Source organism: Nematostella vectensis, chromosome 8, assembly GCF_932526225.1.
Source record: "Nematostella vectensis chromosome 8, jaNemVect1.1, whole genome shotgun sequence".
NCBI classification, from domain to species: domain Eukaryota; kingdom Metazoa; phylum Cnidaria; class Anthozoa; order Actiniaria; family Edwardsiidae; genus Nematostella; species Nematostella vectensis.
This window is the reverse complement of record NC_064041.1, coordinates 10412153-11394491: the sequence shown is the minus strand read 5'-3', so window position 1 is coordinate 11394491 and position 982339 is coordinate 10412153. Positions and strand designations below refer to the sequence as shown.

Below are 982339 nucleotides of genomic sequence, written 5' to 3'. Positions count from 1 at the left end.
AAAAACTGCAGGGCGACTTCGACTCGAACGAAGTGCTTTAAACCACAGCTCAGATCCATGTGGGATCTAGAGCTGCGACCGGGCTAGCGTGATGCCAATTGTGCGGATCACGCATGCGACCTTTGCTAGTCTAAGACTCCGTCGGATAGCCAAACTATCCTTGCGAGTATGTATACATAAATGTGAACTTTAGAAGCACACTAGCATACACACATTGGCACCAGTCGGGCCAAGCACTTCGTTCGAGTCGAAGTCGCCCTGCAGTTTTTTTGCCGATGAAGTTTAACTGAGGCAAACCGGCTATGCCATGCTGACGAGTCCTAATAAGGACGAAACAGCTGTCCATGGTTGCCGAACTGCACGGGTAATAGACTGTGCTAGCGTCCCGTCTTGGCCCGACTGGTGCCAATGTGTGTATGCTAGTATGCTTTTAAAGTCCACAATCCTGGGTACACGCCTGTTAGCTAAGGGTTTTGTCTACACGCCATGTATTCACAGGTACATTACCCGCCTAGTCCCAGGAGATGGCTACACAGGTTTCAGATCGGGTTAACTGTGGTCCCATTGGCCCAAAATAAACTCGTCCCAGTCCAGTCCCCGCAGTCTTACGGTCAATCTCCTAGCACAGGAAACCCGATGAGAACGAGCGGGACTAGGCTCTATCTCGCCTTTCATACATTCTAGCAATCTGTATTGTAAAAATTTGAAACACCTCTACCTCCCTTGTGTTAAACGAATCGAAAAAATTGTTGATGAGTCTGCAGGTAGGTTTGTTAGCGAAGTTCGGTTCGGAAGTAAAGTTCAAGAACCTGAACACTCCTTTCCTGGGCAAGCTAAAAGAAGACACCGACAACATTAAAAAAGAACCTAAACTACTGATCCCCGCAGATAAAACCACAAACTTCTACAAACTAGAGCCAGCTACCTACAAGAATCTCCTAGAAAAAGAAATAAACAAGTCCTACAAAAAAGCACCCTCCGAAACAACGCAATCTGTCCACAAGAAAAACAAAGAGATCGCTACAAAACTGGATTTAGACGATAGAATGGACACCACAGCCAACAAGCAAGCCTTCATAACTCTCAAAGACCATAAGCCGAACTTCGCTAACAAACCTACCTGCAGACTCATCAACCCCACAAAACCCGAAATCGGAAAAATCAGCAAAAAGATCCTCGACCGTATCAATAGCGTAATTGCAAAGAAACGAAACTTCAACCAATGGAAAAGCACTAAAGCCGTCATTGACTGGTTCAAGGCTGCCGAAAACAAACACCAACTCAACTTCATCTGTTTTGACATTGTAGAATTCTACCCATCTATCAGCCAAGACCTACTATCAAGAGCACTCGACTTCGCCTCCAACTATGACGAAATCACCCCTGATGAAAAAGAGATCATAACCCACTCCAAGAGCTCCTTTCTGGTCCACAACCAAACACCCTGGCAGAAGAAAGGCAACACGATATTTGATGTTACGATGGGGAGCTTCGATGGCGCAGAAACCTGTGAACTTGTAGGCAACTTCCTTCTCTCCCAACTTCAGGACCTCAATATGAACGTAGGACTCTACCGCGACGACGGACTAGCCATCACCAACGCCACACCCAGAGCCACCGAAAACCTAAAAAAGGAACTATGCCGCATCTTCAACAACAACGGACTCCGAATCACCATTGAGGCAAACAAACAAGTTGTCAATTTCCTAGACGTCACCCTCGACCTAAAACGTAATGCACACCAGCCTTATACAAAGCCGAACTCCTCGCTACAATATGTCCACCGTGAGAGCAACCACCCGCCCTCCATCATCAAGAACATCCCTGCTGGTATCAACAGACGCCTATCTGCCCTATCTTCAGACCAAGCCTCCTTTGACCAGACCGCGCCACCTTACCAGAAAGCACTCGACGATAGCGGATACAACTACACGCTACGCTACGAACCCAACACCGTAACCAACCGTAAAACCCGCAAACGCAACAACATCCTATGGTACAACCCGCCCTTCAGCAAGAACACCAGCACCAACATCGGCCACAGATTCCTCACCCTGATAGACAAGCACTTCCCGAAAGACAACCACCTCCGTAAAATCTTCAACAGAAACACCATCAAAATCAGTTACAGCTGCATGAACAACACCAAACAGATCATCGACAACCACAACAAGCGCATCATCACCGCATCGTCGGCTACCGAGATCGCCAGCTCCGCCCCTACCACTACCAACAACAAGACATGCAACTGCCGACAGAAAGACACCTGCCCTTTAGACGGAAACTGCCTACAGACATCTGTTATCTACCAAGCTACCGTAACTCGAAAAGACAACAACACCTCGGAAACATACGTCGGGCTCACTGAAAACAGCTTCAAGACCAGGTACAGAAACCACACCGCATCATTCCGACACGCCAAACACAGAAACTCCACCGAACTCAGCAAACACGTCTGGACTCTCAAGGACAGCATGATTGAGTACTTTATTTCATGGCGCATTCTTTCTTCCCACTCCGCCTACAACAGTACCACTAAGCGTTGCAACCTCTGCCTCAAGGAAAAGCTGACGATCATCTGCCAACCCAAACTATCAACTCTAAATAAACGCAATGAACTCGTGTCCTCGTGCCGCCACAGAAACAAAGCCCTGCTACGAAACAATTAGAACTGTTAATCCCGTCACCGTTATATTTTCGCGCTATCAATTTTTCACACGTTCCGCACTGTTAGTTTTCGCCCCGCATATTTAATGTAACTCACTATTGTTCCTCTTACCGCCTTAGCTAAAACTATCAGTCTATTATTATGTAAATTTCAATGTTAATAGTATATATACGATGGTAGGAATATTCTCATTAAATCCCCTGATGAGTGGGCAACCACGAAACAGGCCTGTAGGGAAACCTATGTAGTTTGTATTTTTCTCAAACCAACACTATATATATATATATATATATATCCATCGCATATTTATTAACGATTTTGTTACGCACTTTCGTTATACATAGATATCTCCCATTCTGTATTTACAACACTGTCACTTAAACTGTTGAATCATTGTAAAATAAAACTTTCCTTTGATGCCTTTTCATCTGGTCATCATGGTCTGTTATAGTTCTTTGTATGCGATTTTTACATGTCCCCCCATCCCATCCCAAATATAAAATAAATTATGTTTTTTTTTTCTTATTATCAAGGTAAACCATCCTAAAAATAAGAATGAATATTAACAAACTCTACATGAGATTGCAAGACATTCAGACCCTTGGAAGCTATTGTGCACAAAACCCTCCCCCTCCCCTTCCAAAATATGACTCTAATGTCCGTCCTTCAACAATAAGTGTGTAGAAACTGAATCTTTACATTGAAGAATCAACTATAATTATACATCTGATTGTTGTAAATCTGTACTAAAATAATGGATTCTCATGGAGAAAATACTTCCTCACCCCCTTCCCCCAGAGCAAAATCTAACTAAGAATCAGCCTAGTCACTGGGTCAACAGAGAAGCACTTAGTTTCCCAGTCCTCATGGCAGAACTTCAAGCACAGTTAGCCCAGTATGAAGCCAGGGAATTAGCTGATTTAGAAAAACATCTTTAAAGAAATATAAAGAGGATAATAACAATAGCCATAAGAACTATCAGCCCAACTAGAACATAGCACTGGCGCTTATCTGAAAAAACAAAAACAGAAATAATTGATATAATTGAATGATGGTTAATCTGTTTAAAAGTATAAAGAGTGTACATGAAATTTGCAAAGGAGGTGAGAAACCACTCAATCCAATGTATGTAATCTTAAAGGGCCAAGAGAATGAGTGGAAGGTGGAAGTGCAGTCTACACACTTAAAAAGTACAAAGTGAAAGCATCAAGGATGTACTCAAGGCAAGAACTACCTGATACAATGAGGGGGTTGAAGAAATTAGGTCACAGCAATATCAGGTAAGGATGCTCTCAAGACAAGTACAGTACCATCTGATATAATGAGAATGAGGCCAAGGGAACATCTGATATAATGAGGGGGTATTGAGGAATGAGTTATAACAAAATATCAGTAAAGGATGCTCTCAAGGAAAGTACAGAACCATCTGATATAATGAGGGGGGTTGGAGGAATGAGGCCAAAAGGAACATCTCATATTATGAGGGGGGATCCACGAATGAGGTCAAAAGAAATATCAGTAAAGGATGCTCTCAAGACAAGTACAGTACCTTCTGATATAATGAGTGGGATGGAGAAATGAGTTCAAAGGAACTATTATGTCATGGTCACTTACCATCAGATAATCTCAACACTTTTTCTACTTTAAGCACAACTTGGTTGAGTTTAGAATCTGTCATCTCTAACTCGTGACCAAAATCATCCAACATTCTGAAATGGAATAATGGAATAATAATGCAGGTTACATTAAATATATGTCATAAAACCTTGCGGAGTTTATCAAACAAGAGTATGGCCTTAACAAAATACACTTTGCCTTGTGTTGCATTGATCAGCAAGAAATAAAACATGGACAACTTCAAGAAATAGACCAGAGTAGTACTCTTATTCATTGCTCAATAACAACTCTTGTGATTGGTCGTCCTTACACCTAGGGGGTAGGGGAAGGGTGCTTATTTGAGCAAGGTGCATATTTCATATTTTACACCTTAGTGATGGTAATTCAAAGCAGGGCTTATTGGAAGCTGGCCGCTAAAACAGCATTAATGGTAGGCTGCATGGCAAGCAGAGTACAAACAGCAAACACTTACACATTTTGCTCATCAACTTCATCTCCAATTTTTCTACCCATGGTTTTCAGAACCCCAACACTGTGTCCAACCATCTCTAGTTGTTCATCTTGTTGTTGCATCAATAACTGAAAAAGCGAGAAAACAAGATCATTTTTCCATCCTCCTCCTATCCCCAGGGCTACTTAGAGTTAAAGGGAAAAGTACTACGAGGTAGCTCACTTAAAAGAACAGCGCTTACCGACTGTTGTTGCTGCTGGTCGTCAATAAAAGTCTGATTTGATCTTTCAATTTCACGGTCCAGTCTCGAGTATTTATCCTGGGGTCTGTTATTTTTTCCTCCCATCAATGCATCCCTTGATGAATTTTCCACCTTGGTTTTTGCCACTGGGCTATTCATGTGATCCTTGATGGAGTTAATGCTGTCCCTAGTTTGTTTAACAAATGATTTTCTTGTGTTTAACTCTGCGGGATCCATATTAAATTTTCTTGGATTGGCTTCAACAATCCCAATTGTTTCATCTAAGTCCTCAAGGTCCCACTCGATACTGCGGATGTTATTTCTGAGTTCATTTGTTGTCCAGTTGTATTCATCTTTTCCCACTGTCCTGGGATCATTTAGTAGATCTTGCCACCGTGTGTAGAGGCCTTGTACATTGGTCACAGCCTTTTGCACTTCACTGTGGAGTAAAGCAAACATATTGTATGTTTTCTGTGATAATGTTGGGATATCTTTTTAAAGGGTGAAAAATAACAAAACCTGATCACTCATTATCTTTTCAGTAACTGCTTGGAGCCAAAAAAATATTTTAATTATTTTCTGAACCTAATACTTTTTTAAGGATCACATAATGCAATAATTTTTTTTTTATATGAAAAAAAGTACATTTTTTACAGTATGTTCTTATTGGTCAAGGCATTGTGGTATGATAGTGTAATTCGAAGCAATCTAAGGGTTGGTGGAAGATGTTATAAACTTTGTCAATTGGAATTCCAATGTGGGGGTCACAAATCAAATTCAAACTAATTGAAGTTAAGTTGAAAAGCATTCAATAGCATTTAATTGTTTACATTTTATTACTGCCCTCTAAAGGGTGACACAGTTGAACTGTTATCTCTAATGGAATTTGTAAACAAAACAAAAAAACACAAAAAACAACAATCATTGTATCATTTTTTCAAGTGAAGGTCAATACAAAATATACCTTGTCTCTCTAAGGTCAGGGGATATTTTGCATGAAGACAGGAAATATAAGAATTTTGAGTTGCCAGGTTAAAGTCCATGTAGGTCTAGCTTGTGAAAGAATGTTGTTTTATTTTTGTTTTGATTATTCGTAACTTGCATCATTTTTCAAAATACAACTTTCCCAGTAATATTTGATACTTTTAAAATTTTATTAAGCTGTTTTAGTTATAGGATGAATTGAAATGAATTGTGATTCAAGCTGATTTAATTCACAAACTGAGATGAATATCTCATTTGCACAAGGATTCATAGCATATGAAACCATGGGCTTTAAACATAAACCACAGGGTCACATCATCATTATACACTGCAGAGAGCACTATTGGAATCAATACAGAATTATAAATCAGTTACTTTCTCTGTTTTCAGAGATATGCTGGTGACATTATCTCATTTCAGCTTAATAATGACTCTATTTTCTAGTATCGGCAAAGCTTTAGACAGCCTTTCAAGTAAATCGGTATTTAGTTTCAAGCTATTCTAAAGGCTCCCAATGGCTTTCATCGCAAATGTCTCCAACTATTTTTACATATTCACAATAATGTGGTCACTCTGAATTTCTTTTTTATATAGTAGAATGGAAATAAGGATCAAGTTTCATAGATTTTTTTGTCTGCTTTTTTTAAGGCTGCTTTTGGTGTTCTCTCATGGTCAGGGACTGGCTTCCATTTCATGCAATGCCTATACTCAAATCCTAAATCAACATTGTAAAGCCCTTGAAACCATTCCAACTTTATTTAAACCATAGGAGTTGCGCTCCTACAGATAGCAGACAGAGACCACCAAGTTGCTTTCGAGTGATGTCTGAGAATTCCCTAATTTCCATTTAACTGTTTGAAAAAGTGATTTGGGGTGGTTTTATAGTTATGAATAGGGCGGTAACAGTAGAAGGAGAGGTCTTATTGATAATAAGATGTTATACAGAATGCATGTATAGGATGGAGGGCTCTAACTGTTCCGGTGGGAGGGCTTTCCACACAAAAAGCATAAAAACTCACACGCTTCTCCAGAAAAGTGTTAACCCTAAAGAGGTGTGGTGAACACCTATTTCATCCCCAGATATTGCAAAAGAAAAGTATATTCACAGAAAATTATAACCCTAAATCAGATATAACTAATGCACAAATAATGTTCTGTTAATAAATCAATCTTTTTCTAGTCCACAACCAAAGCAATATTAAATTTATGTCCAGTTATCATAAGGATGTGATGTTCCATTAGCATGAACATGAATAAGGCATAGCAAAAGTGGAATTTTTTTTAAAAACCCATAAGGGGTTAGTAGAATTTTTCTACCCTATTATGGACAGACCCCCCCCCCCCCCCCCTTCCCTTAGGGCAAATTTTACATCTGAAGAGACAAGCATTATGTAACTTTTCCCCATGATAAATGGCTCGAAAACTTCAAGGAACCGTTCTTTACCCAAAGGTCCATTTTGGCGCGGGTGGTCAAACCTAGGAAACTATGCTGAATGGTTTTATTCAGAATAAATGGTTCGACAAATAAAAAGGGCATTTTCTGGAGCATTTCCTCAATTCTTATAATACCAGCAGTCTGAATTTACACATGTTCGACTGGTTATGAGGGGAAGGATTTTAAATACCACAACCTGTTGGTCGGAATGGGCTTTATTTCTTTTGGTGGCAAGACATTTGTAAAGGTGTGAATTTGTTTTAAAAACGTCTATGCTGAACTCGTAGATGTTGTCAACACCACGATCGACACAAAAATTCTTTATTCTCGGCGCACGGCTCGGCCAGCTGAGCTATTGACTGAATAGTTGGGTCAACCAACAGCCAGGATTAAGCCCAAAATATTTGGTTTGTTGTCTAGGTTAGCACAATGACAGCTTTCTAGTTTCTTTACAAATTTCGTAAAGAGAGAAGTATTCTTAAACCTAGCATACCGATAATCATGGGCAAATTAAAAGAGACAAAATATAAAGTTCACTACATCTAACTGACAATCTTAAGGTCCTGGAATGTTACACCATATGATAAATTAAAAAAAAACGAAAAAATAGACGTGTTTGGTATAACTTAAACATCGCAAATTTAAAAGGAAAATTTCACTTACTCTCTCACGACGAAGAAAGGATCCTCTAGCGACATTTTTGCGTACGTTTGTCAACCTTCAGCTCAGGATAGATAAAACACAAGGTCAGACAAGGTTTAGAACTAAACAAGAAGATTTCACCGAGATATTTAGCGAGTGTTTGGACGCTCTCGAGTAAAATGTGTGTGACGTTCGACCAGCGAAAAAAAAAATATGTGACGTCATTGAATCTCGCGTCTTTCCGGTGATAGTTCCATATTTGGCTAAGATCTATCCATATTTGGGTATCATTGCCTTTTATGGGATCTTTTTTTTTTTTGGCCCGTCCATTTTGTGAGGTGATCATGTGTTCGATTCTTGTTACATAGTTGTTTATTGGGAAAGAACAAGTACGTCTAGTCATGGCGAGCGCCTGATACCTTTGCGCAAGACACTAATCAAGGAAATACGCAATCGTAAGGTAAGTTATTCAATAGTGCATTTTTGTTTATCTCACACTTTAAACAAATGGGCAATTTTTTGGCTTCTGTTTTTTTTCCTGTAAGTGCTGCTAAATGATTTCGAAATGATGATGGAACACTTGTGTGTTGCCATCTCTGTGGATGAGTGACCTTGGCTTATATTCTTCGTTGCAAAGCACCTCCCGGTCGAGTGTTAAGGCCTGATAAAAAATAATACTATATTAATTGCTTCAACTTTTGCTCAGTGCATGAATTAAGTCAGATGAACTTCTTGCAATTGTATCTCAGGTCCAGGCTCACAGCGACTCTGGTGCCGCGAGTTTACAGCCCCAGCCTCCAAATTCAAACGTGATCCACAAATTGACCGATCATTTCTAAATCAAGCCTCCAATGGCAAAATAAACCTCGCAAAATTATAGCACACATACCGGTCTATCCAGCTATGCCTTTTAAGCGGCTACTCAACCCCGTTTTGCCGTTTGGTTGGCGAGGATCTTTCTTTTGAATAAAAAAAAAAAAAGTTCTAGCGTCTTGTAAGCAACTAACAAGGTCTATAACAAGCTCATTTCGCTGTAATAAACCTTCTATACTCGCCATGAGCCTGGGCTTCCTGTGTTTTTTTAAGCTTATAACTGGATAAGTTATAAGCCGATAAGCTTTTGTGATACGGAAAGTTCCTATGGCGTTCACTTTTATTCTTTTGCACTCGACCTGGGGCAGTCACAAATGTCTGGGTTGAAAATAGAACGATCCAGATTTAATTTGTCTCATTAGAAAACTAGGGTCTGCTTTTTAAAATTTTTACAATTCTTATAATTGTGTGTATACCAGTAATAACACCCTTCAATAATACAATGAAACATTACAATGTACAAATTATTTTCCTACATTGTTATTCATCACTTATAAAGTGTCCTTTTCCCCAGATAACTGAATGCCATTAGACTTTTCTCAATCGATCAGTTGACTGCAATACAAAGTTTCCTTACAAATACGATGACACATTACTGTTATTCAAATTAAATTCCTAATTCACTATTCATAACTTATGGATAGGCTTTTTCCCAGAGAACTGAGTGGCTTAAGACATTCTCAGCGGCCAGTTGACAGCAATACAAACTTTACTCACAAATAAAATGACGTATTACTGTGTACAAATAAGATTCCTTATTTGCTGGGAAGCCTTTTTCTCTGAGAACTGAATGCTAATTAGACTTTTTTACAGTAGACTTCAATGCAAACTTTCCTGATAAAAAATTCACAAATTGGAAATGATAACCATAACTCAAGATAGAAGTAAGATTTTTTAATATAGGGTATTAATAACACAAAATTATCTTGCCGACCTAGGTTATTTTAAGATTATGTTCTGTAAATATTTTGATGATTTCTTTAACATCTGTCAGAAATCCATTTTTGATGTGAAAAAATGGAACTGAGGTTCAAAGTTCATTTCTAATGCCTGCTAAGTATATATTGGTTTTTAAACAAGATACTTTTGTGTTTTGCTCATCACCGTTTTGTTAAATTAAAAAAAACTTTAAGAGTCGAATGCCCAGGAATACCATACCAAATCCAACTAACAGCAAAATATCTACTATAATAATATTTACTATTAATACTTAGGATATAATGTTCATATAGGCTGCATGATGAATAAATATATCGTGACCTGTATTGCTCATAGGTATCAAATGAGAGAATGAATGTCTGTTTTTAATTATTTTCATTTTTATTTTTTGCCTTTCTGCTTCTTAGCATGTGTCAAATATTTCTAAATGGACACACACTATTACCAGCACCTAGTTATTCAAAACCTAAATACAATCCCTGACAAAACTGAAATACCAAAGAGCATACTTATTATACTTATTTACGGTCTGATTGTGTAATAGAGAATCGACTACAGACTGTTTACTGAAACAGTGATTCTGTTAGGTATCCATAATTAGCAACAGAAGCAGAACAGGTAACTACACCACACCACTCCCCCCCTGCCCTGCCTTAAAAATCATGTACATTATATAGTACTGCTATTCTGCATGCTTTTCTTCTCCCATGTTGGTTTTTCTTATTAGCGACTTTTAATTACCCAGCTATCAGAGCTCTTCTTCCTCTTTGTTTTTACCACAGCTGATGTGTGTTTTTGTGTTGTCCAAAAGGAACCAGAACTGCTTGAATAGCCAAAACCATGAATACAAATACAACACAGATAAACAAAGGAAAAAGCCTCTGTTAGCAAGACAAGTTTTGGTGCAGCTGTAATATCTGTCTGATATATCGCATGATAACCCCTCTCAAGTAGCAGATCCAGGAGTAGTTCCATTTAAGAAAAATGATATACTTGTTTTTAGGAGTTGACAATTCAGGACTGGATGACTTTGTGTAATTTCCAAGTAATTATAAAGTTGAGCCACCCTATTTAAATTCCTGGATCTGCTATTGCCCTCCCCCCCCCCCCCCTCCCACCTAACCGTGCCCTTGTTTACCAAAGAATACTTTACTAATCTGTAGGTCATAATCGCATTATCATGTGCCGCGAGTTCCACTGTGAGTGCTGCCCGGAGGATCTGCCTCAAATCAGCTGTGAATGCCTGGAATGTGAGCATGGGGAAGATACAGAAATTACCCGTAACTCTCAAAGTAATAAAATAATCTTACTAAAATAATAAATGTAAACACAATCAGGGGCTCAAGTAGGGCGATCAACTTTCCCACTGGTATTTAATAGGTATCAATGCATTTTCCTGAATCAGGACATTTTTAGATACACTGATTAGCTAATAAAATCACAGAGCAGACAAATCTCTAGATCTCACGAGGGTGAAAAATTTCACTTTTCAAGGGAACTATTATTTTAATAGAAAATAGGCAAATTGTTTTCCCCTTTGTCAGCCACAATTTTGGATAACTCAAGATTTGTCCGCTCCATACCTGTTTCCACTCCTGCATTCAGGTGGGAGTCATAAGATTTTTTACTTTTTTACCTTTTCCTGTTCTTCTGCATTGTTCACCAAATCTCCTGCATTTTAAGCGGCTATTGCTTCTGAAAAAATTATTCAGTAGAATATCAACATTTTGCCTATTTTCTATTAAAAAAATTATTCCCTTGCACAGTGCAATTTTTCACCCTCGTGAGATCTAGAGATTTGTCCATAAACTTTTACAATGATTTGTGGAGCAAAAAAAAATATTATCTATCAAACACTTGGAAATAATTGTTGCAAATAACACAGTTTGAACTAGTACTAATCAATGAACAACTTCTCTGCATATATTTTAGTTTCTTATTGAACAAGATAATGTGTTTTGTGGAAAAAATGGGAACAAACCTTGAAATGAAGCTGCTACACAAGGCAAAGAAGATGTTGACAAGCTGCTTACCTTAACCTTAACCCTACTACTATAAGGGAGCAGCGGGGGGCTGCTATGTCTTGGGGGTGGGTTGCGATTTTTTGAGCGTCAATTTGGGGGAGGGCCTCAAATTTTGATACAGGGTTTAGGGGAGAGCCTTATTTTTTTAACAGGTATTCTGATCAATTTCTTAGCCTCCTAAAAGTCTGTAATTTCAAAATTGGTGGTGTTTTAGGCCTGCTCCGTCGCCCCTTTATTGGCATGTCTAAGACAGTACCACACACACAATAATTTTAGCTTTTCTTTCTGAGGGCCTTAATTTTTGCTATCCTTTTTGGGAAAACGTCACCATTTTTGTGCTTTAGATTTGGGGAGAGTTGAAATTTTTGAACCAGAAAAAAATCAAACTTAGCAACCCCCCCCCCCCCCCCCTCTCGATAAATAATGACCCTTACCTAACCATCAGCCTAACCCTGACAACCGCTAATTTAACCTCAACGTACCCTAACCATAAGTGCATCTAGGGGAGAGGTTTTTCAACCACCCACTCCCCTTTTGAGAGAAAAAAATACTTTAGTTGTAATTCTGACACTAATCCAAGAAAATTAATCTCCCAAATCATTGCCTTATTGGAACACACAATAGTTGTCATGGGGGGTGAGGGTGGTGGTGGTGACAATACCCCCCCCCCCCCCCCCACCCTAAGTTTACTCTGTACAATTTATTATGTTCCTTTTATTTTGTGTGTTTGTTTTCATAAGTAACTGAACCTTTGTGATTCTAGAAGAAATAAAGATGAGCGCCAATGTGGGTGACAGACAAGATGCTGTGGCACATTGCGGTGACTCTAAAGATGTTGTGCCAAATGGCGGTTGCTGTAACTCTAAAGCCAAAAGTTTAAACAAGGAGGAGATAATTTGCAGAAGAGACAGCCTAGAATGGCCTGTACAGGAGAACGGCAAGCTTTGTTGCACTTCCAAGAAAGAAGAGAAAGATGATTGTGGTGACGCAAAAAAGCAGGCGACGACCTCTTGTAGGGAGAACAAGTCATCGGAAGGTAACGTTAAGATCCCTTGTTCGATGAATGATCAAAGAAAAGCGAAGTGTTGCAATTCTGGAGAACACCAGAGTTTGATTTCAGAAGATGAAAAACTCCCCTGCTTATCTGTTAAGAAGTCGTGTTTTAAGGAAGGTATTGCGTCTGTTCCCGCCAAAGAAACCGATCAAGTTACCACAACAGCGAAGGATGTCAGCGATTGTTGCTCGAATAAAAATTTAAAGAGTGTGTTAGCTGAAGGGAAATCATGCTCTTTACCCCCTAAAGAAACCGATCAAGTTACCACAACAGCGAAGGATGTCAGCGATTGTTGCTTGAATAAAAAGTTAAATAGTTTGTTAGCTGAAGGAAAATCATGCTCTATCCCCCCTAAAGAAACCGATCAAGTTACCACAACAGCAAAGGATGTCAGCGATTGTTGCTCGAATAAAACTTTAAAAAGCGTATTAGCTGAAGGAAAATCATGCGAGGAAGGAGGCGACAGAGACCCGTCTAAGTCTTGTTCTTCTTCCAAGAAAAGAGTAAAAGCGTGTTGCTCTGAAAAGGAAAATCTAGAAGTATCAGCTGGGAACGAGGCTTGTTGCTCCATTAAGAGAAAGGGCAAGGGGTATTGCTGCACAGAGAAGGGTGATAAAGAGGCTCTCTTAAATTCTTGTTGTGACTCAAAAGAAACAATCCAGGATTGCTGCTCATCAGAGGGGAAAAATGCGGAGCCATCGTGCTGCTCATCTGAGGAAGAATGTTGTGATGAGGTAATTGCTGACGAAACTCGTAAGCTGCTAATTAGTTCAAGCGTCCCGTCGCTAGGGATACCTAGCAACGCATCAGTTCTTGACGAAGACTCCCCCCAACAGACCGGGATAGCCACCACCAAATTACGAGTCCAAAACATCTGCTGCGCTATGGAGGCACAACTAGTGAAGGACGTCTTGGCCCCTATTGACGGAGTCATCAACGTGGCCGTGAATATGATTGGACGAGTGGCGCATGTCCGACATGACCTGGAAATAGTGTCCGTCCGGACACTCTTAGACAGTCTGAATAAGGTCCACCTTGGTGCAACTGTCATGGAAACAGGAAATCACCACGGGGTAGAAAAACACGTTATACCCCTTCGTATCAAGCTCCTCCTTGTTTATATCGCCATACAGACCGTGCTCTTCATCGTTGCAGTCGTGGGACTATTTTTGAAGACCAAGTGGTTCATGTGGGTGGCTATAGCGGAAATTCTGTTTGGCTCGATACCAATACTCAAGCGCGCATTCATCTCTATGAAAAACCTACGCGTTGATATAAATGTCCTGATGTTGATAGCTATAATTGGGACGGCCGCGTTGTCTGATTGGGTCGAGGGTGCAACCGTGGTCTATGTATTCGCATTGGCTGACGCCATCGAGGAGTATTCCTTGCATAAGGTCCAACGGACCATTTCCCGTCTGATGCTGAAGAGACCCCAAGTTGCGGTTCTGGTGGAAACGGGCGAGGTAGTCAATATCGACACCGTGGTGATAGGCACCCTCATCGCAGTCAGACCAGGTGACCTGATCCCACTTGATGGCATCGTGGTGAAAGGCCGGGCTTCGGTAGACGAGAGCTCTATCACCGGTGAATGCCTACCCGTTGAAAAGAAGGTGGACTCAAAGGTCTTCAGTGGAACGGTCGATCAGAACGGCTACCTCGAGATCAAGACAACGACGGACTCATCAAACTCGACGGTTTCCCGAGTGGCCGAAATGGTACAGGAGGCGCAGTCAAGTTCGACAAGAACTGAACAAATTATCAACCATTTCGCCAAGTATTACACACCCTTAGTAGTGGTAACGTCAGCCTTGGTCATAGCTATTCCTGCAATTTTAGGCGTGGCTGGAGTCGGCACTTACCAGCAGGACTTACACGAATGGGGTCACAAGGCCCTAGTCCTTCTCGTCGTTGCCTGCCCCTGCGCGCTTGTGATGACCTCCCCTATTGCTGTCGTTTGTAGCATCACTGCGGCTGCTCGGAGAGGCTCATTGATCAAGAAAGGCGAGCATCTCGAGACGCTGGCCAAGCTTGAGGTACTTGCCTTTGACAAAACGGGAACTCTGACCGAAGGAAAATTTCAGGTGACGGATATGGAAAGTGTCTATGGAGTGAATGAGCGCGAGGTGCTGCGTCTAGCTGCGGGGATCGAGAGCAAATCGAGCCACCCCATTGCCGCAGCCATCGTGAATGAATTCTCCGGCTGCGTCGGCTCTATGGTCAAGTCGAACGTGTTCAGTATCCCTGAAGTAAAGAAGTTCAAGCTGCACGAAGGCAAAGGTATCTCTGGGATCGTCGAAGGGAAGAAAGTGCTAGTAGGTAATCACTCGCTGGTGACGGACCAGTGTGGGGAGAAGCTGGGAAGTTCGATGACGGATAAGTACATCCAGTGGTCCAACGAGAGCAAGACCGTGGTATTCGTGAGCGTTAACTCAAAGGTGCAGCTCATGGTTGCACTGGCCGACTCCATCCGACCAAACACCATCGACGCCTTAGATTGGTTACGTCATCATGGGATCCAAACCTCTATGATAACCGGCGATAATGCGCGGACAGCCGCGGCCGTGAAGGAGAGCCTGGGCCTGGACGAATGCACAGCAGAAATGAAACCCAGCGACAAACTTGAGTGGATAAAGAACAGACAAGGGCTTAACAACGACGCCGAACTAACCCAGATCCGCTCCGAGAGTCCACATTTCTGTTGCGTACGTCGTCGGAACGTCGGCCGCGTCAGCGTTGGAATGGTCGGAGACGGTGTGAATGATGGGCCTGCCCTGGCCGCGGCGGATCTTGGGATAGCTATGGGCGCGGGTGGGACGGCACTTGCAGTCGAGGCTGCTGACGTCACTCTCATGAGTAATAATCTAGCCAAGATACCGGAGCTTGTGAGTCTCGGGAAATTCTGCCGTACAATCATCACTCAGAATATCGCTCTCTCAGTCGTCCTGAAGTTAGCGCTGATGGTTGTGGCATTATTGGGTCACGTGGATCTATGGATGGCTGTTCTAGGGGATGCCCTGGGCCTTATATTCGTGATTCTCAATGGGCTACGCCCTTTGATATGGAAGGCTCCAAAGGTTTTTACGGAGATGACTGGAGATGTTATCGGGCTCACGAAGACAACCAAGAAAGTGTATCTTTACGAGAGTATTGTGTAGATACACTGTACGTATACATTCCATCAACAATACACGGTACATACCTTCCATCCATACTCACTATACCTTCCATTTCTCCACAAGATGAATTAAACAAATTGCTAGCTGAGTAGCTAGGAGTACTCTTAACTTCCAAATAGTCGAATCCTAAACCTTTTACAAGTAATATCACCGCCTGTGTACTCCCTCAGCTACTCCTACCCTCTCCGGAGTAGTTTCCTTCATCACATACTTTCTTAATAACCTGTGTATACATACACCTATTTCACAAAAGGTTGTCAGTGCAAATTATTCGTAAAATAAAAGGTGTTAAATAAAGTCCAGTAATGTCAGTGCCAAGCACTGGTAACCTTTAATGGATAATTGTTTTGATTTATCCATATTCTTCAAAATGCATGGTTACTTTCGGTCGTAGAACTGCCATTTGCCAATCGCCATTTGCACTGACAACCTTTATTGAAGTTACATGTTAAACTGTCGGTTAGATGGTCTCCGGGCGGGGGACACCGCTCATGTCTGCGGATTCAGAGCATTCAAAAGTTTGACAAAAAAGACATGTATACAAGAACCAAGAAGAATTGAATAACTGATGATTAGGTGAATGAATTTTATTGATGGCAATTAGGGTAAGAATTAGGATACAATATATTTTTAACTTGTCAACTGTCAATATTTTTCTACTTTAAGCTAGTGGACTCGTCACCTTGTGACGATATAATCTCTTATTGTGTGTGGGTAAACGTATATTGGCAAGAGTTATTGATTGTAATTACGGCCGCATCTTGTTTTTAAATCAAACTTTACTTTAAATAAAATATACACTAGCTTTTATTTGTGTAACACAATCTTTCAAATAACTACTGCAGTGAGCTCAGGGTGGGATGGCACTTGCAGTCGAGGCTACCGACGTCACGCTCACTTGTTATAATCTAGTCAAGATCTTGCGTAAATGCTTCCACTGTCGCAACATAAAAATGTGACTGCAAGTAAAGCAAATGACTGGTCAAACTAATATGATTTTGAATTATCGTAGGTCACAAATCAAGAAAAAATATAATATAAAAAAATATATACCGTAATGATTCGAATAAGCGCCCTCTCGCCAATAAGCGCTCCCCTTCGACCTCGAAAATTTGAAATAAGCGCCCTCCCTAATAAGCGAAGGTGCGCTTATTCCCCCCTCCAATCAATTTGCTGATTATCTACCGACCAGAAAACCTGTTATAATAATATGGCACGAGATCACGATGACTTCTGTTGAAATCATCATCTTTCGTTCACGGTTCCGCCCGGCCGCCACCCTCGGCCTTAAGGATGTTAGATAATTCTGAGGGGTCTCCTGTTTCGGATCAGGGACTGAGTAAGAACCATTTCAATTGTGTTGCGTCAATTCCAAAGTCGCCACCAACTTGGCCCCCATGAGAAAGTTAACCATTCGACGCGCGCTCTACCGTGGCCACCAAGACAAAGTTTTAAAGTAAGCCAAAAAGCATACTACAATCGCAGATTGGCCTGCAAGGCTTATTTCCTCACCCTCGCCCCAGTACACCTCAGCCTTTGCGCGCCACAGGTCTCCCAATATTTGAAGATAGAACATTTCAGAATAACCCCGAATGAGAGCCGGCTACGTTCAGATTTTTACTGTGGTATTTCTTTCTTCCATGCTGGCTGCCTAGTGAAGTTGATGTCAATCACACTACGTTTCTCGCATCCTTTTATTGTCTTATTTCGCACAACCTTCACGGTAGCGCACGTCGCATTGTGAATTACAAACAATGGACAGTTTCTCACAGCCATCGTATAGGAACGGGGTTAAAAATATTTGCGAGGAAAAGATGATAAAGGAAAAGATGAAAAGGGAATATTTTACTAAGAGAAGTAAAATATTATTAGCACCTGAAGTGTTAATAATTGTTTAAATCGTTCGTTAAAAATGACAAAGTTTGGTTATTTAGAATAATATAAACAAATTCAAATACAGTCTGAATTAATTTTACCTACCAGGGACGGATCTAGCCTTTCGCTAAAGGGGGGGGGGGGGGGGGGGGGTTGGCTTAGTGACATAGGCGGAAGGGCTTATTTTTTTACATATGGCTTTCTGGCAGCCCAAGGGGGAGGGGGGGGGCTTAAACCCCCTAAACCCTCCCCCTAGATCCGCTCCTGTCCTCCGGCTTACTGCAGACAACTTTGATTTTGATTTTGGTTTGAGGGACTCCAATGGGAGGAGACCAATTTCGGTCTATTTTACTTTCATAATTAAAATTCTCTCTTATATTTGCTAAAATTTGAGAATAAATTGTGGATGTTTTTTTTTTTCGTTTTTACAGATAAAAAGAATAATATGGACGCTTGGAGAAGTAAAGGCAATCTTAATATCGTTTGCTGCGCTCACTAATATGGGATATGGAAACTCTAGAGTTCCATAATTCCTCGCTCTCTAGTACTATTCTCTTATTATCCTCCTACGAACACGCAAATGCTTTAGCCTACATAACAGCAAGACGAACTTATTTTCATAAGCGACTTGAAGGTATGCTGACAATTATCATTTCATATCACAGGGTTGCCACCCCGCCGAGCCATTATGCCCATGACAATTACAACAATGTATTACGGTACTCGATAGAGTGAAAAACACTCATTCTTAGTTAACGGGTACCAATGATGTCACACGTATATATAGCTCTACATTTTGTATTTAGGCGCAATTTCTTGAGAGATGTGTGATTTTGCGAAGAGTTTGGGTCTATGGGAGATTTTGTTTTAAGTTTTCTGTGTAAAAAGTTCGACATATTACAAAATATTGACCTCTGAACATGTAACGCTATACGAAAACCATATGTCACAAGAATAAAAAACAAAGTTTAAACCGAAAACTTGAGATGTTCTGCCTGTAGTTGCTGCCTAAATTGTGTCACAATTTGGAGATACATGTTTCAGGACTCACCTAAATTAAAGTTACGGTTGTCGTTGTTGGTTTGCTCAACACACTGGACCGTGATCCAAGTGTCACGTGGATTTGGGTCATTTACGTTACCAGGCACAAAAAATCGAAATATAATTTCTTGTATATCCGTACAGAAGCCCTGAAACATGTTTATAACAACTTTAAGGCTCAAAGACCCAACCCAATATTAAGAACTGTTCATAAAAATCAAAGTGTTCAAGAAATCATCACTTCATGCCAGCTAATTGGCAATAATTTTACTGCACTGTCACTTACGTTACTCAATCTAGGTCATAACTGCCAAGCTTTAAGACCTTAGGAGGTCTTGTTAGCAGTGTCACATTGCAGAGCGACCTTAGTAATATCTTAAAGAAAAATAATAATCTAATTTGGTTGAAACGTGAAGAGACAGTAGCTTGACAAATGCTAGTGTCACATTACGTTACCGTAACGTAAATGACAATAGAATTTACGTACTATCGTCTAATGGGGCGCACGTGCACACACACTAGCGAGATAAGGATAATTTGTATAGGATTAAATTGCCAAGATATCTAACGTTTTAGTTAAAGCCCAACAAGCTGTAATACAAGTCTTTCCTTCGATGACCTTCGCGGTAGAAGTATCAACTCTATCTTCACTTTTAAACTCAATTTGGTTTTCACTTCTCGAAAAGCAGAATTAAGGTAAAATACCACGCCTATGGTATTGTGTGAAGCTAAATGACTGATAAAGGCACTAATGCATACGCATTAGCTAATATCTAGAATAGTGAGGCTCAGCACATGCTTTTGCCAGTGGTAACGTAAATGACATTGAAAGTAACGTAATTGACAAAGTATTATGGATGAGGCACGCTAGTTAACAATTGGTGTGCTACTTAAAAAAGGATCAAATGACCACTATTTAGAATTAAAAAAGCTTTCAGAATGAGTTTTCTGTAATTTTGTGAAAATTGCTGTATCTTATGATCATTGTTTTATTCGAAGCATTCAAAATGGGAAAATCAAGAGCAGAGTTTCAACGCGCCTACAAAGAACGAAAAAAGGGAAAGATTCAAATTGGCAACAAAATGAGTCAATCCGAGTGCAAAAATACTACACACCAGCATCCAAACACCGGCGTTTGAAAAGCAACCTCCAAGCTGGGCATGTTGTAATTCAAATGGACTTTGCCGAGAATTACAACTGCCAGTCTTGCGAGGAAGTGCAAAGTGCTCACTGGAATGGCCCCACTATGGTCTCCCTACATCCAGTAGTGGTATATTACAAGGCAGAAGGCAAAGACGACCTCGAGCACAAGAGCTTTGCCTTTGTTTCGGAAGAGCTCTCGCATAATGCAGCTGCCGTGTATGCCATCTTGGGGAGACTGAATCAAGACCTGAAGGATCTTGTCCCTGACCTGGCCATTGTACACTATTGGACGGATAGTCCCACATCACAATACAGAAACAAGACAATCTTCGCCATAGTCGCCCGAACCACAAGGAAGAGTTCGGAGTCCCAGCAAGATGGAACTATTTTGAAGCGGGGCACGGAAAAGGTCCCTGTGATGGTGTCGGGGGAGCTGCCAAGCGGATGGCTGACGAGGCGGTGCGGTCAGGCAAAGTCGTTATTGACGATGCACACAGCTTCTTTGTTTGGGCCACCGAATATCAAAGTAGTGTGACCTACATTTACTACTCAACAGATGACTTCAAAATGGCATCAGCAAGGCTGGACAAGTACAATGGCACACAGACTGTCCCTGGCACAATGTCAATGCATGCCATATGCGCAGTGGACAGACACACCGTTCTCACTCGTGTCACCTTGTGTTACTGTCCCGACTGCCTTTCCAGCCCAAAGGATAGCCATTGTGCATGGAAAGCCGCCATGCTCACTCCACCCAGTGCGTTGAGTCTACGCAATGAACTCGCTCTAAAGGTTGACGACTTTGTCGCTGCCGCTTACGAAGGGGACTGGTATGTTGGCAAAGTACAGCAGATCGACCAGGAGGACGGCGAAGCTCTCGTGACTTTTATGTCACGTAGTGGCACTACCCTTCAATCTTTCAGCTTCACATGGCCTGCCCGCGAAGATGTTATTTGGATCAAGAGGGACATGATCTTATGTGTCATCGAGCCGCCCACCCGAAGTAGTAAAACGGAAACTGGAGCTCGTTGAGGCACGCTTCCGCCTACCTTAGTGTCATTTACGTTACCGTTTTTTATAGAGGTTTTAGAAAAACGATGGATCAAATCGAAGCACCAAATATCAAATTAAAATCACCTGTAAGTAGAACCAAGTATTTTCATATATATATATATTTACAGTTAAGCGCTTGAAAGCATTTAAACGATTCTTTTTGTTTGGATGTGAAAACTGTCATTTACGTTACTAGTAGCAAAAGTTTAAGAAATTATGAATATGACCAAGTTATTGTTCAGAACCTTTAATGATAACTAAAAGGCGAAAATTTGACCAAAATTTTACAAGTTAAGAGTTGCATCGTGTATCCTACTGAGAAGGTCATATACGTTACTTTACATGTCATTTACGTTATCAAATCAGAATCAACTTTATTGCGTTTAATATTTTGATATTGATGGTAGTAATTGAATGTAGTTGTATATTTCAAGACGTTCTAATTTTGTATTGAGAAAAACTTAAAGGAAGAACAATTTAATAATTTTGAAAACATAGATTCAACTCTTAAATCAAACAAAATTTGTGACAATATAAAGACGAGTCTACGGTGTTCTATGATGTTTATATTCAACAAAATTCATCTACTGCCACAAAAATAATAAAAAAGGCTTATTTTACTGGTTAAACGGTCTTGTATTTGTGTGTTTTTGAGAAATGGACATGGAAAAGTCTCCTTTTCAGCTTGATTACCGAGGCATATATAAATTTGTGTAGCTTTTTTGCCTTTAAAGATATTGATGGGTCGTTTTGGGAGCTTGAATGACAAATAATTCTCCAAAATGTTGATTGCTTATCAAACTAGTGTAACAAGTTTTATTTTCCAACTTTTTTTTGGGCCATTGGTACCCGTTTACTAAGAATGAGTGAAAAATGTGCGGTCTCTGCTACCTAAAACTTCAAATAAGGTCTTCGCGAACTCGAAATCTCGAAGTGAACTAATATATATTTAAGTGACATTGACTTGTGGCTGAAATATGAGTTGTTTTCATTTTCCTTGCCGTTATTATTTTCTCGTGAAGTTATTCCACCTCATTTCCATTCGAATTAAAACTATTGTACTCACAAAAACAATTGTTTTATTCATTCCATAGCTATATCACGTATTGAGGAGCCTTTATGTTTTCAATGCTCTCTGGCGTTTTGAAGAAACATTGAGGTTTTTTATGCTTGATTTAGAAACTCTGTGGAAATGGTCTTTGCTAAAAGTTACACTCGTCGCCAATCTTCTCAAAGAACCCGGCGAGTAGAGCCAATTTCGCTAAACTCTCGTCTGGGTTTTGAGCCAAAGTATGCCGCAGTCGGTCTCGCGTTTGTGCTCACTGGATTCATTTTAACACTGTTCCTTGGCTTCCATGCAGTCTACAAGCTTGTTGATGCTATAGGCTTTCTAAAAACTAACTGTACTATTCTTTCGTGGGACATTGATTCTACAAAGCCGTGTTTTTGTGCAGGCGGAAAAAAAACTTGTGAATCGAGCTACCCCTGTGTTCATTATTTCGTGGAGTTTACACTGGAAGGAAATTCTTCAAAGATACCTTCGAAATTATCCAATACTGTGTTTGATTTGGATTCAGAGGTAAGCTTCATTTCAGCACAAAGAATTTGTATTATAAGTCCCGGTAACTGGAACTAGGATAACTCGAATAAATCGAACAAGATTTAAGGTCCCCTAAATACTAATTTAATACTGCGAATCGGGGAGACGATTAGCCTGGCTTCAAAAACAATTTTTTTTATTTTACATTCTAGTGTACCTACGGCCCAATATGTAAGCGAAACTCTTCACTCAACGCCGAAGCTGTGACGTCATTTATATCAAAGACCGGTAACTATGGAGACAACATTACGTGCTTCTACAATCCCAGAAAGCATTCGGAGGTATTGATTAACAATTATAGTCATTCAATGGGTATATTTCACGCTACGTTCTGGCCGATGCTCATACTTCTTTTGGGTTTTTTTCTGTTATGTATATCGACCCGACGTTTATGCTGCACGTGTCGACGCCAAGTCGAACCAAGGCCGCTCTTCCTTTGAACGGAGCGGGAGGCTTGAATTGAGTGACGTCACATCACAGCAGCCGTTATCTTTTTTTAGTATTCTCGTAGGTAATTCATTTCTTTTGTTGTCATAATTATCTTACAAGTTGCAATTAAGATAATGTACCGTCTGTCTAGCTGATGTGCAATGACTCTTTTGAGCTATCACTGTCCAGTAAATGCAATGCCTTTGGGCTTTACTATTCAATAATGTGCAATGCTCTTCGGTGTCTATCAACTATTTGCTTGTTGACGTGCAATGACTCTTTGAGCTATTACTATCCAGTAATTGCAGTGCCTTGGGATTTTACTGTTTTTTTAGTGATGTCAATGCTCTTCAGTGTCTATCAGCTATTTGTTCGTGTTGAGGCTGTTTATGTAGTGTCTCTGTCAAGCACTATTTTGTATAGTGTGTACTGCTATACGAGAGAACTGCACCCTGTCTGTCAGTCTGAGTAATGTGCACTTGTTTGTGTACTGGTTTATGTTTCCAACACATATAGTTCCTGTATTATTATTTAAGTTCCTCTGACCAATCCGTGATTTTAACATAGTAGTCCTCTTTTTTATCATATTCTCATTCACTTCTTCTCCATATTCATAATAAGGTTAACTTATAACTTAAGACAAAGCTAATCTCATAATATATACTCAGAATTTCATAACGTATATGTGTTTATTTGTCTTTTCTTAAAATAATAATTTACTTTATTTGTTTCCAATTATTTCCATTAACTTATTGTCTATTGACAATCTCTTCTTTTCTAATAACTCCCTTTTTTTTTAGCTCTTCTTTGATTTGGGGTTCTTGTTTGTTTATATGTTGTTTTTTTTATATCAAAGCTTTTAATAAGTTGGCTTTTTCTTTTTCCTTCATTTCTCTTTTCCTCTATCTTTCTTCTTCTTCATTATCGGCATCTTCTAAGATTCTTCTTAGAACGCTTTCCTATGAAGTGAATATGGGTGATTTTATTATTTGAGTTATTTTTTTTTATTATTAATAATTTATGATTAGGGAGACCGTTTTTTTAATATATAGTTAATTTAATTCTTAATTATAGAAGCGTAAGCGAGCTCGGTTTCTGCATTGATGCTTGTTATAAAAAAATATTCACAGAGATGAACACATAAAAAAATGATGCGTCCTTGGCGAAGGCGGATAGACTGTGAAATGGTACAGAGTGCGCTCTAACCCGGAGGCGGAAGTTTCTATGGCGAGTGCGCGCGCAAACTTATATGGAATATGCCTACTGGAATGGCCTATTGCCAACCAAAATATTGTAGAAGAGACTTCTTTAAAATTCGTCGCTAGAAGCGACTATGCGTGATCCTCTGTACCATTTCACAGTCTATCCGCCTTCGCCAAGTACGCACCATTTTTTATGTGTTCACCTCCGTGAAATATTTTTTATAACAAACAGTAATGCAGAAACCGAGCTTGCTTACGCTTCCATAATCGATTTTTCTAGAGAATTTAGCGGTTTCTTTAAAGTTGACAAACATAGTATGATATAATTAACTTGATAAGTAAGAAATAAGGGTATTTTTAGACTATACTGTTGACTTTATCTTGCGACTTTAGCCGTAAAGTCGCAGTCCATTAAAAACGCTATTCATGAGTAAAAAGGGACAGATTTTGTCTTTAAAACTCTCGTTTTAAACTAAGTGCTTGCTAAAAGTACTTCCCACCCATTCGTGTGTCGGGTTATTATTTTATTATATCTTTAGTGAAAAACTTCAAAGATTAAAAAAATGAAGAAAAAGTTTAATCTATCTTTTCGTTCTGAACGAGTAACTTCTATTTTCTTTTTTTTTTCAGCTTTTTTTCGTAATTTTTCTTCTTCTATAGGCATAATGTCTTTTTATAATTAATTTAAAACGAACCTCTATGCCAGCCCACGCACACAAAAAAAAAACATGAAATCAATGGGGCGCGCGTATATTGTGAAATCCCAATGTCATTTTTTTTTTTTGCGAGCAGGAAAACTGGATATTTACCTTGTTAAAAGCCTCCCAGTTATTGCAATTGCGAAATACGAAAATGAAAACAAAATAGCTTGCAAAATCTTGAATTATAGTCAAAATTTGCGAGTCACATAAAAAGGAAAGACAAAGATAAAGATTCAAGAAAAAAACAATCCTTGTTCCTTGCTCGGGATAAAACGGAAGCGATATAAATATTACTATGATAACATAACAGAAGCTAAATCTTACTTTCATGGTAATAAAACAAAACACTTTTAGATGTACTGTCAAAAAAACTTGAACAAAATGTCGACATGACCATCTGCGGGGCTAGCTGATGTCAAACTTGATATACAGGATTGTGTAAACCGGAGGAAGGACAAGTGACAAATCAAGACAAATTTAGAAAACCCACCACATATCACCCACACAAGACAGCGCGGACAGCTGTTAAATCAATAAAATTTGAGAACCGTCTCATTCTAGCGTGGTTCAAATTTGCTTTTCAAGGATACAAAAGTCATGTTAATTATTTTCTATATTCATTCATTAGAACTTGTTCGAGTGAAAGCTAGAAAAAATAAACACAAACTTGCTGTTAAGGATAGAAAACAAAAGGATATAATTGTACTTGTGAAAGTTCGTAGATTTCCAAGTGTGACTTTTCATGCATTTTCAATTTACAGGAAATGGATGATTGCTTTTGTAAAGGACTGCTTATTAAATTGCTAATCTAAAACTGGACTTATATCGTTGGGAGTTGTACTTAGAGAAATCCTTTCCTGGCACCATTTTTCTTTCCTTGTATCCGACCTCTTTTTATTTTCTCGAGATTTTCTATCCATGTAAAAAATATTGGTGATATTTTTTCACGTTATCTATATTGAGGCTCGTGAGAAGATTTTCTCGAGTGATAAACCAAGGATAACAATCGATTCTAGAAAGAATACCTTTATTGAAAATAGCTATCAGTTTATTGTCTTGCCAAAAGCTCTAAATTTTAAATGAACAGAATCTCAGTATAAATCAGAATTAGAATTTACAGCTTCTGGTTTTGACATTAGTTTTACAATCCGATAAAAATACATACAATCTGTAAATATTTTTGTCAAATAAATGTTTAATTAAACTTTGTTGTTTGATGGTGTTTTATAGTTTGTTCCCGTCTTTTCATAGGTTCTTTTGCCTAAACTAAAAATATATTATCGTCCATCTTTTCGTATTCTTGATTTCCCTTGCTGCCTATCAGATACGCCGACTTCGCCGTCAAGACAGCAGTTATCCATTCATTTCTTTCGTCCTCATTTGGGCATTTCAGCAAGAACGAGTCCCTATTGCCCGCAAGAAGTCGAATACCAAATGCCTTCTGCCGAAAACCCGCAAAATCTTCAATCATCAGAGAAACAACATCGAAAATCTTGACAATTTTCTTCGTGCACAAACTTTCGCCTTTCTTCTTTAGAAACCAAAGGTTGTCTTCACTTAGGACCAAGTATCTCTTTTTCCAGCGACCACAATAATGTAAAGTGGGTATTTTCGCATCCCTCATTTTCCACATGTAACCCTCTTTAATAGAGCCATGTCGCTCAAAGTACGCTTCTACTCTTGCCTGACGAATCATAGTTCGCTTAAAGCTAAATGGAATTGCCATGCGCCCTCCGAGTTTCGACAATATCCCAGCGAACTTCATCCTTTACTTCCCTTGAAGTGAAACAAAAAAAATTTCTCTCAGATTTTTCGCGCGTTTAACACTGTCCGCGAGGACGCGAGACCAGTCTCTTAGCACATCCTTTCCTGTCACGAACTGAACACTGACTCGAATTCTAGTCAAAATGACTAAATTTTTAAGTAGACGCTAGCTGTATTTCGCAAACTGTGAATAGAAAATATGTCACTGACGTTTCCCCTTTTGTATAATCGCCCACGCACAGTGATCGCATGATGTTATTACGCATGACAAACAAGTCATCACCGCTGACCATGTGGTCAAAGAACAATCAGAACATAGATGTAATCAGTATTTTTTAGACTAGTGACTTTTTATTAAAAAAAATGGCTTTCCATAAAGGCACCCCCTGCTAAAATATAAATGAAATCACGGAGAGTGTGCCTAAATTTCTTCTTTTCTGAGGCTTTCTAACCGGTTGTGTCAGTTTCCTCCCGAACGTAAGTGCCATCTCTGACGTCAGCTAATAACGTTTTGGACCGACCGATAAGTAAAGTGCTTTAAGTGAAAAAGCTTAAATTCTCTCTTCCCTATCTCATATTTCAAATCTATGATAACAGGATATTTAACACCGCTGCGTTTCTAGGGGATTACTAGCTGTTTTAAAGAAAAGTGCCTTTAGTAAAAAAGCAAATTGCCCTCTTTCTATATTTTAATAAACCACTGAATGTATTTTTTTTCAACATCAGGAAACCGCTATTTAAGTTGTTCTCCAAAATAGTTCTCGTCAATGATAACTAAATCGGAATAAAAGGTAAAATTCCGAGAAGGAACAGAATGAAATTTGTCGGTAAGGTACAACGCATAGAGTACATAAAAGACTCGAATCTCGTCAAAATTGAATTTCATTGCTCCCTTTGGCATCTATGCAAATACTTCGAATCTTAGGGTTTTTTCACATATCTCCGCTCAATAAGGAGAATTACCTCTTTAAATTAAACTATTGCAATTAAACTATCTGAAAACGTGGCTTTAATTTATATTTCAATACATATGATGATGCCTGGCCTATAAACTCACCTCTAAGCTAAGGACAAGACATTTGGCAAAGATATGTGGTGATGGCTCCTCTTACAGCACTAAATTGCCGTACCTACACAAGCAATGGTGATTCGGACAAATAAAACTCACAATGAACACCCGTTATGGACATTTTTCTCATTCCTGTTTTGAGCAAAAAAAATCTAATAAAAACTAATAAAATTACTAAACATAGCGCCCCCCTGCATCGCCAAATAGACTACGGTGATTATGGTGAATTCCCTTGAAGCGTTGGTTTGAGGATCTCGAACACAGTAAAAAAAATAAATAAATAAACTAGAAAAAGTAACTCGAACAATTGGCTTTCAGATTTGCTCAATGATATGCGATCTGTTATAAATAAATTCTGTGTTAATCTTACAATAAAAGACGGAACTGGATTTGGTGGTTTTCACAATGTTGAAAGCACATACAAAATGTGTATCGAAGCTGTTTTAACAGTGGTGGATAATTGTACTGAAGTTTCGAAAGCGATCAATTTAATAGCCTCTGCTCAATCGATCCTTCCCCGACCCCTCCCTCGTTTTTTATTTTTGCTCAAAATCAAAGATGGCGGCTCCGAATCGCTCGAGGCTGGTTACGTTGCAATTATTCTTTTTCACAAAATCCACCAAAAAGTAGCTCTCTAGCGCTAAAATGGGAAATGTTTGCGTCATTACAGTTTGTGAACGAACATTCACCCCCTCTTTTTATTTCATAATTTCACTTCTATATCCTAAACAGTAAATAGACAAATTATGAAAGAAATTCAACAACAAGCTTTATTTCAGGGAAATGACCTTAAGTTTTCAGAACACTAAGCTCGTGCGACGTATTTGGCATCCTCGGGAACCCGGGTCGACGTGGAGATCGGAAGCGGGAGTCCTCGTGAAGACAAAAGAATAGACGTCTACCCCCCCCCCCCCCCTCTTTCTTCCGGTCTCCGCGTCGCCATGGGTCCCCTAGGATGCGTATTTGGCGTTTTATGTTTTTTTTATTAATTGTTTTTTTTAAGCATTGTCTATATCACAGATCATCTACTTGAAAGAATACACATCTTGCGTTTTTCCTGAAATATCTTTATAATACCTTATTATAGGAAATTAACGCTCAACTTAATTAACGCGTATTTGAAAAATCCGCGTCAATTAAATGTACCTTAATTAAGTGTATTGTTAATTTGAAATACATTAATTAAGCTAAACTTAATTTAGTAAACATTAATTATTACTGAATGTTATCAAAAATCGAAAACAAAATTCAACGACTTCTTGAACAATACTGTTTTTAATAAGGAGCTTCACAAAATGTTTAATTGTCTTCTTGGTCTGGCTTGTCATCACTTTCGGCATAATACAAGTATTTCCGAGCAGCAAATTGAGAAATAAATTCTACTATCTTTTGGGATCCGCGTTAATTTAGTTTATCTGAATACGTTATGCTCAAATTCGCGTTAATTTCACTTGTTTTGAGAAGAGTTGTCCGAAAATATTCGCGTTAATTTGATACGCGTACATTTGATACACGTTAATATCTACAACGTTAATTTCCTATAATAAGGTAATTAACTATATGATAATTTGTCTGACTCCAATAAATTATAAGAATGACAGATAAGGCTGGTTTTATTCTATTTCTACTATCGTGGCTGATAAACAGGAGCGAAGGAACCAATAGCCTGCTTGCAGGCGGTACTTGGTGTTATTATCGCGGAAAACCCTCTCCGTTCGGTGATCGGGCGCCATCTTGTATTATAAGCCGCGTGGTTCCTGGCGGCGAGCGCAAACACGGACGCAGGGCAGGGGGGAAAGAAGAGAAGAGGGAAAGAACCCTCGCCCCCAAGAACCACGCGGCTTAAAATACAATATGGCGCCCGTTTGCACCGAGTACCGTCTGCAAGCAGGCTAAGGAATCAAGTGTTCTGAGTCTGATCTTAATGAGTATACTTAATTTTTATTGCGCAAATTTTGGTTAAGATTTGATCAAAGGTGAATGCGTTATGAGTTATTCCCGTCCAATGGCGGTACCAATCTAGCCCAACCTTGTCACTGGCATTCTGACCGGGTTTCCTGTGGTAGATAAGACACCACAGGGAACCTTCTCTGTGCGCGAGCTCGGCCCAGACCCCGGGCCTCCTCACGGCTTACTACGAGCACAGGAAACCCGTTGATAAGGCCAGGGACTAAGCTGTTTAAATCCACCGTCTAATTTAGTTCTGATCTCCCAAGAACAATGCCGCACCAGCAGCAACTAAAGCAGACACGGCACCTACCAGCAAGCCTATCACAGTAAAACTTGACTTACTACTACTCGATTCTTCTGATTGGTTCTTTCCTGATGACGTCAATCTATCCCTTTCAGCACTAAATTTCCTGCTAATCTCCTCGACTTGAGCAACACCTAGTAAAATAAGTTAGAAATATTTAAGAGTCCCGAGTTATGCTATTATCGCTGCTACGGGGAAGCCAGAGCTAAAAGTTTGAAATTCATAACGTAACCTGAACAGGTTTTCTAAGAACACATAGAAAGCCCTTTTCTTGAGTTTGTGGGATATTAGATCCCCCGCCCGCCCACTCCCTCGCTCCACGAACCATTCTAAATACCTGGAATTATCTCGGAGATCTCTATGTCTTCTATGTCAGGGGTGACATCCATAAGCTCAGATAAACGGTCGAAAGAGTCCTGAAGAGAATAACATCATCAAGACATATATATTTAGAAAGTGATGTTATATTTGGTTACCCTGAGATGTACGTACGCCCAATTCCTGGGCATTAAGGTCTCGGTAAAGGTAAACGACGTGTCCGCGAAAAAAAAATTCACTACTTGTACAAACTATATATCAAATAAAAGATAAAAGATTGAATTATCGCCTGTAAGTTTTATATTTGCAATAGATAATTCCGTGTTTAAGTTTTGAGGCCTCAAACTCAAAAGTACGGAGTTTACTCTAGAGCGTAATACACCTTCGAGTTATTGCGCATGCACTTGCACGTAATTGCATCTCAATGACAGATAGATGATCTAGCAAAGTGTGTGAGACCTTTTTGTTATTTGACAATGTCAACAAAATATCACGATCTCTCATTTCTGGCAAAATTTGGACACGAAAAGTGCTATAAAAGCAGTCAGTCGAAAATTCCTCACACACTTTATGACATGGCATAATTATCTATCAGATCCAAAGATTTGAAGGCGATATCTTAAAACCCGTCGCGAGGTTACGCCCGACAAGCTCGAGTTCTCGCCTCAAAATAATACGCTAGAAAGTCAAAGATTTGGCGTGAATTCACGGTCAACAGGTCACGGGAAGCAAAGGCCCATTTTAGCGGTCTTTGAAGGCGATTTATGGATTTTTTTTTTTTTTTGCAAAATAAAGTTTAAGAACTATTGATACAGGTTTAGCAAAAGCCACAAAAACAGTGGTGTCAAATTTACCTTTACCAAGACCTTAAGGTTGATCTCGGGGGGGGGGGGGGGGGGGGAGAAAGGTTTTGAAGGTTTTCTAGTCTTAATTATACTTTGTGGCACTTATTTCATTATATTCTTGATGCAGAAATGGTATTGTGTTATTGAATCAATTCATTTTTCGTTTACATCCAGCTTAAACACACAAGGTATAGCACAAGTCGGCAATGCACAACTAAAAGAAGGGATAGCAATTTGGCGTATCTTACTAGCAAATGTGACATTTTAGGAGGATTCTCTTGATTTGAAAAACTGTTTCGAACTTGATTGAAACTTGTCAAAAGTTTCAATCAAGTTCGAAACAGTTTTTAAAATCAATCTAAAAGCTTGTCTTTACTATATATTGCACAATTACTTTAGATAAAAGGTTATAGAGAATTTCATGTTCTTACCTGCGTTGTCTCATCTTGAAACATGTAATCACAGACACAAACAGGACCTTTGAGGGGTGTAAACACTCGCTTGGGGCACGCCCATGTTCCATCAAGAGATGCTACAAAAAATAAAAAATATGTCTAAAAAAATCCCAGATGATTGGATTCTAAAAGCAAATAACAAAGGATAATATTGTGGATTTGAAAAAAAATTGATAACAAATAGCTTGTACTCAATTTTAAATATATGGTTAATGCTTTAGAATCTTCAAAGTCAGAGCATGGGTAACTAAAACTAAAATCAAAGTTTTAGTGTCTGTTGAAATTGTAATTCGCTCTAAATTATCAGTCACATCCTCGAAGAAACTTCCAACTTCCAATTGCTTTTACAATTTTGAAATATTTTTCACGTTTTCCATTAAAAATAATCGGAGATTGTTACGTCATCGACCGGAAGTAAACTGGTGACAATGCGGCTTTAACTGACCCACTTGCAAGGGTTGTAGATTGCAAATTTATTTGACTGTTTGATCTTGCATTTTATAATCAATATTACAATAATCAGAGGTGACTAGCACTAAAAAATCATATGATTTCCCATGTCAAAATAAACACAAAAGTACACCAGCTGCGGCAGTGACAAAAAAAATAATTTTTTTTAATAAGGGAAAGTTCATTTATTATCCCGAGGGGGGGGGGATATTGGGGGGGGAGGGGGGCCCCGAGAAATTTCTGAGGTCTAAAGGGGGGACATCGGAAGCGTTTGGATTTTAAAAGGGGAGGGGTCAATGATTCCTCTGGGTGTTGTCTCTACAATATAAGTTGAAAAAGTTTCCAATCAGACTTCTTGCTTTAACTTGTCTCGGTTTGGGTGCAGTTATTTGGTATGCACAATCCACACACTAAATACATTTTTTCATGGTTTCCGCTATAAAATATTATAATAAAGTGCTTATGTTCCATATCTAAAATATAAACAAAACGTTTCAATGCTATAAACGCTCAATCTCCATCATCAATCTCTCATATCTGATTCGCTGTCTTCCTCGCTCTCTTTCTTTTCTCTTTTTTCATGCTGCGCTTTTCTTGCAAGGAAAAGATTGAAAAGCCTTTTTGCTTCTTTTACGTCATCTATAGCATCAACCATCATCAGGTTGCAACCTGGAGTTAGACGCATCTTTGATAAATTGAGTGCCTTCTCTTTTTCTGAATTAATGTTTTCATCCAATTCCTTCCTCTCCACTTTCTGTCCAGCTTGCAGCTAATCTCTTGATTGCGTTCCTTTGACATTGTCATTGCCATTCCTGCTTTGCTCCTTCTTTCTTCGATTTTTGGGAGGGGGGCACCAAAAATATGGGGGAAGCGTAAGGGGGGGGGGGGGGCAATGAAAATATTGTTCCTACTGAAAGGGGGGTCAACTAATTTTATACCTTACTTTTATCAAAATCCCCCCCCCCGGGATAATAAATGAACTTTTGCAAAAGAAACATTTCTGGCTGATTGCCAAAAGCTTGAGCATGTCCAAGTTTGCCACCCAAAAAATCAAGTATTTTTTTTTTGTAAGGCAAGAGGCACACCTTTATTCTCCTGCTGTTGGGCATCCAAGATGTCCTCACAGAGCACCTCACATCTTGACAGCATACTTCGCACTGCATCACGCTTCAATGCCTGTGAAAATAGAAAATTTTACAGTACTCCACAAGCTGAGCTTGCTTTCTCTTTGTTTTTAGCAATTAATTTGCTGATTTGTGTCTCCAGGTTTTCACATTGTTCCTTTTAAAGATGTCGCAATAAGCCAAAACCATGAATACAATTGCAACAGTGAGAAACACTAGGGAAAAGCACAAATTAGAGATATTTTAAGAACATGGGAATCTGAAATTCAGGATGGTGGATCCCAATTGACTCAAGAAGTACCTATAAATTAATATAGCACTTTACACTTTATGGTGTGTAAAATGACAGTGAAATGACACCAAACTGGTTCCAGAACTGGGGGTTTGGGAGAACCACCCTTGACTAGAAGGTCCGCTCTGATGAAGGAAAATTGAGTACCACTGTGAGCTAGGACGAGCTACCTAAGAGAAAATGGTCCGCTTAATGGTTAAACGAACCCTCCATTCCCCCACCCCCACCCCGCTGAAAATCCTGGCTAGCGCCTGAGTTACTTGATTCAACTACTTGATAGTATTTTTGTTACCTGTAGGGCTTCACCACAAGAGCTCTTTTGATTCACATAAGCTCTGCATTGAATGTTGCCACGCATGTACATACATCCTACAGTCTCTGAAGCAACCGGCTTTGGACATGAACCCCAAGAAGACTGGTCAAGAATTTTAAAAAAACAACCGTAAGAATTGAGTTCAAGACAAATACATAGCAATTCAAAGAATATTCTAGGATATTGATTATTGAGTAATTACTTTGAATACAAATATTTACCATTTCAACAAATATTTCCACAGCTAATGGTTCATCAGACTTATTAGTGGCATGATGACTTGCCTTCCCCTTGTAAAAAAAACAAGTAAATACCATTCATTATTGCTGGAATTAGCACCTCCCACAAGGTGCCACCCCTGAATATTTTTGAAGATATTTTCCCTCAGAAAAAAAGACGCCATACGATTGCTGTAGCCGCTGAAGATATTCTCAGTGACGAAAAGCTTAAGTCGTCAATGCAAATGAGCATAATGAGCTACTTTGTGTACAATTAATTGCTATTATATTAAACAACTGACTCTCATGATAAGTTAAATACCTCGTTTCGCAAACATTTTGCCAACATGGTTCCATGTATTTATGAGTTAGTTATTTTAATATTCGGAAATAGAAAAACGAATCTGTAGAAATATGTAGATGTTTTCATCCAAATTTTCTCATTAAAATCAAGCAATAAACCAAAATATTACAGTGTTGTTATTACCATGATAACTTTCTATCATGCCAAATTTGTTGCTGTGTGCCCCCCCCCCCCCTCCCCCCTGGCACCTAGCCTTTGACATGAGAATTTAAATTGTGTTTATGGTATGTTATATATGAGGCTAAAATATGGAGGGGGTGAGCAGGAGTTCATGAATCCCAAACAAGGTATGCTCCTGCATGGTTCAGAAATAGTTGATTTCTATTTATTTTACAAAATCTTTTACAAATTTTTCAATCTCCAAAAATGGAATTCAAACCAAGGCTAATGCCTCATATACCCTGCAAACCAGACGAACATTTTAGGCTAATAGGGTGGGGCTAGGCGGGAGGAGATAAAAGTGGGCAGGATTACATGGCAATTTTTAACCCGCTAGCCCGGGTTTAAAATCCAAGCCCGATTTGCCAGCCCGGGCTGGATAAACCAATGTAATAATGCTATTTTTTTAATCAAACCTGTTTTTCTGATATAACCAGCTGTTGTTCCATGGGGAGGATTTTACCATCAATTGTACATATTCCATTGGAAATACCATGAAGCGTTGTAGATAGACTTTCCTAAAGTGAAAACAGGTTTTATTTCATTTTTCAATTGAGAAAAAAACACAGAGATCCCCACAAAGATCCCCACTGTCTGATCAATGGAACATTTTATAATAAATTGACATTGTGGGAATGCTAATCACTGTTAAAAAACAAAAGTCTCACCACTAATTGAGTGTGCAGAGTAGCTTTTCCTAACTTTGCAGGGATTAAAAATTTTGTATCTATAAAAATTTGGGTTCGCAATGTTGTCCATTTGCTGGTAAATGCCTGGTATTTGAGCTCTGCCGGTTGAACAGTTGCCTGAAAAGATCAAACAGCACAAATGTGTAAACAGTACATAGGTATTATTGTGATAAGAGTTGTTTAATGTGGTAAAATGTGATGACATAAATTTATGTGTGCAACCTTAATATTTAAAATAGGTGTATAACCTGTAAGGCTCTGGTAAATATTAAGAGGGGACATTTTTTATAATAGAAGTCGTTTTCTCTTAGATGTTAAGTAGTACATTTTGTAAAAAAAAACTAATGGCATTAATTAAACATATATACCTCAGATAAAAAGTATAGCTACTGGGGTGGATACAGGGGGGGTGGGTGGATTGGGTGGACATCCACTCCCCTTCTTGAGTAGAAAAAATTGAAAAGACACTTTGTTTGAAGAAAATAAATGTCTGAGGGATGGGAGGTACTGTCCATTCTCCTTCGCCAGCTTGACTTTGCTGGCACGACAAATCCAATTCAGTGTAAAGAATTGTAAGATCTATGTAGCGACCTATTAAGAACCACTGGATCAGTTATAGGCCGTCTATCCGGCCATTATCCAACCCCAATTTTGAAATCCTGGATCCTACCCTGAGCTAGCCATCTTCACTGGCTCCATCTCCAATTAAAATTAATTTCCAAATTGATTTTAATGCCGATTTGGTCTATAGGGCTGGAGTCATCCAATATTTCCATTGAGCTCTGGTTTCAGGATTTAATAATATGGTTACCAAACAGTTAAGCCATACCTGCCCAGTTTTCATGGGAGACTCTTGGTTTTTAGCCTTCATCTCCCGGCAAAATAACAGAAACTTCCTATACATTTACTGTAATCTCCAAGGAAAATTTATTGAGAATTTCTTAAACAGATCTTGTATTTGAAGCACAACCTCCCAGTCTTTGAGCTTTCAAAGTTGGCAAGTATGTAAAACACCCACAGAGATTAAACATCTAGTAAAGAAGGCTTATTTTCCTTCTATTCACACCTACCTTCGGATCAGATGCATCTAGTGTTTTGCATGTCATTCTATGGAATGAACAAAAAACTCTATCACACAAGCGAATACTACTCTTATAAGAGCAGGGTGATGTTTTTTTGGCCTGTATGACAGTATCTCAGTTTTAAGTGGTAAGATGAAGCATTGTAACTCTAACCATTTTTTGAAATTTCTAGACTTACTTCTTAGTCTGAGAACAAATTTGAAGAATAACTCTTGAGCTAATTGCCTCTTGAGCGTGAAAGAAAGCATCAACCTTGATACTCGTTTTCTTGTATATCATATATACAAGCTGCCTCAGCTTGCCTTGGGCTTTGGTCAACATATCAGGGGGACCAAACACAAACACGCCCAACACCTCCAACCCGCCTGTTAACATTCTTGACACCTGGTGCGCATGTTCGATGGCCCAGTTGTCATCAACATCATCTATAGACTTCAGTCTTTTTTCTTCATTCTGTTCTTCATTTGTCTGCTCTGGTGTTCTTACCAGGTGCACAATATAATCTCTTTGAGCTGTTAACTGAATCACAACAAAAAATTGTGTTTTCATTGTATTTTCCATTACAGCCACGCCCCTACCAGTCACTTCCTTATATATATTTTTAAATATTTGGGGGGGGGGGGGGGGGCACATGCCCCCAGTGCCCCACCCCCTGCTACCACCCTGTCCATGAGCTGTAAACTGAACAGTTACCAAAAGGGGGTGTTTTCCTTAGTCAGTTTAGTTTCATTTGGTTCAATTCATGGGAGAGCCACAGTCATCCCATAGAAAATTTTGTTAGGGGTGAGGTGGAGTTTGGGAGGCGGGGAGTGGTGCGTGCTTAACTCATTCCTTGTATTTAAAGGGCATCATTGTCTTACATACGTTTTCGTACTCAGAAAAGAAACGTTCAAATATGTTTAATATTAAAAACACAGCAGTCAAATTGTTTATCATCGTGTGTTCTGTGAGGCCACTACAGCAAATCAGGAATAAAAACCACTCATACCTGACCGATAATCAGCCCGATTTGCCATTTACGAGCTCCATAAAGTGACGCAACGTAGTCCGAAACAGACTCCTCTGCGATGACTGATTTTCCCATTTTCTTTCCTTTTCTATTCCTTTCTCCCTTTCGTTGACCGATGAATCATCTTTTCGTCTCGTCGGCCATATTGAAAGCCGCGGAGGCCTGGCACGAGCTCCCCTGCATCGCTTGCGCACGCGCATAAGTATCCCTCTTTTCTCGTGGTCGAACAAGGTAAAAGTTCAGTTTGTAAATTCATGGTACATTTTTTCATATTATATCTTTTAGAGTCGGTTTTACGATACAGAACCCTTGTCATTACATTTCTAAGCCGTTTAGGCTTCTCTTGGTGTTTTTTGATGTGAGGATTTAACTCGTAAGCTGAAGAAATTAGCATTTGAAACACAGCATCTTTAGAACACAAACCCACATGCATTTCGATCGATGGCCTCTATCACATTACTTAAAGTTTCGCCTAAGAGGTGGAGAAGCTTGAAAATTGTCTTCCTAACTTAAATTGTGAATGCTGCTGATGTTAGTTCTTGTGATTTTAAAATTATCGCACTTATAGCCGACTATGAATTATTTGATGTACCAATCTTATGGCTTCATTGATCTAGTGTTGTTGCTAAAAAGATAACGAAACAAACCTGAAAGCAAAAGCTTTGCAGCAGAAGAGATGTTTACACTTGTTTATGAGTGTGTTTCTCTGCAATCTCATTTTTAAAAATGTAAATCAGGGTTTTTTTTCATGGCCTAACATTCATTGATAAAAAAACTCAAGTTGGAATGAAGGCAGAGCAATGTATTGATTCAAACAACAGCATAAAACTGAATCATGGTTGTTGTGCGGCCAGGATTTTGTGCTTTAGGATTAACTTTGGAATACCTCACAATAATATGGTAGTAATTGTACAAAACGGAAATTCTATATGGCGTACATTATTTGCTCACATGTGCACAAACAATTCCCTGTTGCTTGTTTAGCGTGAGAGTAAGACAGAATATATCCTGTTAAAGGAGGCGTACAAACATGTCTAATGTTTGTACGCCTAATATTAATGAAAGCCCTGTTAACACTTCATGAAAAAACAGAGTCACACCCAAAGCATCCAGTTCATCAGCTTTCCCAAGCAGATGGAAAATCAGATGTTAACAACAAACTATCAAAATTCATTTATTAGTGGTTATTTTGGAGTTAATTTTACAAATAGACTCATTACAAAATAGTGGTTGAATAGCATTCTTAAATGTTGTTTTATTTATTGTAGTGACAAGCCATCATGTCGTCTGATCTGCAGTGGTCAATCATCAGAAACAATAGCTGTTTCTTGGTCAGGAGCCAGGGAAAGACCCTCACCAAGGTGAGAATAAATTATTATTAACATTTCTGGCTATACATTTTCTGGACTGAAAACTTTGTGATGAGTGGTGTGGGCCCAAGGCTCCCCAGACAAAATTTTGTAGCAATGTGATCAAACAAGAATACATTTGCTGGTTTACCAAAAATACATATGAAGAGTCTATATGAATCAATCTGAAAAATGGTTTGACTAGAAAAAACTGCTGAAGATTAGTGGTCTTCTAAGGCATGGTGGAATCAGTCTAAGTTCAAACGTCATATTATCCATGAGCTGTATTCAGTGCAAATAAAGATTAAATCATTGCCTCGATTATTTTGCAATTCTTTTGCATGCATTTGCCTTAAATATGGTTCATGGTTAATACAACATTTAAACATGCATCAGGAAAATAAATCAACACAAGCTTGAAATAGCACATTTCACCAACATTTTGAGTCATCAGGGCTTTTTTAGACTTGATATTTCAACCCTGTGTTGATTTCTCTTCCTTATTGACCAATAACCTTGTAGTCAAATATTTATGTGGTCTTTTCATCTCAAATGTAAATTATCATAAATGATTGCTTACTTCTAGTGTAGTATTTTACTTACCTTTTTGATTGTCTAGGAGCCCAACAATGTCACTGGCCTAAATGCCTTCAAGTACAATGGCCTTGTCAATAAAAAGGTAATTTGACCACTCCACTCACCATTATCCAGGGGTCAGATCCTAGAAAGTAGGTTTGGGCTAACCCAGGGATTAATACGGCTATCTTGCCATTTTCCCTCTTTAGCTCTCTCCTCACTTAGAGGCCGTGGTTGTATCACAATAAGAGAAATACAACTGCATTTTCAAAGAAACTTGATTATTCCATGGAGCTTAAAGTGATGGAGTGGCAACTGTATAAATCCAACCTCAATAATGGTGCCCATTTCACTTTTTTTTCTGGTACACATACCTGACAAGATTAAATTTATATATCTAATATATTTCAATGGCTTCTAGATAACTTCTGATATATTTTACTATTGTTAGAACAGAAAAAAATGTTATATAAGATTATCATTATGTTGAGTATCAGCACAGAAATGAGGAAGTTTTGTTCATTGTCTAATTACAGGTTGTTGGTGTTGATGCCGCCCCCAGTGGAAAGGGTGTGGTTATCACTACTCGCAAGAACAAGGGTAAGGGTAAACACAGCCACACCTCATGTCTTTGCAAGTATTAAATTGAAGGGGAAAAATTAAAGCTAAATCATTGAACAGTAGGAATTAAACAAGAACAGTTTAAATAAATGTTCAATATGCACCTTTCATTGTTAAATAACAAAAAAAAATGTAACTAAGGGGTGCTAAAAGCCTTGTATTTGGTCATTCTCATATTTTATTTTGGGGCAGAGGGTGTATTTTTGAAGGAATCACTTATTAATTATAGCGCTTATCAGAGGCTTGGTGCCAAGCTAAGCATTTACAGTTATTTCAAGACATGCAGTACATTTGCATGATTCTAGCTAGTGTAAAGTAAACTGAGCAACTATATTCCAGCATGGTTAGAAACAAATAATGCTAGTCACATTTCTATGCCGGGCTTTGTGGAACACTGATAAAGGGGAAAAGCACTAGAAAAAAATAAGAGAAATGCATATAGAGTTTTTGCAAACTCTAAACTTGCTCAAACCCATAGTGTGTTTGCTGACCATCCCTCTTATTTGGTGCACAACACAACTAGTTATGTTTTATTTGTTGGCCCTGGTTTCCCCTGTGATGTATAAAGAAAAGTCAGGGGCCAAAGCCAACGCAAATAATGCAACCATACTCGACACTTTGTAGAATTGAATCACCAAATTACTGTTCATATCTAAGTGTAATGTTTCTGCTCTTGACCTCAGCTGCCAACAAGCCAGGCAAAATCATGAACAAGATCACCATCAGTCGTGACTCTCGTCGCACTCTCAAGACCATTGAGGGTGTGTGTGACAAGAACTACTACCGCATGGACCTCAAAGACCCTGCCATGCGTCGTGCCTGTGCTATCTTGCGTAGCCAGAAGCCCACTGCAGGGGTCCAGAAGAAGCGATCCCGCAGAAAGCGTAACTAGAATGTTACTGAATTCTCTAAAGCAATAAACAGCTAATTGTTGTTACTGTGGTTGTTATTCATAAATTTATTATTATTTTTGTTGTTGGAGGGGGGGAGTGTTAACCTACCCTCTTTGGGTCAGGGTTCAGACCTTATTCTAGTTCCAATACAGTGAAAACTTGTTGGTACATCTAAGAGGTTGGGGGAGGGAACTTGTTTTTGTCTCTAGGGGATAGGTGTGATCGCAGAACACACTGGGGGATTGGTGTAACTCTGAAGTAAACTTTGGAAGGGTGGGGTGCCACACAAAATTTGTTTCCAAGTTTCCAAATAGGCAAAATTTTTTATTTTGTTTCGATGTTTCAAATTATGCCTTGGATGTAATCAAAAGACTATTATATCCATGTAAATTTATCTGACATTGTTTAGCCAGGCTTAGAAAACAATCTAATCGCATAACTTGACCCGTTAAGGCCAATTTAAACAGCACAATTTAGTCGTATTCGACCTGTCCTAGCCTTGAATTACAGGCTACAACTTTCATAGTCAAGCATCGTAGCAGAGTTGTAGGCTGATTTAAATTCTATAACTCAAGTTGTAGAAGTTTTGCATGTAACTGAATCATACTGTCTAAACCAGCGTTCACAAGTGTGACTCGTACAATACAGCCTGTTGATCTAATGGCTCCTCTTTCTGTTCTAAAGTCTCTAAGACAATATCGTTCTGCTCTTTCTTCCTCCTTTCATCTCTATTGTGCCACCATGTGACTACAAAAGCATCTAACACTAATACCCCCAAGTGGATTATAATCGCTGGCAGTGCCATCAGCCCTTGTGCTGCACTTGAAAATGGCAGCAGAGATAGAACAGTTACCATGACAACTAGAGATTTCTGACTCGCAAGTATGACAATACATTTACATGTGGGAGGGTCAAACTTGAGTACAAGCGACACCACAAGGTTAAACCCCATGAAGACGACATGCAGGCCGACACCCCATGTCAGGATGGCAAATACTGAGGGAATGTACAGCGAGTTAAATGCTCCCTGGTCACTTGAGTTGCTCACTTTCATCCAAGGAATCATGATCAGTAATGCTACACTGAGGAGTTTCAAGCAGTTGGTAAATCTCTTCACAAAAGACTTGACCTTGGGGATATACCTCAAGCCTTTGCCAACCTGTACAAATTGATAATGCATTGTTAGACCCTGTGTAAAGAGAGTTGGATTGGGCCTTTAGAGTGGCATTGTAAACATTAAAGAAAAAAAGCCTAAGATTTTTTTGGGGGGGGGGGTCAGAGAATCTCTTTCAGCCTCAAATTTATCATCCTAGCAATAGAGACTTCAATCGCTGATAGAGGTGAACAGCCATAAATATGCGCAAAAAGTCTGAGATATGGCGATTCTTTATTAAGTAAAGACCAAATTTGGCAGTTGATGAGTATGTGTGCCTATAGCAACCAGCTTTTTTGGCATCCATCTGGGTCATAAACATATATTTGTCATAAACAAAGGAAACAAGGAGATACCAAAGGTTCTGTGGAGGAAGGTACCACTCAAGGAGATACCTAAGGTTCTGTGGAGGAAGGTACCACTCAAGGAGACAAGGAGATACCTAAGGGTCTGTGGAGGAAGGTACCACTCAAGGAGATACCTAAGGTTCTGTGGAGGAAGGTACCACTCAAGGAGATACCTAAGGCTCTGTGGAGGAAGGTACCACTCAAGGAAACAAGGAGATACCTAAGGTTCTGTGGAGGAAGGTACCACTCAAGGAGATACCTAAGGTTCTGTGGAGGAAGGTACCACTCAAGGAAACAAGGAGATACCTAAGGTTCTGTGGAGGAAGGTACCACTCAAGGAGATACCTAAGGTTCTGTGGAGGAAGGTACCACTCAAGGAGATACCTAAGGGTCTGTGGAGGAAGGTACCACTCAAGGAGATACCTAAGGTTCTGTGGAGGAAGGTACCACTCAAGGAGATACCTAAGGTTCTGTGGAGGAAGGTACCACTCAAGGGGATACCTAAGGTTCTGTGGAGGAAGGTACCACTCAAGGAGATACCTAAGGCTCTGTGGAGGAAGGTACCACTCAAGGAGATACCTAAGGTTCTGTGGAGGAAGGTACCACTCAAGGAAACAAGGAGATACCTAAGGTTCTGTGGAGGAAGGTACCACTCAAGGAGATACCTAAGGGTCTGTGGAGGAAGGTACCACTCCGAAAAAAGTGTAAGACTGAGGGGTTTACAGGGGCCTGGGCCCCCCCTTCTAGCAGCAAAAAATTTAATTTTTTTTGCCCATCCTGGCTACTCCGCTGGTTTAGATGGTTATTATGATATTAGATAAGAACCTAACATTACAACATTTATCTGCTACTCAAGCAGTTGGGAAAACAAGTGTAAGACTAAGGGGTCTAGATGGTTATTTTAATAATAGTTAAGAACCTAACATTACCACATTCATCTATTACTCACCACAAGAGGTAGGAGTACTGTGAGAAGGAGTTTGACCAGAAGATTAATGGCATCAAGCTTCACACCTTCGAAAGACATTAGCCACTTCATCGTCACGGGTAACGTGAACACTGCCATAAGATTGCAGACGATTGTTGTAACAAGAGCCAAGGTGGCGTTTCCCCCAGCTTGTGAAACCTTATGTGGAAAAATGTGTTTGTTATGAAGTGTCCACTTAATGGCAGTCTGTTATGTGTAGGTTTCACTGTCTTCAAGGGCGGATCTAGCTTTTTGCTAAAGGGGGGGGGGGGGGGCTCAATGACAAAAGTGCAGGGGGAGATTTATTTTTTGTTACATTTGGTTTTCTGACTCACAAAAAAATAAATAAGAAGGCAGTTTTATTAATAAAATGTGCACAAATCAGGGTGTTTCTGGTGCTCTATCTTGTCTATTTTCAGGGCACTTAAAAAAAGCTTTTCTCAGTTTGCCCAGCCTCCAGATCAAATATTGTGGCACTGTCAAAACCTGTTTAATCTCACTTGGTATACTAACATTCTGTGAACCTTACAAATCATGAAGTACCTCTGACCCAGATGACCAATGCAAAGAGCTGTGTTTCACTGGTTACATTTGGGAGAATGGAGGGGGATTAATAAAGATGGGCTTATTTTAAAATTGTGGTTTATAAGACAGGGGGGAGGGGCCTAATAAACCTTACAGTGTACACTCACCAGGACAACCCCTGCCGAGATGGTGCAAGGGACAATTAGATACAGTTCTATTCCCGTTTTAAACTCAGCCGGCCCAAGAACAGCATTCTTCTGGCTTGTTCTTCCACTTTCATTCATGCCCATCTTACTTGTTCTGTTGATGCCATCATTTGTTGATGATGATCTTGATGACAATAGGGCCTCACGTCCAAACGGCAAAAGCTCAGTTAGTTTGACTCCAATTATGGGTGTTAATAGCATTATTACAAGGATCTGATATATTAAAGCCTTATAAGCTCTTATAGTGTCCCTGATCTCGCCTGTACGAAGCTTGAGTCCGCTATGTAAAAATATTCCCACGATGCAAATATAGTGTGTTGGGAATTCGCTCAAGAACACACCGGGCGCCGGAACTAAAATACCAAATCCTACAAGAAATACGAGTCCTAATGGCAAAAAGTTCTTCAACGCAAGTTGCCGGATTCTTTGGAAACGTGTTGGTCTATTTGGGACGTCAGGCTGTGAATTATTTGTTCGAAGAAGCTGATCATTGTTTTCTATAGAGTCCGCCATCTTGAAGTTTGAACTCTTTTTCAATGCGGTGTTGTGGAGCTTGGAGTCATACGATTTACTGTACCACAAATAAGTTGAGAAGTAATATCAGTACTTCAGTGATTGAACAAATTCTGTATATAGATAAGAGTTCTAAATTAAAATAAATGCACAGATTACTCTCGAGTAACTTTTGGTTGCCGGTCGGTCGCTGTGACTTTAGTCACTGATCACGCAATCTTAGTTTGCTCGAGCCCCACGTGACGAAATATTTAAAATGTTTGGTCCTGGGTAAGATAGTTTTATCATCAGCGTGTGAACAGATTTATATAAGTAGGTTATGTGACTATGTAGTCCGTGGGCCAGAAAGTGAAACCCTTTTGATTTGGGAGACATATATCATCCGAAAGCCCTTTCCATAGTGATTCCAAAAATATATGTTTTCTTCAAAAAGCTCTGGGTGTGGCCGTAAGGCGTTGTTGTTTAGTACAGTTAAAAACCACAGGGTACCCACGTCGAAAATAATTGTTTAACTGAACTAAGATTTAGAAAAAGTAAGCCAAACATCATTACATTCTTGTATCAAGGTCCATCTAATTAAAATTTAGTGAAATATCTGCTAACATAAAAATAGAGCTTGGGAATGGTTTTTTTTGGTACCATAGGGTACCCAATTTGAAAGAAACAAATGAAATGTTGTATTTTATAATTTTCAATCCATTCGGTTTTAAAGAGTTAAAATCTGCAAACTATTGACGTGGGAAATATCACCATTGAGCTGCATTGCATATTCCAAGAAAGGCACAACAGAGCATGACTTTTATTACCGCATCCCATGTAAACACTGGCGCTGTGGGTTGTAGCTACTACAAAGTGCTGTCAAGTATGGTTCCTTTGTGTCCTCTGGTTTTGGATTTTTAGAATGTAGTGAATTATTGGATCTCTGTTTAGTGTCTCTAATCCGAAAAGACCAAAAGAACACAGACAAAAAGAACTACATAACTGCGTTGGATACCAGGATCCTAAATACATGGGAGGCCAGCGCACTAGGACGAGATCGCCGGTCCCGTAATGTGGTCAAACATTTTGTGATACAGCCCAAGGCAATAGGGTCGCTCTTCTGACCAATGTCCAGAGGCATTTCTAGGAGGTTCTCAGCTTTAGGCCTTATCCCCAAAGTGTTTTCTAGTTTATGTTTTATCTTGGTTCGTTATAGTTATTTTTTTTCAAATATTTTTTTTTATATAATTTAAGACCTTATTTGGGAGCTAGCTCTGCATCAAAGGAATATACTGCATGGTTATTGGTTTTAGCCAGAAAATAAAACGCCTGCACAAACCAGCATCTGAGTCTGTAATTTGTTACATGGCTTTCCATAATTTTCTAAAAAACAGTTTCACTCTGAGTTCCAACGCCAGTGGGAATGATACGTCTTGGGAGGGTGGCGCAGCCATCGCTAACGGTATGTCAGGTGATGGTGCTGGCGGTAGCTTCTTCGTAATGGGTGTCTTCTTCGTCTGCGGACGAGTCACAGTCATACGCTGTTGTCGATGGTCTGTGAGCAACTTCGGATGGGACTTTGTAGCACTCTGTCCTCTTCACTCTGTAGGACGTAAAACGCAGTTGGGAACCAATGAATTTTCTGACATTGCAGAAGCTTCCGTTTACATGTGGACTGTTCGATACGCGCCTTGGGACTTTGATGAAGTGAAGCACAATGGTGGCAGCTTTTTGTCACGCGATCGATGGCCTTCTCGAGATCTAGTGCAAACAGATACCGCTTCGTAGCCATTTTGAGTTGATTGCTTGAAGGGTGTTAGAGCTGGACATGGAGGGCCGTAAGAAGTCCGTCCAGAACACGGCGTGGGACGATAATACACTCCCGGCTTGGTGACAAAGGAACGTCGCGCTTTACGACGACTAAGCCATCCTTGGCGATAGTAGCGACGTTAAGATATCTTTTGACGTCCCTGATATTGGTGAGCTTCTTGGAGGGTCGAGTGCATTGCTTGAAATGAGCGTAAGTTCTTCGTGGATCTGGACACTCTCCCTGTATCGCGCCGTGCCAAGCTGGTCGACTTGTAAAAGGGATTCGTGTGTCGCCGTCGATGATGTCTTGGACTGATGATTGCTTGACAACCGAGTCTCCTAGGTTTTTGGCAAACGAGCAGATTTGACAGGTTTTATGTTCACATGGTGGAGCATTTCGACTGGCGAAGTCAGAGGGTAGGATGGATGACCCTGACACGTGTCTGACCGAGGCCTAGTATTGACTGACTGCGGACAGGAAAGTAGGCACTCGTGGGCTTATAGAGAATTTGCCGCGGCATAATTTCTCGTATGCCTGGACACATGGCTTGCTGTCAGTCAGGATGGATGCGTGGTGGTGAGACTGTATCAAATAAGGACTGAAGTGCCTAGGAGCGGAAGCGATTGGATAGTGTTTCGATTTCACATGGTAACCAGGAAGATTGACATCCTTTCAGCTTTGCACTAAAGAACCCGGCGAGGTGTAGATTACCATTGCGTGTAATGTAAAGCGTGGCGCTGATTCCTGGGTCGCGGAGAGCTCCATCTGTAACGATCCATAGGTAGTCGTCAGGTCTCGGTTGGGTGATGACACGGGTAGAAGATAGAGCCTTTTGGGCGTTTTCGAAGGCTGTATGGAGGTCGTCGGACCACTGGATGTTGTCGTTTGACTCACGGCCAGCAACGACTTCGTCCAAGGGAGACAGGAACGTTAAACACTGAGGTACGACGCGTGAAAGGACCTTGTATGCACCAATAAAGGAGCGCATTCGTCCCACAGTGTGGCGACACGGTGTGGACTAGCCTTCAGGGTACCTGCACTCCAGATCCAACCGAGAATCGTGGTGGTCTTGAGATTGACGACGGTCTTTGACGCGGATAGGCGAAGATTACACTTGAAAAGAGCCTGGAGGGTTTTTTCCAGTTATTGTAAAGTTCGTGGGGGGTATTTCCACCACAGTACAGATCATCGGCGAGCTTGATGACAACGCCTTCAGCGAGGAGGTCTCCGAGTACGCGGCACATAAGCTCTTCCAATGCGGTTTCGGAGCCAGGCATTCCCATGGCGCAAGCGAGTGTAAACCCGGACACCGCGAAACGGTGTGGCAACAACGCAGTACTTCATAGAGTCCCTCGACAGTGGGATCTGATAGAATGCGCTGGTAAGGTCAGTCGCGATGAGGTGTTTCCACTGGGCGATGTTGCGTAAGGTAGAATCGACATTAGGCATCAACGATGGTTGGGGCTTGCTATATCTTTCAACATCAGCAAATCCTGTTACGAGGCGTGAGCCCCCATTTGGCTTGCGGACGAGGAATTAAGGTATTCTACCGATATACCTATGTCTTCTGGGCGTTTAACGACACCTTGGCTTTCTAACTCGTCGAAATTGTTTTGTAACTCGAGTATCTTGTCACGCGCATACTGGGGAAGGCGTCCCTTTCGTTGGGGAGGCTCGACTGTTCCCATGTTTACCCTGGCTTCGAAGGGACCCACTTCGCCGTTGTACCCTTCCATATTAGGGTTAAACACTTGGTAGTATTCTTGGTGGAGGGCACTAAACTTAGCTCTCTTACCTGGGGGTAACAAAGTGTCCGGATCCAGAGAAACGTTTGTTGAATACAACCTGTCTGTAGGGATAGTGCGAGTTGGACTATTAGTTGTGTCGTTCGGTGGCTCAAACACTCGGCGCACTTGACAGAAATGCTCGTTGCGCTTGAGTGAGCGCGGTCCCGATGCGTATCTTTCCGGCTATGCTTGTGACGATGCCAGGCGGTGGCCACATCGTAGATAGCTTTACTTGACGGGTGCTGGGCGCGTCCATTCTGGGCTCAAGGGCGTACTCGGCATCCGCAGGTGCGTCGTCGGGAAGTGTAACCTCCAGATATTCTCCTCGCCAAACTGTTGCGTCACGAGCAGGTGCACGCAGGACCACTGCCCGCCGTGCTGTAGTCGAGGTGCTGGTCGCGTGAGGGGCTCCATAGCTGTACACAGTATTGTCTCCAACGATAACCTGTCGTTTTGCAGGGCGCACCGCTACGTCATTCTTCTCCATAAATGGCGTGCCTGCTAGTACCTCTACATCTAGGTCTTCTATGACGAGGTCTTCAAACGAGAAAGTCTTGTCTGCGCGGGTGAAACAGAGGCGAGTTTCACCAACCAGGTGTAGTTGGGATGAGCCGTCGGCCTGACTAACGGACTGAGAGCTGGTCGTGATTGTCGAACAAAGGCGCTTGGCGGTGGAGTGTCTGATCATGTTACCCCTCGCGCCGCTGTCAACGGTTACTCGTACGGTGAGGTGGTCAGAAAATACATCGAAATATGGTGACTGGCGAGTTTGTATACTAAATGCGACTACATCGTGCGAAGTGACCTCATGGGCATCGGCTGAGTCGGGTGATGGTGGTTGGGCGTCTGTCTCTAGGTCATCATCGAGGATGTCAACAATTTGTCTTGCTTTGACCATGTAGCGCCGATCGCTCTCTTGGAGAAATTTACATTCACTTAGGAAATGTAGCGTATTTGACCGTTTAGCTTTGGAGCAAAGCGGGCACACATTAAGGGACGGGGCTTTCTGGGCGTGGTCTTGAAGCTTGGTGTAGGTTTCCATTGATGTTTTTTTTGTTGACGGCTGAACGTAATATCTTGGCATCATCAGACGGGCGGATTTCCTCTAGCAGAGAACTCAACGCCTGGAAGATTTCTGTCTTGATTGATGCAAGAGCCCGAGATCGTAGCTCAGTGCCATACCTTTGTTTTACAAGACGAGGCAGGGACGGATGGATGAGCTTCAACCACGTCAGCACTATGAAATTTTCAAGGGTCGGAGAAAGCTCTTCGTCCTCGGTGACTTTCTCTCCATGATGGCTGAGGTTGTTGGCTGTGAGTAGGGAATCCTCAGCGAAGGCCAATAACCTTTGGAATAAATCTTCTGGGCGCTCGTCTGGTTCGAGGTAAATGTCAACAAAGTCTATAAAATGGGCCCCCGTTACTTAAAAACCAAAATGCTGGCGAATAGCTTGCCAGATAAACTCGAGGGAAGTTGAACTCTTGACCAAAGTGCTCCTTGAGATGATAGGACAGTAATTGGCGATTTGCCCTAACATGAGCCCTAAGAAGTTTACCTTCTGTTGTGCTTGGCTTCTGGGACACTTTCACCGTCATTGGTGAAGCCACGGAGGGGTTGACTCTTTGTTTTCTTTTTCCAAGTACAGGCATCGGCTTAATAAGGTGAAAAGTTCGCCTCGAGTGACAAGGTGTAGAGCAAGTTCTGCTTACAGTTCTCGAAACTAGTAATGGTTTCGTTCTTAGACAGGCTCCACTGCTTCGGTGCTGCTCTGTGAGTCGCAGCCATGATTGAGGGTGAGTAGTGCTGTCACAGCGGCGTTTGCTGTTTTGTCTTAACTATTGAAGGCGAAAGGACGTAGCACTCAAATACCGTCGAAATTCGAGAGGAAAAAACAAGAAACAACATATTTTTATCTCGCAGACCTATGCTAGGGTACACTTACATTCGATATGTGTCAAAACAACCGAGCTAAACTATTTTCCCTTGCCGCTAGCCGTATTTTAAAACGAAAAAGTAGCCACAAGCATCCTTGACCGACGCCGTTGAACGGTTAGTTACGCTTGAACGCGCTGGGAAGGAGCACAGGTAGCCCAGGCGATGGTTGCTTGTTCGTAGCTCGGAATTCGGCTGATCTGAGAGGGGACGAGTAAAGCGTTTTTTTTTTGTGAAATGTTGTCAATAAAATTGCCTTAAAACTTAGAACATGCCTTAATATTAAATATGTGAGTTCATTCTTCAAGACGTCCATCTCGAGATGTTTAGATTTTTATAGTCGATTTAGAGCAACATCGGCCCAACCGAATATCGTTATATTTCACAGGGGTGATCCTTGAAGCTCGATTTAGTAATTACATCATATTTTAGGGGAGTCTCGATTTCGATTTTGTACATCAGTCGTTTTTTTCCAAACTTTGACCTTCGATTAAACTCTTTTATTCCGCAATCGGTTTGGATTTAACCTAGCACTGCAAAAATCTCCGAGTCTAGGATGTTCCTTTCATAAGAATTTGAAAGAATTAGAGAAATCACGTAAATAATGATTATATGGGAGCGGTTTGAAAATGTGTGATTTTTTTTGGGAAAGCAGTCCTTTTGACTTGACGCGGGCCACCTTAAGCGACCAGAAAGGTATAATGCGCCATTAAAATTGTTGTGTTGTTGTGAACAATATGCTATACATTTTAGTGAAGGAAAGAACCAAATACGTCCGATCTTCAAAATTTCTAAGAAATGATCATGTTAATGTGAATTATTTACACAGTTTGCCGATCAGCTTGGAAACTTCGAGTAAAACAGCCCGAAATGCATTGTTAAAGTCGCATTTCCCCTCGAAGCTCTCTTCCACCATATCAATATTCTTAGTGCGCTTTTTGCAGAAAATGTGAAAGAATTCGGCTAGAAAAGTAGTAGCTCACGCTTAAATTTGAAATGTTTCAAAGTTGTGCTCAAGTACAGGCTTGGGTTTATTATCATTGAGCTAGGTAGAAAGCTTGATAAGTTATCTCATCCCTGTGAAACGATGACTTAAAATGGCGTCGCATGGAATCTAGGACACCGGACAGTGGCTCATGCAAATGAGCATCTGTTCCAGACTGTATCAAAGCATACAGGTAGGCTAAAACAGCCTCGCTTTCACGCTCAAATTAGGCACCAGCCGCCATCCGACAGAGCAAGCTCAAAAATGGTAACCACATACACATTTACATGCATTTTATTTTTCAAAACATTTCCGTACAACAGAGCTTTGTTATGAGAGAAAATTTCAGATTCGTGTTTCCTTGCTTTTCAAAATAAAGCCTTGATAGAAGTTTTACATTTTTACTATCAAAAATCATCTTAGTTCCAGTACAAAATGATTTTTGAAAATCAATCCTTCATTGCAGAGAAAGCAGAAACTATTTCCTATGATTTAACTATTTTTATTGATTAAATTGTTTTTTTTTTTTTTCGAGATCGGAAACAACAGTCATGTAACATGTGTATCACCCGGATTTGTAACAATCAACGGGATATTTAACAACAACCGGATTTGTAACAACAATTAACCAGATATGTAATAACAACCGGATTTGCAACAAAAATAAACCGGATATGTAACAAGCTGTCTACCAGATTTGTAACAAAAATCAACCGGATTTGTAACAACGTCGCTGGTTGTAAGGTAACTCGAGGGTTGGCATGGTTGGAAACTTTTTAGCAACTTTTAGAGTTTCGAGAAACTTTTTTAAGTGCCAGCAACTTAGGGCAACTTTTGCTTTCCTTGGCAACTTTTAAGCACCAAATGGAAACCAAACACCAAAAAGATCTTTATTGAAAGAATTTTTATTATAAGTGGTCGAAACTAAGGATATTTAACTGATAAATACAAATATAATTGAAACTGGATTTATATCGGTACGCGCCAACGCAAACTGGACAGCAGCTATCTATCTAACGGGCGCTAAATTCCAACGGTTACTTATTTGCTACAACAATCAGCTTTCTGAAGAATGCAGAAATGATCAACAATACAATGCCTTAAGGAATACCTCGAGGTACAACAATGAAAAAAGTAAACTTAATTGCTGTTTAAAGTATCATAAAACGGGGTGGATTAGGATATTTTTATATATGTTGTGTTTCTAAAAAAATATACATTGATTACAACAAACTATCTGAACTTTAAACATTTTAAAAAGTTTTCTTTATCTGCTTTGATTATTTTAAGAATATATAAGGAAGATATTTAATGGAAATTAAAAAAATCTATTTTGAGTATTAATCTAGAACAAAACGTCAAAACGACTCGTCAAAATTTTCAACTTTTGAAAATTTTGGTGGCAATTTTTTAATATTTCAGCAACTTTTGAAAATTTTGGTGGCAACTTTTTAATATTTCAGCAACTTTTGTGCTTTTTGGACAGCAACTTTTCCTACTCTGGGGGGAGAGGGGCTCTAGCGATGACATCATCAAAATACCGTTCGGCGCATATCTTTTAGTAGCCTGCTTGCAGGCGGTACTCGGTGTTATTGCGAAAAACCCCTCCGTTCGGTGATCTCGTGCCATCTTGTATTATAAACCGCGTGGTTCCTGGGGCGAGCGCAAAAACGGACTGCCACCATGGACACGTCAACCAAGTTTGGTCCCTAGGACTGTTTTAGTGAGATGATATAGGTTTTTTTTGTTTTGATAACGTCATCGATGACTTCACGTCACGTGAGATCGCCAGTACACATCCCTTGCCACCATGGACACGTCAACCAAGTTTGGTATCCTAAGGGCTGTCTCAGTGATATAATATTTATTTATTTTTGTTTTGATGACGTCATCTATGCTGTCCGTCACGTGAGATCGCCAGTGCACCCCCCTCGCCCACATGGACAGGACAACCAAGTTTGATCTTCTAACAATGTATCTGTTAAAAGATATGCATCGAACGGTATTTTGATGACATATCGTTCGAGTCCCCCCGACATACTTTAGAACCAACGATGTTTGACCTGTGTTGAAAATGGAGTTTGTATTCAAACAATTTGACGGAATCCGTAGGTTGTTACAAATCCGGTTGTTAAACTTGTTACAAATCCGGGTGATTTTTGTTACAAATCCGGTTGACTAGTTTGTTACATATCCGGTTGATTTTTGTTACAAATCCGGTTGTTGTTACATATCTGGTTCATTGTTGTTACAAATCCGGGTGATACTGCATGTGTGAGTTGGAATGTAATCAGAATGCCAATATTTGACAAAAAAAAAGTGTGATTCGTATCTAAATCCCCTCTACTGCATCTGCAAATGTGTTGTAGTTCATTTCGTCCATGTCTGAACATTGGAAGAATTTTTTAAAACCGACTAACTTCTTTTTTAAGGTTCCCACCGTAGAGGAAAGCAACATTTTCTTTTCGACCTTTGCTTCATCAGGACCCCTGTGAAAGAGATAGAAGATCACTACCGGCTTGCAATAGAGTTGTTTGCTCTCAACAATAACAATTAACAACTAGAAGTTCTCACAGAGAAGTGAAGTATTCAATTCCATTCCCAAACAGCCCTAATAACCAAAGAGTTAATTTCAACAGGGGCAGTTAACACATTCCCATTAGCAATTATACAAGATTCCCTTTTATTTGCAGCCACTGTCTTGGCTGAGCACTAACCGGCCTTTGTTTCATGGTTTCTCTGTTTTATCTGTTAATAAGTTTGTAAAACAAAAATAAATTGCTACTAGTATCATTCTATTAAAATATTGAGCATCCCCCTTAAACCGGAAAGCGAATACTCCAGTATCATTATATTTACAGTAACTATGAATGAAACACGTAAAATACAACATTAGCTTGGTGGAGCATGAAGCACTCGATTTTATCTGATTTTTAATTATATGATTTGCAAACATAATAGTCCTAGACTGGACATTGCTGTGGAAAAATAAACTCAAATGCAAACCATAAGTACGAATTTATGCCTGACTGATGTGAGGCGGGCCAGAGAAATAAGATTATTCAAAGTGATTTTGCATTTCCCTATATACACTCATCTCATCAAATAACACAGGGATCTATGAAAAACTCATTATTTACCTGCAATTTTAAGAATTTCCTTAGTTTGTCTGCCCTTGGTTATTTTGCTCTATTGTATTTGTAAACAATGCCATTACCTGTTTACAGTTATTAAGCAAAGGCATGCTGGCTGTTTGTCCTAGGCAGGCGACCGACTACCGTAGTTTAATTATCCGCTTCATCAAGTTATACGCTTTGTTTAGTTGTTTTATCATCAATTGAAAGCTTCGAAAGCTATTAAAAGCAAATTAATTACGAAGTCCAACCGTATGCCTTGAGGACACTTAAACGCTGTAATGTAAACTCTCTAGTCATCGTCCTGTCTATTGTGCCCCAATAAGGCCTATACTAGAATACTGCTCCTTTGTTATTGCCGGCCTTCCATCCTACCTTTCTCAGGCTACCGAGCAAGAACAAAGGCGTGCTCTGTCCATTATATTTCCAGGCCTACCATATGATGGTGCCCTAGCTGTTCCCAGGCCTACCATATGATAGTGCCCTAGCTGTTTCCAGGCCTACCATATGATAGTGCCCTAACCTGTTAGCTGCGGCTAACGTAGGCTCAATGGCACAAAGAAGGTCAGACGCTTGTAGCAAAGTCATCAGCTCCACACACCAAGACAATCACCTACATTGCTTGGTCAAGGACCAAAGTCATCAGCTCCACACACCAAGACAATCACCTACATTGCTTGGTCAAGGACCAAAGTCATCAGCTCCACACACCAAGACAATCCCCTACATTGCTTGGTCAAGGACCAAAGTCATCAGCTTCACACATCAAGACAATCCCCTACATTGCTTGGTCAAGGACCAAAGTCATCAGCTCCACACACCAAGACAATCCCCTACATTGCTTGGTCAAGGACCAAAGTCATCAGCTCCACACACCAAGACAATCACCTACATTGCTTGGTCAAGGACCGAAGTCATCACCTCCACACACCAAGACAATCCCCTACATTGCTTGGTCAAGGACCAAAGTCATCAGCTCCACACACCAAGACAATCCCCTACATTGCTTGGTCAAGGACCAAAGTCATCAGCTCCACACACCAAGACAATCACCTACATTGCTTGGTCAAGGACCAAAGTCATCAGCTCCACACACCAAGACAATCCCCTACATTGCTTGGTCAAGGAGCGAATTACGCAGCGTAATACCAAATACACCCTTAGATCCCACAGGGTATATAACATTAAGCCAAATAACACGACCTGATTTTCATCTTTTGTCACAGACCAGTATGCTATAGACATTTTGTAACGTGGAAGTTCTGTACTTTATACTTTATTTATTATCGTGATTATTGTATTGTTGTCTGCTGACTGCAACTATAATTTAGAAGTCAGTTCTACAAAAGTTGCAATAAAACTGATCTGTCTGTCTGTCCGTCCGTCTATCTAATATCTATCTTGGGAGAGGAGAAATACGGGAGTTTTGCGCTTTGCGTTTGCGGCTTGTTATACAGGAAGCCTAAATCGCTAGCGAAGCGAAATTATAATAATAATAATACACTGACACTACTGATTATAGTAATACTAATACTAATACTCATGCCCATGCCCATGCCCATGCCCATGCCACTGCCAATGCTAATGCTAATAATGCTAATGCTAATAATGCTAATGCTAATAATGCTAATGCTAATGCTAATAATGCTAATGCTAATAATGCTAATGTTAATAATGCTAATGCTAATAATGCTAATGCTAATGCTAATAATGATAATGCTAATAATGATAATGCTAATGCTAATAATGCTAATGCTAATAATTATAATGCTAATGCTAATAATTATAATGCTAATGCTAATAATTATAATGCTAATGCTAACGCTTATAATTATAATGCTATTACTATTACTAATGCTAATGCTAATAATTATAATGCTAATGCTATTACTATTACTAATGCTAATGCTAATAATTATAATGCTAATGCTAATAATTATAATGCTAATGCCAATGCCAATGCTAATAATTATAATGCCAATGCTAATAATATGCTAATAATTATAATGCTAATAATTTTAATGCTAATGCTAATAATTATAATGCTAATGCTAATGCTAATAATTATAATGCTAATACTAATGCTAATGCTAATACTATTACTAATGGTAATGCTAATAATTATAATGCTAATAATTATAATGCTTATGCTAATAATTATAATGCTTATGCTAATAATTATAATGCTAATGCTAACGCTTATAATTATAATGCTAATGCTATTACTATTACTATTACTAATGCTAATGCTAATAATTATAATGCTAATGCTATTACTATTACTAATGCTAATGCTAATAATTATAATGCTAATGCTAATAATTATAATGCTAATGCCAATGCCAATGCTAAAAATTATAATGCCAATGCTAATAATTATAATGCCAATGCTAATAATATGCTAATAATTATAATGCTAATAATTTTAATGCTAATGCTAATAATTATAATGCTAATGCTAATGCTAATAATTATAATGCGAATGCTAATGCTAATAATTATAATGCTAATGCTAAAAATTATAATGCTAATGCTAATAATTATAATGCTAATAATGCTAATGCTAATGCTAATAATGCTAATGCTAATGCTAATAATGCTAATGCTAATAATTATAATGCTAATGCTAATAATTATAATGCTAATAATTTTAATGCTAATGCTAATAATTATAATGCTAATGCTAATAATTATAATGCTAATAATTATAATGCTAATGCTAATACTAATGCTAATGCTAATAATTATAATGCAAATGCTAATAATTATAATGCTAATGCTAATAATTATAATGCTTATGCTAATGCTAATAATTATAATGCTTATGCTAATGCTAATAATTATAATGCTAATGCTAATAATTATAATGCTAATGCTAACGCTAATAATTATAATGCTAATGCTAACGCTAATAATTATAATGCTAATGCTAACGCTAATAATTATAATGCTAACGCTAATAATTATAATGCTAATGCTAATAATTATAATGCTTATGCTTATGCTAATAATTATAATGCTAATGCTAATGATAATGCTAATAATTATAATGCTAACGCTAATAATGCTAACGCTAACGCTAATAATGCTAACGCTAATGCTCATAATTATAATGCTAATGCTAATAATTATATTGCTAATGCTAATGCTAATGCTTATAATTATAATGCTAATGCCTATGCTAATGCCAATGCTAATAATTATAATGCTAATGCTAATAATTATAATGCTAATGCTAATAATTATAATGCTAATGCTTATGCTAATAATTATAATGCTAATGCTATTGCTAATGCTAATACTATTACTAATACTAATGCTAATACTAATATACTAATACCAATATACTAATACTAATAATGCTAATGCTAATGCTATTGCTGATGCTGATGCTATTGCTAATACAGGTAAGCCCCAGAAAAATACTTTGGGCTGTGAAAACTGTTTTTTTACCGGTAAAACAGGTTTTTCAGCATGACAGAACACGTGAACCGGGTAATTACTTTGGGCTTTGAAAGCTGGTTGGCTACATCGCTGGTCGGAAAAGCATGTTGGATATGAATTATGGCTGGTACTTGGTGTGACCTCTCAAAATGCGAGTAACCAAACAAGCAGTCACCTAGTCCAGTCCAGCGTTTTTTAAAGGAAATTACATCACTGTACATAAATTTCAACTCACCACGAAATGATGATCAAAGAATGTATGAGAGATCTGCTGCCATGAAATCTCATGTCATACACAATATATCTGGGCTCTTTCTTGGAAAGTCTTCCCTTTAACTCTTCAAATACTTCCGCATCTTCTTCGCGAGTGTTTGTTTCGCATTTTGATTCAACTTTTTCCTCCACCACCACTTCAGTTTTATCATCTGAAGGCTTGAATATGGCATATTTGTAATTGGGTCCATCAACTTTAGTTGATTTAAGCTTCATATAATTGAAGAGCTCTATACACTCCTGTGCCACCTTTACCCCTGACATCGACATGACTATAAGATAAAAAAGAATTTGAAAGTTTAATGTTTAAAAAAAATGGAAGGACAAGGCAATGTTTATATAATACTTGATAAAATGCCACAATAATCACCAACAATTGAGTGTCAAAGAGAGGTCCCTTCCTTGGGGGGGAGCGTTGAAATTAGTCTGCACTCATCTCGAAAAGATTTTTGCTGTGGTCGAACACGTAGACTAGGGCAAAAAACGTGCCCTTAGCATCAAAATCAAAGCAAAAAACATGAACACACATATCTCCGGGCAGAGAAAAACTAGAAGGGACATTTTTTACCCTTACCAAAACTACGCAGCCACGCGTAAACGGGATGTTTTGCGCTCGCGGGGACGAGACAATTTTTTTTTGACGGTTGCTAAATGCATTGTTGGCAACAATATTACGACAACAAAAAACATCCCAGTTTGTTTTTTATTGTATATGCCATATCACAACACTGATTGGGGCAAGAAAGGTAACAAGCATCATCTCTAGAGGTGGGGCTGGACTTGAGGTGTGCTCCATTTAAGTAGATGGGGTTGATTGTCCTATCTTTTGCATGGTAAAAATCTTACAAATACTATCCCCGCAGTAGAGATAGCACAGAAATAAAATTCAGGAAAAATGAGAATGTGTTTGAAAATTGTTACATATTTCTTAAACATTTTTGGTTCACTGCCCTCAATGTCCTATCACTTAGGGGTAAATTTATTTTAACACCCAAAGTTAGCCATATTTTATTAACAATATAAACTTAAAGTGAACAGGCATTACCGAATTGTTCAAATTGGTAATAAAAGCATGAAGCTTTCACAGAATACTAATGGACCAAAAGGTAATAAAATGTGATATAGTGCCAAGCAACAGATTAATCAGTTAAGTGATTCTGAGTAATTCAATATGTAGGCTCACATAATTCAATATGTTTAAATGCGCATGTACGTCTCCGTGCTTATTGGGATTTAACACCCGAACAGCTATCTATCACAAATAACTCAGCCCATCTTTCCCTATGATACATCTTCACTTATAACCCCCCTATGCTAGAATCCGCCACGTGGCCAGTGATAGCCCTTTACTGTTGACAGCTTCCACTACTGCAGTGGCACGTGTATGGTACATGCTCCCGAAGTTCATGTACCATTATCAGCGCCATCGATCTTGATGTGCCATCTAGCATCAGAACGACTGGGTGGGAAACACTAAAGAGCTTGTTGCTAAAAAAAAGCTTGACCCGAAAGCATTGTGTCCTGGGCAGCGTATAGAACCTTCACAAGCTGCACTCACCAGCCACATACCTTCGATCATAGCCCTTCTACCGATGGTTGTTGATAATGCATTATGCGATGATATCCCATACTATGCGCGATACGAGCAGCAGTAAAGAAAGTCAATGGAGAGCAGACCCCTAGTGCTGCCTTTTATCAGCCACTCTTCGCCCTGACCCAGAAGATTCAATGGAATTCCCCAGAGGGCGATATTATAGTCATGTTTGGGGGCTTGGATATAGAGATGCCCTTCTTCATAATGCACGGCAAGTGGCTGGTAAGTGATGGCTGGACCGACATCACGTCTAACGCTGGTGTAGCGACTAAAGGAGTCTGAATCTCGAGATGATCTGTCTGAGTCTTGTGAGATTGCTCCGAGAAGCCGCCTTCGGGCTGTCTACCGTCACGCTTCACGCTCTCCTCTCCATGGATGTTCGCCATGGATCACACCAATTATGCATGCCGGCTATATGTCCATTTTCGTGACATACTTGCTCTCCCTGAAACAGCACCAGATGTGCTCATGCACTTCAACAACGGTACGTTTGCAGGTTTGTGGTCCACAAAAACCACCAGGATCTTCTCCTCTATTGAATTGGATCATGCCCATGAGCAGGTCAATGCTATGATCAAGGGAGAGGGTGGAGCAGTTGGACTTACCGAAAAACCATTCAAAAGATGGATTGTAGCTGGTCCTGAGACGTCCTGATTGATAAATGAGTTTGAAGTGCTGACGAAGCAGCAAGAAGACGATCACAGTCATGAGCAGAAGCCAGCCGTGCAATCAACGTTCTTCAAAGATGTTACCAACACAGTATCATGTTTTTCAGGCTTTGGAGAGAGGTAACCCCTTCCAAGACAAGTGGATACCTTATGGCAATACACACTAAAAAGTCTTGCAAAAATTCCGCAAAGTGCTGGAATCTCAGCATTTTTCAATGGGTTCTCGTTTTTTTTTTCTACCCCGGCCTCAGAGTCTCGTTTTTTTCTAAAGCGATCTCGGAGTTTTTGATTATGTTAAATGCGATCTGTTTATGTTGTTACCATGCCACGGGTTTCCCCTCATTTTTCGAGTCTTGAGCCTTTTCGCTCTAAATAGGCTCGGATTCCGAAATTTGACAAAAGTCTCGGCCTCGGATCCTGAAACCCGGGTCCCGGCGCCTCGGCTAATCTCAGATTAAACCATCGCTACCCCTAGAACTTACACCAGCTCTTCATTGTATGATGTCGTCACAAGAAGATATTTCTGAGGAAACCATAGCTGAGAGAGATTTGTGGCCCTCCTCTATGACCAAACAAGCAGCGCATAACGCAAGACAATGAGGAAAGACAGGAGCTCTTCTTGAAAAGATAAATAGACCTCGAGAATATTTCTCCTACAAGAGCAGCCCTTGTCCAGAAGAACCTTGCTTCAAGGAGGCTTTGTGTGGGGGCAAATGCTTGTTCGTATCCAAGTCGACTGGAGAGTGGCGCGATAGCTCAGTGGTACGGGCTTCGCTTCTCAAGCAAGAGGGCCGGGGTTCGAACTCTGGTCAGATCATATTGGGATTTTTTTTCAGAGGTGTAATAGACCTGGCTCTCCACAATGGGGACTGTGAACCCCTCGTCTTCTCGGATAAGGACGTTAAGCCTAGGCCCTGCCTCTCACCGCACATCATTAACCTGTATTGGGGGACGTAAAAGAACCGCTGGGGACGCTGGCCCGTGGTACCATCTTCAGTGACAATGCTTACATACTAACCGACACTCATGATTGTAAACTGCGTGGAGCAGTCTGTATCTACACACTGACAAGTAAAGTTAGTCGCATGTGAAGCGCATTTGATCATTTCGTATGTTAAAGAGCACTATACAAATGCAAAACATTACATTATTAGTTCGGCGCTCACACAAGCAAAGATAACTATTGAGTGCGGGTGCAAGAGGCATGCAGACAAAAGTGATGAAGAGTGCGCTGGGCTGTGGTACTGTGATGTGAGCTGCGGATTCTAATATGGGGGAGGGGGGTTATAAGTGAAAATGTATCATAGCGAAAGATGGGCTGAGTTATGTATTGATCGATAGCTGTTCGGGTGTTAAATCCCAATAAACACGGAGATGTACATACGCATTTTAGCATATTGGATTATGTGACTCCTATGTGATAGTCCTCGTTGCTCGCGAGCTGAATAACAATAATAATAATAACAATAATAACTCCCAAACTTTGGAAAGACTTTATTCTTACTTAAGAAATTATGGTGTTTTAAAGTGCACCCTCGCAAAAGAGGACTTTAAACTTGAACCACAGGGTTCCAATAAAATCAACAAAACCGATAACACCCCCTTGATGTCTGTGGTAAGTTTAAATTACGCAGAATCACTATAATGATATTTGTTATGTTCAACCTCAGTCTATTAAGAAATAAACCACAGGGTTCCCATGAAATCAGGAAAAAAACTTTAGCATGCCCCCCCTGTATCTCTGTAGTAAGTTCAAATTGATCAAAATCACTCGTTTCATCATTCTGATGTATCATTTACACAAAACATGTAAATAAATACAATATAACGGGATTTCTATGCATGGCCTCCTTTCCATGTTGATCGATTTTAGGCATGCGCAATTCTCTGTTTTAAAGTCAATGGCTCACATTGGCTTAGCACTATATCACATTTTATTACCCTTTGGTCCATTAGTAATCTGTGAAAGTTTCATGCTTTTATCACCAATTTGAACGATTTAATTTTTAACAGCTAGACAGTTGTTGGAACAAAGAAACTTGACGCTAAAATTAGTTGATACAATACCGCCACCTATATCTACTATGGAGCGTTAATAGTGCCAAAATTGGCTTATGATGTTCTGATTTTGGTATTATGATGTACAATGTTTGGACGCGTTAGTTTGGCATTATTTTGGAATTATGAAGTTGTTTCAAAACTCCTCGGGAGTTACGAGGCGGTTTTTCCGGTGTTGCTAATAAACTTGTGACCCTCCAGTGCTCGGTTGTGTCTGCCCGGAAAGGGGAATAAATGCTAAAATATCCTTCTAGCTTGAAAACTGTGTTGCTATAAAGACTAAATTCAATGCAAAAGATTCAAAGGTTCAATTGGCCCTGAATTCTATAGTTGCTCAGTTTCAAAACTCCCTTATACGCATGCCCAGACCAGCGACACATTAAGTTGTCACTTAGTCTCCGAGCTAGCCTGCGTAGCGGCTCAAGGGAGGGGGAGGGAGACTGGGGGACACACGCTTAGGGGCGGCGCGGCTAGAACAATGGTCTCCCGGCAGGCTCTCCTTTCTTCCCTCCCCCCTTCACCCACATACTCAACAGAGTATAGATTTACGCAAAGTAAAACATTTCTACCAAGTAATCTTTCGGGTCGAATAGAGACTGGCAATCTCGAAGAAATATCATGCACAATTGCAAAATTAACCCTGTTTCACCCATCATACGATCCGTGATCAACAGCCAATCAGTCCGACATTATATGCGGAGAGAACGACGATTCGAGAATGGCTCGCAGAAGTCGGCGCGTAATTCAAATCCGAGGTCAATCTTGACCAAATTTTCACCCAAAACTGATTCTCCAATGTCTATTGCTTTCAATTTATCGGCAGGGGGTGCGAACGCAACCCCCCCCCCCCCCCCCCACAACGACCGAAGTTCCACTTTCGGTTCTCAATAGACGTGCTATTTGCAGACAAAACTATAAAGCAAAACTAGATCACTCGGGTATGTATCCAAATCCGACAATAAACGTCCTGTGGGGATACTGAAAAGGCATAAAACATCCCTTTTTGTATTATGATTTTATTTTTGAACAGAGCAACTATAATAACACAGGGACTTCGGACCTTGATTTCTATAGAACGGCGCAATAAATACAATGGAAATGCAAATAAGTTTGCATGTGGCACCACAGGGGGCCCACTCAGCGCATTGTTTATTTAGCATGTGCTTTGTGGATATCAATTAGGTCACAAAGTGTCTAAAATAAAACTGCTTCAAAATACATATATCTTACTATTTTTTGGGTCCATTCATGTTGGAATACTTATTTTATACCCCTCCGATTTTTCCCCAGAAATATTCAAGCTTAAAGGCTTAAATTCAGACAAGCGTGGAAAACGAGAACGAGTAGTCTAATTGTTTTTAGTATAAATCCACTCACATACTTCCCCTAAATAAATGACGATTTCAATGATTCCCAAGAAAGTCCCGGATGTGAAAAATAGGTAGATATTTGCCTAATTTGGTAATGTTTTGGTGCGCCTATTGTTGATTTGCACCTGACATCACGCTCATTAGCATAACCACCCGGCGGCCATGTTGGAGGTCCAAACACATTTCGCGGCGCTGGTGCAAACTCGCGAAAGTTTGATAACAAACTATTTGACTCATAAAAAACGAGAAAAAGTAGTCTAATTGTTTAAGTATAAATCCACTCACATACTTCCCTCAAATAAATGACGATTTCAATAATTCTTAGTTATAAATAACCGCTTTTTCGCTACACACCATCTATTTCTCAATAGATAGTGAGTACGGGAGCCAATCAAATTGAGAGATTCGTGATAGTATGTGAATGGATTTATACTAAAAACGAATAGATACCTAAAATATTAGATTATGGGTACTGTATTAATAAAACTTACTTGCTGAAGGAACTGTAAGATTGAGAAAGACGAAAGCCTCGACTGTCGCAGCACGATGCGAACTCCGATCAAATGCCCGGTTGCACTCTTTTAAAACAATGAGCAGTCTTATTGGATGAGAAAGCACGTGATGTGAATTAATAAGAGGTGAAGGTCGTAAAACGAAAATAAAGATGAACGAGAAAGTCCCGGATATTAAATAGATATTTGCCTTATTTGGTAATGTTTTGGTGCGCTTATTCTTGGTTTGCACCTGATGTCACGCTCATTAGCATAACCACCCGATGGCCACGTTAAAAGTTCAAAAACATTTCTCGGCGCTAATGCAAACGTGCCAAAGTTTGATAACAAACTTATCAAAAACAAAAAAATGTGGCGTTTTTTGCACTGTGGTTACAGCTGCACTACCCGTATTACCCAAGTGTATGCCCACATGATGACAAAGGATTTTAGAATCCTTGAGAAAAATGTAAGGAATGGGTGGTTAGTCGGGGGGATCCAACCTAACAACCAGACATCAAAACAGATGTTTCCTGCGATTATTTCATCACCGGTAAGTTAGTTCATCCCTGTTTTAAAGTTTTTTTTTTGTGCCTTTTCCGTATTTTTCTTTGTTCAGCAAACATGTTTTTGATCAGTTCACCGTCCTGGGCCATCGTGAACGATTCCAAAAATCCTTCACGATTTCGAAATCGTTCACGATTTTAAAAATCCTTCACGATTTCGAAATCGTTCACGATTTTAAAAATCCTTCACGATTTTGGAAATCCTTCACGATTTTGAAAATCCTTCACGATTTTTGAAATCGTTCACGTTGAAAGTCCTCCACGATTTTGAAAATCCTTCACGATTTTGAAAATCCTTCACGATTGAAAAAGGAAAAAAAAAGAAGAAACGCAAAACCGGCTTCATTGTTGAATTTATGATCGCGTGAACCGAAGCTGCCATTCGTGCGCGTACACAGAGGGGTGCGTGCCCCCCCCCCCCCCCCACTCCCTGGCGGCCAAAAAGTGGGTCATTTCTTATGAAGGAAACTTCAAATAATACGCTGTTCTATACAATGCCTATGACTACGCAACCCCTCTTGGCCAATCCTGGGAACGTGCCTGCTATTAATCCCGTTTAGACATCGGCGATGCTGCATCGGCGATCTCTTCTCGCCCTCCCACACACGAAATAAAAAATAAATAGGAGTTTGAGTAAAAAGAGGGACCATAAATATGTGTAAGAACAGAACGCTATAAGTTCTTGAACAGATGCCTCAGTCTTAAATTTTGTAAAAACGTAATCAGTACAATAGATTATTAATAATGTTGTGCGCGGGTTTGTTTATCAATACTTCTACACAAAAGTACTTCACAATTTATTGAAAAAAGGAGAGATGTTGCTTTTCGTAGTATTTTACTAAGACTGTGAACATAAGGTGGGACTCCGAAACAATTATGTGCGAGCTCCATTTTTATTTCCATAACATCGCGAGAAGAAGAACTAATCTAAAAACACCGTAAATCACATTAGCGTACAGTATCCAATAAGCTACACGCACCCCATAAAATAGAAGAAGGCCCAAAGAAAAAGGCTGTCACACTAACACTGTTTTATTATCATTAAGTATACATAATAAATTAATCTTTAAAAATCAGATCCTTATTATGGCGTATTGTCTCGTGATTGAGGTCTGCCGTCCGAGGCAATCGAGTGAGTCGACGAGGTCCTCTCTTCGGCTCTGGGATCTGAAAAAGACAAATTTTGAAAAAGCCGGTCACTATCCACTATTAATGGACTGAACAGTGCCAATATTTGCATTTAGAGTTTCAGTGAATATATTTCCATAAAGCATTAACACGTTTTCTCAAATATCATCTATGACCTTGAACACTGATAACATTGAGTCACAGGGGCGGGGCTTTACTAACATGACAAACAAAAAAACACACTTGTTCAACTGGAATGACACCGCCTAAATCGATCAGTCCTAAAAACAACACTGAATGATAGGTGCTTCTTAGTTGCTTAGCGGACATCTACACCCCTATGTTACGTGCCCGAACTGACCACAGGCCTTGGCCATTGGCTGCACAGCGGTATATGCAGCAGGCTCGAATAAGCTTCAAATAAGGCTTCAAATAAGCCCATTTCACATCGAAGAAGGCGGAGAATTTCTCTGAGTACTTATAGCAAACAAAATATCAGGTGCGACATTTTTTAAATTGATGCGACTTTTTGTAGTGTCATTGAAATTTGAGCATTAGTCTCTGAACTGATGCACAGGGCAATGATGATCAAGGAAAAATTATCTTAAAAAGCCAAAATCTGGTTATGTGCACTTTGGCCTCACGTTATTTGTGTTTTGAAAATCAGTTTGTAGAACAAGGAACTTATAGCCGCCAGTGCTGAAAAACGCAAGACTAGTTCCAGTACCTCGCGGTTAAACCATCCTTTTTGTTTTGAAATGGCGGCTTTTTACCGGCGAACTGTCACATTTTGGCGAATGCTAAGAAAACTAGACCAAACCTAAGGCTATAATTTTCTTTATGACTCCCTCATTATCAAACAAATCTGTCATCTTTTGAACAGTATGGTTTAATGCTGTACAGTTAGTCAAATCAGCGACAACCTTTCGTACCTTTTCTCGAATGTTTTAACACTACGATTGGGCTTGTTTTCGCCAGAGGACGCGCATGCGCATACGTTATTCAGCACTGTCCCTATAGCCATTGTAAGTAATTGTGTCTTCTCTCTTTATCTGGAATTGCCCGTTTTCCAGGTTTTTCCGTCATGCCAGCAGGCTCAAACTAATACAATTTTTCACAAGAGTTTGCATCTGATCGCAACTAAGCAGCTGAGTCCGAAGTTCATTCATGCATTTGGATGATTTTTCATCCCAGGAAAGCAAACTGAAATCATAATTCAATTCCTTTTTTGCAGACAAACAAACAAACGTTGTTTCGCAGCTGGACTATCAAGCAGTCTCCCTAGAGCTCGATATCCTTTGCCTTGAATCTTTTAGTAGAGTTCCCAGATAAGCTTATTACATATCTTGAACACATGTTTTCACTTTTTTTGTCTTTGTGATAATGGCGCCCAAGATTTCTTGTTCAAAGTCATTGCAAGCAAAGTCAGTGGGAAAACTTAACATGTGTGGACCACATGTGTCAATGGCAACTGAGTCTCACGTAAGAATGCTAGGTAAGCAAATAATGAATGAATAAATAGTGCAATGCAGCGTCAACTGGAAATTTGAACTAAAACCAAAGCCCTGTCCAGATATAGGCTAATCCTATAAAGGAGTCCAGCGTCTGAGACAGCCAGCAGGACTATGGCAAAAATTAACCGGCATCAATAGGAAATTTAAACTAAAACCAAAGCCCTGTCCAGATATAGGCTAATTCTATATAAGGAGTTCAGCGTCTGAGACAGCCAGCAGGACTATGGCTAAAAATTAACCGGCGACAACTGGAAATTTGGACTAAAACCAAAGCCCTGTCCAGATAGCTTTGAAATAATTTGATGTTCATGTATTTTCATTTTTGTCCTATATTTTCTATTGTGAAGAAAACTTGATAGCTTTGTTACAAGTGCAACTAAAATGATGATGAGGTCTTGAGTATCTAACTAAACTACTCATTTATAATTACTGATCTACTGTTTATAATCATATATTAACAGTGTGCCAATTTTGGTGTCACCTACTAAATATATTTCCCCTTGTTGAACTTCTTTGCTTTTCTGCTTGATTGCCCCTAGCTTTTCTTTTTATGAGTTGCTTGTTGTTTTCTTCTAAAAGAGAAAATGTTTCTTTAGCTTATGTTTATCCAATCATATTGTTTTTCCCATACAATTAATATTGTCCAAAAACTGGTAATCGACCAAGTTTGTGTGTTTGCAAATCTGCTGTACTGTATAGAAAATTGAATATCATGTACAGATACAATTGATGTAACTGTTTTCAACTTATAAAGATAGCCTGGGCTCAGACCAATATTGTAGTACGGATAACTGTTTTCCACTATGAATAGTGCAGGCACTTGTAAACTGCAAGAATAATCCTTAAGGCTAAAAAAATTCTTGAAAATGAGTGCACTGAATAAACTGCTTCCATGTTTCATATGTGGTCTGTCTATCGAATTACCTATTTTGGTGTCATTGCCCCCTATGAAAGTCTGCAACAATTCACTTTTGAAGTGAACCTATTCAATACAAACAAACTGTTAGTACTTAGAAAAGTATAAACTGTTATTCCCCCAGATGTATCCTATTCATCATTTGTTAAAAAAAACCTGAGGTTGGTAGACAATTATTTAAAGCCTCATAATTGATTAAATAGGCAAAACAATAATAATACCCAACATCTAGAAACAAAGCACAAGCATATATAGAGACAAAAAAATTATTTGTTAAATGTAGATCATGAGACAATAAATACGTCCTTATTCTTAAAAATCTTTTTCATTCAATTTTTTGGTCATATATGCATTTTACCTCATGCTCTTCGCCTGTATCTGATGTAGAATCCATGTCAGGATCATAGCCAGTCTAGAGAGGCAAAAAATAAGCCCCAAAACAATTATTAATAAAATAAGCTAAGTTAGTAATGATGATTCAGTTGGAACCTTGAACCTCTATAAAAAAGAGTCCGAAGAAACAAGTTATTTCCGTTCTTTAGCTGGACCAATATTACAGTAAAGTGTAACAAAAATGGAAATGGGACAATTAACAAACCCTTGATATACAGCAAACAGATTTCAGTCCAAATATTATAGTTATCCGAAAATTACCATCCAAACATTTTCGATTCGTATTTGATAATAAAAATGCTCTAAACATACAAAAATAAGACATAACAAATAATAAGTATAATATTTATTTAAACAGGTAAATAAAACTCACTTGGTTGCAAAACCTACAATTATACTATCATACAAAGTTCTGAAATGTCAATGGAGGAGTAGGATGTCATACTCTACTTGATATCCATTCTGTGATTTGGACATTCAATATGATCAAGGCAGTAAAAAGTTCATCTACTTTTTGCAAGCCAATTTGTTGCAATCCCGTAACATATCTCTCACATACTACTTTCAAAAGTATCCACTTTATCAGCATTTTTATTGTTTAATTAAGTCATTCTACACATTTGCTTTATAAATTACCTGTAAAATATCGTTGTACACACATAGTTGTGGAAAATATCTGTATCTAAGTAAAGCAGTTAAGTTATTTTAATCCTTATGTTGTCTTAAAATTCAGTGTCTTAGATTCCCAGAAAAAAAAAACATCCGAAATTAGCCTAAAAAGCGTGGGAAATAAAACTGTGTGAAGTTTTTCGCCTGAAATTTTTTACGACCTTAATTTTTCGTTGTTATTTATTGGCTAATGGCACATCATCTGCAAAAGATTATATCATCAGCATAGTGTGTGAGGTTGAGCTTCAGCATAGGCTTACAAACACATTGAAAATAAAATTCCATCTCCTACCCACCTTGTGATCAACAGTTTTCTTGTTGTCTTCATTCCTTCTCTTTTTCTTTTTTTCCTTTTTTTCCTTTATGCTTAGGGCTTTGAGGATGACCCTTCCATCAAAAGTGCTGAGATTGACATCTATTAAAGAATAAATTGTGATGTTAATGGGCCATCAATAAAATAGAAGAAAATTATATGTGCAACCAACATACTGCAGCAAAGCTGGCCTAGTGTGTCAGTGCATTGGCTTCTCACTGCTGTGGCGATCAAATTTGGGTTTTACAAGTAACTCCATACATGCTTCCAAAGTCCTCTCGAATAAGGACTGTTAACCACAGGGTCTTCAAACTGCACTACACTAACCTGAATCGAAGGGATGTAAAAGAACCACTGGCAGTGACCACCCTTTAAGTGATAGTGCTTATACAGTCGTTTGACAAAAGGTTGTCATCAACAGGCTTTGCGACTACGTGACAAGCCCGCATGTAAGCATGGGTAAAAACCACTGAAGCGCCTAGCTGCATATTAGCCACCGCTACACTGTCTAAGTCTGAAGTTATGCAGTGGCTAATATATGCAGCTAAGCACTTCAGTGGTTTTTACCCATGCTTACATGCGGGCTTGTCGCATAGTCGCAAAGCCCGTTGATGAAAACCTTTTGTCAAACGACTGTATAAACTAACAATACACACATGGGGGACTTGATTTGGAGCCTTGCTCTGCTGTGCCTTTATAACCAATATAACTGGTGGGAGTTTAGTAAACATAACATAATTTAACCATCTTTGAATTATTGATGTGATGTGCACCTTGTTTTCAAAAGCCATCCAGTTATACAGTACATTTAACAGTGCAAATTTGTCTTTAAAATTTTTGAGTAACATCAAATTGACGTCAAAACAACTTGGGACAGTAAACAGAGTAAACAATCATCCCTACATTTCCCCTTACTAAGGGGGCCATTATTTGAGGCTTGGGTGGGAGCAAATTTGCTGCCAATAGTGCACAGCAATAATGCAACTCTGAATGATAATTTTTTAAGTACCAACCTTCTGCACGGGCAACAACTCCTAGGTTGGAGCCAATAGCATGCAACACCAACAGTATTGGTTCCCTCCCATGGCCATGATTTCTGGATACTAAAAAAAAGTTACAAGAGGGAATGACTAAACCGTTAGTGTGTTTTGGAACATAGTGGCTCTTGGGTAAATGTGAATGTTTAAAAGAGGAGGCAAAAGCAAAAGGTGCTAGAGCTTTCCAGAGCTGCATTTTATTTACACTAATTCTTGATAATACAGTATAAGACATTTTCCAGTTAAGTAGGACTTTTACTGTTACATGCGATGCAGATTTACTGCATCCTTCTTTAGGCACAGGCAGTAAGGGCTGCTATCTGTCAGTGGTTAATAAAGAAATGTTACAGTATGGGGAAATTTATATGTTAAAACTAAATCAAGTTTGGAAAGGCATGGAGACTCGATTGCCAAACTTTGAGTACATAAAACTCAGAATAATCCATACGCAATCCAGCACCAAAACATGTTGAAAACATAGCTTAGATTTCAATAGGAAGGAAGCCTCGTGGCACGGATTGACAAACTGAAGAGTGTGTGACGCTGGCCGCTAGGGCCTAGGTCTTATGTAAGACCGCTGACCGGCTCAGAAGAGAGCAGCCGGCCATCTTGTTTTGAACATTATTCATGTAAGTCCTACGCGTTCATTTGTTATATCCTAGTTACCGTTATTTGTAATCCTCAGTTTAATTATAATCCTTGATTTATTGTATTGCCATAGGACTTCCTCATCTTTGTCAATAAAACCAATTGAACATCGAGGAGTATTTTCTTCACAAACCTCACTAATAACTTTATGCTTTGTCCTTTGACCTTGCAACAGCCCCCCCCCCCCCCCCAAATAATATTCATTAAGATACAGTTGCATCACCACCATGCTTCAAACTGAGGTGTTTAACTATTAAAAATACTATACCTGCCCTCTCATCATCTGTGCCTTTGAAACACACACATAGCAGAGGTTTGACCTCCAAGTCTTCGACATCCCTAATAAAACATAGCCAACAGTATTAGATTTGAATAAAAACATTTTGAACAACATGGGTCAAGAGGCTGAGAAGCAAACCGAGTAAACATTTGTAGTAATGCTAAACAACATTGTTGGGGTTTAACTCAATTTTATTGATCGCTGACATTTTATCCATGACTATAGTGTTTACCTGAAGAAACTTGCCAGCATGTCGTTGGCTGGCTCATCTGGTTCAACCCCTGAGCAGATAAGCAGTGATCTGCCAGAGTACTTGGCTTGTATACATGCCTAAACAAAGCATCATTCCATTGTTACACAATTTTGGGAAAACTATAATACTGTAGATGTTTTATATACAAGAATATGTGCAAGAAAATGATGATGAAACTAACATAAACAGTAATATGGCAAGTTATTACCCTAAATGTGACAACTCAGGCGAAAACCGACCGTACAGCCATTTCGTTCCGTGAGCTTACCCGCGAATTTTGTTTTAGCAAGTCAAGAGGTTTTTTTATTGGATCTCGTGTGGTCAGGATACCAGACCAATCAAAACTTGAAGAATGAGTCCATTTGTAAAATTAGCTTCAAATTATTAATGATAACACAACTAAAAAATATCCACACAGTGTGTTGTCATCTTGAAGTCTGAATTTCATTCAGCCGAAAAGGGGCGGAGCTAAGCTCTTTCAAAGTGCGGGTCTTTGTTTAAGAACATATGAGCAGAAATACTAGACTTTAATTAAAAATTCTAAAGGTTCTTTATATGATGGTCGCTCCTACCCTGGTTCCAGAGCCTTGAACGTCTCTATTTAGCGGCCAGCAGAGTGGTGCTGTGTCCGAGGAGCCTATAGCACCCGCTAAATAGAGAAGTTTGAAGCTCCGGAATCAGGGTAGGTCACTCCATGAGAAAAGGAAAGAAATTATGAGGCTTTAAAATATAAATATGTTAAACATTTTGCTCTTCCATAACGATGAGATTGCAGATATATACAGTAGGATATCTCTATAATAGCAAGGTGGCTTTGTATCTATACATACTTCTGTAGTTTATGGATCCTAGTGTTGCAACTCGGTATGCCTTAATTTAAAGTACCCCAAAATATAACAACCTTTTGCCCAACTGGAGAAAATCTAGGTTCTCACACACAGATTTATTTTACTGTACCTGATGGTAATTTTCGAGTACCACACACAGGTCCCCAAGTGCCTGTGCGTGATACCACATCTGGCCCTTTGTGATACTTTGGTTCAGAAAACCAAACTCATACTCCTCCTCCCTACTGTTCCAACTAAATGAAAAGAACCATTGCCTATTACAATTCCAACAATATGTATAATGAGAAATTTGTATTGAAGCGATAACATAAATGGTATACTATTTCAAACACACAAGTGGCCTTCATAAAGCAATTAAACTATTGCAATTAAATTTAAAATTAATACAGTATAATGGATCTCTATAGTAAATGATTGTATAATAATATGGCAGCTCTTTTTTCTTACTTTCCTCTGTTCCTCTGTTTCTCTCATATTAGCTGATTAATTAAACTATGCAAAAACTACTCTCTTTTCAGAGAGTTGCACAAAATAAAACTTAAAGCAAACCATGTCTTGATTTTCCCCTGGTTTTATTAGCATGCGTTTGATTGGAATTCTTACCAACAACTCCAAAACTTGCGTGCAAATATTTCCTTTAAGAATTCTCCTGAAAAAAAAAATACAACTAATCTTCAATGGGGGCATTCTCCATATCCACTTGCTAAGAAGAACATAGGAAACAGTTATTTTATAATAATTAGGGTCTCCACAGTATAACGCTTATTTTATAAAAATTAGAGGATCACCACCCCACCTGTATCTGCACTGAATATCTGCACTTAAATAATTTCTTATGATACAGAGATATTATAGGAAAAGTGAGATGACAAAAGAGAAAGTGTGCAATAAAAATACTATTTCATGATTTGTAATACATTTATGATGCAAATTAATAATGGTGATTCCATGGACCTCTGTCATGGGAACCCTGTCATATGGACTACAAATCAAACAAAAATAATAATTAAAAAGAAAACTTGCATATGGCTAAATCTCTATATTGTATAATTTAGAATTTTGTTGGGTTTTGTAGATAATAAGATATATTCATATTTTTATTCATTGTATCTGCACTTGTATTCCTATAATACAGAAAAATTCTACTTTCTTGTATTCAAGAACTATGCAAAATAAAAACCGTGATGTTTTATCTTCAAAATTTTTGAATGGAAACCAGCATAGGAGAAAAATATAGGCTATAACAGGTCTTACCAGGTACAAGGTCGTCCACACTAGAAGGGGGTGGAGATGGACTTCCTCTAAGGTGGACTATAAAAACAAGAATAACAATTATTCTTAAAAAAGCATTTTATAGCTAAATCTTTATATATAATTAAGAGTAGTATTTTGTTGGATTTTGTAGATAACAAGATGTTTATTTTATATTCACCTTTAGATTGCTTGTCATGTTTCTTGCCTTCTCCAAGAGTGTTTATACTAAGGACTATAGAATTTTTTTTTATTTCATTATAAGAGGAACTACTAGTACTCAATAGATGATTAAGACTCAAATTGTGTTGTCATCATAAATTGTTGTAAATCATATTCACCTTTAGAGGACTCTGTTACCTTTATTGGAGTGCTGTGGGCTAGAACATAGAAAAAACATTTTTATTTATCATAACTCGTGCCGTCGATTGAAATGTAGAAAGTGAAGAAAAAAGCCAATAGAAATCAATACTATGGCCAAAAGTTGTTAGATATATAAGAAAGTGTCAAAGATAGAAAAAATAGAGAAAAAAAAACATTTTTTTATTTTCATGTTTAAAATGTGGTTGTCCGATTAAATAATGCAAACTCACGTTGATTATATTTATCACTGGAGGAGGGTGATGGATCTCTGTCATGGACTACAATCAAACAATAATTAAAAAGAAAACTTGCATATGGTTTAATCTCTATGTATAATTTAGAATTTTGTTGGGTTTTGTAGATAATAAGATATATTCATATTTACCTTTAGAGGGATCTGTTGATTTTCCCTTTCCAGGGTTGCTAAGGGCTAGAAGATAAAAAAAATTGTTTTATCGTCATTAAAATCTCCATTGTATCTGCACTGTAGTGGATTTCTATAATACAGAGAAATTCTAGGAGAAAAGGAATTAACTAAAGAAAGGAGTCAATAAATGTGCACTTGCTTACCATTCAACTCGCTCTTCTCTTTGACTTCCTTGTATTCAAGAACTATGCAAATTAGAAATGGTGATGATTTTGTTTTCTTATTCAACATTTTTGAATGGAAACCAGCATTAGGAGAAAAATATAGGATATAACAGGTCCTACCAGGTACAAGGTCGTCCCAACTAGAAGGGGATGAAGATGGACTACCTCTGAGGTGGACTATAAAAACAAGAATAACAATTATACTTAAAAAAAAGTATTGAATAGCTAAATCTTTATATAAGTATAATAAGGGGAATAATATGGTGGGTTTTGTAGATAACAAGATGTTTATTATATTCACCTTTAGAGGGCTCGTCAGGTTTCTTGCCTTTTCCAAGAGGGTTTATACTAAGGACTATAGAAAAAACTTTTTTTATTTCATTATAAAAGGAACTACTTGAAAAGAAAAATGTAATAGTCTAGTACTCTATAGATGATTAAGACTCAAATTGTGTTGTCATCATAAATTGTTGTGAATCATATTCACCTTTAGATGACTCTGTTTTCTTTATTGGAGTGCTGAGTGCTAGAACATAAAAAAAAAACTTTTTTATTTATCAAACTAGTTTTTTTTTATAGAAGAAGTAGGTGTGCTTTAAGCTAAATGATGGTATATATATATATATATATATATATATATATATATATATATATATATATATATATATATATATTCTCCAGTTGAAGTCTTTCACCGGGAGCCGAAATAGTGCTCAACTTGACAGGAGCTGTTATATATATATATGTGAAAGTGTCAAAGATTGAAATAATAGAGAATAAGAAATTCATTTTTTTTATTTTCATGTTCAAAATGTGGTTGCCCGATTAAATAATGCAAACTCACGTTGATGATATTCATTGCTGTCGTCACTGTCATCACTGGTGGCTACATAAAACACTTTGAAAAGTGAATAATAATAGAATTATAGACTCCAGCAGCACCCCCTTCTATTCTTTGTTTCTTAGGGAAGGGTCAATATTTATTTGGGGGTGGGGAGGGCTGCTAAGTTGAATTTTTTGGGGTTCAAAAATCTCTACCCTCCCCCAAAATGGGGTCTAAAAATTATGGCCCTTTCCCAGAACAAAAAAAGCTCAGCCCATCAAATTCGTTTATGAAAATTTACGGTCGTTGTCACACTATTTCATGAAAGAGAGTGAAAAAAATATTCAGGTACAGTACTGTATGTTTCGGTGCGGCGCCATATGTGTGTGAGGGGGGAGGGGGGACTAAGCAGAAAGCCCATGCAAGGGGCATTAGAGTTGGGTAGAAAATAAGAGAGAAAGTCTGCCTCTCCGATTTCTTAGCAAGATCAAATCCCCAGGATCTGTTATTTTTTTTCAAAAAAGTATCTTGGATACAAGTTTAATAAATTCATCTCAAATAATCTTACCCGGAAATGCAGCTTTGCCATTTGCAATATCTTTGAATATCATCTTCCCTTTTTTTGCTGTTCATTAAAAAAAAAATACAGTTTAAGATGTTGTATTTTACAAGTTTAGGGTAGGGTTTTTGGGCTCTACGATAGGGTATCTTTTTTTCGCTTGTCGGTCTATGGTAGGGTATCTTTTTTTTTCTTGTTAGGTATCTGGTAGAGTGGGCAAAGTTTTCAGAACGGCTGCCCAATACACACATTGCCACATTAAGCAAAAAAGACAATTTATTTAAACACCATTTGATTGACAGTGAATTTTTATTAGACTTATTGGACCACCTTTGTAAACAATAGCACTGGAGAGTCAATTATCATATGGTGTAAACATAACCTACAGTGGTTTAACAAGTGTTTATACCAGTCACACTTTGTTATCAGTATCAGGCTTGTCGGTGTCGTTTAAATGTCAATCCTAGCATCTATACAGTAGGTCTGTGGTAGGGTATGTAATTTTAGATGACTTACCTGTTTTTTTAGCCGAACACACTGGCATTAGTCGCTCCAACGTTTTCTTGCATTTTAAATGCACGTGCTGAATAGAGAATATTACAGATAGATATCGTATGCAATACTATACTATATTCTATCCAAAGGTTTTTTTGAGATCTTTTTTTACCCAATGCTGTAAGAACGCTGACTAGGGAAGTAGACTCTATACAAACTATATATGAGGGATCACCGACTTCCGTTCCATTTTCAGATCAAGACAAACCTAGCGGAAATTTAGGAGTGTGCTGGCGTGGTCACCTCTCTAGTCTCCTGCGCAGCCGTCTATCACCACTCACGAGCAGCAACATGCCTAGCCTAGCACACGTGATCTTGAGTTCCTCACGGGAAGCCTGGATTCTTTTATTATTACTAAGCAAGAACTACTAGCGAGGATCGCAGCAGATGGAGGTCTGAATGTGCTGCCGCACTCAACTCAGGGGAGTTAGAGCTGAAAAGAGAGGCCGAAGAGAGAAGGCAGAGGAGAAAGGCATCCGAAATTCGAACTGGATCAAACCCATCTCCGGCGTCTGTCCTCGTTTGTCGTTCATGTGGTCGCACATGTGCTTCGCGCATTGGGCTTTTTAGTCATGGAAAGAAATGCCAACGTTCATCGCGCTGATGTCATGGACACTGACTGTCCGAAGACTGCCTACTACTACTACTACTAGCGAGTTTTTTGAACAAATGGACTCGACTAGGCCAAGTTAACAAATACAAATATTCGTCCTCGCCGGCGTCATTTTTCTAGGGCCGATTCAAAATTTCAACATTTGCTAATTTTCAAACTCCTATAATTAACCTTTTTTCGCGATTTTAGACGTTCCCTTAGCCTTCGTCAGTGAAAAACTCCCTTCGTATTTGGTTTTGTTTGCGTTATGATATGGAGCCAGTCAAAAAATCCTTTTGGAGGTCCATTGAGGATAGATCAATAATAATGGTACAGGAAATACAAATAAAAGCTACCCGCATTACTTTCTCCTCGCCGTTCCGCCGCGCCGCCTCGCTCTTTCGCGTCTCATTACGCTGCCCGCGTCGCCTTGCTTCTCGAGGATTGCCCGCTCGTTTTTTTTTCTAGAAATGCGGTTAGGAAACGTTTGTTTCATTTTACTTGGCAAATTAAATACAATGGGTATATCGATTTGCTATAATGTTTGGCGTTGTTAGATGGTACTCCATCTCTATTTCCATTTGTATTTTATAACGTCTGAGTTAACGTCCTAGGGGAATATATGTATTGATTCGCCGCTCATGTGATTTTATTATTTTACTGCAATGGTGTAATGGTAAAATGACCGTTTATTTTATTCAAAATAAAATTAGAACTCTAATGTAATACAATGGAATATGATTTCTTCTTGGAAGTAATGCACAACAAAGCCGGTTGAGGGGTTGTATTTACAATAGAGGAGTAGTGAACAATGGCCGGCGAATCGCGCGCGAGCCGAATAAGGAACAAACGGCAATTAAGAAGCGGGCGCGCTAAAGAAATCGTTATTATCTATGCAAAGGATAGTTTCTCGATTATACCCAGGTAAGCTCTGCAGCTAGAGAGAAAATGATTCTGTTCTACTTCTGGATGCGCGAGTCTTTAGAGCCGTTATGTAAAGAAATCCACAAATAGATAAGTGGTCGACGTAGTGGGGAGGTGAAAATGCCTGAGACACTTAAATGTATGTTGGTTGATGTATTCACTTTCATGATGATTCATTTTCTTCTGATACAGATTTAGAATCTAGTTTTTTATTTACTCCAATGGGAAAATATACCTGACTTTTATAAGGGTGGATATCTTCGCCGCTTATATTCACCGGAACTGTTGGTTTCTCATAAACTTACGCTTCGTTACCGGTGTGCCAAGCATTGTTGCATGTGATTTTAAACTGAAACCCATCGCTTGGCTGTTCTAAATAACTGTGGAAGATCTTTTTTAATTCAGAAAATTTAAGTTTAGGCTAAAAATATCGAATAAGGAAAATGACAATACTAGGTCAGTACGAAGCGAAAAAGAAAAAAAAAACGATAGGTGTCGACCCATAAAGGGTTCCCCTTTTACAATAGAGCAATTACAAAGGCATGTGAAATCAACACTTCCGGTGAATTTTAGACCAAATAACTTAGTAATTTACAAACAAAATGAAAAATCCGTGATCAGAATACTATATAATACTGACCAAGGGCCATTGATTTAAAAGAGATCGTAGTTATCTGAAACCTATGCCTTACCTAATGTGTTATTATAGGCGAAGTATTTCAATATTCGGATCGGCTTTAAATTGTGGTATTCCGGTAGTACCGACTAATCAAAAGTACCATGTTGTCGAAGGGGCATTTTTCTCCTCGCCATTGTCTCCACATCACTTCGTCTAGGTGGCTTTGCAGATCAGCTGTAGGGATCCCTTTTTTGCTTTTTACCATTCTTTTCACTCTTGCCCACGTAGACTCTATCTCTTGAGTGTTGACTCCAGTCACCAGGTCGACGAAATAGTCTTTATGGACCACCACCCGGTGACTGGAAACGTTGGGAGCATGAGCAGTAATGTTCCTGTATGCCCCCCAGTCATCCGAATGGAGGACGCTTCCTGGCTGAAGGACTTGCTGAATAATCGGCGCCAAGACTTCTCTCGTTCGCTTGTTTACAACAGTGTAATACCCTCGGCAAGGCTGGAAGGCCGTAGTCACCAGACCAAACACCCATCTTTGTCGGGATATCCTTCCTCTGCCATACTATAAACATAATAAAGCAAATTGTTCTATAGTTAGTTTTTCTATCACATGTGAATCACCTGACATGACGGAAAAACCTGGAAAACGCGCAATTCCAGATAGAGAGAGAAGACACATTTTCTTACAATGGCTATAGGTTCCTTATATTACGGACTGATTTTTAAAACAAAAATAACGTGTGGCCGAGGTGCACATAACCAGATTTTGGCTTTTTAAGATAATTTTTCCTTGATCATCATTGCCCTGTGTGTCAGTTCAGGGACGAAAAGCTCAAATTCCAATGACACTTTACAAAAAGTCGCATCAATTTAAAAAAAGTCGCACTTGATGTTTTGTTTGCTATAAGTTACTAAGTACTCAGAGAAATTCTCCGCCTTATTCGATGTGAAATGGGCTTATTTGACGCCTCACGTCATGTTTTTCCGTCATGTCGAATCACCTTAGAATGAAATCCATTGAATGTCATTTATATGCACCTTGTGTAGCCAAGTAAAAATCACGAGACATATAATTCCAACCATACCGTTTTGTAGCAGTTACAGGATAGTCTTTTTCACCCACCTTCCGCTTGAACGAAATAACGGTTTCGTCGCACTTGCAAACATGGTTCGGGCCGCCGAACGGATAGCCTGGGCGATCGACGATATCCCGCGAGCACAATAGTCTTAAGGCCCTGCAGACTTTCATAACCATTTGAGGTGTCATACCTAACATTGTGCTTGCCTGCACTGGTAAAACTTCCACCGACCAGAAATATATGAGAACAACGAGCTTCGAAAGGGGCGTCTTTGGAAACAATTCGAAAAAGCTGTTGGTTCTTAGGCTCCTACGAATAAGGCAACGCGGACATTTCCTAAGAGAACAAAAAGAAGTTATGAGATTTCGCCTACTACGTCCTTAAAGAAGATGTATCATGAAAAATTATCATTACTTACCACTGATAACCATCGATATGTGTTGCTCTTTCTTTAAGCTCCATGTTAATTCCACACATCCCGCAGTAGAGGGTGTGGAGAAAATTTAAAGTTAGTAGCCAATCGTAGAATTCTCTACGCGGTCCACATACTACTTGAGCAAGCTGTAATATATTTTGCATGTTGATTTTTTTTATATCGTAATATTTGTTGCTGTTGTTATGAAACGTTAGCCCAGACTTCAAGTTTCTTAATATATGCCCAGAGTCTAAGGTCGGATGTGCGGACAAATGGACTTCACACCTCAATTTCTAAAGAAACATGTAACGCCTTATTGGCAACCAAACTGATTTGTCTTGTTTTGAAAGAGCAAAGTTGTCTTTGCGAGCAATTTGATCGGGGTATTTGGTGGTAGGACTCGATGCGCGCGTTTCATCTACCATTTCGCCGGTGAATAAACCTGTTTAACTGCTGTAACGACCTTTAAGAAGGCCAATCACGCCGTCATTTTACACCCCCGCTCAATACCGAGTCACACAAAGCAGCCATTTCCATCGGCTAATTCAAGCAAGTATAAACTGAAGTCCTTTCAATAAAAAATTGTCGTCAGAGTATTATTTAATTGTTAATGGTTATTTATCTTGCAAATAGACCATGCATTTTTAACGCAAAACAATACAAAGGAGTGTGGACATCCTTTAAGCAAAAAGTACAGATTGCAGTCATCGGAATAGATGTGGCTTTGTTTCACACGAACACTACTCAAACCATCGTGAAGCACAGGTGGGCTGGTGGTTATCACACTGGCCAGTCGACACTGCGGCCCGAGCTCGAACCCCGGTTCTGCACTCGTGCAAGACGCCAAAAGAAAGTCCTCAGAGTGCTACCCTGGCAACACCTCGCCAGAAAACTAAATAAGACTTGTTTGAAAACATAGAAATTCTGAATGGTGCTTTTGGCTGTGATTATATATATATATATATATATATATATATATATATATATATATATATATATATATATATATATATATAAATGATGGTTGAAGGCTTTCATAGAAAGTGCTCAATACTCGAAAGTAGAGCGGTGTATAGTGTTGGTTTGAGAAAAATACAAACTACATAGGTTTCCCTACAGGTCTGTTTCGTGGTTGCCCACTCATCAGGGGATTTAATGAGAATATTCCTACCATCGTATATATACTATTAACATTGAAATTTACATAATAATAGACTGATAGTTTTAGCTAAGGCGGTAAGAGGAACAATAGCGAGTTACATTAAATATGCGGGGCGAAAACTAACAGTGCGGAACGTGTGAAAAATTGATAGCGCGAAAATTTAACGGTGACGGGATTAACAGTTCTAATTGTTTCGTAGCAGGGCTTTGTTTCTGTGGCGGCACGAGGACACGAGTTCATTGCGTTAATTTAGAGTTGATAGTTTGGGTTGGCAGATGATCGTCAGCTTTTCCTTGAGGCAGAGGTTGCAACGCTTAGTGGTACTGTTGTAGGCGGAGTGGGAAGAAAGAATGCGCCATGAAATAAAGTACTCAATCATGTTGTCCTTGAGAGTCCAGACGTGTTTGCTGAGTTCGGTGGAGTTTCTGTGTTTGGCGTGTCGGAATGATGCGGTGTGGTTTCTGTACCTGGTCTTGAAGCTGTTTTCAGTGAGCCCGACGTATGTTTCCGAGGTGTTGTTGTCTTTTCGAGTTACGGTAGCTTGGTAGATATATATATATATATATATATATATATATATATATATATATATATATATATATGCGTATATCACTATTATCAAGTACCAGCACGCTTCACGCTATATATATATAATGCGTGAGTGCAGGCATTCATATAACAGTGCTCAATACATAGGTGTACAGCGGGATATATCTTGGTTTGTAGGAAAAAAACACGCGAACTACCGTTTCATCTCTACAAGCCTGTTTCGTGGTTGCCCACTCATCAGATTTTCTGATGAGTGGGCAATATATATAATAATATATATATATATTAATTACCATTACCATTGAAGCCAGAAGAAAAAAACTAATTTCAATCAGTAAACTTATATAAGCATAAATAAAATTTGGGAACAAAAAGGGTTTATTATACTACAATGAAAAAGAATACTTTTACTAACAACTAAGAAGAACTTGTGGAGGGGTATCAATACGAAACGTTACAAGAAATTGCGTATATTAACAAAAAACGGCATACTGTAAAGAATGGAAGAACTTTTTCGAGAATCGATACGTGTTCATCTCCTGCTTACCTTTCTTCCTTTCACAACCGCAATGTGTGCTTTGCTTTCTTAAAAATGTAATTTTGTTAAATTTTGAGAGTTTTTTCCCATTGTCGTTGATTTAAAACCTTTTTCATAAAAATGGTTTTGTCTGCAACGACGGTCCACGAAAACCTTTCAGAGTCCGCTTCACTTTTTGGTTTATTGTTTTAATTACTCTGGTACAACAAGTGGCTTGATCCAAGAGAGGCAAAGCGATCAAAAATAATCTTCGACGTTCAAGGTAAAAGTATACTGATTTAGAATAATATAATATAAATATAAGTATGGAAAACTATATTTAGATAACTAGATTACCTATACATATCAATGTTTTTTGCAACAAATAACATACTAGCTTGTACTACAAGCTAGTATGTAGAAGTCCCTCCTGTAGTACACAAGTGATTGACGTAAGGTCCAGTGTTCCATATCAGCTTCTCCAACTGAACTACCGGACCTCCTTAGGCAGTACTTGTGCGGATTCGGGTATCACTAGCTCGTGTACGCAGTTGGGCCAGGGAGAGAGGCGCTCATTGGACATAGAAGATGAAGGGATAAAAAGAACAGTAGTGTGGTGTGTGGATGTCAATGTGAGATAGATAAAAAGGAGGGGGGGGGGGGTGCTCATAGGGAAGGGTGCACTTATTTCAATATGAGAGATCGAAGAGGGGCGCTTATCTCAAGTTGGGCGTCTTTACCGGTCATTACGGTACTTGAATAGCTAGAAAAACCCGGTGATTATTGAGTCGCCACATCACATGACTATGGAACAAAGACAACTTATACAAATTACAAGCCCTTTATTTCATTATTATTATTTTATTTATTTTTTATTTATTTTATTTATTATTCACACAAATTCGAAAGTCGTGAAGCCGGACTAATACAAAAACGTGAAGGATTTCATAATCGTGAAGGATTTCCAAATCGTGAAGGACTTTCAAAAATCGTGAACGATTTCGAAATCGTGAAGGATTTAAAAAATCGTGAACGATTTCGAAATCGTGAAGGATTTAAAAAATTCGTGAAGGATTTTAAAAATGGTGAAGGATTTTAAAAATCGTGAAGGATTTTTGAAATCGTTCACGATGGCCCAGGACGGTGAACTGATCCCATGTTTTTCGGATTGTTCTGATGACTTTGACTGCTTTTAGCCCAACTTTATGAAAAAAAAAAAAAAAACACGCACACGTTTCACGTTTTTATCAATGCTCCCAACATCCCTTGCGTGTCTGTAAAAACCTAGACAGACACGGGAGTTATGGTCTGCACCGTGCACGATGGCGGCCATCTTTATTACGCATAAGTTATCATAACGCGGGAAACTATAACATACATTATGTACGACATCCCCCTTTTGTACAGGAAAAGCATCACAGACTATCTAAATCAATATCCAATCAAAATAAAGGATCAAACTCCTAAATTGTTCATCAAACAAATTAAACGTGATGAATAGACAATAAACAATAACAAATGTCAAAGCAGTTTGTGTTCATTGTTACGACTCACAGTTCGCGGAGCATAAAGTAACATAGTCTGCCATCCAAAATGGCTGTCTTCTCAAACGAATAGATACCTTCATCGGACTCTCTTGTAGCTTCTCTGAGTCTGGTGAAGACTGCTGATCAGGGGCCTCAACCTGTTGGGATGGTCCTTCTGCAGTAGACGCCTGCTCACAAAAGGCGCTTGAAGCAGCAGGTGTGTCCTCTGGGGCAACCATGACCACTGGCGGCGGTACGGTTCATGACCCCCCGGTTCCTGCGGAGCACACGACCATTTTCCGTTGTGACCATGTATGAACGTGGAGCTGAATGTAGGTCTGTCACGATTGCAGGTGTCCAGTCACGGCGTGAGAGTTGTACCCTCACGCAATCCCCAACGCCCAATCTAGGGAGGGGATTTGTTCCACGGTCATAATATGGCTTTTGTTTCTGCTGCCGTGCATTCAGCTCCACATAAGCATTCTCAGCAACTTTAGGCACAAGTAGCCTACAAGTGACAGGTAATTTATCCTTTAGCATCCGACTCATGAGTAGTTGTGCAGGTGAATACTTGAGACCTGCTACAGGTGTATTGCGATATTCAAGTAGTGCCAGATTAATGTCTTTACCTTACTCATGTGCTTTCCTCATGAGCTGCTTTACTGTTCCGATCATCCGCTCGCTTTGTCCATTTGATTGTGGGTACTTTGGGCTGGACGTTGTGATCTGGAAGTCCCATTCTCTTGCAAATGTCCTCATCTCAGCACTTGCAAACGGCATGTTAACAGCAATCATATAATCTGGAATGCCGTGCCTGGCAAAGATGTTTTTTTTTTTCATCTCTAAATATCAGGTGCTCAGCGACATGCAGCTCATCACGGATTTCCCAATATTGTCTGATTGCTTGGGTGGGTACTCTTCCGGTGGGCTGGCCAACCTTGCTCGATAGTAGCTTTCAGCCTACAGAATGTTTGATCTTCCTCAGATGCTTTCTGTAGTTGTGTCAGCCTCTTTTCACTCATCGGGAGGCTCTTTACAAGTCAATGGATCCGCGATTCCATCTCGGGTATTTGTGCGTCATCGGGTCCTTTGACTTGCTTAGTGTAAGCCCTTGAGATTGTGTCAGCTATATAGAGCCTTGTTCCTGGGACATACCTCACATTTTAATTGTATCTTAGCAAGCGGAGCAGCACGAGTTGTATCCGAGGAGAGGCGTTCTCGATTGGCTTAACCAGGATGGTTTCTAGTGGCTTTTGGTCACTCTCAACTTCTACTTCCTTGCCACATATGTACTGTTGTAAGCGTTCTGCTGCAAACACGATTGCCAGAAGTTCGTTCTCTATCTGGAACCACTTCTGTGCTGTCTCAGTGAGGGATCTAGAGGCATACGCTACCGGCTTGCCTGCTTGCATGAGACCTGCTGCAAGACCCCTAAACGAGGCATCACACTGAATGGTTACATTTTTACTCTAGTCATACAACTTCAGTAAGGGCTCTTCACTTAAGATTTGCTTAACTGTGTTAAAAGCCCTCTCATGCTCAGGCAACCAACTGAATTGTGTCTCCTTCTTAAGAAGCTCTCTGATTGGAGCGGTGACAGCAGACTTGTTTAGTATGTAAGGTGATAAGTAATTCAACATACCTGTTAGACGTCTTACATCCTTGCTTGCCGGTACTGCCATATTCACAATCGCTGTGACCTTGGCCTTGTCTGGTCTTACACCATGTTCCGTCAGAACATTGCCCATGTAGAAGATCTCCCCCTTCTTGAACTGGATCTTACAGGGGTTGAACTTGATGTTTTGTTCTCTTGCTCTTTCTAGAACCCTGAGCATGATCTGGTCTTTCTCTTCCTCAGAGGCTGCTGCAATGATCATATCATCACCAATAACACGCACACCTTCAATTTCGCTGAATGCTTTGTAGGTTTTCTTTTGTAGAACCTCACTGGCAAAGCTGAAACGATACCTGGAGAAGGGCTTGTTGAAGGTACACAGACTGGAGCTATCTTCATCCAGCTCCACCTGTCAGAAGGAATCTTTCTGATCTTATATTGTGAAGTAACTCTTTCCTCCGAGGCGGCTAATAACATTCTTGTAGGTAGTTATCTGGAAGTGTTCACACCTAATTGCTGATTCAGGTCCTTCGGATCAAGACATATCCGAAAATCTCTATTTTCCTTTTCAACACTTACAATGTTGTGCACCCAGTCCGTTGGGCCATCCACTTTGGCAATAATGTCATCTCTTTCCAGTTAGTCTAGCTTGCCTTTTAGCCAAGCATGCAGACTCGTAAGCACTCTGTGGGCGGCGCTCCACCTATGGTCATGTTGAAATCTTGTAAGGTTCTGGAAACTTGCCCAATCCCCTCAAACACATTCTGAAATTCAGACTTGACAGATTGCAAGGTTAAGGGATCATTCACTGTATCAACAGGCACTGAATCATTACAAACACTCCTCTGTATCAGGCCCAGGGCAGAGCAAGCTTGCAGGCCTAGTATTGGAGGGGCTTTTGTTTTCGTGATGTAAAACTCCAGTGTCTGTTCATTGTCACGCCCACATGTGCAACGCCCACAGCGTTGCACATTGCAGTAAAACCTTGCCTTCATAAGCTATGTCATGACCCCCATTGGCTGTAAGCTTTGCTTTTGACTTTTGTAGCTGGAGTTTGTTTTTCAACTTGATAAACATTTTGCGTGGGAGGAGATTTATAGCTGCTCCTGTATCCAATGTCACCTTAATAGGAGACCCCTCTACATTTATGACAGAAAACCAAGCTGAATCTTTAGGGCTAGGGGCATCAATGTTACCAACATAAATACTATCAAAGTAAAAGTCATCTTCCTCCTCATTTTCCTTCTCTGTTACTTCATGTACCCTTTGTTTGGCATGCTCTAGCAAAGTGATTTGGGCCATTACATTTGCTGCAGATCTTACCACAGGCTGGACATCTTCGAGGTGCATGTTGATTGAGGCAGCGCCTGCACTTTTTTGTTGTTTGTGTAAGCTATCATTCACTTTGGGAGTCTGTGGATCGGACTTAATACAATTGACTCGATGCTAGGACTTGCATCACATCTAGCTGCATGCATTGATTGAATTTCTCTCTTTGTGATTTCGGCAGAACGACACAGATCAATAACTGTCTGTAAATTTGTGCCAGTTTCTCTCAAAAGTCTTTCTTTCAGTGTTTTTTTTTTTTTAGTAGAGAAAACAATATTGTCTCTTATCATGTTATCTGCCTCACAGGACCGTGACAATAGTCTCAAATTGGTTGTACTTGTCAAATGGCAATTGATCGGTATCTCGAAAGCACCACACGTTTCAAACCTGCGAGCTCGCGCTGGAATTTATCCATGACGTCTTTCTACTTAGTCTTGTCTTCCTCGGTTGTCCAAGTCCAATCGCTGAGAGGAGTCGAGCATTCTTTATGCCATCCGCCTACATGTCCGACTCCGTGGCCGCCAAATACAGCCTAAAACGCTGTCGCCACATCCTCCAGTTTTCGGCAGGTTGCACTGAAGGCTTAGCTCTGGGGATGGCTTGAAATCTTTCTCCATAGTTGGGTTCTTTCGTTGTTTTAACCAACTTCTTGACACCATGTTATGGTCTGCACCGTGCAAGATGGCGGCCATCTTTATTACGCATAAATTATTATAACGCGGGAAACTATCACATACATCATGTGTTGCATGTGTGAAGCGGGTTAAAAAACACGCAACATGTTTGTCGAGTGAAATGATGCGCGGAAGGTTGTGTTCGCGATGTTACACGGTCAAAAACTTTTTACGATACAATGTATCGCGAAATGTTTTTGTCGCACGTTATCCCGTGTATCGACCAATCAGCACGCGAGATACACTGGTGTTATTATATAATCATGTTTACTTAGTGATAAGTTTTTTTTTTTATTCACTATAGAAATGGCAAAACTTAACATTCAGGGTCTAAGAAACGAGCCACCACTCGATAGCATTTCATTTAATGCTGGAATAAATACGAAAAGCCCAAATAGTCGTGTTCGTGAACCAGAAGAATGAATACAAGACACCAAAAACTGGAATTCGAGATTCTGCCCTAAAAAAGTCTTAAAGGACGAAAATTTGGCAGAGTCGAATTCCTGTTTTTGGTGTATCATTTATTACTGGAAATGCTTAAATAAAATAATTGTTATGAATCTTCCTGCTGCTGATTCCAAAAGAAAATCAACCTTTTCTTTTATAGCACATCATTTAGAGTTTCAGAATAAAAAAATTTCTAAAAGGACGGTTTAGGCTGCCTAAATCTATATCTATTAGCCAGTTCCCGTATTGCGCTAGATTTCTCTATCCAGCTTCTACTCTACTTCTTCGTATCCAAACGCGCGCGGTTCATACAATTTGGTCGGCTTATTTTTCAACTCTGTTTCTCTATCTACTCAACTTGGCTTCCAATATGTGATTTGATAAAGATGTGTTGTTTTATTTAAAAAAGAACAAAAAAGCTGTTTAAAGGCTGCAAACAACCTCCAACCTGCCTCGCTTTCAAGCTCAAATTAGGCACCAGCCTTCCGACAGAGCAAGCCCAAAAAATGGTAACAGCATACAAAATTACATGCGTTTTATTTTTCAAAACATTTACGTACAACAGAGCTACAAGAGTAAATTACAAGAGAAAATTTCAGATTCATGTTTCCTTGCTTATCAAAACATTTCTTAATAGAAATATTACATTATTACTTTCAAAAAATCATCTTAGATCCAGTACAAAATGATTTGTGGAAATTAATTCTTTATTGCAGAGAAATCAGGAACCATTTCCTATGACTTAACTTTCAACTGATTTTATTTTTTTTTCGAGATCGCAAACAACAGTCATGTATCATGTGATAGCTAGAGTTGGAATGTAATCAGAATGTTTATATTTGACAACAAAGGAGTGAGATTCGTATCCATCACCTCTCTACTACATCTGCGAATTCGTTGTAACACATCTCGCATATTTCAGAAGCTTCGAAGTACTTTTTCAAACCGTCAAACTTCTTTTTCAAGTACTCCCATGTAGAGCCGGCCAACATTTTCTTCTTGATAGGTGCTTCGTCACTACACCTGTCAAAGAGAAAGAATACAAGGTCACTAAGAGCACTGCGGTGATCCTAGAACATAAAATTTCTTAGAACCTAAACAGAACCGAATCAGAACCTATTCACGCTGAATACATTAGAGCAGAGTATATAAGATTAGTGAATATGAATAAATTATCGAATTGCTCAACTGCAGCGAGGTGAACGGTAAATGCTTGGTCTGCTCTAAATTTATATCGTTGTTGTACCGTTTCGATTAATTTTGTTTAAACTCGTCTACCATTATCATTTTCTTGTTTCTATGAATACTGTTTCATTTAGATGGCTGTCTAATATCTAGTAGCGGTATATCTAGTCTAATATCTAGTAGCGGTAGCTGATGTTGTTCCGGGCGAGGAGCCGATAGCCCATGTGCTTGGACAGGAGAAGAAACAAGACCACCCGCAAGGCGGCCAAAGGCCTAGGTCGTAAGAATAACCGAAGGATTTGGAGGTGATATAAGTTGGTTTCTCTTTTCTTCGTTCTGCGTTTGTGTTTTTACAAATTTTCAAACACGGTTGTCTTATTATGGACTCGCCGTGTGTACTTAATCGTGCCTCCTTCGATATTAATTTTCTCCTGTAAACGTCTGAGGCTAGTTTAGTTGTCGTTGTGATATTAACTCAAACGTTGTTTGTATGCGTTCCCTGCAGGCAATTCTGGAAAACGTCTTCCCGAGTAACAACGACCCGATCGGGTAATTTAGGTTTGGGGAGAAGAAAAGATTAGAATATTAAAGAGGTTGGATGAGTATGATAAAGCGTTGTCATGAATGCGCGCAATGCACTTACTGTCGTCGATGGATTCCCTGTTAAAGATATTAAGGTTTGGGAAGTAGGGAACCCATCGACATGTGTGAAGTCAGTGGGAGTGCACATAGTGCACGGTTGCCGGGAGCCAAATTTATCCCCAATCTTAATACGATGCGACAATGGATGCAGTGTAGAATAGGTTACTATTCACGCTGAATAAATTATAGCAGAGTATATAAGATTAGTGAATATGAATAAATTATCGAATTGCTCAACTGCAGGGAGGAAATAGGTTAAATGGTGGTTGATACTGGATATGCTGGGCGAGACGTGACTAAGGCCAGCACGCTGTTTACCCACTGCGTTCAGTGTCGGATCGCCAAATTTATCCCCTATCTTAATACGATGCGACAATGGATGCAGTGTAGAATAGGTTACTAAACAGAACCGAATCAAAACCTAAACAGAAACGAAACAGAATCTAATAGCAAGGGTGGGGATTGTTAATAACAAAACCAAAAAAATCAAAATTACCTATTTTCTGCATAGAATTACAGAGTAGGGCTGGAAATACGTAAAAAACTTGACTTGATATGAAGGCAGGAGGGTTCTGGACACCAGGAGTAACAGCATTCTTTGATGTACGTGTAACGCATGTTAACTCCCAGTCAGAGAGCAAGAAAACGAAAAGAAGAGGAAGTACAACAAGAGAGTGATGAATGTTGAAATGGGAACTTTTACACCATTAGTGTTTGGTACTAACGGAGGAATGGGCGCAGATGGTCAGAACTTTTTAAAAACATTAGCAAACAAACTCTCAAGTAAGAACAAAGAGTCATACGCCGATACCATTTCCTGGCAGAACAGTCCATGTGTGTGAGAGAGGGTCAAGGTTTCCATTTAGGTCACGTGAGGTGCTGGAAGATTTCACTCTTGCGGTAGCTGGACTATTTTAATTGTTTCTACACTAGACCAACTTTTAAATATATATATATTTTTTTAATAACACATTTGTTAAAAGTTTTTCTAATATTAATTGTACATATATTTTTCGGAATTTTGAATAAAGTTTATATTATTATTATCATTATCATTATCATTATTATTATTATTATTATTGTCATTATCATTATTATTATTAATTTATTTTTTTAGGAACAGATCAAACTGGTCCCAAAAAAATATGCAGATCTCATAAGCAAAGAGATCCCCTTTTTTTCGGATGACTTGATTTTATCCCGGTCAATTAGAGTCCAGTTTATATTTAACTCTCCGTAATTGAAGCGCAGGAGTTACTGTAGTTGATGTAGCTAGCGTGACGTCCAAGCGCATGGTCCAAGCGTGACTTCCACTTGGGTGGTCTTCACTCTTCACAGCATTCATTATGTCGGCGCAAAAAAGTACAAAAGTAGACAATTGCTGTTTTAAAACTTAGCAATAACTAAGCGCTTTTGAGCTTTTAAAATCGGTATAGAAACATTTTAGAAATGCATATTATTGCTATTTCCTTGCGTGTTGCATAGAAATGTGCAAGCGTCTAAAACCAGAAACCAGACAAGGGATTCTAATCAGACATTAGTCTAAGATCCACACAAATTACAGAAGTTGCTATAAATAATTCAGGAAACCATATTTATATAATACCTTTTCATCGATTCTAGCTGATTTTAAATGTATTATTTTATTTTATTTTGTTAAATACCCCACCTGACCATTTTTAGGTTTTGATTCGATTCTGGTGGATTAGGTTCTAGGATCACCATGGTACAAAGAGCTTACAATAAAGTTGTTTGTAACAACAACAACAACAACAACAACAACAACAACAACAACAACAACAACAACAACAACAACAACAACAACAACAACAACAACAACAACAACAACAACAACAGTAGTAGTAGTAGTGATCTTATGTGGTTGTTGTGACCTCTGTTCATTGAAAGTATGCAAATTCATAAGAACTTTCCATACGTTTTTTAAAGGAAATTACATCGATATTGAGCCACACACTATACAGAAATTTCAACTCACCATTTGATGAAAGTCAATATTTCCTTGAGGGAGCCAGACTTGCTGCAGAATCTCATGTCATACAGAATAAATCTAGGCTCTTTCTTGGACAGTTTTCCCTTTAACTCTTCAAATATTTCCTCATCTTCTTCACGATTGTTTGCAAGGCATTTTGCTTCAACTTTTTCCTCCAGCTCCACTTTAGTGTTATCATCTGACAGCTTGAATATCGCGTATTTGAACCTGGGTCTATCAGCGCCTTTAGTTGTAATCTTCATGTCCTTGAAGAGCTCTATGCACTCCTCTGTCATCTCTATACCTGACATTGACTTCGACATAACTATAAGAAAAAGAGAATTTGAAAGTGTGAAAAAAAAGGAAGAACAAGGCAATGTTTTTATAATACTTTATAAAATGCCACAATAACCACCAAATATTTGAGTGTCATTTTATCAAAAAAGGGTAATATTGCATTTTGACTCAAAGAAAACCATATTGTAATATAATTGTTTTAAAAAAATCCAACATCCAAACATAAATCAACTGGCAATCACTTCTTTGCCCACAGCAAAATTTGCTGTGACATACCTGTGTCACTGATATTATGCAACTATAGCTGCTATAAAACACCCATGAACACTTGAAAAGGCAAAAGAACACACAAAACCTAAATAAAACTTTGTTCAAATTCAGTGTTTTATAACCCGATCACACTAACTCAAATGTATAAAGCAAGAAAAAAAAGTACCAACAGATGTCAGCAATAAATTGCTGGTGCGTCAGAATGTATAATGACCTAGTTTGCCACTAAACCACAATCCCAGTCTCTGAGATGCTGTTTCTCAAATTCATAATATATGCTGTACTTAGGAAACTGGGTACACTTGCATAATGTATATGTTTAGTCACATCACTACCTTCCAGAAAATAGTAATGCAAAACCAGTTTGCCAATGTGACAGGGTGGATGGCCTAGAAATGCATATTTGCCTGTTTTTTTTTTTTTCTGTGTGCCTTGGTTTTATCCAATCTAGACTTGGGCAGAAACAATTAAAGATATGGTCCCTGGTTATGATTTCAGATTTATAAGTGCCAGGTACAGTAAGCATAAACCCTCAGATCTTTCCCAGCTCCCATTTTAAAGGCATGGATAGATTTAAGGAGGGGGGACACATCTTTCCATCGTGCCTTTTCTGTCTGTAATTCACATGTCATGCCTTGCACTTGTCAGGGCTGGACGAGTGCTGTGTTTGAAAAAAATTATTTCAAAGGGAAATATTGGATTAAAATGATGTATTTTTACTTGATCCGGCATTTAATAGCCAAGGAATATTGGTTATAGATATTACTACACGTTTTGATTATTTTTTTGCGTTCAAAATTGGCAATTTTTGACTCCCATCGAGGTTGGATGACCTGTGATAAACTGAAAGATTGGTTTGTGTCAGTGGCCTAAATTATACTTTAGTTTTCTTAACCTTATTTTATTTTAAACTTACAGTATAGGGTTATACTGACAGTTCTTTGGAAAGGGAACAAGCAACACTTCATAAGATGCCTCAGAAAAGGAAACCTTAGTAGAATTACATTTTATTGTGCCCTCGCTTATGAAGTGCTGTAGCACGCTGATTTTTTGTTGGTTAATCTTTATATTTTTGGGGAGCTTATGACTCACATAAGCCATGGTTTTCCTGTGAGCCTCTCACCTTGCGATTTTTCACTGTAGTTATTGTTTGTAGTCCACTTGTAATTATGGCAAACAAATAAACTGAATCCAGTGCAATGAACAATTTGTCGCTGTTCTCTAGCTTGTTAGAAAAACTAAAATTATTAGTACGAAATTTCTGCTGTTGTAATAGGCATTTTTACGCTGGAGTCTACGCAGTAAACATAAATAGTTGAATAGTATTCAACCTTTCAAAGTCCTCAACTGCATAGATAGTTTCTCTGCGGTGTCCTTGATCAACTGATGCGTTCACGGGGGTCAAAGCTGTTCATAATATAGGTCATTAGCAATGCATGCCCTGAAGAGGGGCTGAATGACCTTGGGCGAACTTTGGAAAAACACAGTACAGCTTTTTTGTGTCCCGTGAAAAAGTGACCTAAACTTATGATCAAAACAAGATTAAATTAAATTAGAGTTAAAACCTATAATATAAATTTACTGCCGCTGCATATTCAACCTGAAGTAAACTTGCAATCGCCAAATGTAAACTTTTAGACAGAACAGGCAAAGGCACTCAATATTTGTATTCTATACCAGAATTTATGTTCAATATCTGCAAAATAGTTTGCTTGATACTAGGGGTTTACAGGACCTTTAACTGATACATTTATGTAACCAGGTCTATAATGGGGGGGGGGGGGGCACTGGGGGCACGTGCCCCCCAATATTTTTAAAAATTATGAGAAAATGACCAGCGTGGCTTATATACAACTTTATACAACTTTCAATAAAATACACTAAAATCAAACCATGTAACTTGGAAGGCTTTAATGGGAAGGGTGAGCCCTTGGATCAAGGATTCTAGTGACTGCTTCAAGCTAAAAATAGCAAGTGGAGATTTTAAAAGAAAACTCACCAAAATTGTCCATAAATATACTTTGAGAGATAAAAGAATTGCAGTTATTTGTTGTCCAGCCATAATGGAATGTTTGATTAAGAATTTAGCATTTTTATAAATTGTTGAGTGAGGAATTATGCTCAATGTTACTTGTACATTTACAAAGAAACCTTTGAAATCAACTGTAAATACAATTTAGTAGGATAGTAAATAAACCAATTTGAAATGCATACAGTTCTTATCCTTCTATATCCTTTTAAAGAAATCTTCCAGATAATACTTTCTGGGGATCTGTCTTATAAGGCCTTATTTTGTCCTTAGAGAAACACTCTCCTCTAATCCCACAAAGATATTTAAGAGTTCTTCCAGCTAGTCATTAAAGTTCAGACTCTTGACTAGCATGAAATTTTTTACTTTTTTAGTTGTCTTGCCTTTCCAAATCCAAAAAAACACTTCTTCGAACAGCCTTTGCCGCCATTATGAATCATAAAGGTTTTTTGGCGGATACCCGCTGAGTTTTTCGGACGCGAAAGTGCATGACCCCATCTCAGCGTGAAATTATAGTTATTGGAACAAAGAAACTCGACGATAAAATGACTTGATACAATACCGAAACCTATAGCTACTCGCCTTCAGCCTTGAAAATCAATGGGTTATTTAGACATAACTATCCTATCATAATCAAGGAACAAGAGAGAGGCCTTTTTACATCGTTTAGATATGGTGCAATTCGTGCCGTCGTATGCACAAGTAATTATGCCTAAGAATAGACTCTGTCCTATATTCTATCCACATGCCAGTTATAGTTATCGTCTATGGACGAATAGATACCTAAAGGGTTAGATTATGGGTGCCGTATTAATAAAACTTACTGGCTGAAGGAACTGGAAGATCGAGAAAGACGAAAGCTTCGACTGTCGCAGCACGATGCGAACTCGGATCAAATGCCCGGTTGCACTATGTTGAAGCAACGAGCAATCTCATTGGATGAGAAAGCCACGTGATGTGAATTGATTAGAGGTGCGGCTCGTAGGGCTGAAATAAACTGGAAATAAAGATGAAGGAGAAAGTCCCGGATGCGAAAAATATATTTGCCTTATTTGGTCATGTATTGGTGCGCTTATTATCGATGGCTTCAAAGCCGCATTGTCACCAGTTTACTTCCGGTCGATTACGTAGCAATCTCCGATGATTTTTAACGGAAAATGCGAAAAATATTTCAAAATATTGAAAGCAGTATGTTTATTAGAAGTTTCTTTGAGGATGTGATTGATAATTTAGAGCGGATGGCCTGCTTAATATCTCGGATTGGACCTCCGGAAGTAAACTGGTGACAATGCGGCTTTAAATGGTAGATAGCTTTTCACCCCCACTTTATGAAAATTACCCAGCATAGGTCGGCGCAAATATCATCATTTGTTTTCTTCTTACCAAGCTTCCACATTCCAGTTATGGTAGATCTAGCCTGTTAGCCGGCTCTCCGGAATTTCGGGATTACTGTGGAAGGGGGAAAGGTTGTGAATTAGCTCTATTTATAATGTGCGAGTTTCTCTAAATTCACGGAAAACGATCATTTTGATCGGACGCCTGTTGCACGTAGGCCATTTTGTTTACTTTTTGAACGGCTGTGAATAGTATGATTTGACAGCTCCTGACACTTGTATTTGACAAGTGACGTCAAGCGTGAAAGGGGTGGAATGCAAAAAGAGGCTTTTCCTGCCGGATCTCCTTTCCCCCTTCCACAGGAATCCCGAAACGCCGGATATACCCCATCACCGAATATATCTGTAATAAAGCCAATTTCTTGAAACTGTTGTCATAGTCTGATCTGGTTCCGTTTTAGCCGTGATTCATAACAGTTTAGGCGATTTTCCTCCCTCATCTCGGTTCACCTCCTCCCCACTCGTAATAAAATACAACAGGGTAGGAAAACACACCTTCGACATTTCGAGGCCACTTTTTCGGCAGAAAATGGACAGCTTTTCCTTCAAAACCCTATATGCCATAGAAGAATAATTTCTAAACACATCTTTCAAAGAATATAATCCAAAAGGCCAAAATTTCCCGGCAATTTTTCGCTGCAAAGTCGAAATTTATCGTTCTTCTAGGGTGCTGACAAACTGTCGTTCCCCTGAGCGCGCTCGGGCGACCGATCGTTTTCAGCACACTTACAACGAGCACCATCCAGCTATATAAGAAATCCTACCAGGCTAAAGATAGCTTAAAAGTCTTAGAAGTCAAGGCCAAGAAATCAAATTTAGTAAACAGCTAGCAAGCTAAGAAGGTAGAGAAAATCCGCAGTGTCTACGGCCAACAAAGGAAGGTTTGATTTGAACACACCACACCATCCACTTCCCTATAGTAGCCTTACGTTCACGTGTAGGGGTAAGGTGAATTGGCTAGCCACTCATTCACTTTGAAACACGTCTCAAATGCGAACTTTTTCCTTACTAGGTATCTCCATCTTTTCTCCTCCCCCTAGCATCCCTCGGCTCCCAGTTTCCATTCTCCCCTTCGCATTTGACTAGTACTTGGTCTTACCTCCTGATGATAAACCCGTGAGGGTGTACTGACATTAGTGTTGCTCAGTAACGACGTTGCTACGCTGGTGGCGTTGAGCGCGTATACAAAACACGGGATTCGTCATTCACAAGCTTTCCTGAAGTAAAAGAAACAAAAAATATGCGTTTCAAGTTACCCAAGGTTGACTTTAAGTTAATCTCAGCCTTTTCGGCTTATGATATTTCCCATATTTTGTAAAAACGAAGATTCAGTGAATTCAAGCCAACCCTGACGCCTGAAAATCTTATTTCAAAGTAGCGCGCGCTGTATCAGAATTTAAAATACTTTTACAATTTCCATCATGACATGGCGGATACCGCTCCTTTGAAGTGGAAATACCACGAAACACTATTGGAATTTGTTTTTAAACTTCATTTCGATTTCATCATGTGAGATATCAGTGTGTGTGAGCAGGCCAAATGTGCACACACGGGCTTTGTTTCACTTCCGGTTCTGCGTTTTCTAAAAAAAGCTTTTTTTTGTCGAAAAATTATTTCAAAACGCACTTTTGTTGGTCAACTTTGCAAATATCAGACCCTTATGACTTTCTACAAGGCTTTTATGCTATATTCAATTTTCCTTAGCAACAGATGTCAGTACACCTTTCAAAGAGCTCTATGAGCGTTCATGCGCATAGGATGGGGAGCCTGTATCCGGCAAATCCGGCAGAAAATCGCGCTGAAGCTGAGGTAGTCAGAATTACGTTGCCAGCCTTGTCTCATTAACAAATTTAGTATCAACTCAAAATCCGAGACAAACCGTTTGTCTCGCTTTAAACTCGTAAAATTTAGCTTCTTGGGAAGAAAAAAAAAACACCGCAGACGGTTTATCTTCATGCTCTAATTCATGAAATAAACTTAGTTGGGATGTAAATGTACCCGCATTTGATAGCTACTGGCAGCTACTAGTGTTGCTTTCGTTGCGCTCGCTCAAACAATAAACCGCACAAAAAAAATCTAAAAAGAAAAAAAAAAACAGGACCGGTAAGGGAAGAACAGATCTGCTTACAAACTCGCATCTATGCAGCTAGCCCAACTACCCCAGTACCTCCCTGCTAGCATGACCCGGCATTTGCTTCAAAGCAGGCCCGTACCCGGGGGGGGGGGGGGGGGGGGGGGGTGCAAGAGGTGCATTCGCACGCCCCACAACGGCCGAAAGTCAACTTTCGGTTAGCCAAAAAAATTGCAAATTTATAAAGCATAAGCAAACTAGATAAAAAAAGCCATTCTAGATCACTCTGGTGTCATAAATCTATAAGTCAAACTTTTTTGTATCCGAATGAGATAATAAACGTCCTGTGGAGATACTGCCATCTGTAATCAAATATCCCTTTTGTTTTTTCAGGGGTGGTCAGATTTTGTACAAAAAATCTAGATAAAAATCTGACCAACCCCGAAAAACAAAAAGGGATTTTTTTATGCGTTTGCAATCTCCACTGGACGTTTATTGTCGGATTTGGCTACACACCAGAGTGATCTAGCTTATTCTTTGTAGTTTTGTCTACAAATAGCATGCAGTCTATTGAGGACCAAAAGTGGACCTTCGGCCGTTGTGTGTGGGGGGTGCGTTCACATCTGGCCTGGCAGGCCCGTACCCAGAATTTTTTTTGGCGGGGGGGGGGGCCGCGAAAACCGAAAAAGCGGGTCTAACTTTTTCGTGGGTAGGAGGAAGAGGGGGGAAGGGGGGGATAGCCGGTTTGCCTCAGTTAAACTTCATCGGCAAAAAAACCGGCTATGCCATGCTGACGAGTCCTAATAAGGACGAAACAGCTGTCCATGGTTGCCGAACTGCACGGGTAATAGACTGTGCTAGCGTCCCGTCTTGGCCCGACTGGTGCCAATGTGTGTATGCTAGTGTGCTTTTAAAGTCCTTACTTTTCACCATATCCACCATTTGCCACATAGCTCTATGCATTGGCCATGGTACTTGCAGTGTTGACTGTCTGCTTATGTATGGTGGACCACCTCTACCCCTTACTTTTCACCATATCCACCATTTCCACCATTTGCCACATAGCCCTATGCATTGGCCATGGTACTTGCAGTGTTGACTGTCTGCTTATGTATGGTGGACCACCCCTCCCCCTTACTTCTCACCATATCCACCATTTGCCACATAGCCCTATGTGTTGGCCATGTTACTTGCAGTGTTGACTGTCTGCTTATGTATGGTGGACCACCCCTCCCCCTTACTTTTCACCATATCCACCATTTGCCACATAGCTCTATTCATTGGCCATGGTACTTGCAGTGTTGACTGTCTGCTTATGTATGGTGGACCACCCCTCCCCCTTACTTTTCACCATATCCACCATTTGCCACATAGCTCTATTCGTCGGCCATGGTACTTGCATTGTTCAGTATCTGCTAAGTATAGGGTGACCACCCCTCCCCTTTGTTGAGTTTTTCTGGTGCTACAGCGCCAAATCTAATTTGAAACACTAGAAAAACTTTCATTAAGTGTCTACAAAAGCATGCACAAAATGCATCCTATGGCAAGTGCCACAACATTATGCAAAACAGACCCACCATCATAAATCACCCACTTTTTGTGTAGGCTACCTGTGGTAGTCCCAAATATTGCTATCGTGTGTGTGAGTGTGATGTGAGTAACAATATAAGTAAACAAATATGGTCAGAGAAGCCTCGATTTCAGGTTTATGGCGCGATGTCACATTCTGTTGATGATTCCAGATGGCGGCTTTCCTTACTTATCAATCTGGTTTTCTCGCTTAAACAGGTAAATATTTCGCTATGAACCTGATTAATTATGCTCGAATGACTTACCACAGCTTTCAAAGTGTGCATTGGGCTATTAAGCCTAGAGGTTTTGTGAGTCAAAAACTGTAGCACACACATGTACCTTATGGGTACCTATTTTTAAACAAGAGCAGATTTTGCTTACCTTCCCCACCCCTAGCCAAAATGTGCTGTTAGGCTATTCTTAAAGGTCAGAGATTGGTTGTTCTTATATATGTGCTAGTGTCCTGCTGCTAACGCCATGGATATCAATCACTGTATCACCAAATACAGTACAAATTGTCATAATAGGTTGATTTAGGAACAAACCATTTCATATTCGGTTAAGAAACCACAAAAAAAAGTTAGAGCAGGCAAAAGTCTCAAGAATAAAAAAAAAATAAACATGCAAACCTTGGCCAGAAGAGTTGTAGAACTTACATGAACAAATATTGGATAACCAGTCTGACAGCAAAAAAAATTTAAGCTGAAAAAGGAACTGAGACCTCTCCTTTAGATACACAATAGTTGATCCTGCAGGTCCTGGACTCCAGGACTGACTCTGCATGTCTGATAATTTTTGCTGTTGTTTATCCTGAAGAAAATATGAGAAAATATGCATTTATGGTTATTCAGAAATGTTTTGTTTTTTAACATTGGGAAACCTGTGGCATGCCAATGGATGAGAAGCACCAGATCCACATTTTTTAAATGCGAAAATACTTGTGAATAACCTCAAATGAGAGTCAGTTAGCAGGCTACATAAAATGCTGTCCTGAGCATGGCAAGATGCCAGCAAGGCCATCATATGCATGAAATTAAGTGAAACTATGTATGGTTGTCCACTTTAAACCATCTCTTTTTGTGATAAAAAAAAGTATTATCCACAGTGGGAATAAACTTTTTCATCCTCTCTACTGATCAAAGCAACAGTATCAGCAATACGGGATAAGAGTGCAGCGACAGCATCTCTGTCATATGGCTCCTTGTTCCACACCAAGTCAGACAGAAACTTTTCCACCATGCCCTCAGCCTCCACAGGCCTAAGCGAGGAATGGGGTTCCATCTGCAAGTGCACTGTGAATAATATGGCAGCATGTTTGAAGCGTGCATTATCGTTGTCGCAATATGCGTAGAACAAATTCTCTGAAGGGGGCGGCAATAGTTCAAGGTGTTTAACAACTGCAGCACGTCTTCCCTTGTGAAATGTGCCATGTAATGATTCATCTAGTTTTTTCTTTGCAATGTCCCCGTCTATGTTCTGGAGGTCTTTACCATTTACTGTCTCAACATTCTCAATATGCTCTGTCTCAGGGTCTAGAATGTTTGCAAGGCGCAATGCTAGACAATTAGCTACAGGGTGCGCTGAGGGTGGAGCACCCAGCAAGATCACCAATGGTTGCCGTGGGTGTTTTTCTTTGAGATGGGCCAAGCACCGAGTTCGAAGAATCCTCCAAAATCTTTTAGTCTGATTGGGAAATTGTCTTTTTAGTATCTCTAATCCATCTTTAAAGACTTGAATGTACTTAAAGTCTTCCTCTTGGATATCACTGGTAGGGAATGGGTTTATTTCCTCTGGTATTACATTTAAAAGAAAAACTGCACACAAAACTAAAACCAGCGAGACCAAAGCATAACATATGATACTTCCCAGTTTAAAAGATACTTTAGGTTTGCTTAGTTGAGCTGAGTTTTCAGTATCGATCTGCTTGTTTTTTCTTGTTACCCCCGTTTTCTTCTGAGTCGAACTTTGATTCTTCATTTTATCATCTACACATTCTTCTTCTTCTGTGCTTGAGTTATCTTCATCATCACAACTCCTTTCGTCCTTGCTCTCTACATCAACTTTAGCGGCCGTGTCTTTTGACTTATGAACCTTCACACGACGATTCTTTAATGTAGTCTCTCGTGCCATAATGTAGGACGCTCGCATTAGAAGCAATTCTTCAATTTTAAGTATAAATTCTGATAACTTCAGTTGATCAGATAAATCTAAAGAATCGAACCGTACTTTCTTTCAGGCAATCTGATTGGTGTAAAAAATCAAAAGCCAATTGGAAGCTTTGTTTTATCTCGCTCAATTCTGGGAAATAGACCTTGCATGGCCATAACCTAAAAGTAATTACTCCTATGCAATATCTTTAAGATCCTCAAAAGAAAACATTGAAATTTGATTATCTGCAAAACTCTGTAAACAATTTTAGCTAAACTTGAAATAAAAAGATAGGAAAAATCGTGTTTATCTGTTTATGCCATTTCTTACGGAAAATCTGATTGGATATCTTTCTAGCCTCATAATGATGAAGCCAATCCTAATCTCCATTGTAAAGGTTAGTATCGATAAGACGTTCTTAGTTTCACTTCTTTCGTTCGAATAGTCAAAATGAATCTTGAAAAGTTACTCATTGTTTTGACCCTTTCGAATTTTCTCGCGGACTTCGTTGTTTCTTTTGTGATAACAGGCCCTGTTATAGCGGCAGGAATAGCGACGCTTTTCGGTAGCGGTGGATTATTTTACTACAAGACTGAACACTGTACCGATGGTTGGATCTCACCAAACATGACCGGACTAAAGAAGTCTCTTGATAACCGGTTATTCGGCCAGCATTTGGTCAAAGACATCGTCTATAAAGCTGTCAAGGGACATGTCACAAATAAATCGCCACAGAAAGCTCTGGCGCTGTCTTTTAATGGCTGGACAGGATGTGGTAAAAACTATGTCAGTAAGATAATAGCAGAGCATCTGTATAGAAAGGGAATTGATAGTTCCTATGTACATGTTATGATTGCCACTCATGACTTTCCTCATAAATCCATGGTCGAAACTTATAAAGAGCAATTGAAGCGCTGGATTGTTGGTAATGTAACCAAATGTGGGCGGTCAATGTTTATTTTTGACGAGATGGACAAAATGCCAGAGGGACTTGTTGGCGTGCTTAAACCCTTCCTGGACCACTATCCAGATGTTGCAGGAATTGATTTTAGAAAATGCATATTCCTATTTCTGAGTAACACTGGTGCCCATAGCATAAATGAAGAAACTCTAATGAACTGGCAACGAGGTCGTAAACGTGAAGATATGACTATCAAACATATGGACCATTTAATAAATCTCGGGGCATTTAACAGTAATGGGGGTTTTTGGCACACTACACTGATTGAGAAGCATCTTATTGATTATTTTGTACCATTTCTCCCTCTTGAGCGGGCACACATCAAGCAGTGTGCTCTTGTTGACTTACAGGACAAAGGACGTAAGAGAGAAGATATTACTGATGACTTGCTCAATATGATTGCAGATGAGCTGTTGTATTTTCCTGAAGGAACTAGGGTGTTCTCTAAGTCAGGGTGCAAGAAAGTGTCAAGTAAAGTGGATATTATTATAGGGTGACAAGTGAATATCTACCACATTTGGGTGACTAAAACAGCAAATGATATACACCTTAAGTGTTACCAGTTAAATTGTGAATTTTATTTTGAAAATATTAAAACAAACTTTGCCATCTTGTTTACAGTTTTGATATGCAATCAAAATGATCTCATGATCTGATTTCATGATGCATCAAAAAGAATTGTGGGAAGTAGTGAGGAAGGTGAATTGTTCAAAATTTAACAAAAGTCCTTCATTTCCAAGTATGATCTTTTGATTAAATTTAGAAAATATGCTTGACTAGCAATATGCAAATAGCTATAATAATGAATATGAGAGTTACATAGATCATGAATTCACAAGTACAAATTTGCTCCTATTGACAACTCTTGATATGTATTGGGTAGGGTCAGTGGGTGTACTGGGTAGGGTCAGGGGGTGTACTGGGTAGGGTCAGTGGGTGTACTGGGTAGGGTCAGTGGGTGTACTGGGTGGGGTCATTGGGTGTACTGGGTAGGGTCATTGGGTGTACTGGGTAGGGTCAGTGGGTGTACTGGGTAGGGTCAGTGGGTGTACTGGGTAGGGTCAGTGGGTGTACTGGGTAGGGTCAGTGTGTGTACTGGGTAGGGTCATTGGGTGTACTGGGTAGGGTCATTGGGTGTACTGGGTAGGGTCAGTGGGTGTACTGGGTAGGGTCAGTGGGTGTACTGGGTAGGGTCAGTGGGTGTACTGGGTAGGGTGAGTGTGTGTACTGGGTAGGGTCAGTGGGTGTACTGGGTAGGGTCAGTGGGTGTACTGGGTAGGGTCAGTGTGTGTACTGGGTAGGGTCAGTGGGTGTACTGGGTAGGGTCAGGGGGTGTACTGGGTAGGGTCAGGGGGTGTACCGGGTAGGGTCAGTGGGTGTACCGGGTAGGGTCAGTGGGTGTACTGGGTAGGGTCAGGGGGTGTACTGGGTAGGGTCAGTGTGTGTACTTGGTAGGGTCAGTGGGTGTACTGGGTAGGGTCAGTGGGTGTACTGGGTAGGGTCAGTGGGTGTAGTGGGTAGGGTCAGTGGGTGTAGTGGGTAGGGTCAGTGGGTGTACTGGGTAGGGTCAGTGGGTGTACTGGGTAGGGTCATTGGGTGTAGTGGGTAGGGTCAGTGGGTGTAGTGGGTAGGGTCAGTGGGTGTAGTGGGTAGGGTCAGTGGGTGTACTGGGTAGGGTCAGTGGGTGTACTGGGTAGGGTCAGTGGGTGTACTGGGTAGGGTCAGTGGGTGTACTGGGTAGGGTCAGTGGGTGTACTGGGTAGGGTCAGTGCGTGTACTGGGTAGGGTCAGTGGGTGTACTGGGTAGGGTCAGTGGGTGTACTGGGTAGGGTCAGGGGGTGTACTGGGTAGGGTCATTGGGTGTACTGGGTAGGGTCGGTGGGTGTACTGGGTAGGGTCGGTGGGTGTACTGGGTAGGGTCGGTGGGTGTACTGCGTAGGGTCAGTGGGTGTACTGGGTAGGGTCAGTGGGTGTACTGGGTAGGGTCGGTGGGTGTACTGGGTAGGGTCGGTGGGTGTACTGGGTAGGGTCGGTGGGTGTACTGGGTAGGGTCAGTGGGTGTACTGGGTAGGATCAGTGGGTGTACTGGGTAGGGTCATTGGGTGTACTGGGTAGGGTGAGTGGGTGTACTGGGTAGGGTGAGTGGGTGTACTGGGTAGGGTGAGTGGGTGTACTGGGTAGGGTCAGTGGGTGTACTGGGTAGGGTCAGTGGGTGTACTGGGTAGGGTGAGTGGGTGTACTGGGTAGGGTGAGTGGGTGTACTGGGTAGGGTGAGTGGGTGTAGTGGGTAGGGTCAGTGGGTGTGTACTGGGTAGGGTCAGTGGGTGTACTGGGTAGGGTCGGTGGGTGTACTGGGTAGGGTCAGTGGGTGTACTGGGTAGGGTCAGTGGGTGTACTGGGTAGGGTCAGTGGGTGTACTGGGTAGGGTCATTGGGTGTACTGGGTAGGGTCAGTGGGTGTACTGGGTAGGGTCATTGGGTGTACTGGGTAGGGTCAGTGGGTGTAGTGGGTAGGGTCAGTGGGTGTACTGGGTAGGGTCAAAGCCAAAATTGATGGAAACCTTTGAGATATTTTTTCACTGGTTTATTGCTATTTCTTTTTTTATTTTTCCCATTTTTATAATTGTATAAACAAACATTTTGCCAAGGAACACAACATTTTATAGCAAGAGATTTTAAAATAAAATAACACTTGAAATGCTTGCTGCTATCCCACAGAGTTCTGCTTTCAATATCTAGTGTTAGTTGTTCAAAAGTTGTTTTGATAGCTTTCCCAGCAAATGATATCTCTGATGATAATATTAAGAATTGAACATTTGATTCCTGAATGGGCATATATTTGAAATAAAAAGGAATATTTGTGGACCTCAATTTAAGGGTGGCTATTACGGTAGTGGTGTGGAACTTTGCAGATGCCAGTGCCTCTACTGGAACGAAGAAAAATAACATGCTCACTCCTATTTCTGTCATTCTATTTCAATCGAGCGTCTCTTATTGGTACCAAACTTCCTCTTTTTGTTGAGGTAGGCCCTGTTTGATGTAAACCTATTTGCAGGTGTATTGGCTTGTTATGGGGAAACGTTCAGAGCTGAAGTCTGTATCAGTGTCTGTCCTTTTTTTCACAGTCTCCTTGACCTCCTCACGGTAAGCCTGGTGAAGCTCGGAGTTGGTTCTCGCTGACTCGGTAACAGCTACAATTACAATCAAAGTATATGTCAGAAAGAAAGTGACAGAACATTTGAAAGGAATGGGGTGGTTCTTATTGGTGACTGCTATTTTTTCTGCTTTGCATGACCCCCATACTTAGAGCATGCAACATTCTTGTGGAATCTGATTAAGTTCGTATCAGTTAAAATTGCGATCATTGCAATTAAACCCTGTCTTGGTGGCAACAGTATCTTTCATAGAACTATACAGGTAAAGTCTCCAACCTTGTCCAACTCCTTTTAAGTAAAAACATGTGTATTTGTAAACAAATGTTCAATGAGACCGATTTAGTGCAAGTAAAACAATTAGATTTACTGTATCAGCTACCTACCGTCTATACTATTGCGAGGAGCTCCTGTGGCTAGCATGGCCTGCCGAATAATACCAGGGAGTACCTCATCCGTTGGGCATACTGCACGTTCATCTGCAGTCTGTAAGAAATGGGTCAAGCCATTAGAAAACCATAGAGGGAGGAAGGGATGTGATGAGGTTTGTAAGAAACCGGTCCATAAGAAAACCACAGAGGGAAGAAGGGTTGTGATGGGGTATCTAAGAGACAGGTCCAGCCATTAGAAAACCATAGAGGGAGGAAGGGATGTGATGGGGTATGTAAGAGACCGGTTAAGCCATAAGAAAACGACAGAAGGAGAAAGGGGTGCGATGGGGTATGTAAGAGACCGGTCAAGCCATTAGAAAACCACAGAGGGAGAAAGGGGTGCGATGGGGTATGTAAGAGACCGGTCAAGGCATAAGAAAACTACAGGGGGAGGAAGGGGTGTGATGGGGTATGTACGAGACCGGTCAAGGCATAAGAAAACCACAGAGGGAGGAAGGGGTGCGATGAGGTATGTAAGAGACCGGTCAAGGCATAAGAAAACCACATAGGGAAAAAGGGGTGTGATGGGGTATGTAAGAGACCAGTCAGGCCATAAGAAAACCACAGAGGGAGGAAGGGGTGTGATGGGGTATGTAAGAGACCGGTCAAGGCATGAGAAAACCACAGAGAGAAAAAGGGGTACGATGGGGTATTTAAGAGACTGGTCAAGGCATAAGAAAACCACAGAGGGAGAAAGGGGTGTGATGGGGTATGTAGGAGACTGGTCAAGGCATAAGAAAACCACAGAGGGAGAAAGGGGTGTGATGGGGTATGTAAGAGACCGGTCAAGCCATTAGAAAACCACAGAGGGAGAAAAAGGTGCGATGGGGTATGTAGGAGACCGGTCAAGGCATAAGAAAACCACAGAGGGAGAAAGGGGTGTGATTGGGTATGTAAGAGACCGGTCAAGCCATTAGAAAACCACAGAGGGAGAAAAAGGTGCGATGGGGTATGTAGGAGACCGGTCAAGGCATAAGAAAACCACAGAGGGAGAAAGGGGTGTGATGGGGTATGTAAGAGACCGGTCAAGCCATTAGAAAACCACAGAGGGAAAAAGGGGTGTGATGGGGTATGTAAGAGACCGGTCAAGCCATTAGAAAACCACAGAGGGAGAAACGGATGTGATGAGGTATGTAAGAGACCTGTCAAGCCATTAGAAAGCCACAGAGGGAGAAAGGGGTGTGATGGGGTATGTAAGAGACCTGTCAAGCCATTAGAAAACCACAGAGGGAGAAAGGGGTGTGATAGGGTATGTAAGAGACCAGTCAAGGCATTAGAACCACAGACGGTGGAAGGGGTGTGATGGGGTACGGGGAAAACTTTATATTGGTCATAGCCTGTTTCGTTTACCTTCCGTCGCTTAGGCGGTAGCCCACTCAAATAAGCATCGCTAAATGGCTGCTGTGGAGGAATGCGTCGTTGCCTCATGACATCCTGTGCGAGAATTGGCACCCATTCCTATAGTAGTAACAATGTAGTATAACAGTAAGACGCACCACCACATTACTGTTAAAGCACTATTAAGGCTGACTCTCTTTTTATCCCCACACCTCCACCTAAAGAGATATTGTAAAAGCTCTAATGAACCCCAGGGGCTTCTTTCTTTGTTAAAGGGGGGGGGGGGGGTTAAAATATCTTTGGCTGTTCAGGGGCTAGCATTGCAAAACATAAATTATGTTGAATAAATGATTGAGGTGTTATACACACCCTCAGAATAAAATATCATATATACCTCTGGTACAACAGCTTTCCAGTCATCTTCAAGGTCATCAACATCCATGTGAACCTCCCCCTGGTCGATAGCTAGCTGGCTAGCTTCAGGACCTCCTGTGACCACTGAGCCGGGTGGTGTGTGAAACGAGTCGTCTGAGTTCTGGCTCATGTCCTCGGTTGTGTCAGGCTGGCAAACAGGCTGGGGGTATGAGGATGTGTTAGTAAAGACCTTCCTTAGCTTGCATCAGCATAAGTTAAGGGGATGCTTTCAGCTACACCTTTATCACTGTTTTCAATTAATGTTGGAAGACGAATCACAGGAGAATAACACAAAATAACCAACTAAAAAGAAAACTCAATGCTTTATTTACAAAATTCAATGGAGACAACAGCTTCCCCAAATCGGCCGATGGAAATGGATGCCCTCCCATCGTTTTTACTTAAATGGATGCCCTCCCATCGTTTTTACTTTGCTGGGAAGGCAGATGACAATAGCTTTCCCAAATTGGCCGATGGAAATGGATGCCCTCCCATCGTTTTTACTTTGCTGGGAAGGCAGGGGACAGAGACTCTTAAGGGAGCAATTTCACACTTGATTATGAAAGAAAATGCAACATAGAACAATGCTACACAACATAGAATTTCCTGTTTACTTCATCCAAGAGTACTTAAACAGAAAGGACCAATTTGGAATGGAATGGATTCACACATTGACAATTTGGAATGGAATGGATCCGAACACTGCCAATTTGGAATGGAATGGATTCACAAATTGCCAATTTGGAATGGAATGGATTCACACACTGCCAATTTGGAATGGAATGGATTCACACACTGCTAATTTGGAATGGAATGGATTCACACACTGCCAATTTGGAATGGAATGGATTCACACACTGCTTCTCACCACAGTATCCGAGGGCATGGGCTTGACCGACTGAGAGCTGCCTTTCTGTTCCTGGGATGCCTTGATAATGTAGTCCTGCAGGTTGGTCTGAGTGGGAACTTGAGAAGCATCCCTCACGTACCGCAGCAGAGTCTCTCTGAACGTACGTAGCATAACTGGACCCATGTCCCTGGCTACGATAGTACCAGGCTGGCAAGAGCATCGATTGTGAAACATTAATTAGGTTAATAATAATAATGATAATGATAATAATTACAAAAACATCAAAGACAACAATAATAATAACAATACTATAGTTTGCATAGTTTGCATGCTGTTTACAATCATGAGTGTCAATTATTGTGTAAGCACTCAGTCGCCACTAAAGCGTCCCACAATATTTTTTTTAAAAAAGACAAGGGGTTCACCACTCCTAATGCAGAGAGCCAGGTAATCCAAAGCTGACCTCAAACAGATTTGAACCTTGGACCACTAGCTTTGAAAGCAAAGCCTGTACCTGGGTATGCGACATTTTACCTGGGTACCATGCTTGCATATATAATAATTGGTTGGTAGAGTTTAAGGGATGGATCATCAGAATAGTGAAGGGGGCGTAGAATGGGGAGTTCTTTGTTGTTCATGCTCTTTTGGTGTTTCCTTTGTTTTCTTCTCCGTCCCTTACCAGTCTGTTAGTGATGATGTTCTCCACATCTCGCAGCCCATTCTGATAGCACAGTGCCAAGAGCTGCACAAAGTCACTGCTTATGCCGCGCACCATGAACGGGAAGGCGTTACAGAATGTCTGCTCATCTAGAATTCAATAAAGTCAGGATGAAATCTCTACATTCTCTTGTTGCCACATAATCTGTTAAACTTTGGTCATATTTTCTAAAAAAGTCACAGGTATATTATCTGTTTATTTATCTACATATAGTGTATTTATCTATTAGTTCCCTATGTCTGGCAAAAAAAAACCATCTGGAATGATTTCTTTATCCGCATATTTTGTTATTCACATAAAAAAATCATAATAATACATGGATTATGGTTAGGGTGACTTTATTGTATTATTTTTTGTGCAAAAATGCTTGATTCCTTCTGGCATTACACAATCATTCCCAAGCTCAACCACATACCAGCATCTCGTATCAAAGTGAATGCTCTTTTAGAAAAATACTCCAGGAATTTGCGTACAGTTGCTACCACATCTATACCATCACAGGTAGACTCTGAAGTCTGTTGACAAAAACACACACTATTAAATGGGAAACAATGGCCAATAAGAAGGGCTGTTATTAAAGAGCTTATGTCAGCTACACCTTTGTTTTTGTTGTCAATTTTGGAAGACAAGTTATCAGATAAAATCTTGGAATCCAAAAACGTTTTATGCTTTAAAGTTTTATTTGCAATATCTTCCCAAATGGAAATTGGATGATTTCTCACAATTTTTATTTCTGATGACAATATGGCTCTTTAAGCTTGATATTTCAGCAACAAGTAAGCAAGATTGATGTGTTAAGGGGTTATTTATATAATGTATCTCATAAGTAGCTGTTTGTGCTGACCTTTTTTGGGGTTAATACACAATAAAGTTGTTAAAAAAATATTGTATGAATATGTGGCCTTAAAGAGAGAGTGCACACAATAAAATGCACAGTCAAGTGTAAAAACGGAATATCTCAACACAAAAAATCAAAAGTAAGCAGGAGGGTTGTGTCTAAAAAATTAAAAAGGTCGAGGGAACTTCAGAAGTTCCACCATTTCCCCTTTCATTAAAAAAATGGATGGCCCCCTTAATCACCCTACACTGCATATATATGACTCAAGAAATATAAATTTACCAGAATTGGCGCTATTTCATCTAATACTTGTGATACAAACTGCACTGACAATTCCTAAAGACAATTGACATAAATATAGTGTTAGCAAATGATCTAATTCAAATATCATTCATCATTGTAATTCATCATAATCATTCATTCATTCATAATTTATCATCATCATCATCATCATTCATTCATCATCATCATCATCATTCATTCATCATCATCATCATTCATTCATTCGTTCATTCATCATCATAATTCATTTATTCATCATTCATTCAATTATCATCATTCATTCATCATCATCATTTATTCATCATCATCATTCCTTTATCATCATCATTCATCGTCATCATTGTATTATTCTTGTATGTTGAAAAGGGCTGGCTGAAAGCGCGAGATTCAACAAACACGAAAAGAGGTAGTCACTGAATTAGGAAAATAAACAAAAAGTTTTCTATGCAAGAATATACTTCCATAGTAGTGCCAATTTATCAATTTGAGTTTCCCTCTACAAAAAGATGATACCACTTCTACCACATTCCCTTTCATCCATTGCATTTCAAATTGCATTTGTCATAACTTTCTCACTCAGGGACAGCAAAAAGTCTCAATGGTAAGAAAAAAACAGGATTCTGCTAGTTGTAGGAACTGAGAATAAACAATGAGAATTTCTGCACTTGCTGCCCTGCAATTCAATTATCAAAATTCCCTTTTTCAATGGTATAACTTACCAGAGAATTGCCTATGTGCCCCATATCATAACTGAGAAGCAGTCTACTTTAATTCCTACCTGGAGTCTGCTTTCTGTTGCTTCTTCTCCCAGCAGGAGATCAGTAAAGAGGTATGACCGCAACACGACCCGTAACCTCAAGCAAGGGGGAGTAAGACCTGAGCAACAGACAGAAGCTTCGAATAACATTTCTGTTCGCCCATCGTTCTTTACAATTGAGATGCCATCTATCCACTAAACTGAGATGTTAGTCTGTGTGTTCGTTTGTCCATCAAACCATCCATACAACAATAATGTTTGTCTATCTGTTTGTTTGATCGATCTGTACATGTATCCATTTGCTCATCTATCTGTTCATCTATCTGTCTATCTGCTTGGTGGCTTGACTGTTCTCCTGTTTTTCTATCTGTCTGTCTGCATTGTCTGTTTATCTATTCGTCTGTCTTAAAGTTCCCTTGCCAGCCACACCTTTGTTATTGTTTTTATTTGATATTGGAAGGCACATAATATTTAAATTCTGAACTATACATCTAAAAACAAAGTTTAATACTTTATTTGCCAAATTCGATAGAAAATCACATTAGCTTTCTCAAATCAGCCGATGGAAATGGATTCTTTTCACACTTGGTTCTTTTCTAGGATGACAAAATGGTGGCTGGCTGGGGCTGTTTAAGGTCAAATACACATACCCAGCATGATGCCCAGCATATCCTGCATGGATAAAGATGTTCCAATCCTGGTAATCAGTTGACTGAGCAGGGCTGTAACAAAACAGAATAGGAAATCAGCTGATAATATGCTCCACCTTTATAAGAATTGTTAGATATCAATTCAAGGGTTTTAAGTTATCAAAGCGTGGTTTTACAGTGCTGCTTGAAATTTTTGCAACATTCGGCCACCGTAATCGAGGTAAAAACATGGTTACCGCGGTCACACCACTGTGGTCGGATGCTCTAACCTCGGAAAAAAGTGTGGTAATTAGCCGTGGTTGTCAACCACGGTTTTAAAACTGCGGTTAAGGATGTACATACACAAACGCAACTACGAAAAGTACACACGGGCGCTGTGACATTGCTCTATAATTGATATTCTTAGTCTTCTTCATGGGAAGCATAGTTTTAATTAGAACGAGGTTCTTATTGACATGCAAGCAATTGTTAACCTCAAAGGTTCTCTGTGAGCGTTTCTACAAGTTCTTTCTGGAAGGATAAATCGTTTGTCGATCTGAATGAAGAGGAATAATCGGACAACTAACTCATGTGTTTAGTTCTGTTATTGTTATTGTTTAGTTTTCTGAAGCCTTTCTAGCTTGGGTCACAATTCAGAAACGTCTGCTTACACATTTCAGCTGTTCTGTGGTTGTGATTTAAGTTCTAATCATTCAGTTAGTAAAGTTTGCTGTCTCGCGCGTGCAGTCCAATTGAACATCAAACAGACTTTTCTTAAGATACTGTATTTTATATACTATCAAATCACTCCTTATGTACGTTCTCCTCTTATGCGGTACTTAACTGCGGATTTCGGCTGCGGTTTTATGAGAATATTGTTCCCCTCATCAACGCGGACGACTACAGCAGAACCGCGGTTTGCGGAAAAATATTGCCAAGGTCGCCGCGGTTTTGCAACGGAAAATGTTGCAATAATTTGGATCAGCACTGTAGCTGGGGCCTGTTCAGTTTTGGGAATTCTAATATCTGTGAACGCTACTGACCTCCTTGGATGCTTATTGGTTCAGATGATGTATCGAGTCCTCTATTTTGTAGCTCTAAGATGACGTCATTTAATGTCTGGTAGGCTGTGGACACATACAAGCTGTCAACAACAACAACAATGGTTCTTTATAAAAACATAAACAAAAAAGGAGCCAGATGACTTTCATAAAATTCATACTTTAAAATTAATACATAAATTTTAACTTTTTGGGGATTGTTTGAAGTCTTAGCCTTTTTTGAGTTTGAGACTGTCTGGGGCTTGAGACTGTCTGGGGCTTGAGACTGTCTGGGGCTTGAGACTGTCTGGGGCTTGAGACTGTCTGGGGCTTGAGACTGTCTGGGGCTTGAGACTGTCTGGGGCTTGAGACTGTCTGGGGCTTGAGACTGTCTGGGGCTTGAGACTGTCTGGGGTTTGAGACTGTCTGGGGTTTGAGACTGTCTGGAGTTTGAGACTGTCTGGAGTTTGAGACTGTCTGGGGTTTGAGACTGTCTGGGGTTTGAGACTGTCTAGGGTTTGAGACTGTCTGGGGTTTGAGACTGTCTGGGGTTTGAGACTGTCTGGGATTTGAGACTGTCTGGGGTTTGAGACTGTCTAGGGTTTGAGACTATCTGAAGTTTGAGACTGTCTAGGGTTTGAGACTATCTGAAGTTTGAGACTGTCTGGAGTTTGAGACTGTCTGGGGTTTGAGACTGTCTGGGGTTTGAGACTGTCTGGGGTTTGAGACTGTCTGGGGTTTGAGACTGTCTGGGGTTTGAGACTGTCTGGGGTTTGAGACTGTCTGGGGTTTGAGACTGTCTGGAGTTTGAGACTGTCTGGGGTTCGAACAACCAACTACATACTCATCAACATATCCTCACCAGTTTGTGGTTGTCCCCTGATGGCCTGGTTGTAGGCATTCAAGACTAGATCCCTCATGACGGCATCGCGCAGAGCATGTGTGTCCCCTTCACCCTCCTAACACACCAACAACAACAACTCTTCAATAAAAAATCACAAACAAATCATAGAGTTTCTGGTGGACCATATTGATTAATCTGATTAGAGAGAACAACTGTTTGAATATTTTGATTGATTCAATTAATACTGAATCACTGATTGGCCAAAATGCTATCACCATAGTTACCTGTTGGCTAGCAGTGGATGGGGGCGGCTGTGGCGACTGGCCCTGTATCCCACTCAGAAGATCCATCAGCGATTGTACCACAGAGTCACCGCCTGGTCTGGTAGTCTGGGTGCCTGCTGTGGTGCTTGTGCTGGTATTGGTACCAGCATTGGCTGTGTTCCCTTGTAAGGCATGAATGATTATGATATTTAAGGAGAAGTATGGTTATTGAGGAGAATGAATGGTTATGATATAGAAGGAGAAGGCAGAAGATGCAGCCTTCACAAAACAAGCCGACTGAAGACTCAACAAACTGCCTCCACTGGGGATTTGACAGTCCAGACGAAAATATATTATTTTTGAAGAAACCTTAAACAAACAAACAGCCCCAAACTCATAATGACCAGCTCCTTCAATTTTTTTAGAAGGCTGAGATGGTTGGCAAGAGTCAATTAGCAGATCTACAGGGGGTGGGGTTTGGGGGTTAACCATTTTCGACTTGGCTGCCAAATGAAATGTGTCTATAGGAATAAACAATTGTTGAGTAAGAGAGAAGGGTTAGACTTCAACAAAGAACCTAGATGCAAAAAAACAAAACGCAATTTCTAAATGTTTTAAAACTCCCAGGGGAGCATGCTACCAGACCCCCTCAAAAGCACAGATATATAAAAAAATATAGGGTGAACCCCCCTAAAAAGTTAGAGCTGCCACTGGAATTTACTTAAACAATACTTAATAAACTGTTCACTGTCTCTGCACATATCATGATTTTTACTGTTGCTCAAAACTTACTTTGAGCTTGCTGAGCTAATGCTGCACCACCACTCACAGCATTCTGGACAACTGAAGCAACCAACTGCTCAAAAACACGACCTGGTCCCTCCACACTTGAAGACCCTGACTGCTGGGTACCCTGTGCTGGTGTTGACTCAGACTGCTGGGTACCCTGTGTTGGTGCTGACCCAGGCTGCTGGGAAGGTTGGGCCCTGTGTGCTCGTAGCCCAAAGTGGAAGGACTCACACGGCAGAGATGGGTCAGGGTGGGCCATGCCCTGTCTGTGGGCCTGCATTGGATTAACACGGATGGGACCCATTGGGGGCACATAGGGGTGGGGCTGTGGGGTAGGACCCATCTCTGGCTGTGGTCCCCTTTGTGCATGGAAACCTGAAGGAGGTGGACCCATGTGCAGGCGTGGTCCTGTATGTAGGTTGAAACCTGGGGGCGGGGGAGGGCCCATTGGTGGGCGTGGTCCAATGTGCACATGTAGGCCTGTCTGCCCCGCACCCTGTGAGGCAGACGCTGCTGGATGTCCATGCGTCATTTGTCCAAGATTAGAAATAAGATTAACAAAATCATCCATCATCACTCTTGCCTCTTCTCCCGTTGTAGCTGTTGATGATTGTGGTGTCTCACCAGCCGAAGGGGCTTGGCTTGCTGTTGGTGCTGTCGTTTGGGGTGTTGTCGAAGGGGGTGTTGCTTGGGGTGTGGTTGAAGGGGTTGTTGGCATGTGACCCCTAGGTATTGCACTGGATATGATGCTGGTGATGGAGATGGTTGTCTGTGGTTCACCATGATGCCGTGGGGTGCTGCTGTGAGAAGTGCTGGATTGTGTCATGTTTGTAGGACCTGCTTGTCCAGATACATTCTGTTGATCAATTAAAAACAATTCCATGACCAGACATTGCCTGAACACACAGCTACATACATTTTAATGTTGTCAACACAGTTATAAGAACAGGATTATTTAGGATAGGTGATAAGGTGATAACAATTTAATAAACAGAAACTATTTTGATTACCATAGACTGTACAATAATAGTAAAAGCTAGTACTGTATTTTCCAGTAGATAAAACATACAACCCTAGGTACTTTTATAGTTCATTTTTGGAAAAAGAAATTGCAAGGAAATCAGGAAGAGTACAAAATTGTCATTCCTGTCTTAAGAGCTTATAATAACAAAATAACACCTAGTAGTATAAAGAATCAGGAAAAAGCGTTGAAAATATTCAATAACAGACATAAAGTACATGGTAACTTGATTGAGAATAGCAAAGTTACCTGCCGACTGGTGGTAGGCCCAGGTGGTGGTCGGCCTCCAAATATGGAAGACAGCAGGTTAGGTGCCCCTACATGTGGCGACAGAGGCGTCAAAACGCTGAGGCGACGTGGTTCTGGGGCACGGATGTTGATAGACAGGTCAGATAGGGCGTGGTAGGCATGGCTTAAGTTGTGCAGTGTCTCAGCGATGCGATCAGGCAAACTATCATCAGATGGTAGAAGGTTCTAAAAACCAGAAGTAAACATTGTATTCAGGATTGGCGTGTAAATTTAGCATAGGTAGCTGCTAAAAAGCCCATGAATGTTTTACCTCAGTGGCTGGGGAATTCAGAAGGGAAGTGTATCGGTTCAGAGATGGCTGTAGCTGGCTAGAGAACTCTTGCAGTTCACCAAGTACATCAGCAAGATCGCTAGGTCTGTTGATGAAACAAGTTTTTAGTGTTTCCCGCCCTAAAGTAGCACATCCACAAGGATCCAGGGGTCTTTAAAAGTTTGAAGCCTCATTCATATGTCCCTGCATGGCTCAAGCAAACAATTCAAAGATCCGACGAGCGCACGAATATCCAATCAAAAAGCAGCAAATAGAAGCCAGCGAAGTGCAACCCAAATGTGCAACAAAAGTCCCACAAATTGTACAACATGTGGGATGAGGTCAGTGAGTCCTACTCAGATTTATCTAAAATTCAGACGTTTATAGTGGTCTTTCTGCAACTTGGGAAATAAAACACAGAAACCTAACATGACAGAAACTTGTCTTGTTGTCCAAGCTTGGTGAAAATATTGTAAAGAAGCATAGAAAAAAGATGACTACGAGTTTGGTCGTTGAATGGAAACCGCACGAATCTAGATCAAAATACCAAAACTGATGATTAGAAATGATTAGATAAATCGGTGCTCTCTTCCGTAGGTACATGCGTTTTCAAGCTATTTTTGTCAACTTGCAGTGATTTAAGTGCGATGAAAATAAAAGAGAAAGCCGAATTCGTGAAGTTTTATCGGCAAACGTCAAAATTTACAGCAAAAATACAAACGACAGTCTCATTCTTATATATAATTAAAGTAGCCTAGGTAATATCAAACACAAGTTTAATGGTAGGACTAACATTGCTCTCTTAGTGTGGTTTGTTTGCTTTTTGTTTTTTGTTTCTCTGTAGTAAATTTTAAGCGTCTACAAAGTGGCCGGTCAAAGAAAACATGGCTATTACTTTCTACGCTGACTGGAAAATGCTTATTTGCTTGTCCAGATTCGCAAAAAAATATCTTAAACCAATCTTTTTCGGGGTCGATTGCTGACTTTTTGTGGGACATTTATGGGACCACATGGCTGTTATTGCACCATCTCTTTCCTGATTGGCTATTTGTGCATGCGTGATTGACATGTCGGATCTATGAATAACAATCAAAAACATGTTACATTACATCTTTTTGTTTCTTAGGGAAAGGGAGGGGGGACTCATTTGAAAATTTTGGCTTTAGAGAAGGCTGATTGGAAAGGGGAGGGTCCAGTTGAGCTTTCACGGCAATATAGTACCTGGGCTGTTCAGTGTTTCCCTGGGGACCCTGGTTTGGTGCAGGCCGATCATCTGTTGGAACATTGGCGTCCATTGATGGTGGAGCTTCACCCTAAAGAAAAATCCTTTTGTGTGAGTATTTACTATTATTGTTTTTTTTTTCAATTTATATTATGTTACAGTAGTAACTACATAGCACCTTTATTTTCTATTATTTAATAACATGATAAGGGAGCTCATAGCGCATAAGCCCCTGGTTTCTTTGATACAACACCACACACTCCTGGGGAAAATCCTTTTGAAGGAATTAATTTTTTTAACCAATGTTTTTTTCTTCTATAGACCATGTGTCTTGAGCCCAGGTGGGTACAGCAAGTAATGATAACAAGAGAATTCAGCGCAAAGATTACACACCTCAGTTCTGTTAAAAGATTCACGAGCTGCTCTTATGAAGTGCCGCGCCCTAGACAGCCTCCTAGCAGCATCATTTCCTTCCTGGAAGAGCCAAAACAAGACAGGTTGAGTATAATTTTCAACCATTTTTGATGCAATGAATCATGATGCAATGCATCACTTGCATGATGATTGGTGCATTTTAATACAGTACACTGTTGTGCTTATACTCACCGGGGGTGCTGACAGTAGATTGATGTGTACATTTAACGTGGAGCCATCACTCTGAATTAACAAAAATATCATCACTTTAAATAAAACACAACTGGAATATCACCCCCCCCCCCCCCCCCTCCACACACACACACTTTTTCTTGAAGGACTATCATAGAGAGTAATTGGGGTGATTTAGATCCATGTGCGCACAATTGAACATGCACAAGGCGGCAGCGTGATTCTAAATCACCCTATACACTGCAAGCCCTCTGTATCCAGTAGCGTCAATAATAATCTGATCATATAATCTGACACTAAGATGCTCGGTAGGTTTAAGTGACAACGCATTAGCTAATTAACATGATCATGACCCTTTTTAATGGTTATGGCACTTACGGAGTGTGAAGAGCTCACGTTGGCGTGGGAAGCATCGACACCAAGGTGACTGACAAGTCCCTGGACAATATTCTACACAAACGAAATAAGACTGTTAATATGCTGATGGGTAATGTTCAACACAAAAGAAATCAGAATGTTTATATGTTGATGGGTAATGTTCTATAAAAAAATATCAGACTGCTAATATCATGACTAGAACCTACACAATGTTCTACGCCAACAAAATAAGACAGTTAATATCATGACTAGACCCTGGACAATGTTCTACGCCAACAAAATAAGACAGTTAATATCATGACCAGACCCTGGACAATGTTCTACGCCAACAAAATAAGACAGTTAATATCATGACCAGACCCTGGACAATGTTCTACGCCAACAAAATAAGACAGTTAATATCATGACCAGACCCTGGACAATGTTCTACGCCAACAAAATAAGATAGTTAATATCATGACCAGACCCTGGACAATGGTCTACGCCAACAAAATAAGACAGTTAATATCATGACCAGACCCTGGACAATGTTCTACGCCAACAAAATAAGACAGTTAATATCATGACCAGACCCTAGACAATGTTCTACGCCAACAAAATAAGACAGTTAATATCATGACCAGACCCTGGACAATGTTCTACGCCAACAAAATAAGACAGTTAATATCATGACCAGACCCTGGACAATGTTCTATGCCAACAAAATAAGACAGTTAATATCATGACCAGACCCTGGACAATGTTCTACCCCAACAAAATAAGACAGTTAATATCATGACCAGACCCTGGACAATGTTCTACGCCAACAAAATAAGACAGTTAATATCATGACCAGACCCTGGACAATGTTCTACGCCAACAAAATAAGACAGTTAATATCATGACCAGACCCTAGACAATGTTCTACGCCAACAAAATAAGACAGTTCATATCATGACCAGACCCTAGACAATGTTCTATGCCAACAAAATAAGACAGTTAATATCATGACTAGACCCTGCACAATGTTCTACGCCAACAAAATAAGACAGTTAATATCATGACCAGACCCTGGACAATGTTCTACCCCAACAAAATAAGACAGTTAATATCATGACCAGACCCTGGACAATGTTCTACGCCAACAAAATAAGACAGTTAATACCATGACTAGACCCTGGACAATGTTCTATGCCAACAAAATAAGACAGTTAATATCATGACCAGACCCTGGACAATGTTCTACGCCAACAAAATAAGACAGTTAATATCATGACAAGACCCTGGACAATGTTCTATGCCAACAAAATAAGACAGTTAATATCATGACCAGACCCTGGACAATGTTCTACCCCAACAAAATAAGACAGTTAATATCATGACCAGACCCTGGACAATGTTCTACGCCAACAAAATAAGACAGTTAATATCATGACCAGACCCTGGACAATGTTCTACGCCAAAAAAATAGGACAGTTAATATCATGACCAGACCCTGGACAATGTTCATATCATTAGGAGACACAAGCAATGCTCTACACCCACAAAAGAGCTATCAGGGCTATATCCCCCTGGCTTCCTCTCACACACCTAGAAGAGACTTTTAGATAGATAGGTAGAAATAGTTGATCAAAATTGAATCCCAGCCTTTGGGCAGCATTTACAAAAAAGCTTCAGCTCCCCCCACCCCCCCCCCCCCCCCCCAAAGTAACTTTAGGATGCAACTCCCTCAATACCTGAGAGATCCCCATGACATCTACAGGCATATTGAACGCCCCCATGACGATGTTAGCTGCTGATGAGGCAGCTTGGCTACCAGGATGAACAGACGGACCATCAGGAGAATTGCTGGCTCCATCTAATTAGACAAAAATAATACGGACCATCAGGAGAACTGCTGGCTCCATCTTATTAGACAATAATAATACGGGCCATCAGGAGAACTTCTGGCTCCATCTTATTAGACAATAACAATACGGGCCATCAGGAGAACTTCTGGCTCCATCTTATTAGACAATAATAATACGGGCCATCAGGAGAACTGCTGGCTCCATTTTATTAGACAACAACAACAACAATGATAATGATAATGATAATGATAATGATAATGATAATGATAATGATAATGATAATAATAATAATAATGGGAAAGATAGGGCAACTCTTGGACATTAATTGTATAGCAGTTGCTCAGAGATTGTAATTGGAAATATCAAATGTTGTTGTTTGTATAATACAACTTAATATTACAAAGTCTCTTCGAGTTTTAGCACCAGCCATATCATTTGGCAAGACAAGGGTCAATGTTTATAGAGGCATCTAACATAAAACTTAAAATCTGTTTGGATTTATTTCCATTTTTATATCTCCTATGTAGACAACTGAGATTTTTCACAGACTTGATACTCTGTAAGATATATACATTTGCTGAAACTTTTTTGTTGATAAAAACGGACACTAAAAAAGAGCCTTGACCTGATGCCAGGCTTGCTTGCCAGTGGGGCTTTATTTACAGTGAGTAGCAAAAAAGATTGGCTCATTGCAGGGTAGGGTAAAGTACATTATACAAACGAGTTGTCTAGATATCCTGAGCTGTAACAAACTTTTAAAAACTTGGGGGGGAAGGTTGATACAAGGAACATTAAGAAAACGTGTGGGCACAACCATGCCGTTACTGGTCATTTCCTTATAATTTAAAAAAATCAAAAGTTAAAATCAAAGATTAGAAAATCACTGGGCATTACTGATACCAACGCTTTACCTGGTTGGGTCCTGGGAGGTTTTCTCTCAACAAGATGAACCACACAGCCATCTACCTCTAAGATAGAATTCAACAATTAGTAAGACTGCAACAGGTTATAATATGGTCTAGAGCAAATCCACCATACCAAACTCCTTCAACTTTTTCTCATCCTGAAGGACTTTTCCCTTGAAAATTAGTCGCTGTCTCTCAGCTGGAATCCCCTAGAGAGAGAAAAAGTTTAAAGCAAAACTGGCATTTTAAAAAAATGGCATCTTGTACAGAATAGTATTAATAAACAAAATGATTATACAAATCAAATGACTATCAATAATCTTCTAGTTTATGGTTTTCTATCTTTCCCACTAGCTGAGGTATCTTTGCTCTGTTTCTCAATGGGCTAGTATTTTTGTGGAAAAAAAAACTCTTTTGGGAGTAGCAAAATTATTTATTGCACATTATCAGCCTTCTGAAAACCCACCGGCTGCCGGCTCAACTCGCCGCCTTTTCTGGAGATTTAAACGTCTCCATCCAGACAGAAAATACACTGTATATCATATTTGTCTCGTTATTGACAAGGAAAATGAGACTTTCAGCAACCTGAACCACCTCCAAACCCATAATGACTTGTTCCTAAAATTATTTTTGCGAAGGCTGCATTATGTAAAATGTCAGCTGTCGTTTCACTCATAAAAAACATGCTAGCCCCCCCCCCCCCCCCTCCTGACATCAGTTACATAAGATGTTGAGTGCAGACCATAGCAAATGGCTAAAACTTGTACTCGCCAAACTTGCCCCGCTATCAGAAAGGCCTTCCTTTGGGCTGTGATTAGTAAAAGAGCATATTGAGTGCACTACAGCAAAAGTCAAATAAGACCTTGGATTTTATTGTTAACCATCAATAATGCAGGACTGCGAAAGGCAGTCAATTTTTAGTTACAAGCATATTGATAGGAATGCACATCTTTACGCTGTTTATCTTTTTTGTACAGTTAGCTCTCTCTGTTTTGATTCAGTTTTTAAAGTTGCATGTAACACACATAACCACAATGTTTGTGTGATGGAAACAGTGCTGTATAACTTTTTTGTACAGTTTCTGTAGCTCTCTCTGTTTTGATTCAGTTCCTAAACTTGCATGTAACACACATAACCACAATGTTTGTGTGATGGAAACAGTGCTGTATAACTTTTTTGTACAGTTTCTGTAGCTCTCTCTGTTTTGATTCAGTTCCTAAACTTGCATGTAACACACATACAGTAACCACAATGTTTGTGTGATGGAAACAGTGAATCTCAAACTGGGTACCGTGCGCAAGCAGTGTCTACATGAGGAATGAGGCCCAGCCCTCACCCTGACTGCCAAAATGTGTGAAAACGTGGACCATTTTCCATATGAAACTGGTACAGTGCCCTCAGTGTATATCCGGCCTACGAAGTGGTATCAGACAGTGGTTATAAGCTAAGTGGCAAATGCTGTTAGGTCTGTTTAGTGTACAAATGTCAGCCCAGCAAAATTTAAAAATTTACTTGGACAGAGATGTTGTGAAATTGGGTGAAATACAGTATGATAAATATGTGAAAAAAACCCAAGAGAGCCAATGCAGGTGAATTATAGAGAATGTATGAACATTTTTTTTTTGTAGGAACATTTTGAACATTTTAGGGTGTATTATTTTAGGAGAAGGAGGGAATAGTTCTACAGAGAAATGAAAGTGTATTTGATTTTGCAGGGGTGATAAGGGTTATTTTTGTGATCCGTGAACAGCCTTCTTTGTTTATCGTGAAAGGACAAAGTGAAAACCGTGATCCGTGATAGCTACCTTTGCTGTGATTCGTGAATGGCGAAACTTGATCATTGTGAATCGTAATTTATGCTTTTTTAAAAATTGTGAATTGAAATTTCCGAGTAAAGATTGATCCTTGTCGTTAGTTTATCAGTTTATCCTGAAATGTGATTTCCGAATTTTGAAACTCGTGAAACGTACAGGCCTCCCTTACCGCCCCTGATTATGTATAGGAATCAATAATAAGAGTTAAAAGTATAACTTGGAACAGTAATTATCACAAAAGCCATTTTCCATAGAGGAGATTCACATACCACAGTATCAGCAATCTCCTTCTTGAACTCTTCAACAGTAAGCTAAAAAAACAGATATTTAAAACCCGACCCAACAAAACCATCACAACGTAAGATTAGTGAAAGCAGAATTTTGAATCCAAAAGCAATCTATGTCTTTACCTCTTCAGAAACGGTGAATGTTCTTGTTTCTGAGTCTAAGGTCTTCACGGTTACTTGCATGGTTTAAGTTGGCAAAAGTATCCGTTAATAAGACACGGAAACAACACAACTTTCACCCACAAACAAAAGACAGCGAGTTTTTTCGAGTCCTTCCTTTCTTCTTCTGAGGCGAGGGTTTCGTCTCCAGGCTAGCGCCTACACAGGAAGCCCGACCAAAAACATTTGTGTAGCTTTGCTCCAGGCCTCGCTCTCTAGACTGCTAGAGCATGCAAGGGCAAGACGAACAAAGTTTGTTTGTTGGTTACGCTAAATATTAAATTTTGATAATAATCCATGAAATTCCCTGAAGCGTGCCTTGTTTTCGCTTTCCGCTTCCGCTGAAAAAATCCGATCAAGTTACGCGTTCCGTAATCTATGAGTCTCTTGTGTCTACCAAATAAAGGGTTCAGATACATCGATATTTTTTGTTGTGTAGACCCAGGATCTAAACAAATTGAACGCTTTCGTAGATAATCTTAACAATTTACACCTCATCATTAAATTTACAAGCTCCGCCCCCTATGAAAATGTACTCGGTATCGGACGGTATCGGCGTAAGATGTCAAGATGGCGGGCTGATATGCCTCGACCATTATACCAACTTACTGGCAGATGCCCCAAGGAAGATGATAGGACCAAAAAAATATGTTTTATTGGTTCAAAAGAAAAAATACATTTGTTGTTTATCAAAACAGTAAATATATTAATATAACGACTGCTCATCTCACAATTGTTATTTTGTTAGGGTGATAAAACGGTGGCTGACTCTCATGGACAATTTTTGCAATAATATAAAAGTTCACCGCGAAACGCGTCTAGTCTCCCCGTTCTCAGCGAGACTAAAAATGCGTTCTTGAGTGGAAACGTATCACTATTCTTTTGAAACCTGCTCCCTGTTTTAAGCTTCTCTAGTACTTCTACCCTATCTATTTCGCCAACCAGCCATCACTTCGTGACGTCATTAAAGATGGACGACGTAATCAACAAGTTACCAGAACCCTCCGGTGGTTTTACCTGTTCACACACTGTCGAAAAGCGCAGGCAGCTTTGTTTTACTATTACGTCACAAGCCAAAACAATTTTCATTATTCTATGTTTTGAACTCCAACATGGTCGAGACGCATTTATGCACTCACCCGCTTTATAGACGGGTGTCACAAGATTTTGGACCTCATCACAAGCCTAATTTTTGTGAAAATATTCATACATTCTTTGTACTCACCCGCATCGGCTCTCTTGGGTATTTACACATATTTACTGTATTTCACTCGATTTCACAAGATTTCTGTCCTTGTTGGGTTGACAGTTCTGTTTATGTGAACTTTAATTTTCAAATGGGGGATTGAAAACCAAGAAAGCCAAAAGACTCGTGAAGCTGCAACAAATTAATGTGAATGATCGGACGGGATATTATTTTAATTGATCTTCAACTTGAATAAAAGCCTAAAGTACAGCAACTTGAAGCTTTAAATATAGCCTTTGACCAGAGAGACTCCAAGCTTCCCTTGCTTGCCAAACCGGTCAATAAATAGATTGAACAGCTTTTGTAGTCGACTACAGTCGCATTTGCCTCGAGCGTTGAACACAGTGGCGACTGTTTGGTACTTTTTTGTCCCCACATTCGGGCTCTATATGGCTTGAAGTGAATGGGTTAATCTTCAAGTCTCTTTTACCCAGGACAATCTTAATAACGACCTTTACTGGAATAGATAACCGGAAAAACATGGGAGAGAGGGCTTTTTGGGGGGTAACGAAATACTTTGACATTTTATGAAAAATTGGTTCTTCAGGTTTACACTAAACTGCCTTGATGGCCTTGTAAAACTCTCTCGGGCAGAAAATGCCCTTGGCATCGGTACATGTAATCATAAAATGTTTATAAAAAGGAACACCCAATAATAAAAGGTAGAGAGCAAAAACAACAACAACAAATCAATCATCAGGAAAAAAAATAATGCTTACAAGCTACAATAGAAAGAATTTTGAATTTTACAAAGTTTGGGATAAAGTTTTAAAAGTTTTTTTTGAATGTTTGAGGTCACATTTTTCATTATTCTCGTTACGGATCACGATTCTTTAAGGTGTTTTTATTATGGAATTCAAATAGTAGCATTTCAAATCCATGCAAAGGTACTTATAATCCCATCACGTTTCATTCCATCGTTCCCCTTAGTTGCTATTGTTTATTTGCTCTTCGCATGACAAGTTCGCGTGGACACACTAAATGGCTATTCATGCAACCTTTTCGTCTGTGTCCCATGCGTGCCCCGTTGAGCTAGAGAGACACCGAATCTTCTCGCATTTATGCCAATGATGGGTCTTTCTTTGAAGCTCACATTCACGTAGAGATTGTGACGTCACGAATTAGGGGCACTAGATCGAGTGGCTCAAATTTTAGGTTTACAATCTTCGTAACTGTATGAGTTAAGACACGGTAACAATTGGAAAATCGAACTATCAAGTATTCTCAGTCAACAACGAGGGAAACCGGGTACTATATTCTGTAAGTACACTAAAGTGATATTGGTCGATGATTCTTAGAGTTTCAATTTCATGACTTCCAAATTTAAGTAACATTTTTTATATAGTCTGCGCGAAATACAAATTATCTTAATATTTTGTGAATTATATTGGGTTTGTTTAATACATTTTTACTCTATAAGTCAAAGTTTGGGCAAAGATAACGATGTCATGATTTAGATAGGAATCTTGCAGGTTCAATATAGTTTATAAGGCTGTTTCAGTTCATTAACTTCTTATCCGCTATGGAAACAGGCATGGGAAAGAAGCTAAAACACAATAAATACGTCCGAAAGCGCCTCAGAATTTCCATTTAACATTTCTAACGTTAGTTTTTGTAAAATAAATTAGCCTACAAGTTCCCAAAATAATGCATATCTCTAAATTGATTGAAAGATTTTGCAAAGTAGCACAAAGCAACGATGCATATAATTTGTAAGCTGTATTTACTCATATAAAAATTTACAGATTATATCTGCAATGCTAAAATATAATTTTCCAGTTTGAAATCAATAATGTATTTGGCGTTTCTGAAATAACCAAGATCAAACCCTTTTTTCGGTCCTTTATCAGAATTCCAATGAGTAATTTATCAAATACTTATGCATATTAATTCAAATAAACCGGTATCTATTAGAGACAACATTTCACCCGTTTGCCAAATGAAGGGCATGCATCTTTTATGAGAACTTTGTTTCATTATGGTTTCTTTTTGACTTAAAATTATAATATCGAATTGAGTTTTTCATTTTTCCAATCTTCGCTAGAGCGCATGGGCGCAGGAAAAAAGACCGAATCTATTTACCTCTCGAAATAAGAAAGGGTTTGGACACTATTGCAGGCATCTGGATGTCGATGGAATGATATTTTGGTGGGTTTTGAGCTGCGCATAACAAACCTCACACTGCGCTATTCCTCAGGTTGAAAAACAAAAATGAAAACTATCTAAACAAGAAAAGGAATATGTTATGACAGAACATCATTAGAAGCAATTTTCGTGTGCTCTGAAGCTGAAAAATATTTTGACAGACATTTAGGAAAACCGTGTTTCATTGCAGTGAACTATTTTATTTTAAAACTTGAAGCGTTTTTTTTAGTTGATACATTTCCTTCTCTTACCCTTGCCAAGATGTTGAAGTCGGGCAATTCGTTTAATCGAAATGCATCTATAAACGGGTGCATCTATTTATAGCTCAATGCGCTGCCTTGAAGGATAATAACAAAGTCCTAATCTAGATCAGAGGAGACTAGTATTTCTCCGTTTAGAGAGGTCTCGTCAGAAACCTATAGCCGCAGGTCAAGCAAGTACCTTTAAAGATACGCGCGAGAAAATATGTTTCTTTTTTCAAAGGAAGCCTAAGACGCAAGGTTGAATGAACGAGCAGAGAGTAGACGTTTTACTTACGATCAGAAATGTGCCTTTCAACGCGACATGACACTTTCAAATAGATACTGAACTTGTGCACAATATTACGGCTTACCTCCTCAGCACTAAATTATGTTTTCACTTTTGGTTATATTTCCTGAGTGCTAAAAAAAATTGAAAACATGGAGTGCCCCAACCCCCAAAACGTGAAATACTGTATATATCCTAACAGTCTTATTCTAATATTTGTGCATTCTTAGCGCGTTCTGACTTTCTCTATAAATCAATATTGTCATGGGGTGTTTTGTAAACCACCCTATTAACATCGATATATTTAATATGTTGCATTAAAATGATTAGAACTACATGAAGAATTGTGGGGCTTTTTATTGTATATTAAAAAAGAAAATGATAAAATGTTTGCAAACTCTCAAGTTTCCACGACGTTACGTCCGTAGGTTTGTCTGTCTGTCTGCTTTCTATCCATCCGTCTCTGTGTCGTTTATTTTTCCATCCGTCTGACCCTCTATGACGTTCTGTTCGCAGGAGAGATGAGTGATTTGTACTGGATTATAGGCTGTAGTGCTGGCGGCGGTTTGCTTCTTATCATTTTTATCGTTATCGTCACATGTATGATCTGCAAGAAAAAGAGAAGGTTAGTTTTATATACTTCGTGATTTTGCCCTCCTTCATTGGCCTGCCAGCCCCTTTTCCTAAGTACGGAGCATCAATTCTTTTTGATATACCTGTTTCAGTTTTCCACTTCTCACTCCTCAGTACAATAGCTACGAACTGATCTACTCAGTTTATAATTATGTGTCTGAGAAAGTGTGTAAAGAATCTCCTCCTCCTCATCCGAGAAGACGAGGGATTCACAGGCCCCTATGTAAAGAGCCAGATTTTTCTGTTTTTGATTGTTTTTATGGGTTTAGTCTTTCTTCTGGTTGTACCCTGCCCTGCACAATCTAGATTTCAAAGAGTGTCAATCAGTTATTTCTTTGTTATTGTTTTCATTACATACCCAATCACAAATGAAGTCAAATACTGAAGCAACAATTTTTTGATTAAAAGTACCCCAGTCACTCGCTTGGATAAGATGAGGGTAACTGGAGAGTTTTGTCACTCGGTTAAGTGCGCGATTGGCTTTCTTTAATAGAGGCAGCTTTACTTACTTTCAAAAAATGCCCTCATTAATATGGCGACCTTCTTAACCCGGTTACAATTTACCAAAACTATACAATGAACTTTGTTTCTTTAAAGACGCAAGAGGGACAATGAAGCAAATTGGCAAGCCCATACACAAGAGATCGATCTCGAGGGAGAGGACGGTCCACTCGCCAAGAGACACTCAGACGGCCTGTGTAAGGATACTCTGACAAGAGCAAAGGTTTCCACAAGAGCAAGCATACAGTCAGATGAAATTAAGTGGCCGGAAGGCCAGAGACTCCCACAGCACCGGCCCCTCACGGAAGAAGAGCTACACCAAGACGGTAATGATAGGGTCTTCGACACGAAGTCAAATGAGACGCATAAAGGGATACTAGTGAATGGTGTCGAGCATGCTCGAAGTGAGAATGATGTTCGGACTGTTCGCACAATCGATGTTACGATAAAGAAAAAGAGCAAGAGATCAAATACAAAGTCGCTGTCTTTTGACGATGAGGTGGGAGTAATGGGAGAGTCCCCTAAGCGTCCCGTGGCAAGAAAAAGGTCGTCATCTGTACCCCCAGCTTTGGACAAGCAAGCAGGTGAACATGACCTCGATCATGATGTATGGAAGGAACCTTTAACGCTACCCGAACCAGACTACCCGGCTGACACGGAAAAACCAGAAGAAAAGCCTCTTTCTTTGTACGAGGTGGATGAGAAACGTAAAGAGTCGATGAACAAAACAGCGAATAACGTTGACCTTCAAGACACGAAGAAAGACAATATGTCTTATTCCACAACAGTGCTTGTACACCAGGTGCCTAATGAAGCCTTCCCGCCCCCTGATTACCCGGATATTCAAAACACACAAGGCGCAAACTCTCCCAATCACAATGCGGAGAGAATCGAGAACCCATCGACTTCTGAGTCTCCAAGTGCTGAAGAAGAGAGTTTGAGTGGATCGAGCGGGACGCGGAAGAATAGCTTTGCCGACCCGTCAGATTCGGGTGTGGACAGTGAAGGCTGCGACGCTCTGTCTAGACATGGGGATGAGGCAGATGATGAGGACGATGCACTGCTCACGAAGGTGGAGGTGAACTTTTGCGATCTAAAGAAGGAGAGGCCGGACGTTGTTAATACTCCTGCTATGTCGATAAACAATAATAAGCCAATCACTGTACAGATTCCATTCGGTGCGGCTAACCTATCCAGCCAGTATGATCATCGGTTGCAGTCTAACGAACCTACCAGCGGGTACAAAGAAGTGGAAGAGCTGAGCAACAAGAAGAACCTCCAGGCCAAGTCCTTTACAAATCAGAGCTACATCCCCAAGGAGATCGAGAAGAGTCCCAATGAGTTCTCCGTAGCCCTACGCTCTGTATCTCACAACACTACAAAAGAAGACAGTATCCTCAAGGAAAAAAATGAGGTCAATAAGCTTCGGGACAACCTTAAAAGCCTTCCCACGTTTACTTTTAAAGATACAAAGGCAGAGACGGTGACATTTGAAAAGCCGTTTCTGAAGAAGGCGCCGGAGCATAAGCCTCTAGTTGAAGTGGAAGCACCTCAATTCCCGAAGTTGCATCACGTTGAACTTCCCCAGACGGAGAAAAAGGTCGATGAGACGCCAAGATTCGTACAACCACTCTTGAAGAAAACGACAGTAAACGTGAAAGGACCCGACCAAAAAGACAAGGCGGAGCCAGAACCTCTGCATCTACCAAAACTGCATCACGTAGAGACCCCTAATAAGGACACAACCCAAACGGAACCTGATCCAAGTCCTCCGATCAACGTCAGTGCAGGCATTAAGAGGTTTCAACCGGGTCAGGATCCAGTGTCCAAGCCTGGGCATGCAGTACAAGACACTGAAACTACGATCACAAAGAAACCGAGTTTCAATCAGAAAGGGAACAAGGCAACAAAAAGCCCTCTTGAGACTCTAATGAAGCCTGATACTCCGAAGGTAAATGAGCTTAAGATGGAAAACGCAAATCTAACCGAGTCAAGCGGGACACATACCAAGAAAAGTTCTTCTGGGACAACTTCGGCAAGCATCGTCGCCAATGTCATCAAAGAACGCAATACGCACCCGGCAAATAGAGTAATGTTGTCTGATAAGTCTCCGGAGTTTGGTAGAATCAAGCTGAAAAGCGTCCCAAAGGTTGATGACTTCAGAATAGAAGAACCGAGGAAACAACAGAATATTCAAGCCACACCCAAGCAGCAAAGTCATCTTCAAAACACGGCAGGAAATAGAGGTTACATTTCCGGGATGCCACATATTCCACCGCCGTACCAAAAGGAAAACAACTATCTATCAATGGATAAAAGGACCGAAGGCGTTAAGTATACGGGACCAAAAAACAACATGAAGACTGAACCTATTGTCTCACCATCGATCCCTAAAAACACTGTTTCGACGAGCTGCCCAGGGAACCCACCCTCAATTCTGAAGAATAGTTCAGCCGTCCCTCCAAATGGACTTCCAGAATCTAAGCCAGCGCCCATTCCTGTAATACCCGAGGCCCCTGTATTCGACCCCAAACCACGCACACCAACAGTGTCAAGAAAAACCTCAATGAAACTAACGGCGGAGGAGCACTTACAGTTGGAAGAAGAGAGGAAGAAGATGTGGAAGAAAGAGCAAGTTGAGCAAAAACTTCGTGCACGTTTAGATAGCAACAGCAAAGTCATTATACAGGCGTCTGGACTAGCGTATAAGGACTGTATGCCGGAGCTGTTCACGAAGATCAAGCAAAGAGGGTCGACATCCAGTGACTTGGAGTCGGGGGACGAATCCCAGGTACTGGTCAAGTAGAGTAGCTGAAGATTTCGTACTGCAATGTATGCTTATGTTGTAAGACTTCTAGATGTAATGTAGCAGGGTCATGAGGGTACGAGGGGGATTTACGGGGGCTGATTCCCGAGTACGGGTCAAGTGGAGAAGCCGAAGTATTCCTACTAGGAAGTAAGACATATAGCCTTTGTTTATTACATAAACTTTGCATTACATTATTGGGCGTCTAGATGTAGTATATCCGGGTTTATAGGGGAGTGGTTTGTACGGGGAAGGTATCGATATACAGTAATTCGGTGTGTGGGGATGGTTCCAAGAGAGTGACGGAATAAGACTACTAAATATGAGGCTTGAAGTGTCTTCATCAGAGTGGATGGGTGTGTGGTTTATAGGGGAAGGTATCGATGTCCATAATTGTAGGTAGTAAGGTAGCTAAAGTGTTCGTATTAAGAAGTAAGACTGGGGAAACCTTGTCGTCAGGGTAGGTGGGTATGTAGGTAGCTGAGTGAACGGTAAGGTATCGATGTTTAGTGCTCTGGAATTTCAGGACAAGGACATTCTTATGGATTGTGTAAATAACGATACTTACGAAAACAATGCAGCAGTTTGAATCTTCTATACAAAAGATATTTATATAACACTTTCTACTCACATATGTCACATACGGTATGTCAAAATGCAAGAAATTATTCTTAAAAAAAGCCATATTTTGCACCTTGATAACCACCATACTACGTTGTGAATTATTTTTGTAAATTTTAGAAACCAGAATTTTATCAAATTATATAAGATCGATGGACAGGATGGATTTCAGCCTTAGAAGTAGCGAATTAGATAAATATATCTAGAATAAGGATGTGATGAAAATACGATGTTTTGAAAACAGAAAAAGAAATACAACTTTTATATCCCTCGAGAATACTACTTTGCTTGTTATGTCTATATTCACGTATTATGGCTACAGTGGAACGATTTCTATTAACGGACACTTTCCAAGATTTAATCAAACCTCCATTTAGCGAACACCTCCATGGATAGACAGATTTTCCGTCCCGAGGGTGTCCGTTATATAAAAGTTCAACTGTATTCCTTAATGATATAAATAGAAATACCAAAGCATGTAACAATAGACAAGTTCAACCATACACAGTTCAGAAACTAGATAGTTACACTTTTATACGATATGACTTCAGACGAAGATAATTAAAATTAACTCACATGCATGTTGTATTCCCTCTTTGTGTCTTTTCCCTTATGGTGACGTTGGAAGGTTACGCAGCTTATCAAGGTAGGCTTGGGGCGTGGTTATTTGATCGGACCCTGAAAATTAGCAATAGGATAATGTCCCGAGGGCTCTCGATGAATACGTAGATATTACTTTCTCCCACTGGAAAGCCCAGGTGGCGCAGTTGGCAGAGCGTCACTCTGTAGTTTCTGTGCCTCATATACCCCTATGTTTCCGGGTTCGATTCCCGGTTCCTACGTGAGTTGAGTTAGTAGGTCTCGCCTTTGCTCCGTGGGTTTTTTCCTGGTTCTCCTGTTTTCCCCCTTCACAAAACGTACAATTTCGATCTTAGCTGTGATCCGTAAGTCAGATAAGAGTTGTATGGCCGGCTGCCTGAGGCGCCTTCTCATGCCTATACTCGACCACGTTTGGATTTGCCCTCTCATAATTCAGCATCTAGCTGCGAGCTTAGAGTTTTTTTTATTTATTTATTGAAGGTGTGTCATTTGAGCATAAATCGTAAATCTAAAAATCATAGTTAAAAGTGTTTGAAATGCGTAAAAAATGACTTGTCAAAGCCTCGCTTTCGCGCTCAAAATACACAGGACCCCTATTATCTGAAAACAACCTCGGTAATATTGCGCCGACAATGTTCGATGATGCTGAGCTGTTTGCACATGAGAATAATAACTCACCAATCAAGACTTCCCACTCTTGCCTTCCGGCACTTGCTCTGCTCACCTTAAACATAAAGGTCAGTGATTTTGAGTATTCTGAGAACATTCGCTTAAAGGGGCAGTGTCATGGTAATAGCTTTGCAATAGCTCTCCGGCCCGGACACAACGAATTTCAGTCAAATTCTAATATTGACTTATGAGCCTTTGGTACATGTGGGAGACTTAAATTCAAGGAAATGACCACAAACTGTCAATAAACACAGCTTTCAGTAAAATATTGCAAATTATTTTAACAATGCATTGACAGCTTAAAGTTCAAATTTTTGCAGACAATTAAAAGCCTACAATAAACACTGACTCCAGATATGCAATGAGGCTGCCCCTTTAAAAAAATTAAGTGCTTAAACTCCCTCTCACTCCCGTTAATAAAGTTGCGAATTTGTAACCAAAACACTTTGTACCCTCTGATTGGTAAGTTTGTGAAACAGTTTTAGGCTTTTGACACACGGAAACAGTGCCTTTGTCGTTTGGAATAGCGGTATAGATATGTGGATACAGCATCTAGCTATCTGCTAGCTCACTCTTGCGTCATGTCGAATTGGGTGGGTTTTCCACATTAGGACTTTGATATGCTTTATTGTTTAATACGTCAAAGAACTGCTTCGAGCAGCTCACAAATATATCTCAATGGCAAACCAAAGACTTTAAAGGACGGCGGCGCAAACGTTAGCCTTGTCAAAAGTGGTTGCACGTGCTGAAGTCTTGCATTTGCACAGCCGCGTAGATTTTCCGCAGTCGTATATCTTATGTTTCATGTAGGTTAGTACTAAGGGCCGGCGCCCCCAGCGGTTATTTTAGGTTCGCTCCTACAGTCTTCTGCAGCAGTGTAGCATTGAAAAGGAGACCTCCGCCTTTACGTCCTTCTCAGAGAAGACTAAGGATCCACATTCTTAAAGTCAGATAATTACACCTCCGAACTCCCAATAACCTGGGTCTGTTTTAACAGAAAAACCCGCATCTTCAGCAGGACGCGAAATATTGCTGGCGGTGGTGGCGTGTGTTGTTTGTTAAAAGAGATTAAGAAAACTGGGAGGAGGACAGCTACGCCTTCCTGATCATTACCTTATGTTTTTTTTTTAAATATCAGCCCCTCCCTCTGCTACGGCGGGCCCTCCTTCGTCTCGGACTGTGAAGCAAAGACGCAACACGTGACCTATAGCGTACCTCGTATGCTGACCTTGTCTCTGAATAGGTGACCCCGCCAACTATGAACACAATGAGTCGTGGGACAAGGCTAACAGGCGCTGCTGTCTGATAAATAAAGCGTAGGATTAAAAATCAGCTCTTTTCGGGATCAAAGGGGGGGGGAGTCAAGAAGGGATTTAAAACCACCTAGCTCCCCCTTTCCCTCCACACTGCTTTTTTGTTGTATAAATTTATGTCACAATGTCATTTTTTCTTGCAATGTACATGCTGTTAACAGGCTGTTAAGGGATAAGCAAGGATTAAGAACAATAGCAGATAGCAATGAGTAAAAAATCCTAGTTTTTAAATAAACAAGGGCGAGCAAGTTTTGGGATGATAACAATTTATTTACACAAGTACTGCTCGAAATTATCATAGGGGCACACTTAAACGCCTCTAAGCACTTGCTAACAACCGTTTAATTTGTCAGAGCATCGAGCCCCAGGAACGTATTATAGTAACAGCTGGTCTTTGAAAATAATGTCATCACCGCTCCTATTGTTTATGTCATTGCCCTAAGAAGACCCTATTTGGGAGAGATTACTGCTTTTTATGTCTCATCAGAAGTCCAGAAAAGAGACTTCCACACAAAGTTCTTGCAAGAGCCGTTTCAATGATCTGGGACGTTCCTCAATTGACTCGTTAGCGCATTATATGGTGTTCATGTCGGCTGAGCTAGGTTGTCATTAGCATCGTCGGGAACTGTCTTGCCTTAGCGATCTACTGTCGACAGTCATTCCTCGTCATCGATTTAGAAAAGAGAAGAGACAGCAGTTTCAGAGATGCTACATGAACATATTGGAATTTCGCGTTGTTGCATGGCAAACTAGTGGCAGCTAGCGAGCAAAGAGAAACCAGAAAAGAGAAATCAGTTTTAGAGATGCAACATAAACATATTGGAGCTTCGCTTTGTTGCATTGCAAACTTAAGTGGCAGCTAGCGAGCAAAGAGAAACCAGAAAAGAGAAATCAGTTTTAGAGATGCAACATAAACATATTGGAGCTTCGCGTTGTTGCATTGCAAACTTAAGTGGCAGCTAGCAATCAAAGAAAAAAACAGAAAAGAGACAGCAGAGACGGCATGTTGGAGCTTCGCGTTTTGCATAGCAGATTATAGTGGCAGCTAGCGAGCAAAGAGGGACCTATACTACTTGAATTTTATCTTGTGTCTCCTCACTATATTTCAATTAAAATAAAGCTACTTGAAAGGGGACCACTGTAATTGGCCCAGTCTGTAGCGGATCCCTGACCAGTGTTTCGTTTTTGTTAGGTTTATTATTTTTCTTTTGTGTTGTTGTTATTTTTCTTTTGGTTATGGCGAAGTCGAATGAATAAATAAATAAATACTGAGGTAAAGTAATTTAAACAAATAAATTTGAATAAAAAAACATATTTTTGTTTTCAAAACGCGAATGACGCATAAGCTCATATCAGATTAATTTCGAAAATGAACTAATAAATAAATGAAGTTAGAACATTCCTAAAGTAGACTTTCACTCTCTGTTTTCGATCATTGATTTGAGCGTTTGACAGATTATTACGTCCTCGGGCATAAGGTCAGCGATGGAATGTTGATTAAAACTGCTCAGGGGTTGGACATTGTTATGGTTTGACATGGCTTTTAATTAGGATCGAATTTGAACTTGTATTTGAATTTTTCCTTGTGATGTAAAAAAAAGACAGCAGTTTCATTTACGTGACTTTCCTTATCACGAAAACAATCATTTGAACAGCAGAAACAAATAAAAGAGGAGGCTGTGGAAACCTTATTCAAATTGGGGCCATCACTAATTCTCTATTTAATTTTTTTTTATGAATCACTCTGATCATTATTAATTTTCATATAACGCAACTTACTCTCTAGTTTTTTTTCTATAAATCCCTCTGATTATCATAAATCTCCATAGAAGGTAACTTATTGTCTAGTTTCCTTTGGCAAATTACGGTCAAAGGAAACTAGACAATAGTCGAGGTCAACAAACAAATGACACTTAACCAACTTTGACATCAACAAACTCTGTCTGCCTCTACAATTTTCTTACTGCAGTAAACTCCTCTCCCTCCAACCATTCTCTCCTCGTAGCTGGTAAACCATTTGGGCGAAGCTGGTCAGCTTTCATGGTCGCTGGAACCATAGAATAGTATACCTTTACCCATAACACTGCCAAATATATACGGGGTGCCTTTAACAAGAGACTTCATAAACTGTCCTTGATAGCGGGGTGTCCTTCAAGCTGGTGTTCTCAGTTCCTCTGTACTTTGTAGTCTTTATAGGTTAGGTGATAAGGGCGAAATAGAGGCGGCGACTCTCCTCCGCCTGTTGGCATCAGATAGGCAGGCACGAAGGGAACTATTCTCCTCCGCCAGTTGGCATCAGATAGGCAGGCACGAAGGGAACTACTCTCCTCCGCCTATTGGTATCAGATAGGCAGGCACGAAGGGAACTACTCTCCTCCGCCAGTTGGCATCAGATAGGCAGGCACGAAGGGAACTACTCTCTTCCGCCTGTTGGTATCAGATAGGAACGCACAAAGGAAACTACATTCCTTCGCCAGTTGGTATCAGATAGGCAGGCACGAAGAGATCTAATCTCTTCCGCCTATTGGTATCAGATAGGCAGGCACGAAGGGAACTACTCTCCTCCGCCAGTTGGTATCAGATAGGCAGGCACAAAGGAAACTACTTTCCTCCGCCAGTTGGCATCAGCTAGGCAGGCACGAAGGGAACTACTCTCTTCCGCCAGTTGGTATCAGATAGGCAGGCACGAAGGGAACTACTCTCTTCCGCCAGTTGGCATCAGATAGACAGGTACGAAGGCAACTACTCTCTTCCGCCTGTTAGTATCAGATAGGCAGGCACGAAGGGAACTACTCTCCTCCGCCAGTTGGCATCAGATAGACAGGCACGAAGGGAACTACTCTCCTCCGCCTATTGGTATCAGATAGGCAGGCACCAAGGGAACTACTCTCCTCCGCCAGTTGGCATCAGATAGGCAGGCACGAAGGGAACTACTCTCCTCCGCCAGTTGGCATCAGATAGGCAGGCACGAAGGGAACTACTCTCCTCCGCCAGTTGGCATCAGATAGACAGGCACGAAGGGAACTACTCTCCTCCGCCTATTGGTATCAGATAGGCAGGCACCAAGGGAACTACTCTCCTCCGCCAGTTGGCATCAGATAGGCAGGCACGAAGGGAACTACTCTCCTCCGCCAGTTGGCATCAGATAGGCAGGCACGAAGGGAACTACTCTCCTCCGCCTATTGGTATCAGATAGGCAGGCACGAAGGGAACTACTCTCCTCCGCCAGTTGGCATCAGATAGGCAGGCACGATAGGAACTACTCTCCTCCGCCAGTTGGCATCAGATAGGCAGGCACGAAGGGAACTACTCTCCTCCGCCAGTTGGCATCAGATAGACAGGCACGAAGGGAACTACTCTCCTCCGCCTATTGGTATCAGATAGGCAGGCACCAAGGGAACTACTCTCCTCCGCCAGTTGGCATCAGATAGGCAGGCACGAAGGGAACTACTCTCCTCCGCCAGTTGGCATCAGATAGACAGGTACGAAGGGAACTACTCTCCTCCGCCAGTTGGCATCAGATAGGCAGGCACGAAGGGAACTACTCTCCTCCGCCAGTTGGCATCAGATAGACAGGTACGAAGGGAACTACTCTCCTCCGCCAGTTGGCATCAGATAGGCAGGCACGAAGGGAACTACTCTCCTCCGCCTGTTGGTATCAGATAGACAGGCACGAAGGGAACTACTCTCTTCCGCCTGTTGGTATCAGATAGACAGGCACGAAGGGAACTACTCTCCTCCGCCTGTTGGCATCAGATAGACAGGCACGAAGGGAACTACTCTCCTCCGCCTGTTGGCATCAGATAGACAGGCACGAAGGGAACTACTCTCCTCCGCCAGTTGGCATCAGATAGACAGGTACGAAGGGAACTACTCTCCTCCGCCTGTTGGTATCAGATAGACAGGCACGAAGGGAACTACTTTCCTCCGCCAGTTGGCATCAGATAGACAGGCACGAAGGGAACTACTCTCCTCCGCCAGTTGGCATCAGATAGACAGGTACGAAGGGAACTACTCTCCTCCGCCTGTTGGTATCAGATAGACAGGCACGAAGGGAACTACTTTCCTCCGCCAGTTGGCATCAGATAGACAGGCACGAAGGGAACTACTCTCCTCCGCCAGTTGGCATCAGATAGACAGGTACGAAGGGAACTACTCTCCTCCGCCTGTTGGTATCAGATAGGCAGGCACGAAGGGAACTACTCTCCTCCGCCAGTTGGCATCAGATAGACAGGTACGAAGGGAACTACTCTCCTCCGCCAGTTGGCATCAGATAGGCAGGCACGAAGGGAACTACTCTCCTCCGCCTGTTGGTATCAGATAGACAGGCACGAAGGGAACTACTCTCTTCCGCCTGTTGGTATCAGATAGACAGGCACGAAGGGAACTACTCTCCTCCGCCTGTTGGCATCAGGTAGGCAGGCACGAAGGGAACTACTCTCCTCCGCCTGTTGGCATCAGATAGGCAGGCACGAAGGGAACTACTCTCCTCCGCCAGTTGGCATCAGATAGGCAGGCACGAAGGGAACTACTCTCCTCCGCCAGTTGGCATCAGATAGCCAGGTACGAAGGGAACTACTCTCTTCCGCCAGTTGGCATCAGATAGACAGGCACGAAGGGAACTACTCTCTTCCGCCTGTTAGCATCAGATAGACAGGCACGAAGGGAACTACTCTCCTCCGCCAGTTGGCATCAGATAGGCAGGCACGAAGGGAACTATTCTCCTCCGCCAGTTGGCATCAGATAGGCAGGCACGAAGGGAACTACTCTCCTCCGCCTATTGGTATCAGATAGGCAGGCACGAAGGGAACTACTCTCCTCCGCCAGTTGGTATCAGATAGGCAGGCACAAAGGAAACTACTTTCTTCCGCCAGTTGGCATCAGCTAGGCAGGCACGAAGGGAACTACTCTCTTCCGCCAGTTGGTATCAGATAGGCAGGCACGAAGGGAACTACTCTCTTCCGCCAGTTGGCATCAGATAGACAGGTACGAAGGCAACTACTCTCTTCCGCCTGTTAGTATCAGATAGGCAGGCACGAAGGGAACTACTCTCCTCCGCCAGTTGGCATCAGATAGACAGGCACGAAGGGAACTACTCTCCTCCGCCTATTGGTATCAGATAGGCAGGCACCAAGGGAACTACTCTCCTCCGCCAGTTGGCATCAGATAGGCAGGCACGAAGGGAACTACTCTCCTCCGCCAGTTGGCATCAGATAGGCAGGCACGAAGGGAACTACTCTCCTCCGCCAGTTGGCATCAGATAGACAGGCACGAAGGGAACTACTCTCCTCCGCCTATTGGTATCAGATAGGCAGGCACCAAGGGAACTACTCTCCTCCGCCAGTTGGCATCAGATAGGCAGGCACGAAGGGAACTACTCTCCTCCGCCAGTTGGCATCAGATAGGCAGGCACGAAGGGAACTACTCTCCTCCGCCTATTGGTATCAGATAGGCAGGCACGAAGGGAACTACTCTCCTCCGCCAGTTGGCATCAGATAGGCAGGCACGATAGGAACTACTCTCCTCCGCCAGTTGGCATCAGATAGGCAGGCACGAAGGGAACTACTCTCCTCCGCCAGTTGGCATCAGATAGACAGGCACGAAGGGAACTACTCTCCTCCGCCTATTGGTATCAGATAGGCAGGCACCAAGGGAACTACTCTCCTCCGCCAGTTGGCATCAGATAGGCAGGCACGAAGGGAACTACTCTCCTCCGTAAGTTGGCATCAGATAGACAGGTACGAAGGGAACTACTCTCCTCCGCCAGTTGGCATCAGATAGGCAGGCACGAAGGGAACTACTCTCCTCCGCCAGTTGGCATCAGATAGACAGGTACGAAGGGAACTACTCTCCTCCGCCAGTTGGCATCAGATAGGCAGGCACGAAGGGAACTACTCTCCTCCGCCTGTTGGTATCAGATAGACAGGCACGAAGGGAACTACTCTCTTCCGCCTGTTGGTATCAGATAGACAGGCACGAAGGGAACTACTCTCCTCCGCCTGTTGGCATCAGGTAGGCAGGCACGAAGGGAACTACTCTCCTCCGCCTGTTGGCATCAGATAGGCAGGCACGAAGGGAACTACTCTCCTCCGCCAGTTGGCATCAGATAGCCAGGTACGAAGGGAACTACTCTCTTCCGCCAGTTGGCATCAGATAGACAGGCACGAAGGGAACTACTCTCTTCCGCCTGTTAGCATCAGATAGACAGGCACGAAGGGAACTACTCTCCTCCGCCAGTTGGCATCAGATAGGCAGGCACGAAGGGAACTATTCTCCTCCGCCAGTTGGCATCAGATAGGCAGGCACGAAGGGAACTACTCTCCTCCGCCTATTGGTATCAGATAGGCAGGCACGAAGGGAACTACTCTCCTCCGCCAGTTGGTATCAGATAGGCAGGCACAAAGGAAACTACTTTCCTCCGCCAGTTGGCATCAGCTAGGCAGGCACGAAGGGAACTACTCTCTTCCGCCAGTTGGTATCAGATAGGCAGGCACGAAGGGAACTACTCTCTTCCGCCAGTTGGCATCAGATAGACAGGTACGAAGGCAACTACTCTCTTCCGCCTGTTAGTATCAGATAGGCAGGCACGAAGGGAACTACTCTCCTCCGCCAGTTGGCATCAGATAGACAGGCACGAAGGGAACTACTCTCCTCCGCCTATTGGTATCAGATAGGCAGGCACCAAGGGAACTACTCTCCTCCGCCAGTTGGCATCAGATAGGCAGGCACGAAGGGAACTACTCTCCTCCGCCAGTTGGCATCAGATAGGCAGGCACGAAGGGAACTACTCTCCTCCGCCAGTTGGCATCAGATAGACAGGCACGAAGGGAACTACTCTCCTCCGCCTATTGGTATCAGATAGGCAGGCACCAAGGGAACTACTCTCCTCCGCCAGTTGGCATCAGATAGGCAGGCACGAAGGGAACTACTCTCCTCCGCCAGTTGGCATCAGATAGGCAGGCACGAAGGGAACTACTCTCCTCCGCCTATTGGTATCAGATAGGCAGGCACGAAGGGAACTACTCTCCTCCGCCAGTTGGCATCAGATAGGCAGGCACGATAGGAACTACTCTCCTCCGCCAGTTGGCATCAGATAGGCAGGCACGAAGGGAACTACTCTCCTCCGCCAGTTGGCATCAGATAGACAGGCACGAAGGGAACTACTCTCCTCCGCCTATTGGTATCAGATAGGCAGGCACCAAGGGAACTACTCTCCTCCGCCAGTTGGCATCAGATAGGCAGGCACGAAGGGAACTACTCTCCTCCGCCAGTTGGCATCAGATAGACAGGTACGAAGGGAACTACTCTCCTCCGCCAGTTGGCATCAGATAGGCAGGCACGAAGGGAACTACTCTCCTCCGCCACTTGGCATCAGATAGACAGGTACGAAGGGAACTACTCTCCTCCGCCAGTTGGCATCAGATAGGCAGGCACGAAGGGAACTACTCTCCTCCGCCTGTTGGTATCAGATAGACAGGCACGAAGGGAACTACTCTCTTCCGCCTGTTGGTATCAGATAGACAGGCACGAAGGGAACTACTCTCCTCCGCCTGTTGGCATCAGGTAGGCAGGCACGAAGGGAACTACTCTCCTCCGCCTGTTGGCATCAGATAGGCAGGCACGAAGGGAACTACTCTCCTCCGCCAGTTGGCATTAGATAGACAGGCACGAAGGGAACTACTCTCTTCCGCCTGTTAGCATCAGATAGACAGGCACGAAGGGAACTACTCTCCTCCGCTAGTTGGCATCAGATAGACAGGCACGAAGGGAACTACTCTCCTCCGCCAGTTGGCATCAGATAGACAGGCACGAAGGGAACTACTCTCCTCCGCCAGTTGGCATCAGATAGACAGGTACGAAGGGAACTACTCTCCTCCGCCTGTTGGTATCAGATAGACAGGCACGAAGGGAACTACTTTCCTCCGCCAGTTGGCATCAGATAGACAGGCACGAAGGGAACTACTCTCCTCCGCCAGTTGGCATCAGATAGACAGGTACGAAGGGAACTACTCTCCTCCGCCTTTTGGTATCAGATAGACAGGCACGAAGGGAACTACTTTCCTCCGCCAGTTGGCATCAGATAGACAGGCACGAAGGGAACTACTCTCCTCCGCCAGTTGGCATCAGATAGACAGGTACGAAGGGAACTACTCTCCTCCGCCTGTTGGTATCAGATAGGCAGGCACGAAGGGAACTACTCTCCTCCGCCAGTTGGCATCAGATAGACAGGTACGAAGGGAACTACTCTCCTCCGCCAGTTGGTATCAGATAGGCAGGCACGAAGGGAACTACTCTCCTCCGCCAGTTGGCATCAGATAGACAGGCACGAAGGGAACTACTCTCCTCCGCCAGTTGGCATCAGATAGACAGGCACGAAGGGAACTACTCTCCTCCGCCAGTTGGCATCAGATAGACAGGCACGAAGGGAACTACTCTCCTCCGCCAGTTGGCATCAGATAGACAGGCACGAAGGGAACTACTCTCCTCCGCCAGTTGGTATCAGATAGGCAGGCACCAAGGGAACTACTCTCCTCCGCCTGTTAGTATCAGATAGACAGGCACGAAGGGAACTACTCTCCTCCGCCTGTTAGTATCAGATAGACAGGCACCAAGGGAACTACTCTCTTCCGCCAGTTGGCATCAGGTAGGCAGGCACGAAGGGAACTACTCTCCTCCGCCTGTTGGCATCAGATAGGCAGGCACGAAGGGAACTACTCTCCTCCGCCAGTTGGCATCAGATAGACAGGCACGAAGGGAACTACTCTCTTCCGCCTGTTAGCATCAGATAGACAGGCACGAAGGGAACTACTCTCCTCCGCTAGTTGGCATCAGATAGACAGGCACGAAGGGAACTACTCTCCTCCGCCAGTTGGCATCAGATAGACAGGCACGAAGGGAACTACTCTCCTCCGCCAGTTGGCATCAGATAGACAGGTACGAAGGGAACTACTCTCCTCCGCCTGTTGGTATCAGATAGACAGGCACGAAGGGAACTACTTTCCTCCGCCAGTTGGCATCAGATAGACAGGCACGAAGGGAACTACTCTCCTCCGCCAGTTGGCATCAGATAGACAGGTACGAAGGGAACTACTCTCCTCCGCCTGTTGGTATCAGATAGACAGGCACGAAGGGAACTACTTTCCTCCGCCAGTTGGCATCAGATAGACAGGCACGAAGGGAACTACTCTCCTCCGCCAGTTGGCATCAGATAGACAGGTACGAAGGGAACTACTCTCCTCCGCCTGTTGGTATCAGATAGGCAGGCACGAAGGGAACTACTCTCCTCCGCCAGTTGGCATCAGATAGACAGGTACGAAGGGAACTACTCTCCTCCGCCAGTTGGCATCAGATAGGCAGGCACGAAGGGAACTACTCTCCTCCGCCTGTTGGTATCAGATAGACAGGCACGAAGAAAACTACTCTCTTCCGCCTGTTGGTATCAGATAGACAGGCACGAAGGGAACTACTCTCCTCCGCCTGTTGGCATCAGGTAGGCAGGCACGAAGGGAACTACTCTCCTCCGCCTGTTGGCATCAGATAGGCAGGCACGAAGGGAACTACTCTCCTCCGCCAGTTGGCATCAGATAGGCAGGCACGAAGGGAACTACTCTCCTCCGCCAGTTGGCATCAGATAGCCAGGTACGAAGGGAACTACTCTCTTCCGCCAGTTGGCATCAGATAGACAGGCACGAAGGGAACTACTCTCTTCCGCCTGTTAGCATCAGATAGACAGGCACGAAGGGAACTTACTCTCCTCCGCCAGTTGGCATCAGATAGACAGGCACGAAGGGAACTACTCTCCTCCGCCTGTTGGTATCAGATAGACAGGCACGAAGGGAACTACTCTCCTCCGCCAGTTGGTATCAGATAGGCAGGCACGAAGGAAACTACTCTCCTCCGCCAGTTGGCATCAGATAGACAGGCACGAAGGGAACTACTCTCCTCCGCCTGTTGGTATCAGATAGACAGGCACGAAGGGAACTACTCTCCTCCGCCAGTTGGCATCAGATAGACAGGTACGAAGGGAACTACTCTCCTCCGCCTGTTGGTATCAGATAGACAGGCACGAAGGGAACTACTTTCCTCCGCCAGTTGGCATCAGATAGACAGGCACGAAGGGAACTACTCTCCTCCGCCAGTTGGCATCAGATAGACAGGTACGAAGGGAACTACTCTCCTCCGCCTGTTGGTATCAGATAGGCAGGCACGAAGGGAACTACTCTCCTCCGCCAGTTGGCATCAGATAGACAGGTACGAAGGGAACTACTCTCCTCCGCCAGTTGGCATCAGATAGGCAGGCACGAAGGGAACTACTCTCCTCCGCCTGTTGGTATCAGATAGACAGGCACGAAGGGAACTACTCTCTTCCGCCTGTTGGTATCAGATAGACAGGCACGAAGGGAACTACTCTCCTCCGCCTGTTGGCATCAGGTAGGCAGGCACGAAGGGAACTACTCTCCTCCGCCTGTTGGCATCAGATAGGCAGGCACGAAGGGAACTACTCTCCTCCGCCAGTTGGCATCAGATAGGCAGGCACGAAGGGAACTACTCTCCTCCGCCAGTTGGCATCAGATAGCCAGGTACGAAGGGAACTACTCTCTTCCGCCAGTTGGCATCAGATAGACAGGCACGAAGGGAACTACTCTCTTCCGCCTGTTAGCATCAGATAGACAGGCACGAAGGGAACTACTCTCCTCCGCCAGTTGGCATCAGATAGGCAGGCACGAAGGGAACTACTCTCCTCCGCCAGTTGGCATCAGATAGACAGGTACGAAGGGAACTACTCTCCTCCGCCAGTTGGCATCAGATAGGCAGGCACGAAGGGAACTACTCTCCTCCGCCTGTTGGTATCAGATAGACAGGCACGAAGGGAACTACTCTCTTCCGCCTGTTGGTATCAGATAGACAGGCACGAAGGGAACTACTCTCCTCCGCCTGTTGGCATCAGGTAGGCAGGCACGAAGGGAACTACTCTCCTCCGCCTGTTGGCATCAGATAGGCAGGCACGAAGGGAACTACTCTCCTCCGCCAGTTGGCATCAGATAGACAGGCACGAAGGGAACTACTCTCTTCCGCCTGTTAGCATCAGATAGGCAGGCACGAAGGGAACTACTCTCCTCCGCTAGTTGGCATCAGATAGACAGGCACGAAGGGAACTACTCTCCTCCGCCAGTTGGCATCAGATAGACAGGCACGAAGGGAACTACTCTCCTCCGCCAGTTGGCATCAGATAGACAGGTACGAAGGGAACTACTCTCCTCCGCCTGTTGGTATCAGATAGACAGGCACGAAGGGAACTACTTTCCTCCGCCAGTTGGCATCAGATAGACAGGCACGAAGGGAACTACTCTCCTCCGCCAGTTGGCATCAGATAGACAGGTACGAAGGGAACTACTCTCCTCCGCCTGTTGGTATCAGATAGACAGGCACGAAGGGAACTACTTTCCTCCGCCAGTTGGCATCAGATAGACAGGCACGAAGGGAACTACTCTCCTCCGCCAGTTGGCATCAGATAGACAGGTACGAAGGGAACTACTCTCCTCCGCCTGTTGGTATCAGATAGGCAGGCACGAAGGGAACTACTCTCCTCCGCCAGTTGGCATCAGATAGACAGGTACGAAGGGAACTACTCTCCTCCGCCAGTTGGCATCAGATAGGCAGGCACGAAGGGAACTACTCTCCTCCGCCTGTTGGTATCAGATAGACAGGCACGAAGGGAACTACTCTCTTCCGCCTGTTGGTATCAGATAGACAGGCACGAAGGGAACTACTCTCCTCCGCCTGTTGGCATCAGGTAGGCAGGCACGAAGGGAACTACTCTCCTCCGCCTGTTGGCATCAGATAGGCAGGCACGAAGGGAACTACTCTCCTCCGCCAGTTGGCATCAGATAGGCAGGCACGAAGGGAACTACTCTCCTCCGCCAGTTGGCATCAGATAGCCAGGTACGAAGGGAACTACTCTCTTCCGCCAGTTGGCATCAGATAGACAGGCACGAAGGGAACTACTCTCTTCCGCCTGTTAGCATCAGATAGACAGGCACGAAGGGAACTTACTCTCCTCCGCCAGTTGGCATCAGATAGACAGGCACGAAGGGAACTACTCTCCTCCGCCTGTTGGTATCAGATAGACAGGCACGAAGGGAACTACTCTCCTCCGCCAGTTGGTATCAGATAGGCAGGCACGAAGGGAACTACTCTCCTCCGCCAGTTGGCATCAGATAGACAGGCACGAAGGGAACTACTCTCCTCCGCCTGTTGGTATCAGATAGACAGGCACGAAGGGAACTACTCTCCTCCGCCAGTTGGTATCAGATAGGCAGGCACGAAGGGAACTACTCTCCTCCGCCAGTTGGCATCAGATAGACAGGCACGAAGGGAACTACTCTCCTCCGCCAGTTGGCATCAGATAGACAGGCACGAAGGGAACTACTCTCCTCCGCCAGTTGGCATCAGATAGACAGGCACGAAGGGAACTACTCTCCTCCGCCAGTTGGCATCAGATAGACAGGCACGAAGGGAACTACTCTCCTCCGCCAGTTGGTATCAGATAGGCAGGCACCAAGGGAACTACTCTCCTCCGCCTGTTAGTATCAGATAGACAGGCACGAAGGGAACTACTCTCCTCCGCCTGTTAGTATCAGATAGACAGGCACCAAGGGAACTACTCTCTTCCGCCAGTTGGCATCAGGTAGGCAGGCACGAAGGGAACTACTCTCCTCCGCCTGTTGGCATCAGATAGGCAGGCACGAAGGGAACTACTCTCCTCCGCCAGTTGGCATCAGATAGACAGGCACGAAGGGAACTACTCTCTTCCGCCTGTTAGCATCAGATAGACAGGCACGAAGGGAACTACTCTCCTCCGCTAGTTGGCATCAGATAGACAGGCACGAAGGGAACTACTCTCCTCCGCCAGTTGGCATCAGATAGACAGGCACGAAGGGAACTACTCTCCTCCGCCAGTTGGCATCAGATAGACAGGTACGAAGGGAACTACTCTCCTCCGCCTGTTGGTATCAGATAGACAGGCACGAAGGGAACTACTTTCCTCCGCCAGTTGGCATCAGATAGACAGGCACGAAGGGAACTACTCTCCTCCGCCAGTTGGCATCAGATAGACAGGTACGAAGGGAACTACTCTCCTCCGCCTGTTGGTATCAGATAGACAGGCACGAAGGGAACTACTTTCCTCCGCCAGTTGGCATCAGATAGACAGGCACGAAGGGAACTACTCTCCTCCGCCAGTTGGCATCAGATAGACAGGTACGAAGGGAACTACTCTCCTCCGCCTGTTGGTATCAGATAGGCAGGCACGAAGGGAACTACTCTCCTCCGCCAGTTGGCATCAGATAGACAGGTACGAAGGGAACTACTCTCCTCCGCCAGTTGGCATCAGATAGGCAGGCACGAAGGGAACTACTCTCCTCCGCCTGTTGGTATCAGATAGACAGGCACGAAGGGAACTACTCTCTTCCGCCTGTTGGTATCAGATAGACAGGCACGAAGGGAACTACTCTCCTCCGCCTGTTGGCATCAGGTAGGCAGGCACGAAGGGAACTACTCTCCTCCGCCTGTTGGCATCAGATAGGCAGGCACGAAGGGAACTACTCTCCTCCGCCAGTTGGCATCAGATAGGCAGGCACGAAGGGAACTACTCTCCTCCGCCAGTTGGCATCAGATAGCCAGGTACGAAGGGAACTACTCTCTTCCGCCAGTTGGCATCAGATAGACAGGCACGAAGGGAACTACTCTCTTCCGCCTGTTAGCATCAGATAGACAGGCACGAAGGGAACTTACTCTCCTCCGCCAGTTGGCATCAGATAGACAGGCACGAAGGGAACTACTCTCCTCCGCCTGTTGGTATCAGATAGACAGGCACGAAGGGAACTACTCTCCTCCGCCAGTTGGTATCAGATAGGCAGGCACGAAGGGAACTACTCTCCTCCGCCAGTTGGCATCAGATAGACAGGCACGAAGGGAACTACTCTCCTCCGCCTGTTGGTATCAGATAGACAGGCACGAAGGGAACTACTCTCCTCCGCCAGTTGGTATCAGATAGGCAGGCACGAAGGGAACTACTCTCCTCCGCCAGTTGGCATCAGATAGACAGGCACGAAGGGAACTACTCTCCTCCGCCAGTTGGCATCAGATAGACAGGCACGAAGGGAACTACTCTCCTCCGCCAGTTGGCATCAGATAGACAGGCACGAAGGGAACTACTCTCCTCCGCCAGTTGGCATCAGATAGACAGGCACGAAGGGAACTACTCTCCTCCGCCAGTTGGTATCAGATAGGCAGGCACCAAGGGAACTACTCTCCTCCGCCTGTTAGTATCAGATAGACAGGCACGAAGGGAACTACTCTCCTCCGCCTGTTAGTATCAGATAGACAGGCACCAAGGGAACTACTCTCTTCCGCCAGTTGGCATCAGATAGACAGGCACGAAGGGAACTACTCTCCTCCGCCTGTTAGTATCAGATAGACAGGCACAAAGGGAACTACACTGTTAGTTTCAGAGAGTAGTTTTAACTCCAAAAGGGGAGTAAAAAAACGAGGTACAAAATGACTCCCTTTTTGGAGTAATTTTTTACTCCCTTTTTTCTACTCTCTCAAGGGAGTAGATTTTACCCCTGTAGGGGAGTAACTAAAGGGAGTGATTTACTAGGTTGCTTGCTATTACTCCATTAAAGGAGTACAATTTACCCTCAAAATGGAGTTATTTTTTACTCCTTTTTTTCCTACTCTCTCAGTGGAGTAGATTTTACCCACTTTAGGGGGTAGCTAAGTGGAGTAATTTACTAGGTTGCTTGTAGTTACTCCATTAAAAGAGTACAATTCACCCTCAAAATGGGAGTCAATTTTTACTCCCTATTTTGTTATTTCCCCCTACTAATTGGGTAACTAAAGGGATGATTTCAACCCCCTCCCCCCTGTTTTTACAAAATGGCCGTTTAAACTCCACCTACTTCAGGGGTTAATACTGGAGAAAGTAGAGTAATTTAGAAACACCAAGGAAAAGACGTTATTATGAATTTGACAAATCATTTAATTAAACAATTCAGTTTAAAAAATAACAAAAATATAAGTTGAAAAAATGTTTGAAAAATAATAGTCATTTGACATAAGGTATCCAGGACAAAATTACTACAAGTGTCCCAACATAACAAAGCTGAAACAAGCATAACACAATATTATTTTTCTATAACAACTTTAACAGCTTTTGAACATTACCCTTTTTGGCATCATTACGGTTTTCCAAAAGAACTGCCTCCTCCTCCATCTTTGTATATTCAGATAAGAAGCTAGAAGCCTAATGCCTCTATATGCACCATTTAAATTTGAACCTGGTAGGCTAGCTTGAAAAGATAACTAGGTTCTTCATATGCAGGGTTTACTGTGATCAGAATATACGGACAAAAAACAACTACAGTAACATTAGATATTCAAAATAAATATCTGGACAAATTTTAGGTGCAAGACTGATTACTAGGTTTTTACTAAGCTAAGTTATTCAATTTTGTGCTTCAAGTAACAGTTTATAAAGCATAGGCGCTTTAGATGTAAGTACAGTGATTAGTGAATAACTTAAGTTTACAAAGTTTTTATTAGTTTCTTGCGATTTACGCATTGATACATTCCTTATACCTCAAACTTCTTTCTTTTCTGGCTTTCAACTCGAGCACATTTTACTATCTCAATCATAATGTCCTGCGAAGATAATAAGAGAAACACATAAGAAGGTAGTATTGCTTTGGAAGATAACAGAATCACAAAACATATCAGTCTAGTTCGAGAAATCCGCTCACGAACGATGATTTGATGCTGAAGTTGGTCGCAAAAATCACATTTACTATTGAACCTATCACATTATAAAGCCCATTACACACTAACCTTTAACTTCAATCCATGTTCTGTCATCAAATCCTCAAAAAAGGTGGATTACGCGTAGAAAAGACGGGAATAAACGGCTATCTGTTTGGAGGTTATGATAATGGCTCTCGTTCGACCGTTATGATTTTGCGCCTTGGGCCCAAGCCCCTCTCGGCCACTAAAGCGAGGGACGCCCGGTACATTTTGGTTTTACGGGCCCTGGTGAGCCGACTTCTATCTGCAAAGCGGGACTTCTTTTTTTTATAATCTCAAGTAGCATTTCTATTAGAAAAAATATATATTATTTTATAATGTTCAAATCGGATCTAAGAATTTTATACAATTATCACCCTACCTATCTTTCTTTTAAATGCAGTACTAATTATTCTGAGCGAATTTTGAAAGTACACCACATAAAACTCATGTTCGAGTCCAAGCCTGTCTTTGATTACATTTCTTATTGTTGTAGTATAGCTGACAATATATGCAATTATGGCGAGGCCTGTTCTTGTATTGAAAATGTTCTTTTAGGATTTCCTAAGAATTTCCTAAGAGTTCCTAAATTGTAGAACTTCAAATCTTCTTCCTAAGATTTTCTTATCCAAATTATTTCAATTTTCTGGTCTACTGCTTATACTAGGAAATCCTAGGAATTTTTAGGAAGTTTAATCATATTTTGTTGTTTTTATCGAACTTAGGAAATCTTAGGAAACTCCTAGGCACAGGGTAGAGTTTTTTGTCTCAATACCAATAAATACGATAAATTATTATTTTTATCTTTTGTCTTATATAATAAAGACTATCGTTTTCCTTCTTAAATTCAGCTAATTCAGAGTAAAAAAACAAATCCCTTTATTTTATATATTTGGAGTGGTTTGTTACTGCTCTAAAAAGATACAGCTGGAGTAAAAACTACTCTTTCAACACGAGATGGCTGGAGTAGTTTTTACTCTTCAAAACCTACCCCCTAAAAGGAGTACTTTTTTACTCCATTTCTTGACCACCTGGAGTAAAAATAACTCTTTTCACTTCAGATAGTTGGAGTAGCTTTTACGCTGCTAAAATTACTCCCAGAAAAGAGTACTTTTTACTCCATTATTTGACCAACAAGAGTGGAAATTACTCTTTTTCTAATAAACATTCGATACTAATTCTCAGCAGAGTAAAACTTACTCCGTTAAGGGAGTAAACAAAAAAAAATACTCCTCAGTGGAGTAGTTTTTACTCCAATAAAGGAGTTCAAATTACTCCTTTAAAAGTACTCCATCGCAAAGAGTAGTTTTTACTCTCTGAGTGGAGTAAAAATAACTCCCTGAAACTAACAGTGTACTCTCTTCCGCCTGTTAGTATCAGATAGACAGGCACCAAGGGAACTACTCTCTTCCGCCAGTTGGCATCAGATAGACAGGCACGAAGGGAACTACTCTCTTCCGCCAGTTGGCATCAGATAGACAGGTATTGAGGCGGCTAATCTTCTCTGCCACTTGGCATTTGACATCAGTTGACATAAGATAGGCAGGCAGACTGAATACAGTAATCTCACCAAGTACAACAAAAATGTATACCCGCCTACCCTTGTATAAGCCCTTGATAGTACAAGATCTAACATAGAAGATCAGTAAAGACCTCACGAAGAGGCCCTAAATAAGTACAAGGAACAGACTTACCTTATCTGACTTGGCAGCTTTTGCACGACGAGCGCTGAAAGAGAGACAGGTGCAATGGGGGAAGATTTAGTTCTTAGTACTGTAAGAATACTCCCACAATATAATATAATGCAATATACACCTATTCGGAAAAGAGTCCGTGTAAATGGCGAATGGGGCTAATGGAAGTTCCAAGACCGGCCTAAATATTGTTTCGATGTGCAAGAATAAAGATGATAAATAAACTAGACGCATGGTTTATCCATATTTTCTAGTAAGGAGTTCCATATTATTTTTCGATATTGCCATTTGGCAATTGCAATTTTTGCGCTAATACGTATTTTGAAATAGTTGTGTACGCAATTAAACAAAAATACAATGGGATACAGAGTGTCGGTTTATCACTAAAACTAAGAACGCTCTGCCCAATCTCTAAAAGAATAAATTAATAAAATTAATAAATTGGGGTAGCTAATCAAGGCATTTACTTAGGCTTACCTGGTGGCGGGGAACCCTGTGAAGAACATCACAAAATAAATGTTACTTTATGATATCAATTTACAGGCGCTACCGTGGCCACCTTGACAGGAAGTTAGCCAATAAGGTCCTTACAGAAGCGTGCTATATGATTGACACTTCACTTACCAATCAGCATGGCGAAGAAATTCTTCAAGGCGCATCAAAACGCGACGCACACAAAAATCAATCAATTAATCAACTGCCATTCGCATGCTGATTGGATAATCTTATCTTATAATAACTTTGTCTTGGGTGGCTGCTTTCACTGACTTTTAGCTACCATCAGTCACAATAAAACACTTAATGGAATATTTCTCTCTGATAGGTCAAAGCGGTTGGCAAATGAAAGAAGTTCTAGTCTTCTGATAAGCAGAAAACCTCGCTATAAATTTCACTAAAAATTGTTAAGAATAAAGGCTTATTTGCATAGCGTTATTTAAGGAGACGTAAAATGCTAACCAGCCGTAAGTCAATCGACGCGACTAAGCGTGCGAAGAGAGCTATTTCATGCTGACCATCAACGAAAAGGATTTTCAATGATGGAAGTCAAAAGGCGATTTAGCAGTTAGTTTTTACCTGTCGCGTAGCCTCCAGCAACAGGTAAAGCCCGCTTGACAAGGAACGGGAATAACTGCTCACTAAGCGTCCCCTCGATAGCATCCTACAGGAGTGCAAAAACGTCAATCAAAGGTGCTCATAACTCCCAGGCGTTCTTACCCGGGATTCCTGTTTGGGTTACCTGTGGCTGGTAAGAGTAGGGCCTGGGCCTAGCTCTATCATTGCTTTCTACCGCTGTTGACCCTTCCCTTGTTACCAAGCTACCATTCCTGCCTATACAGTAAAGGCAAAGTAGCTCGATATTGAACACTGCCAAAAAAAAAAATCACCTTCTAATGACCATGTTATGCACCTTTTTCATCCTTTCCTTGATTTCCGGCAATCATTACCTTATCCCGCCTTTTCCTAACAAACCATTATTATTCTTAGTTGCAGGCTTTACTCTTCTGTTTTCTATAGGCTTTTCCCCTTATAATGTCCTTAACGCGATCTTTAACCCCCCTGCCTCTTACTATAAATGTTCTTTACGCCCTCTCGGCCTCACTCCCGCCTTTTCCCTCTCCCATAAGCCTTTGTAATAACCTTTTTACTTTCTACCTTTCTTTTTTCCCATACTATCCTCTTCACGTCCTATCTTTCTCTTTTTTCACTTCCCGCCTCGACCTTCTTTTTACTTCCCATCTGTCTCTTCCCTTCACCCCAGCATTCCCCCTTTGAGATATACTTTCACACCCTCTTCATTTCCCATCTTTCTCATTTCTTCATCTCCCGTCTTTCCTTTCCCATATACCTCCACACCCTCTTCTTTCACCTTCCTTTCGCCCTCCCTTCATACCTCTATGATATCCTTGATATAAGGCACCCATCGTGACAGCAGATAGAACGTCTCCATTCTCGTCTTGCGGACAGGACTGTACTTCTTTTGGATTGACTGAGAGGAATTTAACACTCCTAGTCAGTCACACATTTGTTTCCATTCAATACTGAAAAATCTTGAAATACACACCTAAGATACAAAGTTTTATGCTTCTTTTACCCATTGTGTATTTTCAGAAAATATACATTCCCAAGGGGGGGGGGGGGGGGGGTCAGAGGAATTTCCAGCCCCCTGGAAAACATAAATACAGAAACTGTTAAGGAAAAAGGCCATTATACCCCCCCCCTCCCTCCTAAGGAAATTTCTGGTCGTTTGACCCACCCTACCCCAGGTATTTCCAATCCCCTCAATGGGGTGGGGGGTATGGATATTTTCTGGAACAACACATTTAATCGAAAATATCACAAGGGCACATATCACAAATCAGCCGATGGAAAAAGTTGCTTTCTCACAACAAAATGGCGGATTGGAGAAAAAAAACTGCTATAGTTAGGGCTAAGGTTGCCGTCTATATAGCATTCAGCCATGAAATACATACTTAATTGCATGCCGTCGTTTAATTGTTATATGCTGTCTTCATTGCCGTTGTAAACGACATAAAATGACTCGCTGCTGATGGAAACCATTGAAAGTATGCGAATACATTAAAACTGTCCCGACTTGTAGTAATCGCGCTGGAATAGCGATCAACTTACGCCCTTGATGACAGGGATCCCAAGATACTCCATGTTCATGATCTCCGCCCTGCACATAAAAGAGGGTTTTATAAGGTACCTTATTTACGGTAAAAATATAGGCGTTTTGACTTTAAACGTCGGATCAACAGGCTGGTCCTGGCGATGCATCCCCCCCCCTGTATGCTATATTACGATAAAATGTAAAATTAAATATAAAAAAAGTCAATCATTATAAACTGGACAACCACTCTTATTCTGTCGGTCATGGCTGGTAACCGCGCCTCTTACCTATCTTCAACAGGAATTTGGGCGTGGCCACACAGCTTGTCAAGGTTCTCCTCACTGATCCCTTCTGTAGAAATAGATAACAACTTTGCATTCCTGGAAATAAGTATTCCTTCATTGGCGGAAATTGTGAAATTCAAAAGGCAGAATATGTTTTTTTTGCGTGGTTACTTGCATTTTTTTTATTGATCTTCTTTTTTTATATTTAACGAAAATAGTCTACTTTTAACCGAACTCAGTAAACTAGTCTACTTTCAACCGAACTCAGTAACCTTGTCTACTTTCCACTGAACTCAGTAATCCAGTCTACTTTCCGCTGAATTCCGTAATCTAGGCTTTTTCATTCTAGGCTGCCTTTATAAATTAAAAAAAAAAATAGACTACTTGCACCTGAACTCAGTAATCCAGTCTACTTTCAACTGAACTCAGTAATCAATTCAACCTAAACTAAACTCGGTAATCCAGTCTACTTTTAACTGAACCATACTGAACTTCCGTAATCTAGGCTACTTTCAAACTAAACTCAGTATTTAATTACTGTTATATGCTGTTTTATGTAACTCATTAGGGTCGTGAAAATGGACATGTTGCTGTTGTTGAGGATACAGGCTTAGTGCCACCACCCGTTAACAAAAATGTCCTTTGGAGTACACAACTGTGGCTAATATTGTTAATAGAAAAGGTCGCCGTCACTTCACTCTATTTGAGCTCACCGTGCTTGAATAAGATGTAGAGAAGAATGACTTTTAGCTTATCATGCAACCTGAAATAAATAATAAACTTTGTTTTCGAAGATACTTCAACTTTAAACATCAAATCGATAATTGTAATGTGCAAATGCAGTGGAAAAATTTCGAAAATTTCCGAGGCTTTATACTGGTACTTTGCTAGGATGGCAAAATGCGTCTGACATGTTAAAAATGCTGTTAAAGTGACCGAGGTTGTGCTCGTCGTACTGTTAAAGTCAAAAGTATCCCAACAAAGATGGCATGTCTCACGGCGATTGCATGAATTGAATTCATAAGAGTAGAATTGAAAAAAGCAAAAAGTATCCCAACAAAGATGGCCTGTATCACGGCGATTGCATGAATTGAATTCATAAGAGTAGAATTGAAAAAAGCAAAAAGTATCCCAACAAAGATGGCCTGTATCACGGCGATTGCATGAATTGAATTCATAAGAGTAGAATTGAAAAAAGCAAAAAGTATCCCAACAAAGATGGCCTGTATCACGGCGATTGCATGAATTAAATTCATAAAAGTACAAATTGAAAAAAGCTTCCCTGCTAGGAGAGGTCTCTTTTTTCTGTATTTTGCTGGGTTAGATAGACAGACAGACAGGCAGGCAGGCAGGCAGGCAGGCAGGCAGGCAGGCAGGCAGGCAGGCAGGCAGGCAGGCAGGCAGGCAGGCAGGCAGGCAGGCAGGCAGGCAGGCAGGCAGGCAGGCAGGCAGGCAGGCAGGCAGGCAGGCAGGCAGGCAGGCAGGCAGGCAGGCAGGCAGGCAGGCAGGCAGGCAGGCAGGCAGGCAGGCAGGCAGGCAGGCAGGCAGGCAGGCAGGCAGGCAGGCAGGCAGGCAGGCAGGCAGGCAGGCAGGCAGGCAGGCAGGCAGGCAGGCAGGCAGGCAGGCAGGCAGGCAGGCAGGCAGGCAGGCAGGCAGGCAGGCAGGCAGGCAGGCAGGCAGGCAGGCAGGCAGGCAGGCAGGCAGGCAGGCAGGCAGGCAGGCAGGCAGGCAGGCAGGCAGGCAGGCAGGCAGGCAGGCAGGCAGGCAGGCAGGCAGGCAGGCAGGCAGGCAGGCAGGCAGGCAGGCAGGCAGGCAGGCAGGCAGGCAGGCAGGCAGGCAGGCAGGCAGGCAGGCAGGCAGGCAGGCAGGCAGGCAGGCAGGCAGGCAGGCAGGCAGGCAGGCAGGCAGGCAGGCAGGCAGGCAGGCAGGCAGGCAGGCAGGCAGGCAGGCAGGCAGGCAGGCAGGCAGGCAGGCAGGCAGGCAGGCAGGCAGGCAGGCAGGCAGGCAGGCAGGCAGGCAGGCAGGCAGGCAGGCAGGCAGGCAGGCAGGCAGGCAGGCAGGCAGGCAGGCAGGCAGGCAGGCAGGCAGGCAGGCAGGCAGGCAGGCAGGCAGGCAGGCAGGCAGGCAGGCAGGCAGGCAGGCAGGCAGGCAGGCAGGCAGGCAGGCAGGCAGGCAGGCAGGCAGGCAGGCAGGCAGGCAGGCAGGCAGGCAGGCAGGCAGGCAGGCAGGCAGGCAGGCAGGCAGGCAGGCAGGCAGGCAGGCAGGCAGGCAGGCAGGCAGGCAGGCAGGCAGGCAGGCAGGCAGGCAGGCAGGCAGGCAGGCAGGCAGGCAGGCAGGCAGGCAGGCAGGCAGGCAGGCAGGCAGGCAGGCAGGCAGGCAGGCAGGCAGGCAGGCAGGCAGGCAGGCAGGCAGGCAGGCAGGCAGGCAGGCAGGCAGGCAGGCAGGCAGGCAGGCAGGCAGGCAGGCAGGCAGGCAGGCAGGCAGGCAGGCAGGCAGGCAGGCAGGCAGGCAGGCAGGCAGATAGACAGACAGACAGACAGACAGACAGACAGACAGACAGACAGATAGATAGATAGATAGATAGATAGATAGATAGATAGATAGACACATAGATAGACAGATAGATAGACAGATAGATAGATAGACAGATAGACAGATAGATAGATAGACAGATAGATAGATAGACAGATAGATAGACAGATAGACAGACAGACAGACAGACAGACAGACAGACAGACAGACAGACAGACAGACAGACAGACAGACAGACAGACAGACAGACAGACAGACAGACAGACAGACAGACAGACAGACAGACAGACAGACAGACAGACAGACAGACAGACAGACAGACAGACAGATAGATAGATAGATAGATAGATAGATAGATAGATAGATAGATAGATAGATAGATAGAAAGCTTCACATTTCTTGCCTTCATACATTCAAAAATATGTTTCGCTAAGCGCCGATTCACGTTTTCATTCCGGCTCAATCCCATAATTCTGACGAAGCTATTTTCTTTTTTGGCATGGTGTCTAACATTGATACCTGCATGCGTTTTAAGGAAATCCAGTAAATTATCCCGATCATCTTTATAGGCCGGACATTCTAACAGAAAATGCTCTTCATCCTCCACTTTACCTGTCTGGCATACTAAGCATTTTCTTTCGTTAGGTTTTTTATATGGCTTTCCATACCTTCCAGTTTCAATTGCTAGCTTATGATTGCTTAGCCTGAATTTAGTAAGGGCAATCCTATGATCAATATTTTTTACGTCCGTTAGATAATCTTCTAAATTGTGGGACAGTTTAAACTTTCTAAGCGTACGCAATTTGTTATTTTGGGCTTGGTCTTTTCTGTTGTCATTTTAAATAGAGCTAAGCCATGTCTGTTGTTCAATGTCATAAAGCCTTTGTTGAAGAAAACTGTAAGTTGCTGGGTTTGCTGGGCCTGTTTAAGCAGGGGGGGTTGTAAGCACACCTGATATCATGGTCCAAGAGAACTGGCACTATCCCTTTAACTGGCTCCTTCAGCTTCACGTCATCCTTGTCAAAGCCTGTTGCCAATTCCTTAGAATGAATGCGTTTTCGAAAAATGTAAAAAAATAACCACGTAGCCAGCACTTTGAAGGAAGGGGGGGGGGGGGGGGGTAGGTGTTTGTTCACCCACTTAGTTTACCATTTTCTAAGTAGCTCGCCCGACAGAAAAACATGACGTGGCGCTTCAGATAAGCCCATTTCAAAACGAATAAGGCGGAGAATTTATCTGAGTACTTAGTAACTTATAGCAAACAAAATATCAAGTGCGACTTTTTTAAATTGATGCGACTTTTTGTAAAGTGTCATTGAAATTTGAGCTTTTCGTCCCTGAGCTGATACACAGGGCAATGATGATCAAGGAAAAATTATCTTAAAAAGCCAAAATCTGGTTATGTGCACTTCGGCCTCACGTTATTTGTGTCTTGAAAATCAGTCCGTAATACAAGGAACCTATAGCCATTGTAAGAAATAGTTTCTTTTTTCTCTATCTGGAATTGCGGGTTTTCCAGGTTTTTCCGTCATGTCAGCTCGTCCTAGTTCGCAGTGGTACCCAATTTTTCTTCATTAGAGCGGACCTCCCATTCGAGGGGTGGGGGGGGGGGGGGGGGGAGAGGGGTTCTCTTCGGAAACAACTGAACCCCCATGACAAGGGGCCTGGTTAAGCACTATTAATTGTTCCCTTACTTTCAAAATCTACTAAAAGGTCCTTCACGTTACCTGCTCTACAGGACATAACTTATTCGCAACTTCGTTGTAGTGTCGCATGCATTCTTCCGCCAGGCTAAAATGAACCATGAACTACGGAAGGAAAAAGACTCTTCTAGCACCGGCCAAAGGTCTCTGTTTTGCCTAGTGCACACTAGCAACATAACAACATAACGACATGGGCGCGCGCACTATGTTTAACCCGACATAACGACATGGACATAATGAAATAAAAGAAAAAACATGTTTTTTCTCTTATGTCGTTATGTCCATGTCGTTATGTCTAAGATAAGAGTGCGCGCGCCCATGTCGTTATGTCGATATGTCGCTAGTGTGCACTAGGCATAAACACCCATAACAGCAACAAAAGGGAACTTATTCAGCCCTTTCTGTACAGGACCCGAAATGATCCCCGGACCCGAAACGATCCCAGGACCCGAAATGATCCCTAAAAGTACCCCAACTGTTCCCGGGACCCAAAACGATACGAGGAGTCCCCGAAAACAACCCCACGGAATTGCGGTAATGGACAAAGGGAAAGCAGAAGAAAGCACTTCCAATTCTTAAAGCATAATTAAGGGTTGACAGCGAATCTATTTCTAAATAACATGACTTAAAAAAACTTAAATTCCAATACAATACTTCTATTTATTACATTGCCCCGGCGGTAAACCCATAAACAGAGTCCAAAACAAATACACAATTTTTTTATTGCTACTGAAAGGAGTACGACATAAACATAGCACAGCCAAAGCACAGCCTTGCTCAGAACATCCAAACTTTTGACCTTCGAAACATTTGCAGTTCCAACACATGACTCTGACACTATAAATCTCGTTTCCGGTAAACATCACCCCTAAAAATCTATATTCATTTGACAACCAAACGTGTATTTCACCACGAAATCCATGTTCACATGAGCGAATTTTTACCGACAGCCGGTTTGGCCGGGAAGATGGAATGACAAAAGCACATTGAGTAATGCACTCGAACAACCCTTTTACTGTTAGAGTGTGATCTCATGGGATGGGATCCCTGTGTATGATTATACAAATAAAAGATAAAAGGGAGTCTGCGTAACTTTCCAGCCAGACCATGCTGAGCTGAAGTACAAGGATGGAACTATATTCAATATTGAGAAGGACGGTAGATTGTATTACCTTAATGTGTATGATAAGAATGTTAAGTGTGATTCTGTTAACTACACACGAGACATTAAGGAATGGCATGCAATTCTAGGCCACTGTAATTATGATGACATCCTTAAGCTAGAAGCCGTCGTAGACGGAATGAAGGTTAGTGGCAAAGGTAGTGTCAAGTCAGGAGATTGTAGTACCTGCATTTTAGGTAAGCTGGCAGATAGTCGTAACAGAAAGCCAGATGCCAGAGCAAAGGCCCCATTAGAATGAGTACACACAGATCTCGCAGGGCCAGTTGATCCGATTGCTCGCGATGGTTTTAGATATTGCATTGTTTTTACTGATGATTTTTCAGGTGCAGAAACAGTGTATTTCTTGAAGAATAAGAGCGACGCAACTAGGGCGACAGAGAGGTTTTTGGCGGATATGGCCCCGTATGGTAAAGTGATAGACCATAAGATCTGATGGAGGTGGTGAGTTCATTTCAAATGAGTCTCTTCTTTTAAGGAATGGGATCAACCATAGCAAATCGTGTCCAAATTCCCCTCACCAGAATGGCACTGCTGAACGCCACTTGCGAACTCTTTTTGAGATGGGAAGGTGCCTACTGACTCAGGGTAATGTTAGTAGAGAGTTCTGGTCTTATGCAGTAAGTGCGGCTGCGTACATACGCAATCGATGCTTTAATAAGCGTCTACAGCAAACGCCGTACCAAGCCATGACAGGGCGCAAGCCTAATCTCTCTATGAGAGTTTTTGGGTCTGCGTGTTTTGCGTACAAACAGATGAAAAAGAAACTTGATGACAGATGTACTAAGGGAGTATTCCTGGGATATGATAAGGGGAGCCCGTCTTATCTTGTATTTATTCCAGAGGCCAACAAAGTCAGGAAGTATAGGGTGGTGAAAGTTCCCACAAAGAGTGTCGTTGAGCAACAGACTCAAACAGATGGCTTGTTGCCAGACAACCAGGAAGCCATGTTGTTTCAACATTCCACTACTGGTAACCATGATCCAGTTAATGCCAGTATTCCATGTGTAGATGGCCCACAAGAGGCCCCAAACGAGGAAGTAGAGGGGCCCACAGGGGAGGCTGAGGGAGAGCCATGTGAGTCTCAGACTCCACCTGAGACTAGGTATCCTAGGAGGGCAAGAAGACCTCCTATACACCTTGAGGAATATGTTACTGAAGGGGAGATTGAGAGCAATCAAGTCATGAGCTCAGTTGACTATTGTTACAAAATCTCATTTTTTCCTCAGACATACCAAGAAGCTATGGGATTACAAGAATTGGAGAACTGGAGAGGAGCTATGAAAGAGGAAATGGATTCTCTTCTTGTTAATGATACTTTCAGCCTAACTAACCTGCCAGAAGGTAGAACGGCAGTGGGGGGTCGCTGGGTTTACACCATCAAAGAGGGTGCTGATGGTGATACCTTCAAAGCTAGATATGTAGCAAAGGGCTACAATCAGGTGAGAGGAATTGATTTCCAAGAAACCTTTGCCCCTACTGCTAACCTTACATCTGTGCGAGTGCTATGCCAGCTAGCGGCAAAACACAATCTGATCTTACATCAAATGGATGTGAAGACAGCATATTTAAATGCCCCTATTGATTGTGATATCTATATGGATCAAGCAAAAGGTTTTGAAGTTCCTAGTTCTTCTGGTAATGAAAGATTAGTGTATAAGTTGAATAAGTCACTCTATGGCTTAAAGCAGTCTGGTAGAAATTGGAACACAGTTTTGCATAATTGTTTAGTAGAGAACCAGTTTGTTCAGAACTCAGTTGATCATTGTGTATACAAGAAAGAGATTGGTGACAAAGTTGTGTACATGTTGATATGGGTGGATGACATTATTATTGCTACAAGTGACATGGGCATTATGTTAGAGACGAAGCAGATTCTCCAGGAGAGATTTCGCATGAAAGACATGGGGAGGCTTTCATACTTTCTGGGCATAGAGTTTGAACAAGGAGAGGGGTTTGTGAAGATGTCTCAAAGGAAGTATGTGTCTAAGAGCCTAGAGAGGTTTCAGATGTCTAACTGTAAACCTAGAGCCACACCCTCAGAGCAGAAACTTGAATTATGTGACCAGTCAAGTGTTGATCCCAGGCTATACAGGGAAGCGGTTGGTAGCTTGATCTATGCTATGACATGCACTAGACCCGATATTTGCTGGGTTGTTACGAAGTTGTCGCAACATCTGTCTAATCCACAGCAGAGTCACTGGACGGCAGTGTGTTGAGGTACTTGAAGGGTACTATGGAGTATGAACTCTGTTATAGGAAGTGTAGTGAGGATTTGTCTCTACTGGGCTACAGTGATGCAGACTGGGCATCCTCGACGGACCGGAGGAGCACCAGTGGGTACTGTTTTAGTGTGAATGATACAGGCCCACCTTTTTACTGGAAATCAAAGAAGCAGACATCAGTCGCCTTATCATCTTATGAGGCAGAGTATGTTGCACTGGCATATGCAGTACAGGAGAGTTTGTACCTTACTCAGTTGCTGAGTGATTTGAAAGAGTCTTGTCAGCCAGTCACAATCTTTGAGGATAATCAAGGTGCCATTGCCCTATCTAAGAATCCGGTGAACCACCAGCGAGCTAAACAGATAGATATTCGTTATCATTTTATTCGCTCAGTGCAGGAGACAGGCAAAGTAACCATTAAGTATTGCCCTACAACCGAGATGGTTGCTGATTTAATGACTAAGGCAGCTACAAGCAAAAGCTACAGAAGTTCAAGCAGTATATTTTTGGATAGATCTCAGAGTTATTTTTGTAACCATTTTTGGTTTATTATTTCATTTATAAGCTTTTTCATATTATAGCTTTAGTTTAATCATGTATAGGAAAGCATGTTACTGTTAATGATTGTAAACTGATTCATTAGTACAGAACTAGCACTATGAGATCAAGTGGGGGTGTTAGAGTGTAATCTCATGGGATGGGATCCCTGTGTATGATTATACAAATAAAAGATCCCGGATCTTCTTCGCGATTCGGGAGCTAACCAAGATGGCGTGTCTTTATGTGTCTTTGTGTAATCTACGATAGTTTTCCTCCATCATGAGCGCTGCAAACAATCCAACATTTACTACCGTTGCAAAATATTAAGATATGTGGCTTTTGTTGAAAGCAATATGTGAGTTTTGAATTTCCTTATGTAGTAGTGCGTACACCACTGCATGATTTCTCTCTATCTCTCTTTATGATAGGTCTTTCATTCACCGGACACAAACAAACATTTTCCTGCGGGAAAGCAGAGGCATGTCTAATCTGTGGAGGCTTCCTTTTATGGCTTGTTAGGTATAAATGATTTATTCACGCCTGGTTCTTCAAATTACCATCACGGGAATTTTATTTGGCCCCAATTGCTGACTCAACCAAGCTGTCGAAAGCTGTATTTCCCGCGCAGTCGTATATAAAAATCTTAATACTATGGTTTTAGTTAATTCAAATTTCTGGATAGTAACAAAAATTAAATGTTTCATGTTTTTAAAACATCAAAGCCAATCCTTCCACATTCCTTTTGTTTGTCCATTACTGCAATTCCTTGGGGGTTCATTTCGGGGACTCCTGGGGATCGTTTCGGGTCCCGGGATCAGTTGGGGAACTTTTGGGGATCGTTTCGGGTCCTGGGATCGTTTCGGGTCCTGTACATTACCAAAAAAAAAAAAAAACAGATCTCTTTTTTCTCAGAAAAGGTTTAGTTTCATTTAAATATTTTATTTCTTCGTCGTTCTCTGGTTGACGGGCGCAGTTATTTCTGATTTTTTTTGTTTGATCATTTTGTTTTGAATTTGCCACCCAAAAAGGTCACGTGATCTTTTGGCGTAGGCCCCTATGGAGGTAGGATTTGACATTGCTCCCAAAACAGGGGAAAATTGATGTAAACAATAATCGTCTCGTATTTTGGAACAACAAAACTCACTCCGTTGCACTCCTTCAAATCAGAAGAAATTCAAGATACACCTTAAACCGCTACCGGCTCTCAATTGGGAGTATTCTAGGAAGTTCTCAACGCATGAAGGCCGCGGCTCCTGAGGCGAGCAATTCGACCCAGTGCTCCTGATCCCCTTGGCGCCACAGGATTCCCGATGGTCGGAATCGAAATAAGCCGTGAGCAGGTTAGACCCGCCCTCGCCTTAAGCAGAATATACCTTCTTCACTTGATCTTTGTACTGGGGTGCCTTTTTCAACATCGCTTGGAGGTCTTTCATCTGAGAACCAAAATACAGTTTTAAACATCACGGGCAATGACTTATTTCGGATGAGAACACCCCGTCTCACAACACACATCATTAAAACCTCTTTTATTGGACGTAAAAAAATGCTGGGGACCCGGGCCCGTGTTTCATCTTCAATGACAGTGCTACGTGGACCAGTCCGTATCTACACACTGACGAAAAAATTCAGTCGCATGTGAAGGGTATTTGATCATATTGATTTGCGCTAAAGAAATACTAGACATTTAAATTGTACCTCAAGTGTTTTCGTTCAGAGAAAAACAATTGAGAAATTTTAAGCATTGGTTGTAGGAAACATTAACTCGATGTCTTGATCCGTGATGCGACCGTACCTTGTTCTGGGATGAGGGCAACTTCTCTTTCTCGGAAAACTCTTTTATTTCTTCGGGTATTTTCCTGAAAAAACAAGCAAGTTGAAGACACCGGTAATGAAATTAATGCGGAAAAATATTTAGTTCTGGGTACCGTATTAAACTAAATAGGCGTCGAGACCTTACTTAGTATGGAATAACACGGCCTTAGAGAAAGGAATATATTCCGCTGTATTCTTTTAACGCAAAATATCAAAGTATTTGATGACCGACTTTTTGTTGGCCAAGGGCGGAGGGGTGCGCACACACCCTGCGTACCTTCTGGGAACACTTGTTATGCTTAACAATTTTTTATTCATAACGTCGCAAATTGACGAGCCCTTCTTTAACTCAACTAAATAGTGAGATCAGCGTTATGAAATGTCTAATTTTCTATGTCGTTTGATTGTTCATATGAATAGGAACAAATGTACTCATCTTGAATAACGGTGGTGTTTGTACAGCGACTTACCGTGACACGTCGGCAATGTGAAGATGACGTAATTTCACCCACATCTCGTCATTTTCTAGCAAGAAAAATAAGCTGAAACTTTTCCAAAGATTGGGGTATTGGGGTTGAGGTTAGGATTACGATTACGTTTAGGCTTATCTTAAGGTTAGCTTATAACCTTAGGGTTACTTTATAGCCTTAGGCTTAGGTCGTACCATCAAGGAGTGCTTCTTTATCCTCGTCTTCAACCCTGCATAAGGACACAAAAACAAGATTTAACTTGCTTAGAAGCTAAGAAGAGAAAAGATACATCATCATCATCGTCGTCGTCGTCGTCATCATCAACATTATAATCGTCTTCACCTACAGTGCCGACACTGGCGTGTATTGCTGCCAAAAGCCATCAAAACTCACTTGTATTTGAAGACATCGTTTTTTATATTGATCAGATCGTACGCCATGGCCTGAAACCCAAACGAATAACATTTTAATAACATTCAGTAAATCCAAATTCCACTAAAGGTTGGTGGGAATAGCAAGGTGTCCCTCATTGATAAACCAAAATCATTATTATCACCACCGCCGCCACCACCGCCACCGTCACCGCCGCCACCACCGCCACCGTCACCGCCACCGTCACCGCCGCCACCGTCACCGCCGCCACCGCCGCTACCGTCACCGCCGCCACCTATTCACGACGTGAGGATTTTATTAGAACGCATATCACTCGATAGTGATATCGTGGTGGTTGTGGTGGCGGTCACCGCCGCCACCACCACCACGATATCACTATCGAGTGATCTGCGCTTCTAATAAAATCCTCACGTCGTGAATATTTTATTTAAAGAACCATTGTCAGCCACACTTTTTTTAGTGTTTACAGTCGATGATTGAAATATCGTAATAACTATATTAAAGTAAAACTCCATGCTTCATTTATTGAATAAAATCGAAAATCCCTAAATAAACAGATATGAAAATGGATGCTTTCTCACACTTGGTATTTGACTAGTATGACAAATGGCAGTTGATAGACTCTTTGATGAATGCCACCCCATGGCAGATGCCATTAAGTGACACGCCCTTCTCTCCTTATCCAATGAGCTTGAGATGCTATACTTTTCCCTACCTGGTATGTCAACTCGTGCAGTAGAGGTGAGATTGGGTCAAATCCCCTGGGGAGCATGGCACATAAGATTAAAATCTTAAAGAATTGAAGTTTGGCTGATTTCTACGCACCACAATAATACCGAGTCACGCAAAGTTTGGAGTGGGACAATTTCAGATTAATATTTTTATATAATCATCAGACTTGTAGAAAGTTGAAATTTCTTGCAAAGTGACCATAAGAAACAATTAAATGTTTTTCAAAAAGTTTCAAAATTTGAGCTTTTTGAAAAAACCCACGAGTGTAAATTAATTCCAAATTGAACGAGAAAAGTCGTGTGATTTCCTTTTAATAATATACATGAAAAAATTGCAAGGCAGAACAAACCGGAAATGACGCGCGCGAGCCATGTGATGAATAATTTATTATGACAACCCATAATACGTACAGCGAAATTCAAAACTAAACTCAAGTTAACAAGTGAGAGAAAAGTTCAAGCTTACAAACTGCTTGAAATCGACAAATTGTTCTTGCTAGTGTTCACAAATCAAGTTTTAATCGGAATCGCTGTCGGGGAACGCATGTTCTGCATGTTGAACGTGACCGTGCAGTTGTGGAAGCTGTTGACAAGATTTCGAGCTTGAGACCTCATTCGGGGATCTGGCAGGAATTGCCTTTTGGTACCATTTTAGCCAGACAGTTATCCAAAATGTTGTGTTTAGTGCTGTGTTTTTATTTTTCGAGGAGTTTTTCAATTCCTCTATAGTGTTTGCTGCTCTGTACGCCGGCCATTTTTCTCACACAACTTCAAGACCTCGCCACCTTTAAACAATCCATCTCATTGGTCAATTTTGATTTTATTGTTTTTAACCAATCACGTCGCTTCATTTCAAAGAAAATGTGCACTTTGTTAACTATTTCTGCACTTTGTTTGCTTGTTTTTGCACTTTGTTAACTGAAAACTGCACTGCTCTAAGCCAATCAGAATCCAGTTATTTTTTCATGTATATTATTAGAGATCCTTACAAGAACGATACTGTAAGTAATACGTATGTGATATGCATGCCACCTGATAGCAAACTGACTACAGATAACAACCAACCTGTCTAACAATATCAACTGAGCCGGATATCTACCCTAAAACAAAGACAAATCAATTGTATAAGGCGACTTGCAGTAAGAATCACATGACTTTTTGGGTGACAAACTCCAGTCGCTCAGGCTTTGTAAAATAACAGCAACAAAAAGCAGCTTATTTAGAACCTTAAAAGTGTATAAGGAAGGGCTATATTTATTGAGTCTAGTTTTTCGTCGCTCTAAGGCGTAACAGAAGCAGCCATTCAAATTGTGTTTATGTTTGTCTTTTTTGTTAGCTGAGGCCTCTTTTCTCTGGATTTCGCTAGGCTGGCGTTCTCTTTTCCTCGCGAGCGCCAGCCCAGCGAAATACAGATATAAGAGGCCTCTGCTAGCAGGGAAGTTTATGTCACCCAAAAAATCACATCATTTCTTAGTGCAAGACGTGCCTACTGATTCGTAAAAAAGGGAATGAGCAAAAGAAAATAGGAAGAAAAAATGGAAAGTGTCGGAGGAGAGAAGCAGAAGAGTAGAGGAGGAGGAAGAAGATGAGAAGAGTTGAAGGTGGAGAAGGAGAACATTGTGCTAGGGGGGGGGGGTGGAGACAGTGGGAGGGAAGTGGAAATGACGTGGAGGAGGAGAACATTGTGCTAGGGGGGGGGAGATGGAGACAGTGGAAGGGAAGTGGAAATGACGTGGAGGAGGAGGTGAAGATGGAAAAGGATGAGGAAGTAGAGAAGGAGGACGAGGGGGACAAGGAGAACATTGTGCTGGGGGGGGGGGGGGGGGGAGATGGAGACAGTGGAAGGGAAGTGGAAATGACGTGGAGGAGGAGAACATTGTGCTAGGGGGGGGGGGGGAGATGGAGACAGTGGAAGGGAAGTGGAAATGACGTGGAGGAGGAGGTGAAGATGGAAAAGGATGAGGAAGTAGAGAAGGAGGACGAGGGGGACAAGGAGAACATTGTGCTGGGGGGGGGGGGGGAGATGGAGACAGTGGAAGGGAAGTGGAAATGACGTGGAGGAGGAGGTGAAGATGGAAAAGGAGGAGGAAGTAGAGAAGAAGGATGGGGGGGAGAAGGAGGAGAAGGAAGAGATAGAGAGTTAAGAGTAAAACGTTGACGAGGTGGAGGAAGAGGAATAGGAAAAGAAAGAGGAGGTGGAGAAGGACGAGTGAAAGGAGTAGGAAGAGAAGGAAGAGTACAAGGAGGAGGACGGGAGAAAGAGGAGAAAAAGGAAGAAAAGTGGGACAAACGTGGTGGAGGATGAGGAGAGGGGGTGGGCGAGTAGTAGTACCTCTCCTATTGAAGGGTCGTCACGTTTGTACACATCCAGTCTGGCTTTCACTTGGTTAGCAAATCCGACCATCTTCGGGTTGTCTCTAAAGGGTAAAATAGTGTTACACATCTAGCCTGGCTTTCACCTAATTAGCAAATCCGACCATCTTCGGGTTGTCTCTAAAAGGTAAAATAGGGTTACACATCTAGCATCGCTTTCACCTAATTAGCAAATCCGACCATCTTCGGGTTGTCTCTAAAGGGTAAAATAGGGTTACACATCTAGCCTGGCTTTCAAATGGTTAGCGAATCCGACCAACTTTGGGTTGTCTAGGGTTACAGGGCACTCGTACTATCTTCGTTATTTTGCTGGCTAGCATACAACCTTCAATTCCTTATCAGCTGCCTTTTCTCCTCGTTGATAAGATGCAAGGTCAATAACTCAATCAAAAAGGGTTTTACACATTATTTGAAATTATGATAAGATGAAGGATCGCTATTTATAGTGTGTTTTTATTAAAGTATTCGGATTTATCGAAACTATACCAAGACTTGTTTCTCGTTTTAAAAACGTGCTCAAATTTCACGATGAACTTTATTTCATCTTTATTTAACGTCATCTTAATTATAAATTTTATTAAAAAAAAACTACAAAATAGCAAACGCTGAGCCCTGTTAGCTACCACTATCTAGATTAATGGCAACATGATATATATTATTAAATGCGTTCTCTACAATTAGTGTCTTGCTTTACTTTAGTCTGCCGTTAGACATGACCTGTAAAACCGTGACCACCAAAAATATGTGTAGAGTGCTTTTTGTCTTCCGACGAATCACAAGCGAGAATTCAGGCGCTTGACAGCAAATCTACCATGTGATTGGTCAAAACCTCCATAAATATTTCAAGCATTCACTGTTTTATTGGTCGCGCCTGAAATTGCTGTCAGAAACTCTCTTATGGGCTTCGGTTACTATGTCACTTACGGTTTATATCGTATGGATGGGAACTCTCCCAAGCTAGCACAGAGCGTGGCGAGCTGCTCGGCTATTTTCTGTGGAAGCAAAGAGGTGGGCTACACAGATGGCCTTTAAAAAGGGATGGTGAATTACCGAAAAGTTACATTCTGTGGAAGCAAGGAGGTGCGCTACACAGATGGTCTTTGAAAAGGGACAGTTAAAACCGAAAAGTCACATTCTGTGGAAGCAAGGAGGTGAGCTACACAGATTGCCTTTGAAAAGGGATGGTGAATTAACCGAAAAGTCACATTCTGTGGAAGCAAGGAGGTGAGCTACACAGATGGCCTTTGAAAAGGGACGGTGAATTAACCGAAAGGTCACATTCTGTGGAAGCAAGGAGGTGAGCTACACAGATGGCCTTTGAAAAGGGATGGTGAATTAACCGAAAGGTCACATTCTGTGGAAGCAAGGAGGTGAGCTACACAGATGGCCTTTGAAAAGGGATGGTGAATTAACCGAAATGTCACATTCTGTGGAAGCAAGGAGGTGAGCGACACAGATGGCCTTTGAAAAGGGATGGTGAATTAACCGAAGAGTCACATTCTGTGGAAGCAAGGAGGTGAGCTACACAGATGATCTTTGAAAAGGGACGGTGAATTAACCGAAAAGTCACATTCTGTGGAAGCAAGGAGGTAAGCTACACAGATGGCCTTTGAAAAGGGACGGTGAATTAACCAAAAAGTCACATTCTGTGGAAGCAAGGAGGTGAGCTACACAGATACCCTTTGAAAAGGGATGGTGAATTAACCGAAAGGTCACATTCTGTGAAAGCAAGGAGGTGAGCTACACAGATGGCCTTTGAAAAGGGATGGTGAATTAACCGAAATGTCACATTCTGTGGAAGCAAGGAGGTGAGCGACACAGATGGCCTTTGAAAAGGGATGGTGAATTAACCGAAGAGTCACATTCTGTGGAAGCAAGGAGGTGAGCTACACAGATGATCTGTGAAAAGGGACGGTGAATTAACCGAAAAGTCACATTCTGTGGAAGCAAGGAGGTAAGCTACACAGATGGCCTTTGAAAAGGGACGGTGAATTAACCAAAAAGTCACATTCTGTGGAAGCAAGGAGGTGAGCTACACAGATACCCTTTGAAAAGGGATGGTGAATTAACCGAAAAGTCACATTCTGTGGAAGCAAGGAGGTGAGCTACACAGATGGCCTTTGAAAAGGGATGGTGAATTAACCGAAATGTCACATTCTGTGGAAGCAAGGAGGTGAGCGACACAGATGGCCTTTGAAAAGGGATGGTGAATTAACCGAAGAATCACATTCTGTGGAAGCAAGGAGGTGAGCTACACAGATGATCTTTGAAAAGGGACGGTGAATTAACCGAAAAGTCACATTCTGTGGAAGCAAGGAGGTAAGCTACACAGATGGCCTTTGAAAAGGGACGGTGAATTAACCAAAAAGTCACATTCTGTGGAAGCAAGGAGGTGAGCTACACAGATACCCTTTGAAAAGGGATGGTGAATTAACCGAAAAGTCACATTCTGTGGAAGCAAGGAGGTGAGCTACACAGATGGCCTTTGAAAAGGGACTGTGAATTAACCGAAAGGTCACATTCGGTGGAAGCAAGGAGTAGAGCTACACAGATGGTCTTTGAAAAGGGACGGTGAATTAACCGAAAAGTCACATTCTGTGGAAGCAAGGAGGTGAGCTACACAGATGGCCTTTGAAAAGGGATGGTGAATTAACCGAAAAGTCACATTCTGTGGAAGCAAGGAGGTGAGCTACACAGATGGCCTTTGAAAAGGGATGGTGAATTAACCGAAAAGTCACATTCTGTGGAAGCAAGGAGGTGAGCTACACGGATGCCCTTTGAAAAGGGATGGTGAATTAACCGAAAAGTCACATTCTGTGGAAGCAAGGAGGTGAGCTACACAGATTGCCTTTGAAAAGGGATGGTGAATTAACCGAAAAGTCACATTCTGTGGAAGCAAGGAGGTGAGCTACACAGATGGCCTTTGAAAAGGGATGGTGAATTAACCGAAAAGTCACATTCTGTGGAAGCAAGGAGGTGAGCTACACAGATGGCCTTTGAAAAGGGATGGTGAATTAACCGAAATGTCACATTCTGTGGAAGCAAGGAGGTGAGCGACACAGATGGCCTTTGAAAAGGGATGGTGAATTAACCGAAGAGTCACATTCTGTGGAAGCAAGGAGGTGAGCTACACAGATGATCTTTGAAAAGGGACGGTGAATTAACCGAAAAGTCACATTCTGTGGAAGCAAGGAGGTAAGCTACACAGATGGCCTTTGAAAAGGGACGGTGAATTAACCAAAAAGTCACATTCTGTGGAAGCAAGGAGGTGAGCTACACAGATACCCTTTGAAAAGGGATGGTGAATTAACCGAAAAGTCACATTCTGTGGAAGCAAGGAGGTGAGCTACACAGATGGCCTTTGAAAAGGGACTGTGAATTAACCGAAAGGTCACATTCGGTGGAAGCAAGGAGTAGAGCTACACAGATGGTCTTTGAAAAGGGACGGTGAATTAACCGAAAAGTCACATTCTGTGGAAGCAAGGAGGTGAGCTACACAGATGGCCTTTGAAAAGGGATGGTGAATTAACCGAAAAGTCACATTCTGTGGAAGCAAGGAGGTGAGCTACACAGATGGCCTTTGAAAAGGGATGGTGAATTAACCGAAAAGTCACATTCTGTGGAAGCAAGGAGGTGAGCTACACGGATGCCCTTTGAAAAGGGATGGTGAATTAACCGAAAAGTCACATTCTGTGGAAGCAAGGAGGTGAGCTACACAGATTGCCTTTGAAAAGGGATGGTGAATTAACCGAAAAGTCACATTCTGTGGAAGCAAGGAGGTGAGCTACACAGATGGCCTTTGAAAAGGGATGGTGAATTAACCGAAAAGTCACATTCTGTGGAAGCAAGGAGGTGAGCTACACAGATGGCCTTTGAAAAGGGATGGTGAATTAACCGAAAAGTCACATTCTGTGGAAGCAAGGAGGTGAGCTACACAGATACCCTTTGAAAAGGGATGGTGAATTAACCGAAAAGTCACATTCTGTGGAGGCAAGGAGGTGAGCTACACAGATTGCCTTTGAAAAGGGATGGTGAATTAACCGAAAAGTCACATTCTGTGGAAGCAAGGAGGTGAGCTACACAGATGGCCTTTGAAAAGGGACGGTGAATTAGCCGAAAGGTCACATTCTGTGGAAGCAAGGAGGTGAGCTACACAGATGGCCTTTGAAAAGGGATGGTGAATTAACCGAAAGGTCACATTCTGTGAAAGCAAGGAGGTGAGCTACACAGATGGCCTTTGAAAAGGGATGGTGAATTAACCGAAATGTCACATTCTGTGGAAGCAAGAAGGTGAGCGACACAGATGGCCTTTGAAAAGGGATGGTGAATTAACCGAAGAGTCACATTTTGTGGAAGCAAGGAGGTGAGCTACACAGATGATCTGTGAAAAGGGACGGTGAATTAACCGAAAAGTCACATTCTGTGGAAGCAAGGAGGTAAGCTACACAGATGGCCTTTGAAAAGGGACGGTGAATTAACCAAAAAGTCACATTCTGTGGAAGCAAGGAGGTGAGCTACACAGATACCCTTTGAAAAGGGATGGTGAATTAACCGAAAAGTCACATTCTGTGGAAGCAAGGAGGTGAGCTACACAGATGGCCTTTGAAAAGGGATGGTGAATTAAGGTAATTCCTTTGAATTGCACTGCGCACCTCTTATGCGCGTAGTGGCGCGCGCTGTTTGTTCGAATTTTCCGGTATTAAGTGCGCGCGCGCCACAAGTTGTACAAGAAAACACAGCAAAAGGCGCGGGTTTTTTTTACTTCAAATCGCTTTGATAGAAAAACGAAGTCGGTTACCCCCATTTTTTATTTGCTCAAATAGTTAAATATATGAGGAAAAATGATATACTGAAAGAAGAAAAAAAGTTGGGTTGTAGAAGTTTTGTTTTTTCTCTTAAAAGCCGTAAAATACTTCAAAATGACGCTTTTTACCGTATGAATAGTGGCGAAAACAATGTCTTTTAGTGCGATCTCTTAAAATGTGATTTGTTTTGAACATTAGCTACTACGGGTTATTGTTTAGGAGATCGGATTTTGGCAGCTCGACAAACAGAACTTAATTTTCTAAAGACTATAGGCACTCTTTTTGAAAACTAAGAGTTGGTATTTTTCCTTGCGCGATCAGTAAAAACGCGTCATATCTACGCCCCTCTGTTGTGATAACGAGGTCGTTACCCCCATTTTTTATTACATTTTTTGAAAGCCCTTAACTTCAATATTGTTTATGCCAATTTTAAAAAAAATTCTGGGTTGTAATACTATTTCAAGGGAATTACCTTAATCGATAAGTCACATTCTCTTCCCCACTTACCTCCATATGCTCAACGTGCTCCTGGTTTTGAACAGCAGGGGAGAAAAATCTGTCAAATGTGCTTGGGTTATCCAGTGAAAACACCTGTAAGAGCAAGCAAGGACACATAATGCTCGGACCAAATTATCTGGCTCGTTAGATATTCATTCCATGGTATATTTCCTTCTTAGAGGATTGACTTATTAGATTACCTGTTCCTCACATGGCAGAAAAGCAATGTCTATCTCTTTCAGCGTCTTCACAACTAGGAGATCACATTAAAATTAGTGTACGGATGGACCATTTGGTGTCTTACGAGGGAGCATTTACAGACCCAGCAGTTTTTAAAGGCGGTTCCCAAAGAAAGGAGTAGAGGGCATTATTTTTGTAACTGCTTTCGTTTAAACAAATTGCTGATTTTTTGTTTTCCATATTAACTGTGTTACAGGGATAATTAAATACTTCCTAAGTACCAAGGGATTAGGAAGATCATCATAGGGATATCAGGATTTTTTTTTACTTGTGATTAATAGAGTGGGTTGTGTTAGTTACGGGCCGCGTACGCAGGATTTGCTGAAGGGGGGGGGGGGGGGTGTTACGCCGCAAAATGTAATAACTAATGCAAAATGTAATTTTAACGCGAAATGTAATAACTTTCAACGCAAAATGTAATAAAATATTTAACGCGAAATGTAATACCGCAAAATGTAATAACACCAAATAATGACTATAAACCTGCAAACTATAACTAAAAGCTGTAACTAAAAAAATAGACAAAACGCTAGCATGTAGTGACCAACTGTTGTACTAGTCCATCTCGAATCGACGGTTGGTCTCGGTCTCTACAAACACTTGGCAGTGGTTCTGTCAGCAACCTGACATGGCGAATCTTCCCGAAATCATGGTCTTAAAAGCTGCGATAATGTGCGGTTGTGATTGTGTACTAGTAGTAATAAATGCAAAGAAAGAACAAATGCCAACTGCAGACGAAACCGCTATTATCAATATAGGCAATTTCTAGACACATCACACAATATGACTGCAAAACCATTATAACTAAGTGGTAAAATTTTATATCATGTTTTTTATTGCTTTCCCATATTTTTCAAAATTCCCTTCGTATTAAGACTACAATAGGCCTGTTTATATGCACCCTTGTAACATCATACCAACAAAACCCCTAGAAGCCAAGGCAAAAACAATGCACTTTCAAGTCTCACTGCCTTTCTTTCACTAAGCTATTTCTTCCGTTTTTCTCTACGTCTTAACATTTACTCTTTTTCCTAATATGGAAGACATTTAACTTTTAGTCAATAGATAAAGTTATTACATTTTGTTTTATTACATTTCGCGTTAAATATTTAATTACATTTAGCGTTGAAAAGTTATTACATTTCGCAGTAAATATTTATTACATTTTGCATTGAAATTTATTACATTTCACTTTAAGATTACATTTTGCGTTAGTTATTACATTTTGCGGCGTAACATGGGGTGCTCAGTAATAGGAGTCTTATGGAAAAGAATAGTATTATAAGATCCTTCAATAAGAAATGATCCACTTTTTGCGCGCACCCTGCGCATACCCTAGGTACGCGCATTAGCAATGTTGGCTGATCTTGGCAATGTTAGCATCGGCTAAGAATGAGACTTTGTCAACTTATCACCTTACATTTTCGTATCTGATGCAATTTGGTCATCAAGTGATCTGGACAGACTGTTGATAAAAGAGGAAAAAAAACTGAAGCGACAAATCAACAGATCTTTCAACTATTTTTGGCAAAAGATACAGTATGCAATATGCATTGCACAACCAGCTGTCGGCTGTCCCCATAACGGTATTTTCTTATCAACCATTCACTTCACTTTTTAAAGAAAGTTTTCCATAATATAACCTTCCCACCACCACCCTTGCCCTCTCGGCAAACACAAGCCCTCTCTCTACATTGAAAATTGAAGCTGCTTTTTTATGCAAGGTAGAGGGCAGAGGGTTGGGTAGAAAAGGGTTTCTAAATAAATCAGGGGGTGAGCTTGTGAAATATATGAAGGGAGGGGGGGTTTGAATTTAATTGTCGGTTTGAATAGTTTTTTTTTTTATACAGCTGCATTAGTGTTGTTGAACCATCTGGAACTCACCTTCAGTGAAGAAAATATGGGCGGATTTGTAGGTAAGAAAAAATGAATCAAAGTCTTCAATGACCTCCTCAAGAACCTAAAAGATGTTGCATGCAACTTACTATTATTATATATGATATCAATGTCATTATATGATTTATTGCTGTAACTAAAGCAAAATCAAGGTGATAATCAGAAACAATAGCACTTTATTGGAGAGCCTAATCCAACAACAGAATTAAGTCAGAACGATTGTTCATTATTCCTACCAAAAGGTAAGAGAGAGTTCGGGTAAAAGCTACTCGCTTTCTAGAGTGCAAAGCTCTTTACCGAGATTACGCCAACCATAATGAAATACATTTTCTTTGCTGCATCATCATGTAATCTTAACATCATTATCAGTATGATATCGTTGTATCATTGTAATTATCACCATCATCAACCATTATTATCATCAACACCATCATAATCATTATTATAATCCAACTCATCACAATCATCATCATCATCATCATCACAAACATCATCATCACAAACATCATCATCATCATCATCATCACCACCGTCATCATCATCATCATCATCATCATCATCATCATCATCATCATCATCATCCACTTTATCGTAATCATCTTCTCATAATCATCATAGGGTTGTAGCTAGCATGGAATGGAGGGGGGGGGGCTTGTCCACACTCAAAGACAAATAGCTAAAGCCATGCACCATGCCCATTATAATCATGTCAATTCAGCATTACTTCATGGTATCCCTGTGGACATTTATATAACCAGTGTCAGGGGTAGCCTTCCATATATGGCAGTCCATAGGGATACCATGACAATGTATAGCTATTATAAGATCACCTTTTCATCAGGAGTAATGAGGTAAATTGCCTCCAGGCGATTCAGTGGTTCCCTTTGAATGTGCACATTTTCCACAACTATTAAAGCAGACAATCTGTTTGTTACCATCTGTTATTATAGCATACAACTGTACACACATATTTCAAATAAGGTTGCAATTAAGATTCCAAGGTTGTAATTGGTTCATAAGGTAACATATCAATAACTAAATCCTGTTTTTTAACATACATGAAATGTTTTTGGAAACATAAAGAAGAATGATACAACGTTCAAGACCGTGATAAGTTGTAATTTAACTTTCTATTTCATACTCTAGGCGTTCTAAAACTTAAAAACGTGTCGTAACTACTTTCTGTCTATCTCCCTTCCCTACCCTTTTTGTAGGGAGAAAGATAAGGATCCTCAAAGAAAACTCTACCAGAAAGTAAATCACTAAAAATCTTACTTGTTATTCCAACTTCAAGTAGATCATGCATCTTTAAACAAGAGGAAACCATACGCATGCTTAGATGATCAACCACCAGAACCTGACGTTAGCAATAGGAAAAGGTCAGGCTAAAATAGCAAGTAAGTATATATTGTCTAATTATATAAGTATGGTTTTATTGAAAATCATATTATATGGTATTATGGTTGCTTTTTAACATAAAGCAGTTGTATTGCAAGCTGGTCAGCAAGTGGATTGTAATAAATTAAATATAATTGAAACTAGCCATTTTTCACCTCCCTAACATTGACCAACAATAGGCTTTTTAAAAGTAGGGGATATTAAAACGCCTTCCAAAACTTTGTGTCGCTGGATAAGCTTTCACTAAAGTAATAAGGTACTGAGTAGGAACAGATGTCACTTTGCAGTGACATTGATCAGTATAGACAGATTTCTCAAGACAAATAACAGATCACCCACCTTCCATTCACCGACTTTGTGAAGAGGTTTGAACACATTATCGATGATTCCTGTGTAAAACATATAAAACAACATATAAAAACAAGTGCAGCCGAACATAGGACGCCCTCCTGTAATACTTACGTTTTTCAACTACATCTTTTAGCGTCATTTTGGCTAAACTGTATTTTTTCGAAATCGTCTCTCTTGTAACACTGTAAGTTAGAAAAACAACATGGCGGACGTCTGCGCCTAGGTAGCCACGCCTCCCTATCAGAACACAGGGATCCCATTTTGAAAAGAAAAAAAAGACTGAAATATTACTACTTACTAACCGAGAGTGAGGTCATGCCGGGAAATATCAAACTGAGGCTTTGGCGTACCGACCGAGGCTTTGCGAGGTCAATACGCCAAAGCCTCAGTTTGATATTTCACGGCATGGCCGAACGGACATTAAAAATGACAAGAAAACAAATCAACTTTCGCTTTCGCGCGAATATCGATTAGTTTTTCGATCGATTTCAAAAAGGCGGGAAAACAAGAAACACTCGCGCGCTGCCAAATCAAAAATGTGAGTGAAAAGATTCAACAACAAGTAATTGGACGACTTTTCGAGCTACTTTCTTTCTATTTGCACCTTTTGGAAGCTACAGGTTTTATCATAGGTGAAGTTGATCCAGATGTCAGATGTCAGTCTTCACTACATGTATGGACCACTGTTTAGTTCGAAAACTCCACGGCATGTAGAGAACAAACTTCTGAAGTAAAATGAAAAGGCCAACCGCTTTGTGCTGCTTTATGATTTGATGGAAATATTGCATTTACAAATAACAGGTAGTACTTTTATCTTAAAGAGACTTTTATTCTGGGTCTTTACACCCCTTGTTATTTATTCATTTGCCTTTGTTTATCCGATATAAATAACTAAGCTTTGTATTTCTTGGCTATCGGTGGCGCTCGCCCGCTCGTCATCTTGTTTTTCTTTTTTGTAAACATTTTCCTCTTTAATCTCTTAATGATAATAAAACTCCGACTCAGAGTGCTCGTCCATTCCAAATTATTTTGGTGGCTTTCTGTATTTTTTTTTCTGGGGGGGGGGGGGGCGATTTTGTTTTAGCAAAATTCGTGCAACCGAACAAAACAACACAAAAAAGCTCACGAAAGGTCCCGCTCCGGATACGGAAAAAGACGGCCCGCCAACCAACCATTTCTGCTTCTTCTGGGTGTAAGAATTCGCTACTTGAATGTTCGCTGTCGCTCATTTTGCAGTTTGGTGGTGGAAAAAATTCAAACAACAGAAGATTGTGAAAAATTTTTCGTAGGGCAATACGGAATTCCGTAATGCCCTCAGAGACGGGCAATACGGGAATGTCACGACTACCAATTAGCCAATCACAGCGCGCGTACTATCGTAGCCATATAATAACATAGTTTTATTACAAAATTCATTACTTATAATTTTCAGTTCTTGGAAGTTAATAATGCTCGAGTAGCTATTTACACATCTGGTAGTTCTGTACCGAAAAATTACTGAGTTCATTTTTGGTGATTGACTACAAACTGTGAAAAGTTGCAAAAGACAATTAGGCCATCAAACATTATTTTGATCATTTAGATATTAATACTTGTACTAGGACCTACGGCATTGTTATTTTCAATATTGTACTTTTTCGCATTATGATGTAATCAATTTTTCATCTTACCAGCTAAATTTCCATTTAAATATTACAGGTTTCAGCACTACACCATTAATGTGATAGAGTAGTTTTCAAAATCACGTGCAACAAAATTTAATTGTTAAAGTGTGAAATTCAAGCCAGAACAAAAGAGAATAAAAACATTACAGTGTATTAGGACTTAATAAACTAGAAAGTATTTTACGGAAAACCACTCTACTAAAGATCTAACTTTTATTTCTGTTGTCTAAACTATTGTGCTTAATTGTACAGGATGGCAGGCTGAGGATGATTTTGATGATGATGTCGTTATTGTTCTGCAAAAGAAAAAACGATAGCCTTTTTATTTAAGGAAAATTAGAACTTCATATCCTGAGAATTAGAGTATTGGAGCTAATTTCAGGGGGTAAACACGGTCAAAAGTGATGACTGAACAATGGAAAACCCTATTTCTCTCCAGCATTTATATAAGGATAGGGGGCATTGTACAGTGGAAAACCAAATTTTTCGCCAGCATTTATACAAGGATAGCGGAATTGTACAGTGAAAAACCCTATTTTCTCCAGCATTTATATAAGGATAGGGGCATTGTACAGTGGAAAACCAAATTTTTCGCCAGCATTTATACAAGGATAGCGGAATTGTAGTGAAAAACCCTATTTTCGCCAGCATTTATATAAGGATAGGTGAATTCTACAGTGAGAAACCCTATTTTCGCCAGCATTTATATAAGGATAGGGGAATTCTACAGTGAAAAACCCTATTTCGCAAACATATAGACATAGAGATTCCTCCCATACGTCACAAAGAGCACAGGGTACCCACCTTATTCATATAACTTTCTTGAGTTTAGGTACCCAATTTACCAAGTTTTTCGAGAAATTTTTTAGGTGTGATAACTTCATCAGAACCTGGGAAGCGGGGAAAAAGAACATAAAAACAAGAGTTGATTAGAGCAAGAGTAAGAACCCTTTTTAAATGAACAAATTAGACGTCAGATTTATAAAGTGAATAAATTTAATAAATTTGGGTAGCTAATCACTCTCATCGCAGCTAGATGCTTAATTACAAGAGCGCAGATTCAGAATTTCCCAAATGGTGTATCGAATTACAAATGAAGTCGATGGTGCTTTGAGAACATTAACATTTCGAAGTCTGGTTCAGCTAAATTCGGCACGGCGCTAAGCACGGCCGCTCCAGTCGTACACATCAACAGTCGCACAAGTAGTAAGAGTAGTATGTAAGGGGTGGACCCCAGGCCCCCGACCGTGAGGTTCGGGCGCGTTCTGATTGGCTGCTGAAAATGGCGTGCATCAACAGTAGCACAGCAAAAGCACGGGACCGATTCAAACGTCGAGCTTTTGTTGTGCCGAATAAAATGCCATTTTTGTTATTTATTTGCGCAACAGAAACTCAACATCGAGTCAACTTGCGACGTCTGAATCAACGTCGAGTCTAAAAATATTTGGTTCAACACGAGACAATTAGATTCGGCTCGGCAGGAGCGCGACGTATGAACCGGGCATAAGTGGTGAAGACGGGGACGACTTGGTAAGCATGACCGAGAAAAGCCCCTGGCCGACAAATTCCAAACGAGTTTGAACAAAATACCCTAGTATCAGCCTAGTTCCAGGCGTTTCTTATCTGGTTTGCTGCGGCTGGGTTTCCTGTGGATGGCAAGAGTTGTGACGTCACAGTGAGCTCGTCCCAGCCCCCCGCTATGCCTCACGGTTCATCTCCGAGCACAGGAAAACCGGTAAGAACGCCTGATACTAGGCCGCCCTAGTATTTGTATTAACACAACGTCGTTGCTCGAACGGAAAATGCATCGGATGGAGGTAAAGTTACTTACCAATCAAAACCTCCCAGTTGGCGTTCGCAGCGGTTACCTGAAGGTTGAATAATAAGACTTATAATCCATGCAATTCTTCCAATACAGTAAATTTGTTTTAAGGATCTTTTTTAAGAACCTGATCACCTAAGAAGCCTGGTGGGGTAGAATTGGTTCTTATTTTAAAGATCACTCAAATGTTTCGGCAAAATTCTGATTTCACGGTTGATATCAAGAAAGAAAAGATACAGTTACAGTAACACCACGTGTCTCATAGAGCTATACCACGTGTCTCTCATTGCTTTACCACGTGCACCCTATTGCTATAACACGTGTCTATTTTTCATTTTTTTTTTTCACCAAGGGAATTATCTAGGTTTTTGGGTGGGGATGTGTCCTTTTTTTTTTTGCTGTTTTCTATGCACATAACATTTCAATTGGCAGTCCGAATCAGTCTACACCAACTCCCCCGTCGGGTAGTGGGCGGGACAGCACATACCTGGTACGCGGCCCTTGTCTCGGAGTAGCTCACACCGCCCATGATGAAGACAATAAGTCGAGGCAGTGAACGGGAGTCAGTACACGCCTGGTGAGTAATAAAAAAGGGTTACGCTTTGGGATGTACCTGATTTTCTGTTTGGGATCCATGTTGCGTGACGGTGGTGAGAGAACAGGGACTCGGGAGAGCCTATCCTTTCCAGTGCTTCGCAGCCATTACCATCCACAGGAAAACCAATAAAAGGCCCAGGTAAGAATGTCTGGGGCTGGCTGCAAAAGTCTATTTTCAATTTTTTTTATTTCTCATCTGTTTTTGGTTAACATATGAAACTTTGAACGCTCACAAGATACCCTATTTTTTTTTTTAGTTATGACATGCCAATGAAAACCCTCAAACCCAACACACCAACAACTGTTAAAGAAAAAGTGAACACACTGCTCCTATACTACCCTGTGTAACAGAGGATTGGGCTTCACCCCAAGAACTGCGTAACAGTACACGAGTGAAGCTCGAGTCTCTGGTACCAGGGTACTTCTATACATACTAGGAAGATCTTTTGTTACCATGCAAGAGATGCGCGCGCACACAGAACTCACCTTATCATGCTTGTACCAATTGCCGTACCGGGCGCTAGGGAAGAGAAAACAGACTTCGGTCAGTGTGGGGTGAGTTATTGAAATAGAAAAAAATACACCCAGGATGCCAAAGGTACTCGCATCAAGTAGCACCTGAAAACTCACAAATCCCGAATGACGGAGATTCACCGAACACCCCAAAGTTAGACGCACGAATTCCGAGTGGTGGATGTATTTGTATCACCGAACACCCGAAGGCGCGACGCACGAATGCCGAATGACGGATATTCACCGAACACCCAAAAGGACCAAAAGAACATCCGAAGGTGCGACGCACAAACCCGCCGAGGGTAGCAGATGTTTTTCTCCTTCTATTTAACACGATTTCGAAAGCTGGGAACTTCTGGGAACTTCTGTACTACGCCAACTAATATACTAAAGCCATTTTGTGCCCGCCGATTGGCGATGAACAATCTAGTATATCATTACCTACAGTAATCAGGTTGGTTTTTTTTTTTCGTGGCTTAGGGGTTAGAAAAACAGGCATTAACCAAACCGGACATAAAAGAAAGACTCTTTGACTAATCAAGGTATATATCAACACAAGGTTGAAAAGGTATATTAAACGCCTCTGTGAAACAGAGTAGTTGTGCCGAAGTTTCGAGTGTTAGCCCTTCGTCGGAGAAAAAGACTAGCCTCTTTTGCTGCGATGACTTCTTTTGCTCCGACGAAGGGCTACCGACCTGGCTTGACGAATCTGTCTTTGACTGCTCGAACTTAATGTTAAATAAACTTGTTTTCTTATAACTGTATATTTCAAACCACCTCCGAGCTCAAACCAACTGCTATAAAAATTGATTTATACGTAAGCACAACGCAGACCATTCGTCCTTCGTTGACTTAATTGTACCAAAAATACGTGACAAAGGGCGGCGAGCCGCTACAACAGCGGTCTCAGCGTGCTCCTACTTTTGTGCTTGCGTCCTTGTGATAATACCTAACTTCAAAACAAGCGCATTCTAAAAGCACGAGCCATCGTAAGATTTCTAAGGATTGACTTTGAAATTGCATTTAGTTTTTTCTAATGTTAACTAACAATTCGACATAAAGTTATTAGACAAACGCACTCGATTGACTGTCAAACGAACCATTAAACAGCATTAAATAAATTAGTTTTGTTATGAAATTCGTAAAAAAGTCCTTTCACTAATAGAAAAATTGATGTCTTGAGTCCCTACTCTATCCATTGAAAAGGAAATTAAAAATAAAAGTAAAAGTTTACGTCAAAGCCAAGTACTGCAGCAATTTTGTATCGGCCTATGCTAGCAGATGGCTTAGTAGCTAAGTTTCCCATATTACACTCTATTTTTATAAGAACCTGAACAACGTCACCAAAATCTAAAAACATGTTCTAAAAACATATCGAGGCTCAGATAGCAGCAGAATAATGTTTTGTTAATCTGATGCGTTCAAAAATGTAGAGTCAAATTTTATTCGTAATAACAATCTCAAATATTATTCTTATTGATCATTTGTGTAATTCCCTTTTAAAACTAATTGGGCATTATATAAAATAAAATTTAAAAACATCCTTAGGTTCAGCCATAAATGCTAAAAAATTAGGCCCGGCCTCAGTTTGAAACTAGCACGATCATAGCTATAGGTGATCTTTAAATAATACAAAATTACTGAAGAACTGTAGATAGGGAGAATGAACGGGGGATGGCATTACCAACGGACACCTGTGCTGATTATGCCTACACCATACTTGCGAGTGGTGCGATCAAACCGATCGAAAAGTTTTAATAAATCTAAGGTAAACAAAAAACAGTGTGCTAATGTTTGTTAAGTATCGCGCAATCAAGAGTGAATCCTGTCCTGTCAACAAGACGAGTAAAGCCAATATAAACAAAAACAGCTAAAAATTGAAATAAAGCGAACATGCGAAAGACCTACAGACGGCCTACTTTGTATAACAAACTTGCTGCAGGGCAAACAAAAACAATAAGAGCTTGAAAACAAGGGAAATCGAAACTCGAGATTCATCACGGGGTATATCTCACTGGCAGCACAAATAGCAACCTCAATGTAAAGAGGATAAGATGGAAAACTAAAAGACGCCACAAAATAAAATAATTGTCAGCTGGTCTGAGTCAAGGTAGGGGACACTTATATGTATATATACATGACATAGTGAACTGATCAGTTGGGAATTACGGCTACGTTGTAACGTGCGTTTTGTTCTGGGGAAGAAAGTTATAGACATTTAAGCGAGAACAGACACTAACCTAGATGGAAATCCAACAGTTAAACAAGAACAACAGTGAAACAAGTTATACTCCAGAGATCAAGAAGAATTTAAATCCATGTCGAAAAGCACCCAACTTCCCAGACAAATCTGTCACATCGACAGCAAAGTGTGGGGAAAAACAAAACAATGAAAAGTTAAACTATTGGTCATTTTATTTGCGTTACAGAAGAGACTGCCAAAATATACGGTGAAATTATACAACAACCGGATACAACTAATACACTCGAAAAAAGCAAGTGAGAGTGAAAGCACTATTTGATTAAAAGTGTACAACAGCATAGAAAAAACGAATACACCAAACAACGACGAGTGTGAAAAATCCAGTAAAACTTTTGGTAATTTGATTGTGCTCCAGAAGGGATCTAGATATAAAATTATACAACAGCCCAGACAAAACTAATAGACAGAACAAAAGATAGTGTAGATGAACTAATCCAGAAGGACCTGACTTTTGACTGTCAGGCCAAATCAAGAGCAGCAAGTTTGAAAGTTCTAGTAAAACCTTTACCTTTCATTCATGTTCCACACATGCACAGGGCTGCCACGTTCACCTCAACCCAGATAAAATAGACCCGAGAGCAGCAAGTTTGAAATTTCTAGTGAAACCTTAACCTTTCATTTATATTGCAGAAGGACCTGACTATTTGCTGTTACGTATATCTCAACCCAGATAAAAGTAATAGACCCGAGAGCAGCAAGTTTGAAAGTTTTCTAGTGAAACCTTAACCTTTCATTTATATTGCAGAAGGACCTGACTATTTGCTGTCACGTATACCTCAACCAAGATAAAATAGACCCGAGAGCAGCAAGTTTGGAAGTTCTTGTAAAATGTTTTAACATTTCATTTCATTCATGTTCCACACAAGTACAGGGCTGTCACGTAAACCCAGATAAAATATACATCAGAATGTAGCAAGTGTGAGAAGTCTAGTGAAACGTTAACCTTTTATTCACGTTTCAGAAGAATCTGTTGGCAGCCACGTACACCTCAACCCAGATAAAACCGATACATTCAGCAGCAGCAAATGAAGAAGGTCTTTGTTTCCCAGATTGTACTGTCCAAGAAGAAAGAAAAACAGCTTCGTCATCAAATCAAACAAATCACAAATCTACAGAATGAACTTCTCATTTGAATCAACAATAGAGCTGACCACCCCTTGGTACATTCCCTTTATCATAGAGGGATGTGGGATAGCCTTTCTGAACATCCTGATAATCGCTACATTTGCGGTCAATGCCCATTTACGCAAGCGCAGTGTCTATCTTCTGCTGAGTGTCAGCGTCGCAGACATGATTGTCGGCGTTACCTTAGTAACCTACGGCCTGTCAATCTTCTATGAGGGGATAAGAAACGACGTTCCTTTAACTTGGGGCTTCCCTGTTGTTGCATGTTTCGACATGACAAGCGCTATAGCCTCGCTTGCTGGCCTCGTACTGGTTTCGCTTGAGCGGATGGTGGCGGTTGTTTTTCCTTTACGTCACCGTAGATTTGGCAACCGGCCTTACGTCGTATCAATCGGCCTTGAGTGGATCTCAAGCATGATTTTTACACCTCTACTCATACTCAACACAGAGGCATTCTTCCTCTTCGCAGCGATCGGTGCACCTAGTGGCTTACTAATAATGTGTGCAGCGTACTTAGCGATTTACATTAAAGTAATGAAGGCAAAAAGACAGGCCTTGAACATATCTGCGGGCCAGCTATGTGAGCAAAGACTGGCAAAGACATTATTTATAGCGAGTGCCCTATCCGTTCTGACATGGGTACCTGACAATTTGGAAGATCTAGTCATTAGCCATAATTCTGAGTACAACATGTGTAGTACTTTACTTAGATGCGCAAACTCGCTAGTAAACCCTTTGGTGTACATATTCCGCATACGGGAATTTAGAAGGGCATTGCACACGATGGTATGCAGATGTGCACGTGACCAGCATCAGCCAATAAGACGCCTTTGGGCGGAAACGGCAGGAAGCAGTCAATGTCAGTCGAGAGTTTGAATCACGATGGTATGCAGATGTGTACGTGACCAGTATCAGCGCATAAGACGTCGTGGGGCGGAAACGGCAGGGAACAGTCAATGTCAGTCAATAGTTTAAATCACGTGATGGTATGTAGATGTGCACGTGCCCAGCATCAGCCAGTAAGACACCGTTGGGAGTTAACGGCAGGGAGCAGTCAATGCCAGTCAAGAGTTTAAATCAAGGGATGTAATTCTTGATCAAAATCCAAATTCCAGTGAAAATACGCGAAATATTCAAAAGCAGCTGATTGCAGTATAACGTTTTTAGCTTTAGAATATGTTTTTTATTTTAGGAGAAAATTAAATGTCGAGCCCTTAAAAGTAGATTGGAACATCCAAAACGTAGCGATTACCATTTGTTAAGCCATCTTTGGTTTCATTATGGCTATTAATAAGCTCTCATCCCACTCTCTTCCCACGTGACCCCAGTACCCCATCCACTGCTGCGGCCCTGATAATATAAATTTGCGATCCAATAAAACAATGCTGACAACTTATTCTAACTACAATTGCTTAAATGTTATTTTCTATCCAGTGAGAATAACCTAACGCCTGCATGAAAAACAGGGAGAAATGTACGGGGAGAAATGTAACGGTACTCGATAATTGCTCGAAGGAACAAGAACACTTGTTCTGTTCTTCTTACTGTAAGACTGACTTTTGAGGCGATTCATGTGCCGCTAAGGGACAGCGTGTTGGTTTTGTTGCTTCGACGCAGGAGCAGCATACTAATCTTGACATCGCTTTTTAAAACTCTCTTTCCTTTCCATTCATTCACGAGCATCCGCGGCAGAATATATGCGGGTGTTTGGTTCGATTTTGGTTTGGGGTCTTGTTCCGCAGCCTCACTTTGAAAAATGAGGCCGCGAGAGACTAGAACTAAATTTCAGTTTGACAGATTTTGACAGACGAACAATCGAACATTGTGCCATGTTTTGACATGGGACTCGTGATCTCTCGTACGGTGTTCATGGTCAATAAATCAACAAGAGGAGTGCAAGCAAGGTTTTTAGAGCACATTTCGGTAATGTTGGAAAAAAGTTCACTCGTCAGTTACTTGGGACGAGTTACCACAGCTATCAAAGAGTGTTGAAGGAGAATTTAATAACAGTTTCAGACCGATTTTGCCGACTTCTGAGCCGGGTCGGAAGCGTACCATTCGTACCAGCACACGTGCCATGGTCGCGTCTCCCGCAGTCGATGGAAATCTCGACAAAATTGGGCACCAAACAAGCAAAACGAGCATCCTAACTCAATGCCTAAATACTCTAGCTCACTTGGCTATGGACTGTACGGCGTTTGGGAAAACTTATCAGTTCAAAACAATGACCCAATGCCTTCTAGTAATTGCTGAAGAGCATGCAACAAGTTTTAGCAAACCCAAGTGATGCCAAAAGGTGAAAAACAGCTTGACAGAAAAGCCAATACTGTAAAACAATCAAAACAGATTATTATATCGTTTTGTTCCTAAATCCAGGCTGTTGTGTTGTTTTTAAAACTGACCAAATAAGGACGGGGAGGAAATGGATAAGCAAAAAAAAACAAAATCCCTCTCAATCATGACTCTCGATAAAAAAAATATAGACTAATATATTGCCAAACCCTCTAACAATTAGCCTACCTTACGTGTATTGGTATTTTTGGCGAAGAAAAACTCAGCGCAATGCGATAATCTGCCGCAATCTTTGTGTTTGTTTCAAAATGACAGAAACAAGAGGGAGTAGCAGGGGTAAGACCACGGGCGCAAGGAATTCAACAATCCCAAATAAAATTTAAGATTGTGCCAGCTATTCAAATCTCGAAAAAAAGCTGCAATCAGCGACAAAACTGTTGAAAATTTTAGCGCCTCAAATGCAGTTTCAGATGGAAATCTAAATTACGTAGCATAGTGACTTTGATATCTTCCCCTCCCCATCCCAACCCCCTCTCCCCCAAATAGACAGCAACTTTTAATGGGGGAAGGGGGATGTGAGTAATAAAAAGTTCCCATATTGTAAATTATTTTAGTAAGACTACTTTTTAGATGTCATTTTCAAAAGGTTTTGTCGCTGATTGTGGCTGCATGTATACCATGTAGCGTTTTAACAACACTGAAGCAACTGTATATCACTGTCGCAGCATTTCCTTTCTATTAGAAACTTCTAGTTTTAATTATATTGGACTTGTTTCATTAGTCAGTTAACGTCATTTTATCGAAAAAGCAGAAAAAAAAGAATATGTTAACTATAATAATGTCTTCATATCAGTCATTCTACATCTTCAGCCTGGGATCGGACACAACACCTTAATCTTAAAACGTTCTTGTATTCCTGCCTGAACATAGGATTCATTGCACCGTATATAACAGGATTGACAACGGACGACGTAACACCAAGAAAGCCGTACAAGACATAGACTTCTCTAGGAAGGGTAAATGCACCTTTGACATAGTCGGTAATTTCTATCACAGCTATCGGGACCCAGCAGCAGACAAATCCGATAACAGTCAGGAAGAGAGTATGCGTTATTTTGATGTCCTGGATGTTAGGTCTACAGATTGACGTGTTCGAGTTTTGCTTCATGGAGGTAACTCTGGCTTGGTGGCTTCGAACACTTTTAAAAATCCTGTAATAACTGAATGTTATAACGCATATCGGGATGGAAACATTCGCATACAAATACAACATGCTTGGTTTTAATTCAACGGTTTGGAAACAAGAGCACTTTCCGGGATGGAAAGAATATCGCTCACCGCTGACCAGGTACTGGATCGGTACAGTGGACGCAAACACCCAACAACCACAAATAAGGAGCTTTGTACGCTTTGCCGTGAACAGCAATCGATAATAGCTCGTGCGTACCACTCGGAAATACCGATTGACTGCTGTGGCGGCCATGAGATGTAGAGACGCACACCCTAGCAAGACAACATAAGCACCTTGAAACTGGCAGGCGCTATGAGAAAACGGCCACTTTCCGTGAACCAAAACTACAGGCCCCAAATACGTGAAAAAACTCAGCAAAAGGATATCCGAAACAGCTAATGATCCTATAAACAGGAATATCATTTTTCCTTCGTTCCTCTTTTTTACAACGACCCAGAGGACGATAGTGTTTCCCACGAGTCCTGTAACGCATAGTGCGACACACAACAGAAGCTCGATTGCGATGCGAGCTATTCCTCTAGTAGCAAACCCTACCTGTAGACTCTTCAACCTCCCGTCAGTCTCAGACGACAAATTCATTTTGTTAAGAGTATTTTCGTTTGGATTGCAAGATCTTCCTTCAGAGTGACGTTGTTATAGGTTACGCCTGTGGCAAAAGAACCACTTTTAATTGTGATTAAATTTTGCCTGTACTCTTGCCGGTATCAGACTTTTTAGCGAAGAAATTGATTACTTCGGACCGCAAGGTCTTCATTCAAAGTGTCTTGCTATAGGTTACAACTTTGGCAAAAGAACTAATATTAAGTAATTGCCATAAAGTCTTTGCCTGGTATCAGTCTTTTTGTACGTCTCCAACAGGCGCAGTAAGTGAATCCTTTGGATGCCAAGATCTTCACTCAAATTGTCGTCGTTTTACTACTGAAGTTCTTATTAAAATTGTCGTGAAATCTTCGCTTTTACTCTTGTCAGTATCAGGAAACAAATTTGTCTGATTTTCTATCGGTTTCACCAAGCACAGAATTGCAAGCCCTTCGGATGGCAAGGTGTTGAGCATCTGTGCGAATAGAATTACTACAATACCTCATCAAAATTGTTATACAATTTTTTTTATACGCAGCATGACTATTGGATGCAAAGACAATAAGCGGATGCAATGTTGCACCTTCGTCATTACTTTGTCCAATAAAAAGCAAGCACCCGCAGTACGGCCTTACGTTCTTTTATTACAACTTGCACCCTGCAGCTACTATTTGTGCTATTTTCCCCGCTACTCCCGGTAGGCGGGGCATTAAACTAATCCGAGAAAGAAGCATTAGCATTCGCAAAGAAAAGCCTGCTCGCGTATTTCAGAATGACTGCCATTGAGAAACAAATCGAAACGCTGATTTGACATCACGGTAACTGTTATCGCAGCTGGCGACGCCCACCCCGCCGTCCGTCCGGATATCAGTGATATCTATTATATCTATGTGATATTGTATCCTGCATAGCAAGTGTCAAAAGTGTAGAAAAGGTTTATAAAGTGCCCTAGTAAGCCACACGTTTGTTTTTATGTCTTTATTCAATATTTGAAGACAAATAATTTGATAAAACTTGAAATATGTTGAAGCCTTTCTCTCCAGTTTCACGGCCAATTGCCCTGGCTACAACCCTTTCCACGGCCCATTACTCTCGCTACAACCCTTTCCACGGCCCATTACCCTTGCTACACCCCTTTCCACGGCCCATTACTCTCGCTACATCCCTTTCCACGGCCCATTACCCTTGCTACACCCCTTTCCACGGCCCATTACTCTTGTTTCACCCCTTTCCACGGCCCATTACTCTCGCTACACCCCTTTCCAAGGCCCATTACCCTTGCTACACCCCTTTCCAAGGCCCATTACTCTTGCTTCACCCCTTTCCAAGGCCCATTACTCTTGCTTCACCCCTTTCCAAGGCCCATTACCCTTGCTACACCCCTTTCCACGGCCCATTACTCTTGTTTCACCCCTTTCCAAGGCCCATTACTCTTGCTTCGCCCCTTTTCAAGGCCCATTACTCTTGCTTCACCCCTTTCCACGGCCCATTACTCTTGCTTCACCCCTTTCCAAGGCCCATTATCCTTGCTACACCCCTTTCCAAGGCCCATTACTCTTGCTTCACCCCTTTCCAAGGCCCATTACTCTTGCTTCACCCCTTTCCACGGCCCATTACTCTTGCTTCACCCCTTTCCACGGCCCATTACTCTTGCTTCACCCCTTTCCACGGCCCATTACTCTTGCTTCACCCCTTTCCATGGACCATTACTCTTGCTACACCCCTTTCCAAGGCCCATTACTCTTGCTTCACCCCTTTCCAAGGCCCATTACTCTTGCTTCACCCCTTTCCAAGGCCCATTACCCTTGCTACACCCCTTTCCACGGCCCATTACTCTTGTTTCACCCCTTTCCAAGGCCCATTACTCTTGCTTCGCCCCTTTTCAAGGCCCATTACTCTTGCTTCACCCCTTTCCACGGCCCATTACTCTTGCTTCACCCCTTTCCAAGGCCCATTACCCTTGCTACACCCCTTTCCAAGGCCCATTACTCTTGCTTCACCCCTTTCCAAGGCCCATTACTCTTGCTTCACCCCTTTCCACGGCCCATTACTCTTGCTTCACCCCTTTCCACGGCCCATTACTCTTGCTTCACCCCTTTCCACGGCCCATTACTCTTGCTTCACCCCTTTCCATGGCCCATTACTCTTGCTACACTCCTTTTCACGGCCCATTACCCTTGCTTCACCCCTTTCCACGGCCTATTACTCTTGCTTTACCCCTTTCAACGGCCCATTACCCTTGCTTCACCCCTTTCAACGGCCCATTACCCTTGCTTCACCCCTTTCAACGGCCCATTACTCTTGCTTCACCCCTTTCCACGGCCCATTACCCTTGCTACACCCCTTTTCACGGCCTATTACTCTTGCTTCACCCCTTTCAACGGCCCATTACCCTTGTTTCACCCATTTCAACGGCCCATTACTCTTGCTTCACCCCTATCCATGGCCCATTAAGCTTGCTATACGGACAAGCATTTTCCAAAATAGGGGCCCCCAATTTAATTCTTGAAGCTCTATCCGTGCTGACATGGGTACCTGACAATTTGGAAGATCTAGCCATTAGCCATAATTCTAAGTACAAAATGTGTAGTACTTTACACAGATGAGCAAACTTGCTCGTAAACCCTTTGGTGTACATATTCCGCATACGGGAATTTAGAAGGGCATTGCACACGATGGTATGCAGATGTGCACGTGACCAGCATCAGCCAATAAGACGCCTTTGGGTGAAAACGGCAGGAAGCAGTCAGTGTCAGTCGAGTTTGAATCACATGATGGTATGCAGATGTGCACGTGACCAGCATCAGCCAATAAGACGTCGTGGGGCGGTAACGGCAGGGAGCAGTCAATGTCAGTCAAGAGTTTGGATCACGTGGTATGCAGATGTGCACGTGACCAGCATCAAGAGTTTGGATCGGCCAATAAGACGCCGTAGGGAGTTAGCGGCAGGGAGCAGTCAATGTCAGTCAAGAGTTTGAATCAAGTGATATAATTCTTGATCAAAATCCAAACTCCAGTGAAAATTCGCGAAATATTTAAACGCAGTTGATTGCAATATAAGGTTTTTTGCTTTCGAATAAAATTTTTATTTTAAGAAAAAAATAATGTCTAGCCCTGAAACATATCTACAGTAGATTGGGACATCAAAAATGTAGCCATTTGATTACCATTTGTTAAGCCATCTTTGGTTTCATTATGGCTATTAATAAGCTCTCATCCCACTCTCTTCCCACGTGACCCCAGTACCCCATCCACTGCTACGGCCCTGGTAATATAAATTTGCGATCCAATAAAACAATGCTGACAACTTATTCTAACTACAATTGCTTAAATGTTATTTTCTATCCAGTGAGAATAACCTAACGCCTGCATGGAAAACAGGGAGAAGTGTACGGGGAGAAATGTAACGGTACTCTATAATTGCTCGAAGGAACAAGAACACTTTTAAATTACTGTAAGACTGACTTTTGAGGCGATTCATATTAACCTGCCGCTAAGGGACAGCGTGTTGGTTTTGTTTTAATTATATTGGTCTTGTTTCATTAGTCAGTTAACGTCATTTTATCGAAAAAGCAGAAAAAAAAAGAATATGTTAACTATAATAATGTCTTCATATCAGTCATTCTACATCTTCAGCCTGGGATCGGACACAACACCTTAATCTTAAAACGTTCTTGTATTCCTGCCTGAACATAGGATTCATTGCACCGTATATAACAGGATTGACAACGGACGACGTAACACCAAGAAAGCCGTACAAGAAATATACTTCTCTAGGAAGGGTAAATGCACCTTTGACATAGTCAGTAATATCTATCACAGCTATCGGTACCCAGCAGCAGACAAATCCGATAACAGTCAGGAAGAGAGTATGCGTTATTTTGATATCCTGGATGTTAGGTCTACAGATTGACGTGTTCGAGTTTTGCTTCATGGAGGTAACTCTGGCTTGGTGGCTTCGAACACTTTTAAAAATCCTGTAATAACTGAATGTTATAACGCATATCGGGATGGAAATATTCGCATACAAATACAACATGCTTGGTTTTAATTCAACGGTTTGGAAACAAGAGCACTTTCCGGGATGGAAAGAATATCGCTCACCGCTGACCAGGTACTGGATCGGTACAGTGGACGCAAACACCCAACAACCACAAATAAGGAGCTTTGTACGCTTTGCCGTGAACAGCAATCGATAATAGCTCGTGCGTACCACTCGGAAATACCGATTGACTGCTGTGGCGGCCATGAGATGTAGAGACGCACACCCTAGCAAGACAACATAAGCACCTTGAAACTGGCAGGCGCTATGAGAAAACGGCCACTTTCCGTGAACCAAAACTACAGGCCCCAAATACGTGAAAAAACTCAGCAAAAGGATATCCGAAACAGCTAATGATCCTATAAACAGGAATATCATTTTTCCTTCGTTCCTCTTTTTTACAACGACCCAGAGGACGATAGTGTTTCCCACGAGTCCTGTAACGCATAGTGCGACACACAACAGAAGCTCGATTGCGATGCGAGCTATTCCTCTAGTAGCAAACCCTACCTGTAGACTCTTCAACCTCCCGTCAGTCTCAGACGACAAATTCATTTTGTTAAGAGTATTTTCGTTTGGATTGCAAGATCTTCCTTCAGAGTGACGTTGTTATAGGTTACGCCTGTGGCAAAAGAACCACTTTTAATTGTGATAAAATTTTGCCTGTACTCTTGCCGGTATCAGCCTTTTTAGCGAAGAAATTGATTACTTCGGACCGCAAGGTCTTCATTCAAAGTGTCTTGCTATAGGTTACAACTTTGGCAAAAGAACTACTATTAAGTAATTGCCATAAAGTCTTTGCCTGGTATCAGTCTTTTTGTACGTCTCAAACAGGCGCAGTAAGCGAATCCTTCGGATGCCAAGATCTTCACTCAAATTGTCGTCGTTTTACTACTGAAGTTCTTATTAAAATTGTCGTGAAATCTTCGCTTGTACTCTTGTCAGTATCAGGAAACAAATTTGTCTGATTTTCTATCGGTTTCACCAAGCACAGAATTGCAAGCCCTTCGGATGGCAAGGTGTTGAGCATCTGCGCGAATAGAATTACTAAAATACCTCATCAAAATTGTTATACAATTTTTTTATACGCAGCATGACTATTGGATGCAAAGAAAATAAGCGGATATAATGTTGCACCTTCGTCATTACTTTGTCCAATAAGAAGCAAGCACCCGCAGTACGGCCTTACGTTCTTTTATTACAACTTGCACCCTGCAGCTACTATTTGCGCTATTTTCACCGCTATTCCCCGTAGGGACATTAAACTAATCCGAGATATAAGCATTAGCATTCGCAAAAAAAAGCCTGCTCGCGTATTCCAGAATGACTGCCATTGAGAAACAAATCGAAACGCTGATTTGACATCACGGTAACTGTTATCGCAGCTGGCGACGCCCACCCCGCCGTCCGTCCGGATATCAGTGATATCTATTATATCTATGTGATATTGTATCCTGCATAGCAAGTGTCAAAAGTGTAGAAAAGGTTTATAAAGTGCCCTAGTCAGCCACACGTTTGTTATTATGTCTTTATTCAATATTTGAAGACAAATCATTTGATAAAACTTGAAATATGTTGAAGCCTTAAAGTCTCTCCAGTTTCACGGCCAATTGCCCTGGCTACAACCCTTTCCACGGCCCATTACTCTTGCTTCACCCCTTTCCACGGCCCATTACTCTTGCTTCACCCCTTTCCACGGCCCATTACTCTTGCTTCACCCCTTTCCACGACCCATTACTCTTGCTTCACCCCTTTCCACGGCCCATTACTCTTGCTTCTCCCCTTTCCACGGCCCATTACTCTTGCTTCACCCCTTTCCACGGCCCATTACTCTTGCTTCACCCCTTTCCACGGCCCATTACTCTTGCTTCACCCTTTTCCATGGCCCATTACGGACAAGCCTTTTCCAAAATAGGGGCCTTCCAATTTAATTATTGAAGACCAAAATATAAACAAACCTAGAACATGCGGTACGGTAGTATATATTGAGCTTACCTCACAGCCTGTCCAACAGCTGAAAGCACAAATATAGAAAGTAAGTGAAGAAGTCTAAGTTAAGAAGAGCTAGTAACGGCTATACTAGAGTACCTCCCCCCCCAGTGCTTTAGGTATGCTCCCCTTCCAGTGCCGTTGGTGGTATACCCCCCCTCCCCACTTATACAGAATGTCGACTGTGCTATTGGTGGTTTACCCTTACTTCCAATATTGTTGGTGGTATACCCCCTCCAAATTGCTATTGCTTGTACACCCACTAAATTGAATGTTGATTGTGCTGTTGATGGTAAACCCCCTCCAATTGCGGTTGTTGGTATGACCCCTCACTAATACTGTATGCCGACTGTGCTGTTGGCGGTATACCTGAAGCTGAGCCCCCCGCGGCACGCTGGGACAGGAATGGAAACGCCTTGCTACTCAGCTTGTCCTCGATCGCGTCCTGAAACCGACATTGGGTCAATATTAGTGCAATTTTTGTTATGGCTTTTACCTATGGATAATGCTAAACCCACAGTAGGATTTTGTCAAAATAAGCATCATAACACAAGTACAAGCCACTGATTTGGGCCATTACAATATCGGGCCAAAATGGGGCAGATTTAACCAATCTGCTTTAACCCGCAACAAGGGTCAGTCATAGGTATCATACGGAAAAATGAGAGTAGTTGACGATCCTTCAATAAGAAATGATCTACCCCGCGCAACCAGCCCCCTATCTCTGTGTACGCGCTTCCAAAGGTGTGGCTGATGAGGTATCTTTTTTCCGAACAAGGGAATAACTTTAGATTTGAGTAAACACGCTTTTACCTCCATGATGTCCTTGACATAAGGAACCCATCGCGACAGCTGGTAGAACGTCTCGTCTCGCTCTTTGCGTTCAGGCTTGGGTTTCTTCTTTCCGCTCTGTGCCAAAACAAATCATTGTTATCCCCATTTGGCTGATCTAAGGGGCCCTTTCTTTAATGTATGGAAACTAAAATCCACAACCCGTCATAGGCTTCATACATTATTTAATTGACATTGTGCCTCCTTCCCACTATGCAAAGGTTTGAACCGAAGAAGAACTTCTTCTTAGCATTATCATTTAGTAATTGTATCAGAAAGAAAGCGCCGAGCCTCCATCTATGAATTTCGAGACTTATGCTGGCAACGTATAGCAAAGTGCAACACTTCACAAAATCTGAGTCTCGAAATGGAATCCCAAATGGAATGAAAATCACAAACTTGGATTAGTTTTTTCAAAGGTTACTTACATCTTGGACGATAGGTATTCCGAGGTTCGCCATATTTGTGATAATAGTTCTGGAAGAAATAAAGTCAGAACGTCAGAAAGTCAGGACGATAAGATAGAGGGAAAAGTGCTCAGATGATAAATTAACTCAAGTATATTTGCTATTAAACGGGAAAAAAAAACAAGCAAGTACCTGTCGCTCTGAGGAATTTGTGCGTGCTGACAAAGTTTGGTCAGATTCTCTTCTGTGATCCCTTAAAAAATACATAAAAACATACATTCAAAACCATATTCTGATAGGACAACATAATCTGCCAATAAAACATTAGAGACATCAATCAAATTCATTCGACATTTGCCTTCAAACTATCAACCAAAAATGCTTGATTTTTGTTGAAGAGCTCTTGTTAGTCACACCCTAGTTGCTGTTCTCATTTAATATTGGAAGGAACATAATGTGTTAAAACCTCGAAATAACCATCTAAAAACAAAGTTTACTACTTATAAAAAAGTATATAAGATATCAGTTTGGCTTTCCCAAATCAGCCAATAAAAATGGATGCTTTTTTTTACACAATAAGTGCTCCCAGTATGCTAAGACAAGCATTAAAACGCTATAGTACAAAGTGAGACAACCCTATCAGAATCATCTGATGAGATAGATAACGACAGAAATTTATCAGTGACCACTTACCATTCTTGAATAGTATGTAGAGGATAATAATACGAATCTTGTCGTAAATACTGCAAGAGAACAAAAAAAAATGTTAATAGGGGAAACAACTAAGGAGAGAAAATGTCCGAGAATTTTGGCATACTATATACTTCTACGGTATCTACTGTAACTAGAAATAACTTGGTTGATTTAGCCGATGGAAATTGATGCTTTGTGTGGCTTGGTATTGAGCGGGAAGGTAGAAAGACAGCGCGAGTTTGAACTTTTCTAGACTATACACTCATGTAAAAAAACGTAAACGTAAGCAAAAACAAAGGGCTGAATGACATTCTTTAAATGGGGTCTTACTTGACATTTTTGTCGAGCAGAAGAGGGACGATGTTCTTCATGGGATCTCGTATTGATTCTCCTGTCTTGTCCACGCCTGTTGCCAGGTCCTAATAGATTAAAACAGACAGTGCCCATCATGAGCAACAGATTTTATAGAATTCTAAACAGACAGTGCCCATCATGAGCAACAGATTTTATAGAATCCTAAACAGACAGTGCCCATCATGAGCAACAGATTTTATAGAATCCTAAACAGACAGTGCCCATCATGAGCAACAGATTTTATAGAATCCTAAACAGATTTTATAGAATCCTAAACAGATTTTATAGAACCCTAAACAGATTTTATAGAACCCTAAACAGATTTTAAAGAACCCTAAACAGATTTTATAGAATCCTAAACAGATTTTATAGAACCCTAAACAGATTTTATAGAATCCTAAACAGATTTTATAGAATCCTAAACAGATTTTATAGAACCCTAAACAGATTTTAAAGAACCCTAAACAGATTTTATAGAATCCTAAACAGATTTTATAGAACCCTAAACAGATTTTGTAGAACCCTAAACAGATTTTATAGAATCCTAAACAGATTTTATAGAATCCTAAACAGATTTTAAAGAACCCTAAACAGATTTTATAGAACCCTAAACAGATTTTATAGAACCCTAAACAGATTTTATAGAATCCTAAAATATCTTACGCGCGCTCTTATTGGCTAAAACATAATGCGACTTTCGGTGGAATTCAAAGGTCAAAACTGAATTCAATAAAAAAAAACCATGCACACACAACATGACTCTTCAAGACGTATCATAATCAATAGAAATAATTTATAGGAAACAAGGACTCATTAATTTAGAATTTATTTTTGACATTTTAAGTGCAAATTTCCAGTGGGTAAAATCCCCAGTTATCTCACATAAACATCACAAATTAGGCCTACTTCCCAAAAACACACTACTTTTACAATCCAAAACTCCAGAAACAATTTGAACTTTAGCTATGTGCTGGCTTTTTGTTTATTGGTATTTTCTCGGTGACAGTAGCTAGGAAGGCGATCCTCTATGATGTTTTGTTTGTGATCGTTTCACAGCTAGGAAAGATGTAGGAAAGTCATGATTGATGTCCACCAAAAAACAGTTGCGACTCGTAAATGAAAGGAACAGACTACTGTACATGTCAACTGAAAATGGGCGTAACATGAAAAATCTGCTCTTATATACCTGCTCAACACCACATAGCTTGTCTGCTGTCTCCTGATAGTGGTTCATGCAGTCCTCAGCCAAATGGAAGTGAAGGATGTACTGCAACACAAATACAGCCCATGACTAAATAACTAGGTCTAGCCTATCTCGTACAATAGGGGCCCTGGTGCGTCTGCCATTAAGAAGTGACACAAACTGTCCATTACTCTAGTATAGTTAGATAGTAGAGTATAATTATAGTTAGATATCATAAATAGATGTCCGCTAAAATAGAAATTGTATTGAAGGATATTCTGTGTTATTTTATAAGATTTTTCAATAGGGGCTTTTGACTTTTGTTGTATACAATAGAAAGTGTTATGTCAAAGTTATCGACATAATGATGTCGTGAACAATGACGATCTAGATAAGTAACAGAAAACCCACCCCACTAATCAAATAGACCACTTCATCACTGATGCAATGACACAACCCTGGTGCAACTAACAAACACTTAGATGACTGAACAGTATAAACTTTCGAATATCTCTTTACATTAATGTGTTGAATAGAAGATAAAAGGAAAATAACAGATACATTACCTGTCCAAGCTCTTTTTGATATTGTGGCATTTTCTTCAGCATGACTTGTAAATCCTTTAATGTGCTCTGAGATAATGTGAAATAGAAATCAAAACCAACACTTCAAGTAAAAATTCATCCAAAATACTGCACCTTCTCTGTTGTTGACATTCTTTTTTTGCCAGCAAATTCCTTGATTTCATCTGATATTTTCCTGCAAAAGATCAAACAAAATCTCAAGAACATTTATTAATTCTTACAATTTTTCTTTTTCACATGAATAGTTACTAATACCGTTGCTCACAAGGAAGAGGGTTCACATACTCCAGGGGGAGAGGGTGACATTACCAGAGGAGAGGGTCACATACCCCGAGGGGGAGCTGTCACATAATGTACCCAAGGGGGAGAGGGTCAAATACCCCAGGGGGAGAGGGTCACATACCCCAGGAGGAGAGGGTGACATTACCACAGGAGGAGAGGGTCACATACCCAAGAGGAAGAGGGTCACATACCCCAGGGGGAGAGGGTCACATACCCCAGGAGGAGAGGGTGACATTACCACAGGAGGAGAGGGTCACATACCCAAGGGGGAGAGGGTCACATACCCCAGGGGAAGAGGGTCACATACCCCAGGAGGAGAGGGTGACATTACCACAGGAGGAGAGGGTCACATACCCAAGGGGAAGAGGGTCACATACCCCAGGGGGAGAGGGTCACATACCCCAGGAGGAGAGGGTGACATTACCACAGGAGGAGAGGGTCACATACCCAAGGGGGAGAGGGTCACATACCCCAGGGGGAGAGGGTCACATACCCCAGGAGCAGAGGGTGACATTACCACAGGAGGAGAGGGTCACATACCCAAGGGGGAGAGGGTCACATACCCCAGGGGAAGAGGGTCACATACCCCAGGAGGAGAGGGTGACATTACCACAGGAGGAGAGGGTCACATACCCAAGGGGAAGAGGGTCACATACCCCAGGGGGAGAGGGTCACATACCCCAGGAGGAGAGGGTGACATTACCACAGGAGGAGAGGGTCACATACCCAAGGGGGAGAGGGTCACATACCCCAGGGGGAGAGGGTCACATACCCCAGGAGCAGAGGGTGACATTACCACAGGAGGAGAGGGTCACATACCCAAGTGGGAGAGGGTTACATACCCCAGGGGGAGAGGGTCACATACCCCAGGGGGAGAGGGTCAAATATCCCAGGGGGAGAGGGTCACATACCCTAAGGGGGAGCTGTCACATACCCAAGGGGAAGAGGGTCACATACCCCAGGGGGAGAGGGTCACATACCCCAGGGGGAGAGGTTCACATACCCCAGGGGGAGAGGGTGACATCACCACAGGAGGAGAGGGTCACATACTCTAAGGGGGAGCTGTCACATACCCAAGATAAAGAGGGTCACATACCCAAGGGGGAGAGGGTCACAATCCCAGGGGGAGAGTGTCTTATACCTACAGGGGGAGAGGGTCACATACCCACAGGGGAGAGGGTCACATACCCCAGGGGGAGAGTGTCCTATACCCACAGGGGGAGACGGTCACATACCCATAGGTGAAGACGGTCACATACCCACAGGGGAGAGGGTCACATACCCCAGGGGAAGAGTGTCCTATACCCACAGGGGGAGAGGGTCACATACCCACAGGTGAAGAGGTTCACACACCCATAGTTGAAGAGGGTCACATCACTACAGGGAAGAGGGTTACATAACTAGGGGTCAGAGAGTCACATACCTTTAAAAGGGGAGGTCACCTATAGGGGAAAAGGGTGACATACCCAAAAGGGGGAGGGTTACATAACCACATATAACTCCAGGGGAGAGGGTCATATACAGTATCCAAAGAGTCCTCTCTTTATTCACACAGCACATCATTACTGCATACCTTGAAACATCAGCAATGTGTAAATGTCTGAGCTTCACCCACATTGGGTCATTATCTGCATCAGACACAACAGAAAATATGAAAATCAATATATGGTACTGTAACCCTAGCACTACAGCCATATCATATCATATATATCATATAAATTCAATTGTTTTGTGAATTGAAAAAAAACATGCTTCCCATGCAAACATAAGTACACTGGAGATGGTACTGCTGGTATAATATAGCTAGTTCTATTTGTACATCCCAGTTATAGGTCAAGGCAGCATACATGCAAAAATATAAAAATATATATAGTGTTGGTTTGAGAAAAAATACAAACTACATAGGTTTCCCTACAGGTCTGTTAGGGAAACCTATGTAGTTTGTATTTTTTCTCAAACCAACACTATACACCGCTCTACTTTCGAGTATTGAGCACTTTCTATGAAAGCCTTCAACCATCATTTTAAAAATATATATATATATATTCTTGGATGGGGTGATTTTGTTATCTTGACAAATAAGTTGAACCTCTAAACTTGTTTCAGTATGCCCCACATGGCCAATGGCTTGGGTGAGCCAGTTGAACAGTGCTACAGTTTTATCTGAGAGTCTTGGGGACCCAATCACATAGTTATGAGTTTTGTGGAACACAGTGCACACGGTAGAGTACTTCAGTTAACATTGGTATTTGAACACAGTACACACATGGTTGAGTACTTCAGTTAACATTGGTATTTGAACACAGTACACATGGTAGAGTACTTCAGTTAACATTGGTATTTGAACACAGTACACACGGTAGAGTACTTCAGTGAACATTGGTATTCGAACACAGTACACATGGTAGAGTACTTCAGTGAACATTGGTATTCGAACACAGTACACATGGTAGAGTACTTCAGTTAACATTGGTATTGGAGCACAGTACACATGGTAGAGTACTTCCAGTGAACATTGGTATTCGAACACAGTACACATGGTAGAGTACTTCCAGTGAACATTGGTATTCGAACACAGTACACAAGGTAGAGTACTTCAGTTAACATTGGTATTGGAACACAGTACACATGGTAGAGTACTTCAGTTAATATTGGTATTGGAACAAAGTACACCTGGTAGAGTACTCCAGTTAACATTGGTATTGGAACACAGTACACATGGTAGAGTACTTCAGTTAATATTGGTATTGGAACAAAGTACACCTGGTAGAGTACTTCAGTTAACATTGGTATTGGAACACAGTACACATGGTAGAGTACTTCAGTTAATATTCTTGGTATTGGAACAAAGTACCCCTGGTAGAGTACTTCAGTGAACATTGGTATTGGAACACAGTGCACACACGGTTGAGTACTTCAGTTAACATTGGTAGTGGAACACAGTGCACACACGGTTGAGTACTTCAGTAAACATTGGTATTAGAACACAGTACACATGGTAGAGTACTTCAGTTAATATTGGTATTGGAACAAAGTACACACGATTGAGTACTTCAGTGAACATTGGTATTGGAACACAGTGCACACATGGTTGAGTGCTTCAGTTAACATTGGTAGTGGAACACAGTGCACACACGGTTGAGTACTTCAGTGAACATTGGTATTGGAGCACAGTGCACACGTAGAGAGCTTCAGTTAACATTGGTAGTGGAACACAGTGCACATGGTTGAGTACTTTAGTAAACATTGGTATTGGAACACAGTACACACACGGTTGGGTACTTCAGTGAACAATGGTTTTGAAAAGCAGTACACACCGTTGTGTACTTCAGTGAACATTAGTATTGGAACACAGTACATACATGGTAGTGTACTTCAGTGAACATTGGTATTGGAACACAGTGCACACACCGTTGAGTACTTCAGTGAACATTGGTATTGGAACACAGTACATACATGGTAGTGTACTTCAGTGAACATTGGTATTGGAACACAGTGCACACGGTTGAGTTCTTCAGTGAACATTGGTATTGGAACACAGTGCACACGGGTGAGTTCTTCAGTGAACATTGGTATTGGAACACAGTGCACACGGTTGAGTTCTTCAGTGAACATTGGTAGTGGAACACAGTGCACACACGGTTGAGTTCTTCAGTGAACATTGGTATTGGAACACAGTGCACACACGGTTGAGTTCTTCAGTGAACATTGGTAGTGGAACACAGTGCACACGGTTGAGTTCTTCAGTGAACATTGGTATTGGAACACAGTGCACACGGTTGAGTTCTTCAGTGAACATTGGTAGTGGAACACAGTGCACACACGGTTGAGTTCTTCAGTGAACATTGGTAGTGGAACACAGTGCACATGGTTGAGTTCTTCAGTGAACATTGGTATTGGAACACAGTGCACACGGTTGAGTTCTTCAGTGAACATTGGTAGTGGAACACAGTGCACACACGGTTGAGTTCTTCAGTGAACATTGGTAGTGGAACACAGTGCACACGGTTGAGTTCTTCAGTGAACATTGGTAGTGGAACACAGTGCACACGGTTGAGTTCTTCAGTGAACATTGGTAGTGGAACACAGTGCACACACGGTTGAGTTCTTCAGTGAACATTGGTAGTGGAACACAGTGCACACACGGTTGAGTTCTTCAGTGAACATTGGTAGTGGAACACAGTGCACACGGTTGAGTTCTTCAGTGAACATTGGTATTGGAACACAGTGCACACCGTTGTGTACTTCAGTGAACATTAGTATTGGAACACAGTACATACATGGTAGTGTACTTCAGTGTACTTCAGTAGTGTACTTCAGTATTGGAACACAGTGCACACGGTTGAGTTCTTCAGTGAACAGTATCTTACCGTCTAAAAGAGAGTCCTTGTCAGCATCGCCATTCTTGGTGACAAACCTGAGACGGACAAACATTGATCAACAACAAATAAATCTTTATAAGGTGGTGTCATATTTAAATGGAGCCAACATTTTCTATTTGCATGATGCAAGGGCGGATCTAAGGGTGACCAAGCAGGTACCCTATTACTAGAGATTTGGAATACAAATATGAAGAAGTTGAAGGCAATTTGTAAAAGAACAATGAATCCCCCTTGCTTGTGCCCCCTCTTATTGGAAACCCAGGAACTGCCCTTGTAATCTATCTTAGTACTCTGTCATATCCAACTATTGCGTTTGCTTGTGCTACTCAAAATAATTCAATTTATTTATATGACTAAGAGACTCTTCTATTCAGAGCCATACTACAATAAGCAGTGAACACATCTCATCCCAAGGTGGTCCAAGGGCCATAATGCACTCTACTTACTTGTAGACATCATTTGTTATGTCAAGTAGGTCATAGGCCATTGCCTGAAAGAGAAGTAAACATTATCCTGAGGCAAGTTATTTCAACATTGAGTTAGAGACCTTGCCAAAACAAGAAGTTTTTGACAAAACCCTATATAACTTTTAGTTATTATATTATGTATACAGTTTGTCAGATTACTACACCCTTTTAACTGATCATGTGACTAACAATACCCATTGTGCCAACTGTCATACCTGCAGGGTCAGCTCATGTAGAAGTGGAGACACTGGATCAAAAGCCCTGTAAAACAAAACGTTCAAACAATTATCATTATTTGTACAGTAGTGCTTAAAGTTATTTTTATCTTCCTTGTTTATTTTTTGTCATCCTGCATTTGGCAAAATTTTGGTGAATTATATTGCAATTAATAATGCATACAGGTGGTTAAAGCCATTTTTATTGCACACACACAAAAAAAAAACGTGAAAAAGCAGCCTTGAGTGATCATAGAATTTTGCTATTCTCTAGTGCCCAGGTTACAATGGCTTGTGTTTGAAGTGAGTAGTTTTCAAAACTCAACGCTTTTGTGTTTTCCTCTTCTCTTCACTAAAAAAACGGTGATAATTTACCAAAAGAAAATGCATGGAAAATTGGACACAGACATTAGAATGTATGAAGAAACTGGCCTTTTTCAATCAGTGTTACGTATTTTGTTTTAAAAGTATGCGCTATTATATGTCATTTTTTTCCGCTGAAAGGGTAAGCATGCGATTCCAGGAGTCCTGTGTAAAGCATTTGTTACCTGTCAAGTATGATCAGCTGGGAGCGATGTTTGTGTGCACTCCCCTGATGGTCAAAAGAAGCAGATACCATAACTACACCTATTTTCTACATAACAGGGGAGGGGAGGGAGGCTAAATAGAGGGGGAGGCTTATTTGAAAATCTAGGGTCTTGGGGTGTAAGGCTTTAGCAGCTGAAAAGAGGTGGGGGCTTAAATAGAACTCTTTAAAGTATACATTAATGCAATCACTGTTAAGTAATTAGGCCATTATTTCACGTACCTCGCCCATTGTTGGATCATCAGCTTTGTAAGCATCAAGTCTTCCTTGTACAATGTGAGCAAATTCTGTCAGTTTTGGAGACTCACTAAAACAACAAAAATCTTGTCAAATACTTAAAGCATGTATGTACGTATAATACAATGTTGCTACCATGGCCACCAATACAAAGTTTAAGGGAAGTTAGCCAATTAGCATGTGAGAACCACAGACTGAGAGGGAAAGTATGTGTTCCCCCTCCTCACCCCCTCTAGAAACATGCCTGATGTATCCCCCGTCTTTTATTCCATTACTACCTGCTAAAGACACACAAACATATACCATTCACTCCATTGCTTGTGCACTTACTGCCTGAATCTAATAGATGGGTATTCCCCAAGAGTGGCGCACAAAGTAGCAAGCTGCTCTGCCATTCTCTATGCAACAAAACAAGAGCTGTTAATTCTTCACTTCAATTTTGATCCTATCTCTGTAACATGGTCAGACATGAGTTGTGTGGAGATGCTTTTCTATGCTATAACTCGACCATGTTGTATACTATCAGTGCTCTTACTGTCATGAACGTGACTACAATGAGGTTGCCACATTTTCTTATTGATTATCGCTATTTACAGGGCTTCTGGAATTACGCGCTTGTGCGGAAGCGCGTAATTTGGCTTTCTCCGCGTAATCCCCGTAATCCACAAATTTCCGCGTAATCCCGCGTAATTTAGCTAAATTTTGAAAGACAAAACATTTAAGTGCACAGCTGATGTGTTCTTTTAGGGTTCTCATCTCTGTTTCTCGTAAAAAAAGGCAGATATTTTTCGTAAGAGTGCGATATTTCGAACTGAATTTTCAAAAACAAATAAAATGACTAGGCTTTTTTTGCTAAACCGCAAAGGCCTAGGACTAATAATAAAATACCTTTTTTAATTGGCAGGTGGCTAGGAGCCAATGAATCGCCTTAGATATTTTCGTGCAAAAAATAAACCTTTTTCAAGTTTTTTCGTGCTTTCCTTCGGTACAAAATGTAGTTTGGGCGTAAAATTTTGATTTTTAAAGAAAAATGTATTGCAAAATCCCACATAATTTTGAGTTTTTTTCCGCGTAATTCCAGAAGCCCTGTATTTATCATACTGAGAACAATGGTTTCCACGTATAATGCGCACCCTGTTTTTCGAGGTCATTTTGGGGGTAAAAAAGTGGGCATTATACGCTGGTAAATATGGTAGCTTGACAAAATAATTTTTCAAGTACAGCAGTTTGCCTGGCACACTTTACCTCCAGATATTGTATCCTCTCCTTGTTTTCCACTCCAGGTGCATAAAACTTGCCAAATCCCTGAGTGCTATCCAAAGAAAACACCTACAATACAAAAAATGAATGTTTAAATACAAAATGATGATAATTTCAAATAAGGAAGAAGGGTAATAAACTATCACTCAAATCCCATCCAACACATGAATGGAAGGCAAAAAATGGGAATGAAGGTCGACATGGAGGCTTAGACCCTCCATTAGTTAGTTATAAACAGGCTTCTTGAAGCTTCTGGTCAGCTTAGTAACTAAGAGATGTTTGAGGATCTGGGATCAAATTTAGAATTATTGTGTTCCTTTTGTCCATTCTTTCATGTTTTCATTTGTTTGACTTTCTGTGTAGCATACAGACTCTAAAGTTGGGACACATTAATGAGAGTAGGTCTTACATATTATCCCCCCCCCCCCACCCACCCACTCCACTGTTCAACCTCTACTTTACCTGAGACTCATAGGGTAAAAATGCAATATTGATTTCTTTCAGGGTCTTTATAACTATAAATAAAATCAAAATTATCATTTTATCAGCACAGCAAAAATATTAACATCTTAATAATAAGAGTCAAAGTCAGACTTACATCTTTTGATGCCCTGTAGCTGGACGAGGAGAGAGTCAGGACAGACTGAAAAAAAAACATATTTCTGTTGTTTAATAGAATTTCCAAAGGCTAACAAGGATCCTTGCAATTTGTACCTATGTACGTAATAAGTATTGGTCAAGTACCTTATTATTCTTTATTTTCGCACATCTAAAATTTTGTGAAAATTTTCTCAGAATATTTCGCAAATTTTTCTATATCCCTTTAATTGTGCGAGATTGCTGACTTGCTGACTTTGCAAAAAACTTTTACAAGTTTTTAAGTACAAGTTTTTAAGTTCTTGATTTAAAAAAAAAAATCCTGAAAATCGCTTATTAAGTACGCGCACATAAACAGAATAAAGTACACATCATACTGTACCTACCCTCTGTGAAAAACAAATGGGCCCCTTTGTACTTCAAGGGATATTCTTTGAAGTCGGCCACCAGCAAGCTAATAGACTATGGAGACAGCATGAAGTACAACTGCTTATAATGTTGTGTGTCATAGTCATTCACTTTCTCACCTCAAGGTAATGATTACCACCATTTTTCCCAAGGGTGAGGGGCACTATATCCAATTAGTATAAATCCACTCACATACTATCATGAATCTCGCAATTTGATTGGCTCCTGTACTCAGTATCTATTGAGCCATAGATAGTGAGTAGCGAAAAAGCCAATTGAAGCAAAAGAGACAAAAAACCTTGATTCAAATTCAAGAAATTTGGTTCACAATCTTTTCTAGTAAATGTATTTTCCATCCTTACAAAAGGACACTTAAAGTAAAGAATGCAGGGTTTTGAAGCTTAAGTTTTCAATTTTCGTTTATCTGCATGCGCTGCAAACACAGGTTGCAAGCCCTCGCATACGCACTAGAAAACAGGTTATTTTAAAAGGGAGCACCCTGTTTTTATTTTGTAAAGCCATGAGCTCCCCCATGAGCTCCCCGAGCTCGGGAGACTGGGTGACCACTCCTCATGTCATCGGCAGAAAATAAATTATTGTATTGTATTATTGTTTTCTTTGTTTGTGTTATTAGTGAGAATAATTAAAATCGTCATTTATTTGAAGGTAGTATGTGAGTGGGTTTATACTTAAACTATTAGACTACGTGCCTCGTTGACTATCTATTGACTCATAGAAAACTCGAACTGGTAGTCTAATTGTCAAGTATAAACAAGCCCTAGGCATAATGTATGAATGCTGCATACAATATATACCATGTTCTCCCTCTTCCTCGTGTGGGCAAACTTCAGTACCTACCTTGGCTGATGTTGGTGGCTGTCAATTGAGGCAGTGACCTTTTTACTGTAAGCTATAAGGTAAGCTTAAATATAACTTACTGAACTTTTTTCGGTGTTAGTCAACTTACCCACTGGGCAGTGTCTCCTCTGCCTCATGGGCTCAATCTAGCATACAGTGCATCAAAATACATATGATGCCCTTCAATTTAGGTAGAAGCCATGTCCCCTATTGGGTCAATATGACCTACTACATGCCACCTCTGCCACAAGGGGTCAAGTCAAACTTACATCCTCCTCTGGCGTCAGGATATAGATGGCCTCTAATTGAGGAAGAGGCTCTCTGCGTTTTTCCAGATTTTCAACAACTGAGAAAATAATGCAAAAACACAATCAATCGTCAATCACATGAATTGTGTATGTCAGACAGCATAAGCTTCAAACAAAGCATAGCATTGAAAACATATAGGAAGCTTTGATATGGTATACACTACATCTAAAGCAGGAGATCAGATCCAATAAGGGATAACCAAAGCAAATAACCAAAGACATTTTTAAGCAAAATCATTGAGATTTGGGGTGGGGCTGTTCAGCTTCAGCCAACCCATGCCCACTATGCTCACAATTTGGGGCGGCCTGCTTATACTTCAAAATGGATTTAAAGCATAGCATATATAAACAATTTATGTATCATGTAGGATTAATATTGGCTGTATCACACTTATATTCATACTGTAATTGGTAAAAGCTCTAATAAGCCCTTGGAGGCTTGTAAACAGGGGGAAAAGAGGCAGCGGCTTTATAGGCTTTTATTTAAATTTTGATTTATTGGAGGGTGGGGCAGGGGGCTTAAAGAATTCTGGGCTTAGACATTGATGGGAATTTTATTGTGTTCTGTCTATTGTACATTCCATCCCCTTCTATTAAACGGCTTAGCCACACTAAAATGGACCCCCTTGGAAGAACATAGAACAGACATTTTTCCCCCTGGGCCTTGGATATCGAAAAATCCTTTTCTCCCCCAGATGGAGTTTTGCATAAACATTTTTGCATATTTTGCCTTAGGACACCCTTGCGAGCTAAGTCCTCTATATTAGGGGTGAACAGTAATTCGTAAACACGGTGGAACTGACCTGTTACTCCATTGTCAATCAAGTCGTGCATTTTTACACACGAAGAAATCATCCTGGTGCTCAAGTGATCAAGAACCAGCGCCTAAAACACCAAGCAATTCTCAAGCACGAGTAAAGGCATCGCATTGAAATTGCAGAAAATCTGACATTTAAAAAAAAAAAAAACATTCGTACCCTCCATTCTCCGGGTTGGTGAATTGGAGCGAAAACATTCTCAATCAGCCCTGAAAATTAGGAATTATAGCGAGAATAAGTTCGCTGATTATTTGCGGTTATATCTGGCGTATATCAAGGCTTACTTTTGCTGACTATGGTTTTCAGGGACATTATGCCGAAAGATTTTCGGAACAGGTCGCAAAATCTTCGAAATACCCAAGATGGCGGAACAACTACTCGGGTAACCAAGCCTTGTCCCTCCCATTTAGCCCTCACCCCTCTCCTGACGGGATTGATCATTGAAAAGATTAGTGCATGTTTTTAATAGGTTCTAAGGGGAACAAAGCAATTTTACAGCAAATTTGAAAAGTTAATTGATTTTAAAATCAAAAATAGACTCATTGGTGTAGATTTGATTAACAGGAAAAATGTATATGCTTATGGTATTCATAGCTTCCCAGTTGGTCTATCATTCAACAAGTAAGTCTGGATAAAAAAAAGACCTGCCATATATTAGAAGCACTTGAAAATATGAAAATTGAGTATTGAAATATGAGCATTGTACTCTGCAAAAACTATTCAAATTAAATTTATTCCTACTATATCGAGCTTTTTGACGATGTATTTTTTTATTTTTTCCGCCTTTTTCATATAAATGAGGAGCAAAACTTGACAACTTTTATTTGTCTTGAAGAAGATAATTGCTATGGTGTTCGGTAACTCGAAAAGCGCTCTCTATATAAAATAAAAGCTGTTTACATAGTATTAAATTCTAGGCTTTTATCGAGCGTAAGGCTGAATAAGTTAATGGTTAGGCTGTTCCACGCACTCGACAAAAAGTAAAGTTTACTTTTTTACTCGAATTAAGTTTTTTGTTCACTAATACCTACTAATACATTATCAACAAAGCTAAAATACACGCAAATATCCTAAGCTTATCTCGTAGTGGAAAGAATAAAAAAACAAAAGTTCTTTACATAGTATTATTCATTTTTCTTTTTGTAGACAATTTCGACATCGGCGTCGTAAAATTTCAATTTGTTGTTTGCGGAATTTGAGAGCATATAAGAGCCCGCCGGGTTGCAATGGGCGTTATTGCAATTATAAGAACTAACATTTTTACAGTTGGACACAATGTTTGTTGATCATTTGATTTCCGGTGGTCTACCAGAGTATTAAGATGGGGATAAAAGGATTTTGAAAGGTCCCCTTCCTACGAAAAGGGTGGGCGGATTTGAGGTTCGGAAATTTAGCAGGCTTATTTTCGAGTGGATTTACTCGTTATAACAGGTCCTGAGTTTGAGCCATAGATTAATAAAAAATCCCTAAGTTTTTGAGGGAAAGTTAATGCTAATTGAACAGTGAGAGGCTCAAGCCAACTGGTATTAGGCTGACAAGACGGTAAGTAGGAATCTGAAATTTATACCAGTATACGCTGCTTCTTTTTATCGTAATTGCTACGCCCAATTAATACTTTAATTTTGACCAATCATCACGAACAAAGGAATATAATATGCTTTGATGAGGGGCAATTTGAGGTGTCATACCCCTATAGGGTTCCGAAAATTATATTTGCTATGCTTAGATCCTTATCCTTTTGAGTTTATCCTTTGAACTGCAAGTTCTAATTGCAATTCTTTCATGATGTGTTCCTGCCTTTTTGATGGTTTTGATTGAAGTGAATTAGTTATCATCCATCATTTGCTCTACAACAACTTAAATAAACTCAGCCAGTCTAGCTCTTTTGAAATTATTAGGGATTCATGATTGAAATACTCTGTTATGAATAGCATTTGACATTTGCTGGGTGTTCCGTTGTATGAAAGACATGGAATGGCATTTATGTCAGATCTGTGATCGTCCGACATTAAACAGTTAAATTATCGAGTAGTATGATGTAAATAGTAGATTAAGGAGACTAGAAAAAAAAGTGTCCTCTCGAAGACAAAAATGACTGAAGTCTCGAATGAGTGTTTTGAATAAATATATATTTTTTTGATGCCACTGCCTCTAATTACAATTGAAGTTAACAAGGGACAGATGGCTTAAGTTAAACAATCGAGGCACAATATATTCGAATCCTTGAACTGACTATACGTTTACCTTGAATATAGGAAAAGTAAACCAGCTTTTTACCTTTGAATAATCAGAAGTATCCAAAGATTCAAAAAATATCTTCCTAACTAGGGTATTCTTTTCTGATTTGATTGTCAAATGGTTATCTTCGTTCGATAAAGAATAGATTGTGATGGGAATATTTATGATGGTTTTTTATATACTTTAGAAATAGTAGGAATGGATTATTATTTCGCTTGATTGAATTGTTTACGGCATAAAAACACACAGGGGACCAAAGAATTCTAGTCGACCACACCTTTAATTGTGCTAAAATATTGAAAAGAAACATCTAAAATCAATGTTTTATCATTAAAATTCTAAATCCTTTGTAAACTATCGCATTGTCATCTTCAAATCAGCAGATGGAAATTTTCTTACACTTGGTGTTTTTTTTCAAGGATGATACAATGGTCGCTTACAACAAACTCATAAAGGGCACGCCGCACTTGTATCACGGTTTCGGGTCGGTCTCTCTGCGAGCTGTGACATTATACCATTATTTGTCGGAAATTCAGCTATCAAGTTTAGTCGCACCCAATGCTTTTAAATAGATTTATCTGAGTTCTTTTTTTAACTAAGAAGAAAAGTCTAGGCTATAATCTAACAAGATCGACATTTTTTTTCTATTGGGAATTAGTATAAATCTACTCACATATTATCACGATAGATAGCGAGAAGCTATCAAACAAACAACATAAATTATTATTAGGTAGTATGTGAGTAAATTTATACTAAAACAATTAGACTACTCGTTCTCGTTTTCTATGAGTCGAATACGCGCCTCGTTGACTATCTATTGACTCATAGAAAACTCGAACTCGTCAGCTCGTAGTCTAATTTAAATATAAGCTACAGTATTCCTATCAATAAAATGACGGAGAAAAAGTTTTCCAAGAAATAATTCCTTGAGAAAAAAAGTATTCCCGTCAATAAAAGTATTAGAAGAAGAATTTTATGCAAATATCAGATTTCAAAGCTTGCTTTTGAGTATTATTTGGACCTTTAGCATTTTGTTGTTCAAAGTATTTAACTCAAGTACATGAAACTTGAGTCTATGCATATACCCAGTATGATAGCTCAAATAACTCCCCCATTGAGATTTTGGGTCTTTTTATAGACCCTATCAAAAAGTGCTTGCTTTGGTAGTCTGACGTACGCAACAGAAATCTGACACACTTTGGATAAAAATTGTTTTCACAGGAAGAAGAATTCACTTGCTCCATTCTCTCTAGTCCAGCCGTGAGGTCTTGCTTTCCTTGTCTCGCCTTCTTTCATACTCGAGTTAGCAGAGAGCGTTTCGGTGCCCCCCTGAGCCAGTATGTCTGTTCTTCGAGTTTTCATCTTCAGTCTTAGCACCATTTGTTTTTGTTTATGTACTAGTCAAGGTGAGTGTGATTGCTGGATGTATACAATTTTGAGACGCATGCATTCAGAAGAATTATTGTCGAATCCGTTGTATCGCGACCCTCGTTTTTTAAAACACGATTTGTTTGGGTTTTCTGTTCCGTCCGTAAAACCATTCTGAGCCAATCAGAGTCTCGCTTTGTGCACTTCCCTGGCTTTCCCTCTGGACAAAAACCAGACAGTGTCGCGACAGAAAGCCAGGCAACTGCACTAGGCGAGAGATGGCAAGAATCTGATTGGCTTAAAATAATTTGACTGGCGGAACAGAACATTTCAAAAGACAAAAACAAATCGATGTTTTGAAAATGCGGCGTCGCGATACAACGGATTCGACAGAAAATGGCAGGATCCAAGCTATAGTCAAGACACCCAAGCTATGAAAGCCAGTGAGAAATTCGCTTTGCATAAGTTTTTCTTTTTTTTTCTAAAAAAAAGGTTTATTTAATTAAAATTGTTTATGTAACTTGAAAAAAAAAAAAGCGTTTGGAATCATGGTGTCTTACAACTGGGTAAAAAAAACTGTGTGTTAGCCCAGAGAATAACCAGTGTTAACCATGCATTTATCTTTCGCATGTGCTTGAACTGATTTTATGTTAGTCTAGTTGGATGAAGGTTGGATGTGCTAAAAAGATCTTTCAAGAGATTTAATGACATATGGCATTGACAGACATAAACTAACATGGCTCATAAAACCACATAAAAGTAAGAGACCATGTAAAAAACTACTTGCCGTTCAAAGTCGTGATTTTGGGTTTTTGTTTATTTGTTTGTTTGTTTGTTTTACAAGAATTCAGTATTGGATAATGATAGAAAATGTGCCTTAGCCGCAGTACAGCTGTAGAGCACAGGAGATTACCGATTCCCAAATAATGCACCAGTCAATTGAAACCACGGCACCCCGACCCCGGGACATAGCGGGGAAATTAACATTCATGTGGTGTGAAATTTGCGTTACCTTCCCGGGTACCGGAGCCTGTGATGGTGTTAAAACCATCGATACATGGCCCCGGTGTTCTCCGATAACGTCCCACTATCGAAAGCCATACCTTCCTTTGAGCTGCCATGTTCAGTGAACGAAACATCGGCGGGAAAAAGCGGGTGCATACTACACTCAGTTTCGGGCCCTCTCTAGTATTTTCAGCCCCGGCTACCCCAAATTTAAAAGTCAACAGACATCGATAGATAGAGAGTAAACTTTATTTTTTTCAGTCTATACTATCAGAATTTAGATTTGCAAGCAAGTATCTTTGTTGAAAAATTATAATTTGAATACGCTGGGAAAAAACCGGGGACGCAACTTCCAGTTCAGCGTTAATTCCCCGCCCCCTTTCCCGGCCTGTTGTGGGCTTACGTTAAATCCCGGGGCCCCCGGTGGACTACAGGTGTTAAATAGGTGTTAAATCCCCCGCATGATCGCGTTACTTCCCCGGTATGTCCCGGGGGTCGGGGGGCCGGACTGTCAATTGACTGGTGCATAAGAGAAAAGCTAAGCTCGTAAATTATCCTTTGAACCCGAGAGCCTCGTTTCCATGCGTTCGCCCCAGTTCTCTAATGGCCCGAAATGGATGCTGTGCAAGCTGATTGCTCCCTTTGAATATTGTTTTAGTTTGCTAGCTCCCTTTTTCTCTTAATAATGACATAAACTTGAACTATGATCTACCTTTGAATTATCCAAACCTTGTCCATGGGTAGGATATCAAAATGTTGAAGGATATTCAGGGGCGGATACATGGGGTGGATTGGGTGGATATCCACCCCCCCTTTTTGAGTAAAAAAAAATTGAAAAGTCACATTGTTTGAAGAAAATAAATGTCTAAGGGACAGAGGATACTGTCCATGTACCTTAGCCTCCTTTGCTTTGCTGATGTGACAAATCCTGCATCCGCCCCTGATATTTCTATTGAGTTAACCCTGGGTACCAGAGGCTCGTCTTAATTGCTAGGCGGAACTTGTTTGATATCCTTTACAAAATCAACGTGAAACTTAAATTAAACAGGTGTGTGGTCTCCCATCCTCCCTGACAAATAATGATATCAGTAATCAAGAGGCTTGACAAGTGTGACTAGCCGGAGGCAGGGTAACTGGCAAGATTTCTAGCGCGATATTCTAAACTAGAAATGATTAACTAAGTTCAGACAGAATGCAAGAAGTTTGCGCTCTTGCAGTAAAAGTGGGACAAAGCCCACTTAGATACTTAAACTAGGTCTAAAGCTCTGTGTGAAAGGGGATTTAAAACTAGATCTTAAGATAACAAGTTATGAGATAAGGGTTATGCAAACAGAAGCTAAAACACATTTTGCGAATTGGACATTTCTTTATCAATTAACTGAGTAAAACCCTTTTTCAAAAGAGAGTACTTGAGGTGATAGAGCTTAAGGTTATAATCTCGAAAAACTGTCATAATACGATGTGATCTTAGTGATTATTTTCTCGCGATAACACATCATATGACACATATTTAACCATGTACTAATTTAATAGTATAAACTTCCTTTCCTTTGACAAAGTACATCAGGACAGTTCTGCATAATTTATAGTGCCGGATCAAGTTTGGTTTCCTTGGCTTGAACGTCTGACACATTGTTAGTTTGAAAATATTAGGTCAATCGACAATTTGCGCGCCTTGCTTATATCAAAATAAATTTATGCCACAGCAGTTTTCTCTTTTTCCCGTTCTCTGTGCTAAGGCAAAAACCGCAGATTTAGTGTTTATACAGTATAAACCAAATAAGGTTGCACTGGAGAATCCATGTGTTGTACCTGCAGTGGTTCATGGATCCTAGCCTCTGAATGCCACGTCATGTTCACAGGCACAAAAACAAGAATGCTATTTTTTATTAACGTAAGTAGGTATTGGACTTTATTTTATCGTCGTCTAAATAGGGAGCTTTCTCAGAAAACATTAACAAAATAATATCCATCCAAAATATGGCTCTATAAGCCATTGATGGGGAATTAATATACAATTTTTATTTACGCCTATGTGCTTAACTTTTCGATACCCAAGCACTACGAGTTACCATGGTTCCGATACCCACCTTATTATGAGTAAACATTGGACTCAACCTCGTCCCAATGGGCCTCCTGGGAAATTTTTAAGATGGCGTGTAGCTGATGAAGAGACGCTATAATGAAAATTACCCAGAAGACCCTAGGGACGATGTTGCATTGGACGATAAAAATATAATCAAAATATTAAGATAAAACAAAATTTGTTGCAGCTTTACAGAATTATACGCCAGTAGGATGTTTCAAGGATCAACCGTACCCAAACCGAGCACTACCCTTTCTACTGGCGAACTTCCGAATCCACCATCCGATCGTCAACTGGTTCAACTTGAAAATGACCGTACATGAATGTGCAAAGGAAGCGGCAAAGAAAGGTTTTCAGGGGGGAGGGCAGATTGATGTTTTTGTTAAATGCTCAAGGTCTGTCGCGCATAATGTTTTGAATCCTCTTTAAGTGGAACTTGAACGGTGGGAAGTGTGATTTTAGCATTATTTCGGCAATCTCAAAAACAACCAGAGAGATAACAAAAATAACTACCTAGGTTTATTAAATGATCTTTCATCTTTCAACAAAAATAACTACCCAGGTTTATTAAATGATCTTTCATCTTTCAGATAAATTGTTGTTTGAACGCCTTACATTTAGGGGATGGAAATCAATTGAAAATACTTTTGGAATAGGCCTGTACCTTTACTCAAACCTTGAAATTGCATAAATAAGCCAACTAGATCCTTTAAATAAACTCCCTTTAACGGAGAATCGGCTCATTTGTATTTATTACACCTGGGCAAGTCATCAGGAAGATCATACGTTCTTTTGTTAGACACTTTAATATTGATCAAACTTAGAACAAGCGTGCGAATGACCCTTTAAGTTAAACTCTATAGCGTTTTCAATGTTTATCAGTTAGTTTATCAGACAGGGATTTCACAATTGATCATATGGGTTCATGGTACGACTAGAAGGACTACACAAAAGATAGAAAAAAACTAGATGTAGGCTGCGTTGGCGTGATGGGATCAGGGACATGAATGTCAACACCAAATTGGAATGGTTTGTTTTGCGCATATTTTACTACTCTCTTAAAAGAGAGGCGTAAAATCTTGTGTTGATTCATTTTCTTCATATGGATGCAAGACAAGCTTTTGTCTAATCTATCGCCCCATGACAGGTAATCCATGAAAAAATGAGACACTATATACTACTGGAATCCGAAATCCACAAACTAGGGTCTGGAATCCAAGACTCAAGCTGGAGTCCGGAATACAGGAATCCTGGAAAACAAAAACGAAATCCGGAGTCCACACACTAGGATCCGGAATCTAGAACCTTATTGGAGAACCTGTCATGGGGCTAATTCAATCTAATAAAAGAGAGGGACTATATTAGGTGAGAAAAATCTAAAAATAGTTAAATGTAAAACACCTGGAATATATTGATATTATGTCAACCTATTTTGGTTTTAAAGTATGAAAAGTGCGCGCAAAAGTGTGAACAATTCACAGTTTTAAAGTCGCCCAGTTTCGTCTAATAATTCTTTTTTTTTTCTCTATCAGGAATGGTGTATTTTGGAGTCCAGTTTTATGGCGAGTGCTGGAGTGGGGCCGACGCTCACAAGACTTATGATAAACACGGCCAAAGTTCTCAATGCAAATCCGGTGTCGGCAAGCACTATACCAACTATATCTACAGATTCACTGGCGAAGGTAAGACATGACAGATTCACTGGTGAAGGTAAATATAACAGATTCACTGGTGAAGGTAAGACATAACAGATTCACTGGTGAAGGTAAGACGTAACAGATTCACTGGTGAAGGTAAATATAACAGATTCACTGGTGAAGGTAAGACATAACAGATTCACTGGTGAAGGTAAGACGTAACAGATTCACTGGTGAAGGTAAGACATAACAGATTCACTGGTGAAGGTAAGACACAATAGATTCACTGGTGGACGTAAGACATAACAGATTCACTGGTGATGGTAAGACATAAGAGATTCCTTGGTGAAGGTAAGACCAGGGGTGTACCCAGGGGGCCCGGTCCCCCCCCCCCTTCTAGCAGCCAAAAATACAGTAAATGTATGAAACATTATCCAAAATACAGGAAAAAATGCCTTGAAAGGGCCTTTTGGGCCCCCTCCTGTTAAAAATCCTGGCTACGCTGCTAAAGACATAACAGATTCACTGATGAAGGTTAGATATAACAGATTCACTGGTGGAGGTAAGACATAACAGATTCACTGGTGAAGGTAAGATATAACAGATTAACTGGTGAAGGTAAGACGTAACAGATTCACTGGTGAAGGTAAGACGTAACAGATTCACTGGTGAAGGTAACACGTAAAAGAGTCACTGGTGAAGGTAAGACATAACAGATTCACTGGTGAAGGTAAGTAATAACAGATTCACTTATGAAGGTAAGACCAGGGGCGTACCCAGGGGGCCCGGTCCCCCCCCCCCCCCCCCCTTCTAGCAGCCAAAAATACAGTAAATGTATGAGACATTATCTAAAATACAGGAAAAAATGCCTTGAAAGGGCCTTTTGGGCCCCCTCCTGTTAAAATTCCTGGCAACGCTGCTGAAGACATAACAGATTCACTGGTGAAGGTTAGACATAACAGATTCACTTATGAAGGTGAGGTAAAGTTGAGGTAAATGTAAGACATAACAGATTCACTGGTGAAGGTGAGACGTAACAGATTCACTGGTGAAGGTAAGACGTAACAGATTCACTGTTGAAGGTAAGACGTAACAGATTCACTGGTGAAGGTAAGACATAACAGATTCACTTATGAAGGTAAGACATAACAAATTTACTGGTAACGTCAGGTAAATGTAAGACATAACAGATTTACTGGTGAAGGTAAGACGTAACAGATTCACTGGTGAAGGTAAGACATAACAGATTTACTGGTAACGTTAGGTAAATGTAAGACATAACAGATTCACTGGTGAAGGTAAGACATAAGAGATTCACTGGTGAAGGTAAGACATAAGAGATTCACCGGTGAAGGTAAGACACAACAGATTCACTGGTCTGGACGTAAGAAATAACAGATTCACTGGTGGACGAAAGACATAACAGATTCACTGTTGAAGGTGAGACATAACAGATTCCTTGGTGAGGTTAGACATAACAGATTCACTGGTGAAGGTAAGACATAAGAGATTCACCGGTGAAGGTAAGACATAACAGATTCTCTGGTGGACGTAAGACATAACAGATTCACTGGTGGACGAAAGACATAACAGATTCACTGGTGAAGGTAAGACGTAACAGATTCACTGGTGAAGGTAAGACATAAGAGATTTACTGGTGAAGGTAAGACATAAGAGATTCACCGGTGAAGGTAAGACATAACAGATTCACTGGTGGACGTAAGACATAACAGATTCACTGGTCTGGACGTAAGACATAACAGATTCACTGGTGGACGAAAGACATAACAGATTCACTGGTGAAGGTAAGACGTAACAGATTTACTGTTGAAGGAAAGACATAACAGATTCACTGGTGAAGGTAAGACATAACAGATTCACTGGTGAAGGTAAGACATAACAGATTCACTGGTGAAGGTAAGACATAACAGATTCACTGGTGAAGGTAAGACATAAGAAATTCACCGGTGAAGGTAAGACATGACAGATTCACTGGTGGACGTAAGACATAACAGATTCACTGGGTGGACGTAAGACATAACAGATTCACTGGTGGCTGTAAGACATAACAGATTCCTTGGTGAACGTAAGACATAACGCAGTTGCGTCACGCATGGTTTCGTAGGCTATGAAACCCTATGCAAATGAGACGCTCGTGTTCACAAGCCTGAAACCCGAACGGCACGTGCCTTAGGGCGCGTTTTTTTACTAGTGATTCCGGAATGAGAATGATTACAATAGAAACAGCGCGCGTTCGTTAATCCCGCGTTGCCATTAGTGAATGGAATGAAGGCCATTCCACCAATTCTGCTACATGTAGCAAATGACTAAAATGCCATTCTAGACCAACCGTTCCCATTCCAGAATAATAGGAAAAAACACGCCCTTCGAGAGACCGAGACCAACTGTCAATTCGAGATGGAGCGCCCTGCCATGGAGCAAGCCCTCCCCAATCTTATGTGATGATTACCCTTAAAGAAAGCTGCTATTTTATGCTCCCGCTCAATGCCGAGTCACTCAAAGCATTAATTTCCATCGACTTATTCAAAGAAATAACCAGTATATTTTAAATGTCATAGTGTATCCGACTTCATTCATATATTTTTATTTTTGAGTTTCCTTGCAAATAAACACTTGTATTTTTTATAATAAACAATAGCAAAGGAGTGGTTGATCGACATTCTTCAATTGATCGCAGATTCATTAAGGATTTAGAGGCGGATGCAATAAAAGGCTAGATGAGGTCTTATTTCTATTGTGTTTCTCTTTAGAGAACGAGTGTTTGGCACCAATAGCATTAAACAATGGTGATCGCTCCATGAGTGCGGGGTCAGGATACCTTTGTGATAAAAATATGGTAGAGGCCTGGTACCGATTCTTGCCGCCCGCGGGATCTGCCATGCCGACTTCTTGTGTACCGACATCGCACTGCGGGACTGTCATACCAGGCTGGATCAAGGTATTTGCAAAGCAGGCGCTGGCGTCTGGGTGTCAAAAAGATCACGTGGCCTTCTGTTTGACAAATTTAAAACAAAATAGACACATAAATGGCTGCGCTATTCACGCCAGAGAGCGACGAAAAAAATAAAATTTGTGAAGGTGAAACGAAACCATTTCCGGAAAAAAAACTTTCTGGCTTCATTTGTAAGTGCAAAGTAAGTTGCTTTTTGTTGCTGTCATTCTCCCGCTAAAAGCCTGAGGGCCCGCTAGTTTGCTACCCAAAGACGTCATGTGATCGCTCGAATTAGGCGATGTATCGAGTCGCGCCCGCCATTTTGTTTTATTTGGCCGCGCGCAAGCTGGGGTTAAGGAGAAACGACAAAACTTTTGCCCAAGTGGTTATTCTCATCTCCTTTTATTCTCTTTTCTTTCCGAGGAAAGGGACTCCACTCACAGCGAGTCTTAGGGGCAATAATGCTTTTAAGTCAATACTCCTCCCTCCAATCCCTCCATCACCACACACACACACATTGAGGCCTGGGTACCTCAAGGCCCATAACATCCCGATCATAAAACTGCTACAAATTTATAGATATAAAAATTATTCGCTTCCTTTGCAGCCCGAGACCCACCCGTCCAACCCCCGCCAAGGAATTGTGGATGGCACGGTGTGTTTTCACTGGCGGTCAAACTGTTGTCTGTGGTCTTACAAGATTAAAGTGCGAAACTGCGGAAGGTTCATTGTCTACAAGCTTAAACCTACAACGATTGGCTGTCCACTTCGTTACTGTGGCAACATGTAAGGTACGTGGTGGAGCACGTAACGGGTACATGATGAGTGCGTCATGACGAAACGTGCATGGAGAGAGCATGCGCAATACCTTTAAACAAGGATACCTTTGCTTCAACACCTCGTGGCTGGGGGGAGGGGGGTGCGCAGGACAGGCCCACCCCCTTAAACCGTCTAGAAGGACCCTTCCCCCCCAACCCCCCCCCCCATTCCCCCACCACCACCACCACCACCACCACCACTCTTGCAAATCTTAAAACTTTATACTTAAAATTTTAAAGAGTATCTACAATTTAATTTGAATGCTCTAGTCGCAGAGATCATTTTTCTCCTAATAGATCCGTAGCAAGATTTGCTAGGTCAGTCAAGCCGACATTTTATGCTCCCGCACAATATGACTCAAAGAATCCATTTCCATCTGCTAATTCAAGCAAGTAACTGAGTAACCTTATATCAAATATCATTAATAAAGTATCACACTTCATTCGTGGATGGTTATTTTGAACTTTTCTTGCAAATGAGCCGCTGTATTTACAATTGTAAACAATAACAAAGGAGTGGTTGATAGACATTGTTTAAACACTCACGGACAAAAACAGCAACCATCAACATGCGGTTTCTGCCCATTCCAAAAGTTGTACGTGAATGTTTTTGTTTCTGTATCATAGAAGAAAGACAAGTGTTCAAGACTGATGTCACCGTGGATTCATATGGCATTCACTCATAGGAAAAGTTACAATTGTAACAATTGCAATTGTAAAGACTAACCAGAGTAATAAAAAACAAACAAGTCATAATGCTTGTCTATACTGTTTCTGAATTGTAGGTTGGGTCGCCCTCTTTCCCTTTCTGATTTTAGTTTTTTTCTCCGCGTAAAAGTGAATGGGTTATACGATAAGAAAAAAAAAAAATAATTGCAAAAACACACACACACACAGAAAAAAAGGTCATTGGCCTGGGATGGAACCCGGCCTGAAGAAAAATGGAAACCATGGCATTCGCTTTCCAAACGATATATGGTAGCTAATTGCTTTACGGAAAGCTGTAACACTGTAAAGAACCGTAAGGCCCCTGGCACAAAGTATACAACCCGCGCATTAATGGGGAGGCAATAAACAACCAATATATTTAATTGAAAAAGATATAATTGAACTATATAGCAAGAGAGTATATATTTTCTTTTATAAGCTCACCTCCCTCCCTTTTATCCGCTACCTGGTTCCCGGTAAAATCGAGAATATCGCCACACTCGGAATCATAGGTGAAACGGTAATACAGAAAAAACATGGTAAGCGAGAAATCCATGTTGCACTGTAAAAAAAATATAGAATAAATAAAGACGGAAAACGATTTTTTTTTATTTGGAAGAAGGTCGAGTTGTACAGCGAAGGGCCTGCACATAAGAGGGTTTATTTGTGGTAGGAGGAATCAGTCATCAAAGCATAGTATAAATATTTCAAGAGATGTACTTTAATCTTTTGTTAGAAAGAAAAGAAAAAGAAAAAACGTAATAGTGAGATCCGCCTCCGGCTAGGTTTTTGTTTGTTTTGAAACAAAGAGATAAGACATTTATTCATCTTATCGAACAAGAGGGAGAGAGAGGGGGGCCCTGATCCAAAATTTTCCGGGGTACCCTCATTAATCTATTAGATCATCTTCGCCTGAGAATGTCACAAAAATATGATAAGCAAATAATTCTTAATATCAGCGACAGCAATGCTGGGGTAAAAATAAAGCTGATGCTTTATGTGTCCAGAGCTATTAGCTAGCCTCGAAATATTAGAGTGCTTTCGCGCCGGCAAGAAATGTCTTGCCTGGTGGGTAATCCCCTTTGCAAGGCCTCCCATCTGTAGATGCGTGCGCAATCGAACGTGAGCGATGCGGCGTCATCCAACGTCGTCCTCGTGGTCTTCTGGGTAAGTTTCAATATGGCGTCTAGCTTCGTCAGCCATATTGAAAATTACCCAGAAGACCCTGGGGACGAGGTTGGGCGTCATCTTGCCTGGCTCCTGTTTACGAAACTCTTCCGAAAACTTCTCGGGCTCGTAAAACTTTCTCGGTGACTTCTCAGGAATCAGTGGGGACCAGGCGCCTGTCCCGTTTCTCGGAACACCCGAGAATTCTCGGACCCGAAAACTTTATTTTGCATTTTGCTTAACATTTCGCATGTTTTCCTGTTTGAGAACGGCTTTCGTGTTTTAGAACAGTTTGAACTTCCTCTTGGTTCATATTTCAAATGATTACGCTCAATAGGGCTATTTTTGAAGTTTAGCCATGTGACTTTCGTGCTCGAGATCGCCCCATGACAGGTAATCCGGAATCCGGAATCCATGAAAAAATGAGATATGGGATCCGGAATCCATGAAAAAATGAGATATAGAATCCGGAATCCATGAAAAATGGAGATATGGAATCCGGAATCCATGAAAAAATGAGATATGGAATCCGGAATCCATGCTGCTGGAATCCGGAATCCACGAGAAAAAACCCACATGGAATCCGGAATCCACACACTAGGATCCGGAATCCAGAACCCTATTGGAGAACCTGTCATGGGGCGATCGAGAAGCTCGGGAAAGATCAAAACCTATAAATCTATAAAGAGAATCATCCTTCACATGAATCTTTGTGGTAAAATACGATGTTTTAAGATATTATAACACATTTAGATACCACAAATTTTAAAGTAATTAGCCAGCTTTTCAAGTTAAAGAAATAACAAAATTTCGGGCCCGAGAATTCTCGGGTGTTTCAAGAAACGAGCTCCAGACCCGGGTCACAGCGGCCGAAAACAAATGTGAACTTTAGAAGCACACTAGCATACACACATTGGCACCAGTCGGGCCAAGACGGGACGCTAGCACAGTCTATTACCCGTGCAGTTCGGCAACCATGGACAGCTGTTTCGTCCTTATTAGGACTCGTCAGCATGGCCAAACCACTAAGTTACCGTGCGTTTACTTGCCAATCAAGTGACTTAACGGGGTCTTATAAGATGAATTTATTTGTATTACATTTTCACCCCCCCCCCCCACCCCCCTCATAAGTCAAACAACGTGTTGTACCATGTTGATACTCATCACGTTCTGACTCCAAATTTTCTAATTAGGGATCACATGGTCTTTTAGTTAATCATTAACCAGCCAAATATACCTGTGGTATCAACCCGTTATTGACACGGCACGGCAGGGATTTGAATCAGTTTTGGTAATATTGTAGCCCTGTGCGGGTGCTTTGAGATATGAATTCCGAGGAGTTTCGCAAGCATGGAAAAGCTATGATTGATTTCATAGCTGATTTTCTCGAGACAATTGAGAAAAGACGTGTTGTCCCAGACGTCAAACCGGGATTTTTACTTCATCAACTTCCGAACGAAGCGCCTAGCCAAAGCGAGAATTTCGATGCTATTTTTGAGGATTTTGAGAAGAAAGTTCTCCCAGGGGTATGTTTCACTTGTGGTTATTGGGATGTTATATTGTCCGAGGTTTTTGGGAGTTTGATCGCTTTTTTTTACATACTTTAATTTGCGTGACATTTTTGAATGAGGTATGTCTCGACCTGAATGTAGTCGCTCTTATGTAATGCTTATCTAAGTTATATACTACTAAGCTTATATAGTACAAAAGAGGTCAATTAGATCTTTTGTATTCACATGTTTACAAGTTCACTATTAACTGTTAATTGTTATTTTCTATGCCGTGACACCGTTGGTTTAATTTTATATTTTGAATATTGACATTATGCTTTCAAAGAAACGAGCCGCCTCATGGTTGATTTAGGATCACCTAAAGGGGCGTGTTGGTTTGGAGGATGATTTGATATTTAACATAAATCAGAAGATAGACAGAATGAAAAATTGGTGATATTCTTCTAAAATTTATGTCTCAGAGGATGAGGAGGGGGGGGGGGGGGGTAAAGAAGGCTTTCTGGACCAGTGAGAATAAGGGGTCTTGTTGCTTTTGATTGCTTGTGTTGTTTATTTACATTTTGGTGAATTGAGAAAGTATTTCTTCTCTAGGTTACTTTGTGGGGAAGTCCACATTTCCATGCTTTTTTCCCTTCAAGTATATCATATCCTGGAATTCTCGGAGAGCTCATGTCTGCCAGTCTTGCTGGAGTTGGATTTAACTGGGTTTGTATTAACAGAAATTATAATTAACAGGGGAGGATCCAGAAGTTTAAAAAAGGGGGGGGGGGGGCAAAACAAATGTTTCAAGAAAGGGAGGGGCAGACTTATTGTTCTTCCGTATATTTCCTTATATTTCTTGTTATTTTTAAGCCAAATGTCTGAAAAAAAAGAGGGTAGGGCGGCCCCCCTAGATCCGCCCCTGATTAAATATACACTAAGGTAGCTAATTTTTTGGAGTCATGTAGAAGCTATCAGAAGATTTAACCACATTGGATTGATGTACCACAGACAAAACCATGAGAAACAAAACAATAGAAGAGAAATGCAATTATAAACAATGAGGTACTCCAGCCAATCTTGCCCTACAAGCAAGCTTCTATACTTTTTATTTTTTTCACCATGCAAGACTATTTTATAGGAAAGAGAAAAAAGAAAATATAAATCTTGGGTTCACTATTGATAAACCATAGAAGTCTTCTAAAATTAAAATTACTGTAAGAGTTCTTCAATGATCCTTGAAATGATATTCTGATTGACATTTTTTTGTGTGAATTCTTGTGTCATTTTTTGTCAATTGTCTATGTTTGTCAACAGCTGTGTAATCCATCATCAACAGAACTGGAGATTATGGTTCTTGATTGGCTAGGTAATTATTGTATTTCTCTTTTTAATTAATAAAATAATATTGTAACAGACTGCATGTGCACCCCCAATTCAAAAGCAGCTTTCCCTTAAAAAAAACACCAGACATTGAACTTTTTTCCAATGATATCTACTGTTAGGATTGCGGTTTCTTGGGGTGCAAGCTTGGAAAATTTGCTGTTGGACACACCCTATCTGCTATCCATTTTATTGATATTTTTTTGAAATGATAAGTTCTTTCAGTCCACCTTATGGGTATGAATATTCAATAAACCAAGCAAACAATGCAAACATTTGTTGTGTTTGAAGCATCCTGCATTTTATGTGCTGGTGACATATGCCAGTACTGTAGTGCCCATAGGGCGTGGCTGTGCCCCCCATTATAATTAATGTCTCTGTGCCATACCCCTAGTACTTTGAGGCCCACTACAGCTCTGACTTTTCACTATCAATGCTTTGGATTTATTTGTGGCTTTATGGAGCAGGTTTATTTAAGGTGGTATGGCCCATTGATGAGGAATGGAAAAAAAATGAATGGCTTAAACTTTCTTTGAAACTTTAGGTAAAATGATTGATTTACCAAAGGAATTTTTGGCTATGACTCCTGCAAGGGAAGATAGCAGAAGAGGAGGTGGAGTTATACAGGTATGTTATAGTCCAGTCCCAAATTCTGCAATGCTTGCTTGAAAGAGACACATAATGGAGACTCCAGTTTTATGTAAACAGTTTGCAAATGACAGCAAGACCATGAAGTTTTTTAAAATTTTTGTTGTATTCTAAGTTCCAGGTGATTTGTGCTGGTATATGCATGAAGTTTGTCCCAAAAAGGCTTCTACTGTTTGCATCTTTGGTCCCCCTGTCCAGTGGACATGATGGACAAATACAAGGGATCATTTACCACTGAAATCCATTGATTCTTACTTTAAAAGGTCTTCTACTTTTTGTTGGCCTTTGCATCTTACAAATTTTTTATTCCAGTAACCTGAAATACCTGGTTGATTGGTAAATTATTTCTTTTCTTTAGTTTGTGTTTTTTTTGTTTTTCAGGGCACAGCAAGCGAGGCAACTCTAGTTGCTGTTCTTGCAGCCCGTACAGCTACTCTCACACAGCTTCAGAATGAACACCCTGGAGTGGCGGAAGGTGTCCTCATGAGTAAAATGGTGGCTTATACTTCAAAGCATGTAATAACCTGATTATTCTGATTTTGCAAGATACTGTTTGCAATTAGACATCCTTATTTAGATCATGTGACTTTTTGGGTAGCAAACTAGCGCGCGCTCAGCTTTTTAGTGGCAAAATAACAGCAACAAAAAGCAACTTATTCAGCACTTATGAAAAAAAACAGACTCTTTTTCAGAAAGGGTTTAGTTTGATTTAAAGATTTTATTTTGTCGTTCTCTGGTATGATGGGCGCAGTTATTTCTTATTTTTTGTTTGATCATTTTGTTTTGAATTTGCCTCCCAAAAAGGTCACATGATCTCTAAGCGCAAGTCCCCTATTCAATTTGTAGGCTCACTCGTCTGTTGAGAAAGCTGCACGCATTGCAGGGGTTAAGCTGAGGTCAGTTGAGACAGATGATGCTGGATCTCTCAGAGGGGAGCAGTTTCTAGAATGCTTGAAGGTCAGCCTTTGTCTCACTAATGGTAGCTTTAAGCACTGTATTCTCATCGATAATGCATTTGAAAATCCCTGTCAGGCATTTGATTTCTGAATGGTATGGGTGACTGAGATACTGTTATTTGAGGGTTGAAATAAGTCATACCTGTCAATTCTCTCTCATTAGGCGGGAGTCTCAAGATTTTGGACCCCTCCCACTCTCCTGCATTGAGCACCAAATTTCCCGCTTTTTAGCGATTTTTATCGCTTCCAAAAAATTATTCTATAGAATTTCTATTTTCTATTAAAATATTTGAAAAAATAATTCACTTGCATAGCACAATTTATCTAACACCCTTGTGTGATCTATAAGTGGATTTGTTCATGAGAGCTTTCTATACGTCAAATGCCTGCAAAGTTAAACCCACCCCTCCCCCAAAAAAATGAATATACCCCACCCCTCCCCCAAAAAAATTATCCAGCCTTGAGATTTTCTGAGGTTGACTGGTATAAATGAGTTTTCTTCTATTTTAAGGTTTGCCTAAGTAAAATCTCTGCAAGAAAATTATAATTTTGGTGAAAATTATGAGATGATTCAAGCAATGACCATGTAAATTTTTTTTGTATTGCACTTTTTCATTCAGGTTGGCCAAATTTTCTTTTTTTGTGTGTACTTTTTTAACCTTCTTTATTTTTTATCATTCTTCTCAGGCTGACAAAGAGGCTGGCCTTATCCCATTTTTTGTAAGTATTTCCAGATGACAGTAACATAATAATGTTCACAATTGTACATTGAGATACAGGGAACTAGAATTAGATCCTTATTTCTTTTTATTGTTTACTGACAGCCCTTTCATACTTCAGTTTTATAAGCAAAAGTTTGAGGAAAGTGTTCCATTCAGGGTGTGAGGACACAGTTTTTATTGATATGAACTTCAAAGCAAGAAAAAAAATTTCCAGGCTAATAGGCTGTTGAATCGTTCAATTTTATTGGCTACAGATAATGTGTTTCTCGCAATCTCATTCGCTACAGATAATGTGTCTCTCACATTCATATAGCTACACCTATTTTGTTTCTCACATTCTTATTGGCTAATTACATGTAAGGTGAACATGGTAACATGTATCCCACTGAGATGACAGTTTGTTTCAGCTTTGTGCGACACTTGGTACAACCACACTGTGCTCATATGACAACTTGAAAGAGCTTGGGCCATTAGGTACAGTATCTTGAAAATTATTCAGTCGGGGATAGTTGGGCTGTAATGTAAGGTGCAGTCAAGTTTGGGTTGTGCACAGCAGACTCTCCCCATTAGCCACCAAAATCATTTCTTTATGCATTATAAATGAGGTGGCTTATATTTATAGCCAAATTCATTTCTGTGCGACCTCCCAGAATACAAAATTCCTTTCTTCGTTTGGGAATAGCACATAGTCAATCAAGAGTCCGTGGTCCAGAAAGTGAAACCCTCCCCTCCCCCTAGAAGATTTTGGGAAACATATAATATATGTTTACCCTTCAAAAAGATAAGAACGCAACATTTCATGTGTCTCTTTCAAATTCCAAAGCTGTTTTAATAATTTTCCAAATTTGAATATGTGGGTACCCTGTGGTACCACAAAAACATTCCTAGGCCTTTTTTAGCTGATTTTTCCATAAATTAAATAACTTGACCTTTAGATGTAAGAATGTAATGTTTGGTTTACTTTTTCGAAATCTTAGTTCAGTTAAACAGTTATTTTTGAAAAATTTTGACAAGGGTACCCTGTGGTTTTTAATTGGAATAAACAAGCACGCCATACGGCCACACCCAGAGCTTATTAAACATATATTTTTGGAATCACTATGGAAAGGGTTTAGATGATATATGTCTCCCAAAATCACCGAGGGGGGGGGGGGGGGTAGGGTTTTATGTCCTGGCCCATGAACTACAAATCAAACAAGCAAAACCAGACAAACCTCTTTCAAAGCTTGTGTCTGACTACGCGGTATACCCAAACGAGACAAGGATTTTGGATTCGCTGAAGTTGACACAATGACTGGATTTAATGTTTGTTTTTGATAGCTGTCAAGGAAAAGATGTGGCTTCATGTAGACGCTGCGTACGCTGGCCCTGCCTTCACATGTCCTGAGATGAGGGCGCCCATGCAAGGAATTGAGGTACACAACAAACTGTACATTCAGCAACACATTTATCATCATGATAATGATGACAATGATAATGTATCGAAGGTAACGATGTTGATAATAATGATGATAAATTGTTTTTGAAAATAATGATGATGATGGTATTGATGATGATGATGGTGATGATTATGATGGTCGTGTTAATGATGATGACATTGAAGGATGGCGATGATGATGATGATGTTTATGATGGTGGTGGTGGTGATGATGATGATAATGATGATGATGGTGATGGTGATGATGACGATGATGATGATGGTGGTGGTGATGATATTGATAATTATAATACTAATTAATAATAGTAATTGAGGATAATGATTATAATAAAGTCGATTATGGTGATGATATAGATAATAACGTCGATTATGACGACTGGTGATGACTATGAAGATGATGGCGGTCAGTTCTTGCAAGTTTGTGACGTTTTTCTTCTTTTAAAGCTTGCAGATTCTTTCAACTGTAATGCTCACAAGATGATGATGACAAACTTTGATTGCGCCCCCATGTGGTGAGTTATGGGAATTGTGGGTATTATTTTTAAGTAAACAAAAGCCTAAATCAATTTTTTCTCAGAAGAACTCAGATCAGCTTTATTATGTGAATCACTCAATTTCATTGCATGGCCTTTTACAATTCGGGCAAGATAATCAACTTAGAACAAATGTCGTATTACACAATGCGCATCTCATATCCTTCCATTTGACTTTGACTCCTGTATCACTATCCTCAAGTATCATCGTCATGGGTGGGGGGAGGTTAACAACGGAACTTGGATATTTGATATTGAAAGAAAATAAAGAGAAATGAGGCTAAAATAAGGATTTGTGCTGTAGAAGAAATTTGTAAAGGAGAGGAGTTTTGTGCTTGTGCTGTAGAAGAAATTTGTAAAGGAGAGGAGTTTTGGCCGACTTAATCCAGACTGAATAATTTTGAGCCATTCACGGAGCGCTATGCTGCCACGTATGCTCGATTGAACGAGGGAAGTGTTTGTACAATAATACAAAAACAGGCTTCGAAGACAGACTCTACAGTGACTGTAAAGTGACTCTAAAGTGACTCTAAAGTGACTCTACAGTGACTCTACGGTGACTCTACGGTGACTCTACGGTGACTCTACGGTGACTCTACGGTGACTCTACGGTGACTCTACGGTGACTCTACAATGACTCTACGGTGACTCTACAGTGACTCTAAAGTGACTCTTTAGTGACTCTAAAGTGACTCTACGGTGACTCTACAGTGACTCTAAAGTGACTTTACAGTGACTCTACAGTGGTTCTCTAAGACTATTTTCAATAAGATTGCATTGGATCGCAGGCGGTCGCGTTTGATGGTGTTTTTATCAGCTAGGAAACAACTTTGTGATTCGAAATGCGATCGGCTTGAGATCGTTCTGTCAAATTAGCGTCGCGTCCTCTGGTGACAGGCTGAGTAGCTAGTTTCTGTAAAACAGAACACCGCCATTTTAAGTAGTCTTCTCAGCCAAGAGGGATACACAATATCCGCTAGGTTTCTACACAGCTGAAAAAATATTCCAGGCATGAAGAATCCTGATCCCCTTGCTCAGAAGCAAAGCCCGCGCAACTGAGCTATCGCTTTACTCCGAGTTATATTCTTCTTTCTGCAGGGTGAAAGACCGTGATGCTTTAATGAGAGCCTTCACTCTGGAAAGGATTTACTACCCTGATGATGACACAGGTAAAAGTACTATCGAGGGACCAAAGCAGCTACTTTTTTCACGAATCAAACAGAGAATCCATGTACCCAACCTACCCTGAGCGCCGCCCAGCGCTCGTTTCCGCTCAGTACGCCCTGGGTCCCCGAGGATGCCGTGTACCAGTTGTGTGAGGATGCAGTCTCCATCACCTTGTTACATTAAATTGACTTGCTCGCGTAGTCTAACATGAACCTTTTTTGTGTTCCAGGTGTTGTTACCGAGTTTAGGGTAAGTGTCTCATTGGTCCAATCCGGCCAACTTTACAGATGGGTCAGTTGTCACATGATCAAATGAGCGTGGACTAGACTTTTGAATTAGTCGCACTAAACTTCTCATACTTCTTTTATTCAAGTTTCTTTCTATTATCTCATCAATTTTAATGCTGCGATTTTAGAGTTAAATCCCCATAGATTGTCATTCTGTCAACTCTCGCCGATAATATGGAACAGATAAATCGCTTTCTGGCTTACGTCATTTAAAGATCCTCTGAGCGTTTTTATTTGTTGTAATGACGTCTGTCTAGCAGTTTAAAACTATTGACGAGATTTCCAATACCGAAAATAGCAGTAACTCATCAGCTTATAGTGAAGTCCACACTTGATACTATATCTTTATATCCTGTGGTCTGCCCTGAAGAAGTCTTATTTAGGACAAAAATTTGAGTCAACTACCAACGACTATTTGAGTATTTTGATTGATTTATATTTCTGTATACATGATTACGTGTATTGATAAATGACCACCCTTGTAGAATTGGCAGATACCACTTGGAAGGAGATTTCGCTCTTTGAAGCTCTGGTTCGTGATTCGCTCTTATGGTATTGAGGGAATTCAAAAAGAGATGAGAGAGGTTAGTGTCACGCATTGCAGTCACGTGATATTCTCACGTGTTGATGGAGGATCGCTTATCTTTTAAGGTAATTCCCTTGAGATTATAGTTCTACTACCCAGAATTTTTTAAAACTAGGCATACCGTAAATGACCTTATAAACGCCCCCTATCTAAAGAACGCCTCTGATCTAATGAACGCCCCTCTCTAATAAACGCCCCCCCCCCCCCCTCCCCTTCCCCGCTCTCTTCCCTGCTAGCTTAAAAACAAACGACATAGGAATTCCGGAAATATTTTTCACAACAGAGGGGCGTAGATTTGACACGTTTTTACTGATCGCGCGTGGAAAAATCCCAACTCTTAGTTTTCAAAAAGAGTGCCTATAAAAAGTACCGGAAAATTCGATGTTATTATCACCTCTTTCCACATCCTTCGCCCCTGCTTCGTGCGGTCATAGTCTTCTCTCGCTTTCTACTTCCGCTGGACCCTAGACCCTATACAGGAGAATGTACTGCTCATTCTTCATACATTTATATTTAGTACAGACTAATAGTGGCATACTTGGGAAACCTGTAGTTAGGTAAATGCTTTTAGAAGCAACCACCAACGAAAACGGGCAGTTCTACCCGCCAGCATTTCAAAAATAATTGAAAGCGTGTTATGTTATGATTTTGAGATTATAAACCATATTTAAGTGCCTTCCCGAATACACCTATTTCAAAAAAACCTTGTCAGTGCAAACGGCAAATGGCGGTGGAAAAATGACCGAAAGGGTCGTAACACTGGCCACTCGCCGTTTGCGCTGACAACCTTTATTGAAATAGGTGTATACGCCGCTATCTATTAAGAACCCCGCCCGGGAATTGAAAAATTTAATAGGCGCCGCAGCGCTTATTCAAGCAATTAGGTTATCCCAACTGAGATGTCAAACAAGGCCAATTACGCCGCCATTTTATGCTCCCGCTCAATGGCGAGTCACACAAGGCATCTATTTCCATCGGCTTATTCAAGCGAGTAACCAATATTGTCCATAACATATTAGACTTCATTCGTAGATTGTTATTTTGAGTTTGCGAATAAACCGCTTTTATATGGCTACGATAGTACGCGCGCTCTGATTGGCTGTTGAGCTGGCTGGATCCTACGATATTGCCCGTGGGCAGTTTTGGATATTTTATAGCCGGGTGAGTTTGCGAAAACATAATCGACCCAAAAAAAAAAAACTCAACCAAAAAAAAAAAAAAAAAAAACTAACCAAACAGGTCTTAGAAATCGGGAATGGACGACAACGAGCACTTTGAGTCGGAGTTTTATTATCCTGACAAGATTCTAAAAGGAAAATTTTGACAAAAAGAGAAACAACTGATGAGCTCGCTGGGCGAGCGCCACCGATAGCAAAGCAATACAAAAGCTTTATGTCGGACAAACAAACAAATGAATAAATAACAAGGGGTGCAAATACCGAAAAGAGTCTGTTTAAGATACTACAGCTTCTTTGTAAATGCAATATTTTCATCAAATAACCATAAAGCAGCACAAAGTGTTTGGTGTTTTCTTCTTCAGAAGCTGTAGTATCTTACATTCCGTGGAGTTTTCACACCAAACAGTCCATTCATGCCGCGAAGACTGACAACTGAGCTTTTTATCTTATTATTTGGATCTGTAGCTGAAACCTGTAGCTTCAAAAAGGTGAAAATAGGAAGAAATAGCCCGAAAAATCGTTGAATTATATATCACTGTCCTTATCACAACGATGAAAACAACACTGAACGGTAAATAAACCAAGTAATTCTTTTTTCATTTGGGCTAAAGGATAATTCTTTTTTTACGTCTGAAGGGCGTTTGAAGGGTAAAAGCATCAAACAACATCTTTTCACCCCAAGGTCTATTTGATATGTTTTCGTTTTATATTTTATAATCTTAAATTATTTCACTCTTTTACATTCTATAGTTGACCCTGCGCGAGTGTTTTTTGTTTTTCCGCCTTTTTGAAATCGATCGATAAACTAATCAATATTCGCGCAAAAGCGAAAGTTCATTTGTTTTCTCGTCATTTTAATTTTTAAAAGCCCTATAATAAAACTTCTATTAACCCTGCTTGCTCGGGCTGAACGGAGAAATATCAGACCTTGGTCTTTTCAGCACGGCCTTTGCCCTGCCGCCTTGGGCCGTACATTCAAGAATCGGTCTGATATTTCTCCGTACAGCCCTCGCGCTCGGTTAATGAGTAGTTATTATTTTCAATGATAAACAATGACAAAGGAGTGGGTGATAAATTTTTGACCAAGCGTTGAATTATCTTTCTATGCGTTTTGCTTTGTTTTATGAGTTATGTTCTGTTGTCTTGAAGCATGTGAGGCTCGCTAAAGTATTTGAAGAGATGGTCAAGCAAGATGATGATTTCGAGCTTGTTGTTGACACAAACTTTGGTCTCGTGTGTTTTAGATACAAGGTAAGATTGGTATTTAAAGGGGATAAGCCAGCCTAGCCATGATGCATTGCCTTTTTAACGCCAGTTCTAGCTCTAGTTCTTGTTTAATTTCTTAGTGTTCATTTATGGCTTAGATTTCTTTTCTTATAAAGACATAAGCTTGAATAAGTCTTAATAATCCCCCAGTCTCGCGGTTCAAGAAAGTAAAAAAATAACCAAAAAAAACAAATTCAAAAAACAAATTTCCGGTGAGTATGTGTGGGAGGGAGGGAGTTCTCTGATAAAAATTTAACCACCTCCGAAAGAACAAAAAGGGATTTTTTTAATGCCTTTGCAGTATTTCCACGGGCGTTTGTGATTATGATTTTTAGTTTTGTCTACAAATAGCACGTCTATTGAAAACCAAAAGTGGACTTTCGGCAGGGTGCGTTCGCACCCCCTGCACCCCCCTGGGTACGGGCCTGCAAAGGTGTATCTGACGAGGGCTCTTTAAATGCTACATAAAACAGATCAAACTATTGAATTATCTGTTTACGTTGATATTTTAGGGTTCAGAAGAGGATAACAAAAACCTTGTGGATATACTGAATGCAGAGGGTAAAATTCTTGTGACTCCCGGTATTCACAAGGGGCGCAGGTACACAAGATTCTGCAGCATTATTGGGACTAAAGACTGTCACCTCCACCAAGCTTGGGAAGCAATCACTGAGGCTAAGGCAATCATGTTAGGGAGGAAGAAAAGTGAAGCCACATAACACAGGTAGTGTTTATGTTAAAGAGAATTTTTGGGTGTTACTTGGGTGATTAGATGGGTGTATTGATAACAAGGCAAGGTGAAGTAGTTAAAGAGAAGTTAGACCAATAATTATCATTGTTAGGGTAAGGGATTTCTTTATTTGGGTGAGAGATGATTAGGGGTTCAATTTAGTATGAGAATTAGCTGAAGAAGTGTTCGATGTTAGGGGAATGCATAATTACCATTGTTAGGGTGGGTGATTTCTAAGAGTTGTCATTGGTAGGGCGGGGAATTTCTAGGAATTTGTTTTTATAAAGAGTGGTATTTCTAAGAATGGTCACTGGTAGAGTGGGGAATTTCTGGGAATTATAATTGGCAGGGTGGGAGAATTTCTATACTCGGGAGAAAGGTTATTAGAGGGGTTGATTTATTATGAGAATTAGCTGAGAATATGTTAATATCAGGTGAAAGAGGCTCAAAAATTATCATTGGTAGGGTGTGTTTCTTGATTGGGGGATTGTGATACCTCATAATAAAGATAGTGTTTATTAAAGATGATTAAAGTTTCAGTAATTGTTATTGTTTGGGTCCGGATTAAACTTTGGAATCGATTTGCCTCGCTGTTTTCCCATATGACTTTTTTGTCGTGTTAAGAGTGGTATAGTGTACGTACTTGTCGTGGTAGATAGGTGATTTAGTCTAACATGCTCTGTCCTACCAAGCTGCTCCGCTTTTCTCTTACATGCCATCACTTATCGGTTTGCCTCGCATTTTCCCACATGCCTTTCTTGTCGTGGTAGAAGTGGTGAAGCCCCGGGAGTCAGATTCTTTCGATCTCAATACCGCTGTTCAGCACGCGGTCCGCCATTTCCCAATCCTCCATTTCCCAATCCTCCCCTCCCCAGTGATCCACAAACTCCTTAACGTTCATTCCACCAAAGGTATCCCAGTCTGATTTATATGTGCCTAGATAAAAAAATATATATTGAGCTCTGTCACCTCGCATGCTGCTACATAAGCATTTTGACATAGACCGTTCTTGAGCTCACTAAATATCCATGGTCCAGTGTTTTCCCTAGGGGAGAAACCATTATTAGACGTGCCTATTATCCGATGACCCGATACGTGTCCTCCATTGTTTAGACTTATATATCCCATAATCCGGGTTTTTCTCTAAAATCATAAACCATTATTGAACTTACTAAATATCCCATAGCCCGGTGTTTCCAAGTAACCTTCTAGTCTGTCACCAAATGCCGGAGCCTTGAACTTGGCCAAGCAGAAGAGTATTGGGTTAAATGACTGCCAGTCTCGAATAAGATGCTATGGAAGAAGATAGGAGGAGAATGATAAAGAAGGTTTGTGGTGCAAAGAGAACAATAGAGCAAGCTTCAAGGCATACACTTGTATGGTAATTTTTGCGTTATTTTTGATTGAAGAAAGCAACAAAATGAACTCAAACTAAAATTATCTAAAACTATATCATCCAAGTTTAGAGAACATAGGTCCATCAGTCTCAGCCTCCCCTCCCCTCCCCTCCCAACACCTCACTATTGAATATATCATTGGGTAGACGATGTGCAGATCCATAAGGATTTACCCTCTCTTCCCATCACCTTTTTAATGAATATATCGGTGGAAAGACCCATATGCAGGTCCATTAGGATTATACCCTCCCCTCCCATCACCTTTCTGAAACTGTTGAATATATCGGCGGGTAGACGCATGTGTACGCCCATAAGGATTACCCTCCACTCCCAACACCTCACTATTGAATATATCGGTGGGTAGACGCATATGTAGGTCCATTGGGATTACCCTCCCCTCCTATCACCTTTCTGATACTGTTGAATACATCGGTGGTTAGACGATGTGCAGGTCCATTAGGATTACCCTCCCCTCCCATCACCTTTGTGATACTGTTGAATATATCGGTGGTTAGACGATGTGCAGGTCCATTAGGATTACCCTCCCCTCCCATCACCTTTTTGATACTGTTGAATATATCGGCGCGTAGACACATGTGCAGGTCCCTTAGGATTACCCTACCCTCCCATCACCTTTCTGATACTGTTGAATATGTCAGTGGGTAGACGCATGTTCAGGTCCATTAGAAATACAATTGAGTTGTTACCCCGGATGTAGCTCACTGCCGTCTGAATGGCCTTGAACGGAATCGCCGTGAAACTCTATATTTCTTCTGAAAAAAGGAGGAATGTAGGGTGTTTATTATGATGTATGTCTATCTTCCTATCTGTGCGTCTATGTATGTTTCATCCGTCATCCCCATGTCTGTCTATCTTCCTGTCTGTGCGTCTGTGGATGTTTTATCCGTCATCCCCATGTCTGTCTATCTTCCTGTCTGTGCGTCTGTGGATGTTTTATCCGTCATCCCCATGTCTGTTTATCTTCCTGTCTGTGCGTCTATGTATGTTTTATCCGTCATCCCATTTCTTGCTAATTTCTCTAAACGGAGATTGTCTGGATTTAAGGGGAACTTAGCAAATCTCTTAAGGTTAACCGTGGAAACGCAGTATATGTTATGCCCCTCGTGGATATTTAGCATCCCTTTAACGCTGCAGTTGACTGATGCAAAGGCCACATGGTCGTGTATAAGAATATCAAGAAAGACATTCTGGTAAAACCATATCAAAAGGAAACAACAGAAAAATACCGCAAAGAGCTTGAGGACTTTTCGCGCCCCCTGCCCCCCCTCCTTCCAAACTTCGCTTCTTTATTCGTTTCAATTTATTTTCTATATTTCTATGTGTTTTCTATATTTCTATATGTTTTCTATATTTCTATATATTTTTTAAGTTTTCTATATTTCTAAAGACGTCGTGGTACGTGCTCTCCCCTAGGTTCCCCATTGAATCTTATGAGTCAGCCGCTCAGTATTCTCCTAAATTCCTTGTTGTTTATATTAGATTTACATAAATCTGCATCTGGCCAAGATGGAACGTAGCAAAGTCTATCCACCATGAAGGTCAGCAATAACCATATTCCTTTCATTGCCGAGAAAGTTTATCTGAGACAATGCAGCTTTACAATGAGGAAACAGCTGTCCATGCTTAACCAGACTACACACGGGTATTAATAGGCTGTACTCTAGTGTCCCGTCCTGTAACAGTACACTAACATACACACATTGGCACCAGTCGGGCCAAGACGGGACGCTAGCACAGTCTATTACTCGTACAGTTAGGCAACCATGGACAGCTGTTTCGTCCTTTTTAGGATTCATCAACAGTCAGCGGCGTTGCCAGGATTTTTAACAGGAGGGGGCCCAAAAGGGACTTTCAAAGCATTTTCTCCTGTATTTTAGAGAATGTCTTATACATTTACTGCATTTTTGGTTGCTAAAGGGGGAGGTGGTGCCAATGTGTGTATGCTAGCGTGCTTTAAAGTCCCGTCCTGGCCCTACTGGGGCCGATGTGTAGTGTATAGCTAGTGTTCTTTTAAATTACTCATGTTGTCGCAAACCGATATCACTACACTAAAACCACACAGCAACCGATTTTTCACATCATCAAATAAAAACACTAGCCTTTCAAGTCAACCGACATGATTAAGTGATTGACAGCTCTATCTCACTAGGCCCCGCCCCTGTAATTAAAAAATTTCCTCACTTAAATAAGATATTCATCCATCATCGACTGTAACGCGTCAGAACGGTTGGCCGGACCCACTCCAACCCGACACTAACCGGCGGAAGGACAGGTCTAGGCTACTAACACACGTACTCTGAAAACCCACAATATCGATAATATTATGTTGAAACTCCCTCTTGAATATTCTTTGATATATTTGCTTAGAGCTTAAGATTGTGTATGAGGCATATGTATTGGCTATTGGAAGATTTAAGCATTTGTTGTTTTGACCAAAGAATGTAATAATCATTGAGATGAAAAGATAAGAAATACTTCGTGAGGGTATTGAAACCGTTCCAAAATGACCTTGCTGAGAGAATAGTTTATTTGGTATTTTTTGTAACTTAACCCTAATGGTCATAAATCGTTTAGTATTTGTGGAATCATTTATTAATATAAACGGTTACTTTTGTACAAGTTTGGCTATGTTACCCCACATCTGTTTGTCAGGAATTGTTTGAAGTGGGCGATAGTACGTAAATAGCAAGTATGTAGCGCAGGATATCAGTGGAGTTCTTTCACACCATCTTAACACCATCTGTTTATACCCCACACAAATTCAGCACCTACATCACTCAGAATCGTACAAACTCTACATCACATCCTATCTTACAACTTTACCCACAAAAATCACGAAATTCTTGTTGTTGAAACAGTGATTTTTGAGTTGGGAGTTTGACTGTGTGCATGACTGGAGGAGACATGTCGACGAAGTCGTGGTATCGCTTTACCGCGCGCTTCATTAGCTCCTCCCATGTGATTAACGTAACAGGCTTACTGTTGAATCATTTCCGTTACTCTGACCACAGGATTGCTCAAGGGGCCCGGAATAGACATTATTGGACAGTGCTTAGAATCCCCCCGAACCTTTCACGTCTTTGTTCGTCGTTGGTACATAAAGCTACGGCTTATCACACTCCAAAGGCATTTGATATCAAAGCTGTAAAGTGGCAAGTCTGGTAAACACAGCTTACAATTAGGGAACTGTTTCTTCGCGAATATCTGGTAAGTTGGAACAGAGTTTTATTCTATTGTGACACTTTTGCATTTTGTGCCTTTCCTATGAGGGTATGCCATATTGTAAGTCAAAAAACTTTGCAGAGGTGAGAAATGAGGTTAAAAGGAGAACACAAAATAGGTCCTCCATTTGTCGGATTCATTAGCTTCAGAGTTAGGGTTATTTGTTGAAGCTGGTTTGGAGGACGCATTAGAAAGTACGCAATCATGTTTTCTGAATCCGTGTTCTTTGTTTGAAAATGCATAGCCTTGTGTCCGTAGGCAGTATTAGGAACCGACTCGTTCATGTAATCCACTAAGTCGGGTGTTTGAAGTTGAAGGGGAAGGGGCTTAAAATTTCGCAATACAAAGATAACACCCCCAAAAATTATATGGCCTAAGACTGAATATTGTTCACTCGAAAGGTTAATAGCAATCCATTTTGAAAAGCGTATATAACAATAAGGACCATCTCAAAAACCCTTGCGTTTCGATCCACAAGACTGTTAATTTCTTAAGGTGGCTCCTTTGGATGTGTTGGTTATTTTTGGAAGAAATTGGTTAAGTGCCTTTAGTCCTTCAACGGGAACGGGGAAGTTGAGTGGTTCTGTTCTTTTGGTATTCTTGGTGAAGTTGTTTTGCGTTTATATTTGCGTTAACAAAACCTCTAAGGTATTTCAATCGATACCTTCTGTCAATATCTCTCTCCCATTAACAAAGATAATAATGAAGTTTCTTGCTTCTCGAAATAGCCCGATAAATTCTTATCGTTCATGTTTTCTGAGAGCTCGCACAGTACGGTTAATTCCATTTTTCCATGCCATGTAGATATGGACAAAAACAATTGTTTTATTTGCACTTGAAGCCATAACCGTTTTTCAAGGTGGTTCGTATACGATATTTTGACACATTTTGTGACAAAATCTTTTTATCTCCTGTAGGGTTTCATTGTATCTCACATTCATACTCGTAGTCACCACTTTCCCCTTGCCTGTTTTTTTTTTTTATTATCCTGCATTGGCAATTCTGCATTTCTGCTCGGAAGAAGTGGCAACTTCTCCGACTGTGTTGTTGAAAGTCCTGATTTTACAGTCCCTTCTCTCCGTACTCTCAGATGGGACTTCAAAATGGTTTTCTATTTCTCTCTGTTTTCCTTTCAGTGCTCAGTATCCCAGGGCTCAGTATCTCAGGGCTGTTGTTTTCTAAATGCATAAGGGCAAAAGCGCTCTTTTGTTATGTTTGTTATTGTTGATCCCCGACAGAAGTTTTGTTTACTCTGTCTTATCCCGTGCGATTTGTTGTCTGTTTAGTTCTTATCTCATGTAAATAATGGATTGTAAAAAATGGTATTAGAAACATACATGGGCCCGCGAAGCTCGGAGCGTCTGGTACCCAGGGTCACATGGGCCCTCGGAGCGTCTGGTACCCAGGGTCACATGGGCCCTCGGAGCGTCTGGTACCCAGGGTCACATGGGCCATGAAAATGTACTTTTGTTGTTGTTGATGTTTCTTGCCGAAGAATGAAGAAAAAGAAGATTAGTAGGGAGACAGATGGCAGCTACGCCAAGTGCCCCGCTTTCCAATAAAATTTTTTTTGTTAATTGTCCCGAACCCACTAAGATGTTTGGGCGCAAAAAAAAATATATTTTCCCCAAGACAATACATTGGACGATCTTTTGGGTTGGATATAACGAATCAATTCTACATATTTTTGTGTTATCCACTAAGTCCACTCCCACGACCCACCAAATCTTAGCGAGACGTTAGAGAAACGCCCTTAAACGAGAAAGCTCCTGAGACGGTCGGTGATTTGCACGCTTCCACCAAACATGACCTCTCGAAGTAACCTGTTGCGTGTGGGGCGTCCCACATGAGTTAAATGGTTCCATCTTTTGGCACAAGCTTATAGAGTTAGCTCCACAAGCTCGGGCCGAGACTTTTACCTAATCAGACTTATTAAAAAAAAACCTTCACAGGATTTGATTTAGAAAGTCACCAAAGAGAGTAAAAACATCAAAGCAGCTGGGAAAATTAAAAATCATACTTTCTGGTGTGAAAATTGAAAGTCTTTGAAGAGCGTGGTTTGAATTAACGTAAAAAAAACATCGGCCTTTTAATGCATTAGGTACCCTTGACGATCAAATTATATCGTATATTGAGAAGTAATTTTAATTCCTGCTGCTGTAGTTTTAGTTTATAACGGGGTGTAAGTGTTCTATTTGTCTTTTAGAAACAATATAAATCCCCTTGATGTTTCCCAATTTCAATTATTAACGTGCTAATTCTATCGCGATAACTCGCTAAATATCGTAGTAATACTACTCTAATCACAGGGGATATGATATTTTCTATGAGAGCCGAACCCTTCCGGAATGGTCCCCATTCATAGCATTTCCTGCCATCTTGTGTCCCCTCGCAATGAACTTCGCACTTATATGATGTATAATTCCCTGAGATTTGTTAAATAAAAACTTGACTGTTTGGCGCAGAAAATGACACTGCATTTCTTGTTCTAAAGAATAAATTATTTACCGTGACACACTCTCGCGTCGTCGCCTCGATTTTTTTTTCACCTAAAGCTTAATAAGCATGCTTAAAGCTCGGGTTTTGTAAAAGTAACGAAAATAGTTAACAAATTAAACTGACTTGTTATTGTAATAGAACACCTGAGATAATTTAAAACACAAAGGTTATACATTTCGCACAAAACTCGACAAAACTCGTTAACCCTCGGCCGTATCCCGAGCGCTATGAACTACTTGTACAATACTCGAGCTTAAATAACAAGTACTCCTAGATTGGTTAGGATTTGGGGAATGTTTTGTGAAATCCTCTCCAAAGCGGAAAACGCCGGTCCTAATACTATTACATTGTGGTCCAGCGCTGTGAAATCCTGCATTGTCATTGGCCAGCATTTCTAAATCCCACCCCCACTCAGACACTTCATAAGATGTTTTCCTGATAAACACACAAACTCGAGAAAATCCAAAATCTCAAGATCACCAAATATTTTCATACTATAACCCCTCGACGCCCTATAGCTCTTAAAACCGACTTATTTTCATTGCGATCTGGTTCAAGTTTGGAAACATCTCTATGAGGTTATAGAGTTCAGCGCTAACAAGACCGTGCTGTCATTTGGGACCAGATTAGATTTGCCGCTTGCTCCTGCTAGCAGAACAATAGCCGTGTTGACATGACAGGCCGGCTGTCATTGATACCCTACTGTTCGCGACCCGAGATGCGCTATCTCTCACATACCGATACATTACCAAGGGGTCATCTTCCTTTCATGTAACTTTTGTAAATATTCTCACTATAGTTCAAATCGTGGACGTTTGCGGGCCGTAATACAAGGATATGGACTGGACGCACGTTCTTGCGCAGGTTGTACTCCTTCTGCACGTCTGTGAAGGTAAGATTTATGACCGTAATTTGACCACTCGGTGACTCCTACATCATGTTTTCAAAATCCGAATGATTTATGTGAAATTCCTTCGCTCCCGGCATTGGGTACATAAATCACTCGCAAAATCAACCACGCTGGCAGTTTCTTAATGGTCTCTTAAGGACCTATAGTGGTTTTAAGTGATACAAATCGATCGCTGTTTTCGCTGTAAAGTTAGAGACGCGCCGTCCAAAATAAAGAACGCGTGCGACGAACAGTTTGCTGAAAATTCACCAAAATTTAGGACTTCGGGTTTGTTCAGATCAGAATTCAGACTTCTTTAAAGTATTTGTTCACCACATACTCGAGAAGAATACACTGAAGGAAGTATTAGAGAACAAGAAGAAGGAATTATGGCGGTTTGTGTAGGGAGAAAGGTGTAAAATACGACATATGGTGTTAGTTTGAGGAATGAGCTTCGAGATGCGGTCGCCGTGAGGAAACGAAATTATGCATTACTCATCTTCCCAAAGTTTTTAAAATCCACTTTTTTGTGGATCTACGATATCTATCTTATGTATTATGTTTAATGTAATGGGTTTAATTGGTGAAATACCCTCCTAAAGTACTTGGGCATTTGAATTTAAAGTTTTCGGAGGTGTCTTAAAGCTGTCTCACTTCATCCTTCATACTTCTTTTTGTCTCGGCAAAATCGTCGAAGGTGCAAAAATTAATAATACTTAAAAGTGTTATCCGTACTGTACGAATAACCAGACTGTCTGAAACAAGGGTAGACTTTCTGGCTGCATTTTTGAGGAAGTTTGCTTGCTTTCTTTACGGCTCGCTGTTTTGACAGTTTTTGAGATTCATCAGAGCTCCTCCGTGAGGGTGGATCATTCCGGATATTACTCTCTCTCCCTCGGAGACTTTAGGAAGCACGTTCTGTTCTCCCTGTTCTGTTCTTTCCATGCTCTATGCTTTGTGAGTCGCTAGAATTACAGTTACAAGCAGAATTATTTCAACGTCAATACTGGCTTTAGAATCCATTGCTACAAACGCAGGATTTCTTTGCTGCTACTGAAACTCGAAAAGCGGCTTTTGTTAGGTGTAATTCCAAATGAATTGAGCTTAGACGACAATCGGCAATTTGCTAGTAGACACGCTAATTCTTTCGCATTGTTCAACAATTTGGAGTTGTTCAACGAAATAAGAGTACAGCATGATATCCAAACAGATAACAACAACGCGCGGAAAGACGCGACTGGTGTTGGCCGTAAACGCGCGCATGAAAAATAAAAAGTTTATAACAAGATGTATTCAAGCGCTTAGGTTTTTATCATTGAAATACTATCCATACATTTCGAGGGAACTTTACCAATTAGCACTTTACTATACTCAATCAAATGTCAGACTAAACTAGCCGACAAAGTTACTTATATGTAGGACTATATTGTACGGACGATTCTATGCTTATCTAAGTGTTCTTTTTCGACTTGTTTTACTTTAGAACAGCTATATAATGTATCTAAACAGTTTTAATGATATAATTTTTGATAGCCACTTACCTAATAGTTTATCAATTGTTTACACAAATTGGCTTATCAGTGGCGAGTAGAGATGGCACAGGAAATAACAAATTGGTGATAGGGGTAGACGGACGGGAAAATTGTGAATTTTATGAACGAAGGTAGCTAATAAGATGTAAATGTACCTTTTAAGTCGTTTTTCGTGCTTACCTACAAGCGAAATGTTGTTAGTACCTTCTAAATATTGTTTTTATGACCGACTGTGAATTTTGAGAATTGATTTCTCTTTCGGCCCTTTAGAATTTTGAGAATTGATCTCTCTTTAGTCTCTAAAATTTGTCCACCGCACTTTGTCGTGTTTGTTTTTATCTCAGCCTAAAATGTTTTGCGTGCGTTGAACAGACGGGATAAAAGGTGAAATGTCTTCAAATGCCGTAAATCTTGAACACTAATCTCTCTATGACTGATGACACCTAAACACTGGCTTCTCATCAACATGTTCTGTCTTCGCTCAACTTTTGATAGAAACTGATCTCTTATATATATCGACTATACTAGAAAGGTCCGTTGCTCTACTAAGAAGACTTGACTTTGCTCTACTAAGAAAACTTGACTTTGCTTTTTTAAGAATAAATTGACTTTGCTCTACTAAGAAGACTTGACTTTGCTCTACTAAGAAAACTTGACTTTGCTCTTTTAAGAACAAATTGACTTTGCTCTACTAAGAAGACTTGACTTTGCTCTACTTAGAACCCTTGGCTGGACACTAGCTTCTTTACGTCATCGTTTTTGTCTTGTAGGTAGCCGCGTGCGCGCAAACGCGGTAAAAAACAACTTTTTCATAATGAAATACACCCTCAATCGATAAAATAGTCTTTGTTTTGAAAAACTGATGATTTTTTTATAGGCTTAAGGGGCTGCCCAGAGTTAAGTTTTCTTTCAAATTTTGAATTAAAATTAGAATATGTGTTGGCCTAATAGCGAGATGCTTTTGGCAAGCCGAGTTATACACAAAGCGAGTCCCATTTTTTATGAGGAAAAATCAATAGAAATATTTTCTAATGGGCATGTTCATTTTCAAATATTATTTCGCGCCATACAAAAAAAACTCACTTGTAGGCAAGGCGGGGAAGACTATAAGGTGACAATTCTGTAACGCAAAATTTAACGACAACAGCTCATCTGTATAACGTTTCAAATCCCACATGTGACAGTATCGCGTTACACCCCGTCAAACACCTTTCCTTGTCCCGCAATCCGCAAGCGCCCAAAACAATGCGCAGAATTGGCTTAAATGCCCTGTTTCTCTAGGTATATGCTCCAAAGAAAGTTTTCTTTTTGCGGAGGATTTGCGCAGAAAATCTAGATTTATAGGGTTTTTGATGATTGTTGATGCTCTCCAGAATCGGATACGCATAGATATTTATAACCTGTGAACAATAGTCTATGACGTAAGAAAAATGCCACCCATTTCCTTTTACTATAATTCTTTGCATCTGTCCACACTACCTACCGCCGTAAATAACTCAAAACTCGGGAAGACTTCGGCAGCGAAGCATCGCAACGATTCTTGACGCTGAAACGAAAATTTGAAAAACAGAGGGGACGAGAGGTGAACTGAACCATGTGGGGAAAACACAGGATAGGACTTTCTAGAGCCGGTCGATGCTATGTGGTGGTTGTTGTGTTGATAATTGTGACCACGGTTGTAGTGTTATGTGGGGCTTTTCTCTTTCCGAAGCAGAAGCCTCAAGGTAAGATCTTTCTATTGTTTGACTGTATCTTGAGTTTGAATTAGAGTCATCAGTATACACAGGGTTTTTGCTTTGGGATTTTTCATTTTTACTTAAGTCTTTTTGCCTTATCTTAATTGAAATCCAACCTCTAGACAATCACACACTCTAAGACTTTGAAACACCAATTTATCTTACTCTATTCTGCTCCTAACTCAATTTTATGGTGTTCTTTTTATTAACCCTCTAAATTGAAATAATTGTTGTTGGCCTTCTATCTAGCCTATGGCTCAGTATCTTTTAAAGGTCAATTTTACTACTCAAATCAAAGCATCTCCGCTACTCCTACACTTCCTTTATTCGCAGTGGCAAACCTTTGTCTTTTCGCGCGAGCTTTTTGAATGTTGTTTTTTTAAGAGCACAAACCTCATAAAGTAAATATGCACTTTGCACTAATTGCTTTTCATTACAGCGCAAACTTGACCTGTTGTTGAAGTTTCAGAGGGTTTTAGGACACCTTGTCCGATAAACAACACGACAACACTGTATTTTCACAGTGAGATTGTCTGTCGTTGTTCGTAAAGCGAATTAAATAGTTTTAAAGCGAATTTCTCTTGGGAATGATAGGTATTGCTTGCTTCAAATAAAGCCGTGCTCGTTTGCTGCTCAAAAGCTTTGTGATGAAAATACCAATCGTGCTTACCGTGTCGGCTTTGAGTAAACTTAGTGATCACAGAGCGCAAAGGGATCGCTATAAGTAAAGGAATTTCTCAATATCAAGGATCCATGAAAAGGTTATTTGCGTTGTGTCAATCGTAAATAGTTCACTGTTCCTCGCGAATTACAGAGGAGGATTCACGTCTCGTTTTAAGCTTTTTTTCGCCGCTTTCCTTTCCGAAACACGTGCTTATACTGACCGCTCATTTATCATGATCAAACTTCACCCTTCTTATCGTGTCAAATCAATTTACGTCCTCACTTTCAAAAGGAAACAAGTCGCCACATAAACCGTCTACCGATCCAAAGATTGGCCCTTTAGACGATAAAGTCTCCAAATTTTCCCGAGTATTTATCATTTCTGTGGTATGCTGTGGTATTGACCGGAAGCCGAAATTATTTCACGATCCATCATTCTTCAGAATATGTCAAGACGTTTCCCGTTTACACGGTAGATATTTACTGGTATTAACCTCATAAGCTTACTACACAGCATGTAATAACACTGATATTGCAACCCAGTGACTTCCAAGTAGGATTTACAAATCTTAAATTCCGGGGAATGTAGAGCGAAAGAAGGGCATCTTTGAGAAACCGCATCTGAGACATATCCTTCCTAAGATATGACTTGCAGTCTAAGCATAAATGTGTAATGGCCTAAATAAATGATTTTAAAGAACGATGTCCAAATATTTTAACTCGGTTTATCAATTATCTAAACTGAAGATCAATCTTCTTCTCTATTTGAGGTGGAAATGTGTAATTACTGGACCATCCCTCTAATGCATTCTAACAATACAACACAATGGGACTTTGTTTTCTTATTTGTTGTCTAAAGAAGCGATTACCCTTTTTCGTAATTGAAGAAAGAGCCAGTCATTTATCGGTAGGGATACCAATGAAATTTACTCTTTAGAAAGGATGATGTGTTAAACATCAACCTATTTGACCTTTAGGGACGTTGCAATCTGTGGTCTGAGTAAAACACTATCTTTTCTTATGAAGTTTATACACCAATGCGCATTACTGTAGTATACTGTGGTATTCTAGGATTCTTTTGTGAACGACATATCGAGTTATCTGAGCGAACCAAGAGGCTACGAGCCGCTCGGGTCCTATTTTTTCGTTATAAAAACACCGAGTTAACCCCTGCATTGCCGGTCAGAGCGGTATACACTCTTTTTTTATAAGAAGTCTTATTTTCACTTGAGGCTGGGCCGTTCAAATTTTTGGGCCATTTTAAGGCTAAATGTATACTTAACGATGTTCTTAAATTTAACTGTATATGAATATATAATACAACATATAATGTTGTTAGTATGGGCAGAATTTGATTCTGCATTTTAGAATCAATCAGGACCTACGCCCGTACCCAGGATTTGGATTGAAATTCGAAAAAGTGGACCTAATTTTTCAGCTCCGAAAGAACAAAAAGGTTTTTTTTTTTGTCTTTGCAGTATCTCCACAAGTACCCTGCTAGCAGAGCTTTTTCCTGTTTGTTTCTATCAGTTCACTTATCTGTGTCGCGAGTCTGTTCTTTGGCGTTCTCGTTTGTTTGTGTCCGCCGAGCGAGACCGCGAAAGAGCGGTTTGTTTCTATAATTAAGCTGATAGAAACAAACAGAAAGAAAGCTTTGCTAGCAGGGTACTCCACGGTACGTTTATTGTCGGATACGGCTACAAATACAATTCTGACCTATTGATTAATGAAATATCAAAGTAATCTAGCTTATGCTTTATAATTTTGTCTACAAACAGCTCGTCTATTGAGAACCGAAAGTGGACTTTCGGCTGTTTTTGGGTGTGTGTGTGTGTGGGGGGGGGGGGGGGGGGGGGGGGGGGGGGAGGGGGTGCGTTCGCAACCCCCTGCACCACCTTCCCCTGGGTACGGGCCTGGGACTAAAAAATAAAAAAAAAAAAATTTGCTATCTGAGCCGAGGCATGTTCGTAGCATTTTCTTAAAATTTGTTTAAATCCCAGGCTGGACATTCTTATAAAAAAGATTCTTATAAAAAGAGTGTATAAGCCTCCTAGAACCTAGGACTGAAAATTTGTATTTGTCGATGGTTGAGCTCATTCTGCGAAGCCATAGATCCGAGCTATGTCGAATTCACGGGTAATATAGGTGTAAGGTCGTACAAAGGGGTTTTGATGTGTACAAAGGGGTTTTGATGTGTACAAGCGTATAAGAAGAGAAAGATTGAAGGTAACTTCCCTCGGGCACAAAGGGCCCATAAAGATAGCACACTCTAAAGATCTGTATATTTTATTGAGATATTTTTTTTTTTAATTGTGACTGAGGCAAGTATGCCAGTATCTTTGTTACCGACCATATTTTCTTAGCTCAAATCTAATCTGTGTCGCACAAAAAGTACCATTATAGGAAAAGGAGTAAATATTAAAGTGTTAATAACGATAGTATAAAAAAAAGAAAAGATTTGGCTAGACTTTTTTAAATGATGAGAAATCAGCAAATGCATCATTTCTTTCTGTTATTACAAAAGAAGGACCGCCATAGATGTTTTTTCCCTCTTCATTTATGGTTATTTGGGCCAGCGATGCATTCAGCGGGCTGTTTCGATCATATGACCTATATTCCCGCCCCATGCCCTCTCGACACTATAATTCTTTGATGCTATTTTGGTCTAGCTTACTGTGTTGTTGTAATAGTGTTTTTTATCTTAACTAAAATCGTTCCAAGCTGCCCTGTAATTTGATAATAAAGTTTCCTCTACCTTTCAAGGAGCTTGTAAGCAATTTAGCTTTTTTCTAGACTCATTTCTCTTACCAATTTGTCCAAAATATGTTACTGGCGATCAAAGTATAGGTTCTTTTTTTTGAGCTAGTTAACAACATTGTATTTAAATTCTCCTCTCACGAAAATTGTAGTTAAGAGGGAAGGTTTATTCACGCAACTTAAATCTTTGATGAAAAGCTGCACCTACATAGACCATTTTTTTGCGATGCACCTTCAAGTTTTCTCAAACTGTGACTTGACTGTGATACATAGATAACTTAGTTTATTAACGCAATTTAACTTCCTTGCTTTGTATTTATAAAACCATGCGAAACTTTATTGTACCGTACTCAGAAAGCAAGGGTCAAAAACTAGGATCATAAGTACATTGGAATACCGTTGCATCTACCTATGAGCAAAACATATTTTTATTTTGCATCTTGTTATAATTGTTAAGTATAATTGTAGGCAAGAGAGGGATTGTCTGAAAACCTGTCTGAAACTTAAAATCGTGGCTAATACTATGCAATTATTGATGATAACATTTGCTAACAACCTTTCCCTAGAAATAGTAGTCATAATCAGAGATCAAGGAATAATTATTGCTTTGTACTGTTATCACTTTTATAAAGATATAATGTTAGCGTATTTCGAGTTCGTAGTTTGGAAGCGAAGTTATTTGTAAAATTTCTTTCATACCGAATCAATTTTACAATGAATTGTAAAAAAAAATAAAAGAACCGATATTTTGTATATTTTATGAGCTTAAGCTACGGTAAGTTTATGTTTTGTACAACTACAATTAGCAGTGCAAGACGCTATCGAGATGGTTCATGTAGGCAAACACTGGCAAGAATCTACAAGCCCTGTAATTAACGTAATATATCTTCAAAGTAGATAGTTTACAATGCCTTTACTTAATATTCTCGGGAAAAAAAAAGAAAATATGTTTGTAAGATGTCAGTTTTGATCCAAGCGTGCCTCAGATTGCAGGCATGCTGTTATTAAAATCAATTAAATTATGCTACCCAACGTTTTCCTCATGGACTGAATTTAAGTCTGAGTTTTTGTGAGTCTACATTTTAGACATCTTAGCTTTTGGCAAGCCTGTTCGCCGACGTATATTACTTTGTATGTACTTAAGTTATTACAATCAGGTTTAGGAACATTAAGTACCTTATATTGTTACTATGATGTTCCAAACCGCATCTAGATCGATGTGGATTACATCTCTGCAGTAAAGAGTTATGTCTGCAGATTCAGTAGTAGATCAGTGAATTATTTAGAAAACGTTCTACTTAATCACAGAAGAAAATGATAATCACAAGGAAACAGTGAGCCGCTATTTCTTTCTTATTCTAAACCAGTATTGAGAAGTTTGTGATTGAAGAGATCCCATTTTGTAGAAAAAACATGTACAAAACATGCATAAGGAACCGTGGCAGTCGCTTTGCTCTTTCGAACAACATATGTCAACCCAGCTCTCGGATCTTTTTACACAGCCTGAAAGTCTATTAATCAAAAAGTAATGATCATTTAGATATCTTTAAACGTTTTAATGAATTGATCATCGAAAGTCTAATGGTTTTGGGGATTCGTGCTTCTTTGGAAGCGATTGTTATCGTTCGTCGGAAATAATTGCGCACATAACAACAATTTGCAGAAAACTTGTATTATCACTGCAACTTCCCTTATAGAAGGAAACGTAAATAATTGCCTAAAATAAAGCTAGAGTATAATTTAGAAATAGTTTTCCGTGGTTTTCCTAAGCAAAGTTTGTTATTATCACAGACATCAAAGGCTTTAAATCCTTGAGTTTTCTTTTTTACCGTTTAGTGTTAGTATGTACCATCTTTTCCAAGAAGACAAGTTTGACCCATTATCCCTATAGTACAAAACTCTCTCCTATTTCTAGGGCTCAAAGATAGATCATTAAAGGTTTGTTTAGGGAACCTTTCTTCCAGTCTTGGCGTCGACTTGTCTCACACCGGGGCGTTGTCAAGCGCATTCCTTCATTACTGTATCTCCAACAGTAAACACGCACGCGACCAGCGCCTACAAAACACCACTTATCCTATCTTAGCACCCATAGGAGTCATTCAGAGTTGCTTAGAAAGAAGATTCCGAGGTTTTAGTCTCAGATTTGCGTCTCTGCGTTCAACCTGCTTGTTAGCAGTTTTTCAACACCTCTAATGCAAACACTCGAGAGCTGATAAGCGTCGGATTACAAAGTCGTCTTGAATTTCGCTTGCACAAGAAGCCTCATGAGAGCAGCCTGTTTGTATTGCAACTTATCTCTTCACAGTGCATTAAGCTAGAGCTCAAAATGTTTCTCAATTTAGGAGAGTAAGATATTGTACAATTGAACATGTAACTTCTAACAAGGTTGGGAGATTCTGGTAATCTACACCCCATTGGATCTAATTACGGTTTTTATCTCACGAGTGTTTAATTCAGAGCATACCAATCCTTCTAATCAGTGGCTTCTTGCCCTGACATCGGCCTATAGGGCTCACGGGCGTCGCTGTACGCTAATCATGTCTTTGACAGGCTTCAGTCCTACTGGACGGGGATGCCATTGTTTCAAAATCACCCTTCAGGAAATGATCATTTATCTCTAGTTCTTTTTTTATACCGGGAAATACCAAAATATTAGGAAGATAAGATTTACTTTAGCACGTTCATTAAAGCGTATGTTTTGATAGAGACTTAAGCTTAATGAAACTTCTATACCTCTTTAACTGTGTTATAAGCTTTTTGGTTCTTAGCGAAAATTAGCTGTAATTTTCCCCTAATGCTTGATCCACCTTGTGAGCTCTTTCGGAAGCTCCGCTCAAAAAATAGATCCAGTTAATACATGTGTGTTATCTTTATTCTAGCTCTTTCCTGACGTGGTAATAAACCTTCAGACTTCAATCCATACATTCCTCTATGTATCCTTGTCCGCGTGTTTATGCATTCTTTCCCAACTTTCTGTCACATTTCTATTTGTTTTTCCTCCCGCCCTTCGCTACCCAAAGTACCATCTTCCCTCCTTCTTAGCAACTACTGACAACCATTCAGCTAATTGTTTTTATTACTATTACGCCAATCCCTCAACAATTGTGTTCAGCTATTTTAAACGTCATTCCCTATTGTGCAGTGTGGATTTTACATCAGTAAAGACAATATTTATTTATGTTGAAACCAGATCTGTCATGCCTGTACATCTTCACCTCCATATCTCTTTGCTAACAAGACACCGAAAGTAATTTCTTAGATTTCGTTTTCAACAAGGAGTTAGCCCTAAACTTCTTGCTGTGGTTCTGTTCTGGTTTGAGCCCCGTGGATGTGACTGGCTTGCAAGGGTCTTGCTCAAGGCCTTGACATTTGACGTTTTTGCTTGCGAATGGGTTTGGAATTTCCCATCGGCCCACGCTCTCCGTAGAGGCTTTGTGTCACGATTTGCGGAGGGTTCGGTTTTTAGCCTTCAAAAGTTTCCTTCCATTTCTAACGACATTAGCTTGTGACTTACATATTACTGGACGCTATGATTCAACTTGGGTTCCTGATTTGCATTTTGTGTTTAACAAGGGATATTTACGCCGCTAACACTACTGGTGAGATTCAGAGCACGAGAGCTGCAACCAATCACACATTAATTCTTGTATCTAAAGTATCTCTAATGTAGATTATAACACTCCTATTGTCCATAATCACTGGAAAACCTTTCCTTTATTTATCTTTCTCAAGTTTATAACAGTTTGCTATATTAATTCAATGCTTTTTATGAAAGTACATTTTCGTGAAATGTCGCGCAATCACCTTCTTGGGGCGGCCAAGATTACAAAAGAACTCTTTCTTCAACACCAGTTCTGCGTTTAACAAATCTCCCCATGCGTTAGTTTCTACGCATCTGAAGCTAGTAACTTGTTTCTTCTTTACTGTAGACATAAACCAGGCATTTAGCTTTCAGGTTGATTGCTTTGTACGTGTTGGAAATTTGAGTTATTTTCCCTTACCCAAGCGAGCGAAGGCATCTTGTTGCGTTCCCCAACTGATAGAGATCTGTTACGTTTATAACGGCAGAAACACTACAAAAACAAAGGTTTAGTTGTTTAATCGGCTTTTCTCTGCGGCAATTCTCAGTCAATTCTCAATGGAAATACTTCCTAGTGTTTCTTCCTCCATGACTTGAGTATCTCAAGTTGGGGAAGAGAATCAATCCTATTTAAAAGGTTAAATACTTTGCACTATTCTCTCACTGATCATACCTCCAAGAAAGATGGAGGTTTATTCATTTACTAGCCTCCCTGTCGTGCAAAATTCATCATTGCCTTGTGTTTCTTTAACAGTTTCTAATTTGATTTTATTCTGTTAAATGTTTTCTTGTAAGTCCATCAAATTTTCATCGGATTCTTTCGCGCATTGTCAGAGGCGTTTAAGGACCTTTGCCTTCTGAAAGGCAAACAAAAAACATTGCCCTGCGTCCTTTGTTTTAAGTTCCTTGGTTTTCGTTTCCTTGTGAAAGCAAGGAAAGAAACCTAAACAATTCAGTGTAATCCAGTTCTTGTTCAATGGAAGTTCAATTACAGAATTTCTAAGTACTTTGCCAAGAGATGACATCTTCACAAGGTGTTATATCGAGTGCTCATAATCGAAATTATTTTACACTTTTAGGACGAAAGTACTAAATGTTTTTGTGTGTACTTGTTTTACTAAAGTACATATTTCAGTTACTAGTGTTTTGAATTTGAAAAAGAATACTCTATGATTTTATAGTGCTGCTTCTACAAATAAAATGCTTTCGATTTTTGGCTTCTAACGAATTCGCTCCCTTAAGCGTGTGCTATGGACATAACGCTGAATAACGGAAAATATTTATAAATAAAATAATACATGGCCTGGTTAAACGCTGGCAGTATTCCTTTAAGCCACATTGTTTTTCTCTTCAGGCCTCGCTGCCAGTAACAATATCACGATCAAACTCGGGTTTATAGGAGCTCTGGACAGCAGCTTAGGATCGACATCAACCCTAGGAAAAGAACTTGTAAGTAAATAAAATTACGTCTCGCCTAAAGCGCTCAGTAATACAGATATTCTGCTACATATCGATGTGTTAACATGGGGTTCCTTTGTTGCTTAGTGTACAACTGTAAGTGCTGTGTAGTATTTTTCGTGCAAGCACATTAACCACAAACAGTACCCTCCAAAGTCATCAGCAGGGAAAGAATTCACACGGGCTGATACATGTTTGCAGGATATAAACATGCATTAATGTGTGCGGAAAACATTATGATGAATATCAAAAAGAATGATTTTAAGTAAAACGGATTCGTTTTGCTGTTTCATCATTTGCTATAACTCAGAACGTATCGTTCCTTTCAGGAATCAGCATTCAAAATTGCTGTAGAACTTATAAATGAAAAGGCAAAAGGAAGAATACGACTTTCAACAGATTTTAAAAGTAAGTATACTAAAAAATATTGAGGCATTTTCGGGGCGACACAGTTACAGGCCAGTATAAATGAATGTGATACACTGGATGGTCATTGTCAGACACACAGCTCCCCTTTCACAATGACCTTCATTAAACAGGAGCCACATTCAGGGTCGGCTTTCAAGAGGAGGTAAAAGCAAAATTCAACAACAACTAGAGATAACAACAACTAGATTTTCTTTCGTCCGGTTGATTCTCACTTGTGTTGTTCTTTTGCTCCTAGTAGGTACCATCTTTAGGATTTAAAAATCCCAGGAATTCTAAAAAAATGTCATGACTCCATGCTGCCAGACACACATGTTTCGTTTCATAGCCAAGATCAACATATGAGGAGCATTTTCAAATTGTGCTCCAAGCAGAACGTTTTCATGCACCATTTCCTTTGATTACCTCTTTTTTCCATTTCAATACCATTTTCCCCCTCTATTCGAGTTTGAAAGACAATCTAAAAGTGATATTTTTTTATTAAAAAGTTATTTTAAATCTGAGCAGTGTAATTCAAATGGGCTTTTTGTAGCAAACGTCTGTAGCGCTCACATACGTGCTTTTTTCAGGTATGATAAAAGACGAAGGACTTGATCCGCCGACAACGTGCAAAATAGCTGCACAGCAGTTAGCCGCCGACCCTGATGTAGTAGGTGTTGTGGGTGCTCTTCGGTCGTCCTGCTCAGAGGCGTCACATCAGTACTTTAGAGACAATGGTAGGTTTTCGTTTTCGAGTAGGGCCGAATTATTTCCGAATGAGTATCGGTCACCCACGAATGATACCTAGTAACTCACGAATGAGACACGGTCACTCACGAATGAAGCCGAGTCACTCACGAATGATACCGAGTCACTCAATAATATGACATGGTCACTCACGAACGATGCCGAGCTAATGGCGAGTTACTCACGGATAACCGATCACCCGCGGATGATGCCGAGTTACTCACGGATAACCGATCACCCGCGGATGATGCCGAGTTACTTACGAACTGGTATTCGTTACTCACGAGTAATGCCGAATTACTCACGAATTCGAATTGATTACTCACAAATAATAATTCAGCCCTATAGAATATATAAACCGAAACATTCCTGGATAGTACTATGAGAGATTCCACATCGAACTAAAGAATTCTAGAAATAATAAGTTAGTAAGTGTGTAACGAGTGGAACAACGCGCATATCAAAACAACAGCAACAAAAGCTGTATCAATGAGTCTCTTATACTCAAACCTTATTGAAAACACGTGTTTCTTAATCAAAAGGGCTTGTGAATTGTTTTGGTATTTATAAGGTAGGTGTGGACTTCCAGGAAAATGGTTGCGATTTTTGCCGTGAGATCTTTATCAAGGTGTGGGCAAATTCTATCCTGATTTACTATAATTATTCATCATTATATTCTCAAAATAATGTTTCGCCTCTCAATGGAAAAGGCTTTGACAGACATGTTTCTTATTAAAATATAATGGAGCTAATATCTTAACCAACTTGATCTCTGTACGTTTAGAATCTGTATCAAGAAAAATGTTTATGAGAATCTCTTGTTGGAAAGAAGAATTCATTGCGCATTTTGGTTGCACTCTCTGTTTCATCTTCATCTTGATTGTATGAGAATACTTGAATCACTATTTTGGGCGTTTCGGCGATTCTGCCTTTATCATATACACCTATTTCAAAAAAGTTTAATAATAAGAAAATGGAAAGTGGAACAAAGCTTGACTTGACAATATTGTTTTCTTGTGTTAAAAATCCGTGAATTCACTACATGAGCCTAACTGGCAGCCTAGATTGCCTTACTGAATGGCATAAACAGACAAAGAACTTGTATTCTCTAACCAGTAGTGTAAGACATTTGACATTTTTCAATTTCTTATAGTCAACATTAATTGAAATAGGTGTATAATAGACATAAGACAATCACTGGATCAACAACTTTACTTGATTCAATAGCGAGTTCTTCCGAACTATCTAACTTTCTCTACTAGCCATAGTTTCCAAGGATTTATGAAGGCATTTGTATTCATATTTTGTTATTTATCCGCAGCTGCGAGCATGACACAAATATCCTACGGCTCCACGTCAGCGACGTTGTCAAACAAGAATAAGTTTCCGAAATTCTTCAGGACATGCGCCAGTGACGTGCACCAAGCTTCGGCCCTCGCTGATCTTATCACTTACTTCAACTGGAGAAGAGTAAGTTTGCCATTGACAAGACGTTTCTTGTATGCCACTCATCCTTGGGGGTAATGGATTATAGAGGGCTTCAGGAAAAAGCGCGGGGAAATTAGGTGGAGGGACACTTTACAAGAAGATTCTTTTCGTTTCCTTTGCGCTCCTTTCAAGTAAACACCTTCGTTTTACTGCTGTTGTTGTTGTCGTGGTGATTGTTATCATTGCTGTTGATGATGTTGTTGTTGTTGTTGTTGTTGTTGTTGTTGTTGTTGTTGTTGTTGTTACATTCTAATTACAAGTATCAAAAATTCTTACATTTTAATGTAAATTCGTGAGGTTTGCGAAGTGTGGTTCTTGTCTTTTCTTTGAAATGTCCTTTATATTTGTTCACCATAAGTGGTCAAATAGTAAGCTAATAGCAATGTTCTCTCCCAGGTCAGCTCGATCACATCCACCACAGGTTACGCTAAGGAGCTCGTGGACAGATTTGAACAGGACGCGCGACTCAATGGAGTCCGTGTGATTGCGTCTGCTAAGATACCACCCGGACAGCCAGACATGGTTGAGAGGAAAGTTCAACTGGTAAGAGTAAAGCATGGACACCGTATCTATTGCTGTTGATAATGCTGCTGTTGTTGTTGATAGTGTTGATGATGATGTTGTTAATGTTGCTGTTGTTGTTGAAAGTGTTGATGATAATGTTGCTGTTGTTGTTGATAGTGTTGATGATGATGTTGTTAATGTTGCTGTTGTTGTTGAAAGTGTTGATGATAATGTTGCTGTTGTTGTTGATATTGTTGATGATGATGTTGATAGTGTTTCTGTTGTAGTTGAAAGTGTTGATGATAATGTTGCTGTTGTTGATGATAATGTTTCTGTTGTTGTTGATGGTGTTGCTGTTGTTGTTGATAATGTTGCTGTTGTTGTTGAAAGTGTTGATGATGTTGCTGTTGTTGTTGAAAGTGTTGATGATGATGGTACTTTTGTTGTTGATACATTTTCTCTCTCGTCTTGTAGGTGAAAGATGCTCAAACACGAATTAACCTGGTTAGTGCGCTACCAAACCGAGCACAGACCGTCTTCCAGAAGGCAAAAGAAAAGGTTTGCTTTTTTTAAAACATTAAACTCTTTATCCTGATAAGCTCTTGATGACACATACCAAAGAAACTTTTCAAATAAAAGTTTCCGAGGAGTATTATATTATTTGGCACTATACCTTCTTACGTAACAATCCTAGACGACCTCTAATAATGTTTTCGTCGCTCGCAGGGTATGACGGGACAGGGATGGGTATGGGTTGGTACTGATGGCGTCACGTCCATGCCAATCTCCGACTCGCAAACGGAATTGAAAGAGAGCATGCAAGGCACTATTGGAATAACTCCTAAATGTGAGTAACACAGTGTCTCTTAGAACACACGATCTCTCGCTTGGTGACACACTCTCTATCACTCACTCGCTTGATCACTCACTCGCTTGATCACTCACTCGCTTGATCACTCACTCGCTTGATCACACACTCGCTTGATCACACACTCGCTTGATCACACACTCGCTTGATCACTCACTCGCTTGATCACACACTCGCTTGATCACTCACTCGCTTGATCACTCACTCGCTTGATCACTCACTCGCTTGTTCACTCACTCGCTTGATCACTCACTCGCTTGATCACTCACTCGCTTGATCACTAACTCGCTTGATCACTCACTCGCTTGTTCACTCACTCGCTTGATCACTCACTCGCTTGTTCACACACTCGGTTTGCAGTGGTTTTGCTAGAAACCCGGTACGCTAGAAGATGTTTCGTTAGAAGCCTTGGTTGGTTCGCTAGAAGCCTTATACTAACAACGTTCAAACATACTTACTATAGTTCAAATATATAGAATTATAAATAAAATTTTGTTTAAGCTAGTCGTAGTAGGTAAGTTATTTTTCTACAAAGACACCCGAACAACGACGCTTTTTAAGTTGCGTTCGGCTGGAGCAATGTAGCGATTGAGACAAACTTTTTTTGTGGAATTTATCTAACTCGCGATTTTTGGAGCGAGCGTAAATCGGCTTGATCAGTCCTTGCTTGGTCACTCTCTCGCTTGGTCACTCCAGCATATTTAACCATTTGATCACATCGCTTGCTCGACCCACTAGCTCGATTACTCACTCCTTTGATCACCCACTTGTTTGATAACCACTCAGCACTCGAGCTCGCTCTATTAATCACTCGCTTGATCAATCACCAGCACATTCAGTCGTTTGATCACTCTTTCGCTTGATCACTCACTCAGCACACAAGCTTGCTTTATCAATCAGTCGCTTGATCAACCAAACCTTTGCTTCCACATTCGCTCTTTCATTTATTCACCCACCGATTGTACTTGCTCTAATTAATATCTGGTTATCATCTTCAGCTGGCAGTGGCGCGAAGTATCTGGACATTCTAGTCAAATGGTACAACAAGAAAAAGTTCGGTCTGGATGCGGAATATCCGGGAATTGTACTTAAAACTGTAAGTAAGGTCCAGAGTAGACTGGAACCATTTGTGTGGAAGACCTCTCGGATATTTTGCTGAATGCTTTTTTTTTTTCTTATTCAGATTATCACTACATCTGCGTACGTGCCACAAGTTTTCGATGCAGTGTACGCGTATTATCTCGCTTTTGACCGTTTGGACAAAGCCGGCAAGATACAACCGGTATGTGAGACTCGCTGCGTTATTGCTAAATACACCGTTCAAATAATTCTTAAGCGACTCCCACCCCCTTCTGATTATCCACTCAGCGTTCAAGTGGCTGATACTGCCAAATGCAGTATTTAATTGTAGCTTTGCTTTTCCGTGGAAGTTCTATGAATAAAAACTACAACTATTGCAAAGGTGTTTGCGCGAAAACGTCAAGAAAAAGCTAGAGCGCAAATAATCTAATTATTTTTTTATTTCCAGGGTGATTCGCCTTCAAAGCTAAGAAGTCTCGTGTTTGACGAACTGAAAAACATTCGCAGCCCCGACACTGGGTTTGTAGGCGCACAAGGTGAGAAATACGTCTCATTTAGGTGTTATTGTAAAAATACCTTTGATCAAATGTTTCCCTTTGATAAAATGTTGGAGAGAAGATATTTTTCTTGCTTCAAATCATTTTTAACCGGATTTTTTAAACTTAACTATTTGCCTTATTTCAGGAATCTACACCTACTTTGACAAAAATCACGATGGGCCCCCAGTCTACGATGTCGTTAACCTAAAGGTGATAATTATGTTCCTGCATATTGAGAATTTTGTGATATATTGTTTTTTGGTGAATAACCAGGCATTGGTGGTACTCTGTGTTGTTTTGATTCTCCAACACATTAAAGAGTCTCCAACACATTAAAGAGTTTCTGTCAGCCGCAAGCTTGTGAGGAAGTAAAAGTATCCTTTCCCATTGGCTGATTTGCAATAATTTGCCATGTTTTTGATTTTCAGTCAATATCTTTTATTGTAGTTCATAACGTTTTGAGCTTTTTAGATTCCTATTTGCGAAAATTTATCACATAATATTGTATCTTTCAAATTTGAATCAAAACAGCAGTAAAGTTGGGGCTGACTGTGGCTCTTTAGAGTCAACAACCCTTCCCACAATACATCATACTTCAACCAGATGGCTACTATTCTAGGCAGCGTTGCGGCTAGAAATGTTTGGTCTATTAGCTTAGATAATGAGGCATTCCACCCGATAAAAATTAAAAAGAAAAATATTGTTTATAGGGCACTAAATGGGATACGGTCGCGACATGGAATAGAAGCCTTGGAATTGAGCGAACAAAGGGGGACATTATCTGGCCAGGGAATACCAGGAACCCACCCACGGACCGCGGACTTCCCGGAAAAACGACATTTAGGATTGGCTTCATCGCTCCAACCCACCCCGACCTCGCCGGACTTGCACTGCTAGGCAAGGAATTCGAGTCCGCGTTTAAGGTACAGTGTTTAATTGTAGGCGGGGTCAAGGTAAAAGCATTTCGTGGCTGGAAACAACTCTCAATTTCTTTGAATTTAGTATATCGTACTTTTCTATGCTGTCTATGATTTGCAATAGCCGTAATAATGGCTACTAAAAGATACAAGTTCTTTCTAAGGACTAAAATATTTAATTTTTTTAACATTCATTATAACATCGAAATAATTCAACGCAGTTCAACTTTCTCATCCTCATCGCAAATTCTTAATGATACTAGAATAGATCTCTGTCCTATAGCACCTAGTATATAGTAATTTGCCACGAAGCTATCCCAACCGTGACGATATAGCATCCAATCTTCATTTTCCTTCCTGCCTTCCAGGTCGCTGTTGATATGATGAACAAAGATTTCTCGCTGTCCGTTGACTTTGATATCAAAGTACGGGGTGTTGGCAAAGACTTGGCGGAGGACTGTAAGCAGGCAGCGGACAGACTTGCAAAGGACGGCGTGGTGGCTGTTATCGGAGGCTATCGATCTGACTGTTCCATCGCTAGCGCCAAAGTGCTAAGTACGTTTTAAAGTGATATCTGATGGTGATGCTTTGGGACATAGCGATCTTTGTAGGCGCTTTCTATTCTCTTTCACTGCGTTCAGCCGAATAGAAAATATTTATTGTCTATATTATGAAATAAGAGAGACAAGATGTAGGAGGATAGCCATCCATAGTTAAACAAGTTTTTTCTTTGCCTGATAACTTGCCAAGGTTCTCATTGTGTTGAATTCTTATTAGCTAAATGATCAATACAGACAATACAGCAACATTAAGAAAATATTTTGGGGCACGGCAACACCCCTACTGGTCAATTTCTTATAATTTTTGAAAATATTGGGGGGGGGGGCACGTGCCCCCAGTGCCCCACCCCTTGCTACGGCCTTGGTTCTCCAAGGTTCTTTTTGTTACAAGACGTACTTATGATTCCTGGATTCTTTCCCTCTAGGCTCTAGCAGCAATCGTGTCCCTCAGATATCTTACGGCTCCACGTCCCCCCGTCTCTCCGATAAGACTCGCTTCAAGTATTTCTTCCGCACCAGTGCTTCCGACAAGCACCAGGCGAAAGCTTTATCCGCGCTTTTCCGCAATTACCGCTGGCCGGAAGTGGGTACGATCTCAACCGCGGACTCGTATGGATGGGATTTGGTGGATACATTCAAGAGGAAGGTAGAAGGAATGGTTGACGTACCTGTCCGTGTTATTACGAGTCAGCGGTTTCCTATGGATGGGAGAGCGAAGTCGGTCAGACCTAAAGTCGACAATGTAAGAATCATCAGTTTGCATTTCCATAATTTTTGTATTTGATAACAAAACTGATTAGGATACAATTAAGTAGTGCGGAATTCGTTGTTATTGTGTACCATTTTCTTTAAAGAGTGTTAATTAGCCATTCCTTTGTTATTGTTTACATTTGAAAATACACCAGTCTATTTGCAAGTGACTTGGTACTTTGCGTGACTCGGTACATTGCGTGACTCGGTACTTTGCGTGACTTGGTACATTGCGTGACTCGGTACATTGCGTGACTCGGTACTTTGCGGCATAATGGCACTATGGTTTGCCGTTCTTTAAAATCAAAAGTGATTTTTTGTAGTCATTCAGGACGTCTTGATTGCCTGTCTTTTTTTCTTCTAAAACAAAATATTCTCTTCTAAAACCTGAAATATTTTCTTTTAAAACTTGAAGTATTCTCTTCTAAAACCTGAACTTTTTTGTTCTAAAACCTGAAATATTTTTTTCTTAACCCTGAAATATTTTCTTCACAGCTTAAAACCTTGGACAGCAAGGTCAACCTCATATCCATGATCCGCAACGACGCCGAGACAGTCTTTCAGCAGATTCGCGAGCTGGGCATGACGGGTAAAGGGTACGTGTGGCTAGCGAGTGATGGCGCCACCACGTCGACCTTCGAGAAACAGAAGGATCTAGAAGCTGCCATGCAAGGCATGCTGGGAACGCAGCCAAAGAACGGAGAAGGCAGCTTGTATTTGAAATTCCTCGCGGCGTGGAAAGAGAAGGAGGCGACGTTGTACCCTGGAATTGTGCACGGACGACCGGTAAGTTCGAATTCTCACAACTGTAATGTGTATGTTATGGGTACAATTAGATAAGGAGAATTTGAATAACAATAACAAAGTAACGAAGTAGCGTCAAATTCGCTGAACATGAAGAATGAAAAAAAGCTTTTTTTGTCATAGTACACGCATGCGCTTACGATACTAACCCCCTCTCCCCACGCCCTAGTTCCAGACCCCCACATCCGCAGCATTCACGGCCCAGCTGTTTGACGCCGTTCACGGGGTCGCACTTGCGCTGTCTGATCTCGTCAACAAGAAGCAGATCAGCCGTAAAACTGACGTCATGAGCGTACGAGATAAGCTCTTTCAGAAGCTCAAGACCTTTGACGATCCCAACACAGGGTACCCGAGCGCTACGGGCGCCAATGATGTGATGTATTTTGATCAGAACTTGGATGGGCCCCCGCGTTACGATGTCGTCAATTTGCAGGTATGAGATTAAATATTGTTTAAAGATTGACTAACAGCCAATACTTTTTGTTGTTTGCTTTCGAAAGATGTGTAAGAAAACTTTGGAATAACTAAGCTACAAACACTTCCCTTGTATGAAAAATTACCCTAGCGCTCAAGGATGTACACAGCTTTATATAACCTCTCTTCTATCTTCATCCACAGGGCAGCAACTGGATCACAGTGGGACAATATGATCCCAGTAACGAACAAGTTCATATAATAAGGGACCCTGTCTTCCCGGGGGGCATTACGATACCCCCAGGCCCCGCTCGGCCGACCTACAAAATCGCCGCCTTTTTCCCAAAGCATGACGAGCTGCGCGCGCTAGCGGAGCTTGGCCGTGAATGGGAGGCTGCCTTCAAAATCGCCGTGGAACACGTGAACTCTTCACCAGAGTTCAAGGTGGCGTTTAGCTTTGTCACGTTCGACGGTGGGCCAACTGCTTTGACATGCGCAGAGGCGGCTAAGGTAAGGCGCAGACTCTATAACTGTAGTTACTATATAACTCTATAACTGTACAAATCTCCGGGCACAAAGTAGGATGAAAGCCTTTAATGATATCAGGCAAACTATTGTTATTACTTGAGGAGCTAGATTCGCCAAGCCACAGTGCTCGATGTCTTTTGTGCGCATGGTAAGTTAAACAATGTACAAAAGAATATATAACAAGGGTTTATAGGTTTTTTTTATTAATGTGTAAAAGACACAGTATATGTTTGTAGTTGTTTTTATTTACCGATTAATAAAAGCCTTTTTCTGCCTTTTTCATAGAACCTTCCAGATGACGTTGACCTGATCGTGGGCGAGGCTCGCTCCACGTGCTCTATCGCCATCGCTGACGTCACACGCGCGCGTAAAATACCGCAGATCTCGTACGCATCTACAGCCACTAAGCTTTCGGACAAGCAAGGCTACCCACAGTTTTTCCGCACATGCGCAGAAGACCGTTACCAGGCCATGGCGCTATCCAAGGTAAAGAGGATAAATGATTGGTTTGACCCCATGTCTAAAGTTCTTTTTTAACTATTAAAACCGAGTTCGCTTAGTCGCAGAACACCAGACTAAAATTTAAATCCTAATTCTTGCTTTCAAGGACTTTCAACTCTTGAACACTTTCCACTTTGCAGTTCTCAGTCTAGTTTGTGTCCCTCCACCACCCTCTCCCCCTAATAGTGTATTTTCTCTTCGGCCTCTGCTCGGTGTCTAGTTACGTGATTCATCGTTGGGCGATTATGAAGTTGTAGCGCGACTTTCTTTTCTTTTGTTACCTTGATTATCATTGTAACGAGATTGGTATTTTTCGTGACGTCCTAGTACGCTTGCCGTAACACACCTGGATCATCAGCTTCAAAAAGATAAGTGTTTTACTTCAACCCTATCGTTTACTATTTCCAGGTGGTTGAGAGGTACAAATGGGAGCGGATAGGAACCATAGCAACCACTGACGAATACGCGGAGAATCTGGCTCGCAAGTTTGCTCTGGATTCGAGGAGGGATGGTCGAGAGATAACCGCTGAGTCGAGGTTCAACATGCACTCAAGAAGTGCAGTCACGGATGAGGTTAAAGAGGTAGGGAATTATTTTCTAGCATTTTCAATCAGACCCCGCTTGACATAAAAATGCTCTTATTCTACGGGGAGAAAAGCTTCAAAATAGAGAGCTTAAGCAAGTCAACACGAACGGCACCTAAAACGGCGCGCGCGCTCACAAATTGCTGAAAAACGGCGTTGACGTCCGTGACAGGAAATCGTTTTCAAAGTTGATACGTACTTATTCATCCTGTATGTTTATACTAAGAAACGTGGACATTTTCACATAAAAAGGACACAATTTTAAACCCATGTATGTTCATTGATTTTTTATTTTCTAGCTAAAGAGCGCTGGTGCTGCCGTTAATTTGATCAGCTCCGCCACGGATGACGCGGAAAAGATCTTCCAAGAAGCGATTGAACAGGTACACGAGTCACCTTTTTTCAAGCCATAAAATTATGATATAGTGATATTGAAGCGCTCTTGTCAGCCACACATTTGTTATTGTTTTTAATCGAAATTGGAAGACAAATTATTTAAACAAATTTCGTAATGACCATCTAAAAACAAAGTTGTATATGTTCTTTACCCATTTCGATCTACAATATCGCAATAGCGTTCTCCAATCGGCCGATGTAAATGGATGCATTTTCTCACTTGGTTTTTTGACAGGATGTCAAAATAGCGGCTGAAAGAGGCTCTAAGGGAACAACTGTGTCTCGCACTTCGGTTGCCATTACTTTCACACTTTTTACAACCTTCCCTTTTCTATTCACTTTGACTTAATTATTGGAAATTCTGATGATTGACATTTTGGTAAATTTTACCAGGAAATGACCCACAAGGGCTGGGCGTGGCTTGGTACAGATGGCTCTACGTCATCGACATTCGTCAACTCCCCAAATCTTCGCCAAGCGATGCAAGGCATGGTGGGTACCAGGCCCCAGGAGGGACGCGGCGCTCTCTTCCAAGCTCTGCTAAGGAAATGGTCAGAAAAAGACGCGCTCGGGTTTCCGGGTGTCGTGCACACGTCGAGAGTTCCACAGGTGAGATAACAGTGTTAGTTTACTTTGAAAATGAAGTGTACTTAAAGCGGCGATCCCATCCCACCCATGATGCATTGCTTTTGCGGACATTTTCAAGTTGGCGATCTACACCTATTTCAAAAAAAGTTGTCGGGGCAAATGGCGAATAGCAATTGGCAGTTTTAAGACCAATCACTGCTTGTGGGTATAATATTTGTAAGAATAAAAAAATGATAGTTAATATAATCGCAGAAGTTATCCACATTTTTTCCTACATTCAGTAGAAATTGGACGAGTTACATGGTATTTTGACAATTTGGATTTGCCATTTACACTGACAACATATTTCGAAGTAGGTGTATATTCCGGTACGTTTACAGTCGAGAATATTCTATAATGTCTTTTCAATCTTCCCATGAGTGATTTTTAGTACATTTCATCAGAAATATTGTTTTGATTTTCAAGTATAGTACTTTCATTAAAATATGTTTGTTTATTTTTAACATATGATATTTATTTATAGTCATTGATGGATAATGCCCGATATTAATAAGCATTTTTGTTACCATATTCTCAGGCGTCTATTTATGTAGCACAAGTGTTCGACTCGGTCCTGGCCTATGCGCATGCGCTAACTCGACTCCACGAATCCAAACTGATAACCAAGGTCTGTATACGACACCATGTTTTGCTTCACACTTTCTTCTCTCCCTCATACTCACGTGCACGTGCTGTAAATCCCAGCTCACACCGCGGCGCCTGATGCAACAAGAACTTGTGGACGAGCTCAAGAAGATGCGGGATCGTAACACCGGCTTCAACAGCGCCATCGGCGACAAGATGTTCTTCGACTCGCAACACGACGGACCTGCGAGCTACGACATCGTGAATCTGAACGGGAACTCGTGGATCAAAGTCGGCAGTTACTCCCCCACGCGGGGCCTCAGCATGCCTCGCGAGGTGGTGTGGCCAGGGGGAAGCCTCACGCCGCCCTCCTCCAAACAACCAAGGTACGTGGCACAGGCTAGTGCTTTACTATAGAGAGTTTTTTTAGTCGCTTTCTAAGGACCTCCCAAAAAACAGCGTCGCTAAAGTTTTATTTACTCGTTGAGTGCAAAGCGTCCGACAGGTGACATTTTTTCTATCGAAGGGCCTACGCGTAAATTTACATTTATTCCCATTATTATGATTATTACATTTATTTCCGTTATTATCATTATTCCCATTATTCATTTGTTGGTTTTCTCACGTTGGTTAATGGTGGCGCTGGTTTTACAGTAGATTTAAATGAAGATGGCAGCTTAATTTTCAAATTAAAAAAGGACCGTTCGAAACCTTAGGCATGAGAAAGAGGTGCGGTTATGTCAAAACAAAGGAAAAAAACTTGAAGTTTGCTCTAACTAATAGATAAAAAAAATCAAAAAGCCCAAACTGTCGTGATCTCGTATCAGAACAATGAATACAATACACCAAAAACTGGGATTCGAATCTGCCGAATTTTCGTCTTTAATAAGACTTCTTCAGAGTCTGCCCTCAGGTGTATTAATAGATAAAAGGATATAATGAATAAACTGCTCACTCTAAATTGTCTTTCCATAGTGTCTCAAGTTCGTCTGAGCCCGCAGTATCGGACTCAGTAACCCCGCCTGGCCTGGTTGCATTGGGAGTAGTATTTGGAGTATTCGCGTTGGGCGTGGCTGTGTTTATTGGATTCCTCATCCACAGGGAGAGAAGGGGGCGACCGTCATTCGGACCACAGGTTGGTAATTAATCACAATGTCTCCCAATTGAATCCGTCCCTTCTCATTTGCACGCGTTATAAGAATAGGACGGATTGGACGGAATCATAAATGATATGGAGGTAACGGTTTTTCACCAATTAATCCCTCCATTCCGCATTTTTTCGCTTTACTAGCAATTGAAGCGGGAATACAATTGCGGCAATCTTTATCTTTAAATATCTTATCTGTTCTAGCGAGTTAATCCGGCAATGTGCGGTCAGCGGAGGCTGCCGCGTGAGAACCGGTAGTTTAGTCTATCTTATATGGACACGATTGTAGCAATTGACTGGTCATACAAGTTACACGGATTGCCGTAAAGTGTTGAGCCCAAACTCATGTGCACAGTGCATGTGTTTATCTTTTATAGACCTTATTGTAACAATTGACTGGTCATACAAGTTACATGGATTGCCGTAAAGTGTTCAGCCTAAACTCATGTGCACGCTACCCTATCCCAACTTATGCATCATACTACCACCCAACCATGTCCCCCCCCTTGTCTTCGCTCATCTCGACTTTAATGGCCACCAGAACCCTGTGAAATTTGCGGATTATTTTTCACGTAGCTCATGTCTGTGTTGTGCAGGTATTCAAGCGAGGAGCTGGCTCCGGTGGGCCTCCTGTTAATGACATCTCCGTGACTCTGGATGGACCTGCGTCTCATATTGTTAATGGGAGTGTGGTTCGGTTACCCAGTCATAAACCTCCCGTACCTGTCTGACAATTAAAGGTACATACATTTGTAGTGATGCTTCGTCTGAAGCAGAGCCGTAGCAGGCCACGTAAGATTTTGGGGGCACAATACAGAAATATTAAGAAAATATCGGGGGGAACAGCCGCGCCCCTACTGGTTATTTCCTTATAATTTTTTTTTAAATATTGGAGGGGGGCACATGCCCCCAGTGCCCCACCCCCTGCTACGGCCCTGGAAAGGATAATTGATGATGTTTATAAAGATGACGACGATGATAATGTCTATGATATGGTAGAGGTGATAATGATGATGGTAATGATGATGCTTAGAAGAGGTGATGGAAGCGATGATATTAGCTATGATAGTCGTGGCCAAGTGATATTGATGAATGTGAAAGGTTCGCAAAAATGTTGTTGTTGGTGGTGTTGAGAATCATGCTAATTGTGATAATGATTATGTGATAAGGGTACTGAGTATTGCTATTTTTTATAATGAAGATTATGATAATAACGAAGATAATAACCTTTCTATATTTTCTTTTTACAAAAGGCCCAAATAAGAAAGAGGAGAAACCGACGAGCCAAGCGAAAGGACTCCTCCTCCGAAACAAAAGCTGGTTTTACAGCTACATAATGTGCAGAGAAGACATCGAAGATAAATCCATACTCGGGTTCCCTTTGGTCATTCCTTTATTGTGCCAAATGCCACGCGTTCAGTTGACCACGGAAAACCACATGAAGCAAATGTGCCTAAAAGATTGCAAAACAAGCTTGTTTGCAGTGAAAAGAATTCAACGAAACTGCGAAACGAAAACAAAAAAACATCCAAGAAAGAAAAACATAGAAACTGTATTATTTATTGAAAGAGCTAGAGTAATTTTGACTGTACAAAATTGCTATTGTAAATTTGTATTTATAATGAATAGCGCAGATATAAAAAAGTAAGAAAGTAAGGAGGGCTTATTGGGGGGGGGGGGGAGATTAGAAGCGTTGATCGTTATTGGTAGACGAATAGACTAAATATCAGCTTAGAAAAGCAACATTCTGTATCTTTTCACCTTTTTAAACATGATTCCATGGACAAAACTTAAAGGAATTTCATGACATTTAATATCTAAGGTCCGTTTATAACCCTTTCACTTCTAATTCCATGGACTATTTATTTAGTACTCTGTGCTAGAGAAAATCTCTAGAGACCTCGACAATAGTAACTCTAAAGAAGTAAATTAGTTCCACCAGTAGACATTTGTATGAGCGTAAACTCTTTTATAACGACCGCCAACTACGAGGTGAAGACCTTGTTTGTAATTCTGCAAAGAGAGGATCTTGGACAGCAATCCAGCAAATCGTTTTCTACAACAGTACACGCCACAAGGATATGGTTAAGGAATACACGTTATTGTTGAAATTTGATATTTTTCTAAAAATAGAGGACTATTTTCATGTCAAGTTGTTATCAGTTTAAAGCTTTCGTTAAGCTGCCAGTGATCATTGTAAATACGTTAGAATTACGCGAGAATTGAAATAAAATATAACGTAAAGAATGCTACTTAAAGGATCACATGAACGCTTGCACAAAGAAGCGTTGATCGTTATTGGTAGACGAATAGACTAAATATCAGCTTAGAAATGCAACATTCTGTATCTTTTCACCTTTTTAAACATGATTCCTTGGACAAAACTTAAAGGAATTTCATGACATTTAAGATCCGTTTATAACCCTTTCACTTCTAATTTCATGGACTATTTATTTAGTACTCTGTGCTAGAGAAAATCTCGACGATATCAATCATTTTAATTCTCACACACAATTTGGGGAATTTTTTGTCGATCATTAAAAGGAATTAAATGGTTGTGTACCATTTTATGAGACCTCGACAATAGTAACTCTAAAGAAGTAAATTAGTTCCACCGGTAGACATTTGTATGAGCGTAAACTCTTTTATAACGACCGCCAACTACGAGGTGAAGACCTTGTTTGTAATTCTGCAAAGAGAGGATCTTGGACAGCAATCCAGCAAATCATTTTCTACAACAAGACACGCCACAAGGATATGGTTAAGGAATACATGTTATTGTTGAAATTTGATATTTTTCTAAAAATAGGGACTATTTTCATGTCAAGTTGTTATCAGTTTAAAGCTTTCGTTAAGCTGCCAGTAATCATTGTAAATACGTTAGAATTACGCGAGAATTGAAATAAAATATAACGTAAAGAATGCTACTTAAAGGATCACATGAACGCTTGCACAAAATAAATGAAATATATGAAATAAAACTTTGTAACAAAACAGCATTCTTCCGTGTAACTATTTTTTATCATCCTCATTTTGAAATTGACCCTGTATTTTGGGACTAGGACTAGACAATGCAAGGGCGGGGGAACAGAGTTTGATAATAAACCACGAAATTCCTTGTAATATGACTGGAATGTGCCTCCGTGTTTGACTAAGTTACGTTGCGTATTCTGAGCTACTACCCCGTGCGGCGCCAACACTGCTCCCTACGCGCTAGCCGAAACGTGGTTTATTATCAAACTCTGTTCCTACCGCCCTTGAAAATGGTAGGTTTTGGAAATCTGCTCCCGGAATATCCTCGTTAGCTAGATTCTCGAAATTAACGATATGTTGTTGAATTCATTCCTTGAAATTGTCCCAGCATGCCCAATCCCCCGCGCACCGTAAGATTGGCGAATTCCCTATCTAGCGCAGCGCGTGCCTTACCCTGGTCTAAATAGAGAGACGCACGATGCTCTGGAACCAGGGTACGCGTGCCTGGTCCCTGACGTTTTTTTTTTCTGATCGGGTTTCCTGTGGTTGTAGCTGGGCATCTCTCCTTTCTCCTTCTTTTCTCGCATTTCTCCTTCCCTTAAGATTCCGATAAAGATATTATACTAAATGCAAAATATCCGACTGTAAATAAAAATGAAGACGCGTATTTATTTACCTGATGCAATAATGATTAAGGTGGAAGAAATCACGAGTAATTAGTACATTATAAGAGCACGGAAAAGCATGCGAATCAGGATTACAAAGCCTGCGTTGCACGTGCCCCAATCAAATCTTGTGCCGACCCCTTTCATGGCACACGCTCTAACAAAACGCACAACGAGACAAATGAAGCTTGAATAGCGTTTCAATCACGGGCTTAATAAAGTTTGAAAAACATGTAATGAACCTTAATCAAGTGTACAATATAAATACAGCGCGCGTTTTTACTATCCTCCACAATTCCCATAGGAGCCGAGCCAGCAGTTACTCTAGAGGTAAGGATTATACACACGTCACTAGGGCTTGCAGCTAGGACTAAAAGTTCGGTCAAGCAAACATAAAACCTGGATTTTTAACAAAAAAAATAATAGTTTATTTACGCTTATTTTCTGATGGAAAACGGCGATTTGGGTTGATTAACCGTGCTGCAATGTAAACGATTGCTCTTTGTGTTCTCGCAAATTATAAACGGCGATATAGTTTCGAAGAGAAGTGTAAGGGCGGTAAAAGCAATTTTGCTTAATTTTGTGTCGTGGGTAAAACTACCAACACCCCTTTTGATTCTTCTGCCAGTTATTTTTTTTGCCACTGAATTATTCATTCACGTTCCCTGTAAGAGTAAAATGGAAAAATGAGGACATGTACCTGCAGAATAGAGAGCTCTTTCTCGCCTGGCACGCAATATATTTTACTCACGTGACTTAAAACTAGCTCGTATTAACACCTAACCTTGTTTAGTCTCCGGAGATTTGATTTCCCCTTTAATTTTTTCCATAATGGATAAACAAGCATTTCTATAATTATATCTGATGGTCCTAAAATAAGGCATAATGATTTAGTTCCAACTATTGGATAAACTTTTGTTACTTCATACAAAGACGTCAAAATCAAAAATAACACATTCCCGTCGTGTTTTAAGATTTCTAACGCGTGGTGCTCTTTGTAAACAAATGTTCAAATCAATTTTTTTTAATTGCGAAGGATGTCATTGTACAAATTCTAATAAAATTTAAGGTGCTTGTTTTAAACAAATCAATCTGTGCCCGTATTGATCTATCGTACACCCGAGTACACGAAATAAATACCAATATATTCGCTTGCGAAACCGAATTCATTTGGTCCGCCATGAATCCGACAGTTTTCTGTACGTTTCATATGAACAAAATGCGGTTCAATTTTGATAGCTGTTGCTAGTGATCAAGAATTATGAACTATTTAAAAAGTTGGCGGCAAAATGGCAAATCAATAATATGAATTAACATCAGTTTATTTTATTAAGGGGAGGTTTTGAAGAGCGCTCAACTCGTGCTTTTTTTCCGATGGAAAATAAATGCTTTCTCATTAATGCTTTCTGTAAAATGACAAAGTTTGACAGATACTCTAAAGTCAATGAAGCAAAACTTCTGAAATAAACAAAAATACACTGTCATGAACGAGAAATCCATATTTATAAATTGTTCGTAATAGGAAAATAACGACAAGGAATTATTATGTGGTAAACTATTACAAAATAACGTTTCTATTATGAATGGGGCGGATCTAGCTTTTCGCTAAAGGGGGTAACTTTTTGTTACATATGGCTTTCTGGCAGCCCAAAGTTAGGGGGTTTAAACCCCCTAAACTCTCCCCCTAGATCCGCTACTGTATGATATCGCAAAATAAATGCAAGCACAAGATTTTGGGCTTCACATAAGTTTCCAAATCTCCATCATTCGACTTAAAATCGCATATTTACCTCCGCTTCATAACGCACAGCACAACAACAGGGAGAACTCCTGCTTAATTTGAACTTTGGAGCACATAGTTCCATTTTGATATTCCGAATATCATTGTATTTTTTTCCCTTTCTATTGACCTTTTTATTCTTGACAAGGTTTGAGGAAAAACTTTCAATTGCGGGAATAAAGTGGTATCGTTAAATACACAGTAGGACTGTAGCCAGTATGAGGCGAAGCCCTTGTCATATTCAGGAAAATAATAAAAGCAATTTTCTATATATTTTGTGGACACCCTATTCGGCAATAATTGCCTCTTGTCATGAGAATTTTTGACTTATGACTATAGTGGTTTTTCCCAGGTTATTTTATTCGGGGATACTGCCCTGAAGGTGCAAGAATGTGACACGGATGCCAAGGCGAACAGAAAGGGGCCTAGAGGCCCGAGTTGACGAACCTGCCGAAATTCATTAAACATTTTACGCGATTTGTCAAAGAGAAAGTCCGCCTTTGGATGCAACCTTTTTGCCAAATACGAAACGCAATGACCACTTAAGAATACACTTTTAGGTTTATCATCTTAAAATAAAATCAATTAAGATTGGTTTGATTCAATAAATTGTAACGGCCCACTCTTCGAACATTTGAGTACAAACAAAACGACTCCTGCAAATTAAGATCTCTTCATGATTAAACTTGTGGGCGCATTTATCATAACATTGCGTCGTGTGTGTTCAGCTTTCCATCAATTCAATAAATTGTGCAGATATCATTCTCTATTCTGGAAAAGAAATTTAAAGTGAAGGGAATAACTTAAACCGGAGATTTAAATAATGTTTACTAACTGATCAATGATCTTTGGCCCGCTTTAGAAAAAAAAAACAATCGCAAAGACATAAAGAAGGCTGTTGCTCTTGACAAAAAAAAATTGAAAAACAAAATACCTGCCGAATGTTTTATTTTACTCTTTTTCGATTTTCATGTGAAAAATTAACATTCATCAAGCTTTAATAAGGAAAAATGAAAACATTTCTTGGCTACTGCTGCCAAGGGGGGGGGGGGGGGGGGGGGGAGCACATGGACTGGGGAACGTGCGGAGACAAACCTTTTGTTTGTTTATTAAAGCATCTTTAAATGCAGTTGCTTGGAATAAAATGAGAAAAATAAAAATAAAATGAGATTTTTACTTCAATATATTTGGCTCTAAACGGAATACCATATAAAAATCTCATCTTTCATGCTGAGAAGGACTTACTCTCAAAATTCTAAATATTCCGTCAATGTGAAAAATTGGTACAGATTTGTGGCAAACGGTTTGTTTATTTCCTAACTAAATTATGTTTGTTCAACTGTTGGATAATAAAAATAATTTTTAAGCAATTTGTCAAAACAATCAATATCTTTTTAGACTCCTTTTTTCCTTGATAATGATCATGTGTTTTCTTTCTATTACTCATGTAAACAGATTCCTAAAACGCCTTCTCCTTGAAATAGCGCCTTTCCATAAAGCTCTTACGAACTTACGCTCAGCTGAACCGGTTATTGCACTGAAATGGACATACTTTGAATGTTTGTTTAAGATAAACAAAAGCTTCTCTACGCGATGTCAAAAGTAAGGAAGCGAAAAACAGTAGTTGAAAGTGATTTTAGCACCTTCAGTCAACCTACGGCTCGGCATTTCTTATGAAATGAAGGAAATATTTAGAGTTAAGTGTAATACCGTGTTCCTATGTCCATTAGGCTGTTATCGTAGCTATAATAGAAACCCACTTCTTGACTAATGTTTCTTAAAAGAACGGACTCTAATTCATCTCGGATTGAAATTAAAATGGTATTGAGTTGAGCATCGATAGACAAGCTATCTTGCGTCACTAATCAGAAGTGCTGGTGACCTTTTGAAAGTTTTAAGAAAAGAAATGATTAAGCTTTTTGATAACATCAGACTTTCAAAGGAATCTCGAATGTATGTTTGGTGTATTTATGTTCATGTCATTACTTTTAAACTAAAGTTTAGAATTGGAAAAGTGATTATCAAACCTACACGGATATTCAATGGAAAAGGAATTTACTTTTGAATAAACATTTTTTTATTCTTTGATTTCCTTTTTTCATTTTCTTTTAACTTTAAACGAATGGAATGCTCAATATTTTCCTGTCCATTTCTTTTTAATTTAGGTAGTACAGAGAATAGATGAGTTGGTCATTTCAAAGTAACAAAATGAAATTGATCTGAAAATTGAACTTGGCTATTACTGGTCTTTTCAAAACACTTTACCCTGAAGCAAACTCATGCGGGTAGCATTTAGCAAACGTTAAAATAAAATGAAAAATGCTCCCATAGGTATTTAGCTTTTTCTCCTATTGACACTGCACCGAAAAGCCTTTCAGCAAACTAAACTTTATAAAAGTTAAAGTAATCCTTTAAAGCAGTCTATTTAAGGGTGTATTATATGGTGCGACAGGTGTATACTCTAGGCAAACCGTCCCAGCCCGCGCGCCACGAACCTACGATCTGTCATATTAAAAGACATTTAGTTGAGTCGCAATGATATGTTAGAAGATCGATATGACCTTTAATTGGACGAGCACTCAAACTTTAGCCGGATCCTTTAACAACATACTGCTAGGATGTTTACCATGAGGTTCAGACTTATCACCCATCACGCCAAGCCTTGTGCGTCACATAATTACGATCTCATTACGCTGCAATTCCGGTAGTGCGGAAATTACAGGGCTCTCATTGTCTGGTTGCAGCATATAAAGGCCGCACACTCCAAGACTCGACAACACTTAAGTCCACTGCAAGTAGAAAGGAGCTTTCCTCAAAGATCCCATCCCGACATCATGAATTCCAGAGTCGTTTTTGTTCTCGTCGTTGTTCTACTGGCGGTGGCATTCGTCCAACATAGCGAAGCCTTCACGGCGGGCGGAGGAGGCAACGTCCCGGCAGGCAAAAGGGAGTTTATGGTGAGTAACTGTACAACGCCTTGTATAGACTTGTCAAACTAGCCCGTTAGAAAATAGATATTTCTTCGTTTTATCGAGAGCTAAAGATGTTGGAAATCATATTCTTGGGTTAAAAGCAGGACAATTCTTTGTAAGGGATGTTCAACTAGCTTTTTCATTCGCGATTTATTAATTCTTTTACGGGGCCGGGGCTAGGCCGATGAAAAATGCCGGGAGCTTTCATGAGATGTTGATATTCTTGGAGAAAGATTTGTTTTAACATATTGGGCGGGAAAACGGAATTACAAAAGAGGAAGTCTTTGGCTGTTTTTCATATAATTTGCGAAATCAATTTTAAATTCTTTGTGAGCAAAATAATCAAAATAAAATGGTGAATTTTAAAATGGGAAAGTTTTTCCATTTGTTTTATTACAATTAAAGCTCTCTTCAGTAATATGGCATTTTTGTTTCTAGAAGACGGGTTCATTTATAACGGTTTTTCAACGTACTTTGCGATATGAAATTTTGGTGTCGATGACTTGTGTGTGCATTTGAAAAGCAAAGTTTAATTGAATTTACATTACTCCATAGTTTAATTTATAAGGTGTCATTCAGCATTGGAAAACTAAAAGTCAATATAATACTCTATGGGGTATGACTCAAACGCTGTTGTGGACATTAAAAACTCATAAAGAAGTCAGTCGTTGCTCAAACGAGGGACTTTGAGAAACTGACAGTTTTTGGCGTCGAATGACAGCAAACTTGATTAAAGTTTATTCTCCAAAATAAAATAAAAATAGAGAAAGATAATAAGTACCACAAAACGTACTTTCTATAAAGAAAAATATCTTTGCCTTAAAGATAAAATAAATAAAAGTTTCGGACTTGAATGCTTAGATAGAAATCGGCAAAAAAAGGACTAGGAATTTTTTTTTTTTTGAAGTAGGCGTATTTTACACCCACGGTGTGATTTATCACGGTTTGATTGCCTTTGGTGAATTGGAACCGTTTAGTGTTCAGGAGAGCTACTCGATGTTATCAACAGAACCCCTTTTTGTATAATTCTAAAAAGATAAAGAAATTACTTTCGGAAATTAGCTAAGTATGGTATATCGAATGCCTTTTGGTGCCTCAAATCTACTTTTAGATGGAGTGCCCCGGGTGAAATTCCATCAGTGCTGTCAAATTAGAATGGTGGATAAAGTGTTTTAGTTGGGATAAAGTGCCACAGCATTGAGTCAATAGTATTTGCCAAATGAGACAACTTTTATTTTTTCTGTCGTTTTTCTTTTTTCCGGCTTCCCGATTTTTATCTGACTTCTTGAATGCTTGGAAAATTTATCACTTTTGATAATGGAGCAAAGGAAACCAAAAGGTTGGCTCCATTTGAATTATTATTTTCCTACTGCGTCGCAATGGAATTATACTGTATTGTTTTAAATATTTCAACTCAATTTAAAGAAACTCTACGAGATATTGCTCAGGAATTTTTTTTTTACAAACAAACAAAATGCATCTGTCATCAACCAGTCCAATTATAAAGATTAAGAAAAGAAGTAATTTTTTTTGTCTTCCTCGAGATCATCTAAATGTTAAAAACATTTGAAGAAGCCAGAAAGTCTCCTCTATTTCTGTTAACCTTTAAACAGCATTAATTCTGTTTTCTAAAACATTCTTTATTACATTTCCGCCACCTTTCTTAATAGGAGTATTCTTTCTTCAACCAAATCTCTTCACGGGAGACTTTAGCGAACAAAGGGTGACTGTGAACTTTTGTTAGGGATTCAAAAACCTATTAATTCCAGTATTAACTCACTAACTCATGTTTTTCTGTTCAGTGATTATTTCTAAAAGTATGAAGAAAATCTTGTCTTGTTTTAGCTATCAATGAGATTGGTACATACGAGTTTTTTTTTTCATCTTTTTACTAATTCCTATTTTTGTTTCGTGGTTTTTAATTCGCTTTCCAAACATCCACATGAACACAATCCAGGTGTCTTGAAAGTACGATAGAAAGGAGTGCTGAGTATTAATTTGTGGAATATTTTTCCGCCATAAAAGGGCTTGTTCTTCGAGCATTCCATGGACGCAGCCAGTTAACGGAGAGCGAGGTGGCACTTTGTTGGCTTTTTACAATTTTAATTAATCGATAATCGATACTAATGTAAAAAGCATATAATTACGAAAATTTTATTGCCGTCGAAGAACGTTCCTCCTATCTAAACATAGGTGTATACGGCTTTAAGTGGAATGTAAGGATTTATTAGAGATGAGAAATTTGAGATAATTCGACTTCTAATGCTTTCTTTTTATTTTTTTTTTTTTTCAGCTCAAGAGAGCCGTCCGAGACCTCTGCTTGGCCGCAAGACAACATTGCAAGAGAGAATTCTTCACAACCAACGAAGAATGACCTTCTTTATTTAGGCAAAATGAATTTTAAAAACAAAACCAAACACAAGAAAAAAAGACTTATGATAAGTGTTCCTGTTGGGTCACCCGCGATGAGGCGATGAGAAGATCCGTAACCATTAGTCCATTCGCATCGAGGAGTCGACCATTTGTCTTCCAAGAAATTCCGTGTAAAATATTTGCAATAATCGAATAAATAGATTGATTTCGAATAAATAGATTGATTTTAAAAGAATTTGAAGTGGTTTGATGCTTGAGTTGATTTTTATGGGAACGGAGCACAGTATTTCAGAACTGATTATAATGAAAAACTTGCTCTCAAATGAGGCACTGGTTTGGTGTCTGACGGGAAGTAACTATGTTTTCCTGCTGGATTTTATTTAGCGCCAGGTTGGATTGCTTAGCTTTTTTAGCTATAAGCTAATTTGCTGGCCACGCACAGCCTGTATTTGTATCGGAGGAGCTGGGGTGTTCGTTATGGACTATTATTTATTTATTTTTTACTCGTATTTATTAGCATAGTAAAAAAAAAAGATAATTCGCACACATCACCCCTCCCCCTCCTCCCTCCATAGAAACGCTGCTTGCAAGATATTTGAAAAACTTGCAAGATATTTCCTGAGTTCTGCCAGACGTCAAGCGAATTCCGACCCCGAAACCACATCCTGACCGTCATGCATCGCGCGGCGTCTGGGTACGAGACTGACCTCGAGTAATAACTATTGTTGTTTAATGTTTAACTAGAAAAACCGCGTGTAATTTGAGGAAGAGACGAGAGAAACCCACGAGTAAAGTCTTAGTTTTTGGGAACCGTTTTGTTGTTAGAAGTCACTAGACAAGTGTTACACGTACCCAAGATTGGCTGAGAGGGGGGAGGGGGGGTTGGGGGTGGCGAGAGGGAGTGCGCAGTCAAAGGTATCATATGGAAAAAGCATAGTATTTGAAGAATAATTCTTAATAAGAAATGACCCACGTTATAGCCGCCAAGGGGGGAGGGGTTGGGGTAAGCGCGCACCCTGCGCACCCCCCTGTGTACACGCCTGCATAACCCACGGATAATGTTCTTCGTTTGTATACCTTACATGGACAATATCCATATTTAGAATTACTGGGGATTTCCCATTCAAACATTCAGACAATATGGTGGTGCTCTCGCTATAACAAACACCAACAGGACTGTTATTTGGTGCCTATAACAAAGCTTCCCTCCTTTTACAAGTAATTACATTTCAAAAGACAGAGACTATATTCTCTTAATTTAACTGTTAACCAAGCCTCAGCGATGGTAAGAGAAGGGTCATCATTTAACGGGGGGGGGGGGGGGGGGTGCTATGTCTGGAGGGAGGGATGCGATTTTTTCGAGCGTTGGTTTGGGGGAGGCCCTCAAAATTTGATACCGGGTTTAGGGGAGTGTCTTATTTTTTAACAGGTATTCTGATAAATTTCCGAGCCTCCTAAAAGTCTGGAATTTCAAAATTACCCTACAAAATAGATAAATGAGTGTGATGCGTCCTCTGCTTGCACTTTCATGACTCTCGTTTGGCTGAGCGTTGAAAACCATTATCTACTAAAGTATGGCTTCTACTTTTTATCTTTTGCAGTTTTGGTTTATTCACGTCCTCAATAAATTGCTAATTTTAATTCATGAGTCCCCCCCTCCCCTACTAACCTACTAACTTTTTAGATTGGTGGTATGAAAAGATATGTAAATAAGATTTCAGTTCGGAAGGAGCTAACGATACTATTTTACATTTAGGTTTTAACAATTATGGGCATTTTATATATTTGAAAATGGCAAAATTTTCACGGGGGAGCATGCCCCCAGACCCCCCTTTACAATATCATTTACACCCCTGAAAATGGGCTAAAAACAGCACTTTTCCTGGCTTTGCGCCGCCCCTTCAAGTCAGTGCATCCCCCCTCTCCCCCCCCCTCACACTTAACAATTTGGCACGCAGGGGGAGGGGGCGGTGTCTGTCTCCCACATTTTGAAACATTGTCATCCAGGCCATATTCCTGTTAACAAAATATGGGTGTTTATTACATTTGTAGGCTCTGCACTCATTCGGCTATATAATTTCCTGGTGCTCCTGGGAGAACGCGCCGTACGTAGAGCATCTCACAACCAGACAACTAGAGCACAATTCCAATGAACTGACCAATACGCTTTTTTAGTTTTTTTTTTTTTTTTTGTGGTGGCCCTCCTTGGGGAGGGTCACCATTTTATTGCTTTAGATTGGGATATGTCGGGTATTATTCTTATTACTAAATATTTCATTATAAAATGTGGCGTGTTGGATTCGTAGATTTCTTAACACAGTTTACAGTATGTGACCATGGATCTATTAATAAAAAATTCCGCAGAAATAGGGGGTCAGATCCTTATTATAAACCAGCTCTCAACTCACTCTATTATAGAAGACCCCGGGACATTTTCACATTCCCGGGACCCCGGGAGGGGGGGGAGGGGTCCGCATCCACCCTGCGCATGCGACAAGATTAGTTTGACTCAAGTTGACCCCTTCGTTGGGAGTTTAGAACCTTGTTAATTTTGCGTTTGTTATGGATAGAAATAGTTTCTATATGGAACTTGGCGACCTATTACCAGAGCTCAAGGACACTACTACTCTGGACCCCACCCTTCCTTTTTCTCTAGATAGACACGCAACTGGAAATTCTAGAAGAAACAGAACAGCATGATCCTTGGGATTTTTCATACTAGATAAGACCTAGTTTAGACGACGTCCCAAGGGATCAATTGGACATAAAGGAGAACCAGGCCCTACTCTTACAAAAGCTAAGGTTACGACAGGACCCCCAAAGTCGATTAGAGTGAATGTGAGTACGCAAGCGTGGCTCCCGTGTGTTGCTAGTGGCAACCCTCATCCTGTGGTCACGTGGCAGCGAAGAAATGGACGTCTTCCGAAGAGACGAAGCAAAGCTGAAATGAGTGGACTCTCCATAAGTCATGTGAGAACGGGTGATCAGGGGGAGTGTGTGTGTGTGTGTGTGTGTGTGTGTGGGGGGGGGGGGTTGGGGTGGTATTGACGGAGCTGATTGTACACAGTAAATCACGTGACATTTTTAGGGGATTATGGATGCGAGGCAAAAGAAGTATTGTGGGGGTGGTGGTAGCCGCATTGGTGGAGCTAATCGCATAGGGTATATCAAGTGACTTGAACAGGGGGTGTGGATGCCAAAAGTATGTTTTTGGGAGGGGGGTGTGGATGCCAAAAGTATGTTTTTGGGAGGGGGGTGTGGATGCCAAAAGTATGATTTTGGGAGGGGGGTGTGGATGCCAAAAGTATGTTTTTGGGAGGGGGGTGTGGATGCCAAAAGTATGTTTTTGGGAGGGGGGTGTGGATGCCAAAAGTATGTTTTTTGGAGGGGGGTGTGGATGCCAAAAGTATGTTTTTGGGAGGGGGGTGTGGATGCCAAAAGTATGTTTTTGGGAGTGGGGTGTGGATGCCAAAAATATGTTTTTGGGAGGGGGGTGTGGATGCCAAAAGTATGTTTTTGGGAGGGGGGTGTGGATGCCAAAAGTATGGTTTTGGGAGGGGGGTGTGGATGCCAAAAGTATGTTTTTGGGAGGGGGGTGTGGATGCCAAAAGTATGTTTTTGGGAAGGGGGTGTGGCAGGAGCACATGGTACAGGGGACAAGTGATGTTGTCGTTGATGAAGCGAGAATAAAAGGACTTTTTCCCTAACATAGTCGCAGTAACGACATTTTATTGAACTCTAATAATGTTCTTTTTTCCTATTCTTCACCGCCGCGGTCCGTTAAAGTAGAGGAAGGGACCAATGTGACGCTCAAATGTAGGCCCTCTGCTGAACCAGCTCCTGTCATATTATGGACCTCCAGCCGAGGCCCTGCCCAATCAGGGACCTCGGGTAGGGACGGTGCCCTTATCATCTCAAGTATCGGGAGGGACGAAGAGGGTGACTACACACGCAGAGTAGGTAATCTACTTGGCACAGTAACTACGAGGACAATGTTTATTGTCGGATTTGGCTACATACCAGACTGATCTAGCTTATGCTTTATAGTTTTGTCTACAAATAGCACGTCTATTGAGAACCGGAAGTGGACCTTCGGCCGTTGTGGGGGGGGGGGGGGGGTGCACCCCCTTCACCCCTCCTTGGTACGGGCCTGTATCACTGTATTAGATAAATTGAAATTTCCGGCTGATATCCCTGAACAGAAGACGTTTGATCATTTGGAGCCTGTAACCCTGGACTGTCAAGGCAAAGAAAGAATGCTTCAATGCCAAATAAGGCGCGCACACTTGAAAATGGGACATTGCTGATACCAAGGGCGTCATAATAACAGCGTCGGTCAAGGTGCGAGTGTTACACCTAAAATCATGCAACCACCTTAAGATACTTCTTCCTGCCACGCCCTCGGGACATTAATGCATCTACCCGGACGGGCTTGGCGGTCAGTTAAGTTTCAGAGTTTACTGTGACATGACTGACAAGGGAGGGGTGGGGTGACGGTTGTCAGTCATGATAGCGAGGCAAAGACTTTGGTGGATTGATTTGAGGATCCAGGATCATATCGGAGGATTGTTCGCTATAATGGAACGACAATGCCAGGGGCGTACGCAGCCTATAAGCCTGCAGTCACTGGACTGCAAAAAAATTTGGCAATCTTATTTGCATAACGAGGAGAAAAATCAATTGTTTACTTATTCATGTTTTATGTACGTAGATTTATATATATGACGAGGTTAAAAACTATAATTTTCTTAATCATGGTAGTCTACAGAAGATTTCCAACATATTGTTATGTCGTTCAGTGCCACGCGACGACTAAAGTCCTATTTCAGATCGAGGATGACTGAGGATCGTGTAATATTCTCAAAAGTCTGACGCATTGACGCCAATTTCAAACCCAAAAGCGCGAGCTATGAAATGTTCACGGGGATGTGGGATGAGGGGCCACGCCCTCATTCAGCTGCTGAATGCTTTGACTGCAACTTGTTAAAATCCTGCGTACGCCCCTGAATGCAGCAACTTGCTGACTGACGAGGGTATCCGCTGCGAACAATACATCAAGTATGAGTGCGCTTCTAATAGTGCTTTACTGTATGGTGGGTGTCACGTGATGGCGTCAAGAAAAATTACCGGGATGCGCATGCGGCTTGGGGAATTTTTGTAAGAGTGGGCATTGGTGTAATTGAATCGATAGCTATCACCCACGCTCGAGAAGTTTTAGTGGTCTGCTGACAGACAAGTCCACCTTACCAGTGTTAGAGTTAATAAGTTTTCGTGTCACTGGGGAAAGTGGCAGCATTTCATTACAAAAACACACCCAACTAACAAGACTTGTTGTGTGTTTCGCGGCTGCTTTCGATATGACCGTATGGATATATTCTTAAAAGCCAAATTAAGGTTATTCCTCTGAAATTGACGTTATGATAAGATTTTTTTTAGAATAAGAACTACATCATATGATGAGTTAAAATTAAAACTAGGAGAAACCGTCAGCGGGCATGCGGGCTAGATGATTGTAATGGCTGTTTAGGACAGGGGTTTTCCTTTCAGAAATAACAGAAGTTGCATCACAATTTGTTTCCCGTTTCTTGGTCAGATTGTGGCAAAAGTGTGCCAATCGGATTCGCTTTCAGTCGGGCGAGATAAATGCGATTTAGCTGAAGTTGTGCCATTTATCGAATTATCGAAACCTTGAGTCAAACTCACTCGAAATAATCCTCACGAATCGTAGTCCACTAGGTGAACATATTGCTGCTTGCACGTGTTCTCATATACACCCCAAGGGGATTGTCGGAACTTTTGGAAGAAGATTTTCATCAAGAGAAATCGAGACGGACTCCCGCATTAGATTTGCGTGCACTCTTGTGCCTGCAATAAACAATTGGGGGTATCCACCTCCTTTTGTTGCTGTGGGTGGCCAAACACAGCCTACTTTTGTCAAAAAAGGCTGTGTTGTGATGATTGCAGGTCAAGAATTAAGAGCATGCTGATTTTGAAATTTCTTTGACAGAAGGTTAATATTTTGCCTGGCTTGTTTCTAGTACATAGTAAATCTATTGTAGCATGTTCAGCTCTTTTAATGGACAACATATTAAAAACTTATAAGTAGTGCAAGTAACTACGACTAGATTGGAGGCTTTTAATGAATTTCTCAAAGAAGTTATGATGAGAATGCTTTGAGAGATTAAAAGCTTGTGTAGAAGGATGATATGAATAACATTTTGAAGTAAAAAAATAGGGGTACCCATATGATGCGGATTATTGTGTGATTGGAAAAGTTTTGATACTTGATCCTTAAAGCTGAAGTGTTATTATGAAATGTGTTATTGTTTTGGAAAAGAAATATGAACCACAAAATACTCTTATATTGTGCAGTATAGTAAGTTAGGGTTTGAGGATCATGCTGCTGTAATATTAAATTTTGGGAGAGAAAAACCTGGTGGCACAGTAACTAATGACCAACTCCCCCACCCTCCCCCTGTTCTTTACCGCGAAAATATTAGAATTCCAAAGAACGTAATCTATAACCCCATGTTATTTCGAACATTCTGATCTAATTAAATGCTTAAGATGAGTATCCTTCACAAATAAATTTTCTGGTGTTTGTTTCATTTATTTACATGATAATTGGCAACCCCAGGGGATCTATTACCTCGCACGCTGCTCTGAGGCCAGCGAATGTTGGCATTTTTTCACAAAAATACAGCAACCTTGTCCCCAGGCCCTTTCCTGTTATAAACAATATAGGGACCTGGAAACAAGGTAAAAAAAACAACAGATACTAGCATATTGGGAGTGTGTCTTAGGACATACTAAGTCTATGGGGCATAATTTATTACTGCGCCTACGGATGTTTGCAAGCAAAGGTGGACACATGGGGATTTTTTCTCTATTTATCACCACTTCTCCCCTAAATGCACAGCTTATTACCAGGCGTTCATATCGGACTTTTTGTTTTCGGAGATGAGCCACGAGGACAGTTCAGGGAGATGTTATTCTGTGACGTCACAACTCTTATCATCCACAGGAAACCCAGACACAGAAAACCCTATCAGAACGCGTGGGACTAAGCTGCTAAATGCATTCTTTTCTGAGACCAAATTGATTCCGAAATTGTTTACACTTTTATTCTGTGTCTGTTTGACGTTGAATTGATTCGTTTAGCTTTGGAGAGAAATTACTTTAAGAAATACACTATCTAAATGTGGAAGACGGGTGATGTCATGCCCAATTTTTCCGAGGATATCCCATAATATGCTTTGCAATCTGTAATGGCGGCCTGATTTGTCATGGATCCCAGAAGCCTTTAAGGAGTAAACATTGTATTTTGAGGCCATGGAAATGGACTGGTTCCTAGAAAGCAGCGCTAACCGAGAGATAAATACGGCTATCTTGCCTTTGATTGGATAACAAAGGGCATTCATCCCTGAGTTATCGTTAATCTGATTTCCAGGAACCCAACTCTGGGGGTTAGAGTAAAGTTTGTGTCTTAAGCTGTCTGTGCTGATCTCTTTCCCTTGTGTAGTTTTGGGCGTTTTGTTGAGAGGGTCAATTATTCTGCTGTTTTTTTTTCTTCGAATTGAAATTAGTCTGAGCCTGAGCTCATTGGCTCAATTGGCTAAAGAGTAGTTGCTATCACCTCGGTTGGATGCATATTAATAAGACCATTTATTCCTTAGACTATTGACTCAGTATCTCATTGTGTTTATTTTGCATTTATGTTTTTTGGCTTGTTGGCACTTCCACAGCCGGTACAGGCCGGTTTAGTTGTCAATGGGTTGAGACGTAAGCAAGATTTTCTCTTGTCTTTCTAAATACGTTTAAACGACAACAGCTTTGGGTCGCTGGACCTAACATCGGTGCCCTTATTCTCCGTCACTTTCAGTTCAAATGACGAGGCGTGTCTATGGATTCTCGGTACGTGATTCTCAAGGTTCCTTATCCTCTGACTATACCTTTCCAGCACCTCACTGAAAGCATTTCTATAATTCGAGCTGTAGTACGCATAAATGAGAGGATTAACACTAGAGGAACAGTACACCAAGAAGTAACTTAACTTGTAGGCGACACTGTGCGAGCCGTCCGTGAAGACCACAGACACAACGATAAACGGAATAAAACAAACACAAAACACGAGGGTCACACTAAGGAGGAGTTTGACGATCTTACGCTTTGCAGCTCTTTCATCCCCATTGGGCGCTTGTCCGCGCGAGCAAATCGTCTGGGTGAAGTATAACCCCTTGATGATATTGAAATAACAGTACAACATTGTGATGGAACAGAGAAGTACAATGACAGCTAGGACGCCCCAGTAGATCATCCCGGTCACTTGCCAATTTGGCCAGACCAGGGAACAGTTGTTCTCCTTGGCGCTGTACTTCTCGTATACAAAGAGCGGGATTACGTAGATTACTGAAAAACTCCACATTATCCCTATGGGGTACCTCAAATTCTCGCGCCTCAGCCTAAGTCGCGTGTCCATGGGATGAAATAACGCGTTGTAGCGTTCAACAGCAAGGATCGTAAGAGTCAGACCCGACACTATTTGCATAATTCCCGCAATATGATGCATCGTGACGAACTTGCACAAAAGGTCTCCTAGCGTTCCTCGAGGGTGTTCCACAAAGGTCAATACTAGGCCCGGAATACACCAGATTAAATTGAGTAAGTCAGCGAGCGCTAGGTTGGCGAGGAGGTAGTTAGTGGTGGTGTGAAGAGAACGTTTTTTCCTGACGACTCCTATCACAAGCCCATTTCCTCCGAGGCCTACTGAAATTGCCAGACAGTACGCAGGAAGCAGAGATAAATCAGTGATTGTGAAGCCTGCACTCGTGCTATTGTAGCCAACAGATGTATTGTTTGACGCCATGGAAAGATTTATTCTTGTGAGGTTGACATCAAATCAACCAGGTTATTTCTCTTGGCTCGTTACTTTCAACGACATACGGTTAACGGTCGACATTTCTTCTTTGAAACAACAAATTCTCATGTATATATTCTTTCCTTGAGCTGTCAAGGCCCTGCTTCTGAATGTACGCTAGTTAATCCGAATAGAGGTTTTACAGTCGTGTTTTGTTTTTCTTGCTTAGATTTTAAACAATTGTCTTTAACAAATCCAGAAATCAATTCATATGAGACTGTCTGTTTCGTTATCTTGAAAGGAGACTTTCAAGAGAAACAATGGATATTTAAAACATTGTTTTTCCTTCTGTAATTAAAAAAGTGTTAAAGTCTTTGTAGCCTTTCTACTTTGCCGCAGCGATCAATAAAACTTAAGCACTCTTTACTGTCCGAAACTCCATCCATCATGTTCTTGAGGCGCTTGACAAATTTTTCGGGACAGAATTGAGCAGAGTTACCAGCCTGAAGCCGACCTGGGGAAATGAAAATACAAAATGGGAATTACATCTTCAACAGAACTCTCTACTCGACAATTTGGCATCGAAAGTGTCAATTTCGCGCATGAAAAAAAAACTTTAAAGGTAAACACTGCCGCAGTTTGATTGTACAAGCTTACAGCTGAAACTACGTTGGCACCAGAAGAAGAGTTTTGCCATTGACAACATTGACAAAATAAGAATTTCTCCGGCAAATCTGACATGTCAATGTCTAGTGTATTACAAAAGAAAACGAAATTGCCACGAGCAATTCCAGATGAAACTCAAAATTTAATGATGTCTGTAAACAACTTACAATAGATGAGAACAATGTGAAATAAATGAAAACGGAAAGAAGAAAAAACCCGTAACCACTCACTAAGTAAAGTGCAAGAAAGGTGTAAATTGATTGAAATTAATGAATGTACATTCGAGAACAATATTCTGTGATAAATGAAACTATAATATCGTATAGATAAAACTATATAAAACCTCAAGAGCCTGATCGGCATGGCGAGGGCAAAATTATAATTTCCCTAGAACCGCGACATGAAACCCAATAAGACCCCGGGGCTATTCGTTTATCTTATACAACACAAAGGCCCTATTAACACTTCCAGCGCAGTTTGCCAGCAGCTTAATTAAATTAGGACAGGTTTCAATAAAAGTTTCATGTAATATTGTTTCGATTGCTTTCCCACAATCCTTACTAAAGCACAGGCGAAAATGAGGGAATATTTTGAGTACAAGATTTTTATGTCGTGTTCGAGAAGTTCACTGGATATGCAACCTAATTATTTCATTTCCAATGTTTGCCTACTTGTGTACATGATAAGTTTTCATAAAATGGGACACTAAAACACTACAATTTCTCTTAAAAAATAAAAGATGTCGAAGAACACTAATCTGATGTCGTTCGGGAGAGAAAAATAATTTTACCTACTTTTTTCTAGTAGACATAAAGTTTTGCAGCGTAAAAGTCAGAATAAAATCAGGTAAATTTGTCTTTGTTTTCAATAATGAGTGTTACCCTCAAGCGGTCGTCAACTCAGGACATCTGCCAAGAAGTCGTCAACATGATATCTACTTTCGAGATTTTGTTTTTTTTATATTGCTAGTGGGAATTAAATATAATATTCATGAATTGCTATACTACTGGCGTTAGAGAATTGCGGACCGACTGATTTTCGATTTTTCGACAAAATTTTGATCTTCCCAGGAGGCATTTGTACCATCAAAATCAGTCCCGTGATCCTTTGCGTGAGTTGAATCTTTTCTTTTTTTTATAGTGGCTTAATTACGTGCGTGAGGCTTGGTATAAAGACTTGAGGTGGTTATTGACTTGATATTATTTACCCTATCATCAATTAAAATATGTTTTATGCTTGCAATAACAACCTTTGCATATGAAGAAAACGCTGTCGTTTTGAAGGACTAGGTACCGAGAGGAATCTTAGTTTCTTTTCAGATACTTTCAAAGATGTTCACAGTCATTGTTTTTCTCTTCTGATTACAAGCCATAAAGTTTACGAAGCACCTGCGGTACGGCAACCTAAAAAAAATCATGCTGTTTTTCCAAATAAGTAATATATTACTTTCCTTATATGGAGGCCGCCGGAGGAAGTGGCCGCGTTTAGCAAAAACAACAATTTTTGGCTAAATTTGTTTAATATGACACCCTTCCCACCCCTAGTTGAACTCCAGATGACTTACTTATTATTTGTGTTCCGTATGACAGCCCCCACCCACCACCCCCTCATTATTTCTGCTAGCTAAATGACACCCCCCCTTCCCCCCTCCCCTCCTAACGCAATTGATCACAGAAAAAAAAATTTGATTTTATCTCGAACACGAATAACTAGCAATTGCTACCCGGAGCGGAACAAGCCACACGATTACTCATTCGAAAGATAAAAAGATAAAAATACAAGTAACTTCCGCTCGTGGGGACTGTAAAAGGGAAAGAAACATGATACAGTTTTAAGATTTTTAGTTTTGGGTGCACGTTTTGCGAAATGGATCGAATACATTAAACGATTTTTTTCTAGAAAGACCTCACTTCAGACAAGTTAAAAGCGATGATATTGAATTTATGCAATTGATTATTTTTGTAATGATTTTAGGAAAGCTCGAATATGATGATAAGGAGATATGAGACTTTAGGCAGAATAACGGTAGACTCAATTTTAAGTGAATTCGAATATTAGAATATATAGGATGCCGGCCAAATTTTAAGTAAAAAGGATTTGAAAGAATATTTTAATGTGTGTGCAAAAACATGCCCAGTCTCTCTTGTCCTAACCTACAATCCTTCCTGATTAAATAAACTATTTCATTTTCAGTTTCAAGCATAAGACATATCGACTATCACATTTACCAGAATATTTTTCCCGGGACAATTTATCACACTAGATACTTATAGCTGCTGCTTTTCTCGCAATTCTATTTCATTTTCATAATCATTATTCAGAGTTTTTATTTGAAGACCATTTTTTGGATTCCCGATGTCTAATGCTTTCAACTTATTTAGATAGTTAAATTGATCAGAAAGGATTGTGGCTTGAAAGCGTTAGATTTAACTTAAGGTGGAAAAACACACGCAAATCAAAGTCATACACTCTTGAGAAAGAAAAATATTGTGAATGCTGCTCAAAAATGATTATGAAAATAAAATTTAGGGAAAGAACATCGAAGGCATTTAAAACATCATGCTTTCTTTGTTTTGACTGGAAAGATAAATCCAACACGATTTAAATCAAGTAGTCACAATATAACAATTACAATAAATTCGTAAAACGTAAAAAGGAAACTATTGTGTTCATCCAAAAAGAAAGTTGTGAGATTATATGAGCGATTCAAAAGGGTAAAGTAGAAGCTTACCTTAAAAAGACAAAGTCGAGAATGGAAATCTTTTCTTTCTCTGCGTTTTGGTTTTGTACTTGTGCTACAAGTTTCAACCCATTAAATGCAAATTGATTGATGAGTATCTGAGGTAGACTTGTTATCTGGGTTTCATCAGCTTTCTATTGCTTTCAGCCCATCTCTATCTTTGTTTTGATGTCCTCTGGCCTTTAAAATTAACACTTTTGATTTGCCTTTTTTTCGATTTAGAACTGTGATTACCCCGATGCCCTTTTACGGTAGCCCAATTTTCTTCGTCAAAAGTGGGTTCTTACAGCACATCCCCCTCCCCTTCCCTGGAACAATGTTGTTTCTGTTTCTTTTTCTTTTCCAGAGGACCTACTGGTCAAGGGGGTGGGGTGGGGTGGGGTAGGGTAGGGGTGTTGCATCTACTCCGTGAAAAATAGCTATCGGTTAATTAAATGCCAGCAGGCTAAACGTATGCGCCGACCACCCTCTGCCTAAAAGGTAATTCAAAATCCTAACCTTGGATTTCAGGCCTCATAAGCTAAGGTCTTTAATATTTTATGTTATTCCATAGTTATTGTGTTTTTTCTACATTTACGGAGATGTTGACATATGAGAGAGGTTTGCATTAAGGCGGCATGACTTAAAGTACGAAGTAAAAAAAAAAGTGACACGATATACTTAGTCTGACAAACATTGAACCTTTTAGAGCTGTAAAGTAGTGATAAGGGTGTCAGAGCCAAAAGACAATAAATCAACCAAATCAACTTTACCAAAGCAACAAGGATACCTTACAGTATGCGCCAATGAATACATAAAACACAATTGCATAAATTTTGCCCAAACTTTTTCCTTATTTTTGTATGGAGCAAAAATCTAATTAAACGAGAAGTGTGTGTATTTTCTTTTAAACTGAGAGAATAAGGCTACACATTAAGTAGGAAAAGGATTATTAGCGGAGCCAAGCGCGGCCGCAGGCCGTGCGCGTAGCTCCATAGGCATAGAAATATGGTATAGGTATGCGACTTGGTTTTTGTGGTCATCGCGCGGGCACCCTGTGGTGTCACTCGCCAGCCAGCCAGTCAGTCAGTCAGCCGCGCAACTCCCAGGCCCCACTCGGCCCCGAAACGGCGACTAAATACAAGCACCGAGCAAGGGAAAAAGTTCTTGTCGATTATGCGATGATTATTTATTTTGCCTCAAATTTTGTGACTAGGAGATCTAATGACATTCATTCACGCCAAAATTTATCTGGTTTTAGCTAGTAAATTTAAGCAAGTAGCAGTTCACATTAAAAAGCGAGCACAACCACAAGAAAGCGAAAAAAAAAAAACAATGCAAGGTGAGTTTCGGACGACGATTTGTATTGTCTATTGAGGATATGACAGTTATTGGGCTTTTGTTGTCCTTTTTGTTTGCTTTAAGAATGCGAGAACTTATTTAGTAATCAAATTATTTGAGCATAACAGCTTTTGTTTTGGCATTCTTCGTTTTTATCTATATTCTTGGTTGTGTTGAATAAAATACAATACACCAAAAACTGGGATTCGACTCTGCCAAATTTTCGACTTTAATAAGACTTCTTCAGGGAAGATTGATTGTGTTGGGATATTTCATAAAGGCTAACCAATATCGTGTTGCATTTGTTAAATACTGCTAAAGAAGACCGTTCTTGTCTTTATATCCTGTGCTCTTAGTCCTAAGAAGATACATATCCTTAGAAGATACAGCAACTTATTCAACTTACAAGAGAAATTTTCCTTACCGAGGATAAAAAAAAAATCAAGCCCTATTGTCAATATGTATTGTTGTTATTGTCTGCATCTTGCATCTCATGTGTTTATTTTTTTCGAATAGTTGTGGAAAATTAGATTATAAATGGCTTGATGAAAAGATCTTTCATCAAGCCATCATGAATCTTTTATGAACCAGGAACTACCTGAGGGCCAAGATGAATGCTAAAGACTGGAAGACATGGGAATTAAAAACCATGTCTCGAAGAGAACAGTAGGGAGTTCTTTTCCACTAGTCATTTGGTACCCCCACATCCATGGTTCCAGGAAAGGGTGGGGGATTAGACTTTTTTAAAAGCATGTTTTCCATGTTAAGAGTAAAAAACAGTCAATACCACCACCCCTCTTGACATATTCTGGTTAAAAAGTGGTCTAAAACCCCACATTAACCCCTGGCTTCCGCGGGACCATAAGGGAGGGGGCTCAAATGACTAGTTCATTACTGTGATTCAGCAGTACACACTCAATATGTTTTTTTTAGAACAAGATACTTATATAATATAAAACTAAAAACAAACTTTTGCTTTTTAAATAATAAATCTGTAAAAAAACAGTTTTTTATCAACCTAAAGATAATGGGAATATTTTAGGAAAGTACTGAATATAATTATCATATAATTATTATTGTTATATTTTCTTTTCAAACATTTAAAGAAGAGTCATATTTCTTCCTTTTACTTCTCCTACTTCTCCTATTTTTATGCAATTGATGCTATTTGCTATTTCCCTCTACACAAGAAATAAATTAATGAACAAATTTGATTTTTAAATTTGAAATTTTCATTTAGTACTTTCACTTATATCTGTTTTTAGGATTTCCTTTCCAAGTCAGTCTCTTTCCCATTAGATTTATTTTAGAGGTTTAGTTTTATTTTACTGGAATGGTTGGATCCAGGGTTTCTAAAAACACCAAAATATAATGCTTTACTGGATGTATATTTGTAGATGATATTAATTCCCATGAGGATGGGAAATCACCACATGGAAACTTCAGTATTGCATCTCATCTAAAACTGTGTCTGATACTATATAATATCTTTGGAATCCTGTTTAATCCATTACTTGTTCTTTGTAAGGACAAAGCTTGTCAGAATGTAGCTTTACAAATGTACATTAATGGGACTTTTATGAGGGGAAGGGTTTTTTTTAGGACAAGATACTTAAACTATATAACACTGAGCAACAACCATGTTCTTTTTCAATAATAGAATTTGAAGCTATGTTCACATAGCTTGGATAGCATAGGCTTGGCCTCTTTAGAGGCCTGTGGTTGTGGAAGGGTTAAGATAATGGGAAAGGGGAAATGTCAATAAATGCCCTTTCAAATTATTTTCATTATTCTCATATTTTTTTCACCAAACCTTTCAAGTTGAGTCGATTTCCTTTATTTCTCCTCTCCCGTCGACTATTTTTTTAGTCAATTGATATTCTTTGCTGTTTCCTCTCTATCCCAAACATAGATCAATGAAAGGGTTTGGTTTGAAATTAGAGAGTTAGCATTTTAGAACTGTCAGTGATGTCTTAGATGTATTTTTTTAGGGTTTGCTTCCAAAATCAATCTGTTTTTTCTCCATTGCATTCATTTTGGAGTAGGCCAACAAAAACAAGGCCACTATATGGTAAAGGCTGGGTGCACAAATATGTAATGCATTAAAGGAGATACATTTGTGGATTTTAATTTCCAGACATTTTTCTGAATATTCAGTCCAATAAAGGAGAGAATCACCACTAAATTGATACCTTCAAATTACAGTATGGCATTTAAACAGTCTAAATATATTATTTCAAATCTTTGGAATGCTGTTACATGCATGACATTCTGCACAAGGGCAAAGCTTGTCGGAGTATTGTTTTGATTATAAGAATATTCATAATGGAACTTCTATGGTGGGGAAATAAGAATTTACCATTAGACTCTTGACAACTTTGACAGCCATATTTACACCAGGAATTGTGTTTGTTAACTTTGATGTACTGCATAATTAAAATTATTGAATAAGGCCTGCATCCATTTGGTTGGTCCAATAAATCTAAGTAAAGAGCAGGATCCTAGATCCCCCAAAAATACTTCGATCAGTCAATACAAAAGGTGTTCAATGCTGGCTCCGCTTTTTGGCAGTGCCTAAATCTATACATTACCTTGAATTATTTACCAAACGCCAGAAAGCTTTTAACTTCACCTTTGGGTACACAGTCGCAAATAAGTGCTATTAAGTAAAGTTTCTACTTAATTCGCGACATCAGTCTTTTTCGCGGGACATCAAACGGATTTTTTAAAGGTTTTTAATTATAAACGTTTTTAATTTTAAATGAGAAAAAAATTCATTCTATTTGAAGTCTAAATATCCGAGTATGCAAACTTTGTTTTTTTTATTTTCTTTCATAAACGCTAAAATCGTATGACATTGTGATTAACAATAAAGGCTTGAGACTATTGCCAATTAGAATAATCTTGATTATCATACCGTGAAGCAAGGGAACCGCAGTCACACCGTTGTAACAAGTATTTATAGCGAATCACCATATATATTGTTACGGTCGTGACCGCGTTTCTACACATACTGGTTACGGTCGTGACTGCGGTTCGTCACATACTAGTTACGATTGTGACCGCAGTTAACTATGTACTTGTTACGGTCGTGACCGCGATTCGCAACACACTGGTTACGGTCGTGACTGCGGTTCACCTTATACTTGTTACGGTCGTGACCGCGGTTCGCCATGTACTGGTTACGATTGTGACCGCAGTTCGCCATACCAACGATTGACAAACGTTGTCGTCAACCGGCTTTGCGCACGCGACAATCCCGCATGTAAGCATGTGTACCACTGAAGCGCCTAGCTGCACATATTAGCCACCGCGATTAAACCAGTTTAAAGGTGTTTTAATTAAACTGGTTTAAATCTAAATCTCCCAAGAGTGGACAGAACCAAGAACAAAACTGAATAGACTGTGCTGTACATGTTACTAAGTGCCATCATTTAGCTAGTAAGAATTCAACACAATGAGAAACTTGGCAAGTTATCAGGCAAAGAAAAACCTTATTTAACTAGACATGGTTTTGGTGTGAATACAGCATAAGGCTAAAACTATGCGGTGGCTAATATATGTAGCTAGGCCATTTAGTGGTTTATACCCATGCTTATATGCAGGCTTGTCGCGTAGTCGCGAAGCCAGTCGACGACAACCATTTGACAATCGTCTTTATACTGGTTACGGTTGTGACCGCGGTTAGTCACATGCTAGTTACGGTCGTGACCGCGGTTCGTCACATGCTAGTTACGGTCGTGACCGCGGCTCGTCGTATACTTGTTACGGTCGTGACCGCGATTCGCCATACAGTCGATTGACAAAAGGTTGTCGTCAACCTGCTTCGCATATACGATAAGACTGAAGTTATGCGTTGGCTAATATATGTAGCTAGGCGCTTCAGTGGTTTTTACCCATGCTTACATGCGAGCTTGTCGCGTAGTCGCAAAGCCGGTTGGCGACGACCTTTTGTCAATCGACTGTAGGGCAAACTGCGGTCGCGACTGTAACCAGTGTGTGGCGAACCGAGCAACCTCATAAGCAAACCCGAGGTTCTTGATGACTCAAGCTATGATGAGTGCAACAGAAAATCTTCGCGGTCAAGTGGAAATGCGGCTTCTATTGACTACAGTGTATAAGTGGACATGAGGAGCCTTCCCAGCCCCCACCCAGCCCACCCCACCCCACCCGCGCACAGGCAGGGCTAGGAGCGTAATGCCTATACTAGTTAATGCGCTGGCTCTTTATGGCACCCTTGCGCAGGAGGTGCACCCTCCCCCCCCAAAAAAAAAAATGTCTGCGCACTTCTCCCCCCTCTCCCGAGAAAACTTAGTTATGATGCGCTTGCGGGAACCTATAAAGCTTTATTTGCTCAATTTTCTATACGATGATCGCGCAACGTCTGGTGGTTGGTCTATATATTTTTTTAATATATTTATAGTTCCATCCACTGGCCTGATTATTTTCAATCATTTTATTTTCCTATTTATAGCTAAATTATTATTCATGTCTTTTGCCTTTTTCTTTGATTTAATATGCAATGGCGGTAGAGGCAGGCAATTAATTAAAATGGATTAAAGTACTTTTTTTGACGGTATAGTTTTCCGATACTGATCCACCATTAAAAAAATCTTGATCCACCATTGTTGTGATCATGAAATTTGAGTAAATTGGCCCCTAACAATTATTTTAATAATTCTTAAAAGAATCAAGCAAGAGTAAAAGCAATGACGAGATTTAAAAAAATAGTAAAGCATTTCTTAGTAAAACGAAAGGTTCAAACGCCATACCTCAGTGCTCTCCTGTTAGTCATCTCTGCCAAGACATCAAGTTGTTTCTGACAAAATACGGTACTACAGGAGGTGTCTCCACTTTTTCCTTTAAAATGCGCACTTTTTGACTTCTTAACAAGGGAGTGAAAAAATGGAGCGTGTGAGGAGGCTGACAATGGGCTTTAAGAAATTTAAAAGGGACTTCTACTTCACAGGCTCAAGCGACCATAAATAAAATTAATCAGCTTTGACTGTTCTTTAAATCGCTAGGTTCCAGTGACAATTAGGGGCGTATTCTATACATCTTGCAATTATGGAAATCAGCACATAACTTACGAAAAATGAAAAGAAGTCCCGTGTTCTTGCATGACATTAAAGGTTGCGACAATATCGAATTTTAAGATTTTAAGATTGCTCAGATTTACGAAAATAAGTTTTTTTTTATGTTTCTAATCGTGATTCATGTGAAAGTATAGAAATATTTCCCCTTTTCTCATTTTTTTTATTCTCTGTGAGTGGTGTCTTTGTCTATTCAATAATTTGATGAGCAATTCTAAAAATATAATCTCGCCTTTCTTTATGGCAGATAAAAGCAGTTTTCTATTTAAATTTAAATTTTAAAACTTCAAGTATTTACCACGACTGACGGCTTTCGAAGCATGCAGTACAGTAAAAGCATAATATTTTTCTAAAAGGAGCTGATGCTTTTGAAATGCTTCTTACAATGTCCTCCAAAAGTTTAAATGCAAGCTTTACTATTCTTAACAAATGTTAAATTGTTTGGAGAGCGGCACTCTGCTTTTAAGGGTTCTTGGCACACTTCCTCTTTCCTTGAGCGTACATTAGATGCTTTACTAAAACGATCTTGAGGTTTATTTTTACCATCTTAATATAGAAAAATAAAAAAATAAAAAAAATAAATAAAATATGATAAATAAATAAATAAAATAAGATAAATAAATAAATAAATAAATGAATCATTTTCGTGCTCCAACGGGGCCTAAAATGATGTTTGAAATTTCAAATGTATGTTTATTTTATACGACCTTAATTTTTATGACGGCATAAATATGGCAATTGGAAAAGCGGGAAGTGGTCTTATTGGAAAATACCGCTGCTAGCAATTATTTTACATCATTAAAATATTAATTTGGAGCCAGAACTAACACTTTGTCTAGTTCTTAGACAGACCTATTGTTATATTTTATTTAACGATTCTGCTAACAACATTATCTCATCTCGTAATTGTCTGTTGCGATTGAATTTTTGCCAATGATTTCACAATTTATGGTACTTAGCAGGAGAAAAGCATTTTCTCTGCTGTTATTACGCCGTAGGCTCTTTTTGATTGGAGTGGAGGGGAGGGAAGGAGGGGATTTTTGCCTAATGCAAAAGGATGACGTATCCATTAACTCATTTCTACTCAGGTCACAGTTTCAGTCGCATCGTGTAATGGAAGCAAAAAATAACTATAAGTGATGTGAACACTGAAACATTCCATGAAGTTCAGGACCGTTGCCAGGATTTTGATCGCGCGGCGGGGGGGGATTTAGCGGACCAGTTTCTCATAGAGAGCTCGTCCTTCATCGCAGTGGTACTCCATATTCCTTCAGCGGACCTTCCAGTCGAGTGGGGGGGGGGGGGGGGGGGGGGGGAGGGGAGGGAGCTCTTCCACACCCCTCCGAACACCCCCTGACTATGGGCCTGAACTATGCGATGACGATGATAACAATTATAATGATGCTCATATCAAGAAAATTCAACCAAAAATTGTCGTTTTTGCCAAACGCGGTCACTTCCATATAAGGAAACTAATATATTCCTTATTTGAAAAAAACTGTATGATTCTTGTCATTTTAAAGGTCGCCGTACCGCAGGTGCTTCGTAAACTTAATGACTTGTAATCAGAAGAGAAAAACAGTGACTGTCACCATCTTTGGTCAATGGAGAAAGTATCTGAAAAGAAACTAAGAGTCCTCGGTACCAGTCCCTCAAAACGACAACGTTTTCTTCATATGGGAAACAGGAGGGAAAAAAATCTTGCAAGATCGTTATATCCAACCCCTTTATTTCCCAATTTCTATTGTTTCTATTTTCATATCAGCTCAGGATCAATCAACAAAGAAAGGTAGGCAACTTTTCGTGATTTCTATTAAATAAGAAAGGTTTAATGGCGCCGTGTGAAAGTACTCATAAATCTTTTTTTACAGAGCATATCTCTGATTGTGATGGTTATCCTTAATTGCTTTTTAGCCACTTTAAACCCCTAGAAACAGTTGTAAATTAATCTTGTATGTCTACTTTGTTTATATTCTACACTACCCACTCACGATCGCAAGGCGTATAGTACTGGAACCCTATGGAAAGTTAGTTTTGATGATTTTTCTATTGTTCCACTGAATTCCAACACTAGAAGTTTTGATCGATTTTTTATCAATCAATCTAATTTTGGTTGGTTAATCTTGAATATAAGTTCCATTGCAAAACTTTTATTATATACGTGCTGATGTTCATTCCCATTCAAATATCGGGTACTACTGTATTTATTTTTAGAACCATATGTTTCAGGCAGAGAACTTTTCCGCGAAAAGTGGATGTTCGACGCACGTTTTTTTGCGTATTTCGGTTTGATTAATATAGGTGCACATACAGATAGCTATTACCTACAGAAAGCTAACCTTGGGATCTTTCGGAGCAACCATTGCTAGAATAAAACAAGAAACTTTGTTCTTCCATCTTTGATAGTTGCCATGGAGACGTTTCAGTTAAAATCGAATGTTTTAAATACTTTCAATAATATTCATTTTCCGGGTAATCTTCATTGGTTCAGCACACAAACCATGGAACCGATAATCGCCTTAATTAACAGTCTTTGTGCTTAGCTGCAATTTGTCAACGAAACATCCATTTGCAATTTTGTCAGAGAGCAACCATTTCCATCGCTTTGATCTGGGGAAGCGTTTCTTTTAGATTGTTATTTTTTAGATTTTATCGCGTAAACAATAAGGATGGCTGACTGACTATGCGCCTTTGTAGTGGGGTATACTCTATTCCTCGGTTATCTCTGTAACCTCGTACTTCATTGGGGTTGTATTCTTTGTTATTTGTTGCATTTGTATTGAGCGCGACTATCCCGACCCACCGTAAAAATAACTCAATCGGCTGTTAGATGCAGCGCATACTGTTGTAATACACAACAGTAAAGATTAAAACATTTTTAATTGATTAAAATTTTGTAAACAAACATTCGCGTTTTAGTCTTATATCTGAAGACATCATATAAATCGCCGGCATTGCAAATACACTGTTCAGCTTATGCCCAATTTTATGATATCATTCATCAGTTTCATCATTTAGTGATATGGTTCATCAGTTTTAGAAATAATATTACTTTTGCATGCTATAATAACCACACATATTATATCAATTAAAACACTTGAATGAGCCAAAAATTGTTATGATTATGAATATATCAGGATAAAGTATTCTTCACAAAAACTATTAACTATAATTAAAAATCTAGAAATAGATATTTAATCATTCGGCACGCATTTCAGAAATATGAATATTTAAGGAGGAGGTTATCTGAACTTCTTTTTTAACGTCGAGACTAGGTTTATGATTTATCATTGTTATTGCAGTAAGTTCAAAAACTTACTTGTGGGTTATTATGGCTAATGCTCTCTTGTCCGCCAAAAGCCCCGCTGTTTCTTAGAACGGATTACCCTGGGTACCAGAGTCTCGCGCTTCGCTCCTCGTAGTCGGTAAAGGGCGCAAGTAGTAAACAAACGAAGCTCGAGACTCTGGTTCCCAGGGTAAGAACGGATAAGTGAATTGAGGTTCTTGTTAAGGAGTTCAGACGGTGGTTTCACGATTTTTAAATCTTATCCTTCCTTGTTTTGAGTATTAAATAAAAACTAAGAATTTAATCGACTTACCGGAAAAAAATTTAACGTTCAAGATAGTTGTCGCAACCACTCGGTGAGTTTCTCATCAATATAGTTTTTCTTTTTCGAGTAGCAACACGTTTAATATGCAACTGTGATGGACATTTCCAATTCATAAACCATCAAGCAAGCTACTGGTTATTCAAGTGTTACACAACTCAACCTTGTCAATCATTAGCAACTGATAGTCATGGCAACCGAGACGAGTCTATGTGGCTAGAACGTTCGCTGTGCCATCGTCGCATCAGTAAACATGACTAAACCTTTTAAAACAATTTTTAGAAAACGTTTCATGCATTTCTTTTCCGGAAATATAAGTATTTCTGAGCATGCGTGAACGCACCGTGCCTTTTATTTTAAGTAAATACGTTGTACACGAGATCTTGCGAAGTTTTAAAACCTCTTTTTTTTACACGGGTTGACGTAAAGCCGTCTTTTCCTCCCGTAAGGACTCGCCGTTTGACCGGTACCGTGCATACGGGGCCTTAGCAGTGACGGATCCCAATACCAAGGGGGCGGTTATCCCCATCCCTGCCCCCTTGCCAAAAATTCGCAGGGTCCAACGTCCAAGCAGGTACGGACGCTATTCGACTTAGTCAAGCTTGAGCAAAACCTCCCCCTACCGCCCCCCGCCAGTTACAGGCCTGAAACAGGTGAAACACAAAATAATAGACACAGGGTCGGAGAGGGATGTTGTACGTTTTGCTACAGCCATTTCTGAGTTTATTTTGTCAACTTTAAAAGCACACTAGCATACACATATTGGCACCAGTCGGGCCAAGACGGCGCTCTAGCGAACAGTCTATCACCTGGTAGTCCGGCAATCAATAGACAGCTTAAAAGTCACTTCTCTATTTTTTCGAGAGTTTGAGCTTGCAACCCAAACTGTCACGTGATTTCCATATCAGTCAATCTTTTAAAAACTTTCGCTTTTCTAGCTCGCTTGGTCATTTCCTTATTAGGCATTACATACCATATTTCAGAGTCTGCCTCAATCATTTTTCGCTTTTTTATCGCCCTAGAGCTTTGTAAGTCGAGAATTTTCACGTAAACTTGAAGGAAATCCTGTTTTACTACGATTTTTTCTGGCAGCCATCTTGGAAATGGACTATTTAGAGCGACAGCCATTGATTGATATGTATATTTATTCCTATTCTTTCTCCAAAAGGAGACCTAAATGGTATAGTTATATAGTCAGTCTATATAACAAAAACAACTATAACAAATTAGTCAACAAAACTAAGACGTTGTGCATTTCAAACATATTGGTATTGTTTTCGTTTCTTCACCCGGTTTTTGACTTATAAGAAAATTGTAGACCACATTCGGGCATGACATTAAACCTGATGGGGGAGGGCTGGGGGCACTTATTCCCTATATAATCGTTGTAGAGATCTTCTCAGTGGTAGATCTCTTTCTAATGCTTTATTGAGTTTTATTTTTTAAAGACAATGAAATATAAGAACATCCATAAGTACAATTTCAGCCTCAAAATGCCCCAAAAATAAGAACGGCCCAGCTCTGTAAATAAGGACGTTGTTATAAAAAAAGACAGGGGCGTTCCCAGGATTGGCCGAAGGGGGGAGGGGGGGTGGTGCGCAGTCATAGGTATCATATGGAAAAAGCATAGCATTTGAAGATTCCTTTAATAAGAAATGGCCCAACTTTTTGCCGCCAAGGGGGTGGGGATGCGCGCGCACCCTGCGCACCCCCCTGTGACGCGCCTGAAAAAATGAGTAAGAAGAGTGTATATCCTGGTGTATATATAAATTTCTCGCTCTTATTTGACTCTGTGGTTTAATATATCAAATGGCTTGATTTGTGTTATACAGGTGATTTCTAGCTATGGTATTTAGATAGTGGTGCCTTTTTGCTGTAAATACACGCTTAGCTTGTTGTACAATCAAGTATAGCCTCCGGCAGGATTTCATCTTAATAATCCTGCTGTTGATACTCCCTAAGAGTCTTGACACATCGAGCAAAGCATGCCGGATCTCCTAGCCAGCAATCGTATACGACGGTAAAGAATAAAACTTTGATTTCTTCGAGTTAAATATCACACTCTTTGTCATATAATTTTGAAACAATACAAATTAAACATATGATTATAAATAGACCGTGAATATCAAATTACTACTACAGATGCAATATTCCAAGTGTTTCTTTGAACCTACGCGCGAACTGTCAATATCATCATGAAGCTAGTAACGCGCGCCGGGATACGCTACACAATTGATCGATTAGTTGGAAATTAATTTATTAGCGGCATTCAAAGCAGCAAGTGAGCGACGACTTAGCAAACAGTGTCACGGTTGGAAATCATCCTTCATAAACGGGTTCCAATTAATACCCACCGGAATACACACAGCGAAAGGAATGAAATGTCACCAAGACCAGCAAATTCGGGTCATCGGCTGTAAAGACAGCAAAGCAGCAGATATATTAGCCTGTTCTTAATCACTTATACCGAGATGACTGGAAGTTCAGTGAAGTTTTTTCTTTGGTTTCTCTTAGAAGCTTTAGTCGTTGATGCATTGAAGCTTGAAGCCAAAGATTCTAGCTCCTTGTGCAAGATATGCATGTGTAGAAATTCAGAAGTCGATTGTATAGCTAAGAATATTCAACACGTACGAAGAGAAGATATACCAAGAGGCACTCGCTATCTGTAAGTACTGATAGTAATAAACCCTACTGAACGAAACCTACTTTAATCAACTATGCTGTGATAGGTAGGGGTTAGGCGCGAGGGTTACATTTCTAATTTAGAAACCTAGAACAAAGTCCTTTATTCGCATTGATAATCTTTTTAGAAATACCTAGGCTGCAACGTTTGTATCATTGTTATCATTGAAGTAAAATTAACCAACCTTAACCCCCTTTAAAAATTAAAACAGAAAGTGAAAAGCTCGCAAAGCATTTCATGTTTTTACCCTTCTTACTTTGGGTTGTTATTTTAAACAGAACTGAAGACATGTCAACAGGGGATTCTAGTCAAACTGTGTCTTTGATCTTGATCAGTGCAGTCCTTTTTCTAACGGATTTACGGAGGTCAAAATAACACATAGATTGCATTTAACTCTTGGTAGCAGATCAATATGTTCAGACAGCTTCTTTCAATCTAAGTACCACTTTTGATTACTCTTCACACTTTTTTTGTAAAGTTATAAAAGCGCGCGTTAAAAGCTCCCGGACTCACAAACAAATATAAGATTATCCAAATATTGTGCTCTCTTGAGTAATAAAAGAGCGATTAAAAAAGTTGGGCAACAAAAAAACACTTAAAGCCCTTTGATGCATGAGTAATATTTTTCGCATCATACAACCTATCACTGTTGGATTACCGCTTTCTTCTCTGTATACTATTTACGAGCAATGAAATAGCTTTAACAATAAATCATTCGTTTATCTAATAAATGAAGACCGAACAATAAAGTCAATTAAATATCAAAATGCAAGAATTAAAAAAATCTTTGCGGATAAGCCGTTTACGCAAGGAAAAGGGAAGAAAGAAATTAATGTTGCATAGTTTGTTCTTGGTCTTGAAGGTTTTCGTTACAATAACGTGTCAAAAATAGTTCACTAAAAACGAGTGAGTTACTTTTAATAAATCAACAGAGTCATTTTGTGTTACAGTACATGCGTTCACCTGCTCTAAAGCAGTTTAAAATATAATATTTTCAAATATTTGTGGTCACCCCTCAAAAGAAATGTAATGCCAGTGAAAATGAATCAAGGAAACAGTCTTTCAAACAAATAAAAATAAAATGGACTTATGGAATTGATTTTGAAAACACAAAACATAACACTATAATCCTTTATTATAAATTGTACTTCCACCCAATAAAAATCCTTTTATTGCAAACTGAAAGCTGCTTAAAACAACGTAAGCACGTGGTTTATTCGACAAATGATAAAATGTTCATCCAGAGTGCAAATAGATAGACGCTCCAGTGTCATCTTAGGTACAAGTGCTTAACCGGAAGCAGCCTAAACATCAACCGATTCAATCAAACATCTGGATTAAAAAACATTTCTGTCACGTTGGCGAGTTTACGTTAAGTTTATCGAATTTACCAGAATGATGACTATCTGTAAGATATAATCTTGACTTCTGATTTCAATTATTGAGGCGCTGTGAACCCGCTACAGGGTAGCGTTTTTAATATCCTCTTATATTTTTGTCAGAGTAAAGGCTATTGATATTTGCCCCCACGCACGTCCCCGCAGAATTGACGTTGTCTTGTAACCTGAACTTTTTGTTTATAAATTCGATTTCCAGCATGATTATGTTTGAGTACCTTGGGGTTATTTCGGGGGATTATTTTACTGTCGAATCCGTTGTATCGCGACCCGCGTTTTCAAAACACGATTTGTTTTGGTTTTCTGTTCCGTCAGTAAAACCATTCTGAGCCAATCAAAGTCTCGCTTTGTGCACTTCCCTTGCTTCCTTGTAGACGAAAACCAGACATTGCCGCGACAGAAAGCCAGGCAACTGCACTAGGCGAGAGATGGCAAGAATCTGATTGGCTTAGAATAATTTGACTGGCGGAACAGAAAATTTCAAAAGACAAAAACAAATCGATGTTTTGAAAATGCGGCGTCACGATACAACGGATTCGACAGTAATTTGATTTGTGGTTCGATAAGAATGACTTTGAGCAGCGGATACTTGAAGAAGTCTCAACTTAGAATGTGATTGATTGCTATGGTCATTTGTTTGTTTGATGTTTAAAATTGAGAAATGAAAAAAAAAATCCCAATAAACTTATTTTTGCAAAATGTGTTAATTCTTAATTATATACTGAATTAATTTCCTAAGTAATGAGCAATAACCTACTTATCTTAATTCTTTAATCAATACCTAATATAATTTTGGTATTACCTTCATAATCATTGCAGTGCACATTATCAGCTATCTTAATTTCGTGGTCAGTTAGAAAAGTACGGTGTGTCATTGTGGTTGCCCACCGTCTTTTCCCTCCCAGTTATCGTCTTATAAAGAAATTGCATACCATATTTAGAGGTCCGCTTCAACAATTTACTTTTTAGGCCACTAAAGGGTGTCTAGGTTGACAGATTTCTCTAGAGAATCTTGTTTTTATTCGATGTTTCTCTCATTCACCATTTGGAATAGACCCTAGGAACCTCTTTGTTAACTGCCATAGGCATTCACTCGCTCCAGTCTCCCATAGACCATCTAGACGAAGGGCACTTATGTCTAATATTCCTTTGGCACCTTTTTTCTACAAAAAAAATCGCAAATGGATACATGCAACCACAAAGGAGTGGTTGACATTCTTCAAAGAAGGTAGTTACTCCGCCATATTTTGCTCTCGCATAGGATATTTTCCATCGTCTAGTACAAGCTAGTTTTTAGTCAAATTATTCATAAAGAATTGGGCCTCAATTGTTGATGGTTACTTTGAAGCCTTTTGTCAAGCGGATATTTTTTTACAAACAATAACAAACGAGTGGCTAATCGAGGTTCTTTAATGATGACAAAGGTAGCTCGGCGTAGCGGCGAAACGTCTCCAGTTTATCAGATAAACGAGAACAAATGCTCGAACTGTCGATTATACTGATGCAGACGGATATTCCGTATCCCTATCATATTGACGTGTCAGGATTGCGAATTTTGTATTCGTAGGGTCAAGCGGATGCGGGGGTCAGAAACAACCCCCGGCAAAAACAAGAGATGTGTAAAAATATTTCCATAGCAACAGCCGCCTTTTGTACGGGAACTCGTCTTGCGCGCTCTTCAGACTTCTGGCTATCACGTCAATACCTCTGTTAGAAATCAAAGACGTGCCGAACAGAGATGTATCAGGCTTCGAAAGGGAGGGGGGGAGGGTACGCGCACCTAAGTGCCCCAGTCCCTGCTCGGCCCTGTCAAGGTCAAATTTACACCTTTCGCTTTGTTTTAAAGCACTCTGATTTCCAGACATGTTTGTTTTTTGTTCTTGTTTTTACCGATTTCTATTAGGGCGATTATAGGATTTGCCTATACTGTAAACAATACAATATAACAAGACAACCATTATTTCTAATTGTCTTTTTACTAACGTCTTCGTTTTGCTCTATGCTCAGATATTTGTCGGAGAATCCAATTGTCTGCGACTGCGCACTAGCTGAATTACTGCGGCACAGCAAATTGAAGGTTAAGGGCGCATGCGCGAATGGGCAACACATCGGGAAGGACTTGGCACTACTCAGATACGAAGACTTTGATTGCGGTGAGTGGCTATCTAGCACGACTGAGACAGCTAAACAGTGGTATCTTAGCGGCGTAGCCAGGATGTTTAACGGGAGAGGGCCCATTCAAGGCATTTTCTCCTGTATTTTAGATAAATGTATTTTTGGCTGCTAAAAGGGGTGCGGCTGGGGTGGGGCTGTATTGGATCTAATATTATTGAACGAATGACTGCGGTTGATAAGGGACATAAAGCGTTTGAACACATGGAGAATTGTACCGGGAATGTAGTTAAGTCGAAATTTTAAATATGGGAGAAAATTTATCCCAAAAAGATAAGAGCAGGGGCCTGTCCTTATATGTCCTGAGATAAACGTCGACACCATGTCGATGCTAAAAACTATTTTTCTTACCCGACTTGAAATATTTTCCCGTATTCCTCGAACATCCCATCTCATAAAACCCTACTCGAGATTTCAAATGTGCATTTCCGGTTTGTTTAATGATGAATGACAAGATCCGGTATATTATCACATAGGACACATTTTGTCCCGGCAACATTTAGAAGTATTTTTTTTTATCTAAACATTATTTAACAGGATTATTATTGCCTTCAGAAATGTCACGTGAGCGACACCGAAGAGAAACAGGTGGGTCATTTAAATGATCATAATTTTCATCATCGTTATCATCCATATCAATCAATGGCTGTCGTTTTTCTAAATGGTCTAATAGAGCCTGGGGCGAGCGCGCGGGAGACCTGTGATATTCTAAAACGTTAGGGACTAAGCCCCATTTCCATAATGGCTGCCAATAAAATCGTAGTCAACACGAATTCCTGCAAGTTTACGTGGAAATTCTTGACTAACAAAGTTCTAGAGCGATAAAAAAGCGCAAAAAAAAAGATTAAAGCGGACTCCCAAATTTGGTATATAATGCCTATTAAGCAAATGACCGAGTGAGCTAGGAAAACCACAGTTTTTAAAAGATTGACTGATATGATCGACATCATCATCATTATCATCAACACTATCACCATCATTATTATCATCATTGCCATCATCATCACCAATTTCGCCATGATTTCCATAATATCGATATTATTACCATCGTCGTTATTTATCTAGGTGTCTCAGGACAAAGTTTAATTAAAATTGACCTCCTCCTCTAGAAATTACCCAGTGCATACCGGGCACTCTTAACTGCGTTCCGATCACGTGTGGTGGCAATAACTTCTGGTTACCCTTGGCAACGTATTGGGGTTGCTGTAAAGGCCAGGTCCATGATCTACGCAAGTCTTTCTGTGAGTCTGTACAAGGAACGATAGTGTGCATAGCAGCAGACTTCCAATGCCGAAACCAGCACTGCCTTCCTACACAGTGGGTCTGTAATGGGCAAAACGACTGCCAAGACGGGTCGGATGAGATAGGATGCGAAGGCTGCAAAAACGTGGCAGGTAAATACCTTTTATATCCCTTTTCTTTGTTTGAAAGTATTTAGAACCGTCCTTTTAAGTTCTACATATTTTTTTCCTAATTGTTTCTGTTTCAAACGAAAGAACTCCTATTTTTTTATTTTCCCATTACCTATAACATATCCTATATCTGTGCCTTCTTGTGTATTTTACCTTCGCTTTGCCATCTTTCACTTTCACTCATTCATCCTTCTTTTTTCTTTTTTTTACTTTCTTCGTTCCTTCCTCTGTTCCTGTGTTTCTTTGTTCATTCCCATTTTCCTGCCTTCATTAATGTATGAATTTTCAAGGGTTATGATAGAAAACAATGCTCGACTTGAGACAGACTTTTGCAACCACCAAGGACCATGCCTTCTTCCGACCGTCCCTTTCGTTCTTTTTTCCTTTCCTTGAGGGACGGACGATTTAATATTTGACGGGGGGAGTGGCTATTTTCTATGGCTCTATGCCAGTATTTGCTTACTAGGGTTTTATACTTGGCCCCCTTGTTTCTAGTCTGTCCCCCCTTGTTTCTAGTCTGCTACTTGTCTCCCTTGTTTCTAGTCTACTACTTGTCCCCCCTTGTTTCTAGTCTGCTACTTGTCCCCCCTTGTTTCTAGTCTACTACTTGTCTCCCTTGTTTCTAGTCTACTACTTGTCCCCCCTTGTTTCTAGTCTGCTACTTGTCCCCCCTTGTTTCTAGTCTGCTACTTGTCCCCCCTTGTTTCTAGTCTGCTACTTGTCCCCCCTTGTTTCTAGTCTACTACTTGTCCCCCCTTGTTTCCAGTCTGCTACTTGTCCCCCTTGTTTCTAGTCTACTACTTGTCCCCCCTTGTTTCTAGTCTACTACTAGTCCCCCCTTGTTTCTAGTCTGCCACTTGTCTCCCTTGTTTCTAGTCTGCTACTTGTCCCCCCTTGTTTCTAGTCTGCTACTTGTCCCCCCTTGTTTCTAGTCTACTACTTGTCCCCCTTGTTTCTAGTCTAGTACTTGTCCCCCCTTGTTTCCAAATTGCTACTTGCCCCCCCTTGTTTCTAGTCTGCCACTTGTCCCCCTTGTTTCTAGTCTACTACTTGTCCCCCCCTGTTTCTAGTCTACTACTAGTCCCCCCTTGTTTCTAGTCTACTACTTGCCCCCCCTTGTTTCTAGTCTGCTACTTGTCCCCCCTTGTTTCTAGTCTGCTACTTGTCCCCCCTTGTTTCTAGTCTAGTACTTGTCCCCCCTTGTTTCTAGTCTAGTACTTGTCCCCCCTTGTTTCTAGTCTACTACTTGTCCCCCCTTGTTTCTAGTCTGCTACTTGTCCCCCCTTGTTTCTAGTCTACTACTTGTCCCCCCTCGTTTCTAGTTTGCTACTTGTCCCCCCTTGTTTCTAATCTGCTACTTGTCCCCCCTTGTTTCTAGTCTGCTACTTGTCCCCCCTTGTTTCTAGTCTACTACTTGTCCCCCCTTGTTTCTAGTCTAGTACTTGTCCCCCCTTGTTTCTAAATTGCTACTTGCCCCCCCTTGTTTCTAGTCTGCCACTTGTCCCCCTTGTTTCTAGTCTACTACTTGTCCCCCCTTGTTTCTAGTCTACTACTTGTCCCCCCTTGTTTCTAGTCTGCTACTTGTCCCCCCTTGTTTCTAGTCTGCTACTTGTCCCCCCTTGTTTCTAGTCCACTACTTGTCCCCACTTGTTTCTAGTCTAGTACTTGTCCCCCCTTGTTTCTTAATTGCTACTTGCCCCCCCTTGTTTCTAGTCTGCCACTTGTCCCCCTTGTTTCTAGTCTACTACTTGTCCCCCCTTGTTTCTAGTCTACTACTAGTCCCCCCTTGTTTCTAGTCTACTACTTGTCCCCCCTTGTTTCCAGTCTGCTACTTGTCCCCCCTTGTTTCTAGTCTGCTACTTGTCCCCCCTTGTTTCTAGTCTACTACTTGTCTCCCCTTGTTTCTAGTCCAGTACTTGTCCCCCCTTGTTTCTAGTTTACTACTTGTCCCCCCTTGTTTCTAGTCTACTACTTGTCCCCCCTTGTTTCTAGTCTACTACTTGTCCCCCCTTGTTTCTAGTCTGCTACTAGTCCCCCTTGTTTCTAGTCTACTACTTGTCCCCCTTGTTTCTAGTCTGCTACTTGTCCCCCCTTGTTTCTAGTCTGCTACTTGTCCCCCCTTGTTTCTAGTCTACTACTTGTCCCCCCTTGTTTCTAGTCTAGTACTTGTCCCCCCTTGTTTCTAAATTGCTACTTGCCCCCCCTTGTTTCTAGTCTGCCACTTGTCCCCCCTTGTTTCTAGTCTACTACTTGTCCCCCCTTGTTTCTAGTCTGCTACTTGTCCCCCCTTGTTTCTAGTCTACTACTTGTCTCCCCTTGTTTCTAGTCCAGTACTTGTCCCCCCTTGTTTCTAGTTTACTACTTGTCCCCCCTTGTTTCTAGTCTACTACTTGTCCCCCCTTGTTTCTAGTCTACTACTTGTCCCCCCTTGTTTCTAGTCTGCTACTAGTCCCCCTTGTTTCTAGTCTACTACTTGTCCCCCTTGTTTCTAGTCTGCTACTTGTCCCCCCTTGTTTCTAGTCTGCTACTTGTCCCCCCTTGTTTCTAGTCTACTACTTGTCCCCCCTTGTTTCTAGTCTAGTACTTGTCCCCCCTTGTTTCTAGTCTGCTACTTGTCCCCCCTTGTTTCTAGTCTACTACTTGTCCCCCCTTGTTTCTAGTCAGCTACTTGTCCCCCCTTGTTTCTAGTCTGCTACTACTCTCCCTTGTTTCTAGTCTACTACTTGTCCCCCTTGTTTCTACTCTGCTACTTGTCCCCCCTTGTTTCTAGTCTACTACTTGTCCCCCCTTGTTTCTAGTCTGCTACTTGTCCCCCCTTGTTTCTAGTCTACTACTTGTCCCCCCTTGTTTCTAGTCTACTACTTGTCCCCCCTTTTTTTTGGGGGGATCAGCCACTCACCTCGTCAAATAACAAATGGTCCGCCCCTAACTTTCTTTTCTCCAAAGCACACATTCTTTACCGTGCTATGATGCTATTGTTATAGACTCGTTTCGGTGCAGGAACAAGCGTTGCATTCCCGCCTCCAGAGTGTGCGATACGTATAACGACTGTGGAGACGGCTCCGATGAAACGTTCTGTAGGTGGAAAGATGGTAGCGGATGGTGTGGCGTTCACGATTTCCGCTGTGCAAACGATCGCTGTACTCATTTGAGCAATGTTTGCAACGATCGTGACGACTGCGGCGATGCTTCCGATGAGGCCGGATGTGTCGCAAGTAGGTTAATTGATAATTATTGTTAATAATTATTGTTAAATACGCCAGATATTGAGCAAAAATTTTCTAAGCGTTTTCGAAAGCTCAAAAGAAGGGAAAAGGCTAGTTCGAAGTGGGTGTTTATTAAAAGCTAGGGGCGTTAATAAATACGGGCATTTCCAGTAACCAAAACTGCCATGAAAGTTTATTTGTCAGAGAGACGAATGTGTTATATATTCATCTCAAATGAAGCGGATGCAGATAGATATACGATTATTTGCGCCGATTTTTGCAATGGTATTGACAGAGAAAATATAAACGGGATTTCAAATTTGATTTCGAAAATGCTTACCATCACCACCATTACCATTACCATTATTATCACCACCACCACCACCACCACCACCACCACCACCACCACCACCACCACCACCACCACCACCACCACCACCACCACCACCACCACCACCACCACCACCACCACCACCACCACCACCACCACCACCACCACCACCACCACCACCACCACCACCACCACCACCACCACCACCACCACCACCACCACCACCACCACCACCACCACCACCACCACCACCACCACCACCACCACCACCACCACCACCACCACCACCACCACCACCACCACCACCACCACCACCACCACCACCACCACCACCACCACCACCACCACCACCACCACCACCACCATCATCATCATTATTATTATTATTAATGTGGTAGCTTACGAGGGCTGGGCACGATCTTTTAAAAACCTGAAACACAAAAAATCTCTTTAGCCCGCCTATATTTATATATATATTTTCGTTTTGCATTATTATTCTCTGAGGACAAAAGACGTCATGTGCACGTGGTACCACTATAGCAACACTTTAAACAGCCTCTGCCAGCCGCCATTTTGTCACCCTGGCAAAGAACCAAGTGTGATTAAGCATCCATTTCCATCCGGGAATTTTCGGAGGCTAATGAAATATTTTCGATTGGATTTGGTAAAAAAAGTGTCAAACTTTATTTTTAGATGGTTATTTCGAGATTTTAGTACATTTTGTGTCTTCCAATATTAAAAAAAACCATAACAAAGGTGTGGCTGAAAAGGGCACTTTAATTCCCAAGAGATACTAGCTTGAAAAAGACTATTTTACGATCTACATCTCAGCGAGCTGTGCGTGGCTTAACCGTATAAAGACAGGGCTGGAATCCTGGCTATTGCCTACTTATTAATGTGACGTTGCCTCTGGTAGCGTCACATTGTACAGTTCGCTAGATAGCGGGTGAGGGGCCAAAATCTCCAGCCTAGCCGTAAATCCTTAAGCTTCCATACGGCGTTTCAGCGGATATCTGGAATTATGGTCTCTGATCATAGGGTTCGATCCCCGGCCAATGATCTCGGATTTTTTTCCACTCTCTTGTCGATCTCTATACGGCAGTGGATATCGTGTTCCGTGTTTTTTTTTCTTAATTTAAATTTCTGAAAATTGCACATCTGTTTCACCGTGCGATGACTCTATGTCGCCTTTCACAGAAACCACCACAAGTTGTGAAGATGGATGGAGCTATTACAATGGCCGCTGTTACAAGGTCGTCATCAAACCGTCCACTTGGGCGCATGCGCAGTCAGCCTGTCGATCTAATGACTCGCACTTAATCAAGATCACTTCCTTTGGGCTTGACTACTTCACCCAGAGTTTAAGTAGTCACATCAGTATGTTTTGGATCGGCCTGTCGCGTAGCAACGGAGCATTCAGATGGACTGACGGGGAGAAACTTGGGAGTTTTGCGAATTGGGCGATTGGCTCACCGGTTATGGATGCCGGTACAGATTGCGTTGCTATGGTGAATCTGACGATTGTGTCGAAAACCTGGCGAAACCAGGATTGTGGTCTAAAGCTAGGCTATGTCTGCGATAAAGGTGGGACTTTGCAATCGATCAAGTTGATTAGATTCTTATAACTTAAAAGCATAGATACAGGAGGCGACAATGATTTACCTTTATTTGTTTTTCGGCAAGGAAAGAAATCGGGGCCACCTTTTATAAGAACTGCATCAAAGGCTGAATTGCAATCTACAAATACTGTATACCGGGTCTTATCTGAACCCTTATTTAAAAAAGCGCTGTCACGCGTCTTACATAAAGTGCTTAATTGCGTTATGCTTGACTTTCGCATAAGTATAAACCCAGGATTTTTTTTACAGTGGCACCTTGTCCGCAACCCTGCCAAAATGGAGGCCAATGCTCCTCGGCCGGCTGTATCTGCGAAGACGACTGGGCAGGGCCTTATGTGCGCCTTTAGTAAGTCATATAAATTACCACAAGCTGGCGTGAGAGGTCCGCAATGGACTGGGTAAAGGAGTTGATTTAAATGATAAAAGGGGGGGATGGTACGTAAAAAGGCAAAAAAGGCAAAAAAGCGCTTTGGACTTGCTACCCGATCAATCCGGTTCGTAGCTGAATCTTATGTGTCGAATAGTGAGACGTTTGATGATGACAGGAACAGTACTAAATTTGATTATGTATCAAACACCTAACTAACAAAAAAATTTACTATTCAGAGCCCCCTGATATTGTGTCGCCAAATGGGCTTGTGTACATTACTGTCGCGTACGGGACAATGGTAAACCAAAGCAACAGCTGCGTGACCACAGGCCTTCCGAGACCGGAAATTCCAATGGCTTGCAAATGGGAAACAATTACGTGACGGGAATGACGTCAAAAGTGACACTTTTGCCTTATATGGGCGAATGTCACTTTGAAGGTACTGAAGAACACCGGAGCTCCAGGTGTCAATCAATTAACAGAGGAGGCGTGGCAAAGGCGAGCGTCATGTACATTGTTGAAGGTGAGATGTCAAGGAAGCAGGAAAGCAGGACAGAGAGAGGGGGGAAGATGTTGGACGAGAGGAGAGGAGAAGAGGAGAGAGAGAGAGGAGGAGTGAGAGAGAGAGAGAGAGAGGAGAGAGAGAGAGAGAGAGAGAGAGAGAGAGAGAGAGAGAGAGAGAGAGAAAGAGAGAGAGAGAGAGAGAGAGAGAGAAAGAGAGAGAGAGAGAGAGAGAGAGAGAGAGAGAGAGACGGAGGCGGAGGCGGAGACAGAGGCAGAGAGGCAGAGATTGTTGGACTTCTTTTGTGCCTAAACTCTCTACTCTTTAGAGTCAGCTAGCGATGCTATTGGCATGTCTTTACTTACACACAATCAGTGTACATTTATCGTTTTATTCTCTGACTCCATGTTCACCCACAAAACCCAAGCGAGAACCGAACGCCAAGCAAATGGCTTCTACTTCTAATTCATAACAAACACTAAAGCAATTCAAAAATTTGAATTTTAGATTATAACGAAAGTCAATACCTAAGTAATACCATTAATACCTGAGCTAATGATGTTTGTTTAACATTTATGCTATATGTCATATATGTATAAGAGCAACTTAGGGAATAGAATAATATTTTAATCTGAGGCACGATAATTATATCCCAAATTTAGACCAATAATTCTTTGTAAGCTTAACACAAACTAAATGCAAATTTAATCAGCGATAGTCTGCAAAGCGACAAGAAATTGCAAAAATTCCTTTAAGAATCTTTTCGGCATCCTAGTCCCTGGTACTTTTGTTTGAGATTCCTGTGGTTGGCCGTGAGGCAAGAGGGGCTGGGGAGTGTCCCGTGACGTCACAATTCAACCACAGGAAACCCAATCAGAAACCCGGTCTACAACGCCTGGAAGTAGGCTAGTCTTTTGTGACGCCTGGGGCTAGACTAGCCTTTTGTCACTCCTGGGGCTAGACTAGCCTTTTGTCACTCCTGGGGCTAGACTAGCCTTTTGTCACTCCTGGGGCTAGACTAGCCTTCTGTCACGCCTGGGACTAGACTAGCCTTTTGTCACGCCTGGGACTTGACTAGCCTTCTGTCACTCCTGGGACTAGACTAGCCTTTTGTCACTCCTGGGGCTAGACTAGCCTTTTGTCACGCCTGGAACTAGACTAGCCTTCTGTCACGCCTGGGACTAGACTAGCCTTCTGTCACGCCTGGGACAAGGCTAGCATTTTGTCACACATGGGACTTGACTAGCGTTCTGTCACGCATGGGACTTGACTAGCCTTTTGTCACGCATGGGACTTGACTAGCCTTTTGTCACGCCTGGGACTAGGCTAGCCTTCTGTCACGCCTGGAACTAGACTAGTCTTCTGTCACTCCTGGGACTTGACAAGCCTTCTGTCACGCCTAGGACTTAACTAGCCTTCTGGCACGCCTGGGACTAGACTAGCCTTCTGGCACGCCTGGGACTAGACTAGCCTTCTGTCACGCCTGGGACTAGACTAGCCTTTTGTCACGCCTGGGACTAGACTAGCCTTCTGTCACGCCTGGGACTAGACTAGCCTTTTGTCACTCCTGGGACTGGACTAGCCTTCTGTCACGCCTGGGACTTGACTAGCCTTCTGTCACGCCTGGGACTAGACTAGCCTTCTGTCACGCCTGGGACTAGACTAGCCTTTTGTCACGCCTGGGACTAGACTAGCCTTCTGTCACGCCTGGGACTAGACTAGCCTTCTGTCACGCCCGTGACAAGGCTAGCATTTTGTCACTCCTGGGACTTGACTAGCGTTCTGTCACGCATGGGACTTGACTAGCCTTTTGTCACGCCTGGGACTTGACTAGCCTTCTGTCACGCCTGGGACTTGACTAGCCTTCTGTCACGCCTGGGACTAGACTAGCGTTTTGTCACGCCTGGAACTAGACTAGCCTTTTGTCACGCCTGGGACTAGACTAGCCTTTTGTCAAGCCTGGGACAAGGCTAGCATTTTGTCACTAGATGCTACATCTTGACTATTAGATACATTTTGACTCTTAGAGACATCTTGACTCTCAGATGCACTAGCCAAGCTGTAGCACCAAAATCCATACTCACCTTCCCCACATGCGCGTGTGAAACTGAGGATAATAGCAAACTTCCATCTTGTTTACAATTTTGACGCCTGACCTCGGTTTCACGTGCGTGTCGCAAAGAATTGTGGGAAGAAGTGGGGAAGGCGAAATTGAGATTTTTACGCAGTGCGTAAATGTAAATAAAAGCTGCTTTACATTTACGCAACTTTACGTCATTCGTAAATGATGTGTAAAACTTCTATTTGCGTCGTCCTTACGTGCGACAATAGAATGTAGTAAATGTGTAAAGGTTTAAATATCCTCTTTACGTGACTTTACGTGATGTGTGCTTTGCATTCCAACCTTTCAGATATCGGCGTCACAAGCTTTAACGTATCCGTGCACCTGATTGGTCCAAACTTTACTCAATCTCTCCAAAGCCAGATATCAGAAGATCACGTGGTTTTAGCGGCAGATCTTGAAAATGCGGTGAGTAGACAGCACGGTACGCAGGGCATCTCGGGAATGCTAAACCGCCTGACCTGATGGGTTTCCGCAGTCCATATCTATACTTACTAGTAGTACACCTGTGAAGCGTTTAGGGACATCAGAATGTAAAATACCATGCATAAAAACACATTTTAGAAACCTTTATTGCGTGTATCTCCCCCACTAACAAACACAGCAGACATCCACAATACTCGAGAAACTTGATTTTATTACTCTTAGCCATAGCAAGCGCCATTTTGATCCCTATTATGTCAGCATAATTTACACACGCTTGGGTACCCTGTGTCATTCCAAGCTAGGGGTCCCTGTTGATCTTTCCACGAGGAGTATATATTCTCGGGCTGTTGCTGTTAATGCTCAAAGTTGACGTTCAGAACTCACAGCCTGTTAACTGATTATTTACATAAGCGCACATCCATAGATAATATAACAGAAAAGGATGAGTAAAAGCTAGCATTATAAAGAGGAATTAGCAAAATTTATTGTTTGTTTTCCTCATATCAAATGTTATACGCACCGAATACCCAGTCCTTTTACTTTGATATCTCAGTAAAATTCTTCGATTTTGTTATCCTTAGGTGAATAGTATGTACCTAGTGAAGCCAGGATTCTGGGATGTTAGCGTCTACCGATTCAGGTTGGTATGCACGGCGAGATGACGTGACGTTAGTAAGATGGCATGAGATTGTGTGACGTAAGTAAATATGACATGAAATGGCGTGACGTTAATTGAATGACCTGAGATGGCGTGATGTTAGTTAAATGATGGCGTGACGTCAGTGAGATGACATGAGATTGTGTGACGTTAGTAAGACGACATGAGATGGCGTGACGGTAGTAAATATGGCATGAGATGGCGTGACATTAGTGAGATGACATGCGATGGCGTGATGTTAGTTGAACGACGTAAGATGGCGTGACGTCATTGTGATGACACGAGATTGCGTGACGTTAGCGAGGTGACACGAGATGACGTGACGTTAGTAAGGTTAACAAAAGATGGCGTGACGTTAGGGAGATGACATGCGATGGCGTGATGTAAGTTGTATTACGACGTAAGATGGCGTGACGTCAGTGCGACGACACGAGATTGCGTGACGTTAGTGAGATGACAAGAAATGGCGTGACGTTAGTAATGTTGACAAAAGATGGCGTGGCGTGAGTATGACGTGAGATTACACGAAACTAAAAAGATGATGTGAGGTTGTGTAACGCTTTTATAAAAAAAACATGGTTGCGTGACGCTAGTAAGATGACATGGTGTAAGTATCGATTGTTCGAAGTCTGATGGTAGTTGAGCGGTGATGAAAACTTGCCCACATTCTGTGACGCAGACCTAATGGAAGTCAAGTCCTCGCGGACATGATTGTTCGAATGACTGGTAATAACTCGGAGGAGTTGATCGCCGTGCTGAGGGAAGCTGTCAAGTCTGGGAACATCGGTGACATAACTGTAGAGCCCGGATATTACCATGAGAACATCATAGTAGCGTGCCCACCTGATTTTAACAAAGTCTCTTGGCTTGCCATGCCTGCATCTACAGTCCGTTTCCAACGTTGCCCTCAAAATGCAACAGGTAGACAGACAAATAAGTTTCTTTATTTTTTCTATCTAGTTACCAATCTAGATACACAAATTTCAGTGGATAAATATTTCAGGTATTTCAGTGGATAAATATTTCAGGTATTTCAGTGGATAAATATTTCAGGTATTTCAGTGGATAAATATTTCAGTATTTCAGTGGATAATGTTTCAGGTATTTCAGTGGATAAATGTTTCAGGTATTTCAGTGGATAAATGTTTCAGATATTTCAGTTAACAAATGTTTCAGGTATTTCAGTTAACAAATGTTTCAGGTATTTCAGTTGATAAATGTTTCAGGTATTTCAGTGGATAAATATTTCAGGTATTTCAGTGGATAAATGTTTCAGGTATTTCAGTGGATAAATGTTTCAGGTATTTCAGTGGATAAATGTTTCAGGTATTTCAGTTAACAAATGTTTCAGGTATTTCAGTGGATAAATGTTTCAGGTATTTCAGTGGATAAATGTTTCAGGTATTTCAGTGGATAAATGTTTCAGGTATTTCAGTGGATAAATATTTCAGGTATTTCAGTGGATAAATATTCCAGGTATTTCAGTGGATAAATATTTCAGGTATTTCAGTGGATAAATATTCCAGGTATTTCAGTGGATAAATATTTCAGGTATTTCAGTGGATAAATATTTCAGGTATTTCAGTGGATAAATATTGCAGGTATTTCTGTGGATTAATATTTCAGGTATTTCAGTGGATAAATATTTCAGGTATTTCAGTGGATAAATATTTCAGGTATTTCAGTAGATAAATATTTCAGGTATTTCAGTGGATAAATATTCCAGGTATTTCAGTGGATAAATATTCCAGGTATTTCACGAAGACGATGTGGTGCTGCTGGCAACTGGTCAATGGCCGACTTTAACGAATGCCTCGACCCTAGAATTGAGGCTCTTAGAAACAAGGTGAGGCCGACCATTTGATCTGACGGGGTGGGGGATGGTTGCTTAACGAATGCCTCGACCCTAGAATTGAGGCTCTAAGAAACAAGGTGAGGCCGACAATTTGATCTGACGTGGTGGGGGGTGGTTGCTTAACGAATGCCTCGACCCTAGAATTGAGGCTCTAAGAAACAAGGTGAGGCCGACAATTTGATCTGACGGGGTGGGGGGTGGTTGCTTAACGAATGCCTCGACCGTAGAATTGAGGCTCTTAGAAACAAGGTGAGGCCGACCATTTGATATCTGCCGGGGTGGGGGTAAGGGACCGACCATTTGATATCTGATGGGGTGGGGGTAAGGGACCGACCATTTGATATCTGCCGGGGTGGGGGTGGTTGCTTATGGACCGGGTATTTGATGTCTGACGGAGTGGGGGTAAGGGACCGACCATTTGGTATCTGACGGGGTGGGGGTAAGGGACCGACAATTTGGTATCTGACGGGGTGGGGTAAGGGACAGACCATTTGATATCTGACGGGGTGGGGGTAAGGAACCGACCATTTGATATCTGACGGGGTGGGGGTAAGGAACCGACCATTTTATATCTGACGGGGTGGGGGTAAGAGACCGACAATTTGGTATCTGACGGGTAGGGGGTAAGGCACCGCAATTTGATATCTGACGGGTCGGTAACACACCGAAATCCTAAACGACACATCTACATTACAGAGAAAAAAACAACCTAGCAAACCAGCTGGCCACGAACAGAAAAAATATGTTATTCCCCCATAAGACAGGGTGATTTATTTTCACTAGAGTAAATATTTTTTTTCTACTCAAGTTCCTGTGGTTTTTTGTATATTGCTATCGTTGAAATACCTCGTGATTTTCTGACTGTTTTGATTAACAAACAGCTTTGTAATGAATTATAAAGTATTTTTTTGCATCGATCAGAGGAATATTTTCGTGACAAATCCTCGAAATATTTTCATCCCTGCTGCACGTTTTCAGGTGGATCGTCTCCTGAATTCCTCAAGCAGCTCGACAGCTGATGTCAACGAAGTGCTAACCTCGCTCTCTTCCGTGACCACGCCCCAAAAGGGGGCTGCACCCATGGGCCGGGAAGACATCAGGGTCTCAGGTTTAATCCTACAGGGCATCGTCACATACATCGAGAGGCGTGACAATGGTGCCGTGACCAACCCAGAGACAATAAAGGTAGAGGTTCAGATATGATTCACAGGTTAATATAATAAATTGGGATTGGCTTCGTATACGTGTATCAAGGTCGCATGCACCAGGAATAAAACTAAAGATAAAAAAAATATCAGGCGCGTATCCAAACCCCAACCTACTTAGTAATGAGATGATTTTGACTCCGGTTGACCCCTTCATTGTGTTTCTATTTGGAAACAATTTACTATGAATCTAGTGACCTATTACCTGAGCTAGGAATGCCGATTTGAACTTAATTGATCCGTGGTGAGTAAATTACTTCTCTGGACCCCACACTGCGTTTTTCTCTAGACACGCCCTTGAAAAAAAATATATATATATGATTGGCTTGTATAATATTTGATATAACACTTGGTGTTTGGCTATTACGTGTAATGGTATCTTGTGAAATTCCTGCTTCTTCTTGTTACGACTTACTTCTATATGTTCCGCCTATATGTTTAGTACAAAAAAGGAAAAAAAAGATCCTATGTGAGTAAAGCTTTATGGGGGTTTTATGCCACAGGACAATTAGACTTTGCATATGAAGAAACCGTTGTCGCTTAAGGGGTCTGGTACCGGGGAATTTTAGTTTCTTTTCAGAGGCTTTCTCCCTTGACTAAAGATGGTCACATTCACTGTTTTTTTTTCTTCTGAATACAATTCACAAAGTTTGCGAAGCACCTGCGGTACTGCAGCCCTAAAAATGACAAGAATAGCGTGCAGGTTTTCCATATAAGGAATATATTAGTTTCCTTATATGGAAGTGACCGCATCTCGGAAAAACGACAATTATTTGCTAAATTTTCTTGATATTCCTTTTTCTTGCATTGATAATTGCTTTTAACCAAATAAACTGGGACTCCAAACTATCAAGTCAAGGGAATTTAATCCACAAAGATGGTATTTCAAATATTTAAGCAAATGTCTGAGTCAAGATTACATATACAACAGGGACGGTATAAGGTATTACTGGTTTAATCCACAGCAATTTTTTCAAGCGTCGAGTAATTTACTGAATTACAACAACAAGAAACAGCTGATTCAACTACAAAAGGTGAAATCACAACACATAAAGACAATTACCATCATCGTCATCATCATCATCATTATCATCATCATCATTATCAACATAATCATCACTAACAGCATCATGACTATCATCATCATCATTATCAATATCATCATTATTATTACCAACATCACCATCATCAACATCATCATCATCACTATTGAAATTGCATCATCACTATCAACATCATCATCAACAACAGCGTCATTATTATAATCGTCATCATATTTTTTGAGATGCTTTGACTTTTTTTTCTCCAGTCTAATAGCAGCGCAACAGAATTGGCTCTGACGATTGAAAAGTTTGCCTCCCAAGCCGCGCAAGGCCTGGATCCTAGTATTCGCGTGTCAAAACAATTCATAACAAGCAATTTGGGTAAGGATTTATAACCAGCAATATCCTGAAAGTGAAATGACGGGTTGACATAGGGTGACCTAGAGTACGGCTAAAAATGAGTTCAAACAGTTTACATATTGCTGGATACATATTAAGGTACATGTAACCCGCGCGTTCATGTAAAAATCAAGGGGGGAGCAAGCGTCAAGTGCCCCCCCTCCCCGTCGGCACCCCTGTATAATAAGCTCAGATGTCGAGTAAGGCCGTAAGGCCTTTTATGGAGATTACTTGAACCCGTTTCTAGCTTTCAACTGACTGCATCATAAGAGTTTATCAGTGCCGTAGCAGGCCTTAAAATATTGAAGAGGGGTGGGGCACGATACAGAAGCATCACGAAAAGATTAGGGGCACAGCCACGCCCTTCTGGTTATTTCCTTAAATTTTTTGAAAATATTTGGGGAGGGGTGGCACGTGCCCCCAGTGCCTTATTCTCTGCTACGGCCCTGTTTACATAGTTGGGTTAGAAAACAAACCTTTCTCGTAGATATCTATATTGATGTTCACTTTTTAAGGATTTCTGGTCTCCTTCCATTGTGTAATGTGAATGTTTCTGTGTTTTCCAGCTATCGGTGTGACTTCTGTTCCTGCCGGTTTTGACTCAAACGTGAGATTTCCTGATTACTCCGACCCGATATTCGCCTCATCTCCCACATGGGGGAATTATGGGGAGAATTACGTCATAATTCCTAGCTCAGCGTTCAACCAATCACCGAAGCAAGAAAATGGTACGGTTTTATGGGAAATAGTGTGGCGCGCGTTCGTGGGAGGAAAAAGGCTTCTCATTCGTGTTCATAACTAACTAGGTAATTGAAGGCTAGATGAAAATAGAGGTTGATAAACTTTCAAGATTGTCATTTTAGACAGGCGCGTAGCAGAGGATTTGTATGTGATGGGGGGACAACATCTCAATCAAGGTGTAAAATTGTAATTTTTCGATGGGAACACCAGATCTTAGTGAACAGTTGCTACTTCAATAGAAAAACTGTTTCAATTACCTTTTTTAGAAAAACTGGGATGTTCTTATAGTTTATAATCCATTTAGGTATGTCTTTATTAGCTATTGTAATACAGTCATGGTCTTAATAGAAGCTTGCGGACAGTAATTTAATCCAGTTTAGCCCGAGCTTAACTAGATTTTTGGACAGTTCCTTTACAAGCCAGGTAAAGAAATACTCTTGATAACCATAAATCAACACAATTTGGGTGGCCAAGGAACATCTCTGACTAGTTACTCATGCTTACATCCAATTCTCTATCGCTTTCAGGAAGTAAGATTGCTAGTATTATTTTCAAGACTCTTTCCTCTTTTCTGGATGTCAAAAGGTAGGATAGTCGTACGAGCACCCAAAGACCCTTTACTCAGCGTGGAGTAGCTTGCGTGTACCTTGATTTTCACATTGGTGGCATACGGGTTATTTCAAACATAACAGTTTGTATGCTATCCCACATGGATAGCGTATGGGTTATTACAGGCCTTGCAGTTTATATTCTTTCGATGTTTATTGGTTAGGTAATGTACTCGCTCTCTGATAAGTGTAATATCAGAGCGTAGTTAAAGGGGTGGTGCGCAGCGTGCGCGCGCATCCCCTCGACCGCCCAAAAGTGGGTCATTTCTTATGAAATATCTATTTTTCTATTGTAGTGCATATGCTGAAGTAGGTGATGGATTTGCTCTCAGATCAAGCATAATCTCGAGTACTTTAAAACCGACGATCGAGTTTAGGGATCCAGTGAAGATGGTATTTGGCCATATGCAGGTGAGAGTTTAGACGTTTTCCTTTGTTATTGCCCAAAATAGATAGATAATAACAATGATAATGGTTTTACAAGTTCCAATGAGATTCTATGATTTTGTTCATTATTTTTTTACCGCCATTCCACCATCATTTCACCGTTAACTTCTTCTGCATTTCTTTTATTACGTACTTGCCTCCAGAACTCTGTCTAGTCTCTACAGCCAATTTTAACTATGATTTTTTGTATCAGAACTACTCAGAGAAGACTCCTGCCTGCGTGTTTTGGGATTACAAACTGTAAGTACTCCAATGGAAAAGGAAAGTGTGGGGGGAAGGGGGGGGGGGGGGGTAAGTACTCCAGTGGCGAGGGAGGGGTGGGTGTGGGGGTGTATAGTCCATTGGCGAAGGGGGAGGGGTGTTGCAGTTCGTTAATTTTGAAAGCAGACTGAGAGGACAGATCTCAACCGACCTTTTTTTTCTTCAGGAATGTGAATAAAGGAGCATGGTCACGCGACGGTTGTCGAGTGTCGTCACGTGGCAGCAATGACGTCATATGCGCGTGTGATCACCTGACTAACTTTGCTGTGCTGGTTGATGTGTCGGGAGGTATCGAGGTAGATAACATGCACTGCTAAAAGGGTGGGGCTGGGTGTAGAAAATGGTAAAGTATTTTGAGAAGTCAATAGTTTAGTAACTAAAGGGACGGGTTAACGGCAGTTCGTGTCTACATAGAAAATGGTAAAGTATTTTGAGAAGTCAATAGTTTAGTAACTAAAGGGACGGGTTAACGGCAGTTCGTGTCTGCACGTGAATGACAAATCAAAGAACCACAATCTTGTTGACAATTTAAAAAAAATCTTGCTCTGATGGTGATTGGTCACTCTGTCTACTTGATAATTATTATTTATTATTTATGACACTCAGTCAAAAAGCGAGATTCTTGCCTGCAATGCCCAAAGCTCGTTGCAACGTTGATTGAATGGGCCCGCTTGACCACGTGTTCAGAAGGCTGTAAACAAACTGCGACCTGCTAGTACCTCGATTTCACGCTCGGATTACACAGGATTCCCATCTTCTTGAGAACCGACCATTAGGTTATCTACATCGCAGTATACACGCAGAGACTCTAGAAGGTCTGCAAAGGCCAAGCGCTTCCCCTTCAGATTACCTTATAGTTTAATACTTTGTTCACTTCGTTAGGGCCACGCCCCCTCCCCAAAGGGCGGATCTAGGGGTGGGCCCAGTCCCCCTATTTTCTATAGCAAGAGTTATAAGGAAATCCCACGGACCGCGGAGTATACTTTCAAGTGTTAGGGCTGATTAGTAAGAATGTACCACAAAACTGAGGAGGCTGAATATATGAAATATATGACAATTTCTTGAAAAGTGGTGGGGCTTCTTCCCCTTCCCCCCCCCCCCCCCCCCTCTTGAAACCCTAGCATCATCCCCCTTTTTTGGAACTCCTGGGTCCGCCCCTGCCACCCCGATCCCCTCTTTCCGCTTCTGATTCCCTCTAAAGGTCAAATCTTTTGCTCGTTTGCCAGGGCCACGCCCTCCCCCTTCAGATCATCACTATGGTAGGTTGTACCATCTCCATGCTGGGACTACTCGTCACTCTCTCCATCCACTTTATATTCTGGAGGTAACGGGCCATTTTATTGACTATGTACCTATTCTAAGTAAAGTTTTACTCTGAGAATTTATGTGCCTTAACCACTAGCCTTGGTAATGGCGCTAACCGAGAGGGAGGCCCACCGGGTCGAGAAAAACGAGTATAAGGGTGGATATCATGTTAAATTTAAAGAAGGCCAATTACGCCGTGTTATTACTCTCCCACACAATACCGAGTGACTCCAAGAACCATTTCCATCGGCTAATTCAAGCATGAAACTGAAAAACTCTCAATCAAATAACAACAATAAAGTATTACACTCTCAATTGTGGGTGGTTATTTTGAAATTTTCTTGAATATAAACCACTGTATTTTCCATTGTGAATAATAAAAGTAGTGGTTGGTAGATATTTTTTTAAACACATCTTAGAGGTAGAGGGCGCAAATAGCGCAGTTTCAGAAAGTGCGCGAAGATGAGGAATGGTAGTTAACAACACTTTTACATTTTTGTCATTAGACACCTTAAGTGCGACAAGACAATTGTACACGTTAATCTTTGTTCGGTTCTACTGCTCGCTAACATTGTGCTGTTGACGGGGCTAGACCGCACGGAAAACAAGGTAAGCTATCTTCGCTGCAAATACAATGGTACCTCTATTAAGCGAACATTTCCCAAATACCCGAAACAGGCGCGTACACAGGGGGTGCGCAGGGTGCGCGCGCACCCCCCTTTGCGGCCAAATGTGGGTCATTTTCATATTAAAAAAAGCTTAAAATACTATGCTTTTTCCATATGATACCTGTGACTGCGCACCCCCCCCCCCCCCCCCCCCCCCTCGGCCAATCCTGGGTACGCGCCTGCGAAATAAGGGCCACTTGAACACAGTTTTTATACCTCTATTAAAGCGGCCACCTTTTTTCCCGGACCCAAAAATGTGTTTACTTTTAACACATCCCATAATTACCATTTTTCCCCCACCCACCCACCCACGCGCACGTTGTTATCGGTTTAGCCAAGTACTGAAGTTCTATCCTAACTACATGTTATCTATATTATCTTCCCTGTTTAGGCTAGTTGTAGTGTAATGGCCGTATTATTCCAACTATTTGTTAATAGGGACCTTGAGCACATAAAAACGAGAACGCCGCGGACGTTTGGATTTTCGCGCGCGCCCTTCTCGACTTTCCAACTACACTTTTCACGTAGTTGAGAATTTAGTTGGAACGTCGAAAGCGGCTCGAGCAAAAATCCAAACGTCCGCGGCGTTCAACGTTACGCGTGCTTAAGGTCCCATCTCCCTTCTCAAGACTGCACGTACTATAACGGCTGTTCTACTTCATTTGTTATTTATATCTCATTTCTCTAGTCAGGGTGCACTATAATCTCTGTGTTATCACAACTATCTGTTATTTATATCTTCTTTCAGGCCCGTACCCAGGATTTTTCTTTGGGGGGGGGGGGGGGGGGGGGGGGTTGCGAAATCCAAAAAAGTGGACATAATTTTTCCGGGGGGAGGGGGGAGGGTAGTAATCGCCTTATTATTTCAACTATTTGTTATTTATGTCTCCCTTCTCTAGGCCGCGTGTACTGTGATCGCCGTCCTACTCCATTACCTGTTTACGGGGGCTGTTTGCTGGATGATGTGCGAAGGATTGCTTATCTACATATCCATCGTTATCGTCTTCACAGTCGAAAGAACAAGACTCTACTTCTACCTTGTCGGGTGGGGTAAGGAGAAGAAAAGTATGAATTGAGGATGGGATGACAGGTGGGGGGTATCAAAGTGGGATGGTGGTGTGGGGGGAAGTTCAAAGGGTAGTTAAATCCCCTAATTCAAGCCATAGTAAAAAAGAGAGACAGGGGAATAGAAAAGTGGAATCCCCCTTTTGAAAAATCCTAGGCAAACTCCTTAAAGGTCAATCACGCCGCCATTTTATGCTTCCGCTCAATGGCAAGTCACACAAAGCATCCATTTCCATCGGCTAATTCAAGCAAGCAACAAAGATTTTCATTTATATATTGTCAATAAACCGGAATAAACCGCTGTATTTCCAATAATAAACAATAACACAGGAGTGGGTTCTCGACATTCTTTAATGAGAATGATCAAGTAAAATGACCTTGGGCCAGAGGGAAGGGAGGGGGGGGGGGATATAGAGGAGCTATTGGCGCTAATACCACTCGGTTACATTACGATAATGTCCTTTTTTGTCCATAGGGTTACCATTCATTATTGTCGGAATATCTATGGCTGCTTCCCACTTAAACGGCTACGGAACTGAAACAGCGTAAGAAAAAAAAGTTATCATCTATCATTCAGCTATGTCTAATATCATCATCCTCACGATCACCGACAACACGGTCACGATTATCATTATCTTCATCATCAAACCAATTTTCAATAGTCTTTTTCTGATGACAGTTGTTGTTTTTAATAATTGTAAATAATGCCCACAGGTGCTGGCTATCTTCAAAGTCGGGACTTATATGGGCGTTCATCGGTCCATTGATAGTAGTCCTAGTGGTAAGTGTTTAGTCTGTCGGGACTTATATGGGCGTTCATCGGTCCATTGATAGTAGTCCTAGTGGTAAGTGTTTAGTCTGTCGGGACTTCTATGGGCGTTCCTCTGTCCATTGATAGTAGAATGTAAGGACCAACACAAATGGGCACTTGTTTTCATGTTCCTTGTTAAGCCAAGTCCGAGGAAACTTTGTGAATGTTTCTTCATTTACAGCAAAATCAAGCACATGTAAGAAATGTTCAATGAATAGTGTGTTATTGCTTAGCCGTGGCGTTGATTAAAGAGTAGGTTCGTTCAGCATTTCCTAGACCTAGCAGTTTTTCTCAATGCGACCACACCTAATAGTTGGTGAATACGTTTTTTTTTTCTTACTATTCCGCCCAAATGATTATCGTGCTCGCCGGATTATAGAACCAATCAGAATGCAGAATGCGTCACCGCACCCCAAGCTATTTTTTTTACAGAAGGTTATTGTCTAAACTATAAAACCTATAGCACTACCTTGATTTCTTACTCTACACCAAATTCGATAATTGTTGCTCATTTTTCAGTTGAATATCGCAATCTTCGTGCGGGTTCTGCGAGTAATTCTCACTACTCAGAAGATGTTGACAGCAGACGACAAGCAAAAAGCTCGGTAAGGACCACCCCCCACAACCAGCCTCTGAAAATTGAACGGTCAATTAGCCCAGGGACCTGTAACCTTCGTTCATTCTTTCCTATCTTACGCTATCCTTTTATATTTTAGGGTCGCTGCAAAGTGTTGCATTGTCAGCCCTCTTACGCTATCCTTTTTCTATCTTATGCTACACTTTGCTATCTCAGGGTCGCTGTCAAGTGTCGCATCGTCAGCCCTCTTACCCTATCCTTTCCTATCTTACTCTATCCTTTGCTATCTCAGGGTCGCTGCCAAATGTTGCGCCGTGCTTTTACCACTGTTGGGTCTCACGTGGTTTTTCGGGGTCCTCGCTATAGACAAGAGTGTCGTGGCCTTCCTCTATCTCTTCGCCATATGCAACTCGCTACAGGTAATAAAACAGAGACAGAGATTTAAACCAAAATACCGTTATAATATCGGAGTGCTTCGATGTAATGATATCAGGGGCTAGCTTTAGCTAAAGGGAGGGGGGTTGGCTTAGTGACAAAGGGGGAGGTGGTAATTGTTTGTTTGTTACAAATGGCTTTTCCGGCAGCCCAAGGGTGGGGTGGGGTTTAAAACCCCTAAACCCTCACCCTAGATCCGCTACTGGATATTTCGATACAACAATATAAACTCTTCGGTCCCTCGTCTTATCGTTATCGTCGAGGCCACACTGTAAACGAGTTTCTTAGCAAGCTTTTAATGAGTTAATAGCATTATCCTTTGAGGTGCAACCGAAACAACAGCTGAAGAGCTGTTTTATTCTTCATTATGTTATCACGTCATAAACATTAGAGGGACCATGCGCACGTGCATTACGATGTCACTACCATGGTGATTGAACGAGTCCCCAAGGGACCCACGGCCCAGTTAGACTTTTTTACCCTACGTCACAGCGAGCTGTGTGTGGCGTAACCGTATAAGACTTCGGTCTTAAGGGCTAGGAACCTGGTTATTGCCTCCCTATTAATGCGCGGGTGCCTCGGTACCTTTGTGTTACACAGTTCGCTAGAAAGCGGTGCTGGGGCCGAAATCTCCAGCCTAGTCGTAAAGCTTTAGCTGCCATACGGTGATTCAGCACACGTCTGGATGTATGGTCTATTTTTTGCGTCTCAGTTTGCATCGATACCAGGTGTTTTCTATTCCCTCCTTTTTAAGGTACTTATTTTTGTTTTCCCATTTTTTGTATAAGTTATTTGATGAATTTCCTATCAATACCAATGATCTAAAAGAGCCTGGGGCGAGCACGCGAGGAAGCATTGATAATCCAAAACGTTACTCTCTAGACTTTTAGTGATGGTATCTCGGATGGCAAAAGCATAACGAGGGTGGGAGGGTGGGGACTATGGCATGACGGTGGTCCAACGAAGCCAAAAATCCCCACCCTCCTATCCACCCCCCCCCCCCAAAAAAATAATAATAATGATAATAATAATAATAACCGAACCTGAGTTCTATATCTCCAACCAAAAAAAGTACCTGGAGGGGAGGCTGTGTCATATTCTAATATGTTTTGATCGCTAACGTTGATTTAAGATCACTCTTTATTTGTCTCAATAAAAAATATCTGAGATATACGTTAAACATTTTTAAACACTAAAAGTATCGAGTATTGATATCAGTAGTTTATTCATCTATAAAGTTTCTTTATCTATAAGACATGAAGTCCATTTTCCTATAACCATCGGATAAGTAAAAGAGATGCACTATTTGAATAGAAATGTTCTTCAAACAGGTAATTACTAACTTTTCTACCCAGTATTCATAGTTAAAAGAAAGCTTATGAAAAATCTCTTTATCCAGGCAAGTTGAGCTCTTCACACAATATTACCACACACACTATAACACACGCGTATGTTTGATACAATAAGTTTGCACACGAGATTAGCAAGTGTAATAGGATCTACAAAATCCTGCTTACATTAGTCTGTGAATATCTAGAAGGGGCACTTACATGGGAACTGAGTGATTTAAGTCTTACTTAAGGAAGCTCGGAAACATTGAAATTATGCGGAATAAATAACAACCCTGCCATATTGGTACAATATTTTGGTATGTTCATCTCCAATAAAGCGGATGAAGACGACGCGTTTACTAAAACCTTGAAATATAAGCAATATAGATCCTATGTATATATAATCTGTATCACGTAAAGGTAGTCCCTACTCCCCATCTGTTTCTTAGACTTGGTTGGAGTTAACAGCACGTTTACGAAAACCTTTAAATATAGAGTAAGTCAGAAAAATCCTCTTTATATGGAGTGAACAAGGATGTTGCACTGTTTAATTATTTCACTCTATGCCATTTTCTCACAATCTCTTGCCCCCATATCCCAAAGCTAGAATGTGTATAATTGTCACTCTTCTGCGACAACAGTCACGTGAAACGTGCCAATCTCCATCTCCGCCTCCTTTTCCTCTCTTTTTCGCGATACGATGGCGCGCGTGGAGAGTGCGAATTTGCTGATGACGTCACGGAAGTCTCTTTTCATGAAAGCGTAGATAGGCGCATTGACGAGCGAGCCAACCGAGAGAGTCAGCCATGAAACCGTTGTTAACCACCTCGGGATCAGATCAAGTCGATCCATATTACCCACAAACGTCATGTAAACTACAGGCAGCCAACTGATGACAAAGATCGCCGCGACTACGGCGAAAATACGGGCGACGCGCGCTTCGGCGCAAACGCGACGTCCTTCCTCGTGCGCTTCTTTGTTGTCGGCGGTTACGGGAAATTGCGTTAGAAAACGCGCGTGGCGGCGGACGGTGTGGAAAATCGCGATATACGCGGCTAGGATGAGTAGATACGGCAGGAGAATTCCTACCGCTAAGATACAATAGATATAGATCTCGTGCGCAAAATGCGTCGCGTCTGAGTCCCAAATAAGCGGTAGAAGCGACGCCGCTATCGGGAAAGCCCAGGAAACGCCGACGATAACCCAGAAGTACTTCCTCATAAAGGTAGTGTAGAGCAGAAGGTGGCGCACGGCGACGAAGCGGTCCAGAGTCACGGCAAGCAAGGTGGAGATGTTCGCCATCAGCACGAGCGCCAGAAGGTAATTATGGAGGAGTTTTGGCGGGATTGCGAGATGGACTGGAATAACCAGAGATCCGTAGGCGAGGTCAGCTAGCGCTAGCGAGAATACGAACCCATTTGTGTGACTTCGTAACTGCTTGTATCTCAGCACGAGGGAACAAACGAAGAGATTCTCGATGGTGATGAGTCCTCCTAGCACGGCTAGGACTATAGTCATTGGTAGCGGATAGATCATCCCGTGGAATTGGATTGGATGGCTCTTTGAGTTGTTCTTGGTTATCTTGGTTTTGAGCTTTGTCAGCTTTATAGCTTCTTAGAGTATTTTTTTCGTACTCTTCGTAATAGGCTCCAGTTGTTTGAATGTCAAATATCTTAGCAATGAAGTGCTTGTACACCAACGGAATTTTTGAAAATAGGATTTTTATCAGTTGTCTTGTCCAGTGTCTTTTTATTTCTCTGAAAATCCTAGCTTCAATCTTGGTTCTCTCCGTACTTTTAACAGCCTTGTATTCGTCAGCCTTTACAAGACTTGCTTTAGGAAACTTCTTTTTTTGCCTCTGAAGTCAGCGGATTTCTCTTTGCTTGACTTTTTGCGCTGATTAACTGTTAACAATGTTCTCTTCTCCTTGTTGTCTTTCTTTCTCTCAACTTTCTCTCAATGAGCTAGACCTGTTCCACGAGTCCGTACTTTTAAACCCTACAGCGGAAACTGCAGATCCGTGCAATCTGCCCACGCACGGCGCATTTTTGGAGCAGCTAAGATGACCTGACCTTTTGGGGTTAAGACGGACACGAGATCTAAATTAGCCACTTCCTGATGAAGAATGCCATTCTGGCGCTTGGCGCTTAGGGGCTTTCGCTCTTAATGCCATTTTCTCTCAAGAGCTTTCTAGTAGCTGTTATTATACTTAAACTATCGTGGCGTCCTTAATTTTCTTTTCGTTGAATTCTTAAAGGAACAGCAACAACAACAAAAATCCAGTAAGGAAAATATCAATTTTCTCACTTCTGAGGATCTCAAGATGGTTAATATTATTTGTTGATAGAAGTTGAAAGAAGGCTAATTTTTTGTATAAATAAACTAGAAGTACTCTAGATGTTGATAAGAACTTGATTGATGATTTAATGAAAAAACAAGCGCAAATTTGACATGGTTCTATTGCAAGGTAGTTGACCTATTTGTCTTTTCTATGATACGGGTGTTTCATTTCAGCGTTAATTTTGCTGTAAAAATATACTTGAAGTACATGTTATCTAGTTCGCATTCCTAGAAAAACACAAAAAATCATTGTTCGCCGCAAATTGTATGCAATATGGAAACAGTGCGAGTTTTTCTGGACCCTGGGATGTTTTTGCTGGACACCATGTTGAACTGAATGAATATATTATACATTATATTTCCTCAAGCAAGCGAGGTAAGTTGGCGCTCTTTTCAAGAGGCTACAACCTGTCAACATAGAGTGCTGAAGATAAGCAGAGAGCCTTATTTCTACCATAGCGAACATGAAAGTCTGATTTTCGGCGCACACTGTCTCGCTAGACCATGAAAGATGGAGCTTTCACGTCGTAAGTTTGGCGAGGAAAGCGGCTAAAATGTATCAGACATAGTCCATTTCATAGTGCATTTCACGTCTGGCTTTTTTTAATTTTCCATCAATAAAAATAAGAGAAGACGTTACCTCGGCTGTTTTTGAAGCCTCTGTTCTTAGATGCCCTGTTGTAGGTCTCTAGATAATTTAAATATAAATATCTATTAACGTAAAAGCAACCTTCCCTTTACGATTTGGACGATTTGTTTTTGTATCCACGGCATTCTAATACGATATATATCCACGTCAGCAGCACACTCGTCCATCACCCCTTCTCACATCAAATAGAGCAGTCAATTGTCGTCTCACCTCGGAAATTACCAATTAAAAGTGTTCACCACTCGTAGCCATTCGTCCGCGACTAAGTCTCTTTAGATACCGGGGAGCGCGAATTGTTTGGTTTACTTTAAAGAGCTCTACTGAGTCTCATATTAGCTGATGGAAATGGATGCCCTTGTAATAATTTGGCTAGGATGACAAAATATCGGTTGACAGGGGGCTCTTAAATGAGTTTTTAAAATTAATAAAAATTTTCCCCAAAACACGATATTAGTAGTCACGAAATAAGTTATTTAGCCGATAGCCCTATTCTGCGGTGCCTGTACAAACAGTTCAAAGTGCTACGCGCGATCTCATTGGTTGATTAGCGTACTACCCGAGCTCTCATTGGTCGATAAGGTATACGCGCGCCCTCATTGGTTGATAAGAGAGGGAGACGTACATCCCTGACTGCGAAAGTTTTCACGTTAAAACTAGTCATGTTTTCAGCAAGGGGTGGTGGACAGTAAGTTTTGTACTATTTTTTGAGGAACCTAAAATATTTGAGGCAGTTAAACCTGCACGCTTGTTGCTAACCGAGTTGAGCTCATAGAAAAGCCGCACTAGTCGTCTGTCTGCATTCTTTCCCCATTCTAGAAGCGGCATTTTCTTTTGGTTTTCAAAAACGCCAGTAAGTCTACGATTTTGTTCGATTCTCAAATACTCATCATACTTCGGAAAAAAAAACAATTAAAAATATTTAGTTTTTTTCATGTTCAGTAAATTTGATTCGGCACACCAAAAGCTCGAGGTCGAATCGGTGTTTTGCTTTTTCCGTGCAGCATGACAGGCGCCGCCATAATTGTCAGCGACCACCTGTTTATATACAGTCGTTTGACAAAATGTTGTCGTCAACCAACCGGCTTTGCGACTACCCGACAAGATCGCATATAAGCATGGGTAAAAACACTACTGAAGCGCCTAGCTATTAGCCACTGCTACACCGTCTAAGTCTGAAGTTATGCAGTGGCAAATATATGCAGCTAGTCCTTTTAGTGGTTTTTACCAAGGCTTACATGCGGGCTTGTCGCTTGTCGCCGGTTGACGACAACCTTTTGTCAAACGACTGTATGTATCCAGTTTGATTCGACATGGCAGGAGCGCAACGTATGAATCGGGCCTAAGGGTTTCTGTACCTATTTTAAAGATTCTCATTTTTATAAAGTAAAGGCGCTAAGAGATCACGTGACTTTTGTGGCAAACTAGCGCGCGCTCAGGCTTTTAGCGGCAAAATAACAGCAACAAAAAGCAACTTATACAAAATTTATTTTAAAAAAAGCCAGAATTTTTTGAAAGGGTTTTGTTTTATTTAAAGATTTAATTTTTTCGTCGTTCTCTGGTGTGACGGCCGCAGTCATTTTGTGATAAACTTTGTTTGAATTTGCCACCCAGAAAGGTCACGATAATTTGGGACATTTCCTTTTCCTCCAGCTTGTCCTCTAACCTGTTCTTCCGTTGTTTGAGTGATGTGGTTTTGTAAACGGTGCGTCGTCAACACACAGAAACGAAATGACGTCTAAATAAAGGAAACACGTCACGGGAAATAGACGTGGCGCCGTTGGGAAATGTGCCGTCGGCGGATAAACCATGCAAAATATCCCTGTGGTTTCTTTGTCACTCGCCATATGTCGAGTCCTAAATGTTAACAAGTTATTGATAGTTGACTCCCTGTGATGAGAGCATATGACTCTAGCGAATTCTGTTGTCTGTAACACAGGGTCTGGCTCTGTCAACCGGTATTTCTTCATTCTAGGAAAATACCAAGTGAGAAAAAAGCATCCATTTCCATCGGCTGTTTTGGGAAAGCTATTGTGATTTTTTAATTAATCTTTTATTGCATTTTTAGTCTATGGATTTTTTATTGCATTTTTTGTTGTTGTTTTTATTTGTCTCTTTGTTCTCAAATGTTTAATAAATAAGTAACGAAGGCTCTTCAATATCTAAGTTTATAAAAATATTTAGATTATTAATAAAATGAAGGACAAGAAAAGAAGTAGTAGTGTTTTGGCGCAGCTGGCGCAAAGTTTTCATCATCCCAAATTTCATTCCAAAAGTGGCGCAAAAGTCTCCGCACACCTCCGCCAAGCCTCGCGACCTGCGCATGCGCGAGTTTGCCAGAGATCTCTTGCACGACCACGCCCACCTGTCAATCACTTTGTAAAAAACCTGTCAATCACTTTATCACGTGACGACCACGCCCACCTGTCAATCACTTTGTAAAAAACCTGTCAATCACTTTGTCAAGAACCTGTCAATCACTTTGTCACGTGACGACCACGCCCACCTGTCAATCATTTTGTAAAAAACCTGTCAATCACTTTGTCAAGAACCTGTCAATCACTTTGTCACGTGTCGCACCTAGGGGGAGCTCGGGAGGCTATTCTGGTCTAAAGACGTGTGGGGTCCTAGATAAAATGACATTAAAGACGGAGGTGAAGATTAAAAACGATGCGGCTACAGCCGGCGGTTGTTCGGTGCTGGAGGTGAATGTGAGTAACACTGCGGATGCGGAGCCTGAACACTGCTGTTGTGACGCTGATTACTATGAAGACTCAGAATACGGAAGCTTCGACCCCGTTGGGTTTGTGGCCGGAGCGGCGACAATTGTCCTTGGTGTTCTAGCAATGTTAGTCTCCATGCCACGGTATGGTGAAAAAAGATGGGTGAGATACTAGTCCACGGATGTGGTGCGGAGACTTTAGACCGCACCGCCCCCACGCGGACCCCTTCGGAAGTCTTAGCAACCACACACATCACACCCAGAGGGAGCCTGGGGGGGGGGGGATAGCCTCTCAGCTTCACATCTAGAAGGCCTTTGAAAAGTGGCTTAAAGACATGAACAGTTTAATAAAATGGAGGAACGAACAGTTGAACGTACGGCTGAAGATCGGTCACCACCACCATACAATATCCCCGACGGACCGGTGCTTGAGATTAACGTCCCCACCCTCATGCCGGAATTTGCACTGTTTGACCGAGCCCTCACCGAATACGGGACTAGTAGAGCCTCCTTGGGAGACGAGGATAGTAGTAACACCCTTTGCAATCATGACGACCTAGTCACAGAAGACGGGGTCACTAGTTGCTTAGAGTGCGGGGAACAGATGCAGCGCGTGATCGAGCACGAAAGGGAATGGGGTTTTTACGGACATTCCGACGGCGAACGGTCTTCGGATCCAAGTCGGGTCCAGGTACGTAGGTCTGAGGACAGAAATATTGACAAGGATGTGGAGAACATGGGTTTTAGTGGGGTAATTGTAGCCAAAGCTAACGAGATATACACTCAGGTGACGAAAGGCCAGATTTTTCGCGGCGACCCACGGAAGGCGATCGTCTTTGCGTGTATCTACTACGCCTACAAGATGTCCGGTAAGTGTCAGACACCGAAAACCTTGATGGAGACTTTTGGATTGAGCAGGAAGAGTTGTCTTAAGGGTCTAAAAATCTTCAGTATTAACATGCCTAAAGATTACTTACTACACGGAACGTCTCCCACCGTCGTGGACCACATTCGCGATGTGATGGATAGATTCTCGGCGTCCCCCGCACAGAAGGGAGAGGTGGTCCAGCTCTACTACAGATCTAAGAACCGCTCGTCTGAGTTGAATCGCGCTCGCCCACAATCCTTTGCGGTCGCTTTAACCTATTACTGGGTACGGCTAAAGGGGGTCGATATTACACTTAAAAAATTCTCCGAAAGAACGGGCGTCTCCGAGTTAACCATCAGTAGGAAAGCGAGAGAAGTGGCCACAGTCCTGGGTACGCTTGGTGTGGTATGATATTTCTTGATTTCTCTGGAAATCAGGATTTCCAGAAAACTGTCAGTCCGGAGTAGATGTGAATTGACACGTCTAAAAAAATTCGAAAAAAGTGGTTTAAAGACGTGGATGTAATAACAAAATGGATATGCAAAGTGCTGGAAGTCTTACAAATCTCACCGTGGAGGATCAAGCCGCCACCTTGGCGAGGTGGGGCGCCACAGACTTTGACGCCGCCATGGCGCGCGCGGCGGGGGAGGGGTGCGTCGAAACCGTGAGGTTGTGTAAGAGTTGGGGGGCGACGGATTTCGAAAAGCCGATGGTCAGGGCCGCAATGAACGGCCACGCCGAGATCGTTAAGATGTGTTGTGAGTCGGGCGCCTGTGACTTCGTATATCCAGCGTCCATGGCAGCGAAAGGCGGGCACGTAGAGGTTTTGAAGGTGATGGGTGAGTATTGTGATGATAGAGAGGCGATGATCGAGGCCATGGGTACTGCGGCGGGGGAAGGTCAGGTGGGGGTTGTTAAGTTATTGATAGATCTAGGCGTCGATGTCGATGTCGGTTGGGCCACCGCTGAGGCGGCGTACAATGGGCACGTTGAGGTTCTAGAGTTGCTGAGAGAAAACTTCTGGGAGTTTGACCCGGACTATGCTATAACACCGGCCACCGAATCTGGCAACCTCGAGATTGTGAGGTTGTGCTTGGAGTGGGGCGCGACCGATCTCATTGTACATATGAACTACGCACGGTTTTGGGGTCTACACGAAATTGTCGCGGTGCTACGTGCGGCGTGGAGGTGGGGCCTCGTGCATGAGGAGCTCCCGGAGAAGCTACACAAGGTGAGATTCCGTAGAAAGCTGGAGGACGAACTAATGCCAGTAGCTTGGCACCCAGACAGGTTTTGGGATTGGTGTCTTGATGAGCAAGAGAAGGGAATGTTGGAAGAGTGTTTCGTCAGGTAGACGTCGGTCGGCTAGAAGGCGGGTATCGCGTGTTGGATTGAAAAGTGATTTAAGGACATGACCGGTTTGATAGAAATGGAGAACCAAACGGTGAAAGACCCGAAAGTATCCCCCGTAAAGCGAACAACGGATTATAAGTGTCTTCATGGCAGAGTGAAATATTATTGTAAAGATTGTCACGGATCGCAAATCTGCCCTCACAACCGGAGAAAAACGCGGTGCAGAGAATGTAACGGCGGTAGCATTTGTGAGCACAGACGAGCAAGATATGTCTGTAAAGACTGCAAGGGGAAAGGGATGTGTGAACACGACAAACAGAGACCCTTTTGTAAGTTATGCGGAGGGTCTCAAATATGTGAACACGATAGACAAAAGCACCATTGCAGAACGTGTAACGGAAATTAACATTGACCCACTCAGTTTTGTAACGCGTCTCACGTTACAAAACACATACATTCCTAATCACCCTAACAACTAGCGATTCTGAAAATAGGTTTTGTATTTACATTGAGAGTTCGCGGTCGCCAGGGTGGTCTGGTATGCACACGTGAACAGGTATTGTCTTCTTGCGGTACGTCACATCCGTCCACATGCACCCCGCATGTTACCGGAATAGATACCAAGCTAAACCAGCCGTAAAGGCTGTGATCGTGGCAAGGTTAGTTTCGTGCTGTGTGTTCGTGGGTTTAATCACGTCCGGCTTTGGGTTAGTTTTCGCCTCCGGTTCCGGTTTGTGAGCCGTGACTGACTCGGTATGAGGTAACACAATCTTTGAATGACCCATATTATGTTTTGGGATCGTTTTTATCTCGTTATTTATCGGATTCAACCCCAGTTTCATATCTGTGGTGGCTTTTTGTAACTTGTTATTATAGCCAGCGATCGAAGTGTTGTTATTTATCACAAGATACGATGGACTTAACCAACAGCCGAGGGCGAAAGCCAGGTCTAGTTTTTGTCTCGCCTGTTGTAAAGCAAACTGATACCGTTGTATACTTTTCGATATACTGTTTTCCACCACCGCGCTTTCAAAGAGTTTCGTGAAGACCTGTTTCGTTTCCTGAGCTGAACCGCTATCACCGACGATTGACGACCGGGTCTGAACTTGCGCGCCTAGAATACAGTAAACAAAGGCTTCGATGCTCTGGTTTATCCTAGACAACCCAGCTTTGGTTAACCCCATTGATTTTTCCGGAAAGAACCACTCATACTGAAACCCAGTTCTAAGGTCTTTCAGGTACTCGATCTCAAAGTGATTCATGTGTTCGTGGTCGCTTTTGGCAGCGTCCCATTCGTCGTGTAATTGATCAATGGTGCCATAAGGCTTATACTTGTCGTTAGAAGATGACAAGCCGTGATAATCATAATTATAAACGTTCCCTAACCCATGATTTATCGGTCCGAGGAACCGGAAATCGTCACCAGTTCGGAATTCTGTTCTTAGTTTTTGGTAAGCCGCTTCGCTGTAAAAGTTTTTATTCCAACTAAAGAGCCTATCTTTTGGAAGAGGGCATTGTAGCTCGTTTAATATTCGTCTGATAGTGAAAATGATGTGAAATCTGTAGAATGACCCCACTTGAGAGTCGTCAATCATGTCACGCGTCACACCACATCCAGCAGTCGCGCAAAACATAGCAAAATTTAAGGCTTGACTCCAATAACTGAGGTTCGGGGCGTCGAGCCACCTACTAGCCTCCTTTGCTGTTCTGAATACTAGCAAGCTGTCGGTGAATATGTCCCTAAAAACAAAGTGTGTCTTCAGCTTTGGTGTTATAAAAACATCGAAAGAGACGTAATTATTTCTCGTAGGGTTTTCGTCCCACGGCGATATCTTGTACTCTGCACGCGCGTCTAGTCTGTATTGTTTTGGGAACCCAAACAGTTGCTGGATCGTTTCCTTGTATGCTTGTGTGTCGTCGGCGACTAGAAAATCCTGGATATTCTCGGGTTTCCAGCTATTACCAGGGAAGTGATATAACGTTTTGACTAGATTCCCATTCTTGTCGAATGGATCGTATTCGTCCCCATTGAAAACGAATTGCACATTGCCGTGCTCGTCGGCAGAGAACCTGAAGCGTGAGTAGTAGGGGTACCTTTTCACAAATTCTGTAAACTTCATCTTATATGACATATAAGATGTTTTTAAATCAGTCCTTTACGCATCTCAATTCATAGATCCATCCGACGGGAGTTCTCTCGTACAGAAATTTCACCGAGCGGGTCGACTCGCCAGGTCTTTCAAAATCTCTTCTCTTACTGTTTCCCTCAGCTTGGTAATGTTTACGTTTTTTTCGTCCTCTCTTACCGACTTTTGACGGATCTGGAGCTTTAGAGCCTCAAACTTGTCCACCTCGTTCAAGATTAAAGAGAACTCTTCGTCTGATATTTTGTTGTCTTTTAAAGCTTTAGAGACCAGGTCGCGTATGCTATTTACTTTTGCCTTTGCCATCGCCGCTGTTTGGTCGTGCTTGGAGACTTTTTGCGACAGCCGTTTAGAAACCGCCGCACAGCCTACAGAGGTGAGACCGGAAACACCAGCCAGAGCGCCTAACGGAACTCCGACGATGATACCAAAACCCGACAGAGAAGTTCCTAAACCACTAGACCCAAGAATGACGGATGCGAGTCCTAAGACCACACTTACCTTTGAAAACACGCTCTGCGCTCGTTTATACTTTTTCCTCACATTCTCGTAATGTTTAACTTCTTGTTCCAAACTTCCCAAAACATCGTGGGTCTTTTGAAGCCTGAAGTTATCACCCGAGGGGCTGACCCCTCGGGGTACGTTCGGGTAGATTGAGTTGTACTCTTCCATAGCTTTATTATGGGGAGAGTTTATTCTTTAAGTGATTTCTAAAATTAGACGTATCGGGTAGAGACCGCGCTCTATTGTGTTTCCGTCACCGCCCTTTATACTAAGACGGAGACTACTCACGTAACCGACTGATGTGGTACTAACCCGTACCGGATCGCTCGGATTGAGGTATATCTTTCCTTCATCAAGCTCTACACTTGCTAGGACTTGTGAGGGAGCTCCTTGTTGGAGGGAGTCGGACGCGTTCACAAGATCGCAGTGGATAAAAATAGCCTCGTGACCTATCATCTTTATCTTGTGGCGAGTGTTTGCTTCCAGCTCCCTGGTCTTGAGTCCTAACAGGCAGGCAAGCGGCTCATTCAACACAACGTTTCGATGAGCTTCGAGCGACGAGTCTCTAATAGAGATTGGCTGTTCACCGAGACGCATACCCCCATCTATTTGAAGTTTTAGCGTCTCGATCGTATACTGCCCCGCGGGGATCCTAAGGATAATGTTCTCACCGTCGGAGACCGTTCCCTCGCTTGAGAGACTGTTACAACGATTATGAAACGCACATCCTCGCAGCGCAATAAACCGCGGCTTTTCAATAGGGTGTTCTAAATAGATAGTAAAGTCACCAACGTTCCCTTCGATGTAGAGTAATACCATTTGTTATGATTTCCGTCTCCTTTTAAATCGTTCTACGAAATACAAGACGACAGCGACGATGAGAAGCCATGCGTTTTTAGCTAAAAAGCCTACGACTTCACCCGCCGTTCTAAATATGAAACTGGCTATCGCACCAACCATTCCTGGGAGTATTTCTCCTAGTTTCTTGCCTATTGTTTTCAGACCGTCTCCAACGCCTTTTGCGACACTTGTCAAACCCGTCTTCAGGTTAGAGACGATAACACCGATAAGAACGCCCACAGCGGTAACCACAGCAACGGTGGTGAATCCGTATTTCTTAAAAATCGCTTTGACACGATCTTTCAACGACATTCTCTCTTCAAGATTTTCTCTCTCCAATTGATTCTCTTCCAAAGTTTCATCTATGACAGAATTTCTTTCGCTGAGCTCTTCATTTTTACGATCTATAGCTCTTAGTCTTTCTTGGTTAGTTGTTTCACTTCGTTCCTCATTATTTTTTCTCATTTGCTCGGTGTTTCTCTCTTCTTCTTCTCTGAGTGTATTACCTGTAGCGTCTAGTTCATCGAGTTGAATCTGAATTTGCTTGTACTTTCCGGATCTGATTTTGGCGTCAACACTCTTCCGCACCGTTCTATCCTCATTATACAACCTTTCTGGTCTAGTCCAACCACCTTTTCTTGCAGAAAAGAAGGAAATGAATTGTTTTCCTCTTTCATCCGTTGAAATCTGAACTAAATTTTCATCAAGATCTGGATATTTCGATAACAAAAGGTCTACCCTAAGTGCGTCCGTTGAAGAAGAACCCCCCATATTCTGTAATTCCATGTACTCGGGGACAGCCCTCCCGGGGTTTCGTGTTTTCCATAAATCAATCAACCTCCTACTCACATAGCTTGCACCTCTACCAAATCTGTTTGAGATCCTCTCACTCCATGATTCTCTTCCCTCACCATCGTTTGGAATAAGAGAATCATATTCTTCGTCCACGGTAGTATTCAAATCTTCTCTACCTTCTTCTGTTGTGGGATCAAAATCTATATCCATTTCTTATTTTGTTTGAAGATAAGAAATCTTTAAGTGATCTTTACACCGAATATGCTCAGAGCCATTTACTCGCTGCATAGCCAAGGGCTAACATTCCACCTCCAACATATGCCATCTCTCCCATCTTTTGGTTGCTACTCGGTCTGTAGTAATCTGAGAGCTCAGGCTCTTTCAAATCAAAATCTGGATGTGTTTGAGCGTATAGTTTGAAGGCCTGATCGGTCTCCTTATCATTCTGGTCTGCACGAAGTTTATTATTATATTCTTCCCCCAACCAATCCTGGTATTCCTGTCGTTTTTTCTGCCAATCACCCATTGCTTGTTGATACTTTTCAAGCGCTTTATCGTGTCTTATTTTTTCTTTATCAACATGAGTAGCGTCAGAAGATAAGTATCTCGCTAGGTAACTCCCTCCAACGAATGCCGTCGCATTAAGAATAGCTCCACCAATCATAAATGCTATACTCGCCATTTATTAATCAATCTATAAGATCTTTAAGTCGCCTACAGCGGTTTTGGCAAAATCTTTTGTGTTTCCAGATAATCTTTCAGATACATACTACCGGACAGGACAGCAACCCATTTAGCGTAGTTTGTAACACTTGACGAAGGGTCGCTGATGAATGACTCTTTCATAGCCTTTTTAGCAACATAACCCATACCGGCGGCTAATCCGATGATGACTGCTGAGTCGGTGATCGTTTTCACAAGTTTGTTTTCAGTTGACATGATTTTATTTATTACAGATTCAGATAATCTTTAAATCACAACATTCCTATTTTCGGCGTCGCGTTCGGGAGGCTAGCCCCTCGAGCTCCCCCTAGGTGGGAGGTGGGTCTCCCAAGAGTTTCGGCCTCGTTGACGTTAATCTTAGACGGTTCGCCCTCTTTCTTTTTGTAAAAACGTATATACATATCCAATGCGGTAAACCCTATTCCAACTAGAGACAGTACAGTTGTAAACGATAGCTCTGGAATCCAAGCGTCCGAGAGGCTAGCCCCTCGAGCTCCCCCTTGGTGGGGTGTCTTCGCCTGTGTAGTGTCTTCTGAACTCGCCTCCGCCTCACGTTTCATTTCCCTAGCAAGTGCTTCTCTAGCCCTCCTATTAACTTCGGCAGCTCTCTTACCAGCAGCGACTTTTTTAGGATCTTTCTCCTTGCTTTTTGTCGGTTGTGGGTTCCTAGTAATCTGTTCAACCTCCTGATTTTCGTCAGACATTTCTTATTTCGATTTACAATAAGAAACATAATCTTTAAATGGCGTCTTAGCAGTTTGCTCAAGAGTTTGCTCAGTTGTGCTCAAGAGTTTGCTCAGTTGTGCTCAAGAGTTTACTCAGTTGTGCTCAGTTGTGTTCAAGAGTTTGCTCAGTTGTGTTCAGTTGTGCTCAAGAGTTTGCTCAGTTGTGCTCGAAACTTCTTGAAGTTTGTTGGAAGTCTCCTGTGAAGAAGGTGTTAGTTTAACATGCTTAGCGACCCGGAAGAGGGCACTAGCAAGTGCTACCATCCTTCCTCCCTTCAATACCAAGAGACCTGCAAAGTTTGACAATTCGCGTTTAACCAACTCGTCGTTCTGTAAGTCTTTGCTAAGCGCTTCGGTGTCATCTACAGGAACCACGTAGGAAATGACTTGAGACAGTACTTGAAGTGCTGATTCTACTAATCCATCAGTAACTTGCTTGCCTAAGACAGTCTGGTAGCGAACAAAGTACTTTTCGACGTCTCTCGCCGAGAGCTTCTTGATATCACCAAGACTCATACCAACACCAAGAAATTCCTTCGTAGTCCCAAGAGATGCGAGAATAGCCAGCGATTCTCGTTTGACTTCAACATCATCTTCGGGAGGCGCACCCCTCGAGCTCCCCTTAGACTCAGGTTCCTCTTCCATATAATCCTCAATGCTTGCCATCTTATTTTGTAAGTAGACCAAGATGTTTTTAAACCACTTCGAGGGGCTGGCCCCTAGAGCTCCCCAACTTTTCTCTAATCAGGGCTCACCGCGTGGCAGGAATCTCCAAATAACGTTGGAATGGATGTCGTAGGCAGAAACAGAGTCTGGAATACTTTTCAGTTTTCAGCAGTTCTACGAACTTTTTACGAGTCTCGGCGTCTAAGTCACCCCCATAATCTTCAAACAGTGTTTTGGTACCGATTTGAGATGGATTATGGAATGTAACCACGCAGGCGACGTTATCACGGAAGGGCTTTGCTATGGATGTTAATTGTTGCGTCAATACCCACACTGATAACCCATCGTGTCTCCCTGAGAACGCTAGATCGATAAACTTGTTCGAGCGTTGCTTTAGATCTTTCGATACAGCACAGTCATCCAAAACGAGTAACGTATTTGTACCAGAAAACAGCACCGCACAATCTGTTAGTAACTCGTTAATCTCATCGGTGTTACTAGAATCCGGTGATAATACCAAGAAACGTTTATCCCCGTGAGCAAATCCACGATAGGACTTATTTTTCGCATAAGTCGGACAAATCAACACAATGTATTCAAACACATGCCGGAACGGCCCTCGAAGCTGTTCCGTGAGGTACTTTGTCTTCCCACAATTAGTAGGTCCTGTGATAATACAATGAAAAGGAACTTTTTCCCGTAATTCTTCCATTCTTTTTGTATTATCACACAAGTCTTTTTTAATACATGATTGCTCTCAAATCCGAGTTCATAACCTCCATCAACGCGTCGGCTACTACAAACATGTAGCAGGTGATGTTTCCCGTTCCTCCAACTTTTCGTTTCATCTCGAGTTTTACTCCGTCCCGCGTGTTGTTCAAGACCAGACCTCCTCCGTGAATGCTGTTATCCGGGTGTGCCCTCAAGTCGACCCACAGAGCAAATTTGTTATTAGCGTAAAAATCCTTTTGCTTAACACCCTCTCTACCGAAACGTTTCTTTACCGACTCCCAGAGGTCCGGCGGTGTCATCCCCTTGGAGTAGAGACGGTTTGGCATGCCATCCACATTAATGTTGATCGATGTGATGCTTGGATTGACAAACTTTTCGGAATCCCTTGCTCCTCCGGTGTAGCTCTCTGTGAACAGGCACAATATCCCTGTCATTGACCTCCTCGGCAGATTAATGTGCTCGTTTATGACACCATCATTAGGTTTGGAGATGGTGAACGTTTTGTGGAGAATGACGTTCTCGTAAAAGAATCCTCTACCAACCTGATAAGCCGACAACGCCTCACGAGCCAAGTATTCACTTGAGATGCAAGCATATTCCAACTCGAGGTTTGTGATTGTGTACGTTGGAGTCTTGACCGTGTCAGCATAAACAACGACGTCGGAAACTGGGGCTAGAGTAATTTCAAAGATTAGCGGATGAGGTAACGCCTTTGGATAAAAGACCCCATGCTCGCCGAGAATAGGATGGTCGAGTGGAATGCAGTACTTGGTGTTGTGAACTGCTGCAAGAGCTACTTCCTTAGCATCTGATGTCGCTTTGTCACCTGCATTTGTCCTGAGCTTCCTCATGTTTTCAGAGGAGATACCTTGTTTTATTCTATCCTCACGATCTTCAGCTTGTAAGTATAAGTCGTGATAGGTTTGGAAGAGATCGTATCTTTGAGTATCCTGTAGTGTTTCTCCACCGAAGAGAATCTTGAGCCTTGACACTAGGTTTCGACCAACGTTGTTGACGAGAGTATTATTCGCGTGTCCTGTGACGTTTAAGTCAAATAGTAAGGATACACTACCTGGAACAATCACTACATTTTCAGCAAGTTTTGGAATATTTATATAGAGGGTTTCTCCAGGACTTGCCGATGAGGGATTGAATGTAATCCGATTCAGCGACGATTCCGCTTTCAGGCCGAAGGGTTCCCGTGGGATCCTGTTTGGGTTAATTTTTTCTGATATCGCTTGTGCCATCTTTTATTTTAAGAAAAGAGAGATAATCTTTAAATGAGTAACGAAAGCAGGTTATCAAAAATATACTATTCCACCGATGGATACTGGAAAGGGTATTCAGCTATTTCTAAGTTAGCTAGTGTCGCTAAAGTCAGTGAAGCCGAGGCTAAGAGGTGGCTTGAAAAACAGGCGTTGTGGCAGATCTACCTCCCAGCCCCAAAGTATGTCCCCAGACCGCATTGGACTGTGAATAAACCTAATCAGATTCACCAAGCCGATCTGTTGTTTATGTCCCACGATAACGTAGGCAGAAAAACCTATCGTTACGCGTTGGTCGTGATTGATATTGCCTCGAGATATAAAGATGCAGAAGCACTGACTACCAAGGATTCGAGTGGAATTGCTAAAGGGTTTGAAAAGATATACTCCAGAAAACTTAAATGGCCTCATACGGTGATTGTCGATCCGGGGACAGAATTTAGGGGAGAGGTAACGAAGATTATGAAAAAGAAGGGGGTTACCATCCAGCGAAGCGAGGCTGGGAACCATCGCGCACAGGCTTTTGTCGAACGCGCCAATAGAACACTTGCGGAGAGGTTGTTTTCTCATCAGTATGCTCAAGAAATGATTAGCGATGATCGATCTAGAGTTTGGGTGAAACGATTGCCAGATGTTTTGAAAACTCTGAATAGTCAACCCATAAGAATCACTGGCAAAGAGCCTGCAAAATCTATTGGTTTGAAAGAGGTTGATATTGATCCTCCAACGTATAAGCGGCCTGTTGGACTTGACGAAGTTAGACTACCACCGGGGGTTAGAGTTAGATATCTATTAGCTCCTGGAGAAGAGGAAGGAGGTGAACGCAGACGAGCCACAGACCCTATTTGGAGTTTAAAAGTGTTTGATCTATCACGCAGTGTTGTTTCAGTTGGACAGCCTGTGTTGTATTACCTCTCCAAAGGTGCTCCAAGGAGGTCGTTCGTTAGGGAAGAACTTCAAGTCGTCCCTGAAGATACTGAGCCGCCACCAGCCGCAGTTTTGAAATGACCGTGAGCGAAGGTGTGGATGCCATCGTCACAGATGATTCGCTTGTCATCCTCATGAGATAGAGCGACCTTGTTCACCGTTTCAGTGTAAACATCATGCTTATGACTTCTGATGACATTCATAAGTCTCATCTGAGGTTTCTTACCAAATAAGCAATCCTTGTAGTCATCGAAACCGATGCTCTTCTTGACGACTGCTCTCTTGACGCCCTTGCATTTCTTTTCTTCTTTACCTTCATCCATCTTGTACGAGTAAAGTTTGGCCCTCAGTCCTACAAATTCTGTAATTTGCTGGCCCCCAGCCTCATCTTTAAACATTCCGATGACTTTCTTGTTCACACCAACCTCAATACCGGATGGGTGGCCCTTCGGAAAGTTGCTGGTGTCGAACATGGACCTCACATCCCCGCTGATGTCCTTGTAGAAGTCTTTCGTCTCGATCTCATACATCAGGCTGTCAGTATCAGTGAATAAGAGCTTTGCATCCTCACCGTACTTGGGCTTGACGAAGTTGTAGTGGAAATCGTACATGAGCGTCTTACTCAGGTCCAGAATGGACATGCCCAAGTAGACAGGCTTGTTGAAGATCAGCTTTGTCTTCTTCATGTGGATGGCGGCTAGATTCTCGCAAAAAATGGTGCGATGTTGATAGTTCGGCTTTGATATGAGCTTCTTGGCCTGCTTCTCGTCCGTCACCAACCGAATGTCCACCCTGTTCCTAATGTTCTCCATAGTCTTACCAAAGACGGAGTTGTTCATTAACTTGAAAAAATCTTTCTCAAAATCGTTTGTCGCCTTGGCTCTCAGATCGGTGTTCAAGTCAATGTAGGGCTCCAGCCAAGCAGACTCCTCAAAAGTGACACCCCTGTGAATCTTGGTGACTTTTAGCCCAAAACTCACATAAAGTCTCAGAGTCTCATGGTGGATAACGTACTTTGTCTTGTCGTTAAGGTTTGGGACCAACTTGTCCACATTGCCTAGCCCGATAGATTCCGGGGCTAGTGGGTAATCGTTGTGTAAGTCATGTAGGTGGTGAGGGTACTCCAAGTCAACCTCCAGAATGCATGGGCGGTCTCTCCAACCTGACAGCTCTTGGTCACCCATCCACCTGAAACCGTGAGTCGGTAAAGGGTTGCTCATCGCCCAGCCATACAAATTGTTAGCATCAAGGTAGGTGATATATTTTGTGGGTAGGTCAGGGTCATACTCCTTCATGTAAGGGTTATTTGCCTCCCCATGTCTGTTGCTTATCATGGAGACACCCCCACGGATGCCCTTCTCAATCATGAGCAACATGTCATAGTCCGTTAGAAGCTCTAGCCTCACCTTGGTGGTCTTCAACGCTGCATCCCAAGCCAACCCTGGCGCTGTGTAGTACCAAGCGGGGTCCAGACCGTAATTCTTGAGACAAACGTCCCTAAAGTTCTCGAAAACGTCAGCTAAAAGCAACACATCCGACTCTAGGTACAGATTGTGGTAATCCCTCATGGTCCCCATCCCAAAGACCTCCCACACTCTCCGCGCGTGCAGGTGATCCTCCTCCGATATGTCGGTGTCGTTGAGTTTGGAGTGGAATGCCTCTCTCTGTGGGAGCTGTGTTGCGTCGAGCTTGCTAAACCCGTCGAACCAGTCGTAAGGGAAAACACCCTTCCTCAACAACAGCTGGAGCTCCTCCCCCTCATAGTACTCCGCCAGGTTTTTGAAGCACTCCCTTGACATATTACCCACTAGACTGTCGAGACTGGCCGACATAAACCTGAAACTGTCGATAAATCTGATATCACGTTTAACATCAATCTTGTTGCCCTCCTTGTTCGTGAAACTGTCGACTACAATCTGTTTTGTGAAAGAAATATACTTTTCCTCGTTATTAGGTATACAGTTTATTTTACCTTCCGATGTACCAAGGTTCTTGATAAATAGATGGCTGTCGTACCCAGACAGATTGTGAAAGATAACAGGAAAGAACTTTGGAATTTTGTGATCTAAGTTGCATGCGTTGTGAGCAGCACCTCTGTACTTTCCGGTGAGGTGGCAATGGTCCAAAACCTTGTCTTCCCCTAATTCACCCTCACAGATGTGGCAGTGAGTGGCGTCGTTATAGGCGATTTTGTCCTTCGGAGTCATTTTCACCTTCTTAGGGAACCTGAACTTATCGTAAATTTTCTTAATGTCTGACTCCAAAGACTCTACGAAAAGCTGTGGGATATCTTCGTCTGGAGATTCAGCTGTGTATCGTACAAGCTCGGATGGGGATATATCTCCGTCGAAACACTTGATGAGATAGCAGAAACCAGACGGTTTGTGTTTCTGGTATTGCTTAGTGAAGCTTTTACTCTCATCTGGGGAGCATGTGTCTATATTCTCTGTGAAGCTCTCAAAGTCGGCATAGACAACAAAGGGGACACGCATTTTTCTGTTGTAGTTTTTGAATTTAATGTGGGGTAGATTTCCATCCTTATCTATCTTAGGCATCTCTATTCCAACCGCTTCATGATTGCCGCAGCATTCAGAATGTTTTTCTAATGATTGTTTGCACCGAAACGAGTTCAGACATCTACAGCATAAAAAACGAGTATGATGAAACTCATCAATTTGAGTAGATACTAATCTCATCATATTCTTTATCCAGCAGTAATGATTCGTCTCATCATCCGAGATGAGAAGTAAGTTGATTGCATTATCTGGATCCTTCTCACTGATTCTCAATGGATATATTTTGGTTTCGTATCCAAACACATTAACCGTATACTGGTTCTGTTTCTCGAACTTGTCAATCTGTTTTAGTGAGACGGGGAACTCTATCCCTGACCAGTCGAATTTCTCAGAGTTCTCTATCATTTGTTTACTGAACCTTTGAGGATCTTTCTCCCTAGGATACACAGCAGAGGTTACTGCCCACTTGAAACATTCGTGATCATTCTCGTTCTTAACATTGATGATCGCCTTCTTAGACGCTAGTTTCGGCGGCAGCGGAATATAGGAAGACCCAGAAAGCGGTTCAAAGGGATCTATGTTGATGTCAAAGTATTCCACTTGGTCAAACTGCCATCCGGAGCCTTGCTTCTGGAACAGCTCAACTAATCCGAGTAAATAATTTGTCATCGTATCGAACAAATCAGAGAGATCAGTCGACTCTGTCACAATCTCAGGCTTCTCTGTATGAAAATATCCCAGTTCTTCTTCGATCTGAGCTGTAGCCGGATCCTCTTTTATAAACCCGCAAGTAAAGATAAACTTCACTTTGATAGGCTTTTTTTGTCGACCGATGAGTTCAAGGACTTTCGGTTTGATTCTGGCGATGAATGTCTTGGGGTCGTAACCTCTCTGCCCGGCTATTCCGTGGGTTTTAAGATACCCCTTCAACGCCGTCTGTTGTTCCTTGGGTGTGAAGCGATCTTCCACCTCCTCGTGTAGACGCTTAATCCTCTCCTTCAGACGTTCGACCCGTTTATCTGCAGCCTCTTTGACGGTCTTTTTGATGGGCTCAGGGACATAAGATAGTATCCAATCCGCAAACTTGTCTAACTCGCTCTTGATCAAGTTGGCCGCCCTGTTTGCAAAATGCTTGAGTGATTGGACGCGGGAACTCCGTGGGGGTTGGGAGGGTTTTAGAATAGGGACATTAATCTCAGGTATCGGGCCGTCGAGAATACTCTCCGACGTGTTGGATGGGGTAATGCGGGGTGGTCGTGGCAGCCCTTTGACAAGTTTGGGTAAAGGAACCCGTCGGGGTGGTGGTGGTGGTGACGTGCTGGTCAGCGCCCCTACGAGCTCGTCTCTCCGCATCCAGTAATATCTTGGGATACCCCGCTCCTTGGCGAGGGCTTTCAGATCTTTCACCTTCAGGTTCTCCATTTCTATCAAACCAGCCATGTCTTTAAACCACTTTTCAAAAGCTTTTTTTAGATGTGAAGCTGAGAGGCTAGCCCCCTCGAGCTCCCCCTAGGTGCGACACGTGACAAAGTGATTGACAGGTTCTTGACAAAGTGATTGACAGGTTTTTTACAAAGTGATTGACAGGTGGGCGTGGTCGTCACGTGATAAAGTGATTGACAGGTTTTTTACAAAGTGATTGACAGGTGGGCGTGGTCGTCACGTGATAAAGTGATTGACAGGTTTTTTACAAAGTGATTGACAGGTGGGCGTGGTCGTGCAAGAGATCTCTGGCAAACTCGCGCATGCGCAGGTCGCGAGGCTTGGCGGAGGTGTGCGGAGACTTTTGCGCCACTTTTGGAATGAAATTTGGGATGATGAAAACTTTGCGCCAGCTGCGCCAAAACACTACTACTAAAGAATCCAGAAACGTCGCTGTCTGGTCTTCTTTTTATTTATAATCATAAAAGTATTTAGATTTAATGCATGATAATGAAAAACAGTCAATACCTTATCTGTCGTCAAAAGGGTCAGGTTTATTTCATCAAAAAACGCGTTTAGTTCCACCAATTGACCTTTCTATTTTAGAAGAAACTATACTATAAATGTTTGTATAGTGATGATCATAAACATGCAGCCATCTTCTCTGCGTGTTCTCCGTTTAGGGAAGGGTCATTATTTATCAGGGGTGGGGGGGGGGGGGGGGGGCTGCTAAGTTTAATTTTTTTCTGGTTCAAAAATTTCAACTCTCCCCAAATCTAAAGCACAAAAATGGTGACCCTCCCCAAAAAAGGCTACCAAAAATTAAGGTCCTCCCCCAAACCAAAAAAAAAGCTTAAATAGTTTTATGTGTGTGGGGTTGGTTGGGGGTGAGGGGGTGCACTGGCTTAGACATGCCCATAAAGGGGCGACGGAGCAGGCTTTAAACACCACCAAAATAATATTTTAAAGCGGTTCTGGGGGCATGCTCCCCTGTGAAAAGTTTGCCATTTTCAAATAAATGAAATGCTAATTATTGTTAAAACCTAAATAGAATAAAGCATCATTAGCTCCATCCAAACATAAATCTTATTTAAACATCTTTTCATACCACCAATCTGAAAAGTTATAAGGGGGGGAGGGGGACATCCTGACATGAATCGAAATTCGTAAATTCAATGTTTTAAATCAAAGCCCAAAAGTTGAAAGTAGTAGAGGCCACACTTTAGGGGATAATGATTTTCAACGACAGCCAAACGAAAGTCATGAAAGTGCAAGCAGAAGGCGCATCAAATTTAGTTTTATATTTTGAAGAAAAAATTTGAAATCCTGAAAGACTTTTTAGGAGACTCGGAAATTGATCAGAATACCTGGAAGCCCTTCCCTAAACCCTGTATCAAAATTTGAGGCCCTTCCCCAAATCGACGCTCAAAAAAATTGCAACCCTCCCCCAAACATAGCGGCCCCCCCCCCCCCCCCCCCACGTTAAATAACAATTTCTCTTACAAAAGTGGTTAAAATTGATCCAATTTTGAAAGTGTAGAGTAAGGTGTGCTTATTAGGCTGTAATTTGGTTTGATAACGGCAACCACCCCCCTCCCCCTAAATCAAGCGCAAGCGGAAGGCACGTAGTTTTCCGATTCTCACTAGAACATAAGCGCAAGAGAACGCAACAGCTTGATTTTCTTGCCTTTGCTCTTATGTTTGACCGATACTCACTTGTGTTGCGCTTCCGTTTGCGCTTACGCTTGCGCTTGCGTCCATTATAAACATGATGTCAACACATGTAAAAAAGCAGCCACAGCATTAATGTGAATGCAGCCAAAAATAATTAATTGATCAAAACGTTTTACTTCTTTTCTTACTTTTTCTAGGGCTTCTTTGTATTTCTTCTTCACTGCCTTTTTGACCAGCAGGTGAGAGCGACATTCTAAAATGCGTTTCAAAATTCCATATTTAAATTTATCAATTGAAATATTTATTATTATTATTTTTTTGGTTTATTCGTTCATTTGTTTCCTTGTTCAGTGTAGTTACCACGGTGGTGGTAGTTGTGGTGGTTAGGGTGGAGGGGGTTGGGGGAGGTTTTAGAGCGGGGGGAGGAGAGGGGGATCGAGAGTGTTGGTACAGACGCTCTATCCATATGACTAGACGACTGGCTTCATCGTCAAGCGTGCGACGCTGCAGCAAAAATCTTAAAACGTGTTAATGTCTGATGGATAAAGGTCTCGAAAGTTCCAAAAGTAACCCTTGACCCTAGAGCCATACGTAATAAGGGGACTATTCTCACCGGACTCATTACGGGGAAAAATTTTTACTTTTCATTATCATATTTCTCATTCGCTTCTTCCCCCTGTGTGCGGCGGTCTTATCTCGTGCTCTAGCACACTACATCACCACCCAAGATAATATTAATCTTTTTTACGTGTCTCCATTCATTTCTACGGCCATCCTTACTTCTTGGCGTCACCCAGTGTTCAAGTGACTTGAGACTTTGTTTCTGATCGTTTGATCCGATTATGCTGGCATCTTTGTGTTAAAAAGTGAAATTTCTACTCTCCTGAGTTTTGTACAAAAGCCGTGGATTTCACTGGTGTTTTGGGCAGCTTACGGAGTCAGAACGGGGAAATTATTTCTACTCCGTTGAATTTATTTGGATTTGGCGTCTTGTATGACCGTAATGTATAGTTGTGTTAATTTTGTTATTACCATGTGTTGCATGCAGTGTTTTCAAGTGTTTACCTCCCCTATGGGTGATGTTTGGACCTCGCACAATTTGTCATTGCTATTCTCATGTTGTCAGACTGGTTTGGGACCTCGCCATTAATTTTCTTATAATTTTATTGTACAAAATGTTAAAAAAAAAATTTATGTTGGGTGACTGGTTTTGGACGTCACCATTAATTTTCGTTAAAATTTCATTTTATGCAGGGCGATGGTTTTGTTTAATTATAAGTTGGGTGACGGTTTGGCCTCGCCATATATTGTTAGCTGGCTTTATTTCTTGGCGTGGTGGCTGGATCACTGTCTGGTTGCTAAGCAACGGAGGAGTCATACCCCTCAGTTGCCCTGTCTCTGATGGGCACACCCGGGCTACCTGGGCTACCTGGGCTACCTGGGCTACCCGGGCTACCCGGGCTACCTGGGCTTCGGGGTAGTGTCTGGTTACTCTATCGTTTGTTTTAGTATATTTCTACGGTGGACGAGGAAATTCTATTAATTTAATTCTGGGCCCGGCAACCCCGGCTCGGGCTGAGAGTTTTTGGGACTCCAGGCTTGTCTGTTCTTCAGGTCTGAGTTTTGAGAGTAAGTAGGGGTCTGAGTTGCGGGTATTTGGATTTGCAATATTGGAAATGATTGGTATCGGGAATTATTGAAGTTTATTTTTGGATGTCCATTATTAGCCATTATCATATATATATATACCCTTTCTCTCAGCTTATCATTCGACAGGCTTGGTAGCGTCGTTTGGCAGAGTGGGGAGCCAGGTATCCGTCCCGCCTGTCAGGTTCGGGCTGCATGTATTTTCCCCAGGCTTTTCATCGTGTATGGAATGTATGATTATTATGTTGTTGTTCCTTACCCCCCCTCCCCCCTAAACTTTTCTAAGCACAAAGAGGCTGGTGAGAATATATTCCAATTCCGCTGACTGTTGACCGATGACGCCATCTTTTTTCTTGATGACGTCACAGGTACGACAAGCGATCACGGCGTGGTGGCAAAGGCGTGAGCGTGTAGACTCTGCTTCCGGATCACGTGCCTATTCCGTGTCAGTCAACACACCGACTTCTAAGGTACATGTGTTTCGCCGCGCGGTGCATCTCGGGAGCGGTAAAATTTTATTACATTTTGATTCTCATTAGGTAGAATAAAAATTGAAACCGTCTGTAAAGTCTACAAATGTAATTTCTCATTATATGTTTCTAACAACGAAGTGGCTATATACCCGACAGTCGGGTAAGATCCTCAATGGACTAAATGCCCGACAGTTTTCAATTTATTCAAATAACCCAGTAAATTGTCGACCTAGTGAGCTTAAAGTATTCCATATTTGTTGGGAATGGGCAAGCGAATCTCAATTGAGCTTTCTTGTCGGTATCGGTATCGTCTTGTCGGTACGTTTTTCCTTGCTTGTATACACCATAAAATCTCTATTTTAGGACACTTGAATTTTGTCTGCTACAATAACACAATCGGGAAAGGTGTTTATGTGTAACAAGCAAGGAAAAACATTCAATTCCGATTTTCAGATTTCAGATCAGAATTTCAGAATTCAGATTAGCTTGACCTTTCTAAATATATAAAGTACTTTGAACTCACAAGGTTGAAAATTTACCGTGAAATTTTAACAAATTGAGAACTGCCCACATTTAGCAGCATATTATTAACCGAGCGCGAGAGGTCCGTACTGAGGAATTTCACTCGAGGAATTTATCTGCATAATGTATCTTCATTCAAGAGAAGTATTTTAGTGAATATAGTTACTGTCTGTGGAGAATTCAAGTGAAAAAAAAAAAACATCTCTACGATCAATTCGAGTGGAAAGCGACGATCAATTGGGACTAAATTATTTCACATAATTGTTGGTAGAAATTTAGAGGATATCTTCAATTAGAAGTTCTGCATTTGTGAATGATTAAAAGCATTTTGTGGAAATACGAACTGGATTTTACTGAATGGTCATTGCGAACAAAATCTTCACGAACATCAGCGAAACTCTCAGGAGCAACTGTTTAGAAGAAAGGTGAACAAAGTTGGAAATCATATTGTGTAGTTCCAGAAAATATCCACCCCCTCCCCCCCCCCTATTGAGGGGGTCGGAGGTATGACCCCCCACCCCTCTGGAATTTCTAACCCCTGCAAAAAAAATACAGTAACTGTTAAGGAAAAAGGGCATTTCTCCCCCTCCCCCTCCTCTCTGGAAATTCCTGGGCGTTTGAACCCCCCACCCCCGAATTTCCAATCCCCTCAATAGGAGGGGGGGGGGGGGGGGGGGTATGGATATTTTCTTTTTTAAGTATGTAATAAAACTCACTGTCTGAATATAAATATTGAAACACCATCCTTGCAGAAAACTGGCAACAAATTGCTATAAAAGTGTGAAAAACAACTTTTTTGTTGTTGATTCTCTCGAGTAAGTTGTCGTCGGTCCGGAAATGTTTTTGTAACGACCGCGGTCATTTCAGGAGGATCCATCAAAATAACGATTTTATAGTGTACATTGACAACAGAAATCATTAAATAACGGCAACCAAGCTAAAATCAGATTATGTCACGAAACTCCTGTCACGCGACTAGAGTTACGTACTTCCACGAATACAAAAGGTTTCCACAGCATCAAAACCATTGTCGCGAACGACGCGAACCATTTCCAACACCTCCTGATGAATGTATGATTCTAATTAGTCAGGTTGCTCTTTTCTCATATAAATTTTTACCCTTTCTTTGCTAAAATCAAAGCGTACAAATGCATTAATGTATATTTTAACTACTTTTAAAAGATACTTAACAAATCACCAATAGAAGTATATATGAGGAAATGACTTACATCCGGTGGCGTTCTCGGGGTAATATCGGGGTAATTGTCGCTTATAGATGCCTCGTGTGCTTCGTGTGAATGTCGATATCAAATAGAAAGTTCCGCGCTTTCGCCTCGCTTCAACGCGTAGAAAACGTTTATGTTCTATATTCTACAAATGGCAGGCAGGACACAGGGCCCGGGGGGGGGGGGGGGGGGGGGGGGGGGGGGAGGGGTGTTCCCATGTCGAGCTGATCGGGATGCTAGTCGTTTTTTTAGGGATCAAAATCGTGCCTCAGGTATTTTTAGGTGTATCCGATAAAAAAATAGGCTTTTCACTTAGAAACTGTATTTTTAAAGGCTTCTGAGGTAATTTTTTTGGGTAAAATTTGTGATCGTGCAGGCGTTTTATTTTGAGGGGTATCTTCGAATTTTACTGGGGGGGGAAGGGTTTAGGAATAGACGCGTATACCAGATTATTAGGGACAACGTTAACAATACAGAGTACAAAATAATTTTACTGGGGGGGGGGGGGGGGCAAAGGGTGTAGGAATAGACGCGTGTACCAGATTATTAGGGACAACGTTAACAATACAGAGTATTATTGCACCAAGTTCGGTGCAATAATTCAAAATTCACCATTAGAATTAACGATAACAGAAGGAAAATTAGAACACGCGATTGAGGACCTTTCCCGACTGTCGGGCATATAGCCACTGCGTTCTAACAAACAGCCATCTTAGCAAATCTGTTTGTTTCAAGCATTTTCCCTTTCTTCTTTCTGTTATCTCTTAATGTACAGTAGCGGGGAACGGTATAGGGGATTTAAACCCTCTTAGCCTAAGTTCAAACGTCGTATTATCCATGAGCCGTATTCAATGCAAATGAATGCAAATAAATCGAGTCGATTGTTTCATCTTCATTTGCATGCATTTGCGTTGAATACGGCTCATGGATAATACGATGTTTGAACTTAGCCTTAGGGAAAAGTATTTAACACTCTAATTACTGCGCATTCAATTCCAGTATAGGAATTTGTGTATGTGGGGGTCAAAAAGCCAAATGTAACAATTTTTTCAAACCCCCTTTCGGTCAAAATATAGATTCGGCCTTGTATGTACGACACTTATTTTATCTTTTTTGGAATCAGCAAAATTGTAAGCCTTGCTAGAGTACATTAAAATAAGTAATATTAAACCTATTTTTAAACTTGTGCCGTTTAATATGTTTTTGTCATTAAATTAAGCGCAAATTATCCACTCCATTGCGCTAATTTAAATGCCGCTCTGTATTCAAATAGCTGAAAAGCAAGAAGACCGACTTTTCTAAACTTGACCAGAATCGTACATTGAGTAACTCGAGCTCATCTCGAGACGGCGAAAGGAAACCCGCAGCTCCTCGGACCAAGGATCAGGTAAAAAAGGATATACCGAACAGTGAAACCTCCTTATAACGGCACGGATCAGGGAAAAAGGATATACCGAACAGTGAAACCTCTATATAACGGATACGTATGAAAAACGGATATACCGAACAGTAAAACCTCTTTATAATGGACACGGATCAGGTAAAACGGATATATCGAACATTGAAACCTCCTTATAACGGACACGGATCAGGTAAAACGGATATACCGAACAGTGAAACCTCCTTATAACGGACACGGATCAGGGAAAAAGGATATACCGAACAGTAAAACCTCATTATAATGGACACGGATCAGGTAAAACGGATATAACGAACAGTAAAACCTCTTTATAACGGACACGGATCAGGTAAAACGGATATACCGAACAATGAAACCTCCGTATAACGAACACAGGCCAGGGAAAAGTGACATATCGAACAGTGAAACCTCTATATAAACCAGGGTAACAAAATGGCGACTGACATTAGACACTTATCGCTTATGGTTTTGTTTTTCAGCTTGGTACAAATTACGAGTTGAGAGGGGTCATGTCCCCGTCCCGAGTATAGATCTGGCATCTCTATTAAAAACACTCAAGATGAAAATTGGGCGAAGAACCATCTGGAAATGCCGTCTGTTGTATATGGTTACTAACCCTAACCCTCGGGAATCAAATGGAAAACACTGACAATTAGAAGCACGGTGAACACATTGCAGGCGCCAGGCGGGATCCCTGTACTGCAGTCACACACTCCTCGTACTGCGGGCTCAAAGTAACGGCTGAAAATCCCCGCGCTTCAACGCATGAAAACAATGGAATGGTGCAGTGACAAATATTTAAGTTAAAACCCAGAAATAACGTTATAACACCCAGTACGTCTTATTTGGCACACATGTATAATGAAAAGTGGAAAAGTGAAACTAAGATCTTTTAAAATACACAAAAAGAAGAGAAATTGTAATAGACCTGAAAATAATGCGTCTTCAGTCCTCAGGCCTTCCTGATATAAACACAGGTAGTCCATGCTCTCTATTTGTGCCTATTGTTCTTAGCGTTGGAACAGTTTTTACATCGGGATTCTTCAACACACCAAAGACGCTTCACAATACTTAGCTTCATTTTTCTCTTCAATAAAAGAATTGCTTGTTGGTATGGGTGTTGGTGATGTAATCCCTTTGGGATGTAATGTTATGTAATCTAACAACATAAATACCGTTTCATTTCAATTGTAATTCACTTGAGATCACACAACCGTCAGTTTTTCCAGCCGGGTCAATTGTTTTAACTCATGTGTTAGTATAATTTAGCAAACTCTGTTAACGAATTGTATATACATAGTAAGGCGTTAGCCTTTGAATAAAGAAAAAGTCGACAAACAACGCAGGTTTATGTTTTTAGAACAATATTTCGGCAGGACAATACCTGCCTTCTTCAGGTTATAAACCTGAAGGCTTGGCCTGAAAAAAAACATAAATCTGCGTTATTGTCGCCTTTTTTAAGGATTTTTTAATTAATCAAATGTCGAATGCACACCAGCAGATAGAGGCTGTCCGGTGGTTTAAAACGTAGCTGATCCACGTGTGATCCTCTCTCAACTTGTTGTTGTATTTTTTATATAAACTAGAGATATTTTCTATCGCCTGAGCGTTGCGAAAGAGAGTAGATTTATTTTAAACTTCTTTTTTTTCATACAATGTTCACCGTGAGATTAAAATAAAGCTTTGGCTGCCTGTGATATCAACAGTTTCAACTCATTCTGTAATGCGAATTCACTTGATGTAAACAGATATTCTCCCGAATAAACTTTTATAGGGTTTTCATGGGGCTATTAAAAAATTCACAGGGGTCTCACATTCAGAGAGCTGTTAAAAATTCATAGGGTTTTCACAGGGTTGTTAAAAATTTATAGCAATTTAACAGGGCTATGTAAAAAATTCATAAGGTTTTCGCAGGGTTCTGAAAAAAAATCATAGCAATTTTACAAGGCCATTAAAAATCATAGGGTTTTCACAGGGCTATGAAAAAATCAAAGGGTTTTCGTAGGGCCATTAAAAAAATCGTAGGGTTTTCACATTCATAGGGCTGTTAAAAAATTTATAGGCTTTTCACAGGGTTGTTTAGAATTCATAGCAATTTCACAGGGCTATGTAAAAAACTCATAGGGTTTTCACAGAGTTATGAAAAAAATCATAGGGTTTAACAGGGTTGTTAAGAATTCATAGCAATTTTACAGGGTTATGTAAAAAAATCATAGGGTTTTCACAGGACTATGAAAAAAATTCATAGGGGTTTAATAGGGCTATGTAAAAATCATAGGGCTATTAAAAACTCATAGGTTAATGAAAAAAAATCATAGGGTATTCATAAGGCCATTAAAAAATTCATAGGGTTTTCACACAACTATAAACAATTCATAGAGTTTTCATAGGCCTATGAAACTACTGTCAACAAAAACACTATTCTTTGTTATCGAGTGAAGAAGTCTTTAATGATTGCATATTCTACGAACAATTTCAAATGGCCATTACTGCGATTATCTTTGTGTTCCATATTGCTAATAAAAATGTTTTCTGGCTTCTGTTATTTAAGCAAACATTTTCTGATTACTGTTTTTTTTATAAGACAATAAGGATATCTTCTGCTAAAACCTTATTTCGTTGCTCAGTCTATCAGTTGTGTAGTTACAGCCCCTCTAACTCAATACAGACAGGCCTTGTTTCCTTGGCGCATAGCCCTCTTTTTACATCGGGGCAAAGCCTTAGCTTCGACTCGTCTATGGCATTGACTTTACGCCTGAGAGCTCTTTCTAAACACAGCATATAACATAGATGCCAACATGAGTTATTTCTATTAAGTTGAGACATTTGAGGTTCTATTTAGTTGACACATTTAATATATCCATAAGGCCATTCTTATATTCTTATCGTCTTTGTATATTCAACTGCTGCACAAAACTGCATCCAGCTCCAGGCCTCCTCGCCAGACAACCGCTGACCATAGAAATTACTGACGTATTGAATAGTGGAGAGGAGACTGGGAGGGTTGGCTTTTATTACAACGAGGACTAACGCTGGCACGAAGTCGTCGGCACCTGCGGGCTCACACTGATCGGACGCACATGCCATGTTGAGAAGATTCATGATTGTGAAGCAGCACCGCTGAACACATTTAAGCTTGTCTGTGGGCGTCTGAAGACAAATTTAAAGAATATATAACGAAATAACTAAGTGTGTTTGTGCGAGGTGATGCCCCATCGACACTTTGTAAGAACGCGAATAATGAAAGTCTGGCAATTCTTCACAAACGAAAATTCAGCCATGCACTTAGCTATCTATATTGTTCGCGAGTCAGAGGCTACCGTAAGCTAGCACTTAGCATGCTGCTACTTGATTGTTTAATTAAGTACTGTTTTATAACAACGTGTTCTTGGCTTATATCGTGTTTTAAGATCATTTCTTATTCTCCGAACTTTTAAGAAATCTGCTAAAATAATACCTAGTCATAAATAGACAAGCTCGCTGCTTACCAGGCCTTATTGGTTCGTTTTGTTTTGTTTTTAATTTCAAATATTCACACCCCTAGACGAAGAAGCCAAATATCAATAAGCTTATTAGTTTCTTTAGGCTTCCTCGCCATGCATAAACACAGAGTAATTAAAACATTGTACCTTGTACGCGTTGATGGTGGCCAGTTCCTGTTGAGCTGACGGCCATGGTGCCTCCTTGCGGTACATCTAAACAGAAAAAGCAGGTAATTCAGCTAAGTCCCAGGCATTCTTACCGGGTTTCCTGTGATCGAGGCAGCGTTATGGACTTGGTCGACAGTTTCCTGTGACGTAAAAACTCTTACCAAACCACAGGAAACCCATCAGACACCAGGGTAAGACACTTGGGACTAGGATACTTGGGACTAGAGGTTTTCTCTATTCCATAAAGGGTGCAACTGATGTAAAGATAATTACGATAATTTATGTTGCCGTTACTGTGGTTGCCGTCCGTCGTCTGTGTTCACAAATCCTTAAATTCCAAGATATTATATCATATCTCAACTGTCAATTCATGTTCAAATTTTACTCAAAATTATTGCCTACTCCATTCAAAAATTTCTTCACACCCATCACCTCAACGCACACGCATGAAACCAGGCTAGCCTCGAGCTAATCCTTCTGTCTTCCCTCAGCTCGTACAAACTATGGCAAGTTCAATATCCGCCTCCAAGGAGTTATAACATGGAATAAAATTGACTACTTAGCCAAGCAGCCACCCTTTAGCCGATTCAAAAAAAACATTTTTAAAAGAAATTTCATAACCTCTTACTAGACAATTAGGGAACTTAAGAAAACATGTTTCTGAACGACGGACGGTAACCGGAAGTTTAACGTTTTCGCTCTTTGTAAAGTTTTTGCCCCAACCCAATGAAAGGAAACGTTTCTGTTATACCACACAGTCTTACACATGGAACCTACTAGCGATGCGATAGCGTGAAACACAAAATTCGTCTACTTCCGGTTTACCGTCCTTCGACCAGAAACGTGCTTAAGTTCTGATGACAACAGGGTTAGATTGATGAGGATAGTGGTATTAACGATGATGATACACCGTTTTTGTAGAAGTAGTATTAGCAGTTATTGTAAGTGGTGAGGGAGATGGTGATAACGCTTACGTGGAGGTGAAAGGGGAACTAGCAGATACGTTTCTGAACATAGCAACCGGAAGTTAAACGTTTTCCTTCTTTGGAAAGTTTTTACGTGAGTCCAATGCCCCGGAAGGATGTGCTCCCCCACGAGGGCTTACATATGCTGAAACCTACTAGCGGTTCGACAGCGTGAAACACAAAAACCCTCTACTCCCGGTTGCCAACCCCTTGTGATGTTAACAGCGACGACGAAGCTGGAGGTGATGATATGATGATAATGGCGGTGAATACGTTGATGTTGAATATAACTATATCACCATGGTGATGATGACACGTTCTTGTGAGTGATGTCATTAGTGATAATGACGGATAGGCGTTACCTTACGAATGCGGACAGCTTTATGGTTTATATCGACAATTCCTTGCAGTCGTTTGACGTGCTCGGTAAAAGTTCTGAAAGAAAATAAAGATTCATCATGTTCTCTAAACTACATTCAACATTAGAGAAATAGTCATCTCTACATACTTGTCTCTTTCGACGTCGATGTCTCCATTCGGGTAGAATGCAAAGCTGTAAATTCTTCCCATGATATCTCGTTCAATGGCAATATACCCCTCTTCCCTGTGGTCGTCGGAGGCCCCTAAAACACGCGACACAGTTTACTCAATACAGGCCCGTATCCAGGATTTTTCTTGGGGGTGCGAAATCCGAAAAAGTGGACCTTATTTTTCCGTCGTCGTTTAAAAAAATACACCCTAGAAGTTATTTTCGAGTAAAAAAATTACACCCTAGAAGTTATTTTCGAGTATAATGAAGTAAATAATTCATATCCCATTTATCCCACCACTGTACAAAGAAAGCAAGCAACAAAGCAATAACACCAGACCAGATATCCCAGTAATTACCAACTCACCTAGCCAAACTTCATCCTGGTCGAGCTCGGTGTAGAGTTTTTCCAAGAACTGTTCCACAAATCGACACTAAAAACATACAAATACACCGTCCTTCAATTGTAATGTCGTACTTTTCAAATAAAACCGATATATCTAGAATAGTACACTGTCTCTAGATAAAACAAGGATGAATACCCAAACTTTTTATTATATCCGATAAATCGTATTTTTTTTGAGTCGGTAAAGTGTAAAATGACGGCGTCATTGGCTTTCTTTCGGAAGTGTAAACACACTTGCATAGTCTCCCTCGCAGCCGTTCTGGCGTGAGGCTGCGAGGGAGACTATAACTTCCCATTCCCTCCTGACCCGACATGACGGAAAAACATGACGTGACGCTTCAAATAAGCCCATTTCACACCAAATAAGGCGAAGAAATTCTTTGAGTACTTAGTAGCTTATAGCAAACAAAATATCAAGTGCGACTCTTTTTAATTGATGCGACTTTTTGTAAAGTGTCATTGAAATTTGAGCTTTTCGTCCCTGAACTGATACACAGGGCAATGATGATCAAGGAAAAATTATATTAAAAAGCCAAAATCTGGTTATGTGCACTTCGGCCTCGCGTTATTTGTGTTTTGAAAATCAGTCCGTAATACAAGGAACCTATAGCTATTGTAAGAAATGGTGTCTTTTCTCTCAATCTGGAATTACGCGTTTTCCAGGTTTTTCCGTCATGTCCACTGACCCTGGGCCAAGGTAAGTGTTTCAAATACACCAACCCCCATTTCCTCCAGGCGCGACGCCCTAGGTACATCCCGAGTACACAGTCGATTGACAAAACGACAAGCCAGCATGTAAGCATGGGTAAAAATCACTGTAGCGCCTAGCTGCATATATTAGCCCCCCGGTCTAAGCCGGAAGTTATGTGGTGGTTTTATATATGCAGCTAGGCGCTTCAGTGATTTTTACCCATGCTTACATGCTGGCTCGTCGTTTTGTCAATCGACTGTATACTCGGGATGTACATATGGTTGTCAGCTTAGCTTACCTTTTCATCTGGTGTTGGACAGTTGCTACGGAAACCATTGATGAAAGTGTTGATTTCTTTCTCCCGTGCTTCCAGAAACAGTGTCACGCAGTTTGAAATGAAGCACTTCTTACAAATCAACTTGTTCCTGTTAAAACATTGGCACGTGGTTCAAATTAGTTATCATACTGGGTTCCAAGCTCAATCAGTCACAGGTAGCACAACGGCCGCCAGATTGCGCTATAATAATGCTTGGCAAAGAAAGCTAATCGCACCCGTTTAAATCATTACGAGGGTGAAACACATCCTCCTAAGCCTTAGGGCGCGTTTTTTACTCGTGATTCCAGAATGAGAGTGATTAGAATAGAAAAAGCGCGCATTCGTTTATCTCGCGTTCGCATTCCGGAATTGAATGAAGGCCATTCCACCCATTCTGCTACCTGTAGCAGAATGACTCTAATGCCATTCTGAACATTCTTTACCAACCAATCACATTCCAAAATGATAGAACAACAACAACAACAATATAACTTTATTTATACCACACACAGAAATTACAGTAAGAAAATAAATAATAATTACAGATTTTGGGTATTGGCTGCCTAGAAGTAACTAAAAAGCTAATCTGGCTAGGCAGCACAAAATAGTTCAATTAAATGGAGCGTATAGCAAGGACGTACAAGGCACGAATACAAAATACATGAAAGCAGCAGCAAAATAAAATGCAATAAAACAAAAAAACTAGATAGAGGCTAATAATTTTCAAGGATTGAGGTCTTTATTGCAGCCTTGAAGCTAGGCAAACGCATGGTTTTGGTAGGTTCTTTGATGTTATTCCAAATTGAGGCACCTTTAAAACGAATATTAAACTTTCCATAATTAGTTCGAGGTAAAGGGAGGCAGTACGATGATTTAGAAGCCAGTCTTGTATTATATTTGTGCCTTGAAGCAACCGTAGTAAAAAAAGAATCAAAAGGAGTTGGAAGTAGATTCAAATTAAATTTGTACATAAATATTGTGTTTAAGTAATAGATTAGATCAGGAGATTTCAAGATATTTAGTTTTCTAAAGATAGGAGAAGTATGTTCGATGTAAGATGAGAAAGTTATGATTCTAACAGCTTTCTTCTGTAAAATAAAAAGAGGCTTGATTGTTGATTCATATGTGTTGCCCCAAATAATAGCACCATAAGTAAGAAATGGATAAATTAGAGAATAATATAGCTGAGTGAGAATTGTTGGTGATACATAGTGACGCAGCTTTGCTATTATTCCGACCCCTCTGGAGATTTTCTTACTTAACTGGTTAATGTGCTCCTTCCAGTTAAGAAAGGAGTCAATAACTACACCAAGATATTTGATATTATTTTTTTGTTTAATGGTATTATTATTGATTGATAAAGAAATAGAACTAGCCAGCCTCTTTTGTGCTGGTCGAAAAATGACAAAATTAGTTTTACTGATGTTCAAAGCCAATTTATTTGCACAAAGCCAACGATTTATATTATACAGATCTGTGTTTACTTTGGTCTCTAAGGATGTCAATGAAGAATCGGCACAAAATAAATTGGCATCATCAGCAAATAAATGAAAGTCAAATAAGTTGGAGCAGTTATTAAAATCATTAATGTACAGAAGAAAGAGAAGGGGACCAAGTACTGAACCTTGAGGCACTCCACATGTTATTGGTAGTGGTGCAGATGACACATTACCAATAGAAACAAACTGTTGCCTGTTTGATAAGTAGGAAACAAACCATTCATAAGCTATGCCACGGATGCCGTATGAATAAAGTTTTGCTAATAATATTTTATGATCAACAGTATCAAAAGCTTTGCTAAAATCAAGAAATATGCCACAAGAGTATTGACCACCCTCAATTGATCTTTGGATTTTATCGGTAATAAGCAGAAGAGCATGTTCTGTAGAATGATTGGCTCGAAAGCCAAATTGGTTTTTGTACAAAATATCGTATTTGTCTAGAAATTTTATGACTCTGTTATACATTAACCTTTCAAGTAACTGATTAAAAATAGATAATAATGATATTGGTCTAAAATTAGAAGTGTCAAAATGAGAGCCTGATTTGTAAATAGGTATGACACGTGCAATTTTGAAGGCATCAGGTACAATGCCAGAAGAAAAGGACAGATTGTATAATATCTCCAGAGGCCTTGAAATAATAGAGCTTAGTATTTTAAGAACTGTAATTGGAAGGCTAGAAGAACCACAAGCTTTACCTGATTTAATTCCTAAGATTATACTTCTAATTTCCTCTGTAGATGTGGGAGCTAGAAGAAAGCTGTTAGAATTAGCTGTTGGAAGAAATTCTGAAAATAAAGTGTTTACTTTTGGAATATTGTTGCTGATATTTCTGCCAACATTAGCAAAGAAGTAATTGAACTCATTTGCTATCTCATTTACATTGGTAAAAACCTTATTAGAAGATACAATTTTTGAAGGTGTGAAATGAGCCTTAGGCTTTAGCACGACAATTTCTTTTATCCCTTTCCAGATATTTTTTATGTTAGATTTGTTAAAATTAAAGTACTTTTCATAGTATTTTCTCTTACTTATTGCAATTAAATGGTTCAATTTATTTCTATAGATTTTGTATTTTTCAAAATGATATTGATTTCTAGATTTAATAAACTTCCTATAGAGCCTGTTCTTATAATTAATCGAAGTTCTGATGCCCTTGGATATCCAAGGTTTTGCTTTGAATTTAATTTCTTTTCTAGAAAGTTTTTTCATTGGAACATGGGAATTAATTATTTCATTAGACTTAGCAAGAAAACAGGAAAAAATATCGTTAACATTATCCATACCATAAAACTGTAAAGACCAATCAATTTGGCTAAAATCATTAATTAAAGCTTCCTGATCCAACCTAGAATAGTCCCTTTGGTAGAAGTCATTTTTTGAGACATTGATATTAATTGAATCTATTGTCAGAAAATTGGGAAGATGATCTGTTAAGGGATAAACAATATTGCCACTACAAGTTTTATGTTCGAGCGAGTTAAAAAATATATTGTCTATGAGCGTGGCCGAATGATCAGTTATTCTAGTAGGTTGCAAGATATGAGGCTGAAAAGAATATGAAAATAAAGTATTAAGAAATTCCCCTGTTTGTTGGTGGGAGTCTGAATTTAATAAATTCAAATTTATGTCACCTGAAAAAAGGCAGAGCTTTCCCTCCTTACTGATTTTGTCCATGGTTTTATAGAAATGTTCTAAAAAGGGGTCAAGAGAACTATTTGGATGGCGGTAAATAACTCCACATAATATGTTTTTGCTACCCTTATTATTTTGTATTTCAACCCATAAAGATTCTTGTTGATCATTTGAAATGGATAAGTCCTCCCTCAAAATGAAATTAAAAGAAACAGCTATAAATAAACCTACTCCCCCAACTGAAAATTTAGTCGGTTTCGATATATAAGTAAAACCTGGGAGAGAACAATTAGCAATATGCTCTCTACAGTCAGAATGCCAGGTTTCAGATAGAGCAATTAACTTAAAAGGATGATTTAAAGTAGAAAGCATATCTTGTAATTTATCAAAGTTTTTTGAAATACTTCTTATATTACAATGAAGAAGTGAGAGCGATTTGTCTGATAAATTTGAAAGCTCATAAGACGAGTGAAATTCATGGGGGGAGTAGTATTTTGAATTAATCTGACTAGGAATATTAATATCTAAATCAAAGTCACTTAAATTCGGAAAATTCAAACTAGAAACTATGTCTAGATGAGGAAGATTTTCAAGGCGAACGCGATCAATGAATGGGGAGCAGTGGCACAATGTATTGGAATTAAAGACTAGATCCAATAGATCATTGTTGTTTAAATTGTGAAAGGGAAAGACTTCAGAATAGCAGGGCTGACAGAGCCATAAATCGTTGGTGAGCGATAAATGATTAAACTGTTTAAGCAACAATTTTGAGCATTTAAAGTGACACCACTGTAAACATGAATCGCATTCGACAGCACGACAGTTCTTTCTTATAATTTTAGAACAAATGTGACAGATAACTCTAGTCATTGTAAGTCAACATAAGAACTTATATGTGATCTAGTTAATTGTAAACTTCGATGGAAAGAATACATGTTAGCTATGTGACTTATTCTTAACTTGCTGTATTTGTACTTGCCGCACTGTCGCTCTTGGAGGAGATGTTGGTATCTGTCATCGCCGTCGCCCCTTCGACTTCGTGAACAAAGCTGGAGCTTCTTAGATTTATTAATACCGATTCATCGGTAACATGAATCGATGGACTGCGTTCATTCTTGCGCAAATAGATGTTTCCATTTGCAGTCCAAATGAAGTCATACTTCATTTGTTTTCTATCCTCCAACGCACTTTTGAATAATGCCTTGTTTCTTTGAGTGAGAGACTCACTGAGATAGATCGAGTTACTTTTAAATCTATCCAGGCCAGGCACGTTGTGTGTGGAGAGCTCACGCAACCTCCCCCTGGCTTTGTATGTTTCGTCTCGCTTGTCACGGCTTGTAAATTTGACTATGATGGAGGGCGGGAACTTTGCCGTCGAGTTTTTAGGCTTGATGCGGTGGCTGGTCGAGATATCCTGTCTCGAGAGCTTGACCCCAATTAGGTTGGCGACTTGACACGCTATTTGAGAAGTGTCTTCTCCTTTAACCTCAGGGATCCCACGGATCTCGAGGCATTCCCGGCGGCCATATTGCTCTAGATCGTTTAGCCATTTCCCTTGGTTTGATAATGTAGATCTGAGTAGCCCCACTTCCGAATGAAGACGAGAATTCTCTTTCGAGAGTTCTTTTACTTTAACCTCTTGATCTGAGACTTTCTTTAAGATGATGTCGTACTTTTCATTTAGAAAGTCAAGAGACGCCTGTAATGGCGCCAGTTTCTTGTCGAGTAGTTCTTCCAAAACCTCTCTTGTTAAAGCCATGGCCACAAAAAATAAAGAACAAATAGACACATACGACAACACTAAATATTTGAATTACATATATGAACTTAATGCACATGAAAGTGCAAACAACGACTTCAAAACGCGGAGCTAAAGCTAGGCACGTCCAACCACGCCGCTGTCATTATGCATCATTCCAATTAGAAAAAATAGAAAATATTTTTAAGATATTAAGATATTTTTTAAGATAGAAAAAAAAACACGCCCTTAGCTTAGTCCCTTACCTTTGCACTCTGTCCAGCAGTCTCTCAAGATGCGCATGCGTGCCTAAAAGTGCTTGTCTGGACCTCGTCAGGTACGCCAGGTAGGGCATCCTCGCACGGTAGTCCTCCTCGATGGAAGTCAACACTGTCGTGCAGCTGTCAAGAGGAAAGGCATTTGTTAGAGAGTTTCGATTATTGGCGTATTTGGTGCCCAGAGTAGGCCTAAAACTAGTCATATTGGGTGACTCACTTCGATTGAGTGAAGAGTCAACCCACGCTTCCCCTTTCACGGGGGTTAACAATTATCATGTCTTCTACTATGGGCAAATAGATGGAAAATGTCTCTATTTTTTTCTTTTTTATCATAATTTGATTCATATAAAAATCGTTCTGTAAAAATCCTTAATCTCTAGCTACCGCATACAGAGAAGTGCAAAAGAAATCCAGCAGAAAGTGTTTCGATTTGATTCTCGTTTCCTAACAAAAAAGTATTTCTATAGTACGTTAATAACCGCCATTTTATCATCCTAGCAAATTACAAAGTGTGAAAAAGCATCTATTTCTATCGGCTGATTTGGGGAAGCCACTGCGATATTTTCGACTTATTTCGAGATTTTATCGCATCATTTCCCTTCCAATATTAAATGAAAACAACAACAAAGGTACGGCTGACAAGAGCTCTTTAAATCACACTTGCAGCTCTCTCATGATGCGCACGCACCTGTTACTAGGAAACTGCTTGACACTTCGGATTGTCTCGTGCAGTTGGGCCGCGAGTGATCGGTTCTGCAGGTTGATCGCCTCGGCCAACTGCACGTGCAAGAACGTCATCAGTTCGCTGGTATCCGAGCTAAACGGCGTCCTACAAGGTAACAAAGATAGTTGGAATTTAGGGAAGTTTTACCGAGTAACCCCCAAGAAAGCCTTCTGTGCAAGCACCATGCGAAAAGCACCTAATCGGTCAGCAATGCTGGCACCGCTTCGTTCACTTAACCGTAAGACAAAGGAAACGCTTGCGTACAACATTACAGCACCCTCTAACATGGTGTTCAAACAGCACGAATGCTGGCTGCTTTTGCCAGCGATTTGGCAATTTCCATGGGGCTTAACCATAGGATTTTTTTAATCTTTAATCCGTATTAAATAAATCAAGGATAGCAAAAAAAAAGAAAGAAAGAAAGACAAAAAAGGCAAATCACGCCGCCATTTTATGCTCCCGCTTAATGGCCAGTCACACAAAGCATCCATTTCCATCGGCTAATTCAAGGGAGTAACCAACATATTTTCAATCAAATATCGTCAATACTATATCAGCCTTCATTCGTAGATTGTTATTTTGAAGTTTGCTCGCGAATAAACCGCTGTATTTTCAATAATAAAAGATAACAAAGGAGTGGGTGATCGTCATTCTTTAAGTCACTTTGAATCCGCCCACCTATAGTCAGTGACGTTATGATCGGACATGAGCCAGGGAAGATCACGAAAGTCAGCCTGACACAGTACAAGTCTGAGCTTGCGTTTTGTGTCCCTAAACCGGTCCGCCTCGTCCAAGACGTCATCGTCTTCTTCCTCGACATCATCATCATCTAGCCCATCATCTGCTGATGTGTCGGCCATCTGGCTACCAATCTCCTTGTACTTCTCCAGCAGACCATCGATGATGTCTGTTTACAAGGAAAAAGCCATAAGCGGCGAATGTGCAGGACCATGCTGATGGTAATAAACGACAGAGCAAACAAATGGCAAGTTTACCAAAATAAGGTCTGGTTAAGTTTGGTAAGCTTGAATTTTTGCATAGAGGTTCCTTATGTTATGTAAACCAACATATCAAAAAGTATTTTTTCCTAATGGATTTGTCTTCGAGATATGAGGCTTAATGTGCAATTTTCAAATGTTCAAAGTACGAATTCTCCTTGGTTTTTATGGAGAAATTGGGCTCTGAACAGAAATTAAGCCACTTTTGCTCGCTTATATCTAAATTTCATATCTTTAAAATTTGGAATTAAGCTTTTAGTCAGAGGAACTACTTGTATGCGGAATCTGGAGCTTGTATATTGACAATTGGAAAATTAATGCCATTTTTTTCCCCTGTCGTAAAAAACCAACACCAAGTTCAAATGGTATGTTTGACGCCTTGGTGAAACACAGTATTTCCGCTGTCATTTTGAGCATTGAGCTCCGCCGGAGCAAAAGGCGAAGGTTTTCACAGAGGCGTGAAATACGCCATTTTCCTGATACAATAGTGCCTAGTTACTTTACAAGCTTGGCTGTAAGCTTTTCAGTCAATACCATCGGGCTAATAGTAAATCGTGTATTATTCCGTCTCGTCCATTATGGTTGGATGCAAAACCACGACGGGAAAACTTCCGGCACAAAGTGTGAAAAGGAGTCACAAACAGAACTTTAGTTTGATTTGTTCATTTCTGCACGCAGTGAAAGAGTGAGACATGCGTTTGCTTAAACCGTACAAACCGTAGCTAAAAAGCAGCCTTCCTTCTGGCGGCCTAAACTTAACCCCTCATCTAAATAGCATTCCATTAGTGTTTGTTTTGGCGCTCAGTGCGACATTGTTGGTATGTAAACAAATAATACCATTTTTCGAGAGAACAGACTCCGGTCGCAAGAGGAAATACATTCTATGGTCCATCCTAGACTCCTCCACAGGCACCCCAATCAGAAAAAAAGAAAAGAGCTAATCTGGCCTTTTTTGAGATTTGGGCTTCCTGTTCTTGGGTTTCAAGGGTACATGGAGTACTTGCGCCGTAAATGTTGTCATTTCCACAGGAAGCCCGCAAAAAAAACTCTTTTTCATTCTTCGCTACTGGAGATGCCTGTGGTGGAGGCGAGGTCCATCATACCTTTGGGTGTTTTCTCCTCGGCAGCCTGGACCTGTGCGGGGGGTATGGCAGGGGGCTTGCCAATCACGTCCATGACGTCATCCTCGATAACCTGGTACACCTTATTGTTGCTTTCCTTGGTCCTTCCGCTACCAGACCTGTCCCTCTTTGCTCTTAGCCCGCGTAAAATACCTTAAAATCATCAGATTACTAGTGAGAGCACTGTAAAAGCAATGAATCTTTCCATTGCACATAAATTTTCGCAGCTTTGTGTTTCCTGTGGTTGGATGTGAGGCTAGAGGGGCATCATAAACCGCAGACAACCCGAAAACAATGCCAGGAAAGAGATGTGGGGCTTAGACAAGCTTTCATGGTATTTCCCCACTATAATAAATTCATTCACCTTTTTTTTTCTTGATATCTTTATTTTCCTGCACCTCAACATCAGGTGACGACCTCCTCCTCTCCTCCTTAGCCTTACGTGCCTTGTGCTCTGCAAATCCCAGCGAAGGAGCCTTCCTTCTTATCATCCTCTTAATGGAATTATGCTTCTTTACCTTCTTCCCTTTTGACTTCGTCCCACCACGGAGATCTAAATCGTCCTCAGGAGCACTGGAGGAGCCGCTTTGGTTTGACTCTGCGTGAAACTCATCGCTCATGACACTCCCCTGGCTGTCTCGATTAGACTCTTGCACCACTGTGCCACTGCTGACACTATCTCTACTAATGATACTCTTTCGATCCACATCCATACTTGTTTCAGAGAGGGTGCTGCTTCTGTTGGGTGCCAGGGAGGGGTGGGTGGAGTCGGGTGTGCCATCCACAAAGCCATAGTCCAAAAGGCTCTCTCTGCCGCCACTCAGACTGGACAAGGTGCTGTCTCTGAGGCTACTGCCACTGCTAATGGCACTGTCGCGGATGGCTGATGAGGTACCTGATGAGTTACTCCCAGATCTGTCAATCAAATAAATAAACAAACCATCATATGACTAAGAAGAATACAAACAAGCTGTAGAAAAATCAGGTGGCCAGCAAAGTTCAAATGGAATCAATAAAATAAATAGACAAATGGTTAAAGTGGTATGCTCTACGCCTCTATGATAACAGAGCAGTTTTTTTATATTTCAGAGATTACTAGCTCACGTCATAATTCCTGTAAGGCTAATGCTTCAAACATCAGTAAAACTGCTCCATATAATGAAGAAGCATAAAACATACCATTTTTAACTGGTGTTGATTTATCGTCTCAATAAATAAACTATTACTACCAAAAGGCTAGTAAATCAATTTATTTTAAGTGAAATAGATGTTAGGATCACGCTTACTCTCTAGGAGAAAGTTATGAAAGGTGACAGACAACAATGTAACTAGAAGCACATAAAAAGGAAGAGATATCGGGGTTATACCTAGAATAGGAAAAGCACTTCTGCTGCTACAAAAACAACCAATTTCGAGATGGCAATAGCACAGCAATTGACCTCTCCAAATAACACTAAGAGACTGAGTGAATCACGATACTTACTGGAGCCTGGATTGCTCATCATTTGTAAAATAATGCCAAATAATCAAATAAGTATGCTATTTGCATTCTTTAAGATTTATTCAAATATAGCACACACTTGATTATTTGTTTCAATGTACAGTAGATACACGACACGATGTCCTTGTTTCACTATTCGAACATTATTTGAAATAATTGTATACCTGTTAATCAACGAAAGAGGCTCAGGTATTAATGGCCTGTCAATCAAGTTAAACTGGTTTTCTCCTGTGTGGGGCACTGTTGCTGTTGCTGTGACTGCTGTGAAACAAAAAACAGATTGAGTAAAGACAGGGCTTCAGTTCTTTTGTGTTTTACCAACCTCCCGATGATTTTTCCATGCCTTAAAAAATCAGGCATAAACTCTTTTGTTATTATTACCTTTCTCGCCAATGAAGTCAATTAAGTCAACAAGAGCATCATGGTGCTGATTTGCAGGGCCTGTACCAAGCACATCTGGGCCAACAAGGGGGGTGCCTATTCCCCCAGGAAAAGGTGTGGCCCCAGAAGTTGTACTCTGCACCAAGTCGAGTTGCTGTGGCTGCAATGCGTGCACAGCCTGTGGTTGCAGCGGTTGGTGCTGTAGCACTGGAGAAGGTTGAATGGGTAGAAGAGGTGGTTGAGCCTGGACATGAGATGGTGGCTCTGGTTCTAAGGAATTTAAAACAAATAAACATGTGTTGTTTCCAGGTATTAAAGAGCAATATGTATGGCAGATTAGAGATTTGAGGCTAACACAGGCCATAATTCAGTAGATGTTAAAGCAATCTAAGAGCAATAAAGGATCTTAAAGATTTTCAAGGTGTAGTCTTCTGATGTTACTGTCTCCTGAATCTTCTGTTTACTCATCTTCACCCACATGCCCCCCCCCCCCCCGCTTGTGTCTATTTCATTACTAGAAGATTCAGACTTGGTCGACATGCCAGGAACTCACCTCCAAGCATGTGCTCCCTGCTGGTCTCTATTTCATTACTAGAAGATTCAGACTTGGTCGACTTGCCAGGAACTCACCTTCAAGCATGTGCTCCCCGCTGGTCTCTATTTCATTACTAGAAGATTCAGACTTGGTCGACATGCCAGGAACTCACCTCCAAGCATGTGCTCCCCACTGGTCTCTATTTCATTACTAGAAGATTCAGACTTGGTCGACATGCCAGGAACTCACCTCCAAGCATGTGCTCCCCGCTGGTCTCTATTTCATTACTAGAAGATTCAGACTTGGTCGACATGCCAGGAACTCACCTTCAAGCATGTGCTCCCCGCTGGTCTCTATTTCATTACTAGAAGATTCAGACTTGGTCGACATGCCAGGAACTCACCTCCAAGCATGTGCTCCCCGCTGGTCTCTATTTCATTACTAGAAGATTCAGACTTGGTCGACATGCCAGGAACTCACCTCCAAGCATGTGCTCCCCGCTGGTCTCTATTTCATTACTAGAAGATTCAGAATTTGTCGACATGCCAGGAACTCACCTTCAAGCATGTGCTCCCCGCTGGTCTCTATTTCATTACTAGAAGATTCAGAGTCCACTTTGTCCAGCTCTTTATCCAAGGACATCTTGCTAAAAAGCTCTGTGAATTTGTTGGAACCTGTTCGCATTCTGAAGGGTTGATCACTATTTGAGTTCTGTCTCTCAACCTTCTTTATAGTCTCTTGTTTTGGGGGTTTTTCAATTCCCAGAACCTAAAATGGTAAGGGCAATAGTAGGGGTTTTGATGATTCCTTAAAAAATAACATCATCAACTCACTTATCTATGAACCTCTAAAAGGCATTTAAAAAGGTGTCCCTAAAAAAGAGCTATCAAAGGAGAAGCAGAGGGGATAAGCTAGAAGAATCTCCACTCCAACTTTAAACCAACTTTTAATGTATTAAGCAAACCTAATCTTCTTATAAACATATATGACATATATAGGTATCAGCAAAAAGATATGGAATGATTATGTACATAAGAACAAACCATGGTATAAGAATTGCTGTTCAAGTAATGGTATTTTTACTAGACTTAGATGTGAGAAGTTTGCTTGTCAGCAGCTCATCCCACACAAAAATATTCAGGAACAACCATTGCTGCCCACTCACAAAGCAGTTATTATAATTAAGATGAATAAATAATCTAAATTATAATATGGAAGAGCATTGCTCTGTAGCCTAAGTGTGGAAAAAGTTTTCCTCACTTTTCTTTGTTGTTAAAATACAACTCACTTTGTCTTCTGGTAGCATTCCAGGGGGTTGTACTGAAGAGTACCCCAGTGGCACAACAAGCACGCCCTCCCCCTCAGTGAACAACTCCCCCAGTCTCTTTAAGCACTCCTGCTGATACAGCTGGTACTGTGGGACGGCAGGGGCAAAGGGAGCCAACAATGACACAGCTACCTTTTTCTCTGCCTCATCCTCATCTGCAGAAACATTCTCTTGTTGTGTGTGCCTACCACGCAATTTTGCAAAGCCACGCTTTTGTTTACGGGGCGGATGAGGGCTTCCCCGAGGGGAATCTGCCTTGGGTGGTGCCGGGGTTGTTTTGGAGACTGGTTTTGATTCGGGTGGGAGGTTTGAGATAATGTCCTGAAGAGTGGGTATGTCAATGAAATCACCTGGATTTTCCCAATTGCTGATCATTTTCATGAATGCAATCTATGGAAAAGGAAAGTTATAAATAAAGCAATTATAAGACATATTAAATGGGATGCTAAAATTTAGATGGATAGATGTTAAAGAAAGCAACAGAAACAGATATAACACACCTTTGGCTAGAAGGGTTTGTGGAAGGGTATAAATCGACAAAAAGACCAAGCATACTTATTTTTCTACATTTTACATGTCACTGATTTTTGTAATTTCTGTGAGCTTTGAAACTCTAAAAAATCACATACATTCTCACATTTTTTGTTGTTTTATTACTTATATTTGAGTAGCTGTCTAACTTCCCCTGTCCTGCTTATGTGCTTTGATCTCTTATCAATTCCTTCATTTCCAACAGAACATGGCATGTTTCATGCATAATTCCAGCTTCGCTAAGTCTGTACAGTAAACCAATCATTAGGCTTAATCTCGGACCTCAAATCTCCAACAATCCTTACTGTATTTTTTGCTACCAAGTAACACTTACGAACAAAACACATTCACTATCATAAATTTTGTTTTCTTTTTTTTTGGACTTTTTTTTACTCAATAACTTCAAAAGTGAAAGGTTTGGTCCTGTATGGAGGTGGGGGGGGGACAACCTAGTTACATAATAGAAAATTAGAGAGACAGAAAGGTACAAGAGAGATCAAGAGAATAAAAATAGAGACAGAAAAAAAATACACATTTGATTATACTGGTATAAGAATAAACAAAATATAAAAATACATACCAATGCCCTAAGCTCATTTTCAGTTATCAAGACAGAGCTTCGGGCTAGGCATGGGATGGTGCGTTCTGCTGGGAAATCAGGCATATTGGAAGCCCCTCTCAGAATGGCATCAATGAAGGATGAGATGCAATGCTACCGAAGGAAAAAATATACATAACAATTTAAAAAAACAAATATCATTTTACCATGAAAGTGAAACACAAGAAGATATCTTTTTAAATCCTATCTTGCTTTGGGTACCTAAGAATCTATAATTTCTAAACATATTTCTATCAGATGAGTTTTTTTTCACATCAGTAACCTCTTAGCAGCCCAGAATTATAATTGTTTTATTTCTGGAATGCTTGATTGTCAGATAAATCTTAAAAACAATCAAATATTGAGTAGAAAGGTTACAGATTCTTGACCTAGTATAGAATAGATGCTAATATCGTTCACAGAATAAAATGTTCTTGCGTCAAACAGGGTCTGAAGCCGTAACAGATGGCTATCAGTAGTGTGACTCCATAATTAGATCGAACCGGAAGTACTTGAAATCAAAACAAAAAAGAAGACAAATAGAGCAGCGTTTATCTTTTTATCTTGAGTAAGTAAATGAATGGACATTAATGTGTATAAAAAAGAAACAATATAAATGAGAAATTATATAAATGAGAAATTATATAAATGAGAAATTATATAAATGCCATGATCAGTATAAGGTTTTAAAGTATTTTACCGTGTCTAGGGAGCCAAAAAGGTCTTCAGATGAGTAACGCTGATTTAGCTGGCCCTGCCATGGCGAAGCGCATTTTTTACACAATAGAGAGCTAATCTGTTGCAAGTTCAGTCTGGCAACTTTGCTGACTTGCATGTCTGAATTGATACCATAAGGCTCAGGGTTTATAATCGCAGGGCAAACCAGATAGTTGAATAACAGTTCTGAAACCATCGATTTCGCTTCTCTGTCGGACATCTTCCCTTTTGTCTTGAGTGTGTTGTAGAGCTGACAGACTAGCCAACGCAGGCTTGAGGGAAAACAATAAAGTTTTTCTTCTAAACTTTGTACAAATAGAGTGCAAATATAGGGAAGTTTGGCTTGGATACGAGAATCATTCCCAAGGACTTGAAGAATCTGTGTGTGTAGAGCTGCGGTTAAATAGAGCTTGGCGGAAAACAGGCTTTCAATTAAAACACTAAAAATGATAGTAAAAGACCAGTTCCTTGGACTTCTAAAAAATTCCTGCGGCTTATCAGATTTCAAAATTTGTAGCTCTATTAGCGATTTCATCAAAACAAGGACATGGTTTTCATCTTCCGGTAGTAGGCAATTTCCGTACAATGAGTTGAGTATTAGTCGTAACACTTGTTTCATATCCATGTTTACAGAGTCAGCAAAGGCTAAAGTCGAAGCTACAAGTGTTGGATTCTCCCTGAGACCTTTGAGGAATTCACCATACTTGGATTCCAAATACCCCAGGCTATTATAAGCGTCCATGAATCTGGCGCAGTCCAATAAACTCGTTGCATAGCTACTCTTTGAAGGGTAGGCTTGAAGTCTCCCTAGATTTCTCCACTGCTGACTTGTGATCCACGACACATGAAATAACTTTTCGCAGGTAGCTTGAACCTCAGAATTAAGCACATTTATAGCTGTCTTTTCTTTGTTAACAAAGAGTCGCTCTTGCTTTAGTCTTTCTTGCAAAAGCCAAAGACGGCTCTCTACATTAGTGTCGGCCGCCATCTTTTCTCTTCCTGGGGAGTGATCCAAGAATGAATAGACGAACCAATCAGAACCCTTTTTAGACTGATTCGAGTAATAGAACACTTTATATAACACAAGTTTCTATTGGTATATTCGGGATGCAAATTCATTTCCGTTTCCGGTTCGAAATCTACACTTGGGAAAGAGAGAAATTCGTTTCCGGTTCGAAATCTAAAAGAGAGAAATTATTTTTATCCATAGCGCTAGAAAATGCGCGTTTTTGTCAGTTGTAATGTTTTTGCGTCTTGCGCCACTATTCTATAATAAATAAGCTTGTAACGATTCACCTTCTTCAGTCTGCCCTGAAGAAGTCTTATTAAAGACGAAAATTTGGCAGAGTCGATTTCCAGTTTTTGGTGTATTGGGAAAGAGAGAATGTACAATGGTCTTGCTTCATTTTGAAATAAGAAATATGTGCCAATAATGATATACGCGCGTGAGCGTAAAAGCTGTCCCTTGAAGAGTCGCAATTTGTAATAACCTTCGCAATTTGTAAAAAAAAAAAAAAACTAATCGCAATCTGTAATACCTGTCGCATTTTGTAATAACCCTGTCCAGGGGCTCATAAGTAGGGGCAATCATCTGTATTATATAACGGTTGGTTCTCATTTGAGCGTAAGCACAAGCGGAAGGCACGTAGTTTTCCGATTCTCACTAGAACATAAGCGCAAGCGGAAGAGAACTCAACTGCTTGATTTTCTTGCGCTTGCGCTTGTGTTTGACCGATTCTCACTTGTGTTGCGCTTCCGTTTGTGCTTGCGTCCTAGTGAGAACCAACCTTAAGTGTCACGGCGTTTCCTAGGATCAGGCTATTTTTAGACGCGCGGATAAATCACCTGCAGGGGCTCATAAGTAGGGGCAATCATCTGTATTATATAAGTGTCACGGCGTTTCCTAGGATCAGACTAGGGGGTTTGAAACCCTGTCCATGAGCACTTGCGCGTGATTTTCAAATGCCTAGTGCACACTAGCGACATGGGCGCGCGCACATGACGACATGGACATAACGACGTATGTCGTTATCATGTCGTTTTGTCGGGCTAAACATAGTGCGCGCGCCCATGTCGTTATGTTGTTATGTTACCACATTCATGAATGTCACCTTGATGAACATGATTGTCTGAAATGGCTTGTTGATTGTCCTTGTTTATGTTAATAGCACTAATGAATCTATTTCGTATGACTGATTGTCATTAATGCCTAGTGCACACTAGCGACATATCGACATAACGACATGGGCGCGCGCATCTTCGACATAACAACATGGACATAACGACATAAGAGAAAAATCATGTTTTTTCTTTTATGTCATTATGTCCATGTCGTTATGTCGGGCTAAACATAGTGCGCGCGCCCATGTCGTTATGTTGCTAGTGTGCACTAGGCATAAACGCTACTGATTGTCCAAACGTGCAATTGAATTTTCATTGCGCGCAAAAGAATTTTCGTTCCAATCGAATTAAATGCCCAAGTGCGTTATTGTTTCTCCGTTGATGCTAATGAATGTTCACGAATATTCAATTATTGTTATTGAAAGTCGAGTCACGCTAAATGATGTTTCGTGCTATGTTGATAAACGCTATCGATGTAACTTTTGGCACAAATGAATGTCCCTTTCCCGTCAATGAACAGCAAAAGGTGTAGTTGTATCTGATCGAATGGTTCTTGTTAGGTCACATAAATCTAACAATACTTCAAGCTGAATTGAATTTGTCGCGTCAGCAAAGTCAAGCAGGCGATGGCACATGGACAGTACCTTCTCCGTAGTTTTTTTTAAACAAAGTGACTTTTTATATTTTTTTCTCAAAAAAGGGGAGGGATATTCACCCCCTGTATCCGCCACTGGCCTCCCACCACTCGAGGAGCGATGGAAAGATTGGCTTCTGAGTTTGCCACTCAGACCACATATCCCTGACTTTCAGATCAAATTGTTCATCGTTAAGCAACGACGTGTTGAATTTCCAAACGCCTTTTCCGCTCGTGAACATTTGTTCAATGACATTGATAACAAGTAAATAGCGAGCTAACAGGGAGCCGAAATATTTTCTTAAGTTTTTTTTTTTTTTTCAGAAAGGGATTGTCACAGACAACTCCTATGGTTCTAGCCTGTTTTTTTGTGGTCTAGGCTTGGATTGTATGATTCAGATATATGAGTCAGATACTGGTCCCCTTTGAACTCTACGATAGCTATAGGATAAGTGCTACCCGAATAAGAAATACAATAAGCTTGTTTTCATAATTCTTTTAATTTACATATAATCACAAATATAGTTGAATTTGCACCAACACTTACATCTGCTTAAAAACACTATGGTAAAACACAATACTTCTAGTTTTTAACAAAATTTAAAATTAAGTTCTTTTTTTAATAATTTCTATAGTAAAATATATATTTGTACCTTTTCACACATCAATTTGGCATTTACTTCAGCTACATTTCGAATCTACGATAACAATTATTTATAAGCATCTAAAATTGCATTTGTTCTAAAATCAGTGTTGTACCAGCTCTACCTCATAAAACTTTCAAATAATGAAGAAGAGTTAAGATCCCCACACAAACAAAGGCATGTATTCCAAGCAACAAACAAAAATTTGTTTTGGCTGCATGCAAACTTTGCCTGGAGAAGTAGTAACACTCAGTTGCTGAAAGAACACTCAGCTTTTGCAATGTCTGAATTGCATGATTTTTTAGTTTGCTTTTTGTAACAACAAATCATATATCTATTTCTTTATATCACTTTTTCTTTCATTGAATAGCTAGAAAGGCGGCCCAGCCCTCATATGATAATAGCTATTTCTAAGAAATCTCTGTAGTTTCTAGTGACTTTTTACAGCATCTAGCTTATTTTCTGATTCCATGTATCTGAATCTGATATATTTGGTCTCTTAAGCTTATTTTCTGATTCCATGTATCTGAATCTGATATATTTGGTCTCTTAATGGCAGGGTAGATGTTTAATAACTACACTCTCATGGTTAAGTCTCAGAATCTGAAAAAAGTGGAAAAAAAGGGCATGTTAAGCTCGATTTTAGAAAGTGAAAATTTATCGTAAAAACTTCAATTCAGCCAAACAGTTACTTCAAATAATTACTGCATACTAGGACAGAAAGTAATAACAAAGTGGTGGCTGAACAGGGCCCTAAAAAGTCAAGTTACTTGTGTACATCTTTGGACTGTTTTTCTTTTTTTTCAATGTATGTTTATGGACCGGAGTAAAAAGAATTAAAGCGTTACCTGAAAAAAATTGATTTTGGACAAAATGCACTATAATCAAGTGTCACAAAATATGCAACTTTCATATTTTTTTTTTTTTTAGAATTTATGATATTCTCATATTCTCCCCAAAATTCTATTTAGTCCTACCAAGATTAATAAAACACTGCCGCTGGGAGGGAAAACGTTTCATGCCCCCTTTTACACTCTGATTTACCTCGGTTGGCATCCTGGCCACCCTTGCTTCCACTACCCTGGCCTCCACCCTAGAATACAGGGATACAATCAATTGTGAGGAAAAGACCCATCTTACGCTCTTCACAGAGTTAATCTAGATAGAAGATATATACTCATATCTGCCAACTCTGAATTGATGCTGAAACATTGACCAGTTTGACAAAGTAACCAAAGTTGTCATATTCGCCAGGGTTTTATGTTCAGTGATTTTAAGCTCTAGTGATTGGCAGGTATGATATGTACAATACTAAACCACGCATGCAGCCATTTTTTATCCCTTTATGAATGAGCACTGGTAAAAAAAAGTTCAAGTCATTGAAACGATAAAACAAGAATGCTCTTGGGAGTGAAACATTACTTGCAAAATTAAGATTATCTGAACATGATTTCAATGTTACTGTGTCTAATGTCAATGTTATTTTTTTAAGGTTAAATGTTTATTTATTTGTTTTTTTTCAAAGCCAAAATTTATTTAATGGGATGATAAAACCAAAGATTCCTTGCCTTATTGTCTGCCCATTCGTTAATGGTTTCATCAAAGAGTTCTCGGATACTGTCTGGTTTGTTCTAGGCAAAGAAAATACCACGGTCAAGACGAGAATTCCATTGCAAACTCTTACATTTACATCACGTTTAATACCATAGCAAATTAAAAATTGAAATGGGGGAACTTTCTGTCCCATAAAAAGGTGTTTGAGAGAGTGTCGGCAACATTTTCGATAAGAAGTTAATGTTTGAAGATGTTATTTGGTTATTTTAGGACGGATCAAATTAGGCATTAGTTCTTCCCAAGTAGCATGCATGTTAGTATAGTACACCACACTTCACAGTCACATAAAACTTATAAAGCACACAGCAATATCCCAGCAGCTTATAATACTGTACAGTGGATAATAAAATATCACATTGGTAAAGGGCTTAGTAGGTTTTATAAGTGTATATCAACTTTATACATTGTTTTTCTCTAGAGAGTTGACAAATATGGTACAAAAGTAAACCTTACTTTCCATGTACCCCCACCCCACAAGCACACCCTCTCATATACACTGCAAAAATATCTCATGTTTCTTATCATGCTATGAAAAGAAAATGTACAGTAAACAGTAGCCAACATAAAAACTAATCTAGTTTAAACACAGAGTTTAACACTTCCAGAGGGCCACCAAAAATGTCAAACCTCTGTTGGATTTTTTTTCATAACCTGAAGCATCTAGAAGCTCCTTTATGATACGGTTTAACAAAACCCTATCTTTAAACCCATATTCATTTTCAATCATCACATATCTTTGAGCAAATTTGCTCACAAAGAACAAGAGTTTCTTGAGATCCCTCCTTGATCCTCTTTAAACTCTTTCATCAACATTTACACTTTAACTGTGGAAGGGATAGTGATCATTACGGGGTCGGAGTTGTATGTTGTGGGTTCAGCTGTTTATCAAAAGCTTCAAAACAAGCAAGGCTGCATCTACACATACCACTGTATTGATCAACCCTGTGTTGATCTATGGTTCCCACCATAGATACATACAGAGATCACCTACTGTAGGTTTTATACAGCTACTGTAGTCTGTACCCTTTGTGAGTTTTACCATTCACCGGGGTTTTTCAAAGCGATATAATTGAATTGGCCCTCCCTAGCACCCTATCAACTCTTTCATAGTCCCATGATAAACAAACAAGCATTAGAGTTTCCTTGGTGACACTCTATTGTGTACCTGCTGGTGCATATGATGAGGGTCGTGGTACATCTGTTGCTGACCATGCCCCCCCTGCATGTTGGGGTCAAACCCACTCGCTGCCTGCGAGATTACATGGCGCAATCCTGGAACCTGCATTGACAAAGGATACAATAAGATAACTTCAAAAGTCTGCTTAAAGTATTAAGACATTTACATATTTTTGACTGGTAGATAGGAGTCTGAGATTCTTAGCCCCTCAACCAGCTACGCCCAGCCCAGATTCAGCAAAGCATAAGCAAATAAAAACACAAGAGAAGCATTCTAGGATATAGGTAATTATAATTTCTGGTTATTGTATGAATCTTGGAAAATGTATGACATTAACAAATAACCTGCGATTGTACATTTGCACCCACAGCAGATCCTGTCTGGTACTCCGCCGATCCCATGTTGCCATTCATTTGAACTCCGCCCATGTACATCTCCTGCTGTTGGGATCCCATGGACATCTGGGGCTGCGAAGTGGGTGACATACCAGGCCCGCTACCACCTCCCATTGGAAAGCCACCTGTGAGCGGTTAGAGAATATCATCCAAGAGAGCCTACTGGACATTATTATAAGTCTTCTTTAATAAATTCCTTGTTTTTTATCTTTGTTTTCTTTAACTCTCTCCTCTTCATTATACATTTAAGAGAATACTCCTTTCTTCCACAACCTTTGAGACTGGCTGATTTTGACATTTGTGTGATGCATATTATACATGAAAGCGATTTCTAATATGTGATACATATTTTATCTTCCAATAGTAGTTCATTATAGTTTAAACCAGTAATTCAATTTTAACTTATATACCTGAAAATGCTGATTATCCTAAACAGATTTTAGATTAAAAAAAAAAAAGGTAGCATAAACTTAGAAAGCTATTAAGACATTTTCTTCTGGAGTGTCCATTCATAGTAAAATCTATTTTATGAAAGAATATATTTGATACAATACTTTCTATTTCACACCTGGTGTTGACGATGGTGCAGACCCCCCCGAGGTTGGACCACTCCCCCCAGACTGGGACCCCCCCTGGGTGCTGCGGTTGCCCTGTGTCGCTGCTGCCTTAGCAGCATAAAGACTGGCCTCCTCCTGAGCTTTACCAATATTCTTCTTGTAGCGGATTCTTTTGTTTCCAAACCAATTGGAAATCTAAAGGGAGATAAAATATGTTTTCAAATATAATATATAGAGATAAAATATAGTTTTCCACAAGTTTTCTGTTTCTCACATTTTTTTTCATTCTCAAACTAATATAATAGACAGAAAATTTTATCAGGGATTTTTAAAACAGTACAATGGATGTTCATGCAAGTTATTGTGAAATTTGTATTTTTCTACAACATGCAAGAAGTTGTCTTTTTTATTGAAGTACATATTGTGAAGCATGCTTAGACAAGGGGCTTAAAATTTATATATATATTTTTTTCTTTTAGGTGAGGCATTAATTAGGGGGAGGTGCTTATTTGAGCATTTACAGTATGAACATTCTGCAAAAGCTGTTGTCCCACCTGAGCGACACTGATGTTACATTTTCTTGCAAGCTCTTCCTTTGCTTCTTCACTGGGATATGGGTTACTCAGGTGTGAGTAGAAATACTCATTCAAGATCTCTGTTGCCTGTTTACTGAAGTTCCTTCTTTTTCTCCTGTGAAGAATAAAATACGAAAAAATGAGGCTTAACAACCTCATAAGATATGACAAGAGGGTTGGTACAATATTGTTGAGTTGAAGGCATAGGATCATGAGGATCTGAGATCATGAAAAAGGCTAGTAAAAGACTCTATTTTCTAACACAACTAAAAAGAGCTGGAGTTCCCCAACATGAGCTAGTATTATTTTACATGTTATGCGTTAGATCCCTTATGGACTACGCAGCGCCAGTATTTTATAATAGCCTTCCTCAATACTTGAAAAATGAGTTTGTGCACCTTGAAAAAAGGGCGGTATCAATAATAACATCAGGAAGGTGTAAATTAGCGAAGGATATTGACATCAATCCGATCTTTGACTATCATAATTTACTGTGCAGCAAGCTTTTTAATGACACTATTAATAATCCTAACCACAAGTTAAGTACTCTTCTGCCGCCTGTAAATGATCACTGTCAAAATTCTCTGCGACACCAGTGCCGTTTTAATGTTCCAAGACTTCGCACAAAAAGGGCTAGTAATACTTTCATATTATCCATGATCAAACAACTTAGGCTGTAGTTATATCGACTCTGCCAAATTTTCGTCTTTAATAAGACTTCTTCAGGGCAGACTGTAGAAGGTGAATCGTTACAATCTTATTTACATCAGAATAATGGCGCGAGACGCAAAAACATTACAACTGACAAAAACGTGCATTTTCTAGAATAGCGCGCGCTATGAATAAAAAGAATTTACACATCTCTACGTGGGTTCCTACTATAAAAAAGTCTCAATCTTTTCTGTAACACCATCCAAGACTTTTGAATTTTCTTGTAGTAATAGAACTTGTAGGCGAGACGAACACTCATACAAGGTCGAGTCCCACAAGTTGTTCTGGTACGAGATCGCGACAGTTTGGGCTTTTTGATTCTATTCGTATTGATTTTCCCTAGGACTGATGGAGGAAGGATTCTACAAGCTCATCAACTTAAAGAAAAAAAGATCAAGATATTTACATCATTACTATTTTTGGCCGATTGTCAGCTTTTTAGGCGTGGTTACGAAAGGACTCATTATTAAGAAGACTGCAAATATAGGGCATATTTCGGATGGTTTTTGGGACTTGTGGGACTCGACCTTGTTTGAGTGTTCGTCTCGCCTACAAGTTCTATTACTACAAGAAACTTCAAAAGTCTTGGATGGTGTTACAGAAAAGATTGAGACTTTTTTGTAGTAGGAACCCACGTAGAGATGTGTAAATTCTTTTTATTCATAGGGCGCGCTATTCTAGAAAATGCATGTTTTTGTCAGTTGTAATGTTTTTGCATCTCGCGCCATTATTCTGATGTAAATAAGCTTGTAACGATTCACCTTCTTCCGTCTGCCCTGAAGTCTTATTAAAGACGAAAATTGGGCAGAGTCGATTTCCAGTTTTTGGTGTACTGTATTCATTGTTTTGGTACGAGATCGCGACAGTTTGGGCTTTTTGATTCTTATCATAATAATATTTATAACTATAGTCGTATTTAAATTTTTCATATTATTTTTAATTTTTTTGTACATAATGCGTAATTCAGCCTTTTGGCTGCAATGCATATTTTAATAAACTACCTATCTATCTATCTATCTAGGAAGCTGCCATACAACTCAATTTTGGGGAAACTGCTTAAAGCCGCTTTGTCACCAGTTTACTTCCGGAGGTCCGATGGAAACCTCAACCGTTAAAAGACAAAAGAATCTATTAGAATCCGAGATATTTAACAGGCCATCCGCTCTAAATTATCAATCACATCCTCAAAGAAACTTCCAATAGACACACTGCTTTCAATATTTTCAAATATTTTTCCCGTTTTCCGTTAAAAATCATCGGATATTGTTAGGTAATCAACCGGAAGTAAACTGGAAACAATACGGCTTTAAAGATCTAAGTGAATTTTTTGTAGAGGGGAAGAACCAGAGAACCTACGCAAAAACCCCTGAAGTGAGAACCAACTAACTCAACTAACATTTGAAATTGGGAATCAAACCCAGATGGGAAAAGTACAGGCACTAACAGAGCAATGCCCAGCCGACAATACCATGTGCCACCACAGGCTTCCCACCCACTTCAGTGAAGGGTTTCTAAGGACATAATAATTAACGCAAATAAACATCTATAAGTCTTCATTCTCTTATTCATGAAATAAACTTAGTTTGGATGTAAATGTACTCTAAAAATTGAGCTTCTATGGAAGAAAAAACACCACAGATGGATACATTTACATCTAAACTAAGTTTTATTTCATGAATAAGAGAATGAAGATATAACTTATAAATGTTTATTTGCGTGAATTATTATGTGCTAATAAATTCTCCACTGACATGGGTGGGAAGCCTGTGGTGCCACCCCTGATCACACACAGGACCTAGTAAGCCTCTTACCTTGCATCCAGGAAACGTGACCTGAGAATCATCACAGCCTCACATGTGCTTTGCTTGAGTTGCATCTGAATGGCACTGAACTTGCGGTGGATTATTCCCACCATTCTTTCTATCTCTTTGGGTGAGATTGGCCGTGTGCGAGATTGTTCTCTCAAGAGATTCATGACATGAGTTGTGAACTCATTGCAAGCCTAAAGTAACACACAAGTTTCAATGTTGTGCTCCTTTAAAAAGGTGGTTAGTTAGTAATCATCTTGAAATGTGAGGCTCTAAATATTAAAATCCACCTATTGTACTTTGCCCACACATGAAACCATTCATACCTGCTCATATTTCTCAAGCTCTGTATGGTATATCTGTCGAATCTGGTTTAACTTGGCTCTGTATTCCGAGTGCTCAGCTTGATTTTCATGGACACCAGCGGCTGCCGCTGCTGCCGCAGCCCCACCCTTTTCAGGGCCGGCAACCCCTTCCGCAAGCAGCATGTTGTCAAGGCGCATCAGCTGTGGATCTGGTGGCTCGTCTTCTTGTGAACCTCGGATGCTTAGAACTAGGAGAAAAGACATTACACATGGTGAAACAAAGATTGGTGCTTTCTGTTAAAAACATGACGAGGGGGACAGCGCTCAAACCTTATGACTTCCAAAAACGCCAAGGAAGGAAACTTGCAACCACAAAAATACTTGACCATAAATTCTATACCGCCAAAGGACTTTACAAATGCCCATTTCTTTTTTCTAGCACAAGTTTATTGTTGAACCAAAATAAAAAAAACTGAAATGTTTCCTACACCTAAACAAGCCCCACGCTAACTTTTCAGCCCCCAGCCCCCAAAAAATGTGGATAGCCCTTAAAAGTATGTTGTACACCCCCCTCTTGCAAATATCTAAAACACTGTGTTGTGAGAACAATAACTCTTTCCAAAATATAAAATAAAAATCTAGGGTTCCTTTAGGAGGAACACTGGTAACAATGAAAATGAAAAAAATAATTGGTTTTAATCAAAAGCACTGTCCCTAGAAATAATGCATAAAAATACTAATGTATTCTATTACACTTAGTTCTCATGATTAAATGTAAGTGAATTAATCCTGACAGGTAGAAAGTATAACATAAAGCATAAAAAAAATCATTCCAAAAACATATTGATTAAGATAAAAATTTAAATGAATAAGGGTCACAATTCTAAAATCTAAACATCTAAAATCCATTTTAGATGATAATTAATTAGGCATTTATTTGACTGAGATGTTTTTTTAGAGACAACCGGTCATTTATAAGTGGGCGCTTGAAAATAATTTAAATTGAAAAGAGACTGTGCTTATTATTTTTTTTCCATAATTGGAATAAAGAACGGAAGAAAGTCATTACTAAATAAAAACAAGAAGCGCGTATAAAATTGCTCCGGGCTCATCTCAGATGATTTCTTTGTGTTTGCGAAGTAAACCCTTTTGAGTCTTTTGTTGCTTTGTTATAGAATCGTTCCTTTTCTAGTTTCCGACAATTTATTACTTTTAGGAACAAATAAACCTACTAATAAATACCCACAGTGATAATAAGTAGCTGCGGCAAAAAAAAAAACAAGATTTAATATAAGAGTTTCACGCCTTTTAGATTAATTAACTGGTGGCTTTTTGTCTGCAAAGAAAGTAAAACGAAAATAAACAATGGGAGACCAGCTCCTTTGTCTAAAAAAGTCCATACAGAAATCACTGTCTCAAAACAATCCGAAAGAAATCGAAACTTGAATTGCTTTGTATCTGGATCAACCAAAGAGGATTGTATCTAAATACGATCGCGAAGAATAAATGTAATCGCAGTATTACAAGGTCTAATTTTCAAACAAACTTCACCATCAAAGGTCGCGTGTCTTTGATAGCAGCAACAGTAGTGATAAACTTCCCCGATCGAGAATTCAGACGGCGAGAACGCCGTTTTCTCCCCTAATACATCTCCAGAGTAATCACGGCATAAGAACAGGTAGCGGGAAAAAGAACTCCTTTAAAAAAGACGGCATGAGATCTTCAAAATATAACGAAGTTCGGAAAGATAACAGGGGTTGCCCAGGGGGCGGTCAATTCGAGTATTACCTTCTTATTCGCGCGATTCCCGCTTCAAACACCGACTTCAAGTGGCCAAAACATGGTCAAACGGTTAATGGATGCCACATTTGTCCCCGCTAACTCATATTAGATCAATGGCGGTTGGTAAATGAAACACATGGCCTCAACATGATGGCTTATTTGTCATTGTAGCAATCGAAGGTTTACCTGTTTTTTCCTTGATTTCGCAGAGTACGTTGAACAGGGCGGGCTTCATTCGATGGCAGTTTAAGGCATGTTTCCTAAATAGATATGATAGGAAAACAATACATTACCATAAGCCATAAGCTAGTCAGTTGATAGAATACACAATCAAGAGAGATGAACGATTCCTTGTCACGTTAGCTCAGTTTTTGAAGCTTTCGGTCTATCATTCGAGCGTACGATCAGCGGTGTTCGATTTCACACTTACTTCGCTTGCGCTTCATCGAGGGACTGATCGGTGATACTCATAATTTGTTGCAGAATATCACCAATATCTTGTTTGCGACCGTCTAATTCTTCGCCTTGTTTCATCTCTTGGTTCACGTGGGCCTGCTGTCCGTGCATTAGCGGTACAGAATTGACCGAAATCGGCGCCGTATGGATCAAGCGACTATCACTCCCTTCCATCAGCATCAAGACGAACACTCTACCCTCGACAAACAATCCGAGATCACAACGAACTGACGGAGCTACGAGTGAAACCCGATCGCTTTAGCAGCGTTTGCAATCTGCTAGCGGCTGGAAGACCGGATGGTCTTATGCTTTATTCTAGCTGGCCCTTCGGAATGGCTGTTACTTTTTTTGTAAAAGAGTGTTACGCGCGGTTGGCGGTCCTGTTCTAGATCTGCCACTCAACTTTGTGATGGGAGCGAGAGGACGTGTCAATATTTTCCGCGTGGGTCTCAAATGATTGACAACTATAACACTAATTAGCATATTCAAATTTTGAAATAATCTCAAAATTTGCACAAACGAAGTAAGCAAATGCAATACAGTCGACGGCAAAAAGTAGAACAAATCGTTATCTATAGAGCAAGCTATTTTTTAGGCTAACAGACTTGTCTACGTCTTCAAGCGAAGGGAAAATAATCGTCGCCCCAAATCCAAGATGGCGGACACTTTAGAGAAAATACGTCAATATTCATTACAGTTACCATGGTAGCAGACACCAGGTGTGCTTTTAGAGCAAAAAGACAAAGAGTAAGCGACAAGAAAAGGCGGTAGCACGAAAGTACTGCCAAACAACAGCCACTTTTAAGTGTCTTTCACCCCGGAAAGCTCAACTGGGTGAAAAATATTCTAAAGTGCTCTCTTAATCTAATTCTTTTCATTAATTAAAATTTTATTCCTGATAATTATTTATTCTGGTCCTTTGTGCAATTTCTTAAAGTGGTATCGCATCGGGGACTAAGGTGTTGCTTAATCGCTAATGACGGTAATAAATCATAGAAGGGTTTATATACGTGCGAAACTTTCGTGTTTTTTTTTTTCTTTGTCTCTGGTCACGCAAATTGTCAGTACTGCATCGTTTTGGAATAATTATTGGGTAAGACGCGACAACAAAATATATAAAAGCCTTAAATATAATTTATAATATAACAAAACGTCTAATTTTCAAATAGTATGCTTGATTGTTTATTCTTCTAGGGTTACTGTATTACTGTATCGTTGTGGACGTGAGCTCCTGTTTTTCGTGAAACAGTCTTTTCATTAATTAGGCCAACGGACAAAAGAGATCAACTCGGATAACGAGTCTTTACTTCTTCACTGTTTTTACAATTTGTGAAATATTGATTTTCTCTATCACACTTTTTATCCAGGCCCGTAGTCAGGGGGGGTTGGGGCGAACCCCCCCCACCCGGCTTTAAGGTCCGCTCAGAGTAACCAAAAATATATAACGTTTGGCTGGAGATATACCGTGCACATCAGTATGTCTTTAAAATGACTATAAAAATCTTTTTATATTAATGATCTTTATTATCATCGCTATATGTTAAAAAGTACCCTATTCATAACATTTAAAATATAAGATTGATTGCCTAGTGTAATAAGGCGAGGAGAGGGGTATACCGAAAATTTGGTCCCGCTTAAATGGACAAACGAACCACCCAGCTCAAAATCCTGGCTACGGGCCAGATATCGCTCTCACTCCATGCATAGAGATGCAATCTTATTTCAAAATCGCCATAATTATACATGAAAAAAATCCTTTAAATTAAACTCCAATAAACATAATATTTTACTTAAAAAAAAACTTTGGACATTTGAAAGCGAAAAGATAAACGCCTGTATGGTTTGCTATTTCCTTATTTCACACAAAACAACTGAAAACGAGTTCAAACAAGAAATGCATCATCATGCATTCAGCTGGCTCAAAATATTTGTCTATTGTCTTCACAAAATGATTTATCCTTTCCAGCAAGGAAACTTATTGAAGCAGAAAGGTATGCTTTATTTTGATTTATCTGCCTTATGCCTTACGGTATCGCGTAGTAGTGGACAGGGATTAATTTCGAACGAACTCCAACAGCCACCTTTTCCCGAGAAAGATGATGCGATTCCCCTCTTTTCATTTGCAAATAGCGCGCCTTTTTACTCAAAATTAATTGTCGAGGAAACTATTCTGTAGTAAGGGATGGGCCGTTGGATATCTGAGGGAGATACACCAAAAATATAAACTCGACCCTATAGTCCCTAGCCCCCCTAAATATTTTACAGTCCTTATGAAATTTACTTTAGTCTGATGCAGAAAAAAATCGCACATTCTGGCCAAGTATTTCTTTTAAAAAATGGGGAAGGAGCAAAAATTGCTCTTAAACACTAAAGATAACCAGAGAAAAGTTGTTCCGAATTAAGAAAGACGCTCAAAAGTTGTCAGCCATTCTGATACAGCCTCGCGAGAGAGAGAAGTACTCCCTTAGCCAACCTACCGACTTACAGACCAGGAGACTATGGGGGGGACGGCGAGGCGAAGGATGTCAATCAATCAACACATCGTTGATTTGCATATTTTAATCATATTTGTTATTGCTGGTGGTGATTTTTAAATGAAAAAAGGATGTAGTGTCATGTGCAAAAAACATGGAAACGCCTAGCTCCCCCCTCCTCGCGTAACAATTTTAGAATACCCTCCCACTTAGTGTGAATGTATGATTCTCTGTTACCGCAGCTCTGCATCAACTATATTTATCGTTCTATCAATATTCATAATTCCACTACGGGACTGCGAGATTGGGGTAGCGCTTAGCACGGAGGGGACGGTGTACTTTATGTACCCAGCAATATAGTGCATCAACCCAAACCCTGACCCTAAGCCTAATATTGCTGGCTACATGAAGTACTATCCCACGGAGGGAAGCCAATACAAGACACCCCTTCAAAAATACATTCTATCGAGTGATCGAAACTCCGAGGCGCAATGAAAGAAGGCGACTTCGGTCGCTGAGGTGAGAGCCTATCATTCTGTAATAGTAGGCGCATTATTGACCGACCTATTCTACTCTTAGAAAGGTTTGAGTAAGAGCGCATCTCTTGGGACCCGAAAGATGGTGAATTATGCCTGAATAGGGTGAAGCCATAGGAAACTCTGGTGGAGGCTCGTAGCGATTCTGACGTGCAAATCGATCATCAAATTTGGGTATAGGGGCGAAAGACTAATCGAACTGTCTACTAGCAGGTTCCCTCTGAATTTTCCCTCAGGAAAGCAGTGGAACTTAAGGTAGTGTTTTATCAGGTAAAATGATTAGGGTTAAAACAATATTCCCGTTACCTACTAGACCTACTAGACCTAGCTAAAAGAAAGAAGGAATCCAAAGCTTTTACCCGAGAATTGGATAACGAATCCATCGACTGTCTGAAGAGAAATCGCAGCATTTTAGGCACCTTTTGGTGGCTCAGATAGATTACATATGAAAAAACGTTGTCGTTTTGGGGGTCTGGTACCGAAAGAAGCTTTCAAAATTGAAAGATTAATAAACACGGTTTTTTCTACTCTGATTACAAGTCAGTGTGAAAAGATGGTTGTATTTTGTTTATGCGTTTATCTTGTCAGAGAGTGTGCAATATCCTCAGTGAAGTTTTATGTATTGTTAGGGAATTGGGACTGCTGTGGTTTTGTGCCATACTTAGACATCGTACCCATATTGATAAAGTTTTTGCACTTGTGTCAAGTTGTGCCATGTCATTAAATTCAGTTCTGTCCCGACGTCGTATATGCGCACGCAGAGATTTGCCTCGCTCTCGTGTTATTGGACCACCATCTTGTTGGGTCTTCCGTTCCGCCGTTCCGTTTATAAAAGATCTTGTTACACGATTTCGTGTTTGTCCCTTATATTATTCAGGGGTATTCGAGGTAGGGCAAAGCTAGCACAGGGGCAAGGGGTAGCTGCCCCTTTAAGAGAGCAGGGTTTTAAAAAAGACATATGAGAAAATAGCGTCTGCTCCGAAACAAAAACAATATTTATATCCGAGGCTTGCCCCCCTGAACAAGTTTTCTAGCAACATCCTTTGCAAGGTGACATATCAATCTCTCTTTTGGGATCAGCAATCTCTCTGGCTCGGCCTCTTGTTGGTTGATTTCTTCAAAGCTCTGTAACAACGTGTATAATGTGTAGTTCCAGAAAATATCCATACCCCCCCCCCCCCCCCCCCCCCCCCCCATTGAGGGGATAAGAAATTCCGGGGAGGGGGCTTAAAAGCTCAGGAGTTTCCAGAGGTGAGGGGGAGGGGGTGGAATCAGTTACTGTATTTATTTTTTTCCAGGGGGTTGGAAATTCCAGAGGGGTGGGGGGTCATACCTCCGACCCCCTCAATAGGGGGGGAAGGAAATTTTCTGGAACTACACAATTCTAGAAAGGATACATGACTCGGAGGATTGTAAAAGGGAAATGGATAGTCAAATAGATATGGGCAACACCCCGCCCCCTCCCGTTGGTCGTAGGGTGAGGAGTTCCCACAAAAACGCACTTTCTATACAACCTGTCAGAGTAGTCGGTATCTCAAAGCCCGAAAGACTAATTGCGAACGCGTTACAACTATCAACAGAAAGCTTTTAAAATTCTTACCATCATAATAATCAATTCCTCGATTTTAAAACACATGAAAAACAAACATATTCGTTGTTATCTGACTCTTTGACAGGCAAAAAAAAGCTTAGTAATCTTGGAAGACTTTTCTTTCTTTTTCGTAAGAGTCGGTAACCTGCTAAATGTCAACACACCTAAACATCGCATCTACGTTAATTGAAAATGGTATAGAGTTCCAATTGTGTTATAACAAGCTAAACAAACACCGATCAAACTCAAATCACTTTTTCAACCCTTGAGGCGTGGGAAGCTGGGATCTGTAATTGGGCCAAAAATATATAAAGGCGGCTTTTCCCCGCAAAGGAAATGGAGACATAGAGGAAAGCAGGAATATCAGACGCTTACCCCGGGTGTGAAAATCAGCGCGAAGTGATGAAGCAAGAGGGAAACAAAGAAAAGAACCGTTCGATCAGTTCTGTTTTTCCTCCGCTTCCTTCGCCGCTTTGCGTGTCCTTTGATCTGATTTTCACACCCGAATTAGCGTTTTACGTCTCTGCTTCACCTAAATTTTTGAATTACTTTTCTAACAGGAAGCAACCGTCATCATCATAACTTTAGATGTTTCGAGAAGTGTCATTCGTTTCACAAAAAGGACTTCCACAATTTATTATACTAGAGCAGCGAGACGATCACGTCTGCTAGGTGTAATAAGCCGGTTTTTGAGCCCAAATCTGCCACATAAATATAAGAGTATGCAAGTCCCCCCACCCCCTTCTCGTTTCCTTTATCGAGGCATAATATAGAGATTGTGAAATTTGATTGACAGCATCCAATTTTGCCTTTAATTCGTTTACAAGAAGCAAACGAGTCAAAGGTGGTTGGGTAAACTTCTATCGATGATCACCAACTTCCTCTACTAAATCATATACTAAGCTGCGGCAGTCTGCAGGTGCTTCGATGAGCAGAAAACTGTAAGTTTAAAGGAAACTGAGAAACAAAGCAAGCGCTAAATATTATTTAATACACCCAGTAACTACATCATACAATTACCTCCGTTTGTTCATGATCTTACGTTTTATGACAAAAAACAATAAAGCATGAGCTACTTAGACTTTATTTGAGAAATAAGGGAAGGTACGGCTTGATGGAGTAACATATTCCATCTCAAAATAAAAGGAACTAGAAAATGAGCGCGCTGAGCAGGTAACAACCAAAAAAAGCTTAATTTAGGCTCCAAGACAACGACTCCAATCAATCGCTATGCAAAACAATTAGCAACTATTGATTCCCGACATTGATTAGATTATCTATTACTTAATCTTTTCTCAAATACAAACGTTATACAAGTTTTAACAAGTTTTATTCTACCGAAAAATTAAAACTGATATAGAATTTTCTTCACAGTACAAAAGTGTATTTTAGAGGGCACTAATCCCTCATGCAAAATGAGAATTCAATAGACTTTGTAGAAAACAACTTTTATCAAAACGCACATTTCAGGCTTTCAAGATTTGGTCAGCCAGGCGATAGAGGATGTCCAATGTTAATTGATTCTGAATCCTCAAATGACAAGGGAAGTTGAACAGCTCTAATGGTGTATGCCTTGCCTTGCCGCTCCGTGCTTTTTAGTGCATCTCAGCGGTCTGCCGTGCCATGAAAATGTGTCCACAATTGATCTTTCTTCACAGCAGCGTGCTATGAGTGACGCCAATGTTATTGACTTCAATAATTGGTAAAGTACAAATCTGTTTTGAGTTATGAGAAGTAAATTTTCATCTTGACAATCGTCTAGACAAAACTGCCTTCAATTGGCAAAAACTAAGCTGGAGTTCTCCCATATGGAAACATCTATCAGCTATCGACAATGGCTGATGGGGACCGCTGTAAGCGCAGCTTAGAAAAGTAATACATCAAGGTCTAACAGTTTAAAATATCACATTCATAAACTAAAGTAGTTTAGAATTCCCAAGATGCTTATGAAATAATGCAAAAATCCTCTTATTACAATACGCACTGTTTTTATGGAATTGTGATATCTTTTATGCACTTCCCCAACTAGGCCCTAAAGCTACGATGAAAACATGACGTGAGACATATGATCCCTCGCAATTAAAGTGCGCTGAAGGTCATTGCCTTTACGGCTTAGAGTAATTATAAACACCATTTTAATGGTGTAGCTGTTAACTTGCGCTTATAATGCATATCATTTCACCAAGGGTAGGAGGCAGGAAGCCAGCTTAACAGGTAAAAGAGTAATGATTGATTATGTTATCAGTTATGATTCGTTTTTGTTCTTGTTGTGTAGTATACAAATTGCAAGGTGTTTAAAGTATATAATCATAAAGAAGAAACGCGAAAAAGGATTTATTTTATTCTTCTCTTACCTAATAAGTGATTGGAAGACAGGAAGTATAAGCAAGCAAATAGACTGTACCTCAAAAAAACGCACCAGAATGATGCTATATTTCTGCGGCTCAAATACATATAAACATCTTTTTTTGCGAGTAAGTTTTTCTGTTATCAAATTGTTCTTCATTATTCATTAATGCCTCAAAAGTCCCAGGATGTTTTGTTTGCGATTTTTTTAGCAATCAGCTTACAAATTGTTCTTGCTATAATAAAATAATACGTTGCATGTTGAGATATTTCAAAAGCCTTTGACCCTGGGCTTCTTGCAGTTTCTATCTGCTACTATTTGAGCACTTGATAATCAAAATATTAAGGACATTTTTCGAACAGTGACACGATGATTATTTGTAATGGCCGCTTAGTATTCTTTAAAGAGTTAATTAAAGAGACATAGTATTATTTCTGGAAAGGAAGATTTATTAGAATGAACCAACATAATTTTCTTTTTACAGTAACCTAATATATTGTTAAAACAATATATTAGGTTACTGTAACACCTCACCTCACCTCACCACATCTCACCTCACCTCACCTCACCTCACCTCACATTACCTCATCTCACCTTAAAACTTACGGTTGTTTAGCGGCCGGATCCCAACTGGCAAACATTTTTGCTTCCTCAACTGACAAAAAATTATTGCTTTCCCCTTGCTAACACCTTATAATGATATAATGCCTTTATGCTATTATGCTGTTATGCTATTATTTATGCTTTTTTGCTATTACGCTATTATGCTATTATGCTATTACGCTATTATGCTATTATGCTATTACGCTATTATGCTATTATGCTATTATGCTATTACGCTATTACGCTATTACGCTATTACGCTATTACGCTATTACGTTATTATGCTATTATGCTATTATGCTATTACGCTATTATGCTATTACGCTATTACGCTTTTATGCTATTATGCTACTACACTATTATGCTATTACGCTATTACGCTATTACGCTTTTATGCTATTATGCTATTACACTATTACGCTATTATGCTATTATGCTATTACGCTATTACACTATTACGCTATTACGCTTTTATGCTATTATGCTATTACGCTATTATGCTATTACGCTATTACGCTTTTATGCTATTATGCTACTACACTATTATGCTATTACGCTATTACGCTTTTATGCTATTACGCTATTATGCTATTACGCTATTACGCTATTACGCTATTACGCTTTTATGCTATTATGCTACTACACTATTATGCTATTACGCTATTACGCTATTATGCTATTACGCTATTTGACGCTATTATGCTATTGCCTTACCTTACCTCAAACGTTTGTCTTAACCTTGACTCGAAATTGAACTTTACCTTTGCATTCGACTTAAACTACGTAATGACTAGTAGGGGCGTGCCTGCAGGCCCGTAGCCAGGGGGGTGGGGTGGGGGGTACGGAAGAAGCACCCCACTCGACTGGAAGGTCCGCTCTAACGAAGGAAAATTGAATACCACTGCGAGCTAGGGCGCCCCCCCACCCAACCCCCAATAATTTACGGCCTGCTACTGCTATACCATTACTCGGTGTAAAGTAAATATATACTTCTACAAATACAAACTTTTCCGACGTTTTGGGGATAACAGCAAAGTACTGTCCGTTTGTTTTGCGTGCACAACAAACAATCAAATTTACAAACGTTGCTAGATCAACAAGTTGTCGGATCCGTGCATTTTCGCATGTTTCCTATTCAAATATAGTTGTGGGTGTCAAAGAGTGAACACTTATCACAGTCTGATATGCCTTTGACGAGTTGAATTAGTTGTTTGTATGTCTTTGAATCCATACGCAAGCTTTTATAGGTGATTCGGTGAGTAATACCTGAAAAGCATTGAAGATACATTAAAAACTATGCTTGTTTGCACAGGAGAAAGCTAGCTTCGTTTCAGAATTGAATGAATTCAGCAATGTGTTCGCTATGCGTTTTTTTTTTCAAGTCTTTTTTTCACTTCGCTTACCATTTATGTCATTAAGAAATGTTGCATTTGCTGATCCCTCAATTAGCGAAAATGGAAATTGCTCTTGAAACAATTTTACGGAGTTTGAGTTACCGCCAACCAAAACAAATAGTTCTCTGAGATAAGATTGACTTGGTTGAGTGTGTTTTCCCAATGCCTCAAATTATTAGGTTGTCTCTTCAGGGTTTTTCTCATTCACTGTCTGCTCTCTGAATCGAGGGAAATATTTAGAAGATTACGGCCCAAGCTCGAAAGGTAGTGTTGAAGAGGGGTCCAAATCAATGCAAGTAAGAAGGGATCCAAACATAAAAACCAATTTCTTTTAGGTTTTCAAGCACTGACTGATAAAACTGAAAAAATTAATTTTAAAACCTCCTTTCTCTACTGCCTTTTTATTTCTACCGTGAATTCGTGAAAAAAAAAAGAAAGAATGAAGAAAACATGCTGAAGATAAATGCAGAAAAGGACTTCTTTTACAAACTTTGCAAATTGCGTAGAAATTCGCCCATGTAAACTTTTATAGCCTGCGTAAGCCGCGCGCGCTAAACTTCTCTCGCGCTTTTATTTATAGAATTTCCATTTCCTCGCCAAATTTTATAGAGTAAACATAACGTTTGTTTTTTCAGCATTTCCAATGCACGGAATGGACTGGATTATAGTTCTTCTCTTCCTTTTTCGAGCCTCTACGCAAACTCAAGCTAGAGGGAACTGCTCCCTTCACCCCTGCCCTGGGGATTGCGTTTGTTGCTCTGATGGAAAAGTCAAATGTAATGTCAGCAGTGCGCTTATCAGTCCGTTTCTGCTGCCAAGCAACACAAAAAGCCTGTAAGTACTGCATATGTGGGAGTCTTATCGGCAGCAACCCGTATTCGACCCGCGAGTTTATCCCGCGTTCGTCCCGCGAGCTGTCGCGCAAGTAATCCGTCTCGCGCGTTATCCCGCATTTTTTCCGCGCTTTGTCTCGATTCGTACCACGAGTTTATCTGGTATTTGTTCCACGCGACTTGTCTAGTCGGCTTACACGTTTGACCCGTATTCGTACCGCAAGCTGGTCACATATTCATCTCTCGTGTGTCTCTAGTGCGTTTTTTACCCATTTTTTTACTATGGTGGTCACAATAGGACACTATGCATACCCCACGCCCTAAATCACCGGTACTCATAATATGTCCCCACAGGTCTTTGCCTCTGTCCAGCCCCCACGTGATCCGTTCCCGCTCTCCACAATCTCCCCTACCCCTTTCCCCTCTCTTTAACCACCCCTTAACAGCAACTCAGTAGAACGTAAGTTCCGTTCTATAAACTCTTTTTCAATGTTTCAGAACACTTGTTGGTCATGATGTCTCCAGAATAGGTCCTCAAGTGTTTAGTGGCCTAATGCAGCTAGAATCACTGTAAGTATTTAAAAAAGACACGCACACATAAAAGGGGAAGAAAAATACAAGCAATACCCACAACCAATGTTTTCCAAGGTACACATGCCCCCAAAACGGGGCGCCGTTACTTCTTATATATGTGAGCTATCTTAGGTTCTCCATGGCCAGGTACGTAGCTATAGGTGGGATAGGGGACGCGGACCCATCGCCTTCAATCTCCCAAAGGACTTTTCTTATTGAACATACGATCATCATAGCAATGCCTGCATACGCCATCCTAATACATGGCCTTAGCAGGAGTGGGGCACTGGGGGCACGTGCCCCCCTCCAATTCTTTCAAAAATTATAAAATGACCAGAAGGGGTGTGGCTGTGCCCTCTCTCCCTTTGTTTTTGTAAGGTTTCTGTATCGTGCCCTCAATAATTCGAGCCATGTAATAAATTCTGGCTACGCACCTCGAACCACTGTTGCAGATAATATTATATTTCTGGAGTATTGTCGCGTCATATCCATGTAATCTAAATTCGTCAAAGTTGAGAACGTGGCCTATATTTCTTAATTATACCTTCACCATTTGAAACCGTAAAAATAAATGTTAGTCACCATACCATAGAGATTTAATTTGGTCTTCGAGTTCTTGCCTTTTTTCCTGTTTTTCATTGATTAAACCATTAAAGAGAGCCCTTAGTGGCGCTCGTCGTCAAAGTGTCTAATTCTTCATCTCTGGACAGTTATTTCTCCAATTTCTACGTGAGTTTGTTGGAATTCGCCTTTGCTCCAAAAGCTTTCTTGACATGCTTCGACTCTCCCTCCCTTTTCAAAAACTACCACCTTACACTGTGTTCCAACATCTGAGTAGTATGGTGGGCGCCTAAGGCGTTTCCCTAACTCAAACACGTTATATGTGAGCCCTCATATCGAGCATTTAAAATTGCACATTGAAGGTGATAAGCTTTCCAAATTTATTGTATTTCTTATTCAGAAATCTAAGCTTTATTGGTATGCAAGAGTGGGCAGTTCAACCACCAGCACTGATGTCTCTGAGATTACTAGATCTCTCAGGTAACCACAAGTTTATGTTGAAGCCAGCTCTGTTGCAGTTACTTCCATCCTTGGTGAAGATAAGGGGAGCAACTTGGAGCGAGCAATGCACAGACTGTACTCTTACGAAACCTGATCCAATCATCATGTTACCATCAAGTTCCTATAACCTCGTGAATGCGACACGATCACCTATTGATAAATTTACGAACACGACACGATCACCTATTGATAAATTTACGAACACGACACGATCACCTATTGATGACCTCGCGAAAACAACACGATCAAGTATCGATCACTCTGGAAATATCTCCAAAAGAAATCACAGTATCTCTAGTGTTGCACCAACTGAAGACGAATGGGAAGGATGGGTAGAAGCGACTTTGGCCCCCTGCGAAGGTACTCCGAACATAGCGTTCCAATTTGCAAGTATTGGATTCAAATCCCATTGTCAAGACAACGAGGAAGTTTGTGCAATGACATGCGAGCTCATAAACAACTATGAAAATGGAATTGTCAGGAAATTATTCCTTACACTTTACCCACTAGGCGTGCTCGGAATGCTTATCAATTCCATTGTCATAGCAACCATTATCACGTCAAAAAAGCTCCGTAAGAATGTGTCCATGATCCTCTTCGCCAATATGTCGGCCTGTGACATCATGCTGGGTATCTACTCAATCCTCGCTGCCAAACACGAGTTCGCATTCAAGAGAAAGGGCAAAGCGCCTTATGATGCTTGCAAAGCCGCTACGGCCTTGTTTACTATCGGAGAAATGGTATCCGTGACAACGGCGGTTTTGATGACGGTTGAAAAGTACTTGGCGATTTTATACTGCATGGAGCCTGACAAGCGAATGAGAAGAAAACATGTCGCGGGAACCCTGTGTGCTGCTTACGTAACATCGCTTCTATATTCGCTCAGCATCGTCTACTCAGACATGGGCTACTCAATGACCCTCCACTGTTCATTTCCGGTGAATGCCGAAGACCAGACAAAGCAGTTCATACTCGTCAACACGCTCCTTATATGGCTCTACTTGACCACGATACCGCTGTACGTGCGGATTGCCGTCTTTGTCAGTCGCTCCGGGGCACAGGCTGGGATAAAAAGGGATGCAGCGTTGGCTAAGAACTTGGCGGTGTTGATCGGCATCAACCTTATTTTCTTCATTGCGCCCATGTCCTTAATTATCGTCAACATTCTCTTGAACAAAGGTGAGAACCAGAAGGGGGAGTCTCATATCAGTCAATGTTGTTTTAAAAACTGTCGTTTTTCTAGCTCCCTCGGCCATTTCCTTATTAGGCATTACATACCATATTTAAGAGTCCGCTTCATTCTTTCGCCTTTTTATCGCTCTAGAGCTTTGTAAGTCGAGAATGTCCACGTAAACTTGCAGGAATTTGTGTTTACTATTTGCTGGCAGCCATCTTGGAAGTTGAGCCTAGTCCCTAACGTTTGGAATATCACAGGTCTCCCGCGCGCTCGCCCCAGGCTCTTTTACACCATTTAGAAAAACGACAGCCATTAACTAATATGTTAACAAAGAAGAAGGAAGAGTTTTCATGGTTGTAGGTTGTGCCAGCACATCCTCGGGGAGTCAGAGCGATGGGGTCGGAAGCGGGGGTATCCGCGAAGATGAATGAAAGAGGGGAATGGACGTCTTAGCGCATACCCGCTTCCAAATTCGCTCTCCTGTCCCCGCCTCGCCCTGGGTCTCCGAAGATGGTGTGTCCGCACGGTAAAGATATGTGCAACAGGAAAGAGAAAAAATATCACACGGGAGGGGAGGATAGATAGCGAGGAAGAAAAGAGTTCTCACAGGGGAGGGGAGGATAGCCCACAGGGGAAAAAAGGAGTTCTGACAGGGAGGGGTAGGAGGGGGGAGAGATGGCCCACTGGGAAGATAAATATTCTCAGATGGTGGAATGGATAGGTCAAAAGGAAGAGAGAAATTTTCACAGGGGAGGGGTGAGTGCCCACAGAGGAGAAAATTCTCGTAAGGGAGAGTAGAGGAACTTAATTAATTCATATAATTAAATGATCGTATTCGAGATGATTGACAATTACTTCTGAATATGATTACTATGCCTTCTCTTCCAAGGGCATACTGTGATCCATACAAACTTGCCGACCCTCCACTACATCGTGTACGCGTGGTTGCCGTACGTCTGTCTTGCTGTTAACTCGGTAATCAACCCATTCATCTACGTGTTAAGACGGCGACAGTTTCGCCGGGAATTTATTGCCTGCGCATGCGTGGACCTTCGACTTACTACACATATTCAAAGGTGAGGATGACAACGAAAAAATAACAAGTTTTCCCTAAATAAGGTCTGGTTAACTTCGGTAAGCTTGAAATTTTGCATAGAGGTTCCTTGTGTTATGTAAACCAACATATCAAAATGTGTTTTTTTCTAATGGATTTGACTTCGAGATATGGGGCTTTAAGTCCAATTTTCAAATGTTCAAAGTATTAATTCTCCTTGTTTTTAGGGAGAAGTTGGGCTCTGATAAAAAATTAAGTCAACTTCGCTCGCTTATATATAAATTTCATATCTTATAAATTTCTTTAAGATTTGGAACTAAGCTCTTGGTCAGAGGAACTCCTTGCATGCAGAGTCTTGAGCTTATATATTGAGAATTGGAAAATTTCATGCCAATTTTTTGCTCTGTCTGTCTGGTGAGGATTATGATGCCATCATGCTTGCACGCACTCAGGGATTATCATCTTTATCATTATTAATCAAAATCATTACTTCTCAATCATTATCTTAGATACTCTCATCTCATTATCATTATGTCATTATTATTGTCGCGACAATAATCACCATACCATCAATACAAATAATCATCACCATCATCTCACCATCACAACCATCATCATCGTCATCGTCATTATCATAAAAACAGAAATCAATAACATAATCATAATCATTATCACTATATCATAATCATTATCACTATATCATAATCATTGCAGTCATTTTCATTATCACCATCACCACCACATCATCACCATCATCACAGCCATCATCATCATCGTCCTAAAAACAACAATCAATATCATTACCATCGTAATTACCATTACTGCATGTATGTCATTATCATTGTCATGGTCGTCGTCGCCACCAAACTCACTTCTGACTACACTACACTGTCATTTTCATTGTCATGGTCGTCGTCGCCACCAAACTCACTTCTGACTACACTACACTGTCATTTTTATTGTCATGGTCGTCGTCGCCACCAAACTCACTTCTGACTACACTACACTGTCATTTTCATTGTCATGGTCGTCGTCGCCACCAAACTCACTTCTGACTACACTACACTGTCATTTTCATTGTCATGGTCGTCGTCGCCACCAAACACACTTCTGACTACACTACACTGTCATTATCATTGTTGACATCTTCGTCATCGTCGTCGTGGCTGGTCACCAGCATCCTCACTTCTGACTCCATTATTTTATCATCATCATCATCATCATCATCATCATCATCATCATTATTGCCATCTTTTTCATTGTTGTCTAAATGTCATTTTCGAAGTTTTTTGCTCCAACCATTAATATTTCTCTCAACCTTTTTCTAGAGCCTTCTCATTAATATATCTCTCTACTTTCTAGAGCGTTCTCATTCATCTCTCTTTCGACAAGACGAACTTCCACTGCAACACCCACAAGCCCACGCGGCGAGGTCTATAACATGTCTCAGCACCCGGAACCTAAGCGCATGCGCATAAACTCGCAAATCGTTGCCGGGGCGCCGCCTAGCAACGCCGTCGTACTGTGCAAGTTCTCGGACAAGAGTTTGTAATATAGTGGCGGTCCGGGCAGACATGGGTGATGAGTCATCTTAAACAATGTCGATGAGTCAATAATTTGTAATCTATATGTATTTGGTGCATGTGATACTTCTCCTTCGCGTTAAAAGAAATGTATTTGCGTTTTTACAGCCACAAATTAACGGCCATATGGATATATGCTGGTATATATTGGTTATGTAATCTATATGTACATAGTGCATGTAATAGTTCTTCTTCGCGTGTTTTTTTACAGCCACAAATTCACGGCCATATATTGGTATTTATTGATCCCCTGCCTCTTAATCTGTTAACAGCAGCTCTGATGACAACCAAGAACAGCTGCTAAGTAGCCTACCTGTGCCTCGATAAATCCTAGATCAGTCCATGGTAATATAGCTCCAACCTTTTCAAGCTATACTATGCACGTGACCACTTCCGCTTAAAGTGCCCAAAATAAAATAAATAAAATAGAAAAGAAACCATCATACTCTGCTAACTATTATAAAAAGAATTAACTGAAACCGCGCTGTAATAAAACAGGGAGAAAGGGGGGGTGGGGGTGGGGGTGATGGGTGAGAGGAGGGCCATTCTGAGGGTCAAAGCCCTTGCTCAACAGGTCTACCTAAGCCAACTTGTAGCTCACGAAACGAATCATTTTCGAGAGGGTTTATTTGCGAGAAGGCTAGTCTAACCTCAACACCTCCTTTGGATAATTGATGGCATGTGGCAACATACCCTTATTAAACCGGACAAACCCCAACACCTTCCTTTGGATAATTGATGGCATGTGGCAACATACCCTTATTAAACCGGACAAACCCCAACACCTTCCTTTGGATAATTGATGGCATGTGGCCACATACCCTTACTAAACCCGACAAACCTCAACACCTTCCTTTGGATAATTGATGGCATGTGGCCACATACCCTTACTAAACCGGACAAACCTCAACACCTTCCTTTGGATAATTGATGGCATGTGGCCACATACACTTACTAAACCGGACAAACTTCAACACATTCCTTAGGATAATTGATGGCATGTGGCCACATACCCTTACTAAACCGGACAAACCTCAACACCTCCTTTGGATAATTGATGGCATGTGGCAACATACCCTTATTAAACCGGACAAACCCCAACACCTTCCTTTGGATAATTGATGGCATGTGGCAACATACCCTTATTAAACCGGACAAACCCCAACACCTTCCTTTGGATAATTGATGGCATGTGGCCACATACCCTTACTAAACCCGACAAACCTCAACACCTTCCTTTGGATAATTGATGGCATGTGGCCACATACCCTTACTAAACCGGACAAACCTCAACACCTTCCTTTGGATAATTGATGGCATGTGGCCACATACACTTACTAAACCGGACAAACTTCAACACATTCCTTAGGATAATTGATGGCATGTGGCCACATACCCTTACTAAACCGGACAAACCTCAACACATTCCTTTGGATAATTGATGGCATGTGGCCACATACCCTTACTAAACCGGACAAACCTCAACACCTTCCTTTGGATAATTGATGGCATGTGGCCACATACCCTTACTAAACCGAACAAACCTCAACACCTTCCTTTGGATAATTGATGGCATGTGGCCACATACCCTTACTAAACCGGACAAACTTCAACACATTCCTTTGGATAATTGATGGCATGTGGCCACATACCCTTACTAAACCGGACAAACCTCAACACCTTCCTTTGGATAATTGATGGCGTGTGGCCACATACCCTTACTAAACCGGACAAACCTCAACACCTTCCTTTGGATAATTGATGGCATGTGGCCACATACTCTTACTAAACCGGACAAACCTCAACACCTTCCTTTGGATAATTGATGGCATGTGACAACATACCCTTACTAAACCGGACAAACCTCAACACCTTCCTTTGGATAATTGATGGCATGTGGCCACATACCCTTACTTAACCGGACAAACCTCAACACCTTCCTTTGGATAATTGATGGCATGTGGCCACATACCCTTACTAAACCGGACAAACCTCAACACATTCCTTTGGATAATTGATGGCATAAGGCAACATACCCTTACTAAACCGGACAAACCTCAACACATTCCTTTGGATAATTGATGGCATGTGGCGCCACATACCCTTACTAAACCGGACAAACCTCAACACCTTCCTTTGGATAATTGATGACATGTGGCCACATACCCTTACTAAACCGGACAAACCTCAACACCTTCCTTTGGATAATTGATGGCATGTGGCCACATACCCTTACTAAACCGGACAAACCTCAACACATTCCTTAGGATAATTGATGGCATGTGGCCACATACCCTTACTAAACCGGACAAACCTCAACACCTTCCTTTGGATAATTGATGGCATGTGGCCACACACCCTTACTAAACCGGACAAACTTCAACACATTCCTTAGGATAATTGATGGCATGTGGCCACATACCCTTACTAAACCGGACAAACCTCAACACATTCCTTTGGATAATTGATGGCATGTGGCCACATACCCTTACTAAACCGGACAAACCTCAACACCTTCCTTTGGATAATTGATGGCATGTGGCCACATACCCTTACTTAACCGGACAAACCTCAACACCTTCCTTTGGATAATTGATGGCATGTGGCCACATACCCTTACTTAACCAGACAAACCTCAACACCTTCCTTTGGATAATTGATGGCATGTGGCAACATACCCTTACTAAACCGGACAAACCTCAACACCTTCCTTTGGATAATTGATGGCATGTGGCAACATACCCTTACTAAACCGGACAAACCTCAACACCTTCCTTTGGATAATTGATGGCATGTGGCCACATACCCTTACTAAACCGGACAAACCTCAACACATTCCTTAGGATAATTGATGGCATGTGGCCACATACCCTTACTAAACCGGACAAACCTCAACACCTTCCTTTGGATAATTGATGGCATGTGGCCACACACCCTTACTAAACCGGACAAACTTCAACACATTCCTTAGGATAATTGATGGCATGTGGCCACATACCCTTACTAAACCGGACAAACCTCAACACATTCCTTTGGATAATTGATGGCATGTGGCCACATACCCTTACTAAACCGGACAAACCTCAACACCTTCCTTTGGATAATTGATGGCATGTGGCCACATACCCTTACTTAACCGGACAAACCTCAACACCTTCCTTTGGATAATTGATGGCATGTGGCCACATACCCTTACTTAACCAGACAAACCTCAACACCTTCCTTTGGATAATTGATGGCATGTGGCAACATACCCTTACTAAACCGGACAAACCTCAACACCTTCCTTTGGATAATTGATGGCATGTGGCAACATACCCTTACTAAACCGGACAAACCTCAACACCTTCCTTTGGATAATTGATGGCATGTGGCCACATACCCTTACTAAACCGGACAAACCTCAACACATTCCTTAGGATAATTGATGGCATGTGGCCACATACCCTTACTAAACCGGACAAACCTCAACTCTCTCATAAGGGAAAAGTGAATGTCTTTTAAAGTTTTTATTCTTACTTTTATCTAATGATATTTACAAATGCTCATTAGTTAGGTTTTTATTTTTATTTTGTTACACTATTTTACTTAGAACCTCGATATAAAGGACAACAATTGAGCGGAAACGTATCTACGTCACGTACTAATACAAGGAATAGAACCTCGTTATAAAGGACAGCTATTAAGCGAACACGTATTTACGTAACGCACTGATACTAGTAGAACCTCGTTATAAATGAGAGCTATTGAGCGGACACGTATCTACGTAACGCACTAATACAAGTAGAAGAACCTCGTTATTAAGGACAGCTATTGAGCGGACACGTATCTACGTAACGCACTAATACTAGTAGAACCTTGATATAAATGACAACCATGAGCGGAAACGCATCTACAATAGAATTATGTTTTACTTTTTAAATTGTCTCTAGATATTAGATTTACAGCACTCAGACATTTTAATGGCAAAATATACAGCAATATGCCTGTTTAACTTAGTCGTCAAACTTCTTTCAAAATGTACATACTTATTATAACACTTCTTTAAATGAAAGTCGTATCTTACAGTGATAACGCAAAGAACTATTTTAAGCTTTTAGATGAAACCCCATGCAAAGAGCGCCAGCACTGCTGAAACCGCAACTTTCAGTTAACCACAAGACCAAGGAGATGTTGGTGAACTGTTTCTCAGCACCTTTCAACATTTTTTTTAAGAAACGACAGCATTGTTGGGGCAACGTCTCGCCATTAATGTTGGCACTGTATGCACGGGACTTTACAATACGTGAAATATAATTCATTGAGTCATCCGTATAGCTTATACGTTATAACATTAGAACATTATTGTCATAACATTATCCCGCCCTCTGCGGTGGGGTCCCGCATATACGGACTAAATAAACATTTTTACACATACGTTAAGCCCCGTGCAAACCGCGCCAGCCTCTGCCAGCATTGCTGGCGAATTTTCGCTTGACTGACTCTAGGACAAAGGCATAGTCAAAATGGGAAATGGACTTTCTGACATTTCCTTTGTCTTGTGGTCAGTCGAGCAAGAATTCGCCAGCAATGCTGGCAGGTGCTGGCGCAGTTTGCACGGGGCTTTAAGTTTTAAACCCGTTACTATTCAAACCTTTTCTTAACCGTTGCTTATGAATTTCTACTTATAATGACTCGTGAAGACGGTGTGCATTTGTATACTGTTTTACGGCCCATGCAATCTTAAGGCAAGTTAAAAACTATATATATATATATATATATATATATATATATATATATATATATATATATATATATATATATATATATATATATATATATATATATATATATATATATATATATATATATAAAGACGACTCGTCCCCACGAAAACGCAGAAACGATGCGGAAACAATAGCAAGTTCTACAGCGCATGCGTAATCGCGCGCCAAGTGGACTGGACCTGAGTTATCACGCCATCGTTTTCGAAAGGTTCCGTTTTCGTCCGTCCTCACGGCACCGAAAGGGTATCGTTTTCAAAAGTGTTACACTCTGGCGATCGTTTTCAAATCGTTCCGTTTTCGGTCATCGTTTTCGCGTTTGTTAACGTTTTGACGATACCCGTATCCGTAACAGAAAGGTTGCGTTTTCAAACGTAAACGGATACGTGGGGACGGAGTGAGAGTATCTCCAAAAATGTTTCCACAACAATGTTGGAGATCTCGTGTTGTTTGCGCCTTAACCTCCCATCCCTCACCACATCATTCAGTTTGCCTGTGAGTCAATCTTACTGAGTTTATACATCTCGACGCGAGTCGCGGGCGCAGTTCTCAGTGAACTATCGGAACGAATTGTAGAGAAGGCTTTGCACATGTGATTCAAAAGACAGCTGCGCGCGCATCGCCTTACTTCACGTCTGAACTGTCGCTGCCTGAAGGCGCACAAAAACGGGTTCAAGCAAGAGTTGATACCAAGAAAGGTCACCGGAAGCCAGTAACTTATTATATACTTCCGTTGGGTAGCAACTGGGTCTTTGACGTCGCCGAAGTGGACCTCGTAGTGAATGCCATGTAGGAAAATGAACACGATGAGGATAGTCATGGGGATCACGAAAAACACGAAATTAGTGAAAATCAGAAGAGCGATTTTCTTAGCGAGAATTGCGTCGCGTCTCACCCCCATGCGCGCGCTTGAGCTCCGGACAAACATAAAAATCTTCCCATAGAACGGGATATTCGCCAGATACAACAAGATCAGTAAGCCGAAGCAAATGACTATGCCTTTTTCCTCAGTAACTGGGAGAGTGCACAGAAGAACAGGACTCCAGACAAGGTCGGGTTTAGACTCGAACTTCGGAGAGATGCCGTAGAGCAGGGTGGCGACCCAGCAGAGCGCGAGCACCACTAGGGATAACCGGCGACTAAGCTTACGGCTTGGGTCCATGCAGTACACTATAGACAAGTACTTATCGATAGTCAGCAACAGACCGGTAAACACGGACACAACTTGGCCTAGCGTGAATATGACACTTGCGACGGGACACAAGCGGGTGAACATGAAGGGTGTGGAAGGGTTCCTCGCCGTGTGGAGTAGCACGTTAAATATGTTGATCTTGCCTATAATGATGCAATACACGCCGACGAGAATATCACACACCGCCATGTTACTGATAAGCAGCATGGAGTTCACTTTGCGCATGTTGTAAGAGTAGACATAGATAAAGATGATGCAAGCATTAAAGGCGATTGCGAGAGCGCCTAAAATGTACGCGACGTAGAAAAGACGACTCGGCAGCGAAATGATTGGCGTAGAAGCCTTAGGGGGCATAAGATACTCAGGGGAGCAAGCGAAGATATCAGAGCAAAAAGGAAAGTAACCAAGCTTATGGAACTCAAAGGCTACCCCAATACCAATAAGTTCACCCGTGCCGGGAGGGCCATCACCCATACCAGGGGGGCCCCCAACTGAGCCAGGGGGCCCACCGCCCGTGCCGGGGGGGCCTTCTTCCATACCGGGGGGGCCACTACCGATACTAGGGGACCCAATCCCGGAAGGGTACATTCCAGGGGGGGTTACTCCACCTATTGTGACATTAAAACTAGATACACTCTCTGTAGGGAATACGTTAACTGTGCCTATTGGGGTTGGAGTTACCCCTCCGGAACCGTTGCTTGGTCTCGGCATGTTTGCAAGTTTGACAAGGGTGCAGTTGTAGCAGACGCTACTCCAGCTTACGCCCTTGACTTTCTTGAGGCTTTTTGCGAGCAGGATATTAGCGGTTGGGATCCATGGGTTGCCTGTGTTGTCTATGAACTCTAGGGAGGGGAGGGTGTTGTTAATTGATCCTGTCCACTCTTGAAGGTTCATGAAGCTGATGTCCCTGAAATGCGAAATGTTAAGTCACGATGACAAATGGAGTGACAAACGTCATGCTAGGGTCATGACGTCAAGATAGATTAAGCGTCACGTAACAAGTTTCATTATGATAACAGAATTTAGGTATAAACACGCAGAGAACATTGAAATAGTGCTGATGTCGCTACCTCTTGTGCGTGAACGGTCACTCTAAGCACTCAGAAGCATTTAGTGATATAGAGATACGGCACAAGTATATACAGCAAGCCAGCATTTACATCTCCACTCATGAAAATTTTTACGCATTTTGAAATTATTGGGCGCTACTGTGGCTACCAATACCAGGTTTTAGCCAATCAGCATGCAGTCAGCACTTTGAAACTATTGGGCGCTACCGTGGCTTCGACAAAGGGCTAACGCTTGAAACGTCAGCGCATCCACTCTGTTTCACAGAGGCGTTTAACATACCTTTCCCATTTTTTTACTAATTCATACCTTGTCTACACCACGCCTACGCAGACCATCTAGTTTTTCTACAGCTTGCCTGTAGTCTTTCTAGTTATCCCTTTGCAAAATTCATAGTTTGATTGACATGATCATAACTAGGAGTATGCTGGCTTGCTCTCATTGAACCAAATACACCCAAAAAACCATATATTAATATAATTTGGATGACGGGCTTAAAGGCAGGGTCCTGAAGGGAGGGCCCAAATCCCGTTTCCCGGCCGTTATTTTCGCAAAATCCCGGTGGCTATACTGGGGGAGGGGGGCTGAAAATGTGGCCTAAATTTAAAAAGGCTAGGGGTTTAAGGGAGTAAAGTCTGCTGAGCATTAAGGTTTGAAGTTTAATGCTATTTAAAAGCTCTTAAAATGCGAAAAATTAATAGATTAACATCTTTTTCAGCATAAATAAAAAGAGATTTAAAAAATCCCAAGCATGTTGACTCCTGTTCCCGGATGAGAAATCCCGTTCCCGGTAACCCTTATCCCGTTTTCCCGGCCTAAAATAAGGCGAATAAGGCTCCCGTTTTACCCCTTCGGGACCCTCTAAAGGCTGAGGTAAGCCCAAGGCTCGAATGCCAAAGTGTACTTACCGTTAGATTGCCTAGTTCTTGTACAGAGCATTACGAAAGTGGTTTGCTTAACTAAACTGTCAAAAGGTGGTAACGGTAGCAGGTGTCGCAGTGCGTGGGAATGCTTGCGCATGAAAAGGCGAGAAAATGAGTGCGCTAAATTTAATTGGCCATTCCAGCTATAAGCATGCGCGCGCACTCACCATGGAAACCTGCCTCAACTACCGTCATGCAGCGCGCACTTCGTTTGGTGCAAGCTTAAAAATGCGCGCGCTGCATTCTGGTAGTTGAGGTAGATTTCTATGGTAATGCGCGCGCAAACTTATAGCTGGAATGGCCTATTCGCGCTATGAATGATACTCACAGGCGACGCAAGTTGATCAGACCGTTGAACACGTCTTGGTGCAATGAGGTGATGTTGTTACCGCCAAGGGACCTGACCCAGAACGCACATATATCAGAGACCCGGTGGGTTAGTTAATAATAGGATTTTAGAAATTAGTGTTTTTTATTTAGAGGTTTTCTTTTATTGCATTTCGGCTTGCTTGTGTGAAGCTACAGCGCTTTGTTTACGAGTTGATTCAGGGCACAAATTTAAATCATATTAAACACGAAATTTTTTTTCTTTAAAATAAATTAGCCATTTTATAGAAAGATCGATCGAATTTCGTCTTGATTAAAGCAGATTTAGAAATACAACCAAGTGAAAAGTGTTTGGCGTCATTACATTGAAGTACTTACAAAGACTGTAGATTGATTATGCCTTGCTCTTGAAAAAACTGCGATGGTACACTGGTCAATCCATTGTTGGATAAAATCCTGCAAAAAAAAACATGGTTTTAGTCGAGCTCGGCTATAGCCCGTCAAAAGACAAGCTGAGAAAGTCGTGATATTAGCTGAATATTAGCCTTTCTCAGTCGAAGTGAAAGAGCGAGCCTGGGAGGATTGGGCAGGTCTTTGGCAGATCGGTGGTTGTGGTTTACAGGCTTCTTACAAGTTTTTGCGACTTGCACCACAAAATAACCGGCTTTTGACCAGGATGCATAACCTTGAAAAAGCTTTCGAGGGAGGGTCCAATCATCGGGCCCCTTTAAGGCCACATTGTCATCTGTTTACTTCCGGTCAATTACGTAACAATTTTTAACGCAAAGAGCGAAAAATATTTTAAAATTGTAAAAGCAGTGTGTCAATTGAAAGTTTCTTCGAAGATGTGACTGATAATTTAGAGCGGATGCCCTGTTTAATATCGCGGATTCTAGCAGATTCTTTTGTCTTTTGTCGGTTGAGGTTTCCGTCGGCCCTTGCGACCCGTCGGGACAATTGGTAGGATACTCTTTGTTTCACATGTTAACTTACAGTGACTGCACATAGCTTGGTAGCTTCCAATCTTGTGGTAGGTCAGCAAGAACGCACTTCATGGCGACTAGACCCTGGCTATCCACGTGACACTCACATGGTGCAAGACAGGGGGGTGCTGTGGTGGCCAGGGTTGTGGTGGGGGTGGTACTGGTGTTGACTGTAAAGGGTGGGCTAGTGGCATCAGTGAAGTTGAAGAGTGGAAGGGAGGTGGTAGACCTGTAGGTGTTGTTTGAGCATTCGACTGTCCGGGTATTTGTTGTAAAGGTAACGAGAAGACATATAAATAGCATCTGAAACACAGAAAACAAATAGTTTATTTTACCATTAATTCATCATTATATAATGACTTAAATGAATATTTCTTATAGCTTTTTTCAACCGCGTGCCTGTCAACCGCCATTTTGTCATCTTAGGAAAATTCTAAGTGTGAAAAACATCTATTTCCATCTTCTGGTTTGGGAAAGCTAACTTTATCTTACTTTTGTATTTAATTTAGTGAATGAAGTATAAAATTTTGTGATTAAATAGATAACAATAATAATTAACAAAACAATTTGTCAATAGTGAAAACAATAAGAAAAGTAGGACTGACCGGAGGGTCTTTAAGAGTGAATATAATCAATTTAAAGGCGACAAGTTTTACCTTAAACGACCGTCCTCAAAATTTTAATTGAAACTTCCTTAGAATGATAGCAACGAAATATTGAGAATTTCGGAGAACTTAATCAATACAAACAAATTAAAAAAACATTCAAACAAATAGATAAACATTTCCTCACCTGAGGGACTAACTTGTCACAACCCATTTGGTTTCTAAAATAGTTATTGTACTATTCTAGAAACAATTATATTTTCAGTAGTCTGAGAAGAGAGTCGGAAATTGAAATGATTCACGTTTAAATGTTTACAAGTGAGATATTAAATACAAAAATCTTTTAATGACAAAAAGCCCTTCGATTGTACTAGAAAATGAAAATAAAATTAATCTACGACATAAATAAAATAAAGCATAAGAAGTATAATAAATGCGTGTATAATCTTATGAGCAAAAGACAAATATAATTCCCTTTTTATTTATATTTGTGAGATAAATTAGTTTCAACAGAATCACAACTATCAGGTCTTCGCATTAAGATTTTTTACTCCCCTAAGATAACGACAATTTATTTAATTGGAACAACGATTGGCGTGACAAATCGTATTCTGTGGTAGTAGCATTATTTATAATGATATACCCTAATAATTAAAAAGGGCGTGTCGTTACGTATTGCGTCATTGTGTATGCAGTTCAAGCTAAACACTTGAATAACCAAATAAGAAATAAATAAATCACCAAATTACCTGGAAATAGTATTGTCGCTCTTATCATTCACGCGAGAATTAGACCATTTAGATGACACCCAAATACTAAAGGCTTTACTGAGCGTAAAAACAAAAAAAAGAAACAAGAGCCCTGATTGGTGTACTTGAATTGTTGCAGCAACTCAGACAGCTGGAAGAAACCTAGACACCTTCTTATAAAATTTGTCTGGTTTTAGATGTTTTTAAAACAAAGAAGAATTGTGTACAAAAGGTTATTAAAATTGGAACATTTTGAAATATTAGTATGGGCTAGAGGTATGTGAATGCTTTGGAAAAACATATCGCGATTTAATAATTTTGAAGGTTACAGAAAAATTGTTTCATGTTTTTTTATATAATCTAATAAACCAAACATATCAATGGTCATGTATAAAAAAAATAGCTACACCGATATGTAGCTACGTTTTAATCTTCGGCTCAAGTCATGGTAATCAAAGAATGTTTATCCCTTGTGCAGACGTTACTATTGGCTGTGTGGACGTGAATAAATTAAGCCATTGTTGAATCCCCTATGAGGTGCTTTTATTCTGGGAGCCATTGACTCGAAATTTTTTTTTTTAATTCTGAGAGCTGACCAAGTTTTGACCTTCTGGAGTAAAAGTAATGTAAATGTAAGTTCATGCACGGGAGGCAGGGAGATTGTTATGGCCAACCCTGCCAAATCGGCGCCATCTTCCTCAAAAATATGCATTGCTACGCCGATCTGATCGGCAAATACGAAACATATATTTTCAATAATCATTTCACTTTCAGAGATTCTCTTTCAGAGATTCATAGCTCATGAAAAACAAAAAAAATTACCAAATAAAATCAAGAGTCAATTGCCTTTAATTCCCAGGTTGACTAAAAAACCAACCCATTTTTTGTTGTTGTTGGACTTACTTATTTACGTGCAATGCTGGGGAATGTCAACAACACCCCTCCCCCCCCCCCTTCTTTAGTGCAAAATTCGTATCTTTTCGCGCGCTTTTATTTTCACCCAATTACAATGCGACTCGCGCTACCGTGGCCACATTGACAGTTGGTTAAAAATAAGCCAAGAGAGCATGCGAGAAGCGTACTGATTGGTCAACCTGACGTGGCAAAGAAATGTGCACATGTTCAAAACATTATGGCATCATGTAGATCGAACCTGTGAATCTCGCGTGCTTATAGGCAAACATTCTTGAAAATTTTTATTGGTGGTCACGATAGCGCGCGTCGAATTGCGTGGCATTATTGTATTTATTTATTTATTTTTTTCATTTAAAATCTGTTATTATTACATTACCAATAGAATAAAGTCATTGATTGCAGGGTGGATTGAATTTAACAGTGTTAAAGTGCATCTAGTTTGCTACTGAAACGTCTTATTTGCATATATTTCGCAAAACTATTATTTGTCACAGTACGTACATATGACTGATCTAGGGTCTTTTAAACACGAGATTCCGGTTTAATAGTATATAATACCACCCCTTTTTTCTTCATTCTTTTCGGAGCCTTAATATTTCACAAATGGCTTTTTTTATTAATTAAAACATTTCAGTTTATTTAAGTCTACGAATTGATATGAAGAAGAAAGTTTTCAAACGTTTTTCAGGAAAAAAATCGGAGGTAAGTTTGTCATAATGAATCGCGTGCGAAAGAATGGCTAAAAAAACTCAAAACCTCATACTCAAAGTATTACTTGAGAGGCCAGAAGTAGTTACAATGTAGTGTAAATGGCTTGTTTTGATATTGTTACACTGTTTTTTTGTGTCAAACTATAAACTAGCGACGTATTTCATACGTGAGAACACGTAATGGAGACAGCATAAAGTCTGTACTGTTATCTTACTGATAATAAAACCAAGCATTGCATATTGCTACATACAGTCTGTTGACTGTTTCATGCTTCAATATAGCTAAGGAAGCTGTTTCTGGTATCAAACTATAAATTAGCGACATATTTCATACGTGATAACACGTAATGGAGGCAGCATAAAGTCTGTACTGTTATCTTACTGATAAAAACCAAGCAAAATACGCGTGCTAATGGGTAGTTAAATACAATGCTTAAAATGGCTGTGAAATGGTCGTGAAAATGCACGAAAATATAAAGGAAAGTGTTTATCTCTTATCAAACATGCTTCGTGAAAGAATCTTGACTGTGTTAAATCACTCTTTGCAGTATTAAGGTTTAGAAAATCCCTAACCTAACAATATCTAAAAATATATATAACCCCAATCCAGTTTTTCCAGAGATAAAGACAAGATTATATTTTGCTGACAGATTAACGAACACCTTCAGCAAAACTATACGGTTATTATTATTTAAACCATCTATGATGAAATCTTGTCCAACCGTTAAATCGTTTCTTTAACTCAACCTACATAAAAAAGAACTATATTGTCATTATTATACGTTCACCTGTATACGAAGTGTAATGACGTCTTTGCCAAGATAAAATAATGTAAAAATGAAAACATTTGTTATCGCCAATTATAAGTGTCATGTGCGTTAATTATACTCATAATTTCACGTTTTCGACATTGAAGAAAAACTTAATTCAAATAATTGTTTAATTTTAGAAGAGTGGTAGCAAATGATTTCCCTTTTATGATTTCCCTTTTATATAAATAAATGTACTCGAATAACTAAGACAAGTAACATATGATGAAAGAAAGAAAAGTAAACATTGATAACGAGAGAGAAAGAGGAAGAGAAATTTAAAGCGTAAGAGTGAGGGGGAATTTGTCGGTAGCATGCACAAAATCATGTATAAGTTTTTTTCTCAGTTAAAGTAATTTTAAACCAAAACAATTAATTTCAAATTGTCATTTAGGACTCCAACATGTAGAAAGAAAACAGTGGGGGGCTCGATATAACGAAATTTGAAACCAATAACAACATGAAATATGAAATACTTTATCACTAAGCTCATAGATGTGATTTTTGTTCAGGAATTGTTTTGGTTGACTTTTACAAGAACGAAGTGAAATCTAAACATGTGTGGATCGCTGAACTAATAAGAACAAAATACGGCCAGTAATGTACAAAACACGTCTTTGAAAACTAAAAAAAGTACGACCGCTAAAATACAAACGGACATTTTAAAACAGGGAAAATTGTCACAAAAATAAACAATTTTTTCTGCTATAACAAAAAAGGGAACTAAACCCCAGAACAAAATCGATCTCTTAACATTAAATAGAACTAAAAAACAAAGAAAAACGGAAAAAAAAGAAAATATAACAACAGTCTTTTGTGACAAATGCGAACTGAGATACCTGGAAAATCTCACATTAACAGCCTACGTAGTAGAAGTTAATCAAATACATAAGGCCCTTCACTCACCGCTGGATGAAATGCTTTTACATGTGCATCAAAAGTCAGGAAAAGTGTCTTCTTTCTTCCCATTCACATTGAACTAAGGTCTCGAAGAATTTAGAATGGTGAATCGTGCACATCGGTAACCTTTGACGAATCTGTTAATGCCTTCTCTGAAGACCGATCAAATCAACAATCGTGCCTTGCAGTTCGCAGCCGATGGTTTACGATAGCATAAAGCAAAAACATCCGTTTCTCTCTTTAAATTAGTCTCAGTTATTATTGAGAGTGTGCCATTTAGAATCGAATCAGAACCTTTGTTATATTTGTAAACAAAAAACGTCTTTTTGATTTCATAGCAAGTAGACTACCATAACTACTTTGATTTCAAAATTGGAAAGATAAACCGATTTATCTCTTAAAAATTCACACGTACACAGAGTTTCAACGTGAAATAAGCAATATTAAGAAATGGTTCAATCTAAGATAGGAAATCATGATATAAATACTCGTGCTGTTAGACCTTTTAGTGTAGCTGACACTGGGAAAAGGCCAATTTAAGGCAAATACCCCGCCATTCACTGCATGAGAAATTCTCCATCTAGCAAAACATAATTTAATACTTGAACTTAAGCAAACAAACAATCGAAATAGAAGGAAACATGACTAAATCAAAGAAAATTGGAAAGATAATAGACTTCATTGGATTTCCAAAACATCGAAATATCTCCGTTCGCTCACTGACATATACGAAAACAATCCAGGGTATACAGTAGTTATAGAAAAGCTATCACAGTTTTTTTTAATGGTGATTAACAACAGTCAATCGCCACATCTCATTTGATTGAACAGGATTAACAAAATAAAAGTGCCATTAAAAAAGACCGCAACAAAAGGAAAGAATTTCAAACTTCCGTCTACTTTGGCGGCAAAGCAAACGAAAGGCGAACGTTTGCTGCTGTCACGTGACATATGACGTCATGCATTTGAATGGCTTCTGCTCGTCAAATCGCGAGAAAACCGAATTATTCACATATTATATCACATTTTAACCTTTTTTACAGCCTCAATTATATTCGTCAAGTCAAGCATGAATAGCCGGAAAAAACAAATTGTAGGTAAAAGAGATTTAAGTCATTGCTTATAAAGAATATTTAGTAAATCAAAAAAAAGCGAAAATTCGTGACCATTCCTATGACCATGTTCTGATTTATTGAGCAACGACTGTTATAGCGGCAGATATACGAAACTCATTAAAAAGGTAATATTCGATGATCACTCTAAAAAAAATATAAAACCCTGATTGATTTATTTTCAATGAAATATGATCTTGATTACCAAAGAAGAAAATACTACTATTCTACTATTCTATTCTATATACTATTCTATTTAAATTCTACTCACATTCGTTTATTCTGCGAAGGTGGATCTGGTTCTTCAACAAGCGTTATTTATCCTCAAGGCTCAGAGATGAGACTGAGATTCTATTGCATTCATCCAGGGCTTATAGGCTACCAAATAAACATAATAACTACCCTGTGATCAAAACAAAACCAAATCCAGAAAGCTACAACAATAAAGATCCATTAGTTAAACATCAAGTTTTAGACTAAAGTTTTTTTTCATTAAAAGAAACGTTTATTAAGGCTCCCATGGAGTATTATTGGTTTGCAAGTTTTAAGTCTCTCACAGACGTGCAATATTCGATGGTTATAAACAAGTATAACCTTGAGTGAATTATGGGACAAAAGATAAAGTCGACATCAAAACGTCAACATTATCCTTATGAAAGTTTTCTTGATAAAAATATATAATGAACACCCTTTTTATTTCCCAAATTTGAATTAGGAAAAGCAAGGCAAACCTATTCTTCCGATATCTTTCCAATTGATGGAAAGCCAAATATGTTTGTTACAACTCTTTAGTTTTCAAGTTTATGCTTAAAAATGCTTGAAATGAATTGTATAAACCATTTTATACCCATTGCACTTATTCATAAAAGAAAGATGTTTTTGTTGACATCACGAAAGAAAGCTTTAATGACAGGACCACAATCCGATATTTTATTGATTGTTTTTATTTTACTTTATCTTTTCAAAATGAAATCCTCACTAAATCTGGGTTAATTTATTTCTACATTTTCCACAATTTTAATACAGGAATGTATAATAGCATTCATTATACAGCCGAGGTACTACGCGCGCTCTCATTGGCCGATTACCATGCAGTACATCCCTTATTTTATCGCTGCGATAGTACGCGCGCTCTCATTAGCTGATTACCGGGCACGCTCAAAAACAACGGAACACTTTGCGATGATTTTTTTCTCAAAACGCTGTTCAATAAATATGTTTATTTTCCTCGTTTGCTTCGAGATGTTGTGGAGCCTTAATTATTTCCAACATTTCAAACATTGGAAAATTCGTAGGCCATACGGCTCTCACTCCACCAATAAAAATATTATGTAGTATTCAAGAGGCGGGTGAAATAAATCGAAATCGATATATAAGTGAAATCGCTTTAATTTTAGCCAAATGGTTCTCTCATTTTAAGATTCTTTCAAAAACCAGATCTCTGAAGTTGTAGGTCAAATGCAGCGTTTAAAAGTCCCGTCGTTTAATTTTGTGTAACTTTTGTTTTGTCTTTATTTACTCGCATCACCTACTAGTTTTAGCGCAAAGCAAAAGATAATGCATTTGCCAGCCTACTGAAACTATATGGAAAGTGCTTAGAGATAACGCGACCTTGCATTAGCGAGCAAGATTCAGCAAACGCGCCTTGATTAAGCGTGATATGCGTAAACAATAACTGTAATAAGGTATAGTCGTAGAATGTTCCGACATAGGAAGATGTGTATTATCTTTAAGCTTTGTCAACTTAGCAAGCAGAGCATTGTTTTAACATATATGCCTCTACGTCTGTTGCAAAAAAAGGTAAAAGCGTTTTAAAAGCCCAAAGAATCATTTATAACGGGCTGTCAGAAAAAAAGTGATGCACAACCCACTCAAAGAAGAAAAATATGTTATCTAGATTTTAGCACAACAATGTATCCAGTTATACCAATAAAAAAACGAATCCACGATTTCATTTTGGATTTTGTTGTGAAGCATGTAGTTTGGAACATCTATTTTTGGAAAAAAATTTAGGCTAAAAAACTTCCGAAAACGACTTTGCTGGTGAAAGGTTATTCTTGGTCCCTATATTTGGCAAAGTGTGTTACGCAAAAAAGTTTGAAGTTGGAGTTCCCGAGAGAGCATCAATAATACAGCATTTCCCTTAAAAGAGACATCCCTAAAGCACCCTCTAACTGGTATGGATTTAATCGATTATATAGCCTTCGAGGTTGGGAAACTGAGCCTGTGGGAGCCATTCACTGTAACGTAGCATTCCCCAAGATAGATCCGACTATGGGTAGCCCGCTAGCGGCTCATTCGCGGCTATTCGGAAATGTTTTGATTTCGAACATTGGGAATTCTGTGGCGCGCGCCAAGGCCGAGGTGCGCTGGGTAGACAGTGGGGAATGTTCTTAGAAGTTCATAATTCCAGGCTGAAAGTTATTATAAAAAGGTTCTGAAATAAAATACCTCAATTGGTCAGCAACATAATAAAGATATCACTAAAATATACATAAAGTTGTACACACATTAATTAAATACTAACGAACTTGAACAGTTACAAACTTATGTTGCAATGCCGGTAAACTGCACAAATTATGCGCCATGAGCGGATGCCATCTGGATTCAAATACCTTCAATATTGTTTTCAAACGATTTTATCCAGCTATAATCGCAAACTTTTAGCTCAAAAATGGTCTCCATTGATTGGACGATGAGAGTTGACCATGGATATCAAATCATATTAGAGTACAATACACTACGTTATCTAAAAAAAAGGAAAAAAGAAAAAAAATATTTTACACAGCTTCCAATAGAAAATTAAAAAAGAGAATTCTTTTATTAAAATGAAGCAATCAAATTTATAATATTTTTTTTAATTGAAAACACAGTAAGGATTATACAAACTATTAATACAAAATATTTGTGGATGTTTTATATCTTCACCATACCGAAAATCATTCATAAGCAATTGATGAAACTAAATTTACTAAACCTCGAAATAGAAATATTAATTAAAATAAAAAAAATGAAAAAAAGGCTTGAACATTACACACGACCAACCAACATTACACACGATCAACCTCTTTAAATGTGTGTGAATATTTTTTTACAAATATTGATTAAAATCAATCAGTTAACTACCGAAAAAAACATTCATAAGCTATCAATAAAGTTATATTGGCAGCTGGTACAATAAATATGAAAACAAATTTAAGAATATAAAACACAGTCAAAACGAAAAGTGAAAATAAAACTAAAATACTGATATGAATGTTAATGCCTCTGAAAAAAATACATTATCCAAAACTGAGAAAATATGGGGAAAATATGAGGAAATATTAACATAGCTATATTATCGAAGAAAAACGCAAAGAGATGCGAGACAAGTGGTTATCTCCACGGAGTATTTATACATCATTTTACGTCCATTTAGTGAAAATATAAGCTGTAAAAGCCAACAGATTATACCTAACTATCAAGATAAGCTATCGCGAGGGGTAAATGAAGGGCTTTTCGAACCACATTAATGGTTTATTGCAGACAAGGATTATTTTTTTTACTTAAATTATCAAGAATGTTCGTCATGTGTCGAGTAGAAAGGAGGTAAAGGTTTTGAAGAGAAATTTGCTGGCGTGATCATATTTGAAAGCCTCTTTTCGAGACAAGCATTGATTGGTCCCTAAAAAGAGTCAAACCCCTTTTGAAATGGATGAGACGTCTTAGACTAATCTACACACTAAAATGTTTTAATTTCACAAGTACGAATCATGTGAAAATATATAACAAAAATAAGTTATATTGGGCAAGATTCCATTGATGAATATCGTATGGTATTACTCATTTCACAACGATGAAAACGAGAGAAAAGTTGACAATATATGAAAAAGTAAATTTTTCATGAAGTATGATTCCCCAAATAATCTACTTGATAAATCTTGTCACAGAAGAAAGGAGAAAATAAACAGTGAATGCCGGATGACGATCTTCACACCCACAATATCGACCATCAGGGGAAAAAGGAATTTAAAAATATATATATTTATATTGCCTCGCCTTTCTCAAAACAAAACTTAATGAATTTTTAAAATCGAAGTTAAGTAGTTTTTTTTAAACATTATCAACTTCGACCATTTTGATCCCATGAATTGACAGCTCTTTTTAATTTCCACAGCTCAATAACTTAAATATCGATATTGTCAATAACAATTTTAAACTGAATAAAAAGTCACTTCATTAAACAAAATGGGATAAACTGTTTACTTCATAAATAAATAAGTTACCTTCTCCTGACGAAATGAACTTCTTGGATTAAACTGATGTTGTCTCGACGCTGTTCTGATAGAAAGCTTGGTGTGAATTAAGATGTCATCCCATTAAATATCCATTTTAGGTTGTATCACTGCTCAATTGATTGGAACTCAGATTAAATGTCTTTCAACGACCTGGGCTGTAACCTGAAAGCTTGGACACGCAACAAAAATTCTCGGTGAAAATAGAAGCTTGGGATATTTCTTAGTAGAGTAGACAGAAATTAAAAGCATCTTTTGATGATTTGAACGCAAGCTCACGGAAAACCGGGCTTATAACCGATCTAGCGCAGTGTCCCCGATTGACCAATCACGAACAAGCTAGCACGGGGGTATTTCTCCGTGTCGACCGAGTAATAAAAAAAATGCTAAATACTTTGTAAGTAAAGCGCCTCTGTTTGACAGGAAGACACTTTGAAGGAAAGAACGATCCGTTTGAATCCTTATTATATTTGACGATTGAAATGATTCAAGATTATGGTTGTGTTAGGGGATTAATAAAGTGAAAAGGAATAGTGGTTCTTCTACTAAATTATTAGAATTATTGAAAATAACTGCATCAAAGGGATCCTTTTTCGCAGTAATAAAAAAAGGCTTTTTAAAGCCCTTAAAAGGGCTGTAAAATGTTAGGTGCTGCATAATCAAATTTACGTTTTAGCATTCTAACAGGATCAGTGCAGCCTCGCAAAGTGTCTATTTATCACATCCAAACAATGTCTTCAAACTAATCTTTCTGTTTTATCTTGTAGTTGATAAGCAAATTCATCTAACAAAAATGATCACCATGAACGGAGAAAAAACTACGGAGAAAACTTGGATAAAAGAATAAACGAACCTTTCCTCAAATCTCAATTTTATAATTTTATAGGAATAATCAATGTTAATCAAAGCTGTTATCATCATTTGATGGTTGCATATTTTGATGCTCGCGAGAAAACTGCAAATGAGGAAGAACCTTTGTGCACTCAGTACAAATCGAGTCGTTGGGTTCTAATAAAAAAAGGCATGACACGCTCGCAGGTTCTTCGGCACTTTTCGGAAAATACGAGACGCTCTCAGGGGTTCCTAGATACTAATACGACGAGGCATTACTTTCTTTTTTCTATTTGGAGAACGCATACAGAGTGTATTCGGAAGTTGCTCGGTACTATTCGAAAGGTATAATACTCTAGGGAATGGCTCGGTACTATTCGAAGGTATAATACTCTCGGGAATGGCTCGGTACTATACGTAAGATATAATACTCTCGGGAGTGGCTCGGTACTATTCGTAAAGTATAATACTCTCGGAAGTGGCTAGGTACTATTCGTAAAGTATAATACTCTCGGGAGTGGCTCGGTACTATTCGAAAGACATAATACTCTCGGGAATGGCTCGGTACTGTTCGTAAGGTATAATACTCTCGGGAGTGGCACGGTACTATTCATAAGGTAAAATACTCTCGGGAGATGCTCGGTACTATTCGAAAGATATAATACTCTCGGGAATGGCTCGGTACTATTAGAAAGGCATAATATTCTCGGGAGTGGCTCGGTACTATTCGAAAGGTATAATACTCTCGGGAGTGGCTCGGTACTACTCGTAAGATATAATACTCTCGGGATTGGCTCGGTACTATTCGAAAGGTATAATACTCTCGGGAGTGGCTCGGTACTATTAGAAGGTATAATACTCTCGGGAATGGCTCGGTACTATTCGTAAGTTATAATACTCTCGGGAGTGGCTCGGTACTATTAGAAGGAATAATACTCTCGGGAATGGCTAGGTACTATTCGAAAGGTATAATACTCTCGGGAATGGCTAGGTACTATTTGAAAGGTAAAATACTCTCGGGAGTGGCTCGGTACTATTCGTAAGGTAAAATACTCTCGGGAGTGGCTCGGTACTATTACAAAGGCATAATATTCTCGGGAATGGCTCGGTACTATTCGAAAGGTATAATACTCTCGGGGATGGCTAGGTACTATTCGAAAGGTAAAATACTCTCGGGAATGGCTCGGTACTGTTCGTAAGGTATAATACTCTCGGGAATGGCTCGGTACTATTCGAAAGGTATAATACTCTCGGGAATGGGTCGGTACTATTCGAAGGTAAAATACTCTCGGGAGGGGCTCGGTACTATCCGAAGGTATAATACTCTCGGGAGTGGCTCGGTACTATTAGAAGGTATAATACTCTCGGGAATGGCTCGGTACTATTCGAAGGTATAACACTCTCGGGAATGGCTCGGTACTATTCGAAGGTATAATACTCTCGGGAATGGCTCGGTTCGGTCCTATTTGGATAATTCTTGACATGTCCAGCTGCTATTGGTTACAATATTGTTACTATATTTCGCGGGCACTTAATTTCGCAAAAAAGGATCGGCATATTTCGCGAGATTTTGCGATTTGGGTGCAAAGTCATTTTCAATTTCGCAAAAATGCCAAAACGCATTTCTCCGAGAATTTGTTTAAACCTTACAACAAAACAAAACTGTAGAAATCATATTGTGCTTGATGCTATTTTCTAACACATTTACATACACAAAAGTAAAGAATCATAAGTTTTTAATCGTCTTGCTCTTGGTCGTCATAAACAAAACAAGGGAAACCAAACGGAAAGGGTATTGAATTTTTCGATATTAAAGTTCGTAGGAATATGATTTCGCGGGGCTTGAATGTCGCGAAATTAAAGAGAGCAATAAAGAATTTTGATTAAATTGGTCGCTATAGCTTCTCGGTTGTGGCTAATTCTCCATCAGTGTGGCTAATTTCTTTGGCTTAAAAAAAGCCACAGTGGCTCGTGCCCCCAAGATCCTAGCTCACACGGAGTCAAGAGACATTATTACGAAGAATAAGGGCACAACCTCGCCCTAACTGCTCACCTTTTAATTAAAATGAACAAACTAGGCGCTACGGCAATAATTGATTTAACAGCTTAAATGTTCCGACCCTGGACGATAGCCATTTACACATATGCACAATGTATAATAAGCCTAATTTCTCACGGTGCGAAAAGGTCCATTTGACTCATGGATAATACGACGTTGGGCTAGGCCTAAGTGGATTATGCGCACCGTGAGAAATAAAGTTTTAATACATTGTGCATGAATGAGTCCTTGTGCAAAGTAAGTGGACCTTTGCGCACGGTGAGATATTAAGCTTATTATACATTTTGTATTTTAATGAGTCCTTAATGTCCTTGCCTTATTAATCTGATCGATTCTTTTTAACTGCGATTATCGATATAACGAGAACTCTAGTCAATAACTTTCAGCAGCTGAACTATTTCCAGGCTTCCATCATTTAGACTGACATTTGGTGCTTTTTAATGGGTCAGCGCCTTAGGAAGGGGTGGAAACCATGATTGGAAACCATTTCAGTGCTGGCTGCAATGAAAACGCTCAATGGTGTTTGAATGACGGAAGCCAGAAGACGATGAAGCATGTTGGAAATTGTCGACGATATTTCGCAGAATATTGCAAAGCGCAGTAGTAGCGATAATCAATTCAGAAATTCCTATGAAAGGTTTTGCCGGGCTCTACTTCAAATCCGTTGTACGAGCACAAGAGTCTTAATATTATACAGATCTCAATTCAATGTTATTCACTGACACTAGCGTAGGGCGGTTTACTTCCGGTTGAGTGGGGAAAACCACGGACTCCCGTCTTGATGACTTCCGGTAACACCTGAACAGCTTCCGGTACTCGTCATTGAATGACTTATTCATGACACCGTAGATAATAGGATTTGCACTAGATGACGAGATCCCGAAAATCGAGTACATGTAATAAACGCGACGAGGTAACGACCACTCTCCGATAGCCATTTCCGTAAAGTCCACGATCGCAATCGGAATCCAGCATACCCAGAATGCAGCGACGGTGGCGAAAAGCGTCTTGGTGACCCGGATCTCAAAGACCGAAATCTGAGCGCTCTCCGAGTTTGGATTTCGCATGCAAGCATTGTGGTGACGAAGGGCCTTGTGGACCTTGAAATAACACGTTGTTATGGTAACCAGAGGAATTCCAAGAAAAAGAATCAAGAAAAACACAGAAACTGGTTCTAGTCTGACGTAGCAGAAAAACTTTCCAGGATGAAAAGTAAACTTTTTGCCATCGAGGAGAGGGAAACTGGGGCTGAGTAAAGAGAAGCCCCAAATAGCGCTCAAAAGAAGCTTTGTTCTTTTGGCGGTAAACACTGTGCGATACCGATCTGGTTTGACAATCCGGTAATACCGGTTTACGGCCATGAAAGTCAAAGTCGCGAGCGACACGCATGCAAGCCATGTGCACGTGAACCCTTGGAATTGACAATACGTGTCGCTTATGACTTGGGCTCCCTGTGTTATAATAACGACTGACGGCGCGGAGCTGAGAACCGGAAGTAGGACATCAGAAAGAGCGAGTGACATGACGAATAAGTTCGGGATCGTTCGGAGCCGGCGATTTCTTATGAGGATCCAGAGAACGATGGAGTTACCGATGAATGCGGTCAAGACGATTGGAATGTATACGGTTGATTCCAGCCCGGTAACCCAAGGGGGCCTCGTCGCAAACTCCTCGTGGAGGGAGGACACGGGGACGGATGGAGTGATGTTCATATCGAGGTGATGCTGTTGACCTGGTGGAGGGAGTTAGGGTGGTTAACTTGGAGAGCAAAAAAACGGGAACAAGAGTTTTGCATCGTGTTTTTTACGGTAGGAAATCTTACATTGGATCCGACATTGTGGCGATATATTTACTGCGGAAAAATACAAATCCAATAGAATGTACATATCCGGAGCGTGAAATGCTATAGAAATTAAACCAATCATACAATAAAAACGGCTGCGTTTTTTTTTTACTTAGACAAAAATATATTTTTATATTTCTAATTTTCCTGAATTATAAATTAACAGTGTCACTCAAGTCAGATCGAAAGTCTTGTCGATCAGCCACCAGTAGTATAGTGGGTATAGAATTAGTCGTTTTTAGAGGAATACCAATTTTTGGGGTATAAATTATCAGCGTATGGTGTAATGGCCTTGTTATTCCTAAAAGAATAATCCTTTGTTCTGAGGACACAATAGAGGGATTATTCCCAGTGACAATATCTTATTGTTTCCCCAGAACAAAGGCTTGTTATTTTAGCAATTAGAAGGTGAGGACATCGTCGCAAGTAATTGATTACCCCTTTATTTATCCCTCTGTTGTCTCCAAAACATTTTCATTTAAGGTAGAAAAGACCATGTCATCGGAGATAATTCATCCCCCCCTTTGAAAAAAAAATTATTCCCCCTCAAAAACGGCTAATTCCATAGTAACTATACTACTAACACTCCTTTGTCATTGTGACATTTAGATACACGTGTACCTCCATGAAAAGAAGCGAAGTGATGGTATAAGTTGGATAAAAATTTGAATACGCCTTTTTGTTTAAATAAATGGATAAACAAAAAAGGTGCATTCAAATAAGAAAATTATCAATGCAATCCAAAACTGATTTTTTTCAAAAAAGTACATGTGTACAGGGACCGCGGAAGGGGAGCGGCATGGGGAGGGGGAGGGGGGGGGCAAGCACACACACACACTTTTCTGAGCGGATGTTTCTTTATATATGAACGTTTTTTTAACCCAAAGGGTTTCAAGCGTTACATATGCAACCGAAAACAAATTTGTTGAAACGTTTAAAATCCCGTGCATAAAAAACCTGGGTTATTCCCCGCGTTCTTAAAAAAAGCGCTTAAGAATTTGAAACCACTACCAGCCCCTCCCCCCAACTTTTGCCCTCCTCTTATGGTACCACCCCGCCGCCCTTTGGTGTGCATATCAAACATATTCCCCAAGGATAGTGTCCTTCGTTTGCATTGCCTTATATGGTCATTGATGCCCATATTTAGAAGAGCTAAAGTTTTCCCGCTCCCTGATCTCCAGAAAATATGGTGAAAAATGCTGATTCCTGTCAATTTGAGACTCGTGGCAAGAATTTGTCCAAAAAAACCTGACAGCTTGGTTAAATTTTCATCTCACTAATCTTGAAAAGCCCTTAGACCCAGGCCTCCCAGAGATTGACCGAGCGGGTTTGAAGGTCACCCAAATATTGATATGGAAGGAGGATATCTAAAGACACCAAATCGTAGCTTTTTTAAAACCATTAAGCTATTTTCATTAAAATAATGTGTTTATATCTTCCATAAATATTTCCCGCAGACACAGTGCAAGACACTAGCTCTGTTTAAACATGGAGCAGGTGACGGATTAGCAATGTGACAAGCTATAGATACAAATTACACTTTAAATCGATTCATCTACGCTTTGTTCAACACAAATTTCAGTTTTGAATACATTTTCAGATTTAGAATAAAACTCCTCGCTATATGCGAGATTACAAATATAAGAAATGAATTAAATAAAAATACAAATACACCAAAGAAAAACAATAAATACTAGCACAAAAGGTGAAGATTTCGATAACTATTTTACCAGATATTTCAAAATATTTGTGATGTTAACCTCAATATATTGAACTTTTTAAAGATTTTAAACAGTATCCAGATATTTCCCAATTTCGAAATCTCGAATTTTCTCCTTTGGAGTTTTCATGTAGTCACAGCCAAATTCGTTGTTGCGCGACCTCGGCGAATCCAAAAACCTTGTCTCGTTTGGGAATAGCGAGTAGTCAGACACAAGCTTTGGGGGCGGTTTGTCTGGTTTTGGTTGTTTGGTTTGGTTGACTACGCGCTATTTCCAAACGAAGAAAGGAATTGGAGGTCGGGCAACAACGCAATAACGCCCCGTTATTAGCCATTTAAACGCATTTCCGATATTTAAAGAAAATACATCAAACATCTTAAGATAATTCTATGTCGAACTTGAAAAAGACTTCCTTTTACCAGTAATACTACAGAAGCTATAAAAGCAAAACTCATACTAACCCGGTAAAATCTGATGGATCCTTCTACAGCTTTAAGAAAGTAGTAAAAAGTGAGAGAAAAGCAAAATCAAGCCAAGACCACCAACAACAGCAAAAACGCGGCAAGTAGACTTTGTTTTTGTCAAACGCAAATTTCTCACCAGTGTTTCGAAATCGTATCCTTGAAGATGAATGTTAACAAGGCGTTAGCAATGATAAAGCGATCTTTAGTTTAGTATGGCAAGCGAGGAAAGTTAAATGTTTGTCTTCCAAGCCAGCTGCCTCGGATGTTCCAGTATGGGCCAATGGAAAAAAGGCACACAGTGCTTCACAAATATTGTAAAGAGTTCACCCATGGCGAATTGAGGATTTGATTTAATAAATATCATTTAGAATGCGAACTGTGCACTGTTTGTGCCTTTGTGCTAACCATACTATTATGTTTTATTGCAAATAAGGTTGTGTTAGGCGACAGAAAGGGAGGGGACATCATAGGAGGCCCCGGATATCATGAGTAATAGTAAATGCATGGGCATTAGGAAATTTTGCAGATATTTGGGAGGCATGACGCAGAATCTATACCTGTAACAATCTCTGCTTCATCCTCGCACATACATCTATTTCAAACAACGTTGCACTCCGAGAATCTGTGTATCGTAACCGGAAGTGCTTCGTGGTTATCAAGTAAATAAGCAAATAAGCGTGTATTAAAAAAAGTTCTAAAAGCTGTAGAATTCTCGTTTACATTCTTATGAATATTCACATATCTTTCAGATCAGGATTCAGCCGCTTATGTGGTACCCATGAACCACTGCGGGTTACGACACATGGGTACTCGAAGGCAACCTTATTTGGAATAGGTGAATAAATCTGCTCCACCTCCTTAAATCCATCCACCCATATATCTTTATGATATTATTGTTAATTTTTAAATCTCTAAATGCCCGCAAACAAGGAAACTCTCTTCTATTAACACCCGTTCTCGCGATTAAATGTCAGTCACTAAGACTAGAATTCTCCACAACATTCACGCGATATACACGAAAACAACATTACTATATATTATAAACATAATTATGATGGCAATCAGAACTACCTATACCTATATTGTATCAACATATCAGGAAATACTGGAACAACGCGTTGAGAAGGGTTTTCGAAGTATCCATCGAAATAGAAACGTCGTCAATTTGAGCACATGGGATGTCCGACGGAAATCTCAACCGTTAAAGGACAAAAGAATCTATTAGAATCCGTGCTATTTAACAGGCCATCCGCTCTAAATTATCAATCACATCCTCGATGAAACTTTCAATAGAAACACTTCTTTCACAATTTTGAAATATTTTTCGCGTTTTTCGTTAAAAACCATCGGAGATTGTTACGTAAGTAAACTGGTGACACTTTTAAGCAGTCAGTTTTCTTTTAATTTTCACGCACTAGCTAGGTTAATAAAGAAATGGTCCGTACTCTATACTCTTATATACTTTTATATACCTAATGTGGTTGAAACGTCTTACATCTAGCGGAAATGGAAATGAGTTGAAAATAGTAACTCAATACTAATAACTCAATAATAATAACTCAAACCTTAACGGATTAGATTCCCATCAATTTCACAAAAACTTGCTCTTTTTCAACGTTATACATTTGACGTCATAAGCACTTTTGATAATTTCGAAAAGTGGGTTAATGATATAATTTTTTTTGCGAGTTCGTCGGTTCCTACGGTTACTTGTTTTTCTTTTTATGACACAAGACAATAAGTCGGCAAGCGAAATCCATAATTCACAAATGCGAAAAAGGGGTAATAATCGAGAAAATAGAGATTACTAAATGAAAAATGCGCGCGTACGGTTGAGGAGTATCAGAAAACGAACGAGCGAGTCTTCGAGCGAGTGCATAAAAACCGTACAAGCATTGTGTAGTTCCAGAAAATATCCATACCCCCCTCATTGAGGGGAATGGAAATTCCGGGGGGGGGTTAAACGCCCAGGAATTTCCAGAGGGGAAGCGGGGGGGGGGGGGGGGGTAAAAGTAAAATGCCCTTTTTCCTTAACAGTTACTGTATTTATTTTTTTTTTCAGGGGGTTGGAAATTCCAGAGGGGTGGGGGGGTCATACCTCTGACCCCCTCAATAGGGTATGGATATTTTATGGAACTACACATCTTTTTACTAAGTTATCTCTATTAATTTTTAAAAAGACCACAAAGTCAGTCAACACAGAAGAAAATGTTAAAAATATGCCATATTCAAAATTTCATTTCAAAGTTGACATTGAATATTTGCGCAAGCGTTAGCGCGAGAGTAATGCGAGTAGTACAAATAAAGCCGATAATAAATAAATCATAGACTTAGAATTTTTCGCCATACAAATAGTCAATAGTGCTTAAACTGCTAGTTTATCATCAGAGTCACTTTGAATTCTAACTCTTCTCCACTGTTTTGGGTATTTTTCGTCGAGTGGAGGGAGTGGTGGATACTGATTCAGTTAATTGTAACCGAAAACTGCCCGCCATGAATAATAGTGTTTGAAAACAAAGATATTGCCTATTGTCCAGGGTTCACGATGGGAGAGCTACCTTGAGATCGAGTAGATGATGTATTTGTAACCGTGTTACGGTTGCAGTGATGCTTGTACACGTACTTGAGCTAATGTTTGTCTGCATATGCGACATAATTCATCTGTTGTTTTGTGCTCAAGTGGTTGTAGTTCTCGATACTCTTCAGGTTCTTATGACCCGAAAGCTGTGCAATTTGAGTTGGAGGCAATTCATTTTTAGTCAAAGTTTGGATCATTGTTTTTCTGGCTCTGTGGTTACGAAGTTTATCGTTGTGCAATCCCGCTTTGCTCGACATTTCTTTCATCAGACTTCATCAGACCGACCGCGTTGCACTTGAACCAGAATTTGTGCGATATAAAATGGAGCGTCGGGATCGTTTATCTTTTCAGGTCTTTTCGAAGCAAACGCTTTGAAGACAGCTACTGGATCCTTTTCGCTCCCATCAGTTGAAAACATTTTTGGTTGGAAGGCTCTGATATCGCGGGGATTTTCTCAAGTTCGTGTTTTTGTCTGGCGCTCGTTGAACTCCAAGTACTTCGAGTCGTTGTCAGTTTTACACAGTTTCACATCGCCCCAACGCATGTTGTGATGCTCGTTAATTTCTTTTAGATGTTATTGAGCCATGGAGTGTTCAGAATTGCTTCTGGGCTTGATACGCCGAGATATCTAAAATTTGCCGCCATATTGTCATCGCCCGAAAATCCGGGAACTTACATGTAAAGGCGGGAAAAATTCTGACAGTATTTAAAAAAGATCATCTCACAAGGTGTGCAAAACAGATGATAAATTAAGACGAAAAAATAAGAATTGCTAAGAAACGGTAATGGTTTCTAAAGATGCGACGATCGGCTTACAACTGACAGTTAGCATTTTTTAAAGGGATACATTGCCACGTTGTTAGCGTCCAACAATGTGAAAATTTTATGGAAAAACTTTTAATCATTAATAAGCCTCAGTGTTGACAAAATGACGAAGAACTTACAAGTGAAGCACGTCTGGATGATTTCGGTTTTTGGAATGGCAAGCATTTTGTTTTTGTCGTTCTTGTGTCCCTGGCAGAATTCTTTTATCCTGAAAAATACAAATTTCACCCAAGACTACTTGAACCGCGGGATAGCAGTGATACAGAATTCTTCCATACGTCTTAAAAAAGCAATCAAAGTTTTAAGTTACATGGAGAATAATGACGCAAACTTGGCTGCCCTTGCTAGCAAGAACCTTGTTCACAAAACCAAACTTATTGTTATATACACACACCGCGAGCACGACTTCTGGCAGCCTTGGCTAGCCGTCGACAAATTTCACTCCTGGTTGGCGCCAACTTGCCAGAAATACAGCAACAATTGCAAACTTACATACAACAAATCAGAGTTCAGCCGAAGCAACGTTGTTCTCTTCCGCTCGCGCGATATGCCGTCGGTTCCAGAACTTCGAGAATTATCCAAAACACGCACATCAGGGCAAAGATGGGTGTTTCTCACCTTGGAAAATCCTCACCACACGTACATCGATTTAAAACGTTTAAATGGTCTTTTTAATTGGTCAATGACTTACAGAAGAGATTCGGATATATTTGCGCCTTATGGCTTCTACAAAAAGCTCCTACACCCCGTAAATACTAAGGCAAACTACGCCAGAGAAAAAAATAAGCTTATTTACTGGCCCGTAAGTAACTGCGGGAAACCTCGAGACAATTTAGCCCGCGAGCTGATGAAGTATGTTCCAGTTGATGTCTTTGGTGCTTGCCGATCACACTTTCCTGTCAATAACCGAAGCCTTCAATGTGAACGGTTTTCAGACAACTGCTCAAACCTTATGTCCAGTTATAAGTTCAAACTCTCCTTCGAGAATCGGAATTGCGAGGATTACATCACGGAGAAGTATTGGGAAGCACTGAATCACGAGAATATTCCAATTGTTCTTGGAGGTGCGAATTATGACCACGAAGTAGCGGTACCAGGTTCGTACATCAATGTCTATGACTTCCCTTCAGTCCACGCCTTAGCGGATTATATAAAGTACTTGGATAACAACGATACTGCGTATAATGAATACTTCAGCTGGAGGAAGAGTTTTACTACAAAGGGAAATAACATTTCGTTAATGTGGTGTAACCTTTGCGATGCTATGGAAAAACAACACGAGGAAAAGATCATTCACGATTTAGACTTGTTTTGGGGTGTAAGACAAAACTGCGATGTGAAATCGGAGAAATGGTTTAACCTCACAAATCATTATTAAGCCATAAAGTCTTGAACCGTTATCCCTAACGAGTGTATCAACATTAAATCAGTTAAGGCTGGTTCTCACTAGGACGCAAGGGTAAGCGCAAACGGAAGCGCAACACAAGTGAGAATCGGTCAAACATATAAGCAAAGGCAAGAAAATCAAGCTGTTGCGTTCTCTTGCGCTTATGTTCTAGCCTCCCCCTGCAGGCGTTTTTAGGCAGGCGTCGCTCGCTCTTCCACAGGCTCCCCATCCTATATATGTATGTCAGCCTTCAAAACAAGCCAATTTACCCAGAAAAAACGAGATACGGAAAAGAAACCAACCACTGTAAAGAGGGAAGAATAAACTTTATTTCTTATCTGATTTTAAAGAATAAAGTAAAAGGAAAAATATGTATTTTTTTTCATATACACATTTATTTTTCTCACTCAGATGTACAATAAAGGCGCAAAGGGTGGGGAGCCTGTGGTTCATGCGAAAAGGGTGGGGAGCCTGTGTTCCCCCTAAGAACGCCTGCGAGGGAGGCTACTTACGTCTAAGTGAGAACCAACCTTTAGACTTCCTATTTTATTATACCGTTTTCACGATTTTACGCGCGCATCCAAAATGCCTGAGACTGGCGGACCACAATTAATCTAAGATGCGGAAGAAAGGAAATTTGACTCCAAAACTTCGCGAAAAAGCACTCTGACAGCATTTCAATAGGTTCGTCTGTAAACTCCACTTTTATATTTTGGCATTTTGGCTGAGCGTCACTGGACGAGAAATGTCTAGAGGCTATGGGTAGATTTTCTTAACAATGGCAATCTCGAGGATGTCCGTATTAGCGAAGTTGAGTGGAATATAATATGCTAAATAATGCCTACCGTGACAAGTACAAATTTAACGCATAAACTCAATAAAAACACACGGGATCAATATATGGATGCATTAGTCTGAGGAAACATGTTCTTGAAGATGATGCATACAACAATAGCTACTCTTTAGCCCAATAATAGCTCGGGTTCGCAGGCCGCGCGCGGAGCTCCATAGGTATAGAGAAATGGCGGGTTGGCAAATGTTTACATTATTTTTGTCGTAGTATAAACCCAAGAAAGATCGATACACTAGAACTCTAATAATATAAACATGTAGGAACGATGGACGGAAGGATAGAAAGACAAATGATGGAATTGGAAGAAGGAGGTAAGTAAAACTCGTAAGACTATTATCTTTTTGTCGGAGCTATGAAAGTTCCTGTGTTGACATTTTTTTAACACACAACACAAGTAACTTAAGCTACTTAAGCTTACTTATATAAGAAGTAAGTTTAAAGTTAAGATACACATTTGCTTAAGGGATGCTTTATTAGTAAGTATATACCTGCCCACTTATTCAGCTATGTAGGTCGTTCATCTATAAGCCCATAAAAAGGATGGGAAATTCGTGGTGTAATTGTCCTCAACAAACGACCCCCTTGATGAACACAGGGTTTTTTTTTTGGCTTGGCTTTTTTTAAGCTTACTTATATAAGAAGTAAGTTTAAAGTTAAGATACACATTTGCTTAAGGGATGCTTTATTAGTAAGTATATACCTGCCCACTTATTCAGCTATGTAGGTCGTTCATCTATAAGCCCATAAAAAGGATGGGAAATTCGTGGTGTAATTGTCCTCAACAAACGACCCCCTTGATGAACACAGGGGTTTTTTTTGGCTCGATCAAAGAAAAAAGTCATTTCTTTGCTTTTTAATATTTCCCCCCCCCCCCCCGTATTTTTCACACCCGAAGATAAGTAGACATTTGTTGAGTTCTGTTTAATCTCTAGTAATTAGCGAAACGAGCTTTTGTTTTGTTTTTAAACTTTCTTGAATTTGAGCTCGCCAGCTAACAGCTTGGTAATAAAGCTGAATTTGTTCATTTGTTGGATTCTGTCCTGTTTGAAGTGCATATAAGTTAAGTTTTTATTATAAGTTTACTCATTTACCATCTCTCATGAGAAAATAATTAAGCTCCATGATAAATTAAAAATAAAAACAGAAGTGTTTGATTTATCCAATGAAATATTGTTCAACACTCTCATCAGTTAGAGAAGATAAGCTCAAATAATGCTTAAAGTATTACTCCAGCTTTCTTTTGTGAAAGATACTGGTGTTAGTTAATTTGAAGAACATTTGTAATTTATAATGATTTTGAAATATTTATTGTCATCAAATACTGGAGAAAAAAGTTTCATATACACACTGGGACCTTGAGAGATCTGTTATTACCAAGAAATTTCCCTGATATGCCTATATGTTACAATAAAACACATGAAGACAACTTGAATACCTCAGGACACCTCAATGTTTTTATGCAATCTTTCTTAAGCTTTATTACGCCTTGAAATAAAAGTAAAATATAAGGAATACATTTCATAGGAAACCAAAGACGGATGGGGGTGATTGTTGACAACATCAGTTTTATCGTTAACGGGTGTAGTCAATAGCAATTCTTTGCCATAAGAGATAGTACATTAGGTGTGGTTGAAGCAATTTTTTAAATATAGTGTTTCCCAAACATATTTTCAGGAAGTCCTTTTATCTGATGACTTTTAAGAGTGTTGTCATCTTGTCTTCAAGTCCTGTTGTTATTGGATAAGATGATCCATTGGCATGAGACCCCCTTAGTAATAGCAGAATTGAAAGAATCTTCGAAATATAGTTAGTAGAATTTTATGATTCCCTAGAAGACTTGAAATCATCCTCGTCTATTTTTATGGAGACCCTCCTCCCTCCCTCCTTCAGGTTTTGTCTTTAATGATGTTCTCCTTTTTTTCAGGTGAATCTCACTTACAAGAAAAACTCCAAGCAAGCTGCCAGCTTAGAAGCATGATGTACATTAATGCATTTGTATGAATGCAGCTCAATGAAACAAAAAGATAGATAATAATTTTAAAAATGAAAACTTGTTCTAAAAAACTGAACCAAAATAATATAATTTAACTAAAGCAGTCCAAAATTTTGAAAAAAAGGAATAGTTTCTTTCATTCACCCTTTGACAAGTGGGCTTACACAATATTGTGCCAACATAGGCCCTATAGGTTTTCTATCTTATGTTTTAGCACACAAATAGCAGGCAAAATATACCATGAACCCCCTGATAATTTAGTATGGGGACCATCCAGGACTATTAGTCCAAAAAGAATACAAGTGAAGGTTAATTAAACTTTTATAATTTTTAAAATTTCTGCTAAAAAAATCATTTATACATTTACCTGGCAAATCCAATACACTACATTGTGTAATCCTCTGATATGCTTATATATAGAATATATAATGTTCTTCTAGTTTCTGAAGAGAATAAAAACACCCATTTTTGCTGTATTAGGCTTCAATTTTTTTGAAAACATGACAGTAGCTCCCTTTATACCATGGGACTCGCTTGTCAGATTTCCACTGAATATTGGAAAATGTTAATAACTGTGATTAGATTACTTGTCATCTTTATTTTTGTAAATAATTATACCATAAGAAGTGATTGGTCTTACTGCTATTTTACATTTGCACCAAAACTTTGTATGCCTAAAATTGAATGTATGCTGGCTCCGCTTTTAAGCAGTGCCTAAATCTATATATTAATTTTAGCTTTCAACGATTCCACTATAGCAGGTTGCATAGCAGCGACCCTTGTCCAATAAACACGATAATTGGGTCTGTCTTACTGTTAGGTGATAGTAGCTATTCTTCAGCCAAAATATAGTTTGCGTTCTTAGACAGATTTCAAATCAAAATCAGCAGAATTGACCCCTTCAACAAAATGGCAAAAAAGGAAAAACAAGGAAGTCAGCTTTTTTAAATTTTAGTTCTGAACGATTTCACGGTAGCAGGTTGCATGGCAGCGACCTAGGCCTAATAAAATCGATAATAAATTGGGTCTTTCTTTTTTGAACGTTTTCCTAGGCAGATCGGTAACGGCTCAAGAGCCACTTAAAAGGATTCTTATCGGGTTTAGCATTCTCTCTATATAGTTTGTGCAGAGTATACCGTATATAGAATCATCATACTTCATACCTCGCTCTACTTTGGGCCCAGCGTGAGGTTTCTATATAGAGAGTTGTGCTAAAACGTTCAACTCAAATTTACTGAACAATTTTTTATGACCATTTGTTTATTTGTTAAAGTGCCTGTTTGGCGTATCGTGGGGCATATATGTTTGTGTAGATTTTAGGTCGGATTGTTTAACACGGTAAAGTATGGCTTGCACTGGTAGTATTTATAAGCTACGCTTTTCTAGGACTAAAAAAAAAACGGAAAACAGCGATGAGTTTAAGGTTAACACGGTAAAGTTCGAACAAAAACAATTCCACGGATACATTCGTATCTTGGTAACACAGTATTAGCAATGGGAGAATCTGAAAAGTGATTGTGTGATATATGAAGACCTTTTAGTGATCGGCGTAGATATTGCCATGGGCTAGTTCTAAAGTAGTGTTTTGTCAAATATGGTTGTCAAAATCTGAAAACGTTTCAGTCATGTTCCAACATAAAGCCGTTCATTTAAAAATGAGAAAAGAGCGCGTAAAAGTGTAGAAAGTGTCATCTATTGCTTCAACGCATATCTGCTGCGCATGTGTTTTACAAGGAACAAAAACAAGGTCACCTTATGAATCTTTCCCAAAACAAGAACAAAAGCGTTGATGATTGGGAATCATAATAATACGCTCTCAAATTTGGAAAATATTTACTCAGAATGGAAGAAACCGAGGACACCAAATCGCGACAAAATTTTGAGATTTTAAATTACTGCGATTTTTAATACTGCGAACTCTTTTCAATATTCTCTAGCTGCTAAACTGCTTTTTGGCTTCCGTCATTCAAACTACGAAATTACATTTGGTGCGTGTTGTAATTGGTCAGCGCTTTGCGGAGAGGTGGCGTGATTTGAAACCATTTCTGTGCTGGCCAATAAATTCGCTCTAATGATTTTGAATGACGGAATCCGGAACGCGATTAAGCTGTTGGAAATCGTCAGTAGGAGTTCGCATAATTTTGAAAACCGCAGTAATATGACGTCGTACCTTTAAGTAACTGACAGATGACAAAGTAATCCTTGGACTTTCCACGCGTAGCGAGCAAACAGCGGGAAGCAATGTGAGATGTGCATCACGGAATCATCTAGCATCTCCATCAATCTTGCTTGCACTGGAACAAAGAAAAGAAATCCTGCATTACTGAACTACACTAAAGGATATTGGGACTGCGATTCCTGGCCTTTTCGGATAAGGACGTTAAACCTGAGGCCCCGCCTCTCACGGCACATCATTAGGGTTTTAGGCACTAAGAACACACTTTTTACAATTTGCGCCAAATTCAAAACTACTATTATCAGAAAACCTATATAGACTATACATACTCGAAATCATATCAAACTTCGGAATGATTAGAAAAATGCCGTCCGCCCAATCATTGATCACGAGATAACACTCTATGCAAAACAATACATTTCTCTTGGGATAACATTTTAACGCCATAGCAATTGCCAGACTCCTAAGGGTTAGATAATGGACGCGAGTGTTCTATGGGATTTAGGGCACGAATTAACAAAAATGAAAATCAGCGAGTGCGCAACACGAGAAACATTTGTGAATAACTTTGATATTAGTAAACACAATTGACATTGTACTTTTGCTTTCTTTTTTTTTCTCTAAGATGTGAAGCAGTTGAGGATTTTGAAAAACAGGGACATTTCAGTGAGATTTGTAGTTAGTAATATATTAAGTACTCATCTACTTAGTGATTAATATTCCCTAAGTTGCAACTTTGTTTTTTTTATTGTTTTCCTCCAGGAATGAGATTTAGGGAGTTCAAATGGAGGGCGCTGATTGGTCGAGTGGCAGTGATCGTTTTCTAATTATTATAAGAGCCTGTATTCCAATTGTAATCAATCATTTGTGTGGGTGTATTTAGAAAACTGGTTAAAGCTGTACGTTTTGTCTGGATGGGTGAACCAAATCACGGAAAGAAATGAAGAAACTACATTATATAACTTTTCTCATTTTCGCGTTAGGATGTTTTATGTATTTCCTTGTACAACCTGGGGTATTTCACCAGCCAACACCGGCTGTGGTACCTCCCACAAGAGACACACCAAGCACCAGCAATGCAGAGTATAAAGCTCCTTTCCCACCAGACTATAACCCCGTGCACGACTACTTTAAGACTGTCATTCAGGCGTTGTTGAAGCGCGAAGAGGCTACCATCACGATAGAAGAAGTGGTCAAACAGTTCACAAATTCTCTCAAAAAACCGACACGTCGAAAGTTGATTTTGGCGTATACCCCGTACTTTGAGGATTATCCTTGGAAAATGTTCAATAACTCGACGTTTAACAGTTTGCTGGGGCAGAAAGGGTGCCCTTTGTATAATTGCGATTTCACTTGTGATAGGAAATACTTGAATGATAGCGACGCGGTGTTGTTCCACGGCAGGGACATGACACCATTACTTGAGATGCGTCGGATGATGAAACTGAAGTTGCCACACCAGAGATGGGTCTTTTTTATTCGCGAGAATCCAATCCACACGTACCTTAATTTACAGCAATACAACGGTCTTTTTAACTGGACTATGACCTACAAAAGGGACTCAGATATTGAAATTCCAGGCGGAGCCTACTACCATGCTCAAACAAATGTCACTGGCAATGAGAATTATGCAGAGGGGAAGGATAAATTGGTCTACTGGCCCGTAAGCAATTGTGGAAACTTTCGGGACGAAATTGCAAAGAAACTGAACGAGTTTGTCCCACTTGATGTCTACGGAGGATGCAGAATTCGCGTGTTTCCTAAAAGTGGTCGAGGACCCCCTTGCCCAAGGTTCTCGAAAGAATGCGAGTCGCTCTTACGAAGGTACAAATTCAGACTATCATTCGAAAACAAAAACTGCGTCGATTATATAACCGAAAAATATTGGAAGCCCTTGGAAACGGGGAATATCCCTATTGTGTTAGGTGGGGCAAATTACTCAGAGATGGTGGTACCAGGGTCTTATATAAACGCTCTAGACTTCCCTTCCGTCAAGGCCTTAGCCGAGTATATCAAATACCTTGACAAAAATGACACTGCTTACAACGAATACTTTCAATGGAAGAAATATTACATTGCCAAGAAGGATGCATTGACTTTCCCTTGTCAGTTGTGCACCGCGCTGAATCTTAACCTAAAGCCTAAGGTTTATAATAACTTCGAAAAATACTGGGGGGTTCAAGAAAACTGTGGCGTAAACGATGCGAAAATGAAGAACATGTTGTAGTAAACGATCACCTATTAAATAAACCTTAAGGAACTTCACTCAGCCATTGCTTTGTTATTGTTGCTGAATCTTAACCTAAAGCCTAAGGTTTATAATAACTTCGAAAAATACTGGGAAGTTTGAGAAACTGTGGGTTAAACGTTGCGAAAATGAAGAACATGTTTTAGTAAACGATCATCTATTTTTATTTTGTTATTGACGCTGAATCTTAATCTGAAGCCAAAGGTTTCATAGAACAACACTGGGACGATACGGAAACATAGAGTTGTAATAAATAAACGATCACCGTCGTCCGTTTTGTGGCTGAATCTTAACCTAAAGCCTAAGGTTTATAATAACTTCGAAAAATACTGGGGGGTTCAAGAAAACTGTGGCGTAAACGATGCGAAAATTAAGAACATGTTGTAGTAAACGATCACCTATTAAATAAACCTTAAGGAACTTCACTCAGTCATTGCTTTGTTATTGTCGCTAAATCTTAACCTAAAGCCTAAGGTTTATAATAACTTCGAAAAATACTGGGAAGTTCAAGAAAACTGTGGCGTAAACGATGCGAAAATGAAGAACATGTTGTAGTAAACGATCATCTATTTTTATTTTGTTATTGACGCTGAATCTTAATCTGAAGCCAAAGGTTTCATAGAACAACACTGGGACGATACGGAAATATAGAGTTGTAATAAATAAACGATCACCGTCGTTCGTTTTGTGGCGTTATCGCTTAAGATTTCTTAGGTGCTGTTGTTGTTGTTGTTATTGTTTTTGCTGTTGTACGAAAGCTCAGATTGGATACAACCATCTTGTGTTATAAAAGATCGAGGCACAACAGGACAGATATAAGTTCAATCCATACTTCCCGCCAAGCTTACCCGTTGCAGGACACTCCTGTTGTGGTAGGGTTTTCTGTAAGATGCGCTCTATGGCGCTGAAAATGTGGACTGAATTGTTGTACTCGTGAAGGACAGCACGAATTGAGCAACGACCTGCAAAAAAGAAGGACTGAACCCATGAGAAAGGGGTTGTTAGAGGGGGTTAGGAGGGGATATTTTTTTAAAAACTGATTCAAAACCAAAATTCCATAGGATTCCACTCCACTAGTCACCTGGAAAAAGGCCCGTTTTGACCAGAAAGAATCCTAATTTGAGTGCTGTATTGGCAATGTTTTGTGTTGGTAGATACCCGGGGAGGGGACGGGCCTCCGATAAAAACAGACGGGGTGATTGATCGTCGGCAAAATCGATCTTAACCCTAAGAGAGGGCACTTTGGGCGTGGTCAACAGAACTACTTTCCCAAAGATGGCAAATTGGGTGTGGTCGGAGGAATTTTTAAGCCTAAGAGATGTCAGAATTGAAAAAAAAAAACATCAAACACCCCCTTAGGAATAGCAATTGGTCGAATTTTATACCCTAAGAGATAACAAAATCGGAAAAAAATGTTTAACATCCCCTTAGGAATAGCAGTTTGTCAAATTTTATACCCCAAGAGATGGCAAAATCGAAAACAATCCTTCAACATCCCCCTAAAGGATGGCAGTTGGTCCAAATTTTATACCCTAAGAGAGGTGACGATCATCCCCTTTTCTGGAGAGTGCCCAGATAGGTAGAACCAGAAAATTAGGAAAGTATATAGCCTCATCCTCTGACCACCCTCGGCTAGTAATACTAATATATACTGTATTTAAACTGCCGAAACTCAGAATAGCTAACAAAAAGTAGGAAGGTGACACCACGAAGCAATCTGGGTGTACAGCATAAATAGGCCGGGAGACAGGGCTAGACAAGGCACCTTGTGAAACGTCACGCAACTTCGAAGAGACCCCCAGCAAACAGCTTGCCAACTCAACCAAGATGCCGTCACGTGATGCTGAGCCGTATCCTAGCAACACTATATAATGTGACAGCTCACTCTGCATCGATGCCTGAAACAAAAACCAATTTGTTAAAGTGCCCTTGTCAGCCACACCTTTTTTATTGTTTTTATTTGATATTGGAAGGCACATAATTGTTAAAATCTCGAACAAAACATCTAACAATGTTTCATACTTTATTCACCATATTCAACCGAAAATATCGCCACAGCTTCCCCAAACCAACCGATGGAAATGGATGCTTTTCCGCACTTGGTACTTTGCTAGGACGACGAAATGGAGACTGACAGGCTGTTTAATTAAGACGTCAACTCCAAACAACGGCCTTATAGTCAGTGGGACACAAAGTACTCTCAGTACCTCGTTCTCAAGCAGGGCCGCATGTAACAACTTTACTCACATGTTTCGCTACCCTGCTAGCGGAGCTTTCTTCCTGTTTGTATCTATCAGTCTTACCAGTGTCGTATCTCTGTTATTTTTCGGATAAAAGAACTGATAAAAACAAAAAGGAAGACAGATCTGCTAGCAGGGTAGGACGCCATCGGCAGCAAAAAAAAAAAAATTACTAAGCACTAGTTAAATTAAACCTCTCCAAACCGTAGCTAATAAAGAAGAATCCGTAATTATGCCCAAACCCAGAGCGAGGAGGTTAATAATGGGGGATTTGCCTCACAAGCAACACTTTTAAAAAAATAGCGAGATTTCCAGACTTTGCGAAATTTAAGTGAGACTTTAGAAATTTCTTTGTATCCATCGCTTCCCCTCTATACGCTGACGCACCAACATACTTAGCCAACGTGATTCCGTTAGGGGAAGTTGGACACACCATGGCATTTCAACCATAAACAGAGGGTAGCTATTAATAAGTTATACAAATATTTGCAGCACATATTGTTAATCAACAGTGGCACTGCCTAAGGCTAGTAACAATAATATATATAATATTTACTCCCTATATGATATAGGGAGTAAATATTATACATGTTATCTCACCATTTCGCTCTTGCACTCAATAACTTGCTGGCTCAAGTCGCGGACAAGTAGTAGGACACTATCACGCATCCGTGAAGACTTTTCTGTGCTCTCTACATCGAGTAACTCTAGAATGCAAATACCCTTTAAAATCTGGAAGTTGGCTCCACCTTCTTTCCTCGTCAAGCTTTCAGTTGATAAATTGACAAGCTCGGCAAGGATATAAGCTTTGATTAGGCTTTACACAAAAAGGCAAGAAAAGAAAACACTGGAGTTTTTAGCCAAAGCTGGAAAATAATTCAGCCGAAACTTTGTGGACATTGTTTGTGGACAGTTGTTTTTCTTGTTATCAAGGTCATTTTTTTTTTATCCGAAACCTGAAGGCTGGGATTTTCTTTTAAAAAGCTGCGAGAGTCCAAACTAGACTTGGCAGGTATATACAGTACATATCTGTATTTCTGCTTACCATTTATTGCTCTGATACAGGAAAGAACCACTTTGCTTGGAAGGTCTATCAGGCATTTTCTTGACTCCATTGTGATAACTGAATAATGTCGAATGTAAATCGACAGAATTACACGAGGCCAAGTAGTGCATTCTTAAATTTTGGGAGAGCTGGTTGAAAAGACATCTGATTATCTCTGTGCCCTTCTCTGCTAATATGAGAAGAACGCAGGTAGTCAAGTGTGTGTTACTGTCGAATCCGTTGTATCGCGACTCGCGTTTTTAAAACACGATTTGTTTTGGGTTTCTCTTCCGTCAGTGAAACCATTCTGAGCCAATCAAAGTCTCGCTTTGTGCACTGGCTTTCCTCTGGACGAAAACCAAACAGTGTCGCGACAGAAAGACAGAAAACTGCACTAGGCGAGAGATGGCAAGAATCTGATTGGCTTAAAATAATTTGACTGGCGGAACAGAAAATCCCAAAAGGCAAAAACAAATCGATGTTTTGAAAAAATGGCGTCGCGATACAACGGATTCGACAGTAAGACATCCAATACGGGCCCTCTCACCTCTGCCAAAAGGTTTAAGGTCAAGATATGGTTTGGTTTAAGGTCAAGATATGGGGAGCATCTTTCTGTTCGACTTGTTGAATGTAAATGAGCTTACTAGAAGCTTGTGCTCGTCAGTTCCAGGATGGACAATTCTTAATAAATATTAGAGATCATGGCTGATACAACTATATAAGTGCTATGTATAATTAGATATTACTACAAAATGAATGTCTATGAATCACTGTGGAATATGAAATGACCATAACACATTACATAGACAGCAGTACAAAAAAAATTGGGGGCAGAGAACTATTTTCCAGAAAACTAAAGAAGGGTATAATAAACATCAAAATATCCATTGGTTATGGCTGTTTCTTTAAAAAAAAAAAAACCGGCAAATAATTGGGGAGAGGGCAGTGCCTTAATACAGTACCCTCTACCCCATTCCATTGTCCATATTGTGGTCAACAGGCCCAAAGCCAGAGGTTTGTGGCCATTGAATAGAAGTAACACTGTGTTTATCTATAAGAGAATGGTGGTACAAGCAAGGAAAACAAAAGTTTTTAAACAAAAGAAAACAAAGTAATTCTGAGAGAAATGACATCCTTCTTACTTGAAATGGCTCTCGATACAGTCTCAGGCACTACCTGCTCCTCCCGATTCTCTTCAGCCTTACTGTGGTTCATTAGAAAAGTCACTAAAATCCAGAAAGAGATAAAAAGCTTGTAGCCATGCAAGGCACTTCCACATGTGGCTTGTCTCACTGTGTGCACAGGGAGACGTTATGCTCAGGCGCATACCAAGGATTGGCCGAGGGGGGTGCGCAGTCATACTGTAGGTATCGCAATGAAAAAAAACATAGTTTTTACAGATCCCTTCATAAGAAATTACCCAGTTTTTTGCCTCCAAGGAAGGGTGCTTGTATCCCTGTGCACCTCCATGTGTATGAGTCTGATGCTGTTATATTGGGAGAGAGCAATTACCTCCTATTGAGGCACAACCTCACTTTTGTGTCTCACCTGACGACTGAGATGAGATGAAAGGGAATATCCAAACAAATTATGGTACCTACTCAGATTTTCAATTTCTTGAATGATTGAGATAAAAGGGGCTATCCAAACAATTTATGGTACCTACTTCAAGCCCATAGCCAGGGGAGTTTGGGAGAACCATCCAATCAATTGGAAGGTGAAGGATTTGTAGAAATTATCTTAAAGAAAATGACCCACTAAATGGCCCAACAAACCCCCCTGCTCAAAATCTACAGGCTACAGGTCTCATTTCTCACCACTTTTCATAAACTCAACATGCTTTTGAAGCTCCATGATCGTCCCTCCATCTTGGTCCTTCTCCTCAGAGGACGGGGGTGGTGTGAGGATATCTATTTCATCCCTCTGTGTACTGATGTCTTGGAAGGTGTTTTCTTTAAGAGTATTATCTCTTGCCTCTTTGTGTTTTAGTACTAACAGTTCTTGCCTTGATTTGAGAAGCTGTTGCTTTAGCTCTACAACCTACAACATAAAACCATATTCATTTCATATGCTTTTGTTTTCACCTTAGATTATTTAACTGAGTTACTGTAGCAAAATATCATGTAGCTTCATTTAGCCCTCACACATGAAAACACGGTATTTCTAGGCCCTGGGTATTATCGGACATTAAGCTGTCAACCAAGCTTGGACAGAAATTTTGTGAAATCGGGTGAAATACAGTAAATATGTGAAAAACCCTAAAGAGCCAATGCGGATGAATACAGAGAATGTATGAACATTCTCACACAAATTAGGCTTGTGATAGGGACCAAAATCTTTTGAAAATCGCCTAAAGCGGGTTAGTTGACAGCTATGCTTTACCTGATCTCTGTGGCTGTCTAACTTTTTTTTTAGCTTTTCAGAAAGCTCCTCGGTGTAGCTCTTTGCGCTGATATTCTGTGGTTTTGTCCTGATTATTGCTAGTGACTCAAAAACAAAAAAACAGAAAACTTTGTTATTTGATCGAGGCCACCTTTCGAATGAATGCAATGCCTGGTGGAAGTTTACAATATTCATAATCATATTCAGCCACTGATCGCAATATCTACACAAATTAACCACAAGTAAACCTTACCAACGCTAATTTAAAACAATTGAGGAATTCTACATCCAAGGAGCCATCCATTGACAACAGATTTCTGATTTTAAAGTTTCGCGCGTTTGCAAATGGCCACGGATCATCGAAACCTGGCGTTCCACGCCAACCCCATTGCATTCTGGGAGGGAACAATATTTTTGTAAAAAGAACGTTATTGGAAAATAGATAATCACAGATAAACTAGAAAGGCGACTTCATTTAGCTTCAGCAACTTCAAAATCTGTGAAATGTTTGTATTCATCCTTATTATCTTCTACTTTATTTTGGTGTCCCTGTGTAGTCTTTTTCCGTGAAAAGACTAGGTACTAAATAACCAACATGGCGGATGGCAGTGAGGAAAATGATATCGGAGTTATCACTGAGAACTTGGAGCTACAAGTATCCGAGGTTGCAATGCTACAGTCTATGTTTCCTAATGAGAAAGAATTCAAGCTTGAGGACGAAGCCGCATTTATAGACGTGCAAGATTTCCTTGTGGGGAAGCTAGAAGGACCATTGCCTCCACGACTAGAATTTTGCGTCTCTGTCGAAGTTTGCAACGAAAAAGATTCTTGTTTTAATATTTATGTCAGTCTTCCACACAGCTATCCCAAGTCATCCCCCGAGATTTACATCAGGTCAGAAAAGCTTACAAGAAATGCACAAAAAGACTTAAATCACGATCTGTTTAAAGCTATGGTAACATTGGAAGAAGGCGAACTATGGATTTTACCTGTGATACAATGGCTAAAAGAACATGCGGGTAGTTACCTTAAAGAGAGCTGTTTAAAGGCGACTGACCATAACAAACATGTTGACCAGGAAACAAAAGGCTCTTTTATGCGGTTATGGATGTACATGCATCACATTTACAACAAAACAAAGCGAAAGGTTATTCTAGAATGGTCAAGTGATTATAGTCTAACTGGGTTTTGTCTGCCAGGGAAACCAGGAGTTGTTTGTATAGAAGGGGAAGAGGGAAATGTTGAAGAGTACTATGGGCGCTTGAGAAGGCTGAACTGGAAGAAGATAACATGTCGTCACCGAGAGACTTACAATAAATTACTGGACATTGATGGACAAAGAAAATTTATAGGATTTCATGAGCTGAGTTTTGAGGTTCAGGGTACAAGGGAAAATCACATGGACATGGGCCAGTTTTATCAGTATCTAGAAGAACATGGCTTTGGTTATATGTTCCAGATTTTATTCGGTATTGAGGGGAAATAATGGTAGAAATAGTTTATTCTTTGATTTCTTACATTGAAGTGAGCAAAAACTAGACTCTTTGTTATGCCAATACTTGGTTTAACAGTTGAAGCAAATTTATCAGAATAGCCCATTTGTGTTAATATAAAGAATTCTCCAAATTATCGGAAGAGTGTCCAAGGTGTGGAGGTGGCGGCATTTTCCATCAACTGTAATTGTAGCTGAAATTATTCTTGGCTTAAATGCACGATTTTCCCTCCCACCATACATATGTATGTTTGATATATTTTTTGGCCCCCTCTCTCTTTAAGATGGCTTGCCCTCTTTCAGAAATCTTGACTTTACCCCTTTTAACACCATTTTATAAAGGAAGGTCTTTAGTTTTTACTGTACCTACTGTAAACTGTTCAAATTTTTTGTCAGCTTGTTGCATGAAGATGGTAGAGCAAGAGGAAATGTGTTGGGCTCAAGTTATCTTAAGTTTAACTATAAAGAATCATGAATAAATTCTATATAAAAATTTAAGAAAGCAAAAATTTATATGGGAGGCAAACAAATCTATCCAGTTGGTTATAGATTAAATAAAAAAAAGGAATTGATATTTTCATTATTTTATTTTTAAAATATTCTAGATACATTACCTAGTCATGTATCCCCCACCTCCCCATAGGCCACAGTATACCCAACACGTTCCCGAATGCGCAAAATAAATTCACAACTATCCATGTAGCCAATTTAAAGGACCCTAGTAAGCCATACCTTTACTATTGCTTTCATTCAATATTGAAGACCAATAATGTGAAGAAATAGCACAGGTAGCCCAGGCTCACGGTGAGTGCTGAGAAAACTGAGCTTGTTGTAAATCTGTATTCTAACTTCATAATTATACAGTAGTTTGGCGGTGCTCAATTCCACCATTGATTGCCTTTGTACGCTGTTTTAGCTGCTGCGAATTCTTCATCGTCGCTCCTTGTATATAAAATTATTTCTTACAAAGCTTTATGGATAAAGCTTATCTGTGTTTTGGTTAGTCTCCTTTTCAGCCATCCGCGTTTTTTTCAGTCGCGAGCGACTCCCATGGGGGTTTGGAGCGCTTTTGCCACTCACAAACGCGGACGGCTGCAAAGGAGGTTTTTGTTCGTTGTCACATATTCAATAAATAGAACATTACTCTTTGTTTTGATAATTATTTTTTTCTGACATAGTATTGCGTCAAAATCTCAGTGTAAAATATAGGCATTGCAAAATCGCGAAGTTGACGTCGCGAAAATTAAAAGCAATAGTGTATATGAAGATTGCATACCCCCTCCTCTCCTCTTTACAAACTTTGGCTTGATTTGAAATTTTGAGCAAAATTCTCAGGCGTGTACACTGCCCCCCCCCCCCCCCCCCCCGCCCCCCACTGGTGGCCAAAAAGCGGGTCATTTCTTATTAAAGGATCTTCCAATACTATGCTTTTTCAATATGATACCTGTGACTACGCACCCCCCCCCCCTCCCCCCCAGGCCAATCCTAGGAACGCGCCTGATTCTAATTTGTTAAGTTATCCGTATCGTTGAACATGTAGCTGGAAACAATAAGACCTAAACCCCCCAAAACCCAAATGACCTTATAACCCAAATGACCTTATAACCCAAATGACCTTATAACCCAAATGACCTTATAACCCAAATGACCTTATAACCCAAATGACCTTATAACCCAAATGACCTTATAACCCAAATGACCTTATAACCCAAATGACCTTATAACCCAAATGACCTTATAACCCAAATGACCTTATAACCCAAATGACCTTATAACCCAAATGACCTTATAACCCAAATGACCTTATAACCCAAATGACCTTATAACCCAAATGACCTTATAACCCAAATGACCTTATAACCCAAATGACCTTATAACCCAAATGACCTTATAACCCAAATGACCTTATAACCCAAAAGAGAATCATTAGTTTATTTCAAGGATTTATTGTTTTGCTTTAATTGGGGCACTTAACATTCACAAACATGTAGTAACATAAAACAATAATGCGCTAAATACTTCCCTAGAAGTGGAATAATCCAGATTATAGTTCAGTCATCTTGGGTTTAATTAGAATCACTCAGAGGCCTGAGAGCACGAGACCAACGCATCGCTTTGGCGTTTCAGCGTTAGAAAAGACGCAAGCGCTTCAACTTCTTGCTTGTTGTTTTATACGGTAAAAGCTCTATTTAGCACCCTTCTAAAAACCCAACCTCTCTTCAATTGAGATTTTAAGGTTGTGGAATTTCGATAATTCGAACCCTCGATTAAAACATATTGCAAACTCGAAGTGATCTCCGTACATTTCTTATATCTACCTCTTATGTTTAACTCTTATGTTTCTTATTATACCTTTTATTTTTCTTGTGTTTACCTCTTACGTTTCTTATGTTTATCTCTTATGTTTCTTATGCTTTACTCTTATGTGACTTATGTTTACCTTTTAAGCTGTAACTCCCATCTTTAACTGCTCTCTGTTTCCCTGTCAAGGTTCGAGCTATCGGGTAACAAGTGTGTTTAGGGATGGGGGGAAGGGGATGCAATTGTTCAGAAGACAGAAAAGAGGGCTAGGGTTGCACTGCATTATGGGGAAAGGTCAAGTGCATTGCATAGGTTACGGGGAGAGGAGGGGTGCATGTAAAAAAGGAAGGCGAAAGGGGGGGGGGGGGGCATCCCCTCCGCTCCGCTGTAATACCAAATGGATCATATATCGTCCCCACCCCCTGCGCCTGTGTCGGGGGCTTGCGAGTGTGTAAAAAGGGTATAATTCGGAGATCAAAGCGTATAGTGTGGTGAATCTGCGGTAGCGATGGTTTAGAGACATAGCGCAGGAAGACAGTATCATCACCGGCGTAGCCAGGATTTTTAACAGGGGGGGGGGGGGGGCAAAAGGGACTTTCAAGGCATTTTCTCATGTATTTTAGATAATGTCTCATTCATTTACAGTATTTTTGGCTGCTAAAAGGGGGGGGGGGGGGCTATAAGCCACCTGGCTACGCCCCTGATCATCTTGCTGTATAACTGTATAACCAAGGCCTTTCTACATTTTGACGTGCCTTTAAAAAATCCCATCTTAGCATTTGCACTGTTTTGAGTGCTTTTCCTAAACCCTCAAAATATACATTAGCAGATAAGCATGGTATTAGTGTTAAATATAACTTAGAGTGCGTATTCCACAGTTTTACGAACACCCCTTTTGACAGTGCACTAGCTACAAGTATAATAAGTAATTGTTTCAAATGTTAGGTCAAGTTATTTAAGAACTCTGCTCATTTTATTTCAAGAAGTAGAGAGAGTCTATTTTGAGGTCAGGCTATACAGCACGTGTTGATGTGTTCTTCATTCCCGACATAGCTCACAATAAGGGCCGGTGCTCTTGCTCTTGGCTCTTGGTGTCAAGAGCTAAAATAGCAATTTAGCTCTCTTTAGGACGAGACGTGCTAACAAAAGAAAGGTTAAAAGATTCGTGGGGTTTGTCGAGGCCTGAATCAACGGATTAGCACTTATGACGTCAGAGGTCGTATGTATGATCACACTCGTAATGAAGATGAAAAATATAGTTATGAAGAGATTTTTGGTATTTTAGATTTTAGATATTTTTGTAATTACGTAGTATAAATGCAAGAAGTAAGAAAATCAGGTAACGCACCTCGCACATCGCGATTTTTTCCCCTTCACTTTTTAATAGCCTAAACCGTAGCATTACAAAGCGGCTACTTTATGTTAGGTGTTTAGGTGTCATGTGTCGGTTTATGGCATCAACAAGGGCATTCAAGGAGCACCCTTCCTGAAACACATTGAAATGGCATATTTCGTGTTTTGAAAATGAATGCCGAAAACATCCATTTTAAAAGTTGCTGGAAACAAATTATCTATCCAGCCAGCAGTGGTAGACATTTTAGCACATGAAATATAACACGTATAACCGGTTGGGACGATTTTTTTTTCAAGCAACCAAAATATTCCCACCACAACAAGTTATACTCCACAAATTTGCCAGCAGAACCATTCGGTACGATTTTTCCCCCAGCAATCGAGGGGTCTACATACTCCCAGCCAGCAAAAAAACGGGCTGCGGAACAGCTATTTTGCGAAACAGATATCCGTTTTGTGCCCTTGTATCAAGTTTCATTTGCTTATTGAGGCTGTTAGAAGTAGCTCGTAGCTTGCTCGTAGCTCAATGCCTTGCAATAGTTAGTTATTCTTTATAGCAACTTTTTCATTTTACTCTTTATAAACTTGATGTCTAGTAGTCTCAAATCTCATCCGATTTCATTCATGTTTTCGTATGATAATATTTAATCATCCGTATTTGATGTGCTAATGTTTTATTTTATTTATCGGTAACCGATTTAAAGTTATTTAACATATGAACAGACCAGTATTTTATAAACTTTCCAATATATTTCCAAAAATAACCGATGCTTTTTCTTTAAATTTGCGGAGAGACATAACTTATACTTAGGCATGATGGGGATCATGGTGGCAAGTCTAAACTGACCATGTAAATATTTTTGGTCCGCATGATACTCCATTTCCTACCTTTGCTTCGGGCAACATTGCGTTATCCTTCAATCTGTTTTAGAGAGAGCAGATACACCTTTATTGTCTTCAGCAAATGAAAGCTTAGTGGTTGTCTTCATTTGTACGTTAAGACGTAAAGGACAGGGGTATACATTATTTCGATTGAATAGTTCCAGATAATATCCATACCCCCCCCCCCCCCCCGCATTGAGGGGATTGGAAATTCCGGGGGGGGGGGATTTCCAAAGTGGAGGGGGGGGGGGTAAAATTAAGTTACTGTATTTATTTTTTCCAGGGGGTTGGAAATTCCAGAGGGGGGGGGGGGGGTATGGATATTTTCTGGACTACGCATTAGACATGACGAAAAAGCGAATTCGTACAATTATTATTTAGATTTTGAATCCTCTTGAAAATTCAATGTCTTCGCTTAAAAATCGACAAATAAGCAACTTTCAGTGTTTCCTCGTTTTAGTGGAGCTTAGGGGACCCTACAATACAGTTACTCACCAAGTTCTGTTCCTATCCCGAAATACAATACCGTGAATGCAGTGGTTTGGGAACCCTCTCATTATTCATGTTGTGGACTTTGGAGACATTTGCACGACATTGCGACGACATTGAATTTTCAAGAGGATCCGAAATCTAAATAATAATTGTAAGAATTCGCTCTTTTGGTCACGTCTTATCGAAATTATCTATACCTTTGGCCTTTGCGTATATATGAAGACAACCACTAAGCTTTCATTTGCTTTAAACATCAAAGGTGTATGTGCTTTCTCTAGAACAAATTGAAATTGAAAGTTATCGCAATGTTACCCGAAGCAAAGGTAGAAAATGGAGTATGCGGACAAACAAAATTTACACGGTCAGTTTAGACTTGCCACTAAAGATATAAGATCTATAGATGTGTGGCTCGTGTAAATTTTGCATCTATTATCATGGACACCGCAAAATTGGAATCGAAAATATTCATTTGGGGTTGTTAGTAGTGCTGCTGTCAAAGCGCTCCGCGTGTGATTATAATTGCCAAACTCATAACTCAACACTACGTAGCAATAAGAGATAAGATCTAAATAGATGGCTCGCGTGGAGAGCATTACACTGATCCGCGTGGTTATGGTGCAGTGCTGATTCCCGTGTGAAGGATTGTTAGCTATCGCTCACAGACTCATTAAAAGCTCCTCACTCCGCGATACTTACACCTCCTCGCATCTCTTGAACATCGAGGGGATAATTATCCACAGAGCTGTCCTCCATTTTAAGAGGAGGACCCCCGCTTTTGAGGTTGTCTTCCGGGTTTATATGTCAATCTTTATGACGAACAAGAAAACATCCAAATCCTTAGCCTGCTTTATCAGACTCTTCGAGTTTATTGGCGTCACTTTTCCTCTCCCAGGATCTACTCGCTTATAAAATAATAAATTAAAAATTAATTGAACTGGTTTCTGTTTTTTAAAAAACAGTTTTTTAAGCATGTAGCTTATATAATTCTATTCTAGATTAATTCAAAACTCCAGAATAAATAGCCGGTCCCAAAATATTTCCAATTTTATGGATGTTAAATCAATACGTCATCAGTAGGTTATGGAAGACCCCTAGGCCACCACGCCCCTATCAGTAGTCATGAAATATAGCTGGGCTTGCCTTGCACTACATTAGCTTTTATCGGGCGATAAACAAGGGCACTACGTGACACAGAGTCGAACAGAGAGTCGCCCAAAGTCGCCGGGGATCGGGGTCCAATCCCAGGTCAGCTTTAGGTGTAAAAAACTGGCTCTCTTCATTAGGACTATGCTTACACCTTAGCCTTGTAAACAGAGGGGGACAGTGTGTCTCTCTACTGATGGGCTTGCTTTTTTTCGCAGAAGAGAGCACCCGCAAAGTCTGCTGGGTCGCCGCGTATGGCCAATGAACGGCAACCTGGAAGTAAAAGATGTTAGTTTATATTAACACTACCGTCGCAACGCTAGAAGGTTCCTCGAGCAAGCCCGGTGATAGAGCAGATACCTTTCTTTCATTTGGCTGTAGCAAACTTTACAAAGAAGGAAAACGTTAAGCTACCGGTGTCTTGTTTAAAAAAAAGTTCCCAAGGGCCCGACCATTTGACATCAAACGAGGACGTAATGCGTTTGATTGGTTGCTCGATTATTTTTCCCTGGAAATTCGATGAGCCTTTTAGCCAGGAGTTTTTCTTGTCAGTTTTTTTCTAGAGATTTTGGATTGCTGGAAAGGGGAATTTAACCAACGACCCGTGAGATATCAAATGAGTTTAAATCCCCATCTGTTTCCGAGGTACGCTGTGCGCCTTAGCACATACAGGGCACTGCTGTACGTGAAGCCGTGAGATCGGCTGGGTATATGGATTGGTCTGATACTGCCATAAACAGCTACACAGTATGAAGGATTAGATGTTTCGCATTTGGGTTATACTGTAATTACATTATCACTCCACAGTGAAAAGGCGCCCTATGCCATGATTTGTTCAGACAAACGGAGTGCGTGCAAAAAAAATCGCCATTTTTTGTTGTAACTTCTTGGTGGTGTTTGTACGTGTAGATGAAATGTAAGAGGTGACAGGCCTCCATGCGCTTATTCTTGTTAAGCGCCTGGTGGACGAGATTTATCTTAGGCTGAATCGCACAGTACAGGCTGTGATCGCAGTATACAATGTATAAGATATCCAAAGACGGCTTATCCACCAGGGGCCAGTTCCTAGAAAGCAGGTTAGCGCTAGACTAGGGATTAATACATTAAGACATTTGATTGGATAAAAAGCGCATTCAACCCTGGGTAGCGTTAATCTTCTTTCTAGGAACCCGGCTTTAGCAATAGTGTTTGAACAAAAGAGAGCAATAGTATAAAAAAAAATGAATTTTTTGCGCTAATTTTGTTCCACCCTTCTCATATTTCAATTCTGCTACGCAAGCATTGTCGCGCCCTCTTCAAGACGCCAGATTGATCAGCGTTCTAATATTATTCCCAAATTGTTGGTTGAAGGATATAGTTTTGGAAGTAAATGTGAGCCACGCGGTTTACCAAGCAATACATTTTCATTCTGAAATCACAAATGTGCGATCGTAACCTTTAACAAGGACAAGATTAAGTTTTTGCATGGTTCTAAAGACTTGACTCTGACATTGAGATGTGAAAAGATGTACATAAGTGAAATAATTCCATTAGTCCAGTCCATTCCATTTAATCGAGCCCAAGGGCGGCTGGCCCCATGGGGATGGAGGAAGGGGTTTTTTGTAAGATATTGCGTGCACTAGACCCAGTAAGCGGCAACGGAACATGCCCACACCCGGTCCAGATTCAACTCTTACGCTTCTTCCGGTCGGGGGCGTTTATGTCTACTCGGCTCACGGCTCGGAGTTTTGTGCAGGGAGGTTCTTATGGTTTGTCTTGTGTTGCGTCTATCCCGAGGGTGATTTCCTGTACAAATTGAGCCGATTAATTCACCGAAGATTGATCGTGATATCGGACTGGCGCGCTTAAGAAATCCTAAACAGCATAAATAACCATCTTATGTAATTACATAAAAGGTTCTTGATATTGGAGGAACCCATCTCGTTGTCAACTTAAAAAGCCATTTCGCAGTTAATGAGTTTATGTTATGGTTCACACGGTATTGTCTTAATGTTTTGTCACAATTGGATTAGGCTGGTTCATCCACTTCACCGGATACGCGGCAAGCTATCGAAATTACCCCCCTTAAACAACAAGAAACCAGCGCCTCGTTTTACAAACACGGAATCGACTCATAAAGCGTATTAAACAATTAAAGCCCTATTTCCTGAGCTAGACATTCACTTCCTACCATCCTGAATTCTTGTTTCATGGCCTTATTTGTAGATTCTATTAAAGATTCGTGGTTTAATTTCGCGACAGCTTAAGTGGTATAGCCTCAAGTGCGTTGCAATTTAGCGTTCGAGATAGAAATGCGTGCATTTGACACCACGACCGAAGGAAATAGCGTCTAGCACATACCCATGTGCATTCCGCAAATGAAAGACGGCTCTAAATCGAGAGTATCTATTGACAAGAGGATCGCAGTGCGAAAGTCATAAGCGCAATAAATCAAAAGTCTGGTTTACCTGCAAGCAAGCTTTGAGACTTAACCTGGGTTTAACAAGTGTGCGAGGCATTGATCGGGCGAATATTAACGGATATTTACGAAAATGGTGCGAGGTAAAATATGTTTTCGTACTCGGAAATTAATCCACGTGAATGGGAATGTTGGGCGAGTATGCGGGGGGTTGCAGGGGAATATGTCTTGTGCGCGGTCGTTGTGGAAGAGTGTTGTCAACCTCCCTGATGACACAAATAAAACCGTGCGTTTCTCCTTAAGTAGCCCTCAGGGCTTTCACAATGGTCGCCAATCACTCGAAGAAGATTAGTGCTCAAGCTGTAGCACAGTTGGGGACTATTCAATGGCGCAAACCCTACTAATGCGCACAATTCTCATCGTCTTACACCCTATTTTTGTTTACTTACAATAACGTTACCACTTTGTACAAGGAGCAATTCACTTAGCTACAATGAGTTTTTATGTAAACGACCATTTCCGCCGCGACAGCCGGATTGTGTGCTAGGTGTTGATCTTATTATTGTAATCTTATACCTTCCGATTAAGGTATTATTTACAAATATTTAATAAGTTTTATACAGTGAAGAGGGTGGATAATGTGTAAGTGCCGTCTGTCTAATTGGATGTCAAACTATTTAGTCGCACTGTTAGGACTATGAAAACTATTTAGTGGCCTACGCAACACAGTCGGCGCCAGAGAGTCGAGACGAAGGCTTGTCACAGCACACCAACATGTCTTCTAGTTTCAGTATTAGTGCATTGTTAGGGGAGAGAGAGGCCCCAAAGGCTCTAATACAGAGAGAAAGTGTATTGAGAGTTGCTGGTGGAAGAAAATCGTCTATTGAGACGACAGATAATGATCAGAGTAACATCGAAAATGGTAAGTGTCGATTTGGTCTTCAGCGTTGAAGTTTAATAGACTCCGTGTCTACAGAACTACAAAACGTAGACTGCGAGTCTACTTAACATTCAAACGTTTTGAAGATTTCCGAGACATTCCCTGAACAGATAAGGCCTCTTCTATGTACGGATGTGATCAATTCATAAGAAGCAGGAAGGCGCTTTTAATGTCAAATATTATAACTTTTGTTCATTTTCAAGTTCGCGCGCAACATGGCGTGAAACAGTCTTGAACTAGCAATACATTCTCATCTAAAAAAAAAAGTCATTTTAGAGTTTGTATGAATTTGTTGTGATGTAATTGAAACAATGCTTTAATGTACTTTAGTTATTTTACTGAATAAGTTTACTAAGTTGATGTTGATACATGTCTCTTCAGGAGATGACGATAGTGGCGTTGAGTCACCCAATGAGGCCTACGAGAACGACTCTTGCCACAACGACGAAAACCAAACATACTACATCAGCAGCAACCACAAATACCACTCAAGCAAATCGAGGCGAAAACGAACCGCTTTCACGAGTAGCCAGCTGAAATACCTCGAGGAGAAATTCCAAGAGAAGAAATACCTGACCATCAGCGAGAGAAACGAGTTGGCAAAATCCATGTATTTGAGTGATACGCAAGTAAAAACGTGGTTTCAGAACCGTAGGACGAAATGGAAGAAGCAAATGGCGCCAGAGTTCGAGGCTACGCTCAGGAACGAAGAGATGACGGCATTGTATGGGCAATACCCCTTCCCTTTAACATACTACGCTGAATATCCTTCCGTGCCATTTATGCCAACTGCACAGGGCTATGGACTCGTGCCGAATTTCTTTTCGCCTCCAAATCTTCAAGTACTGTACTCAAATATGTCTATATATCCTTACCAGCAATTATAGCAATGAAGTATAGTGATTGGATTTTAGATTTTTTTACAGAGTACTCGTTGTTTAACTAAGTAAAGGAAGGTTATGCTTTAAAGAAACATGCAGAACATATATTTATTCATCAAAAATTATATTATCTCACAGCTAAAGAATATCTTGTGCATAAATAGCGTATTTTTTATGTTATGATTCCGCCCTGAACTATGAACAAAGGTCTGCATATTTAGAGGGATTTAAAGTGCGTAGACATTTGTGCGGACAATTGCACGAAAATAATTTATTGTTACATCTGTAAATACTGTAAATAAGCAATTGTACACTTGAATACAATAAAAACAGAAACTTTTCATAGTATTACGGCGTTTAATTAGTAACTAAAGCACTCAATATAAGCAACAGTTGTGTCAAGCAAATATTTTCGTAATACTTCGCAAAGTGCCGTTTGCGTTTTGGTCTATGGTTGTTTGATTACTTTCCCACATGTTACCCTAAAACCATAGTTTATTTTACGTAAGATAAAGATTTAGATAATAAATCTTGATGACACCATTATCTAAGAATTCCACACAGACTAATTTGTCTGGTTTTCAGGAAGACAAACAGCAGGGCTTGTGGCGTTCACAAAATGTCATTGAAAGAATGTCGTGCGAACGCGTGTTTACTGTTTTATAAATATCCTCGTCCTGGAAGCATTATTTCTCATGCTTGAGATGGTCTCTAGATGACTAACAATTCAAGAAGCAAGGTGTATGTGTTTGTTATCGCTATTAAACAAGACCAAAATCTTTAAAAATAGAATTTTTCAGGGGCTGAACACCAAAACGCTTCTATCCGATTCGAGTAATATTAAAACCCAATTCTAACCACACTGGTTTAAGGTAATATTTTGTTGTTATGGAAAGTTTTCAAAATATAGAAAAAAAATATCAAATACGGACAAAGTGGGTAGAAATCTGCAGCTGAAATATAATTCGAGGTCAATGAAAGATATTTACATTTTAACAGTAAGTACTCCGTAAACTAGATGCCCAAGTCGGTCAATCTGTTCTTTCCTGAACTTAGCTTAAAATTGAAGCTTTAGTAGTGTATAACACAAACGGTGCAAAATGCGCGAACATTCCTAGCGAAAACATTCAACCTGGCGTTGTTTGGGCACAATATTCTAAAATTCTTCAAATTAGTCATAACCTCCATCTGTCTTGTGGCCAGCGGTGCCAGCGGCGTAGCCAGTATTTTTAACAGAAGGGGGCCCGAAAGGACATTCAAGGCATTTTCTTCTGTATTTTAGATAATGCCTCATACATTTACTGTATTTTTTGCTTCTAAAAGGGGCGCCCGGCCCCCTAGGCCACCCCCCTGGGTGCAATGTCAGCGCTGTTTGCCCTGGGCCTCAAAGACCTTGCCATAGCAAGCTTTCTGGTTTTGATTATGTCATCAACGAACTCGACCAAGTCACGTGTTAATTCTTTTTATTGGCAATCGGCATAAACATAAATTCATTATTTCGTCAAGGTGCATTCAGTCCAAGTCATGTCTATTTTGTACCCTGGATACTCGAGGCACATTGGGAGACGGAATCTCAAGACAATCGAATAATGATATCCGCTGGTGTGTGTGTGTGTGTGTGTGTGGGGGGGGGGGGGGGGGGCACTTTTAGACTAAAAGACGACAAATACGTCTAGATAACCTTTGCGCAAAATGTAAAAATAAGGCGTCTAGCTGACAAAGACCCTGGGGGAAGCTGGCCTTTTTACACGGGTAGACCGACTTAAGTATTTAACGAATCTAGACAGATTGGTGAGAGGACTGGTAAAATAAGGCATGGAATCTGACAAAGAATGGCTCAAAATCTTTTCCACAATTTTTCAAATCAATACTAAAAAAAACAAAATTCATCCAAACACATGGCCTCTGCTTTTTTGCGCCTTTCTTGTTTGTTAACATGCATAACACACATTATGCCAAAGCATGAAAGAATAGGCTGAAATTTGACGTTTTAGCAAAAAGCTTTTCGAAATATATTATACAATTAGTATAAAATTTATTAATATATAAAACTCGGGAACCTCGCAATTTCCCTGCTAGCAGAGGCCTCTTTTCTCTGTATTTCGCTGGGCTGGAGTTATAAGAACAAGCGATTTGATTGGTTGAGAAACTCGGTATAAAATGCAAAATACACCTCCTAGGAGGCGGATATTTTCCTGCGCCCCGAAATCAAGCAAAATATGTGTGTGTGGCACAAATAATTGTTTCCGAAAAGAAAATTGCTCTAAAGCTTGTTATATATACTAAAACAATGATACCATTTCCATTTAGATAGTGGCTTTAAAATAAATATTTAATATTTCCCCACTATCCACCTCAATGGAAACGGTATAATTATTAAATATATGTCAGTTGGCAATTCGGGTCAGTACGCAGCTCTTACAAGCTGCAATTTGATTGGGCAAATGAACAATATCCGCACCTTGACATAAAGAACGAGAAGAATAGAGACAAAAGAACTCCTTTTTAGAACAAAGATAATAGGAGACAAAGCAGCTGCGTACTTACTCGGCAATTCAGCAAACGCTCGGTGGTTCAGTGGTTTGGTAGATGCACGTGCACGGCTGAGCGCAGGGAAACAAAAACCTTTGCGGCAACACGTAAGATAAATATCACATGCACGTGCGCAAGTGAGCAAAGAAGAACAAAAGGCTGAAGGCGACAATATATTTTTCTGTGCATGATGACGAAATAACCACAATACTATAGCAACACCCTAATTCGCAAAATACGTAAGCGTGAAAAAGCGAGCTGTGCGTGGCGTAACCGACTTAAACAGGGCTGGGATCATGGTTATTTGCTCCTCATTAATGCGCGGGTACCTCAGGTTCCTTTGTGTTTTACAGTTCGCTAGATAGCGGTGCTGGGGCCGAAATCTTTATCACAGCCTTAAAGCTTTAGCTGCCATACCGCGTTTCAGCGTATATCTGGAAGTATGGTCTACTTGTTTGCCTCGTTTCATCTGATCTAACGAGGTCCATCCTCGGACAATTGGCTCTATCTTTTTCTATTACTAATCAGCACTTTTTATGGCTTTATCATTTTCTCCTTTCATTTTGGTTCTCGGTTATATTCCAAGCGCCGGAGAAGATCTACTGACGGGCCTGTGCAGGATTAGATAAGGGCCGCTTACTTGACGTGTCCATAAGCTGGGACAGTACTGAATAACGTATGCGCATGCGCGTGCTCTGGCGAAAACAAGAACAATCGTAGTGTTGCATCGTTCGAGTAAAGGTACGAAAGGCTGACTTCGGTCGCTGTTTTGACAAACTGTACAGCATTAAAACCATACTGTACAAAAGATGACAGATTTGTGTGATAATGAGGGAGTCATAAAGAAAATTTTAGCCTTAAGTTTGGTCTAGTTTTCTTAGCATTCGCCAAAATGTGACAGTTCGCCGGTAAAATGCCGCCATTTCAAAACAAAAAGGCTGGTTTAACTAGTCTAGTCTTGCGTTTTTCAGTACTGTCATCAGCTGGTCCAATAGCCCAGTTTCGAATTCGAAAATTACCGCTAGATAGATTAATTGAGGGCTCATTTCACAGTGTTAACCTCGGCGTGAAGCAAATTATTCACAAATTCCAAGAGAAAAACTACCGATAAGGTCCGCGCCCGGTCGGGGGACTGGGATTAGAAGAGGCGCCGCCATATTGTTCAGGATCTCAAAATTTGCCCAAATCCGCAGTGCCGTTTGTCGCTTTTTCTTAAAGCCACAGAGCTGTCTTTTACATATGCAATAAAACAACTATCCCTCTCCTGTTTTGCTGTGTCTCATGATATGAATTGCTATATATTTTGAGAAACAGCTTTCGACGCGAAGCTGACATTTGGTAAACATGCGAGGTTTTCGATGGACGGCACCGTCTGACGCACGGGGATCCTGTGGAACTTTTCCTTTTATGGGATGGATCCCGGTCATTCTGCTATTGTTCTAAGGCACTGGGGCATAGCCAAGGGATTGAACTCCACTGACAAGAGAGTTTCCCGCCAGTTGGAGGACTTTCGCTCGGTTTTTCGGCGTCTTGAAAGTTTTAATCGCACGAAAAAGAGCGCCCAGGAGAGCAATCTCCTTAGGAAACTGGTAAGAGTGACTTTATTAATGTTTGTAGTCTTTTTTTGCTTAACTATGATTGTAATTATATGAGCGGATCCACCCCAGAATATTTATTTTTCCAGGGCGCTCGTCGAAAGCATCTCCATCATGGCGGCTGCGGGTGGTGCTGTCCGCGAAGGTTATGCCGCAATGCAGCCGTGCTTGTTTAATAGATAAGTGTGATTTTATTGCTTTGTTGAAGGAAAATAAAAGCCTCCTAGTTGGAATAAGGAGTCACGAGTTTGCTTTGGGTTTTGGGGGAAACTCTTTGAAGCAATCGAGTCCAATGTTGTTGATAGATGTTATGGGACTCAAGAGTCCCTTGTTCGAAAATCTCAACCTCCCGTCAAAGATTTCGAACCTAAAGAAAAGAGTTTTTTCAGCAAAAACGAGGGTGTCTGCCGTAATATAGATGAATTATACGAAAAATTGATGGACCAGAAGTGTGCACCTTTCATTTGTTTGAGGACTGTATTTAAAAAAATATTTGAGATTTCTTTAGTTGAATAAAGTAATTGCAGTATGTTTCCTTTCTTTTGTATCAGCATGACCAGTGAAATAGGCCGGTACCACTGGTGCTGCCAGGGGTCTTGTGAGTTCATAACTGACATCTGACTATTCCCATTTTTGCTTGGTGCTTGTACAATTTGTACAACTTGTACAATCTATCAAAACTTAAAACTATTAAATATGGAATGAACATGTGTCTTCATTATATAAACTATCAATGCTCATCATTATTATAGAATATTTTTATGCTATTGGGACAAAAGTAGTGAGGATGGATAGATTCTCAGACAATTCTGAAAGGTTATGTGGGGACCTGCTCTTTAAGGGTGCTTATAAGGAATCTTTAAGGTCATGCTAAGCTATAAAAATACAGGGTTAACACATTTTTATTTTCAACCAAATTCTATTTGTTATTTATTATCTGGCTGATATAAAGTATGATTTAACAAATGGTTAAGGGTACTCAACCGTTCCTTTTGGTTGCCATGGCAACCATAAACTGAAGTCAATACCTGGCCAATATTTTGAACTACTTTAGATTGGGGAGTCAATATCATGATTACCTACTATGCTAGAGCAATTAGTCATTTGCAATTATTATTTGTAATTTCTGTTTGTTGCCATGGTAACGGTGTCAAAATGTTAATATGCACCTATAATTGGTCTTTCAGCAGTTTTCGGGTACATTAGTATTAACAAGAAATACACTTTTTCATAAAAAAGTACTTTTTTGGTTAAATTTGCGTTTTCACCCTCGGTGACGTCACATTTGTTACCCTAGTAACCATTTTTCGATATTTGTCGAAAGCTCTCAGGACAACCAAGCAATTCTGAAAATTTGAGCAAAATACATTGGCCGATTCAAAAGTTATGACTAAATATTTAATATTCCCATATTGCTGTTTCACCACAATGGTGCCATCACAGTACAGGCTGTTTGTAACTAAAACAGGCGATATTTCATCTAATTATATGCCATATTTTGGCACCTTAATAAAATAATGCGTGCGTTCGTTACGGGCCTGCATATCTGAAGATGTCCATCTATTCTTTCTACACGTATTTAAATCAAAGTTGACTTTGATTTGAAAATGGAAAATTGCTTAACACCACTGGCCAAATGACTAGTTTGGTATCTGCATAACATTCACTGCAGCTAATTGAAGTTTACAGTGAAGCCCATAGCGCCATGCTGCTGTTTCCCGAATACCAGGGAAGTTTGTTTGCATAATTCATTCCGGAGATAGTAGTGGTCTTTAGTCTTTTACACGCTCAAATTTAGCAATGAGATCGATAATAATAGCCGTTTCTTGTCATATTCCATGCCTCATTTCACAGCGCTCATTTCACCAATCTGTTACCCATATTAGATTCGATTTAGTCGCTCTTCTTCACCAGATTCAAAATTACCCTGATGACCCTGGGGACAAGGTTTGGCGTTTCTCTTAGTAGCCGCCATCTTCGCCGGTTGCCCAGTCTACACTTGGCTAGACCTCGGTTTCATGTTATCAAGGCCGTCTGTTTTAGGCTGTTTTGTCTGTAAATTTTAAAATAAGGTCGACGATGAGGGCATCTTTCGACGCACTTAATTTTCAGACGTTTTAGCCATCAGACGTCAAAATCGTCCGGATTTTTTCACGAATTTACGCTAGTTAAGGTAATTCCCTTGAAAAAGTTCTACTAACCAGATTTTTTTAAAAAATTGATACAAACAATATTGAAGTTAAGGGCTTTCAAAAAGTGTAATTAAAAATGGGGTTACAGACCTCGTTTTGGCAACTGAGGGGCGTAGATTTGACATTTTTGACATTTTTTTTCTGATCGCGCGAGGAAAAATCCCAACTCCTGGTTTTCAAAAAAAAAATGCCTATAGTCTTTAGAAAATCAAATTTTGTTCAAAATCCAATCTCCTAAACAATAACCCGTAGTAGCTAACGTTTAAAACGAATCACATTTTAAGAGTTCGCACTAAAAGACACTGTTTCCGCCACTATTTTTGCGGTGAAAAGCGCTATTTTGAAGTATTTTTACGGATTTTAAGAGAAAATGAACAAACTTCTACTATCCAACTTTAACTATTTGAGCAAAAAAAACCGACTTCGTTTTTCTGTCAAAGCGACTAAGTAAAAAACGTGCGCTTTTGCTTTTGTTTTCTTATACAACTGCGGCGCGCGCGCCCGGAAATTTCGAACAAACAGCGAGCGCCACTATGCGCAGAAGGGGTACGCAGTGCAATTAAATGGAATTACCTTAAAGTTCTTAAAACCTTTCACTTATATCAATCTAGCCAAAAGAAAGCATAGACAAACTTTCAAATTCTGAAAAGGGAATTTAATTTGATTGAAATTTGAATTTTCTACAGATCTTTAAAATTTTCCTGGCCGCGCGAAAGCAGACTGAATCGAGTAAATAATTCCAAGTTTTGGCAGGAAAATCTGAAACAACGTATTTTCCTTAAATCTGTCAAAATTCAGAGAAGGCGATATCACAAAATATTGGCTTAGTGTTTTCTATTGCAATGCTACCCATAATGAAGCAAAGAATAATTTTAAATCGAGAATTATATGCGAAAAAATATCGTTTTGTTGTAGGTTTCGAAAACAGCGCGCGCTCGTAAGAATGTCGCACAATGCAAAAATCAATTCAAAGACCACTGCTTAATTTTGCAAATTTGTTTCCTTAAGTTAAATAATCATTTGACTACCAGGTTGAGATATAAAGATGAAGGTAAAATTTGTAACCACACAACAATCTTAAGCAATAACTAACAAAACATGAAGACGGGGACCGGTTAAGCGCGGCATATAATTTCTCATGTAATTTGGTTGACATCTCGATCTACGTCACAAATGACTGGACCCGGGCCTTGCAGTTCACGACCTTTTTTCCGAAGGTTGACCAAAATACCTCAATATTACAGATTTGATATATTCGCGCGAACTCGCGTTTTATAGGGTCCATACAAACCGCATACTATCTGGAAGATGAAAATAACAGAATTGACCAAAGCTATCAACTCTGAAAGATTATATGAAGGTTTCCTTCATCTTAACCATATATAAAAACGGTCAGTCAGCGACCATCGTAAGAGCAAAAAGAATGGAACAAAGTACGTGATAACAAACTTCTTTAATACAAATATGCTACAAAAGTTAAAGTAACTATAATAAAATATATGCCTATTTACATATTCCTTTGTTCAAGATTTACAAATATTCACACGTTAATGCTATATCTACATTTTTTTATAGATGCGTCCCATAAATAACTAAGTCCTACCAACTTTTCGATTCAATTTCAATCTTGGAATCCAATCAAGTGCTCGCTGAGTATTTGGCGACGGCTTTGGTCCCCTCGCTAACCGCGTGTTTCGCCAGCTCTCCGGGTAAAATAAGTCTTACTGCGGTCTGGACCTCTCGAGAAGTGATCGTCCGTCGATGATTCATCATAGCGAGTCTGGCGGCTTCTCCTGCTATCCGCTCAAACATGTCGTTAACGAAAGAGTTCATGATGCCCATGGCTTTCTTGTTGATGCCGATGTCGGGATGAACTTGTTTAAGGACCTTGTACAAGTACGAGCCGTAGCTCTCGACACTTTTGCGCTTTGGTTTTGTTTTCTCGCCAGGCATTCCTTTAGGACGACCGCGCATTTTTTTAATCCCTGTACTGGCGGTTTCTGCTGCTGGCTTTTCTTGTTCGCCTTCGCTTTGACTTTCTTCCTGTTCGGGTTCGGACTCAGCAGGTTTAGCATTTTCCTTCCCGGCAGGAGCTCTTTTCTTGGCAGGCATCTTGGAACTTCAAAGAAATAATGCAATGAGGAAAAAGTGCTATGGCTTCGGGCTTTTATGTGCATGAATTTGTGAATTCTTTTTTGCACGATTTCGACATCCTGCGCTTCATTCACGGAGACCCCAAAAATGCTTTTGTTTGTGAATCAACAATATACACTTTAAAAGAGAGATTGAACAATAATATGTGCGCATAAGAATACTATTTACAAAGAAAAGTACAAAAAATTAGAAATGAAAATGTAAAAAGAAAAAACAAAGATATTCGTTTTCACGCCAAAAGTGCCAATATAAGTCGAGCCCGCGATAATAAGATATGTCAGCGTTTGACCGCACCAAATCAAGATGGCGGCCTCCAGGGTCGTACAGCGAATATGCCGACCTGGGATTCAGGCTTTTCGCGTGTCACGATTAGCATGTATTACGGTTTATAGACGTAAATCGACGCACGAAAACCCCTTGGTAAGCTCAGTTGAGTTTGAGTTTGTCGAACTGTGGATTATAGATAAGTGTGTATTATTTTGACAAATGAAATAAAGCTGAGGAAAACCACAAATTAAATAGTCAAGAAGCATACTACGTTAAAATCATTTTACAGTCAGCATCCATAAATTATATAGTGGGCAGTGTTTGGTGACTCTGAGAAAAAGTTTTTTCAGTATTTTTTCTCAATTGTTTCATTTTCAGATTTTTAAAGCAATTTCCGCCACGAAAAAGTGATTTTCTTTGCCTACAAAAGTGGTATCACTACTGCACTTTATCTATTTATACCCTGATATATTAGGGTAATTTGTTAGTGCATGTGCAACATTCTTGTGCAGACTGAAAGATGTACAGTAGATAAACATAGGGATCATTTAGCACACATTGAGGCACACATTTCTTTCTTCTAAGTATCCCAAGGAAAGGTATTAAGTGCAGAAAATACTCTTGCTGCGCTTTTATAACAAAACATGCAGAAAATGGGGGAGCTGCCTTTCACATTTTGCACATCTTATTGCTGAAACTGCTGTTGAGGAGTTGTGTCTGGAGGAGTCAGAATGCCAAATGTAACTATTTTTTACCCCCTCTCATTGTCAAAGGGCAAACCTTTTCTTTTAGGCAAAAACCTGGTCCGTTCCTGCAACTTTACTTCTTATATAACAATTTCATCCTTCTCACCCAAGCAGGTCTATAATAAGCCACCCAGCCCATAGCTATCAACTCACCCGCATTTAGGCAGGTGTCACAAGATTTCGGACTTCTTCACAAGCCTAATTTTTGTGAGAAAGTTCATACATTCTCTGTTTTCTCCTGCATTGGATCTCTTGGGTTTTTTCACATATTTACCGCATTTTACCCGATTTCACAAGATTTCTGTGCAAGTTTGATTGACAGCTATGCAAGCCCTGTTACATTAGTATATATTGAATACACTTGGCTTTCAAGGTATCAGAGCTAAACTAATAAGGCTTAAATTCCAGGGAATTAAGGGTCAGGAAGGAAATAAAGATGGGCGATTATCCCGTGGTCTGCCCAGGAAATGGCCGATAGCTGGGGTCAAGCAGGTCATCCTTGTAGCATCGGGGAAGGGCGGAGTTGGCAAATCCACCACTGCAGGTAGAAAAAATTAACCTTACATGGTATATACCTGTCTATATACCCCAAAGCCTCCACATGTCAGCCTTAAAGCCATTTTTTACACATTTTAGCAGACCTTAGTCCTAATTTCTCTAGAGTCTTAACTCATAGTGATACTCAAATTCTCTAATTTTGGAGGATTTTCCAGTTGAGTGGGTTTGGTGGGTTTGAACCCTCCTCACTGTAAACCTGAATACAATTGGCTGCAATAACTAGATGGGTTTTAATTCACTTTATTAAGCGTTCTTACCTCTCCTTTTTGCCATTTGCAGTTAATCTTGCCTTGGCTTTGATGGCAATTAAAAAGGTACAACAATGATATTTACTTATTTTCATGCTTTTATATTTGTTTATATTCATTTTTATTAAGCAGGAGCTTAGAGTCGGCCTATTGGACGCTGATGTTTATGGCCCTTCAATCCCTATGCTGATGAACCTACAAGGACAACAGCCTGAGCTTACACCAAGTAAGGGCTCATCACAGTTTTAAAACAAAGCAGTTTCTGTTCTTTTATCGAGGGGGCGGTATGATGTTTTTTTTGCTTCCTTTTTTTAACCTTCAGAAAAAATCCGAGTCTCAGGTGAAAACAGAGTCCTTAACCATTGGTGTACATAGAATTCAGACAACAAATAGACTATTATTTAGGTCTTGATGCTTGCTGAAGAAATTTGATATGCCCATTCCTCTATTCTGTCAAAGTCAAAATGCTTAACATTGGCACAAGAAAACAAGGGTCTGGCAACCTCCAGGCTGCTTGGAAATTTGATATCACTTTCCACTCTCTTCCATAGAAAATCAGATGAAACCCTTGGTGAATTTTGGAATGCCATGGTAAGACCTTTAGCACCTTGGATTAAATTTCTATTACAGATGCGAACCAAGGCTTTGCTGAGGGAGGAAGGGGGTGTGCAATCATAAGTATCACATGGAAAAGAATAGTATTTGACAATCCTTCAGTAAGAAATGACCCATTTTTGTAGCCATTGGGCAATGGACTTCTTTCATCTTGTATTGTGTCAATGAAAAACTCTTATTCCCAATACTTATTTTACAAAGCTTGACATCGAGTATTCGACGATCCTTCAGTAAGAAATGACCAATTTTTGTAGCCATTGGGCAATGGACTACATTCATCTTGTATTATGTCAAGGAAAAACTTTTATTCCCAATACTTATTTTACAAAGCTTGACATCGAGTATTCGACGATCCTTCAGTAAGAAATTACCCATTTTTGTAGCCATTGGGCAATGGACCACGTTTATCTTGTATTATGTCAAGGAAAACTCTTATTCTCAATACTTATTTTACAAAGCTCCTGTAATGTTTAAGTTTCATATATATATCAATGATTCTTTGCATCCTGCAGCATGTCAATGGGATTCTTGGTGGATGATAAAGCTCCTATTGTCTGGCGTGGTCTTATGGTAAGTATTGATAATTTTTCCATAGCATCTACCATTGATTAACCTGGGTACCAGATGCTCCAAAAGTGATTTTTTGTCTGTTTGGCTACAAGTGAACCTTGGAGGCTCCAGTAACAGGATAACAAATAATGAAAAAGAATCATAAAAAAGTTTGATTGTGTTAATGACAAGGTAAATTGTGTTTGATTATGTAAATGATTAAGACAGAGTTTGATTAAGGTGAATTGCAAAGGTTGACTGGGTTCAATGTGTAATTGATCAGGTTTTACTAGGTTCATGTGTAAATAATGAGATTTGACTGGGATTTTATGTAGAAATGACATAGTTTGATCATTTGAATATAGTGAATGCCATGGCTTATGTCTGAGCTCTGTTTAACCATTGCTAACAAACAATTACTCTTGCTACTTATTGCCACCACGAGAGCTAACATCCACATCTCTGCTGATTTCAGGTCATGTCTGCAATAGAGAAGCTGTTGCGACAAGTTGCCTGGGGCGGGCTTGACATCTTATTGATTGACATGCCTCCAGGAACTGGTGACACTCAGCTGTCGATCTCACAGCTCATACCAGTGGCAGGTGAATGTTCATTAGATTTGTTTTTTACCTCAAGGGGAGTCATCGTAAGCACATCAAACAGGTCATAGCTCATGAGGATGTGATATCATTGAAGGGTAGTTATCATGACCACACCCAACAGATCATAGCTCATGAGGATGTGATATCATTAAAGGGTAGTTATCATGACAACACCAAACAGGTCATAGCTGATGAGGATGTGATATCATTAAAGGGTAGTTATCATGACCACATCCAACAGATCATAGCTTATGAGGATGTGATATCTCATAACGGGGCAGTCATCATGACCACACCCAACAGATCATAGCTTAGCTCATGAGGATGTGATATCCTTAAAGGGTAGTTATCATGACCACATGCAACAGGTCATAGCTTATGAGGATGTGATGTCTCATAACGGGACAGTCATCATGACCACACCCATTCCTGCAGTTTTAGGGGCTATCATCGTGACCACACCCATCATGGCTATGCTTTTTTCCTATGGCTTTAGGGGCTATCATCGTGACCACACCCATCATGGGTATGCCTTTTTCCTATGGTTTTAGGGGCTATCATCGTGACCACACCCATCATGGCTATGCTTTTTTCCTATGGTTTAAGGGGCTATCATCGTGACCACACCCATCATGGCTATGCCTTTTTCCTATGGTTTTAGGGGCTATCATCGTGACCACACCCATCATGGCTATGCCTTTTTTCTATGGTTTTAGGGGCTATCATCGTGACCACACCCATCATGGGTATGCCTTTTTCCTATGGTTTTAGGGGCTATCATCGTGACCACACCCATCATGGCTATGCTTTTTTCATATGGTTTTAGGGGCTATCATCGTGACCACACCTCAAGACATTGCTTTACTGGATGCAAGAAGAGGAGCAGAGATGTTTAAAAAAGTCGATATACCAGTAAGGTTTAAGACAAAATAGATGCTGAAAAATATTTTCTTACTTGCAATTTTGTGTATTATGTCAAGTCTTATCAATGATTTGTGCAAAACATGAGTCATTATGTGTGTAAATTTGTGTTTTCTAGGTCCTAGGACTTGTGCAAAACATGAGTCATTATGTGTGTAAATTTGTGTTTTCTAGGTCCTAGGACTTGTGCAAAACATGAGTCATTATGTGTGTAAATTTGTGTTTTCTAGGTCCTAGGACTTGTGCAAAACATGAGTCATTATGTGTGTCCAAACTGTAGCCACAAGGCTTACATCTTTGGACAGGACGGTGCAAAGGGCGTAGCACTTGACATGGGCACAGAGGTGTTAGGTGAGTTTTAATAGGGACCTTAAGCAAGGACAACGGCTAGGACAACGTGATCGAAAGAGGTTTTCGCGTGTGGCGATCAATAATAATTTTAATTGAAATGGAATAAGCAAAACATAGAGACAGATAAAAATAAACTAAGGACATTATTTCTACAGCAGCGAATGTAGTTAGTGGAGTTTACAGTGCAAACGTCCACATCCTCAATTGACCATGAAATTTGGAGTTTTCACATTGTGGTTTTACGTAAAACGGCTGAAATGCATCAGACAGAATACATTTCCACGTGCTGCTATTGAATTCTGAATCAAATCCATTGTTTTCTGCTGTCTGCATCCGCATGCCTTTCGTCGCTGCTTGGTCGCTAATATAAAGTGGCGGCAGACGGGGAGGGGCAGAGGGGGTGCTTGCCCCACACGTTTAAAGTGGTTGGACAGCACCCCCCCCCCCCCCAATTTTCTGAGTGGTTTTTTTACATGTACCTAAATGGTTTAAAAAAAGTGTTAATTTGATCATTTAAAGTGAACCCAGGATAATAAGGGAGGATTTCCTGATTAATGAGGTGTAATTATGGTTTAAATGGTTCAACTGAAAGGCCATAGCAGGGATTCACATGACTACTGGGTGCTCAATTTCAGGAGATGTTCCTCTAGACTTAGATATCAGGCAGACATCAGATGAGGGGAATCCTATTGTTGTGCTCCATCCAGAAAGCTTACAGGTAACTATTGCGACAAACATGTAATCTTCTACTGCTGGGATTTTAGCCCCCTTTCCAGCGTTATACTTACAGACCCTTTCCCCATCAGCCTTTCAAAATCTAATCATTCCCCAATACCAACCAGCAGTCTGCATATTTTATCTGGGGCTTTGAGCCTAAGCCCTCATATTGACAGCTATCAAATGATTGTATCACAGTAAGATTTTAATGGCAGGGAAAAAAACTACAAATCTCAGAACTCTCCTGCTAGAATGTTGCTTCCCATAAAAAAAATCAAAATAAAATAATTGTATTGCAGTCAGATTTTGGTGGCAGTTGTTAAGCTACAAAGAATTCTGGAAATGCCCTGTCAGGGTGGTTTTCCCAATAAAGATGGGCCATTCCTTTTACCAAATTCAACACATATTATTCCTCTGAGAGTTGAAGTTTAGATGGGATTACTTTCTTCAGGCTAAAGCGTATCAAGACATTGCTGCCAAAGTTCTGGATAAACTGCCTCCGTACATTGAGCCATTCCCAAGCAGAGATCAAGCTGGGTAAAATGCAAGCAATGGCTATATGCTAGGAAAACGTACAGGTCACATGATCAATTATAAGCCAGGAAACCAGTCACATGATCAATCACTTGCCATGAAACTGGTGTCACATGACCATGCATAAGCCAGGAAAAAGGACACATGATCAATCAAACAAGAAAAAGGTCACATGATCAAAGCCAGGAAAAGGTCACATGATCATGCATAAGCCAGGAAACGGAAGGTGTCACATGATCATGCATAAGCCAGGAAACGGAAGGTGTCACATGATCATGCATGAGGTCACATAGTCAATCATAATTAAAATCTACAAGCTTTTGTTATTTTATGTATTTATTGTCAAAACAACACTACAGTTTTTATGAATAGCTTTTAAATGCTTTGTTTGTATACTATTTGTACAATTATACATAGGAGAGAATTATAAATAAATGAGGGCAGAGTTGTACAAATAGAGTGCAGCCATAATTCTCTTTTTGTCTAAAATGAAAACAAAAAAAATGGTCTATGGTATGCTACTTATAAAAAACATATTTTACATTGTATAGTCTGAAAGAGATAGTATAGAGGTTTGGTAGTGAGGAGGTAAAAATTGGAATGCTGATTCAATTCCCCTAATATACAACTATTCCCAGGCATTTATGCCTTGTTTGGCAACATGTCTCTTTGGAAAAACTTGTCATTAGAAAGATCCCCATCTTGTTAATGGATTCTACTTTGGTTTTGTCTCAGTGTCTGTCACTGTCCTTATGAATATAGCATCTGGTGGATGACTGTAAAACAACAAATGCATATTAAGTTAAAAGTGGACATAGATTGGGATGAGCATACTATTTTTACAGCAAATGAAAGTTCAAAGACCAAAAGGTGCTTATGGTCTCGCACATGCACTGAGCAAAAAAAAAATAAATTTTGGGACCGGTCTGCAAATTATACATAAGACACTTATGTACTCTGTCATTCATTATATTTTGAATGTGTGTATATTTAAATAAGGGCATCTGAGTTTTTAGGCAACCACACATTAGATATACATGCCTAACAAATCAGTTGCCTAACATCTGGTAACCTACAGAGCTGTAGCAGACCTCGAAATATTAAGGGGGGGCACAGTACAGAAACATCAAGAAAGTTGGGGGGGGGGGGCATGTGCCCGAATGCCCCTCCCCCTGCTACGGCCCTGACCTATATATACATCATAGCAAGGGTGGTGCAATAAACATACTCATTATACTTACTCTTTCTCATCCTCCTCATACATGTAAGATGAAGCAATTGCAAGCTGGCTTCCATCATGGCTGAAGGCAAGGGAAGCTATACTTGTGGGGTACCTGTGGAACTAGAAACACAGGAAGCCCAAAATCAATAAACTTTTATTACAGAGAAGTAAATTACAAACAAACTTGCACAGAGCACAAAAAGTCTGAAAATTTGGGGAAATGTAAAATGCTTTTTTTGACTTTTAGAGGCCAATGTAATAGAACAAAAATCTAAAAATATAACTGACCAAACTACGTGTGCGCTGCACTAAGGCATACACATTCTTGTAGCAGGAATGGCCTATTGACAATTCTCTAATAACACAGTTTGTAAAAAGATGCTCAGTCTAATAATTTCTAGGGACGCACAAGATTCCATACCTGACACAATCTCTTTTTGTTAAAGCCATCCCAGATGTTAACAAAGCCATCAGAACCTCCTGTGGCAAACGTGTTATGCCTGGAATAGCAAATATCCATGGACTATTAATGGAGACTAATACATTAATAAACACCCCATATTTACTTTACAGTATGTACATAAAGTACAATATGTACATGTGGCTTTTGTATGAAAGTATTTTCGGCATTATTGATAGTTCTCCATGCATGAAAAATTCAAAAGAACAAAATAAAGTAGCCAACGAACAATAGCCAATATTCCTGCATACGAAAGGAAAACAACATGCACCGATCTTGTAGTACAATCAGCATTTACACGCAAAATCTGTTCATGCAATACACTTAAAATACATGCAAAATAGGGTACATGATATCAGGAAATACATATTAACTGGGTACAGATAGCAATAGCGTTAACAGGCTATATAATACTTACATATTATGGAATGCAATAGCATTCACTGGGTATATTTGTTCAATCTCTTTGTCCTTGGTGCGATGACACTTGAATGCAAATTTCTTTTTCTGCACTTCAGGACTAGGATCAAAGTACTCCACAGCAACCCGCCCTTCAATTGAGCTCAGTACGTAACCTTGGGATTTAAAGATAGGATAACACCTTTATAATGTGATAAGCAGGGGTACTAGTCAACAATGAATTTATAGTAATAATATTCAAATTAGATAAAACTCGAAATCAAGTGTTGAGCATATTGAGTAAAACAAGCATACTACATACCTTGTTGGTTGGGAAAACATCTTATACATCGTGTCTGGTATTTCAGACTTGACTCTCGCCTCTGCTGCACATACCCCTGCAGAAAAATAAACAATATTTTTCAGTTTTAGACAGTAAAAAGTCATTTTAAATAATTGAGATAGGACAGGCACTCTGATTGGTGGGATTGGTCACTTTTATTACACGATGAAGGCAGTTTTTCAAACTGTTTTCTGGGCGTGCGCGACGTGCACTGAAATGCGCGAGCGCTGTTGTTAAGTTTTTTGTCTTTTGTGTAGGATTAGAAAAAAAATTATAAAAGAAATAAAACATCCTTTTTGTGCCTTCATTGAGTAGATGTGAAGCACTCGAACTGCTGTCTCTTGCTCCACTGATCTGCTCTTGAATTCATCCAAAACAAAAACACCTCGGTTTTCAAAACTCAATGAAGCCATGCAAAGTATTTTTTTTAATTTTTTACAGTACTTTTGAACAGGCTATAGCACTGGAAATAACGTGACAATAGACAGGCACTAGCATTGAATCTGAGACAATACTAGTCATTCAACTCTTTCTTACCATATTGCGGAGATCCCAGACCATGACTTTTCTACCAGCCTGAAAATAGACATGAGATGTTAGGAAGCTCCTAGAAACCTTTCGGAGCTTTCATGGTGTAAACAGTTTTGCAAATAACGATAATGGTATGTATGGTAACCATCACTTACAGTTCCCACAACTAATCGTTCGCCAGCCAAAGCTAATGTGTACACCTATAAAACACAAATCTCCCTTGAGATTACAATTGCCATACATAACAAACACTATAATGCTATTAAGAAAATAATCATTGTTACTTGAACAATCAGCACCCCCATTTGAGCCCAAAATCTCGTCAACAAGGGAATTAGTCGGGTAGGTTGTTGTTGGTATCTAGTTTGTTATTAGTAACTACTTTTCGTTTTTTTTTTGGTAGGGACCCAGTTTAAACCACACACAATTGACCCACCTGATGTTAATGAGCTAATGGCAAGTGTAAAATGGCTTTCGGCAGTAAAAAAAACTGTTAGATATTATATAATGGTGATGATCTGTTAGATATTATATAATGGTGATGATCTGTTAGATATTATATAATGGTGATGATCTGTTAGATATTATATAATGGTGATGATCTGTTAGATATTATATAATGGTGATGATCTGTTAGATATTATATAATGGTGATGATCTGTTAGATATTATATAATGGTGATGATCTGTTAGATATTATATAATGGTGATGATCTGTTAGATATTATATAATGGTGATGATCTGTTAGATATTATATAATGGTGATGATCTGTTAGATATTATATAATGGTGATGATCTGTTAGATATTATATAATGGTGATGATCTGTTAGATATTATATAATGGTGATGATCTGTTAGATATTATATAATGGTGATGATCTGTTAGATATTATATAATGGTGATGATCTGTTAGATATTATATAATGGTGATGATCTGTTAGATATTATATAATGGTGATGATCTGTTAGATATTATATAATGGTGATGATCTGTTAGATATTATATAATGGTGATGATCTGTTAGATATTATATAATGGTGATGATCTGTTAGATATTATATAATGGTGATGATCTGTTAGATATTATATAATGGTGATGATCTGTTAGATATTATATAATGGTGATGATCTGTTAGATATTATATAATGGTGATGATCTGTTAGATATTATATAATGGTGATGATCTGTTAGATATTATATAATGGTGATGATCTGTTAGATATTATATAATGGTGATGATCTGTTAGATATTATATAATGGTGATGATCTGTTAGATATTATATAATGGTAATGATCTGTTAGATATTATATAATGGTGATGATCTGTTAGATATTATATAATGGTGATGATCTGTTAGATATTATATAATGGTGATGATCTGTTAGATATTATATAATGGTGATGATCTGTTAGATATTATATAATGGTGATGATCTGTTAGATATTATATAATGGTGATGATCTGTTAGATATTATATAATGGTGATGATCTGTTAGATATTATATAATGGTGATGATCTGTTAGATATTATATAATGGTGATGATCTGTTAGATATTATATAATGGTGATGATCTGTTAGATATTATATAATGGTGATGATCTGTTAGATATTATATGATGGTGATGATCTGTTAGATATTATATAATGGTGATGATTTGTTAGTGTCATCTAGAACAAAACATTTCAAAATCTCTTGTGGCACTGACCCTTGGGGCACCGACAGATTTAGGTTAATTCACACCCTAAACCTCATAAAGAATACATGTGGTCATTATCTAACCCTCGCTAACGACATAGCAAATACTCGAACTGTACGATAGGATGAGCTTGATTAATCAAGTTGGATACCGACCTTTGCTGGCTGTTTGTAAGTGCCGGTGCATTGTTTCTGACGAGGGTCCCATAGCTTAATTGAACTATCCCAGCTACCAGACACAATCAGACCTGAAATAACAAAGATTAATGAAACTGCCCAAGCTATGTACATAATAAAACTACAGTATCAGAAATATCAAAGAAATAATGAAGAAAATGTATATCTACATCCAATCATGTGGTCTACCTACTGACTGACAGATATGAATTGTGTGTTATCCGTGTTAAGGCTGATTAAAACAGCATGATTGAGTTCTATGTAACCTGCCTTCAATATGTCTTAGCCTGAATTACACAGTTTAACTTTCATAGCTCAACATTGTACCAGAGTTGTAGAGGTATTGGGGGCAAGTAGCATACGACTAAATCATGCTGTTTAGACTAGCCTTTAACCTTACCCAAGGGCTGGCAATAGTCGACACAGCGGATGGGATCATCATGTGAACCTATAGTCTGTACCTGGTTCTGATTCAAATCACACCTGCACAAAGAGAATAACCGGTATATACTCTAAGGGATACTAAGGTAATATCAGGGGCGGGGATAAATTTGATGAGAATTAGAATTTAGGGGGTGTACTGTAGAAAATTGTGGATATTTTTTAAGGCTTCTCTTTTTTTTTTTTTTTTTTTTTTTGGGGGGGGGGGGGGGGTTCTCTTCTGTTTAAGATATGAAGTTCTGGGCTTTGTCCGGCCCCCCATATTGTTTGTGGCCAAGTTCCCTCCCCTCTCCTGGCAAATGCCCTTACTATGATCTCGGCAAAGTAACAAAACTTATACTAACATCTTTAGATTATTGTCTAATCCTCCGCTAAAGGCATGTACAGCATCTTGGAAACAGCAGTCCAACACAGAGTATGAGTGGTTGTACTTGAGGCGCATGTCATCATTTTGCACATCATAGAGGCGAACAGACTAAAACATGAGCACCAAACAAAGTCCATAAAACAATAGAATTATAAAAAAATTGCTGGAATCAATCCTGATCACGGATTTGACAATCGTAGACAGTCTTGAAATAAAAAAAATGCATAGATATCTTATGATATGGACTATTCCTTATTATAGTAGGCCATTTCTGGTAATCAGATTTTGATTTACTTAACTTAAGATAGTTCTGATTTGTAAATGCCAGCTTCCTAGCGAGAGCTAGTATCAATTAGTTTCCCATTATGTACCAAGAAAATCTTTTATGCCTTGTTTTTCTAATCAATTATTATTTGGTTGGTAAAATCATCGACTAGTAGTCACATTACATCTAGCAAATCGACCGGCGGGACATCGATCGAATCTCTTCTTTCTTCGATCAGTTGACGTAAAGTCGAAATTAAACACTAAACAAACAAAGATAAAAGCCTGATTTCTGTTTTGTAACAAACTTACAGTATCCCAGGAAGATACTAGGAGAAAGCTTGATGAAGTAGGGCTGAATTTCACTGCAGAAATGCCGTCTTCGGGAGCTTGACCGAGTTTGAATTCGTTCGGACACTCACCCGCCATCTTGAAAATGTGCGCGCGCTAAACTAGACTTGGTCCTAGGCCCCTTTAAAATGACTTGCAAAGGCTAATGGGAAGAAAGTGATGTTGTTAGGCAAGGGCGCGAGGAACAGAGAAGAAGGAGAGAAAAGTGTTCCGACTATCGGCAGAGAGTTTTCCCTTCTAGCAGAAGCCTCTTTTCTCTGTATTTCGCTGGGCAGGCGTTCGCGAAGAAAAGAGACATGTCTTGGTGAAAAGTAAAGAGCCATGGGTTGAAACTTTGTTTGATCAAACCACAGGTAGCCCAGGCTCACGGTTTATTACAGAGTTTGTATTAGCGAACAAATCTCGTTGAAATAAATATGCTGATTTGAAAAGAAAACAGGAACTTGACTTTGCTGCTACTCAAACCCGCCATTATTTTCCATTTTACGCTGTTTTAGCCGATGAGAATTTTTCCCATCGCCTTCTGTAAATAAAATAGACAAGGTTGCAAACTCGACAACCGCCAAATTCCAAAGTGCTCAACAAATCCACCGATCCTTTCAAAATCCAGACTCGCACGGCAAAATAAACCTCGCAGAATCATAGCACACATATTTATCTTTCCAACCATACCGTTTAGTCGTCTATTCGTCCCCGTTTTGCCGTTTGAGCGGGGGAAATCTTTCTTTTGAATTTGAAAATATTCGTGATAGCAACGCTAGATGGGCCGTTCGTGGAGAAAAAAAACAATACACGCCATTCTAAATTCTACCTAAAATTTACCAGAAAAATTGGTAAAATTTTCAAGAGTCCAACTGTGCGATATTTACATTGAAGAAACTCGCCTGTTCAGATGTCTTGAAATTTATCCCACAAACAAGACAATAGTCGTATTAGCTGCGTGACGTTTTAGGTGATTAAAATTGAACAGTCTTTTTTTGAAGAGGAGAACTAACCGGAGTTTTATTCATAATTTGCGACAAAACCCATGCAAAGCTTATTGACAGCTTTCGCGCGATGGAACGGGTTTTGGCACGCTTTTAAAATCGAAGGGCGTGACAGCTGTCATGGGGTCGCTTAGAAACGCTCACGCATGCGCAACGAAAACAGTTTCGACCCATGGCAGAGGTCGATTATAACAAGTTGCAGTCAAAGCATTCAGAAGCTGAATGAGGGCGTGCCCCCTCATCTCGCATCCCCGTGAAGATTTCATAGCTCCCGCTTTTGGGTTTGAAATTGGTTTGTCTGTCATCCTCGATCTGTAATAGGACTTTAGTCGTCGCTTGGCACTGATCGACATAACAATATGTTTGGAACTTTAGACTACCATGATTTAATTTATAGTTTTTATCCTCATCATATATATAAAACTACTTACATAAAAAAAAATGAATAAACATTTGATTTTTCCCCTCGTTATGAAAATAAGTTCGTCAAATTTTTTTGCAGTGCTGTGACTGCAGGCCTATAGGCTGAGTACGCCCCTGCAGAGTTAAAATTGGCATACAAAAATATATTTATCGCTGTTTTTAAGCGTATTACTTAAAAACTCGATTCGATAATGCACCCCTCCTCCATCATGTTCTAATGTAAGTTTTTCAGTACTGCTTAAAATCCCGTTCAACCTGAGAACAAACTTAGTATCCACATAGAAATGAGAGACAACTGGACAAGCTTATATCGCCCCCAATAAACCCCCATAATTGAGCTTCTAGGGAAGAAAATAACATCACAGATTGATATATTTATATCCAAACTATATTTATTTCATGGATTAGAGCATGAAAATATAACTCTTTAGGTACACTCTTTTGCATAATAAGAACCTATTTTCTAAGAACGTCCAACCTGAGATTTCACCAAATTTCAAGAAAGTGCTAATAACATGTCGGGGCTGAGACCTCTTAGTATTGGGGCTTAGCACCTGGCCAAAGGGTATCTTTGTATTGTGATTTGCATAGACACAGAGTCGTCTTTCTAAAAGTTTCAGTTATTTATTATGTAGTTATTGTGTAAAACGTAACTAAGGGGAGTACATGCGGACTTTCGACGTTTGGTCTTTGTGGCCACGGTAGCGCGCGCCGCACTTTGTCTTGGTGGCCACGGAAGCACGCGTCACACTTTGTCTTTGTGGGCACGGTAGCGCGCGTCGCACTTTGTCATCTTGGTCGCCACGGTAGCCCGCGTCGCACTTTGTCTTGGTAGCCACGGTAGCGCGCGCCGAACTTTGTCTTGGTGGCCACGGTAGCGCGCGCCGCACTTTGTCATGGTGGCCATGATAGCGCGCGTCGCACTCTGTCTCGGTGGCCATGATAGCGCGCGCTGCACTTTGTAATGGTGGGCTCGATAGCGCGCATCGCACTTTGTCTTGTTGGCCACGGTAGCGCTCGTCGCACTTTGTCTTGGTGGCCATTGTAGCGCGCGCCGCACTCTGTCTCGGTGGCCATGGTAGCGCGCGTCGCACTTTGTATTGGTGGCCATGGTAGCGCGCGGCGCACTTTGTCTCGGTGGCTACGGTAGCGCGCGCCGCACTTTGTCCCGGTGGCCACGATAGCGTGCATCGCACTTTGTATTGTGAACACAGTAGCGCGCGTCGTACTTTGTCTCGGTGGCCACGGTAGCGCGCATCGCACTTTGTCTCGGTGGCCACGGTAGCGCGCGTCGCACTTTGTCTTGGTGGCCACGGTAGCGCGCATCGCACTTTGTCTCGGTGGCCACGGTAGCGCGCGTCGCACTTTGTCTTGGTGGCCACAGTAGCGCGCGTCGCACTTTGTCTTGGTTGCCATGGTAGCGCGCGCCGCACTCTGTCTCGGTGGCCATGGTAGCGCGCGTCGCACTTTGTATTGGTGGCCATGGTAGCGCGCGGCGCACTTTGTCTCGGTGGCTACGGTAGCGCGCGCCGCACTTTGTCCCGGTGGCCACGATAGCGTGCATCGCACTTTGTATTGTGAACACAGTAGCGCGCGTCGTACTTTGTCTCGGTGGCCACGGTAGCGCGCATCGCACTTTGTCTCGGTGGCCACGGTAGCGCGCGTCGCACTTTGTCTTGGTGGCCACGGTAGCGCGCATCGCACTTTGTCTCGGTGGCCACGGTAGCGCGCGTCGCACTTTGTCTTGGTGGCCACAGTAGCGCGCGTCGCACTTTGTCTTGGTTGCCATGGTAGCGCGCGCCGCACTCTGTCTCGGTGGCCATGGTAGCGCGCGTCGCACTTTGTATTGGTGGCCATGGTAGCGCGCGGCGCACTTTGTATCGGTGGCTACGGTAGCGCGCGCCGCACTTTGTCTCGGTGGCCACGATAGCGTGCATCGCACTTCGTATTATGAACACAGTAGCGCGCGTCGTACTTTGTCTCGGTGGCCACGGTAGCGCGCATCGCACTTTGTCTCGGTGGCCACGGTAGCGCGCGTCGCACTCTGTCTTGATGGCTACGGTAGCGCGCGCCGCACTCTGTCTTGATGGCTACGGTAGCGCGCGCCGCACTTTGTCTCGGTGGCCACGGTAGCGCGCGTCGCACTCTGTCTTGATGGCTACGGTAGCGCGCGCCGCACTTTGTCTTGGTGGCCACGGTAGCGCGCATCGCACTTTGTCTTGGTGGCCACGGTAGCGCGCGTCGCATTTTCTTTTGGTGGCCCAGCAGCGCGCTACGCACTTTGCCTTAGTGGCCACGGTAGCGCGGGTGTAGCCAGGTCAGTCAAATCATATAAGTACCCAGACTTTTTTATTACAATCTTATTGATACAATAACTACATATCTGTTCATTTACTGTAAATTAATTTTTCCTATTCTACATATAATAAATAATGTAGCAATTTTCAAAGACTTCTTGGGTTATCGGTATTTTATATAATGCTGTTTTTTTTCTTCTTTTCAGTAATAAATCAACAAAGAGGGAATAAAAAAGCTTCCATCCACTGGCTAGAAAGCTTTTTTTTATCCACAAACTGTCAAAAGGCAACACTGTTAATGCATTGTCAGCGTTTATCCTGTACTCATGTATTTTGTACATGAAGCTGAACAAATTCTCTTTGAGATTATTTTAAAAAGTCTTTTAGAAAAAACCTTGTAAAACCAAAGATGAGCAAAACAAATTTACGAATGCAAACCGACCCATCGCTAATGTCGAATACGCCCGTAAGCAAGCTAGGGAAGCTAGGTTTTGGAGCCCCTCTGAACCAAAAGATGTAAGCGAGTTCAAGTACATAAATAGATAATATAGAAAAATGTGCCCAGTGCGTGCTTGATAAAGAAGGCAAAGTATGTGCCGACCATGGAATCACATCTTGTAGAGATCTTTGAGTAAGTACGCAGCTGCTTTGTCTCCTATTATCTTTGCTCTACAAAGAAGTTCTTTTGTCTCTATTCTTCTCGTTCTTTGTGTCGAGGTGCGGATATTGTTCCTTTGCCCAATCAAATTGCAGCTTGTAAGAGCTGCGTACTGACCCAGATCTATTTTTGGTTTGACTAGTGAAAACACATATACATAACTTGAGTTTTTGACTAGGTGGTCCTTCCTTTCCCTTGTAAAATAAATGGAAACAAATTTTGGTCTATTGATGCCTATTATGCAGATGCATTTTGTTGTGATTTTGAAGTACCCTTTACAAGACCAGCTTATAAGAAAATGCATCGTTTAGATTAACAGCACTTTGAAAAAGAAAAACGGATGGATATTCCATCGTTGGTACAGACTTGGACCTTTAAACACTTGTCCTGCAAGATATTGTCCAGCTTTTACAGTAAAATATACTACAAAGTCTGTCTCCCTCTACCCCACCCCACTACGAATAGACCATATTGAAAGAGCAGCACACACAGCGCAGGACTTTTGCCTAATTTAGAAACACAACAAGGCTTACACAAATGTGCGATGGAGGGAAAACTGCGTGCCTAAGCGCGGCAATACTTTTGCGCATATTCCTCTTCCGCCATTGGGGGGTCGGAGCTGGTTTACAACAATTTTCAAACGCCTTGTAGCAATGAGGTAATGTGCTTATGTCAAGATAAAATAAGACTACAACCTGCAAAAGCCTCCTTTTCGCCATACAAATCCGTTGGAACCTCTGGAGAATGGCCCATTCAAGATGAAATTATGTCCCTTGATGCTCATTTCCCAGCCTATTTCAAATTCCTAACCAAATTTGTTACCAATAGTTCTGAGAGGACAGTTCTCGGCGTCAATGCATGAAACAAACGATACTTAATGGCAAACCGTAAACGGCGACTTGTTGCCATGGTGACGGTAGTGAGTTATTTTTCGTCTTGCATGTAGTACACCTTCACCCCTTCGCACGACTGGCACGAGTCGGACTCCACCGAGTGGAAATAGCTCTTGAGTCTTATCTCTTGCAGGGTTGGCTTCCGTTCGCGACTGGACTTTGTTCGCTCGTCTGTCGAGGCAAGAGAGAACACGGTAGGGTAGCTTGAGGGGAGGGGGGATAAGAGAGAGAGAAATGATGTACACCCTAGATTATCTCCTTAAATATACGAGCTATTGATGTTGTTAGAATAGCAATAGAAAGCTGTGTGACAACACACCATGCTAAATCATGTTATATAACACCCACAACCATGACTTGTTATATCATCCTATATTACGCTAACGCTAAGCAGCAACTGTTCAACACATACGTAACGAGTTTCGTGTTGTATCATGCATATAACACCATGTAAATATTGTACACATTAAGGAGTTTCCCCATGCTCACCATACTTTTCCACAGGAGATCGCAACTGTTCTATACAAAGCCCCTATTTCAAAATATGTCAGTGCAAATGGCAAATACCAATTATAGTCAAATGGCGTTCTGCTATCAAAAAATACCATTGAATTCCTCAATTTTAACTTGATGTAATGAAAAATGTGAACACTCCCTGCGATAAGATTAGTTATCATCTTTGTTCTTACAAATAATTACTGGTCCTAGAATTGCCTTTTTTCCATTCGTCAGTTGCGCTGACAGCGTTTATCGAAATAGGCGTATTACTGAACGAGTTTTCCCATATTGTATCATGCTATATCAAACTAAATCGCTCTTGTTCTACACATATACTGCACGGGCCTCAAATGATATACCCTGCAATTGTACTTTATACTCAGTCAAAGAATCGCCTGACTGGATCATACGCGCGGGAGAATGTGCAGTCATTGATGACTTAAAACAATGAGTGAGAAGAAAGACCTGCGCAGAGAGAAAGTACGTATATAAATGTATAAGAATAATTACACAAGGAAGTGTGATGTGTTAAAAGTGGGGTAGGGTAGACTGCGTAGCAAGAGCAAAGGACTGGGGTGAAAGAAAAGCTTGGAGGAACGCTAAAAACACATGTCTAACTAGCTGCATACGCCCTTCTTTGGTTTTCGTAAGCGGGCACTTTCCCCTCACAACCGCTCTTGCGCTTGCTACACAGTCTAGCAAATGTCAAAAAAGTTTCGATTAAAAGTCATTACAAGAAGTCATGCGAGCGAATGGGTGCTTTGGCGGATGTAGACCCAGTTAAAGGGTAGCGGACAAACTAGAAATGGGAAGTACAAAAATGTACCAGAATGGGTGCTCGCCCATGGGCGTGATTAACGCATGTGCCGAATGGTAATTTATAGTGAATGAACCAATCAGAAACTTACAGAAAGACATTTAGAAACTTTCAAGAGAAAGGTGCATCAGATCAGACCGTTAGCTGTGCTTGCCTGTGGGACACCAGAGAAAGATTACACGTGATAAAGCACGCAAAACACGTGATAAAGCTTACCAATCACGTGATAAAGCACGTCAAACGCGTGAGAAAGCACGCAAAAAACGTGATAAAGCACGCCAAACACGTGATAAAGCATGTCAATCACGTGTTAAAGCACACCAAACACGTGATAAAGCACGCCAAACACCTGAGTGTAAAGGACTACGGAAGAAATATCACAAGACCAAAAGACAGCGACAAGCGATGTGAAAAACGTAAGGAAAAAGTAGAACGTAAGTAGAACAAAGCTGTTTGGGGATTTAGTACAGTCATAAACTTAAGGCATGCGATTAATTTGTGTTTTCCTATGACCTTTCCAGCACAGATTTTTTAAGCTGTTTTACTGCGAATTTCAATATTATCATGGCATGCAGAGTGTCGCGTCGAGTAGACAGTCCGCCGCATCTAGACCATTTGGGTGCGAGCGAAGAAGATAAAGAGTCCAAGGGCACTGACCTTCGTGCGAAAGGCGCTAAGAAATTGTTTTCTAAGCAACTCCATTCGCTCAGAATGCCCTGAAAAGACCACAAGAAGGACACACAGAAGTTTAACACGAACGTGTAGATGCTTTTGTGCATGCGCTAATACCTCGTGCCAAGACACGGCGTCTTATAAGTCGAAGGAAAAGTACGCTGGCTTGACATTCTCTGGTTGTGCGGGCTCAGACGGCCATGAAGGGCACGTACCTAGAGCGGAGTCTGGTGACGAGCCTTCGTCCTCGTCGCTTCTGCTCATCTCTGCAGTTATAGGAGAGAGACTGGGTTACAGGGAACAGGAGAGAGACTGGGTTACAGGGAATAGGAGAGAGACTGGGTTACAGGGAATAGGAGAGAGGCTGGGTTACAGGGAATAGGAGAGAGACTGGGTTACAGGGAATAGGAGAGAGACTGGGTTACAGGGAATAGCAGAGAGGCTGGGTTACAGGGAATAGGAGAGAGACTGGGTTACAGGGAATAGGAGAGAGACTGGGTTACAGGGAATAGGAGAGAAACTTGGTTACAGGGAATGGCCAGGATTTGCTCTGGGAGGAGGTTCTAAGGCACCTATAAAACATTGCCTCGAAATGTGGGATAACACACTCAAAAATTATTTTCTCTATTTGCTGTAAAATAAATATGGATGATTCTTTTATATTTCTCTGTAAAACTTTGCCTTCCAGAATTAAAAAATGGTATAACCACGCGAAATCGACAGTAACCTTGTAATTAAACGACAACTTGATGTCATATCAAACATATTCTCCAAGGATAGTGTCCTTCGTTTGCATTGCCTTATATGGTCATTGATGCCCATAGTTAGAAGAGCTAAAGTTTTCCCGCTCCCCGATCTCCAGAAAATATGGTGAAAAATGCTGATTCCTGTCAATTTGGGACTCGCGGCAAGAATTTGCCAAAAAAAACCTGACAGCTTGGTCAAATTTTTATCTCTCTAATCTTGAAAAGCCCTTAGAGCCATGCCTTTCAGAGAGGGTTTGAAGGTCACCCAAATATTGATATGAATAAGACCAATGTCTATACTAACTTTTAATCAATAAACGAAAAAATGCAAATATTCGATCATCTCACCTGAGCCTTTCTCTGCATTCACGACAACAAGTTTTCTGATAACAGAAAATATAAGAAGAATGAGCAGATTGGAACACGCGTACACACATCTGGGATACTAAGGATCTGTTACCAAGGTAACGCAATAAAAATTAAGCACTCTAGGTATAATGATCTTTTATTTCTCGATGCTACATTAGTAATCCCATTCGTTCTTAGCATGATACAAAATATGAATCGGAATTCTTAGAATTTGGTCTGACCTTTCTTCTTCCTACTACTGAAATAATTATCCATTATTTAATAGTAATGGATAATTATTATTATTATTTTATTTTAGTATCATTTTTTAGCAAGAGGGGTAGTGATTGTCACTAAGCAAGAAAACGAATCGTCCGATCAACACATAAAAAATAACAAATAACATCAAAGCACCAATTTCTGTTCCTGAAATTGTCCATCGTGTAGGTTTGGTTCGTAATAAGTGCCAACTTCTTAGAAAATGCCAAGTTTATTACATACCTCCCTTGTCCCGGGGTCTTAATTTTTTCCACCGGAGACTCGGGGTCTTGGAATCGAGGGTTACTGACGGGGTACGAGATTTTTCTCTTCTTTTCCTCGTGGATTCTAAGAAAAAAGGGCAAGGGTTTTATGGGAAATGATCGGGAAAAATACACTGCAATTTGCCCTTTGACATTATAAACTTTGCCAAATAGTAGGGAATGCTTTAAAATTGTGGTAAGAGACGTTACATGTCCAAGGACAAAAATGAGTGCTTAAGTTTTACAGGACAAGACAACATAACAATTGTTAATACATGACCGCAATACACATGACGGGCAAGAGTTCTACGCTGATTTTTCTAATGAAATACGGGAACCTTGGTAACCAGGCCCGTAGCCAGGTTTTTGAGCGGTTCGTTTTTCCATTTCAGCGGACCATATTTCCGGTATACCTCTCCCCTCGCCTTATTACATTAGGCAATCAATACTTCAAATAAATTCAATCTTGCATTTAAAATATATTTTAAAGCACCCTATTAATAGGGTGCTTTTTAACATATAGCGATAGTAATCAAGATGATTATTAAAAAAAAGATTTTTATAGTCATTTTAAAGACATATTGATTTGCACGATAATCCAGCCAAACGTTAAATATTTTTTTGTTTGCTCTGAGCGGACCTTCAAGCCGAGCGGGGGGGGTTCTACCGAAACCCCCGAACCCCTCCTGGCTATAGGCCTGGTTATCACAGTGGTCCAAGTAGGGGAAGCCCCTCGTAAGCCATGCAAACACCCTCATCATCAGCCAACATTGCTGGCGAGACATTACATCACTCAACGTGTAGCGCAACTGTTGTGCAAAGTGCTGAGGATCTATGTATGCACGAAACTTTATGTAACTCTTTGTACCAACACCGCCCACAAACGCCCCATTAACTCTCACCTTTTTCGGTCAAGTTTAAGACGGTAGAATCCTCGCAGGAATGCGAGCACGATGACGAGAATAAGCGCGGTACCGACCGTGTACACCACAGCGTCATAGTTCCGCTTGCTCTCTTTCTTGTACGTCTCTTGCGCCGCGCTGATCCCTGTGTTACAACAAACCATGTCAGAGATGTAGCAGCCCTAACGTTACTGGCTAGATTACTTTACTATTCTATTGTATTTTACCACTGTCCTAGTGTTTTTCCTCATTGTTTTGTCTGAGGTGCATCAATCCAATTTGGTAAAATCTTCTGATAGTTGCTACACGACCTAACCATGTTGAGGTATCACGGATCGCGTGATAGTGAGTTTCAGTGGCAGTGTTTGAGAGCTGTATACGTATTTAGGTGCGGAAAATAGTTTGAGGGCTGAACATAGTGTTTGACATTCGTACATAATAATATGGTTGGTGCCGGACATTTGAGGTAGGAAATACTAGGTGTTATATATATATATATATATATATATATATATATATATAGTATTTTTAAGCTGAATGTAGTATTTGAAAGTATAGTGCTCTAGGACCGAATAAATAGCTCGTATTGACCATGTTCGTGTTCGTGAACTTTTGGACCCGATATTTTTTCCATCGTTTTTTGGCCCAAGATCGAAGCTATACGTTCCCCTACGGCCCACAACACATAGCGTTGTTTCTGAGTGAACTGACCTGTGAAGAAGGCGTCGGAGAAGTCACTGTCCTTGTATGACATGTCTCTGAAGGGCCCGCTGCTCTTAAGGTGCACGCGTAACTGAAACCTGTCAAAACGAGGATGCATGAGCGAATGCTACGTCGCAAAGATCCCGGTCGGGATCTTCATCGTTACCAAATAGCACAGCTTATTGTGGTAAAGAAAATAAATGTGTAAAATCTCGTGATTTCCTCTGTACTTTCTGCCGGCGGAGGCCTTTGAATATTGTCACGTGCTAAGCACGTGACCCCACCTGTACTTAGCACCGGCTGAGAGTGGGCCGTTGCATATCGTCACGTGTTGAGCACGTGAACTCACCTGTACTTAGCATCGGCTGAGAGTGGGCCGTTGCATATCGTCACGTGTTGAGCACGTGACCCCACCTGTACTTAGCACCGGCTGAGAGTGGGCCGTTGCATATCGTCACGTGTTGAGCACGTGGACTCACCTGTACTTAGCACCGGCTGAGAGTGGGCCGTTGCATATCGTCACGTGTTGAGCACGTGAACTCACCTGTACTTAGCATCGGCTGAGAGTGGGCCGTTGCATATCGTCACGTGTTGAGCACGTGACCCCACCTGTACTTAGCACCGGCTGAGAGTGGGCCGTTGCATATCGTCACGTGTTGAGCACGTGAACTCACCTGTACTTAGCACCGGCTGAGAGTGGGCCGTTGCATATCGTCACGTGTTGAGCACGTGAACTCACCTGTACTTAGCATCGGCTGAGAGTGGGCCGTTGCATATCGTCACGTGTTGGGCACGTGAAATCACCTGTACTTAGCACCGGCTGAGAGTGGGCCGTTGCATATCGTCACGTGTTGAGCACGTGAACTCACCTGTACTTAGCACCGGCTGAGAGTGGGCCGTTGCATATCGTCACGTGTTGAGCACGTGAACTCACCTGTACTTAGCATCGGCTGAGAGTGGGCCGTTGCATATCGTCACGTGTTGAGCACGTGAACTCACCTGTACTTAGCACCGGCTGAGAGTGGGCCGTTGCATATCGTCACGTGTTGAGCACGTGAACTCACCTGTACTTAGCACCGGCTGAGAGTGGGCCGTTGCATATCGTCTTGGCTCTACTCTTGTCGTCACAATTCTTCTCGTTACCGATAATGACCTCAAGCATGGACTTGGACATGATCTCCAGCGAGTTCTCGACTTCCAGGGACACGTACCTAGAATGATACCTGGACATCACTAACTGGGGATTGTCACTGGCGCAAGCAGGATTACCACTTAGATGAGACCGACCCTCAATAGAACAATAGACCAAGAAACACCTTTCAATTGGCAAACCTGGGTATCATCAACAAGGACTGTCACTGACACTGATTGTGTCACCCTTAGTGAGACCCTTACTAAAGAGAACACAAAACTAGCAAACCTGGATATCGCTAACTATTACTTTGAGAGGCGTAGTAACATCAAAGCTACGCTAGGCCTAGGGGTTAATAAAGAAGATTAGTCATCTTAGTCAGGGACCTCAAAGCCCATCGGCTCTTTGTTATATTGCCTAGTCCAAACGGTTGTTCGGGGAGACTTGTTATCATCGGCTAATCCGAGCGGTTGATCGGAAGGAATTTTTGTCCACTGATCTTTCAGAACTGGTACTTACCGGTGCATGTATTGATTCTCCTTCTGGATGAAGTGCACGAGGAACCAGGTCAGCGGAGGCCTCTTCGTATACATCTCGACTGCGAACAAGCAAAGATCGCTTTAGAAAAAAGAACGGGAAAAAATGGTATGTCAGTATGGATCTCTTCGTTTACATCTCTTGAGGGGCAACTTTGTAATGCCATAGAGGGTCTGGTGGTCACTAGGGGAGAGGGGGACGATAACAGTACAAGCTCTTGGTACAGGAAATAGGGTTGGACAGCTCGGTGGTTATCAGGGAGGTGAGGGTCTTGGTTGGGATATGGCTATTCACAGCTATCAAGCTATTCATGAATACGCCAGGTCAAAAGAGAGGGGAGGGGAGGGAATGGGGGTGGGTGCCCACTGCTATAGTGCTATTTTATTCAGGTTCGACAGAGCAAAAAAATGCCATGAAATGTTCCAATTATTAATATACAAGCTCAAGATTCTGCATACAAGGAGTTCCTTTGACCAAAAGCTCAATTCCAAATTTTAAAGAAATTTAGAAGATATGAAATTTAGATATTAGCGAGCAAAGTTGGCTTAATTTCTGATCAGAGCCCGGCTTCTCTCTACAAACGAGGAGAATTTATACTTTGAACATTTGAAAATTGCACTTCAAGCCTCATATCTCGAAGACGAATAAATTAGAAAAAAAACACTTTTTGATATGTTGGTTAACATGACATAAGAAACCTGTATGCAAAAATTCAAACTTACCGAAGTTAACCAGACCTTATTTTGGGAAAACTTGCCATTTTTTTGGTCTGTCCTCAGGTTCCAGAAAGCCAAAGATCTTGTTGCCGGTTATCAAGAGAAGGGGTAAGGGGCGTGGTTGGGGGTATAGAAATAGCGGGTAGGGGGTACTCAAGCTATTGTTGTCATCACATTCCTTTTTATTATTTAAGTTCCTGATTCAGGAAGTATTGTGATCTCGAGGTTAGAGGTGGGTTGTAGAGTGAGTAGAGGCGTGGTTGGGCATGGGGGAGGGAGTACTCACAGCTGTAGTGGTTAACATATTCCTGTGGTATTAAATTCTTGATTCATGAAGTATTGTGAACTCGAGGTAATCAGAAAGGGGGTGAGGCGTGGTAGGGCATTGGGGAGGGGGTACTCACAGCTGTCGTGGTTGACATATTCCTGTACTATAACGCCAAAGGTCTTGATATTGTTGATGTCCATGTACTTGAGGTTGAACTGCAGTCTCATCGTGGTCTCACTCGTCTCGACTAGCGTCATGTGGAGGCTGATAGGATGGAAGATCAGCACCTAGACGAAGAGGGGACACGTGATCAGATAAATAGCTAATCTAGGATGAGACAGAGTCTTGTGGAAGCTGATGGAATGGAAGATCAGTACCAGAACAGCAATAGGAAATGTTTGAGAAGACATAAGCGTTTGGCAAAGGCAGGATGTAATAAAGTCGCGTGAAGGCTGGATAGCTAGAAGCTCAGTATCTCGCATGAGCGTGATCACGATTGCGTGGTACATGTCAGTGAGTGACATATACGCCAGCCTGATCTGATCTATAATGATGTACCAGGCTACACGTAAAAGAACGTTAAAAGTGTATGAGTGCTTGACATGTGTACGAGTATATGGCATGTGTACAAGGTCGTAGCATTTGCTCTAGCGCGTGGCACGTGTACATGATAAAGGGTGTCACGTGAGTGTCACACTACCTGTACTAGTGCGTCTTTTTCACTCTTCATTGGTGGAGAACCTTGGTCGGCGACTGAGATGGTCAAGTTGAACAGACGTAGAGTTTGACGCTGAAGCATGCGTGACGTCTTTACCACGCCCGTCCTGAAAACAAGAGACAGAACCTTTAGCCACGAGTTCGGGAGAAAAGATGGCATTTCTTTCAAGGGTGTGGTTACGGTAAGAGGTGATGGGGAGATTCAACTATTGAGATCTGAGATCATTGCTCTTTTAGACAATTTTTTTTTAGAAAATTGGGAGATCTGACTTGATCTGGTTAAGTCTGAGTTTTCGTCAATTTAAGCAGTAGACTAGGATTTGCTTTACCCTCTCCAATTGTTTTCACATCTGCTCTTTTTATGCCCCATCTCGAAATGTAACCGTTGCCCTACATAACCAACTACTCCCTTTCTTTAAACACCTACAGTGCTGCGCGCGATCTCATTGGTAGGTTACCGTACTACGCGCGAGCTCATTGGTTGATTACCGTACTACGCGCGATTTCATTGGTTGATTACCGTACGGACGACCCAGAAACAACACAACACTTGGGATGTATTTTTCCCGCAAAACGGTGTATGATAAAAATGTTATTGTCCTTGTTTGCCTGGGAGGTACGGGAATTTATGAAGTCTCAAATTTTTTAATGTTTTATTACCCGCGAGTAAGAGCTGTTTAGTATCTCCCTTTTTACCCTATGTGCTATGGTACTTATACCTGCAGCTTACCTGGAGTCGATGGCGAAGAAGTTTCCCTCGTTACCGCCTGATATCCAGTAAGACAGCCTGCCGTTTTGTCCCGAATCCGCGTCTTTCGCCATGACGGTGTCTACGGCGTAGTAGAGCGGCGGCTCTTTCAAGAAGACTCGTGAGTACCTGTACTGATAGAACTCAGGTCTGTTGTCATTCACGTCCTGAACAAGGATCCGCACCAGAACCGTATCCACAGGCGAGGCAGTGCGCACATCTGGACACAGAAATAATTAAGTGTAAGCAAGGTTTATACGAGTGCCGTGTCCACAGGCGAAGAAGTGCGCAAGTCTGGACAAAGAAATAATAAAGTGTAAGCTAGGTTTATACGAGTGCCGTGCCCACAGGCGAAGAATGCGCACGTTTGGACACAGAAATAATAGTGTAAGCTAGGATTGCACGTGTGCCGTGAACACAGGCGAAGAATGCGCACGTTTGGACTAGGATTGCACGTGTGCCGTGCACACAGGCGAAGAATGCGCACGTTTGGACACTCAAGTCAAGTGTCCACAGGCGAAAAAATGCGCACGTCGGGTTACCGTGCCCGATATATTGTGGGCTACGATACTAAGAAATAGTCCCAACGAGCTGTAACCGTGCCAAATAAACAGTGGCTCCTGCTGATACTAGAAATAGTCCCCACGACAGTACCAGTACCCGTTATACAGAGGTTCCGAATACTTAGACATAATCTACACGAGTTGACTTTCTTGCATTAAAGAGGGATTCGCAACCTACCCAGTACCCCTTATAAAGATGTTTCTTATACTTAGATATAGTCTGCACGAGGTGAATGTGCCCGCATTACAAAGGGATTCGCAACCTACCCAGTAACCGTTATAAAGAGGTTTCTAATACTTAGACATAGTCTAAACGAGGTGACTGTGCCCGCATTACAGAGGGATTCGCAACCTACCAATAGCCCCCACAAGGAACACGTATCTCTTGGTCTTCTCATAATCCAGCTTCTTGTTTAGTCTGATGGCGCCCGTCTGGGAATTCACTCCAAAGTGCAGGTCAACATCGCCCTCTTTATCGCCACCGGAAATATGACTCAGAAAATAACTAATGCTTCCCTCGTACTTCCTCTCATTCCGCGCCCGCACGCGCAATATCTCCGTGTACAGCGGCGTGCTCTCATTGACGGTGGCCAGGTAGATGGGTACTGGGAATGTCGGCCGCTTTGTCGGCCCCGAATCATGACGTTGCACCTTGATGAACACGTGAACGGGGTCAGAGGTCATGGCCGGCTCGCCCTGGTCCTTCGCGGTCAAAGTCAGGTTATAGAAGTAGTAGTGTTTTCCTCGTAAAGACTTATGAAGCCTGAGCTCCCCCGTGCTGGTATCCAAGGCGAACGTATCGTTCGTGTTTCCGGTCTCGATGGCGTAGTTAAGCCGCGCGTTTTCGCCTGAGTCCGCGTCGTTGGCAGTGACTCGTAGGATGGTCGCGTCGACTGTTGTGTTCTCGCTGATGACCTTGTTGTAGACGGGGAGAACAAAGCGCGGCTTGTTGTCATTCAGGTCGTCGACTCTGATGATAACGAGCGCTTTGTCTGGAGAAACAAAGGATAACTTGAGAAAAAGGGCTTTTAATAAGATTCGCCAGTGATCGAAGGCTTTGGCTTAGATTAAAGTATAAGAGAAACAACGTTGGACTAACGCAGTCCTACGTATTCTGCCATGTAGTCAAGGCCTGGATTCTCTGTGCGCTCGACGGGAAAGTCAGAATGTCGAGCGCAAAGACAGTCCACGTCTAGGAGGTCTGGACTATGTGCGATGTGACAATACGGGACTTGCGCTAAGAGATCACATGACTGTTTGGGTGGAAAACTGGCGCGCGCTCAGGCCAAATAACAGCAACAAAAAGCAACTTTTTCAGTGCTTACGAAAAAAGCCAGAATGCTTTTTTTAAGGCTTAAGTTTTAATTAAAGTTTTTTTTTCATCGTTCTCTGGTAAGGCGAGCGCAGTCATTTCTTTTTTTTTTTTTTGTTCGATTATTTTGTTTTGAATTTGCCACCCAGAAAGGTCGCATGATATCTTAGCGCAAGTCCCCTATTCAATTATTATATCGTGTGATCATTTGATTGTGTGACAATTCCGTATTGTGTGAGCATTCCGTATTGCGTGACCATTAATTGTGTGACCATTCCGTATTGTGTGAACATCTGTGTTGTGTGAGTATTTGGTGACCGCGTTGTGTGACTTCAAATCAATCCATAGATAGCCATTCTATCATATCCTGTGACCGTACTGTGACAATATCGTGTCTGAAACGAACTGTAACCTGTTTGACACAAACATCCGTCTGCCTTACCTATCTCCTTCCTGTTTCTGGCCACGAGATTAAGTCTGTGAATGTAATAGAGAAAACGCATGTAACAGCACTTAATAATAAATATGATGCAATTCGGTATACAATACAAAAACATATGCTGTTACTGATAATATGGTGCGATAAAAGGCGAAATCGAAGAAGTACTGGTGAAAGAAAAGACTACGGAACGATTCTACCTGTAATTCGACGATGTAACATGTACGCCTTAAATGTGCGTCCTTGTCATTATCATGTCCCATCGTGCCCATCATATCCCATCATGTCCCATCGTGCCCACCACTTCACCCCGACCCCCCTTTCCCCCTCCCTCGTCAAACTTCCCCTTTCACACTGTCGATATGCGTCCTCCTATTAATCCTGTCACAACGTGCCCACCGCTACATCCTCACCCCTCTCCCTTCCCTGCCACGCCCGTCCACCACCCCCCCCCCCCTTTTCTCACACCCGTCTTACCTATACTCCTTGGTCTTCTCATAGTCGATGTGAGTCCTTGTCGTAATTCTGCCTGTGTGTTTACCAATCTTAAAGCTCAACGCACCGTCGATATTCTCAATAGAGTAAACAATCTTCCGAGGGTTTCTCCGATTCCCCGAGCCTGCAACGGCTCTTACAGTAAGAATCTCAGAGCCCAGGATGATATTCTCTGGGATGGAAATCTCGTACACCGGTACATCGAACTTGAGATTCTCGACAGGCTCTATAACGATGCTAACCGTAGCAGGGCGTGGTGTTTCGAGGGGTGGTATCCCGCTATCTTGAGCTGTGATCTCTAACGTGCAATTCTCACCCCCATGCCGCGTCAATGGCTGCACATTCCTGATCACTCCATCGTCATCGATACCAAAGAAAGGACAGCTCTCGGTGAGAATCGAGTACCTTAACTTCCCTAAATTTCCGTAATCCGGGTCTGCGGCGAAAACCTTCGCTACCGATGTACCTACTTGCACGGCCTCCGATACCTTCACCTCGTAATTCCGCTTCAGAAAAGTCGGTCTCCTCTCGTTCACAGGGTGCACGGTAATCGTGACAGTGCCAACGTTCTTGAACTCGCCGTTAATCGCAACGACGATCACCGTAAAGTTCCTAGTCCTATCAATAGCGAAGCGTTCCTTAGTCTTCACTAGGACACCAGTCTTGGGCATTATACTGAACAACTGCTGATGGTTCAGCAGATGATACCTGATGTTTGCATTATCTCCTGTGTCTACGTCAATCGCATTAACTCTGAATATCTCCTGCCCTTCCGTAACGTTGGTGAATATCGTCGTGTGATATCCACTCGGTGGGAAAGTAGGCGCATTATCGTTCTCGTCGATAACGACTATCCGTATATGCGCGAGTCGGAATTTGTTCTCGTGGATGTTGAGAGCTTTGATAGTAAGGTTATACCCCGATGCGACCTCACGGTCGAGTTCACGCTGAAGGATCAGCGAGGCGCTGTTATTACGAGGGTAGTTGATAAGTTTGAAGATACTTTCCTCGTTACCTATTAACAAGTAACCAAACAAGTTAGTAAATATGTAAACAAATGAGTTAACAAACAAGTACACGGGTAAATAAGTAGGTAAACAAACACGTTAACAATTAATAAGTTATAAGTTAACAAACATGTAAGCAAATAAGCAAATAAACAAGTCAAGGTACTAGATAGGGTATTCGACTCAGACATTCCTGCTTTTATCTACTGAGCTTCTCTCTACGGAGACAGAGCAACACACGAATCGAAATCCAAAATGCCTGGGGCTGTTCCTTAGTGATTTGAACCAACGCCCAATGACGGTTCCTTTCACCTAAGGCTAGATCTTCTATCGACCAATTTACAACACATTTGTCGTCAAACGTTACCTTCCGCTATGGAGAATGTCACGGGGGCGTTCAGCCCTGCCTCCCTACTTTGCGTCTTTGCGTGAAGGTTGATAATGAACTGACCAATATCGTTATTCTCCTTAACGTAAATGGTGTGCGGGAACTTAGTGTAGTTTGGCGCTGCCTCTGGGGATGGAGTGAGAGACACGTTGTGGAGAAAGAAATAATTCATCATCATAACAATTACCATCACCGTCAATATCACCACCATAAGCATCATCATTACCATCACCAAAATAATCAACACCATCACCACCATTATTGCCGTCATCATACCACTACCACAACAACCATCATCATCACCATAACCATCATCATTATCACCACCATCATCATCATCATTATCAACACCATTATCATTATCACCACCATAATCATCACCATAACCATCATCATCATTATCAACACCATCATCATTATCATTATCACCACCATAATCATCATCATTATCACCACCACCATCATCATCATTATCAACAAAATCATCATTATCATTATCAACACCATCATCATCATCATCATCATCATCATTATTAACACCATTATCATTATCATCACCATCATCATAACTGTCGTCGTCATCGCCATCATCATCATCGCTACCATCATCACCATCATCTGCATCACTTACCAAAGTAGGTATAATGCGCTAACTGCACCTTCAGCAGATTAGGCCCGTCGTTGGCGACCGGTTCACAATACTTCTTTTCGAAACAACTGACCATAAAGCAGCTGTTCTCGATCAGAAAAGCCACGTGACCCGCCCTTCGGTTGCAGGATTCCCGGATGCACTGAGGCATGCTGGTCGTAGTGTGGATTGGAGTAAACACACCCGCGTTAATGCCATTGGCCAGCGACATGTTGTAGGAGACTGGGCCGGGCTGGCAGATGATCGTCGACTTAGGGTCATCTGAAACATACAGAAGTTTCTTAGAAATGGCGATTGGATTATATAGAAAAAGATGCTTCGGAGATCATTTCCAGGAAAGGGAATCTGCTTATCCTTCGACTTTGCTCGTTTGACATAACCAAAATTCAGGCAATCTGTTGGTTCTAATAAAGCATTTGAAGTTTACTTCGGCAATAGGAGGCACAGCGGTGTTTTAATTAATATGAACAGGACGCCTGGAGCTGATATTATAATAAAATTTAAATTTCATTTAAATATATATATATATTTTTTTTGGGGGGGCGTCATAAAAAAATCTCTAAACAAGACAATTTCACAGTCTTTTATCACACTATTCATGTAATTAACATATGCCCCGCCCACCCTCACGTCTGACTAAATACAAGCTGCTCCCCATCAATATCCGACATTATCTTATAACCTTGATCACTAAAGAATTCTTATAATCTGTTGCACTTTGCTGGTACGTATCTATTCAAGTCTGCTGTTTGTGCCAAAAGTGTGTACCATTCTACCAGCTATTTCGATTCCATTTGTTATACTCGGTTTGTCGTTACCACGCTAAATATATAAACTAAACTTTAACATATTTTTGTGTGACCATTAGTCGGTGATTAGGACATAACCAGGCACAAGTACCGCCCTAGCAGGGCGCTATTAGTGTAATAACGAAACAATAACGCACTTCACAATGCGGTAAGGATTGACAGTGGCCTTCAATTATTCCCTTAGGCCAACTTTAGCTGGATCCAAGGCCAACCCCAATAGGCTAATTACTTAGTACTCCTAAAGCATAATTACCTAGGTTAGACCGATAACAAAACGAAGAATAAGGCGCCTTCAAAAACGTAAGCGAAAGAAATAATGGTTCTTTGTAGAATTAGTTAAGGGGTTCTAAAGCAGAGTAGATAAGGGTAAAAAAAGGAATTTGGGTAGGGGTAAAGCACATTAGATTAATTAGATTAAGATAAAAGCGCCTTTAAAAATTTAAGCGAAAAAGATGGTCTCGGGAATAAAGGCTGAAATAAAGGCTTAATTAGTTAGGTAAAGCTGAATAAATTATTTAGCCTTTCCTAGCCCCCCGAAACCCTCTTTGTGAGAAAAGAAGAATTGTCCGTATGTTTTAATCAATTTTAAGTTCATTTTGCGTATTCCAAGCAACTAAAAAGCAACCAATAAGATTACTTGCCGGTGTGTCGCTACAGATGCATCTATACTGAAAACATTGACAGCCTCTGTCAGCCGCCATTTTGTCATCCAAGCAAAGTACTAAGTGTAAAAAAGCATCCATTTCCATCGGCGGATTTGAGGAAGCCAATGCGATATTTTCGATTGAATTTGGTAAATAAAGTATAACACTTTGTTTTTAGATAGTTATTTAGAGATTTCATCAAATAATGTGCCTTCATATATTCAATGAAAACAATAACAAAGGTGTAGCTGACAAGTGCTATTTAAATGAACATAGCAGCAGTACACGTTTGCCCAGGGGAGAGGGCGTGCGCGGAATACTAATCGATACCTTTCCGATAATAAATCGAGACTTTTCCAATGAAAAATCTGTAAAATACTGAATGGAGCGGTGGCGTGGCGTGTGTGTGTGTGTGTGTGTAGGGGGGGGGGGGGGGGATGAAGGCATACTTACTGATAAGCGAGCACTCCGTTAGAAGCAAAAGGGAGCAGAGAACGAAAATGGAGTTGATCAATTCTGATGGACGCAGCATTCTTGCCAGCTTCCTCCTAAAGTACAAAAAATATCACGAATGAATGGGTGTTAGCCTCAGTCCCTTCTCTGAAACCTCCAACTTTATAAATGATAAAGTTGCAATTTTAATAGCGCGCGATTTCCATAAGCTCGATAGAAATCCAAAATTAAATGGTTAGACCACTCTTTACTTTCCTTTAACCGTATATGGCATTCATCCATGAAGCATATACTATCTTAAAGCTGGATGCCCCTCCCCCCTCCCTATCATCGGCATTCATTCTTTCCTGGATTCTACGGCCTGCCTTAGGAGGCAACCAGTACTATTAAAAGCGTCCAGTACAAGTCATCATGTAAGATGTTACAATTCCTTCTTTTAGCGTTGTGGAAAATATTGAGCAACACCGTACTCTACGATAGAACTACAAAGAAGTCAAATAACCCTGGGGAGAGAGATCCTAGTGCTATTCAGGAATAATATAACACCAAAATCTACGATAGAACAGCAAGAAAAAAAAAAAAAACGGTCCGGTCGGGTGAACAGAGGTTAGTATAGTAAAACAACTTTCAAGTACGATTATAAATAAACTTCCATGATCGTATTTCGACAGTAAAAGGACTGCTGTCTAGTTTATTGCAAATAAAATTGTATTTTGTTAATCCCAGCTAATGATAGATTTACTGTACGCAATGCGTATTTTATAACACAACAAAACCGTGCACGTAACGTAACAAATCAGTACACGGAATTTAGTGAAACAGTACACGAAATATAGTGAAACAGTACACACAATACAGTGAAACAATTCCGAGCGCTCTTAATGACTTAATTGTCGCAATAGATCAACAAATACAAACTAGACGATAATCGTTTGACATTGAACTAATTACTTTAACACAATGTCTCGTTTACCTTATGACTCGAAGACGACAAGACTCCATTTTAAAAGCACAACAACTACTAAACATGAATATTACACTTTTTGAAGAAGCCAGGAGTAACAGAACGCTCACAGTGATAAAAATAACATTATTCAGAGATTTTGTTCCTTAGAATCAACTTTGTTTTTGTCAAAAAATTTAAAGCTGCTCCATTTCCTCTTTCAGGCGAGACTTGTAGAAAAGTAGAAGTGTATTTGAGTGGATTATCGGTACATTTCTAAGCAACATTTTCACGGGTGCTTTGACTTAACTCATCTTCTATTTAACACTCACAGTCAGTCAAAATACGACACAAAACAAGGACCAATCAGGTCGCCGTAAAAACGTCTTGGGTAGGCAAAGCCATTCTACAACAATACTTTGTTTTGTCAAGATATTCAATTAGGATTCCCTCACGTTGAGGTGAAAGTTCTAATCTTGAGGTTTCATAAAGAAACAAGAAGGTTAATTTGAGAGCACTATATGCCAGCGTAAAAAGGTTCAGAAAAGAAATACGTAATTTCAATTCCTTAGATTACAATTTGCTGCCATCCTTTGATACGGAATTCCTTAGAAATATCTATAACAAGATAACTGAAACCTGTGTGTGAAAACAATAAAAGATCACAGCGTAATGCAGAGTAACATAGAGGAGATTCCTTCACGGCACAAATTTCAAAATCAAAGCGCTCACGGCAATGTGAGTGATTAATATAAAATATAAAAGCCAGATATGGTATACAAGCCAGATATGAGGGGATTACGTCTGCATGATTACTTAACAGGCGACGGGTTTCTCTAGAGCGGCTGATTAAATTTTCATGGCCACAAGGACCATCGTACGACATCTCATTCAGAGAACGAGAACCGGTACTCTAAGTTTTAACACCAAAACCTTCCATTTGCTCTTAAAACTTGGGCTCTATATATTTATTTGAGCTCTATTTTACTCTGAATTATTTAATTTATATATATGGAAGATAAGTAATTGTGATATTAGATCTCCAGACATTTCGAGCTTTGATTTATTTTGGGCTCCAGCTCCGCCGAGAGAAGTATCAGTAAAAAGCCAAAATGTTAAATAATTAACGAAGATCTCGCGAAATGTATAATTTGTGCTTCATGTGACACAGAGACGCGTGGAAGATTAAAATAGAACAAGACGTGCAATAATATTTGTTTGAATTAAAAAAAATACAAACAACAAAAGCATAAAACGGAACAGAAGAAGACTATAAGAAATTTTTATTGTTATAGCTGCGTTAATTGTTTTCTTTTGTTAAATGCGGAAATGATATTCTAAAAACAAGGAAAAAGAAGTCGAAATAAAATATTTTGCAAAAACTTTCTCTTCTCCTTTTCAAATGCTTCAAATCTCAAAGCAGAATTTAAAAAATCAAAACCTTGCATATACATTTTGATCGAACGTACTTTGTAGATACCAGAAAAACTTCTGCCAAAATATCTTCGAAGCAAATGAGCAAATGAGAGGTAGATTTTTACTCTGTTATATGAAAAGACAAAAAAAGCACGCGCTCAAGCATTTTTTGGCGGGAAGATTATCATTGACCATAGAATGTGGTCACCCTGTGGTACGTCTGCCACGAACGACAACAAATGGCATCTGTGGCAAGATTTACAGGTGGTCACTGAGAAAGGCCCGCTGGGAAATTACCAAAAAGATACTAGAAAAAGCACGGAAAGTAATAATATTATCATAAACAGAACATGATAACTTCACAGGAAACTTGATGGAGAGAGCTTGTTATTTTTTCGTACAGAATTCTAAAGTTCTAATAAAAAACAAGGTTAACTTTTGTAATTTGTAATATGCCATCTTGTGGTTATTACACATGGCAATGTTAGCGTCTTGTTGAAAAAATACCGCGGGTACAATTATTTTTTTCTTCGTTTTTTAATTCTGCTTTTTTTAAATAACTGTAAATTGATTCGTGCACTGCCTACTAAGCTCCGCTTACTTAATAAGCGTACCCCAGCTGAACTTTAATACGGATAGCATACATTTAGTTAATTGCGTTCAATTTAAAATACTAACAAATAAAACGTTTTGAGTGTTGGCCTACGGCAAATTTTCTCAAAATGGGATTAAAAAATAAATAAAACAGTAGTCAATTTTTTACTTTTGAATTTTAAACACTGCATATAGCTGTGTAAAATCGAAGCGTTTGCAAAGCCTTAACTATCCAAGGTTAAAAGAATCTAGGGGATTCTATCACAAAATTAACATTAGTCTATCAATTTAGTTGAATTGTTCACAAAAGCTCTATGGCCAGATCTAAATTAACTATCAAGTACCGTTGCTAGCTCTGTTATCTTTGTATCGAAGACATATTTGATGATTGAATAGCTACACAACTTTAAGGTAAATATTGAACATCGAATTCACATATAAAATGCCATATGCATCTGTGAAATTTGAACTGAGAACCAATGATACAAAAGTATCAAACTAATAGAAATAATTTTTTTATTTTTCCTTATTATGATTCCTTGAAATCACTCGTTCGAAGCAAAAAATTGACTCTACTAAAATGGGTATTTTCTAGAAGCAGAAAAGAATAAAGAATAGAAAAATGGGAAATGTGTGGTTCATCCTCACAAGACAAGCGAAATACTAAGTTTATCGGTGAACTAGAATCATAGTGCAAAGACTACCGATAGCGGTGTTATTACAAAGGAAACAATTATCTTGTTCTCATAAACGCAAATTAATCCGTGAGTTCACGCGAGAAAAGGCGCAGCTTTCAGTTATTACACTCACCTTTTCCCGTATTAATAAACCTGGTATTTAGACGCAAGACCAAGGCAAACGTAAACTTTACAACATCTGCTGTTCACGCAATCAAGTCCACTCGCCACCTTTGCAAGAGAGTACTAACCAGAATATACCTAAAATTTCATTTTGGCGTCTATCCAAACCGCCCGATATAACATGATGCTCTCGCGTAATCCCGCAAAGTCCCGCTAGGGGAGATCCCCAGTATTACACCTTGACCCGCACAGGTGTCTTCTCGGTTCCGTTAGACCTGTTAACAGTTGAAAGCCATTTTGTAACGGTCAGATCATTTAGGGAAATTGTTTAGACCGGATGTTAATTCCATTTAAAGTCGGTTACCATGCGACGTTTGAAAGGTTTGGAAGGACATCAAGATTGCACGGCTCGACCAATCAGAGGGCTTGTACGGGAGGAAAGCCCACTGTCGCGACCACAGTGGGTAAACCGCATCAGATCGCAGAGATAATTGAATTTGTACAAATCCTTTTGTCTTCCTTATATAATAAAGTGTCTGACAGGAATCCAATACAGCTATCATAACCAGCACTTTAATAAAACTTAAGATACTTTTAAAATACTTATCAGCCTCGTTTAAAATATCTCCTGGATTTCGCTTGAAGACCTGAAAAAGTTTAAATCAACGGAAAATTGACGGCATGGGGTGGAGTTAAATACCATGGAATGCTCTGATTTGTGACTGACGAGTGCAACCGTTGTTAACAATGGATAGTTTTTAACAATACAATGGATAAACGTCAAAGCTTATTCAAAGGTTATGCTGCAATGACTTCTTTGTCACATTTTGGGATATCAATTTCATGGCTGTCATTAAAGTGCCTGTTTCTCGGTTGAGGCGAGCTCTTTGGCATATATTGGCTGATATTAATAAGAGCAACCGCCAAATTTTGGAATGGGTGATGAATTCGGTTTGTGGTCAGTAAATGTTATATACCAAGCAGGTAGTTCATATAATTTACATACAATTTCCAAATTATTTTTTTTAAATAAAAAGAATTCTTATCAGTAGTAAGCACACACACCAAAGAAATACTTGGTTTCAGAGAGTGCAGTTTATCAAATGTCACGTGCTGGCTTTATATCGATATTCACGTGATTAGGACCAATAGCAGTCATGTTACCGTAGCAAAAGCCGTCACGTAACTATTCAATAGCCGTCACGCTACTAACAAATACTAACAATGGCTGTCACGCAATAGCAGCAACTTTTCTGGACCCATGTTTCTCGGCACACAGCTCTAAGTTTAGGTAACTAGTTCGAATTTTGTTTTGAATTGCTTCTTAACTAAAAAAGTATCCCGGCCTTTAACTTTAAACTTGTTAAGTAGACCACGACCTATCATCCACTTACCAGCATGTAGCCCGTAGACATGAAGTGTGTAACATGTTTTTTAATTTAGCCACCTCGAAAATCATTGAAGCGCGCGCCCTTGTAGCAGAGACAAAAAAAATTCTCGGATACAGTAAAAACCCACATGTAAGAACCTAGTGATTTGAGGACCTAAGGTAGAAATTTAGGATTCTAGTACCCCAAAATATAAGAACCTTTTAAGCCAAAAAAAAATTGAAAAGGTTCTTATATGATTGATTACAATTGATGAAAAATTAAACAAAAGATGCAACAAATTTGCTAAACATTTTGCTCTTCCATAAAGATAAGATTACAGATATAACATATAGTAGGATGATATCTAAAAAGTGGCTGTGTATTCAGTCAAACTTCTGTAATTATGAATCCTACTGCTAGCAACTTGGAAAAAGAAATAAGAACCTATTTTGATTTAATTGTTAGTAAGTGCCCCAACCTTATAAGAACCTGTTTTGACAGACTTGAAAAAAAAAACTTGGTTCTTACACGCGGGTTTTGACTGTTGTTGTTGAGAATCATTTTCGTGTCGCGCTCTACATACTATTGTAGCGCACTACTTGTTTTTGATAGTGGCTAGACTAGGAAACCTTTACGAGACATGTCACACGCTACATGTCGAGCTCGACATGTCGCCTAGTTTAGTCAGGCCTTTAGGTTTCAACGAGTAAGTAAGATTTAGTCATCAACCTTAAAATCCCACACTTATTTCTGAATTTAAATAGGATGCTATAACTTTTCGCGTAACCTATAGCCCCCTATAGTTTTGGGCAGTGGTCACTCACGAGAGCTCATTTACGTGACCACCCCCAGTAACGACATTTTTTTTGTTTTGAAATCTCGTTCAAAATCACCTCTATTGTTAGGAAAGGGCGAGATATTTAGTTCACTTTTTGTACTACAAACGATGCAAATGTACAACCTTGTGTTAAAATTGACAAAATCTCAGACAAAAACTTATAGTAGATGTTTTTTTTTTACATGACATCAGTACAATTATACACCTTTTTCAATTAAAGAATGCCAACCACGCCGCCATTTTATGCTCCCGCTCAATGCCGAGTGACTCAAAGAATGTATGTCCATCGGCTAATTCAAAAGCGTAACCATGATATTTTCAAATATCGTCAATAACATATCAGACTTCATTCGCAGATTGCTATTTTGAATTTTCTCGCAAATAAATCGTTGTATTTTTAATGATAACAATAACAAAGGCGTGGGTGATTGAAATTCTTTAAGGTTGCACCCAAGAATCCATGTATCGTGACCCGCAGTGCTTCATGGGTATCAAATAAATAGGGAAAAAGTGTAAATAAAAACATACACAGGCTTAGAAAGCTTTAGCAATGTTGTTTATCTCTAATTGTTCACACGGCTTTCATGAACCAGGATGCAGCCATTTATATAATACCCATGGCCCACCGCGGGTCTCATCACAGGGATTCTCCGAGTACAACCATATTTGAAACAGGAGTATGACTGCATCTAAATATCCTAACAACTAGTCGCCCTTAGAGTGATATGAAAGACCTGCTATTTCTAAGCTTTGGCTGTTAGATACTAAAACAGAATCTGATTTTTAGTATATAGACTAATAGAGGTAATCCTTTTTTTTTACAAATTCTTTTAAATAGTTTGGAGAATAAATATAATGAATAAATAACACATGAATTCTGAATATAGGCCACACGAGGTCGAGGCTTACCAGATGTTACCAGAAGATTTTTTCGAAGCTTCAAGAGAAAAAACATTATTCGAAACCCCATTAAAGTTCCAATTGCCGCCATTTCGAAACCTGCTGTAATGGCACTTAAGGATTGCTGAACCGTCTAGCATATTAGTAGGGAGACTTCGCCTGGGGAATAAAGAAATCCCACGTCCTTCCACAAGTCAATAACATGATGAATTGAGCTTTGAAATGATTTATCTCTCATCCATCAAGTTGTTGTTAACTTGAGCTTATCAATAACGTAAATGGAGCAATCAAAACACGCACAAATTGGCAGAGTGACTTGCCCTGTATGTGTAAATTGAGAAGGCGACACTGTGGTTTCTTGGAATGGTGTTCTACTTTTGACTGATCAATAATGATTAGAAGTAAAGTTAACGAAACTCTCACGGAGAATTGATGTTTGTTCAACACAGCCGAAGTGAAACGCTGCGGTTCGCTAAGGAATACTTTCCAAGGCCCTTAGGCATTATGTGGCTTTCAATAGCACTGTATTATTAACGAGTTGGGAAAAGCTTTTTGAAAAAAAAATATTTTCAAAAGCACTCTTCAAAGCAAAACATTATTTCCGGAGACGATATGAAAATTAAGGCTATATATAATCTGTTTGCTTAAGATTTTTTTTTACCTCTATCTCTTTTTTATCTCTCTTTAAAGACATAAGAATTGAATAGATGTGGCATAGTGATAACGTAACGTTTTAGCTTTTTGGTGTATTCAAGCACTGTACAATTAAATACCTTTCTTTCAGGAAAAGGTACGAAAATTTAGACTTTAGGATAATTTGTTTGTTTTAGATGGTCTTATCTATCACATGATCTGTTCCAATAGATAAAGGAATTATATAGATGTGTCATAAAAAGGCAAAGGTAAGCAAATGGCGAACCACAGATGAAAATTTTATTATAGTTTGATACCTTCTTTAGAAAACCAACCGAAGATTATGGCGTGGTGCATCAGATATAAATTCATCTTTAAAAGAGTAAACACAGATATTTGTGCTTATATTATAAAATACTATAATCAAGCTTTACCATTTTATATTTCATTATTAAAGCAAATAACGAGTTTACAACTAGTACAAAAAAATCAAAATCTTGGAGAGCTTAGTGTCTTACGAATCGTACTGAACCGTTTTAGATGTTTTCTGCAATACCAATAAATAATGTAAGTCAAAAAGCATTTTTTTTTTCGATGAGTCCAACATCAATATGTTGCTAATATTGTACATCAGTCAGGTGCATATTCCACAAGTTCCTTGAGGAGCTGTTAACCTTTCGCTAGAACTCTTTAACTTATGTTGAACACTAGCTAGCGATGGAGAATCAAATCAACACAGGGTTGAAGGGGGAGGTTGTACATCTTCTGTGTAAGCGTTTCGTGTATTAGCCCCCTTCGTAGGAGCAAATTTATCTTCGGAGCTAGTGTGGTCTCTTGCTAAATCCACATTTCGTACTCAAAGGAAAATGACTTTTACTTTCACCATTGGCAGGATAATGTCACGATAGAAGAGCGAGTAACAGGAGGTGATGTAAGATATGTTTATATTTTAGCACCTGGAAATAAGACTGTTCTACCGCTAGAAAGATTCATATACTAAGTATATCTTTATTTCTTGTTCGGCATGAGATCAGAGTTTCTCACAGCGTGAGGGGCGCGAGTTTGACAATAAACTCCGATAACAACACCTCTCTTCGCCGCGATAACCAACACGACATGTACACAATCGACAGTTACTACAAGAAATCATCACGCAGACAATGCCATAATATTTTCAAAGCTCCTATGTTTTTCCGAAGACGGAACAAAAGATAACGCACGCACCTTTTCGATGACTCGGGATTAGCGATGTAGATAACCAATACACACGATCTTTAAACTTCCAGGCAATTTCGGGAACATTTCCGAGATTTGTAAATTCCGGGAGACATCCAAAAACTTTTTCCGTTTCACAATTGTCGCAGGCGTTTCGCAATCTCTCGGTAAGGTGTTCGAAATTTTATATTTAACCTCGACTGATCCTTACTTACAACGAAGAAATGGTACATCCACCACTCCCGGGGGAACGACTCTATGATGATGAGAGTTAGCAGCATTCTTGACAAACCAATTACAAGACGGATTGGTGTATACGTAAAAACAATTAACCTGAAGTCTATTTGTATAGAGGATTATAAAAACGGCTGACGGTGAAAACACACCAACTCGAGAACACTCTCAACGTTAATAGTTGAATTCGAATGTGGGAGCAGTGGTGAAAGATCAATCTCTAGGTAAATTTGTTTAGGTTTTCATCGAAAGTTGTAGCGTCTTGTAGGTATAAAGCAAAACAAACAATAGGTGCGAACTGTGCTATCTTGAGTGATAAAAACAATAAACAATAAACGAAGTGTTAGTCTAAGTGCCAACAATCCTCGCTTTACACTTGAAGCTTTATTTTAAGGGTACTTTATAAGTGCCAATGGCTGTTATCATAATTAAATCAAATTCTGACATCTATTGGAAATTAAGAGAAAGATGGACAGAAAATGTCCGAGTTAAGCCCACCTACTGCGATTCTTCGGTGATTAAAAAGAACAATCGTAAATTATTCGACTTTGCGCATTTAAATTCGTACTAACAGTATAGCCTACTACATATTTTATTAGACCTGGTTAATAAAGGAGGAGTCGGAATTGATGGAGTATAAAAGCGTTATTCTGCATTTATCGGTTCATAAAAATTAGATAAATTGTACTGTTGATGGAGCACCTCGAAAATCTTGTCAAATTTAGTAATCTGGGTTATCGGTAACAAGTCTGTCAATGGCTTGAGAGGTACATGAATAAATGCTGTTATTGATATATAAAGATACTGGGAGAGCGTGTTAAGACATAATAAACAAAACCTAACCTTTTTTATCAAAACAACCATAAAAACAAACTTGTAAACAAAAACTCTGATACGGGATTTCTTTAACAAGCTAAACAAATAATGCTGTCGGTCCTATACTCTGATGTTAAGTCGTCTTGTTAAAAACCTGGTACGATATTCTCAACATGATTCCCACAAACTACTGCGACAGTATTACTTATTGATAATGCATAAACGTCATTTTAAAAAGCTTGTTTGAAGTCCAGCTAACAGCGAAAAATTTCTAAAAAAATAAAACATTATAGATTACAGGAAAAAGATCAGTCGTGCCACATGTGTGCACAGTGTGTGCTTAGAGTTTAAGCTAAACCATTAAGTACTACATATGACACAATAGGCAATACACATTACACACTAGTACGACTTTTCTACTAGTTTTCCAGGTAAGCACGCGGAACTTACAATCTGCCTCGTAGCGGTCCGAAATATAGCGTCACAGCCATACTGCTACACCAGACATCACAAGCCACTGGCCTCTCGCACGTTTAACGGAACTCTACTTAACCGCAGCTCATTCCATGCCCATCATTTGGCTGTTTGCATTGTGAGGCTAATTATAAGTTATCTCGAGCGCAGTTTGCCAAGTTGGTATTAACGCACACTGTTTGTTGCGATAGATTAAGGGCCAGGATGCTTTGCGCGATAGGAGACGCTTTTCTTCAGACGCCTATCCGTTGTTAAATACAAAGCATTAGCTGCGAGTGGGCGTCAAGGACGTTAAGGACTGCGTGCATGTGACAGATAATTATGGTTATAATCCATCCATATGGTTTTAATCCATAAACCATAATCCATCTCCTTCCCCCTCCCCAAAAGGGGAGATATGAACTGACTTTTTGGATGGCAAATTCAAACCAAAACATACACAGAAATGACTCCACCCGTCACGCCATAGAACGACGAAAAAAATAAAACTTTAAAATGAAATAAACCCTCTCTGGACAAAAACTTTTTTGCTTTCTTCGTTAGCACCAAAAGAGCATAAGATAAGAGAGGGACACTTTGGTATTACCCGCGCGCCATGTCGATTCCGAATCTGGCTATTTTTAGTAACCACCACCCCACCACTGCGCGTGAGGATTTTCCCTAGATTTTCTCCTTTTATTTTGTCCTGCTCCCCCGCGGGTTGCGTGTTGTTGTTTTGCCAACTCAATAGGAATGAAAAGAGATCATGTGAAATAACCCGGAAGAAGAAAACAAGTCTAACTTAAGTAAGCAAGATTGGCAAATATACTTACAAAAAGCTAAATCCCTGAAAGTTTGACTGTTTTGTTTGTCTGGGCGGCGAAGTCAAGTCAAAAAGAAAGAAAACACCGACGACCTTTAAATTGGCTTTGATGCCTCGTTTTATTTAAATCCCGACTCCAGCTTGTATAATATACTTTAATAGTTATAGAAATGTCTAGGAAACAACATCAAAGAAGTACAGTAATATCTCCCTCTTTATTTTTTCACTATTAGAGATACTTCAGATACTTCAGCTTGCTGGCTTTGATCATCACAAAAATGAATTCCCTCGCTACAAGGATAGTTTTATGAATTGTTTTTTCTTGGATTCCTTCTCAATTAACCGGAATATTCACAAAAATCAATGTTATATCTAACTTACAGATTTTGTTTGACCATTAGGAAGATAATGAATGTTGACAAACCACGAAGAAGCAGCAAGTAGAGCGGAAAGCGGTGTTTGAAGCACGAAGTTTTCCGCTCTTGATTTTCAATAAAGTCTCTGTAGTCTTTTTTTTTACACGTTTTTGAAATCTTGCAATTCTCTAAGTACTAAATCCCCTTAATAAATCGCAACTACCTGTATCCTTGATGCCAGAATGAAATTGTCGATGTAATTAATGCAAATAGGGTGTTTTTTTCCGGATTCAAGTCACAAAACAGCGGCAAACAACAAGATGTAAATGGCAAAGCGCGGGGGTAGGGTGTGTAAAAATGATCACGCGCAGTGGTGAGGTGGTGGTTCCTAAAAATAGCCAGATTCGGAATCGACATGGCGCGGGTGCCATGGCGCGCCATGTGTTCATCTCTTATCTTATGCTCTCTTGTTAGCACTAAATAAGTTGCCTTTTATTGCGTTCATTTTGCCGCTAAAAGCCTGAACACGCGTTAGTTTGGCCACCTAAAAAGTCACGTGACTTCTTAGCGCAAGTCCCCTATTATGTATATCGATCGCCTTTTACAATTCGAATTTGGTAAGCGTCTCAACAGTTTTGTATAGAATTGTAGCTTTTTCCAGGTACAAGCTCATAACATTGGGTTATTCTGAATCACCTCCGACCCCGCCCGTAGTATTGGCTAACGTTGCCTTTGAAGTGCCATTTACGGACATCCCCTCGTTTTTTTATAAATATAATAGCGTTACAGCAAAGCTGTAAACGGTATATATATTTATAACTATCTATTTATACTTGTTTTTATGTGGATAAACAGGCATGAAATAGTGGTAAAGATAGACACAGAGAGCGTGCTAAAAAGAGAGAGCGATCAAGGTGACCAGAATCATCAGATAGAGATGGGCCAAGAAAGTGATTAAGAGAGCGATCAAGGTGACCAGAATCACCAGATAGAGAGAGAGAGGGAACAAGAAAGTGATTAAGAAAGCGATCAAGGTGACCAAAATCACCAGATAGAGAGGGAGGGGCCAAGAAAGTGATTAAGAGAGCGATCACGGTGACCATAATCACCAGATAGAGAGGGAGGGGACAAGAAAGTGATTAAGACAGCGATCAAGGTGACCAGAATTACCCGATAGAGAGAGAGGGGACAAGAAAGTGATTAAGAAAGCGATCAAGGTGACCAGAATCACCAGATAGAGAGAGAGAGGGGACAAGAAAGTGATTAAGAGAGCGATCAAGGTGACCAGAATCACCAGATAGAGAGAGAGAGGGGACAAGAAAGTGATTAAGAGAGCGATCAAGGTGACCAGAATCACCAGATAGAGAGAGAGGGGACAAGAAGTAATTAAGACAGCGATCAAGATGACCAGAATCACCAGATAGAGAGAAAGATAGGGGCCAAGAAAGAGATTAAGAAAGCGATCAAGGTGACCAGAATCACCAGATAGAGAGAGAGGGGACAAGAAAGTGATTAAGAGAGTGATCAAGGTGACCAGAATCACCTGATAGAGAGGGAGAAAGTGGACAAGAAAGTGATTAAGAGCGCGATCAAAAGAGTGAACAGGAGTGAGCAAGAGGGTAAGCAAGAGAGTGAATAAAAAGAAACCCAAAAGAGCGAATAAAGAGGCATCTAAAAAATGACGAAGAGGATGATAAAATAAGCTACCATAACACATAGGTTAAGAAAGCAATTGTCTGCTCATATCGGTAATCCAGATGCAACAATATTTTCTATCAAAGAAAGACAAACATAGATAATAACAACGTGTTTTAGCAAGTGAAGTGGCGAGAACCTAAAACAAAAAGGTTGTCATCATTATGGTTTGATCTGTAAATGGTTAAAAATCTCTAGGCTGCTGTATTATCAATATCACGGCTCTGTTATTGTGCAACACAGCCCACTCACACCACGACACGCGAAAGGACGATATCATAAACAGTGATTCGTATGGCATAACACTGAATTAAAAAAGAGTCAAGTAAAAAAAATATCGGCCTTACGGCGATGAGTGAGTTAATTGATTGGTGCTTATTAAAAATGTATACAAAAAAGGGTTCCGCAATGAAATTTGGATGTGTGAGAGTCGCGAAAACAAGGCCACCTCAGAGCTCGTTTGGGAGCTCAGTTTTAAGTTTTTTTGTTATCTTTGCTTTGGTAACGTTCACCGCAAAACATTCCCTCTTGTCCTATATGATCGTCAACGTGGATAACAATAGTCTCCCCTCAAGTTAACGGCTTTTAATCGAAAACTCGCACTTGGCTGGACAGGCTTGAGTATTTTCGATTAACAGTATTATAAGATAGTGCTGTATTTTCCGTATTTTTTTACGATAGCATTGACTCGGACACACCATGGAGTGACTCACATTTGCGTGCTTTCATAGAAGTATTGATAAGAAAATCGTGTCATTGAAAATTTAAACGAAACAAACAGATCAAACAGTTCAGTGAAAATGTAAACATAAATTAGGATATTCACAATCATCGAGAGGAAAATATCAATTCACGCACTTGATATAAGGGGTTAATTTTTGAAGAAAAACAAATATTTCGATTTAATTGAAGGGTAGCAAAAACGCCCCACAAATTGAACTTCAGCTGCATAAAACAAGAAAAGCAGAATTCAAATTGAATTCAGTGGTTGAGCTCAAGGCTTCCTCTCATTGTATCCTTACTGTGTGTTACTGTAAAATCCAGCTTTTAATAATTAACGTTTTTCCATATCGCCGAGATCGACAAAGACCAACAAACACACCCGAAATCGCACTTAAGAAACACAAACTAACTCTCTGAGATAAGCCCGGGTTTAGTCCACTAAGTCCTGATGCGCGCAATCACCTTGACAATCACTTCTATCGCAAGCGGCGTATTTATGATCGCAGATAAAGCGGCTCAGAGTGTTCTTTACGCCTTATAAATTATTTGTTTTCCAGCACAAAATGTATTTCAAAGGCGAGTGTGGACTTACCGGAGCTTGTTTACTTCTTTCGGTAACCACATTTTGAAGAGTCTCCTGAGGGATGGTGAAGGCAAGAGATAGCGTCATGTAGAATTGGTTCTTTGGCGCACTCAATGCGTTACGCATGTTAGACGCGGGCTAAGTGCGTTTACCATCGTTACAAATGCATACGAGTGATTCGAGACTTTCAAGTAGCGTTAAAACAAGAAGTTACAACACGGTTAATAATTGAAATGTGGTCCGGGGCGCTGAAACCCACCTCAAGCGAATAACAGCCAATCAGCGATGGCCCAATACGCATGCGCACGAAATGATAAATCGGGAATAGGCAAAATGAGGATTTACTGCCCAAGCGATGGTATAATGTTCCCGGTAAGGAATATGAATTCCACGGTGTTAATTTATAGCGTGTTATTTTAATTTGGCAATCGCGAATGGTTTACTCAAATGTATTGAACAAGGAGCATAGCGACAGCTGCGCGGGTCAAGCTTTGTGGTCATTTCCACAAATGATCTCCAAGCTACTGCACGCGCACAAAACAACATTAAGAAGGGGGTTGAAATATTATTGCAATGATACAGGCTTGTTTATGAAATAGACGGCGAGCTATTTGGAATGGCGGCAATTCTCCTACTTATTATGGTTTTGTTTGTGATAATTTAGTCCGACACGGAATCCCAAGTCAACCCTTGTTTATTTTGATGAAATCAATACCATTTGGCAAATACTAAATGACGATGGAAGATGTAATGCCGGGTGGAAAAAATGCTTCTAGATAAAACAGCACGCGCTAATATCGGTATCCTGTGAGGCTATTTACGCCTGGTGGTTAAGTAAAATAGGCCAATACAGCAAAGGGCGGTGAGTGCTAAGCCGTATTCATTTTCAAGTGATCTGTTAGTGTCAAGAGAATTCGGGAGCACGTGCCATGGTATGGGTTATCACGTGGAGTATACGTGTCAGCACGTGCAGCATTACTCAGCAGCAACATTACGGGTGAGCTGTTGGTGTCAGGAGAATGCGGAAGCACGTGCCATGGTATGGGTTATCACGTGGAGTATACGTGGTCACGTGCAACATGACTTAGCATTATGAACACTGTATCATAGTGGTGGTGGTGGTGGTGATGATGATGGTGATGGTGGTAGTGATGATGGTGGCGATGATGATGGTGATGGTGGTGATGGTGGTGGTGGTGGGGGGTGGTGATGGTGGTGATGGTGGTGGTGGTGGTGGTGATGGTGGGGGTGGTGGTGATGGTGGTGATGATGATGATGATGATGATGGTGATGATGGTGGTGGTGGTGGTGGGGGGTGGTGATGGTGGTGGTGGGGGGTGGTGATGGTGGTGGTAGTGGGGGGTGGTGATGGTGGTGATGGTGGTGGTGGTGATGGTGGTGGTGATGATGATGATGATGATGATGGTGGTGGTGGTGGTGGGGGGTGATGATGATGGTGGTGGTGGTGGTGATGGTGATGGTGATGGTGGTGGTGATGGTGGGGGTGGTGGTGGTGATGATGATGATGATGATGATGGTGGCGATGATGATGGTGATGGTCATGATGGTGGTGGTGGTGGGGGGTGGTGATGATGGTGGTGGTGATGATGATGATGATGGTGATGGTGATGATGGTGGTGGTGGGGGGGTGGTGATGGTGGTGATGATGATGATGATGATGGTGGCGATGATGATGGTGATGGTGATGATGGTGGTGGTGGTGGGGGGTGGTGATGATGATGGTGGTGATGATGATGATGATGGTGATGATGGTGGTGGTGGGGGTGGTGGTGATGGTGGTGATGATGATGATGATGGTGATGGCGATGATGATGGTGATGGTGATGATGGTGGTGGTGGTGATGGTGATGATGGTGGTGGTGGGGGGGGTGGTGATGGTAGGGGTGGAGTGAGTATATTTTATGTCTAAGCTCGCAGGAGGCTAGTTTTGCGAGTGTTTGATCCTATGTGTTGGTCTGTAAGTACTGTCGCTGAGGATGGTATCATAAGGCAAGTCTCCTAAATGGTTCTATGTGTGTTGGTCTGTTAGTAGGGTCATTGAGAATGGTACCACAGGGCCAGCGCCCTCAGTGGTTAAGGGTGTGTTAGTCTGTAAGTATTGGCACTGAGAATGTTACCAAAGGGCCAGTCTCCTCAGTGGTTCTTTTTGTGTTAGTCTGCAAGCCAGCGTCATTAGTAGTTTTATGGGTGTGTTAGTCTGTAAGTACTTTTATTGAGAGTGTTAGTATGTGAGAATGTACCAATGGGCCGGGGTCTTCAGTTGTTCTATATGTGTTGGCCTGTAAGTACTGTCATTGAAGATTGTACTACAGGGCCAGCGTCCTCAGTGATTTAAAAGGAGTCAAGCGCCTCCAGTCTCAAGTGTAATATATTTATTAAATTGGTTCTATAGCCCATCCCCTCAGGGTAAAATGAAATAAATAGCAATTAACGTATAACTTTGTTTAAACAATTTTAAAGAACTCATTAATTAATAAATAACTATTTTGCCAAAACCGCATGCGAGATTCTAAAAGCGTGGGAAGGGAGATGAATTTCACTCCCAGGAAAAGAGTGGTAGAATTTACTTCTAAATAGAGTGATTTTTTTCTCTTGAATAGCTCTTCATATAAATACTAAATAAAGATTTAAGCAAATACTTGAACAACACAAACTCTTTTCATGTCTCGGTATGCTATACTCAGATATTCCGCTGCCTAGGTTAAGTAGAAGTAGAAGTAGAACTAAAATGTATCATCAAAAATAAAATCAATAAACGAACGAGAATTGTCGAAAAATACCTGGGAAAATACTTTTTTCCGTTGGAGATATGATGAAAGGCGGTTCGTTTCCGCGAGTTGTCGAAAGAATCACAAACCATATTAATTTGTGGTATGCTGAAATGCATTTAAAAGTTTTTTGATACACCACGGGTCTAAAAGGGATGGACAATAACTGTTGTTTCACAGAGGTTGAACGAAATGGCTTTTGGAAATAAATGTTGATTTTAAACACGATAAAATCTAATAGCTCGTGTATTTAGCAGTTGTTCTGGCCCACTTCTCTCTCTCTTCTTACATAATTTATGAATCCAAATGCAAAGTATCATAAGTAGACGAGGGCTATGAGAAGAGTATTTTATATTCCATTCTAATCACTGAGAAACAAAGGTTTCTTGCCATGTATAGATTTAAAGATGGAGAGCAAATAACCCTTCTTGTAGGTGGAATGCTTTGTTACTAGATTGCAGATACACCGTGGGCGGAGAAAAACCAATCGGCATCGCCATCGCCATCGCCATCACCATCGCCATCGCCATCGCCATCGCCATCACCAGCACCATCACCACCATCACCACCATCATCATCACCACCATCACCACCATCATCACCACCATCACCATCATCACCATCACCATCACCATCACCACCATCACCACCACCATCACCACCATCATCACCACCATCATCACCATCATCACCACCATCACCACCATCACCACCATCACCATCACCATCACCATCACCATCACCATCACCATCACCATCACCATCACCATCACCATCACCACCATCATCGCCATCGCTAGTGTGAAGATTGTACTCGATGATGTTTTTGTTAAAGATTTCTTACAAAAAATTATTGTATTCCTTAATTTAAAACATTATAACAAAGGCGTGGCTAATTGAAAGAGAAAACGTAGTCGACACGCTAATACGATCTAATATACATCCTGAACGATTATTTTTGTTTGAGATATTTTTCTGCGAATCTGGACAAGCAAATAAGCATTTTCCGGTCAGCGTAGAAAGTAATAGCACTGTTTTCTTTGCCCGGCCACTTTTAGTGTAGAGTTGGGACTCAATTGTAGAAAAACAAGTACAATTTACTACGAAGAAACGAAAAACAAAAAGCAAACAAACCACATACAAGAGCAGTGTAAGTCCTACCATTAAACTTGTGTTTGATATTATACCTAGGCTACTTCAATTACATATAGGAATGAGACTGTCGTTTGTATTTTTACTATAAATCTTGACGTTTGCCGATAAAACTTGTAGTAAGAAGTCGGTCGCAAACAGCGAATTCGGCTTTCTCTTCTGATTTTCCCCGCACTTAAATCACTGCAAGTTGACAAAAATAGCTTTGAAAACACATAAAAACTTAGTACCTACCGTAGAGAGCACCTCTTTATCTTATTATTTCCAATTTTTCGTATTTTAAGCTGGATTCGTGCCGTTTCCATTCAACAATCAAACTCGTAGTTATCTATTTCTATGCTTCATTCTCACAAGATTTTCATCAAGCTTGGACAACAAGACAGGTTTCCATCATGTTAGGTTACTGTGTTTTATTTTCCAAGTCGCAGGAAAACCCCTATAAACGTCTGTATTTAAAATAACTCCGGGCAGGACTAACAGACCTCATCCGACATGTTGTACAATTTGTGGGACTTTTGTGGGACATTTGGGTTGCACTTCGCTGGCTTCTATTTGCTGCTTTCTGATTGCATATTCGTGCGCGCGTCGGATCTATGAATTGGCATCACGCTAGCCCGGTCGCAGCTCTAGATCCCACATGGATCTAAGCTGTGTCATAACTTTCTTTATGAACGTTGTTGAAATCTTTTATTTAAGAAGCAGTACATATGCTGCATGTTTACCGCGGAGAAAATAGTGGGTGCGTGTAGACACGAGTTTTGAGTACAGTGCAGTGAACTATGGTATCCTAGCGTAACCACACCTTATACCTGCGCAACCCCCCCCCCCCCCCATATCCTCCGCGGGTATAATTTATGCCTTTAGAATGACGCCGAACACGAGAAAGTATTTTAAAATCTGCTAATTATAACACAACATTAATATTTTAGTCAATCAAGTAAATTTGAGATGAACTTGAAACTCGTTTACTTTCGTATATCAGAGTAATCTACAAAAAAAATTGCCTAGAAAATAAAAAAAGCAATTGAAAAGTTATGATCTTCTATTTGATGCAGCTGTTATATGCAAGATCCTATATCTTGAGAATTTCCATTTAAATAAGAACCTGTTCAGGTTAACTGCCAAAAATGAAGGTTCTTCGCGCGGGTTTTTACTGTACATTCTTTTTCTTTTCAGTTTAGGCTAGCATTTCAAGGCTGAAAATGTTCTTAACGATGTTCTTAAATTCTATTGTATGAAAATGAAGTACCCAATGAATTATTAGGAAGAGAATTACACAAATGATCAATAGCAATAATATCTAAGGTTGTAATTATGAACACAGTTTGATTCTGCATTTTAGAACGCATCAAAACAATATTTTGCTGCTAACTGCATGTTCTTGGCATGTTCTTACAATTTGGGGAAATCTCAGGCTGGACGTTCTTATAAAAAGGTTGTTGTAAAATAGTGTGTGTTCTTCAAGTAGGCTATAACATTCGGTTATCACGAATTATTTCACTCCAACATCCACAACTCTATTTTCAATGTCAAGTCCTAGCTTATCGACATCACAGGTTTTCTCTAATTCCTTTCATGATGATTATGAAATGATAACAAAAAAAAAATAAAAAAAGGAAAGGCATCCTATATGTATAAAGTAGGCAAACTATAATTTTTCTTGTCAAGTCTTTTCGACCTCAGAGCGTTTCTATAATTTCTGTCCTCGTATTAACACAATTAATAATGATAAACAAAAGGTATCCCTTGTACAAGCAGAGTTCTCAATAGCTGAAGTAAGTAAGTAAGCGCCCAATAATCGCGAATAATTTCATCCACAATTCTGTTCTCAATGGCACGCGTACTACCTCTCAATATCGCAACTTTTTCCTTAACTCTTGACTTTGCATTGCAACAACTATTATCAATAGTGTTAAAACCAACAAGTAAAACTTTAGCTAGATATGGCCTGCCATCGCGGCATTCTTCAGTATATAAGCCAAAGAAGAGATTAATGTTTGCTACAAATATTATAAATAACTTACACCTGCAGCTAGCTTGGAAACTTGCATCCATTTCATAAAGTTCCCACATTGAGAGCGAGACGGATATAGGCCCAGATTTGAGCTGCAAATAGAGGCACGGTTAATGTGCAAATAGAAAGAGTGTGTTGTATTGGAATATGATAGACGCGTTCTCTGGTGCGTCACTAAACATTAACACTCGCAAATTCAGTCATTCTGAGACTTGCATTAAGAGGTGAGTATGGACTGACTCGGATAATAGAGTCCAGTAGGCAGTTATGCCTACTGACGCCCTACGCTTAATTAGCGCTTTGCACTTGTTAGGCCTTAATCTCGGTTTTACACTCTTAGATTTACAACAAACTCGAATGTTCACAAGAAAAATAATTGATTGCACTCCATTATAGAATAAATTTAGTAATATCAGAAGCCAGGTGTTTTTGATGCAAATATAAGAAATGCCTAACGCCTACATTAAAAAAACACGGGTTTTAGTCAGGTACCCCTGGCCAGATTACAATCAAGAAATTCTCGGTATTTTCACTCTGTCGTTTAATTTTTTTGGGCGAGGAAAGCGGAAGTGCAAAAAACAATCTAGCACCGCTGGAGTTTGGAAAAAGGAACAAGAAAATGGGAAATTTCCTCGTGGGATCATATAGCGACTTTGAGTACGAATTACCCTGTTTATCGAATCCACGAAATAAGTTAACAATATAAGCACTATAGAAAACGATTCCGCCCACTAAAGCAAGGGTTATGATTATTTAAAAAAATATTCACATTTGAAATGGCTTTCGATATAGGAGAGTTCGGAATGCAGGCAACGACTAGATTACCCTATTGTTAGGAGAATTCGTGGGCTGTAAATGGGTACGTTACAATTCATGTTGACCTGCTAAGGGGTTGTCTAAGGAAGGGTGGGGTGGCTGGTATTTTAGGTTCAAGGTGGATATCAATAGAGGGACAGGGGGATTGACGGGCAGAGGATGGGATGACAGAAAATAGAACGAAGGAAAGACAGGGAATGGAAAGACAGTCAGACAGAGAATAGAAGGACGGTCAGACAGAGAATGGAAGGACAGTCAGACAGAGAATGGAAGGACAAAAAGAAAGAGAATGGAAGGACAGAAAGACAGAGAATGGAAGAACAGAAAGACAGAGAATGGAAGAACAGAAAGACAGAGAATGGAAGGAAAGAAAGACAGAGAATGGAAGAACAGAAAGACAAAGAATGGAAGGGCAGAAAGACAGGGAATGGAAGGACAGTCAGATAGAGAATGGAAGGACAGAAAGACAGAGGATGGAAGGACAGTCAGACAGAGAATGGAAGAACAGAAAGACAGAGAATGGAAGGACAGAAAGACAGAGAATGGAAGGACAGTCAGATAGAGAATGGAAGAACAGAAAGACAGAGACTAGAAGGACAGAAAGACAGAGAATGGAAGAACAGAAAGACAGAGAATGGAAGAACAGAAAGACAGAGAATGGAAGGACAGTCAGACAGAGAATGGAAGAACAGAAAGACAGAGAATGGAAGGACAGAAAGATAGAGAATAGAAGGACAGAAAGACAGAGAATGGAAGGACAGAAAGACAGAATGGAAGTATAGAAAGACAGAGAATGGAAGGACAGTCAGACAGTGAATAGAAGGACAGTCAGACAGAGAATGGAAGGACAGAAAGGCAGAGAATACAAGGACAGTCAGACAGAAAATTGAAGAACAGTCAGTCAGGGAATGGAAGGACAGAAAGATAGAGAATGGACAGAGAAAAAAGACAGAGAAAGGAAGGACAGTCAGACAGGGAATGGAAGGACAGTAAGACAGAGAATGGAAGGATAGTCAGACAGGGAATGGAAGGACAGTCAGACAGAGAATGGAAGGACAGAAAGACAGAGAATGGAAGGACAGTCAGACAGATAATGGAAGGACAGACAGACAGAGAATGGAAGGAAAGAAACACAGAGAATGGAAGGACAGAAAGAGAGGGAATGGAAGGACAGTCAGACAGAGAATGGAAGGACAGAAATACAGGGAATGGAAGGACAGAAAGACAGAGAATGGAAGGACAGAAAGACTGAGAACGGAAGGAAAGTCAGACAGAGAATGGAAGGACAGAAAGACAGAGAATGGAAGGACAGTCAGACAGTGAATGGAAGGACAGTCAGACAGAGAATGGAAGGACAGAAAGGCAGAGAATACAAGGACAGTAAGACAGAGAATGGAAGGACATTCAGACAGAGAATGGAAGGACAGAAAGACAGAGAATGGAAGGACAGAAAGACAGGAAATGGAAGGACAGTCAGATAAAGAATGGAAGGACAGAAAGACAGAGAATGGTAGGACAGTCAGACAGGGAATGGAAGGACAGTCAGACAGAGAATGGAAGGACAGAAAGATAGAGAATGGAAGGACATTCACACAGAGAATGAAAGGACAGTCGAACGGAGAATGGAAGGACAGAAAGACAGAGAATGGAAGGACACAAAGACAGAGAATAGAAGAACAGAAAGGAAGAGAATGGAAGGACAGAAAGAAAGAGATTAGAAGGACAGAAAGACAGAGAATGAAAAGACAGAAAGACAGGGAAGGGAAGAACAGAAAGACAGAGAATGGGAAGACAGAAAGAAAGAGAATAGAAGGACAGAAAGAGAGAGAATGGAAGGACAGATAGACAGGGAATGGAAGGACAGTCAGATAGAGAATGGAAGGACAGAAAGACAGACAATGGACGAACAGACAGACAGAGAATGGAAGGCCAAAAAGACAGAGAATAGAAGAACAGAAAGATAGAGAATGGAAGAACAGAAAGACAGAGAATGGAAGGACATTCAGACAGAGAATGGAAGGACAGAAAGACAGAAAATGGGAGAACAGTCAGTCAGGGAATGGAAGGACAGAAAGATAGAGAATGGACAGAGAAAAAAGACAGAGAAAGGAAGGACAATCAGACAGGGAATGGAAGGACATTCAGACAGAGAATGGAAGGATAGTCAGACAGGGAATGGAAGGACAGAAAGACAGAGAATGGAAGGACAGAAAGACAGGGAATTGAAGGACAGTCAGATAAAGAATGGAAGAACAGAAAGACAGAGAATGAAAGGACAGTCAGACAGGAAATGGAAGAACAGTCAGACAGAGAATGGAAGGACAGAAAGATAGAGAATGGAAGGACATTCAGACAGAGAATGAAAGGAAGGTCGAACGGGGAATGGAAGGACAGAAAGACAAAGAATTGAAGAACAGAAAGACAGAAAATGGAAGGACAGAAAAACAGAGAATGGAAGGACAGTCAGGCAGAGAATGGAAGGACTTTCAGAGATGAGAATGAAAGGACAGTCAGACAGAGAATGGAAGGACAGAAAGACAGAATGGAAGGACAGTCAGACAGAGAATGGAAGGACAGTCAGACAGAGAATGGAAGGACAGTCAGACAGAGAATGAAAGGACAGTCAGACAGAGAATGGAAGGACAGTCAGACAGAGAATAAAAGGACAGAAAGACAGAGAATGGAAGGACAGAAAGACAGAGAATGGAAGGAAAGTCAGACAGAGAATGGAAGAACAGAAAGACAGAGAATGGAAGGACAGAAAGACAGAGAATGGAAGGACAGAAAGGCAGAGAATGGAAGGACAGAAAGACAGACAATGGAAGGACAGTCAGACAGAGAATGGAAGGACAGAAAGACAGAGAATGGAAGGACAGAAAGACAGACAATGGAAGGACAGTCAGACAGAGAATAGAAGGACAGAAAGACAGGGAATGGAAGGACAGAAAGACAGAGAATAGAAGGACAGAAAGACAGGGAATGGAAGGACAGAAAGACAGAGAATGGAAGGACAAAAAGACAGAGAATGGAAGGACAGAAAGAAAGAGAATAGAAGGACAGAAAGACAAAGAATGGAAGGACAGTCAGACAGAGAATGGAAGGACAGTCAAACAGAGAATGGAAGGACAGTCAGACAGAGAATGGAAGGACAGTCAGAAAATGTATAGAAGGACAGTCAGACGGAGAATGGAAGGACAGAAAGGCAGAGAATACAAGGACAATCAGACAGAGAATGGAAGGACAGAAAGACAGAGAATGGAAGGACAGAAAGACAGAAAATGGGAGAACAGTCAGTCAGGGAATGGAAGGACAGAAAGATAGAGAATGGACAGAGAAAAAAGACAGAGAAAGGAAGGACAATCAGACAGGGAATGGAAGGACATTCAGACAGAGAATGGAAGGATAGTCATACAGGGAATGGAAGGACAGAAAGACAGAGAATGGAAGGACAGAAAGACAGGGAATTGAAGGACAGTCAGATAAAGAATGGAAGAACAGAAAGACAGAGAATGAAAGGACAGTCAGACAGGAAATGGAAGAACAGTCAGACAGAGAATGGAAGGACAGAAAGATAGAGAATGGAAGGACATTCAGACAGAGAATGAAAGGAAGGTCGAACGGGGAATGGAAGGACAGAAAGACAAAGAATTGAAGAACAGAAAGACAGAAAATGGAAGGACAGAAAAACAGAGAATGGAAGGACAGTCAGGCAGAGAATGGAAGGACTTTCAGAGATGAGAATGAAAGGACAGTCAGACAGAGAATGGAAGGACAGAAAGACAGAATGGAAGGACAGTCAGACAGAGAATGGAAGGACAGTCAGACAGAGAATGGAAGGACAGTCAGACAGAGAATGAAAGGACAGTCAGACAGAGAATGGAAGAACAGTCAGACAGAGAATAAAAGGACAGAAAGACAGAGAATGGAAGGACAGAAAGACAGAGAATGGAAGGAAAGTCAGACAGAGAATGGAAGAACAGAAAGACAGAGAATGGAAGGACAGAAAGACAGAGAATGGAAGGACAGAAAGGCAGAGAATGGAAGGACAGAAAGACAGACAATGGAAGGACAGTCAGACAGAGAATGGAAGGACAGAAAGACAGAGAATGGAAGGACAGAAAGACAGACAATGGAAGGACAGTCAGACAGAGAATGGAAGGACAGAAAGACAGAGAATGGAAGGACAGTCAGACAGAATGGAAGGACAGAAAGACAGAAAATGGAAGGACGGTCAGACAGAGAATGGTTAGACAGTCAGACAGAAAATGGAAGGACAGAAAGACAGAAAATGGAAGGACAGAAAGACAGAGAATGGAAGGACAGAAAGACAGGGAATGGAAGGACAGTCAGACAGAGAATGAAAGGACAGTCACACAGAGAATGGAAGGACAGAAAGACAGAATGGAAGGACAGTCAGACAGAATGGAAGGACAGTCAGACAGAGAATGAAAGGACAGTCAGACAGAGAATGGAAGGACAGTCAGACAGAGAATAAAAGGACAGAAAGACAGAGAATGGAAGGACAGAAAGACAGAGAATGGAAGGAAAGTCAGACAGAGAATGGAAGAACAGAAAGACAGAGAATGGAAGGACAGAAAGGCAGAGAATGGAAGGACAGAAAGGCAGAGAATGGAAGGACAGAAAGACAGAGAATGGAAGGACAGATAGACAGAGAATGGAAGGACAGAAAGACAGGGAATGGAAGGACAGTCAGACAGAGAATGGAAGGACAGAAAGACAGAATGGAAGGACAGTCAGACAGAATGGAAGGACAGTCAGACAGAGAATGAAAGGACAGTCAGACAGAGAATGGAAGGACAGTCAGACAGAGAATAAAAGGACAGAAAGACAGAGAATGGAAGGACAAAAAGACAGAGAATGGAAGGAAAGTCAGACAGAGAATGGAAGAACAGAAAGACAGAGAATGGAAGGACAGAAAGGCAGAGAATGGAAGGACAGAAAGGCAGAGAATGAAAGGACAGTCAGACAGAGAATGGAAGGACAGTCAGACAGAGAATAAAAGGACAAAAAGACAGAGAATGGAAGGACAGAAAGACAGAGAATGGAAGGAAAGTCAGACAGAGAATGGAAGAACAGAAAGACAGAGAATGGAAGGACAGAAAGGCAGAGAATGGAAGGACAGAAAGACAGAGAATGGAAGGACAGAAAGACAGAGAATGGAAGGAAAGTCAGACAGAGAATGGAAGAACAGAAAGACAGAGAATGGAAGGACAGAAATGCAGAGAATGGAAGGACAGAAAGACAGAAAATGGAAGGACGGTCAGACAGAGAATGGTAGGACAGTCAGACAGAGAATGGAAGGACAGTCAGACAGAGAATGAAAGGACAGTCAGACAGAGAATGAAAGGACAGTCAGATAGAGAATGGAAGGACAGAAAGACAGACAATGGAAGGACAGAAAGACAGAAAATTGAAGGATAGAAAGAAAGAGAATGGAAGGACAGAAAGACAGAGAATGGAAGGACAGTCAGACAGAGAATGGAAGGACAGAAAGACAGAGAATGGAAGGACAGAAAGACAGAAAATGGAAGGACGGACAGACAGAGAATGGTAGGACAGTCAGACAGAGAATGGAAGGACAGAAAGACAGAGAATGGAAGGACAGAAAGACAGGGAATGGAAGGACAATCAGACAGAGAATGGAAGGACAGAAAGACAGGGAATGGAAAGACAGAAAGACAGGGAATGGAAGGACAGAAAGACAGAATAAGAAAGGAAAGTCAGACAGAGGATGGAGGGACAGAAAGACAGGGAATGGAGAGACAGACAGACAAAGAAGAGATGGACAGAATAACAGAATATGGTTTGATAGAAAGACAGATGATGGAAGAACAGGCAGACAGAGAATGGAACCAAAGAAATAAGGTGCAATCTGCAATGGACTATTTTTGAAAGTCATCAGAGCAGGCATTGCTCATAGGCGACAGGGAATTTGAATTAATTAATTTAACTTTTAATTTGATTATCTATAAAATATATCCAGTTTTTCAAACTATGCAAAAACAATTAGAAAAACCAAGTGTCTGTTTGTATTTTAGATTTTTCAATACTTCTATATGGTATCCACCTGTCTTCTGACAGATTTTTTGTGTCAGGTCGGATTTCTCATTCACAGATCAACAAGGCACCCAACAAGTTGCATCTTCATACCCACTTTGAGGAAAAAGGGCAAACAATCATGAAAAACCTGAATATACCTGAACCGCAAAAAGTAAAAAAGACTCAGTGACAACATTCTATTTGACAATTCATGTGAAAGTAAAATGATACTCATATTGGAACCCTGTTCAGGACAGACAGTCTTGAGATATACACCCAGTTTAAAATATAAATAGCTTTAAAATATATATCCTATCTAGTGAGTATAGGGGAGTTATCCCCCGGCAGTTGCCATCGTCCCGAATTTTAAAATTTCGCGCGCAAATATAACTTCAGTTAAAAGTAACAGTGAAATAGGCTTTAAAATCACGATGATTAAGTCACTGAGCGATCACAAGAATACCTTTGGCATTCCGGGATCTTGATCCATCTTTTGGTAAGATTTGAACGCAATTCTATTCTGGAAAAGTCTGAATCAACACACCACTCACCGCACTCACACAGGCTTTTTGTATTTACCGCCACCATTTTGTTCTTTTCCCAGAGTCGCTCGATCGATGAACCACAGGTATACCAAATCAGCCTACAGGATTCTGGTCTACACTTCACATTTTGAAAGCTCCTCGTATTTTCCAAAGACGCTATATAGCAGGCCTGTGCCCCATAAGCAGAACATTTTTTTCCTTGTGGGATACAAATTCTAAAAAGTGTTCTACGGTAGCTCCGCATATTAAAACCTGAAATCCTACCTTTACAAGGTTTTACAAACATTTTAGGGCAATTTCTTATACATTTACTGTAAGGTTCTTTTATAAATGGTGTTAAGATACCAGGGCTTTTATATAAAGGTTCTTTTTGTATGTGGGGAACTACGGATCTTAACTACTGTATTTTTTTTTTCGAAAATATCGAGTGGGAATGGTTTTATTGAAGCAATATAGGCATATATCTGAAAATGTCCAGAATTTTGATTAACCATTTAAACTTATCAAGATACTTAAAATCATCGTTTTTGAAACTGACCGAAAGTTGACCTCACTCGCACAAGGGGGATTGTGAGTCCCCCCCCCCCCCCCCCCCTCCCACAAACCGCCTGGTACGAATTCTGCCGCATCATTGATTCATTGATGGATATTGTAACTAAAAATAATAATAATCACGACTACAGAAATCATTGGCAAACACTAGTCATCATGAACTGATACTTTTTGGAGGCGTGTCGAAAATAACATTAAAGAATTTGGCACCCATTAAAGAAATTACTCTCTAAATGGTGGATACAATCCTTCCGAATGCTTTATAAAATAAAGAAAAAGACGTATTTGGTGCATGCGATGTAACTTTTAACTAAAATCAAGGTGGAAAATGATAGAAAAAACTCGAAACAATTCCGCACTAACCTCGTGCTCGATGGAAGCTCACGGAAACGGAAATAATATATTCTCGGTATTTTGCAGTCTTGCCTTGAATTGTGAAAATGCCCAGCCAATACTCATGATACGAAAGCTATTTTTGGCCTTTGAATAAATTTTTAACCACAAGCAAAACTAAAAAGACCAATCACAACATCATTATACATTATAAAACGAGAAGCGCACATTTTTTCTGAATGTTTTAGCTGCGTGCGGTGACAGAAAAGCTTACCGGGTGATCTTGGAGAGATGCATACTAGGCCTAGCCTATGGCATTTTGCAAGTAGTATGTATAGAAAGTTATGTTTTCCTAGCGTTATACATCTACTCCTACATATTTAGATCGTTAAAATTGATTAAATCGATAGCACACCATCCAGGAGAAGAACACAAAATGAATAACGCCAGTGACAAACCATATATTTTAGACAGTGTTAATTTCCAAATAGGCATTATAGTCTGTTTTCTTCTTTCGTTTATTCATTCATAATATCTTGTATTTCATACACACACAAACAGAGATTATGGCAAGTTTGCATTCGCAACTTCTTGAAATAAAATCGACTTGATAGGTATTACTACATTTTGCCAAAAATCTATTTCACAGCAGTGACGTCACCACAGGCTTCCCATCGACTTCCTGCTATAGCAGTATTTCGAAGACGCTATTTACACTAAACATTAAAAACTACCTCCCGGCTCACACACACGCGGGTTTCTTCTATCCTCCACCAATCAAATATATATTTTTTCCATTTCATACTAAATTATTCTCGCACAGATCTGTTAAACCGGAACCGGAAGAGGGGGTGAGCTGATCACATGACGGGGACATCGGCGTCTGCGACGTATTGCACACAGTTCTACGAAATTTTGCCCTCGCGTTCTGAAACCAAACCTGTAAAACTCTTTTTGTCAGACCGGTCTTTTGCGAGAGCTGTTTCAAGTCTTTTGCGTCCGGGTTGTGATTCATGGCAAAGTAAGTCTTCATCGCACGAAGCTGGTGATGCTTGAATGAAGTTCGGACGCGTTTCGGACGGCCGTCGGCACCAGTCGTAAGTTCGCCGGGTCGGTCAGAGAGGTCGTATCCTAGGCAAAGAATTAAAAGTTTAAGGCACGTAGATAATACTTTTCAGAGACATATAAAGCATGGAATCATGCTTAGGAAACAAACTGCTTTCGCGGCCTAAACATATTACAGCTAGAACACATTACATTTTTATACGCCACATGACCCTGGGTCACTTGATAAATGAAAAATGAGAAACCAATGAGTACGTCGCCGCCGAGGGGCCGTGAATGAGTCATTTCACAGAAAGTAATATCAAACGGAAATTGAATACTCTTAGCTTTGATCTGAAAAGGAAAATATCAGATAAACATCAATCATAATCATACTGAAAGGAAATAACATTAAGAGAGGGAGGTATTAACTGTGTTCTGTTATTGAGAAGAAGTCGCTAAGCCATATCTGCACCTGTATCTTGGAGCGAAGCGTCTGTCGTAAGAGGATGTTATACTTCTGTTTATTTGTTGTTTTTGTTATTTGTATCATCCAAAACCTTATAAAATAGCGCTTATCCTAGAGACTGAGAGACGAGGCTTCACATGCCGGCATCATGCTGATAGTGCGGCCCCTTTGAAATCCCATTTGCACCTGCCTGGGCTTTGAGGACTATTAGTAGCTTTGTTAACAATTATCCGCTCTAAATACTGAGTAATTTGTCTTTGTTACACTTTGAATGCACTGGAGAGGCTATGGTGGGATTAATTCGAAAGATAAGTTTGAGGTTAAGGTCTTGTTTCGATTGTGGCGGTATTAGGGCTACAAAACTATTCGGAATTAAAAAAATAACAATTATGAGGAACTTGAGAAAAAAAGGCAATTTACTTACACGCAAAAGAGTTATCGTTGAATTAACAATTAGGGGGCGTCAGTTACGTTTGTTAAAGAAGAGATTTGGAAATATAATTAAACTTGGTTCATATGTTTTGTTAGGAAAGTAGAGTTGGTAAACAAAGGTATTATAAACTGGATTATAAGGCAGGTTTCCCGATGAAGGCTTCACAAGAACTCAAGATAAAAGAGAGGACAACAGCGTATATGCAAAAAAGGAGGCGGTACAAGGCCTCTTTCAAGAAGCACAAGGGTTTCGATTATACAACAACAACAACCTACAATACAGGGCTATCAGCTCCATCAAGAGACAAAAGGGAGCAACTACAGAAACCCGTCCACAAAGTGTCCACAATAAAACTTCGCACCTCGATTTGCTATAGAACGAGCCAGTAAATACAATCAAAATGCAAATTAGTGGAATGGTATTCTATAGACCGGTACAGGCCATATAACTAGCGAACGCTTTGAATAATACAAACACGACAACCCAAGTTAATGCCCTTCTATCTCTCGACAGTTCGCCACATGAAGATATTGGTGCAGTCAGTCTACTTCACAACGATACCACATCAATAATATAAAAACGACACACAAACAACACCCTATCTTTCTCGACGTGTGAACCAGGGTGCAGCTTATATCACAAGGCTCTAAATAATACAACAACAATAATAAAAACTAGTCATTTCATTCAATAGCATAGTTACAATTAGGCGACGATCACACTCATACACATTTGTGTAGAGCTTTATTATTACGTTTATGAAATTGTTTGTCTGACTGACTTAAGTAATCTACAGCTCCTTCATTTGTATTAAGGTAACTCATCAAAGACTTCAATGAATACCTAACCCTTTATACACCAATAAGGGCTCTGGGATCTTAACAAGCTTTAATTATTGCTATTCAAAAAGTCGAACAAACAGCTTAAAGTATACTTAAATGACTAGGTATTGAGACGCACAAGCTTTATCTCAATGTTTTTGTTTCGGCAGAAATATCTAGCGTTTCTTAATCAAAATAAACCGGACTTTTGAGGACTTCATGCCTCGTGTTAGATTTTAGTTTCTCGTGGGAATATCAGATAGTGAAATTGCTGTTTGGATGAGCTTCAACAGACAGATAGAGCGATAGTGACAGATGCGGCTTTTAGAATTGAGGACAACCTTGAGCTTAGAGTTTCGGTTTGAATGAGTTCTGTCACAGATTCAATTAAATCATATTTACATGATTTCCTTCTAGACAGGCTCGCAGCTAAGTACCTATAAAGATATATAATAGTTTTGTTATTTTTATCAGTTTTTGTGTTCGCTTAAGTCTAAGTAACAAGCACGTGGCATGGTTACTATATTGGAGATCAACACGAAAAAATACGAAAGAGAGAAAAATATTGTAACAGTACTATAAACCAAAAAGATAACACAAAATAGAAACTTTACGACCGAGCACGTCTCATTTCAATTATCATCAATATGAGTAAATGTGCGAAGTTTGGTTCATATTATATCCCATAAAAAAAAATTAAAAAAAAAACAAAAGGCCGGAACTTTGAGAACATGTTTAAAAATTAGATCATATTAAATCTACTGCATAATAAATCTAAATCCAAAATTACAAAGCTCAGCTTTCATTGTCATCTAAATAAGTTAATATCGGGAAAAATATAAATACACGTTAAAAATAAATGTTTTTTTTTTAGTCACAAGACAGTGATTGCTACTCAAGAAATTCGGTAAAAATCCTATTCATCCATTTTTAAGCGGTATACTGACCATCTAAAAATACATAATGAGCTCCTTAACCACCTGTACTTGAGGATGTGATGAATATACCCACTTAACAACTCAGTGTTTGAGAGCAACATCTTGAAAAACATAAAAAAAATAGCTTAGAGCATTTAGTGTTGAATAGAATAAATACAAGACGAAGGGGTTCTCTTAGAAAACTATTCAGATCAGTTTCCGTTGGGAGTGGTAGCAATTACAAACAAAGGGAAATAAGTTAAGTAACTAAAAGGACGAAATAGGTTCGGTTAACATTTGGTAAATTTAGTTTGTCTAGTGCTAAGCTTCCGGCCAAAGAGATGAAGATGGATGTGCGCAATATACATGACTTTAAATTGTTAGCATTTTATTCAATACACCATTGCAGAGTGACGTAATAGTTTATCACATCACGTCCGAACACGATGCCTTTTTTTAATTTTTATACGAATACGGCTAATCATTCCATACGTCAATCATTGGTGTATAGTCCCTAAAGTTGTTTTCCTACTTAAGTCAAAGACTCTTTAACTCGAGACTTTATATAATTAAATAAAGCCTTAAATTTAATTCTAGATTTCAATTAAATTTGTTGTATGGAGTTCTCAAATAAAACTAGGCACAAACACAGATTTCTAGCGTTTCAAAATTATTCCCCAAAATTTCTAGCGTTTCAAACTTATTCCCCAATTTCTCAGGCAAAAAAAGGGTACATAGGGTACCCCAATGATGCCAATGACTGCCCCCCTCCCCCCACCCCCACACACACCCTCAGCCCTAAGAAATTCCTGCATACGTGCTTGTACGATACATCGTGCCTGGGGCTATAAGGGCTCATAAGGGCCATAAGGGGCCATAAGGGCTATTGGTGGCCACGGTAGCGCGCGTCGCACTGTAAACCGTGTGTTGTTAGAATTTCATTAGAAACATGTACTGAAAAGTCTTACCTAGATTAGTGATGCTTTCTATTGCCGTCGCAATCCGCCGTTTCCGAGGTCTTCCTTTCGATAACGAGTTTATTTTGGTTGGATTTCGCGATTCCTCACGCAGTAACTCCTCGTAGTCCTCTTTACAATAGATCCTGATTCCACGCATTCCAAAGTATTCCCCTGTAGCGAGCATGCGCTTACAGCGATCGCAAGCGAAGCAGTTGACATGGTAGACTTGATCGCGGGCTCGCATAACGAGCTCTTTGCTTGAGATAGCTTGACTGCAGGACGAACATTTCTTGACTGAAAACCGTCTACGGATTACAGCAATATTTTATTAGTATCTTATTCAATTATAAAGTATAAAAATAGAACCGTCAATGGATTAATAGCAATATTATAACAGGACTGAATGTTGCAAATAAATAAATAAATTAGACTTAGCCAACAGAATGAAACCAATTCAATAATACATCTTTCACATCGAAAATTCCAATCACCAAAACATGTTTTTTTGGTTTTATTCATCTGAGCGTAAATTCTCTTACTATTGCTAAAATGTCAACAAAGTAGAGCCCACTATTTTATAAGAACGGCTAATTTTCTGTTGAGGCTGCGCCGTTCTTATTTTGTAGCTTTTTAAGGCTGAAAAGGTTAACCTAGGAGAAAGGAAAGGGCCACTTTGTCTACTCTGAAAAGATGACTCTTTCTCTCAAGTAGCCCTGCTACCTTTATCGTTTGCATTGCTATGTCTATAAAAACAGTGAAAAAACATTCAAGACGTCTTCGGTGTGTGGGCGCTATCAAGTCTATCAGAGTATCGTTTGCTTTTCTTCATTTAGAATATCAACCGTGGACATGATAGGCGATGACATTCAAGCGAGCAGTCAAGTAAGAGGTTTGAAAGGGATAAACTTGAGCGTAGAGTGCGAAGTTAGAGCGGAAAATAAAAACAAAATAATTGACATGGTGTGAATATTTCTGTCGGGTGACGAGGTTGAAGTTATAGCGGGAAACGAGAGAAAAGTTTTGGCGGGAAACAAGAGCAGGTTTTGTGGAAGACGAGAGTAAAGCTTTGACTTTTGGCGGGAAACAAAGATTGAGTGTCAGCTAATACCAGCGAGTTTTGCGAGTTTCAGGGGAATAACCTAAAGGGATTCCATTCGGCGAAAACAAGAGCGATATTTCAGTTGAATTAAAGCGATTGACAGCAGAGTAGAAGCAAGACAACGCGACGAAGTTAAATTAAAAAAGGAAACCCAACACTCGGTCGGAAAACAAGTGTTGAGAGTCCGTAGCTAGGTAACCAATAGGTGGACAAAGTATATCCATTCACATCACGGGCAAATATTAGTGTAAGCTTATTGCATTTAAAGTAATATTATAAACACGGGTAAAGGGATTGTTGACCTATGTCGACAACCACTATTCGCTGTTTATCGACTAGGCGAACTCTTGTCATTACAAGGAGAGTGTACTTCTCAAACAAGACAAAAAACTGGGGAACATAAAAACAAAGGCGCATACTTCACTTCAGTGAATAGTCTTATTATTAGAAAGCGTTCTCTTTTATTTTAATTGGTATAACTTTTATGTTTAATTAAAGTTAATCAAGAATAAAGGAAAGGTTAAAATAAATTTGAATTTAGAGAATTGGAAAATAAAATTTACCGGTTCAAAATTTGATAGTGCCATATCTTATTTATATTATAGTATATCTAGAATAGAAATAATTCCGAAATAGGCAAATTTAAAGTGATTATCTGACTAGGGCATTCAAAGCTATCAAAAATGATTTAACTTTTTAATTAAAACACTTTGACACACCATATCTTGATAAAAAAAAAACGAACATTAAAGTGTGAATAGAAAGCGATTGATTGGTGACTGTGACTTGATTAAAACAGATGCAAGAGGATAGCTTTTCGTACTCTTGAACAAACCTCTATTCTCCCATCTTACACCTTCATTTGAATGTCTAAATGTGCATCCGTTAATCCCACTAACAAATCTAGCTTAGACAATACTTCTTGAGAGAAAAGGAAAACTGCGATATGAATTATCGACATTGGCCTTGTCTGCTTGTGTAGAGGAACACTGCATTTTTACACACTCGGCACGGAATTAAAAATAATTTTGGCATAAATATTTGGGTTAGAAGGGAAGGCAACCTGACAAAAAAAGTCTCCCTTGAGCTAACCAGCAATGAATATTTGATAAATATTCTTTCCTTGGCTAGACAGTAATAGAAAAAGTGTCGGTTATATAACGAACAAAACAAAAGATTTCAACACTATTTTCTTTTTTCTTCAGTTACTAACCTACACCAAAACATTTTTTGAGCAGCTGTTAAACTCTTCAATTACTAGCTGTTGGAAAAAGCTAATAAAGGGGGAAAGCAAGACGATAATTATACAAAGAAGACACAATAACTTCGGCTTGATCTCTTGATAGCTGACCTAAAATTCCGAAGACAAAGCATATACGTTACCACCATTTCTAAGAAATTTCCGCGAAAGCAGCAAAGAAAAAAATAAGCAAGGGTTGAGTTCAAATGTATCTAGTTTTGAGATCGTGTTTACAGCATTAATAACAAGAACCCTCTCAAGATAACCAGATGTTTGAAATGTAAGAAAAATAAAGATTTAATCAGGAATATTTTTGATAAACAGATTGAACTCAATTATTTAAGAATTTCAATAACCAATCGAAGGCCTAAAAAACTTGAGAAATATGAATTTTTTTAGGAAATTGCCAAATTCGTTAAGCAATTGATAATGATAACGCAGATCATTATCACGAATTTAGCAGCATGGGAAAAAAAGTCAGTTTCCGCTAGAGCAAATTATAAAACAGACAATAAAAGGGGATATTTTAACATTGATATATCTAACAAGAGCTTATCTCCAGATATTACGAGTGGATACTTGCTGGTCTCTAAGAGCTTGTTTTACTATGATGATTAATGATGATAGACTATTAGGGCACTCTTTTCAACACAGAAAATGGATTTACTAGTTTTGCCCAAGCATTCATACTGGGCGTTGTTCAGATGGAGATTATAGACGCGGTATATTGCTTGAGGCCCGTCCATGGGCTTGTTCACTCACATAGCTTCATCCATAGCTTACACATAAAGTATCAAAACAGAGCTTAATTATATAGCCACCTATACCCGCATCCGTACCTCTACCTTACTTATACCTATACTAATATATTCTCACCTATATAATATAAGAATAAATCTGGTAGAGGACTCTGACTGATGTGACAGAATCGACTACTAGTTTTCGGTGAACCATATTCTTTACTCTGATTCATGAACACAACTACATGGTGATTTTGCATGACTCACCTATATAGCTTATACTCACAGATTCGCATAGCTTTACTTATATACTGTAGTTTAATACATACACTTGATATAGCTTTAACCACTTAAAGTAATCCTAACGGCACAATATCCAGGGGCGTAGCCAGGGGGGTGGCCTAGAGGGCCCGGGCCCTCCCTTTTAGCAGCCAAAAATACAGTAAATATATGAGACATTATCTAAAATACAGGAGAAAATGCCTTGAAAGTCCCTTTTGGGCCCCCTCCTGTTAAAAATCCTGGCTACGCCGCTGATATCACCCCATACTTGTGTATTTTACATGCCTCACCTATAGCTCATACACATAGATCCACTCGCATAGCTATACTTATATAGCTTAAAGGGCCCTTGTCAGCAATACCTTTGTTGTTGTTTTCATTTGTTATTTGAAGGCACAAAATATGTCACAATCTCGGAATAACCATCTAAAAACAAAGTTTTGTACTTTATTTACCAAATTCCATCGGAAATATCGTATTGGCTTCCCCAAATCAGCCGATGGAAATGGATGCTTTTTCAGGCTTGGTAATTTGCTAGGATGACAAAATGGCGGCTGACAAAGGCTGTTTAAAACATCTTGATATACCTTTACTCACCTATAGTAATCCTCACGGCATAGTATGACCCCGTCCTTCGAGAAACAGGTTAGCTCATTGTCAAGCCTCAGTTCACAATCGCTGCACTTGAGACAGTCTGCATGCCATTCCTGGTCCACGGCCATCAGGTAGAACCTCTCGAGGATTCGAGACCCGCAGCCCGCGCATACCGCCTGCTGCTTGTCACCCATTTGATCCGCGCTGGGCATGGCCTGTTGAAGAAAAATGGAAAAAATAATAAGAATAGTATACTAAATTCATGAATAAATACAAAAAGCCCAAATGGCCGTGTTCGTGAACCAGAAGAATGAATACAATACACCAAAAACTGGAATTCGTCTTTAATAAGACTTCTTCAGGATGTAAATAAGCTTGTAACGATTCACCTTCTTCAGTTTGCCCTGATAAAGTCTTATTAAAGACGAAAATCCCAGTTTTTGGTGTATTGTCTAAATTCATAAATGATATGGAAAAAGATGAAAACGGTATATTATAATCATAAATGAAATGGAAAAAGATGAAAATTGTATATAATTATCATAAATGAAATGGAAAAAAGAATGAAAATGGTATATTATAATCAAATATGAAATGTGAAAAAAGGAAATGGTATATTATCATCATAAATGAAATGGAAGGGATAGAGTTAAATCTCCAGGAAAGACTAATGCTTTTAAAAGTTGGTGTTCAACTTTCCGATAGCAAAGAAAAGATAACCCCTTTAAATAACACAAGGTTGAAATTCAACCAGTTCAATCTGATGTTGATTTATTTCCCACCACCACTATACAACATCTATGAAGCATGTGAGCACCTAGTTAATCTACGGCTCGTCGGTGATTTCTCTAGTTATACCTTACTAGATCTACAGCTCGTCGGTGATTTCTCTAGTTATACCTTACTAGTTAATCTACAGCTCGTCGGTGATTTCTCTAGTTATACCTTACTAGTAATCTACAGCTCGTCGGTGATTTCTCTAGTTATACCTTACTAGTAATCTACAGCTCGTCGGTGATTTCTCTAGTTATACCTTACTAGTTAATCTACAGCTCGTCGGTGATTTCTCTAGTTATACCTTACTAGTTAATCTACAGCTCGTCGGTGATTTCTCTAGTTATACCTTACTAGTTAATCTACAGCTCGTCGGTGATTTCTCTAGTTATACCTTACTAGTTAATCTACAGCTTGTCGGTGATTTCTCTAGTTATACCTTACTAGTTAATCTACAGCTCGTCGGTGATTTTTCTAGTTATACCTTACTAGTTAATCTACAGCTCGTCGGTGATTTCTCTAGTTATACCTTACTAGTTAATCTACAGCTCGTCGGTGATTTCTCTAGTTATACCTTACTAGTTAATCTACAGCTCGTCGGTGATTTCTCTAGTTGACATTGTCATAGTCCAGGAAGCACGAAAACAAGTCGTGTAAATGTCATAAAAAACTAAGATCCTGTTGCGGAGGGCAAGGTAAGCTATTTTTTTAAACATTTGTGTTGTCAAGTCAACGTCGAAATATGAAGCGTAAATTAAGAAAAAAGGAATAGAGTTTTTCTCTTCTTCGTATTCTCTTCCTTGAGAAACTCAAGTTGTCAATGTTGGTCACCTGACCCATGAAATAAATTCATCGATGCTTTTTCTAACAGGTATAACCCTTAACACCCTAAGGTGAAAAAAAAAGATCTGAAAGTTTCAAGGAGTAAGCTAAAACCTGATCTTATCTGTACTTTTTTTATAAGATTATCCTACGACCCTCTTATTCGCCATCAAACCATAATAAAGACTTAGGAAACCTAGCGATTAGCTCAACTAAAGAGATCTATCTTAAGTTGTAAAGTGCCTAACGACGCAGAAGAGGCACGATCGCTAGCATACGGGAAACTCGATTGGTAAAAGTGCCTCAAGGCCTGGAAGCGTCTGAGATAGGTTAGGTCGCTAATGCAGTTTGAAGTTAGATATTAACTCATTTGTAGCAGTCCACGTGATGCCGTATATTATGCCACATATTACTCAGGTCAAAATACCTGTCTTTGCTTTACTGCGTAGTCTCTTTGTATCCACGATAATAAAAACCTCGCGGCTTTTTACTTGCGGTAGTTCTTTCAGAGACGCAGTTGTGCGCAGCGCATTCAGGAACTCCTGTTTTGTTTTTTACTTCCTAGGTGTAAATTTTACCTTTATTCAGGCAAAGTTGTAGAACACTGCTTTACGACAACTTTGAACATTAAACGCAGCCGCTAAACAAAGAATTGAGAAAGGCTCAGGAAATTGCCAAGACATCATATGGAATGGGTAATAATATAGCAGAGTTGTTCTAACATTTAAGATAATACTTTATGGATTGGCAAGGAAATGCGAATAGAATAGCTTGACATAAGGTTTACCTAAAAAATTTACTTTAATCAAAAGAGCTGAATGAGATTTCCATTCATAAACACTTAAACAAATATTATAAACAAAATATGTGTTTCTAGGTTTTATGACTTCTTTTCAAGTAAAGCGCGAAAAAGTGTCGAGTCAGTCTTCTTGGCCATGCTTTTTGCTGGTGAAGAAACTCCTTACGTTCGTTCAATACAAGAGAAACTACCTCACGGTAGGTTACTACAAAACCTGGACTGTTTAATTCAGTTAAACATACTCAAGGTCCTCGCCACTTTAAATACAACAGCATTGGAAACAAGGACACAAAAAGTGTTGGGAGTCTTCAGTAAGGATGGCGTAAGAGGTGACGCTACAAATATATATATTCCCACAGTATAATACGCGAGTTATGAACATACTCTCTGATCTTTTAGCTTTTAGTGCCAGGATCAGGGACATAGGGGCATACCTAGACTTGACTTAGCACGACAACACTACATTAATCACAGGACAACCGCACTAGCAGGAAGAATCGCTAAAACAACAAGCGGGATTCTACGTACTTTGTGAATTGTGTAGAAGCTCTCTGCAATGAGGTTGCGAAAGATGCAACTTTGAATTCGCCCACGGGGATACGCTAGTTCACACACCAACTGCCATCTATAACTAACTTCATTTCACTTGCACGCATTTTTACGGAAAGGCCGACTCGTAAATTTAATGCCGCTATCGGTCCGCCAATCAGGAGCCATTGTTTGCGTTTGATTGACGGATCGCAGTAAACATAAGGAGTGTTTTCATATTTGATACAGGGCACTCTCCGAATTTCCGTTTTCTATGTTTGTTTATACAAATGTAATTATATCTTTAGGAGAAACGCGTTTGGCAGATTAAAATCCCTGTACGGCAATGAGAGAGCGGCAGGCAAACCTAAAAAAAAATTGTCTCAAAAAAATACTTATCACCCGTAATGCTAGATTGTTTTGTAAAGTCTATTGAACAATACGGAACAAAACTACCAGAATTACATTCAAAAGGGATTCAAAACATACACAATAGCTTTTAAGAAAGACACAGAGGTGAAGTAAAAACTTGACATATGTAAAAATCAATGCTTATTGTTTGCTTAAAGAAATCACCGAAGAAAGCTTCGACTCGATTACATACAAGACGTCAATCAAAGACGTACGAGTACCGAGTTTGCCGGCGTTGGCTTTGAAAGCTATACACTAAAACACAAAGTTTATATTTCCCCTTGGGGACTTTACAATAGTCGCTCATTTATTTAGTTGTTCAAAAGAGTCAAATGAATTCGAAGAGCAGTTAATCGAGTTTCCTTTCACCTTCAAGGCAAAAACCGCTTCTGCTTAAGATTATTTTTTCAAACGTCATGTGTCAATTTGTAGAATCTACTTAGAAAGCTTTTGTTGAAGAACACGTAAAAATGAGTCGGGAATAAAAACCAATGGTTAAACCAAATGAAAAAAAAAATAGATTGTCAACGCGGTATAAATCAAACAAATTTATAGTGTGTTTTTATATATGGAAATTGTTATTAAAAAGAAACCCCGTGTTCTCTAAGTTGAAACAAATTGTAGTATACATCCGAAAAGAAATCACAAAATAACATAAAAAACAAACAAATAAACGCTCTTTTTAATGCCCGTTTCTTAGGAAAACTAAAACATCTGCAGACGCGTTGATAAATTTAAAATACACGTTTCGAGGGAAAGCTGGAGTATTTGAAAAATATTTTGTAATTTTCAACTCTAAACTACTTGAATATTCTTTAAAAAAAAGGACATAAAAAGGGGAACTCAAGCCTTTTTGAAGCAAAGAACCAAGCGCGGATTGTGAGGTGAAAATTATACAAGAAAATAGCTACGCGTAAAATCGCGCAGAGAGAGGGAGAAAATGAAATCTCAGTTTGAAATAGAGCACAATACGTGCGCCACGCTGGGGTAATGTTGTTTGTCAGAGGTATGTGGTGCACGGAAGCAGAGAATGTTTATATCTTTAACATGCAAAACTCACTATACTAGGTACAATAAAATAAAAAGAAAAGGAAATATAGCATTTCTAACAAAAGATTAAGATGCGAGTTCTGTTTGTATCAATGCAAACACTAACCTTGAAAACGTCCAAAAAAAACAATTTATTTTGATTTTCTTAAAATGTTTCAAAAGTTTAAATAATTTTCATTTATTTTGTTGGTTTTTCAAAATGCAAGATCATACTGTAGCGGGCAAAATCTGAGCAAAGTCACCTTTTACCTAATATAGTTTTTAGCTCTTGTCAAAAGTAGGGAAAATAGAAGTACAAATTACTATTGTTTTGAATGAAACACTACTTTGTAATTATTTAGAAATACAAATCTGTTTTTGCTAAACTTTCACTTACCTTCAATCAACCTTCCTACCTCGGTTTTATAGTATTGTTCTATCTAGCAGAGTAACATATTATTTATTCAATAAGTAACTAAATACTATACAAATCTAAATAAACAATTATAGGAGGAAATTAACTATTTTAGAGAAAAAATATATAACATGGAATCTCTTTTGGCAACGACTTATAGCAACTTAAACTATCTTCTATCGCGGTAAACGTCGAAACACAATAGCTGACAAACGCAACGACGTTATGAAGTCTTTTTTTTAATCGGAAATCTATATATAAATGGTATATTACTAACATCCAAAGACATAACAATCAATGAACATTCCCTGATCGCAGTACAAAAGCTTATATTTTAATTAGACTGTTATTCCTAAAGTGTTAAGTTTTAGGCTCAATTTTACCAACTCAACATTGATTGAACTGAGCAAAACAATACTCCAAGCACGGAGGGAAGAAAACGAAAACGTTGCGTTTTTAAATAATATAACTTGAACTTCCATCGCACAAATTCTTGAGAAAATTGAAGCGTCTACATGGAGTTAAGCTTATATAAAATTTAAGGAAAAATAATAAAATAAATGACATTAATTTCTAGAAGCGAAATATTTTCATACAACAGGCAACACCTAGAAGTTCAACTAAACAATTACTAGATATTAGCACGTTCTTGTGAAAACCTTCATTCGATAAAATCGTAAGGAAACCACTGTTCTTTGACCTGGTTTGCTGTTGTGCTAAATTAAGTGCAAGGTAGTTTTAAGTTATGTCTCGATAAGTGATTTTGATACTATTATTCAATATCGATTAAGATCCTTCTTTCAAACTCGCTAATTTTAGCGCCGCACTTCACTAACTTATAGTTCTCCAAACACAGGGAATTTGGTACTAACTTGTGAATGAGTTGCTAATCTTTAGCTGGGGTATTAACTTGGAGAGTTTTATAACTAACCTGTGTACTTTCTTGCAGCATCAAGGATCACTTACGAAAAACCACAAGTTTCACGAAGATTCTGCGAGAAATGTTTGTGCAAGGCTCGTAGCATGAACTCTGCTAAAACGCTCAGCTCTCCGCGCCAGATGTAGAACTGGCACCCTTAGTGGAAAACCCCACTCTTTTATTAAAATGTCGTATTGTGATTTCCATATGTTACGGCAAAAAACAGGTGAAATTATACAACACGGCCGCAAGATAATAGAAAAGTATTGGATACTTTGACGTGATGAAAATTTTCGCTATTACAAAAAAAAAATGGAAACTAGAAAACTACACTTTAGTGAACGAGTAATTTCCTACGAAACTTTTTCAACCTAAAAAAATAAAAATAAAAATAGCTGTGTATTATACAAGGGTACTTGAATTAGGGCCCCAAACAAGGGGGACACGTGTCGCTACGAAAAGAATTGAGAATTGTATAGAATTCGGAGTGTGTTATTCAAGTTGAAAAACACGAAACAATAGTGTTTACGAAGTGGTCAAGCAAACAGAATGGAGGCTCTCAGGGGGTCTATTCTACACTAGTTTTCTGTTCAAAACGGAACAACGGAGACTTTTTAGAGCAGGAAATGTAAGTTACTATTTTCTAATAGCTTAAAACGCGAAACTAAAAACATTTAGTTGGGAAGAAAATATTATGCAGAACGAGTAAAAAGAAAGAATGCAAAAAGGTCTTATTTAGTGTTTTACAATAAATTATCACAATAAACTGTAAATTGCATTAAATCAAGCGCCACAGTACTATTTTGAGAATACAATTGGGAAAATTTCTAAATAAATAAGATATATCTAATTAGAGTAAAAAAGCGAAAACGATAATGTCTTTATAAGAAGAGCTAAACACTTGGTAAACTATACGAAAACCTCGAATCAAATTTATTCAGAATGACAATCTCCAATTCGCATGTTTTGGTTATGTCCAATAAACGTGAGAAACTTTAATTGAAAGCAGAAATCATTTTAATAGATGACAGAAAAATATTTCACAAGTGCTGACAACAAACCGACAATATCTATCCCTCAAAGCAGGACTCACTTTACTTGACTATACGTTTTCATTCAGAAAATTAAGCAAAAAGTTCATTTGAAGTTATGCGTGTCTTTTAATCATTTATAGTAGCGAATAAATTGGCAAAATCTTAAACAGCTACACATTTATATGAAAGGTTATTTTACACAGTCATTTAGGCGCGTTTGTGAATTGGTGTCAAGAATGGTTATGCCACATTTTAAGGCTCGATTTCACTGAAAAAGTTTTAGTTTGCAACAAAGCCAGACAAGGCAGCGAGAATCAAGGTTGATGGGTGAATTCGAGAGCTCTAGGTTCTGGTTTAACAGGACGAACAAAGGTGCAGAGATTTTTGTCAGAGATGAAGGTTTAAAAAGATGTGTCTCTACGTGCGGCGCGTGGTATGTGAAAGTTCCATCATCCATCTGTCAAGGGACTCGCGCCCGGCACGTGCCAGATAAATATACTGAACAGAGAGAACAATGGATACATCAGGGGTGCTAGAAAAGCTGGGATAAGGAAGGAAGAGATACTAGGGTACAAATACTGAACAGATAGTACAATGGCTGGATCAGGGGTGCTAGAAAAGCTGGGATAAGGAAGGAAGAGATACTAGGGTACAAATACTGAACAGATAGTACAATGGCTGGATCAGGGGTGTTAGAAAAGCTGGGATAGGGAGCAAGAGATGCCAGGATAAATATACTGAACAGAGAGTACAATGACTAGACCAGGGATGATAGAATAGGTGGAATATGGGGGTGGGAGACGAGAAAACAATGACTAAATCAAGTTAGAATAGCCGGGATATGGGGGGGGGGGGGGGGGGCAAGACAGAGAACAATTAAGGGACAGGTCGAGAAAACAGTTGCTGGATCAAGTGAGCTAGAATAGAGTGGATAGGGGGCTAAGAATGGTGCCAGTTTCTAAAATCCTAAACAGAGAGAACAACGTTTAAATCGAGGCTGTTAAATGGGGCAAAATGATCAGAGATGTAGAGAATGCCAAAGAAAGAGAGAGAACAATGACAAGAACAAGCTGAGGGAAAGAAGGGGGGACCAGTGGATATTAAAGAGACGGCATAAAAATGGCTATCACGAGGAACGAAGGTGTGTAATGGAGAGGTAACAGGCAAAAGCAAACTGTGAAAACTACGAAAAAATGAGAGCAGGAAAGAGTAGGAATCTAAATAAAACAGGGCTGTGGGGAAGGGAGTTGTGAGAAAAAAATAAGGTTTCCACAGGCAAGGGGAAGGGGAGGAATTTTGTTAGAGAATGAAGAAAAGAAGGGCTAGAGAGTTAAAGGTTAGGGTAATCCGTTGAGCCAAAGCTCTCTTTAGAAGTAGAAGATAGAAGGGCAATAGCAAATTAGCTGGAAAATATTCAGAAGGGAAAAACTGAAAGAGGAACAGCGAATTAATGGATACAGCAAAAGAAAAAAGAAATCAAGGAAAATAGATTTTACAACTGCAAAAAAAAATGACTGCTAATCCCATGAAAAAAAAATCAAAGAATAAAGAGATAATAAGAGAAGGAGTAACCATTGAAACGTAAAAGCACTAAAAAATCAAAGAAAAGTTCAAACAGGAAAATCATCCACATTACAATCCCATTACAGCTTGTAAACCAAACAAACTGAAGTACAGGTTGACAAAAACGAGTACTATCATAAAAACTAAATCCTAATTAGAAAAAGACCAAACCGAAACTGACCCAAGCAGCGATACGCAAATGTCAACAAAAAATGTTACAGCGCACATATTGTCTCACGAAGTTGGATTACATCCCTTTTTCGGCTGTTAAAATCAAAGAAGCGCCTGTCAGTTGGGTTAGTTCTGGCGAGGAAGTGTTCTTGACAATTCACACAGGAGCTTGAAGGGTGATCAATAGATGGGTGATCGTTAATTAGCAATAAACCAAGACCCGGGCGAACAGCTAGTCGGATAGAAAGGCAGGCATAAGTAGGCGCTACATCTGTTTTGGGAAATAAACAAACATGCACTAATTTGGTCAGGATACTGTATCGGATAAAACCATATTTTCCCGCCTTGGTGAGCTAGTATATCAAACTCAAATGAAATTGCCCATAAGTCCATTTCAATTTTTTACTCTTCAATTTTGCCGATTTTGCTACAATTTTCTGATTTTAAAGAGCAAAAGTGCCTTTCCAAAATAACAAGCATTGCCTTTTAACAAGTCTAAAAAACGAGCTTTTCTACGTCTTTTTAAGAACGTTGTTTTCAGGTTAAGTTTAAATTATATACGTAAAATGTGGGTTAAAAAGTTCACAATGAAAAATTCCGTATAATCATGGTAATATGAAAAAAAAACCGCTTTTTTATAGTTTCGTAGGAGGATACGGTCTTCGCGCGACAATGGGAAGATACAGATGTTATAGTACACCACAAAGGCATGGAAGCTTTAATTACCGTATCGCCCCTACTGATATTGTATTCACGATTAGAATCGCTAAATGTTTAGTTCTCAAGGTCGAGAAAAATAACAATTCCAAAAAGGGCGGTACGAGTAAAAACAATCCACGCCTTGTATTCAACAAAGTGAAAACAACGTTTCAAAATAAATGGCGTGTTAGCGCGAAAAATCGTTTCTCGAAACAAAGTGATGCGTAAAATAAAACGTTAAGAATCTAAAAGAGTCAACTAACTGCGCTTCGGTCACTATAACCTTATTATAGCACGTGTCATAATGAAATAAAGCGTAAGGAAAGAAAGGAAACATCCGACCTGAGCGTTGAACATTGTCGCCTCAATTAACAGAATCAAGACATGAAGCTCGTACTTAACGTACTAACTATAAACATTTACAAATAGTTTTGGATACGCGCCTAGACAAAAAGTAGAAATATCTAAATTATATTCAAAACTGTGCCACTGACTACGAAAGGGATAGATAAAGAACGATAAAAAAGTATGGATTTCTGAATAATTTCTTTGGAGATAAGAAAAGTCCTTTTACTTTACTGGCCATCTTACTGAAAAAAATGACAAATACTTACTTATTGACAAAAATGTAAATACTGGCAAATGTATAAAAAAGCACACCATTTTCTAGGAAAAAAATAGAAATAAATCGCTTTACAACTTCAGCCAGGTTGTACTGGCTGAAGTTGCTTTTACTGTTTTTTACTTTGAGTTGTCTATTAAAAAAATACAGCGTTCTTTCAAGTTTTTTTTCTATTTTCGTCACTCAATTGTCTTATAATTTAAGTCGTTTATTTAACAAGAGGCAGGCAACACCAATAATATCCCGCACTCAAAAAGAATTGGACTCATCGGGAATGTTTGCCGCAAGTTTACACAAGAAAACCACTGATTAATTACACTCTTCAAACTCGCAATTAACTTTCATTGTCGCAATTTATAGTTTACCAAGAGCTTACCTTAACAAGATAAAATAACAAAGAATATGTAGCACATCTAGGAAGGTTATTACACAAATGTCCGGGGCAAGTGATTGGGATTTCAGCCTATCTACCTTGCTTTTATTAAACTGACACAAAATATCCAGCCGCCCACAACCAAAGGTATACCAGAATATATAGGATTAATTGGCAGCGAGACCTCAGGGTGACCGACATGCCACGGGGCCATTTTTTTACAAACACCACAAAATGCAGCACGTCAATGAAGTAAATGAAAATAAGAAGGGTTTCGCGGATATATCACGTATTGTAGAATTCGATTACTTGGATTGAGATCCCGGCGCTTTTGTTAGCGATATGATAAAATTTTTGTTCATTTAAAGGAATGAAAGCCCTGTTTAGAAATCTCACAATAATTTGTTGAAAAGAAAAAAAAAGGAAAAACACTTTTTTGTATCTGTATCTGTATCTGTATTTTGGATTTTTGTATCAACCCTATGAATGATCGATTATGGGATGCATCGCACACAAAGAGAACGGTTTACATCGCAGAAAGTAAAGAAATTACAGCTATGAATTGCACTTTAGTTATTATGGATTTTTACCCAGTGTGTTAAGACATTTTTTTAAATGTTGAAATGTTAAAACATTTTCTAACCTTTTTTAAATATAAACCTGATTAACAGACCTTTTTGAAAAGTCTGTTTAATAGATTGTTCAGTAAAATATTTGAATCATTTTTGTCTGTTTAAAGGATTGATCAGTAAAATAAAAAAAAACATTTTGTTGCCATAGCCATTTTTCGCGAAAAAGCTCAGATAAAGGTTCAGTCCAAACATACATGTACACCAATCACATCAATTCACATGCACATCAATTCACATGCACATCAATTCACATGCACATCAATTCACATGCACATCAATTCACATGCACATCAATTCACATGCACATCAATTCATATGCACATCAATTCACATGCACATCAATTCATATGCACATCAATTCACATGCACATCAATTCACATGCACATCAATTCATATGCACATCAATTCACATGCACATCAATTCATATGCATGCTCCATTATCAAACCATGACGGGCATGGTTGACTCACCCTGGGGACTTGCCATTACATGATGGGTGTGGTTGACTCACCCTGGGGACTTGCCATTACATGATGGGTGTGGTTGACTCACCTTGGGGACTTGCCATTACATGACGGGCATGGTTGACTCACCCTGGGGACTTGCCATTACATGATGGGCATGGTTGACTCACTCTGGGGACTTGCCATTACATGACAGGCGTGGTTGACTCACCCTGGGGGCTTGCCATTACAAGATGGGTGTGGTTGACTCACTCTTGGGACTTGCCATTACATGACGGGCATGGTTGACTCACCCTGGGGACTTGCCATACCATGATGGGCATGGTTGACTCACCCTGGGGACTTGCCATTACATGATGGGCGTGGTTGACTCACCCTGGGGGCTTGCCATTACAAGATGGGTGTGGTTGACTCACCCTGGGGGCTTGGCATTACAAGATGGGTGTGGTTGACTCACTCTGGGGACTTGCCATTACATGACGGGCGTGGTTGACTCACTCTGGGGACTTGCCATTACATGACGGGCGTGGTTGACTCACCCTGGGGGCTTGGCATTACATGACGGGCATGGTTGACTCACTCTGGGGACTTGCCATTACATGACGGGCGTGGTTGACTCACCCTGGGGGCTTGGCATTACAAGATGGGTGTGGTTGACTCACTCTGGGGACTTGCCATTACATGACGGGCGTGGTTGACTCACCCTGGGGGCTTGCCATTACATGATGGGCATGGTTGACTCACTCTGGGGACTTGCCATTACATGACGGGCGTGGTTGACTCACCCTGGGGGCTTGCCATTACAAGATGGGTGTGGTTGACTCACCCTGGGGGCTTGCCATTACATGATGGGCGTGGTTGACTCACCTTGGGGCTTGCCATTACATGATGGGCGTGGTTGACTCACCTTGGGGACTTGCCATTACATGACGGGCGTGGTTGACTCACCCTGGGGGCTTGCCATTACATGATGGGCATGGTTGACTCACTCTGGGGACTTGCCATTACATGATGGGCGTGGTTGACTCACCCTGGGGGCTTGCCATTACAAGATGGGTGTGGTTGACTCACCCTGGGGGCTTGCCATTACATGATGGGCGTGGTTGACTCACCTTGGGGACTTGCCATTACATGATGGGTGTGGTTGACTCACCCTGGGGACTTGCCATTACATGATGGGCGTGGTTGACTCACCCTGGGGACTTGCCATTACATGATGGGCGTGGTTGACTCACTTTGGGGACTTGCCATTACATGATGGGCGTGGTTGACTCACCCTGGGGACTTGCCATTACATGATGGGCGTGGTTGACTCACCTTGGGGACTTGCCATTACATGATGGGTGTGGTTGGCTCACCTTGGGGACTTGCCATTACATGATGGGCGTGGTTGACTCACCTTGGGGACTTGCCATTACATGATGGGTGTGGTTGACTCACCTTGGGGACTTGCCATTACATGATGGGTGTGGTTGACTCACCCTAGGGACTTGCCATTACATGATGGGTGTGGTTGACTCACCTTGGGGACTTGCCATTACATGATGGACATGGTTGACTCACTCTGGGGACTTGCCATTACATGATGGGTGTGGTTGACTCACCCTGGGGGCTTGCCATTACATGATGGGCATGGTTGACTCACCTTGGGGACTTGCTATTACATGATGGGCGTGGTTGACTTACCCTGGGGACTTGCCATTACATGATGGGCGTGGTTGACTCACCTTGGGGACTTGCCATTACATGATGGGCGTGGTTGACTCACCCTGGGGACTTGCCATTACATGATGGGTGTGGTTGACTCACCCTGGGGACTTCCCATACACTGGCATGGCAGGCTCCCCTAGCTGACTGAATTCACCTACACCACTACAATACCATGGCGGGAGTGGTTGATTCGATGTGCAGACTTTACATGCACCATTCACCATGACCATGCAATGACAGGGTGGTTGACTCACCTTGAAGAGATTTCCATGCACTGGGGTGGCTATCTTACCTTGCAGACTTTGCACGCACCATACTGTACAATGATTGTGGTGGTTGACTTGCCTTGCAGGCTTCAGTAAGTAGTGTGAGGGCAGGCAGAGTTATGTTAGATATAGAATGCTGAGTTGAACTTCTTGTCCTTTTTACTTGACGGCACATTCTCATGGTTGTATGGACACTACATGTTAGAAAACACATAATAAATAAGATTATAAGATAGAAGAAATGTAATGTAACGTGCAATGTGAATGTAATTTTGATAAAAAATACCAAACTAACCACAAATTTACAACATTAAAATACCCACCATTGAGCTCTACTGCCAAAAATACCAGAAAAAAATTCCAACCCCACAAGATATTATCCCTTTCAAGAGGTCGGGGGGGGGGGGAGTACATCTCCCCTATATCCACCCATACTAGATGCACTTGCACATCTCACTAGCACAAAGCCAAAGAAAACTATAATATAGAGACTTGAAGATATGAACTCCAACGATGATGACGATGACGATAGTAGAAAACTATGATTTAGAGAATTCCAAGGCTGAACATCAAAATTTATTATGTTTATTAGATTTTAACTGTTGTTTGCCAAACAATGATGGACAATGAAATTACTAATATCTTGGTCTTGCAAGGAAATTGACATTTGGAGTATAAACTCTCCTTTCTCTGTTTGCTAATTATAAAATGTTTTTTTTTTTATATTTTGGGGGTATTTTGGGAATTTTTATTGAAACTAGTTAGGCATTTTTCGCCAACCCCTGTTGTGTTATTGTCAGTCATGCTATCATAGCCATTGCCATTATCAGGTATAATAACTAAACAGGTACCCACATGTCGGCAAGCATTCCCACAGCATGAGCCTCTCTGTCGATGGTAATCCTCAGTGAACACAGCATAACCAGTCACAGGATCTGTATACATTGCATTTCCCTCCTAAGAATTTATAAGAGAAGGATATCAGACAGTCAAGGGCACTAGGAATACACAGCCATCCCCTACTCAGATGATATAGAAATAGATGACAGTCAAGGGATCTAGGAATACACAGCCATCCCCTACTCAGATGATATAGAAATAGATGACAGACAGTCAAGGGCACTAGGAATACACAGCCATCCCCTCATTAGATGATATAGAAATAGATGACAGACAGTCAAGGGCTCTAGAAATACACAGCCTTCCCCTCCTGAGATGATATAGAAAAAGATGACAGACAATCAAGGGCATTAGGAATACACAACCTTCCCCTTCTGACATGATAAAAGTTGAAGAGACAAAAAAGCAATTTTAATTAAGATTATAATCATGAAAGTATTACTGATTGCTGTAACTGATTAATGGTATTTCTATTTAAGATGTTTACAATTCGATTTGAGATATTTACAATCAAAATCAAATTTAAGCAGAGCCATTGAGATCTACCTACCTCGCAAGCAGTTTTATGAGCAAAGTAGATCTCCTTCTCAGCTTCTGATAATTTTTCAAGATCAACAACAGAGTGCTTCAGAAGTCCATTCGTTTTTTCATCTGTGTTGTCTTTTTGACAATCGTCAGGTGTATCATTGGATTTTTTGTGGCTGTTTCCTGACACAGATGACATCCGATTTCGCAGAACAGACACTGCTTGCAGGCTCTTTGCAGAAAACAATGATGGCGAATAATATATGCGTCTCGATCTCTCGAGAAACGCTTGCAGAGAACAGGATGCCATTTATCATCAGACCAACTGCTAAATGCGACTGCGGTACATTTGGCACAGAATTCCGTAAAATTAAAACAAAAAAATTTAGAATTAAGTTCAAAGTCACATCAACTATATGATTTGCTTTATGTGACAAAATAAACTTCAATCTTTTTTAGCGTTATTTGAAATGTTTAGGGTTTTAGGAAATTTCGCTCAACGAAATCAGGGAATGACAAGGCGTTCCTATAACATTTAGTCAGCCAGTCGGCCCAGACTCTTGCATGTCTTTCTTAGGAACGCCTTGGCTATTATGCCAGTTTTAATGATTTGTTCACACCGTCAATTAACACGTTGTTTTTTAACTACCTCCTTTTGTATATGTGATTAGAGAAGTGTAAAGAAATGCATTGCTGGCTAATGTAAGAAATGGCCGACTTCTCTATTTTGAGTTCGGAGATCAAGGGAAAAGTTGTCCTTCCGGAAGATAGTGGCTATTCCCATGAAATCAAGAAAGTTTGGAACGCTGTCCTTCTAAGCAAAAGACCGCTTGCATTTGTGAAAGTCAAGTGCACAGAAGATGTTGTCAAGACCGTTAAATTCTGTACTGGGAATCAGGTTAGCTGATAAACCATGTAGCTTGTTGATTTTTAAAATATGTTCCAACTTGATGGGACAGGTCTGACCAAAGCTAGTAGGCGGGGCCACAGCAGGGGGTGGGGCACATGGGGCATGTCCCCCCCCCAAGATTTTAAAGAAGCTATTAGGAAATGATCAGTAGGGGTGTGGCTGTGCCCAGTGTGTAGCCAGGATTCTTAACAGGAGGGGGCCCAAAAGGGACTTTCAAGGCATATTCTCCTGTATTTTAGATGTCTCCATACCTGTCAACCTCCGAAAATCTCAAGGCTTGAGAATTTTTTTGGAGGAGGGGTGGGGTATATTAATTTTTTTGGGGGGAGGGGTGGGTATAACCTCGCAGGCGTTTGCCGTAAAGAAAGCTTTCGCGAACAAATCCACTTATAGATCTCACGAGGGTGTTAGATAAATTGCGCTGCACAAGGGAATAATTGTTTTAAATATTTTAAAAGAAAATAGGCAAAATGACGATTTTCTATAGAATAATTTTTTGGAAACGATAAAAAACTGCTAAAAGCGGGAGATTTGGTGCTCAACGCGGGAGAGCAAGAGAAGGGGTCCAAAATCTTGAGACTCCCGCCTAATGCGGGAGAGTTGACAGGTATGTGTCTCATACATTTACTGTATTTTTGGCTGCTAAAAGGGGAGGCCCGGGCCCGCTAGGCCACCCCCCTGGTTACGCCCCTGCCCCCAATATTTTCCTAATGTTTCTGTATTATGCCCCCAATCTTACATGGTCTGCTACAGCTCTGGTAGGGGTGGTTTTGGGTTTTATTTTTCTCAATAATCAGTACAAAAATTGGGTGCGCAGAGAGGACAACATGATTTTGATTTGCATATTTTTGCCACGAAAAATACAAAAATAATATATGCGCTTTCTCGTTTAAAATAATGCTTTTCTTTAGCGTGCATATGAAAATAACGAAACCTGAAAAAAGTTTTAAAATCTTTTTAGTTTCTATTTCTTTTCTATCCAGTCACAAGGAAGGATTGGTTGCACTATTTATGTTAATCCGAATTTGTCAGCTTATTGTATAGAGTTCATTTTGAAAGAGGATGAAAGAGCTGCAAGAAACAAGATGCCAAAAGCATAAAAAAGCAATCATGAGGTTAATTGTGACATTGATTTTTCTCGCGCTTCAATTGGATGTTTATGAGACACGGCACTGACCTTAACTTAGGTCGGTAAAAATGACAGAAAGCAAGCTAGGAAGTCTGTTGTACAAATAAAGCCAATAGTATACAAAACTATATTTTTATGGTTACTATGTATACCCTTGTTAGATAAAGTTTATTGCATTGCATTGCATTGTATAATGCAAATACATGCAGTTAAAGTTTTGTTTAATCTTCATTGCATGCATTTACATTTGAAATGGCACATGAAAAGATTACCCTCCCCTTTCTACTTCCCCCGCCCACCCCACTCTCTCTGTCTCTCTTAATCTCTCTCTCACTGCAGCAAGTGGTTTTGTTTTTGTTGATGAAAGATGTTGATATGATATTGACTTTTGTCATGAAGTTTGTAGTGTTATGTGTTTATAATAGAAATGCTTAATATTTATCTTCAATACCATATACTGATTCCGTGTTTGTTTAGTTGGATTTGTGTGTGAGCAGTGGTGCAACAGGTGACCTTGCGATTGATGACGATGCAGTTGTCATTGATTTCTCACATATGAAAGGTGTAACTGTTGACAGGAACAATAAGGTGAATAGAAAAGTTTGAAGTGACCATCCAAATTTATCATCATCACAGGGAACTATCTAGCTTCTATGCAATAATCACTGTGAACATGATTGCCACTACATTAGCCACAATTGTTATTGTTATCAACATGACTATCTTCATCATTATCACCATCACTGTACCAGCATTTCTGACAATATAACTAGCAACAACGTCATAACCAGGATTTGTAACAGGAGGGGGCCCAAAAGGTCCTTGCAAGGCATTTTCTCTTGTATTTTAGATAATGTCTCACATATTTACAGTATTTTTGGATTCTAGAAGGGGGGGGGGGGGGGGCTGGCCATCCCCCAGGCTACACCGCTGTAGCACCATCACCTATCATCATCATAGCATCCCTGTTATTACTATCACTGCACCCTCATCATTACCATCAATTCTACAGTATTCACTTAAGGTGTAGAATTATGGTCACAGGTTGCAACAGTCCTTCCTGGTTCTAGACAAAATGATGTTGACAGTGAGCTATACAAGCATGGTTTTGCTATTCCTCTTGGCTCGTACTCGCAGCTAGGTGTGGCTGGACTCACTTTGATTGGTGGGATAGGTTTTCTGGCCAGCAGTTATGGCTGCACTTCAGATAACCTCTTAAAACTGGGTAGGTGAGGTGGGATTTGAACCCGGGTCGGGTTCAAAAAAAAGGGGGGGGCTGGATTAGAGGTTTATTAAAGATCACTTTGATACTTTACTTGGTATTTTATCAAAACAAAGAGATATGACATATTTTTATTTAATCAGGTGTGGATATCCCCCTGAATCTGACCCTGCTCTTAGCATGCTCACATACTGTATAACTGCTCTAGGGATCTCTTGCTGATTATTTTTTTGCTCATGTTGTTGTGTTTTAGAAGTGGTAACAGTTGATGGCGAGGTGCTGTCTGTCAGTGAAGATGAGAATGAGGAGCTTTTTTGGGGAATGAAGGGTTTTGGAGCTAACTTCGGGTAATTTGTTTGGAAATGGTTGGTTTATGTTAGGGAAAGTTTATATATTATACCGAGGGGGGGGGGGGGGGTGGGCATGAGGATACTGTGGGGGGGCCTCGAGAAATCTCCAAGTTCTAAAGGAGGGGTGTCGAAAGTGTGTGGATTTTAAAAAGAGGGGGGGCACTAATTTCTTTGAGTGCTGTCCCTTTTATATAATTTGTCCAGTCTTATTTTGGGGGCAAATTTTTGGCATGTACAATCCAGGAGTCCAGGATACGTATTAAACTAAGCTTAATCTATGCAATGCAAACTAGTATACACCCTATTTTTTAATGGTTCTGCTATATGCCTATGTTCCATACTTGAAATCATTTACAAAACGTTCTAATACTACAAGCGCTCATTCTTCGTCATCAATATCCTTGCTCATATCTAATTGGCTGTCTTCCTCTCTCTTGCTTTTCTTTTTCGGGCTGCACTTTTCTCGCATGGAGAAGAACGAAAAGCTATTCTTATCAGCCTGCAGCTAATCTCTTAAGCGCGTTCCTTTGACATTGTTGTTGCCATTCCCTCCTTTTTTCTTCTGGTTTTCTCTAGGGGAGGGGGGCACCGCAAATATGGGGGAAGCATAAAGGGGGGGGGGCATGGAAAATTTTGTTCCACCTGAACGGGGGGGCACCTTATTTTTTCCCTTACTTTTATCAAAATCCTCAGCCCCCCTCCCCCTCGGGATAATAAATGAACTTTCCCTATTGGTATGATTCATGCCCTGCCCCAGCATTTTAACAAATTATAAGGAAATGACCCTAATGCGGGCATGCCTCCAAGGGAGGGGGGACCATATATATGACATGTCAAAGGTTCATCTGCGGATTTGAGCTCCAATACAATTGTTTTAAAATTTCCTTTCATAGAGGAATTTATCTAGAATTTATCTAAGTGGATGGATTGAACATAAGGCATAGAAGTTGACAAAAAATGAATTTCAGCTGAAAATGAAGTCTAACTTTTTTGTACGTTGTGTTATTTTTTCCAGCATCGTGACATCACTAGTGTTTCAATTGCATGAGATGCCGCAATGGATTGTGGGTGGATGTTTGTACTATTCCATTTCAAACGCACACGAGGTGTTCCGTAGCGTGCGTGACTTTCACGTGACTCAAGCAGATGACAGGCTCTCTATTTACATGATACTACGCCTGCGTACTACAGGGTAAGGTCCAGGAACTCGGTAACTTGGTAGAAATCTGATATTCAGAGGTGCTGCTACACTGAACTGAGTTTAATGAAATTCTTCAGCGCGCTCCTGAGTTAAATCAAAATCTGTTGTACGCGCCAACTTAAGCTTTTTTTTTAAAAAAAAACGTACTCCTACCCTCCCACCGTGTCGATTCGTGGATAATTAGATCAATTTGTTTTAAACAATTACAAAAGTTTTAAGTTAATAAGCGAGTTTTAAGCTAGCAGTGTCATCACACATGTGTGTACTCTAATCTGATCTGATCTGATAGCCCTGAAAATAGGACACTCCCTGCCAAAGGCATTTTAAAACCCGACCTGTTTTTACCTTACCTGGTGGACTTTTTGTCTCCCGGTACCTGCTGAGTTTTCGGACTCTTCCTGGCAGAGTTTTCGTTCCCTGGTACATTTTCACTCCTGGTGGGAAATTTAACCTCGAACAAAAATAGACAATTATGAGAATTAACCTCGACTGTCTATTCCTGGAACTGGAAAATTTAATCAACCTGGTAAAAAAATGCCAACCTGGTGAGCTTTTTACGGAAAACCTGCCGGGAAATTAGTACTCGCCAGGTCTGTTACAGAGGGGTGTAATAACGTAGCCGTGGCAGGCCTCGAATTATTGGGGGGCACGATACAGAAACATTAAGAAAACAATGGGGGCACAGCCACGCCCCTACTGGTCATCTCCTTATAATTTTTTAAATTATTTGGGGGCTCGTGCCCCCAGTGCCCCACCCCCATGCTACGCCCCTGAATAAGAAGCAAAAGCAGAAGCAGAAAAAAAAATAGAACAAAGTCTATTCCCTTTCACGCGTGAACCACAAAACATAGTCATAAGAGCGTGCGCAAGGCGTCCGCATTGAATTACTTTGGCCTCTGCTTGTATCGCGCGGGATAATACTCCTGCTTTTGTTTTTGCTGTAATGTCAGCGTGAATGGTAAGGCAGCTGGGGAGTCTGAATTTGCTACCATTTGGGTCTTTGGTCAGCGCTCCCGCGGAGATCGCGCGTGCAAATTTCTAGCGGATGGTGAATATGTGGTCGCGTTCCAAGTGTGACGGTCATGTAACTACAGTAGCAGGATTTGGTTTAATCGACATGACGGTAAAACCTGGAAAACGCGCAATTCCAGATAGAGAGAGAAGACACAATTTCTTACAATGGCTATAGGTTCCTTGTATTACACTGATTTTCAAAACACAAATAACGTGAGGCCGAAGTGCACATAACAAGATTTTGGCTTTTTAAGATAATTATTCCTTGATCATCATTGCCCTGTGTATCAGTTCAGGGACGAAAAGCTCAAATTTCAATGACACTTTACAAAAAGTCGCATCAATTAAAAAAATGTCGCACTTGTCGACTTGATATTTTGTTTGCTATAAGTTACTAAGTACTCAGAGGAATTCTCCGCCTTATTCGATGTGAAATGGACTTTTTTTTTCATGACTAGGCCTGAGATCATAGTCCGTGTATTGTTCAATGGTCCGCTAAAAGATGGAGGAAGACTGGTGCAAGATCTCGCTGACGCAACCCACCCCTATAAAAATGACGTCGGCCCAGTCCGCCACGACCAGTTTCAGGCGGGAGGGGACTGGATGTTCTCCCCTGGGAAATACTACTACGGTTCTGCGGGGCATTTTGTCAAAGGTAGGTATACGGTTATAATCAAGTAGAAACAGATAGCTCCCGTTCCCGTACCTCTCATACTTGCGCTAAACGTACCCTCCATACTTGCGCTAAACGTACCCTCCATACTGGTGCTAAACGTACCCTCCATACTGGCGCTAAACGTACCCTCCATACTGGTGCTAAACGTACCCTCCATACTAGCGCTAAACGTACCCTCCATACTGGCGCTTAACGTACCCTCCATACTTGCGTTAAACTTACCCTCCATACTTGCGCTAAACGTGCCCTCCATACTGGTGCTAAACGTACCCTCCATACTAGCGCTAAACGTACCCTCCATACTGGCGCTTAACGTACCCTCCATACTTGCGTTAAACTTACCCTCCATACTGGCGCTAAACGTGCCCTCCATACTAGCTCTAAACGTACCCTCCATACTTGCGCTAAACGTACCCTCCATACTTGCGTTAAACTTACCCTCCATACTGGCGCTAAACGTGCCCTCCATACTAGCGCTAAACGTACCCTCCATACTTGCGCTAAATGTACCCTCCATACTTGCGCTAAACGTACCCTCCATACTGGCGCTAAACGTACCCTCCATACTTGCGCTAAACGTACCCTCTATACTGGTGCTAAACGTACCCTCCACACTTGCGCTAAACGTACCCTCCATACTGGCGCTAAACGTACCCTCCATACTTGCGCTAAACGTACCCTCTATACTGGCGCTAAACGTACCCTCCATACTTGCGTTAAACGTACCCTCCATACTTGCGCTAAACGTACCCTCCATACTGGTGCTAAACTTACCCTCCATACTAGCGCTAAACTTAGCCTCCATACTTGCGCTAAACGTACCCTCCATACTGGCGCTTAACGTACCCTCCATACTTGCGTTAAACTTACCCTCCATACTGGCGCTAAACGTACCCTCCATACTTGCGCTAAACGTACCCTCCATACTTGCGCTAAACGTACCCTCCATACTTGCGCTAAATGTACCCTCCATACTGGTGCTAAACGTACCCTCCACACTTGCGCTAAACGTACCCTCCATACTGGCGCTAAACGTACCCTCCATACTTGCGCTAAACGTACCCTCTATACTGGCGCTAAACGTACCCTCCATACTTGCGTTAAACGTACCCTCCATACTTGCGCTAAGCGTACCATCCATACTTCCGCTAAACGTACCCTCCATACTTGCGCTAAACGTACCCTCCATACTGGCGCTTAAAGTACCCTCCATACTTGCGTTAAACTTACCCTCCATACTGGCGCTAAACGTGCCCTCCATACTAGCGCTAAACGTACCCTCCATACTTGCGCTAAACGTACCCTCCATACTTGCGCTAAACGTACCCTCCATACTTGCGCTAAATGTACCCTCCATACTGGTGCCAAACGTACCCTCCACCCTTGCGCTAAACGTACCCTCCATACTTGCGCTAAACGTACCCTCCATACTTGCGCTAAACGTACCCTCCATACTTGCGCTAAACGTACCATCCATACTTGCGCTAAACGTACCCTCCATACTTGCGATAAACGTACCATCCATACTTGCGCTAAACGTACCCTCCATACTTGCGCTAAACGTACCCTCCATACTTGCGCTAAACGTACTCTCCATACTTGCGCTAAACGTACCCTCCATACTTGCGATAAACGTACCCTCCATACTTGCGATAAACGTGCCCTTTATTCTGGCGCTAAACGTACCCTCCATTCTTGCGCTAAAAGTACCTTCCATTCTTGCGTTAAACGTACCCTCCATAATGGCGCTTACCAGCCATACTTGCGCTCTAGCTTGAGCGTAATGTCTTTTGCTTCGTAGAACTTAGTGATGAAGTTATTGACAACGTCATTGAAGCCATGTTAAAAAAGATCCCTGGGCCCAGCAAAGAATTCGCAGATACCATCATCTACATGAATACCTACGGCGGTAAAATGGACCAAGGAAAACCAGAGCACAGTTCCTTTCCCTTTCGAAATACAAGGTACATAACAATCAAACTTCCCTCTTTCTTAACTTACGTGACCCTTTTTATCGAAGAACGCGGCCCATGCCAACTCGAACGCGATTGTAACATCCTCCTCACTACAGCTGTAATGCCGAATTACAAGAGACCACATTCAAAGTGGTCGAGTCGAAGGCAAAAGAAGGCACCCGAGGTAGCCACTATTCGACTTATGCTCTAACCATGGAACTCAGGGTCGAAATTGTTGTTATTGTTGTTTTTTGGTGGGGTTGAGATAGAATGGACCAGGGGGAAATACATGAACATTCGGAGAACAGGAGAGAGCCAATACAATTTTTTATACAAACTAAACACACGTCAGGGAGTCGTACCCGCAACATAGTATTGAGAGGCACAGGTGATACAGAGCGATCCTATGACGATTGCGCCACCCAGGCTTCGGGTTTGAATCATAACGCTTTTTGTTGTTTTTATAATCGTGGTATATCAAAATTCTGATTACTTAGGATGAGATCCCCTGAGATCAAGTCATCATTTTTTTTTATCTCTTAAAGTGCCCTTGACAGCCACTCCTTTGATATTGTTTTCATTTAATATTGGAAGGCACATGATGATGTGTAACAAAATAACCATCTAAAAATAAAGTTTAATACTTTATTTACCAAATTCAATTGAAAATGTCGCATTGGCTTCCCCAAATCAGCCGATGGAAATGGATGCTTTTTCGCACTTGGTACTTTGCTAAAATGACAAAATGGCGGCTGCCAGAGGCTGTTTACTATCAAATCTTCATTTCAATTCTGTATTCAATGACATCAGATTATCATGATTTTTCTAAGGTTCTGGGTAGGAGTTCTTGGTGCTGTCTCAACGATAGAGTTATTCAAGGACCTGCAGACTTGGGTAGACGGGGTACAAGAAGTCAATACTGCGCATGGCCTTCCTCCCTTTGGAGACTACGCAGAACAAGCTAACCGCAGGCTCAAGGCACTCAAAAAGAAATACGACCCTGAAAATGTGTTATGCAGAAACCTTGTTCCTATATTACTAGAATAACAGATGTGTATAATTGCAATGAACTGTGGTCTATTCCACAAAAACTTCCTATATCATTGGAATGAACTGTAGTACTCCTCGCAACCTAGCAACCTCGTCACTCTATCCAAATGAATAGGGGACTTGAGATTCACGACGGCGGAAGGGCGACTACGGCGCACGTTCGATTGCGCGCGCACGCTTATCTTGCCGGCGTCGCGTCCTGTTCAGGACGGCATTTCACGCTTTTTCACGTCCTCTTCAGGACGGGACGCCGGCAAAAATTAGCGTGCGCGTGCAATCGAACGTGCGCGAGGCGGCGTCCTCTTGCCGGCGTCGTGGATCTAAATCACCCTATTTCTTCACTGAGTTCTTGTCCTATGACAACAGATTGAACAGTTATGTGTTTAGCATAAGCTTCGTCGTTACGTTATTGGAAGATGTAGGAACTCCTCAGAAACACTGCTCTTATATCACGGGAAGAACAGTGTTATGTGTTCCTCAGAACCTCCGTTCCTTTATCACAAAAATGGGCATTGTGGTCCTTAAAAACGTCATTCCTTTAATGATTGAAATGAACCTTAATGGAAACCTTGTTCCTGTTTCCGTTCCCTGATAGCAAAATTTACACCCTTGAAACGTCGTGATATATATCATGTATATATTTTTAATCAAAATGACGCAAATAATTTTTCTACATTGATTTAATGATTAAAATGCTATTAAAATGCTACTAAAAAGCTGAACCAAGAGCCTCTATCAAAACCAGTCTTTGCTGAACTGGACCCGCCTACTTATAAACATTACTTATAGAAAAATAAATTATACATGAAAGAAACATTTTTCTTCCAACAAAACTCCAGGTAAAATCTAAACTAAGAAACCTGTTTTTGCCTAAGCTATGTAGCCCTTCTGACTGTATATGATCTTAACATTAACCTCCATCAAACGACATGGCATTTTTATTTCTAAGGTGATGACTACTTCCAGTTAGGTGTCACGTGTGTAGATTGTAGAAAAGGACTGTCTAGTGTCATTTTCGCTGCCTCTTCCAACTCATCCCACTTTTCTTGGGCTATGCCTTCACACAGGTTGTTGGTCGGATTCGCTGGGTCCAGAACAAGAGGGCGGCTGCAGATGAAAAATTAATTTTGTTATGGTAATGATATTGGGGTATAAAGGAGGATAAACGTTTGCGCTACTTAACGAAGTTGCCGGAGCATTTGGCACCGTAGAATGTAGGCAATTTGCATCTATGTCACCCAGGGCTATTGCCAACACATCAAAGAGTCGTCAATACCTTTTTTTTGGATTTTGTCTCATCTAAAGCAACAACAAAAGAGGCGGTGGGGGGAGGTCCTCGGGCCTGACAACACGGGCTATAGCACATGGAGTTTGGATGTGCAAACTTATTTGAAATTGACGCTTACTCAATTACTTACGTTTGAATGATTTCACGAGGTACATCTTTTTTTTCGTAGTACTTGTCCCACATGGCGTATAACTCCTCGTAGTTATACAAGGCCTCCATGATTGCCTTAAACCCTTTCTTCGTATCAAATCTCTCTGGTTTTTTTGCCTTCTGCCACTCGTGAACCACCACAAGCTCCATGAAGTAAGATGAAAGTCCGAGTTGATAGTTTTTACGCCATTTCTTGACCAAAAGTATCAGATCTTTGACGTTAGATGGCAGCTCCTTGATGAAATCTCGCTGAAGTTTACACGCTGCCGCCGAGTAGTACTTAAGGATGTCTTTACCTTTCTCTCGATGCATTTGCGAGTACAATTTTCGACGACCTAGAAATAAGCCTTACGATAAGAAAAAATCATATTATTTGCGCGCGACAAAGCAAATAATATAGTGTGGTATTAGTATTAGTGTTGAATACTTCTTAATGCTCATCACAGAATTTGTCCCATGCCCTCCATGGACAGTAAGAATGAAGAACAGAAAGGCGTGGCCATAACCATAAAGAAAGTAAAGGGATAGTGGAAGAAATATCGCCAAAATGTATGCGCGCGACCCAAGCGCCCACCCCTAGCCACCCACTGGACAAAGAAAGGGAAGGGCAAGTACCTTCATAGCTTTCAACATCAGCTTGAAATGTAGGCAGCAAGTCCACTTCGACTTCCCCATGTAACCAGTGCTTCATCTTAAATTTAAATTGTACAGCGAATCTGGAATTCCATAAATCTTCAATTTTCCAGGCAGGAGGAGGGTTGCGCAGGCAGGCACTCACTTGCTCTTGGATATCTGGCAACTTTTTCTTAAGGTCGGCGACAGTTTCAATTCCGTTCATGATCATGACGCAGTCCAAGTCCGAGGAGTCTTTTAAAGCAGTGCCCTTTGCCAGGGAGCCAGCCTAGAAACGATATGCGTGAGCACGTGTTATAAGTGTGTATGAGTAAACTAAACCAAAGCAGTGCCCTTAGCCAGGGAACCAGCCTAGTAAGCACGAGCACGTGCTATAGTGTGTACGAGCCAGGCAGTCAGCCTATTAACGACATGGAAACTGAGTTCGTGTAATAGTGTGAACGCGAGGCGGTGCATAAGCCTATCAGAGCGTGCAAACATTTTAGGACATAAAAATCTATTCTTACCTTAACCAGCTCTCTAATTTGTAACTTATCGTCCTCTTGAATCTTTTTGAATATGGCATCGAGGGCTTCACTTGCGTGATCTTTGAGTGTGTCTGAGGCTCGTAGATTTTCAGTGATGTATTTGTTAAGCTCAGCAGTATCCATAGACCTGCCCGAAAACGGGTCCTGTACATGCGCTGTTATAAGAGATAAGATGAGAACATGCAACGCTAGACGAATATAGCTTTGTTAAAGCGGCATTGTGTAGTTCCAGAAAATATCCATACCCCCCCCCCCCCCATTGAGGGGATTAGAAGATTAGAAATTCCGGGGGGGGGGAGGTGCTCAAAAGCTCAGGAATTTCCAGAGGTGAGGGGGGGGGGGGGGGGTAAAATCAGTTACTGTATTTATTTTTTCCAGGGGGTTGGAAGTTCCAGAGGGGTGGGGGCCATACCTCCGACCCCTCAATAGGGGGGGGGGGGTATGGAAATTTTCTGGAACTACACATTGTCACAAGTTTACTTCCAATCCATTACGTAAAAATATCCCATTATTTTTAACGGAAAACGCGAAAAATATCTTAAAATTGTCAAAGCATTGTTTCTATTGAGGATGTGACTGATAATTTATAGTTTTTGTTTGTAGGATTGTTTTAGTTGGGGCTGTAGAATAGCCGTTTCTCTTTAGTGTCGGGCCATCCTTTACTCTTACTATCCCACAGCCCCTGTTTTAGCTTGATTTCTGCTGTCGAGAAAGCGCGTGGAAAGTCTGACCAAGGCTAACCCTAGTAGCTTTTTCCCGCTAAACCTTGTCGATTATTGGCAAGGTCCTTGTCGGTTATGAGCAAGTTAGCGAACTAATAACTACTTGTGGCGATATATATGTTTAGGCAAGCTCTACTACGACAAGATGACAGCGAGATTATGATAGCCACATAGGTTGAAGAAACACATTTTAGACATTGAGTGATACCTCTTAACATCTTCCCTCCCCTTAGATCGCGACGATGTTGTTTCGCCATATGGCAATGATCGTCGCGAGAACGTTGGGACATGAATGGAAGGAACGGGCAGTCGGGGCACCACCAGGAAAATTCTGTGCGCCCATGAACACGAATTTCATGATCTATAAATGACCGGCATTTTTTGAACGACGTGAAGCATTTCTTGCAGACTTTCATGTTTCGAGTTTGTTTCAATACCGTAGACGTTTAGGTTTATATCTGAAGTTCTGTTGATATATGGTATATTTGTATTGACGTCCTCGGTAAAATTCGACCAATAGCAATCTAGTTAAAGGGGCTTCCCCTTTTTTCTTGCTATAAACACGTATTGAGGTGAGTGGGAAATTTCCCTGTTCGTCTGACGGCCAATCATTATCGTTGCTTTGAAAGGGAAGGGAAAGTCCCTAATACCGAGCTGGTGGTTCGCCCCCACGAGTTGTGGAGAAGCGATTACATCAGCAAAAACGCTCGATCGCATAAGTCAATAGTGATATCATTAGCGCTTTATATAGCTATTATGTGTTCTTTTTAACTACCAAACTCTAATAATATACTGCGTAACGGTTTATTCATGCATGAAAAGAAGCGCTTTACAACAGACGCTGATAATTTATGCATCACAAAGAAAACATAAACAGCTAGACAACAAATTTGCATCTTTCTCAAGCGAGAAACCATTCGTTGAACTCTTTAAGGGGTTAGTCGCTGAGTACAGTGTATGTAATAGAGCAAGTCCGGTGTTTAGGTAGAATAATTATGCCGAATACGGTAAAGCGCGGACAAGAACACCGCTGCACACAAACCGAGTTACAATCGAAGTCAAAATTAAAAGCCTTTGTTGAAGAATTGAAAGCCGAGGAGGGCAACTTGGAAGAAAACAATTTGAAGGAAAGAAGTAAGTTAGAGAAAGACTTAAAAGCAAAATATGAACAAGTTATAGAGACTAAAAACTACTTGATTAAAAAACTTTCCAAGGAGAACGAAGATTTGTTGACAGAACTGAGGGATCCAGCAACAAGGACTCGGTTACGTGAAGGAATTACGGAGGAGTGGGATTTGGGGATATCTACTCAGCTTCCAAGTGCAAAACTTAAAGATGACAACAATTTCGAGACCATTTTAAGAATACAGAAAGGGCACTTTTTGAAGACGCTAGAAGATGAGAGAATCCGTTACAAGAATAACCTTCAAATAGACAGAGAAAAAATTAGGGAAGAAATAACACAAGAGTTGAAAATAAAACATGCGAATGAGCGTGAATCCTTACTCCAGAAGATTGAGTTGCTCAAAGAGGGTTTGAACGACATGAAGGCCCAGAAAGTTGAGCTAGAAAAGATATTTCAAGGCGAAAAGAATGCTTTGAAAATAGAATACTCACAAAAAGAGAAACAACTTAAAGCGAAAATGAAACTGGAATTTGAGCGCAGGATTATTCAGGCGCAGAGTCGTGAGTGGTCTACTTCGAGAGTATGAAAGAGAAATGTTTCTTTGTATCAGGCGCACGGTAGTAAACGGTCTACTTCGAGAGTATAAAAGAGAAATGTTTGTATCAGGCGCACAGTAGTGAGTGGTCTACTTCGAGAGTATGAAAGAGAAATGTTTATATCAGGCGCACAGTAGTGAGTGTTCTACTTTGAGAGTATGACAGAGAAACGTTTGTATCAGGCGCATAGTCGTAATTGGTCTACTCTCAGAGGATGACAGAGGAATGTTTGTATTTACTGCCGATGGGGAAAGTAGGGCTGAAGTATTATCAAGGATAAGGTAAAGCTACGTGTAAAACAGTACCAACATCAGCTCGTTATTGCGTGCACGGCAACGCTCAGTTTACCACAAGGCCAGGGAAATGTTGGTTAGCTACTTCACACCCTTTCAACATGGTCTACAGACAGTACCAGCATTGCTGAGCCAGTATTCAGTTGTTTTGTTTAGTAATGCTTGCGCTGTGTACAGGGGTTGTAGACCTGGCCTCTATCTGAGGACTGTAAATGGCTGTCGTATCACTTGATGGCATTGTATTCCAATGGTGATATGGACCAAACCCAAGATTGGCTGAGGCTGTGCCCAGTCATATCATGGGAAAAAAAGCATAGTATTTTAAGATTTCCTTAATAAGAAATGACCAACTTTTTGGCCGCCAAAGGGGAGAGGGGTGCGCGCACCATGCGTTCCCCCCCCCTTACCCTGTACACGCCTGTGGATAAAGTTTTTCTAGCATGGGATGGTTGCGCTGGGAATGCGAGGCGCGAAAAAGGTGCGAGAGACGTCCATGGTCCCCACTCATTCCATGACCCAGCGTACATTCCAGCGCTCTCCGGAGATGCGCCGAATGATTCTGAAGCCAACATAACCTGATGACGGAATCCTGTCTCCTCCACCTTCCACCGCAACACCCCTCTACTAGCAATACCAGTTTTATTCTATCTCTGGTTGTGATTTTGTAGCTTTGATAGCTTACAGTACAGACAAAACGTGAAAAGAAGGGAAACGCTGCTTCCAATAGTCTCAATAATGCTAATGTTTGTTTGAGGTTATTGCGGCTAAACTTCGCGGTTTTAAAGTTATTAATAATGCAGCGAGCATGAGCCAAATACTTTTCACATCGTCGTCTAAGTCTTCAAAATCCTTGAGAAGTTCGATTTGAATGGGTTGAAAACGTACAAGCGTGAATTTAGCATTTCGTGCTGATATATTTCAGTTAAGCCTCTATAGATTGAAACATTTTTTGGAATTATTTTCGGATTTATTATTTTGGGATTTAGTAATCAAGTCAATCTGGAGCTGTCGCGGGCAGATGTAAATTTGTCTGAACAATTTCACCACTTTCGATCGATATCACTTGGCAAAGAGAAGTCTCATCGGTTAAAACAGGCCAGCAAAGCAAGGCTATTGTAAGTTCAATTGATAAAAAATAAGCTGTGTATTCCCATCCCAGATACATCGCTGAATGTCAACATACGATTTTATACCGGAAGTAAAATGCGGCATATAAGACAGATTTATGCGTGCGCATATGTGTAATAACACCGGGTAATAATATGCTAGCTATAAACACGTGTTAAGGTGAGTGGGAAATTTCCCTGTTTGTCTGACGGCCAATCATTATCTTTGCTTTGAGAGGGAAGGGAAAGTCCCTAATACCGAGCTGGTGGTTCGCCCCCACGAGTTGTGGAGAAAGGATTACGTCAGCAAAAATGCTTCAAGCCCGGTTTTTAGTAGAATTATCATGCAGAAAACGAAAAAATACGAACGAAACACCGCTGGAAAAAAAACCTTTGTTTAAGAATTGGAAGTCGAGAAGGGCAACTTGGAATAAAAAAAATACACTCTTTTTTATAAGAACGTCTAATTTTCAGTTGAGGCTGGGCCGTTTGGAGCATTTTAAGGCTGAAAATGTTGGCGGCCTCAGTCTTTCAAGACGTCGGTCACTGTATTATTTTACCACGGCAAAAAAGTCCGCGTTTTCCATTAATTTTCTAAGTAAGAAAACGTATAGAAAATCCGCAATAATCTTGAATATTCTTTGGATTTTCCCGTCTTTGTAAAATTGGAGTATTTCCATGGCGTTTTACTCGCATTTTCCACATCAGATAATCTCACATTTTCAGGCTCTGTTAATCTGAGATATTCCAGGCATTTTCCTCGCATATTCCTTTGCAAGTAAATTTGGAAAAATCCATCGCGTTTTCCCGGAGTTTACCAAAAAGAAAAACCCGAGTAATCCAAAGCTTTTCCTGAACAGAAAACGCATGGAAAATTAACCCCGTATAATAACCCCGTTTGGTCTCATTTTCCTCGCATTTTCCTTGGTAGGAAAATTTGGAAAAATCAATCGCGTTTTCCCGGCGTTTACCGAGAAGATAACGCGAGTAATCCAAAGATTTTACTGACTAGAAAACGCATGGAAAACTAACCCCGTAAAATAACCCCGTTTGGTCGCATTTTCCTCGCATATTCCTTGGCAAGAAAATGTGGAAAAATCCATCGCGTTTTCCCGGCGTTTACCGAGAAGGATATCGCGAGTAATCCAAAGATTTTCTGACCAGAAAACGTATGGAAAATTAACCTCGTATAAAAACCCGGTTTGGTCGCATTTTCCTCGCATATTCCTTGGTAGGAAAATTTGGAAAAATCAATCGCGTTTCCCCGGCGTTTACCGAGAGGATAACGCGAGGTCCAAAAAATTTTCCTGTCTATAAAAACGCGTGAAAAATTAACCCCGTAAAATAACACCGTTTGGTCGCATTTTCCTCGCATATTCCTTGGTAGGGAAACTATGGAAAAATCCATCGCGTTTTCCCGGCGTTTACCGAGAAGGATAACGCGAGTAATACAAGATGCAAGATGCCGGTTCCTTGCCTGAAATAGATCCTCTCGACAAATTGGCGGAGTTGTGGGGTCTGGCTTTGGGCTACCTGTGAATGCATGGCGCGAGTACTGGGTCCAGTGGGTGGAAACGAGGCAAAATTCAAATTCAAAAGAGAACTCGGTTGGATCAGTCTTTGTGAGGTTTATAGCGGTTTTCAGCTGAGTTTTTGCGAAAATTTCTCTACAACAGCTATAGAAACTGGCCTTTAACCATGCTCAAGGAGAATTCAAGCCAAAGTGGTGGGTATTCTTGTAGAAACACTAATTAATTACGAGCGTTTTGGCATTCAAACAATCACTCGTTGAGATGATGAGGTTGTGAAAAAGCCAAATAGCCTTTATCTCGGTAATGTTATGTGTAAGTTTGCTTTTCAACTCAAGTTTAAGAATGAGAAAATGTGGGAAAAAAAGTGTCTCCTCCTTTGTATGTGTGTTTATTATACGCGTCCTCTCAAGGCACGTCGATTTGGTAAATAGGCGCCATTAAACTGAAGCCCCAACGACATAAACTAAATAAGATCAATTTACTCTGTGCTTGGTCCTCCAAGGTATAACCGACACAATCGAATACAACCAAGCGTTCGACTGTGTTCGGATTCCTGAAGAAATCTCTATAATTAGATATAGTTTGATTATTGAACATAATTCGATTGTCTTTGATTATATATAAGTATTCGATTTAATTTAATCCGTTCAAATTGTTCCATCTGGACATAATAAATAAGTACAGACTAGGCCAAGTAAAATAAAATAAAACTTGTTTTCTCTCCCTGCCCGTGTCATTTTTGGGGCCACTTAAACAAATATGTGTTATTATTAACTAAAAGGCTATAGAAAATAAAAGTAACCTAGTGCCACTTACATTGTAAACATTACAGAATAAATATAAGTAGTTTGTGATAACAAAATGCCCTGAAGAATGTAGGAATATACCTTTGTATATTGCTATTTTTTTCCATTTATGTATTCATTGCAGAAATGAAATAACACCAAACGACTTTTGCCACAGAGGAGAGAGAAGCAAAGCCAGGATGCAACATGATGATGGGTTATCCAGCTCGTGCTTTGAAGACCTTGGGGTCTTTATATCAACAACTAGATGTAAGGCATGAAGGGACATGTTTGCTTCAATTGTAGACTCTGGGATTGTCAGTAAGCAAAGCACCAGGAGACATTATAGAGGCTCTCCATGGTTGGATCACTGGAAAACCTGAGTAGTAGTATCTAGAATTTCATGGCATTTTATACAGCCCTTCTTGCCATGCATCTACAGTAAACACCCGCAACAAGAACCTACTTTTTTTCTCAGTTACTATAGCCTAAGTGGTGCTCAGTGATGTTTTAGGCTATTTACTATAGGCTCTTCCTCTTATAGTAGATTCTTATTTTTATATGAAGTTATGGTAACATTGTCTGGCAGACTTATTGGTGTAGATTGTAAAAAGAGCCTTCTAATTTTTCTTTTTTTTCCTGACCATCCTCATCTCTAAAATTGTGAACCAAATGCTTGGCCTAAGAGGTTCTTATACAAAAATGGGGTTCAAATTTGAACATTTTAGGCCAACAGGTTCTTATACACAGATGCTCACTGCAGTTGTAAAAGTTCAATATGTTCTATTTAAAAAAGATCTTTCTTTTTGGACCCTCACCTTGTGGCATTTATTTATTTAGTAATGCTCATTTAGTTATTTTTTATCGAATGTTTTTAGAGAAGCTCAGCGATTTTACTAAGTAGGAGAGGTATTGCACAGTACCTTTTATACGGAAATTATATTATTGTTACTAGAAATGAGGGGGTTATTAGGTATTCTTTTACTTTCCAATTGTTTATGCGAATAATACTTATTTATTTGGGAGCGATTACAAGTTGTTATTTAATAACGAACTAATGAACGATTATAATGACATGCTGTTTGTTCAAAGTATGAGACTATTTTTATAGTAGATAGGATTTTAAGCAGGGAACGTTTACAAGAAACTATTTATGTGCTATGTTGTAAAATTACGATACGATGTACCCTGAACCCAGAGCCTCGAGCGTCTCTCTATTCAGTGGCCAGCGAGGTAAAAAGAGAGACGCTCGAGGCTTTGGAACCAGGGTAGATACGATGTGACATGTTAAATAAATTTGAAGTTTATCAACATAATGTATTGGTAATCTTTAAATACATAGACAACTCTGAGAGAGGAAAGGTAAAAGGTTGACGATCCAGGGAGAAAGAGCGGAGAAAACCCGAAATCTGAAGGAATAATCCTGAAAGGAAAATGCTTCGAAAACTCAAATAATCCTGTAGGCAAAATGCTAGGAAAACTCGAAATATCTTGAATAGTCCTATAGAGAAAATGCTGGGAAAACTGGAATTTTCTAAAATAACCCTGTAGGGAAAACGCGCATTATCCTCGAATAATCCTACAATGATCTATCTTGGCATTTTCCTCGAATTATCCGATCGGAAAACCCTAACAGTTTGGAGTACGTGCCGTTTTCTTTCACGTTTTCCAGAATGGGAACATTCAGGAAAATGCGAGTTTTCCTTCTAAGGAAAACGGAAGGAAAACTCGCGTTTTACCAGACGGAAAATGTTTTCCTACTTGATCATTGTTTCCCTGCTAGCAGAGGCCTCTTTTCTCTGTATTTCGCTGGGCTGGAGTAGCCCAGCGAAATACAAAGAAAAGAGGCCTCTGCTAGCAGGGAAAAGATTATGTTGCGTTTTCTGTGAATTATCCGAACAGAAAACGCGGACTTTTTTGCCGTGTACGATACGGACCTCCCAAATGTTAAATTTTACTTACGTAAATAAGCTTAAATACAGAAAAAAAAAATAGATTACACATTACCTTTATTGTACATTGAACCAGAGTCAATAGGGGTGATTATGGGTAGTGAAGTTAGCCCCTTTTTCTTGCCTTTCCTCTTCCTAGAAAGCCTATGGTCGTGGCAGTGCTCTGAGATCATTGAATCATGTCGATCTAAATCTTCCTCTAGCTTGAAAAGTCGATATGGACACTCCGGACACCGCACAGGAAACTCTGGGAAATCGTCAATCCCGTGTTTTTTAACTTCGTGATCTATCAAATTACGATTACTTTTAAACGTCGAATGGCATTTTCTGCACTTCTTATTCATTGTGTACTTTATGTTAGGCTATACGCAAGGAGGGTTGAAAGCTCCCATGATGCTTTGCGCGCGCAAAACATATTATCCCTCACCCTGTACACGCCTGTGGATAAAGTTTTTCTAGCATGGGATGGTTGCGCTGGGAATGCGAGGCGCGAAAAAAGTGCGAGAGACGTCCATGGTCCCCACTCATTCCATGACCCAGCGTACATTCCAGCGCTCTCCGGAGATGCGCCGAATGATTCTGAAGCCAACATAACCTGATGACGGAATCCTGTCTCCTCCACCTTCCACCGCAACACCCCTCTACTAGCTATACCAGTTTTATTCTATCTCTGGTTGTGATTTTGTAGCTTTGATAGCTTACAGTACAGACAAAACGTGAAAAGAAGGGAAACGCTGCTTCCAATAGTCTCAATAATGCTAATGTTTGTTTGAGGTTATTGCGGCTAAACTTCGCGGTTTTAAAGTTATTAATAATGCAGCGAGCATGAGCCAAATACTTTTCACATCGTCGTCTAAGTCTTCAAAATCCTTGAGAAGTTCGATTTGAATGGGTTGAAAACGTACAAGCGTGAATTTAGCATTTCGTGCTGATATATTTCAGTTAAGCCTCTATAGATTGAAACATTTTTTGGAATTATTTTTGGATTTATTATTTTGGGATTTAGTAATCAAGTCAATCTGGAGCTGTCGCGGGCAGATGGAAATTTGTCTGAACAATTTCACCACTTTCGATCGATATCACTCGGCAATGAGAAGTCTCATCGGTTAAAACAGGCCAGCAAAGCAAGGCTATTGTAAGTTCAATTGATAAAAAATAAGCTGTGTATTCCCAGATACATCGCTGAACGTCAACATACGATTTTATACCGGAAGTAAAATGCGGCATATAAGACAGATTTATGCGTGCGCATATCTGTAACAACACCGGGTAATAACAAACCAAATTGTACATCTAAAAAAAGTCTGGCTCGCTTTCGGATCAAAGACCGAGTTAATTTGATGTCTCAGCCGGTATTTACAGATCCTCAACTTACTTTTGCGTAAGGATGGATGAAAGTAACGGAGGCGATCATGAAACTGGTGAACCTAACGAAGAAATGGCAGCAGACTACTTGATTGACGAGAAGACTGAACTTGTGAGGGGTTTCCTCCAGGAGAAAGACATCATAGAAAGGGCTCACACGGAAGAGCTAGATGAGTTAAGGCTGTCATTTGAAACAGAGAAGGAGGCTATGATTAGAAGCTTTGACTGTGAGAGGGAAGAAATGCGGCGACATTTTGATAAGGAAAAGGACAAGATACGCTACGAGTTTCAGCAAGAGAAACATGTTCTCAAATTAGCATTCGAAGACGAGAAACTCAACATCGTGAGCTTCTTGGAGAAAGAGATTGAGGAATTGAGGGGAAAGTTTGAGAAGGAGAAGAAAGAATTGAGGGATCATTTTAATAAAGCGGCCAGAGAGCGAGAACATCAGTTTAGACTTGAGAAAGCGGAGGCGGAGGGAAAGGTTCGGAGGGAATTGGAGCGAGTGCAAGAGGTAGAAGGCGAAATCAAGAGAACGCTGCTAAAGGGGCTAGGAGATCTAGAGAATATTTACTTCAGTGAGTCAGCTGCTTTAGAACATTGGCAGAATAATGATAAGCCCGAGGCAGATATGCATTTCAAAGGAAAATTGGACGACTCTTTGAACGAAGATCGCAAGCTGACATTCAAGGATTTAGAAGATGAGCGCAATAAGATGTTTTTATACCATTCAACGCGACAGGGTGAATTAGAGCATGAGTTTTCAGGGGAGATTGTAGAACTCGAACAGCGATTTAAAGAACAGAAGAAGGATTTAATGAATATTTTTAAAAACGAAAAGCAAGAGCTTGAGGAAAACGCTAGAAGAGAGAAAGAAGATATCCGTCAGAAACTCGAAACAGATTTCCGCAGGGTTTTAAAACACGAGAGGTCCAGGTTTGACGCCACACTCCAAGGTTTCGAAAACGATATTGCTATGCTTCGTTATCAGAAAGAGCAATTAGAAAAATCTTACTCCCTAGAGGTTGAGAGGTTGCAGTTTAGATTTGAGAGAGAGCGACTGGAAAATGAGAAAAGGGTTGGACGTGAAAAGAGGGAATTGAAGCGCCTGCTAAGAGAGCATTTTTCTCGGAAGATGTACGATGAACGCATGAGACTCGACTGGGTGTTACGTCATTTGGGGCTTGGGGGATCGGGACAGTTTGCACAGGTCTCAAGATCGAGCTCGTGCGAATTCTTCCCTAGTTCAAACTCGAGTGTCACATCGGGGTCTAGCGAGTTATAGATATAATTTGGAAAAATGGCACATATAGTATAAGAGCCCGGTAGACCCCAATAAACTGTAAATCCAGAGAAATTCAGCCTACTTGAATCGTCGGGGGTCTAGCGCGAGGCGGAGACCGGAATCAGGAGTACGCGCGATAAGAAAAAAAGGCTTCTGGTCTCAACGTCGCCCCCGAAAATGGCTTACTTGTGGAAAACAATGTCCTCAATTTTCTAATGTTTCTTTCCTTTCCTTTTCCTATCTAAGTGGTACTAAACTATTCAATCACAAGTGAATCCCATTGTGAGAGTTCCTTGAAAGCTTTTAAATAGGAACACAAACAATAGGATAAAATTAGGAATATCTTTTCATTGTCGAACATATGAACATTTTGAAAAATTAATTTGCTTCTTTGGGCTAAGGTAATTAGGGTTGGAGATCATCTGTGTTTTTCCATGTTTTAAAAGTGTTCTCAAAATCTTCATATAAAAAGGTGACCTATAGAAAGTTTGTTTTTTCTCTAAGAGAAAGCTAATAGCCCCGTCATATCTAAACCCGGTAATGTGAATATATCTTTTTAAAACAAAGTATCTAAACATAGTTCTGTTTTTCAAATTAAAAACATATCATGTTAAGATTTTTTTTGCATAGAGAATTGTATAGTACAATTTACAATTAATTTCCATAGTTAAAATACACTTGTTGACTACTACTTCCGCACCAGTATAACTGGTGGAAATAGAAATAAATAAAATAATATCTAGGATATGACAATTTTTCAAGATAAATCTATAAAAATATATGTTAAAATTACTATTTATTTTGTGGTATTTTTCTTGACCACAGCCAAAGCTAAAATTTTATATTGGAATTATCTTAAGCACTTGAATCAGAATTAGTTATCTTCAAACTTTAAACAATAAATATGTAATAACCATAAATTGGTTGGCTATACACCCTATTTCAATGAAAGTTGACTACTATAAGTAAATGAGAATTGGTGAATGCCTAACACCAGTGGTTAGATGAAACAATTCTATTGTATCTGTTATTGTATCTGTTATATTGTATCTGTACTGTTATGTTCTGTTATGTTATGTATATGCGTTTTTTATTCAGCCGCGGGCCTCCTGAATAGCTATTTTGCGCCACTGATATCCCTTCACGCTAGCCAATAAATCCGAGTGTATCCGAAATTTTTCAAGTCTTCGGGTATGTCTGCCAACACGAATAGATATGCGTTTCTTTATTCAGCCGCGAGCCTCCTGAATAGCTATTTTGCGCCACTGATATCCCTTCAGGCTAGCCAATAAATCCGAGTGTATCCGAAATACTCGAAGTCTTCGGGTATGTCTGCCAACACAGGGCCAAGCAGGGGAGCCCCCAACCACCACCCCCCAACCCGCATCCCTAGTCAAATACTGTCCCGCATCCCTAGTCAAATACTGTCCCGCATCCCTAGTCAAATACTGTCCCGCATCCCTAGTCAAATACTGTCCCGCATCCCTAGTCAAATACTGTCCCGCATCCCTAGTCAAATACTGTCCCGCATCCCTAGTCAAATACTGTCCCGCATCCCTAGTCAAATACTGTCCCGCATCCCTAGTCAAATACTGTCCCGCATCCTAGCCAAATACTGTCACGCACCCCTTGTCAAATACTGTCCCGCATTCCTAGCCAAATACTGTCCCGCATCCCTAGTCAAATACTGTCCCGCATTCCTAGCCAAATACTGTCCCGCATCCCTTGTCAAATACTGTCCCGCATTCCTAGCCAAATACTGTCCCGCATCCCTAGTCAAATACTGTCCCGCATTCCTAGCCAAATACTGTCCCGCATCCCTAGTCAAATACTGTCCCGCATTCCTAGCCAAATACTGTCCCGCATCCCTAGTCAAATACTGTCCCGCATCCCTAGTCAAATACTGTCCCGCATCCCTAGTCAAATACTGTCCCGCATCCCTAGTCAAATACTGTCCCGCATCCCTAGTCAAATACTGTCCCGCATCCCTAGTCAAATACTGTCCCGCATCCCTAGTCAAATACTGTCCCGCATCCTAGCCAAATACTGTCCCGCATCCTAGCCAAATACTGTCCCGCATCCCTAGTCAAATACTGTCCCGCATTCCTAGCCAAATACTGTCCCGCATCCCTAGTCAAATACTGTCCCGCATTCCTAGCCAAATACTGTCCCGCATCCCTAGTCAAATACTGTCCCGCATCCCTAGCCAAATACTGTCCCGCATCCCTAGTCAAATACTGTCCCGCATCCCTAGTCAAATACTGTCTCGCATCCCTAGTCAAATACTGTCCCGCATTCCTAGCCAAATACTGTCCCGCATCCCTAGTCAAATACTCTCCCGCATCCTCAGCCAAATACTGTCCCGCATCCCTAGTCAAATACTGTCCCGCATCCCTAGTCAAATACTGTCTCGCATCCCTAGTCAAATACTGTCCCGCATCCCTAGTCAAATACTGTCCCGCATCCCTAGCCAAATACTGTCCCGCATCCCTAGCCAAATACTGTCCCGCATCCCTAGTCAAATACTGTCCCGCATCCTAGCCAAATACTGTCCCGCATCCCTAGCCAAATACTGTCCCGCATCCCTAGTCAAATACTGTCCCGCATCCCTAGTCAAATACTGTCCCGCATCCTAGCCAAATACTGTCCCGCATCCCTAGCCAAATTCTGTCCCGCATCCTAGCCAAATACTGTCCCGCATCCCTAGTCAAATACTGTCCCGCATCCCTAGTCAAATACTGTCCCGCATCCTAGTCAAATACTGTCTCGCATCCCTAGTCAAATACTGTCCCGCATCCCTAGTCAAATACGGTCCCGCATCCTAGTCAAATACTGTCCCGCATCCTAGTCAAATACTGTCCCGCATCCTAGTCAAATACTGTCCCGCATCCCTAGTCAAATACTGTCCCGCATCCCTAGCCAAATACTGTCTCGCATCCCTAGTCAAATACTGTCCCGCATCCCTAGTCAAATACTCTCCCGCATCCCTAGCCAAATACTGCCCCGCATCCCTAGCCAAATACTGTCCCGCATCCCTAGCCAAATACTGTCCCGCATCCCTAGTCAAATACTGTCCCGCATCCTAGCCAAATACTGTCCCGCATCCCTAGTCAAATACTGTCCCGCATCCTAGCCAAATACTGTCCCGCATCCCTAGTCAAATACTGTCCCGCATCCCTAGTCAAATACTGTCCCGCATCCCTAGTCAAATACTGTCCCGCATCCCTAGCCAAATACTGTCCCGCATCCCTAGTCAAATACTGTCCCGCATCCCTAGCCAAATACTGTCCCCTTTCCGTGTGACACCTATTGCCAATAATACACAGTTTGTCCTTGTTGCGAGAGTCTTCGGAGCTCGTTCAAGTCTTCGGGTATCTCTGCCAATAGCTTTTCGTAACCGCGTATAAGATCCTTATGTCCTTTGCCAAATGAATCTCTGAAGTCAGATTCAGTTATCAAATATTTAAGGTATTCGAAAAGGTTCATTGTCGGCACAAAGTAATGAGGCAGGTGCACCGATCTTAAGCTTTGGATTAGTTTTGTGATGATATCAATAACGTAATCTCTTTCGCTGACATTGTCAGCCATGGGCGCATTTGCACCTTCTGGTAAAGCCTTCTTTGCTGGTTGGGACTCCAACTGCAGCCACGTATTTGCCGTCAAAGCCTCATTTGTATTTTCAACCTCGACCTCGTTTGCATTCCCCATCATAGCCTTGTGTGCGTTCTCCATCATAGCCTTGTTTGCATTCTCCATCATAGCCTCGTTTGCATTCTCCATCATAGCCTTGTTTGCATTCACCATCCTGGCCTCGTTTGTATTGTCCATCCATGCCTTGTTTGCATTCTCCATCATAGCCTCGTTTGCATCCTCCATTATAGCCTCGTTTGCATCCTCCATTCTAGTCTTGTTTGCATTCTCCATCATAGCCTCGTTTATAATTCCCACCAAAGTCTCGTTTGAATCTTCTGTCGTGGCCTCGCTTTCATTCTTAACCTCGTTTGCATTCTGAGTCTCATTTGCACTTTCCTCCATAGCCCTGTTTGCATAACCTAACCGAGCTTTGTGTGCAATTGCCATGAAAGCCTCGTTTGCATGCAGTAGTAAAGACTTCAAGTGGTAGCTTGTGACCCATTTATTACCAATCAACCTTTTCTCTTTAGCGCTGTTAATTAGTGCTTTTAGTATACGAAAACTATTTTTATGTACCTCATTCAAGCTTCGAATCAGAGTTGCCTCAGCTAATGAGAAAGAAATGCGCCACATTGGAATACAGCAGGTATTATTGTCGCATGCGCCTTCGTATATTTTTGGTACAAAATGGACACCGTCTTTAATCACTTTGTTAACAACAGTCGGCGGCACAGCACCTCCTTGTGATTGGCTTAACCACTTGATGGCGCAACGCGGCCAGTAGCCCTCAGGACCCTTCAATGCTATCACCAAATCTATGTCACACGTACAACACGGAAGAACATCATCGTAATGTACTTGCAGTTTTATAGCAGCGGATTTGATATGCGTGTATATTCCAACAACTTCCTTTGAGTAGAACTCGCGGACGGTTTTCATCAACGCACTTGAGAAGCGTTTTCGTAGCCGCAGAGGGTAGAGAAAATCCTCCGGGAGGGTTGGGTCCCCCAATATCCCAACAAAGCCTGGTTTGAAATCCTCCGACTCGTAAACACTGAATGGTACATTAAGGATAAGTAGGTAGTCGTACTCATCGGGATTGTGGACTTTTAGCCCTTCGGACACGCTACCCGTGAGAATGATGTCAGAGAAGTCAAGAGCCGGATCCAGGACAGACACTTTGCTTATGAGAGCTGCCACAAACTTCGTAGTGTGCTGTTCTTTTTTTGGTGATTTCATCCTGGGAGAATGGGTGGTGTTGGCTTAACATTTCAAGAGAAAGTTTTGGAATTCCCTGGTCGAGTCGATAAGTTCGTGATTACACGATAAACACTTCCAAGAAATATCAAAACGCACAGTTTGGAATATGATTCGAAAGTGCGGTGTACACTTTGATTTCATTTTTTTACATAGATAAACACTTCCAAGAAATGTTAAAACGCACAGTTTGGAATATGATTCGAAAGTGCGGTGTACACTTTGATTTCATTTTTTTACATAGATAAACACTTCCAAGAAATATCAAAACGCACAGATTGGAATATGATTCGAAAGTGCGGTGTACACTTTGATTTCATTTTTTTACATAGATAAACACTTCCAAGAAATGTTAAAACGCACAGATTGGAATATGATTCGAAAGTGCGGTGTACACTTTGATTTCATTTTTTTACATAGATAAACACTTCCAAGAAATATCAAAACGCACAGATTGGAATATGATTCGAAAGTGCGGTGTACACTTTGATTTCATTTTTTTACATAGATAAACACTTCCAAGAAATGTTAAAACGCACAGATTGGAATATGATTCGAAAGTGCGGTGTACACTTTGATTTCATTTTTTTACATAGATAAACACTTCCAAGAAATGTTAAAACGCACAGTTTGGAATATGATTCGAAAGTGCGGTGTACACTTTGATTTCATTTTTTTACATAGATAAACACTTCCAAGAAATGTTAAAACGCACAGATTGGAATATGATTTGAAAGTGCGGTGTACACTTTGATTTCATTTTTTTACATAGATAAACACTTCCAAGAAATATCAAAACGCACAGATTGGAATATGATTCGAAAGTGCGGTGTACACTTTGATTTCATTTTTTTACATAGATAAACACTTCCAAGAAATATCAAAACGCACAGATTGGAATATGATTCGAAAGTGCGGTGTACACTTTGATTTCATTTTTTTACATAGATAAACACTTCCAAGAAATGTTAAAACGCACAGATTGGAATATGATTCGAAAGTGCGGTGTACACTTTGATTTCATTTTTTTACATAGATAAACACTTCCAAGAAATATCAAAACGCACAGATTGGAATATGATTCGAAAGTGCGGTGTACACTTTGATTTCATTTTTTTACATAGATAAACACTTCCAAGAAATGTTAAAACGCACAGATTGGAATATGATTCGAAAAGTGCGGTGTACACTTTGATTTCATTTTTTTACATAGATAAACACTTCCAAGAAATGTTAAAACGCACAGTTTGGAATATGATTCGAAAGTGCGGTGTACACTTTGATTTCATTTTTTTACATAGATAAACACTTCCAAGAAATATCAAAACGCACAGATTGGAATATGATTCGAAAGTGCGGTGTACACTTTGATTTCATTTTTTTACATAGATAAACACTTCCAAGAAATGTTAAAACGCACAGATTGGAATATGATTCGAAAGTGCGGTGTACACTTTGATTTCATTTTTTTACATAGATAAACACTTCCAAGAAATATCAAAACGCACAGATTGGAATATGATTCGAAAGTGCGGTGTACACTTTGATTTCATTTTTTTACATAGATAAACACTTCCAAGAAATGTTAAAACGCACAGATTGGAATATGATTCGAAAGTGCGGTGTACACTTTGATTTCATTTTTTTACATAGATAAACACTTCCAAGAAATGTTAAAACGCACAGTTTGGAATATGATTCGAAAGTGCGGTGTACACTTTGATTTCATTTTTTTACATAGATAAACACTTCCAAGAAATGTCAAAACGCACAGATTGGAATATGATTCGAAAGTGCGGTGTACACTTTGATTTCATTTTTTTACATAGATAAACACTTCCAAGAAATGTCAAAACGCACAGATTGGAATATGATTCGAAAGTGCGGTGTACACTTTGATTTCATTTTTTTACATAGATAAACACTTCCAAGAAATGTCAAAACGCACAGATTGGAATATGATTCGAAAGCGGGCGTATACTTTCATTTTTAACCTTGCAACATTCACATCCTGTTTCCCCATGGGACCAATATCTGATGCTCTTTTTCCGATTGCCCCACAGGTACCCCAAGCTCACTGTGTGTATGAATAAATTAAAGTGGTTCACGTTACGTTGTGTGTGTCATGGTTTACAGTAAACATATGGAATTGAAATAAGACTTTATTACAAAATAAACCGTACAACTCTAAAAAAATATTCTGACCTGACAGTGGACTATTGAATTTGGTCTGGGTGAAGTTTCAAGCCATTTGGGCCGGCATTTCGAGAGTTACGTTGTTCTGTTTTTCCTTGTACATGAGAGATTTTTATCGCAGTAAAGTGAACGGCTTATTTTAATCCCATATGTTAACTGTAAACCATGACACACAACGTAAGGTGAACCACTTTAATTTATTCATAGACACAGTGAGGTTCCCCCAAATATATTTTATAGTTCTCTCTTTTGGGATGCAATCTTGCTTGATCGCAAGGCACACTTCGAGTTTTCTACCCCAATGTGTTTACCCGTTATTACTAAAGTCATATTTATTTATACAATTTAGTGAGCAAAATTACAAATGAGCATTAAACTATACACAAATGAGCTCAAACTCTTCTATAGCTACACACATAAGCGCACCAAATTTCTTTTTTCTGTCACGATAAAAGGATACTATATCCGATAGGGTGTTTAACTAAGATGAATTTCTCAGTGGTGGAAATAGATGGACTTATTGCAGTCTTGGGGGGTGGAGGTGGGGAGGTGGATGCTTCCTTTAAAACGTTTGGTAAATGCCCCGGGTTTCTCCAAACAGGGGGGGGGGATAGGATGCGTGTGATCAATTGTTGTCATATTGGCTATCTAAGAGGACGTAAAAAAATACGGTAGTTTGCGAGTAGCAATCCCATTTGTCATTACGGTATCAGGTGCCACCGGCAATTTGTAGAGACTTAAGATGCTGAAGAAGCTCATCGCAGTATCTAAAAGGAACAGACAAAATACATTGATTATAGCCAAGACCTCAGCGAACCCAAAATCTCGTTTGCGCATAGTCAATCGACTTCCGGGCGATTACGTAACAATATCCGATGATTTTTAACGGAAAACGCGAAAAATATTTCAAAATATTGAAAGCAGTGTGTTTATTGGAAGTTTCTTTGAGGATCTGATTGATAATTTAGAGCGGATGGCCTGTTTAATATATCGGATTCTAATAGATTCTTTTGTCTTTTAACGGTTAAGGTTTCCGTCGGAGCTCCGGAAGTAAACTGGTGACAATGCGGCTTTAAGGGAATTGATTGGTCACGGTGATATGATTGAATACGCGCTATTTCCAGACGAGAAATGGATTTGGATTCTCGGAGTCGCGCAAACGAATTTGACTATAAGACGTTTGGGCGAAACACTGTACAGGAATTATAGACATACACAAATTAAGGAGGATTTATGGGGGAGAAGTCTTGTGTTATAAAGGTCTTACCTAGCAACCCTGTGTTTGTGTTATGGCGCCCTTACCTAGCAACCCTGTGTTTGTGTTATGGCGCTCTTACCTGGGAACCCTGTGTTTGTGTTATGGCGCTCTTACCTAGCAACCCTGTGTTTGTGTTATGGCGCTCTTACCTGGCAACCCTGTGTTTGTGCTTTACCGCTTCCACTTGCTCTTTGAGTATAGAGGGCTTGACATGTGCTGCTTGCTTCAATGCAGCTAGAACAGCTTCCTGATAAAACACAACATGGTTATGAATGGACAGTTGAACAGTTTAAGTGTGATTTAGTTAGTGTGGTAACTTGAATAGTGGGAGTTGGGTCACCTAAATATGATAGCAGGTGTAGGGTATTAATCTTGGCGTGTGTTGAGTCACTCAAATGTGGTTAGCTGAGTGTCAGGTAATATAGGTGGGGTTATCAGAATAATTGGTGTGGGGCTATATAGATGTGACCCAGGATTGGCTGGATGGGGGGGGGGGGGGGTGCGCAGTCATGGGTATCTTATAAAAAAGCACCGGATGCCAAAGGGAGGGGGTGGGGCGCAGTCATAGATATCATATGAAAAAAGCATAGTATTTGAAGATTTCTTAATAAGAAATAATTCACTTTTTGGATGCCAAATGGATTGCCCACCTGTGCATGGGTCTGTTATATATGTGATAACCTGAACAGTTGGTGTGGAGTTACATATACGTGATAACCTGAACAGTTGGTGTGGAGTTACATATATGTGATAACCTGAACAGTTGGTGTGGAGTTACATATATGTGATAACCTGAACAGTTGGTGTGGAGTTACATATATGTGATAACCTGAACAGTTGGTGTGGAGTTACATATATGTGATAACCTGAACAGTTGGTGTGGAGTTACATATATGTGATAACCTGAACAGTTGGTGTGGAGTTACATATATGTGATTACCTGAACAGTTGGTGTGCAGTTACATATATGTGATAACCTGAACAGTTGGTGTGGAGTTACATATATGTGATTACCTGAACAGTTGGTGTGGAGTTACATATATGTGATAACCTGAACAGTTGGTGTGGAGTTACATATATGTGATAACCTGAACAGTTGGTGTGGAGTTACATATATGTGATAACCTGAACAGTTGGTGTGGAGTTACATATACGTGATAACCTGAACAGTTGGTGTGGAGTTACATATATGTGATAACCTGAACAGTTGGTGTGGAGTTACATATATGTGATAACCTGAACAGTTGGTGTGGAGTTACATATATGTGATAACCTGAACAGTTGGTGTGGAGTTACATATATGTGATAACCTGAACAGTTGGTGTGGAGTTACATATATGTGATAACCTGAACAGTTGGTGTGGAGTTACATATATGTGATTACCTGAACAGTTGGTGTGCAGTTACATATATGTGATAACCTGAACAGTTGGTGTGGAGTTACATATATGTGATTACCTGAACAGTTGGTGTGGAGTTACATATATGTGATAACCTGAACAGTTGGTGTGGAGTTACATATATGTGATAACCTGAACAGTTGGTGTGGAGTTACATATATGTGATAACCTGAACAGTTGGTGTGGAGTTACATATATGTGATAACCTGAACAGTTGGTGTGGAGTTACATATATGTGATAACCTGAACAGTTGGTGTGGAGTTACATATATGTGATAACCTGAACAGTTGGTGTGGAGTTACATATATGTGATTACCTGAACAGTTGGTGTGGAGTTACATATATGTGATAACCTGAACAGTTGGTGTGGAGTTACATATATGTGATTACCTGAACAGTTGGTGTGGAGTTACATATATGTGATTACCTGAACAGTTGGTGTGGAGTTACATATATGTGATTACCTGAACAGTTGGTGTGGAGTTACATATATGTGATTACCTGAACAGTTGGTGTGGAGTTACATATATGTGATTACCTGAACAGTTGGTGTGGAGTTACATATATGTGATTACCTGAACAGTTGGTGTGGAGTTACATATATGTGATTACCTGAACAGTTGGTGTGGAGTTACATATATGTGATTACCTGAACAGTTGGTGTGGAGTTACATATATGTGATTACCTGAACAGTTGGTGTGGAGTTACATATATGTGATTACCTGAACAGTTGGTGTGGAGTTACATATATGTGATTACCTGAACAGTTGGTGTGGAGTTACATATATGTGATTACCTGAACAGTTGGTGTGGAGTTACATATATGTGATTACCTGAACAGTTGGTGTGGAGTTACATATATGTGATTACCTGAACAGTTGGTGTGGAGTTACATATATGTGATTACCTGAACAGTTGGTGTGGAGTTACATATATGTGATTACCTGAACAGTTGGTGTGGAGTTACATATATGTGATTACCTGAACAGTTGGTGTGGAGTTACATATATGTGATTACCTGAACAGTTGGTGTGGAGTTACATATATGTGATTACCTGAACAGTTGGTGTGGAGTTACATATATGTGATTACCTGAACAGTTGGTGTGGAGTTACATATATGTGATTACCTGAACAGTTGGTGTGGAGTTACATATATGTGATTACCTGAACAGTTGGTGTGGAGTTACATATATGTGATTACCTGAACAGTTGGTGTGGAGTTACATATATGTGATTACCTGAACAGTTGGTGTGGAGTTACATATATGTGATTACCTGAACAGTTGGTGTGGAGTTACATATATGTGATTACCTGAACAGTTGGTGTGGAGTTACATATATGTGATTACCTGAACAGTTGGTGTGGAGTTACATATATGTGATTACCTGAACAGTTGGTGTGGAGTTACATATATGTGATTACCTGAACAGTTGGTGTGGAGTTACATATATGTGATTACCTGAACAGTTGGTGTGGAGTTACATATATGTGATTACCTGAACAGTTGGTGTGGAGTTACATATATGTGATTACCTGAACAGTTGGTGTGGAGTTACATATATGTGATTACCTGAACAGTTGGTGTGGAGTTACATATATGTGATTACCTGAACAGTTGGTGTGGAGTTACATATATGTGATTACCTGAACAGTTGGTGTGGAGTTACATATATGTGATTACCTGAACAGTTGGTGTGGAGTTACATATATGTGATTACCTGAACAGTTGGTGTGGAGTTACATATATGTGATTACCTGAACAGTTGGTGTGGAGTTACATATATGTGATTACCTGAACAGTTGGTGTGGAGTTACATATATGTGATTACCTGAACAGTTGGTGTGGAGTTACATATATGTGATTACCTGAACAGTTGGTGTGGAGTTACATATATGTGATTACCTGAACAGTTGGTGTGGAGTTACATATATGTGATTACCTGAACAGTTGGTGTGGAGTTACATATATGTGATTACCTGAACAGTTGGTGTGGAGTTACATATATGTGATTACCTGAACAGTTGGTGTGGAGTTACATATATGTGATTACCTGAACAGTTGGTGTGGAGTTACATATATGTGATTACCTGAACAGTTGGTGTGGAGTTACATATATGTGATTACCTGAACAGTTGGTGTGGAGTTACATATATGTGATTACCTGAACAGTTGGTGTGGAGTTACATATATGTGATTACCTGAACAGTTGGTGTGGAGTTACATATATGTGATTACCTGAACAGTTGGTGTGGAGTTACATATATGTGATTACCTGAACAGTTGGTGTGGAGTTACATATATGTGATTACCTGAACAGTTGGTGTGGAGTTACATATATGTGATTACCTGAACAGTTGGTGTGGAGTTACATATATGTGATTACCTGAACAGTTGGTGTGGAGTTACATATATGTGATTACCTGAACAGTTGGTGTGGAGTTACATATATGTGATTACCTGAACAGTTGGTGTGGAGTTACATATATGTGATTACCTGAACAGTTGGTGTGGAGTTACATATATGTGATTACCTGAACAGTTGGTGTGGAGTTACATATATGTGATTACCTGAACAGTTGGTGTGGAGTTACATATATGTGATTACCTGAACAGTTGGTGTGGAGTTACATATATGTGATTACCTGAACAGTTGGTGTGGAGTTACATATATGTGATTACCTGAACAGTTGGTGTGGAGTTACATATATGTGATTACCTGAACAGTTGGTGTGGAGTTACATATATGTGATTACCTGAACAGTTGGTGTGGAGTTACATATATGTGATTACCTGAACAGTTGGTGTGGAGTTACATATATGTGATTACCTGAACAGTTGGTGTGGAGTTACATATATGTGATTACCTGAACAGTTGGTGTGGAGTTACATATATGTGATTACCTGAACAGTTGGTGTGGAGTTACATATATGTGATTACCTGAACAGTTGGTGTGGAGTTACATATATGTGATTACCTGAACAGTTGGTGTGGAGTTACATATATGTGATTACCTGAACAGTTGGTGTGGAGTTACATATATGTGATTACCTGAACAGTTGGTGTGGAGTTACATATATGTGATTACCTGAACAGTTGGTGTGGAGTTACATATATGTGATTACCTGAACAGTTGGTGTGGAGTTACATATATGTGATTACCTGAACAGTTGGTGTGGAGTTACATATATGTGATTACCTGAACAGTTGGTGTGGAGTTACATATATGTGATTACCTGAACAGTTGGTGTGGAGTTACATATATGTGATTACCTGAACAGTTGGTGTGGAGTTACATATATGTGATAACCTGAACAGTTGGTGTGGAGTTACATATATGTGATTACCTGAACAGTTGGTGTGGAGTTACATATATGTGATTACCTGAACAGTTGGTGTGGAGTTACATATATGTGATTACCTGAATAGTTGGTGTTGGGTCATCTAGGTGGATCAAAAGCCCTTTAAACATTGCCTGAAGATGAAACTTGTACAGGTCGCAGTCATAACCGTCTGGAAAAGCCCTAAAAATGGGATAAGTTTAACTCTTAGCATTTAGAACCTGCACCCAAAATTGCTGAAAAAATAACAGCTGCTTCAAGTTTGGTGCTGCCACTGAAAAGTGCACTTTCCTACTAAGTAATACCCTGTTAAGAGAAAGATATTTTCAAAGACACTTGAAAGAGGGCCTTTTTACCTGAAGTAGGCAAGGAATGTAGAGGTGACAACTCGTCGGATCTCATCATTACTATCATCCATTCTTTTCAGCAGCTCGGGGTACAAAGAGTGCAGCAAATCCCCTGTAAGTTAGACAATAGTTAGACCAAGACCGAGAACATCTGACAGACGATAAGAATTCCGACACTTAATTTAGAAGACAAAGCTTTAATAATTCGAACTTTCCGCTGAATCGAAGTGATTTCGGCTTTGATTTAAGTACATTTACATGCACATCACTCATGATAACCAGAACATTCAATGTGCCATTTGATTTATCGGAATTCAGTTGTATAACTATACACATCAACAGATAAAATCCTTCTGTAACATGGGTCCATTATAACTCGAGCTTTCCGCTTAATCGAAGAAAACTCTATTTCTGTTTTAGTACATTCATATGCATCTTTGACCTTGATAACCTTAACTTCTTATATTACGTCGTTTCTTATGAACGTTAGACTATCCCTTTTTTGTTAGAAGGATTGGCTCTGAGATAATCTCTTTTTAAATCATTTTTAAAGCCTTACCATCAAAGCTATCTTTGCACGAGGTAAGCAGCTTTTGCATCGCTTTGCAAGACACAAGACGAGTTGTCTCATTGTGATCTTCGAGACATGTGTTTAACTGCGAAAAGAACGCATGATCGAAACAAAAAAAGAAACTATCTAGTGAAATGATGATATAATTTTAGTGACAGCTTTATATGATCTTATTTATCAGATGTTGATAAGCAAAAAAATACACATGTGCACATGGTCAGATAATGTTCCAAAAACTTTACTTTGGAAGAAAACAGGGTACCTGTGTCAGAAGGTCTTTGATGATGGCTTGTGCCTGATCAGGGCGTAGCAGCCCTTTCTGTAAAATGGCCCAAAGGCACGATATGGCTGCTGCTCTAACAGCCCCAGCAGTTCTATAACGGACATCGCAAAACATGAATAAGCTTTTCTATCAGCCTCAAGGCTATTTTGAGCCCGCACTCACCTGCCCGGCTGCCACACGCAGTTCGGTATGATCATGTCAGTAACCATGGTTACACTGTATGGCGCGAAATGCGAGTCGGTGGAGCTCATCACGAGGCGAGAAAGCAAAGAGAACATCCTGAGAAATTGAAATATTAACCTGTATAGTTTAAATGGGCAATACTTTTAATTTGTCTTGTACAAAAGTTGCTAAATGTACCTTCTGCCTAGCTCGTGATGGATAGTATTCTTGTGATTCCTGAGGGCTTTCTTTGTTTTGAGACAAAAAAACCTTATTGTTGTTTAATGATAGCATGGCTAACTACTTCAGCCTGGGTAGTGCGGAGGAATTTTTTAATGTGGTTGTGAGTAAAAGAAAATTAAGGTTGAAATCTAGATAAAACCACGAAATGATCTGATGTTCAACAGACCTAAGGCGCAGTTCGGGATCCCTGTTGATATCCAAAAATGACTTGAAAACTACCAAGGCGTCGCCTAGCAACATCTCGCCTGTAACGTGACCTGCTTGGGTCAACAATACGTCAAACAGCTGGCGCTCGGCGGAATTACTCAGCCAGGACTTGTGGGATTCCTGTGTAAGAAATGCGCAGGTAACCCAAGTAAAAAATAAAACCAGATAGTCAGGTGTCTACATTCCTTCCAAACCAGGCTACAGAATTCACAGTCACATCCAAACTTGTGTGCATTTCCATTTTTTTCACTGCCTCATTCTATACACCTATTTCAATAAACGTTGTAAGTACAAATGGCGAATGCCAATTGGCAAATGGCAGTTCTAACACCAATCACTGCTTATGGGCAATTATTTGTAAGAATAAAGATGATAAGTGCTGAAACTATCCATATTTCCCAACATTCAGTAGAAATTTGACAAGTTCCATGGTATTTTTTGGTAGAAGAACCCTGCCTTTGACAGTCGCCATTTGGCGTTCGCACGGACAACCTTTTTTGAAATAGGTGTATAAATCGAGGTCGAGGTCCCATTGTCCCTGTCTTCTTTACACTCTCCTGTTTCCAACAATTTCGCGGATTATAGTATGATAAGATACCTTCAGTTGACCAAGCAGCTGTTCGCTGTGTGCTGCATACAGGCCATCAATTCCTGTGAATCCCTGGATGCAGGTGAGCTTATCAAGAGCTGACGAAATCTACCAAAAACAAGTAAGGGAAAATGAAGCTATTTTTAGTTAGGGTAAGAGGTTGAATTGAGACAAAATTTTAGAAACGGCACTTCTGGGAATTGAAACTTTTTTTAAGCTTAAAATTGTTAAAACATTGTGGAAAATGCAAACTCCCTGCCCCTTGAATTCTTTCACATATATTGCCAATTTTTATACAAACTAACTAAAAATTGGGGAAGACTTTCAAAAATGGGAGTGAGAATTAGAGACGATAATTGTTGTATCTATAACCTTATGGTTCAGTGGAAATACCCAAATAGTCATGGTCATTAGACATACTATGAATATGGTTCACCAAAAGCTGGTAGTCGACTTCTTCTGGGCAGATTGAAGAGATTGATCGACTGCCAGTTTTTGGTGAACTGTAAACTAATGGTGGTATATTACATCGGTTTAATTGTTAGTGTATTGTGTTATTTTTTAAATGAATGGATGGATGGCTAGGGTTCCCAATGGTTATTCCAAACATTAAATTACATTGTGGGTAGCAGTTCTGCTGCCTTATTAAGTTGGCAAGGCATAACAAAGTTGAAGGGTCCTTTAGGCTACAGTTCAGGTCACAAGTTGGCCTCACCTTATCATTCAGTGTTCCATCACTAAGGGCCAGCACGTAAAGAACAACCTTGAACACGTCATAGCTAAATGGTGAGCACTGCTGACCAGCCTTGTCCAAGATCGCATGCACAACCTCAAGAAGCTGCTGTTGGCATGACAACTGCTCTGCACTACACACATCAGGATACGAGATCCCTTCACATATGACCTGGATAGAGATGCAAGAGTCAGTATGAGATGCACGTGTTAGGGCGGATAAACAGGAAGAGATGCACGTGTTAGGATGAAGAAACAGGAAAAGATGCACATGTTAGGGTGGTTAAACATGAAGAGATGCACATGTCAGGGTGGATAAACAGGGAGATATGCACATGTCAAGGTGGATAAACAGGGAGAGATGCACATGTTAGGGTGGATAAACAGGGAGAGATGCATGTGTTAGGACGGATAAACAGGAAAAGATGCACATGTCAAGGTGGATAAACAGGAAGAGATGCAAGTGTAAGGATGGATAAACAGGGAGAGATACACGTGTCAGGGTGAATAAACAGGGAGATATATACATGTCAAGGTGGATAAGCAGGGAGAGATGCACATATTCGGGTGGATAAACAGGGAGAGATGCACATGTTAGGGTAAATAAACAGGGAGAGATGCAAGTGTCATGGTGGATCAGCAGGGAGAGATGAACACATCAATGTGTCAGGGTGGATAAGCAGGCAGTTGTAACGATTTGACATAAGGCTACATTGTTTTGGTTGGATTGAAGAAGTTCTTGAGCCACCTTAACATGTCATGGGTACATCCATTTACTAATAATTGGTAACAATGATAATAACATTGTTCCATTGAGCCTTAGAGAGGTGTGGTAAGAGACTCTTTAGGTCACGCATACCACTAAAGTACAGTCCATTGCTTTCATTCACTTACCTGCAGCTGTGGCTGTAATAACTGTGGATCACTTCCTCTGACAAGCGCTGCCAACACCATGAGGCAGCTCATCAGACCTGCGGTTGACACACTCGCAGTACTTTTCAGGTGAGGTAATATCAGCTTACAGAACACTGCAGGTTCTACAAAGCTACCAGCTAACTCAGCACTTTTAATCACCATGGTTACCACGTCAGGCTCTTCGTCTTGGCAACCCTTGTAGAGTCCGTGGAGCAATGTCTCCATGTGCTGAGTGGTGTTGTCTTCAGCGTAGAAGAGAAGGTGATAGATAAGGGCAGATGCCTGTGGATCAAGAAAAAGTGTTTATTGGGTGGCAAACTAGCACATGCTCAGGCTTTTAACAGAAAAATGACAGCAACGAAAGATAACTTAAATAGCACTAACAAACAAAGCCATACTGTTTTTTTTCAGAAAAGGATTATTTGACTTATATAATTTATTTTGTTTTGAAACTCAAAAGTTAATGTTATCTCTAGGCAAGGTCCCTAACGGCCTTTGTTAACATCTTCTGAGTCACCATGTTATGCGTATTTACTTATACATAACTAACTATACTTTTAAGCCATACTTCTCACCACTATCTTGACAATAAAAATTTATTAATCTTCACTACCAGTTAGCTCTCTGTCCGTTATAGCCACACAGATTAAAGACAATTTATGACAGCGATGCACACTCTGTGCAAGCAAACTATGGGTCACACAACCTAGTTAGGAACTTGTCACCAGCTACACTTAACAGCTGTAGCCATGTTTTGTGAAGTCATCAGGCTTTCTTTGAGTGCCTAACTGTCAATTCAGCAGAACCTTTTTTAATTAAGAAACAAATTATCATGGCAGTCACTATTCAATTACATCATATTTCCACTCAAATGGCGGGTATGACATTGCATGGAGTCACACAAAGTACTTGACTGCAATTTTCCAGGCCTTACCATCTCATACCAAGCCTGCCTGCAACCTCCGCCCATGTTTTTCTTGGCTCTATCTGATTATGGACACAGTACATGACGCCTGTGCCCTTCCCACATGACCAAAATACTTTTGGCACATATCTAATGACTGCGAAAATCCTGGCAGCAAAGGTGGGCTCTGCGAAAAGCCGCCTCCATCCTCTCAATTCAAACTTTGCCATTAGAAAAAAAGGTTACCTTTTTTCTTGTGTCTACTGTCCATTCACACATGTCTCGTAGAGCAGCAGGCAGGATTTTAGACAAATTACGCTGAATGAGCACTCTACATCCAAGATTGGGTCTGGGGACATCTAGACAGAAAACATCTTGTATTAGAATTAATTAAGCCATTGACTCCTGGCTATTTTTGAGCTGAATTTACAAAAAACAGACTGAAAACAGATACCTCCCCCCTATTCAGAGTTTTATACAGCCCGTCAAAGTCAAACACAGCTGCACCTAGTCAGCAGTATCCAAGCTTTCCAACAGTGCTTTGCGGTCCCCACTTTTAACCCCTCGTCGATGTGCTGAAGCCAGCACAAGTTGATGGTTGCTTGTATTTTTCATCAAAAATACAGCTATGAGCATATTAGGAGAGTGTCTCAGGACATCATGAAGTCTTTTGGGGCATAATTGAATGCTTTGCTTATGGATATTTGCAAGCAAAGGTGGATTCATGATGATTTTTTCTTGTTTGGCTTTGCCTGGATGAGAAAATAATTTTCTAATGAATCACCACAGCTCTTCTAAATGCTGTCTTTTCTGAAACCAAATTGATTCCAAAATTGTTTACACTGTTATTCTGGGTCTTTATGACCTGGAATTGATTTGTTTGGCTTCAGGGTGAAAAGACTTATAAAAAACCATCTGACTTTGGGGAGAGGAGTGTTGACTGGCCCTCCCCTCGTGAATTTTTCCCTGGATCTCCCAGAATGCTTTTCAATCCGTAAAGGCATCTTCATGGTTTTACAAGCCTTCAAGGAATGGACATTGTGTTTTGAGGCCATGGAAATGAACCTGGAGGATCAGAATAAAGGTATCTATTTGTGTCTTGAGCTGTGTTTGCTGATCTCTCTCCCTTGTGTTGTATTTTGAGCGTTTTATTAAGAGGGGTGATTCTGCTTTTCTTTCCTTGTTCGATTTGAAATTTGTCAAAGAACCTGTGCTATTATTTGGCTTAAGAGTAGTTGCCAAGACCTTGGTTGGATGCATATCTTCAAGACCATTTATCCCTTAGACTGATGCCTGAGTATCTTCATCTTGTTGTGTTTAGTTTGCATTTATGGGTTGTTTTTGGGTTGTGGGTCCCAAAGCCGGTACAGGCCGGTTGAGGAGTCAATGTGTTAAGCCGATGATCACATCTCAGAATGCATTGCATTTGCTGTTGTTTTCATCAGTGAATCGCCCTGAATGTTGAAGATGAGATACTTGCCTGTAACAAGTCTGTAAGTAAGAGGTGCTTCAAAATTAAGTTTGTCTTTTAGTTCTTCTTCATTTTCTTTTGCATACAGCTCGCCAACCTGGATAGAAAAAAATATTTAACACTTTGATACTCGTAATCAGCCCCAGTTGTGCACATATTAAACTCGCCACTGGTGGTAAATTTAAAATTATTCATTTGAGCTCTTCTGTGAGTAAAGAAGCGTAGACGTCTCAAAAAAGCAATATTGCCTAAGAACAACAAGAGTGCCTATAACAATTTAAGGTCATATTATCTCCTTTATTCTCATCTAGAGCAACAATCTTCTATTGGATACCTTTCATCAACCAATTACACACTTTTGTTATTTAATTTAAATTTTTTGGGGGAGATTGCTTATACTATGGCATGATGTTTATGTTTGCATACTCAAAGGTAGAAGAATTTAAAGAAAAAGCATTGGTTATTTTGTGAAATATATTGGAAAGTCCATAAAATACTGGTGACCATATGAAATAACTTTAAATTGTTTAACAATAAATTAAAATAAAACAATAGAACATCAAATATGGATGATTGAATATTATCCTCCAAAAGCATGGATGGAATCGGACAAGATTTGCGACTACTAGACCTCACGACTAAATCTAAAAAAAGCTATTAAGAATTACTGCTTAAGGGTACACAGTAACAAGGATCATATACGGAAAGTATAATTTGGCGATTTATAGATTGGCGATTTTTAGGAAGGAAGGACTGTGTTTTAACCACCCAAGGAGGGGGTGTGTGTTTCACCATCCAGATTACCTGGTCCATTATATGCCGGGATTGGTTCCTGATGTCTGGCATTTCATCTGAGAGACCTGTCAGTACGTATGGTAACAGCTTGTGAAAATAGGAGTACCTGCAAAATATGGTTCCAGTAGAAATGGATATGAGGTAATATCTCAAGTCTTCCAAGTTCTAGAACCCTCAATAATGCACTATAATTGGTTCACATGGTAATGGTGTATTATCCGTATCTGGTTTCAATACTTTATCTCATTCACAGTCAACAACGTACTTTGTTTACATATGCAAAACATGATTTATTTTATCTTTCTGCCATGGTACATACTGGTACAACCTGCTTTGACCAAACCAGCGCATAACTGTCCTTTACATATTAAATAATATTATTTCTTTAACATGCCCCACTCTAATTGCCTATTGTCAGTTCGTGTGTGCAGCGTCTGCCGACTACCAATTGTTCGCACCATACTACACTATAAATACAACCCCTATCTGCTTTAGTCTCTATTGATCTGACAAACGGCTAAAATGCTCGAAACATCAGTCAAACAACTCTGTTTTCACAGAGGCCTAAAACAACCTTGTGATGATTTATCTCCCCAGCGCATACCTGTCTCTGAGCTCTAGCAGCCAAGCCCCAACAACTTTCGTCACCATTGCTCTGACGGTAGGTGATGAATCGAATGTTCGCTGTGCCAAATGTGACATGACGTCATCCACGTTCTTACCATCTCCATACTGTATGACAACACCTATGGTCTGGGTTGAGCAAAAAGCCAAGTGGCTCTTGTTATGACTGCACAGGCACATAGCAACAAAGCTCACAGGACTATGGCAGCTAGAGGGAAGGCATAGGAAATAAATAACCCCCCACCTTCAAGGTTCCTGGATTTGCCACTGTATGACATGTATCACCCTGCATTTTATACAGTCTTTTATTATTATAGAATGCAACACTATGTTACTGTATCCCTCATTACTTACTAAACCATTTTACTCCTCGCTGCATGGGCTATAACTTACGCAACCAGGACCATAGACTTACCCTCCCAAAACCAAGAACCGTCTTCCTTAAGCGTAGCTTTAGTTATAGTGGCCCCAAATTACGCAGGCTTAGAAAGTTTAAACGGAAAATAAATAATGTATTTTGATAATCGGTTTCCCACACAGAAATCATGTAAAACAGTATAGGTTAATTAATACTGTATTATGTTTTATTTATATTTTTAACTACTTATGTATGTGATGACTTTAATCGTGTCTGAATAAACCATATGTATGCACGCATGTCCCTTGACCCAACAACTTAATGTTGACTTGAAGCACCAATTACACCTTAAACAAATAGTTTTACATAAAAAAAAGCTGACATAACTGACCAGCTGACAATTAAGGCACTAAATTCGGTGTACATAAAGCATGATGTATCGTCAGCAGTGTACAAAAAACATGATGTATATCGTCAGCAGTGTACATAAAGCATGATGTATATCCTCGTCAACAGTGTACATAAAACATGATGTATTGTCAGCAGTGTACATAAAGCATGATGTATCATCAGAAGTGTACATAAAGCATGATGTATCGTCAGCAGTGTACATAAAGCATGATGTATCGTCAGCAGTGTACGTGAAGCATGATGTATATCGTCAACAGTGTACATAAAGCATAATGTATCGTCAGCAGTGTACATAAAGCATGATGTATTGTCAGCAGTGTACATAAAGCATGATGTATCGTCAGCAGTGTACATAAAGCATGATGTATCGTCAGAAGTGTACATAAAGCACGATGTATTGTCAGCAGTGTACATAAAGCATAATGTATCGTTAGCAGTGTACATAAAGCATGATGTATCATCAGCAGTGTACATGAAGCATGATGTATCGTCAGCAGTGTACATAAAGCATGATGTATCGTCAGCAGTGTACATAAAGTATGATGTATCATCAGCAGTGTACATAAAGCATGATGTATCGTCAGCAGTGTACATAAAGCATGATGTATCGTCAGCAGTGTATATAAAGCATATGTATCGTCAGCAGTGTACATAAAGCACGATGTATCATCAGCAGTGTACATAAAGCATGATGTATTGTCAGCAGTGTACATAAAGCATAATGTATCATCAGCAGTGTACATAAAGCACGATGTATCATCAGCAGTGTACATAAAGCATGATGTATCGTCAGCAGTGTATATAAAGCATATGTATCGTCAGCAGTGTACATGAAGCATGATGTATCGTCAGCAGTGTACATAAAGCACGATGTATCGTCAGCAGTGTACATAAAGCATAATGTATCATCAGCAGTGTACATAAAGCATAATGTATCGTCAGCAGTGTACATAAAGCATGATGTATCGTCAGAAGTGTACATAAAGCACGATGTATTGTCAGCAGTGTACATAAAGCATAATGTATCGTTAGCAGTGTACATAAAGCATGATGTATCATCAGCAGTGTACATGAAGCATGATGTATCGTCAGCAGTGTACATAAAGCATGATGTATTGTCAGCAGTGTACATAAAGCACGATGTATCGTCAGCAGTGTACATAAAGCATATGTATCATCAGCAGTGTACATAAAGCATGATGTATCGTCAGCAGTGTATATAAAGCATATGTATCGTCAGCAGTGTACATAAAACATGATGTATTGTCAGCAGTGTACATAAAGCATGATGTATCGTCAGCAGTGTACATAAAGCATGATGTATCGTCAGCAGTGTACATAAAGCATGATGTATCGTCAGCAGTGTACATAAAGCATGATGTATCGTCAGCAGTGTACATGAAGCATGATGTATCGTCAGCAGTGTATATAAAGCATATGTATCGTCAGCAGTGTACATAAAACATGATGTTTCAGCAGAAGTGTACATAAAGCATGATGTATCATCAGCAGTGTACATAAAACATGATGTATCGTCAGCAGTGTACATAAAGCATGATGTTTCATCAGAAGTGTACATAAAGCATGATGTATCGTCAGCAGTGTACATAAGCATGATGTATCGTCAGCAGTGTATATAAAGCATATGTATCGTCAGCAGTGTACATAAAGCATAATGTATCGTCAGCAGTGTACATAAAGCATGATGTATTGTCAGCAGTGTACATAAAGTATGATGTATTGTCAGCAGTGTACATAAAGCATGATGTATAGTCAGCAGTGTACATAAAGCATGATGTATCGTCAGCAGTGTACATAAGCATGATGTATCGTCAGCAGTGTACATAAAGCATGATGTATTTTCAGCAGTGTACATAAAGCATGATGTATCATCAGCAGTGTACATAAAGCATGATGTATCGTCAGCAGTGTACATAAAGCATGATGTATCGTCAGCAGTGTACATAAAGAATGATGTATCGTCAGCAGTGTACATAAAGCATGATGTATCGTCAGCAGTGTACATAAAGCATGATGTATTGTCGGCAGTGTACATAAAGCATGATGTATCGTCAGCAGTGTACATAAAGCATGATGTATCATCAGCAGTGTACATAAAGCATGATGTATCGTCAGCAGTGTACATAAAGCATGATGTATCATCAGCAGTGTACATAAAGCATGATGTATCGTCAGCAGTGTACATAAAGCATGATGTATCATCAGCAGTGTACATAAAGCATGATGTATCGTCAGCAGTGTACATAAAGCATGATGTATCGTCAGCAGTGTACATAAAGCATGATGTATCGTCAGCAGTGTACATAAGAATGATGTATCGTCAGCAGTGTACATAAAGCATGATGTATCGTCAGCAGTGTACATAAAGCATGATGTATCGTCAGCAGTGTACATAAAGCATGATGTATCGTCAGCAGTGTACATAAAGCATGATGTATCGTCAGCAGTGTACATAAAGCATGATGTATCATTAGCAGTGTACATAAAGCATGATGTATTGTCAGCAGTGTACATAAAACATGATGTACCGTCAGCAGTGTACAAAAAGCATGATGTATTGTCAGCAGTGTGCATAAAGCATGATGTATCGTCAGCAGTGTACATAAAGCATGATGTATCATCAGCAGTGTACATAAAGCATGATGTATCATCAGCAGTGTACATAAAGCATGATGTATTGTCAGCAGTGTACATAAAGCATAATGTATCGTCAGCAGTGTACATAAAGCACGATGTATTGGCAGTAGTGGTTGAATAACGTACCTGTATACATGCGTGCCGGACCTTGGAGTGCTGATGGCTGATGGTTTTCAGAAGTGGATTAACAAGCGAGTTGCCTTGGTGATAGAACTGCTCAGGAATAGCAGGAGCAAGGATGTTGATACAACGACAGCTTTCCTAAGTAAGAGCACACATTGGAATAAATACCAGAGTGCAAATGGTACACTACAACACAGTTTCATTCTGTCTTATTGTAGAACACAGGAAAGGCTGTAAGAAAGATTTTGTAGCTTCCTTTGAAGGCATATAATTGCCTGTTAATTTGGTGTTGTAATGCTAAGGTTTTTAGGACAAACTGCTTTCCATTACATTTATAAAATAATAAGCACCCGTGTTCACCAAACCAGTCAATCTTGATTTGTTCTTATAACCTCTAATTGTCTCAACTTACTGTACAAATTCCAAGCAAAGCACCACCCTTTTTTATGCAGAATGGTATGGCATTGAAGGAAAATTAGGGTTTTGTAGTATATGTGGTTGTATGTAAAATTGTTTATTTTCATAACATTTTGTTTCAAGAAGTATGTATATTTGGTTTTACTTTCTGCCTAGGAATAGTAAACATTATCTATAGTAGGGGATTATAAGGCTATGGTTCTATTGAACAACTAACATAAATTGAACTAATTGGGAGTAAAATCCTACCTTTCTGACTTCATGAAATGGATCCACTAAAGTCCTTTGGAAAATCTTGATAAGATCATCTATGTAGACACTCATTTTATTTTTACATAGTTCACTAATACAGCTCAACATGGCAACAAGTGAAAATCTGACTTCTTCACATGTCTCTACCATCTCGGCCTGTCCCAGCCTTTGAGAAATGGTAGGGATGATATATGGAAGAGATAAAGAGATGTCCTCTACCTTGATTGAAAATCTAAAAAATAAAGATGCATTATCTACTGTATATATCATCTCTTAATACTAACTTAATCAGTACCTCAATTGGTACCCCTTGAACCATTGGACTACCTTTGACAAAATATTAACAGAAGAGTGTACTACAATATTGTGAATAAGGAATATGTATGCATGCCTGGGATTTTTTTAGTAACAAAATCACTGTGAAAGGCAATTCATCCTTTCAAAATAATTTTATCACAATTATAATATAATAATAATATGATATAATTTAATATAATTTTTTATGATGGTAATATATATTGATAATTCGAAGTTCTATTTTCAATTCAATATAATTTAATTTCTCACTCGTAATCACAATCATTAAAACCCTATCAACAGCTGCATGCAAGTCAGATACAGGATCTTTTAAAAGATGGTTAATGAACTTACTCTGATACAACAGTGACAGAAAGCTCTCTGCATTTCTCTGCTGGGTCGGAAAATACTTTTAACAAGGGTTTTAGGATTTCATCAAGAACCCCCTGTAGTACATGCGGGTTGAGAGATACTTTTTTTTGCAAAGTTTCTTTTTTGATCTTATCCAACGCTCTTCTCCGTGTTGTTTTATTATTATCTGCAAGGCAGTTGACATCTCTTTGAATTATCTACAAAGAGAATGGAAGTATAAAAGTTTATCCTTGTACTCGTCTCTATGGAAACAGAAGTTAAAAATGCATAATGTCTTCTAAGTATACCATCAATTCGACTAGTAAAAAAATGTGAATACATTTAGTGAATCATTTATACACCCTCCTATAGTATTTATTTAAAAAAAATGATAGGCTGTTGGAATGAGCCAATATCATAACAAATTCAGTCAAAGTTGACACTGAAAACGGCGACAGAGTCGATTGTAAGACTTGTTTTTAGCATAAGGATTATAAAGCGAGTCGTATGAGATTAAGAGTAGTAATAGATAAGGCTAGAATAATTTGAGTAAAAAACCTCGCATATTTCACCTGTAAAACGCTCTGAACATCTTCCTCCGTTGAGCTCAAGTCTGCCGCCATTTTGAACGCTCTTCCACAAGATTAGAGTGAGCTGGACAACACAGGGAACCCGCGAGAAAAATAGCTCAGATCAAACAGGGTTTTATTTTTGCAAAAGAAAGAAACATATATTTTTAATTCCTGTATGATTGTTTCTTGATTATCCACTTTGTGAAAAAATAACAATTAAAATATCAGGGTCCAGAAATAATTTTCCAGTTTATCTTCGGAAATGCTGTGGTCTGTGTTTTCCCAGCATTCAACGCGGCAAGGTCAGACTCAAAATGGCCGAAGAAGGTAAAACAAATGAAATCGCGAAAACGATAAATCCGAGAAACACGAGCCCTTCTCCTTTACCTAGAAGCGGGCATAGATGCGTTGCCGATGATCGAAATGTCTACGTATTCGGTGGATACTCACCACATTACAGCGAAAAGCTCTTTCGTGAATTATGGCGCTTCAACATCGCCTCACAGTGCTGGAGTAGAGTAATAACCACAGGCCCTTTTCCGAGCTCTGTTTGCTCGAGCTGCGTTCTTCTAAACAAAGGGAACTTGATCGTATATGGAGGTTCAGGGATACCTTTTGGTCAGAGCAATAGCGCGCAACTTCATATTTGTCTTTTGAGCAAGAAAGAGTGGATAGAATTGGAAACAACGAGTACGAAAATTAAAAATAGGAGACAGGAAGGATCAGACCAAGAAGACAGCGAAGATGATGACTCAGACATCGATGACGAGTTAGCGGGCTATTTATACGACAAAAAACCTTCCCTTCCCATCCCTGGATACGGCCAGAGTATGGTTTTATCCCCAGACCAAGATCTATACGTGTTTGCAGGCACGACAGGTCATATGTTTAATTGCTACCTTTCTAAATTCTCCTTCAAAACAAAGGAATGGAAGTATGTCTCAACTCAGAATGAGAGCGTCCCCTTCCCCAGGTACAGACACGAGGCTGTTGATTACAAGGGGAGTTTTTACGTCATTGGTGGAGGGATGGGGAGCACTGATCCACAAGAGTTTTATAACTTAGATAAGGTTCACGCGTTTTGTTACCAAACTAATAAATGGCAAGTGTATGAATGTTTAGTGTCTCAAGAGCATGGAATTCCACCACGTCGCCGTTGCCATGGATGCGTGCTGTATAAAGATGCTGTGTATATTTGTGGAGGTTATGACGGACAGACTATCTATAACGATGTCTGGAGTCTAGATCTTGTTAGGTTTCAGTGGACTAAGTTACCTAAGGTATGATTTATCAATATTTACCTAACTTATCTCTGTTTTCTATTACCTATTGAGAATAGTACATATTTAAAAGTAAGTAAATAGGTAATATATAACAGTAAATACTCTGTTATCTATTACCTATTGAGAGAGTAAGTATTTTAACCTTAGAAAAATATCAGCAGATATGCCAGCCTCCAGGAAGGGGCCCCTTTCCTTCTTTGTCTATCTCTGTACTGTGTACGTTAGTTCAAGGACTGCAGGCGGAACTGCAAGCTACTATTTTCCGAATGCTGGCTACTTTTTGAAAAAAGGTGATTAATGTTTTATTTGAACTGATAACTTCCACTGCATACTTATCAATTTCCACTGTCTAATCTGGAACTTAATGAAACCCCTAGATGGCATAGTGTTTTAACACATTGGCCTCTGACAGCTATGGCCCAGGTTTTGGATATTGGTTCTGGCCTGAAACATAACCTGAGTTTAGTTAGTTTAGTTTATTGGCTTTGTCACACAAAAAAAAATACTACGGTTTACAATAGGAAATAAACAAAATAAAGAAAATAAGAAACAATGTGACGGGAGAAGAAAACAGGGCGTAAGCCCCAATTGAAATTCTTTCCCAACAAATTACAAACAATAAGAATTCTAAAACGAAAATAAAAATTGAATTACATAAATTTAAGATCTTTGAAATTATGGAGGTTGGTAAAAGGCAAGTTTCTCTAAATAGTGAGTGGTCAGCTGATACCTGAAAGACGAAAGCGTAGTGCAAGATTTCATAAGTGAAGGAAGACTATTCCAAAGTTTGACAGTTCTAGGGAAATACGAATTCTACGAGTCATGTCTCCTGTGTTCCCACTCTCCTTGGATAAGGATAACGAACCAGAAGCCCCATCAATTCCAGCTGCACTACGCTAATTTGAATCAAAGGGATGTAAAAGAACCCTCTGGCAGTGACCACCTCAGTGACCGTGCTTACTAACAATTCTCACACAGGGGCACCTCAGTGACCGTGCTTACTAACAATTCTCACACAGGGGCACTTCAGTGACAGTGCTTACTAACAATTCTCACACAGGGGCACTTCAGTGACCGTGCTTACTAACAATTCTCACACAGGGGCACTTCAGTGACAGTGCTTACTAACAATTCTCACACAGGGGCACTTCAGTGACCGTGCTTACTAACAATTCTCACACAGGGGCACTTCAGTGACCGTGCTTACTAACAATTCTCACACAGGGGCACTTCAGTGACCGTGCTTACTAACAATTCTCACACAGGGGCACTTCAGTGACCGTGCTTACTAACAATTCTCACACAGGGGCACTTCAGTGACCGTGCTTACTAACAATTCTCACACAGGGGCACTTCAGTGACCGTGCTTACTAACAATTCTCACACAGGGGCACTTCAGTGACCGTGCTTACTAACAATTCTCACACAGGGGCACTTCAGTGACCGTGCTTACTAACAATTCTCACACAGGGGCACTTCAGTGACCGTGCTTACTAACAATTCTCACACAGGGGCACTTCAGTGACCGTGCTTACTAACAATTCTCACACAGGGGCACTTCAGTGACCGTGCTTACTAACAATTCTCACACAGGGGCACTTCAGTGACCGTGCTTACTAACAATTCTCACACAGGGGCACTTCAGTGACCGTGCTTACTAACAATTCTCACACAGGGGCACTTCAGTGACCGTGCTTACTAACAATTCTCACACAGGGGCACTTCAGTGACCGTGCTTACTAACAATTCTCACACAGGGGCACTTCAGTGACCGTGCTTACTAACAATTCTCACACAGGGGCACTTCAGTGACCGTGCTTACTAACAATTCTCACACAGGGGCACTTCAGTGACCGTGCTTACTAACAATTCTCACACAGGGGCACTTCAGTGACCGTGCTTACTAACAATTCTCACACAGGGGCACTTCAGTGACCGTGCTTACTAACAATTCTCACACAGGGGCACTTCAGTGACCGTGCTTACTAACAATTCTCACACAGGGGCACTTTATTTTGAGTCTTGTTTTGTTGTACTTTCCACTGCCAGTATAACTGTTAAGCCAGTGTAAGTCATAAGTAATAACTGATACTGCAGATAATAACTGATAAGTTATTACTTAATGTAAGTTACCTGCCCTTTCCTCCTCTTAGATCCTCCCATATCCTGTGTACTTCCACTCTGCAGCCATCACTCCAGGGGGTTGCATGTACATATTTGGTGGTGTCAAGTCTATGCAGGCAGATACCGACGCCCGCTCCAGTGACATTCACAAGCTGTGGCTAACTGTACCTTCGCTGCTGGACTTGTCAGTACAGTGTCTCATGTCCCATGTGCCAGATGTTGAGCATGTGTCGCCGGAGAAGTTTGCGGAGCTAGGAATACCACCCCATTTGATTGCATAAAAATATTTTAGAATAGCAAGGATTGAAAATGATTTGACTTTTAATTAATATACAGTAGCTTGCTTAGTTCCAGTAAAAGTTTAAAGTGAGTACAGGGTGTTCCAAGAATATGATTCATGAAAGGACTAAAAAAAGGTCCAATATGCTTGTCAATAAAATAATTTTAACGCTAAGAAAAAGCAAAAGATAATGTGGTCAACAGCAATCTTAAAGATAAGTGAAAAGGCATACTTAAGAAAAATAAAACCCTAGATTTTGATTTTCTAGAATTATTTGTACCTACTGAGGGTGAGTACGCAGCTCTTACAAGTCGCAATTTGATTGGGCAAATAAACAATATCCGCACCTCGACACAAAGAACGAGAATAGAGACAAAATAACTCCTTTGTAGAACAAAGATAATAGGAGACAATGCAGCTGCGTACTTACTCCCTACTGATGGTCTCTTGTTGAATCAATTTCTGGTTACAAAATGATGCTCTTGACCAGTCCTTTACCTCGACTTAAAATTGATCTGATAATTGATTTTTTTTTTTTTAATTCTGTACCTCCTGAGTCACCTGAGTATCGCTAGTAGTATACCCCCACCACCACCACTCTGGCGTCGGAAGTGATGTCACGAATAGCAGAGGGGATTAAATTGCATTTGGGATTGTAATGCATGATAACACTCATAAAGAGATTGATGTTGAAATGTAAGACTTTGCCTAGGATTGCGTGAGGGTGTTAGATCGCGAGAGATGTTCTGTCTGTTGTCACGTTAGAAATGTATTCGATTCTCAATAAAAAGAGAAACATGTACTTAAGTGCCATTTCAAACAACACCTATGTCACAAGAATATCCTTAGTCAGCGTGGCTGCCATCTTTTCGTAAAAGAATTCTAGGGTAACCATAAGATTTATGTACGACATATGATGGAAGATCCATTCAGTGAGACATTGTGCCCTACAAAAATAAAAAGGCCATACGTTTTTCAAACCAACTCTTTCGCGCCACAATTCGGGTAGGTGCAATTTTTGCAAAAATGCTTTGTCATGCTTTCAACGAGATGACTTAATAAGAATGGACCACGTTCCGAAATTCTTGTTTTATGTAGGATTCTTCTAAATCAGTTTTTGTTTTGTTTCGGATTTGTATTTGTTTAGGAATTATTATTTTTTAATGCTACATATGCGAATTAGGTATGGGGTCTTTGTTGACCTTTATGGCACGTGTGGCCTGTCTTCATCCTTTTTGGCGTGTCTTTAGCCTTTTTGGCCTGTCTTCATCCTTTTTGGCCTGTCTTTAGCCTTTTTGGCCTGTCTTTTAGCCTTTTTGGCCTGTCTTCAGCCTTTTTGGCCTGTCTTCAGCCTTTTGGCCCGTCTAGGCTTCTTGGCCTGTCTTCAGCCTTTTTGGCCTGTCTTCGGCCTTTTTGGCCTGTCTTTAGCCTTTTTGGCCTGTCTTTAGCCTTTTTGGCCTGCCTTTAGCCTGTTTGGCCTGTCTTCAGCCTTTTTGGCCTGTCTTCAGCCTTTTTGGCCTGTCTTCAGCCTTTTTACCTTTTTGGCCTGTCTTTAGCTTTTTTGGCCTGTCTTCAGCCTTTTTGGCCTGTCTTCAGCCTTTTTGGCCTGTCTTCAGCCTTTTTGGCCTGTCTTTAGCTTTTTTGGCCTGTCTTCAGCCTTTTTGGCCTGTCTTCAGCCTCTTTGGCCTGTCTTCAGCCTTTTTGGCCTGTCTTCAGCCTTTTTGGCCTGTCTTTAGCCTTTTTGGCCTGTCTTCAGCCTTTTTGGCCTGTCTTTAGCCTTTTTGGCCTGTCTTTAGCCTTTTTGGCCTGTCTTTAGCCTTTTTGGCCTGTCTTTAGCCTTTTTGGCCTGTCTTTAGCCTTTTTGGCCTGTCTTTAGCCTTTTTGGTCTGTCTTCAGCCTTTTTCACCTGCCTTCAGCCTTTTGGCCTGTCTTCAGCCTTTTTGGCCTGTCTTCAGCCTTTTTGGCCTGTCTTCAGCCTTTTTGGCCTGTCTTTAGCCTTTTTGGCCTGTTTCAGCCTTTTTGGCCTGTCTTTAGTCTTTTTGGCCAGGTTCTTTCTTCATAACATACAGTATCCAACCAGGCCAAAAAAAAAAAAAAAATATTGTAATAACACTAAAAGGTCGAACCAAATTCTCATTCTACTCTGGACGCGCCATAGCGTGAAGGCCAGGTTAGTATGACATCTATTGGACATTAGTCAGATGGCGAACACAACGCAATTTACTCAGATGACGAATCTAACACCTCGACAGAAACAATGTAAGATTATAAGGATAGCGAAATTAACCAGTCCGTAATACTTCAATTGAAAACTCATCTTCAGACTAGAATCTAGATGATACTGTCCCGAATGTGACTGTCCCGAAGATCGCTTCCATGAGCTTGTAGCAAAGTATGAGCAATATGACAGGTAATCCGGAATCCATGAAAAAATGAGATATGGAATCCGGAATCCATGAAAAAATGAGATATGGAATCCGGAATCCATGAAAAAATGAGATATGGAATCCGGAATCCATGCTGCTGGAATCCGGAATCCACGAGAAAAAACCCACATGGAATCCGGAATCCACACACTAGGATCCGGAATCCAGAACCCTATTGGAGAACCTGTCATGGGGCGAAATAAGGAAACGATACAGAGATGTCTGAAGCCAAAGCAAAAAATCATCTTGTTACCCAAAGTATGAGCAACAAGGAAGCAATGCAGAGATGTCTGAAGCCAAAGCAACAAATCATCTTGTTCCCCACCACCGAACAGAGCTGAGACATGTGCTTTTTGAAAATCTAAAGTGGATACGTGCTTTGCGGAAAGATCCTTTCTACAAGAAAATTATGGACATGCGATGATGATGGACAACGTCGGGATTGATTTTCTTGCTGTCATCGCGTTTCTATGCTTGCATGCTCAGTCTACATTTCCAAATGCTCGTATACAATATCGGTGGGGAACTGTCCAGCACTTACCACCCCTCTTTCGAAAAACGTATGGCCCTTTTATTTTTGTAGGGCACAATGTTCCACTGAATGGATCTTCCATCTGTGCATCATCTGTCGTACATGAATCTAAGGGTTACCCTAGAATTCATTCACGAAAAGATAGCAACCACGCTGACCAAGGAGATTAGGATATTTTGGTGACACAGTGTTGTTTGAATGGCACTTAACTACACGTTTTTCTTTTTATTGAGAATCGAATACATACGTGACAACAGTGTCCATATTCCCTCCCAAAACCCTAATACTCTTGACAGAACATCTCTCGCGATCTAACACCCTCACGCAACAGGGCCATAGCAGGGGGTGGGGCACTGGGGGCATGTGCCCCCCCCCCCCCCCCCCCCCAATATTTTAAAAAAATATAAGGAAATGACCAGAAGGGGCATGGCTGTGCCCCCAATATTTTCTTAATGTTTCTGTATTGTGCCCCCCCCTCCTCCAATCTTACGTGGCCTGCTACGGCAGTGCGCAATCCTAGGCAAAGTCATTCAAATAACACATTTCAACAAGCATTCTCTTTACGCGTGTTATCATGCATTACAATCCCCTCTGGTATTCGTATATCGTGCATTACAATCCCCACTGGTATGCGCGCCAAAATGCATTTTAAAAGCTAACCTGAGCATGAGGTTCCAGACCTTTTCAAAATTTATGTTCATTATGACCGATAATTTTTTTTGTCTGAACTTTTAGATTTGCATATGTAATGATTTCCTTGGGGATATATTCATAGAGTCCAACAAATAATCACCAGCTCATTTTACGGTAGTATACTATGGCACCGCAAACTTTTTTCACTAATTTTACAGGCTATGGTAAAACTGGTGTCCGTTTGCTTAAAATCAAGCGACGCTCAACACTTTACCACGAGATCAAAGAGCTCGAAGTTGCCGTTGAACTGAAGCTACGAAGTAAGAAGGACTACTTGAATGGCGATAACAGCGATGTGATTCCCACCGATACACAGAAAAATACAATTTATGCCCTAGCAAAGAAACATCCGGTAAGTATGTGCAAGCCACATAATGATTTTTATTTCCGCCCTCTTGTTTACCACTTAAGCGCGTTGCGCGATATCTCGATTTTTATTGTTTTCATGTGGTAGACTTTTTCCTACATGCAGAAATATTTGATGATGCATAAACATTTAAGCAGAAAAATGCACAAAAATACTATCTATGTTATGGTTAAAAAGCACCTGAAATAATAGACACGATTTACTCTCTTCCTTTGAAACGTCTAGCGCAATTTGTAAACAAGTGTGTAAGGAACGTGCATATATGCACATAAGTGAGGATTACTGGAAGATATGGACTATTAAACGCAGTTCAAATGTGCAAATGGATGAGGCTTTTTTACAAATCCCAAGAAAGTTATTTATTATTACATTGCTGTTTTTACATTGCGTCACATGGGCAGGTAATGTGAGTCGTATTTCCTTTTCTTTTTAGCTATTTCAGAGTCCATTTAAACTGTTCTTGTAATTGGTTTTTATTTTCCATACACTACTGTAAACCGAACAATAGCATTAACTCTAACAAATAACAATCGATGCTGACCAAAACGCCCATGTTGTATTCAACTACAGTGTGCAACGCACCAAAAATTTGTTAAAAGTATCTTTAATTAGATTTTTATAAAAGGGGTGCTCAAAATGCCAATTTTTAGCCTGTAGGTTCTTATGCGATTGTTTACTGTATTATGATCATTCTCGGATGAATACAGAGAATGTATGAACATTCTCACAAGATTTAGGCTCTTGTTATGAATTCCGATTCCTTTACGCGGGTGACAGCTATGTGTCTGGAGGCAAGATTTCATCAAATTTAGCTGTAGAAAACATATTGAATATTGGAGAATGAGTTGACAGCTATGCGTCTGGAGGCAAGAGTTCAAAGTCTGCCCACTTTGTATCAAGGTCAAGTTAGCTGTACAAGGGAAAACATCAACAGAAAGGAATATATAATTTCAAATGAAATTCCGTATGTTTTAATGCGACTGAAGGCAAGAGATCAAAGTCTGCAAGACTTTGTATCAATGTCAAGTTAGCTATACAAGGGAAAACATCAGCAAAAAAGAATATATAATTTCAATTGAATAATTCCGTTGTCTTTAGTAAGTGTCAACGGAGGCAGTGGACCATAACAACATTTGTGTATGAGTCAGTGAATAAAATGACACATACAATCGTAATGATCTTATCTTTCAGAAACACTTGTTTGAAAGTTTGAATTCGAAGGGAACAGCACACAAGTTTTCTCTACCTGTCAACTCTATGCAGGTCCGATTTTTTCTTTCTTTGTCTTTTTATCGATAGTTCTCGAAAAAGGTCAAAACAAGCAACTGTTGTTGCATCTGGCGTGACGCCTAGCAAAAAGTGACAATCGGAACACTTCAATAAGGGAGCGGTCATTTATTACTTGGGGGGGGGGGGCAAATATGTAGGGGGGGGGCTATGTTTTTTTGGGCGCCGATTTAGGGGGGTCACATTTTTTGGGCGCCGAATTTAAGTCTGGTTTTAATATAATACTGAGCAAGAGAGTCATTGTTCAAATGTAAATTTTATTAAGTTCACAATGTTTCCTACTATTGTATATCTAGTTCCATATTGTTCAGGCACAAATCTTGTCTTTATATAAATAAATTTTGAGAATCCCTCTCATGTTGACAGACAAAGCTTCCCGTTATAATCAGTTGAACAAAACAAATACTTTAAAATGTTGCAAAACCTAGAATGTATTTGTTAATGTCGTCGACGACGCAGTCGTTATCTAGCGACACCGACACTCATACATGTCCGAAACACCAACAAAATACCAGTGGTACGAGTCGTGAAGCAGAAATCTCCAGTGGTACAAGTGGTGTTTTGGGTATCTGGGTATCCTGGGTATTCTGGTACCAGTGGTACGAGTGGTGGAACTATGGGTCACCACTCGTACAAGTGGTGTTTTGTATGCCACTAGCGATTGTGTTGTCAGAGGACCGATAAAAATGACTAAACTACCCTTATAACATTGTTCGTCGTTCTCTAAAGTAATGTAAAACGAGCACACAAACATATCTTTATAATAATAATAATAATAATAATAATAATAATAATAATAATAATAATAATAATAATAATAATAATAATAATAATAATAATAATAATAATAATAATAATAATAATAATAATAATAATAATAATAATAATAATAATAATAATAATAATAATAATAATAATAATAATAATAATAATAATAATAATAATAATAATAATAATAATAATAATAATAATAATAATAATAATAATAATAATAATAATAATAATAATAATAATAATAATAATAATAATAATAATAATAATAATAATAATAATAATAATAATAATACCAAAACCTCCATGAAGTGCAAACCACCACTTGTACGAGTGGTGACCCATTGTTCTACCACTCGTACCACAGGTACCAGTTGTGCCAGTGGATAGCCCAGTGGCTCCAATGGTGGATGCCAGTGTATTTTCTAAGTGCCCTTAATCATATGCAAAAGACCATTCGTACGAGTGGTGACCCATTGTTCCACCACTCGTACCACTGGTGCCAGTGGATGGCCCAGTGGCTTCAATGAAGAATGCCTGTTTGTATTTTCTAAGTGCCCTTAATCATATGCATAACACCACTGGGTAACAAGGCCCCACCACTTGTACCACTGATATTTTGTTGGTGTATTGGACAACCCTCATTAAACTAGGGAAAGTGAAGATTCATACTTAAATTAAATAGGACAAGGCTACTTAGAAGCCCTAGTGAGCTTTACCGACATCATGTTATTATAAAACCTTGCTACTGCGGACAGGCGTAACTACGGACATCATGATAGATACCTTCTTTTACGCACAAACGAGCGAGCCCTGTGACACGCGTATGGGAACCTCGTTATTCCGAACTATGACCACCATGCTGTTTTATAGAAAATAATAATTAAAATTATAGGTAATAATAATTTAATACTTATATCAGGGTCCTGAAGGGGAGATCCAAATCCCGCTTCCCGCCCGTTATTCTCGCAAAATCCCGGTGGCTGTACTGTATCTTATACAGGGAAGGGAGGGGGGGGGGGGGGTGCTGAAAAGAGGGCCTAAATTTAGAAGGGTTAGGAGTCTTAGGAAGTGACTTCCGTTGAGCAGCAAGGTTTGAAGTTTGATGCTATTAAAAAGCTCTTAAAGTGCGAAAACTTATATAGATTAACATCGTTTTCAGCATAAACAAGAAGAGATTTGAAAAATCCTGTTCCCGTTGAAGCAAGTTGATTACCGTTCCCGGTAGACAAATCCCGTTCCCGGTAACCCTAATCCCGTTCACGGACAAAATAAGGTGAATCCCGGCTCCCCTTTTACCCCTTCGGGACCCTGTTATATAGTGCAAATTCACATGTGAATATGATCAAATAGGCCATGTTTTTATAAATGCTATTGTATAGGGTATAAATCAAAGGGAGGGGGACGAGAGGAGTGAATTTGTATAGGTTTCTGCTTATGGTTGTATTTTTGTTGTTTTAGCTTGATTCCATAGAGGAGTTTGGTTTGCACGTGTGCAAATACTTCCTGGACACGCACAAGCACGTGAGTATGAGACTTTTTAAGGGGCCTACTCGGATACTTCCTGGACACGCACAAGCACGTGAGTATGAGACTTTTTAAGAGGGGCTACTCGGATACTTCCTGGACACGCACAAGCACGTGAGTATGACGCTTTTTAAGGGGGCTACTCGGATACTTCCTGGACACACACAAGCACGTGAGTATGACACTTTTTAAGGGGCCCACTCGGATACTTCCTGGACACGCACAAGCACGTGAGTATGACACTTTTAAAGAGGGGCTACTCGGATATTTCCTGGACACACACAAGCACGTGAGTATGGCACTTTTTGAGAGGGGCTACTCGGATACTTCCTGGACACACACAAGCACGTGAGTATGACACTATTTAAGAGGCCTACTCGGATACTTCCTGGACACGCACAAGCACGTGAGTATGACACTTTTTAAGGGGCCTACTCGGATACTTCCTGGACACGCACAAGCACGTGAGTATGAGACTTTTTAAGGGGCCTACTCGGATACTTCCTGGACACGCACAAGCACGTGAGTATGGCACTTTTTAAGGGGCCTACTCGGATACTTCCTGGACACGCACAAGCACGTGAGTATGACACTTTTTAAGGGGGCTACTCGGATACTTCCTGGACACGCACAAACACGTGAGTATGACACTTTTAAGAGGGCTACTCGGATACTTCCTGGACACGCACAAACACGTGAGTATGACACTTTTTAAGGGGGCTACTCGGATACTTCCTGGACACGCACAAGCACGTGAGTATGAGACTTTTTAAGGGGGCTACTCGGATACTTCCTGGACACGCACAAGCACGTGAGTATGAGACTTTTTAAGGGGGCTACTCGGATACTTCCTGGACACGCACAAGCACGTGAGTATGGCACTTTTTAAGGGGGCCTACTCGGATACTTCCTGGACACGCACAAGCACGTGAGTATGACACTTTTTAAGGGGGCTACTCGGATACTTCCTGGACACGCACAAGCACGTGAGTATGACACTTTTTAAGGGGGCTATTCGGATACTTCCTGGACACGCACAAGCACGTGAGTATGACACTATTTAAGAGGCCTACTCGGATACTTCCTGGACACGCACAAGCACGTGAGTATGACACTATTTAAGAGGGGCTACTTGGATACTTCCTGGACACGCACAAGCACGTGAGTATGACACTATTTAAGAGGGCTTCTCGGGGGAAATAAAGAGCAGGCAATACCCTTAGACAGATCAATACCGGATATCAAGCCTAAGAGAAACAATACTAATCGACCGCATGCTCGAGGATCCAGCGTGCTTTGCGGGCTCTCCCAAAGGTACAGCAAACTCGTACGCTGGATCCTGGAGCATGAATCAACCGTGGCTTGAAAGCATAATTTTCAATCATAGATTATCGCATTTTTTACTCAGGTTGACGCAGTAGTTATTTACATCAATGAGGCTCCATGGCAACGTGTCAAACAGGTAAGGTCTTTACATAATCTGTACTTATACTTATAGGGTGGGGAGGGGGGGGGTGAAGCAAGGGATGGACAAGACACTATACGTCACAGCATCACCCCCAAACACAATCTGGGCACAGGAAGCCCAAGCATAATGTTAGTGGACTTCAATGTACTATAGTTAGGGCTTATGATATAGGGGGTTTTTGTACCTCAAAATTTATAAGAAATTCTCGATAAAATTCCATGAAACTCATCGTGTGGTTAGTCCGTGATGTCCTTGATGCTAATGTGAAGTTTAAAGAATCTACCTTCAATCCACCTCTCCATAAGCATTTAGGGCATCACGGACAAATTACACGGTGAGTTTCGTGGAATTTTATCGGGAATTTCTTATAAATTTTGAGGTATAAGAACCCCCTATTTTATGAGCCCTAATATATTTCATAAAAATCAATGATTTGTGGGATTTGTTTACCTCTCCCACCTCAGCCCTTTCCCCTATAGTACACAGACACCAACCATTCACGTTTGCGCTCTATCTACAGGGTGGTATTGGGCATGCGCACGCATTTATCATGACCCCGGATGTTCAACGCTTCTGCGAAGTGTCGCATGTAAGAGGAGGTGAGACAAGAGCTTTAGGATATTTTCATTTCAAATATATTCACCAATGTCTTGTTAGTGTTAAATAAACTTGACACCCCACTTGAGTGTATGAGTCTATTTGCCCTGTTTTCGCTAATTCCGCCAGCTCGATTCCTACTCGTACCTCGTACGACCTTTTAAACGAAGCGCTCATTGACCAAGCGGAGCAGTGGCGGTTACATAGCTCGTCGTTTGGAAGGTCGTATTAGCTTCTCACCTCATTGTTTTGTATTTGTTTGTGCAGATGAACCAAAGGTGTTCGGTGGCTTGAGAGACATGAAGGTGCTGAAAACCACCCAGTCAGGATTCACAGGTGACATTGGCCAGATCGTAATAAATTAGACCCTGTATTCAACCAGGGCCGAAGCAGGCCTAAAAAAATATAGGGTTATGGGCACGATACAGAGTTATGAGTTATGACCAAAAAAGAAGGGGGGGTAGCTAAGCCGTTGCAGATTTTTTCCTTATGATTTCATATCAGTCAATCTTGTTTTAAAAACTGTCGTTTTTCTAGCTCGCTTGGTCATTTCCTTATAAGGCACTACATACCATATTTGGGAGTCCGCTTCAATCATTTTTTTTCATTTTTTTAGAGCTGTAGAGCTTGGTAAGTCAAGAATTTCCACGTAAATTTGCAGGAATTCGTGTTTACTACGATTTTGCTGGCAGCCATCTTGGAAATGGAGCCTAGTCTCTAACGTTTTAGAATATCACATGTATCCCGCGCGCTCGCCCCAGGCTCTTTTAAGACCATTTAGTAAAACGGCAGCCATTGATTGATATGTTAAAAATATTTGGTAGGGGATATGATCCCCCACCCTCGGCCCCTCCCCCTGATAAGGGCCCACCAACTATCTCTGCTAGGGATGGAATAAGGGGTAATGCTTACCAAGTCTTTTTTGCACATGGTCAACTTTGGGTGAATGATCCGTATGGTGCCTCAAAAATTTCGACGCACGCTACCATGGCCTCAACTTTGAAGAAGCTTTGATTAACACTATCCTTGGCTTAAGAAAGCAAAATGTTTACGTTTGCCTGGAGCGGGGAATCCTATAAAAATTAATTTTAACCCAATGCGATAGCACTTTGGGTGTAGTCAACAGGCAGTTCTTCCTAGCAATTTAAACACGTTTATAGTTTTCTAGAATTTTAAGACACCAACACCGAGCATGTTTTTTTTTTGAAAACGTTTTAGTTGTGTCATATCTAGTCTTTAAGTCTGGCTGTTATTGGATAGGATGATCCATTAGGGTGAGACTCCCTAAGGACTAGCAGCATCTGAAGAATCTTTGAACACCCCCTAAGGGAAAGCATTTGGTAGAAAAAAGATGGACGATCACTCCCGTCTACTTTAATGGGGACCTCCCCCCCATCTCCGGGGGGGAGATTCGTGTGTGTGCCGTGGTACTTACTGACATCTTGTCTGAACAGGGTTCCTTAAGGATCAGTACACATCCCTCCCTGAGGTTGGAGACCGTTGTTTCTGTACAGTTGTGTACTGCAAATACAATTTCGATTCCCTCGCTGGCGTCGATTTCAATGCCGTCCAGTAAGTATCACTGGAAAATCTCGACAAACATGAACACCACACAGAATCAAAGAATGACTGAAAAATTTAAGTATTTATTTCATCGAGCAATTATTTCATTTGAAAATCTCAGGGAGTTGCGGGGGCGGATCTAGCTTTTCGCTAAAGAGGGGGGAGGGGTTGGCTCAGTGACAAGGGAGGGAGGGGTTAATTTATTTCGTTACATATGGCTGAAAAAAAAACTGAAAGCAGTAGGTGTTACTGGGCGTTTCCACGACATAATCCAATCAATGTACTCAAATGACAAGTCTTCCGTAAAAATTGGAAGCTCCATAACTGAATCCTTTCGATGCTACGCAGGCGTGAAACAAGGCTGTATGATTTCGCCAACGTTGTTTAATTTTTACTTGAGCGACCTCCCAGAAAAACTAAATGAAAAATACCGAAATGATATTGACCTAAACGGTGTGCCATTAAGTTGCATTCTCTATGCCGACGACTTAGTTATCCTATCAAAATCAGCAAAGGGCCTGCAAGAATATCTGAACAGCCTCGAAGAATATTGCAAAGCATCCTAACTATCCACCAATCTAGATAAAACAAAAGTAATGATTTTTAATAACACCGGGAAAACTATGAATAATTACCGAATCTTTTACGGAACTTACAAAATAGAAAATGTCAAAAGTTATAAGTACCTTGGACTCCATTTTTGCCCTTATGGAAATTTTGATTTGGCTAAGGAGGAGCTCAAAAAAGTAGCATTAAAAGCGATGTTCAAGTTAAGAAAAGAAATGGGAGAGCACTTCAGACAAGATATCAAACTAACTCTCCGCCTTTTTGACACCTTGATACAACCAATCCTACTTTATGGAAGCGAAATATGGGGAGCGGACTACAAGGGAAAGTTAGAAAAAGATCCAATAGAAATGGTCCACACCAAGTTTCTAAAATGGCTTCTCGGCGTAAACCGATACTGTAGCTCGAACGCGTGTAGGGCTGAATTAGGACGATTCCCTCTCAGAACAAAAGCAAAGTGTAGAGCGATCAAACTTTGGCTTAAACTTTCAAACAACAATGGGAATAACGAAAAGCTTTCCCGCAAAGCATTCGCTGCCATATCTAATTATGAAAACAAGAACTTTTGGCATAGAAAAATTAAACAAATACTAGACCTTGCGGGTAGGAGCGATATTTGGCTGACTGACACAAACACTCCCGAAGCAACTTACAGTTTTCTTCAACAAAGGCTTTATGACATTGAACAACAGACATGGCTTAGCTCTATTCAAAATGACAACAGAAAAGACCAAGCCAAAAAGAACAAATTGCGTACGCTCAGAAAGTTTAAACTGTCCCACAATTTAGAAGATTATCCAACGGACGTAAAAAATATTGACCATAGGATTGCCCTTACTAAATTCAAGCTAAGCAATCATAAGCTAGCAATTGAAACTGGAAGGTATGAAAAGCCATATAAAAAACCTAACGAAAGAAAATGCTTAGTATGCCAGACAGGTAAAGTGGAGGATGAAGAGCATTTTCTGTTAGAATGTCCAGCCTATAAAGATGATCGGGATAATTTACTGGATTTCCTTAAAACGCATGCAGGTATCAATGTTAGACACCATGCCAACAAAGAAAATAACTTCGTCAGAATTATGGGATTGAGCCGGAATGAAAAGGTGAATCGGCGCTTAGCGAAACATATTTTTGAATGTATGAAGGCAAGAAATGTGAAGCTTGATGACGACGTACGGTGACGTCACCTAATCATTCGAAACAAGAAAAAAAAATACAAAGGCAAAGTAAGAAAAACATATTATTTGTGGATTTACGCCGATGTAAATGTTTTATAAGGTGCCATAAATAAAATCTATCTATATATCTATCTATGGCTTTCTGGCAGCCCAAAAAGGGGGGGGGGTAATCCCCCTAAACCCTCCCCCTAGATCCGCTACTGAGTTGCCTCGTGACTTACCTATTATATGTGTTTTACTGCTTTAATTGGCTGCGGATTCACGTAAAAGTCAAAGGAGTTTTTTTATGAACGAGGTGTTACAATCATCGACTTAATAAATGTAATCGTTTTCAGGCTTTTCTTTACTGAAATACATATCAAAGAAAACCAAAAGGACTCTCTTCTACAACGGAAAACCCTTTCTTTTAATGTTGATTTAGACAAACTCCGATTATTAGGGGTCACATCAGTCCAATACTAGTCTGCATAGCAGGCGTTTCTGTTTAGTTTCTGTGATTTCGGAGAATTTTTTTATTTCGCAGGCTATACTGTATATTGAGTAGTTTTATTATAATGTTAACAAGAGCTTTTCTGATTTAGTAAACTGGTGAAGGATGTGATAATAGAGGATTTCTCAGGGCCAGCCAAAACAGGGGAATATTCGGCCTCGGTGCAGGTAAAGTAGGGTAAAGTATAGTTGTGCGTTTTGTTAGCGATCCAAATATTGTTAGTGATTTCAAGTGTAGTATGATTACAAAATGGCTATAAAAGAATGCATTTGCATTTTCGCAAAAAAATCTCCTTTGCATCCTTTGCACGCGGAGGGTGGATGAATAGGCCATTCCAGCTATAAGTTTGCGCGCGCATAACCATAGAAACCTTATCTAGCAAATTTTCATTGCGACAATCATTTAGGTCTTAATAATGTTATGGTACAACTTATAGATAAGTGTAACTCTGAGGCTCAGCTTAGGGAAAGAGAAGGCCAGTGGGCTTATCGGCTTAAATCTATCTACCCGCGGGGTCTTAATAGTGATGACTTTTTCATAGTAGGAACCCACGTAGAGATGTGTAAATTCTTTTTATCCATAGCGCGCGCTATCCTAGAAAATGCGCGTTTTTGTCAGTTGTAATGTTTTTGCGTCTCGCGCCATTATTCTGATGTAAATAAGCTTGTAACGATTCATCTTCTTCAGTCTGCCCTGAAGAAGTCTTATTAAAGACGAAAATTTGGCAGAGTCAATTTCCCGTTTTTGGTGTATTGTATTCATTGTTCTGGTACGAGATCACGACAGTTTGGGCTTTTTGATTATATTCAATTACCAGAATGCAGCGCGCGTTTTTTTTAAGCTTTCATCAATAGAAGCGCGCGCTGCATGGCGGTAGCTGAGGTAGGTTCCCATAGTGAGAGCGCACGCATGCTTATAGCTGAAATGGCCTATTCAAGATTTGTTTTTCCATTTCAGAACACCATGTATATTGCCGAGAACTCGCTACTTGAGAAAATCCCTCAGGTGAGAAATGAGAAGAAACTGGAAGTTGACAATCATCACAATCATCATCATCATCATCATCATCATCGTCTTCGGTCGTCGTCGGCGTCATCATCATAATTTATCATGTATTTATCATCGTCATCATCATCACCTTCACTACCCATATAATCACCATCTATTTTGTCTAGTATGTTTTGTTTGGTTCTAGATCGGGAACATTGAGATGGTTATGCCAAACGTTCACTACTTCAACGTGAACATGGATGCTTTCGGAATCAAGAATGATAACGAGGTAAACCGGTGTGTCTCTTGCATTAATCCGCTATTGCTAGGGTCCCGATAGTTTTGACAGATTGGTTTGAGATTCTTTTCTTTGGTGTCATATGTCTGGTTGGTTTGTGACTTAGGTTCTTCTCATTTTAGTGGTATAACATACCTGTGGTTTGTTCCCATAGATACTGATGCCAGTTGACAAACCTTCGGGAATCATCAAAGCAGGGTTGTCAAGGCAACCGAAAGCACGTCTGTAAATGATTGATCCAATGACATAAATAAGGCTGGAGACAAAATGCTTTTTTGGAGCACTTTAATAGGAGCTTACATAACTGTGATGTTAGAACGTATAAGGATTTTATTATTTTTTTACAAACTTGCAATTTTTAGAACAATCTTTATATGTACTAACCAAGACATTAAAATAGGCGACTTTTACTGACAGATCACATGGCTTTTTTACCTTTTTGTGTGGCGAACTCGCTTGCGCTCAGATATTTTAGCCGCGAAGGAATAAAAACAAAAATCAATTTATCCGGCGCTTGCGAATCATAACGAAAATTACGAATCAACCAGAAATTTTTTTAGTCAGAAATGGCTTTTATTTTTCTTTAACCCATCGACTTCTGGCTATTTTTGAGCTGAATTTACCAAAACAAAACAGACTGAAAAAAAAAACAGATACCCTCCCACTATTTTGAGTTTTATACAGCCCGTCAACATATCAAGAAAGTTCAGCCAAAATTGTCGTTCTTGCCAAACGCGATCACTTCCATATAAGGAAACTAATATATTCCTTATTTGGAAAAACTGCATGATTTTTGTTATTTTTAAGGTTATCGTACCGCAGGTGCTTCGTAAACATTATGACTTGTAATCAGAAGAGAAAAACAGTGACTGTGACCATCTTTAGTCAATGGAGAAAGTATCTGAAAAGAAACTAAGAGTTCTCGGTACCAGTCCCTCAAAACGACAACGTTTTCTTCATATGAAGTCAAACACCGCTTTTCCTAGTCAGCGGTATCCTAGCTTTTCAACAGTGCTTTGCGGTCCCATTATTAATCCCTTGTCGCTGTGCTAATGCGAGCACAAATTGATGGTTGCTTGTGTATTTCACAAAAAATACCGTTTTTATCATATCGGGAGAGTGTCCTAGGACATCATCAGTAAACTATTTGGGCATAATTGAATGCTGTGCTTATGGATATTTTCAATTGCAAGCAAAGGTGTGTTCATGTTGATATTTTTCTTGTTTGGCTTTACCTGGATGAAAAAATAATTTTCCAATGAACCACCACAGCTCTACTAAATGCTGTATTTTCTGAAACCAAATTGATTCCAAAATTGTTTACACACCGCTATTCTGGATCTGTGTGATCTGGAATTGATTGTTTGGCTTTGAGATGAAAAGACATATAAAAAAAACGTCAGACTTTGGGGAGAGGAGTATTGACAGTCCCTCCCCTCGTGAATTTTTCCCCGGAATGCTTTGCAATCCGTAATTGCACCCAATTGGATTCACAAGCTTTCAAGGAGTGCACATTGTGTTTTGAGGCAAATGGACCTGGAGGATAAGAATAAAGGTATCTAATCTGTGTCTTGAGCTGTGTTTGCTGATCTCTCTCCCTTGTGTGGTATTTTGAGCGTTTTGTTGAGAGGGGTGATTCTGCTTTTTTTCCTTATATGATTTGAAATTTTTCAAAGAACCTGAGCTATTATTTAGCTAAAGAGGAGTTACCTTGTTCATCTTGGATGGATACATATCTTCAAGACCACATGATTTTTTTGGGTTGTGGGTACTTGTGGGTATTTCTCAAGGCCGGTACAGGCCTGTACAGGCCGGTTGAGGGGTCAATGTGTTAAAGTTTTTAATTTCTTGTCATTCGCGTGTGTTTATTTTGGCTTGAATTTGCCAAGTCACGTGTTCAGTATGTGCACTTTCGTAAACATAACCTGCTAGCCGGCTTTCATTGTTGGTTATTCGGAAAAGGTTTTATTTTCGAATATTGGAAACCCTGTGCGCGCGCGAAGGCCGAGGTGCGCTGGGCCGAGGGTGCAAAGAAATGAGAGCCGGCAACAAAACCCCCCCTTTTTGAATCAAGCCCACTTCACGCTTGGCTTAACCTGCTAGCCGGCTCTCATTGTGGGTTATTGGAAATGTTTTATTTTCGAATATTGGGAACCCTGTGCGCGCGGCCGGCTAGTAAACAGACTTTTCAACACTTCAACTGCTGCTGCTTCCGAAAGGCGAGAGCGTGTATGTTATTCATCGGACTTGCTATTTCTAAAACTTCAATTCGAATAATCCGCCGCATTTTTTATATCGTACAAGATTCAGCAACATTTTTATTTTATACCCAAAATGAAACAATACAGAGGTTTACATTTACTGTTTCATTCTGACGTCAGCTATTATTTAACCAGATTTACGATAAACTCAGGCTCTGTCACATACAAACCATGTTAAATATGGGATCTTTTACATTCTGCTGTAAGCCTGGGCTGCCAGTAGTGTTCAAATCTAAAAATAAACCAGTGTGTAAAACCTTTTTTTCAAGGATGTGAACATGTTGTTGCTCCTGTAGGTGAAATCAAATAAAAACAAAAACAAATGTCGAAAATTTATTGTCAGATAGGCAGGGTTTGATTTTTTTTTTATTAAAAAGAAACAGTTGAATCTGGAAGGGAAGCTTTTGAAAGGATTATGATCAAAGCAACATCAAATTTTGAGGTTTTGTAGCGAAAAGATGGAAGTCCAACCTCATTCAACAAAAAAATCATTGTGAACGATTACTGATGCCCTATCGTCTTTCCATCGCCCATCCCCCCCCAAACACACGTACAATCACACACACACTCCTTTCTCCAATCCTCTTCCTCAGAGCCAAGACAAACCGAAAGGACTCCGATAAAAACATATGGGGGTGATCGTCGGCAAAATCGATTTTAACCCTAATGGAGGGCACTTACCATAATCGGAAGAAACGTCAAACAAACACCCCCTTAGGAATAGCAATTTGTCGAATTTAATACCCTGAGGTAACAGAATCGAAAAAAAAACGATATGTAGCAGTTGGTCCAATTTAAGAACTTTAGAAGCACACTAGCATACACACATTGGCACCAGTCGGGCCAAGACGGGACGCTAGCACAGTCTATTACCCGTGCAGTTCGGCAACCATGGACAGCTGTTTCGTCCTTATTAGGACTCGTCAGCATGGCATAGCCGGTTTGCTTCAGTTAAACTTCATCGGCAAAAAAACTGCAGGGCGACTTCGACTCGAACGAAGTGCTTTAAACCACAGCTCAGATCCATGTGGGATCTAGAGCTGCGACCGGGCTAGCGTGATGCCAATTGTGCGGATCACGCATGCGACCTTTGCTAGTCTAAAACTCCGTCGGATAGCCAAACTATCCTTGCGAGTATGTATACATAAATGTGAACTTTAGAAGCACACTAGCATACACACATTGGCACCAGTCGGGCCAAGACGGGACGCTAGCACAGTCTATTACCCGTGCAGTTCGGCAACCATGGACAGCTGTTTCGTCCTTATTAGGACTCGTCAGCATGGCATAGCCGGTTTGCCTCAGTTAAACTTCATCGGCAAAAAAACTGCAGGGCGACTTCGACTCGAACGAAGTGCTTTAAACCACAGCTCAGATCCATGTGGGATCTAGAGCTGCGACCGGGCTAGCGTGATGCCAATTGTGCGGATCACGCATGCGACCTTTGCTAGTCTAAAACTCCGTCGGATAGCCAAACTATCCTTGCGAGTATGTATACATAAATGTGAACTTTAGAAGCACACTAGCATACACACATTGGCACCAGTCGGGCCAAGACGGGACGCTAGCACAGTCTATTACCCGTGCAGTTCGGCAACCATGGACAGCTGTTTCGTCCTTATTAGGACTCGTCAGCATGGCATAGCCGGTTTGCCTCAGTTAAACTTCATCGGCAAAAAAACTGCAGGGCGACTTCGACTCGAACGAAGTGCTTTAAACCACAGCTCAGATCCATGTGGGATCTAGAGCTGCGACCGGGCTAGCGTGATGCCAATTGTGCGGCTACCAATTTAAGAGGTAGAAAAATCGGAAAAAAAATTAACAATTTTATTTTATTTTATATAAGTATCCATAAAAGAGATAACGATTTCCTACTTTATTTCCCCCTCTCCCACCCCCCCCAGTAAGACGACCCATACTCGTTCCCAGGGTCTTCTGGGTATTTTTCAATCTAGACGTCATATTGAAAATTACCCAGAAGACCCTGGGAACGAGGTTTCAGACAACTCGACGACCCTGGTATTTAACTCGTATTCTGATTGGCTGGCTTCTTAGGAGGCACGGTTACCAAGTTGCACATGGATGCAGAGATGTTTTGGAGCAAGAGAGAAGGGTTTGATAGCAAAAAAAGGTACGAAAGCAACCCACAAATAGCCAAACATGAAGTGAATTTAACTCAGAGCGGTAGAACAACGCATTTTTAACCAATTCATGAAATATGGTTGACCAAACCGGGCTCAAATTGTTGCAATAACTTGCTAAGGATTCCACGCGCGCACGGTCCTTCTCTGACACGACAGTCGCTGTAATGGTTATCAAACTTTACTCTAAATTAATGGCCTAGCTCAGTCGTATTCCAACACGTTTAATTATTGGTTATACGCGTCTTTGTACTGTGTAGTTAGGCGTTTGTGTAGGTTTTTTGTTTTGTTTTGATTTTTTGGGCAAGCTGCGTGATTTATAGTGAAATTTGGGTTGCCGTTTGGTTGCTTGAAAGTGTGAATCGCTGATTTTCTACTCAAATTTTGTATACCCAACTCACATTCCCTTTGTTCACTGCTCCCCCTCGCACACGATTAGTATTTAGTTTGAAGATGTTAAGTACTGAATATAACTCTTTATTTATTTTAACCTAGAAATTAGGTCGATCCTCGTCGTATGATACTCGCCTTAGCTTTCTCGCTTACTCTTATTTGGGCTGGAACACGGCATATAAACACATATAAACATTTAGCCAAATTTCCTCTCAGCCACTTGCTCATCAGTAAATATTTGTTAAGCTGAATGTTTGAGTCACAAAACACGAAATCATGACTTGCTGCATTGAAATTTTTTTTCCCAAGTTTACTTGATTTGACAATGATGACCCGTCCCCTTTAGATATGGACAAGTGTGGCGGTAAATGATCAGAGTGTACAGGATGGCATCAGATCCTGTTTCTTCAGAGATGAGGCCATTACCAAATGGCTGGATTATGAAGGAGTCTTCATCAAGACCTGGGAGAAAGTACTTCTTTCATAAAATGTCTGGCATGACCTCATGGAAACACCCACTCGATTTGTCGCACAAGGTAACATTTGTGAGTAAACTTTTGATTAATGTTATATGCATACTTATTCAGACTGTAATTTAGTCATAATTCATATAGTAGTTACTACCAAACAATGGCGTTCTATGACCAGCGGTACACTCTTTTTTGATAAGAACGTCTAAAATTTCCGGTTGAGGGTGTGCCATTCTTAGATTTGAAGCATTTTAACACAATGACCTCTAAACCGGCCTGTACCAGCTTTTAGAAGTACACACAACCCAAAAAAAACATAAATGCAAAATAAATACAACAAGATGAAGATACTCAGGCATCAGTCTAAGGGATAAATGGTCTTGAAGTTATACATCCAACCAAGGTGTTGGCAACTACTCTTAAGCCAAATAATAGCACAGGTTCTTTGACAAATTTCAAGTTCTATAAGGAAAAAACCAGAATCACACCCCTATACAAAACTCTCAAAAATACCACACAAGGGAGAGAGATCAGCAAACACAGCTCAAGACACAGATTAGATACTTTTATTCTGATCCTCCAGGTACATTTGCCCCAAAACACAATGTCCACTCCTTGAAGTCTTGTAAAACCACTTGGATGCCTTTATGGATTCCAAAGTCAGATGGTTTTCTATAAGCCAAACAAATCAATTTCAGGTCATACAGACCCAGAATAGCAGTGTAAACAATTTTGAAATCAATTTGGTTCCAGAAAAGACAGCATTTAGGAGAGCTGTGGTGATTCATTAGAAAATTATTTTCTTATCCAGGCAAAGCCAAACAAGAAAAAATCATCATGAATCCACCTTTGCTTGTAAATATCCATAAGCAAAGCACTCAATTATGCCCCAATAGACTTCATGATGTCCTGAAACACTCTCCCAATATGCTCATAGCTGTATTTTTTATGAAAAATACAAGCAACCATCAACTTGTGCTCGCTTCAGCACAATAATGAGGGATTAAAAGTGGGGACTGCAAAGCACTGTTGGAAAGCTAGGATACCGCTGACTAGGTGCAGCTGTGTTTGACTTTGACGGGCTGTATAAAACTCAGAATAGGGGGGAGGTATCTGTTTTTTGTAAATTCAGCTAAAAAATAGCCAGGAGTCAATGGGTTATGGCTGAAAATGTTCTTAAGGATGTTCTTGAATTTTAGTGTATATAGAATTATAATACACAATGAATAATTAAGAAGAGAATCATATAGCATTAAGTTAAGGTTGTTCTTACGAACAAATTTGCTTCTGCATTTTAGAATGCATCACACTAACAGAACAATATTTTGCTGCCTTTGCATGTTCTTGGCATTTTTTTTTGTTTAAAGTTTAATCTCAGGCTGGAAGTTCTTTTAAAAAAAAGGTTCTTATAAAACAAGAAAGAGTGCATTGGGAAAGACCATATTGTGATTTTCAAAGCCACATGTTAGTGTAATAGGCTAATGTTAGGTACCACAAATTGTGTTTTTGTTATTAAAGTACTGCTAGATTTACATGGTTTTATCTTGTACTTCTCTCATTATTAATTCTACAATTTCTGGCTCTTTTAAGGACAAGCATGCTTTGAGAAGAAAACCACCAAAGAGGGAGAGAAACATTGAGTCTAGTTCCATGACCTCTAGTATCATTGAGGATCTTGCTAAACGCAGAAAATCAAGTCCTATAACATCACCAGAACTGAAAAGTCCTTCTCAAGGCAGCCATACCAGTAAACACTCTCAAAGGTCTTCTACTAAACAACCTTCACATATTTCACCTGGTAAAGCCCCAAAACGAATTACATCTCGTGTGTTGAAAACACACACCATTAGAACAGCAAAAGAAAAACCACCAGGAGTAAAGAAACCTTGTGTTACATCACAGATACCTGCAGAGATCTCTTGTAGTAAAACCAGGGCCTGTCATATTGCTAACTGGTTGTCTAGTGTTGATAACTCCTTTGAACCAAATGATGCTGGGAGTAACATAAGTGGGGGACCAGACCATAAAAAGAGAGAAAAAAGTTCTGTCAAAAAGGTTCCAGAGGCTGCAGAAAAACAACCAATATTTTCTGGGAGAATAAATCACCAAAAGAAAGATGAAAGACAATCTGTACAATCCCCAAATGATACTGTTTTGCAGAAGAACTTGCAAAGTAACAGTGCACATAAAGGTCGCATCAGGACTTTTTCAGCTGGAAGTAGAGAGACTGATACCTCTTCTAAAGGTCATGTTAGGACATTCTCATCCGGAAGTAGAGCGAACTCTATATCACCCACTTCTCTGCCGATAGGATTCACACCCTTTGGACAGTTAACCCAGAAAGCTCCAACTTCTAGTGGACATAAGTCTAAGGCTCACATAACCAGTAACCATGGCAGCCATAATCAAGGCCCTACTATTAATGGGACCACATCTCCCAATACAAAGATACAAGCTGCACAGGTACCTAATAACCATGGTAACCATAGCCGTGAAATTAATAGTCAGGAATATTGTACTCATGGTAACCAGAATAACCAGGGCAACCAAGTTATTGATACTCAAAGCCTTAGTGATACAAAAGATGTGTCACAAAACCAAGGGAAGCTTGAGTACGTTGCTAAGAGGAGTGTACCGATGAATGTCGACGTTGTGGTGTCTTCTCCAAGTAAACCACTCAAATCTGAGTTGCATGCTCCCATGGAGAGCACACCCATTACTGGTGCTGGCCAGTTTCAGATACCTACTTGCCTTTCGGGTCAGCTTACTGGCATGCACAGTACACCTCAAGTTGATGTGGTCAGCGGAGGAAGTATGTCAAGTGGCAACTTTTTCTATAGTCCCCTGAGGGTCAACGAGCAAGTTGGGCAGCACGACAGTGGATATGATGACACTATTGACATGGAGGTGGATAACTGTGAAGAGCTGCAGGAGTCGATAATGAGAGAGGTGAGCCAGGGTGATACATACACTACTAACAGAAGCATCTAGAAAATCTTGTCCACCTCAAAAAAGAGATTTCCAATGTTCTGAATTTCACGAGACACATTAGATATAAAAAGAAATTGCTTCATATTTGATTTTTTCCTTAAACACAGTCCACTGTTTCACACCTGATATTAATACAGTCAATGAGAAAACGTTTTCGTCAACCGGCTTCACGACTACACGACAAGCTCGCATGTAACCATAGGTAAAAACCGCAGAAGTGCCTTGCTACATATACTGTATCAGCCACCTCTAAGCTTGAAGTTTTCTGGTGGCACTTCAGTGTTTTTTACCCATGCTTACACGCAAGCTTGTCGCGTAGTCTCGAAGCTTGTTGTGAAGGACATTTTGGCCAGGGGGGGGACTTTTAGAAAAACAGACGGGGGTGCTCGACAGCAAAATCAATTTTAATCCTAAGGGATAGCACTAAGGGCGTGGTCAACAACAATTCTTACCCCTAAGAGATAGCACATTGGGTATGGCTGAAGGAATTTTTAACCCTGAGAGATTAAAAAACAATGCTCGTTTTAATTGGCTTACAGATCCTGTATTGTTATGTTACCGACAAAAAAGTTGAAAGTATTAACTGATCAGTTGACTTGTGGTTTATTGTAAAATATGTTTCAACTGATAGGGCCACCATTTAGCATGAGACACCCTAAAATATAGCAGAATCGGAAAAATCCTAAAACACACCCTAAGAGATAGCAGTTGGTAAGAATTTTATACCCTAAAAGATAGGTCTATCACCCCCGTCTACTTTTCTGGAGAGTCCCCCCCTCCTCCCCCCCCCCCCCCCCCCGGGACATTTTGTCAATCAACTGTATACAACATGGGTCATGAAATCTTTTATCATTGGAAATGTCTTTTTCTTTTTTAAATCAGCTATATGTTATGGTAGGTTTCTTCTCTTCTCCCCTTGTTGTATTACAGAGATTTCTTCTTAGGAAAGGGGAGGGAAATTTGAAAAACCTGGCTGGTGAGGAGATTTAGTCAGACATGAGTTTTTATGCTGGTACAGAAGCCAGTAGGGTACAAAACACACCAAGAATCCATATAAAGCTATAATACTGTTCTTAAACATAAGTTCACAATAAAACTGCTGTTCGCAAGTTTACTACAAAGTCATTACTAGTCCACATACATTTGTATGTATGTTTAACCTTGCTGCTTCCTCTTCCATATTTTACACCTTTCTTACCACCACCCTCTCACATTTTCTCCATCCAACCTAGGTGTCATTGTTCAAATTCCCACTCCTGTGACAAACTGATGCATGGCATTGTTCCCTCCATTTTTTTACCTCTTTTTCTAATACCCTCCAAGCAAGGCTATGCATAAGCCCATGTATTGGACAACCCTCACTCCTGTTTTATTCCAAATTGTGTTAATTTGTGTTCTAGCTCCAAGAAGTGCGTCATTCATTTGTTGTCAACCATGAGCAGGCAAGTATTTTAAATAATCACTGTTTAGATGTTTTTTTGAAGTTGTTGACAATGATAGTTGGCTGGTGAAATATGCACATCCCTGATAATCTAGACAGTCCATCTTGCATACTTTTGACGGATTTAAGGACGGGTTCTCCTTTATTTGCAATACCTTTGTAGGAATTTATCGCGTTTGTAGCTGTCTTCACAAGTTGACTGAGTTCTAAAATAGTTCTCAGCCAGTTTCTGTGATCTTTCTCAAGTTTCGGAGCTGCAGCTGGGATTTCGTCGAGAATCTCTTTTAGCTCTAATTTGATGGAGAACCTGAGAAGCCTTAATTTCATGCGCACATCCGGGGCAATACTCAGCCCAGTCCTTCCTCCGCCTGTGACGTCATACTGTAGGTCAACGCCCACTGGAATATTTGCATAAGGGACGACTGAGTCTCTTAGGGAGGTTGCTGCCTGGAGTGGGTTTCCTGTGGTGCGGAGAGTGAACTGAAGGCCCTTGCTGTTAGACTTGTGGACTAACCAGTGCACTTTATTGTGATTCTTCATCACAGATTGCTTCAGACAGTTCTAAGACAAAGCCAGAGCATTGCTATAGTGTAAGTATTGTGAACTTCATAGTTGTAATACCTTGACTTTGCCTTGCCAAAGGAACACAACTACAAGACCTGTCAGCTGTAAATGTTTGAGGATTTTTTTTATGATTGTTAAGTTTAGATTATCAAGGTAAACTGTCATACTTGGTTGCATGCAGTAGTATGCTGATAATGACCGAAATGAAGGAATGTACTTAAAATATACCTATCTGTTTTTCTGTTCTGAGCAAACTTATGTTTGCTAATTAAAAGCCTTGCCTATTGACTTACATTGACTATTGTATGATAAAGCCAAATGACTAACACTAATTAGATGAATGAGAAATTATGATGATTCATCATGTGGACATTGCAGCCGTTTTCCCCATTCCAAATCATATCCTCACATTCATCCATCACATTTGAAATTTCTTCTAGGATGTACTGTATATTATACTGGACACAAACATTCTCTTGTCCCACTTAAAGTTTATCACAGAACTTAAGGATTTCCCGATTGAAGGTAAGAACCATTTAGAGATGTCTGGAATGATGACGTCCTGATTGTTTTAAGAAAGATTTGAAAGTATATTTGTAAAACTGGATTTGGTCTGACAAAGCTCAGTGTCTGAAACTATCAATAATTGAAGTTTTTTGTGTGTATAGGTGTTGGTCGCCCTGTGTTGATTGTACCATGGATTGTTATGCAGGAACTGGACTCGTTGAAGGTAGAGTATTACAAAATGTAATTATCTTATTAGTATATAAGTAGCTTTAACATTAAATGCACTTCTCATGTGATTTACACATTACTTGTCATTCAGAATTCATGACACCATTAATGAACACTTTTTCCAAGTACCAAGTTCAAAACAAAATTATTATGCTTCAATGTGTCAATCAAGCGTTGTTCATTTTTGCTTGCTTTCAACAGACAAGTTTTATTTTTTTACCAAAAATACTTCATTTTTATTGGGGCAGTAATTATCAGTGTTGATTTATGCTTTTCATTTTGCAGAGTGATTCATGGAAATTCAGGAAAGGAAAAATAATCAATGCTGAAAACAAGGTCATTAGATATTTCCTGATATGCCTACCAATATTGAAGTGTGGTCTTATTTATGTTAGCCCTATGCTTCATCTTATGAAAGCAGGAAAAGTTGCCAAAAGCTTACACACATTGTGTTTATTATCCTTTTCAAATGAAATTTAGGTATTCTTGCTTAACTACCTGCCCACTGAAACTAAATGATGTTCAGAGTTTACGTCAGTGAACATAAAAAGTACACTTTTTTAGTAAACTATAATTTAACTGCTGTTTAACATCACCATAAGATTTGTTACTGCAATAAGCTCATTCTTTTAAAAATTCCAATGAAATATGTATACTGATTCAGTATTTCATCATTCTATCTATTTCTATGAATTTATTTTATTTCAATTTTATTATTTGTTTATGTTGAACCAGGAGAGCCAAAGAGGAGTTGATGCTCAGGCAAGGCAAGCTGTAAGGTTTCTTCATTCTTGTTTTGAAGCCAATCATCCACGTATTCGAGGACAGACACTAGCTGAGGTGAGATCATGGTTTATTGGTATTAATCCAGGTGTTTCATTAGGCCCCGGCAGCCGGCAGAAGTGCCGGCTATTTCCCACTGAGTGCTGGCTACTTTTTTTAAAAAATTCGACATAAGTTTTATTTGAACTAAAAAGATAAAATAACTTCCACCCCCTACTTATCAATCTCCATTGCTTACTCTGAAAGTTAATGAAAGCCCTGTAATCATTTGCATACAAGGAAATAAAAAAAACTCCAGCAATGTCAAGGCCAGACATTGATGGTCTTAAATGGATTGTCATATTTGCCTCCTTTCTCCCTCTCTCCCTTTCTCCCTATCTCACTATGATGCTATATCTCTCTCTTCTCCCTATCTCACTATGATGCTATATCTCTATCTTCTCCCTATCTCACTATGATGCTATATCTCTATCTTCTCCCTCTCTCACCATGATGCTATATCTCTATCTTCTCCCTATCTCACTATGATGCTATATCTCTCTCTTCTCCCTATCTCACTATGATGCTATATCTCTATCTTCTCCCTCTCTCACCATGATGCTATATCTCTATCTTCTCCCTATCTCACTATGATGCTATATCTCTCTCTTCTCCCTATCTCACTATGATGCTATATCTCTATCTTCTCCCTATCTCACTATGATGCTATATCTCTATCTTCTCCCTCTCTCACCATGATGCTATATCTCTATCTTCTCCCTATCTCACTATGATGCTATATCTCTCTCTTCTCCCTATCTCACTATGATGCTATATCTCTCTTTTCTCCCTCTCTCACCGTGATGCTATATCTCTCTCTTCTCCCTATCTCACCATGATGCTATATCTCTCTCTTCTCCCTATCTCACTATGATGCTATATCTCTCCCTTCTCCCTATCTCACTATGATGCTATATCTCTCCCTTCTCCCTATCTCACCATGATGCTATATCTCTCTCTTCTCCCTATCTCACTATGATGCTATATCTCTATCTTCTCCCTATCTCACTATGATGCTATATCTCTATCTTCTCCCTATCTCACTATGATGCTATATCTCTCCCTTCTCCCTCTCTCGCCATAATGCTATTTGTCTCCCTTCGTCCTCTCTCACCATGATGCTATTTGCCTACCTTCTCACCCTAATGCTAAAGGTCTTTCCATGTTTCTAGTCCTTGGAGCATGTAAGTGATCTCCCTGAGGAAAGTAATGATGACAGAATCCTGCACTGTTGTCTCATGTTCCAGATGAAAGGTACTAGAGCCAGGGTTCCCCTTAGAGAATATTTTGGTCTGGGCTAAACATTCTCCTAAATTAATCACTTACTTTTAAGAAGACCTAAGGACTCCATACTGGGAAAGAAATTGTCAGTGATTGGTTTTAGCTGACATGCGTTTTGTCCTTTACAATTTGTTATATTAAATCTGTTTTTCAAATCAAATCTGCACTGTAGATGCTATACAAGGGTGGTATTTATTTGATACTTGTAGTACAATACAGACAATTATGTGCCATAGGAGTGGTAAATGATAGTAATAATTAGTTATTGCTCTAAATGAGTAATACTTTATAAGTGGTGCTTTATAAAAATGATTGCAATCTTTCTTTCATTGAATAAGCTATGGTGCAATACTGGTTAAATAGTAGATTAATCTTGCACAGAGACGTCCCTTCCTTATGCAGCTAGCCTAACCTGCCTTCCTCTTTTTTTCCTCTAGTATTATTTAAAGCATTTTTAAACGGAAATATCTTTACTATTCACGTAAAGAAGAAAAAGATCTGATAAATGACCATTCAGAAGTTTAGAAGCAATCACAGGTGAAATGAAATCAACAATACATGAGACGAAGCAATTTGTCTAAACAAAGAGCAAGCGCAAAGTCGCACTTGAAATGCCCATTTTCAAAAAATCTAATTGTTTACGTACAACCCTTCAATGAAGCTCAAAGTTAACCCGAATGTTTCTCAATATCTAAATTTATTCTACGAAAACAATAAAAAAATTAATCGGCGAAATTTTACATGGCAGCTAAAAAGCAAAAAGTTCAATTTCTTAATTTTGAAAGTATTAATAGTCCCAGGAATGGCCCCTAAAGCTTACGATCAACAAAACCGATTGCTTTCATTTTTGATAGGTTATTAAAAATAAGAGGTAGCTTAATAACAATGGTAAAAAAAATCCTTGGTTGAATATAAATTTTTTTCAGGGGCGAATTTCAAAGTAGGTAAATAACAGAGTGACTCAAAATAAAAATACGCCAATATCTCAGAATTCCTCTTATAGTGTCGACCAAGGTCTCATTTACAATGTCCTATAGCTTTTTTGTTAAAAATTTCCCTGTAGTGAACAGCACTTCGCGTATAATGAATTTAACAAGTTCACTGTTCCATTACCATAGAAACAGCAATGTAAACAAATGTTACATTTTCATAAAGTTCATCCCTAGCTACATTGCATGGCCAATTAGTTTGATTGTCCGATCCCTGTAGCAGAAGATACAAGTTGTGATTGACCAGAAGGTTTGAGATTCGGGAAACTGTATTGAATCTCCTTAAAACATTCTTACCATGTTTCTCTCTATAGCCTCCAATGGTAATGCTGTCCTGTTCTCGAATGACCAGAACCTCTGTAGTAAGGCGATGATCAATGGTGTCAGAGCTTTCCGCTCACATGTACGTACTTGTACACTTGGCTAGGGACACAGTAATGTTGTTACTTACTGCCTTGCTATGCATTAGGCAAAGCAGGTGTTTCCCACAGAAAATATTTTGGTCTGTAATAGTTTTACTGAGGTCACCTTCTGTGTTTTATTCACACACTATTTGACTTTGTAATGAAGACAGGACGTTCCACTTTACAAGTTTGATTTATCCTCACTCCCTTGCCTTCAACAGAACCTTATTGATGGCTTGCGTGACATGTTCAAGAACAAAGAGATTGTTGTCAGGGCTGATTATTTTTCAGGTACTGGAAACTCTTAAATAACCCCTGTCAGCCGCTATCTTGTCATCCTAGCAAAGTACCAAGCGCGAGAAAGCATCCATTTCCATCGGCTGATTTGGGGAAGCCAATGCGATATTTTCGGTTGAATTTGCTGAATACAGTTTTAAACTTTATTTTTTGATGGTTATTTCGAGATTTTAACACATAATGCCTCTTCAAGAATTAAATGAAAGCAATAACAAAGGTGTGGCTGGCAAGGGCTCTTTAAGTCACAATATGTGCAGGCTATAACATGGTCATTGTCATGATATAACTGTAGAAGTAATCATAATGCTATTATCAAACAGATTATTATGATGAGCTAAAAGCACAAGAGGTGCTTGCTGAACGTCGAGCCAAGGTAAGTAAGGCACTGGTGCTGGTATGAATGGTGGTTATGCCATATTCCACTTTGTTTGGCTGCTCAAGGGCCTGGGAGGAGGAGAGGAGTGAATAACTGGCTGAATAATAAAGCAAGATTGGTTATCTGTGCAGGGGTAGTGATATAAGAGCATGGATAGAGAAACACCACAGTTCTGAAAACCTTTTTAAGTGTAGAATTTGTTACTGTGGTTTTCCAACAGCTAAATCACCTTCTAGCTTCTTTCATTTAAAATTCTTTGAAGAATTGGCATGCACTTAAATTGCCTTTTGTAAGCTTTGAGCAATTCTCCTTATATATGTCTGTAGTTTTCTGTAAATCTCTAGAAGTCCTCTGTGAAGAGAGACAATCTGTAAGATACAGTATATGTTGAGAGTGGGTTGGTAATTAGTTTCTTTTCAATTTTTGGGCTATGTCTGAATTTGCTTAAGGCTGCTAAGCTGACTATGTATATCTTAGGAGTCTTAGACAAGTTAGAATTTATCTTTTGCAATGTAATAACTTGTATTCTCCTTGCAGACAAGCTTTCATTGTCAAATGTAGACAATTCTATGAAAATAGTATGAGGGTTGTGGAATCTGCTGTACCATGTCTCTTCATACATTTTAGGCTGATGATATTGTCTGTGAGCTTCAATGCATCATGAGAGAGGGACTTGCTGTCATCGTTGAGACTGAGATGAGAGCGGCTTACGAACACTTGTGGTAAGGATCTTAGTGTCTCTTGAATAGAGGGTGGCCATTTAATAGAGGTTCAATTATTACTGTTTCGAACATTATTATTTTTATTTAAAGAAAGAATTACATAATAACTAAAGAACATTAATTTTTTGATTAGGGAGGCCATAGTATGTATCAAGCCACCATGGACTCTACAGGACCTTCTTCACATTATAGACAAGTGGGTAGAAACATTAATAATCCATAGTAATCCTCACTGGAAGCACACAATTGACATGTAATACTGCATTCATAATTATTGTACCCTAACTAAGGGTTCATGCAAGGGAGCATCGCAAAATGCATTCCTTTTAAGGCAAGATTGATATTTAAAATCAAGGCGTCATGTGTGTTTGTCAGCAGGGTCTTTATTCGTATATTGCCAGAATCCTTTCCTTTCGTCGGCACTTCGTGACGACACTACGCGTACCAGATATCTTCGAACAAAGACCCTGTTGACAAACATAATCCACTTCATAATCCAAGCCCCACACCCCCAACAGCGCAACTGATAACTCCCCTTACAAAACAAACACACATGACGCGTTGATTTTTGTAATTAATATCAAACGTGCATTAAATAGGAATGCATTTTGCTGTGCTCCCTTGCTTCATGTTACTCAAGGTGGTTTGTTGGTGGTGGTTTGTTTCAGGCACTGGATTGCTGTGTTTGGAGATGTCATCAAAAGAAGCATGCATCCTACTGTCAAGGATCTCAAGAAACTCTTTGACCCTCATAAAGGTAACATGTTTAGATTTTGGGGCTCTGAAATATCCCAGGGGCTAGTTCTAAAAAGGCTGATTAACTTAACCTTAGATAAGTGCCTAAGCCCAGATAAAAAATTGCTAATCTTAGGTTTTTCTATTTTTATGTTTGTTTTGTTTTTATGTAATGTATTTTATGAATTTATGAAAACGAACAACTCCATTTGATTATCTATTATTAGTGGATTACCTATTTAACCTACCTTGATGGTTTCTCTAAGCAACAAAAATATTTTGCATTCCTAAGGCCTTTTAAGGCCTTAAACTTCAGGAAAAGTTTTCTAATGGCCTTCGAAAATAACAAATAAATGTTAAGAATTGCTACCATAGATTAGACTATGCTTTGATAAATTTATTTAGGTTGTCACAACAAAGGGTTATATTGTGCCAGTCTACACTGGTATTGAAAATTGAAGTCTTAAAAAGGATGCATGTCAAAGATGGATTCAATAGTCATTTCAACGACGAAGAGCTAATGCTTGAAACATCAGTGCAACTACTCTGTTTCACAGGCATCCAACATACCTTGTCAACCTTGTGTTGATTTATAACTGTCTATACGCAGACCATCTAGTTTTTCTCCTGCTTGTCTGTAGTCTATCTAGTTATACCATGCCATTGTTAGTTGACTGTTGAGATATTTCTAGGTGTCCCAGGCTGTATTGCCAATGCTTCCAAGCTGCTTCTGACAAGTCAGTCCCTCATGGGCGCCTTTGCCCAGAGATCCAGCTACAATGGAGCTGTAACAAAGTGTGTAGCCGCCATCCATGTACTGAAGAAGAAGTGTGAAGACTCCAAAGAACCATCCCCACCTCCCAACCCAGTCACCTCACAAGCTGCCATTCAGGCCAAGCCTATCTACCATGCCCTTCCGCCTGCCATGCCCCAGTCACAGACTGAGACTAGCAGTGTGATTCTGGGTGAAGGGGTAGGCCCTGCAGAGTCAGAATCACCATTGTGTTTTTTCATTCCTTGCTGGAAGACAAATAATGTGAATGATTAGGAAAATAGCCATCTGAAAACCAGATGTTATACTTTATTGACCCAATTCCAGAGAAGATATTAAAATAGCTTTCCAAAATTAGCTGATAGGAATGGATGCTTTCTTGTAATCATGCCAAACATGGCGTCTGACAGTGACTCTATAAGCTGTTTTGATAGAAATGAGTGTAATGTGTTTCCCACTTGTCTGTCCTATCAAAAAATACAATACCTTAGAACTTATTTTTTGACCAAGTATTAGTAAGGCTTAGAACCCTTCCATGCCTTGCTCCAGTGTCATAGCTTTCGTTCTTTTGTGTATTCTACCACTTCACACAACTATTATCCTTTTGTTATCCTAGTCTACGCCTAGCTCAGATGAGACTGCCAGCATCGCATCTGGAAGTATTCATGGCGAGATCAACACTGTCTCTATACGGAAGCCTTATGAGGATGTGCTGTCTGCTTTTGACGTCATTTGGAACGCTGTCAATCAATTCAGGTACTTCCTATAGGCTTTCCCCAGAAAGGGGTCGAAGACTGTTATGCAGTATCCTACAGTGGCAAGTCTTAGTGTGAAACACAAAAGTGGGACCAGTAGAGAGGCTTGTTTGACCCACCCATCGATTTTTTGTTTTCATTGTGGTAAGGAGCCAAAAAAATGTTTTATCTTTAATTACAGTGCAATTCCTGCTACAATTTTCACCTTTAAAATTAGGGGGCGTTGTTTTTACTCGTGATTCCGGAATGAAAATGATTAGAATAGAAAAAAGCATGCGTTCGTTTATCCCACATTCCCATTGCGGAATGGAATGAAGGCCATTCTACCCATTCTACTACCTGTAGCAGAATGACTTGAATGCCATTCTGAACATCCCTACCAACCATTCCCATTCCAGAATGATAGGAAAAAACACACCCTTTGTTAATAAGAATGCAAAAAAAAACACTTTTGGATTGGCAATCTTGCACTTGTTATGGCACAGACTTAAGTAAGACAGCAATTTACAGTGAAAATAAGGCCTAGAACAAACTCCACCCTTTCATGTGTTGTTCCAAATGCTTGCATATTAACCAATGAAATTGCTCTATCTTCATTTGTATTTGGAACAGTACACGAAAACGACTGTGTTTTCCTAAGATTGTTTGAAGGAAAACCCTGATAAAATGAACATAGAGACTATAAAACACCTACAAGACTATAAAATATTATCCCTTACACTGGTGACTTTCGTTGGCCACCTAGTATGGTTTGTGAATGGTGGCTCTATAGATAGACCAACACAGCTGCACCACTATGAATATCTCACGGTAAGAAGTGTTTGCTTAAACTGTTGTCTTCATCAGTGCACAGATCTTCAATGCGCTTTCTTACCCCCACAACATACCACTGAGCCTAGAAAACCTCCCAAAGCCAACCAAGGAAGAGGCGATCACCTTTCTCAACAGACTTGCACCTTGTCTGAGCTCCCTGGTCTCAGCTCTGCAACTGTGAGTATTCATACGAAGCTTTTACCCGTGTTTTTCAAACACAGAAACCGGTGGGGGGGGGGGGGGGGGGGGGTGGGGGGCTGCACTTATGGCAAACAAAAAATGCTTGACTTGACAGTAAAATGCTTGAATTGACAGTATTATTTAGCCTAGTCAACACCGATGAGTTCATATCAACGATTATTATTACGTTAGGGGATTACAGCATAACCCCTGCTTTATCTTACATGGTGTTGTCTGTCAACCATATATTACGTTAGGAGATTACAGCATAACCCCTGCTTTATCTTACAGGGTGTTGCACATCAACCATATATTACGTTAGGGGATAACGACATAACCCCTGCTTTATCTTGCAGGGCGTTGCACATTAACCATATATTACGTCAAGGGATTACAGCATAACCCCCGCTTTATCTTACAGGGCGTTGCCTATAAACCATATATTACGTCAGGGGATTACGGCATAACCCCTGCTTTATCTTACAGGGTGTTGCCTATAAACCATGTATTACGTCAGGGGATTACAGCATAACCCCTGCTTTATCTTACAGGGTGTTGCCTATAAACCATGTATTACGTCAAGGGATTACAGCATAACCCCCGCTTTATCTTACAGGGTGTTGCCTATAAACCATATATTACGTCAGGGGATTACGGCATAACCCCCGCTTTATCTTACAGGGCGTTGCCTATAAACCATATATTACGTCAGGGGATTACGGCATAACCCCTGCTTTATCTTACAGGGTGTTGCCTATAAACCATGTATTACGTCAAGGGATTACAGCATAACCCCCGCTTTATCTTACAGGGTGTTGCCTATAAACCATATATTACGTCAGGGGATTACGGCATAACCCCCGCTTTATCTTACAGGGCGTTGCCTATAAACCATATATTACGTCAGGGGATTACGGCATAACCCCTGCTTTATCTTACAGGGTGTTGCCTATAAACCATGTATTACGTCAGGGGATTACAGCATAACCCCTGCTTTATCTTACAGGGTGTTGCCTATAAACCATGTATTACGTCAGGGGATTACTGCATAACCCTGCTTTATCTTACAGGGTGTTGCCTATAAACCATATATTAGGTCAGGGGATAACGACATAACCCCTGCTTTACCTTACAGGGCGTTGCCTATAAACCATATATTACGTCACGGGATTACTGCATAACCCCTGCTTTATCTTACAGGGTGTTGCCTATAAACCATGTATTACGTCAGGGGATTACGGCATAACCCCTGCTTTATCTTACAGGGTGTTGCACATTAACCATGGTATTACGTCAGGGGGATTACTGCATAACCCTGCTTTATTTTACAGGGTGTTGCCTATAAACCATGTATTACGTCAGGGGATTACTGCATAACCCCTGCTTTATCTTACAGGGTGTTGCACATTAACCATGGTATTACGTCAGGGGGATTACTGCATAACCCTGCTTTATTTTACAGGGTGTTGCCTATAAACCATATATTACGTCAGGGGATTACGGCATAACCCCTGCTTTATCTTACAGGGTGTTGCAGTTACCGATTGAGCAGCTCTCATCATCCCCTCAGCCATTTTTGAGCCTACAGTCAGCAATCAGCCGCTTTCACCAGGAGATCCTCAACCTTGGTTGCCCTGTCACGTCACAGGCTCTTTGTGTTTTCTGCCAGGACCCAAACTCGAGGTAATATAAACCTGGTATAAACCTTATTTTGGCAGGGGCGTGGCCAAGGGGGCCCGCCCCCCACCCCCTCCCCCTCCCCTCCTTCTAGCAGCCAAAAATACAGTAAATGAATGAGACTATCGATAACACAGGAGAAAAGGCCCCTTTTGGGACCCCTCCTGTTAAAAATCCTGGCTACGCCGTTGTGTGGTATCCATATAGTCACACATCCACGGAAACCCAGGGGAAGTTCCCTCTAACGATTCACTCATGAGAATAATCTGGGGAACAGTAAATATGAGGCCTATGGCGAACTGTGATTGGAAAGAGTTTTATTTTTCAAGCCATGCCAAAAATAGGAATTCAGCAGGGAACCAGATAGTTCTTGTAACTTGTCCTATCAAGTCGATAATCCGAGACCAGTTGGCCTGTCTGAACTTAATCATGATTTCCCACAGTGATTTACAACCAGAAATTATTGATCAATGGCAGCTTTTGACATGTTTAATCCTCAAGGGGCCCATGCGCCACGCCGTAGCTTACAGTCCCCAGGGTTTTTTTTTTGCGAGTGAAAGGTTAGAGGGTGATAGTCACTCCGTATAACGACACTAGTCCTTTGTGGGTTTTGCCTGGACCCATCTAGGAAATGTAAACCTAATATAAACCTGGTATCCACATTTAGTCACTTCATCACCGGCCCTTTGTGACTTTAAAGCCGCATTGTCACCAGTTTACTTCCGGTCGATTACGTAAGAATCTCCGATATTTCAAAATATAGAAAGCAGTGTGTCTATTGGAAGTTTCTTTGAGGATGTGACTGCTAATTTAGAGCGGATGGCCTGTTAAATATTTCGGATTTGAATAGATTCTTTTTGTCTTTTAACGGTTGAGGTTTCCGTCGGACCTCCGGAAGTAAACTGGTGACAATGCGGCTTTAAGCATGTTTTTTTGGCATTGTGTTTTACAGTGAGTGCAGTTTGATATGGGTTCTCTCTTTGTTTTTCAGGTCGGCACTTATCCAGGGTTTGTCGCAACTCGATCGCGCTCTCGCAATGTTGCAGCACTGCTGGGTGTGTGTACGACAAGCGTGACGGCATCTGAAGGGATTTCGTGACAAAAAGCGTAACGACATGATCGCGCTCTCGCCATGATGTAGCACTGTTGGACCAGTGTACGACAAGCGTGACGGCATCTGAAGGGATTTCGTGACAAAAAGCGTAACGACATGATCGTGCTCTCGCCATGATGTAGCACTGTTGGACCAGTGTACGACAAGCGTGACGGCATCTGAAGGGATTTCGTGACAAAAAGCGTAACGACATGATCGCGCTCTCGCCATGATGTAGCACTGTTGGACCAGTGTAGCACAAGCGTGACGGCATCTGAAGGGATTTCGTGACAAAAAGCGTAACGACATGATCGCGCTCTAGCAATGTTGCAGCACTGCTGGGTGTGTGTACGACAAGCGTGACGGCATCTGAAGGGATTTCGTGACAAAAAGCGTAACGACATGATCGCGCTCTCGCCATGATGTAGCACTGTTGGACCAGTGTACGACAAGCGTGACGGCCTCTGAAGGGATTTTGTGACAAAAAGCATAACGACATGATCGCGCTCTCGCCATGATGTAGCACTGTTGGACCAGTGTACGACAAGCGTGACGGCCTCTGAAGGGATTTCGTGACAAAAAGCGTAACGACATGATCGCGCTCTCGCCATGATGTAGCACTGTTGGATCAGTGTGAGACAAGCGTGACGGCTTCTGAAGGGATTTCGTGACAAAAAGCGTAACGACATGATCGCGCTCTCGCCATGATGTAGCACTGTTGGACCAGTGTAGCACAAGCGTGACGGCATCTGAAGGGATTTCGTGACAAAAAGCGTAACGACATGATCGCGCTCTAGCAATGTTGCAGCACTGCTGGGTGTGTGTACGACAAGCGTGACGGCATCTGAAGGGATTTCGTGACAAAAAGCGTAACGACATGATCGCGCTCTCGCCATGATGTAGCACTGTTGGACCAGTGTACGACAAGCGTGACGGCCTCTGAAGGGATTTTGTGACAAAAAGCATAACGACATGATCGCGCTCTCGCCATGATGTAGCACTGTTGGACCAGTGTACGACAAGCGTGACGGCCTCTGAAGGGATTTCGTGACAAAAAGCGTAACGACATGATCGCGCTCTCGCCATGATGTAGCACTGTTGGATCAGTGTGAGACAAGCGTGACGGCTTCTGAAGGGATTTCGTGACAAAAAGCGTAACGACATGATCGTGCTCTCGCCATGATGTAGCACTGTTGGACCAGTGTACGACAAGCGTGACGGCATCTGAAGGGATCTTTTTGATAAAAACGTAACGACATGATCGCGCTCTCGCCATGATGTAGCACTGTTGGACCAGTGTACGACAAGCGTGACGGCATCTTAAGGGATTTTGTGACAAAAAGCGTAACGACATGATCGCGCTCTCGCCATGATGTAGCACTGTTGGACCAGTGTACGACAAGCGTGACGGCATCTGAAGGGATTTCGTGACAAAAAGCGTAACGACATGATCGCGCTCTCGCCATGATGTAGCACTGTTGGACCAGTGTACGACAAGCGTGACGGCATCTTAAGGGATTTTGTGACAAAAAGCGTAACGACATGATCGCGCTCTCGCCATGATGTAGCACTGTTGGACCAGTGTAGGACAAGCGTGACGGCATCTTAAGGGATTTTGTGACAAAAAGCGTAACGACATGATCGCGCTCTCGCCATGATGTAGCACTGTTGGACCAGTGTACGACAAGCGTGACGGCCTCTGAAGGGATTTCGTGACAAAAAGCGTAACGACATGATCGCGCTCTCGCCATGATGTAGCACTGTTGGACCAGTGTACGACAAGCGTGACGGCATCTTAAGGGATTTTGTGACTAAAAGCGTAACGACATGATCGCGCTCTCGCCATGATGTAGCACTGTTGGACCAGTGTACGACAAGCGTGACGGCCTCTGAAGGGATTTCGTGACAAAAAGCGTAACGACATGATCGCGCTCTCGCCATGATGTAGCACTGTTGGACCAGTGTACGACAAGCGTGACGGCATCCGAAGGGTATTTGTGACTAAATGCGGGACCATACGATCACAACACTTTCGCCATGTTGCACCATTGTTGGACAAGCGTGACGGCATCTAAATTTATTTTGTTACAAAAAGCGTTACAATACGATCACACTAGCCATTTTTCAGCACTGCTTGACATGTGTAGGACAAGCGTGACATCGTCTTATTGGACAGAAACAAATCGATCACGCTGTCGCCATGTTGCAGTGAAGGGCAAGTGTCACGGCCTCTAAAGGGATTTCGTGACAAAAAGCGTGACAAATCGATCTCGCTCACGCCTTGTTGCTGCACGTTTGGACCAGTGTAGGGCAAGTGTGACTGCCTCTAAAGGGATTTCGTGACAAAAAGCGTGACAAATCGATCTCGCTCACGCCTTGTTGCTGCACGTTTGGACCAGTGTAGGGCAAGTGTGACTGCCTCTAAAGGGATTTAGTGACTAAAAGCGTGACAAATTAATTGCGCTCACGCCTCGTTGCAGCACCGTTGGACATGTGTAGGGCGAGCGTGATGGCATCTGAAGGATCGTGTGGCAAATTTCATGACAGGAAACGCGTGATAACACGATCACGCTCACGCTTTATTGCAGCTCTGAAGGATGTGTGTGTAGGGGTGATGACATGTGCAGGGATTTGGTGCAGATAGGCACAGAAAAATCTTGACCACAAGACATATGCATCGATGCTGACCATACAAGGTTTATAAATACGACTGATAAACAAAACAAAGTCTTAATTGGTGAATGATTATCGAGACTTTTTTCCAGGGGAAGTCAGAGTCGTGTCATTGCTTCAAAGGGCCTGTCGTACTTTACATTGCACAGGTCTATTGCATTGAGCTCTCACCCAACCTGTAAATAGTTGATAGCTGATTTTCACAAAATACCTACCGTCAGGTCAAAGAAAGGAGAATTAAAAGATAATATATTTTTTGCAAATATATTTGTTGAAAAGTTTATAATCGTTAGAAGTTACATTATAACAGACTTTATGAAAAGTATTATATCTACAGCTGTTCTAGTTGTACACAATAAAAAAAACTATGAAATTTATTCTTTTTGTTAATTTTTACAAGTAAAGAGTGGCAACAACCTTGAACTAAGACGGGGAAGGGTATTGGAACTATCTATCGCAAGGGAAGGCCATACTTGAGAACAAATCATTTGAGATAAATCATGATAAATCATGTGTGAGAATATTTAATTTTTTAAAAATATTATTTACTAACAGCCCATTCAAGATGTCAACTGTCACCATTCAGATCAATGTTGGCTGATAACAGCGCTTCAACCACCCACTTAGGGTACTCCCCCTCTGGATACATTCGTCGCATGAAGTCCCTAACGAATTGTGGGAATTTGTCTGCTTTTATGCTTTCCCGGATGCCTCTCATAAGTTGCATCTAAAAATAAAATGAGGTTAATAACTGACCTCTTTCTGGGCATCAACCGTTAATACAGCAGGTTTACTACAGTATTTCATGGGGGCTGGATCTTTAATGATTACTATAAGAAAACGCTCACCTGATAGCTTATGTTGTGTATCGTGATATAGTGACAGGCGACAGATTCTCGCCCCAGAAGACTATTGAGGAAGGCACGAGTGTGGCGTGCACACGTACTGCACGTACAGTCTGGGTCGATGGGACGTATATCAGAGCTGAACTGCTTTTTCTTCAGATGGAGCTGACCCCACGGAACAAGGGCAGTGCCGAACCTCTGAAATGAGAATTAGGTTATGTAAGAGGAAATGACCCCACGGAACAAGGCCAGTTCCAAACCTCTGAAATGAGAATTAGGTTATGTAAGAGGGAAATGACCCCACGGAACAAGGGCAGTTCCAAACCTCTGAAATGAGAATTAGGTTATGTAAGAGGAAATGACCCCACGGAACAAGGCCAGTTCCAAACCTCTGAAATGAGAATTGGGTTATGTAACAGGGAAATGACCCCACGGAACAAGGGCAGTTCCAAACCTCTGAAATGAGAATTAGGTTATGTAAGAGGGAAATGACTTCACGGAACAAGGGCAGTTCCAAACCTCTGAAATGAGAATTAGGTTATGTAAGAGGAAATGACCCCACGGAACAAGGGCAGTTCCAAACCTCTGAAATGAGAATTAGGTTATGTAAGAGGAAATGACCCCACGGAACAAGGGCAGTTCCAAACCTCTGAAACGAGAATTAGGTTATGTAAGAGGGAAATGACCCCACGGAACAAGGGCAGTTCCAAATCTCTGAAATGAGAATTAGGTTATGTAAGAGGGAAATGACTTCACGGAACAAAGGCAGTTCCAAACCTCTGAAATGAGAATTAGGTTATGTAAGAGGAAATGACCCCACGGAACAAGGGCAGTTCCAAACCTCTGAAATGAGAATTAGGTTATGTAAGAGGGAAATGACCCCACGGAACAAGGGCAGTTCCAAACCTCTGAAACGAGAATTAGGTTATGTAAGAGGGAAATGACCCCACGGAACAAGGGCAGTTCCAAATCTCTGAAATGAGAATTAGGTTATGTAAAAGGGAAATGACTTCACGGAACAAGGGCAGTGCCGAACCTCTGAAATGAGAATTAGGTTATGTAAGAGGGAAATAACCCCACGGAACAAGGGCAGTTCCACACCCTTGAAATGAGAATTAGGTTATGTAAGAGGGAAATGACCCCACGGAACAAGGGCAGTTCCAAACCTCTGAAATGAGAATTAGGTTATGTAAGAGGGAAATGACTTCACGGAACAAGGGCAGTTCCAAACCTCCGAAATGAGAATTAGGTTATGTAAGAGGGAAATGACCCCACGGAACAAGGGCAGTTCCAAACCTCCGAAATGAGAATTAGGTTATGTAAGAGGGAAATGACCCCAGCGGAACAGGGGTCCATAAAATCAGGGAGTTACATTACACATGGAACTTTAAAGGACTTATAGAAGGCAAGTATAGGGGAGGGGTTGAGGGGGGTGCAGTTACACTCTTCCCCCTATAAAATAAACAAATGTTATAAAAAAGATTGTGGGCTAGGTTTTTGCTGTTGCGACCCCTCGATAAGAGTGCTGGCCTTGCGCACGGTGTTGCGCATCATAGCGTAACAAATATTCTAACGCTAGGTTTATGATTATAACTTTGATCTCGAGAAAGCTACACACTTTTTATTTTATTTGGATAACGTTTGTCTAATGTGCATCTCGAATCCAAACAGTGCCATAAAAACGGGCCGTTTCAAAGCCCATTTTTTATGAACATTGCTCCATCTTTTTGCTGATTAAAAAGAAACTTTTGATCAATGTCATAAACGGAAGGCCCTTAAAATTCTTTTTAAGGGCTTATGGTACTATCTCGTTGCTACGAAACTCCGTTGCTACGAAAGGGAAAAGCGCTACATTCGGTTAAATGGACTAAAATCGCCGCGCGCCTGCCAGATTTGAGGCCCAGTGGTTAGCGTGTTTGACTCGTAGCAAGCGTTCCGGGTTCAATCCCCGGTTGAGTTTCTTTTTTTTCTTCGAAACTCCAGCTTTAATTTTCCTTTTTCTTTTTTCCAAGAGATTGAAATAAACTTTTGACATTTTGTAGAAAAAAATGCAATTATGTTTTCGAGAATAAAAAATAGATGGCGAAAAAACAAGATGGCGGCCATTTCCGCGCGAGAAAAACACGTTAATTTTGAACATTTTACAACAATTATGATTTTTTTTCAATCACACCATTGATATTATCATTCCTAACAACTTAGCGCATGGGATTTTTGATTTTTGAAGAAATAAAAAGGTTATTACCAAATATGTGGTTTTCGAAGAACATAAAAATTCGCCATTTCTCGCGGTATCAAAATTTCGCAAATCCGATGCGTGAACTTTTAGAAATAGTAATGTTAAAATATTTCTGCAAAAAAAATTATGTTAGATTTGAACAGTAGCTTCTCCGACACGTTTTTCTGTTCTGGGTCACGTGACCATGGAAGGGGTCAGATGACGTCATCATTTGTGTCATTTATGTCTAAAACACTTATGTTGAAAGTTCAAAGAGATTTGACAAAAAACAGAAGCTTTTATAAAACAAATAAATTTTCCTAGCAACGGACTCAAAAGATAATACCATAGGCCCTTAAGATGCTGTCCTTTTTATAGAAAGAGGATAAGAAATGTGAACAGACGGGAGCGATAAGCAGCGTTAGAATTTTTTTTTTCGACAACAGAAAACACAAAACGTCGAATTAAGTCGCGCCTTTTTTGCTCTTTTTGCCTTTATCGCGCCTTTTTTTTGCCCTTTTGCTTTTTGCCTTTTTTTTGCCCTTTTTGCCCAATGCGCCCTTTTTGCCCTTGTTTGCCTTATTTTTGCCATCGCACTCTTTTTGCATTTTCATTGTGCTTTTTATGCAGTATGAAGTGCTTTTTTTATCTATTTAAGCGTATTTTTTATCCCTAGACAATATCAACCAGCTGTTACGAACATTAGCGAAATCTAAAACAAGTGAGAATAATACATATACTTTTCTAGACGTAATTCCAGAAGAAAGGAATGGCTGCTGGTAGCCTGTTGATAAGATTTGAAACTCCTTGGGTATTTGTCTACTTTCAATTCTTGCTTCTCATCTTCTTATGCAAGACAAGAATTCGCCCCGTTCGAGTTTGAATATTGCAAACTTAATAGCATGGAGAAATATACATTCTATAACTAAAATAATTTAAGAAGCCTAAATTGTTCAATGATAGAGCTCACTCTGTTAGTGTGCTAAAATACATTTCCCATTTTAGGCAACATGGTGGTGCTTTCACAGCGATTGGTGGCTGTCAAACTAATTGCTGATATACTTACAGCTGTTCTAGTTGGGTAGACACAGTCGTACATGTCGGCTCCGAGTGCACAGCACACAACAAGGTCAACAGCATAACTTCAATGAAGTTGATTTTGAATTAGAAACAAAATTATTTTGGTTGGGATTTTCAATTAGTTGAAGGGGGCAACTCAGATAGCATTTAAGGTTACAGTCCACATTACAGTCTACAATTAGGCTACAGCGAATTAAACAACAGCAATTATCTTAAATAGGGGTTCTAAGCAAAGGTAGCATTCATACCTGTCAACCTCCGAAAATCTCAAGGCTTGAGAATGATTTGGGGGTAGGGGTGTGGTATATTCATTTTTAGGGGGGAGGGTTGGGTTAAACCTTGCAGGCGTTTGCCGTATAGAAAGCTTTCGCGAACAAATCCACTTATAGATCTAACGTGTTAGATAAATTGTGCCACACAAGGGAATTGTTGTTTCAAATATTTTAATAGAAAATAGGCAAAATGACGATTTCTACAGAATATTTGGTGCTCAACCCGGGAGAGCAGGAGAAGGGGTCCAAAATCTTGAGACTCCCGCCTAATGCGGGAGAGTTGACAGGTATGAGAAATGCCATTGATGGGGAGGGGAAGGAAGAAAATAAGAATCAGCTTACCCTACTCCCATGACATAGCGAGGTTTATTTCTCGGCAGGAGCCCAGTGCAAAGGGTTACTGTTCTCCAGAACTGATCCTTTTCCTCTCCGCCACTTAGCCCACCAATAGCAATCCCTGGTGTGTCTCTCTTGACCATTTCTAGAGAAAAAATGTGGACATTAACTGCTGAGGCCTGTTGCACTTTTTGATGTTTGAAGACATCAATGTCTTCTGACTCCCTTGTACACAATAATGACAGTCGATTTGAAAATAAACATTCTTCACTTCTCAAAAACATAATTGTGACAAAGAAGAAAAGGGTAAAAAAAAGAAGAGAAAGACCATTCTAGGTAAAGGTCATTCTTATAGTTAATGTACACTCCAGGCATTATGTCAAAATCACAATCATTATAAGCTGGTTGTTTATGTTCTTATTAAAAAATTTGCTTTTTCTTGGTCTGTATAGTGTCCTAAATAACTCAGTTTCAGGGAGGTTATTTCCAAATATAAATGTTCCTGGCCATTAACCTGATTAATCATGAAGTTTTTTAAAGGAGTGTTAAGTTAGAATTACGCCTGTTGCATCTTGCATCTCATTAATCACCTTCCACACACTGCTTCCTTAACTCTGTATCTAACCCCCCTTGAATAATAGCAAACAGGTTCTGCTCCTTTGTTCTTTTGTGTGATGCTATGCATCTATCCAACCACCTAATAGACCTCCACATGGCCTCCTCAACGCGAGGTCCTTTGGTAGTGCTACTGACAACATCATCTAACTGCATCATTATGTCTGCACCTATGGAGTTCTGAATCTCCATAGATTTTTCAGGTGTGAGTAATAGTTCTTTTCCATCATGTGGAGACTGAAATTTCACTCCTTCCTGAAACAAGAGACAATGTATTTTACTCTTTCCTGAAGCTAGAAACAATGTTCAAAACCCCTTCCTGAAGCTAGAGACAATGTATAAAACCCCTTCCTGAAGCTAGAAACAATGTATATTATCCATTATTGGAGCTGTAAACAATAATGCATATAGTACCCCTTCCTGAAGCTGGAAACAATGTATTTTACTCCTTTCTGAAGCAGGAAACAATGTATTTTACCCTTTCCTGAAGCAAGGATAAAGTATGTAACCCTTCCTGAAGCAATAAAACAATGATTTTACTCCTTCATAAAGCAAAAAAACAATGTTTTTTTACTCCTTCCTGAAGCAAGAAACAAGTGATTACCATTTCTGAAGCAAGAAATAATGTAGCAGGAAACCTGTCATTTTACTCCTTCCTGAAACAGGAAATATGCAGCTTTTACTTCTCCCTGATGCAGTAGCTTTACTCCTAAAGCAGAGAATTTGGTTTTTCACTCCCTCCTGAAAAAAACCTGTGGCTAACCAATCTGTCTTTGACTTAATTATAATAATCTACTTACTTCTGTGATTTCAGATAGCTTAATCAGGGATACCATTTGGAAACCTCCACTGTCCTACAAAATGCAATACATGTATTAGCTATTCTTATTACACTAATATTCTCCTCACTTTCAAACAGTCAGCTAGAACAGTATCATAAATGAATACACTTACTGTAAGCAATGCTCGTTTCCAATTCATAAATCCATGAAGTCCTCCAGCCTTATCTAGTGTTTCAGTTCCCTAAAAAGTGAAAAATGTGATTCATTATCAGGGTTCAAAATTTGCCGGCTTTGTGGGTTGTGATGGGAATAAAAAGCCTACATACCTTAATAATAAAAAGGGGATACAGAAAAAAAAGAGCTGACAAAGACCAGATAACAGCCAGCAGCCGGCTGCTACTGTATTTTGAACCCTGATTATAGCTGAATTTTTTTGGTAAGAAGGGTTGACATTCTTTTGTTGTTCTATTCTGTCTTCTCTAGGCATGCTGGTCATTTCAATTGCCAAGAAGAGGGAGAGGATATACACTTATAAGCAAACTTTTTCTTTGTTTAAGGTGGCGCCAAGGTTGTTTTGGCTAAACAGCTTAAACTAAGTTCCCTATAAAAGTCACAGCTACATTGGTTATTGATTGGGCAATGACTTTCCATATTAATAATCAGCTGTAATAATGAATATGGGATGGCAAAACAAAGATTGGGAATATCGAGAAAGCCTAACATTCAGATCTACACAACAAAGATTTCCCACAATGATTTGATGACAGCTTGCTCAATCCCCTAGAGACCCCAGGTTTTTTTTACCAAGTTTTAAGCGAGCTAGAGGTAAGTCAATAATTATAATGTATAGCATGGAGGAGGGAAATTTAGTGATTAAATGTCCCTCGGGATGACTAGTTAAAGTCCTTCCTTCCGAAATGCCGTGCATTTAATCACTAAATTCCCCGGATGCCGTGCTATAACTTTGTAACACCATGATCACCAGGGAAATAAACATGCAACTACCAGTAATATTAGGTTGGATGAGCAAACACGGTTCAATGGATCAGGGCATTGCATACGCATTGTTCTCTTTATCCCTCTAGAGACGACCACATTTTCATGAACAGTTCTCAAATCAAACATAGTTGATTTACATAGCTGCGCTACATATCTACAGTTTAGTTCTTTGAATCGAGCGTTGTTTCACTCCCTTCCTATTTTATATAGAACCTATATACGAAGTTAGGTTTGGAGAGCATTCCGGCTAGTCACGAACACTCAAGAAGCTATGGTTACTCAGTACCGTTCAAATTTTTCGAGAGTTGAAAACAACAATCGCGTGGGTTTTTAGACAAGAGAAATAGAAATATAACGAGAAAGGATTTCGCTGAATCGGGAGGCAGGAGACATTTTGCACAGAGGTTAGAGATATTTTATTTGCTGAATACAATATTCAACACAAATTGGGAATGCATTTTTGTTTATTTTATCAAGAAATCGCTGACAAAGTATCCTAATCCCCGCGGTGCAAGTACACACAGTGAAAGATTATTTTGTCTTTTTCTAATTTTCCCTCATTTTTAATGCATGAGGAAAATTTAGAAACTACATCTCCCTCATAATTAATTCATGGGGGAAATTTAGAAACTAAATCCCCCTCATAATTAATGCATGAGGGAAATTTAGAACCATCTATTGTTTCCAAGGAAATTTCGCTAGTAATCGTCCCTGAGAAAACAAAAAAGAATCCGAGGTGATCATGGCATTACTTACTTAAGTACACCTGGGTTCCCAAGGATGATTTTAGCATTTCCTTATACACCAAAAAATCGGGGAAAGGGGGACTGGACCCCCCGTTGATTTTCTTTACATGATATATCATGCTTCCTGTTCCTTCCTCATGCATACCGGTCTCATCCCCAGATGATACGTATTTCCCAGGATGATTTGACAATCCAAGTCTTCGAGCTGTGAACATGTCAATCCTTTCATTGTGCCTTGTGTCCCCACCGGCATAAACACAGGCGTCTCTACCCGGTGATGCGGCAAGGTTAAAATCCCCGTACGGGCTTTTGTCGTTGAACATTCTGCAAGAATTTTGAAGGTAAGAGCGCTTTCACGTGTTTTCTGTTTGTCCGCCATATTGGATTTGGAATCCTGGATTGCGGGCTCAACTAGAACACAGGGTACCCAGTAAGTACATACATTTGAATTAAAATTGTAAAATATCAGTTAGTTAGTTTTTAGTGGAACAAAAAGTCTCTGTTGGTTAAAAACAGAATGCATACGTAAACACACATTATCCCTTTTTATACTCATTTTTAAATTCACGAAATTCGATTCATAGTTTGGGTATCCTGTGGTGGCGTGGTGGGAAATTCATTGAGCGGGAAACAAAATGGCGTTAGATTTCTAGCGTTGTTCTCGTCAAGTTTCTGATCACAGAGGAAGTGAAACTACAATGTGTTATATACAATGTGTATATACATACCTAACACACCCTACACAAGCCATACCCCTGCCAACACCAAAAACCACACACCCCTCCCCCCCATGGCCACAACACGACTCACGCTACAACACACCAAACCAACCACACCCTACAGCAGCAACTAATCCTACAACCAGTGCTCCCTCCAACAACACACCCTACATACACACAGTTCTCCCCTAACATCTCACTGCTAGCCTATTTCCACCTCTCATACATAGCCACTACTCCGACCCTTACAGCCCTCAATGCAATACACCATATAAAATAGCCACACGTACACACTTTAACCAACACACCAACGTCCATTACCACACATTTTATCACCCCACACAGCCACAGTTAAGCCCCGACGCCTCGGTACGAATACCAGATTAAAACCAAAACTATGATTACCATACTGGGAAAGTGCTGTATCACATTAAGTGATCCCGAGGCGTCCCCCAAATCCCCCACACACCACTTCTTTCCCCACCCCGTCCCCCTCACCCACATCCCTCTCACAAATTAAATCTTATTCTATCCTTACCACACAACATACCTACCCACTACTACCACCCAGCTCTATACATGTCACAACCCCCTTTCTCTCCCCCCCTCATACCTAGCTAACCACCCAAGTACCCCCCTACTCACATCACCCACACCCAACCACCCACCTACCTCACAACAAGCACCCCCCATCCCTCACCCCACAAACAGCAACATACCCACTTTAAACATACCACACCATCATACAACCCACCACGATTATTCCAAGCCCCAACACAACACCAACACCCACCTAAGCCCCACACACCGACACATACACTACCTCCCCCCTTACACTTTCCTACACTCTCAGCTAAAATATACACATACCTAACACACCCTACACAAGCCATACCCCTGCCAACACCAAAAACCACACACCTCTTCCCCCCCCCACGGCCACAACACGACTCACGCTACAACACACCAAACCAACCACACCCTACAGCAGCCACTAATCCTACAACCAGCGCTCCCCCCAACAACACACCCTACATACAGCCCAACCCCCCTTCCCACCACACACACATCTATCCCTCCACACATAGCCTACTACATACACACCATAGCATCCTACGACTCTATCAACCTACCCACAACACACCAACCAGCCACACCCTACACCAGACACTACCCCACAACCAGCCCCCCCCTACATACAGCCCCCTCCCCCACCATACAAACATTTACCCCACAGCACAAAACCCAACTACAAACGACCACACCCTATGACCCACCCTACCTACCCACAAACCAACACACCCTACAACACTCACACACACCTCCTTCCCCCCCCCCCTCACCACCACAAACTGCACACAACACAATCACAATACAATAACAATACCCCTACACCACACATAACAGCCCTCTACCAACCATCCCTCCCCCCCCCCCCCAAATAAACACACAACCCGCCTACTTCATAGGCGCCGCAACTCTCACTACGTCACGCCACCCCCTCCTCCCCCACCATACACATACATTTTATAATAACACAATCTTGTAACATCGTAATCTGGTCACATCCGGTACATGCCATTATTACCTTAGTCGCACCGTGTTATCACAAGCTCAAGCTATGAAAATGCGGACCTTAGTAAAGCGAAAATCCGACGTAAGGTAAGCCTCACACACAAACACATAACATGTGCAACCACACGTTGGTGTATAGGAGCAAGCTGTTTAGATCGATCGCCAACAGTTAGAAATACACCTCAGACGCGGTAATATCTCCTGTTTCCCCTTTAGCCTTTTCCTATTCCGCCCTAGTCCTCGTGTCTCCTACCCTCGGCACCCATCAGTTTTTACCTCCCTAACCGCGTCTGACTAGCCATCGATCTTGCTCCCTGACGATAAATCTTGGCTAGAATTAGTGTGGTGGCACATTCATTTCTAAGAGCTCTTATGAAATTTCTCACATTATTGTTTTATTTCTGTGTGTTTGTGTATCTCCTTTTATCAGCCCCCCAGGTATACGCCATTCACTTCTCTCGATTCTTCGTATTCCTGCTGTTTCTGCTGCCTGTGCCTCCGCGTATTATTTTCGCTCAATATAGGCCATCGCATAAACTCATCGCTTATCAGCCACTATCTTAGAGCACGTATCGTTACACAGCCTCTCTTTACACGACACAATATAACACCCCATACTCGAGGAGCCAACTGTCCTATACTTATATAACCCATATCTATCTCCTATTTGCCATCCATTTCTTTCTTTTATACCGTATCTGCACGCCTTCATATTTTATTCCTATCACCAGCCTTGTAATTCCATTTAATTGTCTACAAGCTCAAATTACACTCCACAAGATTGAACAATATGTTATCACAAGAAGTTATCAACATGTAAGTATCACCTTCCTCTGAAGGTCAAACACACAGTTCTCCCCTAACATCTCACTGCTAGCCTATTTCCACCTCTCATACATAGCCACTACTCCGACCCTTACAGCCCTCAATGCAATACACCATATAAAATAGCCACACGTACACACTTTAACCCACACACCAACGTCCATTACCACACATTTTATCACCCCACACAGCCACAGTTAAGCCCCGACGCCTCGGTACGAATACCAAATTAAATCCAAAGCCATCCATTTCTTTCTTTTATACCGTATCTGCACGCCTTCATGTTTTATTCCTATCACCAGCCTTGTAATTCCATTTAATTGTCTACAAGCTCAAATTACACTCCACAAGATTGAACAATATGTTATCACAAGAAGTCAAACACACAGTTCTCCCCTAACATCTCACTGCTAGCCTATTTCCACCTCTCATACATAGCCACTACTCCGACCCTTACAGCCCTCAATGCAATACACCATATAAAATAGCCACACGTACACACTTTAACCCACACACCAACGTCCATTACCACACATTTTATCACCCCACACAGCCACAGTTAAGCCCCCACGCCTCGGTACGAATACCAGATTAAAACCAAAACTAACATTCAGATCTACACAACAAAGATTTCCCATAATGATTTGATGACAGCTTGCTCAATCCCCTAGAGACCCCAGGTTTTTTTTACCAAGTTTTAAGCGAGCTAGAGGTAAGTCAATAATTATAATGTATAGCATGGAGGAGGGAAATTTAGTGATTAAATGTCCCTCGGGATGACTAGTTAAAGTCCTTCCTTCCGAAATGCCGTGCATTTAATCACTAAATTCCCCGGATGCCGTGCTATAACTTTGTAACACGATGATCACCAGGGAAATAAACATGCAGCTACCAGTAATATTAGGTTGGATGAGCAAACACGGTTCAATGGATCAGGGCATTGCATACGCATTGTTCTCTTTATCCCTCTAGAGACGACCACATTTTCATGAACAGTTCTCAAATCAAACATAGTTGATTTACATAGCTGCGCTACATATCTACAGTTTAGTTCTTTGAATCGAGCGTTGTTTCACTCCCTTCCTATTTTATATAGAACCTATATACGAAGTTAGGTTTGGAGAGCATTCGGGCTAGTCACGAACACTCAAGAAGCTATGGTTACTCAGTACCGTTCAAATTTTTCGAGAGTTGAAAACAACAATCGCGTGGGTTTTTAGACAAGAGAAATAGAAATATAACGAGAAAGGATTTCGCTGAATCGGGAGGCAGGAGACATTTTGCACAGAGGTTAGAGATATTTTATTTGCTGAATACAATATTCAACACAAATTGGGAATGCATTTTTGTTTATTTTATCAAGAAATCGCTGACAAAGTATCCTAATCCCCGCGGTGCAAGTACACACAGTGAAAGATTATTTTGTCTTTTTCTAATTTTCCCTCATTTTTAATGCATGAGGAAAATTTAGAAACTAAATTTCCCTCATAATTAATTCATGGGGGAAATTTAGAAACTAAATCCCCCTCATCATTAATGCATGAGGGAAATTTAGAACCATCTATTGTTTCCAAGGAAATTTCGCTAGTAATCGTCCCTGAGAAAACAAAAAAGAATCCGAGGTGATCATGGCATTACTTACTTAAGTACACCTGGGTTCCCAAGGATGATTTTAGCATTTCCTTATACACCAAAAAATCGGGGAAAGGGGGACTGGACCCCCCGTTGATTTTCTTTACATGATATATCATGCTTCCTGTTCCTTCCTCATGCATACCGGTCTCATCCCCAGATGATACGTATTTCCCAGGATGATTTGACAATCCAAGTCTTCGAGCTGTGAACATGTCAATCCTTTCATTGTGCCTTGTGTCCCCACCGGCATAAACACAGGCGTCTCTACCCGGTGATGCGGCAAGGTTAAAATCCCCGTACGGGCTTTTGTCGTTGAACATTCTGCAAGAATTTTGAAGGTAAGAGCGCTTTCGCGTGTTTTCTGTTTGTCCGCCATATTGGATTTGGAATCCTGGATTGCGGGCTCAACTAGAACACAGGGTACCCAGTAAGTACATACATTTGAATTAAAATTGTAAAATATCAGTTAGTTAGTTTTTAGTGGAACAAAAAGTCTCTGTTGGTTAAAAACAGAATGCATACGTAAACACACATTATCCCTTTTTATACTCATTTTTAAATTCACGAAATTCGATTCATAGTTTGGGTATCCTGTGGTGGCGTGGTGGGAAATTCATTGAGCGGGAAACAAAATGGCGTTAGATTTCTAGCGTTGTTCTCGTCAAGTTTCTGATCACAGAGGAAGTGAAACTACAATGTGTGATTCGGAGCCTCCAGAACAAAAAGTCGAGGTATGAATTATAAAAATGTCCTACGGAACTTTTTTTTTCTCTACAAATTTTGGTCCCCAAACTGCCAGCCCCTGCAATGCAATGTTTAGTAGATCATGAGAATTCTACATACTGGCCCAGACTACTTAATCTTATTTTGTTCTCTAAATTTTCATTCATTTACGTTGGCATCAAATGCCGTTGGATAATTATCTTATCTAGAAATGCGCCTCCATTACGCATTTCACCAATTCTGTCTTCCCCTTGGATCTATTTCAGGACTTTTTCTTCAAGCAACTGAAAAAGATTAGAGTGTTTGATTCACCCGGGAATCTCCCAACAGAACGTGTTAGTCTTATTGCTGTGTCAAACAAGTTTGGCTACTCATTCATTGGCTGTCCAACTGGTATGTCAAATTCTAGGATGCTTGGGAGTTGAGATAGGAAGCAATATTCTGTAAACTGCTCTTTTTGTATCCTAGCAAACAAAGGGGCGGTGAAGCTTTCTTGTGGGGTTTGTGAGCAGCGTTTTTTCTGTTTATTCCGAAACTAACCTAGCTAATAAACTGGGCCTGGGGATATGTTATCCTCAGAGCCCACTAAACTCCGGTTGATTTTCCTTGGAAACTATTTCCTTTAATTATCCATTTATTGATGCAATGGCCAGCACAACTCAAACTGCATATGAATTTGTATGGGCCTGCCCCAAATTTTTATTCGATCCTGTGCTATTCCTAAACAAGACAAGGATCTTGTATCTGCCAAGGTCGCGCAACAATCAATTTAGCTGCAATGTCAGACCCGTACCCAGGGGGGTGCAGGGGGTGCGTACGCACACACCCCCCCCCCCCACAACGATGGAAAGTCCACTTTTGTTTCTCAATAGATGTGCTGTTTGTATAAAGCATAAGCTATGTCATCAATCCATAATTCAGCCAAATCCGGCAATAAACAAGATACTGCAAAGGCATAAAAAAGTCCCTTTTTGTTCTTTCAGGGGTGGTCAGATTATTATCAGAGAACTCCCTCCCCCCTCCCCCCCCCCCTCCCCGGGAAAAATTAGCTCCATTTCTTTTTTGGTTTCTCACCCCCCCCCCCCCCCCCCCCAAGAAAAATCCTGGGTACGGGCCTGAATGTAGTTGGGTTTGACACAAATAGACAATTAGGTTTGGTATGACAGAGCTCTGTGTAAATTCAAACACCTTTACTCATACTCATATTCAAAGGGATATTTAATGATTAATGAAGCCATGTTTGGTTTTCTCATGAACCGTCATATATTATTCATTGTTTGGCTGTTTGCTACTCTTTCATTCATAAGCTTATCGATTCTTCTTGCAATAATTATTGATGTTCGTATTTTCTCAGGATTTCGAATTATCAAAACATCAGTCCTCAGTGATGTAGACCAAGAACATGTGACAAAGAGTCCAAACTTTATTGGTGAGTCTAGCTGATAGATAAAGGATTCTGAAATAAAACTGAGCAATTTCTCTTCATTACCACCAAACATCTTGTACCAGGAAAATTTCAAGCCTAACGCTTTGATGCTGCTACCTATAACAAGTTGCTGTATTTGTCTAATTCTGATGAAACTTTAATTATTTTAGTTAGGTATGTAGATAAAATACAGTTATCATATATTTTTTACTCTTGTATATTATATATGACTTTATTTTACTGATGGCATGACCCAGAATCATCGGCATAAGACAGAAAAGCTTAGCGTTTTATCAAAGATTGCCATCAACATTATAACTTTCTTTTATATCTTATTGTGACAGTTCCAATTCTGTTTCCGAGTTCATTTTCTGGATGTTCCTGTCAATGACATTTTAAAACATGTATTTTTAGATATCTTATTGTAACTGTTTTGATTCCAGTTACGGAGTTCCCATCAGTGCTTGTACCTGTCAATCACGCTGTGAGGCATGTCGGGCTATCAAGTGATGACCTCACCCTATCTGTCTGCTACGAGAATGCTGCTGCTGCAATTGTTATGCGACTATATGATGTGCCCACACTTTGTCGACAGGTAGCTTGGAATGGTTCATCTAAGATAATTGTTATAGAGCACTTGCATTGTTGGAGAGTGATGTTGGTTTTGTTCTTGAAGTAGGCTAATATCACACCGCCATTTTTACTTTTCCTGCTCAATGCTGAGTCACGCAAAGCATCCATTTCCATCGGTTAATTCAAGCAAGTAACCAAGATGTTTTCAATGAAATATTATCAATAACTTATCAGGCTTCATTCATTGATTGTTATTTTGAAGTTTGCGTGTGAAAAAATGTTGTACTTTAAATTACAAACAAAAACAAATGAGTGTTTGATTGACATTCTTTAATAGCTTGAAAATAATCAAAAGTCATGTGAATTCATTGTTACATTGGGAATTAAATCTTCATAATACTGATATTATTATAAGGCATGTTTAAAAGGATGTTGAATTTTTTCCACCTCATGTATTATATCCACTCAATACTTGTTGTTTCTAGGGTGGTAGTCAAGTTCTTGGGGAAACTATTCTTGCTACAGGTTTGTTATTATTGCTTTTGGGGCTTTTTCAAAAACTTCTTTACAAAGAGGTTATATTCAATTTGGAATTATTAAAAGATATGAGGAGGAATTATTTAGATGAAAGACTTGATCTTGTTAATATTAAAGTAAGGCTTAAGTTGTATTAGGCTTTTGAATATTGGAATTCTATCACATCGAACGCAAAATGCCTATCAAAAGCCAAAGTTTTCTTTTCGCATACAAATGCATGGCTTGTACTCTCATGGGATTTCATAGAGGTTATTGAGGCAAACAAGTATGGTGTAGTTTGGTGTGTTTAGTCCACTCAAGGTGCATATTGTTTGAGTATATGAATCTAATTACATGCACAAAATGCACAAAAGTCGTGCAGAATTTGCACACAAAATAAGTTTTTTTCCAGGCTATACTGTATCAAAGTTATCTAAATAGATATAGACCATGTCGAGCAAAAAGGGCCCAGACAGCATCACCAAAACAAAAAAATATATGTGTATAAATTGAAGCTACTTCTTAAAATGATATTATTTAATGAAATATTATTCCATTGTATTTTTTACAATTATTTTTTTAACAAGATGTGGGTGAAAATGGTTGAAATTTGAATAAAAACAAGAAATGCAACATTTTGTCATGGGTTAGGGTTATTTTGAAGCCTGTGCTTTCTCAGGGCTAGAAGGGTAGTGCTTTTAATGTAATCCCACCATCTCGTACATGTTTATGTTGGTCTTTCAGGACTAGATGTAGTTGCGCTCCAGTGGAATCCGGGCATCTCTAACATGTTTGCGATATGTCTGTCTGATGGGTCTGTTTCTGTGTGGGAGGTCACAAGTTCAGACATCAAGCAGTTAGCAGCCCTAGGACCAACTACTAGAGCCACTGCAAGTACGTATAACACTTGCAAGTGCAGAAAGAAAAGAGTTTGTTAAGTTATATTTTGATGATAAAACAATAGAATCGTCCCTAAGTTGGCTAAATATAGCTTGTTCTACACTCCCTGGTATACTGTAATGCATAATTTTAGCTGCTTCTTCCTGATGCCCTAACAGACTCTGATATGTTAGCTGATGTAACTACAGATGATATGGTCTTCTATTTGCCTTTTGCAGTCTGTTGGAGTCCTAAAGGGAAACAGCTAGTTGTTGGTCACAAGAACGGCAAACTGACCCAGCTCACACCTGTAAGTTTAGCTCAAAATATTATCTCCTAGAAGGAAAGCCCAAAGTGTACTCCAAAAGTCCTGGGAAGACATGATGTCCAATAACTTTTTGTAGTTAACAAAGCCTTATTTGCGCCTATGAAATTAGGGGAAACCCAAAATTCATAACCAAGAACAAAATATTTAAAGGAAACCTTTAAATATTTATTTTGTTTATTTTATATTAGGGTTTGCAGCCCAAAAAGGAGACAGACTGCCCTGACATATTTGGGAGTGAGCCTCACCAAGGTATTGTTAAATAGAGATCACATACTACATCACATATTATACGTTAGGTGTAACAAAAAGGAATGCAATTTTAAATATAAAGAGAAATATGATAGCAATAAAAGGGAGACTAAATAACAAAAATGCATAGAAATAAAAAAAATGGGGAAAAGAAAAAACCTACCACTTATAAGTTTATAAGTTTGATGCGAATAGATCTGGCAGGAAATTAATCTGAGAATGAAACAGCATAGGTAGAAAAGGAATAAACACACAATGTGAAACTTTTTATATTTTGGTGGTAGTTGCCAGCTCAAAAGCTTAAATGCTAAAACAATTCCTTTTTCAGTTACAAGTGTTTGTTGGATCAGTGCTCCAGTGTTTGCTGTAGTCTACACCGGAGTCGAGGATTCTGACTTCCCCAAGTTTGTGGTCGTTCATAATGCAACTGTAAGTGTCACATGCTCTTTGCCAGGTGTTTTGATGTCGTGGGAATACTTTAACCTGTATACCTCACATTGGCACTAAATTTTATTTGTATTTAAGTCATTTTAGTTTTTACACCAACCAAACGGCAACTGAAGAGCTACTGTAGACCTTTTTAAAACCAGTATGAGACTTGATGTTATTTGGTTCTGTTGAGTATCTATTGCAGACAAAGTTTACTTTATTTTGTTATCTTTCTTTATCAATGTTTTTTAAAATTATGTTCAGTGCACAGTTTATTTTTACAAAGGTTTCCATATAATATATTTTCTGCAAAATTTCTGCATATTTGGTGTTCAGATGAATGTTATATGTATTTTTTATATTGTCATTTTTTTTAGAAAACTGAACCAAAGCAAGTGATCAACTTTGAGGATGTGTATTTTGGGAACATAGAGGAACGTGCAGACTGCTTCTACACAAACTACATCCCAGAGTGGTAAGTAAGATGCAGGGGAGCATCTCTACACCCTTGGTCCCACCTCTCCACGTCCTTGGTCCGACCCCTCTCTACACCTTTGGTCCCACCTCTCCATATCCTTGGTCCGACCCCTCTCTACCTACACTCTTGTACCCACCTCTCTACACCCTTGACCCCACCTCTCTACACCCTTAGTCCCACCCCTCCCTACACCCTTGGTTCCACCCCTCTCTTCACCCTTGGTCCGACCCCTCCCTACATCCTTGGTCCCATCCCTCTCTACACCCTTGACCCCACCCCTCTCTACACCCTTGGACCCTCCCCTCTCTACACCCTTGGACCCTCCCCTCTCTACACCCTTGGTCCCACCCCTCCCTTCACCCTTGGTCCCAACCCTCTTTACACCCTTGGTTTCACCCCTCCCTACACCCTTGGTCCCATCCCTCTCTACACCCTTGGTCTCACCCCTCCCTACACCCTTGGTCCCAACCCTCTCTACACCCTTGGTCCCAACCCTCTCTACACCCTTGGACCCTCCCCTCTCTACACCCTTGGACCCTCCCCTCTCTACACCCTTGGACCCACCCCTCCCTACACCCTTGGTCCCAACCCTCTTTACACCCTTGGTTTCACCCCTCCCTACACCCTTGGTCCCATCCCTCTCTACACCCTTGGTCTCACCCCTCCCTACACCCTTGGTCCCAACCCTCTCTACACCCTTGGTCCCAACCCTCTCTACACCCTTAGTCCCAACCCTACCTACACCCTTGACCCCACCCCTCTCTACACCCTTGGACCCTCCCCTCTTTACACCCTTGGACCCTCCCCTCTCTACACCCTTGGTCCCAACCCTCCCTACACCCTTGGTCCCAACCCTCTTTACACCCTTGGTTTCACCCCTCCCTACACCCTTGGTCCCATCCCTCTCTACACCCTTGGTCTCACCCCTCCCTACACCCTTGGTCCCAACCCTCTCTACACCCTTGGTCCCAACCCTCTCTACACCCTTGGACCCTCCCCTCTCTACACCCTTGGACCCTCCCCTCTCTACACCCTTGGACCCACCCCTCCCTACACCCTTGGTCCCAACCCTCTTTACACCCTTGGTTTCACCCCTCCCTACACCCTTGGTCCCATCCCTCTCTACACCCTTGGTCTCACCCCTCCCTACACCCTTGGTCCCAACCCTCTCTACACCCTTGGTCCCAACCCTCTCTACACCCTTAGTCCCAACCCTACCTACACCCTTGACCCCACCCCTCTCTACACCCTTGGACCCTCCCCTCTTTACACCCTTGGACCCTCCCCTCTCTACACCCTTGGTCCCACCCCTCCCTACACCCTTGGTCCCAACCCTCTTTAAACCCTTGGTTTCACCCCTCTTTACACCCTTGGTCTCACCCCTCCCTACACCCTTGGTCCCACCCCTCTCTACACCCTTGGTCTCACCCCTCTCTACACCCTTGGTTCCACCCCACCCTACACCCTTAGTCCCAACCCTCCCTACACCCTTGACCCCACCCCTCTCTACACCCTTGGACCCTCCCCTCTTTACACCCTTGGACCCTCCCCTCTCTACACCCTTGGTCCCAACCCTCCCTACACCCTTGACCCCACCCCTCTCTACACCCTAGGACCCTCCCCTCTCCACATCCTTCGCCCCACCCCTCCCTACACCCCTGGTCCCACCCCTCCCTACACCCTTGGTCCCAACCCTCTCTAAACCCTTGGTCCCACCCTTCCCTACACCCTTGACCCCACCCCTCTCTACACCCTTGGACCCTCCCCTCTATACACCCTTGGTCCCACCCCTCCCTACACCCTTGGTCCCAACCCTCTCTACACCCTTGGTCCCAACCCTCTCTACACCCTTAGTCCCAACCCTCCCTACACCCTTGACCCCTCCCCTCTCTACAACCTTGGTTTCACCCCTCCCTACACCCTTGGTCCCACCGCTCTCTACACCCTTGGTCTCACTCCCCCCTACACCCTTGGTCCCAACCCTCCCTACACCCTTGACCCCACCCCTCTCTACACCCTTGGTTTCACCCCTCCCTACACCCTTGGTCCCACCGCTCTCTACACCCTTGGTCTCACCCCTCCCTACACCCTTGGTCCCAACCCTCTCTACACCCTTGGTCCCAACCCTCTCTACACCCTTGGTCTCACCCCCCCACACACACACACCCTTGGACCCTCCCCTCTCTACACCCTTGGTCCCACCCCTCCCTACACCCTTGGTCCCAACCCTCCTTACACCCTTGGTCTCACCCCTCCCTACACCCTTGACCCCACCCCTCTCTACACCCTTGGTCCCAACCCTCTCTACACCCTTGGTCCCAACCCTCTCTACACCCTTGGTCCCACCCCTCCCTACACCCTTGGTCCCACCCCTCTCTACACCCTTGGTCCCACCCCTCCCTAAACCCTTGGTCCCACCCCTCCCTAAACCCTTGGTCCCAACCCTCCCTACACCCTTGGTCCCAACCCTCTCTACACCCTTGGTCCCACCCCTCCCTACACCCTTGGTCCCTCCCCTCTCTACACCCTTGGACCCTCCCCTCTCTACACCCTTGGTCCCACCCCTCCCTACACCCTTTGTCGCAACCCTCTCTACACCCTTGGTCCCACCCCTCCCTACACCCTTGGTCCCAACCCTCTTTACACCCTTGGTCCCACCCCTCTCTACACCCTTGGACCCACCCCTCTCTACAACTTTGGTCCCACCCCTCCCTACACCCTTGGTTCCACCCCTCCCTACACCCTTGGTCCCACCTCTCTACACCCTTGACCCCACCCCTCCCTATACCCTTGGTCCCAACCCTTCCTACACCTTTGGTCCCAACCCTCTCTACACCCTTGGTCCCAACCCTCTCTACACCCTTGGTCCCACCCCTCCCTACACCCTTGGTCCCAACCCTCTCTACACCCTTGGTCCCAACCCTCTCTCCACCCTTGGTCCCAACCCTCTCTACACCCTTGGTCCCACCCCTCCCTACACCCTTGGTCCCAACCCTCTCTACACCCTTGGTCCCAACCCTCTCTCCACCTTTGGTCCCAACCCTCTCTCCACCCTTGGTCCCAACCCTCTCTACACCCTTGGTCCCACCCCTCCCTACACCCTTGGTCCCAACCCTCTCTACACCCTTGGTCCCAACCCTCTCTCCACCCTTGGCCCCACCCCTCCCTACACCCTTGGTCCCAACCCTCTCTCCACCCTTCGTCCCACCCCTTCCTACACCCTTGGCCCCACCCCTCCCTACACCCTTGGTCCCACCCCTTCCTACACCCTTGGTCCCACCCCTCCCTACACCCTTGGTCCCAACCCTCTCTCCACCCTTGGTCCCACCCCTCCCTGCACCCTTGGTCCCACCCCTCCCTACACCCTTGGTCCCACCCCTCTCTACACCCTTGGTTCCACCCCTCCCTATACCCTTGGTCCCAACCCTTCCTACACCTTTGGTCCCAACCCTCTCTACACCCTTGGTCCCAACCCTCTCTACACCCTTGGTCCCACCCCTCCCTACACCCTTGGTCCCAACCCTCTCTACACCCTTGGTCCCAACCCTCTCTCCACCCTTGGTCCCAACCCTCTCTACACCCTTGGTCCCACCCCTCCCTACACCCTTGGTCTCACCTTCCTTGGTTCCAACCCTCTAGGCTCTTGCTCTAGCCTCTATCCCTCCCTTTAATATGACATTTGATGTTTCTAGGAATGTAGCAATGTCCTCTTCTTCAAATGCATTTGAAATTGCAGCATTTTCTAACAAGGTAGGTTTCACCAGAAAATTCATCACTATATCCGTTTTTTTCTGCTTTGTTATTTCTCTTTAATTCTCACGAGAACAGAAAAAACTATAATTTCTTTAGAGGCATTCTTTAATTCTTTCAAATAATATGGACAACCATCTGATGATACACTGATTGCCCTATAAAGGATTTATTGAAAGGTGACCATATAAACTCAATGATGTAAATGACAATGATGTAAAATTAGTAATTGATTACAAGAAATTTAAGTTAGTCCCTATAGACCCCTGTATCAGTTCATATAAGCTCCTCGTAGTCAGTAAAGGGCGCATAGTAAACAAACGAAGCTCGAGACTCTCGTACCCAGGGAAATATAATTATTATATATTTATTTCTTTGTTTCTAGGCTGGCTGGGTAAAGTGGGCACTAGATGATAATCGTGCTGAAATGCCACTCACAGATGATAATGACGAGACCTATCCCATGGGCATGGCCATTGACTTCACATCGACAACTCCTATACCTGAACGTAAGCTTAAAATATTTATTGATGATAGTGATGTTGAGAAGACCTTCCCTATGGTCATGGCGATGAAGTACACATTAACAACTTCTGTACCTGAACATATGCTTAATTGATGAGGAAGATGATGATGACGACGCCGCCGACGACGATGAGACCTGACCCATGTGCATGGCGATCAATTTCACATCAGCAGCTCCTATACCTAAATTCCTAAATACCCTGTAATTCCTATACCTAGATACCTAAATACCCTAATTCCTATACTTCAGCATAAACTCGAAGGGGCATTTGAATATGATTTCTAAGGCTTAGCTTCCTCCTGAGGTTAACCTACTTTCAGTTACTATATGAGCCTCACAAAACCTCGCATGTTTCCTAATAATTTATTTTTGCTGTCTTCATTGCCATTGGTTTGAGTGATTTGTAAGTATTCGATAAATAATGCCAACACCTTTGAAAACACATTCAAATGACACTATATCATAAAATGTTGCCATGTGCCCTTTCAGATGAGAGCAAACTACCCCCAGCACCCATCCTCCTGCTTCTATCCACTGATGGCATCCTGTGCCCTTTCTACCTCGTCAACAAGAACCCTGAGGTCAAGCACGACATCGTCAAGCCCCCAGAACCCCTTCCTCCTGCAGGACAGAGGGAGAAGCTTGCTTCAGCTCTACCCGTACAGACTCAAACAAACTCTGCCCCTCAAGGTGCTTCAGTTACATCAGCAACTACTCCGGCCACATCAGGTTAAGACTTAAGGCATTCCTAATGTAATGACCCATATAGAGGTATAGATCTATTGGCAAGTGGGGTCTTGCCTGGAAGTGCATACTCTATTCCTTCTCTTCACAAAACTCCGCTCCTTAATGTGCTTCTGTTGCATCAACATCTACTTCTGTTCTGTTGCGTCAACATCTACTTCATCCACTGATTAATCCACTTCTTGACATGCGGTTATGTTATCTGTGTATTATCAGAGGGCACAAAAATTGAGATCTTTTTATTTTATTTTATTTTATTTTATACAAAAATAAAAGTGATTTCAAGTAGTAGGTGCAAGCAAGGAAACCAAACATGTATTCTAAACCAATGAGAGCTCACGATTTATTAACGTTGTCGCATAATGCCATATAGTAGGCAACAGTCCACGCGACACGCGAGCGAAAGCCCATTGGTTTGTTAACCTACTGCATTGCGAAGTTAAAACCATTTTTATACATTAATATTGAGCATAAAGGAAGGGGTGTGATATGTTATTCAGTGAATATGTTTTTATTGATTCTCAAATTTAAAAAAACTCGTACCAGTCGACAGAATTTTTGGTACGGAACTATAACCGCTGCTCCGGAACTACTACAACTATTTGCAAACAGAAAAAAACATATAAATCAATAAAATGTGAAAATGTGTATTCTTCTCTGTGAATATTATGCATATGTAAATTTGTAATCGTCTTAGAAAAATCAGGAGCATTGGGCCCTCCGCAAAAAAGATAGAGCAATTTTAATATGAAGTGATACGGAACTGGTCATTGTACTGTACAACAATTTAGTTTCAGCAATGTAAGCATTTTTAGTTTTATTTTATTTTAAGTTGCTGTCAAGCCTGCACCTGGATTCCCCTTATCCAACCAAGCAGCACCGCTCCCAACCTTACAGACTCCCTCTGGACCCAGCCTGTTCTCATTCGGACCCAGTAGCAGCACTGCTATGCCATCCACCCAGGGGCTAACCCCGACCACCACACGTACAGGGATGCCAGGGCTTTTTTCAGCCTTTCCCAGTGCCGCCCCTCCAGCAACTGCTTCCCAGAGTCCATTTTCATTCTCAGCCAGTAGTAATACCACCTCAGCCTCGACGGCAACAGGGTTCTCGTTTGGATCTGCAGCACCAACACCTACTGCGAACAGGTCTGCAGCTGTAGTAACACAGAGTTCATTCTCCTTTGGGGCAGGCACCTCTGATATTGTGTCCGCTCCCCCAGTATCTTCTGCCAACAAGCCCACCGCGGTAGGTGCATTCTCCTTTGGGGCAGGCACCTCTGATATTGTGTCCGCTCCCCCAGTATCTTCTGCCAACAAGCCCACCGCGGTAGGTGCATTCTCCTTTGGGGCAGGCACCTCTGGAGCAGGATCATTTAGCTTTGTCAAATCTGCAGCGGGTGCGGCCAGTCAACCAGCGACTGCCAAAAACACTGCCCCTGCGACTTCAGCATTTGGAGGAAGCTTACCGTCTGGTTTATCCACTGCAGGTTTGTTACTCGCTATGTTACTATTATACTGAAAAATAAATAATGTGGTTTTAATTTATATATGTATACAAAGATGAATGATTCTTAGAATCATTATTTGCTGTCCTTATTCCCCATTTAAGATTAATACTGCAAACAGTCGTCAAAATATAATAAATCTAGTGTAACCAAACCAGTTTGGACCTTCCTATTTTTCATTTTTTTTATGACTTACGAAATTAATTATCATGATGGAAGGAAGGAAATGTACTACATACAGTTGGGCTAGGGTGGGTGTATGCTATAGGATTTGGCTTTTTGCCTAATCACTAGCGAGAAACCATGTACTTTGTTTTACAGCTGGCAGCCCATTTTCATTCGCCTCCGAACAAGAGCCCACAGGGACCCCAAAACCGAATGCATCATTGCCTCCCAATTCCTCAACCACAGGGACCCCAATGCTTTCAAGGTTGTTAGGCAACCAGCAACAGACCACACCACCCCCTGCATCTTCTAGTCGGGCGTTAGAGAGCAAAGAAGTCCCCAGTTCAATGGTTGCTCAAGGAAGGGTGATTCCCTCGCTGGTAAAGCCAGCACCCTCATCCCAGGGCCAGGCCGGGGGAGCGTTCTCAAGCAGCAGTCCCTCTGTACCAGTCCAGCCAAAACCTCCAATACAAAGAGTAAGGTTTGATGTCATTCTCAGCTCTTTTAGAATGCGTTGTGACAGCCGAATATGTAATTAGATATTGCGTTTTGACGCTGAATAAAAGTAGAAGACATTTATGATCTTCTGTTGAAGGGGGCCGATGCCACTCCTAGAGGCGACCAACCTTCGATGCCAGGTGAGTTGAGCTTGTTTTATGGTGATTTCTTTGTCGTCCTTTAAATTGCTACAGTATATGGTCACACCAAACCCCCGCAGCAGGCAACAGACACACCGTGTACTTTTGCCAACCTTTTAGTTTCTGGTTCCTGACGTTTTTTCTCACTCGTAGTACCATCATTACAAGATGTAGTTTTTCTTGGCTTAAGGTGTTCTAAAATAATTTGCCGTTTTTTTAAAAACTGCAAATGACTACGAGCAGAAGAGTGAGTAAAATGTGAACTTTGTAATAAGCACTTTGAAACGAGCTCTATGTTAAAGCCGCATTGTCACTAGTTTATTTCCGGAGGTCCGACGGAAACCTCAACCGTTAAAAGACAAAAGAATCTACTAGAATCCGAGATATTTAACAGGCCATCCGCTCTAAATTACCAATCACATCCTCAAAGAAACTCCCAATAGACACACTGCTTTAAATATTTTGAAATATTTTTCGCGTTTCCCGTTAAAAAAAATCGAAAATTGTTACGTTATCGACCGGAAGTAAACTGATGACAATGCGGCTTTAGAAACATTTGTCTTCTTCTTCCATCAGTTGAGTTGTCCAAGAGGCCTCCTCCGCCACCATATGTGGATAGCCCTACCCAGCAGCCATCTGCTCAACCAACACCCACCTCCAGGGTTGACCTGGATTTATCCGTCTCCAAGACCATCCAAGAGGAGGTATGTATGGGACATTAGAGACCTTAAGATCAAGGTTTCACCAGTTTACCGCAAACAGCAAATCGCAAATACTTTTTAGATGTCTCGTTTTGTAAAGTGGCTTTTGATTTTAGATATTGCACTTCGAGAAAGAACTTGCTCAACTGAGAGGCAGTCTGAGGGAATTGAGAGGCGAGTGTTGTAGGACTGTGCAGCCAGAGAGTTTAAGGGATTTGCGCAAGACTACGGATGACCTTGACAGGATTTTCATCGATTTAAAGGCCACAACAAAGGTAGAGACAATAACGATAAAATAAAGAATAAAGCCATCTTATTTGAGATGATGTATTCCGAGCTCGCTCCTTAGTTTCAGCACCAAATAAAAGTCGGCGAAAAGTCGTTGCGCGGAGAAAAACCACGCTTACGTTTGGCAAAGCTTTACCTTACAACTCGGGGTACCAAAAGCTAAGTTCATTTTTAGGTAGCTTTCTTTGTAGGGCGTGGTTTTAACGTCGGCAGTGCTTCATGTTGCAGTTTAAATTATTTAAATTGATTTCGTTTTTCATGTGCCTGTCCTCTAATAGGTGCACAGATGAAATCACAGCGTGTAATGAACAAAACATACGCAAGGAGAAACAGAGGGCAGACGCACAAAAAAAATTTTTTCTTACGTTACTATCTAGTTTAGGAGGTCATGCACAAAGCGTTTCCTCTAATGACACGTGGTCAGGGTGCGCGATTCTTGAGTGCCATATAAAAATGTAGAATTAATTTAATTTTCTTTAACAGGAACATAACAAAGAAATTCAAGAAAACAAGACTGCATTACTTGGATCATTTGAAGCTGTGGACGATGTCAGGTAATAGTGCAATGATAGGTGAAAATGGCGGTTTTAAGACTAACCGCTGGTTATGGGTATTGTTTATTATTTTCAAAAATAAAAGTGATCCCTAGAGCATCTTCCTTCCTATTTTCCTGCTCTCTGTAAAAATGTGACGAGATTCACCAAGAGTTGATGTTCTTTTAAAATCTCATTGGAAAATGATTTAGAGAACTTTTGAAAATACTTAAATGTCCTTTTTCATAAGATGATCTAAAGCAATCCTTTCGGGTGTTAGCATAAGCAGTAGTTGAGGTCTCTTTGTGTCTCATTTTTTCTAGTGTAAAAAAGGACCGAGCGAAAGATCCCAAGTACCTGCATCTACTTAAGGTAGACAAACATTGGTTCATAATACAATTTAGATGAAAATTTATGCTTACAGCGGATCAAAAAGATGTGGGCACTCTTGTTAATGGTTATTTCCTAGCAAATAATTTTCATTTGCCGTTTTTACGTTGCGCGGGGGATTGGATCTAGTTGATAAGCGAAAAGCATGTTGCGACGATTTTATAAGACGCAATTCAACATGGCGTCATGAACATGTTGATGTGATACTAAATGAAAGGTAAAATTGGTAGGTTTTGGCTGTTTGACACCATGTGGAATTGTGTCGCCTAAAAACTTCCCAGCATGCCGTTCACTTATCAAATCGGCCCAATCCTCCGTGACACGTTGGCGAATAGCTCAGGTTCTTTCCACACTTTTCCAGTGAAAGTTTGGTCTGCATAGCTGGCGATTCTTTTGATTTTATGAGCAGGTTTTTTTCTCTTTTCTGAAGCACCACTCCTTAATCCTTTAAAATGAAGCGCAGCCAGCGCAGCCTCATTCCATATTCCTTTGCAAATAAATCAGCTTTTAAAAGAGTTCAGAAGCGCCCCCAAAGCAAGCAGATGCGTTTTTCTTGATAATATTGTTCCATCGTTGATTGTAGTCCCGAAGTCTTGACCCTGTAAACGCGGAAAGGTTACAGACCATCAGAAACCTGTTTCTGCACTTGGACACGACGCTCAAGTGAGTTTATATGGGAATCATATTATTTATTCAACAGTGCAAAACATAAACCAAATTGTTCGCATTCCAGGGAAGTTGAAATACGCATGGACGAGGAGTGGTACAAACAGGAACAGGAGGCAAGGTTAGCCATTAACTAACCACATTAAAGAATGTCGATCAACCACTCCTTTATTATTGTTTTCTATTGAAAATTCATCGGTTTATTTACAAGAAAACTTAAAATATCCATCCACGATTAAAGTTTGATATGTCATTAACGATATTTTGTTGAAAACATCCCAGTCACTTTAGTGACTTATTTGATGGGAATGGATTCTTTGAGTGAGTCGTTACTGCGCGGGAGCGTAAAATGGCGGCGTGATTGGTCACTTGCTTGACTTATTTGATGGAAATGGATTCTTTGAGTGAGTCGTTATTGCGCGGGAGCGTAAAATGGCGGCGTGATTAATGGCATGTATAGAGACGGCTAAACATGCCGCCATCCTTGGCTCAACACAACATCGGTCCATTCCCATTTGCTTATTCAAGCAAGTTAGGCAGATACTTTAGATATAAAATGAAACTATCGAACTTTAATCATGGATGGCTTGCAGTTTTCTTGCAAACAGCCCGTTTGAGTTTCCGAATGTAATCGTGTAGTAGTGATTGATCAATTTCGGGTTTTTCTGTTGTTGAGTATGTGACGACACCCGAGTCCTTGCATCATGGCCAACCACAGGAACCCCAAACAGAACGTCAGGAAATAGTCTGATGTTGCTGTATTTAGTGTAGTTACTGACATTGACAGCATTGACATTTTATTCTCAGGAAGCTGGCTCGCCCTGCAATGAACTCCATTTTCAAGACTTTAAAACTGCACCACACAGTGGTCCAAGACCAAGCAGTGAAACTAGAGCGACTTACGGAACAACTGAAAGGCAGGAACTTCATTCCAAACTCCTGGAAGAATAAAAGCCTTGCTAGTTCCAGGTACTAGAGAACACTTTAACTCGAACCATCAAGGATGGCGAAAAACAGTAAATGGGGTGTTCGAGTTATCTGAGTAGAAACGACTGATTAGTCTCTAGGAAGTTATGTCTCTATAATGAAGTTATGTCTCTATAATGAAGTTATGTCTCTATAATGAAGTTATGTCTCTATAATGAAGTTATGTCTCTATAATGAAGTTATGTCTCTATAATGAAGTTAGTTCAATCAGCAGTAGTGGCCAGTGTTCCACTGTGGGTGTTCTTTCTGTTGGCTAACGCAAGGGGACACGCCTTCGCCAATTCATGTATTTCTAAATCTTACACATTTTTTTATATCCTGCGTACCCGGTCTCTTTAGTAACGGCTAAAGTGTCTTCCACCAAAGCCAATTTCATCATAGAACTTCCGAGCGGATACAAAGCAACACTCATATCCCGAACTCGGATAACTCGAACTCCTGCTAACTCCAAACGACCAAGGCTGCTTTTTCAGCCATTTCTACTCTGGATTTCTTGACTCGATCTATCACAGTTTTTCCCATGCGTCATCCTTATGTAAAACTTACTCCAATGAGCAACAGACACTAGAAGAGCAGTGACGCAATGAATTGTGCTTGAGGATCTCTTATTTGATTGTTAGGCACGACAGCTGGTCGTCGCTGGCAAGCCAAGATCTGGATCACACCAGCAAGTCGCCAGCAAAACCGCCAGGTAAAGCATATAAGTCATTAACTATGTTTACACATTGTTGAATTTCAAATATATATCTTTCCACCTAAAAATTCTCGCCGTAGATTCAAATATATATCTTTCCACCTAAAAATTCTCGCGGTAGATTTATGTCTGGATATTTTTGTGCACAATTTCCTTTTCGCAGAAAAAAAACAATGCGAAACTAAAAAGTAAATTGTAGAAAGTGATTGCGTTAAAAATAGATAGAGCATGGTATGCTTTCACATGAACGTCGGATGAAGATTTTGTATAGGATTATTTGTGTGTGTCCATCTCTAAATAGTCCATGTGTCATTTCTGAAGAAATAATCCGTTACCCCCCCCCCCCCCTTTCATGGATCGTTCCTGTATCTGTCGCATTTTTTTAAGTAGATTTTACTTGTTTAACTTGTAGGTCGAGCATCAGCAAACAATGTCTCTGCTCTCAAGAATATGCTTAGGAGAAGGCAGACGATCCCTGTCAGAAGGCAACACGTTGGTGGTACTTGCTTAACGTAGTACTTATTATATATTCCATGTATACCTGAACACAATCTGAAGACCTAATCAGCTTGTTTCATCCGGATAACAACCCATACAATTTTACTTCAGCCTATGCCTGGAATTCTGTATATTGGCCCTCATTTATTTCCTCATTTCTTTACTTAAAGCCGCATTGTCACCAGTTTACTTCCGGTTGATTACATAATAATCTCCAATGATTTTTAACGGAAAGCACAAAAAGATATTTGAAAATTATAAAAGTGTCTATGGGAAGTTTCTTTGAGGATATGACCGATAATTTAAAGTGGATGGCCTGTTATATAGGATTCTTATAGATTCTTTCGTTTTTTGTCTGTTCCCATCGTCCCTCCGCAAGTTTCTGAAAATTTCTGTAGAATTGTAATCATTATAATCGTATTTCCTTTTCATTGATAGCTCCAGTAATACCTACGGCTCGTTCGACCAGACCTGAAAGTGTGACTTCTCCTGCGGGTCCCACTAATTCCAAAGCAATTACTCCGGAATACCAGAATTCTGTTCCTGGACCATCCTCCCTTTCGGCTGCCGTCCCAAAGCAACATCCATTTACCGCAGAGACACCACTGACCAGACAAACCAAGCCTGGCCAGCCATTGTCATCGTCAACACCATTTGTGGCAGGAGTACCTGGACAGCCAAGTGATATTGGTCAGGTTGCCAATTTACCTGGAAAGGCTACACCATTTTCTCAACAAGTCGCACCAGCTGGTGTGCTCCATACACGAAACTCGACTAGAGTGGTACCAGGAAGTACCCCAAGCTTTGCTCCGATTGGCAAAGAGCCATTGAGTCGTATTAGTAATGGGCCACCAAAACAAGCTGCTTCAGATGCTGCTCCAGCACTCAAGGTTCCATCACCCTCTAATGTAAGTTAACCACGTGTAAAAATGAAAATTCAGCCATCCACAAGGTTTGATTTTATTACAATTGTCAACCAACTACATTTTCGAATAGTGACAGGGTTCATCTATCTGTCTATGCCTCTGTCGGTCTCTTTGTCTGTTGTCTGTTTGAATGACTATTGTTATGACTATTGTTATTTCTCATACACCAGCGTCGACCAAGCTCTCAGCAAAAGCCTGAGGATGTCCCTGCTGTGAGGGCCGCAGCACAGGCTGCAATAAACAGAGCAAGCACCTTGCAGGCACCACCTAAGCAGCCAAGCTCCTTGGACCCTGCTGCCAGCATAGAGCCTGTCACAATGGTCGTTCACAAACCCGACGGCGGCGCCACCAGCACCAAGACTAATGATTCAGATCTGAGGGCCAGGGCCATCGCTATGGAGGCCTTAAAAGCAGCTAATGCTCAAGCCAAAGAACCTGTTCCTTACCCGCCCCCACAAAGCAGCACGGACTTCACCTTTAAGACGAGTGGCGCTCCTAAGCCAGGCCCTCCTGTTGCAACCTTTAAGCCAGCAACCGCCCAAGACAAAGGCCCTGCTCCCAATGTAACTGTCAAGCCCGTGGCACTTCAAGCATCAAATATGAGTAGGCTTCCATTTGCACCAGTTGCTTCTAAACCAGCTCCGACCAAAGAGGCAATAAGCAAGGCTAGCGGTGCAAGTGGTTCTGGGCTGCACACTGGGTTTGGCACTCTGTCAGGTTCTGAGACCAAATCCGGGTTCAGCTCTGCTCCTGGTACAGACTCAAAGCCCGGCTTTGGCTTTAGCATCGCACCAAAAAGCACCAGTGGCGGGTTTAGCTTTTCTTCCTCGAGCGGTTCTGGTGTGTCGTCGCCGTTCAGTTTTGCCTCAAAAGTCAGTAATGCAGAATCCTCTCCGTCTGGATCGCCTGTAATTTCAGAAAGTAATGATTCAAGACAGAAATCTGGTGACGCTGAGGAAAAGGAGAATGAAAAGGAATCCGCAAGTATCAACCGGCGTTTGTTTGGAGGTGAAAAACCTGCCTCAACCAACACAACCAATGACGAGAACCAGCCCCCTCCGTCACAAGGTAAAATGACTTTATTTTTAGCAGCCCCACATATATCTGGGTTAACCTGATAATTACTCGAGAAACCCTTTGATAGCTGCCTTATGCCCCACCCCACCCCGGAAAGAAATACTGCAGAATTTTATTTTATTAATGCTGTTAGGAATAATGTAAAAAAAAGCCCACATTATCACTGGTAAAGCTGGTGGTATTGGAACTACTAGGGGTCGAATATTGCTAAATCTTGTTTAGATTTGTCTCTTACCCTTCTATAAGCACTTGAGAGATGTATAAGATCACAACTGTCTTTCAGCTCAACCCCAATCAATGGGTCCCTCGGAATCATTCGCCTTCACAAGCTCCTTTAACAAGCTGTCAAATTCAACCACAATTACAGGAAGTAATGCTTCTTCTGGGTTCTCCTTTTCTGCTCCAAAAGCTGGTTCGGGCTTTAGTGGCCCTTCTTCAATAAGCACTTCAGTAGCACCTACTTTTCTCTTCGGGTCAGCAAAAAGCTGTGCCCCGGAAACCAAGACCACCACATCAAGCAACAGCCTATTAGCAGGCACCCAGCAACCACCAACGACCACTACAGCACCTGTGTTTGGTCAACCTGGCAAACCCGTCGCTTCTCTTGGCACTGGATTATTTGGGCAAGCGGAAACAGCAGAAACGTCAACGACAGCTGTCTCAACGCAGTCCACCAGTCAGGCTGTCTCTGCCCCTTCTAGCAGCACCCCTAGCAGAGTGCCCATTTCTGCTGCCCCGCCAGCAGGTGGTGGGCTGTTCAGTGGTAGTTCTTTTGGTCCAGCATCCCAGCCTCCGTCTACTGGCTCAGTTATGTTTTCAAGTAGTGGAGGTATGTCTGGGTCAGGTACATCTACCACATCGACAACTAGCGTTCCCTTTGCATCAAGTGTGCCATCAACTGACATATCACTCGGGACAGCATCTCAATCAGCTAGTATCTTTGGAACTGCTGTGAACCCTTCAGGGCAGCTAAGCAGTTTATTTGGTAATACATCACATCCATCAACAACACTTACAGCCTCCACCAATAACCCCCAGCCTTCAACACAAAGCGGTGCTTTGTTCGGTAGCGCAGCACAACCGTCGACAAGTGCAGTTTCAAGCCCCACATCACAACCCCAAACTACCTTTCAGCCTTCAAGTGGTGGCTTGTTCGGGGCATCTTTCCAGGCTTCAGCACCTGGCAGTGGCTTCTTTGGCAGCAAGTTTTCCTCGTCGACAACAGCTGCACCCAGTGCAACCTCCCAGCCCACGACAACAAGTGGTGGCCTGTTCGGTGCGTCAGCACCTAGCGGCGGCGTGTTTGGTAGCTCAACAACAACTGCATCGAGCACAACTGCCCAGTCCTCAACATCAAGTGGCGGTTTCTTTGGTTCTGCAACTTCAAGTGGGGGCTTGTTCGGAAGTGCATCACAACCTTCGACAACTAGCTCTGGTCTGTTTAGATCTACCACTCAGCCAACTACGAGTTCTGCTGTATTTGGTTCTCAGCCGTTATCTTCCAGCGGAGGGCTATTTGGATCACAGCCCACAAATACCGGCCTTTTCGGCCCAGCGTTTGGAGCCACTCCTTCATTTGGGTCAAGCTCTACTCAGGCAACTAGCCCATTTGCATCCACGACTGGCACAACCTTTGGTTTCGGACAAGCGATAAGCACCTCGGCAGGATCAGGGTTTGGACAGACATCAAGCAGTTCTACTGGAACAACTTTCGGACAGTCTGCTTTCTCAAAGCCACAAGAGAACTCAACGGGTGAGTTAAATTGAATAATTTACGTGGCTAATTTTCTGAACTTATTGTCACCAAAGCACTATATTCTCTGGTGACAAAACTTTTGTATTCTTTAGTAATTTGACAAAATGCTTATTTTTCTAGGCGTTGGATTCGGTTTTGGTGGCTTTGGATTAGGCGGACAACCGAGTTCACAGAGCAACAAGAACCCGTTTGGACTTGCAGGGTCTCCGTCACAGTCTCAAGCAGGTAACCAATCAGATTCGTAAGCAGGCAACCAATCACAGTTTCAAGCAGGTAACCAATTACAGTCTTAAGCAAATAACCAATCACAATCTTAAGCAAGTAACCAATCACAATCTCAAGAAGGTAACCAATCACAGTCTTAAGCAGGTAACCAATCACAGTCTTAAGCAGGTAACCAATCACAGTCTTAAGCAGGTAACCAATCACAGTCTCAAGCAGGTAACCAACCACAGTTTTAAGCAGGTAATCAATCACAGTCTTAAGCAGGTAACCAATCACAATCTCAAGAAGGTAACCAATCACAATCTCACGCAGGTAACCAATCAAAGTCTTAGGTTGATGACCAATAACAGGCTCAAGCATGTAACCAATCAAAATCTCAAGCAGTTAACCTATCTCTTGAAGTTTAGTTGCAAAAAGACCGAGGTTTTTACAGATACAAGCAATAACAGTGAAGTAGTTGATAGACATTCTTTAAATTCTTATTTGATTTTATTATTTTTCTAGGCACAGAAACCTCCTCCCTCTTCGGGAATAAGCCAACTGGAGACCTTTTCAAGGTAACATTATTTATTGGTTTAAGTAACAGCAACTAGTTCTTCCGGTTTTCACTATAAAGTGTTTGTGTGTTATTATTGATTTTGCTCCAGCTGTTGTTATTCTGTTGTAATATATTTTGATATTTTTTTAATATGGGTTTTTTTTCTTATAATAATTTTCTCATTATCTTTATCTCTAGGATGGCTATTATTTGTTTTTAAAACGACCTTTTTTGTTCTTAGAGACCATTGTATCTTTTAGATGGAGTGATTTAGGACATTGTTTTGGTCACTCAAAATCATCCGTCCTACTTACCCCATCCAACATCCAACCTAAAAGATAAAATACACCTAATTTAAAAACGGTTATCAGCACAAAAGGCAAATGCCAAATGGTAGTCCTTCGAGCGAAAGGTACTTATGGGTAGTAAATATTTGTAAAACTGAAATAAACTGTTAATAACTGTAAATAAACTCAAGCGATGTCAGACCCACATTTCAATTGCATTTAATGGGTAGTCGTATGTTCTATTTATATATTTTTAGAATTTGGGGTAAATGTTTTGAGATCCATGGGTCTTTTTGGTCGTGAACTGCCATTTACCATTTGCCATTTGCACTGACAACATTTTTATTTTAAATTAGTGTATTCTCTAGCTGGCTCCATCTGTGGATATTGCGTGAATCTCTTTCCATCTCCCCATCCTGCTCCATCCTGTCTATATCTTCTGTCCCCCATATTCTTATGTCATGTCCCACCCCGTCTTATTCAAGCAGCAGTCGTCGTTCGGATCGCAGTCGTCGTTCGGATCGCAGCCATCGTTTGGATCGCAACAGGGGTCTCCTGGAGGAGGGTTTGGTAGCTTCTCTCGTGGTTCTAGTGGCGTGGCATCTACAGGCTTCGCAATCTCCACCAGCTCACAGCCTACATGTGAGTTGACCCGAGACTATTGATGTTATCGTGGGTATTTCCGAATACCGGCCCTTGTTCGCCTTTTTGCAAATTGGAAGGTTTTTTAAAGAACTTGCCAGCCGCTGCTGCTGATGCTGAGGAAATTTCAAACGCAACGAAACCTAAAACTTTAATACACACTCATGATTCGAGACAGATCTACAATTCGATACTTTCTGAAAACACTTTATAACGTCTAAAGAGTGTAATTGAGTAGAAGTGCGCTTATTTTTAGCAGTATAGCATCCAAGATGGCTGAAAAAATAGTTTATGGATACGTTTGTGGTGTTCTGACAGGTGCATTTAAAGCCAAATTTGTTTGTTGGACAACATTACTTGGACAGACACTTGATCTGGAATTTGATTAGTATTTTTTTTTTGTTCACTTTAAAGCTCCAGGGTCGTCATTTGGCAGTGCTCCGTCATTCGGTTCAGCTCCTGCATTCGGTGGGACACCTTCATTCGGCTCTCAGCCATCATTCGGTAGTCAACCAGCTTTTGGAAGTCCGCAAGCAGGGTGAGTCAAGCATGTAGAGATGGAGACCCTTCTTCCTTTGCCCGATAAGGAAGCTAAGAAGCTTTCATGTGTGTGTGTGTGAGTCAACACGAAGGTGACACGAGAACGGTTCCTCTTCTTCTTTCTCCGCTTACACTGGTTTCCATATGATCGCACTCGATCGCAGCTAATCAGACCGTATGATCTTAACCGAGACCATTCCGATCGCAAAGTAATTTCCAAGAAACTAAATTAACAATTAAGCCACGCCTAGTTTTAATTTTCTTCTGTATTTTTGTAACGTTCTTTCTGATTGTTGTTTGTTTTGTTTTGTTGGCCACCTTTTTTTCGATGTAATTTTTTTGTTTGTTTTATTTTGATGTTTTCAGTGTGTTTGGGAGTACGCCCGGCGGTAGTGGATTTGGACAGTAAGTTGATGGAATCGCGAATGTATGTTAGAAAAAAAGAGTCAGCATCGGCTGGAACGGAAGACTATCATCATTCTCTCGCCCACGCTGTAGCTCACACCAGTTCTTTCTCTCCCTCAGGTCCACAGGTAGCCCAACCTTTGGCGCACTAGCTCACACCAGCACGCCTGGGTTTGGTGATGTGGCCCAGAATTCCTCCGGATTTGGTGCGTTTGGAGCAAGCCAGGCCGCTCAGCAGCCCACGTTTAGCTCATTTGGAGGAGAAGGGGGAGGAGGATTTGGTAGTGGTGGAAGTCCTTCGTGAGTGTCTATGAAAAGGTTACTCTTTCTACGAGTTTAGTGGTCTAAGATGTGGTTTTCATTTTATTTCTCAACAGGGGAGGACATTTCAACCAGTGGCGCTAGTGACCAGTAGTGGCGTTAGACTGGAATGTGTGACCAGTAGTGGCGTTAGACTGGAATGTGTGACCAGTAGTGGCGTTAGACTGGAATGTGTGACCAGTAGTGGCGTTAGACTGGAATGTGTCACCAGTAGTGGCGTTAGACTGGAATGTGTGACAAGCAGTGGCGTTAGATAGAAATACGTGACAAGCAGTTACGTTTGATTGAAATGCGTGACAAGCAGTTACGTTAGATTTTAATGCGTGACAAGCAGTTGCGTTAGACAGGTTGTAGTTTGAGCAGTTTCGGTACGGTAGATAATTAGTACATTGACTGACGATGAAAGAGCCTAGATATATTCAGACCACTATTTTGTGAGCGCCGTTTACACGGTATTAAACTTTATACTTTATTTGATAAAGCATTATAATTTACTTGCGTTTATATTTTACATTTTTCTACTACCGATTTTCACGATTCCCTCCCTCTCTGTCTTTACGATTCAACTACCCGTGTCTCGCAATCCGCGGTTCACATGATCTTAGAAGCACCGAAGGGACGGCGAATAACCAAGGAATAACCAAGTTCAAAAGAAGCCACATCAATATGACAAGTAATGACACCTCCCTCCACCCTCCCCCCCCTCCATATCTACCTCCCTCCCTTCCCCCTTTCCTCCCTCCCCCCTCCCTCCCGTGTCTAACCGTCCACGGTTCACATGATCATAGAAGCACAGAACGAGCTAACCAAGGAGGTTCCAAAGAAGCCTCATCAAAATGACCTGTGTTTCTAAACACATTGTTCAGGCAGTTCTTGCAGAAACTTATAGTCCAGTCAATCTGTGGTTTCAAATGGAACTAATTGCATCCTGAAATATGTAAATTTTCCATTTTTTTTCTTTTTTGCAGTGAAGAGTAATTAAGACTTGTACCAAGACTAATTAATAACTCCTATAGAAATCAAGTCAATACAGCTTGGCTCCAGTTGCGCCGCAGGGGTTGTGTTGACGATACAAGATCAGGCCGCCTTGGGACTCCAGCTCCATTTTCTGTCAGGGTCTAGTTCCTTAGCTTTTCTCCTAAGGGGGTATACCTCAAGGTAACCGAGTTTTAGAATTAGAGTTACCCTCTCCTAGGTAAGCTACCATCCAAGGTTGACGAGCCCAGCCTGCCCGGAAAGGGGAAATGGCCGGTATTGAGTTTTGGAAAAATTAATTAATGTTTGAGCGGTTCTGCGAATGGAAAAAAACAATGGTCGAGATTTATGAGTAATACCATTTTTTTTTTATTTGATTGGATAATTAATAATTTTTATCAATGTTAGGGGGCTACAAATTAGGAAAAAGTTTCTAAGCATTGACATATATTTCAAGTTAAGATTCCTTAAAGCCGTATTGTCACCAGTTTACTTCCGGAGGTCCGACGGAAACCTCAACCGTTAAAAGACAAAAGAACCTATTAAAATCCGAGATATTTAACAGGCCAACCGCTCTAAATTATCAATTACATCCTCAAAGAAACTTCCGATAAACACACTGCTTTCAATATTTTGAAATATTTTTCGCGTTTTCCGTTAAAAATCACGGGATATTGTTACGTAATCGACATTACCTAATGTAATTTGCAGAGACAGCGTAGCCCGCACCACCCCATGCCCTAGACTTGTCTTTCTCACAGTTTCCAAACGTCTAAATTGCGAGCTGTTATGTAAGACGTAACTTACAGAGCTAAGCGAAGTACATGCGGACTGTCGACGTTTGCGAAATGTCGATATGGAAGATGGATGGAGAAGGACAAGAGAGGTCTAGGTGGTGTGGGGCTACGCTGTCTAGGCAAATTACATTCCAAGGATGCCATTTGACCAGCTGCTACAGTGGAACCTGGATTTTACGATAACCTGGATTTTACGATGACGTTCCTTTCTCCCGGCAGAAATACAGTGAAATTTACGAGGATTTACCTCGGTCTAACGATGTTGGATAAAGCTATATTCTCGATTTTACGATACAAATCTGTTCTCCCAAGCGTAATTTTGACCTCGATACAACGATATTACTCATTCTGTCTATCAACAAAGAGAGAAAAACTTAAGACACTACACACGTACAGTACAGTTAATCAATTTTCTTGACTTGACAGATTTTGTTAGACGCAGATTACAGTTTACAGAGAGTAACTGTACAGTCTTACACTGCTATTATTTTGAAAAAGTTGATCATTACCCGACCTCGCTACAACGATATTTCCAATGGATTTTTCTAATTATATCGTAAAATCGAGGACCTCTTTCTAACGATACCTCGATTTTACATTTTCTTTCTCCCGAGGCACATCGTAAAATCCAGGTTCCACTGTATGTCCCGATCATCGACGGAAAGCTAAAATTGACGCTCAAAAATCATTTTTTTTTATAAGCGGATTGCTTTAAAAATCGATTCAGGGACAGTTCCATCTATCTCTCATCCATGTCTGTGTTTTTTGTACTGGTTAAAATCCCGCAGAAAATCGCGCTGAAGTTGAGGTAGTCAGAATAAGTTGCCAGCCTTGTCTTATTAACATACTTAGTATAGACACAAAATCCAGACAAACTGATATCGCTCTGAAGTCGTAAAATTGAGCTTCTTGGGAAAAAAAAACACCGCAGACGGATACAATTACATCCCAACTAAGTTTATTTCATGAATTAGAGCATGAAGGCATAACTCATACATGTGTATTTGCGTGAATTCGTACGTCCTTAGAAATTCTTCATTGGCGCGGGTGGGAAGCCTGTGCTTAAACAGTGAACCAAGAACGGGTCTCTTCATTATCAAACTGTATTTATCTTAAAAGAGCCTTAATTTAAATTATTTAAATTCTAAAGCAGTTCTGCTTTTCTGACTTTCTTGACAGCAGAGAAGTTAGGTGTTTGGATTACATATAGAATTAGTCTATTAGTCCAAAACCTCCTGCAAGTACATTTAGCGTAAGTCTATGTACCTAGTTTTGGTCTAATTCTATCTACGCAATCCAACGAATAAACCTTATTACAACTATTTTTAATTAAACTCTTTGAAAATCATGAGGTGTGAAAGTTTAAGTGCTCTGTTTCTTGCTTCACTGTTCATGCGTGCTCTCACGAAATGTAAAAAAATATCGCTCTCACAAAATGGAAACAAAATTCGTAAGCATACCCCCACTGACCTATAATATGTCAAGTTAAGATTCCCTAGGTGAAGAGCCGCCTTTGACAGTGAACCCAGAACGGGTCTCTTTATCTTTAAGCTGTATTCATTTTAAAAGAGCCTTAATTAAAATTGTTTAAATTCTAAAGCAGTTCTGCTTTTCTGACTTTCTTGACAGCATAGAGAAGTTAGGTGTTTGGATTACATATAGAATTAGTCTATTAGTCCAAAACCACCTGCAAGTACATTTAGCGTAAGTCTATATGTAACTAGTTTTGGTCTAATTTTATCTACGTAATTCAACGAATAAACCTTATTACAACTATTTTTAATTAAACTCTTTGAAAATCATGAGGTGTGAAAGTTTAAGTGCTCCGTTCTTGCTTCTCTGTTAATGCGTGCTCTCACGAAATGGAAACAAAGTTGAACTTGGCGGCAGACCTGCACACAAAAAAAAACTACTTGTAATAACATTCGATTAGTTACACAATACGCGAACTATCTCTTTTCTATCCTGCCTTCAAACGTGACATCATCTTAAGTATTCCTAGCCTCCAATCGTAACTGATGTTAATTTGATTTTATAAAAGAATCAAAGAAGCAGAAAAAAAAAGAATTATAAAGTGCTCCTTTTTTTATCGCCACCCATGCGTATGGTTGCGTAGCGCACTTAAAAGATTTCGAATTGGCAGAATTAAACTTTTGCCTAGGCGGTTAATAAAGATTTTATGGGGCTACACAGTCTTTTTATTGCCCAGAACAGTTTCAACTAGTTGCAAATATATCGTGTCTAACCATCTTCGTGTTAGTGCACTGTTCATACAGTTCGTTCCCATGCCAACCAGGACTTTAAAAGGTCCTTAACAAAAACTCCCAAAAAAACTTTCTTACTACCTAGTTTTTATTAAATATACTGCCTTTAGTCAGTTGTGATTATAAAAAAAAAATCACTGTATCGTTGCATTTTCAGAAACAAACAAACAAATAGTGCCGGCAAGTTGATAATTGATTAAACTTCGACAAACTCCATTCGTAATGAGATGTTAACTCGGATGGAACAAATACTGATAATATAAGGCCCCTAAGGATCAATGATATTTTGAAAGGTCCTCACCACGAGAGATACACATTATTATAAGGATGCTTTTCATAATATTAGGGAAGTATTTTATATAATGTATTTTTTTCTATTTAAAGGTTTCAGATTTTGTATTTGCATCGATTTGTGAAACATTGGTGATTGATTTTTAAAAATAACAAAAGAACTTGAAAAGCGGAACACGCTCCTCCTACTTTTGTGGCATAAAAGAAGCACACCTCACAGATCCTGTAGTCAGTTGGACGAGGTACAGCCAAAGAACCTTGAGCCAAGATGTCGCACAAGCTACTGCTGCTTTCCTGCTGGGCTTCGTCGCCTTAGCGCTATCAGCTCCTATTGTCGAAGAGGAGCTCAGCCCTGCCGCCCAAGACGAGACCAAGGACGAGCCACAACTGGAGGACCAAGGTATGCTGCTCTCTGCTCTCGTCCAGATTATTTTTATTTTAAGAGAAAGTGTCGTCTTGTAATTACGAATTTTCATACTACCCCCCTTTGGGCACCTAGCTTAAAGGGATTAATTGCTCAAGCCAGCATATTGTATTTCAGTTATCTCTAGTCTTGATTGCTAGCACACGTTCACAGCTTCACTCTATAATTCTTTGTTCTTTTCAACGTTTATATATCAAGCTCATATTGTTTTTTTTTTTCCACTGTTACGATGCCGCGAGAAAAGAAATGTCCAGGCTGCAAGAAGCCAGTAAATGATCATGATTTTGGCGTGCCAGGGAAACATTGTGACGGTCCTGGGGGCGTTCCCGAAATTCGGGGCAATTCTACTACACGGAACGACGAACTGTTGAATTCGCTCGCCGCCGCTGTTCAAACTCTCACGGCCGAGGTTCAAAGTTTGAAGGCCGATAATGCTAGCAGTCGTCAGTCCCATTCCTTGCCGCCCTCCGACGTTGCTTCGTCGTCGCGATCTTCTAAAGATGTATCGCCGCGCCGTGCGACGACGGTTACTTTGCCCGAGCTTAGAGCCATGGATGACTTGGCCGACGCGGCGGATCGACGTGTGGCTCATGTTCTGCCCATTGCATCCAGTGAGTCCGATGAGGAAGCTGATATGGGTGCGCTGGCTTCCTCTCCGTTACGGAAGCCAAATAAAGCTGAATTCGTGGCGGGGTATGCACAGATTCTACAATTACGAGAGATCAGTTCGTTCGAGCGAGCCGAACGACACAAACATTTGGTAACGCTGATGTACCACGCACAGCTATACGAATGGGAGACGGTGCTTGCCTTCCATGGAGCGGTTTTGCTTGAAATCGAACGTGGCTTATTGAAGTGGGGTGATTCCTTTTCCCACCTCGAAAGCAGAACCCTCCATGGTCAGCTACTTTCACCGCCGAAAAAGCAGTCTTACAGTTCAGGGCCGACATTGTTTTGTAGAGATTATCAACGCGAGAAGTGCATTCATACCGGGGATCATTATGGTTACGTCCGAGGCGAACGTAAATGGGTAAAACATATTTGTGCGGCTTGTTGGGTACAGTCGAGAAAACAGGAATCGCATAGAGAGGATTCATCTGATTGTCCGCTTTCAGGGGAATCAAAAAACTGATAAACTTCGCCCTTGGTCGAGACATTGGGGGCGTTCCTTCCGTTACTGTTGCTTCATTTCCGGATATGTCGTTTTGTGCTTTGAATGCTGATGCTTGCTCCCAGCGGCGGAGGGCTGCGGTTCCTGACTGCCGTGGCTTTTCCACGGGCGCTGATTATATTCATGATGTGTGTTTTCCTCAGCCGGTGGAGGCTGGTGTTCTAGACTGTCGTGGTTTTCCACGGCCTTTCCTCGTGACTCTCAGCAGGCGAATGATTTTTATTTGTACGCACATGGGTTGGTTTTTCGTTCTGGTCGCCCGAACTTTGTGGTTTCTCGCCTGCCCGTTCCAAGTTCCCTAAAGATCAATACTTGGAGGACTTTGTTGTATGATTATGACGACCAAATGATTTGTGATTTCCTGGAGTTTGGTTGGCCGGTGGGTTTCACTGGCGATACTGTTCCTATTTTTGATGCTCGCACTCACCGGGGTGCGCTCAATTTTGCGACTCAAGTTTCAGAGCCTTTTGGGCGCTGATTATATTCATGATGTGTGTTTTCCTCAGCCGGTGGAGGCTGGTGTTCTAGACTGTCGTGGTTTTTCCACGGCCTTTCCTCGTGACTCTCAGCAGGCGAATGATTTTTATTTGTACGCACATGAGTTAGTTTTTCGTTCTGGTCGCCCGAACTTTGTGGTTTCTCGCCTGCCCGTTCCAAGTTCCCTAAAGATCAATACTTGGAGGACTTTGTTGTATGATTATGACGACCAAATGATTTGTGATTTCCTGGAGTTTGGTTGGCCGGTGGGTTTCACTGGCGATACTGTTCCTATTTTTGATGCTCGCACTCACCGGGGTGCGCTCAATTTTGCGACTCAAGTTTCAGAGCATTTACAACGTGAAGTCTCGCTTGGTCGTGTCGCTGGGCCGTTTACGGATCCTCCCTTCGGGGGTGGATTTGTTACTTCACCGTTGAACACGGTTCCCAAGCGAGATTCTGAAAAACGTAGGGTAATTGTGGACTTGAGCTGGCCTAAGGGCGGTTCAGTAAATGATGGTATTCCGTGTGATAGTTTTCTGGGAGATCCGTTCGTGACTTGTTATCCCACTATAGATGACATTGTGGAAGCGATCGTATTGAATTCTGGTAGAACTCGCCATCCCTTCCTGAATTCCTGTCTTCGCGAGATTTGTTATTTGTCAGCGAGTTATGATTTTGAGATCAGAGCGGTTCACCTACCGTCTGTGTTGAATTGTGATTCAGATTTGCTTTCAAGATGGGGCTCCGTTGCCTCCACTGTTAAGGAACGATTCCTGGAGAGCGCTCGTTGCGCCAATCGTAGGGGTGTTACAATCTCATCGGACTATTTCACATTCACGACTCCTTGGTAATTCGCCTTCCAGTCGTAACTTATTCGCTCGCTCTTTCTTGCAGATTCCTCGGCTTTGGCCTCTCTGCAAAAGGATCTACGACAGACATTACAAGCTGCTTATAGCACAGGGACATATAGTAATTTAAAGACTCAATTTAAGGCCTTTTTTCTATTTTGCTTATATTTTGACTTGACTCCATTACCAGCAGACATAGATACGGTCTGTCTTTATGTACAGTTTTTAAGTCGTTCGATTGCACCACCTTCGATTCGTAACTATTTAAGTGGGGTCAAGTTATTACATCTTTTTGCCGGTTATGACTATGCATTTACTAAGGATTTTAGTTTATCCCTAGCCCTGCGGGGAGTTTCCCGTAGGATACCACATGTACCTCAGAGGGCTCCACCGGTAACTCCTAGCCTTTTATTGCTAGTTGCGCGAACAGTAGATTTTCAACATGATGCTAACTCTTCTACATTGTATTGCGCATTTCTCTTTGCATTTTTTCTTATGGCGCGTATAGCTAATATCGTACCGCGTTCTATTAAGGCATTTAATCCTACCCGCGATCTCACACGGGGTGATGTTTTGTGTAACGAACACGGGCTTATCGTCACGTTTAAGCATACAAAAACTATTCAGTTCGGTCAGCGTCGATTACACATTCCTCTGTTACGTATTCCAGGCTCGTTATTATGTCCGGTCGCTGCCTATAACAACATGATTCGCCTGGTACCCGCTTCTGCACGCAAACCGCTGTTTTTATTGCTTGGTCATTCAGGCCCGTTTGCTTTGACGAAGTCCCGTTTTGTTACCGAATTTCGTCTGGCGCTTTGCTCAGTGGGGGTTGCTCATGCTGACTCATATCGGGGTCACTCATTTCGACGCGGCTGTGCCTCTTGGGCGTTTAACCACGGAGTACCAGGGGAATTGATACAGTTGTATGGTGATTGGGCTAGTGACTCTTACAAATTGTATTTAGAATTTAGTAATCAATCCAAATTGGCGCTTGCTTCCCAGCTACGTGCTTCCATTCAGGCCAGTAGTTAGGCCTTCTGCACTGTTTTGTTGTTTGGCCGGTGGTTTGGTGGCAGAGAGGTTTATTATTATTATTTTAGTTTTTCATTTATCAGTTTGTAGTGATTTTATAATAAACTTCTCTTATGCCAAACACAAAACAGTGTCAGTGGTTTATGTTGGGTTGAGGAATTTACCCCCCTTTGGGCACCTAGCTTAAAGGGATTAATTGCTCAAGCCAGCATATTGTATTTCAGTTATCTCTAGTCTTGATTGCTAGCACACGTTCACAGCTTCACTCTATAATTCTTTGTTCTTTTCAACGTTTATATATCAAGCTCATATTTTTTCCCGCCCTCCCACCCTGGGCTTTGTGTGAAGGGTGGCAGAGAGGTTTATTATTATTATTTTAGTTTTTCATTTATCAGTTTGTAGTGATTTTATAATAAACTTCTCTTATGCCAAACACAAAACAGTGTCAGTGGTTTATGTTGGGTTGAGGAATTTTAGCTAATCAACTCGAACAAGTTGATGACTCAGAGCCAGAAGAGACAGAGGAGGCTGAAAGTGAGGAAGTTTCGGAGTATGAAACAGGTATATTTCCTAAATTAGTAGTCTACTTAACTATCGTAGGGTATCGTTTCCTTATTGTTTGTTGCAACTCGCTTCTTATTCACAGGCAGCGATGAAGACGCCAATGAGGTAGTCCAAGCGGAGAACGACGGTTAGTAACAAGCCAGTTAATCGTGTAAGAAATCGTTGTCGATAAATGAACGGTAACTAGCTAACCCATTCATTTATTTTTCAAGATTCCTTTGACTCACATAAACTTTCCTGAACATTCCCTGGTATGATTTTATTTCTTTTCCGGCTACTTGTTCTTGTTGTATGTAAGAGTTAATTACCGAGAGCCGAGGCAATAAGCGATATGTAAGCTTATTGCCGAAGGCTCGAGGTAATTAACTGGCTTATTACAGATTGACAAAGGTTTCCACGCAAAAATGTGAAATTAGCATTTATATCGAAAAATTATTTCTTCTGCAATTTCTACGGCGATCAAAAAAAAAACTATTAATAATCAACCACATCGGTATGTGCTAAATAGTCACGAAAACTGTTTCATCCTTTAAAACAAAGGCCTTGGTATCTTAATTGTACCAAATACAAAGAAGAGTATTCCCTTCGCGGCCAGTTTATGACATTTTACAATGTTATATACAATTATCTATAATAGGGGGTATAGTCTATAGTTGTTCTTTATTTGTAGGAAATAACAATCATGCAGTAAGCAAAAGCGTTTGAATGAGATTTGTTGCACCCTTTAGTTTGCATAACGCTCGTATTTTTTGAGGTGGAGAGCGACAAAGACATGTACGAACTGACAGAGAATACGTTTTCGCAAGCCGGTTAGTTTATTCCGGATTTCGATCTGATCGGAACGATCATTGGAACAACAAGCCATGATATTACGAGGACGACTCTAAGTGAAGATGTTGAAAAAAGAAAGGACGATAAGATTCCGTATAACACGAAAACCAACACGGTGTTGGCTTTTCCTATCTGGCCAGAGTGGGCAAAAGAGAGGAATTAGAACCAGAGCGGTTGCAGGGTCGGATAGTTTCGTAAGTTTCAATAGTATCAAAGGTGTTCGATTATAGGGTTGATGAAGTGATGATCAGAGAGGGCGAAAGTGGCAATACCCCTAAAAAGACCCACAGATGTGAAAAAATAATATTAGAAGTTTTTATGTTTGGTCCAATAGATTTTAGAAAAGTGTAAAGTTAAGTGCCATATGGTTGAGTTTTGATATTCAGTATGTAAAAGTGCAGGTAGTGAATTGATTTTAATTGCTCTATATAAATGCAAGGGATGTATACGAGCTTCCCCGGGATGTATCTATATACATCCCTTGCATTTATAATGAGCAATTCAATTCAATTAATCAGCCCCGCTCTTCCCTGCTGATTATCAAACCCCCCCCCCCCCCCCCCCGGGCTCTTTACCACTTGCCTATTAATGAGGTTTGTACGTGAAATAAAGACCTACAGAAAATAATGGAAACCGTGTCAATCATGTAATAACCCCTGTTATGCTCTTTCAATTCAATTTCAATATTCAATTATTTTTGTTAACTTGTAAAATTATTGCTTTCATGGACGACGGAAATGGATCGATTGTATGTAAGCATGTACCCAAATCCTGACATTCTTTCAGCAGATTTTTCTGGCCGTAGCCAAGTTCTACCTTCTATATTTAATCCATATCTTAGGACATTACCAAAAAGCACTTATAAGTTATATGCGAGAATTTTCCAAAAATATGTTATGTTTTTTGATGATTTTTTTGTAGACGAGAGTGATCCTGAGAAAAGGAGGTGCTATGAGGCCTGTGTTTGGAGAACCGTACAAAGGTGGTACTGCTTCGAACAACATCGAACCGTATGTCGAAGAATTTACCGAACCCTTTGTGTAGGAAAGACGCTTAAATGCGTATAATAGACGTATAACCTGAACATTAAAAAACGAGTATTAATTTTTTTGTTTTGTTCTTTCTTCGACATGGCACTCAAACTTGTTGTTCAAGTGGTATGGTACCCTCTCATACCACTGTGGTGGTATGGTACTCTCTCCTTACATTAGCAATTGAACTGCTGAAAAACAATCCTATGCTATCCTCTCTTTATTTTCAAAACATTTTCCCACGCACCACTTTATGGACTTGCTATATATTATACTTTTGAAAAACATATGAATAAAGTGTGGCCATCGATGCAATATCAAAGACAGGAGAAGTAAAAACTTCAAGGGAGTATCGAGTAACGGGCCGAATAGGCAGTCTTCTTTTTAGCCGCACCACTGTTTCAGAGGGGAGGAGGAGAGGGGAGGCAATGGTTCTGCCGCCATTACGCATGCCTAAAGGGAGCAGATCTTTTTATATTAAAACGGGCAGACTAGAAATTATTCCTATTGCTTTTTATCTTTTTTCCCAACGATATCGTCTGCGTTCCTAACTGTGACTTTTCTCTACGTTACGGAGAAATAAAAAAAACTTGAAGAATAATATAGACCATTTTGTTTATCCGTTTCACAGTATCATATGAAAAGCTATTTGGCGTCTTCAAGTGACGTAGTGGAAGGAGAAATATGAAACAAAACCAAGTAACTTCAGGGATGATATGTTTACCTTTTTATGTCCGCATATATTAATTAAGGTAAGCCTAGTGACTGCTCTGCGATGTTAGGCTAGCATTAGCCCTAGAAGTAAAAGCATTAATCCTTAGAAGCAAAAGATAAATGATCGAAGAATACGAATAACGACGTGGGCTAGTGCTTGAAATGTTAGCAAAACTACTCTGTTTTTAGAGAAATGTAAACATATCACTAAAAACCTCGAGTTCATTTATAAGCCTGATTCCATCACACCTACGCAGACCACCAATTTGTTTGGCTACAGCTTGTCTGCAGTCTACTTAGTCGTGGTCCTTTTATCTCTGTTCTGATTGGTTGAACTGTCCGGGTTCTGGTTGGTTGGGCTATCCTTGTTCTGATTCGTCGCTCCGCATCTTGATTCTCTTTAGTTGAGCTATTCTGGCTCTGGGCTCTGATTGGTTAAGCCATCTGGGCCCTGATTGGTTAAGCTATTCAAACTCTGATTGGTTAAGCTGTTAGGGATCTGATTGGTCCACCTATCTGGGCCCTGATTGGTTAAGCGATCTGGGCACTGATTGGTTAAACTATCTATCTTCATGGCTGAGATGCTATTCATTCTTACATCTATTCTTCCAGAACCCCGCAACCAACGAGTTGCAAAAACTGCCCTGAAAGAGTTGCGGTACTGCCGTAACCTCCAGCCGTAAACAAAGGGGTGTATAAGGGAGTTGGATTGAAACATTACTAGGGAGACAAGATAGCTTTTGATTAAGAGTGAATAATCACATGAGCCACAATAAGACATCAAAACTATGATAACGAAGTAAGGGGTCAGGGTGGATAACATCAAGAGCGCAATGATACGGACCGTGCTTGCGAGTCGCCTTTCTGCATGTTGTCTTCGAAACTCGGATTTTTCATTTGTTTTGAAGGCAATATTTTGTTTTGTGAGCCTTCGTTGGATAATAGCGTAGACCAGCGGTACGGTAACCAATGGCAACAAGTGGTGTAATAGTATATCCGCCATGTCGTAGGCCATTGGTGTAATGCTCGTGAATTGAATAAAAGTAAATAAAACAGAGTAGACAATTAGTGCAATCGTAATGATGATTGATGTCTTGAAGTTAATGCGGATTCTGTGGAATATTGGGAAATAAATTGCGACAAGTCTTTCCATTGTTAATGCTATGACAACCATAATCTCAAACGTAAATGTGAAGACGCCTAGTAGGAACTGGTAAGACCGAAGACCCGGAATCTGGTAAGTTCCCGTTATGTAGGCTTCTAAAGCGTCATGTGCGAGGTTTCTACAAGCAATCACACCTTGCAAGAAATCAGCCACAGCCAGGGCGACAAGCAGGCCACTCGACGGCTTGCGAAGGCAGTGAAGTGGATTCTTGATGATGACAATGAGGAGAAGACTATTGGTAGTTATGGCTGTGATTGACACAGTGATTGACAGGATGCCAGCGACGAAGAAAACTACACCTGTCATGTTACTGTGTTTTTTTCCTAAAAAAAAAAAAGAAGAAAAAAAAGAAACCTTTAGTTTAAACCGGCTTTTAACTAGCTCGGCAAAATTACTTATAAGCTAAAAAGGTTTGTTTTCACTAGCGAAAGAAATGGACACGGAAGAGGGAATGTAGGCCGTAAGAGCTGACGCGCGCGTGAAATTCACAAGAAATACATAAGCGAGGAAAGAAAAAGAACCATTCCGTTCCATCTCCGCCTCCTATTCCGTTCAAAATTTGCCGCGGTTAGCATTTATACGTCTTCGCTTCGTGTCTCCTTCTCCTTCGCAAGTAAAAATAAAGGACCTTTTTTGTCAACTATATAATATGCTGAGGTTTTATCTTCAAGACTCCTTTCTTCAAAACTGCAATAGTCCTATAAAAAACAGTGATTTTTTTGTAGTTATCATATTGCAATTGTCAACTCAAAAAGCAAAAAAGATTTTTTTAAACATAAATAGGTTCATTTATATTTCATTTTCTAATCCTATTCGAAGATGAGCTATTAAACGTCTTCTCTGCCGATGTAAAGCTTCATGGCGTTTAGTAATATTCGTTAGTAAAAAAAGAATATATTTATAGATTATATGCTCACACCTGGTACGAAAAGCCGACCAAAACAACTTTATAACATTGACATAAACTATGATAACACATTCGATTAACGGTTAAACAGTGCAGACAGTAAAATAGATTAACAGTAAAAAGGATATTTCCTTACTTGTTATCCTTAGCGAAATATATTTGCAAAACTTGGAATAATGAGAGCGAGTTTTAAATAAACTAAAACAATTCATTATTAATGGTAATTCCTGTATTGTTATTGGATGAAAAGTGTATTCTTGTGATTGTTTGTGCCGAGTAAAGCCACCTGTGATAACCAAAATTCGCATTTCAATACAGGGGACTTGGGCTAGGAGACAAAAATATTTAACTGTTTAACTTCGTGTCTTTTTGATGTGCTCGAGGTCTTGCAAGTCATCCTCTTTTGAAGCTATATCAGCTCAATTGTCGATAACAAGTAAAAGACGAGTGTCGTTAATAAGGATTATCAATTGATACATAGATGGATATTGTCTTTATTAAAATAGTGTTAAAAATACATAACAATAAGTCTTTAACTATAATATAGATATAGGCACTGCCTAAAGGCGGAGCCAGCGCATTTGTATTCCAACTATTTTTAGAATGCAGTTTTTATAATAATAATAATAACAACCACAATAATAATAATTAACAATAAAAGGCTCCAAACTTTTTTCTATAAATGCTGTCAGCTGCTTTAGTTCTATTTTAGTTTGAATTTTAGAGTCTAAAGTCATTTATTTCTATATTTTCACCATTTATAAACAATAACAGCAAAAAGGAAATAAAAACAATACAAACATGATAAGAAGAGAATAATTTCAAATACCAATTGCACAGCCTTTACACAATGGTGTTAGGACTAGTCTAATTCAATGGCCAGGGACAATACTAGGGATAATACAGTTCAGATACAAGGGAAGTATAGTGGTGCCTCTGCAATCTGTGCTTAGTGCCTTTTAGAAAGGAGTTGGCCATTTAACAGTGGTTCACAATAAAAACAATATAAGTGCTATAGACGTTCGCTGAATTTGTTTGTTCCCCCTTTAATATCTATCATAGACTTTTTTTGAGACAATCACTTAATTATATGGCCTCAAGAACAACAAACACTCCAGCAATCTGTTGGAAAAGTGGTTGCCTTAAAGGGTGGTTTACTAAAACTGCTTTTCCAATGCTTTTGTCGAAAGCTATTTGACAAGTAAAAAGAAGTATTAGCAGAGGTACTTTACAGCATATTGGTTTGATTTAGGTTCGATATTGCTGAAATACAAATAACTTTTGTTAATTTCATTATGTACTGCCAAGTTCAGTCAATTTTATGCACCGCCAAGTTCAGTCCGGTATTAAGAGACTTAAGAGACTTATTCTTTCTTTCCCAAAGCAGTCAGATTATGGAACCTCTAACCTAGCTCTCTGCCAGCCTTCAAGGCAGCGGCTACAGAAGCTTTTCCTAGATAAGGGTACCACCACACCATAAGTGGCTTTAATTTAAATTTTTCCTTTAACTTTGTTTGTTTAATTATTTATCTAATATTTTTGTCTAGTTTTAATTAAAACTTGTAAGGACCTTATGTGTAGTTTTAGTTAAAATTTGTAAGGACCTTCTAGAATTAGTGGAAATAAGTTGTTAAAGTAAAATAAACTAAAAAATATAAGTATATTTTTCCACTCATAAAGAAAGAATTTACAAATTTAACCTTTATTCTTCTTACCAAACAAAAATCGAAGCAGAGAAAAAATGAGAGATAACATACATTCGTTTACTCGTTTAGCTTGGAAAGCTATAGAATGAGATTGGCACGAGAAATTAATTTGGACTAGCAGAAGCGGAAATGTTTTCGTTTGAACAGTTCTCAAGAGATTTATTTTCAGTACACCATGAATATAAATAAAAAAATATAGAGAGTTACGGTAAAGAAAGACAACAGTTTAAATTTTGAAAAAAATCTAAACTGAACATGAACGAATCTTAAATCAGAAAAGCGATAATTAAATACGATTTGAAAACGTACCGTTTCATTCGTTTCAAGTCGGTGAGAAACCAACATTAATTATCATACTTTTGCTACTTTATTGTTTTCGATTTCTTCGTCTTTAGACATGGCTCCTTTCTTTATTTTAGGCTTTCGATAATCTTTCGAAGACTTGGTATTTTTCATCGCAACACATCAGTGTCAAAAGTACACGACCTTCGATCTTCCGCAGTGTGATAACCAGTTTGTTGAAGGCGAAATTCGCTCGACAGCGGTCTCAGGGAAAATTGTAGATTCTTTGATTCAAACAATCAATGACTGTAATAGAATTTCTCAAATTGTTTTTCCACTCCTAAGTGTTTGGAAGTTTGTGTTTTTCTCGAGTGAAGGCAACCGTGTCAGGAAGGGGGTTACACAGCTTGCACGGGAAGGCTGGCAGGCAGGGCAGGCGAAGCCACAGGGCTCCCGCGCGCGCGCGATGACCAAAAAACTCAGTCGCATAGTTATATACCATTTCTCTATACCTATGGGGCTCTCCGCTAGAAATATAATGGCAGTAAACAGGTGATTATCTGCCTGATTATATCCTTTTTTCCTGTGACTTCTCAGCACAAACAACCATCTGTTTGTTCTATGAAGCTTATTGCGCACATGTTCAGTAAATCTACAGTTACTCTGGAAGGTAACTCCTAAAATTTTAAGAGAATCTACTTGAATCTACAACTTACACTTCCTTGGCATGTGCCCATCTACACTGACCAATCCAGAACTTTCCCTCTGAACACAAGACCTTGATTTTGCCTCCATTTCATAACACTTTACAACAAACACAGTTCAAGAGAGAACTCCTGTTTATTTTGGATATGTAGCCAGCGCCCAGCTAGCAGTAATCACTGCTGAATGAACATTACAATGAAAAACAATCTGACAAGCAGTAAACACTGCTGAATTTCTAATACAATTACAATCTGAAAAGGTGAAATATTATAATCACCTAATTTATATTTACAAGAAGGTAACACTGAGCCGGACACGTAAACCAGAGATAAAACCCTGTGGGGAAAAACTCTGGACCGTGTTCCCCGAACCAATGCTCAGCATTGCGTGCTCTCGGGGCTTATAAGAGCCGAAGAAAAAGTTTAAAAAAGAAAATACACATTAGCAAAAGTCAATATGGCTTAAACAGAGGAGCTGGCTAGAGTGACACTAGCATGCTGTGTCTCCCCTTATATACTCATACCCATACTGCACTCTTCACATTCCCACGTGTTATTCACATGCCGTCAAAATAAACATTTATGCCTCTATCATTACATTCCATCGGCAGAAATGTACCATGTTCGCCCCTTCAGAAAGCTGAGATACCAATTAACGAGATACTGAGTACTAGAAAGTGTCGTGTATAACGGGTGTTCTTAAGAGGGCTATTTCAACAAAGTATAGCTTTTCGTCGGGGTCTTCAAACCTGTCAAATCCTAAAAGCGTTTATTGTTTTACTGTATGTACTCCCTGTCATAACACCAGTTCATTCGGACCAGTGCTTCAACCTCTATTTCCCGACCGAGAACTGTTGTCTCTTGCACTGGACATGATTGTTCAACCTCTCTATTCCAACAAGAAGTTCATGGGTTTTTGGGGGCCCTTGCTTTACCTCTATATTTGGGACAGTAGCTGTTGTTATTTTCACCGGCCCTTCAGGCCTAAACTTCTGTAGTACGAAAAGGAGCTCTTTGTGTTGTCTCTACGTCGTGGAGAGCCTCAATATTTCGACCAGGAGCTGCACTTCTTATTGGCGGATTTATGTGTCCCACCTCTGCATTCCGACCAGCACATGGCATTCTCAGAATCTTCTTGTATTCCTCTCGGAACATGGGATTCATAACACCGTATATAAAAGGATTAATAACAGAAGAAAGTGCTCCCAGGACGGAATATAAGAAGTAAAGTTCCCGAGGCAAGGAGAACAGACCCCGAGTCATGTCGATTATATCTATAACTATAATTGGTGTCCAACAACAAATAAATCCCATTACAGTTAGAAACAGAGTTCTAGTCACTTTGATGTCTTGGACGCTTGGTCCGGAGATGGAATTGGTATTTTGCTGAATGGCGGTAACTCTGGCTTGGTGATTGCGAATGGCTTTAAAAATTTTGATATAGCACACCGTTAAAACAAGCATCGAACAACTACAATTCAAGTACACGCACAGTGAGGCTACTTTTAAGTTTGGTTTTTGAAAACAATAGTTTTTTCCGGGAACGAAAATGTATTTCTCTCCGCTAGCGAGATACGGGACCGGCACAATACAAGCCAACACCAACGCTGCACAAATAAGGATCTTTGTTCGCGATGGCGTGAACAACCATCGATAATAGCTTGTTCGCACGACTTGGAAATACCTATTGATGGCGGTGAGTGTCATGAGAAGCAGAGATGCACTGACGAGGCATGAGAAGAAGAAGCCTTTAAACTGGCAGAAAAAGTCAGAAAATGGCCATTTTCCAACCACCGCCACTGGAAATGCCAAAAATGGGTGGGTAGCGAGTAGCGACAGGTCCGTAACAGCTAATGCACCGATAAATAAGTATATCATTTTGCCCTCACTTCTCTTGTTCTTTACGATCCGCAGGACGAGAATGTTACCAATCAGCCCTACCAGGCAAAGTATGATGACCACCAGAGTTTCAATGACGACGCGAGCCGTTCCCCTTGACAAAGAGTTCTCTTGAAGGGCGTTAAACCGTTCATCAGAAGAAGACATAATCATTTCTAGTCCTGCAACCGATTCTACTGAAGGCGGAAATAAGCTTCTTAAACGAATGTGAGGCAATTAGCGCAATGTTTATTCACTTTGGATATTACTGTCAACATCGGTGCTACTTCTTATTGGCCATCATTCTCGCGAATTAAATTGCACTGCTGGTGATTTGTTAGACAATTCGAAAAGCCAATTTTATGCAGAAGAAATAAGTACCATCTGTGAAACACGCTCACACTAGGAATTATTTCAATCTATATTTTTCATTCTTAAAGCTTGATAACTCACAGAGCAGAGTTGCATTGCGTGTTTCTTATCTGAACATTAAAGCTATAACGCAAAGCATTGAGTCAAATGACGAACATATGTATAAAGAGACGGTTCTTTTCATAAAAGCCTGTTTTCCCGAAACTAGAAATTGGTCTGCATGAGTGACATTTACACTTTACAGGTTTTTCAGGTTATGAAACTGTACAATCAGCACGCATCACAAACGTACACTCATGGCAGTTGAAGTTATCTATATATAAATGAATACGAAGAAGCTCGAGGACCACAATGAACCTTTTGCCTACAGGAAATACCGCGCGCAAGATTTTCCCGCCAAAATTTTCCCGGAAAATCTCCACCAACGCGCAGTTACCAGACAAATAGATTTAATTTATCCTGGAGCTGTTATTGTTCAACATATTTTTTAATGTTTCTGGAGTTTTTCAATCAACACACTTAAATGTTGAGTCGACTGCACAGTGCCCTCCGCAGGCTATTTGATATCTAGGTTACAGTAGACGAAAGATGTGATCATGACTGGGAGGGAGAGAGTGGTTCTTCAGGATAAAAGGGATGCTCGTCGGAAATTAGAAAATACCCCTAAAAATATCTACCCGACCAAAAATCGCTACCCTAAAAAATACCTCAGAAGCCCTAAGAAAATACTATTTCTAAGGGCGTTTAACCGTTCATCAGAAGAAGACATATTCATTTCAAGTCCTGCAACCGTTTCTACTGAGGGCAAAAATGAGCGTTTCTAGCACGAATGTGAGGCAATTAGCACAATGTATATTCGCTTTGGATATTACTGTCAACATCGGTGCTACTTCTTATTGGCCATCATTCTCGCGAATTAAATTGTATTGCTGGTGATTTGTTACACAATTCAAAATGCCAATTTTATGCAGAAGAAATAAGTACCATCTGTGAAACACGCTCACACTAGGAATTATTTCAATCTCATTTTTATTCTAAAACCTTTGTCTTTAAGGGCTGAAATAACTCACAGAGCAGAGCTGCAATACACTTCGGCTTTCTGAACATTAAAACTATAACGCAAAGCATTTAATCAAATTATAGAAATATAACCAAGGGGACAGTTTGTATCATCAAAACCTGTTCCCGAAACTAGATATTTTTCTGCATGATTGGCATTTACACAGATGGTTTTAAGTCAAGTATCAGTAACGTACACAAATTGGAAGATATCAACAGCTAAAATGAATATGAAGATGATCAAGGACAGTTAAAGTATTGTGTACAGTAAATAGTGCACACACTAATTTCCCGCCAAATTTCCCCCGGAAAATTTCCACCAACGCGCACCTACAAGACAAATATATTTTATTTGTTGGTGAGCTGTTAATGTTCAACATATTTCTTATTGTTTCTGGCGTAATTTGGCGGTTATCTGGCGGTATACTAGCTATATGTGTTCAACCTCTCTATTCCAACCAGATGTTCATGGTCTTTGTATTGGGCCCATTTGTTTAACCTCTATATCCTGGGCAGTGAGCTGTTGCTGTTTTTACCGCCCCTTCAGGCCCAACTTCTGTAGTACAGCCAGGAGCTGCACTACTTATCACCGGATTAATATGTTCCACCTCTGCATTCCGACCAGCACATGGCGTTCTCAGAATCTTCTTGTATTCCTCTCGGAACATGGGATTCATAACACCGTATATAAAAGGATTGATAACAGAAGAAAGTGTTCCCATAAAGGAATGTAAGTAGTAAAGTTCCCGAGGCAAGGAGAACAGACCCCGAGTCATGTCGATTATATCTATAACTATAACTGGTGTCCAACAAAAAACAAATCCCATTACAGTGAGAAACAATGTTCTCGTCACTTTGATGTCTTGGACGCTTGGTCCGGAGATAGAATCGGTGTTTTGCTGAATGGAGGTGACTCTGGCTTGGTGATTGCGAATGGTTTTAAAAATCTTAATATAGCACGCGGTTAAAACAAGCATCACACAACTACCATTCAAGTACACGCACATTGAAGCTATTTTTGTGTTTGGTTTTTGGAAACAATAGTTTTTTCCAGGAATGAAAATGTATTTCTCCCCGCTAGCGAGATACGGGACCGGCACAATACAAGCCAACACCAATGCTACACCAATAAAGAACTTTGTACGCGATGGCGTGAACAACCGTCGATAATATTTCGTGCGCACGACTTGGAAATATCTATTGATGGCAGTGAGTGCCATTAGAAGCAGAGATGCACTGACGAGGAATAAAATGCAGAAGCCGTAAGACTGGCAGACAAAATCAGAAAATGGCCATTTTCCAAGCACCATCACTGGGAATGCAAAAAATGGGTAGGTAGCGAGTAGCGACACGTCCGTAAGAGCTAATGCTCCGATAAATAAATATATCATTTTGCCCTCACTTCTCTTGTTCTTTACGATCCGCAGGACGAGAATGTTACCAATCAGCCCTATCAGGCAAAGTATGATGACCACCAGAGACTCAATGACGACGCGAGCCGTTCCCCTTGACAAAGAGTTCTCTTGAAGGGCGTTAAACCGTTCATCAGAAGAAGACATATTCATTTCTAGTCCTGCAACCGATTCTACTGAAGGCGGAAATAAGCTTCTTAAACGAATGTGAGGCAATTAGCGCAATGTATATTCGCTTTGGATATTACTGTCAACATCGGTGCTACTTCTTATTGGCCATCATTCTCGCGAATTAAATTGCACTGCTGGTGATTTGTTAGACAATTCAAAAAGCCAATTTTATGCAGAAGAAATAAGTACCATCTGTGAAACACGCTCACACTAGGAATTATTTCAATCTATTTTTATTCTAAAACCTTTGTCTTTAAAGGCTGAAATAACTTACAGAGCAGAGCTGCAATACGCGTCTGCTTTCTGAACATTGAAACTATAACGCTAGGTATTTAATCAAATTATAGAAATATAAACAAGGGGTCGGTTCTTTTCATAAAAGCCTGTTTTTCAGAAACTAGAAATTGGTCTGATTTACACATAAAATTGGTCTGATTTACACAGATGGCTTTAAAGGTTGTGAAACTGAACAATCAGCACGTATCAGAAACGTACAAATGGCATTTGAAGTTATCAATATATCATAAAATGAATACGAAGAAACCCAAGGACAATGAACCTTTTGTCTACAGAAAATATCAAGCGTAAGAATTTCTCGGCAGATTTTTCCCGGAAAATCTCCCCCAGCGCGCAGTTTCCAGACAAATAAATTTCATTCATCCTGGAGCTGTCTTTCAACACATTTCTTAATGTTTCTGGAGTTTTCCAATCAACATACTTAAATTGCTACCCTAAAAATACCCCAGAAGCTCTAAAAATACTATTTCTAAGAGAAAAGAATATTTTTTCTCGGACACCCCCTAAAAATGCACGAGGCCCGATTTTGACCCCTAAAAAATACGACGAGAATCCCTAACAGGTTGACATGTATTTTTTTTTACATCATGGCCCACATGTTTTCTACAAGATAGTCTGCTGTCTAAGTGGAGGGGTTGCGGGGACATTTAATCACTAAATTCCCCGGATGCCATGCTATAACTTTGTAACACTATGATCACCGAGGAAATAAACTGGCAACTACAAGAAATATTAGGTTGGATGAGCGAACACGGTTCAATGGATCAGGGCATTGCATACGCCTTGTTCTTTTTATCCCTCTAGAGACCACCACATTTTCACAAACAATTATCAAATCAAACGTAGTTGTTACATATCTTACATATATGCTCTACATATCTACAGTCCAGTTCTTTGACATCATTAGCACGCATGCGTACAGCAATCAAAATCATCCCACATGGATCTAGTCTAACGTTGTTTAGGTATCACGAGATCAAATACTCTGTTCCTTTGTTACAAGGCCTATTCCTACGCTTATCAGGAAGCTGCCTTTTATCTGTTCCCCTGGTGGAAACTAGAAGACAAGCATTTTGGTTCTAAATTTCTCTCATGCACTGATATAGAGGAAAATTTAGAAGACAAGATTCTTTTGTCTTTTTATAAATTACCCTCATTATTAATGCATGAGGAAAATTTAGAACCATCTATTGTTTTCGAGGGAATTTCGTTAGTAATCGTCCCTCAGAAAACAAAAGAATCCGAGGTGATCATGCTATTACTAACTGTGTTTATTGTCGCTTGAATTTTCCACCCAAAAAGTTAGCACATGCCCTCTTATCGCAAGTAACCTATATAGGATCCAAGGTAAGTCCACTTAGGATTGTTAATATCCTGCGAGTCTCTCGTCTTCTCGGATAAAGACAATAAACCGTATCCAGGCGATTTACATGAAAATGCTGTCAGCCCATAACTAATGGCAACAATTCCTTTTCTAAACAGACTTTACGTCTGCAATATTCCCTCCTAAGAGTAAAATGAATTGGACAATCTAAAAGTTTCGCCATGCGTACGTAAGTAGATAACAAAGAGGTTTATGTCGCATCAGATATAATATCTGATGGTGCTCATCTCATTTAAGAGGTTTAGATATCCTTGTTTTGTTTTCTGCCTCATCAACCAGTGTATCATTGTGAAAGCTGAGGACTAGCTCCCTGCTATTCTTATTAACTTATCAAGTTTTTCTAGGTTATGTTCGCGGATAGAGCTGCCTGCGTTCCTACAGGTAAAGCAATCCGGTTTTTGAGTGGTTGTGCTGTCCGAATTTTTTGCGGTTGAGCTGTCCGGGATTTTAGTGGACAAGCAATCCGGTTTTTGAGTGGTCGACCTGTCCAAAATCTGTACGTTGGAGCTGTCCAAATTTCCAGTGGTTAAACTGTCTTGTTTTGGAGCTGCTGCTACTTCCGTAGCGGCTTGCATTTTTGACTTACGACCTATTCGTAACCCTATTATTTTCAGGTTGCGCAGTCGACGAGGTGCAAATATTGCCCAGAATGCATCACGGTACTGCCGCAGACTCCATCCGTACAGAAATGGGTGTATCACAGAGTTCATATGGAACATTAATATTGATACGAAGAGAGCACTGATTAATTTTTCTGCGTTACACGAACCACAGTAGGACATCAGCACTATAATCACCAAGTAAGGTAACATCGTGATTGACATGATCAGCCCAATGATACTGACTGTGTTGATAAGCCGCCTGTCTGCGTGTGGTGTTAGCTCGAAATTCTTGTTTATCTTGAGAACCGTTTTCCTCTTTGTGAGCCTGCGATGGATCAAAGCGTAGGCCAGTGGAACGGTAACCAATGGCAACAAGTGGTGCAGTAAGATGTCCGCCATGTTGTACGCTGATGGTGTGATATTCGCGAATTGATTAGAAGCGAAAAAAATAGAGTAGGCTAGTATTAATGTTGTAAATATGATTGACCTCTTGAACGTCACATGAACTCTGTGAAATAGAGGGTATAGCACCGCGATTAGTCTCTCCATTGTTAGGGTGATCACTACCATGACTTCAAATGAAATTCTGAATGCGCCTAAAGTAATCTGGTAGGACCCTATTCCTGGCACTTTGTAACAACCAATAATGTAGCTCTCTAAGGTATCGTATACGAGCCGAGTGGTTGCACATGGCGCTATTAATAGGTCAGCCAAGGCCAGGGCGCCAAGCAAACCACTTGACGGCTTGCGCAGGCAGTGGAGTGGGTTCTTGATGATAACAATCAAGAGAAAACTATTGGCGATAATTGCTGTGATTGACACCATGATGGACAGGATGGCAACGGTGAGAAAACTGCTGTAGGCATGTTGATGAGTTCGTTTCTGAAAACATGAAAGTTAAATGGGGCAGTTATTTTTTCGTCATAGCTGAATACAAGATTTAAAAAGAAAGTTGCAACAAATAAGGCCCATGCTTTTATGCTTAAAGTATGCGTCATCAGTCTCTTTACTGTGAAACCCCGTTAATATCTTCATCCTAAACGAAAAAACTATGCAAACTGCGCCAGCACCTGCCAGCATTGCTGGCTAATTCTTGCTCCACTGACCACAAGACAAAACAAAGTCCATTTCCCATTTTGACATTTCCATTGTCCTTTAGGTTAGTCAGCAATGCTGGCAGGTGCTGGCGCAGTTTGCACGTGGCTTTAAAGTTAGCCAATGACTGCTAGTTATTTCAGTTGGAGTTTCGGGCTTGCGCTGGTTTAATAGCTTTTTTTATCGTGTTACGTATATAGCGATGAATCATAAAAAAATCATCTCGAATTGGTTCGGCCTTATTACGTTCATTACTTAATTTTCTCACCTTTTTTCACAGTTTCTTGCGATTTAGTGAAAGACCCAAAGAGAAAATCCAAGACTTTCTAGTTGCAATGCTCACTTCTTCATTAATTTAGAGCCAACTATGTCTTAGTTACTTATAGCGATGTAATTTGCTACTCTTTGCTTACATGCAAAAGATGACTCGCTGCAAACATGACTATATGATATGTATAATATGAATCAAGAAAGTGTGTAATCCCTGGCATAATACAATATTGTCATGAAAATACACTTACTGGTCATTATAAACAGATAAACGGTGACCTGCCCTAACGTGATGATAAGTTGTTGATGCATATCTATCTATCTATCGCCGAATTTTCAAATCGGGATCGTGGTGGAAAATAATGCTACCGGCCAAAAGACAAATAAAGCGTCTGCTATTGCGCAGTGCAGCACGCAACAACAACAAAACAATCATGTTAGTATGTATTGCATTTCGTCTTCAGATTCTAAGGTCGCAAGCAGCCTGCAGCCTACGTGCGACGAAGAGTTTTCATCGAGAAAGAGAGTTTGACGTAATTCTGAACTAGCTCAGCCTATTCAATGGGAACTGAATATAAAAAACAGCCTTCGTATAAAACTTGGGTAGGGTTATATCTACTTGGTGTGTTTACATGGGCTTAAATTGTCCATGTATCACTAGGATGTTACTAACTCGAGAGGTACGTTACATTTTGCCCCTAGAGGCACGCTAGACCTCGCATGCGAACCAAACCTTGTAGAAGCCATCCAACGATCGAGTGGCACAGAAGTCCCCTCAATAGTAAAAAGGAGAAGGAAAACCCTAACGATAGGGAGAGAAAACGGAAGAAGCAAAACCCCTCTAAATAAAGGTACCTTTTTTAAGTCTGAGGGAAGATCGCGTATGTTAGTGTTAAATCAGGGTCTGCACAAAATTACCACTCAGATATGCTCATATGTAGAATAGAAAAAGAGTCAAAGAAGTATCGCAAGATAATCCACAAATATGAAAATATATATGTTTGTTCTGATGATATACAATAATTGTGTTCATATTACTTCGTCACACTGCCTGCCGTCAGCTAGATACAACTCATACATAATAACAAGCCATTTCCTCAAACATCGGCATCACCTACATAGGCTACTTACACTAAGGAATCACGTGACCTTTTGGGTGGCAAATTCAAGCTAAAACAAACACGGAAATGGCTTCGTCCATTACAAACGACCGCCCGAAAAATATTTCACTGAAAGTAATCCCTGTCTGACAAAGAAACATTCTGGTTGAATCCTAAGCGCTGTATAAGTTGTTTTTTGGTGTTTTTATTTTCCACTAAAAGCTGGCGGAGCGCGCTCTAGTCACATTTCTTAGTACATTCACCTATAATACATTTTAAGTGCAGTAGAATCTACACGGGACGAAAACGTCATTAATACCATGTATTAGTTCTTTATCCATCTCGGCTACAATATATGTGCAATGATAATAAACGTTATAATATCTGCATTAATGTTACTATTTACTGTCATGAGTCTTATTTGTCCTGTCTATTTGGTCTATACGCATTTTAACAATACATCTTGGGTGCGGACCAATCACAGCTCTTGTAGAAGTAACTAAGTGTGATATCAAGCTTTATAAACCCAGTCGATTGTCCATCTGCGCCACTCAGAGCTTCATGCGCATGGCAATAAGCAACGAAAATACTCTATCAAATCGATTTATACTCGTCGGCGCCTCGACTTCGTCTCGCTCATAACACTACGAATCCAATCAACGTACGGTCCGACACGTGTGAAGAATGACACGTGATCGGCGGATCCACACTGCTCGTCCCAGCTTACCAGCCCATTCACGGCCCAGCGATAGCCACGTGACTTACGATCGTAACTCTCGCTGATAAAAGGCGACCCACCGTCCCCCCGACAGGTCTGTTTGTAATCCTTCCCGTCGTTTGCGCAGAACATGAGGGAGGAGTTGAAGGGGATCTTTGTCGAGTTGCGGCATTGAGCCCCGGATGAGATGACAAGCGCTGTGTGGATGATCACGCGAGAGCGGCTCTTGCGCCGAGAGAAACTGGGGCGATGTTTTTCCGACGGGCGATCCCAGGCGGCGACGAAGCCTCGCTTGCCTTAATTTAAAGAACACGGAAATAACATGAACGAATAAATGAATGAATCTCATGGTCATAATCGCTGCTGTAATGAATAATCACGAGGGCATAGCTTAATGCTCGGGATGCCTTTGTAAGCAGATAAAATACATGGCGACGGAATGTAGTTTTCATTTTTCTGCTTGATTCGGGTTAATTGGAAAGGTGAGGAACAAAATTTAGTTTATACTTATCTGCTTGTAGGAGTTGTTCTCGGGAAGCCATCGGTATTAAGCAACAAAATACAAAATTGTACCTTTCCGCTAGTACAGTTGTACTCGGGAAGCCTTTGGAATTAAGATACGGTATGTAAGGTAATTACCTGCTGGTTTCGGGCCTACTCGGGAAGCATTCGGTAAGCAGACACGGTATAAACGGTAATTACCTGCTGGATTCGAATCTACTCGGGAAGCCTTCGGCGAACAGACACGGTTATGTACGACAATTACCTGCTGGATTCGGGTCTACTCGGGAAGCCTTCGGTAAGCAGACGGGTCTTATGTATTTATTGAGCTTGAACTTGTATTGTAGCTTGACGACAGCGATATCGTTCTCGTGAGTGCGGTACTTGTAGCCGCTGTGCACGTAGATCTTGGCAACCGGAACCATCTGTTTGAAGCTTTCACGAGAATTGGTCTTATGGTCCCCAGCCACGATGGTATACCTGTGGAAATTTCCAGGAATTTTTCTAGCCTCGTAAATGGCAGTGAAAAGTGTATTATGATCCTACACATCGTCTAGACGTTACCATGAAAATATCAATCATCATAAATGGCTTAAATAGATGATTACACATGACAAAAACCCTAACCCTTAGCCAAAAGAAAACATCATATTAGCTTTTCCTTGCTAAAATATTTAAATATAAGGATATTTTTTCTCTTCAAAAAGATATAAAAAGCGTTAGCCCCCTATGCCCCGATTGATATCACCTACGCCCCGATTGATATAGCCATATTATCCCCTACGCCTCGATTGATATAGCCATATAATCGCCTACGCCTCGATTTATATAGCCTTATTATCACCTACGCCTCGATTGAAGTAGCCTTATAATCACCTCCACGGGGGCCACGTGATAGGTTTTCGAGCGCTTGAGTAGAAGCAATGCGCAGTCGTCAGGATCCATTGTTCTCCTATGAGTGCGCCGCCGCATATCGGCAAACGCCCTCCTACAAACAAATGCGTATTAGTACGGAAAAGGAACGAAGGAGAAAGGGGAAGGGCAAGAAGATGGGGGAGGAAGAAGGAGGGAAGAGAGAGGATGGAGGCAGTAGGGAGGTGGGAGGGAGTACGGAGGGAAGAAAGAGGAAGGTGGAGGTAGCAGGAGGAGTGGGGGGAGGGGAGGTAGGCAGTAGGGAGGGGGAAGGAAAGAAGTAGAAAGGGGGAAGTAGAAGGGAGTGAGGAGGGGAGAAAGAGAAAGGGGAAAGTAGAAGGGAGTGAGGAGGGAAGAAAGAGAAAGGGGGAAGTAGAAGGTAGTGAGGAGGGAAGAAAGAGAAAGGAGGAGTGGGAAGAAGGAATGAAGAGTGAAGAGGGGAAGGGAAAGAAGGAGAAAGGGGGAGGTGGAAGGGAGTAAGGAGGGAGGAGGAGTGAAGAGAGAGGAGGGAGGGGAAAGGAAAGAAGGAGAAAGGGGGAGGTAGAAGGGAGTAAGGAGGGAGGAGGAGTAGAAGGTTAGGGAGGGAAGATGGGAGGAAAAGGAGGAATGTAGAAAAAAGGAGGGAGGGAGGAGGCAGTAGAGAGGTTGAAGGGAAGAAGGAGGAGTGCGAGGTTGGGGAATGTTGGAGGGGGGACGGAGAGGAGGGAGACAAAAGGAAGGAGGGAGGGGGAAAGAAAGAGGTGGGAAACGGGAGGGAAGAAAGAGGAGGGAAACGGTAGGAAAGAAAGAGGAGGGAAACGGGAGGGAAGAAAGAGGAGGGAAACGGGAGGGAAGAAAGAGGAGGGAAACGGGAGGAAAGAAAGAGGAGGGAAACGGGAGGGAAGAAAGAGGAGAGAAACGGATGGAAAGAAAGAGGAGGGAAACGGGAGGAAAGAAAGAGGGGGTAAGTAGAGGTAGGCAGTAGGGAAGTGCTGAGGAAGGGGTGGGGAGGAGAGAAGTGCTGAGGAAGGGGTGGGGAGGAGAGAAGAGTTCACGTACTGTCCCAGAAGATGCCGATTTGCCAGGGCCATACTCCACTCGCCGCCTTGTTCCCACGAACCGTCCGCTTCTTGCTCTTTGTACCACTGATACCACACTGAGCAAACTCTGAGATAAAAAAAATATTAAGGATTATCCGGTAAGGAAGTGTTTGCTACACGTTTTGTTTAAACGAAGATAGAAGGGTAATGGCTTTGACGCTTTAGTATGATTTTGATCGGGACCAAAGTAGATAAAGATCAGGGTATCATTGTGAGCATTAGACAGAGAAGAAGTCCAGGTCATCCTAGCTTTCCTGACGTCTGACGTCATGTTCAACATGAATCGCATGACCTTTCGTATTACCCACCATTCTCCGGGGTCGTGATGACCTTGCGCACTCCAGTGAACACATCCCCGATGTGCTTCAGCGTAATCACATGATCTCTGACGGGTTGTGACACAAGAGACTGCAGTTCCTCCTTGTTAGGGCCCTTTCCCACGGCTATCGCGTAAATATCAAAGTCCTTTTCGTTTTTCAGTGTGGTCGCACTTTTCTTGTGACTTGAGCCGATAATGCTTTTGCCGTTAGTGACAATGAAAAGCGCTATAAAACAGATTACATTAGAAGGATTCCCCGAATGTGTGCAAAGTGCTATAAGACAAACAGATTACGTTAGAAGGATTCCCCGAATGTGTGCAAAGTGCTACAAGACCAACAGATTACGTTAGAAGGATTCCCCGAATGTGTGCAAAGTGCTATAAGACAAACAGATTACGTTAGAAGGATTCCCCGAATGTGTGCAGAATGCTATAAGACAAACAGATTACGTTAGAAGGATTCCCCGAATGTGTGCAGAATGCTATAAGACAAACAGATTACGTAAGAAGGATTCCCCGAATGTGTGCAAAGTGCTATAAGACCAACAGATTACGTTAGAAGGATTCCCCGAATGTGTGCAAAGTGCTATAAGACAAACAGATTACGTTAGAAGGATTCCCCGAATGTGTGCAGAATGCTATAAGACAAACAGATTACGTTAGAAGGATTCCCCGAATGTGTGCAAAGTGCTATAAGACAAACAGATTACGTTAGAAGGATTCCCCGAATGTGTGCAAAGTGCTATAAGACAAACAGATTACGTTAGAAGGATTTCCCGAATGTGTGCAAAGTGCTATAAGACAAACAGATTACGTTAGAAGGATTCCCCGAATGTGTGCAGAATGCTATAAGACAAACAGATTACGTTAGAAGGATTCCCCGAATGTGTGCAAAGTGCTATAAGACAAACAGATTACGTTAGAAGGATTCCCCGAATGTGTGCAAAGTGCTATAAGACAAACAGATTACGTTAGAAGGATTCCCCGAATGTGTGCAGAATGCTATAAGACAAACAGATTACGTTAGAAGGATTCCCCGAATGTGTGCAGAATGCTATAAGACAAACAGATTACGTTAGAAGGATTCCCCGAATGTGTGCAAAGTGCTATAAGACAAACAGATTACGTTAGAAGGATTCCCCGAATGTGTGCAAAGTGCTATAAGACAAACAGATTACGTTAGAAGGATTCCCCGAATGTGTGCAGAATGCTATAAGACAAACAGATTACGTTAGAAGGATTCCCCGAATGTGTGCAAAGTGCTATAAGACAAACAGATTACGTTAGAAGGATTCCCCGAATGTGTGCAAAGTGCTATAAGACAAACAGATTACGTTAGAAGGATTCCCCGAATGTGTGCAGAATGCTATAAGACAAACAGATTACGTTAGAAGGATTCCCCGAATGTGTGCAGAATGCTATAAGACAAACAGATTACGTAAGAAGGATTCCCCGAATGTGTGCAGAATGCTATAAGACAAACAGATTACGTTAGAAGGATTCCCCGAAAGTGTGCAGAATGCTATAAGACAAACAGATTACGTTAGAAGGATTCCCCGAATGTGCGCAGAATGCTATAAGACAAACAGATTACGTTAGAAGGATTCCCCGAAAGTGTGCAGAATGCTATAAGACAAACAGATTACGTTAGAAGGATTCCCCGAATGTGTGCAAAGTGCTATAAGACAAACAGATTACGTTAGAAGGAGTAGTAGGGTTTTGGCGCAGCTGGCGCAACTTTTTGATCTCCCCAAATTTCATTCCAAAAGTGGCGCAAAAGTCTACGCACACCTCCGCCAAGCCCCGCGACCTGCGCATGCGCGAGTTTGCCCAAGACTCCTTGCACATACGTGACGACCACGCCCACCTGTCAATCATTTTGTCAAGAACCTGTCAATCACTTTGTCACGTGACGGCCACGCCCACCTGTCAATCACTTTGTAAAAAACCTGTCAATCACTTTGTCACGTGACGACCACGCCCACCTGTCAATCACTTTGTAAAAAACCTGTCAATCACTTTGTCAAAAACCTGTCAATCACTTTGTCACGTGCCGCACCTAGGGGGAGCCTGAGGGCTAGCCTCTCAGCTTCACATCTAAAAAAGCTTTTGAAAAGTGGTTTAAAGACATGGCTGGTTTGATAGAAATGGAGAACCTGAAGGTGAAAGATCTGAAAGCCCTCGCCAAGGAGCGGGGTATCCCAAGATATTACTGGATGCGGAGAGACGAGCTCGTCGGGGCGCTGACCAGCACGTCACCACCACCACCACCCCGACGGGTTCCTTTACCCAAACTTGTCAAAGGGCTGCCACGACCACCCCGCATTACCCCGTCCAACACGTCGGAGAGTATTCTCGACGGCCCGATACCTGAGATTAATGTCCCTATTCTAAAACCCTCCCAACCCCCACGGAGTTCCCGCGTCCAATCACTCAAGCATTTTGCAAACAGGGCGGCCAACTTGATCAAGAGCGAGTTAGACAAGTTTGCGGATTGGATACTATCTTATGTCCCCGAGCCCATCAAAAAGACCGTCAAAGAGGATGCGGATAAACGGGTCAAACGTCTGAAGGAGAGGATTAAGCGTCTACACGAGGAGGCGGAAGATCGCTTCACACCCAAGGAACAACAGACGGCGTTGAAGGGGTATCTTAAAACCCACGGAATAGCTGGGCAGAGAGGTTACGACCCCAAGACATTCATCGCCAGAATCAAACCGAAAGTCTTAGAGCTCATCAGTCAACAAAAAAAGCCTATCAAAGTGAAGTTTATCTTTACTTGCGGGTTTATAAAAGAGGATCCGGCTACAGCTCAGATCGAAGAAGAACTGGGATATTTTCATACAGAAAAGCCCGAGATTGTGACAGAGTCGACTGATCTCTCTGATTTGTTCGATACGATGACAAATTATTTACTCGGATTAGTTGAGCTGTTCCAGAAGCAAGGCTCCGGATGGCAGTTTGACCAAGTGGAATACTTTGACATCAACATAGATCCCTTTGAACCGCTTTCTGGGTCTTCCTATATTCCGCTGCCGCCGAAACTAGCGTCTAAGAAGGCGATCATCAATGTTAAGAACGAGAATGATCACGAATGTTTCAAGTGGGCAGTAACCTCTGCTGTGTATCCTAGGGAGAAAGATCCTCAAAGGTTCAGTAAACAAATGATAGAGAACTCTGAGAAATTCGACTGGTCAGGGATAGAGTTCCCCGTCTCACTAAAACAGATTGACAAGTTCGAGAAACAGAACCAGTATACGGTTAATGTGTTTGGATACGAAACCAAAATATATCCATTGAGAATCAGTGAGAAGGATCCAGATAATGCAATCAACTTACTTCTCATCTCGGATGATGAGACGAATCATTACTGCTGGATAAAGAATATGATGAGATTAGTATCTACTCAAATTGATGAGTTTCATCATACTCGTTTTTTATGCTGTAGATGTCTGAACTCGTTTCGGTGCAAACAATCATTAGAAAAACATTCTGAATGCTGCGGCAATCATGAAGCGGTTGGAATAGAGATGCCTAAGATAGATAAGGATGGAAATCTACCCCACATTAAATTCAAAAACTACAACAGAAAAATGCGTGTCCCCTTTGTTGTCTATGCCGACTTTGAGAGCTTCACAGAGAATATAGACACTTGCTCCCCAGATGGGAGTAAAAGCTTCACTAAGCAATACCAGAAACACAAACCGTCTGGTTTCTGCTATCTCATCAAGTGTTTCGACGGAGATATATCCCCATCCGAGCTTGTACGATACACAGCTGAATCTCCAGACGAAGATATCCCACAGCTTTTCGTAGAGTCTTTGGAGTCAGACATTAAGAAAATTTACGATAAGTTTAGGTTCCCTAAGAAGGTGAAAATGACTCCGAAGGACAAAATCGCCTATAACGACGCCACTCACTGCCATATCTGTGAGGGTGAATTAGGGGAAGACAAGGTTTTGGACCATTGCCACCTCACCGGAAAGTACAGAGGTGCTGCTCACAACGCATGCAACTTAGATCACAAAATTCCAAAGTTCTTTCCTGTTATCTTTCACAATCTGTCTGGGTACGACAGCCATCTATTTATCAAGAACCTTGGTACATCGGAAGGTAAAATAAACTGTATACCTAATAACGAGGAAAAGTATATTTCTTTCACAAAACAGATTGTAGTCGACAGTTTCACGAACAAGGAGGGCAACAAGATTGATGTTAAACGTGATATCAGATTTATCGACAGTTTCAGGTTTATGTCGGCCAGTCTCGACAGTCTAGTAGGTAATATGTCAAGGGAGTGCTTCAAAAACATGGCGGAGTACTACGAGGGGGAGGAGCTCCAGCTGTTGTTGAGGAAGGGTGTTTTCCCTTACGACTGGTTCGACGGCTTTAGCAAGCTCGACGCAACACAGCTCCCACAGAGAGAGGCATTCCACTCCAAACTCAACGACACCGACATATCGGAGGAGGATCACCTGCACGCGCGGAGAGTGTGGGAGGCCTTTGGGATGGGGACCATGAGGGATTACCACAATCTGTACCTAGAGTCGGATGTGTTGCTTTTAGCTGACGTTTTCGAGAACTTTAGGGACGTTTGTCTCAAGAATTACGGTCTGGACCCCGCTTGGTACTACACATCGCCAGGGTTGGCTTGGGATGCAGCGTTGAAGACCACCAAGGTGAGGCTAGAGCTTCTAACGGACTATGACATGTTGCTCATGATTGAGAAGGGCATCCGTGGGGGTGTCTCCATGATAAGCAACAGACATGGGGAGGCAAATAACCCTTACATGAAGGAGTATGACCCTGACCTACCCACAAAATATATCACCTACCTTGATGCTAACAATTTGTATGGCTGGGCGATGAGCAACCCTTTACCGACTCACGGTTTCAGGTGGATGGGTGACCAAGAGCTGTCAGGTTGGAGAGACCGCCCATGCATTCTGGAGGTTGACTTGGAGTACCCTCACCACCTACATGACTTACACAACGATTACCCACTAGCCCCGGAATCTATCGGGCTAGGCAATGTGGACAAGTTGGTCCCCAACCTTAACGACAAGACAAAGTACGTTATCCACCGTGAGACTCTGAGACTTTATGTGAGTTTTGGGCTAAAAGTCACCAAGATTCACAGGGGTGTCACTTTTGAGGAGTCTGCTTGGCTGGAGCCCTACATTGACTTGAACACCGATCTGAGAGCCAAGGCGACAAACGATTTTGAGAAAGATTTTTTCAAGTTAATGAACAACTCCGTCTTTGGTAAGACTATGGAGAACATTAGGAACAGGGTGGACATTCGGTTGGTGACGGACGAGAAGCAGGCCAAGAAGCTCATATCAAAGCCGAACTATCAACATCGCACCATCTTTTGCGAGAATCTAGCCGCCATCCACATGAAGAAGACAAAGCTGATCTTCAACAAGCCTGTCTACTTGGGCATGTCCATTCTGGACCTGAGTAAGACGCTCATGTACGATTTCCACTACAACTTCGTCAAGCCCAAGTACGGTGAGGATGCAAAGCTCTTATTCACTGATACTGACAGCCTGATGTATGAGATCGAGACGAAAGACTTTTACGAGGACATCAGCGGGGATGTGAGGTCCATGTTCGACACCAGCAACTTTCCGAAGGGTCACCCATCTGGTATTGAGGTGGGTGTGAACAAGAAAGTCATCGGAATGTTTAAAGATGAGGCTGGGGGCCAGCAAATCACAGAATTTGTAGGACTGAGGGCCAAACTTTACTCGTACAAGATGGATGAAGGTAAAGAAGAAAAGAAATGCAAGGGCGTCAAGAGAGCAGTCGTCAAGAAGAGCATCGGTTTCGATGACTACAAGGATTGCTTATTTGGTAAGAAACCTCAGATGAGACTTATGAATGTCATCAGAAGTCATAAGCATGATGTTTACACTGAAACGGTGAACAAGGTCGCTCTATCTCATGAGGATGATAAACGGGTCATCTGTGATGATGGTATTCACACCTTCGCTTACGGTCATTTCAGAACGCTATTAGGTGGTGGCTCAGTATCTTCAGGGACGACTTGAAGTTCTTCCCTAACGAACGACCTCCTTGGAGCGCCTTCGGAGAGGTAGTACAACACAGGCTGTCCAACTGAAACAACACTGCGTGATAGATCAAACACTTTTAAACTCCAAATAGGATCTGTGGCTCGTCTGCGTTCACCTCCTTCCTCTTCTCCAGGAGCTAATAGATATCTAACTCTAACCCCTGGTGGTAGTCTAACTTCATCAAGTCCAACAGGCCGCTTATACGTTGGAGGGTCAATATCAACCTCTTTCAAACCAATAGATTTTGCAGGCTCTTTGCCAGTAATTCTTATGGGTTGACTATTCAGAGTTTTCAAAACATCTGGCAATCGTTTCACCCAAACTCTGGACCGATCATCGCTAATCATTTCTTGAGCATACTGATGAGAAAACAACCTCTCCGCCAGTGTTCTATTGGCGCGTTCGACAAAAGCCTGTGCGCGATGGTTCCCAGCTTCGCTTCGCTGGATGGTGACACCCTTCTTTTTCATAATCTTCGTTACCTCTCCCCTAAATTCTGTCCCCGGGTCGACAATCACCGTATGAGGCCATTTAAGTTTTCTGGAGTATATCTTTTCAAACCCTTTAGCAATTCCACTCGAATCCTTGGTAGTCAGTGCTTCTGCATCTTTATATCTCGAGGCAATATCAATCACGACCAGCGCGTAACGATAGGTTTTTCTGCCTACGTTATCGTGGGGCATAAACAACAGATCGGCTTGGTGAATCTGATTAGGTTTATTCACAGTCCAATGCGGTCTGGGGACATACTTTGGGGCTGGGAGGTAGATCTGCCACAACGCCTGTTTTTCAAGCCACCTATTAGCCTCGGCTTCACTGACTTTAGCGACACTAGCTAACTTAGAAATAGCTGAATACCCTTTCCAGTATCCATCGGTGGAATAGTATATTTTTGATAACCTGCTTTCGTTACTCATTTAAAGATTATCTCTCTTTTCTTAAAATAAAAGATGGCACAAGCGGTATCAGAAAAAATTAACCCAAACAGGATCCCACGGGAACCCTTCGGCCTGAAAGCGGAATCGTCGCTGAATCGGATTACATTCAATCCCTCATCGGCAAGTCCTGGAGAAACCCTCTATATAAATATTCCAAAACTTGCTGAAAATGTAGTGATTGTTCCAGGTAGTGTATCCTTACTATTTGACTTAAACGTCACAGGACACGCGAATAATACTCTCGTCAACAACGTTGGCCGGAACCTAGTGTCAAGGCTCAAGATTCTTTTCGGTGGAGAAACACTACAGGATACTCAAAGATACGATCTCTTCCAAACCTATCACGACTTATACTTACAAGCTGAAGATCGTGAGGATAGAATAAAACAAGGTATCTCCTCTGAAAACATGAGGAAACTCAGGACAAATGCAGGTGACAAAGCGACATCAGATGCTAAGGAAGTAGCTCTTGCAGCAGTTCACAACACCAAGTACTGCATTCCACTCGACCATCCTATTCTCGGCGAGCATGGAGTCTTTTATCCAAAGGCGTTACCTCATCCGCTAATCTTTGAAATTACTCTAGCCCCAGTTTCCGACGTCGTTGTTTATGCTGACACGGTCAAGACTCCAACGTACACAATCACAAACCTCGAGTTGGAATATGCTTGCATCTCAAGTGAATACTTGGCTCGTGAGGCGTTGTCGGCTTATCAGGTTGGTAGAGGATTCTTTTACGAGAACGTCATTCTCCACAAAACGTTCACCATTTCCAAACCTAATGATGGTGTCATAAACGAGCACATTAATCTGCCGAGGAGGTCAATGACAGGGATATTATGTCTGTTCACAGAGAGCTACACAGGAGGAGCAAGGGATTCCGAAAAGTTTGTCAATCCAAGTATCACATCGATCAACATTAATGTGGATGGCATGCCAAACCGTCTCTACTCCAAGGGGATGACACCGCCAGACCTCTGGGAGTCGGTAAAGAAACGTTTCGGTAGAGAGGGTGTTAAGCAAAAGGATTTTTACGCTAATAACAAGTTTGCTCTGTGGGTCGACTTGAGGGCACATCCAGATAACAGCATTCACGGAGGAGGTCTGGTCTTGAACAACACGCGGGACGGAGTAAAACTAGAAATGAAACGAAAAGTTGGAGGAACGGGAAACATCACCTGCTACATGTTTGTAGTAGCCGACGCGTTGATGGAGGTTATGAACTCGAATTTGAGAGCAATCATGTATTAAAAAGGACTTGTGTGATAATACAAAAAGAATGGAAGAATTACGGGAAAAAGTTCCTTTTCATTGTATTATCACAGGACCTACTAATTGTGGGAAGACAAAGTACCTCACGGAACAGCTCCGGGGGCCGTTCCGGCATGTGTTTGAATACATTGTGTTGATTTGTCCGACTTATGCGAAAAACAAGTCCTATCGTAGATTTGCTCACGGAGATAAACGTTTCTTGGTATTATCGCCGGATGCTAGTAACACCGATGAGATTAACGAGTTACTAACAGATTGTGCGGTGCTATTTTCTGGTACAAATACGTTACTCGTTTTGGATGACTGTGCTGTATCGAAAGATCTAAAGCAACGCTCGAACAAGTTTATCAATCTAGCGTTCTCAGGGAGACACGAAGGATTATCAGTGTGGGTATTGACGCAACAATTAACATCCATAGCAAAGCCCTTCCGTGATAACGTCGCCTGTGTGGTCACATTTCATAATCCATCTCAAATCGGCACCAAAACACTGTTTGAAGATTATGGAGGTGATTTAGACGTCGAGACTCGTAAAAAGTTCGTAGAACTGCTGAAAACTGAAAAGTATTCCAGACTCTGTTTCTGTCTACGGCATCCATTCCAAAATTATTTAGAGATTCCTGCGACGCGGTGAGCTCTAGGGCTAGCCCCTCGAAGTGGTTTAAAAACATCTTGGTCTACTTACAAAATAAGATGGCAAGCATTGAGGATTATATGGAAGAGGAGCCTAAGTCTAAGGGGAGCTCGAAGGGTGAGCCTCTCGAAGACGATGTTGAAGTCAAACGAGAATCGCTGGCTATTCTCGCATCTCTTGGGACTACGAAGGGATTTCTTGGTGTGGACATGAGTTTAGGGGATATCAAGAAGCTCCCGGCGAAAGACGTCGAAAAGTACTTTGTTCGCTACCAGACTGTCTTAGGCAAACAAGTTACTGATGGATTAGTAGAATCAGCACTTCAAGCAGTGTCTCAAGTCATTTCCTACGTGGTTCCTGTAGATGACACCGAAGCGCTTAGCAAAGACTTACAGAACGACGAGTTGGTTAAACGCGAACTGTCAAACTTTGCAGGTCTCTTGGTATTGAAGGGAGGAAGGATGGTAGCACTTGCTAGTGCCCTCTTTCGGGTCGCTAAGCATGTTAAACTAACACCTTCACAGGAGACTTCCAACAAACTTCAGGAAGTTTCAAGCACACCTGAGCAAGCTCTTGAGCACACCTGAGCACGTCTAAGCAAGCTCTTGAGCACACCTGAGCAAGCTCTTAAGCATGATGTGATTTAAAGATTCTTTATTCAGTGAGTAAAGAATCATGTCTGACGAAAATCAAGAGGTTGAACAGATTACAAAGGACCCTCCCCCCAAGAATAAGAGTGCTGCTAGAGAGAAAGACCCTAAAAAGGTTGCGTCCGGTAAGAGAGTTGCCGAATATAATAGGAGGTGTAGAGAAGCGCTCGCTAGGGAGATGAAACGCGAGGCGGAGGCGAGTTCAGAAGACACTACACAGGCGGAGACACCCCACCAAGGGGGAGCTCGAGGGGCTAGCCTCTCGGACGCTTGGATTCCAGAGCTGTCGTTTACAACTGTACTGTCTCTAGTTGGAATAGGGTTTACCGCATTGGATATGTATATACGTTTTTACAAAAAGAAAGAGGGCGAGCCGTCTAAGATTAACGTCAACGAGGCCGAAACTCTTGGGAGACCCACCTCCCACCTAGGGGGAGCTCGAGGGGCTAACCTCCCGAACGCGACGCCGAAAATAGGAATGTTGTGATTTAAAGATTATCTGAATCTGTAATAAATAAAATCATGTCAACTGAAAACAAACTTGTGAAGACGATCACCGACTCAGCAGTCATTGTCGGATTAGCCGCCGGCGTGGGTTATGTTGCTAAAAAGGCTATGAAAGAATCGTTTATTAGCGACCCTTCGTCGAGTGTCACAAACTATGCTAAATGGGTTGCTGTCCTGTCCGGTAGTATGTATCTGAAAGATTATCTGGAAACACAAAAGATTTTGCCAAAACCGCTGTAGGCGACTTAAAGATCTTATAGATTGATTAATAAATGGCGAGTATAGCATTTATGATTGGTGGGGCTTTTATTAATGCGACGGCGTTTGTCGGAGGGAGTTACCTAGCGAGATACTTGTCTTCTGACGCTACTCATGTTGATAAAGAAAAAATAAGACACGATAAAGCGCTTGAAAAGTATCAACAAGCAATGGGTGATTGGCAGAAAAAAAGACAGGAATACCAGGATTGGTTGACTGAACAATACAACGATAAAGTTCGTGCGGATGAGAACGATAAAGAGACGGATGAGGCTTTCAAACTATACGCTCAAACACATCCAGATTTTGATTTGAAAGAGCCTGAGCTCTCAGATTACTATAGACCAAGTAGCAGCCAAAAGATGGGAGAGATGGCGTACGTTGGAGGTGGAATGTTAGCCCTTGGCTATGTAGCGAGTAGGTGGATATGAGCTGGCACGACTTAAAGATTTCTTATTTTCAAACAAAATAAGAAATGGATATAGATTTTGATCCCACAACAGAAGAAGGTAGAGAAGATTTGAATACTACTGTAGACGAAGATTATGACTCTCTTATTCCAAACGATGGTGAGGGAAGAGAATCATGGAATGAAAGGATTTCAAACAGATTTGGTAGAGGTGCAAGCTATGTGAGTAGGAGGTTAACTGACTTATGGAAAACACGAAACCCCGGGAGGGCTGTCCCCGAGTACATGGAGTTACAGAATATGGGAGGTTCTCCTTCAACGGACACACTTAGGGTAGACCTTTTGTTATCGAAATATCCAGATCTTGATGAAAATCTAGTTCAGATTTCAACGGATGAGAGAGGAAAACAATTCATTTCCTTCTATTCTGCGAGAAAAGGTGGTTGGACTATACCAGAAAGGTTGTATAATGAGGATAGAACGGTGCGGAAGAGTGTTGACACCAAAATCAGATCCGGAAAGTACAAACAAATTCAGATTCAACTCGATGAACTAGACGCTACAGCTAATACACTCAGAGAAGAAGAAGAGAGAAACACCGAGCAAATGAGAAAAAATAATGAGGAACGAAGTGAAACAACTAACCAAGAAAGACTAAGAGCTATAGATCGTAAAAATGAAGAGCTCAGCGAAAGAAATTCTGTCATAGATGAGACTTTGGAAGAGAATCAATTGGAGAGAGAAAATCTTGAAGAGAGAATGTCGTTGAAAGATCGTGTCAAAGCGATTTTTAAGAAATACGGATTTACAGTCGCTGCTGTCGTTACCGCTGTGGGCGTTGTTATCGGTGTTATTGTCTCTAATCTGAAAGCTGGGCTGACTAGTGTTGCAAAAGGTGTTGGAAATGGTCTGAAAACAATAGGCAAAAAATTAGGAGAAATACTCCCAGGAATGGTTGGTGCTATAGCTAGTTTCATATTTAGAACGGCAGGTGAAGTTGTTGGCTTTTTAGCTAAAAACGCATGGCTTCTCATCGTCGCTGTCGTCCTGTATTCCGTAGAACGATTTAAAAGGAGACGGAAATCATAACAAATGGTATTACTCTACATTGAAGGAAACGTTGGTGACTTTACTGTCTATTTAGAACAACCTATTGAAAAGCCGCGGTTTATCGCGCTGCGAGGATGTGCGTTTCATAATCGTTGTAACAGTCTCTCAAGCGAGGGAACGGTCTCCGACGGTGAGAACACTATCCTTAGGATCCCCGCGGGGCAGTATACGATCGAGACGCTAAAACGTCAAATAGATGGGGGTATGCGTCTTGGTGAAAAGTCAGTCTCTATTAGAGACTCGTCACTCGAAGTTCATCGGAACGTCGTGTTGAATGAGCCGCTCGCCTGCCTGTTAGGACTCAAGACCAGGGAGCTGGAAGCAAACACTCGCCACGAGATAAAGATGATAGGTCACGAGGCTATTTTTATCCACTGCGATCTTGTGAACGCGTCTGACTCCCTCCAACAAGGGGCGCCCTCACAAATCCTAGCAAGTGTAGAGCTTGATGAAGGAAAGATATACCTCAATCCAAGCGATCCGGTACGGGTTAGCACCACATCAGTCGGTTACGTGAGTAGTCTCCGTCTTAGTATAAAGGGCGGTGACGGAAACACAATAGAGCGCGGTCTCTACCCGATACGTCTAATTTTAGAAATCACTTAAAGAATAAACTCTCCCCATAATAAAGCTATGGAAGAGTACAACTCAATCTACCCGAACGTACCCCGAGGGGTCAGCCCCTCGGGTGATAACTTCAGACTCCAAAAGACCCACGATGTTTTGGGAAGTTTGGAGCAAGAAGTTAAACATTACGAGAACGTGAGGAAAAAGTATAAACGAGGGCAGAGCGTGTTTTCAAAGTTAAGTGTGGTCTTAGGACTCTTATCCGTCATTCTTGGGTCTAGTGGTTTGGGGACTTCTCTGTCGGGTTTTGGTATCGTCGTCGGAGTTCCGTTGGGTGCTTTGGCCGGTGTTTTCGGTCTTACGTCTGTAGGCTGTGCGGCGGTTTCTAAACGGCTGTCGCAAAAAGTCTCCAAGCACGACCAAACAGCGGCGATGGCAAAGGCAAAAGTAAATAGCATACGCGACCTGGTCTCTAAAGCTTTAAAAGACAACAAAATATCAGACGAAGAGTTCTCTTTAATCTTGAACGAGGTGGACAAGTTTGAGGCTCTAAAGCTCCAGATCCGTCAAAAGTCGGTAAGAGAGGACGAAAAAAACGTAAACATCACCAAGCTGAGGGAAACAGTAAGAGAAGAGATTTTGAAAGACCTGGCGAGTCGACCCGCTCGGTGAAATTTCTGTACGAGAGAACTCCCGTCGGATGGATCTATGAATTGAGATGCGTAAAGGACTGATTTAAAAACATCTTATATGTCATATAAGATGAAGTTTACAGAATTTGTGAAAAGGTACCCCTACTACTCACGCTTCAGGTTCTCTGCCGACGAGCACGGCAATGTGCAATTCGTTTTCAATGGGGACGAATACGATCCATTCGACAAGAATGGGAATCTAGTCAAGACGTTATACCACTTCCCCGGTGACAGCTGGAAACCTGAGAATATCCAGGATTTTCTAGTCGCCGACGACACACAAGCATACAAGGAAACGATCCAGCAACTGTTTGGGTTCCCAAAACAATACAGACTAGACGCGCGTGCAGAGTACAAGATATTGCCGTGGGACGAAAACCCTACGAGAAATAATTACGTCTCTTTTGATGTTTTTATAACACCAAAGGTGAAGACACACTTTGTTTTTAGGGACATATTCACCGACAGCTTGCTAGTATTCAGAACAGCAAAGGAGGCTAGTAGGTGGCTCGACGCCCCGAACCTCAGTTATTGGAGTCAAGCCTTAAATTTTGCTATGTTTTGCGCGACTGCTGGATGTGGTGTGACGCGTGACATGATTGACGACTCTCAAGTGGGGTCATTCTACAGATTTCACATCATTTTCACTATCAGACGAATATTAAACGAGCTACAATGCCCTCTTCCAAAAGATAGGCTCTTTAGTTGGAATAAAAACTTCTACAGCGAAGCAGCTTACCAAAAACTAAGAACAGAATTCCGAACTGGTGACGATTTCCGGTTCCTCGGACCGATAAATCATGGGTTAGGGAACGTTTATAATTATGATTATCACGGCTTGTCATCTTCTAACGACAAGTATAAGCCTTATGGCACCATTGATCAATTACACGACGAATGGGACGCTGCCAAAAGCGACCACGAACACATGAATCACTTTGAGATCGAATACCTGAAAGATCTTAGAACTGGGTTTCAGTATGAGTGGTTCTTTCCGGAAAAATCACTGGGGTTAACCAAAGCTGGGTTGTCTAGGATAAACCAGAGCATCGAAGCCTTTGTTTACTGTATTCTAGGCGCGCAAGTTCAGACCCGGTCGTCAATCGTTGGTGATAGCGGTTCAGCTCAGGAAACGAAACAGGTCTTCACGAAACTCTTTGAAAGCGCGGTGGTGGAAAACAGTATATCGAAAAGTATACAGCGGTATCAGTTTGCTTTACAACAGGCGAGACAAAAACTAGACCTGGCTTTCGCCCTCGGCTGTTGGTTAAGTCCATCGTATCTTGTGATAAATAACAACACTTCGATCGCTGGCTATAATAACAAGTTACAAAAAGCCACCACTGATATGAAACTGGGGCTGAATCTGATAAATAACGAGATAAAAACGATCCCAAAACATAATATGGGTCATTCAAAGATTGTGTTACCTCATACCGAGTCAGTCACGGCTCACAAACCGGAACCGGAGGCGAAAACTAACCCAAAGCCGGACGTGATTAAACCCACGAACACGCAGCACGAAAATAACCTTGTCACAATCACAGCCTTTACGGCTGGTTTAGCTTGGTATCTATTCCGGTAACATGCGGGATGCATGTGGACGGATGTGACGTACCGCAAGAAGACAATACCTGTTCACGTGTGCATACCAGACCACCCTGGCGACCGCGAACTCCCAATGTAAATACAAAACCTATTTTCAGAATCGCTAGTTGTTAGGGTGATTAGGAATGTATGTGTTTTGTAACGTGAGACGCGTTACAAAACTGAGTGGGTCAATGTTAATTTCCGTTACACGTTCTGCAATGGTGCTTTTGTCTATCGTGTTCGCATATTTGAGACCCTCCGCATAACTTACAAAAGGGTCTCTGTTTGCCGTGTTCACACATCCCTTTCCCCTTGCAGTCTTTACAGACATATCTTGCTCGTCTGTGCTCACAAATGCTACCGCCGTTACATTCTCTGCACCGCGTTTTTCTCCGGTTGTGAGGGCAGATTTGCGATCCGTGACAATCTTTGCAATAATATTTCACTCTGCCATGAAGACACTTATAATCCGTTGTTCGCTTTACGGGGGATACTTTCGAGTCTTTCACCGTTTGGTTCTCCATTTCTATCAAACCGGTCATGTCCTTAAATCACTTTTCAATCCAACACGCGATACCCGCCTTCTAGCCGGCCGACGTCTACCTGGCGAAGCATTCTCCCAACATTTCCTTCTCTTGCTCATCCATGCACCAATCCCAAAACCTGTCAGGATGCCAAGCTACTGGCATTAGTTCGTCCTCCAGCTTTCTACGGAATCTCACCTTGTGTAGCTTCTCCGGGAGCTCCTCATGCACGAGACCCCACCTCCACGCCGCACGTAGCACCGCGACAATTTCGTGTAGACCCAAAAACCGCGCGTAGTTCATATGTACAATGAGATCGGTCGCGCCCCACTCCAAGCACAACCTCACAATCTCGAGGTTGCCAGATTCGGTGGCCGGTGTTATAGCATAGTCCGGGTCAAACTCGCTGAAGTTTTCTCTCAGCAGCTTTAGAACCTCAACGTGCCCATTGTACGCCGCCTCGGCGGTGGCCCAACCGACATCGACATCGGCACCTAGATCTATCAACAACTCAACAACCCCCACCTGACCTTCCGCCGCCGCAGTACCCATGGCCTCGGTCATGGCCTCTCCTCCGTCGGCACAATACTCGCCCATCACCTTCAAAACCTCTACGTGCCCGCCTTTCGCGGCCATGGACGCTGGATACACGAAGTCACAGGCGCCCGACTCACAACACATCTTAACGATCTCGGTGTGGCCGTTCATTGCGGCCCTGACCATCGGCTTTTCGAAATCCGTCGCACCCCAACTCTTACACAACCTCACGGTCTCGACGCACCCCTCCCACGCCGCGCGCTCCATAACGGCGTCAAAGTCTGCGGCTCCCCACCTCGCTAAGGTGGCGGCTTGATCCTCCACGGCGAGATTTGTAAGACTTCCAGCACTTTGCATATCCATTTTGTTATTACATCCACGTCTTTAAACCACTTTTTTCGAATTTTTTTTAGACGTGTTAATTCACATCTACTCCGAACTGACAGTTTTCTGGAAATCCTGATTTCTCTGGAAATCAGGAAACATCATACCACACCAGGCGTACCCAGGACTGTGGCCACTTCTCTCGCTTTCCTACTGATGGTTAACTCGGAGACGCCCGTTCTTTCAGAGAATTTTTTAAGTGTAATATCGACCCCCTTTAGCCGTACCCAGTAATAGGTTAAAGCGACCGCAAAGGATTGTGGGCGAGCGCGATTCAACTCAGACGAGCGGTTCTTAGATCTGTAGTAGAGCTGGACCACCTCTCCCTTCTGTGCGGGGGACGCCGAGAATCTATCCATCACATCGCGAATGTGGTCCACGACGGTTGTAGACGTCCCGTGCAGTAAGTAATCTTTAGGCATGTTAATACTGAAGATTTTTAGACCCTTAAGGCAGCTCTTCTTGCTCAATCCAAAAGTTTCCATCAAGGTTTTCGGTGTCTGACACTTACCAGACATCTTGTAGGCGTAGTAGATACACGCAAAGACGATCGCCTTCCGTGGGTCGCCGCGAAAAATCTGGCCTTTCGTCACCTGAGTGTATATCTCGTTAGCTTTGGCTACAATCACCCCACTAAAACCCATGTTCTCCACATCCTTGTCAATATTTCTGTCCTCAGACCTACGCACCTGGACCCGACTTGGATCCGAAGACCGTTTGCCGTCGGAATGTCCGTAAAAACCCCATTCCCTTTCGTGCGCGATCACGCGCTGCATCTGTTCCCCGCACTCTAAGCAACTAGTGACCCCGTCTTCTGTGACTAGGTCGTCATGATTGCAAAGGGTGTTACTACTATCCTCGTCTCCCAAGGAGGCTCTACTAGTCTCGTATTCGGTGAGGGCTCGGTCAAACAGTGCAAATTCCGGCATGAGGGTGGGGACGTCAATCTCAGGCACCGGTCCGCCGGGGATATTGTATGGTGGTGGTGACCGATCTTCAACCGTACGTTCAACTGTTCGTTCCTCCATTTTATTAAACTGTTCATGTCTTTAAACCACTTTTCAAAGGCTTTCTAGATGTGAAGCCGAGAGGCTAGCCTCTCGAGCTCCCCTAGGTGGGGTGTCTCCGCACCACATTCGTGGACTAGTATCTTACCCATCTTTTTTCATCATACCGTGGCATGGAGACTAACATTGCTAGAACACCAAGGACAATTGTCGCCGCTCCAGCCACAAACCCAACGGGGTCGGAGCTTCCGTATTCTGAGTCTTCATAGTAATCAGCGTCACATCAGCAGTGTTCAGGCCCCACATCCGCAGTGTTACTCACATTCACCTCCAGCACCGAGCAACCGCCGGCTGTAGCCGCATCGTTTTTAATCTTCACCTCCGTCTTTAATGTCATTTTATCTAGGGCCTCATACGTCTTTAGACCAGAATAGCCTCCCGAGCTCCCCCTAGGTGCGACACGTGACAAAGTGATTGACAGGTGGGCGTGGCTATCACGTGACAAAGTGATTGACAGGTTTTTGACAAAGTGATTGACAGGTTCTTGACAAAGTGATTGACAGGTTTTTGACAAAATGATTGACAGGTTTTTGACAAAATGATTGACAGGTGGGCGTGGCTATCACGTGACAAAGTGATTGACAGGTGGGCGTGGCTATCACGTGACAAAGTGATTGACAGGTGGGCGTGGCTATCACGTGACAAAGTGATTGACAGGTGGGCGTGGCTATCACGTGACAAAGTGATTGACAGGTGGGCGTGGCTATCACGTGACAAAGTGATTGACAGGTTTTTGACAAAGTGATTGACAGGTTCTTGACAAAGTGATTGACAGGTTTTTGACAAAATGATTGACAGGTTTTTGACAAAATGATTGACAGGTGGGCGTGGCTATCACGTGACAAAGTGATTGACAGGTGGGCGTGGTCGTGCAAGAGATCTCTGGCAAACTCGCGCATGCGCAGGTCGCGAGGCTTGGCGGAGGTGCGCGGAGACTTTTGCGCCATTTTGGGATGAAATTTGGGGAGATCAAAAAGTTGCGCCAGCTGCGCCAAAACCCTACTACTGAAGGATTCCCCGAATGTGTGCAAAGTGCTATAAGACAAACAGATTACGTAAGAAGGATTCCCCGAATGTGTGCAAAGTGCTATAAGACAAACAGATTACGTTAGAAGGATTCCCCGAATGTGTGCAAAGTGCTATAAGACAAACAGATTACGTTAGAAGGATTCCCCGAATGTGTGCAAAGTGCTATAAGACAAACAGATTACGTAAGAAGGATTCCCCGAATGTGTGCAAAGTGCTATAAGACAAACAGATTACGTTAGAAGGATTCCCCGAAAGTGTGCAGAATGCTATAAGACAAACAGATTACGTTAGAAGGATTCCCCGAATGTGTGCAAAGTGCTATAAGACAAACAGATTACGTTAGAAGGATTCCCCGAAAGTGTGCAGAATGCTATAAGACAAACAGATTACGTTAGAAGGATTCCCCGAATGTGTGCAAAGTGCTATAAGACAAACAGATTACGTTAGAAGGATTCCCCGAATGTGTGCAGAATGCTATAAGACAAACAGATTACGTAAGAAGGATTCCCCGAATGTGTGCAAAGTGCTATAAGACAAACAGATTACGTTAGAAGGATTCCCCGAAAGTGTGCAGAATGCTATAAGACAAACAGATTACGTTAGAAGGATTCCCCGAATGTGTGCAAAGTGCTATAAGACAAACAGATTACGTTAGAAGGATTCCCCGAAAGTGTGCAGAATGCTATAAGACAAACAGATTACGTTAGAAGGATTCCCCGAATGTGTGCAGAATGCTATAAGACAAACAGATTACGTTAGAAGGATTCCCCGAATGTGTGCAGAATGCTATAAGACAAACAGATTACGTTAGAAGGATTCCCCGAATGTGTGCAGAGTGCTATAAGACAAACAGATTACGTTAGAAGGATTCCCCGAAAGTGTGCAGAATGCTATAAGACAAACAGATTACGTTAGAAGGATTCCCCGAAAGTGTGCAGAATGCTATAAGACAAACAGATTACGTTAGAAGGATTCCCCGAATGTGTGCAAAGTGCTATAAGACAAACAGATTACGTTAGAAGGATTCCCCGAAAGTGTGCAGAATGCTATAAGACAAACAGATTACGTTAGAAGGATTCCCCGAATGTGTGCAGAATGCTATAAGACAAACAGATTACGTTAGAAGGATTCCCCGAATGTGTGCAGAATGCTATAAGACAAACAGATTACGTTAGAAGGATTCCCCGAATGTGTGCAGAGTGCTATAAGACAAACAGATTACGTTAGAAGGATTCCCCGAAAGTGTGCAGAATGCTATAAGACAAACAGATTACGTTAGAAGGATTCCCCGAAAGTGTGCAGAATGCTATACGACAAACAGATTACGTTTGAAAAATCCCCCACAAGTGATTAGTAAGTGAAGTATATTGGCATTTAGGGACTGACCTGGTGACCTAACTCTCATTAAGTATTAAAGGACTGGGTCCGTGTGGTCTTATTAGCACATATCAAGAAAATTTAGCCGAAAATTGTCGTTTTCTCCAAACGCGGTCACTTTTATATAAGGAAACTAATATATTCCTTATTTGGAAAAACTGCATAGTTCTTGTTATTTTTTAAGGTTTTCGTTCCGCAGGTGCTCCGTAAACTTTATGATTTGTAATCAGAAAAGAAAATCAGTGACTGTGACCATCTTTAGTCTATTGAGAAAGTCTTTGAAAAGAAACAAGATTCCTCGGTACCAGACCCCCAAAACGACAACGTTTTCTTCATATGTTACATGTTTTAAAAAGAACATATACTGTAGGTTTGCAGACATGGTTTCACTCAATTACCCAATTACTGCTTTTCAAGGTGCTTTAGCTTCAAGCCTTATCGTAAAATAAGCAAAAACTTGTTAAAGTTATAGACGGCGCTCTCAATAAACTCTGACTAATCAAAGTCTCGTAACGCTCGATGTACACAGGGGCCTCATTATCTGGAACGGTTAGTTGACTATTGTTACCTTTATTGCTGCTCGGCCTCATCCGGGGTACAATCGTGGTTATTATGTTGTCAAGGGCGTCTCCGAGTTCTCCACCGCAGCCCCCTGATTTCTTGATTGACCACAATTTGCGGATAGTCCGCTGACCAGCGGGTGACATGTTGAAGTTGATTTCCACTTTTGTGCCGAAAGTGACGGAACCAACCCTCAGTTGTCCTCGACTGAAGAGAGAAAGAGACAGGCTGCCTTCAGGGCTCGTAATCGTACGTTTCATTAGAATAGGTGTTCTCATTTAAAGAGGTTCTATCAGTAAAACCTTTGTCAGTATAACGGATGTCTGAACTTTGACCAATGGTTCAGTGCTTTAGCTCACCTCCAGACTTACTTACGTATAGGAATCACAGGTAACCCAATCTATGCAAGTCTATGTAAGCGCATTAGCATGGCCGTTAGCGAATCAGTGTATGGGGCCTCTCACCACAGGTGGCCCAGTGTGTTAGCGAATCAGTGTATGGGGCCTCTCACCACAGGTGACCCAGTGTGTTAGCGAATCAGTGTATGGGGCCTCTCACCACAGGTGGCCCAATGTGTTAGTGCATCAGTGTATGGGGCCTCTCACCACAGGTGGCCCAGCGTGTTAGTGCATCATTGTATGGGGCCTCTCACCACAGGTGGCCCAATGTGTTAGTGCATCAGTGTATGGGGCCTCTCACCACAGGTGGCCCAGCGTGTTAGTGCATCATTGTATGGGGCCTCTCACCACAGGTGGCCCAGTGTGTTAGTGCACCAGTGTAGGGGGCCTCTCACCACAGGTGACCCAGTGTGTTAGTGCATCAGTGTATGGGGCCTCTCACCACAGGTGGCCCAGTGTGTTAGCGAATCAGTGTATGGGGCCTCTCACCACAGGTGGCCCAGTGTGTTAGTGCATCAGTGTATGGGGCCTCTCACCACAGGTGGCCCAGTGTGTTAGTGCATCAGTGTATGGGGCCTCTCACCACAGGTAGCCCAGTGTGTTAGTGCATCAGTGTATGGGGCCTCTCACCACAGGTGGCCCAGTGTGTTAGTGCATCAGTGTAGGGGGTATCTCACCAATATAAAAACGGGTTCGATTTCCGCTCGAAACATGAGGAAGTGATTAAAACAAGTCTTTAATGATTATCAAGATTTTAAATGCAAAGTGATAAAAACAAGTCTTTAATGATAATCAAGATTTTAAATGCAAAGTGCTAAAAACAAGTCTTTAATGATTATCAAGATTTTAAATGCAAAGTGATAAAAACAAGTCATGGCGGTGAAGGTTGTTTAAAGTGCACCAGCCCTATCATCTTCCCCCCCAAACCTCCCCCCCTCCCCCCCCAAAACTCGCCAACCCAACTTACCCCAAGGTAGCGTCCAATATTCTGATCAGCTCCTGCGCAAACCTCAGCCCGACCTTAAACTTCTCTTTATTTATAGCACGAGAGGCATCAAAGAGGAACACCAGATCGAGACCATCCGATGAATGAGCCTGCAGTGAGCGACGTTTTCGGGACAGCGGTGGGGGCTCACAGTGGTGTCCAGGCTCCGCGCAGCTTGGTTCGTAGAGCCTGTGTAGCAAATTTCCGCTGACGACCTCGGCAGCGTTGTCTACTTCGAGTTGTAGCTCTTCTACCACTGAGAAGTAAGGTTGAATTATGAATAGTTGCTTTATTGATTGAATTATCAAGTGGGCAGGCAAAGTAGCGATGCAAGGAAATCTTCTAAATGGCTATACTACTGCTAAACTGCACCAATAATGACGCAAGCGTATGGGTCTTAATGATCAATAGGCAATCATAATTGCGCACAATGCTTTTTTTCACTATTCAAATTGATTTCGCTCATATGTCTAATATTTCACTTTCTTTACTGTTTCTAACTTTATTCTATTTTTTTACTAGACTTTTTTTCGATAGCGCAAATTCAACTATTCGCTTAGATAACTTTTTTTCTTAAAACTGGTATTTGTTGTTCAATGTTTGACTCTCAAATTAAGTAATACGCATCCCTTCTTTTACTTGATCAAAAGACATACCACATCGTTTACTTCCAGACACATTCCGGGGGATTCACCCAACGCCGTGTACTTACAGACACATTCAGGGGGAACACACTCCACATGCTATGTACTTACAGACACATTCCGGGGGAACACACTCCACATGCCATGTACTTACAGACACATTCCGGGGGAACACACTCTACATGCCATGTACTTACAGACACATTCCGGGGGAACACACTCCACATGCCATGTACTTACAGACACATTCAGGGGGCTCACTCCACATGCCGTGTACTTACAGACACATTCAGGGGGCACACTCCACATGCCGTGTACTTACAGACACATTCCGGGGGAACACACTCCACATGCCGTGTACTTACAGACACATTCAGGGGGCACACTCCACATGCCGTGTACTTACAGACACATTCAGGGGGAACACACTCCACATGCCATGTACTTACAGACACATTCAGGAGGCTCACTCCACATGCCGCTAGGCAGGCACTCTCGTGATGGATGGCCGCGCATACCGAAGCCTGGGTAACAGTTGTAAGTCACGTGATCACCAATCGCGTATCGTGACCCTACGAAGTATCCATTCATTACAGGTCCGGGGTTACCACACGTGAATGCTGAAATAGGAAAATAGTGCATTATGGGTTACCGCATTGGATATTTGAAGGGGGCTGATCCCCCCAACCCCCATCCCTCAAAAAAGTCGAGAAAGGCTCAGACCCTTGAAGAAAAATCGAGCAAAAAAAACTGGGAAAAAATCGCCACATCCTTTTGGAAAAAAAAGAGCAGCAAAACTGTCCGGGAATAAAAATCGAAAAAAAAAAAAAAAAAAACACTCCGCCCGTCAAACATCAAATGGTCCGCAACTGAAGTCAAAGTTTTTTGCTCAAATTCAATTCAAAATACTACAACAGCTTCCCCAAATTAGCCGATGGAAATGGATACTTTCTCTCACTTGGTACTTTGCAAGGATAACAAAATGGTGGCTACTCACCTTTAGGGAACTTGCAGACAGGCTGTTCTCCTCTAAGTGTCCCATCCACGCATACTCTTACGGCTTCACCGCTGACCCGCCTGTGCCCATTGATACACGAGTATTGTACTCCGTTGCCATGACAACAAGGTGCAGCCACGGCGTGGTCAGGAGGGTAGCGTGACGCTTCAGTCACAATTGCGTTACATGTAACGTTTTTTTCTTGTTCTTCTGTAAAGGGAGATTAGAGGAGTCGGTCTGTTACTTCAATCCGAGTCAAGAGAAAGGTTTAATTTCTCTGGGTGCTCGATAATTTGCAACGGACTATTTTTACTATTGAGGTTTTATTCAAATGTGCTGTCTACACCATTTCACCCCCTGGGGGACTCCCCATAAAAGTAGACGAGGGTGATCGTCCTATCTTTTAGGGTATAAAGTTCTATTAATTGCTGTCCCTTAAGGGGTGTTCAAATTGTTCCCACTTCTGCTATCCCTTATGAGGTCGCACGCAAGAGGTCAACACATCCTTATATCAACTGGATATTAATGTAGTCAGGGAAGAGATCTGATTGATAGTTGCGTCGCAATACGGAACTTGCGCTAAGAGATCACGTGACCTGTTGAATGACAAATTCAAACCAAAATAAACACACCAGAGAACGACACACCAGAGAACGACAAAAAATAAAATCTTGAAATGAAACTAAACCTTAAAAACAAATTCTTGCTTTTTTCCGTGAGCACTGTGATCTCTTAGCGCAAGTCCTCTCAGAAAATTTGGAAATGTGTTTCTTCTTAGTGCTTAGATTTAAATTGCTTGGAACGCAATATTCGAAACCACCGCAGGCGCATTTACACATGTAGTGTTTCTACCGTGTTTTTTTCCAGTTGTTTATTAATACTTCACTAAACTAATTATTGTTTATGTGTTCTTTAATTGTTGAGTTCTTTTTTGTTTGTTTAGTGTTTATTGTTTGTTTATTGAAAGTTTTGATTGTCCATTGATTGGTCTAGTTACATGTGAGTAATCAATTGCTGTTCATTGCCGAATGTTTGATTGTACAACTGGACTGTATAACTGGACTGTATAACTGGACTGTCCAGTTATATATGTGAATATTTAGTAGTCGTTCAGTGGTTGTGCAAAAATGACTGTCCAGTTTTATGTGATTATTTTACTAGTTGTTCAGTTGTTGTGCAATAATGACGACGCGATGTCATTCTCACCTAGTTTGACAGCACAAGCAAATACCAGTAACGTTGAAAGAAGTACAGCTTCTATTATCTGCAAGTAATGATCAATCAGTGATTAATTATTCTAGTTCTAATACATTTATTGGAATTTCAGATAAGAGCCTTGACTTGAGGGTTCTATTTTTACGGATATCAAGCTGGACTATATTGCATGTCGACCTCTGGGGAGGCCCCATCCTTATTTAGCTATTGATGATTACCACAGGCCTCCAGGTATTTGGTTGCCACAGGTATCCCAAATGCATCTCAAAGGTATTCAAAACATGCGTACTGATACCACAAGTTCCTCCAACGCGAAGAGAAATCTAACAAAATCAAAACAAGTCCACACCTATAGCGATATCATGATCGCGATCAGTTGCAATAAGACAAGACCTTGACAAGACATATCATTCACATTGGAATTTCAACTGCGCTTAGCTCGATGATACAACGCAGGCGCGCTCCCAAGATTGGCTTAGTGGGGGGGGGGGGGGGGGGGGGTGCGCAGTCATAGCCATCATATGGTAAAGCATATTACTTTCCCGGAGGAGGGGGGGGGGGGGGTGGGGGTGTACGCGCCTGCGCCTGCGAAAATTAAGTGAGTACATAAGAAGCCTTTGGGGGAATATTGGCCGTTTAATAAGCTTTATGGAAACACCTTGTCTATTTAGTCAACTAATGTACATATAGTACGGTAAGGGGTTGAGTTGGTTATAGATTTTAATGAAACTAAATTTAGCCCACGCATATTTTTGTTACATATTGATTGAGTATTGATGATTTCAGCACATTTTAATTCTACTTGTTTTGCTTGATTTTATTATCCCAAAATCGCGAAATCACGAAAATAAAGTGATCTGTTTTTTACGAAAATAGGGAAAATCGCGAAAATATAGTGTAATAAGGTAGTTGAGGGGCTCACTTTGGGGTGCCTTTTGGCAGTCGAGTACCAAGAATTTGCTGGGAGGGTGGGGGGAGAGGTAACATTTTGTTGACCAAGAGGGGAGGGTACGCGTTTTGGGACGTGCGTTTTATCCACTTAAGCTAATAATCGTGAGATCCTTTCTCGTCTTGTACATGACGCTTCTATACAGAGCTTGCATCGGGTCATAACCCTGCTTCTAATTACTCACTGTCGCACGCTTCCGGTATCTAAATCGCTGAGTTATGAGAAAGCGAAACAGGTCAATCGTGTGGCTGTGATGTGAGCGAACTTCATACGCTGTTCAACACATCTCTTGGCTGTACTATTGTACGTCTCAGATAACCAGCCGTCTTCGGGAGCCATTAGAGGGAAAGTTTCCCTCTAATGGACAACAACTTGTGTTTGTGTTAATAAGAAGGGAACATAGAGTTCGAAAATCAAACCCAGATCGTCATGCGTGCGAAAATGTTAAGGCGTGTGAAAAATTTTGTTCGTGAAAAACACATTTTCAGTTTATTATGGCAGTTTATCTCGGTTTATTATGGCGAAATCACAACGGAATCAAGTCCACCCGTCAAAACCCTTGATTTTAAGATAAACTATTTTTCAGACTTAGTGACCTTCAAATAAAGATATCAAAGCGAGACCTTACCCATCAAATCATAATTTGTTTGCGTTATTAACAATGTGGGCGGTCTAAACCGCTTCTATTGTTTTTCTTTTCTCTTAATTTTAAGTGGATAATTGAAAAATTGATTTCTATGTGAGAGAATCGTCCTCATTCGATGTATAAGTAGGCAATCACTCGTAAGTAATTTACAATGTTGTTGACTTCTTTGAGGTTTGGTACTTTACGAGTGCTGAACCAATTTCTGATCTATTTTTACTTTAAAATCCATAAATGCCTGGGCTATTTTTACCTGATATGTCCATTTTGTATTCTAGAACCGACTGTTAGATTTCTTTGCTTATTAACTTAACACCCTTTTAATTTCTCTGTTTATCAGCGCTGAAAAACGCATGGAATGCGACTATAAGCAGCTTTTCTCCGGGACACAAACGATCATTCCAAAACAGCCCTAAATCTGTCTAAGTCCTTTTGGAAATTGAAATTAAAGGGTTTAATGACAAAAGACCGCGGCAAAATAAACACTATCTAGACAGTTTGATCAGTTCTAGACCGTGAGGTTTTGCATTTATTTAGAAAAACATCCGCTTAATCCAAACCAATGGTATCCGTTCTTGATCGCCTTCATGTACATTTTTTCACTTATGTTAGTTAATTGAATTGTTGTAATAACACGTTTTAAGGACCTCTTAACTTTGCGGTGAAATAATTTGATAAAGACTTTGCTATTTCTTCTATTGGGCAGGAAAGGCAAAGAAGATTTGTCTTCAAACAGGAAGATGGTTTAGTGTTAGAACAACTCTCTCACGTTAGGACATAAGTCATCACTTGAAAACTTGTGTTTCGAAACGACCAAAATGATCACGTCTGGAGCACTTATTGTATTTTATTTGTGCGTGCTTGCCATGCTTATTTTATTTTCACTAACCTTAATAAAATTATATTAGGGTGTATATATGAAACGAAGGTAAAGAAAACTCACGTTGCATGATTTCAATGCCGTAGTGACCGCTAAAGCTTTCGAGTGTTCAAGGTCTTTTGTCACTAAGCACAGGAGCACAGCTTGTTTGTATTAGCATGTCCCCATCGAGTTAATGTCATTTTAAAGATTCTCACACAAATTTTCAATACAAGATGGTTTACTGTGTTCAACCACCCGCTAAGTGCACAAAAGTACACCTTGATTTCCTAGCCTCATTAACTTACCCGTACCCCGTACGATGTTTGATACTATGACAAGTACCCTGATAAATTAGAGAACTATCAAACGCCGTGTCAAAAACAATGAATTGTTAGAGTCTTTGTGGAAGGTAGACACTGGGCCATTAAGTGGCACTTTGAATCTTTAAGTCGATCATATTCGAGTTTGAATCGTTTGTTTTGAGAGTATTTATGTGTATTTCAAAGAATGATATCTTTCCTGCATTATATAGTTTTAATACATTCTCAGTTTCTCGCAAAATACAAAATAGAACTTCCTTACAAACACCTATAAATCCCCTTAATTTACTTAAATGTACGTTTGAGAAATAGAATTTCTTTTGTAGATGAATAAACATGTTCCGTTAATTTCGTCAATACAATGGATAGATTCTCGAAAGCAGATATCACCCAAAATCAAGTATCAATTTCTTTAGCCAATTTCCACAAAGATACCCTGAAATTAGCTTAGTCTCATACCTGTAGATGACATCGCTTACGCTTACCTTGAAAAGAAGCATTTCTGTCCTTCGTTAATTTAATGCCTTTTTGAACTGCTTTGAACCAATCGATCTCCCATACAAGTGTGCTTTTCGTCTGTCGCTGGCAAGGTTTCTTTATGTCGCCGATCAATGAACCATGGCCAATCTGTCCACGATTCGCTCTGAGTTTCCCACGAAATTTGATATTCTTATTAGAAAAGGAAAATCCGTATTTCTGCCTGATCCTAGACAGACAGTTTAGGAATGCGCGCGGTTCCCGCGGAACGTGTCTGTGGCAAATTAATGATGGCACTCGCCTGCGCCTCGTTGAAAGGCTACCGCCGAGACCTAATTTTCTAACTCTCTTCCGTTTTCCACGTGATTATAACAACTAGAAGTTGTTAAAACAAATTTACTTCCAAAAGCAAACAAAAAATGTGTGGAACACACGCGGTGTTTTAAATAGGGGACATGCATTATTATCATTTGTGCCGGGTAAAGCTAAGACTGCCTAAAAGAGGAGGAATTTAACCCCGGTAAACTCATCTCCCCTTTAACTTTTAAGAAATCTTCAAGTACTATGCTTTTTCCATATGATACCTTTGACTGCGTAACCCCCCCAAACCTACCCACCCCCCACTCCCCTCAGTCAATCCTGGGTACGCGCCTGCAATCCTCGGTTACAGCTCTTCTCAGCGCCCTCCCTTCTTGATTACAACTTCGGCCAGCTTCCCCCTGAGTCGCGTAGTTCATAAGAGTGTGCGCGGAGGGCGAACGCATCCCGAAAACTTTCCTTATTCAATAATCACCAGATTCACACATTTTCACAAAAAATCTATACCTGCGCACCACTCTTCGGCAAGTCCTGGGTACATTGCTCAAAATCCCTTCTCCTTGATTACGCCCTTGCTCGGCGCACTCTCTCCTATTTCGGCCACGCTTAGCGCGCCCTCCCCTTGAATACCCGCTCAGTGACCCTTTCTCCTTGTCGACCAGCGCCAGGGCCTTCCCTGAAATCACATTTATTACTTTTAAAAATTTCAATAGCATGGATTTTCGAGATTCCTAGAAAACTTGATAAATGCAAAATCTCCATCACCTTCACCATCACCATCACCACCATCATTATTATTGTATATTATTTTTAATTTTTCCCTCTAAGTGCTTTTAGACATTTTGAATCTTTTGCTCTCTCTCCTCTGATAATTCTCATGCACTCTACTTCTCCTTTCGTATCTTTCCCCTCTCCTTGCGCTTTTGTCAGATTTTCTTCCTCGCTCCCATCGCCCCTTTCGACATTGACCTTATTCGGTGCTTTTTTTATCATTGATTACTAAGGCAGACGTAGGTTCTGACGTCACCGTTGCTATGCAAAAAAATCCCGCGCCATTGTGTCTATTCCTATCATAGTTCCATACATTCCCTTTAAATCTTGACAAACAAAATGCTTGGCATCGTTTTCCCAATCTTTGTTTTAATAACTTTCATTCTAGCCGGCTTCGCCCAGTTCATCACAATCGCAATATTATACCGAGATGGAAACCGTCACTTCAAACTTGCTCCTTATTTCATAAACATCTGTATTAGTAAACCTTGTCCTCATGTCGAACTACCCGCTGGCCGTCATCTCAGTGATTGTTCCCGATTGGCAAGGTAGCGTCATGACTTGCCAAATCACTGGTTATCTCGCTGGCGTATCCGGCAGTGTGACATTTGCTACGATGGCCGCATTGACATACGAAATCCACAATCACATCACCTCGTCCAACATCAACATAATCCAAGCTATCGAGAGCACATGGAAGTCTAAGGGGATTAAAGTCATGACGGTCATCTGGGGATACTCTGCGCTTGTACTCATGCCACCCTTCATTGGATGGGGTACAGTCTAGGGGTCGACTTATCGAGGGGAGAGAACCTTCTTCATCAACTCTACAGCAGTCTAGGGGTCGACTTATCGAGGGGGAAGATCCGCCTCCATAATCTCAACAGCAGTCCAGGGTTCGACTTATCGAGGGAGAAGATCCGCCTCCATAATCTCAACAGCAGTCTAGGGTTCGACATATCGAGGGGGAAGATCCGCCTCCATAATCTCAACAGCAGTCTATGGTTCGACTTATCGAGGGGGAAGATCCGCCTCCATAATCTCAACATCAGTCTATGGTTCGACTTATCGAGGGAGAAGATCCGCCTCCATAATCTCAACAGCAGTCTAGGGTTCGACTTATCGAGGGAGAAGATCCGCCTCCATAATCTCAACAGCAGTCTATGGTTCGACTTATCGAGGGGGAAGATCCGCCTCCATAATCTCAACAGCAGTCTATGGTTCGACTTATCGAGGGGGAAGATCCGCCTCCATAATCTCAACAGCAGTCTAGGGTTAGACTTATCGAGGGAGAAGATCCGCCTCCATAATCTCAACAGCAGTCTAGGGTTCGACATATCGAGGGGGAAGATCCGCCTCCATAATCTCAACAGCAGTCTAGGGTTAGACTTATCGAGGGAGAAGATCCGCCTCCATAATCTCAACAGCAGTCTAGGGTTCGACATATCGAGGGGGAAGATCCGCCTCCATAATCTCAACAGCAGTCTAGGGTTAGACTTATCGAGGGAGAAGATCCGCCTCCATAATCTCAACAGCAGTCTAGGGTTCGACATATCGAGGGGGAAGATCCGCCTCCATAATCTCAACAGCAGTCCAGGGTTCGACTTATCGAGGGAGAAGATCCGCCTCCATAATCTCAACAGCAGTCTAGGGTTCGACATATCGAGGGGGAAGATCCGCCTCCATAATCTCAACAGCAGTCTAGGGTTCGACTTATCGAGGGAGAAGATCCGCCTTCATAATCTCAACAGCAGTCTAGGGTTCGACTTATCGAGGGAGAAGATCCGCCTCCATAATCCCAACAGCAGTCTAGGGTTCGACTTATCGAGGGAGAAGATCCGCCTCCATAATCCCAACAGCAGTCTAGGGTTCGACTTATCGAGGGAACCTCCTTCATAAACTCTAACGCAGTCTAGGGTTCGACTTATCGAGGGAGAAGATCCGCCTCCATAATCTCAACAGCAGTCCAGGGTTCGACTTATCGAGGGAGAAGATCCGCCTCCATAATCTCAACAGCAGTCTAGGGTTCGACTTATCGAGGGGAGAGAACCTTCTTCATCAACGCTACAGCAGTCTAGGGTTCGACTTACCGAGGGGAAGGGAAGCTCTTTCATCTACTCCACAGCAGTCCAGGGTTCGACTTATCTAGGGAAAGGGACCTCCTTCATCAACTCCACAGCAGTCCAGGGTTCCACTTATCTAGGGAAAGGGACCTCCTTCATCAACTTTACAGCAGTCTAGGGTTCGACTTACCAAGGGGAAGGTAAGCTCCTTCATCAATTCCACAGTAGTATTGCACAGTAGTCTAGGGTTCGACTTATCGAGGGAAGGGAAGCTTTTTCTTCAACGCCACAGTAGTCTAGGGTTCGACTTATTGAGGGCTAATGGAATGCTTTCTCTCTCTAAACTTTAGTTTAATCCACATCTGTCACGAGGCGACCATCAACTACTGAGACAAATGGCTGGGGCGATCAGAGCAATCAGAGCCTGGGGCGATCGCGCGGGAGACCTGTGATATTCTAAAAAGCTTAGAGTCTACGCCTCTTTATCAAGATGGCGGCCAAAACGTAGTAAACATGAATCCCTGCAAGTTTAAGAATGGGAATTACCGACTAACACAGTCCTAGGACGATAAAAAAAGCGACAAAAATGACTTATGCGATAATGCCCTAAGTAATAAGTAATTGGTCGAGCTAACCGCGGTGATCCTGATCCCTAATTCCTCAGTTCCTAATCAAGTTCAGGGGGTGGGGGGTGGGGGTGACTTATTTGGAAATCTGATAATGTGTATGTTTGATTTTTGTTATTGAAAATTGCCCTTCCCACCCCCTGCCATTAGGAGCTGTTTAGAACCGAACTAGGGACCAAGAAGTTTTATGACCCAGGATCACCGTGATGTCGAGCTAGCAGGGAATCAACACAATAACACTGCCGAACCGCGGGCTCAACAAGTTCACTTGCTATCCCTAAAGCTGATTCTTGTCTTTTTCAATATCATGAACAGCTATGCAAATCATGCGGCCATTATATTTTTGTTTGGCGTCCTATGGCAAAAATGATTTTTTTTAATCCTCGGGTTACTTTTTGGAGTTTAAATCACATGTAATAGTGTTTTCAATAGATTCCTTATTAATCTTTACAAGATTCTATCAAGTCTACTGCTAAGCCTTGAAGAGAAAAAAGTATGACAATACGATTCAAGTCTCAAGCGAAAATAAAATTATCAAATTATAAGAAAACAATACGTCATTTCACATGCTAGACTCTACAAGACAGTGTTTTATCCCTTCAAAACATAGACCACATAATAATCACCCCTTTGTGGAAATTGTGAAGTAGTTATGACAGTTTCGAACACCATTTTTAATGACGGATCTTAAGATTATCAAGGCCTATCAAGATCACTTTAATATTTCATTATTCTTGTTTAAGCCAAACGGGAAATAATATAATTTCCCGTTTGGCTTTATAATACTGGAAGGCAATTGCCACAGCCGGAACTTAAGGGGTAAACAAACCATAGTTAAACTCCAACATATACTTTTAGAACACAAAGATCTTTAGGAAGTGATAATAAATTAGGCACTTTCATCAATATTTCACGTCCTTATTAGAGCAGGTACTTTCTTAAAGCTGCAAAAGGCCATCGGCAAAAACGGATATAATTTTCTTATCCCAACGACACTCAAAATAAGATATAGATATTGTAATTTATTATCTATCATAAAGTTATTGTCAACACGGTTTTCTCTGCTGATCTGTAACAAAACGTGCGAAAAAAATTTTAGTTATTAGTATAGTCGACATGAATTTGCATATGAAACAGTTAAGAGCGAAAGCGCTGTTCAAATTCTCACCGTTTTAATTAGAAGTGTCCTGCATGGTAAAAGTAAAAGCCACTCGAGAAGAAAAAGAGTCCATCGAAACTGTGCACGAAATGACTAAATCGGCAATAATTGCCTTAAGCTTTGTATTGGTTTGTTTGGTAGCCATCCCGGGAAATGGATCGATGGATGAAGACGGTGAAATCGAGAAGATTATTGAGCAATCCATTGACAACGTCGAAAAAAGGAACGGTAGAGATAGAAAACGTTTAGAAAGCTCTCAAAGGCAATGGCGCAGGAATTTTAGAGAAGCCATGAACGGTGAAAGAAGAAGCAAGGTTGAAAAAGACTGGTATAATAGAGCCAAAATCGCCAGAACTGACCAAATTAATATGAAAAGATTCAACAAGATGCTCTCAGGTCCTGTTGCACGGTCGATAAGTTTGGTTGAACCCCGATTGTACTTGAAGGAGAGACGTCTGAGGGATAAAGTGACGTCTGAGTGTGACCGCGAGTTGGAAAGACACCGCAGAGGACTAAGAAGCGGCGCAAATGTGAACACGACTTCAACACCGATGACGGCAAACCAGTCAGCAACGGTGACATCGCAACCCCAAACAACACCAGCACCGCCACCGCCACCCTTATTCATCAACTGCACCGGGATTCATTCCTGCAGAGGAAGGTGCACAGCCGGTATGGATTACGGAAGGAAAGATGAGCTTAACGAATGCCGTTGTGATCCATATTGCACGTTTTTCAAAGACTGCTGCGCAGACTTCGACACTTTTTGCCCCGAGGTAGCCCAGGGTAGGCCTCTGCTCCCCCTACAATTATACGAGTGTGTGAGCAACTTTCGAGTCTATGATATCTGGATGATCACAGTGTGTCCATGGAACTCGACCGAGGAAAGCGTCTCCCAGAAATGCAAGTCAAATGAAAAAATGACGTCCCAGAATTACGACAGCGTTATCCCTGTAACCACCGCCGAAGGGAAGACGTTCAAGAACAGGCATTGCGCCGCATGTCACGGCGTCAAGACAAGCGACATGAGGTTCTACGGTTTGGACATGAATTGTGAACTCTCACCACCGGAAGGCTTCTCAAGAACAGAAACCATAAAGTTTCTATTGGAGTATTGCTCATATGTGACTTGGAAACCAACTGATTCTCAACCGAGACGACAATGCTACGACATCAAGAACCCTTGTGAGAACATGTTCTCAGAGTACCGTGACCTCTGCCACGTCTTCCCTCTTAGCGTCGTGTGGCACGACCGAGTAAATTACAGAAATATCTACTGCGCTGCGTGCGAAATGGTCGATACAAATAGCCCCCCACTCCTCTGCGGACCGTTGCCTAAAGGGGACACTATGACAGGGCCCAGTAAACCCTTCTCTATCGTCATGAACATCGGAGACGACCAGGACCCAAATCCCAAGTTTCAAAAAGTGAAAATTGAATGTGACATAGACGAAGTTTACGATCCTTATTTGGAGATGTGTCGAAAGGCCGCGTTCGTGCCGGATTCGATACCAGGCTCCTCGCGCTTTGACGAGTTTCGCGTTGCATTATGGGTTACGCGATTATCCAAGAATAGCGTGCCAATTTCTTTTCTTTCTCAGGTTCTCATCATTGGGAGTTTGGCTGAAACCTTTAGCCTGAATGTGACAACCATAGGCAATCTCGCGCGCGAGATTATTCGTGATATCGATGTCGATATTTTTGTATTTGATGTGACAGTGGAAGATAATTCAACAGCGAAGAGGCGAAAACGCTCCATGTCACGGACCTTCGACGATCTGGTTCAATTCAAGGAGCCAATCGAATGGCTTATAGACAATGAAATTTTCACAGTTCTCAAAGCCACCTTCAGACGACTCAGCTGTGTTAACGTTGAACACTACCCCCCTGGGGAATACACTGTTACGCCAACGGGGGAGGTGTACGTTAACAAGACTGGAGACACCTTTAACAAGAAAGACTTCTACTCGAATGAAACATCCGAGAAATCGGGTATTTCACACAAAGTCCCTGTAGGAACTGTTGTGGTCTGCCGGAAGAGACTGGCTACTTCTGACAATTGCACCGGAAGTTACATTTTCATAGAAAGCTATGAATATGTTATACTTTCCAACAAGTCTTTGTTCCATAATGCCACACGGAGAGTATACCAATTTGATCAGTATACCGTCAATGAAAATAAGACTGCTACTATTTGTAGTAACTTCACAGACAAGTCTTATACTAAGAAACAACGGATAGAAATAGGAGGGTCCTCCAATGTTGAACTAGCATTGACGGTGCTGACCTATGTTGGACTGATACTGTCAGTGGCTTGTCTGTTGGTTGTGGTAGTGACATATTCCTTGTTTAGTGAGCTACGTACGGCACCCGGTGTAAACCTGTTAAACTTGTCTATCTCGATTCTGTTGGCACAATTCCTGTTTCTGGTCGGATCCGGTCAAACCGGTTCTAAGGCTGGTTGCGTTTTCATCGCCATTGTTTTCCACTATGCATTCCTTGCCTCGTTTTCATGGATGTCGATCATAGCATTTGACACATGGCGGGCTTTTTCGTTTAGTGGCCAATCAGCGATGAGATCAGACAAAGCAAAACAGCGTCAGCGAATCATGAAGCGTCTCGCCATTGGCTATCTCTCGGTATTTGTTCTGGTTATTATTCTCACAGCACTGGACCAATCAGGGGCTTTTGCTATACGATATGGTGGCAGCAAAGGATGCTGGATCAACAATGGTGATGCTAATCTCTACATCTTTGTCATTCCTGTTTCGCTGGCCCTGGTATGGAACGCAGTATTCTTCGTTTTGACAGTCAAAGCCATCCGCGTTGCCAAGCAACAGTCACGTGCAGCTGTTAACGAGGGTGACCAAAAGCGTGACATCGCCGTGTACGCCAAGATTGCGTCCCTGATGGGTTTCGCGTGGGTCTTTGGCATTCTCGCCGCGTTTATCTCCGAGTATCTCATGTTCCCGTTTGTGATTTTCACGACAGCTCAAGGCGTTTTCATTGCGGTGTCTTTTGTGTTCACCCGTCGCGTGTGGAAGCTGTACGCGCAGAAGTTCAGCTCCGATGCGCATTCCAGGTCGCTTCACAAAGAACAGGGGCGAAGTAATGCTGCATTCATCTCTAGCAAAACGAAGATAAAAGAGACACAATTTTGTCATAGGACGACAAAAAAAACAGACACAGTTGTGACATAGGACGACAACAACAAACACAGTTATGCCATGGAACGACAGCAACAGACAGTTATGGCATAGAACGACAGCAACGGACACAGTTATGACATAACACGACAACCGCAGACGCAGTTATGACATGGGAAGACAACAACAGAGACAATAATGACATAGTACGACAACCGCAGACGCAGTTATGACATAGGACGACAACCGCAGACGCAGTTATGACATGGGAAGACAACAACAGAGACAATAATGACATAGTACGACAACCGCAGACGCAGTTATGACATAGGACGACAACCGCAGACGCAGTTATGACATGGGAAGACAACAACAGAGACAATAATGACATAGTACGACAAGAACAGATACAATCCTGACATGGGATAACTGGAAAGTTTGGGAAAAACAGACTAAAGCCAACAGTCAAATAAAGATAGAGTTATTGACAAATATTGAGGACCGACAAGACTAGGGAATAAAAAAAGGACAGATTTAAAGTTGTACAGTTGCATTGCGGATTGAAATATTTTGGCTTCAATATTATTGAAGGGGAAAAAGCTGCCCAAGTGCCACGCCCTCTCTTTCGACGAATACTAGATCCTCTTCAAGTTCAAAAAAATAGTAACGAAACACATTTCTGGCATAGGGACGGCTGGATAGGGGAAAAAGACCATGAAAACAGATATAAAGCTGACAGTCGAGCAAAAGGCAACAAGACACAATTTAACATAGGATTTACAAGATGGTCAAATTCGTACACAAGGCGGGAATGAAAAGAGGAATTTAAAAAATGACAACATGAAATATGTTTCAAACATTTAATACAAATAAGTTTGATTTCGAATGTACACAACTTAAAGTGATTACATAATGTTTCTCAAGCATAAATGTTTTTTCGCTTATTGGGCTTTGCTCTCAACCGAATTTCTTCTCTTTTTCTGGTTGACCAGTTACCATAAATATATTATAACCATTTGACACATTTAAGTTATTTTATGGTATGCTCAATATTTAAAGCGATTACATATAAATAACATCGACATTTCCCCTGTTGTTGATATATTGGGTTTTGCCCTTTTTCCTTTATACACTAATAGTGATTACATGAAATTTATTAAAAACATGCTGATATTGATGAGTACTTAAAGAATCTCTTCACATTAGTAAAACCGATTTCAAAACGCACACTGCAACGCTCTGCTGTGAATTACTATAAACGAAATCTGTGATTTATTCGTTGGAATCTGTGTGCTTTCGTGTTGCATTTGGGCTGTTGGTTACTCTATGCTAAGGGTGAGTTAAGCCCTTAGTCAGCCCCCACCCCTACCAAAAACCTCAATGCTCGTTCCCAGTTTTTCCCGGCTTGCTAAATCCTCCACCGGAAGTGCTCCGCTGAGAGGCCATGAGCTTCGAGTGTCGTAAATCAAGATCCCGACCCCTGCAAAACATCGCTCTGAACGACCTCCTAAAAGGTCTTGTACGCCAGGCGTAAAGCAGAGTATTCAAAGCAGGATTTGTGTACATAAAATTCAATGAAACCAAAAAAGAAGCATAAAGTTTGTTGATATCACACGTTAAACAGCGCTTCATCATTGTGAGAGTCACCTGGAATGGAACTAACGTTAGGAACAATAACAAACCGACCAGAATCACAGTCAGTAACAGTTGCTTATGGAATTTCAGTTCTCTTGCCTCGGTCTGCTGATTCGACGCGTTCTTTGGAGCGCATGCGCGCGTTCGCTTCCTGAGTCCGCGATAGATGAACAGATAGCACAGCAGTATTGCACCAAATGGCACGGTGTGGTGAAGATGTGTGTCCAACAACTCGTAGACTTCAAAGTTGATATCCGCAAATTGCATCATGGTGAATAGAAGGGCGTATGCCCAAACACCGCACGACACCAAAATCGACGATTTAAACGTGATGCAATTGCGATGAAAAATGGGGAAAAGTGTGCCCAGAAGGCATTCCACGGTCAATGCGACGATAACGACCACGACGCTTGTAAATGTGAAGAATCCCGAAGCCGTTTGAATGGTTTTGAGATCCATGTTCACGTAGCCCGAGCCAAGGCCTTCAAATAGCGCCATGGCGTATGTCGTATCAGTCACGAGTCCGAACGCGAGGTTTGTTAAAGCGAGGGAGGTGATAAAACCAGTGGACGGCTTTCGAAGGCACTTGAGCGGGTCCTTTACAATGACAAAAAGAAGACTCGTGTTGATGATGGTCGTGGAGACGGACAGCACGATTGCCATGATCCCGGACAGATAGATAACGGTGCTGGATACTATGGGTAGTCCGGACATGATTATTTCCTACACCTGAGGAAAAAGCAAAGTGTTAATGGAATAGAGGAAAGTTATCGTGGAATGTTTGATTAGGTCATTCAAGACAAAACTTTGCGATAGTGCAATCCTGTGCCGAGTTTCTAGAAAACGTGCAAACAGAGACAAATGAAATGTTGACGAGCTAGATAAGAATAAGCACCATTGTGTTTTCAATTTAGATAACAACAACGAATTCGGGGAAAGGGGAAGGGGAAATATTGTGTTGTAGTATTTGTTTCAAGGTAGAAATAGAAGAAAAACGTGTACCTGGACTAATCAACGAATCCGAACGGAACCCAATCGAATTTTAAACGTTGCCATTGTTTCGACCATCAACAAAGTGTTTCGATTCGATCGATCGGTAATCATAATAGATGCAAAAATAGACTATTACTAAGCGGAAATATTAGTGAAGCCAGCATTACGATTAGTTATTTTAACGTAAATTTTATTCGGTTTTATTCGATTGAAAAGATTCGAATTTCCTAATATTGCCAATCCACCGCCTTTAGTACCTGATTACCTACTATCGCCTGTGTTCAGGTACCATTTGCTTATGTTTTTCGGTTATTTGAGAAAACAGCTGAAGTAAGTCGTTATTTTCCGGCTCATTAGGAACACAGCTGAAGTAATTTTGTTTCGGTTTGGTGAAGACACAGTTTAAATGATCTGTTTTGTTTCGGCTTTTGAAACATTAAATGAAAATGCTCAGTTTGCAGGTGGGCCGATTGATGGAATATTTTTGTAAAAGACCAGGCTTTCATGTACGACAAAAACACTTGACGAATTAAATAATGTATAAGATAATGTATTCATATTTATATGACCAATATGAAATCCCCCCCCCACCACAATATTTAAGAATATAATAAGGATATGAGCAGAAGTGGGTTTACACCTCATATTTTCTTAATGTTTGTATCGCCCCATCCCCCCCCCCCCCACAATATTTAAGAATATAATAAGGATATGAGCAGAAGTGGGTTTACACCTCATATTTTCTTAATGTTTGTATCGCCACCCCCCCCCCCCCCTTCTTTGAGGCCTAATACAGCTCTGGACATAAAAAAGCATATCATCGACAGACAGCAATATTTAAACAATTACCCTCAATACTTTTTTTTGTTTGCTAAAAACAAATGCTTTTCATGAATGTTGTGCTTTATGTTGTTGCTTTATGTCGCCGATCAATGAACAATCACCAATCTGTCCACGATTCGCTCTGAGTTTCCCACGAAATTTGATATTCTCATTAGAAAAGGAAAATCCGTATTTCTGCCTGATCATAGACAGACAGTTTAGGAATGCGCGCGGTTCCGCGGAACGTGTCTGTGGCAAATTAATGATGGCACTCGCCTGCGCCTCGTTGAAAGGCTACCGCCGAGACCTAATTTTCTAACTCTCTTCCGTTTTCCACGTGATTATAACAACTAGAAGTTGTTAAAACAAATTTACTTCCAAAAGCAAACAAAAAATGTGTGGAACACATGCGGTGGTTTGAATAGGGTACATGCATTGTTATCATTTGTGCCGGTTGGAGCTAAGACTGCCTAAAGAGGCGGAATTTAACCCCGGTAAACTCATCTCCGAGCCACTGGATCATTTCAAATTAGGGCGTTGTAGCATATGCTATCTCCCCTTTTCCTTTTAAGAAATCTTCAAGTACTATGCTTTTTCCATATGATACCTTTGACTGCGTAACCCCCCCTCCCAAACCTACCCACCCCCACTCCCCTCAGTCAATCCTGGGTCCGCGCCTGCAATCCTCGGTTACAGCTCTTCTCAGCGCCCTCCCTTCTTGATTACAACTTCGGTCAGCTTCCCCCTGAGTCGCGTAGTTCATAAGGGTGGTGCGCAGAGGGCGAACGCATCCCGAAAACTTTCCTTATTCAATAATCACCAGATTCACACATTTTCACAAAAAAATCTATACCTGCGCACCACTCTTCGGCAAGTCCTGGGTACATTGCTCAAAATCCCTTCTCCTTGATTACGCTCTTGCTCGGCGCACTCTCTCCTATTTCGGCCACGCTTAGCGCGCCCTCCCCTTGAATACCCGCTCAGTGCCCCTTTCTCCTTGTTGACCAGCGCCAGGGCCTTCCCTGAAATCACATTTATTACTTTTAAAAATTCCTAGATTCCTAGAAAACTTGATAAATGCAAAATCACCATCACCATCACCATCACCATCACCATCACCATCACCATCACCATCACCATCACCATCACCATCACCATCACCATCACCATCACCATCACCATCACCATCACCACCATCATTATTATTGTATATTATTTTTAAATTTTCCCTCTAAGTGCTTTTAGAAATTTTGAATCTTGTGCTTTCTCTCCTCTGATAATTCTCATGCACTCTACTTCTCCTTTCGTATCTTCCCCTTCTCCTTACGCTTTTGTCAGATTTTCTTCCTCGCTCCCATCGCCCCTTTCGACATTGACCTTATTCTGTGCTTTTTTTATCATTGATTACTAAGGCAGACGTAGGTTCTGACGTCACCGTTGCTATGCAAAAAAATCCCGCGCCATTGTGTCTATTCCTATCATAGTTCCATACATTTTCTTTAAATCTTGACAAACAAAATGCTTGGCATCGTTTTCCCAATCTTTGTTTTAATAACTTTCATTCTACCGCAGTCTAGGGTTCGACTTATCGAGGGAGAAGATCCGCCTCCACAATCTCAACAGCAGTCTAGGGTTCGACTTATCGAGGGGAGGGAACCTCCTTCATCAACTCTACCGCAGTCTAGGGTTCGACTTATCGAGGGAGAAGATCCGCCTCCATAATCTCAACAGCAGTCTAGGGTTCGACTTATCGAGGGAGAAGATCCGCCTCCATAATCTCAACAGCAGTCTAGGGTTCGACTTATCGAGGGAGAAGATCCGCCTCCATAATCTCAACAGCAGTCTAGGGTTCGACTTATCGAGGGGAGAGAACCTTCTTCATCAACTCTACAGCAGTCTAGGGTTCGACTTATCGAGGGAAAGGGACCTCCTTCATCAACTTTACAGCAGTCTAGGGTTCGTCTTACCAAGGGGAAGGGACCTCCTTCATCAACTCCACAGCAGTCTAGGGTTCGACTTATTGAGGGAAAGGAAAGCTCCATCAATTGCACAGTAGTCTAGGGTTCGACTTATCGAGGGAAGGGAAGCTCCTTCTTCAACGCCACAGTAGTCTAGGGTTCGACTTATTGAGGGCTAATGGAATGCTTTCTCTCTCTAAACTTTAGTTTAATCCACATCTGTCACGAGGCGACCATCAACTACTGAGACAAATGGCTGGGGCGATCAGAGCAATCAGAGCCTGGGGCGATCGCGCGGGAGACCTGTGATATTCTAAAAAGCTTAGAGTCTACGCCTCTTTATCAAGATGGCGGCCAAAACGTAGTAAACATGAATCCCAGCAAGTTTAAGAATGGGAATTACCGACTAACACAGTCCTAGGACGATAAAAAAAAGCGACAAAAATGACTTATGCGATAATGCCCTAAGTAATAAGTAATTGGTCGAGCTAACCGCTGTGATCCTGAATCCTAATTCCTCAGTTCCTAATCAAGTTCAGGGGGTGGGGGGTGGGGGTGACTTATTTGGAAACCTGATAATGTGTATGTTTGATTTTTGTTATTGAAAATTGCCCTTCCCACCCCCTGCCATTAGGAACTGTTTAGAACCGAACTAGGGACCAAGAAGTTTTATGACCCAGGATCACCGTGATGTCGAGCTAGCAGGGAATCAACACAATAACACTGCCGAACCGCGGGCTCAACAGGTCCACTTGCTATCCCTAAAGCCGATTCTTGTCTTTTTCAATATCATGAACAGCTATGCAAATCATGCGGCCATTATATTTTTGTTTGGCGTCCTATGGCAAAAATGTTTTTTTTTAATCTTCGGGTTACTTTTTGGAGTTTAAATCACATGTAATAGTGTTTTCAATAGATTCCTTATTAATCTTTACAAGATTCTATCAAGTCTACTGCTAAGCCTTGAATAGAAAAAAGTATGACAATACGATTCAAGTCTCAAGCGAGAATAAAATTATCAAATTATAAGAAAACAATACGCCATTTCACATGCTAGACTCTCCAAGACAGTGTTTTATCCCTTCAAAACATAGACCACATAATAATCACTCCTTTGTGGAAATTGTGAAGTAGTTATGACAGTTTCGAACACCATTTTTAATGACGGATCTCAAGATTATCAAGGCCTATCAAGATCACTTTAATATTTCATTATTCTTGTTTAAGCCAAACGGGAAATAATATAATTTCCCGTTTGGCTTTATAATACTGGAAGGCAATTGCCACAGCCGGAACTTAAGGGGTAAACAAACCATAATTAAACTCCAACATATACTTTTAGAACACAAAGATCTTTAGGAAGTGATAATAAATTAGGCACTTTCATCAATATTTCATGTCCTTTTCAGGGCAGGTACTTTCTTAAAGCTGCAAAAGGCCATCGGCAAAAACGGATATAATTTTCTTATCCCAACGACACTCAAAATAAGATATAGATATTGTAATTTATTATCTATCATAAAGTTATTGTCAACACGGTTTTCTCTGCTGATATGTAACAAAACGTGCGAAAAAATTTTTAGTTATTAGTATAGTCGACACGAATTTGCATATGAAACAGTTAAGAGCGAAAGCGCTGTTCAAATTCTCACCGTTTTAATTAGAAGTGTCCTGCATGGTAAAAGTAAAAGCTTTCGTTATCGCTAGCCACTCGAGAAGAAAAAGAGTCAATCGAAACTGTGCACGAAATGACTAAATCGGCAATAATTGCCTTAAGCTTTGTATTGGTTTGTTTGGTAGCCATCCCGGGAAATGGATCGATGGATGAAGACGGTGAAATCGAGAAGATTGCTGAGCACTCCATTGACAACGTCGAAAAAAGGAACGGTAGAGATGGAAAACGTTTAGAAAGCTCTCAAAGGCAATGGCGCAGGAATTTTAAAGAAGCCATGAACGGTGAAAGAAGAAGCAAGGTTGAAAAAGACTGGTATAAGAAAGCCAAAATCGCCAGAACTGACCAGATTAATATGGAAAGATTCAACAAGATGCCCTCAGGTCCTAATGTACGGTCGATAAGTTTGGTTGAATCCCGATTGTACTTGAAGGAGAGACGTCTGAGGGATAAAGTGACGTCTGAGTGTGACCGCGAGTTGGCAAGACACCGCAGAGGACTAAGAAGCGGCGCAAATGTGAACAGGACTTCAACACCGATGACGGCAAACCAGTCAGCAACGGTGACATCGCAACCCCAAACAACACCAGCACCGCCACCGCCACCGCCACCCTTATTCATCAACTGCACCGGGATTCATTCCTGCAGAGGAAGGTGCACAGCCGGTATGGATTACGGAAGAAAAGATGAGCTTAACGAATGCCGTTGTGATCCATATTGCACGTCTTTCAAAGACTGCTGCGCAGACTTCGACACTTTTTGCCCCGAGGTAGCGCGTGGTAGACCTCTGTTTCCCCCCCTCCAATGGTACGAGTGTGTGAGCAACTTTCGAGTCTATGATATCTGGATGATCACAGTGTGTCCATGGAACTCGACCGAGAAAAGCGTCTCGCAGAAATGCATGTCAAATGAAAAAATGACGTCCCAGAATTACGACAGCGTTATCCCTGTGACCACCGCCGAAGGGAAGACGTTCAAGAACAGGCATTGCGCCGCATGTCACGGCGTCAAGACAAGCGACATGAGGTTCTACGGTTTGGACATGAATTGTGAACTCTCACCACCGGAAGGCTTCTCAAGAACAGAAACCATAAAGTTTCTATTGGAGTATTGCTCATATGTGACTTGGAAACCAACTGATTCTCAACCGAGACGACGATGCTACGACATCAAGAACCCTTGTGAGAACAAGTTCTCAGAGTACCGTGACCTCTTCCACGTCTTCCCTCTTAGCGTCGTGTGGCACGACCGAGTCAATTACAGAAATATCTACTGCGCTGCGTGCGAAATGGTCGATACAAATAGCCCCCCACTCCTCTGCGGACCGTTGCCTAGAGGTGACACTATGACAGGGCCCAGTAAACCCTTCTCTATCGTCATGAACATCGGAGACGACCAGGACCCAAATCCCAAGTTTCAAAAAGTGAAAATTGAATGTGACATAGACGAAGTTTACGATCCTTATTTGGAGATGTGTCGAAAGGCCGCGTTCGTGCCGGATTCGATACCAGGCTCCTCGCGCTTTGACGAGTTTCGCGTTGCATTATGGGTTACGCGATTATCCAAGAATAGCGTGCCAATTTCTTTTCTTTCTCATGTTCTCATCATTGGGAGTTTAGCTGAAACCTTTGGCCTGAATGTGACAACCATAGGCAATCTCGCGCGTGAGATTATTCGTGATATCGATGTCAATATTTTTGTATTTGATGTGACAGTGGAAGATAATTCAACAGCAAAGAGGCGAAAACGCTCCATGTCACGGACCTTCGACGATCTGGTTCAATTCAAGGAGCCAATCGAATGGCTTATAGACAATGAGACTTTCACAATTCTCAAAGCCACCGTCAGACGACTCAGCTGCGTTAACGTTGAACACTACCCCCCTGGGGAATACACTGTTACGCCAACGGGGGAGGTGTACGTTAACAAGACTGGAGACACCTTTAACAAGAAAGACTTCTACTCGAATGAAACATCCGAGAAATCGGGTATTTCACACAAAGTCCCTGTAGGAACTGTTGTGGTCTGCCGGAAGAGACTGGCTACTTCTGACAATTGCACCGGAAGTTACATTTTCATAGAAAGCTATGAATATGTTATACTTTCCAACAAGTCTTTGTTCCATAATGCCACACGGAGAGTATACCAATTTGATCAGTATACCGTCAATGAAAATAAGACTGCTACTATTTGTAGTAACTTCACAGACAAGTCTTATACTAAGAAACAACGGATAGAAATAGGAGGGTCCTCTAATGTTAAACTAGCATTGACGGTGCTGACCTATGTTGGACTGATACTGTCAGTGGCTTGTCTGTTGGTTGTGGTAGTGACATATTCCTTGTTTAGTGAGCTACGTACGGCACCCGGTGTAAACCTGTTAAACTTGTCTATCTCGATTCTGTTGGCACAATTCCTGTTTCTGGTCGGATCCGGTCAAACCGGTTCTAAGGCTGGTTGCGTTTTCATCGCCATTGTTCTCCACTATGCATTCCTTGCCTCGTTTTCATGGATGTTGATCATAGCATTTGACACATGGCGGGCTTTTTCGTTTAGTGGCCAATCAGCGATGAGATCAGACAAAGCAAAACAGCGTCAGCGAATCATGAAGCGTCTCGCCATTGGCTATCTCTCGGTATTTGTTCTGGTTATCATTCTCACAGCACTGGACCAATCAGGGGCTTTTGCTATACGATATGGCGGCAGCAAAGGATGCTGGATCAACAATGGTGATGCTAATCTCTACATCTTTGTCATTCCTGTTTCGCTGGCCCTGGTATGGAACGCAGTATTCTTCGTTTTGACAGTCAAAGCCATCCGCGTTGCCAAGCAACAGTCACGTGCAGCTGTTAACGAGGGTGACCAAAAGCGTGACATCGCCGTGTACGCCAAGATTGCGTCCCTGATGGGTTTCGCGTGGGTCTTTGGCATTCTCGCCGCGTTTATCTCCGAGTATCTCATGTTCCCGTTTGTGATTTTCACGACAGCTCAAGGCGTTTTCATTGCGGTGTCTTTTGTATTCACCCGTCGCGTGTGGAAGCTGTACGCGCAGAAGTTCAGCTCCGATGCGCATTCCAGGTCGCTTCACAAAGAACAGGGGCGAAGTAATGCTGCATTCACCCCTAGCAAAACGAAGATAACAGAGACACAATTTTGACATAGGACGACAAAAAACAGACACAGTTGTGACATAGGACGACAACAACAAACACAGTTATGACATGGAACGACAGCAACAGACAGTTATGGCATAGAACGACAGCAACGGACACAGTTATGACATAAGACGACAACCGCAGACGCAGTTATGACATGGGAAGACAACAACAGAGACAATAATGACATAGTACGACAACCGCAGACGCAGTTATGACATGGGAAGACAACAACAGAGACAATAATGACATGGGAAGACAGCAACAGAGACAATAATGACATAGGACGACAACCGCAGACGCAGTTATGACATGGGAAGACAACAACAGAGACAATCCTGGCATGGGATGACTGGAAAGTTTGGGCAAAACAGACTAAAGCCAACAGTCAAATAAAGATAGAGTTATTGACAAATATTGAGGACCGACAAGACTAGGGAATAAAAAAAGGACATAAAGACAGATTTAAAGTTGTACAGTTGCATTGCGGATTGAAATATTTTGGCTTCAATATTATTGAAGGGGAAAAAGCTGCCCAAGTGCCACGCCCTCTCTTTCGACGAATACTAGATCCTCTTCAAGTTCAAAGGAATAGTAACGAAACAAATTTCTGACATAGGGACGGCTGGATAGGGGAAAAAGACCATGAAAACAAATATAAAGCTGACAGTCGAGCAAAAGGCAACAAGACACAATTTAACATAGGATTTACAAGATGGTCAAATTCGTACACAAGGCGGGAATGAAAAGAGGAATTTAAAAAATGACAACATGAAATATGTTTCAAACATTTAATACAAATAAGTTTGATTTCGAATGTACACAACTTAAAGTGATTACATAATGTTTCTCAAGCATAAATGTTTTTTCGCTTATTGGGCTTTGCTCTCAACCGAATTTCTTCTCTTTTTCTGGTTGACCAGTTACCATAAATATATTATAACCATTTGACACATATAAGTTATTTTATGGTATGCACAATATTTAAAGCGATTACATATAAATAACATCGACATTTCCCCTGTTGTTGATATATTGGGTTTTGCCCTTTTTCCTTTATACACTAATAGTGATTACATGAAATTTATTAAAAACATGCTGATATTGATGAGTACTTATAGAATCTCTTCCCATTAGTAAAACCGATTTCAAAACGCACACTGCAACGCTCTGCTGTGAATTACTATAAACGAAATCTGTGATTTATCCGTTGGAATCTGTGTGCTTTCGTGTTGCATTTGGGCTGTTGGTTACTCTATGCTAAGGGTGAGTTAAGCCCTTAGTCAGCCCCCACCCCTACCAAAAACCTCAATGCTCGTTCCCAGTTTTTCCCGGCTTGCTAAATCCTCCACCGGAAGTGCTCCGCTGAGAGGCCATGAGCTTCGAGTGTCGTAAATCAAGATCCCGACCCCTGCAAAACATCGCTCTGAACGACCTCCTAAAAGGTCTTGTACGCCAGGCGTAAAGCAGAGTATTCAAAGCAGGATTTGTGTACATAAAATTCAATGAAACCAAAAAAGAAGCATAAAGTTTGTTGATATCACACGTTAAACACCGCTTCATCATTGTGAGAGTCACCTGGAATGGAACTAAGGTTAGGAACAATAACAAACCGACCAGAATCACAGTCAGTAACAGTTGCTTATGGAATTTCAGTTCTCCTGCCTCGGTCTGCTGATTCGACGCGTTCTTTGGAGCGCATGCGCGCGTTCGCTTCCTGAGTCCGCGATAGATGAACAGATAGCACAGCAGTATTGCACCAAATGGCACGGTGTGGTGAAGATGTGTGTCCAACAACTCGTAGACTTCAAAGTTGATATCCGCAAATTGCATCATGGTGAATAGAAGGGCGTATGCCCAAACACCGCACGACACCAAAATCGACGATTTAAACGTGATGCAATTGCGATGAAAAATGGGGAAAAGTGTGCCCAGAAGGCATTCCACGGTCAATGCGACGATAACGACCACGACGCTTGTAAATGTGAAGAATCCCGAAGCCGTTTGAATGGTTTTGAGATCCATGTTCACGTAGCCCGAGCCAAGGCCTTCAAATAGCGCCATGGCGTATGTCGTATCAGTCACGAGTCCAAACGCGAGGTTTGTTAAAGCGAGGGAGGTGATAAAACCAGTGGACGGCTTTCGAAGGCACTTGAGCGGGTCCTTTACAATGACAAAAAGAAGACTCGTGTTGATGATGGTCGTGGAGACAGACAGCACGATGGCCATGATCCCGGACAGATAGATAACGGTGCTGGATACTATGGGTAGTCCAGACATGATTATTTCCTACACCTAAGGAAAAAGCAAAGTGTTATTGGAATAGAGGAAAGTTATCGTGGAATGTTTGATTAGGCCATTCAAGACAAAACTTTGCGATAGTGCAATCCTGTGCCGAGTTTCTAGAAAACGTGCAAACAGAGACAAATGAAATGTTGACGAACTAGATAAGAATAAGCACCATTGTGTTTTCAATTTAGATAACAACAACGAATTCGGGGAAAGGGGAAGGGGAAATATTGTGCTGTAGTTTTTGTTTCAAGGTAGAAATGGAAGAAAAACGTGTACCTGGACTAATCAACGAATTCGAACAAAACCCAATCGAATTTTAAACGTTGCCATTGGTTCGACCATCGAACAAAGTGTTTCGATTCGATCGATCGGTAATCATAATAGATGCAAAAATAGACTATTACTAAGCGGAAATATTAGTTAAGCCAGCATTACGATTAGTTATTTTAACTTAAAATTTTATTCGATTTTATTCGATTGAAAAGATTCGAATTTCCTAATATTGCCAATCCACCGCCTTTAGTACCTGATTACCTACTATCGCCTGTGTTCAGGTACAGTTATTACCATTTGCTTATGTTTTTCGGTTAGTTGAGAGAACAGCTGAAGTAAGTCGTTATTTTCCGGCTCATTAGGAACACAGCTGAAGTAGTTTTGTTTCGGTTTGGTGAAGACACAGTTTGAGTGATCTGTTTTGTTTCGGCTTTTGTAACATTAAATGAAAATGCTCATTTTGCAGGTCGGCCGATTGATGGAATATTTTTGTAAAAGTGCAGGGTTTCATGTACGACAAAACAATTGACGAATTAAATAATGTATACGATAATGTTTTCATATTTATATGACCAATATGAAATTCACGCCCCCCCCCCCCCCCCACAATATTTAAGAATATAATAAGGATATGAGCAGAAGTGGGTTTACACCTCATATTTCCTTAATGTTTGTATCGCCCCACCCCCCCCCCCCCCCTTCTTTGAGGCCTAATACAGCTCTGGACATAAAAAAGCATATCATTGACAGACAGCAATATTTAAACAATTACCCTCAATACTTTTTTTTGTTTGCGGAAAACAAATGCTTTTCATGAATGTTGTGCGATGGTATTGAAAATACGCTTGGATTCTTCTCAGCTATTCTCCAGGACCATGCGAAAAGCGGTGTTCAATTAAAACTAATACTGGGTATAAGTGGTAACACTAGGAGTACCCAAGCTATGTCGTGCTTTTTTTAATTAGAAAAAAAAAAGAAAAAAAAAACAGCGCGACGCGCGCTATCGTGGCCATTTTTGTTAGAAAAAAATCAATGAGACAATGAGGATGCAAGAAACGTTGAATCTGATTGACAAGAGCATCACTAGTCAACCAGCGCGTGCAGGAAATGCTGAATAAAGTGCACATAACACAATCCTCCTAGTTGGGCGAAATAAATATGTGTCAATTAAAACTTCGATTCTCGCTGGCTAATTGGCTATGTATTTGTGGCCACGGTAGCGCGCGTCGCACTATCTGAAATGTTCTTGTTTCGTTGCATTATGTTTGCTTTAAAATAATGTTCTAGTTGTAATAATTCTTCCAAGGATGACTTATATGATTTATATTTAATATTTCCTATTCTGCATTAATGAAACGCTTTTAGAAAATAAAAAAATACATCAAATATTTAGAAGCTATGCTTTTACGATGCACTGCCCCAGATATTATCCACTTTCACTACTGACTCATTTCCACTAGTTTTTGTTACTTTCTTTGTCTCCAATCGCCTTTAAATGAAAAAATAAAGAAAAAAAAAATAAGGGATTCGGACATAATTCAAGCTGTCAATCATGACATTTTCTCTGCATATTTTTGATGCAGCAGCTCTTATAGATTTTTAATCTTTCTTTGAAAAAAAAACACAACTTTATTAGAACTATGTTGAAGATATTAAAATAAAACTCCTTTTTAGCCTGGGCAAATACCTTGAAGTGAGAAAAAAACATCTTACTAGGAAGCATAGAGCCAACGTATTGTTTAAACGGTTTTAGGTGAGAATTGCATTTTACAAATTCAGCACAAACGTAGCTTATTAAATCGGCGAATTTAGGTGGATAGATGGAGAGCAGATCATGTCTTTTAAAATGTATTATTACATTTTACACGAAAATAGGTCTCTTGTTTCTATTTGGGACAAAACAGATTGGAAAGGCAAACTTGAAGAACATGACAAAAAAAATGTTGACAAAAAGCATCACAGCATCTCTAAACACGGTATTCAAAGAGCCTGTCAGTACGGAATGTGAACTAAACACAAGAAAGTAAGGTCGCTGTTATTTCATTTAAATTGCTTCTTGCAATTGTTTAGGGCCTAACCCAAAACTTCAGCATATTATGTTTGTACGCCAGTATAATAAAATTTCGATTGTGCTGCCCTATGTTCTGCACTACAAGAAAATAAACGGACAAATGAGATTTTCAGTTTTCAACTTACCGACTCTTAGAACGAAAGCGTTTTCGAAAACTTGTTAAAATTATCAAACTTCTCCTTAAAGGTTCGTCGAAACAAGTTTTTTGACCCTTAGATTAGCTGAAACCACTGCAGGGTGGTTGATGAAATGCACGACTAAGCATCACATCCCATTTGAGATGAGTAAGTTCCTGCCTTTTGTTCTGCTGAAAAAGAAGCGCAAACTAAGACAGGTGTTTTTCCAGAAAATGGTTTAAGTAAAGGTAATAAGAACAGGAAGATAAATCTACAATTGTAATTTTGACTAACAAAAAATTGTCCGCAGTTCATATCTAACATTAGGGGGTAACTATTGGTAGTGTCTCATAAACGCGAACGCTCACTCGAAAATTAGGTTAATTTACCAGGTAATCGTAATGCGAAAGACATTATTTTGTGGTTTTCGCTATAAAATAGAGCCAATCATCGGCTTTTTTTAAAAGAAACTTTATTTGAAAATTCTACATCAAAATACATTTAAGAAAAAAAAGGAAAGGTGTATGTACTGTTTACTGGTAAAGGCGTGCCGTTTGACTAAGACATGGCTGAAATATCTTGACGCTTAAATGACAGTACTGTATCTATTCCTATGAAGATGTTGTGTTTTCCGCCTCACAAATCAGAGTTCTACTTTGTTTTATAGATATTTATTCAACACTTAATTTATACGCTAGATTTGCATAATCTTAGGTACACGTGCCCCAAGAGTATTGCATGTACTGAATTCCATAACAGAAGAACTTCGTATTTGAAAGCTAAGTGATTAGCTACACTGGGGACGCAATAAACCCTCTGGCAGTGACCACCCCCAGTGACAGTGCTTACTAACCGAGGTTACACTTGAGTTGGAGCCGTGCTCTGTTGTGTCAACCTTACCGCTATTTCATATGTGTAATAGTGGTAGAAGCCTTATAAAATGTTAATAGCTTTACAAATTGCCAATCTCTTGTCGTATTTTAGTAACAGTGATTGCTTGAAGAACGCTCACTCATTACTAATTACACCAAAATGTTTCTCTTTATAATATCAGACATCCCAGTGAGCAAAACATCATATGTCTTTGCCTTTTAAATAAACAATAAACAACATGCACTGCTTTGCCGAAATATTCTTTTGTCAACCATCTTATAACAAATAAGCGCCAATGCAAATTTAAATGTTAATCCGGCAAGAATCTCTAGTGACAATCTCTTAAATAAATCAGAATAAATGTAGCCTTTTTGCAGAGCAATTGAAGGAATTTTTGTATAGTATAAAAGCTTTGTTAAAATGTATCTTTCTAGGACTAAAGGTGTACTCAAAAATAATCTATGAAAATTTTAAAAAATGACAGAAAAAAAAAGAGAATTCAGATGTCCCTTTAAACCAGTTTTAGGACAAAGATATTTTCTTTCAACATATGACATTTGACGTCTCTGTACGTGGACTCAAATGTGCATGTCACAGAATGGTTGTAGTAATGTCTATCAATAAGTTATTTGAATTGTCCTAACGGCTGAAACACGCATCGGACCCAGTGTTTCGTTGCACCCTCTTAACCACGCCGCCATTTTTATGCTCCCGCTCAATGGCGAGTCACACAAATAATCCATTTCCATCGGCCAATTCAAGTGAGTAACCAATTGATTTTCAATCAAATATCGTCAATAACATATCAGACTCACAGATCGTTATTTTGAAGTTTCCTTGCGAATTAACCGCTGTATTATCAATGATGAACAATGACCAAGAGTGGGTAATCGACATTCTTTAAGTCCATTTCTCTTTATTTCTGTATTGTATTGTCTTTTGTTTTTATTTACTGTAGTTTGTGAAAAATGCGTAAAATAAATACATTTCGACAACGCAATACCACAAAGAGGAGGGCCATCATTGTCAGCGTAATAAGGGATGTCCCGGGTTAATACCGTAAATCCTCAATGTCAACTTGAGAATGCGATTTCCCACATATAGACTAGGAGGCTTTTAATGACACTTGGATTAAATTGTTTCTCGTATGCACAAAGGGAAGTAACCAATGTCATCTTGATATTCTGATGTCCTGGATGTACTACCGTGAGTCATCATTAGGTCAAGTCACGTCCAGGAAATACTACTGGAGGTCATTATATGTCACCGTGTAAAGTGACGTCAAGGGTGTACTACTGGAAGTCATCAATGACGCCTTGAAAATATGAGTAACCGATGACACCTGGATAACGTTTTTTTTTTCAGCTGGTACTCCTGGAAATTGTTGATTTCACCTGGATGATGTAATATCCCGGATGTGTGATAAAATGCATTCCATCATGTCCAGAGCGTGTAATCCAGATTTAAGTGCCTAGGAGAAAATATATATTACTATCCATCTTTTTTTTTAAATAAATTGAAGGAAGAATGAAAAAATCCCTTAAAGCCGAGTGGTATACGCCGCTCTTACGTTGCGCGGGGGATTGGGTCGAGCCGATAAGCGAACAGCATGCTGGGACTATTTTAGGGGACGCAATTCAACATGGCGTCATAAACATGTTGATATGATATTGAATTAAAGCAAGTTTGCTATCTTCGTTAGCTAAAATCGCAAGATCTCATTGGCATCGTTCGAAGCAATCAACTCCCCCGCAACGTCAGAATGGCGAATAGTACCATCACCACCCTAAGAAATATAACACCGCGCATGTCATAAGGCGATGTGTTACCATGGTTACCTCGCACTGCTGCTCACGTGGCATCATACTGATCGACTCTCCATCCGGGGTGTTGACAGAAAAGTTAATTTCACTGTCTTCTCGTGTCCTCTCTAAAAAGATGTAAAAACAAGAAATTTGTAATTCCATAATATAGAACACGAAATAGATTTGATTTTTAGATACTTGTTAGTCTGCGTAGCTGGCGGTTTTGTTGATTTTCAGAGTATTTTTTTTTATCGGCGAATACGGGAAATCGTTCGTAGTTTGTTTTCCTAGCTTCTTGATGGCCGCGCGAGAGAGCTCGGCAAGAAAAAAAGGGTTTTTTTCCGGGCGCCCCTTACACTTAAAAACGGTTGCGCGTATTCGCGGATAAAAACTGCTGTGGAACTCAACAAAACCGCCAGCTACGCAGACTGGATCCTTGTAAAACTGAAAGTCTGACCAAATTTTTAAAAATCAAGTCAGAGTTTGTTAACATTGTGTTAAACAAAGATGTAAATGTATAAGAAAATCGTAAGCCAAAACTAGTGTATTCACAATGGCATTACTCGATTAACACGATTATAGAAGTGTTACCTAAAACAGGCCAGTTCACCTACCCCATAACTCTTTGCGACGTGCGCGTGATAACGCGGATAAAAACAAACTTAGCCCTTGTTTACAATTTTGACGCTTTGCCTCAGTTTCACGCGCGCGTCGCAAAGAGTTGTGGGGAGGTAAATATAATTGCCACCTTAGGTCTCAGAGGTTTTCGCATCGCCGAGAGCCCGAATACGTGACGAACGAATGCCGACAGGATATTACCTTAATTTAAATTACTCATAGCTTTCCTTGCTATGTATTTTTTGAGGAGTAGGATTTAACTATAAGAAACTTGACCAGCATTTATCTTATCAGGGCCGGGGAGGGGGGGGGGGGGGGGGGCAAAAAATTATAAGGAAATGACCAGTAGAGGCGTGGCTGTGCCCCAATATTTTCTTAGTTTCTGTATTGTGTCCCCCCCTAATCCTACGTGGCCTGCTAGACGGCTTTGCCGATGTTTCTGTTGCAATACTTAGGGCTATGTATTTCTATGAATGCTATAACTCCCATAGCAGCTGTGAACTTCACCTGTAGAGCCTTTGTTATGCTCTTTATCGTGTAGTTCTTTGCGATAGTTCATCCGGGTGTGGTCGACTGCCTCACCAAGCGGTTCCAAGAACTCTTTCTGAATCATCTTGAGATTCGCCCACACTGATGTCTAAAGACGACAAAGGATAATACGCTAAACACAAAGCAATACAGCAATACAACCTACACCCTGGGTGGCAAAGGTTCTCGTACCGACGAGTACCCGAAGCACTGACGAGCATCGAAAGCACCGATGTGTACCCGACACATTGACGAAGCCATTGTGGGGTTTGCACCCAGCTTCTCGCACCGACGAGCACCCGAAACACTTAAGAGCATTCGAAGCACCGACGTGTACCCGACACACTGACGAAGCCATTATGGAATTTGTCTCTGGAACCCAGTTTCTCGCATCGACGGGCACCCGAAACACTGACGAGCATTCGAAGCACCGACGTGTATCCGACACATTGACGAAGCCATTGCCAACAAGCACCCGAAGCACCAACGATAAAGTAAAAAAAATGGTGGCAGGCTCGAAAACAATCTGGAAAAGTGTTTCCCATGTAACCAAAAATAATGAAAAGGAACCTTTACAGACTCTTCTAGCCCAATACCTCCACGAAAAGCAAATTCTAGGGTAAGACAAAAGAGAGATGTTTTTGTTCGTCATAATTCACACTCTCAATCAAACCTTACCCTGTCGTCTTTATCGCGAAGAAGAATAAAACGCAGGCAGTTCAAGGCTGACATCACCCTGGGCAAAGATAAACAACTCTGTGTTTAATTAATAAGGGAGCAGCCATTGTATTAACTTGGTAATTGTTAAAATTTCAGAACTTATTTTTTTAAGTGAAAGAAAATTTTACTATATTTTCTACCTTAACTTTTATTTATTAATTGATTATCATTATCACTAACTTTATTTGTTGGTGATGATGGGATAATTTCATAACCGAATGCATTTGGTTCCAAAACAAAAGCAAACATCTTTCAGTGCCAGGAACAAGATCGCCCTGTCCCCCCGCCCCTTCCCCCCTGGGGGAAGATGGGAAATGTACAACGCAGTGCACAAAAGTGTTGTCTACCTCCAGTCTCGGGGACAAGATCGCCCTGTCCCCCCGCCCCTTCCCCCCTGGGGGAAGATGGGAAATGTACAACGCAGTGCACAAAAGTGTTGTCTACCTTTCAGTCTTGGGGACAAGATCGCCCTGTCCCCCCGCCCCTTCCCCCCTGGGGGAAGATGGAAAATGTACAACGCAGTGCACAAAAGTATTGTCTACCTTTCAGTCTCGGGGGACAAGATCGCCCTGTCCCCCCGCCCCTCCCCCCCTGGGGGAAGATGGGAAATGTACAACGCAGTGCACAAAAGTGTTGTCTACCTTTCAGTCTCGGGGACAAGATCGGCCTGTCCCCTCGCCCCTTCCCCCCTGGGGGAAGATGGGAAATGTACAACGCAGTGCACTAAAGTGTTGTCTACCTTTCAGTCTCGGGCACAAGATCGGCCTCTCTCCCTGCCCCTGGGGGAAGTTTGTAAACCGTCTGCATCAGAGAGATCAGCTGACTTCCCATGAACCACTTGTCTCCCTCCCTGGTCTGTCAAATAAAGCCAGTTTAGCGTTGCTGACAAAGGCCTAAAGAACCCTTGTCAGCCATTCCTTTGTTATTGTTTTCATTTCATATTGGGAGACACAGAATGTGATAGAATCTCGAAATAACCATCTTAAAACAATATTTGATACTTGATTTGACAAATGCAATCATATATATCGCATTGGCTTTCCTAAATCAGCCGATAGAAATGGATGGTTTTTCACACTTGGTATTTTTCTACGAAGACAAAATGGCGGCTGACATTAAGAATTCCACTGTAGGTAGGTCTTTTCACACTCGACATGACACGAAACAATAATTTGCGAAGCAGCGCGATATAAGCTGAAGAATACTTTACTGAAAAATACATGGACATTTTGCCTATGCTACTAATGTCTGTGCATAACTCCTCAGTGTAATTCCTTACCTGTAAGCTTTGGTTTATCTCCTCTTTTATCGTATGGATTAATAAACTTGCAACACCAGCATGTGCACAATCACTCAACAAACACCTGAAGAACACACACAATAATCTCGATTTTTCACCAGATGTGGCAGGGTGTGACAGACACGTGGTAAGAAGATGCGCGCGCAACCCTTCCTTGACGGCTACAAAGTGGGCCATCAAGATCGTCAAATATATATTTGTCATATGATACCTAAGACTATATCCCCCACCCTCGACCGCCAAAAAGTGGGTCACTTCTTACATTTCTCTATGACTGTACAGCCCTTCTCTACTTAAAATCGTCAAATATTTATTTGTCATATGATACCTAAGGCTATGCATTTATCCCCCACCCTCGACCGCTAAAAAGTGGGTCACTTCTTACATTTCTCTATGACTGTACAGCCCTTCTCTACTTAAAATCATCAAATATTAGCCCTTTTTTCCCATGTGACACCTGATTATAAGGCTCTCTCCCATTCCCCCACCCCTCAGCAAATCATGGCCGCGAGCCTATAGGAGTAATAAGGGATAAAACATAATAATTAATGGAAAACTATACATATAAAGCGCATTTCAAAACATTGAACACGATCAAAAGCAAAACCATGACAATGCCATACCTCAATAACATATACCGCCCTCGTGTATCTAATTTGGAGAGGAACGTCGGTAAGAACTTGACAGCACGCTGCCTCTGAATAAAAGATTAGCAGACAGTTTTTCACTCTAGTTGTTTTGGTAAGCAAAAAAAGGGTTGGTGTCAGTTTCATAAACACAATTACTTGGCACGAAGACTATAAAGTGTTCATAAGGCGCTGATCCTTATGATCCAGGCGCTGATCCTAATGATCCAGGCACTGATCCTTATGATCCAGGCGCTGATCCTTATGATCCAGGCACTGATCCTTATGATCCAGGCGCTGATCCTTATGATCCAGGCGCGGATTCTAATGATCCAGGCGCTGATCATAATGAGCCAGGCGCTGATCCTTATGATCCAGGCGCTGATCCTAATGATCCAGGCGCAGATTCTAATGATCCAGGCACTGATCCTAATGATCCAGGCGCTAATCCTTTTGATACAGGCGCTGATCCTTATGATCCAGGCGCTGGTCTTATATGATCCAGACGATTCTTACCAGAAGTTTTGCCTTACACAGTGTCATCACATTCATGAGCTCCTGTGACATTCAAAACAAAACATTAACCATGGTGTGCAGTAGATAGTAAGAGGGGGTGGCAATAAGTATTTAAAAAAGATGATAAGCAATGGAGTGCAGTACATCTAAGGGGTTTGTAGATGTAGATGACGGTAAGTATTTAAAAACGACGATAAGCCATTGATTGCAGTACATCTAAGGTGTTGTAGATGGAGATGACGGTAAGTATTTAAAAACGACGATAAGCCATTGAGTGCAGTACATCTAAGGTGTTGTAGATGGAGATGACGGTAAGTATTTAGAAAAGATGATAAGCAATGGAGTGCAGCACATCTAAGGTGTTGTAGATGGAGATGACGGTAAGTATTTAAAAAAGACGATAAGCCATGTAGTGCAGTACATCTAAGGTATTGTAGATGGAGATGACGGTAAGTATTTAGAAAAGATGATAAGCCATGGAGTGCAGTACATCTAAGGTGTTGTAGATGGAGATTACGGTAAGTATTTAAAACGACGATAAGCCATTGAGTGCAGTACATCGTGGTACACAAGGTGTTGTAAATGGGAATGACAGTATTTGAAAAAGACGATTAAATATGGAGTGCAATAGCTCTGAGCAGAACATCAAGATGTTGTAACGGGGGATAAGTCAACAATTAAAGAAAATAATAATCATGGTATACAGTAAATGCAACGTGTTACAGCGTGGAATGGCAGTCAGCATTTATAGAAAACTATTAACCATGTAATACAACAATGTGGTAAGCTGGATGTCCAGAGCGCCAGCTGTGACAGGGTTCACATGGTTTTCATTAAGCCGTCACCTTTGCCATTTTCTGGACCATACAAATGTCGAGATAACGGTGATGGAGCGAGGATGGCCCGAGCCTGTCCATCAGGAGGGATAGCAATGCCTGGAACGAAACAAATAAAAAACATCGGAACTGCTCGAATCCGAGGTCTGTAGTCTGCGTTGCCTCTATGGTATCAAATATATTTCAACATCATTGTTATTGAAAACAAGTAAACGAAAACCGTGATAACGAACCCTAGTTAACGATACCTAGTTCTCATTCAAATTCGGAAAATTTATAGCTTGCTCAACAGGAGCTAGTTGTGTGAAAGACGGAAAAGTCGAGCTTAGTTAGCTGAGCAGGAAAAACGGAGGCGATAGCGGGCAGATTTTGGAGCCGAGCGCTACGTCCGACAGAACGGCTTTTCCGGGAGATTTTCTGAGACGCTTTTCTAGAACCTGTTTCGCAGGCTAAAAGTACACTAAGGTAAAAATTGTAGGTTTTTTCGTCATAGTTATTAGAGAAGACTGGTAAGGAAACCCGGTGAACTTCAAAGGCCGAGATCTTTGCTTTGTTTTTGGCCCTTCTACGTGGCGGTGTGGGTGTTCAAGTCGAGCGTACAGTACAAGAGAATATATGGAGTAAACGAAGAATGGTTGCTCTTTGCATCAATATCGCACTTTGATTTTTTTTTTAAACTCCACAGTGTTGATGCAGACTCATATAAATGTTATCATGCTCGCCGTGTAAGCTCGCTGAGATTGCTTGTTATAGGTCCACTCTCTATAGAATTTCATTGTCGAGGGCTGTAGAGCTCAGGATGGAATGGCGATAAAACAGGCAAAGTAATAAAAACAATGGTTACAACGCGAATCAACAAATCTTGTCCATATTTTTTCTAGTAGAGTACTATTGGTTTGTGCACATTCCTGATTACGTGACAGGGTTGTTCAACATAAGAGAGCACCTTTTCTTTAAAGTTTGTCGGATTTCCTAACCAGTCTCCTCTACTAACAATTTTTAAGTGAAGCCGGAGCATAAGATTTTAAAACCATACCAGTCCTTTGAAAACAAGATGCGAGTCTGTCCTGAAAAGGAAGAGAAAAAAAATCTAAAAAAAGATATTATGCAGAAGTTAATTTCCGAAGGGTCTACTCAAGAGAAAAACAAACTTATTGAGAAGCCATGATTCCGTTCTATTATCTAACTTACCTTGCTAATAAGCACCTAATGTGTGGGATGTTGATCCTCAGAAGGTATTTATTGCTGAAACAATAACATCCTTGTTCAACATCCATAGGTATCAACACAATAGGTCTGACCCATCCAATAATATCGACACAAGGACTGATCTATCCTTTGTTAACATCGACACAAGGACCGATCTAACCTTTGCTAACATCGACACAAGGACTGATCTATCCTTTGCTAACACCGACACAAGAACTGTTCTATCCTTTGCTAACACCGACACAAGGACTGATTTATCCTTTGCTAACACCGACACAAGGACCGATCTATTCTTTGCTAACACCGACACAAGGACTGATCTATCTTTTGCTAACACCGACACAAGGACTGTTCTATCCTTTGCTAACACCGACACAAGGACCGATCTATCCTTTGCTAACACCGACACAAGGACTGATCTATCCTTTGCTAACACCGACACAAGGACTGATCTATCCTTTTCTAACATCGACACAAGGACTGATCTATCCTTTGCTAACACCGACACAAGAACTGTTCTATCCTTTGCTAACACCGACACAAAGTATGATCTATCTTTTGCTAACACCGACACAAGGACTGTTCTATCCTTTGCTAACACCGACACAAGGACCGATCTATCCTTTGCTAACACCGACACAAGGACTGATCTATCCTTCGCTAACACCGACACAAGGACTGATCTATCCTTTGCTAACATCGACACAAGGACCGATCTAGCCTTTGCTAACATCGACACAAGGACCGATCTATCCTTTGCTAACATCGACACAAGGACCGATCTAGCCTTTGCTAACACCGACACAAGGACTGATATATCCTTTGCTAACATCGACACAAGGACTGATCTATCCTTTGCTAACATCGACACAAGGACCGATCTAGCCTTTGCTAACACCGACACAAGGACTGATATATCCTTTGCTAACATCGACACAAGGACTGATCTATCCTTTGCTAACATCGACACAAGGACTGTTCTATCCTTTGCTAACACCGACACAAGGACCGATCTAACCTTTGCTAACACCGACACAAGGACTGATCTATCCTTTGCTAACATCGACACAAGGACTGTTCTATCCTTTGCTAACACCGACACAAGGACCGATCTATCTTTTGCTAACATCGACACAATGACTGATATATTTTTGCTAACATCGACACAAGGACCTCTCTATCCTTTGCTAACATCGACACAAGGACTGATCTATTCTTTGCTAACATCGACACAAGGACTGATCTATCCTTTGCTAACACCGACACAAGGACCGATCTATTCTTTGCTAACACCGACACAAGGACTGATCTATCCTTTGCTAACATCGACACAAGGACCTATCTATCCTTTGCTAACATCGACACAAGGACTGATCTATCCTTTGCTAACATCGACACAAGGACTGATCTATCCTTTGCTAACACCGACACAAAGACTGATCTATTCTTTGCTAACACCGACACAAGGACTGATCTATCCTTTGCTAACATCGACACAAGGACTGTTCCATCCTTTGCTAACATCGACACAAGGACTGTTCTATCCTTTGCTAACATCGACACAAGGACTGATCTATTCTTTGCTAACATCGACACAAGGACTGTTCTATCCTTTGCTAACATCGACACAAGGACCGATCTATCTTTTGCTAACATCGACACAATGACTGATATATTTTTGCTAACATCGACACAAGGACCTATCTATCCTTTGCTAACATCGACACAAGGACTGATCTATTCTTTGCTAACATCGACACAAGGACTGATCTATCCTTTGCTAACACCGACACAAAGACTGATCTATTCGTTGCTAACATCGACACAAGGACTGTTCTATCCTTTGCTAACATCGGCACAAGGACCGATCTATCTTTTTCTAACATCGACACAAGGACTGATATATTTTTGCTAACATCGACACAAGGACCTATCTATCCTTTGCTAACATCGACACAAGGACTGATCTATCCTTTGCTAACATCGACACAAGGACTGTTCTATCCTTTGCTAACACCGACACAAGGACTGATCTATTCTTTGCTAACATCGACACAAGGACCTATCTATCCTTTGCTAACATCGACACAAGGACTGATATATTTTTGCTAACATCGACACAAGGACCTATCTATCCTTTGCTAACATCGACATAAGGACTGATCTATTCTTTGCTAACACCGACACAAAGACTGATCTATTCTTTGCTAACATCGACACAAGAACAGTTCTATCCTTTGCTAACATCGGCACAAGGACCGATCTATCTTTTGCTAACATCGACACAAGGACTGATATATTTTTGCTAACATCGACACAAGGACCTATCTATCCTTTGCTAACATCGACACAAGGACTGATCTATCCTTTGCTAACATCGACACAAGGACCGATCAAGGGCAGACTGGCTGACTATCCAAACCCCATATCAATTATTTCTGGAAAATTTTTGGCAACATCCCTCTCTTTCGTGTTTATTTTCATATTTCTCCTTTTCAGAGACTGGATCGGCCACTGCACTTTACATTGGTAACATCCGCACTAACATTAGCATAATAACAACCAATACGATTGGAATCAAAGGGCTCTGTGAGCCAACTCGTAAATGCTCTTGTGTGCATAAAAGATATACAGGATGAATTTTGGACAAAGGATGAACACATCCAAGATGCTGAGAGTACATAAAAATGTCTTCTCTTTTCGATGTGATGTTTTGTTCCGAAAACAAAAGTTAAATACCCGACATAATTAATCAAGCTACAGTCATACAATGTGTTTCAAGCATGTCAACATTCTAGAAAGGCGCAAAATCGTTATTCGATGAATAAACGTCTTTGAACGAGTTTTGTTTGATATTTAGTACTTAACCTTTAAAAAAAATTATGGAAAAAAAAAAACAACTGAGCCCTAGAAGATCGATTGATTTCAGTGACGAAGGCGCATGCGCACGCTCAACCCACATTGGAGACTTTTCTGAAAAACTAGCTTATATATACTTTCCGGCTATAACACGTTATGACCGTAGCGGTCACAGGTTGATGACAAGGCTCTTTTATAGTACTAAGCTTTAACCGGAAGCTGGTCACCGGAAGTTTACAGGAAGATCTAGAAATTGCTGTGTTGCGAAAGCACAGAAAGACCACAAAAAAGTTTACGGATGATCCATCCAACCATCCGACGATCGAGTGACACAGAGAAGTCCCTCCAATAACTCGTAAATGTTTTGCAAGCATTCACGAGTTAAAAATCATATTTTACCACAACCAGCAAACATAGTCATCAGTGCTTTCACAATCATCCTCATTAGCACGACCATATAAATGTTATTTATTTATATTTTTTTACCATCAAAACTACCATTACCATCACCACTGCCATCATCATGATCACCATGAACACCAGATCAACCTTATCATCACTATTAGTATATCACTATAATTATCATAATTTATATCACCAAAACTGCCATCGTCGTCGTCATTATCATCATTGCAAATGCCATCGCCATTGCCATTGCCACTGTGACCATTATCTTCCTTATTATAGTGATCATGTCATCTTATACTACAACACCATATTCACCAAAACTACCATTATCATCACCACCATCAAAAACATCATCTCAATTGCAGTATCCATCAAAAGCAACATTTCTGTCACCATCATCAACACTATTATACTAATCATGTCATTCATTCTACAATTACCATGGCAACAGACACCTAGTTATCACCATTTCACAATACCCCTTGGATACTTCACCTGTATACTTTGGGTATGTGCCCACATGGCATTTCTTCGACAAATACCAGATAACTATAGCAGCTAAGACCCACCAGCGACAGTTCACCCTCTGAAAATAAATCACATATATCAAGCAACAGGCTGAGACAAATCGAGTAATTCGACAAAACGTTTCGCACATCAGTGAGTACACAGTGAGTACACAGGCCACCATGGGGGGTGGGGGTGGGGAGGACTAACACCATTTCTCTAGTTATCTCAAGTCCTAACACAGTAAAACACAATCACTTCCTATCTCAAAATAGCTAGTATTTTATAAAGATGGACAAGGGTTTTGTCATTTTTCTCTGGGCCCACTCTGGTATTTCTAGATGCTAAATTATGCTATGATAATAGATTGGCTCTAGATCGGCTCTGCAGCTAGCATTTAGCTTTGAACTTGGGAGACATTATCGGAAAGACATCAAAACATGACAAGAACACTAAAATTGTTTGAGATGAACGTACCCAAAGATCTTCAATTCTGGGACAAGAACAATAGAAAGCGGTTCAGATAGTATAAAGAAGCACAGTTTCATTTAGTCTGATTGGGAAACAGGGACAGCGGAGTCGTGTTTTAGCTTCGTATCGCTAAGGCAACTAAAAAGAATCCTGTCCAGAATAATTATGCCAGCTATAAAGCCAAATTAGAATTGATTGGTTTTCATTAACTCGTGAAACAAATTGTGATAGCCAAAGTATAATAGTCAGGAAAACACAAAAGAAAACAATGGACTTACATCGCATAAAGTGAAATAAGGGGGGGGGCAATAAGCTAAAAGTGTAGTTCACGGGTTAATGAAAACCACTCTTGGCGGCCAAAAGTGGGTCATTTTTATTTAAGAAATCTTCAAATACTATTTTTCCATACGACACCTAGACTGGGCTCATTCACTCGGCCAATCCTGGGAACGCGCCTGGGGGGATTTTTAACATTGAGGCCTCTGAAGTTGAATCCCAGGATAGAAGAAGCGTAATTACAATTTCGTACGCTTGAGTTGAGATTTAGATTCAACGACGTCTCAAATCGGATTGGTTGGGGTGTGTGGAGTGCGGAGTTGTAGGTATCATATGGAAAAAGGTTAGTATATTTGAGGATACTCAATAAGAAATGACCCACTTTTTTGCCTAAGTATCTAAATTGGGCTATCACAGGATAGTCGCATACAGGACTGATATCTAAATCTGCTTTTTCTTGTTATTTCTTTAAATAATCACCTCACGTATAAGGGATTTCATATAATAAGGGCCGTTTGCATCAGGAGAGCCAAACATCAAAGAAGACGGTGGTGCCCTTGCCTTAAAAACAACCAAATTTTGACAGGGTGAAATTCTTTTGTTTCTTGGCAGCAATCTACGATGGATAGGGGAAATTCGTAAAAGCTCAATCGGGAGAGAATCGGCGATGCAAACATTTTATCGTAATCAAAACTTTCGATTTAATGCAAACAGAACACAACATTGATAACAACAAGCCCGCTAATGCAAGTTTTAATATTACAAATCTAATATTGGGAACAAACAGATTGAATTGGTATTTTATTATTTTTATTTCTATTCATTGTTTCAGTTACATGTAAATCCACAATACTAAAGGTAAATACTAAGGCTGATATTAAAACACTGTGTTTACATGATCTATTAAATAAAGCCATTTAAATACCATTTTCACTTACCAAAGTCAGTTATTATAATTTGGCTTAAAATGAGAAAATCTAGAATTCATAAATACGATATTTAATAGCTTCTTAACCATTCTTTCTGACAGTGACTGATTTTAAAGTTAGAAAAAATGATTTGGAAAATAATAAAAGGATGAAACCTTTCAGAAAGGCCTAATATCTATCTGTACCGTCATGGGCAGACAAAGTCTAATATCCATCTGTACAGTCATGCGCTTCTCAAATTTTCAAGTATAAGAAATGAAAAAAAAAAAGAGATAAATTCCATACAAATTCGGTACCATACTATAGATACCATCAAAACTTCACAATCCTTTCGAAGCGTGCTAGGGAAATTTCTTCTTTGACAATTTGTTGATGTAGTAACCATAGTGAGACTTTACTCAACATAAAACAGTGCTTACAATAAAGCGAGCATAAACAAAATGGCCGCTATTCTAATTAACACGCTAGTCTAATTAACAATCTGCTGACCAAACTCAGGCTCATGCCACAGGAAGCCCGACAATAACAAATGTCACATCAGGTACATAAAAGCAATAAAGGTTTCTGTATAACCTCTGCCTTTCACTTGCTCTGTCTTTTTAATTTGTTCACAAGACGATGAGGTCTTATAGAGGACGCTGGAAGTAACACAGCCGTACATCCCAGGTTTTTTTCAAACATACTTGGCAGTGTCACAGCCTGATTGAATACGCCGCTTGGAACTCTGCGCCCGAGCTGATAATCATCTAAACGCAATTCCTGTAAAATGAAAAAGATTTTTTTTAAAGAATGTCGATCACCCCCTCCTTTGATATTGTTTATCATTGAAAATACAGCGGTTCATTCGTAAGGAAACCTCAAAATAACAATCTACGAATGGAGTCTGATATGTTATTGACAATATTTTATTGAGAATATCTTGGTTACTTGCTTGAATAAGATGATGGAAATTTATGCTTTTTGTGTATCGCCATTGAGCAGGAGCATAAAGGAGCATAAAATGGCGGCGTGATTGGCCTTCTTTAAGGCTTATGTATTGAAAAAAGTAATTTGTTGTTGCGAAATGGTTGAAGGACATAAATGCACGATAAGTCACCAATTCAGTTTGACAACTTTGACACTTCTAACTACAGCCGCAATTTTCATTTTCCACTTGGCAAAATCTATATATTAGATATAATTTTGATTTCATCTCTTCTCAACTTTGTGCATTTTCTCTATCATACAAATATCTTTGAATATCTCTTCTTTAAGTAGAAAAGTCATACTTATACATTTTTTCTGCTGTATACACCTATTTCGATTAAGGTTGCACCCATGAATGTATAGTATCCCGCAGTGGTTCATGGGTAATGCATAAATGGCTGAATCCTGGTCTCTGAACGCCATTTGAACTTTAGGGTACATAAACAAGAATTCTAAAGCTTTCTCAACCAGTGTTTGTTTTGATTTACACTTATTTTATTATTTATTTGATACCCCAGAAGCACTGCGGGTTACGACACTGCGGGTTACTCTAGGAGTGCAACCTTATTTGAAATAGGTGTATGATAGCTGCAAAAGATAACCCTAACACCTCCACGTTTAATTCTTGATCAACACAGGGCACCCACACCCGTCTCATTTATTTATTAGTCTCAATCAAGCCTACAGAGGCCATGAACATAAACAACCTGAAAATAGTAAAGAAGTATATTATTTGGTAAAGGTGTAAAACACTAAGGCTAAAAATCTACTGGATACTTGTATACAGTGCAATCATATTATACTCAGGGCTGAACATACCTCAAAACTAATGTTTTCATATTCACTCATGACAGCAGTGGATTGGAATTGCGTCATTATATTAGTTGTGACTCCATTTATCACCATTTGGTCAGTTTCACAAATAATCTAGAGCACAAAACACATCAGCAAATAAGCAGGAATGCCTTAAAGCCGCATTGTCACCAGTTTACTTCCGGAGGTCCGACGGAAACCTCAACCGTTAAAATACAAAAGAATCTATTAAAATCCGAGATATTAAACAGGCCATCCGCTCTAAATTATCAATCACATCCTAAAAGAAACTTCTAATAAACACACTGCTTTCAATATTTTGAAATATTTTTCGCATTTTCCGTTAAAAATCATCGGAGATTGCTACGTAATCGACCGGAAGTAAACTGGTGACAATGCGGCTTTAATCCATTGGATGATTGGTCAGCCCCTTGCAGATAATAGCCTGCTAGCCAGCTCTCTGGAGATTCGGGATTCCTGTGGCAAAGGAAAGGGAAAAGGAGAGCCGGCAGCAAGACCGCATATTTTTTGCATGTTTTCGTTCGCTGACGAACGGGGCACGCTGATTGGCTAATTTCTACAGGTCATTAAATAATGACGGGCTTCTGGAATTACGCGGAAAAAAACCCCTCAAAATTACGCGGGATTCTTTGCTAAATTACGCCGGAAAATCAATCATTACGTGCTAAATTACGCGGGATTTTGCAATTCATTTTTCTTTTAAAATCAAAATTTTGCGGGATTCTTTACTGAATTAAGCGCTAAATTACACGGAATATCAACTAATACGCCCAAACTACATTTTGTACCGAAGGAAAGCACGGAATAACTTGAAAAGGTTAATTTTTTGCGCGAAAATATCTTAGGCGAGTTTTCATTGGATCCTAGCCACCAGCCAATTAAAAAAGGTATTTTATTATTAGTCCTAGGCCTTCGCGGTTTAGCAGAAAACGCCTAGTCATTTTATTAGTTTTCGAAATTCAGTTCGAAATATCGCACTCTTACAAAGAATATCTGTCTTTTTTTTTACGAGAAATAGAGGTAAGAACCCTAAAAGAACACATCAGCTTTAATGCACTTAAATGTTTTGTCTTTCAAAATTTAGCCAAATTACGTGGGATTACGCGGAAATTTGTGGATTACGCGGATTACGCGGAGAAAGCCAAATTACGCGCTTCCGCACTAGCGCGTAATTCCAGAAGCCCTGAATGTGACAAAATCTAAAATAGGCCTAGGCTCGTCCTTCGACTGAGCACTCTGTGTCTATTTCAGAACCAGTTTTAAGTCTTAAAGATTGCAATTATTACGAAAAGAAGTCTGTTATAGAGTCTCCGCTCTTTAGGGATTTAACGGGCCTTTGGTAAAAGCTTTATTTATTACCAAGTATTTGTAAGCGCCATGAGCTTCGAGTCTGTCTGAAAGTCCCAAAAGTTTAGTCATTTGTTCCCTCTTAGGGTTGATATGCGACAAGATCAAGGAGGCAGAAAGCCTCGGAAACAAGTCTTAAATTAGAGTTATTATTAGAAATTAGAGATTATTTCTCTGAAGAAGTTTATTCCTCCGAGTTTAGATCAGCGCTAAAGCGACCTCTCCGTTCCGAAATCTAAGTGCGATCGTTGTTGATGAGACGACCTTGATGTGCACTGATGTCTTGATATTCGAAGTTAAAGGAGGATTTCTTTCTGGCACTGGCCTTCGCGAAGAAAGAAAAATATTTTTGGTAGAATAATAACTTGAAACTTCTTAGAATTCCGTATTTCACTCGGAGTCCCACCTTCCAAATTCGACTGAAGTCGTTAACTTGAGTAGGGAGTGTGCTTATAATTGCTGTTTTTGTTGGTGTTAAGTTTACATTCCTTCCATTTGTAAATACGCTCTATTATTTCTAAAATTCACGGGTTTACGAGTCAAGCGAGTATTTTGATCGGCCGCTTGTTGCTCATTGGCCATTTTGTCTACTTTTCGAACGGCTGTGATTGGTTCGATTTGACAGCTACTGACACTTTCATTTGACACGGGAGGTCAAGCGTGAAGGGGGCGGCCATGCAAAAACTAAGGGTCTTGCTGCCGGCTCTCCTTTCTCTTTTCCCTCTTCCACAGGAATCCCGAATCTCCGGAGACCCGGCAAGGAGGCTGTGCAGATAAGTGGAGGGATCAGAAACAATCCCAACGTTGACCAATGTTGTGTCATTAGACTGACATTAGTTCACGACTGTAGAAAGGGGTGGGGGCACTGGGGGCAAGTATCCCCCAATCTTTTTAAAAGATATCAGGAAACGACCAGTATTGGCTTGGCTGTGCCAACTAATATTTCCTTAATGTTTCTGTGTTGTGCTCCCCCCCCTTCCCCCGCCGATATTTCTGGACCTACTACAGCACTGTTAGTTAGCGTAAGTTTTTTTTTATTACCAGCTTCTTACATGCAGGTTTCTACTGTATATATTGCCATTGGGTTTGGAAGACAAAATAAAAATCACAGACAAGGCACTCGTAATCATAGAAAAAGTATGCTATTTTTTCGGACACAAAACAATTATTACATAAATCATTATTATTCCCGCTTTCACTCGTGCTCAGTTGCCATTCGATTTGGAAGACAAAATAAAAAAATAAAAATCACAGACAAGGGCTGAAAATAGGGGGGGGGGAGGTTTTTAAAAATGCACCAGAAATTTATCCTCCACTCTTATTAATTGCATCAAACCAGGTTGAGATAAAATGTGTTTCTTACAGTCAGTAACATTAAAAGATATCATTTCTATTTTCAGTATATCTTCCGATGTTTCTTGAAATTAATATTTCCAACATGCTTTCTAAGGGCAACATATCTGGTCTTTACCTGCCCTTGCACTACATTTAATTTCCTCAGAGAAAGAGAGGCGCAGGGATGGGTGTAGGGCTGCGCTAATGGAGAGAGAGAAGGCTTAATAGAGACATAGACACAAGAGTGAGGGTGGGACTTTTTATTTGAAATCTGAATTTTTACCAACCCCCTATGTCAGCTTCAGCCGTTGTCTCTATATATTATATATATTGTCTTATACATATGATCTAACTTCTAAATCAATAACACTGCAAAGATCGCAAAACAAAACTTATTTCGAACAGTAAACAGGAAGCTCCCTGTGTTATGTATAAGCAAAAAGACTTACCCTAAATGGTACTGTAGGTCTGTTGGGTAGGCCTGTAAGAAGATTAAACAATAAAACAGTCATCACACTAATGTCCCAAGCGGCATCAGGATAGCAAAAAAAAAAAAAAAAAAAAAACAGACGTCGCAGCTCTTATACATACTGTATGTTTCTGTACTTGTCTTTGGCCCCAAAGATGGTTTCTTGTCTTCATTTTCGGCATTGGGTCTTTTAACTGAAAAAAACAAACAAACATTGAATCAAAAAAGAAATAAAAGGAGTAAAACACACACTTATTTCACTTGTTGTGGAACCATCTGCTCAGAATGAAGGGTACTAACCTTGATGGACACTGAACTGACCAATCAGTTGTGCTGTATTTGGGGTAGGGCTCGGTCGGTACAATACCATCTGATGAATAGGGGAGGCCTGTGGTTCCGGCTGGCTCAACAAATCTTCACCAAGTTTAGCGATGGCTGAACGCTCCTTTAAAAACTCCCCAGCAGAGTTTTTCAAAAGAAGGCTTTTTAGATGAGTGATGTAGCTTTGTAATTGAACAGCCTTGGGACTTATGTCATCTTTTAATGAACGAAACCTAGATTGCTCACTATCTTTTACTTCTTTTGTCTTGGATTCCACTTCTGTTTGAAAATCTTTGAGTTTTATTATAGCACTTGTTATGCTTTCTACAGCGTTTTTGCGAACCGCTTCTATGTGTTGTGAGTGTTGTTGTAGTTCAAAGTTCGACTTGTCCAAAAGGAATCTGTAATCAAACAAAACTTTCTCCATTTTCTTCACTTTATCTTCCGTTGCTATTTTTGTTTCGGCTAGAGCACCATCTTTGCTTGTTGTGGAATGTCCACCGTGTCTTTCCAAGCAAGTTTTGCACACAAGGCACTCGCAATCATAGCAAAAGTATGCTATTTTTTCGGACCCAAAACAATTATCACATAAATCATTATTATTCCCGCTTTCACTCGTGCTCAGCTTCTCTAGAGATTCACTGAGATCCAGCATTTTGTTCAAACTAAAATTCTCCTTCACATCGCCTGGCTTGAAGGGACTTCGACATTCAGGACAAGTGGAGTTTATTCCTTGGTCTGAACAGGTTTTGATCCAGGGATCGATGCATTTCGCGCAGTAATGGTGAAGGCACGGTAGTGTTTTAGGCTGAGAAAGAACATCCCCACAAATTGAGCATTTCAGGTTATTCTTCAGCTCGTCGATAATGTTGCATGCCATTTTAGAAGGAAGTCAAATAAACAAATCAAACTCTCGAGCTTGCACACCCTGAAAATCACTTCTGAGAAATACCGGAAAAACTTGCGTGACACAAGGACCACCACCACAGGGATACCAAGCAAGACAAAAAAAGAAAAATTAAGCTTACTCTAATTTTGGCGATTTTGAAAAAAAGCGGAATATTTCGCAACATTTCGCGTTTTGGCCAAGACCAAAACAAATTTTTAAGATAAATATGCGATTGTTTCACATGAATTCACTTCCAAGACGCAATTCAGTAAATTTGGTGATGCTAAAATTTCATGAAATACAAGTTTAGCTTTGCTTAGGGAGCAGGGTCGGGAGGGGGGGGGGGGGGGGGTGGTGGGAAGCACATAATGACGCTGTTTCCTATTTAGGTTTAACATTTTTCAGCATTTCAAATGTTTGAAAATGACAAAATTTTCAAGTGGGTGGCATACTACCTATTTGCTGGTTAATCAATAAGTTCTTGTCGATTAGATAAGATGTTTATACATGGTTATAATTGGCACTATATAACCCTTTTTTAACAACTTAACACATATATGCTGCCTATATCACTTACCATAGATGCAAGTCTCCCCATCTTTTAATTTCTCGTGTGTAACATAGGATGAAGGGTGCCTGGATGCATGCTCTATCAAGTTCATTGGTTGACACTGGAGTCTACCGAGCATACCCTGTCAACGGGCAAAGAAACCAATACCAGATAAACCTTTTAGAAATAAAGATATCCTGTGTGGGTCTTTCTTTCATAGAAGCTCTTTAGAAATAATTAGAATTTAGAAGTTTCTTTCTCTTTATAATTGAGGAATGTTTTAATTGCATTGCAAACTAGGTGGGTCATCGGAAACATCAACCGACAAGAGACAAATGAATCTATTGAAATTTGTGGTATTTAAGAGGCCATATGCTTTAAATTATCAGTCATATCCTCAAAGAAACTCCTCAAACAAGTAGACACACTGCTTTTAAATTTTTTAAATAATCGCATTTTCTGTTAAAATAATCTGAGATTGTTACGCAATCCGCCGGAAGTAAACTGGTGACAATGCCCCTTTAAGACAAGTTGGCTACTCAAATAAAGAATACCAACTAGTCCTAAACAATTCCAGGGTCCACCTGATAAAATCAGTCCCCTTTTAATATGTGACAGGAGGGAGTAATAAAATTGCAACAGGGGGTAGTCAACTAATAAACTATGAAAGAGTACCACATCCTGTTTTGTATGTGTTTTGTATGACGGTCTATGACCGTCAGTCTTTTATAGAGTAGTTTTTTTGAGATAATGATGTGAAGTGTTATTCTAAGCTTGCCCAATATTGATGGAGGAAAAAAAACTTAAAAGAAAGTGCTAGCAGAGATCAACCTGAGATTTCACCAAATTTTAAGAACATGCTAAGAACATGCCGAGGCTCAGATAGCAGAAAAAACTTTTCTTTTTTAGTCTTGATGCATTCTAAAATGAATAATCAAATAGTGCTCATAGTAACAACCTTATTTGTTATTGGTCATTATTCTAATTCTCGTCCTGATAATTCATTGGGTATTATATTCTTTATTAAAATTTACACAGTGGCTATATGCCCTACAGTTGGGACAGGACTTCAATGGACTAAATGCCCGACAGTTTCAAATTTATTCAAATAAGACAATAATTTGTGAACCAAGTGAGTTCAAATTATCCTATATTTGTTTAAAAAGGGCAAGCGATTTTGAATTGAGCTTTGTTGTCGGAATTGAAAGTTTTTCCTTGCTTGTATATACCATAAAATCGCTATTTTAGTGACACTTCAATTTTATCTGCTACATAACGGGAAATGTGTTCAAAGACAGTGTATACAAGCAAGGAAAAATATTCAATACCGACAACAAAGCTGAATTCAGATTGCTTACCCTTTCTCGACAAATATAAAATACTTTGAATTCATCACTAGGAAGACAATTTGCCGCGGTATTTTCGTAAATTGAGAGCTGTAGATACGTAGAAACTAAAATTACGATTTTATCGTGTACACAGACAACGGAAAGCATTCAATACCAACAACAAAGCTCAATTCAGATTCGCTTGCCCTTTTTCAACAAATATAGAATACTTTGAACTCACTACGAAGACTGAGTTATTTGAATAAATTGAAAACTCTTGGGCATTTAGTCCATCCAAGACCTGTCCTGACTGTCAGGCATATAACCACTGCATAAAATTTAAGAACATCGTTAAGAACATATTCAGCCTTTAAACTGAAAATTATACATTCTTATTAAAAAAAGAGTGTACTGTATCATGACTTTGTAGGTGCATACACAGGAGGGTGCATGGGTTGTGCTGTGCCTACTCAAAAGTGGGTCATTTGTTATTAGGACCATCAAAAGTTATTATTCTTTACAGTACATATGCTGCTAATGACTCTAAGGTCAATTATAAGTGTGGCAAATGTAATAATGGTCATTCCTTACCAACACGGCTTGTGCATGACATCTGTGATTCTCATCGTCTGTGGTTTTCCCAAACATTTCATCACTGGTATGAGTAGAGAGGTGCGTTGATGCGAGAGGATGCCCAAGAATACGCACCAAACTACACAAAGATCAGAATATTAAACTTATTCTGACAACATTTAAATCTTTTTATTGAAAAATAGGAAAAAGAAAGAAGAAACAGAAAAAGAAAAGCAACAAAAAGAAAAGAAGTGTGAGAAGAAAAGTGAAAAAAGGATTAAATATGATAAGGGAACGGAAGCAGAGAAAAGAGAAGTAAAAAGAATGGGAGTTTTATAAAAAGAAAAATTTTTGTACTGAATCAACAACAAAGAAGAACATTTTACCATTTAGTAAGAGCTTCCTTAGCTTGTTCATTTTCACCTGTTGTTTCTGCTGTTGACTTAAAATATAAGAAAAGATATGAATAAATAAAATGGAAATGATCTATTCTGTACATTGAATTTGTCAAAAATAATTAAAATCATATTCCCATTCTTGAGTTTATTGGATATAGAATCTGATAGATACACACTGTGTTTTCAAGATGGACAGTGCAGTGAAGTAAACAAAAAGTACACAAGTAAGTAAACACTTCTACTATCTGAAAACATGAGGAATTTGAGCTCACCACAATTTAAACTCTAACCTGTTAACACAAACTTTCTCCTTACTTCTCACAAATAAAGAAAACAATAATTTATTCATGATAAATAGTGTTATAAATGCTACATTACTGTATTTCGGCTATTGTTGCCATCATTTTGTCTGGCTTTTTGAATTAGGCAGGATAACATAATATCATTTAACCCAAAGCAACAAGAAAAAAAATGCAGTCTTAGACCAATCAGAATTGAAGATCATCCAACTGTCGCTGTTGAGCTTTACTGTGATTTTCAACGTTATGATTTTGGCCCACAGCGGAACTCAGATTTATCTATCATATGCCTGCCAATCAACTCTATTTCTGTAAAGTTCAATTTTAATTAACCGTAGCGCTTTGCACAAACTTCTCCATCCAAATTAATAATAGGATTCTATGGAACCATATGAAACAGAGATTCTTTAAAAAGTACCTGGTCAGGCGATACAGGTGATAGTGGTGAGACATCTTGAACAAGATGATCTAAGAAACTGACAGAGGCTTCAATGACATGATGATTTAGGCTCCTCCCTTTCTCTGTGCCAAGATGAGAACTTATCTGAGGTAAGGACATCTTGATAAACTTTGATCTGCCAGACTTGAGTCTTGTCAGGGCTGAAGTTGAAGAGTGATCTTAGTGTTATTTTGGAAAGCTTGAAAACAGTCCAAAAAATATGAAGAGCCAAAAAAATAGTAATAGTACTGAACTTAGTAAATCGCTTTGATACATAAGATCAATCCAATAGTGGATTAAATCTCTCACTTGGAGTAGATAGCAATAGTTTGAAAAAAGGCATAAAATAGGGATAGAGACCAATAGGCACCAATAAGGACCAGTATGGTCTTGGCTGTGCCCTCCCTAGTTTTCTTAATATCCCTTATCAAGCCCCCCCTCCCAAGTATTTTGAGGCCTGGTTGAATCATTCTCCTGGCGGCCTTAGACATGGGTTTGACATGACAATTCATGACAAATCTAACAGGATGAATAGGAAAATAAAATAATTAAGAACAGCAAAATCTTAAGCAACCTGCAAAGGAGCTATACATGAAGCAGCCTCCACTGAGGATTGTCTGTTTGAGCTCTTTGCTTGTATAGATAACTCAGATATAACATATTCCCTTGGGGGTTTCCCTAGGTTAAGTGATAGGGATGCTTGTCGGGATCTTCGAAAAATACCCCTAAAAATGCCTGCACAACCAAAAATTGCTACCCTGAAAATAACTCAGAAGCCCTAAAAAATACCATTTCTAAGAGAAAAGCCTATTTTTTATCGGATATCCCTTAAAAATACCTGAGGCCTGATTTTGACCCCTAAAAACCCCCATCAGGCATATTCCACAGGGTGACCCATAGCACTTACATCCCTAGCACAATGCTAGCCACTGCCCTGTTGTGTTCAAGTCCGAGATGGAAGATATAACATTTCTTAAACTACTATCCCTAGGTCTTAAAACCTACCTTTTTGCAGTATTGGCAGAAGGGAAATAAAAATCTCAGAAGAATGTGTAGAGTCCATTCTCTCAACCACACCAAGGCACACCTCCTTAGGATTGCATCTCTGATTCAGAAAAAAAATCCAATTAATTCTTAAAAACGACTTCTATTTCAAATAAGGTTGCACTCAAGAATCAAAACCTCAGCTATTTCTTGTAATAACGGCATGCTTTCAGCAAGACTGGTGCAATCTTGGGACATAATACTTATCAGCTCCCAACCAACAAACTCCAGAACATCCTGCCAAAAAGGATATTAAAATATTAGGGCACACAACACAAGAAGTTATTTGGCCAGGGAGGGGGGAGAGTTGCAGTTATAGGTACAGAAGAGTTTGTATGGCGGTCTTGAAGAAAAATCCTTCCTACAAAGCCATTTTACAAGATATGGGAAAACCAACCACATTTCATGTGTTACACAATTATTGTTTTACCTTTCGACTACGTTTTGTTATGAATACACATTTCTTAAACTATGAACTGGCTTATAAGAAATGATCCATTTCTTGGCGGCCACTTTTTTGCACACAACTGTGTTCGTGCTTGGAAGTATTACCTATGGTTGATGCTACAAGTATCCCTTATGTCATGTTTAGCAGTCTCTAGAGGCGGTTTCTCACAAGCAGTTGCAACACGAAACCATGCATTTTAGAACGACAACAGAGAGTCCTTTATTGGCCCCTGGGCCCCCTAGGCAAACTTTGACTTGTGTGACAGAATAACATGTATCAAAATGTATCTATGTTACATAACACCTGTAGTAGGTGATGCAAGAAACCAAGCATTTTAAAAGCACAGAGCATTTTTTAATGCAGCATACCACTAGACATACATTAAGTGAGGCTATGATGTTTTGAAATTTTGATATCCATTGGTTTTTCTATATCAATTTTCTTATTGAAAAGGCCAGGCTAACTCATACACACCATATTTTTGCAGTGAGTTAACTCCTCTACTAGGGGTGTTATCTCCCTATGATCAAGACACTGTTTTGAAGCCACGAGCACTAGATGGCTGTTAGCCTCATCTTCTCTCTGCAACAACCAAACTAAGCACATTAAGGGAAATAAATCAACATAAGGACGGCATGGTATGTTTTCCCCAGCTGTGAAAACAGAGGTGTCTTGCATCTCACTGATGCTTTAAGCCTTATGCCACCAGGCCTGTAGCCATATTTAGAGATTTTAAGCAGGGGAGGGAGGGGGGGAGGGGTTGTTAACCCATAAATGGACTATTTTCTCTTAGGTAGCTAACCAAAGCTTCCCTGCTAGCAGAAGCCTCTTTTCTCTGTATTTCGCTGGGCTGGAGTTCGCGAGGAAAAGATACCTCTGCCATGGGTCGAGACTGTTTCTGTTGCGCATGCGTGAGCGTTAATAAGCGACCGACGTGCCAAAACCCGTACCATCGCGCGAAAGCTGTTAATATGCTAATATGCTTTGCATGGGTTTAGTCGGGAATCATGAATCAAACTCCGGTTAGTTCTCCTCTTCGAAAAAAAAAAAACAACTGTTCAATTTCAATCACCTAAAACGTCACTAAAAAGATTGAGCAACAAACGCAGCAAAGACGAGTTTTGTCTTGTTTGTGGGATTAATTTCAAGACATCTGGGCAGGCGAGTTTCTTCAATGTAAATATCGCACAGTTGGATTCGAAGAAAATGTTACAAAACTTTTTGGTAAAATTAGATCAGCTATTCCCAGAAGAATATGCAAAACCTGTAAACGGAAGATTGACTCGTTTGTCAAAAGAGAGAAAATTCTGAATGAAGATAAGGCATTGAATGGCTTCTTTTTATAATTCGTCGCGTGATATTTCTACGGAGGACGCCGTTTCGAATGCGGGCTTATTATCCGGCAGCGGATATACGTTTCATGCATGCGCTAGTCATTGTAGGCTCAAAATAGTGGCCAGTAATTAATGAACGGAGCATGCGCTCTGGATCTCGTCCACGATCGTGGACGGCGGTTTGATCAAACGAACGTGCGACCCATGGCAGAGGTATCTTTTCCTCGCGAACTCCAGCCCAGCGAAATACAGAGAAAAGAGGCCTCTGCTAGCAGGGAAAACCAAAGCATGCAATGGTACTCGATCTTCCTTCAAAAGGGCCAAACTTCCAGTTAGGTGGGGGGCTCTTCCGAACCTCCCCTGGCTACAAACCCTAGTTACTTAACTGCTTGTCTGTAGTTTTTGTAGTCATGACATTACTGCACTTTACAATTATTCTGTTACTCTCATCAACAATTTTCATCTGCCAAACTGCTTTTTGGCTTCCATCATTCAAACTAACGCAATAAACACATCCTTTTTTTTTCAGCACTTTGCGGAGAGATGGCGTGATTTGAAACCATTTCAGTGGCCATAATTTTTGGCGATAGTTCGCAGCATATAGGGTGGTGGATACTAATGTCAAACTTTGTTGTGAAATAACATGTGTTCACGGAAAATTAAAGCGGAAATTTAGGAAACTAAAGAGTACAAGTGGCACAACTCTGTGGGACAAGTATTGCAGTTAACCCATGAGTATACTCACAAATTGTTCGAATGACCGCTGAAGAGAGATGATCAGATCGATCTTCTCCTGTTCCGCCATGTTGGAAGAGTGAACTGGAGTACACTGGTAACTAACAACCACAGCTATCCCACGAACAAACACTTAGTCTCACGCGCAGTGGATATGGGAGCGTGACCGACACAAAGAAAGGCTGCGCGAGAGACTTGGGTATTCCGGAGCTCCGACGGAAACCTCAACCGTTAAAAGAAAAAGAGTCTATTAGAATCCGAGATATTTAACATGCCATCCGCTCTAAATTATCAATCACATTCTCAAAGAAACTACCAGTAAACACACTGCTTTCGATATGTTGAAATATTTTTCGCGTTTTCCGTTAAAAATCATCGGAGATTGTTACGTAATCTTTTAGACATCATGAGGATAATTATAGCGTAAAAAGTAAAGACGCAATAATTGCAAAGTTCACAAGGTCAGTTTTTGGTAGATACTAAGGATGCTTTAACGCACTGTTTTTGATTACCAGGATGCCCTATAATCATCACGTGACCAGGATCCCCTATAATCATCACATGACCAGGATCCCCTATAATCATCACATGACCAGGATCCCCTATAATCATCACATGACCAGCATCCCCTATAATCATCACATGACCAGGATCCCCTATAATCATCACATGACCAGGATCCCCTATAATCATCACATGACCAGGATCCCCTATAATCATCACATGACCAGGGTCCCCTATAATCATCACATGACCAGGATCCCCTATAATCATCACATGACCAGGATCCCCTATAATCATCACATGACCAGGATCCCCTATAATCATCACATGACCAGGATCCCCTATAATCATCACATGACCAGGATCCCCTATAATCATCACATGACCAGGATCCCCTATCAGGGGCGTACGCAGCCTATAGGCCTGCAGTCACTGGACTGCAGGCCTATAAAAAATTTAGCGATCTTATTTGCATAATGCGGGGACAAAATCAAATGTTTACTCGTTCATTCTATGTACGTAGTTTTATATATATGACGAGGTTAAAAACTATAATTTTCTTAATCATGGTAGTCTACAGACGGTTTCCAAACATATTGTTATGTCGTTCAGTGCCACGCAACGACTGAAGTACTTTTTCAGATCGAGGATGACAGAGGATCGTGTAATATTCTCAAAAGTCTGACGCATTGACGCCAATTTATACCCCAAAAGCGGGAGCTATGAAATCTTCACGGGGAAGTCAGGATGAGGGTCTACGACCTCGTTCAGCTTCTAAATGCTTTGACTGCAACTTGTTAAAATCCTGCGTACGCCCCGGAGGGACCACGCCCTCCTTCAGCTTCTGAATGATTTGACTGCAACTTGTTAAAATCCTGCGTACGCCCCTGCCTATAATCATCACATGACCAGGATCCCCTATAATCATCACATGACCAGCATCCCCTATAATCATATGACCAGGATCACCTATAATCATCACATGACCAGGATCCCCTATAGTCATCACATGACCAGGATCCCCTATAATCATCACATGACCAGGATCCCCTATAATCATCACATGACCAGGATCCCCTATAATCATCACATGACCAGGATCCCCTATAATCATCACATGACCAGGATCCCCTATAATCATCACATGACCAGGATCCCCTATAATCATCACATGACCAGCATCCCCTATAATAATCACATGACCAGGATCCCCTATAATCATCACATGACCAGGATCCCCTATAATCATCACATGACCAGGATCCCCTATAATCATCACATGACCAGGATCCCCTATAATCATCACATGACCAGGATCCCCTATAATCATCACATGACCAGGATCCCCTATAATCATCACATGACCAGCATCCCCTATAATCATCACATGACCAGCATCCCCTATAATCATCACATGACCAGGATCCCCTATAATCATCACATGACCAGGATCCCCTATAATCATCACATGACCAGGATCCCCTATAATCATCCCATAACCAGGATCCCCTATAATCATCACATGACCAGGATCCCCTATAATCATCACATGACCAGAATCCTGATGGTCACATGACGAAAACATTTTAATGGTCACATGACGAATATCCCAATACTCATATGACCAAGATATTCTGATATTTTCCATGTCACATGACAAAGACATCACCTTTCTAAAATCTCGTTATTAAGACGATATCTTGGTTAACCAAATGGAATAAAATGCATGAAATAAAAACTTAGTCGAAAATATATTATTCAAGTTAGTTCGATTGTAAATAAATAATTTAGACTCATCTTTACAAGACAAATATATTAACATCTACATCAATAATACTGAATCTATCAAATTAACCTAACTTAAAATAATACAACAGGCAACCACTCGGGCTGTTTTTTCTTGCATTATTACATGCTGTATATCATAATTTATAACTCGCAAAGAAACAGCCTTCTAAAATATCTGTATAAATCAAGGCACAAAGTCGTCAACTTACGACAGGCCTTGTGGCCTATCAAACATATATGGGTCCACTTTCGATCACTAATAACAATGTATATATCACACTATTAGAAACTCAACCGTCTCGTGTGTACTTAAAATTCAATCGACCTGGGACCCCCTGTTTGCATGTGTTAACGTATGTAGTTTCTAGAGTAGTTCAAAATCCAGACAATAAAAAAAAAAATACAAAAATCTTAAGGTGCGACGGTAGAACTATCAAAACTACTTGGTTGAAATCCTCTTCACTAGCAAAAATACGAGGCATAGAGATGAGTGTACTTCAGAGGGAGACAGGATCCTCCTTGTTAGGAAGATCGCGTCAATTAAATCTGATGATTCTCGTAAGCTAATTAACGACTATAACGTTCGTCCTACCATAAGCCGAAGAAAGCGTTGTTTTTTATATAGAAAAGGTCTCTTTAGCAAAAAAGAGGGTTAAAGCCGCATTGTCACCACCTACATCCGGGTCGACTACGTAACAATCTCCGATATTTTTTTATGAAAACGCGAAGAATATTTCTAAATTGTAGAAGCAGTGTGTCTATTGGACGTTTCTTTGAGGACGATTCTAAAAGATTCTTTTGTCTCTTAACGGTTGAGGTTTCAGTCAGCCCTCCGGTGTGGCTTTAAGGTCCTGTATTGTTAGCGCGAAAATATTGTAAGGTTAAGTATGTAGTTGTAGTTATTAAGTTGGATAAGTTAAGATAATAGAAAAGAAGCAAATTTTGCTTTTGACCTGTTTGGACAAGAATTTTCTTTTTCCAAATCCCGATGTGATACAATCCCTACCACAAAAAAGAATATACCAAGTCGCTCTGTGGACCTGTTTTCGTTGAAGTTTGCGTTAATGCGTTTTTAGCCTGTTGATACTTCCAGTGCGTACTTAAACATGTTACAAAATTGATCATTTATAACTGGGGTAGATACCATCTATTTTTTAAGGTTGCTCTAGGCTTAAAAGCCTTGCCCGCTTTCTATGCAATTACAGCAGTTGAAACCCCTAGTCTCTAGATGCGTCGCTGTGCATTTCGCTGAGATCTATATCCACCCAGCCGTCTTCAGGATCTGATAAATCCCTATCCTTGGATTTCCGCGAGCTTGACGAGCCCCGATGAAAGTCTTCGGCCGAGCTACGACGAGAATCCGAAGTCATTCGATGACTCCCCGATCGTGCTCGCAGTGGACTGTCGGTGAGAGTGTTACATCGACGAGGACTTTCCACGCTTGTCCTCGTGTTGTCCTGGAAAGGGGCATTTCCGTCACGTCTACGACAGCCGTCCGGTGCCCGCCGAAAACCATGGTGATTAGCCGAGGTATCATCGCGACGTGGGCTTGGATGGCTCGCTCGCTTGTCCTTGTATTTGCGGTCAAGGAGGTGTTTCTGCCGCGCATGCTCGGGAAAATACCCTGCAAAAAGAGCCAATCAAAATGCAGGTCAGGACAATAGAAGGTGACACGTGATAAGAAGAGAAACAAAAAATAAAACACGGTTACGTACTGGACTCCAGGGCATCCTTAGCAGCGGCCATCTCTGCTTGGTGAATGCTAGAAATTTTCATTAATAAGGAGCATAAATAGTCATAATCACACCATAAAATAGTGAGACCAATTCAAACGTTAATTTCGTAAATTAATTTAGTACAAAGGGGGCATTTGTACTAAAAACAGAAAAATAAGATAGTGTGTGTTACAAACATTGTTTAATCTTTCTCCCATCCTATAGTAACAAATAAAACGGAAAAAAAATGTTACATGTTTCACAATAACAGGTTGGCTAGGTAGGTTTTTGCGAGACGGGACCACCTCCGAGCCACGAGGGATACACAATCCCCAATGTAGAGAGCCAGGTTTTTACACCTCTGAAAAAATCCCAAGTTGGCCTGACCTGGGTTCGTACCCTGGTCCTCTTGCTTGAGAAGCGAAGCCCGCGCCACTGAGCTATCGCACCACTCTCTAAGGCAATTTAGCTCTTGGAAATCGTCGGCGAGAGTAAACAGTAAACGCGGAGGATCTGGTTTGTTTGCTCTACAGTACGATGACCAGTTCCGTATCAACTCATATTAAAATTGCTATATCTTTTTTGCGGAGGGCCCAATGCTCATGATTTTTTCTAAGACGACAACAAATTTACTTATGCATATAATATGCACAGAAAAGACTACACATTTTCAAATTTTATTGATTTATATGGCATTTTCTCTTTGCACATAGTAGGAGTAGTTCCGTAGCAGCGGGCATAGTTCAGTATCACTCAAAACGTTCTGTCGTCTGGTGCGAGTTTTTTTTTTCTTTTCATTTGAGTATCAATAAAAAACATATTAACTGAATAACATATCACATCCCTTCCTTTTTGCTTAAATTAATCTATAAAAATGATTTTAACTACGCAATGCAGCAGGTTAACAAACCAACAATCGTCAATGCGCTTTCGCTCGCATGTCGCTAACAAATCCATATTGCAAGAAACAAAACGGTCTGATCGAATTCTTCCAAAATAAACGCCATAAACCACTCAAATACTGATACGGCAAAATAGACAAAATGCAAAAATGTAGAGGATAAGGTGAGCCTAGAATTGGGTGATTTATTTTGATAATTTTCGTGCACGAGAGCTCAACAAAAAGCTGTTTTTATTTACAAGAACAAAATGTGAATGCTACGGCCGCCAATGCGTTGTTTTAGTTCCTTTAAGAGTTCTGCGATAACAATCCCATATCCCTTTGTAAGTTAGCCAGCTAATGATTTAACTATGGTTAATCTTGGTCGTTTTATTTATTCATCCTAGCATATTGATATATCAATCACAGTTCAGTATTTTTTTTTAATATAGAATAATATTTTATCGAGCGCTAACAATACCAAGGAGGTTGTCTTTAAAAAATAAAGTTCTTTATTCAGCCGAATGACTGAAATAAAAGGCCCACATAATAAAAACTAACTGTTTAGAATTAACATTACTGGGATTAAAATGATAAATTGAGAACGGTATAATGAAATCAATCTTTTTCACGGCTTTATATCTGCAGTCAAACCAAAAACACACTATGGGCGCAAGGTGATACGGAACTATTCCCAAGTTCAAGCCCGAAAATTTAAAAGCAATGTAAATCGAAAAAATCGCATCAAGTCAGAGAAAAAAACCCATACACATTAACATACATTCTTTCTTCTAAGCATTCATATAAAACTTAGGACAATTTTGTTAAAGGAGCTATTGTTTTCATCTGACTTTCGTGACGCGGGTCAGTTCACTGTGCAGTAAACGCCGCTCATTTTAGCACCAATTATGAAAATCGCTTCGAAATAATGATAATTCCTGAACAAACAATTGGATGAAATAAGCTGGATTTATATCTCAGGAAAGGTTAATAGTTTTGTATCATTTAAGTAGTTTTGGATTGTTCAAATCTACAATTTTCGAGGCAAAAAGATAAAAACAAATGCTTAGTGATACGGAACTAGGACTGCTACGGAACTGGTTATCGGACTGTATACAATATTAAGTTTTGAGTTCGCGGTTTTCTCGAAAGTACAATTTTCAATCCATACCCATCAACTTGAAATGCGAAACATTCAAATAACAATGTTGTACTTATTACCAAATATGTCTTATAATAATCTTAGATTATTATTTTGGTCATTCTCCATGATTTTGACAAGCTTTCCGAAATTAACTAAGCGACTCTTGAAGCTTGTAAAAACATGTGGTATAATCCATCGCTGCCTAACCTGGATCCTTCGCCCTTGCCGCATCGCGTGCCCTGGAAGTACACGCCAACTATAAATAGAAAAACACATTTTGAGTAACTTTATTTAGAGAGACATAAAAAAATACCTTCCACTAAGAAGATTTTTTAGATACTCGGTTGAATTAGCAGATGGAAATGGATGCCTACTGCTCCCAGCATAACTAACGATATGCCAGTAAAAAGGAGCAGAGTCTAATCATTTTAGAAATACCATAGCTTGGTTGTCATTCTATGGTGAGAATAACTGCCAAACGAAATACTTTGCTGTACCCATTCTTTGGTGAGAATAACTGTCAAACAGAAGACTTTGCTGTAATCATTCTTTGGTGAGAATAACTGTCAAACGAAAGACTTTGCTGTAATCATTCTATGGTGAGAATAACTGCCAAACGAAAGACTTTGCTGTACTCATTATATGGTGAGAATACCTGCCAAACGAAAGACTTTGCTGTACTCATTCTATGGTGAGAATACCTTCCAAACGAAAGACATTGCTGTACTCATTCTATGGCGAGAATACCTTCCAAACGAAAGACTTTGCTGTACTCATTCTATGGTGAGAATACCTTCCAAACGAAAGACTTTGCTGTACTTATTCTATGGTTCGTAGAATTGCCAAATGGAAGATCTTCACACGAATAAACAAGAGACCAAGTGCACGTGTTACCTTGGTACTTCTTGTGATGAGCTGGACCGGCGTCCTGTAGAATCCTGAAAACAAACAACCAAAATCATGTACTTCAGCTAGGCAGTTATCGCAGTTTTCACGCAGATCTAACACTGCGTCAAAATGTATCAGAAAACGTTTAAGTCGTGGTGGTGTTGACGCTGACCATTGCCAGTCAAAGTAATAAATATGGCATAATGAATGTACCTGTAAAAGTCTAGGAAGTGACCGACGCCGGCCTGAAAACGCCTGCGTTGGAGGCTAGGGTTTTCCCGTCAGTGAATACACCTATATATGGGTAGGCCCAGGGTTTCATCATCGGGGAATACACCTATATATGGGTAGGCCCAGGGTTTCATCATCGGGGAATACACCTATATATGGGTAGGCCCAGGGTTTCATCATCGGGGAATACACCTATATATGGGTAGGCCCAGGGTTATACCCTCAGGGAATACACCTATATACGGGTAGGCCTGGGGTTTTCCCAACAGTGAATACACCTATATATGTGTAGGTCCCCTATTTTAGGTGGGTCCAAGATTGTCCCCTCATTAAATTCACCTAGGTATTCATGGAAAGTCCTGGTTTTTATCCGTAGTAAGTAAACCTATATATTGGTTGGTCCGGTGGTTTTAATGTACCCAATTATTGGCAGACCCTGGGGTTTCTCCTCAGCAAATCGGCCTATACATAGTTAAGTCTGGTGTTTTCTCTTTAGTGAATGGACACATAACAAGGATGGTCTGGGATTTTCTCGTCAGTGAATCCACTTATATTGGTAGTTCTGGGAGTTTCCCCTCAGTAAATGCCTCTATATATTGGTAGGTCTATGGATTTCTCCAGCAGTGAATGTACCTATATATGGGTAGGTCGGGGGTTTTCCCCTCAGTGCGCCCCTATATATGGGTATGTCTGGGGGTTTCCCCTCAGTGAATGACCTTATATAAGGGTATGTCTAGGGGTTTCACAGCAGTGAATATACCTATATATGGGTAGGTCCGGGGATTTCCCCTCAGTCCGCATGGCCAGACAGCATTGCTGTAGCTGTGACTTGGAGTCGATCCACTCCTGGTTAACAATGCTATCCTGCCACACAAAAAGTGAAACAAAAACAGTTTCAATAGCTTATTTGATAACACAAATGGTTAGGAAGCCTAGGAAAATTACAGGATCCTTCCCAAACTAGTGTGATAAGCCTGAAGTTCATAAGCACATAACGGATGACGATTTCAAGCGTAACCCCAAAACACATGGCTAATCGGATACTATTTACATTGGTCAATTGGTCAATCAAATCCCTTTGGTACATTATTCAAGTTATACCCTTATAATTCAGGTACTTCGATATGTTGTTGCTGCTTGATCCAATGTTTTTGGTACATGGTCGAAGTGCTGCGATAGCTAATGATGGTAATAGATGGTCGAAGTACTTCGATAGCTAATGATGGTTATAGATGGTTAAAATAATTCAATGGTAAATGATGAAAATAGATGGTTGAACTACTTCGATGGCTAATGACGGTAAAAGATGGTTTAAGTACTTCTAGATGGGTCGTTACCTCGAGTCTGGAGAAGAAGCAAACGCGGCAGAAAACCTCCACGTGTCTTAGTCCCTTGTCCACGAACACGGCGGCAATCAAAGCTAAATAACAACAGAAACAACAAGATCAGAAACAACACCATAAGCAACAGCAGCATAAACAACAACTAAAATAAACAACACAATAACAAGCTGGGGAACAACAAATTAAGCGACAAAAGGTGAAGAACAAGACAATAAACAATTGCATGACCAACAATATCATCACCAACAATAGCATGACCAACAATACGCTTAAAAACAACTTCTGCTAAAAATAGCATTCTAAAAAGCAAAACAATTATAGACTCTATAAACACTGTATGTCCAATAATCGCCACAAAGAATAAAGCTCTAGAGAAACTATGTAAATCCTCTCAGTTTTTGGTTGTTTGATCCGAGAATCGTTAGTGAAAAATGTGTCTTTAAAGAGTTGAAAAGAACAATGTGTACAAGGCGCAGATTTCTCTGCTCATCCAACCTAACATTCTTACACCATACATTTTCTAGGTGATCATGGTAATACAAACTATTGAAAATAAAAAGTACAAAGTAAGACCCTTGGTAAGGCTTACCTTCAAGAACGTCTGCTAGCATTTTCTCTCGCACATTCTTGACCCCCTAAAAACAGACGAGTCAGGCTGATAAAACCAGTGGTACCCCTAAGACTTTGCGCAACGTTGGATCTGTAAAAACTTAATAGTGATGAAAAAACATTTTAAGCCATCAACATACCGTGGGTCCGGTATTGATGAATTCTTGGAGGTTAAGCTGGCGAGCGATCTCGGCTTGGCTGCGACTGTTCACTAACGAGCTCCGTAAGAGCTGAAAAAAGGAAAGAAAAAACAAGGTAAGGAACAAACGTTCAACAGAGTCGAAGTCATAGGAAGATGAATTGGTTACAGCTAAAAAAAGAAAAGAAAACAAGGCGAGGGTAGACGTTCTACAGAATCGCAATTATAGGAAGATGAATTTAGCCGTTATAGTTGGCAATTCATTGTTTGACAATTCATTGTTTATTTCAAATTGAGAAATTCGTCTACATTTCTTGGCAATGCTGTTTGAAAACCTTATTTAGTCTATCCCTACCCTCATAACATTGCTTGTTCCTGCTTGCGTATGTTGCATTGGAAACAAACTACAGTAGAACCCACGGCATAATAATTGAAAGTGAAATAGGATTCAGGGATCTAATAAGTGGAGGTTGATAAGAATATATATAAATGATAAACAAAATATCTTTAACCACATGTATACGTTATGGAACAAACAACTGAAATTAGAGTAAAAAATCGATCAACATTTCCAATTGAGAGTAGTACCGAGAAGGATGTTTGAGTTAATGGTGTATCCCACTGATGGTTATCCAATTAAAATAACTGGGGATAACAGGGAGTGCGAGCTATATCAGCTCTAGCCAGCTTGGTTCTACCGACTATCCGTAAGCTCAAGACAGCTTAATTCTACCGACTGTCCGTGAGCTCTAGACAGCTTGATTCTACCGACTGACCGTGAGCTCTAGACAGCTTGATTCTACCGACTGACCGTGAGCTCAAGACAACTTAATTCTACTGACTCTACTGACTGACCATGAGGTCTAGACAGCTTAATTCTACTGACTCTACTGACTGACCATGAGGTCTAGACAGCTTGATTCCACCGACTAACCGTGAGGTCAAGACAGCTTAATTCTACTGACTCTACTGACTGACCGTGAGGTCTAGACAGCTTGGTTCTACCGACTGACCATGAGATCTAGACAGCTTGATTCTACCGACTGACCGTGAGGTCTAGACAGCTTTATTCTACCGACTGACCGTGAGCTCAAGACAGCTTAATTCTACTGATTCTACCGACTGACCATGAGATCTAGACAGCTTGATTCTACTGACTGACCGTGAGGTCTAGACAGCTTGATTCTACCGACTGACCGTGAGCTCTAGACAGCTAGATTCTACCGACTGACCGTGAGCTCTAGACAGCTAGATTCTACCGACTGACCGTGAGCTCTAGACAGCTTGATTCTACCGACTAACCTTGAGCTCAAGACAGCTTCATTCTACCGACTGACCGTGAGCTCTAGACAGCTTGATTCTACTGACTCTACTGACTGACCGTGAGGTCTAGACAGCTTGGTTCTACCGACTGACCATGAGATCTAGACAGCTTGATTCTACCGACTGACCGTGAGGTCTAGACAGCTTTATTCTACCGACTGACCGTGAGCTCAAGACAGCTTAATTCTACTGATTCTACCGACTGACCATGAGATCTAGACAGCTTGATTCTACTGACTGACTGTGAGGTCTAGACAGCTTGATTCTACCGACTGACCGTGAGCTCTAGACAGCTAGATTCTACCGACTGACCGTGAGCTCTAGACAGCTTGATTCTACCGACTAACCTTGAGCTCAAGACAGCTTCATTCTACCGACTGACCGTGAGCTCTAGACAGCTTGATTCTACTGACTAACCGTGAGGTGTCCTTCGTGGTGGTCTGGAAAGTGCTGGTAGAGAAATACCGAGACAACAAACTGTAGCACGGAGTCACCAAGGAACTCAAGACGCTGGTTATCACCGCTAGAATCAAGATAAACAGCAATCTCACCTTTACAAAACATGTAGCGCAAAACAGGGCTTTATAATAACATATAACTACCAAATTGTCAGGGATTTCAAAATAACCTCAAGGCGGCATTGTTTACTCACTAAGGGAAGACGGAAACCTCAACTGACAAGAGACAAACGAGAAAACTCATCTATTTAACAGGCAAGACCGCCCTAAATTATCAGTCAAAACCTCAAAGAAACTTCCAATAGACACAATGCTTTTACAATTTTAATTTTTTTTTCGCATTTTCAGTACAAAAAATCATCGGAGATTGTTGCACATTCGACGGGGAGTAAAGAGGTGGCAATGCCGTGAATGGACATGGTTATTTGAGTGTGATTCATGACTTTCAGGAGTTTTCTCAAATTTTATCTATTAGGTTATGTATTTTCTCGAATAAGATTGTAATCCAATCTAACAAATATGTATGTACAATTCCGTTTTTGTAAACTTTCAGCACACGGTTGGCCGAGACTGGCTAATCTTTTAAAAAAATGTCAGGCATATGTACTTTAAACTAAATAAACTGTGCTGTACATTTAGGTGATGGGGGATGTAACAGCTACTATTTGTACTCACAGCGTTAGGTTATTTTTGCCGACTTGCGGATGGGTGAAGGCACGCGCCAGTAGACGGATGTGAGTGAACGGGATGCCGCTTCCTTCTTCAAACTCCACCAGTTTCTACGATGAAAATTAGCATCACTTAAGAAGCCCTAATCAGCAGGCGCGTTTCCAAAGGTGGGGAGGGGGGGGGAGGAGGGGGGCAAGAGCCAAGCTGTTCAAAAGCCAAGATGTCAATTTACGTGGGTCTGCTGAATAAGTTGAATTGCCAAGTCAAGTAGTTAAGGTGATTGAGTTATGATAGATGGGTCTAGTGACCTATTTACCGAAGAGCAGTGGCATGGAATGCGAACATTTTCAATCAATTTCGAGGTGAGTGAATCACTCCTGGACACAAACATGTGTGTTTCTCTGAACGCGAAGTTATGATAGATGGGTCTAGTGACCTATTTACCGAAGAGCAGTGGCATGGAATGCGAACATTTTTAATCAATTTCGAGGTGAGTGAATCACTCCTGGACACAAGCATGTGTGTTTCTCTGAACGCGCCAAATTATGTGAGGAAATCTCGAAAATTTATCAAATTAAAATAAGAAAGTCGCAATGACTTCCACGAATAAGTCGACGGAAACGGATACTTTCTCAAACTTGGTATTTTTTCTAGAATGTCAAAATGTCGTTTGACAAAGACAAAGACAGTGTTCCTCTTAATTTGGAAAGGGATACATAACAGGAAAAACACCTTTCTGGCGAATAGCATTTTTTGATGAACTTTGATGAACTTTGATGTCTTTACACGCTATTTCCCTTAACACATTGACCCCTCAACCGGCCTGTACCGGCTTTGGGAAGTACCCACAACCCAAAAAATTCATAAATTCAAAATAAACACAACAAGATGAAGATACTCAGGCATCAGTCTAAGGGATAAATGGTCTTGCAGATATGCATCCAACCAAGGTGTTGGCATCTACTCTTAAGCCAAATAATAGCACAGGTTCTTTGACAAATCTCAAATCGAACAAGGAGAGAAAAGCAGAATCACCCCTCTCAATAAAACGCTCAAAATACCACACAAGGGAAAGAGATCAGCAAACACAGCTCAAGACACAAATAGATACCTTTATTCTGATCCTCCAGGTACATTTCCTTGGCCTCAAAACACAATGTCCATTCCTTGAAGGATTGTACAACCACGAAAATATCTTTACGTATTGCAAAGCATTCTGGGAGATCCAGGGGAAAATTCACGAGGGGAGGGCCAGTCAACACTCCTCTCCCCAAAGACAGATGTTTTTTTAGAAGTCTTTTCACCCCGAAGCCAAACAAATCAATTCCAGGTCAAACAGACCCAGAATAGCAGTGTAAACAATTTTGCAATCAATTTGGTTTCAGAAAAGACAGCATTTAGGAGAGCTGTGGTGATTCATTAGAAATTATTTTCTCATCCGGGCAAAGCCAAACAAGAAAAAATCATCATGAATCCACCTTTGCTTGCAAATATCCATAAGCAAAGCACTCAATTATGCCCCAAAAGACTTCATGATGTCCTAAGACACTCTCCTAATATGCTCATAGCTGTATTTTTGATGAAAAATACAAGCAACCATCAACTTGTGCTGGCTTCAGCACAACGACGAGGGATTAAAAGTGGGTACCGCAAAGCACTGTTGGAAAGCTTGGATACCGCTGACTAGGTGCAGCTGTGTTTGACTTTGACGGGCTGTATAAAACTCAGAATAGGGGGGAGGTATCTGTTTTCAGTCTGTTTTTTGTAAATTCAGCTCCAAAAAAGCCAGGAGTCAATGGGTTAACTTGTAACGACTACATAAGGTAGGGGTGAGGGTTTGGCGATAACTTACTTGAAGAACTGGTGACGATCCTATCAGGTGTCGGTCACCACCTGGTTTTTGGTCCTATATTCATTAACACAGAAAAAGTATGAGAAAGCAACTACATACCATATCTGGTGATGATGTGATGATACTGACGATGACAGTTAAGTATAAACTCCTCAATGATGTTACTAGGTTTTGTTTCCAGCACTGGTTACGTCGTGCCCTGCTCCTCCAGTGACGGCATGCCGCACGGTCACGCAACAAGTACGTGACGTCACTTCTTGTGGGTTGCACAGAACTACAACATCTTTACCAGAAAGAAACTCTTTCACGGCAAGCTTTTGCTAGGAACCGGACTTTTCTAACGCCAGGTCAAACACTTTTTCTCGAACTATCCTTTCCGCTATTTTGAACTATTGTGTGATAATTATGCTACTTCTTATAGACGGACTTTCGAGTGCTAGACTTTTGATTGGCTCATTCATACAACATCTCATACCCTGCGCCAACCTAAACCACTACACTGGAAACCGAGCCTAGGATGTTACCTGATGACTGTGAATAAGCCAGTTCAGAGTAAGAAATGCCGTAAGGGACTGGGCTCTTTTGGACCAATAGAGCGACTTCACAAGAGAGTTTGTATTGCGGTTAGCCTACCTGTAGGCTTTGATAGTTTTTCAGGCACGAAAACCCTGAAAACACGGAGTTCGCATAACCCGGCCGCCATATTTGATAACGCGCTCCGCAGGGAGAGGGGGTTAACCAAGATGGCGGCCGGGTTATGCGAACTCCGTGTTTTCGGGGTTTTCGTACTGGAAAAACAATCAAAGCCTACAGGTAGGCTATATTGCGGTCTTGGAGAAAAATCCTTTCTACAGCTTTAAACGATATGTTGAAATCATTCATTGCAACACGTGAGGACTATTGCACTTCGTATAGGGGGCAATTTGGGATGAATTGGCGCAAAAGGTATTTCTACGGAGCGATTTTCTGAGTACCCTGAGTCATTTCTTCACTCGAATACTGTAAAAGTTCATCGGCGAACTCCAATTAGAAGTATAAAATGCACCAGTAGAAGTGCCGTTTCAATTTTTATGCCGTAAAATTCAAATCAATATTGCTCTTAGATGTTTGGCAAAAATATTATTTTAATTTCGTGGACGAAATAACAAAACGCGGTAGAAAGGTATTAAAACAATAAGTGTGTAACACATGAATGTGGTTGGTTTTCCCATATCTTGTAGAGCGGCTTTGTAGGAAGGATATTTTTCCAAGACCGCCATACAAACTCTTCTTCAAAATCGTATATTTGGTCCGATTCGATCGATTCAGTATCCTCGCGTCTTTTTCTTTTGAAAACTCTGAACTGGCTTATTCCACACAGATGTTACCTGTAGGCGGTGCTTTGGCAGCTCCATCCACTTGTCATACAAGTCCTAAGTAATATAACAATATAGTTGATGTTCGCGGGCGTAAATATGTTTTGGGCCCGACTCGAGCTCATTTTAAAATGAGCACTGAGAAGGGCCCAAAACATATTTACGCCCAAGAGCATCAACTACATTACTATTATTATAACTTTGGCGAGCATTAAGCGCAAAAACAAAAACAAAAATGATATCGGAAAACCCGGATGACTCGCGTGATATTTATTAATTGAAAGTTGTTATAACATAATTAATAAATACAGCTTCAATTCACTTTACAAACGTTGCTAAATATACACGTGTTTAAGGTTCTTTTTGTAAACGAAACAACTGTTTCAAAATATAGAAAGTTTAATGGGATGTCACTTGTAGGAATTAAAATTTATTGTGCAATTGGAAAAGTGACAATTTGGCATGACAGCCTTTGCAGAAGTATAATTCGGTCGAGGATGAAAAACTTACATTCACTTGCCCGCCTGCCCAAGATAAACTGCCTTGTTTGCTATCATTTCTGTTTTCCATCTCAATGGTTTCGCTAGAAGCAAAAGGCACTCGGCGAGAGGTCCTTCTCGTCTTTTGTTTTGACTTCAGCATAGAAACGGCGTAAAATGCCTCCAAGATTCGGGGAGCTGATACTGTGAAAATCACATCCAACACTTCGCTTTGTGCACCACTCGGTGAACATTTTCATCGCCCAGGATGTTTGTTTTTTAGTATTTTTGGGGACAGAATCTTCTTCCATTTTTTTAAGCTCCTCCTCATCGAACTGAGAAGATTGTGAGTCGTGTTCAGCCATGTTTTCCTGTTTGTTTTTTTGGTAGTTGTCAAAACACAACCAAACACGGCAAGCGATGCGACGAGCGGTTTGAATGAATTGCGGGAATTCCTGCTTCCTTCTGATTGGCTCGCTGCAATTTCCTCGCCCTCTCATTGGCTTAGAGCAGCGGGCTTAAATATATTAGAACCCGCCAAAACGTTCATTAGAGCCCGTATAATACGCCACAATGCTCGCCAAAGTTATAATAATGTATGATTTAGATATTACTCGTTTTAGGTTGGAATTACAAGTTCTAAGTATATAAATGAACAAACCTTTCTATCCTAAGATAGTTAAGGCAGTTACCTGTTCCGTGAATGCAAGTCTCGAAAAGAGTTCTGTTGCTACTTGTAGACCAGCTTCTAAATAGACTGCACCTATGATATAATAGTTGTAAAAAGTTCCATCCAATATTTAGAAACTTAGGAGGATTTATTTCTTTAAAATGACATATAAGTTAAATGCAGTGTAAGAATGACAGGCCCATAGTCACAGGCTCGAGGGGTTGTGAAGAACCACCACACATCAAATGGAAGGACTGCTTAAGTGAATGAAAATTAGTACCACTGCAACAAGATACCTAGTAGAAAATGGTCCGCTAAATGGCTAAACGAACTTCGTCCCCTATGAGTATATGTGGCAAGTGCACTGGTGGTATAAGTATATCTTACCAAGCAATGCCTCTAGGCAGTTGGCCATGGCATGATTCAAGTCGTCTTCCTGGCACAGGTCGGGTCTTCAAGACAGCAACAACACATGTTTAAGAATAAGGGTTTAAAAGAAGGAGTGGAGACACAAGAGAAAGTGGAAGTGAGGAGAAGGGGGGAAATTTGAGCGAAAGAGGAGAGGTTGATTCGGTGGCTTACCCGTGCGAGAACTGCATGTAGTCAGAAAGGTCGAGCATCTATAATAGAAATGGCAAAGACACTTTAACACTAATTCTCCTTTTAACATGGTACGAATAAGTGATAGTAGCAGATGCCGCTGAATTAAAGATTTCTACTCACATCGATGTACTAAATAAATAAGACCTTGGCAAGGAGCTGTGTTAGTTATGTACCTTGGCCAGGAGCGCCAGGTGTCGGTTCTGCACAAGGGCGGATCTGAATGTCGCAAGGTGCCCCTCATCCATGTCAGGTAGCATATAGAACAGATGCTTGCTGCAACAATAGATAACGTTAGGCTCGATTCATACTTCGCCTTCTTGTCATGCTGAGCTTGATTATCTTGGACTCATTAACCAGTTTGAGGTCGATCAATGATACAGCGTGCGGGGCCAGGTTCCTAGAAAGCAGGTTAACGCTAACCCAGGAATGAATGCCTTTTTTATTCAATTAAATATCGAGATGGCAGTATTTATTCCTGGGTTTACACTTACCTGTTTTGTATGACCCAGCCCAGGCTGCACCAGTCGTGTTGCACACAAAATGGCATTCAAACTTTGTTGTGCCTTTTGTCGTGCCGAATAAAATCTTAAAATTCTCTGCATTTGTGCAACGGAAACTCTACTGACCACATCCATTCAACTTGGTTGCGACCCCATTTAATGTGATGTTTGTATCGACGTAGAACTAAATGTATTTTGGTCTATACAAATAGAAAATCGGGTTTGAAGAGGAAGGGTTGATGAACGACAACAATACAGTTACACTTTAGAACAAATCAGAAGAACAGAAATTGCAAACCAAGGGAAACTAATTGGCGAAAAAGGACATTTCGATATTCAAAAAAATGCTTTGTATAACTAACAGAATGAATAGGTGAGTCATTTTCATTCAAGTCCTACATCACTAAGCACAGGGTGACATCGAAGCAATGAAACAGATGTGGTAAATTTCCTATGATGTGTCACACTGAAAAGCTAAAGGCTGATTTAGACAACACGTTTAAGTCATATACCACATGCCTTAGCCCCGAATGTCACATTGCGACATTCGTAGGCGAGGCGTAGGCTGATTTACACATTACGATTCGAGTTGTGTCGCGGGCAATACGCATATCACTAAATCGTCTTAACCGGCCTAAAGAAATGCTGACGTTGGATGGCTGGCGCTGTGTGCGTCTGTCTTCCCGTTCAGTTACCAACTGTTTAGATACCTGCAGATGAATTCAAGGACAGCGTCTCCAAGAAACTCCAGCCGCTCATTGTGACGGATCCTACAAACGGCAAACGAGACTATCAGGAAGGACCCCCAAAACCCAACCCTGGCCTGATCATGTAACATTATAACCTATGGGGAGGAAACTGGCGCACCAAGGAAAAGTCCTGGCTACATTATTCTTATCTACGTAAGTAACTGAGTATGTTGTTGCAGAGATATTTGCTTTACCATGCATTGCCTCTGCTGAAGTACAGGATAATGCATGATATCTGCTTAACCATTCCTGGTCTTCACTGAAGTGCACCAAGTACTACCACTACTACTACTACTATAACTAACTATGTGTATTTTGCAGCGTTCCCTATTGTACCATGCTTTTCCTGAACTGTGAACTGTCTGCCTGCGTCGTTTATCCTTGGCACCCGGATGCTTTATAAGAGCTAGTTTGCCATTGTTATCTTCGAACCTACACAAAACAAGCAAGCAAGCAAAAGTGGAGGTTTAGGGAAGAAGAAAAATGAATTAGTATAAAGATTGAATGAGAGTAAGAGGGCGACCAAAAAGGGCAGATCTTATGCAGGTAGAAAGAAAGGTTTAGAGGGAAAGTTTGAGAGGAAGGACAGATTTTTACGTGTAGAGAGAAAGGTCTGGAGGGAAAGCTTAGGAGGAGGGGGTAGAAGGGGGAAGACTTTGAATACTTACATTGATCTATCTTCCTCCACCTTTCCCAAGTTCGCCATCACACGGACCAAATGTGTTATACCTAAAAATTAAATACAATATTAAATACAACATCAGGAACAACTGATCTAGGTATTCAAATCGAAAAAAGGTTTTAGCGATACCAAGAGTTTATAAACTGGCACACTCACATTTATTCTTGCTGTGGACATTGTGAATATGCACTAGTAAAAGCCATTAGAGTTTAGCTGGTTCACTTACCTTTTTCCTTGCCTTGGACGTTGTGAATATGCACTAATAAAAGCCATTAGAGTTTAACTGGTTCACATACCTTTCTTCTTGCTGTGGACGTTGTGAATATGCACTAATAAAAGCCATTAGAGTTTAACTGGTTTACTTACCTTTCTTCTTGCTGTGGACGTTGTGAATGTGCACATATAAAAGCCATTAGAGTTTAGCTGGTTCACTTACCTTTCTTCTTGCTGTGGACGTTGTGAATTTGCACATATAAAAGCCGTTAGAGTTTAGCTGGTTCACTTACCTTTCTTCTTGCTGTGGACGTTGTGAATATGCACTAATAAAAGCCATTAGAGTTTAGCTGGTTCACTTACCTTTCTTCTTGCTGTGGACGTTGTGAATGTGCACATATAAAAGCCGTTAGAATTGAGCTGGTTCACTTACCTTTCTTCTTGCTGTGGACGTTGTGAATGCGGCGGTCGCCGTACCTCGGCTGCTTGACGCCGCAGTTGGACAGACTGTTGCGAGCATGGTCGGGATTCATGCCGTAGTTCAAGTGGTAGGACGGGTGTGACAGAGCCAGCTGAGAAACAATAACACACAAATATACTAAAAACAAACTTGACATCTTGAATCAGTAAGGACATTAAAAGATCAGTAAAGATATGTCTGCTAGCAGGGTGACGAGCAAGGTTTACTATCGTAAGGCAAAAATGGGTACAAAATAGGGTAAAAATATCAGAATTATCTTATGTATGGTATAAGAAATGCTAGCCTGCTAGCCACCTCTCATGGGTGGTACACTGGGGCCCAGGGCACAAGCCCACTTAGTACACGTTGTCCTTATGCACACCATAGGATTTCCAATGTTTCAAAAACAAGCTTTTCAGAACAGCCCCAAATGTAAGCTGGCTGACGATTTTGCACATAGATGACCTTAAGCGTACATCTCCTCCCCTAGTTTGGAACTGGTATAAGACAAATCATGTATGGTATGTATGGATGCGGTGTGGGCTACCCACCTGTAGCAGCATTCGGTCCTTGAAGGTGTAGCCAAGCTTGGCATCCAGCGTTCTGAGGCAGGTGTGATACCGGATGTGGTGCACTAGAACCGGAAGTAGCATAGCATGCTGTGGTAAAAAAATTTGAAAGCATCAATAACGGCTGTAAAGCATCCTGATAGAGTGAGAGTAAGTACACAGCTGCTTTGTCTCCTATTATTTGTGTTCTACAAAGGAGTTCTTTTGTCTCTATTCTTCTCGTTCTTTGTGTCGAGGTGCGGATATTGTTCATTTGCCCACTCAAATTGCAGCTTGAAAGAGCTGCGTACTGACCCTAGAGTTTCATTTAATTCCCAATAATCTCAATTCTAAAATAAAATCATTCAGGAATATTGTTTTAATATCAAGATGTGGCAATGCAATAATTATTATAAGCTGTGATAGCAAGTAATCTGCAATAACTATTCAATAGGCCATTCCAGCTATAAGCATGTGCGGGCAACCTAAACTACAGTATTGCAGTGTTCACTTAGTTTAAAAAGGTGCGCATTGCATTCTGGTATGTTGAGTTAGGTTTCTATTGTAATGCACGTGTATGCTTATAGCTTGGATGGCCAATTCAATACCTGACAGACGTCCGAGTGGATTCCTGTTGCCATGACACCTTGGCTGTTCAATCTTGCACGAAAGTCACGGCGCATAGAGCTATAGGATAGAAGCAAGCAAAACATAAGCTAATAGCAACAATATGAAGGCCTTTGAACAATTTACAGCGCTATAGTATACAAGCAAACAATAGATAAGCTAATAGCAAGAATATGAAGGCCTTCGAACATGTCACGGTGCATAGAGCTATAGTATACAAGCAAACAAGCCAATAGAAAGAATACAAAGACCATTATACAAGTCACGCCGCACAGAGCTATATAGGATCATGTGTGGGGATCCTGGTATACAAGCAAGCAATCCAATAACAAAAATATGAAGGCTGTACAAGTCATGGTGCACAGGGCTATACAAACAATCAATAATCCAATAGCAACAATACAAAGGCCATTGGCCACGAGACTGTATGTTTGATACCTGTTCACTTTCAGCATTTGCAAGCGGCTCTAAGAATAAAATCATTGTGAGTAAAACCTTGAAATATTGGACAATACAATTAGGATCATCGGGCCACCAGATGCGGACCCCTGCCCCCTTTTGAGATATTTGGCTGAGAAATAACAAGAAATATAAGGAAATCCACAGAATAACAATAAATCCGGCCCTTCTTTCATAAAACCCTTGCTTCCCCTAATCCCCCCCCCCCCTTTGAAAATCCCGGATCCGCCTCTGGCCACACTATCATTTTTTAAACCAAGCAATTTGTAAACAATAATAACAATTTGTTTTTTATTGGTGAATACATTTTACCATTATCAGTACCATCAGCAGCGTAGTATCACAAACACCAGCATCTAAAATATACTGTCACAATCACCAGCATCTATAATATACTGTCACAAACACCACCATCTAAAATATACTGTCACAAACACCAGCATCTATAATATACTGTCACAAACACCACCATCTAAAATATACTGTCACAATCACCAGCACCTAAAATATACTGTCACAATCACCACCATCTATAATATACTGTCACAAACACCAGCATCTAAAATATACTGTCACAAACACCACCATCTAAAATATACTGTCACAAACACCACCATCTAAAATATACTGTCACAAACACCAGCATCTATAATATACTGTCACAAACACCAGCATCTATAATATACTGTCACAAACACCAGCATCTAAAATATACCGTCACAAACACCAGCATCTAAAATATACTGTCACAAACACCACCATCTATAATATACTGTCACAAACACCAGCATCTATAATATACTGTCACAAACACCACCATCTATAATATACTGTCACAATCACCAGCATCTAAAATATACTGTCACAAACACCAGCATCTATAATATACTGTCACAAACACCAGCATCTAAAATATACTGTCACAAACACCAGCATCTAAAATATACTGTCACAAACACCAGCATCTATAATATACTGTCACAATCACCAGCATCTATAATATACTGTCACAAACACCAGCATCTAAAATATACTGTCACAAACACCAGCATCTATAATATACTGTCACAAACACCACCATCTATAATATACTGTCACAAACACCACCATCTATAATATACTGTTACAAACACCACCATCTAAAATATACTGTCACAAACACCACCATCTAAAATATACTGTCACAAACACCAGCATCTATAATATACTGTCACAAACACCAGCATCTATAATATACTGTCACAAACACCACCATCTAAAATATACTGTCACAAACACCAGCATCTATAATATACTGTCACAAACACCACCATCTATAATATACTGTCACAAACACCACCATCTAAAATATACTGTCACAAACACCACCATCTATAATATACTGTCACAAACACCACCATCTAAAATATACTGTCACAATCACCAGCATCTATAATATACTGTCACAAACACCAGCATCTAAAATATACTGTCACAAACACCACCATCTATAATATGCTGTCACAAACACCAGCATCTATAATATACTGTCACAAACACCACCATCTAAAATATACTGTCACAAACACCACCATCTATAATATACTGTCACAAACACCACCATCTATAATATACTGTCACAAACACCAGCATCTATAATATACTGTCACAAACACCAGCATCTAAAATATACTGTCACAAACACCACCATCTATAATATACTGTCACAAACACCAGCATCTATAATATACTGTCACAAACACCAGCATCTAAAATATACTGTCGAAATCACCACCATCTAAAATATACTGTCACAAACACCAGCATCTATAATATACTGTCACAAACACCAGCATCTAAAATATACTGTCACAAACACCAGCATCTAAAATATACTGTCACAAACACCAGCATCTATAATATACTGTCACAAACACCAGCATCTAAAATATACTGTCACAAACACCAGCATCTAAAATATACTGTCACAAACACCAGCATCGCATATACCCCTACCGCAATCTTAAATAATCATAGTCAGGAGCACCTACATTTCTCTCCCTCAACACCCCTATCAGCCAACACTATTACTACCATCCACCTTGGCCCAACACTATTACTACCATCCACCTTGGCCCAACACTATTACTACCATCCACCTTGGCCCAACACTATTACTACCATCCACCTTGGCCAACACTATTACTACCATCCACTTTGGCCCAACACTATGACTACCATCCACCTTGGCTCAACACTATTACTACCATCCACCTTGGCCCAACACTATTACTACCATCCACCTTGGCCCAACACTATTACTACCATCCACTTTGGCCCAACACTATTACTACCATCCACCTTGGCCCAACACTATTACTACCATCCACCTTGGCCCAACACTATGACTACCATCCACCTTGGCCCAACACTATTACTACCATCCACCTTGGCCCAGCACTATTACTACCATCCACCTTGGATCAGCACTATAACTACCATCCACCTTGGCCCAACACTATGACTACCGTCCACCTTGGCCCAACACTATTACTACCATCCACCTTGGCCCAACACTATTACTACCATCCACCTTGGCCCAACACTATTACTACCATCCACCTTGGCCCAACACTATGACTACCATCCACCTTGGATCAACACTATTACTACCATCCACCTTGGACCAACACTATTACTACCATCCACTTTGGCCCAACACTATGACTACCATCCACCTTGGATCAACACTATTACTACCATCCACCTTGGATCAACACTATTACTACCATCCACCTTGGCCCAACACTATGACTACCATCCACCTTGGATCAGCACTATTACTGCCATCCACCTTGGCCCAACACTATTACTACCATCCACTTTGGCCCAACACTATTACTACCATCCACCTTGGCCCAACACTATTACTACCATCCACCTTGGCCTAACACTATTACTACCATCCACCTTGGCCCAACACTATTACTACCATCCACTTTGGCCCAACACTATTACTACCATCCACTTTTGCCCAACACTATTACTACCATCCACCTTGGCCTAACACTATTACTACCATCCACCTTGGCCCAACACTATTACTACCATCCACCTTGGCCCAACACTATTACTACCATCCACTTTGGCCCAACACTATTACTACCATCCACTTTGGCCCAACACTATGACTACCATCCACTTTGGCCCAACACTATTACTACCATCCACCTTGACCCAACACTATTACTACCATCCACCTTGACCCAACACTATTACTACCATCCACCTTGGCCAACACTATTACTACCATCCACTTTGGCCCAACACTATTACTACCATCCACCTTGGATCAGCACTATTACTACCATCCACCTTGGCCAACACTATTACTACCATCCACTTTGGCCCAACACTATTACTACCATCCACTTTGGCCCAACACTATTACTACCATTCACCTTGGCCCAACACTATTACTACCATCCACCTTGGCCCAACACTATTACTACCATCCACCTTGGCCCAACACTATTACTACCATCCACCTTGGCCCAACACTATGACTACCATCCACCTTGGATCAACACTATTACTACCATCCACCTTGGACCAACACTATTACTACCATCCACTTTGGCCCAACACTATGACTACCATCCACCTTGGATCAACACTATTACTACCATCCACCTTGGATCAACACTATTACTACCATCCACCTTGGCCCAACACTATGACTACCATCCACCTTGGATCAGCACTATTACTGCCATCCACCTTGGCCCAACACTATTAATACCATCCACTTTGGCCCAACACTATTACTACCATCCACCTTGGCCCAACACTATTACTACCATCCACCTTGGCCTAACACTATTACTACCATCCACCTTGGCCCAACACTATTACTACCATCCACTTTGGCCCAACACTATTACTACCATCCACTTTTGCCCAACACTATTACTACCATCCACCTTGGCCTAACACTATTACTACCATCCACCTTGGCCCAACACTATTACTACCATCCACCTTGGCCCAACACTATTACTACCATCCACTTTGGCCCAACACTATTACTACCATCCACTTTGGCCCAACACTATGACTACCATCCACTTTGGCCCAACACTATTACTACCATCCACCTTGACCCAACACTATTACTACCATCCACCTTGACCCAACACTATTACTACCATCCACCTTGGCCAACACTATTACTACCATCCACTTTGGCCCAACACTATTACTACCATCCACCTTGGATCAGCACTATTACTACCATCCACCTTGGCCAACACTATTACTACCATCCACTTTGGCCCAACACTATTACTACCATCCACTTTGGCCCAACACTATTACTACCATTCACCTTGGCCCAACACTATTACTGCCATCCACCTTGGATGAGCACTATTACTACCATCCACCTTGGCCCAACACTATTACTACCATCCACTTTGGCCCAACACTATGACTACCATCCACTTTGGCCTAACACTATTACTACCATCCACCTTGGCCCAACACTATTACTACCATCCACTTTGGCCCAACACTATTACTACCATCCACCTTGGCCAACACTATTACTGCCATCCACCTTGGATCAGCACTATTACTACCATCCACCTTGGCCCAACACTATTACTACCATCCACTTTGGCCCAACACTATGACTACCATCCACTTTGGCCTAACACTATTACTACCATCCACCTTGGCCCAACACTATTACTACCATCCACCTTGGCCCAACACTATTACTACCATCCACCTTGGCCCAACACTATTACTACCATCCACTTTTGCCCAACACTATTACTACCATCCACCTTGGCCCAACACTATTACTGCCATCCACTTTGGCCCAACACTATTACTACCATCCACCTTGGCCCAACACTATTACTACCATCCACTTTTGCCCAACACTATTACTACCATCCACCTTGGCCCAACACTATTACTACCATCCACTTTGGCCCAACACTATTACTACCATTCACCTTGGCCCAACACTATTACTGCCATCCACCTTGGATCAGCACTATTACTACCATCCACCTTGACCCAACACTATTACTACCATCCACCTTGGCCCAACACTATGACTACCATCCACTTTTGCCCAACACTATTACTACCATTCACCTTGGATCAACACTATTACTACCATCCACTTTGGCCCAACACTATTACTACCATCCACTTTGGCCCAACACTATTACTACCATCCACCTTGGCCCAACACTATTACTACCATCCACCTTGGATCAGCACTATTACTACCATCCACCTTGGCCCAACACTATTACTACCATCCACCTTGGCCCAACACTATGACTACCATCCACTTTGGCCCAACACTATGACTACCATCCACTTTGGCCCAACACTATTACTACCATCCACCTTGGATCAGCACTATTACTACCATCCACCTTGGCCCAACACTATTACTACCATCCACCTTGGCCCAACACTATTACTACCATCCACCTTGGCCCAACACTATTACTACCATCCACCTTGGCCCAACACTATTACTACCATCCACCTTGGCCCAACACTATTACTACCATCCACTTTTGCCCAACACTATTACTACCATTCACCTTGGATCAACACTATTACTACCATCCACTTTGGCCCAACACTATTACTACCATCCACTTTGGCCCAACACTATTACTACCATCCACCTTGGCCCAACACTATTACTACCATCCACCTTGGATCAGCACTATTACTACCATCCACCTTGGGCCAACACTATTACTACCATCCACCTTGGCCCAACACTATGACTACCATCCACTTTGGCCCAACACTATGACTACCATCCACCTTGGCCCAACAGTATCACTACCATCCACCTTGGCCCAACACTATTACTACCATCCACCTTGGCCCAACACTATGACTACCATCCACCTTGGCCAACACTATGACTACCATCCACTTTGGCCCAACACTATTACTACCATCCACCTTGGCCCAACACTATGACTACCATCCACCTTGGCCCAACACTATAACTACCATCCACCTTGGCCCAACACTATTACTACCATCCACCTTGGCCCAACACTATTACTACCATCCACCTTGGCCAACACTATTACTACCATCCACCTTGGCCCAACACTATAACTACCATCCACCTTGGCCCAACACTATTACTACCATCCACCTTGGATCAACACTATTACTACCATCCACTTTGGCCCAACACTATTACTACCATCCACCTTGGCCCAACACTATTACTACCATCCACCTTGGCCCAACACTATTACTACCATCCACCTTGGCCCAACACTATGACTACCATCCACCTTGGCCCAACACTATAACTACCATCCACCTTGGCCTAACACTATAACTACCATCCACCTTGGCCCAACACTATAACTACCATCCACCTTGGCCCAACACTATTACTACCATCCACCTTGGCCCAACACTATTACTACCATCCACCTTGGATCAACACTATTACTACCATCCACTTTGGCCCAACACTATTACTACCATCCACCTTGGCCCAACACTATTACTACCATCCACCTTGGCCCAACACTATTACTGCCATCCACCTTGGCCCAACACTATAACTACCTTCCACCTTGGCCCAACACTATTACTACCATCCACCTTGGCCCAACACTATGACTACCATCCACCTTGGCCCAACACTATTACTACCATCCACCTTGGCCCAACACTATTACTACCATCCACCTTGGATCAGCACTATTACTACCATCCACCTTGGCCCAACACTATTACTACCATCCACCTTGGCCCAACACTATTACTACCATCCACCTTGGCCCAACACTATAACTACCTTCCACCTTGGCCCAACACTATTACTACCATCCACCTTGGCCCAACACTATTACTACCATCCACCTTGGCCCAACACTATTACTACCATCCACCTTGGCCCAACACTATTACTACCATCCACCTTGGCCCAACACTATTACTACCTTCCACCTTGACCCAACACTATTACTACCATCCACCTTGGCCCAACACTATTACTACCATCCACCTTGGCCCAACACTATTACTGCCATCCACCTTGGCCCAACACTATTACTGCCATCCACCTTGGCCCAACACTATTACTACCATCCACCTTGACCCAACACTATGACTACCATCCACCTTGGCCCAACACTATTACTACCATCCACCTTGGCCCAACACTGTTACTACCATCCACCTTGGCCCAACACTATTACTACCATCTTCCTTGGCCCAACACTATTACTACCATCCACCTTGGCCCAACACTATTACTACCATCCACCTTGGCCCAACACTATTACTACCATCCACCTTGGCCCAACACTATTACTACCATCCACCTTGGCCCAACACTATAACTACCTTCCACCTTGGCCCAACACTATTACTACCATCCACCTTGGCCCAACACTATAACTACCATCCACCTTGGCCCAACACTATTACTACCATCCACCTTGGCCCAACACTATGACTACCATCCACCTTGGCCCAACACTATGACTACCATCCACCTTGGCCCAACACTATTACTACCATCCACCTTGGCCCAACACTATTACTACCATCCACCTTGGCCCAACACTATTACTACCATCCACCTTGGCCCAACACTATTACTACCATCCACCTTGGCCCAACACTATTACTACCATCCACCTTGGCCCAACACTATTACTACCATCCACCTTGGCCCAACACTATTACTACCATCCACCTTGGCCCAACACTATGACTACCGTCCACCTTGGCCAACACTATGACTACCATCCACTTTGGCCTAACACTATTACTACCATCCACCTTGGCCCAACACTATTACTACCATCCACCTTGGCCCAACACTATGACTACCATCCACCTTGGCCCAACACTATGACTACCGTCCACCTTGGCCAACACTATTACTACCATCCACTTTGGCCTAACACTATTACTACCATCCACCTTGGCCCAACACTATTACTACCATCCACCTTGGCCCAACACTATTACTACCATCCACCTTGGCCCAACACTATTACTACCATCCACCTTGGCCCAACACTATTACTACCTTCCACCTTGACCCAACACTATTACTACCATCCACCTTGGCCCAACACTATTACTACCATCCACCTTGGCCCAACACTATTACTGCCATCCACCTTGGCCCAACACTATTACTGCCATCCACCTTGGCCCAACACTATTACTACCATCCACCTTGACCCAACACTATGACTACCATCCACCTTGGCCCAACACTATTACTACCATCCACCTTGGCCCAACACTGTTACTACCATCCACCTTGGCCCAACACTATTACTGCCATCCACCTTGGCCCAACACTATTACTACCATCCACCTTGGCCCAACACTATTACTACCATCCACCTTGGCCCAACACTATAACTACCTTCCACCTTGGCCCAACACTATTACTACCATCCACCTTGGCCCAACACTATAACTACCATCCACCTTGGCCCAACACTATTACTACCATCCACCTTGGCCCAACACTATGACTACCATCCACCTTGGCCCAACACTATGACTACCATCCACCTTGGCCCAACACTATTACTACCATCCACCTTGGCCCAACACTATTACTACCATCCACCTTGGCCCAACACTATTACTGCCATCCACCTTGGCCCAACACTATTACTACCATCCACCTTGGCCCAACACTATTACTACCATCCACCTTGGCCCAACACTATAACTACCTTCCACCTTGGCCCAACACTATTACTACCATCCACCTTGGCCCAACACTATAACTACCATCCACCTTGGCCCAACACTATTACTACCATCCACCTTGGCCCAACACTATGACTACCATCCACCTTGGCCCAACACTATGACTACCATCCACCTTGGCCCAACACTATTACTACCATCCACCTTGGCCCAACACTATTACTACCATCCACCTTGGCCCAACACTATTACTACCATCCACCTTGGCCCAACACTATTACTACCATCCACCTTGGCCCAACACTATTACTACCATCCACCTTGGCCCAACACTATTACTACCATCCACCTTGGCCCAACACTATTACTACCATCCACCTTGGCCCAACACTATGACTACCGTCCACCTTGGCCAACACTATGACTACCATCCACTTTGGCCTAACACTATTACTACCATCCACCTTGGCCCAACACTATTACTACCATCCACCTTGGCCCAACACTATGACTACCATCCACCTTGGCCCAACACTATGACTACCGTCCACCTTGGCCAACACTATTACTACCATCCACTTTGGCCTAACACTATTACTACCATCCACCTTGGCCCAACACTATTACTACAATCCACCTTGGCCCAACACTATTACTACCATCCACCTTGGCCCAACACTATTACTGCCATCCACCTTGGCCAACACTATTACTACCATCCACTTTGGCCAACACTATTACTGCCATCCACCTTGGCCAACACTATTACTACCATCCACTTTGGCCCAACACTATTACTACCATCCACCTTGGCCCAACACTATTACTACCATCCACTTTGGCCCAACACTATTACTACCATCCACCTTGGCCCAACACTATTACTACCATCCACCTTTTCCCAACACTATTACTACCATCCACCTTGGCCCAACACTATTACTACCATCCACCTTGGCCCAACACTATTACTACCATCCACCTTGGCCCAACACTGTTACTACCATCCACCTTGGCCCAACACTGTTACTACCATCCACCTTGGCCCAACACTATTACTACCATCCACCTTGGCCCAACACTGTTACTACCATCCACCTTGGCCCAACACTATTACTACCATCTTCCTTGGCCCAACACTATTACTACCATCCACCTTGGCCCAACACTATTACTACCATCCACCTTGGCCCAACACTATTACTACCATCCACCTTGGCCCAACACTATTACTACCATCCACCTTGGCCCAACACTATAACTACCTTCCACCTTGGCCCAACACTATTACTACCATCCACCTTGGCCCAACACTATAACTACCATCCACCTTGGCCCAACACTATTACTACCATCCACCTTGGCCCAACACTATGACTACCATCCACCTTGGCCCAACACTATGACTACCATCCACCTTGGCCCAACACTATGACTACCATCCACCTTGGCCCAACACTATTACTACCATCCACCTTGGCCCAACACTATTACTACCATCCACCTTGGCCCAACACTATTACTACCATCCACCTTGGCCCAACACTATTACTACCATCCACCTTGGCCCAACACTATTACTACCATCCACCTTGGCCCAACACTATTACTACCATCCACCTTGGCCCAACACTATGACTACCGTCCACCTTGGCCAACACTATGACTACCATCCACTTTGGCCTAACACTATTACTACCATCCACCTTGGCCCAACACTATTACTACCATCCACCTTGGCCCAACACTATGACTACCATCCACCTTGGCCCAACACTATGACTACCGTCCACCTTGGCCAACACTATTACTACCATCCACTTTGGCCTAACACTATTACTACCATCCACCTTGGCCCAACACTATTACTACCATCCACCTTGGCCCAACACTATTACTACCATCCACCTTGGCCCAACACTATTACTACCATCCACCTTGGCCCAACACTATTACTACCATCCACCTTGGCCCAACACTATTACTGCCATCCACCTTGGCCAACACTATTACTACCATCCACTTTGGCCAACACTATTACTGCCATCCACCTTGGCCAACACTATTACTACCATCCACTTTGGCCCAACACTATTACTACCATCCACCTTGGCCCAACACTATTACTACCATCCACTTTGGCCCAACACTATTACTACCATCCACCTTGGCCCAACACTATTACTACCATCCACCTTTTCCCAACACTATTACTACCATCCACCTTGGCCCAACACTATTACTACCATCCACCTTGGCCCAACACTATTACTACCATCCACCTTGGCCCAACACTGTTACTACCATCCACCTTGGCCCAACACTGTTACTACCATCCACCTTGGCCCAACACTATTACTACCATCCACCTTGGCCCAACACTATTACTACCATCCACCTTGGCCCAACACTATTACTACCATCCACCTTGGCCCAACACTATTACTACCATCCACCTTGGCCCAACACTATAACTACCTTCCACCTTGGCCCAACACTATTACTACCATCCACCTTGGCCCAACACTATTACTACCATCCACCTTGGCCCAACACTATTACTACCATCCACTTTGGCCCAACACTATTACTACCATCCACCTTGGCCCAACACTATTACTACCATCCACCTTGGCCCAACACTATTACTACCATCCACTTTGGCCCAACACTATGACTACCATCCACTTTGGCCCAACACTATTACTACCTTCCACCTTGACCCAACACTATTACTACCATCCACCTTGACCCAACACTATTACTACCATCCACCTTGGCCCAACACTATAACTACCTTCCACCTTGGCCCAACACTATTACTACCATCCACCTTGGCCCAACACTATTACTACCATCCACCTTGGCCCAACACTGTTACTACCATCCACCTTGGCCCAACACTATTACTACCATTCACCTTGGCCCAACACTATTACTACCATCCACCTTGGCCCAACACTATTACTACCATCCACCTTGGCCCAACACTATAACTACCATCCACCTTGGCCCAACACTATTACTACCATTCACCTTGGCCCAACACTATTACTACCATCCACCTTGGCCCAACACTATTACTACCATCCACCTTGGCCCAACACTATGACTACCGTCCACCTTGGCCAACACTATGACTACCATCCACTTTGGCCTAACACTATTACTACCATCCACCTTGGCCCAACACTATGACTACCATCCACCTTGGCCCAACACTATTACTACCATCCACCTTGGCCCAACACTATTACTACCATCCACCTTGGCCCAACACTATTACTACCATCCACCTTGGCCCAACACTATTACTACCATTCACCTTGGCCCAACACTATTACTACCATCCACCTTGGCCCAACACTATTACTACCATCCACCTTGGCCCAACACTATGACTACCGTCCACCTTGGCCAACACTATGACTACCATCCACTTTGGCCTAACACTATTACTACCATCCACCTTGGCCCAACACTATGACTACCATCCACCTTGGCCCAACACTATTACTACCATCCACCTTGGCCCAACACTATTACTACCATCCACCTTGGCCCAACACTATTACTACCATCCACCTTGGCCCAACACTATTACTACCATTCACCTTGGCCCAACACTATTACTACCATCCACCTTGGCCCAACACTATTACTACCATTCACCTTGGCCCAACACTATTACTACCATCCACCTTGGCCCAACACTATTACTACCATCCACCTTGGATCAACACTATTACTACCATCCACCTTGGCCCAACAGTATTACTACCATCCACCTTGGCCCAACACTATTACTACCATCCACTTTGGCCCAACAGTATGACTACCATCCACCTTGGCCTAACACTATTACTACCATCCACCTTGGCCCAACACTATTACTACCATCCACCTTGGCCCAACACTATTACTACCATTCACCTTGGCCCAACACTATTACTACCATCCACCTTGGCCAACACTATTATTACCATCCACCTTGGCTAGCTGGTTATAGCAGCAACCTATATTAGACGTGTAATCTACACTCAGTTGAAGTATGCACGCAGCCGTAATCCCAAAGCCATAATGTTGCCTACCTTCATGTGGACGAGTTGGTTCTGCTCCTCACGGCTTGCCCCTGACGGTCTACAAGTGAATAATGCTAATTATAATCACTGTAACATTAGGGAGATGTGACAGCAAGTCGGAGTGGTTTCGATTCAGCTGAAATAAATCCTGTCAGGTCATCTAGTATTTCATTCAGAGGTGTAAGAGCCTGGCTAAGTATTCTATATTGAAAAAAAATAATTATCCTTGCACTATCATAGCGAGTTTCCATTTCTTTATACAGTACTCAGTTAAGAAAAGAGGGAAAAGAGAAAACAAAAGACATGTAGACTGTTTTATAAACGACACTCTTAAATCATGCACTCAGATTGGTCAAGGGTCCATGTGTTATTAGAGGACATACAGTACGCTTGGCGTCAGCATGCATGCACGCTCCCAAAAACTATATTGTAACGTTGTATCAAACAAATAGATCTCAATTTTTATTGCATCTGTCCGTCCTCTGATAGATGCACAGAAGACGTCACAGCGTGTCATGAACAACAGTCACGCAACTCGACTGGGTCTCGTTGCGTACTTTTTTGTTCATGACACCCTGTGGCGTTGTTTGTGAATCTATTAGAGGACAGACGCATGCAAAAATGAGATCTATTCGTTAAGTACATACCTGTTGGCAAGGGTGTTTCGCAGTTTAACATACGACTTCCAGAGCTTCTGGTACCTTCAAAAAACCCTAATCATCAGCAACACTTATCAATATACCTGTGGCAGACCCAGTTGGCAGTTCCACCAAGGAGATTGCTAACTGACACATGTAGTAACCTGCTGCTTCAGCCAACACCTGTTCATGGCTAATATTGTCATACAGAGTAAGTTGTGACTTCTTCAATGGTGTAAGAAGCGTTCTCAGTGTCTTTAATTAAACATAAGTTACATATACACTAACAACAATAGAACAACAGCCTCAAATAATAAGGTATTCTACACTTCTACATACCACTGATAACAATACATACTTGAACAACCATTGATACAACAAATTTTGTTTTTCTATGCAATTTATTTTACCGATGAGGCATTCCAAAAAATTATTCTTACACAAATCAAAATGCTTACTTTGGATTTCCCACATAGCTCATCTGCACTGGGCGGATACCATGATGGATAATATATGGATATCGCTACAAAACAATCACATAACAATTAAAATATTAACCATGTCGTTGGTGCTGCTAATTGGCTTAATGGGGACGACACAAAAAAACAAGGTTGGAAATAATGAAATGATGGTTGTTATGATGGTGATGGCAATGATGGCAATTATCTTAGTAATTATCATGAGATGATGATTAGAATGCCATTGATGATAATGTTGATGATGACAGTAACACGATTGATGATCACTGATGATAATACTGATGATGATAAGCATTGCAATCATAGGTGATGTGCTGATATGTATGTCTAATCTGAGATGCCAAATAGCTGGTACCGGTACACATTTTTTTGTGAACAAATTATGTGCAATATACTGTAAGCTCATAATGCAGGGTATATTCGAATTGTTTTGGGAAATGTCGGACACAGTAAAGAGAGACAGTCATTTTTTAAATATTTATCCAGTAGGTAATGCAATTCAGCACTTCAGAGTGGGGCACATCAATTCTCCATTTCTGATATGAAACTGTCCTTACCCCAGAAGTTCTGGTGTCATCAGCACTGCTGAATTCAATATGATCCACACGAAAAGCAGCAGGTTTCTGCAACATGACAAATAAAGTAACAAAAGTTGGCACAATGGTGAGGGACCTTGAGACATAAGTGAACTTACACAACGGAAACAACATCAAGGAAGGCATGCACGCTCATGAATTGCTTAAAACACTGTTGCTGTCCGTGACAACAACCAAGAATGACATTACCACATTTTTCATGCTCTACATCAGTGATCAAGGTCAACAATCAACAGTCGGTATACTTGTGAGCATGCATATGCCATTCTCGATTCTGTTGCTATCATCGTTTTCATCACATTTTTCATGCTCTACATCAGTGACCAAGAAGGTCAACAATCAACAGTCGGTATACTTGTGAGCATGCATATGTTATTCTCGATTCTGTTGCTATCATCGTTTTCATCACATTTTTCATGCTCTACATCAGTGACCAAGAAGGTCAACAATCAACAGTCGGTATACTTGTGAGCATGCATATGCCATTCTCGATTCTGTTGCTATCATCGTTTTCATCACATTTTTCATGCTCTACATCAGTGACCAAGAAGGTCAACAATCAACAGTCGGTGTACTTGTGAGCATGCATATGTCATTCTCGGTTCTGTTGCTATCATCGTTACCTATCATAAACTAGACACTAACAGAATCCTCAAACAAAAATCTTTCTTGTCTCTCTTTTTTATAGATTGCCAAGCATTTTTTGTTGGAAAAGTAGAATGTACAAATGCTAGAAAACCACTCGCCACATGAACGGAAAAGGCAGGGAATAGGCATAATCTAGGTTACAGATAATTTTGTTGGCTGTGTAGGTGCAAGATAAAATTGCTGTATTAAATTGTGGATATCTGTTGCAACCCCAACTTTGATATAAGAGGTGTTTCTGGAATTTGGGAAACAATGTATTCAATGTAAACAAAGTACTTGATAAGTGTTGAGGTGAAAGGGAACTTTATAACACACTCTCTCAAAATGTGTTGAAATGCATATGTTATGATTTGGCAAAAGTACCACTTACCATACAGGGCCTAGTAACAATCTGGTTGCGGCAGGATTTAGAAAGCTCTATATGCTTGTTGGCAGGCAGATTTAGGTCTGTTGGCTTGAGAAAATAAAAAAAATGTGTGAAAGTGAGATCCTGTTTTCACCCGTCTTAATCCACAAGGAAAGTTTGCAACTTTCCCATTGGGTTCCCCTTAGAGCATTAATGATCTTTGTACATACTGTTATCAAAAGCCCAAGGCCATGTAGAAGCTATCGGAATATTTCACCACATTGGATTGGTTTGGATTGATGCAACACAGACGAAAAACAGGAATACAATAGAACCATGAGGGTAATCTAGCCAATCATGTTAGGCCTTACGAGCGGACTTCTACACTTCCCCAGTCAGGGGTGTATTGCCTTGAAGTTCTTACCTGGATGAGAGGCTTGTAGCTATCCATCAAGTGTGCCAAAACCTTGTCCATAGAGAGCAATTCATCAACCTCAAAACCATGCTCTTTCTCTAGAAATTCAAAAAACCTTACTATGACAAATACGGAGTATCTTAAATAAGAAAAGCATTGATAGATTTAATGTTATAATTAGCAGACATGAATATGATGATGATACAGGTGGTGATGATGGCCAAGGAAATGATGATACTGATAATGATACATAACATTATGATGGTAATATGATGATGAGAAGATATAATTGAATTGAACACTTTACCACTTCTCCTGAAGACAAATCTCGGTAGAAAGTGGAACCTCGGGCACTGATTATCAGCTGAAGTAAAAATATGAATTATTTGGAAATGCTTAAGTCTGCTACTGTACATTGTAATATTCTGTACTGTATGGCAATTTCACAGAAAGCAACATGCATAGAGAAAAAAATATTTAAGGAACAATTAACAGAAAACATACCTTTCAATGCCCAATCATGTAGCTCAAGAACTTTGTCAAACAAAAAGTCTGAAAACAAGTCTAGCCCTTTGATGCAGAAATTCTGAAATATAAAACATAGCTTGTCATTTTCAAATAAAAAATAATTGAATAATAAACCCCCATCAAAAAGACAACTTTATATTATGCCATAAAAATGAACAAGTGGTCAATGAAATTAAACTGAATGTTAACATGTATATGATATAATAACTACAGACAAGCTGTAGAAAAACTAGATGGTCTGTGTAACCTCAGTGTAGACAAGCTATAAATCAACACAAAGGTTGAAGAAGTAATGTTGAATGCCTCTGTGAAACAAAGTTGTGCTGATGTTTCGAGTGTTAGCCCTTCGTCAACAAACCTTATAAAATACTTTACCTTAGGAACAGGCTGTTCAATAAAGTGGATCTCGTATTCTATATTGTAGCGGATAAGGGAGCAAGGTGGGACCTACAGTACAGTATTAAAAAAGAATAAGAAGCTTATAACAATAAAAACATCTTCATCAAGGGTGGCTTTTAAGGTGACAAATCTTTGGAATGTATTACATCTAGATATGAAAAAAAGTACAAATATTTAATTGTAAAGAAGACAAGCAAAAAAATTTATACTGTATTTTCCAGCAACAAATGTGCTATTTAATAAGGCTAGTCCAAAGGGTGGCTACTTAAAACAGGTGTATCACTGTTAGCTGTTGGGTTGTTGTAAAAATAAAGGTTGGTTTCACAGACTAACTGCAGTTACATAATGCAACAAGGATAGTTTTTTTTAAATACCTCAGTTGGCAAATACTAGAAATACCTTGTTCAATCGATGATGAGAGAGAAGTGAAAAACCTTCAAACACAAATTCTCTTCCCTTGTGCTGAATTATTGTTGGTCGATCTGTCTGTTTAATCAAATGCAAAAGTTCTAGTACCTGTTATGACATGGATCTTTGACACAGTTAATGATACCGATTAAAGTTGGAAAGAAGATCTTTGGCCTGCCTTTTTTTTACCCCGGTCTCTCCGTCTGCTTTTTCACCACCCGTTGTAGACCACTATACCATACTGTACATAGCTTGCCCAGTTGATGGTCAAAGTGATGTGATATATGACTGATGATTGAACATACCATAAAATTAGCATGTGGAGTCACAGTCACCCAGTAGTGGTGGAGGTTACTGCTGTTATTACCAAGAAGGTCACATCTAGGTATTTCCTAGATAGAGAAACAAGCACACCTTGCATACAGTCATAGTACTATAAATCCTGATGTATAGTTACAGTATTTATACAACAACACTCGTAAATCATGTGCTTTGATTGGTCAAGGGTCCATGTGCTATTAAAGGAAACACGCTTGGCATCAGTATGCACATGTGCTCCCCTAAACTATATTGTAATGTTGAATAAAACAAAAATATCTCTTTTTTGTGTCTGTTCTATAGATACATGCACAGAAGACCTCACAGCGTGTCATGAACAACAGTCGCGCAACTCTACCGCATCTCATTGTATACTTTTTTTTCATGACATGCCGTGATGTCATCTGTGCATCTATTAGAGGACAGATGCACACAAAAATGAGATCTATTTGTTAAGTACATGAAATCTCCATCGCACCAGACAGTATGCACAATCAAAACTAGACATTATTCATTGCCTCATTTTTACAGGGTATTAAACAAGCAAATATGGTTATTACAAAGTTCTATAACTGTATCAGATGGTACAAATGCTAAATAAAAATCATGTACCATTTCTCCAGGGTATACAGCATGCCTTATCCCTGTCATCTTCTCCTTCACACTACATCTACACACCGGGCCTTCATTAGTCTGTCCAGATAAAACAGTATTTTGTTATTCAAAACAATTACACATTGATTTTATTCTCCTCTTAGATAAGCCATTCCAGCTTTAAGCTTGCTCGCGCATTAGAATAGAAACCTAACCTTAACTACTAGAATGCAGCCCACGCCTTTTTAAGCTTGCACCAAATTAAGCATGCATTGCATGACAGTAGATGAGACAGGTTTCCATGTCGAGTGCGCACACTTGCTTATAGCTGAAAATGGCCCGTTGCGAAGTACCTCTCCCTTCTCGTTGAACCACAGGTCTTTGTGAAGTCGCCTTGGATCGTTTAACTTCCGTTCTTTCACTTGTGGTGGTGATGGGCCAGTACTATGCTTCTCATCATCTGAGCTCATACTCTCATCATCTCCCTTATCATCTAAATCACTGTTACAGCTCAACTCATCCGCAGAAAACACATCACAGAAATCTGTGACTGATTCAAAGTCACTTTTATCCGAATCAGAATGTACTGCTGCTGGATCATCGTGCCCTGGCAGCATATCAACAGGGCTAGACTTGAGCTGTAAGATCTTTTCCTCAAATGCTGCATAGAGGTTTTCAAGCTTTTTTGTTCCAGTCACAGTGGATTGAGAAGGCTAGTGTCAAAAAGAATAGAAAAACAATTACAGTGCCGGAGGCAGGGGGGTGGAAATCCTCCCCTTCTTTGAGCAAAAACAAAATTGAATAGTCACTTTGTTTGAAGAAACTACGGAGAAAGTACTGTTCATGTGCAATCGCCTGCTTGACTTTGCTGATGCGACGCTACAAATTCAACTCAGCTTGAAGTATTGTTAGATATGTTAGATTTAGTGACCTACCAAGAACCACTGGATCAGTTATAAGCCATCTATTCAGCCATTATCCACCCCCCATTTTGAAATCCTGGATCTGCCCCTGAATTAGCCCCATAAGTATGCATTTTACTAAGCACCAACAGTGCTTCTTCTGTTAATAAACTTGACTTTCCTTGCTATCAGGTGGTAGTGTTAGTGAATAATATGCTACCATCTCCCTCCCCCCTAAACACATTTAGCCCATTATACCTCTTACTAAGTACTCACAGTGCCTTTGACTCTTGTATAACAATCTTCTGGTACAATAAACTTGACTTTCCTTTTGCTATCAGGTGGTGGAGGTGAATAGCTACGGAGGTTGAGTGATCTGTGGTTTTTGTCATCTTTATCACTTCCTTTAAAGGTTCTTCTCCTAGAAAAAAGGGGTTTATTGATATAAAGCATAAAAATGCAATATCAGATTCTTCCACTACGATAACCCAATCCCCCTGGTCTTTGTAGCATAGAGTGCTATCAGGAAAGCTAGTTCATGGGTTTGAGAAAACACACAAATTCACTTGTCTCAGATGCTTTTTGACTTTTTTCTTTTAAGATTGCAGTTAACAAAATGGATGGGCCACAACTTTAAAAAAAAAACATTAGAAAACTGTTGTAGTTTTACTTCCGGTTAATTAGCATATCTTTCGCACATGCGCACCCGGATTGAGTTCCTCATGTAGTCCGCCATGTTTTGTACTGTGTTAATAAAATAGGTGAATACAAAGCCTTCAAGTCAACTTATTACATGGTGTCAGAAGCAAACTGAAGGAAAATCACTCTCAAACATACCAGGTCGGTATTTTACGAGAAATCTAGCAAGTTTACACAAGGAAAATGGCCGAACTCACTGGACTCACTAGCCCTCGTATGGACTGGAATGCAACCGATCTTCAACAAGCGCTAAAAAAGTTCAAGGCAACCGTCGAATTGTACTTTTCTGGCCCGCTTAAGTCCAAATCGGAGGAAGAAAAGGTCAGTTATCTGTTGATATGGACGGGAGAAGAAGGAATTGAATTAGTTTCTACGTGGTCGCTAACCTCAGACGAGAAGAAAAAGCTGTCAACTTACTGGGAGAAGTTTGAAGAATACGTCGCCCCCAAGAGCAATTTTCGCTTAGCACGATTTAAACTACGCACTCTGAAGCAAAAGGACGATGAACCAGTGGATTCATTTATAAAGAAAGTAAGATTGCTAGCCAGCGAATGCAGGTATGATAATGTAGACGAACACATTATTGACGCTCTAATTTTCGGGTCTCGCCGCCCACGTGTCCAGGCTAAACTCCTCGAGTTAGACAAAACTCTAACGCTCGCTAAGGCAATAGACATAGCCAGGACTGAGGAAGCCACTTCGGCTCAGTTACAAGATATTAGAGGCACAAACACTATACCTGTACACGCAACAACCCACAAAAGCCCTTCTTCACATCCCAAGACACACTCACGTGAAAATAAACAAATACAAACTTGTGGGAACTGTGGCACTAGCCATAATGTGACACAAAAATCCCTGTGCCCCGCAAACGGAACAAAATGCAGCAACTGTGGGAAACCAAACCACTGGGCCAAGGTTTGCCGTTCCACCAAACCCCAAGGTCCCACCCCGAGGGGAAGAGGCAGGCGGGGAAACCGGAACAAATCAAAGCAACAGATAAACACCCTCAGCAATGAGAATGCTAGCACTGCACCTGAGCCCCTAGATTCCCCACAGTTATATTTTCACTCTCTGACCATTGATAGTATGTCTCGACAGATCACTCAAGCGCTCGTCAACATACAGGTTAACTCGAGTAACGGGACACTACCACTATTATGCAAGATTGACACTGGTGCTGAAGGAAATGTGATCCCATTAAGCAACTACAAGCACATCTATCCAGAGTCACTCTGCGACATAGACGGCAAGCCCCTCACCTTAGCCCCATCAGATACAAGGATAACAGCATATGGAGGCCATGAAGTACAACACTACGGTACCTGCAACCTCACTTTACTACATAACGGTCAGTCCAGCCCTCATGAATTTCATGTTGTAAACACGACAGGACCTACAATCCTAGGACTACCCACATGTACTGCAATGAAGCTTGTAACCCTTAACCACAGTCTAAGCAAAGACCAGGCTGAGCCAGCCGAAATACGACCAGCTCAAGTACCCAAGGATGACCCTGAGGCAAAGGCAGCTCTACTAAGACAGTATGCTGACTGCTTCGAAGGCATCGGATGCTTCAGCGGAGAGTTCCATATCACACTTGACCCTACAGTACCCGCTGTGGTTCACCCGCCACGACGAGTCCCTGAAGCACTTCAGGAGCCTCTGCGCAAGGAGTTGGAATCCCTCGTACAGCAAGGAATCATCACCAAGGTTGATGAACCCACTGACTGGGTCAACTCGCTAGTCTGTTCCACAAAGCGGAATGGCTCCATACGACTCTGCCTTGATCCAAAGGACCTCAACTGCGCCATCAAACGTCCACATCATCGTACACCCACTCTTGATGAAGTCTTATCAAAGCTAAGTGGATCCGAGTACTTCTCCATAGTTGACGCCCGCAGCGGTTATTGGAACATAAAGCTTGACCAGGAAAGCTCACTCTATACAACATTCAACTCTCCCCATGGAAGATTCAGATTCCTACGACTACCCTTTGGTCTGATTTGTGCTCAGGACATCTTCCAAAAGAAGGTCGATGAAACCTTTGGTGACTTACCTGGGGTGACAGGCATCACAGACGACATAGTTGTTTACGGACGCAACCGTAAGGAGCATGACAATAACCTGAAAGCAGTAATGGAGCGTGCCCGTGAAACTGGTCTGAAATTCAATGCTGACAAATGCAAAATGGCCAGCAAGGAACTTGTCTTCTTCGGACACACCCTAAGTGCAGATGGTCTGAAACTTGACCCTGCTAAGGTTGAAGCCATCAACAACATGGATCCTTCAACGAGCCTCACAGATCTCCAAGTCTTCCTAGGTATGACGCAATACCTTAGCCGTTTCATACCCAACCTCGCTTCAACAGCAGCGGTCCTCTGGGACTTGACAAGGAAATTCCAGTGGTGCCCAGAACACCAGAAAGCTGTAGATGACATCAAGAAACTCATCACATCGCCAGCCTCGCTGCAGTATTTCGACAGCACCAAGCCTGTCGTAATCCAGGTGGATGCATCTCAACGTGGCCTCGGCGCGACACTCATCCAAGATAAAGGCCCTGTGGAGTACAGAAGTAAGCTACTCACTGAAACCGAGAGGAGGTACTCCAACATAGAAAGGGAAATGCTTGCAGTCGTCCATGGTCTCGAGAAATTCCACTACTACGCTTATGGACGCCACGTCCAGGTCCACACGGACCACAAGCCACTGGAGGCAATATTCAAAAAGCATCTGGCCAGCGCGCCACCCCGCATTGCCAGGATGATGCTGCGGATACAGAAATACGACATCGACATTCGATATGTCCCAGGGAAGGACATACCCCTGGCCGACGCCCTCTCACGACTTAACCCAAGTCCCGGTGACACTATCGCTGGACTTGATGTCTCTATACATGAGCTACACTTGCACCTCAATGCTAGCCCTACTAGGATAACGCAGATCCAAGAGGAGACGAGGAAGGACACAACACTTCACTCACTTTGTGCCGTCATCGCCCAAGGTTGGCCAAACAAAAGAGCTGAATGCCCTGAGTTACTACACCCATACTGGAACTATCGTGACGAACTTACTGTCGCCGATGGATTGGTCCTGAAGGGTACCCGAATTGTAATTCCAAAGACCCTGCAACCAGATGTTCTACAGCAGCTACACTATGCACACCAGGGTGCGGAAAAATGCAAGCTCAGAGCCAAGGGATCAGTCTTTTGGGCGAACATCAATGCCGACATCGACAACATGGTCAAGAGTTGTGCTCCCTGTCAGCATAATCAGTCCATGAACACTAAAGAACCGCTAATGCCTCATGATGTTCCACCAAGGCCCTGGCACACCCTAGCATCTGACTTGTTCTCCTGGAACGGTTCACCATACTTACTACTCTCTGATTACTACAGTAAGTTCCCAATTGTGCGCAAGCTAACTAACATCCAATCATCTACTGTCATCGCTCACCTCAAAGGAATATTTGAGGAACATGGCATACCAGACAAACTTGTCACAGGACATGACACCCAGTTTACGTCTGCTCTATTCAAGGTTTTTAGCAGCACCTATGGATTTATTCATACAACTACAAGCCCATACTACAAGGAGGCTAATGGCTTCATAGAGAGAAATGTGCAAACTGTCAAGGATCTCCTTCAAAAGTGCAAGGAATCAGGGCAAGACCCACATCTAGCCATGCTGTGCCTGAGAACAACCCCTTTGGGTCACACCCTGCCATCACCAGCAGAGTTGCTAAATTCCAGAATATATCAGTCTAACCTGCCAGCTACTTCCAGGCATGCACTACTGAACAAACCTGACTATGATGCCAATGTCAAGCTGCAAGCCAGACAAGACCGACAGAAATCATATTACGACAGGACTTCCAAGTGTCTACAGCCTGTCTACCCTCAGGACGCTGTCAGAGTCTTCAACCCCCTCAACTCCAAATGGGAGCCAGGAATAGTTCGAGCCGCTGCGCCAACCCCACGCTCGCACATTGTGGACATGGCCAATGGCAGTACTCTCACCAGAAACCGCAGACACATTCGTCCCACAGGTGAAAAACTAAGCTTGAATAATACCTCAGCTACTGATGACTACGAGCCTGTAGCAGAACCAGCACCTAACGGCGACCAACCCCCAACAGAGCCAAGGACGTCTACACCTGGTACCCCTGCGAAATCCACACCTACCCAAAGTGGTCCACCATTACGCAGATCAACACGGACAGTGAAGCCCCCAGACAGACTGAACTTGTAGCATTTGCTACACAAACATTAGATATTGAACTATGTTATTATTAGTACTGCAAAGTTCTTTGTTTTTTTTTTACACCCCTAATTGGACACTACCAGTCACATTTGTACTCATGTAATTTTTCAGCTTTTCAGCTTAGAGAAGGGGATGTTGTAGTTTTACTTCCGGTTAATTAGCATATCTTTCGCACATGCGCACCCGGATTGAGTTCCTCGTGTAGTCCGCCATGTTTTGTACTGTGTTAATAAAATAGGTGAATACAAAGCCTTCAAGTCAACTTATTACAAAAACATTTTTTCAGGCAGGGATTCTATCAAATTCTGAATCATGTAACAAATAAAAATATCTTAAAATTTGGTCATTCTAAATAGAGCAAATACAAGATACTGTAGTGTTGCACACATTAATATTGGATATTGGTTTCTTTGGCTATTGTTGCCTGTGATTGTTTGATAGTAAATGGAAGCATATTATGTTTAGCGCATTAGGTCTCTCACTGCTTTGGCCCAGGTTCGAATCCTGGCTCTTGCTATGGATTATAAAAGAGTCCATGCTTGGATTCAAATTTGTGTCACAGGAGGTTGAAGTTATGAGTATTTTCATGTGTTTCCAGTCTTATTGGATGTATGGGAGCTCCCATCTCTTCAAGCTGCACTACACTAACCTTAATCGAAGGGATGTAACCTCTGTTACAACAAAGCAAGCATTTCTATGCCACTTTTAGGGCCTTATATTGCCTAAAATAATAGGAGTGAAAGGGCTAAAATCTAAGCAGGGAAATTCTTAACCTGTTATTTTTGTGAGTATCCCTTGGGCTGTCGCTAAGCCTTCTTTGGTCTGCATGTGACTTGTGGGTACTACTTGAGCCAATGCTGGACCTCCTTTGGTCTGCCTGTGGCTTTTGGGTATCCCTTGATCCAATGCTGGAACTCCTTTGGTCTGCCTGTGACTTGTGGGTACTACTTGGGCCAACGCTGGATCTCCTTTGGTCTGCTTGTGACTTGTTGGGTACTAGATCACTGTGGGGTTTTCTTGCTTTTGAACTAGAACATTCCCCAGCTCCTATCCTGTGTTTCCTTTTTTGGCGGTAATGTGTGTCCTTTCTTTCTTTGTCTGAATCAAATTTTTTCTCGCAGCTGGCTTTGTAAGGACTTTGATGATGGTTGCTTCTAGATTTATCCGGTACTCCTGCATACTTTGTATGACTAGGACTCAAACGTGAAGTTCTTGGGCTTTGCTTTCTTTTGTTGGGACTGGAAGAATTACTCTTGTGGTATTTTTTACTGATGTGTGATGAATTTGATTCAGCAGCCTCTCTGGAACGTGCCACATCAACAACCACCCCTGTCATAGGCTGACACTCTGAAATAATCTCATCAAACCGTTGACAAACTTGATTGCAGACATCTGGCAGCCGCGTCGCTGAATTAGAACCTAGTGCAGTATGTGAAGAGTAGGTCTCCGAGAAGCTGCTTGTTTGTGAATTCTGATAACCAGGTAATAAGTGTAAGTTCGCAGACGAGACAGCATAATTCTGGCCCACATCTTCTGTACCAGGTGGTCCCAAGCCTTGGTCCCCCATTGGGCCAAAATTGCCAGAATTATACCCATACTGAGCTCCTGTGTTATACCCTGGATCAGTATCCATAACCATTGGTGTTATTCCAGAATTAGGGGGATTATATGGCTGTGCTATAGGTTGACCTTGACCAGGGACACTCTGGACTTCTTGTGTCATGCGGGGCAGGCTATGATGGCCAGGAAAATGTCCAGATAGGTAAGGTTCGTTTTGAGGAACATGCATTGGTGGTTGTGAGTGCCAACCACCCATGTAAGGGGTTCTCATGGGATTGAATTGAAATGCTTGATGCATCTGCTCCTGAAGATTTGGTACTTGAGATCCCTGAAGGAAAATAATAAAACAAAATCAAGGAAAAGCAGAACGCAGAACCGGACAATACAATACAACAATACAATACACAATACAATAACAATACAATACAATACAACAATACAATACAACAATGCAATACAATAAATACAATACAATACAATACACTGATATCTCACATTATGAAATTGAAATGAAGTTTTAAAACAAATTCCAATAGTGTTTCGTTGTATTTACACTTCAAAGAAAAAATATCCGTCATGATGACAATTGAAAAAGTTTTTTAAATTCTGATACAGTGCGCGCTACTTTCAAAATAAACTTTTCAGTGCGTGCGTGAGCGTTCGGTGTTTGCAGCGCGCTCAGGTAGTGAAAATTGAAAACTTTTGCTTCAAAAAGGATGGCTTGACTAAATCTTCGCTGAATCTTCGATTTTACAAAATATTGGAAATATCATCACCTGAAAAGGCTGAGATCAACTTAAAGTCAATTTTTGGGTACTTGAAACACATATTTTTATTTCTTTTACTTCAGGAAAGCTTGGAATGACGAATTCTGTGTTATGTATATGTGTGCGCTCAACGCTACCAGTGTAGCAACGTTGTTACTAAGCAACCTTAATGTCACTACACCCTTAAAGTGAATGAGACTCGGTGAGAGTCTACATATGAGGTGAATGAGAGTACATGGTCAAGCGAGAGCTAGAACCTCTCATCAATTCTCTTCTCTGTTCGATGAGGCTTTAGTGCAAGTACCCTATTCCTAATCATGGGATTCAGGGGGGGGGGGGGGGAAGGGGCGAGTATATGGAGCCAAAACATCTGGTCACTGAGTCAATCTTACCTGGACAGTTTTCAATATCTATAAAGGGCCTAAAGATAATTATTATACATTTAAAATCAACGTAAGCAGACATTCTGAAAGAAGCTCCTTAAAAATAACTTTAGGTTGAATACATAGAAAGCTACCCTGGGTACCAGAGGCTCCGAGCTTCGCGGCGACGACGATTGTTGTCGCCGCGAAGCTCGGAGCCTCTGGTACCCAGGGTAATAGAAAGCCGGAAGTGGAGAAAAAAGTGCACCACATCAACAACTCTCTCCTTCAAAATAGTTTGCTTGATCGGCAAAGGATTTAGGGGAGTATATTCTATGAGCGAATAGATACTCACCGGGACGAAGTCAGCGAAAGGAAGGTTTGGCCTTGCGTTGTTTTGGTTCCACATTTCTTTTGTTACAGTGGAAACACACTAGAAATGAGATCTTGTGTTGAGAGGTTCTCGCGCAATTCCTTGTTTTGAATGCTCGTGAGCAGTACTACGAGGGGCATTTTACCTTTAATACTAAGTTTACGCTTTTAGACTGTGCATCAACATTGTCAAACAGTTCTCAACGCAATGCTTTCTTTTTTACAACATAGCAATGGATAAAAGCTTCTGGACTTCGGGCACATACGCAGAGCAAACATTGCGGTAGTTTAGCGCGGGACATTCGCCATCTTGAATCAAAAACATTTGACCAATCAACAGTCGTGAATTCTAACCACGTGTGTATTCCATGTTTTGATAAGGCTGGGTCGTTTCTGTGAGCCCGCAGTACGTAACACACGACGTCGGAGTGGGTGAAAATAGACCCTATGTTTTGACTTGACGCTATAAAATCTATTTAATTAAAAAAGGTCACATTTTAATGTGTTTGAATTAAATTTAGACAAAGCTTAAATAAAGCCGAACCTCCACCCCCCCCCCCCCCCCAGTTGCTGCTTTATGGTTCGCTTGCTACTGGCTTGCTTGTTCTCCCTACCCTCCTCTTAAATTTTGGATAAGTATTATCACATTTGCCAATTGGCCAACAGCCAAATCCTATTAGAACAAATTGTTACATTTACACATTTCATGAAATAGTCTCCGGCGCAGCCATCTTTTAACTCTCTCTGGTATCCCTCACAACACTAAAAATTTATTAATCAGCAAACTGCTTAAAATCGCCTGCAGGGGGAGCTACCCGGGCCCAACTTTGCTACACCATGCGGACAACTTGTTGTGCTCAAACATGCATTACAGATTTTTTTTTTTCTTTCAACACATTAAGTCTGAACACTGCTAAAACAGTTGCTATAAAACAGTTGCTATAGAGTGATTTTTATTAACCTGTGAACTACAATTTGGTTTATTACACTTCATTGTGATCTGATTCTATTGTTCTCTTTTGTGTTTTACTGACTATTACCCTTTGAATATTACACTTTGATTCACGGTAATAATAAATAAATAACTGACAAAAACAAGAGCTTCACTTTTTTATTTATTTTTGTTTTTGTAGTTATTGAAGTGGTGGTATAAAGGGCACAAGACAATATTTTTTTTTTCTTTACCTAAAAAATAACCAATTTGGACTCATTTATTGCCTTTTTTCATTTTGGTCACCTTTTCCTTTCTCTTTTTTAAATGTTTGGGTATTTTATTCTTTCTTTTCTCACGATTTGCTTCCTTTACTAATTTCTTGTGTTCTTTCCTACTCAACTGCTGCTCTCCCTCTCCAGCATTCTCATCCTCACTGCTCTCATCACTTGAACTCTCCTGTTCAGAGCTGTCAATCACACTGTTGTCATAGCATCTTTTCTTATCAGTTGTCAAATTATTGCCTTGGCTCTCTTCCAAGAGTTCTGGAATAACCTTAGCCCCACTCAGGTCTGACTTCAGTCCTGTGACTACTTGATACATTATCTCCACAGACTTTCCTTCCTTGATCTTCTCTACATCTTTTTCAAAGTCCACTACTTCATTCAGTGTTCTTGGGATATAGGCATGCTTGAAGACCTCTTCTTCAACTTGTTGTTTCCCACTGTTTTCCTCATCCTCCCCTCGGCTTGTAGCCATTTGTTGTGCCTGCTCCAAATAGCTCTCAATGTTGTTCTCTGTGATGGTTGGGTCTGTTACAAAGTTAAAGAGTTCCCGAACAGTCATGACACAGACTTCCTTCTTCTTGAAAAAATCAGTGATGTTTGTGCAGTCTTTCCTGAGGAATTCTAAAGCATGGGGGTGATCATGCTCTACAGATTGAGACACATCAATCACATATACTCCTCCCTGATGATAAAGCATGTTAAACTCGCTTAAGTCAGCATGCACCAGCCGGCTTTTCCAGAAGATATCCCTCAAGATCTTTACGCATTGAAGGTACAGCTCTCTTGCCTTTGATTCTGACAATGTGACATCCTTCAGGAGTGGAGCAGGCCAACCTTCTGTCCCAACAAATTCCATGACCAAGACGTGACTTCGCAAAATGATTGGCTCAGGACATGGAATACCTGCTTGGTGCAAGCGAATCAAATTCCTCATCTCTTTCTCTGCCCATGTTTTAACCATCTTCCTTGGGTTGTGCTTACAATAGCCATGCCGGAATCGAAACTCTCCAGTAACATACTTATCTCTATCTTTAAAAATTACAATAGATGTTTTGTAAACTTTCACGGCTCGACCCTGGTTTTCGCTGTTGGTAGCATGATAAACATTTGCTTCCTTGCCAGTGCTTATACAGCCATTAATTTCTGATATAATCCCCTTGTTCAACAACTTGAATATTATCATTCTTGTTCTAGGATCCAAAACCTGCTCTACAGTAGCCCGGTCGGCTTTGTCTTTAGATCTAACTTTCTCATTATCTTTCTTTCTATTTGCTTCCTTAAGAACATTTTTGGCTGTATTTGGAAGAGGGGGTCCATGATATTTATCAACATTTATGCGACCACCAAATCTCTGAATGGATTTCTCATGTGGTTGAAAAAATGTTTTCTGCTTATTCGATGGGTTAGATGCGTTTGAGTTGGTCCGACTTGCATTAAGACGCTTAGTAAAATCACCAGTTTCGTCTTCCCAGTCAAAGAAGTCCTCATCACTGTATTCTTCAGGGGAAAATTCATCCTCTTCGATAGCGTCTGGAGTGGATTTTTCTACATCATCGCTCGTAGATTCATCTCCCGTGTTTGATTTTTTAGTGGGGGCATAAAGAGCATCAGAATTCACGTGAAGACGAGCAAATATATCTGAAATTTCAGTTTCATCTTCTTCTGCGTCTTCAAATTGTCCAGAATCACTAAAACACTCGGTAAAATTACCGTCCACTATTCCACGTGCTGAACCTTCGTTCGCCATTTTCGTGTCCACAAATGTTGCGCCATGTGTGAAGTCAATACTTACTCGCACAAAACTCGGTTGTTCCGAGAGGGGTACGAGGAATCATATCTCCAGCTTCGGTAGACCAATTAGCTGTCGAATATGATCCGGAACTATCACGAATTTTTCGCACATGCGCTGTTTCTTACGTTTACTACGAAAAATTTTTGGTTTGTTTTCATTTGAGACGGGCTTTTTCAGCTGGCGTAAGGTGAGTTTTGAAATATTATGTATAGGCTTTGTTTGTTACCCCCATCCAATGATGTCTTGATGTTTTTGGAGAGAGAACATAGTTTCTTTATTCGCTTTCTCTTTATTATTAGACTTTGGCACTAAGTCAACGAGAAATGAATATATTGCAACACGATGTCGGTCCACCGTCACGTGTAGATGTTTATTTTTCACCGATTTGGATAACCCTTTCCGGTAGGAAACATCAGTACTTCGCCATTTAAAACACCTACATCTTGCTTGAGACTTCCTTTTTTATGCAAGAGTCGAAAATCCCTAAAGAAAGCCGGCATTATTTGGGGTTGGTTTCAAACGTACACACGACCGATGAGAAAACCAGACACGAAGAGGTGATTTGACAGCTTTGTTGATGGATATTAGCCTAGAGTATAAGGTAGAGGTTTTAATGAAATGTTTTATATCAACAATTTCTATCTCTGTTGTAGGGGCGAATAGCTCTTGAAGCAAGCCTTTTGAACCGAGCTTAATATGCAAAACTTTGGAGGGCTGGCTTGTAATAATGGCTCCGTCAAGGAATTTGCACAGGAATGATCTCGAATCATCCATAATACTATTCTTCGTCCACTGACCCATAAAGATTACCTAGGGAATTTAACTTCAAGCTCTCTTACCTCTAAGGAAGGATCTACTGGTTGAAACTGAAAGGTTGGTGGAAAATGTAAAATTCTTTGCAGATGTCGGGCCAAACATGCTCACCTCAAATACTTTACAACTCACGCTGAGCATCACAAAAAATATATTATTGATCTAGTTATGTTGTAAATTGAAATATTTTCGAAAATAAAATTTTATTTGTGCAAAGTCGCTTTAATTAAGCATGTTTTTTTGTGTGTATCACTCTTAACCCGACATTATTATTGAGTCTATATACTTATCCTGTCGGTATAGATTACCCGATTTTGTGGGTTTTATTTACTTATTGTTTTTTTGGATCGCCAAGGAGATTTGTCTTATTATTATGCGAAATGTTTTCATCATGGGAGTAAAATGAAATTACTAAAAGTGTAAACAGTTTTGTATTTCCTGAGAAATTTACTTGAAATCAATCAAGTACTTATCTTCCGTGATTTTCCTTATTCCGTTTTCACATGAATAAGTTTCGTCACACGTTTTGTCGTCTAAACTGCATAAGAAAATAGATACCATAAGCCTGCCTAATCTTCGGCAAACCCCATCATAATTTGATTCTATTATTATAGTAAGTAGGATTATGTATTGACAATTTATTTACTGGGAATCTTACAACCATCGCACACGAGAAATGTTTAAGTTTTATTATGATTGAAATTGTTTATTTGTTCTAGTGTTGATATGGCGTTTTGAAGGGGTTTTGGTCAAGTATTTAAAACTATCATACATGTAGTCCATTATGTGATGTTTATTGTACTGTATTGTCAGAGGACTCAAAATTTTCAAGATAAGGGGTTGGTGGTTTATGGGGGGGGGGGGGTTGGGAGGGGGTGAGGGCTTCTTAAGCAAGAATATAAAGATTGAGTGCTTTTGATGATCCATTTTCTATCCATGCATAGCTATCTGTATAGTATTTCTGCTTATACAATTTGTAGCAAAAAGTGATTTATCACATTCACAGTTAATCTGTGAATTCTTACCAGGCCTTGCAATAACCTTTCTATGTTTCTAATAGTTGATGTAAAAAAGCTTTTGAGTCAACTGTCTAAAATGTTTATTGTTAATTTCAATAATCCAGCAAATCTCCCAAAAATCCGTAACCATTGGCCCTGTTTTTAGTTGAAGTGCAAATCTGGAACTCTAGGGAACTAATGTGCCTTTTTACTAAATACAGAATAATCTATTACAGGGGAGACTGTGAAATGACTGAGAAGAGTACAAACAAGCGAGAGATCCAGCATCTTTCTCTTAGGCCAAACAAAGCACCACATATCAACATTATTGATGAAGACTTCAGTAGTACCAGCAGCAATGAATCCCAAGAGGTATATATGGTTTTATATATACAAAAAAAAAACATCTATCTTGAGAATAAATTTCCTCATCTCTTGGATCATTATCAACAAAATATTACCACATTGATTTTGTATTAAAACAGAAAAGAATGATAGACACAGCATTTTAAAGGACAGCTAAGTAGTGTTGTTTTATTGATTGACTTTAAAGGTAACGGACGATGAAGTCGATGCTATCAAGAACTATGATGCGGTGGTGTTTGACATCACTAAGGTTACTCCAGACAACTTTGCTGTGAGTAAAGATTATCCAATACTTTCTTTTGTTTCCATCCCTCCCCTCTTCTCCCCTATTTGTAGAGCTCTGAGATCTGCCGGACATGTTCTTTTTGCATAAAGCTGTTTGTTACAGTGGCAGATAAAGAGGTGGTTTTGTTTTCAGCAAAATGATCCCTGTGCTCAATAGTTATGCCATTGGTGGCTAGGACCCACCACTGAGCCCTCTCATCCACTGTTTTGTTGCTGTTAATCCCCAAACTAATATTTAAACTAGAAGTTTCTAATAGAAATAAATGCTCGGAGGACGGGACAAACATGTTTCAGTACAGGGGCTCTCGAAAAAGACCGCTGACCAGTATGAAATCAAAATACAAATCAGCCAACTGGGAAACCTGTGTGTGGACACAAAAAAATGCATCCACTATATGAAATTTGCGCATGCACTAAAAACACTACTGATCGATATGAAATCAAAATACAAATCAGCCGACAGGGAAACCTGTGGTGTGGACACAAAAAATCACATCCACTATATGAAAGTCGCGCATGCGCTGAAACGCAGCTGATCAATATGAAACCAAAATACAAATCAGCTGACTGGGAAGCCTGTGGTGTGGATACGAAAAATGGACTATATGAAACTCACGCATGCGTTAAAAAGACTGCTGATCAGCATGAAATCAAAATACAAATCAGCCGACTGGGAAACCTGTTGTGTGGACACACAAAATCAGCTTTCCCCATATGCGATACCAAGATTAGACTTGCTCGCCAGTTGCTGAGCTCCCCAATAAGCAATGATTAACCTCACTTTCCGTACTTTCAAATATGTACTTTTATTAAGATTTAGGAGTTCCATCTCGTATGAGCCTTGTGGTTTCCTATGGGCCTCCTTGTCACACTCTGTAAAAGCATAATAATTATCTATAATCAATTTCAAAAAAATACTTTTAGTGACCAAAAAAATAATCTGAAACTGTACAGTTTTTTTTTACATATTTTTCATTGTATCTATAGAGGCAGCTGACATACATGGATCTTGCTGTCTTTAAATCTATTCAACCTGAGGTAACTCCATGATGTAGACCATAGCAACGGTAGTGGTACAGTACACCAGTTTCTTGAAATGTGCCCTTTAGAATCTGGACATTTTATTCATTGAAGTTATCTGTACCATACATCTACTAATTCTTCCAATGACCAATTGTGTGGAAGTGTAGGTTAGGGAATGCAATGAGTTTCCAAATAAGCAGAAGGATACCCAGATTTTCTCTAATTTTCAAAAATTGAGTTTGCCTGATTTCCGTGCCCTTACTGTAGCAAACATAGTCTTGCAAAGCTCGTCAAATCTATATATATCTAATATATCCATATATCTATATATCTATATCTATATCCATATATCATATATCTATCCATATATATATCCAATATATCTCATCTAATTTAAATCGTATTCTCATGCTCCAAAAACGAGCAATACGTATATAATTGTTGGAGCATCCTATGATGCACACACTGATCCGATATATAGGAATCTAAACATATTGAAATTCAATTATTTATTATTATTTCAAATAGGTAAGTTAATGTATCAATTTAAAAATAGGTTACTTCCCCAAACATTTAACAGGATATTTCAATTGAACTCTTAAATTCACGATTATTACACGAGAAGCTCTAACTTGTTATATATTTCAAAGTTTAGAACAAAAATATACATAAGTTTGCGTTAAGACATCAGGGACCTAAATATTTCAATTCATTGTCTTCTGATATTCAGTCTGCCAAAACGCTTAACTCTTTCTGTAATAAGTTAAAGACTTCTCTTATTAACTCTTAATTTTTTTTTCTTTCTTGATTTTTGTTTGTGTGTGTGTGTGTTTTTTATATAAGTGTGGAAAAAATATGAAAGCTCTCCTAACAAATATTTATATAATTAATCTGACTGTCCGAACTATCAAATATGTATTTTCTGTTAAGATTTAGGAGCTCCGTCTCGTATAAGCCTTGCAGTTTCTTACGGTCCTCCTTGTCACACTATGTAAATTATTATATTATTATCTTTATTTAAAAAAAATGTATTAAGTGACAAAAAAATAAACTGAAACTGAAACTGATATAATTTGTGTCAATCCAAGGAATTCTCATCTTGTGGCTGGACCAAGAAGAACAAGTCTGTTCAATCCCCAAATGTTGTTGCCTTAACAAAAAGGTTTAACCATGTAAGCATGTTTTTTTATTTGTTTTTTTTTTATTCTTTTACATATAAACTTGAACACCTTAAAATATTTGTGGAATGTTTGTTGTCTTACAAATCACAAGCAAGAATATATAGTCAATTTATACTTCCTGAGACATTTTATATGATTCTTTATTGTAAGAGGAATCCCCCTTTATGTTCCAATTTTTTTATATATGTACAGTACTGTTCATGGTTTTACTGGCTGTGCTGTAAGATTCTTCATTTTAAGAAGAATCCCCCATTTTGTTCTAATATTTTCTATTTTATAGGTTAGTTTTTGGGTTGTGAGAGAAATTCTGAATGCCAAGAAGCTGAAGACAAGAGTAGCTGTTATGTCACATTTTATTAGAATTGCAAAGGTCAGTAACATTGTGTTATGGGGTACATCGCACAAAAAGGGCCCAGCCCTAGCCAAAATAACCAATTGTTTTATCTATGAATTTTTTAAGCAGTTCTTGCTCCATGTACATTTAAATTGTCTAAGTTTAAACATAATGCTTCTAGAAAGTCACTGAGATAATGGTTTAGAGATACAAAAATTCCATTGTTTTTGTTACTGGCATACATTGTTGTGCCCTAATAAAAAAAAAATCCGGCCCTGTTGACCCTGCACCAGAAACTGCCATTGTTCCTGGGCTGCCTAGTGTAATTATGATTGTTAATGTATTCTCACCTATCTTCTCGTTTTTCTTACTGTGAGTACTTTTGTGACTCTGCAGAGATTATACGAGATGAACAATCTGCATTCACTAAAAGCGGTCATTGCTGGACTACAGAGTGCACCTGTATATCGACTTAATCAGACGTGGGAGGTATGTTGCGATATCATTATTGACAAGGCTCTATTTAACATATTTACCTAAGGTTATTATTAGACACCCACCTTCCCCCTCCCCCCCCCCTATCTCCCACCCCCCCCCCCACCCCCACACACACAAAATCAGGACTTACACATACATGGAACATGTGTGAATAGTCACTTACAGTAGTTTGTCCTTCCTAAAAGTAGGACAGATTCATGGCAACATGTAAAAAAAAAATCTTATTTGATTTTTGAATTGAAGGCTTGTGAGTGTGTTTGTTTACTGGCCCAAGCTAAATTGATATTTGTACAAAAGCTGAAGTCTTCAAAGCACAATTTTTAAGCTAAATTTACCTTGCTTGCTTGCTTGGTCTGTACAAGCATTGGGCTATGCAGTCAAGACCTCAATATCAGACCACTTTTTCAATCAGAATCTTTGTTTTTTGTTTCAGCAATTATCCAGAAGAGACCACACTATATTCGAAAAGCTTGAAGATTTGTTATCAGAAGATCAAAACAGGTTTGTTCAACCTCTCTCATGGTACTTAATGTAATGGTTGTACTAGGCTTTACCTCTCAATACAGTTGTAAACAATGCATACTGGTCAAACTCCGAAAATCTCAAGGCTTGAGAATTGTTTGAGTGGGTATATTCATTTTTTTGGGGAGGGGTGGGTTTAACCTTGCAGGCGTTTGCCGTATAGAAAGCTCTAGCGAACAAATCCACTTATAGATCTCACTAGGGTGTAAGATAAATTGTGCTAGGCAAGGGAATTACGGTTTCAAATATTTTAATAGAAAATAGGCAAAATGACGATTTTCTTTAGAATTTTTTTTTTGGAAGTGATAAAAATCGCTAAAAAGCGGGAGGTTTTGTGCTCAACATGGAAGAGCGGGAGAAGGGGTCCAAAATCTTGAGACTCCCGTCTAATGAGGGAGAGTTGACAGGTATGACAATGTAAAATGGATGAGATATCCTTCTTAGATTTGGCTGTTAAGATCTGTCTTAGACAACTATGTGACATGTTCCTATGCTAGACTTCTTGGTTAGGGATCGCTACCGATTCTCAGGCTGTTACTGATAAAGGGCTCATCAGAGGCCATAAGTAACCCTAAGGAAGGAAGACACCCATAGTTGCCATGTAAATGCAGTAGCAGAACTTAGAAAGCAGAGGGGGGTGGATGGGGTGCCCCACCTGTGCCTTCCCTCCTCTCTTTTAAAAAAGTGATTTATCCCTATTAACTTTTAATATGTTCTCCTTCCATTTGGGGCTTGAGGAAATTCTGTAATCACGCATGAATGATTATCAGATAGATTTATCACACTCATGACTAAAAATTCCATAGTCCTCTCTGAAATTATTTGATACAGATGTGTTATCAAGATAGATAAATCTCACTCATCATAGTTAAGAATTACTTTATCAGCTCTGAAATTGCTATGTTATTTATTTCTGTGTGGTTAGGAAAAAACTGAGAGACCACCTGAACAGCACTCGGCTACCCTGTATACCACATTTAGGTGAGTGACACCCAGCAAGGCAACCTGTATACCACAGGCTACCCTGTATACCACATTTAGGTGAGTGACACCCAGCAAGGCAACCTGTATACCACAGGCTACCCTGTATACCACATTTAGGTGAGTGACACCCAGCAAGGCAACCTGTATACCACAGGCTACCCTGTATACCACATTTAGGTGAGTGACACCCAGCAAGGCAACCTGTATACCACAGGCTACCCTGTATACCACATTTAGGTGAGTGACACCCAGAAAGGCAACCTGTATACCACAGGCTACCCTGTATACCACATTTAGGTGAGTGACACCCAGCAAGGCAACCTGTATACCACAGGCTACCCTGTATACCACATTTAGGTGGGTGACACCCAGCTAGGCAACCTGTATACCACATTTAGGTGATTGACACCCAGCAAGGCAACCTGTATACCACATTTAGGTGAGTGACACCCAGCAAGGCAACCTGTATACCACAGGCTACCCTGTATACCACATTTAGGTGAGTGACACCCAGCAAGCAACCTGTATACCACAGGCTACCCTGTATACCACATTTAGGTGAGTGACACCCAGCAAGGCAACCTGTATACCACAGGCTACCTGTATACCACATTTAGGTGAGTGACACCCAGCAAGGCAACCTTTATACCACAGGCTACCCTGTATACCACATTTAGGTGAGTGACACCCAGCAAGGCAACCTGTATACCACAGGCTACCCTGTATACCACATTTAGGTGAGTGACACCCAGCAAGGCAACCTATATACCACAGGCTACCCTGTATACCACATTTAGGTGAGTGACACCCAGCAAGGCATCCTGTATACCACATTTAGGTGAGTGACACCCAGCAAGGCAACCTGTATACCACAGGCTACCCTGTATACCACATTTAGGTGAGTGACACCCAGCAAGGCAACCTGTATACCACAGGCTACCCTGTATACCACACTTAGGTGAGTGACACCCAGCAAGGCAACCTGTATACCACAGGCTACCCTGTATACCACATTTAGGTGTGTGACACCCAGCTAGGCAACCTGTATACCACAGGCTACCCTGTATACCACATTTATGTGAGTGACACCCAGCAAGGCAACCTGTATACCACAGGCTACCCTGTATACCACATTTAGGTGAGTGACACCCAGCAAGGCAACCTGTATACCACAGGCTACCCTGTATACCACATTTAGGTGAGTGACACCCAGAAAGGCAACCTGTATACCACAGGCTACCCTGTATACCACATTTAGGTGAGTGACACCCAGCAAGGCAACCTGTATACCACAGGCTACCCTGTATACCACATTTAGGTGAGTGACACCCAGCTAGGCAACCTGTATACCACAGGCTACCCTGTATACCACATTTACTGTAGGTGAGGGACACCCAGCCGGTCAACCTGGCATGAAAAGAGCAAAGAAATGACTTTGGTCTGTATGTTATTTGTGTTTAAGAATGATTTTCATTTTCTAGGGATGTATTTGACAGACTTGATGTACATTGATACCATCCATCCAAACACAGGGGGTCTTGATAATGAAAGGACTAGAAAGGTATATACAGTATGTATAAGTTAAAGATTATAATTTATGTACTTATGGGCCCTTGCGATTTAACTATTATACACTATTCTCACTCTATTCTCACTATTCTTTTCATTGGCAATTAGAATTTGTATGATAGGTAAGTATTATTTGATGCTGGGAGTGCTGGGAGCAATCATTATCTTTTAGTATATGTGCCTAGTGTATTAAACTAAATCTCTTTTCAGATGAATGATATTATAAGAATAATAGCAGAATTTCAACAGTCCCATTATGGTGAGTTTAAAAATACTTCAAAGTAAGGCTGCATTGATGTAACATAGCTTGGGTTAGAGATTAGAGCTGACTTGCTGATAGACAACAGCTTGACTGTGGCATCAAAGAAGTAACAGTCAAATTTACGCCCTTGCTTGACATTACACTCATTATATTGTTCTTTATCTGTATCTACACCAATATTAAACATCTACCATATTAAAGATAATCCATAAAACTGCATTTCACATCTTTTTGTATTTTCTGTTGTTTATCTGCTGATTCTGTTGTTGTTGCTTTGTTCGCTCTTCCCAATGACATCTTAATTCTTTTATTTATTCTTTTGACATAGGTTGGTTAGAGATACCTTAAATATTTACAAAAGTTGCTCAATTCCATGAATTTATATAAAGCAATTTTGCCTTCAGACTGTCTAGAGACCCAGCCACATATACAAAAGTACTTGGATTCCATGAACTATATAGAAGAGTTGCAGAAATTTCTAGAGGATAACAATTACAGGTATGTGTAAGGAAGGGCTCAAGGTTGATTTTTAACCTCAAAACCAGTCTGCAAGTGGAAAACCCTGTAAGATCACTTGTCTGTGACTTGTACATAGGTACGTCTTTTTTAGTTTATCAAAAAATTATGTTTTTGACATCGAAGTTGTTTTCCTTTGCCTGCAGACTTTCATTGCAAATCGAGCCAAAAAGTGTGAAGTCATCTGGTGAGGCAACAAGTGGAGTCAATCTGTCCCGATCAAGAGAAAGCCTATCAAGTAAGTAAAAATAAATAAATACCTCCAACCACTTAAATGTATCTCTCATTTTCTTTGATTTTTTGTTTAAAACAAATGCACCCTCAACTTTAACCTTTAAACTCATTGTCTAGCAAGCAAACCTGGCAATAAGGGTGCAACCATTGTGCGTGCATCGGATGACAACATTTGACCCTTTGTTCGTTTTTATACCTTTTCAGCATATCCAGTAAGCCCCAAAGCCAGCACTTCACAAGTCAGCAAGTTTGTCCCAGGCCACAGAAAGGCTTATAGCTTGGGCACAAAGTAAGTAAGAACAGTTCACCTATCTTTGTACCTAGTGGCACATTAGGCCTACACAGAATGCTTCCAGTGTGTTTTGTTGGCAGCAGCGCTTGCCCCATCCCATGTCTTCCATCCCACACTAGATCCTTTTTAGGAGAAAAATATGACAGAAATTAAGCCAATTACTCCTGAAGATGCTCAACATTTACTTTTCCTTAAGAAGCCCTGAGTCACAAAAGGCATCCATTTCTAAATCGGCTAACTCAAGCAAGTAACTGAGATATTTTGAATTATATATTGTCAATAAAGTATCATGACTTTTTTTTTCTTGCAAAAAAGACAATTGTATTTACAAATGTAGTCAATAACAATGGAGTGGTTGATCGACATTCTTTTAAAAGGCAAATAGAAATAGCTCAATCCTGTATGCACTGTATATTTTCATTTCTTATATACTACCTACAAGTATTTTAACTTTATTCTGCATTTTTAGTGTTTTGCAGACTGTCGGGGCTCCTTCGCTGGATTCGTTAAGGTAAACATTGATCTCTCCTTATCACATAAGGATCACATAGTAAAATAAAGAGGTTATTTCCTCTCCAATGAATGCAAAAAACATAGGTGTATTTTTCGATAACACTTTGACCATGGACAAACAAGTGACTTCAATATGCCAATCTTCCTTTTTCCATCTGCGAAATATTGCGAAAATTAGAGAGTTTATTTACTTTTGTCAATGCTAGATTCTTATACACGCTTTTATTTCTTCTAAACTAGACAATTGTAACTATTTTCTCACTGGCCTTGATCGAAAGCAAATCTCTAAACTACAATATGGGAGCCTAGGTGGCGCAGTTGGCAGAGCGTTGCTCTGTAGTGCCTGTGCCTCTCACCACTGGGTTCTGGGTTCGATTCCCGGTTCCGACGTGAGTAGAGTTAGTTGGTCTTACCTTTGCTCCGAGGGTTTTTCTCCGGGTTCTCCGGTTTTCATCCCTCCACAAAACCAACAATTTCGATCTTAGCTGTGATCCGTGGTCAGACATGAGTTGTATGCCGGCTGCCTGAGGCGCCTTCATGTGCCTTCAACTCGACCACGTCTGAATCTGCGCTCTCGTAATTCAGCTTCTCAGCTGCAAGGAAAGCGATTAGCTACCCAAATTTATTTTTTTATTTATGTTCAGAACTCTGCGGCGCGACTTCTTACAGCCTGGCCCCCCGACCCCCGGGGCATACCGGGGAAGTAACGCGGTCATGCGGGAGATTTAACACCTGTAGTCCACCGGGGGGGCCGGGGTTTTAACAGAAGCCCACAACAGGCCGGGAAAGGGGGCAGGGAATTAACGCTGAACTGGAAGTTGCGTCCCCGGCGTATTCAATTTATTATTTTTCAACAAAGATGCTTGCAAATCTAAATCTCTGATAGTATTGACTGAAAAAAATATAGTTTACTCTCTATCTATCGATGTCTGTTGATTTTTAAATTTGGGGTAGCCTGTGGTGAAAATACTAGAGAGGGCCCGAAAGCGGGTGTAGTATGCATACGCTTTTTCCCGCCGAAGTTTCGTTCACTGAACATGGCAGCTCAAAGGAAGGTATGGCTTTCGATAATGGGACGTTATCGGAAAACACCGGGGCCATGTATCGATGGTTTTAACAGCGACACGGGTCGGGGTGCCGTGGTTTCAATTGACTGGTGCATTACACTGGCTACCCATCAAAGAAAGAATAGATTTTAAACTCCTTCTTCTAACTTTTAAATCCCTTAATGAAACTGCTCCAGCCTATATGAAAGACCTTCTAACTCCCTATAAACCAAAGCGCAGTCTTCGTTCTTCAAATTAGTCTGTTTTAGTACAGCCCTCTTTTAAACTTAAGACCTAGGCTCTAGAGACTTTTCCGTGAGTGCACCAGCTATATGGAACTCCCTCCCACTAGAACTCCGGAATTGAAAAGAATTGAGTATGATTAAATCCAAGGTCAAGACCTTCCTTTTTAAGCACGTGTCTTTGACAACTGATTCTTAGTTATGTATCATAATTATTTTTTTCACTTTTAATTTTTTTTGTATTATCTACTTGATATACACCTATTTCAAAAAAAGTTTACACTTTGGTTATCGCGGATGTGTGTGTGTCGTAACCCGAGGGGCACCATAGGAGGAATTAACTGTGTTCCAAACAGTGCTAAAAATGCCCGCTTCGTAGTCCCAATATCTTAGGACGCGGGTTATTTTGGTCCCAATATCTTAGGACGCGGGTTATTTGGATGAGATTTTTTATAGGCTTTTCTATTGATAAAGTGTGGTTTTATTTGAGAGGGTAAAAGTGGACACTGACGATACAGGCCCCTAGCCAGGGTTTTGAGCGAGGTGGTTGGTTTTTCCATTTCAGCGGACCAAATTTCCGGTATACCCCTCTCTTCGCCTTATTACATTAGGTAATCAATACTTCAAATAAATCCAATCTTGTATTCAAAATGTTATTAATGGGTTGCTTTCTAACATCGATAATAATAAAGATAATTATTAAAAAAATTATAGTCATTTTAAAGACATATTGATTTGCACGGTATATCCAAGCAAACGTTATATATTTTTGAGTGGACCTTTAAGCTGGGTGGTGGTGGTGGGGGGGGGGGGGGGGGTGGTGGGGTTCGTCCCCCTGGCTACGGTTCGATTCACAAATCGTACGGTAAAATATCCTTATGTTTGACCCAGATATGCAGATGTGTTTGGACGAATCTGGTTACTGTTACTGTTATTGTTATCAAAGAGCTTTCTTTTAATTAACAGTAGTCATGTTGTGTTTGCAGTATTGCAAGTATTGCAAGCAGCACCGGATCACGAAATCTTCTGGACGATAGTATTTTAGACGACCAAGGATCTGGTATACTAGGTATAAACTCTAAGGTGACGGGAGAGCCCTCACCTCGCCATAGTGACATTCATCTCTTCGCAAATTCCATAGGCCCTTTTCCCTTGCTATCTTTCTATTTAGAGCAGTCGAGAGTAGTCGCAATTGTCAAGAAGAATATTTTCATAATCCTCCCATATTTCTGCTGATTCATGTTAAGTCTTTGTTAGACTTTTTTTTTAAACAAGTCGTAATAATTGTATGCATGCGCTGACATATATTCTTCTTTATAATTTTCCTATAGTCAATGGACGAGATTCTGAGCTTTCCCTGGAAAAGGGGAGGTAGGATGATGGTCGTTGGTTGGTTTGTCATACCATTTGTTGTTGTTGACGTTACTTGTCTTTTTGTTTAGTGGGATGTACGAGAGTGAAGAGTCCAACCTGTTTATGCACCAGTCTGAATTCCTAGTCGAAGGTAAAGTCCATTCTGAGTGTATTAAAGAATGTCGATCAACTTCTCCTTTGTTATTGTTTGTGACTGAAAATGCAACGGTTTCTTTGCAAGAAAACTTCAAAATAACCATCCACTATTGAAGACTGATACTTTATTTAATGTTCTTCAATAACTTACTTAAATTAGCCGATGAAAATGGATTCTTTATGGAATCGCCATTGAGCGGGAGCATAAAAGGGTGGCGTGATTGGCCTTCTTTAGGGCATTTCTCGTTTCATTTATCATTGTTCAGCAGCTAGTTGCTAGGTGCAATGCTTTATTGGATGCTTGGGTACCAACAGTTGTGGCATGTGACTTGCTTTAAGGAAAAAGATGCGGTAGGGGGTCACTCCCCACCCACCCACCCACCCATCCCCCACCCACAACACAGACACGCTGGCAATACAGCAATACTATAGGTAGTCCCCCTTTTTCAGTATTATGAAGACTTGCAGTGAAAACCCGCGTGTAAGAACCTAGTTTTTTTTTCACGTTTGGCAAAACAGGTTCTTATATTTTGGGGTGCTTACTAACAATAAAGGCAAAAGGTTCTTATTAGTTTCTTTATTTTTTCCAAGTTGATTTATCAACAGGTCAACAGTAGGATTCATAATACTGTAGTGTGACTGAATACATAAGCCATTTTGCTATAGATATATCGTACTGTATGTATGTTAAACCTGTAATCTTATCTTAATGTAACAGCAAAATGTTTAGCACATTTATATTTTAAAGCCCCATCATACAGTATAAGAACCTTTTGAATTTTTAGGCTTAGTAGGTTAATATTTTTGAGTATTAAAATCCAAAATTTCTGCCTATAGGTTCTTAAATCTTTACGTTCTTACATGCGGGTTTTACTGTATTTTATGGTTTATGGTATCTAAAGAGTGGGTTTATTCCGAATACTTTTTACCGTATTTGTTTTCTAGCCATATATCACAATTTTGTTTCTTCAGGGTTTCTTAAAAGGAAAAAGTGTCTGCGGAACGGCAAGAAGCTAGCAGTAAGTGTAATGTACTTACCTCTGACTAGGTTAAATGCTGAACTCAACAGGCAAAGAATCTGTATAGAGCATATGCCATTGGCCATTTACCACGAATCACCGGCGCGTAGTCTGCAATACCTAAATACTACGAGAAGTTTGTGATTTCCAGTTTCTTTACAAATGGCAAAACACAAGCTCTTGTTCAGAAATATTACCATTTGAATAATTATGACTTGCGCTTTAGAACAAGCGAAAAAAATATTTTACAGTTGTTCTACGCAACACGTTGATTCATACAGTATGTCTCACTAAATAAGTCGCGCTAAACTAGAATTGCGACGTATGAATCGGGCTGGATTGCGACGTTTGCATCGGGCAAAATCGCAACGTATGAATTGGGCTGGATTGCGACGTATGAATCGGGCAGAATCGCGACGTATGAATCGGGCTGGATTGCGACGTATGAATCGGGCGGAATCGCGACGTATGAATCGGGCATAATCGCGACGTATGAATCGGGCCTAACAAAGACTGTAATGCCCTCTCGGGAAAATCATATACTTTGTCCAAGTGGTAAACATTTAATCATAAGCATTCGAGACACCCTTGGAGTCTATATATTCTCTAGAATCTCTGCCTGTTGCTGACCTCACTCTGTTCCCCTCTTACCTCCATCTCAGGTCGTACTAAAACAAGACTATGGTTTTCTAATCTTGCTTGCAATTCATTTGCTGACCCTTGACTTTTTTGTGAAGTCCGGACTGTGTCCCCCCCCCCCAAATCTCTGTCTCAATGAGGCTCACCTTCTTTTTCCAATCATGTGCACTTGAATGCATGTTAAGGGATCCCCCCTTCTCCTACTCTACCAGGTTGTGCTAACTCTTGCTTTGCATACGAAGTCTTGACCTCGCTTTCCCCCCTGTCTTACCCTCCCTAGGTCTCCTATTGGCAGAAGTTTTGGGTCGGTCTCAATGGAGCATATCTTTACTACTTTCTCCCGAAACACCGATCGGTTGGCAGAGGTGGACGATTAGGGGTGAGTCATCAATATCAAATGATATTTTTATGGGAATTAAAAGAGCTGAGGCTATTTCGGTATCTCATTTGTGCCTTGTGATCCATTGAACGATTTTATAAACCGTTACCTTATCTTTGCCTTTTCACTCGAGCAGTTCAAGAGCGAAGCACAGAAGGTGGTTTGCATCCAAGGCTGGACCGTAGTCATGCAATCAGACGCACGCCATCCTGCATGCTTCCAGCTTACTGACGATGTCAATGGTAAGATCAAAACAGCACATCCGTTCTTACAAGGAGCTCACAAAATATAAACCACCCCTTATCGTTCTGTTTGACACAGGCAATTCGTACAAGTTCAAGTGCGGATCCCAGTCCGTCGCCCTCATGTGGTACACCTATCTCTCACAAGCGACGAACCTCAAGAAGAACCAGCCACCGCCAAACCTGATCAGCTTTGAGGAGGGCGAGGAGCCTACTTCGAATTGATCACATGGTTCCGCCCCCAAGCCTGCGACCAGCTTGAAGGAAGGAGTTTGGTGCTTGGAACGTGTTGACCACGTGAATCCAATGCCCAACCTATCAGCCCCGGCGGGGTGAGGAGTTTGGTTCTTAGCACGCTGTGACCACGTGATTCCGCCGTTAAACCTGCGATCGGCATTAAGCGGTGCGAGGAGCCTGGGGTCTACGAATTACGACGCCCTCCATTATGTAAGAGTGGATTGCATTACTATCTCTCCACTCACGTGCTACATAGGAATGAATGACGATTGATAACTCGGCTAGCGCAATGTGAAGCCACTTAGATGGCACCGTGATATGGTGCGTCATTCACGCATCTTAAAGGAGATAGTTGATTGCTCCTAAGTATGTAGCGTTGATGAAGGCATTGCTTTGTGCATCTTTGTGGAAGGCAGGCATCATCACTTCACAGATTCACCTGTCGCCAGATTGTATTCTGTCAAATGAATTTTAAGCCGTCCATGAGCCAATTGTGTTAAGATTCAGGAATAACAGGTCTCGGGTCTGGTGTTGATCATAAAGTGTTTGAATATATGAATCGAGAGACCCAGATCACAACCAGAGCTACTTGCCCACCTATATCTACTGTGATTAGGCATTTTATTTGAATTTTTGAATTTTAATCGAATCAATCAGTTCTAATGATTGGGATCCGTTTGATCAGAGCCTTACTTTTAGGGGCCAATTTGTGATTTATATTTAATGCCTTTGAATTATTACCAAAAATTCTAATGCCCAAAACAGAATAGCGTATTTTTATCTGTGCACATTTTGTACAAAAGCACCTGTTGTCATTGTTCTGTTGTGGTTGTTTTGACCGAGGAAATGATACCATTAATTTCAGGTATTCAAATGTACAAATACAAATATAATTTTAACAAAATTGCAATTAGCTAGAGATTTTATTTAAGACTTAAATTTTGAGATTTTATTTATGAAGTAGCTTACGTGTTTGACATTAAAGCACTTCAGTTACAAACAGAAACTACTCTTGGCTGTTTTTTTTAGAATAATTATCATCATCCAAAACCATACCCTTGCCAACACTACCACAAACCTATCACCTCTTTCCTTTTCCTATCCCTTATCCCCTGCCCCCTCTCCCATCCACTATCTGGCCATCCCTTTTCTTGCTTGTTAGTCATGTTCATCCCCTTCTATCCCCAACCCCTCTCATCCCCCTCTTATCCAGTCAGTATCCCTCCATCTTTCACCTCCCTTTTAGTCGCTTCCATCCCCTTCTTTCCCCAGCCCCCTCTTATCCAGTCAGTATCCCTCCATCTCTCACCTCCCTTTTAGTCCCTTCCATCCCCTTCTATCCCCAGCCCCCCTCTTATCCAGTCAGTAACCCTCCATCTCACACCTCCCTTTTAGTCCCTTCCATCCCCTTCTACCCCCAGCCCCCTCTTATCCAGTCAGAATCCCTCCAACTCTCCCCTTAGTCCCACCCCCTTCTACCCCCAGCCCCCCTCTTATTCAGTAAGTATCCCTCTATCTCTCATCTCCCTTTTAGTCCCTTCCATCCCCTTCTACCCCCAGCCCCATCTTATCCAGTCAGAATCCCTCCAACTCTCCCCTTAGTCCCACCCCCTTCTACCCCCAGCCCCCCTCTTATTCAGTAAGTATCCCTCTATCTCTCATCTCCCTTTTAGTCCCTTCCATCCCCTTCTACCCCCAGCCCCATCTTATCCAGTCAGAATCCCTCCAACTCTCCCCTTAGTCCCACCCCCTTCTACCCCCAGCCCCCTCTTATCCAGTCAGTATCCCTCCATCTCTCACCTCCCTTTTAGTCCCTCCCATCCCCTTCTATCATGCTCTGTAATCAATCTTTTTTTTTTTGCTCTCGACAAGGTTACAATACATAATAAGGGATATACTATAGACTCTAGATAAGCAATGCAATTTATATAACTTGATTATAATTTGGAGGATTTTTCTCGGGAGGTGTGAAATCCGAAAAAGTGGACCTAATTTTCTGGGGGGTGGGAGGGAGGGTTTTTTTATGCCTTTGCAGTATCTCCAAGGGACATTTATTGTCGGATTTGGCTACCAAAAGGACTGACTTATGGGTTGATGCCATACCGGAGTGATCTAACTTTATTAGTACTTAATAGTTTTGTCAACAAATAACATGTCTAATGAAGGCTGTAAATGGACTTTCCGCCGTTATGGGGGGTGTCAAGTTAGCTTCCATGTACATTTGAGGAGCGTACACAGGAGGGTACGCAGGGTGGGCGTGGTCCCCCCCCTTGTGAGCCAAAAAGTGGGTCATTTATGAATCATATATGTGACTCATAAAAAGTGGGTCATTTATGGGTCATATATGTTTTTGCTGCGACATTTTCAGTTTTTACACTCTTAGTACTCTCACTCAAAGTACCAATAAAAGTTTCATTTGTTGTGGAAAGATCGACAGTGCCCTTCTCTGTAGCCTGAGTTCCGGCCCTCCTACCTCCTTTGCTATAAATTTCTCCCCTCATTTGCGTTTACGCTATAATCTGGGGGGGGGGGGGGGGGAGGAGGAGAAGGGATTTTTACCACAGACACTCATCTCATGTTGGGTTGCCTGTGGTACATCGTTTCACCGATTTTCAAAATGGCGCCTAAAATACGACGTCGAAAAGTTTTTGTTTACAATCCGTTTTGCTTGACTACTATTACTTTTTTCTGGTAAAAGAAGAACATGGCTCCGGCTCGGTCGTGGAGAAAGGCATATTTTTCCTTTGAAATTAAAGATTAAGGATCTATGGAGGAAACTGAGGAGAAAAGCTCTTCCGACATGAGCACGAAAGTGAGTCTTTGACACCAGCACTAACTTTAACACTAATATTAAATTCGTTTACATTTTGGATTGTAGCAATATTATGTGCTTTGAAAATAGATGTCTTCTTGACTTAACAAGAATGATTATTTTTATAGAAACGATTTATTTTTTTGAACACCAACTTCTGATCGAAATAATTCGTCCAACTGAACAATTTTCAACTTCAGTAAGATTGTTTTGTAGCTCAAAAATGCGAATTCTTGACGTCCAATACCTAAAGGAACTCTAAAGGAATTTATGCTAGGCGCATAAGGGTGAAATGATTATTCCGTGCTTCACGCTTAAAGGCTTTCACATTCTCCAATTAAAAACGTTTGCGTTAACTAATGACATGATACCCAAGGGATAAATATGACATTTCAGGTAAATGTTATAATGGACAGCAAGGTGTAAGTTATGCAAAGCTTTGTATGTGCTCCTTATCCATTCCCCTAAAAGAACTTTTTTTTATAGCACAGTAAAGCTGGTTTTGTCTACCGGTATTTGTGTTTGTTTTACGGCAGCAGGTTTATGGCCTGTTCATGCAAGCAATAGGCCATTCCAGCTATTAGCATGCATGTGCACCCACCTCAACTACCGTCATGTAGCACATGCTTCGTTTGGTGCAAGTTAAAATAGTGTGAGCACACTTAAAATAGTGTGAGCTGTATCTGGTAGTTGGGGTAGGTTTCTATTGCAATATGCACGCAAGCTTATAACTGGAATGGCCTATTTTTATTTCCCAACAAGCTGCAATTTCAAAATCGTGTGTAAACAGCCTGCAAATTTGCTGTGATTCCACGGCAGCAAGTTACAAATTTGTAGCAAGTAATTCAAGCATGCTTGAAACTTTTGTGCAAATTTCTGCACTTTCTACCCAAAGCTTATTGAAATATAATAATTATCCTTATTTCAAGCTGAATAGGCATTGAAGAGTTGCAATGAAAATTGTAGCTGTTGTTGTGCAACAACAACGTTGTGCGACAAAATTTGATAGTGTAACCAGGCTTTTGTGTTTTCTTTCATAATCTCCATTTATTCTAATCATCTTCTCTATTTATGTAGTCCAGAATTCTGATTGTAGATTTTCAGTGTGGAAGCTATATTATCCAAAGTTATTAAAAACTCTTTTTGAATAAACCAAAGAATGTGAATAATCATACCTTTTTTTCAGGACTGGCTTCGACATGCAGACCAATCTTTATCTAGACTGCAGGGTGTCAAAAAGAACCGATACCAGCTTGGGGGTGGGCCACGCGAGAGGGAGGTTAATTGTCAGTGTAACTACCGCAGTAAGAGCAAGTCCAGCTATCTTAGTATGGAAGCTGGGCCACCTCAGATGTCCCAGTACAGTCAGGAGACTGCAAGGTACGATACTTCATACTTCATTCCCCAGGGGGACTCCCCATAAAAGTCTAGTGGGTCATCCTGTGCATACTGTGTATAAGACCCTGTCCTCACATATCCGTTTTTGTTTGAAAACACAACCTTTCTGTTCCGTTTTCAAAAAGATCTGCTTCCACGCGTTTTCATTTGATATAACCAACCCCATGAAAACGCAGAAATGATACGAAAACGATAACAAGTTATATGGCGCATGCGTACTCGCATGCCAAGTGGACTAAAGTTGAGTTATCACGCCATTGTTTTCGAAAGGTTCCGTTTTCGTCCATCCCCACAGCACCAAAAGGGTATTGTTTTAAAATTGTTCCACTCTGGGGAGCGTTTTCAAATCGTTCCATTTTCGGTCATTGTTAACACGTTTATGTGTGGACGATACCCATTTCCGTAACAAAAATGTTGCATTTTCAAACGAAAACGGAGAAGTGGGGACAGGGTCTAAATTAACACAAAGATTGAAAAGGTATGTCAAACAGAGTAGTTGCACTGACGTTTTAGCAGAGGTGTTTAACATACCCTTTCAACCTTGTGTTGATTTATACCTTGTCTACACCACGCGGTGCAGACCATCTAGTTTTTCTACAGATTGTCTGTAGTCTTTCTAGTTATACCATATGCAATTTGGTTTTAGCTTTACTGCAGATTAATAGATAATTCCTTTGACATGATATGAGATGTGTTCGATGGAGGCACAATAAAATTCTGGAAAACTGAAAATTTGTTTGTTTTAGTGCTGACTCTTTTAGGGTTTGAAGTTGCTTCAAACAGACCCAACGAGATATCTCCTAGGGGAAGGAATTAAAACTAACACTAAGAAGAATAAAACAAAAAATTCAATTACTTATATTTATGTTGCACAGAAAATTAAAATTATTTTTCTGTTACACAGTAACTCTGAAATATCCATACCTGAGTTATTAAAGCACTATAATGACAAAAAGCTTCAAAAGCCTCCCAAGAAACGCAGGCCATATTCAGCCACAGTTCACCCTGTGACTGATAGTCCAAAGCAAACAACTCGGCCACAAGGAATGAAAACTGCACCCAGCAACAAACCCTTTATTGCAGGTAATTAATAGAAAACACATGAAGTTAATTAATAGAATACACATGTAGGTAATTAATAGATACATGTGTACACAGTTTTAACCATGTTCCCGCAGCAGTTTTACTTTGCTGTCCTATACCAGGGCTCATGCTGTATTTTTGCATTTGAGACTTAGCCCAGCTGGAAAAAAAGTAATCCCAGGTTGTACTTTCTGTATTAATTTTCAATTGATAACTTGCAGGCTGTATCCCTAAAAACGTTGTCTACCATGACACGGTGATACACATTGGTTTTTGTTATGGCCTAAAGCCTTTTTTATATACTTAGCAAAAGGGTCTACACTCAGCCTAAAGCCACGCCCAGCCAGTGGCTCGTCCAGTACTGCTTCTGGTGACAACCGACTGTATAGTGGTAATATGTTCCTTTACAAATTTAGACATGCCAGCAATCTAAATGCAGTGGTTTAATATTTGAACAATATTTTCCAGTGCTTGCATTCTCAATATCTCAATTCTTCATGTCCTCAAAATTTTAGGAGTCATTTTAATTACCATTCTATGCTACTAGCTATTCAGCACTCAAAAACAAAAGTGTAAATGATGACTTGTCTAAAAACGTCTCTTACCGTTCCTTAATTATTTCTAGTCAGATCGTCATGATTTCTCGTTATGTCTTTATCTGAGTACTCCTAGGCTACCGCCCTCAAAGTGAATTTTTATTTTCTCACTCTATAAGCTTTTATTTAGCAGACGTCTTTGTTGCAGGGGGCTGTCTTCTTCATCTTGACCCCGAGCATGTTATTAACGAACAAAAAGCTACATTAGAAGGATTACGGAAATATTCTGCATTTGGACAAACCGGAGAATATTTCAGCCCAACCCCTCCCCCGCCCAGGGCGTCCCCAGAGCCTCCTCCTGATGCAGAAGCTCCGTTTGATGATGACGTCACTCATCATGATGATGCTGATGGCCGTGATGATGATTTCGATGATGATAACGATGGTGGGTTCAGCGAAGGTGAAGAAAGCGATGATTCCTTTGATCTGGTGACGTCGTCCTCTATTTCCAGGCCGCTAGTGTTTGAGATTCCCACCGCAGATCTTGATGGAGGAGAGAGTGGGGATGAAACCAGGGTGCAGCCATCAGCCCCTCGCAATAGCTTTGAGGAGTGCCAGGAAGCGCCTGAGCCAGAAGAACGTGCATTGTCCGCTGATTACGTGGCCAAGAGTGACACATTCCTACAGGATCTTGCCATCAAGCAGCAGCAAGAATCCGCAGAGCTGACGGAAATGATGAACGACATGGCGTTTGCCGAACACCGCGTTCAGGACATAGACCTACACAGTCTGATGAGCTCACGCATGACTACCACCACCCCTAGGGGAAACGCTTCGAGCTCCCAAGGGGAGTCTAGTGGGTTGAAGGTTGTTAACATAGGTCAACAGATACTTGACCCCCAAGGTCTAGAAGGCGAATACGAGGTCACTTGGGTTGAGGACCCATATGTGCCCCGAGTACCAACTGGACCTCGGGAATTCCCCGAGCGATTTCACCCTCCGTTGCGGCGAGTGCAGTCTGCGAAAATGAGTAGGGATGTTAAAGATGGCGAATTTGTGTTGAAAGGAAGGAACTTTGAGTTTTTGGACGCGCATGATTTGAGTGTGACTGGGAGACTGGGTGGGAGTGCAAGACACAGGTCTTCAGAGAGTTCCCCAAGTTATACGCCACCGAAAAAGGCGGTACCATCACGTGGCCATCAGACCCCCAAAAGCAACATAACGCCAAGCAGTATTAGCACCTCTGAAGAGCACAAGGTGAGTGACATATCGTAACTAAGGAGGGCGTTACTAACACGTGGCCATCAGACCAGAAAAGTCGACATAACGCCAAGCAGTATTAGCGCCTCTGAAGAGCACAAGGTGAGTGACATATCGTAACCGAGGAGGGCGTTACTAACACGTGGCCATCAGACCAGAAAAGTCGACATAACGCCAAGCAGTATTAGCGCCTCTGAAGAGCACAAGGTGAGTGACATATCGTAACCGAGGAGGGCGTTACCAACACGTAGCCATCAGACCAGAAAGGTCAACATAACGCCAAGCAGTATTAGCGCCTCTGAAGAGCCAAGGTTACACACAACGTTACCTTTGATTCGAAGTCAACCGTGTGTGGCACAACAGCTGTGTTGGTTCTGTTTGAACACACACGCTGCAATGCTGGACTCGAGTGCCTTTACGCACTAACGACCCCAGTAAAGCAATGACTAAAGCCCCGTGATAACAGCGCCAATATCAGCCAGCATTGTAGGTATCACTGCACTCGGTTGACCACAAGACAAAGGGGATGTTGGTGAACTACTTCACAGAACCTATCAACATGCATGGTGTTCAAACAGTGCCAGGGATTTCCCTATCCTTTTTTTAAGTTCTTGACGCACAAAGTCATAAAAGACAATGTTTTTTTTTACAGATCGCTGGTAAACCTCCGCGACCTAAGTCAAGCAAAAGACGGACGTCTAAACCCACAACCCACCTTCCTTCCTCCAAACAACACGATACTGTCAACGACGATACAAAACCCATCCCCCACCCTCCCTCCGTCAGGAAGTCATCGCTCCGAAAGTCATTCTCACAGGGTGACGTGAGGTGCCTGTCACCGGAAGTGATTTCCAGCGTGAAAAAGACTGTCTCATTCAGTAATGAAGTGCTAGAAAAGCATACTTCAAAAACACTAGGCGTCCAAAGAAAATGCGTCGACCAAAATCAGGAGAGCAAAGAGAACTCTAGCAAATTAGCATGCAGCCACGCCGCCAGCGATGACGACAATCCCAATAAATCACCTTCAAACAGCGCCCTCAATATGGGGGTCATTATTCAGAATGGTGAAGAAGTGAAGGGACTAGAAGGTAACGCGCAGCAGAGTCCCTCTTTTTCTGTACCCCAAGCTCCAGCTAAGACAAACGATAAGAAGGAAGGAGGCCTGAACGTCGTCGCGAAGTTGAAGGAAGCCACGCGATGCTCGTGTCACGAGGAGCAGTGCCCGTGCCGTGATATCATCAGGCCGACCATGGGGGTCCTGTGTCAAGCAAAGGCGGCGAGGGAGCGCGCAGATGACGCCGGGAAGACTGATGTGACTAAAGAAAAATTACTGGTAAGTGTAATTAGCAACGGGATAGTATTATATTCCCTATTGCCGCCTCATATTAACTATGGTATGTGTCTGCGACGAACATGAGCAGCAGTAGGTATGTAGGTGTTAAGGTAATTCCCTTGAATTGCACTGCGAACCCCTTCTGCGCATAGTGGCGCGCGCTGTTTGTTCGAATTTTCCGGTATTAAGTGCGCGCGCGCCACAGTTTTACAAGAAAACACAGCAAAAGGCGCGCGTTTTTTTACTTTAAATTGCTTTGACAGAAAAACGAAGTCGGTTACCCCCATTTTTTTTTTGCTCAAAAAGTTAAATATATACGGAAAAATGATATACTGAAAGAAGAAAAAAAGTTGGGTTGTAGAAGTTTTGTTATTTCTCTTAAAAGCCGTAAAAATACTTCAAAATGGCGCTTTTTACCGTATGAATAGCGGCGAAAACAATGTCTTTTAGTGCGATCTCTTAAAATGTGATTTGTTTCGAACGTTAGCTACTACGGGTTATTGTTTAGGAGATCGGATTTTGGCAGCTCGACAAACAGAACTTAATTTTATAAAGACTATAGGAACTCTTTTTGAAAACTAATAGTTGGGATTTTTCCTTGCGCGATCAGTAAAAACGCGTCATCTCTACGCCCCTCTGTTGTGAAAACGAGGTCGATACCCCTATTTTTTTATTACATTTTTCGAAAGCCCTTAACTTCAATATTGTTTATGCCAAGTTTTAAAAAAATCTGGGTTGTAGAACTATTTCAAGGGAATTACCTTAAGAAGGACACACACCTGCAGCAGGGGTGGGGGCAAAACTTTTCCAAATTACCTGAGCGTTGGTAAAACTGACAACACAATCAAAAGGAGGCCACCGATTTAAATTATTGGGTCCGATGCATCATCCTGGAATATAACTCAGAGCAACCGATAGGGTCCTTGAAATAAACATTCTACGATGCTCTACCTTCGATTAACCTCAATTATTCCGCAATCGGTTTGTATTTAACCTGGTATCACAATAAACATATTCATAAAAAATTGAAAGAATTGGAGAAATCGCGCAAATAATGACTGTATGAAAGCTCTTTGAAAATGCATGTTTTTTTATAACCAGTCTTTTTGAATTGGCGCGAGACACAATGCAGGCCGGACGTGCTATTTGTATACAAAACTATAAAGCATAAGCTAGATCACTCTGGTACGTAGCCATATCTGACAATAAACGTCCCGTAGATATACTGCAAAGGCATAAAAAAATCCTTCTTTGTTCTTTCGGGGATGGATTTTTATCAAAGAACTCATTCCCTCCCCCCCCCCCCCCCCCCCCCCCCCCCCCCACCCCGGAAAAATTATGTCCACTTTTTCGGATTTTGCATTTCCCATATGAGTGCCAGAACTTTAGTAGTGACTGCAAAAACAGCGTCTCTCCCGACCTAGTTCTGCACCAATCAGATTGCTCGGCCGTACAGGAATACACTGGGTATCGCCTCCATTACGGCGGTGACCCATATGAGTGCGAGTACTTTAGTAGTGACTTTAGTTTTTGACTCTTGTGCTATCTGTAGAAACAGCGTCTCTCCCGACCTAGTTCTGCACCCATAAGACGAGCCCAAGCTGAGCGACCCCGCTCACCGCCCAGTCCCACGCGGTCGAGGATCACATCAGCGATGGTAAGTCGTCATCTACAACGCTACCTTTTTATACAGTGTTTATTTTTTTTAGTAATCTTAAGTCTTTCATTGCCATAACGCCCTGAGACGCCTGTAAAATATAGGCCCAACTCCAAAACGTCAGAAATGCAAACTAAACATCACCAGACCCGGATACTCATAGATTCATCCAAGGCATAGACGACCTTCAAAAGCGCATCGAAGCAATGTAATAGAATTGACTCTTTTGTCAAAATCTCAACCTTGATTTCTGACCAATTCATAAACAAATGCTTAAACTTAGAAACATTTCTTACCAAAAAAGACACAAAATTCCGAACTACAAACAGAGACAAGCAAACACAGATCAAGTCACAAATAGATACCTTTATTGCGATCCGTCAGGTCCCATTTTACAGCAATCAGTCACAATATTCAATGCTAGAACCTCCATTAGAAGCAAGTCACCATGTTTAGCCTATTTTGCATGCCTGTACTGCATCATGGGAGTCTTGGAAACACCTTGACAGACAGGCGGGCAATCTCCTCCCCCAGAATCATAACAGCTTTTTTATAAGTCTCTTTGCCCCGAAGCCAAACAAAACATTTCCAGGAACATTCCAAGGAACCCAGAATAAGCCTGAAAACAATTTTTAAATAAGGTTGGGTAGCAAAGATGGCCCACATTGGAGAGTATGAGGCCATTCACCAGAACATTCCTTTCTCACTTGGTGAAGCTTAGACAAGGAATTATCCCATTGAATCAACCTCAGCGTGCAAACATCCATAAGCACAGCATTAATTATGCCCAAATAGACTTTATGATGTCCTAAGGCACTCTCCAGATGTGAATAAGCTGTAATTTTAAAGCATATTACAAGCAAAACTGTTGTAAGCAACAGGCTGTAGCAGTGCCGTCGCAGCGGAAGCTTAGCTTTACTGGTAGTGTTGGACTTGAAATAGGGGGGGGGGGAGGTTTCTGATTTCAGTCAGTTTTTCTTACAATTTTTCTCAAAAGTACCCAGGAGTGAAAGGGTTAAAAGAGTGTTATGGGCTTGGGGTTCAGTCATAAGCGCTAATATCAATTAACAAAAACTACAATAGTCTTTTTTATAAAAGTTTACATTTAAAACCAAACTTCTAATGCTTAGAGATCATCCTTCTGTGGGTCTATGTCCTCTTATAAGAGTGTATGGCCATTTTAGAAGGCTACAAAATGTCTTGTTGGTAACGGCTTATTAAATAAACTGTCTTAAGTGGCATTTGATAGCCCAGAGGCACGAGGAACATTGTCTCGGCTAAATTCTAAACCACGAAATTACCTCTAATTTGGCTGAAATGTGTCCTATTTTGAGACGCGCCCTCAAAAAAGAACCATATAGTTTAGGTTAAAATCTAAACCATGCAATTCCCTCTAATTTGACTGAGATGTGTCCTATTTTGAGACGCGCCCTCAAAAAAGAACCATATAGTTTAGGTTAAAATCTGAACCATGAAGTTCCCTCTTATTTGGAGCACGGGAAACTAGGTGCGTAACAGATACGGTATCCACTAACCTGGCCTTGTTTTATCTGTCGCTAAAGGCTGATTTAGATGGCACGATTTAGTCGTATTCGACTTGCCCGTGACACTTTTACAACTCGAGTCTTAGTGTAAATCAGCCTACGACTCCGCTACTATGCTCGACTACGAAATTTTTAGTTTGTAGTTCAGAGTTAAATACATTGTCGTAGGCAGGTCGCATACGACTAAATCGTACTGTCTAAATCAGACAAAGTCTTTTAAACGCCGACCTAAATTCCTTGTTCCGAGCGCCATAAATCATCGGATTGATGGCTGAACTGAGGAACATCACGCAGTTTGACCAGAAGAAGTACTCGGGCAGCATACCATCTCTCGCGGCGTACAAAGCCGCGTCCATTAAATTACAAACCAAATTAGGTAAAAATGACACTACAAATATCGCGATGATTATGGCAAAAGTCTGCGCGGCATTGCTGTTATGGTAATTGACCGAGAAGGTCGCATCCACAACCGCGGCACTCGGTCGCACCCTTTCATCACGCGAGTGTCGTTTCGCGATCTTGAAGATCTTTACGTAACACACTATGACGACACACGCGGGGAGCATCACGGTCAGGATCACGTGGGTTACCCAGTACACCATGAGTGCTCGGCCGTACAGGAATACACTGGGTATCGCCTCTATGGTAGCAGTGAACCATATGAGTGCGAGTACTTTAGTAGTGACTTTAGGCGTCATGAGTGACGGATAACGTAGTGGCCGCGATATTGCGATAAAGCGATCGCACGAGACCGCGGTCAAGCTAAAGGTCGCTGCCACAAGGCTGTGGATAACGCTAAGGTCAAAGGCCTTGTTGAAGGCGTTGTGGGTGGACTCGACCCGTAGGATGTTAAGTGGCGCGGCTATAAGCCCTACCAGTAGGTCAGCTAGCGCCAGGGAGCACACGAACGCGTTAGAGATGGTCTGTAAGGCGCGAGTCTTGTTCACTGAGGCGAGAAGAAGCGTGTTGCCGATAATGGCCACCAGACCGATCAATGTATTGGCGGCGATGAACACGATCCTAGAGCCCAACTGAGACCTGATAGTGCTGGCTGCATTGCTAAGGTTTCCTTCAATCATATTCCTGCCAGTTTAATGTTTTTTTTTCTCGTCCAGTGGTAGAATGTTTGCTAGAAAGTTTAAGCAAAGTAGTTTTCGAGTTGTTAACCGGCCGTCCAATCTTGCCTGTTTGTTTGCATGTTAATTTGCTTGCTTGTGTGTGCGCTTTTGTTATTTTCTTTTGTTTTCACGTTTCTTTGTTTTGTTTCTTTGTTTTGCAGTCTACTTAATCCGTTCTTTGTGTCTTTGCTTGCCCACTTCCTTATCTTTGGCTCGTTTGTTTTGTGTGTAATTGTTTCACGTCTGCCAATAAACCTGCTTCGCTCTGTAAATGGCAAGTAAATGTTACATTTGTAATATGGCAGTATCGCATTACCAGGAATCGTTACGACTTCCTTGCCTATTTCCAGAAACCTAGTACGAGATTCTTGCTCCTTCCTTACTTGAAAGCCATAGTATTTTCTTCTGTTGATATTTATTCTGTAAAGCTTACTTCGTTTCGATTTAGTATACTCCAGATGTCTTGATGTCTATTAAAGCGCATTTTATTATTCAACTTTACGATGTCTTTCTATGACCCTTTTCGAGTGTTGGCATTTCGCTGTTGTCTTGGTATCGGTGCATAAACTTAACTGAATTTTTAAAATTGTTTTTCCAATGGCGAAGACGCGCTCTTTGTAACCCTATGTCGTTGAACGACTAATGGAAGGACGATACGAAGGACGATAATTCGTTAGAAAAGGCCCCTTATCTTTCCCCTTCGACTTGCATTCGTGGTCTTCAAAACTACCCAATCGGACAAACAGAGCGCTTTGATCCTCTCCGAAGGAAGCAGTAATTGGCTGCTCTGAATGAATGCCTTCTTTGCCAACTGACTACCCGCATCGTAGTTGCTTCATCGTCACCCTTGCAAACTGGTGAATAATGCTAAACTGGTTCCCATTACAAATGCGCCGACCTGTTCTCAATAGAAAGCGTGGCAAATCCTTCCTTCTTTTCTTTTCTTGACTTTGCCCTTGCTATGTACAATAAACATAAGCCTTTCCCACCAACGAAAGTTTCCAAATGAGCAGGTGATATATCACGAGAATTGTTTTCTTTAGCAAAAGATCGCCAACCAAAGCTGATCACGATCGTGTTGTCTTTTATTATCACCCCCGCTATGGCATGAATATAAACCTTTTGCCTTTACGAATGGGAATTCCTTATTGGAATAGATCTCATAATTTTATCTAGTAAAACTCGCCGACCAATTCTAAATACAAACTATGCTAAATCTGTCTTTCTTTGTCTTTATTTATTATATCCGAATGTTGCTTATTTTGTGGTTTATTATATAGATGTGAATGATGTCTAATATATTTTTTCTAGCAAATATGCAGCGACCATTGCTGAATAAAAGCTATGCTAAGTTTTCATTTCTTTTTTATTTATTTTCGTCCATTTTCTGCTGTGACATGAAAATATGTATCCTGTAAATGAATTTGTCTCCTTATGAATAGTATAACCAAAGGCAATTACTCCTAGCACATACAATTTCGATATTGTGGTTTTTTTTATTATTATTCCTCTCCTGTCACATAATTTCATAACGAACAAATTTTCAATCTATGAATAGTATTAACCAAGATAAAATCCTTGATAGTTAACATTTCTAGTTGTATCAGTACTTCTCGTATTAAACTAGGTCCCCTTGATTTTCTATTTGTTTTGCTTTTTCTGTTTCTATTTCTAAGTAAAATATGTACGTTGCACAGGTGATCTTACCATCTGCTCGCAACTCCCCCTTGCTTATGCATCGCATCCCGTAAGATTCCTCAAATCGCCCTCAACTACTTAGAAATAATTGCCCGTTAGAGTGAAGTCATTATTGAACATGGGCATGGTTAATGGGCGATCCGGGGGAGAAATAAATCAAAAGTTTTCTGACGTATTTATTACTTTGGCTCACGTAATTGTGAATGGATATTTCATCAATCTCTATTTCGGAATTGTGTTTCACTTGCCTAACTGTGTTTATTACTTTGAAGTCTGGGCATGCAATTGCTTTTGACGAGTTCGCGGCCTTTTTATTCTTTGTCGTTATTTTTTTAGTCATTTTTTAAGTGGGGAGAAGCTAAGGATTTAGCAATTTAGTACTTTCTTTATTCTTCTTTAGATTTTTTTTTTACTTTACCAATAAAACAGTGCGCCTTTGATAGTGGACAAAATAATTGTTGGCTGATGGTTTTTAATTAAACTATTATAACATGCGATTTTTTCACATTTAATTTATTTCTTAGGTTAAAAATTTGAATCCCCATACCTTATTCCTGTGTTGGATTTTGGAGTAAGGAGTCTTCGATTCGATCACAATTGCATACATAAAATATGGTGAAAAATGTCGTGACTTCTCGCGGACTATGTCGGCGTCCTAAAATAGGAATGCTGTTTTGTTTCTTGGATGCTCATTATTTTGTGGTCTTGCAGCATAAGCGAAGTGGATCAGAGGGAGCAAGAAGACCAAGACCAGTGTCCGCACACATCAGACGGCCAAGGTGCGACAAAGGGAGAGGGTGGGGGTAGGGTGGGAGAGGTAAGGAGAAGGGATTTATTGAGGTATAGGACCAAGACCAGTGTCCGCGCACATCAGACGGCCAAGCTGCCACAAAAGGGAGAGGGTGGGGGTAGGGGTAAGGAGAAGGGAGAAGTGATTTATTGAAGAACAGGACCTAGAACAGTGTCCGCGCACATCAGACGGCCAAGATGCGACAAAGGGAGAGGGTGGGGGTAGGGGTAAGGAGAAGGAAGAAGGGATTTATTGAAGTATAGGACCAAGACCAGTGTCTGCGCACATCGGAAGGCCAAGATGCGACAAAGGGAGAGGGTGGGGGGAGGGGTAAGGAGAAGGGAGAAGTGATTTATTGAAGAACAGGACCTAGAACAGTGTCCGCGCACATCAGACGGCCAAGATGCGACAAAGGGAGAGGGTGGGGGTAGGGGTAAGGAGAAGGAAAAAGGGATTTATTGAAGTACAGGACCAAGACCAGTGTCTGCGCACATCGGAAGGCCAAGATGCGACAAAGGGAGAGGGTGGGGGGAGGGGTAAGGAGAAGGAAAAAGGGATTTATTGAAGTACAGGACCAAGACCAGTGTCTGCGCACATCGGAAGGCCAAGATGCGACTAAGGGAGAGGGTGGGGGGGGGGGGGTAAGGAGAAGGAAAAAGGGATTTATTGAAGTACAGGACCTAGAACAGTGTCCGCGCACATCGGAAGGCTAAGGTGCGACAAAGGGAGAGGGTGGGAGGCTGGGGGAGGGGTAAGGAGAAGGGAAAAGGGATTTATTGAAGTACAGGACCAAGACCAGTGTCCGCGCACATCAGGCGGCCAAGATGCGACAAAGGGAGAGGGTGGGGGGGAGGGGGAGATAAGGAGAGTGGTGTGCGCGGCAAAGGTACGACAAAAGGAGGGGAAAGGGAAGCATAAGGGGAACGGTGTGCGGAGAAATGATATTTAAAAGGATAGGACCAAGATCAGGTCATAACAGACGGCCAAGGTACGACAAAGGGAGAGGGTGGGGGGCTGGGGGAGGAGGGGGGGATAAGGAGAGTGGTGTGCGCGGCAAAGGTACGACAAAGGGAGGAGGCATAGTTGGATATCGAGAGATGGCAGGTGGGAGGGGGGAGTGCGAGTACAATAAAAATTCGTAGGATAAACATAGAAAGATACATAAGGAAAAATAGATATAGAAAGATAGATATAAAAAGATGTGTTATTAATATAAAGGAGAGAGAGAAAGGATGGAGGGTGATGAAGGGACAATAACGGACAGTACCATTTCCAAGGGTGTCTGTAAATGAGAAAGTATCGCAACAAGTATGTTAAATAACAGACAGTACCATTCCCAAGGGTGTCTGTAAATGAGAAAGTATCGCAACAAGTATGTTAAATAACAGACAGTACCATTCCCAAGGTTCCCTGCTAGCAGAGGCCTCTTTTCTCTGTATTTCGCTGGGCTGGAGTTCGCGAGGAAAAGATACCTCTGCCATGGGTCGCAAGTTCGTTTGATCAAACCGCCGTCCACGATCGTGGACGAGATCCAGAGCGCATGCTCCGTTCATTAATTACTGGCCACTATTTGAGCCCACAATGACTAGCGCATGCATGAAACGTATATCCGCTGCGTGATAATAAGCCCGCATTCGAAACGGCGTCCTCCGTAGAAATATCAAGCGACGAATAATAAAAGACCTTATCTTCATTCAGAATTTTCCGCTTACAGGTTTTGCATATTCTTCTGGGAATAGCTGATCTAATTTACCAAAAAGTTTTTAACATTTTCTTCGAATCCAACTGTGCGATATTTACATTGAAGAAACTCGCCTGCCCAGATGTCTTGAAATTAATCCCACAAACAAGACAAAACTTGTTTTGCTGCGTTTGTTGTTCAATCTTTTTAGTGACGTTTTAGGTGATTGAAATTGAACAGTTGTTTTCTTTTTTCGAAAAGGAGAACTAATCGGAGTTTGATTCATGATTTCCGACTAAACCCATGCAAAGCATATTAGCATATTGACAGCTTTCGCGCGATGGTACGGGTTTTGGCACGTCGGTCGCTCATTAACGCTGACGCATGCGCAACAGAAACAGTTTCGACCCATGGCAGAGGTATCTTTTCCTCGCGAACTCCAGCCCAGCGAAATACAGAGAAAAGAGGCCTCTGCTATCAGGGAATTCCCAAGGGTGTCTGTTAATGAGAAAGTATCGCAACAAGTATGTTAAATAACGGACAGTACCGTTCCCAAGGGTGTCTGTTAATGAGAAAGTATCGCAACAAGTATGTTGAAGACATGAAATTATAGAAGAGAGCGTAGTTAGGGGTGAAGAAGAAGATGCGGGGGTGGGGTATTCGTGACAAAAATTATGAACAGGGGGTGATCCAGTATTTTTAAAAGGGGAATGCTATCATCCCTTAAAGATAGAGGGCCAGTACATACAAAACGCACCCTACTTCCTCCCCCTCCCCCTTGCTAGAAATGAATAGGAAAAACATGTCTGAGTAGGAACAAAGATAAAATCAAATTTGCGATTGTCTTGAATGTGTTTCAGCAGCAAGGAAACAAGGCGAAGAGTCGCTCAAGATGACAACAGGACCCGTCCTGGCTCAGGTAAGGTTCCTGTGACTCATGGTGTCGAGGTAAAAATATCTCAAAATCTGACTTTCAGATTTTTTTAAAACTTTAAATATGTGGAGGCAAACGTCGTAAGTTTTGTTCAAGGGGTATGGTTTTAAAATAATTTTCCGTGTATAGTGTATATGCAAAAATCTAAAAACCCATTATTCATTGTTTTGTCGCTACGGTAATTCAAATAACAACAACTCACATATTTTCCAAAAATTAAATCCTTACTTGATAAGTGGAATTCATTTTAAATTCCAAGCTATGCGCAAACGGAAACTGTAGCTCTTTAAACATGAGCGGTATATCTACTAGAAAACTGCAGGCAGCTTCCTTAATAGAAACTCAATCGAGAGCTGTACACAACATTGTCAAAAAGTGTAGAGGCGGTAGCCGCGCACTCGTGGATTATAAGAGGATGTCTTGGCGCATACTGTAATTTTATTAAAACCTTTCAACTGCATAACGCAAGCATTGAACCGGATGATCCGTATAAAGCTTATACAATTATTTCAGGAGCCATGGATCTCGCTGTATTTGACAAAACGCAGAGAAAAAGGTGCGATCATGAGTAACGATTAATTATATCCATTGACGCTCAACAATAATGGTTCTAGGTTCGCTGGAGATTATTTATCACGTGAATTTTTAGAAATGATTACTACCCTTAAGCATCTTTCGGTCGTAGACTTACTAGAACTGCACTGACGACCTATTTGAAATGTAGGTGCTTAACCGAAAATGAGTTTGTTTCAGCTTTATTTCGGTGAGGACAAGTGAAGTTATATTTGTTAAATGCTGTCCCCCCCCCCCCCCCCCCTGAGTGTGTACCTTGGCGTCTCGTGGTGATCCATTATTAAAGTTTCAGTTCAACTTATTTTCTCTTAAAAAAATTATCGTTTATTTACATACTTTAACAAATTTAACTTAACTGCTTTATTATCGTGCTATTGTTCTTCGTGCTATTGTTCGTCGTCCTTACTGGTGAATAAGACATCTTTTTAAAGACCTTTTCAGCTACACCTTTTGTTGCCATTATTTTTTATTCTTTAGCAATCGAATGCAGCCATTTGTATTGAAGAATTCAGTATTGAGAAATCAATTTCACAGTTATTCATGTGGATTTGGTACTGAAATGCTATTTCATTTTCACTTTTCTTTGCGGCAGTAAAAGATTAGTTGAACCACAGTCAGAACCACAGGCTTTATCCGGGCGGCCAATCACGTCGCCCAATCACGTCGCCATTTTATTCTCCCGCTAAATGACGAGTCACACAAAGCATTCATTTATATCGGCTAATTCAAGCGAGTAACCAAGATATTTTCAAACAGATATACTTCATTCGTAGATTGTTATTTTGAAGTTTCCTTGCAAATAAACCGTTGTATTAACAATTATAAAAAATACCAAACGAGTGCGTGATCGACATTCTTTAATTCTTTTCTGTCATAATGTTCTTGTAGAGTTTACATACCGACTCACTTTAGCCGGACGTCCTTGCGCTAACGAATGTGCCTATTCATATATCACTCAAGTACCACGATACGTTATCTGGGTTCAAAGGCGACCGCTTCGCCAAACCACTAATGATCACACTTTCGAGTGTGCAGCAACAACCGAAGTCTCTCCGCCTTGCTTCTAGTGCGCATGCTCAGGACAGGACTCCCTCTCTCGCTGTCGGTATCCCCGGGCGTGTCTCCGTTTCTTGTGCTCAACGGTATCTTTGTGGTGGGTGGGGGGCTGTCCTCGTTGAGCCTAGAGCATTTAAACATGAAGTGGAATAGAGCACGCTTGAATTCCGCCATCCTGCTCGCGTAGATCACCGTATTGATCAAGGAGTTCATATAGTGCAGTAGTTTTACCACGTTCTGGACCGTGTATGTAAACTTTATATCCGTGTAGTAATAGATCCCGTTGAGCACCACAAAGGGTACCCACGCTAGCAGGGAGGCTATCGTGACTAGAAAGAGGGTGATCGCAAGCCTGTTGTCGCGGTAAATAGTTTTGTTCACGTGACCCACGCTCCGGTTTCGCTTGCCAGAGCGCCTAAAGCTCGCGAACACAAAGGAGTAGGAGACCAAGATAATACACAGGGAGACCAACAAGATTGATACAGACATCCACGCGGCATATATATCATACTCCACGTGCGACGTCTTGATGTAGGTCGCCAGGCTCGCGATGAGCGCCGCAAAAACCCACGTCAGACAGATTACACCGCTGTACATACGGTTCGTCGTCATTCGATGACGTAATGGCCAGACTGTGGCACGCATGCGCTCCAGGGAGATACACGCCAGCGTTACTATAGACGTGAGGCCAAGGAATATGTCGACGTACGTGAAGATGTGGGTGAGGATGTTCTGGAGAGCTGGTGACGGGGGCGGCCAGAACCCAGAACCTACGCCGACAAAGTAGACATAAAGAGGAACTGGTAACAAGCCAACCAGGAAGTCCGCCACCGAGAGATTGATGAGTAGGAATACACTGCGCTTGCGCAAATGTTTGTTTAGCCAGAAGGTTACTATGGTAACGATGTTGCTAAAAAGAATAAGGATTCCTTGACAGGCAAAGGCTACGCACCAAAATGGACTAGCCAGCGAAATGCTAGTCGAGTTGTTGAGGGTAAACGAGTCGCCAGTCGAGTTGTTGTGAGTTAACGAGTTACTTGCCGAGTTGTACAAGGTTTGCGAGTAATTCCTTGGAATATCCATCGTTGCAAACTCTCAAAAGATTGTCTTGCTATTTACTGGCGTTAGATTAATAATAAAAAAACAATTGGTCTTAACCACGTATCAGCTTCTTACGATCAGTCTTCTTTCTTGAAATACAAGTTTAATGAGTCCGTCCTCGTCTTTCTTTCCGAATTGTACCTCTTGAATTATCGAGTTGCACCTAAAAGGTAGCTTCCCCTCAGCTTTGCATTCGGCGATGTTTATCTCTGAACTTGTTCTTCCTTATAATGAATTATTCCGTACAAGTTATGCCTTGTGTTTTACACGACTAACGATTCTACCATTTGGTCAAAGTTGATCCACCAAACGAGTTTAATCCGATCTTGTCTTAAGCAAATTGACCCTTTATCCTTGAAGGAATCGCTAGAATCGTTGAAGCGTCTGCTTTCTATTATTTCAGATACACGCAGCGTTTGTATTGCTCCGACTGTGTTGTTTTCTCGCTGCTAACGGTCTATTGTGCTCTGGTTCACGTAGCGTCGACAAAATGAACCGGGGACTTTACTATCGTCACTGCTATCGCAGCGGTATATCAACTGTCAACTCCGTCAAACCACCTTTTCTCCTAATTGTACCATCCACATTTACGCACTAATAACGACCAACCAACGACCATTAACCATTAAAATTACCAAACCTTGTTTTTTAGAGAAAAATGCACATTGCTGTTTTGTCTCCCCTTGCGTCTCGCAAAGCTCTTACTTTTCATTAATCCACTTTTTTCAGTTTTTAATCCCTTGCTGCGCGTTTTTATTTAAACTATGATTTTCCGACGCCTCCGTCCTTGCTCTTTAAATTCCAGTTAATATCTCGACTCCATTCGCGGTGGCTACAGGTCCAAGTTCACGAGGATAAAGCTCCCAGACCGAGAATCGCAGTATCTCCGCGGAGTAAGATTGAACTCTTTGACACCTACTAGATGGATCCTCGAGCACCTGGTATCGCATATTGTCGTGAGACTTTCCCGAGGGCTTCAAATAGCATTTTCCGGCCAAAATCTAGTCGTTAGTCTCGCGGAGAACAAAACCTTCCCTTGCACGATAAGATTCGCTACTGATTGTAATCTATCATCTTTTGTTTAGAAAAAAGACTGATCCCTCATTTGCATGCTGTCAAGATTTAGTAGAGTATATGGATTGCAAGGGGTACTAGGCGTGCATAGCTAATCGGCCCGGACCAAATACGCGATTCCTTTGCTGGTAAGCTTTTGCGTCCATCAACCTACTTCTTCCGAGACCCCTCTGTTCGCCAAGTGTTCTCTTAGACCGTGCGTCGCGTCAAATTTCATCATACAAATTATACTCTTTCTTTACAATTTCATGTGATTTTTTCGTAATTTGTTTGTAGCTTTTTTTTTTAATTCAAGGAAAAATTCCCCGCTTTTTTTTCCACCGTTTTTATTGAACAAAATTATTTGAATTAGACTATTCATTTAAGGGTGGTAAGGGTTCTCATTTGCTCCTATGACATTCGTCTTCAAACTGATATCAAAAGTACCGAATCTTGGGAATATGCAAACAATCTTTGGGATTTACACACGCGTTGCTATTCACAAAACAACTATAAATAACAACAATCAGCTGATCACAAAACAAATAGATCACCGTGAACGTCAATTCTTTAGAACAAAAATATCGGCTCTGTGGGCAAAATACCGAGATTCCGTGCTTTTTACCTATTAATGAATATTCTTGTAGCGTAATGCACATAAAAAGAAAAATAAGCGCCATTATTGTAGTACGTGTGATGGGTAATCTATATTGATCTGTTATATCACTTGGTGGTTTTTTCCTGAGCTATTGTGCGCATTGAAACGCCGTTGTTCTTAGCGGTGAAACAGAAATTATACCCTTTTCCACGCCGCTTCATTTAATATCACCATAAGACATACATAAAAAAATGGTATAGTTCTGCTTTGTCGACTGGTACTCAGAGAACACGAATTATTCTACAGATAAAAAACAGTGATACTAATATATAACCTTCAGCTAGTTTGAAACTTATATACGCAATTTGTCCGTTCAAGGACATCTTAAAACTCGAGACTTTTCTGTTCACTTAACATCGAAATGAAGATGCGTTTTTGACTTGTCCACTTTGGTCTGTGACCATTTCAAGTGATTTGCCAATTACTGTGATAGATTGACACAAAAATCACGGATAGAACTGGTCGATTGATGATGAACTAACTTCGTAGAGGTTTTTGTAAAGACGTCGCGGATCTACAAACACATTCGCCGCTGAAACTCCTTTGGGCTATAGATTCATGTTAAAATCCCGAATGTTTCTCTTTTCTTTTTTTGCCTCCAAGATATTTTTAATTAAGTGATTGGTCTCTGTTGCTATCTCTTATGATCGTGTTGTGGTAAGTTTAGAATTTACCCATTTCCTTTGTCGCCTTGAAATCCGGACTACTATGTATTTAAGAAAAAAACAAATGCCAATTTTAATCAAAATATTTGATTTCTTCAGGCGTTTGTGAGACAATTATAAGTGACAGTAGAATTGTCACTATTGTTTCTATTTTGTTTTGTAATTTTGTACTAAACGTACCATGAAGCTTCCTCAACATATTATCTTTCCTTTTGTTGTTGTTTTTTTTCCCTCCTGCCTCAGGATCCTGAATATCTCCTTGCTAAGAAGGCGTCTTCACCAGTGTTTTCTAATGCTTTTAAATTCGTAAAGAGATGACTTGTTATCAGTGATTTTGGCCTCCTGTCTTCCGACAAAGGTCTCTTATGGCCTCGTACATCACGCTCCCAATCAAATGAAACCCGACTCAAATGAAACGCCGCCGCCTTGTAAAAAATGTAAAGATATGACAAAATGCGTGTGATATCCGGCCAATAATGTTCAGTTTTCTTTTGATTTTACATTTATTGCTCTAGGGCATGCGGAGTCCGGAGTTCTCCTTACTCGTGTCCAACCGCTTTGTGTCCACCAGCAAACACGTACAATATCCATCTAATAATTCACATTTTTGATCGATGTTTTTATTACTTCTACGTAGACTATTTTATTTTAACCAATATAGGTTACCACAGGGTAAAATTAAGAGTTATCGAAAAAAGATAAGTCCAATGAGAAAAATTTCCAGATAAAGTCAACCAAACTTTGATAAACTCATTTTTTTTTCTAAGAACCTTTTCTATAAGAAAGTCCAGCCTGAGATTTCACCAAATTCTAAGAACATGATAAGAAGATGCCTAGGCTCAGATAGCAGCAAAATAATATTGTTGTTCTAAAATACAGAATCAAATTGTGTTCATAATAACAAACTTTAATTATTATTGCTATTGATAATTATTGTAATTCTTTTAAAATTCTTATTAACTGGTATTAATTTTTATATACACTAAAATTTATCAACATCCTTAAAAACATTTGCATGCCTCGACTGAAAATTAGACGTTCCTTATTAAAAAAGTATATTTAATTCTTAATGATTATTTTCATTCGGTGTTCTTTATTTATTCTACTTGGATTATTTTATTTTCCTCACTGTATTCTGTCACAGGATATAGTTCTGTTGAAAGGAAAAGGGATTAGTCCGTTTTCTTGTATAAAAAAATGCTAGATATGATGTCTATAATACTGCTTATTTCCTATGCTATGTTTTTACTACGTCTACTGAATTGCCTGGGTTACTTATAATAACTGATGGTATCACAGGGTATGGTTCTTAGTTTTCTCTAGAAAAAGCTAGACAACGGTAGCTAGACAACCGTAGCTAGACAACAGAGACAAATGCCCAGATAAGTTAACGAGTAAAGACTTGTAATATCCTGTTAATATGTTGTAATATGCTGTTTCTAGATTAATCGATCGCTAGAAAATTAGGATGTCTAGCTTAGAAAGAGATAATTAATAATAATGTATAGATTGTAAAATTATGTAATAAATAAAGAATAGAAACGATACATTGAAACCTCCATATAACGGACATTCATTAAGCGAACACCTCAATATATATAATATATGAAACAAAGCAAACCTCTATATAACAAACACATTTTTTGGCAGTTTTGTCCGTTCTATACGGGGTTCGTTTCACTGAGTGTTGTGTATAATCGGACTAATAAATATTTGCTTAGTATAAAGTATTTAACTAAAAGCTTGTATCTACCTAGTATGATATGTTCAAATTCAGCCAAATGCTACTAAAAACGCTCACACTCAGAGCTTTTTTTTACTTTTTTTCGTGTGAGAAAATGTCTCCCGTTACAATTGAAACATTTGTCTGAGCGATTTTCCAGGTTTCTGTTAAAAGTATAATTTCTGTTTTGTTAAACTGCTTTTCTCAAGTAAAGTTGAACTGCATTAAATTCAAAATAGGTACATTTTTTTAAAGAAAATCGAGACTGTTTTCAAGAAAGTCGTTATCAAAACCAAATAGACAACAACTAGATGCATTTTGTGGCGTCAAAAATGCCAAAAAAAGCCCTTTTAAATTCCGCTGCAAATGTCTCAAGGCCAAACAGAAGATGCCATCGGCAAAATACTGTCATTTGATATAATTTGCATTATTCTTCTCTGAAAATTTGCCTTTCCCCGGCATTTCGTTTCCGTATACAGAGGCATTAACAAAATGTGGGAAACACGCCAGATAGTATAACAAAACAACGTAAAGTCTTATACTTAACGTTAATCAAGTCTAATGAAAAATGGAACTAATTTTCCTCACTTTCATTTATGGAGGGTCTTGTTTATGTACTTTTAAGGTTTGAATATAAACATTGATTATGAGAACTTCACAAATAAATTTTCGATAAAATTTTCTCTACTCGTAGAATACGTAAAATATTGTAGGTCATTGGATAAGTTTGGGTGGTAAATGTGGTCGTTCCGCGTAATTTCTAAAGACTCGGTCCTCAAATTACGCAAGAGCACCTTTAGACAAAACGTTCAGTCTGAAGGCTATTGACAACTTGCAGTTATCACCTGACATAGTAGATAGATAGAGTAATAAGTCTTGATAGTTTTTGTGGTCATTTCACGGAATTTTTAAAGCTTCAGAGCTTCTCAAAATACAGTAGAGCTTAAATCAATTTCCGAACAGGAGTGCAATATATTTCAGGAGAAGGTTTGTGGGTCAAATTTTACCAATTTCAACACAAGCTGGTATTCATAAAATGTATTTAGCTGCGCGAAAAGAAGCGATGCATTTTGGTTGCTCATTAAGCCGCTAAATAATAACCGGACAATTGGGGAATTTATCATTATTATATTTATTTCAGTGTTTCGCATGTTACTTTCTCCCTACCTGTGTTAGGTATCTACTATTTTCGCCGCGTATGCCTTTAGGCTCTACGCTCTCTCACGTACTCTTCAAAGAGTGCTTTCCCTTATTTTCCTTGTTTACCTTCCTTTGTACGATTGAGCTCGGGTTTTACTCTGCTCTACGCTCTCTCACGTACTCTTCAAAGAGTACTCCTTATTTCCCTTCCTTTGTACGATTGAGCTCGGGTTTTACTCTGCGCCTCGCGGTAACCGCCTTGATAATTTAGCCATCAAGGATACAAAAACCTACTATTTGATTGAAATAAGAATCACTAGTTAACTAGCAAGGCAAAGCGATGCTTTCTTGCGTATCAGAACACATTAACAGAATTTTTATTTTGAAAAGACTAAAATAAAAGTTTGTGTCAATCAAAAATGTCTTTTGTAACCTTTGTGTGACCACGGTAGCGCACGTCCCAGATGACTTTTTATAACTATTACATTTTTCTTAGGTACTAGGTGCAGCCTCTTGTACGCACTCATGACAACATTAGATATTTCCCACACTTAGCTGCGGTACTCATTTCTCTATTTCTCTTGTTCTCATTTCTCTATTTCTCATTTCTCTATTTCTCATTTCTCTATTTCACATTTCTCTATTTCTCATTTCTCTATTTCTCATTTCTCTATTGTTGTAAAGGAAAGACAGATTTTCAGTTCTTCAACCTAATTAAAAGAAAACTTAATTTATTGGAAAGGCTTGGCGTATGCTTCATGATTCGCTCACCATTCATGCATTCATTTATCAGGGATATTATATTTGGGGTATTATTTTGGTTTAACTTCCTCCCCACGCATCAAGAAGTGCTTATTTTTCTACCCATCTCACCCCCTATTGTTTCCTTCTCCATTCTCACGCACCAGGGGTCAAATGTTCGCCCACCTCTCTCCGTAGGGAACATAATTTTCGTCACGTTTTTTTTAAATAGCAGAAGTAGGGACCAAACATGTATTTTTAATGCGTTAATTTTTACTTCGCGGATAGGAAAGAAAGTCGCGAAAAATCGCGAGTTTAAACAGCTACTGTCTCCCTCCATTTTGGCATCCTAGCAAAGTACAGAAAGCATCCATTCGCATACCTCTTTTACTAAAATTGTCGAGTTAAGTGCCCTTATCAGCTACGCCTTTGTTATTGTTTTCATTTATTATTGGAAGGCACATATTGTGTTAAAATCTCGAAATAATAATCTAAAAACAAAGTTTAATACTGTATTTACCAAATTCATTCGAAAATATTGCATTCGCTTCCCAACATCAGCCGATGGAAGTAGTAATTGAGCTATGTTTGTGTTCTTTGAGATATGTGCGTTTATCTCTAAGAAATAAAGATCATTATTAACTATTGCTTGAAGTTTCATCCGTTCGTTTATAGTTATAAAAACAGTCTGACCCACTAAGCTCTCTCGGCTCGCTCTAGGACTCAAGCGCCAGATCATATATTAGGACATTTCTCGTTACTTGAAGATTCGTTTGTTAAGCGCACGCGATCATCCGGGAACTTTACGTTTTTAGGCGGGACAATCGAATGGCGGGAAAACAATTTACGCGCGCGTTTAAAAAATAAACGCCGAAACTGGCTATAAAAACGTTTTAAAACAGCAAATACTGTAAAAAAAAAGGCGAGCATAAGTTTTTAACCTAGGGCAGCTACTTAACGACCTAAAGTGCTGATTTGAGCAAGAAAAGATATGTTTCAATAAAGCGAGAGAATAGTCAATATTCTGATAACAAAATTCTTTTATACATTATTCGCATTTGTAACTAGGCTTTATCGCAATACTCAATTTACACAGCGTGCTAATTAATCATCAAAGTATTCGGTCAGTGATCTAGAAAAAAAATTGTAGGTGGAGATTGGATATGAGACGCATTTTTATGTTGCAGCGCTGAATGACGTGGTAGCTCTAAGATGGCGAGGCATCATCCACGTTCTATAAAAGAAATCTCGCGATCTAAAAAAAAATTAATCGGTTTGGCATCAATTTTATCAAGCAAAATACTAGACAAGTCGGTTGTCGAATTTACCTCCCTGGACGAAGTTTTGTGGTGGTATAAATAATACGGGTTAATATTGTATATATTAAACCTCTAAAATGAACATCCTTTATTTTCTCAAAAAACGCTCATTTGAAAATTGTTCAAAATCAGTCCGCAATTGGGACACAATAATATCTTCAAGCTCCACGGGTTTATTTCATTGAAACTTGCGATCTGGAAGCAGCATTATTGGTATTAGATTAGGTAGTATGACGTCATATATTGGAGAGACCACGCCCTACCTTGAGATATTTTAGCATTTATCAAACTTTCATTCTTCCTTGGAAATGTAGTGCATTTATGCCTACAAATCAGTGCAATGCGCCCGTATAGCAAAAGCGCAAATTGGAGAGGTTTCGAACTTCTGGTACTGTAGTACTTACTATTGATTTGTTTTTTTTTATGTTCCCACGTTTGTATCTCTTCGCTTCCCGCTCGTGATGCACTGATGCACTTGTCTTTTTCTTGCGTTTTTCCTTGCGTATCCATTCTAGTAAGAAACAGTCTAAAGTGATTTCTGGAATACGAGCCACCTGGTTTATGGCTTAGTTTAGGAGTGAGTGGTTTAAGAGTTGTCTCGGGTGGCTGATGTAGGATCTACTCATGTTGAAATCAGCAATTCAAGTAAATGGAGAAATATGTTCCTGCAAAGCCTGGAGTGAGCTATTAGTGAAATGGTTTAATAGGTGTAATAAGCGTAAGATACGAGTGGTATATCGAGTGATTGGAGTAAAATTCGATTGGTGTATTGAGAGAGTGGCGTAGGACGGGATGTATGGAATCTTCGGGCAACGATAGCGCGGGCTGATTCGTGACTTTACAGAGGTACATGGATTTAAGGTTGTAATAAGAGAATTTGAGAAAATTTGTCAGAGATTGCGACAAAACGTAAATTATTCAACCATTTTTACAAACAAAGAGGCACTGATTTAACGTTATAAAATATGGATTAAGGCACTGTCCATATAAGCGGAGCTATAAACCAAAGCTTAATTCAGTTCAATAATTTCAATCACGTGACCATCTCGTTGCACCTATCTTGATACATACATGACACCTAACAAGTTTAGTTGTCATATGTTTTCATATGTCATATGATGTTTCTTTCTTTCATGAGATATGAATATATCTCAAATAAGACTAGTTTTTCTTTTAGTGACAACATCGATTACATAACACTGGATACGTGTGGACCCCGCGTTTCCGTCTTCTTTGAAAACGCGACCTTTTTGTTACGGATACGGGTATCGTCCACACGGAAATGCTAAAACGATGACCGAAAACGGAACGATTTTGCAAACAAACTACAGAGTGGAACAGTGAAAACGATACCCTTTGGGTGCCGTGGGGACGGACGAAAACGGAACCTTTCGAAAACGATGGCGTGATATATCAGGTCGAGCCCACTTGGCGCACGATTACGCATGCGCTGTAGAACTTATCGTAATCGTATTCATATCGTTTCTGCAGGTCGGGGACGGATCGTATCAAAATGAAAACGCTTCGTGTGGACGCGGATCTTTTTGAAAACGGAACAATAAGGGTTCTTTTTTCAACGAAAACGGATACGTTGGGACAGGGTCTAAATCACCCTATTTGCGGGACGCCGGTAAATCATCGTACGCGCGCAATGAACGTGCGCGAGGCGGCGTCCTCTTGTCGGCGTTGTGGTTCTAAATCACCCTATTGTGTTTTTGGGAAGGACGGACATCAAAAACTCGAGTCGAGCCGCCCACGAGTTGCACTAAATTGAACACAGTGTACAGTTGGCTTACTCTAAAATTTCGAAGTTTAACAAGTCTAGTTACCAGAAAAAAAACTAGTTTTTTTATACGGAGGATGTCATAGTTGTTATGCTTGCAAGAAAGTTTAGTTAAGCTTACAGATATCAACAAATCTCAATACAGCTTTTTATTAGTAACATTATCGAAATTAATTAAACCTTGAAGCCTTTTTTTACGTCTGAACTGTTTTATCTTTTTAAAGTAACGCCAGAATCACTCTTCGGATCCTAATGTGCGATAATATATTAACATTGTGATACTGATATTATTGCAAAAGGGTGACTTCAAAGTCTTTCTGTGTTTAGTCACCGTTCGTGGTCATATTCATATTGAGACATCCTTTCGTGTGTTCGACTTTGCAGGGATCACTTCCAGAAGCAACTTTTCTATGAAGGCTGCTGACCTGAGCTCTCAAGACCTCGGTTTCGTGTGGGGAGCGGTATGTACACTGTGTTCTGTCTTTCTATAAGCCGTCGTTTAGCCTGACCTCGTGTAGCCTGACCTCGTGTAGCCTGACCTCGTGTAGCCTGACCTCGTGTAGCCTGACCTCGTGTAGCCTGCCCTCGTGTAGCCTGACCTCGTGTAGCCTGACCTCGTGTAGCCTGACCTCGTGTAGCCTGACCTCGTTTAGCCTGACCTCGTTTAGCCTGACCTCGTGTACCTTGACCTCGTGTAGCCTGACCTCGTGTAGCCTGACCTCATGTAGCCTGACCTCGTGTAGCCTGACTTCGTGTAGCCTGACCTCGTGTAGCCTGACCTCGTGTAGCCTGACCTCGTGTAGCCTGACCTCGTGTAGCCTGACCTCGTGTAGCCTGACCTCGTGTAGCCTGACCTCGTGTAGCCTGACCTCGTGTAACCTGACCTCGTGTAGCCTGACCTCGTGTAGCCTGACCTCCTGTAGCCTGACCTCGTGTAGCCTGACCTCATGTAGCCTGACCTCGTGTAGCCTGACCTCGTGTAGCCTGACCTCGGGTAGCCTGACCTCGTGTAGCCTGACCTCGTGTAGCCAACTCTCGTGTAGCCTGACCTCGTGTAGCCTGACCTCGTGTAGCCAACTCTCGTGTAGCCTGACCTCGTGTAGCCTGACCTCGTGTAGCCTGACCTCGTGTAGCCAACTCTCGTGTAGCCTGACCTCGTGTACCTTGACCTCGTGTACCCTGACCTCGTGTACCCTAACCTCGTGTACCTTGACCTCGTGTACCCTGACCTCGTGTAGCCTGACCTCGTGTACCCTGACCTCGTGTAGCCTGATCTCGTTTAGCCCACTCTCGTGTAGCCTTATTTGCAGTCGGAACTAGTGGAACATAAAACCTTCAGAATCCGTAGAACCTATTTCCAAATAAACCCCAAATGAGATCAGGCTATGTGAGAAGTGTGGATTTCTGGAGTAAACCCCCGCTGTACTTACCTTATCACGTGACGTAGGACGATGATGGTATCGCCGCCTCTGAAGAATGCGAAGATGTCTATAACCGATTCAAAGAGAAGGGCATTGCAATCTCCATGGAAACTGTCAAAAGGTACACATCTGTCTATTCATGACTTGGGCATTCTATCTTTTTTTGGAAATTGAAAAACCAATAATCAAATACCTGAAAGGAATAATGTGACGCTACAAACTTGGTTGCTGGTTTTTCCTTGTAGAGGCCTGATGCCGCCCGCGCGAAGGGCTTCCGAAAGCTGTATGACTACACTAGCATTCTCAACCAGCTCGGGGTAAGACCTATTTTCCCATGATCCATGTGAATTCCTCGGATCTTCTCATGGTCTTTTCTCAATCCACCTCACAAAAGCCTGAGATCCACCGATCCATCCCATGATCCATGCGAATTCCTCGGATCTTCTCATGGTCTTTCCTTAATCCACCTCACAAAAGCCTGAGATCCACCGATCCATCCCATGATCCATGTGAATTTCCTCAGATCTTCTCATGGTCTTTCCTCAAGCCACCTCACAAAAGCCTGAGATCCACCGATCCATCCCATGACCCATGTGAATTCCTCGGATCTTCTCATGGTCTTTCCTCAATCCACCTCACAAAAGCCTGAGATCCACCGATCCATCCCATGATCCATGTGAATTCCTCGGATCTTCTCATGGTCTTTCCTCAATCCACCCCACAAAAGCCTGAGATCCACCGCGAGCCCTAGATCTTAAAAATGCCTCAGACCTTTCCATGATCCAGCGCACGACTGAGGTAATCCGTCTGATTGCCTCGCACCTTCTTATAATCCAGTTCAAACATAGTATTATCCGTATACCGTATTCTGTGTAAATGCATGTAAATGAATCGGGTCGATTGTTTTATCTTCATTTGCATGCATTTGCATTGAATACGGCTCATGGTTAAATACGACGTTTGAACTTAGCAAAAGTCCTCTTACTGTAATCTCACCAGAATTACTTGTTCATTTTTAGGCTACTAAGCAGACCGGAGACTTGGATGCCGGAAGAGTACGCCCGTATAAAGAAATGGGACAGAGTTCTTAGTAAGTCAACCTATACCGTACTCACCCCTTACGTACTTAAAATTAAAATTCTTAAAACTCGGATTGTTTTATGATTTGTTTTATGATACAGTACTATGAAGTTCTTAGTCTCTTTGGCAGCTTTTTTTTTTATCATTTTAACAAATCAGATCTACCCCAGCAATTTTCAAAGCTAAAAATTTTTTTTTTCTATCTTCAGAAAAAGGAAGATGAAACACTGCTCGGAGGTGGACACGGTTTCCATGGTGCCCGTGCTTGATGACTTAGCATATCGCTTGGTTAGATTGTAATAGCCCAACGTTATCCCTTGTTAACGCGTTTCATACTCGAGTGTAAATCATGTACAGACATTTTCGAATTTTTTATGATTTTGTAGATAGAAATGTAAATAGCAACATCTAAAATAAAGGTCTGCAACCATGGCTGAGTCACGGGCTTTTTCTGTCTTCACTTGCATTCTAGAAAATAGTTAACCAGCGTCAGCGTCTAAGGTTGATAGCTGAAGTAAACAGTTAAGGTAAAGAGAACAGCCCAGTTTCCCCAACCTTTTCGCTAAAAAGCAAGCTCCGAGATTAGAGGCAGAGGAAGAATTTTTCTAGAAAGTTAAAGATACCTGCCCTGATTAAAGCTAAAGAAAGACGGTAAAATTGCCTATTTCGTTAGTGAAGAACAGACCTGTTTGTTTTCAGCACGTTAGAAGTAATAAGGCAGATGGTGATGATTTTCCGCTTATGAATGGTCCTACAAGCAGATCCTGATCGACTCTAAAGTCTTGAATTCAACCCCTCTGTTATCTTCTATAAACGACACTTTCACTATTTTTAGTCTTTGTAAGGATTTAAACCCGGATTCTAATTAATATAACAAATATTTCGAACAGGGAACAGGGGCATGTCCAGGGGGTGGCCAAGGGGACCCTCCCCCCTCTTTTAGCAGTCAAAGATACAGTAAATGTATGAGACATTATCTAAAATACAGGAGAAAATTCCTTTTGGGCCCCCTCCTGTTAAAAATCTACGCCGCTGGTGAATATAATAAGAGTAGTTTCAACAATTTATTGATTGTGAGCAACATGGGTTAAGAGAAGGGTCATTATTTAATGGGGGAGCTGCCATGTTTGTGGGAGGGCCTCAATTTATGATACGGGTTTAGGGGAGGGCCTTTTTTGAACAAGTATTCTGATCAATTTCCGAGCCTCCTAAAAGTCATTTCAATTTATTCTGGGAAGAGCCACAGACCTCCTACAAAATAGAATGAATGTGATGCGCCTTCTGCTTGCCCTTTCGTTATTTCGTTTGGCTGACGTTGAAAATCATTTTCCCTTTAAATGTGGCCTCTACTATTTTCATCTTTTGCAGTTTTGGTTCTATTAACTTCTATCAATAAATTTACGGATTTCTATTCATGTCATGTTCCTCCCCCCCACCCCAGTAACTTTCCGGTTTGGATAGGTTTTAGCAATAATTAGCCTTTCATGTATTTGAAAATGGCACAATTTCAGTTGGGAAAGCATGCCCCCAGACCCTCCTATACAATATTATTTACACCCCAAAAAAATAGGCTCGAAATCATCTTTTCTCCTGGCTTGGTAGTGTTTAAGGCCTGCTCCGCCGCCCCTTTATTAGCCTGAGTATCAGGCGATTTTATTTTTCAAAAGTTGGAGAGAAAAAATAAAAGTACGCCTGACACAAATACTAGAAGCAACGCCTGCCGCCCCTTTCATGTCAGTCAAAATACGTCGGCTGTCAATTTTCCAATGACTCGCGTGGTGGCACAATTAAAGCGATTTTATTTTTCAAAAGATTTTATTTTTCAAAAGTTGGAGAGAAAAAAATAAAAGTACGCCTGACACAAATACTAGACGCGACGCCTGCCGCCCCTTTCATGTCAGTCAAAATACGTCGGCTGTCAATTTTCCAATGACTCGCGTGGTGGCACAATTAAATGCCCAAATCAAATTAGAAATAATATTTATGTAAAACAAAACTACATTGGTGTTATATGCAAGGTTAATAATTTTAGTAACGACGAACCTCGGTGAGGGTAACTTTATGCTAAATGATTTGAAACGCAAAGATAGTTCACGGCTCAGGAGATTTACGATACAAGTATATGACTGGAGATCCACTTCCCTGCTAGCAGAGGCCTCTTTTCTCTGTATTTCGCTGGTCTGGAGTTCGCGAGGAAGAGACCTCTGCCATGGGTCGCAAGTTCGTTTGATCAAACCGCCGTCCACGATCGTGGACGAGATCCAGAGCGCATGCTCCATTCATTAATTACTGGCCACTATTTGAGCCCACAATGACCAGCGCATGCATATAAGCCCGCATTCGAAACGGCGTCCTCCGTAGAAATATCACGCGACGAATTATAAAAGAAGCCATTCAATGCCTTATCTTCATTCAGAATTTTCTCTCTTTTGACTAACGAGTCAATCTTCCGTTTACAGGTTTTGCATATTCTTCTGGGAATATCCAGTGAATTTTGCATATAATGTTAAAATGAAGAGACAGTAGTGTTACATTATTACTTTATTTTGTATTCTTTTTCCTTTTACATTTATTTCATTTCCTTTTGTTATTGTAATTTTATATATCCGCCTCATGCTCACGCTTTGCGGATTACAATATATAAATAAATAAATAAATAAAAATCTGATCTAAGTTTACCAAAAAGTTTTGTAACATTTTCTTCGAATCCAACTGTGCGATATTTACATTGAAGAAACTCGCCTGCCCAGATGTCTTGAAATTAATCCCACAAACAAGACAAAACCCGTCTTTGCTGCGTTTGTTGTTCAATCTTTTTATTGACGTTTTAGGTGATTGAAATTGAATAGTTGTTTTCTTTTTTCGAAGAGGAGAACTAACCGGAGTTTGATTCATGATTTTCGACTAAACCCATGCAAAGCATATTAGCATATTGACAGCTTTCGCGCGATGGTACGGGTTTTGGCACGTCGGTCGCTTATTAACGCTCACGCATGCGCAACAGAAACATTTTCGACCCATGGCAGAGGTATCTTTTCCTCGCGAACTCCAGCCCAGCGAAATACAGAGAAAAGAGGCCTCTGCTAGCAGGGAAGAGATCCACAATTACTACAGGATATTCACATCACCAATTTACTACAGGATTTTTCCTCTAAATAGACAAACCGCTGCTTGAACACAAATGCCATTATTTTATAAGCTCACTCAATCAACAACTCGCGCGACGTGGCGCAGACAACCCCAAGCATTCTTCGTGCTCTCACAGACAAATTTCTAGAATATTTGGCACCTGGTCTGTCTAAATATTTGGTAGCTACTACTAATAATGTCCGTAGTATTAAGCAGCTTCTATGACATCCAACGCCTTTGTATAACTAGTAGATCTTCGCTTTGAAAAACGATACCAATGAGAAATAAACAAACGCAATGACCGGCCTGGACAAGGCATTTGAATATCTAATCTGAGTATCACGCGGAATTTTTCCGAAGAAAATGAGGAGAGGAAAATATATATATTTTTTAAATGTTATAGAAAACGATTTCTCTGATTCTGCTAACGCAAGGTCAAAAGCACTTTTGGAGTCCGCCATTACTCTGAGAACGAGCAGTCGACGGGTTAGGGTATAATTTTATGTTCTGGGATTTTTATGTTCTGGGAAAGGGCCATTAATTTTGGTCGCCTTTTAGGTGAAGAACGCCTTTTAAGTGAGGTGGAACTAATTTGGGAGGTTCCGCCTTATAGACTCATCTAATAAAGACACTTGTCACCATTTTTGTGCTTTAGATTGGGAGAGGGTCGACATTTTTTAACAAGAAAAAAATTCAAAACTCACTAATATATTCAGACTCACGTCTCGATGAAGTTTAATTTCATGAACGAACATGTCTCTTTCATAGCATATTCATATTCATATTTCTCTGAACCGACAAATCTCTTCGTTTTGAGTAGGGCTTTATTTATTTCGATTGCTAAAATTTATACTAACATTACATTCGTGTCCCGCTCAAGAGGTGAGAGCACGCGAGAAAGTCAAACCAGACAATTTCCGGGAAAACTCGAGAATTAACGGGAATTATTAACGACTCACATCATTATACGGAATCCATAGAAATAAAGAAGATTCTGGTAATCAATAGGGGACTTTCTATAAGAGATCATGTGACCTTTCCGGGTGGCATATTCAAAACAAAATAATAAAAAAAAACTAGAAATAACTGCTCCCGTCACACCAGAGAACGACGAAAAAATTAAATATTTAAATGAAACTAAAATCTTTCTTGAAAAAAAGAATTCTGGCTATTTTCGTAAGCGGTGAATAAGTTGCTTTTTGCTGCTGTTATTTTGCCACTAAGGCTAAGTTCAAACGTCGTATTTTCCATGATCCGTATTCAATGCAAATGCATGCAAATGAATCGAGTCGATTGTTTCATCGTCATTTGCATTCATTTGCATTGAATACGGCTCATAGAAGACTGAGCGCGCGCTTGCCAGCCAAATAGTCACGTGATCTCTTAGCGCAAGTCGTGCTCCTGCCGCGTCGATTCTCGGGAAGGGCTAATATCGGTGTCGCTGTGGTACGCTGAGCAAATCTGATGGCAGAATATTGGCAGGTTTTATTCACTGTCATGCGAGCTTCAAAAACAAAATTCCCACTAAACCTATATCTAATTCTCTTATCAATTACCCCTCTCTCCAAATGTTGTTGCCTTACCCATACCCCATAGTGTGTTGAAAATTCATTTACAATTCCGCTAATCACGTCAGACTGTTGAAACAACAGTTATAGAGCACGGTCTTACAAGCAGGACTCGGCATGGTGTACAAAATAACGGAGGCGGATTATATATATAACCTTTGTGACTAGCCAATTAATTTATTTGCTTTGCTTTCTCTTAACAGCAACACAAAATTACACAATTTATAATTGATAACTGAAGGTAAAGTTTTCGAACTAAATTACACCTATTTTTAAATCTATGCGGAATCCCGGGTTTTCCATTTCTGTCATTCGACATAATAAACGTGGCTGTCATATAACCACTCTCAAATTTGAGACGATTCTCAATCGAGTTCCTAACATCATAATACATGGAGTAGATTACTAAACTCTTCTCTCGACATAATCCGGCCGCTCTTTTTCCATCAATATTTACAAGACTCATCTAATAAAGACACTTGTAGAGCACTCTTTGTTGGGAAACCATTCGGCAGCTCACCCTCCCACCACCCCCACCCCCGCCCTTTCTTTATCTTAACCATCAATATATGAATAAATAGAGGTAGATCTAACTGCCGAGTTGAAAAAGTTGACGAAGTCACAGCCGACTAAAGCTCAAGAATGTATGATATTGTGGTCTGAAGGCGAAGTGAACATTTCAATATTAGACCACTGAGGAAAATGATAAATCATCAGCACTCATATGGTAAATAAAGAAACAAAAAGCAACGGGTTATATTACGAAGACGACTCGAAAAGATCTGGAAATCTTTTGCTAAGCAATCATGGTGGTGAGCTGTGGGGTAAGAGTGCATCTAACGCTGCTATTGGCCATTCTAGTCATGCCAGGTAAGAAGGAACTGAACTATTGTTAAGGTCTTTTGGAACGCTGTTTTTACTTGAAGACATAGGGTAACAGTACGCAGAATCGGACAAACAAATGTGTTCGAAACACAAACAGTCGCGTTCTCTTTTACTTGCATTCCAGTGAGGGCCAAGTGCTACACGTCTAGTATCTTAAAGACATTCGATCTTCGATATTATTATAGGTTCCGACCTTAGCAATTTTTCAGTTTATCAAGTTTAATAATAGTCCCAGCTTTTGCTGTATCGGCACCAAATATCAAGAAATTCTAGACCATATACCAATAGAGCATTTAGAAAGTGTATTTCGAACTAAACTTACAGCAAACGGTAGAATAACTATTTATAGACAGTCGTTCAAGCAGCAATTATTCGCTGTCAACCAAGTCAGCATGCAAAGCATTCATTCATTCATATTTGCTAAATTCTAGCAATGAGAAATATTTTCAATTTTTTTTTCCGATTCTGAATATCAATCCTAAGAACCCTTGTCAATAAATTCTGCTTAACTTAAGGCCCCGTTCTATTCATGCCTCCTTCCAAATGTAGAAATAAATGCAAAGAAATGCATAAAGATGGAGCGATCGACCTCGTTTATTTGCATGGATTTTGAACGATTTAATCCACCACCCCTACATTTTAATCAAAATAACTAAGCCTTTTTAGACTTGTGCTGTGACATACACCAGTGGATTGGATTACATATATGCCATTTCTAGCAAGTGAATATCTTTAACCTAGAAAATAGAATTTTTTTACTTGGACAATACTGGAATCATTGATAGGGATGATATGCATAGCTATTTTAGAAAAAAATGCGCAAGAAAACATCAGATTCAGGCAAGGTTTTGTGATAAGATTACTTTGACGGTTAATATACAGGAAAAGTATCAAAAGTGGGTTGACACTGCTGCTTTGAATTTATAAAGGCGAATATTTTTATAGAATTTGGGCTCCCCTGTGGTTTCCCCAATGATTTTAACATAAAAAAATATCTGTTAGAATATCAGCCATAACTTAATGGAGGCTTGTTTGTCTATCAAGCAGAATTTGCTTACACTGTTGTATGCACTTAAGCTTGCGAAAAAGGCATTGTTCTCAGGCAGTGAGGCAAGCATAATTTTTAGGGTGTGTTGGTAAACACATTGACCCCTCAACCGGCTTGTACCGGCTTTGGGAAGTACTCACAACCCAAAAAATTCATAAATGCAAACTAAACACAACAAGATGAAGATACTCAGGCATCAGTCTAAGGGATAAATGGTCTTGAAGATATGCATTCAACCAAGGTGTTAGCAACTACTTTTAAGCCAAATAGCACAGGTTCTTTGACAACTTTCAAATAGAACAAGGAAAGAAAAGCAGAATCACCCCTCTCAATAAAACGCTCAAAATACCACACAAGGGAGAGAGATCAGCAAACACAGCTCAAGACACAAATAGATACCTTTATTCTGATCCTCCAGGTTCATTTCCATGGCCTCAAAACACAATGTACACTCCTTGAAGGCTTGTAAAACCACGAAGATGCCTTTACGGATTGCAAAGCATTCTGGGAGATCCAGGGAAAAATTCACGAGGGGAGGGCCAGTCTTTTCACCCCGAAGCCAAACAAATCAATCCCAGGTCATACAGACCCAGAAAAGCAGTATAAACAATTTTGGAATCAATTTGGTTTCAGAAAAGACAGCATTTAGGAGAGCTGTGGTGATTCATTAGAAAATTATTTTCTCATCCAGGCAAAGCCAAACAAACAAAAATCATCATGAATCCACCTTTGCTTGCACATATTCATAAGCAAAGCACTCAATTATGCCCCAATAGACTTCATGATGTCCTGAGACACTCTCCTAATATCCTCATAGCTGTATTTTTTATGAAAAATACAAGCAACCATCAACTTGTGCTGGCTTCAGCACAACGACGAGGTATTAAGTGGGGACCGCAAAGCACTGTTGGAAAGCTTGGATACCGCTGACTAGGTGCAGCTGTGTTTGTTAACTGTTTTGTTAACATTACATCCAAATTCGTTGTTGCGCGACCTCATTATCATTATCAAGAGACCTTGTCATTATCGCTATCGCTATCGCTATCCTTCTCCTTCTTACTATCACTAGCACTGTCACTATCACTGTCACTGTCGCTATCACTGTCACTGTCACTGTCACTATCACTATCACTATCACTGTCACTATCACTATCACTATCACTATCACTATCACTGTCACTGTCACTGTCATTGTCACTGTCACTATCACTGTCGCTATCACTGTCACTATCACTATCACTATCACTATCACTATCACTATCACTATCACTATCACTATCACTGTCACTATCACTATCACTATCACTATCACTATCACTGTCACTATCACTATCACTATCACTATCACTATCACTATCACTGTCACTATCACTGTCACTACTACTATCACTATCACTATCACTGTCACTGTCACTGTCACTGTCACTGTCGCTATCACTATCACTGTCACTGTCACTATCACTATCACTGTCACTATCACTGTCACTGTCACTATCACTATCACTGTCACTGTCACTATCACTATCACTGTCACTATCACTGTCACTGTCACTGTCACTGTCACTGTCACTGTCACTGTCACTATCACTGTCACTGTCACTGTCACTATCACTATCACTATCACTATCACTATCACTATCACTATCACTATCACTATCACTATCACTATCACTATCACTATCACTATCACTATCACTATCACTATCACTATCACTATCACTATCACTATCACTATCACTATCACTATCACTATCACTATCACTATCACTATCACTATCACTATCACTATCACTATCACTATCACTATCACTATCACTATCACTATCACTATCACTATCACTATCACTATCACTATCACTATCACTATCACTATCACTATCACTATCACTATCACTATCACTATCACTATCACTATCACTATCACTATCACTATCACTATCACTATCACTATCACTATCACTATCACTATCACTATCACTATCACTATCATTATCATTATCATTATCATTATCATTATCATTATCATTATCATTATCATTATCATTATCATTATTATTCCTAATATTGTTGGCAAAATTCAAGTTTAGAATTATCATAGAATGATCTTATTATGATCTCTCATCATCAGAAGACATAATCGTCCCATTTCGCGGCCAAAACATAAGTTTCAACGCCCTTCAGACCGCACTGAGCACTACGGTATTCTGGGAACCCGATACATGCTCTGCTTTGCTGCCAAGGGAATACCTGTGCAATGGGCGCTGTGGGGAACTGAGAACGAATATTCAGGAATCATGCTACTGCGACGACATATGCTTGGAGCTTGGTGACTGTTGCCTTGACTACCGTGACAAGTAAGTTACAATGAAATACGTCGTCTTGAACTTAGAGGGATTTTTCAGCTCTCGAATAGGGGCTTTCAAATTCCGATTTCCGTTCCTGTGAAAACGGGGTTAGAAAAAACTCTACTCTAAGCTCCAGGCGTATAAAAGAGCAAACCTCCAGCGCAACCCAATCCCCTTAAATTGGGTCATCGTATTTAAGGATGCGAGTGGCCCAATAACCTATATCTTTTACATATTTCAAGAACTTTATCTCATACAATGTACTATGCGTTATAATGTTGGAATTTCTTGTTGGATTGGATTTTTTTAGGTGCAAAGATAACTACCAATGGGACTTTTTTGTAGCTGATCCCAAGAGATCCTGCGTTGACATCAATAAAAATTCGACGTCGTACATCTTCGTCAGCGGTTGCCCCAGCAACTACCTCAACAATGGCATGATAGCCAAATGTAACGAGACGGCGAGCAATTTAGACCTGGTCAGTGGAATTCCTGTATTTGATATGCGCACAAAAGTATCATATCGAAACGTGTACTGCGCGTCTTGTAATGCTGTGAGGAATGTGAGTTATTGGCAGCTATCAATCACATGTCGGAACTCTTCTGGCGTTTCTGTCAATACTACCACAACTGAATTGATGGAATACGTGCGGCGCGCATGCGCATGGGAATACAAACCCCGCTCGGAGTTCTTGGATCAACTGTTGTCATGTAAGGCAAAGGACCCGGCATGCAATGTTGAAGGGCAAAATTTTAAGACTCTCTCGCAGCTCACAAGTGCTATCTGTGGATTATATTCTCTCCCTTATATTTCGGATCTGCGGTACAGTACAACACGACGAAACCCACACTGTACACTGTGCAGAGGAGAGGAAAGAACTGATTGTTCAGGTATGAGAGTGAAGGAATGTTTTATTTATCATTTTTTTTTAAATAAAGTAGATAATTTCCTTTGCATGAAGGCCTCGTTTAAACACAAAGGTTCCAGTATAAAAGGGAAAGCTGGGGCTCAAGTATATTTCTAAACCCAAATAAATTCCTAGACTAGTCCACCCAATATTTCTATTTATCGTACAATAATGTTGTACCATGTTTCAAAATATGAGCATTTTCATCGCAGCGCGAAAATAAATTATGCAGATGCGCTACATTATTGATAGCGCAAAACGTTCCTAAATCTCTTGACCCACATTTCTTGTTACCTGCGAAAATAATAGCATAAAATCACACAAAAGAGAAAAAATAGCGCTCAATGCAATGTACCTGGGACGACCGTATTATTAGATACTTTTCAATGGAATGCGTCGTTAACCGTAAAGGATGCAAATGTTAGGGGGGTAGGGGGGGGGGGGGTTGGGGCCTTGCACCCATGGCCCATGATGCACCACAAAGAAATATTTGGAAATATGTTTCATTCTGATATCATACTAATCGTCAAAATGGAACGATAATACCGTCAATGAATCTGTTAACTAAACCATTATAAGCAGGAAAAGAAATCAAGGCATTTCGGAAATATTTTATTCGTCAGAATTGAAGAAAAACACAAACAACGAGCGAGACAATATTACAAAAAATGGATAAAACTACACAAGATTTATTTTAAACTTATCAGAATCATAATGAGAGAGAAACTTTGCTTACTTTAATAGTAGCAGAGACTTCTTTATGTCTGTTTTGGTAGTTCTTATTGTTACCAAGGAGTTCCCTCGTGAGGGGAGGGATCTAACGCCTGCCCCCCACCCTATCTGGGTTCGGACAAGAATATCTTTATGCTTTTTCATGAGTGCAATTGACGACCGATAACTCGTACTCCCACCGATAACTCCGATACTACTTCCGACTTCCTCTTGAAGCTACGAGTTATCGGGAGTTAAAAGTGCTATTAAAAACGAGTGGTACTAATGTACTAACTAGTATGTTTGCCCTAGAAACGTGCAAGGCAAGGTGCCCGGCGCCCCCTACTAATGCTCCCCCCAACCCACCCCCCGCCCTGACGATCCTGTTCGACGTGAACGCGGGAGACAGCTACAAGATATCCATCTCCGGGGACGTGCAGAAGGAAACAACGGGTAGCTACAGCTGTAATAGCTCACAAGTGTTTGACCCGTTCACACTGCAATGCGTCAACCTGCCTCAACTGATAAAACAACACCAAGACAAACACAACCAAACCCTGCTTTCTTTGCTGGGTGAGAACTGCACTGTCGCTATTTTGAACATCTCCTATGTAACATTCAACTCTAACGGAAGTATAGTCGTGACCTACAAAGACTTGGAGCGTATTTATGAAAATGGAAGCTACATCGTGATCAATGACACGGTCTTCCTGTGCTGGCGTGACACATCAGTCACACAACAGCCGCAGACTGGAGACCAGTCCCTCTCCACTCTCCAGATCATTACGTACGTATTCACAGGGCTGTCTCTTCTGACGGAAGTCGCTCTTCTCTTGTTGTACCTCTTGCTAAAAGAGTTGAGGAACGTCCCGGGCAAGATTCTGATGAGTCTTGTCTTCTGCCTCCTCGTCTATCAAGTCTTCTTCCTCACGCTCGGTTTCAACCAAATAAGCGGTTTCTGTGTGGCCGTAGCTGTCATCGTACATTACTTCCTACTGGCTTCCTTCTCGTGGATGAGTGTCATGGCTTATGACGTCATGAAGACGTTTGCTTCTAAAGGTATGTACCTTTGGAAACAAGATCGCGGATATTGTATGTCTTATGTCAAGAGCGGAGAGGAACTAAAGAATAATTTTAATGGTCATTATATACGTATCTATTTTGCGTATAAAGTTTACAGACCGGGCTCTATGTGGGTCCGCCACTCTTTTTCCACTCATGAAAGTATATCCCCTGTTATCTGGGCTCTATTTCTAACTAACGTCTGGGCTCTATGGAGGTCCGCCCCTCTATTTCCAGTCACCTTTTTCCGGCCCCATGCCCCGCCTCCAAGTCAACAGTCTCATGGACATTTCTTACCCTCTAGCGGTGAAGCAAGTCAGCAACTCTCTCAAGACATTCATCAAGTATTGCTGCGCAGCGTTCATTCTTCCCGTCATCATTGTCTTCCTGTCAATCATCTTGGACAAGACAGATGCCGTGCACTTTGGATATGGTGAGAAGAGGGAAAGGGGGAGAAGAGAGGGAGTTAAACAAGTGAAAAGGAAAGATAAGAAAATAAGGGGGCATTCATTGTCTTCCTCTCATTCAACTTTAACAAGACAGACGCTGTGCACTTTGGATAGACAGTGCTAAATAACGTATGCGCATGCGCGTGCTCTGGCGAAAACAAGCACGATCGTAGTGTTGAATCGTCCGGGTAAAGGTACGAAAGGTGCTGTTTTGACTAATTGTACAGCATAAAAACCATACTGTACAAAAGATGACAGATTTGTGTGATAGTGAGGGAGTCATAAAGAAAATTATAGCCTTATGTTTGGTTTAGTTTTCTTAGCATTCGCCAAAATGTGACAGTTTGCCGGTAAAATGCCGCCATTTCAAAACAAAAAGGCTGGTTTAACCGCGCGGTACTGGAACTAGTCTTGCGTTTTCCAGCACTGTCCTTTGAATATATGATAAGGGAAGGTGGATGGAAAGGGGGATTGGGGTGAGAGGAAGATCGACAAGGCAAAGAAAAGGTGCTTTTGTGTCTTTTCGTTTTTTTGGCCGCTAATATTATTTTGTCTCCTGGATTTTCTTTGTCCTATACTTTTTTCCTTTTATGATCCTCGACGGTTTCTTGGACGTTCATTAATCGTATGGCAACAGCCTAGTCCGCATGCCTTCTCGTAATCTAAAACCACAACTTTTAATTGTCTGATATTGAAGTATTGTCTGATATAGAAGTACTCAGGGGATGGAAGGCATGGCTCTCCAGATTACACGGCAAAATCCCGTAAAACAGCGAATATTCAAGGTGTTTGGGCATAAATGCATGAACTTTTGTAACTTTGCCCCAACAGGCACAGGGGTGTACTGCTGGATCACGGAGCTTGTTCCTCTCATCGTCACATTCCACGTGCCTATTGCCATGGTGATAGTCTTCAACGCATGCGCACTTGCTAGGACCATGGTGGGCATACGGCGTACGGAGGTAATTTTACAAATGCACACTCTTTACTCATCATTCCCAAAAGCAGCCGAGAAGGAGGCAATACCCAGATGAAATATTGAGATAGAAGCAGTCAGTCGCAACTTAAGGCCTCTCGTGGGTATTTTTTTCTAAAATTCGTTTAAATTGAAAATTCGGTTGTCCACTTGTCATATAAGTAGGACAGACCTCATACACCTATTTCAATTAACGTTGCCGGTGCAAATGGCGAATGGAAAATGGTAGTTATACGACCAATCACGGCTTGTAGGTATAATTACTCCTAAGAGTAAAAAGCAAGTAAACTGATCCCACAAGTTATTCCCATTTTCCTGCTTTTGGTGAAATGTGAGTAGTCCCTTGGTAATTTTAGGTGGTAGCACTGCAATTTGGCAATTGCCATTTGCCATTTGCGCTGACAACGTATTTTCAAATAGGTGTATACGCAAAATGGAGTGGTTTGCAACTATACAGTTTTTTTAGATTTTGTACCAAACCCCCAAAACTGCGATTTCATTTGCACGTGTGCGTGCCTCTCCGATTATTAATATCTAATTTTTATTTCAGAATTTGTAAACTAGAAGTATCCTGGGGGACCAAGAGCGTCGCGGAGATCGGAGACACAGGAAGCACGTCTCCGCGTCGCCCTTGGTCTCCGGGGATGAACTAGAATCATTGATGAATATGTTCGATCGCACTTAACGGGCTTTAATTTGAACAATTTTTTTAAAACAATTACCCGCGAGAGGCTTTAACCTATTCAATTTCGGCTATTTTCCATAACCTATTTTTTTGGCTATGTTTAACATTGCTTAGATTCGTTTTTCCAAGGCATTTTAAACCTTTGTGTAATGCCAATAGTACTTAAGAATATGGTGTCAATTTTGCATTAATGATTTATTACTAAGGCTGGTTTTGGCCGGTAGAGATGAACAGCGTTAGATCTGGACGCTGCAATTTTTTCGTTGTAGTAAAGAAAATACTGCCACAAAAACTCAATTATTTAATGCTTTTTTATCCCTAGTCTTCTTCAATGGCGCGGCCAAATAGTCACGTGTCGTCAGCAAGTCACCACGCCCTCATGTGCCTTAAGCTGTCAACTGCCATGGGGTTTCCATGGTTACTGGGCCTCATCTCTACCTTTGTGACCTCGCCATATCTGCAGTACCCCTACGTCATTCTCAACAGTTTACAAGGTGGGTTACCTGTGTTTGCGGCATGCCTCCATAATGGTGATCGATGGACATCTCGCCAAAACACAAAGGTCTCACGTGATTGCCTTCAACCAATCATAACCCGATAAGACACACACACACAAAAGTATATATAGATAAACAGTCATAAACAGATATATTTTATCTACTTTGTCTTGTATCTTGCATCTTCTTTTTGTTTCGTTTTTCGCTTAGGTTTCTTCATCTTCCTCGCCTTCGCGACAAACAAAAGAACTCTCGGTTTACTGCGAGGGAGATTTGGAAGAAAACGATCGTCGACCAAGTCGACTTCACTGGCGCAACCATCAACACAGCAAACTGGACTCTAAACAGCTAGGGTCGCCTAATGGCCCGAACGGAATCGGAAGTGGTTGCTTATCATTTTATTTGTGTATCCGAGTTTTTATTTTAATAGTTTTGTGTCCATCAATGGACAAACACATAAAATACCAATGAACCAGAAATAAAGAGAGCTTAAGAATTTTGTTTTAAGTACCGAATCAAATAAAAATAAGAAAGTTTGTAAGTGCAATATTTTGAAAAATCTTGTTTTCAGTAATAACAATTTTATCTTTGAAGGATCGTCAAGTTTTTTAATTTTTAAAAATAATCATGTATACGCACCACCGCCTCGCTCTCGGTGTTATCCGGAGATAACGTCACGTCTCTCATTGCACTTCAATATCGTGTCGCGCGCTATAAGAGCGTTGGCTCCGCCCCCTATTTCGCATGCTTGCCCACAAGTCGGTCACAGCTAGACTTGAGTGCGGACCTTCGTAATAGCCGGAGGAAAACAGCAAAAAAGTACAGCCGTAAGCACTACGACGCATGCGTAACCGTCATATCCCTGCGCGTCTTTCACGGACAAGAAAAAAAAATCTATGATGTCCTCATGTGCGTATTTGGCATGTAAAAGGCTGCCCCCTGTGCGTGTTTTCTTCACTTAGCAAGTCTAATATTTCGTCCCGTAAACTGTAAAAGCGGATGCGGATCCATCACTGAGCTGTCTAAAATATGACCGCTGGGAGCCTGAGGTGCATCATGTCTCGCTAAAAATCATTTGCATAAACATTTGTTTTCGGGGCCGGCTTTTGTTATGATGCATTGAATTAAGTCAACCAACACGAGACTTTATGCGTCATTACACAAGTAATCGTACAAATATGTCCAGAGGTAACGATATCCTAGCAAGCGAACGCTTTCTACGACTCAACAAGCACTATAAGACTAGTGATGCCGAGTTAACTAACTAACCTATATCATGTTATATTTCGGCTGTTGCTTAATGTTCCTGATGATGGTCTTGACTTCTCGAGCAGCAATATCAGGTAAGCAAAGGTAATGTCATCAAAGGGACATTTTTACCATGGGCCATAAATGATTTTTGTGGACTATTTCAATCCCTCGTATTCTCTAATAAGAACGCAAGCCGGAGGTCCCATTCCTTTTAATTAACCTGTTTCTGAGTCCATGCAAAACACTGGGAACGCTGGTACGTTGTATCATCTTCAGTGATATAGAGTGTTTGCTTGCTTAAAGTCATGGATTTAACCTGTGTAGGATAGTGTTTATCTTTGTACAAAAAAGTCAGTCGTATGTGAAGCATTTGATCTTGTCTCGCGTATCTAGTTTGCGCTATTACAAAAACCAAAAGTTTGAATTCTTTTTCTTTTGGCATAATATACCCTAAACTTATGTAAAGTGAACTTTATTTGGGTACATCGCTCTTATAGCAGAACGTAATTGCAATTCTTTGTTTATGTTTATTTTTAAGATCATGTCTTCAAAACTTCTATTTTTTTCCGTTGGCGTCATATCGTATAATAATGCTGAAACCTTTATACATATTGCACATAACTTCATCCTGTATGCATAACTTCATTCATACTTTATGAAATTCATCATTATAATCACAATTTTGACATGTTTATTGATATTGATTACGGCCACCTGACTAAAAAGAATGAAGCTCACCGAAAATGTCTCAATAATTTGCAAAATTGGTAATACTACCACACTCGGAAGTTACGAGGTCATAAACACTAATCACTCAGCCCTTTATACACTTTTAAGTTACTCATTTCCATTTTTTTTTTCTTAAATAAGCTCATTTTTATGCAAACTTAACTGCAAATTGCTGCGCATGATTTGTTATCATACACAAACGTCAGAATATAATTTTTGTATTAATTCTACTTCCTTTGGGAGTATCATAAACAAAAGCGCAGTAGGCGAAAGCGTTCAATAAAAAAAAACACGCGATAAGGCGACTTGCAGTAAGAAATCACGTGTCTTTTTGGATGCCAAACTTTTTCGCGCGCCAGATTTTTTGCAGCAAAATAAAAACAACAACAACAAAAAAAAAATAAATAAAGATTGGGCCGTTATACTAAGGCGGGTCACTTGACTTTTTTTATCAGATGATCTGGACATCCCGTTTCGCGGCCAAAGCGTGAGTTTCGTCTACCTTCAAAATGCCCTGAACACTAGCGTATACTGGAAACCATCCAACGAGGAATGTTCAGCTGAACTTTTGGCATCGGAATACCTGTGTAATGGGAAATGCGGTGGTTTGAGGACAAACATTAAAGGGCATTGCTACTGCGATGAGAAGTGCTTGGAGCTCGGTGACTGTTGCCTTGACTACCGTGATAGGTCAGTTTGGTAAATTCCAGCTTATTTTGAAATAACATTTGAAACCCGCTAACACTAGCTTTTTAGTCACAAAATTATAATTATCTCCTTGGTGGATGTATAAATTTTTAACTCCCTCTTTAACCATCAACTTCGGACACTTTCTGATTGGACACCTTCATAATAAAGTGGCTATATTTTTTCCGGTTCTGAGAGTTCTCGTTATATAGAGGTTCCACTGTATAAGGAATACATGTTTCGGGCCGAGGATGTCCGTTCTATAGAGGTTTGACCGTATTTGTGTGTTACAGGGGCTAATAAAGGGGCAATCATCTGTATTATATAAGTGTCACGGCGTTTCCTAGGATCAGGCTGTTTTTAGACGCGCGCGCACGAACGGGCCAATCAGCTACGTTGACGTTGGTTGCGCGCCAAAGTCAAAGTCAAAGAAGTACCGAAGAAAAAAACATAGCTTTTTGTCTGAGACTGCGCGTGCAGTTGAACTCAGCCAAAACGTCAACACAAAGGTCGAATCTGATTGGCTAATCCTCGCGTCTAAAAATAGCCTGATCCTAGTAAACGCCGTGACACCTATGTAATACTAGAATTTGGGGAAGTTGATTGCCCCTACTTATGAGCCCCTGTGTTATGAGTTCCATTTGAGCGCTTTTGCTCTATTTCTAGATGCACGGATAATTACCAATGGGACTTCGTTATCAACGATCCCAAGCAATCCTGCGTCGACATCAATGACGACTTGAATAAAGAACCATACATCTTCGTTAGTGGTTGCCCTAACAATTACGTCAACACTGGTATGGTCGCCAAATGTAACGAGACGGCGAGCAATTCAGACCTGGTCAGCGGAATACCTGTATTCGATATGCGATCTAATGTCTCATATAGGAACGTGTACTGCGCATCGTGTAATGCTGCTACGAATTTAAGTTATTGGCAACTATCAATCAGATGTGATGACTCCTCTGGCATATCTGCCAATACTACCACAGCTGAATTGATGGAATACGCACGTCGCTCATGCGCATTGGCGTACAAGCCGCGCACGGAATTCTGGGATCGGCTGTTGTCATGTAAGATAAAGGACTCGGGTTGCCCACCAGTGAATGGACAAAGCCTCACGACTCCCTTTGAAATAACACGTGCTATCTGTGAACTGTACTCTCTTCCGTATGGACCCGACGATCGAAGGAACCCGCATTGCGCTTTGTGTAGGAAAGAAGAGACTTTATCATGCCCAGGTATGGACCATAGAATTATAAAGAACAATAACATCAATTTGACGTTCATATAATTCATTAAGGTACAAAATATATCTTAAAAGGGGAGAAGGCTACTCAATTAACCCCAATATTTTGGTGCGCTGAAAGCTATTTGATGTGTACATGACCTCGGGCTATAAGAATAAAATTGCCTGAGGTTTACGTGACTCACTCCAGTGATAATCTTGTAACCAGAGCCGATATCAGGACTGTGCCCAATAGCCCTTTGTGAATCTTGTATCAGGACCGTGCCCAATAGCCCTATTTGAATCTTATATCATGTGCCCAACAGACTTATGTGAATCTTATATCAGGACTGTGCCCAATAGACCTATGTGAATCTTATATCAGGACCGTGCCCAATAGACCTATGTGAATCTTATATCAGGACTGTGCCCAACAGACCTATGTGAATCTTATATCAGGACAGTGCCCAATAGACCTATTTGAATCTTATATCAGGACTGTGCCCAATAGACCTATGTGAATCTTATATCAGGACAGTGCCCAATAGACCTATTTGAATCTTATATCAGGACTGTGCCCAACAGACCTATGTGAATCTTATATCAGGACAGTGCCCAATAGACCTATTTGAATCTTATATCAGGACTGTGCCCAATAGACCTATGTGAATCTTATATCAGGAGCGTGCCCAACAGACCTATGTGAATCTTATATCAGGAGCGTGCCCAACAGACCTATGTGAATCTTATATCAGGACAGTGCCCAATAGACCTATGTGAATCTTATATCAGGACTGTGCCCAATAGACCTATGTGAATCTTGTATCAGGACTGTGCCCAACAGACCTATGTGAATCTTATATCAGGACAGTGCCCAATAGACCTATTTGAATCTTATATCAGGACTGTGCCCAATAGACCTATGTGAATCTTATATCAGGACAGTGCCCAATAGACCTATTTGAATCTTATATCAGGACTGTGCCCAACAGACCTATGTGAATCTTATATCAGGACAGTGCCCAATAGACCTATTTGAATCTTATATCAGGACTGTGCCCAACAGACCTATGTGAATCTTATATCAGGACAGTGCCCAATAGACCTATGTGAATCTTATATCAGGACTGTGCCCAATAGACCTATGTGAATCTTATATCAGGACAGTGCCCAATAGACCTATGTGAATCTTATATCAGGAGCCTGCCCAACAGACCTATGTGAATCTTATATCAGGACAGTGCCCAATAGACCTATGTGAATCTTATATCAGGAGCGTGCCCAATAGACCTATGTGAATCTTATATCAGGACTGTGCCCAATAGACTTATGTGAATCTTATATCAGGAATTTGCTCAATAGACCTATTTGAATCTTATATCAGGACCGTGCCCAATAGACTTATGTGAATCTTATATCAGGAATTTGCTCAATAGACCTATTTGAATCTTATATCAGGACCGTGCCCAATAGACTTATGTGAATCTAATATCAGGAATTTGCTCAATAGACCTATTTGAATCTTTTATCAGGACCGTGCCCAATAGACTTATGTGAATGTTATATCAGAAATTTGCCCAATAGACCTATGTGAATCTTATATCAGGACCGTGATATCCCAAATGCGAATCTCATTTCTCCTAGTACCAGCCCGTCCTCCTCCCCCTATTCCTCCGCCGCATCCCCCCGCCCTGACGATCCTGTTCGACGTGAACACGGGAGACAGCTACAAGATATCCATCTCCGGGGACGTGCAGAAGGAAACGACGGGTAGCTACAGCTGTAACAGCTCACAAGTGTTTGACCCGTTCACACTGCAATGCGTCAACCTGCCTCAACCGATAAAACAACACCAAGACAAACACAACCAAACCCTGCTATCTTTGCTGGGTGAGAACTGCACTGTCGCTATGTTGAACACCTCCTATGTAACATTCAACTCTAATGGAAGTATAGTCGTTACCTACAAAGACTTGGAGCGTACTTATGAAAATGGAAGCTACATCGTGATCAATGACACGGTCTACCTGTGCTGGCGTGACACATCAGTCACACAACAGTCGCAGACTGGAGAGAAGTCCCTCTCCACCCTTCAGATCCTTACTTACGTATTCACAGGGCTGTCTCTTCTGGCAGAAGTCGCTCTTCTTTTGTTGTACCTCTGGCTGAAAGAGCTGAGAAACGTCCCAGGCAAGATTCTGATGAGTCTTGTCTTCTGCCTCCTCGTCAATCAAGTCTTTTTCCTCATGCTTGGTCTCAACCAAATCAGCGGTTTCTGTGTGGCCGTAGCTGTCATCGTACATTACTTTCTATTGGCTGCCTTCGCGTGGATGAGTGTCATGGCTTATGATGTCATGAAGACGTTTGCTTCTAAAGGTATGTAGCCTTCGAGACAAGCTACATACAGGAGAACATGATCAAATATAGTAATCCAAATGTTATACTATATCATTCACTGACCCACTGACGGCCTTTATTGTTGAACATTTTCTATCTTATGACCATGGCCATGTATTAGTTATGTCTTTATTCGATCTTATTTTTAGCGGTTTTACAAGCAAGCAACTCTCGCAAGACATTCATCAAGTATTGCTGCGCAGCGTTCACTTTCCCCGCCATCGTCGTCTTCCTGTCAATCGTCTTGGACAAGACAGACGCCGTGCACTTTGGATATGGTGAGAAGTGGGAAGAGGGAAGGGAAATTATCAAGGCAGAGGAAAAATTGGGAATCATTGTCTTCCTGTCAATCAACTTTGACAAAGGCGGGGAAAGGGAAGAGAAGGAGGGGGCGAAGTAATATGGGGATTTTAGAAAATGTTCGTTACATGGAGGGTATTAGCATAATCGAGATCCGTTACATCAAGGTTTTAATGAAGGCTTCGGCACAATGCCTGAGCAACGCCGATTAGAATAATCACTTTATAACTCCAACAGGCACAGGGGTGTACTGCTGGATCACGGAGCTTGTTCCTCTCATCGTCACATTCCACGTGCCTATTGCCATGGTGATAGTCTTCAACGCATGCGCACTTGTCAGTACCATGGTGGGCATACGGCGCACGGAGAAGGTAACTACGTCATTGTGTTTACAGAAGTCGTTTATTTTCATCGATTTTTGCACTCACATTTTTTTCTCTGGAGTATTTTGAACATTGGAAATAATATCTTATTTCCTTAGACAGCTGAATATTTTGTGGAGTTGAATTTGCTGTTTTACTCGCCCTCAGTCTTCTAATATGGCGCGGCCAAACAGCCAAGCCTCGACAACAAGCCGCCACGCCTTCCTGTGCCTTAAGCTATCGACTGTCATGGGGTTTCCATGGTTACTGGGCCTCATCTCTACCTTTGTGACCTCGCCATATCTGCAGTACCCCTACGTCATACTCAACAGTTTACAAGGTAGGTTAGCTGTGATATTATTTATATTTGTCGCGGAAAAGTTAATAAATAAATGGCTGGCTAAGGGTCATCTGTGGCTATATGTTATGCATCTGTTTCCAAATGATGCAATTTTAGCGCGAAAGCGAGGCTCTGGTAGGTTGGAATATTTGTACAATTAGACTGTAAGAAACTCCAATTCAAAGCCTCGCTTTCGCGCTCAAAATGCACCATCAAAAAAACGGCCCATCAGGGGCTTTTTAGTAAGCCGCTGACACATTACATATTGTCTGAAAGAGGGTTACACTTGGAACTAATTAAAATCAGTTAAAATTAGTTGTTAGCGTATTGTCAGAGCCTTAGCCCCCCAGAAAGTTCAAATCCACCTGCCTGTTACGAGGTTTAACTTTTGATGCGTGTCTCATGTTTTATTTCGCTTTATTTTCAGGATTCTTTATTTTTCTTGCCTTCTCTACGAACAAGAGAACAGTAAGTTTATTCAGAGGAAAATTCGGGAGAGAAAAATCATCAGAAAAATCGATTTCCCGCCCGACGCAACAAACAGAAGTCTAAGAGAGAAGCTCTTCGTTATAATACTCGACAGAAGCAATAGATCTGTTGCGGACTAGTGTGGTGTATTTACTTGGGAATGTCTGCACTGAAGAACCCCGTCATGATCACCTCACTATGTTTTGGTTAATCAGAATTCGCGTTAAAAGTCAGATTACAGTGTATGCAGTTCTTGCAAAGAACAACACAAAGTTAAATATAGTTATTTCGTTCTTGTTCCAAAAAGTTTTTAACTTAATGAAAAACAAAACAGATTTCAGGATTTAGAACCTTTAATTTAGTCAAATGGAGTAACCTACAAAGATGGAAACGAGTCAATACGAATCTAATTTTATTGCCTTATAAATGAATGCAATTGATCGAGCTACAAAGTTGAACTTTTAACGACCATTGCATGAACTAACAAATTATACTGTGATACTGTATTTCATACCTATTCTACTTACATTATGTATATCATGATTATAAAAATCCACATTTTTATCACAGTAGCACTCAACACCCGAAGTGGGTAAAATCTCGTGAAAGAATTACCTGGTAACTAATATGCGTTTCCAACGCATATTAATTCATTGTTTTCAAATACTTTTATATAAAAACGTTTAGTAAAATAAAGTAAAAAAAAATATCGAATCATTCAATCACTAAAGATCACTAAAAACGAAATATTTTCTCAAGAGAATATGATTAAATCGTACACTTCTGATTGTCTAGGCCCCGTCCACACGTATCCAGAAATTTGTGAAAACACGAAATCTTTTTTACGAATCGGGCTCTCGTCCACACGTATCCAGCATAATTTCCGTCCGTATCCGGAAATTTTTGAAAACGCTCTCCAGAGTGGAATTTTTTTTATCCGATACGAACACGTATACATGTGGACGGTCGTATCCGGAAAAATAAGAGCCAGATTCATAAAAAAGAAATTTGCGTTTTCACAAATTTCCGGATACGTGTGTACGGCTAAAAACGATTCGAATACGCTGCGTGTGGACGCGGAAACTTTCGCATCGGCAAAAAAATATTTGCGGGAAAAAAATTCCGGATTCGCAATGCGCAACCTTATCGTACTATGTAATGATAACATCTAAACACGGTCCCACTAGTCTACTGGTGTACCAATATTGGCATTGTATCATCCAGTGGGACGCAAAATGCTATATGTATTATTATTATCTAAGAATGAGATTTTCCTAACGATTATAAAAGCTCTTATTCAACACAACCACAAAATGAATGAAACCAAATAGACATCATAACAATACCTTTGTCTTGAGTGATTCGATCACTAGGAGCGTACAACAATACCATTATCTTGAGTGAGCCCATCACTAGGAGCGTACAACAATACCATTGTCTTGAGTGATCCGATCACTAGGAGCGTACAACAATACCATTACCTTGAGTGATCCGATCACTAGGAGCGTACAGCTGTATCATTGTCTTGAGTGATCCCATCACAAGGAGCGTACAACGTATCATTATGTTGAGTGAGCCCATCACTAGGGGCGTACAACTGTATCATGGTCTGGAGTGATCCAATCACTAGGAGCGTACAACTGTATCATTGTCTTGCGTGAGCCCATCACTAGGAGCGTACAACTATATCATTGTCTTGAGTGATCCAATCACTAGGAGCGTACAACTGTACCATTGTCTTGCGTGATCCAATCACTAGAAGCGTACAACTGTACCATTGTCTTGAGTGCCTTTCCAGGGTCTGACTTTTTCTGGATCTTAACAGAGGTAGCCCAGGCTTACTGTGGGAGCTAGAGACTGTATGGACGAATGAGTTGTATGATAATCTGGTTCATTTTTCATTCCAGGCCCTCAACTTCTAGCCCAGCTTTTTTTAGAATATTTTTCACCTCACCATCTGGAATAAAACGGAATAAAACAATGTTTGAAGATTTAGTGACAACCCTTTGTCTAAGATAATTATTAGGGCCTCTTTACTAAAATAACAATCAGGGGCGTATATAGACAGATTTTCTTAGTTAAGCCGGCTACTTAAAATATAGGGGGAGGGGGGGGGGTTCGTAGGGAAGAGACTATACTCTACATTAAACGAAAATACGGAACAATTGTCGGTTTATTAAACTTTTGTCACGATATACCCTAGATATAAAGTGATCATCACTACCTCATTTTACCTTGAAAAAACATCACAAAAACGAATAAGTGTTGTTTTCCGTGAGTGACTATTGAAGTTTCAAAAACTTTACTGATAAAATCGAATTTAGTACATTACAAGTAGGTCGTGATTTATCGATATAACACTGCTTTTTCATACACAATCTTATGATATATAACGCTTCTAGTTATGTGTCAACTTATTCAAATGCCAATCGGCGGGGTTTCTTGAGGGAACTCCTTGACAGTCAGTGTTTATTTCCCTGTCCCTGTAACAGTGGAGCAGAGCAAGACCCGAAAGTGCGCAGCTTCGTTTTTCTCTTCATTTCTTCTCTGACCGCCTCGTTATCACCTAGGCATTCTTCGAACGCCAACAAGCGCGAAAAATCAAAAGCATATGCAATCTGCTGCACTGTGTTCAGCATATTTCGGACAAGGGACTCCTACAAGCATGGCCAAGCTCAGAGTGTGCTTTACAATGAACCTACTCTGCCTGTGGCAGACGTTGCCTGCATCCTGCTCTCGGCATGTTGGCGGCTCCGTCAGCCTAGCACGCACATGGAGGTTTTGATTCCTATTTCAAGAGTGGCCAAGAATTTATCAGCTACGGCCTGTCCGGTTGTAAGTTCTGCAGGAACAAAACCGAGAAACTCTTCACGTACCTTTACTGAATTGTCTCCATTTCGCTGCAAAAAGCGAACACAAATAAGGATCTCCTCTATTGTATTGTAGAGCTGTTGGTGGCCTCATCAGCGAGAAATGCAAAAAAGGGGGCGTTGTTGCAAATATCTACTAGTATCCCTGGCGAAGTATACTTTAACAAGCTGTTATTTGGGCCTTTCAAGTGACTCTCAAGAATAGTTCAGTCTTGGCGCGAAAGTGTAGCAAGGCCATGAAATTGCTCCTTTCTTCAGTGCGCCCTTTAAGTGGGAGGTTTTGTTGCCCTAACAACAAAATGGTTTCGATGATTTTCTTTAGAATATGACTATTCCTTTCGATGGTCTCTTCTACTTGAGTCGACAACCGGCTGTAGATATCTTTTAAACTACTAAGTTTTGAGACCGAGGTTGATTATGAATCTTGAGAATTCTTCCGATATTTCCTCAGTCCGATAGACCCTAGAGTTTTAGGCCAAAGTTCCAACTTGATTGCTCACTTCCACACAAAACAGCACGCAGAAGGCACAGGAAACTGAATCTTTGCTAACAGAATACCCCAGCCATTTATAAGAGGAAATCCAGGATGGGTTGAATTTTCTTTCATCTTCTAGATGTTGCTAGGAACTTGAAATTATGGCTATATTGCCATTCCTTCTGTAAATAGTTCTGCCGAACGTCATCTCTTCGTAAAAATCATATTTAATTTAGGCTTTGTATATACGAAGGCAGATACTTGTTATCGGTACTAGAATATTTCTCTACATTATAAGATTGTTCAGGCAAAAGCTCCGTCGGCGACGAAACGCCCCCATTCTTTCTCGAAAAGAAATGATCTATTTTACGAGACAAACGTGCCGCCTGCAAACCGGGAAGAAAACTACTGACATACTGATGTATCGCGATCGCGAAGCCGAATTTTCAAAACAACGATTAGTTACATTATTCTGAGCGAATCAGATAATTGCCCTGTTTCGCCTTGTGCAGTTGCCTGGCTTTCTGTCGCGACACTGTCGGGTTTTGTCTGGAGGGAAGCCAGGCAAGTGCACAAGGCTCAGCATGGTTTTATTTACTAGATGAAACAGAAAAGCCCAGAACAAATTGTGTTTTCATAACGCGGCTTCGCGATACACTGAATCGGCATATAATCTTGAAAACGAAAGGATTTAATTTTTTTTTTCTTGTTGCGGGATTTAAAAAATTCTTCCTGATTTAATAAAATTGTCCCTAGATACCCCCCTGACAATGGAAACTCACAGTTGGGGGTAATAAAGTTGAATTGGATCGAGTCTGAACCCTAATAACCGTATGATATAATAATAACCATCATAGTGATAATACTTTAACAACAATTAAGCAAAAAAAGGCATATCCCTTGTCTTTGGCCCCCGAATGATCCCCCGAATTATTTTCCGCCGTGCTCGGATGCTCGCGCAATTTTTTTCGCCTAAAAATGCTCGGTCTCGCATAAAAAACGGGGTGCTCGCAAGTGCTCGCAAAAGACCATCGGGGGCCCTTTGTCTGTCTAGGTTTTTACAAACACGCAGGGGAGGTGGGAGAATAAAAGCATAATAAAAGTATATAACAGATAAAAGTCGGTCGAGTGAGTGTTGCGTTGTGTTACTTGCTGTCAAAAGCGTGTTGGTACTGTTTTTTACAGACACGGTCATTTGAAGCTCTCGACCAATCAGCGCGCGAGATACACTTGTGTTATTTTATAATAGTAATTCATTATATGTTATCATTCGAAGTGGTCTAAAATTTATAGAATAACAATGTTGAATAACAATAAAACGGTAATGATGATGATGATGATGATGATTTGATAATATCAGGGCCTGATAATATCTGATAACAACAATAATGAGTCATTTGGAAATGTGGAATAAAAATGTTACATAAAAATGATAATGATGATAGTGATAATAGTATCAAAATTGTTATCAACATACTTTACCTTCCATCTGAGAGGCAATGAGATCAAGACAATCTCTTCGCTTCATTTTCGCCAGCTGAATAACTAACTGGGCCACCGTGAAGGTTTTTGGCTTGGCTGATCTCAGCCAAACAAACATTGCCTCCGTCACTCCTATCTCACGGGATGGGATTGGCTTGATGCAAGAGATGTCATCGTCGCACAGTCCAAGATTTTCGGCAACTGTTCTCCATTCTCCTGCGTCCAGATAATCCTCCAGATCATCCATCACTTCCTTATTTGGCAGGTGCTTTATCGGTAGATCTTCTAAATATAGAAAATAGGATAATTAACAAATAGATCTGTGCGTCTGTCCTCTAATAGATGAAAAGATGACGTCACAGCGTGTCATGAACAAAAAAGTACGCAACGAGACGCAGTCGAGTCTGTGCATCTGTGCTTCTATTAGAGGACAGACGCACAAAAAATGATATATTTGTTTTATACAACAATAAAAATGTCTTCTTACGTTACAATCTAGTTTTGGGGGAGCGCGCGCGCATGCCCGAAAATAGATAAAAGTAAGTTATAACTTTTAATTTAAATGTGTATTTCTTCTCCAGGAATTCCGAATTTCACCATCCCCACCTCTAAGTGTTTCCACCACCTGAAAATGGGGGGTTTGTATTTTCTGAAATCCACAAATGAAAATATCTTAACGGTGAAAACAGTAAAACAAAGGGAAATCATTGTTTTCAAGGAGTTCCTTGGCAAGGGCAGTTTTGTGTATTTTTTTGGTGCAACTTTTAAACCCTCAACCATAAAAATGAGATATATTTGTTTTATACAACAATAAAAATGTCTTCTCACGTTACAATCTAGTTTTGGGGGAGAGCGCGCGCATGTTGACATGGACCCTTGACCAAACAGAGCGCCCGAAAATAGATAAAAGTAATTTTTAACTTTTAATCTAAATGTGTGATTCCAGAAAAGAACGTTATTTCTTCTTCCGGAATTCCGAATTTCTCCATTCCCACCTCTAAGAATTTTAACCCCCTGAAAATGGGGTTTGTATTTCCTGAAATCCACCAATTGAAAATATCAACGTTGAAAACAGTAAAACAAAGGGAGATCATTGTTTTCAAGGAGTTCCTTGGCATAAGGGCAGTTTTGTGTTTTTTTGTTGTTGTTGCAACTTCTAAACTCTAAAGCTCTTGTCCCTAGGTGTCCCTCGGCTGCGCGGCAAAATTGTTTTACTTCATCTTTTGATTTCCCGCTTCTCCCTTTCGAGCGCCAGTTTCAAGAACATCTGCTATTCCAATCCGAATTAGTTGAGCTGACCGAGAGTAACCTGGGGACTAGGCTAGAAATGCGGAGGATGCAAAGGCATCTTTGGGACCCAGGGTACCGCGGTCAACGTGAGTAAGGGGTAGGGTGGTCAGCAGTCAGAACAACTCAACTTACGCTTTAGATTTTTCAGCTTGTCTACGAGGGCTGTCGGTGCATTCTTTTCGTTAAAAAGTTTAACAAGCGATTCAACAGTCAGTGAAGGCTTACGCACTGGAATGAAATGTTCTATCATTTCTCTGGTTGGACTTTTATAACTATCTGGGCGAGATAGTTGCTTTGTGTAGGATCTAGGAACTCCAAGCTGAGAAGAGAGATTCTTCCAGTTTTGGGGACCTTTGTCAAGTTCCAGACTCAACTGACCGATCACTTTGCCATGAGAGTCTAGTAGATCCGCCATCTCTGTCTCGTCTGTAATTTGGCTTCCACCATCTTTAGGCTTAGCTGTAATAAAACATTCAAATAATATCTAGATTTAGGCTCCGGAGCCAGCATGCATTCAATTTGAGCCTGTGCAAATAGCGAATGGCAATCACTGCTTATAGGTATAATTATTTGCAGGAATCAGGATAACAAGCAATCTGATCTCATAAAGTTATTCACATTTTCCAATATTCATTCGAAATTTGACGATTCCTATGGTATATTTTGATAGCAGAACATATTTTTAAATAGCTTGTATATACATTTTTGTTGTTGTTTATTAGAAAAGGCTTCCATTGGGTGTTAAGTGAGGATGTTTGAAGCAAATACGGCATTTTTTATTATTATTCTCTTCAGAATTTAAGGTGTCTTGCTTATAAATTTGCGATAGAGTTGGCTTAAAAGTGTTTGGGGGGAAGGGGGTGGATGCTTGGCCTAAAAAAAGACATAACTCTTAGGATGATAGCTGCTTTCAAAGTCTTTTTTACTGTCGGCCACTCAGCGTTCCCACTTTTATAAGAAGAGGGGATGAAGTCTAAGATACCGCTGACTAGGTGCAGCGGTGTTTGACTTTGACGGGCTGTATAAAACTCAAAATAGGGGGAGGTATCTGTTTTCAGTCTGTTTTTTGCAAATTCAACTAAAAAATAGTCAGGAGTCAATGGGTTAATAGTTAAAGCCGCATTGTCACCTGTTTACTTCCGGAGGTGCGACGGAAACCTCAACCGTTAAAAGACAAAAGAATCTATTAGACCAAGATATTTAACAGGCCATTCGCTCTAAATTATCAATCACAACCTCAAAGAAACTTCCAAAAGACACACTGCTTTCAATATTTTGAAATATTTTTCGCGTTTTCCGTTAAAAAGGAGATTGTTACGTAATCGACCGGGAGTAAACTGGTGACAATGCGGCTTTAAATCGTAGTTATTCTATTTAAGAAATAAATCTTCTTTGTTTGCCTCCAAAGTGCTTGGAAACTGTTTAGCAGAATTCGAGAGCAGATCTGTGGAGCACGACACCGAATATCTCGGGCATGTCTATGCTCGTCATCACACGACCCATGAAAGTGCACCAATTGGACCAATCAGCAGGCTGCTTTGAATAGCATACCTACTGTAGCAGACCACTGTAATTGGCTTAGCGCTATTGTGGCAACCCTACATTACAGGTAAAACTAATAAAATAAAAAATAAAATAAAATATGAATAAGGTATCCCACCTCACCTGATTTTGCATGTTCAAGTACATTAAATGCAGCAATGTTTTTAATATCTTCGAGGGCTTTTGATAGATCTTTGACCTTCAGATCTGGCTGGATTGTGGCCAATATCTCAAATAGCTTCTCCGAGCGACTGCTTATTGATGCTCGTGTGAACGTCTCACGCTGCTCTCCGTCTATTCCCAAGAGTTTGGCTAGCTGAAGGCCACTTTCAATACCATAGTGGTATTCGGTATCCAGCAAGTGAGACAGATCTTTGTCAAAAGTATGTGATGGTGATTCTGCCCACAGGGTTTGAATGTCGTCTCCTGAATAAAGCAAATTCTCGTTTTCAGCATACTTCATCCTTTGTGATACAGATATTGTACATTGTACTTCAACCTACTTTATAAATGTAGGTCAAAGTAAAGTGGTTTTCAAAAACCCGTGAAATACTTTTTAGTTTATTTAGTGCTAATGCACTGTAATGTCTTTTTTCTCTTTTGCTCTGGCTTGACATTTTGTTGCACGGGATTTTGAAAACCACTCTACTATACAACCTAATATAACTAATATAACTAATCGTCGCCTAGGCGTGTCTATACATAATCCTGTTGGCTGCACCCATGGAGCTATGTGACCACGGGGAAGGGGGGGGGGACTCTCCAGAAAAGTAGACGAGGTTGATCGTTACATCTTTTAGGGTATAAAATTTCGACCAACTGCCATCCCTTAGGGCGTGTTGAAGGATTTTTCCGGTTTTGCCATCTCTTAGGGTATAAAATTCGGCCAACTGCTATTCCCGAGGGGGCGTTTTAGGATTTTTTCCGATTCTGCCATCTCTTAAGGTTAAAAATTTCTTCGACCACACTCAATTTGTCATCTTAGAGGTAAGAATTTTTGTTGACCACGCCCAAAGTGCCCTCCTTAAGGGTTAAAATCGATTTTGGCAAGTGGGCATTCTCCGCAAAAAGAAACTTTAAACAGTTTGTGTTCCTAAAGGCTAAAATAACATTTTTAGTTTGTTTTTTGTTCAGCAAAGCAAAACATGAATATACCATTACACACCAAACCATATTAATTCTATATCCTAAATCACCGCTAATCACCACAGGAATCTCTACCCTTTAAAAGAAGCCCAAAGTGTATCGAGGAAGGACGTTTTTTATCCTATGGGGGGAAGGGGTGTGAATATTTTCTAGAATCAGACTAGATATACCTCACCGCTTCTTATCTTTCTTCTTGAAGATCCAGCTGTTTCGACCAGGGGCAAGATTGGTTGTGGGTAGATTTCAGACAGGAGTGGGTCTGGTTGATGAGGGGCTGTATCTACCAGGTCTGGCAAGGATAAATATGTACTCTTTGTCTCATCATTTCCTTTGATTTCATTTCCTTTCCATTTTGGCCTGGCTCCCGGGTCATTGCTGTTTAGACCAGATGGTAAAAGATGGGACCTAGCTCCAAATGAGCTGCCAAACCCAGAGTCATGTTTATTTGTTATTGCTTCACTTCCACTTCTTGGGACACCCCTGGTATCATCTCCACTTTCTGTTGTCTCAGACTCACTTCCTGTACTACATTCCTCATTTCCTGTTGCACCATCTTCACTACCTGCAATATCCCCCTCACTTCCTATAACATCCCTTTTACTTCCTGTTACATCCTCAGTTCCTGTTCCACCACCTTCAATTTTTGTTACATCCCTCTCACTTCTTGTTACATCCTCTCGACTTCCTGTTGCACCATCTCCATTTCCTATAGCACCACCTCCACTTTCTGTTGCAACACCTCCACTTCCTGTAACACCAACTCCATTTCCTGTTGCAATATCTCCAATTCCTTCTTTATTCCCTATACTTCCTGTTGCACCCCCTACACCTCCTAAATCTCCACTACCTGTAATGTCATGTTTATTTCCTATTACAGAACCTCCACTTTCTGCTATATCCTCCTCACTTCCTGTTACATCCTCACTTCCTGTTCCACCACCTTCAATTTTCCTTACATTTCTTTCACTTCCTGTTACATCCCCTCGCATTGCAGTTGCACCACCTCCACTTCCTGTAAAACCATCCCCATTTCTTGTAGCACCACCTCCACTTCCTGTAACACCATCCCCATTTCTTGTAGCACCACCTCCACTTCCTGTAACACCATCTCCATTTCCTGTAGCACAATCTCCATTTTCTTTAGCACCACCTCTACTTTCTGTAACACCACCACCACTTGTTGTTGCACCACCTTCACTTCCTGTTTTTTTGGTCATAAGTGGCCCTGCAATTTGCAGTTGCTCATTTTGCTTTCTGGAGCTGTGAGCTGGCTTTGTATTTCTATGTTGCATGCCTTCTTCATCATTAGTTGCTGGATTTGGGGGAAATTCATTATGAATGTCATCTTGTTGAGCTGATGTGGAGTATCCACTGACCAATAGGTCACCACATGTTGAGCTTGCTGTACCATTTTCTTGCACCATTGAGGCAGAGGAATACTTTTTCTTTATGATGACTTTGAAAAAAGAAATCAAATAGGATAAGTAAGGCAAATGTGCCTTTTCCCTGAAGGGTGCCCTCAAACTTTTCTGGAAGGTCTACCCAAACAAAGAAAATTGAGTAACACAATGCAAGGTAGTCTTGTTCCATGCCACCCTGTGCTTTATCAATACATCACCATTAGTACAAGAGTATCATCACTTAACCCAGAAAAATATCTATGTTCAAATCCAGATAAACAATTTGCATTACAGTATAAATACTCTACCAGATGGCTGAAACTGTAGCTCTTTTTGATGACAACGCAGAGATCCAACCAGTTTGCCTTTCTTGTCAGTTACAATGGCACCAAGCAGATTGATATTGACAGGTACATCTTTTTCAGAAGTGTATGTTTGATCACCATCAACAACTACACAGGGCAGGAAGGCAGCACTTTCTTTATTTTGTTCTAGCAGAAGTGATAGCCTAACATAGAAAACAACCTTTTAGTTCCTAGCAAGGAGTTTTTGCATTTGCACCCACAACCAATATTAACCAGGGTGTTAATCAGCAGAGACTAAACTTACCCAAAGCAGGGTGAAGCCAGGGGTTGGCCTCTAGGGGCCCTGGCCCCCTTCTAGTGTCCAAAAATACAGTAAATGTATGAGACATTATATAAAATTCAGGAGAAAATGCCTTGAAAGGGCCTTTTAGCTCCCCTCCTATCAAAAATCCTGGCTACGCCACTGCAAAGCATATAGTCACCACACCTTAAACCCCACAAAATTTTAAGGCTTCAGAGTTTTTTTGGGGGAAGGGGTAGGGTATATTCATTTTTGGGGGAGAGAGGTAGGGTATATTCATTTTTTGGGGAGAGGGGATTCATTTTTTGGGGGAGAGGGGTAGGGTATATTCATTTTTGGGGGTAAAGGGGTGCATGCATTTGCCGTACAGAAAGCTCTAGAACAGAAATCCATTTTATAGATCTTAAGTGGGCGTTAGATAAATTGCGCTACGCAAGGGAATTATTATTTTAATTATTTTAATAGAAAATAGGCAAAATGATGATTCTCTATAGAATTATTTTTTGGAAGCGATAAAAATTGCAAAAAAGTGAGAGATCTGCTGCTCAACCCAGGAGAGTGGGGGAATGGGTCCAAAATCTTGAGACTCCCGCCTAATGCAAGAGTTGACAGGTACGAGCAGTACGAGTCGCTCACACACGGATGGGAGGCTTTTGTGAGGAATGGATGGTTATTTTTGTGCAACTTTTCTGAAAAATATTAGAAGGGGAGTATTGCTTGTGTATAGTACTGTGTGTATTGCTTGTTTGTACAACAGCATTTACTAGGAAGTGTAAATGCAAAATAAATGCATTGATAAAAAATGGTGCAAGGGAATGGTACTCCAAACCCAACATGTACTTATTTCCCCACACTCAGAGAAACTTATCCCTCAAACAACCGCCCACCCCCCCCCCCCCCTTCCCCTGCCACCAAATGCATTGATAAAAAATGGAGCAAGGGAATGGTACTCCAAACCCAACATGTACTTATTTCCCCACACTCAGAGGAACTTATCCCTTAAACAACCACCCCTCCCCCCCTTTCCCTGCCCCGCCCTCACCAAAACACAAACACACCACCACTTCAGAAAACAGGCTTCTTTTATCCCCCAATAAATCAAAGATTAAGAAGAGTTTACGTGAGAACACATGTAACTTACTGCAGGTCGATTCCTACTAGGACGTAAAAAATCTTAGAGACCAAGTCAAAAACTTTACCTTTTGTTTGCAAAAGGAACGTAGCCTTCGTCTTCACTCGCCTTATCGATGTCTGAAGATGATGATGTCTTGGCGGGTTTCGCTTCTTGAAGTACATAACAACATAACGAAGAGCCATCGGAGCTGAAATCATTCTTCACCTCTAAAGCACTCGAGAAATTCACCGGCCTATCGCACAGTATGCATGACTTGCTAAAGTAACCATGCCGCTGGTACTTTTCCAAACTTATAAGCAACAATCCTGAAATTTCTCGCACATAGTCCTGCAACAAATTTTCGCCGGCTTCAACTGATGGCACAAAATCAATTATTTCACGCAAGTCCTTGGTGGTCTTGACTCCATGTTTAGCCTCGGTTGAGCCAATATCAACCAATATGGTATAAACGGAGGTTTCTGAGGTTTTCTTTAGAGCGTTAAGGACTAGACGCGGTGTTAAAACATCGCTTGTGGTCACTAGATAAAACACGGTACTGTTACCAAATTTCTGTGAAAGTGCTTTTGACTTTATGATCCATCCGCTCCCGAGGGAATAAAGACTTCCCGCTTCTCGGAATCTGCAGAAAGCACTCAGATCTAATGCCATCCCCGCGTTTGAAAGAAAGATAACTTAATTTAACGTGAACATATGCGAACCAAGCACCAAAGCGGAAGTGTGATTCCCGGAATCTCCCGCCAGAGTGCTAAAAATAACTATTACACAAATACGTCACTCAGTTCCACATACAACAAGGTTTTTTGTGTTTTTTTTTCCCCCTTATCCTTGTTTATCAAATCTGGGATCGCAAGAAGACTGAAAATAACCCCTGTTATTCTTCTACTTTGTATATTTTATTTCTTTTCTCTTTTTAGTGGATGAGATAATAGCCACTTTGTTAACATAGTTCATTGCGCTCTAACCAGGTTGCCTTTGCCATGTTTAACCGGGAGAAAGCGGGGTCTATACAACTATACAATCCGCACAGCGGTCAAACACTGCGCATGCTCACTGGATCACTTCGAATAACCTGAAGCTACTATTATCTTCGGTGCAAAAATATTATTTTAACAAGAAAAAACCATCTTTCTGCGTTTAAAATATTAATGATGTGGTCGAAATCAGCGCCATCCATATTAGAGGTAAGTCGAAACATCTAGCCGGCAAAATTGTCCATGCTGACCAACCTTTATCGTTTTGAAAAAAAAATAGCTGAATAGTCGAATTTTTGTCATGGATGATGAGTAAACCTCTATACCATGCCATATATACTTTTTTGGGGGAAAAGTCCCCCCAGACATATATCATTTCGTTTGCTTATATTGTCGGAGGAGTGCCGCTAAATACATTGCCGTATTGGCTCGGTATTGGCAATTACTTTTAAAGGTAAAAACCCAGTCTAGTCAATCTTTAAAAAGTGATACCGATTTGGCAATCGATAAATCGAAAAAAATCGATGATGGGTGATTGATTTTTATCGATTGAATTTGAAAACCGTTAGAAAATGGCCGAAATTTAAAAAAATAAAAGATTTTTACCCTTTGATAAAGTACAGTATTGATTTTTATTGTTTTGTATTGATTTTTAACGGAATGGAAACTAAGCAGGTCGGCACAGCTATTTCAACCCTGACACAAGTAATTAGGGGGGTGAATAGGTTTGCAGATCTGTGGATTCAGCCCCGAAATGAACAGAACGGCGGATTTACATACCCCTATTAATCCCTCCCTCCCCAATTAGCTGACAACCATGCTGTACCATACCTGGTGAATCTCAATCAACATAATAAGCCATCGACACTACCCAGCTCGGAGTGCTTTTCCTGAATATCTCATTTTTTCTTTTAATTTAAACGTTTGGGAACATTCAGACAACACATTTACGACAGCATTTTCTTAATCGATTTTCTTAATCGATTTTTCTTTACAACTGATCAAGTTTGTGGCTTTCGCATGGTCAAAATTATCCAGTCAATTGATTATAAACCCAAAATAGGTCATCGAGAAGTGCCCAATTGTGAACGCTTGCCACTATGCCTGCTTCATTTAACTGCCAGTACTATAATTATACAGAAAATGAATAAAAAAGAATCAATAAAAACTTGTTCTAATGGAATTGGGGTCCCCGGGTACTTGTTTCCACAATCATCCCTGCGGTCACTGAGATGACTGAGGTGAGGTGAAACATTGGCATGGTCGCTATAATCAAGTTCACCTGACATGACTTTGTTTAAATGTTTACCATGTTAAAGGTTATTTAGCCTGCAACGCAGGTGTTAACCCGGTTTCTTTATCTCCTTCTCTGCCACCTCTTCCTGTTTCCAATCTTTGTTTTTTTCTAAATCCAAGATAGCGGCTACAAATCGCTCAAGGTTGGTGTTTCATTATAAAACACTGGAAAAAGGCCTGCATTACTGGCTTAAAGGTTGTTCTCCCATACAATCCATCTTATTCCCCATAATGATTTAAGGAATAAATCGATAAAAATCACCGATTTTTATCAATTTGTATCGAAATCGATTTTTTAATGATTGATTAGACCAGGGGTAGAGAGAAGGCAGACCCCAATAATACTTACTCGAACACGAAGTAATTGTAAACTTTACTAGCCACGATGCATCTGCTAAAGCCAAAAGAACAACTTTTTGCAAGTAAGCCTTTTTAAAGCACGTAGTTCACAGAAATAGTAATCTGGAAAATCTGAAACTTATAGTACTTATGGGTGATATAATACTTCTTTCCATTATGGCTCTCTCATCACTTGGACCAGATTCTTGTGGTTGTGGTATGGCTGCCATTATTTGACTGACTTGTCGTACAATTGTGATGTGTGACGCTGTAACGATAAACTGTCAATTTTTATTAGAATAAATTGGGAATCAGATTTAGTAGTAAACCTTTTTTTAGGTTTTTAATAGTAACATTGATCAATCCACATGTGATTATCTACATGCAAAATTCATCAGCAGTGTGTTGGTATTTTAATTGGGGACATTACTATATTATTTGAAGGAAGCACAGGTTGCTCAAGCTAATGTTGTATTTTACATGTTTCATTCACAGTTACTGCAAATATATGGTGGGTTACAATAAAAAAAATGGAACGAAAAATATAATTAAATACCTTCACACTTTTCTTACCTGTTTGTGGAGTTGTTATTTACATCCTGTGAAGTTTCAATCAATTTGGGGCAATATTGAGCGATTGTAGATTGTAGTCTATAATTGGCGAAATGGGCGGTAGAAAATCGTTTCTAGAAAACTGGAAATTCGAAATTTCACCAAAATTCATGTAAACAATATTATAACGATACATCTACAGTATATCTACATCCCCCTTCCCCAAAAAGCTGCGCCGTCACTGACCAATGGGAATTGACAGCAAGGCCCCACTTCCACGTGCAAATTGAGACTGAAGGGAGATGTAAACAAGCTGTTTTGTCAGGACGGTTGAAAATCCATCCCATGGGTTTGTATCAAGCATAGGTGATAAGGCAAGGCAGGTAAAAAATGGCGTTTTAGGTACGCAAAGAATTACTCAACTGGATTCATAATTTCTGTGTGGCAGTGTAAAGTATCAGTATAATTTGCAGGAATTTTGGTGAAATTTTAAAGTTTCAATTCTACCGCCCATTTCAGCATCATTAGAGTGCTACCTTTCTCTTCTCTTAGTATTGGGGAAATACAATCGCTCAATATTGCCCCAAATGGATGGAAACTTCACAGGGATGTAACTAACAACTCCAAAAACAGGTAAGAAAAGTTTGGAAGTATTTTATTATATTTTTCGTCTCAATTGTTTTATTGGATCTCACCAAATATTTACCGTAGCTATAAATGAAACACGTAAAATACAATGTTACCTTGGGGAACCTGCGAAGAAAGTGTATGTTCATTTTCTTTTGGCTTACCTTAATACATACACCTATTTCACAAGAGGTTGTCAGTGCAAATGGCAAAATGGTAAATGGCTTATGGGTACTAATTATTCGTAAAATTGAAGGTGTTAAAATATAAAGTCCAGCAATGTCAGAGCCAAGCATTGGTAACCTTTAATGAATAATTGTTTTGATTAATCGATATTCTTTGAGATGTTGTAGAACTGCCATTTGCCAATCGCCATTTGCCATTTGCACTGACAACTGTTATTGAAATAGGTGTATATATGAATAACTACAATTACTAATTATAACATTATTATAAATGAATAATTGCATTATTTGTGCTAAATAATTATTAATTTATGATTAACCCATTTGACTCATGGCTTTTTTGGAGCTGAATTTACAAAAAAACAGACTGAAAACAGATACCTCCCCCCCTATTCTGAGTTTTATACAGCCCGTCAAAGTCAAACACAGCTGCACCTAGTCAGCGGTATCCAAGCTTTCCAACAGTGCTTTGCGGTCCCCACTTTTAATCCCTCGTCGATGTGCTGAAGCCAGCACAAGTTGATGGTTGCTTGTATTTTTCATCAAAAATACAGCTATGAGCATATTAGGAGAGTGTCTCAGGACATCATGAAGTCTTTTGGGGCATAATTGAGTGCTTTGCTTATGGATATTTGCAAGCAGGTGGATTCATGATTTTTTTTTCTTGTTTGGCTTTGCCCGGATGAGAAAATAGTTTTCTAATGAATCACCACAGCTCTCCTAAATGCTGTCTTTTCTGAAACCAAATTGATTCCAAAATTGTTTACACTGCTATTCTGGGTCTGTATGACCTGGAATTGATTTGTTTGGCTTCGGGGTGAAAAGACTTATAAAAAACCATCTGACTTTGGGGAGAGGAGTGTTGACTGGCCCTCCCCTCGTGAATTTTCCACTGGATCTCCCAGAATGCTTTGCAATACGTAAAGATATTTTTGTGGTTGTACAATCCTTCAAGGAATGGACATTGCGTTTTGAGGCCAAGGAAATGTACCTGGAGGATCAGAATAAAGGTATCTATTTGTGTCTTGAGCTGTGTTTGCTGATCTCTCTCCCTTGTGTGGTATTTTGAGCGTTTTATTGAGAGGGGTGATTCTGCTTTTCTCTCCTTGTTCTATTTGAGATTTGTCAAAGAACCTGTGCTATTATTTGGCTTAAGAGTAGATGCCAACACCTTGGTTGGATTCATATCTGCAAGACCATTTATCCCTTAGACTGATGCCTGAGTATCTTCATCTTGTTGTGTTTATTTTGAATTTATGATCTTTTTGGGTTGTGGGTACTTCCCAAAGCCGGTACAGGCCGGTTGAGGGGTCAATGTGTTAATAACTACATTTATAGGATGATGTGCTCAAATTTTTATATTCTCGAAGATTTCTGCAAGTTTTTTATTAATTATATGTTTGTGTGATGCTAAATAAGATACATTCATTTTTTTTTAAACAAATCCTTGAAAGCACACTGCCATAAAAGTTCTATGGTGCTGGATTTCACATGTTGTCTCTTTTCACAGAGTCTAGTGCCTTTACTTATTGTGGTGCTCGTGCAAGCTCCTATATTGGTGATTGGGTGTAACAGCAGCATTGAAATCACTCTCGTGGATGAGAACAAAAATGAGACACACTGTAGGAGCTGTGACTTGACACACTGTGATCTGGGATTCGGTTTCAGTGTGAGATGTGGGGGTACCTACCCAACAGACACAAGAGTAGAGTGCGTCCCTTGCATAGCTGGCACAAATTTCTCAAATGTTAGAGACTATAGCATGTGCCAGGCTTGTACAATCTGTGGTGAAAACAGATTGAAAACAGGAAAGTGTGATGTGGAAAAAGACACCACTGTTTGTCTGCCCAAGTGTAATGAAGGGCATTACTTTGATAATAGCACTGCAAAGTGTCCGGCATGTGAAAAGTGTTGTCATGATGGCAAGGATGTCCATGTCTCAAGTTGTGCCAAAATTTCTGGAAAAAACTGCAAGACCCGGGACCCTTGTACCACTGCACCAAGCACTGACAGCAAAGAGCATTTACCGGACCATCCTATTTCTGGGTGGAAAATTGCTTTTATAGTAATTGGCTGCCTAGTGTTTTTTGTAATTGTAGTGACATGCTTGTTTAATCCCGGATTGAGGCGAAAGGTTTTAAGTAGGTGTCGTAGGACACTTTATCGGCTGCGATCAAGACACTCGATGCAGAGGGTTGTGAATGGAGCTACTAACAATAATCTAGGTATGTGCTCTTCTTTAAAATCTTATAATTTCAATTGAAATTTTAATCCTTGAAACTAATCGGGCTTTTGTGGATAGGGGAGCTCCTCCATTTTACATGTATTTAAAAAAGAGCTGTCGTCACAGGTGAACGATCAAACACTAAATAAAAGTATTTTCATTTTTTTCTTGAAAGAGGAAATATTTGTCGGGCATTCAGTAAGAACATTCCAGATTTTAGGTTTTTGGTAAAAAATGGTGAATTTCTTTATATTAGTTCGACAATGATGAGGCCGAAGACTGGATGTGAACCCAGTGTCATTTTTGGGGTCTTTTTTTTTGGTAAAGAAAATAGATAATCAAGAAATTGAGAATTATTATGTATAGAATAGAGAATCTTAAATCCAGGTTGCACTGTACTGTAAGTGGACCCTCCAGCTTGTCTCATATCACCTATGCATTCTATTTTTACTGTAGAAAATATTGCCACTCAAGCACGTAGAAATTCGGATCCTACTCCTAGGGACTGTCCAGGTACTGTAACTACCAAATACAAAGTACATCCCAGTCTTCTATCACAATAATTGATTTTTGGGTGCTATTGCCAGTCACAGTAGTTGGGTTTTGGATTTTCTCTCATGAATTAAGCACATTATAAAGACAAATTATTTTTTCTTAGATTCCAGGCGAAGCTCTACTGGTTTTGGCCGTTCACAGTCACATCCTGGAGCCAATAATTCATCCCCATGCTCTTATTCAGATAGTTGTGCAAAAACCTACAGTGTTGATGGGTTAAAAAGCTATTTGACAAGGAAACTCAAAGGCTATGGTAAAGAACTCAAATTAGAACCTTTGAAACAAAGTAGAGACAGCAGAGTTACCTGAAGTTTTCACCTAAAGTTAAGGAAAGCAAAAACTTCAAAGTCTTTTTGTGATACCTGTAATGTCAGATAGGTTATCAGATTTTCAGATTAGCATTGCAGCAGAACCGTTACATGTATAGGGGTAAAATATGCCTTCTGCTGATGAATTAGAGTTTTCCTGTTGTTGGGCGCATGTCCAAAATTCCACAGACTGGTGGGACTGTTGCAGAAGGTACATGTAGTGTTAATTGTACAGTTAACAGGTCTGTTGCACTGCAAATCTAATAATCTTAATGCACTAAAAAGGGCAGGTACAGAATGTTTTTTTTTTTTCAAAGTGTTCCGTGTAACTAGAATTTTGAGCTGTGCGAATCAAACTTCAAAACTTCCCACACAACATGTGCTTAGATCCCTGGAGTTACTACTTTGCTGAATTTGAATACGACAAAAATTTTGAAGCTTGTCATAACTTCTTGGTTAGCAATTTTCTTTATTTTTAAGACTTTTATTACTGTAGGTAAAGAATTAGGATTATTACCAGCATATTAAGATATTTGAGAATTAATAGAAATCTTTTATATCTCTGGAAAAAGCCATTCTTTTAGCAAAGTATAATAATGATAATTGTAAGGTTTTCTTTTTCAATGTAGATATTTTATTTACTAAAATCAAACACATTAATTTGACAAGTGAGAATATTATTTGTGATATTGGTCAACAAATCTATATGTAAATATAGCATTTATTGATACCACTTATCTACTATTTGTTGTATTTTTTTACTTTTATTTCAAGATAAAATCCAAAATGAAACCCAGGGAGCAATCTGTTCGCAGCAAGGACCAGAAGGTACTGCACTATATATAACACCATATTGACAACCTATCCTGTTGTTACAGCTGAGTGTACAGTAAGTAGATCCAGAATAGACTGAGACCCCCTCCCCTAAACCTCTCTGATTCTTCAGATACTTCACGATTAAATATCAAGACTTTACTTCAAGACATATCAAGAACTTTATTTTCACAAGACTACAACAAATTGATGAAAGACAAGACTAGCCCCCGGTCATTCCACATTCTCTATTTCCTACTTTTCATCATGTCTAATTGTCAGTGACATTAGTTTAACCAGGTACGCTAACTCTTATAAATTAGACTCTCCATTGAATCTGGCTGAGCTTTTTTCTCCCTACAAAAATCTATTTTTACATCTATTTACAATAATCTAAATTTAAATTATTTATTATTTTACTAGATTTATACAATTTTATGGGAAAGTAATTAGAAAGTAAAGAAAACGGCATATTGTATAATCAAATAGAGGTTAAAAAAGTAAAATAATAGATTAAATTTAAAATCCTATAAAAAGTTAACAACCTTCTAATTTCATTTTAAGATGAGTTTCAATGTGAGATGCAGGGAGAAAGCAGCTTGCAGCCATTACCCGAAGAAGGTATTCTACCAGGAAATTTTGTTCAGGAGCTTTACACCTGTCTATAAAACATAAAACACTTATTGTTGGAACGGCCCCTCTGCAGACTCGTACCTAGTCGTTTTTTGCTGTTGCGCGGCCAACCACAGAAATACCAAAGCGGAGACGTATTTTCCGACCATCTCTGACCCCTCAAACCGCATCCTGTCCGTCATGCGCCACACACCTTCTCCAGGCTCCCCATAATGTATTTTGCGGTGTCTTTGTACAAGATTAGCCCCTATGCACGACATAGAAATATCCTGCACGCCAGTTACGGGAATAGAACACAAAAGACTGCCCCCTCCCCCAAAAAAAATTAATGGTCGACCCCCATTGTTGCTAGTGAAACCTGTTTTTGTTGTTGTCAAAGTACATTAGGTTCTCTCTAGTGATACACCCTTTTTTTTTCCATTGATGTGCTTTTCTATATTCTCTTTAAAGCGCAAGCTAATGGTCAAGCTGGTAATGGTTGCATTGGAGATGAGTATTCATTGGCAATAAGACAGCCTCTTCCCCAAACACAAAATATGCAGATGCTTCAAATGGTTACCGTGTACCATGCTTCAAATGGTAACCTCGAACTTAATAACATTGTTGGCGGGAATAAGGGCAGGATAATAAATCCTGTAATAAGTGAAACATTGGACCAAATTCTGCGTAAACGCTGTGGAGATGCTGTTTTCAACAATCCTGAAGTAGAGGTGAAACTCCAACACCTTCCAGAGAAAAAACTTAATTCAAGTATTGAGGAGCTTCCAGCACACGAAAGAATTAAAGTTTGTACCAAATTAAACGTGAAACACGAATTTGACCAAAGTGATTTTCGAATGCTTGGATATTGCATTGGTTTCGACGTGGAACAAATCACTTTATTGGATCAGCGATATAAAGATCCAATGCATGACATTTTTATCTATCTGATGCATCGCGGTTGTTCGGTCAAAAGACTTGTATATATCTTACTTTTGCCAAATTTTAACAGACAAGACGTTGCAGATGTGCTTATTAAATGGTGTGCAAAAAGTGATAAAAATTACGCAGAATAACCAAAATTAATCATCATGGTTTATAAAATGACCTCTGAGGAAAACTCTGATTCCACCTGAAAGCATGCGCGCGCACTTGACATTGAAATTTGCCTTCTAACTACCTTCGTGCAAAATCGCGCGTTGCACTCTAGTAGGTTTCTATGGTAATGTGCGGGCAAGCTCATAGCTGGAGTGGCCTATTGCCCTTATAATAAATTGTATTCCAAATTATATCAAATTTGAAGCCGTGAACATTTGTTTTAAAAACTTTTGTTGCTTTAAGTTGTGTTTTGACATTATAGATACCAGAAAAAAAAAGACTTAAGTCTATAAATTCTATTCTTTCTCTAAGAATGAATGCGGTAATACAACATAATTTTGAATATGTGAAATGATATTTGTAAATACATTTTAGGAGTTATATTCATTTACGGAATTGAGGAATGCATGTATCTAAAACTGACATTTGTCTTCAACTGTGAAACCGTTTTCTGAAATTCACCTTTTTTTACTTTAACATGCAAAATAGAGTTTTATACGTCGTTTGGATTTATAAGCACATAATATAGCAATACAATGATTGTATTAACAATGTAATATAATTAATATAATACTGTTGTTTATTCTTGTTGTCTTTAATAATTAGGCCAAGTAAAATAAAACAAATGTTTCCCGTCCGGATTTCTAGAAAAAAAAAAATGAGTTGACAGGCGGCTTATTATTTTTTATGCATTTTTATTATATCCAAAGGTCTCGACCAATAGGCTTTTTTTTACTGACTGCATATCATAACGTAAACAAAATCTTTCTACATTGTCGAATATTAAAGGAGTGTTTTGCTCACAAGGAGTACGAAGCAAATGTCCATGAAATGGCGAAAAAAGAGAAATAAAGTCTTTTAGTTGAATATCACAAATAACAACAAATTTGAAGAGGCCCCAAAAATTGATGAGGGCGGGGACGGGAAACATTTTTATTTTTTTACTTGGCGTCACAGATCCCTTATCTTACACATGCAGTTGGTTCTTTTTTGGTCAGTTGATAATTCCCAGGACGGCTTGGATCCCATGGGTAGAAGTATTCTACCCATGTATTTTGGTAAAATGCAAAAATTACTGTAAAGAACCCTTTTTTAACAAAGTTTTTTTTTTAACAAAGTCTTTTTTAACAAAGTGTTTTTATTCGCATTACGGTTGTTATTAGAATGTAGATTTCCAAAGGAGTAGTAGAACAATAACGCAGCCTTGAACACTTATCAAATCCAAGGGAATCTCTGCTGAAATTTACGCCATAGAACATTATTTAGAATTTTCTTTCCCTCTTTTTTGAAAAAAAAAAAAGAAAACAAAAACAAAATGGAGGAAAATTTAATACCCCCCTCCCCCCCTCCCCCCCCCCTGCGCTGCCCCTGAAGATGTGTGAACAAAACCTTCGAGCGCGGGGAAAATCAAATCTGAAATAGAATTCAAATAGTTGCGGTAGTTCATTGCATAGATAGATTAATTGTAATTAAATTTTTCCTACCTCGAAAAAAAAGTAGATTAGATTCTTTAGCTCCATCGCTAAACAAAACGATTCGCAAACAAAAAAAAACGAAAGAAAAGAGTTTTTATCTACAACTGCAAGACTTTTGAACAACTTCAATTCAATCCATTAAAGGACGGTGCATAAACGCTTATTTAATCAGAGCGAGATGGTGCACAACACTTCTTATTTTGACAGATCAATCTCGATACAAGAAGTAAGTAAGAAGTAACGTTTACGAACTCCGATTTTTTTATAAAAGCAAAAGCTTTTTTTTTATTACAAATAGTTGGCGGTCATTTTGTGTTTATGTGACCCACATCCTATTTGTCACATCGATTTTTTTTATCAAAAAGTATGGAATCGACCACCAAATAACACACTAAGCGCAAGTAAGCCAACTAAACGATGATTAACGATCCACTCGACCTTATTCACAAAACCCAACATACACCTATTTCAGTCACAAAAGGTTGTCAGTGCAAATGACTTATGTAACTTATTATATATTTTTGTTGTTATCGTTTTTGTTGACATTTAAATACCTCATAAGAATCTTCGGATGGAAGAAGATGGGATTATATGTAAGAAAAAGAAAAAGAAATTGCTTATTGGTATTAATTATTCGTAAAATTTAAGGTGTTAAATAAAGTCCAGCAATGTCAGAGCCAAGCATTGGTACCCTTTAATGGATAATTGTTTTCGTAGAACTGCCATTTGCCAAATCGCCATTTGCCATTTGCACTGACAACCTTTATTGAAATAGGTGTATGAACCTGCGAACTGGCATGGTTTGAACTCACCCTTTCGGCGCTGATAAGTCACGTGCGTTTTACGGGGTCAAAGTCCAACAAATCGTAAACAACCCGCGAAAGTTCGAAAGTGAAGAAGCGTATGCTTCTGTTATGATTATGTAGGATAAATTCTGATTTTAGTTAACGAACATAGAAGTTTAGATATTTAGCATAGCTAGAAGGCTGATAGACCACCAGTGATACTGATAGACCACCAGTTAGGCTGATAGACCATCAGTAATGCTGATAGACCCCAGTATGTCTGAAAGGACCAAATAAGGCTGACAGACCCCCTTGATGGCTGACAGACCACCAGTACGGCTGGTAGACCACCATTAGGGCTTATGGCCATCAGCGGAAAAGTTAATAAATAAATGGCTGGCTAAGGGTCATCTGTGGCTATGTGTTATGCATCTTTTTCCAAATGATGCAATTTTAGCGCGAAAGCGAGGCTCTGGTAGGTTGGAATATTTGTAAAATGATTAGGCTGTAAGAAACTCCGACTCAAAGCCTCGCTTTCGCGCTCAAAATGCACCATCGGAAAACGGCCCATCAGGGGCTTTTTAGTAAGCCGCTGACCCATTACATATTGTCTGAAAGTGGGTTACACTTGGAACTAATTAAAATCAGTTAAAATTAGTTGTTAGCGTATTGTCAGAGCCTTAGCCACCCAGAAAGTTCAAATCCACCTGCCTGTTACGAGGTTTAACTTTTGATGCGTGTCTCATGTTTTATTTCGCTTTATTTTCAGGATTCTTTATTTTTCTTGCCTTCGCTACGAACAATAGAACAGTAGGTTTATTCAGAGGAAAATTCGGGAGAGAAAAATCATCAGAAAAATCGATTTCCCGCTCGACGCAACAAACAGAACTCTAAGAGAGAAGCTCTTCGTTATAATACTCGACAAAAGCGATAGATCTGTTACGGTAGACAGTACTGAAGAACCCCGTCATGATCACCTCACTATGTTTTGGTTAATCAGAATTCGCGTTAAAAGTCAGATTACAGTGTATGCAGTTCTTGCAAAGAACAACACAAAGTTAAATATAGTTATTTCGTTCTTGTTCCAAAAAGTTTTCAACTTAATGAAAAACAAAACAGATTTCAGGATTTAGAACCTTTAATTTAGTCAAATGGAGTAACCTACAAAGATGGAAACGAGTCAATACGAATATAATTTTTTTGCCTTATAAATGAATGAAATTGAAGTACAAAGTTGAACTTTTAACGATCATTGCATGAACTAACAAATTATACTGTGATACTGTATTTCATTCCTATTCTACTTACATTATGTATATCATGAATATAAATCACTCAATCATTCAATCACTAAAAATCATTAAAAACAAAATATTTTCTCAAGAGAATATGATTAAATCGTACACTTCGGATAGTCTAGGCCCCGTCCACACGTATCCAGAAATTTGTGAAAACACGAAATCTTTTATACGAATCGGGCTCTCGTCCACACGTATCCAGCGTAATTTCCGTCCGTATCCGGAAGTTTTTGAAAACGCTCTCCAGAGTGGAATTTTAATTTTTTATCCGATACGAACACGTATACATGTGGACGGTATTATTATAAGAGCCAGATTCATAAAAAAGAAATTTGCGTTTTCACAAATTTCCGGATACGTGTGTACGGCTAAAAACGATTCGAATACGCTGCGTGTGGACGCGGAAACTTTCGCATCGGCAAAAAAATATTTGCGGGAAAAAAATTCCGGATTCGCAATGCGCAACCTTATCGTACTATGTAATGGTAACATCTAAACACGGTCCCACTAGTCTACTGGTGTACCAATATTGGCATTGTATCATCCAGTGGGACGCAAAATGCTATATGTATTATTATTATCTAAGAATGAGATTTTCCTAACGATTATAAAAGCTCTTATTCAACACAACCACAAAATGAATAAAACCAAATAGCCATCATAACAATACCTTTGTCTTGAGTGATCCGATCACTAGGAGCGTACAACAATACCATTATCTTGAGTGAGCCCATCACTAGGAGCGTACAACAATACCATTGTCTTGAGTTATCCGATCACTAGGAGCGTACAACAATACCATTACCTTGAGTGATCCGATCACTAGGAGCGTACAGCTGTATCATTGTCTTGAGTGATCCCATCACAAGGAGCGTACAACGTATCATTATGTTGAGTGAGCCCATCACTAGGAGCGTACAACTGTATCATTGTATGGAGTTATCCAATCACTAGGAGCGTACAACGGTATCATTGTCTTGCGTGATCCAATCACTAGGAGCGTACAACTGTATCATTGTCTTGCGTGAGCCCATCACTAGGAGCGTACAACTATATCATTGTCTTGAGTGATCCAATCACTAGGAGCATACAACTGTACCATTGTCTTGCGTGATCCAATCACTAGAAGCGTACAACTGTACCATTGTCTTGAGTGCCTTTCCAGGGTCTGACTTTTTCTGGATCGGCTTACTGTGGGAGCTAGAGACTGTATGGACGAATGAGTTGTATGATAATCTGGTTCATTTTTCATTCCAGGCCCTCAACTTCTAGCCCAGCCTTTTTTAGAATATTTTTCACCTCACCATCTGGAATAAAACGGAATAAAACAATGTTTGAAGATTTAGTGACAACCCTTTGTCTAAGATAATTATTAGGGCCTCTTTACTAAAATAACAATCAGGGGCGTATATAGACAGATTTTCTTAGTTAAGCCCGCTACTTAAAATATAGGGGGGGGGGGGGGGGGGGTTCGTAGGGAAGAGACTATACTCTATATTAAACGAAAATACGGAACAATTGTCGGTTTATTAAACTTTTGTCACGATATACCCTAGATATAAATTGATCATCACTACCTCATTTTACCTTGAAAAAACATCACAAAAACGAATAAGTGTTGTTTTCCGTGAGTGACTATTGAAGTTTCAAAAACTTTACTGATAAAATCGAATTTAGTACATTACAAGTAGGTCGTGATTTATCGATATAACACTGCTTTTTCATACACAATCTTATGATATATAACGCTTCTAGTTATGTGTCAACTTATTCAAATGCCAATCGGCGAGGTTTCTTGAGGGGAACTCCTTGACAGTCAATGTTTATTTCCCTGCCCCTGTAACAGTGAAGCAGAGCAAAGACCCGAAAGTGCGCAGCTTCGTTCTTCTCTTTATTTCTTCTCTGACCGCCTCGTTATCACCTAGGCATTCTTCGAACGCCAACAAGCGCGAATAATCAAAAGCATATGCAATTTGCTGCACTGTGTTCAGCATATTTCGGACAAGGGACTCCTACAATCATGGCCAAGCTCAGAGTGTGCTTTACAATGAACGTACTCTGCCTGTGGCAGACGTTGCCTTACTATAGCTTGCATCCCGCTCTCGGCATGTTGGCGGCTCCGTCAGCCTTGAGCACGCACATGGAGGTTTTGATCCCTCTTTCAAGAGTGGCCAAGAATTTATCAGCTACGGCCTGTCCGGTTGTAAGTTCTGCAGGAACAAAACCGAGAAACTCTTCACGTACCTTTACTGAATTGTCTCCATTTCGCTGCAAAAAGCGAACACAAAAAAGGATCTCCTCTATTGTATTGTAGAGCTGTCGGTGGCCTCATTAGCGAGAAATGCAAAAAAGGGGGCGTTGTTGCAAATATCTACTAGTATCCCTGGCGAAGTATACTTTAACAAGCTGTTATTTGGGCCTTTCAAGTGACTCTCAAGAATAGTTCAGTCTTGGCGCGAAAGTGTAGCAAGGCCATGAAATTGCTCCTTTCTTCAGTGCGCCCTTTAAGTGGGAGGTTTTGTTGCCCTAACAACAAAATGGTTTCGATGATCTTCTTTAGAATATGACTATTCCTTTCGATGGTCTCTTCTACTTGAGTCGACAACCGGCTGTAGATATCTTTTAAACTGCTAAGTTATGAGACCGAGGTTGATTATGAATCTTGAGAATTCTTCCGATATTTCCTCAGTCCGATAGACCCTAGAGTTTTGAGGCCAAAGTTCTAACTTGATTGCTCTCTTCCACACAAAACAGCACGCAAAAGGAACAGGAAACTGAATCTTTGCTAACAGAATACCCTAGCCATTTATAAGAGGAAATCCAGGATGGGTTGAATTTTCTTTGCTTTCATCTTCTAGATGTTGCTGGGAACTTGAAATTATGGCTATTGTGGCATTCCTTCTGTAAATAGTTCTGCCGAACGTCATCTCTTCGTAAAAATCATCTTTAGTTTAGGCTTTGTATATACGAAGGCAGATACTTGTTATCGGTACTAGAATCTTTCTCTACATTATAAGATTGTTCAGGCAAAAGCTCCGTCGGCGACGAAACGCCCCCATTCTTTCTCGAAAAGAAATGATCTATTTTACGAGACAAACGTGCCGCCTGCAAACTGGAAAGAAAACTACTGACATACTGATGTATCGCGATCGTGAAGCCGAATTTTCAAAACAACGATTAGTTACATTATTCTGAGCGAATCAGATAATTGCCCGGTTTCGCCTTGTGCAGTTGCCTGGCTTTCTGTCGCGACACTGTCGGGTTTTGTCTGGAGGGAAGCCAGGCAAGTGCACAAGGCTCAGCATGGTTTTATTTACTAGATGAAACAGAAAAGCCCAGAACAAATTGTGTTTTCATAACGCGGCTTCGCGATACACTGAATCGGCATATAATCTTGAAAACGAAAGGATTAAATTTTTTTTTTCTTGTTGCGGGATTTAAAAAATTCTTCCTGATTTAATAAAATTGTCCCTAGATACCCCCTGACAATGGAAACTCACAGTTGGGGGTAATAAAGTTGAATTGGATCGAGTCTGAACCCTAATAACCGTATGATATAATAACAACCATCATAGTGATAATACTTTAACAACAATTAAGCAATAAAACGCATATCCCTTGTCTTTGGCCCCCGATTGATCCCCCGAATTATTTTCCGCCGTGCTCGCATGCTCGCGCAATTTTTTTCGCCTAAAAATGCTCGGTCTCGCATAAAAAACGGAGTGCTCGCAAGTGCTCGCAAAAGACCATCGGGGCCCTTTGTCTGTCTAGGTTTTTACAGACACGCAGGGGAGGTGGGAGAATAAAAGCGTAATAAAAGTACATGACAGATAAAAGTCGGTCGAGTGAGTGTTGCGTTGCGTTACTTGCTGTCAAAAGCGTGTTGGTACTGTTTTTTACAGACACGGTCATTTGAAGCTCTCGACCAATCAGCGCGCGAGATACACTTGTGTTATTTTATAATAGTAATTCATTATATGTTATCATTCGAAGTGGTCTAAAACTTATAGAATAACAATGTTGAATAATAATAAAACGGTAATGATGATGATGATGATGATGATGATTTGATAATATCAGGGCCTGATAATATCTGATAACAACAATAATAAGTCATTTGGAAATGTGGAATAAAAATGTTACATAAAAATGATAATAATGATAGTGATAATAGTATCAAAATTGTTATCAACATACTTTACCTTCCATCTGAGAGGCAATGAGATCAAGACAATCTCTTCGCTTCATTTTCGCCAGCTGAATAACTAACTGGGCCACCGTGAAGGTTTTTGGCTTGGCTGATCTCAGCCAAACAAACATTGCCTCCGTCACTCCTATCTCACGGGATGGGATTGGCTTGATGCAAGAGATGTCATCGTCGCACAGTCCAAGATTTTCGGCAACTGTTCTCCATTCTCCTGCGTCCAGATAATCCTCCAGATCATCCATCACTTCCTTATTTGGCAGGTGCTTTATCGGTAGATCTTCTAAATATAGAAAATAGGATAATTAACAAATAGATCTGTGCGTCTGTCCTCTAATAGATGAAAAGATGACGTCACAGCGTGTCATGAACAAAAAAGTACCCTCAACCATAAAAATGAGATATATTTGTTTTATACAACAATAAAAATATCTTCTCAGGTTACAATCTAGTTTTGGGGGAGAGCGCGCGCATGTTGACATGGACCCTTGACCAAACAGAGCGCCCGAAAATAGATAAAAGTAAGTTTTAACTTTTAATCTAAATGTGTGATTCCAGAAAAGAACGTTATTTCTTCTTCCGGAATTCCGGATTTTCTCCATTGCCACCTCTAAGAATTTTAACCCCCTGAAAATGGGGTTTGTATTTCCTGAAATCCACAAATGAAAATATCAACGTTGAAAACAGTAAAACAAAGGGAGATCATTGTTTTCAAGGAGTTCCTTGGCATAAGGGCAGTTTTGTGTTTTTTTTTTGTTGTTGCAACTTCTAAAATCTAAAGCTCTTGTCCCTAGGTGTCCCTCGGCTGCGCGGCAAAATTGTTTTACTTCATCTTTTGATTTCCCGCTTCTCCCTTTCGAGCGCCAGTTTCAAGAACATCTGCTATTCCAATCCGAATTAGTTGAGCTGACCGGGAGTAACCTGGGGACTAGGCTAGAAATGCGGAGGATGCAAAGGCATCTTTGGGACCCAGGGTACCGCGGTCAACGTGAGTAAGGGGTAGGGTGGTCAGCAGTCGGAACAACTCAACTTACGCTTTAGATTTTTCAGCTTGTCTACGAGGGCTGTCGGTGCATTCTTTTCGTTAAATAGTTTAACAAGCGATTTAACAGTCAGTGAAGGCTTACGCACTGGAATGAAATGTTCTATCATTTCTCTGGTTGGACTTTTATAACCATCTGGGCGAGATAGTTGCTTTGTGTAGGATCTAGGAACTCCAAGCTGAGAAGAGAGATCCTTCCAGTTTTGGGGACCTTTGTCAAGTTCCAGACTCAACTGACCGATCACTTTGCCATGAGAGTCTAGTAGATCCGCCATCTCTGTCTCGTCTGTAATGTGGCTTCCACCATCTTTAGGCTTAGCTGTAATAAAACATTCAAATAATATCTAGATTTAGGCACCGGAGCCAGTATGCATTCAATTTGAGCCTGTGCAAATAGCGAATGGCAATCACTGCTTATGGGTATAATTATTTGCAGGAATCAGGATAACAAGCAATCTGATCTCATAAAGTTATTCATATTTTCCAATATTCATTCGAAATTTGACGATTCCTATGGTATATTTTGATAGCAGAACATATTTTAAAATAGCTTGTATATACATTTTTGTTGTTGTTTATTAGAAAAGGCTTCCATTGGGTGTTAAGTGAGGATGTTTGAAGCAAATACGGCATTTTTTATTATTATTCTCTTTATTATTATTCTCTTCTGCTTTCAATATTTTGAAATATTTTTCGCGTTTTCCGTTAAAAAGGAGATTGTTACGTAATCGACCGGGAGTAAACTGGTGACAATGCGGCTTTAAATCGTAGTTATTCTATTAAGAAATAAATCTTCTTTGCTTGCCTCCATAGTGCTTGGAAACTGTTTAGCAGAATTCGAGAGCAGATCTGTGGAGCACGACACCGAATATCTCGGGCATGTCTATGCTCGTCATCACACGACCCATGAAAGTGCACCAATTAGACCAATCAGCAGGCTGCTTTGAATAGCATACCTACTGTAGCAGACCACTGTAATTGGCTTAGCGCTATTGTGGCAACCCTACATTACAGGTTAAACTAATAAAATAAAAAATAAAATAAAATATGAATAAGGTATCCCACCTCACCTGATTTTGCATGTTCAAGTACATTAAATGCAGCAATGTTTTTAATATCTTCGAGGGCTTTTGATAGATCTTTGACCTTCAGATCTGGCTGGATTGTGGCCAATATCTCAAATAGCTTCTCCGAGCGACTGCTTATTGATGCTCGTGTGAACTTCTCACGCTGCTCTCCGTCTATTCCCAAGAGTTTGGCTAGCTGAAGGCCACTTTCAATGCCATAGTGGTATTCGGTATCCAGCAAGTGAGACAGATCTTTGTCAAAAGTATGTGATGGTGATTCTGCCCACAGGGTTTGAATGTCGTCTCCTGAATAAAGCAAATTCTCGTTTTCAGCATACTTCATCCTTTGTGATACAGATATTGTACATTGTACTTCAACCTACTTTATAAATGTAGGTCAAAGTAAAGTGGTTTTCAAAAACGCGTGAAATACTTTTTAGTTTATTTAGTGCTAATGCACTGTAATGTCTTTTTTCTCTTTTGCTCTGGCTTGACATTTTGTTGCACGGGATTTTGAAAACCACTCTACTATATAACCTAATATAACTAATATAACTAATCGTCGCCTAGGCGGTGTCTATACATAATCCTGTTGGCTGCACCCATGGAGCTATGTGACCACGGGGAAGGGGGGGGACTCTCCAGAAAAGTAGACGAGGTTGATCGTTACATCTTTTAGGGTATAAAATTTCTACCAACTGCCATCCCTTAGGGCGTGTTGAAGGATTTTTCCGATTTTGCCATCTCTTAGGGTATAAAATTCAGCCAACTGCTATTCCCGAGGGGGCGTTTTAGGATTTTTTCCGATTCTGCCATCTCTTAAGGTTAAAAATTTCTTCGACCACACTCAATTTGTCATCTTAGAGGTAAGAATTTTTGTTGACCACGCCCAAAGTGCCCTCCTTGAGGGTTAAAATCGATTTTGGCAAGTGGGCATTCTCCGCAAAAAGAAACTTTAAACAGTTTGTTTTCCTAAAGGCTAAAATAACATTTTTAGTTTGTTTTTTGTTCAGCAAAGCAAAACATGAATATACCATAACACACCAAACCATATTAATTCTATATCCTAAATCACCGCTAATCACCACAGGAATCTCTACCCTTTAAAAGAAACCCAAAGTGTATCGAGGAAGGACGTTTTTATCCTATGGGGGGAAGGGGTGTGAATATTTTCTAGAATCAGACTAGATATACCTCACCGCTTCTTATCTTTCTTCTTGAAGATCCAGCTGTTTCGACCAGGGGCAAGATTGGTTGTGGGTAGATTTCAGACAGGAGTGGGTCTGGTTGATGAGGGGCTGTATCTACCAGGTCTGGCAAGGATAAATATGTACTCTTTGTCTCATCATTTCCTTTCATTTCATTTCCTTTCCGTTTTGGCCTGGCTCCCGGGTCATTGCTGTTTAGACCAGATGGTAAAAGATGGGACCTAGCTCCAAATGAGCTGCCAAACCCAGAGTCATGTTTCTTAGTTATTGCTTCACTTCCACTTCTTGGGACACCCCTGGTATTATCTCCACTTTCTGTTGTCTCAGACTCACTTCCTGTACTACATTCCTCATTTCCTGTTGCACCATCTTCACTACCTGCAATATCCCCCTCACTTCCTATAACATCCCTTTCACTTCCTGTTACATCCTCAGTTCCTGTTCCACCACCTTCAATTTTTGTTACATCCCTCTCACTTCTTGTTACATCCTCTCGACTTCCTGTTGCACCATCTCCATTTCCTATAGCACCACCTACACTTTCTGTTGCAACACCTCCACTTCCTGTAACACCAACTCCATTTCCTGTAGCAACACCTCCAATTCCTTCTTTATTCCCTATACTTCCTGTTGCACCCCCTACACCTCCTAAATCTCCACTACCTGTAACGTCATGTTTATTTCCTATTACAGAACCTCCACTTTCTGCTATATCCTCCTCACTTCCTGTTACATCCTCACTTCCTGTTCCACCACCTTCAATTTTCCTTACATTTCTTTCACTTCCTGTTACATCCCCTCGCATTGCAGTTGCACCACCCCCACTTCCTGTAAAACCATCCCCATTTCTTGTAGCACCACCTCCACTTCTTGTAACACCATCTCCATTTCCTGTAGCACTATCTCCATTTTCTTTAGCACCACCTCTACTTTCTGTAACACCACCACCACTTGTTGTTGCACCACCTTCACTTCCTGTTTTGTTGGTCATAAGTGGCCCTGCAATTTGCAGTTGCTCATTTTGCTTTCTGGAGCTGTGAGCTGGCTTTGTATTTCTATGTTGCATGCCTTCTTCATCATTAGTTGCTGGATTTTGGGGAAATTCATTATGAATGTCATCTTGTTGAGCTGATGTGGAGTATCCACTGACCAATAGGTCACCACATGTTGAGCTTGCTGTACCATTTTCTTGCACCATTGAGGCAGAGAAATACTTTTTCTTTATGATGACTTTGAAAAAAGAAATCAAATAGGATAAGTAAGGCAAATGTGCCTTTTCCCTGAAGGGTGCCCTCAAACTTTTCTGGAAGGTCTACCCAAACAAAGAAAATTGAGTAACACAATGCAAGGTAGTCTTGTTCCATGCCACCCTGTGCTTTATCAATACATCACCATCAGTACAAGAGTATCATCACTTAACCCAGAAAAATATCTATGTTCAAATCCAGATAAACAATTTGCATTACAGTATAAATACTCTACCAGATGGCTGAAACTGTAGCTCTTTTTGATGACAACACAGAGATCCAACCAGTTTGCCTTTCTTGTCAGTTACAATGGCACCAAGCAGATTGATATTGACAGGTACATCTTTTTCAGAAGTGTATGTTTGATCACCATCAACAACTACACAGGGCAGGAAGGCAGCACTTTCTTTATTTTGTTCTAGCAGAAGTGATAGCCTAACATAGAAAACAACCTTTTAGTTCCTAGCAAGGAGTTTTTGCATTTGCACCCACAACCAATATTAACCAGGGTGTTAATCAGCAGAGACTAAACTTACCCAAAGCAGGGTGAAGCCAGGGGTTGGCCTCTAGGGGCCCTGGCCCCCTTCTAGTGTCCAAAAATACAGTAAATGTATGAGACATTATATAAAATTCAGGAGAAAATGCCTTGAAAGGGCTTTTAGCTCCCCTCCTATCAAAAATCCTGGCTACGCCACTGCAAAGCATATAGTCACCACACCTTAAACCCCACAAAATTTTAAGGCTTCAGAGTTTTTTTGGGGGAAGGGGTAGGGTATATTCATTTTTGGGGGAGAGGGGTAGGGTATATTCATTTTTGGGGGAGAGGGGATTCATTTTTGGGGGAGAGGGATAGGGTATATTCATTTTTGGGGGTAAAGGGGTGCATGCATTTGCTGTACAGAAAGCTCTAGAACAGAAATCCATTTTATAGATCTTAAGTGGGCGTTAGATAAATTGCGCTACGCAAGGGAATTATTATTTTAATTATTTTAATAGAAAATAGGCAAAATGATGATTCTCTATAGAATTATTTTTTGGAAGCGATAAAAATTGCAAAAAAGTGAGAGATCTGCTGCTCAACCCAGGAGAGTGGGGGAATGGGTCCAAAATCTTGAGACTCCCGCTTAATGCAAGAGTTGACAGGTACGAGCAGTACGAGTCGCTCACACACGGATGGGAGGCTTTTGTGAGGAATGGATGGATATTTTTGTGCAACTTTTCTGAAAAATATTAGAAGGGGAGTATTGCTTGTGTATAGTACTGTGTGTATTGCTTGTTTGTACAACAGCATTTACTAGGAAGTGTAAATGCAAAATAAATGCATTGATAAAAAATGGTGCAAGGGAATGGTACTCCAAACCCAACATGTACTTATTTCCCCACACTCAGAGAAACTTATCCCTCAAACAACCGCCCACCCCCCCCCCCCCCCCTTTCCCTGCCACCAAATGCATTGATAAAAAATGGAGCAAGGGAATGGTACTCCAAACCCAACATGTACTTATTTCCCCACACTCAGAGGAACTTATCCCTTAAACAACCACCCCTCCCCCTCTTTCCCTGCCCCGCCCTCACCAAAACACAAACACACCACCACTTCAGAAAACAGGCTTCTTTTATCCCCCAATAAATCAAAGATTAAGAAGAGTTTACGTGAGAACACATGTAACTTACTGCAGGTCGATTCCTACTAGGACGTAAAAAATCTTAGAGACCAAGTCAAAAACTTTACCTTTTGTTTGCAAAAGGAACGTAGCCTTCGTCTTCACTCGCCTTATCGATGTCTGAAGATGATGATGTCTTGGCGGGTTTCGCTTCTTGAAGTACATAACAACATAACGAAGAGCCATCGGAGCTGAAATCATTCTTCACCTCTAAAGCACTCGAGAAATTCACCGGCCTATCGCACAGTATGCATGACTTGCTAAAGTAACCATGCCGCTGGTACTTTTCCAAACTTATAAGCAACAATCCTGAAATTTCTCGCACATAGTCCTGCAACAAATTTTCGCCGGCTTCAACTGATGGCACAAAATCAATTATTTCACGCAAGTCCTTGGTGGTCTTGACTCCATGTTTAGCCTCGGTTGAGCTAATATCAACCAATATGGTATAAACGGAGGTTTCTGAGGTTTTCTTTAGAGCGTTAAGGACTAGACGCGGTGTTAAAACATCGCTTGTGGTCACGAGATAAAACACGGTACTGTTACCAAATTTCTGTGAAAGTGCTTTTGACTTTATGATCCATCCGCTCCCGAGGGAATAAAGACTTCCCGCTTCTCGGAATCTGCAGAAAGCACTCAGATCTAATGCCATCCCCGCGTTTGAAAGAAAGATAACTTAATTTAGGGAATTCATATATTAGCTAACTTAGCAAATTAACTTACTAGTACTAGTAAATGAAATTGGGGGCGAGAAAGTTTAGTGGTATTATTTTGAAATTTTATAGAATTTTAAAATTTTATAGATAAAAACATACTAGTAAACAAAATTTCGGGGCGAGAAAGCAATCTGACAACTCGCCCCGACATTTGGTTTACTAGTATAACAATAACTATACTATTAAATGAAATTACGGGGCGTAAAGAAAAAACGACAACTCGCCCCGAGATTTGGTTTACTAGTAGTAAGTAATTATAATACTTATAAATTACGGGGCGTAAAGCAAAAACGACAACTCGCCCCGAGATTTGGTTTACTAGTGCCAAGAAATTACGGGGCGTAAAGCAAAAACGACAACTCGCCCCGAGATTTGGTTTATTAGTACCAAGAAATTACTGGGCGTAAAGCAAAAACGACAACACGCCCCGAGATTTGGTTTACTAGTAGTAAGTAATTATAATACCGAGAAATTACGGGGCGTAAAGCAAAAACGACAACACGCCCCGAGATTTGGTTTACTAGTAGTAAGTAATTATAATACCGAGAAATTACGGGGCGTAAAGCAAAAACGACAACACGCCCCGAGATTTGGTTTACTAGTAGTAAGTAATTATAATACTTATAAATTACGGGGCTTAAAGCAAAAACGACAACACGCCCCGAGATTTGGTTTACTAGTAGTAAGTAATTATAATACTTATAACATACAGGGCGTAAAGCAAAAACGACAACTCGCCCCGAGATTTGGTTTACTAGTGCCAAGAAATTACGGGGCGTAAAGCAAAAACGACAATACGCCCCGAGATTTGGTTTACTAGTAGTAAGTAATTATAATACCGACAAAATTACGGGGCGTAAAGCAAAAACGACAACACGCCCCGAGATTTGGTTTACTAGTTGTAAGTAATTATAATACCGAGAAATTACGGGGCGTAAAGCAAAAACGACAACACGCCCCGAGATTTGGTTTACTAGTAGTAAGTAATTATAATACTTATAAATTACGGGGCTTAAAGCAAAAACGACAACACGCCCCGAGATTTGGTTTACTAGTAGTAAGTAATTATAATACTTATAACATACAGGGCGTAAAGCAAAAACGACAACTCGCCCCGAGATTTGGTTTACTAGTGCCAAGAAATTACGGGGCGTAAAGCAAAAACGACAATACGCCCCGAGATTTGGTTTACTAGTAGTAAGTAATTATAATACCGACAAAATTACGGGGCGTAAAGCAAAAACGACAACACGCCCCGAGATTTGGTTTACTAGTAGTAAGTAATTATAATACCGACAAAATTACGGGGCGTAAAGCAAAAACGACAACACGCCCCGAGATTTGGTTTACTAGTTGTAAGTAATTATAATACCGAGAAATTACGGGGCGTAAAGCAAAAACGACAACTCGCCCCGAGATTTGGTTTATTAGTACCGATAAATTACGGGGCGTAAAGCAAAAACGACAACTCGCCCCGAGATTTGGTTTACTAGTTATAAGAAAACAGAAAATTCTGCAAGTTATCGGCAGAGGGCAAAGTGTTTCTATTAATGGCGAAGTGGAGAAGGGGGGATAGAGCAAATCAAATTATAAGCTGACCATCTCCTGTCATTTATCTTTTTGTATGAAAAAGCAGGCCCGTACCCAGGATTTTTCTTGGGGGGGAGGGAGGGAGAGAGTTTTCTGATAAAAATATAACCACCTCCGAAAGAACAAAAAGGGACTTTTTTATGCCTTTGCAGTATCTAACGGGACGTTTATTGCCAGATTTGGCTAATACCAGAGTGATCTAGCTTATAATTTTGAGTTTTGTCTACAAATAGCACGTCTACTGAGAACCAAAAGTGGACTTTCGGCCGTTGTAGGGGGATGCGTTCGCACCCCCTGCAACCCCCCCCCCCCCCCCCACCCCCCTGGATACGGTTCTGAGTCCGTAGAAACATTTTAAAAAGAAGCCCCGATCCCAGCACTTGTCGCATGCCTGGGTGTGTGTCGGCGGCGAGATCAGCTCAAAGAGAAGGTGAGCTGTCAATCAATCATGTCTCATACTAACATCACATCATTGGCCGTAACTAGGCAGGTTTTCGAACAATGGAATCAAGCGTTGTTTCACTCCCTTCTTATTTTATATAGAACCTAAATACGAAGTTAGCTTTGGAGAGGGCTCGGGTTTTTAGACAAGAGAAATAGAAATGGAACGAGAGGAAACTAAAAAGGGTTTCGCTAACTCAAAAGACAGGAGACCTTTCGGATTATAAGGTTAGAAATATTTTATTAGCCGAGTTCATTATTCAACATAAATTGGGGATTCATTTTTGTTTATTTTATAGAGAAATCGCTGACAAAGTATCCTAATTCCCGTGAATAAACCAAATCTCGGGGCAAGTTGTCGTTTTCGCTCTACGCCCCGTAATTTATAGGTATTATGATTACTTACTACTAGTAAACCAAATCTCGGGGCGAGTTGTCGTTTTCGCTTTACGCCCCGTAATTTATAGGTATTATGATTACTTACTACTAGTAAACCAAATCTCGGGGCGAGTTGTCGTTTTTGCTTTACGCCCTGTAATTTCTCGGTATTATACTTACTTACTACTAGTAAACCAAATCTCGGGGCGAGTTGTCGTTTTTGCTTTACGCCTCGTATGTTATAAGTATTATAATTACTTACTACTAGTAAACCAAATCTCGGGGCGTGTTGTCGTTTTTGCTTTACGCCCCGTAATTTCTCGGTATTATAATTACTTACTACTAGTAAACCAAATCTCGGGGCGTGTTGTCGTTTTTGCTTTACGCCCCGTAATTTCTCGGTATTATAATTACTTACTACTAGTAAACCAAATCTCGGGGCGTGTTGTCGTTTTTGCTTTACGCCCCGTAATTTCTCGGTATTATAATTACTTACTACTAGTAAACCAAATCTCGGGGCGTGTTGTCGTTTTTGCTTTACGCCCCGTAATTTCTAGGTACTAATAAACCAAATCTCGGGGCGAGTTGTCGTTTTTGCTTTATGCCCCGTAATTTATAAGTATTATAATTACTTACTACTAGTAAACCAAATCTCGGGGCGAGTTGTCGTTTTTTTCTTTACGCCCCGTAATTTCATTTAATAGTATAGTTATTGTTATACTAGTAAACCAAATGTCGGGGCGAGTTGTCAGATTGCTTTCTCGCCCCGAAATTTTGTTTACTAGTATGTTTTTATCTATAAAATTTTAAAATTCTATAAAATTTCAAAATAATACCACTAAACTTTCTCGCCCCCAATTTCATTTACTAGTACTAGTAAGTTAATTTGCTAAGTTAGCTAATATATGAATTCCCCTTAATTTAACGTGAACACATGCGAACCAAGCACCAAAGCGGAAGTGTGATTCCCGGAATCTCCCGCCAGAGTGCTAAAAATAACTATTACACAAATACGTCAATCAGTTCCACATACAACAAGTTTTTTTGTTTTTTTCCCCCTTATCCTTGTTTATCAAATCTGAGTTCGCAAGAAGACTGAAAATAACCCCTGTTATTCTTCTACTTCGTATATTTTATTTCTTTCCTCTTTTTAGTGGACGAGATAATAGCCACTTTGTTAACATAGTTCATTGCGCTCTAACCGTGTTGCCTTTGCCATGTTTAACCGGGAGAAAGCGGGGTCTATACAACTATACAATCCGCTGGCTATTTCAATGCAAAAATATTATTTTAACAAGAAAAAGGCATCTTTCTTTCCCTGCTAGCAGAGGCCTCTTTTCTCTGCATTTCGCTGGTCTAGCGTTCGCGAGGAAAAGATACCTCTGCCATGGGTCGAAACTGTTTTCGTTGCGACTGCGTGAGCGTTTCTAAGCGACCGTATGCCGTACCATCGCGCAAAAGCTGTAAATATGCTAATTTTTGTCGCAAATTATGAATCAAGTTCCGGTTAGTTCTCCTCTTCGAAAAAAGAAAACAACTGTTCAATTTCAATCACCTAAAACGTAACTAAAAAGATTTAACAGCAAACGCAGCAAAGACGAGTTTTGTCTTGTTTGTGGGATAAATTTCAAGACATCTGGGCAGGCGAGTTTCTTCAATGTATTAAATATCGCACAGTTGGACTCGAACAAAATGTTAATTCCAGAAAAATATGCAAAAGCTGTAAACGGTAGATTGACTCGTTAGTCAAAAGAGAGAAAATTCTGAATGAAGACAAGGCATTGGCTTCTTTTATAATTCGTCGCGTGATATTTCTACGGAGGACGCCGTTTCGAATGCGGGCTTATTGTCCGACAGCGGATATACGCTTCACGCATGCGCTAGTCATTGTGGGCTCAAATAGTGGCCAGTAATTAATAAACGGAGCATGCGCTCTGGATCTCCCGTCCACGATCGTGGACAGCGGTTTGACCAAACGAACTTGCGCATGGCAGAGGTATCTTTTCCTCGCGAACGCCAGCCTTGCAAAATACAGAGAAAAGAGGCCTCTGCTAGCAGGGAACATCTTTCTGCGTTTAAAATATTAATGACGTGGTCGAAATCAGCGCCATCCATAATAGAGGTAAGTCAAAACATCTAGCCGTCAAAATTGTCCATGCTGACCAACCGTTATCGTTTTGGAAAAAAAATCGCTGAATAATCGAATTTTTGTCATGGATGATGAGTAAACCTCTATGCCATGCCATATATACTTTTTTGGGGGAAAAGTCCCCCCAGACATATATCATTTCGTTTGCTTATATTGTCGGAGGAGTGCCGCTAAATACATTGCTGTATTGGCCGGTCTAGTCAATCGTTAAAAATCGATACCGATTTGGCAATCGATAAATCGAAAAAAATCGATGATGGGTGATTGATTTTTATCGATTGAATTTGAAAACCGTTAGAAAATGGCCGAACTTTAAAAAAAAATAAACGATTTTTACCCTTTGATAAAGTACAGTATTGATTTTTATTGTTTTGTATTGATTTTTAACGAAATGGAAACTAAGCAGGTCGGCACAGCTATTTCAACCTGACACAAGTAATTAGGGGGGTGAATAGGTTTGCAGATCTGTGGATTCAGCCCCGAAATGAACAGAACGGCGGATTTACATACCCCTATTAACCCCTCCCCCCAAATTAGCTGACAACCATGTTGTACCATACCTAGTGAATCTCAACCAATATAATAAGCCATCGACACTACCCAGCCCAGAGTGTTTTTGCCTGAATGTCTCATTTTTTTTCTTTTAATTTAAACGTTTGGGGACATTCAGACAACACATTTACGACAGCATTTTCTTAATCGATTTTCTTAATCGATTTTTCTTTACAACTGATCAAGTTTGTGGCTTTCGCGTGGTCAAAATTATCCAGTCAATTGATCATAAACTCAAAATAGGTCATCGAGAAGTGCCCAGTTGTGAACGCTTGCCACTATGCCTGCTTCATTTAACTGCCAGTACTATAATTATACACAAAATGAATAAAAAAGAATAAATAAAAGCTTGTTCTAATGGAATTGGGGTCCCCGGGTACTTGTTTTCACAATCATCCCTGCGGTCACTGAGATGACTGAGGTGAGGTGAAACATTGGCATGGTCGCTATAATCAAGTTCACCTGACATGACTTTGTTTAAATGTTTTCCATGTTAAAGGTTATTTAGCCTGCAACGCAGGTGTTAACCCGGTTTCTTTATCTCCTTCTCCGCCACCTCTTCCTGTTTAAATCTTTGTTTTTTCAAAATCCAAGATGGCCGCTACAAATCGCTCACGGTGGGTTTTTCATTATAAAACACTGGGAAAAGGCCTGCATTACTGGCTTAAAGGTTGTTCTCCCATACAATCCATCTTATTCCCCATAATTTTTATGGAATAAATCGATAAAAATCACAGATTTTTATCAATTTGTATCGAAATCGATTTTTAATGATTGATTAGAGCAGGGGTAGAGAGAAGGCAGACCCCAATAATACTTACTTGAACACGAAGTAATCGTAAACTTTACTAGCCGGGATGCATCTGCTAAAGCCAAAAGAACAACTTTTTGCAAGTAAGCCTTTTTTAAGCACGTAGCTCACAGAAATAGTAATCTGGAAAATCTGAAACTTAGTACTTATGGGTGATATAATACTTCTTTCCATTATGGCTCTCTCATCACTTGGACCAGATTCTTGTGGTTGTGGTATGGCTGCCATTATTTGACTGACTTGCCGTACAATTGTGATGTGTGACGCTGTAACGATAAACTGTCAATTTTTATTAGAATAAATTGGGAATCAGATTTAGTAGTAAACCTTTTTTTAGGTTTTTAATAGTAACATTGATCAATCCACATGTGAGTATCTACATGCAAAATTCATCAGCAGTGTGTTGGTATTTTAATTGGGGACATCACTATATTATTTGAAGGAAGCACAGGTTGCTCAAGCTAATGTTGTATTTTACATGTTTCATTCACAGTTACTGCAAATATATGGTGGGTTACAATAAAAAAAAATGGAACGAAAAATATAATTAAATACCTTCACACTTTTCTTACCTGTTTGTGGAGTTGTTATTTACATCCTGTGAAGTTTCAATCCATTTGGGGCAATATTGAGCGATTGTAGATTGTAGTCTAAAATTGGCGAAATGGGCGGTAGAAAATCGTTTCTAGAAAACTGGAAATTCGAAATTTCACCAAAATTCATGTAAACAATATTATAACGATACATCTACAGTATATCTACATCCCCCTTCCCCAAAAAGCTGCGCCGTCACTGACCAATGGGAATTGACAGCAAGGCCCCACTTCCACATGCAAATTGAGACTGCATACAGGCTAGCCCGAAGGGAGATGTAAACAAGCTGTTTTGTCAGGACGGTTGAAAATCCAACCCATGGGTTTGTATCAAACATAGGTGATAAGGCAAGGCAGGTAAAGAATGGCGTTTTAGGTACGCAAAGAGTTAGTCAACTGGATTCATAATTTCTGTGTGGCAGTGTAAAGTATAAGTATAATTTGCAGAAATTTTGGTGAACTTTTAAAGTTTCAATTCTACTGCCCGTTTCAGCATCATTAGAGTGCTACCTTTCTCTTCTCTTAGTATGGGGGAATACAATCACTCAATATTGCCCCAAATGGATGGAAACTTCACAGGGATGTAACTAACAACTCCAAAAACAGGTAAGAAAAGTTTGGAAGTATTTTATTAAATTTTTGGTCTCAATTGTTTTATTGGATCTCACCAAATATTAACTGTAGCTATAAATGAAACACGTAAAATACAATGTTACCTTGGGGAACCTGCGAAGAAAGTGTATGTTCATTCTCTTTTGGCTTACCTTAATACATACACCTATTTCACAAGAGGTTGTCAGTGCAAATGGCAAAATGGTAAATGGCTTATGGGTACTAATTATTATTAGTATGGGGGGAATACAATCACTCAATATTGCCCCAAATGGATTGAAACTTCACAGGGATGTAACTAACAACTCCAAAAACAGGTAAGAAAAGTTTGGAAGTATTTTATTATATTTTTCGTCTCAATTGTTTTATTGGATCTCACCAAATATTTACCGTAGCTATAAATGAAACACGTAAAATACAATGTTACCTTGGGGAACCTGCGAAGAAAGTGTATGTTCATTTTCTTTTGGCTTACCTTAATACATACACCTATTTCACAAGAGGTTGTCAGTGCAAATGGCAAAATGGTAAATGGCTTATGGGTACTAATTATTCGTAAAATTGAAGGTGTTAAAATATAAAGTCCAGCAATGTCAGAGCCAAGCATTGGTAACCTTTAATGAATAATTGTTTTGATTAATCGATATTCTTTGAGATGTTGTAGAACTGCCATTTGCCAATCGCCATTTGCCATTTGCACTGACAACTGTTATTGAAATAGGTGTATATATGAATAACTACAATTACTAATTATAACATTATTATAAATGAATAATTGCATTATTTGTGCTAAATAATTTATTAATTTATGATTAACCCATTGACTCCTGACTGTTTTTGAGTTGAATTTACAAAAAAACAGACTGAAAACAGATACCTCCCCCCCTATTCTGAGTTTTATACAGCCCGTCAAAGTCAAACACAGCTGCACCTAGTCAGCGGTATCCAAGCTTTCCAACAGTGCTTTGCGATCCCCACTTTTAATCCCTCGTCGTTGTGCTGAAGCCAGCACAAGTTGATGGTTGCTTGTATTTTTCATCAAAAATACAGCTATGAGCATATTAAGAGAGTGTCTCAGGACATCATGAAGTCTTTTGGGGCATAATTGAGTGCTTTGCTTATGGATATTTGCAAGCAAAGGTGGATTCATGTTTGGCTTTGCCCGGATGAGAAAATAGTTTTCTAATGAATCACCACAGCTCTCCTAAATGCTGTCTTTTCTGAAACCAAATTGATTCCAAAATTGTTTACACTGCTATTCTGGGTCTGTATGACCTGGAATTGATTTGTTTGGCTTCGGGGTGAAAAGACTTATAAAAAACCATCTGACTTTGGGGAGAGGAGTGTTGACTGGCCCTCCCCTCGTGAATTTTCCCCTGGATCTCCCAGAATTATTTGCAATACATAAAGATATTTTCGTGGTTGTACAATCCTTCAAGGAATGGACATTGCGTTTTGAGGCCAAGGAAATGTACCTGGAGGATCAGAATAAAGGTATCTATTTGTGTCTTGAGCTGTGTTTGCTGATCTCTCTCCCTTGTGTGGTATTTTGAGCGTTTTATTGAGAGGGGTGATTCTGCTTTTCTCTCCTTGTTCGATTTGAGATTTGTCAAAGAACCTGTGCTATTATTTGGCTTAAGAGTAGATGCCAACACCTTGGTTGGATGCATATCTGCAAGACCATTTATCCCTTAGACTGATGCCTGAGTATCTTCATCTTGTTGTGTTTATTTTGAATTTATGATTTTTTTGGGTTGTGGGTACTTCCCAAAGCCGGTACCGGCCGGTTGAGGGGTCAATGTGTTAATAACTACATTTATAGGATGATGTGCTCAAATTTTTATATTCTCGAAGATTTCTGCAAGTTTTTTATTAATTATATGTTTGTGTGATGCTAAATAAGATACATTCATTTTTTTTTTTAAACAAATCATTGAAAGCACACTGCCATAAAAGTTCTATGGTGCTGGATTTCACATGTTGTCTCTTTTCACAGAGTCTAGTGCTTTTACTTGTTGTGGTGCTCATGCAAGCTCCTATATTGGTGATTGGGTGTAACAGCAGCATTGAAATCACTCTCGTGGATGAGAACAAAAATGAGACACACTGTAGGAGCTGTGACTTGACACACTGTGACCTGGGATTCGGTTTCAGTGTGAGATGTGGAGGTACCTACACAATAGACACAAGAGTAGAGTGCGTCCCTTGCATAGCTGGCACAAATTTCTCAAATGTTAGAGACTATAGCATGTGCCAGGCTTGTACAATCTGTGGTGAAAACAGATTGAAAACAGGGAAGTGTGATGTGGAAAAAGACACCACTGTTTGTCTGCCCAAGTGTAACGAAGGGCATTACTTTGATAATAGCACTGCAAAGTGTCTGGCATGTGAAAAGTGTTGCCATGATGGCAAGGATGTCCATGTCTCAAGTTGTGCCAAAATTTCTGGAAAAAACTGCAAGACCCGGGACCCTTGTACCACTCCACCAAGCACTGATAGCAAAGAGCATTTACAAGACCATCCTATTTCTGGATGGAAAATTGCTTTTATAGTAACTTGCTGCCTACTGGTAGTGTTGCCCAGATTGGGGCGAAAGGTTTTAAGTAGGTGTCGTAGGACACTTTATCGGCCGCGATCAAGACACTTGATGCAGAGGGTTGTGAATGGAGCTACTAACAATAATCTAGGTATGTGCTCTTCTTTAAAATCTTATAATTTCAATTGAAATTTTAATCCTTGAAACTAATCGGGCTTTTGTGGATAGGGGAGCTCCTCCATTTTACATGTATTAAAAAAAGAGCTGTCATCACAGGTGAACGATCAAACACTAAATAAAAGCATTTTCATTTTTTTCTTGAAAGAGGAAATATTTGTCGGGCATTCAGTAAGAACATTCCAGATTTTAGGTTTTTGGTAAAAAATGGTGAATTTCTTTATATTAGTTCGACAATGATGAGGCCGAAGACTGGATGTGAACCCAGTGTCATTTTTGGGGTCTTTTTTTTGGTAAAGAAAATAGATAATCAAGAAATTGAGAATTATTATGTATAGAATAGAGAATCTTAAATCCAGGTTGCACTGTACTGTAAGTGGACCCTCCAGCTTGTCTAATATCAACTATGCATTCTATTTTTACTGTAGAAAATATTGCCACTCAAGCACGTAGAAATTCGGATCCTACTCCTAGGGACTGTCCAGGTACTGTAACTACCAAATACAAAGTACATCCCAGTCTTCTATCACAATAATTGATTTTTGGGTGCTATTGCCAGTCACAGTAGTTGGGTTTTGGATTTTCTCTCATGAATTAAGCACATTATAAAGACAAATTATTTTTTCTTAGATTCCAGGCGAAGCTCTACTGGTTTTGGCCGTTCACAGTCACATCCTGGAGCCAATAATTCATCCCCATGCTCTTATTCAGATAGTTGTGCAAAAACCTACAGTGTTGATGGGTTAAAAAGCTATTTGACAAGGAAACTCAAAGGCTATGGTAAAGAACTCAAATTAGAACCTTTGAAACAAAGTAGAGACAGCAGAGTTACCCGAAGTTTTCACCTAAAGTTAAGGAAAGCAAAAACTTCAAAGTCTTTTTGTGATACCTGTAATGTCAGATCGGTTATTTTGCTTATTTGGATGACTTATATTATTGGTGGTGCACACTAACACAGATTTTCAGATTAGCATTGCAGCAGAACCGTTACATGTATAGGCGGGTAAAATATGCCTTCTGCTGATGAATTAGAGTTTTCCCGTTGTTGGGCGCATGTCCAAAATTCCACAGACTGGTGGGACATAGCTGATCCAAAATGATGCAGACAAAGGGAATTTGACTCTAGCGCCAAAACTCTGCAAAAGAACTACTCTGGCTTTTTCTATAGCTTCGTCTGTAAACTCCAATTTGTACGACATTGTAGATCAGCTGTGGCCCTCCAGTCAGTGGCGTTTTGGATGTGCGTGCAATATGTTGTGAAAACAGTCTGTTACAGAAGGTACATGTAGTGTTAATTGTACATTTAACAGGTCTGTTACAGAAGGTACATGTAGTGTTAATTGTACATTTAACAGTCTGTTGCAGAAGGTACATGTAGTGTTAATTGTACATTTAACAGGTCTGTTGCAGAAGGTACATGTAGTGTTAATTATACATTTAACAGGTCTGTTGCACTGCAAATCTAATAATCTTAATGCACTAAAAAGGGCAGGTACAGAATGTTTTTTTTTTTCAAAGTGTTCCGTGTAACTAGAATTTTGAGCTGTGCGAATCAAACTTCAAAACTTCCCACACAACATGTGCTTAGATCCCTGGAGTTACTACTTTGCTGAATTTGAATACGACAAAGATTTTGAAGCTTGTCATAACTTCTTGGTTAGCAATTTTCTTTATTTTTAAGACTTTTATTACTGTAGGTAAAGAATTAAGATTATTACCAGCATATTAAGATATTTGAGAATTAATAGAAATCTTTTATATCTCTGGAAAAAGCCATTCTTTTAGCAAAGTATAATAATGATAATTGTAAGGTTTTCTTTTTCAATGTAGATATTTTATTTACTAAAATCAAACACTTTAATTTCATAAGTGAGAATATTATTTGTCATATTGGTCAACAAATCTATATATAAATATAGCATTTATTGATACCACTTATCTACTATTTGTTGTATTTTTTTACTTTTATTTCAAGATAAAATCCAAAATGAAACCCAGGGAGCAATCTGTTCGCAGCAAGGACCAGAAGGTACTGCACTATATATAACACCATATTGACAACCTATCCTGTTGTTACAGCTGAGTGTACAGTAAGTAGATCCAGAATAGACTGAGACCCCCTCCCCTCAACCTCTCTGATTCTTCAGATACTTCACGATTAAATATCAAGACTTTACTTCAAGACATATCAAGAACTTTATTTTCACGAGACTACAACAAATTGATGAAAGACAAGTCTAGCCCCCGGTCATTTCCTACTTTTCATCATGTCTAATTGTCAGTGACATTAGTTTAACCAGGTATGCTAACTCTTATAAATTAAACTCTCCATTGAATCTGGCTGAGCTTTTTTCTCCCTACAAAAATCTATTTTTACATCTATTTACAATAATCTAAATTTAAATTATTTATTATTTTACTAGATTTATACAATTTTATGGGAAGGTAATTAGAAAGTAAAGAAAATGGCATATTGTATAATCAAATAGAGGTTAAAAAAGTAAAATAATAGATTAAATTTAAAATCCTATAAAAAGTTAACAACCTTCTAATTTCATTTTAAGATGAGTTTCAATGTGAGATGCAGGTAGAAAGCAGCTTGCAGCCATTACCCGAAGAAGGTATTCTACCAGGAAATTTTGTTCAGGAGCTTTACACCTGTCTATAAAACATCCCACTTATTGTTGGAACGGCCCCTCTGCAGACTCGTACCTAGTCGTTTTTTTTGCTGTTGCGCGGCCAACCACAGAAATACCAAAGCGGAGACGTATTTTCCGACCATCTCTGACCCCTCAAACCGCATCCTGTCCGTCATGCGCCACACACCTTCTCCAGGCTCCCCATAATGTATTTTGCGGTGTCTCTGTACAAGATTAGCCCCTATGCATGACATAGAAATATCCTGCACGCCAGTTACGGGAATAGAACACAAAAGACTGCCCCCTACCCCAAAAAAATTTAATGGTCGACCCCCATTGTTGCTAGTGAAACCTGTTTTTGTTGTTGTCAAAGTACATTAGGTTCTCTCTAGTGATACACCCTTTTTTTCCATTGATGATGCTTTTCTATATTCTCTTTAAAGCGCAAGCTAATGGTCAAGCTGGTCATGGTTGCATTGGAGATGAGCATTCATTGGCAATAAGACAGCCTCCTCCCCAAACACAAAATATGCAGATGCTTCAAATGGTTACCTTGTACCATGCTTCAAATGGTAACCTCGAACTTAATAACATTGTTGGCGGGAATGAGGGCAGGATAATAACTCCTGAAAAAAGTGAAACATTGGACCAAATTCTGCGTGAACACTGTGGAGATGCTGTTTTCAACAATCCTGAAGTAGAGGTGAAACTCCAACACCTTCCAGAGAAAAAACTTAATTCAAGTATTGGGGAGCTTCCAGCACACGAAAGACGTGTAGTTTGTACCAAATTAAACGTGAAACACGAATTTGACCAAAATGATTTTCGAATGCTTGGAGAATGCATTGGTTTCGACTTGGAACAAATCACTTTATTGGATCAGCGATCTAAAAATCCAATGCATGACATTTTTTTCTATCTGATGCATCGCGGTTGCTCGGTCAAAAGACTTGTATATATCTTACTTTTGCCATATTTTAACAGACAAGACGTTGCAGATGTGCTTATTGAATGGTGTGCAAAAAGTGATAAAAATTACGCAGAATAACCAAAATTAATCATCATGGTTTATAAAATGACCTCTGAGGAAAACTCTGATTCCACCTAAAAGCATGCGCGCGCACTTGAAACCTGCCTTCTAACTACCTTCGTGCAAAATCGCGCGTTGCACTCTAGTAGGTTTCTATGGTAATGTGCGGGACTTTACGGGAGAACTATATATACGAAACGGGAAAACTGACTCGAAGGCCTATATCTGTTTGTTGACATGCGCAGCTACTAGAGCTGTACATCTTGAAGTCGTTTCAGATTTATCAGTCAAAACATTCATTCTCGCCGTACGTAGATTCGCAAGCCGCCAGTCCATTCCAGACGTTATCATTTCTGATAATGCCAGTACCTTCCAATCGGCGGCTACTGAACTCGAGCACCTGTTTAATTCGCCAACGCTCAAACAGGAGCTCGGCAAACAAGGGATAGATTGGAAGTTTATCCTGAAAAGAGCTCAATGGTATGGAGGGTTTTGGAAGAGGCTGATCGGCCTCACGAAGACGACGCTGAAGAAAGTCCTTGGCCGAACATCCATCAACTTAGTCACTCTCCAGACGGTTGTCATGGAAATTGAGGCTATCCTTAATGACCGCCCACTAACATATGTCTCTCCTGACATAAATGATGAAGACCCTCTCACACCATCCCATATACTGTATGGAAGGAGGATTACCAGTCTCCCACATCCTGACACTGATGCGGACGAACTAACTGACCCGAGCTATGGAAACGATGATCATCTCCGAAGGGATGCTACCCGTGTAGCACTAGTTATACAACACTTCTGGCAGCGCTGGAAGCAGGAGTACCTCACTTCGCTGCGGTGCTTCCATGGCGCAACAGGTGGCAGCGGTGAAACACGCGTCAAGATAGGAGACGTCCAGATCCACAGCGAGAAAAAAGAGGTTGAAGTGGAAACTAGGCGTAGTGGAAGATCTGATTAGAGGTGCCGACGGATGTGTACGGGCTGTAACCTTAAAAACAGCTAAGGGTCACACGAACAGACCTATCTCCAAGCTATATCCCCTTGAGATTACTACTGATGTTGGGGAAACTGCAGACGCGCAGACAGGAGGTCAGCTCCAGTCCAACCAACCTATCAGGAGAAGCATGCGAATTACAGCTGCCACAAGGGACCGCATCGCAGACTGTGCCCGGCAACTACGCGCCCCCCGGAGGATGTCTGAGCTCATATATAACTGACATTCATAGATTGACATTATCGTTATTATTGTTATTGGGTTCCCTGTGGGCATGATGTCACGTGATTGATGAGCCCACGAGGGATTTGTTGAGTTCATAAAAAAACCATTCAGACAAGCACTCTTTCCGTAGTTAATCGTAGTTTTAATCCCCCAACACGCCGATACAATAATTAATATAATACTGTTGTTTATTCTTGTTGTCTTTAATAATTAGGCCAAGTAAAATAAAACAAATGTTTCCCGTCCGGATTTCTAGAAAAAAAAAAATGAGTTGACAGGTGGCTTATTATTTTTTATGTATTTTTGTGACGAAAGGCCTTATGGGGCCTCTCGTCACTATGCCATCGGTTTGAGTGAGTGAAAGAAAGAGTTGTAAACAATAGAATTTCACTTGAAGCAGGCGTTCCTAGCGGTCATTCATCGAACACGTGATCGTCGTCGTAGATGTCGCTGGCGAAGAGGGATCGGATTGATTTCGAATTACGACGTTGTTTTGAATTATAGTCCACGAGCAAAAAATGATTGGAGTCAAACATGTGCTTTCTCTTCGCACTTCTCGTTTGATTTCACGAGCTCTTGTGAAGGTGAGTTGATTTAATACTTCTTTTACAATGTATTCTATCCCTTTTGTGTTTAGTACTAGGCACAACCTTTTATGCATTTGTCATGTTGGTATTTCTAAAGAATATTTCAGATTTTGGGGTGCTTTATGTGGTTTGTTTGCCAACAAAAGCTCGATTGCATCGCTTGCCTTATTACACAAGACCAGTCCTTATGGCCGTATGGTGTCCTTCAATTCCCTTCGGGGAACCAATAAACCCAGAAATGGGGCTCAAAATCTCCTTCGGGAGAGCATAGAATTCCTTCGGGAAGCAAACAAACCCAGAAATGGGGCTCAAAATGTGCTTCGGCACACTGAATATTCCCTTCGGGGAACTAGTAATCACAGCAATGTGATCTTAACTGTGCTTCGGCACACTGAAAATTTCCTTCGGGAAACTAATAATCACAGCAATGTGACTGAAAGGCACTATAATGGCAAATATTGTGGAAACCAATTTGTGAACAAAAGTATTTTCGGGATACCTGTGTACATGTTGCTGTATTTGTCGGATAAAACAGGGCAAACAAATCACATTTTTAGCACTGTATATAATGATCGAAGTAATCTTGTTGACGAATTCACCTCAAAAACTAGTAATAACAGTATAACAAATGCATTTGAGAAAACTATGCCTAGTATTGAAAACAAACATGATAATAATAAACATGCATCTTGTCCATCTATCAAGATCTCCAAGTGTATAGAAAATCATAGACATTCTCGAATATGTTCAAAGCAACTAAATCACAAATGTAGAGATAGAGAACCATCTAGAATATCCCTAAAAAAAGTTATGAGATTGCTCAGATATAGAAAGTTAAGAAAAAGACACAAAAAGATGATTATTAAGGGCACACCTGTTTCATCTGTTTTTTACAGAATTGCTACAAACTATAACTATTGGAAATTGAAATACATTAACAGACTTAATAGTTTCTATAGCTCCTTTTTTAGAGCAACTTGTAAAACATCAGTGAGGTATAATGGATGTAAACAAACTCTTTTATTGTCTGGGGACATTGAATTGAATCCTGGTCCTGTAACTGATAATAATAATATTGAAGATATATGTTTATATAGTAATGGTGACTTTACGTTAAGATACCGAATGCTTCGACATGGTTTAACACCACTAGATGTTGGTGGAGGAGGTGATTGCTTTTTCAAATCAGTATCACATCAGCTATATGGTGATTCAAATAAACATGCAGAAATTAGAGCTTTAGGAGTGAGATATTTAAAGGACAATCCTGAACGATTTATTGAAAGTATCATAGATTCATCTTGGTCACAGTATTTAACTAATATGTCTCTACAAGGAACATGGGCCAATCATATTATAATACAGGCTGTTGCTGATGCAATGAGTTTAAAGATTCATATTATAGAATCAGATTCAAATATTAGGGAAGTCACATTAGTTGAGCCAGCAAATACAATAATAAATAATATTAGAACAATATACATAGGACATATTGGTCAAGTGCACTACGTATCAACATGTTCTGTTTCACATCAACAAAGTTCGAACAATATTGACAGGGAAAATACAATTTCGAGTCGTCCAGAAAAAAGAAAGCAAGCAAGTACAAGCAAAAGTTCTAATTCAAATGAAACAAAAAAGCAAGACAGGGCTACCTACATTAGGCAATACATGAAGGAATACAGGCAATCCAAACAAAATAATACTTCACCAGAAAAAAAATCAAAGAGAAATGAATACCAAAGAAATTATAGAGAAATGAATGCATCACCAGAAAAGAAATTAAAGTGTAATGAATACCTAAGAAAATATAGAGAAATTAATTCATCACCAGAAAAGAAATTAAAGTGTAATGAATACCTAAGAAAATATAGAGAAATGAATGCATCACCAGAAAAAAAATCAAAGAGAAATGAATACCAAAGAAAAAATAGAGAAATGAATGCATCACCGGAAAAGAAATCAAAGCGTAATGAATACCAAAGAAAATATAAAGCTAACTCATCCATTGAATTTGCAATAAAGTGGTTCCATGAAATAGTAAACCAAGGCCCTCTGTATATTTGTATATGTTGTGATCAACTATGGTATAAACATAGTGTGAGTAGTACTACTAAGCTGAGACAATCAAATCCTGATGTTGTGAAATATCTATCAAATAAGATAAGTGTTGGTAACAAAGAATGGGTTTGTAGAACATGCTCTAATTATTTGCAAAAAAATAAAGTCCCACCATGTGCTGTAGCGAATGGTATGGCATTTCCAGATAAACCAGATTTCTTTGATCTCAATGAACTAGAATGTAGATTATTAGCTCCAAGAATTGCATTTCAAAAATTAATGCAGGCACCTAGGGGGAGACAGCTTAAGATACATGGAAATATTGTTAATGTACCTGCTGATGTAACTAATACAGTTAATATATTACCACGATTGCAAAATCAAACTGCTACAATTAAAGTTAATTTAAAGCGGATGCTGAAATATAAGAGTTCTGCACTGTCACTAAATGTAAGACCATATAAAGTACTTCAAGCAGCAAATTGGCTTATAACACATAGTAGTTTATATAGAGATGAAGGTATAGTACTGAATAATGACTGGATCAATCAATACAACAGAGCTGATAATGATGAAATTAATGAGAAGGTACAGTCAGATACAATAGATGAAACTGATGACAATGATATTGATTCTGAAGGGCTAGACCAAAATGAATCACATGAAGATGAAGCAGAAACAATTGCTGGTGTTACTGATACTATGTTTACAGCAACTGACTTTTTAGAAGATAATGAAAGGCAAAACATATTAAATATTGCTCCAGGTGAAGGGAATAGACCATTAAGTGTTTTTAGAGACAAATATTGTGAAGAGTTAGCATACCCTGGAATATTTCTTGGACAACCACGAATTGACAATAAACAAAGATTAGTCGATATTAACTATAGTGATATATGTAAATCAGAGTTGAGACGGTCTGACAGACGAGCTGCAGTGTGCATTGAAAATATATTTTACAAAACAAAAAAGTTGCAAATGAAAATTCTCTTAGGAAAATCACATATAGCTCTGAGAAAATGTAAGGGAAACAACAAAAATATTACTGCTGGACAACTTAAACAGCAAGGATCAATAGACAGATTGATTCGTCATGATGATGGATACAAATTTTTAAATGCATTGAGAGGTTCACCTCCATACTTTGAAAAAGCTAAAAAAGATCTGTTTGCAATGATTAGGCAGTTAGGTCCTGCTACACTATTTTGTAGTTTCTCATCAGCTGAAACACAATGGATGCACCTACTTAGAATACTTGGTCAGCTTGTAGACAATAAGGAATACACTGATGAACAAATAGACAATTTTAATTGGGATGACAGGTGTCGCTTAATTCAGAGTGACCCTGTGACATGTGCAAGACACTTTGATTATCAAGTTAATCAATTTTTAACAAACTTCTTGTTCAGTTCTGCTCAACCTTTAGGTAAAATATCTGACTGGTTTTACCGTGTAGAATATCAGCAAAGAGGGTCTCCTCATATACATATGCTGATGTGGCTTGAAGATGCACCACAATTTCAAATAGATAGTGATGAAGATGTCACATCATTTATTGATAAGATAATAACTTGGCAAAAGCCAGTAGACAATGCTGATTTACTAGTCTTGGTTAATAGACAGGTACATAGACATTCGCATACATGCCGTAAAAATACAAGTAGCAAATGTAGATTTAACTATCCACAGCCACCAATGAAGCAAACTATGATAATATATCCTCTAGATGAGGATACACCCGAAAAGGAAATAAAAATATATAGAGATAATTGGAAGGCAATTCAAGTGTATCTAGATGAAAGCAAAGAAGGTGAAGATATTACATTTGACCAGTTACTCGTGAACCTTAATATCACTAAACAAAACTATTTACTTGCTGTAAGTTCATCGATTAACACACCTACTGTGTTTCTGAAAAGAAATCCCAATGAATTACGCATAAATAATTACAACCCTGATTGTCTCTCTGCATGGAGAGCTAACATGTATATACAGTTTGTCTTAGATGTCTATGCATGTGCTGTGTACATAGTGAATTATATATCAAAAGGCCAGAAAGGCATGAGTGAACTTTTAAGAGAGGCATGTACTGAAGCTAGGCAAGGTAATAAAACAATAAAACAACAAGTAAGGGATATTGGAAGTAAGTTCCTCAATAATGTTGAGATAAGTGCACAAGAAGCAGTGTACATTGTGTTACAGCTTCCAATGAGAAAATCATCTAGACAGATAATATTTATAAATACATCACCACCTAATGAAAGAGTTGACCTATTAAAACCAATGGATAATATTAATGAAATGGATGATGACTCTGAAGAAATCTATACCAGTGGTTTACTCAAAAGATATTCAAAGCGCCCTCTAAAACTAGGAAATATCACACTTGCAGACTGGGCAGCATGGTATGATTGTGCTGGAAAGCCTTATGTAAAACAAACTAATCAAGTTGATGTTGATGGTCTTCCGTTAGAGAATTTTGTTGATGATAATCTAAATGATGATGATGATACAGAAGCTCAGAAAACACCACGTAGCAAAACTAAAAAACGAGCAAAGGCTAGGATAATTAGAAGTGTGTGGTTTAATAAGGAAGCTGAGCCGGAAAAACATTATCGTGAACTTCTAATGCTATTTACTCCATGGCGAAATGAAGAAACTGATATTCTTGGTACATTTTCATCTTATGAAGAACGCTATATGTTACTTGCCAATGTCATCAATGAACAAATGAAACAATATGCAGTTTGCAATGAGGACTTTAATGAAATACAACAAGACATGAATAGATTAGAGGATAGATTTGATGAGATAGCACCTTGTACTCAAAATCTTGAACAACAAGACCGAGCTGAAGGTGATCAAGACTTACATCCTGACTTCACTGGAAACTATAATCTATCAGATGATTTAGGAATGCCATGAGTTGATAATACTGAAACACTTATTATGAATGAACTGCCAGATGATGAATATAGATGTATGGTACAGACGTTGAATAAAGAGCAAAAAGAATTTTTCTATCATGTACTACATTTAATAAAAACTTCTGGTGAGGCATTTTACTGCTTTCTAAGTGGTGGTGCAGGTGTGGGTAAATCACATGTCACTAAAGCCTTATACCAAGCTGCTTTGAAATATTATAACACCAGACCTGGCGTTAATTTTGCTGAAACAAAAATACTTATGTTAGCACCCACAGGGAAAGCAGCATATAATATAAAGGGCAATACCATTCATAGTGCTTTAGCAGTACCAGCCTGTCAGTCATTAAAGAACTATAAGAAACTTGATTCAAGTAGGCTTAATACATTAAGATGTCAAATAGGTGGACTTAAGTTGATATTTGTAGATGAAATATCTATGGTTGGTAATACTATGTTTAATGTCCAATTCAATAATAGACTTAAAGACATCAAAGGCAGCTCGCTACCATTTGGCGGTGTTAGTATTGTTGCTATAGGAGATTTGTTTCAATTACAACCTGTAATGGATGGTTATATATTTAAAGACATGGATAATGATGAATATGGTGTTCTTGCACCTAATGTATGGCAAGAACTTTTCAAAATGTTTGAACTTAAAGAAATCATGCGACAGAGGGGGGAAAGCAAAGACTTTGCTGAATTATTGAATAGATTAAGAGAGGGAAATCATACTAAAGAGGGTATAATCAAATTAAAGGAAAGAATTCTTAACCACACTAGTGCTCAGTATCCCAAAGATGCACCTCATTTATTTATTCAAAATGCTAAAGTCAATGACTTCAACTATAAAGCTCATAATGCTCTTCAGGGTCCAAAATACTCTATTAAAGCACATGACACTGTCATTGGAACAGATTCGGAAGAACTTAGAGACAAAATATTAAAGCAAATACCTAAAGATCCTAGAAAAACAAAACAACTGCATTCTGTTTTGCATTTGGCAATTGGTGAAAGAACAGAGATATCACTAAACACTAGAAATGATGATGGTATGACCAATGGTGCTGGTAGTGTCATAAATGTATCTAATGTGAGTAATTTCAAATATCTTGGAGTATTCATATCTTCCGACTTGACATGGTCAGAGCATGTTGAATATTTATCTGGCAAAATCAACCAAAGACTCGGTCTTCTAAGGCGCATTAAGCATTTATTGCCTTTTAGAGCTAGACTTCTTTATTATAATAGTCTAGTTCTGCCCCTTTTCGAATATGCTGATTTAGTTTGGGGCGATAAGCATAATGTCACTATCATGTCAAATTTACAAATCCTCCAGAACAAGGCTGCAAAAATAATACTTGATAGACCACTGTACTCGTCGGCAACAGACGCTTTAGCCAAACTTAAGTGGTTACCTCTAGAAAAGAGGCGTTTTCTTAGAAGATGTGTATATGTCTTTAAATGTTTAAATGGTCTCGTAGAGCATGAAATGGATCTGTTAAAACTCGAAGATCAACATAATTATAATACCAGAAACAAATGTAATATTAGGCTCCCTAGTGTGAAAAGAAACTGGGGCAAACAAAGAACTGAGTACCATGCAGTCAAGGATTTTAACTCACTTAGCCAGGACATTAAGAGATGCACAAATATTTGTACTTTTAAACGTAGTATTTCTCAAATTTTAACCTAGGTATTTTTATCATAGTATTTTTTTTAATGTAACGATATATCAACAATATATTTTTTTTCTTAATTTTTTTTTCCATATATTTTTTATAGATTACTGTTATTATTTATAAGTCGAGGTCCTTTTTGAAAAATGAAAAAGCTCTCCTCAATAAAGATTATTATTATTATTTATTATTATTATTATAAAATTTATGCAAATACATAAAACAGACAAACCATCAGGTATTATATGGGTACAGTTTGATCATGCTGATGTTGGTCAAAAAACCAGGCATGATAATAGACAGCTATATGTCAATGATATTGAACCAACATGGACACCAATCAAACCTAGTAGCACTCAATTTGCTGTAGGTAGAACAAGATCTGTACACGTGATGAGAAAACAATTTCCACTTAGACCTGCTGCTGCTAAAACAATACATAGATCACAGGGTGATACTGAAAGTAGAATTGTAGTAAATTTTGAAACCAAAAGAGCCATTCCTCATATACATTATGTAGGATTAAGTAGAGTAACAACTATAGATGGTCTATATATAACTGACTTATGTGAAAGCAAAATAGCTGTTAATACTGACGTCCAAACTGAAATGCATCGATTGAGAACTGAAGGAAAACTGTCACTTTCTGTTAGTCCCATATATGAAGCACCTCAAGCTAGTATTAAAATCTGTTTTCTCAATGCAAGATCATTGCACAAGCATATAGATGACATACGTCATGACTTAAATTACTCAAGCACTGATGTAAATATTTTTTCAGAAACAAGATTTTTTCAGCATGAAAATGATGATTCATATCTATTAGATGATAAAAACTATACATTGTTCAGAAATGATGGTACACCAAGACAAAATGTAAGGCCATATGGAGGTACAGCAGTGTATAGCCGTCTTGACTATTACCCAGGATATCCATTTTGTAAATATACATGGTGTAGAAATAACTATTTTGAGGTTTATGATCATACCTCATATTACAATAGTGGGAGTATACAGCTCACCAACAGTATCAATAACAGAATTATGTAATGCTATGAAAGAGACACTAGACTCTCTACCAACACAAATTAACATTTTTATTGGTGATTTCAATGTGAACTGGTTCAGTGAATCACGCCGTGCATCACTTTATAACTTTTTTATAACACAAAATTGTTATAGACAGCTAGTTTCATGTAGTACAACAGACAGTAAAACCTGTATTGACCACATCTACATTAATTTACCTGAAGTGCAAACAAGCTTTCAGATTTTGGAGACATATTTTTCTGATCATAAAGCCATTTGTGTATTGATAAACAGCTTCATTAACTAAAGGCAAAAATTGATAATGGAGTCTATAAATACAGTGCAAACAATTTACATTACACACTAGTTTATTTAACATTAGCACATACTGATTATGTTCTTATAAGACTACCAGTATTCTGAATAATTAGGTACTTATTATAAATATTAAGTATTAGAAACACAGTTAAATACACTCAATAGTGCAATTGTTTAGATACACTTTATTTCATTACAGAATACCAACATGAGCACTCCTACAACAAACCCGTAAGTACTTGTATCTTAATTTCATTTCTATTTTTCGTTTCCATCTTATCTTAGGTAATATCTTTGTACTCTTTGCTAATATTATTACATAACATCTCCTTTTAATTGCAGACAACAACAACTCAACAAAGCTGACGACTCACCAGGTAAGATATATATTTCTTTGTTGTGTAAAGCATAATAAACAATGTGTTTGCAATGACTAAAATAAGTTCTATTCTTTCAGATGTTCAACTAGAGGGTTTTGTTCATAGCCTAAGTCCTGTTAAGCATGCGAAAAAAAAAACAGAAAACCATACTTTGACTGTCTTGTCCAAACTGGAGAAGCTGAAAAGGTCCGTGCCGTGTGCTATGACCCACAGCTAAGAAAAAATCTCCTTGAACCATACCAAAATAAATCACCAATAAAAATCACAGCCACCAAAAGAATGGCTAGCACCAGTACCTCTGAAGAGTTCAGAATGACGAAAAAATCAAAGATAACATCAGCAGCGCCAGAATTCTCATATAACTCCCAAGTTGTCTCATCTATTGTGACGGTGCAAGAAGCGTTATCAGCACCAGAATACAAGGCAGTTGACATTGTTGCTAAGGTGGTAACAAAGAATCACGAAAATCAATTGATCATTAAACAAGGTCAACAGCTAAAGAAATCAGACTGTATCATTAATGATGAGCATAGCACAATAAAACTCACTCTCTGGGAAGACCTCATTGACAGAGTAGAATGTGGAAAAACGTACACATTTAAGAATGTTAGAATCAGAGTATTTGATGACGTTAAATATCTATCTACAAATACTTCAACATCAATTGAACCAGCTGATCGACAAATCCATGACATAAACTTAACATCTGAGCAATTTGCTGAAAATATTATCGAGGGACGGTTTATCGGTGCCAATGTGAAAGCAGCAAACTCTTGTGTTGTATGCAACACCACGCTAAATCAAGATGATAGTGAAGATGACATGATAACATGTCCCCTGCCAACTTGCCAAACAACTATGCTCTTTTCAGAATGCCAAACAAAACTGGTTTGCAACTTAACTGTCAAGAAAACTGATGGCAAAATGCAGATGTACACATGCTTTAATGATGGCCTGCAAAGTTTTCTCATCTCCATCAACAAAGGCGACACTAGAATAGATGACTTATCACCTAAAGAACTGAACAAGCTTTTCTTAACTGCTGGAACTAAGCAACTTATTGTGGATAATTCAACCTCTGTCATTCATCAGGTTCTCTTTTAGACCTCAAAACACGTCGAAGATATAAACACTACAGAAAAACATTTATTTGCATATTTTGAGTTTTTGTTGAACTACAGGCATAATGTCTGATATTCTCTGCTTTTCTTGTATAATACAGAGAAATTCATTCAAAAAAGTTAAATTTAGAGTTCGTTTAGTTGTAAAACTGGAACCAGCATTATTGTTCTTGTTCATATTGTATCTAGATGACTGTGTACAATGGTCTTGCTGATATTCAACTCATATTGATCATATTGTATAAGCCAAAATCTAGTTATTGGTCAACCAAGACCATCCATGATATATTGTTTCTAATCAACAAACATTTCACAATTATATTACAAAATAGAGTGAAAGTACAGACAAATATTATTTTAAAGGGATTTTATTGAATATATTTTTATATAAGATGTTACTGTTCATATTATAACTATATCAATATTTTTGAAAAGCCACAAAAATTGTATTCACGTTATATATTTATATTGAAGTGGAAATAAAATGTTTATATTTTGCAAAATTGAACATTTTTATGGTGTTTAGCCACACAACCTAATTTTTCACATCTTTCTGTTTCTTATGCTTACACTGTAAATTCTAACTTCTTCAGAAACAATTCACTATGCTAAGACCTACACTAAAGTCTCTACTCTTTACGTTTCTTATGCATTATACCTTGAGTCACATGCAGTCTTTGACTGCCTATTTTTATTATATCCAAAGGTCTCGACCAATAGGTTTTTTTTTTACTGACTGCATATCATAACGTAAACAAAATCTTTCTACATTGTCGAATATTAAAGGAGTGTTTTGCTCACAAGGAGTACGAAGCAAATGTCCATGAAATGGCGAAAAAAGTGAAATAAAGTCTTTTAGTTGAATATCACAAATAACAACAAATTTGAAGAGGCCCCAAAAATTGATGAGGGCGGGGACGGGAAACATTTTTATTTTTTTACTTGGCGTCACAGATCCCTTATCTTACACATGCAGTTGGTTCTTTTTTGGTCAGTTGATAATTCCCAGGACGGCTTGGATCCCATGGGTAGAAGTAGTCTACCCATGTATTTTGGTAAAATACAAAAATTACTGTAACGAACCCTTTTTTAACAAAGTTTTTTTTTTTTTTAACAAAGTGTTTTTATTCGCATTACGGTTGTTATTAGAATGTAGATTTCCAAAGGAGTAGTAGAACAATAACGCAGCCTTGAACACTTATCAAATCCAAGGGAATCTCAGCTGAAATTTACGCCATAGAACATTATTTAGAATTTTCTTTCCCTCTTTTTTGAAAAAAAAAAAAAAAATGGAGGCAAATTTAATACCCCCCCCCCCCCCCCCCCCCACGGTGCGCTGCCCCTGAAGATGTGTGAACAAAACCTTCGAGCGCGGGGAAAATCAAATCTGAAATAGAATTCGAATAGTTGCGGTAGTTCATTTCATAGATAGATTAAATTTTTCCTACCTCGAAAAGAAAGTAGATTAGATTCTTTAGCTCCATCGCTAAACAAAACGATTCGCAAACTACAACTGCAAGACTTTTGAACAACTTCAATTCAATCCATTAAAGGACAGTGCATAAACGCTTATTTAATCAGAGCGAGATGGTGCACAACACTTCTTATTTTGACAGATCACTCTCGATACAAGAAGTAAGTAAGAAGTAACGTTTACGAACTCCGATTTTTTTATAAAAGCAAAAGCTTTTTTTTTATTACAAATAGTTGGCGGTCATTTTGTGTTTATGTGACCCACATCCTATTTGTCACATCGATTTTTTTTTTATTAAAAAGTATGGAATCGACCACCAAATAACACGCTGCGCTGCTGATAGACCCCGTTATGGCTGATAGACCAAGAGCTGCTGATAGACCCCGTTATGGCTGATAGACCAAGCGCTGCTGATAGACCCCGTTATGGCTGATAGACCAAGCGCTGCTGATAGACCCCGTTATGGCTGATAGACCAAGCGCTGCTGATAGACCCCGTTATGGCTGATAGACCAAGCGCTGCTGATAGACCCCGTTATAGCTGATAGACCAAGCGCTGCTGATAGACCCCGTTATGGCTGATAGACCAAGCGCTGCTGATAGACCCCGTTATAGCTGATAGACCAAGCGCTGCTGATAGACCCCGTTATGGCTGATAGACCAAGAGCAGCTGATAGACCCCGCTATGGCTGATAGACCAAGCGCTGCTGATAGACCCCATTATGGCTTATAGACCCAGCGCTGTTGATAGACCTCATAATGGCTGATAAACCCCTTTATAGCTTATAGACCCAGCGCTGCTGATAGACCCCATATGGCTGATAGACCCCATTATGGCTTATAGACCCAGCGCTGCTGATAGACCCCATGATGGCTGATAGATCCAGCGCTTCTGATAGACCCCATATGGCTGATGGACCCCATTATGGCTGATAGACCCAGCGCTGCTGATAGACCCTATATGGCTGATAGACCCCATTATGGCTGATAGACCCAGCGCTGCTGATAGACCTCATAATGTCTGAGAGACCCAGCGCTGCTGATAGACCCCATAATGGCTGATAGACCAAGCGCTGCTGATAGACCTCATTATGGCTTATAGACCCAGCGCTGTTGATAGACCCCGTATGGCTGATAGACCCCATTATGGCTTATAGACCCAGCGCTGCTGATAGACCCCATGATGGCTGATAGATCCAGCGCTTCTGATAGACCCCATTATGGCTGGTAGACCCAGCGCTGCTGATAGACCCCATGATGGCTGATAGATCCAGCGCTTCTGATAGACCCCATTATGGCTGGTAGACCCAGCGCTGCTGATAGACCCCATAAGGCTGATAGACCCAGCGCTGCTGATAGACCCCATTATGGCTGGTAGACCCAGCGCTGCTTATAGACCCCATTATGGCTGGTAGACCCAGCGCTGCTTATAGACCCCATTATGGCTGAGAGACCCAGCGCTGCTGATAGACCCCATTATGGCTGAGAGACCCAGCGCTGCTGATAGACCCCATATGGCTGATGGACCCCATTATGGCTGATAGACCCAGCGCTGCTGATAGACCCTATATGGCTGATAGACCCCATTATGGCTGATAGACCCAGCGCTGCTGATAGACCTCATAATGTCTGAGAGACCCAGCGCTGCTGATAGACCCAATTATGGCTGAGAGACCCAGCGCTGCTGATAGACCCCATAATGGCTGAGAGACCTAGCGCTGCTGATAGACCCCATTATGGCTGATAGTCCTCATTATGGCTGATATACCCAGAGCTGTGATAGTCTCCATTATGGCTGATAGTCCCCAGTAAGTCTGATAGACGCCGGTAAGAATGAAAGACCCTGCGTCGCTGATAG

At 40.6% G+C, this 982339-nt stretch overlaps 74 protein-coding genes, 11 long non-coding RNA genes and 1 other non-coding gene across 175 annotated transcripts; 44 read left to right on the top strand and 42 right to left on the bottom strand.

Moving 5' to 3' along the window:
* Nucleotides 1-2954: 2954 nt before the first annotated feature.
* On the bottom strand, nt 2955-8247 carry LOC5515349 (syntaxin-6). The gene is made up of 5 exons (XM_032385040.2): nt 8060-8247; nt 4978-5416; nt 4758-4864; nt 4283-4377; nt 2955-3679 (listed from the first exon to the last, which is right to left on the bottom strand). The coding sequence occupies exons 1-5, from the start codon at nt 8092-8094 to the stop codon at nt 3603-3605; spliced, it is 753 nt and encodes a 250-aa protein (XP_032240931.1). The 5' UTR covers nt 8095-8247; the 3' UTR covers nt 2955-3602.
* Nucleotides 8248-8354: 107 nt separating this feature from the next.
* LOC5515313 (probable cadmium-transporting ATPase) lies at nt 8355-16917 on the top strand. Of its 5 annotated transcripts, none has more exons than XM_048731363.1 (3): nt 8355-8498; nt 11014-11100; nt 12638-16917. In XM_048731363.1, exon 3 carries the CDS (start codon nt 12649-12651, stop codon nt 16084-16086), a length of 3438 nt encoding a protein of 1145 aa, XP_048587320.1. In that variant the 5' UTR covers nt 8355-8498; nt 11014-11100; nt 12638-12648; the 3' UTR covers nt 16087-16917. The 5 variants fall into 5 exon arrangements, with proteins under 5 accessions (XP_048587320.1, XP_032240888.1, XP_048587321.1 ...); XM_032384997.2 differs by having other exon boundaries at nt 11014-11142; XM_048731364.1 differs by lacking the exon at nt 11014-11100 and having other exon boundaries at nt 12641-16917.
* An 11814-nt stretch (nt 16918-28731) lies between these two features.
* Nucleotides 28732-37743, bottom strand: LOC5515312 (protein odr-4 homolog). Its single transcript, XM_032384990.2, has 11 exons — nt 37536-37743; nt 36726-37066; nt 36536-36572; nt 35445-35582; nt 35193-35294; nt 34257-34325; nt 34015-34137; nt 33392-33482; nt 31833-31933; nt 30576-30654; nt 28732-30372 (listed from the first exon to the last, which is right to left on the bottom strand). Exons 1-11 carry the CDS (start codon nt 37629-37631, stop codon nt 30182-30184), a joined length of 1368 nt encoding a protein of 455 aa, XP_032240881.2. The 5' UTR covers nt 37632-37743; the 3' UTR covers nt 28732-30181.
* LOC5515348 (60S ribosomal protein L28) lies at nt 37731-41039 on the top strand. Its single transcript, XM_001635429.3, has 5 exons — nt 37731-37787; nt 38825-38917; nt 39525-39584; nt 40018-40081; nt 40786-41039. The coding sequence occupies exons 2-5, from the start codon at nt 38837-38839 to the stop codon at nt 40992-40994; spliced, it is 414 nt and encodes a 137-aa protein (XP_001635479.1). The 5' UTR covers nt 37731-37787; nt 38825-38836; the 3' UTR covers nt 40995-41039.
* Nucleotides 41040-41298: 259 nt separating this feature from the next.
* Nucleotides 41299-44924, bottom strand: LOC5515347 (probable sodium/metabolite cotransporter BASS4, chloroplastic). The gene is made up of 3 exons (XM_032384991.2): nt 44155-44924; nt 43445-43621; nt 41299-42154 (listed from the first exon to the last, which is right to left on the bottom strand). The coding sequence occupies exons 1-3, from the start codon at nt 44704-44706 to the stop codon at nt 41618-41620; spliced, it is 1266 nt and encodes a 421-aa protein (XP_032240882.2). The 5' UTR covers nt 44707-44924; the 3' UTR covers nt 41299-41617.
* Nucleotides 44925-51478: 6554 nt separating this feature from the next.
* Nucleotides 51479-65071, bottom strand: LOC5515311. The gene is made up of 3 exons (XR_007312561.1): nt 64233-65071; nt 58014-58323; nt 51479-53689 (listed from the first exon to the last, which is right to left on the bottom strand). It is a non-coding gene; the product is annotated as an uncharacterized LOC5515311 (transcript).
* Nucleotides 65072-65807: 736 nt separating this feature from the next.
* LOC116610327 lies at nt 65808-74342 on the bottom strand. Its single transcript, XM_048731459.1, has 12 exons — nt 74230-74342; nt 74052-74108; nt 73401-73446; nt 72907-73030; nt 71929-72026; nt 71685-71755; nt 70745-70834; nt 69715-69833; nt 68715-68768; nt 68365-68422; nt 67926-68012; nt 65808-65965 (listed from the first exon to the last, which is right to left on the bottom strand). The coding sequence occupies exons 4-12, from the start codon at nt 72964-72966 to the stop codon at nt 65883-65885; spliced, it is 720 nt and encodes a 239-aa protein (XP_048587416.1). The 5' UTR covers nt 72967-73030; nt 73401-73446; nt 74052-74108; nt 74230-74342; the 3' UTR covers nt 65808-65882.
* LOC125570191 lies at nt 74302-77585 on the bottom strand. Of its 2 annotated transcripts, XM_048731460.1 has the most exons (8): nt 76901-77585; nt 75490-75528; nt 75304-75357; nt 75123-75179; nt 74982-75023; nt 74797-74841; nt 74642-74689; nt 74302-74428 (listed from the first exon to the last, which is right to left on the bottom strand). In XM_048731460.1, exons 1-8 carry the CDS (start codon nt 76926-76928, stop codon nt 74340-74342), a joined length of 402 nt encoding a protein of 133 aa, XP_048587417.1. In that variant the 5' UTR covers nt 76929-77585; the 3' UTR covers nt 74302-74339. The 2 variants fall into 2 exon arrangements, with proteins under 2 accessions (XP_048587417.1, XP_048587418.1); XM_048731461.1 differs by lacking the exon at nt 75123-75179.
* Nucleotides 77586-83687: 6102 nt separating this feature from the next.
* LOC125570189 lies at nt 83688-88115 on the bottom strand. Its single transcript, XR_007312559.1, has 2 exons — nt 85977-88115; nt 83688-85765 (listed from the first exon to the last, which is right to left on the bottom strand). It is a non-coding gene; the product is annotated as an uncharacterized LOC125570189 (long non-coding RNA).
* Nucleotides 88116-88919: 804 nt separating this feature from the next.
* Nucleotides 88920-95792, bottom strand: LOC5515307 (cofilin). The gene is made up of 3 exons (XM_001635385.3): nt 95637-95792; nt 92223-92541; nt 88920-89422 (listed from the first exon to the last, which is right to left on the bottom strand). The coding sequence occupies exons 2-3, from the start codon at nt 92537-92539 to the stop codon at nt 89269-89271; spliced, it is 471 nt and encodes a 156-aa protein (XP_001635435.2). The 5' UTR covers nt 92540-92541; nt 95637-95792; the 3' UTR covers nt 88920-89268.
* LOC125570190 lies at nt 89518-90192 on the top strand. The gene is made up of 2 exons (XR_007312560.1): nt 89518-89889; nt 90090-90192. It is a non-coding gene; the product is annotated as an uncharacterized LOC125570190 (long non-coding RNA).
* Nucleotides 95793-99970: 4178 nt separating the features above from the next.
* Nucleotides 99971-102297, bottom strand: LOC5515345 (torsin-1A-interacting protein 2). Its single transcript, XM_048731523.1, has one exon. The coding sequence runs from the start codon at nt 101995-101997 to the stop codon at nt 100945-100947; it is 1053 nt and encodes a 350-aa protein (XP_048587480.1). The 5' UTR covers nt 101998-102297; the 3' UTR covers nt 99971-100944.
* Nucleotides 102298-102368: 71 nt separating this feature from the next.
* LOC5515346 (torsin-1A) lies at nt 102369-103567 on the top strand. Of its 2 annotated transcripts, XM_048731525.1 has the most exons (2): nt 102369-102495; nt 102538-103567. In XM_048731525.1, exons 1-2 carry the CDS (start codon nt 102448-102450, stop codon nt 103453-103455), a joined length of 966 nt encoding a protein of 321 aa, XP_048587482.1. In that variant the 5' UTR covers nt 102369-102447; the 3' UTR covers nt 103456-103567. The 2 variants fall into 2 exon arrangements, with proteins under 2 accessions (XP_048587482.1, XP_048587481.1); XM_048731524.1 differs by having other exon boundaries at nt 102397-103567.
* A 2004-nt stretch (nt 103568-105571) lies between these two features.
* LOC5515305 (large proline-rich protein bag6-like) lies at nt 105572-124242 on the bottom strand. 2 transcript variants are annotated; one of them, XM_048731414.1, is made up of 25 exons: nt 124047-124242; nt 123906-123947; nt 121956-122031; nt 121829-121885; nt 120804-120925; nt 119089-119160; nt 118711-118761; nt 118498-118578; nt 118104-118195; nt 116883-116988; nt 116573-116797; nt 115306-116158; nt 114535-114695; nt 114269-114365; nt 113410-113493; nt 112388-112459; nt 111759-111856; nt 110981-111034; nt 110276-110375; nt 109822-109949; nt 109221-109349; nt 108273-108452; nt 107891-107998; nt 106496-106595; nt 105572-106148 (listed from the first exon to the last, which is right to left on the bottom strand). In XM_048731414.1, exons 1-25 carry the CDS (start codon nt 124104-124106, stop codon nt 106003-106005), a joined length of 3294 nt encoding a protein of 1097 aa, XP_048587371.1. In that variant the 5' UTR covers nt 124107-124242; the 3' UTR covers nt 105572-106002. The 2 variants fall into 2 exon arrangements, with proteins under 2 accessions (XP_048587371.1, XP_048587370.1); XM_048731413.1 differs by having other exon boundaries at nt 109161-109349; nt 124047-124241.
* Nucleotides 124243-126286: 2044 nt separating this feature from the next.
* LOC5515344 (triadin) lies at nt 126287-133143 on the top strand. 2 transcript variants are annotated; one of them, XM_001635426.3, is made up of 3 exons: nt 126287-126588; nt 128518-128626; nt 129232-133143. In XM_001635426.3, exons 2-3 carry the CDS (start codon nt 128523-128525, stop codon nt 131939-131941), a joined length of 2814 nt encoding a protein of 937 aa, XP_001635476.2. In that variant the 5' UTR covers nt 126287-126588; nt 128518-128522; the 3' UTR covers nt 131942-133143. The 2 variants fall into 2 exon arrangements, with proteins under 2 accessions (XP_001635476.2, XP_048586948.1); XM_048730991.1 differs by lacking the exon at nt 126287-126588 and adding an exon at nt 127330-127476.
* On the bottom strand, nt 128339-179035 carry LOC5515343 (syntaxin-binding protein 1). The gene is made up of 30 exons (XM_048730992.1): nt 178832-179035; nt 178709-178758; nt 178247-178328; nt 177802-177878; nt 176960-177035; nt 176496-176540; nt 175036-175088; nt 174845-174928; nt 170457-170524; nt 169492-169576; nt 168225-168259; nt 167144-167189; nt 166429-166478; nt 166230-166264; nt 166036-166090; nt 165546-165609; nt 165127-165186; nt 159833-159913; nt 159057-159145; nt 156287-156336; nt 155577-155640; nt 155307-155355; nt 154570-154665; nt 153753-153837; nt 153156-153171; nt 152679-152712; nt 135047-135133; nt 133841-133886; nt 133139-133240; nt 128339-128608 (listed from the first exon to the last, which is right to left on the bottom strand). The coding sequence occupies exons 1-29, from the start codon at nt 178857-178859 to the stop codon at nt 133173-133175; spliced, it is 1758 nt and encodes a 585-aa protein (XP_048586949.1). The 5' UTR covers nt 178860-179035; the 3' UTR covers nt 128339-128608; nt 133139-133172.
* LOC125570094 lies at nt 150806-152348 on the bottom strand. Its single transcript, XR_007312446.1, has 2 exons — nt 151033-152348; nt 150806-150849 (listed from the first exon to the last, which is right to left on the bottom strand). It is a non-coding gene; the product is annotated as an uncharacterized LOC125570094 (long non-coding RNA).
* A 1066-nt stretch (nt 179036-180101) lies between the features above and the next one.
* Nucleotides 180102-211725, bottom strand: LOC5515342 (syntaxin-binding protein 1). Its single transcript, XM_048730993.1, has 30 exons — nt 211613-211725; nt 211488-211537; nt 211314-211395; nt 210472-210548; nt 209323-209398; nt 208938-208982; nt 208802-208854; nt 208325-208408; nt 207410-207477; nt 207065-207149; nt 206805-206848; nt 206257-206302; nt 206021-206064; nt 205563-205609; nt 202766-202820; nt 201025-201085; nt 200893-200958; nt 200330-200410; nt 199120-199208; nt 198790-198839; nt 198289-198349; nt 198118-198166; nt 197672-197767; nt 197228-197303; nt 196865-196883; nt 183290-183323; nt 182694-182780; nt 182216-182252; nt 181189-181274; nt 180102-180680 (listed from the first exon to the last, which is right to left on the bottom strand). Exons 1-29 carry the CDS (start codon nt 211638-211640, stop codon nt 181213-181215), a joined length of 1752 nt encoding a protein of 583 aa, XP_048586950.1. The 5' UTR covers nt 211641-211725; the 3' UTR covers nt 180102-180680; nt 181189-181212.
* LOC125570093 (adenosine receptor A3-like) lies at nt 186123-187735 on the top strand. The gene has a single exon (XM_048730994.1). It carries the CDS (start codon nt 186696-186698, stop codon nt 187578-187580), a length of 885 nt encoding a protein of 294 aa, XP_048586951.1. The 5' UTR covers nt 186123-186695; the 3' UTR covers nt 187581-187735.
* A 1056-nt stretch (nt 211726-212781) lies between the features above and the next one.
* LOC5515341 (von Willebrand factor D and EGF domain-containing protein) lies at nt 212782-224189 on the top strand. The gene is made up of 7 exons (XM_032385041.2): nt 212782-212870; nt 214788-214972; nt 218213-218374; nt 219558-219707; nt 222434-222621; nt 223223-223406; nt 224061-224189. The coding sequence occupies exons 2-6, from the start codon at nt 214906-214908 to the stop codon at nt 223403-223405; spliced, it is 750 nt and encodes a 249-aa protein (XP_032240932.2). The 5' UTR covers nt 212782-212870; nt 214788-214905; the 3' UTR covers nt 223406; nt 224061-224189.
* Nucleotides 224190-226475: 2286 nt separating this feature from the next.
* Nucleotides 226476-238241, top strand: LOC5515304 (aromatic-L-amino-acid decarboxylase). Its single transcript, XM_032384970.2, has 15 exons — nt 226476-226834; nt 227411-227524; nt 228116-228167; nt 228726-228808; nt 229211-229345; nt 229676-229786; nt 230473-230505; nt 230915-230981; nt 231828-231922; nt 232390-232457; nt 233577-233647; nt 233875-233894; nt 234418-234516; nt 236846-236947; nt 237475-238241. Exons 1-15 carry the CDS (start codon nt 226634-226636, stop codon nt 237679-237681), a joined length of 1458 nt encoding a protein of 485 aa, XP_032240861.2. The 5' UTR covers nt 226476-226633; the 3' UTR covers nt 237682-238241.
* Nucleotides 238242-242137: 3896 nt separating this feature from the next.
* LOC5515302 lies at nt 242138-272344 on the top strand. 3 transcript variants are annotated; one of them, XM_032384968.2, is made up of 28 exons: nt 242138-242317; nt 245631-245723; nt 257343-257437; nt 257776-257854; nt 258442-258588; nt 259920-260068; nt 260483-260629; nt 261065-261148; nt 261317-261437; nt 262457-262554; nt 262642-262740; nt 262987-263074; nt 263223-263287; nt 263788-264000; nt 264363-264549; nt 264980-265296; nt 265800-266090; nt 266278-266541; nt 266727-267032; nt 267336-267536; nt 267960-268133; nt 268435-268518; nt 268925-269140; nt 269697-269786; nt 269864-270129; nt 270719-270878; nt 271487-271630; nt 272144-272344. In XM_032384968.2, exons 2-27 carry the CDS (start codon nt 245669-245671, stop codon nt 271619-271621), a joined length of 4131 nt encoding a protein of 1376 aa, XP_032240859.2. In that variant the 5' UTR covers nt 242138-242317; nt 245631-245668; the 3' UTR covers nt 271622-271630; nt 272144-272344. The 3 variants fall into 3 exon arrangements, with proteins under 3 accessions (XP_032240859.2, XP_032240857.2, XP_032240858.2); XM_032384966.2 differs by lacking the exons at nt 242138-242317; nt 245631-245723 and adding an exon at nt 248694-248976; XM_032384967.2 differs by lacking the exons at nt 242138-242317; nt 245631-245723 and adding an exon at nt 255673-256007.
* A 2413-nt stretch (nt 272345-274757) lies between these two features.
* Nucleotides 274758-281888, top strand: LOC116619824. The gene is made up of 3 exons (XR_004296879.2): nt 274758-274858; nt 279053-279265; nt 281574-281888. It is a non-coding gene; the product is annotated as an uncharacterized LOC116619824 (long non-coding RNA).
* A 6354-nt stretch (nt 281889-288242) lies between these two features.
* On the bottom strand, nt 288243-304077 carry LOC5515338 (somatostatin receptor type 5). Of its 4 annotated transcripts, XM_048731578.1 has the most exons (3): nt 303929-304077; nt 303649-303793; nt 288243-291024 (listed from the first exon to the last, which is right to left on the bottom strand). In XM_048731578.1, the coding sequence occupies exon 3, from the start codon at nt 290517-290519 to the stop codon at nt 289461-289463; it is 1059 nt and encodes a 352-aa protein (XP_048587535.1). In that variant the 5' UTR covers nt 290520-291024; nt 303649-303793; nt 303929-304077; the 3' UTR covers nt 288243-289460. The 4 variants fall into 4 exon arrangements, with proteins under 4 accessions (XP_048587535.1, XP_032240924.1, XP_032240923.1 ...); XM_032385033.2 differs by lacking the exons at nt 303649-303793; nt 303929-304077 and adding an exon at nt 300009-300885; XM_032385032.2 differs by lacking the exons at nt 303649-303793; nt 303929-304077 and adding an exon at nt 293908-294263.
* Nucleotides 295188-295900, top strand: LOC125570230. Its single transcript, XR_007312576.1, has 2 exons — nt 295188-295237; nt 295828-295900. It is a non-coding gene; the product is annotated as an uncharacterized LOC125570230 (long non-coding RNA).
* A 2024-nt stretch (nt 304078-306101) lies between the features above and the next one.
* On the top strand, nt 306102-316812 carry LOC125570107 (very low-density lipoprotein receptor-like). 2 transcript variants are annotated; one of them, XM_048731098.1, is made up of 6 exons: nt 306102-306602; nt 310025-310170; nt 310727-310777; nt 311299-311583; nt 314586-314816; nt 316336-316812. In XM_048731098.1, exons 1-6 carry the CDS (start codon nt 306409-306411, stop codon nt 316761-316763), a joined length of 1335 nt encoding a protein of 444 aa, XP_048587055.1. In that variant the 5' UTR covers nt 306102-306408; the 3' UTR covers nt 316764-316812. The 2 variants fall into 2 exon arrangements, with proteins under 2 accessions (XP_048587055.1, XP_048587056.1); XM_048731099.1 differs by having other exon boundaries at nt 310745-310777; nt 316336-316807.
* A 567-nt stretch (nt 316813-317379) lies between these two features.
* Nucleotides 317380-326683, top strand: LOC125570106 (adhesion G protein-coupled receptor B3-like). The gene is made up of 10 exons (XM_048731097.1): nt 317380-317650; nt 320041-320159; nt 320759-320817; nt 321515-321756; nt 322587-322681; nt 323669-323875; nt 324861-324929; nt 325205-325319; nt 325904-326065; nt 326606-326683. The coding sequence occupies exons 1-10, from the start codon at nt 317491-317493 to the stop codon at nt 326665-326667; spliced, it is 1290 nt and encodes a 429-aa protein (XP_048587054.1). The 5' UTR covers nt 317380-317490; the 3' UTR covers nt 326668-326683.
* A 280-nt stretch (nt 326684-326963) lies between these two features.
* On the top strand, nt 326964-363516 carry LOC5515337 (adhesion G-protein coupled receptor D1). The gene is made up of 14 exons (XM_001635420.3): nt 326964-327097; nt 327327-327373; nt 327561-327690; nt 328621-328718; nt 329206-329308; nt 330267-330417; nt 330908-330977; nt 331147-331213; nt 331763-331848; nt 332113-332239; nt 356646-356687; nt 358464-358565; nt 361590-361703; nt 362216-363516. Exons 1-14 carry the CDS (start codon nt 327077-327079, stop codon nt 362264-362266), a joined length of 1209 nt encoding a protein of 402 aa, XP_001635470.3. The 5' UTR covers nt 326964-327076; the 3' UTR covers nt 362267-363516.
* LOC5515300 (adenosine receptor A2a) lies at nt 333378-335898 on the bottom strand. Its single transcript, XM_001635377.3, has one exon. The coding sequence runs from the start codon at nt 335120-335122 to the stop codon at nt 334208-334210; it is 915 nt and encodes a 304-aa protein (XP_001635427.2). The 5' UTR covers nt 335123-335898; the 3' UTR covers nt 333378-334207.
* A 648-nt stretch (nt 363517-364164) lies between the features above and the next one.
* Nucleotides 364165-382910, bottom strand: LOC5515336 (GTPase-activating protein and VPS9 domain-containing protein 1). Its single transcript, XM_048731084.1, has 17 exons — nt 381863-382910; nt 381145-381276; nt 379995-380423; nt 379264-379474; nt 378172-378441; nt 377955-378051; nt 376654-377204; nt 376272-376442; nt 374849-375077; nt 374135-374275; nt 373435-373569; nt 368276-368402; nt 367248-367314; nt 366860-366974; nt 366714-366786; nt 365366-365431; nt 364165-364886 (listed from the first exon to the last, which is right to left on the bottom strand). Exons 1-17 carry the CDS (start codon nt 382865-382867, stop codon nt 364611-364613), a joined length of 4095 nt encoding a protein of 1364 aa, XP_048587041.1. The 5' UTR covers nt 382868-382910; the 3' UTR covers nt 364165-364610.
* On the bottom strand, nt 368772-373335 carry LOC125570104. The gene is made up of 2 exons (XM_048731085.1): nt 372461-373335; nt 368772-369427 (listed from the first exon to the last, which is right to left on the bottom strand). The coding sequence occupies exons 1-2, from the start codon at nt 373187-373189 to the stop codon at nt 369413-369415; spliced, it is 744 nt and encodes a 247-aa protein (XP_048587042.1). The 5' UTR covers nt 373190-373335; the 3' UTR covers nt 368772-369412.
* Nucleotides 382911-385115: 2205 nt separating the features above from the next.
* On the bottom strand, nt 385116-395080 carry LOC5515299 (pre-B-cell leukemia transcription factor 1). 2 transcript variants are annotated; one of them, XM_001635374.3, is made up of 11 exons: nt 394633-395080; nt 394389-394462; nt 392442-392668; nt 392119-392309; nt 389576-389711; nt 389033-389216; nt 388414-388589; nt 388058-388171; nt 386847-386909; nt 386323-386371; nt 385116-385881 (listed from the first exon to the last, which is right to left on the bottom strand). In XM_001635374.3, exons 1-11 carry the CDS (start codon nt 394836-394838, stop codon nt 385868-385870), a joined length of 1434 nt encoding a protein of 477 aa, XP_001635424.3. In that variant the 5' UTR covers nt 394839-395080; the 3' UTR covers nt 385116-385867. The 2 variants fall into 2 exon arrangements, with proteins under 2 accessions (XP_001635424.3, XP_032240886.1); XM_032384995.2 differs by having other exon boundaries at nt 389168-389216.
* A 2362-nt stretch (nt 395081-397442) lies between these two features.
* On the top strand, nt 397443-410328 carry LOC5515296. 6 transcript variants are annotated; one of them, XM_048731720.1, is made up of 7 exons: nt 397443-397651; nt 403796-403867; nt 404239-404437; nt 404935-405006; nt 405971-407250; nt 408138-408324; nt 409665-410328. In XM_048731720.1, the coding sequence occupies exons 3-7, from the start codon at nt 404247-404249 to the stop codon at nt 409852-409854; spliced, it is 1920 nt and encodes a 639-aa protein (XP_048587677.1). In that variant the 5' UTR covers nt 397443-397651; nt 403796-403867; nt 404239-404246; the 3' UTR covers nt 409855-410328. The 6 variants fall into 6 exon arrangements, with proteins under 6 accessions (XP_048587677.1, XP_032240870.2, XP_001635468.3 ...); XM_032384976.2 differs by lacking the exon at nt 397443-397651 and adding an exon at nt 400083-400200; XM_032384974.2 differs by lacking the exon at nt 397443-397651 and adding an exon at nt 400257-400961.
* A 4593-nt stretch (nt 410329-414921) lies between these two features.
* On the bottom strand, nt 414922-429658 carry LOC5515295. Of its 3 annotated transcripts, none has more exons than XM_032384972.2 (5): nt 429207-429658; nt 419152-419444; nt 418537-418614; nt 418160-418231; nt 414922-416747 (listed from the first exon to the last, which is right to left on the bottom strand). In XM_032384972.2, the coding sequence occupies exons 2-5, from the start codon at nt 419442-419444 to the stop codon at nt 415133-415135; spliced, it is 2058 nt and encodes a 685-aa protein (XP_032240863.2). In that variant the 5' UTR covers nt 429207-429658; the 3' UTR covers nt 414922-415132. The 3 variants fall into 3 exon arrangements, with proteins under 3 accessions (XP_032240863.2, XP_032240864.2, XP_032240862.2); XM_032384973.2 differs by lacking the exon at nt 429207-429658 and adding an exon at nt 425213-427162; XM_032384971.2 differs by lacking the exon at nt 429207-429658 and adding an exon at nt 423836-425077.
* A 2062-nt stretch (nt 429659-431720) lies between these two features.
* LOC5515279 (adenosine receptor A3) lies at nt 431721-454260 on the bottom strand. Of its 3 annotated transcripts, none has more exons than XM_032384983.2 (10): nt 454114-454260; nt 453861-453965; nt 453296-453518; nt 452621-452704; nt 451479-451556; nt 451034-451140; nt 449959-450091; nt 449042-449155; nt 445940-446063; nt 433705-433837 (listed from the first exon to the last, which is right to left on the bottom strand). In XM_032384983.2, exons 1-9 carry the CDS (start codon nt 454252-454254, stop codon nt 445942-445944), a joined length of 1107 nt encoding a protein of 368 aa, XP_032240874.2. In that variant the 5' UTR covers nt 454255-454260; the 3' UTR covers nt 433705-433837; nt 445940-445941. The 3 variants fall into 3 exon arrangements, with proteins under 3 accessions (XP_001635421.3, XP_032240874.2, XP_032240873.2); XM_032384982.2 differs by lacking the exon at nt 433705-433837 and adding an exon at nt 440185-440750; XM_001635371.3 differs by lacking the exons at nt 445940-446063; nt 449042-449155; nt 449959-450091; ... (4 more) ...; nt 453861-453965; nt 454114-454260 and adding an exon at nt 436131-436694 and having other exon boundaries at nt 431721-433837.
* Nucleotides 439005-441026, top strand: LOC116619801 (3-galactosyl-N-acetylglucosaminide 4-alpha-L-fucosyltransferase FUT3-like). The gene has a single exon (XM_032384981.2). The coding sequence runs from the start codon at nt 439640-439642 to the stop codon at nt 440912-440914; it is 1275 nt and encodes a 424-aa protein (XP_032240872.2). The 5' UTR covers nt 439005-439639; the 3' UTR covers nt 440915-441026.
* On the top strand, nt 446058-448877 carry LOC5515278 (alpha-(1,3)-fucosyltransferase C). Its single transcript, XM_001635417.3, has one exon. It carries the CDS (start codon nt 446886-446888, stop codon nt 448170-448172), a length of 1287 nt encoding a protein of 428 aa, XP_001635467.3. The 5' UTR covers nt 446058-446885; the 3' UTR covers nt 448173-448877.
* A 14-nt stretch (nt 454261-454274) lies between the features above and the next one.
* On the top strand, nt 454275-455389 carry LOC5515294 (RWD domain-containing protein 2B). The gene has a single exon (XM_001635416.3). The coding sequence runs from the start codon at nt 454456-454458 to the stop codon at nt 455344-455346; it is 891 nt and encodes a 296-aa protein (XP_001635466.2). The 5' UTR covers nt 454275-454455; the 3' UTR covers nt 455347-455389.
* A 6123-nt stretch (nt 455390-461512) lies between these two features.
* LOC116619796 lies at nt 461513-461936 on the top strand. Its single transcript, XR_004296871.2, has 2 exons — nt 461513-461625; nt 461742-461936. It is a non-coding gene; the product is annotated as an uncharacterized LOC116619796 (long non-coding RNA).
* Nucleotides 461937-464548: 2612 nt separating this feature from the next.
* On the top strand, nt 464549-466090 carry LOC116619795 (homeobox protein B-H2). Its single transcript, XM_032384965.2, has 2 exons — nt 464549-464843; nt 465243-466090. The coding sequence occupies exons 1-2, from the start codon at nt 464696-464698 to the stop codon at nt 465746-465748; spliced, it is 654 nt and encodes a 217-aa protein (XP_032240856.1). The 5' UTR covers nt 464549-464695; the 3' UTR covers nt 465749-466090.
* Nucleotides 466091-469548: 3458 nt separating this feature from the next.
* On the top strand, nt 469549-470102 carry LOC125570098. The gene is made up of 2 exons (XR_007312455.1): nt 469549-469863; nt 469959-470102. It is a non-coding gene; the product is annotated as an uncharacterized LOC125570098 (long non-coding RNA).
* A 3393-nt stretch (nt 470103-473495) lies between these two features.
* Nucleotides 473496-474209, bottom strand: LOC5515292 (late histone H2B.L4). Its single transcript, XM_001635370.3, has one exon. It carries the CDS (start codon nt 474171-474173, stop codon nt 473700-473702), a length of 474 nt encoding a protein of 157 aa, XP_001635420.1. The 5' UTR covers nt 474174-474209; the 3' UTR covers nt 473496-473699.
* A 274-nt stretch (nt 474210-474483) lies between these two features.
* Nucleotides 474484-480778, top strand: LOC5515290 (iron-sulfur protein NUBPL-like). 2 transcript variants are annotated; one of them, XM_032384964.2, is made up of 11 exons: nt 474484-474635; nt 475637-475772; nt 476066-476100; nt 476167-476260; nt 476586-476625; nt 477162-477219; nt 477674-477800; nt 478627-478712; nt 478952-479072; nt 479708-479790; nt 480241-480778. In XM_032384964.2, exons 1-11 carry the CDS (start codon nt 474519-474521, stop codon nt 480328-480330), a joined length of 987 nt encoding a protein of 328 aa, XP_032240855.2. In that variant the 5' UTR covers nt 474484-474518; the 3' UTR covers nt 480331-480778. The 2 variants fall into 2 exon arrangements, with proteins under 2 accessions (XP_032240855.2, XP_048586989.1); XM_048731032.1 differs by having other exon boundaries at nt 476164-476260.
* Nucleotides 480642-486701, bottom strand: LOC5515289 (mitotic checkpoint protein BUB3). Its single transcript, XM_001635369.3, has 11 exons — nt 486547-486701; nt 485948-486078; nt 485563-485645; nt 485142-485233; nt 483434-483478; nt 483285-483323; nt 482727-482802; nt 482424-482580; nt 481967-482045; nt 481565-481665; nt 480642-481099 (listed from the first exon to the last, which is right to left on the bottom strand). Exons 1-11 carry the CDS (start codon nt 486661-486663, stop codon nt 481039-481041), a joined length of 981 nt encoding a protein of 326 aa, XP_001635419.1. The 5' UTR covers nt 486664-486701; the 3' UTR covers nt 480642-481038.
* Nucleotides 486702-490326: 3625 nt separating this feature from the next.
* LOC5515291 (cadherin EGF LAG seven-pass G-type receptor 1) lies at nt 490327-535764 on the bottom strand. Of its 18 annotated transcripts, XM_048731621.1 has the most exons (20): nt 514796-515281; nt 507926-508020; nt 506002-506280; nt 505350-505496; nt 503958-504990; nt 503484-503518; nt 502086-502721; nt 501149-501386; nt 500402-500525; nt 499838-499988; nt 498700-498778; nt 498113-498259; nt 497058-497146; nt 496347-496491; nt 495425-495529; nt 494924-494958; nt 494045-494095; nt 493815-493873; nt 493249-493311; nt 491886-492013 (listed from the first exon to the last, which is right to left on the bottom strand). In XM_048731621.1, the coding sequence occupies exons 1-19, from the start codon at nt 514924-514926 to the stop codon at nt 493285-493287; spliced, it is 3606 nt and encodes a 1201-aa protein (XP_048587578.1). In that variant the 5' UTR covers nt 514927-515281; the 3' UTR covers nt 491886-492013; nt 493249-493284. The 18 variants fall into 18 exon arrangements, with proteins under 18 accessions (XP_048587587.1, XP_048587576.1, XP_048587588.1 ...); XM_048731630.1 differs by lacking the exons at nt 493249-493311; nt 493815-493873; nt 514796-515281 and adding exons at nt 528283-528364; nt 535612-535764 and having other exon boundaries at nt 490327-492013; XM_048731619.1 differs by lacking the exon at nt 493249-493311 and having other exon boundaries at nt 490327-492013.
* LOC125570311 lies at nt 522651-530154 on the top strand. Its single transcript, XM_048731863.1, has 4 exons — nt 522651-522689; nt 528398-528439; nt 529148-529183; nt 529766-530154. The coding sequence occupies exons 1-4, from the start codon at nt 522651-522653 to the stop codon at nt 529868-529870; spliced, it is 222 nt and encodes a 73-aa protein (XP_048587820.1). The 3' UTR covers nt 529871-530154.
* On the top strand, nt 535613-536556 carry LOC116619788. The gene is made up of 2 exons (XR_004296866.2): nt 535613-535644; nt 535753-536556. It is a non-coding gene; the product is annotated as an uncharacterized LOC116619788 (long non-coding RNA).
* A 522-nt stretch (nt 536557-537078) lies between these two features.
* LOC5515287 (LIM/homeobox protein Lhx9) lies at nt 537079-560351 on the bottom strand. Of its 6 annotated transcripts, XM_032384949.2 has the most exons (6): nt 559859-560351; nt 559264-559365; nt 558488-558602; nt 545180-545391; nt 541231-541526; nt 537079-537709 (listed from the first exon to the last, which is right to left on the bottom strand). In XM_032384949.2, the coding sequence occupies exons 2-6, from the start codon at nt 559326-559328 to the stop codon at nt 537378-537380; spliced, it is 1020 nt and encodes a 339-aa protein (XP_032240840.1). In that variant the 5' UTR covers nt 559329-559365; nt 559859-560351; the 3' UTR covers nt 537079-537377. The 6 variants fall into 6 exon arrangements, with proteins under 6 accessions (XP_032240840.1, XP_048587594.1, XP_032240843.1 ...); XM_048731637.1 differs by lacking the exons at nt 558488-558602; nt 559264-559365; nt 559859-560351 and adding exons at nt 547351-547412; nt 548100-548263; XM_032384952.2 differs by lacking the exons at nt 558488-558602; nt 559264-559365; nt 559859-560351 and adding an exon at nt 558435-558453.
* A 58-nt stretch (nt 560352-560409) lies between these two features.
* LOC116619787 (FAD-linked oxidoreductase DDB_G0289697) lies at nt 560410-570062 on the top strand. Its single transcript, XM_032384945.2, has 8 exons — nt 560410-560731; nt 562350-562460; nt 562917-563097; nt 563348-563441; nt 564460-564636; nt 566118-566314; nt 568137-568299; nt 569121-570062. The coding sequence occupies exons 1-8, from the start codon at nt 560543-560545 to the stop codon at nt 569335-569337; spliced, it is 1329 nt and encodes a 442-aa protein (XP_032240836.1). The 5' UTR covers nt 560410-560542; the 3' UTR covers nt 569338-570062.
* LOC5515274 (2'-5'-oligoadenylate synthase 1A) lies at nt 570006-573127 on the bottom strand. Of its 2 annotated transcripts, none has more exons than XM_001635365.3 (5): nt 572869-573127; nt 571918-572093; nt 571394-571679; nt 570759-571125; nt 570006-570447 (listed from the first exon to the last, which is right to left on the bottom strand). In XM_001635365.3, the coding sequence occupies exons 1-5, from the start codon at nt 573074-573076 to the stop codon at nt 570297-570299; spliced, it is 1188 nt and encodes a 395-aa protein (XP_001635415.1). In that variant the 5' UTR covers nt 573077-573127; the 3' UTR covers nt 570006-570296. The 2 variants fall into 2 exon arrangements, with proteins under 2 accessions (XP_001635415.1, XP_032240839.1); XM_032384948.2 differs by having other exon boundaries at nt 570759-571113; nt 572869-573126.
* A 339-nt stretch (nt 573128-573466) lies between these two features.
* Nucleotides 573467-579409, top strand: LOC5515276 (coiled-coil domain-containing protein 30). Its single transcript, XM_032384955.2, has 2 exons — nt 573467-577507; nt 578244-579409. The coding sequence occupies exon 1, from the start codon at nt 573656-573658 to the stop codon at nt 574370-574372; it is 717 nt and encodes a 238-aa protein (XP_032240846.1). The 5' UTR covers nt 573467-573655; the 3' UTR covers nt 574373-577507; nt 578244-579409.
* Nucleotides 579410-580133: 724 nt separating this feature from the next.
* On the top strand, nt 580134-583761 carry LOC5515285 (RNA-binding protein 25). Its single transcript, XM_001635410.3, has one exon. The coding sequence runs from the start codon at nt 581438-581440 to the stop codon at nt 582698-582700; it is 1263 nt and encodes a 420-aa protein (XP_001635460.1). The 5' UTR covers nt 580134-581437; the 3' UTR covers nt 582701-583761.
* Nucleotides 583762-590100: 6339 nt separating this feature from the next.
* On the bottom strand, nt 590101-609180 carry LOC5515275 (dynein axonemal assembly factor 5). Its single transcript, XM_048731636.1, has 19 exons — nt 609072-609180; nt 608503-608717; nt 607849-608083; nt 607186-607320; nt 603613-603761; nt 603018-603114; nt 602223-602310; nt 600989-601101; nt 599818-600120; nt 598907-599095; nt 598201-598299; nt 597562-597722; nt 597153-597269; nt 596970-597081; nt 596696-596792; nt 596146-596248; nt 595870-595972; nt 591194-591291; nt 590101-590553 (listed from the first exon to the last, which is right to left on the bottom strand). Exons 1-19 carry the CDS (start codon nt 609120-609122, stop codon nt 590496-590498), a joined length of 2523 nt encoding a protein of 840 aa, XP_048587593.1. The 5' UTR covers nt 609123-609180; the 3' UTR covers nt 590101-590495.
* A 168-nt stretch (nt 609181-609348) lies between these two features.
* LOC5502101 (kelch domain-containing protein 10) lies at nt 609349-613560 on the top strand. Its single transcript, XM_032370387.2, has 2 exons — nt 609349-610351; nt 612508-613560. Exons 1-2 carry the CDS (start codon nt 609386-609388, stop codon nt 612757-612759), a joined length of 1218 nt encoding a protein of 405 aa, XP_032226278.1. The 5' UTR covers nt 609349-609385; the 3' UTR covers nt 612760-613560.
* Nucleotides 613561-616440: 2880 nt separating this feature from the next.
* Nucleotides 616441-627931, top strand: LOC5502102 (uricase). Of its 2 annotated transcripts, XM_032370396.2 has the most exons (11): nt 616441-616761; nt 617968-618039; nt 620296-620358; nt 621770-621823; nt 622350-622428; nt 622694-622762; nt 623881-623998; nt 626319-626394; nt 627185-627232; nt 627423-627506; nt 627670-627931. In XM_032370396.2, exons 1-11 carry the CDS (start codon nt 616534-616536, stop codon nt 627742-627744), a joined length of 966 nt encoding a protein of 321 aa, XP_032226287.1. In that variant the 5' UTR covers nt 616441-616533; the 3' UTR covers nt 627745-627931. The 2 variants fall into 2 exon arrangements, with proteins under 2 accessions (XP_032226287.1, XP_001623322.1); XM_001623272.3 differs by lacking the exon at nt 617968-618039 and having other exon boundaries at nt 616444-616761.
* Nucleotides 619039-623397, bottom strand: LOC116609592. Of its 2 annotated transcripts, XR_004292992.2 has the most exons (3): nt 622999-623390; nt 622667-622821; nt 619039-619696 (listed from the first exon to the last, which is right to left on the bottom strand). It is a non-coding gene; the product is annotated as an uncharacterized LOC116609592 (long non-coding RNA). The 2 variants fall into 2 exon arrangements; XR_007312541.1 differs by lacking the exon at nt 619039-619696 and having other exon boundaries at nt 622438-622821; nt 622999-623397.
* On the top strand, nt 624174-625763 carry LOC125570162. The gene is made up of 2 exons (XM_048731337.1): nt 624174-624639; nt 624916-625763. The coding sequence occupies exons 1-2, from the start codon at nt 624586-624588 to the stop codon at nt 625738-625740; spliced, it is 879 nt and encodes a 292-aa protein (XP_048587294.1). The 5' UTR covers nt 624174-624585; the 3' UTR covers nt 625741-625763.
* Nucleotides 627932-631801: 3870 nt separating the features above from the next.
* LOC5502110 lies at nt 631802-652477 on the top strand. 3 transcript variants are annotated; one of them, XM_048731332.1, is made up of 22 exons: nt 631802-631907; nt 632657-632855; nt 634371-635729; nt 637172-637213; nt 637758-637802; nt 638217-638301; nt 638445-638506; nt 638797-638847; nt 639247-639351; nt 640506-640587; nt 641918-642006; nt 642229-642298; nt 642625-642677; nt 643308-643402; nt 643536-643598; nt 644071-644159; nt 644830-645110; nt 645526-645665; nt 646511-646654; nt 648185-648340; nt 649326-649389; nt 649770-652477. In XM_048731332.1, exons 2-22 carry the CDS (start codon nt 632679-632681, stop codon nt 649788-649790), a joined length of 3273 nt encoding a protein of 1090 aa, XP_048587289.1. In that variant the 5' UTR covers nt 631802-631907; nt 632657-632678; the 3' UTR covers nt 649791-652477. The 3 variants fall into 3 exon arrangements, with proteins under 3 accessions (XP_048587289.1, XP_048587290.1, XP_048587288.1); XM_048731333.1 differs by having other exon boundaries at nt 632657-632846; nt 649326-652477; XM_048731331.1 differs by having other exon boundaries at nt 631827-631907; nt 632620-632855; nt 649326-652477.
* Nucleotides 652351-660429, bottom strand: LOC5502103 (queuine tRNA-ribosyltransferase catalytic subunit 1). The gene is made up of 8 exons (XM_001623280.3): nt 660139-660429; nt 658421-658489; nt 658267-658320; nt 657442-657721; nt 656858-656996; nt 656230-656305; nt 652949-653143; nt 652351-652827 (listed from the first exon to the last, which is right to left on the bottom strand). The coding sequence occupies exons 1-8, from the start codon at nt 660370-660372 to the stop codon at nt 652669-652671; spliced, it is 1206 nt and encodes a 401-aa protein (XP_001623330.3). The 5' UTR covers nt 660373-660429; the 3' UTR covers nt 652351-652668.
* On the top strand, nt 660202-689646 carry LOC5502105 (nuclear pore complex protein Nup214). Of its 9 annotated transcripts, none has more exons than XM_048731323.1 (38): nt 660202-660334; nt 662306-662374; nt 664905-665085; nt 665329-665478; nt 665737-665863; nt 666825-666899; nt 667340-667491; nt 667955-667994; nt 668730-668879; nt 669104-669174; nt 669381-669441; nt 669770-669870; nt 670248-670345; nt 674041-674098; nt 674484-674607; nt 675114-675353; nt 676201-676857; nt 677197-677516; nt 677636-677678; nt 678255-678382; nt 678496-678654; nt 679151-679221; nt 679524-679572; nt 680174-680253; nt 680324-680377; nt 681064-681225; nt 681864-681934; nt 682350-682436; nt 682874-683343; nt 683532-684429; nt 684722-686191; nt 686315-686419; nt 686924-686976; nt 687730-687886; nt 688301-688424; nt 688793-688831; nt 688952-689131; nt 689209-689646. In XM_048731323.1, the coding sequence occupies exons 4-38, from the start codon at nt 665443-665445 to the stop codon at nt 689234-689236; spliced, it is 6738 nt and encodes a 2245-aa protein (XP_048587280.1). In that variant the 5' UTR covers nt 660202-660334; nt 662306-662374; nt 664905-665085; nt 665329-665442; the 3' UTR covers nt 689237-689646. The 9 variants fall into 9 exon arrangements, with proteins under 9 accessions (XP_048587280.1, XP_048587283.1, XP_048587281.1 ...); XM_048731324.1 differs by lacking the exon at nt 660202-660334 and having other exon boundaries at nt 662140-662374; nt 689209-689263; nt 689294-689646; XM_048731327.1 differs by lacking the exon at nt 660202-660334 and having other exon boundaries at nt 662141-662374; nt 676201-676560; nt 676642-676857.
* Nucleotides 689647-695100: 5454 nt separating this feature from the next.
* Nucleotides 695101-697066, top strand: LOC125570161. Its single transcript, XM_048731335.1, has 2 exons — nt 695101-695230; nt 695594-697066. The coding sequence occupies exons 1-2, from the start codon at nt 695101-695103 to the stop codon at nt 696403-696405; spliced, it is 942 nt and encodes a 313-aa protein (XP_048587292.1). The 3' UTR covers nt 696406-697066.
* Nucleotides 697067-699532: 2466 nt separating this feature from the next.
* LOC5499036 (melanocortin receptor 3) lies at nt 699533-702828 on the bottom strand. Its single transcript, XM_001620632.3, has 2 exons — nt 702786-702828; nt 699533-702065 (listed from the first exon to the last, which is right to left on the bottom strand). Exon 2 carries the CDS (start codon nt 702046-702048, stop codon nt 700987-700989), a length of 1062 nt encoding a protein of 353 aa, XP_001620682.2. The 5' UTR covers nt 702049-702065; nt 702786-702828; the 3' UTR covers nt 699533-700986.
* A 6153-nt stretch (nt 702829-708981) lies between these two features.
* On the bottom strand, nt 708982-710283 carry LOC125570160 (melatonin receptor type 1A-like). The gene has a single exon (XM_048731334.1). The coding sequence runs from the start codon at nt 710213-710215 to the stop codon at nt 709145-709147; it is 1071 nt and encodes a 356-aa protein (XP_048587291.1). The 5' UTR covers nt 710216-710283; the 3' UTR covers nt 708982-709144.
* A 4571-nt stretch (nt 710284-714854) lies between these two features.
* LOC5502106 (complement C2) lies at nt 714855-746382 on the bottom strand. The gene is made up of 11 exons (XM_032370385.2): nt 746195-746382; nt 742927-742984; nt 741721-741930; nt 741173-741343; nt 740062-740335; nt 738704-738903; nt 718500-718736; nt 718151-718258; nt 717077-717188; nt 716466-716680; nt 714855-715995 (listed from the first exon to the last, which is right to left on the bottom strand). The coding sequence occupies exons 1-11, from the start codon at nt 746207-746209 to the stop codon at nt 715586-715588; spliced, it is 2010 nt and encodes a 669-aa protein (XP_032226276.2). The 5' UTR covers nt 746210-746382; the 3' UTR covers nt 714855-715585.
* On the top strand, nt 723955-724780 carry LOC125570163. The gene has a single exon (XM_048731338.1). It carries the CDS (start codon nt 723955-723957, stop codon nt 724564-724566), a length of 612 nt encoding a protein of 203 aa, XP_048587295.1. The 3' UTR covers nt 724567-724780.
* A 4318-nt stretch (nt 746383-750700) lies between the features above and the next one.
* Nucleotides 750701-757446, top strand: LOC116609589. Its single transcript, XM_032370382.2, has one exon. The coding sequence runs from the start codon at nt 751156-751158 to the stop codon at nt 754321-754323; it is 3168 nt and encodes a 1055-aa protein (XP_032226273.2). The 5' UTR covers nt 750701-751155; the 3' UTR covers nt 754324-757446.
* Nucleotides 757447-760893: 3447 nt separating this feature from the next.
* On the top strand, nt 760894-765612 carry LOC125570122. Its single transcript, XM_048731133.1, has one exon. It carries the CDS (start codon nt 761426-761428, stop codon nt 764504-764506), a length of 3081 nt encoding a protein of 1026 aa, XP_048587090.1. The 5' UTR covers nt 760894-761425; the 3' UTR covers nt 764507-765612.
* A 200-nt stretch (nt 765613-765812) lies between these two features.
* On the bottom strand, nt 765813-766784 carry LOC116609590 (cannabinoid receptor 1-like). The gene has a single exon (XM_048731861.1). The coding sequence runs from the start codon at nt 766782-766784 to the stop codon at nt 765813-765815; it is 972 nt and encodes a 323-aa protein (XP_048587818.1).
* Nucleotides 766204-797126, bottom strand: LOC5502113 (glomulin). Of its 2 annotated transcripts, XM_048731134.1 has the most exons (21): nt 797057-797126; nt 795452-795559; nt 794668-794766; nt 794491-794590; nt 793465-793646; nt 792736-792791; nt 792368-792488; nt 790476-790590; nt 782050-782140; nt 778270-778323; nt 778115-778145; nt 777088-777177; nt 776243-776284; nt 775724-775797; nt 775080-775164; nt 774540-774655; nt 773759-773816; nt 773060-773189; nt 771968-772059; nt 771524-771600; nt 766204-766799 (listed from the first exon to the last, which is right to left on the bottom strand). In XM_048731134.1, exons 1-21 carry the CDS (start codon nt 797114-797116, stop codon nt 766787-766789), a joined length of 1794 nt encoding a protein of 597 aa, XP_048587091.1. In that variant the 5' UTR covers nt 797117-797126; the 3' UTR covers nt 766204-766786. The 2 variants fall into 2 exon arrangements, with proteins under 2 accessions (XP_048587091.1, XP_048587092.1); XM_048731135.1 differs by lacking the exon at nt 766204-766799 and having other exon boundaries at nt 771493-771600.
* Nucleotides 783602-790090, bottom strand: LOC125556667 (tripartite motif-containing protein 10-like). Of its 3 annotated transcripts, XM_032370376.2 has the most exons (5): nt 788989-790089; nt 788811-788882; nt 788669-788700; nt 785523-785630; nt 783602-784496 (listed from the first exon to the last, which is right to left on the bottom strand). In XM_032370376.2, the coding sequence occupies exons 1-5, from the start codon at nt 789887-789889 to the stop codon at nt 784320-784322; spliced, it is 1290 nt and encodes a 429-aa protein (XP_032226267.2). In that variant the 5' UTR covers nt 789890-790089; the 3' UTR covers nt 783602-784319. The 3 variants fall into 3 exon arrangements, with proteins under 3 accessions (XP_032226267.2, XP_048587093.1, XP_032226270.2); XM_048731136.1 differs by lacking the exons at nt 783602-784496; nt 785523-785630 and adding an exon at nt 787379-788415 and having other exon boundaries at nt 788989-790090; XM_032370379.2 differs by lacking the exons at nt 783602-784496; nt 785523-785630 and adding an exon at nt 787379-788420 and having other exon boundaries at nt 788989-790087.
* A 382-nt stretch (nt 797127-797508) lies between the features above and the next one.
* LOC125570310 (collagen alpha-2(I) chain-like) lies at nt 797509-799216 on the bottom strand. Its single transcript, XM_048731860.1, has 2 exons — nt 798520-799216; nt 797509-797945 (listed from the first exon to the last, which is right to left on the bottom strand). The coding sequence occupies exons 1-2, from the start codon at nt 799214-799216 to the stop codon at nt 797509-797511; spliced, it is 1134 nt and encodes a 377-aa protein (XP_048587817.1).
* A 73-nt stretch (nt 799217-799289) lies between these two features.
* Nucleotides 799290-845411, bottom strand: LOC5503894 (ribonuclease 3). Of its 5 annotated transcripts, none has more exons than XM_048731122.1 (40): nt 845196-845410; nt 845033-845110; nt 842762-843876; nt 837303-837447; nt 836478-836837; nt 836143-836223; nt 835518-835604; nt 835204-835290; nt 834781-834852; nt 834382-834463; nt 834185-834241; nt 833887-833975; nt 833487-833570; nt 832430-832495; nt 831852-831916; nt 831403-831456; nt 830765-830813; nt 817914-817942; nt 817457-817535; nt 816852-816959; nt 816274-816412; nt 815614-815674; nt 815282-815377; nt 814907-814966; nt 813870-813969; nt 813676-813713; nt 813481-813545; nt 813116-813186; nt 811957-812001; nt 810590-810643; nt 808744-808847; nt 808028-808133; nt 806289-806378; nt 806129-806174; nt 805534-805616; nt 804957-805060; nt 803972-804015; nt 803285-803333; nt 801054-801100; nt 799290-800962 (listed from the first exon to the last, which is right to left on the bottom strand). In XM_048731122.1, the coding sequence occupies exons 2-40, from the start codon at nt 845084-845086 to the stop codon at nt 800556-800558; spliced, it is 4572 nt and encodes a 1523-aa protein (XP_048587079.1). In that variant the 5' UTR covers nt 845087-845110; nt 845196-845410; the 3' UTR covers nt 799290-800555. The 5 variants fall into 5 exon arrangements, with proteins under 5 accessions (XP_048587079.1, XP_048587082.1, XP_048587078.1 ...); XM_048731125.1 differs by having other exon boundaries at nt 842762-843194; nt 843300-843876; nt 845033-845408; XM_048731121.1 differs by having other exon boundaries at nt 845033-845410.
* Nucleotides 812735-815681, top strand: LOC116611685. Its single transcript, XR_004293610.2, has 2 exons — nt 812735-815098; nt 815267-815681. It is a non-coding gene; the product is annotated as an uncharacterized LOC116611685 (long non-coding RNA).
* Nucleotides 825621-827218, bottom strand: LOC125570113. Its single transcript, XR_007312475.1, has 3 exons — nt 827138-827218; nt 826762-826877; nt 825621-825690 (listed from the first exon to the last, which is right to left on the bottom strand). It is a non-coding gene; the product is annotated as an uncharacterized LOC125570113 (long non-coding RNA).
* A 574-nt stretch (nt 845412-845985) lies between the features above and the next one.
* Nucleotides 845986-848095, bottom strand: LOC5503895 (serine/threonine-protein kinase RIO1). The gene has a single exon (XM_032372138.2). It carries the CDS (start codon nt 848012-848014, stop codon nt 846257-846259), a length of 1758 nt encoding a protein of 585 aa, XP_032228029.2. The 5' UTR covers nt 848015-848095; the 3' UTR covers nt 845986-846256.
* Nucleotides 848096-848169: 74 nt separating this feature from the next.
* Nucleotides 848170-864768, top strand: LOC5503906 (ras-specific guanine nucleotide-releasing factor RalGPS2). 3 transcript variants are annotated; one of them, XM_032372140.2, is made up of 24 exons: nt 848209-848246; nt 848359-848461; nt 848713-848932; nt 850107-850242; nt 850424-850507; nt 851509-851559; nt 852633-852716; nt 853006-853095; nt 853456-853548; nt 853991-854058; nt 855005-855060; nt 856545-856624; nt 856843-856891; nt 857299-857392; nt 857557-857648; nt 857849-857933; nt 858406-858447; nt 860724-860806; nt 861069-861108; nt 861180-861241; nt 862219-862265; nt 863185-863283; nt 863420-863525; nt 863605-864768. In XM_032372140.2, the coding sequence occupies exons 4-24, from the start codon at nt 850120-850122 to the stop codon at nt 863748-863750; spliced, it is 1674 nt and encodes a 557-aa protein (XP_032228031.2). In that variant the 5' UTR covers nt 848209-848246; nt 848359-848461; nt 848713-848932; nt 850107-850119; the 3' UTR covers nt 863751-864768. The 3 variants fall into 3 exon arrangements, with proteins under 3 accessions (XP_032228030.2, XP_032228031.2, XP_032228032.2); XM_032372139.2 differs by lacking the exon at nt 848359-848461 and having other exon boundaries at nt 848170-848246; XM_032372141.2 differs by lacking the exons at nt 848209-848246; nt 848359-848461 and adding an exon at nt 848480-848616.
* Nucleotides 864769-866343: 1575 nt separating this feature from the next.
* On the top strand, nt 866344-896356 carry LOC116611688. Of its 3 annotated transcripts, none has more exons than XM_048731370.1 (14): nt 866344-866574; nt 867761-867954; nt 868877-869055; nt 869363-869443; nt 869800-870848; nt 871504-872184; nt 873737-873841; nt 878913-878980; nt 881533-881591; nt 893803-893879; nt 894866-894960; nt 895085-895156; nt 895859-895929; nt 896129-896356. In XM_048731370.1, the coding sequence occupies exons 1-14, from the start codon at nt 866530-866532 to the stop codon at nt 896140-896142; spliced, it is 2790 nt and encodes a 929-aa protein (XP_048587327.1). In that variant the 5' UTR covers nt 866344-866529; the 3' UTR covers nt 896143-896356. The 3 variants fall into 3 exon arrangements, with proteins under 3 accessions (XP_048587327.1, XP_032228046.2, XP_032228045.2); XM_032372155.2 differs by having other exon boundaries at nt 869363-869446; nt 881536-881591; XM_032372154.2 differs by having other exon boundaries at nt 869363-869446.
* LOC5503905 (dopamine D2-like receptor) lies at nt 874934-878935 on the bottom strand. Its single transcript, XM_001624798.3, has one exon. It carries the CDS (start codon nt 876462-876464, stop codon nt 875583-875585), a length of 882 nt encoding a protein of 293 aa, XP_001624848.3. The 5' UTR covers nt 876465-878935; the 3' UTR covers nt 874934-875582.
* On the bottom strand, nt 882481-885578 carry LOC5503900 (histamine H2 receptor). Its single transcript, XM_032372156.2, has one exon. It carries the CDS (start codon nt 884316-884318, stop codon nt 883188-883190), a length of 1131 nt encoding a protein of 376 aa, XP_032228047.1. The 5' UTR covers nt 884319-885578; the 3' UTR covers nt 882481-883187.
* A 4851-nt stretch (nt 896357-901207) lies between the features above and the next one.
* LOC116611687 lies at nt 901208-910775 on the top strand. Of its 2 annotated transcripts, XM_048731162.1 has the most exons (8): nt 901213-901486; nt 904678-904903; nt 905205-905785; nt 906826-907572; nt 907880-908008; nt 908856-908987; nt 910006-910179; nt 910393-910775. In XM_048731162.1, exons 1-8 carry the CDS (start codon nt 901423-901425, stop codon nt 910524-910526), a joined length of 2187 nt encoding a protein of 728 aa, XP_048587119.1. In that variant the 5' UTR covers nt 901213-901422; the 3' UTR covers nt 910527-910775. The 2 variants fall into 2 exon arrangements, with proteins under 2 accessions (XP_048587120.1, XP_048587119.1); XM_048731163.1 differs by lacking the exon at nt 910393-910775 and having other exon boundaries at nt 901208-901486; nt 908856-908986; nt 910005-910138.
* A 450-nt stretch (nt 910776-911225) lies between these two features.
* On the top strand, nt 911226-942691 carry LOC5503909. 5 transcript variants are annotated; one of them, XM_048731166.1, is made up of 9 exons: nt 911226-911525; nt 912618-912852; nt 913516-914090; nt 915722-916453; nt 916624-916752; nt 917012-917145; nt 917305-917476; nt 917904-917944; nt 925470-925685. In XM_048731166.1, the coding sequence occupies exons 1-9, from the start codon at nt 911459-911461 to the stop codon at nt 925485-925487; spliced, it is 2103 nt and encodes a 700-aa protein (XP_048587123.1). In that variant the 5' UTR covers nt 911226-911458; the 3' UTR covers nt 925488-925685. The 5 variants fall into 5 exon arrangements, with proteins under 5 accessions (XP_048587123.1, XP_048587122.1, XP_048587125.1 ...); XM_048731165.1 differs by lacking the exons at nt 917904-917944; nt 925470-925685 and adding an exon at nt 942500-942691; XM_048731168.1 differs by lacking the exon at nt 917305-917476.
* LOC125570125 lies at nt 918850-930616 on the bottom strand. 3 transcript variants are annotated; one of them, XM_048731156.1, is made up of 8 exons: nt 929955-930083; nt 928759-928808; nt 928458-928657; nt 926925-928205; nt 925727-926029; nt 924194-924520; nt 922772-923056; nt 919886-920786 (listed from the first exon to the last, which is right to left on the bottom strand). In XM_048731156.1, the coding sequence occupies exons 4-8, from the start codon at nt 928171-928173 to the stop codon at nt 920701-920703; spliced, it is 2250 nt and encodes a 749-aa protein (XP_048587113.1). In that variant the 5' UTR covers nt 928174-928205; nt 928458-928657; nt 928759-928808; nt 929955-930083; the 3' UTR covers nt 919886-920700. The 3 variants fall into 3 exon arrangements, with proteins under 3 accessions (XP_048587112.1, XP_048587113.1, XP_048587111.1); XM_048731155.1 differs by lacking the exon at nt 928759-928808 and having other exon boundaries at nt 918850-919901; nt 929955-930615; XM_048731154.1 differs by lacking the exon at nt 928759-928808 and having other exon boundaries at nt 929955-930616.
* LOC5503991 lies at nt 930923-940053 on the top strand. 2 transcript variants are annotated; one of them, XM_048731178.1, is made up of 7 exons: nt 930923-931071; nt 935371-936085; nt 936541-936597; nt 936743-936892; nt 937722-937775; nt 938325-938381; nt 938844-940053. In XM_048731178.1, exons 1-7 carry the CDS (start codon nt 931036-931038, stop codon nt 939446-939448), a joined length of 1674 nt encoding a protein of 557 aa, XP_048587135.1. In that variant the 5' UTR covers nt 930923-931035; the 3' UTR covers nt 939449-940053. The 2 variants fall into 2 exon arrangements, with proteins under 2 accessions (XP_048587135.1, XP_048587136.1); XM_048731179.1 differs by lacking the exon at nt 938325-938381.
* Nucleotides 942692-942910: 219 nt separating the features above from the next.
* Nucleotides 942911-957638, bottom strand: LOC116611686. Of its 5 annotated transcripts, none has more exons than XR_007312488.1 (9): nt 957507-957637; nt 953529-954141; nt 952032-952231; nt 950541-951779; nt 949345-949647; nt 948267-948593; nt 947226-947515; nt 945112-945238; nt 942911-944335 (listed from the first exon to the last, which is right to left on the bottom strand). XR_007312488.1 is itself a non-coding variant. In XM_048731157.1 (9 exons), coding segments are annotated over exons 2-9 (3066 nt in total). In that variant the 5' UTR covers nt 954113-954141; nt 957507-957638; the 3' UTR covers nt 942911-944334. The 5 variants fall into 5 exon arrangements, 4 of the variants coding, with proteins under 4 accessions (XP_048587114.1, XP_048587118.1, XP_048587117.1 ...); XM_048731157.1 differs by having other exon boundaries at nt 947231-947515; nt 957507-957638; XM_048731161.1 differs by lacking the exon at nt 957507-957637 and adding an exon at nt 952333-952382 and having other exon boundaries at nt 947231-947515; nt 953529-953654.
* A 673-nt stretch (nt 957639-958311) lies between these two features.
* On the top strand, nt 958312-978132 carry LOC5503899 (ATP-dependent DNA helicase PIF1). 7 transcript variants are annotated; one of them, XM_048731170.1, is made up of 10 exons: nt 958321-958707; nt 963299-963989; nt 964444-964500; nt 964646-964795; nt 965991-966044; nt 966580-966636; nt 967098-969493; nt 977707-977738; nt 977850-977884; nt 977965-978132. In XM_048731170.1, exons 1-7 carry the CDS (start codon nt 958513-958515, stop codon nt 967700-967702), a joined length of 1809 nt encoding a protein of 602 aa, XP_048587127.1. In that variant the 5' UTR covers nt 958321-958512; the 3' UTR covers nt 967703-969493; nt 977707-977738; nt 977850-977884; nt 977965-978132. The 7 variants fall into 7 exon arrangements, with proteins under 7 accessions (XP_048587131.1, XP_048587127.1, XP_048587130.1 ...); XM_048731175.1 differs by lacking the exon at nt 958321-958707 and adding an exon at nt 961217-961296; XM_048731176.1 differs by lacking the exon at nt 958321-958707 and adding an exon at nt 961353-961619.
* On the top strand, nt 967840-968648 carry LOC125570309. The gene is made up of 2 exons (XM_048731859.1): nt 967840-967847; nt 968000-968648. The coding sequence occupies exons 1-2, from the start codon at nt 967840-967842 to the stop codon at nt 968646-968648; spliced, it is 657 nt and encodes a 218-aa protein (XP_048587816.1).
* Nucleotides 978133-982339: the final 4207 nt, after the last annotated feature.

Coding starts and splice junctions, on each gene's coding strand:
- LOC5515349 (XM_032385040.2), bottom strand. CDS start 8,094: ATGTCGCTAGAGGATCCTTTCTTCGTCGTGAGAGA. Junction 5,417..8,059: donor CCTTTCTTCGTCGTGAGAGA/GTAAGTGAAATT, acceptor TTTACTCCACAG/TGAAGTGCAAAAGGCTGTGA. Junction 4,865..4,977: donor ACCAGCAGCAACAACAGTCG/GTAAGCGCTGTT, acceptor TCGCTTTTTCAG/TTATTGATGCAACAACAAGA.
- LOC5515313 (XM_032384997.2), top strand. CDS start 11,031: ATGTGCCGCGAGTTCCACTGTGAGTGCTGCCCGGAGGATCTGCCTCAA. Junction 11,143..12,637: donor AATTACCCGTAACTCTCAAA/GTAATAAAATAA, acceptor TTGTGATTCTAG/AAGAAATAAAGATGAGCGCC.
- LOC5515312 (XM_032384990.2), bottom strand. CDS start 37,631: ATGGGAAAATCAGTCATCGCAGAGGAGTCTGTTTCGGACTACGTTGCG. Junction 36,573..36,725: donor ATTTGTTCTCAGACTAAGAA/GTAAGTCTAGAA, acceptor TTCATTCCATAG/AATGACATGCAAAACACTAG. Junction 33,483..34,014: donor CTTGTGGTGAAGCCCTACAG/GTAACAAAAATA, acceptor CTATTTTCACAG/GCATTGAAGCGTGATGCAGT.
- LOC5515348 (XM_001635429.3), top strand. CDS start 38,837: ATGTCGTCTGATCTGCAGTGGTCAATCATCAGAAACAATAGCTGTTTC. Junction 38,918..39,524: donor AGGGAAAGACCCTCACCAAG/GTGAGAATAAAT, acceptor TTGATTGTCTAG/GAGCCCAACAATGTCACTGG. Junction 40,082..40,785: donor CACTACTCGCAAGAACAAGG/GTAAGGGTAAAC, acceptor TCTTGACCTCAG/CTGCCAACAAGCCAGGCAAA.
- LOC5515347 (XM_032384991.2), bottom strand. CDS start 44,706: ATGGCGGACTCTATAGAAAACAATGATCAGCTTCTTCGAACAAATAAT. Junction 43,622..44,154: donor TCTCGGCAGGGGTTGTCCTG/GTGAGTGTACAC, acceptor TTTCCACATAAG/GTTTCACAAGCTGGGGGAAA. Junction 42,155..43,444: donor CAGTACTCCTACCTCTTGTG/GTGAGTAATAGA, acceptor CAATTTGTACAG/GTTGGCAAAGGCTTGAGGTA.
- LOC116610327 (XM_048731459.1), bottom strand. CDS start 72,966: ATGTGGTATCACGCACAGGCACTTGGGGACCTGTGTGTGGTACTCGAA. Junction 70,835..71,684: donor CACAGATGATGAGAGGGCAG/GTATAGTATTTT, acceptor ACTTTTTTTTAG/TATCCAGAAATCATGGCCAT. Junction 68,769..69,714: donor AGAAAACTGTTGATCACAAG/GTGGGTAGGAGA, acceptor TTGCCTCTCTAG/ACTGGCTATGATCCTGACAT.
- LOC125570191 (XM_048731460.1), bottom strand. CDS start 76,928: ATGCCAGTGTGTTCGGCTAAAAAAACAG. Junction 75,358..75,489: donor GAAAACAGAGTCATCTAAAG/GTGAATATGATT, acceptor TTTTTTCTATAG/TCCTTAGTATAAACCCTCTT. Junction 74,429..74,641: donor CAGTGATAAATATAATCAAC/GTGAGTTTGCAT, acceptor TCTATGTTCTAG/CCCACAGCACTCCAATAAAG.
- LOC5515307 (XM_001635385.3), bottom strand. CDS start 92,539: ATGTCGAAGTCAATGTCAGGTATAGAGATGACAGAGGAGTGCATAGAG. Junction 89,423..92,222: donor ATATTGACTTTCATCAAATG/GTGAGTTGAAAT, acceptor TCTCTTTGACAG/GTGTAGTGACGAAGCACCTA.
- LOC5515345 (XM_048731523.1), bottom strand. CDS start 101,997: ATGCGAGCGTCCTACATTATGGCACGAGAGACTACATTAAAGAATCGT.
- LOC5515346 (XM_048731524.1), top strand. CDS start 102,448: ATGAATCTTGAAAAGTTACTCATTGTTTTGACCCTTTCGAATTTTCTC.
- LOC5515305 (XM_048731413.1), bottom strand. CDS start 124,106: ATGCAAGTAACCGTGAAGACCTTAGACTCAGAAACAAGAACATTCACC. Junction 113,494..114,268: donor CAGGGGACAACCACAAACTG/GTGAGGATATGT, acceptor ATGTGTCCACAG/CCTACCAGACATTAAATGAC. Junction 111,035..111,758: donor CAACAGAAAGCAGACTCCAG/GTAGGAATTAAA, acceptor AATTGTCTTTAG/GAATTGTCAGTGCAGTTTGT.
- LOC5515344 (XM_001635426.3), top strand. CDS start 128,523: ATGAGTGATTTGTACTGGATTATAGGCTGTAGTGCTGGCGGCGGTTTG. Junction 128,627..129,231: donor ATCTGCAAGAAAAAGAGAAG/GTTAGTTTTATA, acceptor GTTTCTTTAAAG/ACGCAAGAGGGACAATGAAG.
- LOC5515343 (XM_048730992.1), bottom strand. CDS start 178,859: ATGACGCTAAAAGATGTAGTTGAAAAAC. Junction 176,541..176,959: donor CCATATTTTCTTCACTGAAG/GTGAGTTCCAGA, acceptor TTTTATCAACAG/TCTGTCCAGATCACTTGATG. Junction 155,356..155,576: donor CAAATTCCTGTTGAAGATAG/GTAAGAGGCGCG, acceptor TTTTATGTGCAG/GGCGGAGATCATGAACATGG.
- LOC125570093 (XM_048730994.1), top strand. CDS start 186,696: ATGAACTTCTCATTTGAATCAACAATAGAGCTGACCACCCCTTGGTAC.
- LOC5515342 (XM_048730993.1), bottom strand. CDS start 211,640: ATGTCCCTGAAAACCATAGTCAGCAAAA. Junction 206,065..206,256: donor TACATGAGCTGACCCTGCAG/GTATGACAGTTG, acceptor CTTCTCTTTCAG/GCAATGGCCTATGACCTACT. Junction 200,411..200,892: donor ATCAAAAAGAGCTTGGACAG/GTAATGTATCTG, acceptor TTTGTGTTGCAG/TACATCCTTCACTTCCATTT.
- LOC5515341 (XM_032385041.2), top strand. CDS start 214,906: ATGTCTGTTCTTCGAGTTTTCATCTTCAGTCTTAGCACCATTTGTTTT. Junction 218,375..219,557: donor AAAGGAAGCGGCAAAGAAAG/GTTTTCAGGGGG, acceptor TTTCTCTATCAG/GAATGGTGTATTTTGGAGTC. Junction 219,708..222,433: donor CTACAGATTCACTGGCGAAG/GTAAGACATGAC, acceptor GTTTCTCTTTAG/AGAACGAGTGTTTGGCACCA.
- LOC5515304 (XM_032384970.2), top strand. CDS start 226,634: ATGAATTCCGAGGAGTTTCGCAAGCATGGAAAAGCTATGATTGATTTC. Junction 226,835..227,410: donor AGAAGAAAGTTCTCCCAGGG/GTATGTTTCACT, acceptor TTTCTTCTCTAG/GTTACTTTGTGGGGAAGTCC. Junction 233,648..233,874: donor CTACCCTGATGATGACACAG/GTAAAAGTACTA, acceptor TTTGTGTTCCAG/GTGTTGTTACCGAGTTTAGG.
- LOC5515302 (XM_032384966.2), top strand. CDS start 248,847: ATGTGGGGAAAACACAGGATAGGACTTTCTAGAGCCGGTCGATGCTAT. Junction 268,519..268,924: donor TCCAAGAAGCGATTGAACAG/GTACACGAGTCA, acceptor AAATTTTACCAG/GAAATGACCCACAAGGGCTG. Junction 269,141..269,696: donor ACACGTCGAGAGTTCCACAG/GTGAGATAACAG, acceptor CCATATTCTCAG/GCGTCTATTTATGTAGCACA.
- LOC5515338 (XM_048731578.1), bottom strand. CDS start 290,519: ATGGCGTCAAACAATACATCTGTTGGCTACAATAGCACGAGTGCAGGC.
- LOC125570107 (XM_048731098.1), top strand. CDS start 306,409: ATGACTGGAAGTTCAGTGAAGTTTTTTCTTTGGTTTCTCTTAGAAGCT. Junction 310,171..310,726: donor ATACGAAGACTTTGATTGCG/GTGAGTGGCTAT, acceptor ATTATTTAACAG/GATTATTATTGCCTTCAGAA. Junction 310,778..311,298: donor GCGACACCGAAGAGAAACAG/GTGGGTCATTTA, acceptor CTCCTCCTCTAG/AAATTACCCAGTGCATACCG.
- LOC125570106 (XM_048731097.1), top strand. CDS start 317,491: ATGGGAAACAATTACGTGACGGGAATGACGTCAAAAGTGACACTTTTG. Junction 321,757..322,586: donor TTGCCCTCAAAATGCAACAG/GTAGACAGACAA, acceptor TAAATATTCCAG/GTATTTCACGAAGACGATGT. Junction 324,930..325,204: donor AGCTGATTCAACTACAAAAG/GTGAAATCACAA, acceptor TTTTTTCTCCAG/TCTAATAGCAGCGCAACAGA.
- LOC5515337 (XM_001635420.3), top strand. CDS start 327,077: ATGGTATTTGGCCATATGCAG. Junction 330,978..331,146: donor GGCTACGGAACTGAAACAGC/GTAAGAAAAAAA, acceptor TAATGCCCACAG/GTGCTGGCTATCTTCAAAGT. Junction 331,849..332,112: donor GACGACAAGCAAAAAGCTCG/GTAAGGACCACC, acceptor TTGCTATCTCAG/GGTCGCTGCCAAATGTTGCG.
- LOC5515300 (XM_001635377.3), bottom strand. CDS start 335,122: ATGATCTATCCGCTACCAATGACTATAGTCCTAGCCGTGCTAGGAGGA.
- LOC125570104 (XM_048731085.1), bottom strand. CDS start 373,189: ATGGCTTTAACAAGAGAGGTTTTGGAAGAACTACTCGACAAGAAACTG.
- LOC5515336 (XM_048731084.1), bottom strand. CDS start 382,867: ATGGCGGCCGACACTAATGTAGAGAGCCGTCTTTGGCTTTTGCAAGAA. Junction 367,315..368,275: donor GTCCAACACCAGATGAAAAG/GTAAGCTAAGCT, acceptor GTATGTTTTTAG/TGTCGATTTGTGGAACAGTT. Junction 366,787..366,859: donor ATCGACGTCGAAAGAGACAA/GTATGTAGAGAT, acceptor ATTTTCTTTCAG/AACTTTTACCGAGCACGTCA.
- LOC5515299 (XM_001635374.3), bottom strand. CDS start 394,838: ATGCTGATGGAAGGGAGTGATAGTCGCTTGATCCATACGGCGCCGATT. Junction 392,310..392,441: donor AGCTTGAGAAATATGAGCAG/GTATGAATGGTT, acceptor GTGTTACTTTAG/GCTTGCAATGAGTTCACAAC. Junction 388,590..389,032: donor TGCACCATCGTCAACACCAG/GTGTGAAATAGA, acceptor AACCGCTCACAG/GTGGCTTTCCAATGGGAGGT.
- LOC5515296 (XM_032384974.2), top strand. CDS start 400,940: ATGTTATTGACTTCAATAATTG. Junction 404,438..404,934: donor CCAAGCAACACAAAAAGCCT/GTAAGTACTGCA, acceptor TCAATGTTTCAG/AACACTTGTTGGTCATGATG. Junction 408,325..409,664: donor CTTACTACACATATTCAAAG/GTGAGGATGACA, acceptor TCTACTTTCTAG/AGCGTTCTCATTCATCTCTC.
- LOC5515295 (XM_032384971.2), bottom strand. CDS start 423,898: ATGGGAAGAAAGAAGACACTTTTCCTGACTTTTGATGCACATGTAAAA. Junction 418,232..418,536: donor ATAATCAATCTACAGTCTTT/GTAAGTACTTCA, acceptor GTTCTGGGTCAG/GTCCCTTGGCGGTAACAACA. Junction 416,748..418,159: donor CTGATCAACTTGCGTCGCCT/GTGAGTATCATT, acceptor TTCGCATTTCAG/GGACATCAGCTTCATGAACC.
- LOC116619801 (XM_032384981.2), top strand. CDS start 439,640: ATGACGAAGAACTTACAAGTGAAGCACGTCTGGATGATTTCGGTTTTT.
- LOC5515278 (XM_001635417.3), top strand. CDS start 446,886: ATGAAGAAACTACATTATATAACTTTTCTCATTTTCGCGTTAGGATGT.
- LOC5515279 (XM_032384983.2), bottom strand. CDS start 454,254: ATGCAATGGGGTTGGCGTGGAACGCCAGGTTTCGATGATCCGTGGCCA. Junction 452,705..453,295: donor TGTTGAGTTTATGAAAAGTG/GTGAGAAATGAG, acceptor TCTGGATTTTAG/TGACTTTTCTAATGAACCAC. Junction 449,156..449,958: donor GTTGCGTGACGTTTCACAAG/GTGCCTTGTCTA, acceptor TCTTTTTTGCAG/GTCGTTGCTCAATTCGTGCT.
- LOC5515294 (XM_001635416.3), top strand. CDS start 454,456: ATGGCGGATGGCAGTGAGGAAAATGATATCGGAGTTATCACTGAGAAC.
- LOC116619795 (XM_032384965.2), top strand. CDS start 464,696: ATGTCTTCTAGTTTCAGTATTAGTGCATTGTTAGGGGAGAGAGAGGCC. Junction 464,844..465,242: donor TCAGAGTAACATCGAAAATG/GTAAGTGTCGAT, acceptor ATGTCTCTTCAG/GAGATGACGATAGTGGCGTT.
- LOC5515292 (XM_001635370.3), bottom strand. CDS start 474,173: ATGCCTGCCAAGAAAAGAGCTCCTGCCGGGAAGGAAAATGCTAAACCT.
- LOC5515290 (XM_048731032.1), top strand. CDS start 474,519: ATGGCGGCCTCCAGGGTCGTACAGCGAATATGCCGACCTGGGATTCAG. Junction 474,636..475,636: donor CGACGCACGAAAACCCCTTG/GTAAGCTCAGTT, acceptor CTTAAATTCCAG/GGAATTAAGGGTCAGGAAGG. Junction 478,713..478,951: donor TTAAAAAAGTCGATATACCA/GTAAGGTTTAAG, acceptor TGTGTTTTCTAG/GTCCTAGGACTTGTGCAAAA.
- LOC5515289 (XM_001635369.3), bottom strand. CDS start 486,663: ATGGCGGGTGAGTGTCCGAACGAATTCAAACTCGGTCAAGCTCCCGAA. Junction 481,666..481,966: donor ACAAAAAGAGATTGTGTCAG/GTATGGAATCTT, acceptor CTGTGTTTCTAG/TTCCACAGGTACCCCACAAG. Junction 481,100..481,564: donor TATGAGGAGGATGAGAAAGA/GTAAGTATAATG, acceptor GTTGTTTTACAG/TCATCCACCAGATGCTATAT.
- LOC5515291 (XM_048731618.1), bottom strand. CDS start 514,926: ATGCTAGACGGTTCAGCAATCCTTAAGTGCCATTACAGCAGGTTTCGA. Junction 508,021..514,795: donor AAATCTTCTGGTAACATCTG/GTAAGCCTCGAC, acceptor TTTGTACTTTAG/GAGGAAGCTGGCAAGAATGC. Junction 494,096..494,923: donor GAATGCAGAGAAAGGCTCAG/GTGAGATGATCG, acceptor CTATAACTGCAG/AGATGAGCAGAAGCGACGAG.
- LOC125570311 (XM_048731863.1), top strand. CDS start 522,651: ATGAGGATTTACTGCCCAAGCGATGGTATAATGTTCCCG. Junction 528,440..529,147: donor ATGATAGACGCGTTCTCTGG/TGCGTCACTAAA, acceptor GTTACAATTCAT/GTTGACCTGCTAAGGGGTTG. Junction 529,184..529,765: donor GTTGTCTAAGGAAGGGTGGG/GTGGCTGGTATT, acceptor ACAGTCAGACAG/AGAATGGAAGAACAGAAAGA.
- LOC5515287 (XM_032384949.2), bottom strand. CDS start 559,328: ATGCTGTGTTCACTGAGGATTACCATCGACAGAGAGGCTCATGCTGTG. Junction 558,603..559,263: donor GTGGGAATGCTTGCCGACAT/GTGGGTACCTGT, acceptor TCTAACATGTAG/TGTCCATACAACCATGAGAA. Junction 537,710..541,230: donor AGAAAGCATCACTAATCTAG/GTAAGACTTTTC, acceptor TTCTTTGCCTAG/GATACGACCTCTCTGACCGA.
- LOC116619787 (XM_032384945.2), top strand. CDS start 560,543: ATGGCCGACTTCTCTATTTTGAGTTCGGAGATCAAGGGAAAAGTTGTC. Junction 560,732..562,349: donor AATTCTGTACTGGGAATCAG/GTTAGCTGATAA, acceptor GTGTTTGTTTAG/TTGGATTTGTGTGTGAGCAG. Junction 562,461..562,916: donor CTGTTGACAGGAACAATAAG/GTGAATAGAAAA, acceptor TTATGGTCACAG/GTTGCAACAGTCCTTCCTGG.
- LOC5515274 (XM_001635365.3), bottom strand. CDS start 573,076: ATGAAAGTCTGCAAGAAATGCTTCACGTCGTTCAAAAAATGCCGGTCA. Junction 572,094..572,868: donor GGGAGGGAAGATGTTAAGAG/GTATCACTCAAT, acceptor CTCTTATAACAG/CGCATGTACAGGACCCGTTT. Junction 571,126..571,393: donor TGATGTTGAAAGCTATGAAG/GTACTTGCCCTT, acceptor TCTTATCGTAAG/GCTTATTTCTAGGTCGTCGA.
- LOC5515276 (XM_032384955.2), top strand. CDS start 573,656: ATGCCGAATACGGTAAAGCGCGGACAAGAACACCGCTGCACACAAACC.
- LOC5515285 (XM_001635410.3), top strand. CDS start 581,438: ATGGATGAAAGTAACGGAGGCGATCATGAAACTGGTGAACCTAACGAA.
- LOC5515275 (XM_048731636.1), bottom strand. CDS start 609,122: ATGGCGGCAGACTTGAGCTCAACGGAGGAAGATGTTCAGAGCGTTTTA. Junction 603,115..603,612: donor CTGCTAGAGCTCAGAGACAG/GTATGCGCTGGG, acceptor CATATTTTGCAG/GTACTCCTATTTTCACAAGC. Junction 596,249..596,695: donor GTGCAAAGATAGCTTTGATG/GTAAGGCTTTAA, acceptor TCTAACTTACAG/GGGATTTGCTGCACTCTTTG.
- LOC5502101 (XM_032370387.2), top strand. CDS start 609,386: ATGGCCGAAGAAGGTAAAACAAATGAAATCGCGAAAACGATAAATCCG. Junction 610,352..612,507: donor AGTGGACTAAGTTACCTAAG/GTATGATTTATC, acceptor TCCTCCTCTTAG/ATCCTCCCATATCCTGTGTA.
- LOC5502102 (XM_032370396.2), top strand. CDS start 616,534: ATGGCACCGCAAACTTTTTTCACTAATTTTACAGGCTATGGTAAAACT. Junction 616,762..617,967: donor CCCTAGCAAAGAAACATCCG/GTAAGTATGTGC, acceptor CTTATCTTTCAG/AAACACTTGTTTGAAAGTTT. Junction 627,233..627,422: donor TACTTGAGAAAATCCCTCAG/GTGAGAAATGAG, acceptor GTTTGGTTCTAG/ATCGGGAACATTGAGATGGT.
- LOC125570162 (XM_048731337.1), top strand. CDS start 624,586: ATGATTTTTAATAACACCGGGAAAACTATGAATAATTACCGAATCTTT. Junction 624,640..624,915: donor ATTACCGAATCTTTTACGGA/ACTTACAAAATA, acceptor GAAATGGTCCAC/ACCAAGTTTCTAAAATGGCT.
- LOC5502110 (XM_048731332.1), top strand. CDS start 632,679: ATGATCAGAGTGTACAGGATGGCATCAGATCCTGTTTCTTCAGAGATG. Junction 645,111..645,525: donor GTGTGATTCTGGGTGAAGGG/GTAGGCCCTGCA, acceptor TTGTTATCCTAG/TCTACGCCTAGCTCAGATGA. Junction 648,341..649,325: donor TGCCAGGACCCAAACTCGAG/GTAATATAAACC, acceptor TTTGTTTTTCAG/GTCGGCACTTATCCAGGGTT.
- LOC5502103 (XM_001623280.3), bottom strand. CDS start 660,372: ATGGCGGACAAACAGAAAACACGTGAAAGCGCTCTTACCTTCAAAATT. Junction 657,722..658,266: donor AGCTATCTGAAATCACAGAA/GTAAGTAGATTA, acceptor CTCTTGTTTCAG/GAAGGAGTGAAATTTCAGTC. Junction 653,144..656,229: donor TCTACCCAACTAGAACAGCT/GTAAGTATATCA, acceptor TTCTCATTTCAG/AGGTTCGGCACTGCCCTTGT.
- LOC5502105 (XM_048731323.1), top strand. CDS start 665,443: ATGTGTGATTCGGAGCCTCCAGAACAAAAAGTCGAG. Junction 674,608..675,113: donor GACAACTCCTATACCTGAAC/GTAAGCTTAAAA, acceptor GTGCCCTTTCAG/ATGAGAGCAAACTACCCCCA. Junction 688,832..688,951: donor GGCGGTAGTGGATTTGGACA/GTAAGTTGATGG, acceptor TCTCTCCCTCAG/GTCCACAGGTAGCCCAACCT.
- LOC125570161 (XM_048731335.1), top strand. CDS start 695,101: ATGTCGTTTTGTGCTTTGAATGCTGATGCTTGCTCCCAGCGGCGGAGG. Junction 695,231..695,593: donor TCCTCAGCCGGTGGAGGCTG/GTGTTCTAGACT, acceptor CGGTGGAGGCTG/GTGTTCTAGACTGTCGTGGT.
- LOC5499036 (XM_001620632.3), bottom strand. CDS start 702,048: ATGACAGGTGTAGTTTTCTTCGTCGCTGGCATCCTGTCAATCACTGTG.
- LOC125570160 (XM_048731334.1), bottom strand. CDS start 710,215: ATGAATATGTCTTCTTCTGATGAACGGTTTAACGCCCTTCAAGAGAAC.
- LOC125570163 (XM_048731338.1), top strand. CDS start 723,955: ATGTCCATTCTGGACCTGAGTAAGACGCTCATGTACGATTTCCACTAC.
- LOC5502106 (XM_032370385.2), bottom strand. Junction 717,189..718,150: donor AATCGGCATCTTCTGGGACA/GTACGTGAACTC, acceptor ATTTGTTTGTAG/GAGGGCGTTTGCCGATATGC. Junction 716,681..717,076: donor ATCACGTGGCCCCCGTGGAG/GTGATTATAAGG, acceptor AAATTTCCACAG/GTATACCATCGTGGCTGGGG.
- LOC116609589 (XM_032370382.2), top strand. CDS start 751,156: ATGGTAAAAGTAAAAGCCACTCGAGAAGAAAAAGAGTCCATCGAAACT.
- LOC125570122 (XM_048731133.1), top strand. CDS start 761,426: ATGACTAAATCGGCAATAATTGCCTTAAGCTTTGTATTGGTTTGTTTG.
- LOC116609590 (XM_048731861.1), bottom strand. CDS start 766,784: ATGTCTGGACTACCCATAGTATCCAGCACCGTTATCTATCTGTCCGGG.
- LOC125556667 (XM_032370376.2), bottom strand. CDS start 789,889: ATGGCATGCAACATTATCGACGAGCTGAAGAATAACCTGAAATGCTCA. Junction 788,883..788,988: donor TCAGTTCAGTGTCCATCAAG/GTTAGTACCCTT, acceptor TGTTTTTTTCAG/TTAAAAGACCCAATGCCGAA. Junction 788,701..788,810: donor GACAAGTACAGAAACATACA/GTATGTATAAGA, acceptor ATCTTCTTACAG/GCCTACCCAACAGACCTACA.
- LOC5502113 (XM_048731134.1), bottom strand. CDS start 797,116: ATGGCGGAACAGGAGAAGATCGATCTGATCATCTCTCTTCAGCGGTCA. Junction 776,285..777,087: donor TGGTCCAGAAAATGGCAAAG/GTGACGGCTTAA, acceptor TGAATGTCACAG/GAGCTCATGAATGTGATGAC. Junction 773,817..774,539: donor CTTGTGCCCGAGACTGAAAG/GTAGACAACACT, acceptor ATCTTTGCCCAG/GGTGATGTCAGCCTTGAACT.
- LOC125570310 (XM_048731860.1), bottom strand. CDS start 799,216: ATGTCTTTGTCATGTGACATGGAAAATATCAGAATATCTTGGTCATAT. Junction 797,946..798,519: donor TGGTCATGTGATGATTATAG/GTGATCCTGGTC, acceptor CGCCCCTGATAG/GGGATCCTGGTCATGTGATG.
- LOC5503894 (XM_048731121.1), bottom strand. CDS start 845,086: ATGTGGAACCAAAACAACGCAAGGCCAAACCTTCCTTTCGCTGACTTC. Junction 813,714..813,869: donor ACCTGGCGCTCCTGGCCAAG/GTACATAACTAA, acceptor TTTCTATTATAG/ATGCTCGACCTTTCTGACTA. Junction 805,061..805,533: donor GCTTCTTCTCCAGACTCGAG/GTAACGACCCAT, acceptor TTTGTGTGGCAG/GATAGCATTGTTAACCAGGA.
- LOC5503895 (XM_032372138.2), bottom strand. CDS start 848,014: ATGGCGAACGAAGGTTCAGCACGTGGAATAGTGGACGGTAATTTTACC.
- LOC5503906 (XM_032372139.2), top strand. CDS start 850,120: ATGACTGAGAAGAGTACAAACAAGCGAGAGATCCAGCATCTTTCTCTT. Junction 851,560..852,632: donor TTAAATCTATTCAACCTGAG/GTAACTCCATGA, acceptor TGTCAATCCAAG/GAATTCTCATCTTGTGGCTG. Junction 857,934..858,405: donor GCTTATAGCTTGGGCACAAA/GTAAGTAAGAAC, acceptor CTGCATTTTTAG/TGTTTTGCAGACTGTCGGGG.
- LOC116611688 (XM_032372154.2), top strand. CDS start 866,530: ATGGAGGAAACTGAGGAGAAAAGCTCTTCCGACATGAGCACGAAA. Junction 881,592..893,802: donor CAGGACCCGTCCTGGCTCAG/GTAAGGTTCCTG, acceptor TCGACTTTGCAG/GGATCACTTCCAGAAGCAAC. Junction 893,880..894,865: donor TCGGTTTCGTGTGGGGAGCG/GTATGTACACTG, acceptor CACGTGACGTAG/GACGATGATGGTATCGCCGC.
- LOC5503905 (XM_001624798.3), bottom strand. CDS start 876,464: ATGATTGAAGGAAACCTTAGCAATGCAGCCAGCACTATCAGGTCTCAG.
- LOC5503900 (XM_032372156.2), bottom strand. CDS start 884,318: ATGGATATTCCAAGGAATTACTCGCAAACCTTGTACAACTCGGCAAGT.
- LOC116611687 (XM_048731162.1), top strand. CDS start 901,423: ATGGTGGTGAGCTGTGGGGTAAGAGTGCATCTAACGCTGCTATTGGCC. Junction 907,573..907,879: donor GAAGACGTTTGCTTCTAAAG/GTATGTACCTTT, acceptor CTTACCCTCTAG/CGGTGAAGCAAGTCAGCAAC. Junction 908,009..908,855: donor TGCCGTGCACTTTGGATATG/GTGAGAAGAGGG, acceptor TTGCCCCAACAG/GCACAGGGGTGTACTGCTGG.
- LOC5503909 (XM_048731165.1), top strand. CDS start 911,459: ATGTTATATTTCGGCTGTTGCTTAATGTTCCTGATGATGGTCTTGACT. Junction 914,091..915,721: donor AGAGACTTTATCATGCCCAG/GTATGGACCATA, acceptor CATTTCTCCTAG/TACCAGCCCGTCCTCCTCCC. Junction 917,146..917,304: donor GCATACGGCGCACGGAGAAG/GTAACTACGTCA, acceptor ACTCGCCCTCAG/TCTTCTAATATGGCGCGGCC.
- LOC125570125 (XM_048731154.1), bottom strand. CDS start 930,538: ATGGCATTAGATCTGAGTGCTTTCTGCAGATTCCGAGAAGCGGGAAGT. Junction 928,206..928,457: donor GCTACAGTTTCAGCCATCTG/GTAGAGTATTTA, acceptor CTTTTTTCAAAG/TCATCATAAAGAAAAAGTAT. Junction 924,521..925,726: donor ACTTGAACATGCAAAATCAG/GTGAGGTGGGAT, acceptor GTTTTATTACAG/CTAAGCCTAAAGATGGTGGA.
- LOC5503991 (XM_048731178.1), top strand. CDS start 931,036: ATGATGTGGTCGAAATCAGCGCCATCCATATTAGAG. Junction 931,072..935,370: donor CAGCGCCATCCATATTAGAG/GTAAGTCGAAAC, acceptor CTCTTTTCACAG/AGTCTAGTGCCTTTACTTAT. Junction 936,598..936,742: donor TACTCCTAGGGACTGTCCAG/GTACTGTAACTA, acceptor ATTTTTTCTTAG/ATTCCAGGCGAAGCTCTACT.
- LOC116611686 (XM_048731157.1), bottom strand. CDS start 954,112: ATGGCATTAGATCTGAGTGCTTTCTGCAGATTCCGAGAAGCGGGAAGT. Junction 949,648..950,540: donor AAGAAGAAAGATAAGAAGCG/GTGAGGTATATC, acceptor TGCTTTATTCAG/GAGACGACATTCAAACCCTG. Junction 945,239..947,230: donor CATTGCCTCTCAGATGGAAG/GTAAAGTATGTT, acceptor TTGTTCCTGCAG/AACTTACAACCGGACAGGCC.
- LOC5503899 (XM_048731169.1), top strand. CDS start 974,507: ATGAATGAACTGCCAGATGATGAATATAGATGTATGGTACAGACGTTG. Junction 975,564..976,362: donor TGGTGCTGGTAGTGTCATAA/ATGTATCTAATG, acceptor TTATTATTATAA/AATTTATGCAAATACATAAA.